Genomic DNA, 1,153,433 nt, shown 5'->3' on the forward strand with positions numbered 1-1,153,433 from the left:
GGCCAGGGTTGGGATCAGTGCTCAGTGGCTGCGAGAAAGAGAACCTTAAAGAGAGGGCTGATCACTAAAAGGATATGGAAGCACCTTATAGAAATAAAGGAAATTCAGGCCTCTTGAAACTGAAGCTGGCGATGAGGAAGCCGTGGGGAGCCACCACGTTTCCCTCCCCCACCCTCCCCAGCCCTCTGTGTTTCTCCATCTCTCTGCACCTGCCTTTCCCTCTTTCCACCCTCCTTCCCTCCCTTCCCACTTTTTCTTCCCCTTAGTTTCTCTCTCCCAGTCTGCTTTATTCTCTTTGCAGACCATCTTGCTCTGCTTCCCCCGCCCCCCTAACTCCCCTCTATTTCTGGCTTGCCTGTGGCTTGAATCTGCCCTGGCATTAATTCCAACTCCCATTCTACATGGGCTTTATCTCAAATGCCCACTCCCAGATACTCCTAGTTTGCATATACAAGGGAGCCCCTGATAGGCTGAGCTCACCAGCTTGAACGAGCTTCTCTTAAGTCAAGTGCCGTCCCTGGTCCAATCAGCTGCAGCTGGAGGGAGGGAAGGGTAAGATAAGGCAAGTCACGGCCATCTAAACCTGCTCCTTCCGAGGGCCTGTGGGCAGAACTCAGTGCCCAGAAAAGGGAACAGTTATCTTTAGTCATTTCATACCTCAGGCCATATTCTGAAATATGAGGAAACTGGATGGTATTAGGGATCCTTATTTAATCTTCCATGTTGTCTCATTGTGTAAAGGAGAGGGTGGACAAGTCATTTATGAAGCTTAATTTTGGGGTTTAGGTCTGTCTTCTGGGAAGAGAAGTTCAGCCCAACCTCTGGCCCAAGCCGTCCTCTCCTGTCTGAAATCCCTACTGTCTTTCATTAACCCCTCTCCTGTCTGAAATCCCTACTGTCTTTCATTAGCCCCGAAGGAGGAGGAACAGAATTGGCAACCAAGGACTACTGTCTTCTTCAAGGAGGTCTCGAGTGGCCTGAGGGCGTTCCAGGGAGCGATTTCAGCATTCCTATGGCACAGAGGGGTCAATCTAGGGAGATGCAGGAACAAGGCTGAGCCATCTCCAGGCAGGAAGGTGACCTCTGCAAGGTCTCTCCGAGGCCAGGCAGATAAACCTCAGAACAGCAGACATTAGGGACGGTCTGGACCCAAGGTGGGGCTGAATGAGGTCACGTCTCAAGGCAAGCTTCAGCCCTTTCAGGTGCGGCCCTGCTGGCAAGAGAGGAAACTTCTCCCCTCTGCCCTCCACGCCTCTGCCTCTGTCTGCAGCAGGCACAGAACACCTCCGAGCTCTCTTCCCACCCAGAGGGTGTGGGGGAACTTCGTGCTCACTGTACAGGTTCTCTCCCCACAGGAGGAGGGGAAGCTCTTAGAGCCTGGCAGTCACCGTACATGAAAGGCTCACGGACACCTGCCCACTTCCTCTTTTACTTCCTGCTTCACATCAGCGTGGCCGTGGGGTCTGGGATACCCAGTCAGCTTATCACTTGGGCATTAGCAGCCCTGGCACATTAACTATTTAGTCTTGCTCTTTTTTCTCTACAAATGTGCTTCCAATTGACCTTTCCTAGCACTGCACTCTTAGGTTCTGGGAGAAAAGGAAGAGCAGTTGCCACTTTGATCTGAAGCCTAAACCAGTTCTCCAGCCCTGCTGTTATCAGAGCCCTACTGGGGGGGTATCGAATATTGCCTCAGACACTCTTAAAGCTGTATTTTGTTTCACACTTGGCTGCTGATTCTTGAGCTGCTGCTTAATCCATCAGAATCTCAGAGAGGGTCAGACAGAAAAAGACAAATACCGTAGGACCTCACTTATTTGTGGAGAGTGGACCTTAAAAGGTCTCATCACACACACAAAAAAAATGTGTACCTATGTGAGGTGATGGATGTTAACTAAACTACTGTGGTGATCATTTCAGTATATATATATAATCATTATGTCATACACCTAAAACTAATACAGGGTTATATCTCAATAAAATTGGGGTGGGGGGAAAGAATCTCAGAGAGGGAGGAGGTATCTACTGCAATATGCTTAGGAGACACAGACCTGAATGTGCAATGTATGTGGGAGGTAACTATTAATTTGTTTCACCAATGATTTTATCCCACATGCTACCTAAATTAACACAAGTAAAAAGGTGGGATGCCTTAGAGATGTCTGTCTTCCTTACTCCTTGATGGAGGAATGAAAAAGTTAAGAGACAGACACGGGGGGAGAAAATGTGGGTTTGTTGTTTTTTTTTTTTTTTTTTGTATTCAGAAACTTTTTTTTAATGCTTCTGATGAAAATCTTCATCAGAAGATTTTCTCTACTGGAACATCAGACAAATTCAGGTTATGCGATTTATTCTCTTTTACCACCTGCTGTTCTCACATGCCCCCTACCCATTACCTGGGTAGCATGATGAGAAGCTGGGAGGGCTTCCCCTGAAGGCAGTGGGGCAAGTGATTTCAGGACCCCTGCCCTGGTGGGCTTTTTCCCTCTCTAGGAGGAAGAGTAGGGGGGCTCTGAGACCCTGAATATACCCTGAAGGCTTTCTCGAGTTGGGCTTGACCCTCTCCTGGAGCTGCCTGTGCTGTGTTAGGAGATTTTGTCTCCTGAAGATCTTTCTGGAAAGTGGAGTCTGTCCTGCTTTGCTGCATTTGACAATCAGAAACAGGCAAGCTAGAACCTGACTGGTAATAGAACCATACTTGGCTCACCCTCAGCCACAAACCCAGTTTCCTCCACCTTAGCCTTTAAAAACTTTGCTCAAGTATATACTCATTATACAAAATTTAAAAAGTTCAATTAAGGAAAAAGAAAAGAACCACCTGAGACCCCTCTTGCTGGATGACCACTGTCAACATTTTGATATATATCCTTTTAGACCTTTGTCATTCATATATGTGATAATTATTTACCAAAAAAAGAAAGAAAGAAAAATGGAATCATAGTATGCAATGCTCTTTTGTAACCTGCCACTTAACATCTAAAAATATATTGTGGGGCTTCCCTGGTGGCGCAGTGGTTGAGAGTTCGCCTGCCGATGCAGGGGACACGGGTTCGTGCCCCGGTCCGGGAAGATCCCACATGCCGCGGAGCGGCTAGGCCCGTGAGCCATGGCCGCTGAGCCTGCGCGTCCGGAGCCTGTGCTCCGCAGCGGGAGAGGCCACAACAGTGAGAGGCCCGCATATCGCAAAAAAATTAAAAAAAAAAAAAAATATATATATATAGTGAATATATGTCCCTGGTGATATATATGTGCCCACAGCATCATCTGGAATGGTTGCAGACTACTCCAAGGTATGACTGTACCCTCATTTATTAACGTACCCCCTCAGTGGGTGATTAGGGCTTCTCCAGGGTTCTGGTGCTGTTATAAACAACAGTGCAATAAGCAGATCATTGTACTTTCTTTCACCTTTGGACACGATTTGGTTATTTCCTGTCAGTACATTCCAAGAAATGCAGCTGCCCAGATAGAGCATATACTTGTTGAAGGCTTTATCCTATATACCCGCAAAGGTCACCAATCTCCACTGCTACAGCAGTGTATGAGGAGGCCTGTTTCCCCACACCAAGAGCAACATTTGGTATCATCTCTCCCGCAGAACAGCAGTTGAAGGATCACGCATGGACGGAAGGAGGTGGGTGTGGACAGGAGAATCGGCTCCACCCCAGCAAGTCAAGGCTCTCCCCTGGACCCAAGTCTCCTTTGTAAAAGCATCTGATGGGCATAAGAACAAGCGAGTCCTCCAGCAACTTGGGCTCGGGACTGTGGGCCTCTCCCCGACATGGCCTGGCCCCTCTACCGGGGTTTAGGCTCCTAACAATGACCAAGGCTCAGGCCATTGTTCCTGCCTCCCATCCAGGTTGTACCCCATCTCCCTCCTCTGGCCAAAGTCCCACTGTCCTCTGGGGTAAGTAGGGCTGGCCAGAGGGCAGCAGGAAGCATTTGGAAAGAGAATTCCTAACGCACAAATCTTTGCAGCTTCCCCAGAGAGCTGCGCTTTCACAAATCCCCTTGTGGCTCCCTCCTTTGGTCCTGGCTGGCTTTCTACAGCTGGTTTATTGGAAGTTTGGAGCTTCCTTGTCAGTAAGTTTTAAAAAGGAGATCTGTGGGCTTCCCTGGTGGCGCAGTGGTTGAGAGTCTGCCTGCCGATGCAGGGGATACGGGTTCGTGCCCCGGTCTGGGAAGATCCCACATGCCGCGGAGCGGCTGGGCCCGTGAGATATGGCCACTGAGCCTGCGCGTCCGGAACCTGTGCTCCGCAACGGGAGAGGCCACAACAGTGAGAGGCCAGCGTACCGCAAAAAACACACAGAAAAGGAGATCTGTTAAATCACCCAGCAAGTCACAGAGCTAATCAGAGACCACAGAACCTGGAGAAAGAGAAACAAGGTAGAAAGCAAATGGCCCCCACTGTTCCATTGCTCTATTTCTCCTTTGAGCTGCTCTGTCTTACCTTGCTCCACAAAACAGGGGCTCTCTCAGCCTGTGAGGAGTATGGCTCTCCCACCAATCTGCATATTATGGTCCACACAGACTTGAGTCTCCAGGGGCAGGCAGTTGATTTATGGGAAGCAGATCTTCAATTAGCTTCATTCCGGCCTTCTTGAGGCTCTCCATCCACTCCAGTTTGGTCCCGAATTCATTAATCCTCCACATCCCAGTACTTGCCTGATCCCATCACTCTTCCCTGTACTACATTATTGTACTCCTATATGTACCACTGACTACTCATTTGATAATAGGTGGCCCTGGGCCTCATACCAGCAGATATGAAGAGGGCAATATGGGTCCTTCTCTCCAGCCGGGGGTCATGCCTGACTCTTGGGGACGCGAGGATGAAGCAGCAGAAAGAGAAAGGACAACGAGGGAGAGGTTTACAGTCTTACCAGGGTGAGGAAGCTTCTCGTTTTCTGGTTCTTGTGTCATTATAGAGAAGTGTTCAAGCTTTTCCCAGCTGCGTCTTCAAAAAATGCTATAGCGTTAGCTGCATCTCTGGGGTCTCACTCTTCTGGAGGATGATGCAGGGGAAGGTCCACCGAGGGAGCTGCCTTGTCTACACACACTACACTAGGACGTGATGAACAAGAGTTTTGCCAGAGTACTGGGCAGGCATTTAGCACATTTTAAACAAGATTTGCCAAACTCCGGAGCCAGAAAGGACTTAAAGATTATTCTTGTCCAAATACCGTATGCTAACACATATATATGGAATTTAAGGGAAAAAAATGTCATGAAGAACCTAGGGGTAAAACAGGAATAAAGGCACAGACCTACTTGAGAATGGACTTGAGGATATGGGGAGGGGGAAGGGTAAGCTGTGACAAAGCGAGAGAGTGACATGGATATATATACACTACCAAACGTAAAATAGATAGCTAGTGGGAAGCAGCCGCATAGCACAGGGAGATCAGCTCCGTGCTTTGTGACCACCTAGAGGGGTGGGATATGGAAGGTGGGAGGGAGGGAGACGCAAGAGGGAAGGGATGTGGGAACAGATGTATATGTATGACTGATTCACTTTGTTATAAAGCAGAAACTAATAAAAAAAAAGATTATTCTTGTCTAATTGCATCATTTCTTTTCCTTGCCTTCCTTCCTTCTTGCCTTCCTCCTTCCCTCTCTCTCTCTCCCCTTTTCTTTCTTCCTCCCTCCCTCCCTTCCTTCCTTCCCCCTTTCCTTCCTTCCTCCCTCCCTCCCTCCTTTCTGCTTTCTTCCTTCCTTCCTTTCTTTTTTCTTCCTCCTTCCCTCCCTCCCTCTCTCTTTTTCTTTCTTTCTCTTTCTCTCTTTCTTTCTTTTCTCTCTATTTCCATAGCTATCCAGGGAAGTGAGGAGTGCAATGGAAAGAATGCTGGCCTTAAATGCAGAAACCAGGAGGCTGGTACTAGCCAGGGACTTAGCTAACTGTGTCAAAGAGGAAGGTGAGAAAGGCCCAAGTGGGCCCCTGAGGGCATGTGGCCTCCAGAAGCCAGGGCTGAGGGACCCAACCTCATGGTGGGGTCCTGAGAGTCCTCACAGCCCAGATTTTAATGGCAGGACAGCATCTGGGGAGCTGTTACAGGAAGTCCCAGTGAGGCTCCGCCGATCCACAATAGCTCACAGTCTGCACCCTGGAGAAAGTGGCCAGGCTCATGCAGGGCCCTGCATGCAGGAGCCCTGCTTTTGACCTGCAGCTTCTTGATCCCTTTGCCATAAGCTATGCTTTCTCTCCTAGCACCCTTATCCATCAGGCTAGTCTCCTTTATCTCTCTCAAGTTCACTACCACTCAGCCCTGCCCTTCTCTCAGGCTCTAAGGTGCCAGGAAGATCGTATTAGACTTTTTTTTTTTTTTTTGGCTGCATTGGGTCTTCATTGTTGCACACGGGTGGCTTTCTCTAGTTGCAGCGAGTGGGGGCTACTCTTGGTTGTGGTGCATGGGGTGGCTTCTCTTGTTGTGGAGCACGGGCTCTAGGCGCACTGGCTTCAGTAGTTGGGGCACGTGGGGTCGGTAGTTGTGGCTTGCGGGCTCTAGAGCTCAGGCTCAGTAGTTGCGGCCCACGGGCTTAGTTGCTCCGCAGCATGCGGGATCTTCCTGGACCAGGGATCGAACCCGTGTCCCCTGCAATGGCAGGCAGATTCTTAACCACTGTGCCATCAGGGAAGTCCCTCATATTAGTCCCTCTTAATCCCACCTCCTCCATGAAGACTTCTCTGATTGCTTCAGCACACACAGCACACCGGCAGCACTGATGGGCTCTTTAACCGTGTTGTGTGTGTCTCCCTCTGGTCCACCCTGGAAGGAGCCAAGGTTTCTCCTTCACTTGTAGGCTGAGCACCACATCCTCTGAGCCTAGGGTGACACAGAGCTGAACTCCAGCCCCAGCGTTTGGCTCTTTCTTCTTTGTGTCTCTATAACATTTAGCACAGTGCCTGGCACATTGGTAGGGTTTTTATTCTGTGAAAAGGCTAAGATACAGACCAGGGTTAGGTAGAGAGTAAAGAGGGGAGAAGCTACAAAATTAAAAGATGCATCTGGAAACTTAGAAGGGTTATTTCCATTGTTCACTAGAACAATAGTTCTCAAAGTATGGTTTGGAGACCCCTGGGTCAAAATTATTTTCAAAATAATACTAAGATATGATTTGCCTTTTTCACTCTCATTCTCTCAGGAGTGCACATTGGCGTTTTCCAGAAGCTCCATAATGTCTTATATCACAAAAGACTGAATACAGAAGCAGAGACAAGAATCCAGCTGTCTTCTATTAAGCCAGACACTTAAAAGGATTTGCAAAAATGCAAAACAATGCCACTCTTCTCATTGATTTTTTTTGCTTTGGAAAATATAGCTATTTCTCATAAAAACATGCCATGTATGCTAACATGTAATGGGCTTAGTATGGTGATTTTAAAAATACATGAATAAACATTTTAAACATTTCTCAGTTTTAATTTCTAACACAGTAAATATCAATATAATCAAAATATCAGCTATAACCCACATAAATAAAAAGTTCTTTGGGGTCCTCAATAATTTTTAAGAGTGAAAAGGGGTCCTTAAACAAAAACAGTTTGAGAATCTTTGTGCTAGAATAGGAATATTATTTGCTTGTCTGGTAGTCAGCACCCCTTCCCCCTACCCACCCAATTCCCAGCTCTCTTTTATTCCTGGAGCCTGTGACCGTGGATTTTGGGATTACTCTTTAGCTCCGGATAATCCATCAAGTGTGGCTCCCAGGGGCCCTGAGTGCCGGCATGCTAATGAGGACAGCCCTACCGTGAGTCAGGGGCTTAGTGAGGGTCCCTGGGCACTCTTCCCCGCAATGGCCAGTAGGCCTTTTCTTTTCCCTCTTTGTAAAGGCCCATGAGTCTCTCTTATCACCTCAGAAATTACTTGTCTTGTTCCACAGAACTTGACCAATCCAACCACCAGCCCTTCTCGGCTCACAGACCCTTGTCCCAAAGCAAGAGCTAAGAGAAAGTTTCTCAAGCCCCTTCCTTCAGGATGAGCTGACTCCCAATATTCACTCTCCCCTGGAGATGGCAGGGGGAGTGGGGAGAGAGAGGGAGAAGGAGTCGCCCTTTCCAGAAGGCAGCTACAGAACTGAGGATCCTGTCACTCAGTGATACACACCTCAGAACCCCCCAAATCGACTGACCCAGGAAACTGTCTCAAGGACCAGATTGAAGCTTGCATTGCTCCAAAGAGGTGAAACAGCTCACTGCTCGGTATCAAATCAATTAAAGCAGTTGGAGCACTGGAGGGTCAAGTCACAGAGGAATTAAGATCTGTCTGGAGGACAGAAGGCAGGGGGAAGAACTTATGGGTAGAAATGCTACCATCACCCACATAAATAATAATAGTACTAACGTTTATGATTAGCAAATGGGCATTTCCCCCACAGCAACCCAGGCAAGTACATTATTAAGATTATTTCCACTTTACAGATGAGGAAGCTGAAGCTTAGCAAGCTGAAGGAATGTGCCTCCTACCAAGTTGCGGGACTGGATTCTGGCTCCAAAACCTTGGCTTTGAAGTATGGCTGTTTAGGGACTAAGTGTTCTGAACAGGCAGTTGGTTCTCTTTGCTAATTATCGCCCTAAGGAAGGGAAAGAGCGACTCTTCTGAAAGCCACATTAACTGATTGGAAAATGTCAGCTTTCACACTTCATGAGATTACAGGGGGTTCGTTTCCCAAGCAGGGCATCCAGGGGACACACCAGGAAGTGCGGCCCGTCTGGGCTAACATTCTTGAATTCTTTTTTGACAGGGTGGGTGGGAGCTGGATATTTGGTTACACCTGCCTTCCATGTTTTTCAGGCTAGACTACTGGGCCTCACCTGGAGCTGATCCTGGGTGCCTGCATCACTGTGCGTTTGGGTGCTGGAGCTAATTTCAAATGCTTTCTGAGGAAAAACCTGGCAGGAAAGTGAGTCTCCATGGGCTCACCTCCAGAGGAGGAGGGCTGGCCATGTAGAGAGGTGAGTCCCCAGCTGGCTGCTGTTCCCTCCCAAGGGGAAGAAGACATTGGTGACCCTCCCAGGTACCTTCGGGCAGCACCATGCCCACCTCACCTCCTCCCTGTGATGGTTGCAGGCTTGGCCAAGGGCAGGAGTAGTTTGCATTTCTTTGCTTTAAGGACATATGGCTCCTTTACTGTTCCAGGGGCTTGAAAACCCCAGGCCAGGTGAGCAGAGAGCTGGGGCCTGCCCGACAGAAGTGGGACTCCTTGAAGAATTGCTTTATGAACTGGGCCTTGCTGTGATGCCATTTAAAAAACTGAATCACTGGTTGGTGGCAAGGCCATCATGAGGAGGCTGTCCCTGACCTCCCCCAGCAGCAGGGCTGAGGCTGGTCCCCACCTGAGTCATTCGAACAGACAATTTAGGCGAAGAGCTACACCCATGCAGATTTGTAACAAATAGATCCCTCCTCCAATTTCTCTCTTTCTCTTTCTCTCTCTCTCTCTCACACACACACACACACACACACACACACGTTCTCAGACTCCCAACCCCCTGCTGTGACCACCCTCCCCCAGACACTCTGGAACCAGCATAGCTTCTGGGGTTCTCAGTACCAGGTTCTGGACTCCTCCAAAACCTGGATATGTTTTCACTTGGGGACACTCATGAATGGTAGAAGTGACCTGGCTCCTTTCTTTATATTGCCCTTTAGAGAGCTTAGAGATCAATTAGTGGCTCATAGAGCATATAAATACAACTTTGAGATATTCTTCCAAAATTAAAGCACATAAAATAATATTATATATGGTACCTGCCATACAAAACTAACAACTGTTAATATTCTGTTATATTTGCTTCAAGTCAATAAAACATTACACAGAAAGTGGAAATGCCCACCATCCTTCTCTAGGACTATTTCCTACCCCCCAACCCTAGCAGTATCCACTATCTTTAGTTCAGACCTTTCTTTTTTAATCTTTTTTTTTTTTTTTTTTTTGCGGTATGTGGGCCTCTCACTGCTGTGGCCTCTCCCGTTGCGGAGCACAGGCTCCCGACGCGCAGGCTCAGTGGCCATGGCTCACAGGCCCAGCCACTCCGTGGCATGTGGGATCTTCCCGGACCGGGGCCCGAGCCTGTGTCCCCTGCATCGGCAGGCGGACTCTCAACCACTGTGCCACCAGGGAAGCCCTCTTTTTTAATCTTAATAAATTAAAGAAATTATAGAAATATGTGAGTAGATTAATTTTTTGTGTGAATTCTATAAATGGTTCACAAAGTACGCACTGTCCTGCAATGTGCTTTCTCTTTATTCAACGGTGTATTTTGGTCATCCTTTCTCGCTCTTTATGTGTACTCTGTTGTATTTTATGGTTCCTTATTAGCCACCATATATTTTGGGGGGAACAAGGCAGAGTTCAAATAAGGAAGGAATTAATAAAGTAATGATCTAAATAATGATTAATAAAATAATAGTTATTACTCTAAGAGCTGCTCATCCTGGTATAAAGCTTGAAACAAAGGAAAACAAGATAATGTTGCAGCAGGAGAGACTTGAGCCAGACATCAGGACACCTCCCCTACAGTGTTATGGCCCTTCTAGAGAAGGCACCTTCTCTGAGATGGCTTCACTTCTATTCTATCTGGAGGCAAAGAAATGGATGAAATGAAGTGACCCATTAAATTTTTAATCAACTAACAGATCCTGGCAGGGAGCTAGCAGGCAGCTCTGGGGCTCAATGCCAGGGAAGATAAGAGATCTAGAAATGTTCCCTGACTTCCAGAGCCCTACCATCTTGTTGGGGAGGTAACCCAGGCCACATGCAAGATAGTGCAGGAGCATGTGGGGCATGCTGCAGAGCTTAAGAGCAGGGAGCCCAAGTGCCCTGGGTTTAAATCCTCACCCGACACTTGCTGGCTCTATGAATCTATTTAACTTCTTTTTGCCCTGATTTCCTCATCTGTAAAATGGGAATAGGGTCATGTGAGAATTAAATATGCTAATTTACATAAAGCTACAAATACAGTACCTGTCACTCAGCAAGCACTACATATGTTTCAATATTTGTTAAATCAAAATAAATGTTGTTTGAGTGATACGATCATGAACTAGAGTGGTCAGTCCAGAGATGGCTTTTGAGCTGGCGTGATTAGAAATGGTTTCACAGAGGACATAGCAGAGAGGGCAGGATCAAAGGCCTGAGTAACTCAGATCCCTTAACCCAGGAGACCTTCTTCAGCAAAACTTGCCCAAGAAGGTATTTGGGGCAGAGTGAGAAAAGAAGTCAGGCCAGACTGTGGGGTACATGTAGGGAATGGTGAACACTCTGATGAGTGGGGGCAAGGGAAGGTCTCGATGTCAGGGCCAAAAGTTTGAGATTTATCCTGTAAGAAATAGGGAGCCACTGAAGGTTCCATGCATCAGTGACATGCTGCAAGGAAATGTATCAGTCAGGATAGGCTTTGTAACAAACAACCCCCCCCCCATTTCTCAGTAGTGTCAAATGATAAAGTTTATTTCTTGCTCACAATATATGTCGTCTGCCAGTCAGCTGAGTCTTTGCCCAACCCTGGCTTCACTTTGGGATGCAGAAATGAGGAAACAGACTCCGTCTAGAACATTTTGGGTTTGTTGTTGCAAAGGGGAAAAAGCCCAGGGCAAACAGTGTGCTGGCTGTTAAAACTTCCGTGGGGAAGTGACATATATATCACTGGCCAAAGCAAGTCATACAGCTAAGCCCACTGCCAATGGGGCAGGGATGCAGGTCCTCCTAGGAAGGGGCAGCACATATTTGAGAACAATAATATAACCTCCCCCAGGGAGTTTTAAGATCCTTTCTAATATTATCGCATAGGTTTCTGCTATGATGTTCCCTCCAACCCAGTCACATTGGTATCATGCATTATTATGAACTCTTCTTTAGACCATGATGCTTTAGAATTTGCCTTGAAATCAATGTGGATCTCACCCCCACCTCAGGATGCCCCATTAGCTGATTAAAAGGAAAGGGTTCCCCTAAAAAGCATTTTTTCCCCAAGCCTAAGAAATGAATATAATGTTTCTGCTTTTGAGTTACTCAGGCATCTTGGTTGAGGTAAGCCTGTGTGTTCTCCAGTTTGCCTGGTCTTATAATTTTGTAGCCTGCTGTGATTTCTGGCCTATTGATTAACGGGTCTCTCTCTCTCTCTCCACCACAAGCGACCTTAATCTTTTCTTAATTGCTTTAATGGCTGTTCGGCTTCCCTCTTGTGCCTTCCCCCACAATGTTGTTGTTGCAAAGCTTTTGTGTCTTAACTTCATTCCCCAACCGAGGACTTCGCAGGCGAATGAAAGGTGAATTCTCTCTTTGTTTACCCTCTTTTCCTTGTTTTTCGCTTTTGCTTTATTTCATCTTTAGCTGTTTTCACGTTTCTTAGCCAGCGTGGGGCACTGTCTGAGGTAATTGGGCACCAACAGAAAAATAAACAAAAATATAATGAGGGAGGCCAATGCCAAGGTCCCCCCTCAGGGACCCCAGCATCCACCCCATCGGCATCTGATCTGGGCCCTGCATCTCCCTCTCTCTTCCCTGCTCTCCAAGGCTGGGGAGCAGGCACGCCGCTCCCCCGCCATGCTGAGGGTGTCTGAGGTCTCCCCAAAGCCAGACTAGGGTGGAGAGACAGGGCTGGCTTTCCCCTGACCTAGTTTGGGACTCTCTCCTTCTTTAAGAACAGAATTCCAGGAGCTTCTTCAGATATGCTTCGTTTGTTTATTCATTCACTGATTTATTCACCAACACAGTAGATGCTTCCTGTGTGCCTGCCATTGTGCTAGGGATCATGGGAGACTACAAATGAGGCACAGACCCTGAGCTCAAATCACTCACAAATCAAACCATCAGATGTGAAAGAGTAACAAACAAAGCAACATCTCAGGAACCCATGAGAGCTCTGGATAACAAATACTGGAGCAGTTCTGAGGTGAGAGGCTTCAGTAGGCTGGGGATTTGGGCAGACTTCCTGGAAGAGGTGGGATTTAAAATGAGCCTTATGGATGGATAGGCCAGACAAAACAGACAAAAGACAAGGCATTTCTGGAGGTGAGAGGAACATAGGATTTGGGGAGAGTGAGGGCACAGGAGCAGGAACCCTGACTCCCTTGTGCCCTGGGCCTCGCTGCCATGGCCTGGACAGCTGGGTGCGATGGGAAGTATACATCACACTCAAGGTCCACTTGCACCTGCATAAGACCCTTCCCATCTGATTCCCCACTTCCCCATTCTGAGATGGAAAGGATGCTAGGGATGTTTAGTAGGTGCCATTCTAAGGGGGGGAAAAGGAGGGGGAGAATATTCTTTTTCAACAAGGACTCAGAGGACAAAATTTCTGGAATCTTCTTTGTTGGCCCCACAAAGTCTGAAAGGATTCACATGGAGCCCATGCCTTCCACATGACCCTAGGCCACTGTCTCTAGCAGGCCTGTTAGGATACCAAGCCTACATCGAGGCATCTCGTCATATTCCTTTTGCCAGGCATCCTGAACTGCTTCCTGATGGACCCCATGGGTGTCATCAAATTCTCAGGGGCAGGCTGGGGTCCTCTCCTGCACAGGAATGGACAGGACCCAGGAGCCCACTACAGTGACTAAGCCAAACTGTTTGATGCCACTGGTGGTGCTAAGGGGCTTACCTCTACTCTTATTTATAAATTCTTAGGGGAGGCAGAACGAGAAAGACCTTTCACTAAACATTTACACCAGTAAGTTAGGGGAGATGTAGAGTATGTGGTTAAGAGTTTATCTCTGGGATCAGACGGACTGAGTTCAAATCCATGTTCTTCAAAAGCTGACGGTCTCACTTCTTGATTTTAAAACTTACTACAAAACTACAGTAATCAAGACTGTGTGTTATTGACATAAGGATAAACACAGATTGATGGAATAGAGAATCCAGAAATAAACTCATATATTTATGATCAATTGATTTTGACAAGGGTGCCAAGACAATTCAATGAGGGAAGACAAATGTTTTCAACAAGTGGTGCTGGGACAACTGTTATCCACATAGAAAAGGATGAATTTGGACCCCTATTTCACAACATATACAAAAATTAACTTAAAATGGATCGTAATGTAAGACCTAAATGTAAGAGCTAGAACTATAAAATTCTTAGAAGAAAACATAGCTGTTGATCTTTGTGACCTTGAACTAGGCAATGGTTTCTAAGATATGACATCAAAGCACAAGACACAAAGAAAAAAAAACATAAATTGACTTCATCAAAATTAAAAAGATTTGTGCATTGAAAGGGCACTGTCAAGAAAGTGAGAAGACAACCCAGAGAATGGGAGAAAATAATCACACATCATATATCTGATAAGGATCTAGTGTCCAGAATATATAAAATGCTCCTAGAACTCAACAATTAAAGACAAACAATTCAATTTTAAAATGGGCAAAGGTTTTGAACAAAGATTCCTCCAAAGAAGATATACAAATGACCAATAAGCACATGAAAAGATACCTAACATCATTACTTGCCATGAGGGAAATTAAAAACAAAACCACAATGAGATACTACTGAACACCAAATAGAATGGTTATAACAATAATTTTTTAAAAAACAATAGCAAGTGTTAACAAAGATGTGGAGAATCAGAACCCTCATACTGCTGATGGGAATGTAAAATGGTACAGACTCTTCAGAAAATAGTTTGGCAATTCCTCAAAAAGTCAAACCCAGCAATTCCATTCCTAGGTATATACCCAAGATAATTGAAAATATGTTCACACAAACACTTGCACACAAATGTTCATAGCAGCGTTATTTATAGTAGCCAAAAGGCAAAAACAACCCAAGAGTCCATCAACTGACAGATAGCTAATTATGGTATGGTATATCCATACAATGGAATAGTATTCATCCATTAAAAAGTAATGAAGTGTTTATACATGCTACAACATAAATGAAGAATTGAGCTAAATGAAAGAAAGCATTCTTTTAAAAGGCCATAAACAGTATTGCATTTAAATGAAATTTCCAGGTTAGTCAAATCTATAGGAAAGGAAGTAAACTATTAGTTTTCAAGGGCTGGGGGTAGGGTGGAAAGGAAGTGACTGCTGAGTATGGGGTTTCCTTTTGAGGTGATGGAATGTTATGGAATTAAATGGTGGTGAGAGTTGCATAATTTTGTAAATATACTAAAAACCATTGAATTTTATGCTCTAAAGAGTGGATTTTATGGTTTGAGAATTGTATTTCAATTAAGAGAGAGAGAGAATGGACTTTGGCATAATGTTCCCAACCATGATGGAAGTGGAAATGAGGTCATTAAAATACTAAAATTAAAAAAAAAAATCCAGGTTCTTCAAATCTGCCTCTTCCCAGCTGGATGACCTTGAGTGAGTTATTTAATCTCTCTTTTCTTTTCCCAAAATGGCTTGGTTTACTTAGGAAACATTTCAGAGAAATACATAAAGGCACTTACATATCATCTTCACATATATATATAACATTTACCCAAGTATTCATCACTAACATTAAAGACGCGAACATTGTATCGTATTTACTTCATATCATCCTTTTTAAAAAGAACTGAAACGTTAACAATTAGTTAAAACTCTTCTCTCATTACTTCCTCTTCTTCTCCCTCCAAAGGTAACCAGTGTCTTGAAGTTGGTATTTATTATTCCAGTGCATTTTTTAAACTTTTACTACTTATGTACGTACTTATAAAAGATATATGTGATAGTAATACATGTTGCTTAAAATTTTACATGATGGGTACCATATTTTATGGATCCTTTTGAAAATTCCTTTTTTCCCCACTCAACATTATATTCTGAGATTTACCCTTGTGGGTGCCCGTGTGACAGCTGTATGGTACCCTGCTCTGAGGGTGGGCCATTGTTCATTTCTCGAGCTCCTTGAGCAGGGGTCAGCAATCTTTTTCTATAAGGACTACAGATTATTTTAGGTCATACAGTCTCTTGCAACAATTTAACTCTACCATTGCAGAGGGAAAGCAGCCGTAGACAGTGTGAGTGTGGCTGTGCACCAATTTAAAATTTGTTCACTCATAATTTTTTAAAATTAAGATGTTATTTTCTTAGAGCAGTTTAAGGTTCATGGCAAAATTGTGGGGAAGGTTCAGAGAGTTATCCCCTGCACATATACCAAACCTCCCCAACCACCAACATTCCCCACCAGAGTGGTACCTTTGTTACCACTTTGTGACCAATTGATGAACCTACAATGACGCATCATAATCACCCAAAGTCCATAGTTTACATTAGGGTTCACTATTGGTGCTGGACATTCTACGGGTTTGGACAAATGTATAATGACATGCATTCACCATTATAGTATTATACACAATAATTTCACTGCCCTAAATGTCCTCTGAGCACTGCCTCTGTGCTCATCCTACCCCCTGCCCCCACCCCTGGCCATCCCTAATCTCTGTATTGTTTCCATAGGTTTATCTTTTCCAGAATGTCATATAGCTGGAATCATACAGTATGTAGCCTTTTCAGATGGGCTTCTTTCACTTGGTAACATGATTTAAGTTTCCCCCACTTCTTTCCATGGCTTGAAAGTGCATTTCTTTTTAGCACTGAATAATATTCCATTGTCTGGATGGACAGTTTATTTCTCCATTTACCTAATAAAGAACATCTTGGTTGCTTCCAAGTTTTGGCAATTATGAATAAAGTTGCTATAAGTATCCGTGTGTAGGTGTTTGTGTGGATGTAAGTTTTCACTCATGTAATTTTCTTGTGTCACAAAATATTATTCTTTTGATTTTTTTTCAACCATCCTTAGCTCAACCATTGTGCAAAAGCAGATGTTGGGCCAGATTTGGCCTGGTTTAATTTCCCACCTCAGGTTCTCCTAAGGAAAGTCTCCTTTGCTCACAAATGTTGTTGTGTGAGAGGATTCTTCTTCATTGGAAGAGGTGCCAGGGTGTGCCCTTGGGTCAGAGTGGGGATGGAAATAGACAGCACCTTTCCACATCAATACCTGAGCTTGAAAGGAGCACTGACAGCTCAGAAGCTGTTTGCCAGTTTTATGATGTTAGATGCTGTGCTTGTTCCTTTCCATAAATTAGTTCATTTAATCTTGGCTTCATGAGGCCCTACTATCATCCCCATCTTACTTGAGGGACTTGAAGCTCAGAGGTAAAGTCACTTGACCAGGATCAAGCAGTCCATAAATTTTAAAACAGGATTGCTTCCAGGTGTGTCTGACTCTAAAACTTCTGTTTTTGAAGAGAGAGAGAGATAGAGAGAAAGAGAGTTAGAGAGAGAGGTAGAGAAGGGAGGGTAGAGGGAGGAGGGAGGTGCAGAGAGGGGGAGAGAGGGAGAGAGGGGCGAGAGGGAGAGGGATAGAAACCACTGCCAATCCTTTCAGAAGCCCCACGTTGAAGGAAGGGCCCTGGAATCCCAGCCGCTAATAGGTAGAGTTGCCAGATTCAGCAAATAACAATATAGGACGCCCAGTTAAATTTGAATTTCAGATAAACAATGAATAATCATAATTATGCCCCATGCAATATATGGGACATACTTAGACTAAAAAACCACTTGTAATGGCATTTTTCACAGAATTAGAACAAAAAATTTCACAATTTGTGTGGAAACACAAAAGACCACGAATAGCCAAAGCAATCTTGAGAAAGAAAAAAGGAGCTGGAGGAATCAGGGTCCCTGCCCTCAGACTATACTATAAAGCTACAGTAATCAAGACAGTATGGTACTGCCACAAAAACAGAAATATAGATCAATGGAACAGGATAGAAAGCCCAGAGATAAACCCACGCATATATGGCCGCCTTATCTTTGATAAAGGAAGCAAGAATATACAATGGAGAAAAGACAGCTTCTTCAATAAGTGGTGCTCGGAAAACTAGACAGCTACATGTAGAAGAATGAAATTAGAACACTCCTTAACACCATACACAAAAATAAACTCAAAATGGATTAAAGACCTAAATGTAATGCCAAACACTATAAAACTCTTAGAGGGAAACATAGGCAGAACACTCTATGACATAAATCACAGCAAGATCCTTTTTGACCCACCTCCTAGAGAAATGGAAATAAAAACAAAAATAAACAAATGGCACCTAATGAAACTTAAAAGCTTTTGCACAGAAAAGGAAACCATAAACAAGACGAAAAGACAGCCCTCAGAATGGGAGAAAATATTTGCAAATGAAGTAACTGACAAAGGATTAATCTCCAAAATATACAAATCAGCTCATGCAGCTCAATATCAAAAAAACAAACAACCCAATCCAAAAATGGGCAGAAGACCTAAACAGACATTTCTCCAAAGAAGATATACAGATTGCCAACAAACACCTGAAAGGATGCTCAACATCACTAATCATTAGAGAAATGCAAATCAAAACTACAATGAGGTATCACCTCACACTAGTCAGAATGGCCATCATCAAAAACTCTACAAACAGGGCTTCCCTGGTGGTGCAGTGGTTGAGAGTCCGCCTGCCGATGCAGGGAACATGGGTTCGTGCCCCGGTCTGGGAAGATCCCGCATGCCGCGGAGTGGCTAGGCCCATGAGCCATGGCTGCTGAGCCTGCGCGTCCAGAGCCTGTGCTCAGCAATGGGAGAGGCCACAACAGTGAGAGGCCCACGTACCGCAAAAAAAAAAAAAAAAAAAATCTACAAACAATAAATGCTGGAGAGGGTGTGGAGAAAGGGGAACCCTCTTGCACTGTTGGTGGGAATGTAAATTGGTACAGCCACTATGGAGAACAGTATGGAGGTTCCTTAAAAAACTACAAATAGAACTACCATATGACCCAGCAATCCCACTACTGAGCATATACCCTGAGAACACCATAATTCAAAAAGATGCATGTACTGCAATGTTCATTGCAGCTTTATTTACAATAGCCAGGACACTGAAGCAACCTAGGTGTCCATTGACACATGAATGGATAAAGAAGATGTGGCACATATATACAATGAATGAATATTACTCAGCCATAAAAAGAAATGAAACTGAGTTATTTGTAGTGATGTGGTTGGACCCAGAGTCTGTTAAACAGAGTGAAGTAAGTCAGAAAGAGATAAACAAATACCATATGCTAACACATATATATGGAATCTAAAAAAAAAAAAAAAAGGTTCTGAAGAACCAAAGGGCCAGACAGGAATAAAGACGCAGACGTAGAGAATGGACTTGAGGAATGGGGAAGGGGAAGGGTAAGCTGGGACGAAGTGAGAGAGTGGCATGGACATATATACACTACCAAATGTAAAATAGATAGCTAGTGGGAAGCAGCCGCATAGCACAGGGAGATCAGCTCGGTGCTTTGTGTCCAGCTAGAACAGTGGGATAGGGAGGGAGGGAGGGAGATGCAAGAGGGAGGAGATATGGGGATATATGTATATGTATAGCTGATCCACTTTGCTATACAGCAGAAAGTAACACACCACTGTAAAGCAATTATACTCCAATAAACGTGTTAAAAACAAAAACAAATAAAAACAACAAAACAAAACAAAAACCACTCGCTGTTCATCTGAAAGCACAATTTGACCTGGTGTCCCATGTTTAATCTGGTACCCTACTTGCTGGGCATCCTGGGTCCAGCACAAAGAGAGACAAACAGCAGCATCTGGGAAAGCATTGTTCTCCACCTTCTGATGCTTGGGATCTTAAAATAAACGTGTCCCAAGTAGCAACTGCCGCCTTTCAGAGCACCCACTTCTCAACCTTCTGAACCATCAGGCCTTCAAGCACGGCGGAACAGAGAGTGGTAGGAATCATGGGAAATGCCTTCAACGCACCATCCAAGCTGCCCATCAAGCCTGGACAGGTACACGGACAAACTGAAAAGATCAGAGCGTTTGCCTTTGGAACCTCCCACCCCTCATTTCTCCATCGTTTTCCCTTCTCCAGCATCCCTCCTCTAGTCCAGGTTCCCTGAGGCTCTGTGCTGCTCTGATCTTGCCAAAGCATTTGATAAACTAGTCCACGCCCAGGTCACAAGGACTCAGTGTGGGAACCCCTCCTTAGGAGAACTTGCAGGGGGAAGGAAAAGCCTGAGGAGAAGATGCTTAGGACAAAGGTACGGAACACAAATGGTGGATGTCAGGCCTTGTGACAAGTTCTGGAGGGATATTTGGGGACAGAGGGGCCCTTTGGTGCTCCCTGCAGTTTATCATCTATGTCACCCCCCAGTCCGCAGGCCTGCCTGAATGAATGGGTAACTCATCACCAGCACGTAGTACCATATTCAACACAAACTTCCAGCCTGCATCTGGACGCTTGTCCTGCATTAGCCTGCTTCCTCCTGCCCCGGGGAGCAACACTTCAGGGGCTGAAAGGCTTTCTTTGTGTGGGCAGTGCAGGCACTGCCCACCCAACCTCTAGTCCCTCTGAGTCTCTGTCCTCTCCTTGAATGGTTTCCCACCCAGAGAGCAGGCAGTGTTGAGCAATGCTCAGAGGCCAGCGCACAGAGAAAGGGCTGAACTCCCAGAAGCTCCAAACCAGACTCTTCGCACAGTTACCTGACCTTGGTCCATTGCTGCCCCCTCCTAGAAAGAGTATCAGGCCTCCCACCCGGGCCCTCCCACGTCTACAACCTCCGAGCGCTGTTTCCATGACAACCAGAGGCACTGCTGTAGTTTCACACCTATAATGTGAATCCCTGCCCCTCAACATTGCACCCCTATGCCCGGGATTCTTGTCAAGACCCTCTCTGTCACATCGAGTACATGCATACTCTGCCTAACAGACCCCCACTCTGCCAGCTTCTAAGAATTTTCCTCCCGCCTTTACTCAAAGATGTCAATGGAGGGCCCTCCCTTTGAATATAGATTTAAAATTTATTTTTAGTTTTATTTTTAAAAATGTAACAAACAGCATGTGGGCAATTACAACTGTCTTTGGTAGAGTGGAGTCCATGATAGGAGCTTCAGAAATGTGAGGGGAGAACTTGGCCCAAAGGCTCGTATATGGAGATGTGATTATCCCTCAAGTAGGAGTTAATGGGGAGGCAGATCTCCAAATATGTCATACACGGATTACAGCCAATTATCGGATTATACAAGAGGCCAGCTCGCTGGTTCCCCTCTGGCCATCGCCACATCATCAACGCGCAAATGGGAAGGAAGAGGGGGACCCAGGAGAGAGCCTCAGAGAGGAAGGCCCGCCCACTCCCCCCACTCAGGCTCCTTGCCCCATCTCTGATTCTATTCTCAGGAGCGTTTGGAGGGTCCACTCCCCACCTCATCCAGGTGGCTCCCCAACCACGGACATGGCTTGTTCATAGCCCCCCACCCCATGCCAGTCCAGCTCTTCCTGTCCCATGTGTCACCAGCAAAACCCCATTCCCAGTGAACCTACACATCACACAAACATAGAATGAACATAACTTTCCACAAAGGGAAGAGAATGGAGAAGTGGAGATTATAAAACCCCATCATCTGATCTCTTAGAATTTCACAAAATAATCCTACTTTGTTGGTCACGTCAGAGAGGGTCCTGCCTGGGAGGGAACCCCCAGATCCAGGAAGGAAACAGTTGACGTGTTTTGGATTCAGGCTTCTGGATGGTTGGGATCTGGTTCATTCTTTGGGCCTTCCTGAGGGTTCGGAAGTCTCTAGATGGTTTCTCTGTGCCCACCAGGAGGCCCTTCCTGATGGAGCAAGGGTTGTGGGACTTAACGGTACCCACCAACCCTGACCTGCCATCTCCCCTCTATACACCCCCTTCTCCCCTCCCCCCTCAGTCCCTTCCTTAGGGCAACTCACAGGTCAAGTCTTCTATATAATCCCCTAAGTGGCTGTAATCAGATTATGACATCTCCATGGACCCCCCTCTCCGGTATCTCCTGATAGAAACAAAAAAAATTTTTTTTCAACTATAGATTCTAAAATGCAACCTAGGGCTACTTTACCCCATATAACTCCTGCCTTTGAAAACAGAATGGAATGGGGCATTGGCTGATGAGGTCCCTGTGGGGTGTTCTGTTTCAGCCTGAGCCCCGGCGTTTGGGAAATTTGGGGACTTTGGCACAGTCCCAAAGGGCAGGCTGATTTCCCTGGACTGCCTGGCCCCATGTCATCCAGTTCCCACCAGGTCCCCTCAAGTGAGTAACAGCTAAAGCAAAGCTGGGATTTTAGGTTATGAGGCAAATTCCATTTCCTAGTCCAGAGGGGCGCAGAGCTTTCAAAGAATAACTCACCCCGCGTGGCACCACTGAACCTTCCAGCCTCCCCACCCCACAGATGTTTCCGGAAAGGCATCCTCGGCTGTGTTCACTTTGGACCTATTCGAACTTGACTTTGGATGGTATCTGTCTTCCTAAGTAGGCCAAGTCCCTGCAGCGTCCCCTTGTCCTGGACAGCTGGTAACCAAGACTGCCCTCCACACTTTGAGCCGGAGGGAAAGTGAGGCCCTGGAAGGACACAGGCTTTTCAGTCCCTCAGCCCAAGAACTTCCTAAATTCAAGATGCCAAGTTCAGACGTTCAGTAACTCGGACATCCCTGGGTTGTGTGACCTCTCTGCCCTCCTCCCAGCCTGTCATCACCTGGGAGAGACCCCAAACTTTTGAAAGTGCCTTTGAGCGGCTGGGCAGCCCCGTGTCCCCCCCCCCAACCCCGGTGTGTCTCTGCTCTCGGTCCCTCCATTCATCATCACTGCCGCTCACATGGCACCACACCTCCTGTCCACTGCTTTTCATCAGCGCAGCTGCTCCTAAGGCTGAAAAGCTAATGTTTTATTAGAAATCCCCAAATCAGCAGACGCGTAAGTCATTGCATCCCGGCAAGATTAAATTAGGTGAGTTAGACAAGCAGCCAGGGGAAGGGGGTTTAAAATTCAGTGTTTAGGAGGATAACCACAGGAGTAAACACCCATGAAAGAGTTTCCTTTCTTCTCTGGGCCCTTTCCGGCGGCCCCCACCTCCACCCCAGTTTGGTCTCGGGCCCCAGCGCCCCAAGCCCCAGCAGGCTCTACCCCTGTCAAACGGGCAGTGACTCTGCTTCCCGCCCGGGTCCCCTGCCCCTCCTTCATTCCAGGAAGTCTGAGGTGCATCCGGTGAAGGGAGCTGATCCCAGGCCTCTCACTCAGGTGAACTCAGAAGGACCCTCAGGGAGATAAGAGAGCGTCTCCTGCAAGTGCCACAATGAAAAAGAAGCTTCTGGGGAAACCGAGTCAGGTTCCTAATAAAGTCTTGAGCAGGAAGTTCTGGATTATAGAATGGTGAAGCTCAGTAGAACGTGCAGAAAGATGAGTGTAATAAACGTCACACATCAGGATGGTTGGCCTGCTGTGAGCAAGACTCACATGTGTCAGCCTTCCGGGAATATCCCAAACGATCCCAGGCACGTGCATCCCCAGAGTGGATGGTTCGGGTTTGCCAAGATTAGCCGAAGCCAGAGTGTATGGATGCTTGAAATATTCTGACACCAGAGCAGACCAGCCAGAAACTGCAAATTCAAGTGGGAATTAAATTGCCGCATGTGTAGGATTATTTTCCATTTAGGAAAAAAAATGTCTCGCGTTTGCATTTTTAAGATTAGAAAATAGTTAGCAATTTAGCTCTGGAAAACCAGTTTCCTACTCTTCTCTTTGGCATTTCTGAGAATTTTGGTGATGTGACATTAAGAAGTACCTAGGGACTAGGGTTGCCAATTGAGCAAATAAAAGTACAGGATACCCAGTTAAATGTGAGTTTCAGATAGACAATGCATAACTTTTTTAGCATAAGCATGTACTAAAGAAAAGTATTTGTTGTTTACCTGAAATTCACATTTAACTGGGCCTCCTGCATTCCGTCTGACACCTCTCCCACTGGTGCGTGGACAAGCGAGGAGGAGTGACCCCCTGAGGCCCAGTCATTGCAAAATTCATTCAGCCAATAGCCATGTACCGAGCACCTCCTGTGTGCCTGGCACTATTTTTGGTGCTGGGGTAACAGACCTAATGCCTGACGTCAGTGGCAGCCGAGGAGGCAGAGGAGCAGTGAGCATCAAAACAGTACATGGGGGCTTCCCTGGTGGCGCAGTGGTTGAGAGCCCGCCTGCCGATGCAGGGGACACGGGTTTATGCCCCGGTCCGGGAAGATCCCACATGCCGCGGAGCGGCTGGGCCCGTGAGCCATGGCCGCTGAGCCTGCGCGTCCGGAGCCTGTGTGCTCTGTAACGGGAGGGGCCACAATGGTGAGAGGCCCGAGTACCGCAAAAAAAACCCACAACAGTATATGGAACACATCACGACCAGGAATGTCCAGAGCCAGGGAAATCAGACTGAGAAATGACCCTTCTGAGGAGTGACGGGGTGGAGGTCACCATCAATGCGGAGACACCAGCTCCATCTGCATGTCTGGGGCAGAACAGGAAGGTATCACGAGGCCCTCTGGGCCATTTCTCTGTTGTCGCTCCTCCCTCCTTTCACCTTCCTCTCCCTCAAGACCCCATTCATTCGTTTACCCATTCAATTGGCATTTATTGAGGGTTTATCATGTACCAGACGCTGTGCAGCATGGGAGAGACAAAGATAATCATGACACAGCCCCTGTCCTTGAGGTTGACAGTCTGGAAAGGGGCTCAGACATGTTCATAATCGTGGTGACCTAGAGGTCATTCCAGCAGTAGGGATAAAGCAATGAGGGGACACTGAAAGGGTGTCACATGGCACCGGAAAGCCTATGGACACCATAGTCACATAATCTTGTTTTATCCCCAGCAACATGGTGAGTGACCCTGATCAAGTCACTGAACCTCTCTGAGCTTCGTTTTCTTCACCTGAATAAAGGCGATGTTAATAACAGTGTTTGCCTCCTAGGTTTGCTCTGAGAAGCTAATAGAACAGCCAGCATCTGGTAAACCAGAAAGTGTCTCATAAATGGGTCATAGAAATGATCATTGTTTGGCAGGTCCTCAAAAAGTTAAACATAGAATTACCACGTGATCCAGCAATTCCACTCCTAGGTATATACCCAAAAGAACTGAAAGCCGGGACTCAAACAGAGCCTTGTACACCAGTGCTCACAGCAGCATTATTCACAATAGCCAAAAGGTAGAAACAACCCAAATGTCCACCACAGACAAATGAATAAACAAAATGTGGTCTGCATACAATGAAATATTAAGCCTTAAAAAGGAATGAAATTCCAAGACATATCACAACATGGATGAACCTTGAAAACATTATGCTAAGTGAAATAAGACAGATAGAAAAGGACAAATATTGTATGATCCCACTTATAGAAGGTACCTAGAGCATATAAATTCATAGACAGAAAGTGAAATAGAAGTTCCAAGCCACTAGGAGAATGAGGACTTACTGTTTACTGGGTGTGGGGCTTCTGTTTGGATGATGAAAAAATTCTGGAGATGGATAGTGCTAATGGTTGCATAACATTTTGAATGCACTTAATGCCACTGAACTTACACTTAAAAAATGGCTAAAATGGTGAACTTTATTTTATGTATTTTTACTACAAATTTTTAAATGAGTTTTATTCAGAGAAGGCTATAAAATATAAAAATCAAGGAAGGCATCACAGAGGAGGTATTCCTTGAGTACGGTTTGGCTTGGGGAGATGGGGGGAAGAACCATTAAGCAGGAGGAAACAGTAACTGCAGGAAGGCAGGGCTCTGTGAGCCTCCCAGGGCCAGCAGCTTTTGTAGGGAAGTACAGGCATGAGGCTGAGATGTTTCAACACCACCTCCTATGAAGCTGTCCTGCAGGCGAGGGAAGAAAGCACTGACGTTTCACAGAGTGGTGCTGGGGCGAAGGCTTGGGTGGGAAGTGAGTGGAATGGGTCGATCCTGGAGACACCACCCCAGGAAGGACTGGGCTGGGAGGGAGAACAAAAGCCACTTGGGAAAGCGCATCCAGAGGGTCAGGAGCTGAAGGAGTCCAAGGAGTCCAGTGGCTGGGAGGAGGAGCTAGAAGCTGACCAATGAATGGGGAAGAGGAAACAATAGCAGACCAAGGAATGGGAAACAGGAGCCAGAAGCTACATCAACACAGGTAGTAAGAGGGTGGTTAGGGCCAAGGTGACTGGAGATAGAAGGAAGGGGATGGATGGTATGAAGATGACATCCCTCAAGCCCTGAACGAGTCAGATGGGAAGGTTGGTTGGGCAAGTAACCCAGGTAGGATGAGCTGAATCCAATCTAAGAAGGGACCCTTGTAGTTGGAATATGCCAGGTCTTTCCCAAGGATGCAGAATGCAGACCCAGGGATCTGCTCTTGTACCTCAACAGAGACTGCCCTTGTATCCAATCATCCTCTAGACAAGAGAGTAGAGATAACATCCGTTCCTAAGGTCAAGGTTTCAGGCTCAATCCCCTCCCCCTTCCCCCTTCCCTCCACCCCCAGGAAATCTGGTTTTCCTCTGATTCAGGGTCAATTTCAGCAAAATTATAAATTCAGTCAGGATACCTTGCCTTCTTCCCAGGTTGCACCCCTCAAGCCTCCCACCCTCATTCTCAAAAAAGGACTGGGTGTCAGGCATTGTATACCTTTCTGTTAACTCAAACTTTTGTGTTCCTTTTACCCAAAGCATTTGCATTTCAGCCAGGTCTATTGTTAAAAGATTTTGGACACCAGGGAGAAGGCTGGGGAGGATTTTTCAGACAGGGTGGTCTTTCTGGCTCCCCTGCATCACTCCTTCTTCAACTAAGAGACAGTCTTCTGATAGAGTCACCTCTCCTCACCCTTAGCAGACTGTCATCTCTTGCTTAAGTTAGCATCATCCATTGGCTAAACAGCAGGATTTTCATTTAATAATAAAACATCTTAACAGCAAATAGAAAATTTTCTATAAATAGAGATCATGTAAGATGACAGTGGATTAACATTTTAATTAAACATGGCAATTCCAATCATTTTTATCATTATAGAAATACCCAACATTTTGACACATTTCAGGTATAAATTGATGGTTCCAGTACAATGGAAAATTGAAATAATTTTTCAGGCGCTATTTGTAAGCTTTCAGCGGCAGCAAGAGATGGGGTATTCAACAGTCAAAGCTACAGGTTCTAGACATTCCCATTCAAAAGAACTAATCCTGAAGCCTCCCTCCCTTCTTAGATGGCTTTAAAAACGATCTCCCCTGACGTCACACACACACTATGACAAATTAATTTGGTGCTTTATGATTTGCAAAACTCACACCAAATGGGACTTTGTTTTCCCTGGTAGAATGTCAGACTGTGTTCTCTGGTTGAAAGGCACGGCAAACAGCACTGACATGTGTATTTGTCTTAGCAATTACTGGTTTATTGAGCACAGAGGATATGATTTAGCACCGTGCCACTGCTGATCGTCACAGGGGACCCTGCAAGGCAGCTATTATTGTCCCTACAGAGGAGGGAATCCAGGCTCAGAGCAGATAAGTAACTTGCCCAAAGGCACACAGCTAGAAAGTGCCAGAACTAGGACTGGAATCCACAACAATCAAGAACCAGAAAATGTGCTCTTTTGATTACTGTCTTTCTTCCCCCAAATGACACTATGCACAGCCTTTGCTTAAAGTGGACCCAACAAATATTTGTCCATTTGTTCTATCTTTCTTTTTTAAAAAAATTTTAATACCGCTCCTTAAGCCTCCCCATTCTTTTCTTTTTTTTTTAGCTGAGCCGCAGGGCATGCAGGATCTTAGTTCCCTGACCAGGGATCAAACCCATGCCCCCTGCAATGGAAGTGGGGAGTCCTAACTACTGGACCACCAGGGAAGTCCTATCTTTCCATATTCTAGGTCAAAGAAGACCCTCCACTCACCAATTACACAAAGCCGTATAACCTAACCTTACTGAGGCAAGTTCTTTGTCACATTTCCTCTGTACCGACTCTCTCACCTCCAAACCACCACTATCATCATCAACACCATCTTCAGTATAAAATACAGATCTTATTTGAAAAAGATATATTTTTCCAGAAAAAGATAAATATTTTAACGGATGGATCATGCTTTTTTTTTTCTTACATTAAACAGTTTTCATCTTTAAAATCTAGTTTAGGGTACATGCATTCTTGGTTTCATCACTTTTATCACTACCCTTCAAGTGTGCTGGACCATTGGCCTCACAGTCAGCATTTGCCTTCAAGTTTCCTGAAAAAAATGCATAGTTTTCCGGCAAAGTTAGGCAACTTCTATCCCCGTGGAGCCTCCTCCCACCTTTCACCACCACACAAGCTCAAATTTGCTGAAAGGCTACAGAGAGAATTTCACACTGAAATAAAAGACCCACTCAATGTAAACACCCATCAAAGGGAACATGCTGAACAAAGTATTACAAGTTTTGGAAACTCTGAAACGTGTCAGAGAAAATGAAATCACTCTGAGAAAAACAGTACAGTAAATATTCTCAATGCTTTGTAGTCTAATTATCCTGGCTAATATTGCTGAGAAATACTCAGCAACACCGTGATGTTTTAGGATGATAAAACTCTGTGGGGCTGAATAAAGTTTATTAATAAAATTAATAAGTATTCCCTGACTAAAGTTGTTGATGCCTATAGCACAGGTTTTACCTCTATTGGACAAAAAAAAAAAAAAAAATTCTTGAGGACATGAAGGTCCCTTTTCATCTTTATAACCCACAGCAGAGCTTAGCCTGGTACCACTCATGTAACAATGTTCTCAGTGACTATTTTGTTTGTTGAATGAGTATCAGTATATAATAACTATTCTACAAAGACTTGTTGGGGATTGTGCAACTGGGAGAAATTATGACTAAAAATGAAACTACAGACACAACATTGCAAACATACTAAATGCCACTGAATTGTATGCTTTAGAGTGGTTCATTTTATATTATGTAAATTCACCTTAATTAAAAAAAACTGCAGAGACTAGGGAATAGCAACCTAATAGCTTTCATTAATATTCAACATGGTATATTCTCATATTTTTATATCAAATATAAAGTACAAAAGAGCCCATAAAGTTTTGAGTAGGAAATTTCTTTAAAAATCATTATGAAATAGATAAAATGTTAAAGTTCCAACAGAATTTCCAGAAATTGTGATGCAAATAGCCTGAGATATTTAAAACCCTCTTGGCTTAGTAAGCAGAATTTACAGGGTTTTCAGAATCCTCCCTGGCTGCCTGGTTTGCTGCCTCCTTGGCTCCCAGCACGTCGGAAGGGGAAGGATGGAGCTCCAGTTTGCCGAAGTGAAGAAGCTCTGGGTTTCCTTCCCATCTGAGAAATCTTCCAAGTACACCGGAGAAATGTAGCAGCATCCCTGCACTCCCATCCCTTTACCAACTTTAATCACAGTTCCAAATTCAAGGCGATTGTTCTAAGAACCTCAAATTTATAAATAATTTCCAAAATCAGGCTTCCCTCCTTATATGACAATGGGATGACAGGCTTTTTTTCTTTTTTTAGGCAGTAAAGAAAAAGCCTCCTACTGAAAAGGTTTTAACAATCTCAAGTCAGCAGGGTTGAAAATATCAATGCAGTTTCCACTAGTTCAGGAAGCAATGTTTTCTTTTCTGATTATTGACAACACAGTTTTTCTTTTCTGTTAAAGGGCCGTTTGTGGAGATAAATGTTTAAGTGCTGAGGACACTGTAACGAGGTTTTACAGGCTATATTTTTATTTGTAAAAGGCCAATGATTACCCACTTGTTCTCAAAAAGTTAACTCCACTTCTAGTAAGCGGTGGCTGAGAATCTTGTCTGTATCAAATTTTCCTTTCTGCTTTCTCATAAATCACAATGTGACAGCCTCAGAGCTTTTCTCCCCCGGCTGTTTTGCTTGCTCATTAGGTCTTTAAAAGAAAATGCAAATCCTCATCTCTTCATTAACCCATCCTAGAAAATAACTCAGATGTTCCTAATTTCTCCTCTGATTTATCAGACTGGTCTCTGATAACTTTTGAAAGAAGTCTATTCAACATTCTCAAGGACAAAAGACACTTTATAGAAATAAATAAAAAGAAATCCTGACATAAGTGCAAGAGGAGAAAAACACCAAGAAGTTTGGTAAATGTTGCCTGCTTGTTGCAGAATTATTTCTAGTTCTGCCCTAACTGATAAGCACGTTACACTGAAAATGTTTTATTCACAAACTTCTCTGATATAGTCTGAAAATAAAGACTCTCCGTTTCACCCTACGCTATAGACGCCTGGCAGGCTCAAGGAAATCAACAATCTAATGTCACCTTTCCTTTAACAGAAAATAACAACAAGAAGTACAGCAACATGATAGAATCTGAAGGAATCAAAACATGTTTGTTCTTAACTCCTGAAAAATCTTCTCTCCGTGTGATATTCTATCTATATCTATATCTATATATATGTAAACCTCTCTAAAATTGTCTTTTTTACACACTAACAATAACTAAATCCTAGGGTCTTCTCAGAATGCCCCATGATTAGGTGGACTTAAAAAGCATTCTATTTACCAAAATCATTATGACACTGTTTATTTTCCTCAGAGGGGGGCTGGAGGGAGGGCAGGAGGGGAAAGAAAAGAAAGCTGGTGAGTTTTTGTGCAATAAGTGACCCTATCATGCAAATAAACAAGTGCTTCTCTTTCAGGATATGTGTTATCAAAGACATCTCCAACTCTAACTGCATTTCTCAGCTGCTCACCAGAAATAGAACTATTGACCCCACCAAAAGTAAAGAAGACATTTTCCTTCTGCCCAAGACCCTGGGGGGAAAGGGGAGGCTTGTGTGGGAATGATTTCCTTGAACGCTGCACCAGACACACGCTCAGCCATCTGACCACAACCTGGGCGCCTCCCTTTGCACCTTCTCCCTTCAAACAAATCGCAGGGGTGGACCCCATGCTCACAAGAATTCCACCAGACTGACTCACATTTTTTTCTTTTTAAAGTTCTCAGTGTTTATGCGTCTCCAAGTTAGGGAGGGGGCAGGGAGGGGCTCTTTTTAACCAAGACAAACACCGTTTGCAATAACAATGCAGAGAGGGTGTGTGTGTGTGTGTGTGCGCGTGTATGTAGGATGGGGGGGCATGTTTGGGTATTTTTTGTTTTTTCAGAAGGATGAATTGAATGATAGGTAGCCCAGATTTCCAAAACAGCCAGTTTCTGAGGAGATAACGTGTTAACTCTGGGGAAGGAAAGCACTTGGTAAAAACTCCCAGATTGAAAACTCAATCACCAGATTCTACCGAGAGGAAAGGGTGCAGGCGATGCCTGCTTTCAAAGGGGCATCCAATGTATTCTCCTGCACAAACATCTCCTGTCAGCGTCCAGAAAGACCCAAAGACACATCTCAGGTGGGAGGGCACTGTCCCGTCTACCTATTCGGGGAAGGCTGGTCCTGTCAGGCAGGGATGGGGACAAAGGGGAACTTAGAAGTAGGAACAGCCATCGGAGGGAGAGGAGGGCCCACAGGACTGGATTTCCTTTCCAGAAACTGCTTTGCCTTCTCTTCCACCTGGTTCCCGGCAGGGAGTCCTGGCCCTCCTTTGCGGAGGCTGTTGACTAACGAAACAGTGAAAGCTCAGGTCGGCCACCAAGCAAATAATAAACATAGCTGCGTGGCACGTCTGTTAAGCCTGTTTAATCGTTCGTCCCTACATGTAAGTGGGCTTCCTATCCCAGCCCCCATCTCTCCACCTGTATCAACAACAGTGCCTCTGCACAATTATCTTACCTTAATGAACCTAATCTTTAATTTCCCAGCGTGGCCCTGGTCCTCAGCCTCCTAACAAAGGAAGGGGGGACTGTTTGAGTCCCCGTGAGCCACCCTTCCTCCAACAGCTAGGGAAACTTTAGCCACGACAAGGATTTTTTGCCCCTTGTGGAACTGTCAAAAGCAATAAATATTTTTCTTTTTATTCCATCATTAGACCCTCCTAAGAATGCCTCCCCATTGTCCACTGTAATTCCCAGAGCTCTCTGGGCAGGGGCGTTATTGTGGAAAATGAATCCTGAAGTGTTAACAATCCGGCCAAAGCGGCTACACTTTTTTTTTTTTCCTTCCAAGGGCGTAACCGTTAGGAATGTGTCGCCTCACCATAGCTGGCTCTGCGAAAAGAGCACTTGTGTTTTTTAACACTGGTCTTTGAGAAGGATGCTCAAGTTAAAGCATTGTGGCCACTGTAAATAGATGCACTCAGCAGAATAGAGCTTCTTCATTCCTAATTAGGGAAGTAACTCTAGAAAGACAGAATGTCACTTGCTGGGCTGTGCTTATTGTTGAGTTTGTGCTCGCCTCCACAATGTGAGGTAATTGGAGTTGTACCTTTTAGAAAGCTGCTAATTTCACATAGGAAGTGCTAACAAGACCTTTCTGGGCCATGTTTTCCTTCTCTCTTTTTAAGGAAGTTACAGACCTTCAGTAGTGGGAATGGCTGAGCCCTGGCCTGGCGGAGGAAACAGCAGTAATGAACCACTTCAGCCTGCAGTTAGAAAAAGGAGGCCTCATTTTGGAGTCCTGAGAATACTAAGCACAACAAAAGGTTCTGTTTAAGCTTGTTATCCAGGACATTCTTACAGGCTACACAGCTTTCCCTGCAATGACCCTCTCCAAACAAGTGCATCAAGTTTGAGCAAATAGAAACACGCAACTTTCAAGGCTCCGAGTTATAGTTTTCTTTACAAAGCCATTTATATAATGTAAGCTGCAATTAGCATGGGACAGAGCGGAGAGATTTAGGCTGGAAGGTTCTTTTCACAAAAGATAGAAATTAGTGGAATAAGTAACAGTTAAATATCGGCTTCGGATAACTAGTTGAAAAGACCTTTTAAATCATTTTCTAATAAAAAAAATAAAATGATTTTGCCTCAGACCTTGTTCCAACCAAAACGTGGTCTTTTTACATCACTGAACTGATTAATCTCACTAATTTTTAATTATCCAGCAAGAATAGACCGGAGCAAAAAAAAAAAAAAAAAGTCCACACACCCCCAAATGAAAAGCACTCCAGCTTTTAAGCCTGACAATTTCATCAAAACGTCCATAGGAACTACATAAAAAATTCAAACTGTAATGAAATAAATTGCTACTTACATTATGAAAAGTCTGCAAAAGCTTTTTATAGACTTGAAATGCAGAAGTTATATAAACTGCACAGTAAAAAGAATTAGAAATTGACATTTACAGATCAAGGGCTAAAATTAACAGTCTTCAGGGGAAAAAAAATTTCCCGGTTCGCAATGGCTTTTAATGCCATTTTTCCCCCCTACACTCATTTATCTAATAACCATGGCAAGGTTAGGATAAACAATGAACAGTATGTTTTCACATTTTCCACCTTTTGTGTCCTCCATATGAATTTCTAAAACACTTAAGAGAATAGATACATAAACCTGTGACCTTCAAATGAGCTTTTTGATACTCTCAACATTTTGAATAAAAAGATCAGAAAATGGAACCCCTTTTACACAGTAATGAATTCCATTCTGTTGGGTAAACAAAGCTAAATTTTAAAACAGACCTGACATTTGTGTAGCTCAAGAAGCTCTTCTGTTCTTTTGGGGTGGGCAGAGCAGGGAGGGGGCATCGTCAGTCCTTTAGGGTGGGCCAGGTAATGACCAAATCCACCATTCACATAAAAAGGAGACAAATCCATTGGGCCGCGTTCAACAGAGAGCAACCGTTTCCAAGACAAGGACAACAAAAATGCCCAATTTTTATGACAATTCCCCCCCACCCCACAAACAATTGATCCATCTCGCAGAAAGGGGGAGGGTGTTAATGGAGGAAGCCCTTGCAGCCATTGTGGAGCTAACGCTTATTGACGGGAGCTACAAGGGCCTCCAAAAGTTACTCCAATTTCCGTCGAGCTTTTGTGCATCCGTTGTCCTGTCTGAAAGGCTCAGTTAGGTATTGTTGCAAAAAAAGTCTGCATCCACATTTTGTTCCCCTCTAATTCATACTCGGCATTGTGAAGTTTTGCTATTCAGGGGCTGATTGGACAACAGCCCTGACAAGGGCTAAGCGATTAGTCTCTCAGCATGGGCTGGGCTTCTCGGTATAAACCTAGGGATGGGGCTGGAATTCAGTGGGGCATTCAACTTCCTCTCGGGGCCTTCCTGAGAGGCCGTGCCTCCTTTGCTGCAGGTAATGCATTCCTTCAGACCCGGGAAACCGAATCCTCGTAATTAGCGTGCCCAGAACGGGGCATGCCGCCCCCTCCCTGCCAGTCGGCCCTCGGGGGCCCTGCAGCTTTCTAAGGAGCTCAGCCCCTGAAATACTCCGGCCTCGTCGAATTGAAAACTTTCTCGGGCGGCTCGGTGGGCCTGAAAATCTGCACGCAGAGGAGGGGAGCCGAGGGAGGGCCGCGATCGGCGCCGCTTAACCCCTGGCTCGCCGACCCGCGCGCAGGACACGCCGCCCGCAGCCCCGCGCTGGGGCCGCCACGTCGGAGCTCGGCGCTGCACCCCGCGGCTGAGTGCGTCGCTAAGTGTACAGATGTCAGTCTGGTGTTTTACATGTCAGTAACTTGAATTCATTTACATTTATTTTCCTATTGTTTTATATCATTTTATGACAATGTGCTGCATAATATAATTTAAATCTTTAATGTACAACTAATTCTCTACCATTAATTTGTCAACATGATTACTGGATATGCCACCCGGAGAAGCAGGATGACTTGAAATATGGATAAGACATTCCTGTGTTTTTTCACGAAGGTTTACATCGGAAATGACAAAGATTTACGGAGGGTTTTTTTCTTGGACTGTCTGTAATCTAATGAAAACTACAATTTCACTGTGATTCCCACTTAAACTGAGGAATTCCAGGTATCAGTGGGGAATAAGACACACACACACACACACACACACACACACACACAGCCTCCTTCTAGGAGAAATAATTTAGGCAGCGCGGGGTTCTGAGCAGTGGTCCAGCCCTTTGGCGGAGAAGGTTCCCCCCAGGCGCAGCCGGACTCCCTGCCCTGGGTGGTTTGCTCCAAGGGGTGGGAGAGAAAGAAAGGGGGCGCCGGGGCCCTGGGCGCGTTCCCGGGGCGTCTGCAGGCACCGACAGCGTTGGGGAACAAACAAGAGGAAAGGGTGGTACCTGTGGGCATAGTGTAGCTGGGCTGCCCTGACTTCAGGACCCCCCCCCAAACTTCCCCCAAACCCCAGCCTCCTTCTTTCGCCGGCTGTCGGAGCCCAGCTTGAAAAACCTGGTCCTTCCCTCCACGCCCCAGGAGGACGCCCTGCAGCCACCAGCCAAATGATAACACCCAAACGTCTGCACCATTAAAATTAAAAAAGCAGCAGCAGTACCCCAAACCTTATTAAACATTCAAATAGAAAAATTAAGATATTCTGGGCAAAAGAAGTGTTTAGACAAAGGCTGTCTGCTTCAATTTCCCCGTTAAGCCGGGAACAGGCTGCTCGGAGAGAGAGTGACGGTGGATTCCATAAATTAACAGAAAATCCCTCTTCTCCGGAGCCCAAGTTATCTCTCCGTTGCCTGCAGCCCTGATTTAGAATGGGAGCCGGCTTGTTTACCGGTTTAATTAATGCTCCTTTTCAAGTAGGGAGGAGGGGAAGGGAAATGAAGTGACTTGGTGATAAACAGGTGTAGCCGGCCTGCAGCGAGCTCACGGGGCCGGTGGCAGCCTCGTCAGGCTTGACTGGGCATGACCCCGCCAGCGAAAAAGGTAGATGGCCCAGTTGGAAGCGCAGTAGGTGAGCATTATTTTAACTGCGAGCCTGTGATTGGAATGGCTTAAAGGGACAATCAGCACTTGGGTTTTTCTTCTTCCTCCAGAATGCATTCTGATTCTTTCCTGTTGCTGAGCGGAGGAGAAACAGACCTTGACGATATAGGTCACAGTTTTTTTTACTCCTCTTCCTCAGGCTTCACCTCCAAATGTAAGGAAAGAGCCACTTAAGGAGGAAACCTGGCTCCTGCAGCTCGCTGGGGACCGGCTTTCTGCTCTGAAAAAAAATCCTTGGGCATTCTCTATTTACTTATTTCGGCTTTTAATTCCAAGAGCCTAATATCTAGGATTGGACTGTCCACCGCCTACGTGTTTCTGTGACCTTACAGATAACAGGGAAGCTTGGATGGAAAATGAAATTCAAGCGCCAGCTAATTTTAAAAACATAACTAAAAACTCATTCCCAAGGGGGGGGGGAATGGCAGTTTCTGTAAGCACAGGCTGAACATGTTTTTAAATTAATAACTAGCCCTGGCATTTGCTAAATGATGGCTGTATCAGGGGGAAAAAATTTAGTCATTTAAAACAGCAGGTGCCCAAGGTGAGAATATATGTTTCATGACTTAAAGTCACCTGTCCGCTTTGCCTGCTACCTTTCTCCGAGCCAGCATCCTGGAGAAACAAGTGAAGGCAGAAGCTGGGTCTGTCAGCCATGCTGGCCTTCTGGAGAAAAAAGCTTTTTCTTTCTTTTTTTTTTTACACTACTACATTTATCGAGTGCCTCCTGATACCTCCACGTGTTATTGGCAATTCTGACTGCTTCCCTACGAGGTGGTAATCCTTATCCCCATTTTAGAGAGGGGTTTAAAGAATTTTAAGTGATTTTTCCCGAGGTCACAGAGCTAGTCAAGTGGCAAAATGGGGATGAGAACCAGGGTCTCTCTCATTCCAGAGCCCTCTCCTTTTTCACCCTCTATGAGGTAGCAATGACCCTAAACACCCACAGTCATGTGGAGATAGGGGTTCCAGTCTCCATAAAGGCAGGTTATGTCCTAGCTTACAGGAGAGGAGATCTTTCTGCCATCTGGAAAATTCCAGGTTCGGGACCCAACACATGTATAAGCACAAAGTACTCTGCAGAATACAGAGAGATTTCTTTCTGGAAAGATTTCTAGACTGGGAGTTAGGATCTTCCTGTTTCATTGCTGGTTCCACTACCCATTAACGTATGACCTTGAGCAAGTCACCTACTTAACACCGAGTAAAGGTTCCTCATCTCTGATTGGGCATATTACCTGCCTACCCTGCTTGCCTCACAGTGCGGGGTGGGGACAAAATGAGCTGATATGAATTCAAACGCATTGATCACTGTGAAGAGCTGTTCCAATGCACAGTTTTATGACTGACTTCCCAGAGTTATGAGGTCCTATTAAGTCTACATGTCCATGTGTTTTGAAAGGAGTGAATTACTATACAAGTGGGGGAATTTTTCATCTTATTAAAAAGCCCTTACGTCCTAATTTCTAAACACGAAAATCCTGGCTATATTAACAATGGTGCTAAAAGTTCTAATGCATCCTAAATTCTAAATCATAGACTTTTGATGGAAAAAACCATTTGTTATAATAATAAAATTATATTAATGGTGGCTGATGTCATTTAGTATACGCCAGACAGGGCTCTAAGCATTTGACATGTACCAGTTTGTCCTCACTATAATTCTGTGAGATAGGTACTATTATTACCATACCCATTTTACAGATGAGAAAACTGAGACACAAGGCAGTTTGGTCACATAATTCCCAAATTGCAGAGAACTATCATTTGAACCCAGACAAACTGGCATGGGAGTTCACACACTTAATCACTGTTATGTGTTTACAAACATGTATTTTTCCTGAAAGAGTGTCTGTATTATTCCTACCTCTCTGGCCCACATTTTTAAGATGAGGAACGTGAAGCTCAGAGAGGTTAAATGATTTGCCCATCATCACACATTTGTTTCAAGGCAGAGCTAGAAGTAGAGCTCAGATCTCTTTAAGTCGAGTGGTGGTTCTATTTATGACAATTGCTACTCACTTCACCCTGGCTTCAGCTCTCTCTGGAGAGACAGACTGCCTGGTTTAAGTATGGACTGTGCCACCCCAGGCAAGCTCTGTAACCTCTCTAAGATAATAGTGCTCACCTGATTGTTTGGCAGATTAAGTGAATTAAGGCACGAAGGTATTTAGTACAGTTCCTAGCATATAATAGATGCTCGATAAACCCTCCTCCAATTTAAAATGCAGGATCCAGGAAGAGAAGCGACAACAGTGGGGCAGGGGCCGACTTGGGTGTGGCCGTCCCTATGCAGTGAGTTGGCCCAGGCTAAGTCGAAGGAAGAGACAAGCATGGCTGGGAAGAGGGGCAGAACCCTCCAGTTGGGGAGGATCTTCTGCAGTGAGTCCCGAGGGGCTGGGCCATTGAAATCACTGGGCAGCCTGAGGGACACGGGAGGTATTGACTGAGAAGACAGAGGAAGAGGAAAGGGCACAACTAGGAGGGCTGGGGGGAAGCAGGCTGGGAGGGCCAGAATGAGAAAAGTGGCTGCCTCAGCTTTCAGCCCATCGTGGATGGGTCCTCTTCACAGTGTCGTCCCTAGAGACCTCAGCAATGGTTGTTTCAGCCCCATGGGGAGAATAAAGGACGGGGGTGGCATGAGATGGAATGCTGAGGAGGGACCACAAAATGCCTGGCTGACAGGAAGCTGTCGGAAGAAGAGAGACACCGGGAGAGGCATGTGCTTGTGGGGTCGGAGGAGAGAACCTAGCTGAGGAAGGGGAGAGTCCAGCATCTGGGGGAAGGGACAGTGGCTGACGGGGGAGCTGGGACCGTTACAGTGGGAGGCAGCTGCCTGTCAGGTTGCCTGGCCCCAGGTCCTGGCTCTTTGGCTGCAGACAGTGGCAGGCTTAGGGGGTGTTCAGGCCTCTGGTTTGGGGTCCTGCGGCAAAGGTTATGGGGAAGATGCTCTGGCCCCAGGCATGAGCTCCCTGCCGTGCTGGCTCTTTCCGCAGACGGAAGGACAGGAGCTGCAGTGACCTGAACCACCAGAGGCCCTATCCTGTGATTCAGTCTTCACGGATTGGCTAGAAAGCTCCCGGGTACTGTTGAAGCAGTGGTGTATTCCCCACCTGTGGTTTCTACCTCCTTAGCTTAGGGAGTTTCCAGCTAAAGGGTCTGAAATTTAGGGAGAAATATTACATCCGATTTTGGAAAAATATGTGAGGAACTTGAAGTGGGGGAAATGTCTGTTCTCTTATTCCTGCTGCCCCATGAAGGTGTGACAAATGGCAGATGCTCAACAGCTATACATTGAAAAAATGAGCCAAGGGGATACTTTTATTAAGCACTCGGAAAGGTAACATGTTTTGCAAGCCACGAGGAAGGTGGCTTTACCTGTGCCACCTAAACTCAGGAGACGGGAAAGATCCTTTCTCCAAGTCAAGGCCTCTATGGACCTTTGTCCTTTTCGATTTCCTCATCAGCAAAATGTCCCAACTGCCCGACTGGGGTAATATAGGGATCAAAAGAGTTATTTGATGTAAATATATACCAGACGTGTTAAATAAGTCTAAGGTAGTATTACCTTGTCTATTGAGAGAGCAAGGAATGTTAAGTGAGGAATTTCATTTTTGAAAATTTCAAGCGTATGCTAAAGTGTGATGAACTCCCAAGGGCCTATCGTCCAGGTTCAACCATTATCAATTTATAGCCAGTATTGTTTCACCCTTCCTCACTCCCCTCCCCCCAACCCCACACTGGATTTTACTGAGGCAAATCCCACGGATCATATCAGTTCAGCTCTAAATATTTCAGAATATATTTCTAAAAGATAAAGCCTCTTTAAAAAATATAGCCATATTCCATTATCACATGAAAAAATTGATAGTAGTTTCTTAATATCATCAAATACTGAGCCAAAGTTTAATTTCCTCATTTGTCTTGTACGTGGATTTTACAGATGGTTTCGCAAATCAGGATCCAAACAAGGTCAACACCTTGCATTTAGTTAACAGGGGAGGAACCTCTCCTGAGGGTTTAACCTTGTCCTCTCAGTCTGCCAAGGTCTGGAGACTTCTGGCCAAGGTTTGCCTAGACAACCAGAGCAGTGGTTCCCAACTGTCTTTTTTTTTAACATCTTTATTAGAGTCCCAACTGTCTTTTGACCATTGATTCATCTCTTTGAAAGGGTTCTTGGGCATTTAACAATGGACCAAGTAGCCCATCTAAGGTTTGGGGACCCAAGAAAAAGGAATGCTTCTTGGGGTACATTTGGAGGTGCTGGGGGGACAGACGTCTGCTCCTGTGCTAAGGTACAGTGCAAAACAGAGACTTTAAAAGCAAGCCCTGGAATTCCTGTTTCTTCCTTTTCCAAATCCCACTCCTCCTCCCTAAGGCCCACCTTCATCATGGTCCTGCCAGGCCTTAGTCTTTTCCCTCAGCTGAGCTTCTGTAACATTTAGGACCTACCACGTTTTTTCATCATTTGGCTTCTAGAAATGGAAGCCTACCTCCCTTGGAGGGTTAGCTGTTTTGCACACAATATATATCTTGCCTCTTCAACTAAATTCCAAGTTCCTAAAGCTCAGGGACCCATAGCATCTGGCCATACTTGGCCCAAGTACCCAAGACCTGTAGGTGTCTGACAGGTTTAAAACACCAATATCTACAATATTTACAATATGAATATCTCAAACCAATATTCTTTAAATACTTGATTAAAATTTATTCAGTGGGATAGAACAGCACTGATTTGCTATTAAGAAAATTACATGCCTCTTCCTATATATTCAAAATAAGGAATTGATTTACTGCATGCACTGAACACGTCTGAAATATTTTTTTATTCTTATCAAAATAATGCACGCATACGGTTACAAATCAAATGTTACACATGGGCTCGTGATAGAAATGCTCCAGCTTCTCCCACTGTCAGTCCACTGCTCAGAGGCAACACCTCTTTGAGCTGTCTGGTTTTTAGTTATCTCAGTGGATCTAGGATTGCCAGACTGAGAGGGAAAAAAGTATAGGATGATGCCTCAAATTTGTATTTCAGATAAAAAATGAATTAATAGCTCCAAACATTTCATAATATTGTATTTTTTCTGACCTTAGGTGGCTTCCCCCATATAATGTGTAGAGTTATATACAACGTAGCTCTAATGTATTTATATCTCTATTTCTTCCTTTACCAACTTGTTAGATGGTGTCGGTGGAATTCCGAGTGTGAAAGAATTTCAATGTTCAATATTTATATTCTTTCTTTCTTTCTTTCTTTTTTTTTTTTTTTCGGTACGCGGGCCTCTCTCTCACTGTTGTGGCCTCTCCCGTTGCGGAGCACAGGCTTCGGACGCGCAGGCTCAGAGGTCATGGCTCACGGGCCCAGCTGCTCCGCGGCATGTGGGATCTTCCCGGACCGAGGCACGAACCCGTGTCCCCTGCATCGGCAGGCGGACTCTCAACCACTGCGCCACCAGGGAAGCCCCAATATTTATATTCTATTCCATTTTTCTACTGTTTGCCTTTGTAACTTCAACAAAATGCTTAAACCTGTATTTATTGATCCATCATCTTTCAAGAGCACCTCTTGACTGTCTACTTTTAAATTAAGATATTGTTACTGATTTCCTATCCTTTCCTCTATTTCTTCTTTCTTTTTCCAAGTCCCATCTTCTGCCATGATACTCGTACTTTCACACTAATAAGGTTGTTGAAATTTATATTCTGTCCTACTACACAACTTAGTCTTCCAAGCTTTATCTAAAGCTTGACTCTTAAAATGGGAAACGGATCGTATTTACTCTATTGTTATTATTATGTAGCTTTATGTAAATATAGTAATAACACTAGGATTACGCTTACTGCTCTTCAACTCACTGTTGTGACCCCTGAGCCTCTCCAAGGAGAACGTGCCCAGCACCAAATCAAATGGAGTCTCATTCCTTACACTTTGTCATTTTCTTCATATCATGTCACTTTTAGTTTGCTTCATATTCAGATCTTGACTTTTTTTAACCAGTGTTCCCCTGGAGTTTCCAGTTGCCTATCTTTTTTCTTGCATTATTTGCTATTATCACATTCTTATTTTAAATCTATCAGTTATATTCTCTAATCTATTTTTTTATACCTCTATTGGAGTATAATTGCTTTACAATGTCGTTAGTGTCTGCTGTACAACAAAGTGCATCAGCTATATGTATACATATTTCCCCATATCCCCTCCCTCTTGAGCCTCCCTCCCACCCTCCCTATCCCACCCCTCTAGGTGGTCACAAAGCACGGAGCTGATCTCCCTGTGCTATGCGGCTGCTTCCCACTAGCCATCCCTTTTACACTTGGTAGTGTATATATGTCAGTGCTACTCTCTCACTTCGTCCCAGCTTCTCTCCCCGCCATCACCTGTGTCCTCAAGTCCATTCTCTACATCTGTATCTTTATTCCTGCCCTGCCACTAGGTTCATCAGTACCGTTTTTTTAGATTCCACATATGTGCGTTAGCATACGGTATTTATTTTTCTTTCTGACTTACTTCACTCTGTATGACAGACTCTAGGTCCATCAACCTCATTACAAATAACTCAATTTTGTTCCTTTTTATGGCTGAGTAATATTCCATTTGTATATATTGCCACATCTTCTTTATCCACTCATCTGTCGATGGACATTTAGGTTGCTTCCATGTCCTGGCTATTGTAAACAGAGCTGCAATGAACATTGTGGTACATGACTCTTTTTGAATTATGGTGTTCTCAGGGTATATGCCCAGTAGTGGGATTGCTGAGTCATATGGTAGTTCTATTTTTAGTTTTGTAAGGAACCTCCATACTGTTCTCCATAGTGGCTGTATCAATTTACATTTCCACCAACAGTGCAGGAGGATTCCCTTTTCTCCACACCCTCTCCAGTATTTATTGTTTGTAGATTTTTTGATGATGGCCATTCTGACCAGTGTGAGGTGATACCTCACCTCTAATCTATGGAGAACTGCCTTTGCCCTCTTCCTCGGAGTCCTCTGGGATCCTGCTCCAATGTGGGCTGTTGCTGTCCAGACTGCTGTGCACCTGACATCTGGAAACTTCTCTTTACTGCTCTTGTAGGTTACATCCCAGCTTTTCTTCTTTCTTCTATCTTAGGTCCTAGTGTTACTGAAGTCTAGCCTCAAGTAACTTCCTAAGAAGGGGCACATTGGAAACAAACTTTATGTATTCTAGTTTTTCTGAAAACCCTATGTCATCCTCCACTTGACTGAGAGTTTGCATATAGGATCCTAAACTGAAAACAATTTTCCCTCAGAAATTTAAAGACATGACTCCATTATCTTCTGGCACCTAGTGTTGCTGAGGAGAAGTCTGATGCCATTCTTACTGCTCTTCACTTGTAGGTGACCCAGTCATTCTCTCTGAGCCTTTTACAAGCTACTCTTTTTACTCAGAGTTTGAAATTTGGCCAGGATGCATCTAGTTGTCCATCTTGTGCAGTCACTGTGCTGGACACAATGATTGACGGCCATTCTGATGTCAGGGCTAGTCTTTCTTCAGCCCAGAGAAATTTTCTTCTGTACTTTCTTTGCTAATTCTCTCCTCTTTAATTTCTGCTTTTTTCTTTCTAGGATTCCTATTAGTTAGATATTGGATTATTCTCCTGTGTCTTTTACTTTTCTCTCATATTTTCTTTTTCTGTCTGTCTGCTCAATGCTTTGTGAGATTTCATCCATTTTTTTTAGTCCTTCCACTGAATATTTTATTTCACCAACTACATTTTTTTTTTTTTTTTGCCGTACGCAGGCCTCTCACTGTTGTGGCCTCTCCCATCGTGGAGCACAGCTCCGGACACGCAGTCTCAGTGGCCATGGCTCACGGGCCCAGCCGCTCTGCGGCACGTGGGATCCTCCCAGACCGGGGCACGAACCCGTGTCCCCTGCATCGGCAGGCGGACTCCCAACAGCTGTGCCACCAGGGAAGCCCTCACCAATTGCATTTTTACTTTCCAAGAGCTCATTCCTATTCTCAAAATACTAGTTTTAGAATGTATTATATTTCCAACCCTGAGAATTCTAAAAAAGTTTTAAAGTCATCTTTGGTTTCCTGAATCCTGTTTCCCCAGGAATTAATGAGATTTTTCTGCTTATTTTCATATATTTCCTTAATGCTGGTGTTTCTCCTCACACCGCACATATGCCTCCTTGGTTTTCTTTCTTCCTGTCTGTCTGTCTATCTATCTATCTATCTTGGCTGTGCCGGCTCTTAGTTGTGGCATGCATGCAGGATCTAGTTCCCTGACCAGGGATCAAACCTGGGCTTCCTGCATTGGGAGCGCAGAGACTTACCTACTGGACCACCAGGGAAGTCCCATCCTTGGGTATCTTTTGATGTCAAATACAAAAGAACTACAGATGCACAGATGGAATTACTGTGCAGTTGTACACCCACCTGGCCTGAATGGGCTTCCCTGAAACTTTCTGAGATTTTGTGGGTGACCTGGCTCCCATCTCCTCTGTTGCCCCCTTATTCTGTGTGTGGCTTCCTTCAGCTGGTTCCTCTGATAACTATTCTCATACTCCTGACATATTCCAGAAATTTGCTTACATCTCTTATATGTTGGTGGCCTCTTCCTCCCTTCTTTAATATAATACATTTATATATTTTTGGAATTCTAAAACTTTATCTCAACAAAATTTTGGAAAGATAGGAGGCAAATGTGTATCCTGGGTTCACCATCTTGAACTATAAGGAGATTAAGAAATTTTTTTTTTTTTTTTTTTTTTTTTTTTTTTCAGTACGCGGGCCTCTCACCGTTGTGGCCTCTCCCGTTGCGGAGCACAGGCTCCGGACGCACAGGCTCAGCGGCCATGGCTCACGGGCCCAGCTGCTCCGCGGCATGTGGGATCTTCCCAGATCGGGGCACGAACCCACGTCCCCTGCATCGGCAGGCGGACTCTCAACCACTGCGCCACCAGGGAAGCCCCAGAAATTTTTATTCTTTTAATTTTACTTGTTTATCATTTTAATGGCTCCATCTTTTGGCAGCTTGGTGCCCCTAAGCCAGGAGGCCCACCTGAGGTTTAGGGTCTCCCCCAGGAAAGTGCTGCTCCCAGATATTCAGCATCTCATGGCCCTCACTCTTACCATGGTCCACATAAACCAGAGCCTGGTTTCCCCAAATTTCTTCCTGTACAGGTTTGAGGTGCCCAGGAGGTAGAATGAGGACAGCCTCTGCTTGGGCGCACCATCCTGTCCCCTCACCACAGGGCCTGAGAGGTTCTACAAGCTCTACAACACCACAGGCTCCCTTTCACCCTTCCTTCCACCTGCTCCCACCCCCAGCCTGCCTTTCTTTGCCCTTAGGTAACCTTCAGATCTCAGCTCCAGCACCATTTCCTCAGAAAGCCTTCCCAGTTCCCCTTGACTTGTCAAATTCCTCCATCATGTGGGCTCATGGAACAATTTCTCTCCCCTTTACAGCACTTATCTCAGTTTGTAATGTTTGTGGAGCAAGACCATGTCTGTTTTCTGTTCACTTTGATGCCCTAAGCACTTGAGCACGGAACTGGCATATAGCAGGTGCTCAAGAAATCTCTCTTGGGCAAATGGATGATCATGAAGCTAGCCCCAGAAGAAACGTTCCTTCAGCTAACTGAAAAATAACCCACAGGGTGACCAGAGTGCAACACCACATGTGCTCCACCTCAGAGGTCTGATAACTGACTAGGCCCTCGTCAGCATTGCCCAAGGCCTGAATCACAGGCTTCCACGGGCTCTCGTCTGAAGCCTCAGCTCTGCTCGTGGAGAGAGGTCAGGGAGGTGGATTCCGATGCAGCCCTTAGGGCTTGAGGCTCACATGGCCTTCTGACCACCCCAGCCTTGACCAGACAAAGTGGTGACTCATCTCCAGACAAGGTCCCTGAAGCCTGGAAGGAGGGCAAACAGCCACCTCACCCAAAGGGCCAGGAGGAACTTTCTTAATTGAAGCCACAGCCCCCAGGGGGGTGGGCCAGACGCTGCCCAGAACCAATGGCGACACCCCTGGTTGGAAACAAGAGAACCCCACGCCTCAGCTACCTTTTCGGCTCTGGCTTCACAGCGGTGAGGCTCTTATTAAATTTGGGATTACCATGTGTAAAGCGCAGTCTGAATTTTGTTTGCTCTGTCATGTAACTTGCCTTTCCAAACACTCAGTCAGAGCTGCAGTTAATCCACTGACCGTGGGCTTAACTGGCAGGTGGCCAGGAGGCCCCACCAAATTCCTCCGGACCTTTTGTTACCTGGCCTAGAAGCGAGAGACCCCTTGTTTGGGAAGTGTTTCTCCTCCCCCTGACCATTTTCTGTATTAAGAGTCTTTTGTCACCATAAAGCTGAAGCAGGGGATTATGATGGGTAGGCTGTCACCCAGATTGTTTCCTCCAGAGGATGAGGGGAAAGGTTTGCGGGGCCGGCCTAATGAAACCTTTATTCGGGGGACAATGCCTTTCCATTCAATTGAAGTTCAAGCCTCAACAATGCCTTCGAACAAACCGCATTTGAATATTTAATTTGGGATGGAAGGAGCTGAGTAAACCCCTCCCTCCCCTCAGCCCCTTTCTGGAGACCCCCTTGCAGCAAAACCTGAGTTAGAAACTTGAGTTGTTGATGTCAGGGTGCTGCTGCTACCAACAAAGGTGGAAAAATCTAAATCTAACACTCAACTGACATCAAAGAATGTTGTTTACTCCGAACTTAAAAACATACAAACAAAATTTCCAGGAAGTGAATGCTGGTCAGATGAATGACCAACTAAAACCTGTCCGTCCTGAGCCTGGCAAGCAACAGAGACCTCTGGGATGAGCGCCCTGCCCACCCCAAGTACGCAGGACCCACGACTGAGACCAGAGGTCCTCGGAGGATAGCGTGCTACCTCAAACCCCACCCAAGTTCCTCCTTCTTTGCTTCCTCACAGAGAATCTCTAAGAGAGAGAAATGTCTAACTAGGCTCAATTATTTTAATGGTTGCAGTGATGTCAAAAGCACTTTAAGGGAATGGAAGTTTCTCTACCCTCCTGCTCTACTTGGCAACCAGGCAGCGAGGCAACAGGCACCTGAGAGACGGAGCTGTGTGCGGGCTCCTCTGTGCTGAGAGTCAGAATTACCCTAGAATAATTTCTCTGTGGATCATCTGTACAATTTTCTTATCCGTACTCACAGCACGTCTGCTAACTCTTGGTCTCCTTTTCACTTCTCGCTTCCTGGGGAGGATGACCCACCCTTTGTTCTGTCCTCCCAGAGAGGCTCATCCATGCTAACAAGCTTATGTGCTGGCTCTTTCCTCCTCTCTCCAGTTTTCCTTCATTTTCATCATCTTTGCCTACAGTGGGGATGCTCGGAAGCAGCTCCATCACACCGGGAGGGGGTGAATCCTCACACTGGCATACTTGATCTCTCTGTCAAGGGTTTGGTTTCTGCCCTGCCAGTGGGGAAGGGAAGGGAACCCAGAGCAGGATGTTCCTGGCCTTTGCTGACCTGGTGGCCCTTGAGCTTAACCTCAGCCCAGCTGAGCGGGAGCAGCTGCCGGGGCCACAGTGCTCGACACCATCTAACCAAGTTCCCAATGTGCATCCCAGGGGTGAGCCATCAAGTCCCAAAGCAAAGGAAGCGTTTCAAGTGATCTTAGAGACTGGCCACCAGGACCACACAACCATCGGCTACCACTTGGGGTCCTGGGAGCCAGAGCCTAAAATCCAAGAATAGCTCCTTCTCAGGCAGGCCCTGTGTGTATGGGTGCATGCATGTGCACACGCACACACACACACACGCATGCATGTGGGAGGCAGGGCATAAAGGTCTGGCATGCAACTGTCAGTGGGCGGTGGATCCCCAATCTCTCTGTAGTGGGGGCCCAGAGGTGTCTGCATCTGGTGGAGCGGACGGTCTGGCATCTGGCCAAATCATGGGCATCACAGCCATGGAGCTCAGGGCCCCTTGCTCAGACCCACCTTTCAACTGTTGATTTGCTTCGACAACTCTGTCTAACAAGCAGGCACTGGCAATGCCACCCTTCTTTTCCCTTGCATGCAAATTAACCTGTGAGCCTTCCTTCTAGGTGGGCTTTTCCTCTGGGCAAGGCGATCCCAGGCAGAGTGGCCGGGGTTCCTCTGGGCACACCATTTCCTCAGAGGTAATGGTACGAGGGCAGGCAGCCAGCTGCCCTCTCCTTGATTTCATCTCTCTGAGCCTCACTCTCCTCGTGTGTAACAGGGGGGATGATAACAGCAACAATGTCAGAGGACTGTTGTGAAGCTAAAATGAGATAATACATGTAAAGCCCTTAACAAAAGGCCTGGCACACAGTAAGCACTCAGTGAATGTGAGCTGCTGCTACTATTTCCCTTTGGGTCCTTCCAGTCCTCATGTGGGGCTCTGTCCTTTAGTCCCACAATTGAAGGAAATGTGATCTCCATGAACACCTTTCAGAGGTGTTTGTTGGGAGGTTTGTGACTATTCTGCCAGTCCCTGAATGCAGCCTATGAAAGAGGGTTGAGATGGGGCCAGAGAGATGTCCTGGGCTGGCTCTCGTCCAGCCTTTCTCCCGCCTTCCCATCCATCACCTACGGTGTGCCAGGTGCTAGGATGCCTCATAAATGAGGCACAGCCCCTGCTCTCGTGGGTCAGCGTGCTGGTCCTCAAGCTCTCAGGGCCCATCAGAAGGGCCAGGCTCACGTCTCAGAGCCCTAGGCGAGGTCCTGCACTCGGCACACACACCAGGACAGACCTAGAACTCTGCTTCCATATGCGTGCCCACCAGTAGGAATGTTTTCACACCAGCTCCTTGGAAATGTCACATCAGGTCAGCAGTCCTAATGGCCCCCACTGCTCCTGGATGAAGTCCAGCCCTCTGTGCTGGATAGGTGCTCCTTCCTTACTATCCAGCCTCAGGTGGCTCCCTGTGTTCTCCCCTCACTTGTCACCTCCTACCTGTCTATTACAGTTTCTCATGGGCCTCCGACTTTCTCTCCTGAATAACCCGCCCACCCCCCGTACCGATTCTCCTTGCAGCAGCCAGAGTGAGCTTCTAAACAGAGAAGCCAAGGCCATGTCACTCCTCTGGTGGCTTTCCACTGAAATAAAATCCGGCTTCCTCTCCATGGCCTACAAGGTCCTGCACACTCCTCGCCTCATACCCTGCTCACCCACCACGCTCCACACACCTGGGTTCTGCAGATATGCTCCTGCCTCAGGGCCTTTGAACTTGCTGTTACCTCTGCTTGGAATGCTCTTCCTTTCAGTCTCCAAAGATTGGCTTTTTCATTTAGGTTTCAACTAAAGCGCTGCCTCCTTCAAGAGAGCTTCCTTGACCTTGTATCTATAGGATGCCTAGTCACTTCCTAAAATATCGACTCATTTTATTGCCTTCACCACATCTCTCCTGATTTGAACCAGTCTGATCTGTGCACTTGTAGCTTGCCTCTCTCCCTCCATTGAATGCCACTTGGTGAGATCACGGAACTTGTCGCTCTAGTTCATGGCTCTCCCCTGAGCGCCTGGCACCTGTTAGGCTTCAATAAAAGTCTGTGCGATGAGTGAATGAATGACTCTTTACCTCATTTAACCCGCACTCCTGCCAAGTCCACATTTCCTGAAATCTTCATGAGCTTCATTCCCCTGGTAGGGCCTTTCCTCCTCCTGCCAGAACAGTCAGGGCCTAATGCAAACCCTGCCTCCTCTTTCAGAAGGTACTTGCTTTTCCTGTTGATCTCTAACAACGCTTGGCCAGTCTTCCTTTTCCATGGATCCGTCTCATAGGAGGACATGCTGTCTCCCCTCTGAGTTTCTAAGCACCGTGTGGGCAGGGACATCACCTGCCTTGTGCTCATATTCCCATGCATGGGAAGGACGCGCCGTCAGGTGTGTGCACTGTTGAATCAGGATGGCCCTCCTGGCCCAGGTAACCATGTGAGGCTGACGAGTGGTTTCCAACACTTGGATTCCCCCATTTCTGCTCTTTTCCCCAGGCCTTGGGCCCCTTTGCTTCCTCTAGGTTCCCTGTGTCCTCTCCACACTGCCTGCTTTACATCCCCACCCTCACTCAGGCCTGGCCTCAGATCTTTCACACCAAGGACCCTGAGAGCATCACCTCTCCCAGAGGAGCCTCATTTTGACAGTAACCCCTGCCTTGAGCTGAGGGAAGGTGGTCTGTTGGTGGAGTTTCAGTATCAGTGACACATTTCTTTCCCACCCAAAGGCTTTCCTGTGCTCCTTAAATCTTGCCTCCTAGGCGATTACTTGCTCTGCGTCTGTGGAGCTCAGTGGGGCCTCAGGACCAGGACAGAGCCAGTCTCTGACCTCCTTGGGTCTTTCCTGAATATCCCCAAGCGTGCCGGAGGCCCAGGAGAACGGTATGAACGGAAGGCTGGGGGTTAGAGCCCCAGATAGAAATCGATTTCTTATCCTCAGCCCCGTCCTATCTAGCTACCGTCACCTCTCACTCTGAGAGAATAAGAGGGTGTCAGGAAGGGCCGATCTGGGGGACCAAGAAGGCATCAGGATATGAAGACACCCCCCTTCCCAGGTGCCCATACATGTGCAGAGCATGAAGCTGAAAGTAGAGCATGCGGAGGTGCCATCCTCTCCGTGGTCTGTCGCCCTCATACCTCCACACATCCCGTTACGGGGGCTGGGGCGGGGGGTAAGGTAGATTATTAAGGGAAGAGGGCTTACATTTTTAGAGCAGAAGGTTCAGACTTCTAGGTTGACATCTTCACCTGCAATTTTATGAGGAAGCCACCAGCAAATACTGTTAATTCTATGGCGTGCGCGCACACACACAGACACAGACACACACACACACAACTTTGAATCAGTTTGCTCCTCTTTCCCCCGTTATCACTCCTGTCCGCAGTCCACATGGCCACTGTCTTTCACCAGGACCACCGCATTACAGGAGCCCCCTCACTGGACTCTCCACTTCCTCTGAACTACTCCCCATCCAGCATTGAGTGATCTTTAAAAAATGTCTCCCTAACTGTGTCATTCTCATGACTACAAACCCTTCCATGGCTGCTCACCACACTCCAAATGAAATCCAAACTCACTAAATCCCGCACAGGCTGGCTCCTGCCCATCTCACGTCCCTCCTTCACAAGGCCCCAGCAACACTGGCCTTGCTCTCATCCTCGAAGTCCGCAGGCTCTGGGCCACCTCGGGGCATGCCGTCCACATTCCCTCTGCCTGAGCCCCTCTCCCCACTATCGTCTCTTTGCATGACGGCTCCTTCTCACGACTGTGACCCCTCAGAGAGGGTTTCTTCCACCGTCCTGTCTGAGGTAGGCCCCTCTATTACTCTCTACCAGTAGGACCCTACCTGTTTTTCATTGAATTTACTACAATTTATAATTATTTTACAAATGCACTGCCACATTTGTTTATTGTTAACAATGCAAGCTCCTTGTGTGGAGAGCAATTTTGTCTTTCTCACTAGGTTCCAGCATGTCACAGGGTCTTATTCACTATTAGATCCCTAGCAGCTGACAGGGTGACCGAACACAAAAAAACATTTATTAGTGAATAAACATGGAGGTGCTCGGTCCCCCACTGTTCCTTTTCCCCCAGAGGGGATACCTGAGGCAGCTCCCTAGCATCCAGCCTGGGGCAGAGCAAGGTGAAACATCAAGGTCATTCTAGAATCTCATAGGAGAAAGTCTCCTGAGAAGTACTAAGTATTTTCTAGGGCCACGCTAATGTGGGACAACTCTCTTGGAAGTATCAGAGAATTCCTATTCCCTGAGGTGATCAAAATCTCTGGCCCTGATTGATAATAAAATGTTTTTATCTTGACTGCTTCAGAATTTAGCATGAAATGGGAAATTAAATTATCTAGTTCAAAGAGGAGGAAACACATGTTCAGAAAGATTAAGTAGTTTGCCTAAAATGACCAGTTTGTTACTGGGGGGAGCCCAGGCTAGAATCTAGTTATTCTGAGTCCATTGTACTTCCTCCCGCAGCCTATTTTCCCTTGTGTCTTCTCCTAGGAGCCTGCAAGTGATCTGCCTTTGCAATAGGCTGGTTTTCTGAAGGGTGAATGAGGCCTATGGGACCTGAATCCTGTTTTTGTTTTTTTACATTATTAGTCACTATGTAACTCAATATGTTTTAGGCAATGCATTATCTCAAAAGTTTTGGTACTTCAAGGTACACTTAAGGATGCAGAAAAGTACCTCAGAGAGAAAACATCAAGATTGTATCAGTTATCTATTGCTGTGTAACAAACTGCCCCAAAACTTAGTTGCTTGAAACCACCATTTATTAGCTCATGATTCTGTGAGTAGGCCATTTGGGCTGGACTCAACTGGGCAGTTTTTATGCCAACTCACCTGGCTCGCTCACATGCTATAGTCACCAGCTGGGTCTGCCAGAGACTGTTTGGTCCTGGATGCCTTTGCTCACATGGCTGCAATGATGGGGATGAGTGGGCCACACATCTCCAGTGTCTAGCAGTGTCTAGCCTGGGCTTTTTCACATGGTAGCTGGTTCCAAAGGCATCAAGAGAGAGCAAACCCCAATGTGCAAGTGATTTTCAAACCTCTGTTTGTACTCATGTTTACTGACATCTCATTGGCCAAAGTAAGCCAAATCAAGTTCCGAACCAAAGGATGGAGAAATAGACTCCATTTCTTGATGGGAACAGCTGCAAAATATTGCTGCCATTTTTTTTTTCAATCATAAGGGAAGAGTCAGATAAAGTCCTTCAGTATCATATTCATATTGAGATTACTAAAACCACCCTATGGTTTATCTAGTCTGCTGGGGGTGGGGGAGGGAGGCTGTAAGTGTATAGGGAAGAACAAATCTGACTCCATATTAGATCTCTTTCTTTTACTTTAACCTTTGTATTCTATTGCTTTTGCTTCCAGTTAAGAATGTTGCCTATAGCCTGAAATATACCCGCTAGCCCGTTCTCAAGGTATACCTTTAAGGGTATAACACTTCTCCATTCATACAGAGATGAAAAAGTTGCAGAACAGAGAATAACATTTGTCTTGTTGGAGGTTTACAGGAACATCATGACCTGACCTACACAGCATTCTTACACCAAGATTATGACAGCAAGAAGTGTGCAACAACCAATCACGCCCCTCCCTCACCTTGCCTTTAAAAATGCTTTGCTGAAACCCTTGGGGGAGTTCAGGTTTTTTGGGGGTATGTTCTCCTTGCATGGCCCCGCAATAAACCTTTCTTTGCTCCAAACTCTGATGTTTCGGTATTGTTCGGCCTCACTGCGTGGAGCACATGAACCTGTGTTAGGTAACAAAAGTAGGGGCTAGAAGTAGCCTGGCTGTGAGGTGAAGCCAAAACACTGACAGCCAGGGGAAGGCAGGCTGGAACCCCTTAGACCTCTGTCACCCAGCCTGAAGGTGGTCTCCCAGGGCCTGAAGTGGGCTGAGCAGGAGTAGCTGGGCAGAGAGGAAAGGCATGGGGCAACTTGGGAGCTGTGAGCTGCTTCATTCTGCTCTCTCCTGGCATCCTCAGATGCTGCTCACATAAGTGGTTTGGCCAAGAAAAAAGACACAGAGCCTGTGCCTTCCACTCAAAACATAGGCCAATCAGGGCTGCGGCCTCTGCTCCTAAAAATAAAGCCCGTGAAGGAAATGAAGGCTAATGCACCTGGAGGTGAAACCACAGGTCAGGTGGGCAAAGCTTTTAAATGGACCGTCTTCCATGTTGGGGACAGCATAGTGACATTTCCCACAAGCTCAAGGAGAGCTCGGCCATCAGAAGGCCGATTGCAAATCAAGATCGGGATGGGCTGAGCTCATTTTCTGACCCTGCGTGACAGAAACTGCTCAAGTTCCAAATTTCTCACATCGGTAGCCAGCAAACAATAAAAAAAAAAAAAAATTGGAACCTAACTGACAAAGCCCTTCTTCTAAATTGTGGAGGCGATTCTCACACAACAAACCAGTATTTTCAGACCCCTCCGCCCCATTCTGCCGATGGACCTGCCTGGGACGGAGCGGAGCGGTGACAGTGCCCACCGGGAAGGCAGCGGGGGGAGCTTCCAAACGAGGTGAGGGAGGGCCACGGCTCGGAGGCCTTTTTCTTGTAGCTCCAGACAAATTAAAAACCTCCTTACCGGCCATTCATTCGGAGGAAGCCTCTTCCTTCCTCCGCAGGGGGTCTGCAGTGTTGGAAGGAGATCGGATTCTGGAAGGCTGGGCCTCCCGGAGCTCTCAAGGAGGGGGGCCTGCAAGAATGGCAAGAGAGAGGCCCGAACCCTGAGGAGATTGGCAGCCAGGGAGTGGGGGCAAAGTGCAGCCCAGGTCACTGGGAAAAAAGAAAACTCAAAGTAAGGGAGTGAGGGAAAGTTCCACTTTCAGCCTCCTTATGAAAGGAGCCTGGGTAGAGAGGGGCGGGAGAGCCCAAAGGAGGGAGAAAAGGGAAGTGAGACCTGGCTGAGAGCAGGAGAGATTCTTGGGGGTGGGGTGGGCACAGGCTGTTTGAAGGAGCTCGGGCAGGCAAAGGGGCCACCTCTTCCCGAGCTTGATTTGGAGAGACCTGGAAGCACATTGCCCGGGACTCCCAAGGGGGGAGGGCAAAATGCCCTATTAAGCATGGGACGAATTGATTTCCCAAAGAAGAACAGCACCATTTCCTCCAAATGCCCTCTCCAGTCCTCCTTAATCTGCCCTGGAGGCAGCAGGTGACCTCTGCACGGGCCCCTGGAGGCGCCTTTGTTCTGGGGCATTCTGCAGCCCGCCCTGCCCCCACCCCTTGCACCTGGGAGCAGCCTCCAAATGCACTTGCCCATCCCTGGCTGGCTCGCGGGGAGGGATGGGCGGATGCCTTTGTATGTGAAAAGCCACGAGTGCTCCAACTCTTGTTCTCCCTTCAGCTTGCCACATTGGCTGATGGTTTTCCTGTTTACTCCGACGGCCACAGAAACCTACTCCCAGGAAAAAATAGTTTAGCCTGTAATACTTTATCTGGTAAGACAAGTTTGTCACGTCACGGAGGCTACCTAGCGGGCCGACCCTCACTATTTATTCATAGCCAGGGCCCTGCTCGGCCCTAGCATCCCCAGGTGTTCCCTGCTGAGTGCTGAGTCCTAATCCAATCCCTCTGAGGTTTGCTAATTTAATTGTGTAATGGTCCACACCTGAGACATTCCCGTAACTATCTTGAGGACATTACTTAGCTTAAAAGACTAATAAGGGTATTAAGGCAGGGACTTAGACATTGAAAGCGTTTACCATCTCTAAAACCTGAGTCAAGCAGAAGAAAACTGAAGTGGAGGGGCGACCTCCAAGTTAGAAAAATCAACAAGAAGTAATTAAAGTTCTTGCTGAGTGAGTCTGAAATACGTATTTAGCCCTTGTAAATTAAATACCCTGGGTTTTTAAAGAGCGATTTCCCCAAACATCTATTATTCACATCAGTAGGACAGACGGTAAACCACTGTAAGATTTATGGAAACTAAAAGACTTCCTATGCTAAAGGTTAATGAAAGTGTAATTCGAATCATGAAATCTTTACGTGTCGGCTCGGTTTACACCGAGGGCTCATTAAGGATGCTTTTGGTACGGCAGCGGCCCGTGACGTCACAGCGGGTATTTTAAATGGGCGGGGCCAGACTGCCCTGCATGTAATTCTTTAAAAATATAAAAGCCTCCCTCTTTCCTCCTCTGTCTCTCCAGCTGTAACAACTTCACCGACTGCCTTGGTTCCACCCCGAGGATTTCACTGAGAGAACACGTTAGAGGGAATCAGGAAGCAGAGAAAAGGTCACAAATAAGCACCTCAGGAACAATGAAAGCTTTTCTCTATGCAGCAGTGGGAGAGTTGCTAGAAAAACTGGAAAGGTATTAATCAGAAGTGGCTATAAATCCTCTGGAGTTTTGCTCTTATAAAACTCCTCAGAGAAAGTCTTGAAGGAAATGCAGGTCAAAGCCCAAAAAAGCTCTTGATCAGAGATTGCTGGAGGAAAATCTTCCCAGACGCCGTTTAATAGGCAGCAATCACCCCAGGAGTGGGGAAGCCAAGTACGCTTGAAACATGGTTGCAATTCCTAATAGGTCTTGTCACACTTAAGGCACTGCAAGCTCCATCCAACGAACAGCTGAAGCTAGCTGGCGATTCATAAAGCCAACAGTTTAAAGTTTATTATGATGAAAGCACTTAATGACAGCCATCGCTAGGGGCCCATCATTTATAAAGCTGTGCTGAGTATTAGGCATGTAGCATGACCACCAATTTTATGTCACAATTGCTACCATAAAATGACCTTTGGTGATTTTTGCTGCATGTGGTGGACAGCTCTTCCTTCACATTAGTGCTCTGTGGCTTTCTTTGCAGACTATTATGCTGTCTAAAGCTTATTTGGCACTGTCGTGAGCCTCAACCCTTGTTATTACCCCGAAGGCCTGTCTAAAAAAAAAAAAATCTCATGCTCTATTACGCCACTCCAATAATTTACAGTTCTTACCAGCCTTGGTTTGTGTAATATTTGAATGCAAATATGCTTTACCACTGCATTTTATTTAAAAAGAAAAAAAAAGTTCCCATGCCTCTGGCTAGGGCAATATCCATCTGATGGGAGTTCACTGAAATCAGCCTCTTATTCCCTGGTCAGGTCTCACTGAATGTGTACTCTTTTCCTTGGTCGGTTAAAAACACCTCCAAAAAAAAAAAAAGAAAAGGTTAGTTAAACTTTCCTTGCAAAAGAGGTTTTTGTTTTTAAAGATCCTATGTGTGATAAACCCACCTAAGGCAGAAACACTAATTCTTATTTCCCTACATCCAGTCCCAATGCAAATTGACATCTAACATTATTTAATTAGGATTCCATTTTCCAACCTGCTTTGTTTGTTTAGTTAGAAAGTGTTTGAATACACGGCCACTTTACCGCTCCGATGTAAACTGCTGCTGAGAAAGTGGTCTGTCCATGCTACACCACCTTTAAATTGTGTATATAATTTTATAAATGATATAAAATCTGCTTCTAGTCCCCGAAAAAAAAAAATATAAGCATGGCACACTGCAATTTTGGAAGGACGTAAAATATGTGATTTCTGCTGGTACCCACTGTATTGGGTTTAATATAAAGCTTTTTTCAATAAGGTAAATTGTTACATGACAAACTCATCTTCCACCATTATCATCTGCTGTTTGTGTTTAACAACAGGAGTCCCGCTCTAACAAAACTGTTGTAATGGCTGTACAAATTACTCAGCTGAAAGCTTTTCACCAAACAAAACAGTATTAATCAGCAGTTCTTATGAAGGTGCTAATTAAAAACAATTTTCTTCCTCAGTTTGCAATACTAAAGCCATCTTCACTTGCACAGTTTCCAATATACAGCTACTATATTTGCTCACAATTCAGGCCCTCTATTAACTATTGAATCTCCTATTAGCCATTTTATTACATTTCTGTTTACAAGCTTGTTGACATTTTAAAAGTCACAGTATGATCTGTTTTATCTATTAAAAAATGTATTAATTGAAAAGTCAGGGGGACAAAAAAGGCAAAAGATAGACTCCAAATGAACAGACGTCCAGGGCAGAGAACAGAGTGAGCATTTAGTCACAGCCTGGGCAGTAAGGTTTCTGGGTAAAATGAAATCTGAGAATTAAACGTGGCATTTCAGGCTTAATGGTTTGTTAAACACCAACGGGCTGCTTCCTAACTTGGAAATAGTCCACTCAGGAAAACATATTTGCCCACTGTCTAAATTCAGTTTCTAAGGAGACCCAGTCTGACTTTCAAATCAATCTTTCCTCTCTGGGATACACTCAGCCTAATTTTGACATTTCATACAGTCTGAACTCAGGAGACTTTGATCTGGGGTGGGGAGTGTACCTGGAATCTGGAAGCAGATTGAGGGTCTAAACAGCCTTATCTTCCCTGTGAGTGTGTCTATGTGTGTGTGTCTAGGTACACATGACTCCCTCCCCTGCGTGAGCATTCTGCCCCCTCCCCCGAGTCCACTGCTGGACAATGCCACCCAATTGCTTGGCATAGATTGGAAACAAGTCAAATGCTGACTAAGCACAAAAGCCCCATGGAAGCTGTGTTGAGGGAAGGGGACAGTCCATTCCTATTAAAAAAGAAGAAGCCTAACCCTTAGGAGAAGAAGGTATGCCCCACGCTGATAGTGGAGAGAAAAAGAAAAACAAAACACCCGCTATGTCAACAATCTCCTGCCTATGGTATTAAAACCAGGTTCTTCAACTGTCAAAAGCAGTTAACTAGTTTAGGAAAGACACCTGGCTGTTGAAATAGGGCTCCAGAAGGCCACTAATCCTTCCATTCACTCAGTTAACTGCTAGATCCCCCAAATTGATTCAACAGGTATGCAGTGGTAAATTCAGCCCATACTGAAGCCAAAGGGAAAATCAGCAAGGGGCGGGCAGCTCTTCTCTGAAAACACCGGAGGAACCAGCCAGAAAAGCTTTTATGGCCCGACAAGTTTTCTGCTGAATAAATTACCCTACCCTAATGGAAGTTACATTTTCATGCTCAGTCAAAAAGTCCACAAAATACACAATTTATACAAAATAGCATCAACCTCTTAGGTAGTCTTTTCTAGCACTTTTATCCCAATTCACAGCATATGTCTTGCTATAAAATAAAATATATTTCTTATAACCAACTTGTATGTGGCTGTTCATATCACCACATTAGAACTGACCATGGGCAATGTTAGAAACATTCTCACATCCAACCAAATCTATTTAGTATGACAAAAGAGATTTGTGAGTTTTCTCAGAAGATACAGGTACACAGGAAACAGGAATACAGTAATAATTCTTATGATTTCAGACAGGCTTTGTTTTGAAACAAACACAGGCACAATTACACAAACAATTATGAAACGGGGCATTTCAATTGCAATTATGCAACCCAATACCGATGCAGAGAAATAATTCTTAACTATAAAGTTCAAAAGAAATGTAAGTGGATAAACTTTCTAAAGCAGCTATAATTTTTTCCCCTCTCAATATCGGCACTTTGCCAAAATTTGAGAAAATAAAGACACTTTTAAACTATTCAATAATATACAACATTAGTTTCTTACAAACTTCCAAAGAGCCTGGACTAGTGACATTTCCAGGTAAGGGTCCCATAAAGAGCAAATCTATGAAACCCTTAACATTCTACAAAAGATTCTCTAGGTTTTAGTCATAATGAACATATTTCTTTACTCAATGTCTTTTGGTAGCACAGCTCAATTCTTATACCCTGTCTCCAGCTTAGGTAACTGTACACACTATTCTCAGATGTTAAGAAAAAACACACTACTAATTTACTTTTTAAAATACAATTTCTTCCAGCAAAATAAACACTGGATTTCTCCACCCACAACACACAAATGTAAACTGAATTCTTGCCAATTCATGTATTTTCATGAGAAAAAAATGGAACTATTCTCATGGTTCCGATGTTCTATATTTTACAAGAAAAAATAAGAACAGGCGATCTTAGATGCTACTGCAGGGATGGGTTTTCTTTGTCTGGCAGATTTAGTTGCAGGAAGAAATCATTTCTCTGTATTTTCACCAGTATAAATGGAACTACCTGTGTTGCCTTTTAAAACGTTCCGAATTCTGATTTTTTAAATAAGAAAATATGAAGCCAGTGTGCAACCTATACAGTCGCCAAAGGAGAGCTGCCACTAGCTGAACTACTCAGCTAAATGGCTGGTTTGCATTGCCCTGGTCTTTATCTAGCACTGAGAATAGACTGCTGTTTTATCCAAAGAGGAATAAATTGCTGTTATTGTGATGTTAGCCCATCACTTGGCATTGCAATTCAAGTTTTTGTGAGAAAGAAATGTATGATCTAACTGCGACTTGACCTATGCCTTCAGAGATCCATCTAGGTGCTCTAATGGAGCAGAAAAAGTGGTGAATACAAGAACATGCAAACTGATGGTGAAAAATTTGTTTGATGATAGAAGTGAGCAGAGAAGACATCTGAGAGTCGCTGTTTTTATGACAGCTAAGTTGGCTTAACATGCAAAAGGATTCGCCCCCAGTTTCCCACCTATCACTTTAATTGTATCACGCTAAATACACGCTTTGCCTCTACTAAAGATAGGAGGATATATAGCTAACCTACTAATGACATTACTGTGAAAGTGGACACAGATGATTCCTTACAGATAAACATCTGAATTTCCACAAAAGGCATTAGAGCATCTCCGGGATGAACCAGGCAAGGAGAGGCTTGGGTTCCCTGCAGAAAAGTCATTCTCTCTTAATCCTAGGCAGCACATATGAAATGTTTACCATACACTTGCATTGCTGCACAGGACTATATATACTTACTTTCAATCAGATAATTGTGTGATTGAGTTTTTTAAAACTCGCCCTGGTTGCCATCTCGTTTGATCAACCATTTATTCAAAATGTCCCTGGAAAGGACCTCTTTTGAAAGAGGCCTGGAGAACAGCAGTAGATTTGAGCCCTGATAAAGGCTCACTTTTCATCCATAGTCAGAGCCTAAATGTGCTCTTCTTGTACCTAAACAGATAATAAGCACTCAGCACACTCCTCCTCCTTGACACGACGCATTGAGACTAATCACACATAATTGGAGAGGAGGGGCAGAGGGCTGGCCATGCTATTGTGTCCAGAGGACAAACGGTCAGTTTATGAGGCTTTGGGCTGATGTAGTCATTTCTTATACATCTATAGGGAAAAAAACATCCTGTTTAAAAGAAAAAAAGAGAATGGGTGAGAGAGAGAGACAGCAAAACAGAGATGGCAGAATTAATACAATTAATTTGAGGGTGATCTGAAAGATTTGCTTTCTTTCTTTCTTTTTTTAACCAGGAAAGAATCATCATGTTTGCTGGGTTGGCAGATGAATGACCACCACTAGAATAGAACAAAGACCAAGATATTTTCTAAAGGGGGTGGGGTGGGAATCACCAAAAGAAATTCTGTCTCAATGAGAGGGAAGAATATTTGGGTGGCTCTCAAGTCCAATTCAAATCTCACATAGGCCGCTTATACATATTTAAAGACAAAAGTTTGGTGCAGGGCTTCCCTGGTGGCGCAGTGGTTGGGAGTCCACCTGCCGGTGCAGGGGACACGGGTTCGTGCCCCGGGCCGGGAAGATCCCACATGCCGCGGAGCGGCTGGGCCCGTGAGCCATGGCCGCTGAGCCTGCGCGTCCGGAGCCTGTGCTCCGTAACGGGAGAGGCAACAACAGTGAGAGGCCCGCGTACCGCAGGAAAAAAAAAAAAGTTTGGTGCAGGAAGAGCAACAAGCAGATGGAATAAAAGAGGAGTCCAGGATGGCTGCGGAGTCATGTGGGTGAGGACAGGTGGACCCCGGAACCCACACATGGAATGTTGCAAAGGCAGTTGGGGCCCATGTCCTGGGGGCTTGAAAATCTCAGGGAGCCAACGGCTTACTGCATATTATACCCGTTACAGATTTCTGTTTTTGTGAAAATACTGCCTGTGCACTGGATGTTTTCTTTGTCTTTCCAGCAGCTTAATCTTCTATTCATCTTTGGTTAAAATAAGCAGAAGTGGGTAATGAAGGTTTTCTTCATATGTATCCTGGTTTTCCTTTTTCAACTGAAAAACAATAATAGAGGAAAAAAGGGTAAGGAGACTCCAATTAGGAATTTTCACCAATCAATTTTAAAGTTGAGTAGAAGGAAGACTTCTTACCTAAGTATATTGTTCTGGAAAAATAAAGGACAAAAAAGCAACTCAAAGTGGTCCTCAGTGGCAGTGACAAGACAATACTATGTATCAAGTTAGGATTTTTTTTTTTTTGGTGAGGGGGTAGGGTGTTTTTTCATAAATAGCCAGGCTGCTTTTATGACCTCTGTGGACTCTGAGGTACTTCAGCACAGGGAGAGCTGGGGGCTTGCTCATCTTCACCAGACCAGCCATTTGGCCTAGAAGTTTCTGCTCCTGGTCCTCTCTGCCCCCTGCCAGTGCCCCAGGAATCAGGCTGGCAGGCGTTTCAGATCATTTGGAGACCTGGGCACAAGGGACAGACTGGTGGGGCCTAAGACATTTCAAAGGTTCTCCAGCTGCTTCCTAGGGGTTTCAGTATTAATGATAAGTAATTCAAGCATTGTTTTCTCCGAGGAGGAAAACAGATTCCAACAACAGGAGCAGCAAGCTTTGATACTATTCAGGTGGAGTTCTGAGGGCCTTCCCATGATAGACGTAAAAGTCCAGTCAGAGTTCTCAAATCTAAAGTACACTTTTCCTCATTCAGCTAGAATAATTTTGAGAATCGTATTTATATTTATTCTAGCAAATAATACATTGCTATCTATAAAGACAAAATTGCTATTTTGGAAGCTGGTGTTTTGGAGCCAATTGTGAATTTATTTTGGGATTTATAAGGATCAGAAATAAATATTTCTTTTAATTTTACATGGAACCCATTCCTTTATTGTTTCAGATCAGACAAACATCCCACCCCACCCTCCCCTGAATCTAAATAAATGGCTCCAGCATGACACTTTCCTGCATTCGTAGGTCTGGGGCACGTTAACTTGAATCTTTCTAAAGTGCATGTTTCTTCTAAATCATATTCCCAAACTGTGACATGCCCTCACTATTAAAGACAGCAGCAGTGATCCTACTTTTCCTTTTCCTCTGGGGAACATAAAGCCAATGCAGTCTCTACTTTCTAATCCATTTTCCTAAGAACTGATGGTGGTACAATCACTGAAGTCACTCATTCTGTTTTCTTTGATGGCGTTTGCCCTTTTTAGAGATGGTGAGTTGTCTATTTAGAAAGATCCTCATGAATTTTTGTTGCCACCAAAGTAACGACAGTGTTACTCCTAAACACACATCTGTCAACATCTCTCGATTTAATCTAATTTTTTTAAATGGCCCAGAAGTGGCTTCCTAAACCTCCCAAACCAAACTCGCTATCACCGGGACTACTGACTGTAAATACCTTTGTTGCCAGTTGCCCTAGTGATAGAAGGAGCTCACTGAAATATTTTACAGAGGGAAGAGGGGGCCAAGCTAGCTAAATTCTTCCTCTGGGATTGGGGATAAGGGAAAGTTGATTACTCAGTGTGAGTCAGCTGACCTCCTCACTCACAATGCACTAATATACAGAGACTCAAATGAGCTCTTTATAAAGTCCCTGAGGTAATATGTGGGATAAATAATTCTTCGGTAAATATGGGTTAGAAATCACTTTTACCTTGGATTCTATGCTGACCTCTGGAGGCCAAAGCAGAGGCTTCCTTGTTAGGAGAGGCCAGGGGCCAGCCCCGTGCTGACTGTGAGTCCTTCCAGCTATAGGAAAGAGCCGACAACCCTCAAAGGCAGCCCTACAACCCAGCACCAGATCACTTCCGAATGCAGGCTGTTATGTGAGGGTACTTGAACACACACAAAGCTGTTAGGAAATACTGGCTTCGATGGGGGAACGTTATGTGGTTTAAGAATAATTCCATGTACCCAGGCTGTACTTCTTGGCCCAATTAATAATTATAATTTTAAGAAATAAAAAAGCACCTTGAAAACAAACAAACAAAAAGCAAATTGTGAATAAAACAATTTTCCAATTTCATAGGTTAAAACAGGGTCTTTGAGGACTGAACTAAATTATATAGCTGCTATTAGTGGCATTATGCTTTACTTCATAATTGGATGTAACATGCTCAGCCTCGCCACAGTGCGAACAGCAGCAGCGGGAGTGAAGTTCAGACTGTTTACCCTTTACAGTATCCACAATTATCAACAGCACACCACACAGATTATAAGAACCAGCCACTTGTAATGTGGCATTTTGAATAGATAAGCAGAAGTGCAATATGGCCGTGCTTTTAACACAATGTACTGACTTCACAGCCGAGCCTGAGCCTATTTTCATGGCTAAACACATAAATACAGAAAATAAACACATGGGTGGTTTTGCAAAAGTTAAAGAAAAAAAAGGAAAAGAAAACTATGGCATGCAAAATTATATTTCAAAGAATATTTGCATGACTGAGAATATTTTTATCAACTCATTTCAAGCCAGCTGTAATCTCTAAGTCAAGTCTCTAGCTTGCTAAACAATTGGCTATCTTAATATCCTAAAGGTTTTGAGCCCTAACACCGGGGCAATGCATTTGATTCCTAGCCTGGAGGAGACCAAGAGGTTAGGTGGGAGAGGGAAGTGTGTTCTTTTTCTCCCCGTTGCCTGGACGAACAGAAAGGCAATATTTTAAAAACACACTACACCTTTGGCTGCCTGGCTCCTGAGCACAGTGGCTGCATGGTGTGGGCACAATTTAACAAAAGCACTGGCAGAAAAGTGCAGAATGGCACCGTTTTGATTACAGGCTTGCTTTTTAACGGAAATAAAATTTCACAGTTAACAATGAGAGGTGAAAAGTTTAAGAGGCAAAGCTGTTCCTCCTGATCATGACTGTTAATCAGCTTCATGGGTGGTTGCCTAAATCTGCAGATTTTTTTTTTTTTTTTTTTTTTACCTTGCACTACTGCCAAGATTGTAACTAATTTTTTCCCCTGTTGTAAGAGGAGGGGTGAAAAACTCGGCATAGAAGGCAGCTGTGTATGAGTGACGTGAGGCAGTAATGCAGAGGGCAAAATTAAAATTCATGAATCTCTTCACAACCATTTGTGTAACAAGATTAAGACGGGACAGCGGAAAAGAGCGGCATTATCAGGCGTCTTACAGTCCTCCAGCTGGTTACGCCCTATTCCAACACAGTAGGGCTAAGAGGATAACACGCAGCCTGAAGGAAGACGCTGCTCCTCCATTTGGGAGCAGGCTCGTTCCTGGGACCATGGGGGTTTGGACAGGGATGCAGAGCAAGAAAGCTGATTGCCGCTCAAGATGGAAAACTTTTAAGCCCCGGCTGTCAGCACGCGGCAAACAAAAGCGGCCAGGGTGGAGGATCCCTGCAGCCGCGCCGGCCCCTGCGCATCCCCGGAGCCCCAGGCGCGCGGGCGGGAGGCGAGCAGGGGCCGGAGCGGACCGCGGTGCCGGCTTCGGTCTCCGTCCCCGCGCCCCCGTGATGAGCAGTAGGGCCCGGCGAGGACCAGGGACGCTCCCCACTCTCTGCAGCCGGGCCCGCGGCTCTGTGTCCGGCCTCTGGTAGAGATCCTCTCCGGGCATCGTCCTCTTGTAAAGGAGACCTCCCTGTGCGAGCCAGAGTTGGGTCCTCGGGGCCCCTCTCCGTCCAGTCAGCACCCGGTTAAACCTGCTTGCTGCTGGAGCAGAAAAGCCGGGCATTCTGTGCTTCTGGTACAGAAGGGACTAGAGGCATTCTTTGGCTAGACGCGGGAGGACAACAAGCCAGCTGAAATTGCCCTCATCATGACAAATATACATCATGGGTGCTCGTTTTATACCATCTAGGTAGGGCACCCCAAGACTGCAGAATATTCCCCTAGGGCTCTACTTCCTGAGAACAAAATGCAACTCTCACCTGTCACAACAAGTACCAGAAGAGGAGGGGGAACTATTCCTTAGTCCAGTGTCAGCAAGGTGGGGAACTGAACTTTGAAGCAATTACGATGAGATAAACACTAAGGCCACTTCGTTATTATGGAAATTTATTTTTGTGCGACCAGTCAATGAGACTCTGATTATTTACAGGGTACTGTGGGTATGGTGCACAGTATAAACCTAAGAGTCATGTTTAGTGATTTATAAAACGTGCCATGCTTAGCAGGGTAGTGTACAACATCGGAAATAAAAAGAGGAGGTTGCTGCCCACTAGGTGCTGACAATCTAAAGTCCTAGACAAAGAAGAGGTGGCTACTAAGGACTTGAACGCCTGGCATGACCCAACACACTTCAGATCTTGCAGGAGGAGACAGAGGGTGTCAGGCACAATGCTGACATTTTCTGCTGGTGGAGAAACCCTCACCTTTGCTCTCCTGAGCTATGACTGAGAAACTAAAAGCATTTGTCCTTCAGGGGGAAAGTGAATGACATGACATGAAGCGGCCGTCAGCTGATCCCTGTAGCTCGAGCCCCAGCCTGGAGAGAAGGCTGTTTTCATCCCTTTGTGTAGAAGAGCCCAGGGGGCCAGGAGAGACCCTTCCCTGACCAGGTAAAACCCTCCTTTTGTTCTGGAGAGGAGTTGAAAAAGGGAGAACATCATTCTAGAGGCAGGTAAGATTTGAATAACATGCCATTCTGTTTTTATTTTCTGATTGTAAGCAAAAGGGCCCGATTCCACCAGTGAGAGGAAGTGATTTAACCCTTTCAGTTCACAAAGCATCATTTTTTTTTTCCCCCAGGAGCTTAAATGGAGCCCTGGAGACCCGAAGAAATGAACCCATTTCCAGAAAGTGAAGATTTCCTTTTTATTGCTTAGAAGATCAGATCCACTTTGCATATAATTTTTCAAAAGTCAACACACTTCTACATTATATCATAGTCCTGGGTAATAAAGAATGCTATTCACATCTTCCCAGGAGAAAAATAAGGTCAAGGCTTTACTTTTCTGTGGTCACGACTTGCAAAATTGACAAGTCAAAGTCTGTTGCCAAGGTCAGACTAGCTCAGAGAAGGGAGCTTTCTGTACCGCACAAAATTACAGAAGAAATACATGTTATTCTAGTAACTGTGATATGTATTAGCAAACGTGAGATTCCTAAAAAGTTTTCGGTGGAACGCTGGCCTCTCAGTGTCCTATATTGCTCTATACCTATAAATAATAAAAAGGCTGATAACATTGCTTTATGTAAGCAAGCTTAGAATCACTCTCAGATAAGTGCTTTTGACCTAAATCTTGTAGCACCTCGATCTGACATATAACCCCACAACTGTGAAATTCTGTGAGATTTAACAGTCTCAAACTGCCAACTGACCCAGCCATAAAGCAAGCAGAGATAAAGATTTACAGTCTAACATGATACAATTAGACATTCACCTTCTATTTATTTCAGTGCAGCTAGGCATTTAACCTACTTAAAAGCTGAAGGTTTTTCATTAAAATATAAATGCTTGTTTATCATTCATTCTATGCCACCTCCCCTGTATCCTACAAATTAGTCTATTATGAATGAAGAGATTAGTTAGTTTCAGAGAAAGGAGTAAACAGGAATGGTTTCTGTACAATCCTTCTAGACATGCAAAGATAAAAGATGGCTTTGCCACACAAAATAATCAGATACAAATAGCTGTTGAGAAGCAGCACACCTAAGGAGTCCTTTAATCAAATATTTAGGTTACCTGCCAAAAAGACCATGATCTCTTCAAAATGCAATGCGGATTAAAGTGTTATCTAACACAAGCAGAAAACTAACCTTGGAGTGGAAGTTTGAAATGTGTTCATCATAATTTTCATGTCTTTGGATGGAGAAACCAGCTTTTTCAGCTAGATTGCAAAACTGGTTTAAAGTATTCCCTCGGCGTGGGGCGAATACCATTGCTTTCCCCTAGAATGTTAAAAAGGAATTTCACACATTTTAAAACTGGAAGGCAACCAATCATAACAGACATTGGTCAAAGCATTTAATTGTACTGCTCTCAGGTAGAAAACTCATTTGTCTTTAGACGTCCACACAGGATGGGCATCCACAGTGAGAATAATTTCAAGGACAGATATACATCAAATTAAGAAAAAAAAGTCATTTAAATGGTGAGTTGCTATGTTTTACCATTTTCAAACAATGCATGTAATAAACAATATGGAACTCAACACTGGTTTTCTGTACAATACATACCTCTCTTGGGTCCACTGGTTTAAACCATCAACTAGATTTTAGAATAATGGGTCCAGGGCAGTGCCACCCACCTTGCGACTCCTTAGCAGCTGCCAACACATCTGCAACACAGCTCCAGAGCATGTGGCCACAGATGCCTGTAAATGTTAGTTTATTGTGCCCTGGAAATTCAGTACCAAGAAATCCTCCACAGAAATAAGTAACCACAATCCATTTCAGTTCTGCCACCAGCCTTTTCTGTGACCATGCTGCCAGAGACAGAGCTACAGGATCTTGATTTCCAACTTTACTGACTCCTTCATAAGGGTCATCATTATGGCCAAACAGTTCCTCAAAGTTACTCAAGTGATTACTTTTTTAAATTATTTATTTATTTATTTATTTATGGCTGCATTTGGGTCTTCGTTGCTGCACGCGGGCTTTCTCTAGTTGCGGCGAGCGGAGGCTACTCTTCATTGCGGTGCGCGGGCTTCTCATTGCAAAGCACGTGCTCTAGGCACGTGGTCTTCAGCAGTTGTGGCACGTGGGCTCAGTAGTTGTGGCTCACGGGCTCTAGAGTGAAGGCTCAGTAGTTGTGGCCCATAGGCTTAGTTGCTCCACGGCATGTGGGATCTTCCCGGACCAGGGCTCGAACCCGTGTCGCCTGCATTGGCAGGCGCATTCTTAACCACTGCACCACCAGAGAAGTCCCCTCAAGTGATTACTTTTCAAAGGAAGTAGTAAAATGAGGGCAATCAAGCTTTTCTAAACTGCACAACCTTATCAGATTGTTGTAGTGGGGAGAGTGGGAGGACTTGAATAAAGTATATACTGGATTTCAGAAGACTCTCTGACATGAAACTCTAGAGCAACCATTTGCTAACTACTAGGTGCATGTGAGCTTTTCTTCTCCCTTGTAGATGTGCACAGAATGGCTAAACTTCAGAATCTTCTTTTTCCTTTTATTTGTTTAAAAGATGACTGTATGCTTCTGTTAATTTCAGGGTTATACTTCACCTCTATGAAGTACCACTCCAGGTTTTGAGGGAATCATGAAAATATATCCCTGTTTCTTTTTTTTTTTTAATAAATGTATTTATTTTATTTATTTATGGCTGTGCTGGGTCTTCATTGCAGTGTGCGGGCTTCTCATTGCGGTGGCTTCTCTTGTTGCAGAGCACGGGCTCTAGGCGCATGGGCTTCAGTAGTTGTGGCTCATGGGCTCTAGAATGCAGGCTCAGTAGTTGTGGCACACGGGCTTAGTTGCTCCACAGCATGTGGGATCTTCCCGGACCGGGGCTTGAACCCGTGTCCCCTCCATTGGCAGGCAGATTCTTAACCACTGTGCCACCAGGGAAGTCCCTATCCCAGTTTCTTTTGAAAATTGGTTTACCATTCATACCTGCCAACTGTCTATTGAGCATCTGGGACGTGGCAGACACTGGGATAAGTGCTCTATATACATCCTCTCCTTTAGTCTTCAAACAACCCAACAAGGTAGAGATTCTCAGCTGCACTTGACAGAATGCTCAGAAAGGTTGAATCACTGGCCAAGATGACACACCAGTAAATGACTGGAAACGGACCTGACTCCAATGCCAATGCTCTTTCTACTACACGACATTGCCTTCTTATTAGTAATAGTGATGATAATAATAAATAATAAAAGCTACCACTTTGCTAGGTGCTTCACAAGACTTCCCTTTAATCCCCTCAACAGTTTTCTCAACAACGTTGTACGGTAGACATTACATTTTACAGATGATTAAACACGCAGTGAAGAGTTTGAAGAAGAAGGAACCGTGTGGCAGAAAGGGGTCTGGACTTAAAGGGGATCTCCACCATAAAACACGGTGTCACCTCAGGAAAATCAGGAAAAAAATGTCATAGAACTGCTGAACTAGATGGACCTTGGAGATGACGTGAGTCCAATCTCCTCATTTTTTCAGATAGGAAACTCAAGTTATCTTAGCTGACCCACTGAATTTTCTCACCCATGAAATGGGAAGAACAAAGCCTCCCTTGCCTTCCACCCCCGACCGTGAGCAAGTTGTGAGGGTAAAACGAGGTACTGAACGTGAAAATAATTTGAGAAACAAGTTTATATAGATGTAAGAAAGACTAGGAGCATCTACACCACCTAACAGTGCTATAAAAATTCTATCAACTCCCTCTCCTTCTCTCTTCCCCTCATTTAGCTGCAAGAAAACACACTGATACACTGTCCTGGACATCAAGTGTTTTCATACTGTGTTTACATAGACATGTATACACTCAGGCACATAATTACAGCAGCACCAATCATGCCAGTAAACTTAAGGTTCTGTCAGCTTTTCCAATATTAATTGCTATTTTCAGGCTGTTTTCAAACTTAGCAGCAAAAATTCGTTTTGATGTGAAACTAGATATAATACATGGTCTCAGCAAGGGAGCAGAAGTCTCCATAAAAAAGAAAAGAGGGAACACTAGTAGGTCATTCTAGTCTTTTCTAAGAGCTGATTGCCATTCTCGACTCTTGAATAATGGAAGTCATTTTATTTTAAAGTCACCTGCAAACATTGTCTTACCGTTACAATCAAAGAGTTGATTTTTAACAGCTATTATCTAAATTATGTATCATAATGTTTACAGGACTAAGGGGTTGTGGTTGGGTTGATGTTTGCATTCACAAAACACATGCTGCCCTCACCCCAGCCCTTTGTTGGTTAGGGTGAGCTGTAAGGTGACTGCAGTTGAGCTTGTGTCTCAGTTTACCTGTCCTTCTGTACCCACCGCACCTAAAACAGCAGCCCTTCCCCATCCCTCCCCACCCACTCTCCCTGCTCTAGTTGTGTCCTTAGCCCTCATCACCACTGGCACACATCATAACCTTGTTTGTTATTGCCCATCTCCTCCAGCTAGAATGTATGCTCCATGACAATGGGATCTTCTAATGTTTTATTCACTGCATTTTCTCAGTGCCTAGCACAGAGTAGACGATCAATATTTGTCGAGAGAATAAAATAAATCTAGATATTGAATAATCTGAAAAACACAAGTCTCTGGGCATTCGAAGGCCATGTTCTATTGCTTATTCTTTAGAAAAGATTTTCTCCAAGAAGCTTTTACAGAGTCAGCGGCTATAATGGGATTTCAGAGGGCAGCTTTCTGTGCACAATACTGTCCCCACAAGAAAGAGAAAGAGCGAGCAGTAGTTTTAATCCTTAATTACTCAGTTATGAGTTTCAAAATGTTTTCTTTTTCATTTCGTTGAATGCAGACACCTTTGAGATGTGGATTAATATTTAGGAGGAACAATAGGACATCATCCATTCACTCAATAAGCAACCACTGAGCTCTACTGAGTGCCAGCATCTGCCCCATAATGAACGGTTTTAGAAGCCCCCCATATCCCCAGTGGAGGAGGACACTTTGTCTGGTACAGTCAGAGGAATACATCTTACAATTTAGGCTGCAAAAATCAAAACAAGAAAAAGAATATAGATTTCAAATTAGCCCATCACTTTAGAAAAATTATTTTCAATTTACCAAAGCACAACTTTCTAAGCATTCACCGTCACTGAATCATTTTAAACTCAGAATGAACACTCAATTGAATGTAAAATTTTGACTGATGAGCAGAAATTTGAGAGAATTCATTTATCCCTGGAGAGGAGAGAGGAGTAGTTCCACAAAACAACAATGATATTGTTTACATCGTAAGCTCAGTTGTTATTTTGCTAGACTAATCTATACTCATATATTAAAGGGTGTGCACGTCTGGAAAAAATAAGTCTTCTTCAGACTTATTTTACAAGTAATATGCTACGCCTTTTTCATTTCCAGGCAATAAACTATTAAATACCAATTACATGTTTAAGCTTGTGTTTATTTTCTAACCATTTCTTTACCTGGTTTCTGAGATGCTGCCTTTGTCTGCTTTCTCCCCTACATTTCCCTCAGTCTCTCAGTCCCCGACCCTGGCTTCTTTTTTTCCACCTGTTCTTTCATTGTCAGTAGTCCCCAGGGCTCTGCCTACTTTTTCTTCATGTTTTATACAGTTCTAGGTGATTGTACTGAAGTCCACAACTTCAACTATCAATTATGCATCAAAAACTCCCAAGTACATAACTGCAGCATTCACCATTGTCCAGGGCCCGCACCCAGATTTTCAGGTGCCTACTAGAGCTCTCCATGGAGATGTTCTGAAAGTACCTTTAACCCATTCTGCCTAAAATGGAACTCAATATCCTTGGCCCAAACCTCTACACTTCCCAGGGCACTACCCACCCACCCATCCACCCATCCCTCTCTCTGTCTCTCTCTCTCACTCTCTCTGTCTCTCTGTCTCTCTCTCTCACACACACACACACAGCTGAATACCTATTAAGTATGCCAAACAATTCTATACCCATCACCTTCAAAATGAAACTGGAAACCAGGAAATCGTGACATTGCCTTTTAAAACCCTTGTACCTTATTCTATCCCCAGGGAGGCACTCCAGAAATGTTTGTTGAAGGAACCTGTCAGTGAACACCCATTCAGTTCCCTCTTCTCCGTCTTTAGGCCTTCACTAGCTCCTAACTGAACAATTCTAGGTAGAAGTTGGTCCACGGTAGACCCATGAAGAGCCTTGCTGCTTTCAAGTTCTTTCTTATTCCAAACCAGCTTTTATGCTGGCCAGAGTGATCTTTCTAGGATCCATACACTGCTCAAAAATGGCTCTCTATCTCCATTTCAATGGCTCTCTATGACCCACATAATAAAGTCCCGTCTCTCCATCATCATGTTCTCAGCCTTTCTTAAAGTGGTACCCAAACTAACTCTTTAACTTCATCCCTCACCCCTCCCCAACCCGAACCCCAAACCACACAGACACTCTTACACTCCAACCAGAGCAAACTCCTGCAAACACAACATGCTTTTTCGTACCCTCCACCTGTGAGCACTGTCCCCTCCACCAGGGACACTACTTTCTAGTCTCCTTCCTCTGAGGCTTAGAATGGCCTACTTACTATTCAAGAACAAAGTCAAATACTGCTGCGTCTACGGAACCCTTCCACAGGCAGTTAGTTACTCCTCGTGCTGTATCCCTAGTACCTATCATATAGCATTATAATTCCAAGGAGCTTGTGCATTAATCTGCCCTGGTAAACAGTGAGATTCTCAAAGTGCTCATTATTCCTCTTTATACCCCACAATCCCCAGCACAGTGCGAGGCTCAATAAATGTTTGTTGAATCAAGACGATTTCAAATCTCGGAGTATCTCACGTTCTATAGAAGGTGTAAATTAGAAAAAAAAAATCACACAACAAATAAAAACAGCACCAGGCCCTATATGATCAACTGCTGGGCTGTTATAAGCCATTTTGCACTGTCCACTGTAATTTCATCTGTGTGTATGTTACATCTCCATGACCACATTATAAATTCCTCAGGGGCAGAGACTCAGCACTGGATGAACAACTGGGTGGACTTCCAAGAAGAACTTGTAAGCGCTCTTGTTCTAAGGGTCTTAAAAACCATCTGGGGGCTCTCTATTCCTGTACCTGGAGGGCCAGGTATGGTGGAATACAGCTCCTCACCCAGAACAGAGGAGGATTTGTTGGGCCTCTGACCCAGCAAGCAGACAGGAACCAAGGGTCCTTCAGCACCATCTCAGTTCATGCCACTGAACCCACGCTCACAAGGCACTTCCCTGAGATAAGCAAAAACAGAGGTTTGTACAGATGGGTGCAGAGATGCTAGATTTTTTAAAAGATGAGGAAATATGTTAGTAAAAAGAAAGTGCTCTTCTAAAATGAGAGTCCATGGGCTTCCCTGGTGGCGCAGTGGTTGAGAGTCCGCCTGCCGATGCAGGGACATTTTATTTTATTAAAATAAAATGAGAGTCCATGATTTACTTTTTTTTTTTTTTTTTTTTTTTGCGGTACGTGGGCCTCTCACTGTTGTGGCCTCTCCCATTGCGGAGCACAGGCTCTGGACGCGCAGGCTCAGCGGCCATGGCTCACGGGCCCAGCCGCTCCGCGGCACGTGGGATCCTTCCGGACCGGGGCACGAACCCGTGTCCCCTGCATCGGTAGGCGGACTTTCAACCACTGCACCACCAGAGAAGCCCCATGATTTACTTTTATAGCACGGCTGGCATGTAGTCAGGACTCCAGGAATCTGGCAGTTACTACAGAAGGTTAAATGAATTCCACAGTGATATTTTTGATTTTTTTTTTTTTCTTTTTCTGTACGCAGGCCTCTCACTGTTGTGGCCTCTCCTGTTGCGGAGCACAGGCTCCGGACGCGCAGGCTCAACGGCCATGGCTCACGGGCCTAGCTGCTCCGCTGCATGTGGGATCCTCCCGGACCGGGGCACGAACCCACGTCCCCTGCATCAGCAGGCGGACTCTCAACCACCGCGCCACCAGGGAAGCCCGATATTTTTGAATTCTTGACAAAGGTTAGCAGCTATAACAAGCCGGAGATCTGTCCATAGTGCATCCCCATCCATCTCCTCATGGTCCTGAGTAAACTCACACTAACTGGCTTGGCTCCCCTCCTGCCACCCAAAGCCATTTCAGAGGAATATTAGTAGATGCCATTTGTTGCTTGTCACATCTGGACTGAAATTCAACTTGTAGGCTTGTGTGGCTGTATTTTAAATTACATCTGGGTCCTCTGATATCAGACATGGCTGATGGTCTTTAAGGAACACAGCGATTGGGGGTTACCTGTCAGCAACAAGAAGCCACTCACCGGAGGGAAAGAGGTGCGGGAGGGGAGGGACATGCTGTTTCTTGGAATGAGTAAAATGTACTGATTTCATTCCTTTTTAAGATCTTTTCTTTTCTTCTTGTAAGTTTGCTAGAGAGTCCCTTGTAGCATTCTGGCAGGAGTCAGATGTTTTGACAATGTCTCTCAACCAGTAAGTTGAGGAAAGTTTCCATCTGGGACAGGTAACAATCATTTCCTCTTGACATTTGGGGCTTCCTGTAATGACTTTCCAGGCATGGGTGCCCGTTTGCCTGAGGATCTAGGCTCAGCCCTGGGATCTGATACTGTTCCTGGTCAAGCCAGGAGCCCACCCTGGTGGCTAAGCTCTCTCTGAGGGCCACCTCATCCACGACCCCCAGTATAAAAGCTGAAAAGCAAGGGGAACCCTCCCCTCCCTCTACTTTCTTTGCTTCTGGATCCTCTGACTCCAGACAGCAGAGCTGCCTTAGCTGGAAATCAAGGAACCATACTCCCCAGTAATGGCAGAAGTCATTTCTTCCCAAGCTTGACACCTGAACCTTTGTGTTGCAATGGTTTCATTCTGGCCACTTAGTATAATTTCTCTCACCTTACTCGGTAGGGTTATCTGTACTAAAAAGTGTCATCTTCATCCAGGTAGACAATCCCCCAGATCTCTGCAGAGCCTGCAGCAGGTATGCAGGACACGGGTGCAGGGAACTGCAGCAGGCCCAGTTATGTGTAGAAATCGTCCAAGTCCAGGTTGAGAAAAAAAATTTTCCCCTCCTGCCAACCATTTCTCTGAGAACAGTTTTTGTGAAGAGCCCCCTATATTCTATACTCATCACAGCTGGACAGTCTCCCTATTTCTTCAAGGTAATAAGAGCGAACACATATTCATTCAGAGTCAATCATGTGCTAAAGCTTTCCAATGCACTGGCTTGTTTACCCCCCATTTTACAGATGAGAAACTGAGGCTCCGAGAGATGAATCCAGTAAGTGGCTAGATAGTAAGAACGACAAGTTTTGTATGCAGGTATTTCTGACTCCACCCACTGATACTTTGCCTTCAGAAACTGGGCCCTCCTATGAATTCGAAGCATTTGGCTAAAGTGCAGTTTTTTCTGAGCACCCTGAGAACTTGTTTTGTCTCCATTGAGTCTGCTGAGCCCTGAATTACCAAGAACTCAGGATCCACCAGTGCACCTGCCCAGGTTGTTTCTCTGTGGGTCTCTTATGGCACCTTTAGCCTCTGGGCCACAAAACCATGGAGAAGTGGTCTAGGCTCAAGAAAACATTACAGCATCTCAAATTGTAATAGACTAAAACCTTTAGTGTTATCTTAGTCTTGGACTGTGACTTCCACACACAGACACTCATCAGGGGGAGGTCCTTTGGAAGCAGGACAACAGCCCTGAGCGCTAAGAAGAAGAGTGCAGTTGTCCGCTGGATGCCCCAGAGCTCTGGGAACCCTTCCAGCCCACTGGCATGGGATAGAGAGCTGCTGCTGTTCCCTGCTGAGTCCAGGTGACCCTTCCTGGGTCCATCTGGGTGGAGGCCCAGGGAGTGCAAACGCCTTGCCTCCCCAGACCTCCCAATGGGGATGGGATCCCTGGGTGGGAACTTCAGTATGTCCATGTGCCATCCACAACTGGGATTCCCCCCTTAGGGCGGACCCCTGACCCCTTAGACTAGAACACCCAGCAGTCTGAGCAGGGCTGCAGGACAGGAGGGGCCTAAGCGAGGTCCCCTCCCCTCATTTCTAATGCTGCATTTTGATGTGGGCCCCTCTGATTTGGCCTCCCCACTCCTCACAGAGCATGAGTAAGTACTGCCCACTCTAGGGCCCTGCCTCATCCTTCCCCGAGTTAAGGGTGAGTATCAGCTGTCAGTAGGAGCACGGCTGTCCTCAGAGGAGGCCGCTGTGTGGAGCCACACTTCAGACTAGGGGCAGCGTCGTTCAGAGTTTAACAGAGGGTGCAGGAGAGCTGCTAGACATTCCAGTTCAATCTCCATGTAGATCTATTCATAGCTTGGGCAGTTTTCTCTTGTAAATCGTTCTCATGATTTACAATAGATGCTATGTAAATCATGCAAATCTGCTGCAAAATGGAGTATTTGTCACAAATAGGCTTTGAAGGGGTGTTGGTGATGAGTGAAGTACTGTTTGTGCACTGTGAGGTCCAGGAGTCCTTGAAATTGTGTTTACGTATCATAGTATTCCTAGAAGCCTTTACGTCCAAGAATCTGCGTCCCCTCTCTGAAAATCCTGATCTTGCAAATGCTCATGAGAACCACCCAAGGCTAATGGGGGGATGAAGAGGCCCCCAGTTCCTTCTGCCCTCAACTTGGGCTGCTCACTCAACCACGACAGCTGCCATTAATAGCTTGGTGCATGCCCCTTCCTTGCCTCCAGACCTACTACCCACCTCACAGAGGGAATTGAGAAGGCCAATTTAATTTAATTGATTACCACTTACAAAGCTGTGGTTACTCCTCTGAGAGGCCTATTTAAAGTTTCTGAGGTATACAGAGACAACAAAATAAAAAGCAACAGTGTAAGGCAAAGGATGATTATCAAATTGCTCTGGGAACCTTCAATGTGAAAAAGATATAAAAGAAAGATTGAAAGGTATTAGTCTATAAGTCTCACTGAGGTCAGAAGACTAGAGCAAACCTTCTTTTTTAAAAGAAGAGATAAAACTTTAGAAAATACTTCACACACATACACACTATAGTCCTTTCTCAGATAAATGTGAGTTCCTGTCTTAGCCTACTTCAACATTGTTAACCTATTTTAAATTCCTGTGGCACAGCAAGAGTCTTACATAGTTATAAGATTTTTTTTTTTAATGCGTGCGCTTTAAACTTGTTTTCTTACTTTAAATAGATGTATATTAACTCTCTGTTTAGGCTGCAGGACCTCCTAGCTTAGTATAACAGCCCAAAAAAATAAGAGTGGATAAAAACTCTGTAATTTACTCACAGGCATAAATGGATATATAAATGTAAAACTGTGCACAATATATTACGCCATGCTTGGCTTCATTGTGACCTAATGTTTGTAATATGTAAATAATGGCTTCCTTTTAAAGCAAAGAACAGATTAATATACAGATTCATCTGAAGCCCCTTTATTTAATATAAACAGAAATAAAAAGAAAAATGTCCTTTTGCAATAAATACCCAATGACAAAGGTAACCATTGAAGGGATTTAAAATGACAGAAGTCAACAGAAAACTTTCAATATCATACTTCTACTTTAATATGAAGATATTGTTATCAAAGGAAAAGACTCAAGAAATTCTTTGATAAAAATAATCTCACACTATCTTTGAAGTGGTTTCATTTATTTTACTACCCACTGTGTTCCTTATCAGAAGGCCAAGGGTAAGAAGTTCTCTAGTTATGATTAGGAAAGAATCTGATAGATCAGAAGACCCAATTGAAGTTGGACATAATAAGTATTAAAGTATTACATGACATTAATCCTGCCATTCCATTACTCTCTCCATCTTTGTGCACAGACTAATTATTCTGAAGCCAGTGTTCAGGAGAAAATAGAAACATACTTACCCTGGGCTGGAGTAATCTCTTTATTGCATCAACAAGGCTGGCTCTGTACTGGTCCAGAAACAGGCTGACATTGAGAAGAGAGCAGAATCCAGATTAAACTGGGTTTTCAAGTCTAATGATACTAATGGAGATCAAGACTAATTACACATGTTTACTCAACACTAAAAAAGAGAAATGTTTCCTTCCATTCAAGTATCTCACTGGAATAAAAAAAAGATACTGTGGCCAGTGTTATCCAACAAAAGTCAAGTCATCAACATGTGATGGGCCACGACTCAACACGACTGGCCATGTGTTAGTGTGAAAGGGACAATTTCTAAGCTGCTGTTTGGGGGAATCATCTGGTGGAGATGAATCTCTCCCAACACTTGTCTGTAGACCTGTGCCCTCTGCCCACCGAGGGTGCTGTGAGGCCACCCTCTGAAAACAAACCACCAGCCCTATTACACACCAACCACAAAACAGCTCTCAGGTGGTGATAGTTTTTAGTGACTAGCAACAGCACTGAGGTTAGAGCCGACAAGTGACCTAGGAGTAAACAAAGACCAGGTTTAGGCAGCGTGTCCCAGAGACCATGGCAACTCTGGATTTTCCCCCTTGATCTCCATGTTGATTTTTTTCCAGTTCATGTGATCTTTCATTTTTCTTTTCTAGTTTGAGAATTTCTCTTGTTGCTCTGTCACCTCTCTGGCTGGATCAGTCTGACCCTGTCTTCACCAGGCCTTATCTTGGAAGTTTAGGACAGAGTTTCCTTATCCAGGACTTGCAGGCTAGAACACTGGGTGGCCTTGTGCATCAGCTATCCCATGAGGGGCAAAGTCTCCACTCCCATTTCGAATGCTGTAGTTTGGTGTGGGTCTCTCTGATTTGGCCTCCTGCTCCCCAAACAGCATGGCTAATTACCACCTACTCTGGGGCCCTGCGTCGTCCTCCTCCGAGCTAAGGATGAATATCAGCTGTCAGTAGGAGCGCTGCTGGTGGAGCCACACTTCAGACAAGGGGAGAGCATAGTTCAGGGTTTCCTAGGCTCTGGCTCTGACCTTTCTGCTATGTGACCTTGGGCAAGTCACTTCATCTGAGGCTTCAGTTTTCCTGTCAATAAGGGCCCACCTCTGTGGCTGCGGTGGGCATCAAATGAATGATATATGTCAGTTGATGAATGTTTGTTGATAACCTGCTGTATACTAGGGGCTGTTTCAGGCCTTGGAGATAAGCTGTGAATAAGTCGAAGTTCCCATTCTCAAGGAGCTTCCAGTCTGTATTCATTTCTGCATCACTAGGTCTGGCCCAGCATACACACAGAGTGGGTGCTCAATGAAGAGTTACTTACTGCCTAACTGGCAGATCAACAGAGTCTTTGAAATGGAGGAGCTTACGTAGGGTGGGTTTCAATGCCTCTAAAACAGGATGTACGTACTCCTTCACTGGTCTTGCTAGGGAGGAATCAGCATTTAGGTAGGATGTTTCACCAGACCAGGTTGTCTCCTAAGCCTCTCACTTAAGAGGCGTGGGGAGAGCGGCTTATAAGATGTTTCCAAGAAGTCAGTGCTTGCGTTTCACCCTGACATGCTTAGTGGAAGTTTCTTCTATAAAGTTCTGCTTTGAGCAATGGAAAAAGAATCCTCTTAAGGTGAGCTAGAAATGATCTCTAGAATGGGAAACTATCCATCAGGATAATCAGGATAACCTGATTATTACCCATGGGAAAATTTCTTATTGTTCCAGAAAACTATGCACTTAAATCTTAGAGCACAAAATGTGTCTAATTCGAATGCTACAAAAATTTGCCTTTTAGTCATATTAATCAGTGGTTAATAACCAGTAAGGATCGATAAGAAAGGAATCGAATTGTATTTAAGTGTTTTGAAACTTTCTCTTCAGGACTATATACCTTATTGTTTAGTGAGGTAATACTATCTTAAATGTTAATAATTAAGCATTTTATTTTATTTTTTAAAAAGAAGACTACCACTGTGAGAAAATACCTCTGTCAGTTACTTGGGTCTACAGGAGACCTGGCTGGTTGGGATACATAGCACCAAGCACAAAAGACCATTCTCAGTTTATACCTGTGCATCCTAAGAGCTGGTAAGATGGTTAGAGATAAATAATCAACAACTTAAAAGCTGAGAATAAAACATAACCTTATGAGGGGAGGGGGAAATAAATTAGGAGTTTGGGATTAATATATACACACTGCTACATAAAAAAATAGATAAACAATAAGGACCTACTATATAGCATAGGGAACTATACTCAACATCTTATAATAACCTATAATGGAAAAGAATCTGAAAAAGAATAGATATATATGTATATATAAATAACTGAATCACTTTGCTGTACCCTCGAAACGAACACAACATTGTAAATTAACTATACTTCAATTTAAAAAGCATAACCTAATATAGTACTATTTCTACTTAATGTTGGCAATGGTGACACAAATGTTAACCTCGCAGCTCACTAGAAAATGCAGCTTAACACAAAGCACACGTTCAAAACACAGTTATTTGAAAGCTAGTGCTGTCCTCCATCACTGCAAGTCAAATTTCCCAAAAGTAATTTTTGTAGTTCTCTAATAGGTCTTTATTCCAAGCAAGCTCACCTTTCTACTTAGCTCTGGTGCAGAATTTATAACGCTTAGTAGGATACATCCTATCAGCAATTTCAACGTGCTTTAGTGGGAGTGATATATAATCTCCTGAAAATTCACCCCTTAAATAAGTCCTAATGGGCTCAGAGAACAGCAGTAGCTTAAGTGGATCTATTAAAAAAGGCTGAGTGGGTCAGTGATTGGGATGAAGATACCATTTCAACTCTCCCTTCAGTTACTGATCAGAATACATCGACAGTCGGTCTAGTTTGGCCATCACACACACACACACACACACACACACACACACACACACACACACACACACACACACACACACACACACACACACACATCCTCTATATAATTCACTTGTGGAATCAACGCTTGCTTTGTTCCACTGATCTGAATCACAGATTATACGACAAAGGAAAGGTGCCAGGCCATTTTCATCGCCTCCCTTAGAATCAGTCAGGATTTTCTGCAGAGCACAGAGCAGCTCCAGCTCCAGCTCCTCTCATAGGGAAATTAATTAGTGCAGAGAACAAGGAGACATTTCTGTCAGCATCCACAGAGAGGAAGACCTCTATGTAATTTTCACGGTGAAATATGCTCAGTTAAATTCACTGTTTTAGATTTAACTTTCGGCAGACTGAATGGCCTCTATCAGTCTTTAGCAACTGATTGCTGGGGGAGCCGTATTCTGATCTCGCTTGGTGCCACCCCTTAGGTACAAGATCTTTGACAATCTGTCTGTCTTCTCCGGGACTGAGTTTCCTCAGGTGTGAGGTAAGAGGGCTGACTACATTTGGGTTAAAGATCTTTTCAGGTGGAAAGGTCTGTGAGTTGTGATTTAGAACTGTCTATGATCACAGCATCTGGAAGAAAACAAAGAAATCCTAGAGCGTATTTTGAGAAAAAAATTTTTTTCTTCACAAAACCCCAACTTTTTTCATCATTTAAAGTAAACATGATAGAAAATAAAAACAATCCACTGTATACAGTTAGTATAAAAATGCTGGGAGAGCAAGTGAAGTGATGTACCTTCCCCATTTCTTCCCAAAGTCTCAGGCTGGAGGCATGCAGATGTGGTGCTCACCATCCTGCAGACCTAGCTCCATGTGTCTGGCTAGGGGTGGCATTTCAGACTTGCTTTCCAAGCATTTAGAGAATCCAAATGTGCAGAACCTTTTTTTTTTTTTTTTAATTTACAGAATCATTTTTATTTTTGCAGAGCTACAGTAAACTGGAAAGCCATCAAACAGTGAATGGAAGTGTTCACTGGATAAAGAGCATCTTACTACCAGACTCTCAGAATATTGTGATTGAACAGGAGTCTGGAAAGGCAGGTTTAAAATTAACAAGCACTCGCTATTCTAAACTCAGCAAGGACCGGGCTGGATTGCATTCCAGCAGAAAGGAACTCTTATATTAAATTCAACATTAAACAAGTCAACCGAAGAATTTAATAGGAGGGTTTTTTTCTTCTACACCTGTGGTTAAATATTCTAATATTTTGATATTTGTCAACAGCATCCATTTGCAGGTATGACTGTACCTTGAGTTTTCCATCTGTTTATTTCAAAGTTGACATTTTACAAGTTACTTAGGAACTGTTGAACCATGAAACTATATTTCATTGTCCAAAATGCTGAATGGTGAAATAACGACTAGCTTTCAGTGTGCCTCTTTATTCTATAATCTAGTTGAGCTACTAAATTTAGATGTGAACTAAGAGACTGTCTCTTCTGGGAAATGAGTTATTTCCCCCATTGCCTACAGGTTTATGAATGTTTGAATGTAAATATATGAATATCTGAATGATTTAACAACATAAACATATCGCTGCTCGTTGTAATCATGTGCTTTTACTTGAACCACAATGTGGGTTTGGAATAGGTTTGTGAATAGAGCTTGTTTTCATGTAAATGGGATCAAGCAGTACCACTGGTTAGCTATTCAGGGAAGCAGACAATGCCACCCTTGCTGGAAATGCTTCAGTAAGAATTTAATCCATGTACCTAATATTTGAACTCCAACTCTTGCTTCATATTCCTGTGGCCTAATCCAGATCTCATTGACTGACAAGGACTCAAGGATGGTGTGAGACTTAACGTGATCTATTTATGTGTGGCACCTATTTCTGGCACTGACTATTTCAGGTTTCATCTTGGAGGTAGTGTCTAAAGAGAGCTTTCTTTTCCTCCTCTGTGACATTCTTTAAAAAAAAAAATAGCAGCATGGTCTGCCTGCCTGCCCCTAGAAGCAGCATCCGTGCAATAACTCTGACAGAGAAACATCAGTCCAACAGGACATAAAGTACACATGGAATCCTGGGCTTCCCTGCTATATGCACAACATGTATATTATGAACATGGTTGTACTTTCTAAGTTTCTGAACAGCTTACCCATCCCTGTGAATATGAAGACAGACCATCACCAAAGCATTTCTTTTGGAAATAATATCAGCATCGCAGTGAGAGTAGCTTAATGTTTCACATTTACAAATGGGAAATTATAAACAGGCTGACATTCTGGCACTGACAACACCGGAGGAAAAGAAAACTTAACAATTCATGCATAGAAAAGCCATTTATAAAATGAAACTTGGTGTATTTAGTTCATTTGAATACAAAAATTCTCAATAGCGACTGGATGTGTATTTATGTATATGGTATGTGTGTGTGTACGTATAACATTGTATTATTATGTATTTGTAACGAAAGGCTTAACTGAATATGCATTATGTATATCAGTTGTACAGGATCCTGTTGTTGGCTAGGGAAAAAAGACTATTTTTCAAACATGTTGTGTGGCTATTTTTAACCTAACTGAGAACATTAATCAGAAAAGAGCTTAAATCTGACTTCCTCTGCTTCCCTGGTACAAATAGGATGACATGGTGTGAGTGTCATAACACAAGGTATGACAAAGCCAGGCTGTTTTGATATTTGTGCAAAGGACAAAATTAACTTTAAATCTCTTGGCCAGACCTGACTTCCCCACATAATCAGAGCCCATCCATGTGCGACCCTCGTCTAAACCTCCAAGAAGATTCTACCCTTCTTCCCTCTTTCCGCTGCTCTCTGATCTGACTTTCATGCTTAATCTGATCTAATCCTGCCAGCATTATCTTCATCTGTGCAATGAAACCTGGAGAATCCTTTCTCATATTTGGTGAGGGACAGCATTTACTAAATTACTTGCTCAAATCATATGGTGAGGTTCTAGCTCCTTAGTTTTGATTAGATGAGGGCTGTAATATTGAGACACAATATCAATGATTAGTCAAAAATCTGCTTCTCTCTTTTTTTGGAAAAAGGTTTTCTGAAATTGGGTGCAGAGAGACTAAAATGGCCATGAAAAACTAGAAAATCTCAACTAAGAATAGAAGAAAATATTTATGTTTCCTTGACAAGTATTTTTCAGAAGAAAACAGAAAGCAAGTCTAATTTCATTGACTTAGGTAGAAACTTAGCCACTGAAAATCTTATTAAAAAATAATTTAAAATAAAGACTTCCTGAAAACTTCATTGCATTCATTCAACTCTCGCATAAGGAAAGTGTTCTCTGGGTTATGGATCTTGTGTTTGGGTTTATCAATATAATAGAACTTCTTTAGAATCTGAACTGTGTTTTCAAATCCATAGCGTCATTTTAAAAATCATGGTAAAACTACAAATAAGATCTTACTCTTAACAGGAAAAATACTTGTGAATTGTCAGTGTTTCTCATATTATTATTCAACACACGAAGAAAATACATAAGATTAGTTGAAATCATTATTACAGTTTGATACATATTTATCCTGTAACTTAGGATCAGACTTTCATTAACAATAAGTAGACTGGGCTAAAAGAGAAGACAAAATATCTAATGTAAATTATTTTTAAAAGGCAGGCATCTGACAGAGATTTTACTATTATTATTTGCATAACAATAAAATGTAATTTTATAATTCTTGTTTTATATATAATTAAATATCATAATTGAAGGCATTGAAAATATTAGATAGCAAACATACATTTTAAGAAAAGCTATTTCCCTAAAGATATTTCACAGATATGTTTATACGCTGGAGTGTATATGTGTGCAAACACACATACATATACATATTCCCTTATATCAATAGTCAGATCTCTCCTAAGAAGTAAGCTAATTGAGCTGTTTGTGTTGATAAACTCCTTTTTCTCCAGACTATTCCTCTCCGAGCCATAATTATTTGCAATTTGCCTAAGTCGTCCATTTACTGATACGTCAAGCATGAAACAGAGGCAATTCCAGAAAATGGAAATGCTTCTCAAAATCAATCTTTGGGAAATAATGTGGTAGAAGTTACTGTGTGATAGAAGACTACCTTATAACTGTCACATGGAGATGAATGTTAATTTGTTGAGGTTAAGGCAGCTTTGTGCCTCATTTGTTGACTTTGCTTTGCCGTCAGCAAAGCAGCGCAGCCCAATTACTCCAGCAAAGCTATTTTTTCTAACAGGAGTTTTATGATTTTTATGTACTTACCAGTCAGCACACATAACAATGTCAAAATGTCCTTCCAGTTGAGAGACATCTGTCTCATTATCCCATCGTAAAACGCTTGAGAAGAAAAAGATTTTAAAAATTATACTTAGGTTTTTTTTTTAACTTTTGATTTTGAGCTATTAACGTTATTTTTTGTGGCACTTGAAATTATTTAAAAGGTATATACAAATTATTTCAAAAGGCATAATAAAAAAAACTAGGGACGTAACTGTCTGTTCCATATTTTATTTAGTCTTCAGATCTAGAAGAGGAAGAATTCTCTATTCAAATTCAATAGTTAAGCTTTTGCTAGTTCTTATAGGTTTGTGTAGACAAACTAGGGAAAAATATCTTATCTTGACCATAGTCATTAGAATGAGTCTAGACTCTTAACATCAATGAAGTAGATACTAAAATCAAAGTATTCCCCATCTACTGGAATACAACCTTATAAAAACAAATGATGTGAAACTTAGTGCCTGGCATGTCGGTTGCATTTCTTAGTAATGTGATGAGTACTTTGGCAAGATGGAAGAAAAGAATACCAACTTTCATTTGGTTGTTGTGAGTTTTCAGGCACATTTTAAAATTCATCTGTCCTGATACTTAGTCTCCAAAAGAGGATCAGGTTTTAAACCTCATATTAATAACAATAATTAATAACATGTATTTGAAAATTCTAGTTATGCTTATGATGCCAACCAGAGATTTTAAGTTACTTTCAATGAATAACTGTGATAATTAGCATTTTACCATATTAAAGTACTTTAATGACTCCTCTCCCCACCACATCAACTGGGATTTGCAGTATTACTTTTCAAAGTAAAATTCTGCTCCTATTATCTATTTTGATTATTATTTAAAACTCAACTGAGTGAGCATAGCCTACTCTGTCCAGCTTTATTTGCTTATCTTGGTGGGTTCTTTATTTCTTCTATATCTTCTCTGGGTGAAAAGTTGTATGTTTGAATATAAAAATAAGTCCCAAAGTTCTTTTCATATACATTAATATATATCCATGCTAGTGACTTTCTTAAGGTAGAAAAGATTAAACACCTCACCACAAAAATACCTATACAGACTGAACATCAGTTGTTTATTCACTCATTCGACTCACCCTTAGTGAGTACCTACTATGTGTCAGGCCCTGTGATGTGCCACAGGCCATGCTTCACAGAGGCAGCCTGGCCTACATAAAGCCATAATTCTGACGCCATGCCCTATGTGTTATGTAAGCATATAGACTCAGAACTCCAGGGAGGGCTTCTAGAATAAGTGGATGACTTCTCTGTTCACAGGTCCAGTGAAACATGGATGAGCTTTATAAATTAACTGTAGCGTTGTTGCACTTTCCCAGGCCCATTGGAGAGCCAAGAAATGGAGGAAACCAGGAAACCCCTAGGAGATTAATGATGCTTTGTCTTTGGATTGATTCCTCAAATACTCCATGCACCTGGGGAGAGTGGGAAACAACCACCACCAACTTTTCTGGAAACGCCAAGGCTTCCAGTGCAGCTGGGACTCAGGCTCAGTGGGAGAGCAGGCCTGTTCAGCCCTCATCAGAGACCTAAGAGTCTTAGAGAGTTTCCACATGAACAAGATGGTTTAAAATATAGATCTATGCTAGACCTTTTCAGATCATAAAAGTAACGTCTCCATTGCACAGATTTTGGGAAGAAAAGAAAAGTATTAAAACTATTCATCATTTTATCATTCATGAACCATTATTTAGAAGAGGTTTCTAATACATGTGTAATGACTAAAGCACAAGAACAGAAAGTGCAGGAAATCCTGTGGTGATATTGGATATTGGATTCCTGAGGTGCTTCAGCCTCTCGGTTCAACAAAGACCAACCAGAAAGATGGGTCTAGACAGCAATGGGTTGTGGGTTAGCACAGCAGATGTAACAAGTCATGATTTTAAAGCAAATGGAAATGCTCATCTTAGCCACATGGACCACAACACATTCCCAAAAGGCATTTTTCCCCAATTTTTATGAGGCTTACAGCTATGCTGTTCCTGTAACTGTAAGCAGGTGACAAAGACAGAGGGGTGTATGGACAAGTCTAGCTTTGGCATGACAGACATACCTAAGTTCAAATATTGGTTCCTTCCCTTACTAGCTATGTGAACTTGGGCAATTATTTCACCTCTCTGAGTCTGTTGTCTCATCTGTAAAATGGAGATAGCAACGGCCACCTTCGTGAACAATCTAAGGGCACCATTCACACTGTACTCTGAGTTCTGTTGTTCACATGGCAAACAATGAGAATAGTGCCCCCCAGAGAGGTGGAATCAGGTGGCTTCTATCTTGGAAGGCTAGAGATGACGGTGACTTCAATATTCAAGAAACTAGTCCTTTCACCTCCTCTCCTCTGATGGTCTTGCCCTCCACCCTCCTCAGACACTCACGTGACAGGCATGCACACTAGAGCAGTGCTTCAGCTGTGGGGCAGGACCAGATTTTTTGTTGTTGTTTATAGCCAATCTGTTGCAGACCATTACTTTTGTAAAATACAACAACAAATGAATAGACAAATGAGATTTAAAAAGCAAAGACATTCTGAATACAAGTCCACTTATCACAGGCTTGCATGTCACAGTAGTGTTTCTAAACATTTCCTTCAATTTCTGAACTTACCCCATTGCAGCTCAGTAATGTACAGTTCACAAACTGGTACCAGTCAATGGCCTCTTCATTAAGTAGCCCTGCTCTCAGTCCTTGCCTTTACCAATAACTGCAACCCTGACCCACTCTCTGACAGCCCCTCTATCTTTCACAGCTCACCCCTTATAGAAGGGACTCTCATTCCAAGCATTCTTCCATCCTACTGGCCTACAATCTGCTGATCCTCTCACCACGTCACTGTTCCTCTTCCCTAACATTTGTCTTCCCTCCTTGCCCATTGTAGGTCCCATAGCCAACCATCTGAACTATTCCCTCGCATACACCCTTCGCTCCCTCGTCCCTTTTCATGTCCTCATATTTGTTGAATCCAGCTCTCCGCCTGCTCCAAGACTGCCTGTGTGCACCTGAATGTGGCTGGAGAAAGCACACAAGCATCCTGACTGGCTTTGCTTAAAATGCATGACCATGAACCACAAGTGGATTCTTGATGGCCGGCAGTTATTCTTTCATTTCCCTTGTCCATTTACTCTTCTGGTCTCCTAGCTCATTATTTTCTACCACCTTCACTCTTTTCAAAATTCTAACACTTCCTCCCTCAGCCTTACTTTCAAGCCGATGACCTTGCTTCCTACTTCACTGTCAAAACTGCAGTAATCAGATGAGAACTTCCACAAACTCCCACCACCACACTAACACTCCTAACAGCATCTGTACCTACATACTCTGTTTCCTGCCTATTATCATGGACGAATTAGTCATACTCCTATCTAAAGTCAGTACCTCCTCTTATACACGGGAGCCATCCCCTTTTGTCTGTTCTACGGCACAGTTGTAGCAATTCTTCCTTCTCTAGCCTATATTATCAGTTCTTTCCTCTCTACTGGATTACTTCCATCAGTATTCAAACATTCAAGCAGCTATTTTTCCCTCTTAAAATATCCTCTCTTCGCTCTATCCTCCCTTTTGGTTATTGCTCCATTTCCTTATTCCTCCTCTGCAGCAAAACTCTATGAAAAAGTTGTTTAAAATCTGTTTTCAAATTCTCTCCTCCCAATCAGGCTTTTGTCACCACTGTTCCACCAAAAACGCTCTTGTCAAACTTTCCAAAAGTCTCCACATTGCTAAATTCAGCTCAGTTTTTAGTCTTCATCTTATCTGACCTACCAGCCTGCACTTCTCCCATGAGCTCCAGATTCATATATCCAACATCTTATTTTAATATTTCCACTTGGATGTCTAATAGACATCTCAAACTTAATATCTCTAATATTGAATTCCTCATCATCTTTCCCCAAATTCATATCAATAACTGTTTTTCTCATCTTGTTAATTCTATCTTTCCAGTTGCTCAGGCCAAAAACCTTGATTATATCCTTGACTCCTAATTTTTTTTACACGCCACATTGAATATGCCAGGAAATGCAGTTAGTTCTACTTTTGAAATATGTCAAAATCCATCTTTTCTCTATCTCCAGGGCTCCCATCCTGGTCTAAAATACCATCATCTCGCATCTGAATTACTGTATAGTCTCCTAATTGGTCTGCCTGCTATAACCCTACAATTTCTGCTCAAGGGAGCAGCCAGAGTGATCCTTCTAAAATGGACATCAGATCGTGAGCCTTCTCTATTTACTACCTTGTAATGGCTCCTCTCTTCACTCAGAGTAAAAGCCAAAGTCTTTACAATGACCTATAAGACCCTGTGCAATCCAGTTACCATTCTGACCTCATCTCCCATTCCTCTCCCCCTTGCTCTCGCAACAGTGATCTCCTTATGATTTCTTGAATACACCAGTCATACACTTCTCCTTAGGGCCTTTAAATTGGCTGCTTTCTCTGTGTGAATGCTCTTCTTCCAGATACCCCTATGGCTTGTTCCCTTACCTCCTTCAAGTTTGCTTGAGTGTCTTACCTTCTCAGAGCTGCCTGCCCTGACCATTCTACTTAAAACTACAATCATTCATTTCCACTCCAGTACCCCTGAACCCCCTTAACCTGCTCTTTATTTTTCTATAGCAATTATTACCATTTAAAACGCTATATAAATAAATTATCAATTTTTAAAATTCTCTTTCTCCAGTAGAAGCACAGTAGGGACAGAGATTTCTAAAATCTGTTTTGTACCATGATGTATTTCCACTGCCTAGAACAGTCCCTGTCACATAATAGCTGCTCAATAAATATGTCATTTGAATGAATTGTGTATGGATATACCTAGCAGAGAGCCTGGCACACAGAAGGCACTAAAGAAACAGGTCCCTACATTAAGTTGTTCTCTGAATAGAATGTGTAGATTAGGTAGATATGAAGGCCAAAGATGTTTAATAAGATGTTAAAAAAATAATAATAATAAAAGAAAGAAAAAGAAAAGATTTCTTTTTTTTAACGTCTTTATTAGAGTGTAATTGCTTTACAATGGTGTGTTAGTTTCTGCTGTATAACAAAGTGAATCAGCTATATGTATACATATATCCCCATATCCCCTCCCTCTTGTGTCTCCCTCCCACCCTCCCTTTCCCACCCCTCTAGGTGGTCACAAAGCACCGAGCTGATCTTCCTGTGCTATGCAGCTGCTTCCCACTAGCTATCTATTTTACATTTGGTAGTTTATATATGTCCATGCCACTCTCTCACTTCTCCTAGCTTACCCTACCCCCTCTCCGTGTCCTCAAGTCCGTTCACTATGTCTGCGTCTTTATTCCTGTCCTGCCCCTAGGTTCTTCATAACCTTTTTTTCTTTTTTAAGATTCCATATATATATGTGTTAGCATACAGTATTTGTTTTTCTCTTTCTGACTTACTTCACTCTGTATGACAGACTCTAGGTCCATCCACCTCACTACAAATAACTCAATTTCGTTTCTTTTTGTGGCTGAGTAATATTCCATTGTATATATGTGCCACATCTTCTTTATCCATTCATCTGTCGATGGACACTTAGGTTGCTTCCATGTCCTGGCTGTTGTAAATAAAGCTGCAATGAACACTGCAGTACATGCATCTTTTTGAATTATGGCTTTCTCAGGATATATGCTCAGTAGTGGGATTGCTGTGTTGTATGGTAGTTCTATATTTAGTTTTTTAAGGAACCTCCATACTCTTCTCCATAGTGGCTGTATCAATTTACATTCCCACCAACAGTGCAAGAGTGTTCCCTTTTCTCCACACCCTGTCCAGCATTTATTGTTTGTAGATTTTTTGATGATGGCTATTCTGACTGGTGTGAGGTGATACCTCATTGTAGTTTTGATTTGCATTTCTCTAATAATTAGTGATGTTGAGCATTCTTTCATGTGTTTGTTGGCAATCTGTACATCTTCTTTGGAGAACTGTCTCTTTAGGTCTTCCACCCATTTTTTGACTGGGTTGTTTGTCTTTTTGATATTGAACTGCATGAGTTGCTTGTATATTTTGGAGATTAATCCTTTGTCAGTTGCTTCGTTTGTAAATATTTTCTCCCATTCTGAGGGTTGTCTTTTCGTCTTGCTTATGGTTTCCTTTTCTGTGCAAAAGCTTTTAAGTTTCATTAGGTGCCATTTGTTTATTTTTGTTTTTATTTCCATTTCTCTAGGAGGTGGGTCAAAAAGGATCTTGCTGTGATTTATGTCATAGAGTGTTCTGCCTATGTTTCCCTCTAAGAGTTTTATAGTGTTTGGCATTACATTTAGGTCTTTAACCCATTTTGAGTTTATTTTTGTGTATGGTGTTAAGGAGTGTTCTAATTTCATTCTTCTACATGTAGCTGTCCAGTTTTCTGAGCACCACTTATTGAAGAGGCTGTCTTTTCTCCATTGTGTATTCTTGCCTCCTGTATCAAAGATAAGGTGGCCATATGTGCATGGGTTTATCTCTGGGCTTTCATTGATCTATATTTCTGTTTTTGTGCCAGTACCATGCTGTCTTGATTACTGTAGTTTTGTAGTATAGTCTGAAATCATGGAGCCTGATTCCTCCAGCTCCGGTTTTCTTTCTCAAGATTGCTTTGGCTATTCGGGGTCTTTTGTGTTTCTATATAAATTGTAAAATTTTTGGTTCTAGTTCTGTGAAAAATGCCATTGGTAGTTTGATAGGGATTGCACTGAATGTGTAGATTGCTTTGGGTAGTATAGTCATTTTCACAATGTTAATTCTTCCAGTCCAAGAACACAGTATATCTCTCCATCTGTTGGTATCATCTTTACGTTCTTTCATCAGTGTCTTATAGTTTTCTGCATACAGGTCTTTTCTCTCCTTAGGTAGGTTTATTCCTAGATATTTTATTCTTTTTGTTGCAGTGGTAAATGGAAGTGTTTCCTTAATTTCTCTTTCAGATTTTTCATCATTAGTGTATAGGAATGCAAGAAATTTCTGTGCATTAATTTTGTATCTTGCAACTTTACCAAATTAATTGATTAGCTCTAGTAGTTTTCTGGTAGCATCTTTAGGATTCTCTATGTATAGTATCATGTCATCTGCAAACAGTGACAGTTTTACTTCTTCTTTTCTGATTTGGATTCCTTTTATTTCTTTTTCTTCCCTGATTGCTGTGGCTAAAACTTCCGAAACTATGTTGAATAACAGTGGTGAAAGTGAGCAACCTCGTCTTGTTCCTGATCTTGGTGGAAATGGTTTCAGTTTTTCACCATTGAGAATGATATTGGCTGTGGGTTTCTCATATATGGCCTTTATTATGTTGAGGTAAGTTCCCTCTATGCCTACTTTCTGGAGGGTTTTTATCATAAATGGGTGTGGAATTTTGTCAAAAGCTTTTTCTGCATCTATTGAGATGATCATATGGTTTTTCTCCTTCAGTTTGTTAATATGGTTTATCACATTGATTGATTTGTGTATATTGAAGAATCCTTGCATTCCTGGGATAAACCCCACTTGATCATGGTGTATGATCCTTTTAATGTGCTGTTGGAATCTGTTTGCTAGTATTTTGTTGAAGATTTTTGCATCTATGTTCATCTATGTGATATTGGCCTGTAGTGTTCTTTCTTTGTGACATCTTTGTCTGGTTTTGGTATCAGGGTGATGGTGGCCAAGTAGAATGGGTTTGGGCGTGTTCCTCCCTCTGCTATATTTTGGAAGAGGTTGAGAAGGATAGGTGTTAGCTCTTCTCTAAATGTTTGATAGAATTTGCCTGTGAAGCCATCTGGTCCTGGGCTTTTGTTTGTTGGAAGATTATTAATCACAGTTTCAATTTCAGTGCTTGTGATTGGTCTGTTTATATTTTCTATTTCTTCCTGGTTCAGTTTCGGAAGGTTGTGCTTTTCTAAGAATTTGTCCATTTCTTCCAGGTTGTCCATTTTATTGGCATAGAGTTGCTTGTAGTAATCTCTCATGATCCTTTGTATTTCTGCAGTGTCAGTTGTTACTTCTCCATTTCATTTGTAATTCTATTGATTTGAGTCTTCTCCCTTTTTTTCTTGATGAGTCTGGCTAATGGTTTATCAATTTTGTTTATCTTCTCAAAGAACCAGTTTTAGTTTTATTGATCTTTGCTATTTTTTCCTTCACTTCTTTTTCATTTATTTCTGATCTGATCTTTATGCTTTCTTTCCTTCTGCTAAGTTTGGGGTTTTTTGTTCTTCTGTCTCTAACTGCTTTAAGTGTAAGGTTAGGTTGTTTATTTGAGATTGTTCTTGTTTCCTGAGGTAGGATCATATTGCTATAAACTTCCCTCTTAGAACTGCTTTTGCTGCATCCCATAGATTTTGGGTCATCATGTTTTTTTTTTTTTTTTTTTTTTTTTTTTGCGTTACATGGGCCTCTCACTGTTGTGGCCTCTCCCGTTGCGGAGCACAGGCTCCGGACGCACAGGCTCAACAGCCATGGCTCACGGGCCCAGCTGCTCCACGGCATGTGGGATCTTCCCAGACCGGGGCACGAACCCGTGTCCCCTGCATCGGCAGGCGGACTCTCAACCACTGCGCCACCAGGGAAGCCCCGGTCATCATGTTTTCACTGTCATTTGTTTCAGGTATTTTTTTCATATCCTCTTTGATTTCTTCATTGATCTCTTGGTTATTTAATAGTGTATTGTTTAGCCTCCATGTGTTTGTATTTTTTACAGCTTTTTTCCTGTAATTGATATCTAGTCTCACAGCATTGTAGTCAGAAAAGATACTTGATACGATTTCAATTTTCTTAAATTTACCAAGGCTTGATTTGTGACCCAAGATATGATCTATCCTGGAGAATGTTCCATGAGCACTTGAGAAAAATGTGTATTCTGTTGTTTTTGGATGGAATGTCCTATAAATATCAATTAACTCCACCTTGTTTAATGTATCATTTAAAGCTTGTATTCCCTTATTTATTTTCATTTTGGATGATCTATCCATTGGTGAAAGTGGGTTGTTAAAGTCCTCTACTATTATTGTGTTACTGTAGATTTCCCCTTTTATGACTGTTAGCATTTCCCTTATGTATTGCAGTGCTCCTCTTTTTGGTGCATAAATACTTACAATTGTTATATTTTCTTCTTGGATTGATCCCTTGATCATTATGTAGTGTCCTTCTTTGCCTCTTGTAATAGTCTTTATTTTAAATGCTATTTTGTCTGATATGAGAATTGCTACTCCAGCTTTCTTTTGATTTCCAGTTGCATGAGATATCTTTTTCCATCCCCTTACTTTCAGTCTGTATGTGTCCCTAGGTCTGAAGTGGGTCTCTTGTAGACAGTATATATATGGGTCTTGTTTTTGTATCCATTCAGCCAGTCTATGTCTTTTGGTTGGAGCATTTAATCCATTTACATTTAAGGTAATTATTGTAATTAAGGTAATTACTATGACCGTTTTCTTAAATGTTTTGGGTTTATTATTGTAGGTCTTTTACTTCTCTTGTGTTTCCTGCCTAGAGAAGTCCCTTTAGCATTTGTTGTAAAGCTGGTTTGGGGTGCTGGATTCTCTTAGCTTTTGCTTGACTGTAAAGGTTTTAATTTCTCCACTGAATCTGAATAGGATCCTTGCTGGGTAGAGTAATCTTGGTTGTAGGTTTTTCCCTTTCATCACTTTACTTATTTACTTATTTATTTTTTATTAATTTATTTTACTTATTTATTTTTGGCTGTGTTGCGTCTTCGTTGCTGTGCGTGGGCTTTCTCTAGTTGCGGAGATCGGGGGCTACTCTTCTTTGCGGTGTGTGGGCTTCTCATTGCAGTGGTTCCTCTTGTTGTGGAGCATGGGTTCTAGTTGTGTGGGCTTCTGTAGTTGTGGCATGTGGGCTCAGTAGTTGTGGCTCGTGGGCTATAGAGCGCAGTAGTTGCGGTGCATGGGCTTAGTTGCTCTGAGCATGTGGGATCTTCCCAGACCACGGCTTTAACCTGTGTCCCCTGCTTTGGGAGGCGGATTCTTAACCACTGTGCCACCAGGGAAGCCCCTCTTTCATTACTTTAAATATGTCCTGACACTCCCTTCTGGCTTGCAGAGTTTCTGCTGAAAGATCAGCTGTTAACCTTATGGGGATTCCCTTGTATGTTATTTGCTGCCTTTCCCTTGCTGGTTTTAATATTTTTTCTTTGTATTTAATTTTTGAAGATCCATCTTTTTTTTTTTTTTTTTTTTTTTTTTTGCGGTACGCGGGCCTCTCACTGTCGCGGCCTCTCCCGTTGCGGAGCACAGGCTCCGGACGCCCAGGCCCAGTGGCCATGGCTCACGGGCCCAGCCGCTCCGCGGCATGTGGGATCCTCCCCGACCAGGGCACGAACCCGCGTCCCCCACATCGGCAGGCGGACTCTCAACCACTGCGCCACCAGGGAAGCCCTTGTATTTAATTTTTGATAGTTTGATTAATATGTGTCTTCGTGTGTTTCTCCTTGGATTCATCCTGAATGGGACTCTCTGCACTTCCTGGAATTGATTGACTATTTCCTTTCCCACATTAGGGAAGTTTTCAACTATAATCTCTTCAAATATTTTCTCAGTCCCTTTCTTTTTCTCTTCTTCTTCTGGGACCCCTATAGTTTGAATGTTGGTGTGTTTAATGTCGTCCCAGAGGTCTCTGAGACTGTCCTCAATTCTTTTCATTCTTTTTTCTTTATTCTGCTCTGTGGTAGTTACTTCCACTATTTTATCTTCCAGTTCACTTATTCTTTCTTGTGATTCAGTATGTCTGGAGTGAGACAAACTGAGATGCCTGTGAATCTGCATTTCTAACAAATTTCTGAGTGATGCTGATGCTACTGGTCTGGAGGCCCTACTTTGAGAAGCACTGCTCTAGGTCCTTGCTCTAACAAATACTGGCCCCCATCATACTTATTTCTTCTTCCTCAGCTGTATTGGCATGCCTGCCAACATGCCCAGCTCCTCCTGCAACTCTGCTTCCCTCTAGTCCATATCCTATTTCTCTCTTTCCCTTTGCCATCAACATCTTGCAGGAATAGCCTACTCTCGTTGTTTCACCTGTCCTGGCAATATGACCTTTCTCACCACAGTCACTAGAACTGCTCTGCAATTTGTTTGACCTCCAGCAATGTGCAGCAGCTGACACTGCTGATCACCCAATCCTGGACCTGCTTCCACTAAGAAGCAGTATTATACCACGCCACCCTGAACCAGCCTTCCTCTCTCCAGTCCTTTCTCAGTATCCCTTCCAGGCCCCTATTACCCTGCTCCTGAAACATAGTCATTTCCCAAAATGCTGTCCTTGGCCATCTTCTCTTCTGACTCTCTAGTTTCCATAGTTCTACTCTTATCTCTTGATTTTGATCTCCAAATCTTCTAGCACAACACTTTCCTGAGACTTGAACCTTTATTCTTCACTGCTTGCTAGTTATTGTCACAAAGCAAATACAGGTTTATGTTCTACACCACTTCAAATGCAGCATGCCCCAAACTGATGTCTCTTACTACTCTCCTGTATTCTTTATTTCCCACACATGGTCACTTCTCCAGAATGGGTCCCCTCTTTGCTCACCATTTTCCATTCTCATTCAGGCCTGGACTAACTCTTTCCCTTTCTCTGGAATCACTGAGAAGCCTTTAAAACAAACAAACAAAACCCTTTTTATGGTAAAATAAGACACTGAAGGAGAAAACCAGGTGAAATAAATATATGCCTTAACTAAGTATTATTTGGCAAATACCCTTGTTACCACCAGTCAGATCAAGAAATAGAACCTCACCTGACACCTTAGAAGTCCCTTTACACGATCTGTCCCATTCACCTCTCCCTCTGCCCCAATGCAATGACTTCCTAAATGGTCTGTGGCCTCTAGCCTCTCCCCATTCATCACACTAGATAACTAAATTTGCCTAGACACATCTTTCCTATTTCTATGCCTTTGATTGTGTCCTCCCTGCTTTTCATACCTAGAATGCCCTCTTCAGCTGCTTTTCTTCCCTTGCCTTTCATTTGCTAAACCAAAGCCCAACAGCCACCTCCTTCATAAAGCTTTCTCAGATCCACCCACCTTGAATTGGCTGCTTGTCTCTTTCTACACATCATGAATCACCCAATGAGAGCAGACTCTTCTTACATCTTGCTGGCAGGGCAAGTGTCTATCTCTCATCTGCCTGCATATCTTGAGCTTCCTAAGGCAGAAACCTCAACTTACTCATCTTTGTAACCCCTAAAGGGCCCATCACAGTGCCTTACATGTATCAGATGCTAAATTACATTTTATTACATTGAAATGAATAACACAAGTTGGACTAGTCATAATCATAGAATCAGAGATATTTGAAATGGAAAATATAATTAGTAAAAAAATTAATCAGCGTCTTTCATTCCAAGATCTCAAAACTGTTTACCAGTCTTCCTTAACCAGTGTAAAATACACTGGTCACCAACATAAGCGGTCCAAATGTTAGGCAAATCTGTCTTCCTTTTGGACTCTAAAATAAGTTTATTTCGGCTAAGTTACAAACAAAAACATAAAGCCAGAGGATGGGATCAGCTTTAAAGTCAGTTCAGAATCACAGAAATGACCCCCTGGAGCAGAAGTTCTCAAACTTTAGTATTAGAATAATTTGTAGAGCTTGTAGCTGAAACAAGAAAAGCAATTTGATCATCTCCATACATGATGAAAAGACATCTGCTAAAGCTCCATATTTATTTATGGTAAACTCTTTTAAAAACAGGAATAAAAAAAAAGTCCTTAACAAGATAGAAAATATCATTTCTATTTCAACTCAAAAGCTAATGCATACTTAATGGTGAAACACCAGAGGATTCCCAACAAAGCCAGACTCAAAGATACCTATTTAATATCATTCTGGGATTTTTTTTATCCAATAAAATTATACAAGAGAAGAAAAAAGATACAAGAATCAGAAAGAAGACAAAATTCCCATCATTTGCAGATGATGTGATTATTTGGAAAACTCAAGAGAATAAGTTGACAAGGTATTAGAAATAATAACTCATTGAGGTGACTAAACATTTGCTATACAAAACCCTATAGCTTTCTTTATATACATACATACAAATAATAACCAGTTATAAAATATAATGAAAGATCTCATTTATAAAAGAAACAAAAAAGGTAGTTTCTAAAATAAACTTAACAAGAGAAATGAAGAAACATTTTAAATGCTAGTGAAACACCTAAAAAAGCTTAAAAAGAAAACTTCCTGTTCTTGAATAGAAGACTCAGAGGCATAAGCTGTCAAGTCTTAGTAAATTAATTCATATATTTTTTTTCAGTCACAATGAAAATGTCACCATAATACAAATACCAACATGATTTTAGAATATTCTAGGAAGAAAGAATAATGGTAAGAGACTAGTCTTAACAGATAGGATAATATATTACAAACTTTAGTAATTTACACAGTTTGCTAAGGCCACATGAATAGACAAAGTCTACTTCTGAAAATCTGCTCTGTAGATACACTTACTTGCAAGTGTACAGTTTATGTACAGATACATTTCACTGCAACACTGTTTATAATAGCCAAATACTGAAAATAAATCATTTCCATTATTAAAGTAAAAAATAAATTATTTTTTAGCAATGGATTCTCATATGGCCATTCTCCAAAAAAAGTTTTAAAGATTTTCCCCTTGTCCATTTTAAAGTGAGGAACTCCTTTGAAAATTAAGACATTTTTATTTGATATGTACGTTCTGTGATATAAATTTCTATGAAGGAGGGATTTTTCTGTTAAAACTGGAAGGCATTTTCACAGAGGACGCAGTAATCTGACATGCACACCTGGCTATCAATATAGGACTTGGCCAATTTTTGGTAGTGAGATTTTGACCTTGATAAAAAGTCAGGATTGGCATGTCCAAAGAGTGAACACAAATTGTTCTATAAGAAAATGCCTTAATTTTTAATTTGCTGCAGTTTAACAGGGCCCCTAAAAATACCATGCCCCCCAAATTTTAAAATCTGGCTCATATAAACACAAAAAGGAGAACTCTAGCACAATATCTAAAACTGGGTAGCATTCACCCTGTGGGAGCTGGTTTCTTCAGTGAAGAAACACTAAACACTAAATAGTAGGGATATGAGCCCTTCTATAAATGTGTCAAGCAAATAAAAAATGTTAGTAATAGAAAGTACACTTAGGTATTTCGTTTTCCCATATCCAAGATAGCAACAGAAGGAAACAGGACTGTGGCATCTCTAGAATTCTCAGTTCTTGAGATTCTGTTACCATGACTCTAGCAAAACTCACTAACAGTTATATTTTATCAGAAAATTTCTAGAGAGCCCTCAGCTTTCTTATCTCAGTTACCTTCTTCTAACCTTCCTCTTCAACCTGACAAAAGACAGATAAATGCCTGCTCACAATGTCAGTGTCTACAGACACTGTATATGCATGCCTGAGAAGAAGCCTGTCCTGAAATGAAAGTCAGCTATCTGATACATAAACTGATGTCTGAATCTCTAGAGCTTGACTTTCTTCTATTAAAAACTGTTTGGTCCCATAAGCTTTGTGGATTCATATCTTATCCTATCTTTCATTTATCATGTCTTTCAAAATGTGCTCCAAATACAAATCTTAAAACATTTACTATAACAGGGACAAAGTGTACTAATTGCTTCAGGGAATATAAAAACATACTAAGTAGAGTCCTTGCCTTTAAAAAAATTATGTCTCCCTTGCTTGAATGTGAACTCTAAGAAGGCATGCACTTTCTCAGTCTTGTTCATCAGTACATCTCTAGCAACCCAAAACAGTATTTGGCAGACAGAAGGTGACTGAAATATTTACCAAGAAATGAATGAACCAATGAACATGAAAATAGGCAACACACTTTGAATAATGAGAGAATATGCCATGTTTTCTGGGGGACTATTCTAGGGCCAACAGAAGTTAAAAGAAGGAAAAGATTAGGGCAAGCTGCCTCCTGAGAAGGCAGGAGGAAATGGTAATTAAGCCGCCCTAGAAGAAAGGATTTAGATGGATAAGGAAGAGGGAAACAAGACTGGCAAAGACCAGAGATGGGGAGGACCAAATGTGTTGCAGAAGAGTGAAGAGGCTTGGGTGACCCAAGGAGAGGGTGTATGTGGGGGAGCAGTAGAAGCTACACTGAATGAAGAGAGTGAGGAAAGTGAGGGCAGACTGCAGAAGGCCTGAATAAGTCAGGAATTTTATCCCCCTGGGTTGGGATTTACATTCTTAAATCTTTTTTTTTTTTTTTTTTTTTTTTTGCGGTACGCAGGCCTCTCACTGTTGTGGCCTCTCCCGTTGTGGAGCACAGGCTCCGGACATGCAGGCTCAGCGGCCATGGCTCACGGGCCCAGTCGCTCTGCGGCATGTGGGATCTTCCCGGACCGGGGCACGAACCCGTGTCCCCTGCATCGGCAGTTGGATTCTCAACCACTGAGCCACCAGGGAAGCCCTTAAATCATTTTTCACATCCCCAATTTAATGTCTAAAGGAAAATGAGCCTCCAAGAAGACATAAGTCTTAAAAAGCAGTAGGGCAGTAGAGACAATAGCCAATCCTGGGGGCCCATATAAAGGTAAAATTTGGGTTATAAAACAGTCTTAAAAGTTATTATGAGTTCCACAGTTTATTAAAATTAATGGTTTATCAAAGAATAACAAAAAAAGTCACAGGTCTAAATTCACCAGAATTTTCACACAAAGATACTCTTTTCTTAAGTAGAAACTTACTTTTAATATCACAGCAGGGTATATTTAATCGATTTTTAAAAATATTGTAACTGTTAACTACTATTAACCAGAGAATGACGCCATTCACTAATTCTGGAATACCTAGAAATATGCAGACATCAAAAGCTCTGAATGGTTCTTTATTAGACAGTCACAGTTTTGAAGACAGCTTCAGATAAACCTAACAATTGAGAAGCTGTGAATATCCTTGTTCTTTCACCAAACTCTAGCTATATTTAGTAGCATGATTTTCTTTGTTCAAGGGTTATTTGCTATAACTTTGTATTTATGTTCTCGAAGGCAGAATACCTTGGGTATATTAGTTAAGTTGATAGGTGACTGCATGGATGGACCAACGAATGAACCATCAAATGACTGTATTTAGATCTGTGAGAGGTAACGGCTATATCCTTCATATATGTGCATCCTAGATCTTTCTTAGCTAGGGCTAAAGCTTCCAGGCTTTTGCAAACACATATTTCATATTTAGCAACAATCACACTCAGATTAAAATGGAACAGAGGGAATAAGCGAGTTTGGAAGGGAAGAGCATTATTCCAGGCAAGGCTGCTGGTGGTTATGAGAGCAGGAATGGATTTACTGTCAAGCTAATGAAGCCTAATCATTGGGGCCCCCTCCCTCTCACAGGCCCCTTCCCGGGCCCACAAGCAGCCCCAGTGGTGGGTTCACATGGTTGTAAACTTCTGTAAAATCTGTCAAAGTAAAAGGTATAATCGAACTCATTCTCCTAAAGAGGGCCCTCAAAATAAGTTTCAGGCCACTCACCAACTGGGTCTGCCCTGAAGGAAGAGGCCGGTAACAGAGGGAATGCTGCTTCCTGAGAACACTGGCAGAGCAGGGGGAACAGGAGCTTGGGGTGCCAGTCAGATTTCTGGGGGCCTTCTCTCTCTCTTTTTTTTTAAAAAAAACACCATTTCCGAGGTTCACAGTTCTCATACCATGATTTTCCTTTCTGCTTTTACATCTTTGCAAATGAAGTCACAGAAGACATTCAGCTGTTACAAACTTCATGTCAAGCTTTGAAGTGCTTTTTAATAGCAGAAATATTTGGCTCACGTGTGGGCTTTGTAGCTATGGTAAATACCTCTTAGTTATCTGTGGCTACTGTTATTCCACACCTCCAATTTGGAGGAGAAATTCTGCATATGCATTGAGGCACTAAAAAAGAATATTGAACTATATCTCAGCTCTTTTGTGAACGGTTTCCTTTTATTTCTTCTCACATGGAGCTAATGCTTTCATCATATTGTACTGGTTATGGGTGGGAAAGCAGTGGATAGAAGGGGAATGCTGATTATTACATCATTGGTTGGCAGTTTCCTCTTAGCTTCTTGAAGGTTAAGTGGTCAAGTAGCTCCTTAATATGAGATCAAGGCATTTCAAGGACTGACTCATCCACCTGTTTCCTGGCAACGTGCTTTCGTAGACTTTGGATGAAATGCTTACAGTGGTTAAAAAAGAAACTGACCACAATTAATATGAAATAAAGACGGAAAAAAAAAAAACCCTAATCTTGGAAGTTTCTGTACGACTACTGACATACAGACTATATGTCCAGGTACATCTCAGAACAATATATTAGAAATAGCATTTTTGAGAACAATAAATAGAAACAAAGGCATTTTCGATCTATCCTGTGTTGAGCAATGACATTTTGCTTCTTTATGTAACTTCATTATTTTATGAAGGAATGATAGAAAATACTATTGCACTCCATAAGTTAAACACCTGACATTTTTATTCCTCAAAATGCAACATTTTAGAGTTCTAGATATGTTTATTAATTAGTGATTATTAACACCCAGTAAACAACATTATGTCTTGTAAAAACACAATCTCTCTTCACAGCATGATGCTGAAATCTATTATTCCCTGATTCCATATGCTGAAATACACTCAACTGGTCACAAATGACCTTAAGCATTAAATAAATGTAAATGAGGACAACATAGAAAATGTGTTTTTGATTGATAACTAAAAGACCAGGTTGAAAATCACATCCAAAAATGAAGTCTTCCACAGAAGGGTATGGCAGTCTGCACTGTGGAATAAAAGCTGTCCTAAGAATGAAGAATACCCAGGTAGGAGATTGCTCTTTCTCTGGACCTACTGGAGGTTTTCTGCGAAACAGAACTGGTTTATTCATTTATTTGAGAAACAGAGCATACTGCCCCCTGTGCCATCAGCCTACTCTGAACATTCTAATGCAGGATTCAAAAATTCGTACATGGACACATTACATTCACCAGTTAATATAAGAAAAAAAAAGTTATCGCTACTCCATATCCTCATCCCAGTATGTTTCCCACTTTAGTTTTTAAGCATTGTTGCTATTCATCCACCTTTGTTCCCCTGCAGGCTGAGCAGTTTGGGGTGGGAAAGCATCCTCAAACATAGAGAAAACTCAAAATGTCAAAGGATGACAGATTAACAGTAATTAAAGAATTAACCAAAACTTAGATTGTTCTTCCAATAATGTCTGTGGTTAAACACATAAAGGAAAAATACACAGATACAGATATTTCTTGTGAAAACTACTAAATGATGACTTATTCCTCTAGGTCCATACCAACGGGGCAAAATTAAAATGTAGCATCACAGGAAACACCATTGTTTTGGTTGAGGGTACGCAATTCTCCTGCTTTGGATAAGAAGGAACAGAATCTAAAAGGGAATGAATACCTAGACTATTTTAAAACCATGAAACAGAACAGGGTTTCCTCAATCTTGGTTCCATTGACATTTTGAGCCAGAGAGTTCTTTGCTGGGGGGAGGGGTGTGGGGATGTCTTGCGCAGGTCTAGCGGCATCCCTGGCCTCTATCCACTAGATGCCAGTAGCAACCACCTTGCCCCAGTTATAACAATAGAAAAGTCCCCTGGGGCAAAATTGCCCCCCTCCACCAGGTTGAGAACCAGTGAAATAGAGCCATTCACAAGAAGGTCCCAGGCTGGGCTTCTCCCAACCTCACACTGTGTACCCTCTCGATCCTTAAGTCATTCCCAACCCAGTGTGTAACATAGTTCCCTTCAGTTTTTCTCATCTCTTAATTGTAGGTAATGAAAACGCCTGCCTGCTTCATTACAGGTTCTTGTAAGCATTAAATAAGATACTTTTAAAGTGCTTAAAACAGTGCCTGACCCACAGTAAGTGTTTAATAAATATTAGCTATTGTTAGTTTTAATAATCATCCATAGTACTGAGAAAAGCAGTTTCAACAAGAGTGTTTTAATGCAAAAAGGTATCTTACCAGCTTGATATGTTCCCAGTCTTAAACACACCAGCCGTCTGATTCCTTGTGATGATGTCTCTCACATCTATAGGCCACAGTTAAGAAAGCTTCTGCAGTGATTGTCAACTGACTCCCTGCCAGAAAGAGGCCCACAAACACTCCGATATTCTTATCGTACGCGGGATCAGCATGGTGAGAAGAGCTGTAGCGTGTGAGGCAGAAGGAGAAGGGTGTAGCCCTGGCTCTGCCACCAAGTGTTGAATTACTTGTCACAGGCAAGCTTTTTTAGTTCCCTGGACTGTAGTTTTATCACCTGTGAAATATACATTTCAGGGAGTACATTGGCAAGGCCCAGGGTGATAAGCACTGGTCAGGGAAGATGACTGTACCATAGGTGCCAGTCCCCACTTGCTTAAAAGAGCTAGAAGTCCCAAGGTAAGCCTCCTTCCGGCAGTGCGGAGGGCAATGGCAGTCTTCTGAGACTCTCCAAGTTGAGGTATTTTCAATCTCCTAAATGCCAGTGGGGAGAGTGAGGATGAGCAACAGGGAAAGACTTGGGGGGAAGTGAGAAGAGAAAGATGGAGAGAGGCTGGAGAATCTCTGAGGGAAAACTAATTACTGAAGAAGAAAATTATTCTGAAGTGAAAGGCCCCTTGAAGAATTATCTTTACAGACTTAACAGTTTGGCCTTTGGCCATCTGCTGACATGTAAGGACTTGTACAAAAGGAGTCATATTTATTGAAGCCATGTTTTGAGGAGCTGGTCCATTAGAGCACAGAGCGCCATCTTCATGAGGATCCGTGGGAGAAATCATGTCAGGTTTCAACACTGGGAAAACCTGGACTTCAGATCAACTAGTTTTGCTTCAACTTCTGGACACTATAAATCTTATAACTGCTTGTCTTTCTCTTTTTGCTCTGGTCCTTGTGCAACTCAGAGCCAAATGGATGATCTCAGCTGAACAACTACAAGTGCTCTGTGGCACATCTTTCCTCTACCGGTCCTATTCCTGCCTTCATGATGTTTTCCTGGCTTTCTACTGTCCAACTGCCCTCGCTTTCTCCTTTATTTTATATGGTATATTCTGTGTGTCACTGTAAGAAGCCTTAAAATCCCTCTTTTGGAATAAAGCAAGGTTTAAATAAACAAGAAATAAAATAATTCCAGTGAAGGTTGCAAGCTGAACTAAATTGGGCCCATGGGGAGGACACCAAGCAGACAAGCGATGTTCCCCTATTGCTCAGAAAAACAGATTTCCTGAATGCTCAAAGCAAGCACTGGCCAAGATCTCCCTGCAAGAACAGAGCCACAGGACATTTTAACCTAAATCTCTGCTTGAAACACCCGGCACACCCATTTCTTCTCTGAGTGAATAAGCAGGTACTGTGATAGCTTTCTTCCCCCAGGAGTGGGCAGGAAAAATCAATTAGGTCTCCTAATGAAGGGCTTTGTTGAGGTTTACAAAAGTGCTATAATGCAGACTTTTTTTTTTTTCTTCTGGGTGAACTTTCCTGTATGCAAATTAAATACCGTTAAATTACATTCATTAAAAAAATAAAAGAGACTAATTTGCCTACTTGTTTTGATTAACTAAAATGACACATCGGCCTACAGTTTTGTCTATTTCAGGAAGAAAGTATTTCAGGAGTCTTCTAAATGAAATGTCTTGTAGAAAAGGACAGCTGACGTCTTTATTCTGAGAACAAAATTAGTAAAGAGTCAGCTGACAACTGTTTTTGATTAAGTTCCCCCACACTATGGCCACACCCTTCTCGGCGTTTCCATGACATCCAAACCACATGCCATAATGTGCTCGGTACACCTGTAGCGTCGTATGAGTACATGACTAATCTATCAAGCCAAACATATTATTTGGTTAGTGGAGGTAATACTTTTTATAAAATAGTCACAGGGAAGTTAAATTATATAACTCAGAAAACCTATTAATAATTTTTAGTAAACATCTTAACACTATATACTTTTATACAATTTATAAAACTGTGAGTCCAGGTGATCAGGGTGAAGCAAGAATATGTATTTATATTCTGGAAGCAATTTTTTTTAATGAAAAAATTCACAGCAGTACTTAGGCTGCTTCATTTTTAGAACTGGGAAGGAAATACAGTTTGTGGTTTAGGAGGTGTTTTTTTACATGAAAACAAGTACCTAGAGAAAAAATGGCCACAGTATATTAAAATATTGCCTTAAGAGATATATTTTGATATTCTGCTCCCCGCCCTTTACTTTAGGTCAGATTCTGAGGTGGTTCCTCTGGCTGGCGCTGTGTCCAATAATAGATTTTCTCATTCTTCTGTGTCACTTCAGGGTAATAAAGGGAATTCAATCAAATCGAGCCAGTCTGTCCAGGATAGTGTTCAACAGCATGCACCAAATCCTATTCTCTGAAGGCACCCACCTTCTGGAAGACTCCAGTGGGAGATGCTGGGTGCAAAGAAAGCCTTAATGTGATTTCTGATTAAATAGATACAGAGCAATCACCTTCAGTCTCCTAGTCTGGGCACCTGAACTTCTGAGCTCTAGGATATATGCTTGTGGCTAAAAGAAATCAGGATTCTATAACTAGATTTTCTCTTCAAACAAAGCATGGTTCAAGAGCGGGGATCCATCTTAATTTTGTTTCAGTTGATTTTTATCCTTAAAATATATATATATATATATATATACACACACACATTTATATATATATGTTTGTATAATAATAGCTATTTGAACAAATTATATATATGTTATATACATAAATATAATTAATCTAATTATCTATAAATCTTGTTTAAAATATTAGCCTCCTCCTGCAGTTAGTGATTATTATATTTATCAGTAGCTGCATATATTCAATACATTTTTGAGAGTTGGCATTATTCTTTAAGCAAGAAAGTATTTTTAAAATAATAACATTGCGATTCACAAAGCATTACTTTCTTGGTTTATGCTACCCTTAGTTTCATTGCACCTCACTGATGTGGCAATATTTGTTAATTTAAATGCTGTGAAATATTCTTAAATGTGCTTATTACTCATATGAATTGAGAGTACGATGTAGAGGCGTTTTGAACTCTGTTAGCAATGTCAGCTGTACATTTATGGATGAGAAGCCTTTTCCTCCAGTGCAAGATGATGCTCACCAAATCCTTCTAGTTTCTGGTGAAGAGATGGTTTAATGGGGGTGGCAGGGAAGCTATGAAGTCACATGAACCTGACTTCTAGCACTGGTTCTGATACTTAGTGACTGTGTGAATTTGGGTAAATTAACTTCTCTGAGCTGCACCTCAAGAATAGGAACAATGTAGCTATTTTATAGACTTACGGAGTACCACATAGTAGGTGCCTAACACATAGTAGGTGCCTAAATCACGTCAATTCATTATCTTTTTCAATAATTCAGGCAAAAGCTTTGCAGGGATGAGAGGCTGCTGATGGTAGCTAAAGTGAGGTTTGGCAGTTAAGCTTTATTTTTTTTCCCTGCTGCTCAAAACTATTATGTGAACATTTTTATTGTAGAATTTAAATGACTGGAAGGAATCAAAGAACTTCTGCCCTGTAGATTTTCAGTGTTTTTCACGTGTACAAATGTGCTCTGTATAGGTATAGTCTGTGTCATCCAAAAACAGGAACTTGGTCTGTCTTGTTCACTGCTATATCTTATCACTTGAAATGGCATGCAGTTAATAGTGGTTTAAGTCATTTAAATTAATTAATTAGCTTAATTTATTAGCTAACTTAAATTTAATTTTCAAAGCTATTTGTTGAACCCCTACCCAATGAGGCACACAGATTCCATTTTGGATCTATCTAGTAAGTAGAAGACCAGCTGACACTGATATTGGAGGAAGGGGCCTGGACCCAGGATGATGGCCTGGCATTTCCAAGGTCTCAACCATCCACAGGCTGCACAGTCACATGAAGCTTCATTTATTAATTATTCAAGTCAGGGATGTTGTTAAATAAAATAATGTTAAGCCAGGGGTATCTTCTTTTAAATTCACAGGAGATTTACCAATTTTTGGAGAATCCTAAGCTCAAGATCATGATCCAGATGGTGCATATTGTGGGGATAAGATGCTTGGGTCAGAATCATGAGCCTGGGTCACCAAGCATTGCCATATTCTGCAGATAACCTGCTTGGTGTTTACTAAGGACGGGTCAGTGCAGGGTACTTGTGTTGGGTGAATTAGTGAGTGTTTCAGAAAGGGCTGCTCACCTTAGGTGTTGTACTTTTATTCATTATGATTTGGAAGAGGCTTAGCATCAATAATAACTCAGTATACCATTTCTTTCCCCTATTCTTATGTCACTGTCAACACCAGCTCCAGACTTTATTGAGTAATTATTATCTGGGGGCACTGGGAGGTTTCTTTCTTTATTACACTAAAAAGGCTGTGCCAAAGAAGAGGGAACACAGTTCACACTATTTTAGGATAAATTCGAGAACTGGATGAGCCAAATGATCCCATTTCTGATTTATCCTTTGTTCCCTTTGGGTACAGATAAAACAGCATCTGAAGGGCTCTCAGCTAGAGGCCTCTGGGTTAGACCCAGCAGTGCAGTTTAAAGGCCAAGGAGAACCTCGGGGACATATACCCATGAGTCTGAGAAAATATTTAACAACATTCCCTTATACCTCAAGTCTTACTCTCTTTTCAGATATCTCTGTTTAATAAATCTCAAATCCACATCTAGCATTCTAGGTTCAAGGTAGAGAGCTCTAGAAGACATAGCCAAATCCGTTTGATACATTTTATGGAGACAATAAATAACCTTACAACTGGTTGATATGCTTCTATGAAATAAAGATTCAGAACGCCTCCATTCATTGCGTCATATATTTTAAAAATAGAAATAACAGAAGATAAACAGGAAATATCAGAAAATGATATTTTTAAAGGTAAAAATCAGAATCTTAGAAGCTTAAGCGACTAGGAAGTAAGACTCAGTTGGATTCACTCAATTCAGATGCCTAGAACAACAAAAATAATCTTTTAAATGATGAGAATAATATACAGGCCAATACTCAGATGTGATGTGTGATTGCCAGGTCGATTTTCAATTACATTTCACTGATGTATTCATTTGTTTCTTAATGTGCTCATCTTGCCCATTAAGAATAATTAGCAGCTTTGCTTAGAGATTTTCTGGCTTCTGGCAATGTTTCTCCCTCTTTTTTGTTGACATCCACTTTTACTTTTTAGAAAGTAATTTTTGGATAATATCCTACAACTGCTATATAATTTAGGCTTCCTAAAATTTTAAAGGAAAGATGTAAACAGTAATTTTTAAATGAGTTTGTTTCAATCTATATGCATCAACAGTATGTGATTCAGTGAATCTGTTATTTTACAGAAAGTGGGCACACAACTGGAAAAAAAATATTTCATTCATATTAACCTCACTCTGTAAAACAGCTTACAACGAATGCCAGTTATAAGCTCTGGTAGCAAATCAAGAATAACCTTAGTATCAAAAGCAGGAAAAACATGTTGCCAATTTTTAAGGCTTTATGCATGGCTTTTTTCTCTTAATTAAAAAAAATTAGATCTAGTTACAACAGAAAAAGGCACACAAACATAGAACAACTGCATGATAAAAACTGAACCCTGTCAAGAAAGTCCTAAGAGATGAAATAAAACACACTAACAGTTTTGGTCTGCATCCTGAAAGGACCTACTTTATCTACATTGTAAAGTTCTTCCCCTCCTGCCCTTTGGCACCCTGCTATATTAAACCCATTGTAAAACCCAGCACAATAAAGCACTCTCAGGGCTGAGCTTCTGAGGACCAAATGTTAAATATCCATTTTCTTGGGAGGGGGCTGTACCAATCATTTCTTTGAAAGGCCAGCGGAGTGAGTACAGAATCTGAGATTTCCTCTCTGATTTCAAGAGCTGGCATGGAATCTTTGCTGTTTAAAGCAAAGGTGCATTAATTAATGACTAGCCTTGCTTCCCTTCTTTGGAAGCTCTGTAGTTTAGCTCAACAATAATTTTAGTACAATTAAATTTACATACTGACCACAGATGCTTCCCATAGTTTGATAAAAGTTCTAATTGGTTTCTGATGCTATTAAATAAGACACCTGCTGACTTAAGAAAGACCTCAGGTTGCTGGGCCCAATCTGAAAGTTTCGGTGGTTAAAATGACCTTCCCTTTCCCAATAATCCTGCTTTTTTTTTTCCCCCCCAAAGAACATCGCTGGGGCTGAGCCAGCATACCTGACTTCCTGTTGCTCTCTGTGTTCCCTGACATGTGGAGGAGGAGCAGAGTGAAATGATACAGTGCATGGAAGAACTCAGAATAAAGCAGAGTGAATGAAACAATATCGCTCATCTTCAGGAATATTTTGAGAAACTTGCGACAGTCTGAAGATCATGATTAAAATCCTGCATTTTAAAAAAGGAAGCACCTTTTGTGATCTCTTTCCCCTGTGTGAAAGGCCAAGATTGTGATTGGCTGTTTTTCCTTCCTGATTTTTTTTTTTTTTTTTAAGTGTGTCAGGCAATTAGCTGGGTGGGGCTCTGTAGAGCACACAAGTGCCGCTGAACAATATTAGCTACTGTGCTTCTGGTACCTCCTTTCTCCTGTCTGAGCAGCCTGATACAGCTACTGCAAATTTTATTTTCAAAAAATTATATAGCAGAGGCAGAAGAAGAAAATCGACAATAGGCTCTAGTAGGATGCTTACCTCTTACAAAAATGAAAACTGCTTTGGCATTTTAGGGGCCTAAAATTCAAATAAGTAGATTGCCTCTTTCATAATGTAAATGGAAGGCACACCAAAAAATCCAAAGCAAATATATCCTCCACTTTTCCTCTCAATTTCTAACGGCTGTTAACTACCCCTGAACAAATCAGCTCGATTGCTAAAGTAGCCACAAATTATGCTTGCTTTCTTAAAGTACAGTTCAATTTTCATGAACTCTGTGTACATATTAGTAAAGCATAATCTAATATAATGGGGTTTGAACTGTAATAGCATAGCAGAAAAAAAGAGATAGCTTTTATAATCCTAAATAAAAGGAAATAATGAAAAACTGATAGCCGTTTCCAGTGGGGAGATATAGGGAACTCCTCGGGAATTAGAGTAGGTATAATATTGCATGGTCTGCACATACAACATCAAACAGAAGAAAGGTAATAATGAACATGAAGCTGGAAGTTCATTTTTACAAGCAATATCCAATATAATAAATGTTAAATCATTTATTTTATCACAGCAAATTTCAATGGAAATAAAATGACAAGAGTGCTTGAAAATTATTATGAAACAAATGTTCTTATTGCTTTGAGTGGTCCACAAATCATAAGCTCCTTTAATGAGAAGTGACTATAAAAATCCATTGAAATTAAAAAAAAAACCACTTAGTCGTAGCCAATGAATTCCATATATTTCTACTTTTTCTTAATTACTTATCATATGTGTGTGGGGAACTCTCTTTTAATACCCCATGCTGTCTTTCTTTATATCAATTGTTACTCAGCCGGGAAAAAGGAATGAGCACAACAAACCCGTTTTCTATCTGAATAAGGATACTTCTGATGGCCTTTTCATTCCCATCAGTTAACAGAACTTCTTTGACATCTGCAGAAATAGCAACCTGAAAAAAAAAAGGGAGCACAGCAAACAATGAGCAAATATGCTTGTCTGTGTGGAAGTGAAGACAGGAGTGACAAGCCTTCAGTATCATGCTTCCTCACCTATTTCTCTGTAACAATCTTCAATCTTTTTTCATTTTATGTCTGCATTATTTTAATCATTCAATCAAATCAGTCAATACTTTTATCATTCCATTTGCGGGAGCCTCTATCTTGCTATCATTCTGTTCGGTAATTGCATTGTGACAGCGGATGATGGTATTCTGAGAGGCTTTCATTTGTGGGCTTCTGTTTATCTAGTAGAGCCATCATACAAGGCTGTCACTCTGCCTTTCAGCTTGCTTCTGTCTGACTGCCTGATGCCCTTCATATAACTTTGCATTGCAGGCAGATGGCTTTGTGAGGGTAATTTTTTTGTGAGCTTTGACATGCTCGCACATTGGGCTGTAACCCTGACACATTGTGTAAGAGCGACAGGTTTGTCAAATGCCAATCAGTGTAACAATATGCTTTTATTTGTAGAGACATAAAAACTTGTCTAATGCACTGTGCTGCTACATAATATCTCCTGAATACATGACTCAGAACCCAGAGAATGGGGAACGACGTTCCTGAATGGCCAATCTAATTCAAAAGAATCTAATTACTGAGCGCTCTGGATCATGTTTGTTGGTGTAATAATGCAGGCAAAACATTAGCAGCTATATCATGGTGCTCCAACTGTGATTCGCCGGGCTATTCCTGTATCTTAGCAAATGGGACTATAATCTGAAAAAAAAAAAAAATACTTTCGCTATGGCGAAGAAACACTGTGCCAGGCCTGGAATGTCACAACAAGCAATATTGACTACACTGGGGTAAAATGTTTCTGCTCATCGAGGCAACCATAAAATCAATATGATCCGAAAGTAAGTCAATCTAGAAGGTCTCTCAAGACCCGGCAGCTTGACCGCAGCTGATGCTGTTGACGGTTCTCTGACCCAGCAGTTGGAGGCCCTGGAACATTTTTCCTTTTGTTCCTCCCTCTGAATGGGACTGGAATTGAGAAAAGACCTACCATGAGCCCAGCCAAGCATGTCATGCCACCCCCTAGCTCACACACAGCAAGGTCCCTGAAAGAGAGAAAAGAAATGGTAGAACCCACACAAATTAGATGAAAATGGTCAGAGAGATATATATGTTACAAGAACAAATTGCCATCTGCAGTGAGAACGGCGCTACCAGGAAGTTGTGGAGACATGACGAGGCTACCGCATGTCGTTTTGCGTTTTAAAAATAATTATGAAATAGAAAAGTCACAAAGCAGGCAAATCAGTGGGGGTTCCCTCATTAGTGTTCACTGCAACATTACCACCGCTGAGCTGAAAAATCGGAGAAGGTTCCCTTTTTTTCCCTTGTCAATGGCGCTGTCTTTTAGAACTAAACTAGCTAGAGTAGCGAAAGATAATTGTTAGGAAAGGATAACACTGTTAATCCACATTCATTCCTTCAAAAACAGTTAGTTAGACAAGTAAATGAAGAATATACATGAGTGTATATATACCTATATTATGGTCACATACACACAACACACACACACAAATACATGCAATCTTGAATTAAAAAAAAAATTCTAAAACAAACTGAAACATTTTGGAAAGCTGAACCGCCCCCATAAAGAACAATTACACAAAGAGCATTTAGCAATTAACACTTAAATCACAATTGACCCCAACACAACACAGTGAATAAACAATGCAGGGACATAATATGGTTAAGCCAGCAAACCCAGGCTCAAGTAGTGACTGGGCTCTGACTTCACCGCTCACAAGTAAAGCAGCTCAGAGTTAAAGCTGACAGTCTGGGGGGGTGGGGTGGGGGGGTGCAGTCTGGCACTCTGCACTTACCTTCCTCTTTGTGCCTAAATATCAGCCCTCAGTGTGTGACATTCTTGCCCTGGCCCAGTGCTCGCTGATTGGAGCTCCAGGCAAGCTTAAGCACAGCGAGATGAGCAGATGCCAGACTTCCAGGGCAGCTCTGCAGCCCAATTCAATACTGCCCTGTTCTTACTTTATATGCTTAGACTCTTTAAGAGATCGTTTCTTCTTCCCAGTTTGGGAAGTTTATTTCCTCAACAGGATAAAAAAAAAAGAGAGAGAGAGAGAAAGAGAGACAATCAAGGGAGGGAGGGGTGAAAAGAGAAGGAAGAAGAGGAAAAGAAGCCAAGCAAGGACATTCATATTCTGAAATACACATAATGAGTATTTAGTTGTTCAAAGCAATTACAGACCGGTTGGTAAATATGGACCCATAGAGCTTCAAAAACTACATATTATTGACCCCATCTTGTAAATACATATTGTTAAAACACACACCCAATCTTTTAGTATATATTGTTAAAATGATCACTAACGGCTTGTCTGGAATCATAATGGGCTATTCAGGAAGCATATATTGGATGACTTATAAAATGAGAATAAAATGAAAAAACCCATATTTTCTGGGTCTACCAAACATCTTCAGCATTTTTTTAAAAAAGGAGTTTTTTCCTTTTCCTGAATCCCATCCATGGTTTAATCTATAATGCACATTGACAGTTGAAAACATTCATTTCCATAGCATGAATCTGTAACAGTAATTTATATTTTACAAATACATATTGTCTTGGGTATATAAAATACCTTTAAAATCAAGGGTGGGATGGCATCTTTAAATAATAGCTGTGGGGCATTTATTTATCAAATGGTCTGTAGTGACTTCCCCAGCAGAAGTTTCAAGAAATGTCTTTATTGTTTTTTTTGACCATCACCATCGGTAAGGATGGATTGAAGCTTCACCTTTGTTTCCCCAAAATCAAAGTGAAATAAAATGCCTTGAGTGGAAATCAAAAGCCTTTGACATACAGCAAAAAGCTTGCTGTGCAATATTAGTACCCAAAGGCAATTCAGATTTCTTTTTCAGAAGCAACATGTTTTCACCATGACCTTTGTTCCCCTTTCCTTCCTTTATTTCTTTCTTCCTTTCTTAGATATATATATTTTTAACAGTTTAATTTGAAGCATGTAATCATGGCGCTTTTTAATATGCAGATACAGTGCCCATAGTGGGCTAAACAAATTTTTAGGTGCAGCTTTGTACCTGAATACGTCACTGTGCTTAAGGCAGTAGTAAGCCAAAACCTCTTCAGCCGGCCAGATGCCTGGAAAACACAAGAGGATACAGACTCTTTGATTACAGAAGTTTCTTCGACAAACACTTTCTACAGTCACTCTCTTAAGAAATGGCGTTTTGAAAATAACGTTCAGTACAAGCTATTTCAACTTGACTCAAACTTACCATAATGATTACTAGTAACGTCATATCACATGCATTTCTTTTGTTGTTGATTATAACTCTTTTCCCAGGAAAATAGGATAATATCCTAAATAATTTTTACGAGATTTCAGTCACAACGAAACAGTAAAACAATAACAACCAAAATGACAAATATCCAAAATTCAATTTTAAATGGTATTTCAGGTAGATCTCACTCTTGTACACATGAATCTTCTTTTTGGCCAATTCACAAGCATCAGTTGAAGACAAACTGTATATGCAGCTCATATTCAGCAAAAATAAATGGAAAAATCATTTGCAGGAGCAAATAAAACCATTGAGGTCATTTTACCTTTTTGTTTGATTCTATACTAATGTTTTTCAATATGCATAATTATTTCATTTCTTCAATTAAAAAAATCAAACTGTAGTATAAAATTGAGAAATTTAAGTTTCACCAACTTTAGTACATCTTTCAATTTAACAATAATCCTACCCACTAAATTCCATGGAGGGGCATTTTCTAAAGTCATCATCTGTAAATCATTTATTTAGAAGACATATAGTTTTCATGAATGAATATAAATTGTTTTAAGAGAAGACAGACATGCTTGGAAATTATAGTTTCTAGTGGTTATCCCAGGATTACAAGTGCTTTTAATTTTTTTCTTTATACTTTTGCTATTTTCCAAAAATTTTTACGATGAATATATATTGCTCTTATAATCTGAATAAACTATACCCTTATAAAAATTATGTTTTCCCCATGTGGTCAGACTTAAAGATCAGGCAGGGCACCAGGCATCCTGCACCACCTGGGGCTGAGAATGCCATGTGGTCTTGGGAAAGAGCAGGGAATGTTCCTTGCCTTAGCACTAAGCACTCTTCTAATGGGTCCTGATGCAAAGTTGAAACACCTAACGTGACTTAATTTTCTCGGATGCATCTCCAGCTTCAAGGAGTAAGAAATGCAAACATTTCAGAGAAGATGATGTCAAAGAAATGGTAAGTAAAATCCTAAGAGAATCAATGGATAGACATACAAACAGCAAAGAGATGACTCTATAGAGCATCTGTTGCAGGAAAGTCCAGTCAGGTGTACTCACTAGCTCAGTCTTCCTGGCATTTCTGGTAGAAATGACAGTTTGGGGGAGAAACAAAGTAAACCAGCAAGAAGTGTCTGTAGTCATATTTAGAAGGAAAGTCAGAGAAGCAGTGGAGTGTAGCAGTTAAGATCACAGGTACTTAGGAACCAGACTCAGTTGGGTTCCAGCCCCAGCTCTGCATTCCCTAGCTGAGTGACCTTGGCTAGATTACTGAACCTCTCTATTCCTCAGTTTCCTCATCTATAAAATAACATTATTGTAATATCAACCTTACAGGATTGCTGAGAGGATTAAATGAGTAAAGTATATGAAATGTATTTAGAACAGCTTCTAACTCATAACAAGCTCAAAGAAAATGAAAGTTGTTGTTAATGTTTTTCTCCTGCAAAGGAGGATAAAAGAGTGGAAGAGATAATATGTGAACCCCAAACAATTATCCTAATAACCAGAACACACAGAGAACCTTTTAAGCCTGCTCCTAATGATTAGCTTTGGCACGACCCCAAAGTCCTAATACCTGGCCTACCTCCACACAAAAAGAACTCCAGAAAGACTAAAACACATAATAAAATTCTCTGAAGGAAGAGCCCAAGACAGTGTTCCACACCAAGTGAATATAATCACCACAATAATGAATTTCTTTATGCCTTTAGTAGATGGTTTTGAGGTTTTAAAAAATAATGATAGGGGAAGGGTATTTAACTAAAATTCAAGCCTTGATTAAGTACAAAAATTTGACTTCTAAAAGGCATAGTCTTTTACAATAGTTTTATAATTTTCTCCCCAAAATTATAGAGGTTGATTTTTAACTAAATTAAATACAAAAGTTTCAAAGAATAAAGTTTAAAAATCACCTAAAATTCCACCACTAGTATATAATCACTGTTAACATTTTGGACATCATTCTGAAAAATCTCTCTAGGCGTAAAGATATTTTACACAAGTGGGATCTTCTCATGGATGTATTCAATAATCTCATTTTGCCCTACTCAGTAGGATGGATAGATTCCCACGACAAAAAAAATATACTATACCTGCATCATTTTTAATGACTGCCTAAATATTTTATGTTTGCATCATAATTTATTTAACCAGGTTCCTTTTGATAGACACTTAAGTTAATTTCTAAGTTTTTGATATTATGAGATTATAAAGTGGTAAAATAAAGACACATTTTTTTCCCCAACATATAATTTTTCTCCTTAGGTCAAATGCCCAGAAATGGGAAATCTGGTCAAAAGTCAAGTACATTTCACATTCTGATATATCAAACTGCCCCCCCCCACAAAACTGTACCAAACTACACCCCTAATAAGGGTGTTTATTTCCAGGGGACTTCCCTGGTGGTCCAGTGGTTAAATGTCCATCAACTAAGGAATGGCTAAATAAAATGTGGTATGCTCATGCAATAGACTATTATTTGGCAATAAAAAGAAATAAAGTACTGATTCATGTTACAACATGGATAGAACATGAAAACACTATGCTAAGTGAAAGAAACCAGACACAAAGGACCACATGTTTATGTCTTATTTTTCCATTTATGTGAAATGTCCAGAATAAATGAGGGGTGATTGCTAATGAGTATGAGGTTTCTTTTAGATGTGATGAAATATTCTAAAACTGACTGTGATGATGGTTCCACTACTCCGTGAATATACTAAAAAAACAGTGGGTGAATTGTATGGTATGTGAATTAAATCTCAAAGCTGTTATCTTAAAAAGCTTTCTCATTCCATTACATAAGAATGTAATGGTCTTTTAAAAAATATTTTATTTTTAAAGAAATTATACACATACATAGTTTAAAGAGCCACTGAGTTTTATGAGAATGATTAAGACAAAACAGTAGTACCCAGCCCACCTGCCCAATCTTTCTCCTTCCTCAGGAATTACTGCTTTCAATTCTTTTAGCTGATTCTTCTGGTAATTACATTTTTCTACATACATGTTTACAATGTTACTTCTTGATTTTTCAGTTTTAGGCAAAACCTAATGACCCCCATTATGGAAGGTAAGCATTTTTTACCTTTATCTCTACTCCTCTCCCCACACCACACATACCACACTCCTCAACCATCCACCATCACCATCTTCCTAATACAGGTATATTATAATTTGGTAAGGTCACTACTCATTGTCAATTTTATTATAACCATGAAAAAAAAAAACAACTGAGCTATGTTGTAAACTACGTTTGGTTTTTCTCTCATGCATAATATTTCCCCCCTCTGGAGTTTATAATTGTCATTTTTTTCCTCTCATTTGCTAAGATTTTTTATTCAATCTCAAAATCCAGTTGTTGATTTCTCCTTTCAATACAGTCACTCACATGAGGTATTCTATCAACTTCATTAGGAAATATCTCCTGCGTTTCCTGACCTGCCTAGGTCTGGACTGGATGCCCAGTGTAGCTCTGACCTCCTGAAATCCATCTTCCTTATCATTCCAGGCTTCCTTTTGCCCTTCTGCTGTGTTCCATCTCTCGTGTCCTCTATGCTTTGTCTTCCTTTCTTGATTTACTTCCTCATTTTAGTGTAACACAGGCTCTGGCAGCTTCTTGAAAAAAAGTGTGTGGAAGGTAAATGTTACAGAGCTTAGATGATTCAATGGTGATTTCAACCTGGAAACTCCATGTTTTTCAATTCCTGAAAAAAGGTTCTTGGGAAGTTCCATTGATTACTTCCTTACCTCCATTTTTATGTCTTCTTTCTCTGAAACTTATGATTTGGATGTTGAATCACCTGAACTCATCCTCTAATTTTTTTTTATCTTTTCTCTCCTGCTTTCCATCTCTTATTGTTTTCTACTTTCTTGGAAGTTTTCTCAACTTGATCTTCCAGCTCTTTTATTGTTCTTTTCATTTATGCTATCATTTGTGGTAGTTCTCTGAATATTTCTTTTTCAGAGCATCTTACTCCTGTTTCATGAATGCAATACTTTTTAAAAATTACTTGAAAATATTAATTTTAGCTTAAGTTTTCTTATCTTTACATAGTTTGTCTTCCTCATGTTGCTTTTTTCTGTTTATTGTTTTTGGTACCTGTCACATTAAAAGCTTTCCTCAGATACATCTGGTAGTTCTTTGTTGTTCACATAAACGTGATTGTAGAAAGATAAAAAGCTGACTGGAGGTGAAGAGGGCTGAGGAGTGCGGGTGGGGTGTGAGTGGAGAGGCTCAGCAATCAGTCAACATTCATTAACCTAGTCCCTCCACTCTGCTTTTGGTGCACTCTCTGATTTCAACTGTGCCTATTGTCCTCCAACCCAAAAACCCATGATTTAACCCTCTCCAGAGAATAAACCTCCTCTTCTGTTGGCAGTACAGAAGGGGAAGTTACCCAGTAGCCTGGAATGGGGCAATTACTGCTTCTTAACCCATTTTCAATCAATCCTCCTTATTTTAGTGCCCCCTCAACTCCTACTTTTAGAATTACCTGGTGACACCAATTCCTGAGCCTTTCAAAGTTTCAGGTATGAACTGGGTTGGTTCTCGACTTTCCCAATTGCTGGCTTTCTAATACCTGCTAAGTCAATGACGTCTCATCCATGTGCTTCTTGGCTTCCAAAATTATGTTCTATGTTCTCTTATTTTGTCATCCTTGTGGGTTTATGTCTTAAAAACATTCCTTTAACAGTGGTTCTGCTTCACGTAACAGAGAGAAACTCATTGGAAAAGTGATGAGAATAATTTTTAGAAGGACATACAAGCCAAGGATGCGAATGGCAAGGGTTTTTTTTTTCTCAAGATTTTTATACTCCATTAATAATATTGTAGGGTTCTATCAATCAATTATAGGCACTTTTGCTATATTCTTGACATCATCGGATGAGGCAGAGCAGAACGATCATAGTGGCATTTACAGCAGCGAAAGTATTGATCCCCCCCAAAGCATTACAAAACATTGTAATTAATGGCTTATTCTAGATAAGTTGTTTTCCAAAACACATGCCATGAATTAGGACACTTCCTTAAAAGTTATTCAGTCACGTGACTTCCTATTCCTTAGTGCTTTCTGTATAAAGTGAATTACTTTAACTCATTGGAGAAAAGACCTTTTTCATCCATTGGATCTCCTTAAAAGCATTAGCTAAACAAGAGTTCTATTTGGAAGAAGAATATTATTCTTAGATTTCCATGGTCATTTGGTTTCATTCCTTTTTTTTTTTTTTTTTTTTGAACAAAGGTTTTATTCCCTACAGATAGTTCTGTCAGAACTGGGCCTATTGAATCTGTTAGACTTCAGAAAACCCACAGTCAGCCAACACTAAAATATGAAAAATTAGCTGTCTATGTAGAAATAATGAGGGGCAAAGTTGGTGATGTGATCTATTTCATGTATGTAACCACTTTTTTGTCATCTCTGAAGTAGCTTGCTTAGAATTACTTTAAATGCCAAGTTTTGTGGTTAATTTAGAAACAAACACATTCATCATTAACCCAAAGGCTGAACAAATCCCAAATTTCACTGTCTGTAGATATTGAGACATGAGTCTCTAGCCAAGCATGGGTCTTTCTAGATCACTTCCATTTGAGAGCTTTTTGCTTCCCTGTAGTCCGTGCTGTCAGATGTAGACAGCATCTGACAGGCAGCACTGCTGACTCCCTCTTCTCACTCTAACAGCTTGTACTTGCCCCATGATGACAACACACCTAGCTCTTGCAGCAGAGACATGGCTTTTCTGTGCTCAGCTGACATTTGGACAGCAAGCAGCAGCTTTCTTTACCCTCCTCCATCTAAATGATCATGTCTATCATGCAGGAGTCAGAAGTAAGGCCTCTCTCAAACCTGAGACTTAAACGGAGAGCCCAGCACAACTTTAGCTAAGCCGTTGACTCTTCTGGAAGAAGAAATGCACCAGTGGATATTACTAAAATGGCTGGCATGAGTAGGTAAACCTTTTGGACTGTTTTCAGTGTTTATGCTCTGTGTCCTTCTCCTTAAACATTTCTGCTTTGTCACTGATGCTTCAACCCAGATTAGAAATCCATAAGAAGACTACGGAATGCTCTATAAATATTTATTGGGCACCTACTATGTTTCAGGCCCTGTAGATCAGCAGGGAATGATACAGCATGGTCACTGGAGATTCAGTCTTGTTAGGGAAGGAGACTATTAGACAGACAATTACACAAATAATGTCCCTAATTATAACTGTAATAAATGCTGTGTGGGAAAAATAGAGGGTGCTTCTGAGAACCAATCATAGGGGGCTTAACCTGGTTGGAGGGGAGGTTGGGAGGAGTCCATCAGGGAACACTTCTGTGTAGAAATGGCATGTAGGCTGAGACCCAGAGCATGAACAGCCAAGTAGAGGAGGAAGAGGGACACAGGGCTGGAGGGAATGGTCCACAGAAGGGGAGCACCATGAAATAAAGCTTTGAAAAGAAGAGCGTGATGTTCCAGGAATGGAAACAGGGTCAGTGGAGCTGTAGAATAAATGAGAAAGGAATAGGTAGGACAAGATGAGACTGGAGGGGTGTTTAGGGGCCAGACCCCACAGCCTCAAAGGCCATATTAAGAACTTTAAATTGCACCTTATTATAAATGGTATGTTTTAAGTGGCAGAGTGGTATAATCAGATCCACATTTTAGAAGATCAGTCTGGCTACTCTAGAGAAAATAGATTAAAAAGGGGCAAGAGGAGGTGGGGGAAACTAGGCAGAAGACTACTACAATTACCTAGGTGGGTGCCGATGGTGGCTTGGGTGATGGTTAGTGGAGATGAAGAAAAGTGGAAAGATTTGGGCTATATTTAGAAGGTACACTGACAAGACTTATTAGTTAATTAGATGAAGGGGGTGGTAAGAGAGAGGGAAGTGTCAAGTGTGACTTAGGTTTATGGCATGAAGAAGTGGGTAGATGATGTACAGCACATACGTATAGGATTTTCCTTCAATTTTACATGACCTCCTCCTCAGGCTGAATTCATGGTACAAAAATACAGCGAGCAGTCTGGGGTCTGATTCTGGGTCTACCACTAACAGTCTGTGTGATACTGTGAGTAATTTAGCCTTTCTGAGCATCAGTATCCTCATCCACGAAACACTAGGCTTGGGTAAGATTATGCTAGGGGGCTTTCAAGCTATAAAAAGCTACAATAAAGAACCACACCTCATGCTCTAGAGTTAAATAGAGTTCAGCTTGAATACTGGCTCTTACTGGCTATGTGACCTTGGGCAAGTACCTAAACTTTTTAAGCCTCATTCATTCATTCAACAAACAATTATCGGCAGCCAGGCCTGTTCTAGGAGTTGGAGATACAGCAGTGATTAATACGGGCAATAAACAAAGTAATTTTAGATAGTGATAAATATTGTGAAGAAAATAAAACGTTAATGAAATGGAGAATAACTACTGGGGTGGGGCTGTTGCTACCTTAGGCAGCATTGTTGGGTAACGCCTCCGTTTTCTCATTTGCTAAGTACAAGCAATAATGTTACTGAGTCCAAGCTTGCTCTGCTTGCCACGTGACAGGCCAAGAAATCGGAGACGAGGTGTTGAGGCAAGGAATACAACTTTATTCGGAAGGCCGGCAGACCGGCAGACTAGTGTCTCAAAATAACCATCTTATTGGGGTTTGGATGCCAGTTTCTTTTATAGCACAGAGATGGGGGAAGAGATGAGCAAGTAAAGTAAAAAGGCCAATGCCTCAGAGCAACTAAGCCCGTGCGCCACAACTACTGAGCCTGTGCTCTAGAGCCCGCGAGCCACAACGACTGAGTCTGAGCGCCACGACTACTGAAGTCTGAGCGCCTAGAGCCCGTGCTCCTCAACAAGAGAAGCCACCGCAATGAGAAGCCCGCGCACCACAACGAAGACCCAACGCAGCCAAAAAATAAATAAGTAAATTAATTAATTTAAAAAAAAAAGTAAAAAGGCCATAAGATGTGCAAATATCCCTTGGAATGTCCAGCCTCCAGGCGGGGATGTGTTAATTTCTTCTTTCTTGCAGCAATCCCCGGGTGGACAGGGTCAGGATGTTTCCCTGGACAAAGGCACTTTGGTTTAACATTCAGGCAGAGGGGCAGGGTTCCCCGAGGCAGGCCATTATGTATAGAAAGTATCCTTTTAGTGAACAAAAGCAGTGGAAAGCAAAGGTTAAGGTAAAAGAAACAGGTCCAACATGTAGTCAGATTTGGCTCTTCCCGGTTGCAACAACAGTACCTATTCATACCATTGTTGTGAGGATTAAATGAGATAATGCATGTGAGACACTTAGTGCCTGGGAGATAGCACATTTTTTAATAATGTTAGCTATTGCTGCTGCTATTGCCTTTGTTATTATTTTGACATGTTTCTATCCAGGGAATTTTATCAATCTTGATTATATTTTTATGATACCTTCAGGGAGATTATTATTCCTAATCGATAACCCACAAAATCAAACCAAAACTGAACGCTGGAAAAATCTGTCCTAGCTATGGGAACTTTGAAAATCAATCCTAAGTAAGAATTCCATATATATGGACAATACTTGCTCTATATTTGTCCCTCTGCTCTGACCAATTAACAGACTTGATCTGAACAGTAATTATTAAGCACAAGCCTCCCTGTGTTTGTGGAGAGAGATCATGGAGAACACGGGTACATCTGGGTGAAAGGGAACATCCGTGTAGCTCAGTACAGTGAGAGGGTGGAAGCTCGCTCTGTGACATTCTAACATTTGCTGAATGATGACTGCCGCCCAGGCACTACAAGGTAGATGAGGAAATCAAGGCACTGAGAGGTTATGAAAACTTCCCCCAAATTAGGCAGCTATTTTGTCATAGAGTCGGAATTTGAATCCAGGTAATCTGACTCTAGAGCTGTTATTCTTTTTTTTTTTTTTGCGGTACGCGGGCCTCTCACTCCTGTGGCCTCTCCCGCTGCGGAGCACAGGCTCCGGACGCGCAGGCTCAGCGGCCATGGCTCACGGGCCTAGCTGCTCCGAGGCATGTGGGATCCTTCCGGACCGGGGCACGAACCCGTGTCCCCTGCATCGGCAGGCGGACTCTCAACCACTGCGCCACCAGGGAAGCCCTAGAGCTGTTATTCTTAACCTCTGTGCTATACTGTTGTCCACTAGATTGCAAAAACAAGGGTCCAAATGAATTGCTTTGCAATGTTATTTCTTCTGTTCCAGTGGAAGCCAACTGATACAGATAATGAGCATGTGGAAGTGAAGGGGCACAAAAAATTGCCCAGGTATTTCAACAGTAAATTCTTCTAGGACTACAAGCTGGGTCGGCTTATGGGTGTGATTTGATTAGAAATGCATTAAATTTTAAAACTTAAATTTTAATTCATATACCTATTAATTTGATGATTATGAGGTAAGGGAAAGCCGAAAGGAGTCCTGGCTCCAGTGTGAAGCAAAGGCAGGGAGGGAAAGAGAGTCTTCAGAGAGTATTCCCCAGACCAGAGCCTTCAGTCTGATGGTCAGTTTTAGAGTAGATGCTGCGAAATCAATTAAGTGACATGAGAAATGTAGACAGGACGAGGAAGATGCTGAAGCACCACTGAGAAAAAGGAACACACTGCAGCCACAGCCACAGGTTCAGCGGCTCAGACAGTGAAGATGTGAACTTGGAAGACAGCTCTGAGGCTTATTAGCTTTGCGACCTTAGCAAGTCACTTAAGCTCTCCTTGCATCAACTCCTTATCTGGTAGTAATAATACTGTCTAAACTGTAAGTGTAGATGGGAATGTAATAGGGAAGAACAAATCTGACTCCAAATTGGATCTGTTTCTTTTACTTTAACCTCTGTATTCTATTGCTTTTGCTACAAGTTAAGAGTGTTGCCTATAGCCTGAAATATATAGGATAACACATCCTCAGGCTCTGACCTTTAAGGTATAATATAACATTTTCCATTCTTACAGAGATAAAAAGTTGCAGAACAGAGAATAACACTTGCTTGTTGGAGGTTTACAGGAACATGTGACCTGACTTAGTGGACAGCTGCAAGAACAAAGGACTGGGACACCAAGAAGTTTACAATAACCAACCACACCCCGTCCCCTTTTAGTATAAAAGAAGCCTGAATTCTAATTTGGGGAAGACTGTTCTTTGGGACACTAGTGTACCATCTTCCCCATCTGCTGGCTTTCCAGATAAAGTTGTGACCCCTTGCCCCACCAACTCGTCTCCGGATTTATTGGCCTCTCGTGCAGCAAGCAGTATAAGCTTGGACTCAGTAACACGAGGATTGAATGAACTATAAGAGTACCAAGTAAGTGCAATTATTTATTATTTATTTATTTATTTATTTATTTTGCGGTACGCAGGCCTCTCACTGTCGTGGCCTCTCCCGTTGCGGACACAGGCTCCGGACGCACAGGCTCAGTGGCCATGGCTCACGGGCCCAGCCGCTCCGCGGCACGTGGGATCCTCCCGGACCAGGGCAGGAACCCGCGTCCCCTGCATCGGCAGGCGGACTCTCAACCACTGCGCCACCAGGGAAGCCCCCAAGTAAGTGCAATTAGTGTTTGTTGTTGTTGTTGTTATTAGCATCACTTATTGAACACTTACTACCTGGCAAACACTGAGCTGTGTACTTTATATAGATTATCTCATTTAATCCTGAAAACAACCCTATAAGGTATGTACTGTCGTTATGGCCAGCTAAGGGGGCACAGCGAGGTACACCAAAGCACAGAAAGTTTCAATGGCATAGCCAGGGTTTGAGCCCACCTACTCAGTCTCTAAATCTCAGTCTCTTAAGCACTACACTAATTGCCCCAACCCTGGTGGCTGGTTCTGGAATCAAAAGGGCTAGTTTCTAGTTCTCATGACTCATTCAACAACTAATTTTGGGACTTTGGACAAATCATATTTGGTCTCTAGTTTCAAGAATAAATTGGAAGGGTCAAATTGATTTCTGAGGACCCTTCCAGCTCTAAATTCAATGCCTATAGATCGTTATAATTGTGCATTTCCAAACTAAAGCTATAAAATTGTCAGTGGGCTTTAGTCCATGACATTTTAAAGAAATTAGGTTGGTTAAAATGTTTCATTTGTACTATAATTCAGGAAATATTTTAGAAAGGATTCAAAACCATCTTAGAGATCAAGTCTTCATAACATGTCCACTTTTTTTTTTTTTTTTTTTTTTTTGCGGTACGTGGGCCTCTCACTGTTGTGGCCTCTCCCGTTGCGGAGCACAGGCTCCGGACGTGCAGGCTTAGTGGCCATGGCTCACGGGCCCAGCCGCTCCGCGGCATGTGGGATCTTCCTGGACCCGGGCACGAACCCGTGTCCCCTGCATCGGCAGGCGGACTCTCAACCACTGCGCCACCAGGGAAGCCCAACATGTCCACTTTTATTGAATTAGAACTGCCTTTGTTAATTAAATATCACAGCTTCAGAAAAGAACTACTCTACATCTATATATTCTACTTGTGATAGCTTTTTATTTACTTAATCCAGCATATTAATAACAGACAACTTCCTCAAGTCCAATTTTTCCTTTTCTAATACTGAGCACAGTTCTCAGATATATGCTGTATTTTTTCCTCAAACATATTACTTTCTCAGAATAACAAACTACCTTTTGGGCAGAAGAAATTCTCCCAAGGTCTCAAAGCACAGGTAGAAGAATCTCCCAGTGTGAGTTCTCTGGGTGAGTAAATGTTCCATCTCCATTGGTCAGAGAGGATGTGAGAAAGTGAGAACAGTCATTTTTCAGAAAGGTAGACCCAGGAAATCAGACCAGAGAGCTCTGAGCAGGAGAGAAACATGGCCTGGGTTCCCCCAGGAACGCAGTACATCCTTCCCATAGGCAAAAAAAAAAAAAAAAAGGGAAGACTTTCATTGCCAGTTTTACTCCAAGTAACATCCTCCCCCAAGGCCCTCAGTGCTCAGTGTCCTCAGCGTAGAATCACCCTTTTTAAAATAGGACTGTCTTGTGTCTTGAAACATCAAGTAAGAGCAGTAATGTGTCGAATGGAGTGGAACAAAGAGGAAAGTATTAGAAATAATTGCTAGTGTTCCTTATGTTAGGTATCTGATCACTTCACCCATGTAGACACACACTTGTTACATGGCACACCAAAGGAGAGTAAGGAGGGTGTGGTCCTCCTCGAGTAATGTATGATTCCTGAATTTGATTTCTACAGCAGCTTCCTGCCTTGGAGTCCAGTTTTATCTCACTTCTGGGTAAACACTGATACTGAATTCCAAACAAATTGAAAACTTTTTGTTCCATGTGGAGTGCATGCTCTGTGCATTTATGAAAGCCCCTCTGGAGAGAAAATGGTATTTAGGAGGCACATGCTACAGATGCCAAAGCCACAACGTACTTTTATTAAAACGGCCCTGGCATTAGGCTAGTTAGGCAACAGAACTTGTTTATTTAGCAGTGTCATTTGGAAGACACCAGCATTTCAAAACTGCCTTCATTACAAATTCCTCCTCTTAGGAAGGAGGATGAGGAGGACAAGGAGGACCACCTCCCCTTTTTATAGCAGGAATTGCCTGTAGCAAGTTCCAAAAGGTAACACACCATTTAGCAAATTAACTTGGTAAATAAGGCAACGTCTTTCTGAGGTTCAGTCTAAACCCACTTTAAATAAACCCCTCGGGCTTCCCTGGTGGCGCAGTGGTTGAGAGTCCGCCTGCCGATGCAGGGGACACGGGTTCGTGCCCTGGTCCGGGAAGATCCCACATGCCGCGGAGCGGCTGGGCCCGTGAGCCATGGCCGCTGAGCCTGCACGTCCGGAGCCTGTGCTCTGCAATGGGAGAGGCCACAACAGTGAGAGAGAGGCCCGCGTACTGCAAAAAAACCCACAAAAACCTCTCTCTGCCATTCTATCTGAAAGTAAATGTATAATATTCAGGTAGCTAAAAAAACGAAACCAAAGGAACACTATGAGAGTTGGCTGGGAATCTCAGCTGTGCAAAACGGCCGCCTGTCCTTGCTGTCTCCCTGCTCATCATTATTCATTGATATGAGGGAAACATGATGGTCTGCTCTCCAGAAATTTCTGCTGGTACACGAGCTTGGGTGGCTCACTGCAACTAATGTGGAAATGGAGTGCGAGGCACGTCCTGGCTGTCAACACAGGGGTCTTGCTCCGTCGGGGCCATCTACAAATGGCTCCAACCAACTTGTATGATTGTCTTTAACACCTTTTTGTATTTTTTAAAGAAATGAATTTGATTTCATTTTCCTTCCCCAGTTTTCAAATAGTCATTAAAAATTAAACAACACTGGGAAAAGCCTTTTGTGATTATAGCCTTCATTCTCCTGCAACAAACTGGATCTATAAATTTACGTACCATTGTAGATGTAAATTACAAAATTTATATTCAACCATATTAAAACATCTATTCCAAAAATGATTACCAGTTGTGAAAAGCAGACAGGCTTATCACTTGCTGTCAGTTGTTCATGTCTAGTTAAGCAATAATGTGCTAAAACTGCTCTTTTGTTTTGTGTAAGAATTTTGGCAATAGAAGAAATGAACACTTGGTTAATAAAAACTCAGGCTGCTTTTTGCTTTGATGGAGGAAGCAGCTGCCTGTTTTCATTTGCTGCAGAGCAGCAAAACCCATCAATATAATAAGCAGCTTAGATGCATCCATCCACAGCATCTGTAAGGATATAGGGCTATTCGCTCAAAACCAATCCCTGGTTTAATTTTAACAAAGATGTGTCTGACATATTTGAAAGTGCATTCTAATAGGTTTGGAAACATGAACAATTTCTCTTTCTTTTAAACACTTTTTATGGATTCGAAAGGGTAGTATACATAGCTGAATGATAGCAATGATAAAAACTAGTCCAAACTGTGAGGCCATCCTAAAACAAAGGCAGTGAAGAGAGTAAATCAAGAGGCAGTTATTTGGTTCCCTTCAAAGTGGAAGTAGTTCATTTAAATGTGATTTTATTCAATTATTCATTCAAACAAATATTTACTGAATCCTTACTATATACTGAATTGGGCTAGACGCTGAGGCCACATTTCCTACTCTCAACGAGTTCACTCTTCAGGGGAAAAGATGGACACAAAAATATAAGTAAAACAATGCAGTAAGCACAGGGACTCACATATGCATTTTTCTATTACCTTATTCTTTTTCAAAAATCCAAATGGGCCTAGAACATCGTAGAAACTAACATAAAAATTAAAAATCACATACCGTCTCCTCTATTATATAGTTACTTTGTTAGATATACTTAAAAAAAAGACAATCTGATAAAAAAATCAAATTATGTTTAAACACATGTCAAACTGTTTACTAGTATAGCTAAGAATTATCACACTTTGGAGAGAAAGTTTTAGGATTTCAAGTTTTGTTTGGACAGCCTCTAATTTTACAATAACCATTAGACACTTTCACATGATCATGAATATACCACATGGCAAGCCTAATAGAAAACACAAACTTGAAAGCAACTTACAATGTGATACAGTATGCTTTGGCTAGTAAACTTGCAAAGAGGTTATTCTGTTTTATTTTATTTTACTGCTGGGTAGCATTCCAAAAAGTCAGATAATTCTAAATCCTCCTCTTTTTCTGATTCAATAACAGATAAGTGAGCATCTCAGCATGATCAACCAGGGACCTGTCTGATGGTAGACATGAATGTAGGGTTAGCCATCTGCTTCTCAGGATATCAAATTTAAATGAGCACTCATTTGTAGAATCATTGAGAAAATGCTCCCATAAATGTAGAGCTAAGGGCTTTCTTATTCAGACATGCTCACTGTAAAACACACATACCTGGGTTTTAAAAATAAACTTTTTATTTTGGAATAAATCTAGATTTACAGAAAAGTAAAAAGTTGCAAAGATAGTTGCAAAGATAGTATAGAGAGTTGCTGGCTACCCTCCACCCAGATTCTCTCATTGTCAACATCTTACATTTGTCAGAACTAAGAAACTGACATTGGTACATTAATATTAATTAAATTCATGGGTTTGTTTTTAATGGAATGGTTACTATTCAAGATGAGGGTTGATGAAGGTATCTGTCAGAAAGTCACAAATGAAACCAAAAGGACAATACTGGCATCTTTCCTATCTTTCCTCCCTTAATTCTCTTTCTTCTTAAGTTACTCTAAAGAAATTCATATCAGGGCTTCCCTGGTGGCACAGTGGTTGAGAGTCCGCCTGCCGATGCAGGGGACACGGGTTCGTGCCCCAGTCCGGGAAAATCCCACATGCCACGGAGCGGCTGCGCCCGTGAGCCATGGCCGCTGAGCCTGCACGTCCGGAGCATGTGCTCCGCAACGGGAGAGCCCACAACAGTGAGAGGCCCGCGTACCGCAAAAAAAAAAAAAAAAAAAAAAAAAAAGAAATTCATATCAGCCTTAAGAGCTAAAATAAGACATAAAATGCATGTACCTCACGGTTTAAAATAAAATCTGACCCCATCAAGAGAACTGTATAGCCAAGTGAAGCCTTGGTTCCCCATTCTATTGTTGAATGGGCAGAATATTATTTTCTAGGTCATTATTCACATAGAAATTCTAATTGACCATATTCAATTAATACTTTCATATCACAGTGTGATATGGACCTTACAACCCATCTGTGGCAGCATGAGTTAAGAACCACAAAGAAGTCAGAGGTCATTATTTTTCACCCATTCAGAGTGTTTATAAAGCACTCACCGTACACCCTCTCCCCTCTGTGCCTGGTTTCTCCCCTCCTCTGCTCTGCTGCTTAATGGCTGGGCACAATGCTTCCAGAATCCTGATAAGCATCATGGGTTATGTACTGGTTAATAGTGGTCTCTTCAACAACAAGTTGGAAAGACACCTTTGGAGAGATTCTTTTTAGTTATTACAATTGGTAGCTGACAAGGACTGAACCCCCAGATTCATATGTTGAAACCCCAACCTGCAGTGTGACTATATTTGGAGGTAGAGCCCATAAGGAGAAAATTACAAGGTGCTAAGGGTGGGTCCCTGGTCCCCACACTGTGCTTGCACAAAGATGAGGTCATGTGAGCACATGGCAAAATGGTGGCCACCTACAAGCCACAAAGAGAAGCCCCAACAGAAACTATGTTGTCTTGGACTGCCAGCCTACAGAACTATGAGAAACCATCCAGTCTTTGGCATTTTGTCTCAGCAGCTCAAGCTAACTACAACAGTGGTCAACCCTTGGGGCCTGATGTTTGGGTGAATACTGCCTCTCAAGCCCCAAAACATTCTAAGCTGAAGGAACTCCCTCCCTAAAATGTAGACTGGGCCCAGAGAGCAGACAGACCACAGCCGTGGCCCCGGTGGAGCCCCTTACTTTGTCCATTACTTTCTTCCTTCCCTTCCCTTCAGTTTCTCTTTTATCGCTTTCATCTTATCTCCTCCTCTTTAATTTTCACTGCAGTTTTCGCCCCCCTTTTCCATTTAAAAGAATTCATAATAGAAAAGCAAACATTAATCATACTCTGATAAAGAAATTTTGCTGATACTACCTTCCAGCTTTCATAAAAAATACTTTGATCTTTTTTTTTTATGTTGTCTTTTTTTTTTTTTGCGGTACGCGGGCCTCTCACCAGTGTGGCCTCTCCCGCTGCGGAGCACAGGCTCCGGACGCGCAGGCTCAGTGGCCATGGCTCACGGGCCCAGCCGCTCCGCGGCATGTGGGATCCTCCTGGACCGGGGCACGAACCCGTGTCCCCTGCATCGGCAGGTGGACTCTCAACCACTGCGCCACCAGGGAAGCCCTTTATGTTGTCTTTGAACATAACACCTTCAGGACAGGAAACTCATTGCTTCTCTTACTTCTCTGTGGCATGTTTACATGATGTATGTGAAGGCATGCTGGATTCATGCAGAACGGTAGCAAAACATTCTAAACCTGGAACTCACAACAATGAAAAATGAATCCTTCTTCTTTTACAAGATCTATTTGCTGAGCTTCATATGATGTATCTACTTAGGACCTGATTCTACCTGGTAGTGCAATCACAGATCAGTTCTAGTGTGGATAAGTTTCTAACTGGGCTCAATCCACTTTCACTGGCTTTCTTATCTACATCCACAATCTGCAGAGCTGGCAGGACAATTATCACCAGAAGACAGGGTAGATGCTCTGGGGAGTAAGGCTGTCCTGGGCCTGAAAGGTGCATGTTTACAAGTTTCCAGGCCAGCAACAAAGAATCCACATTCAACAGGCCATCTTCCTCTAAATCAATCCTTTTGCCTCATTCAGCAGAGCACATGTCATGGGAGCTCATATCTGGGACTTATCTGTGGATATCTACAAACATGCAGGTCTCTAATCAGAGCAGCCTGGAATGAGTCCCAGAATGGGCCCTTTAAGTGACTTGAGATACAGAAAGTGATTCTCTCTGTTGCTTTTTTTTTTTTTTGGCCCCTTCTCTTTGCTACGATAAAATTTGTAACCTTAACCCATGTAGCAAAGTGTTTTCTCTGAAGAATCACAACTCCTTGAGAAGGGCCATCAAAATACACTATTTAAACTGAACTGTTGCTCTGGACTTGACACCATGGTTATCTTTCTGTTGAGAAAAATACAGAAATTCTAGAGCTGTTATATTGTTACCGGCCTTTCACACCAGGACACACGAGTGTTCTTAAGTTGAGATCAAAGTGCACGGGCTGAGCTGTTGAGAGTGGAGAAGTCATCATGGTCTCTATGGACTCATGCTGGACTTCTCAGGACAGAAAACAGATTCCCTTCTCTCTTCAGCAGCAAAGAGTTCACGTTACTGTGAACTCCATCATTCCTCTTCCTTGGCCCCAGCCTCAACAAATGACTGAAAATCATGGGTTCAAACCCAGAGTGTTGTATTTAGCCTGGAATATCTTTTTCATCGGTTTATGTTGCCCAATAGCACTAAAGAGATTTTGGCTGAGCAAACACTATAGTAAAAGGCGAAATTCATACCATAATTGACATGAAAAACAATAACCTTATGGAAGAAGATGAAATAGTGTTTACATATGATGAGAATAATTACTTCCTACTTTTCATGGGCGCTTTAGTGAAATCTCAATTTATGAAGTAAGGCCTAAAGAATTAAGGGGCTTGCTTAGCTAGTCAGTGGCTGAGCTTGGGTTAGGACCGCAATGCCTTAATACCTCACCTTGCTTCCCTTTTCAGAGTAAGAGACTTGAACAACAGTGTAGGAAAGACATCATGATTTGAATTTGCATCTTGTGGAAAGAATTTTACCTTCCAGGTGGAAATCAGTGCTTAAAGAAATGAATCATACACATTCCAATTTCAACATATTCACAGGCTCTTAGCAAGTAAATTTAAGTCCTTTTGGTTTCTATTTCTCGATAAACAGTTTTATGGAAACATTCACTGTCTCCAAACCATGGCTGGTGGAAGAGGCTACAGACACATTCAGCTGTAGCTCATCTAATATCAGAACCTCTGAATTGAGACCAGGAAGCAACGTACAATCTTTGGAAATAGTGACCCCTTTCCCCAGAATTACAGTGATTATGTGCCTTGCTTTATAAAATTGAGCTTCTGTTTGTTTTCAGGAAATTTATCATCTGATTGGTCACTATTCTTACTTATTCAAATACCTACATGTAATGTGTCTTGCAATTAAGAGTTCATAGCAGGGCTTCCCTGGTGGCGCAGTGGTTAAGAATCTGCCTGCCAATGCAGGGGACACGGGTCTGAGCCCTGGTCCGGGAAGATCCCACATGCCGCAGAGCAACTAAGCCCGTGCGCCACAACTACTGAGCCTGCGCTCTAGAGCTCACGTGCCACAACTACTGAGGCCTGTGCGCCTAGAGCCCGTGCTCTGCAACAAGAGAAGCCACCGCAATGAGAAGCCCGCGCACCGCAACGAAGAGTAGCCCCCGCTCGCCACAACTAGAGAAAGCCCGCGCTCAGCAGCAGACACCCAATGCAGCAAAAAAAAAAAAAAAAAAAAAGAGTTCAAAGCAGATTCCAACAATTCTTTCGATTACCAGCATTCCAATCATAATAAAAGAGTCATTTTATTTTATTTTGTTGTGTCCAGGGAGGGGAAATCATGAAATATATACAATTTCCACACACAACACGGCACTGAGAAATGTAATTTTCTGTGTATTCTCTTCTAAGAATATTTTCAACGTTTCTGGATTGTCTCCGCACTCAGGAATGGGATTGAAATCTCCAGCTTGGTATTTATCTGGGGCTGTGATAGCTCAGTTGTCGGCCGCCAAATGCCAAGATAGGGGGAATCTCATCATCCAGAGACCAGCTGCATGATGGGCATTTAATAGATATATCAAACCTTAGGATATATGCTAAGCTGAAGAGATGATTGGTTGGTTGATACACTGATTGATTAGCATAGGGAGAATGGGTTTCTTCTTGACAACCTAAGATTATGCTTCAGCTAAGCTCAAATTGCTTACACCTCTTCTATTGGGTTTAAAATTACAGTCCTGTCATCTAAAATCTCTCTTCAATGAAATTTTTACCATATATAAAAATTAAAGGGAAAAAGAAAGTAGGAGCACTGGATAAGAGTAAATGGAATAGATACATTTCATGCTACTGTTGTTGATTCCACTAGGAAAAGTTGATATGTAAATCCCCTTGAAAAATGTTACACACATTTCATAAATGATTACTGAATATTACACAATAACTAAGGGGGAAAAAGTTCAGTATGCTAAAGTCAGTGAATACTATATTTTCAAATATACAAAAGTCAGATTTCCTCTATAGAAATCTGAGAATTTAGTAAAACCCTCTATTAATCAGGTTTACCTTCTGGAGCACATAGATGCCATCCTTGGACTTTTAATATTTTAACGGCTGGCATGCCTTTCAGGGGGCAGGGGGAGAAAGGGCAGATTTATGTAGACTGCGGATTAGCTTTGTTTTTGAAGCAGCTTAACACAAGTAGCAACTTCTTTAATTAGCACTAATGATCCTAAAGATAGTCACATGGACATCTTGAAATATTTGAATATTGCTCCTGTTTCCCACGCATGTGGAATCAGGTATGCTTTAAAGTGAAACAAAATTAGATGAATGAAGGATACACAGCCATTCTATCAAACTCTAAACTGATATTTAAGTGGTATTGAAAAAAAAGCATCAAGACTTTGCACAAAAGGCCCAAATTTAGAGCTCTACAAACGTCTGATACTCTTAGTTAACGATAAATTCATTAAACATAAGCTTGTTTTATGATGTCCTGTTTAAAGATTCACTCTCATTGTACTCTGAATTATTAGAGACTGGCTAAAGAAAGGGCCTTGCTTTCTCTCCTTCCTCCCCGTCCCCTCCCCCTCCAAAAAAAAAAAAAAGCTGGTAGGCTTTAATTCAGCACTTTGAAGAACACCCCCTCCTCTCCCTGAGCAAATAAGGATTTGGTTGCCGAATCACACTGGATAAGTGGTTCATTGAGAATGTTAAAATCTGCATTAATAAATAGGACTGGCCTTCTCGGATTTTCCCCCTTCCTATCAGCTATGAGCGGTAGGGGATCAGCTGCGACTAAAATCCCCAGCTGAACAACCCACATACAACTCAGTGAGCAGACTTAAAACAAGGCCATTTATTGGTGACTGTTATGCAAACAAAGCGTCCAAGTCTTAGAAACAGATGTCAACTGAAGCATATGCTTACTGTAAACTGGAATTTGATTCTCTTTATAAAAACAGACATAAATGGGCCTTCAGAAAGTAGACCGCCTCTTGTCTACCATTGCCTAACTTGATTCAGCCTCAAGCTTTCAAAGAGATGAATAGACTGATATGTGAGGGCAAAAGAATAAAACTTAGAAAAAATTAAATTGGAATAAATGATAACATGTTGGAGCAGTTCCCAGAAGCAATTTTACAGATTTTTCTCTAAAAACACAAGACAGGAAGTTAAAAGCTTAGTGCAGGTCACCCATGGCATGTCGAGTTATCATTTCCTACCACTTAGGGTGGAAAAGAAACTGCACATTCAGGTGGCAAGTTTAGTAGCGCATACTTTTTACCCTCCTCTCTCTTTTTTTCTCTCCCTTACCTCTTCTCACATCTTGATGTCTTTTAAATGTCACTTATTTTACATGAGGCAGTTGGTGGAGACATGAGTCAACAGCAATCAGAACCATTATCCCCTGCAGCGAGTCCTGGTCTTAATGCATTGTGACACCTTTGCTGGCCAGCCACCGATTTACCTTTCTGCTTCTTAGGGAATTAAGTGGCATCATGTGAAAATGGTTGTGATATGAACAGCATGGGCATAACTGGTATTAAATTTACCTCTCAGCCTAAGTGAATTTTCCTCACATGTGACTAATCAAAATGAAAGCTTGTGGACCCAGGCTGAGCTGGCCAGCACTTCCCCACCCCTGGGACCGAGGCTATTTTGTTTTATCTCTTTGTACAAGCTGGCAGAAGTTTAAAGTGAAGGGGATAATCCAGTGCTGGTGTCTTTATGAAATAACATCCTTACGTGAAGAGGCTTTTAACTGTCTGTCGCTGTCCTCTCAAAAAAAGAGTGTGACAATCTCATTTTGCTGAGCACCCTCCCATGAAAAGAGAAAATAATAGCCATGGCCGCCATGGCTAGTACTGACCTTACATGATCCATTATCCACTAAACACTTTAAAAGTCAGTTTTACATACACTGCAGGGGGAAATGAGGGAACTATCACAATCATTTTCACTTTAGTGAATTTGCCATCCATTTGAAGACAGTCACTTGATATCCCAACACATCCAGCCTGCCTCACAGTATAACACAAAAGAAAACACAGTTGATTAAAAGATGCCAAGCACAGACACCCTGGCACCCTACTATTTAAGACACTTCCTAGGAGCAATGGCAGCGGTGGAATGGCTTTGCACGAACTTTCCTCAAACTTACACATAAGAAAAAGAGCACTCAAAAACTAAGTCCTTCAGATTTTTCGAAACGCTTGACATTCCTACAAAAATGTTTTACTAACCACTTAGCAGAGATCAGTAGGTGCCAAAGGAGGTGAAGGCAGAGCAATTATCATCCTGCACAGTCAGCCTGATGCTTATTCACAGACAAGAGTGGCTTGTGTTCCGCCATGAACCAACTGTGCATGTTGCTGATAATAGAGCAGAGGTATTGCTAAATTGGTACTGAAACAGCACACCTCGTTTACTTCCAGCAACTTATTTGTGGAAGGCAATGAAGGCTGGAATATGTTCTCATCACTACGAGAATACTCAACTCATTGTTAACATTAAAATGAGTTTTCTGACATGGTGCATGCTATGCATTTACTTTTCCTTAAATAGGAACTTCCGTGCCTAGAGTAAAACACTAATGGCATTTCTTTCCCCTTGTGGATAATGCATTGCTTCATTAATAAACCATCTAGAAGCGTGACTGGTAATCAGACTCTTGGCCACTTTACAGTTCTTCACTCTGAAGTTGAAAGTCTTATTTCCTTCATTTTGGTAATACATTTATTCTTGAACCCTCTGCTCTGAGGCCAGTACATGGAGTGGAAAAAAAGTGAGGGGGAGAGATGTCTGAAAGCGTGGCAGCAGTGTAACATCAAAGAGAGTCATTGCTGAACCTTGAGCTACATTTATTAAATTTAATTTTACTGTGTTAGGGGGCTAGGGCAGGGGATAAAGAGAATAGCCACATAAATGATTACAATATCCTAAAAGAGTTTATTTACCTACTCATCCCCCAAAAACATGAGTTTGAATTTTTGAGTTTATACTTTCATTCTGAACTCCATGACCCAACTCTAATAAATCACGTTAGAGGAAATCACAATGGTTCATTCAAAAGAGTTGAGGAATCCAATTCATAAAGGAATGGAAGGAGGATTCTGTTAAGGTACTATTGGGACCAAGTCCACTTAAACCCCAGTCAGCCACTGGACTCCTAGAGCTTATCAACTCAATGTGGAGACCAGAGAACGAAGATTCTCAAGCAAAAGAAGAGAAAAATAGGATTGAGGGCAAGATAGTTAGTTATGGGTAAATAAGAGTGAGTAGCAGAGTCTGCCATTTTCATAGAACATGAACACAGAACACCAGAGAATGCCATTCTTAGAGCTCATGAACAGAAAGTCTGAGAAGAGACAGGAAAGGAGGCTATCAGAAGAAAAACTCAAAAGACAACATACAAGCATTCACATTTACTCATGAGGGAAAAATAAAACACAAAACATCAGTAAGTAGCAAATGAACTGCTAAGTTACGCATTCGGTAGCATTGTCTGCTTTTGCTGTGCAAAAGAAAAAGAAGAACACCAAGCAATCAGTCTCTAGAATTTGATTACATACTTCAGGAATGAGACAGAAGTAGTGAGTCCAACCCAAGTGTTTGGATAGATTGGCTGTCTTCGACATGCCTGGACCATTAGCTTGAAATTGGAGTGTGGTACCAAGGGTGGTCATGGGTTCACTGATGAGGGAGCAGCCGTCTCAAGGAATGCTCGGTTGAGTTTACAGAATTATATACATGGCTATGCCTGGAAGTCTAGTACAAGATGGGGAACTAACACCATCCCCATCTTCACTGCCTCCTTGCCTACCATTCTGAAACATGAAACGATCAATCTGAAGTGCTGCATCACAAGTCTAACTTTTCCATGCCTAGTTGTTATTAAAACCTTTCTCCAAACCACTGACAAAAGATTATTTGGCGGTTTTGTTGTTAGGGTTAGTGGGTTTTCTGAGACCCAGCAACCCAGCTACGTAAGAAACACAGTTCAGGATCCATACATGGAATTTCTATCTTCAGTGCAGCTGGACATGGCCTGGCTACTCTGGACAGCTCCCTGGAGTGCAGATTGCTGATGAGGAAGTTGGGATTTAATTTGCCTACATTCCCTTACTCCATGAACAGAAGAAGCCTTCTACCCGAGTGCCCCTTCTGCTGAAAATGCACAAGTTGGCCTGTTTTCTTGCCAAATGGTACTTCGGTGTTCAGGGGGGAATATTTGCTGACTCCACTTAACCCAGTTAAAACTCTTGGTACAAAGTCATCAATAAGCTCGTGCCACCTCTCCATTAATCCCTCCAGCTGTTCTTAATTAATCATGGAAATCTCACTTCACTGACTTCATAACAGTCTTTTCAAAAATGAGACTGGGCTCAATAAATCTTGCAGTTTTAAGTTGTTTTGTATAAGACAATTTTGGTGTAGCAGTTTAATAGATGGAAATTCCTTCCAAGATTGTTTTAGGAATTCTAAATGTCAAATCAAGTCTCAAACACAAATATGAAGCATCAACTCTGAACACAATCACTGTCCTCTGATTGGTATACAGAATCCAGGGCATGGTAAAATAAAACATAATGCTAAAAAAAGTGGTTTGTTTCCTGCAGGTAACTAAATACTGAAAAGAAAACTCCTTATGAGGGAAGAAGGCTAGTGAACTAGAAGTAGGAAGACAATTTAAAAAGAGAAGAAAGAATTACCACTTAGCGTCTACTAAATGCTGGGTACTGTGCTGGGCTTTTTCTTTTTATAAATTTCTTTCTTTCTTTTTTCTTTCTTTCTTTCTTTTCTTTCCTTCTTTCCTTCCTTCCTTCCTTCCTTTCTCTCTCTCTCTCTCTCTCTCTCTCTCTCTCCCTCTCTCCCTCTCTCTCCCTTCCTTCCTTCCCTCCCTCCCTCCTTCCCTCCTTCCTTCCTTTCTTTTTCTTTCTTTCTTTTCGGCTGCATTGGGTCTTCGTTGCTGCATGCGGGCTTTTCTCTAGTCGCAGAGAGCAGGGGCTACTCTTTGTTGCGGTGCATGGGCTTCTCATTGCAGTGGCTTCTCGTTGTGGAGCACAGGCTCTAGGCGCACAGGCTTCAGTGGTAGTGGCTCACGGGCTCTAGAGCTGAGGCTCAGTACTTGTGGCGCACGGGCTTTGTTGTTCTGCAGCATGTGTAATCTTCCCAGACCAGGGCTCAAACCCGTGTCCCCTGCATTGGCAGAGGGATTCTTAACCACTGTGCCACCACGGAAGTCCTGTGCTGGGCTATTTATAAATATTATCACATTTACTAATCAAAATACCTTGCACATTGGGCTTTCTCCCACAGATGAGGAATTGAGGCTCTATGAGGTCAGGTGACTAGTCCAACACCCTCCCTCTTCTCCAAGCCAGGGAGTGGATGAGCTGGGATTTGAACCCAACCTAAGCTCTTAGATCCACCTCGTTATAGGACCTCTTCTACAGGGACAGCAAGGCTGAAATGGGTATGAATAGGATTAGGGAAGCACAACTGACAGGACTTTATGACACTGAATTTGGGGGATGTAGGAAAAGGGGCTCAAGGATGACTCAGAGGTTTAGGTCCAGGTGACAGGGGAATTTGTCATTATTAACAGCAACAGGAATGTCAGAATGATAAGCCTATTTTGAGGATCGAATGATGATGGGCTTGTTTTGTACATAGTGAGTCAAAGGTATCAGAGTGAGATTCTGGTGGATCTACTGGAAATATGGAACTGGATTCAGTACCAAGGTTAAGTGTAGGATACACACTTAACACTTAAGGTTAAGTGTAGGATTTACACATCTTAAATTATAATCTCCATAAGGAGATTATAATTTAAGATGTGGGATAAGATTGGCAAAGAGGGGAGAGAGAGAGAGAGAGAGGATAAAACTAAAGAAAGAATTTAGAAGAAGGCTTCCATAGGGAAAAGTTATGTGAACTCAATGAGTTATTTTACTTGTCTGAGCCACTGTTTCACCATTTATAAAATGGGGATAATCAATGGATGAATGGATAAACAAAATGATATATACCTACGATAGAATATTATTCAGCCTTAAAAAGGAAGGAAATTCTGACACATGCTACAATATGGATGAACCTTGAAGACATTATGCTAAATGAAATAAGCCAGTCACAAAAAGACAAATTCTATATGATTCGACTTATATAAGGTAACTAGAGTGGATACAGAGAGATAGATACAGAAAGTAGAAGTGTGGTTGCCAGGGGCTGGGGAGATGGGGTAACAAAGTTATTGTTTGATGAACACAGAGTTTTAGTTTTGCAAGATGAAAAGAGTTCTGGAGATAGGTAGTGGTGATGGTTGCACAGCAATGTGAATGTACTTAATGCCACTGAACTGTACACTTAAAATGATTATTATGATACATTTTATATTGTGTGTATTACCACAAGAATAAATAAATAAGTAACATCTTAAGTGGGGGTAATAATATTTATATCCTAGGGTTGATGTGAGGACAAAAGGAGGTAATATTTGAAAATATGGCAAAACACGTGGCATGTAATTTGTTTTAAATGTCAATAAGTAGTTTCTTTCTTCGCCTCTCTTACCAAGAGGAAGGAAGAAAAGAAAGAAGGAAAGAAGGAAGAGAGGGAAGGAGAGAAGAAGTCATAAGTGAGAAGAAAACCAGAAAGGTAGAATGTTATGGAAGTCACAAAAAGACACATTTCAGAAAAGGGGCAGGTCAACAATGTGAAATGCTGAAAGATCAAGGAAAATGAAGATTCTGGAATCTGATAATTAAGAATACATCGATAGGGACTTCCCTAGTGGTGCAGTGGTTGGGAACCCGCCTGTCAATGCCGGGGACATGGGTTTGAGCCCTGGTCCAGGAGGATCCCACATGCCGCGGAGCAACTAAGCCCGTGCGCCACAACTACTGAGCCTGCACTCTAGAGCCCGCGAGCCACAACTACTGAGCCCACGTGCCACAACTACTGAGGGCCGTGCGCCTAGGGCCTGTGCTCCGCAACAAGAGAAGCCACTGCAATGAAAGGCCCGCGCACCGCAACGGAGAGTAGTCCCTGCTCGCCACAGCTAGAGGAAGCCCACGAGCAGCAACGAAGACCAAACGCAGCCAAAAATAAATTAATTAATTAAAAAAAAAAGAATACATCAATAACTTCTGAAAGAGCTTCATTAGAGTGCTGAAACCAGTAGAAGAGTTTAAGGGAATAAGAAGTAATCAGCAGTTAAGCTAAGGACACGAGGAATGCAGATGCCTTTTCCAAGAGTTTAGAGAACATAGAGAAGAAAGATGGTGGAGGCTTAAGGGACTGTAGAATAAGGAAAGATTCTCACACACTCTCATTTGCTGCCTTGCTTCTTTTTTTTTTTTTTTCCTTTAAAGGCTGGTAACCCCTGAGCATGTTTGTAAACAGAAGAGAAGAAATTAGTGGAGAGAGAGAGGTAAAAGATGCGAGAGATAGACTAGGAAGGAGAAAAGGATGATGAGCACATGTGGAGGATTTAGCTTAGGAAAGGACCAGGTCACGCCTTACCCAGGATGGCAGAGAAAAAGTGCAGAAGATTGATGGTTGGGTTTTTTTTCCCCTCGCGGGGAAGAAATCATTACACGCCAAGAATGAGAGGCTATTAGCAGGGTAGAGAAACAACAAAGCTGTATAATCAACTCTTAATTATCAGCATTCTGGTTTATCAGCTTCCAATCTTGCTTTCAAGCAAGTTAGCACTTACTCAGCTTAATTACTTGCTTTGTTAGCATTTCAAACTCAATGTAATATAACTTTGTATGCAGCCTGCAGCCCAGTGGGGTAGCATTTTGACACCTGAACACTTAAACACTTCCGTTGTTCTGGGGAAAGATTTACAGTAGGGCACTTGGGTTGAGGTTGGGGGCTTCACAGCAGTCTGAGAGACAAGTAGTTAAGCTTTCCAGGTGTTACTGTGTTTTCATTGTGTAGAGGCATTACTTTGTTCACAGTGATTTCTTAGATCAGATATATCTATTTCTTCAATCATTTATTCAACTAACATTGATTAAACCCCAGCTACGTGCCAGAGACTGTGCTCTAGGTTTTGGATACTAAGATGGTCCCTGCAATCAAGGCACGGATAGTCTAGTGGTGAGAACAAATGTAAACAGATCACTATAATACAAAGGGGTAAGTGTACAATATCAAAACACAAATGTAAATAACCAAGTATAAATCACAGTGGGTTGTGTTACCATCTTGGATTATCAACTTTTCCTCCCATCTTAAGTAGTTCCCATAATAATGAATTGACTGTATTCTAGTCGACTCATATACAGCAAAGTAGAGAAATGAGGTATCCTGATAAATTCGATAGAAATGTCAAATTTAGTGAGCCCTGTCAGATAAGTGATTCTGTGTAGACTTCTTTTATGGGGAAAATTCAGTTAACTTCTTTTTTCTTTAGTTAACACTTAAGGTTTTGGTGCATAAAAAATAGCAAACACAATTCAAAATTTTCTTCATTCCTCATGAAGTGGGTTTGCTATGAAGATCAATGACTGTGCTGGAACGGTAGGAAGTAAAGAGCTCCTAGGTGCTTGGAACCAACCAGGCATTGGATTGTTTCACTCTGTGAGCCTGCTGTCCTGAGGGGTGGGTGTCCTAGAAGGCTGCTCAGTTATGCTGGGCTGTGTGCCCCTACCTTTCTCAATTTCTTTGTAACTGATGTTCTCATTTTCTTAGTGTTTAAGTCTTTGCTTCTCTTTCCAGTGACACCCCCACCCCCACCCCGCCCATTGTCTCCGAGTCTCCCTTCATATTCTTTCTTCTTCCTCCTTTCCTTTGTTCTCATTTTGCCTGGCTCCTTTATCTGGCATTCTCCTTAGTTTTTAGGTTTTGCAGCAAGTACCTTGGTTTGTAAAGCCACCACCACCAAATCAGAACTCTTCTTTTCCTTTTGATTAGCAAACCAACCAGTCACACTGGGCACATGTAATCTTTAGGTCTTTGGTTATTTATTTTTTTAACCATTCATTGTCCCAAGGCTTCTTTCTCTGCCCATAGTGTCAACTTTTAAAAACAAACAAAATCATATATATGGAGGTGCTCTGTCATCTACCAAGAAACACATGATTCATTAGGATAATTATCATTCTTTGTTTCAGCACTGTTCTGGGGTCTAACATTCCCTTAAGAAAAAATTACTGATAACTGAGGTACTGACTTATTTTGATTAAGTGGTTATGAAATATCTATATGCAAAACAGATACTTTTCAAATAAATAGCTACAAATAGATAAAATTCACTTAACCCTCAAACTATACAAAACATTTTTATTGTTTAGTCTTTATAAAAAATGACTTTTACAAGGTACTTGTAGACCTTTGATGCTTCAGAGTTGTAGTATCTCAATTAAAACAAAACTATAAATGTACAAAAGTTTCCAGTAATCCAGAGCTTGGTTGATAGTCTGGCAAATAAAGCAATTCTGGGTTTCTGAAATTAGGAAACAGACACAATGCCCTCTGTGTTCCCAAGCCATATTCTCTAACTGTGTCATGGTGTTCCCTTTGGATGAATAGATGCTCTGCTCATGTCAAAGGAGACAAAATTGGAGAAGAAGGTCCGTAAACTCAATGAAAAAGGAGCAAGGCCTAATGATACAAATGGTTGTCTTCTTCTTCAAATGTAGATTCAAGAGGGGATCAGCAAATGTCAAACTGAGAGCAGCAGGAAAAAAACCCCACAAAATTATTTACTGTTTTAGCTACAGACACTAGAAAAGTGGCATTTCAAATCAAAATTGTAAAAAGCTCTACCCACTCCATTTGTGAGCTGCATTCAGTTTGGGGAGGTGGTTCTGAGAGTAGAATGCACTCTTCCCAAGTATGTATTGCTGCCATTCACCAGACCTCCTCGCTAGCCTGCAAGCAGCTATCTCCCCATTATACATCCAAAGAGTAATCAGGGTGAAAAGGACAGTCAGTGTAAGAGGAAATAATTGCAGCTTAAACTACTCTTACTCATTAGGAAGCAAGACTCTTTGGGGGAGTGTGGGGGTGGGGAGGGTCAGGGAGAATGGTATTGAGTTTTCATCATCCTGTCAGGGCAGGTCAAGTTTTAGCTCTAGCAATTGTGGCATGATTTTCTGTAATCGCATTACAGTTAAAAGTATATTAATCACAGTAACTATCACCATCCTATGGTGAGATTAATACTTACAGGAAGGATAGGAAAAGAATCTGAAGTCTGTCCTGCGGTCTGCCTCTGTGTGTCTGGTGAGAGCTGCCTTTTGTCTTAGATTGAGGATCAGTAAAGAACAATTATGAAAATGTAACCTTTTTTCACTGTAGACATGAGAGAAATACATGAAAGAAAGAATTGGAGATGGTTAAGAAGGATTGGGGATTGAAATTTAAAGGCCCAAACCAGCTGATAATATTTCACAAGCAAATCCGTGAAAACTCAAGTTAAGCATAAGATGTCGCTATACTGGTGGTTCTCAACCAGGGGAGATTTTACCCTCAAGGGACTTTTGGCAATGCCTGTAGACATTTTTGGTTGTCACACTGGGTGGGAGTGGGGTGCTACTGGCAACATGAGTAGAAGTCACTGATGCTGCTAAACATCCTCAGTGCACAGGGCAGCCCCACACAGCACAGATTTACCGAGGCCAAAAAAGTCAATAGCGTCACTGCTCAGAAAACTTGCCGTAAAGAAACTAGAAGGGGGCTTCCCTGGTGACGCAGTGGTTGAGAGTCCACCTGCCGATGCAGGGGACGCGGGTTCGTGCCCCGGTCTGGGAAGATCCCACATGCCGCGGAGCGGCTGGGCCCGTGAGCTGTGGCCGCTGAGCCTGTGCTCCGCAACGGGAGAGGCCACAACAGTGAGAGGCCCGCGTAAAAAAAAAAAAAAAAAAAAAGTCCAATATTCTTTCAGTCTTTATTTCTTAGACAATCAATGACTTGATGAAACTGCCTGAAATTCTGCTCAGAACCACTACCTCCTACCTCCCTTACTCAGATTGGACAGTTTTGTTCCTTAAATTTTATTTTTTCCTTATTTATACTTAAGTTATAAATATAAATCTTTTAACCTCTTTCCAAAGATCAAACTTGTATTTCTAACTGCCTGAGAAACAGTTCAATCTGGATGTATCTCTGAAGCTTCAATACAAATTATTTAAATTCAAACTCTTCTCCTAAATTTGCATGCCTTGCCTAATTCCTTCCATCTCCATATTTTTCCTCATCCTCTTTGACTTTGAGTCAATTTGATGGGTGACTGATTTGATCCCCTTTAGGGGACAAGAACATTTACACTTCTTTTGTGGGAACTCTCACGTGTCTTCTCTTTATTCCTGTAGCCAGTGTTCTTACCTAGGCCCTCATACTGCAGCAGTTTCCTAATTTGACATATGGACCCCAAATCTAATTGAAGCTTTGATTTTTGACTAATTAATTAATGAATTCAACAAATTTGTACTGGGTATATGCATGTAATACAGGACTAGATACTGAAGGGGACAGAAAGATCCTTTTCAGCCTCAGGATGCTTATAGGGCATATAAGAAACATAACCAAATCACAGTCATACAATGAGGACAGGGACATTAATGGACAAATGCCTTCCAAGTCTAGTAAACCATTCAGGAAGTTCAGAAGAGGTAAGGTTGTCACTGCCTGCAATGAATTGATAAATTAAAATCAAACTCATTGCCCTACCCCTGGCACCTAGGAGCACTACCTATCACCTGAAGGTGATCAATACACATTTGTTATATAAATGAGTGAAAAGATTCACAAACAAGATATTTTGAGGAATCAACAGAGTTTGAACAGCTAAAGAAGGTGAATGATAAGATGTTATAGGTGAGCAAAAACCCTTGAATATAGGCATGGGGGAATGACTAACATGGATGCCTCATGGCAAGATGAAAGACCAAGCTAATGGTCATGTCATGTCAGCAGGAAGGAGAAGAAAGGCTCACTGAATGGAAAGCTCATGAAAATGGACTTGAGTGGAGAGAGACTGAGGCCTTTAGAAAGTTGTTGCCCTCTTGACGTCTACATTGAAATGTCCAGAGTCAAGATGCGAAACAAGATGGCATAGAAGGGGAACTTCAGAGATAAACAGATTTACTTATTTATTTATTTAAAGATGGTAGTTGAATGTCTGTTGAGTCAATGATGTGGAAACTATGGACCAAGTCCTGGGGAATCTCCACAGCTACTATCCAACTTCTGAAGCATAAAAACATGTCTTCTAAGGTAGAGAAATCAGCAGACACATGAATGAAACGCATGATCCTGGACTGGATCCTGGAACTACACCTCCTCCTCACCCAGCCCCACCACACACACATACACACACACACACACACACACACACACACACAAAAGCGATGAAGAACTTTATTGGGGTAATTGGTGAAATTTGAGTATAGACCATGGATTGGATAATAGCATTATATCAATGTTAAATTTCCTGATTTTGTAGCTATACCTTGGCTATTTTGGAAAATATTCTTATTCTTAGTAAATGCAAACTGAAATATTTAAAGAGTCAGGATAGCTGCCACTCACTCTCAAGTTGTTTGGAAAAAAAATTAATACATAACTACTTACATCTTATGTAATTTATATCACTCTACCTCTCTAGAGAATGATAAAGTAAATGGGGTAAAATATTAACAATTGGTGAATCTAGGTAAATGATATATAGTAATCCTTTGAACTATTCTTGAAATTTTTCTATAGATTTAAATTGCAATAAAATAAAAAGTTGGGCTCCCCTGGTGGCGCAGTGGTTGAGAGTCCGCCTGCCGATGCAGGGGACACAGGTTCGTGCCCCAGTCCGGGAAGATCCCACGTGCCACGGAGCGGCTGGGCCCGTGAGCCATGGCCGCTGAGCCTGCGCGTCTGGAGCCTGTGCTCCGCAACGGGAGAGGCCACAACAGCGAGAGGCTGTTATTGCCCCCAATCAAAAACAAAAAAACAAGAAAGAATACCTTTCTTTCAAATTTTAACGGATTGAGTTTTGAATTGCATGTCCAGTTTTGGAAGTGCAGGAGGAAAATATAGCTTAACAGTAACTGATGTGGCTGAGACATACTTTCCATTGATAGTAAGTACAGTATAAATCCATATGATACAGTTGCCAGAGAAGCTAGAAGATCTTCAGATCCAGTAGCATATAATGGCAATAAGGGAGGAGATGGCCTTAATTCAGCAATAGGAGTAGTAAGTGTCATTCTGGGTGTCTTAATTTTTAAGGCGGACATTGAAAACTGTAGCAGAGCAGCAGAAGAGAGAACAAGAGTAGGAAAGGGGCTAACAAAATTTCCAGACAAAGAATAGAGTTGATTGAGTCTGGAGAGGAGAAGGCTCAGGAAGACATAAGAATGAAACACGGAAGTTGTCTTCAAACTTTAGAAGTGCTATAGTGAAAAAACGCGTATCTGTTTGTCTCAGGTCAAATTGCAAACAAGCTTTCTCAATAATTGGAGCTGTCCAAAATCACAAGGGTTTGCCTTAGGAATCATGAGGTTTCTATAATTGGAAGTATTCACGCAAAGCTAGAACGACAACTCATCTAAGACACTGAATAGCTTCAACAAGTTTTGGGGGGTTGGAATAGATCATCTTTACGTTCCTTTCTAACCTTGAAAACCTATACTACTTAACTGACAGTTCTGAAAGTCCTCGGGAAAGTAAAAAGTTATGTAACAGAAGATGTAATGGAAAATCCCGAACGAACTTTTTGGCATATATATATATATATATATATATATATATGTATATATATACACCCCCCACACACACACACATATTATAAAGATAGATAGATAGATAGATAGATAGATAGGCAAGCTATTTTTTAGGCAAAGGTACAATCTGACCGTCCATGAAAAGCACAATGACATGATTTTAAGGTGATTCCCTGGGCCCAGCAGGGAGTACTGCTGTCATTGGAGGTAGCAGTTGACACATTTGCTCATGTTTATTTTATCGCCTTCTGAAACCTAAAGAGACTTGGGATGTGTCTCATAAGCAGAAAACACTGTTTATCACCTGTTCACTTCAAAATATCCAGAACCTAACTCTAAGGCTACCATTGGGCAAGTTAAACGTTAGCCGCCTCAGTCTCCCCTGTTGGAATACTTGAAAGTTTAAGATTGTTCTTTCCTAGAAAGAGAAACAGAAAGCCCAATTAATTACTGGAACCAGCACCATCACACTATAATGGAGATTCCATCACACTGAAAGCAGAGCTGCAATCCTTAGAGTGTCCTTACAGCAATACAAAGGCTTAAAGTCTTGCTCACAACCAGTTACCTAAAGAAAAATAAATAAAATACAGTCAAATAAAATGTGTTGTTCTTCTGTACTAACTCATTCTGAACCTCATGCTACTCTGTAAATGAGGCAAGCCATCTAACTTTCATTATGAACCACCTCATGGCAGAAATAAGAGAAATCAATCTGCTCTACTCTAGTTATTGAATGGTACAAAGATGATATAACAAGTAACATACAAATAAAAATAATGGTTTAATAAAACTAGTTTTACTATTATAGATTGGAAGAGTAAAAAAGCTAAGTCTTCCTATATGCCACAACTAAAAAGATTATTTCTGTTCAATACATGTATTTTTTTTAAAAATCTATTGTCAAAAGCATAACAATGATTCCATATATCACTAGTAGCTTTCAAAATACATTGTCCAGATCTTAAAGGAAAAATCTAAACATTCCCATCAGCTATAGTTTGACCTTAATGTTTCTATGAACTTTGGGAGAAGGGTAAGAGGCACATATAAAAAAACTTAGTAGCTCACTGAAATGACTGAAAATTAAAATGTGGGTAAGACATTATTTCTTTTTCTTATATTGCCATTTTCACGGGCTATGTTCCATAGCAGCAGTTCTCAAAGTGTGATCCAGGGTCCTAAACATCCCCAAGACCCTTTTGGGGGTTCATAAGGTCCAAGTTATGTTAACAGTAATAATAATAATAATAATAATAATAATTTTTGTCCTTTTCACTCTCATTTTCTTATGAGATTACGTGGTGTATGATATTGTAACACACTGATTGTAGATAGGAGAATCTAGCTATCTTCTATTATGACAAACGTTAGTATGTTAACTAGACTTACAGTGGCAATCATTTCACAAAATATATAAATATCAAATCATTATGTTGTACACCTGAAATTAAAATAATGTTGAACGTCAGTTATACCTCAGTTAAAAAAAATAGAAAAAAACCCAATAACTGTGCTCATAAACATTACACTATTCTTTTTTCTAAAATGTTTTATTGTTGTTTTGGGAAACATACTCATTTTTCACAAAATTATGTTATGTTAAGATAGAAAAGATTTAATATATAATGGGTTAATATATAATAGGTTTATTTTTTAAATGATTTGTAAGTAAACATTTTTAAATTTCTCAATTTTAATTTCATAGTTTTAATATAAATATTGAGAGATTTAACTCCCATAAACGAAAGCTCTTTGGGTCCTCAATAATTTTTAAAAGTGCAAAGGGGTCCTGATCAAAAATTTTGAGAACCAGTGTTCTATAGTGATATGGTAAGATACAGCAATGTGTATTATTCTGATTTTTGCTAAGAAAATAGAAGTAAATAATTTATATTGAACTAACTCTATGGATGGGTATTTGTGGTAAAATATCATCTTAGTTATTATCATGTTTTCCCATGTAAGTGATACAATAAAGATCTGACATACTATCATTAACAAATAGCATACAAGAAGGGGAAAAAAGGAACTCTGCCATCTTTAGAAATAAACACTATAAAGCATTATAAAGAAAATGGAGTCTTATTATTTCATTCTCATTTTATTTTATTTATTTATTTTCCACCTACTTTCAAAAGAATTTGTTACAATTTACAACAAAAGATGAAAGTGCAAAATTTAGTAGGGGGAGAGGGGAGGAGAGAATGAAATGGGGGCAAACTATATTAAGAAGCCCTGTCTGAGGAAAGCTACAGCAATTAAGCATGAGTACTTAGCTCCATGTGCACTAACAGTCAAAGTCAAGAGTAAAACGGCATGAATGAAATGGCTCCCACTGTCTAAAAGGAAAACAGACTAGCACTTTAGAAGGCATAATCTTTCTTAGGGACCTGAACTCTGAAGACACTTAAAGTAATCTGTCATGAGACTCTTCACTAAGAGTGATGAGGAGAATAAAAGCAATAGTAACCTTGTCGAAGGAGTTTCACAAGTTATCTTATTTTACAATTGAGGAAATGAAGTCTAACAGAGGGTAAACAGACTGCCCAAGGTCATACAGCTGTAAGTCTCAAAGCTAAGATGTGAATTAAAGTCTGCCTGACTTTGAAGTATGTGTCTTAAACACTTTGCTAATCTGTCAACGTCTTCACGTTAAATCACACTTTTCTATAGAAATTTTTCAGCATGCAGCTGTGCAGAGGCAGCTCTAATATACAGTCAACTAGGCCACCACTTAGGGCAGTGGTTATCCACTCTAGCATATCCAATGCGCCCTTTTTATAACTATCTTGTATTTCCTTTGATCTCCTGAAATGAAACTCATAAGTAATATCACCTACTTAGGAAGATATATTTTTAATGCCCTAAATAGGACACCAGGACAAAAATAATTCATAATAAATAATATGTATATTACTATGTAAATACTCAGGCAGGATAGCACTAGAAGACATACGGAAGCAGTCAGATGCTTGCTCTTAAGCGTAGAATCACCTTGAATACAGCAACAGCAATTACAGAATGATGTAGGTGTTCTGTATTGGAGGCTCAGGTACAAGCAGCTTTTGCTGTCAACTGACATGATTTTCTGGAATAGTAAAGTTCTGAAACAAAACAAAATGTAGTCTTTCTTTGACTTACAAGAAGCTACATTTCTGAAAAATTCAGAAAAAGTTTGTACCAAAAATAATTTGTGCTTCTATGTAAAATGGAGCTGAGTTCTCAGCTCAGATTTTTTTACTACACAAATGTTAGTTAAAATGTTAATGGTAATGGGAGACAGGGTACTGGTATCCTTTGATTCCCCATCCCTGGCCAGGAGCTTCTCCCAATAATGTGATAATTAAAAAAATATCCTACAGGGCTTCCCTAGTGGCACAGTGGTTGAGAGTCCACCTGCTGATAGAGGGGACACGGGTTCGTACCCCAGTCCAGGAAGATCCCACATGCCACGGAGTGGCTGGGCCCGTGAGCCATGGCCGCTGGGCCTGTGCGTCCGTAGCCTGTGCTCCTCAGCGGGAGAGGCCACAACAGTGAGAGGCCCTCGTACCACACACACACACACACACACACAAAATCCTACAAATTTAAAAAATGTAGTCTTTAAGAACCACTGGCCTTGAACCTTGTAACAAGCATGGTCATGGGTTACACCATCATAAATACCCTCCCGCAGCCTAACATGATAAAGGAGAACACACGATTAATTTTAAAAATAAAAGATGGATTACTTTGGCAGAATGGAACTTGCTACATGAAGGCTTCTTCTGGGAGCCTCACCAATCCTAGAGCTACCTCTGATTGCCATGTGCATAATAACTCAATAGGGATAAATCTTGGATAATTATAGGGAACAAAAGATACTATCCCTTATGTGCATGCATTTACGGACTCCAGTACACACACTCCATCAGGGGTACAGAGTGGTGTGCCAGGGCTATGCAGCACCACAGAATCAAACAGTGTATGCGAGAATCAAACTTAACCAAAGACTGGGGGACGAGGCACCATTAGCTTGTATAAAAACAGAGTATGGAGAAGAATGTAACATTATGTGAATTTCAAAACTAAAACCTAACATCTTAAAGAAATGTTGAGTTTGCTGTGCTATTTTGGACTCCGACTCTAAAGGGTACAAGTTCATTTTCTTTCTTTGGTTAATAGAAATGCTTGAGAACCCACCATTGTCAGTCATTCTCTGTTACTGAGATAAGATTTTTTGTCCTAAGGATGTACAAAGTAGTAATAAGCATGTAGCTGGCAAAGACAGATTCTGAACAACAGAATTACCTTGCTTTCGTGTTTTAACGAAGTGGTGACCTACCTTCAGAAGTGGCCTCAGGAAAACCTGCAGTCAGAGGCATGACTTGTTCAGAAAAAGCTCCATGTTCATCTATTCATGCACTTAAAGACTTAGTTTAATTCCAACCTCACGCAACATAAAACATGGAGAGCCCAACCTTGGCCAGAAATATCTCGATGGCACATGTAACCAAATTTCTGACCTGCTAGATCCTTTCATGGGGAGGAAAGGAAGGTCATTTTGGTCTGGACTTCAGATTCATGGTATTCTTGAGGAGCCTCAATGTTAAGATTTAAAGCTCTCTCCAAATGAGTTAGGTGAGACCTGTGGTCATTACATTTTGGCTGTCCAAATTTAAATCCCTGATTTGTTATAGGTAAACACGCAAAATAAATTGATAATTTCTGCAATGCTGTTTTGGCATTTCTTCAGTTCTCTAATGTACTAGAAGGCTCAAATGTAAAAGGGGTCTGGAACTTCCTCTAAAACTCCATTCTGAGAGAGGATAGCCTTCACACGGCTCTCATACAAATTGGATTTTGGGTGAGACTACACCCTCATCAGTACATTAGAACAAATTGGAAATTACCTATACCCTCAGATATCTGAAAGAGTTAACTTGTTAAACACATTAATATTACCCATCTGGATGTCCAAATGTCTCGCCAAAAATGAATTATTTTAGTTTTGTGGTTCTTTCTGACAACAGCTAGCCAAAGTTTTTGTTGCTTCTTGAGAGCATTTGTGGCATTAGTATATAAGAGGATGCTTACCCTCCCACTTGCTGTGACAGAAAAGTATTTATCCAGTGCATTTGAAAGCTATCAAATTGTGTTATATCACTTAAAATAGGAACTTTTCTCTCAGAAGGTCAGTTCTGCCCATGCTGATTCTTGTCATAATTTCTTTTCTTATTTTCGAGGTAATGGTGAGGGGACGGGAAGAGTGTTAGTGGCAAAAAACAAAACAACAACGAAAAGCCTTTTCTGGAGGCCTTCCTTAGTGTTATAATTAGAGGGCATAATGAGCTCAGTGAAACTCAGAGTGACTGTCATGTGGAATGGAGGAGGGAGAAAGAGCCTACCTAGGTTTCAACAGGTATTTGTGTTTCTGTAATTTGTTTCACTGCAGCAATGCAGCTTGTGGGTAACAAATGCCCCAGAATTAACATTTATTATCCATTCTTACTATTAAGCACAGGCCTTCTAGAGACACCTAAAGAGGAACTACTGCTTTTGGTTAATTGTTTGGTTTTTTTTTTTTTCAGAAAAAAATTATTATGTCTCAGAGTCCACATTCATTATCCATTCTTATTTAAGCCCCGGCCTTCCAAACATATGTTTAGAAGTACCATTATTTTTGTACAACTTCTTTTTTTTTTTAAAGAAAAAACTAGTAATTCCTTTTGAGAAAAATTTCTCATAGGACAGAAATTAATTATCTTATGAATTAATGAATAATTTAGTAAAACACATTACCTCTTCCATCACAGCCTCACTTAAAGATAAACAAAATATTTCAAATAAATAACATTCCCTTATTTTCTTTAAGCAAAAACCACTTGTAGGCAACTTGAAATAGTTTTTATAATTATACTTCTCTAATGCTTTAGAAAGAACTCATTTCATAAAACATAATCTTCAGTGTTCTCATAGTGCTGTAATCTCCTTTTTGTTTGTTATAGATTATTTCCTCCATAATATCACTTAAAAGAAACTAATGTTTAGCCTGCTCCACTCCCCTCACCCACATGAATCAACAAAACTGAAATAAAAAGCCTTCTGACCTATTTTAAATTTCATGTCTCTTTTAGTTAGCACACACACAAAATTGTACCAGAAGAGGCTGATGATTGCTACATGATAAACAAGGTGGGCTGGCTTCTCTAGATTCCAAGGCCATTAAATTAAATATAAAAAGATGAAGGTTATCGCAGACTTTATCATGAAAATTGTAATGTAATCAAGTTGAACAAGCTCTGTAAGCATAGCCTCTCTCCCCTCCCTCCCTTGTTTCCTCTCGCCCTAATTGGATAGCGCTGATCTTACATCCCATTGCATGCAAAACTGGAGAAGACTCTTGTGCTCTTTGCTTTAAACAGTCTTCTAGAGTGGCCTTGCCTGAACAATTATATTCTCATTTGGGTATAGATAATGCAAGACATATTTAGCAGATAAGTTCAGATTGTTGAAAAGCACCTGTAATGTGTCATTTTCACTTAATTAAAAGGACAACACCTTATTGTTTATATAATCAGCCTGGAAATGGGTAAAATCAGGGGGGAAAAAAGATTAGTGCATGGCCCAATGACATTTTGCCTCCAGCAAGAAACTGCCTCATGTCAACCAGCCAAACAAAGCATCCAGCTTTTGAGAATAATGAAGGGAAACCGATCAGCATAATTTATTACTATTATTAAGAGAATACCACCATTTTAAAGCACTTAATTATTTGAAAACCATCTAAAACTATGGGTTTGGGAGATTACCATTTGTCAAATACGATTGTGTCAATGTATGATAAAAAATGTGTTTATTAAGAAGAACCAAAATTAAGTACAAAGTCTCTAAGGACATTTTAGCTTCTGAAAGAATTTCAAGTCTATATGAAAGTAATCTTTTTGACACCTAAAATTTCATTTATTTCCACCCTTCCAACTAAGTATATTTTAAATTCAGCAAATGTGCTCCTCAAAATCCATTCTAAGAATATCATTGAACATGGGAATCAATATGTACAAATAAGGAAGTTCACCACAGCATCATTTATAATAGTGAAAAATGGGAAATAATCTAAATAGCTAAAACCAAGGGATTAGTTAAACAAATTATGGTACCCATACATAATAGAATACTCTGCAACCATTAAGAATGGCTTCTAGAAATATTTATTGGCATTGAGAAATATTCACGAGATACGGAAAAAGGCAAGTTTAAAACAGTGTGTAGTATATAACCCCGTGGACATGCTAAGAAAAAAGGTCTAGAAGGGTATACATTAATAGTTAACAGTTAATCTTTGACTCCTGGGGTTAACAGTGGTTTTATTCTTCTTTTAAGATTACCTGCATTTTCTAATTTTTTCTACAATAAACATGTATTGAGTTATGTAAAAAAACTTAAAGCAATATAAATCAATTTGCCTTCATGTAAAGATTCATGAATTATAGAGTTCTAAAACTAAATACTCTTTAAAATCACATGAAATTTTTCCCCCCCCTAACAGGAATTGGAAATGTAATCTGATGTTTGAGATTTACCTCGGAAATTTATATTAATCATATCTGAGATGTTCAGTCTAAGATCATAAAATATTCAACAGACATTTCATTTGTAAGCACCATGGCACTAGTTTTCTCTGGTAATTTATGACAGCCACAAACAGGTACTTAAATTCATTGTTCTTTGTAGCTGAACTGTTTGTCCAGAAATATGTGGCCAAAACAAGAGATTTTGATTCAAAGAAAGACTCTAACACTTTTCATAAATGGGTTTGGTAATGCTAGAGCCAAAGAATAGCTCTACTGCTTGAACAATGGGTTTTCGTTTCATTCTTTCACTTGACAAATTTTGATTGACTCCTACTGTGTCAAGTTTGTTCTAGGCACTTGGATGAGAGCTTTTCAAGTCTTGTTTTAGATCAGTCTTTGAAACAAATAAAAATAACTCCAAATAATTGCTATTTTCCTATAATATCTATAACCCCAAAAGATTAATGTATACAAGAGGGATAAAATTTTGCTTTTATCTTGGTTACCTGTCACTAATACATTCTCTTCTTCCCAGCAATGTAATCTAAGCCACTCCTTTTCTGCATACCTTCTGCATGACTCCTCTTTTATATAACCCTTCAAATCTGGATTATAACAGAAATAGGCTCTAAAGAGCTGAATTCTAGTCCAGACTCTGCTACAAATATTCTGGGTGATCAAAGACAAGTTCCTTTACTCCTCTGAGTCTAAGGTTCCCATTAACAAGATAAAAGTATCCCTAATGCTCCTTCCAATTCTAAAAGTCTGAGATTCTCTTTTAGTTGATTTTTAAATTTATTTTTATTTATTTATTTAGTTAGTTAGTTAGTTGATTTTTTTTTTGCGGTACGCGGGCCTCTCACTGTTGTGGCCTCTCCTGTTGCGGAGCACAGGCTCCGGACGCGCAGGCTCAGCGGCCATGGCTCACGGGCCCAGCCGCTCCGCAGCATGTGGGATCTTCCCGGACCGGGGCACGAACCCGTGTCCCCTGTATCGGCAGGCGGACTCTCAACCACTGCACCACCAGGGAAGCCCCTAGTTAGTTGATTTTTATAGCATATGGCATTTCTGCTTACTGCTCCTTACTGTTGTGACTTTCTTACGACTTACCTGGTTGAAATGACAATGAATAGTACTTAGTCAGCCAAAAGCACTTGTCTCACACCCACCCTGTGAAGAGGAGCTCTCTGGGCCAGTTGAAGAGGATGTAAAAGGCAGAGGAGATGCTCCTTACTTTAAAGGAGCTCACTAGCTAGCTGAAGTGATAAATAATATATCCAAGAGATGACTAAAGGACTATGATGAGGCAAGGATCAACAAGCCCAAGATTGTACATTAGAAACTAACCAATATGCCCTGTCAGAATATCCCAAGTGACCAGGTTGGACCAAAATGTGCACTGAATATGCTTAAAGAGAGGGTTGAGTACAGGTAACAGAAATGGCTTGGCAGAACGGGACTGAGGTATTTTGAGTATTTTCTCCGTTAAGAAGAAGGGAAGCAGGCAACCAGCCAGATGGCAAAGAAGGAGAGGCATATGGCCTGGATAATCCACACTTTGGATGATCAGACCCTGAATAACTGAGGGCAGGCTGTGTTTCACTAGGGAGCCAGTAGATGTCAATTGTCCAGCACTGCTCTGCATGGATCCCCATTGTCTAGTCTTTACTTTGGAGACAGGGATTAACTTCTTTCCATCATCACTCCCACACCCACTTCACCAGACGCCTTTTCTCCTAAGGGATATAAGTTGGTTGTTTTGCACTAAGCCTGTGTGCACGTGTATGCATGCATGCACGTATATGTGTGTATTATTTTGGGAGGCAGTGAGATGCACTACCACTGACTTTAATCTTCAGGTAGTGAATTCAGACTAGTGAATTCTAAGCCTAGTCAACCATAGAGGCATAATCTAATCAAGCCTGGGCAGTGGACGGCCCAAAGGGGTTGTCATCCCTGGTTATTTCTCACAACCCCAAAGAGAGTCGGCCACCTATGTTCCCTCGGGGACAGTGAGCAGCCCAGCAAGCCAGGGAATACGCTAGGTACAGCTCACCAGGAACAAGGACCAGAGCAAATGATCACGTTTTTACAGTTCTTATAAACTTGGCCTCTGAGGAGGGAGGAGCAAATCCTCTTCTTTATAAGAACGCAAATAAAGAGACTGCTAAAATAGTGTCAACTGCTTAGATCACCTGGCATTAAATCCACACTGTTAAGTCATAACTACAAAGTCAGAAGAGATCATTTGTCATGGTGAAAGTAAAAACTATTTTTCTCCAGCCTAAGGGTAAGTTATTTTCTTTGGACGTTATGGCTTTTAAATCTCAGCCATAAAACCAAAACTAAAGTGAATGATGAGACAGGATTAAAATAATTACTTCACCAGTCAAAAACATAGCCATAAATCATGCACTGCACATATACTATATTAAAAAGCTTTCTTCAGATGTCACTTTTTCCTATCAGAGTAATCCTACCACTTAGTACAAGACTTATTTATGAAAGAAAAACATCTAGTGTGATTTACAGTACTACTGTGAGCAAATTTTTTCCCCAGAAAGCTCATTAAATTCTCTTTACCTCTTAATGGTTTCATTAACATTCAAGAAGTACAGAGGGATTTTAAACCAAATAGTAAATTGAATATGCTTTAAAATCTTTTAAATTATAAGAAAGTTGGGAAAATGATGGGAAAATGATGCTTAATCATGTCACCTTAACACAGCTCCATGCTCCCTAACACCTCTGCACATTCTACTGTCATGGTTGCTGACTTTTCTCATGTGCATGCCTTTCAATTTTACATTATTGCAATCATATATGGCACTTTAAAAAAAAATGTAACTTTAAAACGTAAGTATTTCTTCATGTTGCCACAGGTCTTCACTATTACACTTTTTGATGGCTGCGTATTCTAACAAAAGGATGCATCAATAATTCAGTCACCCATTCCTCTGCTCTCAGGAAACTAGACAGCTCCCAAATTTTAACTATTACAAATGATTCTGCAATTAACAAAGATCTGCATAAAGTTTATTAGTAACTTTATGAGCACAGATTTTTTCTTCTTTAGGACTATTTACTTAGGCTAAATTTCCAGAAATATTAATTGTATGAACATTTTTATAACTCTGGATGTATTTGCCAAATGCTTTTCAAAGGGACTGTATCAATTTATATCACCATCAGCAATGCAAGAATTTATCAGTTACACTGCACTTTAAATTGTACTTTTTAATGATTACTAAGCATTTTTCTACATGTTTGCTTAACAAACATATGGTGTTTTAATACATTGCCTGGTCACATCCTTTAGCTATCTATCTGTTGGGGTCTTAATAGTTAGTTATATGAATTTTTTATGTAACATATTGTTTATGTTTATTGGCTGAATTATTTTTTTATAACGTTTCCCAAACTTATTTCCCCACAAAGTTTTTCTTGCACAAAAAGCTTTACATTTTTATACACTTAGAACTTATGGATCTTTTCTTTTATGATTTCTACTGTTTCTTATAACCACACAAATATTCAAAATACTAAGTTCTTTGTTTTTCTGTAGTTCTATGAACACTATTTAACTTGTTTAACACATTTGCACATTTTTTTAGCATACGGTATTAGGTATGGGTTAAAAAATTATTTTTGCTAAATTTGTAACCAGTTAATTGAATACTGTTTATCAAGTAGTGTTTCATATTGCTACAGTTTTATAGTTAAAATAAATAGGAATTACTTTTTAGATAATTATTCTTAATTACCTCCTAAATTATTTTAGGAAAAGTAGGAATTATGTTAACTACAAAACTGGAATAAACTTGGAATAAAATAGTTAAAATGAATAAAACTGAAATTTAACTAGGAATAAAAATAAGGCCTTTAAAAGTTCTCTACAAACCCTAGGTATAAAGAAACATAATTTGGAAATAGAGCATTTCTTATTTATATATCAAGTGCAAAGTTATGGTGTTATGAATTAAATTACATCCCCCAGACCAAAAAAAAAAAAGATATGTTTAAGTCCTAACTCCCAATACTTCAGAATGTGATCTTATTTGTAAACAGAGTCATTGCAGATGTAATTAGTTAGGTTAATATAAGCATACTGGAATATGGTGGGTCTCTAATCCAATATGACTGGTCGCATGAAGAGAGAGACACAAAGAGAACATTATGTGAGGACAGGCAGAGATTGGAGTTATGCAGCTAAGCATAACCAAGGACATCAGAGACTGCTAGCAAACCAGCAGAAGCTAGGAAGAGTCAAGGAGGCATTCCCCGATAGCTTTTAGGTGTCTGCTGACACCTTGATTTGGGACTTCTAGCCTCCAGAACTGTGAGACAATACATTTCTGTTGTTTCAAGCAATCCAGTTTGTGATACTTGTTACAGGAGCTCCAGGAGATGAATACAAGTGGCAACAACTATAAAAAAATAAGACCAAATTATTGACTGCTAATGAAAAAAGTTGTGTTCCTTGCTCCGGTAGACACTGTAGATTGGCGAATCCCATTCACAGCCTCCTCTTTCCTTACCTTCTTCCTCCAGAATAATTTTTCAGCCTTCCCCACAGTTCATGGTGGTCGTGTGGCCCTTCTATCTAAGAGGTATAAATGGAAGATTCTGGGGAAGGACTTTCCTTCCTGATAGAATTACAAAGCCTCACAAGGAGAAGGCCATGACTGAAGGAACAGTTGCCCTTTTGACACTGAGAATGAAAGCCATGTAATAAGGATAGTGGAGCAGGAAGACAGTTGAAGCCTGTGTCATTAGATACATCTCTAACCTGTTTAAATTATTACTTGTTGGGTTTTCTGTCATTACAACCAAATACTGGGAAAAAGAGAAATCAAACTTATTGTCTTTTCAGTTTTATAAATGGTCACAGAAAACTTCACACCAAACATCAAGCAGTGTCTCCACCCATCTTCTGGCAGAGGATTTCTACCTAGCAGACTCCTGCTCTCACTTCAAGCTCTGGTTCAGGTGTTTCCTCTTTTATGAAGCTTTCTCTGGCTCCTCAAACACACTTCCATACACTTTTCTGCTTTCTCCATTAATATCATTTACACACCTTTAATTTTAACCCTAATCACATCATATTGCAATTATCTAAACTTCTTTCTCCTGACTAGGAGCTCCCTGTGCACAGAGCCCCTATTTTTTTTTTGTTTATCTTAGTACTACCAGCATGTAGGATTGAACCTGGAACTCACTAGATACTCGGTAAGTGATTGTTGAATGAACAAAGGAATGAGAAAAGTCATTGAACCTCAAGGACAGGAAAACTGAAAGGAAAGGAGGTCCAAGAGCACCAAGAGTGTGCCAGGCTTTTAATCATCAAACTTTTTTTTCCCCACATACTGAAAGGAAAACCTGACAGACATACCCCCAGAATCTTTAAAAATGTCATCTCACTTATAATAACATTTTGATTTAGTGGCTACATGTGTGTATATAATTTTTATTTCATTGACTATTTATGCTAGGCATTGTGCTAAAAGTCTTACATTAATTATCTCATTGAAACCTTCTGAGGCAGTGGTGGCTCTAGATGACTTTTTTTTTTTTTTTTTTGCGGTACTTGGGCCTCTCACTGTTGTGGCCTCTCCCGTTGCGGAGCACAGGCTCCGGACGCGCAAGCTCAGCGGCCATGGCTCACGGGCCTAGCCGCTCCACAGCATGTGGGATCTTCCCAGACCGGGGCACGAACCCGTGTCCCCTGCATCGGCAGGTGGACTCTCAACCACTGCGCCACCAGGGAAGCCCTAGATGACTTTTTATAAAGAAAGGGTTTATACAGTCACAATTTGGTTAGAAGCGGATGAATAAAGTACTTGCTGGAACGCTGTATTCACCTAGCTGGCCCAATTTTTTTTCACTTAGATCGTATATTTACTGGGGGTGGTCTAGGGGAGCAAGCTGATGGAGATTGCTGTGGTGGGGGAAGATATGAAACAACCCTAACTCCACCTTGAAGATATCACTGCTTGCAAAGGTAGTATTACTTTGATTACTGCTTTTCACAGATGTGAAAGCTGAGACCTGGGAAGGTTAAGGAACGCACCCAAGCTTAGTAAATGATGGTGTGGGAGTGGACCCAGGTGATTTGCCTCAGAGCCCTGCTTTGAACTCCTATACATACTGTCTCAAGCAGGTTGACTCCAAACTCTCACAAGTGAAGCTGAAAGATCTACTTCTAACAAAGGGGCCGAACGTGGCCAAAGCAGTGCCATATACAAAGTACAGTTGTGAACAGCCTCTTAAAACCTGGTGACATCTAAAATGATTCCAAGCTTGCTATGTCTGGTCTTTATAAACATATATTTTTTTTTTTCTTTTTTTTTTGTGGTACGCGGGCCTCTCACTGTTGTGGCCTCTCCCGTTGCGGGGCACAGGCTCCGGACGTGCAGGCTCAGCGGCCATGGCTCACGGGCCCAGCCGCTCCGCGGCATGTGGGATCCTCCCAGACCGGGGCACGAACCTGCATCCCCTGCATCGGCAGGCGGACTCAACCACTGCGCCACCAGGGAAGCCCCTATAAACATATTTTTAAATTTTTACTTTTTTATATAATTTTTAAAGGTTACTTTCCATTTATACTTACTACAAAATATTGGCTATATTCCCCATGTTGTACAATACGTCCTTGAGCCTATCTTACACTCAACAGTTTGTACCTCCCACTCTCCCACCCTTATATTGGCCCTGCAACTGGTAACTGCTAGTTTGTTCTCTGTGAGTTTGCTTCTCATTTGTTATATTCACTAATTGTTGTATTTTTAGGATTCCACACATAAGTGATATCATACAGTACTTGTCTTTCTCTGTCTGACTTATGTCTCTTAGCATAATGCCCTCCAAGTCCATCCATGTTGCTAAAAATAGTCTTTATAAATATATTTAACTTTTTATAGTTTCAAAAATTTATCTCTTTCTTGCACCCAGTGGTCCTATTTCTGCAGTTCAGTATCTTTCAGAACAAATCCAGTCTCTCTTTCAGTGGCTACCCTTCAAATATTAAGGATGCCATTATGCTCTCCTTGAGATAGGGTTTGTATAAGCGAAATAGCTTAACTTATACCTCATATGTGATTTTAAAATGTTGTATTTTTGTGAAAATTAACAAAAGAATCATGCATTTATTCACAAAAATTAAAATGATATACAAATGTAAGAAGACAATATGAAAGTCTCTCCATCACCAAACTCCAGGCTCCTATTCCTACTCTCCAAGAGTAAGAGTTGCTGACAATTGGGTGGGCTTTCCAGAGCTTTTTCTATCAAATCTAACTAGAAATAGAAATATATATGTATTATATATGTGTGTATGTGTATACATGTTTATGTATGTATGTATGTGTGCCATTGTGTGTATACACATTTCTTTTTTATATACATGGGATTATACTATCCACAATATTCTAAAACTAGCTTTTTTCACTGAGTAATATGTCATGGACACCCTTCCATGTCAATACATATAAGACTTACCTCATTCTTTTTAACAGATGCATAGTATGAATGTGCTTTCACTTAACTATTTCTTCATTCAGGTTGTTTGTCTCCATTTTTTCCTATTACAAACAGTGGTGTAGGGAACATTCTTGTACAGGCGGTCCTCGCTTTTCTCTCAGATAGAGGTGGATTTACTGTGAGGATCAGGAAGCTCAAGCTTCATGGCCCTCCACATGCATGGGCCTCTTCTAAGGCCCTGGGAGGGGCCATGAAGCTTAAGCTTACATTAGCTGTCAAAAATTGAGAAGGCATTTGCCCATTTTTAGTGTTGGGGCACCTCTTCCATGCTCCATGATTTCTTAGATTTTTAAAAAGATGACTCATACAGGCTCAGCTAATCCTGCCTGTACTTCCTAACTCACTCAAATGCTCTCCACCCTCACCTCTGCATTAAATGCCTCTTCTTAAGATCACCAATGACTTCCCGATTGCTAAATGTACTGACTTTTTGCTCTTATTTTCCCTTAAATTATTTGCAGCACTCAACAGTGCTCTATACTCCTAGCTTAAAATTCCCTCCTTCCTTTACTTCTGAAATAATTCTGATTCTCCTCTTGTCTTAGGTGTTACTATGTCAGTCTGCTTCTCCTTCTCTGCTGGCCCCCTAGGTGTGCTTCCCAGGACCCCATTTTTCTCACTCTATATCCTTTTCCTGAATGAGGACATCCATTCCAAAGATCGGACTATGATTAATTTATCAGTGAGGGCCAAAGCTATGCCTCTAGCCCAGACCAAGAGCATCCAAACGCTTATAAGACATCTCCACCAGTCTCCTGAACTCCTCAAGTATAAATAGTCCAGAATTGAACTCATCTGCCCTTGACAGCCTTCTGTATTCTCTTTGTAAACTAATGACATCATTATCCACCAAGCTGCTGTCATCTCTGACTCCCATCTCCATCTCATCTAACCATACTCAACCAGGCACCAAGGTCCATAGGTTCTGCCTCTGAGACTCCCTCCCATCCACTCTCTCCTTATTCTTATCACTCCTGCTTCAGGTCAGGCCTCAGCCTCTGTTCTGGAATAGGGCGAGTGCCTCCTCACCAGCATCCTTCCTACAAGGCTTTCTTGTCATCTGCCCATATGGCTGATGCGGATAGATTTCTAAGTCTAGATCTGACTATGTCACTTCACTGAATACCCATGGCATACAAGGTCTGAATACCCATGGCATACAAGGTCCAAACACCTCCTTTTGGACTCATTCTATGCTACCCCTCTACTCAAACCATATCCTTTAACTCCAACTGCATTGACCTTTCCTAAGTCCATATCTTTGCCTGGGATGCCTTTCTTCCCTTTTCTACTTATTTGCTCCTTACAAACCCAGCCTGTGTATCATCTCAGAGTAGTCTCCCCCACTTTTCCCAGGGAAAGGAAATTGCACCCTCCCTTCTGTTCTCTTGGTCTGTTGTATGCTGCTCGGTTGCACCACTTTTCCCACCATATTGTGAGTTCCTAAAGGGCTGAATTATGTGCTGTTTCCCATGTCCTGTATCTAGGACAATGTTCGCCACTGAGTAGGTGCTCAATAATGTCCGTGGAATGAATGAAAAGGAAGAAAGAAAATTACTGTCTGTTGAGTCAGGCACTGTGTTAGGTAGTTACATATATATCATTTAGTTTAAAACTCTAAACAACATTTTGAGTAAGTGTTATTTTTCCTTTGGATGGATGAGGCCTGGAAGGCTCTGAGAGACTGTTCAAGGTCAGATATGCTTGTAAAATGCAGCTCTAAGACTCACATCAGGTCTGCCTGACCCCGAAGCTCAGGCTCTTGATAGAAAGTAAAAGCTGTGATAATCCTCATGACCTAAAACCAACAGCAAATATCATTCACTTTTAGAGTAGGAGGCATGAAGTGATAATAGGATATGTGTAGATGAACTTTTCATTGCAATTAAGTACTGTAAGAGAACTCAAGGAATATTTTTAAAATATACCATTTATAAGAAAAGTAACTGGGAAAGATATTTTCCCTAATAGTCTTTTCATGTGATTCTCACTTTCCAACCAGAGAATCGCACAGACCCATTGGTCCTAACCCTTCTTTCATCTAAACCATTAACCAGCCCACAGAGTTGGCCAATATGAAGGTCTTTAAAAAGCACAACTATACTTTCCCTGACAATCTAGTATCTCTAAAGTCTTTGGCTTCTCACTAAGGAAACTTGGTGCTTGGTTTTGGTTTTCTTTAAAGTAATTTGAATAAAGTATCTCCAAATTACAATAAATGTTAGGTTATTGAAACCCCATGGTTTTAGGGAAAAAAAGGTAGAAAGTTTCTCATGGGAAGGTGTTCTAGGATAGCTTAAAGAGCAGGCCTGGCAAACGTTCATCTCAGCACAGAGTGTACAGATTCGAGGGAGGGAGTCTGACAAGACTTCATACACCTAGGTAGTGAAGATTTTAAGATATCTAATGGGCTTTACTGTAGTAAATACTGATTCAGCTTCCAAATCACTAGATGGAATTGTAAGAAATTTGTTCATGTTTCTCTTTCCTTCAGTATCTCATTTTTCTGTAAGGTTGTGAGACAGGTGAAGTAGCCATTCAACTCAGGTGACCTCTGAAACATCATAGAATTTAATATTGTTTATGAAAAAGAAACTTCTAGCAATATCTAACTTGGTGAAGTTATAAACACACAGTAAACATCCATGATACTGCTATGCATATCCTATCTGAGCTGAACTACTCCCTTTGGTAGATGGAATCCATATTCTCACATAAACTGAAAATGCTAAACTGTAAATATCTTTCCCACAATTTGCTTTTTGCTCTGATGCCTCCAATGATTTCATCATAATTTAAGCAGAGTATAATATCACAATTGATGTTCACCAGCATGATGCCCTCTAACTGTTCTACAATCAGTTTTCTTCTCAGTCTGATTCTCAATCTCTTTTTAAAGCAGAAAAATTCTTAAACATGCAGTGGGAACACATGTAGGGTTATAATGGTCCTAAGTGTCACTATAGTGTTTACAATGCTATGGAACAGAATAGTCTGACACTGAGCAAAGATAATTTCTTTTTCTGGCCCTTTGGTAAGAATCCGTCCATCACAGCCAGTCTCCCTGCCCTTTCAAAGAGAGGATTAGTAGGGAGTCCAGAACTTTTTCATCTTTTCTATTCATTCTCCACATTAACTCCTTTTAATTTTGTTGTTGTTGTTTGCTAATGGATTTTGTGAATGAGGACCTTTTCCCACTCATTTTTGGTTTTCTTTAAGACTTCTTTTCTGTCTAGCGATTCTAAAACCTCTCCTAAACTTCCTGGAGCTATGCTACTTTCTCCCTTCTTGTGCTCACCATTTTTTTTTTTAACACTTGAAATATAATTTTATTTTTCAACTATGCCTCAATAAAGCTGAAAAGAAGTGACTTACTAAGGGGTCCTGAATCTTGCAGGCATGAACCTACCTTAGCATCCCCCTACTGTACTGACTTATTGGTGTCTGATGAGAAGCATGGCAGAGGTGCCACTGTTGGGGTAAATCTAGAGGGCCCCAGCTGGGAGTCATATGTCAATTACATCCCCTGCAGCCGGGGATCTGATCCTTGTGTTCACCTTTACACTAACCCTTGCCCCATGCCTCTTTGCTGTGATTCCCATGTGGCCTGAACATGCTGCCAGGTGGCATTTTGGGCAGATCTGCCATCTTAAAGCTTCTCACCATGCTGTATGATTCCATGGAGGAAGGACCAGAGGTAAAAGTTCATGTTTAGCTAATGTTTACATTGTTCTTGTTTCCTTCAGTTTTTATCCCCGGCCTCCTAATTACCACCACCTTCCATCCCCTGCCCCCAACCTTCTAGTTTCTATCAAATCAAATCTGAACTAAGCTTGGGCTGTTTGCTTGCACTCCTACTAGAATAAGGTGATGCTGGGATTGCACAAGATGTAAAAATAACATTAACATTCAGACATGAACAACTTTTATGGATTTTGGAAAGAATGTGAGAAGAAAGCAAGCTTTTCTGTATCTTTCAATACAAGTCTGTCTGAGAGAACAACAGAGCTCTTGCTTCTCCAACTCAGGGCTGAGCTGGTAATTATATATTTCAGAAGAATACCACATACAACTAAAAAAATCATAAAAAACCTACTAGCGTAAAAATGTGACATGACATGAAGCTCAATATAAAGTTGTTCAATGCACATACAGTAATTGCACCAATTACATTTAAAATATTTATTTGCTTACCAAAAACCTCAAGATATAAAAGGCTAATTATCAAAAATGACACCAGTGAACAGTTTTACCCAAGCTAACCAAAAACAGAATAATATTAATAGTGCAAAGAAATGAAAAGAAACTTCAGTTTACATTTTGAATTAAAGTGTCAACTAAATAAAACAGCAAATTCATCAGCCTTGTTGTTCACATACATGGCTTCAACATTTGAAGAAAATACAAAAAGCCTTTTCCGCCTTGATAATCACTTTGACTCTCTGGAACCGTTTGAGAAAGGAAACTACATCAAAACTTCCATGTGTTAAGATAGGTTAAATTAAATGCATAATTCAAAAACATGTTATAATTTTTTAAAGAACACACAAGCCTAGTTAATGGTTACCACTCTGCGTACCATGATAAGATCAACTTATAGACTTAGGGTCGTGGGGTCCATTTTTGTTTCCAAACACTACATAAAGTGTATTACACAAGACAGTTCTTTTTGGTACCTTTTACACAATATTTCTTTCAGAGTTTTTCAGGCCTAAAATTAAAGAATTATACACGATGACACTAAGGGGGCGATTTACTGAAATGACTGACATTCTCCACTGACAGCTTGAGATTGGATTCAAATTCCTCTGCACTAGTACAATTTGATCTCTATGAACAATTAAATAATGGCACATAGACGATCATAGTCATGTTAGTTAAAAACATCTCTGCCTACATTTATGCTTTGACTTAAAGTGAAGAAATAAGAAGACACTGTCTCTTGCCACGAGAAGTGATCACTATTTGAGAGAATTGCTGCAACTCGCCTGCAATGAGCAGAGGCAATGTTTCATCAGTACCACCATCTCAACAATGTGTCATTATCTCTAGTTAGTCCACTTTATCATATTGTATTCATATCCATCATACCCACATAATATAGAAATGTTAACTGATCTCAGGTATGATACTAAAATCTTTCCAGGTTCATGGGGAAAAGATATAACTGCAGAGTCACAGTGATGTTCAAATACAGAAACATTTCTGAATCATACCAGAAAGGTTAAAGGTTACTTTTAAATGAAGGATATTTACTTTTTTTCCTGAGAAAAACACAGAACATTTCTACAATTTTCAAAATTCCTAAATTCCTTATATTTTACTCCTTCCCACAAGGTAATAAATAAGAATGAATATTTTAAAAGTTTGTCTTTTTAAATGTCTCTAGGACAATTTTACAAGTTAGGTATTATTTCCTTTAGCTTGAAAGCTCTCTCAGCTCATCTTTGCCCATCTAGCTCCTACTCATGTTATAAGAACTGGCTTAAGCTGTTTTTCCTCCATCGTACCCTCGCTCACTTCTCTAGCCCGTAACAATACTCCTCTCCTTTGAATAACTTCAATATAATCCATCCCTTATTTTAGTATATAATTATATATCTTCTCTTGTATTATTTTTCAACTGTTTTATATTGTGTCTTTGACTTTCCAGTAAATTGGATAATTTGAACTCCCTTCCTTCTTTTGTGTGTGTGTATGTGTGTGTGTGTGTGTGTGTGGTACGCGGGCCTCTCACTGTTGTGGCCTCTCCCGTTGCGGAGCACAGGCTCCAGACACGCAGGCTCAGCGGCCATGGCTCACGGGCCCAGCCACTCCGCGGCATGTGGGATCTTCCCGGACCGGGGCACGAACCCGTGTCCCCTGCATCGGCAAGCGGACTCTCAACCACGGCACCACCAGGGAAGCCCTGAACTCCCTTACTTCTTACCCTCTCCATGCCCTACACAGTGCCCCAAAATCTATCTAACTGATTGAAATATCTTATTTTCACTAGTGTTTTCTAAAAAATATTAAATAGCCTAAATTTGGCAAATTAAATGGAAGAGCACCTTCAATATACTCATGGGAAATAATTTAATTGGAAGTTCTTTGAAAAGTATGATGGATGCTGAACAAAAATAAGGTAGTATGACATTTGTAGACTGATATATACTAATAGTTATTTATATCCATAGTGTTCTATGCATGCGTTTTCTGCCAGTCTGTCTCTCCTGCCCATTTTACTGTCAGTCCTTTCAGAGTAAGGATTAGGTGTTCTTATCTTATAACCCATTAGGCTTACAGCCATGCCATGAACACAGCAGACACTCAACATGAGCCTTTTGCTTGAGAGTCATCCATGGGTAATTGTATGTTCTGTTTATTCAAAGAAACAATAACTGTTTCATGCAGTGGATGAAATCCTTTACCAAACCTTCCCTTAGCCTCAGTGCAGCTGGGTCCCAGCATGTCACTTCCTTTTGTGCTCTAGGAAGACTGGACCCAAGGGCACCCCACCCCCACCCCCTGCAATCCTCCTGCACAGTAGTTCAGACACATATTTCAGGCTTGCCAACACCCCAATCAGAGCATGCCTTATTTCACAAACAAGAGAATTTGTGTAAAGAGAAGGTCAGAGACTTCTTACAAAGTCACACACATAATCACAGACACACAATGCAGGGAAGCAGAAGGAACGCTTGCTGACGACCAGCCTTCTTTTCAAATACCTAGATCACACTCATTCCTTAAATTATAATAAATGTGGATGAAAGACCTGTACCCTTTTCAGCCCCAGGAAACAGGAGATCAGGAAGACACTCAGCTTAGACTCAATACAGCTGCCTTATGCCACCAGTGCCACTAGCAAGCACTTGAGACAATTCAAAGAGCCCTTTATTCCTTTCTACCAGATGAGCCTCTATTTCCTCTACACCCTTATTTTCTCTCTGCCCATTCTTTGCTTACCCTTTAGGTTTGTTCTCATCTATTCCTGAGGCCTGCCTGTACCACCCCTGCATTATTCAGACTGGTGCTCAAGATGACTTTTAGCCCACAAAGGTATAAAAGTATGTCCCCTTATAAATATTTCCCATTAATTATTTTTCTATAGGAGGCAGAAAAAATACAAACCAGTATATCATTACCAATACACTATGTCTTTATGATAAGACACAAACTATTAAAGAGGTATGGAAACAACACAAGCCTTTAAGAATAGTATGCTAGAGAAGTCTTTCACCCAAATTCTGGGATGCCAGCTGGCAAGATGGGTAAGGATAGCTCAGTAGATGCCAGGAAGGTTACACTTAATACTGGTACAAGGATGGTATTTCGCTTCTAAAGCTCTGGTTCATGTCTGGGATGAGACAAAATACAATATTAAAAAAATTCATAGCAATAGAACTTAACTCTGTAACAGGAACAACAAATGATGGCCAGATGTATGTTTCAATCTACTGGTTTAGGTGGGTTGGTTTTGCAAGGTTAGGGCTATGCTATTATCTCAGCTGTGAAAAACTTGCTGCCCCTAATACATGGAAAGTCATGTTTGCCCGAGTAACGAACCAGACTGAACGGGCTCATGAGACCACATTCCCCCATAATTCTTTGAAAGGAACTTAAAAGAGTAACATTAGAAAAAGAATGTAGGCAAGCATGAATTACCTATGGTAGAATCTAGAAAAATTAGAAGTGAAGATAGAGAAATAACTACTGCTTTACTCTTGAATGTGATCTTACTGAGGGAAATGCTGACAATTCAAAAGATATTTGTATTTTCATACCATTACTTGGAAGATTCTTTAGGTTTAGAAGATAATGTGTGAGATAAAGGAAGCAACACACAAAAATCACTCAGTGTGTTTCAAGATCAGAAGTGACATGTTCACCAAAAAAAGAAGGAGGGAGGCATCGCTCGATGAAGCCAGAACAAGTGGCCTTGGCCAGAACAAGTGGCCTTGGCCACTCCATGTCAGGTTTACACCACACACAACAGGCATATGGAACTAATTAGTCCACGAGGTGGAGTGAGCTGGACATGTTCAAAAGTTTTGGGGAAATGCATGGCTGACAGATTAACGTTGGGATATTAAAGGAAGATTGGAAATATCTCTAATCTTTTCAGTGTTATCATCACAGGAGCAAAGTATGCCCTCCACACAGTACTTCTTGGTGATTCTATTAGGGACAAAAACCTGAGGTGAACAATGGCACTATTAGTAGTAGTAATAGCAGCAGAAGCAACTAATTTTTACTGAGATGCAGGCACTGTATTGTGTGCTTTATGTATGTATGTATGTTATGTATTTGGCTGCACCAGGTCTTAGTTGTGGCATGAGGGATCTTCGCTGCAGCATGTGGGATCTAGTTCCCTAGGTCCCTGACCAGGGATCAAACCCAGGGCCCCCTGCATTGGGAGCACAGAGTCCTAACCACTGGACCACCAGGGAAGTCCCTGTGCTTTATTTATATTATTACATTTGATTCTTACAACATTTCTATGAGGATGGTATCTCCATTTCATGCATGAGGAAACTGAGGTCTACAGGAGTTAGGTAATTTGCCCAAGTCACTGAGCTAGTAAATGGCAAAGCCAGGATGTGAAGCCAGGCTCAGGTTTTGCACCTGTAGGCTAAATAGGCAGAGGAGTTCAGGCTCTCAGATATTCAAAACAGTACTTTCCAAAGCAAAATTCCACATCGAATGGGAATGAAATCATAGAAGATATTTCTTTGTATTACATTGTTACAAATGATGCTTTAAAAATACTAAGAACCACTGATCATTTCAGTTATGATGGTTCTATTTAAAGTATTATTTCTATTCCATTTCACCAAAAGTCATATTATTGATAGTCATATAGTCATATTGTCTGTTTGATGACACATCAATAGTAAAATGACTTTTAAATTGTCTGTTGCTTAACGTGACTATTCAAAACCCAGGTATTAAGTGGATGGATGTGTGTTCCACAAGGAAAGCTCAGTTTTCAAACAAGCAGGAAATGGATGCTCAGTGGGTACTTGGTTGCCGCCTCCCACCGGGTGAAAAGTCAAGACTGCAATAAAATCATATCCAATCCCTGGGTCAACCGAGTTGGGCTGGGGGATAGCTCTTCAGACAACCCAAAACATGAATCAATCCTAAATATTTACAAATACATTATAAGTTTTTAAGTTATTCTGGCATCCTTAGATAATTCATAAAATTAACTCCTATCCCCAGAGGACCCAATCAACCTCTATTAAATGAGGTGCCCTTAGAAATAGGTTGAAGAGAGTAAAATAGCCCTAAATTGAAATACCTCCATGGATAGTCCTCAACATGGGTAATCTCCATTTGGATTATTGAAGGTTGAGTGACTACAGATGGAAAAACTAAGCTTACATTTGCGTGATCTGCCTTCCCCACATAGTATTAACCAACAGAGTGGAGTTAAATAAGGGGCTTTAGGCTATCATTAGTATACAAACATTCAACCACAGAAAACAGGAGCTGGTGTTGAAAGTTACCCTACCATACATAACCATAGCACTGCTACTGCTACACTTGTATAGTGCTTTCTATGTACCGGGCACTATTCTAAGTGCTTTTACATTTATCAAGTCATTTATTATAATCCATTACAATATTATGAAGTAAGTACCATTATTATTCCCATTTTATGGATGACGAAACTGAAGCACGGAGATTAAGCAATTTGCCCATGTACCCAGCTAGAAAGTGGCAGAGTTGTGATTTAAAGCCATGCAGTCTAGGGACTTCCCTGGCAGTCCAGTGATTAAGACTCTATGCTTCCAATGCAGGGGTCATGGATTCGATCCCTGGTCTGGGAACTAAGATCCTGCATGTTGCACGGCCAAAAAAATAAAGCGCCAGCATCTGTTCTCTTAACCCACTACACTAAACTGTCCATAAGAACTGAATAAAAATCCCTGGGAAATCTGAAGGATGATAGTGCTGTTTGTGTAACAGGCAAACCATAATCTATCCACTACCTTAATCAAAACACACTGGAAGTTCAGACGAACAAAATAAATTAATAGCTTCCCCACCAACTAGGCATTTCAGTCAGCCTGACCTGAATTAGCTTTGTTAATATTCCAAGTTGGCTTTGGGAATATTACCCAGTCTATCTAGTCTTGATTGGAATATTTCTTGAATATCAAAGGATAAGTCTTGGTTGGTTTTCTTGTGCCTTGCTGCCTCCATGTCAAAAACCCAAAGGAAATAAATGTAATTCAGGATATAATGAAAAGATCAAACCTGCCATGAAACAAACCATTTGGGGAGCTAATTTGGCAGTTCAGACAACCCAAATCTCCACCATTTGGGGGCTTGGTCTTGCTAGTGACTACAAATGTGTTCTTTCTACCCTCTGCCAGCTAAGAAAGCAAAACTGGCTGTCCAAGGCTTCTGCCACTGACCATATGTGCTGGAGTGGGCAAAGGTCAGGGAATGGCAGAGGCAATTAATCACATGATATTGGGAGGGTATCTCCTATTTGTCTACTTTTCTTATGGACCAAAAAACATTTCTCCTGGGAGGACCTACACAGCTGACACACAGACAGTCAGGCTGCCTAAGATCTCATGCCATTTTTTTATAAGAGAAAAAAATCACAAATTATATTGCACCCTACAATTTTATTTTAGAGGAGAATTTCCTTTCCCTTAAGAGGTCTTGGCTCCATGTAAAAGCTAATAGACGTTCTATCTGTGAGGAACTAGAAGAAACGCACAGTGTTTTGCCTTGGATTCTCATTAGGAAAGCTTTCATTTGAAGCAGATGGCAGAATTTTTGGCTTCTCATGACACAGTGAAGTAACTTTAGTTTCTTTCCTCCTGTTTTTAACCTGGAATAATGACTGCAATAGGAGAAAGACAGTCTTTTAGATTTCATGGGGGAGTTCTGTGGGTTCTCCTCAAATCTTGGGACAAAACACCTTATCTCAAACAGAAAGTGAACAATATTGACTGATAGCCTGACTTTCCTAACACTGCCTTGAATCTGAAACAGAAGAGAAATATCTGTCAAAAGACACAGTTTCTGCCTTCCAGGAGGTGAAACCATAATTGAAAAGAAAGTAGATACAGTTTCACACACAAACACATAAACACATATATAAATTTGAGAACACTTTATTTAATATGGTGGCTTCTCAAAAACAATAGAAACTCTGTAAATAAATGGGAGACTTAGTATTATTTTAAATAACCCCTGTCGTTCTGGGTTTAGGATTGCTAACAGGTGTCTGTTAAGTCAAATCTGACGTAGGAAGAGGTCTACTTTTGCTAAAACACCTTTAAGTAAAGAGGTCATTGGATAGCTCAGAAAAAGAATTAAACAGTTTATATATATTTTAAAATTTTTAAAGGGAAACTTGCTATTTTAGGCTGAAGTTAATATGTGTGGAGAAGGTAGAGAAAAGACTAGTTTCCTAATGAAAATGGAGACCTGAATAATGTTTCTTTAAAACTAACATTGGGAAAATCCTAATTTAAAAAAAAAAGGATAATAAAAAACCAAAAAGCATTCAGTGAAAAAAAAAATTCTCCTCACAGACTAATAAGGACTTTAATATGATAATCTGGTGTTTATCTGTGCTTTGCTTGTGCAATTGCAGTTTTCTCAGCTATTAGGCAAGAGCTGTAAAATGAATACCTAATTGACTCCTGGAGAAAAGTATTACTACTGAAATGACTTAAGCAAACACATTCCGAACTAACAAAGTATTTTAAAATAATTTGAACTGAAAAATGAATGACAGCTAAATGACTGCCATTAACCATCCTACAGGTGCCCCCGGCCATGGCTCATTTTGTTTTTATCGAACACCCACCAGCCGTAGGCCAGCTTCAGCCGCAGTATGTCAAATACTTTGGTAACTTGAATTTTTCCCTCTCACCTGCCAAAATTGCCTGTGAACTTGCAGTACTACTCTATCTACTGCTAGGTGAACTCACAACAGAGAATGTCCTTGGCTTCCGTTTCTAGAGAGGTGTAATGTGCTTCAGTTGTTTGAAATAGGGTAAGTAAAATGGAACAAGAGGTAGGCACATTGGCCTCAACAATTATTTAGGCAGGAGACAAAATCAAAGCTGGAGAAGAGCTGGAAAAGGCAACTGAACTCTCTCCTACTTGACATTAATAAGTTTTCTGGACGTGGATCTCCAATTCGTAGAAGTTTATATATCTTTTCTCTTAAACTACATAGGAAGTGTATATAGAAGGATATAGTCAGTACATTCTCATATAATTTTAGGAAGAACTTCTTTTATTCTATGAGATAGTATTTTTTAAAACCATAAAGAGAAGTGTTGAGAGTTTGGAAATAGGGAATAGAAATGTTCCAGCCAGAAAATAAATCTGGAAAACACCGACTACTTCCAAAGCATCCTTCTTTCAGCCTTTTCGTGTCCCACTCCAGTCAGGTTCTCTGCTCCACCTGGGCAGCTGCCTCCGTGGTCGCACAGAGACTCTGCGGAGCCGAAGCAGGCTACCTCTCAGACATTCAGCTTTTCCCTGGGGCTGGTTGTTTGCATCCATTCTCCAAGCTCTTGCAGACTTCCTGGGTCCTAACTCTGGTAATTCTGTCTTTCTGGCTTAGAGGCACCTGGTCCTAATTCTGGCAACTCTGTCCTCCTGGTTACTATCCTTTCAACCACCTGGCTTCTCATTCTGCCTGCCGTCTTCAGCTGCTCTGACTTAGGCTTGCCTACTAGCCTGTACTACTATTTCTGGGACCCCCAATACTACTCAGTTTTGTTTCCAAGGTCCAGCTTCTTATCTAGTATGCTGAGCCTTTATTTCTGCACTTCTGGACATAATACAGGTGCATCTGAAAGTAATTTGCCGAAGTGTAAAGTGATGACTTTGTAGCAAAGTCAGTTCCACTGCAGGGAATGCCAGCTCCACACTGGATAGTCTACTGCTTTAAGTCACTTGGCCAGTCTAGTGTATTGCATCTTAATAATACAACAAATGACCACAGTAGGTTAGAATCCTTAAGGAGCAGCCCCAGCTATATAATCCTGGGATTGGAAGGAATCATATTAGTTCAGCTTCTTCTCTGCTTTTTTTTTTTTTTGCGGTACGCAGGCCTCTCACTGTTGTGGCCTCTCCCATTGCGGAGCACAGGCTCCGGACGCTCAGGCTCAGCGGACATGGCTCAGCAGCCATGGTTCACGGACCCAGCTGCTCCGCGGCACGTGGGATCTTCCCGGACTGGGGCACGAACCCATGTCCCCTGCATCGGCAGGCAGACTCTCAACCACTGCACCACCAGGGAAGCCCTCTTCTCTGCTTTTAAAAGCATTATTCAGCATTACTAGAATAAAAGTCATGTTTGGAATCTTTATAAAGCAGAATTCTGATCAGTTTCATTTCCTGAATGAGAATCTTGAAAGCTTCCCATTGCCTACTAAGCTACAAAGTGAGGGGTGCGAGCCTGGGATGTGCAAGATGAACCACGGAATACAGGAAGAGAACACTGGAATATCTATGTTTATTTATATTATCCTGTTACATTTCTTTTTTTGTATATTTTTATAGAATATATTATGTTGATATAGTAGTGCACATATAGTTTATTAATAAATGAATATACATATGCTGGGGTAAATATGCAAAAAAATTTACAGATATAATCAAAAATGTTTGGAGGACAGTGGCTTTTAGGACAATGACTACCCCTTAGAGCAGCATTTAAGGTACCTCACAGTATGCCTTCAACCTGCCTTTCCTGCTACCTCACTCACAAATATTACCCCAATCGGGGCACCCTATGCTCCATTCACACTGAAGTACTGGACTGGAAGTTCTATGATGGCAGGAATCATGAACAGCTCACACTTTGGATACCCAACCCTTAGCACATTGCATAGCATCTACTAGACACTGAAGATATATTTACTAAATGAATGATCAGTTAATAAAACAAGCTTTGTAAGCACATTGTGCTATTTCATATATCTGTACCTTTCCACTTATTGTGCTGTTTGGAATGTCCTTTCTTTCAGCCTCAACCTGGGGAACACCTATAAAACTAGATTTCTTCATCAATGCCTCTACCCCTACCATATAGTTACTTATGTCCTATTTCGGGCTCCCATACATCTTTCTAATTATTTATAATACATATTTGTCTTCTTGAATATCTCTCTGTATCCTCATATCCTGGCATGGTACTCATTAGCACATTGCAGGTGCTTAATAAACACTGTGGGATGATGTGTAAGTGAATTTCTAAACAATTATTAATCTTTAAAAGGCATTAGAATGTTTCTGCTTCTAATGATGATCAAAAACAGTACAAGAGTTGACCCCCAACTGTAAACAACTGGATGAAATATATGAAACCACTGCTTTCAGCTACTAGACAACAGGCAGCACAGGACTGTGATCTCCAGGAGAAGGGAGAAAAATGCAGTGAGTCTTAAGATCACTCCAAGCAGAACGTGGATGACTTGATGAGTTGAGGAGGTAGAGATGGAATTAGGGGAGGCTAAGGTGGCTGGAATTTGCAGGAGAGAATAGCAGAGAGGACAGAGCAATGCAAAAGCAGAGATTCAGAAATTTGTATAGGACCCCTCTTGAATCTTTGCCTGAGCATTAAGCTGTGATTCCATAGGGTGACTCCATGAGGCTGGGCAAAGAATGTCAGGCTGCAAGATGTTCCAGTTCCATCTAGGCGTAGTGGAGAGATATCACTGAATACTGGAGGCATTCAGTGAAAATGCCAAAACATAAGACAGTAGTAGGGCTTAACCAGCCATAAGGTAAAGGCTACTCTAGACATGCCCAACAAAGCTTAAAAACAAAAACAAGCCTTGAAAGAATCAAGCTGATCCATAAGCAACTGAGCTGAATCTACTAAGTGAAAACAAAATTCAGACCTTCAGCAATGTAATGTTCACAACATCTTACATCCTCAAAAACTTACTAGACTTGCAAAGAAGAAAAAAATGTGATCAAAAACAAAAGAAGGGCTTCCCTGGTGGCGCAGTGGTTGGGAGTCCGCCTGCCGATGCAGGGGACGTGGGTACGTGCCCCGGTCCAGGAAGATCCCACGTGCCGCGGAGCAGCTGGGCCCGTGAGCCATGGCTGCTGAGCCTGTGTGTCCGGAGCCTGTGCTCCGCAACGGGAGAGGCCACAACAGTGAGAGGCCCGCATACTGCAAAAAAAACAAAACAAACAAACAAAAAAACCCCATTAACCTGTAATTCTATGTCCAGTGAAAAGAAACTTTAATAATGAAGGAAAAAATAAAGCCTTTTCCTAACAAATGAAAGATGACAAAAGTGACTGCCAGCCAACCCTCATAATAAGAAATGATTAAAGAAGGTCTTCAAGTGAAAGGAAATTATATTACATAGAAACTCAGATCTATATAAGTGAATGAAGAGCACTGGAAATGGTAAGTATACGAGTAAGTATAAACATTTTTCTTGTTTTTAAGTTAGTTTGAAAGATAACTGTTTCTGTTCTTTTCCACGGAAATCTTTAGTAAAAGGCGAAAGATTTATACAGCAGAAACTAACACAACATTGTAAAGCAACCACAATCCAATAAAAATTAATTAAAAAAAAGATAACCGTTTAAAGCAAAAATAATAATGTGAGGTTTATGACACATGCAAGTAAAATGTAAAATACCAATAGCATATAGGACAGTAGAAAGAGTGGAAGTACATTTTTGAAGGCTCTAACATTATATGCAAAGTAGTATAAGACTATTTGAAGGTAGATATCAGTTAAAGTTATATAGTTTAAACCTTAGAGCAAACACTAACTTTAAACAAAGAGTTTAGTCACTAAGCCAATAGTAGAGAAAATGGAATACTAAAAGATAATTACTACAAAAGAAGACAGGAAAAAAAAGGACCAAATGCAACAAGCAGAAAACAAATAGCAAGTTGTAAACTTAAGCACAACGGTATCGACAATTAAATTCAGTCCAATTAAAAGCAAAATTTGTCAGTGGGTTCAAAATCCAAGATCCAACTATATGGCTGTCCATAAGAAATGTACACAAAATATGAATTGGTAGATAGGTTAAACATAAAGGCTGGAAAAAGATATACCATACAAACACTAATCATGAGAAAATTAGAGTAGCTATATTAACATCATACAAAGTAGACTTCACACAAGGAATATTACCAAGAAAAAGAGGGACATTTCATAAGTATAAAGGGATTAATTCATCAAAGAGACATAACAATCATTAATATGTATGCAACAAATATAAGAGCTTTAAAATACACGAAGGAAGAATGACAGAAATGAAAAGAAAAATAGACAAATATGTAATTATAATAGGAGATTTTACAATTCCTCTTTCAGTAATTGATAGAACAAGTAGGCAGAAAATTAGTAAGGATGTAAAAGAGAAGAATAATACTATCAACCTACTTGATTTAACTGACATTTACAGAACAATACATCAAACAATGGCAAAATACATTTTTCTTTCAAGTTCACATGGAACATTCACCAAAAGAAACCATATGAACGACCATAAAACAAGATCTCCATGAATTTAAAAGAATGAATTATCCAGAATCCATTCTCTGACCAAATTAAAATTAAATTAGAAATGGGTAACATAAAGATGTCTTGAAAATTAAACATCACACAGCTAAATAATCCATAGGTCAAAGAATAAATCACAAGAAAAATTAAAAAGATTTTGAGCTGAATAATTAAAATATAACATATCAAAATTTGTTGCATGTATAGTACTTAGGAGGAAAATTTGCAGCTTTGAATGCTTACATTAGAAAAAAAAAGGTTTAAAATCAATGACTTAAGCTTTCATTTTTGGAAGCTAGAAAAAGAAGAGCACATTAAAACTGAAGTAATTAGAAATAAGGAAATAAAAAAGATAAAAGTAGAAAGCAATGAAATAGAAAAGAGATAAACAATAGAGGAAATCAATGAAATCAAAAGCCAGTTCTTTGAAAAGATCAATAAAATTGATAAACCTCTAGATGGACTGACTGCTCAAGAAGAAACAAAAGAAAGAAATGAAATACAAATGTTGGGAATGAAAAAGGAGACATAGCTTCAGTTCTTATAGACATCAAAAGTGTAATAAGGGAATATTATAAATAAGGAAATTTGGAAAAAAACCCATGAAAAGGAAAAATTCCTTGAAAGACACAATTGTCAAAACTGACACAAGAAGAAATAAAAAATCTGAAGTCCCCTGTCTATTTAATTGAATCTGCAAATAAAAACTTTTCTGCAAAGAATACTCTACGCCAGATGACTTCACTGGTTAATTTTATCAAGCATTTAGGGAAGAATTACTATCAATTTCATACAAATTCTTTCAGAAAGAGAGAAGAGGAAAGGACACTTGCCAATTTATTTTATGAGTCTAGCAACACCCCGATACCAAAACCAGACAAAGAAACTACAATAAAACTTCAAGAAAAATATAAACCATTATGAGTACTGTGAACATAGACGACATAATCCTTAGCAAAATAATAGCAAATCAAATTCAGTAATATCTAAAAATGATACTATCTTATGACAAAATGGGGTTTATCTCAGGAATAAAAGGTTGGAATAACATTAGAAAATCAAATGTAATTTACCGTATTAACAAAACAAGAAAAGCTATATAATTGTCTCAAAAAACACAGGAAAGTGATTTGACACAATTCAATGCTTATTCATGACAAAATTTCACAACAAACTAGAAATAGAAGAATACTTCCTCTTTTGATAAAGGGCATCTAAAAAACCCACTATACTTAATATCATAGTTAATGGTGAGACTAAATGCTTTCCCCTAAGATCAGAAACAAGACAAAGATATCCACTTTCAACACTTCTATTAAGTGTTGCACTAGAGGTCCTGGCCAGCACAATAAAGCAAGAAAAAGAAACCAAGGCATACAAACTAAAAAGTATGAAGTAAAACTGTCTCTATTCATAGAAGATAAAATCTTGTAAATTTAAAAATCCTATGAGACATGCTCTCACTCCCTCTTGTGAGAGCACCGGAATCACAACTAACTGCTGCACAATCATCCACAGAAAGACACCGGAACTCACCAAAAAAGATACCTCACATCCAAAAACCAAGGAGAAGCCACAATGAGACGGTAGGAGGGGCGCAATCACAATAAAATCAAATCCCATAACTGCTAGGTGGGTGACTCATAAACTGGAGAACACTCACACCACAGAAGTCCACCCACTGGAGTGAAGGTTCTGAGCCCCACGTCATGCTTCCCAACCTGGGGGTCCGGCAAAGGGAGGGGGAATTCCTAGAGAATCAGACTTTGAAGGCTAGTGGGATTTGATTGCAGGACTTCGACAGGACTGGGGGAAACAGAGACTCCACTCTTGAGGGCACACAAAGTAGTGTGCACATCGGAACCCAGGGGAAGGAGCAGTGATCCCATAGGAGACTGAACCAGACCTACCTGCTAGTGTTGGAGGGTCTCCCGCAGAGGCAGGGGGTGGCTGTGTCTCACCATGAGGACAAGGACACTGGCAGCAGAAGTTCTGGTAAGTACTCCATGGTGTGAGCCCTCCCAGAGTCCACCATTAGCCCCACCAAAGAGCCTGGGTAGGCTCCAGTGTTGGGTCCCCTCAGGCCAAACAATCAACAGGGAGGGAACCCAGCCCCACCCATCAGCAGACAAGTGGATTAAAGTTTTACTGAGCTCTGCCCACCAGAGCAACAGCCAGCTCTACCTACCACCATCCCCTCCCACCAGGAAACTTGCATAAGCCTCTTATATAGCCTCACCCAACAGAGGGCAGACAGCAGAAGCAAGAAGAACTACAATCTGGCAGCCTGTGGAACAAAAACCACATTCACAGAAAGATAGACGAGATGAAAAGGCAGAGGGCTATGTACCAGATGAAGGAACAAGATAAAACTCCAGAAAAACAACTAAATGAAGTGGAGATAGGCAACCTTCCAGAAAAAGAATTCAGAATAATGATAGTGAAGATGATCCAGGACCTTGGAAAAAAAATGGAGGCAAAGATCGAGAAGATGCAAGAAATGTTTAACAAAGACCTAGAAGAATTAAACGAACAGAGGTGAACAATACAATAACTGAAATGAAAAATACACTAGAAGGAATCAATAGCAGAATAACTGAGGCAGAAGAACAGATAAGTGACCTGGAAGACAGAATGGTGGAATTCACTGCTGCGGAAGAGAATAAAGAAAAAAGAATGAAAAGAAATGACAGCCTAAGAGACCTCTGGGACAACATTAAATGCAACAACATTTGCATTATAAGGGCCCCAGAAGGAGAAGAGAGAGAGAAAGGACCAGAGAAAATATTTGAAGAGATTATAGTTGAAAACTTCCCTAACAAGGGAAAGGGAATAGCCACCCAAGTCCAGGAAGCAAAGTGAGTCCCATACAGGATAAACCCAAGGAGAAACACGTCGAGATACATAGTAATCAAACTGGCAAAAATTAAAGACAAAGAAAAATTATTGAAAGCAGCAAGGGAAAAAGAAACAAATAACATACAAGGGAACTCCCATAAGGTTAACAGTTGATTTCTCAGCAGAAACTCTACAAGCCAGAAGGGAGTGGCATGATATATTTAAAGTGGTGAAAGGGAAGAACCTACAACCAATATCACGCTACCCGGCAAGGATCTCATTCAGATTCGATGGAGAAATCAAAAGCTTTACAGACTAGCAAAAGCTAAGAGAATTCAGCACCACCAAACCAGCTCTACAACAAATGCTAAAGGGACTTCTCTAAGTGGGAAACACAAGAGAAGAAAAGGACCTACAAAAACAAACGCAAAACAATTAAGAAAATGGTAATGGGAACATATATATTGATAATTACCTTAAACGTGAATGGATTAAACGCTCGAACCAAAAGACACAGGCTCGCTGAATGGATAAAAAAAAGAAGACCCTTATATATGCTGTCCACAAGAGGCCCACTTCAGACCTAGGGACACATACAGACTGAAAGTGAGGGGATGGGAAAAGATATTCCATGCAAATGGAAATCAAAGGAAAGCTGGAGTAGCTATACTCATATCAGATAAAATAGACTTTAAAATAAAGAATGTTACAAGAGACAAGGAAGGACACTACATAATGATCAAGGGATCAATCCAAGAAGGTATAACAATTATAAATATATATGCACCCAACATAGGAGCACCTCAATACATAAGACAACCGCTGACAGCTATAAAAGAGAAAATCAACAGTAACACAATAATAGTGGGGGACTTTAACACCTCACTTACACCAATGGACAGATCATCCAAACAGAAAATTAATAAGGAAACACAGCTTTAAATGACACAGTAGACCAGATAGATTTAATTGATATTTATAGGACATTCCATCCAAAAACAGCAGATTACAAGTTCTTCTCAAGTGTGCATGGAACATTGTCCAGGATAGATCACATCCTGGGTCACAAATCAAGCCTCAGTAAGTTTAAGAAAATTGAAATCAGATCAAGCATCTCTTCTGACTACAACTCTATGAGGTTAGAAATGAATTACAGGGTAGGGCTTCCCTGGTGGCGCAGTGGTTGAGGGTCTGCCTGCCGATGCGGGGGACGCGGGTTCGTGCCCCGGTCCGGGAGGATCCCGCGTGCCACGGAGCGGCTGGGCCCGTGAGCCGTGGCCGCTGAGCCTGCGCGTCCGGAGCCTGTGCTCCGCAACGGGAGGGGCCGCAGCGGTGAGAGGCCTGCGTACCACAAAAAAAAAAAAAAAAAAGAAAGAAAGAAATGAATTACAGGGTAAAAAACACAAACACATGGAGGCTAAACAATATGTTACTAAATAACCAAGAGAGCACTGAAGAAATCAAAGAGAAAATCAAAAAAATACCTAGAGACAAATGACAATGAAAACACGAGAATCCAAAACCTATGGGATGCAGCAAAAGCTGTTCTAAGAGGGAAGCCTATAGCTATACAAGCCTACCTCAAGAAACAAGAAAAATCGCAAATAAACAATCTAACCTTACACCTAAAGGAACTAGAGAAAGAAGAACAAACAAAACCCAAAGTTAGCAGAAGGAAAGAAATCATAAAGATCAGAGCAGAAATAAATGAAATAGAAACAAAGAAAACAATAGCAAAGATCAATAGAACTAAAAGCTGGTTCTTTGAGAGGGTAAACAAAATTGATAAACCATGAGCCAGACTCATCAAGGAAAAGAAGGAGAGGACTCAAATCAATAAAATTAGAAATGAAAAAGGAGAAGTTACAACAGACACCGCAGAAATACAAAGCATCCTAAGAGACTACTACAAGCAACTCTATGCCAGTAAAACAGACAACCTGGAAGAAATGGACAAATTCTTAGAAAGGTGTAACCTTCCAAGACTGAACCAGGAAGAAATAGAAAATATGAACAGACCAATCACAAGTAATGAAACTGAAACTGTGATTAAAAATCTTCCAACAAACAGAAGTCCAGAACCAGATGGCTTCACAAGTGAATTGTATGAAACATTTAGAGAAGAGCTAACACCCAATCTTCTCAAACTCTTCCAAAAAATTGCAGAGGAAGGAACACGCCCAAACCCATTCTATGAGGCTACCATCACCCTGATACCAAAACCAGACAAAGATGTCACAAAAAAAGAAAATGACAAACCAATATCACTGATGAATATAGATGCAAAAATCCTCAACAAAATACTAGCAAACAGAATCCAACAACACATTGAAAGGATCATACACCATGATCAAGTGGGATTTATCCCAGGGATGCAAGGATTCTTCAATATATACACATCAATCAATGCGATACACCATATTAACAAATTGAAGAATAAAAACCATATGATCATCTTGATAGATGCAGAAAATGCTTTTGACAAAATTCAACACCCATTTATGATAAAAACTCTCCAGAAAGTGGGTATAGAGGGAACCTACCTCAATGTAATAAAGGCAATTTATGACAAACCCACAGCCAACATCATTCTCAATGGTGAAAAACTGAAAGCGTTTCCTCTAAGATCAGGAACAAGAGAAGGATGTCCACTCTCGCCACTATTATTCAACATAGTTTTGGAAGTCCTAGCCACGGCAATCAGAGAAGAAAAAGAAACAAAAGGAATACAAATCGGAAGAGAAGAGTAAAACTGTCACTGCTTGCAGATGACATAATACTATACATAGAGAATCCTAAAGATGCCAACAGAAAACTATTAGAGCTAATCAATGAATTTGGTAAAGTTGCAGGATAGAAAGTTAATGCACAGAAATCCTATAAACCAATGATGAAAAATCTGAAAGAGAAATTAAGGAAACACTCCCATTTACTATTGCAACAAAAAGAATAAAATACCTAGGAATAAACCTACCTGGGAGACAAAAGACCTGTATGCAGAACATTAAGACACTGATGAAAGAAATTAAAGATGATACAAATGGATGGAGAGATGTACCATGTTCTTGGATTGGAAGAATCAATATTTTGCAAATGTCTATAGTACCCAAAGCAATCTACAGATCCAGTGCAATCCCTATCAAATTACCAATGGCATTTTTTACAGAACTAGAACAAAAAAATCTTAAAATTTGTTTAGAGACACAAAGACCCTGAACAGCAAAGCAGTCTTGAGGGAAAAAAACGGAGCTGGAGGAATCAGACTCCCTGACTTCAGACTATACTACAAAGCTACAGTAATCAAGACAATATGGTACTGGCACAAAAACAGAAATATAGATCAATGGAACAGGATGGAAAGCCCAGAGATAAACCCATGCACATATGGTCAACTAATCTATGACAAAGGAGGCAAGGATATACAATGGAGAAAAGATTGTCTCTTCAATAAGTGGTGCTGGGAAAACTGGACAGTTCCATGTAAAAGAATGAAATTAGAACACTCCCTAACACCATACACAAAAACAAACTCAAAATGGATTAGAGACCTAAATGTAAGACCGGACACTATAAAACTCTTAGAGAAAAACACAGGAAGAACACACTTTGACATAAATCACAGCAAGATCTTTTTTGATCCACCTCCTAGAGTAATGGAAATAAAAACAAAAATAAACAAATGGGACCTCATGAAATTTCAAAGCTTTTGCACAGCAAAGGAAACTACAAGCAAGATGAAAAGGCAACCCTCAGAATGGGAGAAAATATTTGCAAACAAATCAACGGACAAAGGATTAATCTCCAAAATATATAAACAGCTCATGCAGCTCAATATTAAAGAAACAAACAACCCAATCCAAAAATGGGCAGAAGACCTAAATAGACATTTCTCCAAAGAAGACATACAGATGGCCAAGAAGCACATGAAAAGATGCTCAACATCACTAATCATTAGAGAAATGCAAATCAAAACTACAATGAGGTATCACCTCACACCAGTTAGAATGGGCATCATCAGAAAATCTACAGACAACAAATGCTGGAGAGGGTGTGGAGAAAGGGGAACCCTCTTGCACTGTTGGTGGGAATGTAAATTGATACAGCCACTATGGAGAACAGTATGGAGGTTCCTTAAAAAACTAAAAATGGAATTACCATATGACCCAGCAATCCCACTACTGGGCATATACCCTGAGAAAACCATAATTCAAAAAGACACATGCACCCCAATGTTCATTGCAGCACTCTTTACAATAGGCAGGTCATAGAAGCAACCTAAATGCCCATCGACAGACAAATGGATAAAGCAGATGTGGTACATATATACAATGGAATATTACTCAGCCATAAAAAGGAACAAAATTGAGTCATTTGTTGAGACGTTGATGGACCTAGAGACTGTCATACAGAGTGAAGTAAGTCAGAAAGAAAAAAACAAATATTGTATATCAATGCATATATGTGGAACCTAGAAAAATGGTACAGATGAACCAGTTTGCAGGGCAGAAATTGAGTCAGAGATGTACAGAACAAATGTATGGACACCAAGCGGGAAAAGCGTCAGGGGGGGCAGTGTGATGAATCGGGAGATTGGGATTGACATGTATACAGTAATATGTATAAAATGGATAACTAATAAGAACCTGCTGTATAAAAAAACAAATAAAATAAAATTCAAAAATTATAAAAAATTTAAAAAGAAAGTAATTATTGATATGTTAAAAAAATCCTATGAAATCTTCAAAAAAGCTATTAGAATTAGTAAGTGAATTTAGCAATGTCCCAGCATTCAAGGTCAATACACACAAAATCAATTGTATTTCTATAAGCTAGCAATAAACAATTGGAAAATGAAATAAAACTACAGTACCACTAACAAAAGCAATTTAAAAAAAAACATAAATAATGGGAATAAGTATGCACACTATAGTGGGTGAACAAGATCTGTTTACTGAAAACTATCAAGACCTGTTTACTGAAAACTATAAAACATTACTGATGGAAATTAAAGAAGAATTAAATAAATGGAGTGATATATTATGATTATGGATGGAAAGACTTTTAATATGTCAATTCTCTCCAAATTTATCTATGGATTCAATGTAATTCCAATTAAAATAGCAACAGGCTTTTGTGGGGATAGAGATTACCAAGCTGATTGTAATATTTATATGAAATTCAAAGAACCTAGGATGTCCAAAACAACTTTTGAAAAAAGAGAACAAAATTAGATGACGTACACAATCTGATTCCAAAACTTATAAATCTATAATAATTAAGACAGTGTGGTAATGGCATAAGGATAGACACATAGGTCAATGGAGCAAAAGAGAATCTAGGAAGAGATCTGAACACTTATGGTCAATTGATTTCCAACAAAGATGCAAAGGTAATTCGGGTGTGGGGGGGATAGTCCTTTCAACAAATAATGCCATAACAACTGGATATCAGTATGAAAAAAATGAACTTTGACCCTTATATCACACCATATTAATAATAAAATCCAAATGTATAACATTCTTAAACTGAAAAGACAACAATTCAAACTTCTAGATGAAAACATAGGAGAATAAGATTTATGATGGTAGTGTGAGCAGAGATTTGTTAGGACACAAAAGGCACTAGCCAAAAAAAAAAAAGGAAATAAAAAAGACAACTTAGCCTTCATCAAAATTTAAAACTTTTGCTCTTCCAAAAACACTATAAAGAAAACAAAAAGGGAAGTCCCAGACTGGGACATATTTGCAACTCATATATCAAACAAATGACTTGTTTCCAGGTTATATAAAGAATTCTTACAATTTGATAAAAAGAAGGCATACAATTCAACTAGAAGCTACACAAAAAATTTAAATAGAATCTTTACATTTTACAAAAGAAGATATACAAACACATGAAAAGATATCAACATCAGGGAAATGCAAATTAAAAACATAATGAGATAACATTACAAAGCCACTATAATGGCCAAAATTAAAAATTAAAAAGAGTGATCTTACTAAGTATTGGTGAGAATGTGAAGCAACTGAAACTCATACATTGCCAGTGGGAATGTAAAATGATACAACCACTTTGAAAAACAGTTTGGCAATATCTTAAAGGGTTAAACATATACCATACATATCATATCGACCCAGCCATTCCACTCCCAGGTATTATCCAAGAATAATGAAAACTTATGTCCATAAAAGATCCTGTACACAAATGTTCCTAAATGTTCCTAACAGCTTGATTCACAATAGCCTCAAAATGGGAACAATCCAACTGTTGATCAACAGGTGGATGAATGAACAAATTGTGGTATATACTCATACAATGGGATACTACTACAAAATTTTAAAAGGATGAATTACTGATACACAACAATATGGATAAATCTCAAAAAACAATGATTTGAGGGAAAAGAGGTACCTACAGAAGAATACATTCTATGTAATTCCATTTATATAGAAATCTAGAACAGGTTAAACTAATCTATAGTGATAATTACAGAGATCTGTAGTTTCCTAGGGCTAGGACTGGGGCCAGGGCTTGGGCATGACAACAAAGGGACATGAGCAAACTTTTCAGAGTAATGGAAACTTTTTATAACTTGACTGGAGCAGTGATTACATAGATCTATACATTTGTTAAAACTCATTGAAATGTACATTTAAAATGGGTACATTCATTGTATGTAAATTGTACTTTTATAAAGTTGACTTTTAAAAGTTAAAAAAAAGCATTAGATATAAATAAGTGGAAGTTTTCCTTGTCATATACCATACTAAGAGGAATGAGAAAGCAAGGCCATTTTGAAACCAAAATGAGTCACTTTGTAGTTTATCTTGGATTATACTTTATCTTTACCTTTGCCTGCCTGGAGATTGTGGACTTTGCTACAGAATGATTTATATAAATAACCCCACCATCTACCATACTGTTCAAGCCAATGACTTAAAAGTCATACTTGATTCTTACCTTTCTTTTACCATCCCCCTCACACAACCAAACCATCACCATGTCCCCATTTGAATTCCCAAATTATATCTAGAATTCATCTATTTCATGCCATTACTATTGCCGCCACCACAATCCAAATCACTACCATCTCTCAATTAGAATAATGCAATAATCTTTTATCAACCTTTCCCTATTCCATTCTTGCCCTTTAAACAATCTATTCTCTACCTAAATCTAATCAATCAATCTAATCAATCTAAACAAAAAGAGTAATCTTTAAAAATACAAATTAGATCATGCTGTTCCTCTGGTTAAAACACTTCAATGGCCTTCCATTGCACTTAGAATAAAATGTATACACTTTATGGTGGCCTACTAGGTTCCTATATGATGCTGGCTGGCCTCAGGCATCTCCCCAAGTTCATTTGAGGGATTCTTTCCCTTCTTGCTACACTTCAGCTTTAACTAGTTTCCTTTCATTCCTCGAAAAACCAAACAATTTCCGTCCTTCAGGGCCTTTGCACTAGTTTTCTCTGCCTAGGATGTGTTCTCTAAGTTTTTCACTTGACTAGACTATTCTCACCCATTAGATATCCGGTCAAATGTCACTTCCTCAGAGAGGCCTTCCCAGACCAACCTATGTAACAAGCTTCCTCCTATTCTTTACGCTACTTATCACAATCAGGAACACAGGCAGAGTCTTGGAAAGATAACAGTAACAACTACTACTACAGCCTCTAGGTCCTAAAGACTGTCATACAGAGTGAAGTAAGTCAGAAAGAGAAAAACAAATATCATGTATTAACGCATATATGTGGAATCTAGAAAAATGGTACAGATGAACCGGTTTGCAAGGCAGAAATAGAGACACAGATGTATGGACACCAAGGGGAGAAGGGGGGGGGATGAATTGGGAGATTGGGATTGACATATATACACTAATAGGTATAAAATAGATAACTAATGAGAACCTGCTCTATAGTACGTGGAACTCTACTTCGCTTCGCTGTACAGTAGAAACTAACACAACGTTGTAAAACAACTATACCCCAATTAAAGAAAAATAAAACTACTACTACGTATATTGTGATACCTTCTGCTCCAGACGCCAGCCTCTGTTTGTAGAACTTCACATATATTAAGTCACTTAATTCTGTATGCAACCCTAGAGGCAAGAACTACTAGAATTCTCATTTTACAGATGAGAAAACTGAAGCACGGAGGAGTTGAAAAACTTGCCCACAGACATAAAGTCAAGAAAAGGTGGAGCCTGAATTCTAAACCAGGCAATCTGGCTTCAGAGTCCATGGTCTTAAATATTAACTTTGTTGGAAGAAGGAACCTTTTTATTTTGAGACAGAGGTTAGGAATTAAAGATTACTGAAGATATATTTAAATTAGGAGGAAGAAAGGAAATTTGATATAACTCGTGACTCTCTCTTTCACAGAGAACCAGAAGTCCAAGTCATCTATTATGCCTAATGACATTGGCTAGAGGCAAGGTTGGGGAATTGAGGTAAGAAGTACGTATTTGAAATAGCTCCTGTGGGGAATCGGTAAACTGATCACCAGGTGGTACCAAGGGGTCACCTGAGGCTGAAAATCATAAATGTAATGGTGCAATCAACATTCATGCATTTTCCTTCAGCAGCATTTAGCAGTCCAGGAGCAGAGAAAACCAATTGTTAGCTTTATTATGTGGTTGGTGATTGGATGAGTAAGCATAAGAGAGGGTCAGGGGATGAGAGTTTTAAAGGTGCTGATGAGAGTGCTATTGAAATGCTCAGCTTGGCTGGGCAGGAGGAGGAGGAGTCAAAAATAAGCATCAGGGGCTTCCCTGGTGGCGCAGTGGTTGGGAGTCCGCCTGCTGATGCAGGGGACACGGGTTCATGCCCCGGTCCGGGAGGATCCCACGTGCCGCGGAGCGGCTGGGCCCGTGAGCCATGGCCGCTGAGCCTGCGCGTCCGGAGCCTGTGCTCCGCAACGGGAGAGGCCACAACAGTGAGAGGCCCGCGTACCGCAAAAAAAAAAAAAAAAAAAATGCATCAAAGAACAATATAAAAATAGCTTTGAGGAGGGAAATGTGTGTGTTTAGAAAAAAGGAAAGAAACGTATCAACATTTTTTTTGGGGGGGGGTACGCGGGCCTCTCACTGTTGTGGCCTCTCCCGTTGTGGAGCACAGGCTCCGGACGCACAGGCTCAGCGGCCATGGCTCACGGGCCCAGCCGCTCCATGGCACGTGGGATCTTCCCGGACCGGGACATGAACCCGTGTCCCCTGCATCGGCAGGCCCACGTATCAACCTTTTAACCGTTGGTAACTCTGAATAACAACAATAAATAATAACAGGCTCTATCTTTGATGAAATTAAGGAATTATTGTTCAGTCTTTTCGGATGTGTTAATGCTATTGTGATTATGTCATCTTTTAGTTAGGAACCAAAATATTTATAGATGAAACTTTATGCTTATCTTGAATTTGTTTCAGAATAATATAAGAGAATACATGGCTGGGGATTTTGATGGGCAAGATTGGCCATGGATTATTGCTTGTTGGGACTGGGTGATGATTACATGGGGTTCTGACCAAACATGGCTATCTTAAAAAGCAGCAACGAGAATCCATTTGAAAATATGATCTGATGTTGAAAGATTTATTTCCCATACATTATAATTGGTATCCCAAGCAATGTATACCTATGAAACCATAGGGTCAGAGTTCCAAATCCAGTGTTAAGTACATACACCAAAGATGCTCTGTTTGTAAATCAAGGTCTACAGAAAGGATTTAACTACTGTAGGTCTCCAAGGCGCTAGCCCTTGTCTCATTCAGCAAAGGAGTTCTCTCTAGTAGCCTGAAATCATTTAAACATGTAAAATATTGTCATCTTCATCCCTTTAGAGGGGTCAGCAATTACCAACTAATAACGCCAGAATGTAGCTGTAGAAATTATAGAACTTTGTTACAAAATATGAATTATAAATATGCACACATGTTTGCAGATGCATATGTACGTACCTACACAAATATAATCAGCTAAAATCATTCTCGTTTATAAAAATGAAGAGGTACAACAAATTGCAAATTATTGTAAATGAGTTATATACCACGTAACTCTGCTGAATATCAAAAACTTTAAATCAGAAATCTCAATTATCTATATAATGTAAAAGTACACCCATAATAGTTTTCTAAGGTTAGTAGAGGTTAAGACTATTCAGTAATCTTCAAGTGCAAATGCAGACTTGAGTAATGATATTTTCAATACCTCAAACAAGTATCCCGAAAAACTTTTCCAAGGTCAAAAATGAAGCTTCTCAAAGATACCCTGTCTATATCATTTAAGACAAGATTAACTGCATTGTTAATAGATACATGTTTTCATTCTTGTGTTTATATCCCTTCCATTCAAAGCTGCCTCAGTTTCTTGGATAAAAGGTCATGGAGTAAAAACAACGGTGGCTTCCCTAATCCCCACGGTTCCCAAACTATTATGAGAAGTAAGCAGATCTGAATATACAGTAGTCTGGAAGAGAAGCAGGATGTCAGAAAGGCTCTTTAACTTTATCATAAATGAAGTAATCAATAACTACATGAAACACTGTCATCAATTACATATGAAATAGAATAAAAGGTAGTTGTACAAAATAACTGCTTAGAGAAGCAAAAAATAAAATAAAATAAAAAGTAGGTAGAAGCACTGAGAGCCTTACTGCTGAACTCTGCAGAAGGCGCCTTCAAATAAATATTTCAAACCTTCATATGAATATTTTAAGCATGACAACTACACATAAACACACAGCCAAAGTGCTCAAATCCACTCAAGAAAGACTATTAAGTCATCAACTTGCTCCTGACAGGATCCACTGAATATGGCAACAGTGAGAAGTCAGGAGACAGTTGGAATCATTTCAAGACTGCTAATTTAACTTGTCTTAAAACCAACCAATGCTCAACGTGTCATCATCAATGTCATCTCATCGCAGTCTGAAAAGCCTTCGACCTAAAGCAAAAAGGTCCCCAAGTGCCACCCTTCTTGTCTACTGGTTGAAAATCTAATTGGTTCTGCTGACAGGCTTGGGAATTGGTAGGAAGGCTGTTCAGTTAATCTCCAAGGGCCAGCAAAGAGCTCAGTATCCATCTCTGAGCTTTGCTCCCTGGCTGTCGTAAAATGACTCTGATGGCAGTGCAAGCTCTTATGCTTCAGCTGTCTTCTGACTTCTGTTAAGTCAAATTCAATAAAGTTTGTCACTCAATAGTCTGAGAGCTACCCAACAAAACCTCTTTGATCAATAACAGCTTGCCTGCTTGCACTTGGGAAGGTGACCTATTAAAGATTAAAAACACACCTGCTGCTTGAAGCAAAGAACATCTTTTTTTACTTTTAAATGAAAATTCATCCATTAAAAGCAGTTTAACTATTAAAAGTGTATATAAAGTATTGCATGGGAGAAATAGGAATGAGATAAAAAGAACAGCTCAGATATACTTTCTTGATGTCTGAATGAAGGAAAGTTTGATATTTGTATGCTTTTGCTATATTTGCTTCTTACATAAGCCACCTTTATCCCATTTTTGCATTTCAGAATCACATACTTACTTATTTGTTGCCTGTGTACAGACAAAGCACTGGTACTGTAACATTTATTCAATCCTTAATCAAAACAAAGTAATCCCTTGTCCTATGTCATCTCCCTTTCTGCAGAAACATCATGAATGCTCATGCTGGGAAAATGCATTGTATTCTTTAAAGTCACAACACTCTTTTTATTTAAGTGGTTTTCCTCACTCACCCACACACATTAGGTCAGGCTGTGACAAGGCAGAACTCCAGGTAACTTCAAAATTAAGATACAGCTCAGTGAGCCCAGGGAGCAATATAAATTATTGGAGAAAAGTAAAGAAATGTTAATATTTATATCTCACACTCAAGCCTCCCATCTTTATGATTAAAACCCCCTTAAAAATTTAATAATATAATTTTATAAAACATTCCAATAGAACTTAAAATTTAATCAAGATTTGTTCTTTTTTAAGAAACAGAAAATTGTAGAACTCTTTTAAATTTTTTTACCCAAGAGCAGAGAGCAGCAGAGCTTGGGCCTTTTCCCTTATCTAAGGAATGTGTGTCTAGGATGCATTTTGTTTGCAATCCAACAATAATAATTGAAATGCATTATCATATTACAAAGGACACTATATAAATAGAATAAGATGAAAACTTTTACAGAGCCACAATTATGGGTCAATATTAATAAAAGATTCTGCTAGAATGTAACTTTGAATTTCCTGATTGTCAGCTGCTCTCACCATGTAGCAGATGAATTTCCCTGTCCATCTCTGAATGTATATATATCAAATCAGTCTCTTGTGTGGGTATTTTTCATAAAGTTTAAACATGTTTATATTGTAAGGCATTAATTTTCTCCCATGACATTCACGGTACTATCACATAGAACATATGTGACAGGGAGATATGGATTACATCTCCAACAGCCCCTAATAATTTCATCATAGTCTCTTTGAGCTCTGCAGCTTTTTCCTGATCTGAATTAATCACTTCTCCCCTTCACTGGCTATTATCTCCTTAGTTTTGCGCTTCTGGTTTTCCAGTTTCTATTTGAAATGTCTTCATCAAAGCAGCTGCATACAGAAACATGAGTTCATTTCTGCTTTCATTGGTCTTCTCCTGATCTGTGTGATATACATAGATCAAGGTTTTTAACTCCTGTATGTAGCAACACATAACGTCCAGAAAGGCCAACCTAATCTAATTAAGGTTTTCTGACTAAAATCAGGTAATTCTTCATGTCAGTTGAACCCTGGGATGAGATGACTCATTTCAGAGGATATCTTAGTTTGCTTAAATGTATAGTTATAATGAGGTTGAGCTGAGGACAAGAAATATTACTGCTTGTGATCAAGAAATGATCATCTTTTTTGGTGGATCAAAAAAAATATATTGTTGAAGGTTCTTCTATTAGTATACACATGGCTTGTGATTGAAAAGGCTTTAAGTCATCTAAATCAAATGACAAAATAAAGTGGGTTATAGAATATTAGAAATAGAGACAACAAAGGGACAGGTACTCACCATAGCTCTCCTTCCATGGGACAGCAATTGCTTGGCAGATAAATGCAAAATTTTTTATAGGTCTAAAATAGGTTGGTATGTAAACAGGCACCTTAGGGTATGTTTGTAAAAATACATTACAGCACTTAAAAATACCAAGAAGAATTGAAGTGGACAAGATTATTGTCTTTAATCTATATGCTAAACCCTGCCCAGACCATGTCTATTACCTCTCAAATGCAATATGCCCAAACCATTTTTGTCATCTCATCTAAATACCAAAAAAACTTAATTCTTCTCAGTGAATGGCATCATCATCCATTCAGCTACCGAAGGCAGAAACCTGGGAATTACCTGGAGTCTTCACTTGCCTTTGGTCACCACATCTAAGCAATCACCAAGTTCTAGTGAGTCTCTCCTAAATCTCTCTCCATCTGTATACTTTTCTCTATTCCCTTGGCTGGCTGCAGTCGTAGATCAGGTGCTAAATCATTATCTTACCTTGATTACTGCTCCTCCCTGACCCTGAAGGGTCTGCACTTACATCTAATTCATTCTCTATATGGCAGCCAGATCTGTCACTGCCATGCTTACAGTTCTTCAATGGCTCCCCACTGCCATCAAGATAAAGTCAAGCTCCTTAAAATGGCTTGCAAGACCCTTTTTAATCTGGTCTCTGCATCTTCCCCAGAATCATGTTTCAATGTGGATACACATATACCATGATTTGCCCCTTTCTTTTACATGATCCATCTGCTACTACTGTCTCCTTGCTCACTCCAACCAACCCTCTGGTCTCCTTGCTGTTCTATGAACATGCTAGTGGCTTTGAGTTTTCATTTCGTATTCCTTCTGCCTGGAGTATTTTTTCTTTCTGGAGAGTCAAAGGGCTTGTCCCCTTCATGGCTTTTCAGCATTTTATTCAAATGTCTCCTCACTGAAGCTTTTCTTGACTTCCCTATTTAAAATTGCAAGCTATGCCTCCCCAGCACACCCCACCCCTCCCCTGCCTTGTTTTTCCCCCCTGCACTTCTCACCATCTGTTATACTCTATAGTTTATTCATTTACTTATTTTCTGTTTATCTTGCTCATAAGAATACAGGCTGCATGAAGGCAGAAAGTTTGGTCTGTTTTGTTCTCTGGTGTATCTCCAGCGTCTTGAACGGACCTGGAGTGCAGGCTCAAATTAGGACTCTATACGCATCTTCCCATGCCCTTTCAGGAGTCAGACTGCCTGCTATGTATTATGGCCTCACCTCTTATTGTTTGTATGACTTTGGAAAAATTATTTAATCCGTCTATGCCTCAGTTTTCTCATCTGTAAAAGAGAGAAAACAAGTTCCTAAGGATATCGTGAGGGTTAATGAGATAATATATGAAACATGCTTAGGACAGTGCTCAGGCTTCTAGTAAGTGCTCAGTAAATGTCAGCCGTTTTATAACCGCTACTACTGATTCATCTGTGAGCTCCTTGGGAACAGGGGGTGTGACTTATTCACCTTTTTATTCCCTGGTGAGTTAAACACAATGTTTTGCATATAGCCCAGGTGATTTAAATATTACTTTTAACAACTGGTACGGCATGGGGTCCTGCCCAATCAGAATGATGCTGGCCTTCACACTAAAGTCTTGAAGACCCTCTACTGTGTCTTTTATGGTTCTTTTATTTACTGGATCATAAGGAGATCTAGAGGTTTTTGGAAGAGGGTCTGGGACTTTCAGAGCATGGAAGGTGGGATACGGCACCCACGGCAGTGCTATCTCCCAGCTACTGTAGAAATAGTTCAATCTTTTCATAACTGGTATGCTTGTTCTGCTGTGTACACTGCATACTACAGACACTCAAATACTAATTATACAAATAAAAATAAATACATGAGTTAAATTTCACATCAGTGACACTGCTATGTTACTAAAATAATAGCAAATACCAGAATCTTATATTGCTCCCAAATAGACTCACTGAAATCTTATGTAAATGTAAAAGAACCATGGATTCTTAATATCCTTATATCCATTCATCTTTTCCTTTTCACCATTACCCCTATTGCCACATAATGTGTATGGAAGAAATTTATATGCAGGCAGAAGAGATAGTAGATTGACAAAGACCTATTCATATTTAGAGAAATTCTGATTTAGGTTTTAAAAGCCAATAATGTTAATGGGTGAGAGAGAGAGAGAGGGTGGGGGGAGGGAAGGAGGAGAGAGAGAAAAAAGAGAGGAAGAGATTGAAAAGTAAGCTCAACAATAATTAAAATAGTCTTATTAGTTATCACTTCAATGAGTTTTAAAATCACTTTTGAGGCCCTGTCATGACTGCAATAAACATGTTTCTCAATTAACTTTGAACCTAACTCCTGAGTCAACCTTTCATCTGCACTTGGTCAATGATCTCAATGTTTTTGGTGGACTGGTCCAGTTGCAAGTAAGCCTTTTTCTATTCATGGACCTTAACAGAATAGGAACTAGTGAAGTACTGTGCTATACTTCCACAGCTGTGTAACTATTAAATAAGTATTTCGTCTTAAGAATAAGGATATATTTATACTTGTCCTACTAGTCAGAGTAAGAGGAAATACTACTAATAAAGTTCCACAATCAGTATTTCCTCAAAGTTAACTCTCTTCTCTGCTTTTTTAAAGTACTGCCTTTAGTCAATAAAAACATCATTCGTGGGCTTCCCTGGTGGTGCAGTGGTTGAGAATCTGCCTGCCAATGCAGGGGACAAGGGTTCGAGCCCTGGTCTGGGAGGATCCCACATGCCGCGGAGCAACTAGGCCTGTGAGCCACAACTACTGAGCCTGCGCGTCTGGAGCTTGTGCTCCTCAACAAGAGAGGCCCGCGCACCGTGATGAAGAGTGGCCCCCGCTCACTGCAACTGGAGAAAGCCCTGGCACAGAAACGAAGACCCAACACAGCCAAAATTTAAAAACAAACAAACAAACAAAACATCATTCCTGACAACTAAAGCTATGGTGATGAATGTGATGCTATCTTTACTGATTGGCAGAGAGCTATTCGAAATTTTCTAGAATACTTTAACTATTGATAGCATATGTTGACAGCTATTCCTCTTTAAAGCAACAATATATACTGGTTATTCTATTTTCTGAATCATCATTCCTATGAATTAACTTTCTTTTTTGTGTGATATTATCAAGTTTTGATAATTTTAATGACAACAGCTCCCTGTTAGTTTTCAACACAATTTGCATACATAACAGTTAAATAAAGGGCTTTTAAAGTTACATATGGTACTATAAAGGCATCATGTACAGTTTGTTTGAAAGTTACCCAGGCTTAATGGGCTAAAGAAAATAATTTAAACTCCTTTTGTGGGTCCTTCAGAGCCCAAGTTTTTAAATTAAGTCTGTTAGGGATAGTGCAACTTACTTTGCAATTTCTTCATTTTTTTGTTACTAATTTTAGCCAAAATTGGTCTGTATTCTCCTTAAAGTATCTAAGTATACACTCTTTAAATGGATCCAACTGAACCATGGAATATGCTTTCAGGTACATATGAAAACCCAGCTTCAGATAACATCCTAGGACCACCACCCTCCCTAAGCCCATTTGCCTTTTGCTCTGATTATCCTTCTGGACCTAGCACTGTTCTTGGACCCAATTTGTTAAATGTTTGTAGCTTTAAGCCTACTAACCTTCTCATCACTTAAGGGGGAGTAGAAAGTTTAGTTCTGTTTTATTCTTACATGTCAGGATTCTTAGAAATTGGAGTTGATGGGTCAGCTTCCAGGGATCCATGAATCCTGAAATATGTGCAAAATTCTGTATATAAATACAATTATTTTTCAGGGGAAAAAGCTCCATAGCTTGCATCAATTCTCCATGGAATCTCCAACACAGAAAAGTTAATACCTCTGTTTTTTGCCACCCTCACTTAAATAATAATGCAGTTGGGGCTTACTACTCATACCTTATTTTTACTTTGAGATGTTTCATTTATTTTTAGCAAATACGTTGCAAGTGTAGCTTGTCAGTTTAGTTGAAAGGGTACATTATTTTGGTTGTACTGACAGTTTTTGTTCACTGGAACTGCAGATTTTGGTAATTTGGGTAATTTTCTTGTGTGAATCACAAATATGGAGGGAGCTTAAGAGCTTTTGGAGAGAGTCATCGACTTCACATGATAAAATCATTCCCAAATAGGAGAAGCCCCGAATTTCCTCAGAAATCCTTTGGCCCTTGTTCTTGGCTTCATTCTGCTTCCTCAACTTTTTCATCCCCAATCCTAATGCTTAATCAAATATTATCTTTCATTTTTATTTAAGTCTTTTGTGTGACTGTGCCTTTTCTCTTCAACTAAACTATAAGCTCTCAGGGGATAGAGACACTTTGAATTGTTATTTCTTTTCTCCCTCAGAGATGTGCACACTGCAACACCAAGTAGATGCTCAAAAAATCTCCACTAAAAGAATAAACTCATTTCTCTAGTCAGAAATGTATCCTCATCCCTAATCTAGTCTATGTATGTGAATCAAGCCTTCCTTAGTGGGGAAAGAGAGGCCATTATTTGCTCTTACCTTTTTGTCTTCTTGATAGTCAACATCTTGGGCTAAGGTGTCTTTGTAAGTTAATGAGGCGCACTGCAACTTTATACAGCAACTTTCTCACGAGGGCCTTACTTAAGTGGCCTTACAACCACTGCTGACAGTGGTTTCCAACCTATTTTCCACCCCCAACACAACTGACGGATGTTTGATGATCCCATCAGTAGCCTTCACTGCAATCATAGTCCTCAATTCAGCAGGGGCGGGTGGAGAAGAGTAGAGGGCATTAAAAGCCTTATTGGTAATCCTGATACATCCTTCTGGAAATGAGTCCTTTCTCCCCTATTCCTCCCCAGCAATCAGAGAAACACTCAATTAGAACAGTTAGGAAGACAAGTGAATTGGTTTATCAGAACACATTTTGTAATTTCAGAAACTGAATTCCACAAAAATACAGTGGTCAAGAAGCACTTAGTAATTAAGAATTTTGACCATATTAGGACGCACTTGCAAAGAACCGAAATGCTTAAAATGGCCTTTGTACACCTCAGTGAAACTCTATGCCACCCACAAGTAAGAATAAGCTAAATTTTTTAGTTGATTAATCTCTCTTTTCGAGGTTAGGAACAAGTGGGAAAGCATTCTTCTTATATGTAATTTTCTCCTAAAATACCTAAAATTGACAGGTATGACAAAAAAAAAAGTTAGATTGGGAATTGGACTTTCCTTGAATGAAGTAAATGAAGTACTTTACTCAAATGAAACAGAGAAATGAAGACGTTTGAGCTTTACATTCAAAGATGGAAGATAATCTTAAAATACCAAAACTAACGATTTAGGGGCACCTGTTACCAATACCGTCAAGGGGGTACAATCAGAATAATACAGAATATAGAAAATTCTACAGGACAAATGAACCACTTTCTTTTGTAAATGATTGGCAAGAAAATAAAAAAGGAAGGAGAAGGAAAACTATGTTTAAGAGGTTCAGGAAAAACATTAGCCAAATACAATTACAATGTGTGGATTTTAATTTGATCCAGAGTCAAACAAAATGTACAGACACACACACACACACACACACACACACACACACACAGTGAGATACTCAAGAGGGAGGGAAACTTGAACTCTTTGTATATTTGATAGCATCAAGAAAAAATATTTTAGATGTATTATTGGTATACAATTTATGGATGAAACTAAAGATGAAATGATTTATATTAAGGATAAAAGGATGATATTTGATTTGATATAATCTAGTGGGGAGAGAATGGTGAATGGAGACATAAATGAAACAAGATCAGCATGCTTTGATTATTAAAGTGGGTAAGGGTATATTGGGCTTATTACATTATTATCTTTACTTTTGTGAATATTTAAAATTTTTCATAATAAAAAGTTTTTTAAAAATAAAAAATAAAATCCTGAGCATATATATATATAGTACTGTAATTCAGAGAAAAATAGAGGATAAATATTCAGAATATTTTCAAATTATAATTACATATGCACAAATACAGACTTCATTTAAAATGCCAATTAGGCATCTAATTGCATCAATTATATATTTCTGCTCTTAAATCACATAGCCGAGTGTTTACCTATTTTGGTTCTCATTATGGCACATAAAACACTACATTTCACTAAAAAATGTACCAATAATTCATAGTATTTCCTGTTCTTTCAGTACATTATAGGTAGACTTGACAATAAACAGAAAATTTTTTGTGTGTATAAACCATTCACTAATGGAACCCATAGTATATGTAAATGTCATACATGCAAATTAGCATTCAGTTAAGAAATAAATACAGGTACTGCTAGTTTTAAAAATATTTTAAAAGATTCATATATGAACCTTCCTTCCCAAAACAACTTCCCAAAGAGAAAAACAGATTTCTCTATCATTTCACTGTGAGTTAAACCTTTTTTATGTTATATGGAGATAATGAAAAACATGAGGAAAATGTTCTTAAGAGTTAGAATGATCTCATCAGCATTACTGGGGCATTCTGAATGTAATCAAAGAGGTAATGGGAATAAAAAATATTCTTTGACAGATGAGCCTGCCATGTCATGGGAATTTGCAGCCTGTCTGCACAGAACGAATTTCCTATTGAGGCAAAATGTTCCCTCTGATGATAAAGGAACTGCTACCAAAATAACTTTTTAAAACCACAGAACTGTTATAAGAACAGTAAGAGGTGCTGCATGACAAATCACAATTATGAGCTACTAATACTGACAAACAGTTCAGAATCTATAGATGCAGGCTGAGCTTCAATGAAAGCTTCAGCATACTCATGAAAATGGAAGGGGGAAAAAAAATCACCACCTCGAAACAGCTGCAATAATCTACTGAAAACAGTTGAAGACCAGACTTTCAGAGTAATCTTGGGGGTGATGGGTGGGGTCATACTAAGAACCTTCTAAGTAATTTATTCCACTTTTATTAAATAATTGAAATTCTATCGTAGGTACTTTATATTCTAAAGAGTAGACAATTGAACTGGCATCTAAGGCAATGGTGCCCAGATTTTTATAATTTCCTAAATGGTTTAATTTTTTTTAAGTCTGAAGACACCAACTTTGCTAAGAACATTATAAAAACAAACAATAACAACAAAGATCTATTATCACTATCATTTCAAAAATGACATTTCAATTATAAAAAGCTGGATGTATTTTAGCTTTATGACAAACTTACCACATCATCTTCCTCTTTTTCCTTTCACTACTGACAGGCTAAAGTGCTCACACAGAATGCTCGTCATAGGCTAGTACTAGTCTGTGGACTGGCTTTCGATACCATCACTCTATAGTCTCTTCCAACACTGAGTGAGAATCATAGAATCTAAGATCTTTTAAGTCTCTAAGTGTTAGAGAAGCTGATCTTCTGGGTTACTTAAATGGAAAAGGATATTGGTCATTTCGAGAGGCAATTTTTTCAGCCAATCTGTTTCTCTGAACGATCACACATTATCATTTAATTTCCTGACCATCTGTTTTCCTGTCAAATCACTTGACAAAATAGGTATTATAGACACATAGTTTATTACAGCATTGGGGATTACTTTTGGCTAATACTTTAGGGGCTCATTTAAAAGTCTAGATTTTGGAAAGCAGTACATATCTAAGTTTATAATATGCTTTAAAAGGTAGATCCAAACACTCCTAAAACACAAAAACATTTAATTGACGTTCTGGAGTAGTTCATCTTGAACAACACTCATGTTGAGCTATTTAGTTTAGTATAGTGTCAAATTCTTCAAATGATCATGAGCTACATAGAAATCTTACTTCCTTTTATATTTTTCTGATTAAAAGGAAAATTTGCCTATAGATTATTATAATTCTGTCAACAGAATTAGGAGCTATTAAAAACATTTTAAAGAAGCACAATGTATAAAAGTGTCTGTTTTCTTTCTTTTTTTTTTCCTTGTGGGATTTTTTTTTTATTCAAACAGAAAGTCACAAAAATTATAATCATCCTCATAAGTTCACTCAGTCCCATGTAATTAATTTTTTTTTCACCTTGATCTTTTGTTAGCATTTTTATGAATTCATCAGTTTTCCATTAGAGTTCTGAAAATGCTTATTCATTCAGTTCAGCAGTATAGTCAGTCACCAGAAACCTGTACTTGTCTGAGTCTTTTCCATGAATTCCTTGAAGATGAAACCCTTTTATAGGAACATTTTTGCAAAAGCATCAGAGCACACCCAGAACTGTCAGTAAATGACAAAAGACTTAAAAATGACCACGGTTAAAGATTTGATGAAAGTTCATAATAATGCAATTGACAAGGAAATTTAGTTATTTCTGAGATATACATTTTAAAGTAATAACTAGAATTATGACTTATAACATTATACCAGAACATATAAGATTTTTAGAAATTTCATGTAATGCCTAAAACATTTATGTTAACGTATTTCCATACAAATAACCCAAAGAAAGTTTAGCATTAGTTGTTTTTTTGCTTGGTTGTTTGTTTTTTTATACTGCAGGTTCTTATTAGTCATCAATTTTATACCATCAGTGTACACATGTCAATCCCAATTGCCCAGTTCAGCACACCACCATCCCCACCCCACCACGGTTTTCCCCACTTGGTGTCCATATGTTTGTTCTCTACATCTGTGTTTCAACTTCTGCCCTGCAAACCGGTTCATCTGTAGCATTTCTCTAGGTTCCACATACATGCGTTAATATACGGTATTTGTTTTTCTCTTTCTGACTCACTTCACTTTGTATGGCAGTCTCTAGGTCCATCAATGTCTCAACAAATGACTCAATTTCGTTCCTTTTTATGGCTGAGTAATATTCCATTGTATATATGTACCACATCTGCTTTATCCATTCATCTGTCGATGGGCATTTAGGTTGCTTCCATGACCTGGTTATTGTAAATAGTGCTGCCATGAACACTGGGGTGCATGTGTCTTTTTGAATTATGGTTTTCTCTGGGTATATGCCCAGTAGTGGGATAGCTGGATTATATGGTAATTCTATTTTTAGATTTTTAAGGAACCTCCATACTGTTCTCCATAGTGGTTGTATCAATTTACATTCCCACCAACAGTGCAAGAGGGTTCCCTTTTCTCCACACCCTCTCCAGCATTTATTGTTTGTAGATTTTCTGATGATGCCCATTCTAACTGGTGTGAAGTGATACTTCATTGTAGTTTTGATTTGCATTTCTCTAATGATTAGTGATGTTGAGCATCTTTTCATGTGCTTCTTGGCCATCTGTATGTCTTCTTTGGAGAAATGTCTATTTAGGTCTTCTGCCCATTTTTGGATTGGGTTGTTTGTTTCTTTAATATTGAGCTGCATGAGCTGTTTACATATTTTGGAGATTAATCCTTTGTCCATTGATTCATTTGCAAATATTTTCTCCCATCCTGTGGGTTGTCTTTTCGTCTAGTTTATGGTTTCCTTTGCTGTGCAAAAGATTTGAAGTTTCATTAGGTCCCATTTGTTTATTTTTGTTTTTATTTCCATTACTCTAGGAGGTGGATCAAAAAAAATTTGCTGTGATTTATGTGAAAGAGTGTTCTTCCTATGTTTTCCTCTGAGAGTTTTATAGTGTCCAGTCTTACATTTAGGTCTCTAATCCATTTTGAGTTTATTTTTGTGTATGGTGTTAGGGAGTGTTCTAATTTCATTCTTTTACGTGGAGCTGTCCAGTTTTCCCAGCACCACTTATTGAAGAGACTGTCTTTTCTCCATTGTATATTTTTGCCTCCTTTTCATAGATTAGTTGACCATAGGTGCGTGGGTTTATCTCTGGGCTTTCTATCTTGTTCCATTGATCTATGTTTCTGTTTCTGTGCCAGTACCATATTGTCTTGATTACTGTAGCTCTGCAGTATAGTCTGAAGTCAGGGAGTCTGATTCCTCCAGCTCTGTTTTTTTCCCTCAAGACTGCTTTGGCTGTTCGGGGTCTTTTATGTCTCCATATAAATTTTAAGATGATTTGTTCTAGTTCTGTAAAAAATGCCATTGGTAATTTGATAGGGATTGCATTGAATCTGTAGACTGCTTTGGGTAGTATTGTCAGTTTCACAATATTGATTCTTCCAGTCCAAGAACATGTTATATCTCTCCATCTGTTGGTATCATCTTTAATTTCTTTCATCAGTGTCTTATAGTTTTCTGCATACAGGTCTTTTGTCTCCCTAGGTAGGTTTGTTCCCAGGTATTTTATTCTTTTTTTTACAATGGTAAATGGGAGTGTTTCCGTAATTTCTCTTTCAGATTTTTCATCATTAGTGTATAGGAATGCAAGAGATTTCTGTGCATTAATTTTGTATCCTGCAACTTTACCAAATTCATCGATTAGCTCTCATAGTTTTCTGGTGGCATTTTTAGGATTCTCTATGTATAGTGTCATGTCATCTACAAACAGTGACAGTTTAACTTCTTCTTTTCCAATTTATATTCCTTTTATTTCTTTTTCTTCTCTGATTGCTGTGGCTAGGACTTCCAAAACTATGTTGAATAATAGTGGTGAGAGTGGACATCCTTGTCTCGATCCTGATCTTAGAGGAAATGCTTTCAGTTTTTCAACATTGAGAATGATGTTGGCTGTGGGTTTGTCGGACATGGCCTTTATTATGTTGAGGTAGGTTCCCTCTATGCCCACTTTTTGGAGAGTTTTTATCATAAATGGGTGTTGAATTTTGTCAAAAGCTTTTTCTGCATCTACTGAGATGATCATATGGTTTTTATTCTTCAATTTGTTAATATGGTGTATCACATTGATTGATTGGCATATATTGAAGAATCCTTGCATCCCTGGGATCAAACCCACTTGATCGTGGTGTATGATCCTTTTAATGTGTTGTTGGATTCTGTTTGCTAGTATTTTGTTGAGGATTTTTGCATCTATATTCATCAGTGATATTGGTCTGTAATTTTCTTTTTTTGTAGTATCTTTGGTTTTGGTATAAGGGTGATGGTGGCCTCATAGAATGAGTTTGGGAGTGTTCCTTCCTCCACAATTTTTTGGAAGAGTTTGAGAAGAATGGGTGTTAGCTGTTCTCGAAATGTTTGATAGAATCCACCTGTGAAGCCATCTGGTCCTGGACTTTTGTTTGTTGGAAGATTTTTAATCACAGTTTCAATTTCATTACTTGTGATTGGTCTGTTCATATTTTCTGTTTCTTCCTGGTTCAGTCTTGGAAGGTTATACCTTTCTAAGAATTTGTCCATTTCTTCCAGGTTGTCCATTTTATTGGCATAGAGTTGCCTGTAGTAGTCTCTTAGGATGCATTGTATTTCTGCGGTGTCTGTTGTAACTTCTCCTTTTTCATTTCTAATTTTATTGATTTGAGTCCTCTCCCTCTTTTTCTTGATGAGTCTGGCTAATGGCTTATCAAATTTGTTTATCTTCTCAAAGAACCAGCTTTTAGTTTTATTGATCTTTGCTATTGTTTTCTTTGTTTCTATTTCATTTATTTTTGCTCTGATCTTTATGATTTCTTTCCTTCTGCTAACTTTGGTTTTGTTTGTTCTTCTTTCTCTAGTTCCTTTAGGCGTAAGGTTTGATTGTTTATTTGCGATTTTTCTTGTTTCTTGAGGTAGGCTTTTATAGCTACAAACTTCCCTCTTAGAACTGCTTTTGCTGCATCCCATAGGTTTTGCATCGTCGTGTTTTCATTGTCATTTGTCTCTAGGTATTTTTTGATTTCCTCTTTGATTTCTTCAGTGATCTCTTGGTTATGTAGTAATGTATTGTTTAGCCTCCATGTGTTTGTGTTTTTTATGTTTTTTGCCCTGTAATTCATTTCTGATCTCACAGCGTTGTGGTCAGAAAAGATGTTTGATATGATTTCAATTTTCTTAAATTTACTGAGGCTTGATTTGCGACCCAGGATGTGATCTATCCTGGAGAATATTTCATGTGCACTTGAGAAGGAAGTGTAATCTGCTGTTTTTGGATGGAATGTCCTAAAAATATCAATTAAATCTGTCTGGTCTATTGTGTCATTTAAAGCTTCTGTTTCCTTTTTTATTTTCATGTTGGCTGATCTGTCCATTGGTCTAAGTGAGGTGTTAAAGTCCCCCTCTCTTATTGTGTTACTGTCAATTTCCTCTTTTAGAGCTGTTAGCAGTTGCCTTATGTATTGAGGTGCTCCTATGTTGGGTGCATATGTATGTATAATTGTTATATCTTCTTCTTGGATTGATCCCTTGATCATTATGTAGTGTCCTTCCTTGTCTCTTGTAACATTCTTTATTCTAAAGTCTATTTTATCTGATATGAGTATAGCTACTCCAGCTTTCTTTTGATTTCCATTTGCATGGAATATCTGTTTCCATCCCCTCACTTTCAGTCTGTATGTGTCCCTAGGTCTGAAGTGGGTCTCTTGTAGACAGCATATTTATGGGTCTTGTTTTTGTATCCATTCAGCAAGCCTGGGTCTTTTGGTTGGAGCATTTAATCCATTCACATTTAAGGTAATTATCGATATGTATGTTCCTATGACCATTTTCTAAATTGTTTTGGGTTTGTTTTTGTAGGTCCTTTTCTTCTCTTGTGCTTCCCACTTAGAGAAGCTCCTTTAGCATTTGTTGTAGAGCTGGTTTGGTGGTGCTGAATTCTCTTAGCTTTTGCTAGTCCGTAAAGCTTTTGATTTCTCCATTCAGTTTGAATGAGATCCTTTCCGGGTAGAGTTATCTTGGTTGTAGGTTCTTCCCTTTCATCACTTTAAGTATATCATGTCACTCCCTTCTGGCTTGTAGAGTTTCTGCTGAGATATCAGTTGTTAACCTTATGGGAGTTCCCTTGTATGTTATTTTTCGTTTTTCCCTCGTGGCTTTCAATAATTTTTCTTTGTCTTTAATTTTTGCCAATCTGATTACCATGTGTCTCGGCATGTTTCTCCTTGGGTTTATCCTGTATGGGACTCACTGCGCTTCCTGGACTTCGGTGGCTCTTTCCTTTCCCATGTTAGGGAATTTTCCAACATAATCTCTTCAAATATTTTCTCTGGTCCTTTCTCTCTCTCTTCTCCTTCTGGGACCCCTATATTGCGAATGTTGTTGTGTTTAATGTTGTCCCAGAGGTCTCTTAGGCTGTCTTCATTTCTTTTCATTCTTTTTCTTTATTCTGTTCCACAGCAGTGAATTCCACCATTCTGTCTTCCAGGTCACCTATCCGTTCTTCTGCCTCAGTTATTCTGCTGTTGATTCCTTCTAGTGTAGTTTTCATTTCAGTTATTGTATTGTTCACCTCTGTTTGTTTGTTCTTTAATTCTTCTAGGTCTTTGTTAAACATTTCTTGCATCTTCTTGATCTTTGCCTCCATTCTTTTTCCGAGGTCCTGGATCATTTTCACTATCATTATTCTGAATTCTTTTTCTGGAAGGTTGCCTATCTCCACTTCAATTAGTTGTTTTTCTGGAGTTTTATCTTGTTCCTTCATCTGGTATAGAGCCCTCTGCCTTTTCATCTTGTCTATCTTTCTGTGAATGTGGTTTTTGTTCCTCAGGTTGTAGGATTGTAGTTCTTCTTGCTTCTGCTGTCTGCCCTCTGGTCTAAAAGTAACTGTTTCCTGTCACTGACATCATAATTTCTTAAGAACATAAGAATATACAAGAGTCTGAAACGGAGCAGGACCCTATGTCCCTTTCCCCCCATGTCCTCTGCCTGCCTTTTGTCTGTAGAAAAACTTTAGCCAAAGAATAAAGTTAATCAGAGAAGTGAGAAAATACAGACGCAAAGGCAAACAGGACAAAACAGTAATAGTTTAGTCAGTAAGCAAAGTCAAGGACTTTTAGTTCCTTCTCAAGGGCTATAGATAATATTCTGAGCCATATCTTTTGAGCTGTCTTGTAAATACTGAAACCCTCACCAGGTGGAAAAAGTTAACTACATGATGACCAGACAGTAGCCATGACATAAGTTGCCACAATTCCAAGAATTGGCCTCAGAGAAATGGGAACAAACCGACCCTAGAACTGAAGATTAACTGTACTTAAAAACAATCAAGACGATGCTGGTCATACCACTGCATGACCAATTTCAAGATGACTGTCAGAGCTGATTGTGCTGTTTCTACATGTAGCCCCCTCCCTCTGCTTATAAAAGTTCTTGCCCACTAGTTGCCAGTGTGGGGGGGTGTCAGCCTTTGGACAGGAGTCCACCCTCTCCCCCAGATTTCCAGCCTCCGAAATAAAGCAAACTTTCCTTTCCATCAACTTTTCCTCTTTTATTGGCTTTTGAGCAGCAAGCAGCCAGACCCCACTTTCGGTAACAACTCTGCTCTGTACAAGAACTCACTCTCATGTCAATCAATAGGACAAGCAAGATGTGTGATCATAGAGGAAAACCCCGACATCTCAAGAGTTCTTAATCACTGACCAAGAGACCTCAGATGACTCATCTCACCTTTCTGTGTCTTAGTTGTCTCAGGGTATTGAAATAAGTGACCACTAAGCGTCTTTCAGTTTTGACCTCTTGATTCTTAAAATTCTAGTGTTTTGCCTAAACAAACACGATGAACACCTTAGGAAACCACTTTTTCAAAGATAGAACACACATTAGTTAGTCCCAATTACTTTACATGCATAGACCTACAGATTGTCATACTGAGTGAAGTAAGTCAGACACAGAAAGACAAATATCATGATATTGCTTATATGTGGAATCTTTAAAAAAAAAGGGTAAATATGAACTTATTTACAAAACAGAAGTAGAGTCATGGATGTAGAAAACAAACTTATGGTTACCAGGGGATGGGGGGAAGGGATAAATTGGGAGATTGGGATTGATATATACACACTACTATATATAAAATAGATAACTAATAAGAACCTGCTGTATAGCACAGAGAACACTACTCAGTACTCTGTAATGGCCTATATGGGAAAAGAATCTAAAAAAAATAAAATAAAAGAGTGGATATATGTACATGTATAACTGATTGACTTTGCTGTACACCTGAAACTAACACAACATTGTAAATCAACTATACTCCAATAAAATTTTTTTAAAAAGTAATTAAGAGAATGAGGAAAATGTTTAATAGTGAGTTTAAATGCTCTAGTTTTGAAAAGAACTTTAAAAAAAAAAACCTGAAGGTGTTCAATGTTTAATAACAAGAGAAAACAATATAAGGAGAATGGAGTTTAGAGAATAGCAGGAAAGAGTTTGTTCAGGTAGGTGAAAGTATTTGATAATAAAAGTAACAACATGTTAGAACAAAGACTATAGATTTCCTCTTCTGAAAACATAGTCTCTCCAGGAAAGGAAACTATGTAAGTGGCCTCTTGAGATTTCTTCCAGTTTTATGACTTAAAAAAAAAACCAAAAGTAATGGCATAGCTAATATTTATATTCAGTCAAAGAGTGTCAAAATTTAGCCCAATGTTATAATTATGGACATGGATATTATTCCTTCCTTAAATTTAGGCTATGACAGAAACCTGGTAAATGGAAGAAGAAAAGACAGTATCAACAAAGGAGGCTGAGGGACTGTTAACGACAGAGTCAGCTAAATCATTGGCCAAACCTCACATAACTTCCTGAGTCTACTTAACATTAGGTTAGTTTCAATCTCCATCTGATAGAAAACAAGGAGAAATGATTTCCCAGAAGTCACCATAAAACTCTCTTAAGAAATTTTAAAAATTAATTTTGATACAAAAAAACTATGGGAATAATCAATTTCATCCTACAAACTAGGAAGAGTTTGCATGAGTACGTGTGCATGTGTGTATGTGAGAAAAACTTGCAAGTTAAAGTACCTAAATTTGAAAGTGAAAAATATTGGGGGAGAGAAGGTTTCCTGTTAAAACTTGGTCTCATGATGGTGGTGGTATGTATTGGGATGAAGAAGCTGGGGACAGAGGTATTTTGAACAGAGTTTTAAACTCTGAATCTGAAAGAAGGATCAATACCTTTTTCATTTTGATTCAACGATAAATGTAAATTTCAGAATATGGAAATAAGTAACAGTCTTTCTAACAAAATTCTTCAACCAACAGAAGTTTTTTGTGAAGTAAAACCTAGCTTAAAATGAGAACATTGGACACTTCCCACGACTCTTATTCATAAATCACCAAAAAAGGAATTTACAAACAATTAGTTATTCAAAGTCCACAGAGTATCAAATTGCTTTTGAAGGAAAATTCATAAAATTCCCATACTGGAATGAATCTCTTCCTAGCTTCTTAAAGCAAACTATAAGAGAAACATACAAATTGTTTCATTGACCTTGATGAGGTATCAACTCCACCATTAATATAAACTCCTTCTCAGGAATACAGTCAACCCAACCCAAGCTTGGTTATTATACTAGACATTTGAGAACCCAGATTGAAAAAAGACCAAAAATGTGTGTGGAATCTAAGCCCTAGATTCCCATTTTTAATGAGTGTATTTGAGATTCTTTAAAAAAAACAAAACAAAAACCATGGTTTCTTTTATTTTAAAAAAATTTACATAGATTGATCTTTAAATTTTAAGAAATGATTCCGACAAATTACTTTTAATTTCCACAGAAGATAATGGCCCTATTAAACGAAATAATAATAGGGCACGGATTAAATGGGCTCTAAAAGAATATGATATTGATGTATCTACATTTTCCAGCTCATTCATTGAAAGGATTAGCTGTAACTAGTGCAGTAGCTATAAAATGTTGAAAGAGATGGGTTCCTGAGAACTGCCAGATGGTCAGCAAAAAATATCTTACAATACGGTTATTAGAGCCCTTCACACAAGGACAGATATATCTAGTTTTGAAAGGTGCCAAGTATTATGAAGTGTTACTTTCATTTGTAAATAAACTATGAGTCATTGTCACAATGTTTAAGAAATGGAGAACAACAGAAATTTCTAACAAAGTCCCGAAGCTTCTCATGGCTAGGCAATTCTCACTAGTTTTAAGTGTTTTTCCACGTAAATGTTAAAGCTAACTGTTTTGTAAATAATGATCAAGAACCCACAGGTGTCAGGATCCACAGAAAATACAGGATTTTACCTCTACATTGCTAACAGTTTTATAGTTGGTCAGAATGTAAAAGACATGCTAAATGGATGAAGCCTACCTACACAAAATGCATACATTTTTCTTAGGTAATTATGGCTTTTTACCGACATGTGCAATTACTCAATCCAATCATGCAATGCCAGTTAGCAACTTGCAAATATGAGGTTTGGCGTATATACTGAACACCTGTGATAGGATGTAACTCTTGTGAAACTCATATTTTGAAAACATGACTTTATCTGTTCCTTCTTTTTGTTTTCTTATATCTTCTAATCACCACCTACTACCCAGGGCCTTCAATAAATAAGCTTCCGAGACAAGACCCAAAGGACTTCTGATTTTAAGCGTTCCAAATTTGCTGCCATTAGGTTCTTCTGAGCTTTCGTATAATTTTCTCCTTTATATCATTATATTTCTATTTTGTGCTAACATTCTAAATAGGTTTCACAGATTAAAAGTGCTGTATGATTAAGTCATACTTGTCAGGCTGTTCATTAGTGGTTCATTGAAGAGGACAATGCTAATTCCAGCAGGAAGTAATGGAATGTAAAAAAATGTATATAAAAATGTTGAATAAAGCCTTTCAACCAATTCCACAAGGAAAACTGGACCTTCATTTTTCCCCCCTATTTCTTCATAATTTATTTCTGTGTAACTTGGATTTGTGATTCAGAACTAAATTTTATTAAAAATGAACAGAAGGTAGGCAGGGGTTCTTAAGATTCATGGAAAGAATCTGGAGGGGTGTCCATGAACCTGGAAGGAAAAAATATCCATATTTTTACTAAACTAACTAAAATTTATCATTTCCTTCTATTACAAAGTAGGCTATGAATAATGATATTTTCATGTAACATTATAGTTGTTGCAGTTATTTCAAAATGTCATTTAGTAGCTCATTCTTAATAAAAAATTACAGTAATTACAGTAGTTATTAAAGCTGTAACTAGATCTTATTATTTTATTGTATTAATAAGGAAGCACATATATTACTATATCACAATTGTGTTTTAAACATATTTTGATAGCTGTATTTCAATGTAATTGGTTTCTTCTGTATTTCTATAATTTTTTAATACATTTGAAACATTATTTTGAGAAAAGATCCATAAGCATCACCAGATACCAAAGAGGCTCATGGCATAAAATGGGTTAAAATCCTCTGAGCTAAAGGGAATATAATATATATGCTTACACACCATCTACCACATAATATTATGTTTCCATTTCCTACTGGAACATAAATTAGAATTAACAAAGAGCCCAGAAAGTAACATGTTTCCTATATAAGGTGGTGATATCACTGGCTGGTGAACATTATTGATTACAGATTCACCATAAAGAATTATGGGCATCAGATTTTAAAAAATGATTCTATACTTAGTCAACCAAAATAGAGGTATGTAAGTAGTTATTGGAAGCTGTATTCACAAATTATTACCACCTTCCTAGGATCAGATTTAGTTACAAAAATAGTTAACCAGCCTGTGTGAAAGCTGGACCTTTATGAAAAGAGTCACAGCACAGTTCATCAAATATGTTACAAATAGATCAACTAGTCAATTAATATGCACTTAGGAAATTGCCACAGAAAAATGTTCTCCAGAAGACAAAAAGACTAACTTGAATCTATTGCATAATAAACAACCTCTAAGGTGACTTTTATCAGGAGAAATTTCAGAATTATTGAAAAGGATTTTAATCATTCCAAACTTTAACAGAGTGAATATCTAATCAGTAACATGGGACAACTCATTTTCCTTATAAAAATATAATTTTCTCTAAAAGGTTTGATTTCATGGCAGATTAAAGCAAATGTTCAATTTTCCATTGGTTATGAAACAGAAAGGAATCTATATGCATGCTTCTAAATACTAAGTAAACTTTAGACTTTTTTCAATTCTCACAATTCTGTCAGAATGACTTCTTGACAGAGTTTTCTGCATGGAATTTTCTGGGGGAGAGAGTTCCACAGTTCAGTGACACAGCTCTGTGATGATGCATACACAGTTCAAAGATGAAAATCAAAAAAAAAAAAAAAAAGAAGAAAGTCACTGGCTGATCATGATCCCTTTACCTCTTTTTTTTTTTTTTTTTTTTTTTTTTGTGTGTGGTACGTGGGTCTCTCACTGTTGTGGCCTCTCCCGTTGCGGAGCACAGGCTCCAGATGCGCACGCTCAGCAGCCATGGCTCACGGGCCCAGCCGCTCCACGGCATGTGGGATCCTCCCGAACCAGGGCACGAACCCGTGTTCCCTGCATCAGCAGGCGGACTCTCAACCACTGTGCCACCAGGGAAACCCCCCTTTACCTCTTGAGAACTGCCACTTCCCTGGCTGCTTGATGATTGGATTGGACTTTAAGAGATCACATTTTATCAAATCATTGGTTTCAAAATGTGGATATACCGTAGAATCAGATGGGGAGCTTGTTACAAACAGATTTCTGATTCACCCACAGAATGAGATTCAGTAGGCCCAGATGGCATCACTGGCATATTCTACCAAACATTAAAGGAGAAAATAATACCAATTCTTTTCAAATTCTTTCAGAAAACTGAAAAGGAAGACTACTGTCTAACTCATTTTATAAGTTACCTGATACAAAAATCAAAGATATTATGAGAAAACTACAGACCAATATCCCTCACAAACACAGATATCCTGTTACCACTTCTGTTCAACACTATACTAGAAGTTCTAGCCAGTGCAGTATGGGAAGAAAAAGAAAAGGTATCTAGATGGGAAAGGAATAAGTAAAATTGTCACTATAGCACACAACATGATTGTCTATGTAGAAAATTGTACAAAAAAAGCCATTAGAACTGAAAAGCTTAGTAAGGTTGCAGGAAACAAGGTCAATACACAAAGTTAACTGTATTTCTATATACCAGCAACAAACTATTGGAAATTAAAATTTGAAAATAAAATTTACAACAGCATTGAAAAATATAAAATTCTTAGGGATAAATCTGACAAAAGATGTGTAAGACTAGTACACTGAAAATCACAAAGTATTGCTGAAAGAAACATAAAATTTAAATTAATGGAGGGATATACCATGTCCATGAATTAGAAGACAATATTGTTGAGATGTCTATTCCCCCAAAATGATCTATGGACTCAATGCAATCTCAATCAAAATCCTGGTGGTCAAATAGAAATTGACAAGCTGATTCTAAAATTCATATGGAAATGCAAAAGACCTAGAATAACCAAAACATCTTTGAGAAAGAAGATCAAGGTTGAAAGTGATATTACCTGATTTTAAGACTCACTATAATGATACAGTAATCAAGAAAGTGTGGTTTCAGTATAAAGATTGACAAGTATAATATTGTGATTTATAACAAGAAAATATATTGGATCTTCATTCCTGTTTCTGGTGCTATACTAGACGTTCTAAAACCCAAGGAATTTCCTAAGTGGTGAGAGAGATAAAGGTGTCTTCTGTATGTTAATGAGGTGACTCTTGGAATGCCTCTAGGTCACCTAAGGATGGGGGCTGGTTGCCAGAAGAACCAACCATGTGATTGGAGGGTTGGGAGTTTCCCTTTGGGGAAGGAGAGGAGCTGGAGGTTAAATCAACCACCAGTGGCCAATGCTTTATCAACCACTCCTATGTAATGAAGCCTCCATAAAAACCCAAAAGGATGGGGTTTGAAGAACTTCTGGATTGGTGAACTCACGGAGATTCAGGTAGAGTGTCATTCTCAGAGAGCATGGACGCTCTGCACCCTTCCCACATTCCTTGCCCCATGCATCTCTTCCATCTGGATGTTCATCTGTATCCTTTATAATAAACCAGTAATCCAGTGAGTAAATGGGTTTCCTGAGTTCTGTGAGCCACCCTAGGAAATTAATCAAACCCAAAGAAGGGGGACTTCCCTGGTAGTCCAGTGGTTAAGAATCTGCATTAAAATGCAGGGGACATGGGTTCGATCCCTGGTCAGGGAACTAAGATCCCACATGCCGCAGGGCAACTAAGCCCGCGTGCCACAAATACTGAGCCCACGCGCCTCAACTAGAGAAGCCTGTGTGCTGCAAACTACAGAGCCCACGTGCCCTGGTGCCTGCGCGCCACAACTGGAGAAGAGAAAACTCACACTTCACAACTAGAGAGAAGCCTATGCACCGCAACAAAGAGCCCGCGCACCGCAAGAAAAGATCCTGCGTGCCTCAGTGAAGATTCCACAGGCTGCAACTAAGACCAGATGCAGCCAAAAATAAAATAAAATAAAAATATAAATAAATAAATCTTAAAAAAACCCCAAAACACCCAAAGAAGGGGTCATGAGAACTTCTGATTTATAGCCAGTTGATCAGAAGCACAGGTACCTGGGCCTGCATTTGGCATCTGAAATGGAGGGTGGTTTTGTAGGACTGAACTTTCTACCTGTGGAATCTGATGCTATCTCTGGGGAGATAGGGTCAGAATTGAGTTGAATTGTAGGATACCCAGCTGTTGTCCTGAGCATTCTTGGTGGTGTAGGGAGAAAATCCTCCCTCCACACACTGGAAATTAGGTCTCAGAACACCCTTTAACAAGTATACCAATGGAACCCAGGAGAGAACCCAGAAATAGACCTATGCATATATGAACAACCGATTTTCTGTGTGTGTGTGTGGTACGTGGGCCTCTCATTGTTGTGGCCTCTCCCGTTGCGGAGTACAGGCTCCGGACGCGCAGGCTCAGCGGCCATGGCTCACGGGCCCAGCCGCTCTGCGGCATGTGGGATCTTCCCAGACTGGGGCATGAACCCATATCCCCTGCATCAGCAGGCGGACTCTCAACCACTGCGCCACCAGGGAAGCCCAACAACTGATTTTTGACACAGGTTCAATGACATTTCAGTGGAAAAAGAATAGTCTTTTCAACAGCTAATACTGGAACAACACATACCCATACGTAAAATAAGAATATTGATCCATACCTTGTACCATACAAAAAATTACTCAAAATGGATCAAAGACCTAACTATAAAACTTGAACTCTAAAACTTTTATAAGAAAACACAGGAGAAAACATTTGTAACACTGGGTTAGGCAAAGAGTTCCTAGACGTGAACAAAAAGCATGATCCATGGAAGGAAAAAAAAAAAAGGATGAATTGGACTTCATCAAAATTAAAAACTTATGCTCTTTGAGAGACACTGTTAAGAGAATGAAAAGGCAAGCTACAGACCAGGAGAAAATATCTTCAAATCATCTATCTGCTAAAAGACTTGTACTGAGAATAAAGAACTCTCAGCACTCAATAATAAGAAGCCAAATGTCCCAATTAGAAAGTGGTGAAAAAAAACCCCAAAACTGAACAGACACTTCACCAAAGAAGATACACAGATGGCAAATCAGCACATGAAAAGATGCTCAACATCTCTAGTCATTTGGGAAGTTTAAATTAAAACCACAATGTGATACCACTACACAGCTACTAGAATGTCTAATATCAAAGAGCCTCATCATTTCAACTGCTGGCAAAACTCTCCCACAACACCCGCTGGGAGTGTAAAATGGAACCACTGTGTTGGAAAACAATTTGATAGTTTTCCCCAAAGTTAAATATATATCTACCATATGATCCAATGATTCTACTCCTAAGTATTTACCCTAGAGAAATGAGTGCATATGTCTTATCAAAAGCTTGTATATAAATGTTCATAACACCTTTACTTGTAATAACCAAAAACTGGGAAGAACACAAATGTCCCTCAATGGATAAATGGATAAATAAACTGTGCATGTGTGTGTATCTTCATACGATGGAATACTACTCCGCAATAAAAAAGGAATGACCTATTGAAACACATTACAACATGGATAAAATTCAAAAATAAATATACTGAGTGAAAGAATCCAGGTGAAAAAGAGTACAAACTATTTGATTCTACTTAAATAAAATTCTAGAAAATGCACCTTAATCTCTAGTGATAGAAAGCAGATAATGGTTACGGAGGGGTAGGAGAAAAAACTAAAAAGGGGCATGAAAAAACCTTTGGCGATGATGAATATGTTCATTATCTTGAGTGCAGTGATAGTACCATGGGTATATAAATAAGTCAAAACATCAAATTATACAATTGAAATATGTGCAATTTATAGTAGGTCAACTATACTTCAATAAGGCTGTTTAAAAAAAAAATTCTATCCAAGCTGTCCTGACACTGTCCGATTCTGGAACCACTGGACTAAACCAAAGCCTTGGACACCTATGTCACCCTTAGGCAGAAGGCTGTCTATTCTGTTTTCAAACAGCTTCCAAGAAAAAATATTTCAGAAACTCTGATAACATGTTTTAGTGTTTAATGACCTCAATAGTAAAAGAATTCTTCCTTCACCTAACCAAACTCTCGCTACATTTAAGCTCATTTGTTTTACAAGCTCCCCTGTGACAATTAAAATAAAACAAAACAACTGCTCCATAAACTTATCCTGACAATCTGACATACAGCTGTTACTCAACAAATGACTATGAAATGAAATAATACCTGTGCACAATTTGAAGAGTGGTCTCTCTTCTCTAGTCTGAACTTTAAAAAAACATCTATTCATCATCTTACACATTTAAAGTGTTTTTCTCTGGACCCTCTAGCTTCCCTGCAGTGTAAAATTAGAATAGTCTGAGAGTTGTGATTAAAACTGACTATTACAGAGTAATGACTCTGGACTCCTCATGCTTGCAAATCATATTCCTTTTTATACACCCTAAAATTATGTGTTGCTTATAAATAACAACCCAGAATTGCTCAGCCATATATGGATTGGGTTTCACTATTGACTCCCAAGTCTTTTTTTGTCATATTTATGACCAAGCTGCTCCTATCTTGTATCTATCTTTGGTACAGCTCATGATGCCTACAGCATACTAGTCTGAACTGGGTCCTATTGCCCTGCATAGAGTATATAATGAATGGTTCATTTTCATGGTTTAAGATCATTTCATTTAAACTATAACAACTTTCCAAAGTACTCGTATCAGGGCTTTCTTTGGGACAAGATTTGTGGTTGATACTGAGCCCTTGGTAACCATTTCAACTGTGACTTGTCAGTGAAGTGGACCCCTTCCTACAGGTATACACTCTGGACTGGACCACATCCTTTGAGTTAGTGCTGAAATGGCATGTGTGACTGAATCAAAATCCCTTCTGAAGTTCAGATAAATTACATATCCTGCTTCCTAAATGTTTGTATAAACTGTCAATCTCTTGAAGAAGGAAATTAAATTGATCTGGTACAATTTGCTCTTTGCAAAGCCAGGAGAATGACTACTCAGGGCTTCATGCTCTCCTGTGTGGTGACTAATTGATTGTTCAATGATTTCATCAAGCACGGACTCTTTAAAGGTGTCAAAATTAACCTGTCTGGCTTATAGGAGGTATAATTTGCTCCCCTTTTAAAAAGCTGGGCACTAAAGCTGCTTTGGTTTAATCAACAAGCCTTTTTACTGTTTTTTATCATTTCATGCAGATACCCAATTTCCTACTTTAGACCACAGCACCTCCAAGAACTCCATCTTGCTTATCTTCTATTGCCTTATAGAATTGAATACTATGCTTTATGTATAGCTAACATAAATATTTGACTTGAATTTTAATTCAAAAAATTATTGTTGCATTCCTTAAGTATTTTACAATACACAGGATCAGGTTAATTTTAATTTAGTGTCTCCCATTTTAGTTCAGCATTCTACTCAATAATTTAGAGAGCATTTAATATTATCCACAAATTAACAGCAAAGGTGTTTCTATAGGTAGGACTTGTGTTTATAACTGACTTTCATTTGTGGATGAAAATGATTTCAGTGTGGGCCATTATTCATATATGGTGAATACAAGGTAATATCCCAGGCCCTCTGGCACACTTCCATGTCTCACAGACTAAAATACACCACTACTTTCATCTTACCCTATGGGCAACAGGTTAAGGAGCAGCATTGCGATCCATAATCTCATCAGATGAGGTTATATTTTATAAGCTATTCAAGTAAGATATAAACATCACTGAGGATACTTTAAGCAATTATCTGAGGCCAGCTTAATGAAACATTTTATTAACTAACAATAAAAATAATAATAGTTCTTTTTTATTGAGAATTCATGTGCCAAGGATGTTTCTAAATCCTTTATTACCATCAGATCTTTTAATCCTCACAACAACCATGTGATGAAAGGCAATACAATTATCTCCATTTTACAGATGAGGAAATTGAGGCTTAAGGTGATTAAATAACAGGTAACAAGCTGTTAACAAAGCAGGGATTTAAATTCTTGTCTGTCTTACTGGAGAGCCTAAACTCTTCTTCACTATACTATTCTGCCGCTCGGAGGGCCTACTAGGTGATAAGCAAGGTTCTAGGTACCAGGAGAGACAGATGAATCAGTCATAGTCCTGGCCCTCAGGGATCTTATATTTGGTGGAAAGAGAGAGATGGTTCACTGCAAGGGTTTTCCGTGTCATTCTGCCTCTCTCTATAAAGTGATGTTTTTGTCTGGGCATCCTTAAGGATTCTGTCTGGGGTTACACAAACATGACTGCACTAGAGATTTCTGCACAACTCTTGGGAAGCTCTCTAAATAATTTCCCCACGCAAAGATGTTTCCTTAGGGATGGTCGATCTCAGCTATCCTTTCTTTAATTTCATATTCTCATTTGCTTTCACTTCTTACTTAAACCAAATGTCTTCCTTTTTCACATGCATATCTGAGTTTCTCATTAAACAGTGCTGCTTGTATAGTCTGAAGAATTGTTGCTCAGAGGTCTGAAATTCTTAATTTAAAAAATACAGGAATCTCTAGGACTTCTGGCAGTGAGCTTACACAACAAAAAGAACAAGGCATGAACAAAGTGTTAATAAGGTGTCATATATAGGCCAAGTTTCTTTTCTCCACAAACGTTCCTTTTTCTACTGCTCTGTTGGAGCCAATGTTGATTAGCCAAAGGGAAAAAAGTTTATTTTCCTTTTCCTTATTTCTCTTTGGAATACTCTACTCTGACTGAGACTTTATGATGTAGCTGATTTCAGACATACTCAGGCCACCAGCACCTACCTACAAAGCCCATTCAGGAAGGCAAATTTGACAGACAAGAATTTGAGCAAGAACAATAGTCTGTGTTTTTCTTAATTTTTACTATAAAATAACATTTTTCTAAATCTTATTTCTGCAACAATAATTTTTTTCCATTAATTTCCCAAACTGAAAACCAGGGCTAAATTTTGTTTTTCAGAAGTGGATCTCTTTATGTTCTGTATTTACCTTCTCAAATGTAATCCTTAGTATAAAGATTGGTGAGGCCTTTAAAACTGTTTGAACCAACTTCAATTTGTGACAGTGTGAGAATCAGAGATGGCTAAATGTTATCTGGGCAAACATGGACAATTCCAGAGGGGAAATGTTATTTGAAAAACATTTCACATGTTACATGAAAAGACACAGGGATAAAACAACATGCAGCGTTTCAATCTTTGAGATAGCAGACCTGACCAGAAGAGACAGGACTTATTTTAGAATACTGGAAGATATAAGAGTTTAGCTTGAGGGGTAGGGTGAGGGTGGGAGACTATGATTTGAGGGAGGGGAGAAGATTTTGTAGGGCTATGAAGACCAGAAATGTTGGGACTTAAAATTGTTGGCCAAAGGGACCCACTGTAGTTTTGCAAAGGAGAGCAGAGGGAAGGCCATGGGCTTTGGAATCAGATGGAACTAAACACAAATTCCAGTTCTACTGCTGGAAGCCTTAGTTTTTGTTATATAAAATGTGGTTAATGAGACTTACTTCCCAGGATTAAATGAAATCATGTATGAAAGGGTCTACTGGAGTGCCCCCAGTAACAGCTAGATTCTTTTCCTTTCAAAAGAGTGACAGGAAGAAAATGAAATGTCAGATTTATCTGGCAGGAGTGGAAAAAACTGAAGGTAGTGCTTGGTGAAAGAGAAAAAACAAGTTAGGAGATTGGTGCAGAAAGGCAGGTTAAGGTGATGAGAATGTGGCAGTGAGAAGTAAAAGAACCAAACCCGAGAGACATTCCTACAAGATAAAAAATACCAAACTTCATGAAAAAATAGATAAAGAAGACAAGAAAGAAAAGTCAAGATAATTCCAAGATTTCTAGCTTAGGCGCTGGAAGAATGGTGATGGAAACAGAGTTGAACGAGGGTGAACAGAAATGATGACTTTGTGTGTTTTCCTTTCTGATATGTTGGGTTTGAGGTAAAGTTAGGGCACCTAAGAGAATATACCAGGAGGTGGTTGGGAATATAACTAAAGTCAGTGAACTAGTGAAATTTCTAAGGAATAGAGAAAAGAAAGAATAAAGCTAATGTTGAGCCTAGAGCTGAGAAGATCCCCTCTCCACTCTGATCATATTCATACAAACAACCATATGTTTATCAGAATTGTCTTTCTAAAACAAAAGTCTAAGACATAAACCTGATCTTGACACCCTCCCCTCCCCCATTAAAAACATCTTCATTTTGCCTTTGAAGTCCAAGAATATAACAAAGAAATACCCAAATCTTCATAATATAATCCTAGCCTACTTCCACAGCACACCTCTCCCTATCTGGTCTCTCTCTCTCCTTCCTCTCTCCTCCATGTCCCACCTATCAAAACTCCTTACCTTCCTCAGAATATGCCATAGCTTCTGGATCTGTATTGTTATTCCCCAGAGAAGCAGTGGAATGAAAACAGTACAAGAAGAGGGAGAAGAAGGGGGAGATTGTAGTCTAATTTTCTCCACCTCCACTCTGGCCACTCTGGCCACTCTGAGATACTACTATACTTCCACACAGTAAGTGTAGGCAAAGACACTGAGCAATTGGAACCCTCAAGCACTGCTGGTGGCAATGTAAAAAGATAAAACCATTTTGGAAAAACCATTTGACAGTTTCTCATAAAATTAAATATATATTTCCTATATTATCCATCCAGCAATTCCACCTCATATTTTCATTTCAGAGAAATGAAAACATAGGTCCACATAAAGACTTCTACAATAGTGTTTATAGGTCTTGTATTCATAATCACTATAAACTGGGGGAAAAAACCCTCAAATGTCAATCAACAAATATTAATAAATAAACTGTGGTATATCCATAAAATAGAATACTAATCAGTAGTAATAAAGAAAACACTACTGAAACACACAAATCATGGATGAATCTCAGAAATATCAGGCTGAGAAAAAGAAGCCAGACACAAACTATATATACTACAGGAGATCATTTATCTGCAACTCTAAGAAAGACAAATCTAGGGGCCTGGTGAAAGTCATGGGTTATACTCCAGGAAAGAGCACGAGGGTACCTTTTTTGGGTAGCATAAATATCCTATATATTGATTGAGGTGATGACTATGTGAGTATACACACACACACACACACACACACACACACACTTACACATACATATATACACATATATGTATACACTTACATATAGTATATATGTACACACTTATACATCACATATATACTTAGATATACATATATGTACTTAGAATACACTTACATATGGTGTGTTTATACACTTGTCAATTAATATTGTATAGAATATTAAAGTGAAAACTGTATTAAACAATTTAATTATATAACTAGTTGCTTAATGTCTGTCTCACCTCTTTCCCATCAGGGGTTTTGAGAGCAGGGATTACGTGTGTCTTGTTCACTGACTGCTGTTTTTGATGCCTCCCACTGTGTCTCATGTATAGTACACCCTCAATAAATACTTGCTGACTGAATGTCCAGTCCATTCCAATCCAGATTTGAGTTCCTTCTACATTCAAAGCATAGTATTAAGCAATGAAGGAAATATTAAAATAAGTCAGATGTGAAGAGCTAACAATACACTAGGATCAGTACACAAATAATGACTATATAAGTATTACATGTGTTTTACCTTTTGGGAGGAAAGCCTGAAAAAGACAACTATTTTCCTTTAAATATTTCTGTGGTAGTCAGTTCATATTTCAGTAGCCATAGGATAAAGGAAAGGAATATGCACAAAAATTAAGACTTCTCTTGAAAGGCTTGAAATCCCAGAAACTGGGAGTTACTTTTTAGCTATTTGTCCAGTTTAGGTAATATATCTGTTAAGGAGTACTCAAACAGCTGTTTTCTTTGGTGCTCACAGAGATATAAAGCACTAAATATCTCAACTCCAAGCCACCTCTGCATGTAACTTTCATGTACTTCACCCATTATCTCCTGCAATATTTTAGGTAAGAGAACATTCGGTCTTTTAAAACTAAGACTGTAAAATAGTTTTCAAGAAGGCAAAAATCATTGCCTAATCATGATTCAACAGCTGCAAAATTTAAGACCAAAGAAGAATGTGGTACAGCAGTACCTGCTTATAGGACTACTTGCTGTGAGGATGCCTTTAAAATACAATGAGCAGGTAACAACTGACCTTTATAATACAATCTTCGAGTAGTTGGCAGAAAGAAAGAATGAGACAGCTTACTAGACATGACCAAGAGCATTTAGAGATGTAGAATTATGTGTAAGTGTCCCTTCATCAAGATTATTATTCGAATTATCAGTTCCAAAGTGTTAATATTTTTATGGCACTACACTGTTAGAGAAGTACACCCTTTTTACATTTTTCTTTTCAGAGAGAAAGGGTGAATATGCCATTGTGAACACTGTCAGATTTTAAAAAACACATGTGTGGAGTGGTTTGAATATCAAGATACGCTTCCACGTAGTGGAAAGTCCCAGTCTAGACATTAGGGTCTGATGCCATACTGTAGTTACCTACGAGGGTAGAAGATTTCAAAGTGTTAAGAGTAGCCAGACTGAAAAAAGTAAGAAATGGCAAAAGAAATGAGTGTGGAGAATCTTCCCACATAAGTAAAATGTTTCATTAGAAACATCTAGATTTTAGACAGCCACCAGCTATAAAATTCACATTGCTCTTTATATAAAATGATTTTGCCTTTTAAAGTAGTCCAATGCTAGACCCTGGCTTTTGGAATGTTATAAATATTTAATGGCTCAAATAGTCTCAAAAGTTACCCAATGCAATAATTTATTTAAATAACATTAAGGCCTTTTTTTTTTTCTCCTGATCTAGATGGATGAAACGTTAGATCTATCAGTACACACATATTTAATGGTCAGGTCGTATAACCTAATAAGGTACTGCCATAGAACATAACAAACTTGACTTATATTCAGAGGAAATAGACTTAATTCCTAGCTCTGCGGCTCACTGACCATGAGATTTTAGCCCATTTGCTTAGCTTAATGTAGGCCTTGATGTTGCTATTGGTAAAATCAGAATATTAACTGACTTGTCATAATCCTTAGTCCACGATAAAGTGCAATATACACAGAAGGGCTCATTATTATCATCAGCTAGATGCACACAAGCTTTTCATCATTATATTCACATGGAGAGACAAATACAGAAAAGGCAAAGTCTTTGAAAATTTCTCCTCTTAATATCACCTGAAACATGCTTGTACTTTCTAGTTTTCGGACTAGCTATATTCTGACATTTGTGTAGTCAACCACAAGCACAGCAAGGAGGATGGCATTTATCTTTTATAATAATACAGAGTGCTCTATCGTAAAGTAGGGTCACTGAAATGAGTAATAATCCCACCAGCGTCTAAGGTACAACCAGCAGGGTCCAGGTCAACAGGCAAGCAGCCGATAATTTGCCCAACAACACTGAATTTCATCTGCCCACAGCCTCTATCTACTGATTATACAATCAATACACCTCAGATGAGAAGAGCTAACAACTGACCCGGGCAGATCAATGCTAGTGAATAAGCGCTTCATGACAAAAAGTTTGATAATTACCATTCTGAAGCCGTGTAAATGTTGTTTCTATTGTAACAACATTCATGATGATACTGCTATGATTGCACTGTTATTATAGGTTTAATGTTAAGCAATCAAGCTACAGTGGTCTAGATATCAACAAACAGCAGCAAAAGAAAACATCAAACTGTCCCTATTCTTTTGACACTGTAGCTGAGAAATTTTTCTATGTTAGTGGCCCTAAATGAACAATAATAAGTGACAATTTAGTGAAAAACACTATTTTTTTTTTTTTTTTTTTTTTTTTTTAAATTTTTATTTATTTATTTATGGCTGTGTCGGGTCTTCGTTTCTATGCGAGGGCTTTCTCTAGTTGTGGCAAGTGGGGGCCACTCCTCATCGTGGGCCTCTCACTATCGCAGCCTCTCTTGTTGTGGAGCACAGGCTCCAGACGCGCAGGCTCAGTAATTGTGGCTCACGGGGCCAGCTGCTCTGTGGCATGTGGGATCTTCCCAGGCCAGGGCTCGAACCCGTGTGTCCTGCATTGGCAGGCAGACTCTCAACCACTGCGCCACCAGGGAAGCCCGAAAAACACTATTTTTACATCTTACAAAAGTCATGCAATATAGATTGATATAAGTATGATTATTTCTAGGACCACTTGAACCAGGGGATTAAAATAAACTCAGTCCTGTGACCATGGTTTTCTTTCTTTCCTTTTTTCCCCCACATACATCATTTATAGAGGATTTATGTAAATTTTCTCTATATTCATAATTTTTCAAGCATTAGTAGTACAGTCATAAGTATAGGGCAACTTGGCTTGATTTAATTGTCATCGTTTCTATTACAATACCCTTTATTTTTTTTTTTAAATTTTATTTTTGAGCCCTGATTGCTAGTTCATTCTCAATCATTAACATTTAGAAGAACTAGTCATTACTGGTTTTCAATAGCTGCTTGGGTTCCTATAAGCACTTAAGAGGTCTTAAAACACAGAAATGGAAAACAGGTATTTCAAAGGTAGAACAAATTATGACTCCTAGAGTTAGGGTCCAAGAAGCCCTAATGTGTGGGCACTGAAGCACATAAATTCTTAACTTTCCCATTTGCTTTTTAAAAACCACAAGGAATTGGATTTAAAGAAAAAAAACTAGGACACCTCATTTCTGTAAGATGCTTGTCACATAGAAAAGTGGGAACTGATTCCAAAATGAAAGGCTTTTCAAAAGAATGGCAGTCTCTTTGGGCCATAATCATTCCTACGAGGGTATGTCTGACTTTCAATTTCTGTGACACACATTTTTAATTGTCACTTCCATAAATCCATGCACCAGCTGCACCCAGACAGCAATAAAGTTACCTGTCTGCAACTTGTTTTCCACATCCCTGAGTGGCCAAATCTCTCACTGTCTGGGGTAAACCAGCCACCTTTCCATGTAGATAAGAGATACGGGGGAGGAGGGGAGCAATGCTAAAGAGTTTGTCAATAGCTCAGGAGAGAAAGGGCAAACCAAAAACCTTTTGTGGGCAGCAGCGCGAGCAAGATTTCCAGCGTGCTCCAGGGTTGCTGTTAAATGTCTTTTTCAGCAGTATTCTTTTTCTTTCCATGCAGCTTCTACCTCGCAATGGAGTCAAAGAATATGATGTATATTAAAGTACTCTGCCTCTCAGATGGGGTTCATTTTTATTCAGGGACAATTTTGCTGACTGACAGGTAAGCGTTTGGTGCTGAAATTGGACCTGTACAAGAGCTTTGCATTTCATTTGCTCCATTACACCAGTGCATGAATTACTGGGCCTCCACGTTGGCATCTTTCCATTACTTTCAAATATCTGACATGAGCAAAATGACTCATCTGACATTTCATGTAACAAATTTGTTCCAAAAAGAATAGAACATTATTATACTATTTTATATACCTGGGAACCACAACCTTCCACCCTAATCTGACCAGAAATTGTAAGTGTATAAATAGTAGCTGATATCAGAAAACACACTGCCAGTGACAGCTGTAAAATACCATGGCAAGAAATAGGTCTGCTTTATCGCACTACCCTCGGTCACTTCAACCTACTTCCTGAAATGTTAGCAAACTTTAGTCAAAGAGGTAGCTTTGTATTTTGATTTTGTTTCCACCACTGAGTAAACTTTGAGGCATTATTTATGCCAATGTACCAATGTATCAACTTTTCACTTTTAATCAATTGCTTTCATATGTGTTCATTTTCCTTACAGAAACACATTTCTTGAAACAGTACAGATAACTAATAGAGTCAAGGAGTTAAGAGGCCTGTATCAAATAGTCACTCACAGTTGTAATGCTATTGTTTGCTGACCAGAACAGAATTATTCGGTCTCTAAATTCTTCTAGCTCTCACTTTCTCTTTGAATGCTTTTTTTTTTTTTTTCAGCAAGAATTATATAGACCATGACTCACAACCTTAAGACAGCTCATTTCAAAACTAACATCACACCCAATTACCCAATTTGCCTCACAGAACTAGAAAGGTGTTTCAATTCTTTGCTAAAGGCCAGTGTTATCCTAGAGAGCCTTGCTCCAGGTAGAAAATTAAAGAGGAAAGAATCCTCAGCTTTATGACTCAGCCAAGAGTTTTTCCCACCTCTTCACTTAAAAATACCTCAGTGACACATTACAATCTGCCATCTCAAGCTGAAGATCACAGATCTACACTCAGAGAAGGGTTTTTCTAGGTGACAGTATAACATTTCATAAAGTAGCAGCATAATTATGTGACAGTAAAATTTAAAATATCATGTTCACTGTTAGTATGAATACATCAAATTAATACAGTATTATTTCCATATGAAATTATTAGCTTCATTATTGTATAATGGTATTTTCTTTAATAAATGATCTCTTTTATATTGTAAATATTAACATACTTTATATTATGGTATATCCTTCTTAACAATGTTAATTTACCTTTAAGCATTATTCATATGCTGAATTTATATAAAGCTATAATAGAAAAAAATGAGACATTCAAAAAGTCTCATTACTTTTGTCATTATAACTCATCTGTATTAAAAAAGCATCTGGGAATTCATGGTATTTCCCTGGTACAACCAGCATCAGAGTGATTTGCCCACTCTGGGGAATCATTTAACTAGAATGCTTACAGAAGATATTGCATATTTGAATAACACATACCTTTGAAGAAACAGTATTAATAAATTGTCCAAGAAAGCATATCTTTTGGAAATAAACTCCTTAAAAATATGTCCAGCATCAAACACAAGCATTCTTTTCACAGAAACTGAATGAATAAATGTTCTTTGCAATATTTTTGTCTTGCTCATGACGAGTATTGAAGATACGGGGCTACTTAAGTGTCAATGATTATCTTTTGAGTGGCATTCTTAAAATTGTGCCAGTGAGGCTATTTCTGAGCAAATCCTAAGCAGTCTCTAGCTTCAACAGTGCACTTACTATTATTCTTGACTCCCCTCCCTCACTAATCCTAACATGCTAATCCTCAGACCTGGGTAATCTCACCAACCACATTCTCCTCACCTGCTCCTGTGATTGTTGAAGGCTATCAGCGTAAGTCAAATCACATTGACTTTGATCAGTGATCACCTTCATACTGGACCCTCAGGTAATCCAACAGGCTTTCTATTTTTCTCACAATAACTATCCTTCACCATTCAAACTTGCCCGACTCTTCATTTTCAGCAGGCGACTGCCTCCCAAATCACTGAAATATATTGAGGCCACTGAGTACTACATCTCATAACTTTCATCTTCTTTAATTCAGATTCCCTGGGTCTTCTTTTGGTTCTGCCTCCTCCTTCTTCTGTTTTTTTCATTTCATCCATTCTCATCTTCTCTGAGACCTACTCCACCGTCTGTGCCCTATGTTCAACATCTCCACAGGTATGCTCAGATCTCCCAGATCTGGATATTAGGTCTCCAAGAAGGGGGATGCCTAGTGGGTACCTTAGAATCTGACCCATAGTTTATTTATTTTATTTATTTATTTATTATTATTTTTTTTGCAGTACACTGGCCTCTCACTGTTGTGGCCTCTCCCGTTGCGGAGCTCAGGCTCCAGACGCGCAGGCTCAGCGGCCATGGCTCACGGGCCTAGCCGCTCCACGGCATGTGGGATCTTCCTGGACCAGGGCACGAACTCGCGTCCCCTGCATCGGCAGGCGGACTCCCAACCATTGCGCCACCAGGGAAGCCCCTGACCCATAGTTTATAAGTCATCAAAAAATATTTGCTGGGAAATTAAATGAATGATTGATTACTGAAATAAGATCCTATAAGGGTTTCATGCTATGTGAAGACATAGGCAAAAAAGAATAGCAACAAAAATTATAAAGATATTTATAAAATAAATCTAACAAAAATGGGCAAGATTTATGTGAAGAAAAATATGTAATGCTACTGAAAACATAAAAGAACACTTAAATAAATGGAGAAACATGCCGTGTTCCTAGATGGAAGCATTCACTAGTGTAATGATGTCATTTCATTATCAAATTACGCTATAAGTCAATGCAGCTGCAATCAAAATCAAAGTTTGTATGGACAATATATATACATTTTGGGGGCATTCTTGCTGCACTGGCATTTGGGGCCTTGATCCTGGAGAGACTGTCCTTCCCAGGGCTAGCTAATTCTTAGAGAAAGCAAACAACTCCCCCTGCAAGAGTGCCTTTGATATACAAACCAATCAATCCAGAACTCCCACCTGCAACCAACCCTTTTATCAAATTCTCACACATCAAATCAATATTCTCCCTGCTATAAGTCACCCCAGGGCCAGGTACTGGAAAACTAGGGACCACCCCCATAGCCCAGAGCCTACCAAAATTATTCAAACTATCCAATACTAAGCTAGTTGACATATCTACCCTGCCCCACCCATTCCTTTCCATGAAAACTCCAATAAAGGCTCTGGGCCATGCCCTCCCCTCTCCTCTTCTGCCTTCTTTCTGACCCTGGTGCTTTCCCATGTGGCCCTGCCTCCTGTTTCTAGAGATCCATGAGTATAAGCTGCTTCCTTCAGGACAATCATTTCTGTATTTGCATGTTTTACCATACAGGAATAAAACAAATCCTAAAGCACATTTTAATATATAATTTGTATTTTTTATTCAATAAACAGATTCAAATGTTCACCTGGGAGAATAAATAAGAAAAGTCAAGAAAATTTTAAATAGAAGAATAACGAGGGGGACTTCCCTGTGGCGCACTGGTTAACACTCCGCGCTCCCAATGCAGGAGGCCCAGTTCAATCCCTGGTCAGGGAGCTAGATCCAACGTGTATGCCGCAGCTAGGGGAGCCGGCAAGCTGCAACTAAGGAGCCCACGTGCTGCAACTAAGATCCAGCACAAACAAAATAAAATACATAAATAAAAATGCTTTATAAAAAAAAAAGAATAATGAGGGGGGGATTTGCCTGATCAGAAATCAAAACATAACTATAGGGCTTCCTTGGTGGTGAAGTGGTTAAGAATCCGCCTGCCAATGCAGGGGACATGGGTTCAAGCCCTGCGCCAGGAAGACCCCGCATGCTGTGGAGCAACTAATCCCATGTGCCACAACTACTGAAGCCTGCGCACCTAGAGCCCATGCTCTGCAACAAGAGAACCACCGCAATGAGAAGCCTGAGTACCACAACGAAGAGTAGCCCCTGCTCGCCTTAACTAAAGAAAGCCGGCGTGCAGCAACGAAGACCCAACGCAGCCAAAAATAAATAAATAAATTAATTAATTAAAAAAATAAAAACATAACCATAAACATATAGCAATTAAAGCAGAAACAGTCAAATCAGTGAAACAGAACAGAGCATCCAGAAATAGACACACTTACATATACAGATATAGTGTATGATAACGACTCTATCTCAAAATAGTGAAGAAAAGATTAACTATTTAATATGTTTTGTTTGAACAAATAGAAGACCATATGGAAAAAACACATTTGGAATCTTACCTCATATCATATGTAAAACTAAATTCCAGATAGAATCACAGAGCCAAATGTTTAAAAAACTTATAGAAGTACTAAAGAAAATTTAAGAGAATATTTTTATAATATTATGATGGAGACAGCCTTCCTAAACAAGACACAAAAGCCAGAAGCCTTAAAGGGGGATTGCACAAAGAACACTAAAAGATAAGATAGCTGAAGGAAAAGATACGAAGCATATACAGCAAGCTTGGCATGGGCTTCCATGACTCTCCATGACTTATTTCCCATGATTCCCTCATATAAGTCATGATGAATTAGGCTGGCCGTCTGGTAAACATTGCTTTTACTTTCCAAATGCTTCACCTTTGCTCATTTTCCCTTCATCTACACATGTCAAAACCTTTCTGGCCCTTTAAGGTTTATCGCAAATGTACCTTCCCTATGAAATCTTACCTTAACTCCCCACCCTATTACCCCTAAGCCAGAAAATAATCTTTACCTCTGAATTCCTATAGCAGTTTTGTTCATCTTATGAGCACAATGACAAAAATAATGCCTTACACATACCTAACTCATCTATTAGGCTTAAGGCTCATTGAAGGCCTAGACTGGGTCTTATTTATTTTTGTGTCCTCCACAGGTCTTAGCTCCTTCTATGGCAGTGTTTCCAAAGTGGAATATGTACCATTAGTGGTAGGCAAGATAGATGAGCATTTTTAATTTTAATATTGTAATGTTATTTTATGAGAATTTTCTATTTATAGGAAATGATACTGATGTTCTATTTTAGTAGTGAGTTAGGATTTTCAGCATTAAATGGGAATGAAATTCTGACACATATTACAACATGGATGAACCTTGAAGACATTGCGCTAAGTGAAATAAGTCAGTTACAAAGGGCAAATATTGTATGACTCCACTTATATGAGGTACGTAGAGTAGTCAAATTCATAGAGACAAAAAGAATAGTTGTTGCCAAGGACTGAAGGGAAGGGGGAATGGGGATTTATTGTTTAATGGATATGGAGTTTCAGTTTGGGAAGATGAAAAATTTCTGAGGATGAGTAGTGGTGATGGTTGCACAGCAATGTGAATGTACTTAATGAACTGAACTATACACTTAAAATTGGTTAAAATGGTAAATTTTATGTTATGTATATTTTATCACAATAAAAAATATTTTTAAGTAGCAGAGTATTTGTCAATAATTCATGAAGATAGTTCATAAATGAGTGACATGTCAAACACAATGTTCTAGTGATTTATTTCATACATTAATGTCATCTCAGTATAAGTTCTGCAAGACCTATAACTTCTATTTCTTTTTGTTTATTCATACCCAAGATTATATCAAAGAATGCCTTAGAACAATGCTATATGTATAACGTTGATTATGAATAATTGTGTAAATAAATGGAATTATAAAGTAGTTACTTGCTATAGAAACAAGAGAATACACAGGACTGCTACATATAAATATTATATTAATTTTAAAAAATGATGCATAGCTACTAACTGTGAAAAGAGCTGACTAGATTTAAACTAGGATAATGTTTAAGTTTCATTTGCATAAACCTAAGTCTGTGTGTGTTTAATTGAATGCATGTTAACATACTAATAAAACGTGACCTCAAATATTATCCTAATGGGACAATTTCGTCCATCCTTCAAGTTTTAAGGAACTCTCTCCTCTTTTACCTCACCGCTACAAATTCTTTATTTTTCTATCTAATACAAACAAAAATAAAGCTCTAGTTAAAGTCTATATCTTTTATGTCCTATACAAATCTACCTTTTTATTCAAATGTTATCTCAAATTCCATTACATTGGTAAAAAGGACCGGATTTAAAATATCTGCTCTAGTTCCCCCAAAACAAAAGAAAGATTGCATTAAACGTGGTTTTGTTTTTTGATCCTAAAATCTCTTTTAACCTTGCCACCATGCTCTGAATCTAAGCAGTCATGAACTTCAGATTATCTAACCTTTAGCTCAAAACATTTTTTATCTTTTATTTTTTGTATCAGTAAGTGCCTATCTAAAAGTACAATAGGACTAAAATACGGTCGGCTGTCTTTTGAAGTTAAAATATGTAACACTCTGATATCCTACCAATCTCTGTTGATCTTCTTAAAACATGGTCCCCAAATTCATGTATTCATAAGCTAAGTGGAATCACATTATACAGTAGTACAGATTGTTTTCAAAATAGCCTGTGGCCTGTTTTTGTTGGTTTGCTTTTAATCTTTTAAAAAGCAGAATTATTTACACCAAACTATCTAAAAATTAGGCAACTTTGATCAAGTCTGAAAACACAGGAGCAGATAAGAACAGCCATTGGCATTAGTAGTTTCCATCGTAGACTGCTCCTGTTGTGGTTAGTATCAATAACAATAAACAGTTATTTAGCTCTGACTGCACAGAAGGAACTGCCTTCCCCCATGTAAATGAACAGATATCTCTGTTATGGGGAGACTCAGATAACAGTATTTTGTTAAATTCCTGGAATGCAATTGTTTGAAAGAAGATGATAAATCTATTCCTCTCACAGATTTAGCGTTGCCACTGGGATTTCATCATAGTTCAGTTATAAATTAATTGCACAGTAGATTTATTCATCTATCATTCTCCCATAACAAGTCTGATCATGATTGCTTTGTATGTCTCCATTTGGCACACTGGGGTTTTATTCGTTTAACAAGATTATTTATTAATCAGGCATTTATTGAATAAGGTTTAAAGGAACTCAGTGGGTCTGAGACAGAATGCATTAGATCTATTGTTAGGATTATTTTTATTTCAGGTATTCCTTTAAGTGGGCCTCACTGTATTTGGGGGAAATATTACTCATAAGATGGGCATTTTCTCTTAACTACATTTATCCTGGCTTTATGAAATACCTGATATGGGGATAATCTAGTTAAAAAGGAAAAAATTAACTATGTAGCATCTCTATGAATTTTGTATTTAGAGGGTAAAAACCACTCCTAAATTAATATCAGATAAAGGAATAATCCTAGTTAAGAAATAAAATCCTCCTTGATCCAAATGGCAACTTAAAAAAAAAAGGTAACCAATAACTATAAAAACTCACCATACAAATAAGATCTGCCAATTGCTATAAAATTCACATCATCAAACTGATAAGCCATTTTGCCTTATACCAGGGGAAAATTGTCACTGCAACAAAAAGCATTTTATTTGAGGACTAAATGAGTAATGACTGCACTTGAAGCTAACGCACAGAGGAAATTGAGGAAAGAGGATTGGCAATGACCGGGGCTCAAGCTTCTCTTGGTAACTACACTCCTTGAATATTCTAACCCACATCGATCGTGCCAGCCACTACCTCCACAAAGAGAGAGGTTTAAAACCGAGAGAAGAGATGGGATGAGAGATAAGAAGAGAGGCAGGAAAATTATGGAATTTCAGAGCTGGAAGGGATTTTACAGAACTACTGAGGGAGAGTAATAATAGTAATAGCATATAGATTGGGAATGTAAAGTTATTAAACAAAACTCATCTTTAAAGTAGGAAAAAAATCAAAGTGACTCAGAATCATTTGAAATGAATATATTCCATTGGATTACATATGCAAGTTTAGTGAAATACTCCAAGAAAATCATCATTCCTATAATAAGCTGTAAGAAGCCTATGATATTTGCATCTTGATTTATACACTTTTACCATGTAAGCAGAAATATTGCAGGTAACTGAACTTAGAACTTTTGAAAATGAAAAACATTTATTTTGAAGCAGTGAGATGATATTATCACCAATTATTAATAGTTTTCCTATTGAGTTGTCTCTGGGTACAGCTGTTCTATGAATAAAAATCACAGGAGAGTGTGATTTTTATTCATGAGAGTCTCTCAGAACACATACATGGTTTAAGGCTCTGTCTAGAATTAATGTAAACAATCTAAAAACTGAGGTAAGATGGCCAAATGAAATTCTGAGACTGTCCTAAAGATTGGCATTTCAAGCATCATCACTGCTTTTAAGCCAAGACTTGACCATTCCACCTTATAAATATATCGTGAATGCTTCCACTCCTCTCCCTTCTATCTCCTCCACCATTGTCTCCCTTGTTGCAGTTCTCTTATCTGGGCCTCAGCAGTAGCCTCCCCCTGGGACTCTCAGAATCCACACCCCATTTCAGCCCTGGTCCTTTATGCATTCTGTAACCAGACGGTTCTTTGAAAGTACCAGGCTGTGCATGTCATTCCCCCAGCTTTGCACCTTCAGTGCCTTCCCATTGCTTTTAGGATAAAGGGCAAAACCCCTGCCATGGCCCATAAGGCTCTGCAAAGTCTGGCTCTTTCTCTTTCCTCTCCTGTTCTGCTTACCTGCTCCAGCCAAACTGGCCTTTTTAGACTTTTAGTTCCTTCAGTACAAAGCTCCTTGCTATCTCAGGGACTTGCCAGTGCTCTGACAGCTGTCTAGAACACTTTGCCCCACTCTTGCCAGTGCATCCTTTAGGTTTATGCTTAACTGTCACTTCCCCAGGAACGCATTCCTTAGTCACCCCAGCCCCACCCTAGCAAAGTTGGCTCTCCTTATTGTAAATTCTAACAGCAACTTTTATCAGAGTTGCGAGTAAACAACCTTTCCAGGGCTTGCTTATAAACTGTTACATGAGGGCAGGAATGGTATTTTGCCTCATTCACCAGTTTCCCCAGGGCTAAGTAAGCACTCAATAAACATCTGCTGAATGAACAGTTCTAGATCCAAGGAGAGAACAGTGAGCATCAACTTTGAAGCCCCCTTCTATGGCTGTGCTGGTGAAAAAACAGTTAACGCCTGGCTTGGCTAGCCCGGCTGTGCCAAGGCAACAGGCCTAACTGCAGAAGAAACCCAACCCAGGAAAGCCTCTCCTTTTATCTTCTTCCACTTCTCATCCCTCCCATATCTGTCTCTGACTAACAGCAATCCTTTCCTTCCAGAAAACAAGCTGAGCCCTAAATTGAGCTTCCTCCAAAAGGGACCCCACTTCCATCAGTGCACTCGCCTAGACAATGTTACTCAAAACTGTGCATGTGTGTGTTGTATCCTTTCTCTGACTTCATGGGAAAGGATTTACGAGAGAGAGAAGGGACACTCTGCTGAATGAACATAATTTTTCCATCACGCTTGATAGCTGTTGCTCTGTGCAGTGCTTAGGGCAGAAATATGAGTATTCCTGCTCGGCAAACATCATGTCCACGCAGAGGTCACCCACAGCTCTGTGGTCCTGTGGAGAGCGTTTTAATATGCCACTGACTGATGGTTGCATTGCATGTGTCACATAAGCCTGACAAAAGGGCTGAATTAATGTCAGTTAGGACAGTCTTAGAGTTCTTTGAACAGCCCAAAGGCTGAGCCAGTACTATTAAAAGAGCTGCAGGAAAATTTCTGTTCCTCTATTAAATCATCCCAATAATTCCTTACTGAGAACCATAGACTTGACACTCTTTACAAACCTACAGAGGAATCTGCTGGTCAACTGGTAACTCTCATTAGTGGAATTTACTTCTGGAATACTGGTTCCCATGGTAGCTGTCCTTCTCCCTCAAGCTTCTGACTGTGGCTATACAATGACACTCCAATTCTGCTTCTGCCACCACTAGGTGTTTAACCCTAGAATCTTGTCTCCCTGAGGAATATTTACAGATCAGGGCTCAACTCTTAAATATACATTTACATTAATCCTTGTTTTAAGCATAGAAGGCAGGGTCAGCTGAGATGTTTTAACATGCATGCTTTCTGTTTGCCTTAATTTTTTTTTTAATTCAAAGCATCCTTACCTGATAATTCTTACACAACTCCTCAAACTGCATCTACTCATCAATGTCAAGTGGAGTTCTCAGATTGCCAGTTGAAAGGTCTAGATCTGTGTTGATTCTGCCACAACTTCTTAGCTCCTTTCCTATGGCTGATTTTTTAAAAAATCGTGTTAACATATTTCACTGTTGTGGGGAAGAGGTTGCCTGATCCTTCCACCATCAACTAGAAGCCCCTACAGTGGCCTTGTGGTTCATAGCCCTTTAGGACTGCCCCTGTGTGAGTCAAACAATAGCTCACATAGGATCCAGCCGACAGATTGAAAAGAAATTCCAAATTCTGCCCCAAAGGGCTAATTGAACTTAGCAATTTGTTCTTTTTCATAAAAAAACCCCAAAAAACTTGTAGTACCTTTTTGTAATGCAACAATAAGCTACAATGTGGATTTCTGCAGAATTCTGGAACAAAGCCAGAGCAACAAGGCTCTTTTTCTTGAGGAATAAGACCCATATGTCGAAATTTATCTAGAAACTCAATTTGCCTGGCTGCCTCATCATGCTAGGAGAATAACTACAAAATTATACTACTGTTCGTTATGGCCAGGGGGACCTTAATTTATTAGGATTCATGCCAGAGTAGTACAGTAGCCTCAGCAATGGCTGTTGCTGTATGGAGATATGCCAGTCTCGTAATGGTTACAAGTGGATCATAATACTATACTTGGTTTTTGCAAATGTTTAATTGACACGAAATATTCAACAGCCGGTAGAGATAATTTGTAATCCTCAATTCCTTTTGAGTCCCAGGTAATTTACCCAACAGATTTATGGGCTATATATACCTACTCATGCACTCACACACAAACACATGTTGTGGTATGACAACACAATATTGTAGGGCAAACTACCTCTTTGTGAAAAGAGCGGAAACAGCATTATCACCGTTTGAAAATTCAGCCTTCCTGTTTATTTTTAGGGTCAAAATAGTAACACTTGCGGCATGACTAGGACTTGATCACTTGTTAACAAGACAGTGGGGAGATCTTTTAAAACAGTAGTTTTGGCTGAACATAGTATTACCTGGAGAGTTTTTTAAAAATTCCAAACCCAAGCCATATTCCATCTCACTTAAATGAGATTCTCTGGGGTGAGATCTAGGCATCAGGTTTTTTGTTTGTTTGTTTGCCTTTAAGCTCCCCAGGTGACTCCTATGCACAAACTTCAGAACTGCTTTAGAATCTGTTCCTGAGGTTTTTTTTTTTTTTTTTTGTAAAGTATAAATTCAGGCAATATTAAATTATACAACCCTCACATATCAGTTCTGGAAACAATCATCTCATGTAATAGTTTCATTTTCAAGAAGGGAAGATAGGGAGGGACCCAGAGAAGTCAAGTGACTTCCTCAAGTTCTCTCAGCAAGGTTGTGACAAAGTTTTACAGCTACATCTTCGTGCTCCAATCCAGCGTTCTTTCTAAGATACCACATTTGCCTGACTATTCACACTTATTTTTCTTAATTTTTACTTCTTTTTCAGATCCAACTTATGGATTAAAAAATGTTTGAAGGCATTGCCATTAAGCCATCTCTGCCATATATGAAGTGAATGTAAATTAAATTTAAACAATTTGGAAGGGACCTCTTGACAAGAACTATGCTAGGAAATGCAAAAGATACAAAGATGAGAATCTACAACCTAGTAGAAAAAATCAGGACAACACACAAGATTCACTTACAGCTAATGGTGGATACTTGCATAGAGGTAATAATACCACAAGACCCAGCAAAAAGTTAAAGTACAATATTTATCAGCTTGATAAATACTCGGAATGTAGGCCTTTACACTCTGAAGAAAGTTTAATCAACTAACGTGCTTTGAACATCAACTGTATTAATAATGTACAACTATTGATTCTATACTCTCCCTTTAAATAATTACCTTCACTATGTTTTCCCTGTGAGACAGTATCAGGAACACAAAGGTAATAGTCACAAAATGAAAAACAATACAACTATTAAAATAATATTGTAGAAGAATATTTAATAACATCAAAATGGCTATAGTATATCTTGAAGTTTAAAAAAGTTAGATTATAAAACAGTACTTGTAGTATAATCCTTTTTTAAAAATATATTAATTTTCATACATACTTGTGGAAAATATATCTCAAAGAGTAAAGAGTAGATACCTCTTAGTAGCAGGGTTATAGGATTATTTTTATAATAATAAAAAAATTTTTTTAAGTTCAGTAAAGGCAAACTTTTGTGAGGTTTAATTTAATCTCAGCCTTATTTTTCTCTTTGTAAAATAGAAATAATAATAGTTACAGCACAGGATTGTTGTTTAGATCAAATGGTATAATGTCTGTTAGATTAAAAAAAATTTTTGTACATTGTGAAATGCACTGTTATTATTTTTATTCATATCCCACCACCAACACCAACACCACCAGTACTGATGGATGCAGGTCCTCTTAAGCAGGCTAGGCAGGTGGGAATTTCATATTTTAAGAGCATGGCTTTGGAGACAGATGTGAATCCTGGTTTCTAGCTGTGTGACCTTGGGTAAGTTTCCCAACCTCTCTAAGCCTCATTTTCCTCATCTGTGAAATGGAAATAATAATGCCTATCTCACAGGGCTATTGTGAGGATTAAATGAGTTAATACTTGTATTTAGCATGTAAATGAAAGCTCGTAAAGTATATATTAGTTATTATTGTTGCTAATAACTGTGCTATTGTTGTAATAATAATTACAATTGTACCATGAAGCAAATGGATTAGAAGAGAAAGGAAGATAAACAGAGAAAAGCAGAACTAGTTTACTGTGAAACTGCTCTGGATCAGGGTGAAATGGGGAGCTGTTAGCCCCTCTCACTAGCTCAACACATCAGAGGAATATTGACTCAAAGTCAGCAGCTATGTGGCAAGTTACAAAGCCCTCGGGAGAATATTCCAATAAACCTCCTACCAACTTGATCTTGTATTTTCATTCTGTTCAAGCTCATTACCTGTAAAAGCAACTCCACCACCACTGCTACTTCATCATGACCACCATCACTACCATCACTACCCTAAATGGAGGCTTAGTTTTTTCTCCTACTTACATTCTCCAGTCCTGTCCAGGGCTCACTTCCCTACTTGGTCACTATCTGGTGATTTCCCAGACTTTCCCTAAGCAATCCATATCCTCCTGGCCTTGCACCAGATAATTCCACTTCCTTGTACATTAAGAAGCATCAGATCTATTTTACTCTGTCACAAGTGACTAAGGAGGCCCAAGATCTAAGATCTGTGACCAGATCTTAAGGTTTGTCATTAATGTCTTAGTTGCCACTTGCCCTGGACTCCGCAAATTGCTTCCTGTATAACTTACAGCTTAAGCTAGCAAATGGAAAACTCCTGATGAAGGATATAATTCGCCCCCTGAAAAGAAGGCAGTACATGGCTGAACTGACTGATGCAAAATGGGAATATTAATAAAAAAGGCCTAGAGGTATGACTTAGAAGAATTATATTGGGAGAAGTCACTAGGTCATCTCAGGAGAAAACAACAGGGAAAAAAAAAGTCAAATGCTTATTGTGATGATTAATTTTATGTGTTAACTTGACTGGGCCATGGATGCCCAGATTAAACATTATTTCTCAGTGTGTCTGTGATGGTGCTTCTAGATGAGATTAGCATTTGAATGGGTGGACTCAGTAAAGTAGACTGCCCTCCCCATTGTGGGTGGGCATCATCCAATCCCTCAAGGGCCTGAATAGAACAAAAAGAAGAGGAAAGGAGGATTTATTTCCTTCTGGCATGCCTGCTTTGCTGTGACATGGTCTGCTCCTGCCCTTGGACTGGGATTTACACCATTAGCTCCCCTGGGTCTCAAGGCCTTCAGACTTGGACTGGAATTATATCCCAGTTTTCCTGGGTCTCCAGCTTGAAGACAGCAGATGATGGGACTTTTAAGCCTCTATAATCATGTCAGCAAATTCCTCATAATAAATCTCCATATATATTTTATATATATCTCCTACTGGTTCTGTTTCTCTGGAGAACCCTGACTTACATACCTACATATCAATTCATAGAGATGACTAACAATTAAATTGTATGTTAAAAACATATTCATCAGGCTTCCCTGGTGGCGCAGTGGTTAAGAGTCCGCCTGCCGATGCAGGGGACATGGGTTCGTGCCTCGGTCCGGGAAGATCCCACATGCTGTGGAGCGGCTGGGCTCGTGAGCCATGGCCACTGAGCCTGCGCATCTGGAGCCTGTGCTCCGCAATGGGAGAGGCCACAACAGTGAGAGGCCCACGTACTGAAAAAAAAAAAACAACCAAACCAAACCAAACAAACCATATTCATCTATATAACAATCTAATACAAATAGGAAAGAAGAGAGAAAACAGTAAGAAAGGAAAACAGTAATGATAGTCTTATGAGAGTATATATACTATAAATTACCAGTCAGATGGAGAAGTAAGATGATCTATTTCTAAATCTAAATATGAAGTTGACATTTTTTTAGATGTAGCAGTGATGGGGAGCTTCATCTTGCCAGACTTATGCTGGAAAGTTGGTGGGAACCTATAAAACATGGTGTCAGAAAGGTTAAATTCCAGAATGCTGAAGTTGCAAGAAGAAAGAAAAAGATGACAAAGATTACAAAAGGTTGTTTGGAACAAGAAGATAAACAAGAATGTTACAGAACCAGTGTCCAGGGTGTGCAATGTAATAGTAAAGGGAGACAGGAAGAAGGCAGTACTTATCAATTCCTTTTTTTTTGCTCTGATTTAATTTTCTCTCTGAGAAGGGTAGAATAAGAATCAAAAAGAAGGACTCAAAGCCCCATCTAAGATGTAAGATAGTAAGAAAACAGCATGAAGTCACTTCAAATGAATTCAAGTTTGCAATCTGAGACCAATTACATCCCAGGGTATTGAAACAATTTGAGGGTGGATGTGCAGAATCAGTATTAGGAACTTTGAGACATCCCAAAGAACAGGGGAGGTGCCAGGGGAATGGAAATGTACATAGTCTATGTTCAGATTCTTTTAAAAGGTATATTAGGTAACACTATAGCCAAAGGGCACCCCAAACTATAGATATTAATAAATGAAAGTATGCCAAACTCATCTTATATGCTCTTTTTTTTTTCTTATTTGATAGACCAATCGGCCTGTCATTAGGAGAATGCCAGAGTATCTCCTGATTTTAAGAAGGCATTTAACTAAGCCTCAGGAAGATTCTTATGAACAAGATCAAGAACAACCAGCCAAGTTAGTTGGTGGACGTCAACTTGTCTTAGTAGAAACTCCCAGAATTGTGTGTTTAGATCTAACCTATTCAAAACTTTTATCAACAACTTGGAAAGAGACTTCAAGAGCAAAATTTTGGACTATTCTTCCAATAGGAAGGTTAGTTAATAATCTGGATGATGAATAAAAATTTGAATTGATTTTGATTGGCATAAAAATGAATTGGAGGGGCTTCTGTGGTGGCGCAGTGGTTAAGAATCCGCCTGCCAATGCAGGGGACACAGGTTCGAGCCCTGGTCCAGGAAGATCCCACGTGTCGCGGAGCAACTAAGCCCGTGTGCCACAACTACTGAGCCTGTGAGCCACAACTACTGAGGCCAGTGTGCCACAACTACTGAAACCCGTGCGCCTAGAGCCCGTGCTCCACAACAAGAGAAGCCACCACAATGAGAAGCCTGCGCACTGCAACAAAGAGTAGTCCCTGCTCTCAGCAACTAGAGAAAACCCACATGCAGCAGCGAAGACCCAATGCAACCCAAAATTAAATAAATTAATTAATAAATAAATTTACAAAAAAATGAGTTGGAAACCAATAAACTCAGATAAAATTTAGCAGGTAGAAATATAAAGAAGCTTATTTATCTTAAAACAATAAATCAAATATCAGGTATAAATTAGAGAATACTCAGCTTGCTAGCAGTTCAAATGAAAAAGAAGATGACTCTCAATATTCATAAAGTGCTTTATCATGAACCAATCTGTAACTCTAGTTCAACCAACTGTTTCAGACACTGTGCTAGACTCTCACCTACTCCTTCGTTAGGCTTCACTAAGTAGATAAAGGGTCCAGATGCACAGATGCAGTAGTCTGCTATACTGGACCCTGTGCAAGACACATCTTTCAAAGGGATGACAGATTTGGTAGAGAAGAGGGAGAAAAGATGAAGACCATGTTAAAAAAATATATTTTGTGCAAAACAGAATTTCTTAGTGTGAAGAAATAGAAAAGCCATGAGAGTTATCATCAAATGCCTAAAAGACTCTCATGAAAATAGGGTGGGGCTCTAGAGAGCAGTACAGAGTGTATATTATAACAGAGAGGTATATTTGGGCTCAATCTGGGGAACACTTCCTCACGTCTGCAACAGTTTAACCATGTGCATTTCCTACTAGTGAAAATGCTCACAAATCTGTCAAGATGTTTATAGGAGGGGTTCCTGCAATGGGGGGAAGCTAGAATAGATGACTGTCCAATCCCTTCCAACATGATCATGCCATGATTCTGTGATTATTGCGTCCTAATTAAAACAATGCCATCACTAAGTCGTGCTCTAACCCAACAGCTCTCAAGTTGGATGGCTTTCCTGGTTCTAAGCCTTTGAAGAATCATCTGTTGTAGATTCTGAGAATTAATTAATGAGTCTCTCTGAACCCTGTCTATTGAAGATGGACTTTTGTCTTAGGAAACATTCTTTGAGGCTACAATAGAAGATAAAAGCATTCCCTAGATCCTTCCATTGGTGTATATCGGCCCATCCCAAGGTCTACACTTAGCCAGCACCCAGGAAGCTGTGACACTGCAAAAGAGCTTTTAAAGAAACCTCACAACACTGCTGCAGTTGATCATCTCAAGGAGAAAGTCATCACGTGAATTTTCTTTTAATTCCAGTCAAGGTCCTGCTAACAGGTATTTTAAATTGACTGACGTGTGGTGGGGATGGGCAACTTAAGCTGATATAAAGCAGAGAGCAACAGCTAATGTAATTCTTAAACTTCCTCCTATCCCTTAATATATTATTAGTCTCCCTTAATATGTTATTATATATTAAATAAAAGGGACATTTGTCTATCCCTTATGTCTGACAAATAGCAATATGGAACAGAAAAACCTTGAAAACAAAAGTGCCTTGAAAAAAATCATCTCTCCACATAAAGTGATCATCTGCTGGTAACAAGCAATGGACAGTGACTCAGAAATACGGTACCAACCATTCTTTTAATTATTTGAAAAACTATTTTTCCCCAAAAAACTTTTTAAAACAGATTATTACTATTGTTACTGTTTCTATTTTACACATGGATGAAGAAAGAGAGGGAGGGAGGAAGAGAGGGAGAGAGAGAGTGAGGGAGAGAGGGAAAGGGGGAAGGTGGAAATAAATTAAGTAACTTGTTTAAGGTATTCCAGCAAGTCAGCTCAAGATCAGGAGCAACATCACCAGACCATCTACTAATATTCCCCTTCTTCAAAAGAGTATGGCCAGGGGCTTCCCTTCCCTGGTGGCGCAGTGGTTGAGAGTCCGCCTGCTGATGCAGGGGACACGGGTTTGTGCCCCGGTCCGGGAAGATCCCACATGCCGCAGAGCGGCTGGGCCCGTGAGCCATGGCCTTTGAGCCTGCACTCCACAACGGGAGAGGCCACAACAGTGAGAGGCCCGCATACCGCAAAAAAAAAAAAAAAAAAAAAAGGATGGCCAAACACACAAAAGGATTGACCTCACAGAACCATAAAATTAAGTGCTTTATTAAACATGGTTCAGTATTGCTTCCTATTTATTTCACGTTAATGTTATTTCCTCAAATGAGGGAATGCACTAGCATTTAAACACAGCCCCTCACCCCCGCAAACAGAAACAAAACAGAAAACATTCGCAATTCTTCCTTTCAATGATGTTCTCTAACAGCTATGACTACAATTGAAGTAATGCCAAAAAAAAAAAAAAAGGCAGTTAACCATTATAATTTCCACTGGACATTTCTGTGACAAATAATACTTGCAAACCACATTATCATTAATTATGAATGAATCCTACGTCTAGATAAATATAAAGAAGGCATTTTCTCAGTGAAAAGAGACGAAGCAATCCACATTGGCAAGAGAAGACAAATTTTTGCATGCTGTTGCATTCATGGGGGTGAGGTGGGGTGGATATTTTCTGAATATTTTCTCCCTGAAATAATATTACATCCTCCTAACTTGCATCTATCTTTTAATAGCTTTTCACTTTGCAATGAAGATGCCACTTAGGACTCAGACAGCTATAACCTTGCACTCTCCCCTTTCTGCTGCCCCATGTCTTGATTTTCCTTTACAGACAAATCAGACTTCCTTTCCTCGCATTCACTCCTCAACCCACTGAAATCTGGCTGCCACTCCTTATTACCCTTGGAAGCCTCTCTGGCCAAAATCAATAATGACCTCTTTGTTGCTAAATTCAATGGACACTTTTCTGTCCTCATCCCACCCAGCATCTCTGGAGGATTTGACATGGTTGACCACTCTTTCGCTCTGCAAAGTTTCTCCTCTCTTCGTTTCTATGACAACACTTTCTCCCAGTTATCCTCCTCTCTGGGTATTACTTTTCAGTCTATTTCCCATGTTTTTATGCAACTATCCACCCTTCAAATTAGTGTTCACCTGAAATCTATCCTAAGTTCTATTCAGTTCTTTCTTTATTCCTCTTCTTAATGTAATCTCACCCACTCTCATGGCTTTCACTCACATGCATATTTGAAGAAGACTCCCAAATCCACTTCTCCAAGCTGAGACCTCTCTCTTGACCCCCAGACCTTCTAAACAGCCAAGGACCTACTGGGGCAGCTCTTCTAACTGGCCCACAGACTCCAAATACTCAATATACCTAAACTCACCCTCCCATTCCACCCCTACTCTAATTTGTTCCTATCTCCTATAGCCTCTACTTCAGCATTACCTATCAAACAAGCCAGAGACCTGGGAGTCACACCTGATTTCCCTTCATCCCTTATCCCACACATTCGAACAGTCACCAAATCCTGATAACTCTTTCATAAGAGTTCTCTAATCAGTCCCTTTTCTCTCCGTCTCCATTATCAATACCCTTTGTTTAAGGTCTCAATGATTTTTATCTGAACTATGTCAACATCCTCTGATGGTCTCCCTGCCTCTGGACTAACTCCCTTCCCAATCTATCTTCTATATAAATATCATAAAAATATGCATTTGAGGGGCTTCCCTGGTGGCGCAGTGGTTGGGAGTCCGCCTGCAGGTGCAGGGGACACGGGTTCGTGCCCCGGCCCGGGAGGATCCCACGTGCCGCGGAGCGGCTGTGCCCGTGAGCCATGGCTGCTGGGCCTGCGCGTCTGGAGACTGTGCGCAGCGGGAGAGGCCACAGCAGTGAGAGGCCCGCGCACCGCAAAAAAAAAAAAAAAAAAGCATAGCAGTGATTCACATTTTCAAATCCATATATATATATATATATATATATTTTTTTTTTTTTTTTTTTCCCCGTTGCGGAGCACAGGCTCCGGACACGCAGGCCCAGCGGCCATGGCTCACGGGCATAGCCGCTCCGCGGCATGTGGGATCCTCCTGGACCGGGGCACAAACCCGTGTCCCCTGCATCGGCAGGCAGACTCTCAACCACTGCGCCACCAGGGAAGCCCACTGCTATGCTTTTATACAAGACTGTGTAATATAGTTCACGCTTACCTCTCCAGTTTCTTCTTTCATTGCTGCCCCCTTTCCACTTTTTTGGCAATTCCAAGACTACTCTTGCCAAGTAATTTTACATATGCAGTTTCCTCTGCTCAAACTTACCTATCTCCCCTACTCCCACTCCAACCAAAGCTCCCTTCATCTGGTTAATTTCTAGTCATTTGTTCTGTTTTACTTATCTTATTTAACAGACCATAATACTGCACTTGCTACTTACCAGGCATTGTTCCAAGGGCTTTATGAATATTAACTCATTTTTACCCTCATTTTATAGATGAAAAAACAAAGCACAAAAAGGTCAAGTGACTTGTCTAAGGCTACATAGCCAACAGTGGCAAAGTCGGGATTCAAACCCTGGTGTTCTGGGTCCAGTTTCCACTTACTTAACCACCAGGAAGACTTTTGTGCTCCTACATTATCCTCTAGCATAATGCTTGACTAACTATTGGATTTTCCTATCCTAATGTTCCCTCTCATCCATGAAACAGTTTCTTGAAGGCAGAAATTATATTTTATTCATCTTTGAATGTCTAATGGTTATCCCAGTAACTGCTACTGAGTATCAGACACTAGGTACTTGTTCAATGAATGAATGAAGTAGCAACAAAGGTCACAATGAATAAGCAAACCTCCCTGAAACTTAAGTATCAATTTCTTAAGATTCTCCATACTTCTTTATTTTCAAGTCACTTAATATTAATGCCTAGAACCTATTTTGTAAATTTTGTGTTTTACAGTACCAGAATACCCAACCAAACAAAAAGGTAACCGATATGCTACTAAATAAAAGCTACTTTGAAAGACAGATGTCTTAAATTAAACTCATTAAAATATCTTCATTTAGTAAATTATTCTTTTTATTTTACTATAAAATTACAGTTAGAAACTCTATCCAAGCTGTGAAAATAACTGCTATCATTTATTAGAAAAGAGAGAGAAAGGATACAACTGTTGAATATCTTACCATCCAACTCTGGTAGACCACGGAGAAGAAATACCATCCTCAGAGCACACTTATAACAACAACAAAAAATTGTGTCATACCCTGAACAAAAGGATGCCATGTCCTTTTAATGGATAAAATGATATATGACAGAGGTTAAAAGTCAACTTGTCTTTTCTTGGTAGTATTTATAGATAGTTACCCTAGAATCACAGCACTTGTATGAGAGAACAGAGTATAAAATGAGGAAGGGTCGTGTGCTATCTACACATGACCTTCCAGGTCAACAGTCAACAGAGTGCCAGTTGTGTCTTCGTCAGTTACAGGTACTTGAATAGCATGTGTTACTTGCTGAAGATGTTACAGATTTTCAACAAAAGATTTTGATGTGCCATAAAACTTTAAATCATAGCACATGTCTGGTACTTAATTTCTGTGATGAGGGAGTATTCTGACCTTGAACTCTTTTGCTAAGCATCATTTTACCTCATGCCAAGTAGAATTTGGCATGTGGATGTTGCCCAACAAATGTCTGACATGAAGAGTCACTAAATTTTAATGAGTCCAAGAGAGAATTTCATTTTTCAGGCTAAATATCTGAAAACCTCTGCCTGTCAACCAGAATAAGAACCACAAACCTATCTCATAAGCCCAGGGTAACTATACGGCCTGGTGTCCTGGTTCATGCTGTTGTTCTAGCACAATCATTAATAGCACCCTCTTTCACTCCTCTAAGTGTCCCTATTAGAATGATAAATTATATGGTCATCCTAAATATGCCCTGTCTGTAACATGCACAGAAACAGATGTAAGACATCAGGCAGTCCACACTCATACTATCCAGAGGAATAATGAAGAATGGAAAATCATCCTCAATCACATACACACAGTAAAGCTGAAGATTTAGGACAGCTATAACAACAATTTCAGTTCAGTATTAATATTAATATTACCAATACTGATAACACATTAATATTCCTTATACTAGGTAAGGAAACTGTAGACTAAAAAGAGGTCTTTTATTTTCTTTCCAACTCTCCTATTCTCTTCCTTTCAAATATTTATCTCTTTCTTCTAAAATTATTACAGATTTGTCTAATGACCATCAGTGGGAAATGTCCTGCTTAAACTACATAAACTTATTCTGTGCCTAAGGCTAAATAACGGGAGGCAAAGTAGCCCAATGGTTAAGAGGCAGGCTCTGCGGTCAAACAGACTGGTTTTCATATGTCAACTCTATCATCATACACTGTGTGACTTTGGACAAATTACTTAGTTTCTCTGTGTCTCCGTTTCCTCATTTATAGAATGGGAATAATATTAGCGGGACAGTTTTGAGAAATAAATAAGGTGATGTTAAATTACTTAGCATGGTTCCTGAAACATAGTAAGTGCTTGATAAATGGAAAATACGAAGGTGAGTAGTTGTTTCAGACCTCATACCTGATTCTGAGCACTGCTATAGTATTTGGTGTGGAACGACCCCAGTTGTACAAAATTTTAGAGTTGTTATGGACTGTAAAGCTCACCAAGTAAAATCTCCCATTTCTATAGAAGAATGGCAAGCCCTGGATAGGTAAGTGACTTAGCTCAGTTTGCACGGCTTGCTAATGAGAAAGCCAGAAATAAAATGAAGTTTTTTCAAAAGATTCTCTTCTGAATTTTATTAAAAATATTCATAAGTAATAATGACTATAGTCAAGATGTCAGTGTGTATCACTGTGAACATATATCCATAACATATGTTAGAAACCTATATTGCACTTTGCCATAAGTTAAACTGGTTCTGATACAAATGACAACATATCATTAAGGAAAGTTCTTCATAGCTATATGAAGGTAGATCATTTATAGGCCTCAGTGTTCTCTTATGTAAAATAGGAATAATATCCTATGATTCCCAGGGCTGTTATGAAGATCAAACGAAGTAACGTGCAAAAGCACTTAACGCAGTGCTTTACTGTGATGTCCCAAAGTTTACCATGCTGATAATGATCTCTATTTTTCCACACAAATTCATCTATAGTGACACAAAATTTCAACAAATCTTTTCCACTGCTGTCATTTAAAAAGCATTCTTTGGTTTAGAGCCCAGCCAGAATGTTCTGAAGAAAGCATGGCCTCGATGATAATGGACTGGCTATGTTCCAGCGTCTTTTTGTTGGGAACTCTATTGCAACAGAATATTAAATACAGATCACAGGTGACCCTGATAAAACTACTCAAGAAGGCAAATTTGACATCTTTCTTTCTTATGCATAAAACTCCAGCGAGCTTCAAGGCCCGTCGGTAATGGGCAGAGGAATACAAAGGGCAACATGCATAGTTCCCTTCAGAACTTCTAACCCTTCCAACATTACACATAAGCCATCTGCTTAGAGTCACCTGGACAGTGGGAATTTAAGGTCTTCATGCTCAGGTTTCTGGAGTACATTTATGAATTCAATCACACCTTATATAAGGCATGCCCACCCACTAGACGACATGAAGCCCCCCATCCAGTTCTTTGACTCAGCGATCTCAGAGAGAGAATGAAGATCCTGCAGAGTGGGTTTCCGCCCTATTAAATAGTACTATGTAATCTTGTGATTAGACCACTGCTATGTACTCTACCCTGAACTCTGGAACTCCTGGAATTGTGTGGCTGAGTGGAATAGATGGAATAGTGGAACAGATAGCTTTTTACAGAACAAAACACTGAAGAAACTGCTTTAAAAACAATTGACTTTGTCTTGCAAGTTGTCATAGATTGTGTACAGGAATTTAGGTAGACAGACATTCACTTATGGGTAGTTTAAAACTTTAGCCCCAAGCCCCATTCTTGGCAGTCCCTGTGAAGATATACAGAGAATATACATATGAGGTCTACAGTTTCCTTTATATCTTGCAATGGTCCTCATGTGCATCTTTAATCAAAGTATGAGGTAATACATCATTGCCTTAATCCCAAATTAGAAGACAAGTGGAAAAGAGGGAACCACAGAATTCAACTCATCCAGACACTACAAGCTTTCAGAGAGCATCTTTGCTTCAGAAGATAGTGAATAGATGCTCAACAGATATTATTTAGTAACGACTTCTTCCCATATTCACTACATGGAGGTAGAAAAAAGATATGAGCTTTACCTCAAAAACAAACAAACAAACAAACAAACTCATAGAAGAAGAGATCAGGTTTGAGAGGGAACTGAAGGAAGGCAGTCAGATACAAACTTCCAGTTATAAGATAAGTAAGTACTAGAGATGTAATGTACAACATAGCAAATATAATTAACACTGCTGTATGTTATATACGAAAGTTGTGAAGAGAGTAAATTTTAAGTGTTCTCATCACAAGAAAAAATATTTTTTTCTTTTTTTTGTATCTATGAGATGACGGATGTTCACTAAATTTATAGTGGTAATTTCATGTATGTAAGTCAAATCATTATGCTGTACACCTTAAACTTATACAGTGCTGCATGCCAATTATATCTCAATAAAACAGGAAGGGAAAGAAAAGATATGAGGAGTCTATAAGCTACCGGTTCATTGTCTCCCCAAGAGCCTAGCTTAATGTTAACTTCATAGCAGACACCCCATAATTGATTTAAACCATTTACTATCTCCACATATGAAGTTTTCATATATGCATTTTATATGTAAATGCACTCAAATGGTTGTCAGTCTTAAAAATATATATGCTGATGTTTTTGTGCCGACACTGTCTCTTTAGCAAGGCATTTCTATGAATGTGACTTCCCCAACACACTCCTTTTCCTGGCAGCTCCCTTCCCCATTCCCTGCCTTCCTTTTAACATTTCTGCCAAGTCAAGAAGATCAGAATGAATCTCTCATGTTTTAAAAATCCTAGAATCTAAAGCTAAAAGAACTATACACTGAACAGGGAAAGGATGAAGTAAAGATGCTCTCTACATAACACCATGACTTTTAACACGACAGAGCTGAGTCTGGGACAAAAATATATGACCAAAGTTCAAGAAGATCCATTTTGTCCTAATATGAGAGATCAGGATGGGGTGTGGTTGGTGGACATCACGTAGGATGTAGGCTAAGTGGGGTTTCAGGGTTTGGGGTTCTTAAGATAAGCCAATAAACAAAAGGATAATAATCCTCTGGCAAGAAGTGTTCTTAAAATACATAAGTAGTTCAAGAGGTTGTGGCAGATGGCTTGACAGGAAAAAAACTGAGTCTTCCTGCTGTGAGAGAAGGATTCTTCTCTTCCCTTGAGGCAAATTTTGTTTGCCACTCAATGCACATTTTCAGTGTTTGGGGGATTACATAACTATAATCAAGGTACTCTTGCAGAGAATTCCCATGGCGGGTGCCTGAGTGATTAGTCACCAAACAGAGTCCAAAGAAGTGGACAGAGGTGGTAAACTAAAGTAAGCAAGCCTTAGCCATTCACTACCTTTAGAAGATCAAAACCATCTCTTTCTGCAAGTGAACTGAGAACATCTTCCTCCAACAGAAAGAAGAACTTAATGGATGACCCTGAAATGAACGTAGGATGTGAACACAGAAAAAGGAGATCATGTTTTCTTCTGACATAGGAGGAAATGAAAGCGGAACAGGCAAGAGCCAAAGAGAGATGAGGTATTAGTTTTCAATTACTGCATAACAAATTACCACAAATCTAGCAGCTTAAAACAGCACCCACTGATCAGTTCATAGCTCTGTGGGTCAGAAGTCCAACATGGTGTAGATGGGTTCTTTGCTCAGGGTATCACAGGATGAAATTGAGGTAATGACCACATTTTCTCATCTGGAAGCTCTAGGGAAAAATCCATGCTCATTCTTGTTGTTGGTCAAGTTCAGCTCCTTGCAACTGTAGGACAGAGGTCCCCTACTCCTTGCTGGTTGTCACCCAGGGGCTGCTCTCAGCTCTACAGGCCACCCACTCTCCTTGCCATGTGGTTTCTTCCATCTTTAAGTCAGCAAACCTTTCCCATGCTTCCAATCTCTGACTTCCCGCCTCTGAGCTCTAGGTCCACATTTAAAGGGTCAGGTCCACACAGATAATCTCCCTGCCTAAGGTCAACTGATTTGGGACCTTAATTATGACTGCAAAATCCTTCTACAGCAATATATAGAGTAGTGTTTGACTGGATACCTGGGAGAAGGTGAGTGTACACCAAGGACCAGGAATCATGAGGGCATTTTAGAATTCTTCCTATCACAGAAGACACCTGCTATCAGGGCTCATGGTTTCATATGAGACCATGGCTTCCTCATTTAGAAAAACAGGGAAAGAACCAGTGCAAACCAAAGCACTTACAGAGAAAGGGGTCTTGGACAATGGCAGAGATGCCAAGGCTCTGGATTCACAGAGAACTCTAGATTGGGACCAGAAGTGGCATGTATTTGTCAAACATTCATTCTATGACATCCAACAGAGTCAGGAATGAGGCAGGAGGGGACCTGGAGCTGGCTGTCTCCATAAAACTATGCCAGCATAGTAGGGTGCTAAGTAAATATCTGCTGAATGAAAGAACTAAGCCCAATTGGGGGCAAACATTAATGTTAGGATCACAAATCTAAACCCAGCATATTTCTATTCTTTTGTCTTTCTTCCATTTCCCTAAATTTGTAGAAAACTGTCCTGAGCTAAGGCTTTTCCCCACTTCTCTGTCAGAATCAGAGTGACAAATGTGCCTCTGATGGCCAAGCATGCCAGTGGTGGGGACAGTGCTGCAGAAGGGAGGGTCAGGGATGGCTATGGTGATGATCCCTTTCCACCTGAGCTTCAGTTCCATACCATCCCCCTGACCGCACTATGGTTAACCAAATTAGGCCTCGATGGATAAGCAAAAAGAGAAGGAGAAGTAATATCATTTGAGCAACTCCTGTGTTTCAGATACTTTACATAAGTTCTTGTGAGCAACTCCTGTGTTCCAGATACTTTACATAAGTTCTTAATTCTCATACTAACCTTATGAAATGGATATTATTTCTAATGAGGAAATTAAGGTACAAAGATGGGATCTGAAACCCGGGTCTTTCCTTCTGAACCCCAACCACTGTACCAATCTTGTTCCACGTACTGTTAACTGTTAACTTGTAATGATTTCATTCACAGTCTTAAGTTTTAGGTTCTTCTTTCACCTACTCTAGGTTTCACCTCTCCTACTTTTCTTACATGAACCTTGAATTCCCAACCTGATCAATCCCCACTGAGGTGCTGTCCTCCCAAACCAGTCTAGACAGCTTTTATTCTTCCTTCTGTTGAGCTAATTTCCAAGAGGCTGCCTAAAGGCCCAATAAGATTACTGATACTGGAGTGGAAGTTTTTGTACCTGGATAATGTTCTCTTATTTCTAGTGATTCACCTTTTCTTTGGGGACCAGAGAGAGACTTATGAGCTTGAGTCTCTTCTGCACAATCAGGTTCTCTTTTTTCCACCCACAAGACCCCTCAACACCAGACACATTCTGCAGAGCCAGGCATGCTAACCCAAGAGACTTATCCTCATTTACCCTTAGGGATTTACAGTCTATATTTTAAAGTGAAAAATCCCATGAAAAAGACAAGTTTGCAGAGGGAGAAATGAAACTAACACCAAGTGATGTGTCATTTCGTGGTCCGGTCAGTCTCTCTGTGTGCGCTGCACTGTAACAGCATTAGGGAAAATTAAGTGAGAAAAACATTACAACAGCCCAGGGACACTTCTACCTAAATTTTGTGATTACATTTTAAGTGCTCTCTGTCACAGATATCATAAACTGATTAAATCATTTCATGCCTGACCCCTACTGACTATGCTAAGTGAAACGAGAGGGCTATTAATAACTACCCATTTCTGACAGCTGCCCAGGGGCAATGCTGCCTTTTGCAGCAGTGAAATGACTCCCCAGCTCACTTACTGAATGCTGAATATTGATTCATATTATGAGTGTTGTCAAACACAGAGTGCAGTGCTGCAGATCCGTAGTGGCAGGTCATCAGGAGTAGCATTAGCAAATGTCAGGTCAGGAATCAAAGGGCTGCTGGACTCTTTAGGGATGAGATTTATCGATTCCATAAAATGCGCAGCAGATCAAGTACTTGTGATGATGGAAATGGTCGTGGCAGAATGAGGCTGAGCCTGCTCTGATGTAGACCTCAGGACAGATGCAGCACACAAGTGACTAGGGAAGAAAATGCTAAAAGTTGGAATGCCTGGGACAAGGACAACAGCAGCTTTGGGCTAAGGAGATTTTAGGGCTAAATGTCAGATCTCAGATGTGAAATTGGTCAAAGGTGTATGTGGGCTGTGTGTGTAGGGGTGTGTGTGTGTGTGTGTGTGTGTGTGTGTGTGTGTATGTCCTAGCAGTCTAAGGTGTTTTCAACAGGCAAATCTATAAGAATGTGATTAGATGCCAATGAACGTTACAAACATAATTCTCTATATAAAAGGTGCAATTTGTTATTTTACTGACATCTCCTTTTGAAGATATTTAAAATATATCTAGCTTCTGGATTTCCATCATTACAATTAATTTTTGAATCTACTGCTCTCATATTGTTATTCTATTCTTGCATTATTCCACAAGGTGTCAATTAAAACTGTGCCTCTATAATTCCCTTCTCCCTTCTGGTCCCTTTATCTTGATATAGTTTTTAAAAAATGCCCTAGACTAGGGCTTCCCTGGTGGCGCAGTGGTTGAGAGTCCGCCTGCCGATGCAGGGGACATGGGTTCGTGCCTCGGTTCGGGAGGATCCCACGTGCCGCGGAGCGGCTGGGCCTGCGCGTCCGGAGCCTGTGCTCCGCAACGGGAGAGGCAACAACAGTGAGAGGCCCGCGTACCGGAAAAAAAAAAAAAAGAAACCCTGGACTAGAAGTCAGAATGCTAGATTCTTTTAATCCTTCTGCCATTTATCTTGTGACCTTAGGCAGTTACAACCTCCCTGATTCTCAATTTCTTCACCTTAAAAAAAAAAAAATCACCCCCCCAAAAAGCCAAACAAGAACTATATGTGTACTAGTGCTACAGAAAGGTTTTGTAGAGAGGAGCAATAACAGATCGCAAGTTTCATTACAGAGAGCAGGGTACATGTACTATTACTCATCTTAATGTTCTGAATACCTAGTAAAGTGACCGGCTCTTAAGAGTTATTTACTTTTCAATTTAGCTAAATAAAAGATGGATATACTCTGAGACTGTAAAGGTTTACTAAAGTGTATGTTGCTTTTTTATTATGTGTTTATTTTCTAAGTAATGTAGTACTTGTTCTAGCATCACTGAAAACTTTTTTTAAATTTTTATTGAAATATAGTTGATTTACAATGTTGTGTTAGTTTCAGGTCTACAGCAAAGTGATTCAGTTATATATATATATATATATATATTATTTTTTAGATTCTTTTCCATTATAGATTATTACAAAATATTGAGTATAGTTCCCTGTGCTATACAGTAGGTCCTTGTTGGTTATCTATTTTATATATAGTAGTGTGTATCTGTTCACCCCAAACTCCTAATTTATCCCTCCCCAGCTTGCCCCTTTGGTAACCATAAGTTTGTGCACTGGAAATGTTTTGGAACTCGTATTGCTGATACTAGAGGTTTGCAGAAGCCATACTTTGTTTTCACCTCTTCAAAAGTGCAAGCAACAAAGCCTTCTTTAATTTTGCCCTATATTGTGATGGAGCCTTGAGCTCCATCCAGGAAAGCAAGCAGCTGCCAAGTTCTAATTCTGTTTATTATATCTGAATAGGTAAACAGAAGTTTGTTGTTATCTACAGCTTGAAAGAGTTTCTGCTCTCTACAGAAAATGCGCTCTTTGGACCACTGTAGTATGTCCTCACTGATTAGCTTTTATCTACAAAATGCATTTCAGAAAAGTAAAGGAAACTATCCTTTAAAAAATTTTTTTATAAAAACCTAGTCATCATTGGATTACATCAGCTCATCCTAACTTTTAACTGATTTTTAAGCGAAATTTACTTATAGTTTATTTTCTCTTTTCTTCAGTCTTAATTCTACATTCTCCTCTGACAAGAAAAGAAAGAGAAAAAAATGGTATTAGGATCTCATCGCCTGCCCATCAAAGGATCACTCTAGTCTTGTTTTAAATGGGTTGATGAGAGAAAATGAACAGGTGCTACAGGTTACTCAGCTGTTCTAAAATTAAAGATTGATATTTTCCCCCTTGTTCTATTAGCACACCTTTAGTGACGTGTTAGCACTGGATAATGGTTGCAGCAGTTTAAGCCTCATGCTGTGATTTTTAACGGAAAGCCTAGCTACAGCAGCAAACAATGGCATTTCCCCATAGCCAGTAACCTAATAAGGAAGCAATTGCAGCCTTAGGCAGTTTGACTAAACAGCAAGAGAAATCTGACTTCCAATATACTGACTCCACTTTAAAGACAATGGCCTGGCTTAATTAACACTGTATTCATTTGTAACTCAATCAATTTAGAATTTTCCTCCTTTAACCATTGACTCTGCCAGCTTAAAAAGAAAAAGAAGGCTCAAGCTGCTGAAAATCCCCCTTGATTTGTATAAATAGGCATTTCTGAACCAGCAATAGAATAAATAACCCTTGACGTTAATGGCTAAATTTCCCAATGGCCAGGTGATTATAAAACCATATTTTAAATAAGAAGAGAATTTCATTGACTAGTTTAGGAATAAACACGGGATATATTTAATGTAATACCAAAATTGAAATTATTTTCTCATACCCTTCTTTTCAGGGGCACTAAATTAAAAATACTAAACCTTGCCCCAAACATATCTATTTCAAATTATTATCTCCAACCGTAGCCTAATAGATTTTGTCTGGTGTACTTATGGGATTTCATCAAGTTCATTTGGCCTATCTTGGCCCCTTGGATTTGGTGTGACCAATATACACCACCCTCTGAACAGAAATTAAAATAAATGCTAACTCATATTATTCATCTACATTGATTTTCATTTTAAAACAAGTCAACAAATAAAGTTAATTAGATAAGACTCTAGACTAAAATAGTATTATGAATACTCATAAGTGTACTCATAGCTCTCTTATTTTAAGAGAAATAAAATACATAATTATCGCATTAGGTCAACTATGTTGTGTAAATAGCTGATGAAGATTAGAATTTGCTGCCTTGTAAAAACTGTTTTTCCTGAAAAATCTTTTCATTCTACAAAATTATGCACTAAAAAAATAATACAGGGACTTCCCTGGTGGTCCAGTGGTCCAATCAGGGGGCCTGGGTTCGATCCCTGGTCAGGGAACTAGATCCTGCATGCTGCAACTAAAGATCCCGCGTGCTGCAACTAAGACCCAGCGCAGCTAAATACATACATAAATAAATAAATATTTAAAACAACAATAATAATAATACAGCTTATGAGAAAAGTGGTTCAGACCACTTAAAACTTTTAACCAGAGAATAAAATGAAAATAATAACAATCCTAATAAAAGCACTAGCGTAGTTTACCTCTGAGGATATTTACACGTAGCATATAGTCAATTCTTTACAGCTTTAAACCTAAATATAGGTCCTAGAGGGCATTTGATTCTAAAGAGATCATTTGCATTAAAAATTAGAAGTATGGGGACTTCTCTGGTGGCGCAGTGGTTAAGAATCCGCCTGCCAATGCAGGGGACATGGGTTCAAGCCCTGGTCCAGGAAGATCCCACATGCCACGGAGCAACTAAGCCCATGCGCCACAACTACTGAGCCTGCACTCTACAGCCCGCGAGCAACAACTACTGAGCTCGCGTGCTGTATCTACTGAAGCCCACACACCTAGAGCCCATGCTCCACAATAAGAGTAAGCCACCACAGTGAGAAGCCCACACACCGCAATGAAGAGTAGCCCCGCTCAGTGCAACTAGAGAAAGCCTGCATGCAGCAGCCAAGACCCAACATAGCCAAATATAAATAAATAAATTTATAAAAATTAGAAGTATGAAAATCCAGAGCATAGCATTCTTCATTAACCCATTGTTTTAATACAGAGGAAATGTCTTTGCAGCCTCTTCTGTGCTCACAGCTACACAGAGGGCTTATCACAGCGTAAGGGATAGAGGTTCATAAAGCGACTAAATGAGCCACTATTTGCACTAAAGAAAGGCACTCTGTAGATTTTCACATTTTCTCATGAGGTCTTCATAAAGTGCTCAGGTTTTCTCTTTAACTGGGAGAAAACCTGCTCCTAATGGCTTTAAAACACTAATCAAAAAATGGGGAAATCGTCCATAAACCAACACAATTTCCACGTGCTATTCCTACTTCATTCCCCTATTGACCAACTAGTAAGAGATAATTTGCATCAAAGAAACTATGTGGTTTGAAAACCACATTCTCTATGATAATAATAAAGGAAATATGGCTTTTAAAAGCTAATGAGGAGGGTGGGGAATGAAGGAAGAAGGGACATGGAATCCAAGCTCTCTAACCTGGTACCAGGGTCTCCATCATCTGACCATTAGTCTGGGTTTCCAGTTTTAACTCTCACACACAGCTCTCCAGATGAAGCCATGATGGATTGACCTTATATTTGGTCCTTGCCTTATGCATTTGTTGGGGCTCAGGGCAGGCCACCCCAAAATACTGATTATTTTGAATCAAAGTTACTTAAGAAATTGCCACTGCAAGAGGGACACCTTGACCCTCCACTCTGTCGCCCTGAAAGCAGGAAATAAGTCTCTCATGTGAAAGGTGTGCTCCCTGCATCTATTAATCTGTCTTATGTCAATTTCATTATTAGTCTAGCCACAAGAACTTAAGAGGGATAGAGGGGGAAATTTCCCCACCCCGACACATTCCATAACTGCTACCCTGAGACTATGGCCTCTCTGAATACCGTGCCTACTTCTAGGCCAGGCAGTAGTCCTACTTCTTCCATGAGTCCCCCTCCTTCCTACTTCCTCCTCTGACCTTCTGTCTTACAACTAATTCATTTAGTTCCTTCTATGTAATGCCTTGACCTGCTAGCCAAGTCTATATATATATATATATGTGGAGAGAGAGAGACAGAGAGAGACAGAGATAAAGAGAGACAGAAAATTTTATCTCCTTAGTTAGACTCTCAAGTTGAGTGGAGGTCTTCATTGTCATCTTCCTCCTGCTATTTTTCTGTAACCAAGTGCCTCACAGTGTTTATGTATGGCAACAGTTCAATAAGTATTTGTTCCAGATTTTTTAGCTGATTTTTGAGGGCCTTATATAGAATTGTATAATGACCACTTTACATTTGATAAGTATACTCCAAAAGACCTGAAAGAAGTTATGGAACAGTATCTAAAAATAATTTATGTACACAAACTTAGGTTTGAGCTGATTATATTCACAGAGATGAGGACGTGGCTACTTTCTGAGGCTGTTCTGAAGCAACAGTCTTAGTATGACTATATATGTATGTTTAAATAGTAAAAATTCAATAACGTAGGATATAAAATTATATACAGAAATTAATAGCCTTTAAATACACATAACATAACCAATTCAAGGATATAATGGTAGAGAAAACTCCCTCTTAGTAGCAACAAAAAAAGATAAAATATGAATAAACTTTACAAGAAATGTGCAAAATTTATATGAGGAAAACTTTAAAATACTCCTGAAAAAAACGAAGAGTAAACTTGAACAATTGGAAAGCCATCCCCTATACTTGGACAGAGAGATTCAACATCATAAAGATGTCTGTTTTCCCTAGTTAATCTATAAATTCAATGTAATCTCAGTAAAATGCTAACAATTTTTTATGAAGCTAGATAAGTTGTTACTGAAGTTTGTATAGAAAAATAACATGCAAGATTAGTGAGAAAAACATTGGGAAAAAAAGGCTATGAGATGGGACTAGATGGGACTATGATCTGGTAATTAATACCAGATATTAAAACATAAGATAAAGCCTCTATAACTAAAATATTGTGATGACACATGAATAGACAAACCAGTGGAATAGAATAAAATGTTCAGAAATAAACCAAGTATATGTAAAAATTAGTATATAAAAAAAGGTGACACATCAAGTCACTGAGATAAAGGTGGACCTTTTAGTAAACAGTGCTGGGGTAACTGGAGAGTCATTTGGAAAAAAGATAAAATTAGAAACATATTTTGCATCATACATAAGAATAAACTTCAAATGGATCAGAGATTTAAATGTAAAAAATTATACCATGTAAGTAGTATAAGAAAACATGGGTAAATTCCTCTATAATCCGATAGTAGGGAAAGACTAACTATGACTCAAAATCCAGATGTAATACAAGAAAACATTTGTAAATCTGACTGCATAAAAGTTAACGAAAATTAAACTTCTGAATGGCAAAAAAACCTCAAAAAATTCACAAAACTATAAGCAAAATCAATTGGTAGAAACATATATCAAAGATAAAAGATTCTTAAAAATTGAGGGGAGGAAAGATCTAAAATCACATTAACATTCGATAGATAGATATCTCTTAAAAATATGAAAATATGTTCAACTTAACTCATAATAAAATAAATACAAATTAAAACTACACTGAGATAGCATTTCTCACCTATCGGATTGGCAACAATTAAGAGGCTTGACCAAACATCTGGTGGCAAGGCTGAGGGGAAGCAGGCACTCATGTACTGCTGGTGGGAATGGAGGCTGGACCAACCCTTATAGAAGGGAATTTGGCAATACATAATAAAACTACATTTGCATTTAGTTTTTCACCCAGCTGTCCTACTTCTCAGAATTCACCCTAAAGAAATATCTGAATGATGCAAAAATACATATGCACAAGGTTATTTACTGCAGTGTTTTTTGTTAAGTTCAAAATATTTGAAACAATCTAAATGTCTATACACAATAGAGTGGTTAAATAAACCATGATACATCAACGCAATGGAGTAATACGTAGCTATAAAAAGAAGAATGAGGATGATCTGTATGAACCGATACAGTGATTTCTAGGATATATTGTTGAGTGAAAAAAGCAAAGTTCAGTAGTATATATAGAAAGGTATCTCTTATGTAAGAAAGAAGATAAAATAAGAAAATAAATATACCTTTTTTTTTGGCCAAAGAAATATAGAAAGGATAAATCAGAGACTAAGGAGATAAATTACCTAGAGGAGGTGTGTGGGGATGGAGTGGAAGAGTGGTGGAGGGCAGGGAACAGAATGATACTTTTGAGTATTCCTTTTTGTAAACTTTCAACTTCTGTATCCGTGGTAATACTTTATGCATTAAAAAAAAAATACCACAAAACCAACAAGGATGAGGGGAAAACCTTAAAATGCAACACAAATAAAAACAAGTGAACATTAACTATATTTCAACTAAATAACTACACTGAAGGTGGCGGCAGTTGTGTGGGTGGTAATGGAGGGACTAATTTTTGAACACAATTATTTTGACTTCCTACCTCAGTCTAAAGACAAAAAGAACTATAAACAAATATTGAACTCTAGTAAATAGGTTTGGTTTTTGCAGTGTTTATGGGTGAGCAATGCTCAAACTATTTTCTATATACTCTAGGATTCAGCAAATGAATAAATATATCGAGGATAATGAGAGCCAAGTTTTTCAATGATAAAGGAGAAAGTTACAAATATGGAAAGGGAAAAAGCAGTAATGAGCACGGTGGTGTTGGAATGGGATGCAGACTTCAGTATGAGTTGATATATATAAATATGAATTTTTTTTTAGCTTTGTCCCCACGGGGCCTAAAAGCATTAACATCCCAGGAACAATAAGCACACCTATATCTGGGTTTCTAAATAACATTTTCCACTAAAAAAACCCAGTGTTCTTTAGAGGACTGGTTGATTCCATGACTGGGGCAGGGAAAGCATAAAATGAGCCTAAAATACCTTGTTGTACCAGAAAGTTAAAAAGTGTACTAAAAGTGATAGGGCCATGCCAAAATGACAAAGGGGCTTAAGTCCCAGCTTGAAGGGGCTCCCACTGACCAAATCTGACTGGGACAATTTGAGCATCAGAATAAATAATGAAAGCAAAATATTTTAATCCATTGAATAAGATAAGAATCCATGAGTCCATACTAAAATGCATGCATACATACATACATACATGGGAGAGGGGAAATGGGAAACTCTTCCTAACAACAGAATGTCAACCAATAAATGTAGAAGGAGTGTTTTGGATAGTAACTTATTCAGACATGATTCATCAGTATATGCTAGAATTAATGGGTGCAAGTTTGATGGGGAACAGTATTTTCAAATAGTCTCAAAGTATCTCTCCACAATTACCTATTAATTATAAAAGAGAAATAGCAACTGCACAGTAGAAAACATGGAAGATATCACCTTATACAATGATCAGAGTCAACATCACTGGTAATGGGACAAACCAATATGATGCCCTGATAGACATCATCACTTCTGTGATATGCCTGCCAAAAGTCATAACCTGAATTTGATCCTAAGGAAACAGAGGACAAACCCAGATTAAAGGACATTTAACAAAATAACTGGCCTTTTATTACTGTTCAAAAATGTCAAGGTCAAATGAGATAAGGAGAGGCTGAGTAACTGTTCTGGATTAAAGGAGACAAATAGACATGACAAGTAAATGCATGATCATGAACTGGATACCGTGTAGGAAAAATAGCTAAAAGAAAATCATTGAGATAATTGATGAAATCAAGTATGGGTTATGGGTTAGATAATAGTTTTGTATCAATGTTAAACTTCCTGATCTTGGTAACTGCACTATGATTATGTAGGAGACTATTCTTCTCCTTAGAAAATTCACAGTGAAGTACTTAAGGGTAAAGGGATACCAAGTCTGCAATTTGCTCACAAGTTAGATAGATAGATGATATATAAAGATAAATAGATAGGTAGATATTAGATATAGATATTAAAAGATAAGCTATATATAGAGGTATTACATATATATTTATTTATATAAAGATTATACGTAAATATACAAAGAAAGAGAGAATGTTAAAGTGAACAGGGCAAAATATAAATAATTGGTATTTCCAAGTAAAGGATATGGGAGTTCAAGTAAAGGGTATGAGATTTTTCTATAAGTTTGAAGCTAAAAAATTGTTAAAGTGTGTGTTGTATAAATATAGAATTCGTGTATGTGTACGTGTGGGGGACGTGTGTGTGTAAAAACATGGCCAACATAGTTCTTCCCTGGGGAGGGTATCACAGACAATGATCATTTCCCAGTGAGAGACTCAGGGTCAGTTAGAAGATAACTTTGAAGGAGAAACCAATCTATCCCTTCGGAAAGGAAAGCCATCAGAATACAACGAATACACTGGTCTCCTTAGTGTAAAATAAAAAATAAAAGGAAAGAAAAGGATGCAAACGAGAACACAAGAGAATAGATGTACCACAGACGGAATCAATCACCCATGTGAATTCTCTCTGAAAACCAATTATCAGTAAGAGAAGAAAATATTCATAGAAACTCTAAGATGGCAGAATAAAGAGTAATCATAAGTCCTGCTTTGCCCAGGACATCCCAATTTATGCCTGTGGTCCTGGCATGTTATTAATGGGGCCCCAAAGTGTTTTTTTTTCAATTAATTTATTTTTTTACAGTAGGTCCTTGTTGGTTATCTATTTTATTTTATTTATTTATTTATTTTTATTTTTTGCGATATGTGGGCCTCTCACTGTTGTGGCCTCTCCCATTGCGGAGCACATGCTCCGGACGCGCAGGCTCAGCAGCCATGGCTCACAGGCCCAGCCGCTCCGCGGCATGTGGGATCTTCCCGTTCCGGGGCACAAACCTGTGTCCCCTGCATCGGCAGGCAGACTCTTAACCACTGCGCCACCAGGGAAGCCCTGGTTATCTATTTTAAATATAGCAGTGTGTACATGTCAATCCCAAACTCCCAATCTATCCCTCCCCCCGACCCTTCCTCCCTGATAGGTGTTCAAGTTTGGATGATAATGTATATGATCATTCCACAGACAATGAACTATATGTCTTTCATTTTTGTAATAGTTTTTATTTTATTTCTTCTTCCTCTTTCCTGAGCTTTTTGTGACTCATGTTTCATTTTCTTCAGTTGAATCATTATATCTGCTCTGATTTCTTATTTCTCTAATCCTGGTCTTATTTTATAGAAGCAAATACTTCATTAAGTTTTTTTGGTTTTGTTCCCTCGCTTCTGTCCTTCCTTCCATCCATCCTTCCTTCCTCCCTCTCTCCCTCCCTTCCTTCTTTCCTTCCTCCATCTTTCTTTTTTGCTTATTTTTATTTATTTATATCTTAAATTCATGACTAATTATTGTTCTTGCCTCTACTCTACTTCAACACTTCTCTGGTGTTTATTTGCCACTTGTTTTTTTCTGTTTCTTTCCTTCATTTTCCTTGTTTTCTGTGTTGATCCTGCTTGTTTTTTTTTGTTGTTGTTGTTGTTGTTTTAATTATTACTCATTGTTGAGCAAGGTGAATTTCCCCAAGGCCAGCTATTTGCGGGAGGTTCAAGCTGGGGAGAGCCAGAGCCACAGTGCAGGCTATTAGGCTATTAGGATCTCTAACAGGACATAAGATGGAATAAATTCTCTCAGTCCTTCCTTCCCCCGAGCCAAATGAAGTTAGCACTCCAGGGCTGTTCATGATATAGTATCTCTTTCCTCAATCCCACCTTCCCAAAAATCTGCTTCCTACAACATGCTTCACCCCATCTGCTTCTCAAGACTTCATGCCAAAAATTCTCAGGAAAGCTCCTAATATCAGCCGATGCATCCGTTCCCTTATTTTAAAAATGAGATTACTGGATTTGTCCCTCAGAGTAAAGGTGGAGGTAACTACTATCTTTAATGTAAAGATGGTAGATAGTGCCATCTTTACTCTGCCATTTAAAAACTGCATTTCTAACATACAAATGTGATCTGTCAACCTGCTAAAAAAATCTTCAGTGGCACACAATTACTTTCAGGATAAAAGTCAGATACTTAAACATGACCTTACAAAGTTCTCATAATTTTTTTCACCTTCTACACTTCTCTTTTCTGTCTCCCCAGCTGATGTGCCTTAATAGTGATGCCTTCCCTCACTCCCACAGGAAAATAAATTTGCCCCCTTTTGTGCTCCCACTGGAAAGTATGCATCCTATTATACCTATTTTGCTTTGTCACTATTTATTTGCATGCCAGGTTTCTCCAATATACTTTTAAGCTCCATGAGGGCAAGCAAATTGTCATATTCATCTCATGTACCAAATACAGAACCTGATATGTAGCAGGAACTCAGTAATGTTTGTGGCACAAGTCTAAGTGTATTCCAAGTGCTATAGCACGCAAGCAGATATTCAAACTTTTAATTTCTGGATTCCTTCCAACCCATGGTTCCTAATGGATTAACTATTTTCTTTTCCTGCATATCAGGTTTACTTTGCTTTTGAATTCATATGCCTGTGTATCTGTCAACATAATCTATATGTGGTAATATTAATAATCGTGACTTTTTTAGACACTTTTACATTGTACCTTTGATCAATAAAACATCTTATTGTTCCAACATATTGACACTTCAAAAGCAAATAGCTAGCCTCTCTCTATGCTGTAAGTGCTATTTTTTAGCGACTAATTGATTAAGATATTGATAGAAAATGAACTGGTCAGCAAGAAGCCATATTTAGAAAATGCATATACATACATACATACTACACATAGAAGTGCAGGAAAGCACTACAAAGAATAGAATCAAGAGTTTTAATTCTGAATTACTATGACATAACATTTGTTTTAAATTAGTTGAATAGTCTCTAAAAATATCCTTTCCTGCCTTTTATTTTCTCATGCTTAAACTCTTGCAGAAGATGCCTTATAATGATGATATAGCACCCCCAAAATGCATAAATTATGGTCTTTTACAGTGTACTCAAAAATATTTGGCTTACTTTTCTTAAAGGGAGCCTGTATGTAACAGAAAATACAAGGACATTCTCATGATATTAAAGGTTTATTAAAACGGCCATGACATAGACAAATTTCAAATAAAATAGATACCTATACATAACAAGGAGATTTGTGGTATCACTATTTATTTTATATTAAATAGATATATCAATATATGATGTTAAAAAACAATAACCATAAACTAGTTTAAGGAAAAAGGAAAAAGGGATATATGACTGGAACCAAAACACTGGCTCCTCTGACTAATAATGCTATGGCCTCTGATAAACTATGAATATGTCAGTTGTCTTTCTCATTCAAATAAAATTTTGTCAACTACATCTGCACAGCAGTTGTGGGCTGTCAGCTAGGACATTTAAAGAACCTTAAAACAGCTGGGGGCTTCCCTGGCACAGTGGTTAAGAATCTGCCTGCCAATGCAGGGGACATGGGTTTGAGCCTTGGTCCTGGAAGATCCCACATGCTGCTGAGTAACTAAGCTCATGAGCCACAACTACTGAAGCCCATGAGCCTAAGCCCGTGCTCTGCAACAGAAACTACCACACCAAAACAAAGAGGAGCCCTCGCTCGCTGAAACTAGAGAAAGCCCACGCACAGCAAAGAAGACCCAACACAGCCAAAAATAAATAAATTAAACAAATTTTTAAAAATTAAAAGAAAAACAGCTGGATTATACAAAGAAATTCTTTATAACATGGTGGTGCAGTCTCAAATTAGACCATGGTATAATAAATGAGGCAATTTTTAAATGGAAAACAATATAAAATATTGTATAAGTAGAGCCATATACTTTTAGTATTTGAACTCCATGTAACCCTGGTGCATTGGACCCACTACTTAAAAGGAGACCAGTTGAGAATTGGGTTTAATTCTTAATCTTAAAAACAGAATGGAACAAAAACTATTAAAATTCCTTGGAATAATCTTTACAAGAATAGGTTTAATAACTACCTAACAGTACAATCCAGAGAAAGAAGAACTGATATTCAGTTTATCTTGTGACTACAAAATGAGATTTTTATAAGCTATAAATTTAAAAAAATCAGTCTCTCTTCTTTATACTAATATATATTAGTATAAGGAACATACATATATTATATATAATATAACATATATATTAAGATATGTAGTTACATATATTATAACATATTATATATGCATATATATATATATATATATATGTATGTATGTATCAGGCCCCCAACAAGTTCATATGTACAATAGGGAATGTCTTTGTCATCTCTTGTTCTAAGGCCATCACACTATAAAACTATTAACAATAATTTTTAAAAAGAACCTAAACCTGAAAATACTGTGTCAGAGGTTAACAAATACTTTCTACACGTTAAAATTTCAGAAAGATTTTTAAAATAAGAATTTAAATGATTTCTTAAATCACATCAGAAGCAAAAGCTAAGAGAATTCAGCATGACCAAACCAGCTCTACAACAAATGCTAAAGGAACTTCTCTAACTGAGAAACACAAGAGAAGAAAAGGACCTACAAAAACAAACCTAAAACAATTAAGAAAATGGTCATAGGAACATACATATCGATAATTACCTTAAACGTGAATGGATTAAATGCTCCAACCAAAAGACACAGGCTTGCTGAATGGATACAAAAACAAGACCCATATATACGCTGTCTACAAGAGACCCACTTCAGACCTAGGGACACATTCAGAATGAAAGTGAGGGGATGGAAAAAGATATTCCATGCAAATGGGAATCAAAAGAAAACTGGAGTAGCAATACTCATATCAGATAAAATAGACTTTAAAATAAAGAATGTTACAAGAGACAAGGAAGGACACTACATAATGATCAAGGGATCAATCCAAGAAGAAGATATAACAATTATAAATATATATGCACCTAAAATAGGAGAACCTCAATACATAAAGTAACTGCTAACAGCTCTAAAAGAGGAAATCGACAGTAACACAATAATAGTGGGGGACTTTAACACCTCACTCACACAAATGGACAGATCATCCAAACAGAAAATTGATAAGGAAACACAAGCTTTAAATGACACAATAGACCAGATAGATTTAACTGATATTTATAGGACATTTCATTCAAAAAGAGCAGATTACACTTTCTTTTCAAGTGCACATGGAACATCCTCCAGGATAGATCACATCTTGGGTCACAAATCAAGCCTCAGTAAATTTAAGAAAATTGAAATCATATCAAGCATCTTTTCTGACCACAACGCTATCAGATTAGAAATGAATTAAAGGGAAAAAAACGTAAAAAACACAAACACATGGAGGCTAAACAATACGTTACCAAATAACCAAGAGATCACTGAAGAAGTCAAAGAGGAAATCAAAAAGTACTGAGTGACAAATGACAATGAAAACACGACAATGCAAAACCTATGGGATGCAGCAAAAGCACTTCTAAGGGGGAAGTTTATACCTATACAAGCCCACCTCAAGAAACAAGAAAAATGTCAAATAAACAATCTAAACTTACACCTAAAGGAACTAGAGAAAGAAGAACAAACAAAACCCAAAGGTAGCAGAAGGAAAGATATCATAGAGATCAGAGCAGAAATAAATGAAATAGAAACAAAGAAAGCAATGGCAAAGATCAATAAAACTAAAAGCTGGTTCTTCGGGAAGATAAACAAAATTGATAAACCACTAGCCAGACTCATCAAGAAAAAGAGGGAGAGGGCTCAAATCAATAAAATTAGAATTGAAAAAGGAGAAATTACAACAGACACTGCAGAAATACAAAGCATCCTAAGAGACTACTACAAGCAACTCTATGCCAATAAAACAGACAACCTGGAAAAATGGACAAATTCTTAGAAAGGTGTAACCTTCCAAGACTGAACCAGGAAGAAATAGAAAATATGAACAGACCAATCACAAGTAATGAAATTGAAACTGTGATTAAAAATCTTCCAACAAACAAAAGCCCAGGACCAGATGGCTTCACAGGTGAATTCTATCAAACATTTAGAGAAGAGCTAACACCCATCCTTCTCAAACTCTTCCAAAAAATTGCAGAGGAAGGGGCACTCCCAAACTCACTCTATGAGGCCACCATCACCCTGATACCAAAACCAGACAAAGATGTCACAAAAAAAGAAAATGACAGACCAATATCACTGATGAATATAGATGCAAAAATCCTCAACAAAATACTAGCAAACAGAATCCAACAACACATTAAAAGGATCATACACCATGATCAAGTGGGATTTATCCCAGGGATGCAAGGATTCTTCAATATATACAAATCAATCAATGCGATACACCATATTAACAAATTGAAGAATAAAAACCCATATGATCATCTCGATAGATGCAGAAAAAGCTTTTGACAAAATTCAACACCCATTTATGATAAAAACTCTCCAAAAAGTGGGCATAGAGGAAACCTACCTCGACATAATAAAGGCCATATAGGACAAACCCACAGCCAACATCATTCTCAATGGTGAAAAACTGAAAGCATTTCCTCTAAGATCAGGATCGAGACAAGGATGTCCACTCTCACCACTATTATTCAACATAGTTTTGGAAGTCCTAGCCACAGCAATCAGAGAAGAAAAAGAAACAAAAGGAATACAAATTGCAAAAGAAGAAGTAAAACTGTCACTGCTTGCAGATGACGTGATACTATACACAGAGAATCCTAAAGATGCCACCAGAAAACCATGAGAGCTAATCAGTGAATTTGGTAAAGTTGCAGGATACAAAATTAATGCACAGAAATCTCTTGCATTCCTATACACTAATGATGAAAAATGTGAAAGAGAAATTAAGGAAACACTCCCATTTACCACTGCAACAAAAAGAATAAAATACCTAGGAATAAACCTACCTGGGAGACAAAAGACCTGTATGCAGAAAACTATAAGACACTGTTGAATGAAATTAAAGATGACACCAACAGATGGAGAGATATACCATGATCTTGGATTGGAAGAATCAACATTGTGAAAATGACTATACTACCCAAAGCAATCTACAGATTCAATGCAATCCCTATCAAATTACCATTGGCATTTTTTACAGAACTAGAACAAAAAAATCTTAAAATTTGTATGGAGACACAAAAGACCCCGAATAGCCAAAGCAGTCTTTTTTCTTTTTAATTTTTAATTATATTTTATTTATTTTTTTATACAGCCAAAGCAGTCTTGATGGAAAAAAATGGAGCTGGAGGAATCAGACTCCCTGACTTCAGACTATACTACAAAGCTACAGTAATCAAGACAATATGGTACTGGCACAAAAACAGAAATATAGATCAATGGAACAGGATAGAAAGCCCAGAGATATACCCATGCACCTATGGTCAACTAATCTATGACAAAGGAGGAAAGGATAGACAATGCAGAAAAGACAGTCTCTTCAATAAGTGGTTTTGGGAAAACTGGACAGCTCCATGTAAAAGAATGAAATTAGAACACTCCCTAACACCATACACAAAAATAAACTCAAAATGGATTAGAGACCTAAATGTAAGACCGGACACTATAAAACTCTTAGAGGAAAACATAGGAGGAACACTCTATGACATAAATCACAGCAAGATCTTTTTTGATTCACCTCCTAGAATAATGGAAATAAAAACAAAAATAAACAAATGGGACCTAATGAAACTTCAAAGCTTTTGCACAGCAAAGGAAACTACAAACAAGACGAAAAGACAACCCTCAGAATGCGAGAAAATATTTGAAAACGAACCAATGGACAAAGGGTTAATCTCCAAAATATATAAACAGCTCATGCAGCTCAATATTAAAGAAACAAACAACCCAATCCAAAAATGGGCAGAAGACCTAAATAGACATTTCTCCAAAGAAGACATACAGATGGCCAAGAAGCACATGAAAAGCTGCTCAACATCACTAATTATTAGAGAAATGCAAATCAAAACTACAATGAGGTATCACCTCACACAAGTTAGAATGAGCATCATCAGAAAATCTACAAAAAACAAATGCTGGAGAGGGTGTGGAGAAAAGGGAACCCTCTTGCACTGTTGATGGGAATGTAAATTGATACAGCCACTATGGAGAACAGTATGGAGGTTCCTTAAAAAACTAAAAATAGAATTACCATATGACCCAGCAATCCCACTACTGGCCATATACCCTGAGAAAAACATAATTCAAAAAGAAACATGCATCCCAATGTTCGTTGCAGCACTATTTACAATAGCCAGGTCATGGAAGCAACCTAAATGCCCATCGACAGACGAATGGATAAAGAAGATGTGTACATATATACAATGGAATATTACTCAGCCATAAAAAGGAACGAAATTGGGTCATTTGTAGAGATGTGGATGATCTAGAGACTGTCATACAGAGTGAAGTAAATCAGAAAGAGAAAAACAAATATCGCGTATTAATGCATATATGTGGAACCTAGAAAAATGGTACAGATGAACTGGTTTGCAGGGCAGAAATTGAGACACAGATGTAGAGAACAAACGTATGGACACCAAGGGGGGAAAGCAGAGGCGGGTGCAGGTGGTGGTGTGATGAATTCGGAGATTGGGATTGACAGGTATACAATGATGTGCATAAAATGGATGACTAATAAGAACCTGCTGTATAAAAAAATAAATAAAATAAAATTCAAAAATGCAAAAAAAAACACCCCACATCAGATACCATTCTCTTTCCTTTTCCATAATATATAAGACAGGAGCATTGGGAAGGAACATTATCCATGACCATCAAAAACACTAAATCATTCATCAAGTGAAATGTGTCTTGCTTTAAAAGTAATAGTGATAGTGCATGTGTTTTGGCCCTTTAAGAAATGTAAAAGTATTCAGTTGGAGAAAATGCATTGACTGAACATTGACAAAGTCCAGTGTTGTTAGAATCATTCACATCAAATGCGTCATCAGGGATTTTCTAGATAAAACGCCAACAATGTAGCTAATCTTTTTGGTTAAACAATGCTTTTAGAAGTGCCTTAAGAGCTAAAATGAATATCCAGAAATTCGTTCAAATGCTGTAAGGCCATTAATAGACTAACACATTGGTCAACAATTAAATTCAATATTTTTAAGTCATCTCAAAGTCACATAGTGGTAGATTTTTTTGTTTTCAAAGCATCACACTTGTTATCGATACGCTATATAACAGATAATACATCCTGAATTCTTCTTTGTTTATTAACAAGCCCTTGTAATTAACTTGCTTTTAAATCATAAGTATGATACTATTTTAATTTCCCTCACATTCTCTACCCTATCATTTGAAATCACATTAAGCTGACTCTTAGAAGGCCACCTGGTGTAATACTATGACATTGAAGTGAGCTGTTCTGGTGTGCAGGAAACACTGACAGTCTTCTATGTTAAAATCCATTTCTCTAACTGATGACAGACCTAGGGGAAATTAATTTTTGCTATTCATAAATACCTGACAGGTTTAATGTAAATGTTTTGAAAAAGACCTCAGCATATGCTGCACATACATTATATATGCAGCACTGCACTGGAATACTGTATTTGAAACCCATTCAATTTCTAGATCACTACTGCTGAAACTGTTGAAATTTCTCAAATTACTCACAGATTGCAATTTTATCCATATACATGTAAATAACAACAGAAGTCCCCATGAAACCTTTCAGTCACTGGAAAAATCATCAATTTGACACTTAGGACAAATTTCTTTTATAGAAATACTATGAAAATGCAGGTAAACCTGACAAATCACTGAGTGTTAGCCTGGCTCCTCTCCTTTGGTCAGAGCCAAGGAACTTATTCGAAGGAGGCTGTGCTCATGTTCAAGGTCCAGAAGGGCTGCTACAGAATGGCTCTCACCTTAGAAACAATCCTAGCCCAAAGCAGATGACTTGGACCTCTTTTATAAAGGTGAATATGTAATCATTCCTTAGGATACCATACATAGTCCCAGAGATACACACAAACACATTCATGTAAGTATATATGCATAATAAAGGCCCTGTGCAGGTTCAATCCACTTTATGTATTAGATATATTCCTGGAAAAATCCTGTGTAGCTACACAAGGAAGCTTTTTTATATATTAAATTCTATGGGTGAAAACCATTTGAAACAGAATCACCCTAAACTGATCCAATTTTTAAATTTTATGGTCATTTTCAAGTTTGAGTATCAAATAGAATAATAACTGCCATGGATTGAAACACATCAAATAGGTTAAAAAGCTACGAGTTCATATTGATACTAAAAATACAAACCAAATATAACCTCCTTGGTCTCCTTTAGAGCATGCTAGGGAACTGATTCATTATTCTGAAAAAGGGTAGATAAAGGGAAAGAAATCAAGCATTTAATCTGCCTTTCCTATAAGAACTGTACTACAGGTTATCAATAAGAGAAAGTTTCTCTTTATGGAAGTATTCCAGCTAATAAGTGAAGAAAGATAAAGGCATCAGAATATCACCACTCTGGGACTTCCCTGGTGGTCCAGTGGCTAAGAATCTACCTTCCAATGCAGGGGACACAGGTTCAATCCCTGGTCGGGGAACTAAGAGCCCACATGCCACGTGGCAACTAAGCCCACGCGCTGCAACTACTGAGCCTGCACACCACAACTAGGAAGCTACATGCCACAACTACAGAGCCCATGTGCTATGGAGCCCATGCGCCACAACTAGAGAGCCCGAGCGCCACAACTACTGAGCCCATGAGCCTGCATGCCACAACTAGAGAGAAGCCCGCATGCCGCAACGAAAGATCCTGTGTGCCACAACTAAGACCCGACACAGGCAAAAATAAATAGATAAATATTCAAAAAAAAGAATATCACCACTTTGCAAGCCCCTGATGAAATAATGGCCACTAATATCACATAACAGAGACAACCAGATACTCGGTTGAAATGAAAATGTAGAATACCACCAATGGAATATTCTTGCCAAAAAACTGAACCTGAAACAGATCAAGTTTTTTAAGCTAACTACCAGTTTACAGGAGAAAAATATATTAGACAATACCACAGAGGTGCAATGAGCAAATCCTGAATGTGAAAAACAACAAGAAGAATGACCAATTTCTCTAACAAATAAGACTCAAGGGAGAGGGGGAAACAACAGAGAGGAAACCATAGATTAAAACCATAGATTAAAATGCAGTGGGTGGATGTTGTTTGGATCCCAATTCAAACAAACTGACAGCTTTTTTTTTTTTTAAGTTGATACGTTCAGGGAAATTTGAACAATGACTAGATATTTGATGACATTAAGGAATTACTGGCAATTTTTAAGGTATGATAATGGCATTGTGTTAATTTTTTTTCTGAAAGGCTGTATCTGTTAAAATACATACTGAAATATGTATGGATGAAATGAATGATGTCTGAGACAGTTGGGGAGAGGGTGGCAACGCATAGAAGGATAGATGAAAAGAGGTTGACCATGTATTGATAACTAGGGAACAGGTGAGGATTCAATATATTACATGTTGTGCTCCCTACCATTGTGTATTTTTGAAAGTTTCATAGATGAAAAGAGGTTGACCATGTATTGATAACTAGGGAACAGGTGAGGATTCAATATATTACATGTTGTGCTCCCTACCATTGTGTATTTTTGAAAGTTTCTCTCTATTATAGTGTATTTTTTAAATTAATTAATTAATATATTTATTTTTGGCTGCTTTGGGTCTTCATTGCTGCGTGCGGCTTTCTCTAGTTACCGGCGAGTTGTGGCTACTCTTCGTTTCGGTGTGCGGGCCTCTCACTGTGGTGGCTTCTCTTGTTGCAGAGCACGGGCTCTAGGCATGCAGGCTTCAGTAGCTGTGGCACGCAGGCTTCAGTAGTTGTGGCATGCGGGCTCAGTAGTTGTGGCTCGCGGACTCTAGAGCACAGGCTCAGTAGTTCTGGCGCATGGGCTTAGCTGCTCCATGGCATGTGGCATCTTCCTGGACCAGGGCTCGAACCCATGTCCCCTGCATTGGCAGGAGGATTCTTAACCACTGTGCTACCAGGGAAGTCCCTGTAGTATATTTTTGAAATTTTCTTTTATAAAAAGTTTTTTTTTATTACTGAGAAAATAAGAATTAAGGACATACTATTTTCTTGTTAAATTCTAAAATTTATTGCCTGGCTCACTGTAAATTAGGACATGACCATTTGTTCTAAGGAGAGGGGAACTACAAAAGAAAAGAAGAAAATGCTTATATCTATGACAGTCAATAAGAAAATAAAGAATAAATTCAGCTAAACAACAAGGACCTACTGTATAGCACAGGGAACTATATTTAGTATCTTATAATAACCTATAATGGAAAAGAGTCTGAAAAAGAATATATATGTGTATATACACAAACACACACACACGCACAACTGAATCACTTTGCTGTCCACCTGAAACTAACACAAGATTGTAAATCAACTATACTTCAATTAAAAAAAAAAGAATAAACCTAGCTGAAGAGACTGAGAATTTCTACTAGATCGTTCCCAACTGGTTGGTTGGACTAAATTATCTCTAAATCCCTTTCCATTATGAATTCTGTAATTCTACACTTTTAAAAAGGACTATAAGGGATAAACAGGTGAAACACAGAGGATTTCTAGGGCAGTGAAACCAGTCTGTATGATACTGTAATGGTGGATAAACATGTCATTATACATTTGTCCAAACCCATAGAATGTACAACACCAGGAGTGAACACCAATGTAAACTATGGACTTTGGGTGACAACATGTCGTGTAGCTTCATCGATTACCATAAATGTACCACTGTACTGCAGGAGGTTGAGAGTGGGGCAGCTGTGCATATGTGGGGGAAGGGGGAAGATGAGAAATCTCTGTACGTTCTGTTCAACTTTGCAGTGAACCTGAAATACTTTAAAAGATAGTCTATTTAAAAGAAAAGAAAAAACTTTACAAAACGCTCATGAACATGCTGTACAAAATCAGAATACTGCTGCTTCCTAAAGCTCTATAAGCGTCTCCAAGTGTAAACAATCTTAAAATATTTCAGGACATTAAAAAAGATTTGGGGTGATTGCCTAGGGATGGGGGCTTGGGAGGAAATGGAGAGTAACTGCTAATGGGTGTAGGGTTTCTTTTGGGGTGACGAAAATGTTCTAAAACTGGCTGTGGTGATGGTTATAAAACTCTGTGCTCATACTAAAACCCACTGAATTATACACTTTAAAGGGGTAAATTATATGGTATGTGAATTATACTTTAATAAAGGTCTTATTAAAAAAACAGGCTTGGGGCCTTTTATCCCTATATATAGAAAAAAAGTAGAAAATTACCTATGAATATCCTTAGCATTATGCATTTTCTAATAGAGTAGCTATTAATTTTATAAGATTATTTACCTTTATATTCAATTTACTGGGACAGAATTCCAGTCTGAAACCTTGGAAAAGACACATATCGCTTAAGACAACAGGTTTGGGGTCTGACAGACCCAGGTTGGAACTCTAGCTCTGCTAATTATTAGCTGCTGACCTCAAACAAATGAATTTTTCTTTCAGCCTCAGTTTCTCACCTATAAAATAAGTACAGTGATTCCCACCTAATAAAATTATGATAAGTGCTGCACGACATAGGATGGTGTAAAGCACATAACACTCAAAAAATAGAAACGATTATAATCTTTCCTGTGAAAATGTGCAGTGAAATTTTCAAAAGGAAGGAATACTTTTTCTAATGGTTGCAGTTGGATGTTAGTCATCAAGAAGCCAAACATGGACAGTTTTAATAACAGTAATCTAATTTAGTACATAGTTGTATCATCTAGCTTGAAATGTTTTATAAATGTCTAAAAATATTTTTAGTACTACTGCTACTACTATTACTATAGCTACTACTATTTGCTGAATGTCTTCATCTCACTTTTTTTCATATAAAATAAAAGGTTTTAAATGAATAGTAAATGAAAATAATGCAAAGGGATGTTTAACAAGCTAAATTGGTTATTTTATTACGATACTTTGCACTCATGCAGTCTCTTAAACTATTTAGAGTAAAAAAAAAAAAGATCTTAGGAGGCACGATGTCTATTGTTTAGAAGAAAAACAGAAAAAGAAAATCATTCATTCATTTAGCAATCCACAAATAAATGCTTAATTCCAAGCATGATGCCAGACCCAGAAGATTCATGATGAATTTTGCCCACCAGGAGCTCCCAGTCTATTGTCATACACACAGGTAAGTAAACAAATAATTCCAACAGAATGATATAAATGCTAACAGAGGGATATACAAAGCTTTCCAGAGCATAAAGTAAGGCTTAGCGAACTGCAAAAATAAGGAATCCTCAGTACCTTGGAGCATCACTGATTCGGTGAAGGACAGAATTCTCAAGCTCTGGTGTTTATTTATTTACAAGGTATGTACAGGTACTGAGGATACAGAAGTAAACAAGGTTCTCCTAAGGTTCCCAAGGAGCTTCCAGTATAACAAGGGAAGTAGACAATGTAAACAACTACATTAATGTTTAAAGTGTTAGACTAGGGCAGGTATGGGTGTTAACGGGAGTGCATGGCAGAAGAATCTCAAGGCAGTTAAGTTTGCATTGACACTTTAAGTTATTGTGGACTTCTGTGAGACAAGCTATTTGAGTTATTGAAAAATGCTATTTTAAAATTCCTGTTCAAGTTCACATGTGCCATCCTGACTCAGTTAATTTCCAAATTTAAAAATTTCTCCCCTTTTTTGCAAAGGCACTGTCCACTTAGTGGCTTATCAGCTTAAAGTTTTCAATATTAAGCTGATTACTGATTATTTACCTGCTATCTAGATGGGTCCTACTTTATTTCTTACAATATAAATTGGTATGGGCTCAAACAATATGAAGCAAGCAAAGCATAACCCTAAAACAACTATATTTGAGTACTGATGTCACCATACTTCCCCATTAGCATGCATGACTGACAAATGACTCAATTAAGAGCTCAAGAAATGGGTGCCATAAACTTGTGCTTTTCTATACTCATGGAATACTCACAGATTCTTCTGGCCAATACACCTCCCCCAATGCCATTCACTTTTTTTTTTTTTCTTGCGGTACGCGGGCCTCTCACTGCTGTGGCCTCTCCCGCTGCGGAGCACAGGCTCCGGACGCGCAGGCTCAGCGGCCATGGCTCACGGGCCCAGCCGCTCCGCGGCATGTGGGATCTTCCCAGACCGGGGCACGAACCCATGTGCCCTGCGTCGGCAGGTGGACTCTCAACCACTGCGCCACCAGGGAAGCCCTCCATTCACATTTTAAGTGATTTGCACTGACAGGATAAGAAGATCTGTATGAGGTTGGCAGTTTCCTTCTCTCATTTGTACCAGAAATACCATGTACCAGCTACCCTTGGGGAATTGGGGAGTCCAACTAGATTCTCATACTTTATCTCCCTGGAAGTTAAAACAACAAACTATATATTGTTTTATAAGCATTTCCTTCAACTTTACTCCTTACTGATACAGTGCACTTGCAGGTTGAAAATGCTCTCTCACATTGATTCTAGCTTTTTATCCTGTTTATTTCTCCATTGTGTTCTTGTCCTCTTTTCAGATTTTACAGCTTGAGATATGTTATAGATTTCAGATGTCTTTAGAGCTAACAACCACTGAACAACAACAGCAAAAAATGAACACAGATACTAAGGGATGCCCAGAACATACTGCTTTATGATGAAGAAGATGATGAGGGAGAAGGAAAGAGGAAGAGAAGTAGAGCAGGGTTCCCCAACCCCCGGGCCACAGACTGGTACCAGAACCCTACTGTGAACTGCGCGTGCGAAGGATCTAGGTTGTGCGCTCCTCATGAGAATCTAATGCCTGATGATCTAGGTGGATCTGAGGGGAGCGGCTGCAAATACAGATTATCATTAGCAGAGAGGTTTGACTGCACAGAGACCATAATAAATCAATTGCTTGCAGACTCATATCAAAACCCTATCAGTGAGTGGCAAGTGAAAACAAGCTCAGGGCTCCCACTGATTCTGCATTATGGTGAGTTGTATAATTATTTCATTATATATTACAATGTAATAATAATAGAAATAAAGCGCACAATAAATGTAATGCGCTTGAATCATCCCAAAACCATCCCCCACTCCCCAGTCCGTGGAGAAATTGTCTTCCACAAAACCGGTCCCTGATGCCAAAAAGGTTGGGCACCACTGAAGTAGAGGAAGAGGAGGAAAAGAAAGGCAAAGAAGAAGGAGGAAGAAGAAGAAAGGGAGGAAGATGAGAAAAATAAGTAGGAGAAGACCATTAGCAAAAGGAAGACAAAAATAATAATAATAATAATACCACCTTTGGATAGAAATGCTCTCATCCTTAATAAAATACATAATATCCTGAAACCTGCATTTAGCCCTGGAAGGAGAAACTCCTGGATGAGGCATGGGTGGGAGTCAGGGTCTGGGGTGTTGGAAGGAAGCTACTGGACCACAAATCAGACTGTATTACCCCCCAGAATTTTACCATCCCTGGGGTGATTTTAAAATATGAACCCCAAATCTTTTGATACTCTTCCCATCAAGAGGTGTATTCTATGTCCCCTTCCCTTGCATGTGGGCAGGCTTGTGACTGCTTCAACCAACAGAGTTCAGTGGAAGCAATACTGTGACTTCTGAGGCTAGGTAAGAAGCATCATACAACCTGTGCTTGATCCTTGCTCTTGTAATGCTTGCTCTCTAGAGGCCTCCTTGCAGGACCCTCCCTCCTAGAACCCAGCACAATGCTGAAGAAGCCCAAGCCACATAGAGAGGTCATACAAAGGTACTCCAATCAACAGTACCACTTAAGCCAGCCTTTAAATGGTCCCAGCTCAGGTATCAGACACGTAAGCAAAGAAAGCATCTTAGAAGACAATCCTCCAGCCCTCAGCCATTCAAGTCTTAACCAGCAAAGATCCAAGACATAATGGAGCAGAGAAGAGCCATCCCTGCTGTACCCTCCCCAAATTCTTCATCCACCAAATCTATGAGCATAATAAAATTGTTGTGGTTTTACACCACTAAGGTTGGTATGATTTTTTAATGTAACGAAGATAACCAGAACAAATTTAGCTGCTGGAAGTATGGTACTGTTGTAACAAAATATGAAACACATGGCATTGGTTTTGGATTAGGACCCTAGAGGCTAACAGTAAGGGCTTAAAGGAAGAATGTACCAGAGATGTCACTGGGACCTCCAGGAAAGTAGCCCTTTGCTGTGTAGTGGAAGTGTTGATGAATGGAAATTTTGCATAGTGATTTTAAATGCTTTGGTTTCCTTGTGTACAAAATAAAAACACTATAATAGAAACTACCTCACTGGGTTGTTGGAACCAAATGAGATAATGTTATGTTGAGTTCTAAGCGCAGTGCCTGGCACCTAGTAAAAGTATTTAGCAAATATACATCTCCTATGCCTTATGTCAAAGATTTTTTTTTAATCCAAACCATGCTGACTCAACGATTCCATTTAAGTCTTTGTGGCAGAAGAAATTCACTCAAGGCTTGAGCTTAATTATCTTTGGTAAATTATTCTTGATACTTTGCTAGACATGTACTAAGGCAGACAGAGAAAAGCACTTAATAAAAATGAATATAAAGTATTTTCATTTATTAGATGGTCTTTCAGTTCAGAGGAGAAGAAAATAATGATGAAAATTATACAGGTTCAAAATTACAAACAGGAAACCAGCTGTTTTGAAAAGAGAAACATTTAAGTAATACACATAATACTCTCTATGAACACACATCTCTGCTTCAAAATATGTTCCAAAGGAAGAGTTTATGTCTCAGCTTATTTATAAACACATGTGCAGGGGAAAAAAAGTTCAATTTCCATCCGTGGAAGGAAGCAATCTACCTCACCATGGATCTGGAACAGCTTTAACAAGTCTGAGATACACAATAGCAGCAATTTCAACTTTCCTAGCACTCTATTATGGAGAAGCATCTCATGGTGTCTTGCGATAGTATTAATAGTTTATCCGTCTGAGAGGTCTAATAGTTAAAAATCAGTTCCATATCACTTTCATCATATTTGGCCTTAAAACAGCTCAGAAAAGTAGTGGCACCTGTTACACTTTTTCGGCACCATTACAAAATAAGAGCAGATAACAAGGAAAGATGCATCATGTGGGAGGTGTGTCCTGGACTGTCTTTCCCCCCAAAGCTGCAGCCTATCTTCCCATTTCAGTTTTCAACCTGCACTACTTCAGCGTTGTCTCTTCAGGATGACATGTTCAAAGACATTCTTCCTACTCACACTTGTCACGAACACGCACTCACTCGATTTCATCTGGGTACGTCTACCCATCTAAGCTCCAACAATTAGAAATATACATTGTAATCAGACAGTGAAGGACACTTGTACTCTAAAGAATACCCATGTATCATTTACCTTGATGTCCTACAGGTTCAAGTGGGAGAGAAGTGGCTTTCCCACACACCTTTGCTTTTTGTTTTTTGTTTTTTAAAAAAACTCTTTGCAAAGGGAAATAGTTTAAGGTGGGGGGTTGAGGTTTGTATAGGGGCAATTAGAGTAAATAACTTAATTGTGTTGACTAATTTTTCAAAAATCTATTTCTATTTGCAAGAATACTTAGTAGATTCATGTTTTCTATTGTCACGCTGGATTATTCCTCCTACTTTCACAGCAGCTGTTTAGAAGTGACCTTTAGCAAACATTATGTGTTTTATTTTCAAAAACAAGCACTGCAGATATCACATTCATATGCAACATACCTTGAAGGTATGCAGAAACCAATAAAGTCAGTAACATATAAGGAATAGTACAAATAGTTATACCACATGACAGGTGTGACTACACATCATGGCCCCTTGATGATCTTTCATGACTAGAGTGACCAAAGAGACAAGACTTGTGTTTTGGTCTAACAACAACAACAAAACACCATTTACTCAAAAAAAAAGTGTATTCTTTTTTCTTTTCCGCACTCCTACATTGCTTCTCCTCTAAAACTGAATAGTGGAGGAAGATCTGCAGCACTTCCCCAATTTTCCAAACCCTAGCCCCACCCCCAAGCCCCACCAAACACTATCTAGCACCAGAGTCAAGATGGGTAGGTAATTTATGAAGTGAAAAGGAAAACGAAATGGTTTCCTAAGAAAAGCAAAAGAAAAAAAGTTCAAGTATATGGAGATGGCGTATTGAAAAATCACAGTGTAAAACATCATTCACTTTAGGAAACAAATTAATTAAACTGTTAAATGTCAAACAAGACCCCTTATTATTCATGTCAGTGAAATTTCAACTCAGTAAAAGGTGTGATAGAGATGTCACCTAATTGTTGATGATCTTTCCAACTAAATTGTTCTCACACAGTAGCATCAGGGCCCGGAGAGATGAAATATTTGTGGCTGTCAAAATCTTTCTCTTCGGGTTATCCATTTGGCCTGTAACGTAGGATACTGCCATTTTCCACTTTGCTTCCCATTACACCTTTCAATACTTTCTGACTACCTGGAGATTGCAAAAAGGCTGGACTGAGCTCTCTATAGGCTTCAAGTTAAAATCAGGAGCACCACTCCATGTTGAGACAGTGTACAGAAATATTATAGAGTTCCGTGCAAAAAGAAAACCATCTCTGTGTTTTTTTTTTCCTTCCAGAATAAAATCTCATACTTCTAAAAGTATACCACTGGAAAATTATAAGAGTCTGTTGAACAATACAATGGTGGAAACTTATTGCTGTAATTTATCTAATTTTATATCTCATTAATTCTTAAGTTGCTCAGAAAGTAAATTAATCAAAATTTAAGATTTCCCACCAGACACAGTTTGTTTCCAGGCACAATGCATCTTCTCTGATGCATTTTTACATTGTCTTTACTCCCCAAAACTTTAATTTTTGATTTCTTTCAGTTATTCAAAGAATGTGCCTATAGTTTTTTTAAGGAATTTTTAAAATCAGAAATTCAATTAACAAACACTTATGCACATTTATGATATAATAATTATTAATTCTTCTAATGATGATTTAAGGCCCTTCAAGATCTCAAAAAGCTTTCTTAATTATAAAGATTAAGCTATAGTTTAAAATATCTATTGTTAAGTATGTTGATTTTTTAATAGTACATAATAATACTTTTCTTTAAAAGGACAGTATAGTTAAAATTAAGCATAAAGAATTTTTCCAAACATTCAAGGGTAATGAGTTAATAGTATGTCTCTTTAGCTGTGCCCAATACAGCCATTTTGATATTTAGAGAGGCATTCTTATCAAATAAAATTTTTTAACCTTTGAGAAAAAAGTGGCTTTTCTTGGTTATGTGTACTAGACATTAAACCCAAATCTCTTTCTCACCCTATCCTCTGTTCCCTGAACCATATTATCTGGCTAAGACTTGCACCCAGATCAAAAGAAACCAACAAAAAATTAAGCTAGAAATGCATGCTAAAAATAATTCAATAGCATGGCTCCCCTCTGATCTAACACTGTGGCATTTACTTCATTAAGTGTTTCTAAAAAACTCCCAGTGGGAAAGGTACTTAATTTATTTACTGCATGAGTCTAACGAGAATTGTGAAAGAAATTTTAAGTAAACCGGCATGGTTTGGAGGATTACTAAAACATTTGGTGCTCTATATAAGACTCTTTTTTTCAACCATCGGCCACCCTGATGCATTTCTCCATAAGCAGTGAGACGTTTTTGTTTGGCTTCGAGCATATATTTCCTGATAGAACCTTGAGAATAATGAGAAGTTCTTAAGAAAAACAAATTAGCAAAGAAAATTGCTTATCTGTGACTCTTGTTCTTTAGACTCTCATTCTAATAAACGGAAGTCACTGCTTTGTATTCTCTGTGACTCTTGTTCTTTAGACTCTCATTCTGATAAACGGAAGTCACTGCTTTGTATTCTCACCATTCCACTCGTCACAGCAATGCTCTGTGCTCTTGGACCACACACAGGTAAAGGGCCTAAAAACCCATGTAGCAACAGGCTAAATGTGTCTGCAGTTCATTGCTTTCCCAGAGGAGCTGGACAAAGAGCAAATGACCCCTAACTTATCTTCTCGCCTAAGCTTTCCTCTGTTCTTCCTAGCTACCTACTACACATTTCAACATGCCGTGCTGTCATTTTTTAAACTCAGAATTTCTAAAACCAAAATGACCATCCTTCTTCCCACACCAATTCACCATCCAAATTCCCTGACTCATTCATTGGTGCCATGATTCCCCCAATTTTTCAAGTCAGATCTTTGGTTCATGTAACAGAGTAGATCTCTCAATTTCAGATTTTCCCTAGAAGATTTTCACTTGTGACTAACAGGTAAATAAATTGCCTGTTCTGTTGGTCATTTACCTCCCCCAAACCCCTGTGTTCTAGAATATTCTACATACTTTGTAGATATCCCACCAGAGCCTGAAGGGCTACTTTGTCAGGCTCTGAGCACTCTGACCCAGTGTCACAAGTCTCTTTATACCCAAATCCAAAATTCCTCCTAACCCCTCCCCAGCCCCTGAAAAGCCTCTACTGGTGACCAGAGCCACTTTCCTAACAAACTTTTCAGACACCAAAGCCAGCACCTGAAGAGCTGATCTAGCAGTAGATTGAATCTCTTATGGAAATGGGAACCACAAGTGAGGCCCCATTCACTTCTAGGTATAATCTTTGTAGATGATGTTATGACTATGTAGACGATGTTAATCCTAGGATCCTCTGCTGTTTCCTAGCCACTCCCTTCTCCCATCCCTTAGAGTTATACGTATAGAGATTAAAACATAGAAGTACATGGGGTTAGATCTATTTGCCATGTGGCCCAGTACAAATGAACAGGTGGTCTTCACAGGCTACCCAACTTCTCAGAGGCTATACAGGCCTCATACCCAATACTTTCCTCTTTTGTGAATATACTAAACCATCCCTTGTCCCACCCCATAAATCATAGCAACTACATCCTACAATTACCTAACATCCTCCTTCAATACATACTTAATTATCTTAAAATATTCCAGAGGGATATAGGGAGAAATCTAGACATAAATTTAATTGATAACGCAATATTCCTTGCACATAACTGACCTTGCACTTAATCTGTCAGAAGGCGCTCCTATGATCGTTCAAAACTATTTATTGAGCATCTACCATGTGTCTGGTCCTAGTCTAAGAGCTAAAAACAGAGCAATGAATAAGACAGAAAAGGTCCCTGCTCTCATGGCATTTACAATCTCCTTAGTTCTTCCTTTGCCTTTCTTACCATGTCAACATCCTTTGCTTTGGAGTTAGACACCCTTGATTAATCTGCACAGCACTCCCTCTTTTGACTTTATACCTGGTACAAACTAGCAAATCCCATAAACCAGTGCTCACTTGCTCTCAGAATGAGGCAGCACTAGGCTTGCTTAGTCCTTAGAGAGGAGAGACCTTGGCTGTATTTGGACATTCTGGGCCATCTATGTCATGCTATCCTTCTATCAACCTCTCTCTATCTAGCCAATCATCAAGGTCTGGCCAAAGGTATTTTTGGTACATTATTTGGCACAAACTTATTAAGTAAATTTATTTGCACTCCTAGAAACATTTGCCCTTCTTGGATACAGGTCCTAACCCTGGACAACTAATTCAGTTTCTTCATCTCCTTTTGTGGTGCTTTTCATGCTGGCCTGTACATAACCATTCACCCTCTGATTTCTCTAAGTGCTGAGGGATTTTCTTTTTAACTTTTTCTCTTCTGTCTTGGAAGCTGGGGGAAACGTCTGTCCCAGCCTTTCTGGTGGTCTATTATAGACTGTGAGAATAAGTCGAGCGCTGCAGGCTGCATTTAGAGCAAGGCACAGTTGAAACTGGCCCTGAGTCCCAAGAGGAGCTCTCCTTGCATGTACACCATGCACTTGAAACCAATCTTGCTTAAGCCTTATTGTACAAATATGAGAGGGAGCTTATAATATTAAAGCATCCATAAAGCAGGATAACCAAAATTTAAAAACAATTAGGAGTAGAAGGGATATAATGCACAACCTGACAAATATAATTAACACCAACATAAGTTACATATAAAAGTTGTTAAGAGAATAAACCCTAAGAGTTCTCATCACAAGAAAAAAATTTTTTTCTATTTCTTTAATTTTTTATCTATATGAGGTAACGGATGTTCACTAAACTTATTGTGATAATGATTTCATGACGTATGTAAGTCAAATAATTATGCTACACACCTTAAATGTATACGGTGCCGTATGTCAATCATATCTCAATAAAACTGGAAGAGAAAATTTAAAAATAAAAGCAATTAGAGAATTCCCTGGCGGTCCAGTGGTTAGGACTCTGCGCTGTCACTGCCGAGGGCATGGGTTCAATCCCTGGTCAGGGAACTAAAGTCTCAAAAGCCCTGCGGCACTGCCAAAAAATTAAAATTAAAAAAAAAAAGCAATTAGGAGTAGAAATACAATGTATCAGACAGCTATCTAGTTGCTACAACTGAATAGTTAAATTTAGCTCTGATATTCCTAGTTTGTTCATTTGTTCATTCATTAATTCAACAACAATTATTGAGTCACTCTTATGTACTGACCATACTCCTATGCTCCAAGCCCCCTCTCCTTTGGTCCCCATCTAATTCTGTGTGAAAAATGGGCGTGGGGTGCAGGTGGGGGAGTGGCAGTGGGGCAAGCTGTCTTTCTGTGGCGGGCTACAAAGAAGAGCTGCCTGAGGGCACTTCTCCTTCTGCATGGCTTAGAACTTATGATCGACAGTCAGCACCAGCTATGAAAATAAACACATATAAGAAGTTATCAAAGCTCTCATCAGAATGTTTTTTAACTCCATGAAAAGGCATGACTTCTTGTGAATAACATTAACACCAAATGTAATTAAAGTTTTTTTCTGAACTGGCTCTACACACACAGATGGGAGGCAGCATGTCTCATATCATTGAAAGTCCCTCAGGAGATCCTAGGAAAACTGACATTCATTTTATTTGCTTTGAGAAAGGAAGTTTGTTTACGTTTATTTTATTTTAAGAAAAACCCCCAAATACAAATCAAAATTCAATTTTAAAGAAGAACAATAAAACCGTCTTAAGTTAGCAATATATTATACCTTTCAAAATCTTATACAAAAAAAAATCTTATGCAGGTATAGATTTAGGTATAGATATGTTTTCATGTCGTCTTTAACCAGTTGGACTTCCAATATTGAAAAACTACTAGCTTTATTTTACTGTAGTTCATACACATCATATCCCAGGAATTGAGGCAGTGTAAAAAAGGTAGAGGACTCTTGAAAAAGGCTAGCAATTATAAAAGGGTAGGAAAAATGTTCTTTAAATTTCAGTAATGTTGGTCGGAAGAAGAGGTATACTGTCAAAATAAGATAAATGAAAACACAATTTTGTGCCATGTTTAAAATTCATCCATAAAAGCTAGATAATAATAATAATAGCTGCCACTCACTGAACGCTTACAACATGCCAGGTGCTTTATGTGTGTCATCTTATTTCATCTCTACAGCAAGCCTATGATTTATTAGCCTCAGTTTATAAAAAAAAATGAGACACAGAATGGTGAAGTCATTTGTCCAAAGTCAACATGTCGGTTAAGGAGAGGAGCTAATAACTTTATGCCCTGTTTTTAACCATGACACTACTGCGTCCTTAAAGAGAAAAAAACATAAAGAGAAAATAATTTTGTTTGATGTACAAAATTATATGGAAATGGCCAAGGATCGGATGATTTTTGTCCTGCAAGGGAGTGGCAGCCTGGAGTCTGAGCTCCTTGGGAAGCGGTAGCACCGGGAACCACAAGTGCCACAGCTGACTTAACTAAGGAAGGCGATGGAAAGAGCAACTTCGCTGGGCGCGCCCTCCTCCACCCACCAGAGAGAAAATTCTCAGAATGTTGTATTTCATAGCTCACTGTTCTAAAGTCTGAAATTACAAGGAGATACAAGAGGCAAAACCTAAGTATGCAAATTGTGTAGTGATGTTAGAAGAGAAGTGCTATGGAAACAAGAAAAAGAAAAGCAAGGCAAGGGAGATGGTGGGGGGGAAGTGAGGACACACACTTCTTTGGGGTAAGGAAAAGAGTCACAGTACTATAACCTGTAGGTGGATATCCACAACCGTCCCTTGTAGGCATGGATGTTTGTTCCCACTTCCCCCTTCTCACTGTGGATGAGATCTTGTATTAGGGTGAAGTTCAGAACTTTCAACCTGACACTCAACCTTTAAGTTGGAGGAAATCAGAAAATCATGCTTTCCTGCAGTGAGAACAAGTCCATTGTGTGTGAAGACTCGGGGTTCTTAAACTATGTAGTGGGGAAACTCTCATCCTGTGAACAGTTTTTCTACAGGTATTCTGCCCTGTATACGTACTCACTCCCTGGCTCTGATTGGCCGTATGCAAACTGGTTAAACCAGTGGTGTTTATCCTAGACAGGACTAATACCTAGATGTTTACTCTGCTATTCTCCACCATGTGGTCATAGGTTTACACATATGCAAATCAGACAATCCTCATATGTTACTACTGAATAAGATACTGTAATTCTCATTAGAATCTAGAATCACAATTCATACACAAATATGCTCTATACTAGTGCTTCTCAAAGCATGGTCTGCCCAAGCCAGTTAGAAAATTGTTTTGTTACTGGTCCAAAATAAGGTAATTACAGAAGACACGTAGAAACTTTTGACATTTCCACAATGTTTTTACTGTATTTTATGAAAGTATCAGCCCACAAGTTTTGAACATTTAAAAAGAAATCCACTCTCAATGGTCCTTCATCACAGGTAGTTTGAGAAACACTATTCTGGAACATTGCAACTCAAAGTTTGGTCCCCATGTAACCGAGCAGGACCCTATGGGGCTTTCCTGGGACAGACCCCGTCCCTCATATCCTCTGCTTTAGCTCCTCTCTGAAGTACCTAGATAATAGTATCTGATGAGCATTTCCTGAGTTGTTTCACAGATGCTAAACCCCCCCAACAAATGGAAGAAACTGACTACTTGATGACCATGAGCACATAGCCCCCAGACCTACTGGTGCCTAAGGATTGATAATGTGAACCCCTGTGACACTGCCCTGTTACCTCACCATCAAGCAATCAGAGAATTACACACAAGCTGATCACATACCCTGCGACCCTCCTCCCTCACCTTGCCTTTAAAAATGCTTTGTTGAAACCCATCAGGGAGTTAGGGTTTTTTGAGCATTACCCATCCCGGACTCCTTGTATGGCTCCTTACAATAAACACTGCACTTTTCTTCACCATAACCTGGTGTCAGTAGATTGGCTTTAATGCATGCGGGTGAACAGACCCAAGTTTTGGTTCAGTAACATCCAGACTGGCAATGAACTGTTTGTTACCAGCCTGTGACTAAATTCCTTGCATAGGATGAAAACTGACTGTGTCAATAGGCACACTGTTTAGTTCAACAGATAATTTTTTTATAGCATGACTTTCTTGACGAAGGAAGCAGAAAGTTGATTCCATTCTATACAAATTCCTAATTTCATTGCAGACTTGAACTTTGAGTAGCACTGCTCTACACTTCATCAATAAAATGGGGATAATGAAAATACCTATCTCAAAGGGATATTAAACATTTAACATTTGTAGAGTGCTTATAACAAGCACTAAATAAATATGAATTATTAATCATTATTACTATTATCAATAGAATTTCTAAAATGATGAGGAAATCAGGGCAAAGAGCATAAGAAAAAAAATGAGACTAAGTCAGGATAGTTACAGAAAAGGCATACCACATAGTACAGCATACCAATATATAGCCTACCAATTTGATTCAGTGTTTTTTTATAGTCAATACAAAGAAGAAAATGTTATGTGTTACATGATTCATAATGTCCATAAGATTTTTTTTAAGTGCTCCAAAGAAGTACAACCAGTCCTTGTTCTGAATGAAGGTCACTAAAGATTTAAGGTCTGAATTTCAAAATTGAAATTAAAACTACTTTGCCTTTTGCCTTCAATTTGTAATGACAAAAAGAATTTACTGAAGCAAGCTAGAAGTTTTAACAGACTTGTTATAGAAGAAAATTTAGCCATTAATCTGTCATTTCAGTCAAAGCTAAGCTCATTAATAACTTCTATTCAGCTCCAAACTGCCTTCATTTTTCTATTCCTTTCTGATGATAAGGACCCACATATTCAAATTTCAAAAAAAAAAGTGAACAAATTTGTGAATTCCACAATGAACAGGTAAATAATATTGAAGATAATGCTTTTCTGGTAGGCACTACCTTTCTAAATGCCTTGTGAGCTTTTAAAATTAAAACGTTTTAAAGACTATGTTTGCCATTCTGTCACACAGTCATTTTTATAAACATTTCAAATTTGAAAAATTTTTGATCAGCATAAATTTGCAAGATAAAAATGATACCTTGATTATTTAAAGTAATATTAGCTAACACATTTTGAAATATGACAAAAAGCAAGAATGGTTTAAACAGAGTTAATTTTGGGGGAAAATTAGTAGACTCATTACAGAAACCCAATTTGGTATACGAGATGCATGTCTTGAACTATTTATACTACAAGAAACACCTCATGTTATTACTCATCACTAGCACTAAAATTTTGGGCTTGTGGGTATCTATATTTATAAAGTCCCCATGCAATGAGAAATTGGGCTTACTTCTGACCAGATCATAATCAGGATTTTAACATAATTTCAACCCCAACAAATAAAGAATAAATTACATGGATGTTCACTAAAACAAACTGCTATTATCCCTGAATGTCAAAAATCAAGTATAATCCAGAACAAATAAGAAAAATAATATATTTAAATAAAAATCTCTGAAAACTGTTTCATATACCAGGAAGAAAATCATCCACTTATATTACAAAATCCTTAAAGAATGAGAAAACCTCTTGAATAGAAATATATATATTCTGCAGAAGGGATGAGGTATACAAATAGTTCTCAGCTCTTTCTCCTTGAATTTTAACTTTCATTATTCAGTTATCTCCCTTTTATACTCCTACCATTTAGCCATTTAGTCATTTTCTGTTCCCTCTTTTCCTTGGAACAAGCACAGATTAAAACTTCTTGTTTCTCCTTAACTTATCTGAGACATTTTTAAATGCACTGTATTTAAAAACTTAAAGGAGCAAATGGACCTCCCTCAGCAAAAAAATGAATGTCAACCAAAACTTGAAACCATATACAAAAATTAACTCAAAATGGAATATGGACTTAATGTAAAATATAAAACTATAAAATTTAGGCAAAAACATAGGAGAAAAAATTTCAGGATCTACGGGTAGGAGAAGAGTTCTTAGACTTGACACCAAAAGCATAATCCACAAAGAAAAACAGATAAACTGGACTTCATCAAAATTAAATATCTTTGTTCTGCAAAAGATTCTATTAGAATGGAAAGATTAGCTGCAGATTAAAGGAAAATATTTACAAACTAGATATCCAACAAAGAACTAGTATGTAGAAAATATAAAGAATTCTTAAAACTCAACTGTAAAAAAAACAAAGCCAATTAGAAAATGGGCAAAAGACATGAACAGATATTTCACCAAAGAGAATATATAGATGGCAAATAAGCACATGAAAAGATCTTCAACATCATTAGCTGTTAAGGAAATACAAATTAAAACCATAATGAGATATCACTATACACCTATTAAAATGGCTAAAATAAGAAATACAATACCAAATGCTGGCAAGGATGCAGAAAAACTGAATCACTCATACATTGGAAAGGAATAATGGTATAGTTGAAAAAGTCTGGCAATTTAAAACTAAAATGCAATTGCCATACAATCCAGCAATTGCACTACTAAGTATTTATGCCAAAGAAATAAAAACTTATATTAAAAAAACTGTACATGAATGTTCATAGTCTTATTCATACTCCAAAGTGGAAACAACCAAGATGTCCTTCAACAAGTGAATGGCTAAACAAACTATGGTACATTCATACCGTGAAATACCAGTCAACAGTAAAAAGGAACAAACTATTGTTACACACTACAATGAGAAGGAATCTTAAGGGAATTATGCTGAGCAAAAAAAAGCCAATACCAAAAGGTTATATACCATATGATTCCATTTATATAACATTCTTGAAACAACAAAATTATAGATGTAGAGAACAGATTAGTTGTTGCCAGAGAAGGATGAGAGGAGGTAGATGTGGTTATGAAAGGGCAAAATGAGGGATCCTTGTGGTGATGAAAGTGTTCTGTATCTTGCCTGTGGTGGTGGATACACAGCCCTACATATGATAAAATTACATAGAACTAAATACACATGCACTTGCACACATACACAAGTGAATATACGTAAAACTGGAAAATGTGAATAAGGTTGGTAGATTATATCAATGTCAATTTCCTGGTTGTAATATTGTACTATTATTTTGCAAGGGTTACCACGGGAGGAAACTAGGTGAAGGGTACATGGGATCTCTCTGTATTATTTCTTACTACCACATGTGAATCTATAATTCATTCAAAATTGTAATTAAAATAAAAGGAAAAAGGAAACAATAAAAAAAGTTTAAAATAGTTGAACTAACATAATCATTATTTCTGATCTTAATAATTCCAATAAAAGCAGCAAAAAACCTTACTAGATTATTTTAGGAGAGGGCTACCCTTTTAAAATAATCACTATAGATTGGCCAATGTAGCACATTAAAGGTGGCCTCAAATTATTTGATAATGGTACCATTGAGAAGTAAAGTCCATTTCCTTTTCCCTTGAACCTGGGTGGGCCAATAGAATATGGTAGAAATAACACTGTGCCAGTTTCTGGGCTCAGGCCCTAACATACTGGTAACTTCTACTTCCTGTCTCTTGAAACACTCATCACTGGAAGCCAACTGCCATGTAAGAAATGTGACTACCCAGAAACCACCATGCTATAAGAAAAAAAAGGTCAAGCCACGTGGAGAGACCCTGAAGGATGACAACATATGTGGAGATAGAGTAGCCAAAGAGCTCTGAGGCATCTGACATGTGGGTGAAGAGCCATCTTCTCTGGCCAGCTGAGCTTCTCCCAAATTCTTTTTTTTTAAATTTATTTCATTTATTTATTTTTGTCTGCAATGGGTCTTCGTTGCTGCACGTGGGCTTTCTCTAGTTGTGGCGAGCGGGGGCTACTCTTCATTGCGGTGCATGGGCTTCTCATTGCAGTGGCTTGTTTTGTTGCAGAACATGGGCTCTAGGTGCAGAGGCTTCAGTAGTTGTGGCACGTGGGCTCAGTAGTCGTGGCTCGCGGGCTCTAGAGCACAGGCTCAGTAGTTGTGGCGCACAGGCTTAGTTGCTCCGTGGCATGTGGGATCTTCCCGGACCAGGGCTTGAACCCGTGTCCCCTGCATTGGCAGGTTGATTATTAACCAATGCACCACCAGGGAAGCCCGCCCAAATTCTTAACCCATAAAATCACAAGCAAAATAAAATGGTTGCTTTAATCTACTACGTTCTGAAGCAGTTTATTATGCAAGCAAGCAATAACCAAAACAGCTGACAAAGCACACAGGCACTTTGCCTAGATGTCTTCCTTCAAGTAGGCTGGCCTCCAGATAACCAGGACCATCTTCTTTTCTGACACCCACATGCCTTCTACCAAAATACACTGCTTTCTCAAGGGCAGACATCTCCTCCTCCCCTTTTCTGATTGTAGTATCTCCTCTCGCCTGGAGTCCTCTCTCACTCAGCTCCAGGTTCTAGCCTGAGGGATGCATCTATTCATAAGTCAAAAGCAGTGTTGACCTACACCCTGAATCCAAGCAAGATATCTACTCTAGTATCTTTCAACCTCTTTTTGTCCATGACCCACAGTAAGAAATGCTTTTTATAAGAATAAACACATAAACATTCACATACACCTATAATTGAAAGAAAAGTTTCAAAAAACAATACTTACCCTTACTGTATGTGATAGATTCCAATATATTCTATTTCAACACAGTCTATTCTATTTCATTATAGTCTCAACCACGAACCAATCTTTGATTACTCGGCTGGAGCTTTTTTTTTTTTTTTTTTTCCTTAAACAAATTAGGGCATTATAACTATTGCACTATGAAAAAAATAAAATTCCACGTATCTTCTTATTGATCATTTTCCTGAAAACTATGTATTTTTAAACCTGTTCTATAATGGGAGAAGGATAGATGTTGGCAATCTAAATTTTGACCCTTAAAAAACAAAAAACTGAGCCATGAGTTTCTTTCCATTGTCTAAGCAGAAAAAAGCATGTTCCCATTTTAGCAGGAAAATCATCTCTTCCTCCTCTTTCTTCTATTCACAAAGCTCCTTCTGACATGATAAGAAGCTTCCCAGGAAAATTGGAGGTGCTCACTAGAAAAAAAATTGAATGCCAATGGCATCCCTATCTGGAACATTCTCACATTTCTTAAAATTTGTTAAATTCTTTCCTCAGGTGGACCTTTCCATTGTACTGATACGACTGTCTGCCCACTGCTTCTTGTAACTCGTTACTTTCCAGATAAGATAAAGACTATGATTGCTCCTGGAGTCCTCTGTACTTCCCAGCCTCCTTTGCATTTAGGTTGTGCCCATGTGACTAGCTCTAGTCCAGGTAGTCCAGACCAAGGCAGCAAAGAACTGGTGTCCCTCCTTTCATCTCATGCTTCTCCTGCCAATGTCACCATGGCAAACTTGAAACCCAAGTTCTACAAAGTACACTTCAAGGATGGAGATGATCACCCAACCTGCATAGGACTTTGTATGAGGAGAAATTAACCTTTGTGGTTAGCCCTTGAGATTTCGGTGTTTCTTGTTTATGGTTTTTGTTTTCACCATAGCTTAGCCACACTGTACCCTGATAAGTGTACCTGGCTACTATGACAATGCTCTTCACCACTTCTCTCTCCTCTCTCTGACTCTTCCTTTGGCCTTACCCTTCCCTGCCCACTCCCTGAACATCAGTTGTTTACCAAGGCTCTGTCCTTTGTTCCCTGCTCTCTACTTTCTACCCAGTTCCGAGGTAATCTCATCCACGTTCATGATTTTAACACCTATGTAGATGCTAATGGTTCCCAATCTATATTAGGACTGTACTTTCAAACACTCAGCTGGGCATACACACCTTCGGCTGTCCCAGAAGCACCTGTAACTCAAAATTTTCTAACCTAATAAGTTCCTGAGCACACCATACAAGGCTTTCCCATGACTTGGCCCCATCTAATTCTTCAATCCTGCTACTGGACAAATGGCTCTGGATACTTCAGTGATGCTACACTATTAGCAGATGCCCACCACCACTCAACCCCAACCAGTGTCACTGCTCATGCTGCTCCTTTTATCTTCCACCTTGCTTCATTTGATTAACTCTTACCCTTCCTTCACCTCCTCCAAAAAGCCTTCCTTGAACCTCCAAAAGAGGATATGTGCCCCTACCTTGTGCTTCAGAGTACCCCATGCATTACCTTGATCTTGGCATTTATCAACACACTGAAATTCTCTCTCATGAGTCTGTCTCTTTAGCTACACTACAAATGCCTCAAAGACAGAGATCATGTCATATCCATCTTTGTAGCCCCATCACCTAGCACACCTAGCAAAGTAAGGCCTGTAGGTTGGTTTCTTATTTTTGTAAATAAAAATTTACTAGAACACTGCTACATTCATTTGTTTATGTAGTGTCCATGGCTACTTTTACGCTACAGTGGCAGAGTCAAGTAGTTGTAATGGAGACCAAATGGCCCACAAAGCCTAAAATATTTATTATCTGCTCCTTTAAGGAAAACTTTATAAACCCCTGACCTAGCACAATACTTTGCACATAATTATATACACAATAAGAGTTTGAGGGGGATAAAAGGTATATAAAAGTTCTTTAAAAACATGTATTCAGTAATAATTATAACTATTTCACGGCAAGTGCTTTTATGCCCCACCAAAATCTGCCCCTGTAAGTATAGGGACAGGAAAATTGAACAAACTCCTAGGCCAAAATTCAGAAAAGAGCATATAATAGGCATCTATTAAGTAGTCGTTAAATAAATAAACGGCATTTACCTAAAGCCAAATATTTACTTCTATGGAGTATAAGGTTAGCCAATTTCTTCAAAAAGTTAATTTTGAGAAAATAGTTAAACATAAATCCAAAAACATTTATAAATATCTAAACTCTGAACTAATACAACTATGTAAAGCTAAAGGAAGGGCCCTAAACTAAGTCTGGAATAAGTCCTACAGTCATCTTTGCAGTGTATCTTATCTCCCAGCGTGTTGAGGGAAGACAAGGAGGCAAAGGAAAGGTAGGACTGAGCATAGCAAATATGAGCTCTGGGAGTGTTATAGACTGAATATTGTGTCCCCCCAGAATCAATGCTGAAACACTAAACCCCAATGTGATGGTATTTAGAAGTGGGACCTTTGGGAGGTAATTAGGTTTAGATGAGGTCATGAGGGTTAGTGTCATTATAAAAAGAGGAAAATTTTCAGTTGTAAGATAAAAAAGGTCTGAGGAGCTAATGTATACTATGGTGATTATAGTTGATAATACTGCATTGTATGATTGACATTTACTAAGAGAGGAGAACTCAAGTGTTTTCACACACACACAAAAAAGGTAAATATGTGAGGGTCTTCCCTGGTGGTCCAGTAGTAAAGAATCTGCTTTACAATGCAGGGAACGTGGGTTCAATCCCTGGTCAGGGAACTGGGATCCCACATGCCACGGGCAACTAGGTCAGCATGCCACAACTACTGAGCTTGCGCGCCTCAACTAGAGAGTCCATGTGCCGCAAACTACAGCGCCCACGTGCTCTGGAACCCGCATGCCACAACTAGAGAGAAGCCCGTGCACCGCAACGAAAGATCCAGCATGCCTCAATGAAGATCCCATGTGCCGCAACTAAAACCCGACACAGCCAAAAATAAATATATTTTTTAAAAAGGTAAATATGTGAGGTGATGGATGTGTTAATTAATTCAACTGTGGGAATCCTTTCACAAGGTATATCAAATCATCATATTGTACACTTTAAATACAATTTTATTTGTCAATTATACCCCCAAAAAGCTTAGGAGAGAAAGAGAGAGACAAACACAAGATCTCTCTTCTTCATGTGCAGGCACCAAAGAAAGGCCATGTGAGGACATAACAAGAAGATGGACGTCTATGTACCAGGAAGCGGGCTCTCACCCGGAACTGAATAGGCCAGCACCTTGATTTTAGACTTCCCCAGCCTCCAGAACTGTGAGAAATACATTTCTGTTGTTTAAGCCACCCAATCTATGGTATTTTGTAATAGCTGTCCGAGCTTACTAGAACAGAGTGCTTACACATAGAAGGCGCCAGTCCACTGGCTTTAGACAGGCTTCCTGTGGACCAGTGAGGAAACCTAGAAGCTAAGAATCATTTTTTCTCTTTTTTTCAGTTTGTTGCATATATCACCTTTGGGATGAGAAAGGTGACAGGAGTATTCCAACATTTCCCTCTCAAGTGTCCTCTTCCCTTTCATTTGTCCATCAAATTTCAGCCTAAACTGCTCTGACATCTCAAGCCTGTTGTAATTTCTCTTTTCTCATTGAAGCCTGATACTGTTAACCTTTCCACATCTTAGAACTTAAAATTACCCTGGCTTGCTAATAGCTTGCTTTAGATGTAGTAATCTCGTTTCCCAATAGACCATAAATGTCTTAGGAAAGAGTACTCTATCTTATGCATTATATCCTCTTTACTCTTGCTTTCCCTCACACTCCTACAACTATTAATCTTGAAATGCAGAGTTTCTAAAAAGGGTAGATCAGAAGCACTTCAATTGCTTCCTCTTGGATCATACCTGAATGACACAAGCGAGTGAGGAGTTAAATAAATATCAGGAAAAAAATTTTGATCATTACACTAACAAACAGAAGTATAGAATATGGGAAAGGAATTTTTTTTAAGGATGAAATAATCTTTTTATGAATAGACTTTAGTCCTTTCTGTGTTGCATTTTTTGGGGGGTAAGAAAAATAATATGAACAGAATAAAAATGTACCCTTCAGAATTTAACAAGTGAGAGTTTACATATAATATATGCTAAACAACTCTGACAGAATTATAGCAGAGGGAAAACCAGCAGTCATCACCACAAAGACTAAAAATAATTAAATGAGTGAAAAAAGAAATATTTTCTATCTCCCAAAATTGTATATGCTATTAATTCACAATATTTTCATTTAAATATTTGCATTTAGTTGGTTAAGAATATGCAACTAGAGTGTACTGTATTATAGATCATAATTATTGAATAAAGTTTTGCCTTCTCTCTTTTAAAAATCAGTTTTCCTTAAGGGACAGTCAAAATCTCATACTTAAATTATTGTCTTGAAAGTGAATATGCATGATAGGCTATCAGTGTTCTTTTTCCTTTGAAATAAATACCTAATGAACTAGCTTGAAACAGTATCTGTATTATCAAATCGAGCCATCAAGTGGGTTTACGTTTAAGGGTTCTTCACTAAAAAACTAAGTCACAATTCTAATTAACATGGCAAACCAGAAAAGGAGAATACATTATCAACCATTAACGGTGATTAGTACATTGGACTAATTTCTAGGAGAATGGGACACAGAAGGACTGAAGTGAAGGACTGGCAATTTTTAAAAGAAGTGGAAAGGGTGCAAGGGCATGGAAGATGGGGAAGGCTTGGAGTGCAAAAAGGGAATAGGAGAAAGAGAGCAGGCTGGAGAGTCATGGAGAAAAGGATCCTAATTGGACAGAGGATGCACAAGATCACTGGGCAAGGTTTATGGGAGGAAACGATAATTCAGTTGATGAGATATGGCTGGTAAGTTGGGAAACATCAATGGTAAATGTGTATCCATTTGATGATTTTTGCCAGAGGCAAGCCTTATATGACCTTTACATTTTCTAATGTATGATCTAATTCAGACATTCGAAGGGGCCTTAAAAATATTCTCAAGGGTGAGAATTCCCTGGTGGCGCAGTGGTTAAGAATCCACCTGCCAATGCAGGGGACACAGGTTCAAGCCCTGGACTGGGAAGATCCCACATGCCGCAGAGCAACTAAGCCCATGCACCCCAACTACTGAGCCTGCGCTCTAGAGTCCGTGAGCCACAACTACTGAGCCCACGTGCCACAACTACTAAAGCCCATGCGCCTGGAGCCCATGCTCCGCAACAAGAGAAGCCACTGCAATGAGAAGGCCGCGCACTGCAACGAAGAGTAGCTCCCGCGTGCAGCAACAAGAACCCAATGCAGCCAAAAAAAAAAAAATTCTCAAGTAGAACCAGTGTTTGAATTTGTTTCAGTCATGGTTGAGCTAAAGGTTACATGGAAGTTACTTTACCAGTTGGAGAAAGTATCAAGAAAAGATGGAATAAGATGTGCTATATGCACCATGGTATAGAAAAGTTACACTTTACAAGTCTACTTCTTTACTCCTGCTCCAAATTACATTTCTAGGTTCAACAGAAATATGTAGCACTTTCAGTTGTACCTTTCAAAATTGTGATGGAACATTTCTCTTTTCTTCTTTTACATTCTCTGGTACACACACACATAACATACAGTCAACAGTTCTATCTCACCCAATGAAAGTATCTAGTAGAAATAGCATGTCAATGCTTTCTCGAAAGATACTACGCATGGTTATAAACAAAGAGAAATAAACCACTTACTAAACAATTAACTAGGCTTAGTTTGGAAAAAAAAAACAAACCCTACCTTTGCAGAAAGAAAAAGAACGTTGTTATATATATGTATATAAAGATTAAGATTTCTCATAAATATGTATATAATATTCACATCAAATACATTCATATATATTAAGCAAATTGAAAGTTAGTACTAAAGACAAGGCCCCATAAAAAACAAAACAAATATACGTTTCAAAAAAAAGAGCTAAGGAAATGCTAACAAAATATACTATACATCTTTAATCTTCAATGAATTTGAGAAAATGGTGAAATGCCATATTTTTGTTGGAAAATGAAATCAACTATTATATGACAAAACAAATTAATGGATTGATATGCACAGAATTTAATATATGAAATAATCTGGATCAAGCTTTTATGATCTAATCAAAGAGAATTCTTTTTGTGCAATCTTAGAAAAATATATTTTTTCTTACAATAATCCAGAAAAGTAATCTCATAAGATAGATGACTACAACAAATATCTTGGAAAATTTTATAAATATTATGGAATTGAAAAATAAAGCACAGAAATGCTTTTCAAAGAATAACATCTCATAGTTCAGACTTAAACATATTTAAAATAAGACATAAGCTCAAAATAGTTTTCTTTCTTTCTTTTTTTTTTTTTTTTTTTTTTTTTTGCGGTACGCGGGCCTGTCACTGCTGTGGTCTCTCCCGTTGCGGAGCACAGGCTCCGGACACACAGGCTCAGCGGCCATGGTTCACGGGCCCAGCCGCTCCGCGGCATGTGGGATCCTCCCGGACCGGGGCACGAACCCACGTCCCCTGCATCGGCAGGCGGACTCCCAACCACTGCGCCACCGGGGAAGCCCCTTCTTTCTTTTTTTAAATTTATTTTATTTATTTATTTATTTATTTATTTATTTATTTATTTATTTATTTAATTTTTTTTTTTTGCGTTACGTGGGCCTCTCACTGTTGTGGCCTCTCCCGTTGCGGAGCACAGGCTCCGGACACGCAGGCTCAGCGGCCATGGCTCACAGGCCTAGCCGCTCCGCGGCATGTGGGATCTTCCCGGACCGGGGCACGAACCCGTGTCCCCTGCATCGGCAGGCGGACTCTCAACCACTGCGCCACCAGGGAAGCCCCTATTTATTTATTTTTGACTGCGTTGGGTCTTCGTTGCTGCATGCGGGCTCTCTCCAGCTGCGGTGAGCGGGGACCGCTCTTCATTGCGGGGCGCGGGCTTCTCATTGCAGTGGCTTCTCTTGTTGCGGAGCACGGGCTCCAGGCGCGCAGGCCTCAGCAGTTGTAGCATGTGGGCTCAGTAGCTGTGGCTTGCGGGCTCCAGAGCTCAGGCCCAGCAGCTGTGGCACACGGGCCTAGCTCCTCCACGGCATGTGGGATCCTCCCGGACCAGGGCCTGAACCCGTGTCCCCTGCATTGGCAGGCGGACTCCCAACCACTGCGCCACCAGGGAAGCCCCAAAAGAGTTTTCTTAAAGGAGGGTAATGAAAAATGTATCATGGAGTTAATTGTATGTTTATATTATCAGCCTTAGATGGAAGAACTTTGGTAGATATTGCAAAACCCAGGCATGAGAACTAGATGAATGATGTTGAAGACACATGTAGAGACAGCAGCAAATTTGAACCTATATTCTGTGGCTTTGAGCTTATGTTTTAGTCAACAGTGTTGCAGGCTATTGTCCCTGTTCATGTATTTTAATATTTTCATCAAGTAATTCTTATTTGTATTTACTTCCTGAAGCTATGAAGTAAGCTATGAGGCTAAAATGAAGAGTGAAATTCCAAAAGTCTAGAATAGATTACAAATATGTACATGAAATCCAACTCAAGTATTGCTCCAATACGTAGGACAAATCTTCATATTCAATTCTACTCTAAGTGGAAAACCAGTGTGTCATCTCTATGAATGAAACATGGAAAGACTAATCCTGAGTAAGGACCATAACCATCCAGAAGTATCACAAAGCAGATTTTACCCAGTACTATAGTGCCAAAAACCTTTCATGTGAGACTCCTGCAAAATCCACATGGTTCCACAGGACAAAAATCACAGTCACATGTCAGAAGCTCACATTCACTCAACTAGAAGATCTGGGACAACCTGAGTAATATTAGAAGAATTTCATCAATGTTCACCAGGCTTGTCAGAGGACAAGTACAGTAAATTCCCATTTTGTTGTAAGGACATGAGATAATGTATGATCTCTGTGATTCACAATAAGTATTTATAAGATATACAATAAAATTATAATGACGAATCCCATTTTGTGAGAATTTAACTGATTTCTTACTATGTCCTTCACACCAGAGAACAATTATGAAGTAAGCATGATATGAATACACTAGAACTTGAGACTGACTATCTCAAAGCTTCAATTAATTTTAAATGATCAAACAACTTCACTGCTGAGAGACAAGAAACCATAGGTCTTTTATATGATCCTATAAAGTAATAGGCAGAAAGAGGTCACTCACCAAGGTCAGCATATGTACCACTAGATACATTCACATAAATGGCTGCACACAGTGCTGAAGACAGTCCTTGTCAGCATAATTACTTAAGTAGAATTTGCAGGTTTCTCCTTATATTTGCCCATTCTTGAGGATAAATGACTGATTATGCATATTATGTTTTCTTACAGATGTCAAAGAATTCAATTTAAAAAAAAGACTGAACATAGGTCATTAATCACATAACTACAACTAGTCTTAAGTAACAAGATCCCTTACAATGCAAGATATTTTGCAATTATGATGTGGTTACCTATATTTTTACCCCCACCCCAAACATAGTACCTTCACTATGCCAACCCAAATGGGAGATTTCTGATTATACACTGGAGAGAAATTCTTTCCCCATGCCCCATCATCACCACCAAATTCAAGACCTGAAAGTGCTCAGGATAATCTGGTTATTACCAACAATCTCATATGGGAATACTGGCCAATAATTAAGGAGATATCAGTTGCCTTAGCAACAGATTCATTCCCAAATAAGCACTGTTTTCATTCAGCAGCCTTTAGCCAAAAGAGAAATTAAATCATTAAAATCAACAATTCTATTGTTTAGCAAATGAACAGCTTTCCAGGTCTCAAGAAAACAGACCCCTCACAGTTGGTCCAGCATTGCCCAAAGTAGCAGTTGTTTAGCTGAATAAGCCAACCTCTTGAATTACAGGATTTTATCATCAAAACCACTGCTAACAGAACTGCTAGCTTTTGCCAAAGAAACGTGAAAAAAGAGAGAGCATCTCCTAAGTGATACTAATGAATATATTTAGCTTTACAGATCTTAATCTTACATAGAGAACGTATATGTGAGTTTCTGTCTATATATATTATTGATGCAGTTCAGTAAAAGATTAATCAACCCATTCCATTAGCTAATAAATAGCTTCTTATACTTCAATTTCTACATGTAAAAGCACAACCTCGTATAAGACAACTTATAAAATATTTTACATGGATCATCAACAAAACTAAGAAAATGAATTGCTACATTTCTAAATGTTGATATAACCCAGCCAACTCTGCAACCTGAAGTTGCATCACCGTACTGAAGCTGTGAAGCTGTCTAGAGAGGGTAAGCATTGCTTATTTTCTGATAAATAGTAATAATAATTATTATTAAATTATTTTTATATAATACTATTTATTATTATTAATGATAATGATAATAATAAAGGCTCACTATGACTATCTCTCTTAATAGAAACACATACTTGAACTCCCAAGGGCTCCCAGGTTAAAACTCTTGCCACAAAATGCTTACATCCTAACTATACTCCATGATCACTGATGCCTTAATTTCAAGCTTTCTCCATAATGAATCACCTTACCTTTCCAATCTCTTTCCACAACATGCCACTCTACAGTCCTACTCTTCCTCACACAGGCCCCCACTTCTTCCCCACTGGCCTGGGCTCTTGATTTCTCTTTTGGCAAGAAGACTCCACCCTCTCCCCACAGCCAGCAAGGTCTGAACGATGTGTTAGAATCCAGTTCTGAGCCCTAGTACTTGCCTCTCTAGCCCTTCTCTGACTTCCTATAGCCCTTCATATTCTCTCTCTGTCTCTGTCTCTGTTCCCCTCCTCTCTTTGACATGCTCCTCAAAAAAAATTCAAATAATATGGAGGTATGTAAAATAAAAAAAGAAAAGACCCTCTGGTTAGAGGCTTGATCCCCAAAGGTAATCTTGTTAATAATTTTGGTATGCAGCTTTCAAGTATATTTTTTGTAAATATGTTTGTGTTTTCTTTTTGTTTGTTTTTTGTCTTTTTCACAAAAATAGGTCTTCATTACTCTTTCTCTTAGCTTTTGTCATGCCTACATGGAGAAAACTGAGTTAAAAAGTTAAACATGAAAGAATGAATTCCTTGAATCTATCCCTTCTCACACAATGAGCTGTACACGTCCACTTTTTATTTCTTTTCCCAAGTATTTTGTTCCCGATACTATACTATTTCTTTTTCCATTTAGGAAAAATGAAGTGTCCAATACTACATCATTTATTTTTATGACTATGAAAAATAAACAGACTAATTATAAATGTCTAAATAGAAATGTCTAGTTATCTGTCAACATCCTCAGTATTAACTGAGGTGAAATACTCAATCAGATAATAAAATTTAAAACCATAATTTTTGAAGATGTATGAAACCAGCTTTCTAATTTACTCTGGAGCCTTTAAGACTGTATTTGGTTTTAATTCATATTCTGTCTCATTTTAAACAAAGGAATCATAACAAATGTACTGTATATATGAATAATAAATTAAATTAATTTTTCCAATTAAAAAATCCCAAACAAGAAAATGGCTAAGGTTTTTTGGCCAGCAGATAATTCCAGCCAAAGGCTGACATTTAACTTCTAAATCCACTATTGCACTAATTATGCAACAAATGATGCCAACAAATAGCACTGCCAGGAGCACCCGAAGGTTCTCACTTACAAGTAAATGAGTATATCGGAGTCCCCAGATGCCTACACATTAGACTTAAATGGCCAGTAGAATTGAGCATTTACATTACCATGTAATTTACATTACTCAGTGAAATGTCATTTCCCAAGTTCAAAACTGGGACTACTACTTTTGTGACTTTACAAATTTATCTATGATGAGATAATTCAAAGTCGTATTCCCATAGGAATGTAGAAGACCACCAGATATTAATTAACTCTACCTAAAAGGCTTGGTTATCTCAAGTGCAGAACTGAAAAGCAAGGATATTCATCTCTCATCATCAGCTAATATTTATTGTGTGCCTTCAGGGCATATGGCATCGTATAAGTTACTTATTAGGGTGGGCTCTTAGGGCTGTATTAGTCAAAAGTGGAAAATGCTGTTGTTGCTCTATGAAATATACATGAAATCTGACCATACTTTCTACTGAGCTCTACTTACACATACATAATAAAGTAGGGTGCCTATGTTTCTTTGAATCAGCAGGGGGTGTTTACCTTTAACCACTCACTAGACAACAGCTGTTCTTCTCTTCTTCACATATTGACAATACTGTGCAATGTTGTCTGAAAAATATGATTGTTGTATACTCTTTACTGTTATAGGACAGTAAGGGATCAATTCATTTAAAGAGCTTTGACTTATTCTGGAGGAAAAGTATAATAATGCTGGTTAAATTAACAGTCAAATCTTTAGATCAGTCAATATAAAGAATAATGTAAAATTGTACTGACGACTTTTACAACAGAAATCTGAAAAACTGCAAATGCTTTGATATTTTAAAAATTATACACTTGGTTATGGTGCACTGCAGCCATGGCCTTATTAAGATTACGAGAGGGAAAAAAAACTTTGCTGAATTTAAGGTGTAGGAATATTTATTACTCTTTACTTTGAGCTATTAGATATTAGATTTCATAAGAAAATATGAGATACTGCCAAAAACATGCAGCTGTACATGGACGAAATCTAATTTAATCATTAATACAAATAAAACTGGATCTACTCAACAACAGCCCAATAGAATGAGAGTCAAATTTTGGCTGGTGCTGTTTACTGGTGGCTTTCCTTGTGACCTCACACTAATGAGGAATAAGAAATGAACACATCACTGCTTGAACTACACTGTGACAGCGGCCAAAGAATGGGGCCTGACCAGATATTTCAGCCTGGGTCCAAATCTGTCTTGCTCACATTTGCCGGCCAACAACTCGTAGCGAGTAAGAATTGCTTAAGATTCGTATCCTTGGCCATGAATAAAAGAGAGGGTCAAAATGAACACCACAAAGGTTTTTAAAAACCCAAAAACCGTCAAGTTACCAGAATCCAGTGACAACTTTTTTTTTTTTTTTTGCGGTACGCGGGCCTCTCACTGCTGTAACAGGCTCCGGACGCGCAGGCTCAGCGGCCGTGGCTCACGGGCCTAGCCGCTCCGCGGCATGTGGGATCTTCCCGGACCGGGGCACGAACCCGTGTCCCCTGCATCGGCAGGCGGACTCTCAACCACTGCGCCACCAGGGAAGCCCCAGTGACAACTTTTTTGACAATAGATTTTGACCAACTTTTTTACATATTATCAAACTGTAATGAAAATTTTTCATTTAAATATTTTGCAAATATGTACTCTTCAGAGTCAGCCCTCAGTAATAATAAATACCAACTCTTATGGAAGGCTACAGAAGCATTTGTTTCTTAATGAAGGGTAGTGAGAGGATTTCAAACCTAAACATATTGCCCACTTTGATTTTACATGCACGTGGACATAATTAGCGTCTGTCTATCATCTCACTACACCTGACATCATTCAAGAGATATTTCCTGAGCAACCACTGTGTGACATAGGTGAAACTAAGCCAAACAGGGCGTAGTCTCTGCCTTCAAGGAGCTCTCCAACCAGTGATGATGAGTGTGTGTGTCTCACACAGAGAGGGAGACACAGAGTATTGCTCACAAGCACTTCACAGAGGGACACCTAACCTAGCAGGGGCAGGAGATGAGAGAGGTCAGAGCAAGTTTCCTGAGGATGCTTTCAATTTTTCTAATTTACTAATTAAAAATTTTATCTAATCCTTATTTGCCATAAAGGAGCCTCTCTCTCCTATCCTAATTAATATGTTTTAGGTAATTCTAATTCATATTCTTCAAAAAAAATTCTCGATACAATTTAAAGTGCTAAAGAAAAAGGACTTTAAAGATATCTATTTTTTTTGCAAGAAGTGATCCTTTCTAATCTCCCAGTGCACTACTGTCTTAGAACAACAGTGAAGCTCCAGAAGAGCCGTTTTCTATTATTCCTCCACATCTTATCCTGTGATGCTCCTTAATCATGTTAAATATAGCAGACACACAAGTACACAGTATGAAGAGTAAACTGGCAACCTGCCCACTCAGGTAACAAAACACTTCACACCCTTTCCAGACAGAGAGCTTCCCACAGAATCTGCTGCAGAACCCTAGAAAAAATTCAGGTCACTCTAACAAACTTTTCAAATTGTAGGAAAATACAGAAACTGCTCTCTCTCTCTCAGTGTATATATATATGTGTGTGTGTACACCTACCAATATATATATATTTTTTCACCTACCAATATTAACAGCTGTGCTGGTTTTCCTTTGTCTGAGAAAAATATTAACCCACCTTTTGTTGATGGCTACTAAATTGAATTTGTTGCCATTTTTAAGGGATGTAAAAGAAAAAGGACGGAACATACATATTATCAACTGTTTTTAATAACCCCCTTTCCCCAGATAATTTTATGCTACCCAAAGAGACTAAATTTGAGTCAGTACTTATGCACCTCATCCCTCCCAGCACCCAGAGATCATCACACCGTCCTGCAGTAATCCTGCACTGCCTTGGCTATCATATTAGAACTTAAGACTTTTACAGTTAGAGAGGACCTGAGTCCCTGTGGCTCAGAAAATAAAATTGCTTGCCCAAGGTCACAAAGCTCATTAGAGGTAACATAGGTATTATTAGTACCTATGTCTGCTAATCCCTTGACTCCCCTGAATTCTCCACCAAAAGAACTGCCTCTAGTCCCCAAAAGTAACAGAAAGAACGCACTAAAATTTATTTTGCTCTGAATTTCTCTAATATCTGATTCACTTCATTAGATTAAAAACAATCTAACACTTTAAACGGCATCTTAACATTGAAAAAGTTTCCAGTTTTATGTCCTAGTTTTTTTATGTTATTAACATTTCACGTTCTGTATGTGTTATCCCTTGGCCACACACTTTTTTAAAATTTGGACCAAGTCATAGAAAATGAGAGTATCTCAATTTTTATATCAACGAAGGGAAGGGGGAAAAAAAGTGAGGTGTATCTCTGTCTTACCCACCTAAACATAAAAGAAATATATTTAAATACCCTTCACAGAATTTCAAGAGGACACAATTCAAAGAATAATAATAAATGCAAGTCACCAAGAGTTGACATTTCCATGACCTAAGCTTGTTGCATACTGTACCTCCCACTCATGTCTACTGACATCCAGGAGTAAACCCTAAGGGAGTTGTTTTGAGTGAGGGTTTCTGTATGTCTCTTTGAATAGGAATACAAAGTGACAGAAAAATAACTGAAAATTGCTATAAAATGAATGGTAGTTCCAAATGCACAAGCAAACAACATGCACTTTAATGTAACACATTTCTTCTTATTTGGCAGTAAGTTAAAACATATGTTGTTTGAAGTTTATATAAAAATGGATGAAAAGGTGTTATTTGTGTTAAAAATGAAACCAAATTACTAAGTGATTTGAAATCCATGGCTTTTATTATCCAAATGTAGCCAGTTAAAAGTAATGTCACTTGAAGAGTAAAAATAAATTAGGGTTAACAGTTACTGGTTTGTTTGGGGGTTTTTTGTTTTGTTTTGTTTTTTTGATGAAGGAAATAAACAAAGTAAAAACCTCCAAACATATGCACTTAGTTATTACAATTTCACAATTTTCTTTAACACAATTCCAAAAAATAAACAACAAAGAAATTTAGTTACCCCTTAAAAATCAAGTACAAATATTTTTTCCTGAAGGCTTTTTCTTCTGTGAATTACCGAAGAAAGAGCTGTCAAATGCTTAGTCTCACTTCAAAAAGGAAAAGTCAATGGCAGCAGGTAAAAATCAGATGGTCAAAACGTCCTCATCAACTTGCCCCAGGAAAAATTTCATCAAGAAGAACAACAAAAAGCAAAAATCATTATTATCAAAGAAATTATTTTTACCATCAACAGTTTGATTAATGCTTTGCAAAATAAATAAACATAAGAGAACATACTCTTGAGTTGTTTAGATGGAAAAGACAGAGAAGGTACAAGTTTTCAAACAGGATTGGAAGAGCAGAAGATGTTCAGAACTAAAACTTAAAAGCAAAAAGAAGTTTTGTTACTTGGTTTTCAAATACACAGTACATCCAAGGGTATGTTTCTTAAGCCTAAGATTCCTGGCGTAGATGACTTTCTTCTAAAGTCCTTTTCTATAACTTATTTAGGATCCAAAGTAATTTTTTCCTGTTGACCATTGTTCAATATAGCAAAAAATAAGATACAGTATGTCCCCCAAAGGTCAGATTACTTAGCCCTAATAAATACAATCAAAGAAGCATGTTCTGTTACAAATCCTTAAAGTAGGTACAAATGCCTTAAGGAAAAACCTTTATTTTATATATTCTTTAAAGAATTGTATCCCATTTGGGGCCCTGGGAAAATATTAAATAAAAAGTATTTTGTCATGAATTGCATTATCATCACTGATCAGCACCAAAGACAGACCAAGTGGTAAAGAAGAGCCAACCTACAAACAAACACCATTAATGGTGTTGGATCCAAAGAAGATGTGTCAAGAGATGTCATCACAATAGTTCATCTCTGCTTTTGCCCTCATTTATGTTGGCCAAATATACTACCAGGTGCAAAACACCTTAATTACATCGCTTACCATGATCAGTTGTTTTTTTTAACGTCTGAAATATTTTTTACATTTTTATTCTTGTCTAGAAATAAGAAGAATTGAGAAACTTAGAACACTTTAGAAACTTTACAATTTAATATTGTCCATGTTGGATAGAAGCATTGACATAATAAAATAAGTTAATGGAAGGTGATGACAAATTTAAGAGGAAATAAACTCTTAACCACTGACTAAGCTTCAATTGCAAATATGACCTGCTTCTGTTAACATTTCAAATAAATGTTAGAAAATATTAGTGAATATTCTTCTTTATTCTCACATGCCAGCATTCTGTAGACAAATGAGAACTTGAATGCTTTATAAGAGACATAATTTCATTAATCTTCACATAGTCTCTCTAAGGTTTATGTTTAATACCTGCCTTTTTTCCTCTGCCCTTCAAAGTCCAATGGACAATAAAATCATAATTAAGATCTGGATGATAACAGTCTCACATCTGTAGTATTCAAGCTACTAGCTAGTGTCTCATATTTCAAAAAGTTGGTCAGCTGGAATCTAGATTTAAGGTGAACCAATTATATGTCAATTATATCTAAATAAAGCTGGGGGGAGAAGATGAATCAATAATGTTAGTAGAACTAAATCTGGCTATTTAGTTTATTTCAAAAAGAAAGAAGGAAATCATTTTCTGAATTTCATGCTCTCCAAGATTTTATATAAATTTGTTGATAGTTTCAAATAATGTTTATTCTCATGGTACTTTTTTAAAAAATTATTTATTTATTTATTCTTGGGTGCATTGGCTCTTTGTTGCTGTGCGCGGGCTTTCTCTAGTTGCAGCCAGCAGGGGCTACTCTTCATTGCGGTGGGGGGCTTCTCATTGTTGCGGGGCATGGGCTCTAGGTGCGCGGGCTTCAGTAGTTGTGGCATATGGACTCAGGAGTTGTGACTCGCGGGCTCTAGAGCACAGGCTCAGTAGGTGTGGTACACGGGCTTAGTTGCTCCGCGGCATGTGGGGGTCTTCCCGGACCAGGGCTTGAACCCATGTCCCCTGCCTGGCAGGCTGATTCTTAACCACTGCACCCCCAGGGAAGTCCTTCTCAAGGTACTTTTAAGGCAATTAGTTACCAGATGGGTACAATAAGTAAAGAACAGCAGCAAGAAAAGTGTATGGTCCAGGATTAACAGTCACAAAGAACATCAAAAAGAGGTCATGTGTATAGTCCCAAGAGATACACTGACCAGGTTGAAAGACAAGCCATTCATTACAATGCACTGAGAATTAATATTTTTATAAATTATGTAATCACCCCATGAATAGCTCAATTAAATTAATTTTTGTACTAGAAGAATTCGTTTATTAAATTAAGATATTTAAAATATTCTAGGGGGCCTCCCTGGTGGCGCAGTGGTTGAGAGTCCGCCTGCCGATGCAGGGGATACGGGTTCGTGCCCCGGTCTGGGAGGATCCCATATGCCGCGGAGCGGCTGGGCCCGTGAGCCATGGCCGCTGGGCCTGCGCATCCGGAGCCTGTGCTCCGCAACGGGAGAGGCCACAAGAGTGAGAGGCCCGCATACCGCAAAAAGAAAAAAATAAAAAAAATAAAAAAAAAAATAAAATATTCTAGTTTTTGAAACTTTGTTTTGGCATTTTCTTCACTTTTCAAATACAGTGGAAACCAATGGTGTACTAAGGGGTAGGGCATGGTAGGCGTGTTCTACCCCAGTAGGGAGAAATATTTTTAACCCTGCCATTAAAAAAAAAATGCTGCCACATGGTGATAATTAAAAGCAGATCAGGACTTCCCTGGTGGCGCAGCGGTTAAGAATCCGCCTGCCAATGCAGGGGACACGGGTTCGAGCCCTGATCCAGGAAGACCCCACATGCCGCAGAGCAACTAAGTCCATGTGCCCCAGCTACTGAGCCTGTGCTCTAGAGCCCATGAACCACAACTACTGAAGCCCGCGCGCCTAGAGCCTGTGCTCTGCAACAAGAGAAACCACCACAAGGAGAAGCCCGTGCACCGCAACGAAGAGTAGCCCCCGCTCGCCGCAAAAAAAAAGCAGATCAACTTTCAATTTTATTATTTTTTAAAATTCTCTAATACCCGTTATAGTCCGAAACTGGACTTCCCCTGCCAGCCACTCCAGTCCTCGGCATGCCTTGCTGGAAACCTCAAAAAGTGGAAGTAGCTAAGATCTTGTCACAATCCCTTGCATACTCTGCATTTACTTATCATTCTTAAGTGACCTCATACTATTTTCTTCTCTTCCTTTCATTCTTCCTGTTTGTTTACTTTTAAGCATTTTACAAAGGTGATAGTAAAGCTGAATCTAGATTTTATTGAATTATTAGGCTGGAATGGGGAGAAATAAAACTAAAATACTGCTGATTTAGTAAAATACTGCTTCAGAACATGAGTTATAATACTCATGTACTCAAAATCCAAAACACTTCAAAATGAAAATAGAGCTTTTAGTTGCTAGAAAAATGAGAAGTGAACTGTTGGAAATTGCAAAATAATCTGTATGTTTTTCCTTTCTATACAACACGTGTGTGAAAAAGGATTCTTAATTTCTCTGCATTAAAAATAAAATATAATAACATAAACTGGATGTCACACCTGGTATGCAGGTCTAATTATGATACACTGTCCTTATACTAAGTGGATATATGGTAAGACATTAAAAAATCCTTCTCATTGAGACCCCTTTTAAACTTCATTTTAAATTGAATTTTTCTTGTTCTCTATACAATAATCCAACTTTTCTAATATGTTACCAATATTTCTTCCATTCTGTTATCAAAGCATAAGAATCACAACTGGTACTTCCCACAGCAATTCTTTTGTAAAGTTTTTGTTTATTTTTCTGTCAATGTTAATCCAAGTCTTACAATTCACTGTATATTTCATGAATCCATTTTGGAGTTCTGTCATGACATTATAATATAAAAAGTATTCCATGGACGAATAGATCTGGAAACCACTAGACTAGAGGAAGAATAAAAAGTCCCAAAATTAAATAGCACAACAAAAAAAGAAAACATTGCCTAGTGAAATCAGCTCAAATTTAGAAAAATTAACAATAGAGATATAATAAGTATTTTAAATGGACCTCATAAAACTAAGGCTTTTCTAGTTTGTAATACATATACTTGAACTTAACAAATGTCCTGGAGAGGATTCTGTATTTCATAGTAACACAACTGAACATCACTTTACAAATAAGTTATTAAAATAATACAAATATTACTGAATTATATGCTACTGGAAAATTTACACATTTCATACCCCTAAAGATAGGCAGCTGATACATATGAAAAAAAGAGTGTTTTTTGGAGATCTAATGCTATTAATGCTGGTAGGAGACATATATTCCATGACATTCTTCCATACATCTAAAATATTTTTCACATAATTATATACGAAAACCCTCAATTTTAGGCTTTCTTACATATTACAGAAAGCTTTACAAAGCTACTGTAAATATGAGGCAGAAACTACCTAAAATCCAAGTGTTCCATGATATAAAGAAAATACCAAAGAGCATTTGGAATCTGGCCCGTAGGCCATGAATATGAAAATCTATCTGCTAACGCAGGATTACTTCATTGAGGAAGAGGTGATGTCAAAGCCTCTAGAAAAGGTGACAGCTGAATCCACTGGAGAGCCACCATATTGAGAACTGTGGGAATTTCTAAATTAAAGGGCCTCATGGTCTTCTATTTATCTATGTGAATGCATAAAATGATGAAATTTGAGGACCTACATCCATTTCACATATCTCTTGATTGCCTTCACACAACAACCAATACAAAAGGAAAGATTTCATTTGTCTTCACTCTAGTTATCTGGTTTTGGCATTATCTTTAAATTAAACAGTTTATATTTGTGGTATGACACAGACCTCTGTTCTTAGGACTCCAATGTCAAAATCTCACTTTTTAAAAAGAGAGTTAATTTGACAGAATGCACACCAAAGGTAAAAATATGAAATTCAAGCCTGGCTTCTTTATTTGATTTTAATTATGACTACAGTTCATATTTCAACTTTGTATAATAAAGGAAATACCAAAAATTCAAAACCTTTGAGACACTATTATCTATAATAACTTTGCTATAAAGTTCTTTTCTGGTTTTAAATGATTCAAGAGCAATCTGAAAATAAAACTAAACTCTATGTTATCAGGAAAAAGAAATTATTTCACATATTATAGGGTAACCAGAGACTTTCAAGAAGAGGACACTACTACTTTGAGAAAAAGTAGTAGTGCTATGCTTTAGAATCAGGAGAATCAGGCCTTTCTAGTTTCTAATTTACTGTAAAACTTAACTACAACAACAACAAAAGGCAAGTGCCTAAAAAAGGGTCCTAAATTCTTCATCCTAATTTTAAGTGCTATCAAGAATTATATATTTCAAAATGATAAAATCTATCTATAAAATGGTTAAACACAGGCACTTCTCATGTTATGAACATCTGACTTACATACATTCATGTAATTGTTTTATTGAATACCAGGTACCATGCTAGGCTAGCACTGGGATTTGAATTGTAAACAAGACAATTGAGTTACTCCCTCAAGAAGCTTACAGTGTCTGGAGTGGGTGGGAGTACCTATGCCAAGGATTCATACTGTGGGAGCAGAAGAACACCTGGCCCAAACTCATAGGTCTGGAAAGCCTTTCAGGGGAAGTGGTATCTGTGCTGAGCAACATGTGCTTAAAGCCCAGTGGCTGTAAGTTCTATGACTAAAGCTCCTGGCCGTGACAACACTCAGGTCTATAAACACTATCCCATGAAGGTAAAGAACCACAGCCCACAGAACCTTGCAGCACTATGACATTCTATGAACAACATCAGTACAAGTTATGAGTTTCTAGCTGAGTGAACAATATTGATTGATCTCCTCTGTAGACCACCTCCCCCAAATCAGAAAAAGAGCTTCCAGAGGTCCTTATCCACTTTCTGGCCAGTTTTCCCCTTGCTCTCTATTTGAAAAGCTTGAAAAAAAACCTCCTGTCACCTCTCTCTCTCTCTTTTTTTTTTTTTTTTACACTTGTTTGTTGAAGTACAACCTACATAACAGAAAAACAGAGAAATAATACAATCATCACTGAAAGATTTATCTCAAAGTGAACACACCCATATAACCAACACCCACTTTAGGAAATGGAATACGACCAGCACCCTTGAAGCATGCCTGGTGCCATTTCTCTCCTCCCCAGATGTAACCATTATCTTGATCTCTAACACTATAATTTTGCCATCCTTTAAACTTTATATAAATGGAATCTTATAGTAAGTATTATTTTGAGTTGGTGTCTTTTGCTCAACATTATGTTTATGAGATCATCCAGATGTGTGTAAAAGTAGCTGATTCATTTTCTTTGCTTTTATTGTATTCCATTCTACAAATAAGTTCTTTACCCTATTTATTCTAATGTTGATGGGCATTTGCATTTTTCCAGTGTTTAGCTATATGAATAATACTGTGAACATTCTTGTATATGTCTTTTGGTGCACATTTACACACATTTCTGTAGAGTCTACTATACTTAAGAGTGAAATTGCCAGGTAGCAGGACATATATGTTCAGCTTTAGCAGATACTGTTGAACAGTTTTCCAAATGGTTTTACCACTACCATATGAGTTTTAGTGCTCCACATCTTTATCAATACTTGGTTTTGTCAGTTTTTTAAATTTTCGTCATTCTCTTGGGGATGGATCACTATTTCATTATGGTTTTAAATTGCATTTCCCTGGTGACTATTTTGGTTTAGTATCTTTTTCTATGTTTATCAGCCATTTGGATATCCTGTTTGTGAAGTCCCTGATGATGCCTTTTGCATTTGTGAAACTAGATTCTTTCTTTTTCCACTGGCTTGTAAGAATCTATCATATATTCTGGAAACAGGTCAATGCATATAATCATAAATTATATGCATTGCAAATATCTTCTGTTCTGAAACTTGCCTTTTCCCTTTCTGAACAGTGTCTTTCAGTAACAGAAGTTCCTAATTATAATATAAACCAATCTATCAATCTTTTCCTATATGGCTATGTTTTTTTTTTTTTTTTTTTTTTTGCGGTACGCGGGCCTCTCACTGTTGTGGCCTCTCCCGTTGCAGAGCACAGGCTCCGGACGCACAGGCTCAGCGGCCATGGCTCACGGGCCCAGCCGCTCTGCGGCATGTGGGATCTTCCCAGATAGGGGCACGAACCCGTGTCCCCTGCATCGGCAGGCGGACTCTCAACCACTGCGCCACCAGGGAGGCCCTATGGCTATGTTTTTAAATTCGGTTCGAAAAAGCTTTGTCTACCTCAGAGACATAAAGATATTCTTACATATTTTTGTTAGAACATTACTGTCTTATGCTTCACATTTAGATCTATAATCGACTTAGAATTGATATTTGTATATGATGTGAGGTAAGGGATCGTGATTTATTTTCTTCTATAAAGTTATCCTGTTGGTTCAGAATGTTTTATTGAAAATACTGTCCATCTCCATTTTTCTGCAGTGCCACCTATCCCATATTATGTTTCCATATATGCATGGGTCTATTTTTGGACTCTATAATATTCCATCAGATGCTTATCAATCCTTACACCAATACTACACTTTCTTAATTGCTGTAGCTTTATAATAAGCCTTGATATCCAATAGTTTGAATCTTCCAAATTTCTTCTTTTTCTTCAAGATTATCTTGACTACTATTGGTCCTTTGCATTTGCATATAAATATTAGAATCATTTGTCAATTTCTTCTAATGCTACCTCATCTATCTCCCGCCCAGTAACCTCAGGTCACTTTGGAATGTGTTTCTCACCATTAGGACTTTGTGTAATAAGGAGCACTAATTTCTGCAAAGAACACATGGGGTAGCAGTATGAGGTGTTTCAGACTGAAGGTTCATAGCACTGCTTGAGAAGCAATCCCCTGATTCTTAGAAATTTGCTTCAGTCCCTTAGAGATTTTGCATGGAAACATTTTTTAAGGAGGCAATTTTTCAGATTTCTCTAAAATATATTTTATGATAATTGCCAGCATCATATACTCCTAAAGTCTCAGAGGATATTCAGATGTTCCATTTACACTGCCCTTTAAAATTAAAGGGAATAAAAAAACCTTGAATTCAGAAAAATACGTGGCCCCCAATGTTTGCAGCAGCATTATTTACTACTGTCAAGATATGGAAGCAACCTAAGTATCCATCAACAGAGAAATGGAAAAAGAAGATGTTTTATACACACACACACACACACACACACACACACACACACACACACACACAGGAATACTACTCAGCCATAAAAAAGAACAAATTTTTGGCATTTGCAGCAACATGAATGGATTTAGAGGGCATTATGCTAAGTGAAATAAGTCAGACAGAGAAAGACAAACACTGTATGATATAACTTATATGTGGAATCTAAAAAATACAACAAACTAGTGAATATAACAAAAAAGAAGCAGACTCATAGATATACAGAACAAAATATGGTTATGAAGGAGCAGTATAGGGGTGGGGGAGTGGGATGTAGAAATTACTGGGTGTAAGACAGGCTCAAGGATGTATTGTACAACATGGGAAATATAGCCAATATTCTGTAGTGACTATAAATGGAAAGTAAACTTTAAAAATTATATTAAAATTTTTTGGGCTTCCCTGGTGGCACAGTGGTTGTGAGTCCGCCTGCCGATGCAGGGGACGCAGGTTCATGCCCTGGCCCGGGAGGATCCCACATGCCACGGAGCGGCTGGGCCCGTGAGCCATGGCTGCTGAGCCTGCACGTCGGGAGCCTGTGCTCCGCAACGGGAGAGGCCACAGCAGTGAGAGGCCCACGTACCAAAAGGAAAAAAAAAATTATATTAAATTTTTTTAAATAAAAAAATAAAATTAAGGAGAATCACAAAATTGTTAGAATTTTAGAATGCAAAGGGTTTTCCAGGGTTACTCTTCTTTTGGTTAAACCCAAATTTACTTGAATATCAGTTTTTAAAATGAAAGACTTCTCATATAATTTTTGTTTTATATTTTTATGAGAACTGTAACAGCATTATTTTCCCTTAGAATTTCAGCTACATAAATACTTTCACATGTTCTTGTGGCTCTGAATTCTCAACACCCAACTTAACAAGCAGATTTTAGAAGCACAATGGTATATGATTAAAAGTTAAGAAATTTAGGACCCCAAGTTTGCGCTGTGCCATCAAGTATTTATAACTACTCCTATACAGACTTTCTACACATAGAAGAGAAATTGTATTGTCTATTTCATATACGACATTCATTGGGTGATGACTTTAAGACTGGTACAGTCCATTAGGCTACAATGGATTTCAGGACAGGGACTGTTGGATATCTACACCTTAAAAATACTAAAGCTCAGGCTTCCCTGGTGGTGCAGTGGTTGAGAGTCTGCTTGCCGATGCAGGGGACACGGGTTCGTGCCCCGGTCTGGGAGGATCCCACATGCCACGGAGCGGCTGGGCCCGTGAGCCATGGCCGCTGAGCCTGTGCGTCCGGAGCCTGTGCTCCGCAACGGGAGAGGTCACAACAGTGAGAGGCCCACGTACCACAAAAAAGAAAAAGAAAACAAAAAAACTATACTACTCAGGAAGGAACTATGTTTATATAATAATATTTTAGCTAAACGTTTGTAAATAATAAATATCCTTACTTATATTTACAGATTAAAATATTTTAAAACTTTCATTTATCTGGAACCCAAGCAACCATAAAGCTCAATCATTATCAAATTCTTTTAAAGTCCCCATAAACAGGATTCTAAAATAGCAATAGATGATCATAATGGTAATCATTCACGCTAAAGATTCCAATTGGACCTCCTGAATACTTTTTATAAGAAGCAACAATTTTTAGTATGTGTTTAAAGTTAAGTTTCTCTTATTATATTCTAAAGCTTACAAAACTGATCACATGTACAGTGTGCATGTATAAACAATGGGTTAAACGAAAAATTCAATTAATGAGAAATTCCATTCACCACCCATTACACAGAATCTAGGGTTTATTGTATCAGCTGCTTTCTCCAATTCACACCTATATGCGCCATCTCTTGAAAGTCTTTCCCTATCAGTTAGTCATACTATTCTCTAAGCCCTAAAACTCCCCTCAGAATATGTGAGTTAAACTTACCCTGTCCTTTCAAACATGTAAACAGTTTCTGTGAACATCTTTTAGGTAATATTTTATTAATATTAAAGTTTGCTATTACTGAATATGAGGAAATAAAGTACAAAATCATTTAAAAATAGATCAGCAGAACTTTTAATTATAAGGAATTGAAAAGAAAAACTAATACTTGGGTTTAAATGAGTCTAAACCATTCAAGCTTAACCAAATATCTCATTTTCTTTTTCCATAGTTATGACGCCTAAAATATTTTTACTTTAAGCCTACATACATTTCAATTGCTGAAAACAACTCCAAGCAATCATAATATCTCACTCATCAAAAGCTTTTTCATTCAACAAAGTAATTTTACTTACAAAAAGTAAAATCAAATTTAATTTTAGAGAATATATTGTTAAATAGCAAGATAAATTCCTTGAAGGACATAAATCATTCTATTAAAATACTTCATAAAATTTACAAACTAGAGCTAAGTGATCACCCTTATGTTCACAATTACATAAGAAACTAAGAAAATGGAAGTAACTTTAACATAAGTTTCTAAAAGAGAACTGCAAAAAAAAATGGAACTCACTTTGTAATATCTTGGTGTGTATCTGGCTGAAATATTTTTAGAGAACACAATGCTCCCAGATAACCGTAAGAGCCTTGCCTTAAGTGACGGATGTTGGCTATGCTTTTAGCTATTTTGTATATGCCAAAAATAGCAGCAAGGACAAAAGAAATATATTTACAAATAATTAAATTTTCGTTATGCCATCAAAAATAGATTTCATATGCACATATAAATTAAGTATATTCAAAAATAAACTGAGGGACTTTGCTGGTGGCGCAGTGGTTAAGAATCCGCCTGCCAATGCAGGGGACCCGGATTTGATCCCTGGTGCAGGAAGACCCCACATGCTGCAGAGCAACTAAGCCCGTGTGCCACAACTACTGAGCCTGCGCTCTAGAGCCCACGAGCCACAACTACTGAGCCCGCGAGCCACAACTACTGAGGCCCACGTGCCTACAGCCTGTGCTCCACAACAAGAGAAGCCACCGCAATGAGAAGCCCTCGCACTGCAACAAAGAGTAGCCCCCATTCTCCGCAACTAGAGAAAGCCCGCGCGCAGCAACGAAGACCCAACACAGCCAAAAATAATAATAATAATAGTAATAATAATAATAATCGGACTTGTATTCTTGTTCCTAGTAGCTGCTTTAAAAACATGGGTTTGTTAGGTAGCAGACAATACACACACAATACACCTATTAAGAGCATGGAAGGTTCCTAGCAAACTTTTTTGCTTTTATAATTCTGTTTCCTTTCACACCCATCAAATGTGATATGAAGATATATGTAACACTCATCATTCTTTATGAAAAACTCCATTCTGAACGTACAGGTGAATAAATGTTTTGATATATGGATGATAGATATAGGCATATATCTCTTAACTTGTATGATCCAAATGTTCCATACTTCATAAAGCTACATTTCCTTTATCTATAATACATACACACATATCTACATGATACATATAGTGCATAAAATATGTATGTTTTAACTTCAGAGTCAATAATGTATGCACTTCATAGAAGTAGATTAATTCCAAAAACTAAGATTCAATAGAGTTTATAAGGCATTTAATAAAAACAAGTCAGTAGAGAGTGGACTTGAGGACACGGGGTGGGAGGGGGAAGCTGGGGCCAAGTGAGAGTACCATCGACATATATACACTACCGAATGTAAAATAGTTAGCTAGTGGGAAGCAGCAGCATAGCACAGGGAGATTGGCTCGGTGCTTTGAGATGACCTAGAGGGGTGGGATAGGGAGGATGGGAGGGAGGCTCAAGAGGGAGGGGATATGGGGACATATGTATGCATATGGCTGATTCACTTTGTTGTACAACATAAAACTAACATGGTATTGTGAAGCAATTATACTCCAATAAAGATCTATTAAAAAAAAAGTTAGCTCCAAAAGAAAAAATCAGTTTAACCTCTTCCCTTCAAAATATATTAGATTCTCATATATTGAAGTTAATTTACTACTCTGTTATCTCAAATAATAAATAAAAAGAACCTAGTCTTTCCTAAATTTAAAAGGAGTCCCAGATTTTTATCTTAATTTGAATAAATTATCATTTTAAAGTATCTGGATAATTTATTTGAGCAATAGGACAAAGCTTGCTAAATTTCTGAGTAAACATTTCAGAGGTAAGCTTAACTATTTTAACCTGAACCAAAAAATTAGTTTCATTTAGGATTTTGCAACTCTCTGTATTAAATAAAATAATTGGCAGGGAAAATTTTTTTAAATAATCACTTTGACCATTAAAATTAAATGGTCAATCTTTATAAACAATCTTTATTATAAACAATTTATATATAATCTATATTATAAACAATCTTTATACCTAATGTGGAGTTTATTTTGGATGGTTGGAGGGGTGTGTGTCTGTGTGTGTGTGTTTGTGTAAATGACCAGCCATACTGATAATGACTCTGCTTCTTCTCAGAGGCAAAAGGTGATGGAATAGCTCTAAGAGTGCTTACTTCCTCAGTTCTGAGTTCACTAACAGGAAACCGCAGTATATATTAAAGACGGCTACAAAATCACTCTTTATAGGTGCTACAATTTAGTTCAAAGCCTCCTAGAAAGTTGAATGGCAATGTTAAACCATTTATCACTCAGCTCCTGAACATGAAGAAAATTATGCTCATATAGCAACTAGGATTTCCTTCCCAAGATTGCATCAGCATTAAAAATTAACAATGGATTATTCTTGCAATTGAGGGGGAAAGAGGAGAAGGAAAAAGTGTTTCTATCATGTCTTCCTCTCTGGTTACCTAAAGACATATTTCATAACATATAACACCATAAAATTATGGCTGTGATCGCTTGTTTGGGGACATGATTTAAAATACAAAATGGAACTCAAAAGAAAGAGAAGCTACTTACATCTTAAAAGAGACACTAAAAACCAAACGTAATTTTCTCTTGTATCACATTTCAAAGAAGAGCCCTTACAGTATAAAGATCCCATGAGTTCATGACAGCTTTATTCTTAGACCCACAAATCAAGCCATTGTTAAGCTCTGAAACTGCAGGAACTGCTGCCACCTATAGAATCTAAACAATAATGACAGCGTTTTACTCAGCAGTACCCTCTACTGGGGATGGAAATGTGCTGAATGTGTAAGCACTCTTCTTAACAGCAGGTGGCCTCACTTTTGCTACAGATTTACCTCAAATACACTGGTTTAAAAGCTTTTTCATGTTTTGTAAAATAAACTTCAACTTCTGCCTGAATCTAAAGTTGCCAGGTGATTTGAGATCAGAAAAAACACAGCCTTGAACTCGGCAAATTCACTTCCATACGCAGTTTCACAAAACGTTCTCCAGTTGCTAATCCGATGTCACTTAGTGTCATGCTGTACCAACAAGGCCGCAAAAGAGAGGCATTCTGCTGAGACTCAGTGCAAAGGGACAAGATTAAAGGAAATGTTTACAGAGTGTAAAATGCCAGTTACCACAAATAGTCCCATCTTGCTAGAATTTATCATACTCTATAATGAAGTAACCATAAAACTGAGTTTCTTGTGGCATTCTTGTATGATTTTAAGCAAATTTAAACATTTTAAATGTTGTTTACTGGATAAACAACAAGGTCCTACTGTAGGGCACAGGGAACTATACTCAATAAGCTATGATAAACCATAATGCAAAAGAATACATATATATACGAGTCACTTTGCTGTACAGCAAAAATTAACACAACATTGTAAATCAAATATACTTCAATAAAGTTTTTAAAAAATTAAAAGTAAATTAAAAAGTTGTTTACTGTTGAGGATTCAAAATGCAAACCATGGGTAACAACGTGTACAAAAGAGGCCAACATAATTTTTCTTAGAAAAGAAAGCCAGTTAACTTTTGCATGCTTTTATTGTAACCACTGAATGAGAAAACAAAAGGTTCCCCTTTGTTTTTATCTTGTCCATACTAATTAAAACAGCTAATGTCTTTGTCATTGTTAAAGATTTGAGAGCATTTTATTTATTTATTTTTAATTAATTAATTAATTAATTTTTTGGCTGCGTTGGGTCTTCATTGCTGTGTGCAGGCTTTCTCTAGTTGCGGCGAGCGGTGGCTTCTCTTTGTTGCGGAGCACAGGCTCTAGGCACGTGGGCTGCAGTAGTTGTGGCATGCAGGCTCAGTAGTTGTGGCACACGAGCTTAGTTGCTCTTTGGCATGTGGGATCTTCCCGGACCAGGGCTTGAACCCGTGTCCCCTGCACTGGCAGGCGGATTCTTAACCACTGAGCCACCAGGGAAGTCCCTTGAGAGCATTTTAAATATTCAAAAATAAAAGGTGTTATAACCAAGGGCTGACGTAAAGAATTTTGACATATTCAGGAGCCAAAATAAAGTAGGCTTATAAAGCGAAGAAAATCTTCTAACAAAAAAACATTCAGTCAGAGTCAAGTAGCACTCATAGTACGAAAATAAATAAATATCATACACTATAGTGCTGAACACATGCCATCAACTGACAATTTGAATTCAACAGCAAGATATTGCAAATACTAAACTCCAAACTTCTATCTGTAATTACAGCAAATAGCAAGAAAAAAATATAGATTTAGGACAAAACAAGGAAACGAAACAATATTCAATCTGTAGCTATTGAAAAGTAAATTATTATTGAAATGTTGACTATTCCTAAAATACTAGAAAGATGAATATTGAAAAATTTAGCCAACTATCCAGATGTTTATCAAGTTTCTGTAGAAAAAAACCTGTGATTTGTTTTTGAGTATCATTCTGATCTTGGTCACAAAGTCACAGATTCCTAGAATATATTTAACATACTTGCTCTTAATTTTACACATTAACTCTATGGTACATATAAATTCTTTAAGGCCACTGAAATAAATTGTCACTGCAGCCATACATACACCACGTTTGCCATTTAGGACTGAACACTTGAGTATCATCCCTCCCTTTGTGTGAGGTAGCTTGTTAATCCCAAGTTCTCACACTACCATCTTTCACCTGTGATGAGGCTTAACCCACATTTTCACCATCATGAACATACTGATAGTCCTGAATTTAGGCCTATCACCTTAATTTTTTCTTTACATGTTTTTTCATGTCTGGCCACCAACTTCTTCAAATGATTATGCTGTGCTACTGACAAAAGCTCTGATTGTCTTTTAATTCCTTTATAGTTGAGAAGTGGCAGCTAGGCAAGTAGAGGAACAGAAGAAGCTGTAAGTGCTCAAAAAAGTACTAGCAGCAAAGAATTCTATATAACTGGGCTTTAAATCTGTACTTCCGAGTTTTTATGTTTTTTCTCAGCTACCTACTCGAGTTAGTTTTGAATTATTTATTCAATCATTAGTTTCAACTTCAATTTTTGTGCAATTTCCAAACCATGGTGGGTAAGTATTGTAATAGGGTTAAGCAAATTTATTTGATATATATTTGTATATAAGCATATCACTGTACTGAAACTAATATACCAGATCTATAAATATCCACTGATTCTCAGGATGGATACATGTATATACCCTAATCCTGAGTTTCTCCAAACTTTATGATGGCATCGTGGGTTTGCTCTACTATGAAGTTTAAATGCTTTATTAGATCAAATCTCTGAGTTCTTAATAAATCAATAATGAACTGTATCAACTGGACTTTTATTGTATGTTTTTTAAAAGACAGTGATTACTTAGATAGATAGATAGATGACAGAATTGTATGTGGTACTACATTTTCACAGTGTTCCTCAAATTTCATTTACATAGTCTTTTTTTTTTTTTTTTTTTTTTTTTTTTTTTCTTTTTGCGGTATGCGGGCCTCTCACTCTTGTGGCCTCTCCCGTTGCGGAGCACAGGCTCCGGACGCGCAGGCCCAGCGGCCATGGCTCACGGGCCCAGCCGCTCCGCGGCATATGGGATCCTCCCAGACCGGGGCACGAACCCGTATCCCCTGCATCGGCAGGCGGACTCTCAACCACTGCGCCACCAGGGAGGCCCTACATAGTCTTTTTATTTTCCTAAATTCTCTGTATCCTCACTATAAATACTTTCCCAGAGTCTATGACCCAGAGCTATCGCTGATATAATTGTGTAAAAACTCTGTTTTATTATTTCAATATTAAGCCACTTGGATAATAATAATAATATTTATGATATAGTTTGTGCCACCATTTGTCATGTGCTAGGGGCTTTTTATTCATAAGCATTGATCCTTAGACCAGTCCTGTGAGATATTATACACATTTTAAAGATGAGGAAACTGAAGGAAAGGGAAATTACATGACTTGCCCAAAGCCACCAAGCCTGTGGATTACAAATTAAGAGCTCTTTCCATTAATTTAATTGAAAACAAAAATAATTGAGTAACTGCTATATGGAACACATGATGCTACTGCATTTTTTTTTACAAGACAGTTTATTTTACAAAACTGGGTCACTCAAAATTCTTAAAAATGCATAAAGCACTATAAAAAACTGAATAATATATATTATCACACAATAATCTCAGAGCAAAAAAAAAAAGAATTCATCAGCTTTGTAGCAGATGCTACAAAGTCATTATATCAATCCCATTTTAAGAACACATTATAACATGCAAACCTGTAAAGGGACCCCATATTGATAATGAGTGGGATCATTTGAATTTGCAATATTCTTGACTTTCAAGGAATTAATAATCTCCTACTTCATTTTTTTTGTCAACATACTTGTACCACTTTTGCAGTGTCTTCATTGTGAAACACTTGGAATAAACAGTTTAAAACTGTAATTTTCTTTGTAGGTGCAGTACTAAATTGCAATATCAACTGGAGCACCAAAGAACTACAGTGCTACCCTGAAGACAAAAGGCATTTTAGATGTCTTAAATATAAACATATATATTTTTAAATCATCAAGTAAAGTCATCTCATTCTTTTTTTTAACCAGTGATTTAATTGTTTTACACAAAAATCAAATACAATAATATTTCAGTCACCATACATTATATGATAAGAAACAAAAAAATAGGTTTTGAAGGATATCCTAAAGCTTCAGTTCTAAGGGACATAGGTAGGTGAACAGATGGTTCTCAGAGAGTGCAGTCACAGACTATTTCCCCTTCAGAAGTTCCTAAATGATGATGCATTTTGATTTGAAGGGTACTGTTGATAGCCCACCATATGCTTCTAGTAAATCAAAATGAAAATGAGATCATGTATGAGGCTTCCTGAATGAAATTTCCCTTTAAAATAGTGGGCTAGGGCTTCCCTGGTGGCACAATGGTTGAGAGTCCGCCTGCCGATGCAGGGGACATGGGTTCGTGCCCCAGTCCAGGAGGATCCCACATGCCGCAGAGCGGCTAGGCCCGTGAGCCATGGCCGCTGAGCCTGAGCGTCTGGAGCCTGTGCTCCGCAGCGGGAGAGGCCACAACAGTGAGAGGCCCGTGTACCACAAAAATAAATAAATAAATAAAATAAAATAAAATAGTGGGCTATCCAACAGGCTTCTTCCCTTTGGGGGCCATCCTTGTAATATACACCGGATGTTGCTAGCTCTGCTTTGGGAACACCAGTTGATTCTTTCCAAAAATCCTACCTATTCTTGTCTATGTTCACAAACTCCTACTTTAAAATAAGGCCAGTCTTATATTCCTTTACTCAAGACAAGTTCCTAATACTTACTAAAAAGTTCTTTCTGTTTTGTTAAGGCCTTCATTTATCTCATTTAAAACTTAAATTAGATATGAATAAAATTTATTAAATGTTCAACGGGATACAAAAGAACATGATGGACAGTAAACTAACAACACCACATGCTACAGAAAGATTACATTTTGGCTCTTTCAATTACATATATTTTTGGTAAACACTAGAATCAAGTTTGTTCAAAAAATAATAATAATATTCCTGAATTGCATGTCTCACAATCATTCTTGTGCCTATACAGTATTTCACATTGAATGTCTATGTTGTTTAAAAATATTCAGTTTACATACAGCCCTCTATGTACCAGGTACTGAGAAAGGCAAAGTTACTAGTTTGAGGAGCTTATATTTTAGAAATATAAGAGAGCAAATGTGGAAATAGGGCATTTCAATAGAGGGTGTATCAATGCATCTACAGTGCTGTCAATGCAATTGCTAGAGATAACATACAATGCTATTTGGAATACAGAGGAGAAGCCCTTAGTCTAAAGAGGTGAGGAAGATCAGGAAAGACACCCAGCACAGTTGTTTGCTGAATTTGAATCTGAAGCAGTCACTGCCTTAGAGATTTTAGATCTAGTTGGGTTCACAGACATATAGGAATGAAATAGTAACAAAATATGTTGACCTGGTTATACATATATTTTTTTCTTCGAATTACTCTAGCACGTGACTAGTTTTTTCTTTCTCTATATACTCTAAATTTCTATTAAGTTCAAGAGATATTTTACAGTTCCAAAGAAGAACTACGATGCTTATTATGATGTTCATATACCACACAAGATGTGATGAAATGAATGGAGTTCCAAAACAGATCATTCTTCTTTTTGCCATGCGCTGCAAGTAGGCAGATAGCCTGTGCTAGAATTCATGTAATTGCTGCTTGACAGTATTCAATTTGGATGGTGCCTGACAGATAATCTCTAAATAGAACAACTGGTTCCAGTTTGCTGTTTGAAAGGCAGTTGAAAAGAAGAGCACAGATAAATGATGAGTACACCATTAACCAAAAATCAGCCGCAGAGGCAGAGGTCTATGATTCTAGCAAGTCTACCACCTTCTTGGGTAGTTGGATTTTCTCTCCATAAACTGTTTTAGGTTTTGTCATTTAGGTTTCTACCACATAGTTTACTTATCCCATATTAAACTGTAAACTCCCCAAGGATAGAGGGTTGTTTTTATATTTTGTAACCTCAGAGTATCTACTAAAAAATTCCACACAGAGTAAAATCATGGGATGGAAACATTTCATTGTCCAGAATGTGGACAATGGAATTTGTTGTATATAACTTAAATTTTCTCTAGATATTTTTCCTCTAAATCTACTTTTTTCTTGTATTCCTTATATTTTATTTATTTTTAATTTTTTATTGAAGTATAGTTGATGTACAACACATAAGTTGCAGGTGTACAGTACAGTGATTCACAATTTTTTTTTTTTTTTTTTGCGCGGTACGCGGGCCTCTCACTGCTGTGGTCTCTCCCGTTGCGGAGCACAGGCTCCTGACGCGCAGGCTCAGCAGCCATGGCTCACAGGCCCAGCCGCTCTGCGACATGTGGGATCTTCCTGGACTGGGGCACGAACCCGTGTTCCCTGCATCGGCAAGCGGACTCTCAACCACTGCACCACCACGGAAGCCCTTAAAATGTAAACTATTTTATGGAATTATTTCTAAAATGTATAGACAGTGCTCTTTATAAAAAACAAGTTCTGCTATATAACCCACCCCTATGGTCCTTCTCCAGCAGTGGGATTATTTATTCAGATCTAATTTGTTAGTGATTCAATGTTTAGTTTTTAAAACATAGATTATTAGCTTTTTGGTAAATAAAATGTAAAATCTATTAATGAGGTTTCAATTATATAAACTATTTGGTTTATAACTGAGGCCTATAATTTTTCTTAAAGTGAAACTGAAAGGAAATGCCCACAAAAACATACTTTGGCTTATAACAATCCATGTCTCTTTTTAGTAATAATTGATAGGAGGATGTACTATGAAGCAATTTAACTACTATTTCCCCAATGGAAACATTCCTTCTGCCCTTCTCCTCCAAATCCAAGAGGAACTGAAAGAAACATCATGGTAGAGTTATCCATTTAGACACACTGCATTGGAAGAGCAAATGCTAAGTCAGCTTCTCTCCCATTTTCCTCTCCTCTAGTTCATTCCTCATGATGGTAACTAAAAAGGGCTGGTCACATATCAATCTCAGCAGAAGTAGGAAGAAAATGCGCACAGATTTAAAAGTAGCTAGGAAAAATACAATTTCATGATTATAGAAGGAGGTAATAAATGTATATAAATAAATATATTTTATTATTTGACTCCAACATTTAATCTCATCAACACATAACTTGTTTTATCTGGAGAATCGAAGTCTGTCAAAACCAGGTTCCAAAATACTGTTTTCTAACCTACATAATTTCAAAAAAGCAATCTCTTCTTTCTTATACCTGCCTGCCCTCTCTACCATCTGTGGCTCCTAAATGACCGGAAGCACGTCTTACTTTTTTGTATCCTCAGGGTCTGGCTTACATTAGCATCTATAAATATTTGTTGAAATGAAAAAGGAGATATGGAATATTTGTGTTATAAAATTTTTAGATAGTATATTTTAGTACATAGAGGGTATTGAAGGCTGATACACAGTTCAAACCCTGTACAAGTTATTAGATTGAGCCTCACAACAATAATAGTAATAACTACCATTTATTAAATACTATGGTATCTACTTTATATACATTATCTCATTTAATCTTTATAACATGAAATAATAACCATTCAAATGAACTTAAAAGCAAATGCCATGTACTGGTTAGAATAGAATTGTTTATTTTATTCTTTTGGGAAAAATCATAAATAATTCCTTTGAAAATCTTCACAACAACCCCGTAAAGTAAGGTACTATTTTTGTTTTGTTTTTGTGTTTTTTGCGGTACGCGGGCCTCTCACTGCTGCGGCCCCTCCCATTGCGGAGCACAGGCTCCAGACGCGCAGGCCCAGCGGCCATGGCTCACGGGCCCAGCCGCTCCGCGGCATGTGGGATCCTCCCGGACCGGAGCACAGACCTGCATCCCCTGCATCGGCAGGCGGACTCTCAAGCACTGCGCCACCAGGGAAGCCCATGAGGTACTATTTTTATTTCCTTTTTACATCTGAGAAAGCCAAGACTCACAGAGGAGTGATTGGACCAAAGTCACACAGCTAGTCAGTGGTTAAGTTTACTCCATCTAACTACCAGACTCCAAAGTCCACGTTCTTTCTAGCATGTCAATTTACTTTCCCAGTGCCTACAAAATGGGGATAATAATATCTACCACACAGGGTTATCGTAAAGTTTACTTTAAAAAAAAATGTGAAAACACAATGGCTACCCACAGAGTAAACATTCTATACATATTAGCTTTCTTATTTCATCACCCAACTGATCCCCTTACTTTGAGGATCTATAATACCTAACAAATACCTAAATACCTACCATATATATTTTTATATATATATAAAATAAATACATATATATATCCCTTATATAAAGCCAATACTCCTTACCTTCTATTTATTAGATCTCAGACACATGTACACATAAATATATATGTATGCATAAGTATATGTATATGTCTATATATATGTGAGTGCATGTACATAAATATGTGTATGTATATGTGTGTATCAGCTAAACCAATTCCCATTTACCTCACTAACCTCTCCTAAACTCTATACCTCAAGTACTCTGTTTACATGTACCATCCATAACATCTCAGTTCCTTGAGTTAACTTTTAATTATTGCCTTAGTTTAGAATATATACTGTTCCTGGTTATTGCTCATTATCTTTAAATTTAAATATGACTTTGTCCATCTTTGATTCTCTCAACAATTTTCAAAGCTTCATGGTTCAGGAATTTCCAAGACCCATACTGTGGTTAATCTTTAAACATCACTGATTTAAAGTATTCCATACATAATTCAAGTAATGTAATAATATATATTATTACCATTTCATGGGATAAGAAATAATAATAGAAAATACTGACACATTTAAATATACAGAATCTTAAAACAATTTTCAGGGTCTGAAAGGTAAATAGCTGAAGAAGAAATATCAAAACATGACAAGAAAAAGGTTAAGATCTTCAAAATTAATTTTAAAACATAAACATAGCAATGGGGAAATAGACAAAAGAATAAACAGTTCACAATAGAAAAAAATGAAATGGATCATAAATACAGGAAAAGTGGCTAACCGTGCAATTGATAAAATATAAATAAAAATTCAATAAGGTCTTATTTTTTGCCAATTGACAATTTCAAAAGAGAGCTAATACCTAAGATTGTTGAGAGAAGGGGAAAACAGACATGCATATATACTATATACATAGAAATATTTTTTTCTGGATATTGTTTTAGTAATACACAGCAAAATTCAATATTCAGTTTCTTAATTCAGGATAGTAGCATAACTTTTTAAATAGAAAAACCAAAACCCATAGACACAACTACAACAAAGCTAGCTGACAAGACATCTCCATGAATGACAAAATACAACAGACGGGAACAATCCACGGACACCACCAAATCACAAACAGGTCCTGCTTGGAAAGCAGAAAGGGCCAATTTGAGAACAAGCAACTGAAAATGACAGAGACTATTGCTCACTCTGTCTTTTGATTGGGGAGTTTAACCCACTTACATTTAAAGTAATTACTGATAGGGAAGGACTTTCTATTGCCATTTCATTAGTTGTTTTCTGTATGTCTTGTAGTTATTTTGTTCCCCTTTTCCTCTCTTCTTGACTTCCTTTGTGATGATGTGCTTTGATTCATTTCTCATTTTGTGCATCTTCGATAGGTATTTTCTTTGTGGTTACCATGGTGATTACATAAAACATTTTATAATTATAACAATTTACTTTAAACTGATAACTTTGGTCACCTACAAAAACCCACTTTATGTTATTGATGTCATAAATTCATCTTTTTATATTCATCAACAAAATTTTATAGTTATTTTTTATGCTTTTACCTTTCAAATTCTATACTTAAATTAAAAGTTATTTATATACCCATTGCAGTATTACAGGATTCTGTATTCATCTGTATACCTATCTTTATCAGAGAGCATATTTATATCTTCACATGCTTTTGTGTTGCTGTCTAGTGTTCTTTCATTTCAACTTAAAGGACTCCTTTTAGCAATTCTTGCAAAGCAGGGCTAGTGATGATGAACAACCTCAGCTTTTGTTATCTCCATTGTTTCTGAAGAATGGTTTTGCCAGATTTAGTATTCTTGGTTGACAATTTTTTTTTCTTTCAGCACTTTGAATATATCATCCTACTCCTGCCTGGCCTGTAAAGTTTTTGCTGAGAAATCTGTTGATCTTATGGGAGCTCCCTTGAATGTGATTTTTCTCCTGCTTTTAAGATTCTCTCTTTCATTTTTGACAGTTTAATTATAATGTGTCTCAGTGTTGGCCTCTTTGAGTTCATCTTAGTTGGAATCCTTTAAGCTTCCTGAACTTAGGTGTCTATTTTCTTCCTCAGATTTGGGAAGTTTTCAGCCACTATTTCTTAAATAAGCTCTCTGCCCCAGTCTCTCTCTCTCTTCTCCTGCTGAGACTCCCATAATGCAGATATTGATCTATTTGATGATGTCCCATCAGTCTCTTATTCTTTTTTCTTTTTGTTCCTCTGACTTGATAATTTCAAATGACCCATCTTCAAGTTCATTGATTCTTTCTTCTGCTTGATCAGGTCCACTCTTGACTCCTCTCTAGTGAAATTTTCAGTTTAGTTATTGTATTCTTCAGCTCCTGAATTCTATTTGGTTATTTTTTATAGTTTCTCTTTGATGGTATTCTCATTTTGTTCATGGATGGTTTTCCTGATTTCATCTAGTTGGCTATGTTCTCTTGTAGCACATTGAACTTCTTTAATATATTTTTAATTCTTTGTCAGGTAATTCATAGATCTCCATTTCTTTAGAGTCAATTTCAGGAGATTTAATTTGTTCCTTTGATTTGGGCCACATATACCATGTTTCCCTGTTTATTCCTGTGCTTTGTTATCTTTTGCGGTGATTTATGCATTTGAAAAAACATCCACCTCTCCCAATCTTTATGGGCTGGCTTGGTATGGAAAACATAATCAACAGCCAGCCCAGCTAGAGATTCTGGGGGCTTCTCAAACTCTCTATGGGGCTGTGTCTTCTCTGGCTTTGTGTGTGTAATTTCCCAATTAGAGGGCTTTGCCATTTTCTTTTTCAGAAGCTTGTTGTCTCTTGCTCCCTCTGGTTTGTATCTGTGATACTACAGGTTCTCTGGCACTGTAACAACCTGATGCTACAGGCTCTTTGGCACTGAGCTCTCTTTTGTACTCTGTGGTTCCCTGGCATCCAAGATATGCTAATTCGGTCAGTATTTAGAGTCAGGTGAAATAGAATCTAGTCACTGAGGCAGCCCCCAAAAAGCCAGAACTAAGAGTTACATTCCACTCTTCTCCTTCCCTCCAAATAGAGAAGCCGTAAGTTGGGCTTTTCCTCCTGATTCTGAGCTATGTCAGCTTGGGGGAGAGGCTGACATGGATGAAATGAAACAGTTTTTCTTACTCATTTCAATATAGCTGTTCTTGGCTTTGAGTTTGCCTGTGGCACTGCAACCTCCTAACTGGTTTCTGGAGTTCTCATAAAGGCTTTTTGGACAGTATAATGTGTTAAATCAGTATCTCTGTGACCACTGAGGTCTGCAGCTTCCTATTCCGCCATCTTGCTGATGTCACTCTAAGCCATTAAGTTTTGAAGTAGTTTGTTATGCAAATCCAGGAACTGGAATAACAACTCAAATGACTGGAAAGATATTAACATAAGGACTGGTGGCTTACTGTTCACTGTAATGTGAACATTACACTAAGACATTCAACCAGACTGTATGCTTCCTGGCAGAGGGGAATAACATGCTCTATGAAGAAGAAAGAAAGAGAAAAAGAAAGAAAAGAAAGAAAGAAAGGAAGGAAGCAAGGAAGCAAGGAAGCAAGGAGGGAAAGGGAAGGTAGGAAGGAAAGAAAATATAGAAAGGAAGGAAGGAAAGAAGGAAGGGAGGAAGGAAAGGAGGGAGAAAGGAAAAACTTGAAACACCTCAAGCTTCTAGATATATTAATTTATAGGAAATACAGAAGAAAGAGGTTCGTGTTAAATGACAACCTGGGTGTGTAATTCAGGCTCTATAGGAAAATCTACAGGACAAGTAACTCAGTTTCTTCAACAAACTGCAAGGGGAAAAAATAAAAGGAGATAGCAAATGTATAGATTAAAAGACTTAAGAAGTATTTTAAAAAAACCCTCATACCTAAGTTACATTTCTATTCATTCATATAATATTCCTCTTACACACAGACACTCCTTAACAATAAATACAAGGACTTTATACAATGGCACACAAAATAAAATCTTTGATCCAGCAACAATTTATGTGTGTGTGTGTGTATTCACTGTAATTTTCTTTGCAATGCCAAAAATAAAAGCAAGAAAGGAATTTAGGTCTATTATTAGGAATCCAATAAAAGAATGATAAATCCAAACAATAAAGTTAAAAAGTCATTAAAAATAACAATGTTCATATAGTGTTCATTGCCCTGAAAAAAATCCAAAACTTATTGTTCAGTGAAAAAATGCAGGTTACCGAATGATACACAAAATATAAACTAATTTATTTAAAATACATAAGTACCTAAATATTCCAATTATCTGGAAAAATAATTACCAAAATATTAACAGAATTAATAGCTTTAAATGATGAGAATATGAATTATTTTGAGTGATGAGAATGATTTATTTTTACTTTATTATTTATCCTACTTTATTATTTAACATACAATAATAATTTAAATTAGTGTTCAAAATTCAATATGAGTGTATATGTATTGTATTTTTTTTTTTAATTTTTTATTTTTGCAGTACGCAGGCCTCTCACTGCCGTGGCCTCTCCCAGTGTGGAGCACAGGCTCTGGACGCGTAGGCTCAGCGGCCATGGCTCACGGGCCCAGCTGCTCCGCGGCATGTGGGATCTTCCCGGACCGGGGCACGAACCCGTGTCCCCTGCATCGGCAGGCGGACTCTCAACCACTGCACCACCAGGGAAGCCCTGTATTGTATTTTTAAAACCTGTTTTTGTTTTATTTTTGTTTCTAAAAGAAACCATGGAATATGAGAAACCCTCCATTATTTCAACCATATATCAGTTTAATACTTACAAAATAATGTTATTGTCTCCTCCAAAAAACACAGGCAGGGAGAAAGGAAACAAAATTGGAAATGGCGATACGCAAGTCTCTGCTACTCCATTTTACTCGAAACGTTTTGGAAGCAAGATTACATTCTATCTATTAGTAAATTCACTTTCAGAAGGAAACTGCTCATAGTTTGAAAATGAATTAACCCTTTCAGAACATAATGGTAGAAAGCATTATGCAAGGATACACTATGAGCTCATTCTGATGCAATCCACTGAGAAATCCCACATACCTAGGGTAGACAGGGAATGGAACTGAGCAAGGCCAAGGAATTCTGGCTCTACCCTTAACTCATCTTTAGTAAGTGATCATATAGTCATTCTAACTGGTGCTGCATTATACACACAAGGCATATACTTATGGCACCAAAAAAGCATAAGTAGCAAAATAAATTTTTAAAAGAATTTGATATGGAATATTACTTTGGATATAAACAAATAACATGCATTTACATACATTCATTCAACCAATATTTATTGGGTACCCTCTATAGCCCAGGTTTAGTGCTAAGTGCAAGGAGAGAGTTGAACAAAATAGACACATTCCCTGCCCTCCCAGAACTAGCATTTTAATATAGCAACATACTTCCAGCTAAAAAAACTTCTTCACATTGCCATAGAGTAATAGTGATTAAGAACATTGACTCTGGAGCCAAACTATCTAGGTTTTAATCCCACCTCACCCACTTACTAGCTATACAACTTTGGGCAAGTTATTTAATATTCTTTGCCTCAGTTTCCTCACCTGGGAATAATAATAATACCTCCTCTTAGAGGTTTTTAAATAAATTAATAAATGAGTAAAGTGCTTAAAGAGAGCTGGCACGCATAGTAAGCACTCCAGGGGAAAAAGTCATACATACAGAATTTCAGTAAGTTTTTCTTATAGATATCAGTCTGGATTACAACAAGGTACACAAAAGCACTTAATTCTTCTTTAACAAAAGTATACTTATTTTCTTTACATTCAAAAAATTTTGAGACAGTCTAGAAATCTTGGGTTGAAAAAACAGCATCATATTTGATATCTGAGTCTATTTGGCAGAAACATGGTCAGAGTAGAGCCCCAGATAGAAAAGTTCCCTATAAGAACCCATCACACTCTGACATTCTGTCTTTGTTTACTTGTTTGCTGTGTTTCCCCTATTAAAAAAGAAAGAAAAAAGCTCCAAGAGGACAACCACACTGCCAGTGCCCAAGACAGTGCCTGAAATAAATGTTTTTTAAATGAAAGAACAGAGTTCCTACATCACAAAAATGTCGACAATAGAATTTGAAGTAAATGGGTTTTTTGTGTGTTTCTTTGTTTTTTGGGGTTTTTTTGCGGTACGCGGGCCTCTGTTGCGGTCTCTCCCGTTGCGGAGCACAGGCTCCGGATGCGCAGGCTCAGCGGCCATGGCTCACGGGCCCAGCTGCTCCGCGGCATGTGGGATCCTCCCAGACCGGGGCACGAACCCGTGTCCCCTGCATCGGCAGGCGGACTCTCAACCACTGCACCACCAGGGAAGCCCTGAAGTAAATGTTTTTGATAAGTCTGCAAAGCCTTATAGTATAGCCTCAAGTAAAAAGTATAGGACTTTAAGTATTATATATCAAAATAACTGTTAGTCAAAAACAGGACTGTTCTCCATAGTTATAGTATATTTAGATAAAAAGGTAAGGAGTAAAAGGAATAAAGAGTGGTGTGTGAGTAGAAGGCCCTCTTTTCTATAATACCAGAGTCCTCTTAGCATTTGTGCTCCATAAAAGTAAAGTGTTTCTGGATTCTTTCCATTCTGGTGTTGTTCATTTTAATTTTTGCTATGAAACAAATTAGTTCATTTTTGCTTCTTTTGGAGAAAAAGAAATGATCAAGTTCCTGTCATTTTGGTCATAATATTAATTTACATCTATTATTTCAAAGCTCACGCATTAAAAGAAATATGACTTACCACAGGCAGCAAGTTTTAGTGTTTGAACCAAATCACTAAAAAGGCTCACAATTTTTTAAAAAACTTTTTTCACATTTCCTAGCCCCAAGTTCCTCATTACCAAACTGCATAACTGTGCCTACAGTTTAATTCCAAAGAAATAACACTGAAAATCTTTCATTATGCTCTTTTCTTTTGAAACAAGTTATTTACATTTTTATGGAAATTATTTGCTGTGATTCAAGATTAACAACATAATAGAAGTAGTCACAGCTGTTTTTTTCCCTTTTATGTTATCTATAGGTGGAAAAATGAGAAGCTTTGATTATGCAAATTAAAACAGATAATATTATCTTCTTCCTGATCTATGTCCTGATCATAGAGGGTTTTTAAGCAATGTTAGTTTCGCACATTTGGAATCACAGTCAGTTTACTGCTACTAACCAATGGGCTATATTTGCAGACTCTATCAGTTTGACCCAGCTTCCAGAGCTTAATGGTCCTCCAGGCTAAAAGAGAAAGCTGATCCATCAGGCTTGCATTAGCATAGAATCACACTCCAAGCTTATTGATGTGTGTTCAGCATAACTACCATCCCCAGAACTTAGCTCAGTCCATTATTCTCATTTTATCTCAAGTCATTTGTATGGTTGTCTGCCCCAGTTAAAGCTCCAGCAAGACTGGTACTTAAATGAATTTGTGAGAAAGGAGACAAATGCCCCCTGAACTTTCAGCACTTTGCTATCAAGGCTTGCTAACATAAAATATACCAGTACTCTTAGGTCCACTTAGTGAGCAGATCAAGAATAACCTATTGCAGGGGGGAAAAAAAAGTCACTTAGTACCCTATTAGCCAACAAGGAGTGTGATGATTAAATGATTTTTTTAACTGTAATTTTAAAGCACTGCTCTGATTTCTCCTGAAAGCTATTTATAAAAAAATAAATTTCATAACAGCTACGTCTTTGCTGTTTAAATACCTTTCTCTTTTAAAATACTGAACACACAGTAAAATAAATGTTCCCAATAATAATACATTTCATCACCTAGGGAAATGTTACATTTAACGGTAACAAGAAAAACAACAATCTATAACAACGAGGCATTTAATGTGCACAAAACCCCATAATAAAGGATTTAATGTGTGCGTAAACCCGGTAATGGGTTTGTATATAATCAGGCATTTGAGGTATACATAAAATCACTTTAATTGTAAATCTTTAAAATGAAAATAAAGTGCTTCCATAGCTGTTTTGAATATACAATAACCATTGAAATTGTAAAGCTGGTCTTAAAACTATTTTTTATAAATTTACATAGTGCTTACAGGTGTAATTCTAAGAGAATCTGTAAAGGGAACTATTCCCAGACTTTTTTTTTTTTTTTTAATTTAGAAGTAATCTAAGGACTACAAAGGTGAAGTGACTAGCTCAGATCACACAGCGAGTTAATGTAACTAAAACTCAAAAAGTTGGTGAATTTTCAATCTGCTTATCTGTCACTTAAAATTCAGTGATATTTTTGCCTCATTATTTGTCTTATTGCTATACTCAGGAAGTTAAAACCTAATCTGAGAGCCTCAGTATCCCAGCTAGTTGTCTTCTTCACATCCATCACTGCAGCCTTTGGAAACCTCGTACTACTACAATTAGGGCAAAAAGGAAGAAAACATTTAAAATAATTTAATCTATCAAATATTGTTAGAGACGCCTTCATCTGTAATCTCCTTTCATCAATTTCTCTCATCTCCCTTAGACAGATATTAGGAAGAAAACAGAAAGCTAACTTTTGCAAATTGTTAAAGCACTACACAAAAGCTGTTTGTTGGGTGAAAAAAAAATCTAATACATGCAAAATGATCATCTAAAACTTCTTTCTAACTGCTGTTTTCAATTCTGAGAAACAGAGTAAGACTAAACACACATCTAATGAAAGTAAGCCTTTTCGTCTTAAATGGACTGGTAAAGAAAGAAGCTAACATTTATTGAGTACCTACTTTGTGTCAGATATTATTTCTCTTAGATTTTCTCATTTAGTTCTCTGAAATGCACCACAAGGTTCAGTTTGATTACTCCTAATTTACAGAGTCTCAGGAGGTGACTCTAGCACTGCCTAAAGGTCACAAAGCTACTAGGTCCTCATGCTAGTCTCCAACCCCAGAGAAATCTGATTCCAAAATGGGGCATGCTCTTCTTTATACCCTTGTGCATGCTGCTCTGTGCTTTCAAGAAAATCTTGGGGTTTGCTGTTAGTTTCCAAAGAGACTTTGTTATCTTATCCTTCCACAAGTCGTGGAGGAACTAGCTATCTCAAATTTGTAAAATCTGGACTTTCTGTCTTGAGAAGAAAAATTTTCAAGAGGAAAACAATTACTGAGACTGTGTAACCCATCTTTGGTTTCTCTCCTTATTTATCTCTTTTCAAATACTCTTACATACTAGGCACTTTTAAGAAAATGACTTAAGGCAAGTTGACACTCACAGAAGAAGCTCTTGGCCTCCTTGGCTTTCATCTATTGCCCTTTCAGAAAGTGATAAGTTTACCAAAGGGAAGTCATCTCCGTTTTTTAAGTATATAAAAATACATCCGCTCATATGTTTTTGTTTGTATGCAGAAAATGACTCTGGAAGGATACAAGAGAAACCAGTCATTGTGGTTGCCTCTAGGGAGGGAAACTGGGTTGATAAAGGACAGGGATTGGAAGGAGATTTTTCACAGTATATAATCTTTTGGACATTTTGAACTCTGAATCATATACTACCTACTCAAAACATACATACATACATACGTACATACATACAAACATAAATAAATTACATTCAACTGCCTTTATGATGAATGTTGATCAGTATCACTGCAGCTGCAATCTAAAGCAATAATTCTTATGAATTCTATATTTCACTAAGTATTTTAAACAGAATTTATTCTAACAATACAGCATAGAAGCTTGCTTGAATGAGTCAGAGATAGTATCCCAGGCACTAGCTTTGTATAAAACATACTCAGGCTGGAGAAAGAGGAGTCTCAAAATTGAAAAATAGCATAACTGATTACTGATCTCTCAGAGAAGAAGGAAAAGAAAAATATTTAGCTTGAGGATTTCAGCTCCAACTGTAGTCAAGATCATGACAAGGACAGGCAGGCTGCCTCAGCCAAAATAGTTTTCTTCTGAGCCCCTTCTCACCAAGCATAGTTACCACTTAAAAAAAAAAAAAAAAAGGGAGGGGAGTTATTAGTGGTGATTTCTTTCACTTTCCCCTAGTTGGTTTCCTCTAAAAGAGAGTGATGACATGTAGAAAGGTAAAGTTTGCTATAGTTAAATCTTTTCATTCTAAGGTCTTTTTGCTTCTTCTTTCACAAGAATGTACAAATTTTAATACATTTGAGAATTAGAGGGTAAGAGGGCTTGATGGTCTCTCAATAAAGATCTAAATATTCTCCTACAGCAAATAAAGAGTTAAATATTGTCTATTAATCTATTCTTTACAATTACATAGATTCTGTTATTTCTCTTAGTAAAGGGCTAGAAGGTTTCACAACCCTACAGTCAGGGTGCTTCTAATTATATCTAACCTAAAGCTCTCCTGTTATAATTTAAGTCCTCCAACAGTAGTGAAAATAGTGAACATTTACTTTCTCATACACACACACACACACACACATCCTTTCATTCAAGTTGTACTTATCAAGTGTCTAATATGTACTAGCAATATATTAGGATTCATGTTGATCTGACTTTCACTGAACAACTATTTGAATTATACAAGGTACAATTTAGGTTACAAAGATAGGCAGCATATAGCACGTTTTCTATTCTCAAGTTTACTAGAAGGGCAGGAGCCATGATTTCAACATTTTATAAATCCCACCCCATGCTACTTAATATTTATGGTTGATAAATATTAATCAACTAAAACTGAGTTCTTACTTTGACTTTCTTTTTCCAAAGTTAGGCTCAGGTCTTTAACAAGGAACATTCCAGCTATAACAGATTCTGAAATTATTTTTAAAAATTATAAAAATGTAAGTATAAGTACAAAATGAATCTTGAAACAACAACAATAATAGATTTCGTGTATTAAGCTCTTTCTAAACGCCAAGCATTGTTCTAAGAACTTTAAATGTTTAACTCATTTGATTCTTATACTAAACCTGGAAGTTCATTTTAAGGAAACTGTGGCACAAAGTAGTTAAATAACTTGGTCAAAGTTATACAGCTAGTAAGTGATGACGCTCAAGCCCAGGCAGTCAGGCTCCAAACAGAAGGTTTCTTAACTATCACACAATATTGATTCTCAAGACACTAGAGTTTACTACAAGAATGTTTCAACAGGTTTGTTTCATTGGACCATATCCCATTAAATTCTTCCAGCTGCAATGGATGATAATTGGGTTGGAAACCTTCTCAGTATCTTGCAAACCACTGCCATATCATATTTTCCTCAAGCCCTCCATAGTGTATCATGGGTACACAATTTCTTTTCCTTTCCTACACTGCCCAACCTGAAAGTACAGTTTAAATGGTGAGTAGATGGAAAATGAAACTAGATAATACAGAAAGCGTTTACTGAAATTACCGGTGACTTCCTTCAACCTACCCATCTTCAAAGCTAAGCCTCCTGCTAAAAAATAGATCTCTAGGCTTGGTTTTAGCATCACTGGTCCTGCTTTCACTTTGCCAATGGTTTCCTCCCCATGAATAATAACGCCAAATGTAATAAATTATTTTATTAATTCAACACCTGGGTACATGGGTACCTGGGTACCTTCTCAAATTATTCTGTGATCAAAAAAGTGAACATATTCTTCAGGCACTTGAGCTAGCATCCCATGATGCCATAGAGAAGCAGGGCTAATGTGATAATGGCCTTCTGCCTCATACAAGGTCCTCTGTCAACGGGTAAACCAAGATTTCAAGAAGGTCACTTCACAACAAAATCAAGAGCCCAAGGTTCAGGATACAAACTGATGGCACTGTTGCTAGAAATAAGCTAGATCCTGTTAGATGAACAATATCCTCTCTAGGTTTAAATAAAATGTTTATTGAGGTGCACCAATTCTTTCATGTCAAGAAATTCTTTTGATTCACTGACATAATACAATTCTAAAGAGTACAGTAGTGACCTAACACGAAAGCCTCTCCAAAAATGCTTGACTTGTACACAGATTCATTGTTACATTATGTTCGGGGCCATTATGTTTTTCAAGAGATAAGTAAAATAAAGAAATAGATCAGGAATAGAAAAGTCTACTGGCTATTAAAGATGACTTGCTTTATTTTCCTAATTTAAGGCATAGTCCTGAAGCAAAGCTAGCACTCAGGTGCTAGCCCCTTGGGGACCCAAAGAAGGTTCTCTGGAAGCAGGGAAGGGTGGTAAAGACCCATGAATGGAGGTTTCTGGCAATATATTTGGAAGGAATGACTCTGACAATTTTTTAAAATTTCCACCATTGCTATAGACTTAGGTTCTTTTATTGGTGGGGCCAGAAACATGACTGGCCCATTTTAGGTCAAGTATTTAATTTAATTATTTAACTCACGCAAATTTCATTGAATAATGTATTGCTGTTTTGCTGTTTGTTTGTTTGTTTGTTTTCAGGTTACATTTAACACAATCCTCAGTGTTGAACCTCAGATTTCTGTCTGAAAAGCCCTATAATTAGTCACACTTGGAAAAAATAGCAATTAAATTTCTCAGACAAATTTTGCTCTAAACAGGAAAAGATGAAATAATTCACTCTGATTTACCCTCAGATTTTATGATCTGAGTTTAAAATACACCTATTTTATTTAAGAATTGAAGAACAAGTCTCTCCAACTTTTTCAAGAGTTGTCAAAACCAGATGTTACCATCCCCTTATCCCTGGTAAAAGAATTTCTCTAAAATATACAGTCAGGCAGATATTTTCCTCCTTTCCCTCCATGTTATTCTAATTGTTACTTCCATTAAGACAACGCTGCCTCAAGCTTTATATCCATGTCCAAAGACTCACTTATTTATAAAAAGCTACTTCTCTTAAACTCTGAAAGACTAAAAAGCAGCGTCGAAAAACACCTTTTATAGTCACTCTCACAGTCATTTTACTAGACTGAATATTTCACCCACGGCAGGAAAGAAAAAAAGGAAATTTGATTTTAAACTTAAGTTCTAGAGATGATGTCTCAGCAATTCATTAAAATATGCATTAAAAGCTGATTCCATACTCTAACAGTAACATCTGCCCCCCAAAATGGACAACAAAATTATCTTTTAATAAAAATGTGTGCTCTATAAACTACATGATACAAATTTCCTTAAACCAAACTGAATCCATTCTCTATACTAAAGATGACAAAAATTATCCCACTAGCTGAATTTCATTGCCAAGCTGTCAACCTGAATTTCTTCTGTTTAAAAATAGCTGTTCATTACATTCAGTAATGGGCTGCCAAAGCACTACAGAACTGAACCTGTATCATACACAGAAGCAATTGGGCAATGTGCATTATTATGTTTAGATTACTTGCATTCTTTACAAGACCCCTAGGCTAATTTTAAATAAGATGGTTCACTTGAACTAAATCAAAACCTATTTTATTTTACCTTAAAGCTAATACATATTTTCCATTTATGACTCACTAGTGCAGCATTAATAGCAGGTAAGACAAAAAACTCATTGAATATATGCGAGCATAAGTAAACACGCACATATGTACGGTTATAGGTTTGTATGTGGTTTTGCTCCCTATAGTCATAACTATTTTTAATAACAGATTATTGAATTACAACACTGGGCACACCAAATTAGATAATATTGCCAATATGTGAGCAAGCATTGTCGTCTCCATGAATACATGATAGGTTGTTAACTGGAAGCATCACTCCTGCAGCATATAGTCTTTGATATTTTAGCATAGCAAATCAATTAGACATCTTTTAAACTAGCTAATGTATAATAATTCACCATATAATTTAGTATGGGATACTGTGAACAACTATAAAAAAGCACATAAAACCCACAGCTGAACCATTCTTCTACAGCATCATATCATAACCCCAAAAGCATGCAATAATGGCTACAGGATATCAAAGAGATGGTAACCAAACTGATTACAGGTGACTTGTAAATATATCCAATGAATGCAAGGACCAGGTTAATGTTTTTTTCCCACAAGTCTTTATTTTCATTAATAAACAGAAGCTACTACATTAGTCCTGTGAGAAGAGAGAATACTCATGACATTAAAAATAAATTTTACTTTAAAAAAATCACCTCTAGATTCCTACCTTGGAAAATAGAAGGTATAATGACTTAGAAACTCATAGACTCCACTGTTGGTGAAGGTAAAATAAACCTCAGTATTCTAGCAAGATTAAACTTTGTAAGCCAAGTCTGCCAAAAAGTTATTGCAGGGCAGTAACAATAGTAAAATTTTTTTTAAGTGTGTTAAAATAAAGGGGGTGGGGTGGGCATATACACTACACACATTACATTTCAACACTGTTTCTACGAGTCACCAATACGTCAGGCATATGTGTGGCAAACAGCTGAATGAAAACAAGAAGAAAAACATCCAAAAGACGCAGCTGTTGTTTTTACTTACTTTAAGGACAAAATATTCTCTCTAAGATCTGAGATAATCAGCACTTTGCCTAGTTAAAAGCTTAATAAGCATGATTTACCGATGCTCTTCACACTCCAAGGTACATTGGAAGTAACTGGGAAGAAAATTTATTCTGTATTAAACTAACTCAGGTCCTCATACACATCTACATCTTATTCCTAAAACTCTCCAAATACTTCATTTCATCATGGCCCCATTAACAACATGGAAAATGATTCCAGCTAAAAATCTACTTTTGATGTAATTGCCCTGATTCAGTTAAAAATGCCCAAATTAGCTTTTTCAACCACCAACCCAATATGAATGGGATTCAGTGAACAGATTTACGATTAAGAATCAGTTTTGTGTTTTGCTAACTGATTAATATGTGATGTTACCAACATAAATTATATTGTATCTGCATTGCTTTGTTTAAAATAAAAGAAAATTAAAATATTTACTATTTTTTTTTCAAAAATGAAATGTTATTTTGGCTGTTTGGCCATGACATTCAATCAAAATAGAAAGCTTTTCCTAAAAATTTTATTACGAAAAATTTCAAATATTGCAAACATTTAAGAATTTTACAGAGAAGACCCATATACCCACCGCCTAGATGTTATCATTAACATTTTGTATAATGCTTTAAGTATTATATATCTATCCATCTGAAACAGAAATTTTTGATAAAAGATAAACATATTTCATTGGAATAAATTAAGAATAGAGACTTCCCTGGTGGCACAGTGGTTAAGAATCTGCCTGCCAATGCAGGGAACACGGGTTCGAGCCCTGGTCCGGGAAGATCCCACATGCCACAGAGCATCTAAGCCCGTGCGCCACAACTATTGGGCCTGCGCTCTAGAGCCCGCGAGCCACAACTACTGAGCCCGGGCGCCTAGAGCCCATGCTCCACAACAAGAGAAGCCACTGCAATGAGAAGCCTGTACACCGCAACCAAGAGCAGCCCCCCGCTCATCGCAACTAGAGAAAGCCGGTGTGCAGCAACGAAGACCAATGCAACCAAACAATAATAATAAATAAATAAATAAATAAAAGAATAGCAAAAAGATTATAATGCTTTACCGAATAATGAATCTATAAGGATAATAGTTACTGCTTTTGATTGCAGCTAGAGTCTCATAAATGATCATCTCCATTTTTAAAAACTATGATTTCGCTTTGTTTTAATAGAGACAACTGAATCTAAATAATTCTGTTAGATTTTGACTGATTATTGTATCTTAATATGAAAGGCAAGATATGACAGTAACAGTGGAATATATTTCATCACTAGGAAAGAATAAGTTCCTCCAAGAAACAAAAATCTTTTGTTTGTTTTTGAGTTACAAAATGAGAATTAGGGTAATGATTTTTCTAATCATTAACGTATCAGAAACTAAAACTATTCTAATTCAACACTGTGTCTAATATAATACATGTAGGTTAAGAAAAACAACTGTTCTATTTCAAATCTCTACTTCAACAAAAGAATACCACCCTTGGTACTCTCTCTAGGAACTAAATGTGCTTCTTTGGCTACAATAAAATTATTTTTTCTTTAACACACCTAAGGTTCCAGGAGATGTAGGGAGTTTACATCGCTTCTGCTTTTCACTTATTTTATTTAAATGGACAATAAGTTTTAAAATTTGAGTCACTAACAAGAATGCCAGCTTAACCTCTAACTTTCGTTTTCTCAGATGAACACTTGCAAAGAATGTTCAGTACTGCTTCCTCAAATCCTTTGATTGGGCACTTCCTGCAAAACCTCAACAGGTCAGAGAGCACAGGGATTGAAAAACAATAGGTAAAGCACATTTTTAATGCTCAAATAATTGCTTATAAATTAAAGACTTAAGTGGGAGGAAACTCCGTAAATCTCAAAGCCCACTATCATTTAAATAATTTTTTAACAATTATTACTAGAGCTAGAACATTGTGATTTTGTTTTATTGAAATATTTTACATATCCCAAATTATTCTGGGCTCCACACAGAAATAGTGAATTGCACTTTTATTCTTTTTCCAAATGATAAAAAAGTGTATGCTAATTAAAAGTGAATAAGCTTTTCAATATTTATCCTCCAAAGTTGAAAATGGCTTTAATTTGAATATTTGGTTTTGAAACTATACATGAGCATGCATGGGTAAAAGTGTATCTAAAAATATGTTAGTGTATACAAAATGTTCTTAATCACCATAAACTACGTCGAAGCAACTTTGGAATGCTTCATATAGCCTTTTAACATTTTTATTTGTTGATGAACCAACAATGTTTGGCATAATTAACGCTAAGATCTCCAAAACTCAATGACTGAAAATAATTGCTTCTCTTTTCTTTCCTGAGTACTCTGAAGCCCAACCTAAAGATTTAGAGCTGACTGGACAAATATAAAGGATGTCAAAAACAGTGACCACTGACATGCCATTCAAGGCACAGGGAAGAGAGTTCAGGCTTGAATGCTTCTAAACTGCTCATTGGTAAGATCAGCTATCAGTGAGATGCAGTGTAAGTCAGCATTATTCACTGAGCCTGCTATGACCTTAAAATCATTGCTCCTGGGGCATGTTCATCCACCAATTAGTTTATATGCTCACTGGAAATCCACTGCTCAGTAAATGCACTGGTCTCTCATTCCACAGTGTTGATGAAGTGTGTGTGATGGCTTTCTCTTCACAACTTGACCCCAAAAGCTGACCCATCTCAAGCTGAAGCATTCAAGTCACTTGAGCACCCCTTAGTTATCAAGGATTTTGATACTTTACTTAAAAACTACCATTTGACAAACACAAATGTTACGGTGACTATGAGATGACATACATAAAACAGTGAAAGAACTAAATTTTCCAGTTTTATTCACAAAAGTGTTATGTCAGATATTTGTTAGTACTGTTGAAAGAAAAAATTTTCCTTGATGTTTTTAAACCATTATAATTAGCACAAATCTGCCAATCCTCTTTTCTACAATTTTGAAAACTTTCTCCTTTTGGGCAGGGTCAAGTCCAATGAATAAAAGGAGGCATATTTGGGAAATAATTTTAGATAACATGATAAAAGGCTGGATCTAGAAATGAGAAAAAAGAAAAAAGATGCCCAAGTTTTCTAAATAGTGAGATATAAAAACTGAAGGTAGAGCAGAAATTCAGTATTTGAGAAGAGACCGGTGGTGGGTCATATAAGTAATAATGTCCTGAACATAACTGCAAACAGTTAAACAAAAGATCAGGGGTGGGAGGTATATCAGTGCAGAGATTGTTAGCTGAAATAACATGCCTGGGTTTATTTTCAAATAACTTAGGTTAGAGCTCAGAAATAAAATTGTCCTGATTCTTTCCCTTCAGGTTCCCACAGGAGGAGAAAATGTTCCCTTACTCTTTCCACAGAGTTAGAAGGAAACTAAGGGGTCAGCCTTGAACTCATTTCCAACCTGCTTCTTGGAAAATGATCCAATTGAGGTGTTTGTTTGTTTGTTTGTTTTAAACAGCTTTATTAAGATATAATTTACATGCTGTTAAAGTTCACCCACTTAAAGTGTACAACTCAATGGCTTATCATATGTTAACAGAGTTGTGCAACCATTGCCACAATCAATTTTAGAACATTTTCATCACCCTAAAAAGAAACCCCATATCATTTGGCACTCACTCCCTAGTCCCCTGCCAGAGGCAACTACTAATCTACTTTCTGTCTCTATGGATTTGCCTGCTCTGGATAGTTCATATAAATGATATCATGAAATATATGGACTTTTGTGATTGGTTTCTTATAGTTAGCATAATGTTTTCGAGGTTCATCTAGGTTGTAGCACGTATCAGCAAGTCACTCCTTTTTATTGCTGAAAAATATACCACATTTTGTTTATCCATTTATGATTGGGTTTTATAGCAATATAAAACAACACATGAGGGCCTCCCTGGTGGCGCAGTGGTTGGGAGTCCGCCTGCCGATGCAGGGGATACGGGTTCGTGCCCTGGTCTGGGAGGATCCCATATGCCGCGGAGCGGCTGGGCCCGTGAGCCATGGCCGCTGGGCCTGCGCGTCCGGAGCCTGTGCTCCGCAACGGGAGAGGCCACAACAGTGAGAGGCCCGCATACCACACACCAAAAAATAAATAAATAAATAAATAAAAATAAAACAACACATGAGAACAACAGTTTATAACACCTGCTTATAGGTCATCATTAGCGAAAAATCTCTTTACAGGTGTGAACTACATGTCACATTAGTTATGTGTGCATTCTCAGTTGGATAGACTTGATTGACTTACAGAATTAGTCACATTGAGGTCTAAGATACAATACAGAAAGTTGTTAAATTCTAATAACACCAAGAATTAACAGTTCTGAAAAGTCAGTGAAAATATTCACACAGCAATACTTAACTAGTTAAATTAAATATATAACCTACTCCTGAGTATACCGTCCAAAGAAATTCTCACATAGCATCATTTATTGTGGTGGAGAATTATAGGCAATCTAGGAGAGTGGATAGCCAAAGTGTGGTGGATGTTTATGAAATACTATGGATTCACCAGATGCAACAGACTGGATAAACATGCAGCAATGTGGATTAACCTTGTAATATAATGTTGAATGAAAAAAATCAAGAAACTGAATACAATCTCTAAATAATACCCATTATATAAATTCAAAATACATATCCCAAACAACAGTATGCATTTTATAAAAATACATTAAAACAAATAAACAAACAAACATGAATAAAAAGACAAAGTGGCCATGCAGGGACCAATGATGATAGTGTGTGTGCCACAAACTGAAATGCATGTTACTCAACACTCTATCTAAGGTCACAGTAGATGTCTTTTTTTGTATTATTTTTCAAAAATATTTGCTGCGGGCTTCCCTGGTGGCGCAGTGGTTGAGAGTCCGCCTGCTGATGCAGGGGACGCGGGTTCGTGCCCCGGTCCGGGAAGATCCCACATGCTGCGGAGCTGCTAGGCCCGTGAGCCATGGCCACTGAGCCTGCGCGTCCGGAGCCTGTGCTCCGCTAAGGGAGAGGCCACAACAGTGAGAGGCCCGCGTACCGCAAAAAAAAAAAAAAAAAATTTGCTGCCCCTACTTGGAGAAGGATTACACTTTTCCTCTCTATTGGCAACAGGCTCTGCCATGTAAATTTCTCTGGTGAGACCCAGTATGTACATATTTCACTGTGTCTCTTTTCTGTCTCCTACAATTGTTCCAGAATTTGCTTCATCATCCCACATCCTAGATTGAAGACAACATGCAACAGAGCCACAATAAACCCAAGATAAACATACAACATGAAAGAAACTTTGGTGTTGTAAGCCACTGAAGTTAGAGGAGTGGGCTGTTTGTTACTGAGCATAACCTATCCCATTATGACTGATATATTCACATACATCTACATGACAATTAAATCACTTCCAAGTTTATTTATCCAAAATTACTGTATGGCACTGATGTTATGGATATTGGGGGGGAGGGTAGAAAATATAGCTCGCACCTTGGGTATTATAAAATGATATACATAAAATAAGAGGAGAATAAGAGGGATTAGTTTTTCTAGTGGAAAGCACAATCAATGATGAGTGATAAAATGTGTGTTTCAATCCTACTCTTCCTACTTATTAGTCAAATGCCCTAAGCCAAATCTCTACTCTGAATCTCAGTTTCCTTACCTGAAAATTAAGGAAGGAGGGTGTACTCTAAACTTTAAGGTTTTTCCAATTCTGAGGTCCATGTTTCTATAACAAAGTAATATTTAGATGGGTCATATATGCACTAAATAAAAATATAAATTCTGAGAAGATAAATAAAAATTATTTACTTGTCTTAAATGGTTCGATATACCAAAATTGTTCACTTTTCAGGATATGACATTTAAAAAAGAACACCTGGGTAACCAAGTATAGGCTGCCTTCATAAATGCTAAAATGAAGAAAGAAAAAAGAAAAGCCCAGATGTGAGAATCATCAATATATATGACAATGAAGGTAAAGACATAGGTGTGGCCATAATTCCTTGTGGTTATAATGAAGAATGACAGAAGATAAACATGAGAGCAAAGACTGTGATTGATGAAAGGCCTCTCTCTGGACCAACATGTGTGGATTTGATACCACCAGCCTGTGGCAGCACACAGGGTATACAAGTGGTAGAAGACAGAGGTGGAAGAAAGCCACTGGGTCTGAACTTAGGTTGTTGAAGTGATTGAGAACATAAGGGAAAGAACAAATCCAGGAGACTCTGAGAATGAATAATCAACACCACTGAACCTGACATATAACTGATATTCAGTAAGTATCTGATGACTGGATACAAATCCTGCAAACTTTCAACTAAGAATTTTACTTCCCCCAATATTTCCAAATCAAACACAAGACCAACTTATCAATGAAGTATACTACCAAGACCTTCTCTCTTCCGGTAAACATCACCTCCCATGAGATTAAGATCCCAAATAAGTTGCTGTAAGCTTTTTCTACCATCCGGCAAAGAACAGGGCGTGCTGAGGAACAAGCTACTTAATGTCAGTCAAGGCTTCAGGTGCTACTTCATGCCCCCTTACCGATATCCCACACCATCACCAGTCCTAGCTATAATGCTAGTTACATGCTATACTTAGCAGCCTCTTGATACTTTTACATGTTTAGCTACTTGTATATATGGGAGAAATATTGCTTAAAGGAAGAGAAATCTATACATATTAAGCTCTATTCATAGTACAGCAAATGATTTCTTGTCTCAAAGCTACATATGATAATGGACATTGTTTTCAATTCTTTCTTTAGTTTATTTATCATCATCCAAGTGCCTCTTGCTTTGGAGTTAGTCATGTTTCAGTCAGTCTCCTCTTCACACAATGATGTGTACTTCCCGGCCTCTTGCCATTATTGATATCTCTCATTCCTAATATATGTAGCCCTTGTTTGGAAGATTTGACTTTAGATGATAATTTAACACTTAATTTTGTATTAGTCTGTGCTATTTTTTGTTTGTTTGTTTATTTTAGGTCAAATTGTGAGAGTATGCAATGGCTATTTGGTCAGATGGAGAAGGATGTCTTTCTCAGAGAGATAACAAAAGTTCAACAAAAGAAAGCAAGTTAGAGGAATGAGAGAGGATTCAAGGTATCCTAATTCTTCAACAGAAGAGAAATCAATGAATGGGGCTATTAATATGTACTTAATTCTAATTGACATCCTGAAGTACCTAATAGCATTTGGCCTATAATAGTGCTCGATACATTTCAGAGTTACCTTCCTAGGGTAGGTGGTATTTTATTATTTATTATTAGGCAATAAAACATAGTGGTTAAAAGATCCTCCAAGTCAAACCTTCATAGATGACTGCAGGCCCACAGATATCTTGACCGCAACCTCATGAGACCCTAAGCCAAATCATACAGTTTAGCTCTCTTGAGTTGCTGACCTCTAAAACTATGTGAGACAATAAATGTTTATTGTTGTCTTAAGTCACTAAGCTTTGGGGTAATTTGTTATGCAGTATCATCTAACTAATACACTCCACCCAGCAACTTCCCCCTATATTTCATTGGCCAGAATGTGTCAAAAGGCTACCCACAAGCTCTAAGGGTATCCAAATAGTATTTTCACTGAGCACATTCTTGTCCTAAACGAAACTTGAGTTTTGGTTCTGCTATTAAGGAAGAAGGAAGAGGAAATGGACATCAAATACAGCTACTTCAATTCTCACCTTCTACTTCTACTGGATTGATCCAGTCTTCTTTGGGAAGGCAAATGGTCTTCAGAGAGGAAGACATAAACAACATAAAGAAGAAAATGCAGCCTACAGTAAATAAGGAAATAATAGAGGATCTGCTTTAAGAGTGTTTGAATCTACAGACAGGGCAATCTATATTCCACCAAGCTAACTAAATTTAAAACTTGTATCTGTAATCCTCTGTTAGTAATCACACTAAGGAATCATGACAAATGGGAGAGAAAAAGGAAACAGAACTATAGAAAAGCTACTGTTGATTTTTTGGAAAAGTTAAATAAGTATACATAAAAAAAAAACTTGAAAAGTAGCTTAACATTCATGATAAAATTCTATAACAGATTATTAACTAGGTGCTTTAAACATGTTTAGAGACTAATGCAGTGTTCAAGAGCAGACAACAAACATTTGCAAAGAACAAGCGTGGGAAGTGCCAGAGGCTCTCTCTTGTTCCTAACCTTGCCCTTGACTTTTTGATATTTTTAATAGTGACTTAAGACATAAAAGGGATGCCTATCAAATGCTCATGTGACACATCTGGGAATGATACATCTAATAACAGAATCAAAATTTTAAATGATCTTGACAGCTTACAATACTGTCATTCATACATACGACAGTTCTAAGAAGTTATTTCATGGAGTTAATTTTCGTCTCCTCAAAAAAGATACTAAATTCATCAGGGCAGGATTGAATCACACACTGTTTCAAAACCTCCTATGGTATCCAACACAGTGTTGGGAACCTAGAAGGTATTTCATTAATATTTAGAGAACTGAGTTGAACTGTATCAAGTACAAATGCAGAAAAGTTTAGAATCAATCTGTCACCTATGCAACATAATATCCTCTTACTTTTCCCTCAGGCCTTATTATTTATCTCCTTCAAAGACCTCTTCAAAATCGAATTTTTCCAGCATATCCTTCCTGAGCTGCCTTCAGTCCTTTAAAGAAAGACTGCAATGGATAAAACTTTACAGGATATTTAAAGGCCTTTGCATTTTTTTCTTTATTTATTTTTATTTCAGTATTATGCCCAGTCTGTGCCATTAGACGTTAAGCTCAGGAGGCAGCTTCAGTAGTGTTTTAGGCTTTCCCCATAGAGAGAAGTGAGAATAGATGCACACCCCCTCTGCAGAGCCGCACAACATAACATTTTCTTGTTACAGTTCAATATCATTGCAGCAAGATAAGCACACTCCATAGTCTAATTTAACAGACATGAAGAAGTCAAGCTCTATTGTTCAATGTCACAGCCAGCCAGCCCTGCATGATCAACCTTTATTCTTTTCTGGCTTCATTATGAGGATGATGCCTTTCAACTGTAGTGACTAAATCTGTTAAACTACAAAGCAAGAAATTTATAGAACCTTTATAAGAGTAATACTGAACAGCTTAAATGTAAAACCTACAATTAAATTCCAAAACTAAGCACTTCACCCCCAAGAAAATGCTAAGTAGTTCTTCAGCAACATTCCTGATTTACATACCCCAAAGATGACAGGACCTATATACATACATGCTGCAGTGATATTAATAGCAATTTCCTCAGGTAATGTTCACTACGAAACACGGTAATATTAACCCGTGCGTTACAAAACTAGTGGGTTGCCCCTTAGCATAACAGGGACAGGAACTATGTTTTTTCATTTTCAAAAAGCCTCGTTTGTCAGAAGAAAAAGCCCCGAGAGTAAAATATTTCAGTATAGTTCAGTGATAACAATGGATGCGCCATTAGATTACCATACAAGTGAATAAAGCACCAAATGATAGCGAACAGTTTTCTACCCTTTAGATTTTGATGTGAAATGAGTCTAATTATTTATTCATAGACTTTTCCTCTAAGGAGTTCAAAGCACTATATTTTAAATCTTTAAACACATATTTCATAAGCTCTAAAATCTACCAGGTAGGACAGAAGAACATGTGACAGGGAAGAAAATAAAGAAAAGCAGCACAAAAGAACAGGTAGTTGGAAGAACTGAAGCATGTTTCAAACATGAGGTGGGATGTTTTAGTCATTCATTTATTCTTTCAGTCAGGCACCTATTATAAGTCTAGGTCTGTGTTAGATGTTAAGGATATAAAAGCAACCTCTGTTCCAGAAGCTCACCAAACAGAGATGACATACAGAGTGATAATTACAATACATGCCGAGTGCTACAGTAGAAGAATAAACTAAGTTCTGTGGGAGTATAAAGGAAGGAGTCACTGGCCTGAAGGAATCTGGAAAGGCTTTAACAAGAAAGCAGCATTTCAGTTGTATCTAAAAAACTAAGAAAAGTCTTTCAGAGAACTGAGAGGAAAATCTTCAAGGCAGAGATAGGGAGAAAACATTGCACTGAAATACAAGTTGTAGCAAAAAAGTTTGACCTGGGGCTTCCCTGGTGGCACAGTGGTTAAGAATCTGCCTGCCGGGCTTCCCTGGTGGCGCAGTGGTTAAGAATCTGCCTGCCAATGCAGGGGACATGGGTTCGAGCCCTGGTCTGGGAAGATCCCACATGCCGCGGAGCGGCTAGGCCCGTGTGTCACAACTACTGAGCCTGCGTGTCTGGAGTCTGTGCTCCGCAACGAGAGAGGCCGCGACAGTGAGAGGCCCGCGCACCGCGATGAAGAGTGGCCCCTGCTGGCCGCAACTGGAGAAAGCCCTCACACAGAAACGAAGACCCAACACAGCCAAAAATAAAATAAATAAATAAATTTATAAAGAATCTGCCTGCCAATCAATGCAGGGGACACTGGTTCGAGCCCTGGTCCGGGAAGACCCCACATGCCGCAGAGCAACTAAGCCCGTGAGCCACAACTGAGCCTGTGCTCTAGAGCCTGTGAGCCACAACTACTGAGCCTGCGTGCCCCAACTAATGAAGCCAGCGTGCCTAGAGACCGTGCTCTGCAACGAGAGAAGCCACTGCAGTGAGAAGCCCGCGCACTGCAACGAAGAGTAGCCCCCGCTCGCCACAACTAGAGAAAGCCTGTGCACAGCAACGAAGACCCAACACAGCCAAAAATAAATAAATTTTTAAAATTAAAAAAAAGTGAAAGGAGAATTCTGACTACCCAAAGTAAAAGAGGAATTCTGTGAAAAACAATGCCAAGAGATATTCAAAATGGATAATGAGAAAAAAAATAAGAGAACAAAGGTTCTACGATTAGAATCAGTATCAATAGCAGAGAACCGTAGGAGTGTCAGATTCTTCTACGGAAAATGAATGTCTTGAAAGCAGTGTTGTCTTAATAGATCTTTTTGATAGAAATGTTCTATATCCTCCCTGTCCGATATGGTAGCTCAAGCCACGTGTGGTTGTTGAGTACTTGAAACGTGGACTGAGGAACTGAATTTTTAATTTAATTTAAATTTAGTTTACTTAATTTTTTTTTTTTTTTTTTGCAGTACGTGGGCCTCTCACTGTTGTGGCCTCTCCGGTTGCAGAGCACAGGTTCCAGACGCGCAGGCTCAGCGGCCATGGCTCACGGGCCCAGCCGCTCCGTGGCAAGTGGGATCTTCCCGGACCGGGGCACAAACCCGTGTCCCCTGCATCGGCAGGCGGACTCTCAACCACTGCACCACCAGCGAAGCACTAAATTATATTTTAATTAACTTAAATTTTAAAAGCTGTGGCTTAGTGGCTATTATACTGTACAGTGCAGCTTAAGAGTTAAAGAGTTTGTGTATCTCTTATAGATGAAACAGGGGAAAGAGCACATGCTTTGAAAGTAGACCTGGGTTTCTAATCTCAATAATTAACATTTACTAGCATTTACTAGCATGGCACCTTGGGGCAGTTTGAATGTCAGGTTCTTCATTCGAAATATGAGAATAATACTGTATTTTCTATCATAGCTACCAAGATCCTCTCTTTCTATGACTTCCCCGAGGTCCTGAGGTAACTTAGAGAAGCAAAGCCCAGTTTGGCTTTCAGAATCTTCAGAAATCTCAAGGAAATCATGGGCTGCATTAGAATCATGCAACCAGAGGATACACCATTCCAAGCCTAACTCAAAGGAGTACATTTTCATGAGACCTACATAAGTCAACAATCCTTTTCCATTTCCTCCTACTTTGCCTCCAAACCCCCCCATTCTCACTCTGATCCTCACTATAAGAAGCCCTTTCCCATGACATAGAGGCATTTTATCAGAAAAAATAGGAAGCTTGAGGGTGCCAGTGAGACCTTTGCCTCCAGTTAGAAAATGGTTATCTTCAGGGGTTTCATTCAGTAACTTTGTTGTTGGCTCCTGACATTTCCTGACTTACAGCACTTAGAAGCCCTGGAAAAGTCTTCAGATCCCCCAGCATATTGGCATCTCTTGAATCAGCACCAGCAGAGGGGGAAGCAACTAGAACCAACTCTACTGTGAAGTTTTTCTATGAAAAGGAACCAAAAAGGGAGATGGGTGGCAGGAGAGTAGAACAGTAGCTAGACAGGAAATGGGGTCAAGAGAGAATTATTTTTAACAAGGGAGGTAATATGGAATGTTGGTTTGCTGATGGGAATGATTATACAGAGAAGGAGAAATTAAGGATGTGGGAGAGAGAAGATTAACTGAAGGATAAAGTCATCTAGGCATATGAGAAATAATGTTGTATGGAACTGTTCCCCCAAATCAGTTTTTAATGCTTTAATGACAGCTGATGGTAATTTCAATTTGGGGCTCCAAAAGTCAGCTGGAAAAAAAGATGGTGCCTTCAGAAAAATGAAGCCAACTGAGCCAAGAAAGTACAGGTACCTTTAATTATAGTTGTTCATTCAGCACCTATCCCTTTGCTCAAGGAGTTATCAATCTAATAGAAAAGAGGTATAAAAATTACTAAAACAATTGGGTGAGTAAAATGATAGAAGGGTGCACATTGTAGGGTATCCAAAAAAGGGGGCACCAACCAAGCTCAGGGAAGCACTGAAGTGATATTGTACCAGTATTCCTAGAAGGAGGGGCACCCGATCCGAGTCAGACAGGGTGTTTGGAGTGGGGATAAGAAGAGATAATCTATGCAAGGGTTACAGGTGAGGCAAGAAAAAGCACACCTGAGTGGAGTTTAGTGTTCTGAAAGTATAGTGGGAAGCTGGAAATGGTGAGAAATCATACTGAAGACATAGGTAAGGAGTATATCTTTAAGGTGCTCTATACCATAACAGGAGCCTGACTTTATGCCACAGGCAAGTGTTGCATAAACATAAGCAATATTGTTTTTAAAAACTTTTAAAGGAAAAAAAATTGAGAACTACTCTAATTGTTCACTTAAATTATTTTTGTAATTTTAATTATAAATGCACAACCATAAGTATAACCTCTTTATATTTATGGCTTTTATACAACCATGAAACCAAAACACGTTTACAGATTAAAGACAAACAAAATTTCAAAACCAATTAAATTCAAAATGAGGTCATCAATTTAATGTGATGGATAATGTTGTTGTTGTTTTGAAATTGGATTTAATAATAGGAGGATGTAAGTCTAGTGTTATCTTTAGTTCAAGATGAAGTACAGATGAATGGTGATGAGCATGAGCTTTGCAGTCAGGCTGCCTGAGTTCTAATCCCAGCCCCCCACTTATTAGCTGAGTGATCTTGGACAAACTACTAAACTTATCTGTGCCTCAGTTCCTCATGGGACTAAAGTACCTTCCTCACAGAGTTACTGCCAAGATAATGTGAATTAATACACGTAAAAAGCCTAGAACAATGTAACAGTAAGCACTTAAATTTTAGCTGTCTATATTTTTAACTTCAATAAAACAAACAGAGGTGGCAGAAAAAAAGAGTATATGCCCTGGTGGATCTCTGGAGCAGATACTTTAAAAAGAAGACAGAGATGTCCATAAAACCAGAACACTGGAGAAGGCAGTAGTTCTCTGAATCCTACTTGGTCACACCTCCTAACGGTATTGACTAATAATAGTATAGTGAATGAATCCTGTCCTTTAAAGCTTTATATCATGTATTGGGCTTCACACTGCCATGGTTTGCTCATTTCTGACCACCATGTTGTCAAGTTCCAGAGAAACAAAATACAAAGAAAGATGAATGAACTTTAAAAATTCCAGAGGCTTGCTTTAGGAAACACTACACAATATCACTGTCACCCTGCCATATCCACGTAGCATGATTTTGGATTTTGTTTGAAAAAAACACAAAAATATATATTTGGTTGGTGGAATTAAAGAGAAAATAGAACTTTAATCTCAAGTGACACTATTATCAAGCAGCAATAAGTTGAAACTTCATCATATAAAAATATTTAATAACAATGGTATTTAAAACACTAAACTAATCAGGCCTGTCCCTTGAATTTTAGAAACGCTAGCTTATAAAAGCTTTGCAAGTAAAAATGCCTCAACAAATTAAAATATTGTTTCCCTAGAAACTACACTGTAAAGATTGACTGGGTGAATAAGTAGTACAATACAAAACTGGGAACAAATAACAGCCAATTATTTAGGTAGAAAAGCAGAGTATTAGAAACAATCCCATTACGGTACACAAAGACCTTCTGCTGACATCTCATCTTTAACTAAACTCCTACTAATTTCTGTACATTTTCTCAATTCTCTCTTTTTAGTTCTATCTCTATGTCCCATTGCCTCTTCCTAACAAGTTGTCAAGATGTCATCCTTAACTTCTCCCCACCTTCAGTTTACTCCTTCATCACGTTCTATCAATTTTACCTTCTTAATTAATCTATGGAATCCACCCACTTACCTGTCCCCATTGCCACATCCCCAAACTCTTAATTGTTCTCCCTGCTTGCTCTCCTCCATTCTTTTCTTCATGCTGCAGCCAGAGTGAAAATGTTTCCAAAACAGAGATCTGATCATGTCACCTTCATTAACTCCCTGCTGCTTTAGGGATCAAGTTCACTCTCTTTGGCATAGGGTACAAAAGGCCTTCTGCAATCTGGGGCTTCTGACCTTTCTAGCCTCACCTTGTTTCCTTCCCCAAAGGCTCTTACTCAAGACTCACTAAATAGGAGGTTGTGGCAACTCACTAAGTCTTCCTAGTTCACGTCTGGTTCTTGGCTTGTGCTGTTGCCTCTGAGTGGGACACACCTTCTCCCATACCTCCAGGTACCAGTATAGACTTCCCTGCCTCTGAAAAGCCTTCTCTGACCTCCCGCAGGCCATATTCAGTGGATAATCCCAATATACTACAAGTGATTCTTGTCTTTTTCTACCTGTCTCTTTCTCTCTCTCTCTCTCCCCCTATTAGACCATAAGTTGCTCATGCACATTACTGTGTCTTATTTGACACCCAGTTTCTGGCATAATATGCACTCAACAAATATTTGCTGAATTAATTTATCTTTCACTTAGCTTACTCTAACTACAGTTTTCTAAAATATCAGTTTTCACATGATATTGTTTCATGTTCACATGAAACAAAAAGCATCACATATGAACTAAAGGCACTAAACATAATAATACATATAATTAATTCTAATTAGTTGAGGAGATACTTTAAACTCAGGGATCTTTATTTTATTTTTTTTGTTTATTCTTAAGATTGCTCCTAGAATTGCCCAGACATTGTTTCAGATTTTTACAGCCTACATTTGTAGCTACAGTGTCCTCTTTTCAGTTCTATTCTGTTCAAATGAATGACTGTTATACTGAAGGATCAAACATTTCTTAAAGCACAAAAAATTTAAGTTTCTGTTTAAGGGTATAGGTTTGGTGTCATATTGCCCATATTCAAATTCTGCCTCTGTAATTTACTAGTTGTATTATTGTGAACAAGTTACTCAACTTCTCTAAACCTCAGCTGCCTCTTGAAGAGTTTGCAAAGACTAAATGAGACAAGGAATGGAATCATTTTGGATGGAACCTGATACATAATAAATGCTCAGTCGACTTCATTTGAAAACTGCCTTTACATCTGACTTTGGCAGTTTGGTTTAGTGACTGAATTACACAGCGAACCATGCAACATCCCCTCTGTAGCAGGACCGTGTGTTTGGTCCACTGGATATTACTTTTTTAAAAAGGAAGGGCAAAGTATGAACAAAAAGCCACCCTCACTACTTAAGCAATGACTCTCTATAATTTGATAATACAAATAATAATATTTACTTTTTTGGGGGGTCTTTTGTAAAGTCATTTATGAGGCTTTGGGAGCTCGTTTTGTCCTTGCAGCCAACTGAGGGCTGGAAGAAAAGCTTTGAGAAGACTACCCTCCAAGAAGTAGGGAATGGAAGGCCACTGAGGCTCCTGGGCTTAGCCGAGCACCTGCCACCTCAGCAGACATGGTCTAGTCTGGTAAGAGATACAGATATCTCTTTACCTTCTTAGTTTGACCAAAACAATATGTACTGTGTGTTTCAAAAAGAACGTTACTAATGGCTTGAAGAAAAACAGAGAAATTTAAAAACATGGACACAAGGGAGTTGAATAAAAACATGTTTCTAGACATAGGTTTGAAAGTCCCAGGTCCCCCGCCCTACCCCAGGCCCCATCAAGAGGAAAACTGCCCCCAAGTGACCTTGCTTGGGGTCTCTTTAGGAAAGGGACTGGTGTTTATGTCCCTTAAGCTAGTTGAAACTAGAATGTAAATAAAGGAGTTGGAGAAAGGAACATTCATATCTAGGTAGATATAAACCATCAACAAAAATCTTAGATACCTGGCAACTACAGTTACAAGATGCTGTTTTCTTAAGAAGTGTAAAAAACCATTTTCTCAGCTATTCTTTAGTATTCCTCAATAAACTGTGTACTGTGAAAAAGGGAAACCAGGGCTTCCCTGGTGGCAGAGTGGATAAGTATCTGCCTGCCAATGCAGGAGACACAGGTTCAATCCCTGGTCCAGGAAGATCCCACATGCCACGGAGCAACTAAGTCCGTGTGCCACAACTACTGAGGCTGCGCTCTAGAGCCCGCAAGCCACAACTACTGAAGCCCACGTGCCTAGAGCCTGTGCTCCGCAACAAGAAGCCACCGCAATGAGAAGCCCGCGCACCGCGAGGAAGAGTAGCCCCCGCTCACTGCAACTAGAGAAAGCCCACATGCAGCAATGAAGACCCAACGCAGCAAAAATTTAAAAAAAAAAGGATGAAGGGGAACCAGTAGTCTGCAATATCAAAAATATAGGGGCAAAATACTAAGCACACAAAAAGCAAGCAGGTAAGATTTTTTAAAGGATAAAATTAAACACTCAAGGATGAAATTAAAATGGTATGTTGAAAATTCTGTAACTGTCAAAATCTACTTGTAATATAACCTTTCATTTTTGCTGTTATAAAATGAATAATTTCAAAAGGTTGAATCTTCCAGATATCTAAAAATCACTAAAAATATTAAAACTTTATTTTGATTTCTTTCATGAAAATCTAAGATGTCATGCTTTCATGCCTTCTCAAATAGGGTACAGAGAACACAATATGTCCATTTTCTTGATGTTTAAAAGTCATTGTTATAAATTATTTTATTGACTATAATTACATAGTCCAGAGAAAATATACAGGGCTCACTGACACTGTCCTAAATCAGAGATTGGCAAACTAAGAACTTCCAGTCAAATCTGGCCCTCTGCCTGTTTTTATATGGCCCTTAAGCTAGGAACGTTTAATTTAAAGGTATGTTAAATTAAAAACAAGAATATGTGATGAAGACCATGTATGTGTGGTCTTCAATGCCTAAAATATTTACTATCTGACCCTTTATAGAAAAAGTTTGCCAACCCCTGTGACCTTTGTAAATTAATCTGTTCTCTTTCTTTCTCTCCCCTATCTGAGGAGGCAGCGGCTCTGGAGTGAGAACTATTTTTGAGTCCTAGATTAACCACATGCTATCTGCATGCCTTCGGGCACTAACTTAACCTCCCTGAGCCTTTGTTTAATCATCTGTAAAGTAGGAATAAACAGAACAGCTTCACAAGATTTCTAGGAGGATGAATGAGGTACTATGGTAGACATTCAATAAACGAAAGCCATTATTATAATCATGTTTTATTAGACAAAGACTACCTACAAACAGAGGATACACAACTTTGAAAAAGGAAATAAGAAGGCAGAATTCAGTAAACTCTGTTGTAAATTTTCTTTAAAAGTTTCTTCTGCTATATAACTTAAAACATCATGAACTTTCTTTAACCTTAATATTAAACATTCTCAGTTCTTAAGTAGTAAATTTGACTAAAAGCTAAAGACATACCAAATAATAGCCATGACAGTCAAGCACCTTCTGAATTCAGAAACATAGTGATTAAGTCACTACTGGAAAGCCAGAATCTATTTTTGATTCACTTGGATCACCTTTATTTCATTTTACATTTTTTAACATCAAAGCAAAACACGGCATAATTTCAGGCACTGAATCATCATCAAACTGAGTTGCAATTAAGGGTAAGAACATCATTAAGTTTTAGGTAATGCTTGCAATTGTAAGTAAGCAGTGCCTTTCTATTCTTCTGGAAAATGTCATTTAGGAGGTTTCAACAATTCTTCTAAACCTAGACTGTAAGTGCCATGCTTGAATATTTTTTGGATGCATGCCCGACAATAAATGATCCACAATGATCTGAGGACAGCACTCCCATCCAAGAACTTAATCAGATTAATGATGTATTTGTTTTATAAAAATGAAGTACATTAAGCCTGAGAATACCTAATTTACATACTAAATGGTTGCTAGGGACCAAAAATACTAGTGGTTTTTATAAAACTGAGGTTTACAAAATTGTCTATTGTCTTGAAATCTGATAGTAAATAGCAGTGAAATGCAAAATAATAAACAAATGTTAATTAGTAGTATTTATGTATATAAATTCATGAGCTGGTGTACAGTTGTTCAAAAGAACCTAACGATGCTCATATTCCAAAACATATGTGCCCCCAAAGACCACATGATGCCATTATGTGAAGTTGGAAATAACAACAAACTTAATAATGTTTTCTAATTGATTTGACCTCAAATTGTGATTAACATCCTACTCCAATTTTTTCATCTGGGGTCCTAGTTTAATATATGCAAACATAAACAGTAAATTAGCAGTCTAGGTTTCTGCCTTTTTTGTTGGAAACCTATTAGCAACCTTTATCGAAAAAGGGGAGGAGACCTTTCATAAAATAGCTGAATTTCATCAAGTCCTTAAAGGAGGAGAATTAACAGCATCTCTGGATGTCCTCTGATGAATATCACATGCACACACACACACACACACACACACACACGACTACTTCATTCATTCAACAAACCTGTGTTTATTGAGCTTGGAGAGGCAAAATGAGTAAGACAAAGCCACTGCCCTGTCTGCTGAGGAGATTGGCAGGTAAGCAGATAATTACAGGATAATAGGACAACTGTTACAATTAAGGTATAAACAGAGAGCTCTGGGCACAAAGAGAAGCCAGCCAGCAACTCTGCTAGGGGACATGAGATAAGCCCCACAGAGAAAGTAACAGTTCACAGTTCCTGTCACCTGATAAGATGGAATGACATGTGCAGGGAACAGTGAGAGCAGAGACTGGGAGAGGGTGGTGAAATCTACAGGCCTGAGGATATCTATAGATTCCTTTAGTTAAAAAAAAAAAAAATTCAAATTTCATGTACATCAAGCAAGACTTACAAAAATTGAGGCTACTTTGAATTAGGTGAAGTATTTTTATACAGAAATTTAATTTAAATAACTTGTATTTGTATTCAGTAAATACTAGATGAGGAAAGACAGGAGGTTTAAAGAAACCTGAACTTTTAAAAAACCTGAATGAAAACTTTATTTTATTAAACATGGAACTCTAAATTTAAAATATAAGTTGAATTCAGGTTCAAATATCAATTTTTATAGGCCTTAGGAATATACATGCTACAAAAGTAAAAAATTAGAATACCTCTAGACAGGCATGGGATGAATATAGGTACATCAAATAGAAATAAACCATGATTTTTTTTGCTTTAAAAATTTGGGAAATGCTAGGATAAGAGTGATAGAAGGAACAAGAACTTAAAGGAGAGCACGAAATTAAATTGTTTACGGAAAAAGTAAACAAAGAGCTAGAGAAACAGGGATTAAAATGATCATATCACCATATCACATAATCATATCACCATGAAAATAACAGACAGCATTTACTGAACCCTCATCTGGATATATGAAATGCTATGGAAAGTCCCTGCGTTCTGTTCAGTGTTTGAAATGCTGGCCATCCAGCTTGTAACCATCATACTTAGCTGAGGGCCTGCTGCCCAGCTGCCATGGCCAAAAACTTTGTTCAGAGAAAAGGGACGTTCTCCATGGCAGCTTTACTAGCTGGGCTTGGACTAAGTATCCATTTCCATGAAAGATTTTTCTGGTCCCAACCCAGTCAGACATATTATCCATTTACCCCTCAATATCCATACATATGCCCCCTTCTTACTGTTCTGGATAATTCACTCATTCAATGTAGTGGATTTATGGATGTATGTTGTTCTGTTCATCTTTATCTCTCATATATGTTATAAATATTATTTGGTACCTATTCACAATCTTCTTTTAATATAAATTTATTTATTTTATTTTATTTATTTTTGGCTGCATTGGGTCTTCGTTGCTGCACGTAGGCTTTCTCTAGTTGCAGCGAGTGGGGTCTACTCTTTGTTGCAGGGCACAGGCTTCTCATTGCAGTGGCTTCTCTTGTAGTGGAGCATGGGCTCTAGGTGCACGGGCTTCAGTAGCTGTGGCACATGGCCTTGCAGGCTCTAGAGCGCAGGCTCAGTAGCTGTGGCACATGGGCTTGGTTGCTCCACGGCATGTGGGATCCTCCGTGACCAGGGATCGAACCCGTGTCCCCTGCATCGGCAGGTGGATTCCTAACCACTGTGCCACCAGAAAAGTCCCCCTATTCACAATCTTAAACAAAAACAACATATTTAAATAAGTTCATAGGAAGAAAAGGAAGCAGGGTACCATGCTTAAGGAACTTAGAGCATACTTTACAAGAAAGAAAAAGATAATTCAAGGAAACACAAGAGCTGTAGAACATTTAAATAAAGGAAACATCGTAAGCTGAGTTATGTACATAATAATATAGAGTTGCCGATGTATTACAACTTTTTTTTTTTTTTTCAGTACGCAGGCCTCTCACTGCTGTGGCCTCTCCCGTTGCGGAGCACGGGCTCCGGACGCGCAAGCTCAGTGGCCATGGCTCACGGGCCCAGCCGCTCCGCGGCACGTGGGATCCTCCCAGACCGGGGCACGAACTCGCGTCCCCTGCATCGGCAGGCGGACTCTCAACCACTGCACCACCAGGGAAGCCCACAACTTTTTTTATAGGTAGTGTGTGTCAATTTGCTAGTGCAATCATAGAGATAGAGAGTAACTATATATAATAGGATCTGGCAAAGTCCTGGGCACCTAATGTTTCCTGATAATAATTCTAGTAGAGAATAAAAAATATCAAATATGTCAAAGGGTGGAACATGAATAGAGCAAGGAAGCAGATGATTCAGAGAAACCAGGTAAGGTTGAGGCAGTTGATGAGAGACATGTAGATCAGATTGCCAATGAGAGTGTTATTTTACAAGGAAAACAAACCCCAGTCAAATGTCCTAAGATGTGTTAATATTGAAAGACAAACATTTGTTACTTTTAGAAACAACAAATTCCTACAGAAGGATAAACCTATTGCTGAGCCATCTGCTATTTGCAATACGCATAGTAAATTCAACAGATGGGTGCACCCCCTGTGTTTCCTATAAACAGATGGGTTTTTTTTTTAACACCTTATTGGAGTATAATTGCTTTACAATGTTGTGTTAGTTTCTGCTGTATAACAAGGTGAATCAGCTTTTAAAAATCTAAAATATCCTATCAATGGAGACCACAACCAACACCAAAAAAAAAAAAAAAAAAGCCCTCACAACCACACAGCCCACAGTTGAATACTTGGTTTCTTTTCATTCAGCATACACATAATAAAGATGGCACTGCAAACCCTAGACTGCCATCCTTCTGTTACCATGAGAGCAACATCTTTTCTTTGTGAAACACATTTTGTGGAGACAAAGGAAGACTATTCAATTGAACTGGTTAAACATCTTTTGTACCTGGAATGTTGACGATATATCTAGTTGGCAGGCAGAAACAGTATGGCCAACAAATAGCTCACCTACTTCATTTATTTACAACACAAACACATGCACAGTGCACAGATGCCACCACACAATGAATGCATTCATATGTAAAAGTGCACGGCAGAAATCTATTATAGCAAGAAACTTGATTCTAAGATATTCCCTTAACTTTATGAGAAAATAATACTTTTGAATGAAATATTGATACCTGAAAACTTAAAAAAAAAAAAACCTACTCAGAGGACTTCCTTATATAACTATATTCAAGCATGTTCTCAAAAGTTCATCAAACATTAGCATTTATGCCATAATCAAGTCATTCATTCACATGACATTCATACGCATAGTAGTTACTTTTTGGTGAACAGTTTTGTGGGTCAGCAAATAGAAAATATTTTATATGGAACAAAGGCAAAATTGAAACTTAAGACAACTTATTTCTATTTAGTCCAAATATAAAGAGTTGTGAATTGTCAGAATGTCACACATTTCCATTCTTCTCATAAGAAACATTCTGGCTATGAAGCATCTTTTTGTACACAAGCTTATGAAAGTCTAAGAAGATCACTAAACACTTCTCACATCACTGACAACTTTGATTTGAAAAAAATACACTTAAAGTTGACAGAGTAAAATAGTAAAAGCTCCACTATATTTATTACTTATTATTTTAATTAATCTGTCTTAATTTCTATTATATCAGTCACAAATGTCCAGATCTTGGCCTACCTAAATCAATTACTTGCTTGGAATCTATTAATATAGACATTTATGTGTAAGATATGCCCTGGAAAAGGACACAGAATGCAAATATATTTCAAGTCCATTGTATAAATATTCCAAAATATTTCAAATTGAACTAAAATCAATAAAAAGATATAAACCAATATAACTATAGAAGAAAATAAACAGGGTGTCAGATTCTTCCCTGCTACCCAGACCACAACATTAATGAGACAGCATACAAGGAAATACCGTTTTGATGTTTAACGATTACAATGTCATGTTTCAATATAGCTGACATTTACCATGTGCCAGGCATTAAGCACTTCCATTTAATTCTCCCAATCGCCCCAGAAATCCACAGTAACATCTCAGTAAAAGAATAAAATACTACTTTGAAAGCACATGATTTGATTTTTTAAAAAATCTACATGAAAAAGGCAGCCCAAACAGTCTCTATTAGCCATCAGAAGACTAGTAGTTAGTTAAAGAAATCATCTAAGTCTATTATAGAGGGAGAGTTAACTTAAAATTTAAGGCAAATTTGCTATATTCGTCTAAATGAAGACTTAGTCTGACCTCTATCTAAAGTATCAAAGTTTCTGAGAGCCATAAAATAATACACATCAATTAATCATCATCATCTGCTGAGTCAAACATTGGAAAATAATGTCAAGAAGTTACCCTGTAATTACTTTGTGGCTCCTTGAAAACCCATTTGACATAATCACTCTCTGACAGCTGCAAGAGGGAAAATGTTCTATTTCTTCTCCCACCAGTACCCTCTTCTGAGAGCCAGGGGCACCGCTTCTCAGCATTTCCTGATCTGCCAAATGTTTATGAGGGAAGTGTGTGGGGTGCCTCTGTAATCAGTGCTCCCGAGGCCGGTCAGGGGTTGAGAGTTTCCAATCAAAGCTGTGGATTCAGGAGAGTCGCAGTCAGGGGACAGGCAATGGGCTTATTATTACCAGTGCACAGGGAGGAAAATTACTCAAGTACAAGAGAAAAGTATCTGGTTTTATCTAAAAGACCACTGGCACACTTCCCTCCCTTCTGCCTATGACATTATATTCCATTTACAAAAGAGACCTGCATATCCACTACATTGTAATATGCTAAATGGGTTATTTGCCCGTATGTGGGTCAAGAGTTATTTTAAACTGTGACTCCTTCATGTAAACTAGGTGAGAAGTTACATCATCCTGAACCCATCTGACAATGCCCATATTTTCCATCTAAGGTTTTCAGACCTAGGACCACAGCTGGGTTTTCTGCCTACACCTGAGCTGACAGAGGCTACCTAAAACTTGCTCTGAAATAAAGCACTGCCTCTTAGCTCATGTCCAAAATGTGAATACAGTGCTCCATTTCTCCTCTGAACACTTACCTTTGGCCTTAACTGGCCATCTGAGGCCAGTTCTCCACCTCCCAAGGGGAGTGTCCTCTACTTTTTCCATTATAATTACCACTTGGTTATCACCTGGCACATCCACTGGAATAAAGGCCTAAATTTCTGATAGCACAATGTGATGGGCTCTCAGCAATACAATATGAGAGGAGCCTAGAAAAAAATTTCCTGCAAAATAATCCTATTGTGAGAAATTTAAGCTTTATATTGCACTGAGAATACCTGTGCTCTTATCATGGATTTTTCTTTTTTTTCCATCAGAAGAGATACAAGCTGGTGACACAGCAAGATTTAGAAAGCCTATTGCATTAATGAAAATGTCATTGGCGCAGTATCTTATACCTCTACGGTAAAAAAGGGATAAAATAAAGGCCAGGATAAGAAGAAAGTAATAAAGAAACTAACAAGACAACACTATAATAAATACCAGTTACTGGCCAGCTATTTTACCCAACTGACCAGGACAAAAAGGGGAAAAATCATTCATACAGTTCGGTACTTAAAATTGAATCGGGAAGCGCTAATGATTGTATTCAATTTTCCTAAGTTTCTGAGCGCTTCCTCAGAAGTTAGTACAAAGATAACTTATCCCACTTCTCAAATTAAAATGAAAACTTGAAAGGGAAAAAAAATCACTTTATCAAAAAAATGTTATTTACAGTATCTTCAGGTTAAAAAAACAAACTTATGCAGAAGGGAAAAAAAACCCTTTCATTAAAAAGAAATAGGTTAATTGTGCTGACCTAATTTAAGTCAGTATCATTCTCGCTTTTGTCCCCAAAAATGTCACTTGCGTATTTATAAGAGAATTCTGCATGATTAAAAAATGACTTTACCGACTATTTCATAGCTGGCATTTAAAAGTAACTTTTTAATAATAATGTGCTACAACAATGATAATCTTACTTACTAAAGCCTCACTTATTTACAGTGCTGATATCTCTTAGTACTTTAGCAAATCTTTACTAATTTAACATTACAACTTCATATCTTTTCCTAATCTCATGTAATTTACCCTACCTAATTCCTTGCTTCTGGATATGCGACATTTGCCACCCAATGAGTTTATTTCACTGGTCATTTACTTTTAACAGTAAAGCCAAACTATTTGAAGGGAATAATCTCGCTGCAAATCCAACATAGGAAAAAGACTCTTATTTATCCAGCATTTTGTGCCATGAATTGAAGCTTTATTGCAAAGAGTAAGCAATAAACAAAAACACCTCAGGGGCCTGGGAGGAGCAATGTAACCAATTACATTTAATTAAATCAAAGGATGGGAGCCCCAGGGTTGAATGAGCTGAAGAACAAATTTGCATTAACACCTAGCAGCCAAACAAGTAGCTCTGGGTCTAGTCTGCAAGTACAATTGTTGCCATCTATTCTCTGCACTGAAGGGGGGCCATTAGCTAAATTCTTAGGCATTGTTTGTCCACTGATGAGAGGCTGCCTTCTCAACATTTCACTCCATCACACATGAAAATTGCCTACTAAAATAAACAGCTTCCTCTGAAAGCTCAGAAGCAAACATTATTACCTGACTCCAGTTTGCAATTTGGTGAAAACTCTTCAGGGCTGCTAAAGGAGAAAAAAAGAAAATGAAAGGTGTGATTCCAGGCCCTAACTTTACAGTTGATGGAGATCATATGTTTGAGCAGATTCTTTTATACCGTCAGAGACCAAAAGGCAGGTTATTCCAAATGCTCCAGCAAGAGTACCTTTGTTCTAGATGGAATACGTTGGCTTGATCCTACAACTGAGAATCTCAAACATTCAGAGCTGAAAGCCCACTCTGCTATTCAAGTCACAATTCCCAAAACAATGCTCTCTTTATAGAGAGTTTCTCCTTTGGTGACTTACTATTTTTATTATTTAGAGAATTTTGTCTTAATATTTTTATACACACATACCCCATACATGATATCTATCACAAACTCTATTTACCCTACTTAATGAGAGCCTACCTCATTATAAGTTAACCTAACTCTAGTAGGTTTTATTCTTTTGTCCTACACATTCCTTTTTTAGTCTTATTAAAATATTACACTCTCAAAAACAAAAACAAAGAAACTAAAAACAAAACCCCAAACCTTGGAAGGGTAACCCAGTTAAGTCATTAGTAGTTTCACTATGGTAGACGATGAAAAAGTAAATATGATCAAATAAAAATCAAGAAAGAGGCAAAGATACAGGTCTGGCTAAGGCTAATTCAGATTGAACAACCAACCAAAACTACAGATGGAATATGATTTGTATCGAGACATATTAGTTTGAATTAACAATATTGAAAAGTTAAAAAAAAATTTTTTTATAAAACCACCTGAGTTACCAAGCTAACACATTCCACATTGCTTCAGTCAGCTGTATAGTTTGTAGGGTAGGGATGCCAGCCAAGTTGAGTCTAAGTGGGATTCAGACCTTTCTGGGCTGGTCAGGTGAACCCATCCGATGAGACCTGTTTGGGGCGGCAGGGCTCAAAGAGCCCTACAAAAAGGGCTAGGTCTTTGATTTAAGTTCAAGATGGCTAGAACAGAGATTCTCACAACCTATATTTCAAATCCCTTCCCTAGACTCAAAGCATTCTTAAAGCCCCCAGTGGATGAAGAAAAGACAGGAAAAGGCAAAATAACCTCTGTTCCCTCAGTAGCCAGGTTCAGTCACTCCAGCAGGCAGAGCACATTGCACAAGGACAAACGCCTGCTGCCCTTGCTTCGAGATCCTTGAAAGTCTGCGATAGTTTTACAAACTCACAGAATCATGACAAGCTTGCATCTAGAGTTGGATCCCCCAAATTTCTGGCTCCCTTATACAAGCTAAAGCCATTAAATCCTTTTTAAGGGAAAAAGAAAACTAATATAAACAAGTAACAAAGTAGTAAACAACAGATAAGGTTGCATAAAATCAAAATGGCTTTAACAGGGGGAATATGCACAGGACTGGTTCAGCCATTTTGTGAGCTAACAGAATTTTTCCTCCTGGGGAAGTGAAGGCAATTACATCTTCTCTAATTCCAAAGGCAGGAGGCTGGTACCTGACCCTCTAGAACCTCACCTCTGTGGTAGCTGAGGAGCCTCCTGGGGAAGAACCCAAGGTCTGTCGGCTGTTTGCACATCTAGTACATTAGTGAGATGAAGCCAACCAAGTATATGGGGCAGGATTGGGGTGGGGGAGTTGCTGAGGAACCTTCTAAGAAGAAATCTGTCCTAAAAGCAAATAGACAAGCAAAAAGTAGTGTGAAGGAGGAAACTAGGCACACTGATGTCACCCTGAAGAGCTGTTGGACAAGAAGAGTGACTCTAATTGTTGAGCATCCTCCAAGGGACTCATGAAAAAAAAACTGGAAGAACTGTTTCACTGAAGATTCTGTACGAGAGACAGAGAGAAGCAGCACTTTTTGGAACCCTTCTAATAAAGAGAAACACAAAAGGGAGAAATGCATGCTCCCCTGCTTCACCACCAATCACTCCACATTCTATACTACCATGGTATACTATCCAGTATACTGCCCGGAAGGAGTAGGACAAGAGACTACAGTAGGACGGGTGTAGGAACACCAGATACAAGAGGCCCTGTGTGTGAGCACTTGTGATATTCTTGGGGACTGTCAGGAATACTGCAGGGGCACATTGCTGAGGTCCTGCAAGAGCAGTAGTTCTAAGAGATAGTGGAACTTTTATTATTATTATAAGACTCCATAGCTCTAAGTTGGTGTGAAGCCTGAGAAAATTGGATACATACACACACACACACATATGAATTCTAAAAAAATCTTGGACTGTGTTTACTAAAAGAGTTAACCAAGTCTACAAACCCTTCAACATTTTTATCAAAAAGGAAAATAAATAGTCTGGTTTTGGTCATATATTTATTGTACTATGAATCTAATATACATATCTATATATAGATATATAGATATATTTTGGCCACACCGTGGGACATGTGGGATCTTAGTTCCCTGACCAGGGATCAAACCCATGCCCCCTGCAATGGAAGCATGGAGTCTTAACCACTGGACCACCAGGGAAATCCTGAATCTAGTATATTTTGCAGAGGTTATTTACTGCATATTGAGCTCCATGTTAATTTACATCTGAAGCCTAACTGTAAATATTTTGTAGGCACCATACTTATACCAAAGTGTTATTCACTTGCTTCCTAGTCATATATGGCTAGAATGCAGCATCAACCAAAACTCTCTTAAGTATCTCATTTTGGTGTGCTTGTTGGTAATCTGACAACTCTGAATCACAAGTACTCTTCAGTCTCACCAGACAACTGATCTTGGGAACGTATTTGGTTACAATGTGTACTAACAAATTCTTAGCATTTTCCTCCACACCAAATATTTTCCTAGAAATTCATTATGACTAGTTACTTAGATTTTCCTAATCGCTAGGAAACCATTCTCAATGGTAGAACCACAAATTTTTATTTGTACCGAAATTCAAATATTTATTTTACTTACAGTCAAGCAACCCCTCCACTAAGTTCATTTTCCTTTCACCGATTATGCTGAGTTGCCTTTGCCTTTACTGAATTCTATTTTATACAAACACTAAAATTATTTTCAAAAACTTTTTAACTATATTTTAGAATTGGCATAATTTCCAATTATTCTTGTAAAGCAAATTACTTGATAAAATGATTCTCTTTTTTTTTTTAAAGTCATGGACAAAGCCAAAGTTTTTTGCTTAATGGATTCAATCCTTGATAGAAGCAGAGGGAGAATTAAATCAGTCTCCCTGAAATAGTCTCCATTTTATACAAACGGTTTTTGATTTAACAGTTCTTCTGCCCTTTGAATAATGTAACATCATTTATTCATTGTGTTACCAAAAAAATGAATATGGGGTCAATCTTATAAATCTGAAAATTTTCTAGTAGATGTATGAATGTAAAAATGAGTCATAGCCTTTTCTGTAATCAAAACAGTTCATATCAAATGTCATTGCTTTTGATTGCTCTATTAACTATCAGTCTATAATAACCTCAGCTTTATATCTCTATGATAATTTGCAATCATTGTTTTCTTCTTTTAGTCATGACATTCTTTTTCTCACAATGTAAGTAAATATTCTCCATCAAAATGGATGTTAAAACAATGGTTAGTAGATACTAGTTGGGCAGATCATTAGTCTCTTCTCAGCTAGGTTTGAAATATTGTTGTCTTTTGGTAAGATAAAGTTGCATTCATTTAAAAACCTGGCCACTATCTATAGTTAAATAGCTTCCTTTTATTTTTAATTATTCTTCATTTTTATAACTAATATGAATGAAGTCATTATAAAAATATGAGTATGATTTTATTAATTTTAGGTTGAACCCCTTTTATGAGACCAGGTACATAGGCCTATATAATGCTGGTGACATATCCTAACATTATCATTATGTCTGTTACTTTATAAAGAAGAATGAAGAAGAGAGAGCAAATGAAAACAGAAAGGAAGACAAAGTCAACAATTGTAATAAAAACTTGATTTTAAAATCTATGAGAAGAGATGAAGAATTCTTCAAGCAAATTATTTTTTTGATGTTCATTTTTAAAAGAATTTCTGTTTCTAGAATACAGCTAAAATTAAAAATACTCTTCAAGTTATGGTAGACTAAGGTACAAAAGAAGTCACTTGGTACGTAAGGCAGGTTTTTCTCTAAGTATTCTTTAGCACAGAAGCAAATTTAATAGAAACATATATATACTTACACATGTATGTATATGTGTGTGTATATATATAAAGTAGAGCTAATATTATCATTATTTTTATAATGCTGTATCATTTGGTTAGAAATATTCTTCAATATTTCCCCTGAAATGTGTGCTGAATTTTTCACATTAGATGCAATTAAACATTTACTTCTTTAAGTCAAGAGCTACAAGATGCAATGCAGTCTTTAAATTAGCAACTCTCTATAGATAGGATGGAATGCTAGTAGGGAGTAGATTCTGAACCACAGTCTCTCTAAAGGAATCTGTGCAATTTGAAAACAAAGCAATACATTGTCCCTTAACTTTGAGTCACGATATTGAATGTGTTCTAATTTTGAACAATACTAAAGGAGGGTGTGAGATTTTACTATTTATCAAAGGGGGTAGTTTTTTTAAATTAAAAGATTTGTTTAATGTTCTGTATCATATATTTTAAAAACCAAAACTCTATAGGTTTTGATTTGCCCCCACTCTGCTCTCAGCTGTGTAGGCAGAGCTGGCTGACTCACACAAGCTGCAGCAGGCTCACATGTGCAGCAGCAGACCACAGCAGAATTTGGAACACCGAAAGCACACTTATCTCCTCTTCCTCTAGAGGGTCCACGAAAATGGTAACAGACGGGTTAAAAACTACAAACCCACAACAGCACAAAGAAATATGGAGGTTGATGATAGAGAAAAAGACTATCCCTATCATGTCCCTATAAAAGATGGAAAGCAGATGGAAAGTGGCAATTAGCAAAACAAGGCAGAAGAACCCAAAAATGGAGAAGGGAGACAACATACCATCAGAATCCTAGAGTCTTCAGGCTTTGATGCACCAGATATAGGGTAAAGGAGTAAGATCAGAGCTAAAACTAGAGGAACTAACTGTTAAGTCTATATACAGAGTAGTTCATCTTCTAGCAGCCATGTATATACCCAACAGAAAAAGAAATTAATAGTCCACAGAGGGAACACTCTGCCATTAAAACACGAGGAGTTCTCCACCTGATCATTCTAAAGCAGCTCGCTATGCACAGAGCTCTCACATATGCACAGAGCTCTCAACTGGTTTCTGCTGTCGCATTCTTACATATGACTGAAAAACTAAGGCTCAAAAACAGTTGAGAAAAAGCTGCAACATAAAAGAGAAAGACCAAGATAAACAAAGAAACAAAAAAATGAGCTGGGAGAAAATAGAAGTAATTTGGGAAACAGATTAAAAAAAAATTATGAAAGCCTCAGAGAGATTCAAGAAGATACTGCATATATAAGAACTGAGTGCATGAGAAGGAAAAAATATATAGAACAAGAAAGAGGTGTTAGAAATTAATAATTTGCTAGAAAGAGTAGATAATAAAGAGAAGAAACTCTCACAAATGGTGGGGAAAAAAAGAAAACAAAGAGAAACAAAGAAAAATGTGTGTATTAGGTAAAGTTAGGTGGTACCAGCATCAGGCCCAAGACTATTTAATGGCTCAAATACAATGGAAGTTCATTTCTATTCCTGGTCAATGGGCTGCTTTCTTTCAAGCAGTGAAAGGCCCAGGATCCTTCTATTTTATGGTTCTACCATCCTCTAGAGGCCACGTTATTTACTGCATCTTTCTGGTAGAAGACAAAAGGGAAGATCTAGCCACTTCTTAAAAGCTAAGGCACTCCAGAAACGGCACACATCACTTCTGCTCACATTCTATTGGCTAGAACTTAGTCACATGGTTGCACCTAACTGCAAAGGAAGTCGGAAAATCACAGTTCAGCTGTGGTTCTAGGAAGAGGAAAACAACTATTTTCGTGTACAATCTCTGCCACAATATGCCTGAACTATCTTTAGAAAGGTTAGAGAAAAAAAAAAAACTGGTATAGGGTTACCTCAGGGAACTAGGATAAATGGGATCAGGCTGAGAATTTATATTTTACCATAAATCCTTTTGTATTATTTTAATTTTTATAGTGATCATATAGAAGACAGAGAGGAAAATAAGAAACAAAGGCTCAATCAAATTCATCCAATGTTGATTAACAGAAGTTCCAAAATAGAGAACAGAGAAAATGAAAATGAGAAATAAATGATCAAGGGAATATTACAAAAGAACTTCTCAGACTGAAGGATACAGGTCTTCAGATTAAAAGGGCCTATCCATGCACAGAAGAATCCATTTTTGAAAGATACATATCTAACCTTTTCATTGAGAAATTTCAAAGATCAAGGACAAAAAGAAACCCTAAAAGCTTCTTACAAAACAAATGATAGACTCTTCATTTCCCACGCTGGATGCTAGAAAGCAACATGCTAGAAGGCAACACATGGGGCCTTCAAGTTCTAAAGGGCAAATTATTTTCTAAGCAGAATTTATAATCAATCAAATAATAAAGTGTGAAGACAGAATACTTCTTCCGATATACAAGAACTCAGAAAATTTCCCCTTCTTTCTTAGAAAGTTACTTGAAGATATGATTCCACAAAACAAGAAAGTACACCATATACCAAGGCAGGCATAGATGCAAAAAAACAAGAGATTCAGCCCAGGAGAATAGTAAGAGGAAGTCCTAGTTGCTAGCCATGTTGTGGCTTAAAGAAAAAAAGCCAGTCAAGACAAGAGCAGAGGGACTTCCCTGGTGGCACAGTGGTTAAGAACCTGCCTGCCAACGCAGGGCACACGGGTTCAATCCCTGATCCGGGAAGATCCCACATGCCGTGAAGCCACTAAGCCTGTGCGCCACACTGCTGAGCCTGCGCTCTAGAGCCCGTGAGCCACAACTACTGAAGCCCACACACCTAAAGCCCGTGCTCTACAACAAGAGAAGCCACCACAATGAGAAGCCCACGCACTGCAACAAAGAGTAGCCCCTGCTTGGCGCAACTAGAAAAAGCCCGTGAGCAGCAACAAAGACCCAGCACAGCCAAAAATTAATTAATTTAAAAAAAAGAAAGTAGTGCAGATGCTTGAAGCATTAAAAAAAAAAAAAAAAGACCAGAGCAGAAAGACAATGGGGAAAAAAACTGATTTAAAAACCTATAATGATAGAGGACTTGAAAAAAATTAAGAAATAGATACAGTACAGAAGCAGTAGAAAAGCTGTACAAGGAAGGAAATATAATGATACAAAAGAAATTGTGCAAAGGGATGGGAAAGGAAAACTCTTTAAGAGAGAAAATATAGTTATAGTATTTGGCTCTGTAGTGAATGTTATTTACATAGTTAATATATGTACTGATTATTCATAAAACCAAAAATAGTGAGAGATGTGTATCTCAGGAATGTTGGAGGGTGGTCAACATAAGCTGTCTAAAACTGATGAATCAAGAAATACTAGAATAAGGATTTTTTAAAGAAATATGGAAATAACTACCAGAAAAAATACTTAGAAAAGTTAAAAGCGTTGGCCTTTGAAAAGCAGGACAGGGGTCGGGCAGGGAGGAAAAGGGACTGTTGATTTTCATTATAAGCCCTTCAAAATATTTGATTTTAACCATATGTATATGTTACTTTGATTTTTTTTAATGGAGCCCTTCTATATCCCAAACATAGATTAGGTGCAGAAAATAAATTAAATTTAAATAAAATAAATTTAAATAAAACCTGTTTCTCATTCTCCAGGAATCTATAGTCTATGGGGAAAAGAGAGATGTTTTTTAAAAATTACAATTCAATGTGAAAAGTGTGCTCATATAAGTACTTAACAGGATGGCATCTCTGCAGCCCAGGAAAATAGAGGAAGGGAAGAGACAGGGAACTGATAAGTGAGATGCTATATGAGGTAAGAGCCTGAACCTAAACATATGATTACTTGTCCTCACATCTGGGTTCACTCTTGAGATAATTCCATTAAAACCAAGACAACCAGTAGAAGAGACACTATTCCTCTTGAGGAATCCATTAAAAAATTATTTATGGGGGACTTCCCTGGCAGTCCAGTGGTCAGGACTCTGCGCTTCCACTGCAGGGGGCTTGGGTTCGATCCCTGGTTGGGGAACTAAGATCCTACATGCCAAGCGGGCAGCCAAAAAATTTTTTTAAATAAAAAATTATTTATGATACTTTTATTATTACTGCAGGTTGAGGATATAAAGGAAAGGTGAGAAAGAAAGAAAAACCGAGACTGAAAGTGTAAAGGATATTTGGTATGTCACACCACATTGATTCTGAAAAAGGAGCTCACTTTACAATGAGAAACGTAAAGCTGTAAGCTGATAACCCAGGAAATTCACTGTTCCTACGTATCCCTTCAACAAAAAGCACCTCACCTCTTAGAAAGGTCCTATATGTTGATCTGGACAGAGGTTCCTGGGCCCAGCCTGCCTCGTCTCCTGTCCATTTCCCAAGACTTTTCCAGCCTTCCTCACAGATTCTAGGAATTGCCCAACATCCAATAAGTTTTATCCCTACTCATGTTAGTGAGCATCAGTTCCTATTATTTTGCAACCAAAAACTAGATACAGAATGGAAATGATAAGTCAGAGTGATGAAAGGATTCCTAAGTCTTTAAAAACATTGTTACCCACTGTTGTTCTAAAAATTATAACTGAGTCATGTGCTTTAAGTTTTCTCCATTTTTGATTTAGGAAGAAAAAGAGAATGCTTTAGAAACAAAGACAATAGTATTTCACCTGAGTAATTAAGAAGTCTGCAAGCCTGTTCATATATATTAAACTAGCAAACTTTAATTATAAAAAGCAAGATAATTTTTCATTCATCTCTAACATCCTGGATCTGTGTTGCAATTGTTTTCATTTTGTATTGTTATTGTGAGTAGCAATGTCATCTTTTAATATTTTTCAGTGACACATTACTGAGACAGTTTGAAGATATGCTTATTTATTAAAGGATAATTGCATTTCTACATTTCTAGAAAGGCATTCCTAGCTGAGAGAGCGTCTTCATTTTATAACTTCAATTTTCGGTTTTTTTATCTTTGAAAGAAAAGTCCATAGATGTTTTTATCAAACATGTAAATCTATTCACATGCAAAAGAATGAAACTAGACCCTTATTTTATACAAAAATTACTTGAAATGGATTAAAGATTTAAACAAAAGACCTGAAACCATAAAACTTCTAAAAGAAAACATATGGAAAAAACCTCTTGACATGGGTCTTGGCAATGATATTTTGGATATGACATCCAAAGCACAAGCAACAAAATTAAAAATAAATAAATGGGACTACATCAAACTAAAAAGTTTCTACACAGCAAATGAAATGATAAGCAAAATAAAAAGGCAACCTATAGAATGGGAGAAAATATCTTCAAACCACACATCTGATAAAGGATTAATAGCCAAAATAAACTCATACAACTCAAGAGCAAAAATATAAATATTCCAATTTAAAGCAGGCAAGAGACCTGAATAGACATTCTTCCAAAGAAGATATTCAAACAGACAACAGGTGCATGAAAAGGTGCTCAGCATCACTCATCATTAGGGAAATGCAAATCAAAGCCACAATAAGATATCACCTCATACCTGTTAGGATGGCTGTCATCAAAAAGATAAGAGATAGCAAATGCTGGTGAGAATGTGGAGAAAAGGGAGCCATGGTGCACTGCTGATGGGAATGTAAATTGGTGCAGCCACTATGGAAAAAAGTACGGAGGTTCTTCAAAAAATTAAAAATAGAACAACAATATGATTCCACATTCTACTTCCGGGAATACATCCAAAGGAAAGGAAGGAGAAGTACCTGCACCCCCATGTTCACTGCGGTATTACTTGCAATATCCAAAACATGGAAACAACCTAAGTGTCCACCGATGGATGAATGGATACAGAAAATGTGGTTTACAAATACAACGGAAAACTATCCGGCCATAAAGAATAAGGAAATACTGCCATTTGCAACAACATGGATAGACCTTGAGGGTATTACACTAAATGCAATAGGTCAGAAAGAGACAAATACTGGATGACTTCATTTATGCGTGGAATCTAAAAAAAACAAACTCAGAAACAGAGATCAGATTTGTAATTGCCAGAGGTGAGGGGGCAAGGGATGGGGAAATTGGGTAAAGATGGTCAAAAGGCACTAACTTCCAGTTATAAGATAAATAAGTTATGGGGACGTAATGTACATGATAACTATAGCTAACAATACTGTTTTTTATATTTGAAAGTTGCTAAGAGTAAATCTTAAGCGTTCTCATCACAAGGTAAAAAATTTTTTGTAACTTTGTGAGGTGATGGATATTAATTAAACATACTGTGGCAATCATTTCACAATATACGTGAAATATTATCACATATATAATATACAATATCAAATCATTATAAACCATACAATGTTATATGTCAATTATATCTCAATAATACTGGGAAAGGACACATGAAATAAAGAGGTTAATTAAGAGTGAAAAAATGTAAATAAAATTTCTTCACATTGCTAAAAAGTTTTTAATTTTTAAACAGCAAAAAGTCTTTTCTTCAAAACTTTCAAGAAAACTGCTTAAAAGAACTATATGAACAGGAGAATAATGTAAATGGTTTTGAGGAAATATTAGTTGTATATCTTAATGGTTTTCACTTCTAGAAATTTAATTGTAACTATTACTATCCCATAAATGTTCAAAGGAAATATATGGCTGATGTAGGCAGCAGCCAACAGTCAACTTTCTTTGTGAACAAAGATTTAGCACTTTCTTTGTGATCCTCTTGACCACTGTGATGGATAATAGCAAAGTGATTAACAACAATAATGAGGTGACAGTTAATCGCTTACACAATTTTCCAAAAAAAACTTTACCTAAGGGGAAAAACAGGTAAGCTTCTACCCTCGGAATGCAGGCTAAGAGATAGATAATACTCTGTCCTGAGTAATAAGCCTGGGCACACCCCATCAAACTAATATTTTTTAAAATATTATTAAATGATTTTAGCTCCAAATTCTCGATACTACTTTCAAGGGCCTACTAAAAATCCAAGTAATGTCTCAGATGCACCTCACTGTACCCACACCTTGTATATTATTCCTCTTCACATACGTATTCCCTCTCTCACAACTAGGGAAAACGTATTGGTTGAGTCCTAAATATTTGTTGTTGCGTTCATGAAACAGAAAAGAAAGAAAAAAGACTCATGAAAGCAACGATAAAGATTAATTAGAAACAGCCTGAGACTTGACTGTGTAACTTATGCAGAAATATGCAAATTATACACAGATGAACATGTCACCTTTTTATTTCATATACCTGGATGTGATTCTTGGAAATTGTTAAAATAGAAGCCAGAGATTTAAGCTATATCCTATCATTACTAAACTCATGTTAGATTTTTATAATTAATACATCTTTATATATAATTACCTAAAATAATTGTGTAATTTTCTCTCCTGAGTATTCATCTAAGCTTCAATGATCAGTGATGTTGTATGAGTATTTCTCAGATAGCAAAAAGCTCTAAATACTAAAAAGAAGGAATGATGGTACTACATCATCTATTGTCTGATAATTGTGACACTCTTTGCACTTTAAAAAATGATTACTACCTATCATGGAATAAAAAACATTTTTAAGGCTATTTCCTGGACCTCATAAAATGTATACAACTGCTTATAGATTTATAAAAAGAACTAATGTAGAAACTGAAACTGGTAGACCTCCTCATTCACAAAAGTACTGAGATTTTTTTCAGTATCAGGAAAACACAGAAAAGTAAGTTCTAATTAACTTGTCACATAGACTAACAAGGCTAATCAAAGGAATGATTTGTTAATTTTGAACACATCCTTGCTAAAAAGGATTCCACAGTAGACAAAGATTTTTTATCACTTGCTACCATTTAGAAATACCTATGTTGGAGGGGAGAGGCAGCACGTGGAAAGGAGGGCCTCTGGAGTGTGGAGTTTGGAGCTGTGTGGCTGACAAGGTCTTGGTGCTCCAGCCGGGTGTCAGGCCTGAGCCTCTGAGGTGCGAGAGCCAAGTTCAGGACATTGGTCCACCAGAGGCCTCCTGGTCCCACGAAATGTCAGTCGGTGAGAGCTCTCCCACAGATCTTCGTCTCAACACTAAGACCCAGCTGCACTCAACAACCAGCAAGCTCAAGCGCTGGACACCCCATGCCAAACAACTAGCAAGACAGGAACACAACCCCACCCCTTAGCAGAGAGGCTGCTTAAAATCATAATAAGTTCACAGACACCCCAAAACACACCACTAGACGCGGTCCTGCCCACAAGAAAGAAACGATCCAGCCTCATCCACGAGAACATAGGCACCAGTCCCCTCCACCAGGAAGCTTACACAAGCCACTGAACCAACCGTACCCACTGGAGACAGACACCAAAAACAATGGGAACTACGAACCTGCAGGCTGTGAAAAGGAGACACCAAACACAGTAAGTTAAGCAAGATGGGAAGACGGAGAAATACACAGCAAATGAAGGAGCAAGGTAAAACCCACGAGACCAAACAAATGAAGAGGAAACAGGCAGTCTACCGGAAAAAGAACTCAGAGTAATGAGAGTAAAGATGATCCAAAGTCTTGGAAATAGAATGGAGAAAATACAAGAAACGTTTAACAAGGATCTAGAAGAACTAAAGAGCAAACAAACGATGATGAACAACACAATAAATGAAATTAAAAATTCTCTAAAAGTAATCAATAGCAGAATAACTGAGGCAGAAGAACGGATAAGTGACCTGGAAGATAAAATAGTGGAAATAACTACTGCAGAGCAGAATAAAGAAAAAAGAATGAAAAGAATTGAGGACAGTCTCAGAGACCTCTGGGACAACATTAAACTCACCAACATTCGAATTATAAGGGTCCCAGAAGAAGAAGAGAAAATGAAAGGGACTGAGAAAATATTTGAAGTGATTATAGTCAAAAACTTCCCTAATATGGGAAATGTAACAGTCAATCAAGTCCAGGAGGCAAAGAGAGTCCCATACAGGATAAATCCAAGGAGAAACACACCAAGACAAATATTAATTAAACTATCAAAAATTAAATACAAAGAAAAAATATTAAAAGCAGCAAGGGAAAAGCAACAAATAACATAGAAGGGAATCCCCATAAGGTTAACAGCTGATCTTTCATCAGAAACTCTGCAAGCCAGAAGGGTGTGGCAGGACATATTTATAGTGATCAAAGGCAAAAACCTAAAATCAAGATTACTCTATCCAGCAAGGATCTCATTCAGATTCGACAGAGAAATTAAATACTTTACAGACAAGCAAAAGCTAAGAGAATTCAGCACTACCAAACCTGCTTTACAACAAATGCTAAAGGAACTTCTCTAGGCAGGAAACACAAGAGAAGGAAAAGGCTTACAGTAACAAACCCAAAACAATTAAGAAAATGGTAATAGGGACATACATATCGATAATTACTTTAAATGTAAATGGATTAAATGCTGCCAACCAAAAGACATAGACTGGCTGGATGGATACAAAAAGAAGACCGTATATATGCTGTCTACAGGAGACCCACTGCAGACCTAGGGACACATACAGACTGAAAGTGAGGGGATGGAAAAAGATATTCCATACAAATGGAAATCAAAGCAAAGCTGGAGTAGCAATTCTCATTTCAGACAAAATAGACTTTAAAATAAAGACTATTACAAGAGACAAAGAGAGACACTACATAATGATCAAGGGATCAATCCAAGAAAAAGATATAACAATTGTAAATATTTATACACCCAACAAAGGAGCACCTCAATACATAAGGCAAATGCTAACAGCCATAAAAGGGAAATCCACAGTAACACAATCATAGTAGGGGACTTAACACCCCACTTACATCAATGGACAGATCATCCAAAATGAAAATAAATAAGGAAACACAAGATTTCAATGATACATTAAACAAGATGGATTTAATTGATATTTATAGAACATTCCATCCAAAAACAACAGAATACATTTTCTTCTCAAGTGCTCATGGAACATTCTCCAGGATAGATCTTATCTTGGGTCACAAACCAAGCCTTGGTAAATTTAAGAAAATTGAAATCGTATCAAGTATCTTTTCCGACTACAACACTATGAGACTAGATATCAATTACAGGGAAAAAATCTGTAAAAAATGCAAACACATGGAGGCTAAACAATATGCTACTAAATAACCAAGAGATCACCGAAGAAATCAAAGAGGAAATCAAACAATACCTAGACACAAATGACAATGAAAACACGACAACCCAAAACCTATGGGATGCAGCAAAAGCAGTTCTAAGATGGAAGTTTATAGCAATACAATCCCACCTCAAGAAACGAGAAAGACCTCAAATAAACAACCTAAACTTACACCTACAGCAATTAGAGAAAGACGAACACAAACCCCAAAGTTAGCAGAAGGAAAGAAATCCTAAAGATCAAATCAGAAATAAATGAAAAAGAAATGAAGGAAGCCAATAGCAAAGATCAATAAAACTAAAAGATGGCTCTTTGAGAAGATAAACAAAATTGATAAACCATTAGCCAGACTCATCAAGAAAAAAAGAGAGAAGACTCAAATCAATACAATTAGAAATGAAAAAGGAGAAGTAACAACTGACACTACAGAAATACAAAGGATCATGAGAGATTACTACAAGCAACTCTATGCCAATAAAATGGACAACCTGGAAGAAATGGACAAATTCTTAGAAAAGCACAACCTTCCGAGACTGAACCAGGAAGAAATAGAAAACATAAACAGACCAATCACAAGCACTGAAATCGCAACTGTGATTAATAATCTTCCAACAAACAAAAGCCCAGGACCAGATGACTTCACAGGCGAATTCTATCAAACATTTAGAGAAGAGCTAACACCTATCCTTCTCAAACTCTCCCAAAATGTAGCAGAGGGAGGAACACTCCTAAACTCAATCTACAAAGCCACCATCACCCTGATATCAAAACCAGACAAATATGTCACACAAAAAAGAAAACTACAGTCGAATATCACTGATGAACATAGATGCAAAAATCCTCAACAAAATACTAGCAAACAGACTCCAACAGCACATTAAAAGGATCATACACCATGATCAAGGGGGGTTTATCCCAGGAATGCAAGGATTCTTTAATATAAGCAAATCAATCAATGTGATAAAACATAGTAACAAATTAAAGGATAAAAACCATATGATCATCTCAATAGATGCAGAAAAAGCTTTCGACAGAATTCAACACCCATTTATGATAAAAACCCTCCAGAAAGTAGGCATAGAGGGAACTTACCTCAACATAATAAAGGCATACATGACAAACCCACAGCCAACATTGTTCTCAATGGTGAAAAACTGAAACCATTTCCTCTAAGATCAGGAACAAGACAAGGTTACTCACTCTCACCACTACTATTCAACATAGTTTTGGAAGCTTAAAATGTGATTTCAAGTATGATTTTTTTTAAATGCAATATTTAGGAATAAATTTAACAAAGGATGTGCAAGGTCTGTAAAATAAAACTACAATATTTTGCTGAGAGAAATTAAGGAATACTTACATAAAGAGAAAGCCATACATATTCATGGACTGCATAACAATATTGTTAAGATGTCAATTCTCCCCAAATTCATCTATAGATTCAGTGCTACCTCAATCAAAATTCTAGTAGACTTAATAGAAATTGATAAGTTGGTTCTAACATTTATATGGAAATGCAGAAACCTAGAATAGCCAAACCAATTTTGAAAAACAAATTTGGAAGACTTACTCCATTTCCAGACTCACTATGAAGCCACAATAATCAAAGCAATGTGATATTGGCATAAAAGATAGATCAATGAAACAGAACAGAAAGTCTAGAAATAGATCTATACATATACCATCAATTGATTTTCAAAAAGGATGCAACAGTAAATTAATGGAGAAAGACGGCCTCTTCAGTAAACGGTGCTGGAACAACTGAATATCCATGTGCAACGACAACAACAAAAAGGAACTTTGACCTCTATTTCATGTCATATGTAAATATTAACTCAAAATGGACCATAAACCAAGATATAAGAGCCAATGTAATAAAATTTATAGAAGAAAAAATAGGAGAAAAATTTCATGACCTTAGTACAGGCAAAGATTTCTTAGACGGACACAAAAAGTAGGAACCATAGAAAAATAAGTTAATAAATTGGACTTTATCAAAATCAAAAACTTTTGCTCTTTGGAAAATACCATTAAGAAAATGCAAAGGCTAACCACCAGCTGGGAGAAAATGTTCTCAACACGTACCTGATAGAGTTTTCATACTCAGAATATATAATGAACCCCTACAACTCATCAATAACCAATTTTTTTGATTTCCATAAAAAAAATCTTTATTCAATGACCAAATAACAAGCTAAAAACTAAGATCTCTAACTCACATTCATGAAATGTACAGAGTGCTGTTTTAAATATAATAATATTCTGACATTATGCTTGCCACAAAGTGTCTATACAATTGTTTTTTCAAACCTATTCCTATATCAATAATTCAATCAGTAGCAATTCAAATTATGAAGTAATGTCTAAATCAATACTATATATTTACATCTTTCTCTGTTATTTTGTTATTTCATCCAAACATTTCTCAAGAACTTTACATAAATGAATACATATAGAAATACTGAGGTAAAATTGTGATTGATACAAAGCCAATTATTATCAGTTGAGAGTGGAAGTTATAAAATTTATATATGCCTAACGATTTGTCATGTTAGCAATTGTTATTAAACATTTATTTTCCTGTAGTACTATAAAAATTAGAAAGCAAGACATATGTAACAAAGCATTTATATATTCTCTTTCCCTCTCTCCCTCCAGTACTTAAATGAGGAAAGAAATGAATAGATTTCAGTCCAGGATTCACTATATACTTCCTACGACCTTGTACAGATTTTAGTGTTTCTCATCTAAAAAACTGGGATAATAGCTCAGGGGATGTCTGGTTAGGCCAGTGAGCCAATGAACATAAAAACAGTCAAAACAGGGCTTCCCTGGTGGCACAGTGGTTGAGAGTCTGCCTGCCGATGCAGGGGACACGGGTTCGTGCCCCTGCCGCGGAGAGGCTAGGCCCGTGAGCCATGGCCGCTGAGCCTGCGCGTCCGGAGCCTGTGCTCCGCAACGGGAGAGGCCACAACAGTGAGAGGCCCGCGTACCACAAAAAAAAAAAACCAGTCAAAACAAAAGACAAATTATTTAGACCATAGGCATTAACTGAGTACCCACTACTTGCACTATGCTTGGTATTTGGAAACCCAAAGATAAACAAATACCATTATACAATTAGAAGAGATATTTGTAAAAGTTAGGACACTTTAATAACCCAATTTTAAAATGGGCAAAATATCTGACATACACCTCACAAATGAAAATATACAAATGGCCAGCAAGCAAATGAAAAGACGCTCAACATCATAGCCATGAGGTACATGCATAAAATCACGATGAGATAACATTATATACCCAGTAAAATGACTAAAAAGATTGACAGTACCAAGTATGGACAAGGATATGAAGCAACTGGAACTCTCATACATTGTTGGAGGCAATGTAAAATTATAAGTACAACTACCATGGAAAACAGTTTAGTAGTATCTTCCAAAGTTAAACATACACTTATACAACTCAGCAATTCCAATTCTAGGCATTTACCCCAGAGAAATGAAAACATATGCCCACACAAAAACCTTGTACATGAATGTTCACAGCAGTGTTATTCAAAATAGCCAAAAAATGGAAACAACCCAAACATCCATCAACGGATAAACAAATTGTGGGTATATTCATGCAATACTACTCAGCAATAAAAAAGGAATAAACAACAGATACACCCAACAACATGGATGGATCTCAAAAATATTATGCTAATGGAAGAAGCTAGAGGAAAAAAAAGAGTATATATACGATGCATCTATACGAATCACTAGAAGAGTCTAATCTAATCTACAGTGACAGAAAACAGATCAATGGTTGCCTAGGAGGAGAATTAGGGATTGACTAGAAAAGGGCACAAGGGAACTTTTTGGGCTGATGGAAATGTTCTATATATGGATTGTGATAGTAGTTACATGCATATACAAAATTTTCAAAACATCAAAATTGGTACATTTTATTTATGTAAATTATATCTTAATAAAGTTGCTCTTTTAAAAAAGTAAATGGGGCTTCCCTGGTGGCTCAGCGGTTAAGAATCCGCCTGCCAATGCAGGGGACATGGGTTCAAGCCCTGGTCTGGGAAGGTCCCACATGCCGTGGAGCAACTGGGCTCATGTGCCACAGTTACTGAGCCTGCACTTACGCTTAGAGCAGGTGAGCCACAACTACTGAGTCCACATGCCACAACTACTGAAGACCACGCACCTAGAGCCCATGCTCCGCAACAAGAGAAGCCACTGCAATGAGAAGCCTGCGCACCACAAGGAAGAGTAGCCCCCACTTGCTGCAGCTAGAGAAAGCCCGTTCGCAGCAACAAAGACCCAACGAAGCCCAAAATAAACAGATTATTTTTAAAAATAAAAATAAAAAAGTAAAAAAGTAAATGAAAAACAGAGCAAACCAAGTCATATATTACTTTTGAAACTTTTCAATGATCTATAATTTAATTGTTCTGTTAAAATACCAAATTGCCTCTTTCTCTAAACACAGGGGTACTCAAAAGATATCCGTTAACATTTAATTATGTAGGTATGCACCTATTACTTTTTTCTTTAAATAATAAATGCACTAAACTCAACTATACTTCATAAATTGATATTATTTGGTAAAGCATTCAGTTAACTGAAACAATTATTCAATACCTTACAAGGATTTTGAATAATATTAGTTCACATTTAGATTGACATGAGAAGAATCAAACCTATAACCATTTAGTAAACTATTATGTGCAGCTTAGCCAACATTAGTAGCAATTTCCCTTTAAAAACAATATTTGAATTTAAAACATAACACAGTATTATGAATCACAGCATGATTCAGTGTGTAGGGGTCAGAATTGAAGTACTGAATGTATGTATAAGGGGATGCAAAATACTTTGAAAAGGAATACTATGATTTCTAGCACACTTCCCACCCAGGGATTTCAATTTCCATTCTATGGCAGCCACTTGAAGAAATGTGGAATCATTGTTTTCACAAAATTGAAGACTTTAAAGGTATAATTCCTTCCCTAAACTGTGATTTCATTATAGATTTCACACACAGGCATACACACACACACACACACACACACACTATTTGCTCTCTCTGTTTACATCAGAACTTCACACAAGTAATGCCAAGGGACCAATTTAAAGGCCAAAGAAAAGGGCTCAAAGAAAGTATAACCATTAATTTATCCAAATGATTCTTTAATTTTTGTCACTATCACCATAGTCTGGAGAAAGTGGGAATAACTAATTAATATAGGATTGACTTATAACCATATACTGCTATAAAAAATTCAGTGTCTACTCTAGCTAAATCAGGATGGTGGCTACAATGATGTTTCTCATATTCTCTTTACTTTTCTGTGTACTTGAAATAGTTCATAACTTATAAATGTTGAAATTAGAGATAAATAATAATACAGCTAAATTCATATAAAAGAAGCTTAAAATGGGGAATATTACAGATGGAAAACAAAAAAACAGCAACAGTTTTTTTGTACTTAAATTCCCTCTTCTTTAGGATCTCCATATTTCTATTCATATAGCATATATTTAAATAAATACCGATAGTCCAAAAACAATTTGTGGCAAATTTATGCTCTCTATTATTTTGATTATTCATTCATTCAACAAATATTTGCTCCTCCATTATAGGTATAGACTATACAGTAGGTGCTGCAGGGGATACATGAAATGAAGATAGATGCTTTGTGGGTTATCTCTAGCTGTTTTATTCAATTGGTTGGAATATAATGTTCATGACAATCAGTTCCATCTCCTTGTGGTTACTTTTATATGCTGTCTTGTCTCAACTACATGCCTTTACTCTCAAAGTCCTGGCAGAAGAATTACAGGGGATTCAGTAATACTGTCTGTTGAAGAAAACAATTTTAAAAGAATGTTCATGTAAAGTCTTGATTGGCTGTGTAACCAAAGCCAAAGTTTCTTAATAATATTAGTTATGCTTTGGTCAGCAATCAATGATGAAAGGGAGGTTAAAAGAGTCAGTTGAAACTGAAGAGGTTAGATTGCCATTGGGAAAAAAATTTTTAAAGACTACCTTGAATAATGACAATTTAAAAAGACAACAGTAACTGGCAGCAACCATTATAAAAATAGTTTAATAAATGGAATATTTTTTCTTCCAGTTTTAATAAGATATAATTAACATACAGCACTGAATAAGTTTAAGGTGTACAGTGTAATGATTTGACTTACATACATCATGAACTGATTATCACAATAAGTTTAGTAAACATCCATCATCTCAGATAGATACAAAATTAAAGAAATGGGGGAAAAATTGTCCTTGTGATGAGAACTCTTAGGAACTCTTACTCTCTTAACAACTTTCATCTATAACATACAGCAGTGTTAATTATATTAATTACATTTATCATGTTGTACATCATATCCCTAGCACTTATTTATCTTGTAACAGGGGGTTTGTACCTTTTGACTGCCTTCATCCAATTCCTCCTCTCCCCACCTCCCTCAGTGGATTTTTTTCTAAAAAGAACTTTGGACAAAACTTGGGGAAAGGTTGTTCCAACAGTGGATACAATATGTAATAGAAAGGTAGTCATATTACATTGTCTAAGGCTATATTCATTAGCGTACTCAATATGCTAATTTAAAAAATACAAAAAAATTGTCTGCTACCTAGGATGGGATTTTTTTTTTAATTTAGGCCTTATTCAAAATCGTGATGTACTCAGACTATTAAGGATCTTAAAAATCTAAATAGGAAACTTGTGGATTATATAATCCAAATGCACTCATTGAATAGATGAGAAAACTAAAATTAGAGAGATGGAATTATATGCTCACAGTCAAATCATCTAAAAATGCAATGTTTAATATAATGTGAATTAAAAATGTATATTTCCTTGGATTATAAGTCTTCAGAAACTTTGAATACCAAATGTAGTGTTTCTGTAGAACAGTGTCTTTTTTTTTTTACCTTTGTATCCCCATTGCCTAGCTTAACACTTGGTACACATATCAAAAATAAATGAATGAATGAACTCTGTTAGCCAGAATATTAAGTTAATCATGACCACGTCTACCCTAACCAATTTGGTTGTCCGAAGTATTGTCTACAAAGATTGCAAACTATATTTGCTCAAACACAAGAAGCATTTTATTATAAAACAAAACAATCATTTCCTACTTTTAGAAGATGTGACAAGTAGGAACTAATGAGTATAACAGTAAAGACCACTTTTGAGAATTTAATCCTCAAGATGGGTATTCAAAAGAGTGTTTCCTTTGTTAAGGTACAAAACTCCAATAGGAAAATAGCCAAAATTTGTTTAATATCTTAGAGCTATCAATTTCTTTTTTAAATGAATATTATACATAATGATACATTTCATAATAACAAGTTAATTGCTTCATTTTCTGGAGGTGAGCTAAAATTTACTAACCCTTAAACACAGCTGTTGTTTTTAACCTCTTAAACTTCTCTTTTAATCTCTGGCTATATGGCTACCCCGTTAGTATCAGGCAATTACTCTTTGCCTCAGCAATCCTCCACTTGTTCATGAAGTTATTTCTCCACTAGTCTTTTGGCATATTACAGAATAGGCAACTGAAATATTGCTTCAAATAATTCAGAGTTACATTCCATTTAGATGAAATGACAGTGATGAAAGCCTACCTTGGGTTTGATTAGCCTTGGAACTTTGACTTCAGGGTTGATCACAGCTCTCAATTTTAAGAGGATCTTTCAGGCTTTACATTGGCTTGCAAGTATGCTCATGTATCAAGCAAAGAGGCTTGTGAAATATACTGATATCTAACTGGTATCCACTTGTTTATGGAATTGAAAACATTTCCATTTATAGATGATTCTAAGCTAAGTACTTAAGTTTGTCAGTTTATGCATATTATTGCTGGATTACTAGTTTCTTACATTCCGCTTCTCTGATGGCGCACGATTAGAACCTGCAGAAACATGTTCCCTAATAATTTCAGACTTTCTACAAAAATTGGTATAAAAAACCAAAACTATGTTTTAAAAAAAGTACTAAAACATGTACAAAATTCTTAGCTCTTCTCTGTGCCTCCATAGTAGTTGTCTCATATACCTACTACAACATCGTAACATTATATTATAATTTACCAAGTTATTTGTCTACTCTATTGAGCTATAAAGCATTTGAAAACAAGGACTAGATATTGTTTATCTTTGTATCCCAGGATTAACAGAGTATCTAGCACAGTAAATATTTGTTAATCCAATGACTGAATAAATGAACACACAAACCCAGTTCTTTCCTATACATCCATCATATTGCTTCTATGAATTTTGATGACAAATTTTAAAAAGGATTAAAATTTTAATCCAACTTTTATATATGGATTATTTTATTTAAATTTCTATAGTCTACGGGTATACCAGAATTAAAGATAAAGTATTTTATATTACCATCTTACCAATTTTTATAATATAAACAAGTCTTCTATTGTGCTTTTAAATATTTAGCCATCCAAATCTGCCATTGTAATAGTGGCTAACCTGTTGTAAAATGGTTTTAGATGTGCTTTGGGACCAAAAAACACCCTAAAAAACAAAAGTAAAGACTTGACAAAATTCCAAATTTTTGTCAAATTATTTGTGATAACACATTAAACATCTACTTTTAAAATCAAACCAAGGTTCAAGTGAAATTTCAAGAGGAGACAAAAATTGGCCAATACTTAATTTTTAAATCATCTAACCCCACATGATAAGAAAGTTCAAATGTTTCTGAGCCACAAGACTTAAGAAATGTCATACTGGCCACAACTAATAAATAGGTCATAGCTGCCTCTGGGGGTCAAATGTAAAATATTAAGAGAATACATACTGGGACTTCCCTGGTGGTACAGTGATTAAGAATCCGCCTGCCAATGAAGGGGACACTGGTTCAATCCCTGGTCCAGAAAGATTGCACAGGCCATGAAGCAACTAAGCCTGTGCGCCACAACTACTGAGCCTGCACTCTAGAGCCCGCGAGCCACAACTACTGAAGCCTGCATACCTAGAACCCATGGGCCATAGCAAGAGAAGCCACCGCAGTGAGAAGCCCATGCACACAACTAAGAGTAGCCCCCGCTCACCAGAACTAGAGAAAGCCCGCATGCAGCAACGAAGACCCAACGCAGCCAAAAATAAATAAATAAATTTATTTTTTTTAAAAAAGAGAGAAAGAGAATACATACCTACAACAATGCTGGACACATAATAAAGCCCTGATACTTCATTGAATTTTAGTTAGCTGTTCTTACCTATCAATAAAAGATTATCAGCTGAAATAAACATCTAAAAACAAATATAGAGGAGGTTTTTGATAGGAGGTCTCTGAACACTACCTTTCCTTACAAGATCTCTGAGCTTTGGGAGGCAGTGATATAATGGAAAGAGTTCAGTCTTTGAAGTCAGACTGACCTTGATCAAAGCTACACTCTAACTTAAACTAGCTGTGCAGGCTTGGGCAACTCACTTAACCCTTCTGAGACTCAGTTTCTTCACCTGTGGATAAAAATAAATAAGTAGGAAATAATTCATATAGAGGCTCTAATGAAGATTACACAAGCTTCTCAAAGTATCTAGTCAATGTTTGGCCAAAACAAAACTAAATCTCTCTGTAAACCAGAGCTTTTCTACTGTCAGTGCCATTATCATGGAGTACCCCTGAAGGTAAAGGTCCAAAAGACACATGCACCCCAATGTTCACTGCAGCACTATTTACAATAGCCAGGACATGGAAGCAATCTAAATGTCCATCAACAGAGGAATGGATAAAAAAGATGTGGTACATACATACACTGGGATATTACTCAGTCATAAAAAGGAACGAAATTGGGTCATTTGAAGAGACATGGATGGAGCTAGAGACTGTCATACAGAGTGAAGTAAGTCAGAAAGAGAAAAACAAATATCACATATTAACGCATATATGTGGAATCTGAAAAAACTGGTATAGATGATCTTATTTACAAAGCAGAAACAGAGACACAGATGTGGAGAACAAACGTATGGACACCAAGAGGGGAAGGAGGGGGGTGGGATGAATTGGAATATTGGGATTGACATATATACACTATTGATACTATGTATAAAATAGATAACTAATGAGAACCTACTGTATAGCACAGGGAACTTTACTCAGTGCTCTGTGGTGACCTAAATGAGAAGGAAATCCAAAAAAGAGGGGATATATGTATATGTATAGCTGATTCACTTTGCTGTACAGTATAAACTAACACAATATTGTAAAGCAACTATACTCCAATTTAAAAAAAAGAGTGAAGGAGATATTCTGCTATTGTCCTCTGCCTCCAAAACAACCCAGGCCTCAATTAAATCTCTCTGATTTCCCAATGCATTGGGAAATGTAGTAGGTACTACCTGCTACTACAGTTAAGCCATATGACTATGAAACCCCAAAGTCTGGTAAAGCACAGCAAGAGACAATGAATGAATGAATGAATGAATGAATAGCATTTGAGGTACAGAAAAACTGATTTAAGAAAAAGTACTTTCATATCAAAATATGGCCGGCTGTCAGTGTCTTTCCATCCAAGCCCTCCCAATCCTTTAAAGTTAAGGCAGTGAAACATTTTATGTACTGTAAACTATTTGATACTATCCAAATGTTTGTTAGTCAGGTAATATTTAATGCAGAAGGTATATGTTGAGCCCTAACTTGAAAGGATTGGGAAGACTCTGATGGACAGACTGAAGGAAAGAGAGCATCTTACGAGGAGTAATGACAGTGACAGCCAGCAACACTTTGATATCAAAGTACTTTGCATATATGCAAAGCCTGCTGAAAGCTGTGAGTGGAGCAGAAATTCTGAGAAACACTCTCCAGGCCTCTAGGCTTCAAACTAAGCACAGGGTAAATGGCAGTCCACTAGAACAACTTAAAATTTGTGGTACACTGAAGCTAACAATAGCAACAGCAAAACGTAAACCCAGCTCAATTACTGACTAGACTGACTGAACCACACCCCCCAACAGCCTAACAGAAGAGGAGGCATGTCCACTAATATTCTTGGCATGAATATTACCTCAGGTCACTGCTGTCCTTTTACAATGTTTGGTATTCAATTATAAAGCACAACAGAAACAAAAATTAAGGGAAAAAAATTCTCAAGAGACAAAACAATCAAGAGAATAATCAACACACGAGGAATGTCAGTAGCAAGAAGAAAACTATTCTTAAAAAGAGTCAAATGGAAATGCTAAAAATTAAGAACATGATATTAGAGATTTAAAAAATATCCTTCAATGAGTTTATCAACAGACTGGACACAGCAGAGGAAAGGACAGTGAACTTGATTGTAGATAGATAAATAGAAATTACCCAAACTAAAACACAAAGAGAAAAAAAAAATGAGACAGACAGAATAGAGCATTCAAGAGCTCTATTTTGATAGAATAATATCAGTGTTAACACATGTGTAATTGGAATCAAGGAAGAGAGGAGAGAGAAAGGAACAGAAGATACATATTAAGAGGTAATGGCCAAGAAGTTTCCAAAGTGAATGAGAAACAAACAACAGAATCCAAGAAATGGAACCTCTAGCAGGATAAACATAAATAAAAACGTATCTAGGCACATCATAATCAAATGCTGAAAACCAAAGATGAAAAGGAAATCTTGAAGGCAGTCAGGGCCAAAGGGAATATTATATACAAAAGAACAAAGATAAAAATTACAGCAGGCTTTTCATCAAAACCATGCAAGCTGGAAAACAATGGAGCAACACCTTTAAACTGAAAGGAGAAAAATATGCAGCCTAGAATTCTATACTCAGTGAAATGTCTTTTAAAATGAAGGCAAGGGCTTCCCTGGTGGCGCAGTGGTTAACAATTTGCCTGCCAATGCAGGGGACACGGGTTCGAGCCCTGGTCTGGGAAGATCCCACATGCCACGGAGCAACAAAGCCTGCACGCCGCAACTACTGAGCCTGCACGCCACAACTACTGAGCCCGTGTGCTACAACTACTGAAGCCCATGTGCCTAGAGCTTGTGCTCCTCAACAAGAGAAGCCACTGCAACGAGAAGCCTGCACAGCACCAAGAAGAGTAGTCCCCGCTCGCGGCAACTAGAGAAAGCCCGCACGCAGCAACGAAAACCCAACACAGCCAAAAATAATAAATGAATAAATATTTTAAAATGACAAATAAAGAAATAAAATGAAGGCAAAAGACTTCTGCTGAGGTAGAATAACAGGAACCAAATTTACACTCCCTCCTTAAACTGCTAAGAAATCAGATAACAAAGTATGAGGCAATGTTTTTCAGACATTAAACAACAGGCAGTGATCCCTCAGAGAAAAGAAACAGACTAAGCAATCTTTACAATTGCACCAAAACTTACCACCCAGAGAAGTTCCTAGGCCATAACTGGGACCCAAACAGAGCCCAACAATCTTTCTGAGTTGAAGAGACAGATTAGATTTTCAGGAGGGCAAAACAGCTAGTATTTGTGGAACAAAAATACCAGACAGAAAGGAGCTGCACAGAAAAAGCTCTAGAAATCTGCAAGGCGGTCTCATGTGGTTCTCTCTTTGGCTAAGAAGTGATCTGTGTATGCATAAGAGGAAAGTATCCATAGGAGAAAAAAACACCAGAAAAGAGTGTGCAGAACAACTACCAAAGCTTACACAGGGCTGGAAATAGTACATTTTCCCACCAACCAGAGTTTAAAGACCTATACTACATGGGACACTGACTAGAAACCTCAAGAAGAATATCACTTTAGAAATGGGGCTTAATTTATCCTATAATGAAAGACTGCTCTGAATCTTACCCTAATAGAGCTTAAAAGCAAGCCTCAAGAGGATCCAACTGATTCTAATTAACTATATGCTAAAATAAAGTCCAATGCAATTTAAAGAAACATAACAAAATCTGGCAAACAACATAAAACTCACAGTATCTGGCATCCTATAAAAAAATCATCAAGCATGTAAACAAGCAGAAAAATATGACCCATTACCAGGAGGAAAAAAAATCAATCAATAGAAGCTGAACCCAAAATGACAGAGATGATGGAACTATTAGGGATGAATGTTAAAACAGTTCATGTAAACATGCCCCATATATTCAAGAAGGTAGAGGAAAACATGAGCATGATGAGAAGACAGCTAGAAGACATAGAAATTTCCCAAATGGAACATCCAGAAATGAAAAATATAGTATCTGAAATGAAAAATACTCTGAATGGGATTAACTGCAGATTAGAATCTACAGAAGAAAATATCAGTGACCTTGAAAACATGGCAATGAAGTACACAAAATGAAGCACACACAGAAAAAACACTGGAAAAAGCACATCAGTGACAATAGCAAGCATTCTAACACAGATATAATTAGAGTCCTGAAGGAAGGAGGAAGAAAAACATTTGAAGATATAAAGGCAGAAAATTTTCCAAATTTCATGAAAACTATAAACCTACAGATACAAGAAGGTCAACAAATCCAAGTAGAATAAACCTAAAGGAAACCACACTAAAGAAAATTATATTAAACTGCTAAAAAACAGTAATAAAGAGAAAATCTTAAAAGCAGTCAAGGGGGAAAAAATAGCTAGAGTGGTTTTCTTAACATCAGACAAAACAGACTTTAGAACATGGAATTTGGAGTTACAAACATTCCCACAAAGAAAACTCCAGGCCCAGATGACTTCAGTGGTGAATTCCACCAAACATTTAAGGAAGAAAATAGTACTAATTCAACACAAACTCTAGGAAACAATTTCCAACTCATGAGACCAGCATTACCCTGATGCTAAAACCAAGTAAAAAGACACTGCACAGAAAGAAAACCACAGGCCAATATCCCTCATGAGCACAGATGTAAAACTCCTTAACAAAATATTAGCAGATCAAATCCAGAAATACATAAAAAGTTAATCAAGATAATCACGGGAGATTTACGCCAGAAATGCAAATGACTTGGCCAAGACTTCTCCACCAAGAAGTGGTAGAACATGGCTTACAGTCAGATATTTTAGCTTCAGTCCTGTGTTTCTGTCCCCTCCTTCTGTTGTTTCCAATGTACTAATCGCTGTCCTAGGAACTTTACCCTTAAAGTTAATATCACACAATTGTGCATTTAGATTTAAATATAGTGACACATCCTTCTCTTATTATTTCAAGTGCCCTTGAAGGTTATTCATTACATCATTCTCAGAAGTCTTTGCTGAATCCACCTCCCACTTCAGAAAGGTGTCCACCTTCTCCTAGGCTTTGACAACATTCAAAGTTATCTCTTTTAGCAAATTAATTACAATGCAGTGTGATCTTGTCCATAGGCCTTTAGAATGTAGAGTCCCTTAAGGTCAAGATTTTGACTGTATCCATCCTTGTATCCACCACACACTGCATATCATAAATGCTATTGTATAGAAAATATATTAATTATATATACAGAGCAGATAATATGTATTACATTATATAAACAATGTATTAATTATACACTTTCAGAGCAGAGAATAGGTCTTAAAAACTTTTTTCTGCACAATACAGTCAGGCATTCACTCATTCATTAAGAAAGGATTCATTATACATCTACTGTATCCTTAGTAGTGAACTGCTAGAAAAGAGGAGATAGTAGATAAAGGAGAAAACATAACGGGGCAGTAAGGAAAGTGGCCTCTATCTCAATAAGTGTCTTCACAAAGCAATTCATCAAACACCACTGAAAATTCAATTTTTATATCCCTATCTTTCTTTTTTTTTTTTTTTTTTTCTTTTTGCGGTATGCGGGCCTCTCACTGTTGTGGCCTCTCCCGTTGCGGAGCACAGGCTCCGGATGCGCAGGCCCAGCGGCCATGGCTCACGGGCCCAGCCGCTCCGCGGCATATGGGATCCTCCCAGACCGGGGCACGAACCCGTATCCCCTGCATCGGCAGGCGGACTCTCAACCACTGCGCCACCAGGGAGGCCCTATCCCTATCTTTCTAAAACAATGTTTTTATATAGGCATCACATTCCATGCTGTTCCTCTCATTTGAATGTCTGAAATCTCTTTTACTGGGCAATCTCATAAGTTCTAAACATAGATGTAACTAATGGCTCAGGAGAAGGCACATTAAAATGTTAATAAGATGAAAAAGTGTATTTTTCAACTGATCAAGTTTTTGAGGTTTTACATTTTTAATTGGGATAGTATTCCCTTGACCTTGCTCATATAGCTCTACCTTAAATATACCTATCTAAAAGGCAACAAAATTACGTTCTTGGTCAGTTAATATGGCAATAATTTTGCAGCTTATCTGCCATTTTTTTGGTCTCAATTCACAATCGTCTAAGGTTGCTGCAATGTCAAAAGCAATTCTGGGTGATTATTTAAGAATTAATTCACAGGAAAAAGGTATATATGTATTCCTTAAGACCATAAGACATGGGAGCTTGAGATCAGAATTACTCAATATTACCTACTTCTATCCTTCTGTTCTGTGTTGAACAATGTTTAGCCTCTGCTTCTTTAAAAAACAAAAAAACAAAAAAACTGCTTACAGCCTTAAAGTGAGTCTGGCTGGCACAGAAAGTAGAATGAACTAGATGCCAACAACTCATTGGGTCTTAATTCAATGGCTGGACAATATGCCCTAGAGAAGCTGTATTCAGTCCAGACCTTCAAGCACATTCAAGCAATATCCATGAGTATTTTAGGTTATATCAAACAATTGTACCCTTTTCTCTCTCTTAATCCTTCTCTTTCTCTCTCCCCTTCCACTCCCACACCCCAATCCAAACCACTTTTCTCAGTAGACACTAACCTCTACAACATTTAGAAAGTGCCTGCTGGCCCATCTTAACATATCCAGATTAGTTACATGACCAATCAGATGACAGAGAAGGCCAGATTTCATAGGTACAGTCACTGATTCAACAAACGGTTACTGCAGTTCCACTAGGTATCAAGCACTGTTTTAGACAGAGGATGCAGTACAGAGAAGGCCTCTGCTCTCAGGAGCTTCCATTCAGTAGTGGGACCCAAGTATTAAACAAAGAAATAAGGTAATCACAGGTAACAGTGAATGCTATAAATAAAATAAACAACATAAAGGGATACAGATTTTGAAAGGGTAGGTACTTTAGATAGGGTAGTTAGGGATGGCCTCTCTCAGAAGGTGACAACTGAGTCCATGTAATGGAGCCACCCACACAAAGAACTGAGAAAAGACACAGAGAACAGAAACTGAAATTTCTCAAGGAAGTGTAGTGTGTTTGACAAATAAAAGACACTCTTCTACACGACCACAATTCAATCATCAAAATCAAAAAGTAAACACTGATACATTACCATCTAATCCACAAACCCCATTCAAATTTCTCTGATCATCCCTATAATGTCCTTTGTAGGTCCAGAATCCAGTTCATGATCCCACGTTAACATTTAGTTATCACTCCTCATTTGTCTCCTTCAATCTAGAACAGATCTTCCGTCTTTCCCTATCTTCCATGATCTTAACATTGTTAAAGAGTACAGTCCAGTTACTTTGTAGAATGTCCCCATTGGGTTTGTCTGATTTCCCTCATGACTTGACACTTTCAGCAGGAATATCACAGAAGCAATGCTGTGCTCTCTCAGTGCTTCATATTAGGAGGATTTGCCCCATTAATGATGATGTTAATTTTTACTACCTGGTTACAGTGGTATCTGCTGGGTTTTCCTATTGTGAAGTTAATTATAAGAATGTTGTATGTATCAATTAATTAGTAATCAGTATTTTATGGAGAGATATTTTGAGATTAATACGTATCCTATTCCTCATCAAATTTTCACTTGTTTTAGCACCCATTGATAATTCATGCCTCAATCAGTTATTACTATGATAATTACCAAAGGTAAGATTGTAATTCTATCATTCCTTCTAGATCAGTGGTTCTCAATTGAGAATAGGAGGATATGATTTTTGCCTCCTAAGGGACATTTGGCAATGTCTGGAAACATTTTTGTTTTTCACAACTGGAGGTTGGAGGTAGGGAGGGATGCTAATATCTAGTAGGTAGAGGGAAAGGATGATGCTAAACATCCTGCAATGTAAGAATAGTTCCCTCCTTCTCCCCACCCTCAAAGAATTATCTTGCCCAAAATGGCATTAGTGCCAGGGCTCTAGATTTTTATAGTGCCTGTTCTAGATTTACTAAATGACATTCTGATATAGGTAGAATTTTCTATTCTCCCTCATTTTTATATTTATGAATATTAGTATAAATTCATGGAGTCCTATTTTACACAAAGGGTTACAATCTGTTTTTATCATTTATTTTGATACTCAAATTATCTCAGACTTGGTCAATTATCTTCAAACCAGGTCCTGTGTTCTTTGGGCATGTGTTAATCACGTTTTGAGTACTTCCTTACCTTATGACATAAAATGCCCAGCCCTGGGGTCAGCCATTTCTTCAAAGAGCCCTAGTTCTTTTTAGCAGAGAATAATATTTAGAAACCAAGACCTGAGTGCAAGGTGGGCTCACTACTATCAGACCCAGACAGAGCTAGGAAATACACACATACACACACACACACACACACACACACACACACACATCTCTCTATCTATCCAGCAAAGCCATAAGTTCATTCTGATACTCCCAATTCTAATTCAATACCACATGGTTTGTTTTATCCTTCAGCCTTCCCATATTTATAATTCCCTTTGTTGATACTGAGAAACTTAGCTCTCATATCCTCAAATGTGTTTATTTGCTCAATCTCTCCACCCCTTGATATGTAACCAGATTCTCAGCTGCAAAGCAGAAAACTCAACCTCAAATGTACACACCTGCTAACCGCCACACCCCTCCCCCCAACCCCCGCCACCTCTGCCCATATTGAGCATAAACCTTGACTCCAAAAAAGGGAAAGAGAGAAGAGGAAGGAAGAAAGGTTAGTTAGAAAGTTTGGCCCTGAACTTGCCACTTACACCTCTACTCCTACTGCCAGTTGAAAGTTTGGCCCCAAAGCAGGGAAAGGAGAAAAATGAGCCAGATTCTATTTTAAGTGCAATGTATCCTATATAAGAGAAAGTATTCCCTATATCTGGTACACAGGAAAGAATTGTATGCTTCTCTAAATGAAAAATATTAAAGCTGGTCTTTAATAATGTTTATATGTACACATAATTTACATATAATATATAATATAAATGATTTATAATTTATAATAAAAGTAGTGTTAAGAGTTGTGAAACACAGACAACTGGAAAAATAAAAAATTTGTTCAGATTTTAAAAAAATCATAATGTAAAATCAGTGTGTTTCAGTTAAGTAGATAGAAATTACAAAGCATAGCATAGGTACAACATTATAATTTAACACAAAAAAGCATTTAAAATGATTCTCCCTGGAAATTTTACCATTAAAACAAGAAACAAAAAAAGATAAACCATATGGGAACACATATAATATGTATAACTGATTCACTTTGTTATAAAGCAGAAACTAACACACCATTGTAAAGCAATTATACTCCAATAAAGATGTAAAAAAAGAAAAAAAAAAGATAAACCAAAAAACTATGCTAAAGACACACACACACACACACACACACACACACACAGACACTAAGGCAATAGTAAAGAAAAAACTCAATGGTGACAATTCTAAAATAAAACATGTAGGTTGAGGCTATCCATAAGTATTTGAATGCTTTACTTCTTATAATAAATGAAACTATAATTCCAAACTCACCATGTACTAGAGCACAATGTAAACAACTGATGGTATATGTTGCCCTTAAAATTTTTTTTTTTTTTGTAAAGACAACTAAATTTAATCCTTGAAAGGCCAGATGACAAAAGGTGTTTGGCTAGGAACTTTCAGTGCAATGTTGTAATTAAAAGCAGGAAATATATTAGAGGCATACTAAGACAGAGCAAAATGCCCAACTGTCAAGTGAAACTTAAATTCTATTACCTGCTTAGTATCCTTCCAAAACATTTCTTTTTGCCTAAGTTAGCCAGAGTCCGTTTCTGTTGCTTGCAATCAAAGAACCCTAACTATGTACCCTAGTTCTAAGTTAAACTGGCCTCTTGAAAATGGGACATCTTTATTTATGAAATAGATTAGTTCAATCACTGTAACAAAAAAACTTGAGTTTTAGGCACAGATTTTTAGGAACTACTGAATTAATGCAGAGGTGCCCAGAGTGTTCTAATTGTCACCAGGCAATTTCTGTTGGAAGATTGGCAATAGGGTCAGAGTTCAATATATACTCACTCCATAGACATAAGTATCAACAATTCATTTATTTTTCTTTCTGAAGGCAAACTATGATATAATTCATCATTTGGTTTCCCATATGCACATCACTTTCCACTTCTCTTTAAAACTGTAAAAAGAATTTTTATTATCATGGATGAACTGACACTCATTTTGAAAAGATTCTATTTTTACATTTATTTTTAAAATCTTTACTATATTTCCTCCCTTCAAAGTAATACATACTTAAAATCAATCAAACAATATAAAATTAATACAGAAAAGGTTAATTTTTCCTCCACCCCAGTCCTCAGGTCCCACTTTGTAGAAATAACCAATAACGATAATTTGGCGTATATGTTTCTCAGCTTTGGCATATTCACACAGTTTCTTTTTATAAAAATAAAATTGCATTACACACACTACACAACTTACTTAACAATACATCTTGGACATCCCTCCAGAATATAGCATATAACTCAATTCATTCTTTTTAATTGCTGTGTAATAATCCATTGTACAGATACACCATAATCTATCCAACAATTCCATTAAATAGGAATAGATTCAACAGACTGTTTCCAAGTTATTTTCCTTTCCAACCCAAATAATACTGTTATTAACATCCCTGCACATGTGCCCTTATATACTGGAGGACAGATACCAAAAAGTGGGATTGCTAGGTGAAAAGGAATGAAAAATGACACTTCAATTTTTTTTACACCTTGTATGGGAAAGTTTTAATATACCCAAAAATAAAAGAATAGAAAATAATGAATTCCCATTTATCAATCATTCAGCTTTAACAATTGGCAAATTTAACATTCCCCTTTTCCCCTTATCCATGAAATTTAAACAAATCCCATCTATCTCCATGAACGGCTCTAATAAAAGTCTATCAAAACCCTTTCTGAAACACTAGTTAAATAGTAAACACCAGCACTTGTATTCTTTTTAATATTGTACATAACTTTTTTAAAAAGTCACCCATTTTTATTTGCTCCCTGTACTGAGCTCATTGCAATGAAGAAACAGTAGAATCAAAGCATCTAAGACAGTAGAAAGAGACTAAGAAAGATCATCCTAAAAGCATAAAAAGACCTTGAAAAGGAACAATATCAGACAGGCATAGAGGTACATTAAGTGACAGAGGCAATAAAGAGAAAGAAAGGGGTAACATTAAGTAGATTTTTAAAAGCTAGCATTAGCTGGTAGGAAAAGTACTTAAGAGATTGCTGGTGGTCCAAGTGGGAAATTTAAGCAAAGAAATAGCAATTCATGAGGAATAGGACATACTATTTGAATGTATTTTGGAACTAGCTGCTTAAAATACATTGCACTGATCAGAACGCTAGGTGAATGGCCACTTAGTGCTCTCCCAGAAAAAGTTATTTAGAAGGAAAAATGTCACCAACTTGTAACAGAATAACATTTATTTCTTTTTAAATATAAGTAACATTCCTACTTAAGTAGAACAATATAGAATGCCTGTATATGCATACAGATATGCAAAAGGGATATTAGACATAAATGTATTTCTCAAAAAAAAAAGCACATAATGAAATTTTAAGAGCACTAAGGATATGGATTATTTAAAGGAATCCTAAAGTAAATTATTTTTCACAGTGAACATTTTATAAAATAATCACATCCTGGGCTTCCCTGGTGGCGCCGTGGTTGAGAGTCCGCCTGACGATGCAGGGGACACGGGTTCGTGCCCCGGTCCGGGAAGATCCCACATGCCGCATGGCGGCTGGGCCCGTGAGCCATGGCCGCTGAGCCTGCGCATCCGGAGCCTGTGCTCCGCAACGGGAGAGGCCACAACAGTGAGAGGCCCGCATACCGCAAAAAAAAAAAAATCACATCCTAATTTATTTAAAATGTGTTTTCCTTTTTTGGGGGGCTTTCCTGGTGGCGCAGTGGTTAAGAATCTGTCTGCCAATGCAGGGGACACAGGTTCAATCCCTGCTCCAGGAAGATCCCATGTGCCATGGAGCAACTAAGCCCATGTGCCACAACTACTGAGCCTGCGCTCTAGAGCCTGCGAGCCACAACTGCTGAGCCCACATGCCACAACTACTGAAGCCCGTGAGCCTAGAGCCCATGCTCCACAACAAGAGAAGCCACCGCAATGAGAAGCCTGCGCACCGCAACGAAGAGTAGCCCCCGCTCACCACAACTAGAGAAAGCCTGCGTGCAGCAACCATGACCCAACATAGCCAAAGATAAATAAATTTTAAAAATTAAAAAAAAATGTGTGCTCCTTTTTTTAAATATTAAGTTCACTAATCCACAAAGCACTTATTGATTATTCACTTTATGCGAGGCACTGTAGATACAAACATTATTCCTGCCTCTAGGAGCTTACAGTCCAGTGAGTAATTTAGACACAATTTTAATACAATGTGATGTTTTAATGGTGTATTCTTTTCTTTTTTTTAAGTCTACAGGTAAACATAAGAAGGACCAGTGAAGTGTAGCTTAGGAGAGTCAGAAAAGAATTTATAGAGGAGGAGACATTTGAGTTACATCTTGAAGGCTAAAGAGAGATTCAGAAATGAGGAAGAAAATAATTCCTAAAACATGTGCAAAGCCTTGGTGATTCATCTCCATATATTTAAACTGGAAATATTTTTCTAGTGTACATCTGACAAGACCATATATGGTCTACTTAAATGAAGTTTTAAAATTTTATTAAGTTATTTTTAAGTTGTTACAGAATTTATGTGAGATTGATGTATGTCTGTGTGTATACATATATGTATATATATACATACACACATATGTGCGTGTGTTAAAATGGTAATTAAAGATGTTAGAGTGAATATACATATTAGCTTCCACTCCCTTTCTAAAATAAAAGTAAGTAGACATGAAAATAAAACGAGGGTTCATAAAGGCACAAGAAGATGACAGCAAAAAGCTGAATCCTAAATTGGCAGTGGGGGAAGTCATTTACATCTCTGTGAATGGAGGTGAGAATGGGCTAAATACAGAGGATTTGTTGAAAATATATTTAGAAAGCAGTTAGATCTTGAAATCTTATCTCATTCTCCAAACTGCTGGGCAACTAACCCTCCTCCACTCTGTCCTCCCATCTAGTCTCCAAAGAGCAAAATCCTAGGGGCTCTGGACTATAGGGCATTAGCACAGATGAGGGAGGGTAGTGAAAGATAAAGTAAAATATTTTTTTAAAGAGAAAGTGAGCAAATGAATGTTGAGACTCTTCTTCCTACCCAACCCAAAATGCTAGCAGCTAAGATATACACACTCCCAAGGCAGCAGACTCAAAGAGTTTTGTCTGGGAAACGGACCAGCTCAAGAGAAACACCCAAACATATGGACATCCAAGGTTCTCCAAGGAGCAGCCCAGCCAGATCATCCCACAGCAAAATCCACAATCAACAAGCTAGGATATCCTCATAGAGTCCAATCAGTTTTATAGTACACAGCTCTTAAAGATCACCAGATATTTGATGAAGGCCTCTATTACAAAAGAAATATCCCTGAGAGTACAGAAAAAGTCAAAAATATGCAAAACAGAAGATGAAAAGAGAGAGAACCTGTCCAGGATGTCCAACATTTGAAAAATGGAAGTTCCAGAGACAACAAGGAAAACAGAAGGGAGGCAACCATTAAAGAAATAATTCAAGAAAACTTCCCAGAACTGAAAAACGTGACTTTCTACACTGAGTGCCCACCAAATGTCCAAAACAATGTTTGAAAATTAAGCCACACCAAGATATCATATCGTAAAATTTAGAATAGTGAAAATAAGAAAAGATTCTGTCAAATTCCAGAGAGAACTAAGAGTTTCGTAAAAAAGATAAAGAATTAGAATAGCATTGGAATTCTCAAATGAAACACTAGAAGCTGCAATACATTGCTGTAAAATTTTGAAGGAGAAACTATTTCAAATTCTATTATTTTATTTCCTACCAAAGTATCACAAGAACTCAAAAATTATTTCCGCTTACTGTCTCAGGGACCTACAGGAGTTTATCATCACCCAAAATGATGCAGTAAACAAAGAGAAAGCCACGGTATTTGGGAAATCAAACAAAAAAGAGAAATGATAAGAATCCCCAGGATGACAGCGAAGGGAGATTTCAAGATGAAAGGTTTGCAGCAGGCATAAAGATCAAACTGGAACAGGTCAGAAGGCATCAGAAAAGACTTCAAATTGATGGTCTATAAGATAGATAATTTTAACTGACAATATTTTAAGCCTTAAAAATATACAAATAAAATGTCCTGAGATAATATGTCCATGCCATTAAATTCATATTTAATGTAGTTAAAGTCAAGCCATTTTCTTGCCAATATTCTAAAACTTACCAGGGTGAATTCTTCATTAATGAAACAATGTAGCTCTTTTAAATTATTTTTAAAAGATGTTTGCTGATGAGACTTAAGACATAGTTCATAGAGACCATCCAGGTACCTAGATGCATCAGACAGTGAGATATTTATCTAGATTTTAATACAGTAGTTTCTTCAACATGTGTAGAAAGAATGTTTTATTCCTTTGTAGTAGGTCAAGGTTGAAAAATCATTTGAGAATTGAAAATGCAGGACAGCACACAATAGGCACTTAATAAACACTTGTTGAGACTGCTCTTTCTTTTCCAATCTATAAAGAAGAGGCAAAGATAAAGTTAACTATATATTTTTTATATACACACATATACATATACATGCACATACACACATACATACACCCACAAATATTTAAAATTTCTCCTATAGCTTTATACTAGTTTTCAATTTCATTTTTCAAGATATTTTATAATTTTAAACCGAAGTGATTAAGTTTCAAAAATATGTTTTCTTAAAGGTACTGGCTATTGAAAAATATTTAAAATAATATCTTAAAATATTTTCTATTAAATATAATAATATAAATGTTAGTTAATAGTTATTGACATTCTTAGTATGGGAAAAAAATTTCCCCAAAATGAATGACTAATCTGTTGAATTAAAAAAGGCTGATCTCCAAAAGAATTTACAAGTATTTTATTTAATTAGCTTTAATAAAATGACTAATCAGAACTGACTCTTCTTAAATACATAAGTAAATAACCTGAAAATGTACAAAGATAAACCTTCCATGAGTGCCTCCAAATACATAGTATGTATCAGAGGTTGCAAATTTAAATGTCCATGGGTGGGTCGTGAGGGCGCAAAATAGAGAATCTGCTCAGCTCCAGATAACGATTACCACGTAAGATCAGGCTCAGACCACTAGATCATTATTTTTCTCAAAGAGAAAGTGGAAATCTAGGTTGTTATGTGAATCTTCCTATCTTCAAATCTTGGAAGTAATTCAATTTTTTTCAACTACTGCATTAGCTAATCAAAACTTGTTATGTGTTCTAACTTCAGTTTTAGTTTATGAGGCTTGTAGTATATGTCCTCTAAAACTGAGGCCTAGATTTACCTCTCTGTTATACACTTATGGAGAATGAATGATTCATTTGAGTGTGACTAAGGATTCAAATGAATCAATACATATTGAATACCACTTGAGCCAGACCTTGTGCAAGATACTATGGCAGAATTAAGAGGTATGACTAGATATAAATAATTGATGTAAGCTTCCAATATATCTCTCTTTCTTGGGCTTCTAAAAATTGGAATAAAAAATAAAAATAAAAAAATAAAAAAATAAAAATTGGAATATAATTTATCATCCAAACTAGGACACTTTGGGGAGTGAAAGGAGGCGCTGTTAATAATTATGCTAAGAACAATAGGTATAAACTGGGATCATGCCAGACAACCTTGACTGTATAGTCACCTTAACTAAAAGAAACTGATCTGCTTCAGTCTCTTGCCCCTGCCTATCCCAGGCTCACAGCCTCCAAGGAGGATCCTACCTTGACAGACTAGTTCCTCAGTACTATGATGGAGAATCAGAAGGAAAGGGGGGAAAAGGGAAGGCAAGAATTATCCTATGATGGATACAAGAGAATTGTTTTCTGAAGTTTTTTGTTTGTTTTGTATGTAAAAGTGCAGAATCAGCATCAATATGGAACAATAGAGGATGGGAGAAAGAAAAAAACAAAAGAAAAACTGCTCAAGACTGTGTTGCTTTCAAGTCATTTAATCAAGAGAGGTAAAATACCCAAGTTATTTAAAAATACTTTTGTTGCATGGACTTTAGACTAACACCCCTTGAGATTGAACCAGAGAGGCTATTGCGCCTGCAGTCTGGGGGGTTGTATTTTATTTGGGGGAGAAAAAGATTAACAAATAGTTAATACAATATGATACCAAAGTCAGTGCTAAATTGTAGAATACAAACTACAAATCTGTAGGACTTAAGAGAGGAAGATCAAAGGAGGCAATATGAATCAATCTCTCCCTTCTAATTATTCTAATTTCTCCTTTAAAGGTATGCAGGGGACAAGTACAAGCAGAGAAGTCATGGTTTACATAAATACATACCACTTCTCAATTGTTCATAACAGCAGTCCAACGAATCCCCACTAAATTCCAATTAAGTTGTCAAATATTAAAATAAAACCAAAATCCAGGATACATCAAAATATTATTTGTCATTCTTTGACTATCATACAATTAAAAATGATACTTAAGTTTTAAGTCTAGGTTCCACCATATCTTTTAGTCAGAAACTAAGGGAGTCCTGAGAAATGGCAAAGACACAAAAGTCTGGCCTCCAACCACCTGGATAGGCAAAGGCTTCAAACAAACCATGAATTTGCCACCAGGAGCAAAAATTCTACCTGATCCAGAACAAGCAGATTGTGAACATGTGGGGCATCTCCAATATACATAATACATCCACATTTTCCAACTCATATACACAGACAGAATGATTGGAAACTTTTCCTCATTCCTTCCATGAACTGTCCCCACCTTCCCAGGATATAATACAAACACTTAGATTCAAGGCTGGGAGTGGAGGGTGAAGGGTGAGAGAGGAGAACATAAAAAAGATGAGGTACATATACACACATACTAAATTCATTCAGTCATCAAATATTTTGTTCACATCAAGCATTCATGAGTGGGGCGACACATACAGGCCACACAAATGTCCAAATATCCACTATTCTCCGTGGAAAGGCTGTCCAAATCCACACTACTTTCCTAAAGACAAAAATATTCATTTAGTTGAGCCTTTTGTGTGACTTGTGTTTACATAAGCAATTTGTAAATATCACTATAACCATAACCTTGAGAAACACATTGAATACCTTAGAGAAAGGGCTATGTAAAAACACAAATCAGTATTACTACTGTATTATTCTGCAAAAAGCAGCACTTCTCAAAAAAGAAAAGAAAATCTGAAATAAAACAAAACCCACATTTGGTTTTAGACTATTTTAAAAGAAAATGCATTCTTTTGCCCCATCCTCACTCCCGAAATCCCCACGCCGTTAGATTGTCAACTACCTTTCAGAAACCCTAGAGAGCCCATTTTCCAGTGACCTTTAATTAGTCCCTTCTGAGACACAACCCACTGGACAGAACTCTGCCAAAGTTATTTTCTAGCACTCCAAGTTACCACTTTTAGTTTCATTTCTCCCATGAACTCTTAAAATTCATTTCTCGCCATTTTGGAGATATGCTACCTTTAAGAAATAGAATAGGCAAACACTCCTCTGTGGTCACTTACTAAATATTAATTTTTAAACAAGTTATCTTTATCTGAGTATCAGTTTCCTCACCACTTGCAAAATTGTTAAGAAGATTAAATGGGAATGGTATTCACAAAGTTCCTAATATTGTAAGGGATGCAAAAGAAATGGTAGCTATTTAAAAGAAGATAAAGAAGTACTACTTAGTATTTGCTGGGGGGGAGGGAGGCTTGCTTGGCATATCTTCTGCTAAAACTTGGAGGCACTTAAATTAGGAACATCCCTTCAAATATATAAAGGATGGAAAAACTAGCAGATTTATGACAAAGACATGAACTACCTTCCAGTAGTAATACCTTGGTTAAGCATTAATACATGTTATGAATCTCGAAAGGATTATAGGGTTTATTTCAGTCTTTCCTCATGATAGCAGCACCTTCTTTTATCAAAGAGAATCACTACAACTCCATAATTTTTTATTTCAAATAGAAATTTTTAAAGTGAATTAAAAAGAGACATCTTCTAAATGTTCCTTCCGTGGTAAATAGTAAAAGCAAATGCATGTGACTCTGTTTATGGCTTAGGGGCATGCTTACCCAATATTGTGTCAAAAGAGAAAACTGCCTGACAACTTGCAGCTAGGAAGTCAGACAGTTGGAGATACATAGCTGGGAAAACTACCATCTAGAGACCTAACCTACCCTCTAGAAATCATTTCTAACCTATCCTCTAGAAGTCTTTCTAATAAAGACTACACACACATTGTGATTCTCAAGAGGGGCTAAGAGCCAAATCCAGAGCCAGTGCTGCATATTGCCATCAGCTCCCCACTCTCATTGGGGCCTCCTATAGTCTCAAGGCTGCAGACAATTACCATATTATATGGTTAGCGTACCATGCTAACCATATAATGCACTGAACCTTAAAATTTATTTTTCAACAGAACTTATAAATTATCTCTGTTCAAGCTCAAAATTCTTCCATTGACTGAGTTTTTAACCTCTTTATATTCCCATGACCTAATGTGGGGCTAGAATGATTTGATCTTTGACTTCTTTTAAGTGTATTGGGAGATTAGCACATTAACATCCAACAATGCTGGGAGCTCGTTGGACAAAAGTTCTGTTTAAAAATAAAATACTTTATATATTTTTTCAGTGGTAAAATGAATTGCTCCTTTTTTCCACAGTACTGTCCTAAGCAATTTGAGGTTTTATCACAGTTTTCAGTAAAAAAAAAAAAAAATTAATACTCAATTTGTAAATTAAAGAATATCTACTTTTTTCAAAATAAAAACATTACCTAACACAAGCCATAAAGAAACAAATACTAAAAAGCATAAAGAAGAAAGTGATAATCATCCATAACTCCAATACCCTAACAAAACACTATGAACATATAGACATAGTACTATGCATATACATACCTACTTAATGAGTATATATATATTTTACAGAAATAGAATCATATTCCCTGCAGTAATATTTTAACCTAATGTGTTTTAGAGATCTTGAACAGCTATAAAATATTCCATCTCATGAATTATCCATAATTAGCCAGTCACCTAAAATTAAAGATTTATGTTTTTTCCAGTTATTCACTGTGCTATAATGAATTCCTTTATATTCCACCTCTGCATATTGGTTTCACTACTTTTTAGAAAAAGAATTATTAGTCAAATGAAATGGGTACTTAAAATTATGAAAGATATTGCCAGATTGCCTCTGGAAAAGTAGAATCAATTTACCCTCCTACCAACAGTGGATGCGAACGCACATTTGCCTACAATTCACCAAACGTGGCTTATCTTCTCTCATCTTTACCAATTTGATAACAAAAATTCTATCTCACTGTTTTAATTGCACTTCGTTACTTCTTTACTAGTAAAATAATCATTTGATATGTTTATAGAGCATTGGTATTACTTTTGTGAAATACCTTTTTCTAATTTTCAACTATGCTTTGTCTTTTTCTTATAGATCTACAGCCTGTTTTTGCTATTTCTCTGTGGGAGCTCTTCACACAATAAAGAGAATACATCTCTCTCTGCATATATTTCATAAATAATAATTACCAGTTTGTCATTTGTCTTTCAACTTTTTTGATACTTTTTGAATAAAGTGACTTTAAATCTTTATTTAGTCAATCTATTCATCTTTAAATTCAAGGGATTTGGGTCACACATAGAAGGGTCTTCCTTATTTCAACATCTGAAAATTATTCATCTGAAAAATCTAGGAGTGTTAGTATTTTTTAATTAAATATTTAATCTATCTTAAATTTATTTTGGTATTTATATAGTATAAAGGAGAGATTTAGTTTGTTATTATTTTCTAAATTCCTAACCAATACTATTTATTGAAAAATCTATCCTTTCCACTCTCACAGAAATTCCATCTTCATCATGTGACAAATCACATATATTTTTCTTTCTGAAACTTCTTTTCTAAAACACTGATTTATATATGTATTTCTGCAGTAATACTATACTTTTAATAATGTAGCTTTGTACTATGTTTTCATGTACAAAATATTAAAACGGGAGGGCACATATCAAAAATATTTCCTGTCTTGTGTTATTTTCCAATATCAAAGATATTGAGAAGGTCTAGGAACAAATGAGACATGATATTAATACTAACAATAAAAACTAATACAAATATTATCTACAGTTTACATACTATTTTCACACTACCTAATATGATATTTACTACACTACAAGGTAGTTACTGTTACTTTTTTTTTTTTTTTTTTTGGCTGCATTAGGTCTTCATTGCTGTGCGTGGACTTTCTCTAACTGCGGCGAGCTGGGGCTACTCTTCGTTGCGGTATGCAGGCTTCTCATTGCGGTGGCTTCTCTTGTTGTGGAGTTCGGGTTCTAGGCACGCGGGCTTCAGTAGTTGTGGCATGCAGGCTCAGTAGTCGTGGCTCACAGGCTCTAGAGCGCAGGCTCAGTAGTTGTGGTGCACGGGCTTACTTGCTCCGCGGCATGTGGGATCTTCCCAGACCAGGGCTCAAACCCGTGTCCCCTGCATTGGCAGGCGGATTCTTAACCACCGTGCCAACAGGCAAGCCCCTAATTACTGTTTCTTATTCAATTATAAGGAGTTAAGATTTGTTCAAAGGCTTGCCTATGATCACACAGCAAGTAACTGGAAGAGCTAAAACCTGAAATTCATATTCCATGAACCTTCCATGACCCCACTAAGTTAAAAATAGAGCAATTACCCATAAAAGCCCAAATTTCTCATCTTTTAATCAAACTATCTTACCAAGTATGTGTGTGTATATATACACACACACATCTATGTAAATGCATTACACGCCTATAACACATAAACACAATATGCCTTTATTTGAATGAGGAAAAACTTTAAATCCAGTCTGACACTCCTGAAGCTTAAATAATTCCACTAATATTATAGACCTTAACTACATTAACACAGTAACAATGAAACAGAAAAACTAAAAATCTGGACTATATTTCCTAAGAGATAGTCACCTTCAGTCTCCCAAATATAGGTAGAAAATGAAAATATTTTGTATTGCAACAAGAATACCTCCTTAAGTAATTACTAACCCAAAAGAGATCAGTTTTGGATACATCACAAAACAGGTCCCACTCTATGAGACCCCTAGGAAGGATCCAGAAGCAGGAGACTGTAGCAGTGTGTGCTAAAAGTCCAGGTCAGCACCAGGATTCACTGGGGAGAAAACAATCACCATTGTCACATGTAAGAGTATATAAGGTAGAGGGTCTACAAATTTCTCTAGGACCATGAGACACCAACCACCACAGGGTCCTGTCATGTAGCCCAGCTAGGAGAAAAAAAAATTTATTTCAAAGAATGGCAGAAGGCGTATTACGAATACATTTCCCAAATTTAAGTGGCAGTGTTGTGTTAGCCAGGACTCCTGAACCACACTAGGTTACTGCAATGATATATATTAACTATTGGCTTCCTAAGCCTTTAATGGCTTATACACATTATATTGTATATATTGTATACAATAAATTGTATGAGAAGTATTAATCATATGTTCATGCTGTCAAGGACGACGTGCTAAAAAAGTACAAATGAAGCAATTATATCCCAAGCACTGATGAGATTTCACACATAGCAAATAGTTGTATTATATACTATGACAGTAAAATTTGGATCAACTAAGTGCTGAAGAGAATCACATTTTTAAAAAATTCATTTCAGTAGAGGAAAGAGATGACTTGGAGAAAGAGGAAATGGTTTCAGAAGAGATACAGCATGATGGGGTTTCTTTGGAGGTCAGGGACTGGCTGGAAAGGAGACTCTGCCCACAGAGGAAACAGAAGCAAGAGATCTGCTGCGTGCTTGCAGAGTACTCTCTTGTGACCCAAGCTATCTGAGTGACATGTTACGTGAAACACAGAAGCAGCCAGCACCTTGTCTGAAGTGAAGGATGCATCCTATACTTTTCCCTAGGTTGCTTGATTGCACCTCTTTCCAGGCATGATGAATCAATAGCAGACACAACCTCTCCACAGAGTAGCTTTGATAGTTAAAAGGTAAGTACGTGGGCTTCCCTGGTGGCGCAGTGGTTGAGAGTCCGCCTGCCGATGCAGGGGAAACGGGTTCGTGCCCCGGTTCGGGAAGATCCCACATGCCGCAGAGCGGCCAGGCCCGTGAGCCATGGCCGCTGGGCCTGTGCGTCCGGAGCCTGTGCTCCACAACGGGAGAGGCCACAACAGTGAGAGGCCCACATACCGCAAAAAAAAAAAAAAAAAAGGAAGTACGTTCTCAAGTACTAGAACCCAAAGATGGAATACGCATACCTAAAAAAGAAGCTTGACTTTCAAAATAATTTGTTTTCCACAGGAGCAAATATAAACACGTAAAAATAAGATTGGGGTCATATCGTATAGAGCAATGAATCATTATGCAGAAATGACTGTGTGGAGATTCATTTTTATTTCTTCCTATAACATTCAAAGGAATTCAAATACTGAAAGGATATCTCAAAAACATAAAACACTTTGCAAGCCACACATGTAAAAATAACAGAGGTAAACATAAAGAATATTTTCTTTTCTAACATATCAGGAAATAAGAAATTATTTAGAGGTTTCATTAATTTTCCAAAATTAAAGATTTTTTCCATATCTTTCTGGTGAGAGCACAAACAAACTCGGACTAAGACTTATCCTCTCATCTTTGAAAATTTACAATGAATAAAAGCATTACTTGTTTCTAAAGTTAACTTAAAATTGAGATTAATAGTTCCACTAAACATGAATATATTTTGTATATATTCACATATGTGTATTTTCTATAAACATGTACGGGGGTGTTGTAACTATAAAGTATTTTAATTAAGTTATTTTTCCTATTATCAGGAAGTTATGTTAACCTGTAAACTAACTCCTGAAGTAAATGAATAATTCCTGGGACTTCCCTGGTGGCACAGTAGTTAAGAATCCACCTGCCAATGCAGGGGACACGGGTTCGATCCCTGGTCCGGGAAGATCCCACATGCCGTGGAACAACTAAGCATGTGAGCCACAACTACTGAGCCTGTGCTCTAAAGCCGACGAGCCACAACTACTGAGCCCATGTGCAACAACTACTGAAGCCCACACGCCTAGAGCCCGTGCTCTGCAACGAGAGAAGCCATTGCAATGAGAAGCCCGTGCGCCTCAACGAAAAGTAGCCCCCGCTCGCTGCAACTAGAGAAAGCCCGCACACAGCAACGAAGACCCAACACAGCCAAAAATTAATTAATTAATTAATTAAAATAAATAACAATAAAAATAAGTTGTCCTGTTTTAAAAAAGAAATGAAAAAAATGAAGAAAAATATCAGTCAGGAAAATCTATTTTTTTGTATTAATGAATTGCTGAATATATTAAATATATAAGAAACAAATCAAATACAGATGTTTACACATACATATTTCAATGTTTACACATACATATTTCTATGTTTACATGATGAAAGCTTAGGGTTACTATTCAAGGTATTTATTCTAGTTATATTGATGTGTTGAGACAGAATTGTGATTTTAGCGCCCTCTGCTGGGTTTTCCAGTCACAAACTCAATCTAATGTCACCATTAGGGTAAAATCAAACATTTGAGACATCAAGTGAGAAATCACTTTTTCAATCCTTGATTACTTTAAGCCTTGGCAAAGATTATATAAAAGTTATAATCAAGATTTACTTTATTGTAACAGGAATTTATCAATTTTACATTAAGTTGAAGTATCATTATACATTTTTAAAGAGTATAATATAAAAGTTACACTAAACAAAATGTTTTAAGAAGTCTTATTTTTATCACTTCTTACTTGGCAATACATTCAGGTTTTTAAGATCACATTTATGGACTTCCCTGGTGGTGCAGTGGTTAAGAATTTGCCTGCCAATGCAGGGGACATGGGTTCGATTCCCTGGTCCGGGAAGATCCCACATGCCGCAGAGCAACTAAGCCCGTGCGCGAGAACTACTGAGCCCACACTCTAGGGCCCGCGTGCCACAACTACTGAAGCCCGCATGCCTAGAGCCTGTGCTCCGCAACAAGAGAAGCTACCGCAATGAGAAGCCTGCACACCACAATGAAGAGTAGCCCCTGCTCACCACAACTAGAGAAAGGCCGCATAGCAACGATGACCCAGGGCAGCCAAAAATAAATAAATAAATAGATTAATTTTTTTAAAAAGACCACATTTATGACAAGACATTTTAATAAATTACTATTTTTCTAATTTGATCTATTTTCCCACCTTGTTAGTTCAATCAAAATAGTTTATTTTAAAACATCAGAATAATCCTTAAAAATACTTTCTTCATTATTAGAAAAAAACTGCAAAGCTTTAGAGGTACTCACCACTGGTAATAATAAAGAGTTTCATTTACTGAGTATCAAGTATGAGGAATACAGTATGTTATACACTTTCCATACATTATGTCCAGTTCTAAGAGATGAAAAAAACTGAGGTTCATAGAGATAATATAAATTGCTCAAGATTAATTTCAGAACCAAGATTTAAATGTAGGTGTGTCTCAATCCAAAGTCTCAAACCTTTCTACCAAACAATGGGCAGCACTGGGGAAAAAAAAAGCTATTAACATACAATTTCTGCATTTGTCAATGCAACAACAACTTACGGTGGTGGTGGGGGTAACATATTATTCATACACAAAATAATAGCTTAGACCTTTAGGAAAATATTTTTATTTTACATAATGCTGCCAGCTAGTGGCCCTACTTCATACTGAACCACTGGGAACAGTACTTGATTTTTACATTACCAAATCAAAAATCCACATTTAACATTCTAGAATTATGTTCCTAAATTGGGTATGCATAAGCCTGCCCATTACCACAGAACTAAAGGAGAATGTCTCCTCAACCACCATTAGTATCCCTTACCCAGACCTTGCCCCAACCCCCAATAAAAATATTGGGAAAGAATTCAGCAAGTGCCAACACAGAGAAACTAAAAGGTATACCTAACACTATCCATGAAAAAGAAACCTACATTCTTTTAAATATTTTAGGATAATTTTAGGATAGTTAGATTCCTTAGTGACAAAATACATAAATATTTTTTTTCACAATCAAAAGCTTGCCATCATGTGGGCATAAGAACAAAATCATTGCCTGAGTATTGTGGGACATTATTCTATGCAGATCGAAAATTAGAGAGCATTTGATAACGTAGTACTGTTAGCAGAATATGTTATTTTAGTTCAGACAATAAGTAGTTACAGTTGTGAAATTTCCTGAGAAGAAAAGTATTTGAGTATAATTTTTACATTTAAAATGGAATTATTTCATTGATTATCCACTATCTTAAGAAAAATAGCCTATGCAACACATAAAGGAGTACACCGCTCCTATCATGGTATGTTGTTTAACGTAGTGATATAAAGATATTTCTTGTTTGATTTCTTTCATTACATGACATTATAATTAAATGATTTTCTCAGTGGAGAAATCTATTATGACTTAATCAGAGACTTAGATAAGAAATCAATATATTCTATAATATTATAATAATGCACAAAATAAAATCATTCTGGTATTAAAGTATATTAGCAGCAAGGAAAAATGTTCTGGGTTCACTCTTTAGTGAAAGAGAGAAGAAGCAAGAAGTAAAAACACACATACCCAAACACAGCAAAGAAGGGAGAGACAGCCCCTCTGTTGGACTGATTAACTGAAAAGGTCAAAATGAAAACAAGGAACAAAAGGGATAGTACTGGAGAATCCAGTGTTCCTCCTGATCTATGTTCTGTCATACACACACACAGACACACAGACACAAAACTGCCAAGTATAAAAACTGCCTTATCCCACTTAGTAGGTACATCTTACATGAGGCTTATTATGCAGCTAAAAACAGCAAGAGTTTCTATTACACACACACACACACACACACATCAATAAAATAAACACTGTGAAAAAAAATTTAAAATGGACTTTTAAAACACTAAAAATATTTCTATACAGTGGGTATATAACTTACAAATATTTCCTGTATTGTCAAAGCTGGTAAGAACATCTTCAACATTCAAAGATCCACTATTATGCCTAGAAAGGAATAAAGCACTTTCTTTAATGATTCTGAAACATTAACATTCATTAATCTTTTAAAAAGCTGAGACTATATTGTGATACACTCAATACTAATAACCCTTTCCATGTGGTGTTTTTAAAATATTTCTGCCCACTAGAGGGAGAAGGAGAAGAAATAACAGATGAGTCTTTGGGATATTTAATGTAATGACATTTCTTGATGATTAATCTACACTTTAAAGTACTAATAAATATTTTTATTGTTATAATTATATAAATGTGACATAAATTATTTACCTTTATAAAGACAACAAAACAAAACCCTACACTTTGAGAATCTCAAAATGAAAATAAACAATCAACTTCCATTACCACACTCCACAATACATAAGTTCCTTCTATTATGGCCCAACAAATTCACAACTTCAGTCACAAAGAACTAACCGACCTTCAGGTCTGCACGTTCCATTTACAGGGAGTTCTAAATGTCAGGGGGCAAATGTTCTGTATCTTGCTCACTGATCTTAATTCTATTCCTCTTATTTATTATTTTTTAAAATAAATTTATTTATATTTGGCTGTGTTGGGTCCTCATTGCTGCATGCGGGCTTTCTCTAGTTGTGGCGAGTGGGGGCTACTCTTCATTGTGGTGCGCAGGCTTCTCATTGCGGAGGCTTTTCTTGTTGCAGAGCTCTAGGCGCACGGGCTTCCATAGTTGTGGCACACAGGCTCGGTAGTTGTGGCTCACAGGCTCTAGAGCGCAGGCTCAGTAGTTCTGGCGCATGGGCTTAGTTGCTCTGCAGCATGTGGGATCTTCCCGGACCAGGGCTCAAACCACGTCCCCTGCATTGGCAGGCGGATTCTTAACCACTGTGCCAACAGGCAAGCCCCTAATTACTGTTTCTTATTCAATTATGAGGAGTTAAGATTTGTTCAAAGACTTGCCTATGATCACACAGCAAGTAACTGAAAGAGCTAAAACCTGAAATTCATATTCCATGAACCTTCCATGACCCCACTAAGTTAAAAATAGAGCAATTACCCATAAAAGCCCAAATTTCTCATTTTTTAATCAAACTATCTTACCAAGTATGTGTGTGTATATATACACACACATCTATGTAAATGCATTACACGCCTATAACACATAAACACAATATGCCTTTATTTGAATGAGGGAAAACTTTAAATCCAGTCTGACACTCCTGAAGCTTAAATAATTCCACTAATATTATAGACCTTAACTACATTAACACAGTAACAATGAAACAGAAAAACTAAAAATCTGGACTATATTTCCTAAGAGATAGTCACCTTCAGTCTCCCAAATATAGGTAGAAAATGAAAATATTTTGTATTGCAACAAGAATACCTCCTTAAGTAATTACTAACCCAAAAGAGATCAGTTTTGGATACATCACAAAACAGGTCCCACTCTATGAGACCCCTAGGAAGGATCCAGAAGCAGGAGACTGTAGCAGTGTGTGTTAAAAGTCCACGTCAGCCCCAGGATTCACTGGGGAGAAAACAATCACCATTGTCACATGTAAGAGTATATAAGGTAGAGGGTCTACAAATTTCTCTAGGACCATGAGACACCAACCACCACAGGGTCCTGTCATGTAGCCCAGCTAGGAGAAAAAAAAAAAATATTTCAAAGAATGGCAGAAGGTGTATTACCAATACATTTCCCAAATTTTAGTGGCAGAGTTGTGTTAGCCAGGACTCCTGAATCACACTAGGTGTGACCTGAATCAGTAGGTCATAGAGTCTGAGTTACTTTTCCAGTGGTGATTACAAAAAGTTGGTGCTAACACAGCCACAATCTTCTACATTCTCCCTTATATAACTTACAGCTGTAGTTCTTTAGGATGTTGTAATAGTTTATAATAACCATTAATAATTCACAATAAAATTTACTTCATCCACACTACTTTGTCATTAAAACTCATCACAAATGATATATACTATTATGGACTGAACTGTGTCTCCCCAAAATTCATATGTTGAAGCCCTAACCCCCAGTGCCTCAGAATGCGACCGAATTTGGACACAGGGCCTTCAAAGAGTTAATTAAGTTAAAATTGGGTCATTAGGGTGAGCCCTAATATACATATATATATATATATATATATACATATATCCTTACAAAAAAAGGAGATTAGGACACACAGAGACAACAAGGCATGTGCACAGAGGGACAACCACGTGAAGAGGCAGCAAGAGAGCAGCCACATGCAAGTCAAAGAGAGAGGCCTTGATGAAACCAAACCTGCAACACCTAGATCCAAGACTTCTAGACCCCAAGCTGTGAGAAAATAAACTTGCTGTTTAAGCCATCCAATCAGTGGTGTTTTGTTCTGGGAGCCCTAGCAAGCTAATACATATAGTAAGAGAACACATGTAAACCGTAATACCCTTTTCAGAACAACATTTTATTTCTATCACAGAGACCAACTTCCTTCATGGAGTGACCAAGTGAGGATGCAAAAAGTTATGTGCAATAATCACTGGCCCAATAACCATTGGGCTCAACAGTATCATAACCTAAGGCAATGAAGTTATCAACCACAAATCCAACTTTCATCTTCATAACACAATGATTCTGCACCTTCTCTGTGGATGCAAGATTCTAGAAGAGGTTATTTACGCCTAACATGGAAAACTACAACATACATGTCAGACAAGAGAGGAAAAAGAACAAAGCATTAAACATCTAAAGAACAAGATGAAGCTATTAAAATGATCAGCAATACAGCACAGAACTCAAAAAACATTTTCCTAAATATAAAAGCAATATACGGTTTCCTCAAGAAAAAACTGCCCATAATCCTGTCATGCAGAGGTAACCACAGTTAATAGTTTGGTATATAGCCTTCAAATTTTATGCTGTGCTCATAGACCTGTCATTAAATAACTGAGAGCACATTGTCCATACGGTTTTGCAATTTGTATTTTTTCGTTTAACATATTATAAAGTTTCCCACATCATTAAATATTCTCCTGCAACATGATTTTAATGGCTGCCAAGCAGTCCAATGAATGCACCATAATTTACTGAACCAACACCTTATGATGGATTTTTAGATTATGCCCACTTTTGTGCTTTATGCATATTGTTTCAATGAACATCCTTGTAGCAATAGCATTGAGCCCCTTTCTGATTATTCCTTCAGGATAAATACCTAAAAGTGAAATTGCTTTATGGCCTAGTTTTTTTTTTTTTTTTTTTTTTTTGCGGTACGCAGGCCCCTCACTGCTGTGGCCTCTCCCATTGCGGAGCATGGGCTCCGGATGCGCAGGCTCAGCGGCCATGGCTCACGGGCCCAGCCGCTCCGCAGCATGTGGGATCTTCCCGGACCAGGGCACGAACCCGTGTCCCCTGCATCGGCAGGCGAACTCTCAACCACTGTGCCACCAAGGAAGCCCTATGGCCTAGTTTTAATAAGGACATTCTCTCACGCACATCGCACGCTCTCTCTGTCACTCTCTCTCTCTCTCTCTCTCTCTCTCTCTCTCATCAAGATGAAATAAATATCTGAAAAGAAATCTGAGACAAGAGTTAAAAAAAAAAAAGGTACATATATTTTGCAAGAAGTTAAATATTTCTAAAAAGCAGAAACTGGGATAAAGTAAAATGCATGTTTAAAAGTTAAAAGCAGTATTAAAAATAGAAAGTGTGACACAAAACTTGTCTTCTTGAAAGCATTATTTCTTGAAGCCAAGAAGCAGAAAGTATACCCTATGACATTAAATGGGATCAGGTTGGGGAAACAGGAAAACTAATCCTATACCTCTAAGTAACTTACAAAGATGAAAATCATTTATCTACGAAGTCTAGAAACCCTAAAAGATGGCATCTCATGAAAGAAACATGTCAACAAACATTGTCTTCAATGGTATAAGAATTAGTCCTACTTATAGGAAAACTGCCATGAACACAGTGTGGTAAAGATTCAGTTTGATTATTTCAAGTTCCCTTTCATTTGGCCCAAACTCAAGGACTTTTCTTTGTTCAGAGTCATCTATACTTTATTCAAGTATCAACTCTATAAGATCTTGTCTACCCTTAATCTTTCAACTGTTTACCTAGGTCCTGCCTGGATAATGTGGTTATTAGACAGTAATACCTGCAAGGAAGGGACCTTATCAAACTTCAGTTTTACCGTTACACTGATAATTAATGTTATATAACAGTCATAACATTTTGCTAACATATCCAGGGTATAAAAAGTTCACTCCATATTCTCCTAAACTCTGAAGCGTTAACTTGTTTCCCAAGCCTTTAATTTAAATGTTCTCACCACAAAAAAGAAATGATAATTATGTGACATGATAGAGGTGTCAGCTAGTAGTATGGTACTAATCATTTTGCAATATATAAGTGAATCAAGTCAACGCAGTGTATACCTTAAATTTACACAGTGTTATATGTCAATTATATCAATATCTCAATAAAGCTGGAAAAAAATTTACCAGTAGCCAGTTTTTTCTTCCCAAAGCCAACCAATTTTTTTCACAAGCACCTAAAGCTATGCTAGACCTGAGGACCTTTGAGTTTTTCTAAAGAATGGCCTATGGGGTAAGGACTAAGGAGCAAGTCACTGGGGCAGATAATTATCTGAAGAGGGAAAAAAAAAAGCTACAAGAGAAAAATTTGAAGCCTAAAGGTATCAAGAGATTGAAACCAGAGGTTAAAAGTAAGTGAGGGCTAAATATGGCACCCAAAACACAAATAACAAAAGAAAAAAATAGATAAATTGAACTTCAACAAAACTAAAAACTTTTGTACACCAAAGGACACTATCAAGAAAGTGAAAAGATAACGCAGAAGATGGGAGAAAATATTTGCAAATCACATATCTGATATGGGTCAAGTATCCAGAATATATAAAGAAGTCTGAAATTCAATAACAAAGAGACAAACAACCCAATTAAAAATGGGCATAAGACTTGAATAGACATTTCTCCAAAGAAGATATACAAATGGCCAACGGGCACATGAAAAAACATACAACATAATTAGTCACTGGGGGACTGCAAATCAAAACAACAGTAAGATATCACTTTACACCCACTAGAATGGCAATAATACAAAATAATAATAATATAGGAAAAATCATAGGTGCTTGCAAGAATGGGGAGAAACTCATATATTCCTAGTAGGTAAAATGGCACAGCCACTGTGGAAAACAATTTGGCTATTCTTTAAAAAGTTAAACAAAGAGTTACTACATGACCCAGTAATTCTGCCCCTCAGTACATACCTAAAAGAAAGAATTTAAAACTTATACATTCGGGCTTCCCTGGTGGCGCAGTGGTTGAGAGTCCACCTGCCGATGCAGGGGACATGAGTTCGTGCCCCTGTCCGGGAAGATCCCACATGCCACGGAGCAGCTGGGCCTGTGAGCCATGGCCGCTGAGCCTGCACGTCCGGAGCCTGTGCTCCGCAACAGGAGAAGCCACAGCAGTGAGAGGCCCGTGCACCGCAAAAGAAAAAAAAAAAAAAAAACTTATACATTCACATAAAAACTTGTACATGAATGTTCATAGCAGCATTATTCATAATAGCCAAAAAGTAGAAACTACCCAAATGTCCATCAACTGATGAAGGGATAAACAAAATATGGTATTGTCCGTACAATGGAATATTATTCATCCATAAAAAAGGAATGAAGTTCTGGTATATGCTATAACATGGATGAATCAGAAAACATTATGCTAAGTCAAAGAAGCCAAATATAAAGGCCACATATCATATGATTCTACTTATATAAAATGTCCAGAATAGGCAATATAGGCAAATCCATATAGACAGAAAGTAGATAAGTAGTTGCCAGGGGCTAGGGGGAGGAGGAAGATGGAGAGTTACTAGTAATGGGGATGGGGTTTCCTTTTGGGGTGATGAAAAGCTTCGGAAATTAGAGAGTGGTGATGGTTGCACAACATCGTGAATATACTGAATTGCACAATTTAAAATGATTAATTTTACCTTGATTAAAAAGAAAAGTGGTCCCCCAAAATCAGAAAAAGTAAGCCAGAGAGTGGAATGGGTCCTAAGAGGCTGCGTAAGAACAAAGAGGAAAGGTTTCCTGAAGGAAAAGGTTTAAAAAGTTGATTTTCCATGCTACTTTGGAGCTCTTTCAAAAATAAATGGCTGAAGAGTTTTTTTTTTTCAGTCTTACATCTACTAGTTATAGGAAACTAAAAGATTATTTCTACATAATATATGATAATTTGAAAAAGTACCTAGGGAATATTTCAATTTACTGAAACTTTGAATATATGTATATGTAAGCAAACTACACAAACAATCATGATTGGAGTTTAAATAACCTAGAAAATTAAGTTATAATTAGCCCATATCTGTGATTTAAGCTCCATGAAAACATGACTCAATGGATTAGTCTTTTAATTTTCTACATACACTGCACCACATTTTGAAGCTCCTATAAAGTTCCTTCTAAAATACAAAAAAAAATACAAGAGGACAAAAGCTGCTTTAATATTCACCGCTGTGGTTAACAGCACTACTAACATTAAAACTGTACTTTTAAAATATAAATTCAGGGACTTCCCTAGTGGCACAGTGGTTAAGAATCCACCTGCCAATGCAGGGGACACAGGTTCGAGCCCTGGTCCCTGAAGATCCCACATGCTGCAGAGCAACTAAGCCCGTGCATCACAACTACTGAGCCTGAGCTCTAGAGCCCACGAGCCACAACTACTGATGCCCACGTGCCTAGAGCCCATGCTCCGCAACGAGAAGCCACCACAATGAGAAGCCTGCGCACGGCGACAAAAGAGTAGCCCCCGCTCACTGCAACTAGAAGAAGCCTGCGCGCAGCAACGAAGACCCAATGCAGCCAAAAATGAACAAATAAATAAATAAATTTAAATTAAAAATAATAAATAAATAAACAAATATAAATTCAGTATCCATATTTGCCTCAGATACCAACCTTGTCAAGTTTTAAAGGGGCACCTATGATACACTACACATATAAGGATAATCTGCCATACATCTAATTTCATAAGCATACCATTCCCACCACAAGTTTTTATTCAGTGAGCACTCACAGGGTACATATTAAATCCAGTGGGGTGAGGGTTTGTTTTATTTTTTTTCCTTTCCTTAGAGAAGCAATACATGATCTCAATGCCGTGCATTTTTTGTACTACAGTCAAAGACAAAGTCATTCTTGACTTCTTATCCATTCCAAGCCTCCAGGACAGGCCAAAAGGCAAGAATGCTAGGCTTCTAATTCAGCAATTACCATAGCAACAGGAGTCATTCAAAGAAAGGAGGACAGTTCAGGCCTCTCAACTTTTTCTATACCTAAGACATGTATACATTTATAAATGAATAACTCAGGCACTTTTATGGTTCTGAATATAAATGGAAGTATTTTAAAGTTTCCAGAATATGCAAATTCCTATTACAATGAAATTAAGTTAAAATACAGGGGCGGGGAACAACAATTTCTAGTATCTATACAGTAATCTCTTTACAACAAGAAATTGCAACTTATAAGACAAGAAGAAGAAATTTTTTTAATACAGTTTTTTACTATACATAGAAAATCCTAAGGATGTCACCAGAAAACTACTAGAACTAATTAGTGAATCTAGTAAGGTTGCAGGATACAAAATTAATGCACAGAAATCAGCCAATGAGGCCTAAATTCTAGCTCAGTCACCTGTCTTCTTTCTATAAACTAGGATTTAATATCATATTTATATAGATATATTTATTCTTTCAAAAATGGATATATCACAAAGAACCACACTGTTGGAGAGGGGTTTTACTGCTACATCAATGCCATCTCCACCAGGTGGAGAACCATGCCTTATTTTGAAAGCTCTCAAGAACAGAAGATTTCACATTCTCTCTGGCTAAGCCTTACCAGGGCCTTGAAGATGTCAGGAAGTTATTCTTGGTACAGTTTACACTTACTGCCTCTTGTTACGGTAGATGTAGAAGATAAGTTTTAGAGCTTTATACCTGAAGACCCCTACCAGTAGGGGTATTACTTTGTTTCTCCTTCTCTTTAATATCCTTATAGATTCTATCTTCCAATTGTTTAATCATCTTCATTCCTACTTCACAGAGTTATTGTAAGGAGTACATGAATTAGAATACATCAAAGCACGTAGTACTGTACTTGGCAAACAGTAAGCATTTAATGTATTTTTCTTTCCTTCCTAAATCAAGGACTAAACTAATTATCTCCATCAGGATGCCAGGCAGCTGAGGTATTCTAATTTGAATCCCATAATGAATGTACAGGCAAGCTCACAAATCCCTAAGTTTTTACCTTCTATTTAGAGTTTTTAATAAATCAATATGATGAAACCAGATCCTAATTGCATTCCCCTGCCCACCTTAGTGAATTTTTATCCAAATCCCAAATTTTAAGCTATTATGGTATCTTTTAGAGCTGAGATATTTTAAACTAAAATAGTTCAGGAAACATATACTATAAATAGACACCCTTTGTGAAAACTTTCTTAAAATTATTCCTAACCTCACCTAAACTGTATTCAGACACGTTTCCACTTAAAATGTTTTTTGCTCTTCTTACAGTTACTGTAAATGTACTCCTCCCTCCCTTTCAAAATGTGAAATCTTGTCAAGAAAGGCAGATTTTATAAAATCAAATACCTGCAGTAATACTGCAACATGCTAGACTATAACTGTGAGAGAAAATTAATTCAGTAAAAATGATATCTTGTTACTTCAGTTTGCAACTCTCTTATTTCTCTTCTAATGATTTTTAAAGCAAGAACAGTCTGTATGCTTCTCACGATATCAGTGTTTTGGGTGAATTTTCTCCTCCTATTCCTAAGATTCTATTCTGAAAGTGACAAAACATGAATGGGAAAAATACCAAAGCTTGATTTTTCAAATAACTACTACTTGAAGAAGAGTTTGGAAAAATTCTGTTTTCACTTTCAGTCTTCTTTGCCTCAAAAAGAACTTGGCTTTTTTTCATAATCAAATGCTATGAGACAATGATTAAATGAACCCTTTGATTTGAACTTTATCCTCAAATGCTGATACATTCCTTAGAATGTTTTTTTTTTAGTTCTGAGAATACAGTAAGACCCAGTTAACAGGATTCCAAACACAAAGTTGCAAAACCTAAGTTCTGATAAAGACTGCCTGCAAACTCAATAGAATGAACAATGAGATTCTTAGTAGATTGTTTTCTTCTAAAAGAGAAAAAAGCTTAAAAAAAAATCTTAACTAGAGTGATGTTTACCTTAAGAAAATACTGTATTCAGGATAGAAGATGCTTGTATATTGAACCCAGGCACCAACTTCCTCTTCAGTTTCCCTTTTTTGGGCTTCTGTTACTGAGAACAGATTAAATGATTCAAATCTTCTTACAGATACATGTCGTAGACAATCATCCAGGTGTTTCTGTTTCAGGACCTTTGAAATAAAACCAAATATTATGGTCACATTATATAAATATAAATTAAATGTTCAACATTTAAGTGGTAAGGGGACTTTCTTTTCCAATAATGGCAGATTACATAATTCAGACCAACATCTTACTGAAGACAACTAGAAAAGATGCACAAAATATTTTAAAACATTACTCGAAGGCATCAGAGGGCAAAGAATATAGTGAAGATCTACCAGTCTAATACCTTTAAAAGGAGGTAAATCTAGAGAGATGAGTCTGGCTTTTGCAACCACTTTTCTTGTGAAACATTCCTCAATTCCAAAAGAAAGAGCAGAGAAGACAAGCAGCACCTTCAACAGCTTGTAGACTTAGGGGGTAAAAGCTGAATTTCAAAGCTTAATACCTAGGCAGGGGCAGGTATGTTATTCTGAGCCGGTGTGTGTGTGTTAAGATAAATCAAATCAGTAGTTTTGTTGGTGCCATTGAAAACTAGGTTTTTAAGTATGGAAGAAAGGAGATACAGCTGTAAGATTAATGAGGTTAAGCAAAAACCCTGTAGTTCTGAATCTGAATAAAGTATAATATAAACTAATGATGTATTTCATTTTTTAAAACTGTACATATATTTCCTACATCTAACCACTGAAAAGGTCTAACAACAATGACCAAACTAGTAGCAATGAGCACACCTACTGCACATACTGCTGTCTCTAAATACCTTTTTTTATTAAAACAAAGTAAGGGGAATCCCCTGGTGGTCCAGGGGTTAGAACTCCACGCTTTCACTGCCAAGGGCGTGGGTTCAACTCCTGGTCAGGGAACTAAGATAATGCAAAGCCACGCAGCACAGCCAAAAAAAGAAAGAAAAAAAAAAAAGTAAGGCCCTTGGAAGAAGGGCAGGAATTGTACAAGATAAGTCTGCAGCATCATGCACACAAAAAAACAAGCCATACAAAATTAAGGGTTATATCAAAAGGACTCAGGAGACAATCTGAGCAGGGTCCATTGGCCAAACATGGGATAGTGCAAGCATTAACAAAGATAATAAATGTAACTGAATTGAAACACATTAGTTCATAACGGTAACTTTTTAAATGCCTCATTGATGATCACTGAAAAATGCTAAAGAACCAACTTATTTTGAAAACTAGTAAATGAGGAGAAAAAATCAAGTATTTATCTGTCTCTTCTATATGAACCATAACTGAGAATATCCAAATGGAAGATGAGGGGAGATTTCTCTTTATACTAGTATCCCAAGTAATAAATGAAGAAGGAACAACAGAATATCACCATTTTTCAACTCCCTCATGAATTCATGAACCTAGGTAATCATCATCAAGAAGAGAAATAACCAGACATCACTATGATTATTGATGAAATCTCACACCACCACCATCTTGACCAACTAAACAAGACAAAACAAAAAACATCAAATCTGAATCGGATCAAGCCTCTATATCTTACAGGAAATAGGAAATACAGGGATAGAGGAACACATTAAACAACATAATCAAGTGCAATTAGCAAAATTCAAATTATGGGAAACTACAAAACACCCAGTTGCTTCTAAAATAAACGGCAAGGGTTGAAAAAGAGACACGCAGAGGGAATATTTAGATTAAAAAGACTTGAACATATCAACCAATAACAATATTTGGAACTTAATTTGGATCCTGTTTTCAAAATAATCAAATTGTAAAGAAAAATTAGGAGACAATGGAAAACTTTTGGAAACTGACCAGATATTTTATGACATCAAGGAATTATTCTGGATAGAATATGGTATTGTAATTAATTTTTTAATGTCATCTTGTATAGGTACATACTGAAATATTTATAGAAAAAATATTATATCTGAGATTCGCTTCAAAATAATCTGGTGAGGGTTGCATAATGAGAGAACAGAAATGAAACAAATTTGGTCCAGAGTTAAAAATAGTTGAAGCTATGGAAACCTGAGTGGTTATTAAACTATTTTTTTCCACTTTTGTATATGTTTGACATTTCCATAAAGTTTTTTTAAGATATAAAGTGCTCTAATAGTCATAAACAAATGAAAAATAAAAAGATATGAAAAACCAAATATATTTGGAAGTTAAGCAATAAACTTCTAAATAACCTCTGAATCAAAAAAAGAACACAATGGAAATTAGAATGTATTTTGAACTGAATAATAAAAATACATTTCAAGGGCGGAGTCAAGATGGCATACTAGGAGGACTCGGAATTCATCTCCCCCCACAACTAGGGCATCTACCAGGCACCGGTGAGGGACCACGGACACCTAAGGGGACAGGATGAACCTCCAGCGACCGGGTAGGACATGGGCATGGGAGGAGTGAAGGGGGAGAAGTGGAGGCAGGACGGGACTGGTGCCCCTAAGGGGCGGCTGGGGGAGGGGAAGGGATCCCATGCCGGAAGGGGTAAATTGGGGGACCACTGGGAGGGCAGAGGATCAAAAGGGAGCGTGGCCAGGTTTCTCCTGACCACTTGGGCGCCCAGGAACCTGCTGAGATCCCAGGATTCGTCCTCTGCCGACCGAGGCCCCCTCCAGCCACGCAGGTCCTGAGGGAGTGGAAGGGAGGAAGGAGGAGCAAAAGTAAAGGCCGGACCTCCAGGACTGGCAACCCTGAGAGGTGGCTGGGGGAGGGTAGTTCCTACACCCAGCGGGACCCACCCGCGGTTAGGGGTCCAGCAGTGACAGGGGACACCCTGGGGGAGATGGTGAGGGAGGGGCACGAAGGAATGGAAGGGAATGTGGCCAGTGCCTTCCCTGTCCACTTAGCCACCAGAGAGCCTGTTGGGCTCGGGCCTAATCCTCTGCCCTCGGAGCCTCCCTCCTGCCATGCAGAATCCAAGCCCCACCCTTACACCCTCACCCAGGGCCCCACCTCTACACTCGGAGACCCCCTCCAATGCACTGGGCCTCAACCCCACCCACACACCCTCACTCAGGGCCCCACCTCCAAACTCCGGAACCCCACACTCCAGAGGCCCTCCCTTCCATGTGCTGCCTCTCCCCTTCCACACAGGTCTTAAGAAGAGGCCCTGCACCACACTTGAATGTGGCCCCCCTCAAGGCCTTTTCCAGCTACATGGGTCCTGAGCCTAGGCCCCGCCCCATCATCAAACGTAACACCAAATGCCTGGGTCCTGCCCCACCCTAAACCCTGCCCCTGCCTAAGTTCCAGCCCCCACCTAAACTTCGCCCCCATAGCCAGGGCTTTTTTTTTTTTTTCTTTTTCTTTTCTCTTCTTTTAGATTGGGGTTCTGTTTTACCTTGCTGATTCACTGTTGTTGATTCTTTTATGGTTTTATTTTTCCTAATAAATCTTTTATTTTTCTAATTTTATTTTATTCTTTATACTCTGTAATTGTTCTCCCCTTCTGGCTTGTTTCCTGCCCCCCCCTTTTTTTTTTCTTTTTTCTGTTGAGGTTTTATTTTACCTTGTTGCACTTGTTTCAGTGATAGTTTTAGGGGTCCCCTGGTGGCGCAGTGGTTGAGAGTCCGCCTGCCGATGCAGGGGATACGGGTTTGTGCCCCGGGAAGATCCCACATGCCACGGAGCAGCTAGGCCCGTGAGCCATGGCCGCTGAGCCTGTGCATCTGGAGCCTGTGCTCCGCAACGGGAGAGGTCACAACAGTGAGAGGCCCACGTACCGCAAAAAAAAAATAAAAGAAAGAAAGGATGAATTGTTTTAAAAGTTTTTACAAAAATAGGGTCTTTTTGTTATCTATCAACTATGGTCATCAGGAAGAAAAACACACCACTCAACAAAGCTTAGTCTCAAGAAAAAAACGAAGTAATTAAATTTTAAAATGTAAAATGTAGATATTATATATTGTTTTAGATCTTGTCCAATTAACTTCCAAGAAGCAAATGCCTTTTTTTTTTTTTTTTTTTTGCGGTACGCGGGCCTCTCACCGCTGCGGCCTCTCCCATTGCGGAGCACAGGCTCCGGACACGCAGGCTCAGCGGCCATGGCTCACGGGCCCAGCCGCTCCGCAGCATGTGGGATCCTCCCAGACCGGGGCACGAACCCGCGTCCCCTGCATCGGCAGGCGGACTCTCAACCACTGCGCCACCAGGGAAGCCCGCAAATGCCTTTTTATACTAATTAAATTACTGTGATGTCAAGGTAATGGCATCATAAATCACTAAGGTAAAAAATTATTTAAATCAATACATGTATAATATTTAAAGGGGCTTTTATAGTTTAGTAAATCCCATGATCTACAATATGTCAACAAGGTAATACTCAATGAAAGTAACAGGCAATATACTTAGAATAAATAAAAGCAAACATTTATTTATGTAATCTATACATTCTCAATAAAGGTAACTATAATGGAGATCAAGTCAAATTACTTTTGATTTGGTTATTTTAAGGCCATCAAAAATATCTGCAGGGATTCCCTGGTGGCGCAGTGGTTGACAGCTTGCCTGCCAATGCAGGGGACGTGGGTTTGAGCCCTGGTCCGGGAAGATCCCACATGCTACAGAGCAGCTGGGCCCGTGCACCACAGCTGCTGAGCCTGCGCTCTGGAGCCCGCGAGCCGCAGCTACTGAGACCGCATGCTGTAACCACTGAAGCCTGCGCGCCTAGAGAGCCTGTGCTCTGCAACAAGAGAAGCCACTGCAATGAGAAGCCCGTGCACCACAACGAAGAGTAGCCCCTGCTCCCCGCAACTAAAGATAGCCTGCAAGCAGCAACGAAGACCCAGTGGAGCCAAAAATAAATAAATAAAATAAATAAATTTATATTAAAAAAAATCTGCAGCTTTGTGACTTGAGAGGATACTCAAATCTCCCATCAAGGTATAAACTTATCACCTACCACTTTTATTTTTTTAATTAATTAATATATTTATTTATTTATTTATTTGATGTATCAGGTCTTAGATGCAGCATGAGAGATCTTTCATTGTGGCACACAGGCTTCTCTAGTTGTGACATTCTGGCTTCTTTCTAGTTGTGGCACGTCAGCTCCAGAGCACACGGGCTCAGTAGTTGTGGCATGCAGGCTTAGCTGCCCACGGCACGTGTGATCTTAGTTCCCTGACCAGGGGTCGAACCTGCGTCCCCTGCATTGGAAGGCAAATTCTTAACCACTGGACCACCAGGGAAGTCCCACCTACCACTTTTAGAATATCTCCTGCCAACCCACTATACGATTATACAGTATTCAAATGGAATTATCAGGCATGATAAAAATACTCAAAGTTCAGAGAAAAAAGGTTTATAAACTTTATAAAGTTTGGGGTCTGAGCTAGAACTGTGAAGTAAAATGAGTACCTAAAGAGAGCAGCTTCCTAAAATGGCAAAAAATTAGAGGTGACAGAGGGATATAGACTCTCTTTTCCACAAGGAATTTAGAAGGAACAAGAAGGCAATGAAAATCAGGTAGACAAAGTGAAAACATTAGGTTGTTTGAAAGCTCCAGAAAAAACAGAGGAATGGAAGAAAGTGTTCTTAACAACAACACCAAAAAAGGTGATGGATGTGTTAACTCACTGGGGATGGGGGTGGAGAATCCTTTCACAATGCAAACATATATCAAATCATCACACTGAACACTTTAAATAGTTTACAATTTTATTTGTCAATTATACCTCAATAAAGCTGAAAATTTTTTAAATACTAAATTTTTTAATCTTAGAAAAATTCATATAAAAGCATCATTTTTAGGACTCAAAACTGTTTTTAAGATTGAAAATAAATCATAGGAACTTCCCTGGTGGTCTAGTGGCTAATACTCCACGCTCCCAATGCAGGGGGCCCAGCTTCAATCCCCGGTCACAGAACTAGATCCCACATGCTGCAACTAAGAGTTCGCGTGCTGCAACTAAGGATCTGCGTGCCACAACTAAAAAGGTCCCATGTGCCACAATGAAGGTCCCGTAGCAGCAACGAAGATCCCACGTGCCGCAACTAAGACCTGGTGCAGCCAAATAAATAAATAATTTTTTTTTTCTTTGCAGTACGCGGGCCTCTCACTGTTGTGGCCTCTCCCGTTGTGGAGCACAGGCTCCGGACACGCAAGCTCAGCAACCATGGCTCACGGGCCCAGCCACTCTGCAGCATGTGGGATCTTCCTGGACTGGGGCACGAACCCATGTCCCCTGAATCGGCAGGCGGACTCTCAACCACTGTGCCACCAGGGAAGCCCAATCAATATTTTTTTAAAAAGAAAATAAATCATAGATTTCTGGTCTTAATTTAAATAATAAAAATGAGCCAAATAAAAATATTCAGCATTATTTTAGAAATGACAGTTAAAGTATTTAACCTCTAGAAAATTGTTATATTTACTCTTAGGAAGACTATTGATGAATACAGTCTAATAATTTTACAGCTCTGTAAGTCTAATGATTAATACAGTCTAATAACTTTTATAACTCTGTGAGTCTAAAAACACAAATGGACAATCCTGCAGCCTGTGGAACAAAAACCACGTTCACAGAAAGACAGACAAAATAAAAAGGCAGAGGGCTATGTACCAGATGAAGAAACAAGATAAAACCGCAGAAAAACAGCTAAATGAAGTGGAGATAGGCAACCTTACAGAAAAAGAATTCAGAATAATGATAGTGAAGATGATCCAAGACCTCGGAAAAAGAATGGAGGCAAAGATCGAAAACATGCAAGAAATATTTGACAAATACCTAGAAGAATTAAAGAACAAACAAACAGAGATGAACAATACAATAATTGAAATGAAAACTACTCTAGAAGGAATCAATAGCAGAATAACTGAGGCAGAAGAACGGATAAGTGACCTGGAAGACAGAATGGTGGAATTCACTGCTACACAACAGAATAAAGAAAAAGAATGAAAAGAAATGAAAACAGCCTAAGAGACCTCTGGGACAACATTAAACACAACAACATTCTCATTATAGGGGTCCCAGAAGGAGAAAAGAGAAAGGACCCGAGAAAATATTTGAAGAGATTATAGTCGAAAACTTCCCTAACATGGGAAAGGAAATAGCCACCCAAGTCCAGGAAGCACAGAGACTCCCACACAGGATAAACCCAAGGAGAAACACGCCAAGACACATAGTAATCAAACTGGCAAAAATTAAAGACAAAGAAAAATTATTGAAAGCAGCAAGGGAAAAACAACAAATAACATACAAGGGAACTCCCATAAGGTTAACAGCTGATTTCTCAGCAGAAACTCTACAAGCCAGAAGGGAGTGGCATGATATACTTAAAGTGATGAAAGGGAAGAACCTACAATCAAGATCACGCTACCCGGCAAGGATCTCATTCAGGTTCAATGGAGAAATCAAAAGCTTTACAGACAAGCAAAAGCTAAGAGAATTCAGCACAACCAAACCAGCTCTACAGCAAATGCTAAAGGAACTTCTCTAAGTGGGAAACACAAGAGAAGAAAAGGACCTATAAAAACAAACCCAAAACAATTCAGAAAATGGTCACAGGAACATACATATCGATAATTACCTTAAACGTGAATGGATTAAATGCTCCAACCAAAAGACCCAGGCTTGCTGAATGGATACAAAAACAAGACCCACATATATGCTGTCTATAAGAGACCCACTTCAGACCTAGGGACACATACAGACTGAAATTGAGGAGATGGAAAAATATATTCCATGCAAATGAAAATCAAAAGAATGCTGGAGTAGCAATACTCATATCAGATAAAATAGACTTTAAAATAAAGAATGTTGGGCTTCCCTGGTGGCGCAGTGGTTGAGAGGCCGCCTGACGATGCAGGGGACATGGGCTCGTGACCCGGTCCGGGAAGATCACACAGGCCGCGGAGCGGCTGGGCCCGAGAGCCATGCCCGCTGAGTCTGCGCGTCCAGAGCCTGTGCTCCACAACGGGATAGGCCACAACAGTTGGAAGCCCGCATGCCACATAAATAAATAAATAAATAAATAAATAAATAAATAAATAAATAAATAAAATAAAATAAAATAAAAGAATGTTACAAGAGACAAGGAAGGACACTACATAATGATCAAGGGATCGATCCCAAAAGAAGATATAACAACTATATATGCACCCAACATAGGAGCACATCAATACATAAGGCAACTGCTAACAGCTCTAAAAGAGGAAATAGACAGTAACAATAATAGTGGGGGACATTAACACCTCACTTACACCAATGGACAGATCATCCAAACAAAAAATTAATAAGGAAACACAAGCTTTAAATGACACAATAGAACAGAAAAATTTAATTGATGTTTATAGGACATTCCATGCAAAAACAGCAGATTATACTTTCTTCTCAACTGTGCATGGAACATTCTCCAGGATAGATCACATCTTGGGTCACAAATCAAGCCTCAGTAAATTTAAGAAAATTGAAATCATATCAAGCATCTTTTCCGACCACAACACTATAAGATTAGAAATGAATTACAAGGAAAAAAACGTAAAAAACACAAACACATGGAGGCTAAACAATACGTTACTAAATAACCAAGAGATCACTGAAGAAATCAAAGAGGAAATCAAAAAATACCGAGTGACAAATGACAATGAAAACACGACGATCCAAAACCTATGGGATGCAGCAAAAGCAGTTCTAAGAAGGAAGTTTACAACTATACAAGCCTACCTCAAGAAACAAGAAAAACATCAAATAAACAATCTAACCTTACACCTAAAGGAACTAGAAAAAGAAGAACAAACAAAACCCAAAGTTAGCAGAAGGAAAGAAATCATAAATTTCAGAGCAGAAATAAATGAAATAGAAACAAAGAAAGCAAAAGCAAAGTTCAATAAAACTATAAGCTGGTTCTTTGAGAAGATAAACAAAATTGATAAACCATTAGCCAGACTCATCAAGAAAAAGAGGGAGAGGACTCAAATCAATAAAATTAGAAATGAAACAGAAGTTACAGCAGACACTGCAGAAATACAAAGCATCCTAAGAGACTACTACAAGCAACTCTATGCCAGTAAAATGGACAACCTGGAAAAAATGGACAAATTCTTACAAATGTAATAACTTTCCAAGACTGAACCAGGAAGAAACAGAAAATATGAACAGACCAATCACAAGTAATGAAATTGAAACTGTGATTAAAAATCTTCCAACATACAAAAGTCCAGGACCAGATGACTTTCCAGGTGAATTCCATCAAACATTTAGAGAAGAGCTAACACCCATCCTTCTCAAACTCTTCCAAAAAATCGTGGAGGAAGCAACACACCCAAACTCATTCTACGAGGCCACCATCACCCTGATACCAAAACCAGAAAAAGATACTACAAAATAAGAAAATTACAGACCAATATCACTGATGAATATAGATGCAGAAGTCCTCACAAAACACTAGCAAACAGAATCTAACAGCACATTAAAAGGATCATACACCATGATCAAGTGGGATTTATCCCAGGGATGCAAGGATTCTTCAATATATGCAAATCAATCAATGTGATACACCATATTAACAAACTGAAGAAGAAAAACCATATGATCATCTCAATAGATGGAGAAAAAGCTTTTGACAAAATTCAACACCCATTTATGATAGAAACTCTCCAGAAAGTGGGCATAGAGGGAAACTACCTCAACAAAATAAAGGCCATATATGACAAATCCACAGCAAACATCATTCTCAGTGGAGAAAAACTGAAAGCATTTCTTCCAAGATCAGGAACAAGACAAGGATGTCCACTCTCACCACTATTACTCAACATAGTTGTGGAAGTCCGGGCCATGGCAATCAGAGAAGAAAAAGAAATAAAAGGAACGCAAATTGGGAAAGAAGTAAAACTGTCACTGTTTACAGATGATATGATACTATACATAGAGGATCCTAAAAGATGCCATCAGAAAACTTTTAGAGCTAATCAATGAATTTGGTAAAGTTGCAGGATACAAAATCAATGCACAGAAATCTCTTGCATTCCTATACACTAATGATGAAAAATCTGAAAGAGAAATTAAGGGAACACTCCCATTTACCAGTGCAACAAAAAGAATAAAATACCTAGGAATAAACCTACCTAGGGAGACAAAAGACCTTTATGCAGAAAACTATAAGACACTGATGAAAGAAATTAAAGATGATACCAACAGATGGAGAGATACACCATGTTCTTGGTTGGAAGAATCAATATTGTGAAAATGACTATACTACCCAAAGCAATCTACAGATTCAATGCAATCCCTATCAAATTACCAATGGCATTTTTTTTTACAGAACTAGAACAAAAAATCTTAAAATTTGTATGGAGACACAAAAGACCCCAAATAGCCAAAGCAGTCTTGAGGGAAACAAACGGAGCTGGAGGAATCAGACTCCCTGACTTCAGACGATACTACAAAGTTACAGTAATCCAGACAATATGGTACTGACACAAAAACAGAAATATAGATCAATGGAACAGAATAGAAAGGCCAGAGAGAAACCTACACACCTATGATCAACTATCTATGACAAAGGAGGCAAGGATATACAATGGAGAAAAGACAGTCTCTTAAACAAGTGGTGCTGGGAAAACTGGACAGCTCCATGTAAAAGAAGGAAATTAGAACACTCCCTAACACCATACACAAAAATAAACTCAAAATTGATAAGAGACCTAACTAAATGTAAGACCGGGCACTATAAAACTCTTAGAGGAAAACATAGGAAGAACACTCTTTCACATAAATCACAGCAAGGTCTTTTTTGATCCACCTCCTAGAGTAATGGAAATAAAAACAAAAGTAAACAAATGGGACCGAGTGAAAATTCAAAGCTTTCGCACAGCAAAGGAAACCATAAACAAGACGAAAAGACAACGCTCAGAATGGGAGAAAATATTTGCAAACGCATCAACGGACAAAGGATTAATCTCCAAAATATATAAACAGCTCAGGCAGCTCAATATTAAAAAAACAACCCAATCCAAAAATGGGCAGAAGACCTAAACAGACATTTCTCCAAAGAAGACATACAGATGGCCAAGAAGCATATGAAAAGCTGCTCAACATCACTAATTATTAGAGAAATGCAAATCAAAACTACAATGAGGTATCACCTCACACCGGTTAGAATGGGCATCATCAGAAAATCTACAAACAACAAATGCTGGAGAGGGTGTGGAGAAAAGGGAACCCTCTTGCACTGTTGGTGGGAATGTAAATTGGTACAGCCACTATGGAGAACAGTATGGAAGTTCCTTAAAAAACTAAAAATAGAATTACCATATGACCCAGAAATCCCACTACTGGGCATATACCCTTAGAAAACCATAATTCAAAAAGACACATGCACCCCAATGTTCACTGCAGCACTATTTACAATGGCCGGGTCATGGAAGCAACCTAAATGCCCATCGACAGATGGGCGAATGGATAAAGAAGATGTGGTACATATATATATAATGGAATGTTACTCAGCCATACAAAGGAACGGAATTGGGTCATTTGTTGAGATGTGGATGGATCTAGAGACTGTCATACAGAGTGAAGTAAGTCAGAAAGAGAAAAACAAATATCGTATATTAACGCATGTATGTGGAACCTAGAAAAATGGTACAGATGAGCCTGTTTGCAGAGCAGAAATTGAGACACAGATGTAGGGAACAAACGTATGGACACCAAAGGGGGAAGAGGCAGGGGGGCGGGTGGTGGTGGTGGGATGAATTGGGTGATTGGGATTGACATGTATACACTGATGTGCACAAAACTGATGACTAATAAGAGCCTGCTGTATTTAAAAAAAAAAAGTGCCTTGATAAAATGTTTAAAATAAGTCAATACTATGTTAGTTTTTCTCTCTTTTACATTTACCAATATAAATATATGTACACCTTTAAAAAAAAAGAAAATGGACAAAAGACATGAAGAGACATTTCATTGAAGTGATATACAGATGGCAAATAAGCATGAAAAGATGTTTATCTGCAGCAATTGTTAAAATATGTAAATTTCCAAACCCCACTCAAAATTCACTGCTCTAGAAAGTTTTTGCTTTTAAAATTTTTTTAATTGTGGAAAATATTGGGTTGGCCAAAGAGTTCCTCTGGGTTTTTTTGTAACATCTTATGGAAAAACTTGAACGAACATTTTGACCAACCCAATACACAAAACATAAAATTCAAAAAAAAAAAAGACAAATGTTTTCACACCTAGAGCCTTCTAAACATTTTAGTTTCTTTACTGCACAGTTAAAAGTTCATTTCATTCAAAATAATTATTGGTGGTTATTTTGTTTTTACACTGATAAGCTACATACTTCTAATTCAAGAAAACATTCACATTCACCTTTTTAACCTAAAACACAATCCTAAATATTTTTAAGGAATCCAATGAAACCAATTATTAATCTTAATAAATCAGAGACATAAAAAAGAAAATCTCCTCCAATCACTGACGTATATGTCAACAAGGTTTGAACAGCGGGGGCCAGGGATGAGCATTACATGTAGACGCTTAAGGTTAAAGTATGATCTGCAGAGTACACAAAAATCTATGTCATCTGTGACTATAGCAGCATAAAGTTCTATAATCAATTGAAATGTCAGTTTAACTTCAACAATGTGAAAAAACCCTTATAAATACAATGATGTATAAAATGTTGTCAACGGATAATTCTCTATGCAAAAAAAAAAAAGTGAAAGAGCACGAATGATCTTGCTCAGCCCCTGCTGCAGAAAGTGATCCAAGTGATGCCAATAAAAACCAATGAAGAGCCCATCCCTCAATTCTTCACTTATGTAGGGATCTAAACCACAATCCTCAGTGCAAGACCTACAAGCACATCACACAACCATTCTTAAGACATGATCTCTTGGTGTCTGTTTGCCATTTTCTACAATGGAATCAGAAGGCCTAAAAAGAGCACAAAATACAGTACATCTCTAGTAACTGACTCTCTGGATTAACAGACACTCACCATTCCCTCTATTAAACTGGGCCATGTGAACTGAATAGTGCCAGTGCACTATTCCTGCCCTTCCCTGTTGAGTTGTTTGCCACGTTAACTGTCCTTCTTCACAAGCTTTTTTATACCACCTGTTGGTATTGTCATGAATTAAATATTACAAAAATGAATGAAATAATAATTATTAGGAAGAAGGTCTTAAAGAAATCTAGTCCCACTCTTTCATTTACAAATGAGAAAACTGAGGTCCAAAGAGGGTGCTCACCATCATACAAATAGTTAAGGGTGGTAGATCTGGGACTAAAATCAATTGTATGAAATTCTATTCCAGAAATCATGCTGTCTCTTTCCGCATTGACAGTCTCAAACATATATCATCCTGCTTTAATTTAAATTGTAATGTGAGGGACTTCCCTGGCGGTCCAGTGGTTAAGACTCTGCGCTTCCAATGCAGGGGGCACAGGTTCGATCCCTGGTTGGGGAACTAAGATCCCACATGTCGCGAGGCACAGCCAAAAAATTTAAAAAGTAAATATTTTTTCATTAAAAAAATAAATTGCACTGTGAAATATTCCATTAATTGGATTCTTCAGCCAAGTATTCAGACCTCTAGGCCCCATTATTCATTCTGTAGGTGGTTGTGAGATGTGTGTAAGCATGTAATGGTCATTTGCTACTTTTTCATCTGCTCTACATCCCTTCCCCTTGGGAAATGCCCCCCTCTCTCTCTATGCAATAATGTAGGGTTGTTATTTTCCCTGCCACAGGGTGGGCTCATGACGCAGGCCAAAGTGCACTAGTCTCCTAGACACAGCAGTTGGTGCAAACTCCGCCTCTTAGAGTTCTTTGGAGGAAATGATTTGGGTGTTGGGGAAAAGGGTTATTTCTTCTGGATCACTAGCTGGGTGGACGATGAAGTTGCCAACAGCTATCTTTGCCATCAGGTAATGAGACACAACAAAGAGAAAATATTACAGAATATCCATAGCCTCTATTGATATTGATCCATAGACTTTCAGACCTCATGTAATTAAAGTGGGCACTAGACTCAAAAGTCAGCCATTTTCCGTGTTGAGGCAGGAGATAGATGGGCCCCAGGATGAGCAGCTGGAGTTCATCCCCTGTGGGCAGATACTCCAAAATAGCAGGAGGGAGAAGAGCTAAGCCCTGCCCAGATAAGAGATAAAAGACCACATATTCCCCATTCTTGAAGTCAAGGAGACCTTCTCCACTACACATGCACAGAAAGGCTCCCTGAAGGTCAAACAGGGAGGGGGTGCTACCCCATAGTAAGTGATGCCATCCTACCCATACGCCTCTTTGCTGGAATCCATCTTGGCTAAGAGATGCACGCACACACACATGGGAGGACCCTGAGATATACTGATATGGACTCAGAACCAGGGAAAGCAAGATAATTGGCCAAAGGAAACCCAGAAGAAATGCCCCATAAAAGTGATTCAAACTACCACAAGGACACAACTCTCTCTCTGAGCTCGCCCATGTGTCTATCCACAAGTACTCTTTTCCTCCTAATAAACACTTGTTTCACCACTTTCCGTCTCTATGTGGAAATTCACTTCTACAACAGCTGATGGGCCAGGGCCTCGTCACTGGCCACTGGTCCCTTGTGGTCTAGTAGCTAAGATTCAGCACTCTCACTGCCACGGCCCAACCTCAATCTCTGGCCATGAACCAAAATCCCGCTTCAAGCCACTGCAGGCTGAGGCCACCCAAGAGCAATGCAACCTAGTATCAAATGATGAACTAGGTCAACCAGGTTTTCTCTCAAATATGTTAATTATAAAACATAGAAAATATTGAACAGTTAAGGTGAAGGGCCATGAGATAGCGCTGGAGCCCTAGTGGAAAGACAGAATTGTGAGGGAGAAAACAAGGAGACATAGCAGATGTCATGAAGATGTCACATAAGAGAGAGAAAAAGAATTGCATATCTCTAGCATTGTTTAGATTCCTCACAGTTTTCCAGCTGGATGCTAACAAGATGCAAATGGTCCATTCATTTAAAACGTATTTACTAAAAGCCTGCAAATGTTTAAAATACATGGAAGATTCGATTATTATAGAAAAATATTCACTTTCTCCCCTGCTCCCTCAAAGAAAAAAACATACTTCTCTGCCCCCTAACTTTAGGCTTGGCTAAGTATCTTACTTTGCCCAACAGAATATTAGTAGGTGTTTAAAATGTGTTTCAGTGGTTGCGTTTGTTCTCTTATACCTCTGTCGTCACCATGAGAACATGTCAGTCCAGAATTAGAGGCATGTGGACCAAGCATGCAGCATAGAGCCACTCAGCTGATCACAGCCTATGTCAGTCAGCTCCCAGGTGGCCCACAAACAGAATAAATGCTCACTGTTGAATGCAGTTGTGACGGTGTAGTTATTTGTTACTCACTGATACAATACACTGAGGATGAGATGCTGTGGGCCACTTAAAGACTGTCCTTACTCAGGCTTTCCACAACATGTAACAGTATCTACTAAAAATCAACTAGCCAGAGCTGATGCAGAAGATGGAGATTAATAAAATATCACCTTTTCCCAGGAAGAACACTCCTATTCTAGTGAGAAAGTTGAACTCTTATCAAATGATCATAAAATAATGTGATATGAGGTTCACCCATATAGTGAGCTGAAGGTCTAACTCAGCCAGAGGAGTCAGCAGAGCCTTCACGTAAGAGGAGATTGAAATAGAGGTCTGAAGGATGAACAGTCATTCATCAAGTAGAGAAGTAGAAAGACTCTAAGCAGAGGGCACATGTATACCAAAACATTAAACTTCAAAGCATGTGAGGAGTTCAAATGGCAGCCATAGCTGAAACTTATTCTAATGTAGACAGCAATTCGGAATGAATATAAGTGATGGTCAACTAGAATTTTTACTAGGAATCTCTTAAGTCGTCACGATAAGATTTGATTGATCATTTTAAGGCCCTAATTTACTATTCTGATACTTTAAATTTAGTTGATGTTTACTTCACTGTAGAAATTTCCTATAGATAATGATCTATGAGGACTTGCATTTTATTATCCTATAATACCATTTGTAACATTAATTGCAAAACCAGATCATTAATGCTCTGCAAAGGCTTCCAATGCATCAGCAAACAAATGATCTTTGAGTTGTGTCAGGACAGCACTGGAAGGCCACTGTATGAAAAGGTGACTCGAGACAATTGCAAACAAAGTAACCGCCAAAATACTAAAAGCACAATCTCAAGTAACCTGGCAATAGCTGGGAAACTCTCCTCGAAATATAAGTCAGAAATGGAAAATGTCCTGTTGAATAAAGTGTTCGGCAGGAAACCCCAGGCAGAAGCATAACACTGGGGTGTAAACAATAAACAGATTTCACTTCAAGCAGTTTGGAAAGAGCGTCAGTGTCGTCAAATCAGAAAATCTTCAAACCTGCACACGACTGAAGTTACCAGCAACAGCAGCAATTTTAAGTGCTAAAAGATAACCGCCAGTTAACAAATCAACATACTTAGACACCAAGAATCTCTCTGATCGCTTCAAACCATAAGATAAACATGTAACTTTCGCGTGAAAGCGAAGCTGGAGGGCGCGGGGGCAGCTCTTGCAACTCCCTTCGCTCTCCGCTCCACGGAAGAAACCGAAGCAACACGTGCAACGTCACTGTCCCAACACAGTCAACCACGCTGATCACCAAGAGAGGGGCCAGATTTGGAGCTAGAACCAGGCTAGGAGTTAAGAAGCAAGGGGGAAGAAACCAGGGGAAGAAAGTAAAACAGAAGCCGGAAAGAAGAACAGTATGGACTGGGGAGCGGCGGTCCCACCGAACCTACTGGCGAGCAAGGAGAAAAGTCCCTCAGATGCAGGCTAATGTCTAGAAAGAGATCTTCTCCTTCCATCTGAGTTTCCCAGGACTCAGCCTCGGCTGCCCCCTCCCTGCCCAATGCCACCTGATACCTCCTTTTGGCGCGACCCTTAGGTGAACCAAGGGGGGCGCTTCTCAGGAGGCTCCCGGCAAAACTGTGAGGGAACTCCCCGAGCTGCCAAGGGGAGAGTAGCTGCCTCTCGCTTGCGAGGGGTGTGGCCAAAAGCAAAAGTGAGTCGAAAGGGCTCTACCTTACCTGCCGCAGGAGCTTCCACCGGGCAGCACCCAAGGGCGCCGAGACTGCGGGTCCCTGAGCGGAGCCGCTGCTTGTCCGGCCCTCGCCCGCTGTGCGCTCAGCCTGGCCGGCCCCGGCGTCCGCAACTCGAGACTCCATCCGGCTGGAGCTGGCTATACCCGAGATACCGCCGCCACAGCTCCCCGCTGCCAGGACCTGCCTACTTCTTCCCTGTCAGGATCTGTGACGCCAGGGCTCCCTCCCACTGCCCTAGCGCGCGCTCTCTCCCCGAATTCCGCATTTCCGGTAGTCGCGTCTCCTTAGCAACCAGGGCAGCGCGGCTCTCGCCACTGCACCATTTTGCTGGTGGCCATCTTGAGTGAGGGCATACCAGAGGGTGAGGGAACTGTGGCAGACCTAGTGAGACGTCGCCCCTTTTGGTTCCCTTCTCTCCTGTTTCATCTCGAGCTCTGAAGACTAGAAAAGAACCAAAAGGCTTATATCTTTGAGCGTTAATGAACCCAGGGGGAGTAAAAAAAAAAAAAAAAAAAAAACCATTCCTGACCACAATAAAGATGGCGGAATCCACTTAGGGCTCGTGCCAGACGGGGGTTACGTAGACGGCGTGCTGCAAACCAGCTCCGGGCGGTTCTGGGTAGGCTGTCGTTCTGCTAGCTGCAGAACGCAGACTTCGGCTGACCGCGCCTGAGGTGGCAGCTGCGCTCCTTCCTGAGAGCTTCGGGTTCTCCGGCCTGCCTTCACTCGTTTCGGTGTCTAGAGCGAGACTGACTTTCAGTTTGCGTACGTATGGGGGGGCGTAGGCTGGGAGTCTCTTCCCTTCACCCCGTCCTCACCCCCACCCAACCATCCCTCAGTCCCTTGGTCCTAGCTTTTTGACCGATGTCCCTTCACTGCGTGGCACATGGTACCGCTCCCTCTCACACTCGGATGCACAGGGAAAACGAATAGGTTCTCCCAGGAACACCCATTCGTCTACCCTACCCCTATCCCTAGCCTTGCCTACTGTCTTCTCCCTGTGGGTGAAAGATGGATGGATGGAGGCTGCGGGCACGAATGTAGTGGTTTAGAGCCTTTATTTTATTTTCTCTTATTTTACTTTGTTTGTTTTTGCTGGTGTCAACTGCACATCCCCTTTACCCACTCCCCCGTTATTTTGCTGCGACATAGAAAGAGGTCAAGAGGGGCAGGGGCGTCGTAGCGGATACGAGCTGTGGTAAAGCTGACGCACTATTGTATAATACCTTTGATACCGAGGAGCAATTTGTGGAAGACTTCCATGATGACATTCAACAGTGTGCAACATACCTAGATTTTTCCTGCCCTAAAAATAGTAGCCACCGTTTATTGAGTGGTTACTACGTGCCAGACACTTCATTAAGATTTTAACATAAATTCTTAGAACATTCTTAGAACAGCTACTTCATAGAGTAAGTGGGGTCATTATCACTGTTTTGCAGATGATGAAACTAAACACAGGTGGTAAGTGCAGGAATGAAGAACTGAACCCAGGTTTCTCTGACTTAACTATTTACTAGCCTTACTTACCTTAATAGGTTAATAAGCACCAGCTTCCTAACAGAAAACAGATGGCGTCACATTTCATGTGTGCCTCCTGAAGTGTTGTTTTTTTCAACTAAAGAGCTAAACACCTTTTTGACATTAAAGTCCAGTTGTTGTTATGTCCAGATAGACTTATTGCTCTACTACTTACTGTTCAGGTGACCTGGGGTAGTTGCTCAAACCTTCCTGGGCCACAGTTTGCTCACCTGTAAGGCCAACATCATAATAGCTACTCTATCAGGTCCGTATGAAGTTTAAATTAAATGAAGTATATAAAAGCATGTGGCACGAAGCAAACACTCAATAAATACTAATCCCTTCTCCTCTACCTTTATTAAGTAATTGGACTTTTCCAGTTTATCCTCCACATACAAACCAAAGATAAGTTCTGAATTATGTGAAATCAAAGCCGTTTTGCCTTTAAAAGCCCTCAGAGTTCCTGAGATGCCTCCATTAAGTCTATGTATTTATTTGCAAATTTTTATTTTGTTTTTTTTGTTTTCTGTTTGTTTTAGTTTGCCCATGTGTGTACCAGAATCAGTGCTGCATAGTTTGAGCCTGACAGGATTGACTTTACAAATGAGACATTTATGTCACATCTGCCAAGAAGTGTGATTTGAATTAAATTTTAACTTTTACAAGTTTTCAGATACTTTGAGTTATCAGCTGTCTGCGGTTATTTGTAACCGGAGGGGTACACAGCCCCAAAGGGGAGGGATAAGAACTGCAGATCTTAGATGCTCTGAGAACCCACTACTATATAGTCATTCCTATGAAAATCATTCATGTGCTGGCAGCCCCAAAGGGAGCATAAACCAGGGACTTTGATATCATGCAGCAGAAGAGCAAATTATTTCTCCAGGCTTTGAAGTATAGTGTTCCTCACCTTGGGAAATGCATGCAGAAACAGCACGTGAATCACTGTAACTTCGCTGATCATTATTACAATAGAATAAAATTGAAAAAATATCACCTAACCAAGTGTCTGCAGAATAAACCCAGGATATCAGAGTTAGCAAGAAACATCCCAAGTCGGAACTTCTCATGTAAGGTATGGACTGTTTAAGTTAACCTATGTGTAGGCGTTTAAGATTAATTTTAGTTTAAAAATAAAGAATGCGGGCTTCCCTGGTGGCGCAGTGGTTGAGAGTCCGCCTGCCGATGCAGGGGACACGGGTTCGTGCCCCGGTCTGGGAAGATCCCACATGCCGCAGAAGCGGCTAGGCCCGTGAGCCATGGCTGCTGAGCCTGCGCGTCCGGAGCCTGTGCTCTGCAAGGGGAGAGGCCACAACAGTGAGAGGCCCGCCTACCGCAAAAAAAAAAAAAAAAAAAAAAAAAAAAAAAAAAAAAAAAATAAAGAATGCGTTGGGTATCAGTTTCTAATTTTCTCAGTAATTCTGGTTTGATTTTTTAAATATTCAGGCTTAATTGTCTGTAATCATATATATAAGTATAAAAGAATATATACATATATATTTATAGAGCTCTAATGTTGTATATTAAAAATGTAGATTTATGAAAAATGATTCAGCTTAAGAACTCCTTATTGTGCCTACCAGTGCGATTCAAAGTATAATTTGGCTTTCTAAAATTCCTAGACTAGCATAATAGCTCTTAATAAAAATCTAATAATATGCTGATTGTTTTATGAATCCCAAATTAGGAAACTTCAGTAAAGACCATGTAATTGTGCTACTTCTCTGTAAAAAAAAAAAAAAAAAAAAAATGAAAAAGCGATTTGCGTTTTATACCACTTGTGTCCTTCAGGAAGATGCTTTCAGACCATTGTACTCTGGCCAGACCCCAAGCTGTGGGCATGACCTCAACTTTGAGGACCTGTTGCTCTTGTATGTAGAATGACCACATATCCTGGGTTGCCTCCAACAGTCTCAGTCTACACATATTTTCCCTGTGTTATTACTAATAGTGTCCCCTTTCCTCTCAGAAGTGTCTTGGTTAGGATAGTAAATTATATGGGCATCCTAATTATTTGAGATTAAGCTATTTATGCTGCTCTTTGACAGCCCTCCCCTACCTCATACTTGCTAGGTTCCTTAGGTTCCTTAAATTGTGTTTAGGGGTGATATTCTTGCAATATTTAACTTATTTTGTTATTTTAATATCTTAATTTCTGGTTTTAATTGTTTTGTTACATACTAATATTTTTAGTCTGTTTTGGCTTATTTTCTATTGTAGTAAAATATAGGTAACAAAATTTTCCACTTTAACCATTTTTAAGTGTATAATTCAGTGGCATTAATTACATCACAGTGTTGTACAGCTGTTACAACTATTTGCAAAACCCTGTCCTCACCTGAAAAAAATACCCATTAAGCAAGAACTCCCGACTGCTGCTTTCCTGAGCCCCTGGAAACCTTTAATCTACTTTCTGTCTCTATGAATTTCTCTATTCTAGATAATTCATATAAGTGGAATTATATAATATTTATCCTTTTGTGTTTGGCTTATTTCACTTAGCATAATGTTTTCAAGGTTCATTCATATTATAGCATACCTGGGAAGTTTGTTCCTTTTAGTGGCTGAATATTATTCCATTATATGTATATACCACATTTTGTTTATCCATTCATCTGTTGATAGACACTTGAGCAGCTTCATCTATTTATAAAAATGATATTTTTAATATTCTACTCAATTGTTCTGGTTTTTAATTTAATTTTTGCTCTTTTCGTAGCTCATACTTACTTGTTATGGGGAGTTTGGGGGGAGTTTTGTTGTTGTTTGCTTTCAACTTTTTATCTGTTAGTCCTAGAATTTTACTCTTTACACTTCAGTCATTCAAATTTTTCTTTTTATAGCATCTTAGTTTAGCACTTTCTTTCTGTACTCACTGAAATTTTTTATGTCTTTTATTTCATTTTTATTTCTGTGTGTGTGTATTTGCACACGGGTCCTACTTTAGAAAGATAAACTTTAAAATTTTACCTATTGGACACATTTTAGCATTTAGATCTTTTTACTTTGAATTGTGTTTAGAACACTTTGTCATCTTGTACTTTTATCTTAAGTCTTAGTTTATAAATAGTAGGCAGAAATTACCATCAGAGTGACAGCTGTGAGATTAGCTCACACCCTGTGCAGGAGTTTGACTATTTTTTCCCTCCATTTGTCCCTGAAGCAACTTTTCAGTTCTCTTTCATGGAATCCTGTCACCTGGAAGCTTTAACCTGATTCAGTGACTCCAAGAAAAGGAGCTTTATTAGTAATTCTTTCACCTGGTAGTGGTCCTGCTTTCACATGTCATATATCAACCAGTCCTTCTGTGAGAAATGATATGATCTAAAAACTGTGGCCTCTGACCTTTACGATCACTGGGACCCGAGGAAGCTGTGAAGAGACCTGTAGGCAAGAATGCACATTTAAGTAAACATCCAGTCAGTTCCAACTTTGTCCACTCCTATGGGAATAACAAATTAGAAAAAGTAATTAGTGCCTGTAGACAAATTAAAATATATTTACTTAAAGACTTGTAAGATAAGTTAACTAAAGAGTAAGAGAGGGAAGCCTGTGTAGTATCATAGCAATGCCAGAAAGCAAGAGATCTAGCCGTAACTGGTGTGTCTGTGAACTAGTCAGGACTCCTACCTTTCTGACTGGAAATAAAGGGGGGAGTTTTAACTTGGTGTTCTCTAAAAGTCCTCCAAATGCTAAAATTTCATGATTTTATATCTCTACCTTGTTACCTTACCAACAAATTGTCATCTATACATTTGGGACGCTAGTACCAACTCCTGCAGTCAGGCTGTGTATCAGAAATCCTGGGGAACTTTTTAGAAATTCAGATTCCTGGATCTCACCCCACATATGCTGGATCAGAATCTCTAATGGCTGAGGCCTAGGGATCTCTTTTTTTGTTTTGTTTTAAGTTCCTCAACTAATTCTGAAATTCCCAGTCTGCCATCGTGACAGTGGACCTGCATTTAGGAAATAGACACGTTTGTGATCAAATGTTGCTGACCTAAACCTCATTGAATTCATTCAGTTCTGAAGTTCTTACTGGCAGATACCTTGACTTTCCATGTTACATTAGCCACATGGCAAGAGGAACTTATTCCATTACTCTCATGCACCAGCTAGTAATAGTCAAAGACTAGCATCAGACCAGATACCACATTTCTTTATCTTTCACATCATCCTATTCTGCTCTGCCTACAAAAATAATTCCTAAAATCTTTGATCATGATAAATTGAATGATACACAAAAGGAAAACCAACTAAGGAAAAGAAAATGTTTAAACATTTGTTCATTGACTCTCTGCAATATAGATTAGCAGTTCTTACAGTAGTTTCTAAGATAGGTTGACAGATACCTCCTTCACTGGCACTAGTGATCTGTGATTTGTGGGATCACTGGTTCTGACAGGTTCAAAACATCATCAGGAAAGAAGGAAAACTCAGGAAAGACAGAAAGAAAAGAAAAATTGTGCTCTCACAATAGTTTTTTTTTTTTTAATAATAGTTCACAGAGTGGGACTGCACTGTAGCTACCACTTCGCTTTTTAATTTAATTTTATTAATTTTTTTATACAGCAGGTTCTTATTAGTCATCATTTTATACACATAAGTGTATACATGTCAATCCCAATCACCCAATTCATCCCACCACCACCACCCGCCCCCCTGCCTCTTCCCCCTTTGGTGTCCATACGTTTGTTCCCTACATCTGTGTCTCAATTTCTGCTCTGCAAACAGGCTCATCTGTACCATTTTTCTAGGTTCCACATACATGCGTTAATATACGATATTTGTTTTTCTCTTTCTGACTTACTTCACTCTGTATGACAGTCTCTAGATCCATCCACATCTCAACAAATGACCCAATTCCGTTCCTTTGTATGGCTGAATAACATTCCATTATATATATATGTACCACATCTTCTTTATCCATTCGCCCATCTGTCGATGGGCATTTAGGTTGCTTCCATGACCCGGCCATTGTAAATAGTGCTGCAGTGAACATTGGGGTGCATGTGTCTTTTTGAATTATGGTTTTCTAAGGGTATATGCCCAGTAGTGGGATTTCTGGGTCATATGGTAATTCTATTTTTAGTTTTTTAAGGAACTTCCATACTGTTCTCCATAGTGGCTGTACCAATTTACATTCCCACCAACAGTGCAAGAGGGTTCCCTTTTCTCCACACCCTCTCCAGCATTTGTTGTTTGTAGATTTTCTGATGATGCCCATTCTAACCGGTGTGAGGTGATACCTCATTGTAGTTTTGATTTGCATTTCTCTAATAATTAGTGATGTTGAGCAGCTTTTCATATGCTTCTTGGCCATCTGTATGTCTTCTTTGGAGAAATGTCTGTTTAGGTCTTCTGCCCATTTTTGGATTGGGTTGTTTTTTTAATATTGAGCTGCCTGAGCTGTTTATATATTTTGGAGATTAATCCTTTGTCCGTTGATGCGTTTGCAAATATTTTCTCCCATTCTGAGGGTTGTCTTTTCGTCTTGTTTATGGTTTCCTTTGCTGTGCGAAAGCTTTGAATTTTCACTCGGTCCCATTTGTTTACTTTTGTTTTTATTTCCATTACTCTAGGAGGTGGATCAAAAAAGACCTTGCTGTGATTTATGTGAAAGAGTGTTCTTCCTATGTTTTCCTCTAAGAGTTTTATAGTGCCCGGTCTTACATTTAGTTAGGTCTCTTATCAATTTTGAGTTTATTTTTGTGTATGGTGTTAGGGAGTGTTCTAATTTCCTTCTTTTACATGGAGCTGTCCAGTTTTCCCAGCACCACTTGTTTAAGAGACTGTCTTTTCTCCATTGTATATCCTTGCCTCCTTTGTCATAGATAGTTGATCATAGGTGTGTAGGTTTCTCTCTGGCCTTTCTATTCTGTTCCATTGATCTATATTTCTGTTTTTGTGTCAGTACCATATTGTCTGGATTACTGTAACTTTGTAGTATCGTCTGAAGTCAGGGAGTCTGATTCCTCCAGCTCCGTTTGTTTCCCTCAAGACTGCTTTGGCTATTTGGGGTCTTTTGTGTCTCCATACAAATTTTAAGATTTTTTGTTCTAGTTCTGTAAAAAAAAATGCCATTGGTAATTTGATAGGGATTGCATTGAATCTGTAGATTGCTTTGGGTAGTATAGTCATTTTCACAATATTGATTCTTCCAACCAAGAACATGGTGTATCTCTCCATCTGTTGGTATCATCTTTAATTTCTTTCATCAGTGTCTTATAGTTTTCTGCATAAAGGTCTTTTGTCTCCCTAGGTAGGTTTATTCCTAGGTATTTTATTCTTTTTGTTGCACTGGTAAATGGGAGTGTTCCCTTAATTTCTCTTTCAGATTTTTCATCATTAGTGTATAGGAATGCAAGAGATTTCTGTGCATTGATTTTGTATCCTGCAACTTTACCAGATTCATTGATTAGCTCTAAAAGTTTTCTGATGGCATCTTTTAGGATCCTCTATGTATAGTATCATATCATCTGTAAACAGTGACAGTTTTACTTCTTTCCCAATTTGCGTTCCTTTTATTTCTTTTTCTTCTCTGATTGCCATGGCCAGGACTTCCACAACTATGTTGAGTAATAGTGGTGAGAGTGGACATCCTTGTCTTGTTCCTGATCTTGGAAGAAATGCTTTCAGTTTTTCTCCACTGAGAATGATGTTTGCTGTGGATTTGTCATATATGGCCTTTATTTTGTTGAGGTAGTTTCCCTCTATGCCCACTTTCTGGAGAGTTTCTATCATAAATGGGTGTTGAATTTTGTCAAAAGCTTTTTCTCCATCTATTGAGATGATCATATGGTTTTTCTTCTTCAGTTTGTTAATATGGTGTATCACATTGATTGATTTGCATATATTGAAGAATCCTTGCATCCCTGGGATAAATCCCACTTGATCATGGTGTATGATCCTTTTAATGTGCTGTTAGATTCTGTTTGCTAGTGTTTTGTGAGGACTTCTGCATCTATATTCATCAGTGATATTGGTCTGTAATTTTCTTATTTTGTAGTATCTTTTTCTGGTTTTGGTATCAGGGTGATGGTGGCCTCGTAGAATGAGTTTGGGTGTGTTGCTTCCTCCACGATTTTTTGGAAGAGTTTGAGAAGGATGGGTGTTAGCTCTTCTCTAAATGTTTGATGGAATTCACCTGGAAAGTCATCTGGTCCTGGACTTTTGTATGTTGGAAGATTTTTAATCACAGTTTCAATTTCATTACTTGTGATTGGTCTGTTCATATTTTCTGTTTCTTCCTGGTTCAGTCTTGGAAAGTTATACATTTGTAAGAATTTGTCCATTTTTTCCAGGTTGTCCATTTTACTGGCATAGAGTTGCTTGTAGTAGTCTCTTAGGATGCTTTGTATTTCTGCAGTGTCTGCTGTAACTTCTTTTTCATTTCTAATTATATTGATTTGAGCCCTCTCCCTCTTTTTCTTGATGAGTCTGGATAGTGATTTATCAATTTTGTTTATCTTCTCCAAGAACCAGCTTTTAGTTTTATTGATCTTGCTATTGCTTTCTTTGTTTCTATTTCATTTATTTCTCCTCTGATCTTTATGATTTCTTTCCTTCTGCTAACTTTGGGTTTTGTTTGTTCTTCTTTCTCTAGTTCCTTTAGGTGTAAGGTTAGATTGTTTATTTGACATTTTTCTTATTTCTTGAGGTAGGCTTGTATAGCTGTAAACTTCCCTCTTAGAACTGCTTTTGCTGCATCCCATAGGTTTTGGGTCGTCGTGTTTTCATCGTCATTTGTCACTCGGTATTTTTTGATTTCCTCTTTGACTTCTTCAGTGATCTCTTAGTTATTTAGTAACGTATTGTTTAGCCTCCATGTGTTTGTGTTTTTTTCCTTGTAATTCATTTCTAATCTTATAGTGTTGTGGTCAGAAAAGATGCTTGATATGATTTCAATTTTCTTAAATTTACTGAAGCTTGATTTGTGACCCAAGATGTGATCTATCCTGGAGAATGTTCCGTGCGCAGTTGAGAAGAAAGTATAATCTGCTGTTTTTGGATGGAATGTCCTATAAACATCAATTAAATTTATCTGGTCTGTTGTGTCATTTAAAGCTTTTGTTTCCTTATTAATTTTTCGTTTGGTGTAAGTGAGGTGTTAATGTCCCCCACTATTATTGTGTTACTGTCGATTTCCTCTTTCAGAGCTTTTAGCAGTTGCCTTATGTATTTAGGTGCTCCTATGTTGGGTGCATAAATATTTACAATTGTTATATCTTCTTGGATTGATCCCTTGATCATTATGTAGTGTCCTTCTTTGACTCTTGTAATAGCCTTTATTTTAAAGTCTATTTTGTCTGATACGAGTATTGCTACTCCAGCTTTCTTTTGATTTCCATTTGCATGGAATATCTTTTTCCATCCCCTCACTTTTGGTCTGTATGTGTCCCTAGGTCTGAAGTGGGTCTCTTGTAGACAGCCTATATATGAGTCTTGTTTTTGTATCCATTCAGCAAGCCTGGGTCTTTTGGTTGGAGCATTTAATCCATTCATGTTTAAGGTAATTATCGATATGTATGTTCCTATGACCATTTTCTGAATTGTTTTGGGTTTGTTTTTGTAGGTCCTTTTCTTCTCTCGTGTTTCCCACTTAGAGGATTTCCTTTAGCATTTGTTGTAGAGCTGTTTTGGTGGTGCAGAATTCTCTTCGCTTTTCCTTGTCTATAAGCTTTTGATTTCTCCATTGAATCTGAATGAGATCCTCACTGGGTAGCGTAATCTTGATTGTAGGTTCTTCCCTTTCATCACTTTAAGTATATCATGCCACTCCCTTCTGGCTTGTAGTGTTTCTGCTGAGAATCAGCTGTTAATCTTATGGGAGTGCCCTTGTATGTTATTTGTTGTTTTTCCCTTGCTGCTTTCAATAATTTTTCTTTGTCTTTAATTTTTGCCAGTTTTATTACTATGTGTCTCGGCGTGTTTCTCCTTGGGTTTATCCTGTATGGGACTCTCTGCACTTCCTGGACTTGGGTGGCTGTTTCCTTTCCCATGTTAGGGAAGTTTTCGACTATAATCTTTCCAAGTATTTTCTTGGGGCTTTTCTCTTTTTCTTCTCCTTCTGGGACCCGTATAATGCAAATGTTGTTGCGTTTAATCTTGTCCCAGAGGTCTCTTAGGCTGTCTTCATTTCTTTTCATTCTTTTTTCTTTATTCTGTTGTGCAGCAGTGGATTCCACCATTCTGTCTTCCAGGTCACTTATCCGTTCTGCCTCAGTTATCCTGCTGTTGATTCCTTCTAGTGTGTTTTTCATTTCAGTTATGATATTTTTCATCTCTGTTTGTTTGTTCTTTAATTCTTCTAGATCTTTTTAAACATTTCTCGCATCTTCTCAATCTTTCCCTCCATTCTTTTTCCGACGTCCTGGATCATCTTCATCAATAATGATCATCTGTCATTATTCTGAATTCTCTTTCTGGAAGATTGCCTATCTCCGTTTTGTTTAGTTGTTTTTCCAGGGTTTTTTCTTGTTCCGTCATCTGGTACATAGCCCTCTCCCTTTTCATCTTGTCTGTCTTTCTGTGAATGTGGTTTTTGTTCCACAGGCTGCAGAATTGTACGTAGCTACCACTTCTTTATTTTTTGTTTTTTTCTCCACTTTCCATTTACTCTTTAACCTGCTGGAGTATGGCCCCCCTCCTCCATTAGAACCTCTGTCATTGTCACCAAAGATGTAATATATTTCAACCTAGTAGACACTTCCCTTTCCTCATCTCTGATGCGCTCTCAGCAGATTTGACATGCTTGACCATTCCCTCCATGAAACACTCTTTTAGCCTCTTGACGCCACGTTTTCCTGGTTTTCCTCCTACTTTACAAACCAACCCTTCTCACTCTCCTTTTCTAACTTTTCTTCCATGTGACTTCTCTACTGTGAAGTTTCTCAGGGCTTGGTCCTGGCGCTTTTTTCTCTTCTTAATTTCTTCCTAAGTAATTTTGTCCATTCCCATGGACTTAGTACCATAGCAGTTATTATCTTCATCCCAGACTCATCTCTGTGCTGCACAGAATTAATCTTCAGTTGGACATCTTACTGACTTCTCAAACTGTCCACAGTTGAACTTCAGCTCTGCCAGCCCTGACTCCGCTCTTCTTTATTTCATTGCTCTGTACTCAGTTGTTCAAGGCAGAACATGGGGAAACATATTTTATTCCTCCTGTTCCTTTACCCTGCCGTCACATCCGTTAACAGTGCATACCAAACTAGCTTTGTGATTTTTACCATGTCACTGTACCATCTAGCCTATTATATACTTAATTATTTTTGCCTAACCAACTTGTCTCATCCCAAGGAATAATAGTAAGTCACCAGTCTGATGTGCTGGTTATACTCTTTCTAATGAAATATTCATATACTCCAGGTCATGTATACCATCATGTCTGACATGCTTTCAGAAACACATTGAATTAACCTCCAAAATGTATGGTGAATCTGTCCATAGTTCTCCATCTGTACCTTCATCACTCAGTTATCTTTCACCTGGACAACTGGAGAAGCCACCTAACTAGGTTTCTTGCTTGCCTCTTCCCTTCCAACACATTTTCATACATTTAGAAGAGTGATCTTAAAATATAAATTAAATCATGTCACTTTGTAGCTTAAAACCTTTCCAGAAGTTCTTAACACATAAACATAAACTCCATTTTCCTAGTCCTGTTCCCCAAGACTCTGCAAGATCTAGCCCCGAACTCATTTCTTGCCACTTTGCCCACATTCACTTTGGTCAAGCTACAACAGGCATCTCCTGGATCAAAGAACAGAACTCTTTCCCATCTATCTCAGGACCTTTACATACTAACCGCTAATCCCATTGACGCCTGCATGTCTAGTTCCTTTTCCTATTTTATGTCTTGATTAAATGTTACCTCCTGAGAAAGGCCATTTCTGACCATGGTGATCAAAGTAACTGAAGCTCATTTTTTACCTTAACCTTGTTTCCTTCTCACTACTTTACCACAATTATTACTTCATTTGTCAGTGTCCTTTTTTGTTTTGTCTTCCCAGCTAAAATGTAAACTCCATAAGAGCAGGGTCCATGTCTGTCAGTTCAGTATTGCTTCCCTATTGTCTGAGACAGTGCATGACATAGTAATAAATACTGTTGAGTGAATGACTGTCCCCATAAATAGGGGCCTACATCTATTTTATAGAATGCCATTCTGTGGGTTGCAGTGTAATTGTTGAACCTAAGTCCCCAAATAAAGGATCGAGCTAGAAAAAATAGAAAGGACTGAGAGTGTAGTTAAGGTAATACCAGGCACAGGGAGCAACACTTACAAGAGCCCCACATCGAGAGAGGGCAGTCCCTACAAGTACTGTAGCCAAAATGGTCAAAGATAAACCAGAAAAAGTAAGCAGGGGCCAGATCATGTATAGGCAGTTGTGTAAATCTTGTGAGAAATTTGAACTGCATCCTAAAAGCAATAGAAAGTCTTTGAAAAATGTAGATGCAATCAGATTTGCATTTTAGAAGAATCACTTTGACAGAATTGCAGAAAATAGATTGGAAGTAGGAAGCCTTGTCATAAGGTGAATGAAGATGAGACCCTAAACTAAGGACATAGCCAGAAAAATGGAGAAAAGTGTAAGATTTGAGGGAGGATTGAAGAGATAGAATCAGTCAAACTTCACAGTTACAGTGATTACATTTTATTTGGGGCATTTTAGTAGAATAATAGAGAACATAGGGTGATAATCTCTGATCTATTTGGATTCTAAAATCCAGAAGTCCCTTACAAAAATATTTACTTATTATTTTTTTTTTGCAAAACCTGACCTAAACTGACACAAAGCTACTCTGATCTTTATTTATCCCACTTAGTAGAGTTCCCCAACCAGGGATTGAACCTGGGCCATGGGAGTGAAAGCACCGAGTCCTAACTGCTGAACCGCCAGGGAATTCCCTCCGATTTCTTATTGTATTTGATTACAGGGTGATATCCCCCTTACTGGGATAGACATCATGTTAACTTTTCAAAATCACAACATTTGAAAACACATGTGGATCATATTTATGTTTCGAACAGACTTATTTCACAGTCACGTGTATAGCTTTACCATTACTCAGATGTTAAGGGTGAGGAAGGAGAAGGAGTAAATGTAACTCACTATTGATGTGGAGATTTTACTCATCAGCTGGATATGAGTCTGGAAGTTGGGAAGAGAGGTCCATGTATAAGGTAGTGGTTGAAGCCATAAAAGGCATGACACTGTATTTACTCCTATGCTATTTTATTATTATTATATAATTATTATTATTTAAATTTTTTTCCTCTTTCCATTAGATTGGGAAGTCCCTGAAGACAAGAATTTTACAACGTACATGTTTATATGCCCCACACGTAGCATTAATGACTGCCACATACTAGATAACCAGTAAATGTTTGTGGATGAGTTAATTGTTGAATGAATGATTTTTTCTTTTCATGTAACCATAAATTTTATTGCTTGAAGAAAGACCAGAGAAATCATCTAACGTGAGCTTTCTTTAGGTCTTTGGCCTATTTTGAATTTATTTTTTGTATGTGCTATGAGGGGTCAGAGTTTGACTTCATTCTTTTGCTTGTGAATATCCACTGAGCCCAGCATCATTTGTTGAAAAGACTTTTCTTTTCCCATCGAATTTTCTTAGCACGCTTATCAAGAATCTACTGACCATAAACGTAAGGGTTTATTTCTGGACTGTCAGTTCTATCCTGTTGATCTGTATGTTTGTCCTTAGGCCAGTACTACACTCTTGATTGCCATAGCATTCTAGTAAGTTTTGAAATCAGGAAGTGTGTGAGTTCTTTCTTTACAAATGAAAAAACTAAAGTCACTGAGCCCAAGATAAAATTTTTAAAAATTATAAAAATTAATGGAGTCAGAACCAAACCTCAGGTAACTTGATTCACATCACCTTTCTTTTAAATATCTTTTATTATAAGTCACTACAGATATATACAAAGAGAGAGAGAATACCATAGCAAATACCCATGTATCCACTACTCAGTGTGACTTTTTTCTTAACCAAAAAAGTTACAGATGTATTTGAAAGTCTCCTGTGTACTTCCCTGATCACATTATCTTCCTTACCTCCCCAGTGGTGATCGTTGTCCTTAACCTCTTTCCATTCTATTTTTATGTAATTTGATAGCATATATATTTGTATCCACTGATCATATATAATATTGTTTTGCATGTTTTACAACTTTAGGTAAATAATGTACATACAATTGTATAACTTGCTTTGCTGTTCAACATTTTGATTTTGAGGTTCCACATTAATATATGTATCTCTGTTTCATTTTTTACAACTGCTGCATAATATTCTATGATATGCCAGAATTAATCTGTGTTCTTTGGACAAGCATGTAGGTTGTTTCTAATTTCCAGACTTACCCAAAAAAAGCTGCAGAGCACAATCTTGTATGTATCTCCTTATCCATGTGTGCTTGTCTTTCTCTAGAGTCTGTATCTAATATTGGCATTCCTAATTGTATTCACATCCTAATGTTTCTTGTTAAATTAATTTCTGAATTGATAGAACTATCTTACACTCAAGATAGAAAGGAATATATAAGAATTCTATCTCTATATCTTGAATAACATTTGATATTATCAGACCTTTTTGCTCTGCTGATGGGTAAATAATATGTCATTGTTGCTTAATTTTCATTGCCCTAATAATGGTTGAGCATCTCTTCATGTTTATTGACACCATTGGTTTTGTCTTCCTGAATTGCTTATTGATGATGTTTGACCATTTTTCCTATGGAGTTTGTCTTTTTCTTACTGATTCATAGGAGTTTTTTACATATCCTTTGTCTTTTATTTGTGCATGGATATCTTATCTATATTTGTGCTGTCCTTTCACCTTTTTTATGATGTCTTTTGTTAAATAAGTCTAAATTTTTATGTTTTGTGCTCTCTATGTTTCATTCAATTCAGCAATTATTTGTTGAACACCTACTATGCATCATTCTACCCATTGGGTATATAGCATCGAGCAAAGGAAACAAAGATACCTGCCTTCATGGAGCTTATTCTACTTCTAGGGATAGAGAAAGAATAAAGAAATATGTGAGTAAAATATAAAGTATGTCAGAGGCAGTAAGTACAATGAAAAATAAAATAGGGGGCTTCCCTGGTGGCGCAGTGGTTGAGAGTCTGCCTGCCGATGCGGGGGACATGGGTTCGTGCCGCAGTCTGGAGAGATCTCGCATGCCGTGGAGCCGCCGGGCCCGTGAGCCATGGCTGCTGAGCCTGCGTGTCCAGAGCCTGTGCTCTGCAACACGAGAGGCCACAACAGTGAGAGGCCTGCGTACCAAAAAATAAATAAATAAATAAATAAATAAATAATAAAATAAAATAGGACAAGGAAATATTAGATAGGCCATGTTGGGATAGGGTGAACTGTGATTTTAGTGGAGTGGTCAAGGCAAGCCTAACTGAGATGATATTTGAGCAATAGCTTCAAGTAGGTGTTTGGGCATAGGGCACAGTAAGTTCTAAGAAAGTAAGGTGGGAGCAAGCCTGACATATTCAAGAAACATCAAAGAGGCCAGTGTGGCTCAGAGTAAGTGGTTGAGGGAGGAATGTAGTAGCAGATGAGTTCAGCAAGGTAATGGGGCAAGATCCTTTAGGCTCTTGTAGACCGTTTTTTTTTTTTTTTTTTTTTTTTTTTTTTTTTGCGGTATGCGGGCCTCCCACTGTCGTGGCCTCTCCCGTTGCGGAGCACAGGCTCCGGACGCGCAGGCTCAGCGGCCATGGCTCACGGGCCCAGCCGCTCCGCGACATGTGGGATCCTCCCAGACCGGGACACGAACCCATGTCCCCTGCATCGGCAGGCGGACTCTCAACCGCTGCGCCACCAGGGAAGCCCTCTTGTAGACCGTTTTAAGGATTTTTCCTCTTGAGTGAGATGGGAAAACCATTGGATGGGGTTTTGAGTGAAGGAGTGATATAATCTGACTTCAGGCTCACTCTAGTTCCTTTGTTGAAAATAGACTATGGAAGGTAGAGGCAGAAACAGAGCATTTTGGCTATTGCAGTAATCTAAAGGAGAAACGATACTGGTACCACCAGCATAGTACAAGTGTGAGAAGTGGTCAGATTCTAGATATATCTTGAAAGTAGAATTGACAAGGTTTGCAGATCACTTGATTGTGGCAAGAGAGAAAGACGAAGGAGACTAATACTTTCAAGCATGAGCAGCTTGGAAAGAGAGTTATTTATGAAAATAGGAAAGATTGCCTACAGAACAGGAGATTTTTGTGGTGAGAAGGTACATGGGGAAATTGGATGTTCAGTTTTGGACATTTTTTGACATACTTGTTAGACATATAAATTTAGGAGTCCTCTGCACATAAATAGCTTTTAAGGTCATGAGACTGGATGAGATCACCAAAGGAATTAGTGCACACTATAGATGAAGAAGTGGTCCAGGGTATTTTGATGGTAAGAGCCAAGGAGTTGAGTAGGAACTAGCTAAAGACACTGAGAAGGGCCAATGAGATAGGAGGCAAACAATGAGAATGAGGTATCCTGGAAGCCAAGTGAAGAAAAGTGTTTTTAGGAGGAGGAAGTGATCAACTGTTTATAATGCTGATAGGTCAAGTACTGTGAATACTTAGAATTAACATTTGTATTTTGTGATGTAGTGGCCGTCAGTGACCTTTTTTTTAATGAAGTAATATCTTATTTTTTTCACTATTATTTTATATTGGAGTATAGTTCATTAACAGTGTTGTGTTTCAGGTGTACAGCAAAGTGATTCAGTTACACATATACATGTATCTATTTCAAATTCTTTTTGCACTTAGGTTATTACAGAATATTGAGCAGAGTTCCCTGTGCTGTCCTTGTTTATCTATTTTAAATATAGTAGTGTGTATATGTCAATCCCAAACTCCCAATTTATCCCTCCCCCCACCCACCTTTCCCCTTTGTTAGCCATAAGTTTTTCTTTTTTAAAAAAAATTTTATTTATTTTTTGGTTGCATTGGGTCTTCATTGCTGCGTGTGGGCTTTTCTCTAGTTGTGAATGGGGGCTAATGTTTGTCGCAGGGCGTGGACGTCTCGTTGCTGTGCATGGGCTTCTCATTGTGGTGGCTTCTCTTATTGCAGAGCACAGGCTCTAGGCACGCGGGCTTCAGTAGTTGCAACATGTGAGCTCAGTAGTCGCGGCACGCAGGCTTCGTAGTTGTGGCGCGTGGGCTCAGTAGTTGTGGCTCATGGGCTGTAGAGCACCTGGGCTTCAGTAGTTGTGGAGCATGGGCTCTAGAGCTCAGGCTCCATAGTTGTGGCGAACAGGCTTAGTTGCTCCGTGGCATGTGGGATCTTCCCAGACCAGGGATCGAACCCATGCCCCCTGCATTGACAGGAAGATTCTTTGTGGCGCCGACAGGGAAGTCCCAAACGATAAGTTTGTTTTCTAAGTCTGTGAGTCTGTTTCAGTTTGGAAATAAGTTCATTTGTATCATTTTTTTAAGATTCTGCATGTAAGTGATATCATATGATATTTGCCTTTCTCTGTCTGACTTCACTTAGTATGATAATCTCTGGGTCCATCCATGTTGCTACAAATGGCACAATTTCATTCTTTTTAATGGCTGAGTAATATTCCAATGTATATATGTACCACATCTTCTTTATCCATTCCTCTGTCAGTGGGTATTAAGGTTGCTTCCATTCTTGGCTATTGTAAACAGCACTGCAATGAACATTGGGGTGCATGCATCCTTTCAAACCATGGTTTTCTCCAGATATATGCCCAGGAGTGGGATTGCTGGATCATATGGTAGCTCTATTTTTAGTTTTTTAAGGAACCTCCATATCGTTCTCCATTGTGGCTATACCAATTTACATTCCCACCAACAGTGTAGGAGGGTTCCCTTTTCTTCACACCCTCTCCAGCATTTTTTGTTTGTAGACTTCTTTTTTTTTTTTTTTTTTACATTACGCAGGCCTCTCCCGTTGCGGAGCACAGGCTCCAGATGCGCAGGCTCAGCGTCCATGGCTCACGGGCCCAGCCGCTCCGCAGCATGTGGGATCTTCCCGGACTGGGGCACGAACCCACGTCCCCTGCATTGGCAGGCGGACTCTCAACCACTGCGCCACCAGGGAAGCCCTGTAGACTTTTGATGATGACCATTCCGACTGGTGTGAGGTGATATCTCATTGTAGTTTTGGTGTGCATTTCTCTAATAATTAGTGATGTTGAGCATCTTTTCATGTGCCTCTTGGCCATCTGTATGTCTTTGGAGAAATGTCTATTTAGGTCTTCTCCCCATTTTTTGATTGGGTTTTTTGTTTTTTTGATTGGGTTGTTTGTTTTTTTGATATTGAGCCGCATGAGCTGTTTGTAAGTTTGGAGATTAATCCCTTGTTGATTGCATCTTTGCAAATATTTTCTCCCATTCTGTGAGTTGTCTTTTCGTTTTGTTTATGGTTTCCTTTGCTGTGCAAAAGCTTTTGAGTTTAATTAGGTCCATTTGTTTATTTTTGTTTTTATTTCCATTACTCTGGGAGATGGATTGAAAAAGATATTGCTGCGATTTATGTCAAAGGGTGTTCTGCCTATGTTTTCCTCTAAGAGTTTTATAGTATCTGCTGTTACATTTAGGTCTTTAATCCATTTTGAGTTTATTATTATGTATGGTGTTAAAGAATATTCTAATTTCATTCTTTTACATGTAGCTGTCCAGTTTTCCCAGCACTATTTATTGAAGAGACTGTCTTTTCTCCATTGTGTAGTCTTTCCTCCTTTGTCGTAGATAAATTGACCATAGGCGCATGGGTTTATCTCTGGGCTTTCTATCCTGTTCCTTTGATCTATATTTCTGTTTTTGTGCCAGTACCATACTGTCTTGATTACCGTAGCTTTGCAGTATAATTTGAAGTCAGGAAGCCTGATTCCTCCAGCTCTGTTTTTCTTTCTCAAGATTGCTTTGGCTATTCAGGGTCTTTTGTGTCTCCATACAAATTTTAAAATTTTTTGTTCTAGTTCTGTGCAAAATACCATTGGTAATTTGTTAGGGATTGCATTGAATCTGGATTGCCTTGGTAGTATAGTCATTTTGACAGTATTGATTCTTACAATCTAAGAACATGGTATGTCTTTCCATCTGTGTCATCTTTGATTTCTTTCATCAGTGTCCTATAGTTTTGGGGTTATAGGTCTTTTGTCTCCTTAGGTAGGTTTATTCCTAGGCATTTTATTCTTTTTGATGCAAGAGTAAATGGGATTGTTTCTTTAATTTCTCTTTCTGATCTTTTGTTGTTACTGCATAGAAATTCAACAGATTTCTAGGTATTAGTTTTGTATCCTGCAACTTTACTGAATTCATTGATGAGCTCTAGTAGTTTTCTGGTAGCTTCTTCAGAATTTTCTATGGATAGCATCATGTCATCTGAAACAGTGACAGTTTTACTTCTTCTTTTCCAATTTGGATTCCTTGTATTTCTTTTTCTTCTCTGATTGCCATGCCTAGGACTTCCAAAACTATGTTAAATGAAAGTGACAAGAGTGGACATCTTTGTCTTGTTCCTGATCTTAGAGGAAATACTTTGAGCTTTTCACCACTGAGTTTGATATTAGCTATAGTTTTGTCATATATGGCCTTTGTTATGTTGAAGTATGTTCTCTCTATACCCACTTTCTGGAGAGTTGTCATCATAAATGGGTGTTGAATTTTGTCAAAAGCATTTTCTATTGAGATGATCATATGGTTTTTATTCTTTAATTTGTTGATGTGGTGTGTCATACTGATTGTTTTGTGGATATTGAAAAATCCTTGCATCCCTGGGATAAATCCCACTTTTTCATGGTGTATGATCCTTTTAATATATCGTTGGATTCAGTTTGCAAATATTTTGTTGAAGATTTTAGCATCTATCTTCATCAGTGATACTGGCCTGTAATTTTCTTTTCTTGTGGTATCTGTCTGATTTTGGTATCAGGGTGACAGTGGCCTCATAGAATGAGTTTGGGAGTGTTCCTTCCTCTGCAGTTTTTTGGAAGAGTTTCAGAAGGATAGGTGTTAACTCTTCTCTAAATGTTTGATAGAATTCACCTGTGAAGCCGTCTGGTCCTGGACTTTTGTTAGTTGGGAGTTTTTTAATCACAGATTTCAATTTCACTACTTGTGATTGGTCTGTTCATATTTTCCATTCTTCCTGGGTCAGTCTTGGGAGATTGTACCTTTCTAAGAATTTGTCCATTTCTTCTAGGTTGTCCATTTTATTGGCATATAGTTGCTTGTAGTAGTTTCATATGATCCCTTGTATTTCTGTGGTGTCCATTGTAACTTCTCCTTTTTCATTTCTAATTTTATTGATTTGAGCCCTCTACCTTTTTTTCTTAAGGAGTCTGGTTAAAGGTTTATCAGTTTTGTTTATCTTTTCATGGAACCAGCTTTTAGTTTCATTGATCTTTTCTATTGTTTTCTTTGTTTCTATTTCATTTATTTTTTCTCTGATCTTTATGATTTCTTTCCTTTTACTAACTTTGAGTTTTGTTTGTTCTTCTTTCTCTATTTGCTTTAGGTGTGAGGTTAGGTTTTTTATTTGAGATTTTCTTGTTTCCTGAGGTAAGATTTTATTACTATAAACTTCTCTCTTAAGACTGCTTTTGCTGCGTCCCATGGGTTTTGGATTGGTGTGCTTTTGTTTTTATTTGTCTCTAGGTTTTTTTTTGTTGTTGTTTTTGCGGTACGCGGGCCTCGCACCGCTGTGGCCCCTCCCGCCGCGGAGCAAGGCTCTGGACACGCAGGCTCAGCGGCCACAGCTCACGGGCCCAGCCACTCCATGGTACGCGGGATCCTCCTGGACCGGGGCACGAACCTGCGCCCCCTGCATTGGCAGGCGTACTCCCAACCACTGCGCCACCAGGGAAGCCCTCTAGGTATTTTTTGATATCCTCTTTGATTTCTTCAGTGATGCATTAGTTGTTTAGTAGCATATTGTTTAGTCTCCAAGTATTTGTGTTTTTTACAGTTTTTTTGTTGTGTTTTGTTTTACTGTTTTTTTACAGTTTTCTTTTCCTAGCATTGTAGTTGGAAAAGATTCTTGGTACAATTTCAGTTTTCTTAAATTTACCAAGGTTCGCTTTGTGGCCCACCGTGTGATCAGTCCTGGAGAGTGTTCCATGGGTACTGGAGAAGAATGTGTATTCTGCTGCTTTTGGATGGAATGCTCTGTAAATATCAATTAAGTTCATCTGATCTAATGTGTCATTTAAGACCTGTGTTTCCTTATTGATTTTCTGTCTGGATCATCTGTCCATTGATGAAAGTGGGGTGTTAAAGTCCCCCACTATTATTGTGTTACTGTTGATTTCCTCTTTTACAGCTGTTAGCAGTTGTCTTATGTATTGAGGTGCTCCTGTGTTGGGTGCATGTATATTTATAATTGGTATATCTTTTTCTTGGATTGATCCCTTGATCATTATGTAGTATCCTTCCTTGTCTCTTGTAACATTCTTTATTTTAAAGTCTATTTAGTCTGATATGAGTATTGCTACTCCAGCATTCTTTTATTTCCATTTGCATGGGATAGCTTTTTCCATCCCCTCACTTTCAGTCTGTATGTTTCCCTAGATCTGAAGTGGATCTCTCGTAGATAGCATATATATATGGGTCTTATTCTTGTATCCATTTAGCCAGTCTTTGTTTTTTGTTGGATCATTTAATCCATTTACATTTAAAGTAATTATCGACATGTATGTTCTTATTTCCATTTTGTTAATTGTTTTGGATTTGTTTTTGTAGGACTTTTTTCGACCCTTCCTCTTTTGTTCTCTTGTGATTTGATGACTAACTTTACTGTTGTGTTTGGATTCCTTTTTATTTTTTGTGGTGTATCTATTGTAGATTTTCAGTTTGCAGTTACCATGAGGTTTTGATATAGCAGTCTATATGTAAACAAGATTGTTTTAAGTTGCTGGTCTTTTAATTTCAAATCCATTTCCAATATCCTGCATTTGTACTCTCCTCTTCTCACAATTGCTGGTTTTGATATCATATTTGTATGTGGGTCATTTCCTACCTTTAATTTTCTTAATTTTCTTGTTTCTAGTTGTAACCTTTTCTTTTCCACCTTGAGAAGTTCCTTTAGCATTTGTTGCAAAGCTGGTCTGGTGGTGCCAAATTCTCTTAGCTCTTGCTTGTCTATAAAGCTTTTGATTTCTCCATTGACTCTGAATGAGAGCCTTGCTGATTAGAGCATTCTTGGTTGTAGGTTCTTCCCTTTCATCACTTTAAATATATCCTTCCACTCCCTTCTGGCTTGCAGAGTGTCTGCTAAGAAATCAGCTGATAACCTTATGAGAATTCTCTTGTATGTTATTTGTTGCTCTTCCCTTGTTGCTTTTATTTTTTTTTTCTTTGTCTTTAATTTTTGTCAATTTGATTACTATGTGTCTTGGCATGTTCCTCCTTCAGTTTATCTTGCCTGGGACTCTGTGCTTCCTGGACTTGAGTGACTGTTTCCTTTCCCACGTTAGGGAAGTTTCCAGCTATTATCTCTTCAGATATTTTCTCAGGTCCCTTCTCTCTGTCTTGTTCTTCTGGGATCCCTATAATGTGAATGTTGGTGCCTTTAATGTTGTCCCAGAGGTCCCTTAGACTGTCCTCATTTCTTTTCATTCTTTTTTTCTTTATTCTGTTCTGTAGCAGTGATTTCCACCCTTCTATCTTCCAGCTCACTTATCCGTTCTTCTGCCTTAGTTATTCTGCTATTGATTCCTTCAAGTGTATTTTTCATTTCAGTTATTGTATTGTTCATCTCTGTTTGTTTGTTCTTTAGTTCTTCTCTTTGTTAAACATTTCTTGTATTTTCTCAATCTGTGCCTTTTCCAAGATCTTGGATCATCTTTACTATCATTACTGTGAATTCTTTTTCAGGAAGATTGCCTATCTCCACTTCACTTAGATGTTCTTCTGGGGTTTTATCTTGTTCCTTCATTTGGGACATATTCCTCTGCCATCTCATTTTGTCTAACTTTCTGTGATTATGGTTTCTGTTCCACAGGCTACAGGATTGTAGTTCTTCTTGTTTCTGCTGTCTGCCCGCTGGTGGATGAGCCTAAGAGGTTTGTCCAGCCTTCCTGGTGGGAAGGACTGGTTCCTGCCCATTGATGGGTGGGGCTGGGTCTTGTCCCTCTGGTGGGCAGGGCCATGTCAAGGGGTGTGTTTAGCAGGAAGCTGTGTGCTCAGGAACACTTTAAGCAGCCTGTCTGCTGATGTGTTCCTGCCCTGTTGGTTGTCTGGCCTGAGATGTCCCAGCACTGGAGCCTACAGGCTGTTGGGTGGGGCCAGGTCTTGGTGAGAAAATTGCAGCCACCAGTAGGGCTCACGCCAATGAGTACTCCCCAGAACTACTGCTGCCAGTGTCTTTGTCCCCACAGTGAGCCACAGCCACCCCCTGCTTCCACAGAAGACCCTCCAGTACCAGCCAGTAGGTCTGGCCCAGGCTCTTTTGAGGTCATTTCTTTTTTCCCTTGGTCCTGGTGCACATGAGACTTTGTGTGCACCCTCCAAGAGTGCAGTCTCTGTTTCCCCCAGTCCTGTGGAATTCCTGCTATCAAAATCTGCTGGCCTTCAAAGCCAGATTCTCTGGGGGCTCCTCCTCCCATTGCCAGATGCCCAGGCTGGTGAGCCTGATGTGGGGCTCAGAACTTTTGCCCCTGTGGGAGAACTTTTGTGATACGATTATTTTCCAGTTTGTGGGTCATCTCCCTGACGGGTATGGTATTTGATTTATCACGATTGCCCCCCTCCTACCATCTCGTTGTGGCTTCTTTGTCTTTGGATGTAGGATATCTTTTTTTTGGTAGGTTCCAGGATTTTTTTGTCAGTGTTGTTCAGCAGTTAGTTGTGATTTGGGTGTTTTCATAGAAGAGGTGAGCTCACATCTTTCTACTCTGCCATCTTGTCTCTGCCCCCCCATAGTATCTCTGGCCATCAGTGACCTTGACAAGAGCAGTCAGTGGAATGAGAAGGACAAAAATCTTACTGGGCTCAAGGAGAGAAATTAGAAGTAGGGAGCATTGGAAACAGTTTCCTTCATTTAACAGTCACTTTTTGAATGAGAAAATAAGCAGCAAATATAACTAGATATTTTAAATGAATATAATTAAGAGTCTTGAAAAGAGTTTCACAGATGATTAGTATGGTTTTGTGTAAAAAAACAGATCATTTATTAAGTCAAGGAAGTTCTTCTCTATTCCTAATTTAAGGTTTTTATCATTTTTTAAGTGCATTATTTTCTGGTTTTTTCTGCATTAATGGAAATGGGCCTAAGATTTATTTCCTTTATTTGTGATTGATGGATTTTTCTAACATTGAACCATCCTTTCATTCTTAAGGTAAATCCTACTTGGTCATATAGGATTTTATTGTTACTATTATTGTTTTTATTTTGTGCTTTTTAAAAATACATTGATTTATGAATTTTATTTTAGAGTCTTTTCAATCCATATTTTACAGTAAGAATTTTTAATTGTCTAATATTGTCACTGTCTAGTTTTAGTGTCAGGGTTATATCAGCCTGATAAAATAAGTTGAGTAGTTTTAAATAGTTGACTTTTTTTTTTCTTAAATAGTTGACATATGAGATTATCTTTTCCTTGAGGATTAGAGAAAGCTACCTTTGAAAGTATCTGGGTTTTGTGTCTCTTTTAAGAAGGGAACACTTAGTTATCAATTTCTTTGATATTTATTAGCTTATACAACTTTTTTTTGAGTTGGTTTTGGTAATTTATTTTCTGGAATATTATCCATTTTATCATGTTTTCAAATATATTAGCATAAAGAATGTTATTGTAAGTTCTAATCTTTACTATACCTGTAATTATGCCAACCTTTTCATTCGTAATGTTTTATCATTTTTTTAATCAGTTTTGCTATACATGTCTTTCTTAGTACATTTTTCTTTTTTTTTTTTTTTGTGGTACGTGGGCCTCTCACTGTTGTGGCCTCTCCCGTTGCGGAGCACAGGCTCTGGATGTGCAGGCTCAGCGGCCATGGCTCACAGGCCCAGCTGCTCCGTGGCATGTGGGATCCTCCCGGCCTGGGGCACGAACCCGCATCCCCTGCTTCAGCAGGCGGACTCTCAACCACTGCACCACCAGGGAAGCCCCTTAGTACATTTTTTTAAAGAACCAACTTTTTTATTTTGTTGGTCTTCTCGTTAGTTACTGTATCAACTTAATTGAAACAAATTAATTTTATTTCCTTTCTTCTAGTTCCTTTAGGTTTACTCTTTTCTTTTTCTGTCTTAAATTGAAATGTTCCGTATTACATTATTTCAGGAGACACGTAATCTCAGCTTGTCCCATTATTAATGGTGCTAAGCTTGATAATTTCAGTTAAGGTGATAACTGCTAGTGCTCTCCATTGTTAACAGGCCATTATTCCCTTTGCAGTTACTAAGTAGACTTAGGGTACTACTTTGTTACCCTAAGACTTAGGGTAATACTTTGTCTCAAATATTACCCTAAGACTTAGGGTAATACTTTGTCTCAAATATTACCCTAAGACTTAAGGTAATACTTTGTCTCAAATATTTTATTGCCTGACATCATTTCATCTAATGAGTTTAATAACCAAGGATGATCTTTACCCTAATCATTTGTTTCACTGGGGGTTGCTAATGATTTTCTATTTCTATTGTTCTTTCTACATTTATTAGGTGGTAGTATTCTGTTAAGAAGAGTTTCCCCCTTTTTTTGCACCCTCTTTTTATTTTTTTTATTTTAGTTAGGTGTGTGTTTTGTGTTTTGCTTCTTTTTAAATTATTGTTTTTATTTTTTTTCAGTTTATTATAATCAATTACAGTCATTATTGTTTTTGATGCTCAAACTGTCCCAAATGTGGCTAGTAGGAACCCCTTCAAACTGGCCTTTGTGTTCTTTTGACACATCTCCATGAACCTTTGAACACTTCTTGCTTTCTGACACAAAATGACCTACGCCTACTTTTTACTCTCCCTGCCCCCAGACTTGGAATGAGCCATTAATTAATGGTACCATCTTAACTAAAATCTGCCCACTGTTCTTCTATTGTGCTATTTTCTGTTTTTAGAGTTCATTATTATTTGCTATAATAAAGTTTACAGAGACTTTCCTGGCAGTCCAGTGGTTGACTCCATGCTTCCACTGTAGGGGGCACAGGTTTGATCCCTGGTTGGGGAACTAAGATCCTGCATGCCATGCAGTGTAGCCAAAAAATAAATAAATCAATGAAATGTGAAGTTTACATATTCCATTCTCTTGTCTTATGAGTTTCCGTTGTAAAATGGTTTTGTGGTGGACCACCCAGAAGGTGGGAAGGAATGCTTCTTTTTTCCACTAATTGAGTGATACTATACACGTAACTTTTTTTAAATTTAAAGCTTTCCTCACCTCAGCTCCTTTAGGTAGTATATTCCCTTAAAACCAGTAGACTATTCATGTATTAAGACAGTGTTCCCCAATCTTTTTGGCACCAGGGACCAGTTTTGTGGAAGACAATTTTTGCATGGACGGGGGTTGGGGGGATGATTCAGGTGCTAATGCTAGGGATGGTTCAGGTGGTAATGCGAGCGATGGGGAGCAGCAGATGAAGCTTTGCTCGCTCGCCTGCCGCTCACCTCCTGCTGTATGGCCTGGTTCCTAGCAGGCCACGGACAGGTACCAGTTCACAGCCCAGAGGTTGGGAGCCCCTGCATTAAGATACTTGGCTTAAATGGTTAGGTTTAGCTGCATACCCTAATGGTAATGCTAGCTGGCATTGAAATTAAAGCTTAAAACACCCAGTGGGTATTCTTGGGGACAGAATTTAAACCAAAACCAATTTGGAGTACTTTATGATTATTATATAAAATCTCAGTTTCCCTGGAAGTAATTCCTTTTGAGGAATTATTTACAAAACTCTCGAATTCTACTTCCATTTTATTAAGGCAGTTAAAAATCCTATTGCTTTCAGGGTTATTTTGGTTCAGGTGAGCTCAGTTTATTTGGATTTGTGACACAGAAAAAAGTTAATCAAGGGTGTAAAATAAGTTTAGGAGGATAGGTATTGGGCCCAGCCCTGTTGCCTTAGCCTGGCATTGGCCATGGCTCTCAATAAGAATGGGTGTTTAAAAGTGGCAGAGCCCAGCTCCTCACCTACAGTGTGCTAGGAGCTGCAAGGTAGTAGAAAGAGATACTCTCTTCATAGCCATCCTGACTGTACTTCAAAAGTTCTAAAAGGAATTAACAGAATAGATAAGCATGTATCTGGATATGAAAAGGTAGCTTCTACCACTAAGTTATATATAGTTTCAAGATAAATTTCTAGCGATCTTCTGATTTGTGCTTTGGGTGATAATAGGAAATTATTGGTATAGATATTTTGCCTCACTAAAGATTAACACTAGATTTTGTAGAAATACTAAAAAAAAAAAAATGAGCCTTTAGAATTTGAATTTCAAATCATTAACCATATTAATTTTATGATTGAAGTAGAGACTTCAATTGAAGTAGAGACTGAATGATTTAGACTACTGTAACAGCCATTGTTGCTAATGTGAATCTAATCCAAATCATAAAGCATCTCAAAAAGTCTAAAAAACTTTGTGAGAATGATTATTTTTTCATTTAATTTGCTTTGGTGATTTTTCTGTTTTATTCTTGTGTTTAATTTTAGACTGCGTAAACTCTTTGTGATACAAACTGTATTTATAGCTTACATTCTCTACACTGTTGGTAAAGTATCATGGATACCCTTGTGCAATAAATATTTACCAGCTGTTTCAGGTCCTAACCAAAGGCTTAGTGCTCTTTCTGGCACAAATCACTACAGTTGTCATCTTTGGCAGAAAGCTGACATTTAAAATCTTGGCTAGAATTATTTTCCTTAAGCAAGGGAAACCTGTGGAGTGTTGAATTATTCAACCCTTTTTTAAATTTGACAACTGAGGTTTTGCCTTATCCAAATTTTAATAATTCATATGATATTTATATGCTCATCAGAGATCAACTTACTTAAGCTGTTAGCTTATTAGATACTCCTAATAAGACACTGAGTGCTTTATTTAGCTTTCACCTATATCTCTACTTGTTAATTTTCCATTATTTTTCCTTTTTGAAGATGAGTATATATATTTTTTTAACCTCAAAGAGAAGCTCTGTTTTATAAAGCATTAATTTGCCTTTTGAGCTAATAAACAGTTCTATTTGGAGGATTCCTTATCTCCATGAGAAGAAAATTATGGCTAATGAAGATATAAAGTATGAAAATCTTTTTATCATAACTCTTGATGTGAATAAAATAATAGTGGACATTTATTAATAATGATAATGTCTTCCTCTCCCTTTGACATTTTCCCCTTTTTAGGAAGTATTTCAGTACTTTATAAAACTCAGTAAACTTTTACTTCTCACACCTGGCTATTAAATACGTATATGTTCATAGGATTTCCTTTACTGCTTTCTCATAGTATTTCTGAAGACTTTCCAGCGCTTCTTAGTACTACTACATCTTAAGGACTTAGCCATTTGAATTAATAGTAGTCATCAAGTATCCACCTTACTTGTTTACATTTTTAAATGAAAAAGAGGAAATAATTTATTGAGCTTATGAAACATTTAAGATCTGTGAAATGCATATTATTTCATAGGTATAGACCTAACATTGTAGTACTTGAATGAAAAGGAAATAAGAATTACCTTTAAAAAGCAAAGGTTTTCTCCCTAGTTGAAATATTATGATCATACTGATAAAACTTTTTCCAGGAATTTTTGCCTATTAAACAAGAAAACAAAAAATCCCTCTCAGAAAACATGGATGCATTTGAAAAAGTGAGAACAAAATTAGAAACACAGCCACAAGAAGAATACGAAATCATCAATGCAGAGGTAGGCTATCTTATATCTATTTTTTTTGATCTGATATTACCAGTCAGGGTACAAATGAAATACCTTGTGATATAAACATAATCCCACATCAAAATTAGACTGCTTTTGGCCTTTAAAATATGCTGAAAAAACTTAAAGAACAAAGAGTAAGCTGAGTATGGTCCTTTAAATAAATTATAAAGATCAAAGCCAAGGTGAATTTCCAAGCATATAATGTTAATTCTGGTTTTTGGAAAAAAACAATTCTGTCTTTATATTTTTTAAATACTCCCAAGGAGAAGTTCAAATGAAACTAACTCATAATGTTTTATTACTTGAAAAGTATTTGATTGTTCTATCTGTACTTTTTTTAATAAAAGAAAATTCACTTTAAATAGTATAATACCATGAAATCCAAGTATTTGCTTGACTGTTTTATGGTTACCACAGTCATAAATAATTAGTTGAAACAGATTGAACATGCATGTTGAAAATTTTTCGATAAGATTGGAAAATAGAACCACAGCTTATGAATGAAAATTACATACATAGTAGATGGAAATAGCAATAGGTTAAGAATGAGGAATTCCAGATTCAAATTATGCCACTAACTAGCAAGTAGTAATTGTTTTAAGCTACCTGAAATCGTATCAGTCAGTTGCATTTAATATGTAGGAATTAGACAAGAGCATGATTCATATATTGGTAATAGTCTTTCAATCTTAAATTTTCTATATCTGTCACCCTCACAGAGGGTGAGATGCTTTGTGTAAAATCAGATCAAACCGTGGACAATTGTCAGTGACAGCATATTTTAAAGAAAAGACTCTCAGAAAGTAATTGACTGGGTTTTCAGAATAGTCTTAAGTCACAGTTTCCACATCTGCATCATTTTGGATTATCTTAAAGATGCCACTTGATCTGTTAATTGTCAAATGTTCCAGAAGTAAAGCTAAAGTGGTTTGTACAGTCATAACTGACGTAGGTTTCGTTAATGCCTTCTCTTTGTTGCCTCTTATATTTATGTATTATAAACTCCTCCAGTGATTGATTGTAAACATATGAAAACCATATCTTAATCACTATGTTGTAAAAAGTGATTCATTTTGTATTTTTTATATGTTCATGCATAGACTGCAAACACGTTTGCTTATAAAAGATCTCATTTCTTCATCTTGACTAGTCAGATCACTAAACAATCAATTTTTTTAAAATTATTGAATAAATTATAATTAAATAAACCATTTGTTTCTTTTCCTTGTCAGATTAAACATGGTGGTTTTGTTTATTATCAAGAGGGCTGCTGTTTGGTTCGTTCCAAAGATGAAGAAGGTACAAAACAGTTTTTCCTTTTAAGAAATATCTGATTTTTCAGGTTTCACATTTTTCATTGGAAATTTGGTATTGATTTTTCAAAGGTATAGAAAATAGCTGTTTTCAATTTCTGATTTTTTCTCTCTTTTTTTAAATGAGTAGTTTTTTAATTTCTGGGTTTGCCTAAGATATAATTAACAGCTACATTCAAAAGCTTTTGCAGAGAGAATGGAGGTGGGAACCAGCATTTTTTGAGCATCTACCAAATCCTGGATACTGTGCTAGGCACTATATAGACTACTCAGGGTCACTTACTCACTTACATTTTCTTACTTTTCTAGGTTCTATATGGTCTACAAATATTAGACTATAACTATCAAGTAATATCACATAGGTTGATGCACTGAATAATATCGAACAGCGTAGGGTAGTATTAAATACTAAGGCCATTTTCTGTACACATCAAACTGCTGTCATTGTTCAAAGATGCCAAAATGTAGCCTCTACCAAAAGGGGAATGCTAGTTTAAAACATTGAAATACAGTTTAAAATTTTTTGAAGTATATTTTGTGGAATTATCTCCTTTATCCTTTTCTTTATGCAGCAGACAATGATAATTATGAAGTTTTGTTCAATTTGGAGGAACTTAAATTAGAGCAACCCTTCATTGATTGTATCAGAGTTGCTCCTGATGAAAAATATGTAGCTGCCAAGATAAGAACTGAAGATTCTGAAGCATCTACCTGTGTAGTTGTGAAGCTCAGTGATCAACCTGTAATGGAAGCTTCTTTCCCAAATGTGTCCAGTTTTGGTAAGCCACCAACCAAAGCAGTCTTCTACATTGAAAAGGCAACAGTAAAGAGAATTGTCCACACTTTGCAAACATTTTTACTTGCTTACATGAGTGAATGAGAAGATGAATGCCTGATCTGTTTATCCCTGTGGACTCCATACCTTCCTCTGTGCCTCTTATTCAGGAGACCTTCCCTTCTTTAGTTAAATATCCAAATTCATGTTCATGTTTTTAAAAGTATTGTAATCGGAGTCCAGGTTGTACAGTGTATGTTAATATATCAGTAATTCTTTGCTATTATTTAGAGTACATTTTCACATATAAATTGTCTCTTAATATTTTATTCAACTTTAAGCTTGGGTATGATTGTTTCATTTCACATTATCTTGTTAAGCCATTATAGCACATTGCCCAGGGTCACTACCAAGGAACTCTGGAACACGACGAACTAACTTATTCAATAAAAGCTATGATATTTTTACCAATAGAACCAACTTTAAATTTTATCATTTATCACTGAGTGACATATATGTTTATACTTTATCCTCCCTTTTTATTTTCTGCCATAAATTTCCCCATTGTTTAATAACTAAATGCTTTTGCAGTGAATAGAAATTATACGGTATCTAATTGATTCTAAGGCGTACCTCTTGTACATTTTAACCTCTCTAAAATCAGAATGCATACCATACAATAATGTCTTACAGTCACTGTCAGCCAGGTGGCAGTCATGATGTAATTGTGTGAAAACTTCCATTGACAGCCTCTGGTAAGATCTAGAAAACACCATATTTGGTAGTTTGAGATATCCTGTGGCTTGAAAACAGACAGAAAACATTTAGGCATGAGAGAAAATGGTCCAAAATTTCCTCAGATTTAGAGGTTGTAGATTTAAACATACTTCATCTCCTGAAAGCAAATGTGACTTTACCAAAGTCTTTCTTAAATATTGAATATTCATCTCTTATCTAGAAACTTGAGTACCCTGAGACTAATAACTACTTGAAAACTTAGAATTGATGTAGTAGTATCTTATTCTCTGGAAATATCTCTGGCTTATAAATAACAGGGTTAGACATCGTCAAACCTATGTTAGATTTAGATTTCCAGGGATAAACTTGCACATCTCTTCTATTTGGCACTCAAAATTAGAATGCACTGTGCCTTTTTTTTTTTTTAACTGTAAGTAGGTGGATATATATAATTCTTTAATTATTTTCTTTTAGAATGGGTAAAGGATGAAGAAGATGAAGATGTTTTATTCTACACCTTCCAGAGGAACCTTCGCTGTCATGATGTATATCGAGCCACTTTTGGTGATAACAGGCGTAATGAACGTTTTTACACAGAAAAAGACCCAAGGTACTAAAACAATGCAATTAAGTCTTTTTCTTCAAAGTATTTCTCTAGTTATCTAAAGTGCTGCTCTTGGTTGACTTAAAACATTGATTTTGGCTGGGATCAGATATAATAAGTCTAAGAGGAGCATAAGCATTCTTTTATAAGTGGTTTAAATTCAAAATTGGAAATTAGTTACATTCAAACTTCAGAGTGAATACAAATATATCATTAGATTCAAATGCTGAGTTACTAACATTCTCTCTGTACTCACACATGAGAGGAGTTGTTAATTAAACATTTAATATGGTTTCCATGCAGCAGTTATGAATCTCTTGTAAGTCATAACTAAAATAACTGTGGTGTCAGTTACACAGAATTCACCATTTATTTCATATAGGTTACCTGAATTTTAAATTGCTTTGCTTTGAACCATGATATACATTGGTCTTTAAATTTTACTTTCCTCAATACTTTGGTAATTCCTCCTTAAAGCTAATGCTTTTTGCTTCAGGACTTATGCCTCATATTACCACTTAACCATGCTTGGGAGGAAATGATAATAAATTTATCTGGCAAAATCCCTTAACTCTTACCCAGATATACTTTTCCAAATGATTTATGATAAATTATTTCTTAACACCAGGGTCCTGTCACCTCTTACAGTATAATTTGGACAATGTCTGAACAGATTTTGCAAGAGAGAAAAATTATCTTTAACACCAAATCTATGACAGTAAAATTGACACCCAAAACAAGAAAAGTAACCCTTCACTTAATAAAATCTCAGAGCTGACAAGGACCTTAAAGAAAATCTTATACAACACCCAGTTTATATAAAGAACTTGAGGGCTTCCCTGGTGGTGCCGTGGTTGAGAGTCCGCCTGCCGATGCAGGGGACATGGGTTCGTGCCCTGGTCCAGGAAGATCCCACATGCCGCGGAGCGGCTAGGCCCGTGAGCCATGGCCGCTGAGCCTGCGCGTCCGGAGCCTGTGCTCCACAATGGGAGAGGCCACAACAGTGAGAGGCCTGCATACCGCAAAAAAAAAAAAAAGAACTTGAGGTCTGGAGAAATTGTATTATTCCAACCCATAGAACTAACATTCTGGGTTCAGTAATGCTGTCATTGCTTTTTTCTGATAATGATTGTTTTAATGAGAATTTACTAGAACCTGCTCTTCATACGATCCACTACTTTATGTGTCATTTGTCAAGGATATCTTTGGGAGATGACAGTTTAAGCTAGTAATTTATTACATTGTATCAATGACTTATGATTGTGAACCATTTTACATCTTGTGAATAAAACTCAAAATTGACCCTATGAGCTATACCCTTGAATAAGGTACTTAGTTGCCATATGTTGTTACTATCCTAAGTTCTAAGATTGAGTTATACATACATTTAAGATTCTTGATTTTTGGCTTCTTGTGTGCTTTTTCTACCCCAAAAAGAATTAACCATAATTAAGTATGTTTAAACCTAGTTTGGCATCTCATCTCTAAAGCACAGATTTGTTTGTCTATTCTGAATACAGGTGACCCTTGAACAACTGGGGGTTAGGGGCACTGACTCCCGTGTGGTTGAAAATCCACCTATAACTTTACGGTTGACCCTCTTTATCCACTGTTCCATATCTTTATCCACTGTTCCATATCAAAGTATTCTCTTTATCCACTGTTCCATATCAGAGTATTCAACCAACCGCAGATGGTGTGGTAGTGTGGTATGTATTTATTGAGAAAAATCTGTATATAAGTGGACCCCACCAGTTCAAATCCATGTTGTTCAAGGGTCAGCTGTACTTAACAGCCCTAATCCAAAGGGAAGGACCAAGAGGGAAAGGCAGCATACCAGTAGAGAAAATGTAATAAAGGTCTTCGTAGAACTTCTACGACTGAGCTGTTTTTTTTACTGTGTTTGCTTTGATCCCCAGGTTTTAGTATTCTGCTCTCACAAGTAAGGTTTGCCAAAATTACTTTAACTTCTTTTTCTAGTTTCTTGAGGTGTGAAGTTTGTTTGAGATTTTTCTATTTTCTTAATGTGTTTATTGCTATAAATGCCTCTATTAGAACTGCTTTTGCTGTATCCCTTAGGTTTTGGTGTGTGGTATTTCCATTTTCATTTACTTCAATTTTTTTTTTTCCCTTTTGATTTCTTCTTTGACCCTTTGGTTGTTTAGGAGTGTATTGTTTAATTTCCATGTATTTGTGAATTTTCCAGTTTTTTTCCTGTTAAGACTTATTTTGTGACCTAACACATAATCTATCCTGGAGAATGTTCCAGGTCCACTTGAGAAGAATGGTATTTTTATTTTTGCTGCTGTTGGACAGAATGTTCTGTATACGTCTGTTAGATCCATTTGTTCTAAAGTATAGTTCACGTCCAAGGTTTCCTTACTGATTTTCTGCCTGGATGATCTATCCATTGTTGAAAGTGGGCTACTAAAGTCCCCTACTATTATTATGTTGTCTATTTTCCTTTCAGATCTGTTAATATTTGCTTAATATATTTGAGGGTTCTGATGTCGAGTGCATATATATATATTTATGCTTGTTATAAATCTTCTTGACGAATTGACACCTTTGTCATTATGTAGTGGCCTTCTTTATCTCTTGATAGAGCTTTTGAGTTAAGGTCTATTTTGTCTGATATAAGTATAGCTACTCTTGCTCCCTCTTGGTTTTTACTTGTGTGGAATGTCTTTTTCTTTATTTTGACCCATGTATGTCCATGAAATTGAAATGAATCTCTTACTATAGGCAGCATATAGTTAGTTCTTTTTTTATCTGTTTAGCCACTTAATGCCTTTTGATTGGAAAATTTAATTCATTTACATTTAGAGTAATTTATAACAGCTAAAGACTTACTAATGCCATCTTTTTCATGTTTTCTAGCTGCTTTGGATCAATAGTTCCCAGTTCTTCCTTTCCTACTGTCTTCCTTAATGAATTGATGGTTTTCCATAGTGCTATAGTTTGATTCCCTTCTCTTTATATTTTGTGTATCTACTGTAGGTTTTTGCTTCTCTTTCTAAGAAAACTTTACTTACAGAGATGCTTGTGTTCTCACTTCCCTGTAACCACATGTCTGCCAGATAATTGACTGAGTAATTTATCTTTTGATTACCTGTGTCATCATTACACATAAATAAGTAGATAAAAATAGCAAAGGAAGTGTTGAAAATAAAGAGCAAAGTAGGTCAGGGGATTTGCCTTACAACAATATTTTAAAACATGTGAAGGCACAACAGTTAAAATAATACAAATTGACAGACCAATAAAAGAGACCAGAATAGATAACCCTAAAACAGACCCTAGAATGTAAATATTGAATATTTGGACAAAAATAGTTTTCATCAATTCGTACATTAGCATACATTCCTAAAAGATTTAAAGGATCTATTGGTAAAAATAAAACCATCAAAAAAAAAAAAAAAAAACCCTTGGTGAAAATATATGTATTTCACTCAGTTTGGTTGAAATATTTCCAGAGCATAAAATCAATAGAAGAAATTACAAAGGGTAGTACCAATATTCTTGATTATCTAAAATATTAGACTCTTACGTCAGAAACTATTGTAAACAAATAAATTAAAATCCATATGACACATGTGTGTGTGGCTGATTCACTTTGTTATGAAGCAGAAACTAGCACACCATTGTAAAGCAATTATACTCCAATAAAGATGTAAAAAAAAAATCCATATGACAAAATGGGAGAAAGTATTTTCAACAAAAGGACAAGTTAATGTCCTTAATTTATAAAGAGATGGTTATAGACCAATAATGTAAACTACATCACCAAGTTTAAAATGGACACATTGCAAAGAAATAAAATTGACAAACATGGTAATTAATCCAGTACAAAAGGAATTTTACCAAAATGCTTATCTCTGGGGAGTGGAATTCAGGGTTATCGTCCTTCTTTATATTCTTTAGTATTTTCAGTATGAATTACTTTTGTAATAAAGAAACATGTAGGTAGAATATTTAAAGGCATCCAGTGTGTCAATATGAATTAGTGTAATGCTCTTGGGATAGTATTTGATTATACTGATCAAGAGTCATCAAAATACTTAATCATTAAAACAGTATTTCTGTTACTAAGAATTTATCCTAAGGAAATAATTATAAAAGTTAGGAAGAGGGACTTCCCTGGTGGCGCAGTGGTTAAGACTCTGCACTCCCAATGCAGGGGGCCCAGGTTCATTTCCTGGTTGGGGAGCTAGGTCCCGCATGCCACAACTAAGGAGGAGGCAAGCCTCAGCTGAGGAGCCTGCCTGCTGCAGCTAGGGAGCCCACTGGCTGTAACTAGGGAGCACACATGCCACAACTAAAGGAGCCAGTGAGCCACAACTAAGGAGCCCACCGGCTACAACTAAGACCCAGCACAACCAAATTAATTAATTAATTAATTTTTTTAAGTTAGGGAGAGGGAAACTATCTTCATGACATATTCCCTTTTATATTTATTACAGTGAAACATTAAAATCTACATTTTTTAAGAATTTTGATAATTCAACTCGATAGAATATTAGGTAGCCATTAAAAATAATGATCACAGACTGTATAACTAATGTAGGGGAAGATGATAATATGTGTAAGAAGAAATGCAGGGACTTCCCTGACAGTCCAGTGCTTAAGACTCTGCATTTCCACTGCAGCGGGCGCAGGTCTATCCCTGGTTGGGGAACTGAGATCCCATGTGCCACACAGCGCAGCCAATAAAAAAAAAAAAAAACCTAAATGCAGAATCCAGAATTGCATCTATATTTTTTAAATAACTACATCTATTTAAAGACATGTATAAAATACAATTAAGCCTTAGAAGGAAAAATAGAAAAATTAAAATAGTTAATTTTAAAAATGTGTTAGGTTAGTGAGATTGTGAGGGTTTTTCTTCCTATTGTTTGTTTAGTTGTAAAAACTAGGAGAGTAGGAAAAAGGATATCCAACGTGCACAGAGAAGAAAAACAAAGGAAACTCTGTATTCCTTTTCTTCCCTACAGTTACATATCTCCTCTAGGAAGTTTATTTCCTCTTCTCAGGAAAAAGCCCTATAATCTATTAATGTGATTGAGAGTTAGATGATGTCTGTAGTTTACCTTGAAATGCATTTTTTTAAAAAAGATGGATTGATAGATACATAGATATACGATAAAGGCAATATAACAAAATGTTAGCCATGATTGAATCTTAGTGGTAGGTATATCGGTATTTACCTTACATTTCTTTCATCTTTATTGTATGTTTGAAAATTTTTTATAATAAAATGTTAGAGAAAAATTATTTTGAATGCCTTTGGGGAGGAAATGAGAAATATAATAGCCAGTTTTTATAAGCAGTATTCACTAAGGAGTTTTTATTTTCTATCTACATTATAAATTAATATATATACTGAACACCAGTGAGATATTGTCATTAACAAGATAGCGTGCATTTGAAATTTATTGGGTTTTTGTATCTCTCTCTCCCTCTCTTTTTCTTCTGTGCAGCTTTTTTGTTTTCCTTTATCTTACAAAAGACAGTCGTTTTCTCACCATGAATATTATGAACAAGACCACTTCAGAGGTGTGGTTGATAGATGGCATGAGCCCTTGGGACCCACCAGTACTTATCCAGAAGCGAATACACGGGGTCCTTTACTACGTAGAACACAGAGATGATGAATTATACATTCTCACTAATGTTGGCGAGCCTACAGAATTCAAGGTAAATCCTGTATTCTTCTGGTCCCCATTTAGGGTCTTAGGGAGTGTTACACTAACATCAACATTTCTTGCTCTAAGAGTTTATTGTTTTGTAAGCTTTGGGTATTGTAAAAACTAATGCTACCTTCCTATGTAGAACCAATCCCATTTCTCTTCCCTTAGAGCTAATACCTCTTCATATTTTAATTGTACCTAAAAAAGGTTAGTAAATGAAAACATACTCTATCCTGAATATATTAGTTATCAAAGCCAAACTTAGTGGCTTAACAAACTTTTATAAGCTTATGATTTTGTGAGTCAGCAGTTTGGATTGATCTCAGGCAATTCTTTCACTGGTCTTGGCTAGGCTCATTGATAGTTCCACAGTCAACTGGCTGTCAGTACTCTCACTCAAATGTCCATTGGTTGACCAGTCAGCTAAGCACTGGGCTATACCCACCCAGCAGGCTAGCCTGGGCTCATTCATATGGTGATGTTCACACTTCAGCCCTGATGCAGAGTTAGTTCCTTCAGCTCTTCATAAAACAGTGAAGACGAGTATGGTCTGGTTTTCAGTGGTTTCATCTCTGGATGCTGTAGTAATCATGTTCTGGTACCTAGATCTCTTCTAATTTTGTTCCACACAGCTAATGAGAACAGCAGCTGATACCCCTGCTATTATGAATTGGGATTTATTTTTCACAATGAAGAGAAATACCAAAGTTGTAGACTTGGACATGTTTAAGGATCACTGTGTTCTGTTCCTGAAGCATAGCAATCTACTTTATGTTAATGTGATTGGTCTGGCTGACGATTCAGTTCGGTCTCTAAAGGTATGTTTAATTTTCAAAAGATAATACATTAGTCAAAATATATGCAGTTTATTAACAACATCAAATTTTGAATAATACCAATATACTTTTTCTTAAAAGGAAATTAATTTAAATGGAATTTAGCATATTGGGTCTTTATCAGGTTTAGGAGGTTTGTTTTAGAATTACTTAGAGGACCTTCCTTTTTGTGCACTTTTACTTAAAAATACTGTCTTATAGCATGAATTTCAGAGGTAAAGCGCCATTGTATTCCTCTTTCTGCATATCTCTATATCACATATCTCTACAACTTTAGATACAGTAATAACTCAGGCCAACTTGGCAGCTAGTGCCTAACCACTGCCTCCTGTTCCCATCCCACACCCCGAGTGGGGATAGTAGTCATGCCCACTGTGTTTCTGCTACTATGTTTCTGCCACTGCATTCTCATGTCTTCATCATCTCTTTGCCAATTTTATTGCTAAAACTGGTGAACGGTAACGTTATTGCCCAGTTTTAAAGCAGCATTAATATGTGACTTTAGATAGCATGCACTGAAGGGAAGAAGAGAGGCCTCTGTTTTGCTTGATATGGATGGAGTTGTGTGACCAGCAAACAGACCACTTGTACCTCCCCATCTGTACTATTATCACAATTTTTGTTAAAATGCAATTCCAGTAAATTCACTGGATGTTTATCAAATTTCTGTGTGCAAAGTACTGTATTGGGCACTCTGGAATGGAAAGATAGTAGGACAAAATATCAGGCCTTAAGGAGAATACAGTTTATCATGAGACTAGACTAGTACACAAAGATCAAGTATAAGAAGGGTTTAAATAAGTGGGATCAGAAACATAAAATGTGCTGTGGGGCCCAAAGGAAAGGAAGAGGACCCAGGAAAGCTTTGAGGAGAAGTAGAATTTGAGATAAACCAAAGAGGATAGATAGGATTTCGATGGGTGGGGAAGGGAATGGTATTCTAGGCTGAGAAAGTCCATCAAATGAAGCTCTAAGCTGGAGAAGTTCAGAAAATGTTCAGGAAGCTGCTAATAATTCATTTTTATTGAAGCAGAATAAATGTCTAGGTGATGAAGCTATGATTTGACATTCTTTGTCAAGGTGGTGAATTTATGCGTAAATTATGAAGAGGGGAACGTGAAGTGTGCGGGCAGGGGAATAATTTAAGGAGTCAAGCTGCAGTTCATGAGGTCATCTGGCAGCCGTGTTAGAGTACACCAAAGCACCAGGAGATAAGGGGCATAGAGGTTAGTTTTGAGATTGTTACAGTGGTATAAATAAGAAATAACTAGGGCCTAAATAAAACAACCAAAATTTTCCATCTACTTCATGAAATCAAATTATCAAATTATCAAATGTAATGTCTGGTGCCTTAGAAGGCTATATAAATGTCCTAAAACAAAAATGGTGATTTTTAACTCCAGCAATTTTCTTACTGCTTTCATCTACTGAAATCAAAGTGTGTCTTTTCACTTGCTAATTGATGCCAAATTCAGACATCTTCAATCCAGAAACTGGCAGAGCATCTGTTCTTATTGCAGTCTGTAGGAATAGGGATGGGAGAAAATATATAATTTCGAGCAATGCATTTATTATAACAAAATTCTTTCAGAATTAGGAGTGTCATGAGACTTTGCCAAGATTTGATTTCTAAGTAAATATGGCCTTTTGTATTTTTAAGGTATGCCTCAGTTTCCATTGTTTTAACTTCCATTAACACAAACATGTCTTTCATTTATTCTGTATCCTCTATTTCTTTATTCCTTGACCTTTCCCAACCTGTAGTACCTATTATGATGTTCTGAGTATGATGTTCTGAGTCATCATCACATGGAATCAAATACTATATTATATACCAGGTGCTAGTTAAAGAGAATTTTATAGATCAGAGCCTTTTTATGAACTGGATAACACTGATTAATACGCACAGACAGTGCTATATACAAAGGACATCTGTAAGCCATACTGTGAGTGGATTACAAAGTATTTCTGTATGTAACATCTCTGCCCAGTGGGCACTTGACTAAAAGAGCTTTATAAACTCAATCTCAGCAATAGAAAATGTGGAGCCCTTAATACATTGCCTCATATCCTTGGTCATCATGTCATCAGTATTTCCTGGTGATGTTTTTAGTTATGATATATTATTTGGTTATGATATTTAATTAAAGCAAATTAGGAAATGTTTTGCTTTGTGCTAACATCAATTCATCTGGAGCAGCCTGCATGCTTGGGCTGATTTTCTTTCAGCATGTATGTCTTAATCATTCTTTTGATGAAATGACTGTGGTTAGCTGGTAGAATGCTTAAACTAAACGTGTTTCTGTCAAATATCTCAAGGAATATCTGCATATCACCTGGCCAGCTTATAATTCTTCTCAGGCTCTGTTCATTAATATACATAGATGATACCGCAGGCTTATCTCAATAGGAAATGTGGCTGAAGATATCCTTGAGATAGTTAATACTTCTATATCAGCTGGACAAACTTTAAAAAGTCCATAGCCTTGGAACAGTTTTTGTTATGATTAAAACTTTAACCTTGGTCCCATTAGTTTAAGAAATACACCCAAAAGACTTTTTCATTTATTGGAACCATTTAATCAGAAACTAAGCTTACTAAAAAAAAAAAAAAAAAAAAACTAAGCTTACTACATGAGTCACATGGAAATGTTTTAAAGTGTCACCAAAGGGGAGAAAAACTTGTACCCCTGAGGGCTGAGGAGCCTTGTGCCCTCAATCTGAGGCCTCTGTTACAAGGTTAATAGCAATGCTTCTTCCTTTTTTTCCCACTGAGGTCTCAATTTTTACTCGTTTCACTTTTGCTACCAGATTTCCCAACTTTCATGATTACATTTTTCTTTCTAGTTATGGCTTATATTTAAATAAACAAATTATCCTTGAAAATAACCCACAATCTGAGGAGAATAAGTTAGGAACTTCTTTAGAGAGACATTGCAAATTTATGTCCCTAGTGTTTCAGGGCAGTGGATTCTTTGGATTAATTACAAGGAATTTGCTCTGTGAACATAAGCTCTTTGGCTATAGTTTCTACAGGTTAAATGATACACTCTTTATGCATACATCCCCCACCTACCCTTTCTGAATAGTGCCCACCAGTGACGTTGCTGTGCCAAGACCTCTGATTTTCTAAGGAATTTGCTCTTTCTACAATTACTCAGGAAAAGAAAGGCAATTTTCTTTTAATGTTCTGACTCTCAGTACCATTTCTAACACACTGTCAGCCTGCTTACTAGAGTTCTTTAAAAGGTGTAAGAGGGATGTTAGTGGAAGGCTTGAGGCTGGACCCTGCTGCTCTGAGAGAATAAATTTTGATTTCTTTCCTTTTTTCTTAAAGTTAAGAATCTTAATCGTAATAGCTGTGAGTCTCTCAGAGTGGATGTACGGGAAAGGTTTTCTTCTGCACAATGGTTACCCTGGGAGCTAAAGTTAAAAACAAATTGTAAATGCTTTAGTGCTGCTGAGCCAGTTTGTAGCCCTGGAATAATAACTGTCATCACTGCTGCTGTCCAGGCAGCAGAGTAAGGGCTGCTGGATAAATTATTAAAAACACATGTGAGAAATTTCATGTTCTATGAGAGTAGAGATCTTGGAGATGTCTCTGGATTCTGGAATTACTACTTGATTTGCTGTTATTCTTAATCATTTTGCTGTTTCATTGCCCAAGTTTATATACCCCCAAAATAAACTTTTTTATTGAAGGAGACTTCATGTAATTCTAGATTCATGATAAACCATTTTCCTTATTTTATTGGTCATTTGCATAGAGTTTTGTTTTTCACTTGAAATATTTTTTGTTGTGCTGAAGTTACCCTTAGATGAAGCATTATGTGATAATGGATAAAAATAAATTTGATGTCCACATCATCTTGTTTGGAGCAGACCCAGAATTTTAATTAATAATACTTAGTGTCTAGATAAAGAGTAAAAATAACTGTTTTATTTCTTCAGCTCCCGCCTTGGGCCTGTGGATTCATAATGGATACAAATTCAGACCCAAAGAACTGCCCCTTTCAGCTTTGCTCTCCTATACGCCCCCCTAAATATTACACATATAAGTTTGCAGAAGGCAAACTGTTTGAGGAAACTGGACATGAAGACCCAATCACAAAGACTAGTCGTGTTTTACGTATAGAAGCCAAAAGCAAGGTAAGTCTTTGTGATCCCCACTGTCAGCCTCTGTTTGTTGAAAGGATACTATTTGTCAAGTATTGTGCAATTGCTGGGATTACATTAGCACAGTTTAGTAAAGTGGATCTCACATTCCACAGCAAGACCCAAATGATTTTAGGGGGTACGTGGACTTTTTTTTTTAACTTCTGATACTCATGCATTTATTTTAACATGGATTCGAAAATTTATAACCATCATAGCAAGCCCTTGATTTCATGTCTTGTGTATATTTGAATTTTAAAAGTTGATTTCAAGAAGAAAATAATCAAAGTTTCTGTGTAGATATGACAAAAATTATGAAGGTAGTAAGCAATTGACTAGAATGAACTAGACTAATATAGACTCCCTGCCCTCATGGAGGTTAAATCTAGTGGGGAAGATGCTAGATTTTGAAGAAGTAATTACTAATGTACTGATTGCTGCCAAGGAAGACGTACTGAGTACAGTGGAAACATATGGTGAAGGGACCTTACCTCCTCTGGAGAAATTGGGGAAAGCTTCTCTGAGGAAGTAATGCCTCTAAGATGATCAAGAATTAAGCTAGAAAAGGGGGAGGAGGATTCTATTTTGTGCAGAGGCCCTGAATTGAGGGGGAAATAATGCATTCAAGAAGTATAAAGGAGAACAGTATGGCCAAAGTCTAGCGTAAAAGAGGGAAGATTGTCCAGGGGCGGGCAGTGGGAGGTTGGGGAGGTAGTAAGTAGAGAAGAAAATTTGAGCAAGTGAGGAACAAATTAATACATGAACCGTGGCCTTGAATTTAAGGAATTCTCAGAGCTTAGCACATCATACTTCAGATAATTTTGCATGTACTGACAAAGAATGAATCAAAACAGAAGTCTTTTTTCCTTGTGAATTTTTTCTTTAATTCACTGATTTTTTTAAAATATCTTTAAGCAAAGACTACTTTAATATTATAAAAGCAATACACGCTTATTAGAACAAATGCAAAAATACAGAATGTATAAAATGTAAATGACTACTTTTCAGTCCTATTTGCTGTACTGCATAGAAATAATCATTGTTAACACATTATCACCTTCCAGATTTTTGGTTTTTGTCAACAAAATACATATGATTAGGCTTTGTTTTGTTTTACAAAGAGGGGATTTATACCAATCTCCCAAAATGTTGTAATTATACCCCAAATGGAAAGAACAGTGAAGCTAAGCTCTTGGAGAGCCAAGGGATTCTTCGTACCTTAGGGAAGAAGGAAACAACTGCTAAAGGGAAGCTGCTGTAACTACAGGCATTTTTGCACTGCTGATGAACTCTGGGATTCAGGCCATCACAGGACTTGCTACCATCCTTACCTTTTCCTTTTCATAAGTTTTCAACCAACAAGTTCTTCTCTGCTTGTTTAAGTGAAGTTGGGTAGGAGGCAGGAAGATGAACACAGCAAGATTATTTTAGAGAAATAAATCTGCATCATTTTATAAGAATGAATCTTACTGAGAAGTGAATATCCAGTTATGGTGAAAATTCAGTTACGCTGTCATAATGGGTATAATAACGAGAGGAAGAGTTCTTCCTTATTTGATAACACTCTAGTGCCCCAAAGTGAAGTTTTCAAAATGGGAATGAAAAAAATAGGGAGAGTGGCCTGGTTATGTTATTTTCCTTATGTAAACTAGTGCTTTTTCATTAGTTTCTTCTGTAAGCAGGGTGAGAACCAACATTTCTACCCTTTTTCTATGAAAGGAAGTCAATTGAGTGTGAACTACACTGGAGTATAGTTATTTGCCCTAAAAATAATTTAGATGTTAAAATTTATAAAACTTAAACTGCTTTTAAACATTTTAAAAATAAATAGGTCTTTGAAGAGGATGTGGGTGGGTGTTAGGTCAGTAAGAGATTTCAGGTTTTAATGATTGAGAATTCTGACTGTTGAGTACAGAAAATTGAGTTGTTAAAACTTCTTTAATTAGCATATTTGTATATATTCAAAGATGAGAAATGCCCATATGTAACCTGAGGTATAGGAAGAATACCGTGCTAGTATATCTAACCTTGATAAGTATTTTGGCTTGTGAAAGAAAAAAAAAATTTGTTATACTGAGTAGTGAAGAACTCTTTACTGTACTGAAAAGCTACATTTCATAAACTGTTTTCAAGCCAGACTCTTGCTGTTCCTTTCTAGTTACTATTATAGGTCAGCAGAGTAGCTGAAAATTAAGGACCCTGAGGGATTTTTAGAGACCGTAACTCTTTTGTCTTAATTAAATGAAGTTGGTGCTCAACATCAATAAGCAGCACATAAAATTGGGGTTAAAACTGTTTGAAAAGACTTCTTTACCTGCATAGTAAATCTTCATTTCCAGGATGGAAAATTAGTGCCAATGACTATTTTCCATAAAACGGATTCTGAGGACTTGCAGAAGAAACCTCTCCTGGTACATGTATATGGAGCTTATGGAATGGATTTGAAAATGAATTTCAGGCCTGAAAGGCGGGTGTTGGTGGACGATGGATGGATATTAGCATATTGTCATGTTCGGTGAGTCAGCACATTTTGCCTGGCATATGAGTACTGGAGTATTGTCACATGTTCAAAATAACAGTATGTTGGGGAGCAGAAGTTTATTTTCTCATTTGTATTGTTGAATTCGTGCATTCTTAAACCTGTGCTAGTAGAACCTGATTCAGTAACATATTAATTAATCCCAAAAGCAAAAGGGTAGATTTTTTGGATTTTACACCAGATTTTTAGGACTTTTAGAATAGATAAACCAAGCTCTGTACTTTCTTAGTTACATTATTATTTCCATTTAATTCTCATGAGTTTGGGTTTTTCTAAAATAGCCTCTTAAGCTGGACTCCCTTTTTTCCACTGTAACTTCCGTTTTATTTAAGCTGTTTTCAGGACACAATTAGTATTATGTTTCTGCTTAAAATTCTTTACCACTTCCCCATCTCCACAATAAAATCCAAATACCTCAGTGTAGTATTTAACGTCCTAATGACTTGGCTTATCTTTGTAGTGGCATCTGTCATCACTTCCCAAACATGTCCTGCTCTCCAGCCATGCACATCCTACACATCCAGCCTCGCTACATGCTTTCAAATGACAACCTCTTTCCCCTCTGTGCCTTTGCACATTCTGTGTCTTGATGCCTTCCCTTTCTTTGCCCTTCTGGGAACCCACATTCTTCCTTCAAGACTCAGCTTAGGTATCACCTCCTTAAAGCATTCATGTTCCTGACTCCTATATATGCCCCTAACCTGACAGGTTGGATGGATGTTCTCTCCTCTGGTTCTGGTTCTGTTATAGCAGCAACCACATTGCTTGGTAGCTATTCTCTTTCCTCACAAAATTATGACCTCTAGGACAGAGGATTCTACTTTTATATATATATATATGTATATATATATATATATATTTTTTTTTTTTGCAGTACGCAGGCCTCTCACTTTTGTGGCCTCTCCCGTTGCGGAGCACAGGCTCCGGACGCGCAGTCCCAGCGGCCATGGCTTACGGGCCCAGCCGCTCCGCGGCATGTGGGATCCTCCCGGACCGGGGCACGAACCCGTGTCCCCTGCATTGGCAGGCGGACTCTCAACCACTGCGCCACCAGGGAAGCCCTACTTTTTTATATTTTTAAGGCCTGCATTTGCATTTAGCACAATGTCTAAACAGTAAGCAGGCACTCAGAACATATTTGTTGAGTCAGTTTTTTTTTTTTAAGGAAGATTTTTTTTTTAACAACTAGTCAAAAAATGATACTGTTTTTCCATATTAGGTACTAGAGTCTTGCAAAGCTGACCATTAGATCTATTATAGATATTATTCTTATTTAAATTAGGTGATCTTTAAAATCCCTCTCATTTCTAAGATTCTCTATTTTTAAAACTAGAATAAGGTTTCATAACTGAGTCATTACTAAATTATGTCACTTAAATTATTAAATCTTTAATATGACACTACCTTTGCATGTTTCAGTTCTGACTCTGCCAGTTCCACTTATTTTTTCTGAATGCAGCAACTCTTCTTGTCTTAAAATCTCTACGTTCTTGTTTTACAGATACAGATATTTTTTCAAATTTCTGACAGCATAATTGTTGGGACGTTTCATCCTACAGAACATCTTTATTTTTCACTCTTACTTTATCCAGTGCTTTATTACCATTTTCATAATCCAGTGGTGACCTAGATCTTTGATAGAGGAGATCCCTTAGCAGCTTGAGATTCTCTTAAGTAATATTTTAAAAGGTCAGAAAGTTTGAGGTCCTCATCAACTGACACTTTTTCTTGTTTTATCAAACAGTTCTGAACCTTTAAGAAAAACTTGCATATATGTATAGAAACCTGAGTTCCTAAAGCATATAATGAAGAACCAATTCTGTTGTAATCATCTGCAGCACTTTTGTGGGATCTCGTCATCCTATCAGATTTAGCAGATGCATCCTTAACACGGTTATGATACTCTAAAAGGAATGTTCGTTCATGCTCAAAGAAATCATCTGCATCCTTTACGCAAGAAACAACTACTTCATCTGCTGATTTAACCACATTTCTTTTTTTTGTGTGTGTGGTATGCAGGCCTCTCACTGTTGTGGCCTCTCCCGTTGCGGAGCACAGGCTCCGGACGCGCAGGCTCAGCGGCCATGGCTCACGGGCCCAGCCGCCCCACGGCATGTGAGATCTTCCCGGACCGGGGCACGAACCCGTGTCCCCTGCATCGGCAGGCGGACTCTCAACCACTGCGCCACCAGGGAAGCCCTGATTTAACCACATTTTTAAAGAAATCTTCAAGTTTCTCTTTATTTTTTCCTCGCACAGTCAAATCTTGATTATATTCCAGGAAGACATAGAAATTTAAATCTTTCCTCAAAATGGGGTGTGCTGCCACCCAACACAGGAGCACTTCATGCACTGCAACGGTCCTCTTGAATATTGCCAAATATACTCAGCTTCCAGCTCCTGTTTCATTTTTGTGAATTCTTCCTTTGTCATAGACCCTTCTCCTCGAAGTTTCTGTAGTTTTTCCCTTGAGGCATCAAAATCAGGTTTTGGTGGTGCTTGGAGGGATGATGTAACCTGCATAGTCTTCACTTTCATTGAAGGAATCATGAAGCCAGATAAGTTCCTCGTGTTGTCCAACAACAGAAAACTCATTTTGTTTAAAATTTGGCAATGAACTCTTTGTGTGAACAGTGAATTTTACTTTCTCTCTCTTACTAAGAGCATCAGAAATGTCCACCTGTAGAGCAGCATCACTTTGAAGATGTACATTTATTGCTTTAAGTTCGAGGTCCTCCTCTGAGAGGAAGTTGGGGCCGTCCTGCAGGGTTGGCAGGGCCCGGCACGCCAGGAGAGAGGATGGTGTTGGGGAGGCACAGAGCGAGACATTAGTGCCAGGCTGGTGAGGCCCCCATGCCTGCCCCACGCCTGCTGCCCCCCACTGCACGCCCAGGTCTCAGCGCGCCTTGAATCAATTTTTGATTGACTGTGTCGGGTTGGCAAACTTTTTCTCTGAAGAACAAAATAGTAAACATCTTAGGCTTTGCAGGCCACATGGTCTCTGTTGCATATTCCTGGTTGATATTTTTTTTCCCAACCTTTAAAAATGTAAAAATCCTTCTTAGCTCAAGGGCCATACAAAAACAGGCCCCTGGGGAGATTTAACCCGCAGGCTGTAGTTTGCTGACCCTGACCTATATATCATTAACATTTTTTCCCCACTAAAACTTTTTTGCCCTTTAATTTCAGGGGAGGTGGTGAGTTAGGCCTCCAGTGGCACGCTGATGGCCGTCTAACTAAAAAACTCAATGGCCTTGCTGACTTAGAGGCTTGCATTAAGACACTTCATGGCCAAGGCTTTTCTCAGCCAAGTCTAACAACCCTGACTGCTTTCAGTGCTGGAGGGGTGCTTGTGGGAGCATTGTGTAATTCTAATCCAGAGCTGCTGAGAGCTGTGACTTTGGAGGTAAGTACTCTGCCTCTACAGTTTACAGAATAGGGAGGCGTGAAGTAATAGATGCTCTAAGAAAAATTTTGTTACAGTTTTACCATACCATAGGAGTATAACAAAGCTTTTAAACTTTAAGCACAGAATTATAGCTCTGGGAGAACTTCCCTGACAGTGTTCTTTATTGATTTTTAAGGATTTCCTCTGAAGGATATTAATGGCTATTCCCACTGATCATTTTTTATTTGTAAGAACATTTAGAGTTGCTGGAAAAGAGACAAAGCATATACGAAACACCAGATCCAGGAAGTCAGGCCAAGCACACTGACTCTGGAATGTGTGAAATCCTTTGACTCTTCTTGCCCATCAACATTTCAGTCCTGGATTTAGGGGCTCTCTATTTTCACATACCCTATTCTTATTAATGGTCTTTAGGAATATTTTCCTATACTTCAATCGAAATATCTTTTCCTGTTCTGAAAAGGCTCTATAGTCTTTTCCTGATGTCCAAAGTTATGAAATTATAGCCGCTCATTTCACCTCCATCTTTCTCCTGCTTCCTGGTTAGTGTAGGGGAGAAAGAAATTTTCCTCTTCCCTCTAGGTTCTTCTGGCTGGTTTCAGAATTAAATTGACATGAGACAGATTAACAGGAGAAAAATCAAACAAAAGTTTAATAACATGTATACATGGAAGAGACCCAGCAGACTGAGTAACTCACCAAAATGACCAGAATGGTGGCCATGGTTATTCACCTTAAACACCATCTTCAGCTAAAGATGGAAGAGGATGTTAGGGGTAAGACTTCAAGGGGTAGAAGGCAGTTCACATGGAGGTGGAAAAGCAAAAGTTTGGTAAACATGTTTGCTGGGTTAGCAGAGGCCATGGGACACAGAGTGGACTCTGGTCTCTAAGCATTTCCCCACCACAGCTAGTCCATATTTATTATCTAGTGATGTTCCTGTAATACACCCTCTATCTAAATTCTTCAGGCTGTTAGGGAGAAGATCAAAGTTTCTTCCTGAGTCTTTTGGGCCTTGATTGTTTTCCGCTTGAAATAATCTGGGGGTGACAAATTTTGTTCTTCTACAGTAGATACTCTAGAAGATAATGACTAGGATGGAGAGAGTAAATTATTTTCAGGTTTTTTTTTTTTGAGGGTGTGGGCTATACACTGTGGGCTTGTATTAAGTAAATAAGTATTAAATATTCCTGATCTGTAAATCTGTTTTTTAAGAGAAATACTAAGTACAGAAGGGAAAAAACTCTATGCACAAAGATAATAATGGCAGAATTATAAAGAAAATGCAACTAACCTTTGACTTTTAGAAATCAGAAAGGAGGGCTTCCCTGGTGGTGCAGTGGTTAGGAATCTGCCTGCCAGTGCAGGGGACACTGGTTCAAGCCCTGGTCCGGGAAGATCCCACATGCCATGGAGCAACTAAGCTTGTGTGCCAGAACTACTGAGCCTGCGTGCCACAACTACTGAAGCCCGTGCGCCTAGAGCCCGTGCTCTGCAACAGGAGGCCACCGCAATGAGAGGCCTGCGCACCTCAACGAAGAGTAGCCCCCACTCGCCACAACTAGAGATAGCCCGCGCGCAGCAAGGAAGACCCAACACAGCCAAAAATAAATAAATTTTAAAAAAGAAAGAAATCAGAAAGGAAATAATCAGAAATATATAAGAATATTTATCCCACATTGCTTATAATAGTGAAGAATTGGAGGTAACGCAGTTATCCCACAATTCATTCAAAGTTTGGAGCCCGTTATGTCTGATTGGTAAACCTAAGTCATGTGGCTACTCTCACTCTGAGGGAAAGCTGGGAAAGGAACTATCTGGCATTTAGCTCCTCTACAGTGAGAGGCAGGCTGTCTCATAAGGTTAGGGATATTCTAAATGCAGAAAAGGAGCTAACATGCTAGGAAGCCAAAAAGAATTGCATTTGCCCATATTTGCTTAATGTTAATAAAAGAGAAAGCTGCAAAACATGTTAACAGAAGATCATATAGCTATATGAACAAAGCAGCTCCCATTTTATTAAATGTTTTAATACTGGTTATAAGCCAATGAGTGATATTCTTTTTCAACTTGGATAATTTCCAGATTTTCTTCAATTAGCATTTATTACCTTTTTATAATGTAAAATGTCCAACTGAGTTTATTCATGTGTTGTTGGGGGTTTATTTTTAATTTTTTATGTATTTATTTTTAGCTGTGTTGAGTCTTCGTTGCTGCACGCAAGCTTCTCTAGTTGTGGCAAGCGGGGGCTATTCTTCATCGCAGTGGTGGGCTTCTCATGGTGGTGGCTTCTCTTGTTGCAGAGCACAGGCTCTAGGCACGTGGGCTTCAGTAGTTGTGGCACGTGGGCTCAGTAGTTGTGGCTCATGGGCTCTGGAGCACAGGCTCAGTAGTTGTGGCACATGGACTTAGTTGCTTGGCAGCATGTGGGATCTTCCCGGCCCAGGGCTCGAACCCATGTCCCCTGCATTGGCAGGTGGATTCTCAGCCACTGCGCCACCAGGAAAGCCCTTATTTTTAAGTTTTAATTGTGGTAAAATAACATAAAATTTACCATCTCAACCTTTTTTTTTTTTTTTTGCCGGTACGTGGGCCTCTCACTGCTGTGGCCTCTCCCACTGCAGAGCACAGGCTCCGGATGCGCAGGCCCAGTGGCCATGGCTCACGGGTCCAGCCGCTCCGTGGCATGTGGGATCTTCCCGGACCGGGGCACAAACCCGCATCCCCTGCATCAGCAGGCGGACTCTCAACCACTGCACCACCAGGGAAGCCCTATATGTCTTTTTATAACTGGTTTATTTCACTTAGATAATGTTCTCAAGGTCCATTGTGTTGTAGCAGGTGTCAGATTTTCCTTCTTTGTAAAGCTGAATTTCATTGTGTCATTGTATTTATATTTTGCTTATCCATTCATCTGTCAGTGGACACTTGGGTTATGTCCACCTTTTGGGTATTGTAAATACTGCTGTGAACAGGGATGTACTCTTCAAGACCGTGCTTTCATTTCTTTTGGATATATACCTAGGAATAGAATTACTGGATCATATGATAATTCTAAGTTTAATTTTTTAAGAAACCAACATACTCTCTGCATCATTTTACATTCCCACCAGCAGTGCACAAGTGTTCCAGTTTGTCCACATCCTTGCCAACACTTTTTTTTCTTATAGTAGCCTAATGGATGTGAGGTGGTGGCATTTATTATGTGAATAAAAGAAACAAAACTAAAAGCAAAAATTGTGAAATTGGAAGATAAACCCTTTGTCATTTAAGGAGTCTGAATACCTTAAAAGCCAGTTATAAATCACAGTCCCTGGTTACAGACTGGCTAATTAATCTGGCTCCTGGGAATGTACATAACTTCTTGAGCTTTGTTCTGTGACGTCAGCATGTATATTCATAAAGTATAGTATTTTTCTGAAACTCATTTTACCAATTTATTAATTGAAGGTTAAATTTCTCTGGCTTTTTTTTTTTTAAGGCACCTTTCTTGGATGTTCTCAACACCATGATGGACACTACACTTCCTCTGACATTAGAAGAATTAGAAGAGTGGGGGAATCCTTCATCTGATGAAAAACACAAGAACTACATAAAATGTTACTGCCCCTATCAAAACATTAAACCTAAGGTAGTGAAAGACAGTTAATGACATACTATGCTGAAGTGATAGAGAGAATAATGAAAAGGATATTTACCCGAGCCAAAGCAGGAATTTAGTAAGGCCTTAGATTGTTTCTTATAATACTCAAACACCTTTCAGCCCCTTCTCTGCTCATACTCCATGTTTGTTTCAACTTAATAGCTCAGGAGAATAGATTCAATAAGATCAAGGTCTCACTAGTCAAGAAAAGGTTATTCCAGGTAACAAATCATCTAGCATTGTGATGCCATATATCTCTCAAGAATATCAAATGAGGAAAAAATATTCTAGCACTTAGGGAAAAAGAAATTGGAGGTAATTGTTTTTCATAATCCATAAGGTGGAAAGGGACCATAAGGAATAATATAAATTCTTTGTACATCTCTTTTCCTTCAGCATTATCCTTCGATTCACATCACAGCTTATGAAAATGACGAACGTGTGCCTCTGAAAGGAATTGTAAACTATACTGAGAAACTCAAGGAAGCCATCGTGGAGCATGCTAAGGACACCGGGGAAGGTAGGAGACCACCTGGGAGCAGGGGACGTAGCTACATGGACTGTCACCTTCAGTGTACTGCTCAGAGTAGTACTGCAGACCAAATCAATCACCCATGATTTTAGACAAATCACTGTTTTTCCTATGTCAACTACCCATTTGAAGCAAATGTAATAACTACAACTGCCTCGCCTGTTTTTCAAAGGACAGCATTAAAATAAGGTAGGCAAGGCACAAAGAAAAAAGTAAATTTAAATATCTACATAACTTGGAGGTGTACTATCATACCGTATCATATCATTCATTCTTTAACAAAATTAATTGAGCTATTATTCTTGGGAATCTCTAAAAACAAATTCTGAAGTTTTGGCTCTGGAGCTTCAGTGCCCAAACTAGCAGCTTTAATTTTCTCTATATCTTTCAATTTTACTAGACAAGCACTCTTACCGTTTTTCCTTGCCAAGACATGCCAGGACCTTCTGGGCTCAGGGTCAGAGGGTCTCACATACAAGTTTCCAGACAGTTGCCCTGTATTCAGTTCTGTGTCTCACTCTCACCCATTGCTATAGTTGGTGTTTCCAGGTCACAAGGCTCTCAGATTCCATAAGACCGATTGGCTTCCTTCTCCATGTAGCCCTGTAGTCTCTTCCATCCAGCTTCCTCTGCCTCTGGGCCTCCTCCCGCTTTTCCTGTTTCAAAAATTTGTTTTCTACTGCTCTCCCCACCTCTCCTGTCTTTAGTGGTGGTGGTGGTGGTGGTGGTGGCTTATGCCTTTCTCCTTCACTGTTATTTTAATAAAGTGAGTGCTTGGAAGGAGCCAGGTGAAATGGGTGGGTCTCAGTTGGCCGAAAACCTTCTAATTGTTTCATCTGTTAACTCTTTCAGGTTATCAAGCCCCCAGTATTATTTTAGATATTCAGCCTGGAGGCAATCATGTGATTGAGGATTCTCACAAAAAGGTATGCTATCAAGCCCCTCTAAGTTGGCAGATTCCCAATTAGTGATGTGTTGTACTTGGCCTTTCAGTGGTTGCAGCAGGGTTTGTGCTGGCTGCTTCACCAACCGTCAGGTCTATGGCTGAGACCTGAGGGGGAAGGAGGAACTCAGAGTCAATAAAGAGAAAAGGTACTTGATACATGAGCTCTGTCAGAGAAAGTAGTTGAATCTCAGTTCTTGGGAGCCTTCTGCCTCTGTGCCAAATAAAAAACACCTTTGCCATAAATTGCCGACTTAAGGGTTAGGTGAAGATGGATGGACAAGGAGAGACTTGAACACTGGAGTTTTACCACAAAGGCCTTCTTTCTAATTTTTAAAATGTGTTTCTTTTAGATTACAGCCCAGATTAAATTCCTGTACGAGGAACTTGGACTTGACAGCGCCAGTGTTTTCGAGAATCTTAAGAAATACCTAAAACTCTGAAATGCTGCACTCAGTGGAAACTGGAAACACACTGAAATATTGCAGTCATATTTCCAGTTGCATTAACAAAAGTGAGTTTTTTAAGTTAGTAAATAATTTTTAAAATTTGCTTCTCCATCCAGATTTTGTTTTGTATACAGCTCAATCGCTTATACCATTGTCTCCATGGATGCACATGCCCCTTAACCTAGGAAAGTAGTTTTCAAACCATGCTCTGTAGAAGGACATAGAGAAGGGAGTGAAGGAAGGATTGGTGACAGCAGAACTTGCCCCTTTCCCGCATCAGAACAGGTTTGTTTTACTCTGATTTTCTTGGAACAGTTTACAAATCAAGGTCCTGCTTCTTTGCTAGTGAACATTTTTAGATACTCTAGCAGTTAAGTCATCCTCCAATTTCTGTACCTGCATTTTATGGAAGAAGATGATATTCCTCACATTAAAATTCATTAGATCTCTCTAATAATCTGGAGTCCTAAGGTGCTCTGATCATCTGTTATTGAGGCTAACACAAGTTCCTGCAAGGGATAATTTTCTTTTAAACACTTGATTATTCTTGAAAAACATTTGAGAACCTATCCTAAAGCAGCTTCACTCAAGCTTCAGAGATATCTAAGAATTAATTACCGTTCACAAAGTTCACCCAGCACCACGCTGCTGTACGTGAAGTTATTGCAAATGCTTACAATAGAACAGAACGCCAGCGTCTCCATCTCTTTCACAGAGGTGCCTAACACAAGCTGTACAGTATGTTCAGTACACTGGAATAGCATGCCCGGTTGGAAACAAAACATCTGTCTTGGAATGCTGTTTGGTGATGAAGGAGATTCCTCGTGTTGTATTCAAGGATGAGTCCTTCTCCTTTGTCCAGTGTAATGGCATGCGTATCAACTTCATGGCCTTTGTAGGCAGAACTGGTACTTAACCTTATCCTTACTCTTGTGGGAATATTTGAAACCATTTCCTTTAGATTTAGCAGTGATAATTCTCCAAAATTCAGAACCATGAGGAAGACTCTGTCTAAGCCATCCAGCTCTCTTGTGTACACAACAGAGTGGTTGTCATTCCTCAAGTAGCAAAACCAGCCCCTGCTGAAGAGTGGCTCATTGGCATGAAGCAGACTTAATTCTTGATATAGCTTCAGTGCTGATCTGGGCTGAGTCTTTTGGACCTATTTTTTTAAAAAAGAATATTCACATAAATGTTTGATTCTAAGAGTATCAAATAAGGAATTATTTCCCCAAAAAACTTGCTTCTATTTTAACCCTTAAAACAACTACCAACTTTTAAGCATTAATAAGTAGGTAAGAATAGTTTATTTAACTACCGATAGAAACTACAAATTCAGGGTTTCACCTTGTCTGGGAGTGACTGCTGCATGCACAGTTCTCTGCTACATCTTGGCCAGAGCTGATGTAGAGGCCAAATTTGACTCCACTAAATGTCCATGTCTAAGTTAATGGATATTTAACTTGCCTAAAGAAAGTCCCTTTATGCTATATTTAACTGGCAGAAAAGCAGCCATCATGGCCATGGACTCCGAGCACCTCTGGTGAACTGGGGCTTCTCTGTTCTTTATTGTAGAATAATGTGTAGGTTGGTGTAACATTAACAGATGCTAATTATGAACAGAAAATTGCAGAAAGGGATGCAAAGCAAAATGCTGCCTAAAGTGAAAGTTAAAATATGCCCATTAAAGAAGATTAGGGTTAATTTTACAGTTGTATAAAATATACATAATTTAATGTATTTTTCTTGTTTTCCTTTAACATTTTAAGCATCTTTTGTTATTATATTAAATGTCATTTTAATGGCAGAATAATATTCTAATGAATGGTTATACAATACTTAATCATTCCCTTTCATTTTGACATTCAAGTTTCTAATATGCTTCCCCCATATTTGGATTATTTATTTAAGATATAAATATCAGAAAGACAATTATTATGTCAAGGAGTATGGATACTTGATACATAATGCCAAATTTGTCTTCATAAAAGCTGTTGCCAAATCAGTGATAGCATTCATTTCATTGTAGTCTTGCCAGCCATGTCGACCTCAGTGGTACTGGTGGTTGTATGGGGCAGGTGCGTAATGTTTAGTGAATATCTAATGAATGTCTGAAAAAAATGTTTATTCTGTGTTTATCAGGTACAAAGGTGTTTATGGTACATGTATATGGTATATGTATATGACTTGTCAAATTACTACTAACATTTTCTATAGCCTTAAATAATGCATGAAGAAGCATAGTTCAGTGCCACTCACATAAGAAGTGCCCAGTAAGTGTTAACTATTATTTTTGTCTATTCATTTACCACTTTCTAGAAGTATGTTGAAGTGTCTCTCTGTAATTGTGGATTTATCAGTCTTTCTTTGCATTTCTCATAGTACTTGTTTTATACATTTTGAAGCTATTGTTAGATGCATAGATTCATGATTTATAGGGGAATGTTCTTTCATCAGTTTTTGAAAATTGCCTTTGTCTCATGCTTTTCATATTGAATTCTATTTTGTCTGCTATTAAATATTTCCACACCTGCTTTTTGTAGCTTTATTGTTTTAAATAGAAAATGCATGCATACAATATAAAATTCAATTATAAGAATAATATATAAATGGTTTTCTTCAATACCGTCCCCTAGCTTCCCATTTTCTCTCCCAGAGATAAACGCTATTACTGTTTATATTCTTTCATTTTATGTTTCATATGAAATGATACATTCTGTGCCTATGCAGACATAGGTAGATATACTTTTTCCTTGTTTACACAAATAGTGGCGTGTTGCCATTCTGTACCATTTTTTTAATTATTTAGTATATGTTAGAGGTGGTCTCTTATCAATGCACAGAGAACTCCCTCATTCTTTTTCACAGCTGCGTACTTGTCTCTTGTATAGATTAACCATAATTGATTCAACTGGCTTTCTGTTGATGAAATATATAAATCATTTCCAGAGTCTTCTGCTATTAAGAACAGTGCTGCACAACCCCACTACTGGGCATATACCCTGAGAAAACCATAATTCAAAAAGAGTCGTGTATCACAATGTTCATTGCAGCTCTATTTACAATAGCCAGGACATGGAAGCAACCTAAGTGTCCATTGACAGATGAATGGATAAAGATGTGGCACATATATACAATGGAATATTACTCAGCCATAAGAAGAAACGAAATGGAGTTATTTGTAGTGAGGTGGATGGACCTAGAGACTGTCATACACAGTGAAGTAAGTCAGAAAGAGAAAAATAAATACCATATGCTAACACATATATATGGAATCTAAAAAATCAAATAAAAAATGGTTCTGAAGAACCTAGGGGCAGGACAGGAATAAAGATGCAGACGTAGAGAATGGACTTGAGGACATGGGGAGGGGGAAGGGTAAGCTGGGAAGAAGTGAGAGATTGGCATGGACTTATATATACTACCAATGTAAAATAGATAGTGGGAAGCAGCCACAGAGCACAGGGAGATCAGCTCAGTGCTTTGTGACCACCTAGAGGGGTGGGATAGGGAGAGTGGGAGGAAGACGTAAGAGGGAGGATATGTGGGGATATATGTGTATGTATAGCTGATTCACTTTGTTACAAAGCAGAAACTAACACACCACTGTAAAGCAATTATACTCCAATAAAGATGTTAAAAAAAAAAAGAAAACCAATTGGATAGGTTAAAAATCATGTTATATAAATTTATATTTCTTTAAAAAAAAACAGTGCTGCAGTAGAGATCCTTGAATATTTATCATTTTCCACATGTGCAAGTATTCCTAGATACAGATATCTAGGAACGAAATTACTAAGTTAAAGAGTATGTTCATTTTTTTGTTTTGAAAGCTACAGCCAGGTGACAAGGTTTGTTTTTGTTAGCATTTGCCTGTAATATCTTTATTTTAATTCTTTCTGTGTCCTTTTGTTTTAGCTACGTCTCTTAATGTCAGACTTTGTTTTCTAATCTAAGAGTTTATATCTTTTAATAGGTGAATTTAACCCATTTATATCTGTGATTACCATGTTTAGACATAATCCTGTAGCCTTATTTTTTATTTTAGTTGTACTAATGTTTTATTTTCTTCCTTTTTAGCTTTTTATTGGATCAATTGGTTTTCTTTATGTAATTTTTTTCCTTCTAGTATCATTTGAAAATTACGCATTTATTGGCCAGAGCTGATGTAGAGGCCCCCTTTTCTTCTCATGGTTACCCTTAAAACTGTAATAACCATTTAAAACATTTTTTTCAACATACAGAGCAGTGCTGTCCAGTAGAACTTCCTGCAGTGCCGAAAGTTCTGTTTCTGTGCTGTACAATATGGTAGCCACTAGCTACTGAGCACTTGAAGTGTTGCTAGTGTGAAACAGGAACTGAACTTTTAATTCTGTTTTAGTAGTGACAGTGGTTAGTGGCTACTGGACAGCTCAAAACTAGAGTGAGTTACTGTTTCCATCCTTGTAAAGTGCATTAGCCTGCACGCATGTGCGTTTGCTCACTCTCACACACACACACACCCTCCCTGCCACCACTTCCCATATAGAAATAAATCACTAAGATTTTTACTCCAGAATACCTTATTTTACATTATGTATCAAAAATTATTCATTCTTAAGTTTTCCTTTCCTCACTATGTTTTATACATCATGCCCTCCTTTTAGATTCCTTTTTGGTTTTGTTGGAGTCCCCAATTTCTCTTTCAGAAACTGGCTATACATGGTAAAATTTGGGTCCTTGCTTTTCCATCTCTGTTTTGCTCCTGAATGCTAGTTTGAATGGATATAGGATTCTTTGTTTAGAATCAAGTTTCCATTACAACTTTGAAGGTAAAGTTCTAATGTGTTTTAGTATCCAGTTGAGAAGTCTGATGACAGTCCAATTTTCAGTCCTTTTCTCAGGCAATCTATTTTCGAGTTTGGTTTCTTTCTGTATATTTTTAGGTTTTCTCTTTATTAGTCTGTTCTTTTCTAGAACTCGTTTTTTGTTATCTGTTGGAATTTCTAGATTTATTCTCCACATATCAAAAATTTTCTCTTTATACTGTTAACTTCTTTGCCTTTTTTTTTCCCCATTTCCCTTGGAATATCAATGTCTTTTGTTACATGCAATGCAAATGAAAAGCCCTTTTTTATTGCTATAAATTTACTATGGTGTTTCATATTTTGATTGTGTATTAAAATATAATCATGTTGTGTTTAAAAAAAAACTTCTTTGTCTTTTTACAGTACACTTTGGGATAAACCCTTGAGTATTAGAACTTCTATTTTATTGTTTATTTTGACAATATTTTTGTATTTCTAAGATCTAATCACTTCTTTAAAAGAGTGTCAAGGGCTATATAAAACAATAGTCTATCAGGGAGGGAGCAGTTTTACTAATAATGAAGTCTTATGTTATATTTTCTTCGCTTTCTACAATGTTTTGTTAGGAATGGTGTCTCCCTTTCATGGTCTTAATTTTTCTCAAATGTACTGTGATTTTTGGTGATTCATTTACTTTTGTATTTGATACTCCTTGTTTGCCTGTCTTCAGTTGCCTGCCTCTACTAACTGTGAGAAGCCAAGTTGGAGGTAGGTCTGGTTTGTCTTTGGGGTTGTAGGGGTTCTTTTCCTGTTTAATGGTGACCAGCTACCTAGGGTCCTACCCTCCTTTTAAGGCCTCTGTGAACTGAGGAGTAAAAACTCTTACTTTGGAGATCATTCCTCAGTGAATCATCCCAGGGAATTAGGTTTTCTTCTCCGTTTCTTTCTTCGACTGTGCTTGTAGAAGTTTAACACTATTTCAAGCTTTGCTCTACTCATTCAACACGAGTATGATCACCAAACAGGCCCTGAGTTTTTTCCTCAGGCAAATTCTGGGGCAGCCAGTTGCAGCGGTGGAGGAACATTCCTGCAGTGCTCTCACCTGTACCTGTCAGTGCTGTTTTCTCCTGTGTATTTTAGATTATGGTTTCTATGCTCTTGTTTCTTTGTAATCTTAATTTTACTTTCTATCTTCTAGAAAGTACCTAAATTCTCGCCTTGTTCTAGAGCTATTATGGAGGTGTTTTATTAAAATGGCATTGCCTGGGACTTTCGGTTATTTGATTATGATTTAGCATCCCTCCAAGCACTACTCATGATCATTTTAACGACTTGACTAATCTGACCATTATTTTAATATGCATTTACATTTTTCCATCTTTGCTGCTGTACTTTTTTATGTAGGATTTCTTACATATTGGATTCAGATTGGCCTATGGGAATATTTTGGACATTTGGACGTACTGAAAATCAGTAAGTGCACTTAATCCAAAACACAAATGTTAATCTACAATTTTTGTGTTTCAGGGACCTATGACCATATAAAACAAAGTTATCCCTGGGGTGCTTGGATCAGGGAGATGTGGGAACCAGGAGGGTTTGCCTGAAGTTCCGTATCAGAATAATCTGGGGAGTGTTTTCAAAATACTTAGTAGATGCTATAAAACTTGTATCCTCATGTGATGCCAGTAATTTCTCTCCCCCTTAAGTAGCTTAGATTGTGTTTTCCAGTGAAAACACCTGAAACTCACCTGAAGCCATTTCACATTTTTCTGGTCCAAGGAAATGTGTTTAGCACTTTGCTGGAATTAATGCATTCCTGTTTAAGGAATTTGTTTGCTGAACTTGGCAAAGTTGATCACCATGAGAACAGAAAATAGTATAGGCAAAAGCTGAAGGGTATGCTTTTCCAGAACAGCTACTTTTAGGGATTATTCATGCTTCAGTTTCTGTAGGTAAACAGCTTTGCTCTCAAGAACCTTACCCTAGATTGATTGATTGATCAATCTCCTACTTTCTTTCCTTCCTTCTGAGGGGTGGAATGGAGAAAGGATAGCAGGCTTGCTGAAAGCCCTCCATAAAATGTTCTTAATATTTCATAGCTCAAAGTCATTCCAATGAAGAGTTGTGTATTCTGTATGATACTTCAGATGGTACACTTCTGCACCAGTTTGTATTTTCACAAAAACATGATTTGCAAACTCCTTAAAAATGAAAACTGCAAAAGAAGTCTGTGTGATTGATTTAAAGAGCATCAGTTAAGGCTTTCCACAACTCAAGGTGAGTGTATGTTGTCAGCAACAGAAACTCATTTCCTGTTCTGGAGTTAGCATGCATTGATACTTACATCAACATTCACAGTGTGGTAATCTGAACTGGTGGGTAACCAGGTGTGATTGCCTTCAGAAAAACCAGCATTTGAGCTATTGTCCCACTGCATTGGTGACTTTGAGAGAAGAGTATCCTATGTCAAAAGACCATAAAGGAAAAAAACAGTGATCTGGTTATTAAAAAGAAATGTAATTTGGCCATGATTTACTTCAGAGGTATTTAATTCCCTATATTTCTCAGCTAGTACTCAAATTCATTAGCATTCATAAGGAAAAGGCCTTAATATTCAGAACATAAACCAGTTTTACACTTTCAATTGGAAAATAGTTAACGACATCTTGAGTGTGAATAAACTACTAACTGAACATTGATACATGCTTGGAATCTTTGCTGCTTTTCCTTAAAAATGAGTAACGTAGGATTTCAAAATGTGCCATTTACAAACTCATTATAATGTGATACAGTGATCGGTGAATTCAGGCATGCAGCCATGTACAGGTGAGCCTAAATTGTATCCTTTTTAGCCTGGTTATCGCATGAGTGCACACACAAATTTAGGAGCTTAAATAGAAAAGGTTTCGTTGTGACTAAATATTAGGAAAATTGGATCTCACAATTGAAAGCTAACCATACAAATTATAGCTTCAAGGTCTTTCATCTGCCCAGCAACACAATTGTGAGACCCATAGCCTCAAACAAAAACAAAATTTAAACTTCTCAGGCCTAAGGCTGTCCATTACATTTGTTAGCACAAAGATTCTTCCTTTTATGTTATGGCCAAGTGAGATCTAGCAATACAGACAAGCACTATAATAAATGTTCTTAACTCCATGTTTCAGGTAAAGGGCATTCGAAACTCAAAACATGGCTTCTTAAATTTTGGTGCACCTGAGAATCAGCTGGAAAACATCTTTGAAATGCAGATCCTGGGCTCTACACAAGAAATTCAGTTGTGTGGCTCAGCAAGCAGCATTTTTAACAAGCTCCCCAGTAAAGAAAGCTGAAAAATTCTCACTGCCTAACAGTGAGAAACAAAAGCTAAGTAATCATGATTTTCAGCAACAGAATAGAAATAGTAAATTTTCTGATTTGGCAAAAAATGAGGATTTGGTGTGGTGCATGGTTAAGTTATATTAACTTACAACATCATAGGTTTCATTGAGATTTGTGGCTAAAATATTTCTCATTCCTATTTCTTCCCCGTAGTAAGTTATGGGAGTCCCAGGCAATGTGAACACAAGCATGTTCATGATGTTGACATATTGTTCCCCCAGACGAGAAGTCAGCCGGTCACTGTCTGGTCCGCCAGTCTGAAACGCAGATACTTTATTTTAAGAGCACAGCTCTATACAGAGTTTTCTGAAAGATTTACCCTATTTCACAAAAAGTCCACCAGGCAGAAAAACATGGTTAACCATGGGTACCTTCGTATCAGCAAGCCTGCGTGTGAGTCCTAACCCAGCTCCTTGCTGTACAATTGACCATCTGACTGACTTGGCCATTATGATCAACAAAATGGTTATAACAGCTTACTTCACATTCATATTGCAAATAAGATGAAATTTATGAGGGTACATACTAATATTTTTGCACATTTGGATAAGAGAATATTGACAGGAAAGGAAACAAGTGTTTCCTCCAAGGAGGGAACAGGTGGAGGGGACCGGGGTGAGAGAAAGACTTCTGATCTGTCCCTTTGTGTGTGTGTGACTTTTGAACTATTCAAAAAATTTTTTAAGTTAAAAGGTAAATGAACTTTTACAAAAATATTTACAGTCTAAGAAGAAATTTTGTACAGGACTTTGTATTTTTAAATATATTTCTTTGTTAAATGTTCTGATTATATATTTTAACATCTAGTCCTTATTTAAGAGTTTATTTAAATCACCTAACCTTTCCATTTTACAAATGATGAAACAAGCTCTGAGAAACTGCATCATTTATTCAGGTCAAGGTCATGAGGCAGAACCAGCCTTTGAACTTGAGTCTGAGAATATGAACTTGGTTGTTAGAATTCAGGAAAAAGGGAGCTTGCTTTTTTTATTCTTTAGATTTACTAAAACTGGCTTTACAATTATCTTTTTATAGACCATTGTATTTTTCTATTTTTATGGCCAGAAAATTAGGTCAAACTTTTCCACCGTTTATTCTTTTCATTATCTCAAAAGCATCTGACAAGAAACCTTGTGATTTCTCAAGTCTTCTGAACCTAGATCACTTTTCTTTCTCAGAACTGAAATCAAGATTAGCATTGGACAGAGATCAGGGCCTCTCACAGGCTGAGATCCAGTTGCCTATGAGACTTTGAGTATATGAAAAAACGTGCTACAACATGATACATGATAAAATTTGTATAGAGAGAGAGTACTTCTGGAATGGTGGAGTAAGGACCTCCAAATATCTCTACCATGAAAGCAAGGAGAATGCTGGCAAAAACTGTAAAAATCCACTTTTTCAGGGGTGTTCAAGAAAAACAGCTGGATCTCAGAACAGCAAGCTTTGTATCATTTTAACTGGCCATAATCTCATGCCCCTCCCCTCAGATTCAAGATAGCCTTGAAAACCAACAGAAAATGTAAAAACCAGCAGCCTAGTAGCTACTGGAGGACCAAAATAGGTTTTGAGTTCATCAAAAGCCCCACCTCTAGAGAACTGGCACTGTTCGACCTTTCTAGCAGCTCACTTTTGGTTGGGTTTTTTCTTTATCTGATCTGACTCAAAGCTAACTGTGCAGATTGTCTTATCCCCAAGGCATTTGCCAAAAACAATCAGCAGCAATTGATCAATCATCATACTTCCCTGAGGTGGTGTTACCAACCTGGGCTAAACAGAGACTGACCAAAAACCTTTAAAAAGTTAGGAATAAGATGACCATAAAGGGCTCTGAAAGGCTCTGACATTTTCCTGGAATCTAGAAGCCTACACACATGCACAGGGCTGCACAGGTAGCCAGGGAAGCCCCAAGAATCTAATCTCTCCCCTCTGGCTAACCCTGAAACTCAAGCAGAAAGGAAAGACTAAGGCAGAGCTGTAAGCTGCCTACCAAAGTGTTGAAAGCATGCCCACCCCCGCACACAGCCCCTCAGCAAAGGCTGGGAGACTTACAGGTTCAAGTCATCTAAGGAATCTTAATAATCATTAGCTGACCAAGCAGAGACTTCAGTGGTCGCACACAAGTAACACAGATTTTACAGAATTAATCCAAGAAAGTCACTGAAGAAACAAACACTGGAGAGGGGGGAATATGATATCCAATATTTCTACACTTACTATTTAAAATATCGTGTTGGGGCTTCCCTGGTGGCGCAGTGGTTGGGAGTCTGCCTGCCGATGCAGGGGATACGGGTTCGTGCCCCGGTCTGGGAGGATCCCGCGTGCCGTGGAGCGGCCGGGCCTGTGGGCCATGGCCGCTGGGCCTGTGCGTCCGGAGCCTGTGCTCCACAGCAGTTAGAGGCCCGCATACGGCAAAAAATTCGGTATTCAACAACAACAAAAAAGAATACAAGACATGCAAAGAACCAGGAAAGTATGGCCCATACAGAGGGGGGAAAAGCATCAACAGAAAACTTGGCTGAGGAAACCCAAACATTGGACTTAGTGGACAATGACTTTAAATCAACTATTATACGTGTGTTCAAAAACAATATCTACAGGATTCTTTAAAAGTATGAGAACAATGCCTTATCAAATGGATACTGTCAATAAAGAGAAATTATGAAAAAAGCAAAAATTACAGTTGAAAAAGACAATAAAGGAAGTGAAAAATTCCCTAGACGGGCTGGACAGATTTGAACTGGCCAAGGAATCAGCAAATGAGACAGACCAGTTGAAATTAGTCTCAGAACCAGAAGGAAAAGAATGAAGAATGACAAGAACCTGGTCAGGAGCTGGGATGTGTCTGGCTCACTAAACAATCACAAAATGAAGGAAAGGTGAAGGTCACTTAGAGACAAATGTGCCCCTTGTTTCAGAGGTTTCAGAGGATTATTCAGCAAGCACACCAGCACCCTATGCTGAGCTGGGCATAAGGACTTACCATCCAATTAGGCCATTTTCCCTCGGGCATGTTTTCCATCCAGGATGTGATAACCTCAAACACAGTGTTACCAGAAGAAGTGTCTAGTTCACCGAGGTAACTGTTGAAGGGAAAATCTGCTTCTTGGATAAAAGGCAGACCGTAGTACATCATGGTCTTGGCAATGTTCTCTCCATGGGTTTCAGTCCCCATGAACCTGTAAGAGTTGGCAGTGCAGTGACATCAGGGCCTGTCAGGAGACTGGGAAAGCGCTTTGCAGCTGCTGTGTCTCATGGACAGGATGTTGGGAGGTGAATGCATACTATTAACCGTATTGGCTAGAGCTCACTAGGAAGCAGAATCAAGCCAGATGACCAAGAAATGGCACACTGGGTCACCTGGCAATTTCTCATATTAAACCCAAAGACTAGCTTAATACTAAGCCATGTCTAAAACACGTTTGGATCTCAGTCAATACTGTTCTGTTCTTTAACTCTGAATGAAACTCAGTAACTTGCAGGAAGACTTTATTTAGCAATTCTCATCACTCCACTTAGAATGTACAGTATATGTCTGCATATAAGGTAAGAGGGGTTCCCCCCAAATTCCCCTTGTATTGGAATCCCTATAAAGTCTCACTTTATTATTGGGGTGCACTCTCAGTTGTTGAAAACCAAACACTCTTCAGGGAAGACATATTCGCCTGAAATGACCCACATCAATGCTGGTTTTAGCTGTTTGAGACATTACATTAATGGATAAGATACATAGTATCTGGAGCTCGCGTGTTTCAGTTCCAGTCCCATCTCTGTGGCCACTACCTATGTGACCATTACCTGCATGCTCAGAGTCTCAGTCTCCTCATCTGTAAAATGGGAATAGTGGTCAGAGGACCTACTTTAAGGAGAAGAAATTTCTTGAACTCCTTTTCCACTGATTCTATTGGGTAATCTATGTAAACACAATAAGAGTTAAATTCATTGAGTGTTTATTATGTGCCAGTCATTGTTTTAAGTACTTCACAGACATTATCTCATGTAATCTCACAACAACCTTATGGGGGTGTCATCATCACTTTTTAGTTGTTGAGAAAACTGAGACTTAGGTTAACTAACCTAATAGCTAACAGTTTAGTTGGAACATTTGCATGCTAACAGGTCAAATAATGATAAAAAATAGTAATGGTTAATGACTAACCTTTGGATAATATCTTTTAATTAATCTTCACAAAATTCCTGTGAATAAGTACTGTGGGATTAGCTTCATTTTACAAAAGAGGAAACAAAATCAGCAAAGTTAAGGAACATGAGAGACTATACCAGGCCCTAGCATAACTGAGTTATGATACATTGTAATTATGCGGTTTATTACATCATAACTGAATCTCTTAAGAATGCTTGGTTGTGAGGGATAAAGTGCAGATCACACACTGCGCCCGTGGTTACCTGTATCTCCCAGGCTCCCTGCTGTATTGGTCCATTGTCTGCCGGAAGCTGCGGACAATGTCGTGCATTCCCACCTGTGTGGTGGTGAAGTCATGGTACAGCTCCGAGTAGTGAGTGACTGTGTCCTTTGAAAACAGGACAGCATGGTTACCATCATGTCAAATGTCAAATGCCCATAGCTGGCCTCATGTGAATATGGACTGTCTCTTCAAAGGGCTCAAACCGAGACACACATGCTCAAAGATGGTCCTAGGACTTCTGCTGCTCAAGGGAATTTGTGGATGGAAAAGAACATTAGAAACTGTTATGTTTCATTTCGTGTATAAATTATTAACTATAAATCTAGTAAACAAGTTAAATTTTACCAAACACCTAAACACTGATTACAAATGTATTTAATAAAATCCTCCTAAACATTTTATTGTCCCAAATGCACCAAACGTTTTTAAAGGCAAACAAAACAAATTATCTTAATGATTATAGAGCGTATTATTACATTATCTGCTTACAAAACTATTAATATCATGCATTTAAATTTGTTTCTTTACCATTTCTGTCCTTTATTCTTACCGTTATACTTTTCCAGGGTTTTAGTAATTTTTTGTGATACTCATTCTCTGCCTTCCTAGGGTTACAGTAATCTGGAATCAAAGTAAAAGATTATGTCTAATACAGGCTCAGTTTGTAAGTCCTGGGTTAGGGCGTGGGCAGGCTAGAGAGTCCATGAGTTGCTATCCATTCAGTGGACCCCTTTTTTCTAAGTGATTTTCCCTTGCTAGATCAAGGGAAGTTTTTTGAAATCTTAGATGTCTTCTGGAAATTACATGTTATTTAAGTTTTGCTTGGGTAGCACACAAAACCCATTGTTCTGATCATTTGTCTTGACTGGAAACATATGCCTGTCTTAGGACATATTATAATTAGCAAGGTTATTTTGAGATTTCTTCTCCTCCAAGGATAAGTGCTTCTCTTTGGGACAACTGGCTAATACACAACCTTTTTTCCCTTCATTTTTCCTTTCTACTGGAAATCACGTGCAAAAAAAAAAAGCTTAATCATAAACTTTGGTTCATGACATGGTCTCATAATTAGCCCATGCATGGCCAGCTTCCCTTTGTTACTCAGAACTATCAAACTGGTGACCATATGAATTCAATTTTACTTTCTAAAAAAGGCATCATGCTATATATAATTTTAGATTTTTTTGCCACACGTTATATCACTAAGATTGACCCATATTGCTGTGTTACTATAATTCATTTATTTTGACATTTCATTGTGTAAATGTACAAATCCGTTATTTTGGAATGCATTTTAGGACTACTGTCTACTTGGCCATTGAAAACAGAGTGACTGTAGAGTGGTGGTCAACTAGAGGAGTGAGAGGGGCACGGGACTATTACTCTGTCACGTGTGACGTGGGAGGAAGGTTGAGAACCACTGGTGTGGAAGCACAGAGAGCCCAAATCCTGTAGCAGATACAGGCTTGGGTGGTGATTCTGTTCATCACCTGTCACCCTGATAAATTAATTTCTCTAAGATTTGCTAAATGGGGATCATGAAACCTCACAAGATGTTGAGGGAGTTAAATGGATACAACAAATAGCGTACAATTGACACTCAGCAAGTGTTAGTTCCCTTCCCTTCTACCTATGTGTCCTTTAATGACTACAAAAGCACTTGGGGAATTTAGGCCGCCTCCCCTGAGCTTGAGCGATTGACAAAATCACAGTAAGTTATGGCCTTCGGTGGAGTCCACACTGTCCATGCCCTCCAGAAACCTCGTCTTTGAAGGACTCCTGTAGGGATCACTCAGGAGGAAGCAGTGGAAGGAAATACCTGGTCACGTGCATTTGAAACTCCTCTATTTTCTAAAGAAAATGATTCAAAACACTTCCCTCTGGTAAGTGGTGTCTCAGGCTAAAAAAGACAACACTCTGATGACATTTTCAGAAAAGAAAATATATACATATATAACATTTTTAAATATATAAATATACATTTATGTAAAAATATATTTTTAAAACATATATACGTATATGTTTAAAACTTTACCAGGATTTGGGTCTTATTCACTTGGGCCTCGTCTCTCAGATGCTTTGCTTCTAGAAGAAATTGAACAGCATCGAAGCTAAAGCCATCAACACCCTTTGAGAGCCAAAACTGTATAATTTCCTAAACATGAAGAAGCGAAACACTTGGTTACGTTAACCACACATTGTTGTCATAAGGTTTAATAAAGGCCTTGACTGTTAATGACTTCCATCATGAAACAGTCACCTCCACATATAAAACAAGCACAGCACTCGTATTCTTACCTATTTAGCACCACAGTGTCTGAGCATAATGAACTTTGAATAACTGCATTTATGGGCTCCCATTCTCTCTTATTTGAATTCAGAATGTTACATTTGTAATTGATGCTATGAGCATGTTCCCAAAGTTTAAAGAATCCACTCAAAATGAAAGATGGGACTCAGGAGAAACTGGGAACGTAGCTTATCTGCCCCATGCCCAGTTCCTTCAAGGTCACTCGGAACAGAGAAAATCACCAATTAAGCACCCAATCAAGAAGGGCTCTTCCACCAGACTGGGAGAGTGGAGGGAAAGAACTGCAGCTTTTATTTCTGCTTCCCTTGCCACTGACCCAGCAACTGTTATTTAGTGAACCAGTCGTGGAATGAAAGAATGGGGTATCAAGCCTGAATGAGTCAAACATGGTGTGATACTGTTGGGACACCGAAGAAGTACAGCATGTTCCCTGGCTTCGAGGAATCTACAGAGTAGTTGGGGACACATGAGACATGAGAAGGTTACCTAACACAAGGCAGGACACGGTTCAAAATCATGAGAGGAGATTACTCTGCATGCCTATTGGACCTCCGAGAAGATCAGATTTAATATGGGTGGGCACAGCCAACCAAGGAAAAGCTAGAGCTTGAACTTGGCTGGTGGGATGTGATCAGGAAGTGACTCTAGAAGAACATTCCGGACTGTTTTGGGTACAGCATGAGTCAAGCATGGAGGCAGAGGATGACTTGGCCTGTATTGGGGCGGTTAGGAGGACCAGGTGACCTTGAAAAGCAGAGGGCCTAGTCTCAGCTCCCCTCGCATGCCAACCCCTCCCAGCTGGGCCTACTCCTGCACCCACCAAAAGTCACCCTCCTGCAAAGGGACAGTGGCTCTCCCTGCTCTCCTTTCAGCTCAATCCTTGCTGAAAGGAAGGTCTTATAGGAATGTGTATATCACATTAGAGCAGAACCACCTGTAATTTAAAGCAGTGGAGTGAAGAAGCCAGTTCTCACCTAGTGAGGGTAACAGAGCTATAGACCCCAAATAAGGACTGTTCCCAGAATCGCTTGATTCAAAGGATGTTTCTTGTATCTACAAGAAATGTGCATATGGAGTCTGGAGTGCTGCCATTCAAGGCTCCCCAAAGTTTCTTTTTTTCTTAATATTTATTTGGTTGCACTGGGTCTTAGCTGCCGCAGGTGGGCTCCTTAGTTGTGGCATGTGAACTCTTAGTTGCGGCATGCATGTGGGATCTAGTTCCCTGACCAGGGATCGAACCCAGCCCCCTGCATTGGGAGCGCAGAGCCTTATCCAGTACACCCTCAGGGAAGTCCCAAGGCTCCCAAAGGTTTCTACAGGCTGAACGCAAGGCTGATGTCAGCCTCTTCAAGGTGAGATTTTGAATGGCAAAGCTTGAACAAATTTTTCAAATGTAAGAGCAGGCTCTGCTGCTGACAATCCTCATCTTGAACACAGTTGACCCAAATACCCTTAAGCTGGCCTTACCCAATGGAATTTTTCTTTGGGGCACAAAACCCACAAATTTATTCTTAGCTAGCATCCTTCTTCACAAATTCATTCATTCATTCAATAAGTATTTGGGTTCCAACTAGGGACCAGGCACTTAGCTAATAAGCCTTGGAACTAGAGCCATGAGCAAAATACAACACAACCTAGACACAGTCCTAGGTCTCACGGATTTTTTTAGAATCCTTAGCTGGACAAATATTAATGCAAAAATATTTAAATCACAGACACGATGAAACTTTGAAGGAAAGGAGCTTTGGTTACACAAAGCTTACACAAGGGGGTGAAAGAGCAGGATTTGCCAGGGAGGTCAGCGCAGCAGGATGGCAGGAAGGGAAGGCAGTTGGTTAGAGATTCAGCTGGAGAAGTCACCAGATATGAAGGCGCCTCATTTGTAGAACAGGATCTACAAAATTGCCTCATTTGTAGTGGGCTCTAAGGGCCCACTTAGCGTGAAGCTAACGAAGCTGAAGTTTCAGGACCCTTCACTGCATGGGCTCCTACCCACATTCGTTTTTCATTCTAAGTGAGCACTCATTTTTCTGTACCTAATTTTATACTTTTTTCTTTTTCATTTCAAAAAGTCCCCCAATTCTTACAAGCTTCAGATACCACGCAAACCGGGTCCACCCCCAGGTGGCGCTGTTCTCTACAAGCGGGAACACTGGAAGGGGCTCTAGGTGGGGGTGGGGCACAAATAACTGTAATCCATCCAAGCAGCCTCTGAAAAAATGTGGGAAAACATTAAACACCATGCTGCTGTAAACATTAAGCTTTTGATCACTGATTTCCTAAAATAAAGCTACTCATTTTCTTCATGGGGTCCTCATTCACTTCGGGGATCTCAGCATTGCTAACTATTAACCCAACATTAAAGAATGAGGAACGTGTACCCCAGCGTAGGCATACGGCCCCAGCAGGGATGTTCACTGTAGTCCAGGAAGAGATGTTATCATTGTTTGATGAAACAAAACCGCAAAAGTTGGATGCTTGTTTTTGAGAGTCATTTTAAACGCTGAGGTTTTCACCCAGATAATCCAAAATCTGCTCTTGAAAAAGACTTGCTTCGTGCTATTTATTCTCAACCAGGTGAAAAAAGACAGCTCCAGATTTTAATGGTTAACCCTCTCTTTATGCCAACTAAGCTCCCCCAGGGGCCGGATGCGGAAATGGGCAAAGAGCCTGGTTTCGCCAGGTCTGGGTGACCCACGTAGGGACAACAGGACTCTGGGGACAGTACTCTGTGTTCCCGATTTCTGACTAACTCCCATGACATCACCAGGCACATTTTCATTCTTTTCTCCTTAAACAACTTGCTGCTCTGAGTGAAAAAGGAATCAGTTCAGCATTACACCAAGTCCCCTAACACATGAACCTTCAAGTTGCAAACTTTCAAAGATGCGAACGTGCGTTCGCACGTACGATCACGTAAGTTAGTTCATGCGTCTGGCGTACATTGTCACGTGCAGGCCTCCTCTACATGTGGTTGTGCTTTTGTGTACTTTACTGTACAGTACTGTATAGAGTACAGTAGTACAGTATCCTTACTGGAGATACGGGAAGAGGATGAGAGCTGCTACCCAGACATCACCGGATCGTTTTTTCAAGAGAGTAGATAGAACTGAATCCAGCAAGGAACCAGAGCCTGTGCCATCAACATCAGGCGTGAGTGAAATTGCAGCTTCAGCTCTACCATCTGCCACCCCCTCTCCCTCCTCCAGTCAGTAACTCTTCTTGCCTGTTCACTCCACGCCAGCCTCTGTATGCCAGCTGTTGTACTGTACTGCTGTACTTTTCAAGGTACTGCACTGTAAGATTTAAAATGTTTTCTTTATTTTGTGTTTGTTTTTTATGTATTATTTGTGTGAAAAGTGTTATAAATCTATTCCAGTACAGTATTATATAGCTGATTGTATTAGTTGGGTACCTAGGCTAATTTTGTTGAACTTAACAAATGGGACTTACGAACGTGCTCTCGGAATGGAACTCGTTCGTATGTAGGGGACTTACTGTACTGATATCCAAATCCTCGAAACCTCGAGGCAAACCTTTCCTTTTGAGATGACTGAAGTTACTGGGCCCATTTACCTAAAAAGCCAGGTTTGGAACAGAGAAAAGCTCTGCTCTTACATGTGATGATATATAAGACTTCCTCTTGATAATGACATAAATCCCAGGTCATCCATCTCAAGAAGGAATGAGAAAGCACAGGCTATTTCAGAAGGACACAGAAAACCATATCCTCAGCTTATAAGCAGGGAAAGTAAACCGACCCTACTGCTCTCCAGAAACCTGGGTAAAATTCCTTGTTAACTCTTCCAGAAGTAGGACATAGATCATGGGCTCCAGAATCTGACCCATCTGGGTACCATCCCATCTCCCCCACTGTCCAGCTGCATGAGTTAGCTTATCTGCATAACCTCCATAAACCTTGGTTTCCTCGTCAATAAAATAATACCTGCCTTGCAGGAATTCTGTGAGGATTAGGGGTACTGCTGCCAGAGTCAACTGACGCTTTGGTCTTTATATTACCTGATCTCTCTGCCTTGTCTGACAACACAGACTAACCTTGTTGTCTAGAAATACTCATACGCCTTGGCTCTAGGATACCCCGCTTCTGGTTTGCTACTCCTCTGTCTGCTCAACACTCCTTTAAATATTAATACTCCTTGGGGCTCCATCTTATACCCTCTGTTCATTTTGCTGCACAACAGTATTGACTCATTTATCTATCATTTATTGATTATTTAACAAGTATTAATGCTTATACAAAAGCAACACACTGTCCTAAGTGCTTTGCAAAGGTTAAACCATTTAATCCCCAAACAACCCCACAAGGTATGTACCATTATTATTCCTATTTTACCAGCGGGGGGATTGAGGCACAAGGACATGATGTACCTCGATCAAGGTCACACGGCAATAAGTGGTGTGTCAGAACTGGAACCCTGTGTGGCGCCTTATCCATTTGTTACGTGGCCTTCCTTTACTTTTATTTTTTTAGTTGGAGGACCTGCTACACATGGCCCTCATTCCCACATGACAACAACCCCTACGAGCTAAGTGACAACTGGCCCCCTTGTTCCCCTCAGCTGGCCCAGTTCTCTCACTGATATTACCTACCTGACCTCTGTGGGCATTGTCCACGTGTCAACAAATCCCAAAGTCTTCTCTCCAGACCAGACCTTCCCCTGAGTTCCATGTCATTATATCCGCTGAGCACTTGGATGTCGCTCAGAGAGCTCAAACTCTGCATGACTGAGACCACCCCCCCTCCACCCCGGCTCTTCCCATGTCTCCCATCCCAGGAAGCGGTCCCACCACCCAGCCAGCATTCAAATCTGAAACCTGGGAGTCACACTGGACTCTCTCTAAGGCCTGATGATGCCTCTGCAACCCCACGACCCTCACTGGCCCAAAGCCCCCACCATTCTTTTCTGGTCACTGTACCATCCACCTCCCTGGTCCCTCCACCTTTGAACCTGCCTTACTCAAGCCCCTTCTCCACAACCAGGTTGATTTTTCCAAATGCAAATCAAAAATTACTTCCCTGCCCAAGACCTTTTAAACCCAAATCCTACCGTGGCCTCTTATGACCTGGTTCCTACCCTCCTCTCTCATCTCGTCCTGTCAACCCCCACCCCACCCCCGGACAACATGTCTCCATATTGGACAACTCCCAGCACCTTCACTGTGCCGTGACCCTGCTTCCTCTCTGCTGGGAACACTCCCACCTGTGTCTCTTCGCTTGGCTCATTCTTACTCATCCTCTAGGTAACACTGCTTCCTCTGTAAAGTGTACCCTAGTCTCTCCCACTCTGTGTCCAGGTTAGGTGCCTGCCCTGCATTCTCCTACTTCCCACTGTCAGGACCACTCAGCACACTTTACTGTAATTTCCTGTTTGTCTACCTCCCCCTCCAGAATATAATATAATATTATAGCCTGTGATGGCCACAACATGGGCCCATATTATCAACCACCGTACCCTGGCAAATGGCCAATACACAACACATACTGTTAAATGAGGGAATGATTTAGAATGAAGTGCATGGCATACAGAACATGCAGTGATTAGCATCAAGCACAGAGCTGGTTTATAAAGCAGGTAATGAGTGAATTTTATTTTGAATTGAGCTGCTTCTCTCCAGCACTACCATGCTTAATAGGGCAGAGCAGAGCCAACATTTATGCTCTGATTCCATCTTAAGCCAGGAGGGCATCTTGGTTCCCAGTCCCCAGCTGCCATGAACATACTACTTCCCTACTCCAGGGCTTAGCCTTCCCATGTGGTGGTTTCAGGGTCACACTGAGCTCCAGACATGGGGCCAGGCCATCGGAGTTTCTTCCCTGCTCTACAGCTCATCCACTGGTCACTTCACCTCTCTGGGCCTCAGTTTCCTCATTTGTCAAATAAGGGATTTGGAGGGCAAGTAAAAACCAAAGTGATCAGAAAAGTATAAAATGCTAGACAGGGGCTTCCCTGGTGGCACAGTGGTTGAGAGTCCGCCTGCCGATGCAGGGGACACGGGTTCGTGCCCCGGTCCGGGAAGATCCCACATGCCGCGGAATGGCTGGGCCCGGGAGCCATGGCCGCTGAGCCTGCGCGTCCGGAGCCTGTGCTCCGCAACGGGAGAGGCCACAGCAGTGAGAGGCCTGCGGACCGCAAAAAAAAAAAAAAAAAAAAAAAAGCTAGACAAATATAAGCTCCCACCTCCTCTGAGGAAACCTCCTGACTTCTCCAGCTGAAAATGCTCTAGCCCTGAGAGATTCGGGGCAGAGCCAAGTCCCAAACGGCCAGTGTAAGGGGGTGACTAAGAGGAGAGAAGGGTGCTCCGTGCTGTGCCAGCCTCCCACTGTGCAGATAAGCTGAAATCGGATGGGAGCCCAGCGGAAGAAGGCTCAGACTCTGTGAGTACAAGCTGGTCTGCAAGCAGGGCTCGTTCCAAATGCCTCCCCACCACAGACTCGCAGCGTTGCAAATTATTAACCTGCTTAACTCTGCTGCGGAGATAAGTGCTGCTGGGGGGAAGGAGGGTGTCGGAAGCCCCTTCATGTGAAAGGTCCCTTTCCATGAGCAAAGAGCTTTCCCTTACAGCTTTCAGCCTTTCTTATTTACTTCTAATAAGAAATCTTCTAAACCAGCCTTACAAAAATGTTTAACCTCTCAACCAGAGGCAATAATGATTCATCTCAAGAGGGATTTCATCCTGCAGGTCCAGTAGATAAGACTCCTATTCACGTACTCCACTACCTGAATGCCTGCAAGAGAACAGCTGGGTTAGCCAATAAAGGATTTATGTATTGCTGGCACATTTTGGCAAATTTGACCACACTTGTCTACACATCTCCAGACAATCCATCAATATTGTCACAACGAGCCTGAAGAAATCCACTGCCAGATAAACCAACTGGTTTATATTCCCATTTATGTATTTCCAATTGAAAACCTCCTTGCAAAAACTATGCAGAGGAGTTCCCTGGCGGTGCACTGGTTAAGAATCCACCTGCCAATGCAGGGGACATGGGTTTGAGCCCTGGTCCGGGAAGACCCCACATGCCGCGGAGCAACTAAGCCCGTGTGCCACAACCATTGAGCCTGTGCTCTAGAGCCCGCGAGCCACAACTACCGAAGCCCCCGTGCCTAGAGCCGTGCTCCACAACAAGAGAAGCCACTGCAATGAGAAGCCCGCACACCGCAACAAAGAGTAGCCGCCCCCCGCTTGCCGCAACTAGAGAAAGCCTGCGTGCGGGAGTGAAGACCCAACACAGCCAAAACTTAATTAATTAGTTAATTAATTAATTAATTAATTTTAAAAACTATGCAGGAAAAGTGAAACACACAAAGAGAAGTAGTTTGCCTCAGATCAGGTGTGGAGTTGTGGCTAAGAATGTGGACTCCAGAATCTCAGTGCTTGGGTTTGAATCCTGTCCCCTCACTCCCAAGGTGGGTGATGTCACCTCTCTAAGCCTCAGTTTCCTTCTTGTTAAAATGGTCCTAAAATCTCTTAAGTTAGGCTTCTTCTGAGCATTAAATGAGATGATCCAGGTAAAGCACAAAGTAAGTGCCTAATGAGAGTGGTGCGGGCCCAAAGAGGGGGTGTGAGTGTGCAAATGATCTTCAGTGATGGAGAAGAGGAGAGTCCACACTCCATCAGAGAAGTTTAAAACTAACCCCTAGTTAGCTGACTGACCGTGTCTACCTCCCCTCTCCCAACTGAGGCAAGGCTGCCTTGACAAGGTGCCTACTTCTCGATATCGCAAAGCAATTCATCTAAATTCTGGAAAACATATATAGTAAAAATAGTCTTAGAACTAAGGAGTCTATAGGAATATATTTAACAAAGGAAGTGCAGGACTCGTACACTGAAAACATCGTTGAAAGAAATTAAAGGAGACCTTAAGTAAGTGGAAAGACATCCTGTGTCCGTGGATCAGAAGACTTAATATTGTTAAGACGGCAATACTCCCCCAAACTGATCCATAGATTCAATACAATCCCAGCAGGCTTATTTGTAGAAATTGACAAACAAATAATAAAATTCATAGGGAAATGCAAGGAACCCAGAATAGCCAAACAGTCTTAAAAACGAAGAACAAAGGTGTGGAGTTCACACTTCCCAATTTCAAAACTTACTATACAACTGTAGTAATCCAGACAGTACTGGCATAAGGACGGACATATAGATCGATGGAACAGAACTGACAGTCTAGAAATAAACCCCGACATTTATGATCAGCCGATTTTCACAAGGGTTCTAAGATAGTTCAGTGATGAAAGAATAATCTTTTGTAAACACATGCTGCCGGGATAACTGGATAGCTACATGGAAAAGAATGAAGTTAGACTCCCTCTCACCATATACAAAAATGAACAAAAAATGGACCAGAGACCTAAGCGTAAAAGCTAAAGCTACAAAACTCTTATAAAGAAAACATGAGTTAAATCTTCATGACCTTGGGTTAGGCAATGGTTCTTAAATGTGACACTAAAAGCATAAGCAAGAAAAGAAAAAAACATAAGTTGGACATCATAACAGTTAAAAACCCTTGTGCTTCAAAGGGCACCATCAAGAAAGTAAAAAGACAACCTACAGAAAGGAAGAAAATTAACTGCAAATCACATGTCCAGAATACATAAAGAACTCTTACAACTCGACAAAAAAGACAAATAACACAATTTTAAATGGACAAAGGATGTGACTAGACATTTCCCCAAAGAAAATATACAAACAAACTATAATCACATGAAAAGATGCTCAACATCATTAGCCATCAGGGAAATGCAAATCCAAACCACAGTGAGATACCACTTCGCACCTACTAGGATGACTATAATCAAAGATACAGACAATAACAAGTGTTGGTAAGGATGCAGAGAAATTGGAAACTTCATATACTGCTAGTAAAAATGTAAAATGGTCCAGCTGCTTTGGAAAACAGTTTCTCAAATAGTTAAATACAAATTATAAATATAGATACAGATCATAGACATTTAGATAGAGACTGTATGATTCCACTTATATGAAATGTCCAGAACAGGCATATCCATAGAGGCAGAAAGTAGCTTAGTGCTTGCCAGGGCCCAAGGGGAGAAAATGAGGGGACCATGGGAGCGACTTTGAGTGGGTATGGGGTTTCTTTTGGAGGTGATGAAAATGTTCTGAAATCGGTAGTGATACTTGCATTACTCTGTGAATGTACTAAAACCACTGACTTATATACTTGAAAGGTGTGAATTTTATGGTATGTGAATTATACCTCAATAAAGCTGTTATTTAAAAAAAAACAAGAACACACTAAGGGGTGCAGGTGTTGTTAGTGACTCCAACTTGGCAGCCTGCATCCTCTCTATTTGGCTGATGTGGTGACCTGTAGAAAGGGACCCAACGGCTCCCTGTCCTGTTCTCTTTGGGTCTCCTCCTCACCTACCTCAGAGCACTACCCCACTAACCTAAATTCTTGCCCATCAGAGCCGAAGCAGTAGCAATAATAGAAACAACAATATGGCTCATGTTCATTGTGAATTATGCGCCACGTGCCGCTGGAACTGCCACCACACAGGTGTGAGCCCCATCAGCTCTCACCTGGGGCGCTGAGGGAGGTCTCCCATGCACGGACGACAGAAGACTGTCTCTAACTCAGCACGCGTCCCTTACAGCAGCATCCACTGCCCCGCGGCATCAGCTCCCACCCTCGTTTTTGCACCCCAGCTCCCTTACTCTCTCCCTCATTTCACTGCAGTGCATTGGTGGGGTTGCCAGATAAAATACAGGACAACCAGTTAAGTTTTCATTTCAGATAAACAGTGAATAATTTTTTAGTAGAAGAATGTCTCAAATATTGTACTTCTCTGTTTAACTGAAATTAAAATTTAACTGAGTGTCCTGTCATTTTACTTGCTGTATCTGGCAGCCCTGCACACTGGCCCCCAGGTTGTTTCTAAAACATGTGGAGCTCAGTCTCCCTCAAAGAATTTTGCATTTGCTCTTCTCTCTGCCTGAAATTCTCTTCCCCCAGATGTTCATGTGACTCCCTTTCAAATGTCAGGTTTTTGTGCAAATGGGACCTCAACATAGTGGTGTCTCTGAGCCAACTTCTCCCTGGCACTCCAAGGCTCTTTACCCTAAGCCTTCATCACCATCTGACATGTTATATATTTAGTTGTTAATTGTCTACCTTCCCCTCAAGATACTGGGAATTCCTTGAGGGCAGGGCTTTGATGCCCTGCTGCATTCCCATTGCTTAGAACAGGACCTGGCACGGAGCAGACAATAAGTTGATATTTACTGAGTGAATACAGAAGTGTTTTGCATGGGTTATCTCATCTAATGTGCCTAAAAGTTCTCCGAGACAACGACTGCAATCAATCGTGTTTCATGGATGAGGGATCCAAGACACACAAAAGCCAAGTAACTCGCCCAGAAGCCCCCTGCAGCCAGTGGTGGGCCGGGTCCGGACACAGAAGCTGGACCCCTGAGCCCCCGTTCTGGCCCCGCCTCACTGCACCAGCTCATTGTCACAGGCAGATGAGCATCTCAGAGCTAAGGCAACAGGTGTTTCTGCCTCCCCCGGACTTCGATTATTTGGGTTAGAGGAAGAAAGGAGCCACTGACATATCTAAGAGTCTGTATTTGCTTCAGACACCATAATCCCAGAACTGAATTGCACTGCTTGATTTTGCCCGCATAATTACTGTTTTTTAACACGAAGTATATCGAATAAACATTTAAGCACCCATGTAACAGAGAAGTTTGTGTGGGTGTCTATACTCACTTTTATTTCTTCTTGAACATCAGGATTACGGAAATTTAAATCAGGTTGCTCTTTCATAAACTGATGAAAATAGCATTGGTTTCGTACTTCATCAAAGTGCCAACTGGAGTTTCCATATACACTTAACTAGCAAACAGAAAATAGCAAATCAGTTGCTTAGCACGGTTCCTATGATGGTATCGCCCACAAAGGAATGATCATTGCCATCCCGGCCCCTTGAGGACTGAGTGCACAAATCCCCAGAATTTTTTTTCTAGCGGGGGCACTAGGTAAATTAATTTTCCAAAATGCCATCCACTGGCTTAATGCCCCACAAGTGTGGTTGTGATGTGTTTGTACAGTAGAAGCTGTTCCCAACAACCACAACATGAAACCAATGCTCTCAAAGGCAGGACAAAGGCCAACTTAAGGAGCAGACATCTCTAATATATTTTCTTTAATCTTCTATCCAGGCTCTGGAATCCTGTTTGTGAAGAAAAGCAAATGGTGGCCAATTTAGGAGAAAGACATATTGTATTGGTCTTGGAGCTTGAATCCAGAGAGAGCAACTGTTTAAACTATATCCTCAGAAAAGTATTAGAATCATTCAAATTAAAACTCTACGAGTCCTCGGGAATAAAAGAAATCTAGAAACTTCAAGTGTTGGTTCCCAGTCGCATTTGACCATGGGTGCTGCTTTCCTCCTTCTAGAAATGCTCATGTCTGTGGCATTTCCAGAAGGAGGAACTTGTGTGAGGGCTCCTCAGGGCTCTGTCTTGAGCCATTTGTTCATTTCACACTAAAGAGAACATCTGGACAGCATTTACAAACTGAGGGATTTTGCATAATATTTTCTTTTTAGTTAGAAGACCTAGTCACACTGGGTCCACATTTCCATGGCAAGCACTGGCCCAAGCTAAGGAGTAGCTGATGCCTTTTGAGGAAACATACTCTCGCCAGATCACCTCATGGCCCACCTGGATACAAACCAGGATAAGATTTTTACAGTATACATCAGTATACAGAAAGATCAGTATACAAAATACAAAAAAAAAAAAACCTCCACAAATCTATTTCAAAGGGACAAACAATCCAACAAAAAAACTGGGGAAAGAAACCATTAAACAGGTGTTCCACAGAAGTGGAAGCTCAAGTGAATAAACGGATGAAAAGGTGTTCAACATCATTAGTAATTAGGCAACTACTACATTAATAACTAGTAATTAGATAAATAATCATTAGCAATTAGAGAAATGTAAAATTAAGACCTCAGTGTAATTAGATAATAATCATTAGCAATTAGAGAAATGTAAAATTAAGACCAATTTATGTTCACTCGGTAAAAATTAGACTAGATCCAGTCCTTAGCCCTTTCATTTATTAGTTGTGAACCAGGGCAATGCGCTTAACATTTCTCTGCCTTGGTCTATTCATCTGCAAAATAGGAATTAAAGCCTAACTCATACGATTGTAGGGTGAATTAAATAAATTAATGAATATAAAACACTTAGCACAGAGCCTGGCACACAGTAAGCATCTAGCAAATGTTTGCTAATGTCATCAACACTTTGAAAGGTGGTGGATCAGGGAAAAGAAAAATTAGGGAGATGAAAGTGCCAGAACTTGCTAAAGGCCTGTTCGCCAGGCTGCACATGAGTGCCATTCATGGAACCTGGGATATGGGAGGTTGGAGGAGAAGATCACACCGTCGGCTTTGACACGTGTCCTTTGAGTGCCCTTGGGTCATCTAAACGTTGATGCCCAGGAGTCAGCCTCTTTAAATGTTTATGGAGGTCAGGAAGGAGGCCCTGGAGGGGGGACAGATGATCCAGAGGAAAAGGCTCCGCAGAAAGCAGGAGAGAAGGTGAACTAGCGTGGGCAGAGGGATTGTCCTGGGACAAGAGTAGAGCTGCCAGAGAAAATATAAGACGTCCAATGAAATCTGAATTTCACATAAGCAACAAATACTTTTTTAGTGTAAATATGTCCCATGCAATATTTTACACTAAAAAATTATGCACTGTTTATCTAAAGCTCAGATTTCATTGGGCTTCCTGAATTTTCATTTGTAAGTCTGGTAACCCCAGACAGGAGAGACATGGTCTCAGCTGCAAAAGAAGTGACTAGGAAGAGGGTGGGAACGGGGGCAGGTGTGATGGCTTCTGTTCTTTCTTTAAAGTAGAGTTTGCTGCCGAGAGTGATAAGAATGGGGAGAAGGCAAGAGGCGGGAGGGTATGTTGATCAGCTGGATTTAGTAAAATTCCCCCAAAAGAATGGATGGATCAGTTCAGGTGGGGACAATGAGTGTGTCCAGAGGCTTAGATACGGAGGTTCAGGTAAAGAGAAAATGGATGGTTGGGTTTATTTATGGCTAGTGTTTTGTTCGACAGTGGAGTCAAAAAGCCAGAAAGGCAAAGGGGTCTGAAGAGTAGCACGACAATTACTGAACAAATAGGACATGGAGTTTAAGCTGGACAGAGTGGGAAGTAAAGGAAGAAGACATTAATAGAGAGCATAGGTTTTAATTTGCTGAAATACATCAGCTCTACAATAAAATGAAAAATCCAAAATCAAATGATTAGGAGGCTTGGGACTTTATTTCTATTTCTTTGGGAAACTTGTTCCCCTTCCCATAAACTATACCCATCTTTTTTTTTTTCTTTTAACAGGGCTTTGTAAATAACCAGTTTAATCGCTAAAGAGCTGCCCATTTTCCCTCTGTAAATCAAGCACGTTGGTACTTACCCAGTTGTTGGGTGGTATGGTTTTGCCATTTTCACGGGTACAGTCATGCCAGATATAATAATCAGTATATTTCCCTGTCCGGTTCCGACTCCATTGAAACCAAGCATGTTTATCACTGGTGTGGTTTGGTATGAAATCAATGATTAATTTTAAACCTAATGAATGAAAACATTTCAAATGTTAGGACAAGATTATATTAGAATAATGTAACAGTGAAGGAAAAAAATGCTTTAAGTTAAGCATTTGGAGAAATGCTTTTCTTAACCCATCCCACCCACCTTCCATTCAATTTACCTTTATCATGTATGGCTGCAACCAGGTTCTCAAAATTTTTCATTGTTCCGAAAATGGGATCGATTTCTCGGAAATCTTCAACACCATGTCGGAAATCTTTAAGGGATGATTTATAAAATGAAGTAATCCAAACAGTTTTTATATTTAAAGTTGTGATGTAATCTAGCTTATCTTGAATGCCTGAAGGAAAAAGTCAAAGCCATGAAAAATAAATAAAGTTTGGGGTTTTTTAGTTGAAGGATTAAAAATAAAAGGAATAGGTCTAAGATGGAAATATTTATATTGAGACAGAAATATTTAGAATTTTGTTGAATATGGGTGAAATTCAAATAGCAAGGTCTAGTTCTACAAACAACAGCAAGTTAATCTTCTAGCAATAACCTTTGACTTTTAACATCGATGCATAATACTTAAAAAAATCTGTTTGCGGCTTGTTCATATTTTATACTTAAAATCAAGACTACACTATTGTTAATTTATTCTACACATGGTTTTTGAGCACCTAATCCAGGCCAGATGCTGGGCTAAGTGCCAAGGTATGAAGAAGAATAATACATGGCCCCTGATGGTCAAGTGGTCTGTGCTGCACTGTCCAGTGTGTAGCCACTTGCCATGTGGCTATCAAGCACTTGCAGTGTGACTAGTCTGAATTGAGATATGCTGTAAATGTAAAATACACGCTGGACTTTGAAGACCCAGTATGAAGAGAAAGAGTGTAAAATAGCTCATTTATATTTTTTTTTTTTTTTTTTTTTTTTAAATTTATTTATTTATTTATGGCTGTGTTGGGTCTTTGTTTCTGTGCGAAGGCTTTCTCTAGTTGTGGCAAGCGGGGGCCCCTCTTCATTGCGGTGCACGGGCCTCTCACTATTGCGGCCTCTCTTGTTGCGGAGCACAGGCTCCAGACGCGCAGGCTCAGTAATTGTGGCTCACGGGCCTAGTTGCTCCGCGGCATGTGGGATCTTCCCAGACCAGGGCTCGAACCCGTGTCCCCTGCATTGGCAGGCAGATTCTCAACCACTGCGCCACCAGGGAAGCCCTCATTTATATTTTTATATTGATGATATGTTGAAGTGACACAGTGGATGTGTTGGAGTATACAAAGTATATTATTAAAATTAATTTCACTCGTTTCTCTTTTACTTTTTTAATGTGGCTTCTAGAAAACTGACAATTACCTATGTGATCCACATTCTATTTCCTTTGGATATCGCTGAAGCCAAGAATTTATACAGAAGAGAATTCTAGAGTTGGCTGAGAAGAGATATGGGAATGAAACTGTACTTGGGACCTCGTAGGATAATTAGCAGATAGTGGCGTGGGGTGGGTGCTTCTAGTTCAGAGTCCTAAATGCAGAGTCAGAGTTGAGTTTCCCATTCAGTCTCCAGTAACTTTCTGTAGGACTCTACGTGGCTTCCTACAATCAGCCTGTCCGAGGTCACGGAGACCACAGCACAAAGTCCCCTGACTCCTGGCCTCGGGGCTCCTCCCCTGTAACAGGCTGTTGTCTTTGTCCTCATTGTACCTCAGTCCCCTGTGTGGGTGGCTGTGAGACCACACAGAGTGTCAAAAGGCAACAAAAGAATGTTAAGGCAGATTTAAGTCAGAATTTTGATTTATATCAAAAACCAGCACAAAGGAACAGGATGATACAAACAGAGGCTGAACAGACACAAAGTAAACAAGGGATCTCCCAGGCCCACATTCCAGGGGACAGAAGGCAGTAAACTGAACTGAAACCTGGAAATTTTTCTTCAAGTAATAACAACAAAACCCCCTCAACCTCAAGGAAAAATACCTATTAATTACAGGAAGCAGCCAGTCCTTCAAGGAAAAGTTACCGGAAATGGCAAATGTGAGAGGTGATTAGAAGTTGCCCTTTGCAGGAGAATTTAGATGGAGATTACAGAGGGAGGGCCAGGAAGTGGGGAGTGTATTTTTGGGTTTAGGGTTTGGGGCTCTATTCCATCAAAACATCACTTTGCAAAGCATTTCCTTTGTAAGAAGCAGGTGCTAGGACCATGCTGGGGGCTGGGGGTTGGAAGGAAACTCACCCAGATACGTTACAAGGCAGTATCAGAGGTGCTGCTCCTCCAAAGCACCACAAGAGCTCTGGGGAGGGAAGTGCACCCACTGATCAGGAGGTTAAATACAGATTAATGAAGGAAGTGGGTTTGAACTGCATCTTGAAGGACAGAAAATATTTCAATTAGCTAAGATGCAGGATGACTTTAAAAAGAGAAAAATTATATGAGTGTGAAAAAGAAAAGCCTTTTATTAGTTATCAGGAAAGTTGGAGATTTCAAGAGTGTATTTATAACATTTTAAAGTTTGATTAAGCTCATTGCCACTTCCCATACTCTATTAAATCATTCTGTTTTGTCTTCTTCAAGCCAAATATCATTATCAAAAATTACCTTATTGGTTCATTTGTTCCTTATTGTTGCCTTTAACTAGGGTGACCTTATCAACCAGTCTGCCTGGGACAGTTCCTGTGTATGGTTTGTATCCTTGTTTATGCAATAAATAATTAGGACATTCCACACTTAACACACTAGGAAATTACTAGCATAACTTTAAATTTTGTTTACTTTTTTATTAATATGGATATTGTTTTTAAATAATCCTTAATTCAAGTAATGACCAACCCACTCTATGCCTTTTCTTCTTTCCTTCATTTCTCAGAATTTAAGCTTTAGAGACTCAGCCTACACATTTTAAAGACATCACTTAATCTTTTTCTAAAATATTATTTATGCTTTGTTCACTAATCAGAAACTCTCCACTAGATTGCCAAACCAGCCACTGTGCACACTGGAAAAGGAATGCTAAACAGTCACTCTGAGATAACCAACTCTAAAGTGCACAGAAGCAGGACACATTTCAGGAGGAAACTTGCCCACGTAGGAAGTTAGAATGGATGACCAACTACGCAAAGGTTCCTAGCAGGCAATAAACTAAACAGCTCTTTGGGGGCTCAAAGGGCTCCAGCAAGTAACCTTTCGTCATATGGGAAGAACTGTTGGGTTCTGCTGAGGGGCTTTTAAACATCATAAACAAGGAGAAACGTGGCGTGATCAGTCATACTGGATGGAATGTGCTTACCGCACAACCCAGGCATAATGCCCTTCAAGAACTGAAAGAGTCCCCTACAACCTCATCTCGGACACGCCCCAAACTCTCAAGGCACGCACCTTTTAGATCTCCGTTTCCATCCTTGTCGCTGTCCTTGAAAGACCTCGGGTAGATCCGGTACATGGGCCCCGCCTGCCACCAGTCCAGGCACTTCGGAGAGATGGCAATGATGCTTATGGTGGCTGCAATGAGCACGAGCACAGAAGCCACGGTGAGCCAGAAGAGGACCTCCCGGGGCACCCGGTAGCGGGCCTGGCCCGAGAACCGGAACAGCACCTCCTTGGGCATCCCTGCGTAGGGCCGGATATCCTTCAAGTCGGGCTCCGCAGGGCCAAAGATGTCCACGGCGTTGTGCTGTGGGCTGTCCTCTGGGCTGCCTGGGTCCGGATCCCTCTCCAGGATGTCTTCATTTTGTACAAACCCGTTGTTTGTCCGGCCTCCCTTCATACTCATTCCAATGGAATCTCTCTTGCCTTTATCCTCAGCCATGTTTCACAATCTTATCCCTGCGGAGTGCCTTCCTGCAGTAACAAAAGTGGGAAGGGAACTCGCTGAATTGCTTGGTTGTGTTAATGAGCTTTGCGTGGTTTATAAATAAACTTGGCTGGACTTTGTCCAGCCAAGGAAGAAAGGGTAAAGGTAAAGGGAGTTTAAAAAAATTATCTTTACACCTGTGAGGCTGACGTAGCTATAGTCACTACACTGAGGGATTCAGATCTGGACTGGGACATGAGCATAGAGGAGGGGAAATGGGAAGATGACATAGGGTTCCATTGCAATTTAAGGTGTTACCTGATTGAGTACACAGATGTTCAAAGCAGCATTATTCACAACAGTCAAAAGGTGGAAACAAGTCAAGTGTCTATCAATGGATGAATGGACAAACAAAATGTGACATATGCCTTAAAAAGGAACGAAATTCTGACCATGTGCTACAACATGGAAGAACCTTGAAGACATTATGCTAAGTGAAGGGAGCCAGACACAAAAGGATAGATATTGTCTGAGTCCACTTATATGAAGTACTTAGACAGATTCATAGAGACAGAGAGCAGAACTGTAGTTACCAGGAGTTGGAAGGAGGGGGGTAATGGGGAGTTCTTGTTTAATGAATATAAAGTTTCCATTTCGGCTGATGAAAAGTTCTGGAGGTGGCTGCACACCAATGTAAATGTACTTAATGCCACTTAATTGTACACTTACAGATTCTTAAAGTGGGAAATTTTATATTATGTATATTTTATCACAATAAAAAAATAGCTTACATTTCTTTTTTCTTTTTAGCTAGCTCTGAGAAAAAGAAACAAACACCAAATTTTGCAAGGGGAAACAGGCTTTTCTTTATTTTTTGTTTCGAAGGTCTCTTCTCCTCCTATAAATGCAAGAGGAAGAGGATTTGGAGGCAGGGAACAACAAAACCTTTGTTACTAAAGCTATTTTATTTTATCTCAATTCAAGCCAACCTGATGAATACCTATTTGTATCCTCAGTTTGACCCCAGGTGCCTTCAGTCATTTTTCCTATTTTCAGAAGAGGAAATGGCTGTCCATTCTTGGAAGCACTTTTCGAAGTAGGAGTGGCAGAATGGGGAATTCCATGTCTAGCAAGTTCAAGTGCTTTATTATAGGTAAACAGTTCTTAATACGAGCATTAAGAGTTGTTGAATCATTGACAAGTATAAAATACAAATTTGCAACCCTGAGGAAACTGCATTAAAGTTAGGTGTGCTTTCCTAGAAGATTATAAACCCTTAAAAGAATGCAATGATTCATGGCTTCCATTTAATCAGTGGCACATATAACAAACAGCTCTATGACTCATTTGATCAAATAAGAATTTTTTTCTTTTAAATGAGGAAAGTTATATGAATTCCTAATATTGTTGTTATTTTGTAGAGTTACTTAGAAGCAGTAATTGGTACAGAGGAATGAGCTATTTGATTTTCACTAAGTTATTTTTTAAAATGAGTAAATCCCAATATCTAGCTCATTGAATGCATCCAATAAGTGGCATCTCTCATCATTATTAATTAGGTATGGTGTATATATTTTTTTTAATTAAAGGAATTTAACTTTTATGTCTTCAAATTGCTTCATCACTCAAACACATAATGGTAATTTTCACAACAGGCACTAATTGAAATGCAGTTACTATTTGGGGATAAAAAACAAAATGCAAAAATACCCCTAGTTTTACAATAATTTTAAATTATAAAAATAACTTTTAATTATAAATACTTAAGTGCTAAGTATTCAATCATACAAATGCAAAGAAAACTCTACATTATAACAATACAATTTCATGACAGAAATGTCCCATTTTGACCTCTCCACATTTTATTTAAAATAACAATAACAGGGGCTTCCCTGATGGTGCAGTGGTTAAGAATCCACCTGCCAATGCAGGGGATATGTGTTCGAGCCCTGGTCCGGGAAGATCCCACATGCCGTGGAGCAACTAAGCCCGTGATCCACAACTACTGAGTCTGCGCTCTAGAGCCTGCCAGCCACAACTACTAAGCCCATGTGCCACAACTACAGAAGCCCGCCCCCCTAGAGCCCATGCTCTGCAACAAGAGAAGCCACCACAACGAGGAGCCTGTGCACCGCAACGAAGAGTAGCCCCCGCTCGACACAACTAGAGAAAGCCCATGCACAGCAATGAAGACTCAATGTAACCAAAAATAAATAACTAAATAAATAGATTTATAAATAAAATAAAATAACAATAACAACAATGATACTTCGAACTTCCAGAATATGCAAACTAGAATCTTTTAAAAAACAATCTGGAATAATTATCTGGTCTCTGGTGGGAGGATTATTTAAACAATAAAAGCAATTACAAAAGAAGATTGAATTGACTGAATAAAATTTTTGAATTTTTTATATCACAAAGCATACTAATTGAAGAGCTTATGACAAATTGGGAAATGCATTGGTAATAAATACACCAAAGAACTTATGTTTTTAACATTAAAGATATATATATATTGTTAGAAATATTTTTACATATATGAAATTTCATAATATCAGTTTTAAAATGTCAGTAGGAAACTTGAAAAAAGAATGTAAACATATTTAACACAAATCAACTCACTAACATTAGAGAAATAAATGAGCATTTTCAATCACAATGGCAAAGAATTTCTAAAAGATTATAGTACTGACGAGGATCCAGTGGAAATTGGCATAATAATTCTGGAAAGTAATCTGGCAATGTGTATCATGAGTTTTAACATTTTCAGAGGCTAAAAATAAATAAATGGGGCTAGCTCTACTGGATTTTAAAATAAAAACTCTAGAAAAATGAAGAGTTGTTACTGAAGAAGTATAAGTCAAAAGATCAACTGAACAGATTGGAGTCATCAAAAATGGACCCCTACTCCCTATACAGAAGGGAATTTAGAATATGAAAAGTGAGGAAGTCAGTGAGGAAAAGAAAGATTATTTAGTAAGTGATGTTGGACAATTGGATAAGGAGAGGAAGTAATATGATCAGAATCATGTGGGAAAAAATAGCACACACATTTGTGCATGCATGTTGAATTTCAGCTAGTGGTTGCCTGGAGGCTGAGAATAAGAGAATGAGGATGAGAATCCTTGGAATTAATGCTTTTCTTGTACCTATACTTGGACTTATACTTTACCCTGAGTTATCTGTCCTTAGCATATATAACTTTCATAATAAAAAGAGGGGAGAAAATGTTCATATCCTTTGACTCAGAAATTCCACTTCCAAAACTCTATCTTAAGGAAATAATTCAGGACGGGGACAAAAGTTTATGAATAACAGGCTTATTAATTACAGTGTTATTTATTACAACAAATATTGGAAACAACCAAAATGTTCAATGACACAAAACTAGCTAAATAAATTATTGTACATCCATGTTATAGAATATTAGTCATTGAGCATATTTTCGAAGATTTTTAATGACACGGAAGAAATCCCACATTATTGCATTGAGTGGGGAAAATGCAGGCTATAAAGTAGTTGTCCTAATTATGTAAAAAAAAATTTTTTCATGTAATTTGTCCTATTAGAAAAAGTGTTTACAGTGTTTATCTCTGGGTTCTAAGATTATGCGTGATACCCATTTTGTTCTTTAAACTTCTTCCGATTTTTCTAATTTTTCTGTAATGAATATGTATTACTCTTCCATTAGAAAAAAAGTAAGTTAGGAAACTCTGAGTTTGGAGTCTCCCTAGAACTTCCAGTCAGGTGCTAGAGTTCAGTTTAAGATGACTCCTCCTAACATCAGCCATCCAAAATTCATAAACATCCCATACTCAAGATTTAAACTAAAGAGAGAGAGAGAAAAAAAAGCAAACTTCAAAAAGCAGAAAGAAAACATGGATTCAATGAACAAGTATGGAAACACTGGAGAGAAGAGGAAGTTGGCCGGCAATTTGGAAAAGATAGCCACAAAGTTAAGAATTCCCAGCAAATACAAAGTATCAGTATTACTTACTTTCAAGGTGACTTACAAGGAAATATTGATTGTAGAAAGCCAAACACACTGACTGTTAAAACTTCTAAACATGAATAAGGAATAAGAACACTAAGGAAGCTTTAAGATAACTCTGATAATCAAAACAAAGAATCAGAGATAATGAAGGTAATCTCTCTCAGTAAATTCAAATCCCAGGCGAGTTACACAATCACAATAATAAAGCAAAGAAGAATGAACTATCTAGAAAGCAGATAACACAACAATGGAGGATATCACAGGACCCAGAAGCATCCTGCAATTAAACAGAAACAAACATATAGAAAGCAGCAATCAATGAAAAAAATGTATTTTTATATTATATATATGTATTTTAAAATATATATGTACTAGGATTCATTAAGTGAATTTTAAAGCCATTCACTCATAAAGACTTCCACTCAGCAGCAAACCCACCAAAATAACTTACAGTATATAACCTGTCAGATTAGTAAACATTTAAAATAGAAAAATTTTCCATATTGCATTTACCTGTTTAGAGCCTCTGTGATCTAAGGGTAGGATCTGCTGCATAGTCATCTTTAAGTTCCCAGCATCCAGTTCAGTGCCTGGTAGATTATTAAATGAATAAGAGTAGTTACTATGCTGAAGAAAAAGGGGGGGATGAAAAAAGGGGGGAGGAGGGGGAGCAGGGGGAGGAGAAGGAAGAGGTGGAGGGGGGAGGGGGGAAAAGAGAAAAATGGAAAGTACATTCTGCACAAAAATGTAGATTTTTGTCACTTAGCCAAATGTTCTTACCTTGACACAGTTTCATGAGTGAAATTTTAAGTCAGAGGAAGTGAGATTCAAGCTTGCCTCCACTACTTGCTCTCTGTTTGATCTTGGACAAAATTTTCTCTGAGCCTCTGTTACCTCAGCTGTAAAACAGTTTTAAGTAGAAGGAAACACTAAAATAGATTTGTCCCAGCTAGAGAAGGAAGTTCAATTTATATAACCATTGAAATCAAAGGAAAATATCTAAACATGTTTTTGCTGGAAGTTAAACTATTTTAAAACATTTTTATAACAAAGTATAACAAAACAAAGAGCAAAAGAAATGTTAACAGAACTTGAAAATGTGACAGATGTCAGGACAAAACCTTACTATTTCTACATATAAAGAATGAATGCAAATATTTAAAATCAATAGCTAAATTACATTCAATAAGATTAAAAAGGATGGCAAATTATATATAAGAAATTAACATCACATAAAAGTTACTGAATAAAAGAACCTTTCTGATGGAATTAAAGAAATACAAATTAAAACATTAAGGTACATGATAGATTAATTGTATTAGTAGCTAATTAATGGCATCCCTGTGTCCCTTAATGGCCTTTTGCCCCATCATTCCTTAGTCCCTTGACCCACAGAGTCTGGACTTAGACGTATGACTTGCTTTGGCCAATGGCACAAAAAGAAACTTGCCACAAAAAGAGGCTTTAAAAAGTGCTCCTCTTCTAGACCACTGCCATCACCGGGAGATTAGGTCCAGGCTGATCTGCTGCAGGATGTGGGAAATATGGGAAGGACTCTGGAACCTTCCCATCGAGGGTCCTCTAGATTAGCCAGTTCCCAGGCAGCCAGCCATTTGACCACAGATGCTTGAGTAGCCCAGCCAGGATCAGTGTTCAAACTGGCCTATGAACAACTGTAGTGTCATGAAAATTAGTAAATGGTTGGGTTACTTTTTGGCTTTGACCTTTAAAAAACAGACTGATTGAGGGATAATTGACATACAATAAACTGCACTCTAAGGTATATGATTTGATGTTTTAACATGTGTATATACCCATGAAACCATCACCACAATCAAAATAATGAACATGTCCATCACCTGCAAAAGTGTCTTCTTGCCCCTTCGTAGTCCCTCCCTCCTACCCCTCCCTGCACCTCACCCTCAACCGCCACAGCCTATGCCTGTCCCTAGGCAACCACTGATCTGCTTTCTATCACTATAGATTAGTTTGCATTTTCTGGATTTTTATATAAACTGAATCATCCATACAGTATGTAATTTTTGTCTGGTTTCTTTTACTCAGCATAATTATTTGGACATTTATCCAACTTGTGTGTATCAATATTTCAATTCATTTTTATTAACTGACACCTTTTTTTAGAGGAAGCTGTAGTTTTACAGAAAAATTGAACAGAAACTACAGAGTTTCCATATACCCCCCTCTTCTCTTCTACGTCTGCACTTTCCCTTATTATTAGGATCTTGCATTAGCGTGGTACCTTTGATGTACAATTGATGAACCAATATTGATACATTATTAACTATAGTCCCTGGTTTACATTAAGGTTCACTTTTTGCGTTGTACAATTCTAAGGGTTTTGACAAATGCACAGTCATGTATCCACCTTTATAGTGTCATAATGGAATTGTTTCACTTTCTCGAAAATACCTTGTGCTTCACATATTCATCCCTCCATCCCCCTGAACCCCTGGCAACCACTGATCTTTTTACTGTCTCTATAGCTTTGCCTTTTCCAGAATGTCATATAGCTGGAATAATACAGTATAAGCCTTTTCAGACTGGCTTCTTTCATTTAGTAATATGCATTTAAGTTTCCCTTATGTCTTTTTGTGGCTTAATAGATCTTTTCAGTACCAAATAATGTTCTATTGTCTGGATGTACCAGAGTTTATCCATTTATCTACTGAAAGACATCTTAGTTGCTTCCAAGTTTGGGCAATTATAAGGCTACTGTAAACCATCACATGCAGGTTTTTGCGTGGACATAAGTATTCAACTCCTTTTGGTAAATACCAAGGAGTGTGATGGCTGGATTTTGTGGTAAGACTCTATTTTGCTTTGCAAAACACTGCCAGACTGTCTTCTATTTTGGAAGGCTGTACCAATTTGCATTCCCACCAGCAATGAATGAGAGTTCCTTGTTGCTCCACATCCTTGCTAATGTTTAGAGTTGTTGGTATTTTGGATATAAGCCATTCTAATATGATTAGAGTGGTATCCCAGTGTTTAGTTAATTCCTTTCTATCATGGAGTAGTATTCCACTCTATGAATATACACCACTGTTGATAACTGAACATGTATTTTTTTCCCAGTTTTGTACTGTTATAAATAAAACTGCTGTGAACAATCATGTACAAATTTTTGTAATGATATAGTTTTCTTTTCTCTTGGGTAAACACCTAGGAGCAGATGGCTGGATCATATGGAAGGTGTACATTGTGTATGTTTAACCTTGTAAGAAACTGCCGAACTATTTCAGAAAGTGCTTTGCACCAGCTTAGGTTACATTCAGCAGCGTCTGAGGTTCTAGTTCTTTCACATCCTTGCCAGCACTTGCTATCTTCAGTCTGTTTTTCGTGATTCTAGTATGTAAGTAGTGGTACTTCATTGCAGTTTTAATTTGCACATCCCTTTTGAATAATGATGTTGAGTATCTTTTCAGTGCTTTTTTGCCACCTATTATCTTTCTGGTGAAGTTGATGCTGGCTAGGGGGTCAGCTAGGGGGTCTCAGTTCTCTCCCCATCGGTCTCTCCATGCTGTCTCTCCACATTGGCTACTTTGGGCTTCCTCATAGCATTCTGGCATGGTCCCAAATGTGAGTGTCCCAGATGAAGAGAGAAAGCACGGCGGAAACTGTATCCTTTTTGTGACCTAGCCTCAGAAGTCACATAACATCTTTTTGACTGTACTTAATGTACCAAGGCCAGAGCCCATGTGAGAAGTTACAGGGCAAAGGACATACAGGGAAGCCATTAATTGGGCTTTTACTGCAATTAATCCATCATGTACCTTCACAACACTTTTTTTAAAAAAATTTATTTATTTTTGGCTGCATTGGGTCTTTGTTGCTGCTCGTGGGCTTTCTCTAGTTGTGGTGAGTGGGAGCTACTCTTTGTTGCGGTGCAAGGGCTTCTTATTGTGGTGGCTTCTCTTGTTGTGGAGCACAGGCTCTAGGCGCATAGGCTTCAGTAGTTGTGGCAATGTGGGCTCTGGAGCGCATGCTCAGTAGTTGTGGCGCATGGGCTTAGTCGCTCCACAGCATGTGGGATCTTCCCGGACGAGGGCTCGAACCCGTGTCCCCTGAATTGGCAGGCAGATTCTTAACCACTGCGCCACCAGGGAAGTCCCCACTCATTGTTTTGTTTTGGTTTGGTTTGGTTTTTGAAAGTGGCCATCCTCATGAGTGTGAAGCTGTACATCACTGTGGTTTTGATTTACATTTCCCTGATGATGCGTGATATTGAGCATCTTTTATGTGCTTGTTAGCCATTTGCATATCATCTTTGGAGAAATGTCTATTCAAGTCCTTTGCTCATTTTAAAAATCAGCTTATTTGATTATTTGCTGTTGAGTTGTAACAGTGTTTTTTTTGTTTTGTTTTGTTTATTTATTTATTTATGGCTGCATTGCGTCTTCCTTGCTGTGCACGGGCTTCCTCTAGTTGCGGCGAGCAGGGGCTATTCTTCATTGTGGTGCATGGGCTTCTCATTGCAGTGGCTTCTCTTGTTGCAGGGCATGGGCTCTAGGCACACAGGCTTCAGTAGTTGCGGCACATGGGCTCAGAAGTTGTGGCTCGTGGGCTCTAGAGAGCAGGCTCAATAGTTGAAGCGCACAGGCTTAGTTGCTCCACGGCATATGGGATCTTCCCAGACCAGGGATTGAACCCGTGTCCCCTGCATTGGCAGGCGGATTCTTAACCACTGCATCACCAGGGAAGTCCATGAATGCGTCTCTTTAAAATGAAGCCCACTTACACTGCACAATCTGTCAGACCATTAATCTTCTCTAAACACTCATACTGCAACTTGAAAGCTGTTAGTGGTTTCTCATTATAAAGAGAACAAACTCCAAATATCTTAGCCGAGAAGTCTAAGCTACAATCTACACACATACTACATTTCTAGCCTTATTTCTCTCTTAATTTTTCCAAATCAGGCCCTCTGCTCACTGTCCCCTCACTAGAGACTAGGAAGACCTAGTTCAGGACATTTGTTCCTGCCTCTCTTATAGGCCCTGCTCCGTCCGCCTTTCTCCTACTACCAATATCACTCCAGTGGACACTGATCTAGCCTTCCCAGAATTCCTGTCTGTTATTCACTTGTATATCCGTCCTTATAATGACAGTTACTTTAATATGACTTTTTTTGCATTTTCCCACCCTAAACGACTGAGAGTTTTACTTCTTACCAAAGTGAATAGTTCAAGGTTTGGCCCAGAGTCAACATTCAGAATTTTGTTGAGGCAAAGACTTTGGAGATCAACTCCAGCAAAGCTTCTCAAACTTTAATCTGCATACAAATCTCCTAGAGATCTTGTGAAAATGCAGATTCTGATTCAATAGATTTTGGGTGAAGCCTGAGAGTCTGCATTTCTAACCACCTCCCAGGTGATGCCAGTGGTGGGGTGCCTGGATCACACTTGCATGAGGTTGCAATGGTGCATATAAATGAGTGAAGCAGGCAGGGTGGGACGCAATGGAAAGTGGTGGGGATGCTACTGTCTAGCACAGAGAACTACATTCAATACCCTATGATTGGGCTTCCCTAGTGGCGCAGTGGTTGAGAGTCTGCCTGCCGATGCAGGGGACAGGGGTTCGTGCCCCAGTCTGGGAAGATCCCACGTGCCGTGGAGCGGCTGGGCCCGTGAGCCATGGCCGCTGAGCCTGTGCGTCCGGAGCCTGTGCTCCGCCACGGGAGAGGCCACAGCAGTGAGAGGCCCGCATACAAAAAACAAACAAACAAAAAAAAAACCCTATGATTAACCATAATGGAAAAGAATATTTAAAAAAGAATGTGTATATATGTGTGGAACTGAATCACTTTGCTGTACAGCAGTAATTAACACATTGTAAATCAACTATACTTCAATTAAAAAAATAAATAACTAAAATAAAGTGGTAGGGATGGGGGATGGTGGCAAACCAGGAGACTAATGCCCTGCCTGAGGGACAGCAGTCACTCAGCTCCAACAACAATGAAGAACTAAGATTGACAGATCTATTTTTCATAGAGAAGCTGGAAATCTGTATTAATATGTAAAATTTCCTAAATTTCATATGTGGGCAATTACTTCAAATCCATGTCTGAGAAGATCTATACCACACACCCTTAGTCTCTTTAAAGTACCGCCTGTGTGACTAAATAATACTTTGTCTTTGCTCTTTCTGAAGTTTTAGCTTTCTCTCTACACCAGGCTTTATCTATACACCAGAGTAATTTAAACTGAAAAAAAAATTTTTTTTAATAAATTTATTTTTGATTGCGTTGGGTCTTCATTGTTGGGTCTTCGTAGCCACGTGTGGGCTCTCTCTAGTTTTGGCGATCAGGGGCTGCTCTTCATTGTGGTGTGCGGGCTTCTCATTGGAGTGGCTTCTCTTGTTTCAGAGCTTGGGCTCTAAGCACGCGGGCTTCAGTAGTTGTGGCACGTGGGCTCAGTAGTTGTGGCTCATGGGCTCTAGAGCTCAGGCTCAGTAGTTGTGGCGCACAGGCTTAGTTGCTCCACGGCATGTGGGATCTTCCCAGACCACGGCTCGAACCCGTGTCTCCTGCCTTGGCAGGCGGATTCTTAACCCCTGTGCTACCAGGGAAGCCCTGAAAAAAATAATCTGTGTCCTAAACAATAAATATTCCATCTGCTAGTTTGTGTGTAATTAGAACAATGATGCCCAAACTTTGGGATTTTATAGGCAAGGAAAATTCCAAAAAAAAAAAAAATTGGGGGCCTCCCTGGTGGCGCAGTGGTTGAGAGTCCGCCTGCCGATGCAGGGGACACGGGTTCGTGCCCCGATCTGGGAGGATCCCACATGCCGCGGAGCGGCTGGGCCCGTGAGCCATGGCCGCTGAGCCTGTGCGTCCGGAGCCTGTGCTCTGCAACGGGAGAGGCCACAACAGTGAGAGGCCCGCGTACCGCAAAAAAAAAAAAAAAAAAAAAAAAAAAAAAAAAAATTGGAAATCAAAATATGGTACCAGCATTTTATTTTGCTCAATAAAGATATTAACAAATAATCTAGGATTCAGGCCAAGATGGTGGAGTAGGAAGACCCTGAGCTCACCTCCTCCCACGTAAATTTGGCACACCAAAATCACAACTATTTGCAGAGCAACTACGGATGAGAACCACACAAAGAATAGCAGAAAAGATCTACAACTAAAGATATAAAGAAAGAACCACAATGAGACAGATAGGAGAGGCAGAGACACGACATAGTCAAGACCCACACGCCAGGGTAGGCAACCCACAAACGGGAGGATAATTACAATTGTACAGGTTCTCTCCAAGGAGTAAGAGGTCTGAGTCCCACATTGGGCTCCCCAGCCTGGGGTTCCTGCACCAGGAAGACGAGCCCCCAGAATTTTTGGCTTTGAAGGCCAGCAGGGATTACTTTTGGGAGAGCCAGAGGGCTGTGGGAAATAGAGTCTCCACTCTTAAAAGGCACACACGGAACCTCACATACTCAAGGACTCAGGGCAGAAGTAGTAATTTGAAAGGAGCCTGAGTTGGACCCACTTGTGGATCTTGGCGAGCCTCCTGGAGAGGCAAGAGACAACTGGGACTCACCCTGGGGACATAGATGCTAGCAGCAGCCATTTCTGTGATCTCATCCCAACATGAGGACACTGTACTGGCAAGTGCCATTTTGGAATCCTCCCTCTAGCTGATGAGCGCTGGGACCTGGTCTCGCCCACCAGCCATTTGGCACTAGTACTAGGACACCCCAGGCCAGGCATCTAGCGGGGTGGGACACAGCCATACCCACCAGCAGGCTGGCTGCTGAGAGCCCTCTGAATCTGCAGTCTCCCTGAGACCTGGCCTTGCCCATCAGAGGGCCCAGGACCTGTCCCCACTCACCAGTGGGCCAGCACTAGCCCTGGGACCAGCCTCACCCACCAGCGGGGTGACATGAGCCCTGGGGCCACAGTGGCCCCAGAGCCAGCTATGTCAAGACCTGGCCCACCTACTCAGCAGGCCAATACCAGCCCCAGGACACCATGGATCCCACAGCCAGCATTGTCAGGAACCAGCCTCACCCACCAGCAGGCTGACACTAGCTCCAGGACCCCCGACCCTACATCCAGCCAACCTGGGATCCAGCTTGCCAACCAGTGAGCCAGCACTAGCCCCAGCACCCCTGTCCCTCCCACGAGCTCTGTAGCCAGCTGCCTTGTGACATGGTCCTTGTGACATGGTCCTGCTCCACCAGTGGGCTGGCACCAAGACCAGGACTCCCTTGGCCATGCAGCCAGTCATGCCAGGACCCAATCCTGCCCACCAGAGCCTGGCAGCCTCTGCACTAGGCAGGGCCTGACCACCAACCAGACCAGAGGCCAACCACACCTACCAGCACACCCACAGTATCCTCTGACACAACAGAAGGACTCAAGCAGCTCACATAGAGGGAACTCCTAGAGCATATAGCTCTGGTGACCACAAGGGAGTGTGCTGCTGAACCCCACAGGACGTTTCCTACATAAGGCCACTTCTCCAAGACTGGAAAATGTAACCAACCTACCAAATAAACAGAAATAAAAACAGTGAATTAGGCAAAATGAGGCAACAGAGGAATATTCTACCAAACATTTAGAGAATAGTTAACACCTATTTTTCTCAAACTATTCCAAAGCAGAGGAAGGAATGCTTCTGAAATCATTCTATGAGGCCAGCATCATCCTAATACCAAAACCAGGTAAAGATATCACACACAAACACAAATTAAAGGCCAATATCACTGATGAACGCAGATGTAAAAATCCTCATCAAAATGAATTCAATAGTATATTAAAAAGATCATATACCATGATCAAGTGGGATTTATTCCAAGGATGCAAAGATGGTTCAGTATTCACAAATCAAATGATACATCATATTAACAAAATGAAGAAAAATCATATGATCATCTCAATAGGTACAGAAAAAGTTTTTGTAAAAACTCAAGATCGATTTATGATAAAAACTCTTAACAAAGTGGGTATAGAGGAAATGTACCTCAACATAATAAAGACCATATATGACAAGCCCATAGTGAACATCATACTCAACAGTGAAAAACTGAAAGCATTTGCTCTAAGATCAGGAACAAGAGAAGGATGCCCACTCTTGCCACGTTTTATTCAACATAGTATTGGAAGTCCTAGCCATAGCAATCAGAAAAGAAAAAGGAATCCAAATTGGAAGGGGAGAAGTAAAACGGTCATTGCACATGACATAGAAAATCCTAAAGATGCCACAAAAAAACTACTAGAACTCATCAATAAATTCAGTAAAGTGCTCTCCTCTCTTCTTGTGGGTGGAGTTACAATTTCATGGTAACTTATCTTCACTAGCATGGTGAAATGGGGAAGTCTTGGGCCAAATAGACATGAGTTTGAATCCCAGATCAGCCGGTTCTAAGCTTTGTGGTCTTGGGTAATTCATTCAGCCTCTTTAGATGAATCTCAGCTTTTTCATCAGCTACACTTACTTCATAGTGTTGTTATGAAGATTAAATAAAATACACGTAAATTTTAAATTTTAATTAAATTTAAACGATTTAAATTTAATTAAATATCATATACAAATTACCTACCAGTGGTAATAGGCTCCTCCTGTAAAGGTTGGTTAGGTTCCTCCACAGAAAAGAGCTTTGCAGAGCAAGGCCTCTGTCGTTGATAAAAGTTGCTACTGTTAACATTATAATTATAATAATAACAATTACTATCAAGTATTAAGTATCAGGACAATGGGGTCCACTCACTACATTTACAGAACTAAAGGGAACCTCTCAAATTATTCTTCACAAAAGAAGAATGATCTGCTTAAAGGTAATTCCTCCATCCTCAGTTATCCCAAGAGGCAACTGGAAAGTTCTCTCACTAAATAAGAAATATTAGTTTTAATAAATATTAGTTCTAAAATATTAGTACTAAAACTAATAAATATTCTTTCTCTTTCATAGTAAAAACTGACAAGAAGTGGCAGATCATAATATCTACCACCATATACTTCTTGCTTCTATTTCCTCTCTTTCTACTTTAAAAATATATTTATTTAATTTGAATATGACCATGAGGACAAGGACTCTTAGTTCTTCCAAGTTCTACTTAATTACAGTACTTTTACTTGAATCATAATTGATCATTTGTTAATCCTTAATTAGTAACTCAGCTTTAAATCGGGGGAAATGATCTCAATATAGGGAGCACCACAAGTTGTACAGGTTCTAGTCACTGATGTTAGTCATGTCCTTATCTATTCCTTATAACCAAGAATGAAAAATTGTGGAACTAAATCTTCAACAGAAGTGAATTTGAAAATTTGAGTATGATGTTCACTATGGGCTTGTCATATATGGTCTTTATTATGTTGAGGTACATTTCCTCTATACCCACTTTGTTAAGAGTTTTTATCATAAATCGATCTTGAGTTTTTACAAAAACTTTTTCTGTACCTATTGAGATGATCATATGATTTTTCTTCATTTTCAACAAAATTTGAATTTGTTGGACTATTTTAACAAGAGTAGTAGTCATCTTTGGTTACTCGCTAAATATAAAAAAGTATAATCTTATAGAAGGGGAAACAAAATAGAAGTAAAACCTACTCTCTGAAATTTACACTTGTACCTAAGGCAAACTTTACCAAGCAAAGTCATAATCGAATACATGAAATATTTTGTTAGCTATCTTGGACAAATATCTTTATATTTTCTAGGAATGAGAGATTTTTGTACACAGTTAATCACACAGAGTCAAAGAATATGCATACCCTGATTTTCTGATATGGAGCCTTCCTAATGAACACTTTATTATTGTAGGGGAGGAATAATATCTTTCTCCTCTACCCTTTTAAGTTCTCGACTGAGACTCCTGTAACAAAAGGCATATTAATAAGAAAAAAGCATACAAATTCATATAATGTAAGTTTTATCACAAGGGCCTTCATAAGGGAATGAGAACCTGAAGAAACGGGTTTTTATGCTAAGTTTGCTGAAGAATGGAAAGATATAATAGGACAAAGGGTATGAGGTAAGTGTAGGAAACTGGAGAAACTTAGCAAGGCTAATATTTATTCAGAGTCCTCTCTGTGTCCCTTTGTCTTCAGAGATAAAGATGCTCCTTTCCTCCTGGTATGGGGAGGGCATAAATCTCTCACAAGAGGGTTTTATGACCTGCTTCAGGGAAGATCAGAACATCCTTCCTGCATGTGCCATTTCTCAAATTCCTTCAGCTTAAAATGTTCAATATGCCAAGGTGCCATATTTGGGGGCAACATGTCCTGAACCCCATGGTTACCATTACTAGTTCTCTTCATAGAAGTACCTATGTTATTTGAGTCTACAAACCCTTTGTCACAACAAGTAGTGGATTTGCTTTCGGGGGTGTTTATAACTTCCAACCAGGGTCAGCAAACTTTTGTCCCAGGTCAAATCCAGCCCAATACATGTTTCTGTAAATGAAGTTTTATTTGAATACATCCACTTGCGCTTGTTTATATCTGTGGCTGCTTGTCACAATAGAAGAGTTGAAAGATAGAGACCATTTGGTCCTCCAAGCCTAAAATATTTACTCTCTGGCCCTTTACAGACAAAGTGTGTTAACCTAGACCTACAGATTAAAGAGCAATAACTAAATATGTTAAGGGATTATTATTTTTAAAAAGTTATCACTCTGGGCTTCCCTGGTGGCGCAGTGGTTAAGTATCTACCTGCCAATGCAGGGGACACAGGTTCGAGCCCTGGTCTGGGAAGATCCCACATGCCACGGAGCAACAAAGCCCGTGCGCCACAACTACTGAGCTCTAGAGACTGCGCCACAACTACTGGGCATGTGTGCCATAACTACTGAAGCCCGCACTCCTAGAGCCCGTGCTCCACAACAAGAGAAGCCACCGCAACGAGAAGCCCCCGCTCGCCACAACTAGAGAAAGTCTGCGCGTAGCAACAAAGACCCAATGCAGCCAAAAATAAAAAAATAAAATAAATTTAAAAAGAAAAAGTTATCATTCCAAAAGCCTCTAAGGATGCAACCCTAAGCCTATATACCTTTGCACCAGAAAGGCAATAGTCTTGCTTTAAAAAGTAGAATTCTACTTTCCTAAGCTTGAGGAAACACCAAAATGAAAGTCATATTTAAAATGAAGGCACCCTACTCCTTATATGTAGTAAATGAAATTGGTTTTGGTTTGGGGAATGTTGCATTAGTGAGGATGCCATGCAAAAGAGAAAGTTCTAAAAGGTTACAAAACTGTGGCTCTTGAGGAAATCAACTATGGGCATCTTCTATAGCTGGATTTCAATAAAAATTTTAATTACTCTTACAAAATTTTAACTTTATGTTTTGTTAGTAAGCCTTCCGGATTGTTGGGAGAGGGTAGCAGATGGGATTATATAATAAAGTGGACTTGATCAATTTATATCCATCAACATCATATAATTCAGTCCATTTAAATAGATTACTAAGCAAAATTTCCTGATCATCCAACCCCATCAGCCCAGCAGCTGCTCAAGAAAACCATTAAGTAATTAATCAAATAAAAAATACATTCATATATACAGAAAACTACTAAATAAATACATAAGTAGTAAATCCCTGGTGTTACTTACCTTAAGCAGGTCACATAGAGGAGCGCATGTGAAAAGTAACTCGGTATAAAATTTGGACTATTCTTCTCTTGTGAATTTTATCTCAAGTTCATATCTTTGGAAATATGTTAAAATTAAAATTATTAAATATAAAACAGATCTGAAAGAATATTATAGCAAATACCCATAAACCCAAATTTACATTAACACATTTTTATTCCTTTTATTATTTTTTTCTTTTAGTCAGATTCATGACATATAAAATACATACTTAACCACTTTTAGGTGTATGATTGGATGAGTTTTGACAAATGTCTACAGTTACGTAACCACCACCACAATCATGGTATAGAACAGTTCCATAGCCCCCAAAAGTTCCCTCATGTCCCTCCCACCAGCCCCTGGCAACAACTCATCTGTTGTCACTAAATTTTGCCTTTTCTCAAATTGCAGATAAATGAAATCATAGAGTATGTTTTTTGTGTTTGTCTTCTTTCACTTAACATAATGCTTCTGAGATTCACCCATGTTGTTGCATGAATTAGTGGTTTGTTCCTTTTATTTCTAATTAGCATTCATTGTATGGATGTGGTTTATTCTTTCACCAATGATGAACTTTTGAGGTGTTTCCAGTTTGGGACTATAATAAAGCTTTTATGAACATTCATGTAGATTTTTGTGTGGACATGCTTTCATTTCTTTTGGGTATATACTGAGTGGAGTGGAATTGCTGGGCCATAAGGTTAGTATAATATTTAAGTTTATAAGAAATTGCCAAACTGTCTTCTGAAGTGGTTGGACTTTTACCTACCCATGAGCAATATGTGAGCGTTCCACTTACTCCACATTCTCGCTGACTTTTAGCAATGCCAGTCTTTGTAACTATAGTCATTCTAGTGAGTTGTAGAGGTATTACAACTTGCACTTCCTTAATGACTAGTAACTTGGAGCATTGGTGCTTATGTGCTATTTGTATGTTTTCCTTGGTAAAATCCTCAGTTTTTCAATATTTATGTATTTAAAAAATATATCTATTATAAACACCACTCCTTAATCAGAGATGTTTTGCCTAAGGCTTGTCTTTCCATTTTCTTAACAGTGCCTCTCTCTGGAAGAGCAGAACTTATTCTTATCTGAGCTTTGCCTAACCCAAGTTCCTCCAATGTTTTCATCTAGAAATTTTAGTTTTAGTTCTTACAGTTAAGTCTGTGATTCAAGTTAATTTTTGTGTGACATAAGGGGATAAAAGTTGATTTTTAAAAATATAGAGGTATGTGTTTATTCCAGAACTATTTGTGGAAGAAACTTTCCTTTCTCCAAATTACTGTCAGCTTTGTGAAAAATCAAGTGACCATATAGGTGTTACATAGTTACAGTGTCTAGTTTTGGACTCTCTATTGTGTTCCACAGATTATATACATATACACACACATATGTATATGTGTATATTTATATATATATATATATATATATACACACACACACACACACTGATTCCAAAAGCACATTATCTTAATTACTGTAGCTTTAGAGTAATTCTTGCAATCAGGCATTATAAATCCTCCAATTTAATCCTTTATGAAAGTTGTTTTGACTATTTGAGATCCAATTGCATTTATATATAAATTTTAGAATCAGCTTGTTAAATTCTACCAAAAAAAATGGCTAAGCATTTTGATTAGGGTTTCATTTAATCTATAAATCAATTTGGCTTTAATTGACATCTTAACCATATTAAAACTTTCATCCAAGAATGTGGTATCTCTCCATTTATTTAGGTCTTCTCTCAAAATGGTCTGTAGTTTTCTGTGTTCAGGTCTTGCACATACTTCATGAAATTTATCTCCAAGTATTTCATGGTTTTTGATGCTATGGCATTATTTTTTCATTTCAATTTTCAATTGTTTATTCCTAGTATATATAGAAATATATTTTGGAACATTGACATTGTATCCTGTGACCTTGATAAGCTTGAGTTGTAGTATCTTACTTATAGCTTATCATTTTCTACTTACACAATCATGTCATCTGCAAATAGTTTTATGTATCTTTCCAATTTGTATTTTTTTTTTTTTTAGTCTTGTTGCACTGGCTAAAACCTCCAGTCAGTATTGAATACAAGTGGTGAGATCAGACATTCTTGCCTTGTTTGGTGTATTAGAGGGAAAGTATTTAGTCTTTTACGGTTAACTATGGTATTAGGTTCAGGTATTACATAGTTACCCTCTATCAGGCCGAGCAAGTTCCCTTTTATTTGTAGGTTGCTGAGAATTTCTACCAGGAATGGGTCTTGAATTTTGTCAAATGCTTTTTTCTGAATGTAATGAGATATGGTTTTTCTTTTTTCACTCCCAGGGTGGAATTACACTGATTAACTTTCAAATGTTTCCTCTACAGTATCAATTTCATGGGCATAAAATATTTCATAATATTCCTTTTTCTAATGTCTGTAGGACCCATGCTGGTATCTCCCCTTTCATTTCCTTTTTTAAAAATCTTTATTGGAGTATAGTTGATTTCCCCTTTCATTTCTGATATTGATAATTTGTTTTTTTTTTTCCTGATCAGTCTGGTTAGAAGTTTATCAATTTCATTGATATTTTCAAAGAGTCAGCTTCTGATTTTTCTTTTTTGTTTCCTATTTCACTGATTTCTGTTCTTATTCTTCTTTCTTCTTTTCTTGCACTTGTAGTTACTTAATTTGGAAAGTAAAAGTTAATTAGCTGGAGACCCTACATTCTTTCTAATACGTGTTTCAAGCTATAAATTTCCCTCTAAATACTGTCTTAGCTGTAGCCCACAAATTTTGATATGTTGTGATTTTCATTTTCATTCTAGCCAAGATATTTTCTAATTTCCCTTACAATTTATTCTTAGGCATATTGATTATTTAAGTGTGTTGTTCTTATTTTTCTTTTATTGATGTCTAGGTTAATTCCATTGTGGTCAGAAAATATATGTCTTGTATGATTTCAATGCCCCTTAAGTTTAGTGAGACTTGTAAGAAGCAGATGTGCCTTTTCCTTGCTCACTTTCCTCTTCTGCTGGTTGGATACAGATAGCAAGGCGCTGGGTGATGATACAGCCACAAGATGGAAAAAGTCTTAGACTTGAATCACTACATGGAAGAAAGAAGCCACTTACCTGGAACACTCAACTTGGTCTATACATGAGCAAGAAATAACCTATTTTTTGAACCATTACAGGTTTGGTTCTGTTTGTTATATCAGTTTAGCTTACCCTGATTAAAATGTTGCTTATTTTTTGTAGGCTCCCCTCTACCTCCCACTTCCCTGAGTTTTTCACAAAACACATAATCTATATTTCAGTTCATACTATCTAAAGCATACCCATCACATCTACTCAATATTTTCATGTTTTCCATTAACAAAACCTTCACATAAATAAAAATAAATATATAGGAAGTTTACTGCACCAGCCAAGTTTTTTAAAATAAATTTTTATTGAAGTATAGCATGTACACAGAACTGTGTGCCAAGAAATATACTACCTATATATACATTATATATAATTCATATATCTGCAGAAATTTATAAAGCTGTCTACAACTGGGGTATTTTCTTCCATTCCAGTATCTTCTTTCTTACTTGCTATTTTTGGAGCCCTAGTAATCAAAAAAGTCAAGAAAAACAAGAGAAAAAAAAGGCAACCAGAGTGTATCACAGAGAGGCTCTTCCAAGAAGTCTGAACTCAAGGTTAGAAAGCCAAAGCTGGTCCTTTACAATCACCTATATGCTCCTTAGTTCCTCTGCCACACTCCTACAGTGCTACCTTTTCCCACTTTTTTTTAATGGAAAGAGGGTATAATATAGGTAGGGAAGAATGTAAAGAGAGAAGCTACATCATCTCCTTTCCTAGAATAAATACCAGGCTCCAGTGCTGCTGCTGGCCCACATGGCATCCTTGATAAATTAAGAAAAAAAACTCTCTAAAAAGGACTCCTTTCTCAAGTCACCTTACTTCCCACCTGACAGATATTTGTTGTAATATAACTATATTAATTTTATTCATAAGAACACCTTCCTGCCACTTGCTAGAAAGTTGTATAGAAGAGCCCCCAATGTCTGTGACATGAATAGCATCTTCTGGATGTGGCACTGTTCTTTTCTGTCCAGTCCACATGCTGCACTTGGCCTCAGGGTGTAGGCCAAGTTGTAGCTTTGATTTCTTTTTTTTTTTTTAAATGCATCAGGGTTATTTTTTTAAATACTTTTTAAATTGAAGAATCATATACATACAGAATTAAAAGGGAGATGTACCTAAAAGAAGTAAAACAACAACAAAACAAGAACCACGAGTTTACACAGGGAGAAATGTAACAAGTTCAGAATCTCAAAAACATAAATGATACAAGAAACACCGTAAGTAAAAATAAACACCTAAATTTGCATGGGCCTACAGGAATAGGGTCAAAGTGAAAATTCCAAATAAGTCGAATTATACACAAGTGATAGGGCCAATTAGAACTTGATTTCCTATTTTATGCTAATGGAAAACAAGGAAATGATACTGAAAATCTGGGAATATTTCTGGGTGGCCCACTATAGTTATACAGAAGTGTGGAGTGGGTGTTGGCCACAATATCAGAAAGGGTAAATGTCATTCCAAGTTTTGGAAGAGGTAAAAAATGGCAACAACTTCTAAGGCCAGGAAACGCCCTAGAATAGATCCTTATTTATAATGATAATGTTTTTTAAGCCTTTTGGAAGAGAACATTGTTCACTACGTACCAACAGATTTGACTTAACTTCATGAACTTTTGGGGGCAGTTACTTGACTAACATTTGGGAAATGCAGGACTTCAGCAAGGAATGTAAGATCCCATGATATTCTTATAGACAAACTTGGAGAGAAACGGGCTGATAGATGAAATCAGTAAATTGCTGAAATTCTTACCTAATGGGTGCTGATTAATAGATTGGGCAATTCGTATCACATCAAAGAGAAGTTTCTCAGGCCACTGTCCTCAGACTTGTTTCATTCAATACTCAGTGTTTACCTATCAAACTTTGGAGTGACCAAAAAGAGTAAGATAGCATATATATCTTAGATGAATCCAAAAACATTTCAAAAGGTTAATAAATCTAACACAAGAAAACTTAGAATAAGTGAAGGTCCTGCAAAGCAGGTTAAACAAAACACCAACTGCACAAGTGTAGGATGGGGAAAGACTATTAACAGTAGTAAAAATAATTAACCTCAGAGACTGAAACAGTTTCATGTGGGTGTCAGAAAAGCTAGTTCAGTATTTGAGTGTTAAGTAGAAGAACAGAAGAGCATTAACTAGAACAAAAGACAACAGTTCTACTACCTATAAATGTTCAGTTCTGGGTTGTATACTTTAAGATACAGAAAACTAGAGCCTTTTCAGAATTGGGGTTTGAATGGTAAAGACAACTGAAGCCACAATGTATCAGTGAAATAAGTGGTGACAGAAAAGAGAAGATACTGGGAGTCATCATAACAGCCGTAGTTAAATGCTTGGCCCCAAGGGGTTCATAAGACAAATGACAGGAAGAAACAGAACCAACCAGGACAGGCAGAGCTGCCCCAAAATGGAGGTAGATTCTGGTCCCTGGAGAATCAGATCAGAGGCCCATCTGGTATTCAGGGATTTTCCAACTTTGAGATTTCATAAATATGTATTTAAAGATCTGTCCAGTTATAAAATTACTCTCTTTGAAGAATACACACATGACAATTCTTCAGAACTACTATGTTAAAACTTTTGAGGATGTAAAACTACAAAACATTCAGAGTTTGCTTTATGGGCCACAATTTCTCTCTCAAATTGACAAACATTTGTGAGTGTGTTGCTTTCTGATGTGAAATTTTCCCAAGTGTTAAAGCAGCCAGCACTGATGTGTAAACTTCTGATTGTGAAAGATATTTGACTAGCGTACTGTATACGCTGTTATACTATAATAGGGAACACTGTCTTAACTGCCAGATTCATGTGTGTCCCACCCTGAAAAAGCTAAAAGCCCTAAAAAATATTATATAATATATACAAACATGGGTTCTTAGAAAGGAATTGCTTCCTTTTCAAAGATAATTTTACACAGCCAATCTTCCAGGTGTATTTAACTTATGGCTTTATTTATATAATTTAGATTACCCGTAACTATTTGAAAATATGTGGCGTGAACCTAATTCTAACTGATTTCAACTTGTCTTAGTTAAAGGTATGTCTTGGTACACTACACAAAAGCTCTAGGCATAACTACTGCACAGCTGAGATTCCCTTAAGACCATTTCAACATTCATTCTCAGAGATCACACAAAACATGAATAAATCCATGTAATACATGAAAGAAATTTGCTGTTCCACGTAACTATATCCTAGAATCATCAGGGATTTAAAAAGGAAACTTTTTCATGATTTGCCCTAAAAGAAATTATTTACTGTCAACATTTTTTCTATATTACCTCCTAGAATATTTACATCAATTTTCTTTGGAAAAGCAAGAATTAACCTTGGCATACCATTTTGCATAAGGAGCAAACCTGTTCTTTTTGTTCTTATACTTTCTCGTACCTTTCAATCTCAGAGTGGAAATAAAATCTCAGAAAGGGAATGTACATAGTTACTGTTCAGTCAGTCAATTACTACTCCCTGATTATACCAAGAAGGTATGAATTAAAAATATATTGGAAGAAAAATAGTTCATTCATAACACAATAAGAAATATAAAATAAGAAAATTAGCAAATAGAATTGTAATAAAAGGTACAAAAGGGGAGCTTACCTAGATGATGTATTGTTGTCCAAAAGGACTCTCTTTTGGCCACTGGAAAAAGCATCTATGAGAAAATACTTGAGCCAATTCCTTGCCTGATCAAGAAATTCACTACCTTCTATATTCCTAAAGGCAGGTCTTTGGAGTCATCAAAATTAAGCTAAAAAGTGTCTAATTTAGGGGGGTTATTAAGATTTGTATTCATGTAGAATAAGCCACTTACAAACCTATTTCCCTTTACATTAACTATAAACACTGTACCTCATATCTCACATGAGATCTGGGCATCATAAAATCAGAGTCACAAGATGCTCTTACATAAACATTTAGAAATCCAGTAACTTGTGATTTAAATGGTGCTTTTAGAAGGGAAACAATAATGACATTTATTAAAGCCTGCCTTTAACCATGAAAGTCCCTGGAATAAAAAAGGAAAAGTACTGCCAAGAAGCCACAGGTATTTAACACATAACGTGGACAGAGAAAAATACGATTTTGAAGGGTGCAGTGATGTTCTTCTCTGCCTCCATAAATGAATGGGCTGTAAGATTAAAGGTTAACAGCAGTATAAACACTATAATTACATAATGTTGGGTTCATTTGTCTTTCATGTTTACAAAAAACCTTTTTGTTCCTGTACTTTTAAGGCCTTGTAAGGTCTGCCAGCCACTGCCTTTCTTGTCACCAGAGTTCTCAGCAGGTTTACAAGTGGATGTGCCCAAGACTGCCATCTGGTGGAAATGATAGAAATTGAAATGGTTTTTGTAAGTGATTAAGTCAGTTGTCTACTAAGAAGGTATGAATTAAAAATATATTGGAAGAACCTTTAATTTTTTTAGATTCCATATATATGTCAGCATACGGTATTTGTTTCTCTTTCTGACTTACTTCACTCTGTATGACAGTGGCATGGACATATATACACTACCAAATGTAAAATAGCTAGCTAGTGGGAAGCAGCTGCATAGCACAGGGAGATCAGCTTGGTTCTGTGTGTCCACCTAGAGGGGTGGGACAGGGAGGGTGGGAGGGAGACGCAAGAGGAAATTTGGGGATGTATGTATATGTATAGCTGATTCACTTTGTTGTACAGCAGAAACTAACACCCCATTGTAAAGCAATTATACTCCAATAAAAATGTTAAAAAAATAAATATATATATATGGGAATCAAAATAGTTCATTCATAACACAATAAGAAATATAAGATAAGGAATTAACTTAAGAAATGTGTAGAATATATGGAGAAAATGATAAAACTTTACTGGGGGCATTGAAAAACACTTGTATAAATAGAACGATGTAGCATTTTTCTGGAATGGAACTCATCTGTGCTAAAGACCCCCAAATTAATCTACCCATATAACAACTCAAAATTAACAGGATTTTTATTTGGCAGGGAAATCTTGGCCAAATTATTCAAAAGTTCATCTGGAAGAATAAACATTCAATTTTTGTTTAAGTAGATTAATAAGGGAGCACTCTCCCTACCAGATAAAATGTAAAATAAAACTATGATAATTAAGATGACATACTGATACACAGTACAAAATAATGAAACAGAATGTCCATAAAAATACAAGTATATACAAGAATATATAGTAAAAGGGCACTTTCAAATAAGTAAAACAAAAAAGACTGGCTTATGGCCATCATCAAAAAATCTACAAACAATAAATGCTGGAGAAGGTGTGGAGAAAAGGGAACCCTCTTGCACTGTTGTTGGGAATGTAAATTGATACAGACACTATGGAGAACAGTATGGAGGTTCCTTAAGAAACTAAAAATAGAACTACCACATGACCCAGCAATCCCACTACTGGGCATATACCCTGAGAAAACCATAATTCAAACACAGCCATGTACCACAATGTTCATTGCAGCTCTATTTACAATAGCCAGGACATGGAAGCAACCTAAGTGTCCATAGACAGATGAATGGATAAAGAAGATGTGTCACATATATACAATGGAATAGTACTCATCCATAAAAAGAAACGAAATTGAGTTATTTGTAGTGAGGTGGATGGACCTAGAGACTGTCATACATAGTGAAGGAAGTCAGAAACAGAAAAACAAATACCGTATGCTAACACATATATGTGGAATCTAAAAAAAAAAAAAGGTTCTGAAGAACTTAGGGGAAGGACAGGAATAAAGACACAGATGTAGAGAATGGACTTGAGGACATGGGGAGGGGGAAGGGTAAGCTGGGATGAAGTGAGAGAGTGGCATGGACATATATACACTACCAAATGTAAAATAGCTAGTGGTAAGCAGCCACACAGCACAGGGAGATCAGCTCGGTGCTTTGTGTCCACCTAGAGGGATGGGATAGGAAGGGTGGGAGGGAGATGCAAGAGGGAGGAGATATGGGGATATATGTATATGTATAGCTGATTCACTTTGTTATACAGCAGAAACTAACACACCATTGTAAAGCAATTATACTCCAATAAAGATGTTAAAAAAAAAAGTCATGAGGATGTAATGTACAGGAGGGTGATTATAGTTAATAATACTGTACTGCCTATTTGAAAGTTGCAAAGAGTAAATTTTAAAAGTCCTTATCATTAGAAAAAATTGTAACTATATATGCAGACAGATGTTAACTAGAGTTATTTTGGTGATCATTTTGCAATATATACAAATATTGAATTGTTATGTTGTACAACTGAAATATAATGTTATATGTCAATCATACCTCAATAAAAAAACCTGTAAAAACTAAAAAAAAGACAATGGGAAAACAAACAAACAAACAAGACTGGCTTATGTATTAGCTACTGAGGGAATAATGGAAAATATTACATTAGATTTTTGCACTATAGTAATACTCCAAGTAAGTTCTATTTGTATTATATATTTACAATAAAAAGGTCAAAATCGTAAAAGAAAATATATGTAAATACTTACTCAGAATGTGAAAAGGCTGTCTAAGTATACAACTGAAGGTTCAAACTGTTAAAGAAAATGATAAAATTCTAAAACTATTGAATGTAAAAATCAACAGATACTTCTCAAAACTCATTAAATTGAACACCTAAGATCTTTGCAGTTTACTTCATGTAAACTTTCCTTCAATTTTTTTTAAAAAAGTAAAACAAAAAATACACCCCACTCTATTCTTAAAACAGCATATGGAGAATAAAAGATAATTATTTTTGACCAAGTTGAACTATCCAGTACTCTTCAGATGACAGCATCTTAGCTCTCTCTAGTGACTCTCCAATCGCAGTGATTAGAAAGCCTTTATTCTGCCTATAGGAAAAGCTGGCATAGAAACAAAAAGTTATTGTGTAAGAAAACGCACAGACACAGAGCAGCATGATATAAGATTTTCTGGGGAAAAATCCTGTCATTGAGCTTGTAGCTTTTCAGGAATTAGGAGGTTTCAGTATCAGTTAGATGTGTTTTGTTTGGTCCCATCCATGCCTCAACATCCTTATTTAAACAAACACACACACAAACAAACAAACAGTATTGAAAGGCAACTGGTGAACTCAGGAAAATAATTTGTGACATATGTAACAATAATGGCTAATTTCCTAAATACATAAAGAGCTCTCACAAATCAATAAAAAATGATCAATGTGTTAACAGAAATAAGCAACTTATGTGAACAAGCTTTGTAAGACATACAATTACCAAAAAAATTAGAAAAAAATTCAATCACACTAGTAATCAAATAATTGAGAATTAAATCAAGAAAATCACAAATAACAATATTTTACCCACAAGATTGGCAATGTGCAATACTGGCAAGAAAGCAGAAAACATGAGCATTATGTTGTATATTTTTGGGATTATAAATTAGTGTCTGCTTCCTGGAAGGCAAACCAGAACAACTGAATTCATTTAGTTTCTGTATTTTATTTTTTAATTCAAAGTTTGATTAAAGATTCAAACATACAGAAAATTACATAAAAGAATGTAAGACACCCTTACTTACTACTCAGATTTAACAGATGTTAACATTTTTATGACTTTATTTTTGAGGGAGGAGAAAATAAAACTCTCACACTTCCCAATGCTACTGAAGTAACTACTGTCCTAAATTAATGTGTATTTTTCCCATGCATGTTTTATACATATTGTGTCTATAAATTATGTATCATACTCCATCAACTTTAAGATTTCATTATTTTACGCACCATTCCTTTATGTATAACTAAGAAAAAATGCTGCCAATTAAACCATGAAACAACTCTTTAATAACACTTAGGATTATTTTATACTTATTGTAACAGAGGTTTTTAAGACTTAGACTTTGACAAAACCTAATTATGAAATTAAAATATGAACAGTTATGACAAGTTGGTGCAACTATGCCATGATAGCTGCCTAGCCAATGGCAATTGTAAGATGCCATTGACTTAAGACACTTCTCAATTTCAAAGATACTAAAATATTTTTTTTTAAAGTTCACTTAGCAATATGTTTTGGAGATTTAAGCTTTTCCATAAATGACATCCTTTTGGAACTTGCTATTTCCCTCAGCATTATGTTTTCAAACTATAAAAAGATGGCTCACTGCCTAAGGAAGCAAAGTCAGTAGCAACTAGCCACTTCTAGAGCACAGGATTCTCTTCTTATACCAGCCTTTCCCCCATTTCTCTAAGTGCCGCAGGAAAAAAAATTGATCTATGCTAAAGAGGACTAGTAGGGAGAGTTATTCCTCTGTGGTAATGTCTGCCTTTAAACAGGAAAACTGTCTAGAGACAGTCACTTCAAAGGCCCAAGAATTAACATATTTATCAGTTGGGGCTAAGGTGATACAAGTGAGGCACTTGCCTTGGAGACAAAATATAAGGGGTGCCTAATTTCGGTAATCAAGATAAATATTTTAATGCCAACAGTTAAAAGAATCAAAATGAATGCAAAAACCATGACGCACGAAATATCAAAAAAATTTAAAGCCAACAATTATTACTTAATTTTCCTTTTGCCTTAAGCTCCAACAGAGCATGCCAGGGCACTCTTACTGGTCCAACCTTATAGGGGAAGGAAGGTGGTCAGAGTGATGGATGTGATACCATGCTACAGTTTAAAATGTAAATATACGGGATTTCCCCGGTGGTGCAGTGGTTAAGAATCCACCTGCCAATGCAGGGGATGTGGGTTCGATCCCTGGTCTGGGAAGATCCTGCATGCCATGGAGCAACTAAGCCTGTGCGCCACAACTACTGAGCCCGAGGGCCACAACTACCGAAGCCCATGTGCCTAGAGCCTGTGCGCCACAAGAGAAGCCACCACAATGAGAAGCCCACGCACTGCAACGAAGAGTAAGCCCCCGCTCACCACAACTAGAGAAAGACCGTGCGCAGCAATGAAGACCCAATGCAGCCAAAAATAAATAAAATGTAAATATGCAACAGGAACACACAAAGTAATTTTCATAGGTAAGGTGAACAGTTTTCAGTATTAGATCCCCAAAACGGATGCAGGCTACTAAGAATTAGAGAATGTAGATTATTGATTGCATTTTTATTAAAAGTAACAAGGTTTATATAAGATGAAGACAATGCATGCCTGCCAGGTATCAGCATTTATGAGGCTACAGTAATTAAAATGGTATCATATTTGCATAGCATTAGACAAAAAGACAATAGAACTGAACTTAGAAACTAGAAATGGATCATATACATATGGGAAATTGGTATCGGACAGGGCTGGCATGGTATTGGCACAATTAACCTGTTTGCAAAACAAAAAGAAAGGATTCTTTATTTCATACCATATACAACAGTAAGTTCAGGATGAAATAAAAATCTAAATATATGTGCTTGGGAGGTGGGAAGAAGACTTTAAAATTCCTGAAAGAAAACAGAGAATACAGAACCTGAGATGACAATGACTTCTTAAGACAATAACACAAACCATAAAGAAAAAGATGGATAAATAACAAAAAACTCCATACACAAAGTAAAAGAATAAAGACTGGGTTTTGCAAAACATGTAACAAAGAACTAGTATCCTCACTACACAGAAAAAACTACAAATAAATGAGAAAAAAACCCCAAAGAAAAATGGGTAAAAGCCATGTGCATTCAATTCAGAGGAAACTCAAATGGCCAACACATACAGGAAAAGATGTCTGCCTCACATGTACTTGTAAATGCAAATTAGGTATTATTTCACATTCAACTGACTGGCAAATTTAAAGCCTAACAATATTTGCTGAGTGTTACTGAGGATAGGGAGGGACAGAGGAACAGAAATCTTCATACATTTCTAGTGAAAGCATGTTAGTACACCTTTGGTATAATGCATTTGCAATATTAACTTGAAGACATGCATACTCTATATCCCAGTAATTTGATTTCTAGGCAAATACTAGAGAAACACTAGCACACGTGCTCAAGGGACATATGCCAGGATGCCCACTGCATTCGTTTTTTAAATATTAAAAAGTTGCAAATAATCTAAATCTCTCTCAATGCGGGAATGGATAAATACATTGTGGTGTGGTCACACAAAGGAATACTACACCAGTTTATTTTTTGAACCATTAGCTTGTTTTATGGAAGAGTGGGATGTAGAGGTACTAATGTGAGCAGATAAATTCAAATCTGACGCTGGGAATAACACCCTTTCCTCCCCCAAAATACTCCCTGAAAAATCAAAGCTAACCAAATGTGGTATGTGGCTGTGTAGCTGACTCTTGCTCCAACCCAACACCTCCTCCCCCACCTTTATAAATATAGTTGAATAACAATACTTAGGTAGATCACCAAATCAAAGCCTGTAAATATTGTTCACAGCTCAAACACTGTTCTTATCGAGTTTCCTTTCTTGTAAAAGAGTAATGTCTTGTTTCCTTTGCCCAAGTCACGTATACACTCTCTGAGTCTACGGATTTTCAAACATTTCAAAGAACCTTTATTCAAATGAAATCTTAGAGGGAATCCCAACAAATAACAGAAAAAAAGCAGAACCACTCTGGAGAACTGGTACCCTAGAACTTATACTAGTAATCATAGCATTTTAGGGAGATTAAACTACATGAAAATTCTCAAGACTATTAGCTTATTTTTGACTATACATAATTTAAAAATGTGAACTCTTCATGAAAAGCTTTGTAGATTCCAAAAGAAACTATAACAAATCCACTGACTTTCTATTCAGGAGTATATTTCAATCGCATCAAAGTGCTACAATAATTACAACCAGTCTTATCTAAGACTAATTTTTTTTAATAGATAAATTTAATTTTGGCTGCGTTGGGTCTTCGCTGCTGCGCATGGGCTTTCTCTAGTTGCAGCGAGTGGGGGCTACTCTTCGTTGCAGAGCATGGGCTCTAGGTGCGCAAGCTTCGGTGGGCTCAGCAGTTGTGGCTCACAGGCTGTAGAGCGCAGGCTCCGTAGCTGTTGCTTACGGGCTTAGTTGCTCTGCGGCATGTGGGATCTTCCCGGACCAGGGCTCAAACCCGTGTCCCCTGCATTGGCAGGCGGATTCTCAACCACTGCGCCACCAGGGAAGTCCCTCTAAGACTAGCTTTAATAACAAATATTAAATATAAATATCTACAAGCTTTATACTATATCAATTTACTTATAAGATGCTTATTCATAGGCAAAACCTCATGAAAATAAACTTCATGGTCTTTTAAATCATGTTACTGTGGAACACTGTCAAAATAAATTGCACTTCATGTCTTCCAAGGCTTAGAAATGAAGCAAAACCACCTCTTCATAATGAGTGCACAGGTGAAAATAAGCATAAACAACCCAGGAAAGGGAAGGAAGCTATCAGACACATATATTTGAGTAATTCTTGGATTGCACTGGTGTTCTTCACCTCATATACATGCCCAAGTATTTTAATTGCAGGTGGATATTATATGGGAAGAGTAAGAATACATTTGATGTATAATCACTAAAGATGAATATTGCCAATATTATAGAGTAGGGATTTTAGTCAAGGCGGGAAAAAATCCCACACCTTTGATTCTTCTACCCATGTATAATAAGTTATGGTTCTTTTGTGCTCCACTGGAGCTGTGGATACTAAGACATAAAAGAAATAACTAATCTCTTAACACCAAGATCATGCACCCCCTCGCTCCTGAATTAGAAGAGCACAGTTACCAGTTATGTCTGAGTGGGAAACAATGTACATAGTTAACAGAAATGTTTGCCAAATAGAATAAAACAAACAGAAAATAAGGGAGAGGACTTCCCTGGTGGTGCAGTGGGTAAGAATCTGCCTGCCAATGCAGGGGACACGGGTTCGAGCCCTGGTCCGGGAAGATCCCATATGCCACGGAGCAACTAAGCCCGTATGCCACAACTACTGAACCTGCGCTCTAGAGCCCGCAAGCCACAACTACTGAGCCCGCGTGCCTAGAGCCCGTGCTCTGCAACAAGCCACTGCAATGAGAAGCCTGCGCACCACAACGAAGAGTAGCTCCCGCTCACTGCAACTAGAGAAAGCCCATGCGTAACAACGTAGACCCGATACAGCCAAAAATTAATTAATTAATTTAAAAAAAGAAAATAAGGGAGAGAAGATACCATTGCCAGGAAAGCCAGCAAGAAGCAAGAATCAGTAGTGATGCTTCCTGAAAAGCAACTTACTCTGTATTAGTAGCTACACTGTTTTACTTCCAATTACAATGTAACATACATAAGTCACCAGAACAATGGGCAAAAATAAACACTTGCTTAGCATTTTCATTAAGGTCTACAGAATAATCCCCAAAGTTGAATAGAAAAAAAAAATCTTACACAGCAATTGAGCATAAAAAAATGACAATGCATGGGAATTCCCTGGCAGTCCAGTGGTTAGGACTTGGTGCTTTCACTGCCGTGGGCCCAGGTTCAATCCCTGGTCAGGGAACTGAGATCTCGTAAACCACATGGTGTGGCCAAAAAAAACCAAAAACATTGTTATAATGTGCACCTAATAATTTATTTGCAAAAGTAACTCTCAGGATTGCTTTGAAGTAACTTAAATTCTAGTCTTAATGATTACATTAGCTTTTGACTATCTTACAGATTTTACGCATTGTGTATTGTTTTAACGTAAAATCACATGGTATTTTTTCAATAATACTATTTAGCTACCCAAAACAGAATGTGTCCTAAAATCTTTATCAAATGCTTTCCCTTATCAAGCCAGACTAATTTCAAAATACAAATAAAGGCAATTTGGAAGAAGAAATATAAATACGAGATGTCATTTAAAAATGCAATCTAGATTCAGGAGAAGGATAAGATTTGGCTAGCAAAAGAAATTCAGTGGACATCTTCAGGTTAACTTCAATGACTGAAGCTGAATAAAAACTCAGTTTAACTCAAGCAACATAAATTGCTTGACAGACCATGAAAAGACAAGACCCGACTGAATCCTACACATCTGAGAATAAAGCTGGCTTAGGGAGAAGAGAGTTGCAGTCATTCTTCGCTATCCAAACACACTTAAACACAAAAAGTCAAGTAATAAGTATCTTAAGTAAATATTATAATTACCATGCCTCATAACTGGGCAAGCAATGTGTAACAGAAATTGAGTGCTTTTTCTTGTCTGCCCTAACCAGGGATCAAACCCATGCCCCCTGAAGTGGAACTGCAGAGTCCTAACCACTGGACCCCCAGGAAATTCCCAAGAGTGCTTTAAAAGAAAAAACACTTCCATGGTAACTTTCTCCAACCTTGTTGAATGTTCAGAAAATTTTAAAATCTAACAACAAAAAAAATTCAGCATAAAACCCTGACCCACTTAATCACCATTAAAAAAGTCCTGTCTTTATCTGGCCCACCTGAAATGACAACTCAGTCATGGTAAAATGACTTTATTTAAAATATGAATTTAAAAATTCAATATTGAAGTGAGACCTTCTCAAAGAAATAACATAAATCTACAATAATTGAAGACCTCTTAAAAGATTTAAATAATTCAAATATATGCCATACAAAAATCAAACTCTACTGTTAAACAATCTTAAGTCATGAGTTTTCCAAGTTGAAACCCATCATAGGAATTTTCTGGGAGAAAAAAAACCCACAATATTAAAGCCTCCACCTTGTTTATCTTGCTAAGTATCAGTGTAACAGTAAACATATAAACACCACCTCTCTCCCCCAAGTAAATTTTATGTCAGATCTGTATGTCTTAAGATTCACTTACTATGACACTAATATTTGGAATAAATGACATTGTCAAGTTGTCCAAAAGGATGAGGCAGCAACTCTGAAAGTCTGGGGGTCCCAGAGAACCTTTCAAGGAGGTCCAAGAAATCAAAACGATTTTCTTAATAATACTAATACTTATTCTTTTTCAAAGTACTGACATTTGCACTGACTGTGCAAAAGAAATGGTGGGCAAAACTATAGGCACCCCAGCATGAACCAAAAAAGTAGCATCAAACTAGTCAATTTCAGTTAACAATGTTCTTTAGCAGTAAAAATTTCGTTACACCTCTACCCTTGAGTACACATCTTTTTAATATCCTATATGATGAAATGAGAAGTACTGGCTATATAGCATGCTGAAGTGTGATGGCTGCCTCTTATGTGATTATTTGAGATGTGTGCTGAACTAGTAGCCACTTTTCATGAAAACTGTTTTTACTTGAAAGAATGACTCACAGGCTATGATTGTTCAGCAGACAATTTCTCTGAAGTGAATGAAGAAAGCCCTGTCACTTAAGGAAAACAACTGACAATATTTGTTGCCAATGATAAAATTTCCCCTTTCAAATCAAAGTTAGAATTTTGAAAAATCTGTATCCATCACTGTGAGCTTGACAGCTTTCTATTACTTAAAAGATTTTTCTGATGAGATCAGTTATATTAACATTATAAACATAGCATAATAAGATGTCAATGTTCTAAAGAACTGAATAATTCAATGAACCAGTATTTTCCAAATGACCAATGCATGATATTATAAAATCATGCAAAAGTCAAAGATCTACTATTCACACTGCAAGATAGATCAAATGGATTTTAATTTACCAGAGAACAAAACTGATTGATAAAGTTTCAGATTTCACACTGCAACTAACCTTCAAGAAACTACCCATTCCGAAGTTTTGATAATGTATCAAAGAGGAATATCCACAATTATCTGAAGCTATTAAAATACTCTCTTTCAATACATATTTGTGTGAGGCCAGATTTCTTCATATACTTCGAACACAGTGCCACACTGCAACAAATTGAATGCAGAAGCAGATAGGAGAATCCAGTACAACATTAAAGGATTTACAAAAATGAAAACCAGTGCTACTTTTCAACTAAATTGTTTACAAAATAATTATTTTCATAAAACAATGCTATTTATGTTAACAGGTAATGTAAAATCTTGATTTTAACTTCTAATACAATAAGTATCAACAGATATAACCCAAAAAAGCAAAAGTTCTTTGGGATCCTGCATTTTTAGAAATATAAATGGGTCCTGATACCAAAATGGTTGAGAACAGCTAGACTAGGGAATACAGATTAATAAGTACTGAATATGGGTTTTTCTTTTGCTAACTCACCCATTATTTATATTTCCAGGGCCACCAAACCCCCTAAAAAAGATTTTTTAAAGTAGTATAAAAAATGTTTTTGGAGTGGATAAGGGGTTACTTAGTATTGTCCTTTAGAGTTTGGTTAATTCTTCCTTGGAATTATAATTCACCTACATAGTTTTGTATGAAATTTTTCATAATAAATATTCTAACTATATAAAATGTTTAAAATAACATTCAAAACTGGACTTTTATTTTTAAATATCATATGAAATAGTAATATGTCACACTGTTTTTATCAATTCTTTATTTAGGTAACAAGTTGGTTATGTTCACTGCATTGTATGAAACATCACAATATCATACTGGAAAGGTACTATCAGTACAGGGTTGGATCAGAGTGGACAGTTTGAACAACAAACCATTTTGCATTCTTCATTCCCTAGCTTTTAACAACCCCCCAAACCCAGTCAAGGGACAAACAGCTTTTAACATTATCATGTAAAGCACTTCAACTCACAAGGCTAAAATCTAAAGAATAAATAAAATATGTTGTGGCAATAATTCCTTTTTAGACCAAAAATCAGGTGCACAATAAATCAAATGATCAAGAAAGCTGTATTCGAATGTGTGGCTCTCCAGAAACAGCTTCAGGAAAATGTTACAGAAAATACCATGAATTCCATTTCACACAGGACCAGATGATGACTCATTTTAACTACACACAAGGGCAATTACATCCTGCTGAAACACAATTTAAACAGATAGAAAATGTTTACAAAGCATCCACAACATGTAAACCATGTACAAATGGATACATTCATTGCTTCTCCTACCCCAATAGCTTCTTTTAGATAAATATTTCACTCTTCATGTTCAGCATTAACTGGATACATGCAAAACTCAAAAGAATTCAAGGATTCAAGGTTATTGTAAAAATAGAATTAAACTAATAATCTTCAAGTACCTTATGTGACAGCCACTCCGTACCGTGCCCAATGTTATAAAATGAAAGGTTACTGAACCCATGAAAATATCTCTGTAATATTTCCTTAGATCTAAAATAGATAATTTTAAATGTATTTATAGTCATTTCAGTGTGATATTCTGAGCTTTTAAAATAACGTAAACAATTAAAAATTATACCAAATTACACAAAACTTGTTGTATCTTAAAAGCTGAAAAATTAAAACTATAGAAACCCACATGTAAAACAAAAATCACAATTTACATTATAAAGGCAAATCTCATTTAAAAAAATTTGCAGCAGTGAGATGTCAAAGCAAATTATAAATAGCCATAAATTAATCCATTTGGTTTCAAGAGATTTTTCTAGTGAGAGTTGAAGGATGTAGTAGGTACATGCATAAAATTTGTAAAGGTTTATAATATTATTGCCAAATACACTTTATCTTGAAGCAGGCAACATTACAATTTGGACATTATTGGAGAACCCAGTTTGGTAATACAGGTAAAATTGGAAAAAAATTAAATAACAATTAATAATAAATATAAATCCTATAGTAAATTGCTCAAATGAAATTTTAAGTCACAGAGCTGCAAAAGGCTTCCAACTTGGTGAACTGAAAAAAGGAACATCTCATACAATTCTTTACTCTTACATGCTTATATGTTGTGTGTGTCTTGTTTAAAAAAAAAAAAAACACATAATGTATCTTCAGAGTACAGCTAACTATATTCCCATGCACCTCAGGCATATTCGTTATTTGTGGTGAAATAACTCCATTGGTTTCTAGGGTCAAAAGTTCAATATAGATGTAACCAGTATGCCTGAGGTTGGCAAAAAATACTGTAGTACAGGCAATGCTACAAGTGGCAATTACCAGAAAACACAATTATGAACAAATGATGGGAAATGCTAATGATTTTCTGCTCATATCACAAAACGCTGGGAATCCACAAGAATATTTTTTCCCTTGTACTGAAGAAAATTGTGATTAAAAGTTTTTTTCCCCCAATTTTCAGAATCAAAAGCATTTTAGAAGGCTTATAAGGCTACCATGGGTCTTCTAGATCTCCAGCACCCTACAGGAAGAGAAAAGGAAGAATATTATTATTATTTACCTACACCACTTCCAGGTTGGATTGAACTTCAAAAGAAAACAAAATTAGATGAACAAGTTACCTTCCTTTCTTTGTTTGAAAAGGTAATTTTTAAATAGAGGTGTGTGTACTGTTTATTGTGTGTATACACACATGGATCTATCTAACATAGACAGATAACTGGTTGGGTTTTTTCTCCCCTTTCCACCAAATGCCTTCCTCTTTCTCAAACCACTTTAAAATATTCTGGCATTGGAAAAATAGATCAAAACATCAGCTACATCCGAAGGTTCCAAAGTTTCAATTTATGGTACCTTAAGCAACTTTAGACACATGATAAATATAAAACATGAAAAAGATAAGTTAAAATGTTCTACATACACAAAATAATTGTTTTTTAAAAGTATTCCCATGTGACTGAGTCATCTGTATTTTAAAAATTCATTTTAACAAAAGCCAAATTCATATGTGCCACTATTTAAAATATCTTATGATTCTTGCATTTATATCTGATGAATACTTATAGCAAAACTCAGTCTTACAATCTTTAAAAAGCTCATCATGGCAATTTTCTGACATGTCTACATGTGTCCATTCTGTCCAAAGATTAATATTTTGTATCACAAAAATGGGATAAGAAACAGAATAGATTTACTTTGAGTAAGCAAGACTTCTCAAAAATTTTTTCCTTTTAATTAATGAAAACCACACCTAGCCAAAGTTTTCTAAATTTTATATACATACAAATGAAATTCAAATGAGTATTTTTCCAATATACCAAACCTGGTTGTTTTCAAAAAATTAATTTAAAAATAAGTACAACATGCATAGGTTATTCCACATCACATGCTTTATTTGGACTTAAACACTTATAATTTCATTCTAAACACTTGGTTGACATACATTTTGATGTATGTAGTTAGGCTATACAGAATATACAAACCAAAGCTGTATGAATAATACATAGGTTTTTCAAAAATTATGTTTCATAAAGAATACAGAGAAAGGAAAAATAACCACACATCCAGTACCTCAGAACCACTAAAAAATAAAACTACAGAGATGTAAAATATAAACAAGTCAAAGAACACACAAATTATCATCCTTGAAAAAAGAAATTACAGGCCAGCATCTGCCATTCTTTGAAGAACTAAAATTACTAAAGAAAACATAAATTTATTACAAAGCTAACTATGAGTGTACTAATACGTGAAGCAGTATCATTCTACATTAACAAGTTCTTCCACAACGTAAAGTAATCTTGCTAATCGGTAATCTCTAATCCTATTGAGTATGAATTTAACTACTGACTTTAATAACTGGTAGCCTCATTTCTGGCATACAATATGAAATGACATAATTTTATTAAATTCAAAGTACTCTAAATAGCCAATTTTAAGCTATCTGATAAAGATGTATGCAAAGGCCTTCTGAAAAAACAAGGCTATATGACTATAATAAAACTAGTTTACCAAGATTCAAATAACAAAACGGTTATATAAATGCATACATTATACTTCCTAAGTAAAAACCATCAAATCAAAGATCACAAAAATATTACCACAAAGTAAAGTCATAGTTTTTCACCACTCATCTTTGTCCCTGCATCTTCAGTACAGCTGTCTAATTCAGCAAGATCACTTTTTGATTCGGTATGGCTTTCCTGCATTGTCACTGGGTTTCCAGCATCACTGTTCGAAGAAGTAGCTGTAGCAGCTTGTTCAGCAGGGTTTTCTTCTCCCTCTACTTTAGCTAGCCTGTAACTAGTCAGCATCTCCTCCAGAAGTTGTCGGTAGTTTCCCCTATGATTAATTCTCATTTGCCTGAGAGCTTCCACCAATTTCCCCTGTGATCCACTTTCCTCTGCTTCATCGGAGGCCTTTTTTTAAGATTCAAGACCCCAGTGTCAGTAGACAAACTAGGATATCACATGTATTTCATAACATATCACAGCAAAACACTCATTTCTCTACCATGAGTAATATAGTCTAAGAACGAGAACATTTCGTTAAATAAGTATCAACTGTTACTTGTGTCAATTAACAAAATTTCCAATTGAAATATCTCAAGTTATTTTTAGCAAATGATCATGAACTAGTTTATGTTTTATTCCACATCGATATTTGAAGCTTAATCTGAAATTTACTTGGCTATTAAAATTCAACAGCAACACAAGCATCTTCTAAAACTGACTTACTTAATTAAAAAAACAATAATTGGTGGCTATAATTATTTAGTACAAAAGGAAATTAGTGTTTAAAGCAATAGGAAAGGACAGAAAAGCAAGCCATTAGATTCTTCATTTCTGCTAAATGACAGGAAGGAGAGGAGATACAAAATGTAAAATTATATAAAATTAAACTAGATTTTGCGGGAATTGTAAAGCTTCTCTGGATAAAATTTCTATTTACTTTTTGTCTTTAAATATTTTACTAAAAACATCTCTAGATTAAAAATAGACAATCATTTTAATCATTATAATAAGATATGAATACTAAACTACTCAATTCTTTTATATTTTATTGAATTTCGTAAAACCTACAGGTTTCTACAATAGTAGCTACTTAATCTTGTTTACAGAACAAGCTCTAATATCCAAGCTGATCATACTGATATGCTGACAGACTAAAAGCAAGTCAACCTTGTAATATGTGACTCCTGATGTGATGCGTTAGGGAGTACAAAGTTTTATGTCCTGTGTTCTTGCCAAAAATGTTTAATATGACTCTAATAAAGCTAATTCCCAATTTACAGGAAAACAGGGAATAAAGAATCACGTGAAAGGGCACGACAAGGAAACAATCATATGATCCAGAATGTAGGACATCCTATAAAAAGCTGGCTTAGACTCTTCATATTCAGTGTTAATGGGAAAAAAAATTGGGAGCTTCATTAAAGGCTTGCTTAATGTGCTTGACTGGTAACAACTGGACTAGACCATGTAACAATTATAACAGTCATTCTATGGGCAACTGGGAAAATTTGGACTCAATATTAGATATTAAATTTATTATCACTTTTCTTAGGTATAATAATGTTATGTTTATGTATACAGAAAAATGTCCTCATTCTCAAGAGCTGCATGCCAAAATATTTACAGCTAAAATATTATATCTGCAATTGGCTGTCAAAGGTTCAGTCAAAAAAAAAAGTCATGTATGTATACACAGAGAGAGAAAGCAAATATGGTAAAATGTTCAAACTTGAGTCTAGGTAGAAGGTGTACAGGTGTTCACTTTATTATTTCAATTTTTCTATATGTTTGGAAGTTTTCATCATAAAATGTTGGGAAAATAAAATACAAAAAGGTTACTGATATAGATGATCTGACACAAACTCTTAACCATCTTTGGAGGCTGTTACTCTATAATCTACAACAAAGATAATACTACTATAACCACATAATAAATGGCAATGTTTATTAGAAAAATCAGAGCACTTGATTTTTTTTTTTAAATCGCCCCTGTGGCAAAAAGCAAGAGATGATACTGTGTACAACGTATGTTTTAGGTGTAGGTATATGTGTGTTCTGTCCATATTTTTTAGGATATTATTATGTAAAATGTCTGGGAAGAAAGGAAATACAGCAATATAAAAATGATAATAATGGGTAGTGAAGTTTCAGAAGCTTTATTTTTCTTTGAATTCTCCAATTTTCTACATCAAGCATATTAACTATCAAAATAACTTTTTTTAATTTGCAAAATTTGTGTGGAGAGAACATAATAAAGTGTGCTCTCTGTTAAGATTTTTCTCTTTTTTCCCCCCTTACCTTTCCTTCTGTACTAAATAAATGTTATTTCCCTAAATAAAGTTTCTCATTTGAATCCACTCAGGAAAGGTTAAGATGGAACAATGAGATAAATGCTTGCTAGTCGTAAACCTTATCAGTCTTTAATCAGGTCTGCCAAAAGGAAATTTTCTATTTGAGAGTATATCACAAAGAACTTTTAATGGAGGGCATAAGACTCCTCTCTGCCCTCCAAATAAAAACCCCTCAAACCAACAACTCCCTTTGACAACTCCCTAGGACACAAACAAAATCTGCTTCAAGTGGACAGTTACACATAGAGAGCTCAACCTTGGTTTTACATCAGAATCACCTGTAGAATTTTAAAAATTATACAGATGCCAAAGCTCCATCCCATGATATTCATATTCAGTGGGTTGGGGTGATTTTCTTAAAGCCTGATAGGTGATTCTGCTATACGGCAAAGGTTGAGAACCACTGATAAACTGTCTTACTTCTTTGAGCTTATTGATAAGGTTGGATCAAAGGTTGTTGTATTTGGATGTATCTCACTCTCCATCTGACACATTTATTATTACAGTAATCATCTGTGTTTCTGTGAATTGCTATAATAGTGGTAGTTGGGGAGAGAAAAGTAGTTGCTTTATAAAAAACACATTAAAACCCAAACTGTAAATTAAGTAGGGATGGATTTACAATGGCCAATTGAAAAGAATTTGAGTTAATGACCACATTTAAGTCATTTTATATTATAGCAAATTACATTTTCCTATTGTGCTAGATAGACAATGGATGGGTGAAACCTCTTCCCCAGCCATTTCATTAGATTCTTCAAAATACTGTTATACAACTCTCTCATGGATTCTCATTAACATCAGAAAAGGAACCTATTGTTTAGCTGCACTTTCTTTACCTGAACTCACACACAAAGCACATCACGTTTATAGATTTATCACAGCAATTAATTCCACCTTGCAACTGTTCACAAGTCTCTCCAAATCTTTGTAAAATCTTTGCGATAAAGATAATTTCGATTCCTTTCTGTATCCTCCCTACCACCTAGAGAAGGAAAATTAATGCCTGTGGCTAAGAACTTAATATACATAATCTCATTTAACCCTTACAGGTACCCTACATAATAGATACTGCAACTCTAGTTTTTATAAGTGAAGAAACTAAGGCCCAGAAAGATTTAAGTTATTTGTCAGGGTAACAATGCTAGTAAGTGACAGAACTCAGATTTGTGTACAGGTGTAATTAACATCAATGTCCCTCTGAATGTTCTTTTGAATACACTATGCTAACAGTTTTTGCATACTAAGTGCCTCATATAAATAGACACTAAATAAATATTGGTTAAAATTATTGTAGAATTGGACCACAAATTATTTCATACTGAAGTCTATAATGCATTTCCTTGTCACAGAAAAATTAATAAAATTATAGGACAAAAATCATATTACATGGGATGGTTTAAATTATTCTGCAAAATAAATTTAAGGCAATTACAGAAATGGGAATTTAGGACTTTTCCCTCAGATTTTAAGGTTTTACTGTCATCTAGACTAACACAGCTTGAGAATCAAATTTCTCATTATAAAAACGCTGCCTTACACCAAATAAGACACAGGAATATGAATAAATCAAGCAGAGAGTAAAGAGAAGGGGGGAAAATTTTTTAAATGGAATTTAACTAGCTAATATTTATTTGCAGCAATTTTTAAAAAATAGTTGCTATTAGTGAAATTCTTCAAATGATTAGCTAAAACAGTGGAGAGAAAGTGAAGAATGCTAGTATATTTACTATGTTTTTTGGAGTCCCATGCCCTGCTTATCAGGTTAAAAATAATTTTTAGAAGATTCTCAAATATGACTTCATGAGATACAATTAACAGTGACTAATAAAGAATCTAATAAATTATGTTGTCTTCAAGGATCATGTAAACTTCAATCAATCTGAAATAATTTTAAAAAGTCACTTAAATGGTCAAGACCACATAGCCACAAGAAGTGGTATGTCAAATGACACCTGAAAAAATAGTGACTAGGGCTTCCCTGGTGACGCAGTGGTTGAGAGTCCGCCTGCCGATGCAGGGGACACGGGTTCGTGCCCCGGGGTCCAGGAAGATCCCACATGCCGTGGAGCGGCTAGGCCCATGAGCCATGGCCACTGAGCCTGCCTGTCCGGAGCCTGTGCTCCACAGCGGGGGAGGCCACAACAGTGAGAGGCCCGCGTACCGCAAAAAAACAAACAAACAAAAAAAGAATTAAAAAAAATATATATTGGGGCTTCCCTGGTGGCGCAGTGGTTGAGAGTCCGCCTGCTGATGCAGGGGACACAGGTTCGTGCCCCGGTCCGGGAAGATCCCACATGCCGCGGAGCAGCTGGGCCCATGCGCCATGGCCGCTGAGCCTGCGCGTCCGGAGCCTGTGCTCCTCAACGGGAGAGGCCACAACAGTGAGAGGCCCACGTACCGCAAAAAAAAAAAAAAAAAAAAAAAAAGTGACTAAAATTAGTGCATTTTCAAACAGTGTAGGTAGGTCTTCTCCATAAAAATGCTTTGACAAGTGAAAAAGTAAACAAGAAACAATTTACAAAAAACCTAGTATTCACAAAATCCTAAAACTGTGATATAAAAATATAATTGATCTATTTGAAATAAAATTAAAAGGAAGACTGTATATAAAACTTAATAAAGTGAAAACAGAACAGGGAGATTTTGGGGGGCTTTTGTCCTGTCTTCCCTCCCCTTCTCAAAATCCAAATGCCTTAAAAAGTTTTTTTAGTTAGAATAATAATGTGTATTTAAATGAAAAATAACTAATAAGACACTGGGCTTGACTACTTAGTCTCAACAAGTTTATAAAATCTTCCTCATCAAAAAACAGAGTATTTTAAGACTATTAAACATGAGATTCACTAAAGAACGGGAAATGATTTTTCTTGCACGACAGACAGAGGTGGGGTACAGACACATATGTAATCTCTAAGTATCTTAGAAAGGCTGCATGGAAAGGTGTAGAGGGAATAGTTTTTGGAGTCATTCTGAGTTAGATTCAAATTCTGGCTACTCGATTTATCTAGCTTTGCAACCTGGGCAAGCTACTCTGCACCAGTTCTTAGTCTTCTCTGTAAGAGAAGGGTGTTGAGGAGATTACCTATAATTAATATTTAGATATAGATATATAGATATGGCTTAGCACAAGTAGGAGTTGGGTAAATACAAGTTCCCCCTTTATCACTGGAAAACCATCAGCTTACATAGCTACCTGATCAGTGGTATACTGATTCAAAAGCATCTTAAGTCTCCTTTGAGGGAAGAACTGAACCTTTTGGCATGGAAAATATAAAGCTCAAAAAATAAACTTTCCAGGGCTTCCCTGGTGGCGCAGTGGTTGAGAGTCCGCCTGCCAATGCAAGGGACACGGGTTCGTGCCCAGGTCCGGGAAGATTCCACATGCCGCGGAGCGGCTGGGCCCGTGAGCCATGGCCGCTGAGCCTGTGCATCCGGAGCCTGTGCTCCGCAACGGGAGAGGCTACAACAGTGAGAGGCCCGCGTACCGCAAACAACAAACAAACAAACAAACAAACAAACAAAACTTTCCTTCTAATTAGCAACCTCAAATTATTTTTTAAAATACGTGACTTAAAGATAGTCTTAGTCATATATACACTACCAAATGTAAAACAGACAGCTAGTGGGAAGCAGCTGCATAGCACAGGGAGACCAGCTCGGTGCTTTGTGACCACCTAGAGGGGTGGGATAGGGAGAGTGGGAGGGAGGCTCAAGAGGGAAGGGATATGGGGAAATATGGGTACATACAGGTGATTCACTTTGTTATACAACAGAAGCTAACACAACATTGTAAAGCAATTACATTCCAATAAAGATGTAAAAAAAAAGAGATAGTTTTGCAAATTACTACAAAGAAAGAAATAGAAATATGTCTAACTTAACTAGTATTTATTGAGCTCTCAGTGTATGCCAGGTGAGAGCTCAGCACTGCTGTAGGTGCTGAGATATAGCCATAAACAAATCAGATGAAGTCCCAGATCACAAAGAATTTAAATTCTAGTAATAAAACCAGACTAGCATTTTTTAGATAAACAAGGACTTTCTGTATAGCATAGGGAACTATATTCAATATCTTATAATAACCTATAACAGAAAAGAATCTGAAAAAGAATATGTAAATACATAAACAAAACAGGAAACTGTGTATCACTTTGCTGTACACCTAAAACTAACACAACACTGTAAATTAACTATTCTTCAATTAAAAACAAGCTAACTAGCATCTTAAAAGAAGGGTGGTCGGGGCAGGGGGTGATTCCAGAGTCCTACCTTATATAACAACTTAAAGCAAAATGCAGTTTTACTTTTTCTGATCCTCTGGGTGATTATTCTTTTGGGGGTCACAGACTCCTCTGAGGAACTAATGAAAATCACAAACTTACTCTAAATCATTAAATAATGTGTATGTACACACATAAATACATTTGCAAAAACATTTTGGGGATTCACGAACCCCTTTATTAAGAATTCATGCTTGAGTCTTTTCCACAGATTTTGATTTTAAAGCTGGGAAAATATCAATATTGCTTATATTAAGAAGACTGAACATCTTCCAGGAAGTTGAACTAAAAAACAAAAATTTAGTAAAGCAACTTAGGAAGAGTCCCCTAAATAATGAACTTTCTGAATATATTTTAAATGATTTACTTTGACTTATATCCAACTGAGCTTTTAAAAACACTTTTATTGGGGCTTCCCTGGTGGCGCAGTGGTTGAGAGTCTGCCTGCCGATGCAGGGGACGCGGGTTCGTGCCCCGGTCCGGGAAGATTCCACGTGCCGCGAAGCGGCTGGGCCCGTGAGCAATGGCCACTGAGCCTGCGCGTCCGGAGCCTGTGCTCCGCAACGGGAGAGGCCACAGCAGTGGGAGGCCCGTGTACCGAAAACAAAAAAAATATATACTTTTAGTAATCAAAAGATTTTTTTAATATAAGAAAAATGAATAAATCCCTATTTCTAATGGTACTACTTATAGGCATTCACAGCAGAACAATTCTATCTTGGACATAAAGCAGACATTTTAGGAATCTAAATAATCTCTGATTTACTCTGACGAGCATTCATTTTTTAAAAATATCTGAATAAAAAATTATTTTTGTTATTTAAAAAAATTAAAAAAAAATAACACCTCCCAACTGTCTCCTCCTCTGTATTTCTACCATACCTCTGTCTTTCCCATTCTGCAAGTTAACTACATCAGCCCCTGCCACTGTGTACTTCCTGGCAGCATCTTCCGCATGGCACAAATCTAACCAAGCTGAGAAGCATTTATGGAACACTTCTGTGTCTAACTCACTGCTATAGTAGGTAAAGTTAAGAGCAAGAATTTAATCAAACCTCTATAAGTTCTTCAGTTTTCTGTTTCTTTTGTATTTTTTAGTACACTTCTTCTACTTGTGATTATGGTTCAACATTTTTCTAAGGTTGTGATTATTCTGAAAGGGTAAAGTAATGTTTCCCAAAATAGGATTCTAGGCTGCAAAAGTGAGTTTTTACAGTAAACAAGGAAGTTTCTCTAATCCACACATCTATCTACTAATGATGAGTTTATACTTATCACCTCTGTGATCATTTCACAACTACTTGACTTCCAGCATCTCTTTAATCTAATATTGCATATATTTCTAACAGATTAAAATACCAGATACTCCTTTGAGTGTCATTCTTATGCTGCAAACACAGGGTGGCTCCACACTCTAAAATACAAAGTTCAAAAGGTGTGCCCAGTCTCTTCACAAATACTTCTGGCATCCTGAATTCTTATTTTTCACCATAGCAATTCTCTGCTCTAGCCAAAACGATGTCCTCTCTTTCAAAGACAGCTTAAACTTTGTTCTTGCCTTGACCATCCACGTGAACTATCATCCTCCTCCTTTACTTTCTGCCATTCAAACCATTCTTCAAATCCAATCTTTTCTCTGAAAATCTGACTTCCCAAGCAATCACTGTACAATTCACATGGCAATTAATTACATTCTATATTTTGTCATTTCTTTTTATCCTTTAGTAAATGATGTGAAACCTTTTTATTAATTAATTTGTATGTTTATATCTACATTGCCAGGTGCACTGAGAGTAGGGATGGGAGACCATGCCTTATGTTTCATAGTCTCCTCCCATATCAATTCATTACATGGTGGATTGTCAGCGTTTAGTCTTAGAAAGTTTATATATAAAGGTGATTAACTATACATCTCCTTAATTTAGTTATATAATAATGGTCTTTAAGGCCAGTTTTATATCCTGAGCAACTCTGCTGAGTTTCATGGTTCTGTTGCCTATTTATTCACTGTTTATATAGCTACTATGTATAATAAGTATTTTCTATTTTTTTTTAAAGTTTAAAATTCATCCTTGGTATATGTTAAACAGAAATTCTGGGTTATAAACTCTTTTTTTTTGGAGTAAAAGCTGCCAACTTTCTTGAGAGACCAAGAAATCCAGCAAGTATATTATGAAATAATTTTTTCAGATTACACACTGGGGTTGCATTTTCAAACACATGAGGTAACAGGAGTACTTATATGGCTAATAATGAATCAATAACTATTTGATGTCTTATTTCCTCCAAACCTGGTGGTGGATGCTGTGTGGAACCTATAATCTAGCCGAAGAGGTAAGACTCTCTTTACTCTACCTCCCAATTACTACCATCTTTTTAGTTGTATCAACATCCTATCCTCACTTGTTCGGTTTAGGGTTCTTTAAATGCATCACATGACATATCTTTAGTTTTAATTTTTAATTTCCACATCTTTGTATACAATTCTTAATACTTTAAGGGACATGCCACAAAAGAAAGTCTCAGAATCACTGCTCCAGGCCAAGGTATAAATTCTGTTATTAGCAATATATAGTATCACTTATTCAACTAACTAAAATGCATTAATTATAAAAATTTCCCTTTTTGTCAGTGTAACTTTTATTGTTAAGAAAAAAGAAATTATATGATATTGCTGTGCAATAATGAACCCTGGAAAACAATGCAATTGAGATGATACATAATTTCTACCAGTGGCTGATGTCTCTCTCAAGACCTGCCAAGAGGAGCTAGAGACTTGGAGGGTGAGTCTATTTCTTCTCAACAAGTTTCATTACTATGTTTGGTTCCCTTAAATCTTTGAAGCATACATGTTAAAATTAAGTTGTTCATTTTTAGATGTCCAAAAACTTGAAAACTCATAATCTGTCTCTGATTGAAAACTCATAACTTATCTATGAGAAAACAGTTATTTGAATTACTGACTTTGAAATTTAGGGCAGTTTTTTTAAAAAAGGGCACTGTTTTGCCTGCTGGTACTAGTATTAAAATAAAACAAAAAACCTACAGAGGAGCAGCTGATCAGTATTTCTAAGGAAGGTAAAGGGACAAAGAGTTTTGCTCTGATGACGCACAGCAGGATACAACAAAATGGTTATCCCAGTTCAACATATATACCCACAGCACAACAAGAATGTTAGAAAGAAATTATCCTCAGGTGTTCAACTGGGCACAAAGGGGAACTGAAAGGTCTACTCTTTAAAATAATAACATCACTATCGCTAACTTCCAGTGATGATAACAGCCTGCTGGAGGGGAAATTGACATATTTAAAAGCACATTTCTTTGTTTGCCTCAAAATTAAGATTTAAGGGAGAAAGAGAAGGAAAGGCAGACATACAGGGAAGAAGTAAGTACAGCCCACACAAAAAGGTATTTGATGCCCATTAAATGAAAACAAACCTATCTACAAAACAGAACTTTATCTCTACCTTCCACTTCAATATATTTCCTTTAACTTTAACTGACTCCTTAAAACAAAAAGCAGTCATAATTTCCAGTATTTATATTATAAAATTATTTAAAATACTTAAGAAATAAAATAAAGCTTACCCCATCACTTTCTCTATGTGGATTCAGCCTACTATAAACAGCTTCAATAACATTGCGCCTAAAAAGAAATATGCTTTAGTTTTATTAAATTACATACAGTTGTTAAGTTTCTGAGTATTTTAAATAATACTTCATATCTTAACTACACTCAAAAATTAACTGCCTCATTAAATACCTGCCAAGAACATAGTATCTGCATTTCACTCAGAATTTGATCCTGCACAATCCATTTGTTCTCATTTACCAAGGAAAGAAGGACCTTCATCCTCAAAGAGTATAATAAATAATGCTTTGAAAAGAAAATCTCTTCTTGATGAAATTTTAGAGTTCTCCTCTAGTATAAGAACTATCAACCCATTTCATCTTTAGATAATTGATGTACTTCTTACCAAAAATTATTTAATTACTAACTATAAATGAAGTCAAAATTAGTTCTTTTTCTTCTACTTACTTGCCGGCAAGACCTCCCCCAGGAGGCAAATTCGGGATATTTTCTGCAGACAAGATGCGCATGACATGGGCAAGATCAGGCATTCCTTCCTCACCAGACTTCTCCATAATTTCTGTAGGTTTTTAAAAAGAGTTCCTAAATTAATGTGATAACTCAGAATTCACACAGTGAAACAAGAGCAAATATTACCTTACTATCACACAAGGAACAAAAAAAGCAAGATAAAAAGTTATTTGCATATATATACTCATTTTAGCATTATTCATAAAAGCAGAAACTGGAACAAATTAAATGTCCAATAAAAGGACAGTTAAGAACATTTTGGTATAGCCACTGAGTGAAATGGTTTATAATCAGTAAAAATGATCCCTATGAGCACAGCACAGCCACATGGAAAAACACTTTTGATCTATTATTTTATGTAAAAATATAAAAGTTATTAATGCTATAATTAAAGGAAAACAAAAGCAATGGAAAGACAAGGACTATAAGGGGAAAACTAAAAACTGTTTTATAGGTTTTTTGATATCTAGTTATGTTCCACAATTTATTTAACACAGAAAAGGAAAATAAATCTCAGAACTTGCTAATACTTAGAACAAAATAAAACATTTCCATGTTTCGTTTATATTTACAATTTACGGAAGACAGATTTTTAAAGCATGATCATTTGGCCAGTATCAAGACATAAAATCCTCAAAAATCAGACAACAGCAAACTTACTTTTAAGACAACAAAAAAGCAGAGTCCTAAGCAGCCCTCAAGAGGCAAACTCCAAACTGTTTCCCATGTGTCCCTCACAGGGACTTCACTGTGACCTTGATTTTCACTGCTCCCATTCAACTGTGCTCCGACTCCTACCTGTATCTCCAAAGGTGCTATTCAAAGAAACCTTCTAGATTTTCACATATACTTCCTCCCTTGGTTTGGAACACTTTTTACACCAATCCAACCAACCTCTTCGTATGGTTAAAGTGTATTTATACATCAGGTTTCAACTTTATGTGTCACTTTCTCAAATTCTTCTCTGACCCACGCCTGGAGTAGGTGTACTGCTAGATACTCCAATTGTACATGATATTTACTAGATCACGGACCGCAAGCTTCATGAAGGCAGGACTGTAATTTTTCTACGTTACACTTGTATCTCTACAGTGCAGGGTTTCTCAACCTCAGCACTACTGATGTTTTTGACAATTTTTTGTTGTGAGGGCTGTCCTATGCGTTGCAGAATGTTAAGCAATATCCTGGCCTCGCTCACTGGACGCTAGTGGTACTCTCTCAGTTATGCCACCAAAAGTGCCTCCAGACATTGCCACATGTCTCATGAGGGACAAAATCCATCCTCCTCCCCACACCGGCCACTGAGAACCACTGCAGTCTAGCACTTCACCAGCCAATTTTCACAACCCACTGGTGCCACTGCAGTCCAGTCCTCCACCATCATCTGCCACCTGCTTTAATGCATGATTCCTAATTGTTCTCTTGGCTTCCTCTCTTGTCCACTCTTTACAATCTCTTCTTCACATGGCAACTGAGAGAGATCCTTCTAAAAGTCAGATCAAGGGACTTCCCTGGTGGCACCATGGTTAAGAATCAGCCTGCCAATGCAGGGGACACGGGTTTGACCCCTGGTCTGGGAAGATCTCACATGCCGGGAAGCACCTACGCCCATGCGCCACCACTACTGAGCCTGCGCTCTAGAGCCCGTGAGCCACAACTACTGAGACCACGAGCCACAACTACTGAGACCACGAGCCACAACTACTGAAGCCTGCACACCTAGAGCCCATGCTCTGCCACAAGAGAAGCCACCGCAACGAGAAGCACACACACTGCAAAGGAGAGCAGCCCCCGCATTCCACTAGAGAAAGCCTGCGCACAGCAACGAAGACCCAATGCAGCCAAAAATAAATAAATAAAATAAATTTATTTTAAAAAAAGATCAAGTCACTCTCGTACTCTTCCAATGATTTCCCAACACCATTTGAATGAAGTCCAAAGACTTCATTTTAGTCTGCAGAGCCCTACATGATCTGCTTCTTAGCAATCTCTCTTCATCTCTCCCTTTTCCACCAGCTCATTCTCATCTAGCCACACTCTAAGCATATTCCCTCCTTAGTCCTTGTTGCTCCCTTTGCTGGAATGTTCATCCCCAGATAGCCACTCCCTTCCATATACAGGTATCTGCTCAAATGTTTTTCCTCAGAGACCGGCCTAACCAATATTCCTTGTTACTGTCTGCTTACTGTTGTTTTTCTTCTATTAAAAAAAAAAAAAAGGTCTCTACTACATTATAAACTCCATGAGATCAAGAATGTATTTGTTTTGTTTTCTGCTGCATTCCCAGTAGCACACATGCTCAGGGACAGCTGAAGAAATGAATACATGTAGAAGGCATTCACCAAATATCTAATCAATTTAGGTTAAAGGCTATTCCCTGTTTATTTTAACATCATACCTCCCCTCTGCATTCCCAATACAAACACATACAAAGACTTGCCAATACGCCAGAATGCTTTCACCTCAACATTGTAATGTCAGATTACATGATCTAAAACCCTAACAGAAATATAATGCTCTTGAACAACACTACCTTATAAAAAAGAAGTTAGGTACCAGGGCATATTCATTTGTAGTGGCTGCTTTTTCAAGGATTTTTAAGTGTTTTTTGACTGAATGATTAATAATCAAGTATCTACCATAGCCCCCAAGACCATATAATATTATTACATATCTGTCATCTCTTCCATGTAACATATATTTTGGAAACTTTAAAACTATACAAAAGAAAATTAATATTAAATGTTAACAATCCACATTGGGCTAAACTGACCCCACATTTAAGAAATTAAAATTTAGGGGGCTTCCCTGGTGGCACATTGGTTAAGAATCGCCTGCCAATGCAGGGGACATGGGTCCAAGCCCTGGTCCGGGAAGATCCCACATGCCGTGGAGCAAGTGAGCCCATGCGCCACAGATACTGAGCTGCGCTCTAGTGCCCGCACGCCACATCTACTGAAGCCTGCGCACCCAGAGCCCATGCTCTGCAACCAGAGAAGCCACTGCAATGAGAAGCTTGCGTGCTGCAACAAAGACCCAATGTATCCATAAATGAATGAATGAATAAATAAACAAACAAATAAACAGAAGAAATTAAAATTTAGCTGTTACAGAAGAGTTTATAAAAGCTACAGTTTGCTGAGGACTTAGGCACCGTACCAGGTACTTAAAAGTTATCTCATTTATTATTAAAATAAACTGTATGGTTGGTGTTTTTACCTTTAGTTCACAATAAAGAAATTGGAGCCTTAAGAGATTAGGCAAGTTGGTTGAGATCATGTAACAAGTAATTGACCAAATTTTAGAGTTCTTCCCAAAATGAAAACTATCTAGTTTCTTCTTTGTGAATGAAGAAATAGGACAATAAGAAAATTCAATAGATAGCTAGTGGGAAGCAGCCGCATAGCACAGGGAGATCAGCTCAGTGCTTTGTGACCACCTAGAGGGGTGGGAGGGAGGGAGTCGCAAGAGGGAAGAGATATGGGAACATATGTATATGTATAACTGATTCACTTTGTTATAAAGCAGAAACTAACACACCATTGTAAAGCAATTATACTCCAATAAAGATGTTTAAAAAAAAAAAAAGAGGGCTTCCCTGGTGGCACAGTGGTTGAGAGTCCGCCTGCCGATGCAGGGGACACGGGTTCGTGCCCCAGTCTGGGAAGATCCCACATGCCGCGGAGCGGCTGGGCCCGTGAGCCATGGCCGCTGAGCCTGCGCATCCACAGCCTGTGCTCCGCAACGGGAGAGGCCACAACAGTGAGAGGCCCGCGTACCGAAAAAAAAAAAAAAAAAGAAAATTCTTCTTGCCTTCTGATAAATTTGAGCCAGCAATCCCCCACCCAAATACACTAGACCTTTCAGAAAACGTGTATTATTAAAAACTCCTATAAACAGCTCCTCTTAATAATTATATTATCAACAGGAATAAGAGTGCCTCTGACATTGTCTTCAAAGTGTTCCCACGTTTCTTATCTTTCCATTACCCTGAAAACAGAACTCAACTGACAATTCAGAGCTGAAGAAATTGCAGACCAACAAAAACAAAACCTTTATGCACCTTTGTTTATGGTGTGTGGCTAGATAGCTGTAAAGCTAGAAAAGATAAATCTGTCCCCACTCTCCAAATCTGCAAGAGAAGGTAGTTTTCCTTTGGTAATTACACATTTGAAATTGCAAATTTTGCATTTCAAAACTATTACCAATTACTGTAGCTACTGTTCATCTAAAACATGACTCGTAATAGGCCAAATCTGACAAGCTGACTACAACATAATCATTAATTATATCATTCAAGTGTACTATTAAAAAATAATAATAATCAAGCCATAACAGTGTTAGGAAAAAATATAGGTCAATATGTAACACTGAACTCTGCTCAATATTATGTGACAACCTAAATGGGAAAAGAATTTGAAAAAGAATAGCTACATGCACATGTGTAACTGAATCATTTTGCTGTACACCTGAAACTATCGCAACATTGTCAATCAACTACACTCCAATATAAAATAAAAAGTTAAAAATATATAAAACAAAATTTTACATTTTGTTCAAAAAAAAAATGTAACCCTGAATTGAGGAAAGAACTTTGTTAAGAATGACATCAAGGCAAAATAAATAAATAAAATTGACATAATATAACTTCATAAAAAAGTAATTTTATATCTAAAAAGCAGCACATATAAAATCAAAATGAAGTATTAAGCTGGAGATCCTGTCATAGACTCTAACATGTATTCTCTATCAGGGTAACCACTAAATGAATATTTAAAAGGATTTATAACTGGGGCTTCCCTGGTGGCGCAGTGGTTGAGAATCTGCCTGCTAATGCAGGGGACACGGGTTCGAGCCCTGGTATGGGAGGATCCCACATGCCGCGGAGCAACTAGGCCCGTGAGCCACAACTACTGAGCCTGCGCATCTGGAGCCTGTGCTCCGCAACAAGAGAGGCCGCAATAGTGAGAGGCCCACGCACCGCAATGAAGAGTGGCCCCCACTAGCCACAACTAGAGAAAGCCCTGGCACAGAAACGAAGACCCAACACAGCAAAAATAAATAAATAAGTTAATAAACTCCTACCCCCAACATCTAAAAAAAAGGATGTATAACTGATAAGCAAATGCAGGGATGAAATGGAATGCAAAATGCTGATTAACCCAAAAGGGAGGGAAGGAGAAAAAGGGAAAAAGAACAGATGGAACATATGTAAACAAGTAAGATAACAGATTTAAACCCAAATTAGCAAATTATGTTGAAGATAAAGAGACTAGGTTTTCCTCTCCCTCATTCCTGAATAATAATGGATTTTTAGTCCAAAAGCTGCAGGAAATTTTTAAAGAACTATTTGATAAACAAGGAATAATAATTTTCCTTTCCTTCTAAATAATGAAAAAAAAAAAGCATCTTTCTTACCTTCCACCCGTGATTCCAAGTACTTATCCAACTCTGAGTCTTTTCTCATTGCTTCATCTGAGACCTTGGGGGCATTTGAAAAGCAAACTAGTACAATACTCATGTTATCTCGACTTCCCTGTATATTAAAAAAAAAGAAAAAGAAAAATTATACTTCAATAGTCTACCAACTTTCTATTATTTACTTCAAAACAGATTTAATGACATTAAGCAATTACTTATTTAATCATATAGAATGTACACCTTCAACACATTCATTTTCATTCCAAAGGACTATTTGAAGCACACCCTGAAGAAACAAGGACTCCAGGTATGCATAGATCGTAATTATTTTATGACTTTTGATTCCGTGTACCTTTTCTTATCCACCACCATTCCACAACCTGAGAAATGAAGATATCTTCACATATATTAAATCTTCTAAAAACTTTGTTTCCCACTCAAGATTGCATATTCCCAAAGTGACTTAAGCCCAAAATGTATCCTCCCAAAGAAATATACATTTTTTTCCTAGCTAATTAACCTGCATCAGAGCAGTGCTACTGAAACTCTATTGAACTGACTTGGCTGAAAATTGTTGATCATTAGGATACCCAAGACACTAAAATGAACAAGCAGAGAAGAAAAAAACTGGAAACTCTTCTGAGGGTACACTATCGAACAATCAAACTGAGATACACTGTAATCAGATGTAATAACTTTTGAAGAAATGACATCAGAGTGTTACACAGAATTATTAGAGTGTCAGGATTTGTAGAGAGCAGCTAAAACTGCTAATTTAAGGACAAATTTTACTGTTGCCTTTTTAATCACACCATCACAAAAGGAAAAGGAAACAGAATATATAGTACTCTATTACCGTGAGACTATAAGCAATAAATTTAAAACATTTTCTCACTAGTTTTCTTATAGGTATATTACTTTTATTGAGTTTTTTTTAGAACAGAATGAAACTGTTCTTGGAATAGTGATTTTTTAAACTTTTTTTTTTTTTTTTTTTTTTTTTTTTTGCGGTATGCAGGCCTCTCACTGTTGTGGCCTCTCCTGTTGCAGAGCACAGGCTCCAGATGCGCAGGCTCAGCAGCCATGGCTCACGGGCCCAGCCGCTCTGCGGCATGTGGGATCTTCCCGGACCTGGGCACAAACCCGTGTCCCCTGCATCGGCAGGCAGACTCTCAACCACTGCGCCACCAGGGAAGCCCATTAACTCCCTTTTTAAAATTTTATTCACCACTCTAAAAAACTAAGTCAATGGCGGCGGGATTTGCCAACCCAAGTGTAAAGAGCCAAGGCCACACCCATGCTAGTCTAGTCTTTTCAGTCATCATAGCCAGAATCTAGGCAGGCACTGTTTGGTTAACACTCGCTACCTTTTTGGGACCCACATGACATAGCCAAAGATAGGCAGGTCTTGAAAAACTTCTGCCACAATCTCCTAAAACTCAGTGGAGCAAAGTTTGAAGGCACTAAAGGCTGGGTCTTAAGAAGGCTTCAAAAAGAGTAACCCTCTGCACAGAATTCTTATGCTTTAGTAGAAAGAATCATGATGAGTATTTAACCCAGTTCACAATATCTGGAAAAAGAATTAGGATTTCCAAATTGGCCCAAAAGAATTTTACTCCTTAATGAAACCCACCAAAACTTGCATAATGACTTAATATTAGAAATACTACATTGGCTACATGAAAAACTATATATATATATATATATATATATATATATATATATATATATATATATATGAAGATATACACACACATATCCCACATATACACCCTATGGTTCCAAACAGCAATACATTCCACAGGAATCAGGATTTACCATATAAATTCAGGTCAGGCAAAATCTTTATACCACAGATATTCAAGAATCAAGCATCACTTGAATACCAATGATTTTTTTAAAGCAATTTCATGAATAAACAGAATTCACACCTTACATTTTTGGAAATCCAGTTTCTTCTAACCATTCTCTATTTTGATAACAACAGCATGAGCATTGTTTAGCCATTGCTAATCAATCAATCAATCTATCTATATAATTTCCATTAGATTTTTGTAAGTTATAAAACATACATCTTATCATTTGGAAAATTAACTAAAAGATAGTTTCAAGAAGTTTAAGTACCCAAAGATATTTAAAGGAAATAATTTAGATTAACACCTTGGAACGTGTGATTTCAATGATGGTGTTTCTATTTCTACATAAAGAGGATTTTCCCCTAAAAACAAAGTGTGAGTGTGTTTCAGTACTTTTTTTTTTTTTTTTTTGCCGTATGCGGGCCTCTCACTGCTGTGGCCTCTCCCGTTGCGGAGCACAGGCTCCAGACGCGCAGGCCCAGCGGCCATGGCTCACGGGCCCAGCCGCTCCGCGGCATGTGGGATCTTCCCGGACCGGGGCACGAACCCGCGTCCCCTGCATCGGCAGGCGGACTCTCAACCACTGCGCCACCAGGGAAGCCCCTCAGTACTTTTTATACAGCAATTGAAAAACATTCTTCCCTTTATGCCTCTTCAGTTTTCTAGAGATAAATCATCCTTGCATATTCAGTATAAAATTTCTGCAAATTCCAGAAATGAAATGTAATTCAAAAAAAAAAAAAATCAAGTTGAACGAAGGCAATTAGCCAGATGTTTAAAACTGATTATTTCAGCCCCTTTTCATTTTTTAATTTTGACAATAGCACAGCAGTAGTACTCTAAGGAATCAGAGCTTTAACAGACAGTTATAGATCAAAGTAGCCAGTGCCTCTGCTATAAGTTAGGGTATCTAAAATTAATCATTAAATAATCTGATGCTGTTAGCTTTAAAGTTGAATGCTGCATGGTTACAAAGAAGTGCTCTGGATCAAGTCTTAACACAGCATATGAAATAGGTTGTGAACAGAATCTCTAACACTACCAAAGTTAGTAAATGAGTATCTGATAAGTGAACCATAAATATTCCACATTTTTTAAATCAAATTTTTTAACCTGCAGCTCACTGTAGTTATCTCATTTACATAGAGCTCAAAAACCAGCTAAACTTAAGGAATAGCCCAAATTTTCAGCTATCCATGAAAGATGCACCCTATCATCACTTCCTTTCAAGAATACTCAATTCTCCCACCATTTCTTTATTGCTTGAACCTATATTTCCCTTCATACAAATCTGTTTCATAACCATCATCAATAGAACTAAAATTTATTGAGGACTGTAAACCAGATACTGTTCATGCACTTGCCAAAAACTTTACTCTCAGCAACTCCATGAAGAAGATATTATTACCTCTATTTTATAAGATGAACAAACCCAGGCTTTGCACTAAGTGGCAGAGCATAATTCAAAACCCAGCTGTCTGGTTCCAAAGCCTATGTTCTAATACCAAACCCGTGGTTCTAAACAGTGTGCCAAGAAGCCGAGATACCACAGTGCACTACAGAGATATTTTATTTTATTTTATTTATTTATTTATTTTTTGCGGTATACGGGCCTCTCACTGCCGCGGCCTCTCCCGTTATGGAGCACAGGCTCCGGACGCGCAGGCTCAGCGGCCATGGCCCACGGGCCCAGCTGCTCCGCGGCACGTGGGATCCTCCCGGACCGGGGCACGAACCCGCGTCCCCTGCATCGGCAGGCGGACTCCCAACCACTGCGCCACCAGGGAAGCCCCCACAGAGATATTTTAAATGGAGGGGGGAAGGGGACGACACAGTGATACTCAACATCTGTGGACACCTCACAAACTAGCTCAAGGTAGTTCACACTTTTAACATTAGACAGCACTATATTCCTTTCAATGACATCCTATTTTTCCAAAGCTGGGGTTCTGGGAGTTACTGTGATTAAAAAGCAAGTCCTCATAAAAATCAATGTGATACAGGAAACAAGTGTGACAGTGCCTAATGATTCCAAGGTTTGAGAAGTTGTGCAGTGTCCAACAGGTGCACACATCTCATCAGTATGTAACTGTAGTTTTTAAAAGAATGAAATAAAATGTTTTTTCAATGTATGTGTATTACTTGTTAATTATTTTGTATGCTCACTAAGTTTGGCTCTAACTACTTAATACTCGTAACTCTTAGGTATTAATATGGCTAAGTAGCACTGTAAAAAAACTTACTGAGATACTCAAGACACCATCAACAAAGAAAGTTGGGGGATTTCTACACTACATATACTGTATTTTTACATCCTTCTCTTCCATACTTCAAAAAACCCAGCCACACCCCACTCTAACATTATCTATGTCTACTTTTAAAGTAGCATTATTTATGATCACATTTTCTGAAAACTATAATGGAAAAACTCCTGAGTTCAGGGCTAAACAATTATTTTGGGGGGTATACAATTTAAGTACATTTTCCATGTTTCATCAATAATTTGGATTGATATTGCCTTTGGAAAATGTTATTAATTTCCCCTAACTTAATCCAACTATCAGGTATTATATCTCATGTTTTAAAATAAATAAGCTTCTAATAGGTGATATATAAATTGAATTAAGGGAAATCAAATTGTATTTTAAAAAAACAACTTAAGGGAATACTGACTTTTATGATTTAAGAAAAACAAAGCAGGTGGCAAAGTAACATGCATAGCATGATCCATTTCTGTAAAAAGCAAAAAACAAAAAAAGGAAAGAAGAGGCCCTGAACCAAAATGGCAGAGTAGAAGGACATGCTCTCACTCCCTCTTGCGAGAACACCAGAATCACAACTAGCTGCTGGACAATGATCAACAGGAAGATACTGGAATTCACCAAAAAAGATACCCCACATCCAAAGACAAAGGAGAAGCCACAGTGAGATGGTAGGAGGGGCACAATCACAGTAAAATCAAATCCCATAACCGCTGGGTGGGTGACTCACAGACTGGAGAACACTTATACCACAGAAGTCCACTCACTGGAGTGAAGGTTCTGAGCCCCATGTCAGGCTTCCCAACCTGGGGGTCTGGCAACGGGAGGAGGAATTCCTAGAGAATCAGACTTTGAAGGCTAGTGGGATTTGATTGCAGGACTTCAACAGGACTGGGGGAAACAGAGACTCCACTCTTGGAGGGCACACACAAAGTAGTTTGTGCATCGGGACCCAGCGGAAGGAGCAGTGACCCCAGTGGAGACTGAACCAGACCTACCTGCTAGTGTTGGAGGATCTCCTGCAGAGGCAAGGGTGGCTGTGGCTCACTGTGGGGACAAGGACACTGCCAGCAAAAGTTCTGGGAAGTACTCCTTGGTGTGAGCCCTCCCAGAGTCTGCCGTTAGCCCCACCAAAGAGCCCACATAGGCTCCAGTGTTGGGTTGCCTCCGGCCAAACAACCAACAAGGAGGCAACCCAGCCCCACCCATCAGCAGTCAAACATATGAAAGTTTTACTGAACTCTGCCCACCAGAGCAACAGTCAGCTCTACCCACCACCAGTCCCTCCCATCAGGAAACATGCACAAGCCTCTTAGATAGCCTCATCCACCAGAGGGCAGACAGCAGAAGCAAGAAGAACTACAATCCTGCAGCCTGTGGAACACAAACCACATTCACAGAAAGATAGACAAGATGAAAAGGCAGAGGGCTATGTACCAGATGAAGGAACAAGATAAAACCCCAGAAAAACAACTAAATGAAGCGGAGATAGGCAACCTTCTAGAAAAAGAATTCAGAATAATGATAGTGAAGATGATCCAGGACCTCAGAAAAAGAATGGAGGCAAAGATCAAGAAAATGTAAGAAATGTTTAACAAAGACTTAAAGAACAAACAAACAGAGATGAACAAGACAATAACTGAAATGAAAACTACACTAGAAGGAATCAATAGCAGAATAACTGAGGCAGAAGAACGGATAAGTGACTTGGAAGACAGAATGGTGGAATTCACTGCTGCAGAACAGACTAAAGAAAAAAGAATGAAAAGAAATGAAGACAGCCTAAGAGACCTCTGGGACAACATTAAACGCAACAACATTTGCATTATAGGGGTCCCAGAAGGAGAAGAGAGAGAGAGAAAGGACCTGAGAAAATATATGAAGAGATTATAGTCGAAAACTTCCCTAACTTGGGAAAGGAAATAACCACCCAAGTCAATGAAGTGCAGAGAGTCCCATACAGGATAAATCCAAGGAGAAACATGCTGAGACAAACGGTAATCAAACTGTCAAAAAATAAAGACAAAGAAAAATTATTGAACGCAGCAAGGGAAAAAGGACAAATAATATACAAGGGAACTCCCATAAGGTTAACAGCTGATTTCTCAGCAGAAACTCTACAAGCCAGAAGTGAGTGGCATGATATACTTGAAGTGATAAAAGGGAAGAACCTACAACCAAGATTACTCTACTCGGCAAGGATCTCATTCAGATTCGATGGAGAAATCAAAAGCTTTACAGACAAGCAAAAGCTAAGAGAATTCAGCACCACCAAACCAGGTCTACAGCAAATGCTAAAGGAACTTCTCTAAGTGGGAAACACAAGAGAAGAAAAGGACCTATAAAAACAAACCCAAAACAATTAAGAAAATGGTCATAGGAACATACATTTCGATAATTACCTTAAACGTGAATGGATTAAATGCTCCAAACAAAAGACACAGGCTTGCTGAATGGATACATAAACAAGACCCATATGTATACTGTCTACAAGAGACCCACTTCAGACTGAGGGGATGGAAAAAGATATTCCATGCAAATGGAAATCAAAAGAAAGCTGGAGTAGCAATACTCATATCAGATAAAATAGACTTTAAAATAAAGAATGTTACAAGAGACAAGGAAGGACACTACATAATGATCAAGGGATCAGTCCAAGAAGAAGATATAACAATTATAGATACATATGCACCCAACATAGGAGCAACTCAATACATAAGGCAACTGCTAACAGCTATAAAAGAGGAAATCGACAGTAACACAATAATAGCAGGGGAGTTTAACACCTCACTTACACCAATGGACAGATCACCCAAAATGAAAATAAATAAGGAAACAGAAGCTTTAAATGACACAATAGACCAGATAGATTTAATTGATATTTATAGGACATTCCATCCAAAAACAGCAGATCACACTTTCTTCTCAAGTGTGCACGAAACATTCTCCAGGATAGATCACATCTTGGGTCACAAATAAAGCCTCAGTAAATTTAAGAAAATTGAAATCATATCAAGCATATTTTCTGACCACAACGCTATATTAGAAATGAATTACAGAGAAAAAAATGTAAAAGACACAAACACATGGAGGATAAACAATACATTACTAAATAACCAAGAGATCACTGAAGAAATCAAAGAGGAAATCAAAAAATACCTAGAGACAAATGACAATAAAAACACGACAATCCAAAACCTATGGGATGCAGCAAAAGCAGTTCTAAGAGGGAAGTTTATAGCTGTACAAGCCTACATCAAGAAACAAGAAAAATCTCAAATAAACAATCTAACCTTACACCTAAAGGAACTAGAGAAAGAAGAACAAACAAAACCCAAAGTTAGCAGAAGGAAAGAAATCATAAAGATCAGAGGAGAAATAAATGAAATAGAAACAAAGAAAACAATAGCAAAGATGAATAAAACTAAAAGCTGGTTCTTGGAGAAGACAAACAATATCGATAAACCATTAGCCAGACTCATCATGAAAAAGAGGGAGAGGACTCAAATTAATACCATTAGAAATGAAAAAGGAGAAGTTACAACAGACACCGCAGAAATACAAAGTATCCTAAGAGACTACTACAAGCAACTCTATGCCAGTAAAATGGACAACCTGGAAAAAATGGACAAATTCTTACAAACGTATAACCTTCCAAGACTGAACCAGGAAGAAACAGAAAATATGAACAGACCAATCACAAGTAATGAAATTGAAACTGTGATTAAAAATCTTCCAACAAAACAAAGTCCAGGACCAGGTGGCTTCAGAGGTGAATTCTATCAAACGTTTAGAGAAGAGCTAACACCCATCCTTCTCAAACTCTTCCAAAAAATTGCAGAGGAAGGAACACTCCCAAACTCATTCTATGAGGCCACCATCACCCTGATACCAAAACCAGACAAAGACACTACAAAAAAAGAAAATTACAGACCAACATCACTGATGAATATAGATGCAAAAATCCTCAACAAAATACTAGGAAACAGAATCCAACAACACATTAGAAGGATCATACACCATGATCAAGTGGGATTTATCCCAGGGATGCAAGGATTCTTCAATATACTCAAATCAATCAATATGATACACCACATTAACAAACTGAAGAAGAAAAACCATATGATCATCTCAATAGATGGAGAAAAAGCTTCTGACAAAATTCAACACCTGTTTATGATAAAAACTCTCCAGAAAGTGGGCACAGAAGGAACCTACCTCAACATAATAAAGGCCATATATGACAAACCCACAGCAAACATCATTCTCAATGGTAAAAAACTGAAAGCATTTCCTCTAAGATCAGGAACAAAACAAGGATGTCCACTCTCACCACTATTATTCAACATAGTTTTGGAAGTCCTGGCCACGGCAATCAGAGAAGAAAAAGAAATAAAAGGAATACAAATTGGAAAAGAAGAAGTAAAACGGTCACTGTTTGCAGATGACATGATACTATACATAGAGAATCCTAAAGATGCCACCAGAAAAGTACTAGAGTTAATCAATGAATTTGGTAATATTGCAGGATAAAAATTAATGCACAGAAATCTCTTGCATTCCTATAAACTAATGATGAAAAATCTGAAAGAGAAATTAGGGAAACACTCCCATTTACCATTGCAACAAAAAGAATAAAATCCCTAGGAATAAACCAACCTAGGGAGACAAAAGAACTGTATGCAGAAAACTATAAGACACTGATCAAAGAAATTAAAGATGATACCAACAGATGGAGAGATATACCATGTTCTTGGATTGGAAGAATCAATATTGTGAAAATGACTATACTATCCAAAGCAATCTACAGATTCAATGCAATCCCTACCAAATTACCAACGGCATCTTTTTTTTTTTTTTTTTTTGGTACACAGGCCTCTCACTGTTGTGGCCTCTCATTGCGGAGCACAGGCTCCGGACGCACAGGCTCAGCGGCCATGGCTCACGGGACCAGCCACTCCGCGGCATGTGGGATCTTCCCAGACCGGGGCACGAACCCGTGTCCCCTGCATTGGCAGGCAGAATCTCAACCACTGCGCCACCAGGGAAGCCCCACAGCATTTTTTATGGAACTAGAACAAAAAATCTTAAAACTTGTATGGAGACACAAAAGACCCTGAATAGCCAAAGCAGTGTTGAGGTAAAAAAACGGAGCTGGAGGAATCAGACTCCCTGACTTCAGACTATACTACAAAGCTACAGTAATCAAGACAATATGGTACTGGCACAAAAACAGAAACATAGATCAATGGAACAAGATAGAAAGCCCAGAGATAAACCCACACACCTATGGTCAACTAATCTATGACAAAGGAGGCAAGGTTATACAATGGAGAAAAGACAGTCTCTTCAATAAGTGGTGCTGGGAAGACTGGACAGCTCCATGTTAAAGAATGAAATTAGAACACTCCCTAACACCATACACAAAAATAAACTCAAAATAGATTTGAGACCTAAATGTAAGACCGGACACTATAAAACTCTGAGAGAAAACATAGGAAGAACACTCTTTGACATAAATCACAGCAAGATCTCTTTTGATCCACCTCCTAGAGTAATGGAAATAAAAACAAAAATAAACAAATGGGACCTAATGAAACTTCAAAGCATATGCACAGCAAAGGAAACCATTAACAAGACGAAAAGACAACCCTCAGAATGGGAGAAAATATTTGCCAACGAATCAACGGACAAAGGATTAACCTCCAAAATATACAAATAGGTCATGCAGCTCAATATTAAAAAAAAAAACAACCCAATCCAAAAATGGGCAGAAGACCTAAATAGATATTTCTCCAAAGAAGACATACAGATGGCCAAGAAGCACATGAAAAGCTGCTCAACATCACTAATTATTAGAGAAATGTAAATCAAAACTACAATGAGGTATCACCTCACACTAGGTAGTATGGGCATCATCAGAAAATCTACAAACAACAAATGATGGAGAGGGTGTGGAGAAAAGGGAACCCTCTTGCACTGTTGGTGGGAATGTAAATTGATACAGCCACTATGGACGTTCCTTAAAAAACTAAAAATAGAATTACCATATGACCCAGCAATCCCACTACTGGGCATATACCCAGAGAAAACCGTAATTCAAAAAGACACAGGCACCCCAGTGTTCACTGCAGCTCTATTTACAATAGCCAGGTCATGGAAGCAACCTAAACGCCCATCGACAGACCAATGGATAAAGCAGATGTGGTACATATATACAATGGAATATTACTCAGCCATAAAAGGGAATGAAATTGGGTCATTTGTTGAGATGTGGATGGATCTAGAGAGTGTCATACAGAGTGAAGTAAGTCAGAAAGAGAAACACAAATATCGTATATTAACGCATATATGTGGAACCTAGAAAAATGGTACAGATGAACCAGTTTGCAGGGCAGAAATTGAGACACAGATGTAGAGAACAAACGTACGGACACCAAGGGGGGAAAGCGGCGGGGGAGTGGGGGTGGGGGTGTGATGAACTGGGCGATTGGGATTGACATGTATACACTGATGTGTATAAAACTGATGACTAATAAGGACCTGCTGAATAAAAAAATAAATAAAATTTGAAAATTAAAAAAAAGGAAAGAAAACCTTGTTTTTATACTTCTATTTGTATGAATAAACACAGAGAATTATTTGGAAGGATATAGAGCAAACTGTAAACAGTGGTTACCTAAGGGGAATGAGACTGACAAAGAGGGACATAAAGATTAATAACTTTACTTCAAACATCACTGCATTTGTTTAAAAATTTTTAATCTCGTAATTATTGAAAAAAGAAAAGTCTTAATGTTTCCCTTAGGAAAAAATTTTTCATCAAATCCTCTGGGAAAGTTTGGTGACATATATACAAAACTTAAGTCAGAAAACTTGGATTCTAGACTCTGCTTCAAAACTCACCAAATATCTGACTTACAGCTTTTCTTTCTTCCTTTTCTTTTTTTTTCTTAAAGTCTTTTAATGACAAACCTCCATTTCCTTACTTGCAAACTGTAAATTAAAATTTTTATTTTTTTCACCTGAGAAGGTTACTATGAGGATAAATAAAATGAGTGTGATCTATAAGTTATGAAAGGCTATGCAAACAGCTGTCACATATTCTATGTGACCTGAAATTAGTTAGCATAAACACCACGAATGCTAGCAGCACTGGCAGTAAAATGGGAAAGCTGCTTTCTTAGGGACCATTCTTCCCTAGAGTTAATCATCTAAATAGGGTAATACCTGACCAGAGTCATCCAACACTTGTAGCTTCATATTGTTAAATAGCAACTCTGAAAAATGACTATCTTTAACAATAATAATGCTAACTACCTTTTATGGTTGTTGTGAAAATTAAATTAATTAAAATATGTGTAAAGTGCTTAGAGTATACTGCAGTTGGCTCATAAAAAGCAATTTTTTGGGCTTCCCTGGTGGCGCAGTTGTTGGGAGTCCGCCTGCCGATGCCGGGGACACGGGTCTGTGCCCCGGTCCGGGAGGATCCCACATGCAGCGGAGCGGCTGGGCCTGTGAGCCATGGCTGCTGAGCCTGCGCTCCTCATCGGGAGAGGCCACAGCGGTGAGAGGCTCGCGTACCACAAAAAAAAAAAAAAAGCAATTTTTTGATACTATTGTGATTTTGATGGTTATCATAATCTCCCAAGAGTTCATGAGTTAACATATAAAAGTCCCTGTAAACTATTAGGGAATGACAAACGCTAGAAGTGCTAGAAAATTTTTAACACTTAATTAATTTTTTTAAATTTTATTTATTTATTTTTTGGTTGTGCCATGCAGCTTGCGGGATCTTAGTTCCCTGACCAGGGATCGAACCGGGGCCTGGCAGTTAAAGTGCCAAGTCATAACCACTGGACCGCCAGGGAATTCTCAACACTTAATTTAAATCTATTATCAGGAAAATATCTTTAACAAACCTACTTAAAACATCTACTTAAAAACCGGATCTACTCTATCTTTTCTCTTAAAGCAGCTAACACCTGGACCTAGAGATTGTCATACTAAGTGAAGTGAGTCAGACAGAGAAAGACAGATATCATATGATAGCACTTATATGTGGTATCTTAATAAATGGTACAAATGAACCTATTTACAGAACAGAAATTGAGTCACAGATGTAGAAAACAAACTTACGGTTACCATGGGGGAAAGGTGGAGTGGAGGGATAAATTGGGAGATTGGGACTGACATATGTACACTACTATATATAAAATAGATAACTAATAAGGACCTACTGTATAGCACAGGGAACTCTTCTTAATACTCTATAATGATCTATATGGGAAAAGAATCTAAAAAAGAGTGGACAGATATATATATACGTATAACTGATTCACTTTGCTGTACAGCAGAAACTAACACTGTAAATCAACTATACTCCAATAAAAAATTAAAAATTAAAAAAAATAAATTTATTCCACCATTTTAAAAAAAAGCAGCTAACACCTACTGAGCAATTGCTAAGGGCTAGCACTGGCCTACCTGCTTTCCATGGATTTTAAAATTTAAATTCAATCTTTCAGACTAAATTCAAAGCAATCATATGTTCTATTTTAATCCTATTGTTTTATAATATTGCTAACCCTTGGTTTTACAATACAAACAAGTGGAATGACAAAATTATGGAGTCAGAAAAACAGGAATGGATAAGAAGCTTATCTAATTCCATAAGTAGCATGTGTCAGTTCAAAAAATTTATATGTCTGTTGTGTTTCAACACAAAACAGCTAACTAAGCTTCTCAAAACTGATTTCAATTTAAATGTAACTTCATTCAAAGGAACTACAATGGTCAACTTCATTCAACTAAATTAAATGAAGAGGTTGGTTTTCCAACCCCCTGTCCCTCTATGACTATCATTTATCATTTCTGAGATTCTGGGATTCTGCCTAGAATCTTTTAACACCATCAACAAAAAAAAATAATCAATTTAAACTGATGAAACCTATCAAATGAAAATATACCACCAGAATCATTCAAACCCCATTCAGAAGGGTTGGGTCAAAATTCCTGAAAACTAACATCCTTTCAATGGAAGGGAGAGTGCAGTTTATCCACAATATAAACTTCTTTCTTTACTCCAAATTACAGATCTAATAGATTTCTGGCTATTCCCTAAAAACTACATGACACTCCGCTATGTAACCATGAAAAATGATTTTTTTTTTTTTTTTTTTTTTTTCTTTTTGCGGTATGCGGGCCTCTCACTGCTGCGGCCTCTCCCGCCGCGGAGCACAGGCTCCGGACGCGCAGGCCCAGAGGCCATGGCTCACGGGCCCAGCCGCTCCGCGGCACATGGGATCCTCCCAGACCGGGGCACGAACCCGCATCCCCTGCATCGGCAGGCGGACTCTCAACCACTGCGCCACCAGGGAGGCCCCATGAAAAATGATTTTGATAGATACATACAGACACGGAGATCTTTCTACAATATATTGTTGAATGAAAAAGCAGACTACAGAATAACAAATATAATGATCTCATTTTTATAAAAATATACACATTCAGAGGCAGGCAAAAAAGACGGAAAAAATAAATACTGCAATTATGAAGACAGCCCACTTAGGTGGGTGGCAAAATTTTTGAGTGTTTCTTTACATATTCTGTATTATATAAATTAAAAATATATATATATTCTGTATTATCTGGCTTGCTTTTCAATAACTTTTTTTTTTTTTTTTAGTAATCGGGAAAATGCTGTTTTCACTTCCTAGTTAGGCAAAAACATATGCTTGCTTTTGTCTCAAAAAGCTGCAGGTCAGACTCTCCCCATACAGAGTCCAAGGAGATAGACATCTTTAGAACCACTTACTATTCCAGCACTGACAACCATAAATATTTCCGTATTTAATTAATCTAGAGAAGCAAAAAGGATACAATACAAAAACAAACAAACAAAAAACAGAAGAGCTAGAGATACCATCATTAAAATCCTTTCAGAAAAAAAGCTGGAAACATCAGCCCTTACATTTTCTCTTTTTGAAGTTGCCTCTTCCCATTCTATGGAAAAGAAGTAGATACTTCAACAAAACCTGGGCATTTCCATAGACTCAGAGATCCTTTGAAAAACTTTTTGGCTATGCCTGTATCTTCCACAGCATCTTACATGGTGAGGAAATAGAGTGGCTCTAATCTAGACAGAATAAGTAAGGCAAAACCTTTGTATCACATAACCAAAGGCTGGTTTCGTCTTGATAGCTTTTCAGAGTCACAGAATACTTACACATATTTTAGGCGCTGGCCAGATAACTCAAATTTTAATTGACTGCTATGTAGATGCTGTCAAAAACCCACTTGAAACTACTGGACATTTTGAAGACATCCAAGGAAACTGCTAATTATCTGTTAGTCTGTATTTTCTTCCCTATTATTGTATCAAGTTAAGATTCATAAAATATTGCAAATGTAAATTAAACTTTTGTGTTCCAAAGGAATTCTTAACAAGATTGCACTTTATATTAGTCTTTGGTTTTTTAATCAGTAATGATAAAAACATCTATATGAAAAGAATTTTGATTATCTCCTCTAAAAATAAGATATTATCTACCATGTCATATATTATTTATATAGAGTCACATGTAAATTCCTTTTAGATTTTATGCTAGGAAAAAGCTTCTTTTACTACAGAATAAGAAATATACAACTCTTACTTCAGTTTTTCTCTTAGCTGCTAGTGGGCTCAGAACTAAATTACAAAACTTTACTTAGTCTAGGCTTCTGGTGTATCTTCCAATACTATGTGGCTCTTGATCTTTTGTATATCTAATATAGAATCATACCCTCTCTACATGTTTTTTTTATGAAACTGCTGCATAGTCAGGCATTAGACAGCTATTGCCAGGAGTTCCCTGGTGGCCTAGTGGTTAGGATTCTGGGCTTTCACTACCGGGGCCTGGGTTCAGTTCCTGGTTGGGGAACTGAGATCCCACAAGCCGCACGGCGCAGCCCCCTGGAAAAAAAAAAAACAAGACGGCTAGTGCCAATGTTGAGAATTTTAATCAAAAGTCACAACTGTGTACAGATGCCTCTGCTACAACAAAAAGCCATAAATTATTTAAATGACAACAAATGCCACAAATTTATTAAACTTAATTTGCAAATTAGAAGATTAAGACAAATGAGGATGGCAACCAAAAAAAAAGGTTTCATTTCTGGTGAAGAAAATAATTTTTAAATATATAGGTCTTGGGGCTTCCCTGGTGGCGCAGTGGTTGAGAGTCTGCATGCTGATGCAGGGGACACGGGTTCGTGTCCCGGTCCGGAAAGATCCCACATGCCACGGAGCGGCTGGTCCCGTGAGCCATGGCCGCTGAGCCTGCGCGTCCAGAGCCTGTGCTCCGCAACAGGAGAGGCCACAGCAGTGAGAGGCCCGTGTACCGCAAAAAAAAAAAAAAAAACCCATATATATATATATGTATATAGGTCTTCCCTAATGAAAATATTAAAAGCTTTAACACTAAGTTTGCTTAATTTTACTTACCGTGTCTTTTCAAAATTAATAGGGCATTTTAATTATAACAAAAAAGACTTACATACCTTATGCAAACAAGTGTCCACTACCCAATTGCACACATTTTCCAGGTCATCAGATACCTCAAGCCTAGATTTAACAAATTCACAGAGCTCCTCATTACTCATAACATCCCAGATCCCATCACAAGCCAAGATGATAAATTCATCCTCTTCTGCTCTTAAAATTTCATAAACCTCAGGCTCTGGAGAAACAAGTTGTTCTGTTGGGCCCTTGCCATCAACACACTTGTAATCATAGTCCCCCAGAGCACGAGACACTGCTAATGAACCATTAACACGCTGTATCATTACGCTGCCTCCTGCATTTTGGATTCGCTCTTTCTCCCTTGGGTTGCAAGGTTTGTGATCTTGGGTAGAAAAGCAGACTTGTCCATTCCTATACAGAACAGCCCGTGAATCACCACAGTTGATGAAGTAAATATGCTTAGGTGAAATCATAACTCCCACTGCAGTTGAACCGCTCCTGTCCATGCCATTTCTGAGATCTGAAAAGTTACGCATGTATTCATCAATTTTCAAAAAGCCAGTTCTGATACCATTCTTGACGTTTTCCACTGAAGGCTCAAGAGCAGATCCTGATTTTCCAGCTGCCCTAAAGTCTTCATTATTAGTGATGTGTTCTAATAAGTGTGTTGAGCAGTAATTTGCTACTCGGGATCCAGCGTGACCATCATAAACTGCAAAAAACGACCAGTCTTCCAAGCCGTGAGGAATACCTACAACAGCTGTGTGTGCATCTTCCATTTCCACTCTCCATCCTTGCATGCTACTCAGGCCATAACGTAAACCATTCCCAGCACCATGAGCATTATGTTTCTCAGTTTTGGGTTTATCCAAAAATGCACCCATGTTTAGTAATGAATCTGAAAGGAAAAAAAAATGTAAGTGTTACATGTTTAAATTTGATAGAGCATTTATCTACAATATTTTATCTATTTTCTAGTAACTCCTGATCAAGTATATTTTTCAGTATTATCAAAATTTACTGGAACAACAACAAAAAAGAAACCAAGAAAATGTCCCCGTATACCCTTCTTCTAGAATAGTAGTTTCTCAATCCTAGTGCATTAAGAGTCTCTGGGGATGAGACCCAGATATCACTATCTTTTTTAAAATGCCTCTCTGGTGATTTGTCCACCCAGCAAGTTGAGATCCACCATTCTAGGAGAAAGGAAACCAAGAAACAAAACCTGGTTAAGTTTTTTTTTTTTAATTCAATTTATAAGATAACTCTAGGGTTCAATATATAAGACGCAGGAGTGAGAATATTCAGAACAATGCAACATCTTGTTCAATCTACTAAGGTAGAAAAGTATGCTAATATATTTTAGAAAGACTTCCAAAAGCAAGTGTTGTAATCAAGTATTTTTCCCCCAGTAATCCTGAAGACAACCTCCCAAATTAATTAAAACATAAAATCTCAGTTTTACAAACGTGATTTTACTTAGGTTTTACTGCACATCAAATAAAAAACTTTACCTCGATTGACTGAAGCCCATTAACCCATAAAAACAAATATAACTTGAATGATGTGCTAAAAAACATACTACTTAATATTGCCGTGTTTCACAATCTATGAAGTAGCATTAGGACAGCTTTTACGCAGTGCTGGCTGACAAAGACTTAAAGCCCATAGAACTGTAAAGTACCACTATGCATCATCCTCCCTCTCAGCTTTACTATTACTTTAGAATAAAACTTTTCCAATTTCAAATGACTTGGACTGGAACAGTGGGGATGAGAATGCCTGGTACGTTTTCCACATACAATCCTGGCCCTAACACTTGCTAGCTGTGTGACCTTGAGTTTCCTAGTCACTGGTACCTCAAATTCCTTCTCTGTCAAATGGGAATAATAACAATAGTACCTAACACCTGACAGGGTTGCAGTGAAGAATGAGTTAACATATAGTGCTTAGAACAGTGCCTGAGACACAGTAAACACCATAAAATGTTTGCTGTTATTATTTGCTCAAAATGCAAATTCCATGGCCCTATCCCCACACCCTCAATTTTTTTTTTTTCCAGTAGATCTCGGATGGGTTCTTCAAAAAAGCATGCTGGTGACTAAGAATCACATTTTGAGACACACTAGTCTAGATCAACTGACTTTCATTTGGATCTAGGTATCTTTGTGAGATATCTTTTTCAGCTGTAACCATTACCTAACTTTACAATAAAACTAAATATTCCTATTCCTAAAAACCCAATGAACCACCATTTATAATATTTATAAATTACAGCAATTTTATAACTTTTCATGAGTTATATATAATACTGTACTAATAAATTACAAACACAAATATTTATAAAAAGGAATTTTGAAAGGACAAGATTTTACTCAGACCTAAAAATTAATTTCATTCAAGTATGATAAAAAATTATATTTTTTATTGAGAACAATGTAATAGAATATGCTTATTTGTTAGCACACTGGTTTGATATTTTGATACAATGATTTGAAACCCTAGTTCTAAGCACATTTTAATTTAGATTGTTTTTAATGCTTATTTCACCTGAAAAAAAAAAAAAAACGCTTATAAAGATACCTAGGGCTTCCCTGGTGGCGCAGTGGTTGAGAGTCCGCCTGCCGATGCAGGGGACACGGGTTCGTGCCCCGGTCTGGGAGGATCCCGCGTGCCGCGGAGCGGCTGGGCCCGTGAGCCATGGCCGTTGGGCCTGTGCGTCCGGAGCCTGTGCTCCGCAACGGGAGAGGCCACAGCAGTGAGAGGCCCGCATACCGCAAAACAAAAACAACAACAACAACAACAAAAAAAGATACCTAAACACAAATGAAACTGAATTGTTGACTGTATTTATCACCCTCTTCAATCCCAACTACCAATTATTAAAAAAATGTGTTATCATTTCCCTTATCTTGATGTTCTTCGAATTAAGGGTCTGCTGTTTCACATTTCAAGAAATGGGCTCAAAATTCACAAGAGTTCCTCATCTAGAAGAGTTTTAAAAATAGCGTAGAAATTTCTATTTCCAAATTTGTTTTTAATTTAGGGATAAAGAGAGAAGGAAGGAGGGGTTTTCAATAGAAAGCTATAGGAGACCCTAAAAATCAAAGGGAGCCTGGAAAGCCAGCTTGGAAAACCATCAGGAAACAGAGGAGCCCTGAGGCTGGGCAGCCAAACACTGTGAAAGTTACACCAACAACAGCCTTGCCTGCTGCTGCAGTGATCTCTACCTTCCGTCTAATTCCTTTCTGAAAGTCACTTTCTCAAGGTTCAAAGTTTGGGAAACAGGTATCTAAGTATCTAATTGACTGAGCTTCGGTCACCAGCACACCTATTGGCTGTAATTGGGATTGCATTCTTTCACAAATTAGTAAATTTTTTTTTACGTTCAATATTGATCTCATTTTAAAGTTAGGGTTGTCCCAAACATCCCTAAAATTAGGGATGTTTAATTCTTTAAACATCATGAAATATCATACATATTTTATATAATGTATACACACAGCCAAAGAGTACTAAAACTACCATACAGTTTAAGAAATAGAACATTATCAAGACCACTGAAGCCTCTTATTATCCTGAATTTTATAATTAGTATTTCTTCTAGTTTAACCACATTCATGTGTGGTTGTTTAGTTTTATGTTTGACACCTTACACTGACGTAAAATACAGTATGTTTTACTCTAGTACTTTTTTTTCCAGCTCAACACTGTATTTCATTTACATTGATGCATAGACCTGTAGTTCATTCACTATATGCCACTGTATGTTTGTATCACAATTTTTATCCATTCCACTATCAATGAGTTATTTCTCATTTTTTTAAAGTATAAAACAGTGCTGTTTTGAACAATCATGGTGCACATATGTGAGTTTTCCTAGAACATATACCTAAATTCCCAAGTGCTTAAAGTTTATATAGATGATCTTCTTTCCCCCAACAAAAATCACAAAACAGGGCTTCCCTGGTGGCGCAGTGGTTGAGTCCGCCTGCCGATGCAGGGGACACGGGTTCGTGCCCCGGTCCGGGAAGATCCCACATGCCGTGGAGCGGCTGGGCCCGTGAGCCATGGCCGCTGAGCCTGCGCGTCCGGAGCCTGTGCTCCGCAACGGGAGAGGCCGCAACAGTGAGAGGCCCGTGTAATGCAAAAAAAGAAAAAAAAATTACAAAACAAACCATCTTCAAACATTTGTTTCTCAACTGTTCTTTCACTAACACTACTTTCTTTAAAACAATTACTTTCTTAGTAAGTTTCATCTTGAATGGCATGATTAAGAGTGTATTTTCTTTCATCCAAAAATATCTGCATAGGAATTAGCAATTACTATTTTAAGTTCTCTAACTCTTCAAAAGCAAAAAACTTTGCTATGAGATAATCATCAAAACTCTATGTGGCAGACTGTACCTTCTTGGTCATTTCTCATTTCATTCACAGTAAGCCCTCAGTATCAGCTGGTTCCACACCCTCAGATTCAACCAACCACAAGTCGAAAATACTCAGGGAAAAAAAATTCCAGAAGTTCCAAAAAGCAAAACTTGAATTTGCCTTGCACCAGCAACTTGTACGTGGGATTTATATTGTATTAGGTAATCTAGAGATGATTTAAAGTATATGGGGAGGTTGTGCATAGGTTATATGCAACTACCACACCATTTTATATAGAGGACTTGAGCATCTGCATATTTTGGCATCACCACTGTAAACAGCTCACTGAATTTTAAAGTTAAAGGTCTTGTTTTTATAAAATTAACTGCACTGATGACACCCTAATAGCTCTGAACTCCTGGTTCAATTTCTTTGCTGCAGTAATTTTCCTATGAATGTTGCAGTGAACAATTTTCACCTTAAGTGACTATGATTTTTCTTCCAAAAAAGGTTATCTCTATTAAAGAAGCATTTACTGTTGAGAATATACATTTGTCTAGCATCTCTTTGCTGTTACTCTTTACTCCCCCCCCCAAAAAAAACAGACTTTATTACTGAAACAAAACTTAGCAAATACTAAGAGGAAAGTATGTTACAAACACCTATATTTTAGTCAATCTTAAATCTCCCAGGTGTAATTGTTCTCATACTGGTTTCCTCAACTTGGGAATGATTACTACATGTCTCAAAGGCATGTGATGACAAAGGAATGTATTTTAATTTTTGGCCATATATTCTATGTATTATTTCAGTCATTTTGACCAAGGCAGGAAAAACTAGTGTTTCCCCAGTGGTATGCTTTGTCTTTTACTACTCAGCAAGAAACCTCAAAGGGCCTTGTAAACATTTATAATTAAATTTAGTGAAATTTTGTAGTTACTGTATTTAATATTGTATGGCTCTATCAAACACCTCTGGGGGGGAAAAACTCATAAATGTTAGTTTTTACACTTAGAATGTAATTTTTTAAATGTCTTGTTAATTTGCTATGATTTTATACTATGATTTAGCCATATGTCAAGCACACTATACACTTAGACAAGCTATGGTTTCAACAACAGTAAATAGAGATCCACATTTCAAATAATCTTTGACAATCTCAAATTTTGAGAGGTTGATATTTGAGATCTGATTATATTATAGGTTTTACCCCATAATAAGAGCCCATACTGGGATTAGGAGTTCTAACATTTTTTACGCTGTGTGCCTGTATGTGCTCTATTATAATTAAAATCAATCTAATGTTTTGATAGGAATCTTTCACAGTCACTTGCTCATTTTTTGAAGACTGTTTAGTTAAAACTATATCACATGGAGGGACTTTCCTGGTGGCTCAGTGGTTGGGAGTCCACCTGCCAACGCAGGGGACACAGGTTCGAGCTCTGGTCCGGGAAGATCCCACATGCCGCAAAGTAGCTAAGCCCGTGTGCCACAACTACTGAGCCTGCGCTCTAGAGCCCATGAGCCACAACTACTGAGCCTGCACTCTAGAACACGTGAGCCACAACTACTGAGCCCGGGTGCTGCAACTACTGAAGCCTGCGCCCCTGGAGCCTGTGCTCCACAACAAGAGAAGCCGCCACAATGAGAAGCCCACGCACCGCAACAAAGAGTAGCCCCAGCTGGCCGCAACTAGAGAGAGCCCGTGCGCAGCAACAAAGACCCAATGCAGCCAAAGACAAATTAAAAAAACAAAAACAAAAACAACAAACTAGATCACATGGAAATCAATGTAATCACATGTAAACTTCAATGTGATATAGCAATGAATACCAGTGAGGAAGTAAAAATTCTACCGTTCCTTAGGATCTCTCACCAGCCTATGTGACATACTAACAGTGTGGGGAAGCCAGTGTCAATCACTATATAAAATGTAATTTGCCTTTTTCAAGATGAAAGACAATAAACAAAGGCTCTAATCTTTAAAAAATTAATACTGATGGATGGTCCTACATACTCCCTGTAGAGACCACTTGGTCTATACAACTCTGTGGGCCTAAGAGGTTTTACAAGACTGAGAGAGAATATATGCATAGCAAGCATTGTCTAAAGACTGAATGAGCAATATTCTCTGCACATCTGTCTTGGAATCCATTGCCTTCTTTGAGATAAATACATTACTGAACTCACAGCAGCATAATGTTATAATTTACTTGCTTAATCAATGGAACACAGTAATTGTACTATAAAGTAAGCATCCGAGAAATGGTATTTTAAAAGGAGTTATACACGGAAGACTGGGGACTACTGGCTATCTTTTTTATTTAAGTAGTTTGCTATAATCACTTTAAGTAATCACATTTTTAATAATCAGTTAAAAGGTTTCACATGTGTGTATATATTATATAGCATTCAATTCTGGGCTGATTCTAAAATTTTTCATTCATAATCATTGCATAAAATACAGCAATAAATCATACATACTTGTATTTGCCACAGGAATACCTTAAACATACTTTAACAACAGTACATTAGACACTCACTCAAGCATTTTCTGACTGCCTACTACCTGCCAGGCACTGTATTAAGTACTAGGAATAAGATGCCCCCATCCCTAAAGGAATGTATAGTCTGGTGGAAGATAAAGACCAGTGCACAGGTTTTGAAGGCACACTGTGATACAGGGGCTATGGATAAATACAGGTATGCCAAGAAGAGGTATCAAAAAAGTCTTATGTAGTTAAAATTTTTCCAAAGGAAGAAGCCTAAGCTGAGACCTAAAAGGTGGAAGTGGGAGAAGGAAATAGCCAGCATATACAAAGACCAGAAGAAGAGTAAGAGCACAACTAATTTGGTATGGCTGTGTGTGTGTGTGTGTGTGTGCATGTTTGTGTACATGAGCATTTCAAGGAGCAAAGCAGAAGCACTGAAATTCTAAGAATAACATTATTTCCTACTGAGATGTCCACTGTCTACTTATCTTAGAATCACAGATTTGGGAACTCAAAGATGTGTCGTGCCCTTCTTGCCTAAGCAAGTAGCAAACCAAACTGATAATAACTGCTTTTCATTGAGAAGAACAAATCTGGAAAAAAATTCTAGAGGCCCTAAAATTTAGATAGGTAGATTAAGAGTTGACATTTTCTTCTGGAATAAGCCTCCACATTAAAAAAACTCTGATACCTTTGAGTTTGCTTACAAACCAACTCTGAAAGGGGGTGAGGGAAGAGGGTGGGCAATCTTTACACATAACAAGCCAAAATTAGGTTAAACGAAACTTAAAGGGCTGTTTAAATACTCAAATTGAAATATTACTATAATGTTCAAAATAAGGTCAAATGCATGCAAAAGCACATACTGAGATACTAACACTACTCATCACCAGATGAAACACTTTCAAAACTGAGTATTTGGTTCCCGTTTTCTAAACGCCTCTTCAGCTCACTCAAAGTCATCTCTACTCCTTAAGTCAAATGATCCATATAACAGAGGCTTTTTCCTCCCTTTCCCCCTAAACATATCTAGGGAATAGAACTTCATCTAAAGAAGTGGATTCATAGTTGCTGGAGAAGAACAAAAGCTAATCTCGACTTACAAAACACCCGATTCCCTGGATAAAACTACTATTCCTAAAAACATTAAACATAGTGCACTTAGCTAATAATTTATTTTGATGATAAACTCTGACAAAGAACAAGAAAAATTATCTGAAGCATTGTGTTTTTAAAATTCTTTTGAATTTAAAGTTCTAGTTCCCTTGCCTTTGCTGGCAGACTGGCTGATTTGTTCTCATCAATCAAGTAAGAGGGACCAACTTACTTCAAAACTGTCCTCAGTTTACAATCTAGCCCACCTATATTACATATTTATAAACAAAATTGACAGCACAGTAGGAAACAATAATAGGTCCTCAAAGAATATAGCTTCATTTTTTCAAATAACAAGTAACTTAGAAATATAAAGGTGAAGGAAAAAACACTTATTGTACTGAACATCTGTACTGATTCTAATATAGTCTAAAATCAAAAGCAGGACTGTTTTGTCTACCATAATTTAGACAATGAATTATTTTTAAAACTGTGCCCCCCTTCCTTAACTTCCTCCCATCCTTGCAGTTACATCCTTCCTGAAATGTCAGATTTGGGTCCCATCTTTCCCAGAGATCCTTTCCCCCAAGGTGCTCTACTAAACTTCATTAACACTTAGTTCTTTACCATCCACTTAGCACATGCTACTCTGCATAATTAATGGTCCTTCTGTGTATATCTATTTCCCAAAATAGTAATTTGTTTATTTTCCTGCCAAAACAAATACTAAATAAGTGTTGGAAGTTTTTTTTTTAAATTAGTTTGACAGGAGTGGTTTAACAAAGCAACATTTCCATCCCCAATAAATGTGATAAATTTCTTATGTGGCCTTTACCCTAAGTCCATACACCCCCTAGAACTGGAGTAGATTCCATAAAGAAAATAGACATTCCTTACATTACCGAAAAGAGAAAGGACTCAAGCCAAAAATAAAAATAAAAAATCCCTGAACTCATCACTCCTGTGTTATAGAAGACCCTCATTCTCTCAAAGGAAGACTTCCAGGGAGGACAGCATCATCCAGGAGTGGAATCTGGAATAACGGATGCTTAAATGGTGTCCACTACATGAAGGCAATCCAAGAATTATACCGTATGAAAGAAGCTGTACACAGGCTAGGCATAGACTAGATTATGTATTTGGCTATTGTGCTCCATGTTTATTTCCCCTTGGATTTCCTCTACCTTTAATAAAGTTCAAAAGTTCTTATCTCAATTATCTCATGTCAAATTAAGTAGGAAAAGTCTCATGTCCATGTTCTAGAGAGGGCACTGAAGGTAAACTGAATGCTCTCTGCCTCAGTCAATACTGAGGGGCAATAGTAAAAAGGGACAGAGTCTCCCAAAGGGGAGAAAAATTTTGGCTTAAGAAAAAGAGCTGGGAATGAGAGGACTGACCACTACCTGCTTGGACCTGGATTTTTTTTTTTTTTTAAGAAGTAATAGTTTACTCTCACATACTCATAAAGTCATTTTAACTATTAACAGTTTCACTTCATAGAATCACCTACAAGGTTTGGCCATGAAAACTTTCTCATATGAATTACAAAAGTATCTATTAGAAGAGATTAGGACCAAGTGCCATATTTTACTGAAATGATCTGGGAAAACTTCATGCAACAGAAACCCTAGAAAACTATGTGTTTGAGTACACACATCGATCTAGACTTCAAAAGAACCAAGAAACCTATAGCGCCTAAAAAATTAAATATTTTCTGATAATAAATAAGAGTACCAACTTGTACCCAAAATACATACACATACAATAAACATATAATCTCAAGACAGTGAACTGTAGGAAACAAGAATGCCTAAACATTGGGTTTGATTCCTTGCTCTACCAAGTATCTGTTTTCTTAGGAAAAAAGCTATACACAACAATACTGAACATCTACTGTTCTGAAATTCTATGTTTTGGGAGTCTGATTAGTAAGTGAATTACCAGCTACCAACAGGTAGAAGATTATATATGACACTGTAAGACCAAAATACAACTCATAATAGATAGAACAGTACCACTGGCCAAGTTCATATCTCATATGCAATACCTGATTAATGTAAAAAAAGGATTTAAGAACTTGAACCAGATTTCTCAATTTCTAAATGAAAGTTAAACGTTATGTGGGCTTGTTCCCCAAAGCTTCCAAAATGATAGCAACCATATCCTCTACTCCAACTTAAAAAAAAAATAAAACAAAACCTCCAAGTCAAGCACGTCCTCTTATATGAAATTTTATAAAACACTCCAATCAAAAGTATTTATCATCCTTCTGAACTCTTGGAAGTAGCGTCTCTCACACACAAGGCAATTAACTATATACTATTTTATGATAAGCCTTATATTCAATATTAACATTACACCACTCTAAATGTGCTCATGTCATGCGGAACCAAGTTTCAATGTCAACATTTTATTCAAACCAGAAGTAGTCTTCTTGCTGAAATTTACCTTTTCACAGAATTATACTTTCTTGTTATTATATTTTTCTTATTTACCCAATTTGGATTTTCTTTTTTTTTTTTTTAAGGAGTCACTAATTTGGCACAGCTATCTTTGGGGGAATTTTAGTTTTACATTCTACATAAAGGAAGTCAATGCTTCTCTATGTTGCTGGGCACTGTTTGACAAAAGAAGGGACTAACATTTCAGTAGAGAATACCCCTAACTGATAGAATGTAAATTCTAAAAAATAAAATGTATACAAAATACTGTGTATCTATTTTAAATATTTTTTTCTCAGAGGAAGTTTGAAACATTCATCAGATTCTCAAAGAACTTTCTGAGAGCACAAACAGATGAAAAACAACAGCCACAAAAAGGCTGAGACATTTAGTTTTACCTGATCCAAGCTTATCTCTGAATGAGCTAAAATATTTAATGACTCACGTACAGGACTTCCAGTTAAAGATGAAGGACTGAACATAAACATCTGTTTCTCTTCTAAAGTTCTGCTACACTTCATAAGGGACCTTTTATTTCCATAAAGATAAAGTTAATGGGAGTGGAGACAGCAACAAGTACACCGTGACGCCTGGGAAGCAGAAGAACCAAGGCCCTTAGTGGAACGCTAAGTTACAAACTAAGCCAGCTGCGAGGAAAGAAAAAAGCAAACTAGCTTAAACTCCTCTGGAAGTGGAGGTGAAGCTGGGGCTACAAACTGGAGCACTGACTGAAAGTGTACTGAAGAAGTAGTTGGACTCCCCAGAATTCTCCTCTCCCGTGCAGTGTAGCAGAATGAATGAATACAATGCTCACTCCCCAAAGAGAAGGCTTATTTCTGAAGAAGGTAAAACAGGACTTTGGGAACTGAAGAATACCAGGCAGAGATGAGGGCTGGAAGCTACACTTAAAAAACATAAGTGAAAGTTTATACTTATTATTTGACATACTAACCTTTTTCAGACACTTGATTTTCAAAATGATGGCAATCAAATGTTTACCCTCTAAAAAAGATGAGAGGAGTTTTTCTACTCTTTAGAATCTCACTAGCCCAAAAGGAAGATCAAAAGGTGCTAACATTGGAGGTTACTCAAACAAATATTTCAGCCAAATCACCCTACAGTGAAACCCACAGCCAACGGACAAGCATAGAGCTTCCAATCAGCTATTCAATGCCCACTTTAAAATATAAGCAGACAGTCCATGGTCAAACAGACGAAGTTCCCTAGAAGAAGAGAGGGGGGCCAAAACAAGCAGAAAAGGGCAATTTGGAAGAGAAAGGGATGAGGTTAGGAAAAGAAAATTTAAGGAAAGAAGGGAGGAAAGAAGCAAGTGAGCAAACTCCTTTCAGAAAGATAAGATTTTGAATTCATGAAATAACAGGATGTTATTAAAAGGAAAAACAGAACATTCAGAGGAACAAAAGAGCTCCTGTAAAGTAAAAACATAATCATAGAAGAGAAAGCTGGGAAGATAAAAATTGAAGGAAACTCCCAGAAATTAGAGCACAAGGCAGACATGGTAAAACAGTAGAGGATCAGTCCAGGGTGTTCAAGAGCCAAATAACAGGAGTAAGAGAACACAGAAAATTGAAGAGAAGAAATAATTTTTTTAAATAATCTAAAAAATTTTCCGAACTGAAGGGCATCAATTTCAAGACTGAGAGGGCCCACTCTGTGCCAAGCACAATGGATGAAAACAGATACTTACAAAGGCACATTATCAAAAATTTCAGAACACTGGAGGTAGGTAGAGCCTATATGCTTTCAGAGAGAAAGAAAAAAGTTTCATACAAAAGCTCAAGAATCAGAATGGCACTGACCTCAACTGGGGGAAAACTGGGGGTTAAATTAATGATTAGTACACCGAACAAAACTTATTAACTCCAAGGAAAACAAGAAATTGTGCAGGAAATAAAAAGTAATCCTATCTGGAAAACATGAGGAAGAACAGGGGGGTTGGGGTTGGGGGGGAGAGGGGTATGTGGAGTATATGTGTGTGTGTGTGTGTGTGTGTGTGTTTGGGGTAATGGAGTGATTAAATCTCACCTTCCATAATGGGATAGATCATTCCTAGAACTAAAAAAAATCAAGAAGCACAGTTGTTTAGAAATTTGAAGATAAATTCCAAAGGAATCAGCTGCAAGAGTTCGAAATGGTTCTGGGGAACCTTCTCCAAGAAGAGGAGCTTATAGAGCTATTTGGTTCTTTAAACTGTGTAAATGTTTATTTTAATTAAAAAAGAAAACACATTAAATTAAGGAAGCATAAAGTAAAACAAAAGCACACTACATGGATAAGAAATAAAAAACTGTATTGCATATCATGAGTTCATTTCCCTAATATAAAAAAGGTCCCGTAAATCAGTAAGAAAATGACCAACATGATAGAAAAATGGACCAAAAAACCCCACAAATGGATCTTAAACTATGCCCAACTTCACACTCAAAAAAGAAATGAAAATTAAGACTACACTAAGGTAACATTTTTCATGTGTCAGATTATCAAAGGTTTGGTAATCATTCTCTTGAGGAGATGATGCAGAAACATACACTGCTGGCACCAACAGACTGGTACAATGTCAGTGGAAGTCAATTTAATAAAGTCTACCAGAAATTACAGTTGCACATAATCTTCAGCCAAATTCTAAAAATTTACCTATAGGTTTACTCCTACATGTACAAAATGATACATAGGCAGAAGTAAAACACACAAAAATATCTTAGTATCACTCATTTTGGAACTGATAATTTTATTTAATAGAGATGAATTATGATACATACTTAATGATAAAACATAAATCATAATACCCTACAGTTTTTTAAAAAAGAATATATACACATGTGTGTGCACATGCATAGCTGTATATATTCGTGCATAAATGTATGTATTCATTTTCTGGAAGCATACAAAGAACTGATACCTTTGGGAAAGAAAAATCAAGAGGCTGGAAGACAGGAATGAAAGATACACTCTCCATTATACACCATGTTGTACCTCTTCCATTTTAAACCATGTAAATGTAATAAAAATTAAATAACAAATTTAATGCCATTTAATGAAATGTTATTTCAACTAGGAAAATTCCTTTATAGTGAAGCCTTCTTTAGCAATCAAAAGCTATAATCTATAAAAATGTAAACCATTATAAATATCAATATATTGATACCCAAAGCTTTTTTTTTTCCCCTGCAAACAAATCAAAGAAACAATCACTCATACTGACATGGTGAGTGAGCCATTAACACCTAGCAGACACATCCTGTTCATTTTAATATACTGTCATTTCCTTGAAGTAGTAAACCCACTGGTGAATCCTGCTTTTAAAAAGAATAAATAAAAAGCATGAATTCTACACTCAATGCAAGATAAAAACTGAGATGTAATTAATGGTCTCTATAAGTTAGCATCAAACTAGAGCAAAGCAAATCATAAATTCATAAAGAGATATATATACCACTAACAGACAGAAAAGCCCCTTTCTGAAAAGAATTTAGAACAAGACTAAATATTTAGTACTGCTATGATATAAATAAAAGTATCAAATTCTACTTAAATGAACTGCACTTCTGTAAGAGACAAGGTGAAAACAAAATTCTCATGGTGTATTTTATAATTTTATAGAAATAGGATTAACTGATACTTCTCTAAACAGGAATATAGAATCTGTATTACGAGGCATGTTACCAAAAACCCAATATTTCTGGTACCTCTTGCAAGACATTTCTTCAGTGTAAGATACTGTAGTATAGGCACACTCTGAAAGAGACTTGGTACAAATGCAGTATTAAGCAGATTTTAGCTAGCAACACAGAGCTACAGGAAAACAAAAAATATTTTTTTCATATTTTCACAATGGCTGTAAACAAAAAATTACAGATGTCCCTGAGGAAAAACAAAAAATACGAAGCTCCAATTAAAGAGAACTGTATCTTACATAGGGATTGGTGTATAAAGTTAGCATATGGCTAACATTATGTCAACTCAAAATTACCCTTGCAAAAACCTTTAAAATAATACAAGTTAACATTTACATAGGCTCTTTAATATTAGCAGCCACTGAAGCCTACTACACCTATATCAATCAACTCATTTAATCTTTGCAACAACCTTATAAGGTAGATATTATTATTGTCCTCATTTTATAGATGAGGGCGCTGAGCCAAAGAATGGCTGAGTAACTTGTCCAAGGTAGGCAGGAGAGCTATTGTAACCAAGCTGTCTGGCTCCAGAGTCCATTCTCTTAACCATCAACAACACACACCATAGTAAATATTTTAAATATGCCAGTTTTTTTGTCTAGAGACTCTGCATTCTCTCAAACACAGCATTTATTTCATTAGCAAATCCTATCCAGTTATATCTCCAAATATATCCCGAATCAGAATTCAGTCCACATCTCTCATCTGTAGCTGCACCATCCCAGTCAAAGTGATCATCGTCTTTTGCCTAGAATACTACTGTAACTAGTGGTCCTGCTTCCACTTCTGCCTCTCTGTAATTCATTCACCAGAGTGATCTTTCTTCAATGTAATGAAATCATGTCACTCTTGACTTCCCATTGAATTTAAAAGAAAACCCAAACTTACTACAGCCCTCTATGATCTGACCCCTGTTTAGTTCTTCAACCTTACTTCCTATAACTCTTCCATCATCACTTACACTCTCTAGCCACTGTGGACTTTTCTATTCACTCAACATGTCAAGCTTGTTCCCTTATCTCTGGACTTCTGTTTTTACTGTTTTCTCTTCTTGGAATCGCCCTTACCTCTCCACCCCCATACTTGCATGGCTGGCTCCTTCTTGACATTTAGATCTTAGCCCAGCTGTCAACTTGAAGAGACCTTTCCTGACTACCCAATCTAAAGTATTCTCCTAATAACATCACAGCTCATTTTCCAGTTTTCTTTTACTCATAGCTTGCTGAAACAGTTTCTCATTAAATTCTTTACTTTTCTGATACCAACCAGAATGTGAGCTCCAAGAGAAGAGAAACATCTGTCTTGCTCACTGACAAAATGATTAAAACTACGCATGGCACATGGTAAGCACTCCATAAATATTTATGGAATGATTGAATGAGCAAGTGAGCACCAAATGAAGTAGCTGGCTTACTAGAAATAATCTGCATTTGACAATGCTCACATTATGGGAGGCTGAACCATGGTTCCCAAGTCAAGCTCATTAAAGCTATAAGGTTCAGTACTCTGACTTAGCAAACATATAAAACAACACATTCTGTTCTGAAGTACCAAATTTTAAGAGGAACATTGACAAAATTAAAATATATCCCAAGCAGAAGAATGAGAACAGCAGACAGCTCAAAAAACACATCATATAACAAACACCTGAAGAACCTGGGACTGCTTAGACTAGAGAGGAGATAATAAGTCCCCGTGTCCTTGTAAAAGAAAAAATGGCATATTCATTTATTCCAGAGGGCAGACCTAGCAGGTATCTGGTTAACATCAAGACATTTCTTAGAAGACTGCTATTTATTAAGGATGCTGAAAGGATGCAATTAAGTTAAAAACTGGAGAACAGTTGTCCTTCAATCATTTAACTTTTAAAAATTTACACGCACTCCTCACCTACCCCCACCAAAGATTAAAGAGAAAAAGACACCTCTATATTAGAAGATGTCTATTGTTTATAAATACATAGAAACAAGATGCATCATCTTGGCATCTACTGCAACATAAAAATATGAGTGCCCTTTCTAAGCTAAAGTCAAAATAGAATATGGAAAGAGAAGCTAATAAAGAAGGGGGAGTTCAGGGGCATAAAATAAAAATTGTGATCTCCACTAAAATGATTATTGCTAATACTACTTAGAAAGAAACATAAATAATACAAAAATTGTACAAAAATAATGTAGGGCCTCCCTGGTGGCGCGGTGGTTGAGAGTCCGCCTGCCGATGCAGGGGATACGGGTTCGTGCCCCGGTCTGGGAGGATCCCATATGCCGCGGAGCGGCTGGGCCCGTGAGCCATGGCCGCTGGGCCTGCGCATCCGGAGCCTGTGCTCCGCAACGGGAGAGGCCACAACAGTGAGAGGCCCGCATACCGCAAAAAAAAGAAAAAAAAAAAATAAATAATGTAAAATTTGTACATATAAAGGAAAATATACAAAAAATGAATATGATTGCTGTTAGACTGATGATGTTATGAGAGTTCACAGCAATTTAAAAATACTACCTTTAATTGGCTCTATGTTAATAATTGTTGAAGTAGGGTGATAGGTACATGGGGGCTCAATTTACATTGTTATTTCAACCTTTATGTATGTCTGATATTTTCCATAGCCAAAATGTTTAAAAACGAATTTACTGCTGTCTCTCTAGGTTCTACCAAAATTAAGACCACTTATTCCTGAGCAACCACACTTAGATACTTTTAATTGTAATGATATTTAAATTGCAGGACATGTACAGGAAAAAAAGGCCTGAACCACTTCATTCTGCCTTTATTCCCTCATAATTACAAATGCCAGATACTTCTCACACTTTTATCAGGCTCTTGGCCAAAGGTAAGAATCTTTTGCTGTCTCAACAGCATGAGGGGGCGGACTGCAGAGAGCTTTGGTCAGAAACCAAACCGTTCAAGGACAACCAGGTGACTAATCTGAGAGGGTTAATGGTCCTCTCACCTCTTATTTCAGTTAATTTTTGCTCCAGAGGCTCATTATAACAAGTAATCATAATATGCTTTTATTTTATTTGAGGCACTGAAGAATAAGTAAATACTTCCACAACACTCATTCTGTGGCAGGCACTGTTTTAAATGCTTCACAAACATTAACTCATTTAAAATTCTACCCTTTAAAAAAACAAATATCAAAAAAGCAAAGAATTCTCAAAGAGACCTTTAACCAAAAATCTTTAAACAAAGCAAATCATAAAATTTCAACAAAAGACATTCAGATACTGCAAAATTCCCCCTCTCCTTTCTACATTTGGCACACTATTTCTTAGAGGGGGCACATGGACATTGGAAAGCCCTGCACAAGAATAACACAATCTGTCAATCCCATCTGCTTCCTATCAAACAGAAGAGGTAGTGTCAGGGATGCCTCAGGCCCGTGGACAAGATTTTCCCCAAGGGTTTCTAAAGATTAGTATGTTGTTCCTTTGACTAAAAAACTAATATAAACAGCAATAATAAAAATGCTTAGTTTTTTTTTTAGCTCTTCATGCCAGGCTTTATATTAAGAGATTGATGTGCACTATATCATTTAAATCGAATAACAACTTAGTAAAGTTAGCACTATTAATATTATTATTTTACAATTGAGAAAAGTGAGATACCTAGTGTACCCAGACAATACAACTTACGTGGCAAGTCAGGATTCAAACCAAAGCAGACTAGCCTAGAATTCATCTTCTTAAACTCAAGCCTTAAGTAGTTGATGCATTACAAACTTTTCCTTCTTTTTTAAAAATCAAAGATAGTTATGCAAATGTATGGGGACCCAAAAGGCAAGGGTACTAAATGTAATGTGGTACCCAGATTGGATCCTGGCCCAGAAAAAGGGAATTACCAGAAAAACTGGTGAAATCCAGATAAAGTCTGGAGTCCAGTTAATAGAATAGTACCAATGTTGGTTTTTTAGTTTAGACAAATACACCACAGTAATGTAAGAAGTTGACACAGACCAAAGTAGTTAAGGGATATGCAGGAACTCTCTCTACTATCTTTGTAACTTTTCTGTAAATCTAAAATTATTTCAAAATTTAAAGTGTGGATAAAACAAGGATTATAAATTGGCTATGGAAAAATCTTTCTACCTGTGATTTTGCCAATCATGCTAGGGTGGCTTAGAAATGTATCCTAAAAATACCAAGATTATATAATTGATAACTCTGACTCAGTGGTTCTGTTTCTGAGAAGTTACCTAAAGAAACAACCCCAATTGTACATAAATATTGTGTTATTATTTTAAAAGATTAAAAATACTAGCAAATAGAATCAGCATGTGAAAAAATCCTCTATAATAGAAATAGAAAAATAGTTGTATATTTGGAAATTAATGTAATTCACCATTAATAACAGATCAAAAGAGAAAAATCTTTGTGTATAATGATGTTCATTACAGTGTTATTTATACTGAATATAAAAATAACTTGCATTTCTAACAACAGAGGAATGGAATAAATCTATAGCAGTGGTTCTCAACCAGGAGAGATTCTGGCCCCCAGAATACATTTGGCAATGTCTAGAGACATTTTTGATTGTCACAACTGATGTGGGGAGGGAACATCACTAGCATCTAGTTAATAAGAGTCCAGGAAGGCTGTAAAATGTCCTACCCTGCAAAGGACAGGCCTGCAGCAAAGAACAGTTCAAATGTCAACAGCGCTGAGGCTAATAAACCCTCATCTACAGGATGAAATATCATACAGCCACGTCTACAAAGGATGTGGGGGAAACGTATTTACAATTTAAGGAAAAAATAGCCGCTATATTTAAGCTATTTGATTTTAAAGGCAATTAAAGAATGCCATGAGAATTCAATTCCTCACTCTCCCACACCCTTCTAAATAAAGCCACTTAAAGCAGGAGAGGAATAGATAAATCAGGCTAGTTTCAGTCTTCCAAAGTGCTATGCACAGGGAAGCGGCACAGTGTTAGACTTTAAGGAAGCAAAGCATGACAGAGTGTTTTATCTCTAACTCAACTGTTGTTCTTTCAAACATGTGAAGGGATGCAAATTGTCTCCCAGTGGCATAAAAATTATTTCGAGACATCTGAAAATCAATAGATGCAGAAAGAGGCTTTGTCTAAACCCCACTCCCCTTAACTACCTAAAAAGCAGAGTCTTCCAAAAGAATTTAACTAGACAAAAATGCCACTTTCAAGGGAGGTTTCCAATAATAGAGGACATTGACTCCTATCACCTGAGATGAGAAATCAAACATTTCAAAGACTATCGTAACTCCATCTACTTTCCTAAAGACCTATTTGTCTTTCCTAAAAGTCTTCTGTTTTTCCATAAGTGGAATAACACTACACCAAAATACATAAGTAAAAACTACCAGTAACACAAGGGTAAAGAACCAGAAATAACAGCACAGAATTAATTCACCACTCCTGGCCTATGGTAGATCAAACAACAACAACAAAATTTTTTTGTACAAAGCTAGAATAGTGAGCAACAAAATAAAGTAGTATTGGATTATAACCCAAAGTATAAATATTCATGAGTCCATACTGATAAAAATAAATAGTTGAATAAATGAATAAATAACAGACAAATCTCCAGTGTGGACAAATGCCAGGTAATTTATGTAGGTACTCCACACTCAAATAGATGGAGTATTTAACATCCCACCCTTTAAGTGTAGATTGGGCTTGGGGACTTCCTTTTCAAAGAGCACGAAATGAAAAGGGGGGCAAAAAGAGTAATTACAGTGGAGAAATCGGACACACTATTTCAGCCAGGTGATCAAGGTCAACATCAACAGTCATAATCATGTTCACTGTATGTTCTCTTGATACAATGTGATGAAGACAGCACTTAATCTCTGTGGTCTTCTTCCCCAAACCCAATTACTCCAGTCTAATCATGAGAAAGCATTAGACAAATCCCAATAGAGACATTCTATTGGAGTACCTGACCAGTACTCCTCAAAATTGTCAAGGTCATAAAAAACAAGAAAAGTCTGAGCAACTCACATAGCCAAGAGGGGCCTAAGGAGATATGATGATTAAATGTAATGTGGTATATCTTAAATGGGACCCTGAATAAGCATGAGCTTTAGTTATTCTTATAACCAATATTGGCTCATTAATTGTAAGGGCTCAACTGAGCAGTTCTCACTTGGAGTTTCTCATATTATTGCACACAGATAATGGTTGGGGAGACACAGGCAGTTCCCCATGTCTACAGGTTCTGGATCTGTGGATTCAACCAACTGCAGATTGAAAATAATTGGGGGAAAAAAATTCCAGAAGGTTCCAAAAAGCAAAACTTGAATTTGCCATGCTCTGGCAGCTATTTACATAGTATTTACATTGTAGTGGGTATTATAAGTAATCTACAGATGATTTAAAATATACAGGAGGATGTGCATAGGTTGTATGCCAATATTCACCATTTTTTGATTAACTGTCAGCGGTCCTGTAAACAATTCCAACACCCTCCCCAATACCAAGGGATGACGGTAGTCACCTGAAATCTCATTTAATGATCAGCAGCTGCTAGAAGCTCTTGGCTAGGAATTCAGGTGGGACTTGTCCCCAGGAGTGCTTGTAAGTGGTCTCTCCAGTTTGACTAGGTCAGGGTAGTCAGACTTCTTACATGGCACCTGGCTTTCCCCAGAGGGAATGTCCCAAGAGAACCAAGCAGAAGCTGCATGGACTCTTCTGAGTGTCACCAGAGCTACATGCTGTAGGTTATAAGCAAGTTACTAAGGCCAGTGCAGAGGGACACGGACACACCTCTTACATAAGAGGATTAAAAAACAATTTGCAGACATGTATTAAGACTACTACACATGGGGGACTTCCCTAGTGGTCCAGTGGCTAAGACTCCATGCTCCCAATGCAAGGAACCAGGTTCAATCCCTGGTCAGGGAACTAGACCCTGCATGCTGCAACTAAAGATTGCACACACCGCAACTAAGAGCTGGTGCGGCCAAATAAATAAATAAATATTAAAAAAAAAAAACTACTACACACAGGAAGACTGGAGGTTTACTTTGAAAAGGCTGAACTACAAAGGCTCTGGATTCAGAGACAGATTGAGTTGAGAGTCAGAGTAAAAAAGCCTTAGTGAAACCCTCAGCCTTCTTTCTCAACTCGACTTCCAGAAATCTTATAAACCTCAGGCAGGCAACAGCTCTACTGCTCTCTGAGGAAGATTCAGTAATCCCTTACAGATTACTTATAGGAACACTCTACAAAATCGTCAGGTCACCCTACAGGGAGGCCTACAAAATGACAGTCCCCATTCATTCACACAAGGCTTCCAAACTTAAATATGAATAAGCATCCAAAGATTACCAGACATAGAAGGAAAACATACAACATGAAAAACAGAATCAAAGAAAGAAACAAAAAGGAATCAGAGAGAAAAGAGAGTAGAAAAAAAAATCATCAGGAGAAATAAGAATATTGTATTCATGAAACAAGAATGAGATGTTATAAAAAATTTTTTTCAGAGAAAAATAAAGTATTCTTAGGAACTAAAATGAGGACAGACATTTTGCAATAAAAGGTCACAAAATCAAGTTGGAAAAACAACCCCAAAAAGATTCTCTGCACCTTGCCCCCATCCAGCCAAAAACAACAACAGAGAGACTTAAAATAGGAGAGAATAAAACTAAGAAAATTTTCATATCAGTCCCAACTAATAGAAAGAACAAGAAAAACAAATAGAAGAACTTTATCAAAGAAATGATTCAGAAAAATTTCCCAGCACTAAAAAGTATAAATGTCAAGACTGAAAGTGCCTACTAACTGATGAAAGTACACCACAAGAACAACAAAAAAGGTAACTGAAATTTCAAAACACTGGTGAGATAAAAACCCTGAAAATTCCCAGAGGGAAAAGAACACGTCACACATAGAGAATCAGGAACCAGACAGCATCAGAAATCTCAGAGTAATATCTGGTAGAGTTAAGATGCACATAACTTCCCATGGAACTGTTGGTTTACAGACTATTCACCCTAGAGAAATTCTCAACTCTACGCAAGGAGAAGCAGCCAGTGATGCTGATGCAATGTAACATATACAGAAGTTAAAAGTATGGGTTACATGCACATGTATCACCATGAATAAATCTCAAAAACAAAGCTAGCTGGAAAAAAATACATACAGTGTGATGTTATTTATGTAAAATTATAAAACTTACAAACCAAAAAATAGATTAGATGCGTGAATAAACAGCAAAGGTATTAAAAACATGCTTAAGCAGTATAAAAACTAAAACTACTATCAAGACCAACTTGATAATAGTTAACTTCTAGGAAAGAGGAGATGGGGTGAGATAATACTCAGATAAAGCTGGTAACATTTTCATTCTTTATGAGAGCAGTTTGATGCAAACAGCAAAATTTAATGTCCATTAAATCTTGATGATGGGCACATAAATCCTTATGTCAAGAATCAATTTAAATTTTCATGCTGCAAGAAAATTTTCATGCTATTCAAAAAACTGCACGCCCCTGTAAAATTTCAACAGAATAATTCTGCAACAATTTCTCTTCTTATTAAATGGTCATCTATACCCATTTCCTTGACAAATGTTACAGTAAAATTTAGTCAACCCACTTGCTCTGTTCAATTTATGGAGTGTGAAAATGCTACGTAAACACATATGTAGAACAGAAACTGTTTAGCCAAAATAAATGTCACTTCTGTTTTAACAGACGCCTGGTCTAACACTTATAAATAAGAGATTAACTCATTAACTTCATCAGCCTACTAAATTTTGAGAGTTCTTTAAAATTATTTTCAAAAGAAAAGAAAAAATCTTTTAAAAAATGGGAACAAGTAAATGGGAGAAAAGCTTCAAAAATGCTATAGGAAAGAAGACATGAGACTTAAAAGTTTCAATATTTTCTCAAAATCCAGTATTTTTGCATTTCTCTATACTACTACTGTTATCAAATAATCATCTGTGCACAAACAAATGCCCTATGGTAGCTAAATCTTCAGTGAAATATTTTTGTAACGAAAATAATGATTCATACTGATATATTAACCCGAGTGATAAATGATTTTCTAGTTCAAGACATGGAACACAGCCATTTTCTCTAATCCCTCCCAATACACCATCAAAATGATAGTAAAATAATTTTTTCAAGTAGAAAAAACAATGACAACTTAGGAGGGAGAAGAGGGAAGTAAGAGGTGCACCATCCATGGGTAGAGACATTAAAAATCTTTGGAAGGCATAAAGCAGATGGAAGCATGGTGATTAACAAAACAGAATGGAAGGATTGGCAGTTAGAATATGCAAGTAACAAATCAGAAGTGGGGAGAGACTCCTGGACAGAACTCAGACACAGCCTGCGTGTGGACACAGTAAAATGGGAGACTGTACATGAATGAAAATAGGGGGAGCTAGTGAAAGTTATAGAGAATGATTAACCTCAACCTCTGTTCACACCTAGTCCATATCCAGAAAAGCTTCTGTCAGACTTTTATTCCCAAACAAAAATCAGAAATTTAAGATAAATTTTCTACTCATATTTAAGAGTAAGAATAAACAGACAGCCAAGGACAATTAGACATATAAGGAAACCTAGCAGCATGAAATGCAAAGACCATGATAAACAGTAGGGAGGGGACAAAGACACCACTGTAAAGGGAATTTCAACAACAAAAGGGGATTTTTAAAAAATCAGAAATCAGAATCCTTAAAAACTGAAAAAGATACTGGTTCTTGCTTCCATAAAACAAGAACAGGGGCCTCCCTGGTGGCGCAGTGGTTGAGAGTCCGCCTGCCGATGCAGGGGATACGGGTTCGTGCCCCGGTCTGGGAGGATCCCATATGCCGCGGAGCGGCTGGGCCCGTGAGCCATGGCCGCTGGGCCTGCGCGTCCGGAGCCTGTGCTCCGCAACGGGAGAGGCCACAACAGTGAGAGGCCCGCATACCGCAAAAAGAAAAAAAAAAAACAAAAAAAAACAAGAACAGGATGCTATGAAAATGGAACACAGGATGAGGAATAGATCTTCAGATTTAAATATATGATTACCTCTACCACTCCCCCACTCCCACCCACCCCCACACCAAAAAAACCCTCGCTGGAGGGTGTCTGGGAGTTTAAATAAGTCAAAGCAACCTCCCAGATTGTATAACATACAAAACAAAAGTGAACATCATAGTGGTTCAATCTAGGAAGTACAACAACGAACGAAATAAGTATTCCAGAAACAGAACAAGAGAACTAATTAACAAAGAAGGAACACAAGAAAAACAATTTCTCAAAGCTGAGGGAAGATACAAATACTCAAAGCTTATTGCTTAGAGAAGTCACAGAAGTGGGAGTCTGCGCGGGCAGAACCCAGGGCACGCAGATCCAATACTGTCTGGTTCAGGTTCTTCTCCCTAAGAATGGCAGCTTCCACAGTGTCCTGGGTTTTACCAGACTCATCTTGAGAAGGCTTCTGCACATCCTAGAAAAGGGCACAGCCGCAGCACTGGTTTTGCATTTTCAAGAGACGCTGGGCGCCCTCACACTTCTCCTCAGCCAATTGGTGAAAAAAGTGGTCCAAACCGTCCAGAGTCACGTTGTTGCTGTCAAAATAGAAGCCCAGAGAGAGCTGTGTGGCTGACAGGGTCTTGGTGCTGCGGCCAGGTGTCAGGCCTGTGCCTCTGAGGTGGGAGAGCCGAGTTCAGGACATTGGTCCACCAGAGACCTCCCAGCTCCATGTAATATCAAACAGCAAAAGCTCTCCCAGAGATATCCATCTCAGTGCTAAGACCCAGCTCCACTCAACAACCAGCAAGCTACAGTGCTGGACACCCTATGCCAAACAACTAGCAAGACAGGAACACAACCCCACCCATTAGCAGAGAGGCTGACTAAAATCATAAAAAGGTCACAGACACCCCAAAACACACCACTGGACATGGTCCTGCCCACCAGAAAGACAAGATCCAGCCTCATCCACCAGAACACAGGCACTAGTCCCCTCCACCAGGAAGCCTCCACAACCCACTGAACCAACCTTAGCCACTGCGGGCAGACACAAAAAATAACGGGAACTATGAGCCTGCAGCCTGCAAAAAGGAGACCCCAAACACAGTAAGTTAAGCAAAATGAGAAGACAGAGAAACACAAGCAGAGGAGCAAGGTAAAAACCCAAAACCGGGCTTCCCTGGTGGCGCAGTGGTTGAGGGTCTGCCTGCCAATGCAGGGGACACGGGTTCGTGCCCCGGTCCGGGAGGATCCCACATGCCACGGAGCGGCTGGGCCCGTGAGCCATGGCTGCTGAGCTTGCACGTCTGGAGCCTGTGCTCCGCAACGGGAGAGGCCACAACAGTGAGAGGCCTGTGTACCGCAAAAACAAACAAACAAAAAAAAAAAACAAAAAACAAAAAAAAAACCCAAAACCCACCAAACCAAACAAAAGAAGAGGAAATAGGCAGTCTACCTGAAAATGAATTCAGAATAATGATAGTAAAGATGATCCAAAATCTTGGAAATAGAATGGAGAAAATATAAGAAACGTTTAACAAGGATCTAGAAGAACTGAAGAGCAAACAAACAATGATGAACACAATAAATGAAGTTAAAAATTCTCTAGAAGGAATAGCAGAATAACAGGCAAAAAGTGACCTAAAAGATAAAATAGTGGAAATAACTACTGCAGAGCAGAATAAAGAAAAAAGAATGAAAAGAATTAAGGACAGTCACAGAGACTTCTGGAACAGCATTAAACACAGCAACATTCGACTTACAGAGGTCCCAGAAGAAGAAGAGAAAAAGAGAGGAACTGAGAAAATATTTGAAGAAATTATAGTTGTAAACTTCCCTAATATGGGAAAAGAAATAGTTAATCAGGTCCAAGAAGTGCAGAGAGTCCCATACAGGATAAATCCAAGAAGAAACACACCAAGACACATATTAATCTAACTATCAAAAATTAAATACAAAGAAAAAATATTAAAAGCAAGAGAAAAACAACAAATAACATACAAGGGAATCCCCACAAGGTTAACAGCTGATCTTTCAGCAGAGACTCTGCAAGCCCGAAGGGAGTGGCAGGACATATTTATAGTGATGAAAGGGAAAAACCTACAACCAAGATTACTCTACCAAGCAAGGATCTCATTCAGATTCGACAGAGAAATTAAAACCTTCAGAAACAAGCAAAAGTTAAGAGAATTCAGCACCACCAAACCAGCTTTGGAACAAATGCTAAAGGAACTTCTCTAGGCAGGAAACACAAGAGAAGGAAAAGACCTACAATAACAAACCCAAAACAATTCAAAAAATGGTAACAGGAACATACATATAGATAATTACCTTAAATATAAATGGATTAAATGCTCCCACCGAAAGACATAGACTGGCTGAACTGATACAGAAACAAGACCCATATATATGCTGTCTACAAGAGAGCCACTTCAGACCTAGGGACACATACAGACTGAAAGTGAGGGGATGGAAAAAGATATTCCATGTAAATGGAAATCAAAAGAAAGCTGTAGTAGCAATTCACAGATCAGACAAAATAGACTTTAAAATAAAGACTATTACAGGGCTTCCCTGGTGGCACAGTGGTTGAGAGTCCACCTGCCAATGCAGGGGACACGGGTTCGTGCCCCGGTCCGGGAAGATCCCACATGCCGCAGAGCGGCTGGGCCCGTGAGCCGTGGCCGCTAAGCCTGCGCGTCCAGAGCCTGTGCTCTGCAATGGGAGAGGCCACAACAGTGAGAGGCCCAATTAGCTAAAAAAATAATAATAATAAAGACTATTACAAGAAACAAAGAAGGATACTACATAATGATAAAGGGATGAATCCAAGAAGATATAACAACTGTAAATATTTATGCACCCAACAAAGGAGCACCTCAATACATAAGGCAAATGCTAACAGCCATAAAAGGGGAAATCCACAGTAATACAAACATACTAGGGGATTTTAACACCCCACTTTCACTAATGGACAGATCATCCAAAATGAAAATAAATAAGGAAACACATGCTTTAAATGACACATTAAACAAGATGGACTTAATTGATATTTGTAGGACATTCCATCCAAAAACAACAGAATACACTTTCTTCTCAAGTGCTCATGGAACATTCTCCAGGATAGACCATATCTTGGGTCACAAATCAAACTTTGGTAAATTTAAGAAAACTGAAATCATATCAAGTATCTTTTCAACCACAATGCTGTGAGACTAGATATCAATTACAGGAAAAAAATCTGTAAAAAAAGAAAAACACATGGAGGCTAAACAATACACTACTTAATAACCAAGAGATCACTGAAGAAATAAGAGGAAATCAAAAAATACCTAGAAACAAATGACAATGAAAACACGATGACCCAAAACCTACGGGATGCAGCAAAAGTAGTTCTAAGAGGGAAGTATATAGCAATACCATCCTATCTCAAGAAACAAGGAACATCTCCAAAACACTACCTTAACTTACACATAAAGCAATTAGAGAAAGAACAAAAAACTCCCAAAGTTAGCAGAAGGAAAGAAATCATAAAGATCAGATCAGAAATAAATGAAAAAGAAATGAAGGAAACGGTAGCAAAGATCAATAAAAGTAAAAGCTGGTTCTTTAAGAAGATAAAATTGATAAACCATTAGCCCAACTCATCAAGTAAAAAAGGGAGAAGACTGAAATAAACAGAATTAGAAATGAAAAAGGAGAAGTAACAACTGACACTGCAAAAATACAAAGGATCATGAGAGATTATTACAAGCAACTATATGCCAGTAAAATGGACAACCTGGAAGAAATGGACAAATTCTTAGAAAAGCACAACCTTCTGAGACTGAACCAGGAAGAAATAGAAAATATAAACAGACCAATCACAAGCACTGAAATTGAAACTGTGATTAAAAATCTTTCAACAAACAAAAGCCCAGGACCAGATGGCTTCACAGGCAAATTCTATCAAACATTTAGAGAAGAGCTAACACCTATCCTTCTCAACCTCTTCCAAAATATAGCAGAGGGAGGAATACTCCCAAACTCATTCTACGATGCCACCATCACCCGGATACCAAAACCAGACAAAGATGCCACAAAGAAAGAAAACTACAGGCCAATATCACTCATGAACATAGATGCAAAAATCCTCAACGAAATACTAGCAAATAGAATCCAACAATACATTAAAAGGATCATACACCATGATCAAGTGGGATTTATCCCAGGGATGCAAGGATTCTTCAATATACGCAAATCAATCAATGTGATACACCATATTAACAAATTGAAGAAGAAAAACCATATGATCGGGCTTCCCTGGTGGTGCAGTTGTTGGGGGTTTGCCTGCCAATGCGGGGGACGTGGGTTCATGCCCCAGTCCGGGGGGATCCCGCGTGCCGCAGAGCCCGTGAGCCATGGCAGCTGGACCTGCACATCTGGAGCCTGTGATCCGCGGCGGGAGGGGCCGCAGCAGTGAGAGTCCCGCATAACGTCAAAAAAAAAACAAAAAAAAAACAAACACCATATGATCATCTCAACAGATGGAGAAAAAGCTTTTGACAAAATTCAACACCCATTTATGATAAAAATCCTCCAGAAAGCAGGCATAGAGGGAACTTATTACCTCAACATAATAAAGGCCGTATATGACAAACCCACAGCCAACATCCTTCTCAATGGTGAACAACTGAAATGATTTCCACTAAGATCAGGAACGAGACAAGGTTGCCCACTCTCACCACTATTATTCAAAATAGTTTTGGAAGTTTTAGCCACAGCAATCAGAGAAGAAAAAGAAATAAAAGGAATCCCAATCGGAAAAGAAGAAGTAAAGCTGTCACTGTTTGCAGATGACATGACACTATACATAGAGAATCCTAAAGATGCTACCTGAAAACTACTAGAGCTAATCAACGAATTTGGTAAAGTAGCAGGATACAAAATTAATGCACAGAAATCTCTTGCATTCCTATATACTGATTATGAGAAATCTGAAAGAGAAATTAAGGAAACACTCCCATTTACCACTGCAACAAAAAGAATAAAATACCTAGGAATAAGCCTACCTAGGGAGACAAAAGACCTGTATGCAGAAAACTATAAGACACTGATGAAAGAAATTAAAGATGATACAAACAGTTGGAAAGATATACCATGTTCTTGGATTGCAAGAATCAACACTGTGAAAATGACTATACTACCGAAAGCAATCTACAGATTCAATACAATCCCTATCAAACTACCAATGGCATTATTCACAGAACTAGAACAAAAAATGGCACAATTTGTATTGAAACACAAAAGACCCCGAATAGCGAAAGCAATCTTGAGAAAGAAAAACAGAGCAGAGGAATCAGGCTCCTGGACTTCAGACTATATTACAAAGCTACCATAATCAAGACAGTATGGTACTGGCACAAAAACAGAAATATAGGTCAATGGAACAGGATAGAAAGTCCAGAGATAAACCCAAGCACATATGGTCACCTTATTTTTGATAAAGGAGGCAAGAATATACAATGCAGGAAAGACAGCCTATTCAGTAAGTGGTGCTGGGAAAACTAGACAGCTACACGTAAAAGAATGAAATTAGAACACTCCCTAACACCATACACAAAAATAAACTCAAAGTGGATTAAAGACCTAAATGTAAGGCCAGACACTATAAAACTCTCAGAGGAAAACATAGGCAGAACACTCTATGACATAAATCACAGCAAGATTCTTCCTGACCCACCTCCTACAGAAATGGAAATAAAAACAAAAATAAACAGATGGGACCTAATGAAACTTCAAAGCTTTTGCACAGCAAAGGAAACCATAAACAAGACCAAAAGACAACCCTCAGAATGGGAGAACATATTTGTGAGTGAAGCAACTGACAAAGGACTAGTCTCCAAACTTTACAAGCAGCTCATGAAGCTCAATATCAAAAAAACAAACAGCTCAATCCAAAAATGGTCAGAAGACCTAAATAGACATATCTCCAAAGAAGATATATAGATTGTCAACAAACACATGAAAGAATGCTCAACATCACTAATCATTAGAGAAACGCAAATCAAAACTACAATGAGGTATCACATCACACCAGTCAGAATGGCCATCATCAAAAAATCTACAAACAATAAATGTTAGAGAGGGTGTGGAGAAAAGGGAACCCTCTTGCACTGTTGATGGGAATGTAAATTGATACAGCCACTATGGAGAACAGTATGGAGGTTCCTTAAAAAAATAAAAATAGAACTACCATACGACCCAGCAATCCCACTACTGGGCATATACCCTGAGAAAACCGTAATTCAAAAAGAGTCATGTACCACAATGTTCATTGCAGCTCTATTTACAATAGCCAGGACATGGAAGCAACCTAAGTGTCCATCGACAGATGAATGGATAAAGAAGATGTGGCACATATATACAATGGAATATTACTCAGCCATGAAAAGAAATGAAATAAGAGTTATTTGCAGTGAGGTGGATGGGCCTAGAGTCTGTCATACAGAGTGAAGTAAGTCAAAAAGAGAAAAACAAATACCGTATGCTAACATACATATATCTAATATAAAAAAAAGGTTATGAAGAACCTAGGGGCAGGACAGGAATAAAGACGCAGATGTAGAGAATGGACTTGAGGACACGGAGAGGGGGAAGGGTAAGCTGGGATGAAGTGAGAGAGTGGCATGGACATATATACACTACCAAATGTAAAATGGATAGCTAGTGGGAAGCAGCGCATAGCACAGGGAGATCAGCTCGGTGCTCTGTGACCACCTAGAGGAGTGAGATAGGGAGGGTGGGAGGGAGAGGTAAGAGGGAGGGGATATGGGGATATATGTATATGTATAGCTGATTCACTTTGTTATAAAGCAGAAACTAACACCACTGTAAATCAATTATACTCCAATAAAAATGTTAAAAAAATAAAAATAAAAAAACCCCACAAAGCTTATTGCTTGGGGCTTGTGAGTCACACAGTATTAATACCAATCCAGAGCCTTAAAGAACATATTCTTTCACAAATATCTGCATCAAATCCTGAACACTAGTCTCTGAATAAAAAGCAAAGGAAGGGGCTTCCCTGGTGGCGCAGTGGTTGCGAGTCCGCTTGCCAATGCAGGGGACACGGGTTCGTGCCCCGGTCCGGGAAGATCCCACATGCCGCGGAGCGGCTGGGCCCGTGAGCCATGGCCGCTGAGCCTGGGCGTCCGGAGCCTGTGCTCCGCAACGGGAGAGGCCACAACAATGAGAGGCCACCGTACCGCAAAAAAAAAAAAAAAAAAACAAGAAGCAAAGGAAGAATACGTTTCCCCCTCACTAAACGCAACATTTGGCTCTCATCCTTCCTTCCAATTCTTAATGCTTTCAGAATTAAATCAAAAGTTCTCTCTGCCTCCAAATCAACTCTGGTGAATTGTTATATGAGTGGCATTTGTTTAAGATTTTTGAAATAACAGTAGATATGGAAAGTTCAAAAGGATCTGAATAATTGTTAAATTGATAGTTTTAACAGTTTTCATTATAGTTGGGTAACTAGGCATTGACTACACCCAGCTCCAGTAATAGAGATGTTACTGATGAAAATATGCTGCGTAGTTTTAAGAATCTCCCCAAATTTGGGGGACTTCCGGGTAAGATGGCGGAAGAGTAAGACGCAGAGATCACCTTCCTCCCCACGGATACACCAGAAATACAGCTACACGTGGAACAACTCCTACAGAACACCTACTGAATGCTGGCAGAAGACCCCAGACCTCCCAAAAGGCAAGAAACTCCCCACATACCTGGGTAGGGCAAAGCGGAGAGATTCCCACACAGAGGATCGGTGCCGAGCGGCACTCACCCGCCCGAGAGGCTTGTCTGCTCGCCCGCCAGGGCGGGCGGCGCTGGAAGCTGAGGCTCGTGCTTCGGTCAGAGCGCAGGGAAAGGACTGGGGCTGGCGGCGAGAACTCAGCCTGAAGGGGGCTAATGTGCCACAGCTAGCCGGCAGGGAGTCCGGGAAAACTCTGGAGCTGCCGAAGAGGCAAGAGACTTTTTCTTCCCTCTTGGTTTCCTGGTGCGCGAGGAGAGGGGATTAAGAACGCTGCTTAAAGGGGCTCCACAGACGGGCGCGAGTCACGACTGAAAGCGCGGAGCCCAGTGACGGGCGTGGGACGCTGGGGCTGCTGCTGCCGCCGCCAAGAAGCCTGTGTGCGAGCGCAGGTCACTGTCCACACCGCCCTTCCGGGAGCCTGTGCAGCCCGCCACTGCCGGGGTCCCGGGATCCAGGGGCGGCTTCCCTGGGAGAACGCACGGCGCGCCTCGGGCTGGTGCAACGTCACGCCGAACTCTGCCGCTGCAGGCTCGCCCCGCACTCCGTGCCCCTCCCTCCCGCCCGGCCTGAGTGAACCAGAGTCCCCGAAGAGGCTGCTCCTTTAACCCTGTCCTGTCTGAGCGAAGAACAGACGCCCTCCGGCGACCTACACGCAGAGGCGGGGCCAAATCCAAAGCTGAGACCCAGGAGCTGTGAGAACAAAGAAGAGAAAGGGAAACCTCTCCCAGCAGCCTCAGAAGCAGCGGATTAAAGCTCCACAATCAACTTGATGTACCCTGCATCTGTGGAATACATGAATAGACAACAAATCATCCCAAATTGAGGAGCCAGGAGTCAGTGCTGTGCCTCTGAGGTGGGAGAGCCAACTTCAGGACACTGGTCCACAAGAGACCTCCCAGCTCCACATAATATCAAACGGCGAAAATCTTCCAGAGATCTCCATCTCAACACCAGCACCCAGCTTCACTCAACGACCAGCAAGCTACAGTGCTGGACACCCTATGCCAAACAAATAGCAAGACAGGAACACAACGCCCCCCATTAGCAGAGAGGTGGCCTAAAATCATAAAAAGTCCGCAGACACCCCAAAACACACCACCAGACGTGGACCTGCCCACCAGAAAGACAAGATCCAGCCTCATTCACCAGAACACAGGCACTAGTACCTTCCACCAGGAAGCCTACACAACCCACTAAACCAACCTTAGCCACTGGGGACAGACACCAAAAACAACGGGAAGTACGAACCTGCAGCCTGCAAAAAGGAGACCCCAAACACAGTAACATAAGCAAAATGAGAAGACAGAAAAACACACAGCAGGAGAAGGAACAAGATAAAAACCCACCAGACCTAACAAATGAAGACGTAATAGGCAGTCTACCTGAAAAAGAATTCAGAATAATGATGGTAAAGATGATCCAAGATTCTATTTCCCAGATCCAAAATCTTGGAAATAGAATAGACAAAATGCAAGAAACAGTTAACAAGGACCTAGAAGAACTAAAGATGAATCAAGCATCGATTAAAAACACAATACATGAAATAAAAAATACTCTAGATGGGATCAATAGCAGAATGACTGAGGCAGAAGAACGGATAAGTGAGGTGGAAGATAAAATAGTGGAAATAACTGCTGCAGAGCAAAATAAAGAAAAAAGAATGAAAAGAACAGAGGACAGTCTCAGAGACCTCTGGGACAACATTAAACGCACCAACATTCGAATTATAGGGGTTCCAGAAGAAGAAGAGAAAAAGAAAGGGACTGAGAAAATATTTGAAGAGATTATAGTTGAAAACTTCCCTAATATGGGAAAGGAAATAGTTAATCAAGTCCAGGAAGCACAGAGAGTCCCATACAGAATAAATCCAAGGAGAAATACGCCAAGACACATATTAATCAAACTGTCAAAAATTAAACACAAAGAAATCATATTAAAAGCAGCAAGGCAAAAACAACAAATAACACACAAGGGAATCCCCATCAGGATAACAGCTGATCTCTCAGCAGAAACTCTACAAGCCAGAAGGGAGTGGCAGGACATAATTAAAGTGATGAAGGAGAAAAACCTGCAGCCAAGATTACTCTACCCAGCAAGGATCTCATTCAGATTTGATGGAGAAATTAAAACGTTTACAGACAAGCAAAAGCTGAGAGAGTTCAGCACCACCAAACCAGCTTTACAACAAATGCTAAAGGAACTTCTCTAGGCAAGAAACACAACAGAAGGAAAAGACCTACAATAACGAACCCAAAACAATTAAGAAAATGGGAATAGGAACATACATATCGATAATTACCTTAAATGTAAATGGACTAAATGCTCCCACCAAAAGACACAGATTGGCTGAATGGATACAAAAACAAGACCCATATATATGCTGTCTACAAGAGACCCACTTCAGACCTAGAGACACATACAGACTGAAAGTAAGGGGATGGAAAAAGATATTCCATGCAAATGGAAACCAAAAGAAAGCTGGAGTAGCAATTCTCATATCAGACAAAATAGACTTTAAAATAAAGACTACTAGAAGAGACAAAGAAGGACACTACATAATGATCAAGGGATCGATCCAAGAAGAAGATATAACAATTGTAAATATTTATGCACCAAACATAGGAGCACCTCAATACATAAGGCAAATACTAACAGCCATAAAAGGGGAAATCGACAGTAACACAATCATAGTAGGGGACTTTAACACCCCACTTTCACCAATGGACAGATCTTCCAAAATGAAAATAAATAAGGAAACACAAGCTTTAAATGATACATTAAACAAGATGGACTTAATTGATATTTATAGGACATTCCATCCAAAAACAACAGAATACACATTTTTCTCAAGTGCTCATGGAACATTCTCCAGGATAGATCATATCTTGGGTCACAAATCAAGCCTTGGTAAATTTAAGAAAATTGAAATTGTATCAAGTGTCTTTTCTGACCACAATGCTATGAGACTAGATATCAATTACAGGAAAAGAGCTGTAAAAAATACAAACACATGGAGGCTAAACAATACACTACTCAATAACGAAGTGATCACTGAAGAAATCAAAGAGGAAATTTAAAAATACCTAGAAACAAATGACAATGGAGACAAGACGACCCAAAACCTATGGGATGCAGCAAAAGCAGTTCTAAGAGGGAAGTTTATAGCAATACAATCCCACCTTAAGAAACAGGAAACATCTCGAATAAACAACCTAACCTTGCACCTAAAGCAATTAGAGAAAGAAGAACAAAAACACCCCAAAGTTAGCAGAAGGAAAGAAATCATAAAAATCAGATCAGAAATAAATGAAAAAGAAATGAAGGAAACGATAGCAAAGATCAATAAAACTAAAAGCTGGTTCTTTGAGAAGATAAACAAAATTGATAAACCATTAGCCAGACTCATCAAGAAAAGAAGGGAGAAGACTCAAATCAATAGAATTAGAAATGAAAAAGGAGAAGTAACAACTGACCCTGCAGAAATACAAAAGATCATGAGAGATTACTACAAGCAACTCTATGCCCATAAAATGGACAACCTGGAAGAGATGGACAAATTCTTAGAAATGAACAACCTGCCAAGACTGACTCAGGAAGAAATAGAAAATATGAATAGACCAATCACAAGCACTGAAATTGAAACTGTGATTAAAAATCTTCCATCAAACAAAAGCCCAGGACCAGATGGCTTCACAGGCGAATTCTATCAAACATTTAGAGAAGAGTTAACATCTATCCTTCTCAAACTCTTCCAAAACATAGCAGAGGGAGGAACACTCCCAAACTCATTCTACGAGGCCACCATCACCCTGATACCAAAATCAGACAAGGATGTCACAAAGAAAGAAAACTATAGGCCCATGTCACTGATGAACATAGATGCAAAAATCCTCAACAAAATACTAGCAAACAGAATCCAACAGCACATTAAAAGGATCATACACCATGATCAAGTGGGGTTTATTCCAGGAATGCAAGGATTCTTCAATATACGCAAATCAATCAATGTGATACACCATATTAACAAGTTGAAGGAGAAAAACCATATGATCATCTCAATAGATGCAGAGAAAGCTTTCGACAAAATTCAACACCCATTTATGATAAAAACCCTGCAGAAAGTAGGCATAGAGGGAACTTTCCTCAACATCATAAAGGCCATATATGACAAACCCACAGCCAACATTGTCCTCAATGGTGAAAAACTGAAACCATTTCCACTAAGATCAGGAACAAGACAAGGATGCCCACTCTCACCACTCTTATTCAACATAGTTTTGGAAGTTTTAGCCACAGCAATCAGAGAAGAAAAGGAAATAAAAGGAATCCCAATCGGAAAAGAAGAAGTAAAGCTGTCACTGTTTGCAGATGACATGATACTATACATAGAGAATCCTAAAGATGCTACCGAAAAACTACTAGAACTAATCAATGAATTTGGTAAAGTAGCAGGATACAAAATTAATGTACAGAAATCTCTGGCATTCCTGTACACTAATGATGAAAAATCTGAAAATGAAATCAAGAAAACACTCCCATTTACCATCGCAACAAAAAGAATAAAATATCTAGGAATAAACCTACCTAAGGAGACAAAAGACCTGTATGCAGAAAATTATAAGACACTGATGAAAGAAATTAAAGATGATACAAATAGATGGAGAGATATACCATGCTCCTGGATTGGAAGAATCAATATTGTGAAAATGACTCTACTACCCAAAGCAATCTACAGATTCAATGCAATCCCTATCAAACTACCACTGGCATTTTTCACAGAACTAGAACAAAAAATTTCAAAATTTGTTTGGAAAAACAAAAGACCCCGAATAGCCAAAGCAATCTTGAGAACGAAAAACGGAGCTGGAGGAATCAGGCTCCCTGACTTCAGACTATACTACAAAGCTACAGTAATCAAGACAGTGTGGTACTGGCATAAAAACAGAAAGATAGATCAGTGGATCAGGATAGAAAGCCCAGAGATAAACCCACGCACATATGGCCAACTTATCTTTGATAAAGGAGGCAGGAATGTACAGTGGAGAAAGGACAGCCTCTTCAATAAGTGGTGCTGGGAAAACTGGACAGGGACATGTAAAAGTTTGAGATTAGATCATTCCCTAACACCATACACAAAAATAAGCTCAAAATGGATTAAAGACTTAAATGTAAGGCCAGAAACTATCAAACTCTTAGAGGAAAACATAGGTAGAACACTCTATGACATAAATCACAGCAAGATCCTTTTGGACCCACCTCCTAGAGAAATGGAAATAAAAACAAAGATAAACAAATGGGACCTAATGAAACTTCAAAGCTTTTTCACAGCAAAGGAAACCATAAACAAGACCAAAAGACAACCCTCAGAATGGGAGAAAATATTTGCAAATGAAGTAACTGACAAAGGATTAATCTCCAAAATTTATAAACAGCTCATGCAGCTCAATAGCAAAAAAACAAACAACCCAATCCAAAAATGGGCAGAAGACTTAAATAGGCATTTCTCCAAAGAAGATATACAGACTGCCAACAAACACATGAAAGAATGCTCAACATCATTAATCATTAGAGAAATGCAAATCAAAACTACAATGAGATATCATCTCACACCAGTCAGAATGGCCATCATCAAGAAATCTAGAAACAATAAATGCTGGAGAGGGTGTGGAAAAAAGGGAACACTCTTGCACTGCTGGTGGGAATGTGAATTGGTACAGCCACTATGGAGAACAGTATGGAGGTTCCTTAAAAAACTACAAATAGAACTACCATATGACCCAGCAATCCCACTACTAGGCATATACCCTGAGAAAACCATAATTCAAAAAGAGACATGTACCAAAATGTTCATTGCAGCTCTATTCACAATAGCCCGGAGCTGGAAACAACCTAAGTGTCCATCATCGGATGAATGGATAAAGAAGATGTGGCACATATATACAATGGAATATTACTCAGCCATAAAAAGAAACGAAACTGAGCTATTTGTAATGAGGTGGATAGACCTAGAGTCTGTCATACAGAGTGAAGTAAGTCAGAAAGAGAAAGACAAATACCGTATGCTAACACATATATACGGAATTTAAAAATAAAAAAAGTCATGAAGGACCTAGGGGCAAAACGGGAATAAAGACACAGACCTACTTGAGAATGGACTTGAGGATATGGGGAGGGGGAAGGGTAAGCTGTGACAAAGCGAAAGAGAGGCATGGACATATATACACTAACAAACGTAAGGTAGATAGATAGTGGGAAGCAGCCACAGAGCACAGGGAGGTCAGCTCGGTGCTTTGTGACCGCCTGGAGGGGTGGGATGGGGAGGGTGGGAGGGAGGGAGATGCATGAGGGAAGGGATGTGGGAACAGATGTATATGTATGACTGATTCACTTTGTTATAAAGCAGAAACTAATTAAAAAATTTAAAAAAAGAAAAAAAAAAAAAAAAGAATCTCCCCAAATTTGGAAACTATAGCTCTAGATTAGATTATGAAAACAACTCAGTAAGTCAGATTTTGTGAAATTAATTTATGATAAGTGAAGTTCACCATATATGAGAATAACTTAGATTTCTTGTTCTAACTCAAAAGCATAGCTAAAAATTTCAAATTTGGGGCAACAGTACCAGTTCTTAATCCCTCCCATAGTCCTTCAGTAAGGAAAAAGTAGGTCATAAAATGGAAACAGCTTTGTTGACAGTGGCATTTCGTTTTAGCTGCCAATTTAATGAGAAAACAAAAACCTATCACTGCTTGGATATGTATAGTGTACTCTAAAAATTAGACTACATGCATATCTGAACTGTGAAGAATATGCATTCAGGCTTTGTCAAATTTTCATCAAACTGACAGCAATGCTCTATGCCAGAAAACAATGATACTTTAAGATATGCAAAGAAAGAAATGTTTCTCACAGATTTTACATACAGCAAAACTGATTTTCAAGTACAAGAGTATAAACAAACTCTTATGAACATGCAAGAACTCAGGAAATATTGTTCCCATGAGGCCTTCCAGGGGAACATTATTTGAGACAATGACATAAGCACGTGAGGATGAGGAAGAGAAAGAGAAGAAAAGGGTCTCCTGAAGGCACAGAGCCAGACTGTTGCATGAAAGACCTTAGGAATGACAGAAACCTCATTCCCCACGGCCATCATGACCAGATCCATGAAGCACTGCCTGCCATCATGAGCTATCAAAAGCTAGAAATGCCAGATTCTTTGGTATCAAAGGTACATTTATTATGAGTCACAGGATCTGCAGAAACCCCAAATCATGCCCTCTCTTTTAAATTACCACCCCCCGCAAGACTTCTTTACATTAAAAAAAAAAAAAAAAAAGGTATGGGCGTTAAAACGAAGTAAACTTGAATTCAAATGCCAGCTCAACCACTTACTGTGTCACCCTGACCTAATTATTTAATTTCCTCAAAGCCATGATGTATTCATCTAAGAGACAGAAGTAATAAAAGCATCTATATCACAAAGCAGTTGTAGTAACTGAGCAAGACAGTGCAGGTTAACTGCATAAGTCAGTGTCCGGCATAAAGTAAGTGCTTTAAAAGTATTACCTATTATTATCATTATAATCCACAATCATACCTTAGTCCATCATAAGCAACATAATACATAAAAATCAGATATGTTCAAATAGCAAAAAAAAAAAGTACACTTTATGTCCCAGATGAACTATTCATATATAAACGGACATTAGAAAATATCTGATGTTTAAGAGAATGACTGTCCTATGGATAATGTATTGAACTCTCAAGTTTTTCCAACTAGGCAAAACTATACTATTTAAATATTCTTTAGCGCTTCCCTGGTGGCGCAGTGGTTGAGAGTCCACTGATGCAGGGGACACGGGTTCGTGCCCTGGTCCGGGAAGATCCCACATGCCGCGGAGCGCTAGGCCCGTGAGCCATGGCCGCTGGGCCTGCGCATCCAGAGCCTGTGCTCTGCAACGGGAGAGGCCACAACAGTGAGGCCCGCATACCGCAAAAAAAAAAAAAAAATAATAATAATAATAATAATAATTCTTTAAAAAGCTTTTTTCATTTCTGAAATCCTTTCAATGACTTCTGACACCAGCAAACCAGAAAAAAGTTTTTAATAAACTAGATATTATCAGACAATTTTAGTTGATTTTATATATATACATGTTTATATTCCCAATATAGTAACACCACTGCATTTGTCTGAATTACCTTTTCATATGTATAACTCCCTATTAGGACACATGAAGAGGTAACACCAGTGTTAGATAGCTTTACTGTCAGAAAACAGGTCACTTCACTACGAAAACCTCGGATTAGAGTCCAATCCATAAAGTTCCATTCTGCTGCCCAACTTGTTCTTGTTGCTGAAGACCCCGACTGCTGTTGTTTTACGTATGATAAAATGTACCCATTTTACATACACAGTTTGATGAGCTATGACAAACGTATACACTTGTGTAACCACCACCACAATATACAGTACATTTCTATCACTCCAAAAAGTTCCTCTGTGCCCCTTTGAGGATAATCTCCCCATCACCTCTAGATTTAGGCAAACACTCATCTGCTGTCAGAGTAGTTTTGCCTTTTCTAAAATTTCATGTACACAGAATCAAACAGTATGTACTCCTTTGTGTCTGGCTTTTTTCACTTAGCATAATGTTTCAGAGATCCATCCATGTTGTGTTTATCATTAGCTTGTTCCTTTTTATTGCTTCCATGGTTTTTGAAAATTTCGGGCCCTCATAGATTTGGAAGAAGGCTGAGGAAAGCCCAAAGAAAGTAGTTTAGGCTGGTGTAAAGAACACATCACCAGCTACCTGCATGTGTCCATTAAAAGCTAGATATTATAAGGTAAAAGCATTTTCCCCCTTGACCCTAACACTGTATTTTTCAGCTCAAGCTGCTGAAATCAGAGGGAGTTCATGTCCTACCCGTATTTGACTACCTGGATGATGAAACAAGGGCTAAAGGTAGCTTGGACTTTGGCATGATTTTATGCTTGTTCATTTTACTACAAGACTGACTTCATACATATTGACAGAAATGACCTTTCTTAACTTTAGCAAAGCAGCTCATGAATAAAATAACTGCTCTTCCTAATCCCAATAGTTTTTCAATTAGCAATGACAAAAAATAAGTTCAGGGCTACATGATTTTACTTCTGGTTGTTCTTTGTCCTATTCTCCAACCTAAATAAATGACTCCAGATTACAAAAAGTAAAAAAGTAAAAAAAAAAAAAAAAAAAAAATCAGAGAGCAAAGGTTTCATGAAGCTTTTGGAGACAAATTTGCAGGTTTGATTATCTAATCATTTTAGTGCTATCTTTATAAGAAGTTAGTGAAGTGGAACAGAACATGACTCTAAAGTACAATCATAATCTTAATATTCACCAAAGTGATTTTACTTTACCCTGGAACATGGTCATAGTATGAACAACTTATCTAGAATGTTTCATATGGAGAATATTTTCTCGAGATATAATATATAACCATTATCAGGGCTTCCCTGGTGACACAGTGGTTAAGAATCCTCCTGCCAATGCAGGGGACACTGGTTCGAGCTCTGGTCCAGGAAGATCCCACATGCCGCAGACCAACTAAGCCCATGTGCTACAGCTACTGAGCCTGAGCTCTAAAGCCCACATGCCACAACAACTGAGCCCGCGTGCCTAGAGCCCATGTTCCGCAACAAGAGAAGCCACTGCAATGAGAAGCCTGCGCACCGCAACGAAGAGTAGCCTCTGCTTGCCGCAACTAGAGAAAGCCCGCACGCAGCAACGAAGACCCAACGCAGCCAAAATAATAAATAAAGTAAATAAATTTATAAGAAAAAGATATAATATATAACCATGTCAGTACAAAAATCCCCAACATTCCTGGCAAAACAACTCAAACACTGATGTTCTGCTTGGTAGAATCGGCTCCTGCTCAAAAAAATTAGCTCATATATCAGTCTGGTCCTAAAAAGGAGGCTTCTCAAGACAAGGTACTTTGTGGCACTTCACACTACTGATAATTCCTCCCTTCCTGAAACTCTTGACACCTCTGCTGACTTTCAAAACACTCGAATTCAAAACACTCACAATCATCCATGTTCATACTTCTTCCTTCAGCCTCCTAACTTCAAGAGGGAAGTGGGCCCCCCAAAACAGTAATTAGCCTTCAACCCAAAACATAGTATCTGCCCTCTGATCCAATCTCATTGCTTCAACCATCACTTCTAGATTGACTTCTCAGATGAATTTTAGTCTAGATTTTAATCATTAAGCTTGGCTGCTGTACATAGCTCTTCAAACATAACATAACCAAAATCTTCATCTCTGCCCCCAAACCACCTTCATATCCCAATCTAACTACTATTTGTACTAACTACCTGTTAATCTACCTATTCGTAATCTCTCTTTTAGTAACTTGGGCTAGAAACCATAAATCTTTTATATAAATCCAACCACTATATACCATGTCCCAACACATCTTCCATTTAAGTATCTCACTTATCCTCCATCATAATCTTGAGCCTTATGACCTGTTCTCTGGATTATCTGACAGCCTCCTAATTGGTCTCCCTGACTTCAATCTCCCCTTCCTTCAATCCACCTTACAGATTACCACCAACTTGATTTCCCTAAAACATACCTTACCTGTCCCCAAAAGATAAAGTTGCTTCCCACTCCCCAACTAAAATTGAGTACAAAATATCCAGTCTGGAACCTTCTTCTCTAACCTGCCCAGCCGAGGACTTACACAGGCCAAGTACATCATGCTCACTCCCACCTCACAATTTGCCCTATCTCTTTAAGCTAACCAAATCATTCAACACGCCTATGAAATAACATCTTCTTGATGCCTTCTCCAACCTTTCACCCCACCCTCTTACCACTCCTATATAATCATTCATATTCCTTTCAACGTTTTCACCTTCCTTATCCCCTCACATCCTAATTTATGACCTTGGCACCTAGCAAGTATTGAGTAAAATACACATTAAGTTAAAAAATACTTCTTCAAGAAAAGATATCCTGTCAGCCATTCCAACATTCACAAAAATATTATATTGGAAGACTGATTAACCCCTATCATCCACTGTAACATTTATTAAGTACAGGCAGTTCTGGATTTCCAGGAATTTTACTTTTTGCGTTTCACATTTAAAGCACCCAGACAATTATATCCACTTAACTGCAGACAGAGAACACACTAATGAATTTGTCACCTTGTTTGTTTCCAGATGCAGCATAAAGCATCCCCAACTCCCTACCTCAGTGGAGCCCTACAGCCCTTTTTGAAAACATCTTTGGCTCTAGGCCAGAATCCACTCCGCCTAGCTCTTCCTGTGGGTCCTTGAGATTAGAGTTAAGGAAAGAAGAAGCAAGACTAAGCCCCAAGCAAAGGGAAGGAAAACAAATATACACAAAGGATTGTTTAAGTATAAAGAAATCGCTGTGTCCCCCTTCTCTCCCTCATATAACCATTCAAGCATTATTCTTCCAAGCATTCACTTCAATCCAAATACTTTTGGAGTCATTTTAAAACTGGCTTTAGGTTAAAATGTTTAATGTGTCATTTTATAGAAACACTGTCTAAAAATTAATCCGTAAAAACTCTTAAACACGATTAACAAAAACACCAGCATTCTAATGGCAAAGTAAATCCATATCTATGCCTATAAGGTTTTGTCATTAAGAAAAAAACAGGGACTTCCCTGGTGGTCCAGTGGTAAAGAATCCGCCTTACAATGCAGGGGACACCGGTTCTATCACTGGTCAGCAAACTAAGATCCCACATGCCGCGGGGCAACTAAGCCCAAACGGTGCCTCAACTCCAGAGCCCACACGCCCTGGAGCTGCGCACCACCACTAGAGAAGAGAAAACCCGCACGCCCGCAATGAACAATCCCGCCTGCTTCAACAAAGAACCCGCGTGCCCCGACGCAGCCAAAAATAAATAAAATTTTTTAAAAAAAGAAAAAAACAAACAGGAAAATAGAAAATAGGGGAAATGATAATAGCAAATATACAAAAGGGGAAATTTAAATGGCCAATAAACATATGAGAATGTTCATCCTCACTAGTAATAGGAAAATGCAAAATTAAGGTACAATGAAACATCATTTCTCTCTCAGTACATTGAGGGGGGGAAAAGATTCTCAGTACCAAATGGAGACAAGGATATAGAGCTGTGCTGTCTGATACAGTAGCTACTAGACACTTGTGACTAGTAAGAATCTGAAATGTGGCTAATGCAAATTGAGACTTACTGTTAAATATAAAATACATGCCATATTTTGAAGATTTAATAGAAAAAAGAGAATGCAAAAATCTCACTGCTATTGTTTACATACCAAAATGACATTTTTCATATACTAAATACATCACTAACATTAACTTCACCTTTTTTGTTTAATGTAACTACAAGAAGATTTTAAGTTACATGTATGACCAACATTATATTTATATAGGACAGCACTGATATTGATATAGAGCAACAGGCACTTTTATATACCACTGGCCAGAGTATAAATTGGTACAGCCACTTTGGAGAGAATTTCAAAATATTTAGGTAGGTTGTAGGATTAGAATAACCTACAATTCAGGAGTTATTCTCCTAACTTTGTGCTCTAGAGAAACTCTCACACATATATACAAAAAGATGTAAATTATGTTTCAGCACGATTGTATATAAATACAAAAATAATCCAAATGTTCATCCAAAGACACTAGACAAAATGTATTATAATCACACAATGAGATACTATGCAATACTATTTAAAAAGAGGAATAGATCAACAAGGAAAAACTTTGCAGAAATGTTAAGTAAAAAAAGCTAATTGTACAAAAAAATTCCATATACAATCATGCTCAGAAACTATAAACTATCTTAAAACAGTCCTATACGCTATTTACACATAGATACATACATGGAGATTGTATATGTGAGGGTAGGCACAAAATTCAAGACAGTGGGAAAGAAACGATGGTATCCAGGAAGATTACAGAAGGGCTTCAACTATACCAATAGTGTTCTATACCCTAAAATAAGCTGGGTAGTGGGTACTTTATGTTCTTTATTCTTTTTATGCCTGAAATATTTGTTTTTAACATATGATTTTGTATACCATGTATAGCACTATAACTGTGTATACTTTATGGTTTGGGGGACATAAGCAAAAACTTCACAATTTTAATCATGTGAAAAGCAACCTTTATACCTTGAATAACATCAGGATGCAGGAGAGGCAACATTTAAACACCAATTATATAAACACCAATTTTATACCACTACTATCAACATAATGAGAAAAACGGAAGAATACAAATCAGGGGGCAGCAAACTTATTCTTTAAAGAACCAAATAGTAAATATTCGGGGCTTTGCAGGGCCATATGGTTTCTGTCACAGCTACTCAACCCTGCCATAGTAGTGGGAAAGCAGCCAGACAGTATGCAAACAAATGAGCATGGCTGTGTTCCAATAAAACTTTATTTACAAAAACAGGCAGCAGACCAAATTTGGCCAGTGAGCTACGGTTTGATAACCCCTATCAAGATCCGTCTTTAAAAAAGATATCAAGGGCATCCCTGGTGGCGCAGTGGTTAAGAATCCGCCTGCCAATGCAGGGGACACAGGTTCAAGCCCTGGTCCGGGAAAATCCCACATGCCGCAGAGCAACTAAGCCTGTGCACCACAACTACCGAGCCCGCGTGCCACAACTACTGAAGCCCACGCGCCTGGAGCCTGTGCTCCACAAGAGAAGCCACCGCAATGAAGAGTAGCCCCCACTCGCCACAACTAGAGAAAGCCCGCGCACAGCAACAAGACCCAACACAGCCAAAAAATAAAATAAAATAAATAAAAAAATTTTAAAAATCAATACATCCATTAAGTCAAAGTCTGAAGGAGAAATGGATTTCTATAGTAACAAAGTATGCCATGAATTACCCGGTAATCATAAAAGAGAAAATGTTTCTTGTCCATGGAGACATCTAGCAATCACCACCTTAACCCAGCGATCAAACTTAGTACCACAAATAGTGCGACGCAATCATTTTGTACCCCCGATGTGATGTAATACGAAGCAGCATCACCTATGAAGTATCCTGGCCAAATGTTTAACCTGAATTCAACGCAGTCTTTAGTTAAGTTTTAAACAAGTTTCAAAAAAACAATCAGACAAATTCTGAATACAGGATATTTTACAAAATAATTGGTCTCTTGAGAAAGTCAGTTTTTAAAACTGGTGTTTAAATTTAAAAGAGAATTGAGACACAACAGCAAATGCAATGTAATACAAGATCCTCACTGGACCTTGGTATAGAGGGGAAAAAACTTTATAAGACATCTGGATTGGGGATTACATGACTTCTGGGGATTAGATAATTGTGTTACGTACGATAAAAATATTTTAAGTATTGAGGAAAATGTCATTTTTTGGAGATTCATACTTAAGTATTTAGGGGTGAAGTGACATGATGTCTATAATTTATTTTTAAATGGTTCGGCAAGATTATGGATGGAGCAAATAGAGCAAAAATATAAAATACCATCGAATTTAGGTGGTGGCATATATGAACTCAATGTACTGTTACAATATTCCGTAGGATTAAAAATTTTCATAATAAAAATGCCAGAATGCAATGAGATTATATACTTATTAATTTTTTTCATCAATTTCCTCCTCAAATATTAGTCTTAAGTTTCCCTAAAAGCTATCAAGGTCCTAAACTTTCCTAAAGTTCACAACCCTGATGTTTTTCCTTTTAAGCATCTGATTTCTACAAGTGAGAACAAGGCAATAAAAGGTAAGACTATCTAATTACACTGCCATTTGACTTTTATACATTTTATAAAGATTCTTAATATATAAAACATACTTATAATTCCTTTATAGCATTCTTACTTTTCACCTTGTATAATAATTCATATACACGTTTACTCCTTTCCTCATACCACACACGGCAGACTCAGATAATCTTTGTTCCCCAAACGATCGAACACTAGCAGACAATATTTACTTACTAAATAAAAATTGAATAGCAGGAAATTTGTGTTCATACCTTTAACACGTTAAGCATCAAGTCCTTGAGAAGGAATGCAAACCTCCCTCCCCTCTTCTTACTCTCTATTCTCCTCCCGCTAAAAGATACTGTTTTTATGGGAAAATTTATTCAGCAACTATTTATAGAATATAATATAGATACATGGATAAATCTGCACACAAAACTAACACAGTTGTTGTCCTTATGTTGCTTACACTTTGGTAGAAAATGACAATCTTAAAACAGAACTCTTTTTTTTTTTTTTTTTTTTTTGCGGTACGCTGGCCTCTCACTGTTGTGGCCTCTCCTGTTGCGTAGCACAGGCTCCGGACGCACAGGCTCCGTGGCCATGTGGGATCTTCCCGGACCAGGGCATGAACCCGTGTCCCCTGCATCGGCAGGCAGACTCTCAACCACTGTGCCACCAGGGAAGCCCAGAACTCTTAATTTAAGAGTCAAAAGGACCTCAAGACACCAGATGGTCCAGCCCTCAGCCTTAATGCAAAATAACACATTACAGATTAAAGCCACTAAATTGGAGAAAGAATAAGTAACTCACAAAGTCACAGGATCATTAAAACGTTCAGTGGGAACCTCAAACAGGGTCTTCTGCCTCCTGGTTTACCATATATCATTTAGTATAGCAATAAGAGAAAGCACTCAGACGTTCCAAGGCTCTATGGTAATGACTACCTGGAATACTCCAACCCAACAATTTTATGAAATATCCTCACTTAACAAACAAGAACACTGAGGCTTAGAAACATTAAGTAACTTGCTTTAAATCACCCATCTACAGAGTGGTGGAAGAGGGATTCAAATCCAGGTAGTCTGACTTTAGAGTCTATGCTTCCAATCACCTTCCTCCTTTTGGAACTTTTTCCAGAAACATAACCCACTCCTAGTACAAAGATTTCTTACACTTAATATACACATACAAACATAACAGAACAGTGCCAAGCATCCTACAGCATTACCTAAAAGCACAGAGTAGCAAAGATTCAGAAATATGTATCTAAATCTTTGGAAAAGACGTCTCATGCACATTTGTGAAACAGTAATTCTCACCTAGGTCTGTGGATGTAGACCAGTTTTCATTCTTAGGTGACTAAGAAGAATTACAAATAACAAATTTAAGGCCTAAAAACATACTCTTTTAATGTCGTCACTGTTTGGCCAGCACCTCTGACTATCGTTCAAGTATAATCCTGAAGCTACTGCTATCTAGCATCTCCCAAACTTTGTTAGACAAAATATCACACAACCAGTTAACCATCACACTTATTTTTACCTTGTTAGATCATTGTCAGTCCTCTTAAAACCCAGGGTCAGTGTTATTCCAGACAGCTCTCTATAATTAACTATGCATCTCTACTCATTTATATTCAAAATATACCTTATACCTGACTCCATAACTTGGCCATGTAATATATATCCGAACCAAAACAAAAGACCCACCTACATGAATTCCATTTTGTAGGTCATAAAGTCTGAAAACATAGATATTATTTTAACATATTCTGTAACATCAATAAACCATTTATTGTGTATGCATCTGTGTTTCCAGACCTGGTAGCCACCCTGTACTTAAATAAAAATCAAGTAAGCAAAGACAGGCAGAAAAAGCAACACAAATCAAAAGTACAAGAGCAAATAACCTGAACTAAAATACAAACTTATCTCTGAAAAAAAGACTCAAGATGTAAGATAAGAGCAATAACATCCTACAACATCACTTAATCCTTAAAAGCCTCTACTTCCTTTATGAACTAGAGTTAGATTTTATAAAACAAAAACAAAATGAAAGTATAACTTAACTCTTATTATGTACTGAGCTAAAAGTTACCATTTCACTTTCACATTTTGATTCAAAACACTCCGTAACAGCTGAACATAAAGAAATTAAACTCAGTTTCCTTACATTTAGGACCTAGAACCACCAAAGCTTTAATTAAATTTTGAATCATATAAGCAAACCCAATTATAAGAGATAATTTAAGAAATCAAGTAAGGTTGTTTTTGTTTTGTTTTTCCATCTAAAATACAGGCAAAGATGTCCAAATGTTGAACAGCTAAATGAACCTGATCCAAATTACAGTACTAAATTTAATATATTCAAAAGTTCAAGTTCTTTTGCACATCAGTTTTGATAAGTGATAAATACATTAAAAGTGAAACTAGAAATTTGAAGGCTTATTTGAGTGCTATAAAGGAGGTCTCCTAGGTCATGAATGGAACTAGTGTTCATTTTTATATTGGGGCACTGAAATAAACACAAGTTGATTTGCTTTAAAATAAAAAAAATCGATCTCAATTCACTGCAGCAAGCAAGATCACATGAAACTCTGACTCAATGACTCACTAATGAAAGCAAAAGACCATTATGCATTAAAACAAAAACGAACATCAAAGATCTCTCATGCTTATCTTAAAAGTGTGCAATGTTTGTGTAAACTTAAGAAAAGCCATCTTTACCAAACTGAAGAAAAGCCATCTTTACCAAACTGGATCATCACTATTAAAGCTAAAGAACAGAAGTAGAAAACTAAGCACGTACTTCATCACTAAGTGCAAGAGGACATCCTCATGCAGAAACTTACAATGCAGGAAGACAAAGACACAACTTCAAGTAATATACCACAACTACGGAGTTAAGGGAAGCAGTGGCTATATACAGATCAATATGAGCACAATAAACCTAAGAGACAGATTGACTCCATCAGGTATCTTCAAGAGAATCGTCTTATAACTAGAGACAAAACAGCAGTCACAAATCAGTGGCAGTATTTCAGACACTATTGGCCAACCATTAATGTTTCAGCTATATTCGCAAAAGAAGAGAAACAACAGGGTCTTTTCCAAACACAAATAATAACATATATTTTATAGGTACATAAAGTTATTTAAACTTTAAACCAAGTTATTTAAACCAGACTTGTTAAAAGTCCTGTTTACCCTCCTCCCATTATCCCATCTTTCCTCCCATTCTCCTGTCCAAGAACTCCTCTATCCAAGGTTGGACAGTACATGGTGTTTCCCCCAGCTTCCCTCATGCCTAATGTAGGGATTTCTTTTTTTTATCTTTGGCTCACATTTTAATCTTAGGTACAACAACATTTCCCCCTTCCTACTTCCTCTTTTCATATTCCAGTTTTTATCCAGTTACAGAAAAACTCTTCTTCCCTCTCTCTTGTCAAAAATAGTAAAGCTCTAATCATAGCTTCTCAGCAAAGTGTAGAAAACACCATAGATGCCAAATCCCACTCATAATTAAATCATCCACAAAGGAAGCAGAGTTGTAATGTAAATTAAGGAAGAGTTTGTTAACGGATCTCCGAGGGCAGGGATTTTATCTATTTTGTTGGGCCTCCTGCCTGGAATGGAACCTTGCATATTAGAAGGCACTCAGTGAATTCAAGAATAATTGGGGGGTAAGAGGAGGGTAGCCCACAGACTAAATACTATTAAGCTCTACTGAATTTTTTACTTCTCAATGGGTTGGTAGCCTAGAGAAGTAACAAGAAGCCTCTCATATCTAAACTTGATCTCCCACACATTCTATCATTTAGAGTTGCTTTGAGTTTAATTATTTCCCTTTGTAAGACTAGGAAGGGCCACCTGTGTTCAATAGATAGCACCAGTTCCTTAACTCAGAGTTGATTGCTTTAATCAGAAAATGGAAAAAGAAAAACTCTTTGCCAAAATAGCTTAAGCACCCATGAGTAATATGGACACTCCTAGATTCTCCTATTCATAAGAACACCTATTAACCATCCCTTTTCAAGGTTAGGAGTGCACTTATACATACCTACACCAAGAAAATGCAATTATACTTAAGAATCAGTGACATTACCCTCAAGCTTTTTTTTTTTTTTTTTTTTTTTTTGCGGTACGCGGGCCTCTCACTGTTGTGGCCTCTCCCGTTGCGGAGCACAGGCTCCGGACGCGCAGGCTCAGCGGCCATGGCTCACGGTCCCAGCCGCTCCGCGGCATGTGGGATCCTCCCAGACCGGGGCACGAACCCGTGTCCCCTGCATCGGCAGGCGGACTCCCAACCACTGCGCCACCAGGGAAGCCCCTACCCTCAAGCTTTTAAAAGTTCTTTGAAATCCTTCAGAACTTCACAAATTTATCAAACCTACTTCTTCTCAGGTATGTACTATCTATCAAACAAAATCTATACACTTGGTTTTTTCTTATATAACAAACTTGATTATACTTAATAACATAACCACATTTGACAACAGTTTTCCATGAAAGAAAAGGTTTTTCACGTTTCTTTCATACAAATGCACTTTTCATTCACAGCCTATTTTGAAATGGAGATCATTCTACATAGACAAAAAGCACCAGCAATACCGGACACAGGCCTTACCCTCCCTATATCACTACCAGTAATTGGTCCCATCTCTAAAAGTAAAACAAGTTCCTTAATATTAAATACAAGTCTTGCAATGTTTCTCTCTCATCTAAACTTCAGACCATGTTTTAGTAGATCTTCTTTTATTCAAAAGGATGCAAAACAAGTTTTCCAACTAGCATTATGTTTCTAAACTTTAAGATCTTTAATTTTCAAGAAATAAATCCATGTAAAGCCAATAAATATAATCTTGATATATTTTAACATACTCCAAAACTATGAATCCATTTTTAGCAAGTTACTATTAAACTACTTATTAAGTCATAAAAGCATGAAATTGGCAAACTATGCTGTAAATGTTACAAATCATGTTAAATGTCTAAATATATGAACAAGTTAAAATACAATTGATTGTTAAACTACTGGGTTCTTCAATAAGTTATTACAAAGGGTATCATATGTTAAGATATTGTAGATGTGGTCAGAAGTTAGCTGTAGCAAAAGAAAAAAAAATTTACTTGAGAAATTCTGTGTCATGGCTTACCATAATTCAGAGCAAAATGTTTATGTCTGTCATTAACATTAAACTCAAGAGGAGAAATAAAACTTGAAAACTTAAAAAAAAAAAACAGGTATGAGCTACCACATGGTATTTGTTTCCTAGGTTGCTAGATGATACTAAAAACTAAATCTCAAAATCTTCATAACGCCTGAGAAATGAAACTACAGTACACAGACTACACTTTTGGAAAGCTTTATACCTTTATCAAAAATTCAGTGAAGACTTATTTTTATAACACTGATTCAACTACCTAATCAAATCACTCAAGTTAGTCTAAATGGTGGTGGTCTGGTCTGGGGACAAACCAGAGAGACAGAATGCTGAAAAGTGTAACTCAAGTCAAATCTAAACAAGGAGGCTAAATCACCTTAGAAATGTTTCATTTGAAAAAAAAGATTCCAAAATGGCTAATCAGAGATATAAGCATACTTAAATTAGTTTGAAATATCAAAAGTTATTTTATTTTAAATCAGTGTTTTGATGTAAAGACGTATCACCAACAAAGACAAGAATAAAAAACAGATTATGAACCCCATGTATCTTTTTTTTTTTTTTGCCGTACGCGGGCCTCCCACTGCTGTGGCCTCTCCCGTTGCGGAGCACAGGCTCAGCGGCCATGGCTCACGGGCCCAGATGCTCCACGGCATGTGGGATCTTCCCGGACAGGGGCACGAATCCGTGTCCCCTGCATCAGCAGGCAGACTCTCAACCACTGCGCCACCAGGGAAGCCCCCATGTATCTTTTTCTTCACCTATACTTGTTAGATCAGCTGCTAGAAGCTGATGACAAGCTCTGTTACTTTATAAATTTTATGACAGTCAAGCAAAAACTATAAAAATCAATACTCCCCAAATCAACACTATTATACCTTCACTGTTTAGTTTGAGTACAGGATAGTGAGATGGGTAGTAATCCAGATTACACTTTTGGAGTTTTCTCTATTTCTAGGAATCTTACTCATATCCCCAATTAATCAATCCTCCTAATCCACACAGTGTGAAAAATCATCAAAAATCCATATTCCCCAAAATTCTCATACCACTCATTGTAATTTTAACCTATGTATTACTTAAATAAATTTTCCTATTAGAATTTTGGAACTTAAAAAAATTTTAACTCTTAGAACTCTGATACTTCAGTTGTTTCCCTACTAATTTTTGCTTAAAATCAGTGAACTGTGAAAGGCATATTTCACAAAAAAGTAAAATGTCATGTATCATATTTTAATAAGTTAATTCACCTTATTAATATCTTTTGAAGGACTACTGTAGAGTTCTATTTTATTTACTTTCTATGCTAGATAATGTCAAAAAATACTTTTAAGTAATTACATATAATATACAAATATTCATATAATGTAGATAATATATGTAACTACCACCACTGAGTATGGGGGGGAACATTCACTCCCAGTATCACGTGTAATAAATGTTTACCAATCCATCTACAAGGACATGTTTGCAATCCTTCCACTACTGGCTCAGCCAGTTTTCAATGAAACTCCACAAGCGCTAAACAATACTATGGCAAATTCTACTCTTCCACGAATGCCAAGAGATAGTGTATATCAGCGTCACATTTTAATTCAAAAAACTCCATAAAAAATGTACTTTATGAGAAAATAAACTTTCAACGACAGCTACTTTTTCTGACCTCGTCAACTTGTGAATGAGGCGTTCTAAGAAGCACAGATATTTTAGACACTATACTATTCCTTCAAATGATGTAATCTTAAGGGATTTGGTAATTATATGTGAATTACTAACATAAGCTAATAAGCTAACTAACATAAGCTAACTGAAAAGGCTTTCACCTGTTCCTGGAGTCTTTACAGAAATCACACCCAGTATAAGAAAACAGGTGTTGAAAGTTCTGATGGTCACATCTCAGAGAATAATCACAACATGAACAAATCCGAAGGGTAATATCCAAGAAACTGGGGAAATCTTAACTAACGGGTATGAAAGATCATGCTGACAGTGCAACATAAAAACACTGCAGAAACTGTAGTAAGACTTTTTATGAGAGCAAAAATAAATGAAGAGGAGAAAACACAAACACCATTAAAAAAAAAAAGATTAAGAAGACAGTGAGAGAAGGTAAGAAGCACAGCAAAAATCAGGATTATCCCTGAAAGAAAATCTGTTGACTAACAAAATCTGTTGTAAATACTAAATAAAACTTCTACTGAAACAACACCATTGTCCATTCAAGAAGCCTCCAATATTATTCCTTTAAGAAATTACCATTTCAAGGCTTCCCTGGTGGCACAGTGGTTAAGAATCCACCTGCCAATGCAGGGGAAATGGGTTCGAGCCCTGGACTGGGAGGATCCCACATGCCGCGGAGCAACTAAGCCCGTGTGCCACAACTACTGAGTCTGAGCTCTAGAGTCCGCGAGCCACAACTACTGAGCCCGCGAGCCATAACTACTGAAGCCCACGTGCCCAGAGCCCTTGCTCGCGCAACAAGAGAAGCCACCGCAATGAGAAGCCCCGCACCGCAACGAAGAGTAGCCCCCGCTGGCCGCAACTAGAGAAAGCCCGTGGGCAGCAACACAGACCCAATGCAGCCAAAAATAAATAAATTAATTAAAAAAAAAAAGAAATTACCATTTTAATAGTAAAAACGCAACTATATCTTTTTAAAAGGCTATACACTTGGGGCTTCCCTGCTGGCGCAGTGGTTGAGAGTCTGCCTGCCGATGCAGGGGACACGGGTTCGTGCCCCGGTCCGGGAAGATCCCACATGCCGCAGAGCGGCTGGGCCCGTAAGCCATGGCCGCTGAGCCTGCGCGTCCGGAGCCTGTGCTCCGCAACGGGAGAGGCCACAACAGTGAGAGGCCCGCGTACCGCAAAAAAAAAAAAAAAAAAAGCCTATACACTTGGAAAAAACTACTATAATAATTAGAATAACTTGCCTCACCATTTATTTAGAAATGGTCTATTTAAAAGCAGGCCAACAATAGGAACTTTGCTATTGCACAACAGAGAAAGTAAATGAAATGTCTATTAACATTCAGTGTCTATAGCATGTTTCTGCATCTCCTAGAACATACTGATTTACGCTAACCTGAACAATTTACCACTTCTACATCCATGCAGTAGCTCAAATAAAATGAGTTCCTGTGTTAATCCCACAGTAAACCTCGATAATTCTCACATCACAGGAGTTGTAAACGTTTGTTAACAGAAAAGAATGTTTTTCCCAAAATAGCTACATAACTCTTAAGACTACTCAAATTCCTAAATAATCCTTTTTACAAGACTCCCGCCAACTTTATTTTGATACATTAAACATGTGGAGCCTATTTTAAAAGGTATTTAACAGTGACTTCATCAAAACAGCTTCCTAGTTGTTCTCATAATGTCTTTTTTCTAAAGTTTTCAAGTTGTTTTTAAGCCAACTTGAATAGTGATGAATTTGAGCCGCTATCAAAATCCTTAAGCAGCATTCTGCCAAACAAGATAGGCAAAAATGTTCTAGATCTGCTCAATCTGACATTAGAGGTCATGTAACTTGAAAAATGAAATAACTATTTCCAACACTCATTGAGCCCTTCATTTTAAAAATAACTTCAGGGCTATTTCCACACTCTACATTTAATAATACAATTTTTTAAAAAGGATGTTAGGCTCGGTGAAATCAGAAACTGATCTGCCACTTAAAGCTGGTGAGTCTATTCTTAATGGGCCTCTGGTAGATTTGGGATACTGACGATAGCAGTTTCATTTAAGAACTTCACTAGTAAAAAGAATGACATCCGAAAAGGACTGCTGGGGAAGGCAGGGAAGAGAAGACTGGAGTCTCCTGAGAAGAAAAAGAGAAACGATTTAAATAAAGTCGCTAAGGAGGAAGGAGGTGGTGAGACGCGTAGACAGAAGAGCGAGAAAGAAGATTTAACGAGGAAGTGAAATGGAGCGCAGAGGAAGGCAGAAGCTAATCAGGAAACAAATGGGAAAAGGTAGTGTTTTCAAACAGGCATGCACCAGGAAGGGACGAGTTACGGCCTGGAGTAGCCCCAGTGCTTTCAGGTGAAAGAGATGCTCGCAGACAACAGGGACAAGCAGTTTACTTCCAGGAGCAAACTATAATTCCCTGCCCCGAGCCTCTCCCAGCCTCGGCCGAGCGCGGAGGCGGCGGCTGGGGAAGGGGCCTAGCCAGGAGCCAGGCCCGGCGTTCCGCGCCTCTGGGCTCCGCGGCCGAGGGAAAGAGGCGAGGATTAAGCGGGGAGAGGTCCCGGCCGCAGCTCGGCGGCACCCCGAAAACGGTCCAGGGCCTCAGCGGTGCCCGCGAGCCGTTTCCCCTACGGCGGGGCGCCCAGCGGCCTTACCTGGGGCGAGGGAGGGAGGCGAGGTCTAGGGCGTCCGCTCGCGCCCGCCGCAGAACCCCTCTGCTGCACTCAGCCCAGGCTTCCAACGGAGGCGCGACCCTGGCTCAGCCGCCGCTTCCCCCTCGGGGTCTTGGCCACCGCCTCCGCCGCCTCCGGGGCTGTTTACACCGTTGGGCCCCGCACGCCGCCGCCGCCGCCGCTGCCGCCTTCTCTCCACCCTAGTGCCGTTGCCGATTCGGCCGCCGCCACCTCCTCCGCCGCAGCCTCGTCTCTCTGGAGCATCTTCCAGCCACCGAACCCTGAGAAACAGAGACTCCAGCCGCGCCGGCAGGAAACTCCCCCGCAACTGCTAGGGGGACGAAGCGGTCAGAGCACCGGCGGCTTTTCCGCCATTGAGCAGCAGCCGCTCCGCTCCTTCTGCAACCTCCCTCCCCGCACCCTGTCCTTCCCCGCCCCTCGGCGAGCCCCGCCCCCAGCTCCCACCCATTGGGACGCCGCGCGGTATCTCGCTGTACCCGGTTTGCTGGACGGCCCGTCAATCACCGCCCTCCCCCCCCAGTTCCGCAGCCCTCCCCCCCAGTTCCGCAGCCCCTGTGCCGCCGTCCTTAGTTTTTCCCGCCCACAATGCCCCGCCTCTGGGTTCCTAATTTCCCATTGGGCATCAGTGGCCACCTTCAATTGGCAAGGTCAGCTATCCATCAAACACCGCCCACTGAGTGAGACCCAACCCTTCATTACCCTTTACTTCATTCAGCCCCGCCTCTGCTATACCTCCGGACGTCAGGGACCAACCCACCCTAACAGCCATACGTAGACACCGTCGTCAATCAAATAACGCCCACCTGCGCTCCGCCTCTTAAAGCCCGAGTCCTAGCGATAGTCTTTTCTTATTGGTATAAAGGGTGGCCCGAACTCTCAATCATTGGCTTTCTCTACATGTCCATCACGGAACCTATTTCCAAGTCCGTCACACCGGCTTTTTTTAAATGAACGCGCAAAAGGCGGGGAAGTATTCGAAAAGCGATTGGCTAGTCTTCGGAAACAGTCAAACACAGAGTCTATGCGGAGCCTTCTCGTTCTGTGAGGACAATGTCCCTTTATTTTTGACTTCCAAGCCTCGCGTAAAACGAACGCCATAAAGGAGCCAGCGGGCTGTCCAATTATAGGTGTGGAGGCCTAGTCCCACCCGGAATTGCAGGCGGTTGGCTGCTGATTGGCAAACAAAGTCCTACTAGGCCCTCATTGGAGGATATAAACGCCTCTCTTAGACGTCGAGACGGGAAGGGAAGGCGCAGGCGAGGACAAGAAGCGATCTACGGAGAGGCGGTTGTTTTGCTTTAGCCAGCGGGTGGGGCGCACGCGGGAGAGGGAACCTCGGGAGGCAGGGCTCTGGAGGAGGTGTGGCGGGGAGGGGAAAGGCCCGGATGCTCCCTAACAATGAAATCATCGCCGACCAATCAGAGCAGCTGAACTGGGATACCTGCCTAACCTGTCCCCAGAAGCGAAGAAAATGAGTTAGAGAGCGGGAAATTGGGGTGTCAGGAGAGGACAAAAAGCGACGTGAGAAAATGAGACAGGCGATCCCTTCAGGAGTATTCTGTGCTGTTAGGGGTTATTTTTATTCCTTCTCGGCCCGCACTGCCTGGCATTCAGCCCTTGACATTTCCGTGTTTTGTTTCTTAGTCAACGTTGATTTTAGAAACTCTTGGCCTAGTCTTTGACATTCGTTCGCTCCACAGTTACTGAACGCCTGCTACTTGCCAGGCACTGGACGGAGAGCTGAAGTACAAAACTAAATTAGGTATAAGATGATGGGTGCTATAAGTGAAACGTGGTGACTGGTGAAGTAAAGGATCTCCTGTGAGTAAGTTTATGGAGGAAGGCTTCACAAAGATACAGGATTAGTCTAGAATGAATGACTCAATAGGAGGATGAGGGAAGTGGACTTAATTCTTCCAGCAACTGAATTAGACTAAAAGGTACTGCCAGGTTAATCTGCCCCTCCTCCACCCCCAACAAAAGAATGATAGCTAGAGTGTAATGAAGGCATTCTAGTACCTTAAGATACATTTTTTTTTTTTTAATGAAAATTCCCTGAAAGAGAATTTAAACCTTATTCATACTTTGGTGTAAATTGGTTTGGGTAGACAATTTAAGCTAAGATCCAACAGAGTGCTGTTCAGCTTAAGGGCTGTCAGTGTTTGGGGGAGAAGGGCAAATTTAAGAATAGGGCAGTTGTCCTAGCCATGGTGAGGATGGCAGAAATAAAGACTTGATTGCAATTCAGATTTCTTGATCTACTCAAGTTTGTGTAAGGATAGTGTTTCTTACAGCATGGTGGCTAGACCACCAGCATCAGAATCACCTGGGGTGCAGATTCCTGGGTCCACTCACATCTATAATATCAGGGACTCTGGGGACAAGACTTAGTTGAATTTTTTTTTTTTTTTTTGCGGTACGCGGGCCTCTCACTGTTGTGGCCTCTCCCGTTGCGGAGCACAGGCTCCGGAAGCGCAGGCTCAGCGGCCATGGCTCACGTGCCCAGCCACTCCGCAGCATGTGGGATCTTCCCGGACCGGGGCACGAACCCGCGTCCCCTGCATCAGCAGGCGGACTCTCAACCACTTCGCCACCAGGGAAGCCCGAGAGACTTAGTTGAATTTTTAAACGATTCCCCAAGGTGGTTTTTATGAACACCAAAGATTAAGACCTTCTAGCATAGGTAATGAAGACACCATAAACTAAAATTCAGTTTCCCTATTTCTGCACCTTGGGAAGACAAATAATAAGAAAAAGAAGTAGGCCCATTTAGATTTTACCTCTCCCTTGTGCCCTTTGTTATCATTATGGGATCATACAGTTCTCAGGAAATATTTTTTCAATGACTTATAGAATCTGTTTCTTTAAATCATACTCCTTTGCCTGACACACCTTATATAGGGGTAAGGGAATCTAGGATCCCAGCTTCCAAAACAGGAATCATGCTAAAGATCATAAAAATGGAGACACCTAGGGACCCTTGTCTTGAGAATCCAAGCAACCGCAAAGGGCATCAGAGAATTTTCTTGGTCTGCTTGATGTCCTTCTCACTTTCCCTTGGTTGACCTCAAAATTAATACAACTCACAAACATTTAGGTGGGCTCATCATGCATTCTTTCAATCACTAAAAATAAGGATGTTTTGAATACTGTTCTAGGTGCTGAGAATATAACAGGGATCAAAAAGATTTTAGGTTAACTTTGTTATATACTTTATCTAATTAAAACAGTAAACCAATAGAGATGGTCCAAGAAGATTCACAAAATTGATGTGTACCATTATAACATATAATGTGTCAGAAACATTGAGTACCATCATAGTGGGCTCTGCTACAAACTAGCTATGTGGCTTCAGCTAGTAACTAAGCTATCTTCAGCTAGTCAACAAGCCTTGGTTTGCTCTTCTGTAAAATAGCAATCATAACATCTTCCAAAGTCAGATGAAGAACTTTAGACACTCTTAGTAATAATACAAAGCACTCCCCAATACATAATTTAAAATGGAAATAATACTAAACGTAACGTAGAAAAGGTTCTAATTTTTCCAATGTTGACTATAGTATTCTCAAGTTCTTTTTTAAATAAGACATCAGATATCAATTTTTTCCAAATTTGGGTGCCCCAGTTTTGCTGGGGCACTAAGCCCACACTTGGTAATCCAGTGCTGCCTACTTCACGTGACTATTTTAAAGATTAAATGGGATATGGTATATAATAGCACCAAATACAGTGCCTGTCACAGTTGAATCAGAATCTTTATATGTCAGAGAAGAAATTTCATTTATTCATTCAGCATATTTATGTACCTGTTATATGCAGATGACTATATTCTCTGACAAGGAGCTTCAGAATCAAACTTCAAGTAGTCTGATTTGAGCAGAATAATCCTCTCCCTTCTTAACCACTGGAAATGTTCCACTAATAAACCTGTTTTCTTCACTTAAAAAAAATTTCACCAGGTCCACTCTACAAATATTTATTAAGCGTTCACTGTGAAGCAGGTACTATGGTAGGTGATAGGCATTGCTGCCTGTGGAATTAATTAACTGATATTGTGGTATAAGAAATATATATTTGGTCTTCATCCAAACATAGTTTTGCAGCTATGTTTCTGTTTTATCTATGCACAGATGAAAGTAAAATCAAGCAGAGGCAAAACCAAGAAATCTTTGCAGATACCAGTAGGTCCTCAACGCACCTAGCTCTCTCATTCCTAAGCCATTAAAGACCTTAGGCTCTGAGACACCAGGGCTTCACAGCTTTCTAACTTCCATTAAGATCAAGTGGATCTGGTGCCATGGATGATACTTTAACCGAAGTTTATCCCTGAGGTCATGTAACTCTCAAAGCTTGCATTAATCAGAGTCTGGCAAGAAACAGATGGTGCAACCAAATTAGGAATTTTGAGGAGTGTAATAAAGGGACTATTTTCAAAAATGCAGGCAGGGTAGAGATAAATCATAAAGTCTAATCCCCTCAGGCTAGTAATAGGGAAGCATGGTATCACCTCTGTTCCTGAAGGGATGAGAGTAGGAAGGGCTTCCAGAAATCTGTACCTGGAGAGCGTTGTATGCAGAGGGTTCCGTGGCAAGAACTCTGACCTGTGGTGAAGGACAAAGTAAGCCCTCTTCAAGTAGGGGATAAATACCCCAGCCTCACTCTTCTCCCTCCCTTTGATCTCCCACAGGTGCTACCCATTGGCCAAACCCAACTGGAGCCTGTTGATGCTATCCATATAGGTCACAGAACAAGATGGAGAAATGGAGGGACAGCTGGATGTCTAGAGGGACACCAAGAGATATCCAACACACATATATTTGAAGACAACAAGCACACACATATCATTTATTTCTAGTTATAGAATTCATCTTTTTCCATAGTTAAAGAAAATTCAAGTCATAAAACGAAGAAGAAAAATGTTAGAAGAAATCCCTAAAATCAAAGATCTCAAAGTATGGTCTGAGGACCCCTGAGGGTCTACAAGGTCAAAACTATTTTCACAATGATATTAAGATATTATTTGCCTGTTTCACTCCTGTTCTTTCACAAGAATACAGTGGAGCTTTCCAGGGGCTATATAACATGTGCTATTGCAACATACTGAATGCAAAAGCAAATACAGATTCCAACTGTCTTTTTTTTTTTTTTTAACTAGGATTTTTTTTTTTTTTTTTTTTGGCTGTGTTGGGTCTTTGTTGCTGCATGTGGGCTTTCTCTAGTTGCAGTGAGCGGGGGCTACTTTTCGTTGTGGTGCACGAGCTTCTCATTGCAGTGGCTTCTCTTGTTGCGGAACATGGGCTCCAGGCAGGCAGGCTTTAGTAGTTGTGGCTCACGGGCTCTAGAGTGCAGGCTCAGTAGTTGTGGCGCATGGGCTTAGTTGCTCCGCAGCATGTGGGATCTTCCCAGACCAGGGATCGAACCTGTGTCCCCTGCATTGGCAGGTGGATTCTTATCCATGGTGCCACCAGGGAAGCCCCTCCAACTGTCTTTTATTAAGCCAGAGTTTAAAGAGATTTGCAAAAATATAAGACAATGTCTCCTTCCTCACTAATATTTTGGTTATTATTATAGAAAATAGTGATGTGTCACCAAAAAATGCTATTTATGTAACATACTATAAATTGATAAATGTTTTTAAATTTTAATTTCTAGTATAATAAATATTTATAGATATAACCCACACAGACAAAAGCTCTTTGGGTACTCAATAATTTATAAGAGTGCACAGGGATACTAACATCAGACTGTTTGAGAACTGCTCTAATCATACTCCACCTAGGGCCAGCTCCAAAAGTAAGCCAGTGTTAGTTTAATGAGCTGAGGAGTAGGAGGATGGGAAGAAAAGGATGACCCAGAAGCTAATATGCCTGCCTCCCTTCTCTCCACTCTCTTTTCTTCCCCTTTGCCTATTTTTAAGCCTTTTCAGATTTCCTCTCCCTGTTGAATCCCTGTAGCACTTTGCTGCTGCACTCCTACCGCACTTATCCTATTCTACCTCATATTTTAATTATTTAGGTAATTTATAATTCCAACATGCTATCCTGTCTGAAGGACACATGTATGAGCACATGTGTGCACACACACACATACACACACACACCCAATGAGAAGTTCTTAATCTGAGGTCCACAGAGTCCAAGGGGATTGAATTCACAACTTTATGAATTTGGAGGGGAAAAAAGTTACACATTTATTTTTATTAACCTCTAACTGAAATTTAGCCTTTCTTTCTTATGAATGTAGACAACAAACCACTGTAGCAGTAACTGTACTGTGACTTTATCATCATCATAGATTGCTGATCTCTTTATATCACATTAGAGTTGTTACAGAGCTCTCGAAATATTTACAATCAACACTATTTTGAAATTACAGGAATTGTTAGACTCACCACTAGATCTTTTTATTCATAAAGAAACATATATATTACTGTATCATGTAGATCAATGGAATAGAATTGAGAATCCAGAAATAAACCTCTATGGTTTTGGTCAACTGATTTTTTTTTGCGGTATGCGGGCCTCTCACTGCTGTGGCCTCTCCCGTTGCGGAGCACAGGCTCCGGACGCGCAGGCTCAGCGGCCATGGCTCACGGGCCCAGCCGCTCCGCGGCATGTGGGATCTTCCCAGACCGGGGCACGAACCCATGTCCCCTGCATCGGCAGGCGGACTCTCAACCACTGCGCCACCAGGGAAGCCCTATTTTATGTATTTTAAAAAATTATCCTGGGAAGGGATCCACAGGATTCACCAAAGGAACCCTTTGCAAAAAAAAAAAAAAAAGAAAAGGTAAACTCTGAGGAGTAATAACCCTGCTGAGACAGTAATCTCCAGTTCAGCAAAGAGGTTATTTCTTCTGTTGTACATTGTACACAGTGGCTGCTCAATAATCACTTATTGAATTGAATTTGGGGGATCTCGAAAGGCTCACTGGATGATTTCCCCTTCCTCAATGCTACTCTGCCAAAGGCTGGGCAGGCCCTGCCCTGCTTCCTCTGAAGAGAGGAAGTTGATCAAGCTCTCGCCATCCTGCATGCAATCCCCACAGTCTTGGAGGCCAAAGCTGGCTGCCTCAGAGCTAGATGCGCCTCTGTGTTTTAAAGTGAGTGTCATGCATAAGAGATCATTGAGATTATGGTTACAACACAGGGGGTGTTATCAGAAACACTTTTTACTTGGAGCCCAGCAATATAAATTCTGCAAAACTACAAAATGTTTAAACATGCTTGGCTGTATAAAACTACTATCAGGCATTTATGTTGAGCATTTATGCCCAAACTCATTTGCATTATTCATTTGCTTTGTTATATTTTGTTTTCTTTTTACAGTAAACTGTACATTTCTGCCAACTTTTCATCTTTTGCTTCTTGGTAGCACTTCCATTTGCTTATGCAATCTGGTAGTTTGCTCATGTTTCAGAAACCTAAAGGGAAACATTGGGCTACTTTTCCCTTATTTTTCTTCCACACCTGCAAGTACTCCTTTCCTGTTTACCTTGTCTGAAAGCTCTTTATCTCCTGCTATTAAAGCTGGATATGAGTGCTGATCTTGAGAATCTAAGCAGACTTTCAGGATGAAGCAGTCATCAAGGTGATGACCACAGGAGTAAAGTCCCAGGTTGGTTATACTAGCGACAAGTATGGAGGGATATAGTTGTAAGAAAACTCTCAAATGAAAAATTCATGATGAAAGGGACATGCCGGACTTGAATGCTATTAGTTTAAAATGTTTCATAATAAGGCCCACATTTAATGTCCTTTAGATAAAGGCCTTATGTTTCTGGAAAATAGCAAGACCCCAGCAGTTAGATAACTAGTCCAGAGGCAGGTATCTTATCAGGAGCTGGCCACAGAAAGATTGAAGATCAGGGTTGAGAAATTCAGGCTCTGAGGCCAAGTAGAAATGGCGACAAGAGAGGAAGCCAGAGAATCCTAGAATAGCCAGAGGAGATCAGCAGCAGAAATGAATGGAAACTGAACCAGTGAGAGGCCAAACTAGGGCTTCTTATAATTTCCCTGCCTGGGACCAGAACTTGTCTCAAAGTCCCAGAGTGGGTTCAAACCTTAGTCAAGGGTTAAGGAAGATACAAGGCCGCAGAGGGGCTGGGGAAGCAAGGACAGGAAGTCCCTTCCGAGTGAGAGTTTCCAGAGTCTCCATGGTTGGTTTTTGTTTTGCTTTGTCTTTCAAAATTTTTCATTAGGGAAATTTTCAGACACACACACAAATAGACAGTGATATTATATAACGAACCCCATGTACCTACCACATAGCTTAAACAGTTCTCAACATTTGGACTATATTGCTTCAACCATCCTTCCCCTCAACGTCTTTAAGTTTCAGTTTTTAGCCCTCTGATTTCTATACCATCTTCCTCAGAAATCTGTCCCATTCTTGTGACTCCCGCTACTGCCTCAGTGAATCTGAGCCCCAAATGTGGAACACAAGCCCCTTCCTTTGATGAACCTCACTTAGTTGATGTATAGGGGGAGGTTTAGTTACCCTCCAGCCCCAGAGATTAATCTTGGTTAGTCTAAATTATCTATGATAATTTCATTCCCCTTAGGGTGATTTGGTTTAGGAATGTGCATGTGATGCAAATCAGGCTAGCTAGTGACACTTGAGGGGTAACAGGCAGGAAATGGGGGGTTCTAAAGAGTTGTCCTTACTCTTATAAGGGAACATGAAAAAGGTATGCTCTTCTTTTGTTGGAGCCAAACTGCCTGCAGTTGTATCTCAGTGATGCCACTCACTAGCTAGGTAACTCTGAACAAGTTACATAACTTCCACACCTCAATTTTCTTATCTGTAAAATAGGATGACAGAACCAATTCATGGCACTGTTGTAAGGAACAAAGGAATTAATATATGTAAAGTGTTTAGAACAGTATCTGGCCTATCAAAAGTGTGAAGTAGGGCTTCCCTTGTGGCGCAGTGGTTGAGAGTCCGCCTGCCGATGCAGCGGACACGGGTTCGTGCCCCAGTTCGGGAAGATCCCACATGCCGCAGAGCAGCTGGGCCCGTGAGCCATGGCCTCTGAGCCTGCGCATCCAGAGCCTGTGCTCTGCAATGGGAGAGGCCACAACAGTGAGAGGCCCGCGTATCGCAAAAAAAAAAAAAAAAAAAAAAGTGTGAAGTAGCGGGGCTTCCCTGGTGGCGCAGTGGTTAAGAATCTGCCTGCCAATGCAGGAGACATGGGTTCGAGCCCTGGTCCAGGATGATCCCACATGCCGTGGAGCAACTAAGCCCATGCACCACAACTACTGAGCCTGTGCTCTAGAGCCCGCGAGCCACAACTACTGAAGCCCGTACGCCTAGAGCCCATGCTCCACAAGAGAAGTCAACGTAATGAGAAGCCTGCACACAGCAACAAAAAAAGAGCCCCCACTCACCGCAATTAGAGAAAGCCAGCACACAGCAACAAAGACCCAATGCAGCCAAATAAATAAATACATAAATAAATAAAAGTATGAAGTAAATTTTAGCTATTATTATTATTTTGTAAGGATGTGATGCTTGGAGCTGTGGCAGCCATTTGTGACTGTGGAAGGGCAAGCTTGAGGAGAAAGACCAGCTCACTGCGCATGAAAGAGAGGAAATGTAGAAAGGACCTTAATCACTGATGTCAAGTTACTGCATTAAACAACCTTGGAATCATTCTATCCCTGAATTTCTCAATAAGGGAGAGAATAATTTTCCTTATTATATGTGTCTCTTTGGTTGAATTTTCTATTATTCATAGCCCAAAGCACCCTAATTGATACATATGCCCCAAATAAGATTTCTTTTCCCCAAAGCTTGCTCAAGTTTATTGCCTCTTTCAAGGCACTGCGATTTCCCCATTCAGTCTTCTATATAATTCCCCATATCTAGCCAGTTTTGTCAATGTTTTTATAGTATGTATTTTTTTGTTTCTTTATAAATTTATTTATTTATTTATTTTTGGCTGTGTTGGGTCTTTGGTGCTGTGCACAGGCTTTCTCCAGTTGTGGCGAGCGGGGACTACTCTTTGTTGTGGTGTGGGGGCTTCTCACGGCAGTGGCTTCTCTTGTTGCAGAGCACGGGCTCTAGGTGTACAGGCTTCAGTAGTTGCGGCACGCTGGCTCAGTAGTTGTGGCTTGCGGGCTCTAGAGCACAGGCTCAGTAGTTGTAGTGCACAGGCTTAGTTGCTCTGCGGCATGTGGGATCTTCCCAGGCCAGGGCTTGAACCTGTGTCCCTTGCACTGGCAGGCAGATTCTTAACCACTGCGCCACCAGGGAAGCCCTCATCAATGTTTCTTTCCAACTTTTTCTTTCTCTCCATTAACAAAGTTACTGTTACTGGCAAAACAAAAAATACTGCAGTTAATGTCTGAAATAGCCTTCATGAGAAGTGAGGGGCTCATATAATGTAAAAATATTGGTCATGGCCATCTCTGTCTCATTCACAGAGTCTAGCGCATAGTGGGTATTCAACATCTGTTTGTTGAATGAATGAATGGAGGGATGGATGAGGCATTTTCCAAGTGAAGATTTTTCAGTGAATAATTTTTCAGAGAAAGAAATCTTCCTCTGCCAAATAAGTTTATTTGATTAACCATTAAATAAAGTTGCTCCAGGACTTCTCAGAGCCTTCTATACATTTCTATGCATTAAGAATCAAGAGGAGGGCTTCCCTGGTGGCGCAGTGGTTGAGAGTCCGCCTGCCGATGCAGGGGACACGGGTTCGTGCCCCGGTCTGGGAAGATTCCACATGCTGCAGAGCGGCTGGGCCCGTGAGCCATGTCCGCTGAGCCTGCGCATCCGGAACCTGTGCCCCGCAACGGGAGAGGCCACAACAGTGAGAGGCCCGCATATTGCAAAAAAACCCAAAAAACAAAAAACCCACAAGAATCAAGAGGAGACACTACTGTTCAGTGCTTCCCTAACTTAATTGACTAGAGAGGCATTTGTTTTCCAGTCACCATTTTCTGGAGTTCCACAGAACATAACTGAAAAAATGTTTAAGGCAGTGTATTTTTAAATGAACACGATAACATTAGCTAACAAATGAAATTATACTTGAATAGAAATCAACTGTAGTTGGATTTTTCTTAAAAATATAGGGGCAGCATTCTGAAATTGGTACCCCCCTCCCACTTTTATATGGGACTGAGCCTACATGATAATACAGTAGGTGAAATTCCATAAATATCCCAAGGTCTCTGTAAGTTAAGTCAGATATCCTACACTCAAATGCCTACAGAGGCCAAAAAGTAAATGAGTGAAGCACGTGAGTATAAAAAAACATACAGCACTAGCATGATATTAAATGGCAGTTGGTCCTCAGTATCAGTGTCAGGGAATAACAGGTATCCAGCTAATGGGCCAGCTAATTCACCACTCTGGCTAAGTAGTGAATAAAGGCCCAGTGGCAAAAGCATTCCTCTTTTTTATTTTTTTCCCAAGAGAAACCTCACATCTGGACTTTTATGTAAATTTCCCAGTTTTTCAATATTAAGAATTAATTCAGTTCCTTTTTAAAAATTGCATGGGCCAAACACACCTCTGCCAGTTTTAGACCAATCAGCCTATCAACGGCATCTTTTACGGTCCATCCTCATAACTGAAAGAACACCTGTAAACTCAGATTACACAGAACAGTGAGCAATCACTCATGCTAAATTTCTGTGGCTTAATCTTTAACAGAGCAAAGAATTTTCTGGAGTTTAGGTATCCTAAAGTGCATGATGAAAGAAAAAAAAGAGACATTTTACCATTTTATCTATTATAAGCTTAATAGTTAATATACATATACATTTTATATATTCATGTAACATATGTACAGATATAAAATTTCAATTTAACACTTTGAAACAGTAGTTTCTCAGAAAAATTAAGCCATTTATATCCTAAGTAGATCATACTGTCACTTCTAACTACTACTACAGCAAATAATTCTTCCATCACTTCATTGGGTTGATTTTTTTTTAACGGTTGAGCATTAAAACAATCCTTTTAGAAAAGTTCTGTTGTCTGAATGCCATCAGTGTCTTGCTTCTCAGATTAGCAATTTTATACTCTAGAGAAGAAATGTAAACAGATGGATATTTTAATATTAATAGATCACAGTATTTGTCAAATTTACCCTGTATAATTTAGATTGCTGTTTTGTTCATAAAAAGAGAAAGCTCTGGCATTTATTAATAGCAGGTAATAGGAACAGAACTGTTGGTCTCAAACAGTTTTTGCCAATGACAGCTTTAGGCAGTAGAGAAAACTCTAGAACAATCTACACCCTATACTTGCTTTCCTATATACTCATTCTCATTGCCCAATGGAAAAAGAGTTGCAGATAACAATGAAGTGCCACTCAATGGGAAAGTTGGGGGAGGTTATGTATGCATCTATATCTGCAATTCTAGTATGGCTTATTTATTATTTGAACAATGTGTACATATTCTGAAGTCTAAATATTGTAAAATTCCATGCTAAAACGCTATTGATGCAAACATATAGTACTGCATGTTGTTAGTTAATCAAAAGCCCTATTGAAGCTTAATTGAGCATGGAATGGAAGAACAGCAACTTTGGAAAACCATAACCAACCTAAAAGAATACTGATGAAGCAATGATAACAAAAGTGTCCTTCCTGAAAATTGTGGGAATTTCCGCCAGCCATTTATGCACATATGCTATAGCTTTGCGTGCATCCTATCTTCCTAGAAGAACACTGCATTAGTCCTCACTAAATTCTAACAAATCACTAATTTTAGCTTATGAATATCAGAACCTCATAACCCTCGATAACTCAGTAGGTTTCAAGCAGGCCTTAGTTTTATGTGAAAATGAATGTCATTAAAATTGGCTAAGGTAATGCTTATAAGAACCAGGGACCACACTTCTGAGAATGACTTCATGGCCTGCCTAACTCCGTACAATGTGCAAAGAGATCATCTGTTCATCTCCCTTACATGTTGGAGCCCCTCGTGGAGGGGTCCAGATTAGCTTTTACATGAGGCCTATTTTACCAGCTGCCACTAGTTACTGCCTACTATGTTAGCGGAGACCAACATCTCCTCACACCTAAAGAACCTAATAGCTACTGGCAATGAAAGTTACCAGCCCGGGGCTTCCCTGGTGGCGCAGTGGTTGGGAATCTGCCTGCCAATGCAGGGGACACGGGTTCGAGCCCTGGTCCGGGAAGATCCCACATGCCGTGGAGCAGCTGGGCCCGTGGGCCACAACTGCTGAGCCTGCACGTCTGGAGCCTGTGCTCCGCAACAAGAGAGGCCGCGACAGTGAGAGGCCTGTGCACTGCGATGAAGAGTGGTCCCCACTTGCCACAACTAGAGAAAGCCCTCGCACAGAAACGAAGACCCAACACAGCTAAAAATAAATTAATTAATTAAAAAAAAAAAAAAAAAAAAAAGAAAGTTACCAGCCCGTACATTAGTAGCTAGCACCTCTAATGGTGTGCAAAATTAATCAAAGGAACCTAAGAGCTCACAGTTTAGGCATACAAAAACGTGTTAGGCAGCCATTCAGGATCTAGTCTTAGACACATCTCTGCACCATCTCTGAGGCCTTGAACTTTCTTTGAATTGTACCAGACCCAAGGACACCACCTGCCATATTCAGAATAGCACCTGCCAACTGCAACCTCATGGGTCTCAAAGTTTCCCCTTGTAACTCTGCAACCGTTTTGGACCCCAACTAATCTTTATTTAACAAGCACCTGTACTTCTTGCCAGCTCCAATTATAATTCTTGATAAACAATTCATGGAATTAATGTACCGTTGCTGTTTTCGCCTTTGAAAGCCTCCTCTGCTTTGTATAATAGTTCAAGTGCTTTTTGAATCTGTGTCTCCTGGGCTGCAGTCCTAATAAACCCCAAATACAAAGTGGGGGAGGCTTATAAAGGCCCCAAATAAGCACCTTTTAATTTCAATTAGGTCTCCATTTCTGAAATTTTGGTTAACATAGCTATTTTCAATATTTCAAAACACCTAAAGGAAATCATGCATTTACTCGTAATATTGTTGCATTGACCAAATTTCTTACTTTTAGTCTGGAATTATGCCAACTCAGTGAAGAAGTACCAGTATTCTCCAAGAGATCTGAAGTTTAGAATGACAGTTTTATATCTTTGATTTATAAAACATGTAAACTCATCCTCACTTCCATGTCTTTGCTCATTTTGATTCACTCAACTGTAATCCTTTAATTCTTCCTTTTCAAATCCTCCCCATTTTTAAAGGATAGGCTCAAGATCCCACTAGTGCAGTCCTCAGAGATCTCCCATTACTCTTAAACTCTCCAACACTCATTGATTATTTTATTATCCTAATTTCTTAACATGTGCTAATCCTAATCCCAAACGCTGTATTCTTGTCTTCTCCATCACTTTTGAATCAGCATTGCATGAATGCAATGTTCTCAACTGAGTAGATACTCAACAAATGAATAAAACTCACTTTTTGAATGAAACTGATTTGAATTTGTAGGACAGTTGACTGAAGTTCATCTATTTAATTTACATAATTTGTGGCGTCCTTTAAAAAAAAAACTGAGGTTAAGCAGAAGTTTACACACTTGATATTTTGTTTGTTTGTTTTCTTTTTTTTTTTTTTTTTTCTGGTACGTGGGCCTCTCACTGTTGTGGCCTCTCCCATTGCGGAGCACAGGCTCTGGACGCGCAGGCTCAGTGGCCATGGCTCACGGGCCTAGCCGCTCTGGGGCATGTGGGATCTTCCCGGACTGGGGCACGAACCCGTGTCCCCTGCATTAGCAGGCAGGCTGTCAACCACTGCGCCACCAGGGAAGCCCACACACTTGATTTTTATCTCTCCAACCTTTTTTTTTTTTTTTTTTTTTTTCTTTTTGCGGTATGCGGGCCTCTCACTGTTGTGGCCTCTCCCGTTGCGGAGCACAGGCTCCGGATGCGCAGGCCCAGCGGCCATGGCTCACGGGCCCAGCCGCTCCGCGGCATATGGGATCCTCCCAGACCGGGGCACGAACCCGTATCCCCTGCATCGGCAGGCGGACTCTCAACCACTGCGCCACCAGGGAGGCCCTCCAACCTTTTTATTATGAACTTATTCATACATGGAGACAAATTTAAGAAAATTACAATGAATATCTGTATACTCTCCACCCAGATCCAACAATTTTTATGATTTTACCATATTTATTTCATCACTCACCAATGAACTATCTATACATATTTTATACTGTTGCTGAATCATTTAAAAATAAGTTGCAGGTATCGTAACACTTACCTCTTAAATATTGGGTTGGCCAAAAAGTTCATTCGGGATTTTCCGTAAGATCCTACCCAACGTAAATTAATAATTCACTTATGTCACTCAATATCCAGTTCTTATTCAATTTTTCCCCAACTGTCCCAAGAATATCTCTTCTGTTTTTTTCCTAAACAGGATCCAATAAAGTTTTATGCATTGCATTTGTTTGTTATATCTTGTAGAGGAGGAAATAGTTTTCCATGTTTTGGGGTAGCGTGCCCTGGATCCCGTCAATCTCTTTACATGCTTTTATTTTTTATTATTTTTTTGGTGGGGGCGGTACGCGGGCCTCTCACTGTTGCGGCCTCTCCCACTGTGGAGCACAGGCTCCGGACGCGCAAGCTCAGCAGCCATGGCTCACGGGCCCAGCCGCGGCATGTGGGATCTTCCCGGACTGGGGCACAAACCCACATCCCCTGCATCAGCAGGCGGACTCTCAACCACTGCGCCACCAGGGAAGCCCTCTTTACATGCTTTTAATCTAAAAGAGTCCTCCCTCCTTCTTTCTTTTTTTTTTTAACATCTTAATTGCAGTATAATTGCTTTACAGTGTTGTGTTAGTCTCTGCTGTATAACAAAGTGAATCAGCTATATGCCGTACGTATATCCCCATAACCCCACACTCTTGAGTCTCCCTCCTACCCTCCTTATCCCACCCCTCTAGGTGTCGCAAAGCACCAAGCTGATTTCCCTGTGCTATGCAGCTGCTTCCCACTAGCTACGTATTTTACATTTGGTAGTGTATATACGTCAGTGTTACTCTCTCACTTGGTCCCAGCTTACCCTTGCCCCTCCCCGTGTCCTCAAGTCCATTCTCTACGTCTGTGTCTTTATTCCTGTCCTGCCACTAGGTTCATCAGAACCTCTTTTTTTTTTTTTTTGGATTCCATATATATGTGTTAGCACACAATATTTTGTCTTTCTGACTTCACTCTGTATGACAGTCTCTAGGTACATCCACCTGACTACAAAAAACTAAATTTCGTTTCTTTTTATGGCTGAGTAATATTCCATTGTATATATGTGTCACATCTTCTTTATCCATTCATCTGTTGATGGACAATTAGGTTGCTTCCATGCCCTAGCTATTGTAAACAGAGCTGCAATAAATATTGTGCTACATGGGTATATGCCCAATGGTGGGACTGCTGGGTTGTATGGTAGTTCTATTTTTAGTTTTTTGAGGAACCTCTGTACTGTTCTCCATAGTGTCTGTATCAATTTACATTCCCACCAACAGTGCAAGAGGGTTCCCTTTTCTCCACACCCTCTCCAGCATTTATTGTTTGCAGATTTTTTTGATGATGGCCATTCTGACTGGTGTGAGGTGATACCTCATTGTAGTTTTGATTTGCATTTCTTTAATGATTAGTGATATTGAGCATCCTTTCATGTGTTTGTGGGCAATCTGTATATCTTCTTTGGAGAAATGTCTATTTAGATCTTCTGCCCATTTTTGGATTGAGTTGTTTGTTTCCTTGATATTGAGCGGCATGAGCTGCTTGTATATTTTGGAGATTAATCCTTTGTCAGTGCTTCATTAGCAAATATTTTCTCCCATTCTGAGGGTTGTCTTTTCGCCTTGTTTATTGTTTCCTTTGTTGTGCAAAAGATTTTAAGTTTCATTAGGTCCCATTTGTTTATTTTTGTTTTTATTTCCATTTCTCTAGGAGGTGGTTCAAAAAGGATCTTGCTGTGATTTATGTCAGAGTGTTCTGCCTATGCTGTCCTCTAAGAGTTTTATAGTATCTGGCCTTACATGTAGGTGTTTAATCCATTCTGAGTTTATTTTTGTATATGGTGTTAGGGAGTGTTCTAATTTCATTCTTTTACATGTAGCTGTCCAGTTTTCCCAGCACCACTTACTGAAGAGGCTGTCTTTTCTCCATTGTATATCCTTGCCTCCTTTGTCAAAGATTAGTTGACCATAGCTGTGTGGGTTTATCTCTGGGCTTTCTATCCTGTTCCATTGATCTATATTTCTGCTTTTGTGCCAGTACCATACTGTCTTGATTACTGTAGCTTTGTAGTATAGTCTGAAGTCCAGGAGCCTGATTCCTCCAGCTCTGTGTTTCTTTCTCAAGATTGCTTTGGCTATTCAGGGTCTTTTCTGTTTCCATACAAATTGTGCAATTTTTTGTTCTAGTTCTGTAAAAAATGCCATGGGTAGTTTGATAGGGATTGCATTGAATCTGTAGATTGCTTTGGGTAGTACAGTCATTTTTACCATATTGATTCTTCCAATCCAAGAACATGGTATATCTCTCCATCTGTTTGTATCATCTTTAATTTCTTTCATCAGTGTCTTATAGTTTTCTGCATACAGGTCTTTTGTCTCCTTAGGTAGGTTTTTTTCCTAGGTTTTTTATTCTTTTTGTTGCAAGCATAAATGGGAGTGTTCCCTTAATTTCTCTTTCAGATTTTTCATCATTAGTGTATAGGAATGCAAGAGATTTCTGTGCATTAACTTTGTATCCTGTTACCTTACCAGATTCATCAATTAGTTCTAGTAGTTTTCTGGTGGCATCTTCAGGATTCTCTACGTATAGTATCATGTCATCTGCAAACAGTGACAGTCTTACTTCTTCTTTTCCAATTTGTATTCCTTTTATTTCTTTTTCTTCTCTGATTGCCGTGGCTAGGACTTCGAAAACTACGTTAAATAATAGTGGTAGGAGTGGACATCCTTGTCTTGTTCCTGATCTTGGAGGAAATGCTTTCAGTTTTTCACCACTGAGAATGATGTTTGCTGTGGGTTTGTCATATATAGCCTTTATTATGTTGAGGTAGGTTCCCTCTGCCCACTTTCTGGAGAGTTTTTATCATAAATAGGTGTTGAATTTTGTCAAAAGTTTTTTCTGCATCTATCTAGATGATCATATGGTTTTTATTCTTCAATTTGTTAATATGGTGTATCACATTGATTAATTTGCATATTAAAGAATACTTGCATCCCTGAGATAAATCCTACTTGATCATGGTGTATGATCCTTTTAATGTGTTGCTGGATTCTGTTTGTTAGTATTTTGTTGAGGATTTTTGCATCTATATTCATCAGTGATATTGGTCTGTAATTTTTTTTATTGTAGTATCTTTGTCTGGTTTTGGTATCAGGGTGATACCAAAGTGTTTGATAGCATTCACCTGTGAAGCCATCTGGTCCTGGACTTTTGTATGTTGGAAGATTTTTAATCACAGTTTCAATTTCATTACTTGTGATTGGTCTGTTCATATTTTCTATTTCTTCCAGGTTCAGTTTTGGAAGGTTATACCTTTCTAAGAATTTGTCCATTTCTTTCAGGTTGTCCATTTTATTGGCATAGAGTTGCTTGTAGTAGTCTCTTAGGATGCTATTTTTTTTGTGTGTTGTCTGTTGTAACTTCTTTTTCATTTCTAATCTTATTGATTTGAGCCCTCTCCCTCTTTTTCTTGATGAGTCTGGCTAATAGTTTATCAATATTGTTTATCTTCTCCAAGAACCAGCTTTTAGTTTTATTGATCTTTGCTATTGTTTTCTTTGTTTCTATTTCATTTATTTCTGCTCTGGTCTTTATAATTTCTTTCCTTCTGCTAACTTTGGGTTTTGTTTGTTCTTCTTTCTCTAGTTCCTTTAGGTGTAAGGTTAGATTGTTATTTGAGATTTTTCTTGTTTCTTGAGGTAGGCTTGTATAGCTATAAACTTCCCTCTTAGAACTGCTTTTGCTGCATCCCATAGGTTTTGGGTTGTTGTGTTTTCATTGTCATTTGTCTCTAGGTATTTTTTGATTTCCTCTTAGATTTGTTCAGTGGTCTCTTGGTTATTTAGTAGCATATTGTTTGGCCTCCATGTGTTTGTATTTTTTACAGTTTTTTTCCTATAATTGCTATCTAGTCTCATAGTATTATGGTCAGAAAAGATACTTGATATGATTTCAATTTTCTTAAATTCACTGAGGCTTGATTTGTGACCCAAGATATGATCAATCCTGGAGAATGTTTCATGTTCACTTGAGAAGAAAGTGTATTCTGTTATTTTTGGATGGAATGTCCTATAAATATCAATTAAGTCCATCTTGTTTAATGGGTCATTTAAAGCTTGTGTTTCCTTATTTATTTTCATTTTGGATGATCTATCCATTGGTGAAAGTGGGGTGTTAAAGTCCCCTACTATAATTGTGTTATTGTTGATCTCCCCTTTTATGGCTGTTAGCATTTGCCTTATGTATTGAGGTGCTCCTTTTTTGGGTGCATAAATATTTACAATTGTTGTATCTTCTTCTTGGATTTATCCCTTGATCATTATGTAGTATCCTTCTTTGTCTCTTGTAATAGTCTTTATTTTAAAGTCTACTTTGTCTGATATGAGGATTGCTACTCCAGCTTTCTTTTGATTTTCATTTACATGGTGTAACTTTTTCCATCCCCTCACTTTCAGTCTGTATGTGTCCATAGGTGTGAAGTGGGTCTCTTCTAGACAGCAAATGTATGGGTCTTGTTTTTGTATCCATTCAGCCAGTCTGTCTTTTGGTGGGAGCATTTAATCCATTTACATTTAAGGTGATTATCGATATGTATGTTCCTATTACCATTTTCTGAGTTGTTTTGGGTTTGTTATTGTAGGTCTTTTCCTTCTCTTGTGTTTCCTGCCTAGAGATGTTCCTTTAGCATTTGTTGTAAAGCTGGTTTGGTGGTGCTTAATTCTCTTAACTTTTGCTTACCTGTAAAGGTTTTAATTTCTCCATTGAATCTGAATGAGATCCTTGTTGGGTAGAGTAATCTTGGTTGTAGGTTTTTCCCTTTCATCACTTGAAATATGTCCTGCCACTCCCTTCTGGCTTGCAGAGTTTCTGCTGAAAAATCAGCTGTTAACCTTATGGGGATCCCCTTGTATGTTATTTGTTGCTTTTCCCTTGTTGCTTTTAATATTTTTTCTTTGTATTTAATTTTTGATAGTTGGAATAATATGTGTCTTGGCATGTTTCCCTTTGGGTTTTTCCTGTATGGTACTTTCTGTGCTTCCTGGACTTGACTGACTATTTCCTTTCCCATGTTAGGGAAGTTTTTTACTATAATCTCTTCAAATATTTTCTCAGACCCTTTTTCTCTTGTTCTTCTGGGACCCCTATAATTTGAACGTTGGTGTGTTTAATGTTGTCCCAGAGGTCTTTGAGACTGTCCTCAATTCTTGTCATTCTTTTTTCTTTATTCTGCTCCCTGCCAGTTATTTCCACCATTTTATCTTCCAGCTCACTTATCTGTTCTTCTGCCTCAGTTATTCTGCTGTTGATTCCTTCTAGAGTATTTTTAGTTTCAGTAATTGTGTTGTTCATCACTGGTTGTTTACTCCTTAGTTCTTCTAGATCCTTGTTAAATGTTTCTTGTATTTTCTCCATACTGTGTCCAAGATTTTGGATCATCTTTACTATCATTACTCTGAATTCCTTTTCAGGTAGGTTGCCTATTTCATCTTCATTTATTTGGTCTTGTAGTTTTTTACCTTGCTCCTTCATCTGTAGCATGATGGGTGGTACTATATTCTTGTCTTACCGGTTGTTTGGCCTAAGACGTCTAGCCCTGGAGTTTGCAGGCAGTTGGATAGAGCTGAGTCTTGGTGCTGAGATGAGGACCTCTAGGAGGCCTCGGTCCAATTAATATTCCCTGGGGTCTGAAGTTCTCTGTTAGCCCAGTGCTTTTGACTCAGAGCTCCCACCACAGGAGCTCAGGCCCGGCCTCCATCCTGGGAACCAAGATCTCACAAGCTTTGTGGTACAGTAAAAAAAAAAAGAAAGAAAGAAAGGAAAAAGGAACAGTAAAATATCAAAGAATAAAAAAGGAAATAAAATTAGAAAGATAAAAAATATATTAGTAAGAGTAAAACTATAATGGAAACAACCAGTTGCTGGGGGTTCCTCCCATCCCCTTAGGTGTTTGCGGTCCGCCACCAGTGCCTGGTAGGTGCCCTAGTTGTGAGGAGATGCGAATTCTGCGTCCTCCTAGTATGCCATCTTGACTCCCTCCCTCTTTCTTTATTTTATCGACTTTTAAAAGAGATAGGGAGTTGTAGAAACAGTTTTAATAATGTTAAATAATTCTACAAGAGAGACATTTTTCAGTTTCATCTGATTACAGAAAAAGAAATTCCTGTTCTGAGATTATGAGATTTTGAAATTTAACCTGATCATTGGTTGACACAGTTTCAAATAAAATAGCTACTGAAGGGAAAATAGAAAACTGTGAATTTACAAGATAATAATTGGGTTCCAGCAATCACTAGTCAGGACTCCTTGAGGAAGTTATTTAGCTGCTATGAGGTTCATTTTCTGCTACATAAGAGGGAAATCGTATCTACTTTGTAAAGTAAGGATTATTATGAGATAATTATGCAAATGCCTAGCATAGCATAGAAGCTTAATAAATGCTGGTTCCTTTCCCCTAAGTCCCTATTTTTTGTCTAAGAATGGGGTATTTCCAGATTGGTAAACTTCTTATGTATGATTCTTTCTTTGAATATTTTGTTGCCAAGTGAATTGCAAAATAAAGTCCAGACTGGAGTTTTACAGTACATTTTACCTTGCTTTGCTTCTGAGTTATGTTTTGAAAGTAATATCTGTGAACCCTCATTTTGAGTTTCTTATGTAAAATGATTTCTAAAAAGTACTTCTAAAAACAATTTAAGATAAAAGCGTTATTATTCTAAATTAACACTTTAATCTAAATATGTTTTTAATTTTCTTTAGATAGTATTTATGCCTGAATTATAAATTTAAAACATGACATTTAAAAAATAACAAATTATGGGACTACCTTGGCTGTGCAGTGGTTGAGAATCCGCCTGCCAATGCAGGGGACATGGGTTCGAGCCCTGGTCCAGGAAGATCCCACATGCCGTGGAGCAACTAAGCCTGTGTGCCCCAGCTACTGAGCCTGTGCTCTAGAGCCTGCAAGCCACAACTACTGAGCCAATGGGCCACAACTACTGAAATCTGCGCACCTAGAGCCCGTGCTCCGCAACAAGAGAAGCCACCGCAATGAGAAGCCCACACACTGCAATGAAGAGTGGGCCCCACTCTCCGCAACTAGAGAAAGCCCGCCCAGCAATGAAGACCCAACGCAGCCAAAAATAAATACATAAATAAATAAATTTAAAAAATAACAAATTACTTGCATAAACATATGGACATAGTTCTAATGAAACTACTTTTAAAATTAAAGAGATATATTTTAGAAAAGCTTCACCATCTTGCTGGTTCTCTTATTAATGAATCGGTAAGTCTTTGATAAGTGCTGATTCTAAGTAAACTTAAAGAGATACATAGTCCACGAAATTATAATTTTCTAAAAAATAATTAAAATAAATGCTGATTAATTATCTTTGAAGTATAAAGATCAAGTAAGTCACTAAACATTAAATGAAAATTATCGTGGGACTTCCCTGGTGCTCCAGTGGTTAAGACTCTGTGCTCCCAATGCAGGCAGACCGATCAATCCCTGATCAGGGAACCAGATCCTGCATGCCACAACTAAAAGATCCTGCATGCTGCAATTAAAAAAGATCCCGCATGCCACAACTAAGACCCAGCACAGACAAATAAACAAATAAATAAAATAAATATTTTTTAAAAAAGAAAATTATCCTTTTCAGAAAACCATTTTAAACAAAGATATAGAAAGGACAGAATGGATTGTGAAAATTCTCTATTCAGAATTCTTTTGTGTTCATCACTATACTTTAAGGTTAAATTTGACACTGTAAATAGCCATAGAGCGAAAAAAAAATGAGCCATCTTTTAAAACATTGTTTTCATCATATTGTTTTGGAACATGATTGATCATCAACAATAAATTAGATATAATTTTCAAACTATATCACAGTAGTCATTTACCCACATAGGACAACTATTTTGGTGGTTTTATTAACAGAGTTATGCAATCTATGGCAAGGTTAACACCAAATAAAGGTCATTGTTCATTAATTATACAGGTCAATTCTGGAATTCTAATAATAGTTTCATAATAATGTCATAAAAGAATGTACATATATTTTTGTTTCATTCTCCAGGCTATATTTTTTGTGTGTCTTAGAAGATTATATATAATGACTGTAACAATTTTCTTTTATTATAACTTCCTAGTGTTACTTCTATGTACTTACTGTAGGGTGATTATTTTATAAAGCAAAACACTTTGTGAATTTCAATTGCTACATGAATATTCACATGTTTGTTCATATTTAGATGACTGTATTTGGTTTATTTGCAATTAATCATCATCATACAGGACAACATACAATAAAGAAAGTGAGATTTTTAGACACAATTGTTAATGTTTTTTACAAAATACTTCATTGAGTAGGACAAACAGCTGATTGGCCTCAGGAAATTTAATCTCCTTATATTAAGCTGAAGTGAGTGAAAGCAGACTGAGTATTGAAAATGCTATGAGATTACAGAGAAGAACAACATCAATTAAAGCAATGTGCTTTCATAATTTCCCAACATTACAAGAGAACTCTCCACCAACTAGAAGCTAGTAATCAGAAATAAGAGAACTATTCTTAAGCAAATTTCCTACCAATTAGCCATGGGAACCCTCTTCTCCAGTCCTGCTGGTTTGCTCACTGTGGAACCCTTCCCCCTCCTCTCTCATCTCTGCCCATTCAAGCCACAAGGATCTTGATCTGTCTCTTGTATGGTAGTAATGTTTCTGTGCCCTGAAATTTAACACTTAATTATATACTGTTTTTTTCTAGTCTCTAATTGTTTTAGGTGAGTTTTGTATTCTCTTTTCAACTAGATTGTAGCCCCTGAGGCTACGACCACATGTCTTATTTCTTTGTTAATGCTTTTTATGCTAAACATGGTAGGCGTGAAATAATGTCTTGCTGGAAAATCTAAAAAGAGCCATTGATTTTGTACAACTGTGGCCAGAGCTCAAAGCAAAAAAACTTCATGTCTGTGTGGGGTAGAAAGGACACTCGCTGGGCCCTGATGTTTTCAAATTCATTCAGATTGCTCTGGTTACAGTCAACATAAATCTACTCAAGTTGACTGAGCTAGTTTGGTATCTGCAATAAACAGACAAGATGATTTCATGGAACCCAACTGCACACTGGTGATTAAGACTGCACAAGACCGAACCTGGGAATTGGAAGGTCAGAAACCAGTCAGTGTCTTTTTCTTAAAACCAGCATGGTCTTTCTTCCATTTCTCCAGTCAGCTGCTTCTATCTCACTGTGTATCTGTAGGTCAGTTTCCCTTGCCTGAATGTGTCTTAGCATGGCTACTCCAATATCAACCTTCCATGGTTTTACAAGTCCAAGACCCACGAGTAACTGACCGAGCTTTCACATCCCATTTCCAAATTTCAGACAGAAAAACTATGATTGGTCTGTAATGTGTCAGATATTTAACCCTGGCCCAGTCAGCTGTCACCTGGATAGCAAGTCAAGTGGTTTGATATCCATTCTCAGCAGGGTTGTGGGAACAACTCTCAAAGAAGAGGAAAGGTAGACAACTTGACTGATGCAACTACTACAGTTAAAATCTATAGGAAATTGCAACAAAAGCTTTTATGGATGTCTTCCCAGCTCATAACTCCCTTTTTCTGAAAACTTACGTCTTGCCCACTGGGGTAGTTCCCCAGTGGAATATTTGTACTAAACACATTTGTACTAAATGACATTGTACTTCTGGCCACTTGCCCAAACCAGAGTGATCATTCTTCCCAAGCCAGGTTAAACTGATTTTCTCCCAGGAAATTTTCTTTAAGGCCAAGAAATTGCCCATCAGGCTAGGCTGGTCTTTTGAGAGGAAAGGCTGTCAGCTCAGAACTGTTTTAGGACCATCCTTCCCCATTCTGTGCACAGGGAAGGAAAGAGAACCAGTCTGTTGTGAGGGAAGAATGAAGCAGACAACCTTAAAGAGGCACGGCTGAGACAGGAGAGCAAGTTCTGCCACGTTCTTCGAGGCTGAATAGTTTCTGATTCCAGAAGCCCAACTGCTTTACTACCCTTGAGTTCTTTGAGACATCTCCACATTCTTCTTTGCTTAAGTTAGCTTGAGTTGGTTTCTGTTATTTGCAACCAAATAGTTGAGATATCCAGATTAAGAGTCTTTCCTACACTTGTCCACTGAGACAAGTCAGTTGTGTTAAGATGCCCATATTTTGTTACCGTGAAAAGCTTCTAAATTTATCTTGTAGACTCACATATCTATGTGGCTATATAGTACATCTGTTTGTGACTCATGAGGATTAAATAGTATGGGAGGGCTCCGTTAACTGATTCTCAGTTGGGTGTTATATGATTTTTTGAAAGAGAACAATTTGTGAAGCAAAATTGGCCTTGAAATTTTTATCATTTATATATATCTGCTATTGTAACTGATGCTCGTTACAGTTTTCAAAGCACATTTATATATATCCTGTCGTTTGATATTTACAACAATCCTCTGGGGAAGGATTAATTACATCATTCCTATTTCATAAATGAAGAAACTGAGCCTCACAGAGATCAGTTCGTTGTCATTAATCTAGGAAGGAAACAACACAGACTCAAAATCAGTGTTTATTAATTTTCTGACCCACATTTGATCTTTGTCTTCTTATAGAATGTTCTTCCCCCTTTAAAAACTTGCTTTTCTATTGAAGTATAAAATGGGTACAGAAAAGTGCACAAATCATACGGGTACAGTTCAATGAGTAATCACAAAGCAAACACACACCATGTAATACCAATAGGGCATGAAATTGGATATGACATTTTGCCCTCTCCCAATCACTATTCCCTCCTTCTTCCCCAAAGAAATCACTCTTCTGACTTTCAATACCATACATTTGCCTGTTTTCAAACTTTATATAAATGAAATTGTGCAGTATGAATACTTTTGTGTTCAACTTCTTTTACATAAATGAGATTCATCTATTTTATTGTAACAGTAGTTCATTCATTTCTATTCCTATATGGTATTCCATTGTATGAATATACCACAATTTATGCATCCATTCTATTATCTATAGATACTTGAATTGTTTTCAGTTTGGGGCTGTCATGAATGATGCTGATAGAAGCATTCATGAGAATATCTTTTAGAGCACAACATGCATGCTCTATTGAGTAAATACCCAAGGAATAAAATTGCTGGGTCAAAAGTTCAGATTTAATAGCTACTGCTAGGCATTTTTGCAGTGTGGGTGTATTAATTTACACCCTCACCCCACTGGTATAGGAAAAATTTAGCTGCTCCTTATTCTCATCAATACTTGGTATTTTCCGTTTTTATTTTAACTCTTCTGGTGAGTGCATAATGGGGTATGGGTGTGTGTGTGTGTGTGTGTGTGTGTGTGTGTCTCATTGTGTTTTAAATTTGCTTTTCCTTGATAACTCCTGAGCTTGAGCACATTTTTATGTTCACTGGTCATTTGGATATCCTCTTTTTTGAAGGGCCTGTTCAAGTTTTTGCCCATTTTTCTATTTTTTTGTAAGAATTCTTTATGTAGTCTGAATAATATGCATTAATTTTTGTAATATGCATTGCAAATATCTTCTGCCCTTGTGTGGTTTGCATTTTCAGTCTTGAATTTTTTTAATAAATTTATTTATTTTATTTTATTTTACTATTTATTTTTGGCTGCGGTGGGTCTTCGTTGCTGCGTGCAGGCTTTCTCTAGCTGTGGCGAGCGCGGGCTACTCTTTGTTGTGGTGCACGGGCTTCTTGTGGCAGTGGCTTCTCTTGTTATGGAGCACAGGCTCTAGGCTCATGGGCTTCAGTAGTCGCAGCACGCGGGCTTCAGTAGTTGTGGCTCACGGGCTCTGGAGTGCAGGCTCGGTAGCTGTGCTGCACGGCCTTAGCTGCTCCGCAGCATGTGGAATCTTCTCGGACCAGCGCTCGAACCCATGTCCCCTGCATTGGCAGGCAGATTCTTAACCACTGCACCACCAGGGAAGCCCTCAGTCTTGAATTTTTGACATTAAAGAAATTATAGCATCTTATTTGCATTTTTTTCTTCATTAAAAAATGTAATTATTTTAATTATTTGGGATAAAATTCAATGAAACAAGATATTCAAATGGCACTTCTCTCTTCATTTTTGTCCAGGCTCCCAAAGCTGAAATCAACACAATGGGTGACCAGTGCTCCCAAGTCACTCTGGACCTGCTAAGTGTGTAAATACTGTCTTTCATGAACTCACCATTGACCTTGACAGTATAAAGAGATTGAGGTAGAGAAGATGGGAAAGTGAGGATTTCTTTGGAAAGGGCTTTCTCTTCCCCCCACCTTCACATGGGGTCAGGGAGAAGTGTGCTCCCCCCTCACTTCAAGCCAAATGAGAAGTACCTCAAGGAGACCTCCTAGAACTTGTCTCCAGGAGTTTCAGGAAGAAGGACTTGGGTCTGATCCTTGCCAAATATGAAGGCTGGAGACATAACTGAAGCTTCACTTGTTTGCAGGGCCATACTGGGTATAAAATGGCCTTTCACATACAGGAGGCAAAGGGTAGTATGTTTCAGGGAATAAAGTGGAATCCACAAAAAGCACTGGCCTGTGATCATTTGAAAAGGAATCTTGCCTTCTTGCTCCCCAATTGGGAAAGAAACCACCAGAAGTCCAGATTTGAGGAGTTATCAAAAGCTGACAGCCAGAGACGTGCTGTCTGCAACAAGGAGCTATAGTCAGAATATGTGGAAGCAGACGGTGTACTTCTGGGAAAAAATCTGGAGAGAAAGTGTCATCTTTGGAGAAAAAGGGTCATCTTTGTTTTTTTTGTTGTTTCTTTTTTTGGGGGTACGCGGGCCTCTCACTGTTGTAGCCTCTCCCGTTGCGGAGCACAGGGTCTGGACGCGCAGGCTCAGGGGCCATTGCTCACAGGCCCACCCGCTCCGTGGCATGTGGGATCTTCCCGGACCGGGACACGAACCCGTGTCCCCTGCATCGGCAGGCGGACTCTCAACCACTGCGCCACCAGGGAAGCCCAAGGGTCATCTTTGGATAGTCTTCATACCCAGAGGGCACTGACACCAGATGACACAGTACCAGGCATACAAAACTGTTTCCCTTCCCCCCAATCACTTTTTCCCCTGGCGCAGGGTGGCAGAGGTCAGAAACAGCCCACAGAAGTGGGGGAGGTATTTTGGGAGGAAAGAAGGAACTGACAAGGCCACCTCCCCGACCTCAGGCTCTGAGGCCTGAAGCAGGCCTGTGTTAGAGAAGCAAAGAAGATTCAGCTTTGAACAAATTTGGAATTTTGAAATTGCCCTCAATGGAACTGAAGTTACAAGATTAAAAGCTTGAACTGGACCTTTCTACAAATTCTCTGCTCAGCTGTTTCTACTCTGAAGCTTAATTCATCTACTGAGTTTTCAACTTAAATTATTTTTTAAAATTTTTATTCAATTTATTTAAACTAAAAAAAAAGTTCACCCATTTCTTCCACTCCCTACCCTTCACCTCTTGCAACCACCAATCTGTTCTCAGTAGTTATGAACTTGCTTTGTTTTTTGATTCCACATATATGAGAGATTATGCAGTATTTTTGTCTTTCTCTGACATATTTCACTTAGCGTAATGCCCTCGAGGTCCATCCATGTTATCAAAAATGGCATTGTTTTTATGGCTGAGTAATATTCCATTGCATATGTGTACCCAATTTCTTGATCCATTCATCCATCAGTGGACACTTAGGTTGTTTCCATATCTTGGCTATTGTATATAATGCTGCAATGAAAATGGATGTGTATATATCTTTTTGAATTAGTGTTTGTTTTTCTCAGATAAATATCCAGAAATGGAATTGTTGGATAATATGGTAGTTCTATTTTTAATTTTTTGAGGAACTTCCATACTGTTTTCCACAGTGGTTGCACCAATTTACATTCCTATCAATGGTGCATGAGGTTTCCCTTTGCTCCACATCTGTGCCAACATTTGTTATTTCTTGTCTTTTTGATAATAGCCATTCTAACAGGTGTGATGTATCACTGTGGTTTTTATCTGCATTTCCCTGATGATTAATGTTGTTGAGCACTTTTTCATGTACCTGTTGGCCATCTGTAGGTCTTCTTTGGAAAAATGTCTATTCAGATGTTCTGCCCATTTTTAAAGTAGATTGTTTGGTTTTTTGCTATTGATTTGTATGAGTTCTTTGTGTATTTTGGATATTAGCCCCTTATCGTATATATGATTTACAAATATTTTCTCCCATTTAGTAGGTTGCCTTTTCATTTTGCTGTTGGTCTATTTGCTGTGCAAAAGCTTTTTGGTTTAATGTAGTCCCAACTTGTTTATTTTTGTTTTTATTGCTTTTGCTTTGGGTGTTAGATTTTAAAAATCATTGCCAAGACCTATGTCAAGGAGTTTGCTACCTATGTTTTCTTCTAAGAGTTTTACAGCTTCAGGCTCTTACTTTCAAATTGTTAATCTATTTTGATTTAGTTTTGGGGTATAGTGTAAGATAGTGGTCCAGTTTCATTCTTTTGCATTTGGCTGTCCAATTTTCCCCATACCATTTGTTGAAGACACTGTCCTTTCACCATTGTATATTCTTGGCTCATCTGTTGTAAATTAATTGACCACAAATGTGTGGGTTTAACTCTGGGGTCTCCATTCTGTTCCACTGATCTGTGTGTCTGTTTTTATGCCGATGCCATACTGTTTTAATTACTATAGCTTTGTAATATAGTTTGAAATCAGGGTCCATGATGCCTCCAGCTTTGTCCTTCTTTCTCAAGATTGCTTTTGCTATTCAGGGTCTTTTGTGGTTCTGTACGAATTTTAGGATTGTTCTATCTCTGTGAAAAATGCCACTGGAATTCTGTTAGAGATTGTCTTGAATCTGCATATTGCTTTGAGTAGTATGGACATTTTAACAATATTAATTCTTCTAATCCATGAGCATGGAATATCTTTCTGTTTGTGTCTTCTTCAATTTCTTTCATTAATGTCTTGCAATTTTAAAATACACATTTTTCACCTCCTTGGGTAAACTTATTCCAAGGTATTGTATTATTTTGATGCAATTGTAAATGAGATTGTTTTCTTAATTCCTTCTGATAGTTTGTTATTAGTGTAAAGAAACACAACAGATTTTTGTGTATCAATTTTGTATCCTGGGACTTCCCTGGTGGTGCAGTGGTTAAGAATCCGCCTGCCAACACAGGGGACATGGGTTCGATCCCTAGTCTGGGAAGATCCCACATGCTGCGGAGCAAATAAACCCATGTGCCACAACTACTGAGCCCACGTGCCACAACTACTGAAGCCTGCATGCCCTAGAGCCCACACGCTGCAACTACTGAGCCCATGTGCCACAACTACTGAAGCCCACCTACTCTAGGGCCCACGTGCCACAACTACTGAGCCTGCATGCTGCAACTACTGAAGTCTGTGCACCTAGAGCCTGTGCTCCGCAACAAGAGAAGCCACCACAATGAGAAGCCCGCACACCATAACAAAGAGTAGCCTCCACTTGCTGCAACTAGAGAAAGCCCACGTGCAGCAAAGAAGACCCAACACAGCCAAAAAAAAAAAAAAATTTGTATCCTGCAACTTTACCTAAGTTATTAGTTATAACAGTTTTTCGATGGAGTCTAGGTCTATATAGTCTTTCTATATATAACATCATGTCATCTGCAAACAGTGAAAGTTTTACTTCTTCCTTTCCAATTTGGATGCTTTTTATTTCTTTTTCTCACCTAATTGCTCTGGCTAGGGCTTCCTATGTTGAATAAAATCATAGAGAGTGGACATCCTTGTCTTGTTCCTGATCTTAGAGGAAATGCTTTCAGTCTTTCACTATTGAGTATAATGTCAACTGTCAACTCTCTGGTCATGGACTTTTGTTTGTTGGAAGACTTTTGATTATTGATTCAAGTTCCTTGCTAGTAATTGATCTGTTCAGATTTTATATTTCATAACGATTCCTTCTTGGTAGATTGTATATTTCTAGAAATTTATACATTTCTTCTAGGTTGTTATATATGGCCATTATTTTGTTGCAGTAAATTCCCTCTATATGCACTTTGTTGAGAGTTTTTAATCATAAATGGATGTTGAATTTTGTCAACTGCTTCTTCTGCATCTATTGAGATGATGACATGATTTTTATTTTTCATTGTGCTAATGTGATATATCACATGGACTGATTTGCGGATGTTGAATCATCCTAGCAATCCCTGGAATAAATCCCACTGGATCATGGTGTATTACCCTTTTAATGTATTGTTTAATTTGGTTTGCTAATATTTCGTTGAGGATTTTTGCATCTATGTTCACCAGGGATATTGGCCTGTAATTTTCTTTTTTAATAGTATCCTTGTCTGGCTTTGGTATCAGGGGAATGCTGGCCTCATAAAATGTGTTTGGAGGATTTTCCCCCTCTTCTATTTTTTGCAGGAGTTGAGAAGAATTGGTATTAATCCTTCTTCGCATGTTTGGTAGAATTCACCAGTGAAGCTCTCTGGTCATGGACTTTTGTTTGCTGGAAGGCTTTTGATTACTGATTCAAGCTCCTTGCTAGTAAATGATCTGTTCAGATTTTATATTTCATAATGAGTCCTTCTTGGTAGATTGTATGTTTCTAGAAATTTACACATTTCTTCTAGGTTGTCCAATTTGTTGGCATGTAATCTTTAATAGTATTTTATTATGATCCTTTATATTTCTGTGTTATCTGCTGTAATACCTCCTCTTTCATTTCTGATTTTATTTATTTGAATCCTCTCTCTTTTTTTTTTCTTGGTGAGTCAACCTGAAGGTTTAGCAATTTTGTTTATCATTTCAAAGAACCAGCTCTTAGTTTCATTGATCTCTTTGTCTTTTTCGCTTCTGCTTCATTTATTTCTGCTCTAATCTTTATGTCTTTCCTTCTACTAACTTTTGGCTTCATTTGTTCTTGTTTTTCTAGTGTCTTGAGGTGTGAAGTTATGTTGTTTACTTGAGACTTTTCTTATTTCTTGAGGTATGCATTTATCACTAAGAACTTCTCTCTTAAAAGTGCTTTTGCTGCATTCCATACATTTTGGTATGTTACATTTCTATTTTCAGTTGTCTCAAGGTATTTAAAAAATTTTTCTCTTCTTTGACCAATTAGCAATTCAGTAGCATGTTGTTTAACCTCCACACATTTGTGAATTTTCCAGTTTTCTTTGTGTAATTAATTTCTAGTTTCATACCGTTGTTGGAAAAGATTCTTGATATCATTTCAATTCTCTTATAAAGACTTGTTTTGTGACCTAATACATGGTCTATCTTGGAAAATATTCCATGTGCACTTGAGAATAACGTGTATTCTGTTGCTTTTGAATGGAATGTTTTGTAAATATTTGTTGTCACTCTGTTCTACCATGTTTCTTAAGGCTGATGCTTCCTTATTGACTTTCTGTCTAGATGATCTGTCCATTGATGTAAGTGGTATATTAAAGTCTCCTACTATTATTGTATTGCTGTCTATTTCTCCATTTAGGCCTGTTAATACTTACTTTAATATTTAGGTACGCTTATGTTGGGTGCATAAACATTTACAAATGTTATATCCTCTTGTTGGATTAACCCCTTTATTATTATGTCATTATGTAATACCCTTTTTTTGGTCTCTTATTACAGTTTTTGTTTTGAAGTCTACTTTGCCTGATACATGGGTAGCTACTCCAGCTTTCTTCTGGTTTTCATTTGCATGGAATATCTTTTTTCAAGCCTTCACTTTCAGTCTGTATGTGTCCTTACATCTAAAGTGTGTCTCTTGTAGGCAGAATACAGATGGATCTTGGTTTTTTTAATCCATTCAGCCACTCTGTCTTTTGATTGGAGAATTTAGTCCACTTAAATTTAAAGTAACTATTGATAGCTATGTGCTTATTGCCATACTGTTAATTATTTTCTAGCTCACTTTGTAGTTCCTCTCTGTTCCTTTCTTCTTTTGTTCTCTTCCTTTGTGGTTTGATGACTTTCTTTGGTGGTATGCTTATATTCCTTTCTTTTTATCTTTGTGTACTTACTATAGGTTTTTGCTTTGTGGTTACCATCAGGGTTACGTATAACAGTTTATGTCTATAACAGTCTATTTTAAGTTGATAACAACTTAAGGTTGATCCCATTCTATAGCTCAACATTTTTATTCTTTCCCCACCCATGTTTTGTTTTTGATGTCACGTTTTACATCTTTTTATCTTGTATATCCCTTAACTGTTGTTACAGTTGTTTTTACTACTTTTGTCTTTTAACCTTTATATTAGCTTTTTAAGTTATTAACACACTACCTTGATTATATATTTACTTTTCCAGTGAGATTTATTCTTTCATATGTGTTCTTATTACTAGTTAGCACCCTTTCTTTTCATCTTAAAGAAGACCCTTTAGCATTTCTTGTTAGTTCTTATCTGGAGAACTCTTTATCTCTCCTTCAGTTCTGATGATAACTTTGCTGGGTAGTGTATTCTGATGCTTAATTTGTCCACTGAGTTTTCAACTTTAATTATTAAAATTTTCATCTCCAGAAATTCTGTTTGGCTCTTTAGCATATCTGCTTAACCGTTTTTATAGTCTTTTCTTCCTTGCTTGTATTTTCAAGCCACTCTTATTTCTTTAAACACATTAAACACACAGTACTTTTATGTTGGGCCTGACAATTGCAATTTCTGAAGTCTTTGCAGATCTGATTCTTCTGTTTTGTTTCTGCTAGTTAGTTCTAGCTTTGAGTGCCTTATTTCCTTGCATTGTTAGATTTTTTTTTTTTTTTTTTTTTACTGAGAGCTGAATCATTGACCTTGGCATTTCATCTGTGGAATTTCTTGGAGGTCCAGGTTGAAATTGCAGTCCTCCTGCCTGTTGCCTGGGGGAACTACCAACCTGAGACCACTTCAAGTTTAATGATCATTTGAGGTTTTCAAACCTCACAGGGGGCAGGCTTTTGGAATGCAAATCCACTTGGAGATCAGCTTGTGTTATAAATGCTCAGGGGAAGTTTTTCTGTCTCATTTTTCTATCTCATTGTCTTCAACTAGGATCAAGTTCAAGATGCAAGTTTCTTGCTGTCTACTCCTGAGTGATAAGTTAATTTTTCCTTGGGATTTTTGGGGTCCTGGTTTTATGCAGATGTCCTAGTAGATGCTCTACTCGAATAGGCCCTAACCTTTATCTCCTGTGCCCCAAACTCTGTGCAGCCATCAGAGTGGAATCTCAGGGCCACCAGAGCTCTTCAGAAACTTTAGGGCTAATCCAGCTTTGGTGCTCACTTTACCTCTTTGAATTCCTGTTTTAACTTCATTTTAGGCCTTAATAGTTCTCCTTGCACCATGCCAGTCAGCAATGCTTTTTAAATATTTTTTTCAATAACTTATTCAAGGTAAAACCACAAGTGAGGGTTTACCAAACCTCTTGCAGACTTTTGGCTGCTCACCAAAACTGTGTCACTTTTCTCCTGGACATACATACTTCTGGAAATCTGGACAAGACCCCCTCATGTTTGAAAGAGACGAAAGGACTTGTTATCTGGGGAGTAACTGGATATAAGTCTGAGTTTTCACCTGGGCAGGGAAGTTTAACTAAAATTGGTGGTGATGAATAGGGTCACTTTCATACTTGTACACTGCTGAGCTCAACTTCTATCTAAAACTTATCATACACTCTTTACAATTAGGTGACTAGCTAGAGATGCCTTTAACATTTCTAAAGAAACATTAAGAAAGTAGTGGGAGTGCTTCTCAGCTATTGAAGTAATCCTGCAGAGGAGTAAGTTTGAGACCTCAGTGAAATGTATCACTCATTGACATATATTTAATACAAGTAAAAGTTTGCAGCAGTAAGGCCAAACCAGCCAAAAACAACAGAGACCATCAGGCTTGGAGTGTTTGGTGACTGCAACTTCTCTAGCATTCACAGGCCCTCTCAGCTTCACAGGTAACCACCAGGTGGAGGTTTGCCAAAACTCCTACAGCCTCTGTGGGAGAGAATGACTGGCTCTTTTCAAAGCTGCTATCACTTTGCTCCTAGACCATATTTCCTAGCCTCCTTTACAGATGGGTGTGGTCTGCGTTTTGGCTGATAGAATGTCAATGTGGGCAGAAGTGATATGCAGCACTTTCAGCCTGGCCCTTTAAACCCTCCTGCACAGTTGCTGGTGAGCAATAGCTCTGGGCCAGGTGTCTTTGCCCCTGCTTTTCCCCAGTGGAAGTAGCCTGTATCGGCGCTTTCCATATGCTGAAACTCTTTGCTCCGACCACTTGTGAACACTGCATAACACAGAATTCCAGTGACCCGTCCACCCTACTGGTACTATATTTTAACTCTGGTTATTTATCTCATTCTCTTTCCTCTTGTTCTATGTTTAAAATTGATTGTATAAACCATGTACTTCTAAAACCCAAATCAAAAACCTACGTGAACTTTCTCTTCTGCCACTGGAAGCAAAGGACCCCAAGACTCCAGAAGATGGCAGATCATGAGATGGAAGATATCAGAGAGTCTGAGTTGTTATGTGGAAGATCATTCACCAAACACCAATTGGACATTGACTGAGAGAGGAATTAAGTTTCTATTGAATTGTCATTGAGATTTTAGTTTTTCTCTTACTACAAATATTATATTAACAAATACAATCCATGTCACCCTGAAATCCCAGCAAAATTACCTAATATGGTTGTAAAATCTGCCTTTAGCAAGCCAGGTCATCTGTATGTAGCAACTAGGATTTGGATATAATGTCTGTCACTAGTTTCATCATGCTACATTGTCCACAGAGTTATGACAATGACTAAGCATCACAAACAGCACAGTCTCGCTGCAGCTAGGTAACAATGATCAGTCCATGGGCTTGTGTATCATTTATCTGAGGCATAGGAGGGACGGAGCTAAGCAAGCCTGACCAGGGCTCACCAGTTACACATCCTGATAAATGTTTTTCTACATGTATCCTGAAAAATCTGGAGGTCCTGTATGCATGGGCCTTTGTGTGGTATCATAGTCATATTTAAAACCCTGAAGATAATGTTGATCTTTACCCCAGTGAGGTAGGAATTTTATACAATGTTTTCTCACATTGTAGGAATTGGTATTTGGTGGAAATAACAGAAGCCAATTCTAGCTAACTCAAGCAAAAAATAAAACAAAAAAAATTATATAGGATACTTCACATACTAAAAAAAAAAAGGGGGGGGGATACTTTACATACTAAAAAAAAAAAAGTCTTCTGGTGAACCATACTTAATAAACTGGTAAAAACTATTAAGAAGGTTAGGCCCGATGAGAACTCCAAGACCACAATTTAGGCTAGTTTCATGTCTTAAAATATCACCCTATGGGTTACTTATTAACTAAAATAGGGAAAAGCCACTTTTACAAAGGAGGGATCTGAAAGACTTAATTTAGTGACCCAACTTAATATTGCTAATAATGGGACAAACTGATATGACGTGTCTCCTGAAGTGATACAATGAGAAGATACATTATATCCTCTGTGTAGTATACTGTGTAGTATACTTATAAAAACATTTAACCCAAAACTAATCAGGGAGAAACAATCAGACAATTCCAGATTGTGGGATTACTTGCTTGTAATCTTCAAAATGATTAGTGTCACAGAAGACCAAAGAATGTAGAAGACTTTTCTAAATTAAAGCAGACTAGAAAAACATGAACCTTGACTAAATCCTACCTTGAAAAAAAAAAAAAACTGTTTTACAGGGCATTTGGGGAACAATTTTAAAATCTGTTTATATATTAGATAGTACACTGTATCAATGTTAAATTTCTAGAGTGAGATAATAATATTGTGGTTTTATAGCTGAATGTCCATGTTCTTAGGATATACTTAGGATAAATACTTAGGATAAATACTAAGTATTTAGGGATACAGTTTCATGATATCTATAACTTACTTTCAAGTCATTTAGCAAAAAATAAATATAAGTAGGTAGATAGATAGACAAAGACAGAGAGAACAACCAAATGTCACAAAAGTTAATGATAGGTGAATCTAGGTGAACGGTATATGGCTGCTCATTGCACTATTTTTTCAACTTTTTGTAGGTTTGATATTTTTCAAAATAAAAACTTTGGAAAGTTTTTTAAAAATCTGTAATGCCTCTGAATTGTGCCTAGGAATTTACAGTAAAGGTTTGGGTAATATTATACTGGGATGGGTCTGTGGGCAGCTACCACATTAAATGTTTATGTGAGTCTCTGACAAAACTCATGTACCTTTTTGTAGATATAATTAAATTTTCTAAATGAGAGAAAGAAAGAATATTTGGGCTTCCCTGGTGGCGCAGTGGTTGAGAGTCCGCCTGCCGATGCAGGGGACACGGGTTCGTGCCCCGGTCCGGGAAGATCCCACATGCCACCGCAGAGCGGCTGGGCCCGTGAGCCATGGCCGCTGAGCCTGCATGTCCGGAGCCTGTGCTCCGCAACGGGAGAGGCCACAACAGTGAAAGGCCCACATACCGCAAAAAAAAAAAAAAAGAAAGAATATTACCAAAGATCACATAGCTCACTCATGGCAAAGCTGGGATATAAACTCATGCTCACACTTTTTTCCTCTATGGACAGCAAATAAGCCAGAGGTTTGCTATGGTCTTAAATCAAATAACATACTTCTCAATTTTGCAGAAGGCCAGTCTTGAAAATAATTTCTAAATAATTCTTAAATGTTAAAGATAGTCACAGAATAAAAGGAAAAGAATGCTTTAAAAATGCTGTTCTACTGGGCTTCCCTGGTGGCGCAGTGGTTGAGAGTCCGCCTGCCGATGCAGGGGACAACGGGTTCGTGCCCCGGTCCGGGAAGATCCCACATGCTGCAGAGCGGGTGGGCCCGTGAGCCATGGCCGCTGAGCCTGCGCATCCGGAGCCTGTGCTCCGCAACGGGAGAGGCCAGAGCAGTGAGAGGCCCGCATACTGCAAAAAAGCAAAACAAAACAACAACAAAAAAAATGCTGTTCTACTGAACCAACAAGCTTGAGAATATGTTTGGGATTTATAAGAGGATTTGAGGAATTTAATAAAACTATTATTTAAAAACAAGAGAACAAGAGGTTCTTTGATATGGATTTAAGAAGAGTTTAGGAACAGTTAGGAATGACCCACTTCCAGGTAGTCTAATTAATATGTTGGATTTGTGGGAGGAAATTAATTGCTAAAGTAGAGCAATATTCTGAAAAATAAGATGATTTTATAAACATCACTGTCTTATAGTAATATGACCTTTGTGTTTTCTCCCAGTCTTTCAAAATTCTGTTCTCAGACCACATCTCCTCTTTGCCCTTTTTCAGTACTCTTACCTGCTCCCCTTCCTTTAACCAATAACTCACTGCAAATGTCTCCTAAAATCTATATCTTTGGTCTTAGCCTCTTTCTAGGCTCCACAAGTACATTTTTAGCTGTCTCTGGAATTATGCTAAGGTATCCAGTTAAATCTCAAACTCAAAACAAATTCATCATTCCCCCTTAAAATTTGGCCTTCCTTCTGACTTCTCTATTCCTGTTCCTGACATCATCTTCCCAGATATCTGCTTTAAACCTTGGAATGATTTTTTGTTGTTGTTGTTTGTTTGCTTCTAATTCTGCCTTCTCCTCTGCTCTATAGACACAGTCATTTTCAAAAGTCTATGTATTCCCCTTCCACAGTGCCACTCATGTCTGCTGCATTTGTTCTCTTCTTGTTATGCATTCTAATTATCTCTAACCCAGAGTTTCTCAAGTGGGATACTACTGACATTTTGGACAGGATACCTCTTTGCTGTGCGTTGTAGGATGTTAAGCAGCATCCCTGGCCTCCAACCACTAGATGCCAATAGCACCCCGTCACTTTTGAGTATCAAATATGTCTCCAGACGTTTCCAAATGGCCCCCGAGAGGCAAAATCACTCCCAGTTGAGAACCACTGCTCTAACCTGAATGATTGCCTTCTGTTTGAAACATCTTCTATTAGAAACATCTTCCCATCTACTAGGAGTCCTACCACCCATTTATTCTAGACGTTGCTACTGGTTTACTCTTCTTAAGCTTTAGCTCTGATCGTATTATTTCCCTGCCCATAAACTTTTAGTGGTTCCCTACTGCCTACAGAATAGTGCATGAATACCTCAGCTTAGAATTTAAGCCTCCCTACTATATGGTCTTAACCTACATTTTTTTTTTTTTTCGGTACGCGGGCCTCTCACTGTTGTGGCCTCTCCCGTTGCGGAGCACAGGCTCCGGACGCGCAGGCTCAGCGGCCATGGGTCACGGGCCCAGCTGCTCCGCGGCACGCGGGATCTTCCCGGACCGGGGCACGAACCTGTGTCCACTGCATCGGCAGGTGGACTCCCAACCACTGCGCCACCAGGGAAGCCCCTTAACCTACATTTTAATTGTATTTCCCACTGTTACTCTCTGTAGTCCTTGTTTCAGCTTTGTGACCTCTAAAACTTTGCTTATGGGAGTTACTCATTCACTGTTTATTCATTAAAATAACACTTATAGAACAACTATTAAGTATTAGGTATTACATTGGGCACTGAAGCTATAAAGTGAGACACAGCCCCATCCCTCACAGAGTTAGCACGGAGAGGCAGATTAACAGTGGTCTGCACAGCGGTTGCTGTGGCCTGCCTGGCCTTCCCTTCTACTTCTGCGAGCCACAGAGCCTCTCTTTGTTGTGGGGGGACGCTCTCCATGAGGTTCAGGCAGGGCTGATTTGTCATTCACAACTTTAGAGATGAGGAAACTGAGGCTTTAAAAAGTTGATGAGGAAATTTAGACTTGGGGGAAGTACGATGTGATTTCCAATTGACTGGTACAAGGTCACACTGCTGGTGAGTCACTGAGCCAGGATGTGAAGGCAAGTGTTTTAACTCCAGAGTTCACATCCTTGACCACCACGCTGCACTGATTCTCCATTACTTAAAGAAAACAGAATTAATGTCATGATTGAAATCTACCAAACATCAATATCTCAGCTGCCAGAAAGCTCAGCCCATGTTTGTGTTGGGGAAATATAATCAAAACAAATCTTTCTTCAATTCAAAAGCTCTCCACAAGGGTAGAAAAAAAAAAAGGAAATTTTTTATTTTGAATAAGATTAAACCAGAACATGATATGCCACACAGGTAACCCACTAAAGGGATTACAAAGACAGAAGGGAATCTCCCTCTTTTATACAGCTAAGTGGACACAAACCATTCAGTGCTTAGGTAGCTTTTACAATTTACAGTCAGGTGACAAATTAGACCCATCTTTTCCCCAAAAACCCATGTTCCAGGAGATTGGAATTATTTTCCTTGATGATTACACTTCAAAGAGATGGCTCCCAGGTCCTTGAGGAAACATTCCTGAGTTGTGAGACTGGCCAGAGGCTTATGGAGCCATTACAAAGATTTACATACATTTGACAAGGACAGAGGAAGAAATTCAGAAAGTAAAGGGAGAAGGGGAAAATCTCTCTGCTTATTTTCAGAGGGGAGAAAATTTGTATTTGCCCTTATACTTATTCCAGCACTTAAGATCAGTCAGTATTCTCAGAGATTAACTCTATACCCTATACTTTCACTCCATTTATTTATATTCAATTTTATATTGCCTTGTAAATTTTTTGAAGTCATTTTCTTAGACCGATATATAAACTCACAATTAAATATTATATATTCTCTTTATATAAACTCACAATTCCTCTGTCAAGAAGAAGATTCAGTAAATCTTGTGAAATGATTGACAGCTTTCAGCTTCAAGCACCTGGGAGTAACTGTGAAGCTGTTGCAGTTCAACCCACTGATCCCCAGACCAGTGTCAGGCAGGAGCCGTGGGCTGGGGACCAAAGACAATAGATGAGTCTCTGCCCTCTTGGAGGTTATGGACAATCATGTTCCAAGACATATGTGAGTAGAGGATATATTCAAGTCTGCCTTATTACTGGCTCCCAAGCAAGATCAATGAACCTTGAAATAATGCTTAGAAAATTATCAATCCACCTATCTATTCATCTATCTCTCTCTCTATCTATCTATTTTTACAGTCAGGTCTACTCTTAAAGGAAGTAAAAATATTTTTTAATGCTCTCATTGGGATTAATATTTGACAACAAAAATAGCATTCACTCTGAACAAATGAATGGAAAGCCATTTACAAGGGTAACTAACACAATGAACATAAGTAAAACTATGAGGTCGAGGACAGAGACTTGAGATACTGAGTAAGATTAATCTTTGTTAAAAAATAAACTGAGGCATATTGAACATTTTAAGAGTTTATTTGAGCAAAAGTCTATTCCAATTGGGCAGCACCAAACCAGAAGTTGTTAGAAGCGTTCCACCCACAGGAGCTGGGGGGATGAGGATTAGACTTTTATAGAGAAAAGGTGGAAGCAAAGTAAGGAAATTACTGATTGGCTATAGCTAAAGCCTAGATGGCAGTTTGTGATTGGTTGTCCTAACTTTTCAGCATTTGCATGCTTAGATTTTGGTTTGCTTCCGTAGGCGGCCAGTACATCAGAGCCACCTCAGTCTAATGGCCTCCTTGCTGAATTAATGTAATACCTTGTAAAGTTAACCTTATAGGATGGCATTAGATTGGAGTTTAGTGGTCTGGTTTGAACAGTCTTAAGAGCTTCCCAGACTCCTGTGTAAAAAAGCAAACATTACTAGCAGGATCTCACTTCAAGCCTTTATCAATGAAGTCTTCCTTAACTTTTTGCTCTCAGTCAGTAGCTTTAGAACAGGTCTCCACATGGGAGTGTGGGGAGGGGGAGGTAAATCTGGTGATCCTGGAGGAAAAACAGCCACCCAAACGGAAAACACACTGCCTGCTAACCAAACTGAAGCTACCTCTGTTTTGCTGAGGGCCTGACCTAGGAGAGGAATGGGCTGAACTAGGCAGTGTTTCCAAGATGAGCCTTAATGATGACCTAGATGGGTGGGATGGGAGGGGGTGAGAGGGAGGCCCAAGAGGGAGGGGATATATGTATATGTTTAGCTGATTAACTGTTGTACAGCAGAAACTAACACACCATTGTAAAGCAATTATACTCCAATAAAAAAAAGAATTAATGAGAATGAAACGTGTTTTTTTGCACTTCTCAGAGCCTCTACATTGATTTTTCCCTCCCTTCAAAGCTCCTACAAGCCTGGCCTGCTATCTTGGCTGACCCCTTCTCCCTGGCCTGCTACCTTAGCTGACTCTCCAGTACAGGGCCCTGCAAGATCTGACTCTCCCACCTTCCTACTTTTCTTTTTCCTCACATTGCAACTTACCTATCTATTTACTCAGGGGTCTAATAAATCAGGAGTTAAAAGGAGCCCTTAGAGGGTCAAGATCTGGTTTTATTCATCTATGTTACTCTGGCACCTAATATCTGGAGGCTGTACAGGATGATTATCAAATAGTTGCTGGATATATTAATATATGTTAATGGAAGATACTAGCTTAAAGTGTTTCCCTATGGATAGCCAATAATTTGGAGGGAGATATTTTTGAGGAAGGTAGGCCTTCTATTCCTGTCTCCTTTCAGGAGAAATACCAACTCCATTTGTTAGACCATCCCTGAATATTCTGGGACTGGAGGTGACTTGGCCACTGCCTGAATTCGAGTAAGAAAAAAGGAAAACATTAAAGGCCCCCCTGAGGTTTCCCATATGGCAGGGGGAGGGGAAATCAGGTAGGAAGGCTCATGGAACAATGAAACAGGCACTGCTCTAAAATTCAAGCACAATCAAGTGCTCTCTGCAACCTGATTCCACAGTTCACTTTCAATTTAGCCACATTATTATAAATTTATTAAAAGGAACTTAAATCTTTGAATATATGCTTACTTATACTTAACCAGAATTTGACCCATAATACTCTCAGTGCTGTTGTATCTCACAGAATGTCCTAGATATACTGTGATCTTATTTCTAATAGCTGAATAAGCTAATCCCCATAAAGCCACATGAGTACTTCACTGTGATGTAGTACAAGGAAGAATTAGGATGTTCTTAGTAGGCAACTGCAATAAGCTACCTGCTGAGTCACTGAGCTGATCTATTTTTAATCCAATGAGCAAAACTCCTATTTGGTGTGACCTTATCTGAATGATATCCTCTGTGGAGCTTGTAAAAACTATACCACTCCAAAAAATGGAGGAAATATTCATTTTCATTATTCCCTGACAAGATAATCATTCTGTTAATTCGGTTGGACAAAAATCTTTTATTTTTAACTAGAAATCAAATAAGTATTACCTTAAAAAAGACAGACAGGCAGGCAAGTTGTAAAAACAAAACAAAATGAAAAAAGTTTAGTACAACTAAATGTCTATTTTTCTTTGAGAATTTACCTTAGCAATAAGTACTGGAAATGCATTAGTCATGGTGAAATTATATTCTTATTTTACATATACTTCTCTACTGGTACAGAAAAATGAAACTGGCTATGGTCACCACATGATACTGCTTTTGATAGTCCCAAATTAGACGAGCCCCTGGTTTTGTTATTGGCAGAAAATGTCCCATCATGATTGTTAAACTCCTGCTGAAAAAAAGAACCAATAGTATTTGTAAAACCACTGCAAAATAGAAATACTAAATAGAAAAAAAATCTTATAATTTGGTACCATTTGTTAATGATTTTCTCTTCAATTTCCACAAGAAAAGAAATAATTTGATGCTAATTGTTTGAAAAGGTTGAGAGAGGTGTTAATGTCCAGTGTTAGTTAATTGTCTCTTGGTAAGAAAATCACTTTAGATAAGGGAGAAAACCTCACTGTAAAATTGTGTTGGATGAGAGGACAATTGTTCTATCAGGTTTAAGAGTTTTTGGCCTATGGAGATAGGATTCACTATTGCTATTTTAGATGAATTTCTTTTAATAGACTTCAGTAAGTTAACATAATCAATATGCATCTTATAGCAAGAGACACACTTTCCTTGCTATAGTCTTTGGGGCATGGCTCTAGGGACCCCATTTCCATTTTTGAGTCAAACTACCAGCAGTCTCTTTAGCTTTCCCCACTAATTTGCTAGAGTTAAGGCTATCCTTAAATCTGTGGGCGATAATTTCTCAGGAAGGTAGAGGACCCTAAGACTAGTTAAGACTAACAATGGGAAATTCTACTTTTTGAGTTTCTTTCACCTTCCAAATTCACCATGCATATTTGCGTGGTCAAAATAAAATTCAAAATAGTCATTGAAAATTACTTTTACCTTTCATTGCAGATATCGCATGTTGCCTATCCTATGTCTACCCTTCTCTCCTTCATTCCTAGTGAAAATCAAATTTGTTCAGAGTGGCAGAGTACCCAATTAAAAATATTCATTTCCCTGGTCATCTTTGCAGCTAGCAGTGGCCAGGCAACCGAGTTCTGGCGGATAAAATATAAGTAAAGTCTACAAGATGGAGTTTCCAGAGAAGCTACTGTTTTCCTGTTTCAAAGGATCAGACTCAGTTGGTTTAGGACTACTGTATTCTCCATTTTTCTTCCCCCCAATCTTCCTGCCTAGAACATGGATTTGATGCCTGGAGGTACAGTATCCATCTTACAACCATGAGGACAAAAGCCACAAAGAAAGGATAGTAGCGTAGGATGCTAGAAGGAACTTGCTGACATCCTTGAGCAGCTGCACCAGCTCTAAACAGCTTGCTTCTATGAATGCCAAATAAAATGCATGTTGTCCAGTTACATTTGTCCCATGGGACACTTATACTAAAAAACTGTTTATCCGAAATTCAAATGTAACTAGATGCCCTGTATGTTTATTTGTTAAAGCTGGCAACACTACCTGCTTCTAGACATCCTGTTGTTTGAAAATTAAATTCCTATTTGGTTAAGCTACTACTGTAGTCAAGTTTCTATTATATGCATCTGAAGTCAACCCCGACTTTGTTTTTAATAATTAATTGTTATAAATTATTTTAGATTTTTCCTTAAAGCCCTAACTTTTAGATTAACTATTTAGAATTATGAGCTACATAATATTTTCTTTCTTAGAAAATGCAATCCAGATATAGCAATTGTTAAATTAATTAAAAAGGAGGTCATTAAACTGAGATGGTTCTAATGTGTTAGTGGCATTACATAAGCAAACCAAACCCAATCCTGTAAATTTCTCAATGTTAAGAAATTAAAATCTAAGGACACCCGATCACAAACAGCCAATAAGGTTTTCCCAAGTAAAGTGAATGCTTAAGCTATAGCCCATCAAATAATCTCCTTGCTTTGCTTCCTTCTTCTCTGTAAAATCTTTCCCCTAGCTCCTGTTGGTGGAGCACTTTCCAGTTTGGTGATTTGATTTAACTTTGGTGATTTGATTTAAACTGATTTTTGCTCAAATAAGCTCTTAAAATTTTTAATATGCCTCAATTTATCTTTTTTTTTTTTTTTTTGCGGTATGCGGGCCTCTCACTGTTGTGGCCTCTCCCGTTGCGGAGCACAGGCTCCAGACACACAGGCTCAGCGGCCATGGCTCACGGGCCCAGCTGCTCCGCGGCATGCGGGATCTTCCTGGACTGGGGCATGAACCCGTGTCCCCTGCGTCAGCAGGCAGACTCTCAACCACTGCGCCACCAGGGAAGCCCTCAATTTATCTTTTAACAGTTCAAATGATTGGGTATTTGTTCTACCAGAAGTTAGCACTTGAAACTTAATAGCATTAATAAACAGAATTCAAATTTGTTTTTCATATGATTCATCAAAAGAAGCAAAAAGATTTAAGGCAATAATCCCAACATCAAAACACAACATAGGGACTTCCCTGGTGGTGCACTGGTTAAGAATCCGCCTGCCAACGCAGGGGACACGGGTTCGGTCCCTGGTCTGAGAAGATCCCACATGCCGCAGAGCAACTAAGCCCGTGCGCCACAACTACTGACCCCGCGTGCCACAACTACTGAAGCCTGCGCACCTAGAGCCTGTGCTCTGCAACCAGAAGCCACCACAGTGAGAAGCCCGTGAAATGCAACGAAGAGTAGCCCCCACTCGCTGCAACTAGAGAAAGCCCACGTGCAGCAACGAACACCCAACACAGAAAATAAAAAAAACAAAAAAACATACATAGGTCACTTCAAAAAGGGTTTGTGGGACCAAAACCAGGAGCTCTTAAATGCTGCAACCAAAAACTGAAGTTCTCCAAAGGTTGTGATCACTCAATTGTGCTGTGTTTTCCTGAGGAGATAGAAGCCTTAGCCACTCATATCCATGATTGGTGATGTGGGGAAGTAAATAAAGTCTCCCAAGTTTAACCAAAACTAACAATCAAACAAACAAAAAATTATATACATGAAATGTAAGTTAACTTAGTAAATTCAAAGGGAACTATTATTCATGGAATAACTGATATATTTGTAGATTTACTTACATTCTTTACTGTACCTATAATACCAAATGACTCAAATTATTGAAGATAAACTAATTCAATTGAATTATTGACTACTGTACTTATCACTGTGCATAAGAAAGCATAGAGCATAAAGAAGTAGAAAATAATATGGCTTTTATCCTGAAAAAGTTACCATATTTTGAAGAAGATAAAACTTACAGGGGTCAAATATTTAAAGATGAAACATGGAAGAATAATATAAAAAGATAAATTATAGTTAAAATGGAGGGGAAATGGGAGGAAATGCATCAAAAGGCTAATGGTGGTTATCTCTAAGGGATGAAGATTATGGATGTTAATTATTATTTACTTTATGATTTTAGGTATTCCTAATTGTCTGAAATGAACATGTATTGACTGTAAAATTAGAAAGAAAACAATGTCTTTAAAAATGAAAAAAATTAATAAAATGAAATGAAATATAAAGAAATACCAAAATATACAATGCATATAATGGACTGCCAGGACAGACTATTGGGGCAGATTTCATGGAGGAGGTGGAATTTGTGATGGACCTTGAGATTTGCCTGACTCATGTCTGTGATATCTACATAGCATCTCTAATTTAGGAATCTGATTTAATTCCACGGGACACCTACCACTACTGTCTAATGCTATGGGGATGGTGTCACCTCCATGTGAATGGTGTCCCCTGAAGCTGTGCAAGGAGGCAACACTGTCAATCACTCTATAGCGTATCAGGGCTTGCAAGTTCAGGGTCTGATCTGTTTAAAAGTAGTTTATGGAAGTCATAAATATAAAGCACCAATAAATTTGTCACTTCCATGAGTATCCCTGCTGTACACTGTTCCCTTGTTCTCCAGTTTTAAATAGTTCCCAAATTTTCATGTATCAGCTACAAGTTTAAGTTCTCTCTTGCAGCTATTTATATCATACTGCTTGTGTAAAATAAGACTCCTCTCCTCATTCATAAAATGAGGATGATAACAAAACCTTGTCCTACTTACCTAAAAATAGTTTCCTATCTGCAAAATGGGGCTAGTAATACCTACCCTATTGATTTCACAGGGCTGTTGCAAGCATCAGAAGGGATACTATGTAAAAGCAGGTTGAAACTCAAAGTGTTACACAAATCTGAGGCATCCCTATAGCTCTGCCTAGCACTGGAACCAAATCATTTGTGAGACAAGTACCAAGCTGTCCATTACAATATGTGTGACCATGAAGGGGTATGATATTTACTAGTCTGTGGACCTACAAAAATGTTTGTGCTACATTTTGTGTTTACTGTTTTTATGAATAGCTATTTTTAAGGGAGTTGGCAAAAGCCTGTGCAACTAGTGTGACTACTTACAAGCCTGCCCACAAATGGTCGAGTGTTTAAAGCAAGAAGGTGAATTCTATTTCTCCTCTCTTATTCTGCTCATTTTCCCATTTCTTTCCACAAAGGGTGACCTTGTTCAGAGCAGAACTGTAGATAGAATACTTTTCTAGTAGATACTTTCTTTTTACCTCTTAGGCTGACTCCAGTTTGAATGCATTTGGTATGATCATTGGAATTTTCTTCCCAGAAGTGAAAGGGGTATTGTAATACTATTCTGAGGGATGAAATGCATTCTATTGCAGGAACCAGAAACCTGGGTTCTAGTCCCAGCTTTTGAGTGAGTTTAGGTCAATCACCCCTCTCTCTGGGGCTTTAGTCTCCCCCTCTATAAAATTATCTAAAAATTTTTCATATGGTTAATTTTTTTCTATAATGTAGTTGATTTGGGGGGGGCAGAGAACAGCTTTATTGAGATATTATTTACATACCATACAATTCACCCATTTACAGTGTATAGTTCAATGGTTTTTAGGATATTCGCAGATATGTGCAGTCATCACCACAGTCAATTTTAGAACATTTTCATCTCAAGGAGAAACCTCTATCACTCATCTACCCCTGCAAACTCCTCACCCCTACACCCCAAGTAACCACTAACCAACTTTTCATCTCCATAGATTTCCTATTCTGAACCTTCATATAAGTGGAATCATATAATATGTAGTTTTTTGTGATTGGTTTCTTTCAGGTAGCATAATGTTTTCAAGATTCATCCATATTGTTGAATATATCAGTACTTCATTCCTTTTTTATGGCCAAATAATATTCCATTGTATGGATATATCACATTTGTTTATTCATTTGTCTGTTGATGGACATTTGGGTTGTTTTCACTTTTTGGCTATTATAAATAATGCTGCTATGAACTTATATACAAATTTCTGTGTAGGCATGTTTTTGTTTCTCTTGGTGAAATTCTATATTTAATTGTTTGAGGAACTCCCAGACTGTTTTCCAAAGTAGATGGACCGGGCTTCCCTGGTGGCGCAGTGGTTGAGAGTACGCCTGCTGATGCAGGGGACATGGGTTCGTGCCCCAGTCCAGGAAGATCCCACATGCCGCGGAGCGGCTGGGCCCGTGAGCCATGGCCGCTGAGCCTGTGCGTCCGGAGCCTGTGCTCCGCAACGGGAGAGGCCACGACAGTGAGAGGCCCGCGTACCGCAAAAAAAAAAAAAAAAAAAAAAAAAGTAGATGGACCATTTTACATTCTCATAAGCAGTATATGAGGGTTCCACTTTCTCATCATCGTCACCAATACTTGTTAGTATATGGCTTTTTTATTTCTAGCCATCTTAGTGGGTGTGAAGTGGTATCTCATTGTGATTTTGATCTGTATATCCTTGATAACTAATGATGTTGAGTATCTTTTCATATTCTTATTGGCCATTTGTGTATCTTCGTTGGAGAAATGCCTTTTCAGATACTTTCCCATTAATGTAATTATTTTTTAGAGAATAAGTAACAGGAGAGAGAAAACTATCTCACTGACAGATCTTTTAATGCTTGAAAACAAAAATATAATTAGCTAAGCTAACTTTAAAGTGTTTAAACTTTTGACCCAAAGTTTGTTTTTAAGCATATTAGAAAATCTAAATTAGTCCTAAATCATATTGTTTTCCCATTATGTGATTTTTATAGTAGTTGCCCTATTAAAAAGGCATATGTCATAATCAGCGTTCTACTCCAGCATTCTGTTTCAGATGTTAAAGGTTCTTTGTGAGGAAATATGCTTATTTTCTGTGATGGTGGTTCTCAAACTGTGGTCTGCCTACCCCTTGGGGTCACCAAAACCGTTTCATGAGGTCCACAACGTCAAAACTATTTTCCTAATAACATTAACTATTATTTGCCTTTTTCATTATGTTGACATTTGCACTGATGCTACAAAAGCAATGGTGGGTAAAACTCCTGGTGCCTTAACATAAATGAAAGCATTTGCACCAAACTGTAATAATAGCCATTATACTGTTCGCTGCCAAGCACTAGCAGTAAACAAACAAACAAAAAAATAAATTAAATTTCAGATGCCATGTTCACTTAAGAATGTTCTTAATGAAACAATTACACATCTCAGTTTTATTCAGTCTTGACCCTTGAGTACACGTCTTTTTAATATCTGTGATGAAATGGGAAGTACACATAAAGCCCTTGTGCGGCATACTGAAATAGGGGGCTATGAGGAAAAGCACTTGTTCCTTGAGTTACAAGCTGAACTAACGCTTTTTCCATGGAACACCATTTTGACTTAAAAGAATGACTGGTAAACAAATTATAGCTATTCAAACTTGGGTATCTGGTAGACATTTTCTCAAAAATGAATGAAGTAGGTCTGTCACTTAAAGGAAAACAATTGACGGTATTTGTAGCCAGTGATAAATTTGAGCTTTCAAGCTTTAGGAACCTTGTATCTGACACTGTGAACTTGACAGCTTCCCAGTGTTGAAAGACCTTGCCAATGAGATCAGTGGTAATATTAAAGAATGTGATTTTTGTTTGTTTGTTTGTATAATATGTGTCAACATTTGGAATATCTGCATAACTTCACAGAAGTTATCATTCAATATCTTCTGAATGATAATGCATGATGTTATAAAATCATGCATAGGTAAAATGTCCATTCAAAGTGTGAGATAGATAAATTGATTTTAATATAACAGCATATGAAAAGGTCAGCTTTTAGATTCCAACTAACCTTTAAGAAACTACAACTTGTCAAGTTTTGGTGTAATATCAAAGACTGTCCATAATCATCTGAAAAGACTTAAAAATTCTCCTCCTGGGCTTCCCTGGTGGCGCAGTGGTTGAGAGTCCACCTGCTGATGCAGGGGACGCAGGTTCATGCCCCGGTCCGGGAAGATCCCACGTGCCGCAGAGCGGCTGGGCCCGTGAGCTATGGCCGCTGAGCCTGCGTGTCCGGAGCCTGTGCTCCACAACGGGAGAGGCCACAACAGTGAGAGGTCCGCGTACCGAAAAAAAAAAAAAAAAAATTCTCCTCCTTTCCCAACTACCTGTGTGAGGTTAGATTTTCTTCATGTGTTTCAACCCAAACAACATGTCAACAAACTGAATGCAAATATGAGAAGCAAATATGAGAATCTGGTTTTTATTAAGCATGACATTATGGAAATCAGCCAAACAAATAAAAAAACAAATCAAATGTCACTTTTCTCACCGGACTTTTTGTTTTGGAAATAATTATTTTTCATAAAATATATTTTGTTAACATATAATGGGTTTATTACGTTTTAAATGAATGGATAAATATTTTTAAATTCTCCATTTTAATTTCTTAGTTCTCCTTAGTAGCTCAGTAGACATCTAAACCACCATGGCCCTTAACTTTTTCTTCAGTAACACATTTGAGGAAAATACCATAAACCCCTCTGTAACGGTGGCTATTATGCAAGGAACAGTGTCATCTTAGTCTTTACTGTATTCTATGCACACAACACAAAGCCTAGCACATAGTAGTTACTCAACAAATACTTTGCTGAATTGAATTGATTGGAATTATGGCATTGATCTTCAGCTTACACTGTGCTTACTCATGTCTTGGAGTACATCGTTTTTCAGAGCAAGGATTTAATTTTGCTACAAAGCAAAATAACCACACTTCAAAGGCATCAAAGAGGTAAACTTGACTCAATCACTGCCCGTTAGACATAAGGGGGAAAAAAGGAAATTCCAAAATTCAACTACGAAATTCATTCACTAAATTTTTTTTTTTTTTTTGCTTGAAATTGTCAACGGCTGTAAGTGCTGCGCCAGAAAGACTAGAGACAGGCTGCCTAGGTTCAAATTCTGGCTCTACTTTTTACCATCTTTGTAAATGGGCAAGTCTTTAACCCACCTGTGCCTCAGTCTCCTCATCTGTAAAATGGGATATCAATAGTTTTGTAAAGTTATTTTGTAGGGTTATTTTGAGAATATAATGAGTTAATATATATAACTCATTTACAGTTTTATGTATTAGAATAGTGAATTTAGAACAGTGCTTGACACTTAGGTTATCAATAAATTTTCTCTATATTCCATAAAATAGGGGACATTCATAAAATATTTATGTTGACATGGTATATAATTATTCGTAGTGTGTAAAAGTACTTTGCAATTTTTAAAAAACATTACATACATAGAAGATAATATTTGTATGTACACTCGGTGAACAGAGGGGGCTGTTCATGACCTAAGTTGAGTAGTCTAGAGATTCCCACCTCCCAGGACCTGCCTAGCTATCTCAAGGATGAATGAACAATATCTTGGTATCACATAACTCATTCACAGGTTATAACATTCTGCCCAGCACATATACACATACCCACACCTACGCCAACACACATCCTCATATATAAACATAAATTTGTATGTTCAGGGCTTCCCTGGTGGCGCAGTGGTTGAGAGTCCGCCTGCCGGTGCAGGGGACACAGGTTCGTGCCCCGGTCCGGGAGGATCCCGCATGCCGCAGAGCGGCTGGGCCCGTGAGCCATGGCCGCTGGGCCTGCGCATCCGGAGCCTGTGCTCCGCAGCGGGAGAGGCCACGACAGTGAGAGGCCCGCGTACCGCAAAAAAAAAAAAAAAAAAAAAAATTTGTATGTTCAAAACAAACACATCTTCATTCCTGTTCCCAGGAAAACTGTTTTTTTTTTTTTTTTTTTTGCGGTATGCACGCCTCTCATGCTCCAGACACGCAGGCCCAGCGGCCATGGCTCACGGGCCCAGCCGCTCGGCGGCATGTGGGATCCTCCCGGACCGGGGCACGAACCCACATCCCCTGCATCGGCAGGCGGAGTCTCAACCACTGCACCACCAGGGAAGCCCAGGAAAACTGTTTTGATCACAATAAGCTATTCCATGCTGTGATGACAAAGTAAATCCCCAAACTGCAGTGACTGTTAGAGGCTGAATTGTGTCCTCCTCCTAAATTCATATTTGAAGTTCCAACCTACAGTATTTGGAGATAAGTATTTAAAGATAAGTAATTAAGTTAATATGGGGCTTTTAGGATGGGTCCTAATCCAATATGACTAGTGTCCTTAGAAGAGGAAGGGACAGCAGGGATGTGCCCACACAGACACAAGGTCATGTGAGAACTCAGCAAGAAGGTGGCCATCTGCAAGCTAGGGAGAGAGGCCTCAGAAGACACCAAACCTGCCAGGTACCTTATCTTAGACTTCTATGCTCCAGAACTATGAAAAAATAAATTTCTATAGTATAAACCACCCAGTCTGTGGTGTTTTGTTATGGCAGCCCTAGCAAACTGATACAGTGACTAAACACAATAAAAAGTTTATTTCTGGGGACTCCCTCGGTGGTCCAGTGATAAAGAATCTGCCTTCCAGGGCTTCCCTGGTGGCGCAGTGGTTGAGAGTCCGCCTGCCGATGCAGGGAACACGGGTTCGTGCCCCTGTCTGGGAAGATCCCACATGCCGCGGAGCGGCTAGGCCCGTGAGCCATGGCCGCTGAGCCTGTGCGTCCGGAGCCTGTGCTCCGCAACGGGAGAGGCCACAGCAGTGGGAGGCCCGCGTACCGCAAAAAAAAAAAAAAAAAAAAGAATCTGCCTTCCAATGCAGGGGACGCAGGTTCCACCCCTGATTGGGGAATTGAGGTCGCACATGCCGTGGGGCAACTAAGCCCGTGCAACACAACTAGAGAAAGAAACCTGCACGCCACAACTAGAGAGAAGCCCGCAGCCGCAACACAAGATCCCACATGCCCCAACTAAGACCCAACGCAGCCAAAAAAAAAAAAGTTTATTTCTTACTCACTCAAAGTTCAAAGAAGGTTGCTGAAGCTCTCCTCCATTTGGTGACTCAGGAAACCAGGCTCCATCTCTTGTGACACTGCCATCTCAGTAAGTGGTTCAATCTCCACTACTCCCCATTGCAGAACAGAAGGAACCTATACATATCATTCGTGCTCACAGCTCCTGGGAGGGACTAGCCACATGGCCATAACCTGACAACAAAAGGAAGCTGGGAAGTACAGGGAAGCACATAGAATATAGGGTGAACACTATTTCTCTGCCACAAAATTAATTTATGTGGTGATCTGGTTAAAACAAATATAGTTCCCCAATGATCCAGATTGTCTCTCTTTTTTTTTTTTTTTTTTTAGCCGGGCCATGCATCTTGCAGGATCTTAATTCCCCAACAGGGGGATTGAACCCAGGCCATGGCAGTGAAGGCACCAAGTCCTAACCACTGGACCACCAGGGAATTCCCCAGATTGTCTCTTAATCAGAGTAGTAACAGATCTATTTATCCCCCCATGGAATACAGGGTTTTATTAGTATTTAATTACAAGTAAATGTGAATTCTTTCCATTGTTTAAAAAAATACATGCTGATTTGTTTCCTTGTGTTACTTTAACCCTCTTGAGATTTCTTTTATGGTTTTGCTTTCATCATTGAGCATGTATTACTTTACACTTCTGTTAAAATATAATTTCCAATGAAAATAATCTCTTGACCATCCTTAGGGGAATATTAAGGAAAATTGAAAAACTCACTACTTGAATTCATATTCAAGAACACTTCTGGTATCAAATCCAACTCTTCAGACTATCCCTCAAGACCCTCCCTCAATAATCATCCCAGCCCTTCCAACACACACACACACACACAAACACACACTTCTTTAGCTCGTTGTCTTCTTTGAAAACAGGTTTTCTCGCTTCCACCAAAACTAATTTCAATTCAAAACAAATTAATATCCATTTATTGACACACTACATCATTTGTTGTCAGCCACTTGATAACTTGTTAGCAATAATTATGTTCCAGATTCTCTGAAACAGTAATAATTTTAAATGCTGTAGTTTTTTTTTTCATCAAATCACAGATTGTCATCTTCATTTTTATCCATGATCATCCTGCCTGGGACAGCCTCCCCTCTTGGATCATTTGAGTCTACCTTATCTACCAATGAAAAGTTGAGGACAACATAAATTTCTAGTAATAAGGTCATACATAGCTAAGTAAGCTATAATATGTTGAGATTAGGTGGCTAATGAAAATGCCAGCAAGTAGACTCAATCAACATATATAAATATATATAATAAAAATATTATATAGGGTTTATTGACTGCTAACTATATGCATGGTGCTACATGATTTTATATCCACTACCTTATTTATTTCAGGCCATAATCCTATGAAATAGGTAAAATTATAATGCCCAATTAACAGATGAAGAAACTGAGGCTTAGAGAGGTAATTTGCCAGGTTCAAACAGCTGAAAAACAATACTGAACCCAGAACTGACTCAATCACAATGCTATTCTCTCCTATAGATATAAGAATAATGTAAAATTTTAGAAACTAGAGGATAAAAAACACTAGATATGGGGCTTCCCTGGTGGCACAGTGGTTGAGAGTCCGCCTGCCTATGCAGGGGACACGGGTTCGTGCCCCGGTCCGGGGAGATCCCACGTGCCGCGGAGTGGCTGGGCCCGTGAGCCATGGCTGCTGAGCCTGCGCATCCGGAGCCTGTGCTCTGCAACGGGAGAGGCCACAACAGTGAGAGGCCCGCGTACCGCAAAAAAAAAAAAAAAAAAAACAAAAAACACTAGATATGTATAGTGGTTGCTGCCAACTGAGCTCAAATGTATATCCATTGAAAATATGATTTTTTAATTAAAAATTGGGAAAGTACATGACCTACTGTATAGCACAGGAAACTCTACTCAATATCCTGTAATAATCTATATGGGAAAAGAATCTGAAAATGAATGGATATATGTATATGTATAACTGAATTACTTTGCTGTACATCTGAAACTAACCCAATATTGTAAATCAGCTATACTCCAATATAAAATAAAAATTAAATTAAAAATAAAAATTGTTCAGATAAAAAAATTGGGGAAGTACAGAAAAATATGAAACAGGAAAGAACCTACCCATTATTCTACCATCCTAAACCAACAAGTTAATAATTTGGTATATTTTCTTCCTATATATCCTCTATGTGTACACGTACACAATTTTGCCTTCTGCATTGTTTCCACTTATTATAACATAAGCCTTTCTCCATTAAAAACTTAAAAGCAGATTGAAGTTTTGTAAGTTAGTATTAGTTTGTTTTAGTTAGGATAAACTTTAGCTGCGAATGAAGGAAAGCCCCAAACACCAGTGCATTAAAGTTCATTTGTGCCTCAAATAAACATAGGCAATTTGGGGCTGGCATGATGGCATCATGGGACCAGCAGGAGCCAAGCTCCTTGAATTTTGCTTCTTCTCCATCCTCAATATGCAGCTTCTACACTATGACCCAAGATGACTTGTCTATCCCCAATTATCAAAGTCCCAGTCCATCAGCAGAAAGGAGAAAATGGAAGGAAGTAGCAGCTACCTCTTTTTAAGAATGCTTCCTGGAATTTACTTACACTATATTTATGCATATACCATTAGCCAGAACTCAGGTACATGGTCACATCTAACAGTGAGGGAGGCTGGGAAATGCAGTCTTTTTTCCAGGTGGCAACATACTTGGCTTAAAATTAGGGGTTCTACCACTGTAGAATAAGGAGAGACTGGATTCTGGAGAACAACTAGCAGTCTCCTTGTAGCTGAGTTCTTTTTCTTTCTATAAAAATTAAGTGGATTTTTTTTTTTTTTTTTTTTTTTTGCGGTACGCGGGCCTCTCACTGTTGTGGCCTCTCCCGTTGCGGAGCACAGGCTCCGGACGCGCAGGCTCAGCGGCCATGGCTCACGGGCCCAGCCGCTCCGCAGCGTGTGGGATCCTCCCGGACCAGGGCACGAACCCGTGTCCCCTGCATCGGCAGGCGGATTCTCAACCACTGCGCCACCAGGGAAGCCCTAAGTAGATTTTTAAGTTTATTCATAATCCTCAGTATATTGTAAGCTCTTTCAAAACACTATCTCTTGAATTAGAAGGTATATGCACTATTTTTTGCATTCCTCTTCCCTCCCCATTATCTAATAAAATATTTGACATACAATAGAAACTCAGCAACAATCTAGGTTTTTCCTTACTATAAAGAGAAAAATAATTTTTTTCACTACCTAGTATGTCTTACACACTTTATTTCATTACATCCCATTTTCCCTCTATGAGAACATGTATTATTCCCTCTGGGCATATGTAGAAACTCTTCTCTGACTTACATAATAAGGAAGGAGACCCAGAGAAAAACAATTTGCCTGAAGTTATACAGCTAGTATTTGGCAGCACTGTCCAACTCCCAGATTCATCTATGCTTCCTATAGCACAGTGCATCCAAACTCAGAACATCATCAGGAAGAAATAAACAGTTCAGAGAAGCAGGAATTTTTATCTCTAACAGGGCAATCTATCAGTGATTGCTATTGGAATCACTGATGCTATCAGTCACAACCAATGACTGTCTACCAGAGAAAAGCAAAATTCCTTGAGTTTGAAAAGCTCTTTTAATTTTTCCCTCTATATCAATTATGTTTTCTTTCTTTGTCTTTTTAAATCAATTTTCCCAGACATGATTGTCTGGATTAATCATACTCCCAGGTTTTTAAAATTTTTATCTTTTTTATGGTAATTATGTTTTCTTAATAGGATCTTAAAATTGTGCATTTATTTATTCACACATTCACAAATACTTTTTAGGGACCACTAACTACATTCCCAGGACTCTGACTCTGGGGACACAGGTGAAAGAAACAGTGCTTATTTGTAAACAGCTCACCTGGCAGTGAAATAGACAAGTAACCAGCAGCAACAATAACAAATTGCACTTGTATGCCTTAAGGGCAATACAGAGGTTAGCTCTTCAGCCAGCCTAGGGGAGTCAAGGAAGGTTTGCCATAGGTGACTCTTAAGGAAGATTTAGAACTAATTTAGAAGCAGAGTCCAAACTCAGCCAGGCAAAAAAAAAAAAAACTGTGTGTGTGAGTGTGTGTGTGTCACACAGCACAAGGTAAAGGCATGTAGGGGAGAGAATGTGGGACATTGAACAAGTAGTTGGCAAATGCTCCTGGCAGTTACCGAATTCTTCATGTTGCCTGAGAATCAACCCAGAGTTTAACAATGCATATTTCTGGCCCCGTACCTCATGGTTTCTGATTCTATAGACCTCAGACAGGACCCAGGATTTTTTTTGGTCGTACCATACAGCTTGTAGGATCTTAGTTCCCCTAGCAGGGATAGAAACCTCGCCCTCAGCAGTGAAAGCGCGGAGTCCTAACCACTGGACCACCAGGGAATTCCCAATAAGTGGTGATTTTCTTGGGGATGGTGCAAGGACAGCATTTTGAGAAACACTGAAGAAGTAAAGGATGTGGGTGAAGGCAGGAGGTAAGGCTAGTAAAGCAGGCAAAGATACAACCCGTCTGGCTCAGGAGTTTGAAGTATACTCTGGCGGCGGGACAGGACATTTTAAGCAAAACAGTGAATGACGTGACTAGATTGTTGTTTTAGAAAAATAATTCCAGGTCTAGTTTTCAGGAAAGACCGTCTGGGAGACTGGGGACCTTAACCAATGCAGTGAGGATAAAGATGGAAAAATGAGAATGTTTTTGAAAGATATTTTGGAGGTAGAACATCCTGGATTTGAATTTGAATGTGGTGGGGGGGGAGGGCTGACTGAGTAGGCTGAGTTTAGGATACTTTCTGAATTACTGCAAAACTGGAAAATGGGTAGACAGATCAGTCTAAAAATAAAAAGACAATTACAGCATGAGGCTGAGAAAGTCCAGTAAAAGTATTGCTAGTAAATTTAAAAATCTTTCTTATCTGAAAAAAAATTTAAACCTGTGTTTGATTTAGTTTCTGAAACTTAACAAATAAAATCACCATTTTATTGTCATGAGAGTTTCCTAAAACCAGGCATTATAACCTCAGGTTAAACACTGGTCCCAAGCAAAACTCTTCTATTTCAGGCATTGTCTGATCATTCCTTCTAGCACTATAGGGCACCTCAAAAGAGGATCATTCTTCCTTTCCTATCTATGGGGGAATGAAGGAGAAATTAATTCTCTGTCCTGGAGCAGACATTTTCTTCCTGAACTACATAAGAACGTTGCTAACTCATTACAGAATCAGTCTACAGGTGTATAAAATGTGCTGGGTGCTTTTAAAATTTGTTATTTACATTAGTGGGTCACACATAAAGGTACTGATAAAAGGATAAAATCCACTCATGTTAGAAATACATATGCATGAGAGAGTTTCTCAGAAATAAAGGATATTGCTGGGCTTCCCTGGTGGTGCAGTGGTTAAGAATCTGCCTGCCAGTGCAGGGGTCACAGGTTCGAGCCCTGGTCTGGGAAGATCCCACATGCCATGGAGCAGTTAAGTCCGTGCACTACAACTACTGAACCTGTGCTCTAGAGCCCGTAAGCCACAACTACTGAGCCCACGTGCCACAACTGCTGAAGACCATGTGCCTAGAGCACGTGCTTCGCAATGAGAAGCCCGCACACCACAAGGAAGAGTAGCACCCCCTCGCCACAACTAGAGAAAGCCCACGGGCAGCAATGAAGACCCAAAACAGCCAAAAATAAAAAATAAAATAAATAAATTTATAGGAAAAAAAATAAAGACTATTGCTCCTGGAAGCTGGTAAGACTGTCTTCATGTGATTACCTAAGAAAAGGACATTGTATCAATAATTTTCAAGTCAGGGCTCAACACCCTGCCATGGTCACAGCCTCAGCAGCTGACAGGGACTGGATGAAATGATGTTTATGGAGTAATAACTGGCACTAAGAATAAAACAGACTCATAACTAGAAGGGTCTCAATTATACCTTTAGGAGTCAGACTAGTCATTCTGGTTTGCCCATGATGTAGCGACTGGTCAGGCTGGCAGTTACAGGAGGTCCGTAACCTTGATCCTAGCAGCTGAATGCTGTCTCAGGTTCTTATTGAGAGAAAACGATAGCTACTTGCTCTTTCTCAAGAACATTTCATTTGCTTTTGTTGGTAGAAAATTCTTGAAAATCAGTCTTGCCTACCACCTCCTCCTATGCTCCCATACTCTTAGAAGCAGAACCATAAAGACTGGATTCCTTGCCATCAAGGAGCTTACCATCTAGGGACATAAAAAGGTCCTGTACACAAAGTACCAGGCAATACTGTGATATCTAACTCCGAAATGATAAAAATAAAGTCCAATAGGACTAAAGAGGAGAAAAGGATCACTCTGGGGTGATCAGGAAAGTTTTCACAGAGGATTGGAGCTGAGTCTTGAAGTGTACAACCTCTGCTTAACTGAATTCAGGTATCTGCTTATATTAGTTTTCTAGTTATGTAACAAATAGCTGTAAATTTAGCGGCTCAAAACAATATTTATTTACTAACTCTTAGTTCTGTAGGACAAAAGACTGGGCAGGCTCAACTGGGCTCTCAGCTTAGAGTATCACAAGGTCAAAATCAAAGTGTTGGCCAGGTGGGGCTCTTTTCTGGAGGCTTTTGGAAACAATCTGCTTCCAACTTCATTTGGCTTGTTGGTAGAATCTAGTGTCTGGCAGCTGGTTGTCATCCAGGGGCCACTGTCTGCTCTTAGAGACTACCCACCTTCCTTCTCACATGGCCTCCTCCATCTTCAAAGTCAGCCATGGTACACTGAGTCCTTACACTTCCAATCTCTGCTTCTTCTGTTACCGACAAGAGAAAAAGCTCTGCTTTTAAACAGCTCTCTGTGTCTTAAGGGCAACTAATTTGGGACCATAATTATAGCTGCTTCACACCACTACTTATAATAGTTTTGACTGAATAATCAGGGACAGGAATCTTGAGGGACACCTTTAGAATTCTGCCTATCCCACGTTACTCTGTAAATGTACTTTAAGGTGTCTATCAATTCAATAATCAACTGGCCACTTATTAAGCACAGTGTACCAGTTACGGTTATACTAAGTGGAATCTTAATTTTTGTTTGAAAGATTTTTTAGGGTGCTTCAAAACTTGAAGTCTACTCCAGGTTTAAACAAAAGCAAAATATTTTCAATAAACGAATATAACATATTTAAATAGTATTTCAAAATGTTTCAGTGAAGACATATAAGAGCATTACTTAGGGAGCTGTTAAAGCAACACACACAACTTTCTGCCTCATTTCTGCTCCATAGGGAGAAGACTGCTTCCTATTTTGCCCACCCTCACCCCATGCATAAAGAATCACCACCATAATGACTCAACGTCATCCCTTTATCCACAATCTTCTCTCTGTTCTCTTTTAGTTCTGGAACTTTCACATACATAATGCCTTCCTATCCATTATGCCTATGAACATTTCACATACACTTCGAGACTTTGCCCAAATCCTGCTTTCTCCATGCTTCTGACCATACCTACATTTTTCTTCTGTGCAATCCATTTGGCAATCAGTAGTATCACTGGGCTATATCACTTCTATTTCAATCTTCATTTATACATACATATACACACACATATATTTTTTAAATTTTCAAATGACAACGTCTTTTTTTATATTACTCCAAAGTATTCAGTGCAGGAAAGGCATTGAAAAATATTTGTCGTATTACTAAATTGCTCTGACTGGAAAAATCTGACAGTTGCTCATGATTTACTTCTGTTGATGTTATCTACCTAGTTGTTAGATTCCTTAAATATTTTTAAACTAATCAGCGTTTTAACCAACAAGCAATCACCTGGTTGTGGCTGAGGCCCTGTGTTTTCCATTTACGAAGAGGCTTTTTTCTGACGCTTCTAAGAAAGCAGGCAGGTGTCACTGGCAAAGCCCATTAACAATACTCAGGAAATAAAAATAGAATCTGGGTAATAAAGTCTAACCTTTTTTTTTCCTTTCCTTCGTGCTTAGTCTGGTTTCACTTGCTCACAGGGTGCTGTGTGCAGAAGCCCTGCCCCCGGCACCTCAGACCAGAGATCCTGGTGTGACGTGGCTGCACCCCACACTTCAGCTTCGGGACCGTGTGCAGAAGCGGCAAACTACACCCAATTCAAGATGGCGGTGGCAGGCCGTGTGCAGAGACGCTGCACCCGGCACCGCGCCCGGCTCAGCCAATCCCTCCGCCCACTCCCTGCGGGAACTCCACTCCCTTCCGTTCACCGACTGCCAAGCTCCCTATGAAGCAGCCCCGCCCACGCCCACGGCCTGTCCTGAGAGCGTGTGCTCTAGCGTGCAAGGCTGCACCTCTCCATTTTTGATTAAAGGATAGAACTTTGCTTTGAACCAAACTTGGTCTTGTTCGATTGGCTCCAATGACACTGGGCAGGAGGACCCTTGTTGGGGACCCACTTGAAGGGGTTGATAAATCCTTTGATATTACCAAGCGAATGACTATAAAATGCTCTGGAACTAAGAAGCATGCTTTTCTTCTTTCCCAGCTCTATTGAGGTATAATTGACATATAACCTTGAGTAACTTTAAGGTGTACCACTTGTTGATTTGTGAGAGCCATTCTTTTTTTTTTTTTTTTTAAAGGTCTTCCCAGGGCAGGGAGCCTCATCTTCATTCAGGGCTCTGCAGTGGCTCCCCACCCTTTTATTAAAAAAATTTATTTGTTTATTTGGCTGTGCCGGGTCTTAGTTGTGGCATGCAGGATCTTCGTTGCCGCGTGTGGGATCTTCGCTGCCGTGTGCAGGATCTTCTATTTGCAGCATGCGGGATCTTTTAGTTGTGGCATGTGGGATCTTGTGCCCTGGCCAGGGATTGAACCCGGGCCCCCTGTATTGGGAGCGTGAAGTCTTAACCTCTGGACCACCAGGGGAGTCCCTGTGAGAGCCATTTTTATTAATAACTTTCTAGCTTAGATTTTCTGTGATTATCCATTTTCTTTCTCTCAGTTTATACGATGAAAGCAGTAGCTGCCCATCAAAATCTTCTTCCTTATCAACGGCTGTGCTTGAAATCAGCTGCTCAGTCTGGAAACACATTTCCCAGCAGATCCTGCAACCACATGTGGCCATGTGACTAATTTTTGCCAATAAAATGCAAGAAAAAATGATATGTGCTGTCATGGGTGTAGCTCTTTCAGAAAGTGTTTACTCGTTATTTCCCCATCCTCTAACTGAACATAGACATCAAGGCCCCAGGGAAGCAGAATCTCAGATGGAGGAGCTTGGGGCTACAATTCTCCATGTGGAAGAGAGCTGCTGCTGACTTGGAATATTCTCCAATTTATTAGTGATAAACTTCTGCTGGATTTCAGCCACTGTATTTTAGGGTCCATTTGTTTCAACAATTTAGCCTTCCCTAACTAGTACACTTCATTTTTGTATTTTCTCAAGTACCCAATAGATATGTAGCGTGGCTCCCACAGCATACGCTTATTTAGAAATCATCCAAAGGAGATGAGACCCAAGTGATCACTGAGGAAAATGCCACCCAGCTCTGATTCTGAAGAATAGCTGTTTTCATCTTTGTAAAAAGAAACTATTTATAGTAATTGAAAGCAGAACTTCTCGTTAGCAATAGCCCTGAGGCAATGTGGTTAGGGTTTTGATCAGTTTGTGGCTTATGGTCAAGGAGACTTGCTGGATGGCCCATCTCTGCCTCATCAGAAAAAGGTAGAAAAAAACCTAAATTCTCTTCTATTTAAGGCCAGAACAATGTCCTCCCATGTCAATTTCCTCTAATTTAAATTCTTCTCAGGTGTTGCATCTTCTGGGAAGGGTTTCCTGACCACCATCCTCTCCCCACTAATGCTAGGATGAGATGTCTCTTCTCAAAGTATTCCCAGGACTCTTTGTAAATCTCTATCATTGCTCTCACCACACTCATGCCGATGCCTCCTCACCTCCCACTCCAGTTAGTCAACCCCTTGAGTTCAGGGACATTCATCTTTGTGGTCCCTCTGCCTAGTACAGTGCCTGAAAAACAGTAGCTGTTTCATAAATGATGGTTGAATGAACAAATGAATTTAAGGGCCTCACTGGATGGTATTTATCTGCTTATTCCCACAGGAGACAACAACATAATAGTTATCACTGACATCATTTCCAAGCCCCCCTTGAAATCTTTTTTTCTCATTTTTGTTACCATGTCTAATTACTTTCTACTTGTTGAGTCCGTCACTGCCTTTGCTTAGATCAGCCAGATTTATGTGCATTCTTAAGAAATTCCCTTGAAAAAGTCTCTCTGGATTATAATTTTTCATATTCTCAGTTCTTTACCATATTGGACACATCGTGTCAAGAGTTAGCCCTGAGGTGTAAAGAGAGACCTGCACAGAAGTCAGGAAATCTTGAGTCTCTTTTATCTCTTAATGCCCTGCCAAAAGGCCACTGTAAAATGACAGTGAGTGAATTAGAAAAGAGTAAGTCTTAGACAAAATCCTACTTAGAAATCATAATAAATTTTAAAACAGATAAAAGCATAGCTCAGTACGGGGCCTCTCAGAAGGTGAGTTTGAACAACACAGCCTAGATCATCTCAAAGTTCTCTTTCACCTGTAAAAGCCTGAAATTCTATGTAAATTAATTGTTCTGCACTTTTTGTATGCAAATGATGTGGTCTTTGGTACCTTCAAATCTGTCAAATAATAAATGGTTCTGTGTATTAGCTGTATCTAATAAAATTATCTTCTGTTGACAAAGCATTTTACAGGGAGATTTATAGAGGCAGTGGGGCACTGGGGTTACCAGCATGGACTTTGGAGTAAGACACAACTGAATTCAAATCCTAACACCTAAAGGAACTAGCACTGTGACTTGGGCAGGCTACTTAATCTCTAAGCCTCAGTTTCCTCACCTGTAAAAGGGGGATGAGAACGCCTGCATGACTGGCTGTTGGAAGGATGAAATGGGATGTTGTACACAGAACATTTAGCAGCACAGTACCTGTCATAGGCTACAATCTCTATAAAAATTAGCTGTGGTTAATTCACATTCATTATTTAATTTAATCCTCACAATGTTCGTGTTATTACTATTCTTATTTACAGAAAAAGTTGAGACTCCAAGAAGTGAATTGACTCGCCAAAATTCACCCAGGGAGGGCTCTTTCAACTACCCCACTCAGGAAAGAACTAAGACAAACAAAAGGGAAGAGTCCTGGCTGGGGGCCACAAGAGCAATACCTGTCAACCACACAGCAATGACCCCAGACAAGGTAGGGGTGGAGAGGAGGATTCCAGAGACAAATTTTACCAACTTATAATAGTGTGTGAGACTGAGACATTGTCTAAGCAGGGCCCAAGCCAGGATGTCACTCCAGGTGGAGTGAGCTCTCCACCCAGGCAACTCCACATTCCATGACGGGGGTGGGGTCTCTCCTCCACCCCGCTCAGGCTTCTGCACATAGCAGGTGCTCATTGAACATTTGCTAAGTGGCCTGGGTAATAATGCTTCTTTTTTATCTCTCCCTCACCCCCATAATTTGGAAGACTTTCCTTGCCCTTAAAATCATGAGGTAAAAGGACTTTGCCTCTTCCTCAATAAAAAAGAGTTGGGGGGGGTGGAGAATCTTCCCTGACAATTCAATTTTGTATAAAGTACCTGATGGATCCTGGCAATTATTCCATTAACTGTACTTTAAACAGCAGCTCTGGCCTCCCTTCCTTTCTCCTCCTCCTTCTTCCTACACTGAGGTCATGGTTCCTAATTTAGTCCATCATAATTTCTACCCACAGCAAGCTGATATCATCGCAAGCAAGCACAGCCCCAGACTTACTCTAAGGCAGAGAGACAGAGACCCAAGAAAGAAAATGAAGGCTTATATTCATTCCTCCCTCCCTCCCCTGCCCAGTCACTTGCTTCTTGTCCTAATGTATCATGGAGCCTGCTCTTTTACAAAAAAATCAGAAGGACATTGCAGAGACACAGACTGAAATTCCCTTATTTTGACAGTATATTTTAATATATATTTAAAATACAAGAGGAAGTGCAGATATTTCTGTCTTGTTCGCTCTAAGAGATTCATGTATTTGAGTTGTTTTCATTTTAAAGAAAATATGAAAAACAAAGGACCAGAAGGGTTAAGTAATCACAGAACGGCCTGTCCTCATTAGTTGTGTGAAATCCCCACTGCATCACAGGGACAGCATGTTAAATCAATAGAGACTTGAGCTGTTAATTTACAAAAAGGAAGAGATGCTTGAACTAAAATAGTCTATGTAGAGTCTCTGCCCGTAGGGAACGGAAGCCCCTTTAATTTCAGGTCTTTCTACAATGAGGTAAGTTCCAGGAAGGTAATGAGCCGCTTTACAAAATTTCATGCTCTTTTGTGGGGGAAGGAGGGAATACTTTGTTGACACAAAAGCTTTAGTTTTGTACAGCACTGAAATTACAATAAGGTGATAAGAGGTATAGGTGTATATACAGGTGTATATAGGTGAAGGGTGATGAGGGTGGGGTGGGATTAGGGAGATGGGAGCACATCAAGGTCAGGAACAGGTAAACCTCTTGCCCTTTGTTACTTTTTATTCCATCTGCTCTCCTTCCCTGGGCTATGCCTCTGCACTCAAAGTCAAGGAGAGGAGATGCCACTTTTACTTCTAACTGATCCATGGCCATCTTTTTTTTCATTCCCTTCCAGGAAGAAGCTGAGAAAGAGACTGCTTTACAGTGCATAGACTCATGATCAATAACTTGAAAAAAATTTTTTATTGAAATATAGTTGATTTACAATGTGTTAGTTTCAGATGCACAGCAAAATGATTCAGTTATACACACACATATATATATGAATATATATATATTCTTTCTTCATGATCAATAACTTTTAATCGGGTTTGCATGATCAAATATTTGCAGGGTCTAGTGAGGACCACCAGGGTGATAAAATAAAGGGCAGCTTTTACTAGAAGTCACTTCATGATACCACTTCTTGGAGGGTCTATTCCTTGTGAACTGTAATAGGTGTCATCATCCTGATTACCTTTTACACATACAGATTGTGGAAATCCACAGGGTGGAGAACTAGGCAGTTTTCAAACAAATGTCAGCAGATCTAATTTTTCATGAGTTCCTCCCTTCCTTTTTTCTCATCCTTGTTTATGACCTCTTCAAACTAAGAGGGTTCTGCAGCTGGCTGGGGATTTACTTCTTATCTAAAAAAAATTCCTTACATTCTTAGAATGACCATGAGTTCTAAGCTTCCATCACTGAGTTTTCCCCCCCGGAGAAGTGAACAGCAGCTCCCCGCTGGTTTCCCCTGCGCCATCAGAGTGGGTATGAAGGAAGAGAAGGTGTTCCTCCACCCCATCACTTCCCAAAGGACCTCCCTCTCCCAAAGAGCAACTGGTCTCCTCTGGGGAGGGGCTGGAGAGGCAGGCTGGGATTTTGAGATCAGAAAGACTATGCTCCATCAGCCTCATTTTTTTCTACCCTTGTCTCTCCCTGCTCCCTGCCACTTGGTCTGTGGATGGGCCTGCTCTGGTACTGAGCCAGTCCTCACCAGGGCAGGCAAGCGAGTAGCAGCCACCTACCACCACCCATCCCCTCAGTGATGCTCAGGGAACAGTCTGGGGGTATAGGAGCAAACTTGGTCCTTATCTGGCCTATGAAGTATGGCACCTCCTCTATTCTAGAGTGTGATTCTCAGCCTTCCCTGCCTTAGAATTCTCTGAAGAGTTTTTTTAAATGCTCAGCCCTGGGTCTACTTTAGAGCACTTGAAACCAAATCTCTGGAGGTGGGGACCAGGCAAGTGTGTTTTTAAAGCTCCCGAGTCAGAGAGCATGTGCTTCCTACTGTCCAATGCCAGCTTCAGGCACTTGTCAAGTCTGCCCCTTGGAGCTGGGCCTGGAGTGATGGCCCTGTCATAGCCAAATGCTGCAGGCGATCTCACCGAGACCTCCCACATTCGCTTCTGGTCTTCCTTGTCTTGCTGTCCACCAGCCCTGGATGTCACCTTCCTCTTGCTCAGTTAGCACTTCCTCTGGAGACAGAGTCTGGCCTTAACTCCACTCAGCTCTGCCTCATCTCTGTCAAGATGGCCGAGGCCGTGCTGACCCACAGAGGCTCTCTCACAGCTCACCACAAGCTCTGTCTGGAGCTTCTCTTCCTGCACTTTCTTCATCCAACATTTACTGAGCATCCATGATGTGTCAGACTCAGTGCCAGCTGCTTTGTGTTATTACCACATTTAATCCTTATGACAGCTTATGAGGAAGTATTGTTTTTGCAGCTAATGAGACAGAGATCCTGAGATGATCAAAATCTTGCCCAGGGTGTCTTACTCCAGGCTGGACTTTCAAATACAAGTCTGGCTGACTCCGAAGCCTGTGGTCTCACATTGCCGTGCTGCTCCTCAGTGATAGAGACATGGTTTCTGCCTGGAAGTGTTCACAGTCTAGTCTGGAAGACACACAGTGGCGACAAGCATGAGGGAAGGACGAGATGTGGGCTGTGGGAGGCGCATCTACCCAGAGAAGGAGTCATCAAGAAGATAACACCTCGAACTGAACCCTAAAAGATGAGTCAGGTTTACTCAGATGAAGAGAGTGAGAACCCCTCTTACACAGCTGAGGACGCCAGAGAAATCAAGGCTTCCTCAGGGACCTGCAAGACATTCAATACGGTGGGAGGATGATGTGGAGGAAAGGGGAAGAGATGAAGATGGACAGGCAGGAAGGGCAGGTCAGGAGCCTTTAAGTCAGGCTAGTAAATTTTGCACTTTATTCTGAGGACAATGGGTACCAATGAAGCATGTTAAGCAAAAGAGAGATAAAAATCAAAGCTGTATTTAGGGGGAAGGATTAGCAAAGGACATGCATGACTAGAGGCAGGGAGAACAGTTAAGATATTATAGTGCAGATTCTCGTGAGAGATGATGGTGACCGGAACAAAGACATTAACAGTGAAATGGCAAGGAGCGAAGAAAATTAGGAGCTCTTTAGAAGGCAGATGCAACTGGACTGATGAAAGACTAAATATGGTGGATGAGAAGAAGGAAGAGTCAAGAATGAGCCCCTTCCTTGAGATAAAGAACAGAGGAAGAGGAGTAGGTTGGGGAAAGCTGGTGAGGTTTTTTTGAACATGTAAGTGGAGGGGTCCAATGGGCAGCTGAATATGAAGGTCCAGAGTCCAGGTAAGGTGTCTAGACTGGAGATCTAAAATAGGAAGTCATCAAGGTGGTCACTGACTCCAAAGATATAATTAGGTGTCCAGAGAGAGTGGGTGGGGTGAGGAGGGCTGCATCAGCAATGACCACTAGAAGAGACCCCACCTTCCATCTAGAACTTGAGCCTTATTATTATTATTTTATTATTATTTTTTTTTGAGGTACGCGGGCCTCTCACTGTTGTGGCCTCTCCCGTTGCGGAGCACAGGCTCCGGACGCGCAGGCTCAGCGGCCATGGCTCACGGGCCCAGCCGCTCCGCGGTATGTGGGATCTTCCCGGACCGGGGCACAAACCCGTGTCCCCTGCATCGGCAGGCGGACTCTCAACCACTGCGCCACAAGGGAAGCCCTTGAGCCTTATTTTGATCCCTAGACTGCTTATTCAAGGCCCCGATACCCTGCCTTCTGGCCAATTTCTTTCCCTGAAGGAAAGCACACTCCTCTTGGTGGCCACATCCATTTGCTGATACCCTCCGTGAACATTCAGCTCTTCCAGAACTACATATCTGCTGGATCTAATTCCTGCATGATTGCTGCTGCCTGGAATCTCTCCATGCTACATACCATCCAAATAGGACACTACAGTACCACTATTTGCCCAAGCTTTCTTTTCCTTTTGGGCACTGTGTCTTGAATAGACCAAGCACTCTTGTGGGGCCAGCCTCTGGAATCAGGTGAGTTCCTTCGAGCCCAAATCCCATACTGTAAGTGGGGTTTACTCTCCTTCCCTTTTGGCCCAGGGCTGTGGCCTGATCCAGCATGCCTAACTTCACAGCCCATGGAAGAGGAATGCAGGCTCCTGAAGATACTAAGACTGAGGCTGAAGCCAATGGAAGAAGCCTGTGGTGGGGGTGGGATTCCTCAGTCTATCCAGCTGCATGGAGCATGGGAAGAGGAAACACAGCAGAGGTGAACAGAATGGAAAAGTGGCACACCACTCTTTGCTCCCAAAGGAAACTTGCTGTGGAATACCTTAAATTAGGTCTCGGAAAAACGTGTTAGGCATCCCTATTGCCCTGGCTGGCTTTGGGTGTGGTTCTTTCCAATAGAGGATGATTGGTGGAGTTTTTCCAGCCCTATAATTCTCCTTGTGATAAGGTAGAATTAAAGCCAAAATGTGAGTTCATAAATTGCCTAGTTGGTGAATAATAGAGTCTAAATCTCCTCCAAAAAAGTTAAATACGAAATTATATTAAAATTCATAGCCATCTGCCAACAATGATCTAATTTGAAAATTGAATACCTTAATTTTTAATCTTAGGTCAGCTTTCCCACTGCCACCTGTCCCTCTCCTCACCACCTCCCCCATCAGACAGTCAGTGTGTGCTTGGAGAACTCGAGACCATTTTAAATATTAACTGGACCCACACGTACCTAGGAAGATGAATCCATACACACGCCTTCTCTTCTTCCACCTATTATTACTAGTATAGTTGGTCATATATTTCTAAATGTAGTTCTGGTTACAAATAAATACAGAAGTAGAAAGCCAAGGCTGCATTTGAGGAAAAGATACTGTGCCAGTGTTTCAGCATCTGTGAGAGCATCTTTCTGTTAGAAGTAGTGGTCACTGAGTTTGGGGAGAGATCCAGATGCTTCAAGGTTTTGTAGCATGTACTCTTTGACTTCCCTCCACAACTGCTCAGTTTGGGATGTAAAGAAAGTCTGTAAGATGGGGTATAGGAATAGACACAGGCATGATAGACTCAGGCCAGTTATCACCAGGAAGCTGACGTGATCAAGCATCCTCCAAGAGCAGGCAGACCAGGGCTGAATTAGCTAAGTCAGGAAGCTGCTATCAGCATTTTGAGAGGCCAGCATACTTCAGGAAAGGAGCTCTTCTGATGGAGACCCTCTGCTGAATGAGCTCTTTTCTGGATGAATTGAACCATGCATATGTTTTAGTGAGGTTTGCTCTCCTCAACATTGGTGTTCTCATCTTCTACGGCAGACCCACTCACACTTGGGGACAGGTATACCAGGGTTCCAGGTACTGGCAACAGCATAGACCCTTATAGAGAGGACTAGGAACAGGGCAATGGATCCTGGCGATATGATAGACCATGTTCAGTGAAAGCAGAAGCCAAAGATGGTTGCTACTTGTTCCACGCCATTCTAAATAAACACCTGGATGGTTCACAGTCTAGGATTATTGAGTTAGGCATCCTAAAGGTCCTGGATCCAAAGGGCAGCTAGCAACAGCATAAAGCCAAAAAGGAGAAAACAGGTCCTAGAGGCCACCATCTGTAAATGCTGCCCACCAGTAGTTTTGTTTGTTTGTTTTTTGCGGTACGCGGGCCTCTCACTGCTGTGGCCTCTCCCGTTGCGGAGCACAGGCTCCGGACGCGCAGGCTCAGCGGCCATGGCTCATGGGCCCAGCCACTCCGCGGCATGTGGGATCCTCCCGGACCGGGGCACGAACCCGTGTCCCCTGCATGGGCAGGCAGACTCTCAACCACTGCGCCACCAGGGAAGCCCCCACCAGTAGTTTTAAAAGCTACTGAATTTGTGTTCACCTGTGTTGGAACCAGTAATGCCCCTGGGACCTTCTGAAGAAACCAGTGTTGGCTGTTTAATAATATGTGATATGTGACTCAGGAAACCATAGTGATGAGGGTTCAAATATTTACTTTTACGTGGCTCCTAGCAAGAAGCCATAAAAAATGAGCTGGAGCTAGGTTCTTAAATGGAGATAAAAACCTCTGATGGAAGAATGACCTGTTTTGGAAAAATAAAGCTGATGGTGGGAAACGGGCTATGCCTGTAGGTTGGAGTCTCCTTCTAGTAAGTCATAAGGTCAAGGGCATTCTAGGGCTGAAAACTCAGAATGTCAGCTAAATTTGGCCCCTGCAAAGAGAAATTAGGTCATAAGTGTGATACTTTTGACCAAAGGCACTGTAAAAGAGGAAATTTAAAGTAGTCACTAGTAAAAAAAAAAAAAAAAAAAAAAAAAAAGCCCATTATTAACATCAGGAAAAACAAAAAGTAATAATGAAAAATAATAGTATACTACAATGCTCTGCTTTCCTTGCATGTGTATAATGATGTAAAAGCCAAATACTAATTTAACCAAAAATTATAATATATAATATGTAGGGAGAACTAGGGGGGTAAAACAGAGGGGATACCTGAAAAGAGTGCTAAATCCTCATTTACCAAAACAGGAAGTTAATACGTTTAAAATTGTTGAACCAGAGACTTCCCTGGTGGTCCAGTGGCTAAGACTCAGTGCTCCCAATGCATTGGGCCTGGGTTCAATCTCTGGTCAGGGAGCTAGATCCCACAGGCCGCAACCAGAGATCCCACACGTGACAACAAAGATCCTGCGTGCCACAACTAAGACCCTGCACAGCCAAATAAATAAATGAAATAAAATAAAATAAAATTGTTGAACCAAAAGAGAATAGCACATGCATATTATTTTAAATATAGCAATGTGTGAATGCCAGAAGAAATAAGACTAGGAGGGGTGGGAAGGAATGAGGAAAGAAACTGCTGAATTTCTTTAGTCTTTTAAGGCTATTTGATTTTTTAAAATTATGTGGATGTGCTCTTTAAAGCAATTTTAAGTGGTCTTTCTCCAAAAGGACAAGACAGAACAGAACATCTTTACAGTCAAAAGTATGTTGAAAAGCAAATTACTTCAAGCTCCAAATGCAGTTGATAAAATAGGAAAGAGTTAGTAAGAGTAAGGCCTATGGCGCTCTTCACAGTTTGATAACAGTTAAGTTTAATAATAAGAGGACTCAATTTGTACCTAGATCTCACGTGATTTTAAACTTGTTATTGCTTATCTATTATAATATTCATGATAGAATTTTTTTTTCTTTTTTTGGCTGCATTGGGTCTTCGATGCTGCACATGGGCTTCTTCTAGTTGTGGTGAGTGGGAGGTAATCTTCGTTGTGGTGCACGGGCTTCTCATTGTGGTGGCTTCTCTTGTTGCAGAGCACGGGCTCTAGGCACGCAGGCTTCAGTAGTTGCAGCATGCAGGCTCAGTAGTTGCGGCACACGGGCTCAGTAGTTGTGACTTGCAGGCTCTAGAGTGCAGACTCAGTAGTTGTGGCACACGAGCTTAGTTGCTCTGCGGCGTGTGGGATCTTCCCGGACCAGGGATCGAACATGTGTTCCCTGCGTTAGCAGGTGGACTCTTAACAACTGTGCCACCAGGGAAGTCCTATGATAGAATTAATTAAAACTTCCTTTAAAAAGAGGTAGTTTCGGGACAGGAACATACTGAGTGGATCATGTTCTGTATACCTACTTCTTTATCCACACAGGAAGAACTCCTAACTAGTGGGTCTGCGCATCCATAAACATCATTGTTATTCATCAAGTGCCAGCTACCTGAAGAGCAAGCGTATCGACTAGGAGGAATTAATCATCTTCTACAAGACTTGAGACTATGATCGTCATGGATTTAATCTGCTTCTTTATTCCTAGCACTATTTCAGAAATGCTAAATGTAAAGGAATCTGCCCAAATATATCTTGGTGGCAGGTAACACCATTGAAGTAAAAATGCTGTCATCTTGAATGGATAACCAGTGTTGAGTGAACCTTCACTCTTTAACACAGGGTGTCAAACTCAGTACTATTAACATTTTGGGTCAGATAGTTCTTTGTTGTAGGGGTCTAAACTGTGCATTGCAGGATGTTTAGCAGCATCCCTGGCCTCACACACTAGATGCCAGCAGCATCCCTCCTCCCCAGTTGTGACAACCAAAAATTGTCTCCCGTAGCTCATCGAAGATTTAGGCTTAGTCTATATTATTAACTCTGCAGCAAAGAACATCTAAACAGTGATTAAAATTTATTATACCACTCTGCATCTGATAACTGAGACATGTGAAGTGAGAAGAGGTTCTCCCTAAAGTATAATTAGGTTATGTAAATTACCTAAGTATTTTTAAATCTGGAATAAAACTGAAAATGAAAAGAATCCCATCATGACATCCTGACACACTGGTTAGATCTTTCTCCAGGGAGGGGAATCTTTCTCCCAACATCTTCATAATCTCTGCTTCAATTGAGTTTGCTTCAGCTTTCAAGAAACCTGGGGCAGAACCCATCAGGGTTTTCGGTGAGCAAAAGGCAGTCCAGTGAGGATTCCCTGGCCAGAATGAGGAGGACTGGATCTGGGACATAAATAGCTGCTTCATCATCAAAGCCTCCTGCCCAAGAGAAGGCTTTCATGAGAACTCGGGCTCATTGTGTGAAAATTCAGATGACTGAACTATAATTAGCTCGATTAGTCAACATTTTAATTCATAGGTTTCTGGCTTTGACATGCTCATTTCTCACAGAATTAAAGCTAATAATCTGGAATCATAATTGGGAGCTGAGTGCCAGCTTGAAGCTTGGGGAGCTCCCTCACTTCCTTGGCAAGCCCTGCTTCCAAGACTGCTGCTTCTTGGCCATGAATGAACCTGGCCCAGGAACCTCTGCCTTGCTTCAGAGCACATTCCCTGAACACCTCCTCTCTGTGAGTCAAGATCTCTAGCATTTAGATTCTACATTTGCAGTGGTTGACATTAAACCATCATGTCAGTGCCTCCAAAGCCTCTGCACATAATAGGAAGATGACTTTTCTGGGATGTTGCTAAACAAACAATGGAGCAGAGGACTGGCTGGCTGTCTAGACAATTACCATCCTTCCTGCTTCAGGAATAAAATCTGACTGAAACAACCAACGGCGGGGATTGTCTTCTTCTTGGTCAAACATAAGCACATAAGATCATTCTGGTCAATGAGATATGACGATAAGTCTGCTGAGGGAATTCTCCGAAAGATTTCCTTGCTTAAAAATGCATATGAAGAGACAGTCCTCTTCTGCTATTGGATGCTGTTGTGTTTCCATGTGACACCTAGAACTGTGCCCACCATCTTAAAATCATGAGGAAGACTGTTTGCAGACAAGGCAGACAGGCTGGGGCTGCAGAACAGAGAAATGGAAGAATGTGTGGCCTCTCTGACATTGTTGAACTATGGATCAGCCATCCCTGAAGCTACCTCTGGATTTCTTAAGTAGATGATAAATCTTCCTTCTTGGTGCTAATCTCTTGGGACTAAGCTCTGGTCCCAAGTCCAATCCAGTTTGCTCAAGAGAGGACTGATTCTGGTAAAGGTTTGGAAAGTGTTGTAGACTGGATTTAATTTTCTGGAGACACTGCAGGACAGGGATGGGGAAGGGTGGGGGTTTCTTCTGCCCAGTACCCTATCAGGGCACTGCCTCTCCTTATATGTCCATGTCCAAGAAGATGAATAAATCCCATTCCTTCTTTCCCTTGTAAAACAGGAATAATAAGGGCCAGTGGACCATACAAATGCAGAGATGAATGTCAGCATCTGACTGCTGGGAGCTCTCGGGGCTGCGAGGTCAGATAGACTAGAAGTCATTCCTGCACCGACTCCAGTGTTTCCCCTTGGCTCCCCATCTTTTCTCCAACTCCCATCAGCCTCATGCATCTAATGGTTACTGAAGACGGAAGTTTCTTCACATTTCCTGAGGCACTGTGAAGAACCGATAAATGAGCTAATCTCTGCACACCATACACCCCGAGAGCTCTCGGGTAGCAAGCTTGCTGCCACTGCACGCTGACAAACTTGGAGAGGAAGGCGGAGATCCAGGAGAGACCCACGGAAGCCGAGGCAAGAAGATATGTAGACATGAAGAGTGTCATCCCACTGGGCCAAATGCGGCTGAGAGCCAAGGACGATTGTAAGGTGACCATTAGCTGAAGCAATGTGGAGCTTACTGGATGACCATGAGAATAGAGGTTTGGGGGAGCAGTAGGGAGTGAAATGCCAATGGATTGTGCCAAAGAGAGAACAGGAGGGGAAGAAGTATCTACAGACAACTCTTTGAAATTTTGCTGTGAATGGAATCAGAGAAATGGAATCGGATATGAAATCAAAGGAGAGTTTCAGATAGGAGATATTAGAGCATCTTTATATACCTATGGGAACAGTCCTTTAGAGACAGAGAAATTGACAGTGCAGGAGAGAGAAGTGATATTTACAGAAGGGAAGCTTTTGGGAAGGGGAGAAGAAGGTTCTTCATTCTCTTAGTGTGAGATCTTTCTAGTAATTTTATTTGCTCTGGTCTTCTGATGGACATCTGCTCTGTGTGCTCTTAAGTAGCAGCCTAATCCAGGACAGAGCCAAGAGGTACTGATTGGAAGGGTTCCATGCTCTGAGTCTCCTTTGGGATTCCATACTTCTCCCAGGATCCCAGCTATGGCAATCTGCTTCACACAGTTCGCTTCCTGATTTCCCACTGCATCATTCCCAAGGGTGGGGAAGATGAATCTGACCTGAATTTCTCAAAGGTCAAAAAATTTATTCCTGAGCTCCCTCAACAATATCACCTTTAATGTGGGCCAGACATTACATTTATCGAGTAATTTACCATTACGAACACACCTTATAGATGGGGAAACTGAGGCATGGAAATGTTAAATGACCTGCCAGAGGTCATACATGTGGTAAGGGAAGGAGCTGGGACTTGAACCCAGGCAGTACAGCAAGCAATGGGAGCCCCTCTCCTTATCTTCCCCACACATTCTGCTTCCTCCCTTTAGCTCTTCTCCCAGAAGGCCTAGGAGTCCTTAAACCAACAGAACTGCTTGTGGTCTGTCTTGACTCAGGAAGCCCATAGTTTTGGGGGTAACCTCCCTCTGCAGTGCCAGGCCACACACACACACACACACACAAACATTCTGAAGCCTTTCAAATGACAGGTCTTGATTCACCTGCAACTGTCCTATACCCATGAGGAATGCTGCCCACAAAGGGACAGGGGCCTCTGAGCTGCTGCTTTCCTGACTTCCTATTTATATCAGGCCAAACCTGGGCAGGAAACAGATGGCAACTCAAATTGGGTAATTTGAGGAGAGTTGAATAAAGGGGCTATTTACAAAGGTGTGGGCAGGATGTAGGGAAACCGCAGCGGTAGTGCAATAAGTAACAGCTACTTGACCACCCCTAGGCCTGAAGTGGGGAGCGGAGATGCGGTCACCAGAACCTGGAGAGCGTACCCTGTGTGCTTAGAGCCACCTGATAAGAGCTCTGACCATGCATCAAGGGACACAGCCCTCCTATGGGTGCGTCCCCCTCCCTCTGCCCTCCTGCCTGAGATACCCACTGCTAAACCCAACTAGAAGCCTAAGGGTAAGGGAGCCCATTGATACGGTTTGCAGCACGGAGCAGGGTGGAGAACGGTGGAGAGTGACCTAAGAGGGCAAACAGAAGTTTCTAGCATACTATTTAGAGAGATGGTAAAGAGAATGGCTCTGGAGCCAGGCTGCGTGGGTTCAAGTGCCAGCTGCCTGTTACTTACCGTGTGACTATGAGCAAGTTACTTCACCTCTCCATGCATCAGTATCCTCAACCATAAAGGGGGTATAACACCAGCCTCACAGACTTGTAGTGAGGGTTAACGCTTAGTTGATCTCTTTTAGAGGTAACATAGGTAAAGCACTTAGCATACAGTAGGCACTCACTAAATGCTGGCTTCTTTCTTCTCTCACCTCCTTCAGGTAAATGTGTGGGGATGCAATCCTATACTTGGTATGTGGCATTATTATATACACTCAGTAAATATTGCTTGATTGATGATTGAAGGGCCCTTTTCTTCCTTGGAGGTCTCAGAACATCCTGCAAGTGACACATCCACTTGGTCCTTGGAAGCTGCAGCAGTTACTGTGGCTTAAAAAGTTCTTGCTACCTATATGGGAAAGGAATCTGAAAAAGAAGGGATATATGTATATTTATAACTGCATCACTTTGCTGTATACCTGAAACTAACACAACATTGTAAATCCACTATACTTCAAAGTAAAAATAAACATTAAAATAAATAAATTAATTACAATGCATACAAAATCTTAAAAACAAAAGTTCTTCCTGACATGATTCTGTCTCCATTCCTGAATTGTTAGAAGGTTACTAGGGCATTTGCCCTATAATGTATTAAGTTGTACATTTGTTTTATGCTGTTGTCTGTATTTGTTTTATAAACAAAAAGTTTTTAAAAATCTTTTAACATTTTTATATAACTGTAAAAAATTTAAAAAATTCATTGTTTGCTTTCTCTTCATTTGCTCCTCCCTGTGATTAGGATGGATCTGAATTATCACCAAATTCTTAACAAAAGGCATTCAAAAAGGTGATTTTACTGGTGATAAGTGGACCTGGGGCCACTTATGTCTTCCTAGTCACAGATTTCTTCCTATTCACAAGTGTGAGAGACTGAAGCTGGATCTAAATGCTTGCCCTGGATGTATACCGGGAGGTTTACATGATTCTTGTTGACTGGCTCCAAATCCCTGACCTTCGATGCCCTGTTTGACCCTGAGCAAGCAGCTTCCCGCTTCTGCCTCTCTCGGCCTCCTTGGAACTTCCAGGTGCCTGGAGTGGGGGGCTCCTGTTCTCCACCAAGCATCTCTGCCTTTGTTGCCAGGCCCTGTCCCCAGCACCAGTCTCAAGTAGACGCCAAAGCGGAGGAATGTTTTTCCAAGCCATTTACCTGGCATTCTCCCTTTCTATTGTTCTGTCTCTTTCAATTCTTCTTTCATTTATGCGCTTTCAAAATGGAACAAAAAACTCCCTATGACTATAAACTCTACTAGACTTGAAGTTCCACAGTGGCAGGAACCATGTTTTTTCATGTCTTTATAACCTATATAGCCTGTCTGAGTAGTTGACACAGATTAGGAGCTCAAGAAAGGGTCGTTGAACGGAACCAAATTGAATTTTCCTTCCCTTCCTGGCTGCATGAAAACTATCTATTTCTCCAGGCCAGCGTGATTACCCTGCTGGATTGCACACTGCTTGAGGGAGAGGGACTTTGCCCTCTCTGGGAGTTGGTTTTCCTGTGGCAGCAGCAGCAGCAGGAGTGTGTAAAAGGATGAGTGAGATGGGAGGTGGTTGGGGAAAACAGGTACTTAAGAAACTTGGAGGCCCGTTTATTTTTTACATTACTCTATAGTTTTTCTTTCTTTCCCTTAGCGTAAGATGCATCTACTCTCTTCTTGTAAGGGATTAAGGAATTCTATTCGTTTATTTTACCTCTTGTACAGTCACAGACAAACTCCCAGCTCCTTCCATCCCCTACCCACCAAAGCTGGTACAGAAAGAGCAGAGATCCCAGGGCTTCTGAAGGTTTTACTTTTGCAAAACACACACAGAACTTGGACATGAGAGAGTGAGCTAGGCCATTCAGCTCCTCTGTGCCTCACCTTTCCTCACCAGTAGCTGGGTAGCGTAGAAGTAATAAATAAGGAGTAATAAGTGATGCTTGTTGTTGTTAGGATGAAAAGCTCCAGCCCATGAAACTTGATTTATAACAATGAGATATTCAGATCCAATTTCTGGGTGAAGGCAACTGAAATAGGAGCCTCCCAGTCCCTGAGCTTCAAGGCGTCTCCCCACAATGTATCAGGACACAAATTGACCAAATCAGCCGTTTTCCTTATTTCTCCAAGTTCCAAAGTCCTAATGCTTTCCTGCTGAGTAGTTATTTTACAAGGAGGAAGGGGAAGTAAAAAGGCAGACTCTGTCTGAGGGCTCTCAGCTGGCTTTGGCGATGACTCCCCTCTGTCCCTAGTTAACGCCACCCTGGTTCGGCTCCAAAACTACAGTGACCCCCAAACAAGCCCATACCACAGACCAACGTGCTGCTTCCCCATCTCCTAAAGATGAAATTCCAAGTTTTTGCAAATAAATACTCCCCGCAGCAAAATCTCACTGTCAAGAAGGACATCATCCTTGTCCCGACGCCCACAAGAAGGGCCTTTTGCCAAAATGAATGGGAAATCATTGGCCCAATTAACATCCTGTGATCTTAGATCTAAAAATGACCCGGAGCCGGGTAAACAAGGTGACGTAAGCGGCTGGGTAGGGAGCAGCTCTCTACTGCCACCTGGAGGACAGCGTCCTCAAAGGCGCGGAGGCTCCGTGCTGCGGGGAAGTGGTCCTCAGCCGGTGGAAGGAACCGGTGAAAACGGGAGCGAGAGCTGTAGAGACGCGGGCAGGGGAAGGAAAACACAGAGGGGCCTAAAAAGACAGGAAAGAAGCTGCACCGCGACCTCAGCTAGAGGAAAACGAGGTCTGTGTAATCCAGGCCATAGGACATTGTGGCGTTGACCCTGCTGGCTTCCTTCTGGGAACATTCCTTTTTAAAAGGACTCGGGCATCATGAACTCTGGCTAGAAAAAATTACGGTTAGAACTACGTGGGAGTAGGATCCCCAACGCCGGAGACCCTTGATAAAAGCAATCCCCAGTTTCTGAAAGAAGAGACAGTGGCGTGGATATTCTAAAAACAAAGGGTCACTGGATTTTCTGTTTTATTTTGAGCGTCACCGTGACTTGAGTGGGGGAGGGAGTGAGGAGTGTACCAGTCCTAATTTACTTTCTCGTCAGGCTAATGTGAGAATGAGGCTGCGGAGCTTTCGCATTATGCAACCGGCATGCTGGGAGATGCCCTAGAAATGTGCTGGGGGCTAGGAGAAGGTCAGCCGCGTCCTTATTACTTTCCTCCTGTAGATGATCCACAAAAGGAAAACAAAGAGTTGATTTTTAATTTGATGAAAACAAAAACCGCTTTACTTTTGGACTAGTTGGTTTTTGCTGCGTTGTAAAACCACCTCAAAATCTCAGTAGCTGAGGACAACGTACATTTACTTTTCTTGTGAATAGGTCTGCAAGGCAGCCTTGGCCTGATCCCAGCTGGGCTCACCTGGGCTGCCTGAGCTAGGCTAGACTCCAGGCTTAGGGTCTGACATAGGTCTGCTCCTCTTACTTCCATTTCCAGACCCAGGATGGAAGGCGAATGGCTCCTCTCCTGGCATAGGGTGGTCAATTCAAGAGGCCAAGTCAGAATAGACAAACACGTTTGAGCCTCTGTTTGTGTCCTGTCAGCTAATATTCCATTGGGTAAGGCAAGTCCAACATCACCTGGGGGAGGAGGGGAGGGGGATAAACTCTACTCTCCTAAACTGCTCCACACCAGAATTTAACCAGTGAGTCACTGTCTGCTCACTGGAGACACCTGCTTCTTGTGAGAGAATTGCAAAGTGAGGATGGCCAAGATAATCCTTATGCAGTATTGGTGGTTTCCAACGTGAATTCAATATTGCCTAATAGACACTTTAATTTCCTTTTTATTCACTTCCATCCCTATCTCCTTCTATGCCTTACACTTATGACATTCAGTGTTCATAATGGACAAGGGACACAGTACCCTTGTAAGTGTCTTGTCTACTTGTGACATTATGTTGTTCTGTCTCATGACAGGGTTTCCTTAAAACTCCCTGTGCCAGAAAGGCAAGGACTTACCCATGCAAGTATCACCTGTGGAATGAAAACAACAAGGAGAGGTTCTTGGAGGAGGCAGCATAATAGGTCGAGAAGAACCTGGGTTTCTAGTCCTGATTTTGCCAGTATTGCGATTTGGAAGGTCAGCAGGAACCAACAACCAGGTGCCTTTAAATTAGCCTTACTGAGTAGCTTGGACTTTTAATCCTGCACACTGGCACAACAGGGTTAGATCAGAGTTTTTGAAAAACCTTTTTGGCAGTAGTGTGGAGGGTGGATTGAAGGAGAAAAATTGGATTGGAGGGAAGGAGAGAAGTTAGGATATAGTCCAGGTGAAAGGTGATGAGGACATTGACCAGGAATAACGCACTGAAGATGGAAAAGGGATGAAGAAAGAGCCTTTAGAAGCAGAACTGACAGGAAGGACTTCAAGGCAATTAAACATAAAGAGAAAGGGAAAGAGAAAGGCAATGGGGAGTCTAAGATGAATCTAGGGTCCAGAGTCTATCACACAAATAGAGTTAAATATCATGTCTCAAAATCTCTGTTACAGCTGCATAAATGTATGTATGTATGGGTTGGCAGTCCTTGTAAAATGTATTTCTTTCCAGGGCTGGTAAAAAAAATTATTAAAAATGGAGTATGTCAGTGTTTCTCAAACTTAAGTCATTTACATATCTCATTCAGAATTTTTGCCATATTCAAATAATACCTGCACCATTAATTGCTTACTATTGTTCTTAAGTGAAGTCACTTTTTTACACAAATATTCACTGCGGGCTCATCCTTAAAAAACATAAAATGAAATCATGATTGTGATTTTCCAGTTATGTTTTTTATACATACATTTGTTTCAATAACAAATACAAGGCCATTAGAAAAGTTAAATCTATCTGTATACTACCTATTTCCCTTATAATACTTATTTCCCATGCCTTCAGCTGTGAGCAGGCTAGACTTAGGGAACCCTTGACCTGGGTGAGAACGGAAGCCACTAGGCTTGTACGTAGTTTGCTTTCTTTGCCCTCCTCTTGGTTCCCATTCAGATTGTATCATTGTCCACTCCTGGATGGCAGGTCTGATCTTTGCATCCGTTGTTGGCAAGGCCTGGCCCTGCAGGCAGTGACCTTTAACGGATCTGGGCTGGAGGTTGTCATCCAAACAAATGGGGGCTGACCTGGAATGTCTTTTTAACTCAGTGCCTCACTTCCCAAGCTTCTGAAGGCTGCTGTAAGAGCAGCCAAACTAGATGAGCTGGGTCCCTGGAATTCTGCAGCCAAGAGTGCAAATGGAGCCTTGGGATGTTCCTTTGCTTCTCCAGTGCTCTCGGTGATGATTTCCCAAGGGCCACACATGCAGGTCTGAATGGGGAGGGCCGCAACTTGACCTTCTTTTGTTTACATTTGATGTATAAAGATCTCTATAGATGGTTGTCAAGGTCAAGTGGAATTAATTCTGTACTAACGGGTTGGATGACATGAGGCACGTCACTGAACTTCTCTGAGCCTGTTCCCTCCTGTGTAAAATGGGGCATGGGGCTGGTGACCTCGAAAATGTCTTCATCTGGCATCTTACTATGCTCAACAGTTTGGGGAAAGTTGTGTTCAAGTCCTTGCCCATTTTTTTTTAAATAGGACTATTTGTTCTAATACATAAAACATTATGGTCACTGTACATAAATGTTGTATGTGTATTTCATCTTATTGTTTCATCCTTGTTTCTGTGGAATAAAGAGACTTTTTCTCCCCGTGGGGACATTTTGACTTACAAAAAAGCCCCAACTGACAATCTTTTCCTGAGGGTTTCTATTTAAAAAGATCTTCCTTACACCAAGATTATAAAAATACACACTCAGTTTATCTTTCGGAATTTTACTGGATTCCTTTATTTCTAATTGTAGATCTTTTTAAATGTATTTTATATAAGAGGTGAGATGGAGATTCACCTTTATTTTCTTTTCAAATAGGTACCTCATTTATTGAACAATCTATCCTTTTCACACAGATTTGAAATACATCATCTTTATGAAACTTAAAAAAAATTTCAAGTATATATACTATACACTATATACTTATAGTAGTAAAAGCTATTGCCAATTCTTCTATGGCATATTTTAACTCTTGTACTAATGGAATTATTATTTTTATTTATTTATATTTTAAAACTATAGCAACAATATTTACTCCCAACCTCACTGCAGCCGTTTTAAAGCATTTAAAAACTTAACCAGAAATGGTCACTCTAATGAGTGTCAATATATAAAAGCTCTCAAAGGAGCAGACTTCCCTTTTCTGTCCTGGTAATTAGTAGTGGTAATCATAGCAATTAGTAGAAATAAAATAGGAATCGTAATTGTAAGGAACTAAGTTTGTATGATTTTGGAGAAAGTAGGACTAGGACCTAGGGAGGTTATTCCAGAGACCAGGGTTTCTGTGCAAAACTAGAAAGTTAGAGACATTTTCCCCCCAGGGTGCCCCCTCCCCATTCCAAGTACCCACTGTTCTCCGCTCCTCTCTACCTCACTTCATCTCTTAGAATCTCCTCTCAGATCTTCATTCACACTGAGGTGTTGATGACTGGTTCCTAGCCAACACAGTTATTCCCACTAGAGTGTGAGGTATGTGGAAATTAATTTGTGACCAATAATAGAATGCTGAAGTTTGAGGCACTTTACTAACTAATAATTCTAAGTTGACTCAATGCTCCCACAGAAATGAGTGCACCTGATCTTATTTGCATACTTCTTTTGTGAGAGAGAAAAAGTTGTGTTGGTAATTGTCTGGACCTCTTTGTCACAGTCCATGGGGATATAATGATGTGCCATTAATAGCTGAGGCCACTTCAAGTTGCCATATGAGGTGAGTTCAGCTTATATGGCTGCTTTCATTTTCTTTTTAATGTTGTCCAGAGATAAATTTTTAATAAGTTCACCAAATCTCTATTGCAAGGGAGGAAGTACGATACTGGAAACATACTTGTTACTGAAGTTACAAAAATTATGATTACTTAACGAAAGACATAAAGCAATGACACAAATGAAATGCATGCTACTATTATTCACACTGGTACTCAGTAAATATTGTTGAATGAATGAATAAATGAATATTTTAAACCTACTAAAATCTGTGTTTATTTGGCTAATAAATGAAATAGGGCTTGTTGATCCTTTTCTGAAATATTTACTCACTTTTAATCAAATCTGTGGTATAAAAACAGTACTTTCAGAAAATGTTTTTCGAAATAGAGTTTAAGATTTTTTAAAGTTATTTTAATATATTTTTCATCATAAAAATATCGATTTTTAGGAGCAGAACAAAAGCCCTAATTGATGAAATGAGACACAGAGAACAAGAGCATGGTAATGTTCTAGGGTATAAAGAAATGGCAACTGGCTTCTAAATATTGTATAGGATCCCTGGCCTCAGGAATATTTTACCTTACTATGTAAAATACTTCTATGAATACCTTATCTACTTGAGAAAGATTTTCAATAGTGTTTGCCTTATTTCTTTGCCTACTCCCCTGAAGTTATTTTGTTTGTTAAATAAAACAAAACTGGGTTCTCTGATAGGAGTAAGTTTTTGTCATCCAAAGTGAGGAAAATGTGTGAGAAACAAAAATTTGAGAACTGGGATTCTTAAGCTAATGTTCCCACTGACACACACACACACACACACACACACACACACACACAAGATTCAGAGCCTTAAACTAGAGGAAGGAGGCCCCAAGAGTAAAACCGAGGCAATAGCCAACAGGCTGAACCTCTGAAACCATACCCTGTAGGCAGCACCCCACCCCTCGTCCACTTGCAGTCAGCCCTGCTGCTCTGTGTTTTATGTTCCATGTGTCATTCCTGATTGCTGGAAGGAAAGTGGAGTTGGGACCATTATTGGGAGCCAGTGACCAGACGGGCTGCTTTTGCCAATTGAAAAGAATATAGACAACACCCCCTCCTCAGCCTGCCATCAAAGAGGAGGATAATTGAGGTCTCCCTGGCCCACGGGAGACATCTAGTATTCACCTCAGGGTCCCTTCCAGGGGGTTCATTGATTTGGGATTTCAGTTCCTACTCCCCAGTTTTCCCGGCAACAAAAGGTTTTTCAGTCCTTTTAAATTCATCTCAGGATGCAAACTATGCAGAGCAGTCAGGATAGAAACCACGTGAGCAACAAATAACAAAGCACTGATTGCATCTAGTGGGCATAGGGTTTCAGTGACTTCATGTTGGCTGAATATAGGCAAACACTTGGTGTGCTGTGTGTGCCAGAGAGAACCATGATGCAATCATCCCCTCCCCTTGATGTAAGGGGGAGGACCAGGGTCAGAAGGGGTGTGTGTGTGTGTGTGTTTACTAAGAGATCAGACTACAGAGATTTCAGTCAATGGTAAAGCCAAAGGGTCTAGTTTTGCACTCCTAACTCAGGCAGAGCTTCTGTTGGTCAGTTATAACTGTGGTATTTTCCCCAATGTGAGTGGACTTTCTCTTTTCCCTTTCTGCAGATGAATTTTGAGATGTTCTTCTCTCCTAGGCCTGACAGAAGTTGCTGCATGATTTCAGGAATGATCTGTTTCTCCTCCACCCTCATTCAACTTGTCTGGCTGCCCTAAAGGAAGAAAGCTCCACAGCCCACCAGGGGAATCATAGTGTAGGCCCAGAATGAGAAGAGTCTTTAGGGGCAACTTGAAGCCGTGGCTCCTTGCTCCTTGCTCTCCCAAAGCTGGGAACACATTTTACCTATGAGGGCAGAAAACAATCATAATTCTCCATCTCTGTAGAGGGACAGCAACACACACTCTCCAATCAACACGGAATCTATGAACATCTGAATTTTCGTTGAGTCTGATGAAATGAGTTTGATGGGGTTCAGGACACACTACCCCAAAACATGGTAAGGGGCATTTTTATATCCGAAGACAGAGGGACACAGAGAAAAAGCTGAATGAACAGGCCTTGCTAAGTTTCCCATAGTTTACTACTCTTAGCTTATACCCTTTTGTCCCATCCATTTTTCCACAACTTTCCACTTTTCATCAGACCTAGCCTAAAAATGCTCAGGTTTCACCATTCTTTGGGTCTTTTTATCCTTATGAAAACTCTTATGTCATGTAAATTTATATTAAATAAATGTCTATGCTTTTATCTTGTTAAAATGTCTTTTGTTTCAGAGCCCCAGCCAAGAACCTAGAAGGGTAGGATGAAAAAAAATTTTTTTCATCCCTTACAAATTGTTAGAGCAATAAGCACTGCTGATTTTATATAGATACTTGAGTGACAAACTACTGTGATCTCCAAGGTATATTCCCAGCAAAATTACCAAAAAGAAGATAAACATAAACCTCTAGACAATGAGAAAAGCCTTAGATGATGGCTTGGCATTACTGGGTGGAGGAATACAAAAATATCCAGCAGGCAACAAGGTAAAATTCACAATGTCTAGGACCCAATCACAGATTTCCAGGCACACAGAGAAGCCAAAAAACACGACCCATAAAAAGGAAAATAATCAATCAAAACTGGTCCAGACTGACGCAGATATTAGAGTTAGCAGAGAAGGACCTTGAAACAGTTACTGTAATTGTATTCCACATATTCAAAAAATTAAGGGAAGAAACAGAAGATATTTTTAAAAATCCAAATCAAACTTCTAGGAAGGAAAACTGTGCCATCTGATATGAAAAATAAACTGGATGGGAATAACAGCAGATTATTAGACATTACAGAAGAAATATTACTAACTTGAAGATATAGCCAAAAAATGAAAAATATATATCTAAAAAGAAAGATATAGAGAAAAAGAATAAAAATAAATACATAAAAAGAGCATCAGTGAACTTTGGGACAACTTTGAGCAGCCTAATATATGTATAATTGCAGTCCCTGAAAGTGGGGAGGACAAAAAACCTATCTGAAGGAATGATGGCTGAAAATTTTCCAATTTGATAAAAACTACAAGCCCACCAGTCCAAGAAACCCAGTAAATCCCAAATACAAGAAAAATGAAAACCACACTCAGAACCTTAAAGTATTGAGTGAATATACATTTATTTACTCTATATATGTAAAACGGGACATGAATTTAAAATAAAATAAAATGAAATAATCTGTCCTCTACTAGCAGAGAAATCCTTAGAGGCCCCTGACTATCTTCATGGGTATTGTGAAGGAGTCAAGAAAGTGCAAAACTGTTTCTGTCCTCAAGTAGGTTTTAAGCTACCTGGGCATACTAATGTAGGATACACTACTACTTAACTCCACAATATCCACCCTCCCTTCTTCCATTGCTGGCAGAACCCCAGTTGTGTCCAAATATCCACCTCTTTCCCACATGAGTCCAGAAGGAAAGACTCTATCCTTGATCCAGGAATAAACCTTGATCGATTTAACTCAGTCATGAGGTTCTCATTCCCCTTGATGGTAATTGACATGAGGGTAACTATCTGACCCAGTTCTGACCAAGAGATGTGGGGGTAAATGTGCTGGAGGATTTCAGAGAAAGATTCTTTGTTTCCAAAAGAGACAAAAAGAAGAGACAGGGCTTCCCTGGTGGCGCAGTGGTTGAGAGTCGGCCTGCCGATGCAGGGGAACACGGGTTCGTGCCCTGGTTCTGGGAAGATCCCACGTGCCGCGGAGCGGCTGGCCCCGTAAGCCATGGCCACTGAGCCTGCGTGTCCGGAGCCTGTGCTCCGCAACGGGAGAGGCCACAACAGTGAGAGGCCCGCGTACCGCAAAAAAAAAAAGAAGAGGCAAACTCTTCTTCCTTTGGACATTGATGTGCCTGATGCCTGGAACTTCTGTACTCAATTTTTGACTAAGCAAGGACCAGCCTGATGTCAGAGCCAATATCCTGAGGATGACAGAACAGTGAAAAGAATTTGGATCTTTGATGATACTGTTGAGCTGCTGAATTAACCAGTCCTGAAGCTCCCATACCAGTGAATTTTTCCTTGTATGAAGTAATACATTTCCTTATTGTTTAAACTAATTTGAATTCAGTTTTATGTTCTTTGCAGCCCAAAATATTCTACCAGCAATAATTAAATATGTACCTAACTAATTCTATCACCATGGGCAGATAACTGTTCTCTAGACCTCACTTTTCTCCCATGGAAAGTAAAGAACTCCCATGGAAAGTAAAGAATATGGACAAAACAAATTCTACAGTCCCTTTTAGCCCTAACCAATTTACCTTATATGTAACTGATTATTCCAGGCAGTCAGTAATAATCATGTGTGTGATTTGGAAAAGAAGCTCTATGATTCAGCAATTTATCTTCTAGGGATATAACCAAGAGAAATTAGTGTATATGTCCACCAAAACACATATATAAGAATATGCATATATATTATGAATACATAATATCCAAAATCTGGAAACAACCCTGTATTAGCCAGAGTTCTCCAGAGAAACAACCAATAGGACATATACATATATATATTAAGAAATTTATTTTAAGAAATTGGATAATGCAATTGTGGAGGCTGACATGTCTGAAATCTGTAGGGCAGGTCAGCAGGTTGGAAACTCAGGCAGGAGTCAACACTGCATTCTTTTTTTTTTGGCTGAGCCATGCACCAGGGAATTCCCAACACTGCAGTCTTTAGGCAGAACTTCTTTTTTTTCTGGGTAACTTCAGTTTTTGCTCTTTAGGGCTTCAACTGATTGGGTAAGGCCTTTCCCACATTATCAAGAGCAATCTCCTTTACTTAAATCAACTGAGTGTAGATGTTACTACACGCGCACATTACCTTTACAGTAACACCTAGATTAGTGTTTGATTAAATAACTGCGTACTATAGCCTAGCCAAGTTCACACATAAAACTAACCATCACAAACCCAACATTCATCCACAGGAAAATGGATAAATAAATTGTGGTACGTTCATACAAAGGAATACTACATTGCAATAAAAATAATAAAATGCTGTTAAATGACAACATAGATGAATATCATAGACAAATATCACAGGGCGAAGAAGCCAGATACAAAACTACATTCTATATTATCCATTTATATAAATTTTAAGGACAGACAAATTAACAGATGGTAATAGAAGTCTAATGAGGATTATGGACTGGTAAAAGGCACAAGGGAATCTTCTGAGTGCTAGAAACCTTTGATATCTTGATCTGATGGCCATATAGGTAATACACAAAAATTTATTGAACTGTACAGTAAAATTTATTATAGTTTAACACTTAAAATATAATCTATCAAAAAAACTAAAGAAAGAGTGCCACAGGAATCTAGAAGTGGGAGGGACCATTCTGCTCTAAAATGACAATGGGAAGGCTTTACAGAGACTGTGGGCTTGAGCTGGCCTTTGAAGGGTGAGTGGAATCTGAGAGACAAAGAGGAGAATCAAACAAAGTTATGGCAGAGGAAATGAATAAGGCAGGGCAAAGGGATGATTTCTTTTTCCCATTTAGGATGTCACTTTTACCCAGGAAACATAATGAAATAAGTACAGTATATCAGAAGCAATGTAGAGTAGCAGTTATGAGCATAGCCTTTGGGGTCAGAGATTTGTGGATTTGAATCCTGGCTCTGATGCTTTCTGGTTTGAATGAGTGTTTTGGACTGGTTTTCTCACCTGTGAAGTACGTACTTGTGGAGAGATTTAAACACAAAAATATGTGTGATGTGCTTAGCACAGTGCTTGCACACAGAGTAAGCCCTCAATAAATGGAAGTCATTACTACTACTTCTATAACTGCCAGTCTGGGCCATCTGGTCACCTTCACTTGAGAGTGGTACTGTCCAAGGGAAGATGAATGGCCGAATGATCTCTTTGGGTCCTTTCAAGCCCTCAAATCTATAAAACTAACAAAACCCAAATGACCGAGGTTGTATTCTTTCAAGCCATATTGATATCATTTCCCCTTCATAGTCTAGTCCTTGGTCATTGCTAACTATACTCCTTGACCATGCCAGCATACACCTCTGTCCTGGATAGGAAGACATAGGATAGCCTAGGCTCTAAATGATCTTACATGTTGGTGGTCACACACACATTCACACAGAATCCTGAAGAATGTATAAAAGTCCTTTACTTTGGGTGTTCACCATACATCATCTCTTTCGAGACCACAAGGAGAGTTAGCGATGTAGGAGCATTCACCTGTTTTTCTCAGTAATAACCTTCAACCTTCCCACACCCTGACACCTAATTGGTTTTTTCTTTTAATTGAGGCAAAATTTACATGACATAAAATTAGCCATTTTAGAGTGCAAAATTGGGCTTCCCTGGTGGCACAGTGGTTAAGAATCTGCCTGCCAATTCAGGGGACATGGGTTCGAGCCCTGGTCCGGGGAAGATCCCACATGCTGCAGAGCAACTAAGCCCGGGTGCCACAGCTACTGAGCCTGCGCTATAGAGCCCGCAAGCCACAACTACTGAGCCCGTGAGACACAACTACTGGAACCTGCGCACCTAGAGCCCATGCTCTGCAGCAAGAGAAGACGCTGCAATGAGAAGCCCACGCACCGCAACAAAGAGTAGCCCCCGCTCACCACAACTACAGAAAGCCCGCACGCAGAAATGAAGACCCAATGCAGCCAAAAAATAAATAAATTCTGAAAAAATAAAATAAAATAAAAATAGTAAAGTGCAAAATTCAGTGGTATCCAGTACTGCATGCTGCTGTGCCACCACTGCCTCTGTCTTGTTCCAAAGCATTTCATGGCCCTAAGGAAAACTCTGTACCCATTAAGCAGTCACTCCCTATTCCCTCCTTCTTCCAGCCTCTCACAACCACTAATTTACTTTTTGACTCTATGAATTTACCAATTCTGAACATTTCATATAAACGAAACCATACATATGTGACCTGCCACTTAGTTTTTCTGCACTGGTTTTCTTAGTCCTGTTTAAAAGTCTGCTCCCTCGTGATTGGCAGAGGAAACTTTTTCACGCTTGAACTGCTTACATCTTCTTCCTCCTCAACAGTCCATGAGTCTTTTTACCTCTTTGCTCTCATGTCCGGGGTCTTAGTTCTTGTTAGGCTATCTACCCTTCAATCCACAGAGATTCACGCTAGAGCTGGGCTGTCCAATGCTAGCCACACACCACATGGGACTATTTAGATTATTAATTAAAATTAAATAATATTAAAAATTCAGTTCCTCAGTCACACTAGCAACATTTCAAACGTTCATTAGGCACATATGGTTAGTGACCTCTGTATGGGCCAGTGCAGATAAAGAACATCATCAGAAAGTTCTATTGAATAGAGCCACTCTAGAGGGCACTGGATCCTGAACCCTGGCAAGTAGAGAAAGAGGGCTTCATGGTGGCCTGTCAGGGAATGGAATCTCTAAAATTATTTGACCTTCTGCACTGCCCGGGACTCCTCCTGTAGGGTCATTCTATGTGAATGGCTCTCCCTCAAATTGGGCTGTGAGCAGCCTGTACCCAATCGTGCTAGAAAATGGTCTCTCATCCTCTGTCATCCCACCCTGCTAGGCACCCAAATCCAAGAACAAAAGGGAAGGAGAAAAAAATCCCTTCCCATCACATCTGTTTGCTATCTTAGTTTTTAAACTCTCCAGTTAGACTAAACCCCTTGAAGACCGTCCATACGATCTCTTTACCCAAGTTCCTGACACAAAAACATCGAGCATGCAGTTGTGCACACAGAAGACACGCAGCCAAGATTTGCAGATAAAGCAACTGATGGAGGGAATTCCCTCGTGGTCCAGTGGTTAGGACATGGTGCTTTCACTGCTATGGGCCCGGTCGGGGAACTAAGATCTCGTAAGCTGTGCAGTGTGGCCAAAAAAAAACAAAACCAAAAACAACAACAAAAAAGCAATTGACAGAAACATTTAGCCCAGGCTTTGTCACTGAGCTTGAGGGTACCAGTACTCCCAGGTCCCCCTGGAGGGGGTGTTCTCTCCATATTGACCCCTGCTCTGCCCTCCAGTGAGGGGCTCAGGACAGAGAGAGGCAGTGGGTGTTGGCACTGCACTTTGAAATGTTTATTACAGCCTCTAAGCAACTATGGCACCTGCTCATTCCCTTACGAAAACAATTATCACCTGCAGTAAACATGTGTCTGCCTTTCCCAGCAGAGTGTGAAAACTTGATGCAACACTAGCACATTAAAAGGCACTCAACAATTTAGGGTAAAAAACAAACACAAACAAATATGTTAATGAAAGAGATCCTTTTTAAGTAGGAGGTAGAAACGGCAGCTAGGGAAATAAAGACAGCCAGAATGGGTATGCTTCAAAGCAGTGCAGGGCAGGAGGAGGCAGAGGCTGGGGCCGGGGCCCTGGCTGCCCTGTGTTCCATTTCCCATGTGACGGACCCTCTCTAATCTAGCTAGACCTGATCCAACTCCAGGTAGGGAAAAGAATATGTTTCTGCTTGCAAATTAACTTGCCTCAGGAGGCAAAACAAAATGATAGCCAAACCTACACAGCAGTGAACTGTCTGTGATGGAAATCATCAAACCTTTTTGTTCTTTAGATGTTGATCCACAATAAAACTTTCCACTAGAAACCAGCATTGACTTCTCACCACTTCCAGGTCAATAGAACTTAATGAATCTTGATGTCACCTCCTCTTTCCCCACTCTTTTCACTCAACACTGCCCACCATACCCATGCATCTGCGGTCACATTCAGCCCTTTGTAGCTGATTGGTTAGACTACTCTCTTCCTGTCCTTTGAAACACAGATGGTAGCACTCAGCTGTCAATCTGGGACCCATGCTGTTCTTATGGTAATGGTAATGTCTGGTTTGGCAGCTCTAGGGGCGCTCGGCAGTTCGGTAGATCGTATACTTTGCTTAAGGCAGCCTCCGGCCACTGGGTAACAGGGATGGGAGGAAGCCTCTAGGCTTGGACCCTCCAGCCCGGAAGAGCAATTGCAGAAGTTGCAATGCACTGCTTTCACGCTCCCCTCCTCCTGGAGTTGGATTCCTCTCACCTTATTACCTAGTAATTAGCACCCAATCATGCTGGAGATGCCAAGCACTGCGTCTTTTACCTGCATTACCTCATTCATTCATCTTGACATCTACTACAACAATCCCCATGACCAGCAAGAAAGTAAGCCTTGGAGAGGGTAATTAATTTACCCAAATCCACATAAATAGTAGCTTGCTGAGTGTGAGCTGAAACCAGTTCTCTCTGACCCCTAAATCCTTGCTCTTAGCCTCGGTAGCGTAGGGCTTATACCATGTTGCTCCTCATGTTAGTTGAGTTCTTATTAGTGTTAAAGATGAGGAAAACTGAGACTCACAAAATGTAAGTAATTTATCCAGATTCACCCAGTTTATAAGAGGTGACGCTAGGGTTCAAACTCCGGTCCAGCTGACTGCAGAACCTCGCTGTGGTTGGCTGGGATTGCATTTTCTGCCCATGCTTTTGTTGACCCTGGTCCCACTCCCTCTCCCATTCTCCCTCTACTCCTCTCAGCTCTTAGCAAAACCCATGCCACCTTCCCATCCTTGACTCCCATCTTCTCTGCCTGGGTAATACTCTCTGGCCCTCCTCAAGTCCTATCTCCTCCAGGAAACTGTCCAGAAGAGAGCTCCAAAGCTCTAATTGTCTCAGCCATCCACTGGTCAGGCCTCAGTACCACTGTGTGCCGCCATGTGCACTTACACTACGTGCCATGAGCACCGACAGTGGAGATGTCTGAGTTGCTGGGCTAGACCACGTGCACTTCGCCCCCTCACTGTCCTCTGTGCCTGGCACTCAGGAAGGGTGAACATCTGAGGATGGTTAGTGGAAATGATGTCAGCAAGTTAAGCAGTTATTTATTTAATGTCCACTATGTGCTGTCTGCTGTTTGAGGCCCTGTCACACACCTCACTAAGTCTATTTAAACTGCTCCTGCATGCTCACTGGCTTCTCTCCTCACACTGTGCACAGGATTAAGGCTTATGTGTCCTCATGGGGCAAAAATCGGTCCACCTGATTCTTATGGAAAACAGAAACAAAAGAACTTGTTCCCTGAGTTTAGAAGCAAGCAGCTACTTACAAGTTGCAGCTTGAAGAGGATTTAGGCAGGGTTCCTCACTTCCAAAATGTCCATCCCACTGGCTGTCATTCTCTCAGACAAAATTTTTTATTCCTCCTCTGAGGTCCCTTCTAAAATGCAGCCCCTTTCTCCACCTTCCCCATAGGTATTAGGCCTTATCAGCAAACATCATACCTGGGAATCAGGAAGAATGGGACATGGGATAAGTGCCTGGGGGTAGGAAACACAGTCCAGCTCCTCAGTAAGACTCAGAATAGCCGTCAGGATCTGGCCCCTACCTGCCTCCCCAGCTTTATCTCTCTTCACTCTTGCCTTTGTAAGGCTATAGTCCTGTGGTACCCAACTTCATACCCTTCATCATGCCCTGCTCTCTTTTGCTTTCTGGCCTTTAGACATACTATGCTCACTTCTTTGGCTGTCTTAGCTCCTATTCACCCTTCAAATTTCAGTTCAGACATTGTTTCCTTCAGGAAGCCTCCCCTACTCATCTCAGTCTGGGTTTGATGCCCCTGCCATGAATCCCCATAGCTCCTTGTGCTTCCCGAATCGTAGCACATAATGCACTGTATAATATGATCATTTATCACCTGTATCCCCAGCTGACTGTGAACGCCAAGGGCACAGGTTCTATGTTGGACTTGGCACCATCCCAGCACCAGACACTGCCTGGTACATAGTAGTCATTCAAAGAATGTTCGTTGAATGAATCAATAATTCATCGATTGGACAGATGAGTGTACTAGGGACTTCACCTCCTTCACATCAAGGAATTGCCTTGCTTGAGCCCCACATAGTTTTCTTAACTCCAGACAAGCCCCTGCTAAAAAGTGTACTGTAGATCAATCACAAAGGACTCTGAGAATGTGCATAATTCCATGCAACCCATTCCCAAGCCTAGATGTACAACCTGGAGCACACGTCATTTTCTTTTGATGGGAGACAATGTGCCACTGTGCCTGGGAGTTTATGTGCCCACCTCAGAAGCTTAGACATCACTGCAGACCACCAACACCCCATTAGCATGAGTGGGGCTTCCAAGATCCTGGGAAAAGTTATAAAGGCCATCTTGGAGCCAATAGTCAGATTTCCATTGTATTGATACAAAGGTGGGAGGACAGAGACCTTCCTTTAATCCCTGAGACATGTGCTTCAGGGAGGCCAAGAACTTTGTCTGATGCAGGAGAGTAATGCAGGGCATTACTATGCTTAATAGCTATGCTTAATAGCTTCCAGGAGGCATGGTCCAGGTCTCTGGGGAGAGGAACTTGAAAGAGCAGAGCTACTTTTAAAGAATCAAAAGAGTTAATCACAAGAACCCAAGCCTTGCAAGTTTGGCTGAAACATGAATCACGGTAATGGTCACAGCTGGCCATTACTGAGAGCTTACAATGTGTCTACCTCTGCTCTCAGTGCTTTACAGGTATTAACCATATAATCTTCACCACGCATGGTGACGAGGTAGGTCCTATTCTTACCCTCATTTCATAGATGAGGACACTGAGGCACAGATCTGTTAGGTGACTAACCCAGGATCACACCGTAAGTATAAAAAAAGAATTTGAACCCACACACTCTGGCTTCAGAGCCCCCAGGCTTAGCTGAGATCCTTGGCAGGAGTGGAGGGGACTGGTTATCAGTACAAATGACTGGAATGATGATCCAGTGGGGCTAAGGCTGGTTGTTGGCGGTGACCACATTGCATTCTCCTATGTAATACTCACTAAGCATTTTCTCTGCTGCGTATCCAGCACTGGTCAGGCACTGGGCACAGGGGGTAGGTAGAATCCAGCCCCTGGCCTTGAGAGGCTCTCAGTCTCAACTGTGGACCATCCTGTGGTCAGGGCTGTGGTGGCTGAGATGTGGGAGTCACAATGGGGAAGCCCTGCCCCCTGCCTGGGGAGGGTTTACAGAGTAGGGAGGCGTTCACCTGAGTCTGGAAAATGAGAGCTGTGATTCAGGCTTTATCTCTTTGCTTCCTGCTTCTGTTCAGGAAATATCTGAAGGCCAAGGACTGTGTTTTACTTATCTTTGTCTCCCCAAGTGCCGGCACAATGGAATGGCACATAATAGGTGTTCAATAAATGTATATGGACTAAATGAATGAGTAAACTGATTAAACAGAATTGATTGTAAGGGACTCCTATTTGGGAGCAGAAGCAGACAAAACAAACTTTTAGGAGATCCAGGTAGAAATAAAAACCAGAGTGAGTGATGCAGAATAGGAAAAAAACCCTTTGCTGAGGTTGAGCAGGTCCGCTGGAAGTCTCTGCTCTCTGTTCTGGCCCTCTCTGCTGTCTGGATGGACTGAGGGCAGAGAGTGGTTGTTCCCTGTAGGCGCCCCAGTGATGCTGACACTGTGTCTGGAACTTGGACAGAAAGGCAGCTTCCCAGAGAAAGTTAGCAGTGCCTGCAGTCAGATAATACACACACATCACTCCAGAAAGCCCTCCAAACACTGTAGATTTCATAACGACCAGCAGCTTCCTGCAACTCCAGCTTCCAGTCCCCAGAGTGGGACCTGCATCACCCACCCCAGTTCACCTCAAAATTTAAAATCTGGATCAAAAAGAAAAAGAAAAACCTAAATACCTAAAAAACAAAGATTGGCTAAATAAATTATGGTATGCCCATGCAATCAGACGTTTAGCAGCCATTTAAAAAGATGGTGTAGGGACTTCCCTGGTGGTGCAGTGGTTAAGAATCTGCCTGCCAATGAAGAGGACATGGGTTCAAGCCCTGGTCTGGGAAGATCCCACATGCCGCAGAGCAACTAAGCCCGTGTGCCACAACTACTGAGCCTGCAAGTCACAACTGCTGAACCCGCATGCCACAACTACTGAAGCCTGCACACCTGGAGCCTGTGCTCTGCAACAAGAGAAGCCACCGCAATGAGAAGCCCGCACACTGCAATGAAGAGTAACCCCCGCTTGCCGCAATTAGAGAAAGCCCGCTTGCAGCAACGAAGATGCAATGCAGCCCAGAATAAAAATAAATAAATAAATTTACAAAAAGATGGTATAGATTTTCGTTGACATGAAATGATATTTGACATATTAATAAGTGAAAAAATAAGTTATAAAACAGCTCGTAGATATACGTAGATATAGCGACATACAGAAGGGGAAAAAAAGCCTGGGAAGATACACATCAAACGTTAAATGTTGGTTATTTCCAGGTTGTATCCTCATGGATAATTTTTATTTTGTTTTTTATCTCTATTCTTAACTTGCATACAATGAGCAATCAATGAGTAATCATAAAAGGTCTGTCTGAGTGAGACTCTTGGATGATTTTAAAAGCAGACAACCTGACCCTGAGGTTTCATCAACCCCTCCTTACCTTGAGAATAATCTGAGCGGCTCAGAGGTGGCCTGGAATGGGTGATAAGATCACTCCGGGTCACACGTTGCTGATTGGAAGTTGGAGTGGCAGGAAACTGCCAACTGCAGTAAAATCTTCTGTGTTTAGGAGGTCTTTTTGGGTAACAATATAGAGTTCTGATTGCAGGCGTTGCTAATCTTCTCCTTTCTGCCCTAGTTTCCAGAGTCAATGGCGGCACCATCAGGTGATTGTGCCTAGGGCTGGGAGCAGAGAGCCCTTCCAGGCAGCGGAGATGGTCCAAATCAGCTCTGATGAGCTTCCCCCACCTGCCAGTTTTGTTTCCTCTCCTCCTCCAGTTTAGCCTCAGCTCAATCAGGGGTGAGCCTGGGCTGGGAGCAGATCACGTTACTCACCATTATTTTATTGTCTGCATTTACCTCCTGCCCAAGAGGCCAGCTCACTTTTCCAAGGTAAATTATTTACATACAAAAACTCAGAAAAAAGATCCTCGATCTTCTCCCTATTTCTCCAGGGTCTTTGCCTCCAGCATTCTAACCCTCTCCCTCTGTTGTCTTCCTGGACATCTTCCCTAGCTCTGAGTCTGTCTTTCAACTACATTCAGGGCTCGAGTTTGGGGGAATTGGGGAATTGAGTCGAGGGTATCAGTTCCCGAAGGACCAGACCCTTAGGCTATTTAGCAAAATAAGGTTCCTCTTCCTGGCCAGGATTGGAGTGGTTTCCATGGTCATGCCGAGCCGCTCCATCAAAGCGAAGGATGGGGTGCTCTTCCGCACCCAGCCCTTTTCTCATACAGGCCAACAGTGCCCCATACACAGACTGTACACAGACAAATATACCGTGCCATGCATGCAGTCATGCATACATGCAAGCTCCATATATGCATCCTCAGACATATATAGACAGATACCAGCATGCATTCTCTTGGGCATCCAGACCTATAAGCACATACACATAGATAACACACAGGCATTCACACAGGTGTTGGAAAGCACACAACAACATGCAGACACCCACAGACAACTGTGCATTCTCATAGCCGCATATGTGGGCACTTGCACACACACTTAATCCCACAGACACTAGCACACATAAATCTACTACAGGTGAAGAAGGTGGCTGATGGGTCACCTATCCCTAGACAGGGACCATTACCACCACACTGACACTGAGCTTGCTTTGTTTCATAGGAAGTTTGTGTAGAAGGTTGGCCGCCCTTTGACAATGGGTTCAGCCCTCCTCTGCCTCCCACTCCACTGCCAGCTTTCTCCTCCCTGGTCCCTTGTAGCCCCGTGTTTTCATCTGGAGCTGTGCCTGGTCGAGGGAATGCTAATCACCATGACAGAACTGTTTCCACCTGTTTACATCCCTGCTCACCTCCCCCTAATGCCATTTCAGAGCCTGCCAAGAAGCGGGAGGAGGCCTGCTGTGCTGCTGCGGTGAGAGGGGGAAGGAATGAGCGAGAGGACAGTTGGAGTGTGAAAAGGACCCTGGCTAAGTGACTTCCCATACCAGCAGACACACACAAGATGCACGTAATTGCTTTTAGCACAGTGGGATGGATAGAGATACAAAAGGTCAAATCAAGGATTTGTCCCATAATATCTTTGCTAAACAGCAGTGTCAGACATTGGAAAAGCATATTCATGAATTGAGTTGCCAGAGTGTGGGGCAGGCTTTTTCAGAGGCGGCTCTGTGTTCCCTCTTTGAGGTGCGGTGATTGGATTCATACGGAGCAAGTGACTTCTCAATGCTCAACAAAGCTCTGCCTCTGAATTGGACTAAATAGTCTGCTTGGCAGGCAGCTGAGATAACTGTGCTAAGTGAATTTCATAGTCGCTCCCACTCACCGTCCGCCCAAGCCTACTGGAAAATGCAGGATAAAGACCAAACTCCTGAGCGCGCCATTCAAGGCCCTCCACCAGCTGACGCAGATTAACCTTTCCAGGCACTCCCTAACATGAATGTTGGATGTCTACCCCCCTGGGCCTTTCTCCAATCTCTGAATGCATCAAGAGACTGGCTGCTTTAAGGACCTTGCCTGTGGCATTCCCCGGAGCGCACTGTCCCCCCTTACCCATTCCAATCCTCCTTGTTATTCAGGCTCAACTCAGGTCCTAATTCCCCCAATCCTTTCCTTGTCCCCCTACCTAGAAGTGACCATGCCCTTCTTGGAAGGAGGAGGACAGCAGGATAATAGAGAAAGAACCCAAGTCTGGATCCTGGGATCTGATTTAATGTTAACAAGCTCACAGGGGCTGGTGTGTTGAGAGCAGTCTCTGAGTTGGGGGAGGGGAGCAGAAGCAGCACGCAGGTTGGAGGTTGTTGAAATCACCCAGGGGAGGGAGGCAGATGATTTGAACCGGGGTGCAGGGGGGACATCAGTGGAGGTGGTGAGCAAAGGTTATATTCTGTTATATTTTGAAGGTAGATTTGAAAGGAATTGCCCAGGGACTGGTTGTGGGATATTAAAAAGAGTTAAAGATGATTACAAGATTTTTGGCCTAAGCGTTAACTGATATGCACGAGGAAAGAACAAATTTCAGTGGTAGATATTAAGAGTCTAGTTTTGGACGTATTTAAGGTGCCTATTAGGTATCCAAGTAGAGAGGTCAAGACTGAGAAAAAAAACCAGGAGAGGGTGGTTTCCTGGAAGAAATTATTTTAAGGAGAAAAGCATGATCCGTCATGTTGAAAACAGCCAACAGGCCTAGTGAGAGGAGGACTAGGAGCTGACCATTGTATTGAGTTATGGGGAGGCCTTTGGTGACAAGTGGCAAGTGTGGTTTTATTAAGTAGTGGAGGTAAAAGCCTGACTGTAGTGGTTTCAAGAGGGACTAGTGAACTTCTAAGAAGTTTTGCGATAAAGGGAAGCAGATCAATGAGGTAGAGTAGAGGGATCAAAAAAGAATGTTTTCACAGGAAAAAAGAGATGTCTTCAAAACACACTTGGGACTTCCCTGGTGACACAGTGGTTAAGAATCCGCCTGCCAATGCAGGGGACACGGGTTCGAGCCCTGGTCCAGGAAGATCCCACGTGCCGCGGAGCAACTAAGCCTGTGCGCCACAACTACTGAGCCTGCGCTCTAGAGCCCACGAGCCGCAACTACTGAGCCCGCACGCCACAACTACTGAAGTCTGCGCACCTAGAGCCCATGCCCCGCAGCAAGAGAAGCCACTGCCATGAGAAGCCCGTGCACGCAACGAAGAGTAGCCCCCGCTCGCCGCAACTAGAGAAAGCCTGTGGGCAGCAATGAAGATGTGATGCAGCCAAAAATAAATAAACAAAATAAATAAATTTATTTAAAAAAAAACACTTGCCCTCACCCTCTACTCCCTTCTATTCCACTCACCCAGAGACGGAGAACGTTTCAAGATTGACCAAAATAATGTCCACAGTTCAGCTCTCAGTGATTGAAGGAATCCCCATCCCAAGTTTCTCTGGAAACCAGGATAACTCTTTCTTATTTTAAACCCAGTCCTGTGACTCTGGCCACATTAACCTTTCTCCTCCCCAACATCATGACCAATTTATCATTCTTCTTCCCAAATTTCTCTTCTAAAACCAAGAAGGAAGGGGGATTTTTTTCAGGAGAGTCATATGTTCTCTAGGAAGTTGTACTGCCAAATCAGAGAGGTTTTCCTGGCAACTTAAAAAGATATAACAAATAATTTTAAAATGTAATGTTCTCCATAGGGAAAAAAATCTCTGGCATATCAACCGCAGAGATGTTAAGTGCATTTTCAGTTTTCAGAAAATACACTGTGTGTCAGGTACGTAATTTCATTAGCCTGTTGCGTGGAGCGAGCTATTGTGAGGTGGTCTGTCATGTCTCCATTATTCCCAACCCCCCCTGGAGTTTAATCACATTCAGGGCTATTTGCAACTGTGGTTTCCCATTTCAAATCACATTAGGCTAAAATTAAGCTTATAACTTATACTTTGGGATGTAAATATGCAACATTTTCCATCAGCATATTCCACTGGTAAGTCACTTCTGTGCGATGTCAAAGAAAAAGAACAGAAAGATATCCAACTTGGTGTGAAAACTTGAGAACCCCTGACTTTGTAATTTTCCCGAAGGTCATCTCCCGTAGGGAGATAACCGGGGGCCGCTCATCTTTCACTGGCTGTGTGGCTGGAGTCCTGTCAATCTCATACCGATGTCTGTGAAAAGGTCAGCTGTCCCTCTCAAGGTGACAGGTCTTTTTGAAATGGCAATTTGGGTGTGGCTCCTGGGTTCCTTGTGGTCTCGGACTTCACAGAGAGCTGCCAGTCAGAGTTGCACAGGTTGGAATGACGCCTTCAGGAGTTGTACAGTGTACCTACACAACTATACGCTCTGCAGCTCTGCTGCAGAGCGCTTACATGGGTGGAAGAAGAGAATGACAGAGTGCAAATACTTGGAGTTTCTTATCCAACAATGGTCCTGCCTTTACTGCCACTGCGTCCCTCTCTGCTCCATTCCAGTGGAGAGGACTGAGGGCCCTCAGTGTGCCACTGTCATCATGCGGTTCAAAAATATCCTATGTGTGATGTCGACTGTGGGTTTGCAATCACCATGTACAAAGGAAACCACAACACAACTGTGGGCTTGCTCCACTCCCGTGTGCTCAGAAAAATGGCTCCCAGGTCCCCACACAGGAAGCACCAGAACCCCGTGATAGCCAGAGAGCCCGTGTCCTGCCTATCCCTGGCCAAGGCCGAATTGCCAGCTCCCATTGCTTGAGAGGTACCACAACACCCGGCACTCAGGAGCCCCTTCTCTCTCCTCTCTTCTCCCCAAGGCCTCCTTGGATTTTTCCTATAGTTTTGCCTTCTCTGCAGAATGCTGGCTCCATCATGGAGAGTACTCAGTTCCTTGAGGTCCCTGAGGAGGTTTTTGGTCTCTCAGAGGGAAACAGCTACAAGGCAATAGCCCTTCTCTTGTTAATATCAATTATGTCTGACCAAAGACCCTTGTCATGGACTGAATGTGCGTGTGTGTCTCTCCCAAATTCATACGTTGAAACCCTAATCCCCAGTATGATGGTATTTGGAAGCGGGGCCTTTGGGAGGTAATTATGGTTAGACAAGGTCATGAGGGTGGGATCTTGATGGGATTAATGCCCTTATAAAAAGAGGAAGAGACACGAGATCCATCTCTCTCTCCCTGCCACGTGAGGATACAGGGAGAAGGCAGCTGTCTATAAACCAGGAAGTAGGCTCTTACCAAGAACCTGACCATGCTGGCACCCTGACTTCAGACTTCCAGCCTCCAGAACTCTGAGAAATAAATGTTTGTTGTTTAAGCCACCTAGACTATGGTATTTTGTTATAGGAGCCGAAGTTAAGACAATGCTTTCCCAAGAGGACTGAGGAGAAAAAAAAATCCCATTCTAGCCTGGGAAGTTCTTTCTTCTCTTGACCTAAATCGGACTTCTAGCAGGATTAGGTCCTAATTTTGCCTTAAGGAACAATACATATGTGACCTCTGCCCTTCCCACCTTCATCCTTCACGACTGAAGCTCACTGTCATGGTTCTCTTCAGTATTTTCTTCTGCAGGTTGAGTTTCCCTAGTTCCCCCTCTGAATGGCCTGGTTCTCAGATGCTTCACCACCAGAGTCAGCCTGTCCCTCGTCTACCATGTTGATGTGTCTTACAGAACCCAGGACCCAGAAGTGACCACTCTCCCAGATGTGGTTTCATGGGAGCAGACTCCATCTATTTTCATGTTAGAATTTTACTTGACATAAAGTGGTTGGGGGGATATATAGTGCTTCAAGGACTGACTTTTTAAAAATAGGCTGGATTGGTACATAGGCAGAAAAAAAGACTGGAATTGAGCTATTACTCTATGGGATGTGTTTTTTAACGACTCACGTGGCTTTGACATATGTCTCTGGTAATGTCTATTAGAAGATTTGATCAGCCCTATGTGACCTTCAGCAGATCCTTTCCCCATTTTTGGTCTCAACAACCTCATCAGAAAAATGGGGCTGTTTATCTGATGATATCATCCTCTATTTGATAATGATATCTTCATGATTTGTTCTTTCTTCAGGGCCCAGTGTTACCCAATACTGAAGTGCACCCACCCAGCTCTGTGACCCACAGACACATGGTTGGAGCTGCAGGACCAGCTACCTGGAGGGAGGAATGTGGTGAGACAGAGGGGTGGGCAGAGGGAAGAGGGAGGCTAATCCTTGGTGTCCAGGACCAAGAGGCCAAGGGCACTAACAGACGAAGGACCAAGGTCCCGTTTTAGTTCCCATATCTGAGCCAGGCTAAGCTGGAAATTAGGGACAGAGGAAAAAGGTCATTTCCCCACTTCCCTTCTTGCATGTCTGTGCCAAGGCAGGAGAAACCCTTTATGGATGATGATCTTCCTTCTATGTGTGCTCCTGTTGGTGTGTCTCTCTCCTCTCCAGTGGCATCTACTCACAGTGGCATTTCCAACAGGAGAGAGAGGGTCTCCATCAGTGTAAGGAAGGCGGGTTGACATGCCCCAGAGACATCCTAGTGGCCACGTGCCCAGAAGAGCTGAGTCTCAGTTTTAGCTTCCTCCATCCATCCTGGCCCCTCCCCCTTAGCCTGACCCAGAGTTTCCACTTTAGAGAGAGTAAGTTACCCTCAGTCATTTTTCACAAGACCAAATCCTACCACTTAAACGTGACTCTGGAAGGAGACAGCACTGCCTTGTTTTTCACAGCTTCACTGCAGTGATCTCTGACCCTGGGCTGTTCCCTGTTCACTGAGCTGATTCTTGCTTAGAGTCTCTGCTGCATCCTCAGCCAGCCCTGTGCCCTCCCTCCTGCTCTCCCAAGTCCTCAATCCTCAAGATGTGGAGCAGTTATGAAATCTTCTCTGATCTAATCTAATCTCCAACAAGCAGCCTCTTTTGTTGCTTTTTCTCTCTGACAAACCTGATTTATCCTGATGTGTCGAACTTTGGGCCACTGAGGCCATGCTGACCTCTTTGGGGAGCTCGGCTTTTGTGATGCTTGAGAAGCCCCTCTCCTGAGGACTGTATCAGCCTATTCTGCATCACATTTGAGCCCATTTTTTCTAAAAAGGACCTGGGAAGGCAGCCCATGTTGTGATTAAAGCTGTGAACATCTCTCCTTTTTTAGGGTGTCTTTCAGCCCTCCTGCCTGCCAGGTAAGAGCCAGGGGCCAGAGGTAGGGTGAAAACCTCACCTACCTGATGTTATATCGAACAGCAGTTAGATGACAGTCATTTAGACAGTGGACATGCTGACAAAAGGGGCAAAACATGATGTATCATATGTTTTGTTACATTATAACCATATATATCATATCATATCATATCACTTTATATTAGTTTGCTAGTTGCTAACAAAATACCCTAGACTGGGTGACTTACACAACAGATATTTATTTGCTCACCATTTTAAAGGCAGGAAGTCCAAGATCAAGGTGTCAGCATGTTAGGTTTCCTCTAGGCCTCTCTCCTCGGCTTGCACACAACCAGCTGCCCTTTTGCTGCCTCTTCCCGCAGCCTTTACTCTGTGCATGCACCCCGGTGTCTCTCTGTGTGTCCAGATCTCCTCCTCCTGTAAGGACACCAGTCGGATTGGATTAGGGCCCCTCCTAACAGTTGCATTTTACTGTAATCACCTTTTTAAAGGCCTTATCTCCAAATACAGCCACATTCTGAGGTTCTGGGGGCTAGACCTTCAACATATGAATTCTGGGGGGGACAGAATTCAGCCCATAAAAATATTACTCCCCAATCCCATAATCAACTTGCACTGAGGTCACAGCAAAAAGAACTGTCTCAAGTTGCAGTGTGAGAGATTTCAGCTACATGTAAGAAAGGTTCAGGCATATCCCAAGTTCAGATCCTGGGGCGGAATCTCAACAGGCAATCTAGAAAATATAATACATTTCCATTCATTTGGGACCTTTTTCAGAATTAGGAAGTTAAACTAAATGATTATTCAGTTTCAACATTAATTCATTTGATCAACCATTCATTTAGAAAACATTCACTGAGCCCTCACCTTGTGCCAGACATAGGGAATCCAGAAGTAAACCAGTGAAGGTTCTTGTCCTCAAGCAGGACTTATAATGATGTCTAAACCCTGGGTCTAGGGTTAGGTTGGATGAGAGGAAAGCAGGAGCAACCAAAAGAAGGCGTGTTAAGAATGCTATGAGGCAAGTGAAGGAGATTAAGAGGCACAAGCTTCCAGTTATAAAGTAAATATATAAATAGTACCTAATTAAACTCACAAGCTTTTGCACAACAAAAGAAACCAAAAGCAAAATGAAAATACAACCTATGGACTGGGAGAAAACATTTGCAGTGCAACTGACAAGGGATTGATTTCCAAAATACACAAATAGCTCATACAGCTCAATAACAAAAAAACCAAACAATCCAATCAAAAAATGGGCAGAAGACCTAAACAGACATTTCTCCAGAGAAGACATACAGACGGCCAACAGGCAATGAAAAGATGCTCAACATTGCTAATTATTAGAGAAATACAAATCAAAACTACAATGAGGTATCACCTCACACAGGTCAGAATGGCCATCACCAAAAAGTCTACAAATAATAAATGCTGGAGAGGGTGTGGAGAAAAGGGACCCCTCCTACACAGTTGGTGGGAATGTAAACTGGTGCAGCCACTATGGAGAACAGTATGGAGGTTCCTTAAAAAGCTAAAAATAGAACTACCATATGATCCAGCAATCCCACTCCTGGGCATATATCCAGAAAAGATGAAAACTCTAATTCAAAAAGATACATGCACCCCAATGTTCATAGTGGCATTATTTACAGTAGCCAAGACATGGAAGCAACCTAAGTGTCCATCAACAGAGGAATGGATAAAGAAGATGTGGTATGCATATACAATGGAATATTACTTAGCCATAAAAAAATAATGAAATAATGTCATTTGCAGCAACATGGATGGACCTAGATTATCTTACTAAGTGAAGTAAGTCAGACAGAGACAGACAAATATTATATGATATCACTTATATGTGGAATCTAAAACATAGTACACATAAACTTACAAAACAGAAACAGACTCACGGACATAGAAAACAAACTTATGGTTACCAAAGGGGAAGGGGGGAGGAATAAATTGGGAGAAGAGGATTAGCAGATGCACACTACCACATACAAAATAAATAAAGAACAAGGATGTACTGTACAGCACAGAGAGCTATATCCAATATCTTATAATCGACTATAGTGGAAAAGAATTGAAAATATATATATATATATATGTGTGTGTATATATATGTATAACCAAATCACTTTGCTATACACCTGAAACTAACACAATATTGTAAATCAGCTATACTTCAATAAAAATAAATAAGTAAGTAAGTAAGCCACAGGGATGTAATATACGCATAGGGACTATAGTTAATAATACCGTAGGGCTTTCCTGGTGGCGCAGTGGTTGGGAGTCCGCCTGCTGATGCAGGGGGCGCGGGTTCGTGCCCCGGTTCGGGAAGATCCCACATTGCCGTGGAGCGGCTGGGCCCGTGAGCCATGGCCGCTGGGCCTGCGCGTCCGGAGCCTGTACTCCACAATGGGAGAGGCTGCAACAGTGAGAGGCCCGTGTACAGCAAAAAAATAAATAATAATAATAATACTGTAATAACTTTGTATGGTGACAGATGGTAACTAAACTTATCTAGCAAATTAAAAATAATAACAAAAAAAGAATGCCATGAGTCTTGAATGTTAGTGAAACCACAGACCTCACCCAGGGTCAGCACAGGCTTGTACATTTCCTTCCTGGCCCTCAGTAGTCCTTACACTCAGCAGGGGCTTCCGTTTGATAAAAGCCTGCATAAAGTATAACCTCCCAGGTTTGGGACATCTGAAAGACCTTGCACCTTGAGCCAATCTGAGGGAAGCTGGAGACATTTCTAAGTCCCACATCTGGGACAAACAGGTGTGAGGAGGGCCCAGTTGGCACCGCAGGGGTGTCACAATGGCCACAAACCATGAGTTTTGGGATCCTGTGGGCCCCGACACTGATCCCACTGCAACTGCAGACAAGCAGGCAAGAGTTTCCAAATCAGACACCTCTTCCCCTCACCTCACACCAAGGCTTGGTCACACCTTCCCTGGGGAGTCCACTAAATGCCTTTGGGATCTGTCCCGAGGGTGCGGCTGCCGGAAGCAGAGGTAGGGCTGCCAGGGCATTTACTTCCATCTAGAAGGTAAGCCTGCCATCTAGTGTCCAAGTATGGGTAGCGCAGGGGCAAACGCTTTCCTCGCTCTGAGGGCTGCATTCAGCCTGCAGCATATTCTTTGGCCGCCCTCCATGAAGGCAAACCACTGTGCTTTCAGAGTGGATTTGATTTTTTAGAAACAGCTTAAAGTCATGCAAAGCCAAATGGTTATTGGTGGGAATGTGAAGAATAACACAGGTTTTCCTCTGTGGTTTGTAACCATCTAAAGGCAGGTGACTATTTTGAAGAATATACATTTTTTTTTTTTTTAATTAGCATCTTGAGGGGACTAAAAGTCTCATTTTTTAAAACCCAACAATGTGTACCATGAACTCCTACTACGGTACATTTTTATACAGAATTTAAAATACATCTCCCCCAGAAATGAATGTTGGCGCCATTTTTTCCATAGAGGCTCACCTTCTAAGGAAAGAATGGTCTGTATGATTTACTCACCTGCTGAGCAGGGAGCTGTCTACACAACCTGATGGATCCCAGTCTCGCCTCACATCCTGGTCCCTGAGAGCTGAGTATTAATCCCAGAATTGGGTTCTGCCTGCAGGACCATTCATCCTGGGGCTTTCTTCAAAAGACTTCTGATGGGGGAAAGGGCTAATGGAGGTACACGAGTCAGGAGATCAGCTCTGTTTCTATTTCTCAAAGAAGGTGTGGAGCCCAGTGTCCAGATCAGGGGAGAAAAGGGCCCAGAGTCCACCTGAGGACACAGAGGAAGCACCAGAAAGTTAAAGCACCAGAGACTCAGACATTTGGTTCCTAGGGCCAGTGGTTGAATGGCTGCTGCTTCCTTGAAAAGCAGGAGAGCCAGGGCCCCAGACTGAGCCTGACTCGGGTGGGAGAGGCTAAAGAGAGCCCTCTCCAAACCAGCAAAGTCAGTCTCTGGTGGTCAGGCCTCAGGTTCTGAGAGGCCTTCAGCTCCTGGTGTCTTAGGAAGAGGCCCCCCTGCAACTCCTAGAGCCCCCTTTTCCTGGAGCACAAGGTGGACCCATCTCCAGGATACTTGCTGACTTCAACATTATCTGAACACAAAGGGTCACTTCAGTTGAAATGAGCCTGGAATTCAGGCCTGACCACCAGTGTAGTTAGGAGAGTTAACTGATCTTTTTAAATATGGAACAAGGCCAGGAAAACAGGACACTCACTTGACCCTGAACCCCTGGCACTTACATTATTGCCTTTATCAGCACTATTCTGGAGCTAGAAGAGTGCCAGCTAATAAATGCAGAAGGAATAAAAGAATTTTTAGGGACTTCCCTGGTGGTCCAGTGGTTGAGACTTCACCTTCCAATGCAGGGGGTGTGGGTTTGATCCCTGGTCAGGGAGCTAAGATCCCACATGGCTTGCAGCCAAAAAACCAAAACATAAAACAGAAGCAATATTGTAACAAAATCAATAAAGACTTTAAATGGTCCACATCAAAAAAAAGTCTTAAAAAAGAGGCATTTTAATAAAAAAAGAATTTTTAAAAATCACTAATACTCCAAATGAAATAATGGGTCTAGGTAAAAATCATCGATAGATGCTAAGACCATCAGGTGAAAGGTTAATGGGAACTTTGTGGGCTGACACTACTTAAACCCAGTGATCAATCTTGGCATCATTAAAAGTGAAACAACCAGATACTATATGCCTCATAGTAATAGCACCACACTACGAAGTATTGGTGCCAAAATATTGACCTGGAATCTAATCAAGACCCTGGATATAACTACCAGTTTATAGGAAATATGGAGGATAGAGGAACATATTACTTGATATCACTTGGTATTACATTGATATTACATACTTGATTCCACAGGAAAGCAATCAGATGAATACAGAACACAGGATATTATACAGAACAAATTACCTGGTTCCTCCTCAAATCAATGGTGAGGGTGGACTGCTTTATAATAAAAGAGACCAAAAAGACATGACTATATGCAATACATGGATTTTGAAAAAACCAACTCTAAAAAGATGTCTGAGATAATCAAGAAATTTGAACACAGATTGGGTTTAGATGAGATTGAGAACTGTTGTTAATTTTGTTAGGTAATAATGACACTGTGGAATGGAAAAAGTCTTATCAATTGGAGATACAAACTGAATGAAATGTACAAACTGAAATGTTTCAGCTATCTAATATTTGCTTTAAAGCATACTAGCAGGAAAAAAGGGAGGGATAGATGAAACAAGATTGTCAAAATGTTGATAATAATTGAAGCTGGGTCATGGGTACATGGAGGTTCTTTTTATTCTAATTTTGAGTATGTTTAGAAATTTCCAAAATACACACACACACACACACACACACACACACACACACACTGTGGTGTCCTTAACCCCTGTGCAGATCTCCGTTCATATAATATTATGCAAAATTCAGCCTCAGTTTGGGGTTTGAGAAGAATAGGTAGACTTATACAGAAGCGGCAAGGAATAACCATGGAGAATTTTGTGAGACTCTTCCTTCAAACATTTTGGATTTGAAAAGACAATTGAAAACAATGAGAGAGCAGTACATACCTATTAGAATGGCCAAACCCCAAGGCACTGACATCATCAAATGCTGGTGAGGATGTGGAGCAACAGGAACACTCATACCTTGCTTGTGGGAATGCAAAATGGTACAGCCACACTGTATGATACTATAATGATGGATACAAGTTATTATACATTTGCCCAAACCCACAGAATGTACAATACCAAGACTGAACCTTAATGTAAACTACGGACTTGGGGTGATAATGATGTGCCAATGTAGATTAATCAATTGCAACAAATATAACACTCTGGTAGGGGATGTTGATAATGGGGGACCTTATGCATGTGTGAGAGCAGGGGATACATGGGAGATGCCTGTACTTTCCATTCAATTTTGCTATGAACTTAAAACTGCTCTAAAAGATAAAGTCTATTTTTTAAAAAAGACAATTGAAATGATCTTTTAAAAAAATATTCTACAGTCTCCAAAATGGACAGAAGACTTCCATGTGAGAAGAATCTAAAACGCTATATCTTGGCAGTGCTGGGGACTGGCTACTAACTTAGCCAATATAACCAGCACCTCCCACAGACAAACAAGCAAAGATGTCTTTAGGGCATATCAACAAGCGAGAACACAGGAACACATGAACACGTGTGCTGACACACCCAAGGCACACACTACACACACGTATACTGACCCTACCACAGACACTAGCACAGCCACCTGGACGTGTGTAAGTGTCCAAATACTCACAGGATGTGAGAACTTACCCCTTCCCAGACAGTGCTGAAATATAAATCCAAATACAAACAAATTCAGTAGTACTGAATATTAATGCATGGCTAGATAGAGTGGAAAAACTTTGGAAATGAAAACAAAATATTCAAACATCCATGCTAGTACTCCTGGAAGATCTCTATTAACTTGAGGGTAAATTTAAAGTTGTGTCTCCAAAAAAAAAAAAAAAACACGTCAAAAGAAAAAAGATAGCATTTGACTTTCTTTTGCTTAGTTCTTCTCACACCACACTTTTCCTCTAGGAAATCTAACCCAAAGCCTCATTCAATGTCTGTGTACTAATCACTCCCAATTCTCCCTCCCTAGTGCACACCTCTCTCTAAGCTGCAGACCTGTATTTCCAGCTGCTCACTGAACATTTCCTCTTGGTAATTAAGGTGCAGGCTAAGTTTATTTCTCTCTCATATGGTAGATGGCCCAGGGCAAGTTAGATGGCTCTGCCATCCTCAACATATGCTTTTCATCTCTGAGTCCAAGGTGGCTATTTCAGTTTTGGTTATCTTTCAGCCAGAAGAAAGGAGAAAAGAGTCCAGAGAATTCATGCCCAATCCTTCTAAGACATACATCACTTCTTGGACTTCCCTGGTGGCACAGTGGTTAAGAATCTGCCTGCCAATGCAGGGGACACGGATTTGAGCCCTGGTCGAGGAAGATCCCACATGCCGCGGAGCAACTAAGCCTGGGCACCACAACTACTGAGCCTGTGCTCCAGAGCCCGTGAGCCACAACTACTGAGCCCACGTGCCACAACTACTGAAACCCATGCGCCTAGAGTCCTTGCTCTGCAACAAAGAGAAGCTACCACAATGAGAAGCCCACGCACTGCAATGAAGAATAGGTTCCACTCGCTGCAACTAGAGAAATCCCGCGTGCAGCAATGAAGAGCCAACACAGCCAAAAATAAATAAATAAACAAACAAACAAATAAATAAAATTTTAAAATAAAATAAAAAATAAAAAAGAGTGGATATATGAATAACTGATTCACTTTGCTGTACAGCAGAAACTAACACAACATTGTAAATCAACTATACTCCAATAAAAATTAATTTAAAAAATAAAATAAAATTACAAATTATATGCATTATCTTAAAAAAAAAGACACACATCACTTCTTCTCACATCCTATTGGCCAGAGTGTGGTCACATGGCCGCTTTCTGCAAGGAAAGATGGGAAGTAAAGTCTTAAGCTGAGTGGCCATATGCCAGCTAACACTATCCTTGCAGAAGAAGGGCAGAAAGGTATTGGGGGTTAATCAGAAGTCAGATATATCCTTTGGATATCTGAAACTCAGTATAAATAGAAGTAAACTCCTCATCTTCTTGGCCCCCTCTCCCATATCTATGTCTCCTCTAATCCCCAGCTTGATAAATGACCCAACATTTATCCAGTCACCTAAGTAGGTTTGCCAGATTAAATAAAGGATTCCCAGTTAAATTTGCATTTCTGTTAAACAAGGAATCATTTGGGAATTCCTTGGTGGTCCAATGGTTAGGACTCCAAGCTTTCACTGCTGTGGGTGCAGGTTCAATCCCTGGTTGGAGAACTAAGATCCCACAAGCCTTGTGGTACAGCCAAAAATAAATAAATAAATAAACAAGGAATTATTTTTTTGGTATCAATATGTCCCAATATTGCATGCATTTTTATTTGATAAATCTAGCAACCCTAAACCCAAGCCAGAAGCCTTGAAGCCATCCTGAATACCTCCCTCTTTTCCCATTTTGAATTGTCTTCCAAATACTGCTGATTCTTTTTTATAGTATTTCTTAACCTGTCCCTTCCGCCTCCACTGCGCCTTCCCTGGTGTGGGCCATCACCCCCTCTCTCAGAGACTTCTGTATGGCTTCCTTCATGGCCTTCCTATTTCCAGCCTTGCCGCTTCTAATTCGTGCTGTGCACAACAGGTAAACTAGTCTTTCTAAAAGGTAAACCTGACCACACCACTCCCCAGCTTAAAATTCTTTCATTCCATCGCTCCCCATGGCTTTCAGGATAAACTTATTAGCCAGGCCGACAAAAGTCCCTGATCTTTTGGCTTCTCTCTCTCCCTCTCTAGTCCCATCTCTCTCAGCATCTAATCCGTTAGTCCTGAGAGATGATTCAGTCACATCGAGCCTCTGGGAGCCCTATAAGACTATCACTCTGTTCCTTTTGATCATGTATCTCCTCCATACAGCAAGAGCTTCTCATTCCTACTGCCATCCCCACACACCCTATTCTCCTTTGCCTGGCTAAACCTTACTTATTCTGAAAAACCCAGCTTAAATGTCACCTTCTCCTTACTTATTGTTTTAGGCACATATTTTTGCTCTCATAGCCCTTGACAAACGCTGTATTGTAATAGTTGACTTATCTGCATGGCTCCCCAACTACATTTTAAGTTCCTCCAGAGCAAGGACTATGTGTTATTTATTTAATTATTTATTTATTTTTGTCAGAGTTTGGAGCAGAGAAAGGTTTATTGCAGGGCCAAGCAAGAACAGGGTGGCTCATGCTCAAAACCCGTAAACTCCATGTCTTATTTCTTTTGATATATTCAGCAACTGATACAGTAATTAGCACTAGTAAACAAATATTTATTGGCTGAATGATGGTTCTTTGGCTTAAAATGTTCCTGCTCCCATCCCTGACTGGTCCAGCCGGTCTCAGTTGGACAGTTTCCTCCATTTACAGATGTGAAATTTTCTGCATCAGTCCTAAGCCTGTTGTATCTTTTTCCTCACTGAAACTCTGGGCTTTGTTTTCCATGGCTCACCCGTGATGAAAAAGCTTCTTGTCCACTCCATTACGCTCCTACCTAAAGGATGTTGGAATAAAGAAATGACACCTTACCGAATGAGGCCCTGGCCAGTTCCCCTCCCAAGCTGAGTTTCAGATCATGATTCCAGCTGACATCAGGCAGCTGTTAGATGAGAGTTTTTCTCTTGCCCTCCCAACCCCCATGATTTGCCCCCAGCCCTCCCTCATCCCTGGGGAAATCACTTCTCTTTTTTTTATTTTGGGCCACATCAGCGTTTTGCAGGAGCAGGCAGCCATGCCTTGTTTGAGCTGTGATCTAACACCAGCTGACAGGTGGGTTTCAGGGGTGTCTCTGGGGCCATGGCCTGGTTAGTGGATTTACCACTCTAAACTCAATTACAGGAGACTTTCAGGCTCCACAGGCAATTCCAGTCCCTTTTTGATAAAAAACTCTGGTGAGTATATAAGTCATGATGATGATAGGGTCCTGCCATTTAATATTCATTGAAGTACACAAGTTTGGAAATTGGAAGCAGAGTTTCATCCATTTTCATATTTATATCAACATGAAGCTTTAAAAAGGATCCCTCCTTTGCTCCAGCAATCTTGTCGATTTCTCTTTTGGAATGTTAAAGACAAACTGGCCACAGATTTTGTTGTTTTAAAAAATTAGAAATATCTGAAGTTATAATTATGAAAGTGTGAGCTTCGAATCTGTTCATCTTCAACTCAGAACTAATTCCTGCTTTTCATTTGAACTCCTGGGAGAGGTAGGTAACAGATAAGTCAAAGCTGTTGCCGTTTCCGGCAGCTAGATTTTTGGATTTAACTTTGCTATTGGAGCTCAGGGAGTATAGCCAGCCTAAGTAATGCAAAAACACCCCACTTTACGTAAAGGTAACAGTCACAAAATCACACTGTTCATGCTCACCAATAAAAGTTACAGGACTGTTCAAAGAGGGAGACTTGAAACCTGGGGAGAAAGAGTTAGCAGTGAAGAGTGTGGGGAATTGTGGTGCTGCCTGCCTCATTCCTGCTTCTTCTTTTTTTTTTTTAATGTGGATGAATGTTTAAGTATGGTGCTGTAGTTGAAGGCATCTCTTTTAATAATGCAACACACAGCTTCCTGAGGGGACAGCAGTCGATTTGGAAACTGAATATGGTGCACTCTAAATTCTCCTCCCCGAGGAAAGCTGACTAACTGGGAAGTGCCATGAGCTAGCATGGGGACTCATTCTGTCAAATCAACTTGCTGGAAAGGCACTATGCAGAATCTTCTCCAGTCTCCGGGAGCTAATGTGAGCAGACACTTGTGACATTAGACAGTGCAGCAGGCCTGGCATAAAGGAAAAGTTCACCATCCGCCAACAAGGTGGTCTTTAGATGACAAGGATAAAGAAATCAGTGCAAATTTGTTAATGTAACAACTTGGAAAAGTGTGCTTCAAAAAAAAAAAAAAAAAGCCACCCTATGGGGAGAGAGGATCAAAAGAAAAGGAAGGCAAGAACAGCACTTGGAAGCTTTCTTTGGGCTTTCTGCACCTTTGGGGCCATTGCCTTTTCTCCTGGTCCTTCTTCTAGGCTGGGGTATCTTCAGTTAAGTGAGTGAGTCCCAAACTTTGTCATTCCATAAGCCATTGCTCCACCTAAAACCAAATAAAGTAAAAGAGAAGTAAGGAAAGGAAAAGCAAAGAAGAGAAAAGAGAATTCTTGTGCCTTTGCCATTCTGGAGTAAATAACAGCTTTCCTATTTGAGATGGGTGATCACCTCACTGTCTCTAAGTGAGAATTCTTTTATATTTTTTAAAAGGCAATCATATATTTAATTTAGTTATTCATTTATTTTTGGCTGTGTTGGGTCTTCGTTGCTGCGCGTGGGCTTTCTCTAGTTGTGGCTCACGGGCTCTAGAGGGCAGGCTCAGTAGTTGTGGCGCCCGGGCTTAGTTGCTCCGCAGCATGTGGGATCTTCCCAGACCAGGGCTCGAACCCATGTCCACTGCATTGGCAGGCGGATTCTTAACCACTGCACCATTAGGGAAGTCCCTAAGTGAGAATTCTTATTTGTCTGATCTTGGCGTACTAGTCCTGGAGGAAACCTGAAGTGATTATTACCTGGCAAGAGATATGGTGATAAGTGTCTGTGTCTGTCACAAACTAGAAGCAGATGCCCAAAACTGGATCAAGTATTTTAAGAATGACAGCACTATAGGGGAAAAAATGTAGTTATCAATATCAGATATAGACGAATGTGATTGTGTTGAGTGTCTGATTCACACAGGTGGTTTTGCCAGGGTTTTCCTCCTTGGTTGGGTCAATTTAATCAAAATGGAAATTTGATGTAGCATACTTATTCCATAGTTAAATAAGAAAAACATATGACATGCTTTTGAGTATGACCTGCTACACCAGCTCTTCCATGGCAGCTGTGAGAGCACAGGTTCTAGAGAAAAACACCCTGAGTTCAGATCCTGCCTCTGCCACTTAATAGTTTTGATCTTGGGAAAATTGTTTAAGAAAAAACATTTACCTCATAAGGTTATTCTGAAAACACCTGCCTCATAAGAGTATTATAACATCAGTGAATACATGGGACTTCCCTGGTGGTCCAGTGGTTAAGACTCCACGCTCCCAATGCATGGGGCCTGGGTTCGATCCCTGGTCGGGGAACTAGATCCTGCATGCTGCCACTAAGAGCCCACATGCCGCGACTAAAAGATTCCACATGCCGCAACAAAGATCCCATGTGCCACAACTAAGACCCAGTGCAGCCAAATAAATAAATATTTTAAAAAAGATAACATCAGTGAATACATGTGAAGTTCTGAGATCAGTGTCTGGGAAATACTAAGTGCTCTATAAATTTTGCCCATGATTATTATGTAAATGAATCTAAATGGGTTCCCATAGGTTCTTAATGATTATAACTAAAAAGAAGAGTTCTATGGCCAGATAAGCCTATGAATCAGGTTTAGCACAATTAAACAATTTTTTTTTTTTTTTTTTTTTTTGCGGTATGTGGGCCTCTCACTGCTGTGGCCTCTCCCGTTGCGGAGCACAGGCTCCGGACGCGCAGGCCCAGCGGCCATGGCTCACGGGCCCAGCCGCTCCGCGGCATGTGGGATCCTCCCAGACCGGGGCACGAACCCGTATCCCCTGCATCGGCAGGCGGACTCTCAACCACTGCGCCACCAGGGAGGCCCTAAACAATTTTTTAAAACCATAGTATTTCTCAGAGCCTTCCCCATGCAAATGTGTATTATAAATACCCAAGGAAGAATTTACTTCCTAATTTTTTTCACAGCCAGTGCCATTCCCCAAGTGAAGGAACAACAGTATTCACAACCTCTGGTTCAGAAGTTAAGAAAATTGAGTCGTGGTTGCCTGAACCACTAGGATGAAAATTTAAAGCATACTGATTAATTACCATATAGACCAGGTAGGTCTTACTTAAAACTTTCCTTTTTAAAACGGCATCTTATAAAGTGGGATTGGCAGGAGGCAGAATTGTATATGGTTAAAACACAGACACTACAGTTGGACAGACCTGGGTTTAAATCTGTCAAACAAGTTATTTAATATCTCTAAGCTTCAGTGTCCTCACCTGTAAAATGGGGGCAATAATGATATTTACCTGCTAGGCTTGCTATATGAATTAAATGAGGTAATTCCTGGCTCTGTTAGCTATTATTGATGCATATATCCCACAGAGGGGCTAATATTTGTCAACAAATAATGAGTTAGTTATTCTGTTCTCAACTACTCTACTCATTCAGAGACCCTGATGCCTCCAAGGTGGCTGTAGGAAAAGCACTGCAATGGGGCTCAGCATCTGTGGGCTTTAGAGCACCCTTTCTGCTTGATTGAGTAGTTAGTTGATGGAAATATATCACATGTTTACTGACATCATCAGGCCTCCCTATGCCATTTCCTCTTCTGTGAAAAACAACAGTAGCACCCCTTTCCTACCTGTCTCTGGGTTATTGTGAGATCAGATCCCTGATTCTCATGTTCATATGGTTTTCTTAAAGTATAAAGGCTTATAGCTTTTTCAAAAATAATTTAATGAATGCTTACTATATTCTAGGTGGTGTGCTGGGTCTTACATGTAATACCTCATTTTAATCCTCACTATCAGGTGGGTATTATCATGCCTACTTTAGAGATGAGGAAACTGAAGGCTGGGAGGCTAGATACTGCTCATTTCCCCCAAGGTCTCATAGCTAATAAGTGATAGAACCAAGAATCAACTTCAAAGGTCTTAGAACCACTGTGCTTTAAAAAATAATACCATTAAAATACATTGTAAGTTTGAGATTAGTATTGGCCACATACAATTCATCTCTCTACCAGGTTCTACAGAGATCTTTCTGACGTTGTAAAATCCTTAACTTGGAAAGCACACAGCAGTTACATGAATGAAGATGAAGCATTGGGTAGAAAATAGAATGATCAACACAGGATCCACTCTCTTAACTGGATGATTATTTATGGACACTGGCTAGTTAATTAACTTTCCCTGTGACCGATGTATATTTGCTATGATTATTACTATGATTAACATATGTTTGAGGACACCAACTGGAGAAAATCCAGTCACCTGTGTTAATTGATCTCTACCTCCTAGTAGTTCCTGGATGGGAAACTGACATGCACAGCAAGCAGCTTCATGGACTGAAGTTGAGCAAGGTCTGTCAGAGAGGGAAAATCCATATTAATGATATGCTATAAAACACTTTTTGTTAGTTACATATATTCCTTTACTTTCATTTCCCAAGAATAGCTCAGCTGTCAAAGCATTTCCAAGATTTCCATATATTCGGCAAATACTGTGCGATTGAATTATTGCTCTGAGAGAAGCTGCAATTAAAACACATTAATCATTGTAACAAAGGATCCTTATTGAGGCTGACAAAGGTGGTGAAATCTGATGAGTAATTAGTCTGGTTAATCTTTTAAAAGTGAATTAAACCGCTAACAAGTTAAATCACTGTGATTTTCAAAATAAGCCTCCAGGGTGAGCAGAGAATGGGAATATTATCATCATTTTAAAAAGATATTTTCTTCCTCTTTCTCATCCCTGGGCTTGCACTGGAGGCCCTGGGTTAGAATAGCAGGACCCAGGGGAGGAGCTAGGGAGAATGAGGCTGGTCAAGCTTTTTCCCACAATGATTTCTCAATATACCTAAGAAAGTCTTACAGTGGATGGAGGAGGAACCATGCATCGTGACCTTTAAATCTGATTCAGAACTAATATGGCACCTGCTTACCAGCCATTCTCAATGACCTCTGGCGGATATATCATGCCATTCTGATTTCTTTCCCACCAACCATGACAACAGGGTCACTCTCGTATAACTTTGCCTTTTGCCCTTCCCTCTAGTCAGATGGCTTATTCTTCCAGACAACACCTCTCCTCTTTGCCTGTCAATTGCTGTGAAAGATCTGCCGTACCCTGAAATGAACTGAGATGGGCAAATGTGAACTAATAAATCATGGGAAATGGAACAACAGGATAATCCTTTGGGCTAAAGTCTTTACTTTGGCTGAGCCTCCACAACTTTTGGGAGGTTTAGTGGATGTTGTGATGCATGGTCCAGATGCCCTTCAGGTAGGAAGGACTTGTTTCTCCAGCTGCTAGGAGCGCTGCTGGCATTTGGCCCTCAGCTGTTAGCCTTGAGTGAAGAAAACTGCCCCTCCAAGGTCATGCTTCCTGCCAGGGGCAGCTGGCACCCATTTACTGATGAATGTGGGGGTATAAAGACTGGCCTGACTTGGAACAACTCCAAGGGGGTCATTCTGATTCTGGAGTTCCCTGGGGGGTTGGCTAAGGCCTTTGCTGGGAGATTATCGCAGCCCAATTTCTCCCTTATCCAATCTTAATTTCTTCTCCTCCCTATAGGTATTAATCACAAGAGGACTCCCTAACAAATAAACTGACTGCTAAACTGCTTCTCGGAATCTGCTTACGGGGACTTCCCTGGTGGCACAGTCCCCACTGCAGGGGACATGGGTTCGAGCCCTGGTCCTGGAAGATCCCACATGCCGCAGAGCAACTAAGCCCATGCGCCACAGCTACTGACCCTGCGCTCTAGAGCCCATGCTCCACAACAAGAGAAGCCACCATGATGAGAAGCCCACACACCACAACGGAGAGTAGCCCCTGCTCACCGCAACTAGACCCAACGCAGCCAAAAGTAAAATAAAATTTTAAAAAATGATGGTGAGAAAGAACAACCATTAAAAACAAAATAAAAGAATCTGCTTTCTGGAGGCCCCAACCTATAACAGAAGATGTCTCATTTGTGAGATGGAGGTCTCTAATGACTATTGATCCAATAACAGCAGATGGGAAAAATGAATTGGCCAAGCTCCCAACTCAGCTACCTCCCAGCTCTACATACTCCTACAGCAAGAGTATTCCTACCAACAGATGCTCTAGGAGATGTCAAGGATCATTCCAAGAGAGAGAGATCATTGCTATCACAGATGAAAGGCTTATAGCTTTAAAAAGCAGGTGGATCTTAAATTATTCAAGCCTAGTTACTTAACTTTTCTGGTTTTTTTCATCTGCACAGTGAGCAGATACAATCAGCCTCACAAGCTTATTGGTTAAGTGAGATGATATATGGCAGTTGCCTGATCCCAAATCCTACCAAGGGTTTATTTCTCTTTTATACATCCTCCATCCCCCTCACCCTGTTTTCCAGATTCCAGGAAAATCACTGCTTTTCTTTTTTTCTGATTGAGTTCATCTACTCCACGGGTGTTTCGGAGATTCCATTTCAGGTGTTCATTCACCCATCTTCAGACCATGAAGTCTCTCTTGAGACAGCTGGTCTCATCAATTAGATGTCCATACCTGTTAATTCTAATGGGGGTGAGGGCACCTCACTGTAATTCCCTGGGAACTGACGACACTTTGCATTTGGAAAATACAGGGGACACAGCCCAACATTGTTGAAGAGTGATTATTTTCAGTTTAAATCTGGGCTCTGTGCCTGGTTTTGTGTATGGCAGCCACTTCTCTCCACTAAACTGTAAGTTCTACGAGGGCAAGTAGCATATCATCTCTTGTCAGCCACCGGACCTAGCCTGGAGGTAGTGTTTGTTGCCAAATTACTTGGGGGTGTTGACAAAGAAACTGATAAGAGAATAAGCAATACCCATAAAAATTACATGTCCTGGGATCTCCCCAATCACTCTGTGGCAATTTCCAAACCTCCTTAAATATTCTTTAATCTCCCGGTAATGCTCCTGTCACAGGTAATTGTGAACAAAAGCCAAATTTACAATGTTTTTGTCATGATCAGACCCCTGTCTCTATTGCAGCAAATCTAAAAAAACCTGTAAAAGTATCAAGGGAAAGTTTGGGAATCTGGCTAAAATTGGACCTCAGAGAAAAGTGAAATAGAATTGAGATTTTTGGCCCAGGATAAGGGAAGTTCTACTAACTCCCTTCCCATGAAAAGGTCTATTGTGAGGAAACTGTTCAAGTCTTCCTTGACTTCCCATAGGAACAAACAAGACTGAAGCAGAAAGGACTTTGGCTAGGATTACGGAAGAATACTGAAATCTTTAGAGATTAAATCAGACTACCGTGTGTGTGTGTGTGTGTGTGTGTGTGTGTGTGTGTGTGTGTGTGTGTGTGTGTGTGTGTTTTACTTTCAGGATTGCTTTTTAAATATTTTGTTTTATAGCTATGTAACATACTCACATGGTTTCAAAGTTAAATCTACAAAACAATGTTTATTCAAAGAATTCTAACTATCCCTGATCATCCTATTCTATTCTCTCCCTCTCCCCTAAGAAACATGTTTATGTTTTTAGTTTGTTTTGGCCTATATCCCTTTTAAAATCTCTTTTTTCCTTTTTACTCGCTATTACCCTTCAGTCACTCATGTATCTATTGAGCTTATTATTCTCTTTTGTGTTTTCCTAATTTACTCTTCATTTCTGAAATAAAATTTTCCCTTTATTTCGAATTCTTTCCTGGGTTTATCATCTCATTTCCAAAATTTTCAGATTCTACATTGTCATTCTTTTATATCTTCTATCAGTTTAAAAAGTTTCTTTTAGCTTGTCTGAAATATTAGGACCTTCTTTTCATCCATTTCATGAGCATCTTTTTCTAAGTGGCTTTTAGTTCGGGGGTGAAAATATTTCCTTGATGCCCCAGCCTCAGTGCCCTTCATCTTCACTCCTCTCTACACACCTCCACCCAGGACCCTTCCCAGGAACTGACTCAGAGATTCTACCCTCCCCACTCCTCCAGGGTCTTGATCCCCCCAATTTCTGTCGCTTCTCTTTTTCTGTACTTTTAACCCCTCCCTCTCTACTGGAACTTTTCCTTCAGCATATAAACATGTTTGTATCTATCCTATCTTTAAAAATTAATGCAAACTGCCCCCCTTCCCATCTTATATCCCCCTTTAGCCATCTTCTTCTCTTATTCTTCTCTTAGCCAACCTTTTGCAAAGTCTGTTTGCATTATTTCATTTCCCATTCCCCTGTCAACCCGTGTCAGTTAGCCGATGCCTACGCCCCTCTGCTGAAACTCTTGCTGAGGTCACAAATGACTTCTTGGTTGTTAAATCCAATGACCTTTTTTCAGTTTTTATGTTATGTGACCTGTTTCTACTTTCAGACACCACTGACCACCTCCTCTTTCCTGAAATGCTCTCCTTTGCTAGCTCTCTTTCTTTGATTTCTCCTTCCTCAGCCAACCACATAAATTTGCTATTCTGGGGGTTCCATCCTTGGCCCTGGTCTCTCCTCTTATCTCCTGCCCTCCCTGGGTGATCTCATTCACTGCCTCAATTTCCACTACCACTCAAATGTTAATCATTTCCTATTTACTACTTATTTATTTATACCCCTCCTTATTAAAAATTAACTTAAGACATTTTAGTAAGACATACAGTGAAAAAATTAACGGAGAAAATCTAGGCAAAGGGTGGTGGGGGGGGTCTACAAATAAGGTAGAACATAAAAATGTGGTTCTAAGATTTCTTGTAGCCAGTGCAAAAAGGAAAACAGAATAACGCATACATTTCACGATTTGCTCAATAGAAGCACAGAATTCACAGTTCTGAGACACAAGCTTTTGGGTCCCATAAAGTCCTCATAAAGGGGACATTGCACTGTGTTATGGTGTGTTCTTAAAATATATTAGTGTAGGGCTTCCCTGGTGGCACAGTGGTTGAGAGTCCACCTGCCGATGCAGGGGACACGAGTTCGTGCCCTGGTCCGGGAGGATCCCACATGCCGCGGAACGGCTGGGCCCGTGAGCCATGGCCGCTGAGCCTGCGTGTCCGGAGCCTGTGCTCCACAATGGGAGAGGCCACAACAGTGAGAGGCCCGTGTACCGCAAAAAAAAAAAAATAATAAATATATATATATATATATATATTAGTATAGTAAATACGATGATGTTTTTCTACAAGCTGTTTTTTTAAAATAATGCCTCTCAATATTGATGAATTTTTTTTTTAAAGTAAACATATGGAGGGCCAAAACAACGTAGTCCAGGTACTCTGGTCTTTGACAACCAAGCCCATATTTTCAAACATTTTAACAGCAGACTTCTTTGTTAAAAAGGAAATCTCGGGCTTCCCTGGTGGCGCAGTGGTTGAGACTCCGCCTGCCGATGCAGGGGACGTGGGTTCGTGCCCTGGTCCGGGAAGATCCCACATGCCGCGGAGCGGCTGGGCCCGTGAGCCGTGGCCGCTGAGCCTGCGCGTCCGGAGCCTGTGCTCCGCAACGGGAGAGGCCACAACAGTGAGAGGCCCACGTACAGCCAACAAAAAAAAAAAAAAAAAAGGAAATCTCATGCGGAGTACTAACACTTAAAACCAATTCAGTTGGAACAGTTCTGATTGAAAGGGAAAGCAGAGCCCTTGTCCTTCCATCTCCTGTCCATCCCCACCTGCCCGAGAACCTCTGAGGTTCGGCAGAACAACTTCTGGAAGCCACCATCCTGCCTTAGATTCAAGGGTAAATTCAGAGAATCACATCTTGAATGAAATGCTTTAGACAATTCTCCGTAATTATACCCCGAAGCTGAACTTTGGATCAGTATTGACTAAGGACATGGGGCAACAATTATTCATCAATACACTAAGCAAATTAGCACAACTATTTTGGAAGACAATGTGGCAATACCTTTAAAAAGTAGCAATAAGTGGTAGTGAGTTCAAGGTTATATTCCCAAATATGTGTAAGTATTCTAAGTTGCCATTTAAGTACAGATCCACATGATGAAATGATTGGCCAAGTTGCAGATAGGATCAGGATTCTCATAGGCAATGGTTCTCAAACTTAAGCTAGCATCAGAGTCACCTGGAGGCTTGTTAAAACATAGATTGGTACACTCTACCTGCAGAATTTCTGATTCAGTAGGTCTGAGAAGGAGCCTGAAAATTTGCATATCTCACAAATTCCTGGGTGATGCTGATGCTGCTAGTCTGGGGACCACACTTTGAGAACCACTGTTCTTAAAGAAACTTAGGGAAACTTAAGGTGGCTACCTCACCTATCCAGAGTATCCAATTGCAGGTATGTAATATTCCTCAAAATATAATTTTGAATACAATCTAACTCAGATGTATAGAGCAATCCAGGCATTAAATTGCTATGTTTCAAATGGCAACAAGAAATGTTAAAACAAGAAAAATCTTAAAACATTGTCATCATCTTGGTCTTTAAAAATATACTATTAGTAAAGATGCCTAAATGTTTAATTGAGTGATACAACTTTCAGGTGGGTGAAAAAATAAAACAAAATCCCAAACCCTAGTTAACTTCTTTAATTCAGAGTGAGATTTCACATTTTTATTTCTTTTCTGTGAACTATCTTTTGATGCTATCCTTTCACCATTCTGACAAAACTGTTTATCTTTTTCTTAACAACTTAACACAACCTGGGTCTGCCATTGGGTTGCAAATATTTTCCAAGTTTGTCTTAACCTTGTGGTCATTTTTTAATATACATATTTTGAAATTTGTCATATTCAAGCATACATGTCAGTCTTTTTCTTAATATCTTATGATTCTGTATTTTGAAATTTAGAAAGTTCAAAATCTCTATTGAAGATTATATTTTAAAAATTCACCTATACTTTCCCTAACAATTTTTATGGACTTATGCTCTTTTTAAAAATTAACTAATTAATTAATTAATTTTTGGCTGCGTTGGGTCTTTGTTGCTGCACGCAAGTTTTCTCTAGTTGCGGCGAGTGGGGGCTACTCTCCAGTGCGGTGCGCGGGCTTCTCATTGCGGTGGCTTCTCTTGCTGCGGAGCATGGGCTCTAGGTGCGTGGGCTTCAGTAGTTGTGGCACACTGGCTCAGTAGTTATGGCACGCAGACTCTAGAGCGCAGGCTCAGTAGTTGTGGCACACGGGCTTTGTTGCTCCGCGGCATGTGGGATCTTCCTGGACCAGATCTCAAACCCGTGTCCCCTGCATTGTCAGGCAGATTCTTTTTTTTTTTTTTTTTTCGGCAGGCAGATTCTTAACTACTGCACCATCAGGGAAGTCCTGGACTTATGTTTTTATGTTTAATTCAAAGACTCATCCAAATTTTATCTTGATGTATCAGCTGTATTCTTTCCTCCAAACACTAGCCAGGTACCCTTAAGCTTTATTAAATTATCTAATATAAAGCTTCCCTTTTAAGGAAAAGGAAGAGATCAATATTTTCCAGAATTCCCTGGTGGCAAGAATCCCCTAAGGCACATATTAAAATATAAGTTCCCAGGCCCCTACCCAGGAGACTCTTGATTAATGTGGCGGGGGTGTGTGCAGGAATTTATATATTTTAATAAGTACCCCCAGGTGATTCTTATCCAGGAAGTTTGGCAAACACTGGAGCAGACTCTGCTCTGGATCTAAATAGACAGGACCATGCCATCAGAGATTGGATCTTGACATTTCTTGAGAGGTCTGGGAATTTATATTTCTTAGACCTGCTTCCTTAGACCTTCCACCAAGTTACCCAACCACAGCTCAAATCCAAACCGAATAGGTTCTTTCCAGCACCCTCTTACCGAGACATCCCATGGTTCCCCAGGGTGTGCGCTCCCTCACAGCAACAATAAACCCAATTTGTTCAACTACAGTACAGGTGTGTCCCTGGTCCTGTTTGGCTGAAGGGCATTGATAAAATACAAAAGCCTCTCTGGTAGTTCTAACATCTAAACAATTGCTGTAGTATCTGTTGATTTTAATAAAACATATGCTACCTTCAAATTACGCCATTTTTATTACTTTTAATAAACACTGTATTCTTTGTGAAAGTTAATTTGGGACAGTTATACAGTTGTGTCCCATGCATATGAATTCAGCTATGTGCATTTATCTCAAGAGTGAGTTTGTAATGGTTTGGTATGGTTCTTGCTCTTATGTCTCCAGCCCCTATGATACTACATATTCCTGTGGATGTGTATTCTATTGCATATTCTAGTGGAAGGAGAGATCATCCAAGTCCACAAAGCACAAACATCACTTGACAGTAGATTAAAAATAACAATATACAAAACAGTGATTGTAAAGAAACACAATTTTAAACACGAATACAAGCTCCAAATGGAAATATCTAAAAGTCTCTAGAGTCAGTCCTGAGGAAACAAAGGAGAATATTGCAGTCTCATATATACACTAATATGTATAAAATAGATAACTAGTAAGAACCTGCTGTATAAAAATAAAATAAAATAAAAAAAAGAATATTGCAGTCTCTGGAATTTATTGTGAAATGGAATTTTTATGAATCTCTACCAAACTTTTCCTAATTATTTGCATATTTGTTGCCTCATGTGAAAGAAACGTATCAAAATTACAATTAAATAAAAATGTTTTTGATCAACTATGAGTGAAGACACGTTGACAAATCTGGCTATACTGACTACTGAATGGGAATGTGCAAAGAAAAGCAGTTTTGATATAGTCAGTGACAAAGATGCAGAAGCTATATTTCAAAACCAGAAACTATAATGTTAGTATTCGTTCAGCTACAGACCAATAAGTAGGTATAAGTTTTTTCCCCTTTTTCAAAAAAAAAACTTATTAAATTTAAAGTGTCATTTTATTACCTTTTTCTTTTTTGTATAATAATATGTTTTCGTTTTATTTAAAGTTTTACAGGCACGATTATACACATGATATTCAGCAAAAGATTTTCACTATCTGCATTTTTCACTGGCCATTATTCTTGTGTGTGTGCTTACTGAGGTATAATTAACATTATAACTAATGTTAATTATAAACTAATTAACATTAGTTTCATGAGTACAACATAATGATTCCATATTCATATATATTGCTAAGCAATCACCACAATAACTCTAGTTAACATCTGTCCCCATACGCAGTCACAAAAAATGTTTTTCTTGTGATGACTTTCATTATTCCTTTGTTTCATCTATGATTATTACTGAATAATTGTGCTGAATAGCGAGGGAGTACTTAACAAGAATCTGCTCTGAGTATCCAACATATGAAGTGCATCACTGCAGACCAGGCTCTCTCTGCCTTGGGACCTCAGCCTGGAATGCACTTTCTCTTTCTCCTGCCAGGTAATCTTTACTCATGCTCAGGCCATAGCTAAAGTGATACTTCTGGGAAACCACCTTTAAACCTTCTGCAGTCCAGAGCTCCTGTATATTTCCCTCTGGACCTATATTTCCTTTTTTCATATTGTCCATGCTTGTTTAACTGTTTATTACTTCAGCTAGCTTGTGAGCAGCATAAAGAAAAGGCTTGTATTTCTCCTGCTTGCTCAATAAGTTTTTGCTGAGTGCATTAAATAATGAATCCCCACCCAGACACCTAAGGCAACAGATCAAATAAGTAATTGGCCTGAGCTACAGAGCAAGTCTTTTGGTAGAATTCCCAAAGTAGGAAATTTCTAAATAGGAAATTTTCTAGGAGGAATTCCCACAACAAACTTGTGAGAATCAAAAGAACCAACTTCAATTTTACCTTCCCTCTATTCTTCCAGTCCCTGCCTCTCTCTATGCTTTAATATCACAGAAGTGCCCCAGGAAAATTCAATGTAAAGATAAGGAAGGTAAAAATCCACTAGAGATGTCTAAAAACAAATAGAATATCAAGAGGAATAGGACTTGAGGAAAAAGAGAAGAGCAGGAATGTCCTCCACCCAGAATAGAACTGTGAGGGGCAAGCACTTCCCCCCTTAACCCCTGACCCTGACAGGTACAAAGTTCTCAGAATTAGGAGGAGTGAAGGGGCAACAAACTTGGGTCTCCAAGGCTGAGGCAAACCCAGAGGAAAGAAAACAAGACTGACTCCTGGGGAGGGGATCAGAGAGCCTCCAGTTTTCCTGAGGACCCATTGCTAGTCAGGTCAGCAGATAACAGGAGGCCAGGCATCCTGGATGAGCAATGCCTTGAGTTTTCCCTTGTCTTTAGCATTTTAACATGAGGATTCAGGGTGATAAACACTCACAAGTGACTTGTGTTCCCAAGAGCCCTTGGATCACTTGTGTTCAGGGTTAACACCCAATCCACAGGATGGCTCGCAGGGGACCCTGAGCAGTGCCGCAGCCTTGACCATCAGAGTTGCCCCAGATATGATATGAATATCCAGTGCTGATATGAATGTCCAGTGTGGGTAATTGAGTCTGCTTGCCCAGCAGAGAAACCCAGTATTCCACAAACAGAACTGCTGTACTGATTAAAATGTATGTTTTGAGGCAGAAAAAGATTCCCTACATTATAGTGGGACTGAGAAACTTGTATGTCAGGGTGAAGCCTGATACAAATTAAACAAATGCGTAACAAACCCTTCTGGAGAGGAGCTTATAATGGAAACACTGACGGGATATAATTATGATCTGGATTTTGATCACTACGTTCTACTGAAGACACCTCCGGTATACAGTAGTTATGTAAAATACCTGTACACTGTTGTCAAGTGGCATTTTAAAAAAGCATTAAAGTTAATTTTTAAGAGCCTCAAAAACCACAGTAATGATTAAATGAGGAAGCCAACACTGCATTCTCTTTGCTACAAAGGAATTCAAGAGAGGCAAGAGGAGGAGGTGACTGGTGGCAATCCACTTAAGTCCTGTCTGTTTTTCCTTCACTTCTAAGAGATTCTCAGCCTTCATAGTCTATTTTGAAGGTCTAATTGAAGGACTGGTACACAAATGTAGCCAGATAGCATTTTTCCAAATAATTAAACTCAACCAATACTTATGGTTTGCTTGTGGTACATACAACATAAATCACAATTATTGCTCTCAAGGAATTTACAATCTAGTGGAAGAGAGATAATCCAAAGGCACAAAGTACCAATATGCAAAGCTATGCATTGTAGATACCATGGGGCCTTAAGGCTCCTTATTTAGTTGGGAGATTAGGAAAAGCCTCTGAATATTCAGGGCTTAAACAATAGGCAAAGTCTTCAGGAATAGACAAAGGTGAGGAGTGTTTAGGGCATGGCAGGCAGAGCGAACAGTAAGAACTATGGTGTGGAGGCCCTTAAGGTCTGAATTGGGCAAAGCACTAGACAAGAGAGGTAAAACTTTCCAATGGGTGATAGTCGTTAGTACGAGGTCAGCCTGGAGTGAAAGACTGGAAAAAGACCCCATGAATGGCATGCTGACAACTTAGAACAATAAGAATGCTTTATGCATTGAAGATTTGTTATCAGGAAGAAGTCCCATCAGAGTCATGTTAACATCTCTAAGCAAGAACAAACCTGATAATGCCCCTTAGTGACAGAATTGTCCCTTAAAAAAAAAATAGATGTGCTTCAGATGCTTTTAATAGGTTCTAAATCCTTTTACACTTATCTTTCCTTCCTTTTTCTTCTCTCTTAATCAAAGAATACTACAATCCAGCCCTCAGATGTCAAACCTCAAGCTAAGCTTGATTGAGAAGTTTGCAGATGAGAATTAAGAAACCAGAAAAAAAAAAACCCTCAGATTATATACTCTTAGAATTAGACCACCCAGCTTCTGCAGCTTTCTTGTCCTTTTCTATCCTGGGTCTCAGCAGGAGGCAAGCTGGGGGCCTCAGACTAGGGAGGATTGGCTGGTCTTAGGATGCTATTATAGACAACAGAGTTCCATGTCTTGGTAATAAGGGAAAGTTGAGTTCAGAAGGGTAAAAGTGCCACTACTCATTATCTTCTTCCAGGGTCCTTAATCTTTGTAAAAACAATTAGTTTTAATTTTCTGAAAGCTTTGAGTTTTCTGTACATCTGTACACATCTGTACATCAAGTCTCTAAAGAGAGCACATGTGGGGCTCTCCTCCCCCTGGTGGGAGTCCAAAGAAAGGGAAGCTTGGTAGAAAGATTCATCTTTGAAATTCCTGAAAGATTCCATTCCACTGGTTTGGTACTGACAGATCTACTTCACCAAGACTAAATTCCTCTGCCTGGAGATGCAGCGTGCCGCCACAGCATCGCTGTCCATGGTGCTGACAACTACTGTTCCGCTAAGCAGACATGGTTGTTTCTCTTATTTCTGAGACACCGTTGATGGTGAATTGAAGGTCCTTGTGTGCGCTATGTCAAAATGGTCATAGTTGTATGTATTTTATCTTCTATCTGAAGAGTAACTTTATTTTTTATTATATTGCATAACAAAATTATGGTTTACATTTTCCAATGTAGGTAGAGGATTCACATACACTGAGAGTTCTACCATGTTTCCGTTGATGATAAAATATCTCCCTCTGGAAGGTATATGGGCTATCTGCTCTTCCCCATATCTCTCTACTTATAACTCTACCTGGCTTTGAAAGTACTCTCCAATCTGATAATACTTGCATATCCCTATCTCCTGCTTTCAGCACACACTCTCAGCAGCAGAGAGCAATTGCCTTTTCACCCCTCACATGCTATCAATCCCCTCTATTTCTTGACTCATTCTGGCTCCCAGACTGTAATTCCCCTCTATGACTTTCCTTCTTTCTCATAAAAACTCTACCCAGATTTCAATGTTCAGCTCCTACCCTGCCTCCTCCATGTAACCTTCTTTGATAATCCAATTACTTCATTCTTCCTCTTCTCCAAATTCTTTCAGAATTTGTTATTTGGAAAATCTGGCATTGCATCTGGGATCATAGCACATTTGGAAGGGAACCTCAACTTTAGTTCCGTGCCTGTGCCAAAACAGTGCAGTGGAAAGTGCGTATGTTTTAGTATCAGACAATTTTTTTTTTTTTTTAGTATTGGACAATTCTTAATTTCAGTTCTAACTCCTCCATTCCCTAGCTTGAGTTGAGGTACTTAACCTTTTAAAGCCTCCTTTCTTCTCTAATCATGAAGAAAAATGTTTAACCTATATATCATGAAATTATATGTGCATTATAAATTATTTGGCATACAATAGGCCCTCGGTAAGTGAGTTTTTGCTCTCTTCTTCCTCCCCACTGTAGCCTTCATACTACCTAGCACAATGTTGAACATATGGTAAGTGTGACTTTACTGAAATGCACAGAAAATTCAGTTTGACTATTCAGCTTTTCTGTGAAATCCACCTGCAAGGAACTGGCCATCTCTCATCAGGCACATTTTGGGCAGAGAAGTGTCCACAAGGCCTGAGAGAGCAAACTTAAGAGAGACCATTAGAGTAGATGTTAAACTACTTGGTTCTTGAAATGGTTATAGTGATGGTTAATTTTATGTGTCAACTTGACTGGGCTAAAGGGATGCCCAGAGAGTTGGTTAGACATAATTTCTGGGTGTGTCTGTGAGTATTTCTGGATGACATTAGCATTTGAATGGGTAGACTCAGTAGAGAAATAGACCTCATCAATGTAGGTGGGAATGATCCAATCCACTGAGGGCCTGAATAGAACAAAAAAGTGGAGGAAGGGCAAATTTGCTCTCTACCTGAGCTGGGATGTCCATCTTCTCCTGTCCTTGGACATCAGCACTCCTGGTTCTCAAGACCTTCAGAGTTAGACTGAATTATACCACTAGTTTTCCCAGTTCTCCAGCTTGTGGATGGCAGATTTGGGGAATTCTTGCTTTCCATAATCCCATGAGCCAATTCCTATAATATTACCTCTTTTTGTATATATCTCTATATACCCTATTGGCTCTTTCTTTGGAGAGCCCGAACACAGTCATGATCTCAGTCAAGGTCTGATGACCAAGTACAAAACTCATGGACGTGGGCACTGGCGAAGGATACATGCAGCTGTGAAAATCTGACTCCTGAACAACCTGTGCCCAAAACTCTTTAAAATTCAAAGTACAGTGTTGGAGGAAATTTTTACTCTCTACAGTTGCCAAATTTTGACATTTCCCCCCTGACATTTTTATTTTCTATTATCAGAATTTCTTCTGAAAAAGAGAAGAAAAAGAAGATACCTAGAATATTGGTTTTAAGTGTTATTTTTGTTCTTGAAAAGGCTTCTCATAGACTTTAAAAGAAAGCTTTTTTCCTTCAGAGATTTATTTTGATAGAATTATCTGAGCCTTGTCAGGAAGAACAAAATTTTTGTGAGCCTACCGTACCAGTAAAATGCCAAATTATATGCTGTAAGTTTTTTGTTTTATCTCTGGGTCCAGTCAAAGAGAGAAAAGATTTTGAATCCAGAACTATTAGCATTTGGAGACAAAAGAGAGCCTTCACTGCAGCTGATACCCTGGGGCTTGTTCCCCAGCCCTACAGGCTCCATCACTCAGGTGGGAAGATGCTATATCACACACACACACACACACACACACACACACACTTCTGGAAATCTAAGGAGTTTACAAACAAGATCAATTTCCTCAGTAACCTCTTTTAAAAGCATTAAGTCAACTTTATAACGAGCACCAGGAGATGAGTGCACGCACACATGCACGCACACACACACACACACACACCACACCCCCACCAAAAAAGTAACATTTTACTGGGGGCATTAAGTCTGCACTGGTATATCCTGATCACAAAGAAGTAACAGAGTGCAGTGGGAAGAGTTTAGACTTTAAAACCAGACACACCTGGATGTGAATCCCAGTTCTACCACTGTCTGGCTCTGCTACTTTGGGCAAATTACCTAAACTCTCTGAGTCTCAGTTTCTTCATTTGTAAAGAGGAGATAATAATAATATCTCTGTTGAGGAGTCATGGTTAGAATTAAAAATTATATAGGTAAAAATGCCTTATGTACTGGCTTGCCTGCAGTAGGAGCTCCATAAATGGTATACCGTTACTATAAATGAAACCTGGGACTATGACACCTGAGAGACAAACTTCACGTGTTGGAGACACCACAGGCAGGCTAGCGTGAGTGGAAAGAGGCACCAACAAGCCGGTGAGGCTGCAGAAATGAGCAGGGGCCACATCAGGTAGGAGCTCATGCAACCACAGTAAGGACTTTGGAATTTTGTTCTCAGTGTGACGGGAAAGCCATAAAGAGTTTTGATTAGGGGAATAAATTTTTTTGATTATGTTTTGAAAATATTTCTTCGGTTGCTATGTAGAAAACAGACTGTGGTTGAGTGATCAGGAGGCTACTTTAGGAGTCCAGGTGAGAGCTGATAATGGTGGGAGATGATGATGCAAATGGCAAGAAGTGTTTTGAAGTGCAGTATGACTTGATGGTAGAGTTGACAGAACTTGCTGATAGACTGGGTGCATCGTATGAGAGAGAGGGGAGGAAAAATATGATTTTTAGGGTTTTGCACTGAGGAATTAGGAGAACGGAATAGCCATGAAACAGGGCAGACTGTGGCAGAAGCAGTTTGGGTCAGAGAGAGCAGGGAATGAAGAGTTCTGCTTTAAGCATGGGAGGTTTGCAATACCTATTAAACATCCAAGTAGGAATTGGAGACTGGACCTCAGAGGAGAAGTGAGATAGGAATTTGGATGTCATCATCCTAAAGATGGTATATGGAGCCACGAGAAGAGGAGATGGCCAAGGTAGAGACAGAAGGAATCTGAGGCCCAGGGCACTGCAACATTTAGAGGCTGGAAAAGGAGGAAATCCAGTAAAATAGACTTAGGAGGACTATTCACCCCTGGATTTAGCTACACAAACATATTGGTAAGTGGAATAGTGGGGACAAAAGCCTGATGTGAATAAGTTCCAGAATGAATGGAAACTGATGGAGGGGAAAAAAAAAAAAACAGTATAGGCAACTCTTTTCAGGGATTTTATTGTAAGGGGAAAAAAAGAGAGAATAGCTAGAAGGAGAAGTAGAGTCTTGAGAGTTTTTTTTTTTTTAAGATGGAAAACATATTAGAATGCATGCTGATGAGAATGATTTAGTAGAGAGGGGAAATTAATGGTGCAGGAAAAAGAAGTGAAAATTTCAGGAGTGAAGTCATTGAGTAGGCCAGAGGAGGTGAGATCTGAAGAAAAGTGGGAGTGTTGGCCTTACACACAGTGAATTGTAAGAGGAGAGAAAGCCAAGTTTATGAGCAGAGATTCAGGAGGCTGGTAGAATAAATTGCCTCGCATATTCTAGAAAAAGGCCTAGGCCAAAGCACATTACTGGAGAGTACCCTATATTGGAGATGGGGGCATTCTACAGTACGATATTTCACCACACAACATAGGGAAAGGTAATTTTGTTTTTCTCCTGGTTCCTTGCCATCGACCCCTCCTGCAGCCTCTGTGGCTTTTCTCTCCAGACTCCAGCATGGACACTGCATGCTAATGAGACAACACTTGGTCCAATCCCAGACACTTGTTTCTGAATAATCTGGCATTTTATCAGCACCTACAGCCTTGGTTTTCCTGATGATTAAATAAAAGGCCAAGGCTCTTAACAACCGTCAACTAGCTCTTTGGTGTGGTTTGGCTCCATGTCATATTAACCCACTGGGAAGTCTGGAACAATCTGATGAAAGGAGCACACACTCCCCCTTTTGGGTCCTCCCCCAAACCATAGCTCAGACAGCAGGAGTTCAGCTTAGTCTTTCTGGGAAGATGCAGGAGGATAGGATGTCCTGACAATTTCAACTCCACACACCCATTTTGAACATCACCAGGGCCCTCTGGCTTTCCTGAGTCCCTTCCAACCATTCAAAGGCCTTGTTTTTGTTTGCTTCCTGGCAATTCTCATGTCTCCCTCCTCTCCGTCTGCTAGTCTTCTATCTCTCCTGAATGTGATCAAAGTAGGCTTAAGTATAACTCAAGCCCTAAATTCAAAATAAAGGAAAGTCTCCTTCCTATTGAGAATTAAAAAAAAAAAAAAAACCCAAACAAGAACAGGTTTCTCTCAGTTCAAATTTGAAAATGCCAGGCAGAAGCTACACCTTTTAAATAAGCTTTGAGATTTCTTTGAAGATGGCAGAAAGATGGAAGAGAAAGAGGATCGGGTAGCAACTGGCTTTTGTGAAGTCCAGCTGGCACTGTAGAGCTTCCTGAATTCACAAGGGGCATCGGAGGCACTGAGATGGCAGAGATCGTTGTGGCAGAAGCAACTGGAAAATGTCCTGGGACTGAAACACAGACAGATTAACATCACCCCGGTGGACACTAATGACTTGCACTTTGAAATGCCAGAGGCTCATACTGCCAGTTAAGACAAGGGAAAAACACATTTCTAGTCTCCAAAGACCTTAGATCTTTGCAAACTCTGCAGGCAAATGCGGCCGTCATGAATTTCTGTAGCGGGGCAGCCCCTTCGTGCCAGTAGGGGAATCACTGCCAGAGTTGCTATGGGCAGCGTAGTCAGCAAAGCTGAATAAAACAATCCCTGAAAACCTCTCAGAAGTTAGTAATGATTCAATTTATAATTCAACACAATCAAGCCTACAGCATCTCCAAATACCAAGCTTATTTTAGTGATACCACGTAAAACACTTTTTCCTCTGAAGGTTCACAGGCTAGACAAAAGGGTTTCCAAAAAAGTTGTATGATTTACCATCAACAGATAATTAGAATGTCTTTTCAATCACTGGCATTTGGATAAAGCAATTTTGCCCCAGCATGGGCATTTCTAGGAAGCAAACAAAAGTCAAAGAGGAGGGCGGAGTCAGATGGCGTACTAGGAGGATGCAGAATTCACGTCTCCTCACAACCAGGGCACCTACCAGGCACCGGTGGGGGACCACGGACACCTCAGGCGACGGGAGGAACCCCCAGCGAGCAGGTAGGACGTGGGGCGTTGGGGGAGTGAAGGGGGAGGAGAAGTGGAGGCGGGACGGGACTGGCTCCCCTGAGGGGCAGCTGGGGGAGGGGAAGGGATCCCACCCCGGAAGGGGTAAATTGGGGGACCACTGGGAGGGCAGAGGATCAAAAGGGAGCGTGACCAGGTTTCCCCTAACCACTTGGGCCCCCAGGAACCTGTTGAGATCCCGGGGCCTGATCCTCTGCCGACCGAGGCCCCCTCCAGCCACGCAGGTCCTGAGGGAGTGGGAGGGAGGGAAGGGGGAGCAAAAGTAAAGGCCGGACCTCCAGGACCGGCACCCCTGAGGGGTGGCTGGGGGAGGGGAGTTCCTACAGCCAGCAGGACCCACCTGCGGTTAAGGGTCCAGCGGTGATGGGGGACACCCTGGGGGAGACGGTGGGGCAGGGGCACGAAGGAACAGAAGGGAACGCGGCCAGTGCCTTCCCTGTCCACTTAGGCACCAGGGAGCCTGTTGGGCTCGGGCCTAATCCTCTGCCCTCGGAGCCTCCCCACTGCCGCTCAGAACCCCAGCCCCGCCCCTACACCCCCACCCAGGGCCCTACCTCTACACTCGGAGACCCCTTAGGAGACCCCCTCCAACGAGCTGGGCCTAAACCCCACCCACACACCCTCACTCAGGGCCCCACCTCCAAACTCGGGAACCCCACACTCCAGAGGCCCTCCCTTCCATGTGCTGCCTCTCCCCACCTGAACAGGTCCTAAGCAGAGGCCCTGCCCTAAGCTTGAAGGTCTCCCAGCACCCTCCTAGGTCCTGCCCCACCCTAAACCCCGCCCCTGCCTAAGTTCCACCATCACAACCCCCCACCACCACCCACCTAAACTCCGCCCCCATAGCCAAGGCTTTTTTATTTCTTCTTTTAGATTGGGGTTCTGTTTTACCTTGTTGATTCATTGTTGTTGATTCTTTTAAATTTTTATTTTTCCTAATAAATCTTTTATTTTTCTAATTTTTTTTTATTTTAAAATTTTTTTTTATTTTATTCTTTATACTTTGTTATTATTCTCTCCTTTTGGCTTGTTCCCCCCACACACACCCTTCCTTTTTCCTTTTTTTCTGTTGTGGTTTTATTTTACCTTGTTGTAGTTGTTTCAATTACAGTTTTATTTTTCCTAATATATTTTTTATCTTTCTAATTTTATTTTGTGTTTTATTCTTTGATATTGTACTGCTCCTTTTTTTTTTCTTTCTTTCTTTCTTTCTTTTCTTTTTTTTTTTTTTAAAATCACGCCACGAGGCTTGCAAGATCTTGGTTCCCAGGCCAGAGGTCAGGCCCAAGCTCCTGAGGTGGGAGCTCCGAGTCCAAACCACTGGACTAACAGAGAACCTCAGACCCCAGGGAATATTAATCAGAGTGAGGCCTCCCAGAGGTCCTTATCTCAGCACCAAGACCTGGCTCTATCCAACTGCCTGCAAACTCCAGTGCTGGACGTCTCAGGCCAAACAACCAGTAAGACAGGAATACAGTACCACCCATCAAAAAGAGAGAGAGAAAAAAATATGTTACAGATGAAGGAGCAAGGTAAAAACCCACAAGACTAAATAAATGAAGATGAAATAGGCAAAATACCTGCAAAAGAATTCAGAGTAATGACAGTAAAGATGATCCAAAATCTCGGAAACAGAATGGTGAAAATACAAGAAACATTTAACCAGGATCTAGAAGAACTAAACAGCAAACAAACAGTGATGAAAAACACTATTACTGAAATTAAAAATACTCTAGAAGGAATGAATAGCAGAATGACTGAGGCAGAAAAACAGATAAGTGAGCTGGAAGATTAAATGGTGGAAATAACTGCCAAGGAGCAGAATAAAAAAAAAAGAATGAAAAGAATTGAGGACACTCTCAGAGACCTCTGGGACAACATTAAATGCACCAACATTCGAATTATAGGGGTCCCAGAAGAAGAAGAGAAAAAGAAAGGGTCTCAGAAAAAAAATTTTTTTTTTTTGTGGTACGCGGGCCTATCACCGTTGTGGCCTATTCCGCTGCGGAGCACAGGCTCCGGATGCACAGTCCCAGCAGCCATGGCTCACAGGCCCAGCCGCTCCGCGACATGCAGGATCCTCCCAGATCGGGGCACGAACCTGCATCCCCTGCATTGGCAGGCGGACTCCCAACCACTGTGCCACCAGGGAAGCCCCTGAGAAAATATTTGAAGAGATTATAGTCGAAAACTTCCCTAACATGGGAAAGGAAAGAGTCAGTCAAGTCCAGGAAGCACAGAGAGTACCACACAGGATAAACCCAAAGAGAAACACACTGAGACACATATTAATGCAACTATCAAAAATTAAATACAAAGAAAAATATTAAAAGCAGCAAGGGAAAAGCAACAAATAACATACAAGGGAATCCCCATAAGGTTAACAGCAGATTTCTCAGCAGAAACTCTGCAAGCCAAAAGGGAGTGGCAGGACATACTTCAAGTGATGAAAGGGAAAAACCTACAACCAAGATTACTCTACCCAGCAAGGATCTTATTCAGATTTGATGGAGAAATTATAACCTTTACAGATAAGCAAAAGTTAAGAGAATTCAGCACCACCAAACCAGCTTTACAACAAATGCTAAAGGAACTTCTCGAGGCAGGAAACACAAGAGAAGGAAAAGACCTACAAAAACAAACCCAAAACAATTAAGAAAATGGTAATAGGAACATATCAATAATTACCTTAAATGTAAATGGATTAAATGCTCCAACCAAAAGACATAGACTGGCTGAATGGATACAAAAACAAGACCCATACATATGCTGTCTACAAGAGACCCACTTCAGACCTAGGGACACATACAGACTGAAAGTGAGGGGATGGAAAAAGATATTCCATGCAAATGGAAATCAAAAGAAAGCTGGAGTAGCAATCCCCATATCAGACAAAATAGACTTTAAACAAAGACTATTACTAGAGACAAAGAAGGACACTACATAATGATCAAGGGATAAACCCAAGAAGAAGATACAACAATTGTAAATATTTTTGCACCCAACATAGGAGCACCTCAATACATAAGGCAAATGCTAACAGCCATAAAAGGGGAAATCGACAGTAACACAATCATAGTAGGGGACTTTAACACCCCACTTTCACCGATGGACAGATCATCCAAAATGAAAATAAATAAGGAAACACAAGCTTTAAATGACACATTAAACAAGATAGACTTAATTGATATTTATAGGACATTCCATCCAAAAACAACAGAATACACTTTCTTCTCAAGTGCACATGGAACATTCTCCAGGATAGATCATATCTTGGGTCACAAATCAAGCCTTGGTAAATTTAAGAAAATTGAAATCATATCAAGTATCTTTTCCGACCACAACGCTATGAGACTAGATATCATTACAGGAAAAGGTCTGTAAAAAATACAAACACATGGAGGCTAAACAGTAGGCTACTAAATAGCCAAGAGATTACTGAAGAAATCAAAGAGGAAATAAAAAAATACCTAGAAACAAATGACAATGAAAACACGACAACCCAAAACCTGTGGGATGCAGGAAAAGCAGTTCTAAGAGGGAAGTTGATAGCAATACAATCCTACCTCAAGAAACAAGAAACTCTCAAATAAACAACCTAACCTTACAACTAAAGCAATTAGAGAAAGAAGAACAAGAAAACCCCAAAGTTAGCAGAAGGAAAGAAATCATAAAGATCAGATCAGAAATAAATGAAAAAGAAATGAAGGAAACGATAGCAAAGATCAATAAAACTAAAAGCTGGTTCTTTGAGAAGATAAACAAAATTGATAAACCATTAGCCAGACTCATCAAGAAAAAAAGGGAGAAGACTGAAATCAACAGAATTAAAAATGAAAAAGGAGAAGTAACAACTGACACTGCAGAAATACAAAGGATCATGAGCAATTACTACAAGCAACTCCATGCCAATAAAATGGACAACCTGGAAGAATGGACAAATTCTTAGAAAAGCACAACCTTCCGAGACCGAACCAGGAAGAAATAGAAAATATAAACAGACCAATCACAAGCACTGAAATTGAAACTGTGATTTAAAATCTTCCAACAAACAAAAGCCCAGGACCAGATGGCTTCACAGGCGAATTCTATCAAATATTTAGAGAAGAGCTAACACCTATCCTTCTCAAACTCTTCCAAAATATAGCAGAGGGAGGAACACTCCCAAACTCATTTACGAGGCCACCATCACCTGGATACCAAAACCAGACAAAGATGTCACAAAAAAAGAAAACTACAGGCCAATATCTCTGATGAACATAGATGCAAAAATCCTTAACAAAATACTAGCAAACAGACTCCAACAGCGCATTAAAAGGATCATACACCATGATCAAGTGGGGTTTATCCCAGGGATGCAAGAATTCTTCAATATATGCAAATCAATCAATGTGATACACCATATTAACAAAATGAAGGATAAAAACCATATGATCATCTCAATAGATGCAGAAAAAGCTTTTGCCAAAATTCAACACCCATTTATGATGAAAACCCTCCGGAAAGTAGGCATAGAGGGAACCTACCTCAACATAATAAAGGCCATATATGACGAACTCACAGCCAACATCGTTCTCAATGGTGAAAAACTGAAACCATTTCCTCTAAGATCAGGAACAAGACAAGGTTGCCCACTCTCACCACTGTTATTCAACATAGTTTTGGAAGTTTTAGCCACAGCAATCAGAGAAGAAAAAGAGATAAAAGGAATCCAAATCAGAAAAGAAGAAGTAAAACTGTCACTGTTTACAGATGACATGATACTATACATAGATAATCGTAAAGATGCTACCAGAAAACTACTAGAGCAAATCAATGAATTTGGTAGAGTAGCAGGATACAAAATTAATGCATAGAAATCTCTTGCATTCCTATACACTAATGATGATAAATCTGAAAGAGAAATTAAGGAAACAATCCCATTTACCATTGCAACAAAAAGAATAAAATACCGAGGAACAAACCTACCTAAGGAGACAAAAGATCTATATGCAGAAAACTGTAAGACAGTGATGAAAGAAATTAAAGATGATACAAACAGATGGAGAGATATACCATGTTCTTTGGTTGGAAGAATCAACATTGTGAAAACGACTATAATACCCAAAGCAATCTACCAATTCAATGCAATCCATATCAAACTACGAATGGCATTTTTCACAGAACTAGAACAAAAAATTTCACAATTTGTATGGAAACACAAAAGATCCCGAATGGCCAAAGCAATCTTGAGAAAGAAAAATGGAGCTGGAGGAATCAGGCTCCCAGACTTCAGAATATACTACAATGCTACAGTAATCAAGACAGTATGGTACTGGCACAAAAACAGAAATACAGATCAATGGAACAGGATAGAAAGCCCAGAGATAAACCCACGCATATATGGTCACCTTACCTTTGATAAAGGAGGCAGGAGTATACAATGGAGGAAAGAATGCCTCTTCAATAAGTGGTGCTGGGAAAACTGGACAGTTCCATGTAAAAGAATGAAATTAGAACACTCCCTAACACCATACACAAAAATAAACTCAAAATGGATTAAAGACCTAAATGTAAGCACAGACACTATTAAACTCCTAGAGGAAAACATAGGCAGAACACTCTATGACATAAATCACAGCAAGATCCTTTTTGACCCACCTCCTAGAGAAATGGAAATAAAAACAAAAATAAACAAATGGGACCTAATGAAACTTAAAAGCTTTTGCACAGCAAAGGAAAACATAAGATGAAAAGACAACCCTCAGAATGGGAGGAAATATTTACAAACGAAACAACTGACGAAGATTAATCTCCAAAATATACAACAGCTCATGCGCCTCAATATCAAAAAAACAAACCCAATCCAAAATAGGCAGAAGACCTAAATAGACATTTCTCCAAAGAAGATATACAGATTGCCAACAAACACATGAAAAGATGCTCAACATCACTAATCATTAGAGAAATGCAAATCAAAACTACAATGAGATATCACCTCACATTGGTCAGAATGGCCATCATCAAAATATCTACAAACAATAAATGCTGGAGGGGGTGTGGAGAAAAGGGAACCCTTTTGCACTGTTGGTGGGAATGTAAATTGATACAGCCACTATGGAGAATAGTATGGAGGTTCCTTAACAAACTAAAAATAGAACTACCATATGACCCAGCAACCCCACTACTGAGCATATACCCTGAGAAAACCATAATTCAAACACAGTCATGTACCACAATGTTCATTGCAGCACTATTTACAATAGCCAGGACACGAAAGCAACCTAAGTGTCTATTGACAGATGAATGGATAAAGAAAATGTGGCACATATGTACAATGGAATATTACTCAGCCATAAAAAGAAATGAAATTGAGTTATTTGTAGTCAGGTGGATGGACCTAGAGTCTGTCATACAGAGTGAAGTAAGTCAGAAAGAGAAAAACAAATACCGTATGCTAACACATATATATGGAATCTAAAAAGAAAAAAAATGGTTCTGGTGAACCTAGGGGCAGGACAGGAATAAAGACACAGACGTAGAGAATGGACTTGAGGACACGGGGTGGGGAAGGGTAAGCTCGGACGAAGTGAGAGAGTAACATTGACATATATACACTACCAAATGTAAAACAGACAGCTAGTGGGAAGCAACTGGGAGATCAGCTCAGTGCTGTGACCACCTAGAGGGGTGGGATAAGGAGGGTGGGAGGGGGACGCAAGAGGGAGGGGACATTATGGGGCTATACCTGTGCATATAGCCGATTCACTTTGTTATACAACAGAAACTAACACAACATTGTAAAGCAATTATACTCCAATAAAAATGTTAAAGGAAAAAAGAAAAAAAAAAAGTCGAAGAAGAAAGAGCTTGCTGGAAACTTTCTCCAAAGGAAAATCTTTCAAGAACCGCTCTCAGCTGCAGGAAGGGAACGTTCCCACACCAATTTGATCAGCAAAATAAATGGGGGCTTTGAGCAGTGCGGATCAACAAAAGAATATCTGGTGTGACTGAAGGAAGGAAATCTCTGGTTAAATATCTAAAACTGCAAATGGGTAGGAACTGATTAACTATAATGTCAATCTCATGAAATCAGTCCTAAATGAATCTAAAATTCACACGTCACAGGTTTCTAAAGTCAACTTAGCGCTTACAAATCTGGTCGACAAATAACTTTCCGATGCCCTGCACCAGGTGCTAGAAGCAAGGGGAGAAGTAAAACTGGACCTGAGTTCTCAATTTCTCATCCAGTTGAGAAGGCCAAACTAACAGAATGAAAGCAGCATAATTAAATGCCAAATTGTGCAATACTGATTTTAAGTTGAATATAAATTCAGAAATGAGAGAAACCAGTGTTGGTTGGGGTGGAAGAGTTCCTGGGAGGCAGAGTAGCAAAAGACCCCCAATGAACCCAGACATATTCGTCTGCAGGCCTGCCTGCAATTGTCACCATCACTGCCGTGCCTTTGCATTGTGGTTATTATTTTAAAACAGTGTAGGATAGTGGTTAGATACACACTGGCTTTGGAACCCGCCTGCCTGGGTTTCAAACCTGGCTCAATCACTTATTAGCTGTGTGATCTGGAGCAAATTAGCCTTTCTGTGCCTCCGTTTTCTCATTTATAAAATGTAGTTACTAACAGATCCCACCTTATAGAACCGTTAGGAACGTTAAATGAGCTACCATATGTAATTCACGCAATGAGTTTATAATTTGTGCATCAGAATCACCTGGGGATGTATGTAAAATATGGGGTCTGTAGAAGTTAAAGAAACTAAGCTCCCTAGTGCAGCTAATTATATTTGGTGAGATGGTGGTAGAATATAGTGTGGAGACTTTTTTCTTTGAGTGTCTTATTTCCAAGCCACTTGGTCAGCAGACCATTTCACCTTTGTTCTAGGGTGTTTCTCCTCAACCTCTTGAACAATTTTGCTGTGGAATATTTTTGGTGTGTTAGTTTCAATTTGGAGTATATCTGAAGTTTCAATTTGGAGTATATCTGATTTTTTTAAAAGTTCATTTATTCTTGACTTGTTCCCTTTTGTTGAAACTTTGGAGTATAGCTTAGTTATATTTTAATCTTTCAACGTTCTCAGTGTGTTACCTTCTTTTAATGTAATGAAGTTATAATCAACAAAATGATAAAGAAATGAGAACACAGAGAATGAATTAAAACAGTAAAAATAATTAAAAAATCAACTTACTGATGTTTAGAGGAAGCATGCTGTTAAAGAATTAAACATAAAACTATGGAGAATAATGGTACTACCCAAAGTCAGTATGTATTAAGTTGGGCCTTTTTCTAGTGCAACAGCAAAAGCTCTCTCAAACCAGCTTAAGTACAAAGGTGATTTATTGGCTCATGTACCTGGCAAGTCCAGGGGTAAATCTGGCTTCAAGTACAACTGGATACAGAAACACCAATAAAGTCATAAGCCTTCTCTCCAGACCTTGGCTCTGCTTCTCTGTGTTGTTCTCATTCTCTCCTACTACATACAGGTGTCTTAGCGGGGCAGGGAGAATGCCACCAGCAATTACTGATTCACGTTCTCATGGCTGATAACTCTAGGATAAGGTGTCTTTCCTACCAGCTGCAGTTAAAAATTCAATGAATTATGCCATTTGCTTTATTTTGGGTCCCTATTACTCTAGCCAAAAGGATGGGATTCTCTCATAGGCTAGCCCTGGCTCATGTGCTGATCCCTTGACCACTAGTGGGGTGTAATATTGGAAATTAGAAGAAGTATGAATGTAGGGGAAACACTGTGGAACAACGACAAAAAAATGCTGACAGTCTCCTTCTAATATGCAGCAATAAACACGTATCTTTCTTGCCATATATAATTCAAAAAAGTGCTTTAATCCAATATAATTCAACTGTCCCACACTCAACAAAAACACACCACTCACTTTCCAGTGGGAGACAACCCCAAGACACACATTGGTTCTACATCCTGCTTGCTGTGCCACATTTGCAGGTGATTTGCATTCCTCCCAGTCAGGCCTGGAAAGCAAGATGGGCAGCCAAGAATAGCCATATCAATGTCTTTGCAACTTAATGCAATGAAAAATCCATATATTCTTTACTAAGCACAAGTAAACTCTATTAGTTTCCCTCTCCAGCTTAAACTGAAATTATCAGAAGGTAAATTGCATAAACGTATCCAACTTGTAAAAGAAATTACTTTCCAACCCTTAGAGAGACGCAAGCTAAAACAAAATTTCGTATTACCTATTGCTCTTAGAAAATTAAATATATTTTCTAGTTCCTTAAAAAAAACAACAACAAAAACTTCAGTTAAACAGGAAATTTAAGAGACCCATGTCACATTTTAGGAATTAACAATAACTGTTAATAAAGACTTCCTAAAGTTTACGTTCAGCTATTACAAGGATGATAGTTTTCTGTCTTGAAGGGATTCAGTTGTATAGTACATTGAAATGCCAATTACGTTTGACTACTATTCTATATTGATTTATCCAGACACTATCTGCCCTGTGGGAAACACATAAACTTTCAGCCTTCACACATGGTAACACTGGGAAAATATCAGCAATTAACCCCTTGTTGCCAATGCTGGTTACTTTCTTACAGTAAATGACCCTGCATCGGTCGTCCTGGTTTGTGCACTTATGAAAGAATTATAGTTTGATGGAAGTGTTGCTGAAGGGTGTAACAATGACAAATTGGACCTCCACTTATAATGAGAATCTCCGGGCTGTGTGCAAATAAAGGTCTGAGCAGAATATTTTTTGAATAATTGGGAATTATACATACATGTATAAATTTGGATATGAAAAATGTAGTCACAGATAAAAGAAGCCCTTGATTCATCAGACAAGTTGCCTTAAGAAAAAATACAATCATAACTAAACATTAAATCTGCTGCTTAATATATGTTAAGGCTTTTAAGCAAACCAGGCTTTTAAACTCAAGGCAATCACTTGGTTCTTTGCTCACACTAGTTTGGATGTATTTGTGTGAAAATTAGAGGAGTCTCCAAAAAGGCCAACAAACAATTATGAATGATCAGCTCTAGTTTTTGATTCTTTGTGATTCCTCATAAATTATATGAGGCCAAGAAAAGGTTAATTTGACCTAAGTGAGATTAATGTCCACTGCCTTGTAAATTTCCCATTCAGGGCATTGAGTGTCATACTTTCAGCTAAGAATTTTGAAGTTAAATCTTTTTTTTTTTTTAAACTTTGGTCTTAAATGAAAATCTTTGTCTTAGATTGTATTAGCTACAATCTCAGATATTTCATGTTTTATGTGAAATGACTTAGCAACAACAGCAAGTTTTTATGTGTGAGCAACTATTTGCTGGAGAAGTCAATCAACCATGTTGTTCCCATGAACACGTCTCCAGTTCGAAGAGGTACAGTCTGATACATTTATCTGCCTGCTTCTGTTTACCCTGCACTTATATTGACATGACTGAGTACAGTGTTTTTCAAACTCCAAGTCATGCTGTATTAATGAATAGTGAAATCAAAATACAACCAGCATTTAAGATCTTTTTCTTTATGAACACTTAAAACCATACATAAAGTAGAGAGAATAGTAAAATGAACTCCTATACACCCACCCAGATTTTTAAAATAGCAAGATATTCACACTTGCTTCTTATGTCCTTTTTTTCTCACTTTTATTCCTTGGGGAGGTTTCTTCAAGAAAATTCCACACAGCATGTTAATTTACTTCTACATATGCCAGCATGTATCTCTAAAAATATACAAGTATTTTCTTACATAGCAACAGAGCCCATTATTACACTAAAAAGCAATAATTCTTGTATTGTGCATTATACTCATGTCTAAAAAAGTCTTCTTATAGCTGGTTTGTTTGAATTAGGATCAATCAGCATTTTAAAAAATGAAATAGAAAATAGATAAGTAAATATCTAATGGCATCACATGTAGCAAGGCTCATTACTGTTTTATAAAATTTTTTGGTATGTGTGTATTCGTGTCACTTATAAAACATATTTTCTTACCATTGGTCATAGCCACGGAAGCGTGAACACCACTGGTTTAGAGATCCTCTCCTTTACTCGATAGGCTCTGGGCAGACTTCTGTGTCCAAAAACACTTTCTGCAGTTTAAGAAGGGATGTATATACAGAAAGGAGAGCTCTGTATCTTTACTTTTACTGTTCCCGCTGACTAGAAGTCCTCTCGCCATGATGTCTACTACTTAACATCTTCCCCAGCCTACGAGGGCTGAAATATCGTTCCCACTATGAAACCTTCTTCTGTTCTCCTGCCGGGCTGTCATTTGGCTTGTCTCTTCTTCATTCTACTCATCACACTGCCTAATGTAATGGTTATCTATATACAATATGTGTTTTATCCTCTCCTATAAATTAAGCTCATCAAATGTAGTATGAATAATTTCTTTGCCCTGCGATGTAACTTGCCCCGTGCTTTGCTTACACTAAGCATTTAACAACTGGAAAACTAAGTTAGGAATTTGGGACACTGGCTATAGATTACTAGGCAGTAAAGATGTTGGGGTCAAAAACTGGACCCCAGGGAGAGACTGGAGAAGAACCCAAATTCATGAGGTTTAGACTTGATTATGAAAAGCAACAACAACATTGATGGTAGTAACATTATTTTTCACCGTTTCCTATGTGCCTGTAAGTACGTCACTAATATTCCCAAATAATCCTGGGAGGAAAGGGTAGATATCACCAGTTTTACACATTAAAAAAAAAAAGTAGTTAAGTACTTCTGCAAAGTCTGGCTTCTAAACTGTTAAAATTCTGTTCAGAGGCTATTCTATTTACTGGGATGGGGACCCCTAATTTTCTAACCAACAGTTGAACGCATTTCATAGTTAAGAATAACTGAGGGAGAAACCACGGATGTTCAACCTGGGCTTCTCTTCCACTTTGTCACATCTTCTGGAGACTAAAGAAATCTGAGAACAACTTGGTTAAGTCTGAACTGAAAAACAGGCAAAACCACTCTTTCTCTCTTACACACACACAGCACATACCTTGCATGTGTTAACAGCTATTCATCCTTCAGACCTCAACTTAAAGATCCCTTCCCTGGAAACTTTTTTGATTCCCAGGTGAGGCATACTCGCTCAAGGAAACATGTCTCTTTCCTTCAGAACCCCTGTTTCAGTGTTTCATTCATTTAGTGTGATTATTTGATTAATATCTGCCTTGTCCCTTAGAATGTAACTTCCATAACAGTAAGGACCATGCCTGCTTTTGCCCATCATATTTTTTTCTACACTTAACTTGCTGCCTGGCAGAACTTAGGGGTTTAATAGTGAATACATTCATGATTGAATAAATGAATGCCTAGACAAATTTCATCAGTATTGCCTCATACTTCAAGAGGAAGCCTGGTACAAGAACAGAGAGAATATTGGTTGGGGATTAAGGGTTTCAGAGCTAGAAGCAAGTAGAAAAGAATATGCATTCATTTTCACTACTACCTCTACCAGCCTCATTGATTCTGCAACCACATGCCTTCTCTTTCCTTCTGTGACATTGGTTGGACTGGATTCTTACCTAAAGTCAATCCCTTCACTTTTGTACTGGATTCCATCCCGTCTTGTATATTCAATGTACTCTTTCTCCGTCTTATTCTGCATTTTCAATTTTTCACCACTTACTGCAGCACTGTCTAGAATTTTCTATGATGAAAATGTTCTCTGTGCTGTCCAATATGGTAGCTACTAGCTATATGTGGTTGAATGTGGTTAATTACTAAGGAACTGAATTTTAAAATTTATTTAAATTTAAATCTCTACTTCCCCTTCCTTCATGTACTCTTTTTTTTTTTTTTTGTGGTACGTGGGCCTCTCACTGTTGTGGCCGCTCCCATTGCGGAGCACAGGCTCCGGACGCGCAGGCTCAGCGGCCATGGCTCACAGGCCCAGCCGCTCCGCGGCATGTGGGATCTTCCCAGACCGGGGCACGATCCCGTGTCCCCTGCATCGGCAGGCGAACTCTCAACCACTGCGCCACCAGGGAAGACCCGGGAAGCCCCTGCATGTACTCTTAAACTTGTTTCACTCAATCATTTAGCTCAACATGTCACCAAAATGGCTCTTCTAAGCATCACCAGGGACCTGAGTTGAGAAATCCTATGGTCAATGTTGAGTGCTCATTTTACCAGAACAGCAGCATTTTACACGGTTGATAATTCCCATGGCTGAAAGATTTCTCTCTGTTATTTGTGGACTCACTACTCTCTCTTGGTTCTCTCCCTACCTCTCTGGCTATTCTTTCTCAGTTTCTTGTGCTGGATTTTCATCTTCGCATCCTCTAAATACTGAAGTGTCATAAATCTCAGTCCTTCGACCTCATCTTTTGTCTATCCATATTTTCCTCCTAGGTGCTTTCATCCATTTCTCATCCATTTCTATGGCTTCAAATAATAGATACAGACTGTAAACTCCGAAGTGTATCTCTAGCTCTGAACGCCAGACTTGTACATCATACAGCCAACCCCCTACTCAAACTTGACATTTGGATGTCTAACAGGCACTTCAAGTTTAATATTCCAGATTACTTTTGATTTCACCCTTTAAATCTGCTTTTCCCTCAGTCTTTCCCTTCTTAATCAGTGCCATCTCTATCTTTCTAATTGCTCAGGTCAAAAATTTTGGAGTCATTTTTGACTTACATCCCATAGCCAATCCATCAGTAAATCCTCTTGGTTCTATTTAAATAGAGTGAGGATCTGACCCTTTTTCATTCTCTCACCTGCCACCCCCCTTGTCCAAGCCACTACCATCTGTACTCTGGATTATTGCAAAAGCCTCCTCACTGGTCTCCCTACTTTTATTTATCCTTATTCCCTTAAAATCACCTTTTCAAACAGCAGCCAGTGTGATCCTTTAAAAATGCAAATGGATTCATATCACAACATACTAAACTTTCCAGTGGTTTCCCATCTCATTCTGAATAAAAATCAAAGTCCTTACTACAACACTCTGCATGATGAGGCCCCGAACTACCTCTCAGATCCCAACACCCACGGGTCCCCACCACCCCCTTTGCTCTTTCTTCTCAGCCACACCGTCCTCATTGTTCTCCGAGGGGGTTAAGCATACCACCCTTAATTCCTTTCCCCTTATTTATTTTACATCACAGTTCTTATCTGTCTTCCCAAACTAAACTTTGGAACCAATCGAATCTAAATCCAGACTTGGTCTGTTTTGTTCTCTGCTGTATCCGCATCTCAAATAGTGCCTGGCATTATCTGAGAACACTATTTATGTGTTCAATAAATCAGTGTTGAATGAGTGAATAAATAAATTATATCCTAGTGCCTAGTAGTATAACCCAGAGTAAATCATTTAACCTTTTTTTGGATCTCATTGTTCTCATCTCTCAAAGGAGAAATGAGCTGGATAACCTCCAAACATATTTATTCAGTAATTATTTAATGCAACCTACCGTGTGCTTGGCACTGGGTAGGTGCTTCCGCTACAGGAGAAGGTCGCACAGTTCCTGCTTTCAAGGAGCTCCTTGTCGGGCTTCCGGAAAAAACTTCTGAGCTTTCACCTGGGAATGCTTACAATACAGCTAGGCGAAGAGGGCGTTGCAGAATTGTCTGTACTTGAAGCCTGTTTTCGGCTTCCCACATAACTCCGATTGCTCCAACAGATACTGAACGGGCAAAACTTTGCTGAGAAAGCTGCTCTGAATTGTGTTTGAAAATACATACATAACTTGACTATCAATTAGTGTTTTTACAAACTGAGATGGCATATCACAGTACTGATTTAAAAGTTATGTTTATGAGTCGAAACCTTTGGGTAACTTGGGAACTTGTAACCCAAATTTACATATATAATATGCAAAAAATCTTTAAGTTGATTTACATGCACAGGGTACCCTTCCAGGTCGTAAGGCTGGGGGCCTCCTATTTTATCCCCAGATTTGGCTCAGGACTTTTTTTTTTTTCAGGACTCTTAATTATACTGTTATCTTGCTGGTGCATTTACTGATGGAATGGGTGGGGTGGGAGTTGGGGAATATAATGCATTCACCGCCAGCTTTAAAACTATACGACCTTCGTTAGAATCCATCCATTTCATAAAGCAAGGCACTGCTCATGGACTTAAAAGTTGGACCTCCGTATACTTTTACACTGTCCCCTGGCCCCAAGCACACAAATCACATCATATTTAACCTTGGAGGCCCCTAGCACAGAGCAAAGGTCCTTAACGTTCTTCCTGTCCCACACTTCTGACTATAGTACGTTCCTCTCAGTAGGCGCGGCATCTTGGGCTTGGAGCGGGAACCGCGTAAAGTCGGCTACAACTCCCGCACTCTGCAGAGAAAAGTCCCACACTGCGGGATCTTCACAGTCGGCTCTTCTCGAGAGTTCCCGGGTGTTCTCGCTAGTTGGCCCCCCACAAGCCCTTGCGCGAACCTGGGAGGAGTCGACCTCTTCCGACTCTACCAACTGAAAAGTGAAGGGGTGGAGGGACTGAACATGCTGACGTGAAGGAAAGAGAACGGAAAGACACGCTCCCTGGAATGATATGTCAAGCCATCTTGTAATGCACATATCTCGTGGGGATCATATGTCCTGGGAGAAACAGGTTTTTCCATCTTCCAAGTTATAACAACACGTGCCTCCCCCTACGTCTGGCGCGCCCGGCCTTTGGTCTCTCCCGCGCCGGGCGACCCCGAGGTCACGTGCTCCCCCTGTCTTTCTTGCCCAGCGTGCAGCCTACGGTGGGGACGGCCGAGCCATGGCGGCCTTGCTGAGACCGGCCCGGTGGCTCCTCCGCGCCGGGGCGGCCCCGCACCTCCCGCTCTCCCTGCGCCTTCTAGCGGGAGGCCCGAGCCGGCCGCACGCCGCCTTCTGTCCGCGCGCCGCTGGCGCCGGGCCCGTCTCCAGGTGAGTGCCCGGCTGCTTTCTCAGCCCGCCTGCAGCGCGGCAGTTCCTCGGGGTCGTGGACGTGGGCGAGGGCCGGGTCCCACCTGTGACCTTTCCACACCTTCTTCGCTGCTCCAGGTCCAGGCGTCCCCGGGCCTCGTATCACGTTCCTTACCGGGAGGTACCGGGGGGTTTAGGGTGACAGGGTTGGTCGCCCTCAGAAGGTTACGGCCACGGGCGTGGCTTGCTTCCGTCATGGATCCTACCATCGCCGCCTCGGACTCGGCCTTCCTGCCCTCGGGTTACAGACATCCTAAGAAGCTGAGAGGGGCTTTGAAGGCTGCTGCCGGGGGTCAGGTGTTACTCTTCTATGATTAACCGGCTCGGGTGTTGTCCCACGTGCAAGCGTTATTGGTGCTTAGTAACCATCTAGGACTTAAGTTTCGAGAGCTTTCTTTTTGGAGGGAGGATAGGTTGGGAATTTTGGGTGAGCTAGGAGTAGTTTAGAGGTGGAAGTTTAATTATCATTAGTTTGGGCTTTTACCTCCGTTTTCTTCAGTGGAGTTTACCTCTCAGTATTTACGAAGGTGTGTAGCGGGTTGGGAGTCGGGACAGTAGGCTCTGTAAGTGTCAGTGAATGGATAAGTGGACACATTCTAGGCACTCTGTGGGAACTGGGGGTGCAAAGGCAAATTAAGTTCTTAGTGGGTGTCAAATGTGTGAATAAATGCTCTCATGGATTGAGGTTTATCAGGAGGTAAGTTTGGTATAGACTTTGCCAAGGAGAGGATAAGGAAGCTTGATGAAGGTGTTAATTTGAGTTGTATTCTGATCGCCTGAGAAGGGTAGATGGGCACTGAGGTTTTAGAATTGAAGAAAAACTGATTTTGAAAGACGAGTGTTTATAAATAGAGGTACTTTGGGAGATAGCATAAGGACTAAGAGCTGAGGATCTGGAATAGGCCAGGGCTGGACTGCAGGCTTCTCTATTTGCATTATGCCACTGGACAAGTTACGTGACGTTGACGGGCCTCAGTTTCTTTAGTTATAATATGGGAGTAGTAATAGTGTTGGTGACATTGCATGAGGTTATCTATATAAAGCTCTTAACATAGGGCCTGGCTCCTAGTAAATGCTGTATTAGTTACTATAATAGTAGCAGTAATAGCTGTGATTGCGTGGATTTTTTGTGGTCCTGCTTGGAAACCTACTTTATGTGTAGAATTACATGGAGGAAATGTTTTATGACTTCTTAACAACTTAGTTATACATCTTTGGAATGTAGTCTGCTTATGACTTGGAGCCTACCTGAATTTTCTCATTAGGCCTGAACAGTTAACCTTTAGAAGTTGTGCCTCTGCTTTCACAGATCTACACTTCTTGGCTTTCAGAGAGTTTCTTTCGACAAAGTTGTGCCAATTATTTATATTTTTCTAGTCCTTAACGTCCCCCTGAGGCCAGGGGAGGGTCGATGTTACAGTTCATCTTCGCCGTTGCATTTGAGGAAAACAGTAGGGGGAACACAATCTAGTAGAAAGGGTGTTGGTCTGCTCATCAGACCTGGGTTCCATTTACTTGTGGCGTAACCTACGTAACCTTTTTGATCCTCAGTACCTTGTCTGTGAAGTAGAGGTAACAAGGCCTTTCCCTCTTCTTCTTTTTTTTTTTTTTGCGGTGCGCGGGCCTCTATTGTGGCCTCTCCCGTTGCGGAGCACAGGCTCCGGACGCGCAGGCTCAGCAGCCATGGCTCACGGGCCCAGCCGCTCCACGGCATGTGGGATCCTCCCGGACCGGGGCACGAACCCGTGTCCCCTGCATCGGCAGGCGGACTCTCAACCACTGCGCCACCGGGGAAGCCCTATACTTCAATTTTAAAAATTAAAAAAAAAAAAAGAAAATATCAAACTGGATTCATCTTTCCTCCCAAATCTGTTCCTCGTGCGTTCCCTGTTTTAGTGAATGTTGCTATTTCTGTCAGCTTTCTAGAGATTTTTCATTCATATTTCTTTGACCCTTCCCTGTTCCCATCCTCCCTCCTATGCATTGATTGCACAAATGATTACGTTCTGTTAGAGCTACTTCATCTGGAATGATTTCCCTCTTCTTCCAACCCCCACTTTATTCTGTAGTTTCCCTGGTAATTTGACCTTGTCATTTTCCTACTTAAGAATTAGACACTGTGGTGGCTCCCATTTGTTCCAGGATAAGGTGCTTCATGATCTGGAGATGCCTCTGGAGCCTCACTTCTTGTGAGTTCATTCCCATTGTGTCCTCTGTGCTAGCCATATCAAACTCTACTTCAGAGTCCTCCACAGCAGGGCTTCTGAAACAGTAATGAGCATAAGAATTCCCTGGGGATCCTCTGAAAATGTGGATTCTGACTTTGTAGGTATAGGTAGGGGACTGAGATTCCGCATTTTTAACAAGCCCCCAGATGATAAAGGTGCTGCTGGTCTGTGAACCAGCCAGGCTTTGATGGAGCACGTTGCACATCTCTTTACCTTTGACTGTGATGTTCACTGTTGGGATGTGTCTCCTCTTCTCTGTTTAATCTCTGTTGCTGTCTTCTCCCTTTGACCACTCCCTTCTTGTGCTTCCTCTCAGATCCAGAATCACTAAAGCACCCATGAACACTATTGCACGTGTACCCACCAGCACTCCAGACCTGTTTGAAGGTTCCTTGAAGGCAGGGACTTTGTCTTACTCTTTTTGCTTCCCCTGGTGTCTGACTTTGTGGCACATAGTGTCAAATGTTTGTTGAGTAAATCAATGAAAATCTTAGACATTGAGCAAGAAGTATTTGTGGGATGCAAAGGAGTTTGAAGGGGTACTTAACCCATTCATGTAGTGCAGTGGATCTCCACAAATTCACCCTGATCTTGATTTCCAGGAATGTCTGAGAAGGACAGATGAGTATTATTGAGTGAAATTATTAGAATTTATTTATACTTAGGTGCTTCAGAGGAAAGGTAAGCTTTGAGCTAAATCAGTTTGGAAGCGGATCTGGATTGATGATTATCTTAAAGGTGAAGAGCACATATTGCCCTATGACAGAATGATGCGACTTCTAAAATTGAAAGGAGAGAAAACTTTTCCTTGTTTACCTCTCATTAAAAAAACTTTCTCAGCACATCTTAAAAGTCTGTCTGGGTCCTTTGGAGTTGCGATTCAGCCTCTGCTCCCTGTGGGTTTAAGTTTATCAATTACAGAGGACTGTGATAGGCACGTGTACAACATATTATATATGTGCTATCCATAGAGAGGAATATAATACTGTGGCATTTCAGACAGAAGAAGGAAAGAAACATTTGTGGTAGGGAATCGCTCAAGTTTAAGAGGCCATGTGGTAATGAGTAGTCAGAATGTTCCAGGGGAAGAAAGAGGAGGAAGAAACTTGGGGCCATACTTTTATCCTGTGTGTCTACGTGGGGTGGGATGTAGTGGAAGTTGATACTGCAAAAGCCAATCAATTTCTTTTTTTTAAAAAATAATTTACTTTTGGCTGCGTTGGGTCTTCATTGCTGCGCGTGGGCTTTCTCTAGTTGCAGCAAGGGCTTCTCATTGTGGTGGCTTCTCTTTGTTGCGGAGCACGGGCTCTAGGCATGCGGGCTTCAGGAGTTGTGGCACACGGGCTTAGTTGCTCCGCGGCATGCGGGATCTTCCCGGACCAGGGCTCGAACCCGTGTCCCCTGCATTGGTAGGCGGATTCTTAACCACTACGCCACCAGGGAAGTCCCCAGTCAATTTCTTAAAGCTACCAGGGTTGATTAGAAAGTTGGTTGGAAGCCGTTGGAGGCTTTTGAGAGGTACAGGTCTTGACAAAGTTTACAAAGACCCTCGGAGAAATAGGGACTGGGGATAGATAGACCAGTGAGGAACAACATTGATACATACAGCAGATTAGGGTTAATAGGGCCACAACTAGGTGGTGCAGAACCGAAGAAAAGATACTTCCTTTTCTGAAGGAAAGAGAACAGGAGCTTGGCAAGAATGTTAGAATTAGGAAGAATTGATTTGGAGATTAGGATAAATAATAGTACCTTTGGGGTAGATCTTTACCATTGTCAGACTGTGTTTGTATGAATTTATCACACACATTTCATCTTCTGTGGGTTGATATTACAAATTAGGAAACTGAGGTTTAGAAGAGTGAAGTTAATTTATCCAGGATCTCCAGTTGGGATTCAACTGCAGATGCTGTGATTCTCAGCTCCCAAATGCTTTGAATATGTTGTGTTTTAGGTGCTGAAGGGATTACTTATGGACATAAAAACATTTTTTTTAAAAGGCAATACATAATACAGTATGAATTGAGGAATTAGAGACTATCACAAGTAAGTAAGCACATGATAAGATCTCAGAATGTAAACTCTGGAGGGCATCTCTAGAATAACCTAGTCTATCCCACTCTTGCTTTATATTGATAGATTCTACAGAGTATCTTGCTCCACATTACATCAAAGGTCCCAGCCTGGTTAACTGACTCTTTTACTTCCTGTCATAGCTGAGACAAAGGAGACATCCCTTTGGACTGGAGGAGCCTGAGATGGAGGGGACGTCTGGATAGGTGGAAAGGAATGGCATTGTTTCAAGCCAGAAGACTGTTACCAAGTGTAGGAGGGTTGCAAATGACTTTTTTACTCTGAAGTTCTGTGACTTACCGTAAAGCATAAAGCAGTGTTTGGGGGACAGCCTAGCTGGGCAAGAGTTTTTGGAGAATTGAGGTCTTGCAAAATTCAGGGAGAATTTTTCAGGGAGAAAATAGTTCAGGGAGAAAGTTCATTGTGACAGCTTTACAAAAGATTTTTTAAAAGATCAAACAGCAGATATTTATTGAGTACCTTCTATAGTAAGAGCTATTTATTGAGCACTCGTTTGTTAGGAATCTTATATTTATTTTTTATGTGATCTTTACAAGTTAGGTATTTTTTCTCACGTGAGGGAACTAATGCTTAAACCAAATACCTTTCCCAAAGTCACGTACCTGTTAAACAGCATAGCTTGGATTTCAGTAGGCCTTTTAAAATAAGTCTTGTACTTTCTGCTAATACATTTTAAAAAGAAGAAATAACGTAGTTAATATTTATTATGCTTACTTTGCTGAGTCCTTTAAGTATACTTTTCTCAGTGTTGCCCAGACCTTGGGCATTTGTGTACTGCCTTCACATTTTTGGCCAAATCTAGTACTACCTAAGCTATTATTTATGTTTAGCATTTTTCTTTTCATTTGGTTTAGGTTTAAACTGACATCTTATAACTTAATTTTGTTTTAAGCAAGAATGCTAGGAAGATAAAGAGCTAGATGCAATAGTTATTTTAAACTATTTATTGAAGTAAATAAAACTACAGAAATAGAAAGTCTTTGTCTACATGCTATCTAAAATCATTTTCCTGGCAGAAGTGCAATATTTTGGGAAACACTGCATTATCTCAGTCTTTGTGATATTCCTGTGAGGTGAGTACTATTATCTCTGAGATTTTACAGGCTTAGAGAGAGTTGTGGTAACTTGGCCAAAGTTACATATCTTAGAAATGGCAGAGCGTGAAATCAGGACAGTCTGGTTTTTTGTTTTTTGTTTTTTCCTTCCAATGAGAATGTCTTGAATGGCCTAAATTTTGCATAATGGCTAACCGTTTATCCTTTTTTTTCATATAATTAGAGACTTTTGGCTTATAATTAGTGATAGTTCCCAGGAAACATGGCAACAGATATAAAAAGAATATGTGAGACATTTCTTATTGGAATCTAGGTTTCTGTTGAGTCTGGTGTTAGCAAATTTGGAATTCTAGACTTTTCAGTACAAGCTCTTCTGTTCTTAAGCTGCTTTCTTTTCTCCTTATAATATAGAGTTTACAGTTAGTGGCCATGTTGGAAATTCTTAATTTTTTTAAACACATAAAATATTCCTGTTAAATTTGACTCTAAATAAGAATTTTAAGGACCAGAATTAGGAGTAATTGCCAAAATTTCCCCTCCTTATCCCAATAACCATTTTACATTTTTACATTAAGCCCACATTCTGAAAGCTGGTGTGTTTCCACTATGCCATGGAGCCTTCTGTTTTTGTCTCTAAGATTGTGCTTATCAAGTGTTATGAAAATGGTACATAATACGTTAAGATGTATACAGAGGATTAATTAAGTCTCTGTAGGGCTGTTTTACATGAATTTTTCTCTATTACATGGAAGTGAGAATTAACAAATTGTACTGGCAAGACTTGTTGCCTGGAATTTGCAGTTAAATCAGGTGGGAGCCTTGGTGATTCTCATCTCCGCGCCCACCCTCCTCTAAGCTTCAGTCTCTCGGACTGCTGCAACAGCATCCTAAATAGTATCTCTATTAAATTCTTGCTGCTGTCTAATTTATGGTCCACCCTGCAGCTAGACTGATCTTTTCTAAACAGAAATAGATCATACCACAACCCCTGCTTACAAAACCTTCAGTAGGGTTCTATACAGTTTTGTACTTGGAATGAAATCTGTATCTAGAATAAAATCCAGACTCCTTACCTTCACAATCCTCCATGATCTAGCCCAGCCTTCCTCTTCAATCTCATCCCATCTGTTGCTAATGCACTTGGTCTGCTGACTGTTCTACTTGGCCTAGAATACTCATCCTCTGATATCTGTATGGCTGCTGCTTTTCATCCTTAGTTAAAAATTTTGAGTGTCATCATCTTTATACATTTAATCCAAAGTAGAACCCTACTATTGTTTCATTGGAGTCACAGAACTTAACACAACTCGTGGGTTTTGTTGTTTTGTTTTTTAAGTTTAACTAATTGACTTATCCCGTTTACTTACTAGATAAGTAGAAAGGCTGATACTAGCACAGTGCTTTATACATAGAAGGTGCTTAATAAATCTTTGAATCAAAAAATGAAAGAATGTAGGTGTTGTGATAAAAGTGAAAAAAACAGTTATAGGATCCTAAAGAGGCAGTGACATGAGACGGTTTTGGGGGAGATTGGTCTGGCAGTTGTATGAAGAAAAGGTGAAGCCTGAGAAACTAATAGGAGTTTTGTTGCAAAAATCCATGTGTTCTGGATTGAACAAGGGACTCAGAAATAAGGAGGTATCTGAGGGCTCAGCAGATGCGCTGTGAAGGATGAGAGGGATTGAGCAATTATCCTAAGATTTTGAGCTTGAGGGAACAATGTAAAGGTGGTGTAGTCAGTAGCAGTGAAGAAATTTGAAAGGAATACCAACCACTTTTAGGAGGAGTCATTGATTTTTGAATTTTTAACATGTTAAAACTTAATTGGAATCAGTATATACATAAAATGTATAAAATAATTATATACTGCAGCCAAGTTGGGTTTATTCCGGGTGTGCAAGCCTGGTTCAGCGTTTGAATAGTCAATTGATGTAATCAACCATATCAACAGACTAAAGAAAACTCAAGTAGAGTAGTTAAAATAAGGGATTGGTGAGAACATAAGAGAAATTTGGTTACCTATTGCCTACAGAATAGTTCAGCAAAAAAATATGCTGCTGTGAGAGCAGCATTGTGAAAATCAGTCTTGTATTTTATAAGCATGTCATAAAATCCAAATCCCGTAGTTATCAGCCATTGTAGACTTTCCCTTATCTCGTCTCACATTCCCTGCCTAGGTTTAATTTTTACCACTTTCCAGTGTGAACTGCCTGTTGCAGCCAGATTAGTTTCCTTGATGCCCTTCCGCCATGTTGAGCTCATTTCAGAATGAAATTACCCACGTACAAGTACAGGTCCTGTCATTTAACTAGCTTTACTGTGACTTTGGGCAAGTTACTTCACTTTTCTTATCTGTAAAGTCAAGATTATAGTCGTAATTTTCTATTACCTTGCATGTCTTAAATGCATAATAAACATTAGCTACTGACTATACCTATTCTATCGCTGTATCTTTAAACTCTGATAGCTCTAAAGTGATGCCAAATTGGCTCATAATAGCAGTGAAAAAGGAAGAAGAGAATAGGGAAGGGAGAGTTTTAAAAATGTATGTGATTAGTTTGGTGTATATTCAAAGTTTAAAAGGAATGAATAACAGTTCAATAAAAAGCTTACTTGAAAGAAATAAAGACTGAGACTATCCAAAACATACAAAGAACTCTTAAAACTCAACAATGAGAAAACTTAATGACCTAGTTGAGAAATGAGCAGATCCGAACAGTTCACCAAAGAAATACTGAAGGCAAATAAGCATATGAAAAGATGCTCATATCATATGTCATTAGGGAATTGCAAATTAAAACAACAATTAGATACCACTACATACGTGTTAGAATGGCTAAAACACCCGTGGCATCTGTGGTGAGGATGTGGAGCATAGTAACTCTCATTTATTGCTAGTGGGGATGCAAAATGGTACAGTCATTTTGGAAGATAGTTTGACAGTTTCTTACAAAGATAAATAAACCTAAGCTTACCATATGATCCAGCAGTCATACCCCTAGATATTTACCCAAATGAGTTGAAGATTTCTGTCCACACAAAAACCTGCACACAAATGTTTACAGTAGCTTTATTCGTAATTGCCCAAAATTGGAAGCAACTAGTATGTCCTTCAGTAGGTGAACTGATAAGCAAATTGTGGTACATCCATACAGTGGAATGTTATTCAGCACTAAAAAGAAATGAACTATCAAGCCATGAAAAGACACAGGGGAACCTTAAATGTGTATTGCTAGGTGAAAGAAGCCAATCTGAAAAAGATTACATCCTGTATGATCCAACTATATGGCATTCTGGAAAAGGCGAAACAAGACAAGTAAAAAGTGGTTGCTAGGGGTTCAGGAGGAGGGGGAAGGGATGAGTAGGTGGAACACAGGGCATTTTGAGGGCAGTGAAATATTCTGTGGTTCTGTAATGCATGTCATGTATTTGTCAAAACCCATAGATATGTACACACAGAGCGTGAACCTTTTTGTATACTATAGACCTTAGCTAATAAAAATGTATCAGTATTGGTCATCATTTGTAACGAATGTACCACACTAATGCAGAATGTTAATAGAGGAAATTAGGTGGAGGGGGAAGAGGTTAAAATACATGGGAACCCCGTACTTTCTGGACAGTTTTTCTGTAAACTTAAAAATGCCTTGAAAAAGTAAGGCATTGATTTTTTTTTTTTTTTTTTTTTTTTTTTTTTTTTTGTGGTATGCAGGCCTCTCACTGCTGTGGCCTCTCCCGTTGCGGAGCACAGGCTCCGGACGTGCAGGCTCAGTGGCCATGGCTCACGGGCCCAGCCGCTCCGCGGCACGTGGGATCTTCCCAGACCGGGGCACGAACCCGTGTCCCCTGCATCGGCAGGCAGACTCTCAACCACTGCGCTACCAGGGAAGCCCAAGGCATTGATTTTTAAAAGTGACAGGCTTAATAGGGGAGCCTATTAATTAGGGAACCCATGGAAGCCTGTTTATAATCTAATAATAATCTAGTCCTTGTACCTTTTTGAAATATGGATGCTCAACTATAAAATCATTATTTTTTTCACTAAAGAGTCAAAAAACACTAGCACCAGTTATAAAAAACAACAAAACCTGAGAAAAATAACTTTTTAAATGCCAGATTTTGCCAGAGAAAATTCATGGGTAACCTGGAAGTTGGTTGTGAGTGCTGGAGTCTCAGGAGGGAATCTGAGAAATTTAACTCAAAAATATAAAGGAGCCATTTATGACACTTTGGTGAAATGATAAAATAATCTTCCCTTATGTGTTTACATCACTTGGTCATCAGGTTTTGGAGGCAGTGCATTCCAGCTTGTTCAGGCCTGATGGTTAGGTTCCTGCCTTGCATGGACCCACCTTAACCCCTGCACTTGTTCTTTCCTTTCCTTTCTATCACAACATACCTATCGTTCTAGGCTGTGAACACACCCTTTTTCCTTCAGGGTGTGTTCAAGTGAATTTAAAAATAAATTCTGTGTCAAATAAGAAATGTAGAAAGCGCTGCCATGTGAGGATTCACTGGAGAATTTTTTTTTTTTTTTTTTTTTTTTTTTTTGGCGGTACGCGGGCCTCTCACTGTTGTGGCCTCTCCTGTTGCGGAGCACAGCCTCCGGACGCCGCGGCATGTGGGATCCTCCCAGGATCACGTTCCTCCCAGGAAGTGCCCGTTCGTAAGGGCACGAACCCGTGTCCCCTGCATCGTCAGGCAGACTCTCAACCACTGCGCCACCAGGGAAGCCCTGGAGAATCCTTTTGAAGAGTGAAGAATCCTTTGGTTTAAATATGTAACCTTTCCCCTCCCCAGTTTATTTTATAGTAGATTCATATTTCACTTAACTAATTAAAGCCAAACACACTTGAAGTAGACTTAGCAGCATTGAAGATTTATTTTGTGAGAAAAATTAGCTTTAGAATGTTCAGCATGCAGTGCTGGTTTATTAACGTCTCTGTTTTCTGCCTGGATTTTATTTGTGTTTGTTTGATCTTACATTTTATTTTATTTTTTAATATTTTTTTATTTATTTTGGCTGCACAGGGTCTTGGTTGTGGCATGTGGACTCTTAGTTGCGGCATGCATGCGGATCTAGTTCCCTGACCAGGGATCAAACTCTGGCCCCCTGCATTGGGAGCGCGGAGTTTTACCCACTGGACTACCAGGGAAGTCCCTGATCTCACATTTTAAAACTGCATTTTAAGCAAAGGTTTTATTTTTATGCCCCTTCACAGTTTATCAGGTTTGGGATGTATAAAAAACATTGACAAATACACTTCACTACAATTTTGAAATCTCTTATGTTATTTAGCTTTCATTGTTGAACAATATTATTGTACACTCACCTGAACCTGACACATTGTTCTGGGTGATTTAAAATAATATTTTGTGTTTGCCTGACTAACAAGGGCATAGGTTAGTAACAGCCAGACAGACAGCCAGAGAAAACTTTTGAAAATAAGGGATAAATATATGTAGGCATGTATCTTCTGTGGTTTATAGGTAAAAATCTAGCATTAATTAATTAATTAATTCAGTTCATTTAACTAACTTTAATCAATTAGCCATCTACAAGTGCTGATCATTAGGCTTCTTAACTAAACAAGATAAGACATTGTCTTGTTAGTATTTTGATTTTTTCCATTGTTTTCCAGTCTACTGATTTACGTAGGTGGAATCATTGATGGCCAGAGTGGTTGTGATTTGTCCCAGGTCACAGAGGTAGAATTTCTAGTCGAGTATCAGTTACTGCCTCTGTGTTTTACATAACCTTGTTGTGAAACTACTGGTGTAGCTTTCTTTAATGTAACATCAGGTACTTAATCATTCAGCTTTGTGACTGGTTTTCCAGGTTAATAACATAGGATAGGAAGTCAACAATTTTATTTTTAAACTCACTAGTATGTAAATATTTATTTTGGTAATTGTGGTAAAAAATGTGCACATGCTAGAAAAATGTGATTGTCATCCTAAAGGCATTCTTAAATTAGTAAGTAGAGTGTTTTTACATTATACTTAGTTACTGTGTACTTAGTGTGTATTATTTAGTTATACTTACTGGCTACTTCTGAAAAGTCTAAGATATTTGGGGGTAAAGATGTAAATCTCTGAGAATTAGATAATTTTGTGTGAGATTTGAATGCACAGAAAAAGTTTAAATTCAATTCAAAGATTTATGACAGGGTTTCCTTCACACATAAGGATTATTTCTAAGTTTGATGTTTGTAAATCAGGTAGAGCCTATTTCTACAGCGTAGAATACCTCTGATTTCACGTTTTGGAGCATTTGGTCTGCATGCTAGACCTGTTTTATTAAAATGTTGAATGGTTTAAAGGTTGTTTGCTTTTTGTAAACACACATGTACTAATCTGACCTTAATTTATAAGCATTTTTTTCCTTTTGACTTTCCCCAAATTAATGATGTTTAACAGCAGAAATCTAGTTTTATATTTGTTGGTTGCAGTTAAAATGATTAGAAAAGTATACAGTTAGCATTTTGACATATGAATTGAGAGTTAAAACATCACTATAAAATGTTTCAGATTTATTTAGAAAGATGGGAAATTCTTTTGTCATTAATGATCCTTTAAAATGTATAATTTTAACTTGGAAATTGGTCTTCTTAATAATTCATAATAAGCAACACCTAGAAAGCATTTGAAGAATGCTTTAGAATTCTTCAGAATTTTAGATATATTTTAGATCTCTTGTCTCATTTGTAGAGGTGAGAAGAGCTTTGTAGCGTAATCTTCATTTTCCTTCACTGACTTGGTTTTGGTTAAGGGAGATTTAAAAACACTTAAAACATACCATATTATTGTCTTAGTTTGAGTTGATTCCATGTGAAAAGTTATCGAGACATTGTCGAACAGTTATTCAAGAGGTTACTTTGCACGCAATTTATGTGCATGTGACTTCATTTAAAGCAAAGGTCAAAACTTTCTTCCCTACCAATTTATACTTCTCTGTGCATTTTTGCTATTGTGCTATGAATTTAGGTATTTAGTAACTAATAAGAAAGCTTTGTATAAATTTTACTCACAAAGATGACCTATGTGGTTAGTAGTTGACAGTTTATTTCTAATCATTTTGTAGAGCGCTACTGAGCCAAACCAGGCTATATGCCATTGCTGCTGAAAAAAAGAATTATCTTCAAGAGGAGCCCACTTCTTCTCATAGAAGAAATGCCAGTCAGTTTGATTGGGCTCTAATGAGGCTAGATAATTCTGTCCGAAGAACTGGCCGCATCCCTAAGACTCTTCTACAAAAAGTCTTTGATAACACCTGCCACTCAGGTATTTCAAGATTTTCTGTTCAAAAAGTTGAACTTCTTAAGTACTGGTTTGGTGGTAAGCTCATTATAGAGCACATTACTTGATACTTTAAATTTTGTTATTTCTATTCATGATTTTATGTTATGATTGTGATCTTTCTGTTTTTCCAACTCATCAGAGCAAAGTTTTGAGTAAAACATTTTGTTTTGCATGTTTATTTCAAAATCAGCAAATAAAAATTGTCTTCTCCCACAGTTTATGAAGGAATCACTTTCAGTGGTAACTTTTCTTGGAAGATACTAGTTTTTCTTATCTTCTATTGTATAGTGTCTGCTTTCCCTAAGATAATCACATATGACAAATTCCCAGAAAGACTGATAATCACTATTTCCCTTTCATTTTCACTTAGCTATTAAAATTTATTTGAGTCACTTATGCAACTTTGATAATCTGATAGAAACTTGCCCTCAGCCCCCCCCAAAAAAACCCTAACCACACATGCTCACACAAAAGCCCACGTGCAAGCCACACACATAATTTTGTATATAGTTTGAGAGCATTCACCAGCTTCCCAAAGCCCATCCATGATTTCAGTCACATTAAGCTGTAGAATCTAATGATGAGGGAGACTAAAGAAGTATTAGTAATAACTTGCATTTAAAAACAGTTTTTATCATTTTCTCTCTTTGATTTATTGAGTGGTACGGCTATCACCGCAGTCAGTTTTAGAACATTTTTATCACCCCCAAAAGAAACCTCCATACTCCTAAACATCAGTCCCCAAACCCCCATCCCTTCCAGCCCTAGGCAACCACTAGTGTACTTCCTTGTAGATTTGCTTATCCTGGATACTTTATATAAATGGAATCATGCAATAAGTGGTTTATTTTTGTTTTTGTTTTCAAGTCAGCTTTCAGAGACGTGGATAAAGGGAGAAGGAAGTTAATATTTTGTAGAGGATTATAAACCTAAGTTGGATATTCTTGGGTTTTAATTGTACTGCTTTGTGCTATTTTCATAAGATACTGAGAAGTTTAGCGTTTCTATTGCAGTAAGCACTAGGTTCTTTGTAGTCTTGCAGATTGTATAGATTTATAACCTTAGCTTCCCTAAGAAAACAGATCAGTTTTAAAAACTTGTAGTAACATTGTAAATGATACTTGTTGATTGGGATAGGATTTTTCTGATTTATGAGTACTCTTTTAATATTATCTTTAGTGAGGCAGGAGATTTTAAAATATTTACAGATTTCAACTTAAGTTTTGATATTTATCTGCATGGTACTGATACTGTGTTAAATATTTTCCGTTAACCTGTTTTCATAGGTAGCCCAGGTGGTAATCAAGCCTTGCTTCTGCTGCGCAGCTGTGGTTCTCTCTTGCCTGAACTAAAGCTCTCAGAGAGAACAGAATTTGCTCATAGGATATGGGACAAACTTCAGAAATTGGGTATGATTGTATGAATATATGATGTGTATAAAGGGTGTAGATACTTTTTCTTTAGTAAAAAAGAATTTCTTTTCATAAATGCTGTAGTTCAGTTTTATGGAAGGGTTTTACTTGATTCATATTTTTTTGTGGTGTGACTTATTTGGTGAGTTATAGTGACATCTAGGGGCATTAAGAATAAAATATTTTTTCATAACAAGTATTACTTTTAGGGTAAGTTAAAAAGAACGAAGTAGAAAGACATTTAGTCTGTCAAAGTTATAAATGTACGTGCTATTTGACCAAGCATTTCTATTTGTTAGAATTTATTAACATATAAAGCATTTCAGTGTTTTAATATGTTTATACTTAAAATAATTCCTTTTGAAGTATAGTTGATTTACAATATTATATTAACTTGAGGTGTACAACATAGTCTGTTTGTTAGAGTTTAGATAGATACACTCACATGTGCAAAAGGATATTCTTCATTGTAGCTTGTTTGCAAAAGTATGAAATTGGAACCAACTCTAATGTCCCTCACTAGAGGTTTGGTTACATAAATTATGGAGTGTTATGGAATAACAGTTATGGAATTGTTATGGAATATGGTGCAACCATTAAAAGAATGGAGTTCTTCATATACTAATGTGGGGTTTTCTCCAAAATATAATTAAAAATTAAGATGTAGAACAGAGTGTATAGTTTGATACCATTCTGAAGAAAAATGTTTATATGTGTATGTGCATATAATATTAAAATATTTCTTGAAGGATGATAAACACTAGATACAATTTTTACTCTATACTTTTAAAAAAAATTATAGTTGATTACCCTATACTCTTTCATACTTTTTCATTTTGGGGCTATGAATAGTACCTATTCAAAAAATAAAATAGTTTAAAAGGTCATTTGATAAAATTCAGTGTTCATTCCTGATTTAAGAAAATCTTAACAGGGCTTCCCTGGTGGCGCAGTGGTTGGCAGTCCACCTGCCGATGCAGGGGACACGGGTTCGTGCCCCGGTCCAGGAAGATCCCACATGACGCGGAGTGGCTGGGCCCGTGAGCCATGGCTGCTGAGCCTGTGCATCCGGAGCCTGTGCTCTGCAATGGGAGAGGCCACAACAGTGAGAGGCCCGAGTACTGAAAAAAAAAAAAAAGAAAATCTTAACAAAGCAAACTAGAAATATCTATATGTCAGTAATTCACATAATTTAAAAACACATGTTGAACTGGGAGAAATATTTGTGAGAATGGTTATATTCTAAAGTAGAAAAGAGCCCTTACATAGTAATCATAACATTAATACCTCAATAGAAAGATAGACACGTATTACTTTCTATTATAATTGTTCACAAACATGTCTTTTCTCTATACTGTATATCCTTTGTGAGAGTAGAATTCATAACATCTTTGTTTTTCTCTTTGCCAGTAGAATAATGCTTTGAACTTATTACACTTGTTAACTAGTTGTTGAATTAATATTGTTAGAAACATATTGTTAGAAACATATTGTTAGAAGAGCCACCGTGACTCTTGTTCACAGACTTTTATAAAGCTGTAAGAGATTTTTTAGCTTAGGTAATAGTAATATGTCCAAAGTTGCAGAATGAGCTGTGACAGATCTGAGACTGGAACTGAGTTTTCCAGACTAAAGGGGATTCTTTAGTCCCCTTTAGTCTGGAAATGATAGGCTCTCATTTCAATGTTGCCATATGCTAAATTTTTGTTTGTTTGTGTTTTGCGATACGCGGGTCTCTCACTGTTGTGGCCTCTCCCATTGCGGAGCACAGGCTCTGGACGCGCAGGCTCAGCGGCCATGGCTTACGGGCCTAGCCACTCCGCGGTATGTGGGATCTTCCCGGACTGGGGCACGAACCTGTGTCCCCTGCATCGGCAGGCGGACTCTCAACCACTGCGCCACCAGGGAAGCCCTAAATTTTAAAAATATAATTACTTCTGGTGTACTTCTTGACCACATTGTGATAATATATGTCTCCTTAAGTTTTTTTATTCAGGTTATTTATCTTTTCTGGAGTGTTCTTTTGTTTCTTATTCTTTAAGTCAATCCATTTTTCAAGCTATAATCTAAATCCCTCCTTTCTAGAGTTTTACCTCCAGTCCCAATTAGTGTCTCATCAGTTGCCTGCATTAGAATTGTGAATTTGTCTTTTTTTTTTCCTTTGGCTGCGTTGGGTCTTCGTTGCTGCACGTGGGCTTTCTCTAGTTGCAGTGAGTGGCAGCTACTCTGCGTTGTGGTGTGTGGGCTTCTCATTGTGGTGGCTTTTCTTGTTGCGGAGCACGGGCTCTAGGCATGTGGGCTTCAGTAGTTGTGGCACATGGTCTCAGCAGTTGTGGCGCACGAGCTTACTTGCTCCGCGGCATGTGGGATCTTCCTGGACCAGGGATTGAACATGTGTCCCCTGTACTGGCAAGTGGACTCTTAACCACTGCGCCACCAGGGAAGTCCCTGAATTTGTCTTTTTAATAGATATTCTTCTCTTGGAGGCTGATGATCTTATCTTATTCATATTTAGATCTTTGTCATGAACCTTCCAGTGTTTTGCACATGTTGGGTACTAAAGTAGTAATAGTTGAAATTGTAGAAAATGTTCAAGCAAATTTAACTTAACTTCAAAAAAGTTCAAATTCTACTTCATTAAATAGTAAATCTATTAATATTAACATGGTTCAAATGCAAAAGGTTCAATAAAGTTTATAGTGAAAGGCTTTGACCTATGTTCCCCAGACACCCAGTTCCACTCTTGGGGGCAATCAGTCAAATCTAACTTAAAAAAAATTCTCTAAGATAATAATCACATTTTGGAAAAAGATAGATATAATTTTTTTAGAAAACTATTTCTTACAAAGGCTGTTAATCTATTTGGGATTGCAAAAAACCTTGATCACTAGAACTCTGGTTTAGAGACAAAGGTAGGGAGGGATAAAAACTAAAAATTACTCTGAACAAAAAAGTGCAAACATGTCTTTAAGTATTGGTATTAAGGGCAGGTCCACATTTAATATATTTATATAATCTTAATGAAGGGGACTATATAATGACATCTTAAAGTTTTCAGATGACACCATATTTTTCTTGAACAGTAAAATGCCAAGCTAATTAACATAACTACACATAAAAAGCCCTGATGACAGAAAAGTGGCAGGTAACTTACTGTGGGCAAGCACAAGGTAATACATGGAGGAGAGAATAATTATCCAAAATACACCAATGGATGAGCACTAATCTAGCAAGAAACCTGGCTTTTATCTAAAATAGTAATATTTTAGGATATTCTTTCAAGTTTGAACAAAATAAGTATAAGATAAATGTAAGTAGATGACAGTTTACAAAATTATTACATAACGAGATTGAACAAGAACATAATATTAAAACATTAAAAGTAGTGGACAGCAGAGCCAGAGCCATGAGATAGTATTCGAGGTATAAGGGGATATGGTAAGGTACATAAGGAAATACTATTATATAGCTTTTGATTATTAAAGTAAGATATTTTAGGATTATGTCCCTAAACTTGGAGTTTTTAATTTAAATTTTAGTTAAAGACTTTAATTCACTCTATGAAAGATACACTATGTATTTTTTTTAAATCCTCTATTTTTTAAGAAATGACCCATGAAATTAACTAGACATAATAGTAAATATGGGGATAAGATTTTTATTGAAGTTCACAGAAATGTCTTTGTCATCTGTAGAACCTTGTCAGTGTGGCAGAAATAAAGAAATGAAACCCAGTTGAGTTAACATTGATCTTGACTAAAATCTGTATGAAAATCCAGAATAGATGTTACTTATCTGGATTTTCAGCAGTTTCCTCAGCTTTTCCAGCACACTAGAGTAAATACCTTTATAAAATGATAGAATATAACTTTCTCAGCCTTAGAGCTGTAGCCAACCATTGTTAGAGTTCAACTTGAGTTGATGGTTTTTTGAAAGTTCTCAGACACTACATTGGTAACCTTGTTGCATAATTATATTACAGATGTGGACTTGCACATGGTTCCCTGTAAGGCCCTGTATAAAGTATTACAATGGTTAAGAGATTGGGCTCTCAAGGCAGACTACCTACATTCAAATTTATGGTCACATACCAGCCTTGTGGCCTTGGATAAATGGAAGAGTCAGTTTTCCTAATCTGTAAGATGGGGATGATAATAGTACCTTCCTGAAAGCTGTTGTGAAGAGTAATTCAACTTCTGTATACAGAGCACTTAGTACAGTGCCTGAAACATAGTAAATACACTACATGTCTAAGGTTAAAAACAAGTTTTGATTTAATAGAACAGGACTCTACTGCTTTGAATGTCAGACTGACACCACAGGCCTGTGTAGCCACAGACAGTTGAATAAAGATATAAAATTTAATTCCCGACAATTTAGTAAAACATGTTAGCACTGTATTGATATGGTAACCGTGATGTCATGTTGTGCGTTGGTGTAGTAAGGCTGAGTGGTAACCTTAATTGATATGGCCTTAAGCAAGATGAACATAGAAAGAAAACAAAGGGCATTGGAATACAGGTAATTAACAATAGCAGACTAGAAATGGTGTTCAGCAACTGGAAATGGAGTGGAAATGGAGCCTTCAAACACTGAGTAGCCTGGTTAGTAAATAAGCAAAATTGTTAGCACAGTCCTACCTGTATATAAGAACTGCAGTCACAATCCATCCATCTCAGGGTATCTATAATGTGGCAAGGACTGCTTTATAAGGAAAAATCTTTCAGCCACTTTAAATGTAGGGGTCTTACTATTATAAAATTCTTAGAGGAAAACATAGGCATAACACTCTATGACATAAATCACAGCAAGATCCTTTTTGACCCACCTCCTAGAGAAATGGAAATAAAAACAAAAATAAACAAATGGGACCTAATGAAACTTAAAAGCTTTTTGCATAGCAAAGGAAGCCATAAACAAGACGAAAAGACAACCCTCAGAATGGGAGAAAATATTTGCAAATGAAGCAGCTGACAAAGGATTAATCTCCAAAATTTACATGCAGCTCAATATCAAAAAAACAAACAACCCAATCCAAAAATGGGCAGAAGACCTAAATAGACATTTCTTCAAAGAAGATATACAGACTGCCAACAAACACATGAAAGAATGCTCAACATCATTAATCATTAGAGAAATGCAAATCAAAACTACAATGAGGTATCACCCCACACCAGTCAGAATGGCCATCATCAAAAAATCTACAAACAATAAATTCTGGAGAGGGTGTAGAGAAAAGGGAACCCTCTTGCACTGTTGGTGGGAATGTAAACTGGTACAGCCACTATGGAGAACAGTATGGAGGTTCCTTAAACAACTAAAAATAGAACTACCATATGACCCAGCAATCCCACTACTGAGCATATACCCTGAGAAAACCATAATTCAAAAAGAGTCATGTACCACAATGTTCATTGCAGCTCTATTTACAATAGCCAGGACATGGAAGCAACCTAAGTGTCCATTGACAGATGAATGGATAAAGATGTGGCACATATGTACAATGGAATATTACTCAGCCATAAAAAGAAACGAAATGGAGTTATTTGTAGTGAGGTGGATGGACCTAGAGACTGTCATACACAATGAAGTAAGTCAGAAAGAGAAAAATAAATACTGTATGCTAACACATATATATGGAATCTAAAAAAATCAAATAAAAAATGGTTCTGAAGAACCTAGGGGCAGGACAGGAATAAAGACGCAGATGTAGAGAATGGACTTGAGGACACGGGGAGGGGGAAGGGTAAGCTGGGAAGAAGTGAGAGATTGGCATGGACTTATATATACTATCAAATGTAAAATAGATAGTGGGAAGCAGCCACATAGCACAGCGAGATGAGCTTGGTGCTTTGTGACCACCTAGAGGGGTGGGATAGGGAGGGTGGGAGGGAGATGCAAGAGGGAGGAGATAGGGGGATATATGTATATGTATAGCTGATTCACTTTGTTATAAAGCAGAAACTAACAGCATTGTAAAGCAACTATACTCCAATAAAGACGTTAAAAAAAAAAATACAGGGGTCTTGTCAGCATTTTCTAACAGGAAGGGAATACTATGTTTCATAAGTAAGAGAACTTTTAATCCTTGAATAGGCAGTTACTTGTAACTGTCCATTAATTCAGTAATTACTCTCTTGTATACTTAGTTTCCTCTATTCTGACAGGATTTTTATATAGGTGGGTCTAAATATGGGGTATAACGCTGAAGTGATCATTTTACCCTCGTTTGTTTGTTACATTTAAGTGCATATATTTCAGTTGTGATAAAGGGTATGACTTTAAGTGCTCTTCTAAAAATTTGATTTAAATTTCATTTGTAGGTACTGTGTATGATGTAAGTCACTATAATGCTTTGCTTAAAGTCTACCTTCAAAATGAGTATAAATTTTCACCAACTGACTTCTTGGAAAAAATGGAGAAAGCAAACATTCAACCAAATCGAGTAAGTAGTTGCTATTATAAATGTTTATTGGTCATATCCACTTTTATTTTTACCCAGAAAAAAAATTTTTTTAGGAAGTATTAACTGGCCCATTTCATTGACAGGTGACATACCAAAGGTTGATTGCTGCTTATTGTAATATGGGAGATATTGAAGGTGCCAGGTATGTAGTTCTATAAATGTATGTTTAAGCCAACAAATTTGTAAGTCTTGTAAACCTAGAATATTTTCATTCTTCTTTTTTTTTTTTAAGTTTCTACTTAGTAAGAAAATTATTTCAGGAGTATTTTAACCTAGCAAATTTGGTCATATGACTTAGATAAAATATAAAATTTTGTAAAAGGGGAAATGTAATTGAAAATTGCTATTTCAATTAAAGATTTCGTTTACTGGAGCAGAAGTTTAAAATTGTTGAGGTACAAAGCTGGCTTTACTTTTTTTTTTAATTGCTGTTTCCAAAAGTAAATGTTCTTAACCATTTACACTGTATTCATTTATAAAACTGATAATATTCTCTTTATTTCAGTGATTTGTATAAAATTAGTTATGACGTTTCTCTGCTCATGTAAAATTTATTAATACTTTTGGATGGAGGGTTTAAGAAATAAGGAATAAATTGAAATGTACAGTCTCATTTTTAATGAAATGAATCATTAAACTTTATGCTTTTTAAAGGTTAGTTAATACAGAAGAAACAATCAGATTTTTAAAACTTACCTACTGTTTTTAACAAGAGTACTTCAAGACTATTGATATAACTTCAGGGAGTGGAATTTTGTGTGCACATGTTGTAAAAGGTGTTTTTCATGTGTATTTCCAAGAAGTATTTTTATTTCTCTTTTGTTGCAGCAAGATTCTTGGATTTATGAAAACTAAGGATCTTCCAGTCACAGAGGCAGTATTCAGTGCTCTTGTTACAGGGCATGCAAGAGCTGGGTAATGTTGCACCTAAGGTTTTATTCTCAAGTGAGATTTAAATTACAGAAAATTATTGTGGAAAATTCTTAAATTATGTTTATCTACCCTCTCGAAAAAAATCTTGAGTGTGTGTGGTAGAACATGCACATCTTAAAGTAAAATTATTCTTGTTTTTTTTTTTTTTTTTTGCGGTACGCGGGCCTCTCACCGCTGTGGCCTCCCCCGCTGTGGAGCACAGGCTCCGGACGCGCAGGCTCAGCGGCCATGGCCCACGGGCCCAGCCGCTCCGCGGCACGTGGGATCCTCCCGGACCGGGGCACAAACCTGCGTCCCCTGCATCAGCAGGCGGACTCCCAACCACTGCGCCACCAGGGAAGTCCCTAAAATTATTCTTAAATTTATCTGTTTCATCAAACTTTTATTTGAAGATTTCAGTTTTAAAAATTGGACTTGATCCAAAGTAACTGACTTTGTAAAGTTTATTAACTACTCTGCTAGTGACCTGGAAAAGATTTTTATTTTTGAAGAATAATTTACTAAATGTTATTCTTTCCTAAAAAGATAAATTTGAGTCACAACATACCAAGTGAAAGAGGGCATGTTATTTAATGTCTATGTAATTATTATTTAATTTGGTTTCTCTTTTGGAAAAGTTACCTATAAAAATTTGAGATGTTTATGATCTTTATTATTTCAGAAATCTGTTACCAGTTTAATATGTATTATCCTTTTCTGATGTTACGATTCTAAATGGTACTTAAGAATTCTAATTTTAATAAGCGTAAGTAATACATTCTAGATTAAATGATATGACATTTGGCAATATTATGGTAATCTGTTTTATTTTCTTTGAATTAACTTACAGAGATATGGAGAATGCAGAAAATATTCTCACAGTGATGAAAGAGGCTGGAATTGAGCCTGGTCCGGACACATACCTAGCACTGTTGAATGCATATGCCGAGAAGGGTGACATTGACCATGTTAAACAGGTGTGACTTATATAAATAAACATACTTTTAAATCATTTGTATAAACTGTGCTATATTTTGCATGATGCAGAAAAGTGTAGTTTATATCTGTTTTTAAACATATCTCTTGTAGACAGTCTTGAAGGAGAATTCTTACTATAGTTCAGTACTTTGGTGTCGATGTAACAGTTATTGTTGGAATAGAATGTTTTTCTGTTTTATAAAAGAAGTCTTAAACCTTTAGATGGTATGCGTTTCTAATTTTTTAAAATCTTGGTATTTTAATTTATTTAGCTTTAATAAAAAAAAAAACTTGTTTCTAAGTTGTTGTTCTAATTTCTGGAACTGTCTATAGACCCTGGAGAAAGTGGAGAAGTCTGATCTTTACCTTATGGATCGTGATATATTGCAAATTATCTTTAGCTTCAGTAAAGCTGGGTATCCTCAATATGTCTCAGAAATTTTGGGAAAAATTACATATGAAAGAAGATATATTCCAGGTAGTTTTACAATTTTTATTTTCATGATTTTTCTAAAAATAAGAATTACTATTTTTACATGGAAAGGGCATTCTCTAACAATAGGGTATTGTGGTAGATGAACATAGGGTTCTTTTAAAGTCAGCTTAATAAACTGAAAAACTTGGGTGAATGAATACGTGGGAATGTTTTGATTTGGAAGTGTTTCACTATTGTTTAGGCAGATAAATCCTTTTGGTATTTGTAGTTCATAAGTTTGTCTTTCATATTGGTAGCAGTGTAGAAATATTGTTCAAATCAGTAACAAAAGATGTCTTTGTTTTCTTTCCAGATACAATGAACCTCATTTTGCTTTTAGTCACAGAAAAATTGGAAGATACAGCATTGCAGATTTTATTAGCATGTCCTATATCAAGGGAAGACAGTCTGAGTGACTTTGGCAGTTTCTTTTTACGACACTGTGTGACTATGAATACGGTATTTACATAGTCCATTTTTACTTTGTAGACAGTGTAATCGGCAGTGAAATAATATTCTTTAAAATAAGAGAACATATTATGAGATTAGACCAACTATAAATATTAAGAGAACTTTGTTTTTGCGTTGGAAGATTATTGGATAGAAAGAGGGTGAGAAGTTCAAATTTTTTATCTCAAAAGTGGTAGAATATTTGCAGAAGGTCAAATGGTAGGATATTTGCAGATTCAGCTGATGTGGTGCCTTTCTTTTCTAGCCTGCAGAGAAGCTTAAGGACTACTGTAAGAAGTTAAAGGAAGCCCAGATGCACACATCTCCTTTCCAGTTCACACTCCAGTGTGCTTTAGTAGCCAAAAAAATGGGTACTATATTCTCGTAATTAAAACTCAAATAAATTTTGCTGAGGTAGCTTTGTAATTTTTTATGGTGTCTCTTTCAGATTTGGCAGAAGCTCTAATGAAGGCTCTGAAGGAAGAAGGTTTTCCTATCAGAACTCATTATTTCTGGCCATTACTAGTTGGACATCAGAAGGAGAAAAATGTTCAAGGTTAGGTTTTACCTTTTACAGATTTAATAGTGGTTTAGATATCCAGTATAACAGTTTCTACACACATCTAATTGAATTATTTGGGAAAACATGCTTATTAGATCTTGTGAGAAAATAGAATTAAGTCATAGTAAAGTATTGGGTAAACGTTTAAAAAACAAACATAATGGCTTTCTTTCATCTCAATTTCATTTCTTAATTCATCTCTGATCTTGATATTCAGACTTGTGATTATGGTTTTAAATAGTTCATTATTTTTAAGGTTTTCAAAAAACTCTTTAGTTCTTGATTTTACATACATACAGTGTTTGAAATTAGTTTAGCCTTATTAAAGATAAAATATATACAATCAGACCATTTTCTTTGTGGACCAGTCTATTTCTTCTTAACTGAGCTGAGTTAAAATAATAGGAAAGGCAGGAAAACTTTTATTGCAAAATGAATGCTCATGACCTGACAGCCAACTGATTGAAGGACAGAAATGTTCAATCTTTCAGGTTCTTAAGTACGTTTAAGCATTTAGCATACTTTTCCCTGTACACATGGGATGTCTATAGGATATGAATAAGAATTGAACAAATATTAAATTTTAGAGTACAGTATCTAATTCTTTGGTTTGCATTATTGGTAATTCAGAAAGAGTAGTCTCATAAAAAGATGCTTTTAACAGGAGTACTTCCCCCTTGGGGAAACAAAAAATGGTCTTTTTCATTTTATCTCGCCGTATAATGTGCTTTAGAATGAGATGCAGAGTTGTCAGTATGACATTGGGTGACAAACAAAATGCACAAACAACCAAAAAAAGTGCTTTTAGCAGACTTTCATATTGCAATTTTATTTAAATATATAGCCGTCTTCTGGTTTAAAGGAAATAGTGAAACAAGTATTCCCTAATTGTTTCTGGCTGTAAAAGTCTCTAAATCCTTTTTAGAAAAATTTTTGTGAAAATAATATGCTAGTTGATTAACTCTTTGCATATCCTCCCGTTCTGAAAACTCTATAAGCGTTAACCTTTAACCCTAGTATTTTTGAACCACAGAAAGTTTACATCATTGCATGAAAATCTTTGGCTGTGTTAGTATTGTCTACAATACACAGATATGAAAATACTTTTGGTACTCCTGTTGAAATGTTTGTTTATTCATCAGGTAAATTTGCTTTTCTCAACCTATCATGGTATCTAGACTTGAATTGGTTACTGCATTTTTACTACTTAGTAAACATGAAAGAATTCAGGTAATTCTTTCCATAGTTGTAGCTCAAACCAGTAGAAAAGTGGACTTTATCTTGAAGCCATTTTTTTCTTAGAATCTTAGAATCAAAGGTGCCTTGTTGAAAGCTCACATTATATTAATGAAGGAACTGAGAGCCCAGAGAGATTCAGTGGCTGATCTTAGGCTCCACATCTAGTTGTCAGTAGTGCTGGGATTAGAACTAGGATTTCTGTCCTCCTGTTTTAAATACTTATTTTTAATACCGTAACACCTCCATATTAGACACTTGTAAATATGCTGTACTTGTTTTATAAAAATTCTTAGCTATTGGTTAAAAATTAGGTATTGATTTTGGCATTAAGGACATATTTAAAAAGTGGTACCAAGTTTTTTAATCAGTGAAGGTTTTACCTGGAAAAGTAGGAAAGCTGGAAAGTTAACTTGAGAGTACAAGAGATTGTTAGCTGTTTTACAGCTTTTAAAAAGTACTTTCTCCTTTGCAGGAAGTCCTGAAATACAGTAAAGTATGTATTCTACAGTCTTTTCTTCATGTAACAGGGAAATGGCTGTGTATATTCTATATAGTTTCTTCAGTGTAAGATAAGAAAGTAAGATTCTTTTTAGTGCAGTGAATTTGTTTTTTGTCTGGGGAAAGTCATTATAAACTGGTAGAAATAAATAATTAACAGAAGAAATAATGGCTGCAGAGATGGAGGATGTAGAGGAGTGTTTCATAAGGAGTAAATAAAACCCTTCAGGAAATCAAAGAAAGGTATGTAGAGGTCAGATCAGACTGAACCAAGTGCTCAACAGTAGGATGATCAAACTTGTATTGAATTCTAGAATTTTTCTGGCTGCAGATTTGGCCGTCACCAACCCTTAAAAAAGATTCTTATAATGACTTCCTCATGGCTTATCTTGCTAGTATTTTTCTGTTGTGCAAATGGAAAAGTCCTCTCTTAGAATTTTAGCAAATTGGCCCAAGTGAGAGGAAATAATGCAGAATGATTGAGGGATTATCTACATTCCTTGGTATATTTAGGAAACATGAAAATAAGAATATGAAACAGATAAAATAGAAAAGGAAGGGCTGGTATGAAAACCTAAATGCCAGTTGAGTGAATGGTTGAGTAGATGATACTTTTTAAAAGTAAGAAATTGCCTCCTCATAAAGTGAGCACTCTGGGTAGAGTCTAAAATTATGTGGAGTAAACAGTCCTAGTTGGTGGAATTTGTTCAGGAAAACCATGTATCTTTCCCAATAGTTTGAACTACTTTAATTCTTATAAAACTTTTTGAATGGAGACTTTCCTTTAGATTCATAAACTTTCTTGTGCCTACATTTGAAATATTTTTACTAGATTGTTTAGATTTTCTAAGTTCACAGAGGTTTGGGATCCTTGTTTATCTAAGTTAATATATGATTATTTTAATCTTTTATTTTAAAAAGAAATATGAATTATATTTTTGAGCAGGATGTATGTAGGTATGTCAGATCAATCACCTTTCCTTCTCCTTACTGAGAAGTGTTTCCCTCTTCCTGTCCCAACTATAGTTACTGAAGGGATATCCTTGTGTGCTTCCTCAGAGTGCTTGAGGGAGTGACTGAACTTGGCTGAGCAATGGTGTGAACCCAGGTTTTCTTAAACCTGCTTTAGTTTCAGTTGGAAAGATACATAAGTTACAAATACCAACCCAGGTCATCTAAATGAGCAGAATGCACTCCTCTCCCTGAAAAACATTATTGGAAAAATGAATTAAGAGAATGAAATGTATTTGAGGCATAGATGATGAGGGGAAGTGTTTGTATAGGAATAGGAATCTTCTCTCTGCAATCAATTTGTTGGCCTGTTTTCAAACATTAGAAAATGAAAGTTACCTTATGCTAAATTTTAGAAATTAATAGGGTATTTTAAGACAGCTAAAAAAATTAAATCACAGTTACTATTAGCATTTATTTAGTATTTTTAGGGTTTCACACATTTTTTTTTTTTAGTTTTAATGACCACCCTGAGAAGTAAATAGGCAGCTTTATTATCATTCCTGTATGCAAAATGACTTGATCCCACATCCTTCTGATTGGAGGGAAAAGTGTAGGTTTTTGCAGTTTTGTAGTGTTACAAGCACCTGCCAGCAATTAGGAGACAAGGTTTCTTTTTCAAGACATGTCTCTGATCTTGAAGAAATCGCTTACTTTAACAGTTTTGTTAAAATACAGATTATTGGACTTCTAAAGGCATTTCCAGCTTTATTTAAATAGAGAAGTATACACCCCCCTTCTCCCCACCCACCCAATAGGCTGAAAGCCTTGTTAATATGAACCTGATATATTGATCTAAACTGAGTTGTAATACTGCGGTTCTTTTTGTTCAGTATGTTCTGTTTTTCCTATTGACCTCCATCTTCCTCTAGGCCTAGACCACAGAATTTCTTCCATACCTGTGGGTAATATTTACAATTTTTGTTACTTTGCTTCTATCCATTCAATAGGCATGAACTCTTATAGGTCAGAAAATTGCTCTATTTATTGAGTGCCTTAACTCGTATTGCCTTGCTTAATCCATGGATGGTGGGTAGAAGGATCAAGCCAAAAGGTACATGTTAAAGTGTCTAGAAGGCACGGTTCTGGCATATTGCCATTTCTAGTGTGTAAGCTAAGAAATTACGGCTCAGAAAAGTGGAGTTACTTGCTCAGATTTACACTGCCATTAAGTGGAAGAACCAGGGTTGAAAGGTAGGTCTCTTTAAATTGCAAAACCTGTTTTTGTTTTGTCACTTCTCTGTAGTGTCTTATCAGACATTCAGCTATGTACTTTAAACCATGGTCATGAAAGCAGTCATTACTGGCCAGAAGGGACATTGAGGACATTAGATTAGCACAAGACTATTACTAGTAATTGAAAAGCAGCTAAAAACAAAAGAAAAGCAGCTACGTCCTCCTGTCAGGTGCTTAGTAATCTTTGCATATGAAGAAGAGCGCAGTGTGATTGCCATTTTATGATAGATATGAAGGTGACTAGTACTGATTCCCAGGAAGTTGTTAGAGGAATAGTTTTAAATTTTGCTTACAATTATTGTTAGACTTTTGTGTGCTATATGGACCGACTCTACATGCATGTTCTCTTAAATTTATAAGTAAGCACATGCTTTGTCTTTCAGGGTTTTTTCCCTCTTATTTTTACATCTTGAAAAATATATCTAATTATCTAAGGTTTTGAAGATATTAGGTAATTTTAAACATAATGAACTGTTTAAAATGTTTTGATCTATAATCTAAATTTTATCTAAAAGAATTGTGCAAATATTCATAATGTAGTTGGACTTGCCTGTATGTTTTTGTATTCAGTGAGAATTTACAGTCAAGTTTTTGTATTAGAGTGTATTACATAACAAATATATAGAAATACAGTTTTTCTGTAGATGATACCATAGGGCAAAAACAGGGACATTTAGGGGAAGTTTTAATACTGTGAAAGTAATGAAGCTAAAGAAGTAAATTTTAAAGAGGAAAACAAGTGAGTCCTTTCTTTTATTAAACTGCTGTCTCTGTCAAAAATAGGTAATACCTGAGTAGTTTGACAATATTCTAGAATTAATTGGTCTGATTTAAATCAGTTTATACTATTTAAAGCTAACTGTAGCTTTGGAAAACATGAACTGTACTTTTAAGAAGTTAATAAAAGATATTTTTACAAATGGGGGAAGAGAAAGGACTTTTATAGTTTAAAATATAATGAGACTAATTCATTAGAATCAGTTCTCTATTCATTTTTTGTTCTTGTATTATGAAATAGGAAATCACTTGTTGGTCACAATTAGGGAATTCTTTACGTAAGTGCTTAACTTTTTTTTTTTTAAACATATAATTTTTTATCAAAGTAATCACTCAGAAAAATCATACATAGTTTTACAAGTCAAATATACTGCACGGTTTATAACAAAAGCAGCCATCCTCTGCCTACTCCATCCCATCTGAGTCCCATACCTGAGACAAAAGTGTTCGTAAGTGCTTAACTTAAAAACACTTTTGGGCTTCCCTGGTGGCGCAGTGGTTGAGTCCGCATGCCGATGCAGGGGACACGGGTTCGTGCCCTGGTCCGGGAAGATCCCACATGCCGTGGAGCGGCTGGGCCTGTGAGCCATGGCTGCTGAGCCTGTGCATCCGGAACCTGTGCTCTGCAACGGGAGAGGCCACAACAGTGAGAGGCCCGCGTACTGCAAAAAAAAAAAAAAAACAAACAAAAAACTTTTGTCTTGGAAAGATCTCCTCTCACCCCATTCCTCTAAACCCTTCTCTCTGCAGTATTTAGTCATGTCAAGTTTTATTTTGTAGATCCATATTGCTCTGTGATAGCAGTGCTGTTTTATGATCTCTGTTCAGTTGGGATATTGGAAATTACTAAGCATCTTGCTTGTTTTCATTTTTCTTATTATTTCTAGGGTATTTCCTTAGCACTTTCTCCTGAATTAATAGGGAGAGATGAAGGAAGGAGCAATAAAATTTTTTCATTTATCATCTTACTATCCAGTTCTGTTGTTCTTTCTCTTTCAGATAAACAAAATGCTGAGTACTTTTCCTACATTATAATTCAGAAAGTAAATGAACTGAACTTTTTGATTGTTTGTTAATTTATTCCAAGTTCCTCATCTTTGTGCTTCTAAATTTGATTTTACAGGTATAGTTGAAGTCCTCAAAGGAATGCATGAAATAGGAGTAACTCCTGATCAGGAGACATACATAAATTACGTGTTTCCATGCTTTGATAGTGTAAAGTCAGTTCGTGCTATTTTGCAGGTGAGTGCAAGTGTGGTTTTAATTTCATAATTGAAGAACATTTTTTCTCCCTAATGTTTCGTGGTAATCAAAAAAAAAAAAGTCACTGAGCTGAGACTAAAATGGTTATGTTGGTATATAATTTTCTGAAGCTTTGTAAAAATATTGGTTAGTGTAACATCTGTAGGTTTTTTTTTTTTTTAAATATTTATTTATTTATTTTGGCTGCACCAGGTCTTAGTTGTGGCATGTGGGGTCTTTAGTGTGACATTCAGGCTTCTTAGTTGTGGCATGTGAACTCTTAGTTGCAGCATGCATGTGGGATCTAGTTCCCCTACCAGGGATCGAACCTGGGCCCTCTGCATTGGGAGTATGGAGTCTTACCCACTGGACCACCAGGGAAGTCTAGCATCTGTAGTTACTAAACTTAAAAGTCTTACAAAGGTAAAGTAGTGTTTTTCTTGTGTGTTGAAAAGACAGTATGCCAGTATCAGACAAAATTTAAATGAAACAGTTTCACTCTTTAATCCCACTCTACAGTGCAACTGTACCTTTCATTTTTGAATATTACTTTTCACTTCTATATGAATTTTCATAATAAACTCTTAGTATTATTTACTGTTCTGTTTTTTTTTTTTAAGTGATCTTTTCTTTGACCCCAGAGCATTGTTTTCCTGCCAGATAATTCCTGTCCCCACCAGAATAAGTAAGGCATTTATAAAGGGGCATATGAAAAATTGACCCAGTGCACTGGGTCAGCAATGGTTACACTTTCCGTTTTCAGAATAAAGTGCTATGCAATTAGGAACAACGTGGTGGAGTACCACACATTTTAGTAAGAAATATTTTGTTCAGAAGACCTGTTTCCTAGGTGGTTATTCACATAATGCCTTTATTTTTCTAATATTGTTAGAGTGTTCTTTTCTTTCCTTGAAATGATTTCATAATTACAGTCCTCTTAAATGGAGAGTTTATGTCTTGAGTGTCTTTACCTTTCTTCCCTGAGTATTTAACAGTGTGTTTTGACACTGTGCTATACATATTTTACTGTTAAAAAATATATTTAAAAAAGTAATTTTCCCACATGTTCTTGTTTCCCCAAAACCTACTTTTTTCACTTGGCACCTTTACATTATAGTATGTAATTCCACAAATGATTGTTTATGCTTGTATGATGTTTTATTGTGTGGATATACTGTAATTTATCCTTATTCATTTCTTATTATTGATTAGTTAATTTTTAATATTGTGCTATTATTATAAAGTGGTTCAGTAAACATGTTTGGCTAAATTTCAGCCCATATACTTAGATTATTAAATATGATGTTGAGATAAGTCATTAGCCATTTGGAGTTAAATAAAAATAAATTTAATCTTTACCTCATTATATGTCTTAAAATATCATTTTAGATCAATGCATTCAATTTTTATTTTGTTGTTAATTAGAGAATTGTTCTAATGTCTTCAATAGTAAACTCTTCCTAGAAGGAAGGCACTCTAAGGGTAACAGATTATATGAATTTGAAGATAAGCATTTAATTTGGTATGTTGGGACTGTATCTCAGCTTTTGCTGAAGTTTGGTTATTCAGTTTATTTGCATTATTTTAGAAAACGATCTTTTTTAAATGAAGGATTATCAGAATACGGTCATATAAAGAAATGGGAAAACAGGAAATTTGAATGACATATCAAAATATTTTTAGCTGAGGTGTATTATCATTGAAATATGCTTTATCCCTAGGAAAATGGATGTCTACATGAAGATAGTATATTTTCTCAAGCTGAATTGAGAATTGAAGCAGTAAATGGAAACTTAGACTATATTTTATCATTTTGTAAGTATGCAGCATTAGAAGAAAGCTTGACAGGTGTTAATTTCAGTTACTTTTGAGGGCATACAGGGTGGTTCATGCCCTCACTGCCTGCCTCAAGTAGTTCAAAGTATTTTCCTCAAAAGCAAGGAAGTTTTTATATGTTTTATTTGTTAGCCTTATAAGATAGTTTATGAGTTTAACTTGTAGATAATTTGGAAGTAACTTTAAAGTTAATAGGACCTTGGAGATAACGTGGTGTTGGGTTGACTGGGGACCCAGAGGACTTGGGTCCTATTTATAATTAAGCTGCTGATATAGGACCTGAGACAAATATCCGTATTGTTCTTTTGTTTCAATTTTATGAAATGGCATAGTATTGCCTATCTGTCTACCTTGTGGGAGTTGTGAGAATCATAAGAGATCTTGTTTTTGAAAGTGTTTTCTAAACTAATGCCTATTATGGCCCTCAGTTACACAAAGCCATCTCCCAGTCCTCATTATTAAAAATACAGTAAATGTTTCCAAACACTTATAAATGATAGGGTGCTTTACAACGTTCATCACATGTTAATAAACTTCCTCCATTGATAGATGAAGAAAGGCAGAGATGTTAAATGATTTGCCCAAAGTGAGTGATTGAGTCAGACCCAACCAAGATCATCTAATCTTAAACTTATTTTTCCACTGTACTATGTTTTAATTTTAGTAAATTAGACATTTTTTAATTTTAATTTTTAACATATCTATGGCATTATCTTGACAGTGTTTCACATCTTGTGAAAGAGATATCATTTAAAAATAAATATACAAACGTCAATTTCTAGTCCACTGAAATGTTAAAAGTTAAGATTTTATTAACTATTTTCAAATTGTGTAAGTGGAAGCTTTGTAAAAACCAGATTACTGGTATATATTACCTGTGTTTGAGTTATTTAAAATAGTTTATTGTATTATTATAAGGGGAAAGGCGAAGAGTTCAGTATGAAAGCGTTGACTGTTAGAGGTGTAGTTATTTTGAGTGTAAGGTTGAGTATTAATGCTGGCTGCTATCCGAGAGTATTGATTTTGCCTTCTACTCTGTATAATACATAGATTTTCCATGCTGACAAGATGAAAACAGAGAAGCATTAGCTGAGGAATCTAGGTGCATAAGGTGGATACATGAGAGCTGCCTTTTCCCTTTATCATAGCATCCATTCCACTTCACTGTCAACCTCTTGAATTTTTTCACACTTGATTGTTGCTAAGGAAACTAGATGCTTTTTGTCAGCAGCCTTCCATTTTGCTGAGATGTTTCTGGTCACCTTTTTAATGAATAAAAACTTGATAATATTCTGTAAAATACTAATTTGAATAGTTTAGAAATAAGTTTCCAAGAGGTTGTTTATTAAATGTGAAAAAGAAAAATGCCATGAACTTAAAGACTAAAGAAGATTTCAGCTTCCTCACCCTTTGAATTACAGATCTTTGAAGAGCAGTTAGTTCTATAATTGCTGGTATTCCCTGTAGGCTGCTTATAGATAGGCACTTTTGGTTACTACAAGGAATGGCAGGTAGTAGAGAAAAGTAAATGGCTTGTCTTTTTTTTTTAATTGAGGTATAATTGATACACAATATTATATTAGTTTCAGGTGTACAGCATAATGATTCAATATTTGTGTATATTGCAAAGTGGTCACCACAGTAAGCCTGGTTAACATTCGTCCACATACGTGGTTACAAAATTTTTTTTTTCTTGTGATGAGGATTTCAAAGATCTACTCTCTCAACAACTTCCACATATGAAATATAGTATTATTAACTGTAGTCACCATGCTGTACATTCCATCCCCCTGACTTATTAAATGGCTTATTTTGATCAAGTTTGTGGAGTAGTAAGAAACATTTTCCCACTTGATTTTGTAGGCATGGAAATTAATTTGATCAGGCAAAACGAAAGGTTACCGAAAAGCATGTGGTGTATCCACTTTAAAATTCCTGAGTGACTAAATACAGCTCATTTCAGAGACGATTTTTAGAGTTTTAAATGCCACATGAAACCACTGAGAAACTTATGCTTCCTGTTCAAGGGATCTAACAGTCAGTCTAAAGTATTTCTCCTTATGTGTGCGGGTTAAATTTTTATTCATATTTAGGGAGATGAGCAAATCTTAAAACCTACTCTGATTTTTCCCATGAGTTTTTTTTTTAAGTTAACCAGCTATCTTAATCTTTACCTAAACTGTATTTATTAATTCTGTCTTCAGAATTTGCCTCCACTATGAGTTCCTATCTAATTCCATCGCTCTTGAATCATTCAGTAGCAGCTTTGCATATATACTGAAAAGATTAAAACAATCACTTATAACATGGCACTATTTTAATATAGTGACAGGGAAAAATAAATTCAGGATATGCCTACTGTGATTCTGTCCCAAGCTAATTACGGCAAGGGTTATGTGGAGAACCAGGTCTTATGCATTAAGGCCTGATTCTTATATTTATACTAAGGCAAATCAGGCTTAGAATGTCAGCATTGAAACATACAAGGCTGTAGACTTAAATACCAAAATGAATAGTAGAGCAAACAAATCATCAGAAAAGTGAAAGAGTATAAATCAGTTACATAACAGAGGTAAAGAGGTTATTACGACTTTAGGTTGTCACTCTTGCATGAATGTAGGTCATAGATCATGTGGAAAATAGAATGAGGAAGTGTAAGTGGTTCAACAGAATCCAACACCACTCTCAGAAAAGAACTTTCCCCCACATCTTTGTCTTTAAAGGGTAGTTACAGTCTCTCCCTTCATAGTGCCATGTTGTCCAGTAACATACAGCCTTGGTATGTGTACCAGACTGACTTTGCGTATGCTGGTAGATTAGTTATTGCCATTTATACAAAAGAATATTTATAAATTCATTAGTTGTATAGATTTATGTAAATGAAGTAAAGTGTTTTAAAAGGATAGCTTATATTGCCAGTATATATTTCTGCAATTTCTAATTAACTTTGTATGAAAACTTTTCCATTTTTAAAATAATATTTCCCAGATGAAAATTGAAAGGTATTGGTATAAATGTGCTTTCAAATAAATTGATAATTTAAGTTTTTGGTTTTGGTCTGGGGTTTTATGATGATTATTTTCTTTTGCAGTGGAATCAAATACATTGCCTTTCTCATTTGCTTCATTGAGAGGCAGCCTAATTCTAGGCTTTAGGAGGTAAGATGATCACCTTATATAATCTTTGCCTGAATATAGACTGATTTCTCCTTTTTGCCCTACTGTGTGAGGAAAGAAACGGATATTCTTATCTTCCAATATACTAGTTACCTGAAATAACCTTATCTATTTTATTCTTCCTACTAAGTAGTTGTGAGTTTAGGCTGCCTTTTTTTTATCATCTATTCCAAGAAATTCATACTGATTTGGTAGAGGTCTTGTTTCAAAAAAAGAAAGCACTCTTTGAATATGGCGAGTTGGAGTTATAGACAAATTTGCATGTATATTTGATTTATACTTTGAGCATTTAATTACAAGAAGACTTTTATTCAGTGTAATACTACTCTCCTCAGTCTGCTCAGGGAACGTTAATGACCTTTTCTCCCAATTTTGTTGTTTTGAAAATATTCAAACATAAAGACAAGTTGAAAGAGTGGTAAAGGAAATACTCACATACCCTTTATGTAGATTCACCAATTGTTGATATTTTGCCATATTGACTTGCTTTCTCTCTCATACACTTTTTCTCTAATATATACATATGGACATATACATATACATATATACACTTTTTCTCCTTTTTTGCTGCACTCCTTGAAGTTGTAGACATCATGATACTGGATCCTTCAACATATCTCTCAAGAATAAGGTCATCATCTATGTAATCACAATACCAGTATCACTCCTAAAAATTAACAATATTATAATATCAACTAATATACATAGTGTGTGTAAGATTGTCCCAGCTATTCTAAAATTCTTTTATAGCTGTTTTACTTTTTGAGGATTCAGTTAAGTTCATGCACGGTATTTGATGGCTATCTCTTTATTCTCTTAAAAACAATTCCTTACTTTTTTGGTGGTGGTGGGGAAAGAGTCGAGGCTTCTTTCTCTATAGAATGTCCCTCTCATATTTTGTGTTTACCTAATTTTTCCCTCACGATCAGACTCAGACTGAACATTTTTAGCAAGTATATGTGATTGGCATTTCTTAAGGAATGTAATGTCAGGTGTCCAACTTTGGTGCCATCAGCTAATTTTGATCATTTGCTTACATTGGTGGCCCCCACTTCTCTTCCTTGCAAAGGAACCTCATCTTCTTTGTAATTAGTAAGGCATCTGTGGGGTGATACTTTGAGATAGTGTGTCTACCCTGTTTCCTAGCACCTTTCACTCAGTGGTGATAGTAGCCGTTGGTAGTCCTTGTTGAATCAGTTGTTAGCAGAGGTGGTTGCAAAAGGGTGAGTTTCTAATATTGTCATTCTTTCTGTGTTTATAATGTTAATGACTTCTGATATTGATCCCAGTAATTTTTAGACTGTTTGTTGATGGAAGCAGTAGGTTTTCTGTTGACATCTCCGGAACCTCCATTGCAGGCAAGAAGAGATAGAACAAGTAGGAGGGATTCTTGTTGCCGTTCTTTGTTTAGCCAGTACAGTTCCACTCCTCTCATACACCTACGTACATTTAAATAATTGCTGTTTTCCTGAAGTTAAGAAAAAAAAAACAAACCAAGGTCTGTGCCTTTAAAAATAAAATTTGAAAAATACAGAACACATAATCAAGTAGATAAAAATGCTAGTAGAGCCAGATTTTAAAACAAGAACCCATAATGCATTATGAAGTGAAATATAGTGACTTTTCATATAATTGTCCTTGACAAAAGACTTGAAAAAAAGTTTTTCATATAAACTTCCAGATCATGGGTATTTCCTTCTTTACCTTTATTATTATTTTTTTAGTCAGTTTGAAAGGCGGTTGTTATATTTCACAAATCCTACACTTCTTTTTTTTTTTTTGTGGTAGCGGGCCTCTCTCTCACTGCTGTGGCCACTCCCGTTGCGGAGCACAGGCTCCGGACACGCAGGCCCAGCGGCCATGGCTCATGGGCCCAGCCATTCCGCGGCATGTGGGATCTTCCCAAACCGGGGCACGAACCCGCGTCCCCTGCATCGGCAGGCAGACTCAACCACTGCGCCACGAGGGAAGCCCTAGGCTTCCTTTTTTTAAAAAATAAATTTATTTATTTTTGGCTGCGTTGGGTCTTTGTTGCTGAGCTCAGGCTTTCTTTCTCTAGTTGCAGCGAGTGGGGGCTACTCTGTTGCAGAGCATGGGCTCCAGGCCTGTGGGCTCAGTAGTTGTGGCTCATGGGCTTGGTTGCTCCGTGGCATGTGGGAGCTTCCCAGACCAGAGCTTGAACCCTTGTCCCCTGCATTGGCAGGTGGATTCTTAACCACTGAGCCACTAGGGAAGCCCAATCCTAGACTTCTTAAACAAAGTACTTGGACTATAAAGTTGATTCATTATGATGAAAAAAACCTAATTGCATATTCTGATATATACCTAGGTCAGTCATCGACCTTTTTAGTGGCTTAAAGATTATAGTATGGAGAGCTGCTCACCTCTCCAGTAAGCGTGTCTGGTTGCTGTGTTTTCTGTTTCTACTTTTTAATTTTGTGTCATCTTTGCTGTAAGATTTTTTTTTTTTTTTTTACTGTCCCTCTTGACAACTTTCAGTTGTACTTAACCTTAACCTACATACACTAAAATAATTTGCTGTTTCTGGTTTATTTTATTTTATTTTTTAAAATAAATTTATTTATTTATTTTTGTCTGTGTTGGATCTTCGTTTCTGTGCAAGGGCTTTCTCTAGTTGCAGCGAGCGGGGGCCACTCTTCATCGCAGTGCACGGGCCTCTCTTGTTGTGGAGCACAGGCTCCAGATGCGCAGGCTCAGTAGTTGTGGCTCACGGGCCCAGTTGCTCCGTGGCATGTGGGATCTTCCCAGACCAGGGCTCGAACCCATGTCCCCTGCACTGGCAGGCAGATTCTCAACCACTGCACCACCAGGGAAGCCCCGTTTCTGGTTTATTGTGGGCTGGGAAGTTAGGTACCCTAATGCACTGCAATTTGGAAAAATAAAATGTTCTAAATAAGGGCATGCTTATCTTTTTTTGCTCCTATTTTGTAACAGAGATTTTGTGGTAGCTATTTTGATTATTAGAACATAAGTTCCATGTTTGTTTGGTTTATTGCACTATCTTCAGCATGTAGATATTAATACCTGGCACATGATCAGCACTGTTGAATTAATTATCGAGGCCTTATATATTCTGTGTTTCTGCCTCTGTTTTTGAGCATTCCCCTTAATTCAACAAGTATTTATTGTTGAGATTGGAGATGTTGGTTAGGATCAGATTGTAAAATTTTTTAAAAACATGAAGGAACTTGTCCTTTATTCTGAAGAAAGTAGACTAACTTGTGCAGTGTGGAGGCTGGCTGAAGCAGAGATACATCTAGGATGTATTTGAATCTCAGACGTTATATTGTTCACTTCTAGAAATTCAGATTTTTTTTTTAATCTTCCATGTCTCCTTATCATGTTCATGCTTCTTCTCTATATGGAGATATTAATGATAGATGTTTTGATGTTCTTGCCTACTAATTCTGTTAATTTTTTTTTCAGACATCATACATTTGTACTTGTTTATAATTTCTGATTGGATGCCAGATGTGGATTTTATGTTGGTGGATACGGATTTTTTTTTTTTTTTCAATTCCTCTAAATATTTTTGAGTTTTGTTCTGAGACAGTCTTAAGTTACTTGGAACAGTTTTCTTAGTGCTTGCTTCTGTGCCTTGTTAGGTAGGACTAGAGCAGCTTTTTTTTTTTTTTTTTTTTTTTTTTGCGGTACGCAGGCCTCTCACTGTTGTGGCCTCTCCCGTTGCGGAGCACAGGCTCTGGATGCGCAGGCTCAGCGGCCATGGCTCACGGGCCCAGCCGCTCTGTGGCATGTGGGATCTTCCCGGACCGGGGCACGAACCCACGTCCCCTGCATCAGCAGGCGGACTCTCAACCACTGCGCCACCAGGGAAGCCCTAGAGCAGCTTTTAGTCTAGGATTATTCCCACTAAATTAGTCAAGCCCTACTATTAAGGTAGTATCCTCCTGATAATGATAATTCTATCTGCTAGCCCATGTATTTTGAGATTATTGGGAATGTGAACTATTCCAATTCCATGTGTGGGTTTTGGGAATTGTCTTTTTTTGAGCTTCTGGAAAGTTCTCATGTAGTTTCCTGGACTTCAGATTGTTTCTTCACTCGAATGTGCTTATCAGTACTTAGCTGAAGCCTGAGGACAACCCTCTGCCGTTCTCCAGGGCTCTCTGTTTGTCAAGGTCTGTCTGCTCTGATAGCCCTATAAAAACAAGTTTTAATTAGTCCCTTCCAGAGAAATATTTTAAATCTCTAGGTCCTAAAACTATATTATGTTGATGAATTTTTCTTATTGTAGAGACTGCAAAGTTTCAGGTGGTGGTAATTTGGCATTAATCATAAGAATGTGCAAAATTTGAAGTATTTGACTAGAGGTGATTTCTTTCTTTTCCTCCCACCCCCAAAACTATTAAAAATTCAAAACATAGTCATTACAGTCCATTGTCTTGGCATTAATGTAGCCTTCTCTTCTTTCATTTGATGCTGAGCCAAATAGTATATATATTTTCAAATCCCTTTGTCAGGACATTCAGCACAGCTTTTGAAACAGTCACCTATCACATGCTTCTCAGGGTCCAGTTGTACTCTTCTGGCAACTTTAGAATTGGCTGACTGACTGAAAGCTGTTCTGAAAACCAAACTGATTGGTATTGCCAGTAGAGTCTTGCAGCTCCTATAAGGATTAGCCCATAAGAGATTCACTTAAAGTTACCCAAAAAAAATTATTCATAGTTATCAGAAATAAGTTATAAAACATTAAATGAGATAGCATAGTCACTTTAGCTAATTCTAAGGGAAACTGGGATGTGCATTTCGGTATTGGAATGCAATTTTTGTAAGAGTTATCTGCCCTTAGTATTACCTGCCTAATAGTGGTAGATCCATGGTCCAAGAGGCAGTAGTTCCTCCCATGTGTTCTGTAACCTGTTTGGGCCCAGATTAATTTTTTATGCCATCCCACAATATTTTTGAAAGACCAACACTATTTTCTTCATATATTCTGAGAGTGGTGTTTGAGTGGTGTTTAAGTGGCAAGCTAGTATTTCTGTAAATTGATAAGCTCAGGAGATGGTCATTGAATACCAATTAAGTGTCATGCCTTCCCAAAGTTTCCCAATGTATAAACCAAATTAGTAGCCTATAGAGGCTAAGTCACCTATATAAAATGTTTAAAATTCAGTATTGCTATTAGTTAGGGAAGGATTATTCAAGGTTATTAGGGAATTTTTACTTTTAAATTTTTTTTAAAAAATAAAGCTATTTTAAAGAATTTGAAAGGGCATTTACTCTGACTGGTAAAGTTAGTGAATTCTGTCAAATCCAGGGCAAGAATATGTTTAGTATGAATAAGACTTTCTTTCCTCTTAACAATAGCACCAGTTGAACAAAGTTCAAATGAGAAAGAAGGCAGTGTACATTTTGTATATTACTGAAAACTTCACCCAGAAATATCGAGTCACTTCTAAGAGACAAAATGTCGCTGAAGATAGTTCAAAATTTGGTTGGCAAATACCAAAAAGAGAAATGTTTGAGAATTGGCTTGGAGGCACTTAAGTCTTCATAGTCCATAGATAAAGAGTTCTGTGATATAAGGAGAGATTTTTCTGACCCAGTGGCAAGAGTTTGAACTTGACAAGTGGGAATCTGTACCATTGGAGCAGGGCTGCCTTTCACATGTTGAAAAAAATCAAGTTTCTGACACTAGCCCTGTCACAGTCAACCAAGTTAAGTGCCAGGTGTTAAGTTCCTCTTTTCAGTCAGCCAGTGAGGCTCCCACTCAATGACATTTTTACAAGGAGAAGGGAAGTACTTCATGAAGTACAGTTTGTGAGTACTCAGGAAATATTAGCTCTTAGTGTGTGTTAAAGGCTGGGACTGTGAGGTAATAGGTAATTCAAGAATGAATAGGAATCTTCTTGCCCCCAACTTGTTAACTAGGTACCAGAAAATAGGAAAGCAACTGCAAACTTATCTTGATAATTATGAATATATAGAGGAGAAGATACTATCTGAATGGATAAAGAAGATGTGGTGTGTACACATGTGCATACACACACACACACACAATGGAATACTCCTTAGCCATAAAAAGAATGAAACAATGTCATTTGCTGCAACATGGAGAGACCTAGAGATTATCATGCTAAGTGAAGTAAGTCAGAAAGACAAATATCATATATCACTTTTATGTGGAATCTAAAATAAGATACAAGTGAACTTATTTACAAAACAGAAACAGACTCACAGACATAGAAAACAAACTTATGGTTACCAAAGGTGAAATGGGGGGAGGAATAAATTAGGAGTTTAGGATTAGCAGATGCAAACTACTATATATAAAAGAGATAAACAACAGGTCCTACTGAATAGCACAGGGAACTATATTCAATATCCTGTAATAAACCATAATGAAAAAGAATATGTGTATATATATATATATATATATATATATATATATATAACTGAATCACTGTCTCTTTCTGCCAAGGTTAGGGGCGGAATGGGTCAGGGCAAGATGTGTAGAGAAGGTGCTGAACTGAGGTTAAAGGATGAATAAGCATTTGCCCAGGGGAAGGAAGGGCATTCCAGGCAAAGGCATTGAAGCTGAGAGAACAGTGCATTTGGGAACCTGATGATAGATTGACATAATGGTTGCCCATGAAATAATGGCAAGAAATAAAGCCAAAATGGTAGCCTGGGGCTCTTCACAAATGATCTCATTCTAAGTTATGAAGTTTAGACCTTGAGTCATGGCTTTCAGCCGCTGAAAGATTGACATAATGAAGGTTAAGACTGACAATGGATATTTGAAGCGGGGAGAAAAGGGTACCGGTAAGGGTAGGTGGGGGAATAGGACAACAGCAAGAGGTAATCAGCAATTCGTGGGATCCTTTTAGGTGCCTGTGGAACTTCCGGTGAAGATAATTCTAAACTTAGCCTCTCTGAGTCTGTTTCTTCTGGGAAACAGGGAATTTAAATACCTACTTGTAGGATTGTCTTAAAAATTTAAAAATATAATGCACTTGGAACCTAGTACAGAGGATTGTTTTTAAGGAGCACCTAGGGAAGGAGGATTTCTGAAACAGATTGAGTAGCATCACTGGAAGACTGGCAGGGAATGATCAACAACACAAATCTCAAAACTTAGTCAAAGGGGACCAGAAGGTGTTAGTTGAATTTTGAATTGAGATTAGTGGTAATAGTAAGAGTACTTTCAGTGGAGGTTTGGGGCCAGAAGCCAGATTGCACGGATTGAATGTGTGATGAAGAAGTGTTAACTATCCTTCACACAGCTTAGTTTAAAAGATTCTGTGTGGGGTTTTTTAGTTTGTTTTTTCTGGACCTGTGCCATCTGTCATGAAGCTTCACGTTCAAGGTAGTGCTTTTAGTCATTTTCAGTTACTTTAGATATGTGTACAGTTTTGCAAGTTTGCCTCTTTGCCTTCCCTAGGTACTTCGTGCCAGGTTTGATGGCAATTTACTATCTTAGGAATACTTTTTGTTCTACATTAAGTTGATGTTTGATGAAAGATATGATTAAAGTAGCTTTCCTTAAAAAGAAAGCCCAGTTTATTAATGCTGAGAGTTAGAATAGAGATGTAAAATTTAGACCAGAGATGGTATGTGTTTATTTTTCATTATGGAGCTTTCCATCATTCACGAAAGTAGAACTCCAAAGTAGCCACTGCCCAGCTTCAACAGTTAAGATTTGGGCAGTCTTGTTTCATTTATTCCTTCCCCACCGCCACCCCCCTTTTTTCCCCTAGACTGTTTAAAATTATGGACCTCTTGTCATTCTGTCTCATGTATACCTCAGAACTTACTTTAAATAAAACAACCACTGTAATGTTATCACACCTGACAAAACTAACAGTAACTGAGAAAACGAATTCACCAAAGTCCCAGAGGGGTCCATGGTACAGGACAGATGACAAACCACTGCAAATCTTGCCACTTAATATTGTGCACTTTTGGGCATTGGCTTCTCAAGTCCTTGCAAACTGATTTCCCTACTCCCCTTCTTCCCACCTTCCTCCCCAGCACCACCACCCCCTACCCCAATTCCTTAGGTGTGGTAAGCATCTATCTACAGGTTCAGGTTTCTTGGAATTAAAGCGGATTCTAGCCTAACCAAAAAAGATGCCTGATTTTTTTATCAATATAGATTTTTACTGTATCTTATTCTTCACTGCACAGCATTTTATCTTCTTTTTTTTAAAACTAATTAATTTATTTTGGCTGCGCCAGGTCTTAGTTGCAGCACGCAGGATCTTCGTTGCGGCATGAAGGATCTTTAGTTGTGGCATGCGGGCTTCTTAGTAGTGGCATGTGAGCTTCTTAGTAGTGGCATGCATGTGGGATCTAGTTCCCCGACCAGGGCTCGAACCCGGGCCCCCTGCATTGGGAGCGTGGAGTCTTACTTGCTGGACCGCCAGGGAAGTCCATATCTTCATATTTTGAATGCTCACTCTTCTTTCACTTACTATTTGGCCCCCAAAAAAAAAATTTTTTTTTTTTTTCAAACATATAGAAGTGTCAAGTCGGAGGAGGCTGCTCTGTAATCAGTGGATGGATGAGCTGAAAAACTTTCTTGTAACAGTTGGGAGATTGTCTTCCAGTTCAGCCTAGAGATACAATTTTTAGGTCAGTTTATCATGTCTTCTGCTAACTGATTACTCAGAGATTTTCCAAAATTGGAAGAAACACTATTAAATGCAGGGCTTTGTAAACATTTTTTTCCCCCACTTATGAATAAGATTTCATCTTTTTCAGAACTTTTTCCTAATGTGCTTTAGTAGGAGGGATGATTTTTATCATAAGGCAGAGGATTCTAGAGGGGCATGGAACATGTTTTTATTTTCTGTTTTGAAGTAATTATGGAGTCATGGAAGTTGCAAAGATAGGACACAAAGGGCCTGTATACTCTCCATCCGTTTTCCCCCAATGGTTACATCTCATTTTATCACACGTATAGATTTGTGTAACCATTACTGCAGTGAAGATACAGAACTATGCCATCACTACAAATTACCCCCGCCCCCAGTACCTCTTTATCTCCCATCCACCATCCCTAACCTATGGCAACCTCTGATTTGTTCTCAATTTTTATAATTTTAGTTTGCAAAGGTTATATAACTGGACTCATAGAGTATATCATATTTTGAGATTGGCCTTTTTTCACTCAGCGTAATGTCCCTGAAATCCATCCAAGTAGTCATGTGTGTCAGTAGTTCATTCTGAATGTTTTTAAAGTTAAAATAAGTGCCTTATTAACTCACTATACCAAAACAGTCCACCCTAAACTACCCAACCTCAAGTTTAAAGAGGGCTATGAATTTTTGTGGGTATAGGTTTAAAAAGGCCTGTAAGTTTTGTGGGTATTTTACAATGTTAAGTATAATATACATAATTATAATAAATATATAAATCATATTTGCATTGTAAAATTATCATTAAAATGTAACTAGTCTCTTTAAAGTAGATTCTGTGTTTGAATTAAATATACAAAGCTTACAGACATTAAGTTTACAAAGCTTAAATAGTATAAGACTAGGGTTCATTGGTTACCCAGTTTTGTAAATGATTTTTCATTTAAACAGTCAGAATTTGGGTGAGCTGTTCTTTTTGCTTTCCTGAAATAATTTCAAATTTATAGAAAATTACAAGAGTAGTACAGAGAACTTTATTAACTTTTAGCAGTTTTTGACATTATCATTATACATTCTTTCCATCTATTTATACATGCATGTATATATAAATTTTAATTTTTTGGAACTATTTGGGCTTAGGTTGCATATGTCATGACCCTTTATCCTTAAATATGTCAGTATATAATTCCACAGAACAAAGATGTTCCCTTAACACAACTGCATCACAGTTGACAAATTCAGGAAATTTAACGTTGATGGAATATTTTTATCTAATATAGCTCATATACCAGTTTTATCAATTATTTTCTCTTTCTTGCTCTCTTTTTTTTTTTTTTATTTTCCTCCCTCCAGAACAGAATCCAGTTCAGGGACGGATGTTAGTTGTCTTTTCTCTTTAATTTTCTCTGATCTGGAACAGTTCTTCAGCCTTTGTCGTTTATGACATTAATAGTTTAATAGTTTTGGAGAATACAGGCCGGTTATTTTCTAGAATGTTCCTCATGATGGTTCCCCGTGATTAGTTTCATGTTACATCCCTGATTGGAATACCACAGGAGTGATGTTCTGTCCTTCTCGGAATTATATCTAAAATGTGTCCATCAGCATCTCATTAGTGGTATTAATTTTGATCACTCAGTGAAGATATTGGTGCAATTTCTCCATTATGTGGTTAGTGTCTTTACCATTACAAGTAATAAGCAGTCTTGGGTAGATACTTTGAGACCGTGCAAATATCCTGCTCCATCAAACTGGGACCCCAAGATTTACTTGTTCTTGAATCAGAGCAAGAGCAAGAATCAGTAAATCTCTTTATTTTGAGGGTTCAAAGTAAATGAGAGTCAATCTTTCTAAATTACCTTGGCTTGAAAATTCACCTTGATTTTGGAAACACTTATTTACTTATATTTTTTAGGGCTTTCATCTGTATGCATTGCATATAATAATTGCTAGTGTCTTTTAACTTAAAAATGTTTTTTAAACTTTTGGGTTTATTTTTAATCCTTTGCTGCCCCCTGCAGGTCTATGAATATAAATCTTTGGAGCAAGGTAAGTATTCCTAATATTGCAAATCATAACGTGGTATATAAAAAGCAAAAGTTATAATAGCTTCATATATTTGTCATGTATCATTATAAATTAAGTGAATTTAGAATCTTCAAGTTGGTCATTTTAGTTTTAAAACTGCTTTCCTGGAGCGTGAAATTTATTATTGAAGTGATCCTTTACTTTGTCCTAAATTCTTCATAAGGTTTTCAACTTTTCCAAAAAACAACTGTTAACATTATTGCAGTAACCATACAGATTTAATAATTATTTTTAAAAAATATATGCATGTGTGTATATGTTTGTGTATCTATATGTACATCTATATATGAATGATATACAAATCAATTTTAAACTGCTATCTTTTTAAGAAGTTAACTGCTTTTATGCAGGAAGTACAATGATCCTTATGCTGAATTACAAGAATATTTGTAGCTTAATAAAATCAGAATGCACATTATTGATTGGAATTCCCAATTTAAATATTTTTTAAAAATCTTTTCATTCAGTTCTCTTTTTAGTATTACCTTAAACTGCCATTCAAACTGTATAGTCAGTTATAATATATGGTTGAGATGTTTATATTTAGCACTAATTTTTTGACTTGAAAGATTTTTCATTGGTTTATTAAATGTGTCTTTGTTCAAAATTTGGTGTTAAATTTGGCTGTCATGTCTGATGTATGGCTACAACTTCTGGTAGAATTTATTGTCTACCTTCTACACTTGTCTGTGTTGGTTAAAAAACAGTTTGTAGGTAAGGATTGTTTTGTTTTGCTTTGCTTTTGAACAGTTTCTACCTTAACCTTTGAATTGCTATTAACAGCAGCATGATTTCATGGTGGAGTGAAGTGGGGTATGGTCAGCTTTGCCTGATTTTCCATATTAGAAAATAAATAGTTGAAGAAGCTGCTGTAGTTTGAGCTGTTAATACTTATAGTATGTGCCAGACACTATTTAAAGAACAAATAAGTTCTATCGTAATATACACATGAGGTAATTCAGAATTCCTAACTCATATCACTTCAGAAAACTATGTTCCTTTCTTATTATCTTCTGCCTGTGGATATATAGTCAAGTACTGTGTTCAAGAGTTAGATGTCAGTACTGTATGTAGGTTTTGTAATCGTTTTCATCATAATATATATTTGAATTTTTTAAATTGAAATTTTGTGGGCAGAATTAATATTGATGAGTAAGTCTTTAGTTTTTGTGTATTCAGTTGATAAGAATCAATGAGAACAAACATGTTAGAACTGTCGACCCCCTTTTGTTTTAATTCCATTAAAATGACTGGGAAAATGTTGAAAAACTTAAAAAAAAAGTTATTTAATGGTTCAGGATATTTTACTTTCTTATTTCTGTAAAACTTCATTTAAAAGGAGGAAACTGCACCAATTTCAACAAGACCCAAAACAATACAGTGACAAATAACATTGGCTGATAATTTCTATAAGCTATTTCCTATTATAACAGTTTATTTAAAACAGTATATAAAAGATCAGTTTAGAGGCTTTCTTAGTGACATTTCATGAAACATGGCAGTTTTCCTTCAACATGGATTTGTTTTGGTTTTGTTTTTAAAAGGCAAGCCTATTACTTAAAAACGAAACAATCTCCTTGGCAGGTGGGGATGGTGTTGAATTACTATGATACAGAATAACACCTTACTGGGGAGAGGCTTTATTATTTCACGAATTCAATTTCAGATTGTATTTGTTCTTGTTTGCTTCTCTTGCTGCAATGCACGCATTTTCTGTCTTACCAGATAACAGAACTGTTGTACAAGGATGGACGTTATTGCCAGGAGCCTCCAGGACCAACGGGTAGCGTTTCAATTTCGATGATTGTAACTTATCCACAAATCCATTCTTCTGTGTAATGATGGACTAGAAGGATTACAGCAGTAAACATTTTCTTTTTGAAAGTGAAATTTGAAAACATTTGGTTATAAATCTTTATATTGATAACCACAACATTTTGAGATCTATGAGGTGTTTGGTTTTATCATAATTGTTTTTTTAAAGGGAGGGGTGGGAGGGATTTTTTTTTAGATATTGCAGAAATGCTTCTTATAGAATCAATCAAAATAGGCTTAAAAATTAGTAATCCTTAGTGTTTATGTGATTTTAATGTTTTGCCAGTATAATCAAACATATAAAATAGTAAAGCGGTCATGTAGATTTTTCCACTTAAATATAATTTATTACCCAAAATATATTATTTGACATTTAATGATTTTTGTTTTCACATAATAAAGCCTAGAATATATGGGTTTCTGTAAGAAGGTACCCTTCTTGAAAGTTCATGTTTTTCTATCCTAGGTATTAACACATGGCCCTATACATTTTATGCTTGAATGCATAGGAAAATTACTGTTGTTACAAAGCATCTTTGTTAATCTTGGTTTTTCATTGGCTAATAGGCAGCTCTCCACAGGATTACTGTATCTGCTTATTAAAATTATTTAACTTTCTATACTCAACATTTAACAATCCTCTCTAATTTTATGTTTCCCTAAGTATTGCCCACCAAAAAATTAGTATAGAAATGTGTACAAGGCATTTATTTATTCTCACTATTTGTGATTTGGACAGGAAAAGGGGTAAGGCCTTGGGCAGGACAACTTCTGTCACAGAGTGGTGGAAAAAAATAGATTGAAGTAAGATTCAGTACTGAAAAGCTGTCACTCGGTCTGAAAATAATTAATATTCCTTTCACTCACCAGTTAGATATGTGCTCCCAAACCACATAATCTCTATGCCTCAGTGATCATTGTTGCCATTTCAGAGCCTCTCATCAGGGTGACATCTCACACCAAAATGATTTCTTATAAATTAATCTTGATAACATGACAGTCTCAGTAATTTTAGTGGAATGCTTTCTCTTGTTTTTTTCCACAGAAGCTGTTGGCTATTTTCTTTATAACTTGATTGACAGCATGAGTGACTCAGAGGTACAGGCCAAGGAGGAGCGTTTGAGACAATACTTCCATCAGCTGATGGAGATGGTACCATTTCATTTTTTGCTATATAATGCCTGTCCTGCCTGACATGTATCTATTAGATTTGAAATTGCTGCTTTTAAGTACAACCAGACCACTTCTCAATGACATAGACGAGTTGGAGACTTAAATTATGTCTGAGATAATTTCTGTTAGACAAATCTGTTTGGTTGTCTAAAACTCAGGGTTTTTTTTCTCCTCCCTTCCCTTTGCACAGAATGTAAAAATTCCTGAAAATATCTACAGAGGCATTCGTAATCTGCTGGATAGCTATCATGTTCCTGAATTGATTAAGGTGTGTGTGAAACAGTAATCAACTTTTTTAAATGCTTAATTTATATATAAAAGCATGTTAAAATTTTATTTAAATATGTTGCTTTTGGCCAAAAGTTTATTTAAATGACAACCTTTAAAACAAGGCTTTTCATTGATTGTTGGTAAATGCTGTTTATATATTGAAGAATGTGTTTAAAATATTTATTACAGTGGTTATAAAGCATGAACAGAATTTCTGGAAAATTTTGGAAGATGGAAAAATAACAGTAAAATGAAATGAAATTTCCAAAATTTGCTTTTGACATCTGCTAATATATTTTACACGTTTTCTGATTCTAATTTAAATCCCAATTTTAGGATGTTAATATGTTGGTTGAAAGAGAGAAGACAGACTTTCGAAAAGTAAGTAGGCTTTTTGAATAGATTCTACATGGTATAATAACCACATTTAATGAGAGTTCTAGACTGTGTCCTTATAAAACCAGTGGTTCCTAACATTTTTGTCATCAGTGTACCTCTAAGAAGTTGGTAAAAGCTATTTCAGAAAAATCAGCATATCTCAAAAAAATCGGCATATCTGAGAAATTTGCATATAATCTCAGGAGCTTTATAAACCCCTGGAGTCCATCCTCAGATCCCCAGATTAATATCCATGATAGCACTTACGACATTTAGGAAAGGTCAGTTTAAAGGGAAGGGTGACAAAGGGTGCATTTTCTTCGTAGGAAATTACTTTCCTTCTTTTTTCTTTCCATTTCTGTAGACTACGCAGCCTACATCATCTGATTTGGAGTCTAAACTTGAAAAACTAAAAGCTGAAAATCAACCTATAGGAGATGTCCTAAAGCAACTCATATTAATGCTGTGTTCAGAAGAGGTAACTTTTAACTATTTCAAATATGCTATTAAGGTAAAAAAAATTCTTTATAGATAAAAGTAAGCAAAGCCAAATATAATATTTATGATTTTTACAATTAATTATTATACATCATGTCTGTGAAGAATGCAATTAAATGAAAGGTTAGCTAATTTCAGCTACACCTTGAATGGCATGTTTTCCGGTTGCTGTAGTTTGTTTACAATAACCTGCAAAGTGAATGATAGTAACAGCCATGATAGGTTTATCATACATGCCAAATGTCCTTTCAAGCCATGGCTCCGGTCTCTTATATCTAGATTGTCAAGCAACTGATACATGCAGTCGTCATTTGCAAGTCAAATATTACTGGGTTGTTAATGCAGGGATTGAAATTCCATTTTCCTGCTGGAAAAAAGTCTTTCTGAGATAAAGGGTCTCTTGCCTTCTTTCAGCAGGCGTCCAGCTGTACTTTGTGTTCATTTTAGTGTGCGTCTGCAATTTGTGGTATATCACTAGACTTTTTCGGTTTTTAGTTCAGTATCATTTGGTCTTATGCCTGTGTTTCTAGGGGAACAAAAATAACAGCTGACTTTAAGGTTATAACATGGTACTATTAAATTCTAAAATATTTCCTTCCATTACTTGGATATTGAACTAGACTGTGAGGAACGTTGCAATGATAGATATTTCTGTGCATGGAAATTGGACGGTGAGTCCAAGGGCTCACTTGGTACATATTTAATCTGGAAGTCTTTTTTTTAATACTATACCCAAGCCTTAAAACATCAAATTTGGCATAGTGGCCTGTTTTGCAGTGTAGATAACAAATCTTTTAAACCCCACATACATATATCTTTTCCTGCTTTTTCAAAGGCAAATAAAAATACCAGGAGCAAGGTGAAGTTAATAACATGAATCCATTTCTTTTCAGGGATCAAGGTGAAGTTAATAACATTAATCCATTTATTTTAAAAGTACTATTAACTTTTTTTACTCTGAACATTGAAACTAGAAATTTTATTTTATTTTTATATTAATTTCTTATTTCTTTTTCACTTCCATCCTTTATTTTAGAACATGCATAAAGCTCTTGAATTGAAAGCAAAATATGAATCAGATATGGTTATCGGTGGCTATGCCTCTTTAATAAATTTGTGCTGTCGACATGATAATGCAGAAGAGGCATTGAACCTGAAACGAGAATTGTGAGTACCCTGGCACTGAAACAAATCATCAGCATGTATGCTGATATACAGTCCTTGATGGATCATGTAGTTTGAATACTACTCTCATATAATGTGAATTTTAAAAATTCTCTTTTGTGTTTTTGAAATTTCATACTATAAGACTCTTTGATTAATTATGGCTTGTTTTCAGCAAGGAGTCTTTGTTTAAGTATGATAAGACGTTCTATTGCTTAAAGCCAAAGTTTTTTTCCTCTTGATTATATAACTGCATATGACAACAGTGGTGATGCTAACTATTTTATAAAGCTTGTTAAATATTCCACTTTCTGTACTGTAGTGTAAACAAAATTCTGTCCATTTCTAAGGTATCTTTGGTTTCCCATCCTGATACATTTACCAAATGTATCAGGACATAAAAATATGTCTTTCGGGGGTGTTTCAGTATTCATGACAAAGTTAGAATCACCTTAAGTGCCATGAAGCAAAAGAGTTCCTTATTAGTGTCATTTGCAGATGAAAAGATGCAATATATGTGTAGTGTTAGATTTTTACTTTGTCACTTTGAATATAATTACATGTGGATTTGTATATGACTTCAAAAATAAACCTTAACTAAATTGTAGAGGCCAATGTTAATAACAGTTCAGATTCTGATGAGTTTTTGAAAAGTGATCAAGTAGATATTGCAGTCCTTTTAACAGTTAAACAACTTCTAACGTAATATAAATATGGCTTTAATTTTTAGTGACCGTTTAGATTCTTCTGCTGTCCTTGATACCAGCAAGTATGTAAGACTTGTAAAAGTATTGGGAAAACATGGCAAGCTCCAAGGTAAGCGTCAGCACATAAAGGAAACGTGATGCAAGTATCTTGCCACTGGAATAACATGTGAATTGATATTAATAGTATATCATGTCTTGCAAAGTGCTTGAACACTTCGCATACAAATTTGCATGTGAATCCAGCCAGAGCTGCATGGACAGTGTAGGCCATTAGTTTTAATGGATTGGCAAGCTTGTCATTTACATTTGCACAGCTCAGTGCTTTTTGCATTTCTGCAGCTAGTTTTTATTAGCATTGCGGTTTGGATTGAGTTTGAAGATCATGATTTATGGCACAATTTGCCTATATGCCTGAACTAATGGCTTTGTTTTTGCTTAAGAGCATTAGAAGGCTGAACATAAAACCTATAAATACAACCTTTATTCAAGAATATGAATTTTGCAGGAGTCTTTGTCTTCACTTTTAGTAACATTAACAAAATGTGTACTTTAATAAGGTTTTACATAGAAGTTTGCGGGGAGAACCTAGCTGATTATATTGTTGATGTACACACTCTAATTTTCTCATAGTTGAGATAATGCTAAACCTAATATAATTATACTTGATAATTTATTCTTACTGTTTGCTTGTTTCTTTCTCATTGGGCTTTATTTTGAAACTCTTTTTTTAACCTCCCTCTCTTCCTTTTATTCCTAGAGAAGATTTTTAAAAAAATCTTTATAGTGAAAAATGTGTGGAGAAAATATTTGATATGAACATTGAATTTTTTCCTAGGAAACCCTTCTAACACAGAAAATTCTTTATGAAGATTAGCCTGCTTTTTAAAAATCATTTTCTGTAAAGCGGTCAAAACATTTTGTCTGTGCAATAATTAAGAACAACATTATAAAAATGCACTTATTCCATATCCTAAAATGTTTGTTTCTGCCTTCCTAATGAAGCTTAATGAATCTAATGTATTAACATGCAGTCTTTTGGAAAGCTTTCATTGGCTCTGCTTGGCTAATTAGTATCGACATAGCAAACAGGCCCTATCGGTATCAGACCATTAGTCTGGCTGTATATACAGTGTAAACACATCTTTATTATCTGGCCTCCTGACAGGCCATCTGCTGAAGAAACAATGGTGTGATTTAGCAGATGTTAGCTCTGAACGATAAAAGCATCCATTTAGGAGGATCTTACAGCTATAGGGCAGACAGTACAGGGTTATGTGGTGCAGAGTGGGCACACAGTCCCTATCTATAATTTGTAGTCAAAGTTGCAGGGAAATGATAAAACCATGCTATTGTGGATTTATAATTGTAGTCTCGTTTAGAAATGCAAGTAGTAATTAACTTGAAATCGGCATTATACACTAGAATTTACATTCCTGCTGGGCTTGAAATGCTGTTTTAATAGCAGTTTGTTTTCCCTACATGAAATTACCTAAGGGTCTTTTGTGCTACTTCATTGTAGATGCTATTAACATTCTAAAGGAGATGAAAGAGAAGGATGTTCTTATCAAAGATGCAACAGTCTTGTCCTTTTTCCACATCCTAAATGGCGCAGCTTTAAGAGGTGAAACTGAAACAGTAAAACAGTTGCATGAAGCCATCGTGACTCTAGGGTTAGCGAAACCATCCACCACTTTAAGTTCCCCATTGGTCACCCTATATCTGGAAAAGTAAGTTCATTGAATTTTCAATTTTAGATGTTGGCATTGAAAGAATGAATCTAATCATTTGGGGATTATACTTTGTAAATTCTCTGTGGTGCTGTGGAAGCCTTGGAGGTTATTCGCCACAGAATAAGAGGACTTCTGTGGAGTAGGTGACCTATAAAATCACCAGTCGCCCTGTGGTCCTGTGGATTACTTCTCAATGGAATGATCTATGGTGATTTTTTGTGTGTGGGGCATGTGATATTACATGAAGCCAAATCTAGTTTTTCCCAGTTTTGAGCCTTATAAGTGTTAATTATCAATAAATATAAGAAAGAAGGATTCTCTGGGGCTTTTGATTATGCTTCACGACTGTTATTCAGGTAATGATGTGGCAGCGTCTCTTCATTGCTCCTTTCCTCCATGTAGTATTTTAATTGCATGTACCAATACAGTAGTTATTCTAGCTTCGATAAATATTGTAGAAGATGTCTCTGTGTCTTGTGGGAAGAAGATGAATTTTGTTAATAGGGTGAGATTTACTGAATTTGAAAATTTTTACATTTGGAACGTTCATGTGGTGCCCAATTTAAGGTAATATTTTCCAGTGCAAATCATAAAGTCAACCTACTCTCCTGTAATGAGTGAAACATCTTAGTAAGATGATAAAGCATCCTTTGTTCGTTTCCTTTTGTGTTTGTTTTTCTTTCCTGTTTTAAAAAATTTCTCAGATCTTACCTCTTTGTCATCTCTTCCATGGCTTAATGCAATTTTTAATCTGCTTATATATCGTGATTGTGATTTTCTAATTTTAGTTTGGATGTTGTCATATCAGTGTCAGGAGAAAAGTAAAAGATAAATCTTAACGGTGCTCATATTCTTCCCACATTTCTCGTAGTTTTTCTTTGTTTATTAGGGAGTATAATTAATGGAATATAATGGATGATTTAGTATTGAATTTAAAATGTGGAATAAAAACATCTCTTTTAACTAACTGTTAGGAAATATGTGTACACACATATATATATATATATATATATATGCACACACATACATGCACATAAATGTTTTATGAAATACTTTCTCTGCCATCCAATCAAAAAATAGTTTATCAGCTTATATGATTTGGCTATATCCTAACCTCCACAATCTCAGCATTACATCTTTTTAAAGAAATAGTGATTCAAACAATTATTGTGTTGCTGAGTTCTCATGTTCACAGCCTACTTTATATAGAAATCCTATAATTAATATGCTTCCTCCTAGAATTTTTTTGATTGTTTAAAAGACCCGTCTCTGCAAATTGCATGTGGAGCTCTGCATAGGGATTTGAAAGAAATGGGCCCAGTGCCCAGAAGAATTAGGCCCTCCTCCACCACTGGGCAAAAATAAAATAATTAACAATGAAAATGAGGCCATGGTAGAAAAAGTCTCTTACAAATAGAAATACTTTGAAGACAGAGGAGATAACAAAAGTTTTCCAGAAGAGGTCTGCAGATGGGGCTCATGAACCAAGGAGAACTTCCCCCAAGGGAAAATGGAAATAGCATGGGATTCAGATGTTAATGTGGAGCATACTCTTGTGCTTCCGATTTTACAGTACAGTCAGAGATTTGTGTCTCAGTAAAATCTGACTGTCCCTGTTAATTGGGCTAGAGAAATCTAAATTAGTGTCTTTTACGATTTTTTTTTTTACTACTTTCAGATACAAAGAGAAATTACCTTCTATTTTTATTTGCCTGAATTTGTTTTTGTTTTTTGCTATCTTTGCTTTGCAGAGGCACTTTCCATGACAAGATCTTCAGTTTCATCTGTCATGATAAAAAGGTTTTGTTGACTCTTAGAGTCAGGAGAATAATTAAAAGGAGATAAAGGAAATTTAATGTTTAGCAGAAAACAGTAGTAGCACTCCTGGTGGGGGCTAAGTTGGGAAAACATTGACTTTGCAACTTATTTTCAATTGTGTTTTCCCAACTGATGGAAGATAGCTAATTAATTCAGAATCATGACAAGTGCAGTACTAGGATTAACTACGCTAGCCTGCCCAAAAGTCTACATGTATTTGATTTGATTAAATATGTTTAATCTTCAATAATATCAGTTAATTGGCCTCAGCATGTATGAGCTCATCTGGAGAATGAGGCTTTTATTCAAACTTGAGGTAGAATTATGAGAAACATTTCAGAACACTTTACAAGATCTTCATCCTTTCAAAGGCAAGCATCTTTTTGGAAAGTCATTGCAAAGACTCTGAAGAAGGCTGTCACTTACAAATTGTAATTCTGGAACAAATTTGTGAGGTTGAGTTCCTTAGAAAGATGATCTTTAAGATTCAATAGATACTAATTTTGGACTGACTTTTCCAGCATTGGATAAAACACAGGAGAAATTTAATATTGTATCAGTTTGTTACTTGGATATTGTATTAAAAGTTTTACAGTTATGAAAAATAACACATTTTGTTTTTATTCATTTGCCAAAGGAAATCCAAAATAACAACAGGTTTGCAAAATTTTGAAGAACTTGTTAAACTAATCTGATTTGTATTATGAAAATAATACTTGCCCTGAAAAGAAAAGAAGTATGCTGAATTGAACAAAATTTTCATGTGTTTCTTTTACACTGGGACTGTTCTATAAGACACATGTCTACGTGTAGTCCACATGAATGTTAAACATTTTCCTTTGTAACTACTTTTTAAAAAACTTCTTTTAATTGAAATCATGCCTGATCCAGAAAGATGACCTGGATCCTCCATATTAAGGAAGAAAGAAATGCTTTAAAATAGGTTAAAAGAGCTTTTGATTAGTCTTTATGCTATGATAAAGGAAATAAAATTAATAAAATCTGGGCCATTAGTTTTAAAAGCATAAAAATTTGTATCATGCAGTTTCAGATTCACTTGTATAGCTGATCCATTTTGGTTTCATTTCATATGAAAAATATCTGAAGCTGTTTAACTGGATTATTTAGTGCAAATGATCAAAGAAGCTTTAATTTCTGCTTTCCATTTAGGATTTTTCTGTGCTGATTTGTGCTATAATCTGTATATACCCACGTGCATTTCATTTAAGTGAATCATGGACTTTGCCCGTATAATCCTCCCAGAACTCTTGCTAAATTAATCTTGAGTTCTTCATAAAGGTCACAATTTCTGTAAGATGAACCTATACCAATACGTTTTAAAACTCACTGTAACACTTCAATATGTTGCAGAAGTGGGAAATACACTTTTTATAATGCTGGTTATTCTGTCATATACACTCCCCTTCAATTTTGGCATCTTCATTTGTACTGGATACTTTTATTATTTATGGGAATGCTCGCCTTCTGGAGTAAAACTCTTTATGTGCTGAAAGGAAATTAAGGAGGTTTGGCTCTTTTACTCCATTATTGCAATTAAGAATTTAGCATCATCAGTGCCAAAGGACAAAAGTGGTTCATTTGCCCTAGGGGGACAGGACAGTGATAAGATGATTTTTCGTCAAGGATCATTGGGTCGTAATTAAGTTACATTCATGGCTATTGCTTTTTGAAGGATGATTGGTAAATGACAGGCTTCATGTGCTTAGTACGGACAGTGTTCAGTAGGGTTTTTTCTCCCTCTGTCAGAAAATCCTGTTGAGCCTGATAATGTAAATGTGGCATTTTATTCTGAACAAAAGAGCAGGGAAATGAGCTATCTTGTCTAATCATTCAGTTGTTTAACACCGACTTCCAGTTTAGACTCAATTGGCTGGAAAGCACTTGACATGTGAAGTTAGTGCTGTTCCGAACGCATGTTTGAGTAAATTTGAAAGTAAGTGACAGCTAAATTGTACCTAGGGAAATTACAAAGCCTTCAACACAGTTAATTTTTTGGGGAGGATTAGTTGTAATTGCAACACCAGTCTCCTTGAAGATTCCGCATTTATAGATGATGAACAGAAAAAAAAAACATTTAGCTCTTTCAAGGGCTGGTTCTCTTCACAGAATAATTTTTGTGAAGTCGATGGTTTCTCCTGAATTGATTTCTTTCCACACTGAACATCTGCTTAAGATTTATAGAATAGTCAGTTTTTAGAGTGTTAAGGTGTTTTTTGTTTCCTCCTCCCTTGTTTTGAACTTTTTTCTCCCCTAAAGCCCCTCTTTTCTCCAGTGATTTCAGATTTTGAGAGCTTTTCAGTCAGTAAGCTCTTTAGGTAAATTGCCACTTCACTAACACTTTATGCATAATGTTGAAGCACTTTATTCCAATTAAAAAATTAATATTTGTCATTTAAAATTTTGATTAAATTGGAAGTTATTTTCTGTAGGTAAGGAGACTAAGTTTAAAGCTACCAATAGGTAGATAGTTGTCACTGGTTGTTCTTGTTCAAGATTGTATGAAACACACTTGTGACTTTTACAGTTATATATAAAGGAATTTGAGTTAGGAGGACTTTGTTTTCTGGTACCTTTAAGTAGATAGTTTTATGATCAGCCTCATAAATGTTATGTCCAGGGTTTGTTTTTCTGTCAGTGACATAAAGCATACCTTCATTTCATAATAAGGACTAACACAAGAGGTAACATCAGATTTGCCATGTTCTTATTGGACTCAGTCTATTATATATATGTGTGTTCTTAAAATTTGGAATTATAGAATCTTCCTTTCCACTGTTCTGTTTTTATTTCATAGGCTCCCAGGATTTTGATTAAGGCTATGTTGAGTTAACTTACATCAATCAAAAATATTTTTAAATGATTACTTTTTATTAGCATATATAGTTTTATTTATGAAAATCACTTTATGTATATCATTGAAATACTTTGGGAGGGTGTCTAGTCGTTGAAAATATCAGAGTGGATTTTTCTTAGAGATGATAGTATGTTATAGAGTTGATTTTCACTTAGTAGTATTTGAGGTTTGTGAAAGCAGTGGCTAAACTTTTATCAGGATTGGACTTTTAAAAATTTGTAACCCGTTTGTATATAAAGCTTTAGGAATTACGCGTGTATACTGAAATAAGCACGGAGTAAGTCTTGAATCCAGAATTAATGTTTTCAACAAGATTTCTTCAAAAGATTATTGTTATTTTAGAGTAGAGTTTTAAATCAGTTCTAGTGTTTTAAAGTATACAAAGGAAATCACAGAATCATTTTAGGTCACAGAAACTAGAATTACACTGATTGATAAATCTTCCCCCACATTTTGGGTATAAGGCAGTTTCCACCTTTTTCCATTTGATATTTTACTGCACTTACTGATTTCATCCAGCCTAATATAAGTGGTATTTTCATGTGATGATTTTTTCTGCTGGTGTGAAACATTTGAGATGATGAACCTAACAAGCTCAAGTTCATAGAACTTAGAGTATTAGAACTGGGAGGGAACCCAAAGGTCCTTGAGTTCAACTGTTGTGATAATCTGCTTTCATCACCACTTCTAGAAGTGTGTCACACTGATGTAGCCAAGCTGCATGTAGTACTTATCAACTGGGAATGAAATTCAAAAGTCCTATGAGTATACAACTATTTTCACAGTAATGTGAATTTTATATACTTTCTCATATTTTTCATTTCCCTCACCCAAAGTTTTCAAGCTTTAATAGGAAAGATTAATGATGACATCAAATCATATGAGGAGTGGACATTTTTATCTCTTTAAAGTGACGTGATCCAACCAAACACAAGTCAGAATGTAGATAATAAGGACTGAAAAGAAACGACTAGACCTTAGTTCATTTCTGTCATCAATAAGCACACTTTGTACGAAATGTTTCACTATAGATTTCTAATTCATTTTGTTGGCAACCTGGGGTTAGTGACATTGTTACTTAAAATTACTAACAAATATATATGAATTATTTCCATTTTGCTATACTTGTCTTTTCTGTTGTTGTTCTGAGCATGTATAATCTTCAGAAGCATATATTTGGAGACCAAAGACTATTAACATGTCTCTTTGATTGACAGAACAATTATTCACTCATTTATTGATAGCTTTGACCTAATGCAGGGAAAATACAATTGAGACAATATTATCCTAGTTTGGGAATTGATCTGAAAAAGCAAATTGTACTGCTTTTTAAAAATCAGTGTGTGTTAGTTTTTCTCTTAAAAATATTTTGGTAGTTTTCCATTAAATGGAATTGTAAAAAGGTAATAACTGAACTTGTATCTGAAGCAAGGGAAAATACTGATTATATAAAGCTTTATATCATATGTGGTAGCTATTGTAGCATTTCTCTTGTATGACAGTAATCTAGCCTGCAACATCTACTTGCAGTTTTGAAATTAACCTGTAATTTAGTCTTCACCCCAAATGACAAAAATTCAAATGACTCTGTGGGGTGCCGGAAGATGCACTGTAAACAGGGCTCAGTAAGGGGATAAGGTAGAGTTCCATCAGGATAGGCTCATTTTCACTGTGTCAATATTATTGTAGTAAAATTAATGCTCCTTCATGATATTTTACTTTTTAGTACAGTTTAAAATCTTAATCTAGATAAAATAGTAATCCAATCTAGGGCAACATAACATTTGTATAATGAACCAAAATGTTAGGGCTTCGATGGAAAATTTTAAAAGGCTTTCTTCCTTTTGAAAACTGTTGCACATATGAGAGAAATGTGTTTTCTCCACAAAGATTGTCACCGTTATCGCTACTTATACTTTGGTCCATGTCTCTAACCATGCCTCTTTTTTTAATACATTTCATACTTTCTTTTCAAAAATCTTTAATTTCTTATTCCATATTACACCACCTTATTAGGTTAAACAAACAACATTGCTTTTAATAGAGCATAATGTATAATTAGATGTACTCAACTGGAAGGGGGGAGTCCAGGGACCTGATGACAGTGCCTTTCTCTGTTTACCTGGTGGCCTTAGGCTAATCAGTCAATCTCTAGATGCCTTAATTTCCTCATCTATTTAAAAATAAAGGAAGGTGGCAAGTAGAATTGGATCACATAATCTCTACAGCTTTTTTAAGGGCTTAATAATTTCTCATACTGTCATTTTCCAAGGGAAACAGTAGGTTTTGAGGACACAAGAATGTGTTTCTACACTCTTATTTAATAAACGGACTTAATGAAAATACCTTTTTATTTTAATTAATTAACCACATAAGAGAAGCTTTGATTTTATAGTTGGAAATAATTTTTAAAAGCTTACCCTCTAATGAAAAACTTTTATTAAAGAGTTCTAGAATTCACCAACCCTAAGAATATCCTAGGTTTAGCAACAGTAAGTTTCTATATGTATGAATCCTAAATTTACTTCTTCCTGGGACTTCCTTGTGGCACAGTGGTTAGGAATCCGCCTGCTAATGCAGGGGACACGGGTTTGAGCCCTGGTCCGGGAAAGTCCCAAATGCTGCAGAGCAACTAAGCCCGTGTGCCACAGCTACTGAAGCCCGAGTGCCTAGAGTCCATGCTCTGCAACAAGAGAAGCCACAGCAATGAGAAGCCCATGCACTGCAATGAAGAGTAGCCCCTGCTCACCACAGCTAGAGAAAGTCCACGCGCAGTGACAAACACCCAACGCAGCCAAAAGTAAATTAAAAAAAAAAAAGTTACTTCCTCCTTATCTGGAGAAGCAGCAGTATGAAACATATGACGAGAAAGGTGAAAGTGCTTGAAAAGTTCTTGATGACTGTTGATGGACATTTAATAAAGTTTCCCAAATCTGGAATTATTGAGGACCATAAACACAAAGTGGTTGGAAAAAATATTTGACAGTAGTCCTTGTTTTTAGAATAATGCATTCTTATAGCAATTTATATATAATCTGAGAGAATGCCTTCATCTTTTGGACTTTTTAAAAAGTGCCATTTAGCAAGCAAAATAATAAAAGTTGAAGCAGGGAAAACAGGGAACCACTAATGATGTCTGTACTCTGAACATTGATTTTTATATAAGGATTGTTTCTTGTATTTTTTTTTTTCCCAATTTGGCTTCGTGGTATTCTACCTTACATAAAACTTACTCGTGTACCTTTTGACTGGTCATTGTATAGCTCTCAAATTAATTAGATATATTTTATTCATTGTTAACATTTTGATGTTTCCAAGGGATGACTTACCTACTGCTCTTGAAGTCACGATTGACTGCTATGAAAAGTATAAAATACTACCAAGGATTCATGATGTCCTATGTAAACTGATAGAGAAAGGCGAGACTGATCTAATTCAGAAAGGTAAGTCACCTTCTATTACGTTAGTGTTGTTAGTTTTCTTTTTTCCCCTCTTGCTTATTTAATCTTAATGTGTTGCTGTGAAGAGAAAATTTAACAGGAAGGCAAGCACATCCAGAGAAACTTTGTTACACTTCTGAGTTGAAAAATATCAGGTAGATTTTTAACATTATAAATGTACTTGATTTTAGTAACTTTATTTTGAAAAGTCACCCCTCTTTTTTTTTTTTTTTTTTTTTTTTGTGGTACGCGGGCCTCTCACTGCTGCGGCCTCTCCCGTTGCAGAGCACAGGCTCCGCTCTGGACGTGCAGGCTCAGTGGCCATGGCTCACGGGCCCAGCCGCTCTGCAGCATGTGGGATCTTCCCGGACCGGGGCACGAACCCGTGTCCCCCGCATCGGCAGGCAGACTCTCAACCACTGCGCCACCAGGGAAGCCCCCCTCTGTTATTTTTTGCTCCGCTTCTTGATGATCTGCCTTTGTGAGATTTTCAACCTTATCCTCACCAATTCTCTTTGAAGCTAGTCACAGGTACTTAATGTCATAAATGTATGCTGTTACATAAGGAATGTGACAGAAAGTTGGTTGATTTAGCTATAACCTTTAAGTTATTCTAAATATTTGCTTTAAAGTTTTTTTGTATTTGTTCAGAACTCTTCAAGTGATATAGTGTTAGTCTATATTTTGTCTTCTAATATATTTTCTTCTTTCCTCTCTAGCAATGGACTTTGTGAGCCAAGAACAAGGTGAAATGACTATGCTGTATGATCTCTTCTTTGCCTTCCTACAAACAGGAAATTACAAAGAGGCCAAGAAGATCATTGAGGTATGATTTTAACTACAGTATTCTAATTGTACAGCTATTTAAACTCTTAATTAGAATATGTTTACAAATTTTAACCTTTAATTACACGTTCTGATTCATGTTAATATAATTCAGTCCCAATAATGTGGGGTGAGAGGGGGAGACTCGGCCAGCTTCTTTATTGTATATAATTACAGTTCAGAAAAGGCAGCCTGGTTGTATATTGAATTTGTTTCTTCACTTTGTTAAATTCGCTGTTATATATCAAAATGATATTTGCATATTAAATCTTGGATTGTGGAACAATTAAATTAAACTGGCATTCCTGGGTGTAAAGTTGCTAATCCTCTTTGCCAAGGAATTCTTTGTTCTTAAAAGCAGTGGAATTTAATTTGCTGCAGACCAGGCTCAGATTTATTTGTAATGCTTGTCTATAAGTTAATCAGCCAAACAAGTGCTGTCTGCAAGTGTTTGGCATTTAATTTAAATTTTCTTTTTTTTTCACTATGGTAAGCAGCTTACGGGAAATGGTAGGTGACAAACCTGGGCTATTTAGGATTAGTGTATTTTATCTAGGCTTGATTGAAATTTTGCTTACTGAAATTCATTAGTATATTTTATCTAGGCTTGATTGAAATTTTGCTTACTGAAATTGATAAGTCAAAGGGCAATGATAAAGTCTGTCCAAATTGTGATTAATTTCACTATTAAGCAATTCTGTATCTCCTAAAAAAAAATCATTTCAGAGAAGATGGACCCATCGCCTTAAGAAATATTACTTTTAATGTGAGTAAAATAAACTTGTAAATACATCAGTAATCATTTTTCTCTTAGATATACTTTACTGTTACTCCATGTCTTTTCCCAAAAGTGCCCATGGTGGACGAGACAAAGGTGGTGTTTGGCCTCCTTGATTTTATGTTGATGACTGCTTATAATGGATTTGAAAATACAGGCACACATCCCAGAAAATTATTAGTTTCTCTTGACATTTTTCAAAGAAAAGTCTAGTAAGAAAAAGGAGGACTGAAATTAATTCAGAACTTTCTTATCTTTCTGTCTGTCTTTAACTCAATCTGTCCTCCTGTCGGAGGGAAGTGTGGAGCATGCTGTCTTGGACAGGTGCTTCTGTAGCTCGAGTAGTTCATTTGTATTTTCTAGAAAATGTTATAAATTCTCTCATCGAAAGTGCACAGTGTATGTATCTGAAAATGAGGGAAGCTGTCTGCCTGTTGTTCTGTACTCTGTATGCATGTTATCAGTATTAGGGCAGAAATAAAGCTCAGGTATTCAGATAATAGTGATTAGAGGTTCTACAGCAGGAAATCATGTGCCTCTCTTTGTGTAATAAACAAGACATAATAGGAAGCACAAAAGGCATAAGAGTGGGTTCTCCTTTTGTCATCTACTTGCTAATGTGATAATAAGTTACTAAACCTTTCTAAGCTTCCTCATCTCTAAAAGGGAATATAGTATCTTCCTTTAAGATTCAATCACATAATGTATGTAAAGCAGCTTGCGTGTTTCCTGGATTATGGTAGTAATCAATATTATTAATTCTCTTTGCCCCTTAAAGGTAGAGATTGTGTTTTCTTCATCCCACATAATTCACAATATGATGCTTAGCATAAGGTGCATGTTTGTCACATGAATAGGTGAGAGGAGGCTGCATCTTAAATTACTTTAAAGCTTTGCCAATGTACAACATCATTGAGTGTAATCACTTAGGAATGGCTGTCTACTGATGACACAGTTTTTATAGTGAATGTGTACAGAATTGCTTAAAGGATACAGAATAGCTTTACAGAATCCCTCTGCAGTACCCTAGGGTAGGACAGCAGGGTGTGCAATATATGGAAATATACTGAAGCACGTTTTTAGGGTTTGTTTTTTTTTCTTTAACGGTTAGTTGGGAGTTGAATTAAAGTGGGAACTTGATTTTTTGACTATTAAAATTTAAGACCTGGAGTTCTCTCTTGTGGTTTTCTAAGGATTATTGGAAATATTAAAAGTAATGAAAATTAATAAACTAGGACTGTATCACCATATGAAAGAATATTATAAATACTGAGCAACATTTTTATTATTCCCCAAAACACAATAGTGTCTTATCAATGGGTAGATTCACTAGGGTTGAATTTCCAAAGCAAAATATACAATAAAGCTTCTTTGTATTTGAAACACTGTGGGAGATAAGATAAACCAAGTCATAAAAATGGTCTCATTAAATTAAAGAAAGAAAGAGACAAGATTCAGTGTATATGACCTGTGTTTTTAAAATGAGTTGGTATACATATATATAATACGTTTTAACATAGTTTTGTATTTTCTACCCATGGATTATTGCAGGAGGGTGGGATTATAGCTGGTATTTTGCTATATACTCTTCTGTATTTTCTGAGTTTTCAGTAATGAGCATATGTATTCTTATTGTATATATACTCAGAAAGAGTGTTATTTTCTACTAAAAGAAAGAGAGAAAAGTAAATAAGATTTACATCCACCCTCAAGGAGCTAATGTGAGATTAATACGTGAAGATAATGTCTGTATAAGACTGAGAAGTGTTGACTGCTGTAAGAAAAATACAAATAGTTCTGAGAGTTCAAGAGAGAAAGTTATTCCCAGTGTAGGAAATTAGGTAAGATTTTATTGAGAAAATGCGGTTTAGGGTGTGGCTTGATGGATGTGGTAAATACTGTTCACATTTGAGAGTTTGATAGGGTTGGGCAATGTATTAAAGGTATTAGAGGTAGAACAAAGAAGTAGAAAAGGGAAGTCTCTAAGTAGTTCCTTTTTTTCTCCAGCTTCATTGAGATACAAGTGACATTTAACATGTGTATGTTTAAGGTGTACAACCTGTTGGTTTGATGTGCTTATATATTGCAAAATGATTACCACTGTAGTGTTAGTTAACACCTCCATTACCTCATGTAATTACCATTTCTTTTTTGTGGTGAGAACATTTAAGATCTACTCTTAGCATCTTTCAAGTATATGAGTGTGTGAGTGTGTGTGTTTGTGTTTTGTGTGTGTGTATATGTGCACGCTGTATTGTTAAGTATAACTGCCATGTTGTATGTTAGATCCCCAGTACCTGTTCATCTTAGAACTGGAAGTTTGTACCCTTTGACCAACATCTCCCCGTTTCTCCCCACCCCAAGACCCTGGCAACCACCATTCTATGCACTGTTTTTAGGAGTTCAGCTTTTTTAGATTTCACATGTAAGGGATATCATACAGTCTTTCCGTGTCTCTGTCTGACTTATTTTCCTTAGCATAATGCTTTCATGGTCCATCTTCACTGTTGCAAATGGCAGAATTTCTTTCTTTCTCATGGCTGAATAGTGTGTGGTGTGTGTATGTGTATGTATGACTTGCAAATATTTTCTCCCATTTCATAGGTTACCTTTTAATTTTGTTGATTGTTTCTTTTGCTGTACAGAAGCTTTTTAGTTTGATGTAGTCCCACTTATTTATTTTTGCTTTTTTCACTTATGCTTTTGTGTCTTATCCAAAAAATTGTTGCCAAGACCAGTATCAGGGAGCTTTTCCCTGTGTTTTGTTCTAGGAGATTTATGATTTCAGGCTTTATGTTAAAGTCTTTAATCCATTGCAAGTTAATTTTTGTAAGTGGTGAAAGATAGGGGTTTAATTTTATTCTACTGCATGTGATTATCTCGTTTTCCCAATACCATTTATTAAAGACACTATCCTTTTCCTGTTGAGTATTCTTCGCTCCCTTGTCAAATATTAGTTGACTATATATATGAAGGTTTATTTCTGATTCTGTTCCATTGGTCTTTGCTTCTGTTTTTATGCCAGTACTATTCTGTTTGATTACTATAGCTTTGTAGTGTAGTTTTAGGAAGTGTGATGCCTCCAGCTTTGTTCTTTTTCAGGGCTGCTTTGGATATTTGTGATCTTTTGTGGTTCCATAAAAATTTTAGGATTGTTTTTTCTATTTCTGTGAAAAATGCCATTCAGAATTTTAATAGGGGTTTCATTGACTCTATAGATAGCTTTGGCTAGTATAGACATTTTAACAATATTAATTCTTCTGATCCATGAACATGGGGTATCTTTTCATTTATTTATGTCTTCAGTTTCTTTCATCAAAGTCTTATAGTTTTCAGTGTACAGATCTTTGACAACCTTGGTTAAATTTATTCCTAGGTTTTTTTTTTAATCATTTTGATCATCTTGTGAATGGTATTTTATTTTTTTTCAGATATTCTGTTGTTAGTGGATAGAAATGAAACTGATTTCTATATGTTGATTTTGTATCCTGCAACTTTACTGAATCTGTTGATTAGTGCTAATAGTTTTTTGGTGGAGTCTTTAGGACTTTCTGCATATAATATCTTGTCATCTGCAAACAAAGACAGTTTTATTTCTTTTTGATTTCTTAAATAGTTCTTTTATCCTGGGGTATAGGATTTATAGGAAGTATTTTGTAAGGGTAGATTGTTCCCAGAGACCCTTCAAAATCAGAATAAGCAGGCTTGAGTTCATGCGGAAGACAGTGAACTCTCAGCAGTGTTAGAAAGAAATTTATACTAGCAGAAGAATATGTGATAGATGAAAGGGGGTTTGGGACAGTGAGATTAATAGGATCTGAATTAGGATAGTGGTTGTAGGGTTTTGGTTTTTTGTTTTTTTTTTTGCGGTACGCGGGCCTCTCACTGTTGTGGCCTCTCCCATTGCGGAGCACAGGCTCCGGACCTGCAGGCTCAGCGGCCATGGTTCACGGGCCCAGCCGTTCCACAGCATGTGGGATCTTCCCAGACCGGGGCACAAACCCGTGTCCCCTGCATCGGCAGGCGGACTCCCAACCACTGCGCCACCAGGGAAGCCCTGTTGTAGGGGTTTTTAAGACACTTTACTCAGTCATCTCAAATGATATCTAATAATTGCAGGATAGTGACCTTAATTAGCAGAAGGTGTGGTGAATTAACAGAGACATAAGATCATCTAAGCTCTGAATTGAGAGAAACTAAGCTGTAACTTAGATCTGATACAGCGTCTCCCATCATGAACCCTTCCTTATAAGTTGGCATTGGCAGATTTTATAACCTAAAACTTCCTGGATGAAGTCCTTTAACTAAGGTGGTTGATAATATTTGAGTGGCTTCCCAGTTTGACCAGTTTCCCCTTCTTCCCTCCCTCCCTCCCGCCCTTCAATAAATAATTATGGCTCACATCTTACAGTTTTGTTCTAAAGATAGACCTTAAAAAGATGAATCCATAAAATGCAATAATTGCTGTAACAGAAAGTGCTGTAGAAAGCATCTGTTTCAGACTAGATCTTTCTGAGGAAGTGATGTTTGGGATGAGAACTAAAGGATGAACTGGGAGCCAGCCACATAAAGAGTGGGAGCAAAAGCATTTCACTTAGAGGGCACTGTCTGTGCAAAGGCCTAGAAATTTTGTCATGTTTTTATAGATGGTACCTCTTTTATGGCTCATAGTAGCAAAGATTTGGACTAAAACCCAGGCCTCCTGAGTTCCAGTCCCATGCTCTTTTGCTAGAAATTATGATAAAATAGAGTGGTATTTCTTTGTTTTTTTTAAAAAAATGACTTCATTCTTTCGGCCAAGTGTCTTTTAAGGTACTTCATTCACCTCCCAGGAAAGAAGTGTTGCAGGTCATTTAAATAAATTAACAGTTTAGATCATTCATTTTGTGTATTAAGACTGGAGATTAAGTCCAGGGAGAGATGATAAAAACAAGTACAAAAAGTTAAATAACCATATTAAAGGTTTCTATAAAGAATTATATTATTTAATTTTATTCTTAACCCTTTGAGCAGTTCAGTAATCACTTACTGATTGCCTGCCATGTGCCAGGCACTAAGTTCTCAGGATACAAACACAACGATGAGTAAAGAGTCTGCTTTAAACTTATTTAGCATTTCTTTTTCTAACCTCATCCCTTGAGGTTCAAACCTAGATTACAAGTTAACCAATATTGGTAACATTTTTATATTCTCAAATGATTCATGTACATCTTCTTGTGAGCCTCACATAACAACTCTGAGAAGTAATTAGGGCAATGAAACTTCATTCAGTTCAGGGTGTGAGTGTGGAGCTTATTTAGTTAGTAGTAGTCATGGAATTTGAAATCACGTCCTGATTTCACATTTTCTGTTGGTTCCCTTACACTATTTCTACCTCCATGATCTCTCTTTTTTAAAAATTGAGATACGATATAACATTTCATAAGTTTAAGGTGTAGGACGTGTTTATTTGATATATTTATGTATTTCAGTACAACCTCCATGATCTCTCGACCCTTAATATCTGAACCACCAAAACAACTTATCGTTTCTCCAAACTTACTCTTTCTTGACTTTTCCCTCTCGTCTTATCTGCTATTACCCTTCCGTCACACTTCAGCCAGAGTAAGTTTGCTGTCTTCTCAGGGGGCAAAACCCTTCTTTTTATGACTTTGCCTTTAGGACCAAAAGTTTGGATTACAGCAATCTCCCAACCTTTGTTCCTCTTCCCTTTGTTCTTTAATAGATCAAATTCAGGGTTTTATCCTAATTTGCCTTCCTTAGTAAGCCAGAATGGATCTTATATATAAAGAAGGGATTTTAGAGCTAGTTTCCCCCTCCAGCCCTCGAATTTCAAGAGATGTCAGTCAGTTCTCATGCAAATTCATACCCCCCCATGAGTTAGTTTACTTAGTATTTTCTGTAACACCTGGATCATATTTAGTTAATGATAGTTAAACTGTTAGTTTGACTTGCTCAGACATATTTTCCTCCTTACTAGACCATGGTCCTTACGTCTGTCTCTGGAGATTTTACAGAAAAGGACAATTATTGAAAGGTTTAATAATTTCCATGGTACCCCCTTTTCTCCTTGCTCTCCTGGCTGTGGGGATAAGTAGTTGTGTTCTTGCTGTTTTTGTTTGTCCCATACACTTCGTGCACTTGATTTTCCTCCTACTACTCCAGCTAAAGGACATGAAGCCAGAGTAGTTGTTTGTTTTCCATTTTCCATTTCTAGCAGTAGTGGTAAGAAAACTCAGAGCAGGTAAAAATCACTATTTTAGTTAAATTTAAAATGATTGCCTTTGAGATAGAGTTTGAAGTAGAAGAATCTTCATTTGTTTTCAGTTTAAAGGTAATAATTACTTGATACCTATTTTCACTAATATACATCGAAGCCTATTATAACAACAAATTTACATCAAAGTAATATAATGAAATTAATGAAAATTATTATTTTATTTTGTATTACTTTTTTTCTTATACAAGTGAACCTAGTACTGAATTGGAACTGCACAAAGAGTGTTTTGAAGCACATTAACCCAGGTGGAAACAAACATGCTGTATTTTGGTTTTGGTGTTTTTTTGTTTGTTTGTTTTTATTTTTGCCTGCATTGGGTCTTCATTGCTGCGTGCAGGCTTTCTCTAGCTGTGGCGAGTGGAGGCTACTCTTCATTGCAGTGCTCACAGGCTTCTCATTGCGGTGGCTTCTCTTGTTGCAGAGCACGGGCTCTAGGCGCATGGGCTCAGGAGTTGCGGCGCACGGGCTCTAGGGCACACGGGCTTCAGTAGTTGTGGTGTATGGGCTTAGTTGCTCTGTGGCATGTGGCATCTTCCCGGATCAGGCATCAAACCCATGTCCCCTGCATTGGCAGGCGGATTCTTAACCACTGTGCCATCAGGGAAGTACCTTTTTGTTTTTTTTTAATTACAGTAATTACTTTATCCTGTCTATTAAATAGATTGTATGTAACAAAAACAGGAAAAATTAAGAGTTGAGTTCATTGTTTTAATTAAGCAGTAACTGGTTTTGGATAAGCTATATTTAGCATCCCAATTAAAATTCTATTCTTCTCCATGTTTTATTACATTTTTCATTTTTACTTTAAATTTGCAATGTTTAAAATTAAATAAGATGTTAAGAGATAAGCCAGAAATGTAGACTATTACAGAAGCCTAGGAGATTTAGTTAATCTGACCTAGATGTTCTTTTGATGATTGAGATTTATTTGTGAAAACAGTTCTCAATTTCAAAATGAAGAATAGGAACAAAAAAACAAACAAAAAAAAAAGACAAAAAAAAGAATAGGAATATCTGCCGTATAAGTCAGTTGTCCTGCCAGTGACAGGCAGATTAATCAGCCACAAAAAGGAAGAGTTTGCCATAAAAGTTGTGCTAGTCAGATCATTGGCATTTGGATGAGCCATAATATTGAAAGTTATAAGTGAATGTAGCTCTTGCATTTTGCCATGTTTTAAAGAGGATTATCTAGTATTTTTTCAAGGGCTTTTTGTGTACATTTGATGTTGGCTTCATTTTCAGTGTAATGCATGTGAAACAAAACAGATAATGTGAGAAAATCCTTGAGTAGAAATTGGGTACAAATGTAAATATTAATGATGTTTGAGAATATATATCAACAGTTAATTTATTCAACATTTATTTCGTGTATCGCAAAATGTGGGTACTTGCACAGTTAGAATGAGAACACTTATACAACTTCTTCTGTACCAATTTTTCTGTCATTCTACCAAAGCTCTGAGATGTTAGTTCTTGTGTCAGTTTTTTGGTTTTTGGTTTTTGTTTTTTTGCGGTACGCGGGCCTCTCACTGTTGTGGCCTCTCCCATTGCGAAGCACAGGCTCTGGACACGCAGGCTCAGCGGCCATGGTTCATGGGCCCAGCCGCTCCGCGGCATGTGGGATCTTCCCGGACCGGGGCACGAACCCGCATCCCCTGCATCGGCAGGTGGACTCTCAACCACTGCGCCACCAGGGAAGCCCTTGTTTCAGTTTTTAATTTAACATTGTACAATACTATTTTTTAAATTTATTTATTTAATTTATTTTTGGCTGCATTGGGTCTTCGTTGCTCTGCACAAGCTTTCTCCAGTTGCGGCGAGTGGGGGCTGTTCTTCGTTGTGGTGCGTGGGCTTCTCATTGCGGTGGCTTCTCTTGTTGCGGAGCACGGGCTCTAGGTGCATGGGCTTCAGTAGTTATAGCAAGCGGGCTCAGTAGTTGTGGCTTGCGGGCTCTAGAGCGCAGCCTCGGTAGTTGTGGTGCACGGACCTAGTTGCTCCAAGGCATGTGGGATCTTCCCGGACCAGGGCTCGAACCCATGTCCCCTGCATTAGCAGGCGGATTCTTAACCACTGAGCCACCAGGGAAGCCCCTACAATACTATTTTTAAGAAATAAAAAGTAATGAGGACTTATAAATAAGAGATCAGATTTGAGAGTTGCCTGGTGTCGTCCACAAAACTGAGTGGATAAGGCAGTAAATGTATGTCCTCTGGACTGGAGCAGCCAGGGTAATGAGTATGTTGTTTTCTTATCATAATGCTGAGATTGAAATGTAGTATTTAATAGGGAAGCCCTATTACAGATGATGAAAATACTGGAGGTAGAGTGACAGATCCTTGGAATTATATGTGAAGTGGTTTGTCTTTTATTTCAGTATCCAGAATTATAAAGTAATTGTTTTGAAGCCAGAGTTATTGACTAAACCTTAGTAATTCCTAATTGAGGCTATAACACACATCTCAATTACTGAAATAAACTAAGACTATGAACTAATTTTAAGTACTTAGCTTGTTTTTAGTACTTAGCTCTTTAAACGTTTAGTTTCAGATACTAGGCAAACGTGTTGTAATCAGAATACTTTTATCACTGAGTTTTACAAAGCATGTTTCTTTAAAAGCCATTGGTTTTATCATTGTGACAATTGTTAATAAGTCAACATAACATATTAATAGTTTTTGCTTCCTGAATCTATTGGGATCTCTGAAGTTGTGTGTGTGTGTGTGTGTGTTTAATTTCACATATTTTGGAGTTGATTTAGTCCATCATTTCAAGGTTTCTTTTTGAGCTACAGAAAGCTTAGCCATTTTTAATGATTAAAGATTTATGGAATGAAAATTGACCTACAAAGTAACGTTTTGAAATAACCCGAATCTTCTAGACACTGGTTAAGTATAGGTTGTTCTAATCCTAAAGGTGTTTGATAATTGTGGGATTAAGTTATAGGTTTCTTTTAGTATCTCCATTTGGCAGGGAGGAAGCAGGGTCATTAGAAGGAAAACTATTTGTCTTTGAGGGAAAATTAACATATAGCTGAAGCCTTACCTGTGTGCTATATGATTATTTTATTTTACAGACTCCAGGCATTAGAGCTCGGCCTACAAGACTTCAGTGGTTTTGTGATAGATGTATTGCAACTAATCAGGTTTGTGTTTAATTTCTGGTCTCACTCACCTAAAACTGTGAGTAGAAAGCAAGTGTCCTACATGTCCTGTGAGCGTTTGGGGAGTTCAGGAGATGCAACATTGCTTATCTTGGTTGTTTTCCAAATAAGCAATAGCTTTATTCTGGTTTCTGAGGTCCAGTGGAATCCCTAAAAATTTTTACTTGGGCTCTGAAGATTTTAGCTTGCTTCATTCCACTTGTTGGTTTGAGCAGGCTAATGTTGTTTCTTTGGCAATTTAAATCTGCTTCAGTTGTTAGTGACCAGAGGAGTCACTTGATGGGAGCCCATTGGAGTTTCTACTTTACCTCTACTCCAGCACAGATATCTGTTCACATCCTGCCAAGAAAAAGCCACAGGGAAAGAGGAGTTTAAAGTTTGGGTGGAGGAATATTCCTATTAACAAATATAGATATACTCACTGAGTCCTCCAGCCTAAATATCTTTGAATTCTACAGAATGCTCCTTTGTGGAGGTTCCCTCAACTAGATAATTATTCATGTGTTATTGACTCCAAAGAGTCCTTTAGCCCTTTAACTTAAAATTTTTTTTAATTATGATAAAATACATATAACATCAAGTTTATCATTTTAACTATTTTTAAGTGTACAGTTTAGTGGCATTAAGTACATTCACGATGTTGTGCTCAGTCCTTTAACTTTTGAAGTGAAGTTAATCTGCCCTTTGGGTAAAGTTAATTTGAAGGATTATTCAACTATGATTTGTCAACTATAAAATGTCCTTTACACAATCTAGATCCATCTGTTAATCTTATTTTTAAGGTTGAAACTCTAGAAAAATTAGTGGAGCTGACACAGAAGCTATTTGAATGTGATAGAGACCAGCTATACTACAGTCTGCTAAAACTATACAGTAAGTAATCTGACTGTTCCTCGTGTTTTCATTTTGAGACATTCTATGGAAGGCAGTGGCCAGAAAGGAATATCAGGCTGTGAGGAAGCTCCAGGGGTTGTCAAATGTAGAGTCTTAAACAGAGGCTCACATAGAGGCCAGATTGAATTTTCTCACAAAATGTTATATTGTATCACTAGACACCCTACAATCTTCATAATTTCTGACATTCTTGCTGCAATAATGAGAAGGTGAGAAAAATCTTCATCATAGCCACAGAATTTAATAGGAGTTTTTGAGGAGAGACTATTCTTTTTTTTTCTTGTAATTTAATTTCTTTAGTAGATTTATTAGTCACTTCTATAAATAAGTAATCATTGACATGTTCATGTGTATAGATCTTTTTCCAGAAAAATGCATATTGATGTACAAACTCATTGCTGAACAATTACTTTTTAAAATGTGATTGTATTATAATATAATTTTGACTCAGTTCTATATTACAAATGTTTTTCAACACTTTATCACCTACAAATGGCTACATTGAACAGATATACTAGAATTTACTCAACCAGTCTCCTACTGCTAGACAAGTGAATAGATTTCAGTTTTCCATATTATAAAATAACACTGAATTAGTCATCTTTGCATCTAATCTTTGTTAACACCCTTAATTGTTTCCCTAGGCTGAATTTGTGTTTTTATTAAGGGTTAAAAGTGATGAACTTTTCTGAAACCTTTGATCTCTATTGTCAAACAGTACTCTAGAACTGTGCAGTCTCTTAGGGTATTTGGGTAGAGAGGAAAAACACTTAGAATAGTCAGTGACCTTTCTTCCTTCCTTTCCTTCCTTTCTTTTCTTCATAGATATTTGATCTAGATTTATTCTTTTTTTCTTTTGGGAAGTTTTCCTTCACCAAACATAGACAGCAATGAATAAGGTGATTTCATTTGTCTTTTTGAACTTGTATTTATTATCATTGGAAGCTTTGTCTTACATCTTGATGGTGTATGTAAAATAAGACTTGCTGTAAAATTTACATTTCATTTGTTGGTTGCATTGACATACCACAATGTAATTCTTAAAACTTTGGCTTGAATATGATCAGATTCTGGCACACAATGCTCATCAGGTTGTTGTTGAATGTATAGAATTTAAAAACTTAGGTTTGGGCTTCCCTGGTGGCGCAGTGGTTGAGAGTCCGCCTGCCGATGCAGGGGACGCGGGTTCGTGCCCCGGTCTGGGAAGATCCCACATGCTGCGGAGCAGCTGGGCCCGTGAGCCATGGCCGCTGAGCCTGCGCATCCGGAGCCTGTGCTCCGCAACGGGAGAGGCCACAACAGTGAGAGGCCCGCGTACCGCAAAAAAAAAAAAACAAAAAAAAACCCAAAAAAACAAAAACTTAGGTTTTAGGTATGTAGTCCTTAATTAGTGGATTATAACCTGTATTTGAGTGCTGATTCTCCCTCCTTCCCCTGCTTTTTCTTACTTTTGAAGAACTGTTTCTTGCTTAAATTCTAATTTTATGCAAACTAAAAAAAAATACTAATATATCCAAATGAATCTCAGCCTTTAAAATCATCCCCATAAGAAGACTATATAAACTTTAGTTCAGAAATACTCTGAAGCCCTTACTGTGCTAGCCGTTGAGGTAGGCACTGCAGATAGAAAGGTAGTGCTCTTCAGAAGAGTTAGACCTGAACCAACACTGACAATACCTTGGGGTGAAAGAACAGCTGTAAGGATGCATGAGGTACAGCGGTAGTCCAGGGAAAGATGAGAGGCAGCCAGCCTTACGGACTTCCTTCTCCTCTGCAGATGACCTTTTGCTGTTGCTTTTTTGAAAAGAAAGAAAAGAAAAAGCAACTTTGAACTTCATCTTAAAGTTTCCTTTAGGGATAAGCAGGAACTCTTATAAATAAACTCTGAGGTTTATTACCCTTTTTTTTCTTTAATCCCCTCTATCTGTTCTGATGGACACCCCCCTTCCAGCTCTGTATTTGAGCCAATAGTCTGAGGCGCTCTCCTCTCCTTAGCTGAGGAGCCTCTGAGGCTGAGGTAACATGAGGGTGGCCTCTCATGGAACTGGAAGCTGGAGGAATCATTATAGGGAAGTATACGTTTTAACCCAGTTTGTTTACTTCCCAACTTCTATACTGCTATAAATCAATAATGTGGTTGTGATAACCCTGATCCTTCCCTTTCTGAAGAAAAAGCAAGGTTTCTCCTCCTGCGACCTGGCCCCCTCCGTTTTGCCCACTGACTTGGACCACTACTTAAATATGTTAAATAAAGCACTGTGGACTCAATTTATTTGAAAAGGAACATACAGTATGGAATGACATATGAAATGTGGCCCTGTAACACATGAAAAAAAATCCATGTTTTAGATTTTGGATTTCTGAGAAAACAATTTGTTTCACCTATTGGAATTTTTTATGAGCTCATTCTTTTTCATGATGTAATTTTCACCCTTGAAAGGAGTTCATTTAATTATTTGGGTTTATTTGTTAAAGAGCAGTTTTCCTTGTTTATTTTAAAACAGTACCTTTCACACAGGTATACACACTTATTTTGTTGTGAATTACAGCATACTACAGAAACATGCACAAGACAAAGATACATTGCTCCATGGTTTATGACAACAGCATCCATATGACTATCATCTCGTAGTTTAAATACCATAGAAACCCCACGTGAAGTGCCAACTGTTGTACACACTGGTCAGATAGCCATAAATGAAGCCCCATAACTATGTCTGTTCCTGTAAAATTCACTGATAGTGTCAAAAATCTTTGGTTTTATAGCTTAAGAGTTCTCAAATCACTTAGTAGTCAGCGCTCTTGTTCTTTAAAGAGGACACAGTGAGTTCCAGGGAAGTGATGGAATTATTGAGGGAGTGCCCATTCCCTGGTCACAGCCCAGGTTTGTGGCTGTTTGATTCTTCAAATAACAAGTATGATTGTTGTTGTCTTGGTTGAAGGAATTTTAAGCCCCAGAGGGATATTATGAAAGAAAGGCATGGCCCTTCTGTGCCTTTGTGAGAGCATGGCTGCAGATTTTGGCACTGACTAGTTTGATTGCCTCAAATTTTTGTTATGTATTCTGTGATCCAGGTACATTTCCAAGATTTTTTTTTCCCAAAAAAAAAGTGTGTATATCTCAGTTGTTTTATGCTGTATGCACTGTCTAGTTCTCACCTGTATTTTGAAAAAATTTTTCTTGTTACAAGCTGCTAGTCCATTTGAGCAGGTGCATCTCTGTTATATCTTGTCCTCCCAAAGTAGAAGCTTTTCATATAGTTTGTGCTTTTTTAAAAAGAATTACCTTCCCAGAGTTCTTTCAGTCTGAAGGCAGAGTTGTACCTCATCCACCTCTTCACTGTCTGAAATAGTTATGTTAGCTTAAAAATTAATCTCTTTAAAAAACACCTGGGCTTCCCTGGTGGCGCAGTGGTTGAGAGTCCGCCTGCCGATTCAGGGGACACGGGTTTGTGCCCCAGTCCGGGAAGATCCCACATGCCGCGGAGCGGCTAGGCTCGTGAGCCATGGCCGCTGAGCCTGTGCGTCCGGAGCCTGTGCTCCACAGCGGGAGAGGCCACAACAGTGAGAGGCCCGCCTACTGCAAAAAAAAAAAAAACACCTTAGCAGGGCTGTTCCCAGCACTTGGAAAGCTTCCCTGTGTCCCCTACAGTCCATAGTACCCTTTTGCACAGAACAAAAGTGGTTCCTCTTTCCCCTCTACAGAATTAAAGATTTGGGGGCTTGGGTTTTTGTTTTTAATTTATTTAATCAAATAAACTAAAGTGTATTTGATAAACTTTATGTATAAAGTTTTATACGTTAACATACTTGAAAAATTACTCTTGAATTTTACATTACATGACAACATTTTAATGAAGGAAAAGCATAATTAGCTTATGAGAGTCTTGCTTTGAAAATTGATTGTAAATTTAATAAGGGTTTTATATTAGGCTGATTTTTATTGTCAAAGTATATATAAAATCACTCTGAACTTTAGGTTAATTTCTACTGTTTGGGCCACCTTTCAGCATATTCCTTATGAAAGTGTGGGCTGCAATCTTTGTATGACCCTGGGAAATTCTCTACTTGTTATCTTTTTCTTTATTGCAGGTTTCTGATGGAGTGTGAATGTATTTTGTTTTTGTTCTTTGAGTTTTTTACTTCTAGGAGTCAGTTATCAAAAAGCTTAGCTTTTCAGTTTTAGGGTGGGAGGGAAATCTAGGAAAATTCCATGTGTTGTAGTATTTTGGTTTTTTTTTTTTTTTTTTTTTTTTTTTTTTTTGCTGTACGCGGGCCTCTCACTGCTGTGGCCTCTCCCGTTGCGGAGCACAGGCTCCGGACACACAGGCTCCGCGGCCATGGCTCGCGGGCCCAGCCGCTCCGCGGCATGTGGGATCTTCCGGGATCGGGGCACGAACCCGTGTCCCCTGCATCGGCAGGCGGACTCTTAACCACTGCGCCACCAGGGAAGCCCAAGTATTTTGGTATTTTTGAGAAGCAAATTTACTCATGTTTTCTGGAACATTTGTGTCCTGAAACACACCCTCTTCCTGGAGCTGACCATACACCATTAAGATATTCCTTATTCATATTAGCAAATTTTTTTAAAGGCCACATTTAAAACAGTACTTCTTTGTGCCTGATAGGTATATTGAATTTAGTGTCATAAGACATTTTTCATATTTTGCTCTAGTTTCTCACAAGCAGAAATGGCTTGACCTTTTCTTTTTTCAAAACCCATTAGAATGTTTAAAAATAAAGTCTTGATTCTTAAGTCTTTGCTATTTGTGAAGACGAGGTTACCACATAGAAGGAACTAGATATTTCATTATGAAGGAAGCTGCCTATTTCTTTCCAGTAAACTTCCTGTGATCTTACTTAGTCTGAGGGCATTATGAGAAATCTGTTACACACTGACATAGGAATTCTTCAAGTTGACAGAAGAGACAGAATTCTCCCTACTTAACTAAGGGAAAAAGGTTTGTTGATTTGTCACTTTTGACAAAAATCACACATTTGCACACTTTCAATCATTTTAGACCTTCAGCTGTGTACTGTACTGTATATGTGTATCCCATTGTCTTTCCAAAGTCTACTGGTCATAGTTGAATTGTTACCTGTTTCTGATTTTGATTTTAACAGTGGGCAATTTCTCAGTTACTTTAAAAAGGTAAACTTTGTATCAACATGATTTTCAAAGTTCTTAATAAAGTGTGTGGTTTTTTTTTTTCTGTTGTTTTTTAATAGGTAAGTAATTTCTATGGTTTAAAATTCAAAAGATACAAAAAGGTATACAGAAAGAAGTCTTCTTACCTTTGGTCCACAGTCACCCTGGTCCTTTCCCTGGAGGCAATGTTTGGAATACTTCCTTCAGCATCAAATAAAAATAGTTCTAAATATTTTCATGAATTCTATTTAGTATGTTCATTAATTTCTGCTTAATTTTACAGAAGTGAATGGTGACTGGCAAAGAGCTGATGCTGTCTGGAATAAAATGCAAGAAGAAAATATTATTCCTCGTGGAAAGACATTAAGGTTATTAGCGGAAATCCTTAAGAACAATAACCAAGAGGTTCCATTTGACGTACCTGAGGTAATTTGTTTTTAACTGTAAGCATAACAGATTTTTTTGTTTGTCTATAACTTTAGGTAATAGATTAGCCCAGCTTTACACTGAAAAGGTCACTGTTGTGTTTACCACTTTTTGTTTAATTGAATAATTTTATTTTTAAGTTGTGGTATGAGGATGAAACACATTCCCTGACTTCACCACCCTCACCTGTAGAAGTTAGTCTCCAGAAAGAGCTATTGAATGCCTGCCACAGGAAGAAAGACAAAGGTAAATGTGTACACTGGGGTCTTCTTTCTGATAGCAACATGGGATCTAAACCCAACAAATTAGTAGTGATCTCGGGTAGAGATGGAACTTAAATTGTATATATTAATTATTTTCTTTCATTTTTTAAGTTAACAAAGACATTTTGGGACAATTGGGAAAATTTAAATATTGACTGAGTAGTGGGTCATTAAGGAATCACTCATTTTATTAGATATGATAACAGCATTATGATTTATAGGAAAATGTCCTTAAATTTTGAGATCTATAATGAAGCATTGAGAAATGGGAAAAAAATCAAGATTTCTATAATTTATTTTAAAGTACTTAAGCCATAAAAAATGGTTAAACAAATCTGGCAAAATGTTAATTATTAGGTGTAGGTGATGGGTATGTGGAGGGGGTTATTACACTATTCTTTATATTTTTCTGTACATTTGAAATTTTTCATAATAAAAACTAAAATAGTGCATTTTTTCAAAAATTACACTTTGAAAATAGTATTATCATTAATTTTTTGGCAAGTGTATTTGTTACATATTTTTACGTGAAAGCAAAAAATGATTAGGGCGTTAACCATCATACTAGTGTGTGTTAAGCAGTATCTCGAGGTTGAAGGCAGGACATGAGCCCTGTTTCTTGCGTTTCTTCCCTTTCTTCAGTGGTAAACTTTCCTGAAGGTATGCCTACCTCTATTGTGACTACTTTTAAAATTTCTTTGACCATCTTGAACCCTCTGATACAAGCTTGCCTATCACATTCTAGATGTTTTCATTTAGACTTCGTTGTACTCTCCCCAGATCATATATTACTTTTGTTTCCTTCATTTTTGTTAATTTTTCTCCATAGAATGCTACTGTTACCTTTAACTCCTCCAGTTTTTGTGTACATTTTCAAGTATGCTTTATGATAACCATTATGCAGCAGATTTTCTTTTCATTTTCGTATTGACAGTTTTGAGCTCCCTTCAGTAGAAAGTCATCAATTTCGAAATTTATAGAACCTTTTAATTTCTTTTTTTTAATATCGTATTTTTAATTTTATTTATTTATTTATTTTTGGCTGCGTTGTGTCTTCGCTGGTGCGCACTGGCTTTTCTCTAGTGGCAAGCGGGGGCTACCCTTCGTTGTGGCGCGCGGGCTTTTCGTTGCGGTGGCTTCTCTTGTTGCAGAGCACAGGCTCTAGGCGCGTGAGCTTCAGTAGTTGTGGCATGTGGGCTCAGTAGTTGTGGCTCGCCAGCTCTAGAGCGCAGGCTCAGTAGTTGTGGCACACGGGCTTAGTTGCTCTGGCATATGGGATCTTCCTGGACCAGGGATCAAACCCGTGTCCCCTGAATTGGCAGGCAGATCTTAACCACTGCGCCACCAGGGAAGTCCGAACCTTTTAATTTCTTAACTAGAAGTTTTGTGACACTGACAAAGTGTCTGAAGGAGGAATTAAGCTAAGCTCTTATGCTTTCTTAATACTGCAGAGTAACTTTTTATTCTTTCTGAGTCATTTTCCTTTGTTGCATATTCAGTCTATATATCCTTGAGTCTTTCACCATGTATCTCTTAAACCTAAATATAAAGTTCATTATTATCAATACTATTTAAATATTCTAATGGAATTTTGATTTGATTAAAATGAATGTAAGGTTAGTGTATATTTCCTGTTTAAAGATTCCAAAGCTCCATATATTGCCTTTTTTTAACTGTTTTTATTTAAGTAAAAACATTTTAACCAGCTAACTAAATATAATGCAGTGTATATTGTAAATGTAAAGATATACCCCTATTCTAGTTAAAAAAAATTTTTTTTTAATAAATTTACTTATTTAATTTATTTTTTCCGGCTGTGTTGGGTCTTCATTGCTGCGCGCTGGCTTTATTTGCGGCGAGCGGGGGCTACTCTTCTGTTGCGGTGCACAGGCTTCTCATTGCAGTGGCTTCTCTTGTTGCAGAGCATGGGCTCTAGGCACGCGGGCTTCAGTAGTTGTGGCTCGTGGGCTCTAGAGCGCAGGCTCAGTAGTGGTGCACAGGCTTAGTTGCTCTGTGGCATGTGGGATCTTCCTGGAACAGGGCTCGAACCCGTGTCCCCTGCATTGACAGGCGGATTGTTAACCACTGTGCCACCAGGGAAGTCCCCTCTTCTAGTTTTAATATACAATTTACATTTATCTAGTTGGTTTCATTCTGTTAATTCTGCAGAGGTTTGAGTTGCTTTTGTGTATATCTCAGAATTGAATGCTTGGCAAAATATGAATACTTTGAAAATTGAATTCAAGACTACAGTTTTAGAAAACCACTAGTAAGCTTTTCTAGATTATTTTGTTACCTTAAATATTCAAATTGTACTTACTGTGTATTTTCATTCAGCAAAGTAGTGAACTATTATAAACGCTTGTTGGGATGTAGCCAATAATTGCAGTACATCATAACTTCTCAACTCTATTAAAAGGAAAATATATGCATTATGTGCTGAATGATGGATTCTATCTTTTCTTAGTTAATATACAAATACTAAGATCATAACCTTTTTCTCTTGTTTTCTCTGAATTTAGCTTGAAAGTTAACTAAGTTTTTGATGTTGTCACTTCAGTTTAATTGAAGGGCTAATTCAAACTCCCCTAACCTGTAAACACAAGCATAACTTCTGCTTGTTTAGAAACCTCCACAGTAGCTCAGAATGTTCTTCTGAGCGTTAATATCATGTTCATTCCTGTTTGTGTGTTCTATATTTCTTTACATGGAGCTTTATATCCATAAAAGGTCTTATGTGATAGTTCAGTTATGCCCCATCTTTATTGTGATTTGTTTATACACACCAGAGTGTGGAGTCTAGTTTCAGTTGGATGTTTATAGCCAGGCAATTTTATTTCAGAAAAGTAAGTGACTGAAAAGTGTAGTTACTTCTCTTTTGGTAACATCTTTTCATTCACTGACAGTTATTGTGAACAAGTGAAATAAAACTGTTAATCAGTCAAACAAATGTTGCTTAGTTTACTTGTTAGATATCTGTATATTTGAAAATTGTATGTTTTTGTATAAGTCCTGTCGTAGCCAAATAATTTGATCTCCTAATTTTAGCATTACAGGCTATACTCACTGTAATGCTGTTGTGTTGGAGTCTTAACCGCAGGAACCACCCACTTACAGATTCAAGATCGCTTTAAAGTGAATCTTTTGCTCCCCTCAATCTAAATTATACCCCTGGTTTATTTGGACTTTAACACACATTTTGCAATTTATTTTGAAACTGGAAACTGGGATCATCTTTTGATAAACAAATTCAGAAGAGCTCTTTTTAGTTTTTATTGGCATGAAAATAATTTGTTGACTTTAAAGAGCTAGTATGAAAAATAATTTTAAAACGAAGCCCTTTCTGGTACCATCCATTTGGATTAATTAGTAGTTTTCATAACTGTCACTTTGTTTTTTAAAGATTAGAAGAGTGATAACATCTGCTTGCTTGGTCAGTGTGTGTCTCTGTAGAGTAGTATAGTGAGTGAGTATTAAAAGAAGCAGAAATATGGGGGTTTGGGGCTTTGTTTTAGGGCTTTTCCCCCTCCTTTTTTGCCATTTCAGAATAACGTCATCTCATTTTTTGTTGTTTTTTTCCTTCATAGATGCATTTAATATTTTCCTGAAAGCAAAAAAGCAAAACATTGTGTTCAATAGTGAAACTTATGCCAGTCTTATAAACTTACTGTTGATGAAGGATAATCCTACACAAGCAATGCAAGTGAAAGATTTGTAAGTATTAGTTCATCTATTAAACCTCACACTTAAAAAAATGTATCAACTATCATTAGGATTTTTCTAATGATGTATTGTAGTAGCAGTTGCTTAATTGTGTTCAACTAGTCACAAAAATTATATGAAATGGTTTTCTAATTTTATGGGGGTTTTTAACCTACAAAAAATATAACTTTTTTATTAGCCCTGCACACTGCAGTGTATTTTATTTTACCTTATGTAACCTCACAACTCATGTATTCTATTCATATATAGAAAAGTAGTTTTTTGTTTTTGTTTTTGTTTTTGTTTTTTTGCGGTACGCAGGCCTCTCACTGTTGTGGCCTCTCCCGCTGCGGAGCACAGGCTCCGGACGCGCAGGCTCAGCAGCCATGGCTCACGGGCCCAGCCGCTCCGCGACACATGGGATCCTTCCGGACCGGGGCACGAACCCGTGTCCCCTGCATCGGTTGGCGGACTGTCAACCACTGCGCCACCAGGGAAGCCCCCAGAAAAGTAGTTTTTAAAATCATATTCTGTTTCTTGTTCAGCAACTCGATCTGTGTACCTTTTATGGTGGAAGCAGCCTGATACATGAAGATACCAAGGGCTTTGAACTTAGGCAAGGGTTTGAATCTTACTTGAAAGCTCGTGGGAAAATTTCCTCCTATCTCTGAGCCTCAGTTTTTCTTCTGTATAATGAGTAGATGATAATAAATCTTACATTAATGATTTCTTCTAGTTATTGAAGGAGATAGAGTGAAGTAGAGAAAATATATGGTACTCAACAATTTTAAATACCTTTTCTCTTTCCCCTTCTTGTTTTGTAATCTGTTTAGTGGTGTTGGTGTTAGTGGCAGTAGTGGTTTTGTCTCTGGCTAGTTCCCTAGAGTAAAATACTTCGTTAATCAGAACGAGAATAAAGTTTTCTTCCCTGGTGTTGTGTCAGTTAACTGACTCTGTTGTCTTATCCCCAAGGAGTTACCTTCAAAAGTTAAGTAATTAATCAGAAAGGGCCTAGAAAGGAGAAGATCGAGGTCACCTGCTCTGGAAGGTACACCTGTCCTGTTGATGAGTCAATCAATAGCTTTATTTTCAATGGCAAAGGTCAACCTTTTCCTAGTATATTGTAAGTTTTGAAATAATCTTTCCTGGCTAACTTTTGGCCTTCAAAATTTTTAAGTGGCAGCACTTTTGGAATATTAGAATCCTGAATAGAAAATGGGTGTTTGCCATTCTTGGAATTCACTGGAAAACCTGGCGTTAATATTAGTGTTATGTTAAAGTTATGCACCATAGGGCTGTGTTTACTGTTTATGTTTCAGTGCATTTTGAAAAATACGTTGTGTATGACTGTACTTGTCTGTGGAAATATATCTGTATCTATTGACATATACACACACACAGTATATATAATTCATATATATATACTTAAGTACTATATATATATGGATACACACATACACCATATATATCTATGATCTTGAATCACTTCTATGTCTTGATATAGGACAGTCGCACTGAGACATTTAAGTTCAGGTTTTTAATGCATTGTGTCTCATTTGTGTTTTTACTCAGTTGCTAATTAAATTATCTATCTCTGGAATACTCAGTACATCCTCAATTAGTGACTTGGAAAATGTGACATTGAACAACATCCTGTCATCCATAACCATTGAAGTCATCCAGGAGGTGCAGGTTTTTTCCTACAGTTAGTTTTCTTGGAAAATTATTATCTAAACACTATCCACAATTATCAAAGGTGTTTTGAAACAACAGTGATTTGGGAGGAAAGGGTGGCAGAAAAAAGAGAGGAACATTTTGTGTTGAGAATTGGGTATGATTAACTGAGGAGATGGAAGCAAAGAAGGAAAACTTTTTCAAGTCTTTTAATCCTGAGGTTGGTCACAGAGACCTCTGAAATACTTCCCAAAAGTACAGATTATAATTCTTTCATTTTAATTGGGCTTGTTCTAGAATGGTGAGCCTCACATTCTGGTAGCATAAACAGATAACCCACCACTCACCCCAAAGGTTCTGACTCACCTGATCTGGCGTGGGGCCCAGGAATCTGCGTTTTACTAAACACCCCAGGTGAGTCAAGAATCACGTCTTAAACATTTTGATCACATACCATTATCAGTGAGCTGTACTACTGTAAGTATATTATAAAACATACTCCAAAAATAGCAGTTTTTTGGAGAATAAGATTTAAAAATAGAAACTTAAACATTTTCTTGACTCACCCTAGAGCATTCACACAGTGTGCATACCTCTTGCTAGAGACCCCTGGTCTAGAGTAGTTTTTCAAATTGCATTTATAACCTGTTAGTGGATCATGGACTCTCTTTAGTGGGGCAGAATCAACATCTTTTTTAGTTAAATAGAATAGAAAATATCAAAGCATTCCATGTAGTAAAGATATTTTGTGAACGTTTGCTTTCAGTTATATGTGCATCTGTATATCAGTGCACTGGTATGTACCGTAAAACATCGTTTCTTACTATGTCTGACTGAGAATCTTGATCAAACAAGTGTGAAAGCTGTTGACCTAGAAGATGGTTATAAGCACAGCCCTTCTATTTACACTTATGTCCACAACCTGTAAAATGTAGGTTTATCTTCTTTCCTTCCCTCCCTCTCTAGATGTTCATGAAACCTTTCTGTACTCCTGAGGTTACTTTTATCTTCCCCTGTGTTATCTTTTCAGGAGTATTTTGTAGCTACCTTCCCCATGTAGTTGTGTGGGCCCAAAGAGAATCCTAGATGCCAAGCTTTAGAATGCCCAGAGGCACTTAATCTGGGGATCTGTGCACATCCTTTTCTTTGAACCAATAAAATGTTATATCTGACTATGAGGAATCGTATCTTGGGTTAGATCTACATTGGGTACTTTCGAAAATAACTCTGGACTGGGAATTCAGAAGCGGAAGTTAAGAGTTCCAATTCTCTGTTACTGGAGGAATGTCGTATAACTTCTCTGGATTTGTTTCCTGGTTCCAACCTTGCCAGTGTTCCACTAGGTCATCTCTTCCCCTTCTGGCTCTGCATCAGTGATCAGAATGAAAAATAATTGTTGCTTTTTTTTTTAGAGGCATCTTTTTTGTAATGTGGTGTGACCAAATGAGCTACTGTAGCAAGTTGTGGTACCCCCAGTATTATTCTGGCACTACTACTCTATAAATAGCAGTCTGTTACAGTTACCTACATGATGCCACCTGTTCAGTCTTAAGAGTGTTGTCTTCCCTGTGAACTAATGCAGTCTTTGTTTTTGCTGTACCTTTGCTGTCTCTAGTGTGTTGCAGATTCACTTGACTACTAGTGAGATTTCTGCAGTTTTATTAAGAAGGTTACTTAACCTTCCCAACAAGTAATGGAACCTCAAAAGTAACAGATGCCTTTAACATTTTTGAAAGAAAAAAAGAAAGAATGACTTTCTTTCATTTTTAGTTAGAATTACAACATTTCCTCGTGTTTCAAAATAAAAATTTAGGTATAGTGAATTCTTTCAAGGGAGGGGAACTGCTTATTCATAGAGCAGTAATGGTTATAAATTGTTATTTTAAATCTCTGTTAACACTGAACTCTATTCTTAGGAAATTTGAGAATCATGTGGTGATTAGCTCTGCTTTATCTTTCAAGAATAGCACTTCATTTTCTCTTGTTCCTACTAGCTTCTTATTTTATTCTGTCTAAAAATAATGCTAAATTAATAACTGATGGTTTTTACTGGATTGGCCAGTTTTTGTTTTCCAAAGTAAGATAAATTCTAATCACTGCCTAGTGTCCTATGTGCGTGTTATATAAGTACAATCCATAGACCAGTCATAGCTCTGAAATCTCTAATATGAAACTTTCCATGTGATACTATCTCCTTTGGTTAAGACAGAGTAGTTTTTGCAGTTGATTGTAAGTTAAAAGATTGATACCCCTTCACTCTGCAGTTTTTTTCCTTTATTTTAGCAGTTCTAAAAATGAAAAGAAAATGTCTGGAATTCTGTGCTGTCCAGTCCAGTAGCCACTAGCCATAAGTGCCCACTTAAATTTAAATTATTAAAATTAAATATAATTAAGGTTTCCATTCCTCCATCACAGTAGCCAGGTAGCCACATGTAGCTGGTGGCTACCCTGTTGGACAGCATGGATAAAGAATATTCTCGGGCTTGCCTGGTGGCGCAGTGGTTGAGAGTCCGCCTGCCGATGCAGGGGACACGGGTTCGTGACCCGGTCCGGGAGGATACCACATGCTGCAGAGCGGCTGGGCCCGTGAGCCATGGCCACTGAGCCTGTGCGTCCGGAGCCTGTGCTCTGCAGCGGGAGAGGCCACAACAGTGAGAGGCCCGTGTACCGCAAAAAAAAAAAAAGAAGAATATTCTCATCATCACAGGAAGTTTGATTTGACATCTGTGTACTAGATTTTTTTCCAAAAGGAAAGATCAAAATTATGAGTCAGAAGTAGACTCCTCTTATTTTATTGTATGAATGAATACACTGCAGAATCACCAGTACCTTCTGTAGTTTTTCTCCCTTTGCCAGTTTGGAATACATTTTGGTTGTGCTTGGTCAGTTTCTACATATGTAAAACATGTATATGTTCAGCATGTAATAGAGCTGGGGAGTTTTCTTCCTATTTATCCTCACTTTCAAATGTGTATTGAATACACACCTTCTTGAGATAGGAAGAGATTATTAAAAGAAAAATGTTCTGTGTTTTGAGATTTTCAAAAGGTTTGACAATCAAGTGTGATGTCAGAAGTTTTGTTACCTTATGGTTTTAATGAATTTTAGGTAATATTTTCAAGTAAATATGGTATAATACATGTAATAATGTTGGCATAAGAAGTGAGCTTAATTTTAATAGTGTCTGCTTGTTTATTTAATCATGCTAAAGATTGAGAAAGTAAATCCTTTATTTTCTGCAGTTTATAGTCTCATGTATGAGTTTTTGACTTAAGAGCTTTGACAGATGGGATAAAGGAAAAAAGTCAAACTGAGCAGTGGGTGCTTTGGTGGGATTAAGAGGATCGTTCGGGGGGATAAGAAAATCCTTCCCCCAGGAACAGTAAGGGGGGAACCTCAGAGACTGAAAGTGACTGAGAGGATGGGCACATCACGGTGTCTTTGGAGGATTTTCTTGGGATTGACGAGAGTAATTTATCAGTGACCCTGCTTTTCTCACAATCTGCTCAGCTTAGATGTTCATGTCGGTAGGCCGAGGTTGTTGGCAGCAAGATCATCACTGAGCTTGATAAGGCAAATGGCAGCAATTGCTTTTGCTCCTTTTGACCTGTGGAGATTTCCTAATCGGGAGATAAACCCTAGGGGCATTAAGGATGCTGAAATTTCATCACAGGAGATATGCAAACAATGTAGCAAACAAATCATCTCTGGCTAGGGTTCTTCTTCTTCTTTTCTTTTTTTTTTTTTTTTTTTAATTACGTAGGTTTTATTCATAAGAAAAACGAGTTTTTGCTCTTGAGTTTTAAAAAGTTGGGGGGTTTTGGGCTTCCCAGGTGGCGCAGTGGTTGAGTCCTCCTGCCGATGCAGGGGACACGGGTTTGTGCCCTGGCCCGGGAAGATCCCATATGCCGCAGAGCGGCAGGGCACGTGAGCCATGTCCGCTAAGCCTGTGCGTCTGGAGCCTGTGCTCTGCAACGGGAGAGGCCACAACAGTGAGAGGCCCACGTACCACAAAAAAAAAAAAAAAAAAAAAAAAAGTTGAGGGGTTTCAAATTTAAGGCTGGGACAAGATTGTGTGAAATTTTACATTTTAACGTAGCAGTGGTTTTAGTTCTGCAGTATATTCACCTTTAAAAATTGTATGTATCTAGATGACAGAAATTTGAAAATTAATCAACCAAATGATATGGTGTTAGTAATATGCTTTAGTTTATATTTAAAATATAAAGTGCTGAAAATAAATGCTCATTTTTGTTGCCGAAAGAATAGTTTTACATTTTATAATTATGGTGAGTGTAGAAAAAAGAGGAAAAAGTATCCAGCTTAGGATACAGCAGAACAATGCAGGGCATGCAGTTATTTTAGTCATCTAATATGTCAGCATTCAAGAATCTGAACCAATTGTTTAAAAAAAATCTTGTACTTTGTTTCTTTTGTTGCTCATTTCCAACTTTGTCATCTGTCAGAATGCAAAAAAAAATTATCCTTCTATAACCATTGACAGGATAACACAAAAGCTGTCTCCAGGTCGATATTTTGCAGCAATATTTTTAACATATGAACAGTAGTTTTTATAATTTCACCTTGGTGCTCAACCATTTATTATCGTATCAGAAGCATGTCAGTAATTCCTTTCTAAATGTCTGCTTCTTTTAGCGCTGAGACCCACATCAAGGGCTTCACACTGAACGATGCTGCCAACAGCCTCCTCATCATAACGCAAGTTAGGCGGGATTATTTGAAAGGTATGTCACAATGCTTGACCTTTACGTCACATTAATGCCTCTGCAGATTTTTCTTGTAACGCCCTTCGAATACTTGGATAAAGGAGTCCATTTAGCAAATTACCTGCTTATCAAGAGCCTTTTGTGGTAGCTGAGAGACGTAAATTACTGTACATGCATTTATAATACAGCTTGAATATGAATGTACTTGTCATTTGACCACTTAGTCCAGTTTCCATTCCATTTAACACAAGATGGGTTTTCTTAAGATGAATCACAGCTCTTCAGACATGCAAAATTTGTGTTGCAGAAGGAGAGAAAGTACAGGCTTTCAAGTGCGTTAAAATTCACAGCACAAGTCATTTTGCTTTGGAAATTAACATACTTTAGAGCATCTGAAACAATTCCCAGCAGTTGTTTCTTGCATATTGTGTTGGTTGTATGTGAGTTAGCAAATGAGTTAAATTGAGTGTTAAATGTGTGGGATTGTGCACCAAATGATTATAATATTGATTTTTAAAACTTAATCTAATACTTTTTTAATAGTTCATAATACCAACAGCAGTAAGATACGGTGTTTGGAGTTTCGAGTTTTGAGCTTTTGAATTAACAGGATAACACCCGAAAAATGTAGAGATGACTTTGGGGAGGGTTGGGATGAGGCCATTTGTTTGGTAGAGGCTGTTTATGGGTTTGCAGAGGGATGGATTTGGATCGGATGGTTTTATGAATGAGCTCCCAAGGGGAAAAATGATGAATCTCTTAAATTTAGATAAGCATCTTTTCACATTTAATTTTACATTTGAATTTTAGTTGATACAGTAACACCATGGTTTTGCCGATACAACAAAACACACTTAGGAACTCTTTAAGGAAGGTTTAAACAGCTCTTTAACCGTTAAATATGTTGCCTAGTTTTTTCCTCACTCTGTATATACTCCTCACTTGCGTGCTTATAAAATAATTTCACATCTCTGAAAGTTGCTGTCTAATTGTGCAGCTTTAATGTTGCCTGTAGTGCCTAGAGGTATTGGTCTTTGGATGTCTTCCTAATTGGTTAAGACTGAGTATGTAAGTGATAATTTCTGCCTATGCAAAATTGCTGCCTCAGTATTCTACAGGCAGGACCAGCCTGTTAGACAGCCTTCAGTCATAATTGAGTGTTGTAGGGCTTGCTATTAAAAATTTAAAAGCTTTCATTTTCTTTGCAATAGAAGAGGCTTTTTGGCAAGTAGATATTTAAAAACAATTTTTTTTTTACTTTTTAAAATTTTATTTTATTTTTTGGCCACGACATGCAGCATGTGGGATCTTAGTTCCCTGACCAGGGATCGAACCCGTGCCCCCTGCAGTGTAAGTGCGGAGTCTTAACCACTGGACCTCCAAGGAAGTCCCTGATAAACAATTTTAAAACAATGAAAAATTAAACTTGCTCCTATATAAATAAGTTCATTTTTGTAAATGACATTTTGTAGACATGGAGATCAGAATAAAACACTTTTTAAATTTCAAGGAGTTAATTTTTGAGCTGAATCTGATCAGTGTTTAACTTGACTGCTATCCCACTTGTATGTTAGGTACCCTGTGAAGACAACAAGAAACTATGATATAATTTCACATCTGTTTTCAGCTGTTCACCTGGAGGTTGGTTGAGAGCAGAAGCTATGAACCCACCTCCCAATGCCTCACCACGGACTAACCTACTGTGGTCATTGTCAAGGACGGGAATGCTGTTGGCACTATCCACATCTCCTTATTTTGTTCCATGGCTGACTAGAGCTCCCAGTTTAAAAAAAAAAAAATTCAGGTTGCTTTTTCTCAATTCCATCTAAAGCAGGAAGAAAAATAAAGCCAGTTCAAATGCTGTTCTGGGACATTAATAGCCGATACATCACACCGTTGCAATATAATCAATATTACTAGTAAATTAGGTGACAGTGTGATAAGGACTCAGGGGGAGGGGTGTGGATGGATACTGCTTTTGGTGTCCTGTAAATCATGAACTGTCCAGAAGTCCAGCCCTGTATGGGAATATGATTTCGGTTCCAAGGTCCCATGCTCCCTTTGGATAGATGTGAAATGATCTCTTCTCCTGTATCCTCCACTCTTTCACACACACATGCATCCATAGATGCAGGCTCTGGGGTGGTTAGATTCTTGGGTTGAGGTCTAACAGTATGACCTTGGGGAAATTGTTTAAATTATCTGTGCCTCAGTTTCCCACATACAAATTTGGTACTTAACTCCAGAGGGTAGTTGTGAGTGTGACTGCTTAATACTGGGTCTGGCAAGTAGTAAGTGCTCAACAAATGTAGTAAAAGCTCAGTAAATGCGAGTTACTATCCTCACCATTGTTATCTTATTTTTGTTGCTATTTGATCCACTGGTGTGGGAAGATCCTCCTGGCTGACAGTATTCTTGGCTAATAAAAATATTCCATATTATCTGTGTATGACCACCAGTTAAGATTTTATCAAGTTTATTTTGTATAGATAATATTAAAGTAGTATAAATAACATTTTTTGTTTCCTGTATGTTCGTGTATATTCATAAAATTTTATTGAATATGCCTTTTAAACTGCCTATTTTCCCTTTTCCCCATTGGAGAATCACTGGTTTAGAATGTAGATTTGAAGTAATAATAAATTGTTTATTCAGTAATAAATAACTTAAATTCATGATGTCTTTTACTGTATCACTTTTAATAGAGTGTTTAATTATTACCCTTTCCCCATTCTTCTGTTAAAGATAGACTGTTATTTGGAAAGGTGCTTTGAGGGTCTTAGTTTTGTGTAGGTTACACTGCTTTAATTTCTATAGAGCCATGAAGTTTTCTTTGGTAGCAGTGATTGTTGTGCTAAGTATTGCATTTTCCCTGCAGTCCACCACTTTATTTAATATAATGATTTTGCTACCCTGGCACTTAAATTAGTAAATCAGAAGGATATTCCATATTTATCCATAATCATATACTTGTAAGTATGATACTTTAAAAAAAGAAAAAGAAACTCCTGAGGGGTTTCTCCCTGGGAATCTGATGAGCTTTATTTTCTCCGAAAAATCAGTGTAAGAAAATATCTGCAAGATATGTAATCGTGTAAAATAAATTTGTTAGTGTGTAAGTTGAATGTTCCAGTTTGGCTGCTCTTCTTGTATGATCAGTCCTTTTTGGATTAGAAAGAGACAAAGAATCTTTGCGGTATTAGAAGATTTTGATAATAATGAATCTTTTGAGTATAATAAAATCTGGGAAAGTATGAATGTGGGTAGAGGTTACATATTTTTGGAAGGCCTTTAATTTTTAAAATTTTTCCTGGGCCTCCCTGGTGGCGCAGTGGTTGAGAGTCCGCCTGCCGATGCAGGGGATACGGGTTCGTGCCCCAGTCTGGGAGGATCCCATATGCCGCGGAGCGGCTGGGCCTGTGAGCCGTGGCCGCTGGGCCTGCGCGTCCGGAGCCTGTGCTCCGCAACGGGAGAGGCCACAACAGTGAGAGGCCCGCATACCACAAAAAGAAAAAAAAAAAAAAAAAAAATTTCCTTATTTATATTTCTCTGAACTTGTCAACTTCTTTGAAATTAGTCACTAAATGTTATCCCTGAATGGAATCCACATTCTGTCAGTAACATCTGCATTTTCTCTGTGACTTAAAGAAGAAATTTCTCTGGTCTCTGATATCTTACAGTCAAATAAATCTTCATTTTTTTTTAGGTTTCTCATAAAATATTAATATTTTCTGTAACAGAATAAATTATTCATAGCTTTTTGTGTATAGTCATTTGGTGCTCATATTTAAAAGCTAGTTTTCAAAACACATTAAAGTCAGCACGGTTCATATAAAAAAAGCTCTGTCACCTGCTCTTCTATTGTAGATGCTCTAACAACACTAAAAACAGCCTTGGATCTGGAGCAGATACCTTCTAGAGTAGCAGTGACCCGCCTTATTCAGGCATGTGCCTTGAAGGGTGATACAGAAAGCATACAAGACATTCAGAAGTTGGTAAATGGACTCGAAGATTCAATTGGACTTTCCCGTATGGTTTTCATCAATAACATTGCTTTGGCACAAATAAAGAAGTGAGTATTTTCGAGCTTTCATTTTCTCCATTGGATACCAGAAGGAACGTTATCTCAAATCCCACCTTTTAAAAAACTAGGGTATTAGAAGCTGTATCAACTACAGAGGAAGTATTGATGCCAGTTGCTGATTATTCTGTAGCTATCAGGGAATAATTATATGTTAACAAAGTATGTTTTAGCTTTAAATTAAATCTTAAACAACATTTATCAAAATTTTCAAATTCATAAAACTTGCTTCACAGTTGGTAACTTTTCTCATTCATAAATTCCAGGCCCTTGTTGAAACACTTGGTTGCAAAAGTGAAAAATAAGTTCATTTCAATGTCAGCAACACTTGAAGGTGACACTCTACCAGTACATAGTGAAATGGAAGGCCTAGCAAGCTTGTTAAAAATATACTTTTCCATCTTCCCCACCCTCCTACCCATCCACCCCTGTCAACACACATCCACACAATGGGAGGTATTTAGAGATGATTCTTACACCACCATTTCTAGATTCCTTGTTGAGAATCACTACTGTAGAAGTAAATAAGAACTTGATTTTTATTAACCTCACTAGCAAAGTTAAAGATTCATGGGGGTAATTATGTAATTGACATTTTTCATGCTTTTAGAAAAAAATGTTCTTTAGCAGTTAATCCTACATACATTTAATGAGTTGTGATATGAAAATGTCATGTTGGTTTTTACAGGGGTTTTTGTTCCTCTTTCTTTGGGCAGAGAAGAGGTTTTGTTTTGTTTCTCACCCTTTTAAAACTATTTCCCCAAATAGAACTTTAAACTTTTCCTTTAATAAGAAAATGTGATTATTTTAAGTTAGAAGATCCAGAAAATTATCCAAGTCTTTGTTGCTGCACACGGGCTTTCTCTAGTGTGGTGAGCAGGGGCTACTCTTAGTTGTGTGCAGGCTTCTCATTGCGGTGGCTTCTCTTGTTGCAGAGCATGGGCTCTAGGCGCACGGGCTTAGTAGTTGTGACGAACAGGCTTAGTTGCTCGGCGGCATGTGGGATCTTCCCTGCCCAGGGCTCGAACCCATGTCCCCTGCATTGGCAGGCAGATTCTTAACCACTGCGCCACCAGGAAGCCCCTGGATGAAATTTTAAATGTTACCATATAAACAGAGTTTTATATGAGGCCGAGGATATGTTTTTATTCACTATTAAATAATTCTCTAACTAAAACCCATAAGAAAAATGTATTGTAATGGTGTACTCATTTTTAGAGAATTCTTGTTTTAGGTAATAATTCCAACATAAAATTGACTATTTGGATTTCGAGTGCCATATCATAACTGTAAAGTACCAATTAAAGAGCATCTTAACCAAAAAGATAGTCATAAAGATAATTTTTTATCATAACTTGTTATATAAGGCCATGTAATTAATTTTTTAAAATAAGAAGTGTGAAGATACTTTTTTCTGAGAATTTTAGTATAAATTGAATATTTTTCAAATGTTATATATTACCTGACAAAAACAAGTTGTAGTGACTGTGGGTTGAGAGACATGAAAATATACCTTTTGGGGGCTTCCCTGGTGGCACAGTGGTTGGGATTCTGCCTGCCGATGCAGGGGACATGGGTTCGTGCCCTGGTCTGGGAAGATCCCACATGCCGCAGAGCGGCTGGGTCCGTGAGCCATGGCTGCTGAGCCTGCACGTCCGGAGCCTGTGCTCCGCAACGGGAGAGGCCACAACGGTGAGAGGCCCGCATACCGCAAAAAAAAAGGAAAGAAAATATACCTTTTGAAGACATCATCAGCATTTTTAAGAATCCTGAGATGTAATACATTATCTTTACTTCATGCAGTAGTGACCAGTTGCAGATTATAATGCCAGAGTTATATAGCATTTAAACAAGTTTTCATTTTACATCCAAACAGCCGCAGAATCAAGTCTTTGAGATACAATAATTTTTTAAGTTATCGTCTTTAATTCTTCTCTATATAGTTGTTTGATCTTGTCTCTAGAGCAGTTTTTTAAAATAAGCAGCTACCTCAGTTACTGTAGCATAAAAGCACCCGGTGATTGCTTTTGCCACCTAAATGTGATTGGGTTCAACTTGCATAGTGTTTTTTATCTGGTTAATTGTAAATGTATTTCCTTTTTTTCCTAAAGTGCTTGCATGTGTGAATCCCAAAGTACTCATACTGAAACTGCCTGCAGTATTAATACTAAAGCAAATATTTCCTTATAATTTATTTTACTTTCTTTTACAGCAGTAACATAGATGGTGCAGTAGAAAACATTGAAAATATGCTTACTTCAGGGAACCAAACCATGGAACCTCAGTACTTCGGCTTGGCATACTTATTCCGAAAAGTCATAGAGGAGCGGTTGGAACCAGCACTTGAAAAGCGTAAGTTAGCTGTTCTAGCCAAAGAACACAGAAGCACTTTTTCTGTCTAGTGAGTCTGGACTGACTTTCTTTGGTGGATGAGTTAGTTATACCACTGTTTAAATGAAAGATTTTTCTTACCTGTCATTTTTTTCAGTAAGCATCATGGCGGAGAGATTGGCCAATCAATTTGCAATTTACAAACCTGTCACCGATCTTTTCCTTCAGCTTGTGGATTCAGGCAAGGTGGATGATGCCAGAGCTCTCCTGCAGGTAATGACCCACCACACATGGAGCAGTGGGGCTTGTGGCTTGTGAGAAGTCAGTTAAGAAATTACTAGACTCAGGTGTGTGGTAGAATACCGGAAATGAAGTGTGGTGCTGCCTGCACATTTAAATTTGAACGTGAATCAAGGTTACATGACAGGGACTGGATTGTACGTTACAGGTTGCTGGTTTTAAAGATGCCAAATCGGACTAGAAATGTCTTTAGATTTAAGTGGGGGTGGGGGAAGACATGTTTTGCCAAAATGATTTAAAGACAAATGTTTCTGTGCAGATAGGTAATGCAAAACAATTCCTTTGATTTCCTAGTTTAATTTCTCTAACACTGCTCTATAAATACCGTGCATCACCATGGTAACACAGTTTGCAAACAAAAAGTAGGAAATGTTTGCTTTTCAAGTACAGCTTCTCGAATACTCAAACATTCTCAGTGCCTTATTCAAGATTTATTAAGAATTTGCTTTCTATTCACTTGTGTGTCACAGACACATTAAATGACAAATGCAGGTCTCTGTGGGCCGCACTCTCTCAGTTAAATTAGCAAGCTTCAGGGAAGGAGACAACTGCATTCATGCCATTTTAACAGCACTAAATATAAAGCCGCGCGCCAAGTGCTGAGAGAACGGTGGGTGAGCGGTGGGTGATCATAGCTGCCACTGGTAATGTACACAAACAGGCACCGCCGGGGAGTCCCTTCCCAGCAGGTGGCAGTCAAACAGTCACCGTGATCCCGCCAACGGCTGTGTTTGTATAGACTCCCGGTGTCAAATTGAGGCCTGGGACCAATTTCTGGTAGTAAATAGTATTATATTCACTAAACGATTTTGCAAGCTGCAACACCTCTTAAGTAGTAGATAGGGAAGGTAAAACTGTACTCATTTGCTGGAACTCTGCTTTTGATCCTTAAAGTTCATCTAGTTTGACAGTAGAATCCAAGTCATTTTTAAAAGGAATTCCTGAGAAATTTCTCTGTGTTAACATTTTTGTAAAAAGTGTAAATTGGCACTGCCTCTAAGGCTTTTTTACTTTTGTTCCTGGACAGAAATGCTAGTTAGTTGAGAATTTTCTTGTTTGGTTTGGTATGTTTACCTTTTTTTTTCCTTAAAAAATTTACTTTTTAAACAGAAAAGGCAATTTATGATGGGGATTTCAGGAATCTTTTCATTGTTTATCTTGTTGCCTTTAGTATTACAAGTTTTATCTTGAAAAGAATAAATTCTAATGCTTTATGTTTGTGTGTACATACCCAAGTGTACCCACTCAGGGTATCTGCATGTCTAGCTGGACGTGTGATAGTATTCATTCAGCTTTAACACATTATTGTGATAGCTCTTTAGGCAGTCACACTTGGGATTTCATTTACCAGCTTGTTGACCAAAGCTCTTCTTAGCGAGCAGTCCAGAGTGGGAGACAGTGGGGATGTGGCAGCCACCTTCAGAGCTGCACGTACCCACAGTGGCCTGTCTAGGGCTCTTGGCGACAGCCGAGCATTGCTGCAACAGCTGTCTTTTCATTTTTACCCCTTCAGTAGACTGAGGTTTCAGATGATAAACCCTTTACCCATTCTTTACCTGCTTGTCAAACAGTAAAAGATTATTCTTGCTGTAGTGAAGAATACTTTATTCACAGATGTCGAAAGCATCAGTTTATAGTGTAAATGTTCTGTGTGTCCCCAAAAGTTCTTTTTATACTAGTCATTTTAGTATTGACAGTGTTTTAAAGCTTTGAAAGAGCAATGTGCTTTTAGAAACTTAAGAGAATGACATCTGTGATGAGTGTAAACTAAAATAATGTCTTGCCATATTTGATTTTACTATAGCATCTAAGATGGGATAGACACTTGATTTATCTGGTCTGTCATATAAACTTTTTTTTTTTTTTGAGTTTAACTTTTGTCTCTTTCTCAAGTACTGGCTGTCTATCGCAATGAAAGCCTTTTATAAAATAGAGAGATTGAAATCAGTCCTTTTGTATGCGTAAGTGTAGGTAATTATACTTTAAAGAGAACTTGCTTTGTACATTTTAATTTTTATAAAGAAACGAGCAGTTATCTCCCTGACACCTTATTAAATGTATAATTAACCTTATGATCCCTAGCTCACTTGTGAATGCTTGGCAGTATAATTGGAGGGGAATAGTGTTTCTTTTTTCCCTCTTTCTTTGCAGTCCTAAACCTCATTCTGTGGTTGTGGAAGCATTGGTTGAATTTTTCCCTTTGCTTTTTAAACAGACCTTATACTTGCAGCGCCAAGGACAACATGCATAAAGCCTGGCCTAACATGCACTTGTTTTCGTTTTTCTTGCCTTAAAAAACATTGGTCGACTGTTAGACCTTCTTATTGGTAATGATACATTACTGTATTATTGTGAACTTTCTTAACTGGAAATATTCACCTTGGTCTGCTTGTTTATCAAAAACCTTCACTTACCAAATAATGTTTCAATTTTTAGAGATGTGGTGCAATTGCTGAACAAACCCCAATTTTCTTGGTGTTCTGTATTAGGAATTCTCGGAGATCGGGAAAGGTACGGTGCTGTTGTACTTGCTAACAAATCAATAATGCTATGAGCTAGTCTTGTTCAGAGGTATTGAGTGAGTATCATGTAAGAGCTTGTCAGTTCAGGACGTTTTCTAAAAATACTATAGAGATTGAACACTTGCTGGCTTGTGCTTGTTTACTTCTTTAGATGTTGATGCAGAGTCAGTTCTGGCTCCTTGCTTGTATTGGAAATGCAGAACAAGTTCATGCAGTGAATTCTCTATCCTTGTAATTATGCATTGAGCCCCAAGAAAGGGCCCTTAGAAATGTAAGAAACAAATCCCGTTGCTTGGGTCACTGGGTAAATTTCACAGTGCAGAAGCACTGCTGAGGGAGACACCTACTTCAGAGTGTCTCCTGTCAGGTGGCTCAGGTAGAAACCATGAGGTAGATGAACCCGTTAGCTTTAAAACTGGTATGTGCCACAGATTCACGTTCTCAGTTTGTACAGTTACCTTATTTACACTAAAAGGTATGTGTGTATGTGTGAAACAGAACCAAGTCTTATTTTTGATGTTTAAAAAAAAAAGAATAAAAGCATATTTCAAAAATTTTTTTTTAGATTTGATTTTTCATGGTGAGTGGGCACCAGAAACCCTGTTCTTAGTTTATTTGGGCATATTATGAAGTTTTAAACTGAGCACCAATTGTAATGTTTGTTTTATGTGAAACATTTAGGTGTTTCCGACTCTGGGAGGTCTAGTTTTCCTTAATTTTCACATACTTCCCCCATACATACACACACTTTAAAAAATAATTTACCTAATTGCACTTTTTATCTCTGACTCATGTATTTATTTACAACAAAATCATTTAGAAAATATTTAGTTGTCCTTTTTTTTCCTTTCAAAGAGACTGTATAAAATGGTGTAGTATTTGCAGATAACCTACCACACATCACCTGTGTACTTTAAATCATCTCTAGATTACTTATAATACCCAATACAATGTGAATGCTATGTAAATATTTGCTGGTACACAGCAAATTTAATGTTTGCTTTTTTGGACTTTCTGGATTTTTTTTTTTTTTTTTTTTTTTTTTTTTGGTCCGTGGTTGGTTGAATCTACAGATTCAGAACCCACTGGATACAGGGGGCCGACTGTACTAAGATATACAAAAGGGAAAATAGTCCATTAAATTGAATAGGCAGTTCTGTTGTGCTGTTGTCAGGTTTTTTTGGTATAATGTCCATATATCAGTGTTTTATTTCACTGTTCTTTTGAGTCGTGGTAATGTTACCTATATTTAATCTTCTAGGCACCAACTGTGAAATCTTTGTTAGAATTGATTCCTGAATTAACTGAAAAGGAAGAAGCATACACTTCCATCATGAAAAGCTATGGTAATAAGTTTAATCTGACTTCATTATTTAAGTGATTTAAATATTTGTAGTATAGTCAACTAAGTCTTCAGCTCAAAGGCAGTAATCCTAAATATCAGATAATTGCTTATGGTACAAAATTTATTTAGCCTTAGGATATGTTTTAAAACTGTATTTCAGAAAAATATGAAATTATTCATATAGTGTTAACATAAAGTATCTCTGAGCATCTTTTGAGGGGCCCTGATTTGTTGAGTAAGATCCCAGGTTCCTGGAAGGACTTTGGAAGTCCACTTGGCTTGGCTGGGAACCAATCCAGTCTCTCTAAGATGTTACAGAAAAACCTGAACGAACTTTTCGGCCAACCCAATACAGTGTAAAATGGGTACATATTTGAGACTGCCACTTGACTTGCCTGTTTACTCCTTCAGTGGCCTACCTACTCCTTTGAAATAACAAACACCTTAATTAAAAAGTGAGCCCCAAGGTTTTACCTGCAGTCACAACTGAAATTCTAGTCTTTTAAGCAGTTTCCTCCCTGCTCGCCAGGCAATCACACATGAAAGGGAATCAGTCTAGTTTCCTTAGTAATCAAGATAAATGTTAGGGGCTTCCCTGGTGGCACAGTGGTTGAGAGTCCGCCTGCCGATGCAGGAGACATGGGTTTGTGCCCTGGTCCGGGAGGATCCCACATGCCGCGGAGCGGCTGGGCCCGTGAGCCATGGCCGCTGAGCCTGTGCCTCTGGAGGCTGTGCTCCGCAGCGGGAGAGGCCACAACAGTGAGAGGCCCGTGTACCGCAAAAAAAAAAAAAAAAAAAAGATCTTAGCATTTGTAAATTATGATCACCTGTCCATCTGACACCCACTGATTTGCTCACTTTTTAATGGGTAAATAAAGAGTTGTTTGTCGATTTTATTGTTGGCAGGACACCAGACTGAGCAATCAGAATTCTCCATTTTTCTACCCTTATGAGTGGAACATGATATATTTCAAAATAGTGCTATAATCATAAAGTTTCGTTTGAGGAATTGGCAGATATTAAGTAATAACTAAGATGAAGTATAAAACAGCATAAAATTACTGTTGTGTAATCCCACTTGGGAATAGGGAGGGAGAAGAGCAGGGAGATCAGGAAGTTTTAGTAAAAGGGAAGATATTAAAATTTTTGCAAATCAGCCACAAGTAGAAAGCCAGCTAAAGTTAGGTCCTAGGCTACTTCATTATCCAATTAAGTGAAATATTAGTGTAACTTGTATAGATGTATGTAGATTTTTTAATGTATATTAATAATGTATTTAAAAAATTTTTTGGTCATTGTAGCTAACTGTATTCCTCATTTGCTTATTTTAGGATAGGAGAATATATTGAAAGTTTTTTTTTTAACATCTTTATTAGAGTATAATTGCTTTACAATGGTGTGTTAGTTTCTGCTTTATAACAAAGTGAATCAGTCATATATATACATATGTTCCCATATCTTTTCCCTCTTGCGTCTCCCACCCTCCCTTATTGAAAGTCTTTTGGTGTTGTTTAGCTGCTGATCTTGATGTTGATGTAGATATGGACTTCCACATAATTTATTTTACACACTCCTCACCACAGAAGTCCCTGGATTAGCTTAATTTCAAAATGTGGTTTTAAGCAGAAGAAGATTGAATGGTGTGTGCTTACTTTATGATTGAAGACTTCAGTTTGTGGTCACTTGAATTAGCATGGGTCTTTAAAATAGCTGTATTTGTCATTTTCCCTCTCTTTCATAGCAAGTGATGCTGAGTGAGAGGTGTGGGGAAGGAAGGGCGGAGCTTGTAGATTATGAATGCTGAAGGTAGTTAAGTATTCGTTTGCTTTGGGATAAAGGGATCCAGGAGTCCCTGAATGGCTAAGTGTTTGGGGAAAAGAAGAAGATAGGTTGGCTTTATCTGTGATTAATATCTTTTTCTCTAGTCTTGGACAGTGATGTCGCATCTGCTAAAGCACTATATGAAAATTTGACTGCAAAGGATGTAAAATTGAATGATCTGTTTCTAAAGCGTTATGCAGTTTTGCTGAAGAATGCTGGAGAGTCTGTCCCTTTCACTGAACCCCCTGTGAGTATTTCTTAATTAAGAGGGAAAAAAAATACCTCTAAAGATTTGTGTGTGCTTCATAATAATGTGTAAAAAATAAGTTGAATACTTAATTACATGAGGATTAGATCTCTGTGAAGGATCCTCCAGAGAGGGCTTCGGGAACTGAACAGTCATGCCATGTGTTTGGCTGCAGGAGAACATAGCCCTCTGGGGCTGAGGTTTAAAATACAAGGTCAGTCTGAGACCTTCAACTGTAGGTATGAATTTATCAAATGTCCTTGGGGCAGTTCCCTCTTCATTTCAACTTGAAATAGCGTTTAATGGCCTGTATTTCAATAGCTAAGCATATTATGTCACTGTTAATTACTTGTTCATTTCCATTTTAAGTAAGTTGGGTTTTCTTTCTTTATCTAGGATTTTTTTAATTGAAATATAATTGACAACATTTTATTAGTTACAGCTATACAACATAATAACTCAATATTTGTGTATATAGCAGAATGATCACAATAAGCCCAGTTAACATCTGCCACCATACATAGTCAAAAAAGAAAAATTTTTTTCTTGTGATGAAAACTTTCAAGACCTGCTCTCCCAGCTGTTTTCAAATATGCAATCCAGTATTATTAACCATAGTTACCGTGCTTTACGTTGTATCCCCTTGACTTACCCATTTTATAACTGGAAATTTGTGCTGTTTGAACCTGTATACCCATCTTCCTCCTCCTCAAACCTTCCCCCACCGGCCTCAGGCAACCACTGATCTGTTCTCTGTATCCATGAGCTCGGTTCTGTTTGTCTGTGTTTTTCAAATTCCAGATATAAGTGAAATCATAAAGTGTTTATCTTTTTCTGTCTGACATATTTCACTTAGCATAATACCATCAGGGTCCATCCATCTTGCAGATGACAAGATTTCATTCTTTTTACGGCTGGATAATATTCTTTGTGTGTGTGTGTGTGTTGCATTTTCTTTATCCTTCATCCATCGATGGACATTTAGATTGTTTCCATGTCTTGACTATTGTAAATGCTGCTGGGGGAGCATATATCTTTTTTGAATTAGTGTTTTCATTTTCTTTGGATGAATACCCAAAAGTGGAATTGCTAGATCATATGTTAGTTTTATTTTTAATTTTTCGAGGAACCTCCAAACTGTTCTCTGTAGTGGCTGCACCATTTACATTCCCACTAACAGTGCACAAGGGCTCCTTTTTCTCCATATGTTCGCTAACATTTGTTATTCCTAGTCTTTTTGATAGTAGATATTCTAACAGGTGTGAAGTGATATCTCACTGTTTTTTATTTGTATTTCCCTGATTATCAGTGATGTTGAGCAACTTTTCGTGTACTAGTTGGCCATCTGTAGTTCTTTGGCCACATGTCTGTTCAGTTCCCCTGTTGCTATTGAGTTAAATAAATTCTTTGTATATTTTGACTATTAACCCCTTATCAGCTATATATGTTTACAAATATTTTCTCCCATTCAGTAGGTTGCCTAGGAAATTTTGATTTACTTTGCTTTGTTTAATAAGAAAAATCATGCGTGCAAAATTCCTTTTTATTGTTTCATTGAACTGAGTCACTAAAACATGTTTATTTCAAACTCCTCGACCTTCCATACCCAGGTGTAAATACCTGCATGCACTTGCCTGTGCACACACACAGCAGAGGCTCCTGGTGCCTTAATTCTCAGTTGGGGGCCCTTGAACTGGTGATTTCATGAAACAGAGAAGAATGCTGAAGCTTGAGGAGACGGCAGCTGCTGTGGGCCCAGCAGTCTTTGCTACCAGTTTGCAGTACTTTATGTTTTTAAGTTTTGTACCGTCACCTCTTGCTGGTAACTTTTATCTGAAACTTCCCTCCCTTTTTTTTTTTTTCCTCTACAGGAAAGCTTTGAATTTTATGCAAAGCAGCTAAAGGAGTCAAAGGAAAATCCTTTGTGAAGCAAGTGGGCACTACTTTGTTTTGTGTGTATTTGTGATTCTGTGTCTAAAATGTTACTTTTTTTTTTTTTTTTACGGTATGCGGGCCTCTCACTGTTGTGGCCTCTCCTGTTGCGGAGCACAGGCTCTGGAAGCGCAGGCTCAGCAGCCATGGCTCATGGGCCCCCAGTCGCTCCGCGGCATGTGGGATCTTCCCGGACCGGGGCACGATAAAATGTTATTTTTTAAATGTATTCGAGAGGACAAAATAAACAAATGAAAAGTTACTTTGTTTATGTACTTTTATTTATTCATAACATATGATAATATTCAACATCTTATTGACAATAACTGTGTATACTAAGTCACTAGACTTCTTTGGGTTTTGCCTACAATGTAAATCTATGGCATTTTCCTTGAGGCTCCTGGTGTAAGAAGCCATAGTTTTTCAGGGTTTTTCTCCCATTTGACTTTTCAGATTCCCGGCTCTATTTCATTTATTATTTTCATAAAAAGATTGTTCCTTTAGTTAAGACTTGCTTGTCAATATTGTTTATCTGAAAAATTTTGGAGCTGGACAAAATGATGCTTAGTGGGCTTTCTAATGCTTAAAATTCTATGAAGTAACAATTCTTTATTAGTGTAAAGCCCTGTGTACTTTTCCAGTTTTGTAAAATGTTGGCGCCAGAAGGCATCTCAGGAGTCATCAAATCCAGCACTCTTCATTTCCCAGTGAGAAGCTAAGACCCAAAGAGACTTGTTTGGTCAGGGTGCTCCCCCCATGCCTTCCCTTTTACCACGGAGGCTCCCACAAACCTCTGTTCACTGAAGTCTCCAAAACTGCATCTGAGTGTGAGTTTGATCATGAAGTAGGAGCAATGCATTTCCTTCGTCTTGGTTTCAGGTCTTCATCAGCACAAGCTACACCCTACACTGGACTTGTTACTTCATACCGCATATCAGTGAATATGTGAGTAAGTATATGAAGGAGTGAAACCTCTGTTTGTATTCAGTCTTATCAAAGTTATCCTCAAATTGGCCTCATGCCTGTTAATATCTATACTGTAAATAGTTACTGTAAAAGAATTTAAGATGGGTAGTCAAGACAGTTTACCATCTTAATGTAATGTTATTCTATTTGGGGATTATATTTTTTAAAAAGTTGAAAATGCTTTGTTTGAGAGTTATCCCCACTTTGGTGTATCCCTTGTTCATTTGAAATCGGTGATTAGCTACTGTTTTGGTTTCAGTGAGGTTACTTGGTTCCCACCATTTACGTGAAGGGAGACCTTGCCTTGGGGAGTAAGCCAGCCTCACACTGTTAATGCTGCTAACCTGTGTCTTGTGGGATCAACCATTCTGCATCTACAGCCTGCAGATGGTGTGAGAGAGAGGGTTGATGGAGGGAAGCCAAAAAATAAATGTCATTGTGGCATCAAGCATGCTTCATCTCTGTTTTGTAGAGTTAGACGTAAGGAATCGGGCTCGGCCAGTCCCAGCCTAAAGGACTTAGTAAAGCTTTCCTTTGTGTACTCCTCAGGTGCAGGACCTGTACATGTTGTTTTGACACTACCTGATTTGCCATGAGCCTCACTCCATTAGGGATTCCACTGAAGCAGGCTTTATATTTTGTAGTTATGCCAACCATAAGATAGTTGAGCTAATTTTATTGATAGTCATTGAATTAGGTCTCTAAGATGAGGAACGACCTTGGGGCATAATCTGGACCTCCCAGTTATCTTTAGGGAAGCTCAGAGTACAATCTCATTTGCATGAAGTGACTCCAAGCCAGCCTTGTATATGGACTCTGGTAAAATGTGGGTCTAGTGCAGAGGAAATCGATATAAATCCCTCGATGAGCTTTATACTGCTTAACAGCATTTCTAGCATTCTGAACAGCAGGCTGGACCATTCAATATATTACATACATTAAGGAACCTACCAAGTCATGCATCTGTAGCACTGTATTGGCTTCCTGTTTTGAATGTACATATTTAACATGTAATCATTGTATATTCTACGTGAGCTTACAAATCCTTTCTAAATATCTAATAGCAAAATTGAAATAAATAGAAATATAAACACAATTATAGCAGCACTCAATGGTACCTTTTAGGTTCAAATTATAAGCAAACAGCTAATTCTAAAAAGTAAATGTCATAAACTTTGGGAAAGTGTAGTGTTTTATGTGTAATTGTATGTTCGTGTATTTAAACCTAATATAATTTTAATGTGAAATGCTTTGAATAAATTGTATTCCAGCAACCAGTGGGCTTCTTCATTTTTATCTCGTTATATTTTTATATAACCACTTTAAGCCATTTCAAGGACTTGAGTCTTAAAATTTTTAATTAAAAATTGTGTGGTGGCCTCTGTTGTGGCCGGAATTTCCTTGTTTTAAATGGTGTACAGGTTGTGAGTGGGGAACCAGGGAAGTCACTGCTTATCTGCTTTAAGGACAAACAGATATTCAGTCTGAGATCTCTGAGGTACAAAGTTGGCAAGAATTAGAGTTGGGTGTGTGGTGAATGACACTTAAAAGGGAGGGGGTTTTATCTTGCTGAAAGTGTCAGATGGAGGGAGCATTTTACAGCTGCACGGATGACTGGGCTCCACTCCACTAGGGCTGTCTTCAGCACACTCCCCTCTTCCTCCTGTTCCTCGCTTGTGAATGCTCACTGAGGCCGCTTCAACGTCACCTCTCCCACTGGGAATATTAATTGTTCTCTCTCCAGGGACCCCCTGAAGCCACTGGAAAGCGCAGCAGGTACCAACCACACAGGTTGTAAACTCCCTGAGGATCAGTTCTTTGTCTCCTGTCTGTGTGTCCCCAGCTTGGCACATTCATGAGTTGTCAGTGGTCAGTTCTGTGGGTTCTACCGTGTGTCAGGTGCCCCTCTTGCCTGATATTCACGGTGAGGAAACTTAGGGAAGTTAATTTTCACAGAATCACAGCGATAATACCACATGGCCAGGACTTTGAGAGTCATGTACTTACTATGAGGTTACAAAAAACCCGATGGAATCCAGCCTAAACTCAGTTAAAAATCCAGTTAGTGATCAAATTGGAATCTCTATAAGAATATTTTTTAAAAACCTTTCACATTAATACAAGTGTTCGCAGTCTCTGGACAGCTAGCACTGTATTTTCTAGCAGTTAATCAAAATACCCAGTGCCTGGCATAATCACTGAGTTTTCAAGTTCCAATAAATTATTAAGCGAGCTTTATATTGCAAATTGTTCTTCCCGGTACAATTTATTTATCCAGTCTGTCTACAGTGTGTGTGCTGTGCACATTTTTTCTCATGTCTTCGAGCAAACAATATTCATTTAATATTTGCCTTTTTGAAAAACCAATATTTGTAGAGTTTCTGTAAGTGAAAGCAACATTCCTGAAGTATGGTCGAACTAGTAGCTGTAGGGGGTACAAAATCATGGTAACATCGCTTTGCTGTTGTACATCGTGAGCTTGAGTTAACAACAGAAACGTATCCTGCTTTCAGGCTTGTGGACTTTACAAAGCCCACATTATGCAGCCTTGGTACAAATAAAATAGCTGCATTAGCAAATTCAAAATAGGCACTTTTTTTTTTGCATGAAATAAACATCATCAGGTCCAGGTAGAGCAAAAACCACTTAACCAACTTAAGATCTACCACCTCTGCACGTTCATGTGGACAGTAGTTGGCTCTCGGGATCCATGTTTCGAGAGTTCACTAGAGAATAGATCTCACCAACCCTGCCCCCTGTGTGCACTTGCTGAGATTCTCTTAATTATTTACTTGTTTTTGTAGTTTCCTCCCCCAAGAACTTGAGCTCTCTCACTGCTCTGCAGCCCCACCAGTTAGAACAGCCTGGCTTTGGTAGGTGCCCGATAAGCATCACTGATTGAATCAGTGGGCACATCACCTGTCCCCCTTTCCAGGGCATGTTCTTTCTGAGATGTATGGTTTGTGTGCATTGGGGGGTTTCTTCCTCACACACAAATGTCTTTATAGGAGAGGTGCCACTTTTTAGCTCAGAGCTAGGATATTGGGGGTTGAGAGCTGAGAAGTCTTTCAAACCCTCTGTGCCCAGATGTTAGCATTTCCGGATTTGCTGCCAGGAGGAAGAGGGCTCTCAAATGTGGGATGGAATAAGACAACCTCAAGCTGAGTACAAGTACAGTGCAAGAGTGGAATCAAAAACAAAGCTTCGGGCCTCCCTGGTGGCGCAGTGGTTGAGAGTCCGCCTGCTGATGCAGGGGATACGGGTTCGTGCCCCGGTCCAGGAGGATCCCATATGCCGCGGAGTGGCTGGGCCCGTGAGCCATGGCCGCTGAGCCTGCGCATCCGGAGCCTGTGCTCCGCAACGGGAGAGGCCACAACAGTGAGAGGCCCACGTACCGCAAAAAAAACAAAAAAAAACAAAAAAAAACAAAGCTTCATTTTTAACATGGGGCCATAGAGCTTTTTAGAGTTTGGGGGGAAAAGGAACACCTCTGATTTTACGAAAAGACAAGACCACCGCACGAACGATCACTGTGAGGACTATTACATGGAAAGCTGAGAAGTGTTATCCATCCTTTGAGTTGGTGTATTAAAATCTTAACCCACCGCTTAAAACGTCATTGTTTTAACTATTAGCTGCTAACACCACATGCACTGCTGTTCCCGGGCCGCCACCAGAAAATGGGCTGTGCTCCATCTGCCTGCCTCCGCCCAGGCTGTCTCAGGCAGACCATGGAATAAAGACAGGATATTGCTCTATCCCCTAGCCACTTTAGAAGAACCAATCATTTTATCAGAAACAAATGACGGATGAGATTTGAATGACCTAGTTTAGACTATTTGCAAATAAGGATGCTTTCTTTCAGGCATGAGCATGGGATGTATTTTCCAAATAAGCACAGATCCACCAGTAAGATGCTTCCTCACTCCTGCATCCTAGCATCCCATTCCCTCGCTCTCTTCCTCGGAGTCTGCTCGGTGCTCCAGATCCATGACTGGACCCAAAGGAGAGTGGCTCAGGGCAGCTGTGCTAAACTCTGCCAAGTGACTAATGTACATCTCAGTAGAAACCCCTATAGCCCCAGGTCTGTATTTAACACTTGGATTGGTGTAGCTTTAAATAGCACTGCTGCTAGCTGTTTCATCTGGGATCAAAACGAGAGTGGAAGAAAAGAAGAAAACAAATGCAAGATCTACTTCTGTGAGCCTGACCAGGGAGATCACCTTGACCAAGGGCATGATTGTGTCTTAAATAATCTTTATAGGAACAGAAGCAGTTTAAAAAAATCACCTCAGGAAATATTTGAGTTAATATAGGTAATTATTTTCTGCTTAATTAAAATTTCCCTGTCAGTAGCACAACTTGAAATTGGAGGGCTTAAAATGCCAGTTTCAAAACCTTTACATGTTGACCAAGGGCCTGCAAACTACAGCCTCGGGCCAAGTCCAGCATGCTCCCTGTTTTCATAAATAATGTTTCACTGGGACACAGCCACACCACCCATACTTCAGAGTTGTCTGTGGCGCCTTCACACTGCGACAGCTAACTTGGGTATTTGCGAAAGACTATGGCCTGCAAAGGAAATATTTACTATCTCACCCTTACTGGGAAAAACTTGCAACCCCTGCTTTTTTTTTTTTTTTTTTCAATTGAAATATAATTGATTTACAATATTGTGTTAGTTTTTGGTGTACAGCAAAGTGATTCATTTATATATTTTTAAGGTTATTTTCCATTATAGGTTATTACAAGATATTGCATATAGTTTTCTGTGCTATATAGTAAATCCTTGTTGCTTATCTATTTTGTGTAGTAGTTTGTATCTGCTAATCCCATACTCCTCATTTATACTCCCCCCTTCCCCTTTGGTAACCATAAGTTTTTCTTTGTCTATGAGTCTTTCTGTTTTGTATATAGGTTCATTTGTATTATTTTTTAGATTCCACATGTAAGTGATATCATGTAATGTTTGTCTTTCTCTGTCTGACTTACTTGACTTAATATGATATTCTCTAGGTCCATCTGGGCTGCTGCAAATGTTACCAGAGTGGGACCCCCTTCCGAGGCCCGAGAGTGTGCTCTCATATAACACTAGGAAGTGAATTGTCTGAGGAGACACACAGACTGACAAAGCAAAAGATTTTATTGAGAAAGGCCGCCTGGGTGAAGAACAGCAGGGTAAGGAAACCCAGGAGAACTGCTCTGCCATGTGACTCGCAGTCTCAGGTTTTATGGTAATGGGGTTAGTTTCTGGGTTGTTTCTAGCCAATCATCTCCCTTGTGCCCATATGTGGTCTGACTCAGGGTCCTTCCTGGTGGCATGTGCATTTCTCAGCCAAGATGGATTCCATTGTGAGGGTTTCTAGGAATTTGGCAGGACATATTATGGACTGGCGTCTCCTCCCTCCTGTTGGCCCCTCCTGAATTCTCCTGGTTAGTTTCTGGTGGCAGCACCGAGTTCTTTATCAGGACCTCCTGTTGTGAGACAACTCATAGAGCAGTTATTATTGTGCCTGGCCAACGTGGGTGGTTTCAGTCAACAGTTTCCTAACACAAATGGCAATATTTCATTCTTTTTTATGGCTGAGTAATATTCTGTTGTGTATACATATACACCACATATTCTTAAACCAATCGTCTGTTGATGGGCACTTGGGTTATTTCCATGTCTTGACTATTGTAAATAGTGCTGCTATGAATGTTGGAGTGTATGTATCTTTTCAAATTAGAGTTTTTATCTTTTCTGGGTATATGCCCAGGAGTGGGATTGCTGGATCAAAATAAGCTCTATTTTTAGTTTTTTGAGAAACCTCCATACTGTTTTCCCTAGTGGCTGCACCGATTTACATTTCCACCAACAGTGCAGGAGGGTTCCCTTTTCTGCACATCCACTTCAGCATGTATTATTTGTAGACTTTTTTTTTTTTTTTGCGGTACGCGGGCCTGTCACTGTTGTGGCCTCTCCCGTTGCAGAGCACAGGCTCCGGACGCGCAGGCCCAGCGGCCATGGCTCACGGGCCTAGCCACTCCGCGGCATGTGGGATCTTCCCGGACCGGGGCACGAACCTGTGTCCCCTGCATGAGCAGGCGGACTCTCAACCACTGCGCCACCAGGGAAGCCCTATTTGTAGACTTTTTGATAATAGCTGTTCTGACTGATGTGAGGTGCTACCTCATTGTAGTTTTGCTATGAATTTTTCTAAAAATTAGCGACGTTGAGCATATTTTCATGTGCCTGTTGACCAAGGGTCTGAAAACTACACCCTCAGGCCAAATCCAGCATGCTCCCTGTTTTCATAAATAATGTCCATTATTTACGAAATAAATAACTATTCTGCCCATTTTTTTGATTGGGTTTTTTGTTGTTGTTGAGTTGTATGAGCTGATTGTATATTTTGGATATTAACACATTGTCAGTTGCATCATTTGCAAATATTCTCTCCCATCCTGTAGGTTGTCTTTTCATTCTATTGATGGTTTCCTTTGCTGTGCAAAAGATTGGGTCCCATTGGTTTATTTTTCTTTTTATTTCTTTTGCCTTGAGAGACTGATCTAAGAAAATACTGCTATGATTTATGTCCAAGGATGTTTTTCCTATGTTCTCTTCACAACCCCTGTTTGTGGTAATTACACAGAAGCAGATCTCTACCCTTCTGATGCAGGGAGGGCTTACTGAACTGTGTGCACGCCTCTAGAACAGTGGTTCTTCTCCTTGGCCTCACATGCCCTGAGGAGCATTTTTTTTAAAACAGACCAGTGGAACCAATCTCTGGGGGTGGGTCCACATTGGCATCTGTTAAAGCTTCAAGGTAGAGAACCACTGCTCTAGGGAAAAAAGAGAGGGAGGGAGAGAGAGAGGGAGAGAGAAAGAAAGAAAGGAAGAAAAGACTGAATGGTTCTAACACTCATGACGTCACATGATGTACCTCAGTGGCTGTCAACCCTCACTTCACTCTGGAATCACTGGAGAGTTAAAGAAAAAACCCAGCCTTCTTCCTCCTTCTCCATTCTCCATTCAGGCCTAAAGCCACTAGCTGACCACACTGTGGTTGGGAGTGGCTGTGGGGTGTGAGTTGTGGTGGGAGAACTATGGTGGGCCAGAGTAGGGTGAGGAGGACACCTCTGCAGACTTAGGGACAACTTGATTTGGGAGTTAGAGCCTTAGCAAGGTGTCCACACAGGGGAAGGCATGCAGTGGAGTTGGGAGATTGGTTACGAATTGGAGGTTAATTAAATGAGTGAAAATATTAAGGCTAGTGGAAGCCAGGTTTCTTAAAATTGGAGGAGGGAGTTATAATTGCAAAAAGGGAAAAAAACTAGACTCAACTCTGTGGTTGGTAGATTGGAATTGGATGTATCAATGTGGGGAAAAATATATATAAAAATTTGGACAGATGTGTCTGTGTGTGTATGTCTGGACACACATACATACACATGTATACACATAAACATATGTATGCATACATGTAGTCCCTAGCTTTGTCCACTGAGAGGGCCTGGGAACAGTAATGCCCCAGTACCAATGAGCATACTTATCACTCAGATCTTGGCTTCTAAATACCATTTTCCACTGAAAGGAACCAAGATTCTTTAGAGAAATGTCTGCTTCCATGACTAGGGGTTGGGAAAGTACATGATGAGCCTGAAACACTTTGTTGTGAAAGTGTTCAGAGAATGATGGGGACCTGTCAAAGGAGGCAGAAGCCAGCTTGAATGGGCTCCCATTGCCACATCAGGGACAATCTGAACATCCAAGTTAATAATGATGGTAGGGGCTTCCCTGGTGGCGCAGTGGTTGAGAGTCCGCCTGCCGATGCAGGGGACATGGGTTCGTGCCCCGGTCCAGGAGGATCCCACATGCCGCAGAGTGGCTGGGCCCATGAGCCATGGCCGCTGGGCCTGCGCGTCCGGAGCCTGTGCTCTGCAGCGGGAGAGGCCACAGCAGTGAGAGGCCAGCGTACCGCAAAAAAAAAAAAAAAAAAAAAAAAAAAAATAATGATGGTAAAAGATTACAACCATTGAATAAACCAGGAAACCACAAGTTGATATTGATATAAATCTAATAATGAATTAATGGAAAGTGATGAGGAATAGGCCATTTACACAGTTTCTAAATACCTGCCTACAAATGCTTATTAATTACAAAAGGAGGGAAAATGGTTGACTGTGGTGAAGCCTGGCAAGTACTCCTTTGATCAAGTGATCAAAGTGAACAACATCAGTTTGGGACAAATTGAAATCATGCTCCACTGATAGGATGTAATGAGAAAAGCACATCTCTTCTGTGATATTCCTGCCAAAGGTGCGTGACCTGAATTTAATCATGAAAATATATCAGACAAACCAAATCTAGATATATTCTACAAAATCTTCATGTGTCAAGGTCATGGGAGTTAAGGAAAGCTGATGATTATTCTAAACTAAAAGAGACCAAAGAGAATTGATGACTAGATCCAATGCTTGATCCTGATCTGGATCCTTTTGCTATGAAGGACGTTGTCAGAACAGTGAGTCTTTTTTTTTTTAATACATCTTGACTGGAGTATAACTGCTTCACAATACTGCACTAGCCGCTGTTGCACAACAAAGTGAATCACCCACATGCATACATACATCCCCATATCCCCTCCCTCTGGAGCCTCCCTGTCCCACCCCTCTAGGTCGTCACAAAGCACCGAGCTGATCTCCCTGTGCTGTCGCTGCTTCCCACTAGGTGTGTGTATATGTCGATGCTATTCTCACTTGGCTCCAGCTTCCCCCTCCCCACCATGTCCTCAACTCTATTCTCTATGTCTGTGTCTTTATTCCTGCCCTGCCACTAGGCTCATCAATACCTTTTTTTTTTTGTTTTTAGATTCCATATATATGTGTTAGCATATGGTATTTGTTTTTCTCTTTCTGACTTACTTCACTCTGTATGACAGACTCTAGGTCCATCCACCTCACTACAAATAATTCAATTTCGTTTCTTTTTATGGCTAATAGTCCATTGCATATATGTACCACATCTTCTTTATCCATTCATCTGTTGGTGGACACTTAGGTTGCTTCCATGTCCTGGCTATTGTAAACAGTGCTGCAGCGAACATTGTGGTACATGTCTCTTTTTGAATTATGGTTTTCTCAGGGTATATACCCACTAGTGGGATTGCTGGATCATATGGTAGTTCTATTTTTAGTTTTTTAAGGAACCTCCATACTGTTCTCCATAGTGGCTGTATCAATTTACATTCCCACCAACAGTGCAAAAGGGTTCCCTTTTCTCCACACCCTCTCCAGCATTTATTGTTTGTAGGTCTTTTGATGGTGGCCATTCTGACTGGTGTGAGGTGATACCTCACTGTAGTTTGTTTGTTTGTTTGTTTTTTTGTGGTACGCGGGCCTCTCACCATCGTGGCCTCTCCCACTGCGGAGCATAGGCTCTGGACGCCCAGGCTCAGTGGCCATGGCCCATGGGCCCAGCCACTCCGCGGCATGTGGGATCCTCCTGGACCGGGGCACGAACCCGTGTCCCCTGCATCGGCAGGCGAACTCCCAACCACTGTGCCACCAGGGAAGCCCCCTCACTGTAGTTTTGATTTGCATTTCTCTAATAATTCATGATGTTGAGCATCTTTTCATGTGCCTCTTGGCCATCTGTATGTCTTCTTTGGTGAGATGTCTGTTTAGGTCTTCAGCCCATTTTTTAACTGGGTTGTTTGTTTTTTTGATATTGAGCTCCATGAGCTGTTTGTATATTTTGGAGATTAATCCTTTGTCTGTTGTTTCATTTGCAAATATTTTCTCCCATTCTGAGGGTTGTCTTTTTGTCTCATTTATGGTTTCCTTTGCTGTGCAAAAGCTTTTAAGTTTCATTAGGTCCCATTTGTTTATTTTTGTTTTTATTTTCATTACTCTAGGAGGTGGGTCAAAAAAGATCTTGCTGTGGTTTATGTCAAAGAGTGTTTTTCCTATGTTTTCCTCTAAGAGTTTTACAGTGTCTGATCTTACATTTAGGTCTTTCATCCATTTGGAGTTTATTTTTGTGTATGGTGTTAGGGAGTGTTCTAATTTCATTCTTTTACATGTAGCTGTCCAGTTTTCCCAGCACCACTTACTGAAGAGGCTGTCTTTTTTCCATTGTATGTTCTTGCTTCCTTTGTCATAAATTAGGTGACTATATATATGTGGGTTTATCTCTGGGCTTTCTATCCTGTACCACTGATCTATATTTCTGTTTTTGTGCCAGTACCATACTGTCTTGATTACTGTAGCTTTGTAGTATAGTTTGAAGTCAGGGAGCCTGATTCCTCCAGCTCTGTTTTTCTTTTTCAAGATTGCTTTGGCACTGTAACACTGCACATGTGTCACTTTTACATCACCACCATCCAAAGGGCAGACATCATTCAAGACTCACAATAGCCAAAATAGCCAAAGTAAGTGAGTCTTGAATGATGTCTGCCGTTTGGATGGTGGTGATGTAAAAGTGACACATGTGCAGTGTTACAGTTTCACCACATGAATATCCCAAGTTTGATGGTTGTATTGTATAAGGGAAGTGTGCTAGAACTGCTCTTCAAGTCTGAATGTGCATTCAGATATCCTGGGGATCTTTTTAAAATGCAGATTCTGATTCAGTGGGTCTCAGTGGGGCCTGAGATTCTGTCAGTCTAACCAGCTCCCAGGCGACACCCATGCTGCTGGCCCAGCGACCGCACTCAAAGTAGCAAGGGCCTAGGAAACCCATGGAGAACATTCACTCTTTGCCTCTTAAACATCCACCTTCCCCCTTCCTTTGGTTCCAGACTCTGGTTTTCCTTTGGGGATCATTCCCTGCCTGCTTTCTCTGTACCTGTTTTGGGTCAGCTTGTCCTCAAGGCTCAGGCATGAAGCATGTGACCTGGGCCTGCTCCATCCCATACTGAGCCACTGTGGAAGGTTCCAGGTTGGTTCTGAGACTCAGCCAGGGCCAGTGAGATGCAACTGTAAGAGTTCTGGCTGAGCTGACACGGTGTCTATAAACCTCTTCATCTTCTGGAGCCTTCCTTGGCTTCCAAGCCTCACAGTGGCTCAGACTTGCCTTCTGCCCACTAACTCCTAAAGGCCTCGAAGGCCTTTCTGACCCCACATGACTCCACCACATAGTAGCCCTGTGACCTTACTTAGCAAACAGTTACTCTGTGCCTCTCTTTCTTCATCTATATAACAGGATACTGTCCACCACAAAGGGTTGTTTTAACAGAGAAATTAATGACGTGATCCACATAAATAAAGTGTTTTGCCCTGAACCTGGTGTGGAGCGATTGCTCAGTAAATATTTAATTGTTCAGTTTGGCTTTTGGAGCCCATTACCTCACACAAAAAGAAGGGATGGCACCTCACTGGTATGTTTTAGGTCCTTTTCTGTACTGAGAATGGCTCAACAGAGTTTGAGGACCCTGGAAGACGAGGCCAAATATTCCACTAACTGTTATGTTGTTGTTTCCGCCTAGCCTAACTACTCGATTCATACCTAATTTGCTCCTGTCTTGTATTAGTTGCCTATGCAAATGCATATCAAAAGGAAATAAATTAGCGACACTGTAGGTGTCCCCAAGTATGGTTTTCACATTCCCAGTAATCGCAAGCTCTGGCCGGGGATCAGAAATGTCTTTCGACTGTCTTTATTCTACTGCCATCCTGTGGCCAGCCTATGCCACTGCAGCACTGTGGACAGGATGTAGCTGAGCTTTGTGTTCTCACGGTCCTCCTTGTGCCTGGGAAGGGGCTCCTTGGGAGGGAGTGCAGCGGAAGGGCCTTCTCGAGTCCCCCACCGGCGGGCAGGAGTCTGGGCATGAATCACCAGTCCTGACTTGACTTCTGTTTGATGAACTTTAAGGACATATAGTACAGGACCATGAAGCCACCACTGATGCCTATGACGAAGAGATAGATGGCGTAGAGAGGGTATGAGCCCAGGCCCATGGTGTTGAGGATCTGGGGACAGAGACACCAGTGAGCGCATTAAGGACATGCCCAGATGGCTGCCATCTCTTTAGCGTCCAGAGCCTTGGCTCCTTACCATGTCTCCCGGGATAGAGATGGTGCTGTTGCCAGCTGCCAGGTGATACGTGTGCCCACCAAACTGGATTTGCATCAGCCCTTCAAAACACCATCGGAGGAAGGACACCTTGGAAATCCACACGGGCACTGGAGGCGGTGAGAGTCACATTACTCACACAGTCTAACCATCTGCTCCCTGGGAAGTGAGCCTGGGGGAGTGGCCATGGTGGCTCTGACCCAAGGACAGCAAGTCCCCTGAGGGAGCGAGGAGGGCTGGGGTGAGAACAAAAGGGTGAACGGGCAGAGGGGAAGCTCGGGACACTGACTGGGGCAGAGGGACCTAGTGGCTGCAGGATCACTGCATGTTTGACCCATAATAACCCCAGAGAGTAATTTCATCAGGTGTCCAGCATGTGCTCAGCTGCACACAGCTTATGGACTGGGGAGACCCAGCAGCCCCAAGCCAGAGATTACTGAGTCTGTACGCTGACCCTGCGGAGGCATCATGGTTCAGGGAGGAGGAGGAAGGAACGAACCCTGACCGCACAGGACAGGAAAGGCCTGTGGATGGTAGGGAGTGGCGTTCCTATAGAGAAGGGATACACAGGCTCCATCGTGAGAGCATGGAGTGTCTTGGGGGCTTCAGAAGAGCTGGGTGAGGCAGCAGGGAACGAGCAGCCCCAGGAGCACTCGAGGAAAGCAGCGGCTGGAGTTGCACCTTAGGAAGCTCGTGCTGCATGGGTGAGGGTTGAGAGGGGACGTGGAGGAACCAGACACACCGGACTATCACAGTGGCCCAAGATGGGCTGATAGGGGCCAGGGTGGGGGGATAAGGCAAGAGGACATTTCAGAAAAACACAGGAGGCAGAACTGACTTGGCTCAGGAGGGTGAGGGAGAGTCAAGGGTGGCCCCTGGGTGTCGGCCGGGCTGTATGAGAAGGTGCCATCTGCACCATGCCCCACTCCCCCTGCGTAGAGCCACTCCCTTGGCACCTGCTCCCAGAAGGGCCAGCTTTGAGTTGGACCTAAGGGTTGAGCTCTCATCTCCAGGGGAAAGCAGGCTGATCCAGCCACAGAAGGCCTCAAAAAGCTTGACCAGATGAGGGGAGCAGGCCTCACCTGTCCACAGGTTGTCCAAGCTTATCATGAAGCCCCCAGTGAGGTACAAGGAGTTGTAGAGAGCGTTGCCGAAGAAGGAGGACATGTGGAAGGTGGGGAACACGGCGGCGGTGACCAGGGCCATGGTTCTGCAGCAGAAGACCACCAGCCACACCAGCAGGAAGTGCAGCAGGAAGGGCTCGGTCCCCGGGCGCAGGTTGGCCAGCCAGTAGATAGGCATCCCATAGATGATGATATAGACACAGTGCTCGGGAAGCTCCCCTAGGATCTGCGAAGGATAGCCCTTGCAAGGATGTGGAGCCAATGCCTTCAACTGCTACTGTTCTTTAAATGTTCAAAAGCAGCAGCCCCCAGTGACACCAACCTTCCCTCCTGGTGGTTTGATCGGCGCTGCAGCACGGAGGGCTGGTGGGTGCGGGTGTGTGGGACTCTCAAGCATGAGCTCACTGCTGGCTTCCCCCTGCAGATGTCATGTGCTCCCTCTGGGGCAGTTCAGAGCTCCTAAGACCTGGTTTCAAGTCCCCACCCTGCCTGCCCAGACCTGGTAGCTGTGTGGCCTTGAGACGGCCACATAACCTCTCTCAGCCTCCGCTTCCTTGAAATGAGGACAGTCACATCTGCTTGACCCGCTTCCCAGGGACATGGTGAGACTGGAGAGGTGAAGTATGCTAGGTGTTTCCCACCTCTTCTTTGTTAGGTTTCTGATGACCACAAAAACGTCATTCCTGGTCCATAGTCCTGGCCTTGTGGTAAATCTTTAAACAATATCAAGTCTCTGAAACTCCCCAGAGCAATGTGGCATTTGTAACCACAGATGATGCACGGCCCCACAGTTCAGCAAAACGCTTCCCTGTAACTTCTGTACAATGTGGAGCAGCCTTTTCTGCTCCTCGTCCCACCCAGGGTGGCCACTCACTCTCAGGCCTGACCAGTCACCTTGGCAAAGAAGTACGGCTCCACAGTGTACAGCCCATCTTCTAGTTCATAGTAAAGCAGCGCCCTCTCCGAGTGACCTGGGAAGGGGAGCAAAGGAGAATGAAAAAGTGAAATTAATCTACAGTGGCTCTGTTTCTGAGTCTCTCTTAGTACAATTAAAAATAGTTTTATTGCCTCAATGTCATGTATTTTTTTAAAAAACAGGCAATTTTAGATCCTAATTTAGATGTTTGTAATTCTGTGAGTTCTGCATTGCTGTCAGTATAACTCCTGCTAGGACAGGAATGCCTCAGACTCCTTGGTAATTTGTTCTCATTTGCATACTAATACTAATGTTCGAACTTGAAAAACAACCATCATCTTTTATTTCACAGTCACGGTGAAATTATTCAGCAAACCCGTCTTCTCCAGGAGCTCAGAGGAACTCAGTCCTGCCCTGGACCAGCTCACAGCATGGCCGATGCTGCTCCACATGTGGGTCATAGAAAGCAGGCCACACTCACATTTGGCGATGACATCCAGGATCACGTTGAAAGGGACGAGAGCTCCGATCATGAACAAGAGGGCCACCGTGTCCATGAAGGAGAGCTTGACGGCTCCATGGCCATAGTAGAGGAACCCGATGATCAGGGACATCAAGCAGGCCTCTGCCCCGTGGATGAGGAGGGCTGGCAGGTCTCGGAAGTCGTTGGAAATCTGACGACTTAAAAAACAGAATAAAGATGTGCCAAGGGGACAATAGGCACCAGCACTGTGACCTTGGCAATGTCCTTGAATCTCTGTAAGGCTCATTTTTCTCCTCTGTACCATGGGGAGGGCAGTGCCCACCTCAGTTACTGTGAGGGATTAAACGAGAAAATCGGTGAACGCATCTGTCTCACAGTAGGTACTCAGTCAATGATTGTGACTTTTATCACCAATGTATCACCTTGCGATTTTATTTAAAGAAGTTATCCTGAGGAAATAACCAATAAGAGCGTAAAGGTGTGTGTACAAGGATGTTTGTCATAGAGTTACTTGTAATAGCAAATGACTGAAGGTAATCTGACCATCAATATGGACTTAATGGGTAAATGAATTATGGCTAGATTTGGAAACCCTGAGGAAGACCTAACCAGATGAGAGGCAAAGGCGCTGTTCTAAGTGGGGGTGGGGGTGGGAAACGGTTATGGAACAACACGTATGATCCCACTTATGTATTAAAATGGTTATGTGCATGGAAACATCTTAGACTCACACCAAACACTCAGGTCTGGTTTTCTCTGAGGGCCAGTGTATCAGGGAACCTTCCCTTTCCACTTGAGGGTCTCCTGTATTGACTGAAGTTTTCATAGTGATTCTGGGTGATTTCTACGAGCATCTGGCTATCAAGGAAATTTTGATTTTGTTTAAATAATCAAAGTAAGAGGAGCGCTCTGTAGCACATGGAGGGCTGGTGTTGGTTGTTTTCAAATGATTCTGCCTCTTCAAATTCAAATTCCTCCTCCAAATTCACTTTAGATCCAAAGGGCTTGATTTGATACAACAAAGACTTTTGGGGAGTGTGGGTGTGTGTGTGTGATGAAATGGCAGACAGTTACCGGATCAGCGTGTCAAACTGCTGTAGGGGGCCAGGCAGCTTAGTGGCAGTCTGTAAGGGGTTGGTGTCCCTCGGGGAAGCCGGGCTGTCAGGAGACAGAGAGTGTCATGGGGGCTTGGGGGCAGCCACCTTTTGCAGAGTGCTCTCCACGCAGGGCCACCTGGCTGCCTTACCTCTGCACGTAAGTGCCCACACCCTGCTCCCTTGACTCCACTGTCCACAGAAAGTCGTCGAAGCCACGTATTCTTTCTTGAAACAAGGCTGCAAGGGACTGAGCCTTCTCCCTGGTGGCCACTTCCTGCTCTTTGCTTCGCCTGTCGATGCTGGTCAAGTCCACTGTAAGAAGAGGGCGACCCGGGCCCCGCAGGTGCTCACAGCCCATGATGCTGGTCAGCCCCCGGGGCCCCCGGGACATGCTCCCCACCCTCTGAGAGTGGACCATGAAGTGACGGTCAGAGCAGAGAGAGGCAGAGAGATGCCCAGGGCTGTCCCCAATGTCTACAGAGAGCCTTCCTCGGGAGAAGGGCCAGTGAACGCTGGCACTGGTCCCACCAAGCAGGCTTATTATGGGGACATCCTCAGGACAGAGAAGGAGGCTTTGGGCTTTTGGAGCCCAAGGCCACAGCACAGTTATGCCCTGGCTCCAACTCCAGCCGTCCAAGAAGCTTGTGATGCGGACTTAGCCTCCCGGGCGTGCCTACCACGGGCAGAAGGTGGGCTGGCCATGGGGAGGCTGAGCAGTCTGGCTCCCAGCAACTCTAGTTCTCAGTGTGAATTAGTCATTTTGGCTTCCCAAGCAGCCTGCCCAAAAGGGAAGAATGTTTTAGGCTGGAGGGTGCCAGGGTCTGGCCAAATATTAAGTATAATTCTCAGTGCCCTGGGAGGAGGGAGCCAGCACAACCAGCTGGAGAACAGGCTGGGCCACATGCACCTCCATGTCACCCTGCTGGCAGCACCTGGTAGCCCCAGACCACAGCCCTCCTCTCCCAGGGCCCCTGAAATGCCAGAAGAGCACATCCTCCAGTCACAGCCAGGGCCTTCCTAGGCCTCTCCTCCCTCCATCCCTCCCTTGGGCAGGGGATTCCTCTTAACCTTTCTGCCTCTTCCCTCCTCCCATTTTCATGACACATCTCAAGGCAGGATAACGTCTCGGAGAAGCCTTGTAAACCAAGAAAGGTCCCTTCAGTGTGCGGGGCCCTAGCTTCAAACGTCAGATTCTCTGCCAGACCGTGCGGCCCGGATCCGTGAGGGCCATCTGCCCCAGGGTTTGTGGGCAAGAGTTCCCCCCGCCACCCCAAAATGATAATAATATAAAATTAAGAAAAATTTTTTTTCAGATCTGGGCACCTGACTTCTGGCAACTTCTCTCTAGGGTTACAGCATATTGTTTCCAATGGCCAGGCTGGCAGGTGCCCTCTACCCCCTTATCTGGGGGTGACCGGCCAGAGGATGACACACTGGCAGGAAGCCAAGCTGGCACGTGGGCACAGGGAGGGAGGGTGACCTCTAGGTGAGTTCACACAGTGGCAGTGAGTGCAGAGGGCGAGGGCTGGTGGGCCAGAGAGAGTGGCCTGTCCTCCTAGGGGAGAGTTGAAGCGTAGATGCTGGGAGGAAGGTGTGGGCAGGAGGGCCTGGAGTCTGGGAGGGGCTGGGCTGGGAGGTGGGAGGCCCAGTTCTGCCGCCTGACTATAAGGACTCCAGTTTTCTCACCTATAAGGACGAAGATGACCGTGGCCTGGCAGGGCTGTGAGGGTCAAAGGGACACCCTCTGGTGCTTGGCACCTGTGGGCACAGTGTCTGCCCTCAAGGAGCTGATCCTTGTCATCATGTTTACTGGGGAGGCCCTTGCTACACCAGGCCATCCTGGGAGGAAGGCTGGGCTCCAGGTGACCTATGTTTGGGACAAGCCACATCTGCTGCTTCCCCAGCCCTGGTACAACCAGGCTGCCTGTCCGGCAGCCACAGCATTCCTCAGCACTCAGGATCCAGGCACCTGCTTTCAGGGTGGGCACCTGGAAAGGCAACTGTCCCCACAAGAATTGAGGGCCATATGCTGAGGCCTCAGGACCCCAAGCAGAAAGGCATCTCTGGTGCTGACCGCAATTTTCATATCTAGAGATTCATTGGCCAAGACCACCAAAAAGCCCTGAGCTGGCCTGGGCCCTGGGTCCCCCTCCACCACCCAGAGCCTCTGGGCTCCCTGCCTTTGTGGGGGAACCAGGGCACGGCTTTAAGATTTCCTGGTGGCTTCCAACCTCTAATATCCTGTTTCCCTACAGAATCTGAATGCAGACCACAGTTCCAGAAATTGAACCAAACTCTCTTGGATTATATCTCCTCCGGTTTGGAGCTCTCAGAAGGTTCTTAATCTGTCATGCACACAAGGGTGGCTATGTCAGAAGCTGCTTTCTTGAGGCCCCCATTCCTAGCATTTGATGCTTGGCAAACTGAAGCCTGTAATACACCCCATCTGCCCCCCTGTCTCCATCCTCAGTCCTGTTCTCCTGAAGCTTCTGAGAGTTTCTCTCCTGGTGGGGTTCGGGGTGTAGGGGAGCCCTGTTCCTTGCCTCTGGCCTGGCTGGCTCACCATAGTAGTCGGCAGGGTTGCTGTAGCGGGGACAGGGGTGGCCGGCTGCCGTGAAATACTGGACCATGTGCTGGGCTGCCCCCAAGTAGATGGTGGTGCCAGACGTCATCAGGAGGACCAAATCAAACAGCCTGAAGATATCGGAGCGAGGCTGGTGGATGGAGATGAGCACCAGCCTGTTGCCTTTGGCCAGCCTGGACAGGGTTTTCACCAGGTTGTGGGCCGTGAAGCTGTCGAGCCCAGAGGTGGGTTCATCCAGGATGAGGATTCCTTCCCAACAAAGAGAAGCCTGGTTAAGGGGCAGGGCTCCGGCTGGACCAGATTAAGCCAGGCGGGCGGTGCAGGCCCCTCCTGCCTCACCTGGGTTCCACAGCAGCTGCACTGCGATGCTGACTCTGCGCCGCTCGCCCCCGGACACGCCCCGCACGTAGGAGTTGCCTATGCGCGTGTTGGCGCATTGCCGCAGCCGCAGCTCCGCGATGACGTCGTCCACCTGGGAGGCGGGGGCCTGCGGGTTTAGTAGGGCTGCGCTGGCCTGCTCGCGGCCAGACCTGTGGTGACCCACAGTGGAAAGACGCCTGGGTTTAGGGCGCCACCCTTCAGTTCCCTGATTCTTTCCACACATCCAGAGCAGCTCCCACGTGCCGAGCACGGCACCACTTACTGGGAACGTGGCCATGCCCTGGCTTTCTGCCCGCACGGAGAACCGGAACACAAGTAAGCAAATATTCATCACACATTTGGGGCTGAGATGGGACTTTAAAGGAAAACGGGGGATGGAGGGGCAGGGCTGAGCACACGGTGGACGTTTTCGGATGGACAGATGGTGAGCTGCGTTGCTCAAACTTGACCTGTGGCTGGACCCTGAGGCAGGGAGTGAGGGACGGGGAGGGGAAGGGTGTTTTGGCTCCTTGGGGGTCACTGGGGTCTGTTAGTTACCCTTTTGTCACGCTGGGCCTGGGAGAAATCTCTGGGCAGGCGCAGCTGGGCAACAAAAGCCAGGGTCTCGCGGACGGTCAGGTTGGGGAGCAGCTGATCGTGCTGGCGCACGTGGGCCACGCACTTCCTGACCAGCTGGGGCGTGCTGTGCTGCCCGTTGATCCAGATTTGGCCTGACTTAATCTTGCCGCCGTGGCCTCGCCCGGTGATCACATCCAGCAAAGAGGCTCTCCCACAGCCTGAGAAGCCACCAGAAGTATCCCTGAGAGCGGAGCTTCTGCGGGGCGCCAGCCTGGAAGCCACTGTTGCCCGTGCACTCTCCAGACTTGCTCTGTCCTTGCAGATGTAACCAGCCCTTAGGGAAGGTGGCACACCTCTCAGACCTGCTTGGGGCAGCCAACCTGAGCATCCTGGGGGGTGCGGGGTGTTCAGGCCAGGTCGGCCTGTGGCTGTGTGACAGAAGAAGGCTGGAGTCCTAGTTGCCACATGACTGCCTATGCCTGGAGCGATGCCCCCCGCCTCCTCCAAGCAAGGCTGGTGTTAATTGCACTGTGAAACTTAACTATTTTTGCCTGGTAAACATGCCAGCAACATTTCATCATTCAAACATCATTTGGCTCAGAAGCTGGCATTGTGGGAAGAACTAATTTTGGAGAATTAATAGGGTGTCTTTTAAAAATGCAAAATTGGAACGTATTTTCAGAAAGGGAGAAAAATAGAGAAGTAATAAATGTGGAAATGATTTGAAAACTACAGTACAGTGCACATATGGGTTCTCAATTCCTCTACACCCTTTGCACTCTTATTTTTCTCAGTAGTACCTTCCACTCTTAAAAAAAAAAAGGATCCATGACACGCAAATTAACACCATCCACTTCTGAATGACACAGTGATTGCTGTCAATTTGGGGAAGTAAGTGTCAGATTGGATCAGGTTCCGTGAGATTGCAGGAGACTCTTTCTTTGGCAGCCATTTGAATTGTAAATGCAAATAGGGTTCAGGCTCTGAGAAGGCCTTCTTGCAAAGGTGCTGGGAATAGCTCAGTCCAGTTCCCCCAGGTGGGGTTTTGGTTTCCTTATTGCAAACTCCTTTTGGAGGGCGAATTTTTCAAGTAGTTTTAAACAGGGAAAACTCCAATACACAGTGTAACAGCGCTTCCTTGCCACATGTCCAGGCCTTCCACAGGCAGCCCCCTGCCCCCAGTGCAACAAACAAAGTTCCAGAGGCCTCCCTGGTGATCCTCCTGCTTACCTACCGGAGGTTCTCAGGGTGGAAGGGGACCTGTATGCTGCCTCCTGAGTGTACCTCATTCAAGGTCCCTGAGAACTTAGGTGGCACAAAATAGCCAGGAGAGAAACCAGAGGGGCTCTGGCCCTGCTTCCCGCTCAGCCTCGGACATCATAGGATCCAGGCTCTGGGAGCACAGGGGACTTTGCTAACATTTACAGGGACCTTAGGATTCCCAGTCAGGGAGCAGGGCGACTACATTTCCTAAACAAAACCGTGGGAGGTGTGGGCAGCCTTTCCAGGGGAGGTTGCCAAGTATATTTGGGGAGATCCTCCGTGAACCAGGAGAAAACACCCACAGGCATTCAAGACCCTTCTAAAATGGCTGGAATCTCCAAATCAGTAAATTCATTCATCAGAAAATGCCTTTGGCACTACTGCTGATTCTATAGAAGATAAAATGCCTGGGGGGCTGTTTTAATTAATTTCATTTTACTGTTATAATTTTGGTGAGCGGAGTATAGATCACAGGTGGTATAATTGGTAAACCTTTCTAAGAAATCATTTAAATAATTTCAGCCAAGTAAACCTGCAGCTAAACAACACTGAGCCTAGAGTCGAAAGTTCTGGAGACGCTCAGTGTGATTCCTGCTTGGCCTCTCCCGACTTCCCTTTTCTTCAACTGCAAATCAGGGATGCTAACAGCTGCAGGGCTGTGTGTGGCCAGGATTAACAATCACGGCTCTCAGCTTTGTGGAAGTGCCTAGTAAGGCCCACTTGACTCTCAGTTCATGAGAAAAAGCAGGTATAACCAGAAAAGCCACCAGGTGTTACAGATAAAAGCAAAATTGGCCTGTGAAGTTTCCGCATTTTTCTTGTTTAGATCTGAATTGCAGGGGCAGGACCAGAAGTTGCTGGGACTTGATTTGTGGGAGTTGTTTCAGTTACAAAGTGCATTTGCACACATCGTCGCATTTGATCTTCGGTTAGACAGTAAACAGAACTTCCCCATCAGAAGACTAAAGACTAAAATGTTCAAAAAGTTGAGTAATCTCTACTTCTGGAAATGATTAATTGAAAGGTATAAAGTGCTCCCTCTAACACTGTGTAAGGGAGCAATGCCTTGATCTGTGTTTAAAAAGAAAGAAAGAAAGAAAGAAACAGCAAACCCCAAATGGAGTCACTTGTCCTAAGCCCTACACCACCAGACTGAGACTTAATACCTAACTTAATTACAGTTTCAATCTCTCCCGGGAGTGGAATCTTAAACCAGCTCATCTGACATTACCTGGTAAGCACTGATAGACCCCAACTGTCCCCCAAAGGAAGGTGACCTTGCCTAAAACAATCAGCCCTTTCCTAGAATAACTTCCTTGTGCTACCTCCTTCTGCCTATAAAAGTCTTTCATTTTGTACAGCTCTCCAGTGCTACTTTCTGTCTGCCAGATGGGTTGCTACCCAATTCATGACTCATTGAATAAAGTCAGTAAGATCTTTAAAATTTAATCAGTTGAATTTGTTTCATCATCTGAGAACCAGGAGGCCAGAGTTCTAGTTCTTGCTCTGCATCAAATGTATGTCCTTAGACATCATTCCTCTTTTCTAAACTTTGGTCTTCTCATCTGTCAGGTGAAGGGGGAGTGGTATGGGGCAGGAAGATACTCTAGCAATATTGAGAACTAGGTAATTTGAAAACCCTCCTCTAAAGATGCTTCCAGGCTGGTCAGGAGAAAGAAAGGTAGAATACAGTGGAAGGGAATGAACTCTGTTCTCCAAGCCCCCTTCCAGCTCTGGCATTCTACACTTTTCAGTTTGGCTTGCAGAAGTGACTTTTTTTTTTTTTTTTTTTTTGTGGTACGCGGGCCTCTCACTGTTGTGGCCTCTCCCGTTGCGGAGCACAGGCTCCGGACGCGCAGGCTCAGCGGCCATGGCTCACGGGCCCAGCCGCTCCGCGGCATGTGGGATCTTCCCACACCGGGGCACGAACCCGTGTCCCCTGCATCGGCAGGCGGACTCTCAACCACTGTGCCACCAGGGAAGTCCAGAAGTGACTTTCTGAAGCACTCCAAAAATCCGGATCTTTGCAGATGGTTGAAGGTTGAGCTAAGACTTGGGATATCTGAGAAATGAATTGCGGCAGGGGCTGTGCCTACCCATTGTTTGACCAAAACAGGAATCTGATTCAGGGGGAGGAATAAATGAGTGCCTCCTGTGGTGGAGGAGTCCCCTGGAAAGAACATTCAGTTCCAAAGCTGCGTGATGCTCTTGGAAAGGCCTTACCTTGATATTAATGAAGGACCAAAACTCTGGCTGTAGCTGTAAGAGGCCCATGCATGATTCATAAGGGCAGTGACTGCCTGAGAGCTAGTAAATGGAGGAGCTGAGATTTGAACCCAGCTGTCAGACCCAGAACTTGTGCTCTTATCACTCTGCTATATTATTCTACTGGTCAGCAAAGCGTTCTGTAAAGAGCATCTGTTTGTTTGAGGGACCACTCTGCATCCCAGGAGAGAGAGAACCCATTGCCCCGCTATTTGCCCTTATTGGTACCTGAGCTCCCTATGACGGCCAGCATCTGTCCACTCCTCACTTTGAAGCTCAGATTCTGAATGCCCAGCTCACAAGAGTCCTTGTGAGATGTCCAGGGCATCCTGAAGTGAGACAGCTGCTTAAACCAAGGCACCTGGGAGGCTATGTCCACCTGTGGGGAGACATGAAAAGGTTCCTCAGAGAGCTTCGCTTCTGTTCAGCCCCCTCCAGGAGACATCCTCCTGCTGATACACAACAGGCCTGAGGGGTCCCCCACTCAGGTTCTGTCAAACATGGAGGTGGACCCCACCATGCTGAGAACCTGAAGCTGCCATTTCCAGGTCTGAAGAGAAGACTTGGGAAGCATGTGTAATAGCAGAACAGAAATAAATACACAACATGGAGGGACTTCCTTGGTGGCCCAGTGGTTAAGAATCCGCCTGCTGATGCAGGGGACACGGGTTCGATCCCTGGTCTGGGAAGATCCCACATGCCGCGGAGCAGCAAAGCCCGTGAGCCACAACTACTGAGCCTGAGCTCTAGAGCCCGCAAGCCACAACTACTGAAGCCCTCACACCTAGAGCCCATGCGCTGCAACAAGAAAAGCCACTGCAGTGAGAAGCCCGCGCACCACAACAAAGATTAGCCCCCGCTCGCCGCAGCTAGAGAAAGCCCACACGCAGCAAGAAAGACCCAATGCAGCCTAAAAAAAAAAAAAAAAAAAAAATACACAACATAAAAACATTTAAAAAAACACAACGTGGAGCAAAACAATGTTGTTATTTAATAGTAATTTACTAAGAACTTACCGAGCATTTACTGTGTGCAAGGCATTGTATTCATCTGCTTATTATATCCATTATCATTCAGTCCTCCTTGCAAACCTACTATAACATGTGTACTGTTATAATCCCTGTTTACAGATGAGGCTCAGAGCAGTGAAGTAGCTCAAGGTCACACAGCTAGTGAGTGGCAGAGCGGGGAAAGGTTATGGTGTGGCTCGTCAGCTTGTTCTAACTCACTTCCCCGGAAGCCAGACTTGGGCCTCTGAGGTTTACCATCCCAGGTCTCAGCATGTTCTGCCTGGACCACCTGGTATCTGGCCCTGGGGAGGCATGGGAAATAGGGGTCTTTGAATCTGACCAGGAGATTCCTGAGAGCCTCTGAAAGGGCAGCAGTTCTTGCACTCTGATATTTTATTAGCTCCAGGGAAGTACATTTTACAAAAAGAAAGAAAAAAAAATATATATATATACACACACACACATGTGTATATATATGTATATAAAACTGATGAGATCTGAATAAAGTCTGTAGTTTGGTTAATAGTATTATATCATGGTTAATTTCTTAGTTTTGATCACTGTGCTATGGGTAAGCAAGATGTTAAAATTAGGGGAGGGTGGGCAAAGTGTATATGGGAACTCTGCACTATTTTTGCAACTTTTTCAGAAGTCTAAAGTTATTTCAAAATATAAAGTTAAAAATGAGTTTTAGAGATTTTTTTCCCATGGGTTCACATGGTTGGCTTTATGTTTTAACAAAGGTCTCATTCTCTTTTTCATGCCTGTCAACTTCCAGCTCCAATATGTGTAGTTGAGGGACGTCTCCGTGGTGCTTGCACCCAAAACGTGAGGTATCACTGTGGCCTGGACTCCGTCCTTAGGGCAGAGGGCCCCCAGCTGGGTTCACCCTTCCCTTCCACTTGGGGAATTGTTTGGCCCTCCCTGCCTGCTCCTCCCACCTGCACTCAGGTGTGCCTCTACCTGGTAGCTGAGATCTCGGACCTCCAAGGTATTGGACTGGCCACTGTAGGTGAAGTACAGGCTGTTGTCACTTTCAGAGGAGAACACGCTGTCCTGGAGGCCCTGCCGGGAGACATGACAGGTGAGGGGCTCCTTCAGAAGGAGGAGGACATAGGAGAAAACAGAGAGAGGAGACCCAGAGAGGTAAGAGCAGGAGCTAGCGTGGGTGAGATCCCGAGTGAACAAGAGATGGATTTGCAGGAGGAACCCAAGGGCTTCCCTTGGGTTTGAGAGCTTTGGGGCTTCCCTCCAGCACAGCCTCTGGCCCCAGAGAAGCTCAACCACAGGCTGCTGGAACCTGAACGCAGATCTCTCTTGGAAGAGACCCAGACCCTGGACTGGAGAGAGTTTTGTGAGCCTCTGCGCTCAGAGAAGACCTGAGCTGGGGGCTGGCCTTTAACTTTCTCTTCCCTGCATCTGGCTTAGTATCTCCTGATGCCAAACAGACTTTCCATACCCAGCATGTGAGAGGGAAGACAGCTGTCAACAAGCTAGTTCTCAGTACTTGTGAAGACACTACCATTAGAAGAGTGGCATCTTATCTTGGTAAGGATTTTTCACAACAAAGCTCTTCAAAATGCTGTTGGGAGATTTTAGAGGAAGTCCCTATCATCACCATCGTTGTCATCATCATCCTCATCAGCATCTTGTTGCTGTTTTTGGAGTGCTGCTTCATTTGAATGTACATCAAACAAGTCAGTGTTTCATGGTATCAGCTGATAATTTCGAATGATATTAACCATCTGCAGATCTGAATTCCTTCTGTTTTATCAATTCAATCATTTAAATGACTGAGGCCCAAGCAAGGAAGAACCTGCCTCATAAGATTTCTGTTTTTTTTTTTAACATATTCCATTTTTCTTTCATTGCAGTAGTGCAGGGGAGAGTACGCCTTCATTAATAAGTTCCTGTTGATAACAAGTTCCTGTTGATTCTGATCTTCCGTCCGCGCTGCCATTCCCCCGCTGATGTGTTCCTTCAATCAATCAATCAAGCATCCAACAAATACTTATGGGGGCCCACATCATGCTTTAGTCTTGGAGTTTGGGGTGTGACTATGAAAAGGACAGTCTTTGAGAAGCTTAGATTTCAGTGGATGAGGCTGGTGATGAGGATAGAGCAAGACAGGCCAGACGTAGAGGCAGGCTGACCTTGAGCACCCGATCAGGCTATACTTCCACTGTCTCCACAGCGTCCGTGTGTGCTTTATGTGGAAACAACATGGCTTGCGACTTCTGTGAAAATAACATCCAGCAGTCTTTGTCAAAGCATCCCTGCAATGTTGGAGGTAAAAGGTCCTTAAAAAGGACATTGAGGGCTTCCCTTGTGGCGCAGTGGTTGAGAGTCCACCTGCCGATGCAGGGGACATGGGTTCGTGCCCCTGTCCGGGAAGATCCCACATGCCACGGAGCGGCTGGGCCCGTGAGCCATGGCCGCTGAGCCTGTGCGTCCGGAGCCTGTGCTCCACAACGGGAGAGGCCACAACAGTGAGAGGCCCACATACCGCAAAAAAAAAAAAAAGGACATTGAGACCAATGGAAGTGGAGGGAAGTAAATACGGGGGACAATCTGCTGCAGGCTCACTATGAGTAGCCCCCAGAGTTCTGGGAGAGTGTAGAAGCAGCAGACCATAGCTACCTTGTTTAATGTTTAAACTAGTACAGTAAAGATCCTATATTATATACAAAAACATAGGAAAGATCAACAGCTAAGTCAGCAGAAGGACTGTCTTTGGGGTATAGGAAGGGTTACAGGAGGGAAGGGTCCATGGTGGGTAGGGGGAGTGGATGGGCTTCAAAGCTATTGGTATTTTGTGATGGGTATGGGAGTTCACCATCCTTTAAACTGCTTTGTCTGAAGTATTTCAAAATATGTTTTCAAGTTGAGAGAGGGTGTCTGTGAGCAGAAGTCCAGAGTTCCGCTCTCACCTCGACCCCCAGCTGCAGGAGGTGAGAGGGTCACGCCCTCAGAGATGGAGAATGAAGCTGGTGGGGAGGTCATGGGCAGCTCTGGATTCCGGCGGGTCAGCCCTGCAGCCCTGCCCCTCAGTCACCACCTGCACAACCGGCATTCCCACTGCCTAGTTTTCCTATTGTATTTGGTTAAACCATCAGAAAGTCTGTCCATTGCTGAGAGACTCATTTGAGCTAACATGCATCCTGCTCGTTTGTTCTTAAAAGGTAAATATCTGCAGGAGGAGCATTAGTCAATTGTAGAAGGTATGAGGTAGCTCAGAATTTGCTTCTGCAACAAACAGCTGGGCCAGAATCTCCCCAGGTTAGATTTGGAGGTGGAGGTGCTGCTGAGAAAGGAGGGCTGGACACTTTGGAGTCTGGAGCAGTAGGTGGCGGTGACCTTAAGCCTAGAGGCTTCCACTCTCCAGGTGGGAGCTTGGAGAAGGTGGAGGGTGCTGGGGCCCTGGGGAAAGAGGTGTCAGATGGGAAGACAGATGAAAGGAAGGAGAGAGGTGCATGCTCCCTGCTCCTGGGCTAAGTCGGCAGGCACAGGCACAGGCCAGCCAGGGGCCCCAGCCACCATCAAGGGCTTGTGCCATCCAGAGCTGCGTAGACCGCTCAACTTTCAGAAGAAGAGAATTCGTGGCTAGGCTGGGGACCACCTCTGTTCCATTTTGAAATATTTTCCTTGGCTCCCAGGAAGGATTTGTTAGAGCTTTCCTGAGGTTTTGACAAACTCTCTGTATTTTTCAAATGCTTAAATATCTATTCGGCTGACATCTTAATCAGTATGACTGTCAGAACATCACTTGAATTTCTGACAGGTGACACCCAAAAAAGCAAAAGCAGGTTTATTTGTAGGTAACCAGCTCGGCTGCTGCTGGGCTACATTGTAATTTCTCCTTGTATTAACTTCTGATCAAATTCCTGAGTCAGAAGCATAGAGGAGAAGGAAACTCAGGGAGCGCAGAACCCAAGTTCCCTGCTCTAAGATGAGGAGCCCGTGCCCTGGAAAAGTCGTGTCATGCTGAGGACTCCACACTGAGGCCTGGGTCCCTCTTGTCCTCCTCTGGCCAGGCTTTTGCCCACAGACTGAGGAGCCTGTGGGCCGAGGGCACCTGCCACTCTGTGTACCCACAACCCCAGAATTCCCTGTGCAGGTGGCCACAAGCCTACTCCCAGGGCTGCATGAACTTCGTCCCAGGCCTATCCTCCTGGGCACCCCAGGCCAGAGGGGCATTTGTTTTGTGGAGGGTATGGATGGAATGTGGGTGGGCAGGATGGGGCGACCACGTAGGGGTGTGTGTGGTCATGTGTGGCGTTGGGTGTGGGCAGATAAGGGAGACAGGCTGTGGCTTGGGCTGGAAGCCACAAATCCTAGAATTTTTCAATTTACACCTGGCCTTCCACATTGTGAAGAAGGTATGTCAAGCTAAGGGGATAAAAACTATTTTATTTAATAGCTTTTAACTTGACTGATAACTTTTAAGTAGACATAGAGCCCTCAGCCTCTTGTTCCAGGCTCCGTAAATGTTCGGGGCAAACTGTCGCTTGGCACCTTGAATAACGGGAGTGGAGAAAAGGCAATTGGAAAGGGCAGGGCCTGTACACATTCCTGGATGCCAGATTCGGGCAGTTCTTTGCATCCCAAGCGGTGGTGGCTGAATTGTCAGACCTTCTAGAAGGTGTCCCCAAAGCCACAGGGGACTTTTTCTCCTGTTCAGGCTGTGAGCAAGCACTGCAGTCACGGCTCCTAGGAATCCTTTCCCGGCAGGGGTCGGCCCCATGGGGTATTCCCAGAGCACAGCTGGGCACCTTCTGTGGCTGCAGAGCTGACTGGGAGTGCTGGGTTCCTGGGCCCTGGCTGAAGTCAGGTCCTAGCCACTCAAGGCCAGTCCGGGTGGCCTGTGGCCCTTCCTGTGGTGTGGAGCCCTCAGCCCTTCATGTCTTTCTGTCCCCACCCCTCAGCCCACTCACAGCCAGAGAAGACAGATGGGACAGTGGCATGAGGCGGGGGTGGAGGGTGGGCATCTGCTTCCTTTCTGTCTTCTGATTTCACTTCTTGCTTCAAACCCCACCCACATCCTGATTTCAGTCAAAGGCCATTTTTCAGGCAAACATTTCTCATGTAAAATGAGGGCAGAGACCCTGTACCTCTTGGCCCCCTCATGTCGTGTATTCCTTCCAGGTCTCTCCGGGATCTTACGACCGCCTGCTGTATTTGGAGCATAAATTCTGATGTTCCCACAAAGTCCTCTGCCATCCTGTCTCGTCAGTTTGCTGCCACTGAGGCTCTGAGCTTGACAGCCACGTGGACAGAGGAGACACTGCGATATCCCCGGGAGGTGTGAGCGCATTTCCGTGATGGAGCCTCATTTGGAAAGAAGCCAGATCAGCTCAAGTCGCAAACGAGAACATCATTTCCGTGTAGGAGCACGTCTTAGGACGGGAGGTGACCTCAGAGGCCCCCCACCAACCCCTGGCCCCTGAGCCCGCTCCCCTCAGCCCTCTGATGCCCAGGAAGTGGAGTCCCGCTGTCATGTCTCACTCTGCTGTGGTCCGGAGCTGGTGAGTTAGGACTGAAAGTTCCTGAGGGAGAGAAAGGTCCAGTGCGCCCCCTCCCACCAGGACTGTGGTGACTCCCCATCACTCACCGAGTCATCCTGGGGAGCAGCCCTGTCCCCCAGCCCTGTCTCCTGTGGGGCCTCCTCAGCCATGGGGCCCAGTGGCGTCTGCGCCCGTCTCCGCAGCTTCCTTTGGACTTGACCACTGCTGGCCAGGGCCAACGTTCTCTGTCTCCCAGAGCTAGGCAACCTCTGGTCTGGCTCCCAGCATTCCTCTCTGGCAAGCCCTCCTACAAACACGGGCTGTGTGCTCTGCTTGCTGCCAAGATAACACGCAGACACACTCTGGCTAAAGGTACATCAGATAATGGCATCCACGGCCAAACCCCAGGCCCGTCACTGGGAAGGCCTGAGGAGGGGCTCCAGGGCCAGGTGAGGGGCAGGCGGGACTGTCTGCCTCTGGCTCCTCGTCTGAGGCCGCCAGAGAAAACTCCCCTGTCTCTGTGGCCCTTTGGCCATGAGTGAACTCCACTTTTTGACCCCTGTGGGGTCCTCGGAAGTCCAGGTAAACAGAAGCTCCCAGTGCTCCCTAGAGGAGGTTCCTGCAGCTGCTTCTAAGCCTCGACACAGCCTGGGCATTCTCCATGCCTCCTACAGTGTCAGGTAAGGCCAGTGCCTCTTTCATCTGCTGGGAGCTTTGAGCTGTGGTCAGGGACAGGCATGGCCTGAGGTGAGTGGGCCTCCCTGCCCTCTGCTGGCTTTCCTCACTAAGGGGGGGCATGCCTGGAGGCTTGGGCTCCTTCTCTAGTGGGTGGAGGTGGAGAGAGGAGAGGGGAAGGGCTGCCAGAGGGAAGTGAGGGGCCATGGTGAACGGCCCCTCTGTCCGCAGCAGGACTAGAAGCTATGACAAACGACAGATGCAGCAGCTGCGCTCTGTTCCCTTCCCCTGCTTATGCCCCTTCTCCCCGTGTCTCCCATGTCGATGGCCTTCCCTATTTGGATGGCGAGCACTTGGGGAATGGGGGTGCTGGGAGCATGAGGTGTAACGAAACCGGGTGAAGGAACGCAGGGTCAACCGAAGGAATAAACAGTGTCCTGTTTGCCATCTGCCAGCCAGCCAGAGAGAGCTGGTATTCAGAGCAGCTGCTGGACAGGTGCTTTATAGAGATGATCTTCTGTCACTACCTGCCAGGGTCTACAGAGGAGGACACTGAGGCTAAAACACACTTAGGAACCTGTCCAGAGACAACTCAGGCTGGGCAGAGCTGGGATCGGTGCTGGGGGACAAGGGGCTGGACCCTTGCAGAGCCCCATGCTGCCTTTCCCTCTCTGGGTTTCCTTTAAAGCCACTGCGTGGGGCCCTGGTGGGACATCGCATCTCGCCGACAGAAGTGGACCAGGCAGATCCTCAAAGATGTCTCCTTGTACGTCGAGAGTGGGCAGATCATGTGCATCTTGGGGAGCTCAGGTGAGCTGGGCGGGGTCCCCTAAATCCTCCACGAGGACTCGAAAGAGTCTGTGGCTTGATTTGAACACCGCATTGAGGAAACAGGTTTACGTTGTACGAAGGAGGCCACAGGTCTGATAGTAGAATGAAATCTGATGACCTGTGTGACTGCGAATAGAACCTGGTGCTAATGTGTAATCTTTAGGAAGATCCTTGAAAAAAAACAAAGTCCTGCCGAACATGTAAATTAGTTCATATTTCAGTTTGGAAAGCACCTAGCACAGTGCCTGGCATATAGGGGTGCTCAGTAAACACAAGTTTCCTGCCTGGAGATGGGAAAAGGAATTAAATAAGCACAAAGATGCCCATTTATCCCCCATATTCATTGGTCTTTTAAAAATTATGATGTGTTTCAAACACACAGGCAAGAGTAAATAAAGAATGTTCGTGTCTTAACCTCTGCTTTATCAAATCTTAACATTATACCGTATTTACTTCAGATCCTTTTTTGTTTTTTTAAAGGAGTTAAATATCACAGATTCCACGGAGGCTATCTCTGTGCCCGTTCCCCACCTCATTCCCCTCCTGTTTCCCTGCGTCAGCAAGTCATTGCTGGGGAGGGTGGAGGCTCCGGGGAGGCAGCCCCTTGAGGCTGGGGCAATGCCCTGTGAAGGTCACAGCTGAGGATGCACAGCTATGGGGGGATGGGTGCGTTGGCCCTGAAGAGGGCATCTGTGTGGCACATCACAGGGTCCACTACACTAGGTTATCCTGCACATTGTAAGGTTGAAAGATTCGGACAAATTGGCTTCCCAGGAGCGTCTTGGCGTCTTGATGGAGTTCTTGCTTGCAAATTGTTGACACTTCCTGCCAGTCTTCACTTGCATTGCTCTCTTTAATAGAGGTGAGCAATATAAGTCTGTGATAAAAGTTAAGCATGGTTAGCCTCTTTCGACCTGGGGAGTTAAATCCACCGCCACTCCCCTGCTGCAGTGGGGGGACAGCTGGATGGTAACAGTAGTGTTGTTAAGATGAAATGAAAAGGAATTCACTGGCGAGAATGGTTACACTTCCCTGAGATTTCCTTTTTTTTTTTTTTTTTTTTTTTTCCTATTTTGGCTACGCCACGCGGCTTGAGGGATCTTAGGTCCCTGACCAGGGATTGAACCTGGGCCCTTTGCAGTCCTAACCACTGGACCACCAGGGAAGTCCCTCCTTTTATTTTCTTTTTACAATTTTTAACCATTTCTAATTGTATGCATGTACCATAACATCCAGGGCCATCCCAATTTTCCTTTTGATAATTATACTTCTTAAAAAAGAAAAGCTGAGTTATTCCTATAATAGTGTGTCACTTGTTTCCTTCCTTGTGTAGGATAAAAAAGGGTGGCATGCAGCACAAGGAATTGAACCCACTTCTCGGAAGTGTGTCCCACAGGCCAATGTACATCTTCATGCACATCTCAGCAGAACAGTGGGTGGAGCCCCCTGTTCTAGGGGCTCATAGGCTGGTGTCTGATGATACCTTATCATGGCTTTATGACTGTCCATCCTTTTATACTGAACATGAATTCAAGGTAGACTGCAAGTTCCCTGAGGGTGGGAGCTTGGTCTTTTTTTTTTTTCCTGCTGTATCCTCAACAGTTAGGAGAGGGCTGGCCACATCATTGGTGCTTAATAAGTATTTGCTGAATAAATGATTAAGCAAATGAATTAATTCTATGAATTACTCTTAGTTTTTCAGAAAATAACATGATTTCATTGGTGTCTCATCTAAAGCAGTATTGTTTATCAAGTCTTTACTAGTGAGGCAAAAGATGACTTAGGTGTTCAAAGTCTCACTAGAGAATGGTCTGCATAATACAAGCCTGCCTACAGTCAACCAACACTCCAGGGGAAGGTAATTTTATTTGACTCATTATTTTTGATCATTTAGGACCTATAGACTCTAGGCTGCATGCTCCATTGCAGAAGACTATTTAGTTACAGGTGATTTCTGTCCTTTTAGAGAGGATAAACCCAAAGGTCACAGTTTTATGGCCCTGTAGGGCATTAACCCTTTTTTTCTTTTTTTTTTATTGTGGTAAAATATACATAATGTAAAATTTGCCATCTTAACCATTTAATTTATTTTTATTTTTATTTTTTATTGAAGTATAGTTTATTTATAACGTGTTAGTTTCAAGTATACAGCAAAGTGATTCAGTTATATATATGTTCTTTTTCAGATTCTTTTTCATTATAGGTTATTATAAGATATTGAATATACTTCCCTGTGCTATACAGTAGGTCCTTGTTGTTTATTTTATCTACTTTATTATTTTTTATGGCCACGCCATGAGGCACGCGGGGTCTTAGTTAGCCGATCAGGGTTCGACCCTGTACCCCCTGCAGTGGAAGTCTGGAGTCTTAACCACTGGACCGCCAGGGAAGTCCCCTTGTTGTTTATTTTATATATAGTGGTGTGTATCTGTTAATCCCAAGCTCCTAATTTATCCCTCCGCCTGCCCCCTTTCCCCTTTGGTAACCATAAGTTTGTTTCTATGTCTGTGAGTCTGTTTCTGTTTTGTAAATAAGTTCATTTGTGTCATCTTTTAGATTCCACATATGTGATATCATATGATTTTTGTCTTTCTCTGTCCTACTTCACTTAGTATGATAATCTCTAGGTCTGTCCATGTTGCTGCAAATGGCATTATTTCACTCTTTTTATGGCTGAGTAATATTCCATTATGTCGTGTGTGTGTGTGTGTGTGTGTGTGTGTGTGTGTGTGTTTATATTTATATTATATATATATATATATCTCACATCTTTATCCATTCATCTGTTGATGGACACTTAGGTTGTCTATTTTTAGTTTTTTAAGGAAGCTCCATACTGTTTTCCATAGTGGTTGCACCAATTTACATTCCCACCAACAGTGTCGGAGGGTTTCCTTTCTCCACACCCTCTGCAGTATTTGTTATTTGTAGGCTTTTTAATGATGGCCATTCTGACTGGCGTGACGCAATACCTCATTGTAGTTCTGATTTGCATTTCTCTAAAAATTAGCCGTGTTGAGCATCTTTTCATGTGCCTGTTGGCCATCTGTATGTCTTCTTTGGAGAAATGTCTGTTTAGGTCTTCTGCCCATTTTTTGATTGTTGTTTGTTTTTTTGATATTGAGCTGTATGACTGTTTGTATATATTGGAAATTAAGCCCTTGTTGGTTGCATCGTTTGCAAATATTCTCTCCCAGTCTGTAGGTTGTCTTTTTGTTTTGTTGATGGTTTCCTTTGCTGTGCAAAAGCTTGTAAGTTTGATTAGGTTCCATTTGTTTACTTTTGCTTTTACTTCTTTTGCCTTGGGAGACTGACCTAAGAAAACATTGCTGCGATTTATGTCAGAGAACGTTTCACCTGTGTTCTCTTTTAGGAGTTTTATGGTGTCTTGTATTTAAGGCTTTAAGCCATTTTTAGTATATTTTTGTGTACCTTCTTAACCATTTTAAAGTGTACAGTTCAGTGGTATTAAATACATTCACACAGTTGTGCAACCATCACCACCATCCATCCCCACAGCCTTTCATCTTGTAAAACTAAAAGTATTCTTTTTTTTTGGCTGCATTGGATCTTTGTTGCTGCGCGTGGGCTTTCTCTAGTTGTGGAGAGTGGGGGCTACTCTTTGTTGTGGCATGCGGGCTTCTCATTGCAGTGGCTTCGCTCGTTGTGGAGCACGGGCTCTAGGCACGTGGGCTTCAGTAGTTGCAGCATACGGGCCCTAGACTGCAGGGGCTTCAGTAGTTGTGGTGTATGGGCTCAGTAGTTGTGGCTTACGGGCTCTAGAGCGCAGGCTCAGTAGTAGTGGCGCATGGGCTTAGTTGCTCTGTGGCATGTGGGATCTTCCCGGGCCAGGGATCCAACCTGTGTCCCCTGCACTGGTAGGCAGATTCTTAACCACTGCACCACCAGGGAAGTCCTGAAACTATTCTTATTAAATAATAACTTCCCTTCTATCATTTTCTCAGCCCCTGGCAACCACCATTACACTTTGTGCTTTTATGATTTTGACTACTCAAAGTACCTCATATACATGGAATCATACAGTATTTATCTTTTTTAACTGGCTTATTTCACTTATATTGTCTTCATTGTTCACCCATGTTACAGCATATTGCAAAATTTCCTTCATTTTTAAGGCTGAGTAATATTCCATTGTATGTAGAGACATAGTTTGCTTATCCATTCATGGACACTTTGATTGCTTCCACATTTTAGTTATTGTGAATAATGCTGCTATGAACAAGGGTGTACAAATATTTTCAAGACCTTGTTTTCAGTTCTTTGGAGTATATATCCAGAAGTGGAATTGATGGATCATATGGTAATTCTATTTTTAATTTTTTTAGAACCTCTATACTCTTTTCCACAATGGCTATACTATTTTATATTCCCAGCAATAGTGCACAAAGGTTCCAGTTTTTCCACATCCTAACCAACACTTGTCATTTTCTATTTTTTTTATTGTAGCTGTTGGGTATGAGGTAGTATCTCACTATAGTTTTCATTTATATTTCCCTAATGATTAGTAATGTTGAACTTTTTTTCTTTTTTTTTCCGGTACGCGGGCCTCTTACTGTTGTGGCCTCTCCCGCTGCGGAGCACAGGCTCCGGACGCACAGGCTCAGTGGCCATGGCTCACGGGCCCAGCCGCTCTGCGGCATGTGGGATCTTCCCGGACCGGGGCACGAACCCGTGTCCCCTGCATCGGCAGGCGGACTCTCAACCACTGCACCACCAGGGAAGCCCTGTTGAACATTTTTTCATGTGCTCATTGGCCATCTGTGTATCTTCTTTGGAGAAATGTCTATTCAAGTCCTTTACCCAATCTTGAACTGGGTTGGTTTTCTGTTGTTGTTGTTGTTGAGTTTTAGAAGTTCTCTCTATATATTCTGGATATTAATCCTTTATCAGATATAAGGTTTGCAAATATTTTCCTCTCATTCTGTGGGCTGCCTTTTTGCACTGTGGATAGTGTCTTTGGTTGAAAAACATAAGTTTAAAATTTTCATGAAGTCCCGTTTCTCTACTTTTTCTTTTGTTACCCGTCCCTTTGGTGTCACATCCTAGGGCGTTAACCATTTTTGCATCTAACTTTGCCACTTATTCCAATCTTCTTTTTCCCACTGCTTGTACATGCTAGTTTCTTATATCCTTATTATTATATATTTTTTCTGGCTGCATTGGGTCTTCGTTGCTGCACATGGGCTTTCTCTACTTGCGGCAAGCGGGGGCTACTCTTTGCTGCGGTGAGTGGGCTACTCATTGCAGTGGCTTCTCTTGTTGTGGAGCACAGGCTCTAGGCATGCAGGCTCAGTAGTTGCGGTATGAGGGCCCTAGAGCGCACGGGCTTCAGTAGTTGCAGTGTGTGGGTTCAGTAGTGGTGGCACACGGGCTTAGTTGCTCCGTGGCATGTGGCATCTTCCCGGATCAGGGGTTGAACCCATGTCCCCTGCATTGGCAGGTGGATTCTTAACCACTGCGCCACTAGAGAAGTCCCTTATATCCTTTTTTGAATGAGGATATGAATCCTTTTTTGTCATCCTACTGGTACCCTCATTAATGAGTTAATAGGTATTTGACACATGTTCAAAAAAGGATAATATTAGTTACCTTTTTCTATGTTTAAAAAAGGATCCCCAAAGTAAGTGACTTAATAAAAATCATTAATTATCTCTCAGTGTTTCTACAAGTCAGAAATTTGGAAGTGCCTTGGTTGGATGCTTCTGTCTGGGGTCCCTCGTGAGGTGGTTGTCAGATGTCATCTGAAGGCTTGAATGGGGCTGGAGAAGCTACTTCCAAAGTGGCTCCCTCACATGCTGTCTAGCAAGTTGGTGCTCACTGTTGCTCAGTGAGGATGTGTGACATGAGAGGAGCCCCGAGGGTCACCCACAAGAGGCTGAGAAGGAGCAGCCAGACCAGCAGGACTAAACCAAGAGGATGAGGTGGCATCAAGGCCAAGGGAGAGAGATTTACAGAGAAGGGCAAGCAACAGTGTCCAATGCTGCTGAGAAGTCAGACAACATACAGAGGAGCACCTACTGGATTTGGCAACAAAGAAGGAGGCTAGTTTTGAGATAGTGGTGGAACTGGAATCCAGGTTACAGGCTCTTTGGAAGGTCTGTCAGAGTTGAGATTGAATCCCAGAAATGTAAGGCTAGGGAGGCTACTAGTTAGAAGAACCACAGACAAGGCTTAATATCGTGACTGAGACACTTCAGAGCACATTTTGAAAGACAACCCCAGTGACGTCACAGTTTGTTTCTTTACAAAGACTCTGCTCCCGTCCCCATGCTGACCTCTACCTGGACATGGTGGGGCTGACGCTGAGCTTTGTCAGTCATGGGTTAGATAAGAAAACCACTGCTCCAGGAGCTTGGCTTATGCATCTTTGCACCCCTCAGAGCAACCAGCAGTTTCTTTTTTTTTTTTTTTTTTTTGCGGTACGCGGGCCTCTCACTGTTGTGGCCTCTCCCGTCGTGGAGCACAGGCTCCGGACGCGCAGGCTCAGCAGCCATGGCTCACGGGCCTAGCCGGCATGAGGGATCCTCCCAGACCGGGGCACGAACCCACGTCCCCTGCATCGGCAGGCGGACTCTCAACCACTGCGCCACCAGGGAAGCCCCACCAGCAGTTTCTTTAAAATATTTGAACAAAAGATCTTTTCTTTGGTTTTTCACAAGTCATCACATCCTCAGGAGAATTCTATTGCCATCTTCTCAGACAACCCAGAACCTCCTGCCTATTTCCTCTGTTATTCATTGTAACTGCTTAAAAGCCTTGGTCAGGAAAGGCCTGGTGACTCTTGTTCCTGTCTCCATTAACTCTCTGGGCCCATGTAAGCTTGTGTATGGGAAGGGCCAGCTGGTGTCCTACCCTAAAGGATCACTCTAACCCTAGAAAAAGCAAACCGGGAGAAACTTCACCCTCCAGTCACGTCAGCACAGGGCAGTTAGTTCATCCCGTCTCCTCTGTGGGCAAGTTCTTAGCGACAACCAGCTGGGTTATGCCCAAGGCTCTCAGTGTAGGCTGAGGCCAACTTGGTTTTAACCAAAGGACTCACTAAGCTAGTGCTTCTCAAACTCTAATATGCATGAGAACTACCCAGGGATCTTGTAAAAAGCAGAATCCGAGTTAGGAGTTGGGGCCTGAGATTCTGCATTTCTAACCAAAGCTCTCAGGTGGTGCTGATGCTGCTCGTCCTCAGACCACACTTGATTAAATCAGCGAGGCTCTGGGCAGTGTCACCTACATTCAGTAACCACCAGAGGATCCCAGGGGGTCACAGAAACAAATTCAGATGTCCTAGGATCCAAACGTTTTCAAGAACCCTGGTTTTCCTTTTATTCTGATCCTGTATTTTCTTTTTCAGCCTCAAGCAGCTTTAGAAACAAACAGACAGGTGGACAAAGCTCCTCCAGTCCTGACGTGGAGGAGAGAAACAGCTTGTCCCCCTCTCATTGAGGAGACAAGCTGGAAGGACTCATTCCAGCCATGAGCTTGTCCCATGAGGCCAAAGAGAGAACAAGTCAGGGCTGGACCGCGGGTTCACCGAGGGTCTCGGGAAGTTCCCACGAGGCCTCGTGCAGGGCCTCCTCCAGGACCTTCTCTTGTCACCTCCCAGGCTCGGGGAAAACCACCCTGCTGGACGCCATGTCCGGGAGGCTGCGGCGCACGGGGACCCTGCTCGGGGACGTGTTCGTGAACGGCCGGGCGCTGCGCAGGGAGCAGTTCCAGGACTGCTTCTCCTACGTCCTGCAGGTGCGCGCGTCCCCAGCCCTGCCCGGCTGCCTGCTGGCCCCGCAGCCAGCAGCGGGTGGGGGGCTGCTGCTGACACATCCGTCTCCTGCAGAGCGACACTCTGCTGAGCAGCCTCACGGTCCGCGAGACGCTGTGCTACACGGCGCTGCTGGCCATCCGCGGCGGCTCCCAGGGCTTCTTCCAGAAGAAGGTGGGTACCGCCCCGGGGCCACCCAAGGGATCACCCCGCTGTGGTTTTGCACCCCCTTGTCCCTCCGCGTGCCCCTTCCTTCCCTTCGCTCTTCACCTTTCATAAGAGTCTGGGGCTGCGCTGGCAGCCGCTAGTCACAGGTGGCTTTGGGGCACTTGAAACTGACTAGACCTACTTGAGACGTGCTGTGAGTGTAAAATACACACCAGATTTCAGGAACTTAGTCTGGAACCACAGAATGTGAAATATCGCATTAACAATTTTTAAGATACTGATTATTGGTCAAAATGGAAATATTTTGGTTGTATTGGGTTAAAATTCATTTCATCTCTTTCTTTCCACTCTCTAAAACGTGGCCACTAAAATATTTAAATTCTGAATGTGGCTTGTGTGATATTTCTGTTGGGTGGCACTGTCCTGAGAGCTCTGTGTTTGAACGGATATGGCTGTTTTCCTCACTGTGCGTTGCCCTGCAGCCCTGTTGAGATTTTTCTCAACTTTCTTTGAGGCGTCTTGAATGTGCCTCATCCAAACTGGATTCAGTTGGTGGAGGAGGAACTATTGAATTGTCAACTCTAAATTCCAATCTGTTTCTTTAAGTGGACCTGATTTGGAAGAGGCTGCAAGTTAAAGTCACAGGGACCTTACGTAGAAACATTGCCTCGTTTCTGTCTGGGCTGGAAACATACAACCAAGGACAGGTCAACGTGCCACCTGCAAAGCAGGCACAGTTCTCTGGGAAACTGGCTCTCAGAGGTGCCAGAGATCACTGGTGACATCTGCCTCAGAGGCTTCAGCCCTCTGAGGCCTCAGTGAAGGTTCCTTCTGGGCACACAAATTACATCTGCACTTCAGGCTCCAAAGCTAGCCTTTCTTTAACGCCATTGAGCCTCCAGGGGAATCCTCCGTCTCAGCTGAAGTGGCAGTAGGTTACTCCGTTTTTATCAGGCACCTCTGAGCCTGTCACCAGGGAGTTACTCCTCTTGTCCCTGGTGCTGGACTCTCAGACAGGGCTTGGCCAGTGCAGCTAGGTCTGAACTGTGTCCAGAGTACCAGCAGGCTTGTTTGTTGTCATGCCAAGTCAGGAAAGGGCATTCTTCTGTTTCAGAGTCCTGGACGTGTTGGAGCATAGCTTTCACTCCAGAGGAACCTTCAGGAAAGACCCACAGAGTGAGGACTAGCCCTGTTCCTCCCTGGAGGTTACCTTAGAGTGCTCAGAAGGCATTGCAAGGTTCTTGCTATTCTACCAGCTTATTCTCTGGGCTCTCACATGTGGCTGGCATCCATCAGGCCTTGTCCACACACATCTCATTTCATTCTGGCATCAGCTCTATGAGGGAGGCGTTATCTCCAACTTTCAGATCAAGAACCTGACCCCCAAGGATTTTAAGACCCAACACCTCGGACTGGCAGAGCTGGGACATGGACCCAGGTCCTCTGGCTCCATAATGCCTCCCTGGGCCTCACTGTGGTCTGAGAAGACAGAGGTCGGGACTTGGCCCACGGGGAGGCACAGGCATGTTCACATGACTTAGCTGCCCTGACAGTGAGTGACAGGTGAACCCCTAGGTAGGCTTCCTGTCTGCCTGCTTTAGTATTTTTGTGTCTAAAATGGGTAGGAGAGGATCTCATTGGTATTTGAGTTGGAGAAATGAAGTCATAAGCAGATTCTTTTGAGATAGTGATCCATTTACATCACATACCCCAGGGAGAGAATCTGAGAAAGCCACCGTACCTTTTCCCCTGAAAATGCACATATTTGCCTAAATGTTCAGAAAATTCAGGGTACCTGAAGTTGGTTGATGGCAAATTTGCCCCCTGTGAATGGTCCCTCTCCCTGGCACTGGCAGCCCCTAAGTGTCCTGCAAAGTTTGCTATCATAAAGTTCTCCCTGCTTGAGAGTACCTTCTGAGCAAATCCAGTCCACAGGCTGTAGAACCCTGACAAAGTAGTTTAGGGACAAGGAAGCGCCTGTGGTAACAGAGCAGAGAGAGCATCAGCTCTGCCTTTGTCCTCTGCGAGCCTGAACATAATGCCATGACTGATGTCGCAGGCTTTGTCCGCCCTTGTGCCTCTGGGACCACTTGAGAGCCCACACAGTTTACTCTCAGTCCCAGCTCTGCCATTTGCTAATGGTGTGACCTTGGGCAATCTATGAACCTGTCTGAGGATCTGTTTTCTTTTCTATAATAGAGTAATAATGCACCTCTCCTGGAGCTGATGTGAGGAATGAATCAGTTTATGTGAAATCACAGCATGGAGAGGATTGACGGTCCCAGTGGTCCCTTCCAAGACTCTGTGAATTCTCTTCCCATCAGTGCTTGCAAAACATGGGAGAGGCTTCTAGCCAGAGACATCTGAAACAGATGAAGTAAATGTCTCCCCTGTCCATTGCTTCTGAGCCAGGAGGGGCAAGCTTTACTCCTTTCTTGCTCTTGCAGAGCAGATGAAAGGGACACTCAGGAATCTACCCTGGCTGGTGAACACATAAACCTTGCCACGTCAAGTGAAGCTCAATTCCAGAATCCTTCCACTCTGATGGCAAGGAGAGACAATCATACTGGTTTACTTATGCATTTCTAACCTCCTCCTTATTCCTTTGTATCTATTTCAGATACATCCCTTTCTTTTGGTCAAAGCTTCATCTATTGATCTCACTCCCTGTCTCCTCTGGAACTTTGTTCTGTAAATCATCCCCTCCTTTACTCCAATTTAGTTTGCTGTTGTTATTTTTTAATAGGGTATTTTTAAAAATTATTTATTTATTTGTTTTTGGCTGCATTGGGTCTTCGTTGCTACACGTGGGCTTTCTCTAGTTCTGGCAAGCGGGGGCTACTCATTGTGGTGGCTTCTCTTGTGGAGCACGGGCTCTAGGTGCGCGGGCTTCAGTAGTTGTGGCTCACGGGCTCTAGAGCACAGGCTCAGCAGTTGTAGCGCACAGGCTTAGGTGCTCCGCGGCATGTGGGATCTTCCCAGACCAGGGCTCGAACCCGTGTCCCCTGCATTGGCAGGCGGATTCTTAACCACTGCACCACCAGGGAAGTCCTCTTTTTTCATTATAAAAGAAGCACAATCTCATTAGAGATGTATGGGAACAAAACCCATTACCATATATATAAGTATTCCCAGTCTCTTTCTCTCTGCTTTCCCCAGGGCCTAATGCAGATAGGGGTACTCAGTCAGGGGAGGGCCATAAATAGAGATTTTTGAAAGGGCCTCTGGTGAGGAGATAAGCTAAGGAAGGAAAAAGGGAGAGGGAGGGAAGAGGCCAACCGTCTTGATTAGAGAGTCAGTAAAGAATTTTTTTTTAGTGATGATTGTTTTGGGGAGTTGAGTAGTAAACAGGATTTCAGGGAGCTGCAGGGTATAAGATAAGCAGAGTGAGGCGAATTAGGGGAAAGGAAAATTTTTAAAGTGTGGCTGTAAGTTATAAACTGGGTTCTTTTTAAAGTCCTTAAAGAGATTCCAATAAAGATTGGCTTTATTTTTAATTACTTTTGATAGCTGGATTATATTTGATGCAAAACCACAGTGAGATTGGGCCACATGGGACTCCAGGACTTATTTGGGTTACATAGGGGAAGCCAGGTTTAGTTCAAACCAAATTGGTTTTTTTTTACATGTAAAACATTTATTATAATAAAGTTTCAAAAACCAAAGTCTGAAAAAATAAGCTATATTGTAACTATGCCTTGGGGGGCAGGTGGTTTCTCTATGGGCTGGATGACTGTAGCATCTGAAAACAGGGGTCCAACAAAGTCTGCATTGTTTCCTGCTGACTTTCCCTGAAGCAAGTTGAAACAGTTTTTTGTTGCTGTAAGGACTTCTGAAAAAAAATTCATGTCAATATTATTTATTTTAATCTGATACATATATTGTGATTTAAACCAAATTGGATTCTCTTGTAATAGGCGTGCTTTCCCTAGGATGTGGTGAGTCTGGAAGTGGCCCAAGCACTCAAGGGAAGTGTGTTGCCTCTTCCCTGCCATCCTCAGCCCATGAATTGGGACACAGCCCAGCAGTGACCAGCCTTCCTGGACATTGTGTCTCTTACAGGTGGAGGCAGTCATGGCAGAGCTGAGTCTGAGCCACGTGGCAGATCGACTGATTGGCAGCTACAACTTTGGGGGAATTTCCCATGGTGAGAGGCGCCGGGTCTCCATCGCAGCCCAGCTCCTCCAGGATCCCAGTAAGTGGGACCCAGAACTGCTACTGGCTGCTGCCTGGCATCTTCCATGTGTCTGCAGACATTTTCAGCCCTTTCTTCACAGCCTCCATTTGGAAAGGGGTTGGTTGGTTGGGAACTGAAGTCACTGAGGTTTCTCAAACTGGGGACCCAGTTTCTTTGGAAATCTAAGTAGTTCGTGATGTGATTCCATCATCCAAGTACAAAAGAGCTGTTGGACTTGGAAGCACTGCGTTTGTGTTAATGTTCAGTTAGGGTCTTCCATGAGTGCCCTGTCCCTCCTTACTTCTTACTAGAGCAGCACCACTGTGTCTACTCTGGAAAGCCAGTGAGTTTTGCTGGGACTAGAAGTATTTATGAAACGGCAGGAATTAAAATAGGACTTTAAGTGATACATGAGAAAGTATATATATTGGAAGGAGGGGCTATCAAGATGGGGTAGCCAGTCACCTGCCTCTCCTGCCTGGCTTCATTGTCCCCACTCTCTGGGGAAACCTTGCCACTTACTTACACTTGGAAGAGGACATGATACATTTGGATACTTTCTTCACATTGGGGTAGACCAAGACTGCCTGCTCTTCAGAACAAATAAGAGGGATGTTCTTAAGAGCCCCTGTACTTTTTGGGTAGAAATAAGCTACAGTTAAACCCTCTAAAGAATCCAAATGCCTGTCCCATCTCAGACTTTGTTTCACAGGTCAGAGTTTTCTGCAGTGCAAAGACGCAGTTGGTGTTGGAAAGTGTTAGACATGAAGTGAGATTATGTCTTTTTAAAAAATTTATTCAAGTATAGTTGATTTACAATGTTGTGTTAATTTCTGCTATACAGCAAAGTGATTCAGTTATACGTATACACACACACACACATATATATACACATTGTTTTTCATATTCTTTTCCATTATGGTTTATCACAGGATACTGAATATAATTCCCTGTGCTATACAGTAGGACCTTGTTGTTTATCCATCCTATGTATAATAGTTTGCATTTGCTAACCCCAAATTCCCGATCCACCCTCCCCTACTCCCCCTCCCCCTTGACAACCACAAGTCTGTTCTCTGTGTCTGTGAGTCTGTTTCGTAGATAAGTTCATTTATGTCATATTTTAGATTCCACATATAAGTGATATCATACTTGTCTTTCTCTGTTGGACTTCTCTTACTATGATAATCTCTAGGTCTATCCATGTTGTGAGATTTTGCCTTTTTAACCAGCCTCCTCTCAGCCTTTTAGAAACAGCTGGGTGCCAGCCTGCCAGTGCTTGTTCCCTGTTAGGGTCCCCTGGATGGAGCCCATACGGTCTATAGTGCCACATGAGAGGCCTGATGTGGTTGCTGCCTTGTCCCTTCAAGGATTAAGGCTGGGATGTGCTCTGGAGCTGGGAGTTGGGCCCTTCCAGGTCAGGTGCTTTCTCCTGGGCTCAGGCTAAAGTACTGCTCACTGCACACTGTTTGGATGGGATAAGACAGCTCAATAAGGAACTGTTCAAATTTCTGAGGCTAGAGCACAGAGCCCAGGCTCGGCAGTGACTCAGATGTCTGATCTTTGCCGCAGAGGTCATGCTTTTTGATGAGCCAACCACAGGCCTGGACTGCATGACTGCAAATCAGATCGTTGTCCTCATAGCAGAGCTGGCTCGCAGGGACCGCATCGTGATCCTCACCATCCACCAGCCCCGCTCCGAGCTCTTCCAGGTGAGGGGGACGTCTGTTGTTCCAGCTCAACTCATCCAGGGTGGGTATATGTGTGCCAGGCTGGGGATCTCAGAGTAGAGATTAGTACTTAAACCAGAGCAATCCTGAGGGGAAAGGCCAAGGATGGAAACTCAGTTCTTTTAGCACCTATCATGTACCAAATACCTTCTATACACTAGCCCTTTTAATCCACACAACAACCCTATGAGGTGGGTACCAGTATTTTCACTTTACAGAGGGGAAGAGTGAGACTTAGAAATGATCCAAAATTGAGCCAATATCACAGTTAATAAAAAGCTGGAATTGGCATTCATATTCCAGTTGGCTTTCAAGTCTGTGTTTTTCCACTAAATCATATAGATTTCCTTCCCCAAAATCTCACCCTAAACTCCTAGGATCCTTTTAGGGAGCTATTATCTGCCTTTTATAGATGATGATCTGAGATTTAAAAAAATTTTTTCTGTCCAAGGTCACTCATTCCGGGGCACGGCAGGGGCTCAAACCTAGGTCCTCTGACCAGTTCCATGAGCTGTCCTCTATCCTAGACACGATGCTGGGTGCAGGCTGGGAGGCAGAGGGATGCCCTTTGAGCGGTTCCGATGGCCGCAGTACGAGTACTGACGTATGGCTGAGACAGTCAAAGGACTGACTACTTGAGACTTATTTTCCATAAGGATGTGGTGACCTGATGACACACTAACACTGTCTGTCGTTCAATCAGCTCTTTGATAAAATTGCCATTCTGAGCTGCGGAGAGCTGGTTTTCTGCGGGACACCGGTGGAAATGCTTGATTTCTTCAGTGGCTGCAGTTACCCTTGTCCCGAACATTCAAACCCTTTTGATTTTTATGGTAAGTTTTTCTTTCACAGTCCCCATCATGTATGTTTTTTAAACTTTATCATCTCAGATTTCTGCCTAGATGACACCAGCACAAGTGGGTTTTATTTTTCCCTTTGTTTTGGTGTTTTTGCTCTTCAAAAAATTAATTTGGCCGAGCCAATTAACTTGCCATAGATGACCTATCGGAATGAGGTGGGGATGTCTTTTTTTTTTTAAAAGCATTTTACCACTACTCTTCACTTAAAAAATTTATTTATTTATTTTATTTATTTATTTTTGGCTGCGTTGGGTCTTAGTTGCTGTGCGCGGGGTTTCCCTAGTTGCGGCGAGCAGGGGCTACGCTTGGTTGCGGTGCACGGGCTTCTCATTGCAGTGGCTTCTCTTGTTGTAGAGCACGGGCTCTAGGCACATTGGCTTAAGTAGTTGTGGCACACGGGCTCAGTAGTTGTGGCACATGGGCTTAGTTGCTCTGCGGCATGTGGGATCTTCCTGGACTAGGCCTTGAACGCGTGTCCCCTGCACTGGCAGGAGGATTCATAACCACTGTGCCACCAGGGAAGTCCCGGGGATCTCTCTTGAAATGGTGCACTTCTACTTTGTCAGAGAAAAATTAGCTGAACTTCTGAATTCTCCCAGACAGGCCTATCAGGATCCTCATGGCCCTGCTGTGGTAGCTTTAAAATATTCTGATTTTATAGGTGGGCATTAACACCAGGTATTATTTTGATGAGATGAGGTATTATGGTTAGCACTCCTAAATCAATGATGGAATGTATATTATTAGTCGCTGTGTATATATGTGCATTTAAAAACACATGGGTCATTTTGTGGGAAAAAAATTTCAGTGGACCTGACATCAGTGGATACCCAAAACAAAGAACGGGAAATAGAAACCTACAAGAGAGTCCAGATGATTGAATCTGCCTACAAAGAATCAGCAATGTATCGCAAAACCTTGGAGAATATTGAAAGAACAAAACACCTGAAAACATTACCAGTGATTCCTTTCAAAACCAAAGATTCTCCTGGAGCCCTTTCTAAACTGTGTGTTCTCTTGAGGTAAGAGCCTCACCCCATTTTAGATAGGTAGACATCCACCCATAAAAGAAAAGCAATTGAAACGGGGTTGTTTGCCTTTCAGGAGAGTGACGAGAAACTTAATGAGAAATAAGCTGGCGGTGACTATGCGTCTCACTCAGAATTTGATCATGGGTTTGTTCATCGTTTTCTTCCTTCTACGGGTCCAGAACGACGTGCTAAAGGGTGCCATCCAGGACCGTGTGGGTCTCCTGTACCAGTTTGTGGGTGCCATCCCATACACAGGCATGCTTAATGCTGTGAACTTGTGTGAGTGCCCTGCCCAGGAGGTGGGCCCCCGGGGTCGGGGGAGCTTCTCTCTCCCTGAATATCTCCTTTCTCCAGCCGACACCTTGCAAGACTCCACCATTATAGGGGTATTTTTCTGAGCTCACCCTGGCCCCCTCCAGGTTCTCTCTCTGGGACAAGGTAACTCGTGAATTAGTAACACCTTAGTGGGAATTAGCTCACCAAGTGGATCTCCCTGAGGGTCTCTGAGGATCCAGGGAAGCATGAAGTCATGAGGAGATGATGCAGCAGAGTTTGGGCAGGGTTTTTAGAAGATCAGCCCTGGTATCTTCTCTTACCCATTAGGAGGCACAGCCCATGGGGGCCTGGATGCCTGGCCAACTTTGCACTGTTAACGTTCTTTTTGGAGCCTATTTTAGGACAGCCAACACCCAGTTTTCAAACTCAGTGGGAGTCCAGAAGCAATACCTAGTTGCCTGATGTTCTGTGCCAACACCCTGCATGAAAAGAGGACAGAGTGCCTCCCGTCACTCATTTGTGTCCCTTTTGCATGTGTGTTCTTGAATCGGTGACACCCCTCCCCCCCACTTTAGAGAGACGGAAATAAATTGTGACAGCTTTTGTAATCCTATTGTAATTCAGGTAGAGGGTGGATTTCTGGGGTGGGGGTATTTATAGTTCTATGGATGTCAGGTTCCTTTTCTCCATGACTAGGGGGCCCCAGCTGGTCCTCACCATCCAGTGCTGATAGATCTCAAGTTCAGCCTGGGCTAGCACCCCACCTCCTCCAGCTGTGTGGTGACTGGCTGTCCTGCATCCTGCCTCCCATGCCCAGTTCCTGTGTTGCGAGCCGTCAGCGATCAGGAGAGCGAGGATGGCCTGTACCGGAAGTGGCAGATGCTGCTAGCCTACGTGCTGCACGTGCTCCCCTTCAGCGTCATTGCCACCATGATATTCTGCAGCGTGTGCTACTGGTAAGGAAGAGGGTGTCCAGAGGCCTTCAGTTTTCCCGGGCCATGCTTCCCAGATGGTGGGGTCCCAGATGGCCAGTGGGACCTGTGGAGGGAGAGCCCCAGGGTGAACAGTTCTCTGCTCTGGAGGGTCTGTCTTTGCCCACCAATGTCCAGTACAGTGTCCTGTCCTTCAGGACAAAGAGAGGAACCCCACTGTGGGCCACACAGGACCTGAGAGCAGACCAGCAAGACTACACGCACCAGGGAATAGCCTGTCCCACATTCACTGCGGGGCCTGGCCTCGGGGGAGGCCTCTGGAGTAGCTGGGACCATGTGCAGAGGCAGTGAGGCTGTCCACCCAGCTCAGCGTGGCTCCCAGGCTGCTGTGAGAAGGAGCAGCAACACTGCCTGAGGTTTCATTTGACCGACCTGGGGCATTGCAGTTGGGCTGGTGCGATGGGGGGTGGAGGAATCAAGAGTGACTATGGGAAGAGGGCTTTGGAGAACCATGAAGCACCCCTGATGCTGGGTTTTAATTGATGGTTTGTAGACAGTGCTTTTTATTTCATAGAACTTTTTACAGATGCAAATCTGAAAATGTGTAGAGTTATTTGTTGATTTGTTGTCATAGGGAGATGTATCTTCCCTAATCCCTCTGGCTTTCCCTTAAGAAAAGATGGGGGGAATCATCCGGCATTCTGTGATTCCAGTAGTGAAAGGTGCCCAGCTTGTCGCTCCAAGAGAGGACTTCAGACGGTTCTGGAAACACTGTCTTCAGGCCACTGGATTCACGTGCAGGTGCTCCTACCCATAACCAGTATAAAGACCCATGATATGCGATGTGAATAATTATTATGAATCAAGTGAAATACAAGTAGAAGATAAGTGAGGACCTGGTTAGTTTGAGCTCCAAGATGAAGAGTTAGAAGGTCTTATTGTGCAGACTCTTAGACGTTGGTGTCACCCTGGGGAGTGACAGAGGCAAAGCTGCTTGCTCTGGTTAGCAAGAGGGTGGACTCTCGCAACCAAGGGCGGTGGCAGGGACCACATGGCCCTCCTTGCTGGCCCTGATGAAGCCTCCTTATCCTCTGACACTCAGGAACATGCTGAATCTCTGATCTGTGATGTAAACCACAGGCCCGTCTAGTTTAGGCTAAATGATCCAGGAGCAGATTTTTAAAAACTGACCATTTTTGGGTAAGCCAAGGTTGGCTGGAAATTGAGAACCTTGTTAATTTAGAACCTTGCTCCTCAATGTGGCCCACGAAGTATTATTACCTTGGGGCTTTGTTTAACCTGCAAAATCTCATGCCCAGCCCTGCTGAATTGGATTCCACATTTTACATGATCCCCCAGGTGATTTATATGCACTTTAAAATTAGCAAAGCACTGATTTTGAAGACCATATGATATTTGTAAAACTGCCCATGAGAAAGAGTTCTGTACGATTTGAGAAAACAGGGCAGTTTTAAACTAGGTTCAGTATTGTCATGACTCTTTTTGACAAAAACACAGAATCAGTTCTAGTGGCAGCACAGCTGTTAGCAATGTAGCAAATACTTTGATTCAATGATAGAAAAGTTTGTTGAATGCCTACTAGGTGCCAGGCACAGTGCCAGGTGCAGCTGGGGATTTAAAGGGGAGTAAACTGAAGGGGCTGCCCTCAAGCTTGCAATTCTGAACTGAGACGGCCCTGAAAGCCAGAGTGTTTTCTGACCCTTAGCAGCACATCAGACCTGAACTCACTCAGTAGCAAAATCCAATCTGAACCAACATGAGGTTCTTTGTACTTTTCCCACAGCAACACTCCTGTTTAGTAGATATGTTACAGGTGGAGTCCCAGACCCCATTGCAGCAAGTATGGTCTACGCAGTGTGAAGTCTTTCCCAAATCTGTAAATTGCCGCATTCCAAAACACATCTGGCCCTAAAGTATTTCAGATGATGGATTGTGGACATAAATCTCCAGATGACTTTAATTCAAGAAAGTGTAAGGTTAATATTATAAAGAAGCACAAACACTATGCTGAGGAATATAATAACAATAATGGCTGACACATTGAGCACCTGCTTTTATGTCAGGCACTAAAAGTTTTAAATATATCAATTCATGTAATCCTTGCCACCATTCTATAAAGGTGGCATTATTAATTATCCTTGTTTGAAGACGAGGAAGCTGAGGCACCGATGGGGAATGTCTCTTCCCCATCTCACATTCCTTATCACAGTGAATTACAAAGGAGACCAAGGGTCCATTTGGCTGGATGGGGAGAGGGACTCTTGGAAGCTTTATAAAGGAGAACTTGAGAGCTGAGCAACATTTGAATAGGTGGAAAAGGAGCAAGGGCATTTCAGGGGAAGAAAGAGAAGGAGCATAGGTTCAGAAGCAAAAACACACAAGACCTTTCCAGAGAAAAAATTCAGTTGTGCTATGGGGAAAGGAGGATTGGAAGGAATCACGGAAAATATGACTGACAGCCTTGGAGCCTGGTAGGCGAGGTGCTGAATGCCAGGCTAAGGGGCTGAAGTGGATTAGATACCGGTACATAGTAGAGGATTTTGATCCCCAGGGAGTGACCCATCTGTGTTGGACTCTGGGGGGTGAGGCTGGCATCACTTTGGTCTCAGACTGGAGAGTTAGGGCAGAGAGGCTGGACAGCCCAGTGAGGAGCCTTGGTAACAGTCTGGGAAAGGCAGAGGCTCTGGTGAAGAGAGCAGCAGTGGCATCAGAAAGGGGGTTTCACTTTGAGATGCTGGGAAAGTAGAATCGAATGGACTCAGAAATGGAATGGATTTGCTGGGGGGTAAAGAGAGTCATGGATGATGCCTGAGTTTTCAGCCTGGGAGAATGGGAAGGGGACAGCATCCTTATCAAGTTTGCGAGGAAAGAGAATGGATTTGGTTTTGAATATGTTGCATCTGGGATGCTACAGGACACCCAACTGGAGATGTCAATCTGAGGTCTGCACAATAGGTTGGTGTAGAAAGAAAAGGCAAGAGGAGTGAGAGGAGAGGCCTGGGAATGGATTCTATAGGCGAGAATATCAGGGAGGAAGCGGTCTGAGGGTGATATCTTAAGAGGCACATTCAGAGGGTGGTAAGAGGGAAGCAATCCAGCGATAGAGGCAGAGAGGTGGTTCGAGTGGTGGAAAGAGAAGCAGGATCGGGCAGCGTCAGAGAAGGCAAGAGGGGAGGGAGTTTAACAAAGGTGTAGTGAACCCGTTCAGTACTGCAGAGGTTCAAGGAGGTGAGGCATAGGATTAGGAGGTCACTGGTGCTCTTCCAAAAAAGAGGTTCAGTAGAGTGGTGGGGGTGCCAGTCAGGTTTACAAGGGAACAAGGAGTGAGATGGGAGAAGCAGGTGCTGTTTGAGAAGCTTGGTGGTACAGGAGAGGATGAAGAGGGGGCAGTTGCTTAAAAGGTTACCAGACTCAAGGAGTGGTTATTTTACAATACGGTAAGTAAGACCATTAGGGAAAACCATTAGATTGAGAGAAGATGAAACTACAGAAAAATTGGGTAATTCGCAGATCAAGTTTCCAGATTAGACCAAGGCAGAAATAGGAAAATCAGATTAACATAGTACCAAGGATGCAAGTAGACAGGATAAAGCTTGGCAAAGATGGGGTAAGACATAGAGACAGGGAGAAAGAGAGGGGATGCAAAGTAGGGAAGATAAAGATAGAAATTCACAAAATGGGAGGTAAATCCATCTGCTGAGCACTGGGGAGAAAGTTTGAAATTCCCTGGGAAGAGGGCGTAGTTTAAAGTAGAAGTTTTTATTAGCCACGATGGGACATGACATTGGAACCCAATAAGCAATGAGGAAGAATTAGGGGTCCAGGAATCAGCTGAGGCAAAGTGGCAGAGTGGATCCAATTAGCACAGCTTAATTGAGAGAGCAAGGTCCCCAGGTGGGGGATTGGTAAGGCAAAGAATAGCAGAAGGGATGAGGATCTGAGGCATTGAGGGCTTTGGGGAAATGGGAGACAGGAGGAGGCCATGATCAGAAAGGGCATTTTCAGAATGTGAAACCTTGGACGTGGAACAGTTTTGAGTAACAAGTAACATTTAAATCCAAGACATAGTGAGTGATCAAGATTAGGTGGGTGGAGCCACTGGAATTGATCAGGTTACCTAATTAGGAGGCACTGGTGTTGATGGATTATCAAGGTTAAAAACCTTGAGGATAATGATGATGGACAGGAGTGCAAAACTGACCCTGGTCTAAAAGCCACAAAATCATCAAAGGTGAGAGACTGTCTTAAAAATCACAGAGGACTGCCTTGAGGCAGAGAATTAATAGTATAAGCCAACTTCCTGATTTGTATAGGAGGAAGGGCAGATGGCCTTGAAGAGTGGTAGGGAGGGGTGAGTGTAAGACATACCAACTCCTCTTACTTACTCTACAAATGGAAGAAAGAGTAGCCACGTCTAAGGGTTGTTGAGGACGTGCTATCACCAGGGAAATGTTATTTGGTGAAAGGAATGTAAGAGGTTAAGGGGCATGGATATAGTGTAGCTTGTTTACAAGAACATGAAGGTCAAATCAGTGGAAGGGGTTGGTAGAATAAAAGACAAGAATGGAATGGAACAGGCCTGGGGAGGGCTAATCCGTTGGAGGATGAAAGCAGTGAAGGATTTTCAGCTGGCAGTAACCCCATGTAACAAGGATGAGGTTCAGGGAAGGAAGGGCTGAGAAGCAGGTTGGGTGAGTCCTTAGCATTAGGGTAGTAGGCTAGCTAGGGTGGGAGCAGTGCCAGCCAGGCAGAATGTGGTTGCTTATGGAGAAGCCTGGACAGTTCAGCCCTACTTACTGCAGTTGGTTGCGACCATCCTCTGAGTATTAGTATTTTTCTGTGAGAGCTGAGGGGCTGTAAAAAGGAAAAGGTGGCTCCATTGACTTGGGGCCAACAGAAACAATTTGAGGGACTAAATGGCCTCAAATGTTGGCCCTGTTCCGAAAAGGCCTTTCAAAGGGGAGTTTGGCCTGTCCTGCAGACTCTCCCCACCCACTTAACCACCATGGATTTATCCACAGAAGTCAAGTGTGGAATTTTTCTTAAATGATAACCCTTGGAGAGGAACTAAAGACCTTATGTTTTTCTAGGACTCTGGCCTTATACCCTGAGGCTGCCAGATTTGGATATTTCTCTGCTGCTCTCTTGGCCCCCCACTTAATTGGTGAATTTCTAACTCTTGTGCTACTTGGTGTGGTCCAAAACCCAAATGTGGTCAACAGCATGGTGGCCCTGCTCTGCATTGCTGGGGTGCTTGCAGGCTCTGGATTCCTAAGGTAAGATCTAATAATTCAGATGATTTAGATTGGTATGATTTGATGTTAATGATCACCTCATAATGATTATTATAAGGCATTACAGAGAAACGCTGTATGATACTGTGGTACTCTATCACCTTACAGTCCAGAGTATTTATAGTGCTTCCTAGTCAGTATTGCTTAGACTTTGAACTGTTCATTATTTGTTAAATAAAACGTCTTCAGAATGAGAATCAGGAAATGACGATTGAAGCATGTTATCACATGTCATAAGCCATTATAACAAGAGGAGGAAAACCAAGCTGTCCTCCAGAAATACAGCCCATTACAGGCTAAACAGCAGGCATTTAGTTCATTTCTTCCCTGGCACTGTTGAGTTTCTATTCCAGCTCTCAATTCTCAGTTACTTTAAGAAAGTAAGAATAATCAGATAAGAAAAGAGGCTGAAGGATAAAAGACTGCTCAAGAAAGCATCAGGACTAGAAGGACACACACCAAATGTAAACAGTAGTTATCTCTGGGTGATACTTATTTTAATTTTCTTCATATTTTCCTATATACTGTGAATTTTCTATAATGGACAAGCATTACTTTATAGCCAAGAAAAAAATATATGTACACATACATACATATTGTATATTTTATAAAAGTAGCAGGAAGGGCAGAAAATTTTAGAAGGGTGAAAGTGGTTTCAGGTGGGTGATGTGAGTGGGATCCAGTAAGAAAACGATGGGTCCCTGAGAAAATGTGAAGACAGCTCTGTTTCTTAGACTTAAAAATCAAAGAAAAGAGCCCGGAGACCGTCAAGATAGCAGAGGAGTAAGACGTGGAGATCACCCTCCTCCCCACAAATACATCAGAAATACATCTACATGTGGAACAACTCCTACAGAACACCTACTGAATGCTGGCAGGAGACCTCAGACTTCCCAAAAGGCAAGGAACTCACCACGTACCTGGCCATGTGGCTGACAGGGTCTTGGTGCTCTGGCCAGGTGTCAGGCCTGTGCATCTGAGGTGGGAGAGCCGAGTTCAGGACATTGGTCCACCAGAGACCTCCTGGCTCCACATAATGTCAAATGGTGAAAACTCTCCCAGAGATCTCCATCTCAATGCTAAGACCCAGCTCCACTCAACGACCAGCAAGCTACAGTGTTGGACACCCTATGCCAAACAACTAGCAAGACAGGAATACAACCCCACCCTTTAGCAGAGAGGCTGCCTAAAATCATAATAATGTCACAGACACCCCAAAACACACCACTGGACACGATCCTGCCCACCAGAAAGACGATCCTCATCCACCAGAACACAGGCACCAGTCCCCTCCACCAGGAAGCCTACACAACCCACTGAACCAACCTTACCCACTGGGGGCAGACACCAAAAACAACGGGAACTACAAACCTGCAGCCTGCAGCCTGCGAAAAGGAGACCCCAAACACAGTAAGTTAAGCAAAAAGAGAAGACAGAAAAACACACAGCAGATGAAGGAGCAAGGTAAAAACCCACCAGACCGAACATATGAAGAGGAAATAGGCAGTGTACCTGAAAAAGAATTCAGAGTAATGATAGTAAAGATGATCCAAAGTCTTGGAAATAGAATGGAGAAAATACAAGAAACGTTTAACAAGGACCTAGAAGAACTAAAGGGCAAACAAACAATGATGAACAACACAATAAATGAAATTAAAAATTCTCTGGAAGGAATCAATAGCAGAATAACTGAGGCAGAAGAACGGATAAGTGACCTGGAAGATAAAATAGTGGAAATAACTACCACAGAGCCGAATAAAGAAAAAACAATGAAAAGAACTGAGGACAGTCTCAGGGACCTCTGGGGCAACATTAAATGCACCAACATTCGAATTATAGGGGTCCCAGAAGAAGAGAAAAAGAAAGGGTCTGAGAAAATATTTGAAGAGATTATAGTTGAAAACTTCCCTAATATGGGAAAGGAAATAGTCAAGTCCAGGAAGTGCAGAGAGTCCCATACAGGATAAATCCAAGGAGAAGCACACCAAGACACATATTAATCAAACTTTCAAAAATTAAATACAAAGAAAAAATATTAAAAGCAGCAAGGGAGAAACAACAAATAACATACAAGGGAATCCCTGTAAGGTTAACAGCTGATCTTTCAGCAGAAACTCTGAAAGCCAGAAGGGAGTGGCAGGACATATATAAAGTGATGAAAGGGAAAAACCTACAACCAAGAATACTCTACCCAACAAGGATCTCATTCAGATTCGATGGAGAGATTAAAACCTTTACAGAAAAGAAAAAGATAAGAGAATTCAGCACCACCAAACCAGCTCTACACAAATGCTAAAGGAACTTTTCTATGCAGGAAACACAAGAGAAGGAAAAGACTTACAATAACAAACCCAAAACAATTAAGAAAATGGTAATAGGAACATACATATAAATAACTACCTTAAATGTAAATGGATTAAATGCTCCCACTGAAAGACATAGACTGGCTGAATGGATACAGAAAACAAGACCCGTATATATGCTGTCTACAAGAGATGCACTTCAGACGTAGGGACACATACAGGCTGAAAGTGAGGGGATGGAAAAAGATATTCCATACAAATGGAAATCAAAAGAAAGCTGGAGGAGCAATTCTCATATCAGACAAAATAGAATTTAAAATAAAGACTATTACAAGAGACAAAGAAGGACACTACATAATAATCAAGGGATCAATCCAAGAAGAAGATATAACAATTGTAAATATTTATGTACCCAACATAGGAGCACCTCAGTAAATAAGGCAAAAGCTAACAGCCATAAAAGGGGAAATTAACAGTAACACAATCATAGTAGGGGACTTTAACACCCCACTTTCACCAATGGACAGATCATCCAAAATGAAAATAAATAAGGAAACACAAGCTTTAAGTGATACATTAAACAAGATGGACTTAATTGATATTTATAGGACATTCCATCCAAAAACAACAGAATATACTTCTTCTCAAGTGCTCATGGAACATTCTCCAGGATCATATCTTGGGTCACAAATCAAGCCTTGGTAAATTTAAGAAAATTGAAATTGTATCAAGTATCTTTTCCAACCACAACGCTATGAGACTAGATATCAATTACAGGAAAAAAACTGTAAAAAATACAAACACATGGAGGCTAAACAATACACTACTAAATAGCCAAGAGATCACTGAAGAAATCAAAGAGGAAATCAAAAAATACCTAGAAACAAATGACAATGAAAACACGACAACCCAAAACCTATGGGAATGCAGCAAAAGCAGTTCTAAGAGGGAAGTTGATAGCAATACAACCCTACCTCAAGAAACAAACTCTCGGGCTTCCCTGGTGGTGCAGTGGTTGAGAGTCCGCCTGCCGATGCAGGGGTCACGGGTTTGTGCCCCGGTCTGGGAGGATCCCACATGCCACAGAGCGGCTGGGCCCATGAGCCATGGCTGCTGAGCCTGCGCGTTCAGAGCCTGTGCTCCGCAACGGGAGAGGCCACGACAGTGAGAGGCCCGCGTACAGCAACAACAACAACAAAAAGAAACAAACTCTCAAATAAACAACCTAACCTTACGACTAAAGCAATTAGAGAAAGAAGAACAAGAAAACACCAAGGTTAGCAGAAGGAAGGAAATCATAAAGATCAGGTCAGAAATAAATGAAAAACAAATGAAGGAAACGATAGCAAAGATCAATAAAACTAAAAGCTGGTTCTTTGAGAAGATAAACAAAATTGATAAACCATTAGCCAGACTCATCAAGAAAAAAAGGGAGAAGACTCAAATCAATAGAATTACAAATGAAAAAGGAGAAGTAACAACTGACACTGCAGAAATACAAAGGATCATGAGAGATTACTACAAGCAACTCTATGCCAATAAAATGGACAACCTGGAAGAAATGGACAAATTCTTAGAAAAGCACAACCTTCTGAGACTGAACCAGGAAGAAATAGAAAATATAAACAGACCAATCACAAGCACTGAAATAGAAACTGTGATTAAAAATCTTCCAACAAACAAAAGCCCAAGACCGGATGGCTTCACAGGCAAATTCTATCAAACATTTAGAGAAGAGCTAACACCTATCCTTCTCAAAGTCTTCCAAAATATGGCAGAAGGAGGAACACTCCCAAACTCATTCTACAAGGCCACCATCACCCTGATACCAAAACCAGACAAAGATGTCACAAAGAAAGAAAACTACAGGCCAATATCACATAGATGAACATAGATGCAAAAATCTTCAACAAAATACTAGCAAACAGACTCCAAAAGCACATTAAAAGGATCATACACCATGATCAAGTGGGGTTTATCCCAGGAATGCAAGGATTCTTCAATATATGCAAATAAATCAATGTGATAAACCATATTGACAAATTGAAGGAGAAAAAACATCATCTCAATAGATGAAGAAAAAGCTTTTGACAAAATTCCACACCCATTTATGATAAAAACCCTCCAGAAAGTAGGCATAGAGGGAACCTACCTCAACATAATAAAGGCCATATTTGACAAACCCACAGCCAAATCGTTCTCAATGGTGAAAAACTGAAACCATTTCCTCTAAGATCAGGAACAAGACAAGGTTGTCCACTCTCACCACTATTATTCAACATAGTTTTGGAAGTTTTAGCCACAGCAATCAGAGAAGAAAAAGAGATAAAAGGAATCCAAATTGGAAAAGAAGAAGTAAAGCTGTCACTGTTTGCAGATGACATGATACTATACATAGAGAATCCTAAAGATGCTACCAGAAAACTACTAGAGCTAATCAATGAATTTGGTAAAGTAGCAGGATACAAAATTAATGCACAGAAATCTCTTGCATTCCTATACACTAATGATGAAATATCTGAAAGAGAATTTAAGGAAACAGTCCCATTTACTGCTGCAACAAAAAGAATAAAATACTTAGGAATAAACCTACCTAAGGAGATAAAAGACCTGTATGCAGAAAACTATAAGACACTAATGAAAGAAATTAAAGATGATACAAACAGATGGAGAGATATACCATGTTCTTGGATTGGAAGAATCAATATTGTGAAAATGACTATACTACCCAAAGCAATCTACAGATTCAATGAAATCCCTATCAAATTACCAATGGCATTTTTCACAGAACTAGAATAAAAAATTTCATAATTTGTATGGAAACAGAAAAGACCCGAATAGCCAAAGCAGTCTTGAGGGAAAAAAATGGAGCTGGAGGAATCAGGCTCCTGGACTTCAGACTATACTACAAAGCTACAGTAATCAAGACAGTATGGGGCTTCCATGGTGGCGCAGTGGTTGAGAGTCCGCGTGCCGATGCAGGGGACGCGGGTTCATGCCCCAGTCTGGGAGGATCCCACATGCCGTGGAGCAGCTAGGCCCGTGAGCCATGGCCGCGGAGGCTGCGCATCCGGAGCCTGTGCTCCGCAACGGGAGCAGCCGCAGCAGTGATAGACCCATGTACCAAAAAAAAAAAAAAAAAAAAAAAAAAAAAAAAAATATATATATATATATATATATATACATCAATGGAACAGGATAGAAAGCCCAGAGATAAACTCACGCACATATGGTCACCTTATTTTTGATAAAGGAGGCAAGGATATACAATGCAGAAAAGACAGCCTTTTCAATAAGTGCTGCTGGGAAACTGGACAGCTACATGTAAAAGAATGAAATTAGAACACTCCCTAACACCATACACAAAAATAAACTCAAAGTGGATTAAAGACCTAAATGTAAGGCCAGACGCTATAAAACTCTTAGAGGAAAACATAGGCAGAACACTGTATGACATAAATCCCAGCAAGATCCTTTTTGACCCACCTCCTAGAGAAATGGAAATAAAAACAAAAATAAACAGATGGGACCTAATGAAACTTAAAAGCTTTTGCACAGCAAAGGAAACCATAAACAAGATGAAAAGACAACCCCCAGAATGAGAGAAAATATTTGCAAATGAACCAACGGACAAAGTATTAATCTCCAAAATTTACAAGCAGCTCATGCAGCCCAATATCAAAAAAAAACAAACCAATCCAAATATGGGCAGAAGACCTAAACAGACATTTCTCCAAAGAAGACATACAGACTGCCAACAAACACATGAAAGGATGCTCAACATCACTAATCATTAGAGAAACGCAAATCAAAACTACAATGAGGTATCACCTCACACCAGTCAGAATGGCCACCATCAAAAAATCTACAAGCAATAAATGCTGGAGAGGGTGTGGAGAAATGGGAACCCTCTTGCACTGTTGGTGGGAATATAAATTTACACAACCACTATGGAGAACAGTATGGAGGTTCCTTAAAAAACTAAAAATAGAATTACCATAGGACCCAGCAATCCCACTACTGGGCATATACCCTGAGAAAACCATAATTCAAAAAGAGTCACGTACCACAATGTTCATTGCAGCTCTATTTACAATAGCCAGGACATGGAAGCAACCTAAGTGTCCATCGACAGATGAATGGATAAAGATGTGGCACATATATACAATGGAATATTACTCAGCCATAAAAAGAAACGAAAATGAGTTATTTGTAGTGAGGTGGATGGACCTTGAGTCTTGTCATACAGAGTGAAATAGGTCAGAAAGAGAAGAACAAATACTGTATGCTAACACATATATATGGAATTTAAAAAAAGGTTCTGAAGAATGTAAGGGCACGACAGAAATAAAGACGCTGATTCACTTTGTTATACAGCAGAAACTAACCCACCATTGTAAAGCAATTATGCTCCAATAAAGATGTTTTAAAAAATCAAAGAAAAAAGCTATTGAGCAGCTATTGTATGTAATCATATTTATTTGTTTAATTAACTCTCAGAGCAATCCACGTTCAGGTAAGAAAACTAAGCTCAGACTTGACTTTGCTCTGATCACATGGCTGTGAAGACTCTCCCAGGAGGCATGTGGCTCCCTGGAGACAGCACGGACCCTGGAGTCAGAGTCTTCCTCCTACCACTAAGTTGCCAAGTTGCCATTGGCAAGTTACTTTTCTACCTAAATTAGTTTCCTCACTTATAAAATGGAGATAATGATCTCAGCCCCACCTGCCTCAAGGGATCATGAGATTGGAATGAGATCAGCAACGTGGAAACGCTTCATGAACTGTAGTGAGTTATTAAAAGGTGAGATATTATAAAGCCAAGTGAGTTTGGTTTTGAACAGTCAGGGAGGATATTTTTTTACAGTGACACCATTACATTGTATTTGTCTATGTTGCTTAATTGGCTTGTTAGCATCTATGAAAAATGCACAGATAAGATCACCCCAGTGGCATGGGATCAAGCCAGCAAATTACAGACCCAATCTTCAGCAGCATCTCCTCTTCCATATTTGAAACATTATGTGCTCCAATCAGTCTGGCACTATTTCACATATTTGGTTTATAGGAAAGGGGATTGATTATTCTTGAGAGGGGGGCAGTGGCCAACATCAAAATGCTGTTGGGTTCTTTGCAAGATCTCAACGTCCCAAGGCTTCACCTGGGTTCTACTCCATCACTGGGGGTGAAACTGCGCTCCTGAAGGCCCCACATCAACCTCCTAGTCATTGAGTTTATGTATTTTCCCTCAAGTCATCATCTTTCCTGAGTGAGTGCCTGCAACATGTGCACTTTCGGCTGCCTCTTCCTTTAAACACAAGTGGAAATAGCTTTGTTGTTCTTTCTGCTTACAAAATAATGCAAGTTCTTAGGGGGAGAAATGCACACAATACAGAAATGTATAAGGAAGTTAAGTAAAAGTTACCTGAAGTATCACAACCCAGAGTTAAATTTTGTTGTGTATTTTGCTAGACTTTTATATAATCTTTAATTAAAATGAGCTCATACTATTGTGAAGGAGTAAGGTATGCATGCTTTTCCCCCCTTTTAACAATATAATGTAGATGGTCCCACATCAGTAAATTTATATCTGTGGTTCCTCCCTCTCGGATGTACTGCAAGGATTGCTGTGACACAGCCTAGTTCTCCTCCTGTGTCTTTCACTGATCCATTTGTCCCCCCTCTGCCGCCTGCACGAAGCCTGGCTGTTGTTCCCTTGGCAGGGCAAGCCCTCTCTGAAAGGCCCCTTTGTTGGGTCTCACAGCCCACCACATGCTGCTCACGTTGCAGTCAGCCTCTTGAGGGCAGCAGCTGTGTCTCATTCATCATTATAGCTCTTCTCAGTGGCTGGCCCAAGGCCTTTTACCAATTAGGTTTGCCAAAAATATTTGGATTGAGTGAATAAATGAATGACTTCTTGGACTGCCTACACACTGGATCAGTCACCAAATCACACTGGTTTTCTTCTCTGATGTCAAATCACAGATGCACGTGGATCTTTTGAGTTTGCCTTGTGTGGTATGGTACAAGATGAAGGCACACGGTTCCCACTTCGCACTCTAGCCATCTGGGCAGCCATCTTCCCGTGGCCATCAACCTCTTACAAGCCTTTGTCATCTCATCCTTGAACTTCTGCTGTAGCCTGCTCTCTTTTTTGCTGTTCCTACTCTACTCTTATTCTGGTCCATCCTACTTGCTGGTGGCACTTTAATTTTCTTAAAACATTGATTGCAATGTGACTTTTATCATGGTCCTTCAATGTCAACTGCCTGCAAGGCCCTGGAATAGCCGGTTCATGGCTACCATTCCAAACTCACCTCCCACCGCTCCCACTTCGGATCCTCTGCCTTTCTGGTCCATCCAGTCCCACATGCCTGTGCTCATACCATTCTGCCTTCCTAGAGTGTCCTTCCGCTGCCCCTGCATCCTCCCCAGACTCCGATCTGTCCTTTCCAGTTAGCAGCCTCTCAATGTGGCTAATTCCGTTTTGTGCCTCAGAAAACTGCCAATAACTGAAAGTCATGGAGTTTGGGGATCACTTGGTGAAACCATAAATACTAAATACAAGAATATCACGGACATGTAGTACTGGTTTTCTATACTTTCTAAGCACAGATTGTTCACCACTGTGTGTTTTTATAGCCTTGAGAATGTATAGTTTATGTCTCCCAACTACCATTTTGAGTCTTTAGGGGTAGGATACTTCTTTCGAATTCCGTAAGCACCCAGAACTAGTGCCTCGCAAATAGAAAGAATGTAATACATATTTGTTGGTTGATAAAAGCCCCTGAGTGGACTAAGAAGGCCACTCAGAAGGTCAGCATGAAGTTTCTCCTGAAACAGGTTTCACAACGAATGTCTGCTTGTTCTTGCCATCCTTTTCCCCTTGTATTATAGTTTAGTTCTCACTTCATACATTAGCACCCTCAAATCTGTTTAATCACAAACATCCTCCTCTAATGTGGTGTGTTATTTGTTTTATGTTTGTATCAATGGTGCTTACCAATAAAATTAGACACCAATCCATCATTAGGGGTGTGTTAAATTAAGGTTCCTACTATAATGGATCACCAAGCTGTGATTAAAAATGATGGTGTGTTATGCTTACTGACTTGAAAGGATGTCTGAGGCATACGTTTGTTTGAAAAAGCAGGTTAGGAAAGAGGATGAGGAGTTTAATTCCATTTATGTAAAATGTTATAAATGCACATTACATACATCACCAAAATGTTAACAGTAGTTATTTCTGGGCAGTGGTATTTCTTTATCCTTCTCAGTGAGGTTTGAAGTTTTTCTAGTGAACATACCTTTTATAATGAGAGATGAAAAACTATGTATATTCCTGTTGGGAAACATAAGGGTTGCCTTTCTTTTCATTTGGTAGGACTGCTACCAGAGCCTATTGAAGTTCATCTTTCTTTCTTTTTGCTTTTTCTTAAGAAACACAGAAGAAATGCCCCTTCCTTTTAAAATCTTCAGTTATTTTACATTCCAAAAATATTGCTCTGAGATTCTTGTAGTCAATGAGTTCTATGGACAGAATTTCACTTGTGGTAAGTATTCAGTTTTGGAATTTATTTTTACATATTAGTTTGAAAAAAACAATTCCTTGAGGGAAATGTATTTTTTAAGTAAATGCTATATTGTAAAATAGATTTAAAACTTTGTTTTGAAGAGTCTAACACTTTCTCTGATTTTTAAAACAATAAGCAGTAGTCAAGCTAGTCACTTGTCAAAGGTCAATAGCTTAAGGGCACTCTGATGTTTTTAGAAAATGATAAGACTTAATGTATACTGAGGTAAACTCTAGTATATTCTAGATGGATCAGTTCCTATACCTACTGAACAGGTTGAAGCAGGCTGCAGTGGCTTCTTCTTCCCCGAAATGTACAGAGTATGTAGCTGAGTGAAGCCATTTTTGGCGAAAATCTGTTCCCTAATCCCACAAGAAGGCAGTGGGAGCACAGCAAGGCCCTCCTGGCCATTGGAAATCCCAGGCCACTCTGTGAAGACACCTAAAGAACAGGGAAGAATTTAGTAGTTGTTTTATCTATCTTTAGGTGATAATATTAGTAACCTTGGGATATTCAGTGCTAAGTGATCATAATTTTTACCAGTACTATGGTACTGGATATACACCCAAAATGGAAACAAACCCATTTCCATCTTCAAGGCCCCCAACACTCACTATTGCTTCATCTAATAATGAATTCTGGGCTCTCTAAAATTTCCTGTATCTTCATGAAGAAGAGTACTTAGCAGAATGCTGAGCACTTAGTGGGCATCTGATAAATACGTGTTGATTAAATTACCTTGCAAGTACCATATTTGACATTGTCAATCTTTTCCCTGGCAGGCAACTCAAATGGTTCTATGTCAACTAATCCAATGTGTGCCTTCAGTCAAGGAATTCAATTCGTTGAGAGAACCTGCCCAGGTGCAACATCCAGATTCACAGCCAACTTTCTGATTTTGTATTCATTTATCCCAGTTCTTGTCATCCTAGGAATAATTGTTTTTAAAATCAGGGATTATCTCATTAGCAGATAGTAAAGAACATTGCTGCGAAATGGAACTTAAGCTCCTAGATGTACGTGACTGCTTTGAGTTTCTGAAATAAGAATGTCACGTGATTCTTAATAGTACCTCGTAAGACTTTTAACCATTAGGACTCCCTGTGCCCCTTGGATCCATTCAGGCCTTGAATGCTATTCCAGGAGGGACATGTGGTATTTGGAAATTGTGACTGAGCTGGTCCAAAGATGTAAATAATAATTCATAAAGTTATGGGAGACTAGTGTGACTATTTGTTTTCTTTGTTCTAGACACAGAAAAATAGGTCAGTTAAAGCTTATGCTTACATTTGATAAAGGCTTTGGTAAAAAAGAAAACATTTGAATGATTGTAAGTAACAGAAAAAGTTGTGGTTTGATTGAAGCAAAGCATCATGCAGAATTGGGTAAGAATGCTTTCATTTTCATTTAAAAACCCTATTTATGTGCACATGTCTACATAAGTTAACTGATCACATGGAGAGGATGTTGGACAGATGTTGGATAAAGACCCCTGACACACAGCATCCACTCATTTTACTGATGGCTAAAATGAAAAATGGCAGAAATGGGCTGAACTGAGAACAGCACACTAGACAAAAAGATTAGTTTGCTATTTTTCACTTTCTGCTTAGTTTACTTATAAAATTAAAAGTAAATGTTACTAAAGTATATGCACTGAGAAATGGTATTTTTAATGTTGGAGAGCAGTTGTTATTTAAAGTCCACATAGAAAAGATGCTCAATTGACACAACATTTACACTAAGAACAGAGTCGCACACTAGGAATTCATGTTCTTGAATTGTAAAGAGAAAGAATGCTGATAGATACATATTTTTAGGGATTAAATGATGTATATAGATTATTAAAAGTGGGTTCTGGACTAAATGACTGATCTTTCTGATCTTCAAGTAATTCATGTACAAGTCTGAAATGAAACTGTCTTCATGTTACCATGGTAACTTTGAGTGAGAATATCTTAGATAGTACATGAACTTGTTCAGTTACTGTGACCTAACTTGTAATGAATGACAAATTATAGTATTTGAAAGATCTCACATTATAGTGGGAAAGATCATTTCATTAAGGAGACCACAGTAAAATTCTATTTCTTAGAACAGTATTTAAGGATCTGCAGACATTGGTAAAGTACCAGAATAGTACTGTCAATTTTTATAAAAGGTCTTTGACACTGATGATTATGGTGTAATAGTTACATAATGTCTTACAGATTATATATGTCACATCAGTTATAGACAATTCTGGAGATGATAATCTATTAAAGTAGTTCAAAGAGAGTCCCACAGGAACCTCTTTTGAAATCACTGATTTCAGCTTACTAAAGATATGGGTGTACAATGTAAGTGGAAACACTTTCTACTATTCATATGCAGATGAATTTCATTCTAGCTCAGAAACATTTGGAAAATTGACATAGCACGTGACTTCAAGCTATTAAATGTTAGTGATACCATCTTAGAAAAACACAATGACTTTCAACATGTGACAGTTTGTCTCAGTCAAAAATGGACAGTGATGTATAAGAAAATCAAAATATATAATAAAAATTCCTATCCCCACCAAGTCAGTGATATTTCTGAGATCAAAACGTTCACTGTTGATTTAAAGGGAGCTCTTTCTCCACAGCACTCAAGCAGGGAGCCTGTCTGCTCCTAAGACTGCAGTTCCTTGTAGACATGGTGAAATTGTTTTCCAGAGTGTTGGAACCACATGCATTGTAACTAGTTTAGGAAGTCATATTTCATTACAATAACCAGGCAGTTTGCTATCCACTTGGATACCACTCATCAATCTTGGTGTTCTTGAGGTTAGTAAGTGTGCTTATTTGAAGCTGGGTGCATGGCATATTAGAGTCAACATATTTTACAGTGGAAATGGAAGAACAGAGAATAAATTACTTTCCTGTTTAATGACAGCAATTATGCTTACTGCAACTGAACTTGGCTAGCAGATACACAAGTCTCCAGGAGTCTGAAGGCTTCTTAAAGGCTATTACACCTTGGAAATTATCTTAGTTATTACTAACTTATGCAGTCTTGGCCTGTTTATTGATAGACTATCTCCTTAAATTTGCCTGTTCTTCAAAAAGTTATACTCGAAGTAAGTATGTCAGAATCACCAGAGGTGCTGATGAAAAATGCAGATTACTGAGCCCCATTCCAGACCCACTGATTCAGGATCTCTGGGTATGGGGACTCAGGAATGTGCATTTTATTTTTTTTCTTTTTTAAAAAATTGAAATGTAGTTGATTTACAGTGTTGTGTTAATTTCTGCTGTACAGCAAAGTGATTCAGTTATACATACATATACATACTTTTTTATATTCTTTTCCATTATGGTTTATCACGGATACTGAATATAGTTCTCTGTGCTATACAGTAGGACCTTGTTGTTTATCCATTCTATATATAAAAGCTTGCATCTGCTAACCACAACTTCCCGCTCCATCCCTCCCCAACCCCTCCCCCTTGGCAACCACCAGTGCCCTCTGTCTGTGATTCTCTATTTCATAGATAGGTTCATTTGTGTCATTTTATTTTATTTTTTTAATTTATTTTTTATTGAAGTATAGTTGAATTACAATGTTGTGTTAATTACTGCTGTATAGCAAAGTGACTCAGTTATACATATACATTCTTTTTCATATTCTTTTGCATTATGGTTTATCACAGGATATTGAATATAGTTCCCTGTGCTATACAGCAGGACCTTGTTTATCCATTTTGTATATACCAGTTTTCATCTGCTAATCCCAAACTTCCAGTCCAACCCTCTCCCAGCCCCTCCTCCTTGGCAACCACCAGTCTATTCTGTGTCCCTGATTCTGTTTCTATTTCATAGATAGGTTCATTTGTGTCATATTTTACATTCTACATATATATGATATCATATGATATTTGTCTTTCTCTTTCTGACTTACTTCACTTAGTATGATAATCTCTGCAAATGGCATTATTTCATTCTTTTTTATGGCTGAGTAGTATTCCATTGTATATATGTACCACATCTTTATCAGTTCATCTGTTGATGGACATTTAAGTTGTTTCCATGTCTTGGCTACTGTGAACAGTGCTGCTATGAACATATGGGTGCATGTATCTTTTTGAACTATAGTTTTGTCTGGATATATGCCCAGGAGTGGGATTGCAGGATCATATGGTAATTCTATATTCAGTTTTCTGAGGAACCTCCATACTGTTTTCCACAGTGGCTGCACCAACTTACATTCCCACCAACAGTGTAGGAGGGTTCTCTTTTCTCCACTCCCTCTCCAGCATTTGTTATTTGTAGACTTTTTAATGATGGCCATTCTGACCAGTGTGAGGTGGTATTTCATTGTACTTTTGATTTGCATATCTTTAAAAATTAGTGATGTTGAGCATCTTTTCATGTGCCTATTGATCATCTGTATTTCTTCTTTGGAGAAATGTCTGTTTAGGTCTTCTGCCCATTTTTCAATTGGGTTGTTTGGGGTTTTTTTGTTGTTCAGTTGTATGAGTTGTTTGTATATTTTGGAAATTTAGCCCTTGTTGGCTGTGTTGTTTGCAAATTTTTCTCCCATTCTGTAGGTTGTCTTTTTGTTTTGTTTATGGTTTCCTTTGCTGTGCAAAAGTTTGTAAGTTTGATTAGGTCCCATTTGTTTATTTTTGTTTTTACTGCCTTGGGAGACTGACCTAAGAAAACATTGGTACAATTTATATCAGAGAATGTTTTGCCTATGATCTCTTCTAGGAGTTTTATGGCGTCATGTCTTATGTTTAAGTCTTTAAGTCATTTTGAGTTTGTGTGTATGGTGAAAGGGTGTGTTCTAACTTCATTGATTTGCATGTGGCTGTCCAACTTTACCAGCACCACTTGCTGAAGAGACTGTCTTTTTCCCATTGTGTATTCTTGCCTCCTTTGTTGAAGATTAATTGACCATAGGTGTGTGGGTTTATTTCTGGGCTCTCTATTCTGTTCCGTTGATCCATATGTCTGTTTCTGTGCCAGCACCATGCTATTTCAATTACTGTAGCTTTGTAGTATTGTCTGAAGGCTGGGAGGGTTATGTTTCCTGCTTTGTCCTTTTTCATCAGGATTGCTTTGGCAATTCTGGGTCTTTTATGGTTCCGTATGAATTTTAGGATTATTCTAGTTCTGTGAAAAATGTCATGGGTAATTTGATAGGGATTACATTAAATCTGTAGATTGCTTTGGGTAGTATGGCCATTTTAACAATATTAATTCTTTCAATCCAAGAGCATGGGATATCTTTCCATTTCTTTGAATCATCTTCAGGCTTCTTTATTAATGTTTTATAGTTCTCAGCATATGTCTTTTTTTTTTTTTTTTTTTTTTTTGCGGTACGTGGGCCTCTCACTGTTGTGGTCTCTCCCGTTGCAGAGCACAGGCTCCAGATGCGCAGGCCCAGTGGCCATGGCTCACGGGCCTACCCACTCCGCGGCATGTGGGATCTTCCCAGTCCGGGGAACGAACCCGTGTCCCCTGCATCGGCAGGCGGACTCTCAACCACTGCGCCACCAGGGAAGCCCAGCATATAAGTCTTTTACCTCCTTGGTCAGGTTTATTCCTAAGCATTTTATTTTTTGGGGTGCAATTTTAAAAGCTATTTTTTTTCACATTCCCTTTCTGATATTTCATTGTTGGTATAAAGAAATGCAACCGATTTATGTATGTTAATCTTGTATCCTGCTACATGCTGAATTTGTTTATCAGTTCTAGTAGTTTTTGTGTGGAGTCTTTAGGGTTTTCTATATATAGCATCATATCATCTGCATAAAATGACAATTTTACCTTTTCCCTTCCAATTTGGATACCTTTTATTTCTTTTTCTTGTCTGATTGCTGTGGCTAGGACTTCCAGTACTATGTTGAATAGAAGAGGTGAGAGTGGGCATCCTTGTCTTGTTCCAGATTTTAGTGGGAAGGCTTTCAGCTTTTCACCATTGAGTATTATATTGGCTGTGTGTTTATCATAAATAGTTTTTATTATGTTGAGATTATGTTCCCTCTGTACCCACTTTGGTAAGAGTTTTTATCGTGAATGGATATTGAATTTTGTCAAATGTTTTTTCTGTGTCTATTGAGATGATCATGTAGTTTTTGTCTTTTCTTTCATTTATGTGGTGTATCACATTGATTGATTTGTGTATGTTGAGCCCTCCTTGTGAACTTGGGATGAATCCCACTTGGTCGTGGTATATGATCTTTTTTTATGCGTTGTAGGATTCGGTTTGCTAATATTTGTTGAGTTTTTTGCATCTATATTGGCCTTAATTTTCTTTTTTTGGTGCTCTTTGTCAGGTTTTGTTATCAGGGTGATGGGGGCTTCATAGAATGTATTTTGGAGTGTTCCTCTTCAATTTTTTGGAAGAGTTTGAGAAGGATCAGTACAAGTTCTTATTTGTATATTTGGTAGAATTGGCCTGTGAAGCCATTTGGTCCTGGACTTCTGTTCGTAGGGAGTTTTTATTTTTATTTATTTTTTAAATTATATGTATTTATTTGGCTGCATCGGGTCTTAGTTGTGGCATGCTGGATCTTTCATTGCAGCACTTGGGTTCTTTGTTGCGGTACGCGGGCTTCTCTAGTTGTGATGCACAGGCGCTAGAGTGCATGGGCTCCGTCACTGCAGCATGCGGGGCTTTCTAGTTGTGCACGGGCTCCAGAGCACACAGGCTCAGTAGTTGCGGCATGTGGGCTCTCTTGGTGTGGCTTGCGGGCTCTAGAGTGCACAGGCTTAGTTGCCCCATGGCATGTGGGATCATAGTTCCCTGACCAGGGATCGAACCCGCATCCCCTGCATTGGAAGGTGGATTCTTGACCACTGGACCACCAAGGAAGTCCCTGTAGGGAGTTTTTAAATTACAGATTCTATTTCACTTCGCGTGATCAGTGGTTCACATTATCTTATTTCTTCTTGATTTAATTTTGGTGGGCTGTATGTTTCTAGAAACTTGTCCATTTCTTCTAGGTTGTTGAATTTGTTGGCATATAATTGTTCATAGTATTACCTTATGGTTTTTTCTATTTCTGCGGTATCAGTTGTTATGCATCCTTTTTCATATCTTATTTATTTGGGTTCTTTCTCTTTTCTTCTTGGTGAGCCTGGCCAGAAGTTTGTCAATCTTGTTTATCCTTTCAAAGAACCAGCTCTTGGTTTTATTGATTTTATTCTATTTTTTTTAAATCTCTTTTATTTATTTCCTCTCTGATCTTTATTATTTCTTTCCTTCTGCTGACTTTTGGTTTTGTTTGTTCTCCTTTTTCTGATTTTTTTAAGTGGTAGGTTAGGTTGTTTGAGATTTTTCTTGTTTTTTTGAGGAAGGCCTGTATTGCTCTGAACTTCCCGCTAAGAACTGCTTTTGCTGCATCCCATAGATTTTGTATGGTTGTGTTTTTATTGTCATTTGTCTCAAGGTATTTTTTCTTTTTTTTTTGCGATACGTGGGCCTCTCACTGTTGTAGCCTCTCCCATTGCAGAGCACAGGCTCCAGACGCGCAGGCTCAGCGGCCATGGCTCACGGGCCTAGCCGCTCTGCGGCACGTGGGATCTTCCCGGACCGGGGCACGAACCCGCATCCCCTGCATCAGCAGGCGGACTCTCAACCACTGCGCCACCAGGGAAGCCCCTCAAGGTATTTTTTAAATTTCCTCTTAGATTTCATCGATGACCCATCTGTTTTTTAGAAGCATGTTGTTTAATCTCCATGTAATCGTTTTTTCTCACTTCTTTTTCTGTGGATACTTCCTAGGTTTATGCCATTGTGGTCAGAAAAGATGCTTGAAATAATTTCTATACTCTTAAATTTGCTGAGGCTTGTCTTGTGTCCTAGTATGTGGTCAATCCTAGAGAATGTTCCATGTGCACTTGAAAAGGTGTATTCTAGGTTTTTTGGATGTAATGTCCTGAAAACATCAATTAAGTCTAACTGTTCTACTGTATCATTTAGGATCGCTGTTGCCTTATTCTCTGTCTAGAAGATCTGTCCATTGATGTGAATGCATGTTAAAATCTCCTATTATTACTGTATTCCTGTCTATTTCTCCCTTTACATCAGTTAGTATTTGTTTTATGTATCTGGGTGCTCCTATATTAGGTGCATATATATTGATGAGTGTAAAATCCTCCTCTTGTATTGAACCTTTTATCATTGTATAGTATCCCTCTTTATCTTTCTTTATGGCCTTTGTTTTAAAGTTTATTTTGTCTGAGTATTACGACCCCTGCTCTCTTGTCATTTCCGTTTGCATGAAATATCTTTTTCCGTCCCTTCACTTTCAGTCTTTGTGTGTCCTTTGCCCTAAAGTGGGTGTCTTGTAGGCAGCATATCGTAGGCTTGTGTTTTTTATCCAATCTGCCACTCTGTCTTTGGACTGGAGCATGTCTTTGGACTGGAGCATGTCTTTGGACTGGAGCATTTACTCCATTGACATTTAAGGTAATTATTTTATTTTTATTTATTTATTTATTTATTCTTTTGCGGTATGCGGGCCTCTCACTGTTGTGGCCCCTCCCGTTGCGAGCACAGGCTCCGGACGCGCAGGCTCAGTGGCCATGGCTCATGGGCCCAGCCGCTCCGTGGCATGTGGGATCTTCCTGGACCGGGGCACGAATCCGCATCCCCTGCATTGGCAGGCGACTCTCAACCACTGCGCCACCAGGGAAGCCCTAAGGTAATTATTGATAGATATGTATTTATTGCCATTTTAAAACTCATTTTCTCATTAATTTTATATTTCTTCTTTGTCCCTTTCTTTTTGTTTTTCCTTTTGTGGTTTGATGACTTTCTTTTGTATTATACTTATGTTCTCTTCTTTTTGGTTTTTGTGAATCTGTTGTATGTTTTTAATTTGTAGTTACCCTGTTTTTCAAGTATGTTAACCCCTTCCTATATCTATTTGCCTTAGACTGGTAGTCATATAGGCTCAAACACATTCTAGAGGAAAGAAAAAAACCCCTACATTTTCTTACTCTCCTCCTCCACATTTTATGATTTTGATGTCCTCTTACATCTCCATCCTTTTGCTGTTCATTGTGGTTATCATCACTTTCACAGAAATTTTTTGATGTTTTTTTAAATCTGTGTACTGGCTTACTTAAGTGATTTACTTTCCAATTGTAATTTTCTTTCCTATAGATTCCTTTCTTCTACTTAGAGAAGACCTTTCAATATCTCCTTTAGGATAGGTTTAGTATCGCTGTATTCTTTTAGTTTTTGCTTGTCTGAGAAATTCTTTATTTCTCCTTCTATTCTAAATAATAATCTTGCTGGGTAGAGTATCCTAGGTTGCAGAGTTTTTCCTTTCAGGACTTTGAATGTATCTTGCCACTCCCTTCTGGCCTGCAAACGTTTCTGTAGAGGCCAGATGGTAATAGCCTTATGGGGGTTCCCTTGTAATTAACTCTTTAGTTTTTCTCTTGCTGCCTTTAGAATCCTCTCTTTAACTTTTGCCATTTTTATTATAATATGTTTTGGTGTAGGTCTGTTTGGGTTTATCTTGTTTGGGACCCTCTGTGCTTCCTGTACCTGGATATGTTTCCTTCTTTATGTTTGGGAAACTTTCAGCCATAATTTCTTCAAATACATTTTTGATCCCCTTTTCTCTGTCTTCCCCTTCTGGAATCCCTATTATGCATTGATTGGCATGCTTTATATTATCCTATCGGTCTCTCATATTGCTTTCAATTTTTTTTTTCATTTGGCTTTGTCTGCTGTCCTGATTGGGTGACTTCCATTATTCTATCTATCTTCCAGATCACTTATTCATTCTTCTGCATTATTCATTTTGCTATTCACTGCCTTTAGCTCAGCTTTCATCTCTGCAAATGAGTTTTCTAATTTTTCTGGGTTCCTTTTTATAGTTTCTAGTTCCTTTTTACAGTACTCTGCATTTCTGTTGATAGCCTTTCTTAATTCCTTCAGTATTTATTTTCATTATCTCCTTTTTGAAATTGGTGTCTATTAGACTAAAGAGGTCTGTTTCATTATTTGTTCTTTCGGGGGAATTCTCTTGGTCTTTTAACTGAGAGTGGTTCCTCTGCTTCTTCATTTTACTCATATGTCTCTTACTCTGTGAGTTTAGGAGAAACAATTATCTACTGTGATCTTGGAGAGCTATTTATATGTGGGGATGTCCCTGTGTAGCTTGTGTGAGTTTAATATATTTGGTGCAAGGTCTGTTTTTATTATGGATGCCTGTTGACTCTTTCCTCAGCGTGTGCTGGTTGTTATCCCCTTGACTGATAGGGGTGTGCAGATGCAGCGGCTGGTGCCTGGTCTTGGGGTTCTTGGCAGCAGTGGTGGCTCTGGTGTGCCCCCAGAGCACGTGACAGGAGCAGAGGTGGCTGGAGACTGCTCCTAGAGTCTGTGAGGGAGGCGGTGGCTTGCCTCCCTCCAGGCGGCTCCTGGAGCCCGTGCATGTGGTGTCCTGCCCTCTGTGAGTGCACACAGAGAAAAAGGCTACAATGGCGGTCCCACCCCTTCCCTCGTGCACCCCCAAACAATGGCACGTGGCCTCTAAGGCAGCCCAGGCTTCCTCCCCATACACCATCAGTTGCAGTCGCACTACTGCACTAGATTCCAGCCGCCCCAGGCTGTTTCTGCGCAGCCAACCCCAGTCCTCTCCCTGGGTCTGATCTCCAAAGCCCGAGTTCCGGCACCCAGTCCCCACCCGCACTGGTGGACCTGCATCTCAGGCTGGTGAGTGCAGGGCAGCAGCACTGCACAGACCATCTGTGCAGTTTTCCCTCTGCTCTGGCTGCCACAAACCGGCTGCTGCATTCTCCTCTGAGTCTCTGAACCTGCCCTCTGTCCCAGCAGATCTCCCCACCAGTGAAGGGGCTTTCCTGGGTGCAGGAACCTTTCCTCTTTCATAGCTCCCTCCCAGGGGTGCAGGTCCCATCTCCATTCCTTTCTTGTTTTCTTTTCTCCTACCTGGCTACCTGGAGATTTTCTTGCCCTTTCAGCAGTCTGAGGTCTTCTGCCAGTGTTCAGTAGATATTCTGTGAGAATCGTTCCACATGTAGATGTATTTTTGATGTATTTGTGGGAGAAGGTGAGCTTCACATCCTGCTACTCCACCATCTTGATTGCTGCTCAGAAATGTGCATTTTAAAAAAGTACTTCAGATGCTTCTTGTGCCTCACCATTAATTAGAGTAAAATGACGACACCTGTGAAAGTGACTCCAATTCTACTTTTCTTACCAGACACAGCTGAGAACTCCTTAGAGAAGGAATGTGTCTAATATAAATGCTTAACCTTATACTCAAAACTGTTAACTAAATGCTCTTGCTTTCATATTCCTGAAAACATAAGCAGAAACTTATAGACGCTGAACCAAGTATACACTACTTAAACATGTTAAAGGTAGGTCCTTCAAGATTCTTTTTATTTTTAAAAAAATATTGCATGTAATTATACAAATTTTTCCCATTTAAGAGAGTTAAAAGTATGCAGGGAGTTGCACTAATACAAGAAATTCCACTTTTCCTTTAACAAATTACAAATCTAGACTTTCCTCACTTATTACTATAATATTAAGTAATAAAATAATCTTACTTGTATTTGGAAAAGAAGAAATAAATACCCTATAGTTGCATTAGGTTCAGGAATCAAGCTCAATTTGTTTCCAAGACTTGGAAGAACTTCTTTTGTACTGTTCCAGTTCCTAAAACAAAAATATGTATTACTTGCAAAAAAACTTAAAATTTTAAAACTAGGCACCTTAAAACTGCCTTAGCATTTTTTTGGGCATGACAGTGTATCCTTTATAACATTATCATTCTCCAAATTTCTTGACAACTGTTTTATAAATAATTATACTTAGGATTTATTTTCTAGAAATGCAGTCTTCAGAGTTTCTGTGTCACCAAAGCAGCACTTGGAGATGAATTTATTAAAGTTTCAGACAAAATATACACTATATAGTACATACAAGTTGTTTTTCAACTAACAAAATTAAGCATTTGACATACTTTAAGTATATAAAAGTGATCTTATTTTTAAATATTTGCTGTTCAACTCTTGTCAAATTGTGGTTGAAGTTAGCAGAGTATCAATGTTTAAAATGTACATATCATTTGACCCAGTGATTGTACCTTTAGAGTTTTATCAATAAGTATAATAGAGAAAAGCAGAAGAACAGCAATAGAAGGATATTCACTGAACTGTGTATATTGGCACACAATTGGAAATGGCTTAGACATCTCCCAGTAAGGACTGATTAAATACATCAGTGCTCATTCACACTTGACTTCATAGGCAGCCAGCAAAAACAATAGTGGTCTTAGTACCACATGAAAAAGGCAAATAGGTGGAGAGAGGGCAGGACACTTCCATTTTCTGTTATATACTTCCATGTCTTGATTTTTTTCACAATGAGTATATGTTCCTTTCACAATTCATAAAACAGAGATAACTTTTAGTGGGGGTGAATATCCTGCATGAGATGACTGACCTGCAAAAGGGATCATCTAAGGGGATTGCCTCCTGGTCTCTTACATGTTGTTCAATGTCTAAGTGTACAAAGTATATTATTATTTCAGATAAGCAAAAAGTGGTTACTCTGCAAGATAAGGCAATCATGCCCTTTGGCTAACATAACTGAAGTTCATTTTTGCTAGGAAAAGAAAATTGCATTCTCGTTTTCAGAAAAAAAATTGCAGATTGTCTCTTTCATACCTATACTCTAAGTTATTAAAATTTAAATGTTGAAAGTTTCAAAACCGTATAAAGACTTCAGAAGGATTTTTTATAGTATTAACTCTGGAGTAGCCTTTATAGCTTCGTTTATTTCTTCTAATGAAGTTAGCTCAGTTCACCAGTTATCTTACCAGTAACTTATGGTTTCACAGATTGTTAGCTCATAAAGAATAAATAGTAATCAGTTATCACAAACTTTCTTTAATTGAATTATTTTTACCAATGCTAACGGTGAGGGCATTGCTTTGAGATTCTGTGCTAGTAGTTTCTCTCTTCTACAGACAGCAAACTGAGAGAATATATAAATTTAAAGTTTTGGATATTAGAATGTCAAAATTTGGAAATGGTCATCAATAAAATAATTGAGCATCAACTGGTAATCATTAGCATGACTTTTAAAGCAGAAGCATAAAATTATGTTAAGGTACTACATGTGCAAACTAACATCAATTCATCTACTAAAATACCATGAATAAAATACTATGAAAGAGGCAAAATTAGGATATTATAACTTTTCAGGTGAGTTAAAAAAAATCTCTCAGTCAAGAGAATGTAGAATTAGTGAGGTACAAGGGTTGAGTAAAGAAAGATATTATGGGGCTGCCTTCCAGTTCCACTCAAAATTCATATGGTTTTAGGTCAGTTAGGGAAGATGTATTTGAATGTGAAAACTCATGATGCTCAGAAATACTCTAGTGCTTTAATAATATATGTGTGTGTGTGTGTAAAAAAAGGGATCACTATATAATATAAACAGATACTCTTATCAACAATGGCAGTTAGTCATTAACTCCTAGATAAATATTAATTCAGAGATGACATCCAACTAATCTCTGTAGCCAACCTGCACACATAATAAGGGTTACATGAGGTCATTTTAGTGTCCCTACAACCTGTCTCTTACTTTGCTACAGCTACAACACCCTCTAAATATTCATGACATATTTTTCAAAAGTCTTCTGTACTTAAATGTTTTGCTTACTTATTCTAGAGCCCCTGAAGGTGAAAGGCTAGTGCTGAGAAAAAGACGCTGGTCCCCGCTTGCAGTGGGTGGTTGCTTTCAGGTTATCCTTGCAACAATGTGACTGCCCAAGTTACACAGCTCTATAAATCCCACCTGAGAGGTGGTCAGGGCATTCAATTTACTGTGCTTATAGTAAGGGCATGTTCTGTACAGCGTCTCATTTTATCAAACTAAAAGGAGATCTGGGAAAATCTAAATATTGGACCATGATGAATTTACCAACTTTTGCATTCTTACATTAGACTGTGTATCACAAATGGTGCTATCTGGCATATATGGAAAGCAGTCTCCACTTTTAATCACTTTCCTGAGAGACTCTGGGTTTTGTCAGCTGCGTTTGTGTGCTTTCAGTCCTTAATTTTTCTGATACAAGAAAAGTATAGATACATCTAAATGTCCTAATAAAAAACAAAACCTTTTAAATAATTCCACAAACAAAAGAATATTATGGAAGTGTCTCCCCAACAGTGAGGTAAGAATCACTACCCATCTTCAACATAAAGTAAACTGGGAAGTCCAAAAAGGATATGTGAACACCAAGTCATCTCTGGGTGGTAGAAGGATAGGTGATTTTTAGTTCCTTCTTCATGCATATCAGAATTTTTTAATATATAGTGAAGATGTACTATTTAAATAATTTTAAAAGTAAAAAATTAACTAAATAAATTGAGAAAAATTTATGGAATTCTAAGGATATTTCTGTGATAAAACTTAAGATGAAATAAAATAAATGTTTAGGATAATACCTGATCCTTCTGAATTCGCATTTCATCAACTTCGCTTTCAGCATACTGAGGGTCTCTGGCAGGGTCCTTGACATCTTTTAACGTGTTGATACTCTGAAATCACAATTCTTCAAATCATTTCATGCCCATAGCCCAAAACCTTCAATGCGGGGTATCAGCTACCCTGCAAGCCAAGTTCTCGTTCCTCAGCTGGCCATCGCTGCTGAGGGTCAGTTCAAATTCCCCCAGGTCCTCTCTCCCTCGTCTTTCAGATGCTGCCTCTCCCTCTCTAACAACCAGAGAGAGCTCTGTTTGGAAGCAGAGTGAGAATTGTGTCTTACGCATCTTTTAAGCCCCACAGTGCCTCATATACAGTAGATTTTTAGCAAATGTTTAATTGATTTTTGAGCATGTGAGTAGAAAACAAAGTTACTATAATAGGCCTGCTGAAACGTTTCCCAATAACTGTTGAATAGTGCTGAAAATTCTTGCTTTAAAAGAATTAGAAATGCATACCTTTGGTGGAAAGAGCTTTTCATACACTTTTTTCCACAATTCCATTGGCGAATGGGCACGAAGCTTTCCAATGTCATTGTCAGGAACAGGAGGAGATCCTAAAATTGGAAGTTTTACTCCAAATGACTGCATTGACTAAAACATTACAAACTCTATCAATAAAACAGAGGATACTTATAAAAATGTAAATCTTAGATCACTCATTTCTCCTCTCCTATAGTCACTATTAAAATTTACCCCAACCCAGTGTAGCAAGGCCACTGGGGCAGATTCTAGTACCAGAGGAAGAGGAGATAGAGTAATGAGTAAACTATAATTCTCTTTCCCCACACTTAAATTGCTGCTCGGCAAAAATGTAAAGTTTGATATTCCCATGTGTTCATAAATGTGTAAGGAAACAGTTATTCTTATGTGCTAATGAGTAGAATGCAAATTGGGACAGCTAAATCAGAGGGTAATAAGGCACTAGTGAATACTATGAAAATACTAAAAAAGGTCAAACTCTGTTAACCAGCAATTCCAGTTTTGGGTGTTTACCCTAGAAATACCTGCATACATGCATTAAGGATTTCACATGGCTGCATCACTTGTATTAGTGAAAAACTGGCCACAACCGAAATGTCCATCAATAGAGGTATAGTGAACTAAATTACTATGCACAGCCATGCTCTATAACACTATCCAGCAGTCAAAGTACCAAATAGACTTACATGTAGCATTAATATGGAAAAATCACTAAGGTGTATTGAGTAAAAAAGGAAAACTTTAAAATGATATAGAATGATACAATTATGTTAAAACATAGTTTTTTCTAATGGTACTGATGAACCTATTTGCAGGGCAGGAAAAGAGATGCAGACGTAGAGAATGGACTTGTGGATGCAGTGGGGAAAGGGGAGTATGGGATGAATTGGGAGAGTAGCACTGATATATACACACTGCCATGTGTAAAATAGATAGCTAGTGGGAAGCTGCTGTATAGCACAGGGAGCTCAGCTCGGCGCTCTATGATGACCTAGAGCATGGGGTCATCACATGGGATGGGGGCGGGTGGGAGGGAGGCTCAAGAGGGAGGAGATATATGTATACATATAGCTGATTCACTTTGTTCTACAGCAGAAACTGACACAACATGGTAAAGCAATTATACTCCAATAAAAAAAAAGATATGGTACATATATACAATGGAATATTACTCAGCCATAAAAAAGAGTGAAATAATGCCATTTGCAGCAACGTGGATGGACCTAGAGATTATCATACTAAGTGAAGTAAGTCAGAGAAAGACAAATATCACATGATATCATATGTGGATCTAAAAAAATGGGGCAAGTGAACTTATTTACAACACAGAAATAGACTCACAGACTTCGAAAACAAACTTATGATTACCAAAGGGGTAAGGTGGGGGAGGGATAAATTAGGAGTTTGGGATTAACATATACACACTACTATATATAAAAAGACAATCAACAAGGACCTACTGTATAGCACAGGGAACTCTACTCAATATTCTGTAATAACCTATATGGGAAAAGGATCTGAAAAAAGAATGGATATATGTATATGTATAACTGAATCACTTTGCTGTATACCTGAAACTAACACAACATTGTAAATCAATTATACTCCAATGTAAAATAAAAATTACATTAAAAAACAAAAAAATAGTTTTTTCTATACCACATTCACATATATAGAAAATGGTCTGGAATATTAAACTTGATCCTAATATGTACTATTTCAAGATTTTATAAGGAGAATGTCTTTATGTATTGCTTGTATAATTTAAGTTAAAATTAAGTTAATATGAAAAATTTGAAAATATGCTGCCACTTCTTGGCAATTTTCAACCCACAGTCTGAGATTTGTCATTCTTTGTATTCTAGCATCTACATTGTTCACTAAGACTGTTTCACTCTTGATCTTTCAGGGCCTCCTTACCACTTTGGTGGGTAAGACACTGATATAATCCACTGATCTTATTTAGATTTCCCAAGTCTCTTCCTTGTCCTCATTTGTGTGTGTGTGTGTATTAAGTTGTAGAGAATTTTATCACCTTTGTAGGTTCATGTATCCACTACCACAGTCAAGATACTGAACAGTTCCATTCCGAGAAGGATCCCTTGTGTTGCCCTTTTATAACCACACCTACCTCCTTCTCGATTCCTCCCCCTACCTCCCTACCTACAGTTCTGTCCCTAACCTCTGAAAACCATTCATCTTTCCTCCATTTAAAAATTTTTTTCATTCCAAAATTTTATATAAATAGAATTATATTGTACATAACCTTTTCTCATTGGCTTTTAAGATTTAGTATAATTCCCTGGAGATTCACCCAAGTTGCTGTATGTATCAATAGTTTGTTCTTTTTTATTGCTGAGTAGTGTTCCATGGTAGGGATATACCACAGTTTATCCACTTACCTGTTGAATGATATCTGGGTTGTTTCCACTTTTGGGCTATTACAAATAAAGCTGTCATGAACATTTGTGTACAGATTTTTACGTGAACATAAGTTTTCATTTCTCTCAGATAAATGCCCAACACTGCAATTTCTAGGTCATTTGGTAGCTGCAAGTTTAGTTTTATAAGAAACCATCAAACTGTTTTCAAGAGTGGCTGTACCATTTTACATCCCCACCAGCAATGTATGAGTGATCCAGTTTCCCCACATTCCCTCACAAGCATCTGGTGTTATCACTATATTTTATTTTACCTATTCTAATAACTGTGTGGTGATATCTCATTTGCATTTCCTTAATGATTAATATTAAACATCTTTTCATGTGCTTATTTGCCATTTGTATATCCTTTTTAGTGAAATATCTGGCCATGTCTTTTGCATATTTTCTTTCTATCTATCTATCTATCTAGGCTGCACCAAGTCTTAATTGTGGCACGTGGGATGTTTAGTTGCAGCAGGCAGACTTCTTAGTTGCAGCATGTGGACTTCTTTTTTTTGGGGGGGGGCTGCATTGGGTCTTCATTGCTGCACGTGGACTTTCTCTAGTTGCAGCGAGCAGGGGCTACTCTTCGTTGTGGTGCATGGGCTCACTGTGGTGGCTTCTCTTGTTGCAGAGCACAGGCTCTAGGCACGTGGGCTCAGTAGTTGTGGCTCACGGGCTCTAGAGTGCAGGCTCAGTAGTTGTGGCGCATGGCCTTAGTTGCTCCGCAGCATGTGGAATCTTCCTGGACCAGGGCTCGAACCCGTGTCCCCAGCACTGGCAGGAGGATTAACCACTGCCCCACCAGGGAAGCCCCATGTGGACTTCTTACTTGCGGCATGTGAACTCTTTAGTTGCGGCATGCATGCGGGATCTAGTTCCCTGACCAGGGATTGAACCTGGCCCTCCTGCATTGGGAGCGTGGAGTCTTCCCCACTGGGGAAGTCCTCTTTTGCATATTTTCTAATTGGATTTTTTTTTTACTGTTATTTATATATATATATATATTCCAGATACTAGTCCTTTGTAAAATATGTAGTTTGAAAATATTTTCTCCCAGATTGTAGCATGTCTTTTTATCCTTTTCACATGGGCTTTTTTTGCAGTACACGGGCCTGTCACTGTTGTGGCCTCTCCCGTTGCGGAGCACAGGCTCCGGATGCGCAGGCTCAGTGGCCATGGCTCACGGGCCTAGCCGCTCCGTGGCATCACATGGGCTTTTAAGAGCAAAAGTTTTTAATTTTGATGAGGTCCAAGCTCCATGATTTTTTTTAAATTTATTTTATTTATTTGATAGCGCTGGGTCTTAGTTGCAGCAGGCGGGCTCCTTAGTTGCGGCTCACCAGCTCCTTAGTTGCAGCACACGGGTTCCTTAGTTCTGGTATGTGAACTCTTAGTTGCTGCATGCATGTGGGATCTAGTTCCCTGACCAGGGATCGAACCCTGGCCCCCTGCATTGGGAGCATGGAGTCTTAACCACTGTGCCACCAGGGAAGTCCCTCCATGATTTTTAAAATTCAGTATTTTTCAATCCTTTTCTGACCTCCAACTACTTACATGGGCAAAAGATTTCCATCAGCATTATCTATCATTACACACAGTGATTCTCACTGCTAATGAAATTAAGTTGGTAATAATAATTATTATAAAAATCAGTCTTTATAATCACTCATTAATACCTCTATTCTTTTCATTCCAATTCAATCTACAATCTCATGACAAAGATCTCTACATTTGAAGTCAAGTCAACTTTAGCTTGTAAGAGTAACGGGGGATGGGAAATAAAAAGAAAATTATTGTCCATTAGAGTGTTAAAACCAAACTATGCCAACCCCAGCATATAGAGTTTTGCTAGGCCTGAAAATCTCCACAATGAAAATAGCTTCTGTGAGAAGATAAGGAGCTTGACTATATAAACTCTTGAAATTTCTTTCGCTTCATGAGTCTAGGACATCTGTAAGTTTAGGAAACCCATCCCATTGCATGAGAGGCAATTTTTCATTATGAAAAATTAAGGCATACCTAGTTAGTACAACTGTGTTCTTTTTGATTTATTCCAACACTTGAATCTCAGATTTTTCACCATTGCCCATAATATATAGCTTTGAATTTCCTGACCACTCTATGCTTCTGGTTTTCTTCTAAACGCAAGGAGCTAAAATTTAAGAATATCTGGAGGGCTTCCCTGGTGGTGCAGTGTTTGAGAGTCCGCCTGCCGATGCAGGGGATACGGGTTTGTGCCCCGGTCCGGGAGGATCCCACATGCCGTGAAGCGGCTGGGCCCATGAGCCATGGCCACTGAGCCTGCACGTCCGGAGCCTGTGCTCCGCCACGGGAGAGGCCACAACAGTGAGAGGCCCGCGTACCGCAAAAAAAAAAAAAAAAAAAAAAAAAAAAAGTATCTGGGAATCAGTGAGGGAAAGAAAATACATGCAAAATTTTTAGTGGAATATAGATTAGAAATCAGTCTCTTATGTGACAACATCCCATCCATCACAAATATGTCAATGTGATGCATTTTGCATCAATACTGTGTATACAAATAAATACATAAGAATAACAGCAACAATAATGAAACCGGAAATGATGGTTAGGAGATGTTGGAGATGAAGTGAACAGGGAGTAGGACAAAATCAATAACCAATTAAAAAACCATTGAACAATCTTAATAAGTTCACCAACCTATTTGACTTAAAGAATCCAATCCTGCTGTGACAAACAGTGGTTTATTCTGATCCACACATGTTGATTTGCTACATGGATAAGAAGAAAAAAGAATCTAATTTAGTTTAGCAATCAAATATCCTGCCACTCTCTACTGTAAATACAAGAGCCAAGTTTTATATCTAGCCACTGGTGACAGCATTGCTCAAAATGAATGAATGAATATTAATATGATTCCAAAACTTAAAGTAGAGCACTAATAAATGTATTATAGGAGGAAAAAAATGACCCAAATTACCTCAAATCAAAACCAAGGAAAGTAGCAAGGTTAAGAAAAATACACACTAAAATGATTGATTCCACTTCTAATCAATATAAAAAAGTGATAATAGTGGGAAAGCTACTGAAATGAGGGAAAAGAAGTAAAAGAAATCAGGGAAACAAGTATGATAGTATCATTGTTTTAGTCTAGTCTCCAACTAACTATTATATAACATTTTTGTTGTAAAATTTGACAAATATTTAAACAATATAAGAAGCATTAGACAATATGAAATTATCTCTAAGAACAGCCATCTGAGGCACTTTCCTGGTCAGGAAACAAAAGACTTGTGAGAACAATAATCAGATGAGACAATAACAACAACAACAAAAAAGATAAAAAGATATTTTAAAAATATTTTAACAGTACCTTTTGTCAATGCCAAATGCCAACTGGTTAATAACGCCACGTATTTTTAGTAATAGAGCTTCTGATTTACTGGTAAACTAGAAAGAAAAAAAATCAGGAGAATAAATTACATGCTCTGCTTTCAAATCACAGAAACAGGTAAAATAAATACGGCTTTGAACAAGTACAGATTGCAGAGAGAATTACTATCTTTTTGTCCAACAATATTTGTGTTTCAGTAAGCAAAACAAAACCTTTGAATAAAGGGAAAGAAAAATCTCAGTAAATTTGTTTTAACTTACTCTTCAAACTTCATGAGTGCATGATATTGAATGGACTTGTTTTTATGCACTGATCATTTCCGCTACTCCCACAAATGGATTGTAATCATTGCCAAAATGCAATCTGGTTGGTTAAAAAAAATAGGAGGTATGCATCATAAATAACTTTTTCATCTAAGGGCATATGACTGTCTTCAAAGCAGTTAATGTGGGAGGTGCAGATTAGTCCAACAGATACTGATACTCACTAAAACGATTTTTTAACTTCTCTTCTGAATTGCCTTTGGAACCTGCAAAATAAGCTACTGAATATTCTCAGTGGTGGTCTATAACTAGGGTGATCATAACCAGAACATTTTAGAGAACGAGACAGGGTGGGCACTATTAATCGTTAATCTGAGAAATCAGGTGAAACTAGGACATATGGTTACCCTACAAATCTTTTAAGACTAATTTGATTTTTGGAAATACCAAAGTCATCCAGCCAAATAAGAATGACCAAGATGTATGAAAGTGGGAAAAACAATCTTGGACCAAAATGAGATGTAATTATAATGTACAGAGATCAATTTTCAGGAAAATACTCGTTCTGGATTAAGAAGGGGCTCCAGGGAGAACATTCAAAGGAGAACACTCATGTGAATATATAAGATTTTATTTTATTTATTTATTCACCTAAAATTGTATCTGTAAGACTAGACTGGCCCTGATGGATCATCAAATGTGATCTGTTCCTAAAGAAAGATAGGGATTTCCCTCAGCGAACTAACCAGAAGTAAGTATGGGGCCTTATCTAGTGGTGAAAGTAAGAAAACTACAAGATCCATGGTCTTTGCTTCTGTACTCTGAATGAGTAATTTACTTTAAATTCATCATATCTTTTTCAAAACAATAAAGAATATTTTTGTGGTTGCCAAGGGGGGGCTGGTGAGGGAAGGTTGGATTGGGAGTTTGGGACTAGCAGAGGCAAACTATTATATACAGAATAGATAAACAACAAAGTCCTATTGTACAGCACAGGGAACTATATTCAATATCCCATAATAAACCATAATGGAAAAGAATATGAAAAAGACTTAAAAAAAATATTTCCAAAGTACTCTGTCAACCTAATATGTAAGCAGATATAGTACAAACATAAAAGGTAATGATTTTTAAGAAAATACATAATAAAATATATTTGGAGCATTCTGAAAAGTATAAAAATTTTAAATACAGATCGTATTTATTACTTTTCATCTTAATATACTAGCCACAAAGGCTGGGGACTAGGCCATGTTTTCTACAGGTTCCTCTGAGCACTCTGATTTAGAGGGAAAAAGAGACCATTCAAATGGGAAGAAAGTTTTTCCTTTTTAAATAAAAAAATGTGTTTATGTTTTATTGCGTTAGAGGATATCCAGCAACATTTGGTCCTGCTGTGGAAGATAATGATAACAGTAATTATAAGAACCAGCCTTTACTGAACTTTGTGTCAGACCCTGTGCTAAGCATTTCACAGTACTCGGGCTACTAATCCTCACAACAACCCTATGAAGAAGGTATTGTTTTGTCCATTTTACCAGGAGACTGAGGCTTCAGTGAGATTAAGTGACTTGTCTGAGACCACATATCTAGTAAATGGTTGCCCAGGCAGCATGACTCCCAAGTTCATATTTTTAACCTCTACAACAAACAGCATTTTTTAAGTTTAAAAAAAATTGTTAGTCTTTTTCTCTTTTCTTTTAAGAGGACATAGATTCTAATTTTTAAGGGGAAACTAAAACATGAATAAATAAACAACCAATTTATCTCTTTAAGATCGATGGGGGTTTATGGCTATTAGACATTTAGAACTTTTGCTTCAAAGAAATGGTAGGCCATCTAGCAGAGTGCGTTCTAGAAATACATTATAAACACTCTGTAACAAGAGGGTTTTGAGGCAATGGGAAAGGAGAGAATGACATGCATTAGTAAAAGCATTAGCATTCATAACTGTGCACCAAGCTGTTAATCTTTCCAAATTTGTTACTGTCCGTTCAAACCCAAAGGATAGGAAACGTACAAACCATTAATGATGCTCCGTAATAATGTGCAACAAATCGAAGTGTCTTGCATATTACCTTCCTCTTCTCAGAGTCAAAATCCTGAAGAAATGTTATTAAAAAGAAAAAAAGTTGAGACAACTAGTGTCTGTAGCAGAAAGGTGCAAATTATTCAATACAGAAATAGATTTTCTTATTTTTTGGAACATACCTTGAGTAGGATTCCATTACCTTGGCATTTGTTTCTATAGAGAGCTGAACAGTAGCTGCAGCCTTCTAGAGCTGCAGCTACCAGATCTTTCCTTGTTTAAACACTTAGCTCAATAGAATTTAGATATAAGCACACATTTTATAGTGCAGAATACCCCAAGGATTCTCTGACAAGCAAAGATAAGAAGAAACCAATTTTCTACTTTCTGCGATTTAAAAGTTGGGACATGAGCCCTGTCCCTTGGTGACTGGAACTGGATTCAGTTTCTAAATCTTCTGCCATATCCCCATTCCACTGTATTTACTGTTCCTTACCTATTTTCTCTTTCCCAACTATATCCTTTTCCAAAATCTTTAAGATGTGTGACCCCTTGACCTCTCCCTCCCAGAGTCATTTTTCTCATTTCATTATTACTTTTGTTCCTCTCCTTATTATAAAGCCTAGGCATGCATGTACAACAAGCTCAACTAGAAGTGGAAGAGCTTACCTGAAAAATATCGTATTTACTTCCAATTATGACCAGAGGAATTGGAAATGGGTCAATTAATTCACGATCCTGTTAACAAAAATATTTCATTGATTCATTATAATTGTTTATTACTATGTATTCATCAATTTCCACTTATATCATTTTAAATCTTCCCATGTTGACATTGTTTGCTTGACATAGAGGTTGTTTCAATATTGAATTTCTTAAACTATCAATACATTTCTCAAGCATAAAACTAGAAATGACAATTCCCTAAACTATGATATTTATTCTTCATGTTGTGTCCTTTTATTTTCTTAAATATGTCACCTTCCTGTTTTTTATTTTTTAATTATTTCATATTAACTGTTTGTTACAATAACATTTATACATGGGAACCATAAACTCAGTTTTGTTCTGATATTACCTTTGTAAAATGCACTCACATAAACTCTGGGCAATATAAAATACTGCTCTTGGGGCCTCCCTGGTGGCGCAGTGGTTGAGAGTCCGCCTGCCGATGCGGGGGATACGGGTTCGTGCCCCGGTCTGGGAGGATCCCATATGCCGCGGAGCGGCTGGGCCCGTGAGCCATGGCCGCTGGGCCTGCGCGTCCGGAGCCTGTGCTCCGCAACGGGAGAGGCCACAAGAGTGAGAGGCCCGCATACCGCAAAAAGAAAAAAAAAAAAAAAAAAATACTGCTCTTGGTTTTCTAGAAGATGACACTCATGATTGTATATAAAGGGCTTACTTGTGTTATCATATTGCAAGTTTATAGTTTAATTAATTATATGATAAAAAGATATTGATTATGTGACAGACACTAAATGAATGTAAAGTATAGTGGCGGTAAAGGCTGTTAAAATTCTATTCCTTGCTTAAAATTGTAGTCTTATCTAGCCTTTGCCAGGTGACATTTGTAAAACCTGGTTTTTTATCTTCATTTTACAGAGATTATAAAATCAGTATCAAAATACTACTTTAAAACTCTATTCCTTTTGATTGGTGTAATATGCCATAACAATCACAGTAGATGTCTAACAAGAAGACATATGAAATCTTTTTCCTTGTTTTGCCCTTACTGAGGTTTTATTAAATTGCTATAATTTTCCAGTGAACAGGTTCATCTACATGAAATGAATTTCAACTCATGCATAAAAATCTAAAGAAGTTGTTTGTGATGTTATCTTTAACTATATATGGGGCTAAGAATTCTAGGGATAATCCCAACAGTAACTCACTGGATGGTCCTTCTGCATATTGCTCCATATCTTCTGTCTCATTTCAGAAAGTGCTTTAGCATTTTTCTTCCCCAGTTTCATCATCACTTTATCTACATGAAGTTTTGTGGCTTGCAACAGATTTTCCATGGTGGGCCAAAGGTCATTAGGTTTCGAAAGGTCCAAAACAAGAACAATAGAAAATGTCCTAAAGAAATAAAAGCATGTTTCAAAAAAAAAGACTCAAAATAATTACTATTTGAAACCATACTATACCGAAATTTATTTTCTAAAAATAACACTATAGTTTAAGAAAAAAAAACCCAGCAATTTTCTAAGAAAAAAATGCCAAAATTATAGCCTTATTTATTCTAGTGCTTTTCCCTAGTGATATTTAAGTGTCACAACTGAAGTTTTTGTTTGAACTAGTAATAATCCAGTTCAAATAATCGGCAAGTAATTGGGTCCAATAATGCCATGTTTAGATCCAGTTTTGCTGTGTGCTCCAAAGAAGGGAAGCAAAAATAATCATCACAGCAGCAGCAACAATGCAATAACCTGGTGAAGGAGAAGAAAACAGATTTACTGATGGTCCTTGCTAGGGGGACTACCTACCTTATTTACTCTTAACAACAACACTTCCTAGAAGATGTTATGACGGCCATTTTATGGATTAGAAATCTGAGGCACAGATTCATATAACTAGTAAATTGTAGAGCTGGTATTTACATCCAGAGCCACGTGCCTTTCTGCTGTGCCTTGCTGCCTCTCTGAAAGCACACCCCTGGCCACCACACACACCATCACTGTGACCACATGCATGTGTGCTCATGTTCATGTAAATCTAACCTCAGCAACAACAAACAACCCAATTTAAAAAGGGCAAAGAACTCAAATACACATTTCTCTATTTAAAGGTATACATATGGCCAATAAACATATGAAAAGAGGCCCAATATCACTAATCATTAGAGAAACCCAAATCAAAACCACAATGAGATATCACTTCACACCCATTAGGGTAGCTATGATAAATAAAAGTAAAAATAAACAAAACCCCCCAGAAAATAATGAGTGTTGGTAAGGATATAGAGAAATTGGAACCCTGGTGCATTGCCAGTGGGAATATAAAATAGTACAGCAGACACTGTGGAAAGCAGTATAGTGGTTCCTCAAAAAATTAGAGGATCCTGCAATTCCACTTTTGGGTGTTTTGAAATCAGGGTCTCAAATAGATATTTGTACACCAATGTCCATAGCAGCATTACTAACAATTGCCAAAGGGGGGAAATGACCCAAATGTCCATCAATGGGTTAAGAGATGAACAAAACGTGGTATATACATACAATGAACTATTATTCAGCCTTAAAAAGGGAATTCTGATACATGCTACAACATGGATGCATCTTAAAGACATTATGCTAAGTGAAATAAGCTAGACTCAAAAGGACAAGTATTGTATGATTTCATTTACATAAGGTACCTAGAGTAGTCAAATCATACAGAGAAACTAGAATGGTGGTTGCCAGGGGTTGGAGAAGGGAGAAATAGGGAGTTATTATTTATTGGGTACAGTTTCAGTTTGGGCAGATGAAATGTTCTGGAGATGGATGGTGGTGATGGCTGCACAACAACGTGAATATACTTAATGCCACTAAACTGTACATTTAAAAATGGCTAAAACTGTGAATTTTATGTTATGATATTTTACAATAAAAAACGAACAAACAAATTTAGGAGTATTTCAGAAAATGGTCATAATAAGTATGTAGAACCATAATCATGGGCCAATATATTTTTGATCAACAGGGCAAACATTCTGCTAGTAGATATAGCAAGGAATTATAATACATGCTAGTTATAATACAGTCAAGTTATTTTGCTTAGTTTGAGCAAATCAGCTGTGTTGTGTAATTAAAGTAGAACAGTAGCTAAACTCTATACTATAGGTCTAAATCCAGAAAGTAGTCTTTTTAGACATTAATTAGCAAGATTTTCTATAAAATTATTGTGCCATTAAATTCTCTAGCCAACTACATCTATGTCATTTTAATAAGCTCAGAACCAGTTTTGCTTAACTGTAACAGAATATATATACATAAGTGAGGATACTATATTTTCAGAGTTTTAGTATGGTTAATGTTTAAAAAAGAGAGGACTATGGTTGAACTTTTTTTTAACTGTGGTAAAATATATATAACATAAAATTTATCATTTTTTCCAAATGAAAATAACTTTGTTTTAAGCAAAGGAGAAATGGATTATTCAACTTTTTTCTAAGATTAAAATTTATGTTTCCAGTGCACTGGAAATACCTGTGTTACTTTTACCTTCATAGCAAATGACAGCTAAAAACATTTTTTTAAAAAACACGACCTTTTAAAACAGGGAAGTGGACCACAGGAAATGCTCTATTACAAATTATCTAAGGTCTGTGGAAATGTTCAGTGCATCTATAATTATTCTATGAGCAGGCATCTTAAAGATAAACAGTATCTAAGAGCACTGGTACAGCTGCTGAGGTCCCTGGGCTTCGTCCAACATAAGGAAATTATATGTCAAATTAATTCCAGCCACAAAACACTCTGAGATTTGCAGCTACATGAGGAGTGAAATGCTTTCCATGAATTCTTCCATCACTCAGCGAGCTACTCTGGACCCAGGCCTATGGCGCCCCTGCCCTCTGTTCATCATAACCCTCACTGCTCTTCTCTCCTAAAGCAGGTTCCAGCTGCCCTGGGGTTCCAGGGAAAGAAGATCAAGGACTCACAAAGTGAGGCATTAAAGAAACTGGAGATGTTTGGCTTCCTGCAGAAACCAGAAATTTCTACAAGCCCGTGAGGTCTAGAGAAGGGAAGTGAGGTAACATGGCAAGGTGAAGTGCAAGTCAGGGTCAGGTAAGAGCTGCTCCCGGCCTTTTCAGTCCTGCCAGCCTCAGGCCAGGCTGGCTGGCAGCTCTGGGTCCTTCAACTCCTCCCTGTCCATGCCATCTCTTCACAACCACACCACCGTGAGCTGCCCGAATTCCCAGGCAGCTTCGATTATTTGGCTCTGTTAAAGGAGGACAAATGAAAACTATACAGCTGTAAAATCCCACGATTCAGAAAAATAATGTCAGGGGAAAACGGTGGTTATATGTGCAAACACAAGATCTAAATCTATATACATACAATATCCCACACCTGTACAAAGTATATTTACGAACACTGAAAACACTGAAAGAAATACCTCAATATGTTGATAGTTCTTTTTCATGTGATTGAGGATGCTTTTACTTTCTATGTACCTTTCAGTATTTTTCCAAGTTTTCCATATGAGCATACACTACATTTGTAATAAGTAAAAGACAGTAAATCATATTTCTTTAAAAAAAATCACCGGACAAATAAAGCCAACATTACTGGCTAGTTATAGGAAAACAATTATCCTGTTAACAAGAAATAATTCCATACTCTAAAGATCTTAATGGCTGAAATTTAACAAATAATTGTCAAGCCCTTTGTATTTGGTCCAGGTAGCAGAAACGGTTTGTGTTAAACTCTGACAGGAGTAAGATATTTCAGATTTAAAAATTTTGTTTTCCTTGGCTAAGATGACAGTTTTCCACATCTGATTTGGCCACGTGTGGGAGTCATTGTTAGGAAAACACCACCAAAGAGTTTGAGGTTTTCCCCCAGGTTCTGTTTCTTTTAGGTGAGCAAATAGAGACTTTCTTCCTCCTCTGACTCATAGACTTCCCTTGGATGAAGCTTCAATGGTATTAATTAGCATTAAATTCAAAGTAGACATAATGTCCACCTGCAGGAAAAACTCAGGGCTGAATTGGCTCACGCTTGGATGGGTATTAGAAATAATTGTTTTCAAATTTATTTTTGCCAAGTGAATTCATTGCCCAAGTGTTATTTGACGTATTTTGTTTGCAGGCTTGCAACATATGTTACTAGTTGGAATGCCAACTATTTCACTTCAGCACAGGCCAGAACCTTGGTTCTTTTAAAATCTCTGACAGCATTACAGTTTAAGCACATAGAAAGGAAGTGAACGTAAGCAACATAAAACTGTCCCTGCAAATTCTGGTTCACAAAAGCCTACTCAAATTCATCCTGTGGCCTCCACTGGATACTTACTAACAACTGTTCCTTGAGCTGGCCACACTTACCGTAAGGTGTCACTTGTGATTGGTATGCTGATTAAGTCCAGTAAAGAGGTTCCTCCACCTAGTTCCCAAAAATGAGCAATATCTTTTGGCTGAAAAAACAGGGTTTTTTCATATTAATGTTCTTTGATGTTTTTAAATTTTAAATAGTTCTTATATTTCATTAGTACCAGCCAGTAATAATTATGGATACAAGATATTATAGTCCTCAAGACCATTTCTTGGCAATTTTTTGAAAGGAAAGGAAAGGAAATTTTTTTCCTTTCTCTATTCCATCCCTCAAAATGCACCAAAACCTCTATTCCAAAGAACAAAACTGAAACATTAAGAATGTACATGTGGGGGCTTCCCTGGTGGCGCAGTGGTTGAGAGTCCGCCTGCCGATGCAGGGGACGCGGGTTCGTGCCCCGTCCGGGAAGATCCCACATGCCGCGGAGCGGCTGGGCCCGTGAGCCACGGCCGCTGAGCCTGCGCGTCTGGAGCTTGTGCTCTTTAACGGGAGAGGCTGCAACGGGAGAGGCCACAACGGTGAGAGGCCTGCATACCGCAAAAAAAAAAAAAAAAAAAAAGAATGTACATGTGTACTAAATGCCCTAATTCTACCCTAACTTAATAGAAGACATTAAACAGGGCCCCAATTCTGTAAATATCACATGTAGCAGACACTCACTCAAATTAGAAATAAAATTAACAAACTGAACACATTTGGACTTATCTTTTGAAAACAGTTATAATTTTAGATAGAAATAAAATAGTTGAACAGGAAAGCATCCTAATTGAGGGAGGCAGAAGCTCACAAAATAAATCAGACACACAGACAAGACATGAGGAAACGGGAAGAACAGATGGCAGTCTGGGCTGCAGACTGGGATTTCCCGGGCAATAGTATATAAGCAGCTGGTCTGTGCCTGACTTCCCTGGGGAATGTGACTGGCTGGCACTGGCCATACAAGCGGTAGGTGGGAGAACAAGGAGAGACTCAACAACTGTTTCCCTTTTTAGAGGACTCCAACACTAGGGGATTGAAAGGGCTGGGCAGCCAAAGGGCTGGGTAGCTTGGAAATAAGACCATCTATTCCATGACAGCTCTCCTAGACCACCGGCTAGCTGATGGCATCTCTGCCTCTGGCCAGATACTAAGGAACCTTCAGGACACCAAGATTGTGTGAGGAGCTGATAAAGCTCTTCCACTTAGAACTTTTAGGAGACATTAAATCTGAGAAAGATGTGAAGCTTCTAGAATGAATATGGAAAAGCCCAACTTGATAGCACAAAGTTTAACAGAAACAAATAGGTGAAAAAGAATCACATGAGTTTTTTTTTTTTTTTTTTTTTTTTGCGGTATGCGGGCCTCTCACTGTTGTGGCCTCTCCCGTTGCGGAGCACAGGCCCCGGACGCGCAGGCTCAGCGGCCATGGCTCACGGGCCCAGCCGCTCTGCGGCATATGGGATCCTCCCGGACCGGGGCACGAACCCGTATCCCCTGCATCGGCAGGCGGACTCTCAACCACTGCGCCACCAGGGAGGCCCTCACATGAGTTTTTATGTGTCTAATACCATGAACTTGGAAGGGGCAGGTGGTCATTAGAGCAGTTTTAGATGAATATATATATTTTGCATTTTTGACAAGTTATCTCAACCATTAAAATTGTTTTGCGGTTGCTATTTGAATCATTAATGTTTGTGGGGGAAATAAGTTTGCATTGGAAAATCTTCCTTGATTCACAACTGGATGAAGAAAAGTTTTTAGAGCTCTTCTCAAAAGTTAAGCTTATGAAAGTTGTCTCAGAGTTTCCCATGAAAAGGATAATTCCATTTCTAGGCTTATCACTCATGCAAAAATTCATGTGAGTCACAAAAATAAAGTCCTCCCCCATCTCAATATATTACTTTTTTTCTTTTCTCTTTTTAATTTCACAGTTTTAATAACCAGCTTGGCATTGGTGAATCCAGGAAGCAGCAACAGCCCATTTTAACTGTTTATACATTGTCTAATAATCAAACACTTGGACTGGATCAATCTATAAAAATTTGCCTGTGTTATGGGAGATATCGGACCTTCTACTGTATTCTAGATTGTTCTTCCGTACATCTAATTTTATTTTAAAAAGACCTCTTTTTCATATGAGAACTCCAAAAGAGAATTCCATTTAGGAATTTTTATTCCTCTAACATACACTATAAGTTCTCCCTGTACCCTGAACAATGTCTAATTTTCCTCTGTAGATACACTAACACAAGTGAAAACAGGATTATAGCCAATTAGGGCCTGTGGTCTCAAATAGCATTACCAACTTCAAGATGTATTTGTAAAAATGCTAATAATCTGGATTTTGAGCAGTATTTTTTCATAAATATTCCACAGGTCAAATTCATATTTTTAGCAGATTTTTTGGAGACAGAAGATAACTCATGATGTTATTCTCATTTGAAAGAAGAAAATATGCCAAAAAACTGTACAATAAAGTTACAGAGGAATCTGATTCAAGCATTTTAAGACATAACAAATGAGAAGGCCAAAATATTTCCCCACAGTTCAGTTGGCTTCATATGTGCTGAGTTGCATTTGAGTTAAAAAGTACATAGCTATGAAGTGTACAGCTGGATATGTGCAACGATTGTAGGTAAGATGGAAAATATAAAACAATGTCAGCATCCTCACTTCTCCATGTATGTGTAGTGCAGCATCACCAAAAAGACACTCACTATGTTATGTCCTTTTGCTCTCCTTCCATATGTATATTCCAAGGCTAAGGTTGGTTTTGGTGGCTCATCCCTGCACAATAAAAGACAGGTAGTATTACCATCATGGGTGGAATTATTTTCTTACGCTATCATCTTACCTGATTTATTTTTGCTTCCTCTTAAAAACTTTGATTAGTAGAGAAGTTACACCTTGTATAACACATTGAGATAAAAATGATTAAGAATTTATACAAAAATTAAATAAGCCTTCAAAATACCATCTTTAGTAGCAACTGCAGAGAATAATGGCACCTGCATGTAGTGGCAGCGCCTAGCAACACTGTTGGGGGAGTAGAGAAGGAGCTGGCAGTGTTGGTGGCCATGTTAGGGCACAAGCTCTCTGCATCCAGGCCACTTTGGAAGCACTGACAGCAGGTTTGTGCTCAGCCTTGATGTGGGGAGCTGGGAACCTAATGACTATCAATTTAACGGCAACATCAATGAAAGATTTTTATACAGTTCTCAATCTGAAATCACGGTTCAAATGTAGGCATCATTTAGCTAATGAAAGCTACAAACAAACAAGACTTTCCTTATCAACTTCCTGCAACACCTACCAATCATAATCCTAAATCTTAATCTGGTGGCATGCTTCTATGGTATAGATTAGGAAGTATATAAAACAAATGGTAACATGCACAGTTTAAAGACCAATAATGTGCTTCAAAAGTAAACCCGTGAGAGGGCTTCTCTGGTGGTGCAGTGGTTAAGAATCCATCTGCCAATGCAAGGAACACGGGTTCGAGCCCTGGTCCGGGAAGATCCCACCTGCTGCGGAGCAACTAAGCCCGTGCGCCACAACTACTGAGCCTGCGCTCTAGAGCCCGAGAGCCACACAACTACTGAAGCCCACACACCTAGAGGCCATGCTCCACAACAAGGGAAGCCGCTGCAATGAGAAGCCTGAGCACCGCAACGAAGAGCAGCCCCCGCTCGCAACTAGAGAAAGTCCACGCGCAGCAACAAAGACCCAACGCAGCCAAAAATAAAAATGAATTAATTAAAAAAATATATACCCATGAGCAATTCGAAGACTAATTAACGTTCAAACAGTCATGAACTAGATAGAACTAAAAAGTTTAAATATCAGAGTAGCATAGCCCAAAAAAGCAAGTACTATGGTAGGCTGAGTAATTATGTTAATTTCTCCCCCCAAATAAGGAAATCCAATATTAATCCTGTATAATTTCTTTTTGCTTGTTGTTGGTTTTATCTTTAAAGGAGATTGTAAAAGCCATAATAAGGATTCACTAAGAATTAAAATATTTTGTTTCGGCCTCAAAATTATTCTCTTTCCATATGTCTTTTAGATTCTAACTTGCCCTACACAATAAGAAAAAGCAAATGTAGTCTAGAGGTTAACATAACACTTACCTGTCAAGACACCTTAGAATAATAGTAGTCTTTCCCTGGAAATTCAAAAAGAAAGAAATACTGTGTTAATGTCATCCACATGTAAAATTTTATTATTGTTCATAATTGTGGCCCAAAATAGCTTTTAATCACTTGAATGATAAATTACCTGGAAACTAGAAACTAGAAACTTTCAGAATTATTCCTAAGTTTGATGAGTAGAAAAAGTTAACTGTCAACTTTCCATCAGAGTGCAACTACACTGCTATTATTATAATTATAAAGTCCCGCAGATGACAAATACTAGCAAATCAAACCTCATTTTAGTGGTCAACTTGGCAGCTGTCTTAAATTTTCTCTCTACTCATCAATGCTAATTACTGGTTAAGCTGATGATTAGTGTCTTCTAAAATGTTTTAATTCCAAGTTGTTGAAGTGGAAATAAAAAAAGATAACATACAAATAAAGGACATGTTGAAAATATGTTCCAAGTAAGCACTCCAGATACCAGGTTAGAGTACTTTTTTGGGTTTGTTTTATTTCTAGGGCATGTATTTATTCTAAATTTCTTTTTAGGAGTAAGGATATATAGGATGGCATATAGGATATCCCATCTCTGCCACTAATCATGAAATTTAACTTCACATCTTAACCAGGGACTAGCTCAGTGGGTTAGATCATTGTATTTGTTTTCTTAAAACTATTTTTTTTAAACAAACAATCTCTTACAAGAAAATAGACAAAAGAGGAGCAGAGGGAAAGCTCTACCAAAGGAAACCTTTAGGATCCAAAGAAGGCAGTTTGGAAAACTCTGGACTACCAAAAACACAGACTATTTTACTATACATGTGTTTTTTTAAGCCAAGAAACCTATAATATTTACCAAAAAAAAAGGTAATCATAAATAAATGACTTCAGATTATATCTGGGCTATGATCAAATTGAATGACTTTTTTTTGGTAATGAGATATATAAATAATTGGAATAGTACTAAAAATATATATTATTGAAGGATATTTATTGGTAGGTGTTATATCAGAGTGAAAAACCAGAAACAATCTAAATGTCCCAAATAGGGAATTGATTGGCTAAATTAATAATGGCAATCTGTATAATGGAATAACATGCAGCTAACAGGAATGATGATGTAGGAATATACATACTGACATGGGAAGACATGCATAATAGATTATGCATGACCCTGTTTTCAGTTAAAAAGCTTCTTTTCCTACTTCTCTGAGATGCACATACATATATAATATGCATAGATACAGAGAGAGAGAGAAAAAAATACAAAAATGAATCCAGAGAGACATCACATGTTAACAGGGAATGTTTCCAGGTGATAACTTTGTAGGTGATTAATTTTTTTAAGAAAATAAAGATCTTCTAATTATCCTGTGCTGAACGTGTACATGTAGAATATTTTTAAAGTTTTAAATAAATGAGGACTACAATACCTAAAAATTAATGTATTCTATGTACAAGAAAGTATACAGAATTACTGTATTTTAGAATTGGAAGGAATCTTAGATAATATCTAGCCAATTTTCTCAAGTTCTCATGATCCCATAGTGTTGATTTAAATTATTTTTATTATAATTTCATTTAAATGTATAAGACTACTTGGTGGAATTCCAAATAAACTCAACTCTGGGCACTGAAGTCAACTTTTAGATTATCATTAAAATAATGATCCAAATTTAAAAAATTCACTAGTAAACTGTTGCGCTCTGAGAATGCATCCACAGACCCCTGGGTTTCCTAGTCCAAGAAGCACTGACACAGTACAAGTTCATTTAGAGACTACCAAAATGAATCCCATCTTCCCTTCTATTACTTCAATCACAGCAGCAGAGTAAACAATTACTCTACTTCTCTTCTCTGGCAAGAATCTTAGAGGCTTGTATCAGTCTACCCTCATGGGTGTCATCTCTTCTGGCTTACAGTCTCCCTCTCCCTCTCAGCTACTGTCATTAGTCTTGTTAACTTCACACCCACATGGGCATGGGCAACCCACTTAAGACCCCCGACCTCTCAGTCCCCTGTGCCTCCTCAAGAGAATTTCCTTCACTCTACTTCTGCTACATGTCACTTTCAAGGTTCTATTTTGAACCATTTCACTACTGGAAATTGTACCACTTCCAAAATCACACAAACAACACATGCTCTAACCATTTTTTAGGAATCCCCACAGGAATAACTCTTTAGCTTTAGTGAGAGGCCTCCAAAGTCCACCCATCCTTCTGGGACACAGCTGGAAACAGAGGGGTGCTCAGGCTACCTGGGCACTGATACTGCCCGGTAAAGCTGTAGCTTCACTGATGCAGAAGTTAGTTCCTGAAAGCCTCATGTCTGTTAACGTGTAGAAGCATGAAGCACAGAAATAAAATAGTATTATATATACTATATATATATATAAAATATCATAAAATAGACAGTCCCCGACTTAGGACAGTTCCACTTCTGATTTTTTGACTTTATGATGATGTGAAATTGATATACACTCACTAGAAACTACACTTTGAATTTTAAATTTTGACCTTTTCCCGGGCTAATGATATGCACTAATATACTCTCTCATGATAGTGGGCTGCAGGTCCCAGTCAGCCCCTCGATCACAAGGGTAAACAACCAATACACTTACAACCATTCTGTATGCACACAACCATTCTGTTTTTCACTTTCAACACAGTATTCAATAAGTTACATGAGATATTCAACACCTTATTATAAAATAGGCTTTGTGTTAGATAACTTTGCTCAACTGTAAGCTAATATAAGTGTTTTGAGCACATTTAAGGTAGGTTAGGCTAAGCTATGATGTAGGTTAGGTTAGATGTATTAAATGCATTTTCGACTGACGATATTTTCAACTTATGATAGGCTTACTGGGATGTAACCCCATTGTAAGTGGAGGAAGGTCTGTAATATAAACCCCAAGTAAGATGAATTTCGGCATCTGCAAGCCTCAACCTTTTTTAGACAGGGTCACCAGCAGTTCTACATCCCTGGCGGAAACTCTGTGGGCCAAGCAAAGCTGCATGAAGATATGACGCATCTGTTCCTGCTCTGTACGGCCACTTCCAAAACCTTTTTTATCCTTGGCTAAACAAGGGAAACTTACAGTCAGTGGGGAGGGGTCTCTTGCTACTAAAGTGTTCCAATGGATATGCTGTCCTTTTCACAACAATAAACAGCCCTTTGACAAACGTCATTGGCACAATTCAATTATTCCTTAAATGAGATTCCTAAAAGTGAACTAACTGAATCCAAAATATGAATATTATTTAAGATACTGACTTATTGACTTAGATATTTAAATGGATCCTGGCTTTTTTTTTTTTTTTTGCGTTACATGGGCCTCTCACTGTTGTGGCCTCTCCCATTGTGGAGCACAGGCTCCAGACGCTCAGGCTCAGTGGCCATGGCTCATGGGCCCAGCCACTCCGTGGCATGTGGGATCTTCCCAGACCGGGGCACAAACCCGTGTCCCCTGCATCGGCAGGTGGACTCTCAACCACTGCGCCACCAGGGAAGCCCCTGGATCCTGGCTTTTATACTCAACTGAGGTAGAAGACCTTAATATTTTCAAATTATGAAATAAAAAAGTTAAAATATTTTTAATTATATTTACTATTATAATTTTTCCTAGATCAATATAAGTACTTTTTAACTCACACTAAATATGGTATTAGCTAAGTATAAAATTAGTTCATTAACTTCAAGCTCAATGGTTCCATGACCATGAATTTACGCAAAATGTCTAAATATTATTTTCAAAATGTAATTATTCTAATATTAGGTGATAAAAAATAAAATAATTTATTTCATATGTAAAATTCTTTCATCTGGGTATTTTTCAATCATGTCTTAGTGAGAATGTTAATACTGTCATCAACATTATTTCTTAATTAACTGCCCCCTTATGGTACACAACACTTAAATGATTATTCTATGTGAAATTAGCTCTCTGTTGATCTAAAGGGTATGCTATACCTGTGCACCTATCAACCCATGGATTTTGGCTGACTTCTGCTAATCTGTGTGGAGATAAATGACATTACTAGGGTCAGAAATGACAAACAGATTGTTGTGTCTCAACCACCAACACTATCCTAGAATGCTGTGGATCAGATGTCATCTTCAGGCTCAGCATTAAAAGGCACCATGACTGACTGATAAGATGTGTGTGGAAGATGTGTGCCTAGTGTTTGTTGTCCTTTAAGGGACCTTGGAAAGCACCTTCTGACAACCAGATCTTAGACTATGGAAAACTGGAAAAGTAAAAATGTAGAGGTCTAGATAGCTTCCTTCCCACTTTTCTACCACCTAGAGATTCAGGTTTAGGATGAGAAAGTACGCTCTGGGAAGTGAAAGACTAGTCAATGACAAAGTTCTCTGGGCCACACTCTAGGAATACTAGAATGATTAACCCTTTAAAAAATTTTTTTCTGCAAGCTTTATTTTTTCCCTTTTCCATTATGGTTTATTACAGGATATTAAATATAGTTCCTCAGCTATACAGTAAAACCTTGTTGTTTATCCATTCTGTATTTAATAGTTTACATAGAATGATTATCCCTTGAAAAGAGAGGAAACATACGTCAAGAGGATCAGAAGACCATGCCTAGAAACTTGACAATCAAATGAGAGCAGAGAAAACAAGAGAGAAAGGTCTGGATAAATTGAGATGTCATTAGGTAAGATATTAAGAAAAATTTTTAAAGAGAATAATGGAAGAGGGTCCATGTAATTCATATGACAAAACTGCTGAGACAATGCCTTAGAATAATAAAGCCACAGATGCAAAACTACAAGTAATAAGTTCAGTATTATCACAGGAAAACAAAATGACCTCATATATATTACCAAAACCTGTGGCATGAGTGAGTGCAGTATCAATGTGAAGAATAAAAAGAGACAGAAGAGGAGGAAAAATGCAGCACACTTTGTGTATCTGTATGGAAACTTACAAACATGCAGGTGGTGGCAGCATAAACAAATGCATTTGGATGAAAATAAATAAACAGGGACTTCCCTGGCGGCATAGTGGTGACAGTCTGCCTGCCAATACAGGGGACACAAGTTTAAGCCCTGGTCCGTGAGGATCCCACATGCTGCGGAGCAACTAAGCCCGTGCACCACAACTACTGAGCCTGTGCTCTAGAGCCCGCAAGCCACAACTACTGAGCCTGCATGCCACAACTACTGAAGACCGCGCACCTAGAGCCTGTGGTCTGCAACAAGCCACCGCAATGAGAAGCCCACGCATCACAACAAAGAGTAGCCCCCACCTGCCACAACTAGAGAAAGCCTGCATGCAGCAACGAAGACCCAACACAGCCAAAAATAAATTGAAAAAAAAAGTTTAAAAAAAGAAAAAAAATGAACAGGGACTTCCCTGGTGGCACAGTGGTTGAGAGTCTGCCTGCCAATGCAGGGGACATGAGTTTGAGCCCTGGTCAGGGTGGATCCCACATGGCATGGAGCAACTAAGCCCGTGCGCCACAACTACTGAGCCTGCGCTCTAGAGCCTGCAAGCCACAACTACTGAAGCCCGCGTGCCACAACTACTGAAGCCCGTGTGCCTAGAGCCCGTGCTCTGCAACAAGGGAGTCCTCTGCGATGAGAGGGCTGCACACTGTGGCAGGGAGTAGCCCCCGCTTGCTGCAGCTGGACGAAGCCTACACACAGCAACGAAGATCCAACACAGCCAAAAATAAATAAATAAATAAATAAATAAATAAATGTTTAAAAAAAGAAAATAAATGAACAGAATGCATGTAATCTCATGGAAGTATACTAGAGACTGTAGCCTGACCATATGAAATGAATAATACATAGGATATCTCATGACACACATCACAAGAGAAACACAGGCAAAGTATAATAGTGTAGGGGATAACAACTATTCAAGACAGTTTCTAAGTCAGTTTGAATTGAGTTTTCTGTCACTTCCAAAGGAAATAATCCAGACTCACACAGAAACTAGGGTCAAAGAGAGGTTAAGTGACTCGTTCCAACCTAGAATTCTATACCTAGATAAACTTTCAATCCAGAGTGAGGGTAAAATAAAGACATTTTAGATATGCAAGGTCTCAAAAATTTTACTACCAATGTATACTTTCCCAGGAAACTACAAAAGAATGTGCTCCGCAAAGATAAGTGAGTAAACCAAGGAAATGGAAGACACAGGATCCAGGAAACTGAAGCTCCAACACAAGAAAGATGCAAAGGGAGTCCCCAAGATGTTGGGGAGGGACAGTAGCTATGCAGCTGCCCCCAGGAATAACCAGTACAGAATACACAGAAAGTTCAAAGATGGGAGGACTCTGGCTGGAGAGGGGTACTTTCAGATGATTTGATACAATTGACCACATGAAGATTTGCATTGACCATCTGTTGGGGATTGTGGAAAAAATTAGCAATAGGTACATGGGGAGGCAGCTTCAAGGATGGTTCCCCAACTGGAAAACCAATTAAATTTCAAGTCCCACCAGTGGAACACTGCACCACGACACTGAGATATACTGATAGTTCCCTCTTCCCCTGAGACCTCACCCTGGAAGTGACTTTTTATCTTCTTTTGGTCCAACAGTGAGAGGCAGAAACAAGATGGCAGAGAAGAAGGACTTGAGCTCACCTCCTCCCATGAAAACATCAAAATCACAACTAACTGCTGAACAACCATCGACAAGAAAAGACTCAAACCTACCAAAAAAGATATTCTACGTCCAAAGACAAAGAAGAAGATGGTAGGAGGGGCACTTTGACAATATAATCAAATCCCACACCCTCTGGGTGGGTGACCCACAAACTGGAAAATAATTATATCTCAGAGGTTCTCCCACAGGAATGAGAGTTCTGAGCCCCACGTCAGGCTCCCCATCCTGGGGGTGTTTGGCTTCAGGAGGAGGAGCCCCAAGAGCATTTTGTTTTGAAGCCCAGTGGGGCTTGAGTGCAGGAGCTCCACAGGACTGGGGGAAACAGAGATTCCACTCTTGGAGGGCGCACACAAGGTTTCACGTGCACTGGGATCCAGGGCAAAGCAGTGACTCCATAGGAGCCTGGGCCAGACCTACTGGAAGGTCCTGGAGGATTTCCTGGGGAGGCAGAGGTCGTCTGTGGCTCACTGTGGCAGCAAGAACACTGGTGGCAGAGGCCCCAGCAAATATTCATTGGTGTGAGCTCTCCTGGAGGTCACCACTTTGGTACTGAGACCTAGCCACAACAGCCTACAGGCTCCAGTGCTGGGACACCTTAGGCCAAACAACCAACAGGTAGGAATCCAGCACCACCCATCAGCAGACAGGCTACCTAAAGTCATCCTGATCTCACAGCCATCTCTAAACACACCCTTTAACATGGCCCTACCCACCAGAGGGACAAGACCCAGCTCCATCCACCAGTGGGCAGGCACCAGTCCCTCCCACCAGGAAGCCTGCATAAGCCCCTGGACCAACCTCACCCACCTGGGGGCAGACACCAGAAGCGAGAGGAGCTACAATCCTGCAGCCTGAGGAACAGAGGCCATAAACACAGAAAGTTAGACAAAATGAGACAGTAGAGAAATATGTTCCAGATGAAGGAACAAGATAAAACTCCAGAAGAACAAGTGAAGTGGAGATAGGCAATCTTCCTGAAAAAGAAGTCAGAGTAACCATAGTAAAGATGATCCGAGATCTTGGAAAAAGAATGGAGGCACAGACCAAGAAGATACATGAAATGTTTAACAAAGATCTAGAAGATTTAAAGAACAGAGATGAACAATACAATAACTGGAATGAAAAATACACTATAAGGAATCAATAGCAGAATAAATGAGGCAGAAGAAGGAATAAGTGAGCTGGAAGACAGATGGGTGGAAATCACTGCTGCAGAACAGAAAAAAGAAAAAAGTATGAAAAGAAACGAGGACAGTCTAAGAGACCTCTGGGACAATATTAAATGCACCAACATTCACATTATAGGGGTCCTAGAAAGAGAAGAGAGAAAGGGCCTGAAAAGATATTTGGAGAGATAATAGCAGAAAACTTCCCTAACATGGGAAAGGAAACACTCAAGTCCAGGAAGCACAGAGAGTCCCATACAGGATAAACCCAAGGAAGAACGTGCCAAGACACATATTAATCAAATTGACAAAAATTAAAGACAAAGAGAAAATAGTAAAAGCAACAAACAACCTTATGGGGTTTCCCTTGTTGTTATCAGCTGATTTTTCAGCAGAAACTCTGCAGGCCAGAAGGGAGTGGCATGATATATTTAAAGTGATGGAAGGGAAAAACCTACAACCAAGAATACTCTACACAGCAAGGCTCTTGTTCAGGTTTGATGGAGAAATCAAAAGGTTAGAGATAAGCAAAAGCTGCAAGAATTCAGCACCACCAAACCAGCTAAAGGAATTTCCCTAGGCAGAAAAGAGAAGGCCACAACTAGAAACAAGAAAATTACAAATGGGAAAGCTCACCAGTAAAGGCAAACGTATAATAAAGGTCAGAAATCATCCACACACAAATATGATATCAAAACCAGCAATTGTGAGAGTACAAATGCAAGATATTGGAAATGCATTTGAGACTAAGAGACCAGCAACTTAAAACAATATTGTTTATATAAAGACTGCTATATGAAAACCTCATGGTAACTGCAAACCGAAAATCTACAATAGACATACACACACACAAAAAAAGTAATCCAAACACAACACTAAAGATAGTCATCGAATCACATGAGAACAAAAGAGGAAGGGAGGAAAAAAGACCTACAAAAACAAACCCAAAACAATTAAGAAAATGGCAATAAGAACACAACATATCGATAATTACCTTAAATGTAAATGGATTAAATGCTCCAACCAAAAGACATAGACTGGCTGAATGGATAACAAAAATAAGACCTGTATATATGCTGTCTACAAGAGACCCACTTCAGATCTAGTGACACATGCAGACTGAAAGTGAGGGGATGGAAAAAGGTATTCCAGGCAAATGGAAATCAAAAGAAAGCTGGGGTAGTATTACTCATATCAGACAAGATAGACTTTAAAATAAAGATGGTTACAAGAGGCAAAGAAGGACACTACATAATGATCAAGGGATCAATCCAAGAAAAAGAGGGAACTCTACTCAGTACTCTGTGATACTCTATATGAGAAAAGAATCTAAAAAAGAATGAATATATATATATATATATGTATGTATAACTGAATCACTGTGCTGTACACCTGAAACTAACATAACACTATAAATCAACTATACTCCAATAAATTATTTTAAAAAATCCAAGAAGGAGATGTAACAATTGTTTACATATATGTTCCCAACAAAGAAGTACCTCAATATATAAGACAAATACTAACAGCCATAAAAAGAGAAAGTGACAGTCACAGTCCCCAGTAGTGGGGGACCTTAACATCCCAATTACATCAATGGACAGATCATCCAGACAGCAAATCAATAAGGAAACATAGGCCTTAAATGATACACTAGACCAGATGGACTTAATTGATATTTACAGAACATTCCATCTGAAAGCAGCAGAATACACATTCTCTCAAGTGCACATGGAACATTCTCCAGGATAGATCACATGCTGGGCCACAAAGCAAGCCTCAGGAAATTTAAGAAAACTGAAATCATATCAAGCATCTCTCCTGACCACAACATTATGAGCTTAGAAATCGACTACAAGAAAAAAACTGTAAAAAACACAAACACATGGAGGCTAAACAATAGGTTACTAAACAACCAATGGATCACTGAAGAAATCAAAGAAGAAATTAAAAAATACATAGAGAAAAATGAAAATGAAAACATGATGATCCAAAACCTGTGGGAGAGGGCAGACAGCAGAAGCAAGAAGAACTACAATCCTGCAGCCTGTGGAACAAAAACCACATTCACAGAAAGACAGACAAGATGAAAAGGCAGAGGGCTATGTACCAGATGAAGGAACAAGATAAAACCCCAGAAAAACAACTAAATGAAGTGGAGATAGGCAATCTTCCAGAAAAAGTATTCAGAATAATGATAGTGAAGATGATTCAGGACCTCGGAAAAAGAATGGAGGCAAAGATCGAGAAGATGCAAGAAATGTTTAACAAAGATCTAGAAGAATTAAAGAACAAACAAACAGAGATGAACAATACAATAACTGAAATGAAAAATACACTAGAAGGAATCAATAGCAGAATAACTGAGGCAGAAGAACGGATAAGTGACCTGGAAGAAAGAATGGTGGAATTCACTGCTGCAGAACAGAATAAAGAAAAAAGAATGAAAAGAAATGAAGACAGCCTAAGAGACTTCTGGGATAATATTAAATGCAACAACATTCGCGTGATAGGGGTCCCAGAAGGAGAAGAGAGAGAGAAAGGACCAGAGAAAATATTTGAAGAGATTAGTGAAAAATTTCCCTAACACAGGAAAGGAAATAGCCACCCAAGTCCAGGAAGCACAGAGAGTCCCAGGCAGGATAAACTCAAGGAGAAACACACCGAGACACATAGTAATCAAACTGGCAAAAATAAAAGACAAAGAAAAATTAATGAAAGCAGCAAGGGAAAAACAACAAATAACATACAAGGGAACTCCCATAAGGTTAACAGCTGATTTCTCAGCAGACACTCTACAAGCCAGAAGGGAGTGGCACAATATACTTAAAAGTGATGAAAGGGAAGAACCTACAACCAAGATTACTCTACCCAGCAAGGATCTCATTCATTTGACGGAGAAATCAAAAGCTTTACAGACAAGCAAAAACTAAGACAATTCAGCACCACCAAACCCGCTCTACAACAAATGCTAAAGGAACTTCTCTAAGTGGGAAACACAAGAGAAGAAAAGGACCTACAAAAACCCAAAACAATTAAGAAAATGGTCATAGGAACATACATATAGATAATTACCTTAAAGGTGAATGGATTAAATGCTCCAACAAAAGACACAGGCTTGCTGAATGGATACAAAAACAAGACCCATCTATATGCTGTCTACAAGAGACTCACTTCAGACCTAGGGACACATACAGACTGAAAGTGAGGGGATGGAAAAAGATATTCCATGCAAATGGAAATCAAAAGAAAGCTGGAGTAGCAATACTCATATCAGATAAAATAGACTTTAAAATAAAGAATGTTACAAGAGACAAGGAAGGATACTATATAATGATCAAGGGATCAATCCAAGAAGAAGATATAACAATTATAAATATATATGCACCCAACATAGGAGCACCTCAATACATAAGGCAACTGCTAACAGCTGTAAAACAGGAAAACGACAGTAACACAATAATAGTGGGGGACTTTAAAACCTCACTTACACCAATGGACAGATCATCCAAAATGAAAATAAATAAGGAAACAGAAGCTTTAAATGACACAATAGACCGGATAGATTTAATTGATATTTATAGGACATTCCATCCAAAAACAGCAGATTACACTTTCTTCTCAAGTGCGCATGGAACATTCTCCAGGATAGAGCACATCCTGGGTCACAAATCAAGCCTCAGTAAATTTAAGAAAACTGAAATCATATCAAGCATCTTTTCTGACCACAATGCTATGAGATTAGAAATCAATTACAGGGAAAAAAACGTAAAAAACACAAACACATGGAGGCTAAACAATACGTTACTAAATAACCAAGAGATCACTGAAGAAATTAAAGAGGAAATCAAAAAATACCTAGAGACAAATGACAATGAAAACACGACAATCCAAAACCTATGGGATGCATCAAAAGCAGTTCTAAAAGGGAAGTTTATAGCCATACAAGCCTGCCTCAAGAAACAAGAAAAATCTCAAATAAACAATCTAATGTTACACTTAAAGGAACTAGAGAAAGAAGAAAAAACAAAACCCAAAGTTAGCAGGAGGAAAGAAATCATCAAGATCACAGCAGAAATAAATGAAATAGAAACAAAGAAAACAATAGCAAAGGTCAATAAAACTAAAAGCTGGTTCTTTGAGAAGATAAACAAAATGGGTAAACCATTAGCCAGACTCATCAAGAAAAAGAGGGAGAGGACTCAAATCAATAAAATTGGAAATGAAAAAGGAGAAGTTACAACAGACACTGCAGAAATACAAAGCATCCTAAGAGACTACTACAAGCAACTCTACGCTAATAAAATGGACAACCTGGAAGAAATGGACAAATTCTTAGAAAGGTATAACCTTCAAAGACTGAATGGGGAAGAAATAGAAGATATGAACAGACCAATCACAAGTAATGAAATTGAAACTGTGATTAAAATGCTTCCAACAAGGGCTTCCCTGGTGGTGCAGTGGTTAAGAATCCACCTGCCAATGCAGGGGACCGGGTTCGAGCCCTGGTCTGGGAAGTTCCCACATGCCATGGAGCAACGAAACCCAGGTGCCACAACTACTGAGCCTGCGCTCTACAGCCCACGAGCCACAAGTACTGAAGCTCGCGTGACTAGAGCATGTGCTCCGCAACAAGAGAATCCACTGCAATGAGAAGCCTGCCCATGGCAATGAAGAGTAGCCCCCACTTGCTGCAACTAGAGAAAGCATGCACGCAGCAAGAAAGACCCAACACAGCCAAAAATAAATAAAATAAATAAACTAATTAATTTTTAAAAATCATATTAAAAAGTTATAGAAAAAAAAATCTTCCAACAAACAAAAGTCCAGGACCAGATGGCTTCACAGGTGAATTCTATCAAATATTTAGAGAAGAGCTAACACCCATCCTTCTCAAACTCTTCCAAAAAACTGCGGAGTAAGGAAAACCCCCAAACTCATTCTATGAGGCCACCATCACCCTGATACCAAAACCAGACAAAGCTACTACAAAAAAAAGAAAATTATAGACCAATATCACTGATGAATATAGATGAAAAAATCCTCAACAAAATACTAGCAAACAGAATCCAACAACACATTAAAAGGATCATACACCATGATCAAGTGGGATTTATCCCAGGGATGCAAGGATTCTTCAATATACACAAATCAATCAATGTGATACACCATGTTAAGAAACTGAATAAAAACCATATGATTATCTCAATAGATGCAGAAAAAGCTTTTGACAAAATTCCACATCCATTTATGATAAAAAAAACTCTCCAGAAAGTGGGCATAGAGGGAACCTACCTCTACATAATAAAGGCCATATATGACAAACCCACAGCAAACTTCATTCTCAATGGTGAAAAACTGAAAGCATTTCCTCTAAGATCAGGAACAAGACAAGGATGTCCACTCTCACCACTATTATTCAACATAGTTTTGGAAGTTTTAGCCACTGCAATCAGAGAAGAAAAAGAAATAAAAGGAATCCAAACTGGAAAAGAAGAAGTAAAACTGTCACTGTTTGCAGATGACATGATACTATACATAGATAATCCTAAAGATGCCACCAGAACACTACTGGAGCTAATCAATGAATTTGGTAAAGTTGCAGGATACAAAATAAATGCACAGAAATCTCTTGCATCTCTTGCAAATTCCTATACACTAATGATGAAAAATCTGAAAGAGAAATTAAGGAAACACTCCCATTTACCATTGCAACAAAAAGAATAAAATACCTAGGAATAAACCTACCTAGGGAGACAAAAGACCTGTACGCAGAAAACTATAAGACACTGATGAAAGAAATTAAAGATGATACCAACAGATGGAGAGATATACCATGTTCCTGGATTGGAAGAATCAATATTGTGAAAATGACTATACTACCCAAAGCAATCTACAGATTGAATGCAATCCCTATCAAATTACCAATGGCATTTTTTTTACAGAACTAGAACAAAAAATCTTAAAATTTGTATGGAGACACAAAGGACCCCTAATAGCCAAAGCAGTCTTGAGGGGAAAAAACGGAGCTGGAGGAATCAGACTCCCTGACTTCAGACTATACTACAAAGCTACAGTAATCAAGACAGTATGGTACTGGCACAAAAACAGAAATATAGATCAGTGGAACAGGATAGAAAGCCTAGAGATAAACCCACGCACCTATGGTCAATTAATCTATGACAAAGGAGGCAAGGATATACAATGGAGAAAAGACAGTCTCTTCAATAAGTGGTGCTGGGAAAACTGGACAGCTACATGTAAAAGAATGAAATTAGAACACTCCCTAACACCATACACAAAAATAAACACAAAATGGATTAGAGACCTAAATGTAAGACCAGGCACTATAAAACTCTTAGAGGAAAGCATAGGAAGAACACTCTTTGACATAAATCACAGCGAGATCTTTTTTGATACACCTCCTAGAGTAATGGAAATAAAACCAAAAATAAACAAATGGGACCTAATGAAACTTCAAAGCTTTTGCACAGCAAAGGAAACCATAAACAAGATGAAAAGACAACCCTCAGAACAGGAGAAAATATTTGCAAATGAAGCAACTGACAAAGGATTAATCTCCAAAACATATAAACAGCTTATGCAGCTCAATATTAAAAAAACAAACAACCCAATCAAAAAATGGGCAGAAGACCTAAATAGACATTTCTCCAAAGAAGACATACAGATGGCCAAGAGGCACAAGAAAAGCTGCTCAACATCACTAATTGTTAGAGAAATGCAAATCAAAACTAAATTGAGGTATCACCTCACACCAGTTAGAATGGGTATCATCAGAAAATCTACAAAGAACAAATGCTGGAGAGGGTGTGGAGAAAAGGGAACCCTCCTGCACTATTGGTAGGAATGTAAATTGATACAGCCACTATGGAGAACAGTATGGAGGTTCCTTGAAAAACTAAAAATAGAATTACCATATGATCCAGCAATCTCACTATTGGGCATATACCCAGAGAAAACCATAATTCAAAAAGACACATGCACCCCAATGTTCACTGCAGCACTATTTACAATAGCCAGGTCATGGAAGCAACCTAAATGCCCATCGACAGACGAATGGATAGAGAAGATGTGGTACATATATACAATGGAATATTACTCGGCCATAAAAAAGAACAGAATTGGGTCATTTGTAGAGACGTGGATGCATCTAGAGACTGTCATATAGAGTGAAGCAAGTCAGAAGGAGAAAAAAAATATCATATATTAACGCATATATGTGGAACCTAGAAAATGGTACAGATGAATCGGTTTGCAGAGCAGAAATTGAGACACAGAAGCAGAGAACAAACGTATGGACACCAAGGGGGTTAAGCGGCGGGGGGTGGTGGTGTGATGAATTGGGCAATTGGGAGTGACACGTATACACTGTTGTGTATAAAATTGATGACTAATAACGACCCGCTGTGTAAAAAATTAATAAAATTAAAACAAACAAACAAACAAAAACCAAAATCTATGGGACGCAGCAAAAGCAGTTCTAAGAGGGAAGTTTATAGCCATACAATCTTACCTCAGGAACAAGAAAACTCTCAAACAACCTAACCTTATACCTAAAGCAACTAAAGAAAGAAGAACAAACAAAACCCAAAGTCAGTAGAAGGAAAGAAATCATAAAGGTCAGAGCAGAAATAAATGAAATAGAGATGAAAACAATAAAAAAGATCAATAAAACTAAAAGCTGGTTCTTTGAAAAGATAAACAAATTGATAAACCTTTAGCCAGACTCATCAAGAAAAAAAAGGGAGAGGGCTCAAATCAAGAAAATAAGAAATGAAAAAGGAGAAGTTACAACTGACACCGCAAAGGATCATAAGAGACTACCACAAGCAACTATATGCCAATAAAATGGACGACCAAGAAGAAATGGACAAATTCTTAGAAAGGAACAATCTTCTAAGACTAAACCAGGAAGAAATAGAAAATAGGAACAGACCAATCACAAGTACTGAAATTGAAACTGTGATTTAAAAAACTACCAACAAACAGAAGTCCAGGACCAGATGGTTTCACAGGCAAATTCTATCAAACATTTACAGGAGAGTTAACAACTATCCTGAAACTCTTCTAAAAATTGCAGAGGAAGGAATACTCCTAATCTCATTCTACAAGGCCACCATCACCCGGATACCAAAACCAGACCACACAAAAAAGAAAATTACAGGCCAATATCACTGATAAACATAGATGCAAAAATCTGCAACAAAATACTTGCAAACCAAATCCAACAATACATTAAAAGAATCATACACCATGATCATGAAAGTAGGATTTAACCCAGGGATGCAATGATTTTTCAACACCCACAAATCGGTCAGTGTGATACACTAAATTAACAAATTGAAGAATAAAAACCATATGATCATCTTAATAGATGCAGAAAAAGCTTTTGATAAAAAACACCCATTTATGATAAAAACTCTCCAGAAAGTGGGCATAGAGGGAACCTACCTCAACATAATAAAGGTCATACATGACAAACCCACAGCTAACATCGTACTCAACTGTGAAAAGCTGAAAGCATTTCCTCTAAGATCAGGAACTAGACAAGGATGTCCACTCTCACCACTTTTATTCAACATAGTTCTGGAAGTCCTAGCCATGACAATCAGAGAAGAAAAAGAAATAAAAGGAATCCAAACTGGAAAAGAAGTAAAACTGTCACTGTTTGCAGATGACACGATACTACACATAGAAAATCCTAAAGATGGTACCAGAAAACTACTAGAGCTCATCAATGAATTCAGTAAAGTTGCAGAATACAAAATTAATACACAGAAATCTGTTGCATTTCTATACACTAACAACGAAATATCAGAAAGAGAAATTAAAGAAACAATCCCATTTACCATCACATCAAGAAGAATAAAATACTTAGGAATAAACCTACCTAAGAAGGCAAAAGACCTGTACTCTGAAAAGTGTAAGATGCTGATGAAAGAAATCGAAGATGACACAAACAGATGGAGAGATTATACCATGTTCTTGGACTAGAAGAATCAATACTGTCAAAATGACTTTATGACTCAGGGCAATCTACAGACTCAATATAATCTCTATCAAATTACCAATGGCATTTTTCACAGAACTAGAACAAAAAAATTAAAATTTGTATGGAAACACAAAAGACCCCGAATAGCCAAAGCAATCCTGAGAAAGAAAAAAAGAGCTGGAGGAATAGGCTCCTATAGAAATATAGATCAATGGAACAGGATAGAAAGCCGAGAAACAAACCCACACACCTATGGTCAATTAATCTACAACAAAGGAGGCAAGAACATACAATGAAGAAAAGACAGTCTCTTCAGTAAATGGTGCTGGGAAAACTGGACAGCTATACGTAAAAGAATGAAATTAGAACATTCTCTAACACCACACACAAAAATAAACTAAAAATGGATTAAAGACCTAAATGTAAGGCCAGATACTATAAAACTCTTAGAGGGAAACATAGGCAAAACACTTCTAGATCCACCTCCTAGAGTAGTGAAAATAACAAATGGGAACTAAGTAAACTTAAAGGTTTTTGCACAGCAAAGTAAACTGTAAAGAAAATGAAAAGGCAACTCTCAGAATGGGAGAAAATATTTGCAAATGATGTGACTGACAAGGAATGAATCTCCAAAATATACAAATAGCTCAATATCAAAAAAACCCCAAACAAACCCAATCAAAAAATGGGCAGAAGACCTAAATAGATATTTCACCAAAGAAGACATACAGATGGCCAAAAGCACATAAAAAGATGCTCAACATCACTAATTATTAGAGAAAGGCAAACCAAAACTACAATGAGGTATCACCTCACTCCAGTCAGAATGGCCATCATCAAAAAGTCTACAAACAATAAGTGCTGGAGAAGGTGTGGAGAAAAGGGAACCGTCCTACACCTTGGTGGGAATATAAATTGGTACAACCACTATGGAGAACAGTATGGAGGTTCCTTAACAAACTAAAATAGAGCTACCATACAATCTAGCAATCCCACTCCTGGGCATATATATGGAGAAAACCATAATTTGGAAAGATACATGCAACCTGATGTTCATGCAGCACTATTTATGATGTTCATGCCAAGACATGGAAGCAACCTAAATGTCCATCGACAGAGGAATGGATAAAGAAGATGTGGTACATATATACAATGGACTATTACTCAGCCATAAAAAAAGAATGAAATAATACCATTTGCAGCAACATGGATGGACCTGGAGATTATTATACTAAGTGAAGTAAGTCAGACAAAGGCAAATATCACATGCTATCATTTATATGTGGAATCTAAAAAAAATGATACAAATGAACTTATTTACTAAACAGAAACAGACTCAACAGTTTTCAAAAACAAACTTATTGTTACCAAAGGGGAAAGGTGGCAGGAGGGATAAATTAGGAGATGGGATTAACATAAACACACTACTATATTTAAAATAGATAATCAACAAGGACCTACTGTATAGCACAGGTACCTCTACTCAATATTCTGTAATAACCTATGTGGGAAAAGAATCTGAAAAAGAATGTATGTATATGTATAACTGAATCACTTTGCTGTACACCTGAAACTAACACAACATTGTAAATCAACTATACTCCAATATAAAATAAAAATTTTTTTTAAAGGGATGGTCCCAAATGAGCCCAGCCTCCTGGTATTCACAGCCATCTGTAGTCCCTCACACTGCACTGCTCTTTTTGATCAACAGCATATGGCAAAAGTGATGGCATGTCGCTTCCAAAATTAGGTTATAAAAGACTGTAGCCTCTGTCTCAGGTAACCTCTCACTTTTGATCTCTCACTCTGGAGGAAGCAAGCTGCCATGTTGTATGCAGCCTTGTTGAGAGGTCCACATGGCAAAGAACTAAAGCCTCTGGCCAAGAGCCAGCAAGGAACTGATGCCTCTTGCCAGCAATCATGTTGAGGAGCCTGGAAACTGATTCTCCAGTTCAGTCGAGGCGAGAAATAACTTTAGTCCCAGATGACATCTTGACTACAACTTTATGAAAATTCTTAAGCAGAACCACGCAACTAAGGTGCTCTCAGAGCCCAGACCCTCAGAAACTGGGTGAGATAATGTTTGTTGTTTTAAAATAAGTTTTGAGGTAATTTATTATGTAGCAATAGATAACTAATGCATGTAAAAACTAAGGTACATATAAAAACTAGGCAAATAAAAAACAAAGAAGTTTTAAACTTCAGGAAAAAGTTACTTGAGAAAGGAAATATAATCACAGTTCTGCACTTGGCACACCAGCAAAAATGATTTAGACACTTATAATAAAATAAACTAACACTGAATATTGATTCAGCCCAACATGATAATAGCATTCAGCCCAACATGATAATAGCAATGATATTACTAGAAGTGGGAGTTTGAGAGAGATGGGGAAGTAAATACTCTTCTACTATTATCAGAAATTCAACAGATAGTGTATAATATTGAAAGTCTGGAAACAGCCCATAAGCACATTATTCAGAAATATAGAAGTAAATTACAGAAGAAACAGTAAAGGATATGAAAGTGGTGGCTTTGAGTAGAGATTCTGAATGATGTGGAGAGATTTGTTATTTTACTTTATGTACCTTTGGTAATTTTTTTTAAGGTAGGTGTATTTTATTTTCATCTTATACATGAGGAAACAGACACAGAGAGATTAAGCAACTTGATCAACATGCACAAAGATGTTCATCATAGCATAAATTATAATTGTTGAATAAAACACAGAGGAGAGAGTCCAAATATCCAAAAGTAGGCAAACTGTGTTAAATCAATTATGGTACATCATTTGATGGAGGTACTTTAATAATAGTCTATATCAGATTAAGAAGTTTCTTTTCTATTCCTAGTTTGCTAAGTTAGTTGCCCCAGATGCTGAATTTTATTGAATGCTTTTCTAATCTACTGAGATGACCAAATGATTTTTTTGACTATGACAAATGAATGCAGTATTAAAATAGCAAGGAAAGAAGAAAATCATGTCTTTTTTCCAGATTCTTTTCCATTATAGGTTATTATAAGATATTGAGTATAGTTCCCTGTGCTATACAATAGGTCCTTGTTGGTTATCTATTTTATATATAGTAGCATGTATATGTTAATCCTAAACTCCTAATTTATCCCTCCTCCTTCCGCTATCCACTTTAGTAACCATAAGTTTGTTTTCTTTTTTTTTTTTTTTTTAGGATTTTTTTTTTTTGCGGTATACGGGCCTCCCACTGTCGTGGCCTCTCCCGCTGCGGAGCACAGGCTCCGGACGTGCAGGCCCAGCGGCCATGGCTCACGGGTCCAGCCGCTGAGCGGCATGTGGGATCCTCCCGGACCGGGGCACGAACCCGCGTCTCCTACATCGGCAGGCAGACTCTCAACCACTGCGCCACCAGGGAAGCCCAGGATTTTTTTGATGTGGACTTTTTTTTTTTTTTTTTTTGCGGTATGCGGGCCTCCCACCGCTGTGGCCTCTCCCGCTGTGGAGCACAGGCTCCGGACGCGCAGGCCCAGCGGCCATGGCCCATGGACCCAGCCGCTCCGCGGCACGTGGGATCCTCCCGGACCCGAGCACGAACCTCGCGCATCCCCTGCATCGGCAGGCAGACTCCCAACCACTGCGCCACCAGGGAAGCCCATGAGGGCCATTTTTAAAGTCTTTATTGAATTTGTTACAAATATTGCTTCTGTTTTATGTTTTGGTTTTTTGGCCGCGAGGCATGTGGGATCTTAGCTCCGGATTAGGGATCGAACCAGCACCCCCTGCCCTGGAAGAAGTCTTAAACACTGGACCGCCAGGGAAGTCTGCACAAGTTTGTTTTCTATGTCTGTGAGTCTATTTCTGTTTTGTAAATAAGTTCATTTATCTTTTGATAGTTTTTAAGTTCTTAAACCACGTACATGAATTACTTTAATTAAAGTAATTTAAGATAACAAAAACAGACTGTAACAAAAGATCTAATCTAATAAAATTAAGGACAAAACAACATCATAAATGAAAAAGGCTTGCAGATCCCAAGCTCAAACTTAGTGAGCAGGGTTATGTGATTACTAATATTTTTCTGTACAATAACAGGAACACGGCATCTGGCAACAGAGAAGCTGGCAGACCTGCTCTAGTTGACAGTAGGTAAGCAAAACCTGAAAAATTCTGTTTTATCCTGAGAATTTCACATTAGAATAATTCCAGTTGAGTTACTAGGATCATGACAGATAGATAATCCATGACGTGTAGAGTCCATGACACGGACAGTGTCTAAACCTTCTACAGTTGTTAAGGAAAACCTCAAAAATTCTGTTCCATCCTGAGAAATACAGATTAGAATCACGGCAGATAAGACAATCCATGACTGACTGATATAGAGTCCCTGACACAGAGGTATGGCTGAAAGAAACGTTAAAGCCGAAACAGGAAGACTCAGGGAGACAAGGTGGTTGCCAGAACTATTTGAAGGGCAATTTTTAAATATTTGAAGGTTTAACAAGTAGAAGAGTAAAATTAGACTTACTTGCATACTTTTACAGGTCAGAATTCAGACCAAGGGGCGGAAGTTACAATGAAACAGACTGCAATTTTCCAGCAACTAGGCTTTGTAACTAGGATTTTCTAGAAACAAAAATGGAAACAGCCTGCCTTGTAAAAGAAAACAACCCCCATCGTTGGAAATATTCAAACTAAGACCATACAACCACTGTTTTCAGTGACTAGAACCCTGGGGGAATCTAATTTCTCATAAAAAAAAAAGCACCAGTGCACAATCACACACAATTCTGCATACATTTCTAGGGAGTTCACAGACCCCAAGAAGTACCTCCATGGATCCCAGAGTAAGAATCCCTATTGCAGAAGAGTAGACTAGGGCTTCCCTGGTGGCACAGTGGTTAAGAATCCGCCTGCCAATGCAGGGGACACGGGTTTGAGCCCTGGTCCGGGAAGATCCCACATGCCGCTGAGCAACTAAGCCCGTGCGCCACAACTACTGAGCCTGTGCTCTACAGCCCCGTGCTCCACAACAAGAGAAGCCACTGCAATAGGAAGCCCATGCACTACAACGAAGAGTAGTCCCCACTCACCGCAACTAGAGAAAGCCCACACACAGCAACAAAGACCCAATGCAGCCAAAAATAAAATAAAATAAATTTATTTTTAAAAAACAGTATATCGCCTTTAAAAAAAAGAAGAGTAGATATCTTCAAGGTTCCTTCCATTTCTGTGACACTAATTTAAGACAGTGAAAGTTAAACATATTATACTCTATATGGTTCATGTTTTTATTATCTATATGCTTGTTTCAGCTGTACAAGTTACCTATAAATATGGCCATTGGAATAGTATCAATATTTATGGTGACTTTGTGCAAACTGGGAAAAGATAACTCCTCTGGGCTGTCTAGTCAGAAACACATGCCCCTTCCTCTGGGCTGCTGTGGCCCAGGTCAGGACACACCGCTTGACAAGAAGAGAAAGGCTGGGTGTTAGTCCCTACCCTCCCATGAGCAGGGCCCAACCAGATCCAATGTAACCAGCAGGCCGGAGATTGGTCATCTGGTTAAAGGGTTGAAGTACCTAAATTTTTATCAAAGTATTACAATAAATTTTACCACTGGTTGTTAAATCATTACAATACTTGGGGAAAAAAAAAGTAGGAAGAAATGCATTACCCCGTTTTTACTGCCAATGAAGAAAACAGACTTTTCTCCAGTTTCAACTCCATCGCCTTCACTTCCATTACTTCCCCGTTTTTCCACTTCAGCTGTTGCGATTTCCCAGAGAGTTTCACTATATGAGGCAGAAAACCAAAATTCAGAGAAACAAAAAAGAATCCTTTCAAAAATTTCTTTCCAGCCCAAAGAAATTTTATTTCAGTCAGATTTATAAAACAAATCAACATCATTTGGGGGGGATAATTTACTGGTAAAACTTCGGAGGATTAGTCATTCTCTTTGTACTAGATTGAAGCGGAAAATGATAAGCAGAGTCTTTATTGCCAGGATTTGAGGTTGTCTGATTTGGGGGCTTCCGGGCAAGGCTGAAAGCTGTGTGTGTTAGCGTGTCAGACACACATGAATGTACAATGACTTTTGGAAATGCACAACTTGAAAACCACCATCATCTAGGAAAAGGGGGAATGTGTAAAGCCAGTGTACCACATAATCTTTGCCCCCTGAAATAGTTTTTGGCTTTGTTTTTTAAATTATATATTTTTTGGCTCAAGATTCCTTTTTTAAAGGGGGAAAATCACCTAAAATCACTTTTGAAAATCAACTTTTCATTTACCTCTCTACACACTCATATAATTTTATACAAATAAGATTATATCTTTTTTTTTAAAGTAAAGCCTAAATGAATTATGGAGTATTGAACTAAAAATACATGAGAAAGATTTGATGTGTTACAAGCTCGAATCTACTACTTTCTACACAGAGTATGCCAACTTGAGCAAATTACCTAACCTCTCTGGATCCTTCATTCCTTTATTAAGTCAACAAGTATTTCCTGAGCGCCTAATATATGAAAGCTTCTGTGCTAGTCCCCAGTCTTACCTGTTTCTTCACCTCTAAAATGCTGATAAAAAAGAGTACCAACATCATAGGATTGCCATGACTGTTCAAATGTGATAATTCATTTAGGTTGGGGCCTGGCCTATACATAATCACCTAAAATCAGTGAGTGTTTATAATCATTATTATTCAAGAACCAGGAATGAAAAAAAAGGGGTTAGAAAAGATCAAAACAGGTGTCCCTAAATGTTTGCACTAAAATTCACACATTTATTTCACACGTGAGCCCCTGAGAACTCAGTCCGGGCCTGTTTGCTCTTCAATTACACACTGTTTCTTCATAATGTGATTATCTTCTTTCCAAGTTCCCAGCAGAAAACAGAGAAGGAGGTGTTGTAACCAATTAAACCGTGATGGGAAGCTTAAGGTTCATAAACTCAACAGAGATCACACCGCCCACCCACCATGTGAGAAAAACAGACTTTCCTGCTCTGTGATGGACTCCAGGACTCCTCTCTCCTGATGTCCTTGTAAGTCGTTTAGAGAAGGTTTAGGTATGACCTTGAGAACAAGCAACTAAAACAGACATCATAGAATTGAAGAGCTAAAATGTATTTGATAGGTGATTAAAATCCCACCCCCACCCCTGCTGCCCGTTTATATATGACCTTACATTCTTCACAGTGCCTTCTCAAGTTAGGCTCATTTATTGTTGTCGTGAACCCCTGCACCCGGAGCCGAGGTCCCTGAGGAAGTGGTCTCGCTCACCGCCTGAAACCCTGTTCCTAGAACATTCCCTAACCCTCGAGAAACTCTTATTGAAAAAGTGAATAATTGGAGTTGAAAGATCTTTTGATCTTTCAAAATCTCTTAACTTTTCCACCTGGGGAACTTTTCTACTTGCTTTCGGCAGAATCCACACTCTCAAGGATAGTGCCTACGGATCCTTGACTAACAAGACAGGAATTGCAAAGAGGACGAACTCACAATTTTCTTCCACCAACGGGTCCCGCGAAGATCTCCCCTCCCCAAATATACCCCCAGCGGCCTCTCCCTCCACCCCTCCCCCATCTCCACCCCTTCCTGGCTGGGTTGGGAAAGAAGGGAGGCTCGCGAGGGGAGCATAAGCCAGGCGCAAGCAGGGTTGCAGGGATACCTGGGCATTGTGGCTCGGCCGCCCCACCGTCGTGGTCTCCGCGTAGGGCCCAGCCTAGAATCAGCTGGACCGCGAGCTCTGCGCGAGGCCGGCTTTAGTGCAGGCTCTTGTGTTGCTATGGTAGCGACGTCACAAGTAAACGTTGCGTGCAGAAGAGGGGCATCATGGGAAATGTAGTTTTCGGCGTCCTTTTCGAGCCTCTCAGCTTCCTCCGTTAGGGTGGGAGAGGCGACAAGTGGTAATAAATCTGAGACCTAAAAACTCTGGGCTTGGAAGTGTTCTTTTATTTAAAAAGTATTCTACTGAGTACCAACTATTTATATGCCAGGGGTCTCTCTCTCTTCAATTACTTTTCTCTCCCCAGTAGCAGTGAATTGAGAACAGAGAACGAAACAATCTCCTGAGCTGTTTTCTAGTGATTTACTAGAGGCAAAGAATATTTACGATTTTAGTATTTTCCAACTTTCTGCTTGTTTGGTTGTTTCAGGTTTTATGCAATAGCACATCATTTATTAATAAGTTAATAAAGCAAATGCATCTCCAAATACTTCATTTATCTCCAAATCAATAAAAAAACATCATTACTATATGACATACACAACTAATTATAATAACCCAAAGGAAGCCAGAGATATAAGCTATTGCAGAGAGGTACAAACAATTTATATTAGAACAAGTGACTAATTATTCCTCAAAGAGTTGGTGAAACATTCATGGCAGTGACAGTATTTGATCTGTTTTGAATGCTGACCCAGGCTCTCTAGCCCAAGATGAGCTGATTGACTGAAGGAGAAACTGTTCCTCTACTGTTCTGCCATTTGGCTCAGTCTCTATGTTGTAATGTTCAAGAATGTGGGCTTTGGAATTAGACAAACTTAGATCGAAGTCGGGACTCAGCCACACTAGCTAAGTTGCCACATTGCCACAATGGAAAATAACTCAATTTCTCTGAGCCTTAGTGTCTGATCCTGTAAAGCAGGGGAAAATTATGAGTTTTAAATGAGATAAATACATGTAAAACATAACTTATGTGTGTCTGAAACATTATAAGTGCTTAATACTTGTTATTATGGTGAGGTAAGCTGATGATCAGCAACTTTGAAGAAAGAAACACAAGGAAATGAAGCAGATGGCTCATAGGAAATAAAAGGCATTCACTTCAGATAAAATCTTTGGGGACAACATTCTTCCAATACGTAGGTGCATTTTGGAGACATAGAAGACTACAGTTGCACATAGGAAGGGAAGTAATGAAGTTCAATGGAGAAAGGATGGTAGCAAGTGAGGCTGATACATCCATCATTGAATCAGCATTGCCTATAAACTCACAAACTGATGTGGGACAAATTGTAATGAATCGCAATGATTTGGGTTCTGCAACTCTAGAATCCCTTTGCATGTTAGTTGGGAAGCCCTATTGATACGGACAATAATGGCAGCTAACATTTTGCCAGGTGTTTTCTGTGGACTAGGCACAGTACTAGCATTTTAAAGTATAATGGTTTGGGTAACTGGGATACGTGGTTGAAGGAGGGAGCCTGGTAACCAGGAAGGTGAAGGTTATCTGCCTGGGCCCTAATCACCAGCACTGATTCAGGAGTGATTCAGTTGATTCACCTTGATCTGATTAAGCAGGTGAGTTCTCTTTTCTACCCTTATGCCTCCTGAGGCTTCATACTTGGATGAAGAAAGTGACTTTCCTGGGTAGATGAAAATTGTTCTCAAGGTAAAATATACAAAGATTTGAGCTCCTCTTCTGAATCAGCCCAAGAAGACTCACAGATTTCAATGGTGGTGATGGAGGAGGAGATGGTTTTATGCTGCTTGCTGGATGAAACGAACAACAGTGCAAAAGGATAAAGGTGTGTGCAGAGTATATTTGGGGACCTGTGAATAGTTTGGGGTGGAAGCATATAAAGTGCCTGGTGGGGCTACGGTGGGAGAGCAAACTGGACAGGTAGATTGAGCTACAGTGAAGGATCTTGCAGTCTGGATTTTACTGTGCTGGCGATGAGAAACCAAATAAGATTTCAAATAGGGGTGTGCCATGACTAGACCTAAGTTTCAATGAGATAATTTTTTGCAGCTATGTGAGGGATGCTTTGGAGTCTAGAAGTCCATACGGAGGCTATTAACAATAGCCCAGAAAGTGAGAACTTTTATATTTTTTCCTTGTTTTCAAAGTTACATGAGCTTATTGTAGAAAAAAATAGTATACAGAAAAAACTAAGAGGGTATAATAAGCAAATACCAAGAGTAACAACTATTAAACATTTTGATGTATTTTATTCCAATCTTTTTTCTCAGAGAGTTGAGATTTTACTGTAAAGTTTGTTAACATTCTGATTTTAACATGTCTTTTCCCATATCAATTTTTTTTTTTTTTTTTTTTTTTTTGCGGTACGCTGGCCTCTCACTGTTGTGGCCTCTCCCGTTGCGGAGCACAGGCTCTGGACGCGCAGGCTCAGTGGCCAGGGCTCTCGGGCCCAGCCGCTCCGCGGCATGTGGGATCCTCCTCCCAGTCCAGGGCATGAACCCATGTCCCCTGCATCGGCAGGCGGACTCTCAACCACTGCACCACTAGGGAAGCCCCCATATCAATTTTTTAAAACCCATAATAAACATAGCTTTGATGGCTGCATAAGGTTCCACTATATAGATTTTTAATAATTTACTTAAGCATTCTCCTAATATGAGTGTTTGAGGTTAAACACCTGAGTTGGGCCAGTCAGAGTCCTTTTCTGGAATTTTTCAAACAAGCATTAGGAAAATCAAGTCATTCCTTCTCTGGAGGAAACTGGCATATTTCCTGCTAAATGAAGTACTCTTGTAGCAATAAAATCCCTTTCTTCCTTTAGGAAAAAGAGAATGGGGGAAATGTGAGAGGAGATGCGGTCCCTCCATGAACCAGTTAGCAGAAAAGCTTCTCCACCTTATTAGTCCTGCTACTCACTTTTGCTTCCTCACTCCCCACATTCCCAAAGCCTTTGCTCCCCTGGAATCAGCCCAGAGACTCTGCAGTGAAGTCCAAATAGCATGACAGCTAAGAGGTGGGTGGATGGGTGAAATGTGTTCTCGGCATCTCAGGACCACTTAAAGCCTTTTTCTAGAGAAATACGGTTATCCATGGTGGTTAATTCTTCAGGATTATACTTCAGTACAATTATGGGTTACAAGTATTGTTACAGGAACCTACCATGTATTTTTGTCCTACGGAAAAAATGTCCAAACAACCACTGATAAAGACATTTTTCAAGCAAATACTTTATAAGTTGCGACTAACTTTTCTTGTAAATTGAGAGTTAAATTCATTTCTAAGCTATGGCAGTATTTGACTTTAAGGACACACACAGAAATCTAGAGCATTTAAAATAAAATTTTAGACACAGTCCAATCAACTTACCTATAAGGAGCTTATTATGAAATCATGGGAGAACCCCATGATCTATACATATTGTATATGTGTCAATATGCATACATACATATGAAACTTATAATTTGCCAAAACAGCTTCCTTTTATATGGATAAAACAAAGCAACACAGAAGACAAAGCATGAGTGCAAGAGAAGGAGGTAATAACTACCATTTTCACTAGTAGTACACCTCAGCTTTGACAATGAAAACATTAGGTATTTCTTGAAGATTATTCAAAAGATAATGCTTGAAATGGGTTTTGTAAATCATTTATTATGATTGAAAGGGAAGAAAATGATAGGAGACAAATATTACAATTAAACATGTAACATTATTCTCTTGTAACCAATCATAATAACATACTTTGAATTTTTTAAATGGCTATATAAAAGTAATTTCCCAGAAAATAAAATTTTCACATCATCAGTTACAGGAAATTGATTTCTTTCCATCAAAATATTTTATCTCTGCTCTATCAAAAATAAATGCCAAGTCTAGGGTACTACCATTTAAGCTAAGCCTTCACTACTTGTTTAAATTAGATTTTGGGGGGGCTTACCAGATGGTGAACTAACTATTGCCTGAGAATAAAGTCCTCACACATATGTAACAGCTCTGCCAAGCCTGTGGTTCACCAACTAATGATTATTAAATGGTTTTCTGAAAAACAAAAAAAACAAAAAAAAGGTTTTCTGGGAACTCAGAAACTACTGTATCCCAGCCAAAAGGCTCCTGAGAGTCATCTCAAACTGGTAACCAATTTATTATCAGAAATTAATTTGCTTACCCAGTGAGTGGTTGCGGTTCAAAAGATTTAGGAGAAATAGTAAATGGTAATCTATTTCTATGGGTTTTTTTTTTTACCTTTGTCAGTACTAATAAAGCAAAATCTTACTTGATCAGTATACTTCTTGGCTCTGTCCTTTAGAAGGATGCTAACATGGGATGGAACATTTTTAAAAGGCTTATTGTGAGAACAGTACATTGCCATAGGGAGAAAGCAGCAAAAAAGAAAACATGAAGGCTCTGCCAACAAATTAATTCAGCAGCTAACTTTTTTTTTCCAATTGGTTAAAAAAATACCATACACAGAGTGATAAATATAAGTCCAACATATAAATATAAAATATTCTACACATAAATAAAATTAAGTATACTCATGATTACTATTTCAATTAAACATTTTTGCAATATAATTTTCATGTCTTATCACAGTTTCATTTTTATCGTGAATAATAAGTACTTTATTTTGACAGAAACCGGAATGTACTGACCACTTACGTAACCTAGTAAAGTAATACATTTCTAGACTCTTTCAACTAAAAATTTGCCTCCTTTGACAGAAGAGTTACTTTCTCTTTTCTTTTAAAAAATATTTTTGGGAATTTATTTTCAAACTATAATTAAAAAGGACTGTATGAGGCAAAGCTTTAAGAATGGTCTTTGTTTTCATAGATATTATTATTTAACAAAGCAAGGTCAAGATGACCCAGCACCAATACAATGAAATGTGGGCAATATTCCAGTGAACTTGGGTTATGCTGACAGCCAAAGAATGTCAGGAATCACTGCCTCATTTTAAGTTTTACACTCCAGTGATCTGAAAAGGTGACAGGGTACACTTTCTAAAACCACATAGGAGGTTCTGGTTACCTAGCTCCTGTTTTCTCACACAATGATTCATAGGGCCAGAAGACTTACTGCACTTGCTCTAAAATTTACCCTTCAACACCACCCTGCAGCTGTTTCTTAAACTGTGTACTCTACTTCTTTCTAAACACCATATCATTACTCAAAAGCACATTTAATTACGGTACTTAATTTTTTGGCAATGAGCATTTCCAAATAATCAACTGGTTTGCCAAATGAGAGTATGGAAAAACTCCCTTGAATCTCACTTTGTAAAGATTGTGAGAGTATTTTTTTAAAAAAGAGAAAAAAGCCTTGATGTGTCTGATGGCAAAGGAGAAGGTGATGGAAAAACATGACAAGTTCTAACCCAGTTAAGCTAAGAGAAAATCAGCACGTGGGAAAATCTGTGTTTAGGTCTTATTACTAGCATTCATTTGAACATTTATGAATCAAATGAAAGAGAGTAACCCTCATTATTTTTAAAGAATGGACTGCTACTGTGTGTGTGCCGTGCTTCCAGGATGTAAACGAACTTATTTGGAGCCGATGCAGCCACTGGTTGGAGGACAGGGCCCCTGAGCTTTCAGAGTAGAGTGGGGCCTTTGGTTGGTCTGCTTGACAGAAGGGGCTGGCTTCCCATCAGCCTGGCTTGAGGACCCTGGGTCCGAGCTGACAGCAGCGCTGGAGCAGAGAGGTGGTGAACCGCCTTCTGCTGACAGAGGTTGTTTATGTAGCTGGCGATCAAAAGGGTGATTTCGAGAATCTAAAACAAGAAAGATGGAATTGTTATTCTCCTGAGAAGTTCTCATCACTTCCAAAAGAGAGTGAAGGGTTGGCCGTGGGTGCTCTCCATCTGCAAGTGCCCAGGCTACCAGATTTCCCTTTTAACCAGATCAAGCAGTGCAGTACAGTTGATCCTTGAACAACACAGGGGTTAGGGGCCCCAACACTCTAAGCAGTCAAAACTCCATGCCTAACTTTACAGTGCCCCTCTGTAGCCACGGTTCCTCTGTATCCGCAGTTCTACATCCATGGATTCAACCAACCGTGGATTGTGTAGTAATGCAGTATTTACTACTGAAAAAAAATCCATGTGTAAGTGGACCCGTGCAGTTCATACCCATGCTGTTCAAGAGTCAACTGTACTTACATGTTCAGCACCATCAAGGCACTGACCTATTTTCCCATTACTTAAACCAGCAGAAAGTGATACTTTAAAAAACAAAAACCAAATTTAGTGGCAACATTAGAAACTGTGACAGGACTACAATTCTACCAGTTATCCTGAAGCCACATTTGTGGACACATGAATAAGAAGTTCAGTGTAGTGTATCAACTCTTTAGACTAAAGCACTGAGTGCACCACGATCTTCTACACTTACAGACTCCACTTAAGTATAGATTTAATTAAGAAATATATATGCCATTTTTTAAAGTTTCAAATCCTAAAAAAGTAGTCTCTTTTAGTTGAGAATTTTAAGACAAAGTCTTAGAAAAATTAATTTCTCATTTTTTCCCCTAAAATCAGAGTTACATGTTATAATACAGCCCTTTTATTTACTGCTTTTACTTAGAGAGACATTAAAACTACATAGTTTGCTAAAAATAGTAAAGAAACAAGTATGCCTTAATTTTAAAACCTCACTCTTCTCAATAATGAGTCTATAAAGTGAATTACTCCAAGGAAATAAGGTAATGTGTATAAAGTACCTGACAATAACAACTTATGCCAGGACCACTTATTTTGAACTTTCTGTATACCAGGCACTGGGCTATAAATACCTTACAATTCCTTCATTTTATTCTTAATCCAGAAAAAAAAAAAGTAGCATCATAGCATCATACCATTTTTTAGATGAAGAAACCAAGGTTTAGAAAGATAAGGTAAGCCAGAATTTGGCCCTGTGGTTGTTTGATTGTAAGTAGAGTCTGTTTTCCCATGAGGAACTTATTCTTTGTACAATATATGTTTTAGTATGAAAAAAACTAGCATAAAAAAGTTAGCATAAAGCCTTCTACTCACCTTGGGTTTTGCCATGGCAAAAAGTAATTTCTCTGTTGGTTTGTCCTTTGAATGTGCATTGTTAATGACTATCATAAAATCATCTTGATAACCTCCAAAGGTCATTAGACTCTTGTACACATAGCTGATTATTAACCTCTTCAAAGAGAAATAAAAGTAAGTATGTTATACAATCTTTATTTTCAAAGAAAGATGAGAGATGATTAATAACATGTATCTCCATTAAAATGATGATGTGGTCAACCACTGCAGATGGAAAATATGTTTTAAAAATTCCATAAAGTTCCAAAAAGCAAAACTTGAACTTGCCATGCACCAGCAACTATTTACACAGCATTTACACTGTATTTGTCCTTAAGATTTCTATCTATCTATCTATCTGGTTGAACCATATGAAACTGATGCTTTTTAAGGTAAAAAAAAGGTCAAATATTGGCAAATCCACATAGTTCACCCTGATATATAATATCATAATATCATATATAATATCATTTGATATACGTAAACATAAACAGTATCATGCATATTACTTTTTTTAACATTCTGCTTTTAACTTAATATGTTATGAACATCCTTCCATGACAACAAATGTACTTGTATAACATTTTAAATGATTTTATAGACATTTATTTGGATTTTATAGACACACAGCCATTATTTAACTAATCTCCTACTGAAGAATATTTAAGTTTTTTTTATTTGTTACTATCTTAAACAATACTCCAATGAATATTTTGGGACATATTTCATAATACACATAGCCTAATTATTTCTTTGGTTATAAACCTCAACAGCTGAAATTGCTATCTCAAAAAAGTAAATCTTTCCAAACTCAAAAAGGTTATACCCATTTACATTCCCAGCATTACAGTCTTGCTAACACAGGATATCATCATTCTTTTGAAGCTCTGCCCATCTGATTGGTGAAAAGTAGAATCTCACTGTATTAAACTGAATTTATTTGATTGGTGGTGAGATTAACATTTAAAAATACATTTATTGAACATTAGTGTTTCTTCTGTGAATTGCCTCAGCCCATTTGTCTATTGGTATGTTCATCATTTCCTTACTGTTTGATAAGACATCCACATTCATAAAGGATACCAACCTTTCATCATACATGCAGCAAATATTTTTTCCCAATGTGTTACTAAAACAATTTAAATAATATAAGTCAAAGATGTACAGTCTAAAAGGAAAGGAATCTGCGTATCTAATGATTAGCTTACAAGATTCTGAGCAGACCATCCCAGCACTGAACACCTCTAGTGCTGCAGGCTGAATGTCTACTTCCTGACCTGCAGGTCCATCTCCTGGGATCTAGGAACTGGTTTACTTAGCTAAGGTAACTCAATACTTGTGTACTATTTCTGTTGACTTTAAGTCACTGATTTTATAATCTATCTTCAGATTATCTATTCAAGAACTAAAAGGCATTCAGGAAACATAAACGCCTTCAAAAAAGTTTTTCAGCAATTATAAGGAGAAACAGTTACTATAACACTAAAGGATAACCTCGTTTCCAAGAAATTCTCAGTGATCCTGACTATAGCCACAAGTAGGAGAGCCCACTACACCTACCAGGTGAATTTAGCAATCCTTGCCTAACAGGTAAAAAAAAAAAAAAAAAAAAAAAAAAGAACAAAAATTTTAAAAGTACTCTGATACATATAAAATATGATAGAAAATAAAGTAAATTTCAGATGAATAAATGAATAAATAGAAATCACAGTTTGACTTTATATTTAATCATGTAAAAAGCTCTAAGATACTGTCTATGTACAAATGAACTGGTAATTGATATTATGGGATAGTACAGAAATTGTTATAGAAGGCTTCGTGAAACTGAACTTAAAACTTTGGTAACTAAAGTTTCTACCTTAATGTTATCTTGAACAGTTTCATTTTACACAGGAAGCAATCTTCCAAACACAGTAAATGAACAGTCATTTTACAAATACAACCATGATTGCAATTTAGTCATGGTATCTTAATATTTTTCTCATACACAATATATAACCTGTCTAATCTTGATTTAAAAGATTAAATTGTAACCATAGTTATATTTGTAAAATGACTATTCATTATATAGTATTAGGCAGAGTGTTTTCTGTGTATGAGAAAAGTCATATTAAGATATCATTACCTTCTGTTTACAGTACACTGAGCAATGGAAATAGTTGACTCAATGCAGAACTTAAGGATTTAATCTTACCATGGAGTTGTATTCTAAGATGCTTAAACCATCCTCATGTATAGCCAGCCACATGAAAGTACTTCCAAGTGATGATGGGGTTATGGGCTATGAAGAGGTGAAAATACACTACATAATAAATGCTAAGCAAAATTACAGAAATATTTTTCAGTGTAAATGCAATGCAGCATTTGCAATAACACAATAACATCTTATTATTAAAAATCTCACCTGGGGAGCAAGCAGTGTGGTATAATGGAAAGAGGAGTGAATTAGCAGACCTGGGTTTGAGACCCAGATCTGCCATTTATTAACGTGTGCATTTGGACAGGCCTCTTAATCTAACCCCCAGCAGGTTTCATCTCTCCTTCTTCAGTGTTCCTGCATCACTCTGTTCATGTCACCCTTAGCCATATTCTCCACACAATAGTTGTTTCCAGGCCTATTGCAATACTGGTTGTGAGTTCCTGGAAGTGTGAGTACAACCTATCTGAAACCATGGGCTTATGTATCCCTAGAGCTTAGCTCAATGTTTGGCAAACAGAATTCATAAATACTAAATGAATGAGCAAATGAGTTAGAGAGTAAATGAGTGAATGGATGAATGAATAAAGAGAAGAAAGCAGAGTTCACCTGTTGTCTTCAGTCTAACGATTAAGCCTACTGAGTGTAAGAAATGATTTATGGTACGGGGAAGTGGAACGGAAGGGAAAAGACAGAGACGCTGATGGCTTTCCTTCCTTTTCCTTAGTGTCCCTTCATGGTTTTCTTTAAATTGTTGGAAATTTCCTTATTTTCTTTTAAAAAGCCAAATGTACTAAACCTGGGGTTACTCAGGTTATCACTTTATATTTTACTGAACTGAATAGCCCCCCATTCTTTCTTACTTTTGCAAGAAACAATTTGGCACCAAAGAATGGCCACTTCCTGGCTACTGTCAAATAGATTCGCACACAATCAGCAGCACTGTGTCCCCGGAGGGCCATCCATCTGGTTGACAGTCGCTGGCAAAGCTGCCTAAAAAAAGAAAAGAACAAAAACAAAAACACAAAAGAAAAACACATAAATAGTGTATCATCCTCCCAAGATAAAGCTCTCCTTGAGCCAATCCTAAGCACCACCGGGAGACATACTCACAACCGAGGTGAAGAAGCTGTTGTTCTGTGAGTCCCATCTCACCACTGTCTACCCCTAGTCCTTTTTGTAGCATTCCTTCCACCAAATTCTCCTATGGTTAGTGCTCTCAGTATGTATGACCTAAGTTCCCTGCTCCCCACCCCCTTCAGGTAAAATTTTAAAATCTGATAAGCTAACATCAAACCTTCGCATAAATTAGTTTAAAAGGTAATTTCTCATGGGAATAACTTTCATTTTTAAAGAAAAGTACAAGAAGTCAAGACTGAAGAATGAATCCCCAACAGTGGAATTTTAGGTGCTACCACTCCTGGTTTGGAGAGATGCTAGCTGCAGGGGAAACCTCTTAAACAAAAGCACGAAGGCAACCACTTATTCTACACAGACAACAGACTGATCTCAAATGTTTCTGTTTTGGAAAAATTCATGGTGAATTGGATTTGCCTCTATTTTTGTATCTACAGCTTTTCTTTATATGGTCTCAAAAATCAAAACTTCAAATTAGTTCAGTTTAATTAAAATTTTATATTATAATAAAAAATCTTGTGTAAGAAGATAGTTTATTTTTATTCCAATTTGTTTATAATGGAATACCCTAAGAGATAAAAATTTTTTGGTAAACACTTCATAAAATTAAACATCTTATTAGCCAATTTTTTCCTTTTCTTTATTAGCATGATTAATTTGGACAAGAATGAATAAGGTCAAATGAAAAGTAGATCTTCTAAATTACGGTCGATTTTTTTCTCATTCAAAAAAGTTTAAATCTAGATACTACAGTTTCTAGGCACATCTTAAATAAAAAGAACTATAATCTCTTGGTATTCAACAGTATTTTAAAAATCCTGAGAAAATTATTATGTACAATTTTTTTCATCTTAAAAATTTGAACAGAAAAATGTCACTGAAAAACTAGTGTGCATCTGCCTTTTCAAGAGTTACAAATAGTTCTTTACCTTAACTGTTCTTCAGAAGAGTCATCTCTATACCTTTTAGGATAAAATTTCTCTATGAGTTGTTTTATGGTTTGATTTGCTTTGCACTGATTAGTAACATGCCCTGCTGGAGTAGAAAAAGGTCTTTCAAAATCTCCAATCTCCACCTAAGTGGAAACCCAAAAAAGAGAAAATACAGGATATTAAAAAAGAATTTTAAGAAAGATTAGGTTTTTTTCTAAACATTCTTCATAACATACAATATATAAATCTATTTGTCATGATTGTGTGATTATGGAATTTATAATCATATATAAATACTATTATTTAAATTTCATTTGAAGTCTAATTATGAAAAAAATCTATAATTTAAACATTCCAGTTTCATCTCTACATTAATCACTCTAGGTTAATATCTGGTAGTATTCGTTAAAGGTCACTTACTCTATCATTCCTGTAACAGCACCAGATAATTTTTCATTTTTAAGGTACCATTTTGGTTGATAATAGTAAGGCAAAATAGAAGTTAGAAGTGAAAAATTAAGAAGTTATAAAGCTATGAAAAATCTTTAAAAAGTATTACTTGGACTTTTTCAGGATCTCTACCGAACATCATGGGAGCAAGTACTATTTTCTCATTACTTTCTTCCTAGATTTTCTCCATAAATGTTACTGTATTCATCCCCTCAATCTATTATTCTGTCATTTCTGGAAATAAAGCCCTTCATTCCCCCTTTTCCCTGAATGAAACAGTGTTCAATCCTTACTTCCATTAACAGGCTACACAGATGCCATCCTCTGCCAACCCATCCAACCAATCACCCATCCATCTCTCCATCTACTCTCCCACCCATTCATTTACCCAAACCTATACTGAGTCCCTGTTATATGCCAGGCACTGTGCTAATTTACATGAGAAAGAAAAAAGTTGAACATAGTTCTTATCCTCAAAGAGTTTACTGTCTAGTAGGGGAGACTGAAGAATAAATAAATACTTGTGATAATCTGTGTTAAATGCTTTGTATAGAGTACCAAAGAGGGCTCAACAAGTGAGATGGGGTGGGGGACATACTGAACTTCCACATCCTTACCTAGAGTACTCCCCAGCAAGCAGATGGAGGGTTCCATCAAGACTGGGATGGTCTTATAGAAAGCCCTGGGTCTCCCATCTCAAAAGGGCCCTCTGCCTTCAAGTAAGCTGTTAGCACAACCAGCCTCTGAGATTCTGACCCCGTGACCTCCTTTATCTAGTTCTTAATCTGACCAGCTACTGTCTAAATTCCTCAGCTGAGCTTTGCCCTTACAGTCTATTCTTATGACTTTCTAGTTTCCTTGACCTGGTCCCTTACTTGACGGTTTCTTGGCTTGGCTTTGCTGTTCAGTTTTTTCACCCTCATCTCCTATCTAGTCAGGTATCATCTTAATTTCCTCACACCAAATAAAAGTTGTCCATATGCTCTTCAAATACATCGAAATCCTTCCCCCAGAGCAAGCTTTTCATTGTCTCCACCTATCACCAAGCAGTACTCAGCACAGCTAGCTGTGAACCCTTAGACCAGGAAATAACCTCTAAGGATATGGCAGTTGGACAAACAATAGTTACAAACATAGAGGCCACTTAAGGCAAGCTTGGCTGTTAGGGAACCCTGTAGTGGGATATTCAAGCTCAGGGTCTCCCTCTCTGGCTCCTGGCATACTGTGTGGCACAGAATGAGCACAATAAATGTTTGGAGAATCAACTCCAAATGTTTGGAGAATCAACTCAGATAATCTCCAATACGCCTCATATCAACATGACCCCTTACCAGACACCATGTACAGCATTCAGAACATCAGCTCCAAGAATTTCCTGATTAGGACAGAGAATATCAACAAGGACCTATAGATATGCAAATCTACAACAGAAATAACTATTTTCCTCTACAGACCTCAGATTTCCTTAGCATATTTCATTTATCTTCACAAAAACTACTCTGAGGAAGAGACCAGAGGTATTATTTAATTTTCCTTTGGTAGATGGAGAAATTACACTTTTTAGTTAGTAATATGCTCAGAATTTTCTAGGTGTATGGTTTTACCTTTCTACCCCTTCCGAAAATTCATCTAAAAAATATTAGAGGTGTGTATCTCCAAAGGATATGATAATTTTTCTTGGAGAAGCTTTCCCCAGAAAATTAAAAAGTAAGACGATGAACTTAAATTTTAGCAAAAATAAGAGTGATTTTAACAGAGCATCTGTGCCTTTAGAGAACCAAAGCCTAGAATGGCATGTGATAGGAAATCATTCCTAATCCTATCACCAAGAAAAAATGTGACCTAGTTCTCATTTCTTCAGCTTTTTATCACTTGCAAAAACGGAACACTCAGTGTAGCACTAAATGATTTAAAGTCTGGATGACCATAAAATTGTTATGAAAGTAAACTAAATTATCAACTAGTCATTCATCCAAGAACATTTATGGAGAACGGACTGTGTGTAAGGCACTGTGCTAGATACAAAGATGAACAGAGAGAGCCCTTGCTCTCAGGAAGGCCCCAGTCAGTGGTGCAAAGCAGAAACAAATAACTAATAATAAACCACTGGGGTCAGGACAGTAATAGATACGTGCAGGGCATTACAGAAACCCCAAGATGAACATTTAACCCAACCAGGCAGAAGTCAAGAAGGTTTTCCTGGAATGAGTGACCCCTAAGATGAAAACTAAAGGATAAGCTGAAGTTAACAGGTAGAGGCATGGGAGTAGAGGTGTTCCAAGCAGGGGAGACAAGTAACGTTTAAGAGGTGAGAATAAGTGAATCATATACAACTCAGGACCATACAGTTCAAGGGAGAGAGTATTAAAAGACAAGGCCAGAGAGGCAGGCAGAGTTTAGATCATGACAGTCCCTCCATGTAAAGAGAATGACACAGCTAGATTCACATTTTTGCTATATCTCCATTCCAGTTACTGTATATTACTGCTGCCTGACAAACCACCACGGCAGTTTCTAGGCCCAGACCTTAGAAAATGGCAGCTTCCACATCTTGTCTCTTCCAGGACAGCTCTTGCCACCCCACCACCATTCTGTGAGGAAGCACAAGCAACCACTTTAAGAGGCCACGAGTAGGTCTTCCGGCTGACATTCCCCAGCAGAAGTTCCAAGTAAGAGCTGGCATCAGCCACAAGACGTGTGAGTGAATGAGCCTTCAGATGATTCCAGCCCTCAGCTACAGAGTCACAACCAGTCTACAAGCTATGCCAGCTGATGCCATATGAAGCGGAGATAAGCTGCCCTTATACATCCCTGCCCAAACTGTCCTTTTGAGCCAAGTCTTGGAGTCATTTGCCATGCAGCAATAGGTAACTGGAACAATCTCTCTAGATTCTGCATGGAGGATAGAAGTGTATGTGGGACCAGACAAGAGAAAAACGCATTAGTTAGAAGCCTGATGCAGGACAGCAGGCAGGATGTGATGATGGTCTGAACCATAGCAATGGTGGTCAGCATGGAGAGGAGGGAACAGAGTTAAAATGGGCAGGGCACATTTTAACTGGGGGAAAGGGAGAGAGGGAGGGCAGAGTCAGTGATGATTCCTCGATTTGAAGCTTGCTTGGCGGACTGAATGGAGGCAGTGAATATGCAAAATGTGAAGGAAAAGAAGGGAAGATGATTAGCTCCCGATATGTCGAATTTAAGGAGCCCGTGAAAGAAATATGAGCTGGAGAGAAAAGATTTGGGAATCATCAGCACAGGGGTAGATAAAATTAAGAGAATGAGTAAGATGTCCTGGGATGGTATGTAGAGTGAGAAGACTGAAAACCTTGGGGAATCTAAGCCAACGACACATCATTTTCCCTTAATTAACCTGTGCAAAGACCCAGATGGGGTAGAGACTGTGGGTTGTCTCTTATGACCATTCTCTCCTTCTTCCTGAATAATAAAAACCTTGAATTTAGCTGGGCTCACTGCTGCCCAGCTAAGGCCACATTCTCCAGTCTCTCTTATAGGTTGGCAAGGTCGTGTGACTTAAGTTTTGACAGAGAAACATAAATAGAAGCGTTCTGTGTAACTGCTGGGAAGCTTCTCAAAAGCAGGAGGGCATGCCCTTCTTCAGTCCTTCCTCCATTATGATGCCTGGAACACTGATGTAATGGCTGGAGCTCTGGCAGACCTCCAGGACCGTGAAGATGACAGCAGAATGGAGGGCAGGATAAAGCCCATGCCCCTAATGCCTGTAGAGGCGCCAGCATGTCTATCTCTCGCTGGGGAGGGGCAGATTTCACCCCCCCACCAGAGTTCTCTTAGCTGGTCTAATCATGAAACTGACACAAGACAGATTAACAGGAGAAAAAAAACCAATTGAACGCACAGAGGTCTCATAGAAATGGGACCCCTGAAATGACCAAAGCAGGCTGTTTATACATCATTTTTAGACAAAGAAACAATTATTTATGAAGATTTAACAAAACAAAGGGGTTTGTGCTTGGGATAGCAGATTAGCGAAGAAGCAACAAAGTTTGTTTATACAGCTTTCTTAGCCTTGAATTCCCTAACTCTGTTGACAAGGATGCTTTTTATCCTCCTGGTAGAGGGAGGATACTTTCACATGGGAGATTTATTTCCTGCTTTTAAGGGAAAAGAGGGAGGTCAGAGTGTTTTTTAAATATATATCATTTTTTTTCACCAGCTGTTTCTCAAGTAACTTTAATTAAAAATAATCAATATGCCACTGAGGCATATTTGGGGGCACACTGCCCTGGGCCCCAACTCTCCATATGAGAGACAAATAACACTTCCATTTTAACTGCCATTAGTAATTTGCATGCGTGTGTGGTTTACAGCCAACTGAACTTAATTGATACAATAGGTAAATAAAAGCAAGTGCTTTAGCTTTTTAGAAGACTGATCCTATTTGACTACTGAACGATTTTAGCATGGCAACCGCAACCCCACAGTTCGACACTCAAACTCCTTTATTAAATGCAAAGCTTAGTGAGATATTTTCAAGAGATTAAGAAACTAGGTTCCCTTTATGGAATATTGTCTCATACATCACTGCAATTGTCAGCAATGGGAGTCAGGCTGCAATTATAATGCCTGTAATTTTTAAGGTGTTAATCACAGCAAATTGAATTTAAAGAATTACGAAAAGTATATTGTTTTACTACATTTAATTCAGTGGAGAAATTAGTATTTTATCATTACAAAACATCGCTCTATGTAAAATGGAAGTTACCTGAGCTAAAAGAGCTGCCATTTCTAATGCCAGGTCCCTGTTCAGAGGAAAAAGTCCATTTACTATTTGATCATTTGTTTGATACATTAACAGCAGCTTTTCTCTATCAGTCTCTCCACGAGCTTGCATTGAGAAATACAGTCTGTAAAAAAAGAGGAAATCTTTCATTAAATGATCTACTTACAAAGGAAAAAAGTAAAGAGAAATCCAGAGGACTGATATGGGGTTGCTCTAACAATAGTTCTCTCAATGATACAAACTTAGACCATTACTATCGGTTAATGACCTCTATTTCTGTTCTTTATAACGTTTATCAGCAAACTGAGGAAAAACTGCTTTGAAGTTGAGGCTGATGGATGCTTCTATGCTACCTTTATGCCCTGAAATACCTTAATACCTTAGGTGTTACTGAGGAAGGACCTCAGACACCAGTGGGCTGTAGAAACCGAGTTTTCAAAACACCCATGATCTTTCCTAAACACTTTGGACACACCAGGGAATAGAAAATGAAGGTTTCAATTCAAAATCAACATCGAATGGTCAAGTGGGGCAGTTTTCTCTGGGAATCTAAAAGATAATATCTGCACATTTAAATGTTTTGACTTATGTCACATTCTGATAAACAGCCTTAGGATCTCAACAACAGTTTACATGTTACCATTATTACTTGTTGAAACATGACATGACTTTTGTTCGCCTAGGTCTTCCTCAATTCAGTGACCCTCTGTGTTTAATCACTGTGCTGTTTCTTGGTATGTGAGGTTTCTGGGGCTCTGATTCCAGGCTGCAGGGCAGGCACAGAGCCCTGTAAACACTGTAAATGCTGTGACAGTGGGGTGGGTAAGCAGCACCGTGACATACCTTCATATTGTCATGACAACACAGTGGCAGGAAAACAGAGATTTAGATCTGGCATTTGTTAAGTGTGTGCTCAATGAGCTATAACTGGATTTCCAGCCTTTTTTCCCCTATCCACTTGATGATAGGGAGAGGACACCCTGTCATCGGTTACGGAATCTTTCGTGGTAATTACCTCAAATAGCAAGGAATGAGAGGGCAGCAGGTCCGACTCTTGGGGGAAGCACGGGGGGTGGACTTTGAAAAGCTCTTCCTCCCCATCGATCTGACTATTCTTTCCGTTCACGCCAGCTTAAGAATCACTGGCCTGGGCCATCATTCAGAGTGGTTTCTTGATAAAATAATTATCTGTGATTGCATGATGGCAAATTGTTAACTGGTAGGAGAATATGGCTGGGCAATAGAAATCGATTCTAAATTCAAAATGGTGTTAGCAAAGGGATGTAAAATAAAGAGAGTAAAGTTTAAGATGAAAGCCCTCCCTTTCTGGCATGTGAACGTTTTTGTACTCAGCTTATTTTCTCCACTTGAAGTTAAGAACTATGTCTTATTCATCACTATAATGCACTAGGGTTTTTTTTAGCTAAGTGTTAACCACTGGAAGGTTCTTAGTCAAAGTTTGAATTAGTAATACAGCTAGGAGGGAAAAAAGAACCTGTAGTTCAAATGGCTACGGGCAAGAAGAGCTAAAGTGCATTTTCTATCATCTCTGGCATGCCAATAAGACTGCACCTGGGAAGGGAAAATGAAGCATTATAGGCACAAAAGAGAAAAACAATTACAGACACACATATAGGAACACAACCTGTAGGAATCATAGGCTCAAGCTCCTAATGGAACAGTTTGGGCTCCAACAGCTATATAGGGATTTGGAGAGAATGTGAAGAGAACTGAAGTCACAAAAATGATCAGGAAGTCAGAAAATCAAATCCACGGATCTTGAATAGGAAAGGTGCCGGGGTTACATGATCTGAGTCTCTCCCAATATGACCAGCTTCCAGCTGCTCTCCAATCCTAAAGGGGCCTGAAGCAGAGAAAGGGGCTTCTGTCACAGCAGGGAGGGCACACGTTGGGAGGCAGGGGCATTCCCAAATGCCCACCTCCTCACTTGACATCCAGGAAGCTGAACACTGTGGGATGGAAATCACGTCACTATGTGGACCAGTATCAGCAAACACACTGCTCCAAGTTCAGCAGAGCTCTCGGCACTGCTGGGTAATCTTTTTGCTCGCCTCCGACCGGCTCCATATTTCAGTCCTCAGAGCATTTATTTCCTACTGTTGCCTTTCTCATTATCATGTAAACGTACTGAAGAAGCAGCCTGCCTTCACTCTCTATTCACCTTCCTTCCTTCCTCTGTCCACCATGGTCTGCAGATAACACTACGAAATCTGCAATTGTGACGCCCCTTCCCTGTTCTCCTCCGGCCTCTATGGCTACCACAGGTCCTGTGCTCAGAAGTCACCACTGTGAGAAGCCTTCCTGTCTGTTCGCACAACAGCTTGTAAACAGACATGCTATATTCACAATAAGAGCGAATATCACTGGGGTGTCTGCTATGTGTTAGGCTCTGATCCAAGTGCTTTACATTTGCCAACATTTAGTCCCTCAGGCAACCCTAAAGGTAGGTACTGTTTTCATCTCCACTTCACGTAGAGGGGACCTGAGGCACAGAGATGGTGAGTGACTTGTTCAAGGTCACAGAGTGAGTGGGGGAGCCAGGATTCTCACCCGGCAGTTTCTCTCCAGAGCCCATGTTCTTCACTACTCTGCTGTACTGTTACTGTTACAGCATTAATCACATTGCTAAGAATTCATGTCTGTCTCTCCCTATAAACTGTGAGATTTCTAGAGGGTAGGAAAGTTCTATTCACCTTTGAATCTCTAGGGCTTCAACAAGGCCTGGCACTGGCAGACACTGGATAGATGTTTACGGCATGAATGGATAAATGAATGGTGGTGAGAATTGTTACATCTGGAAACTATTTGCCAAAAAAACCCCTGAAAAATCCCTTCTGTAGCCTTGGGTAAATGAGTTAACTCTCTAAAGCTTCAGTTTCCTCATCTACAAGATGGAGATTAATGATAACACCTACCTAGAGGTGTTGTTAGGATTAAATGAGATGATGCATATAAACAGCTCAGCATAGGGCCTGGCATGTGGTAAGTGCTCAATAAATATTGGTGGTAGTTATTATTATTACTATTATGATGATGATGAGAGTCTTCTCTAGAGGTCTTTAGAATCACAAGAGTCTCTTCATTCTAGAATTTTTTTTTTTTTTTTTTTTGGTGTGAACACAGCTGGAAGAAATGGGATAAACTAGGTGACCTGTTAAGAGGCTTCTTAGCTTAGGATCCAATGGATATAGGTGCTCTTACAGTCAGCTAAAGGTGGCAGAGATGGGAATGTTAAACTATGTTCCAGAAAACAATAACAAAGAATTATTGAAAATAATCTTTTGTTTCAAAGAGGGGAGAAGCAAGAGTTGTTCTCTGTAGAGAAAGACCCTTGCCAGTTTTGTTTTGTTAAAAACATGCTTTGATTTTGCAATTTCAAATAGATAGTAAGAAACCAAATTAAATAAGTGGCTTAAATATGAGTAGAATTTAAACATTAGTTACCAAATGGCTTTCTATGAGAACAAGTTAAAAACCTATTAATTAGATCCTTAACCCCTAAATCTAACTAATTAAAATTCCATAACTTACTAAATATGAGCAAAAATTCCATGATAAAGAGAGCTGGTGCTTCAGTGTTGCTTATTACAGTGCTGCCTGACAGATGAAGAATCAAGTCCGCAGCTGCACGGTAGGTCACAGCCAGCTCCCCTCCTAACTGTGTCACTGGAAAATTAGGGCTCATTGTCTAAGCTATTTTACACATGTGCAAATCACGACCACATTTAGAAACAGTACTTTCTCATAGCTGTGGCTATCCAGCCATTTCAGACCTCTGTTAAAAATTAAACGTTATGATCGAGTTGCTTTTTCTCTGATGTCAAAGATATTGTCATAAAGCTTTGTTGTTGTTGTTGTTAACAAGGCATTGTGTTACTCATGACTGTCTTTGTCCTCCCTGGTGGTGTTTGCTAGACTTGGCACAATATTCTTATGTCTTTCAGACCACTTTTCTCCATTTCATCCATTTAATTTTGGTTCCAACTGTGGCCATCACAGTCAAAATCAGTATGTATTCAGCATTCATAAGCTATGTAGTGTTAGGAATAGTCTTAGACATGGACGTAATTCCACTTAGTGCCAACAAAACCAAATGAGAATTCCTGAACCTCTGCTACATAAAGATATATGGCAGGTCAGGTCCAGGAGCTGGCTTCCTTCCACAAAAGACACAGGCAGCAACACGGACCTCTGGATCAGTGCTTCTCAAAACTTAGCATGAGTAAGAATCACCTGAAGAGTTGTTAAAACAGACTCCTGGGCCTTATCCCCAGACATTCTGACTCAGTAGGTCTGACATGGGGCCAAATAATTTGCATTTCAACGTGTTTCCATGTGATACTGAAGCTGCAGATCCAGGGCCCACACTTTGAGAACCACTGCTCCAGCGATCACAAAACTAAAACAATCATCTGGAAGGTCCACGTCTTCCAGCTGCCGTTCTTGCCAGTCACCAAAGGGCCACAGATGAAGACTGCCATCAGTGGAGACAGGTTCCTCTGGGAGTACAGCCTATTAGATTTCTAGTATCTAAGTAATCCTGCTTATCTCTACGAATATGAGATTTTAAAACCTTAGATACCAAAGCTTGACAGTTACCTTCTCGTTACCCGGAACTCCTGCGAATCACCTCAGCTCATGAACCCTTGAACAGAGAAGCTCTAGTGGCTCAAAACCACCATTTATTCAGATCAAAGGAGTCTGTTCAAACAGTGGTGACCCTTTAGTGTCTGAGTGTGTAAGAGGAATCCACAATATGAATGTACAATATTTATTTAACTGTTCCCCTATTGATAAACTTAAGTACCCCCTACAACACTTATTTTTCACTGTTATAAAGAATACTGGAATATTCTTGCCCACTTATGTGGGTATTTCTGTGGGATAAAGTATCAGAAAAAGAGATCCTGAACTGGATCAAAGGCTGTTACAGTCTTTATGTTATATAGTACCCTTACTTCTCATATCCCAATTTCAGATCTATGAACATATTCCAAAAGTAGCCTTCTAAAAGAAGTCAAAACTTCACCAATAATTCTACCAGGCTCTTGGTCTGATATTTTAGATTCCTTACTTTATGGGATATAAGAGTCAAATAAAACAAGAAAATACTTTTTTTTAGTTTTTTTGCTGTTGTTGTACAGTTAATATGACCTGGTCAGTGAACACTCTTTATTAAATACCACCTTCTACTAATACATGGAAGAAAAGAAGATATTTAAAAAAAAAAAAAAGAAAGAAAGAAAACCTGGTTTATGATCATTTGCCAAAGTCTTTTAAAATTGTATCAGTTGAGAAAGCGAGTGCTCCAGCCCTACCAGCTTTTTCCTAGTTCCTGAAACACTGCGCAGCCTCCTTATACAGGCTTTGAACATCCTTTTCCATCCATTTCCACTCTCAGCGCCCTTCTGACATGGGCATAAGCATCATTTCCTTAAAGAAGCCTCCCGAAGTCTCCAGGCTAGGTCAGGATTCTTGTCATGTGCCTCACAGAACCATGCTCTTTTCTTTCAGATAACTTAATATGTTATTATATACTCATTAGAGTCATTGTAAAATTAGCAACCGTCTTCCTCACTAGCCTGTAAATTCCAAAAGATCAGGGATTGTGTCTGTTTTTATTATCATTTTATCCAGAGCATCTAGCTAAGTGCCAGGGTTATAGTTGAAGCTCAATAAATACAGAGGAAGAGAGAATATGAAAGAATAAGAATGAATGGATATGAATATATCACTTCTAAAAGACTTGGGTAAACAAATACTTCTTACTACAGATCTGCAGTACGGTATTTGAGTATTCAGTCTTATGAAAACATGTAATAATAGTGTTAAAGGAAATTTTGAAAGTGAAAAATTATATCAACTACCCTAAGAGAGAAGCTATATTTTCCTATAGTTTTTTTCTAATCTTTGTCCAAGTGCATATTTTTATAAAATATAATTATTCATGACATTAACAAACTAGAATTAGAGAAAAAAATTTATGTGACAGTTTCTTCCTCTTCCTACAGAAACAGTTACCATTTATAAGAAAACATATAAATGAATATAACTTTTAAGGCTATTCAATAGGAAACTAAATTGTAGGTACATGATTTGAACATAGATGTATACTCCCACTTTGGCACTTGGCGATGGCATTACACACCTGTTTTTATAAGTGAGACGAACAGTTCTCGTACCTTCCCATTTCCCGGGCTGCTGTTCTTTGGAAGCCTGTTCCCATTTAGAGATAATGTCACAAATCTAGAAGGGAAGTGGAAAATGGAGATTCATAATATTTTTCACATTGGGTATTTTTTGAAGACAAGCATGTCTATAGACTGAAATTTTTCAATTAATGTGATCAAACCAAATGGACTGATGCTTTCTGTTTTAAGCTTCTGCAGCTCTGAGTTTAGAATTTAATTATAAATCACTCTTTGGTCCTCTTATCCTTTTGGACGCACATTAACTTTGGACTATGGCCATGAATTTTTTACTCAAAAAGGAATCTTAATGAAGGACTGCATGAGACTGGAAACAAGAAGATTCCAGGAATTTTTTCATGATTTAGTCACTGAAGAAGCAACTTCCCACCTTCTGAGTTTATAAAGATTGGAATAACTGAAGTTATACCAAAGAAATCTGAAATATAATGTTAAGATTTTTGATTGGGAAAGAACAAAAATTCTTCAGGAACCAAATAAATGTTTGTTTTTTTTTAAACTGGTCATTTGAGAATTATAAATAACAGTTTTCAGAATTATGGGGTAAGCAGTTATTCACCAAAGCCCCTAATATTTACTCAGCTCAAGTCAACCAAAAATACTAGCTTATCTTCTTGACTAATTATTAACAGTGCTCAAGGAATGTCTGTCTCAAAAATTTACATTTGGAATTGTTGATCTAAACAGTATATACTTGGAGCTGAGAAGAAAAAGACATTCATTTATCTAGATGTCTCAAAATGCAGCTGAAGAAATAAGGCAGGGGTGGGGTGGAGTGAGGTGAAAATCCTATCTTCTGACCAGTACTCCTAAGGAACTAAATATGAGCTTTAACATAGTCTGCGGAACCCCATGGAGACCCAACAGATCGTTTTGCAAGTGGAGCTGGCCTTTTGGGAGTTAGATGAAAGTACTGATATTTCATATGTTCTAAACTCATGGGTGTGTCCCTTGCTTTGCCCCAATTCTTTAATCTCCAAATCACAGAAATACCTTTACTCCATAACAAGGTACTTATTCCCAAGAGCAATCAAGGACCACATCAAGTAAGAGGGTCCAGACCTGGTTCTAGCTGTTTGATTTGCCATAAATCATTTTTCACTCTGGGCTTCAGTTTCCTCATTTGCAAAATAAGTGGGTTATTTCTCTAAAGTTCCTTATGGTTCTATATTCTATATTTTTAATTGTTGCCATCACTAGATGGAAAATTTATTACAGTTATTTTACTATGACCTAGAAAACATTTAAAGAATCTTCCAATTCTCTGTCTTTGCTCATGATCTTCCTTATGTCTGGAATCTCTTCTTTATTTCCACAGGTCCGTATTCTACCAATCCCTCAAAGACCAGTTGAGCTCTTCCCTAATTTCCAATCTGAACTTAATCTCTCCCTTTGTAGAATGTTCACCTTGCTCTTAATATATTTATCACTTTCAGATTTAAGGTTATCAGTGTATAAGGCTACTCTTTCCTAAGCAAATTAGAAGTTCACTGTGTGCAGGGACAATTTCTCGACCTTCTTTATATTACCCACAGGGTCTGGGCCAGCTCCTGGGACACAATAAATAGTTCCATGAATATTGCTGAGTGAATGAATAAAATGGAAAGCCATTTTATTAGACCTTCCACACCTCCACTCTTTTAACCCTAATATTTAGGGTATTATTACAATTACTAATCCTCTTCCTCTCTTTTTTTTTTTTTTTTTTTTTTTTGTGTGGTACACGGGCCTCTCACCGCCGCAGCCTCTCCAGCAGCGGAGCACAGGCTCCGGACACGCAGGCCCAGCGGCCACGGCTCACGGGCCCAGCCGCTCCACGGCACGCGGGATCCTCCCGGACCAGGGCACAAACCCGCACCCCCTGCATCGGCAGGTGGACTCTCAACCACTGCGCCATCAGGGAAGCCCCTCTTCCTCTCTTTAACATGGAGTATGTGTGTGTGCAGATTGTATTAAGAATTCTATGGCTTCAACGAAGTCCTGCAATATTTTTTTTATTATGAAAATTAGATTGCTTAAATTTTTGGAAAATTCTTGAGCTAAACTTTTTGCAAATAGCAGAGTACCTTCTTTGCTGTTTTCTGGGTCTGCCTCCTTAAAAGGAGTTGGTTTTACCTTGATGTTTCCTTGAAGACAATGCTCTAAATCCCTGCCAGAAGGATCATCTGTGAACAATGCAAATCCAGACTGTGCTGGCCTCCTCATCCCTGTATCCTGGTTCAAAGTATTCAAAAATTCTTCCACTGTGGTGGATGCATCAAATCCAACTACCTAAACAGAAATAACAAAGTTGTTCTCTTAATAAATAGGTACACACATTTCAAACTTAGATTTCAGGGGGGAAACAGGGCATTCTTGATGCATGATTAATGATAACATATATTCATCTAGGTGTTTTAACTTTTTTTCCAAAGCTCCGCTGGAGATATTTAATGTCATCTTAGTCATTAGCTTGATGTAAGAATTCAGAAATCTTGGCTTCAGCCAACAGACATGAATTCAAAATAGAAAGATCATTTGACAGCTGCAAACATCTTGCAGAGATATTATGCCTGCCCATTAGAAGCAAACCAAGAACTACAGTACAATATGTAATCTTTAAGCAAAGGGAAAAAAAACACATTTAATTTTTGTTTCTTTAATATGCAGTTAAGTATCTGAATTCCGTGATAAAAGGCTTAGAGCTACAAAGACTAATTGCTAGCTTTGGAACATGTTTGCTTGAGTTAATAAGCAAGCTATTTAGATCTGAGTTGGGAGGGCTTGGACAGTTTTCCCAGATAATTCCTGAGATCTGGAGACTTTAAAGAGACTAAACCTGTACACATCCCATACGTTAGTAATTATTTCCTCACCTAGCCGGTACCCAGGTGGGGAAAGGCCTCAACCTTTTTGTTTTTCTCCATCAGAATTATAATGGTAGTGAAACTCCTCCCTTATTTGGCTCACTTATGGATTTTTTTAGTGTGAATCCTTTTTAGCAAATCTGTTTCACAACTCAGCTGTCCTGACAGAAGGTCTAATACATTTGCATATTTATCACTGCCAGGAGCTGACAGAAATAGGGAGACAGTCTCAGTTCCCAATTCCACAGAGTGCACTTAGAATTCTAGACTAAGCATGTTTTCATTGGGTAGAAAGTCTAATCTACCTGATATATCCCATTCATGAAGTGTACGGGGATACTGAAGGGCAAAGAGTGATGATACGGGTTTCGAAGAAGGGTGGAAAGAATTTCCATTCTTGAGGGTCTTGCTTCTCGATCTCCATTCTGTTGCGTTCTTTCTACACATCGCTGGCAGTAAATGGCATATTTTCCAAATTCTGTCCTATAATACAAAAATTAAGATAAAGCCTAAGAACAAATTTAATTAAGACAACCTTTTATATGTATGAAACCATTAAGAAAGCTTTCCTTGGTGTACAATAGTACAATGTATTATGCTAATGTTGACAGTAATTTTTCTTTTTCAGTGATATTAACTGCTGTCACTTTTCTCAAATTCTAGTGTCTTCACTTTTGCCACTGACTAAACCAGGCCTCCCCACAAAACAATCTTCACTGTTATTGTATTATTGTAGTCACAAAATAAATTTAAAATTACCAGACAGTTTATGGTCAATATACAATGATTATATTAACAAATATAAAGAAAATAACTGTATAAAGACGAGTGCAGGATAACTTAAGAAGTGCATGATGAGGAGAGTTCTCTTTTGAAGAACATAGAAGTTAATGCCATTCCTGCTAAGCAAGGTAAGAAAATATCTTCAAACAAAAATAAAAATATATTTTCCTTTTTTGCAAAACATGCACTTCTTTAAAAATGTTAAACGTTAAACAAAACTGCTGGAGTAAATAAATCCAGTAAAAGCTGGATAGAGATCTTATTTGCCCTCATTTACTATATATAATTTTTATTCTGTTTATAAAAGCAGGTTGATAACATCTCTAAATATATTTTTATTCCAGTGCCTTCTAGGTAGACTTTAAAATGTCACCTTTGTCTGGTGGGGGTAGGGGGTCCTCAGTGACTGCAATTGAAATCACATGACCTTGATGACAGAGTCTCCAAAATATATTATGAGCTGGAGTATATTTTCCTACTGCTTCCAAGTTGTTTTTTGATTCATCATTTGTTTGTTTGTTTGAATCCCAGAGTCTATTTAAACAACCTAATATGAACCTCTTGGACAAAATTATCCTGATAACCCTTGGCTGGGTGCCCTGGGTCTCACTGTAAGAAAGTCACTCTGACAGCTGAATTTTACGAGTCTTTTTCAAAGGAGTAAAAATTCTGAAGTAATTCAAATACATACAATTATAAAAGGTGGGAAGACCATCAGAGAAGTCTTCTACATAAAAGAATTCAACGTGAAGAAAATAGTAATAGGAAAAATAAGGAAACAAAATAGTTGCTTTTATTGAATGAACACCCACTAATGATAAGGCATTCATACTTGAAATGTACATAGACTTTTCACTTAAAATATTCTTTGTCCGTTTTTCAAGCTTTTACTGTAATCTTCCATAAGGGATTTAATATAACAAAGGAAATATTTTCCCAGCTCCGCATAAATGATAACCAAAGGCTTCCTGTACCAACATTTGTTTCACACATTCTTCCACAAATGTACCTGGCAGGTTACTAAATACCTTTGATTTATTGTAGACACTCAGAGGCCACATAAATGGTTTACCTGGCTGGAATTCTGCGTACCTGGAATCTGCATTCCTCTTTAGGTGGAGCCTGAGGAGCCACAGGAAAGGGTGATGGGGAAGGAAGAGCCCAACACAGAGCGCTAAGAGCTGCCAGCCCTGGGCAAAGAGAAGCATCACAGGTCAGACACCATGTGGTCGTCAGAGATCCAAGTCAGGGCGAGTGTGACTGACAGAGGCTGTGAGAGCAAAGGGATGATGACAGTCTTACTTGACCCCACAATGTTTTTGCTTTTTCCATATATACATTATCTGCTTAGAGCGTTTATAATACATAAAAACATAAAAGTTTCATATTGGGTCAGAACCATAATCCATCTAGTTGTATATATTGTTGTCTACAACTGAGGTACCAGAAGATATGATATGGTAGTCCTTTTTGATATCACACCCAAAGATTAGGGAAATTGTTGCTTTTTGTTCATTTATGTATTAACTCATTCATTGAAATATAAGTAATGGCACTGAGAAAGGGCAGATTGAAAAATAGTAAAAAAATTATATATACAAAAAGCAAAACCAATCTACCCATATATAGATACATACCTAAATAAGGGGCAAGTACAAAAATATTAACAGAGGTATGTCTAGGTAATAGAATTGTATGTGATTTTTATTCTTCTCTTGCTCTGGACTATATTCTATTTTCTATCTTAATTTTTTTTTTTTTTTTTTTTTTTTTTTTTTTTTTTTGCGGTATGCGGGCCTCTCACTGTTGTGGCCTCTCCCGTTGCGGAGCACAGGCTCCGGATGCGCAGGCCCAGCGGCCATGGCTCACGGGCCCAGCCGCTCCGCGGCATATGGGATCCTCCCAGACCGGGGCACGAACCCGTATCCCCTGCATCGGCAGGCGGACTCTCAACCACTGCGCCACCAGGGAGGCCCTATCTTAATTTTTTTAATTAAGCAAGTATAACTTCAATAATTTTTTAAATGTCACATAAAAAAGGAGAAGGGGGTAGGGCCCTGCCCTTGAAGAACCTACAGTCCAGGAGAAGACATTATATATTGAAAGTAATTTATAATATAACATCGCTAATACATTGTAATAATATTTTTTAAGTATAACCAATGGAGGGAATGACTTACTGTTGCGGAAGTCAGGAAGGAATATTTGGGAGAGATGTTGCTTGGGCTGGACGGTGAAGTCAAAGGTAGGAAGAAAGCAGAGGGATCCAGGTAACAGGAATGATGCCAGGTGCAAGGTGAAGGATAATGCAAAGGCAGGGTGTGTTTGAAGAATGGGGAGAGTTTATTCATTCACTGTACACTGGAGGCAGGCAGTATAAAATGAAGTGGAGAAAGAGAAGGCCACTGGAGCCAGACTATGAAGGGCCCTTGATTCACATAAAGCTTAAGCTTCAGAACCCCTCTCATGCACAGGTCCCCTCCAAGTCCCTGGGACAGGCCCGATGAGCTGTCATAGTCATATGACATGGTCATACGTTCTTTTAAAATGTGTAAAAGTAATGTATTTTGTACTCTTTTTCTTGGAGAGTATTCATTGCATAAGCTTCAAGTCCCACAAAACCTGGATCCACCCCTGAGAGTCTTACAGGCTAGGGTAAGAAATTTCTATTTTATCCTGTAGTTGACAGGGAGTCAGTAAGCAAAGATTAAAAGAGGTATTCATCGAAGAGTAAACACAAGTGACCAAAACCCCCTGAAAATAAATTCAACTGCACTAATAATTAAGGAAATGCATCCAAAATCAATAGTGAAATACTACTTTTTACCTGGAAAGAAATTAAAAGAAGAATTATACTGAACATTGTTGAAGATATAGGAAAATTCTAGAAGTGGACTCAATGAAATTCACTGGACTTGCATACAAAATTTAGGTTCAAAGAGGTCTAATGTAGTGGTATTTATTATAGGAAAAATAATTGGAGAATCCTAAATGTATAGTAATTGATATTAATGCAACTAGTATTAATGTTTTATAGACTGTTGAAGGCTATAGGGGAAATGATTATGTTCTATAGTTTTTAAAAAGTAGTATGCACACTGTAACTCTAGTAATGTGAAAAACTGTGAGTCCATAAAGATATACACACATACATTTATATATAAATATAGAAACTGAAAGGATATACATAAAAATATTAATAGCTGTTTTTCCATTTCATACTTTTTGTAATTTTCCAAATGTCTGTATTGAATATGTATTATTCTTATAATCAGGAAAACAACATCATTTAAAATTGCATGTATATGTATCAACAGATACCTGCAGTGGTCCTGGTTGATTCTGTGGCTGTCTCCGTCTTGTCTGTTTAATAAGCTGACAGCAAATTTCATTCTGTAGCTCAGGATGTGTCAGACAGATTTGCAAAGCACTCTGGGCTAGAGATATGTGGTAATCAATTGCAGGAGAGTCAACTGCTGCATTTATAAAAAGTTGGCAGGTCTGAATTAAACGAAAAAAATAGATATACTTAGGGTGAGAAATGATCAGATTTATTCTGCATGAAATATTGATTCTCTTCTTAGCAATAGCTTTTGTTTAAAAGGATGGAAAAGGATATATTGTGATGACACTAATCAAAAGAAATCCAGAGTGGCTACTTTAATATCAGACAGAGTAGATTTCAGGGCAAGGAATTCTGCCAGAGATAAAGAGGGTCATTTTATTTTTATTTATTTTATTTATTTATTTTTTTTGCGGTATGCAGGCCTCCCACTGTTGTGGCCTCTCCCGTTGCAGAGCACAGGCTCCGGACGCGTAGGCTCCGGACGCGCAGGCTCAGCGGCCATGGCTCACGTGCCTAGCTGCTATGCAGCATGTGGGATGTGGGATCTTCCCGGACCGGGGCACGAACCCGTGTCCCCTGCATCGGCAGGCGGACTCTCAACCACTGCGCCACCAGGGAAGCCCCAAGAGGGTCATTTTATAATGATAAAGGGTCAGTTCATCTAGAGGACATAACAATCCTAAATGTTTTAATAACATAGCTTCAAAATACATGGTGCCACAACCTATACGACTATAAGGAGAAACAGACAAAGTTCACAATTAAAGTTAGAGATTTCAATATCCCCTGTCAATATTTGAGAGAACAAGTAGGCAGAAAAATCAGTATGGATTTAGAAAACCTGAATAACACTATCAACCAACTTGAACTCATTTGTAGAATACTCCACTTCAGAGCAGAATATGCTTTCATTTTAAGGGCATATGGAACAGTAATAGCCTCTGGTCTACCAGACTATAAACTTCATAAAGACAAGGACTCTTTCTTATTTATCTTTGTATTCTCTACACAGCACAGAATTTCTAAACTTATTTGACTACAATCCCTTCCCATCTTTATTTTTTCTAGTAATACCAATTGGCAACTTTATTTTTTTTATTTTTTTTTGCGGTACGCAGGCCTCTCACTGCTGTGGCCTCTCCCGCTGCGGAGCACAGGCTCCGGACGCGCAGGCTCAGCGGCCATGGCTCACGGGCCCAGCCGCTCCGCGGCACGCGGGATCCTCCCGGACCGGGGCACGAACCCGGGTCCCCTGCATCGGCAGGCGGACTCTCAACCACTGCGCCACCAGGGAAGCCCCCCAATTGGCAACTTTAAAAACTAGTTTACTGAGGAAAATATTTTGGGAAATAGTAGAATAAATAACTTAAAATGAATGCAAATAAATACTTTTTTCCCCCAAAGAGATTAAATTTTAGAGTAGGTTACTAGGAAAAGGTTATAGCATAATCTTTCCTAGACATTTTCCAAAGCAGGATATTAATACTTATCATTCTTCATTTTAACAGTTCATTGTAATAAAACTGTGAAAATTTGTTTTGTTCCTGACTAGAGGAGTAGGTACTCTTGCCTGAGAAAGTTTAGGATGGATTGCCTAAAGGCAGGGGAAGCAACTCCAATACTCATAAAGTGTTCTATCTATGAATTCTTAAAAATATTTCCATGCTAACTGAACCCCAGATTATTGTAATAATGTATTAATTAAATTTGTAGTTATAGTGTAATATATATATATATATTTGTTTCAATGAATTAAATATATTGGGCTTATTAATGACATTGATATTTGGGAGTAAAATGAAGTTCTGAGAGTGAAATCAGTTTCTTTTGAGCAGGCTATTTTAAAATGTCAGTCTTTTTTTCTTACAACAAATGTCAGAAAACAAAAGAAGTACTGCTTGTGACAGCATATAGTTGGATCTTGCTTTTTTAATACAATCTGACAATCTCAACCTTGTAACTGGAGTGTTCAGGCCATTTAAATTTGATGTAATTATTAGTATGATCAGGAATAAATCTTCTATCTTGCTATTTGTTTTATATTTGTCTCATATGTTCTTTTTGGTTTTCCTCTTTTTCAGCCTTTTAAAAAATTACTAGACTATATATTATGATTCTGTTTTATGTCCTTTATTGGCTTATCAGCTAAACCTCTTTGACTTTTATTAAGTGGTTGCTCTAAGGTTTTAGCATATATTTTAATATATAAAATATATAAAACAGTCTACCTTTAAGGAATATTATAGCACTTCTTATAGTATGAGAACCTTATAACAGTATACTTACATTTCCCCTCTCTCAGTCTTTGTACTATTATTGTCATATATTTTATTTCTACATATAATTTTAAACCCCACAATACAATGTTATTATCTTTCCTTTGAACAGTCAATTATCTTTTAGAGAGATTGAAATAATAAGGAAAAATTCTTATATATTTACCCACATATTTGCCATTTCTAGTGCTCTTCATTCCTCTGCATAAATCCAGATTTCCATCTGGCATCATTTTCTGACTGCCTAAAGGACATCACTAAGCATTTCTTGTAGTATTGGTCTTCTGGGGAGTAATTCTTTCAGGTTTTATATATCTGAAAAAGCCTTTATGTCACCTTTGTTTTTGAAAAATATTTTCACTGGATATAGAATTCTAGGTTGATAGATTTTTTTCCTTGCAGTACTTTAAAGATGTTACTCCACTATCTTATGACTTGTATAGTTTTCAATGAGAAGTCTGCTGTCATTCTTATCTATGTTCTCTATGTGTTATGTTATTCCTCCCAAACCACCACACTCTTTATAACTTGTCTAAAGCAATTGATTATGATGTGTATTAGAGTAGTTTTTGTCACATTTCTTCTGTTTGAGATTCACTGAGCTTCTTAAATTTGAGAGTTTTATAGTTTTCATTAAATTTGGGAAAAGAAAATTTAAGCCATTATTCCCTTGAATATTTTTCTGTTGCCCTCCTTCCTTTTGTAGAACTCCAGTTCCATATATGTTAGACTGCTTGAAAATATACCATTGCTCACTGTACTCTATTCAATTTTTTTCAGTTTTTTTTAACTCTGTGTTTCATTCTGGATAATTTTTCTTGCTATGTCTTTAAGTTCACTAGTCTTGCCTACTGCATTATCTTACCTGTTGTTAATCTCATCCAGTGTATTTTTTTCATTTTACCCACTACATTTTTCATCTCTGAAAGTTCAGTTTGGATCTTTTAAATATCTTCCATTACTCTTCTTAAAATGTTTATGCTTTCCTCTACCTTCTTGAATATATGAAGTATGGCTGCTAGTCTCCAAGATGGCCCCCAATGATCTCCATCTCTTGATATTCAGACAATATCTGAGGCAATCCCCTTCCATACTGTACTAGAGTTAATTTGTTTGACCAGTAGAATATGGCAGAAATGATGGTATGCCATTTCTGAGGTTAGGTTATTAAAAATCAATGTGACTTCTATCTTGAGTACTCTACTTGATGCCTAGTGCATTAGGAGGTCTTTCCATTCTGGATGATAGGAATACAAACTATTTTCAGCTATGTGTAAGCTCCAGGAATTTTTTTTTTTTTTTTGCCTATTCTTTTCTGGTAGTTCTTTCCCTAGCCTCAGGTAGTTTCCTCACACACATATGATTATCAGTTCTCAGCTAAAAACTCAAAAGGAACCCTCTATGAATCTGTGGAGCACTTTCCCACTCTCTTCTGCTCACTCCTCTCAGTTTTGTGAATTCTAACCATCTTGGCCTCCTCAAATTCTGAACTCTGTCTTGGTAGCTCAGGAAGACTGCCAAACACTATTTGGGTGTCCCTGCATGCACTGTGATCATGAAACTCTCTCCAAGATATTAAGCTGCAACAATTGTAAAGCTTACTTCATTTGTTTTCCTGAGGATCACTGTCCTGCACAGCCTGTTATTCAACAGTCTGAAAACCATTGGTAGGGTAAATTCAGTTCCTGTTGCTCCATCACAGCCAAAAAGCAGAAGTTCTTCCTTTTATCTTCTAACTGGTTGTTGTTTGTATGTGTAAAAAGTTTTGATTTCTACTTATCAATTTTGTACCTCACTATCTGATTGAATTATCTTTTTTGTTTGTAGTAGTTTTTTAAGTTTTTTTCCCCAGGTATACAATTATATAATCTGTAAATATTTGCATTTCCAGTTTGTTTCCTTCTAATTTGTTTTCATTGCCTAATTGCAATTGGTTAGTACCACTAATAGAATGCTAAACAATAATAATATTAATAATAATGGGGATACACTCTATACAGATTATGCTTTAATAAGAAGTTTTTAAAATATTAATGGGAGTGAATATCATTGTTCTTCACTTTAATGAAAATGTTTAAAGCATTTCCCCATAAAGCATGACATTTGTTTTTACTAAGCAGAAATATTTTATCATGTTAAGGAGATATCTATCAGTATTTTATGAATGCATTTTTACCATCTATAGAGATGACTGTCGACTTAATAATAAATAATATTAATAGACATCCTAATATTTAGCCATACTTGATTTCCTGGAACAAATCCCTCTTAATCATGATTAGTATTCTTTTAGTATGATGTTGGATTCTGTTTACTAATACTTTATTAGTTTTTGTATGAAATACTCCGTTTTCTACAATATTTTCTGCAGTTTGGTATCAAAGTAATACTCACTTCACAAAAAGAATCTGGTGACATGATGACTGAGAATTGCTTCAAAATAATCCAGTCTTGGGGAGCAGTGGGGTTGGGGAGAATGAAACAAAACTGGTCATATGTTGACAACTGTGGAGCTGGATGATGAGTATCTTATACTTCATAACATTCTCTCTACTCTTATATATGTTTGAGATTTACCCCCAAAAAAGTAAAAGAAAAAATTTTGCAAAATTTCCTTCTTTCCTATGCTTTGGGACAGTTTAAACAGCATTGAAATTAACCACAATTATAAAGTTTGGTAAATTTTCCTGTTTAAATTTTCATTCACCTGTGTAATTGGTTTTCACCATTTATATTTTGTTATAAAGTTGATCACTTCATCCAGATTTTCAAATATATTTGTATAAAGTCTTTCTTGCTTTGGGTATTTGTGTATTCTACAGGTGGATTTTTAAAAACGTTCCATTATGGTAATTTTAAAACATGAACAAAAGTAGAGAGAAAGTATAATGTACCCATCACCTGGTGTCAACAATTGTCAACAAGCATTTTGCCACACTTGTTTCGTCCAACCCCTGCATCCACTTTTCTTCTGTAGTATTCTAATGTATATCATGTTATTTTACCAATACTTCAGTAGGGCTCTCCAACTGATAAAGATTTTTTTCCCATAACCATCATGTCATCATTATGCCCTTCCCAAATTAACAATAATTCCTTAGTATTATCTAGTAAATATGTAATTTTTTGAGATGGGTGGAATGTAGGCAAGAAAAAGCCAAAAGAGAGGCAAAAATTGAGACTTTAAGAGACTATGGGAAAATGAAGTACCAAGGTCCCAGTGCAGAGTCAAGACATGAATCCATAGAAGGTACATTATATTCTGAGACTGGAGTAATGGAGGAAAAAATAGATGAAAGAATGTCTGTTGAGAAGAGAGATTCGAGGTGATCATTTCTGATGCCCTCTAATTTTCCCAATGAACTAGAAGGTAAGTTTGCTATGAGGAGCATTATTGAGTAGGGAATTTGAGAGGATTTGACCAAAGACAAGCAAAAGGAGAGACAGTTGACCCTAAGGAATGAAGACCACAGATTTACATTGGCTCCAGTCCATACGGCTGTTTGAGGCTCTCTAGCACTATGTATGTGATTAATATGGAAGCAGGCAAGACAGCAGCACTGATCTCGGTTGGGGTTCAGCTGAAGAATGCATGGAACTACAGGTCCCAAGGAACTATGAGTATTAATGAAAGTCATCCAGAGTAGATAAAGAAGGAAGAAAAGCCAAGAGGTAGTTATTGTGCTCTCTCTTCATCTCAAATAAAATAAATGGCTCAAAAAAGTGTCTTAGTGAGGATGAGAAATGGAAGAAAGAAAATAAGAGAGCTCATGGGCTAAGAGATTATGGTTAATGAAAGACACATTAAGAATTTAAGCTTTTAGAAGTGGTGTACTTATGAGGAATGTTGAGGTCAGGGTGTGGACATGGAGAATTGGAAGGTGAAGCAGGGTAGAGAGGAAGCTTACTGACATTGAGAAGGTCAGGAATCTTAAGGCCATGGCATTGGTGAGTGAAGTGATAGTAAAGTAATTCAGGGTAATGGCAAGATCTGAGGCAGAGAGAAAGATGTGAGTTGGAAGCCAAAATCCTTAATGAAATTTGAGGAGTTACCAGAAGGTGACTGACGACAGAGATGATGGGGGTGGAGGATTAAGAGTGATATAGTTGAATGGTATGCTTCAAGTCACCACGGATTTCTAATAGAGGTTGAGTAATAAGAATTTGAGAGTAGCACTGGAGAAGAAGAAGGATATTGATCCCTCTCCCAACACTGAGGTACAAGTGATGTCAGGAATCTCTCCATTTGAGAGGTTGAAGAGGAAACGATTCTTCTGATATGAAGTGTTTCATATGGCCCAAACCATAGATAGTTTACTGCAGTAAATCTCAAATCCTCACTCAGAAAGCATATTAAATTCACCTAATTTTATTTCAGTAGATTTTCTTAATCATCATCACATTTTGAATTTTCTTGAAAAGAGTGAAACTTTATAATCTGAAGTTTTATTTTTTCCTATTAAATTTTTTAACAATATATAACTCCATATAAAATCTTACCTTAAATAATTTAATTGCTTCTGTCTGTAGAGCTTCCGAAGGTAGTGTTGTCAAAGGAGAAATGAGTCCTTCTTTGCTGTGACACAAAGTAGGGTGTCTCCATATCTGAGAGGCTAAATACAGAATGAAGTATGAACAGGAAACAGAAAGAATCACTTACTTTGGCCTCACATTAAATCAGCCCTTTAGAAATTACCTCATTCTGGCTTGGCTCACAACTTAAGTCATAAAAGTCATGAAAAACCTCTGATAACATTATTTTATTTCAGTTTCCAGGCCATTGGGATTCTCCTATTCCTGTTTTGGATAAATTAAAGCTAGAAGAGTTTGGTACAAATATTCTAGGCCAAAACAAGTCTTACCAGGACATTGTCATGTTGCTTAAATGTGCTAAAGATCGGTGACCTAGGTGGGGAGATGACTGTACATGAGAGGGAGCTGGGGGAAGATACAGAGAGGAGAAGCCAGAGCAAAAGGAGACAGAAAGATAAAGAGGAACTTGAAGTCATTCCTAAAATCAACATTTATTAAATTCCTATGCTAGACACTGCAAATAAAATGTGATCTCTATTATTAAGTAAAGCGGAGCAGAGAATCTAGGCTCTCAATGGGGAAACCTTAGCCATAAAAAAAACTTCAGTGCAAAGCAACAAATGCTATAAAAGTTTTAAATGGTAAAGTGCATTGGGATATAATTTTAACATTTATTAGGCACCTTTTATGAGCCAGATGCTGAGTTGGGATGGGTTGGCAGGGGGAGCTCCTAAGGTAGGTAGGATTTTATCAAGTTGGTGGGGAATGTGAAGGAAGAAGGGTGTTCCAGGCAGAGGGAGTAATGTGAGCAAAGGCAGAGAGGTGTGACAGGATATGGACATGTCAAGGAATGACCGTGTCCTTGGAGCCGAAGAACCACAATGAGAATCCTGGCCCGTGACAAGCACAGCCTATGAGAAGATGGGTACATCTCAGGGAAACAGGAACCCGCAAAGTGAAAACTCTATTAGGCTAAGGGAGTTAGGGCCCATTTCATAAACCATAAAGCCTTGTACGTTATAAACTTACAAGGTTCCCCTTCTATATTTAGCAATTTGCAAACGAGTTGTTCAAATTCAGATCCAACATTTATATTGTTACTTCCAGCTGCAACAGTCAGGTGATAAAGCCAAGTGTCCTTAAAAATCAAAACATATTAATAGAAATGTTAACCAAGACACAGTTTTTGATGACTTAAGGAAAAAAACAACTTGCATAAACAGTAGAAAACTTTGACAATAGAAAAAAAAAAACACAATTTTTAAATAACTAAAAGCCACTTAAAGAGTTCTGAAGCCAGCTTATTTGAATTGTGCTCATAGTACCTTTTCCCCATTGTTCACATTTAAAAAAGCATAAGAAAATTAAGAAAGTAAAGTGACATTAAGAGACTAGAATAAATACAACCAATTAATATTCTTTTAAGAAATATAACAAATTCTATCAAATTTAAAATCTGACTCCTAGTACATACAAATAGAACATATAAAATACTTAGGAAATCCAGAAAATTTAAAGAAGGAAATAATACCCAGAAGGAACATACCTCAACACAATAAAGGCCTTATAAGAAAAGCCCACAGTTAATATCATACTCAATGGTGAAAAAGTGAAAGCTTGTCCTGTAAGATCTGGAACAAGGCAAGGATGCCCACTCTTGCCACTTCTATTCACCATACCACTGGAAGTCCTAGCCAGAGCAACAGAGCAAGAAAAAGAAATAAAAGGCATCCAAATCGGAAAGGTAGAAGTAAAATTATCTCTGTTTGCAGATGATATTATCTTATTTGTTGAAAACCCTAAACATTCCATAAAAACACTGTTAGAACTAATACATTTAATAAAGTTGCAGGATACAAAATCAGCATACAAAAATCAGTTATGGGGACATCCCTGGTGGTGCAGTGGTTAAGAATCTGCCTGCCAATGCAGGGGACATAGGTTCGAGCCCTGGTCCGGGAAGATCCCATATGCCACGGAGCAACTAAGCCTGTGCACCACATCTACTGAGCCTGTGCTTGAGAGTCTGTGAGCCACAACTACTGAGCTCACATGCCACAACTACTAAAGCCCATGCACCTAGAGCCCGTGCTCCACAACAAGAGAAGCCACTGCAAGGAGAAGCCTGCGTACTGCAAGGAAGAGTAGCCCCCACTCGCCACAACTAGAGAAAGCCTCACACAGCAATGAAGACCCAACACAGCCAAAAAATAAGTAAAATAAATGAACTAATTAATTTTTAAAAATCGGTTGTGTTTGTATACACTAACAATGAATTATCTGAAAAGGAAATTAAGAAAACAATCTGAAAACAATAGCAAAAAAAAAAGAATAAAGTACTTAGGAATAAACTTAACCAAGGAGGTGAAAGATTTGTACACCAAAAACAATAAAACACTAATGAAAGAAACTAAAGCAGACACAAATAAATGGAAAGACATCCAGTCATAGATTGGAAGAATTAATATTATTAAAATGTCCATACTACCCAAAACAACCCATAGAGATTCAAATTAATCCCTATCAAAATCCCAATTTTTTTTTAACAGGAATAGAAAAAACAATCCTAAAATTCACATGGAACAGGACAGACCCCAAATAACCAAAGCAATTTTGAGCACGAAGAACAAAGCTGGAGGGATCATACTTCCTAATTCAAAATATATTACAAAGCTACAGTAATCAAAATAGTATGGTACTGGCATAAAAACAGACATTAGGTCCATCAGTGGGCCTAATGATTGCTTCATTAGGCCAATGGGACAGAATAGAGAGTCCAGAAATAAAACCATGCATATATGGTCAACTGATTTTTGACAAGGTTGCCAAGAATACAGTGGGCAAAGGATTGTCTCTTCAATTAATGGTGTTGGGAAAACTGGATATCCATATGCAAAACAATGAAATTGGAGGGCTTCCCTCGTGGTGCAGTGGTTTAGAATCCGCCTGCCAATGCAGGGGACACAGGTTTGAGCCCTGGTCCCGGAAGATCCCACATGCTTCAGAGCAACTAAGCTTGCATGCCACAACTACTGAGCCTGCACTCTAGAGTCTGCGAGCCACAACTACTGAGCCCGCGTACTGCAATTACTGAAGCCCATGCACCCTAGAGCCTGTGCTCTGCAACAAGAGAAGCCACCGCAACGAGAAGGCCATGCACCACAACAAAGAGTAGCCCCTGCTTGCTACAACTAGAGAAAGCCCGTGCACAGCAATGATGACCCAACACAGCCAAAAATAAGTAAATAAAATAAATTTATATAAATAAATGAAATTGGACCCTGATATCACACAGTACACAAAGTCAATTCAAAATGGAATAAAGACTTAAACATCAGACCTGAAACCATAAAACTCCTAGAAGAAAACATTGAGAAGAAGCTTTTGGACACTGGCCTTGGCAATGATTTCTTGGGTATGACACCAAAAACACAGGCAACAGAAGCAAAAATAGACATGTGGAATTACATCAAACTAAAAAGCTTCTGCACAGCAAAGGAAACCATCAACAAAATGAAAAGATAACCTACTGAGTGGGAGAAAATATTTCACATCATATTTCTGATAAGGGGTTAATATTTAAAATACATATAAAACTCATACAACTCAATAGCAAAAAGACAAACAATCCAATTAAAAAGTGCGCAGAGGATCTGAAAAACATTTTCCCAAGAAGACATACAGATGGCCAACAGGTACACAAAAAGGAGCTCAACATCACTAATCATCAGGGAAATGCAACTGAAAACCACAATGAGTTATCACCTCACACCTTTTAGAATGGCAACTATCAAAAACAAAACAAAACCCCCAAAAGACAAGGAATAACAAGTACTGGCGAGGATGTAGAGAAAAGGGAGCCCTGTACACTGTTGGTGGGAATGTAAATTGGTGCAACACTGTGGAAAACAGTATGGAGTTTCCTCAAAAAATTAAAAATAGAACTACTATATGATCCAGCAATTCTACTTCTGGGTATTTATCTGAAGGAAGCTTTTTAATATAAATTTATATAAAATATTAACTCAAAAAGATATACGCACCCCCATGTTCATCACACCACTATTTACAATAGCAAAGACATGGAAGCAACCTAAGTGTCTATTGATGGATGAATGGGTAAAGAAAATATGGTATATACATACAATATTATTCAGCCTTATAAAGGAGGAAATCCTGCCATTTGTGACAACATAGATGAATCTGGAGGACATTTCTGTGTCTGGTTTCTTAGCAACCAGGTTTGTTGCCTGCTAACAAACCAGACACAGAAAGACAAATACCATATAATACCACTTAATATGATGGATCTAAAATAGTCAAACTCATAGAAGCAGAGAGGGAATGGTGGTTGCCAGAGGCTAGGGGAAAGGGGAAACAGGGTGGTATTAGTCAAAGGGTACAAAGTTGTGGTTATACGAGATGAATAAGTCCTGGGAAAAAAAAAGAAAAAAAACAAAAAGATGAATAAGTCCTAGAGATCTATCATACAGCATGGTGCCTGTAGTTAACAATGTTGTATTACATACTTTAAAATTTACTAAGAGGGAAGATCTTATGTTATGTAGTTCTTATCACACACACAAAAAAATAATAATTAAAAAAGAGGTTGAGAGGAAACTTTTGGATATGATGGATAGGTTTATGCCACAGACTGCAGTGATGGTTTCATGAGCAAATAATTATTTCCAAAGCATCAAGTTGTATACATTGATTATGTATATAAGGAAGAAAGGAAGAAAAGAACCCATTTTTCTGCTCCCCAAATATACTGGACTTTTTTCTTTCTATTAAAATATATATGTACATTATATTTTCACATAGTTGAGATTATATTAAGGATGTGCTTATGCTATATTAGTAAAATTCAGAAATTATAATTATCTATTTTTAATATAAAAAAGATATAAGGCGGCAGGATATTTTATCATATGGACATTATTTAATCAATTTCCTATTGTTGAACACTTAGATGGTTACTAATTTTACACTGATAAAAAAATACCACGAAATCTAACATCTGTTAAGTATAAAAGGGTGTCTGTTATATTTTTTGTGTTTGAAATATATCAGAAATAAAATTATTTTAAAAATACTATGTCCAACAAATCTATACATAAATCTTTGATTGCACTTAACAGTCATTTGAAAATTATTACCAATACTTAATCATATTAGTCTAAATCATTCTAACTCAACCAATTAGACCTTACATACCTTTTCATGCTTGGATCCAATCAGGAGGTAAGTCGGACCTTGGTCTTTGGGGTGGATCACAATAGTGTAATGTGTGGATAAAAGACTTCGCCCACTGGCTTCATAATCCTCATCTGAATCACAGGATCTGTCAACCTCTTCAACTTTAGCTTCCCAGAGTCTGATCTGACCTAAAGGAAACTAAAGTAAATATTAGTAATTGTAAGGAAGGAACTTTTAAATATTTTCCTGCTAAAATTTTTCATAGTCTTTTTCATTCTTACCTTTATAAAGCATACCTTTTTTTAAATGAATGCCTAAAGCTAATTGTATTATCCACATTGTTACAAAAGTAGTAGCCACAACCAACATGCCAACTGTAATACTGAAGAACAATTTGAATACTAGACATTTAACTTTTGTGGAAAAAGCAAGAAGCCACTTCCATACAGTGGTTTGGATTATTCATCTGGACCAAAGTGACACACTACCTAGTCAAGCAATTCAGTCAAAATATTCATTTGACTTTTTTCCCCACAGAATTAATTTGATTAAGTTATTGGATCAAAAGGACAAGGGTAGACATAGTCTCAATACTATTCACAGAAAAAGTAACAAAGTTAAACAGCTGGTGTGAAGAAGTGTGATTAACTATCACTCTAAACCCCAATAAATGAGGAGTGTTCTGAGGCTATATACACATATATGATATATTACACATGTAATATATCACAAAAAATGCCACGATTTCTTTCATCTTAATTTAAGTGTAAGAAAAACATCCTAAAAATGATTTATATTAAATTTTACCTACTCTTTTACTGATGAAAACAACTATTTGCTGTGTAGAATATTTAGCATATTTGTTTTAAAACTTTTCTTTAATTAAGTCCATTTATTCCAGGAACACACACAGTCTGCTTCAGATGTACAACTTCTAAAGTATTCGGTCAGGTTTGGAATTGCAGCCTGAAAAAGTTCACTGTAACTCCAAGGACATTTACCATCTTACATTTCCATGCTCGGGGCCCAGGGAACTCTTTGCCCATCTACACTCACTCCCCTGGGTGATGTCATCCAAGCTCATGGCTTTTGCATCAGCATGTATTAGCTACTTCCAAATTTATAACTCCTGACTCACACTAGCTCTACTTAGATGTCTAATAGCATTTCAACATCACTTGGTAAGTCCTCCCCCACCACCTGAGTCTCTCCCATCCCAGTTGTTTGCAACTTGATCTTTCCAGCTGTTCAGGCCAAAAAGATTGGCATCGTCACTGCCCCTTTTCTTGCTCTCATATTCCATACCCTTTTAGTCAACAAATCCTATCAGCAAATCTTTCAAAATATACCCAGAATCTGGTCTCTTCTCACACCTCCATTGCCACACTAAACCACAATCATCTCTCACCTGAATTACTGTAAGAGTCTCCTAACCAGTCTCCTCCTAATTCCCTTCAGACAGTAGCTGGAGTGTTCCTGTTAGACACAGGTCAGATCATGTCACTGCTCGGCTCAAAATCCTCAAATGGCTTCTCATCTTACTTGGAGCAAAAGCCAAAGTCCTTACTACGATAAGGCTCCTTGCGATTTGGTCCCCGTTACTTCCCTGAACTCATCTCCTATTGTCCTCTCCCTAACGGAGTCCAGTCCAGTCACACTGACCTTCTCGCTATTCCTCAAACACACCTGGCATGCTCCTGCCAAGGCCTCTGCACTTGCTGTTCCTTTGGCTTGGAATACTCTTGCCTCTTTTACTTCCTTCAAAACCTAATTAAAATGTCGGCTTCTCAGTGAGGTCTTACCTAGATATCTTATCTGCCTAATAGCTGATTAATAGTAAAAAATTAATTCACTTGATTAAATGTGTTGTCTTTTCGAGAAACATTGCTTTTTCCCGTTAAATTAATTACAGTTATTTTCTGAGTAGTTACTATGTGCAAAGCACTATTCTGGGGACTGAGTGAAGAAAATTTACTTCTGAAAGAAAAATGTGAAATTAACTTATCTATACTTTCAGAAAAAGAAAGGCAGTAAAACAAAAGCAAAATAATAGGGCAGAAAATTCACATCAGTAAATAAAAAGCAAGCTTTAAAAAATAGGATAAAGAAAACTAATTCTACTATGATAATACATGACAATACTATCCTAATTGTGTGCTTTAGGCATACCCAATCATATGACAATCAAGGTTCCATCCACCCCAATATTTAAAGATGATTATTCCTTTTACCAGAGGATTTACCATGGTTCTATAAATAGTGAATAGACCAGGTGCTTTTAAATATTTTGACTGAATTTTTTAAAAGACACTGATTGAGATAAACACAAATTGCTTCTGAAACATCTATAGCACAAAATGAAGTAAGCTTATACCGATTCACAAGCATCCTCAATACTTTTCCAGTAATTATAATGGATTTCTGTTCAGCTATCTACATTCCTCTGACTTGTTCCTTCTGTGATCAATGCTATCCATTTTTAATAAAAGACAAAATTATTATTAGTAGTAGTAGTAGGAACATTTAAATTCTACTCTCAGCAAATTTTAAATTATTTTTCTATTTATAAAACATGAATATAGAAACTTGGTAAAAATAGGAAGTTATTAAAAAAAAGGGAAGAAAAAAATCATCCATAATTCTACTGCCACTCAACATTTTGGTATAGTTCTTTCTGACTTTTCTGCTATGTGTATCTTTACATAGATGTGCTGGACTGAGAATTATAAACTCAGAATCCCAAACTTCCTCTTCTACAGTCTCCCTGTAACAGCAGAAAATAAGCTGGGAACTAAATTTGTCAGAATCCCCTTCCCTGCATGGCTCCAAATTAGCACTTGCCTGAGATAATTTTCATGCGATGTGGAAGGTAAGGGTGAAAGAAGAGTCGTGATTCTCCTGAGACAGCTACAGTCAGATGCCTGGGCTGATGTATCACAGAGGCTTCTCAGTAAACTGCTGAGTACCAGCTGCCTCTGTGCTTTGTGTTCAGACCGTTGGTGCTGACTTCTCAGATCTTCAGTGGCAGCTGCTTCCCCGACCTCTACTCCCCCAACTTTTCTAAAGTTATGTATGTCCCTACTTCTGCATTAAAATTGTTATAACTGGAATACACAGAGTGGCTTCTGTTTTCCTGACTGATAATTGAGTTAGGGTTATACTGAATATGCAGTTTTGTACTGTGCTTATTCTTGTATTATTTTTATGAGCATATTCCCACATTACTTCAGAGATATCACTCTCAACGGCTGCACTGTGTTAAGTACCAACCCGTGAGTGATACTGAGAATAATGGCATGCATTTTAAATATGCTAGTCAGAACTGAGAGTGCAGACTATGAAAATAGAGCAGAGAAATACTAACTGACCTACATGGTCAGTGGACCAAGAAGTTTAGTCTCATTAACACAGTAATCAGTCACAGGCTGCTGTTCTGTGGAGCTGGCATCATTGTTTTATGCAAATACTCTTGGTCCATGTTAGTTCAATTTTTATAGTTTCAGTAATCCAAAGATGACATGGGGTATATACAATGATAATTAGGTATACATTTCACGTTTGGAAGATATCCATTTTTTTATTCTGAAAATGCAATAACTCAAGTTTTGGCGGGGAGGAGATTAGTTAAAAATGAATGAATGGGATATAGATATGCAGATGGATGGATAGATAAGTGGTATCTAGGGATTCGAGGGCCTGCGACAGGACTGGATTCTTTTCCCTTCCCAGCTCCTTTTTCCTAGCTTGCTTTTCCCTTCAATCAACCTTATCTAGTCTGTCAGACCTGGAAAACATGAGAAATTGATGGTTGAAAGTGGGATAGAGGGAGACTTTTCTAGGTCTTAGAAGAAGAATTAATTAAAACTTACTAAGGCTTATAATTAAGAATCAAAACCCCTGTAGGGGGCTTCCCTGGTGGCGCAGTGGTTAAGTCCGCCTGCCGATGCAGGGGACACGGGTTCGTGCCCTGGTCCGGGAAGATCCCACATGCCGTGGAGCGGCTAGGCCCGTGAGCCATGGCCGCTGAACCTGTGCTCCACAACGGGAGAGGCCACAACAGTGAGAGGCCCGCGTACCGTGAAAAAAGCAAAAAAAAAACCAAAAAAAACCCCTGTAGGTCTATGATTACCTTAGTAATAAATTTTATGCAAAATTTCAACCTTATCAAAAATTCTAAAGTTTGAGCTACCAACAGAACAGTGAAAGGGAAAACTTGAAGCCATAACAAACAAAAAATTCCTCTAATTAGCATATTAAAAATACATACATACCTTATCTTCTTGACTACGAAAATAATATAATGTTTTTCCTATAAGTGTACACCAGACTCTCTTGGAGTAGCCATGTTTTACCTGAAATCATATTTCAAAGAATTACAAATGTAGCTCAGAACTCTGACACCTTAAAGTATAGTTTATACACTTTATTTGAAGCTGTTCAGCTATCCAGTTTGCTTGAGATATAAGTGATATTCCAACTAGACTATCCAAATGCTATTTAAAATTTACCTGTTATAGTAGTAGCATGGTATGTTTTGCTTTGGTGCTCACCATTCAACATTTAACAAATGTTTACTATATGTCAAGTACTATGCCTAGGACTAAGGATTCAAAGATACCAGTTTCACAAGTAAGTATATTTCATAGTTTTTATATTACATAGATTTCCAATAACCCTGTGGGGCTCTCTGGGTTAACACTCTAATGTTAGAAACAAGATTGAAACCTAAGAATTCTAGTGATTTCCAAAATGTAAGAGATTCATTCATTCAAAACATTTGATGCCTTCTCCAGAAGTAATAATACACTGAACACATTTGATACCTTCTCCAGAAGGATACACACAAAATTGTAAAATAATAATATTAAAAGCTATTATTACATGTTGAGTACTTCCTATATGTCAGGAACTATGTCAAGGGATTGGGATGGAATCTGAATCTGATTCCTGACTCTGAATAGTCAGAGGCTGGTCTAGATACTGGGGAGACGGATATGAATGAGACACAGTCTCCTTCCTCAAGGAGCTCACTGCCTCGTGAGGAAGACAGACAACTAACCCAGCAGCGTGCTGCATATCTTCATCAAGAACACAAGGAGTTTACAAGCCTAGTTTTTTGGGGGTATTTTTTTGGTAGAAGACATTCTACCAAAATTTGTACTGAATACCACAGGTTTGGTAGCTTTATGAAGATCCTCACTGTGAGTTCCTCTCTGCCCCAGTTCCGCCCAGGTACAGGCACTGAAGATCTTTGCCAGACAGTCCCAGCTACACCCTCAAGCCTAGAAAAACACCAAGAACCCCATTCCCGTCAGTGGGTAAGATTGATAATAGGCTCTGTTGCCCCAGACCTAGAATGTGGTGTGCCTGGTTGAGTTTGCCCTATAATCCCACTACCCTGGCAGCCCTGCCAACTTCTGCCTTGAGGCTTGACCCTCTCCTGCAATAGTTAGAGTGGGCTTCAATTTGGAGTGGCCCACCACCTGGAAACCAAGACACTGGCGGGTAAAACGAAAGCCCAACATTCCATTGTCATGCTTGCCCATGGTGATAAATACGAAGGAGAAAACTACAGCAGGGAAGGAGAAGGAGGGACGTGTTTTAAAATAAGGCGGTCAGGAAGGCATCACCAACACTGATTCAAGCCTTGGAGGAGGTAGATGAGCTATGCAGTCACCTGAGAGAAGAACACTCCGGGCAAGGAAGCAGCAAGCGCCAAGGTCCTGAGACGGTGTGTGCCCATGTGTCTGAGACTAAGCGAGGAAGGGGAGAGGTCACTGTGGCAGGGGCAGCATATAGGGGTGGGGAGCACACATAGTTTGCAGGGCCCTTGTAATGCATAACATTTAAACGGACTGCTCTGACAGTTGTACAATGAGAAGAATATAAATCATCGCCACAACGGAGTCTACAGTCAGCAAGTCACGACAGTCGTGAGGTCAAATGGACCAAGGCTTAAATTCCAGTTCTACCACATACTGGATGGATGATGTCCTCAGGCAACTGACTTGACCTCCCAAGTTCTGAGTTAACATGGGATTACTGTACACCTCACTGGGCTGTTGTGATGACCAAAGGAGAAAATGTAAATAAAGGATACTAGTAGTTACTCAATAAATGCTTCCTTCCTCACTATGCGTAAGGAGAAGTAAAACACATGTTTCGTTTAAACCCACAAATGCAGCCAGCCTTTGGACTTTCAAAACTATGGTTTAAGCAAACAAATAACTCCACCATCTAACAGTTTGATGGATTTAAATGTTGCTTGAGGAAAAACAAAACAAAACAAAGTGTTGCATTTGGCAAGACATGTGTCGGTTTAATTAAATTTAGAAACATATATTTGCAGATAAATATCCTGGAAGTTTTAAATAGCTTGTGTTATGCAGCTTTTTTTTTCTCCTTTTAAACAAACTCCAGAAAGGAGTCTTAGCAAAACTGAAGAATAATGCATCTGGCTATAGAGAGTATACTTTTGAAATGATTTATCTTTAAAGAGAACAATGTGTGCCTTTGAGGAACTACAAATTAATGAAGACTTCTGCCAACTTACAGTAAAAGCTGTGTTCTAAAACATAGTCTATCTTTTTATGTACATCTGATTATGTAAAGATTTCTTCCAATTCTGACTTATTCTGAAAAAGTCATAATAAAACAAATTACACTAGAAGAATCCTCACAAAGATTTAAAGACAACCTCAAACCTCAAGGCTCTGGTGAACTAAATAGTTGAAAGAATAAATTTTTTTACCTTGCATCCATAACAAAGTTACTTATATCAGTGCTCTCTGAAACTTTGATGACAAATAGTATATCATATTCTGATTGGCCTTTCTCATCACACAAAACATAAGCTCCCATGGTCTTCTCCCCTCTCCTCTATTTTCATGCCTGTAGCCTTCTCCACCACAAATCCTGCCACCTGTCTTGCTGACTTCAGCATCTAGGTAAAACTCTTGTGATAACAATAGCTAGCACTTTTGGCATGTTCATGATGTGCCAGGCACTGTTCTAAAGCACTTTACATGCTTAAATAATTTCTTTAATCTTCCCAGCACCTGTGAGGTTGGCACTATTATTATTCCCACTTTACAGAAAAGGACACTCAGGCACAGAGCCTCTAAGTAATCTATTCAAGGTCACACAGGTGGCAACTGTCAGAGGAAGGACATGCACCCATGCAGTCTGGCCCCTGAACTCTTGCCCTAGCCTCTTTGCTGTACTGCTTCCTTACGATCTTAACTCACAGTTCCTCGCTCTCTTCATTTCTAAAAACCTTTGCTATCCTTCCATTTTTGCCATTCATCCACTTGGCCACACCCTGGTCCTTTTTCCTTCATTGGGAACTGCTCCACTTCTGAAATTTACATTCTACGCTCTGACCCCAACCTGCCCCCAGCTCCCACCCTCCTACTCACACCACTCCTATTCTTTGACCTCATTCAAAACTTTTAAGTCCTCCAACCCTTCCATTTTATTCCAGTTTATCAGTTCCCTCCTGGCTTCTCTTCCTTCTCCACCAACCTTGGATTTGATATTTGATCACAAAACAACTCTTGCTTTAAAAAACCTGTGATTATGTTGCATTCCCATGCTTCTAACAAATCCACACAACAAAATTTCACCTCCATTTGTTTTTAAGTAATCCAGTGGATTACGGGAGGTTACGGGAGGTTTTAAGAAATGACATTAGCCATAGTTAATAGCTGTTGAAACTGGGTAATGAATATATGAAGGTCCTTTCTATTATTCCTTCTACTTTCACGTGTGTTTGAAAATGCCCATAATAAAACACTGATTTAAAAATCATCATCTTGATATGTATAAAGCAAGGAAAATGTTCATTGTGGAATTTAGGTGGTGGGAATATGAGTGTTCACTGTAAAATACCCTTCCAACTTTTCTGCCTATTTGAAAATTCACATAATAAAATGTTAGAAAAAAATGACTATCCTCACATCACTACAATGTAAAGTCTCTGCTCTTATTTCTGAGCATCTTAGAGAAAAATGAACTCAAGTCACTGAAGTCAGGTGGGCCCTCGGTAAATCAATCCTTCTATATGTCCTTGGGTATATCTTACTTCCCTTATTCTCAATCCTTTCCTTCACTCTCATGGAACTGTCCACTGGAGTAATCTTCATCAAAGAAAACCGAGGACATCAGACATGATTTCACTCATTGCCCCACAAACTTGGATTTTCATCCTTCTCACCTTTCTGCAAGTCCAGCCCCTCCACAGTGCCCTCCCACCATGCCCGATCACCCATCTCTTCTGGACTTTGTTCTTAACCTCCCACTTCTCTCTCCCAGCTTCCTCCCTTCAATTTTGGAAACTCAAGGTATGCCTTTCCCATCTGAAAAAGTGCCTCTCCTGACACCATGTTCCCTCCCAGCTTGATTCTTTCTCATGTGCCGGAAAGTATGGACAGTCCTCCACACTCAATACTGCACTTACTCATCACCCGGTTACCGTTCAACATACCACAAGGCACTTTCTGCCCTAGCACTTGACCGCATCTGACACTACAGATCCCTCCCTGTCAACCACTCCACACCTGGCCTCCAGGACTTACTCTCCAGGGTCTCTTCATACATCACCTTTATGTGCCCTCAAATTTTGGGAACCCGAGTGTCCCATCAACAGTCCCCTGCTCTTCCCACCCTACACAGTTTCCTGGGTGATTTCTCAACTCTCATATCCATGCTGATAATTCCCCAAATCCTTCTCTCCAACCTAGCCCTCTCCTCTGATGGAGACTGGTGTTGCCACTGCCTGCTGGACTTCTTTATTTTTTTCTTTTTTTTTGCGGTACGCAGGCCTCTCACTGTTGTGGCCTCTCCCGTTGCGGAGCACAGGCTCCGGACGTGCAGGCTCAGCGGCCATGGCTCACAGGACCAGCCGCTCCGTGGCATGTGGGATCCTCCAGACCGGGGCACGAACCTGTGTCCCCTGCATCGGTAGGCAGACTCTCAACCACTGCGCCACCAGGGAAGTCCCTGCTGGACTTCTTAACTCAGGTGTCCTCACAAGCTCTAAACATTGACAGTTCCCAAAATAACCTTTCAGTCATCCTAAACTGCTCCTGTTTTCTGAGCTCTCTATTATCTGACATGGTCTTTCACCCAGCCATCCTTATCTCTCCCACTTCCTAGTTGCTGAATTCAGTCTAACGGAAGACTTTACCTCCTAACATTATTCAGATTCACCCTCCGGTCTCTTTCCCCATGACCAGTTCAGAGTCCCATCCTCTTGAGGAAAACCACTTCCACTTACTGTTCTTAGAACCTCCAGTTTGCTTCCCACAAATTTATCTTCCTCTCAGCAGAGTAATCTGTTAACAGCATCAATATAGCCACGTTCCTGTTACAAACCCTGAAGGGTTCCACAACACCTTCAGGATGAAGAACAAAGTCCTTAACAAGACAAAAAAGCCCTCCATGATCAGGACCCTCAAACTTTTTCTCCAAAGGACTTGCTCTTCACATAGGTAGCACTGCTCTGAGATACTGTGTCTTTTGTTCGTGCTGTCTTCTAGCCTGGGATACCTTTCCTTGTCTGTTTCCAAAATTAATTCCTACTCCTCCTTGGAGACTTGGCACAGGCAAATCTTCTCTGAGAAGTCATTCCTGATCCCACAGTCTAAATTAGGTTTCTCTGTGACCTTATGATGCATATCAACAACAGTATTTTATATATATCATTATAAATATGCTGATGTCCTTTTCTTTCCCAATAGATACGAGGCTCTCTGAGGGATGGGGCAGTGGCCTATTCATCTTAATACCCTGCAGCTCATTGCCTGACATGTGATAACTGCTCAATACATTTTTTTTAAATAAATGAATTTTTATATAGGAAATGTTCTTCCAAAGCATTAAAAGTTGCAAGAGTGACTGTCCAGAATCAAATTAGTCAAGTTCTTAATATCTACCTACGTATTTCTGTACTTAATAATAACAGTGTGACAACTTGGAAAAGCCTCCTCCCCTCCAAAGTATTCAAATGTTGCTCTGCCATATCTGGGATTGTAGCCTGAACGTGAGCTCAGAACAAGTCACTCAAAATGAGTTTTTCTCTTATAAGGCTTTGCAGGTGAAAATATGGGGGTGGACAAGCCTTCACAAATGGTCGGAAGGAAACCTAATAAGCATCCTGTCTATAAATTCTAATGGTTTAGTCATCTGATAATCACATCAACTTATACTCATTTAAAATGCAATTGTGAAATGGGAAGCAGGGAACGGCAGAAATGTAACAGGAGTGGAAATTGACAAGCCATGCCAACAATTAAAAATAAGCAAAAAAACAAAAACACTAATTGTGAAAGAAGTAACAAACCCTTAGCCATGAGATCATATTAAAGCTTAAGGGTTTGATAAACATAGCCCTTGAAACAGGAGGACACCTAGTTACTATGAATTAGAATAAGAATGTGATTTAAAGTGGCACTGTGTTTGTTGGAAAACATATATCAGCACAATACCAAGGAGTTCTCAAGCCCATTAGTAACTGGAAAAACATTTTCATGGTAATGTAATGTTTTGGAAAAAAACATAGTGCATCTCTTTGTTGAATGTATTGGTAATTTTTTTCTCCAATTTTTTCCTACAGTCTTTGTAAATATTACTGAAGAGCACCCACCTACATTCCCACATTAACATTAAGTATAAATTACATGGTGGCATAGCTCATTTACAGCTAAATTTTTCACCTCTTACATAAATAAAGCACATGAGTGATGAGTGATGACAGAGAGGTTATTTTTGTGGGTAATATTTTGCATGTAAATATCTTATTGTACTGTTCTAAAAGTGACAAACTGAACTCTTTAAAATTTATAAATAATATTTATCTTAGCGTAAATCAATACTTCCTCATTCTAAAAAAGTTAGAAAGCAGAACTAAGCAAAAATGAAGTAAAAACCACCCAGAGATATCTAATATACCTTAGTATATTTCTTAGTCAGACATTTTTCTACAAACATGTTTACCAAAAATGGCATAACAACCATTTTTATGTATTTACGGTAATACGCTCTTTTATCACCTAACAATGCATCATAACCTATTTCTAAAACATTAAACATTCTCTTACAACATTTAAAATGACTGCATAGTAAAGTATTACCTGATTACATAAATATTTATTTAAAACTATGCTCTACTCTACATCTAAGTTGATCCCAGTTTTTCTTTATTATAAACCATGATGTGCAAGTAACCTTTCTGCAGTAATGGAAATGTTCTGTATCTTGAGAGAGTGACAGTAAATATCTGTCAAAACTGATCAGATTCTGCACTTAAGATCTGCATTTCAATGTATGTTAATTATATCTCATTTGTTTTAAATAGGAAAGGAAAAACCATGCTGTGATGGACATCCTCATACTTAAATCTTATGCAAATTAAGATAATTTCCTAAGCATAAATTTCTTGGACTGAGATTGTTGGATCAAAGTGTACGTATATATGTTCATAAGACATTTAATATTCATTCATTTATTTGTTCATTCAAAAATATTTATTGAGTAAACACTTTAGCCAAGACATTGCCAAATTGCCTTCTAAAGTAATAAACTCACTAGCAAATTTCTTAATTTGTGTCGATACTGCATTTCATACTTTTAAAAGAGGTCCTCCCTTGATCAGCTTTTTAAAAAATATCCATTATTTCTTGCTTTTTAAGGAAATTATTATTGATAGTAGAACGTTTTCCCATATGTTTATTGATCATTTGTATTTCTTCTCTCTACTTCTCTCTCATTGTGTCCTTTGTTCCTTCCCCTCACTGGTATTTATCCTTTACTTACTGATTAGAAAAAGCTTGTTTTTCATGTTCAAATACCTTTCCAAAGCTTCTCATCGGTCTTTTAAAAATTCTGCTTAGAGAAATTCTGATAGTAAGAACATTTACTTTTTTTTTTTTTTTTTTTGGTTGTGCCACACAGCTTGTGGGATCTTAGTTCCCCGACCAGGGATTGAACCTGGGTCCTCGGCAGAGGTTCTGAAAAGCAGAGTCCTAACCACTGGAACGCCAGGGAACTCCCAAGAACATTTACATTTTTTATGTAGAGTAGTCAAATTTATCATTTTTCATCTTTATGGTTTTTGTCTTTTTGTCTCTTCCCCACCCCAAGATAACATAAATACTCAATATTTATATTCTCTGATGCCCACTTTTTATGATCGGGGGCTAATTCCATCGTTGCCTGGGATAATGCTATGTACAAGAGTTCCCACCTTGGTGAGCAATCCCTTCACTGTTGGTTTGCCCTCAGGTTGGAGGAAAAGGGGGTTGGCAGCTTGTACCCGAAGAACGTTCTGTAACACTTTAATCCATTCCTCCAATATATTGGGAGAATCTGCAGTCAGATAGTATGTGTGTTTTTCAGTGGTCAACTAGAATGGGATAAGAAAGAGATAGGAAAGGAAACTCTGAAGATTTTAGGATATTAGCACTTTCTTGTCCATTCTTCAAACATCACTACCTAACACGGAAACAAACGTGCCGAACCTTGAATCCTAGGTTTTAAATAAATGATTCCATAAATCACGTAGCATATTTTAACCACTTTGTGAGAATGACAATTAACTTTTTTTGAAATAATTTTTTTCACTTCTGTTTACTTTAAAACTCTTCATAGTATTAAGCTTTGGGGTCATGATTTTTTATCTTGTTTACTCATTACACTTTCCTTTTCTCCCTTAAATGTGCTACAGGTTCCTGGTTGTTGAAATGAGGAGCAGAATGATTTCAGACTGTAATAAAATAACACACTTTAAGCAAATAAAGATAAGTTATTTGTTATAGAAATGAAGAAATCAGTTATAAATAAAATAAGAAAACCTAACAGCAGAAGAGGAATCCTTAAACATGTAATCAGATATTATGAACTCACAATTTCTCAAGTTCAAATTAGCCACATTTCAAAAATTCCAAATATTTCAGAAGCCTACAAATGATTCTTATCTGCCATGATCCAAGACAAAGTTTTCCCTGATTCTCCTTTCTACATTTTTGGGCAGTCCTCAGGTATCATCCACTGGAAACACTGATAATGTACCTTTCTAATAAAATATTGTATTCTACCCTCCAAAGGAGCAAGATAAGAAAATAATGATTATTGAAGGCATTTCAGAAATAAGGCATCTGAATTTTAAATCACACATACCAAACTGTCTCAATAGCTTGTTTTTTTTGTTTGCTTGTTTTAATTTAACAAAGGTTTCTAGCAAGACTGGCATTATGTGTGGGTGAAATGGTCAGCAGCTACCTCTGCCATGTGACTCAGTGGGAGCCAGGACAGCCCCTCTGCTCACCAATATCCTTCCCACTTTGGTGCTACAGCCTCTGAAGTTCATAGAACTGCCATTTTCTGGTTCTCTATTAAATTGCAAACATTTCTGAATTTAATAGTACATTAAATTATGAATATCTTGTTGGGAATTCATTTATCAAATAACCCTCCGCTAAAATAGCTTGACAGTTTGAGAACAGAAAATGGCTGGGAGGGTTAGTGTGGGGAAAGAACCGTGTAAAGGATCAAGGGCAAAGAAAGTGTAGAGGAGAGTTACTCACATATCCTCAGGTTATATTATAGTTTTAACTAAGAAGTCCTAGGGTTTCACACATTTTGGGGGCATCAAACTGACCCCAAAATGGAATAAACAAACAACTGAACACCCAATTTCCACTCTATTAGCTTACATAATTGAGAACTGAGTTTTGCATGATACAAAAAAAGAAAAGAAAAAGTACCTGAACTGTTTGTTTGTTATCTCCTCTTAAAATGCTGCAGGATGCACTAAGTTCAATATGGCCCTGGGGTTTTCTGATTACATCACTCTGTATGAAAGGAAGAAAACCAATGCAAAGTGATTACCTATAATAGTCATAATGAGAAATGCTTTGTCTAATTAATTGCATTACATGGAAGAAAATCAATCAGGAGTTTGATTTATAGTTTGAGGCATTCAGTTCTAAATAACAAGCAATTTCCACTCACCGGAGATTTGTAGTAAAGTAATTCACCACCTTTAAGAACAAACCATCTCCGCTTCCAAGTCTTGACTTTACCACTCATTTTTAATAAGTAGCCAGATTTTTCCAGTGGTTCCTAATTAAAGAGATTAAAAAAAATATTTAAGTTTCCCTTTGGAGGCTCAAACTAACAGATACATTAATGTTTAAAAAAAAACCTGATTCAGTGTTTACATTTTTCCCATTATCACTGGAAGATGAGCAAGTTTTCGGGAGCTTCTGCTCTGGCTGCGAGCACTCTAAGTCTGTGGAGTAAGCATCTGGGGGAATAGCATAATCACTTTCAGAAGCCACAGAAGAGAGAGACACACCTAGATGAATAAAGAAATAAATCAAGTCAATATTTAATAATTGGGTGGTCCAAATGCTGACTGTCAGTTTTCCTAAGAAATACATCTAATCCCAAATCATAACCCTTCCTAGACTAGATGTAGTCCATACCTTTGGCCATGAAGTACCTTTAAAGCAGAAAACAGAACTTAAGCGTAAGGACTATCATGCAAATCTCCAAGGAAGTTAAAGGAACATAAATAATATTTTGGTATGATTATAAGCACAGCTATTTTTACATATATAAAATGTATGCAGTAGCCTAACAATATCTTTTATTAAGGATTAAAAATATGTGTATTTACATATTGACATGTAGGCAAACAAATGCTGAACCTTAATTTATCAAGATTTGTACAATCACACTTCACTGCACTTAATTTTTTTTTAAATTAATTAATTTATTTATATTTTTGGCTGTGTTGGGTCTTCGTTTCTGTGCAAGGGCTTTCTCTAGTTGCGGTGAGCGGGGGCCATTCTTCATTGCAGTGCACGGGCCTCTCACTGTCGTGGCCTCTCTTGTTACGGAGCACAGGCTCCAGACATGCAGGCTCAGTTGTTGTGGCTCACGGGCCCAGTTGATCCGTGGCATGTGGGATCTTCCCAGACCAGGGCTCGAACCCGTGTCCCTTGCATTAGCAGTCAGATTCTCCACCACTGCGCCACCAGGGAAGCCCTGCACATAATTTTTGTAATCATTTTTTTAACATCTTTATTGGAGTATAATTGCTTTACATGTAATCATTTTTAAAGTAACATCACATTAAAAAAAACACACAAGGGCTTCCCTGGAGGCGCAGTGGTTGAGAGTCCGCCTGCCGATGCAGGGGACGCGGGTTCATGCCCCGGTCCGGGAGGATCCCGCGTGCCGCGGAGCGGCTGGGCCTGTGAGCCATGACCGCTGAGCCTGCGCGTCCGGAGCCTGTGTTCGGTAACAGGAGAGGCCACAGCAGTGAGAGGCCCGTGTACCGCAAAAAAAAAACCAACAACAACAACAACAAAAAAAAACATAAGTCCAATACTACTAGCTTATAGATTTTGAAAATCTTTCATAAAAGAGATGCAATAAGACTTAAAGATATAAACAGACTATTTCATTTGCCAGCAACTCTAATGTAAAATTCAATGGAGCATTTTTCACAATAATTCACTTGCCATTTTAGAAAACAAGTTGCAAGCCACATTTGGAGAGTCATTACAATTGGAGATTTTGAAAATATTAAATAAAATTAAGGACTTAAGTCATTATTCATTACAGTATGTGGCAATTTTTTAAGTGTTTATTAACATTTAAGGGAAACATTAGGACAATGTCACTATATTATTCCTCTTATTTATTTGACTAAGACAAGTAATGGCTGTGATAATAGTAATATCTTTATTTTTCAAAGAGTAACAGAAATTTAGATCTACAAAGGACCTCAGAGATCATCCTGGTTCATGCCCTCATTCTCTAAGGAGACTAAGGTCCACAGATTAAAGGATTTGTCCAAAGTCAAACAGCTAGGCAGAGGCAATGTTGGAGTGCAAATCTCAGGCTCCTAGCCCCAGGGTGCTAGGGACAGAGCAGAGAACAAAACGAAGAAATTTCTGCCCTCATGGAACACAGATTCTAGTTGGGGGAGACAGACAAAAAACAGGGAGCAAATGCCATGGAAAAATAAAATGTAGAGTGGACTAAAGGGAATAAAAAGAGCTAGCAGTTAGAGAAGGGCAAAGGACTACATTTGAATGGTGTGCTCTGGGTAGATCTCCTTGAGGAGGCAGTGTCATGGAAAGGGCAAAGGAACATCTGGAGGCAAGAATACAAGGTAGAGCAAACGATCAGTGCAAGGTCCTGAACTAAAGGAATGAATGGCATGTGCCGGGAACAGCTAAAGGGTCTGGATGGCCAGAGCTGAGTAAGAGAGAAGAAAGGAGGAGATGAGGTCGAAGACATCAAAGAATCACATAACATGTTATAGTCTTTATAAGAGGTCCTTGCAGTGTTTTGAGCAAAAGTATGATATAACCTGATTCTGGTTGTCAAGGGGGCAAGGTCATATAGCAAAGGGACTGAAGGAAGCCCCAGATATTAAACCTATGAGAGTTGAACAGCTCCTGTTGAAGCTGAGGGGTTTGGGAGTACCTAGGGGTTCCATGGAACACAGTTTGAAAGCCAACATACTGTGCTGCATTAAAGGCTTTTGTAAAATACAGATGTCATTTAATGTGAGTGGCTCTCTCTGTAACCTGTATGCCAAAAATTTCTTCAAAATCTACAAACATCGTAGACATGCCCAAAGTAAGTTTTTGTTGGTTTCCATCTTAATATCAGATTAACCACCACATTTTTAGGTATATTCTTCTGCCATTTAGCAGTGCAACAAATTTAGCTGAAATAAGTCCATCCTATAAATTATTCAAAATCACACAGTAACTGTAAAAGAAAAACCTCATTTAAGCCAAGTATCTCACTTTATTCCTATAACGAAGTGATCTCTCTTTTACAGATAAAGTTAAAAAACAAAACAAAAAACAAAACAAACCACTGTCTTGTCTGGAATCACGAAGAGAATTTAGAAGAGAATTAGGACTAAAATATAAGCGCCTCAGTCCTAGGTGAATACTCTTTTCACTATGAGTGGAAGGCAGCTCAGATTTTTTTTTAAAGTCCTATTATAGAGATAAAATTCCCATTAAATATTCAGAATTATTTGGAGTTGTCTTGTATGCCTGAGACTCTCCCTTACCTCGTTTCATTGCTCTGGGGCTGCCTGGCCCACTCCGACTGCGAGAGTCTGACTCTGAAGTCCGGGAGCTGGATCTGGAACTATCTTCTTCCTCTGACCCAGAGGAGTCATCCAGGAATGGGTTGCTGCTTATCTGGGTCGCCTTCTAAAGAAAAGCAAAACAGCCTCCCTGTGTCCATCCTTAAAGTCACCACTCTCTTTAGGTATAGAATGTTTTACCAGAAGTTATGGAATAAGATTTTTTAAGGAATACAAGAAAATATTTTGCCATTATCAAAGTCACGTTGTTAAATCCCAAATTCCAATTAGCAAGGCATTTGTCAATTATAAAAGATTCCTAAGAACATAAGGCTGTTAATACCTGACGATACTTTTTTTTCTGATACTTATTTTAATTAGGTACTTCACACAAAGGAGGGGAACCTTGGCAGTGATACAAAGATCTTTCTATATTAGGAGTTTTCATTACATCATTAATACTATTTCCTTTAAAGAATTAACAGCTATGGAGGGTGTGGAGACTCACAGGTAGCATAACAAAAACGGAGCATATCAGACCTCTAATACTCCAATAAGAATAAATATCTTCTCTAGATCTTTCCATTTCTTCTCTTTTAATAATATGCTAGTGTGAACTTCTAAAACTCCCTATAAAGGGACAGTCCATGTAAAATGTCAAGAATGGAACCTGGAGCTTGACTAAACAGTTTTCTTGATTCATCATGAAGAGCCCCACATGTTTAACAGTAACAATAATGAGTTACCCCCTTTAAAGTTGTGTACACTGGGGTTGTCATATTCTTGTATATCAGTGATGTATAAAGTCCTGATGTGGTATAGGAAAGCACTGCAACAGAATCTGAAACAGGAAACAAAATGATTAAGAAAACAAACCTTCTAACTAGCACTTATGTCTACTTCTTATGAATGTGAATTAGCAAAACTTCCAATTAAAGAGAAACTGGATGAACATACAATATTTATTACACAGTCTACCTGAAGATTTATGGTATTTATGGCAGTTTTAATTATACACTCTCTTGCATGGTTCATTATGTCCTCAGGTGTGCTAGTTCCCCAACTAGACTGTAAGCTCTTTGAGAGCAAGGATCTTAGCTTTTACTTCTTTGGCATCTCCATCCAGCTCACAATGGGCAGAAATCAGTACAAAAACCTGCTGACTGATTCAGTGAGCAGTACCCTATGAAGATATTCTCTGACTATTCAGAGACCTATTACTGACACATGTTAAAACATCGTCACTTTTAAACCTTAATCAGGTGAACCTCAGATTGAAAGGTTAGAATATATTTCCTGAGTGGCAAGAACAGAGGATAGCTGAAAAGGAATAGAACAATAGTCAGAGGTAGGATAGGGAGGGGGCCAGTAGAAGGAACCACAGAAAAAATTTTTCTTTTTATTCCAGACAGTTCTCTGTTGTTTGGTTTTATTTTTCATAATGAACATGCATTGTTTCTATAATAATTTTTTGAAAAAAGAAAGAAAGGAGGAATGTGTTTTAAACTCTGGAAAAAGAAGACAGAGATCAATAGTTTTACAATTTTAAACAGCTAATTTTAAACAGCTGAAACTCCACAGTTTCTTAGCTTTAGCCTCTTTCGGGTAAAAACATGAGGTACTTTCTACATAAGAGTTGAACATCTATGTGCCCCTATACTGAGTAACATGAATTTCAATTTTGAAATATAAATCAGCAACCTCAGAAAGCATTTTCTGGAAGTTGGCAAAGTTGTATTTTTTCCAATGACTTTAGACAGTTAGGAAGTTCTTGGCTAATGAAATGGCAATACAAAATCACTTATTTTTTTAAACATTTTTTATTGTAGTAAAAAACACCTAAGATAAAATTTACCACCTTAACCATTTTTAAGTGCATAGTTCAGTTAGTGTTAAGTATATTCACATTGTTGTGAATCAGACCTCCAAAGCTTTTTTATCTTGAAAATCTGAAACCCTATAGCCATTAAGCAACTGCTCCCCTTCCTCTACTCCCCCTAACCCCTAGTAACCACAACCCTACTTTGTTTCTATCAGTTTGACTATGTCAGATATCTCATATAAGTGGACTCATACAGTATTTGTCCTTTGTGACTGCTTATTTCACTTAGCATAAAGTCCTCAAGGTTCACCTGCATTGCAGCATGCAAAATCACTTACTTTTATTAACATTCTCCATATTGAAGGCCTCAGACATTCGAATGCCTGATTTGGCTACAGCATAAATTCTGCTTTCCTATATAAAAGAGAGATTTAAGCTGGATATTTGAAGCAAAGAAACAATTACTTTCAATACACATGTTTTTCATTTGTGCTTCATTTAACTGTCACCAGAGTACAGAATTATTATAAAACTGTCACCAGTGCCAACTAAAATATGCCACTGTGAACAGCACTGCAGAATTTTCTTCCATCCATTAGTCACTCCATTATTTATCTTTGTTCCCAAATTTTTGCTTGGTATTTTAAATTCTTCTGAAGAGACAGGAAAAAAGTAAGAGAAAGCTTATTCTCAATCACTGACTATTCATAAATACCACCATTAATATTCCACCATTTCAGAACACGGTCAAAAAAAAAAAAAAAAAAAAGGAAAACCCTGAATGGCTGCAATATGAAGCCAGAAACCATTTATTATCATTGACTAGACACAAATATTATCTTTAATATTCTACCATTCTAGAATATGGTTAAAGAAAAAGAGAAAGCCAAAACTTGAAGTCAGAAAGCACACACAAAGTAACACTTAGTGCTATCACCTTCATATCTCAATGTACATTTCAATGAAGTAGAAGAAATACCTGAGGTCAAATAATAAGTGAATTTGAGAATTGCAATGGAATTTATAGGCTCTTGTTCCAAAAGTAGGTTGTTATTTTGCTTTCTCTTCTTCTCTGAGAGAGATTTCTGAAATGGGTACTGGAAGGCTATTGGCCCTGCCCCTTCTGAGAAAAGGGACTCTAGGTTGTTCCTAATGCATAGATCACCATGTCCTGAACTTTGTAACACACCTAACCTGGACAGTTATCTGGATCGGGGCACAGTGGGCAACTAAGGCAGTCCTCTTTGGGACTGCACTAGCCAGGGGCCTGTGAGGCAATGGGCAGGAGATCTCTAACCATCTGAGACACTTTAGATTGAAGAGTGGCTGACTGAATGAATCACTCTCACAGCTTCTTTGAGAGTGTGATGGTGAGATACACACAGAGGGACAAACAACAGAGAGGACAGAACAAAAAGACATATAAAAATAAGGCAGTAAGTGAGGCACTTAGAAGCCATGAGAGAGCGAAGGAGAGTAGTTGGCAGTCATGAGAGAAGCAGACAGTCCCTGTAGACAGGAGAGGACCAGCTGAGCCACGGGACCAGGGACAGTGGGTATCACCTGTTTTTCTAAGGAGTTGACCATCAAAGGTTCTCCTGAATCATTACATGCTGTCCTGCTAGAGTGACTACTGTATTTTGGAATGATATTCCAGTTCAGTAAGAATGGGCTATGCCTTAAAATAAACTCTTAAAAATCCTTAAACTCTCATAAATTGAGGTGACTAGAATGTATCTCTTTAACTTGAAACTTGAAAATACCCAACAAGCAGAAATAAAACTTCAAACTTGGCCAGTTTGCTAGAAGGCTTTTGCAAAGCGGTACTACTTTTTCAGGACTGGATAGTTTCAGAAAGCAAGAAGAGAACAAGGCAAAAAAGTAGTAAAAATGGTTTGCCAAATAAAATGAAAGTAAAAGTCTAACCTAAATCTCTGACAACCTCAACATAATGAAAGAAGCAAAATTTCAACTCCTAACTGCCTAAAGGGTAACATAATTGGAATTCCAGAGATTCACATGCCAATAATGTCCATTTTTTAATGCTATCCAGAGTTTAGTAATAAACTGCAGGCAGTTTCACGTGAACTTTGCAATGAAATGTTCTTTTAAAAGTAAATAAGAGCAGATGCATCTCAAGGTCTGAATTTATAATAGGAAAACATAGTTGCCTTCATTTGCTTAAAATTGCATTGGTCACTAAATAAAAAATAATAACAGAACATGACTCCAAAAACCAAAAAAACCCACAACCCAGATGATTCTCTGGAGGCCAAAGGTTAAATTATGTCAATATGTGAAGGAAAACTTCAATCTACAAAACAGATAATTTAACTTTGTTTCAAATATAGGAAGAATATTTTTTTAATCTAGAGATTCTTAAGAAGAATCACACAGTTAATGGGTTAATTATTATATTAATGGTCAATGTTTCAATGGAAGAAATTTCAATCTATTCTAGATACACAGGAAGATGCTTTTGGTTAAAGCAATAGATTTATAAGTTCATGAAGAGTAAAATTAAATTTCTCTTAAAGCCAATCAAGTAAATACTTAAGTTCAGAACTTGATGACCAGTAAGCGTCCTCATCCAGAATTTACCCACAAGTATTATCCAGTAAGAGAGAGCCCTTCTTCCCCACCCCAATGTTTCCTTCCATGTGGAGGGAGCTCCAAAAATTGAACATTCCTGATCTCTAGCCAGTGATTCCTAGAAGGAGAAACCAGACATGCAAAGCCCGGCACCTTCCCCTCTCCTTTCTATTGAGAAGTAGCTGTGTGCAGGAAATAACCATTTGTTCTTTCTCTAGACTGTAAGCTTTAGAGGAGCTGGGCCTCACTGGAGGCAGCCTGTGGTGGCTGGTCAAGCGCTACCTGGGCCTGGGTGAATAAATCTAGCTTTTTCCCAGGTGTAGTACTTGCTCCTTTGCCCACCAATTCTCTAAAATCCGTTTTATCAGTAATAAAGGTAACATTTTGATCTTGCTTTGTCTTACCCTTGTCTTATTTCTCAACTGGTTCAGGGGAAAGAGAAGGGGAAACTGAATTCTAAAAACTGGGAATTGTCAGAACAAAGCCGGACTGGAAAAGAAAGGAGAAGAAGTAGAGTAAAACCTGAAAGTGAGCGGTGAGCAAAGACGAGTGTGTGTGCGTTGCACACAACATATAATTTACCCAAGAGGGAAACCGGTGCAGGGGAGGAGTTGGAGGTTTGCCACAGGCCGCCTTCTTTGCTGAGTTGCAGGTTTCCTGGTCATCTGAACACGGAGACTCCAGGGAGCCGTAGGAAAATAATCCATCATCACAACTAGTGTCCATAGTCTCTAAAATTTCTGTACTGTCGCCATCAACCAGATCAAGATCTGTTTCCTGAGGTCTCAGTGGCCGGATCATGCTTATAGCATTTCTGTTTGTACCAAACATCCTGTCGGAACTTAACTGTGGCTGGCTTAGGTGTCTTTTGGCTAGAGCTACACTTAAGCTGAAAACATTAGGAATCCTTAATTTGGGAAGTGGAAGGTTTGAGGGGGGCACTAGTTCTGTGCCTTTTCCAGGGAGTAAGTTAGGATGCTTTGGACTCAAAGCTGGGGTCAGAATAGGGCTTGGGGTGTTGGCTTCACTCGATGAAGATGAATAATCCAGTCTCTGAGACTGAAATTTTTTATTCAGTTCGTCTGAGGAACTATCGTGCTCCTTTTTACTTGATTCGGAATTTCCCTTTCCGAGAGGACACCACTGCGCCTCCTGTTGCCAAGAGTACAGCTTCTTGTGTTCTGGTCTCTTTATGCGAAAAGTCTCTTCTTCAAATATAGAACTGCTGTCATCAGAGGCTGTCAGATACGTCTCACTGCCCATCCTGCTACACTGGACCCCCTCTTCTGATGTGTGGCTGGAAAGGGTGGACGTGCACCTGGACTTGGATCTTCCTTTGCTCCCGTCGTCCTCATCGGAACTCCAGTCACTCCCAGGAGCCCCAGAATTCTGGGATATGCCACCATCCGTCAAAAAGCTTGTCCTTGTTTTCTGATTCTGCTCTGAGACACAAGGCACTTGATGCAATGTTCTCTGACCTCGGTTGTTTTCTTGAATTTGGTTATCGACAGACTTTTCTGGTATTTCCATTTCTAGAAAAGCATACATTATATTGGCATGCTGCCTTTAATCATACAATCTTTCTGTATGTTTAGCTTTATATAACTATATTGTACAAACTGGAATTTCCATATGAGTCAAATTAATTTACATTATCCTTTTTTAGTCATATGCCTTTTTTAAAGCCAAGTTTGAAAACTACAAGCTTTCTATAAAATACTGAGCCCTTACACTTCAATAGAATAATATCAAAATGAAACTGCTTTTTATAAAGAAACATGAAGGAAAGAAAAACTGACAATAGTCTAGGGTGAGATAATACAAGAAGCAAAATGAAAAATAGGGCAACACTGACTATCAAAGAAAGCAGCCACTAAAAAAATGAACACCATTAATTATATTTTAGAAGCAAAGAAACTTCAAAATAATTACTAAACTTCAAAATTATCATAAGTAAATTGAAACATAATAAATATAAAGCTATAGTTTAAAAAAAAACTTTGTTCCCAAGCTTCACTACATGAAATATGCAAAACTGTAAGGAAAACATACAGAGAAAAGCTTTATTCACTCTACTTTTGGTTTAATCATAACTACAAAATATGTCTTTACAATAAAAAATAACAGTCTTTAAAAATATCTTTAGATATGGCTTATTTTTGTTTATAACATAATTAATAGAATGAACCATTGACTTTATAAACAGTGAACTAAATATTTAGATTGAAGAATACAAAAGAAGCTTTGAAAACATGAAAACATAGATAGGACCTTCATAATTAAGGATACAGAGGCTGAACAAATAAACTCCACAATTTGGTATCGGGCAGTTTGTTAAATTTGCAAATGAGCAAGAACTGCAGTACAGGCAACCTCAGCTGTACTGAGCTGTATTCAACTATTAGAAAGTGGGAAAAAAACTAAAATGACTTCTCAAAAAAGAAAAAAAAATCCATGTAATGGCATGAAAACAAGTATCAAAGGAGCCTTCTGAATGGAAAAACATTATGTAGTTTTCAGAGTTTCATAACCAAGCACAGAGACAGTGCTTAGGGCTATAATTTTTCTCCTTTGGAGGAAGGAAGCATGAACTGAAAATAGAGAAGATACAAGTTCAAGTCTTTCTAAAATATTTGGGAAAAGTCATACTAGTGGTGGCAAAGCAGTAACCACAAAATTAAGCAAAATTTAGAGGGGCTTTAAGACTAAAATAAGGGTAGAAATCTGCACACAGGTCCAAAGTTTAAACATCTGGCAAATATTTTCCTCTTTGAGGCAATAAAGGGAAAATAAAAGCAGTTACTAAACTGTCACCTGGTGTTCTTTTTCTATTTTAAATAAATAATGAATAGAAAGTTCATACTTCTAAAACTCAGTTAAAACAAGTAGGTATGACTGTACATTTAAAAATTTTAACTATTACTGCTACCTATTGCAGGAAAAAGTATCAAGAAGGGAAAACCAGTTTTTCCTATAAATCATTGGCAGAGAGTCTCATAAAACACACAAGATAACTAGATACACAGAGTTAAATGCTGTTTTGCTCTTTAGAAATAGTCTCATGAAACACAAGTTGTCAGGAAAAAAATAAGGAAAATGAAGCTATCTTTGCATTAATCTTAGCAAATGATTTTTCCTTTTTTAAAAAAATGTCAAAGGGGCTTCCCGGGTGGCGCAGTGGTTGAGAGTCCGCCTGCCGATGCAGGGGACACGGGTTCGTGTCCCGGTCCGGGAGGATCCCACATGCCTCAGAGCGGCTAGGCCCGTGAGCCATGGCCGCTGAGCCTGTGCATCCGGAGCCTGTGCTCCGCAACAGGAGAAGCCACAGCACGGAGAGGCCCATGTACCAAAAAAAAAAAAAAAAAAAAAAATGTCAAAGTAAATTCCTCTAGTCCATAAATACCTTCTATGTCTTTTCCTTCAGTGAACTCAGGTTCTTTAGATGATATCTTGCTCATTTCCTCAGATTTTACAACTTGAGGAGGACTCCTTGCTCGGGATAAAAAGCACCCAAAGGTCAGACTGCTCAGACGCTGGCCTTCTGTGAGCTTTGGTGTGGAGACAGTGGACAACTTCTTTCCTTGAACTTCTGCAAGATCATTAATCAAAATGAAGATCTGAATTTTTTATAACGATTTGTTAAACAGAGAACCAAAGCATATAAAAACGTGGACAAATCACTCCTTGTACCAGAAAAAAGCCTGAAGTTCATCTTTATTTATGTATAGGAACCCCTCAATGTCTAGCATCACACGCCAGTGTTTAAAATCTGTTTATATATTCTGAATGCACAAATTATTTTTTAACTGCTAAGAGAAACATTTCTAATCCCTTTAAAAGTAGTTAGTTCTCAAACAAACAAACCAAAATCCAGATATAAACAACTAGGAAGTTATAGCTTCTTGCAGTGTCAACTATTGGTAAATACCAATCAAGTACTGGTAAAATTTGATTGTTTGGTATTGCTACTAATAGTGAGAAAAAAGGGACTGAGGTCTTGGTTGCAAAGACAACCCAGGAAAATTTAGATGATCACTGGGGCAAATATCACATGATCACTGGAATAACTTTTGCTTATCTTAGTTTTTAGTGTGCTTCTCATAAGAAAGCAGATGAAGGGACTTGGTCTATGGTGACCACACATGGAGAGCCTTAATCACTTCCTTAGAGAACAAAAAGGGGAGGGGGCAGTCTCTAGACTGAGAATTTAGACAGCTAGGTAAGTGATTAATTGAGCACCTAATCATGGGTTTAATTCATCTTCTAGGAATTGTAACATTGCTGCTTGTAAGATCAAAAGCATGGAGATCCCAGTGATAGTAAGAAAAGTTTCCAAAGAAATTAAATTCTCAACTCTAGGAGAGCACCAAAGGGTTAAGTTAAATAGCAACTGATAATTGAGTATAGAAAAATACCTTTTTTTTTTTAGAAAAATACCTTTATATAGTGTATTCCTTCAGATGTATCTTCTAATATTTTCATGTTGCCATCGCTCACAGAACTAATTCATGATATTTTAGTAATCACATATATACATATATATTTTTAAAGTACTATATTATATCTACATATGTTGTATCTGTTCTTCTCCAGTAAAGCCTAGGTTCCAAGGATCAATAATCCTTAGTCTCCAAGACTAAAAGGCTGCCAGTGAAGACTAGAATTGCAAGTTAAGACTATCAGGGAAACAGTATTTGGTGAAGGGGCTTAGTACATCCAGTCTATTTCAAAGAGGGTGAACACCACAAAGACCTAAAACTTTAAATATAAACATGGAATTCCAGATCAACTATAGGAACACCTATTTTTTTCATCATATAGGTAGAGGAAATGTGTGATATAAGAAATAGATTTTGGTCTTCACCCATGGTTCCTGGCACACAGCTCCTAAAACCCTTGGAATGTCCTAAGAGCGATAAAAGTGTCTTTTGTTTTCATAACAAGCCCTTTTAAACACATCTGAGTATGTATTAAGGAGGTGATTTCTGGAAAGCCCCTAGATGGCCTCAGGATGGGGCCTGGTTGCCAGGGGAACCAATCAAATCATGAGAGGGTTGGAAATTTCAGCCTCACCCTCCACCCCCTACCTCTGACTTCAGGTGAGGAAGAAAGGGGCTGGAGGTTGAATTAATCACCAATGGCCAATTATTTCATCAATCATGCATGCCTACATAGTGAAACCTCCATAAAAACTCAAAAGGATGGGGTTCAGGATGCTCCAAGTTGGTGAACATGTGGAGGTGCTGGGAAGGCGGTATACTTAGTGAGAGCCTGGAAGCTCTGTGCCCCTTCTCCCGTATCTTGCCCCATGCATCTCTTCCATCTGGCTGTTCCTGAGTTACATCCTTTGTAATAAACCAGTAATCTAGGAAGTGAACTGTCTGACTGGATTCTGTGAGCCTCTCTAGCAAATTATTGAACCCAAGGAAGGGATCTTGGGAACCCTGGATTTACAGTCTGTTGGACAGAAGCAGGGATGCCACCCTGTACTTGTGACTGTGCGAAGTGTGTGTTTGTGTGTGTGTTCAGTGCCTGCTCGGAGGTGCAGGTGGGTAGTTTTGTGGGGGTGAGGGATCTGGTGCTATCCAAGTAGATAAGTCAGAATTGAGTTAAATTTATAGGACATCCAGTCAGTGTCTGTTGAGAATTGGAGAATTGCTTGGTGTGGGAAAAACTTCCACACATCTCATGTCAGAAATATTCAGAGAGCGAAAACAGGAGTTTTTTCCCTTTACAAAATGACAGCAATAGGTAGTAACACGCAGTAGACAAAGTGCTTTCACATGTCCTATAATCAACAACCCCCATGAAACCAGTAAGACACTATTACAGTCACCATTTTACTGATGTAAAAAAAAAAAACTGGAGATATATACACAGCTATTAAATTGTAGGGCATTAAAGTTGACTTCAAAGTCTGGGTTCTTTCTACCATGCCAGTATTTTTCCAATGCGTTCTACGAAACTCCAAGGCTTTATGAAAATGTTGCAGAGGATGCATGAAATGAAAGAAGAGTCATGGGTGAGACCAAGTCTGCAGAACTCTGGACCCATCACCCAGTACAGGTTTTTTACCTATTTTATCTCTTGAGATTCTATAGGGAAAAAACTGTTAAAAAAGGGTTCTGCTGCTAAATAAAAGTTTAAAAAGCACTATACTAGGCCATGGGTCTAATAAGCACAGGCTATCCATACACCCTGCTGACTTACCTCCTCTTCAGCTCAATGTGCACTTGAGTGGCTATCATACGAATAGCATATTAAGTGAATCTCTATCATTAACTCTACCACCCATCCTTTGGTTTTAAAGTTAAAAAGAAAGGAAATAGCCCTAAGCATTAGAAAATGCAAAGAGTTCATTCGCATTATAAAATTCTGCTCCAAATATTCAGGTTGTAAGAATTTCAATCACCATTGAGCACAATGCTACAAAATGAAAATAGAAAATAACAAGACTGATTTTTTTTAAAGTAAACATACCTGAAATTAAACATTCAAATTACCCCCTTTGGGTTATTCACTACTGTCTAGCTGTGCTAATATGGACATGTGACTATTTAAATTTAAATGAATTCAAATTAGATAAAATGTAAAATTCAGTTCCTTAGTTGTGCAAGTCATATTTCAAGCGCTCAATAATAAAATTCTAGCAAATAAATCCAACTAGGCTATCTTAGTCAAAGAGCACATACCTTGTAATTTTGACTGTATTGTTCTTATCTCTTCGGTTTGGTTTTGGTTGATCAAACGAAGATTCTGATTCTCCAATTCCAGCTAAAAGAACATAATGGTTTTCTTTTATACAGGGATAACATTTCTAAAATGTACTAGTAAATTATAACATTTAGAAAATGTTAATATCTAATTTAAAACAAGCAAAATACAAAAGAAATAAGTAAATATCAGATGAATTTATCATCACAGATTGTCAGCCTAGATAATTATGGCTTTAATATTTGTTTCCAGAGCTAAAAGTTTTAAATGTTTTTCACCCCTATGCCTTTTCCACTGTAAAGTTATTTTAAACCAAATTATTTTGGCATTTAATCTGCCATATAAACTAAATAATGTGTACTTCTCAGATACTGAATATATTAATTTTATGAGATATGCACATATATTCTCTAATTATTTAAAGTTAACTAATTAGAACTAGTCAACTAATTAGAATGAGGCTACTTAACACTGATTACCATGGGTCTATCAATATTTTTAATTTTAAAATTACATTAGTCATTAAAGTGAAAGCTACCTATCTCACGTTTGCCAAAAGCCAGCAGCACCACCAACTGATCAGAATTTTGTTTCATTCAGATATTCTGATGACTTATCTATTCAAAAGAAGTAAAAGGTAAAGAAAAGATAAATATGGCAATAAATACCTCATTCAACTTAACTGTTACCCATTCTTTGATCTTAGCTGCTTTCTCTTCTATTATTTTAGCTTCTTGAATCCTTATTTGTTTCTGAAATAACATTAGCAGTTTGTTTAGTTCAAACAGAAGCTCACTGGTCTGGAAATGTTACAGTCATAGATATAAAAGGCAAGTCCACTTAAACCTATTTCCAAGTTAAGACGTCTGCCTTTAAATACCAAACATAGGAAAAAACAAGAATGGCTGTCCAGCAGAACAATAATAAAAGCGTACATAAATATTCCTAGCTTTAACATCTGCTATTCCCTTTCTCTGAAAGATCATATACCAAAATCAATCCACTGAATTTATCAACAAAATAAACCATTTCTGGAAATAGTCTAGGTTTAGAACAGTGGAATAGAGTTCAACCAGGTTGGGGAGAGGAGAATCAGAATCTCCTCTGGAGAATGGCTTATCTTCCCCTCAAGTGATAGTTTTAGAATGTCCAGAAAAAATAGAGATTGAGAAACTCTAGCTCACATCCACCAACCTTTAAATCTGGTTATGGTCACAAAACTACTGAGAGTGTGACTATCAAATAAATCCTAGTGGGTGGAGGCTGAAAGCCACTGACCTAAAGGAACACTGACGCCAGAGAAATGAAAAAAATGATTAAACATTTAACAGTTCTATAGTGGTCATATTTAAATGACACTAAATGACCTTTTAAGTAAATAATCCTAGTGCAATTTTTTTCCTAAAAATTAAAAAAAAAATAAATTAAATACTATACTTGTTCTCAATGAAGTGGTTTAAAAACAGTATACACATTTCTAAGCAGAAGGATTAGAGTCAAATCAAACACATGTTTAAAATTTAACCTTCCATAAACATTTCCAACACCCTAACAATCTAAAGCAAAAATTTATTGGAAACATTTTACAGACATAAATACCTGCTGATAACCAAGTGTTTCCAACTTAAGGAGTATTGTCACATCCAAAAAGTGGTAGATACTGCCTTGGAATCACCCCGGATTTAAAGTGAATGTATTTAACTTGCACCTTTCACCAGTAATGTGATGTAATCCTAGGGGGTCACCAAGTAAGATTTCTGATCAAAATTTAGAAATTTTGACTCTCTTTTTAATCTTTGCGATTATGCATAAATGAATGCACATATTTAGGACTCTTTGATGATCAAATTCTTCCTAACCTGCTCCTCAAGTTGCAGTTCCAAGTTTTGAATGATGTCATCTTTTTCCTGTATTAGGGTTTCCAGATCTTGACACTTTTTATACAACCTCGTCTCTGATTCACTGGTTTGAATATTAGCTGCTTTTAATTTTTCTTCCATAACTTGTACCTAAATTCAGAGGATAAAATATTAAAACTATGCATGTACTTAATTTATCATAGTATTAAATTCAGAATTTTACTTAAACATTAAATTCCTAAAAGGTTTCATCATAAAAGGAAAACACTGAACAGCAAGTTTTAATGTATGTGACAATTATAAAGTCTGAAGACTACTTTGCTAAGCGATGTTACCCCTGAGGTGCATGAGGGTACATGAAAGATTCTCAGAATATTGCTATCATGTAAAGAAATGTACATGTTAACTAGATCAATGATAATATGCAAAGTATTTCATGTGAGCATAGAATTAGAAAGCTTCCAGCTCTCATTTTTTCATATTTAAAAAAAAAGAATATCGGGTTTCCCTGGTGGCGCAGTGGTTGAGAGTCTGCCTGCCGATGCAGGGAACATGAGTTCGTGCCCCGGTCCGGGAAGATCCCACATGCCGCGGAGTGGCTGGGCCCGTGAGCCATGGCCGCTGAGCCTGCGCGTCCGGAGCCTGTGCTCCGCAACGGGGGAGGCCACAACAGTGAGAGGCCCGAGTAATGCAAAAAAAAAAAAAAAAAAAGACTATCAAGTAAAGACGTTGAGTGGTAAGATAAGACTCAGACTGGATGATCAAGTATAATAACATATCTTGGAAAAAAACTGAACTTAGCTGAAAAAGGTACACATTATACAACAGAAGGCAAAAGTAAAACAAAAGAACCTTAAAGGGACTTCCCTGGTGGTGCAGTGGTTAAGAATCTGCCTTCCAATGCAGGGGATGCTGGTTTAATCCCTGGTCGGGGAACTAAGATCCCACATGCCGTGGGGCAACTGAGCCTGGGCACTGCAACTACTGAGCCCGCAGGCTCTGGAGCCCATGTGCCACAAATAGAGAGGCCATGCACTGCAACTACTGAGCCCACGTGCTCTGGAGCCCGCACGCCAAAACTAGAGAGAAGCCCGCGCTCCACAATGAAGAACCCACGCGCCACAGGGAAGATCCTGCGTGCCACAACTAAGACCCACAGTTAAATAAATAAATAAATATTAAAAACAAACCAAAAAAGAACCTTAAAATCCCAATGATGAAATCATAGAGAGTAAAAAAGTATGACAGTCAAGATATAGGTAGGAGAGTACATTCCGTGAGGGTTTATTGATTCAATACTTTAACAAATATTCAATGAACACCTGCCAAGTGCCAGGTCTATACCAGGTCCTGGGAAGACATCAGTGAATAAAGCAGACCCCCAAATCTCTACCTGCATAGAAATTACATTCTAGTGGGTAAGAGAGATCACAAATATAATAATGACTAAAAATCACACAGTTTGTTACAATGGCAATAAGGGTAACGGGAAAAATAAAGCAAGATAAAACAGATCGCTGTACGGCCAGGGGTTGTGGTGCCTCAATTTTTTTTTTTTTTTTTGCGGTAGGCGGGCCTCTCACTGTTGTGGCCTCTCCCCTTGCAGAGCACAGGCTCCGGACGCGCAGGCTCAGCAGCCATGGCTCACGGGCCTAGCCGCTCTGCGGCATGTGGGATCTTCCCAGACCGGGGCACGAACCCGTGTCCCCTGCATCGGCAGGCGGACTCTCAACCACTGCGCCACCAGGGAAGCCCCTCAATTTTAATATCTAAGATATACTGGCTCTGCTTGGATCTTCTGCAAAACACATTTGGGCATATGAAATCCTTGAAGAGATATGTGTGATGTTAATGTTAGTAAGAAAGAAAATAAAGTACTGGGCACTGTATACAATATTAAAACTTTTATTCTATATACTCCAAATAGGTAAGAATGTAATCTTAGTAATGTTTTAGATTATAGGGGGGCAAAGAAGAAAAATATGTAAAGGCATTTGAGAAATTAAAGATGATAGGTAAGATGAAAAATCTTATAAAACATCTCTGAAAAATCAAAATGAACTTAAAGCTCAAAAATACTTGATTAATGAGGGTTCCTAGAAGGAGGGTGTTAAGGTTAGTTTGGTTTTGTTTTTTTAACCATGAATACAAAGTTTCATCTGTGGGTTCACTGTATAAATGTAAATTCAACTCAAATGCTAAAACTGTCCTATTTAAATACCACCCACATGGCTGGAAGCTATGAAAATAAAAGAAGATCCAAAAAATAGGAGAAAAAATATACTCTACTATCCAAATGATAATTTTAAGTTATTTTAAGATTTAGATTTTTTAACATAATATAGCAGGCTTTCTGCAGGAACTTCAGACCAAGAGGTCAAGGACAAAGGCCTATATCAGAGATGCTGTCATGAAAAAAGCCAGGGCAGGACAGAGAGCTGGACAGTAAATAACAAAGGTCAGTCTTAAAATGGTACAGCCAGTTCCATGCAGGGTATTCTGTAGCTGTGGAAGCAGGGAAAGAAGAGCAGAGACCAAGTGCAAAATGGTAGTCCTCCACCAAGGAGGGAGTAATAGATCATAACACTCCAGAAAGACAAAATTAATAAAAATAAATATTACCGGACCTACATCTACAGTCTCCTTTTATTAAATTGGAGCAAGCCACCCTATGGACATTGGACTACCACATAAAATTGTCCTATTATTGCTTAGAAAAGGCCTATGGTCCTGGAAAACTATTTTCCAGGACCTTCTTCTTCCCTGAAAAATATATTCAACTTGAAAGGTGTTCTCATTTTACGAATGAATGCTAGAGTCAGAGCTCCTTGGCTGCACCTTTGCCTGGTGCAACTGCTTCATTTGACTATTACTGTTAGATAAACAACTTTCCTGGGCAAGAAAAACATTGACAAAAGTGGCAACATCTCTGCGGGAGAGAGATCACAAAGCAGTTACAGGCAACCTTCTTCCAGATGGCCCTGTTAGGACCAAGTTCCACAGGATTCACCAGCCTTCCTTGGCAATTAGTATGAATAAGAAATCTGCAGAAAAGTTAAGAGGCCTACAGAAAAACTAAGCAGCCTTTAAAAATATCTTACCACAAGTACACAGAAAATAGGTCAGATCTTTTACCATTTATTTAATTTGAATTATACAATTTTAACTACTAGGAGACTGGCCGGTAACACACACCTATGAATTCAAATTAGTTGTTGAATAAACTCTTACAATTACCAATATGTGGATATCCTCTAGTGAGGAGTGTTTTGTACTTTCAGGCTACCTTTCTCCTTTACTTCCAGGAGAGCCTCTGGTTGCATCTACCTACCCCCTCAGCACACTCCTCAGATATTTCCCGAAAGTCTTGTTGATTCTGAGCTTTTGTGCAGTGAAGGGTTAATTCAGCAGGCTTGGGGTGCTCAAACCCTGTACGTTCCAAAGAAAGAACTAGCCTTTGAATGTCTCCTGGGAAATAACCTCTGAGCCCCTGGAATATTCTGCCTGATAAGACTGTCTTTATATAGTTGATATACTGGGCCACATCAGACAGTTTATGTTAACAGTGTGACTTATACTGAATACCTTTTTTGTTTACTTACCTGGGTCATGGGCCACACTGTATCAAGTTTGACCTCTGGAGGGGTTGGAAGTTGAGTAGATAAGGTGGGTTATGCATGCATTTCGTGCTTACAAGACTGACCCCTCCCCACCCCCCACCCCCCACCAATAAAAATCCTGGACACCTAGGCTCGGATGAACAACCCTGGTTGGCAATACTTCATATGTGTTGTCCCACATCACTGATGGGAGAATCAAGTGCATTCCTGTGCAATTCCACTGTGAGAGGACAACTGGAAGCTTGTACCTGGTGTCTCCTGGACTCTGCCCTATGTGCATTTTTCCTTTGCTGATGTTAATCTGTATGCTTTCACTGTAATAAACCATAACCATGAGTATAACAGCTTTTCAGGATTTCATGAGTCTTTCTGGTGAATCATCAAACCTGAGGGTAGTCTTGGGTACCCTGACACAACTTCCAATGCTATTTTCCATTTTCTTGTCTATCCTGGAGAAAGCAGAAACTGCAAATATTTTCCGTATTGTAACTATCCATATCAATATTTCCTTCTTCCCATTTCTAACTTCATCCCTCCCTCCCCCACTACAGGTAATCAAGATGTGACTATATTTTTGAGTGGGGGGTGTAAGTTTCTATTCCTGTATAAGTATTGCAATGACGTGACAAAGATGCTTAACCATTCCAAAATACAATGATGAAATTGTTAAGAGTATTTTGAACCCCAGACCATTTTCCAGTTAATTAAAATTTATTGCAAATTAATTAATCATTCTAATCATATTTTAAACATAGTTATTTCAGCATAGTGCTCCAAAATTTATGCAGTAAGGCCAGGCCCATTCTCACTGAAGGTGAAAGGGAACATCACTGGATAAAGTAGGTTTCCATGTAATGAAGCAAATCATTACATGGTCTTGGATGTTAGGATGACTGAGTAGTTATCATTTACTAAGAACCAAAAATAACTTGGATACTAAGAACCAACTTTATAAAAGGCAGATGAGCCCACATATTAGAATGGTCAGAAGGAAATTTAAATCCAACTCCTACCAAGCCTAAATCAAATACACGCAAGTGACTGAGTCCAGAAGGACAGAATTGAAAAGACAAACTTCTACAGGGGAAATTATTTACCCCTCTTTGGTTAGCATAAATTAGTGTATTAGATTGTATTATATACCTAACTAATCAGATACTTGAGAAGGAATCCTGTTTATCAGTGTCTCCCAAATGTGCTATTTGCTGCTTTTCTGCCTCACAAGAGTTCTCATAAGTAGTACTGGGTTGATCTGCACATACTGCTTTCAAAATTTGTGAACAATAACAATAAAGATGTACTACAGCATCAAGTAAAAAGACTGCCAAGATTTCTCTGGAAGAATGTTTAATTCTTTTTTCTATCAGCAACTTATTTAGTGATTATGCAAGTGATGCCCACACATTAATGAACAAGGAGAAAAATGTACAAAGCTAAAGTGTAGAGTTGAGCTGTTTCAGCTGACTATTGCTCTTAGTGGTGAAACATTCTTTCTAGGTTAGTATAAATACAGTTTAAGTCTTAGGATATGGCTCAATGACAAAGGATAAATTATGAATTTAAGCAACATGAACAGCAGATAGGCCATAGTCCCATGGAAACTGTTAAAGACAGTGAAGGATTCAGTTACTCTAAGTTAATAATATTTACTTAGTCTTGCAAAGGCAAAAAAAAAAAAGTAATATAGTCAGTGCATTAGAATTCATCTGCTCTCTGTTTATATTTCCTGTTAACTTTTAGATTCATTATGAAATATTTAAGAAAAAATTCTTCTGAAGCATAACAAAAATAGGTACTGTATAAATTTAAAGTGTTATGACAAAAAGAAATATCTACAGATTATAAAGAAACTCTGGGAGATCCTCAATTCTCACTCTTTTGGGGGGGGTGTTGATTTAAGGCAGTATATCTAAAATAACCAATCATTGTATAATTTTGCTTAAAAATGTGGCACATAGAATTAAATAACTTTACATTTGATATCCTCAAAGGACAACTTCAAATAATATATTCTTCCTGTTAACTTATTGAGATCAGTGGTTGGGCCCTGATGGCTACAAACTGCCATGGTGTGCTTCCCTTGAATTGAGAATGGGGATTCCTTTTTTCTTTCAAGATCCAGTCAACCAAAGGGGTAAAAAAAAATGAAAATCAAAAATTAAAAAATTCTTCATTTAGTTTAATTTTCAGAGCTAAATAAATTTGCTGCATATATGAATTTAGACTTTTAACTTAAGGCAAAACGAAACCATCTTCAATTTCCTTCTTTTTTTTCCCCTATAATATGAGCAGTTAAAGGAGAAAAAGGGAAGGGAAGGGAAAAGAAAGCTAGGAAAGAATAGACAGAGAAACGTATGGAGACAGCCACGGGTACAGAGATAAAGAAAGATGTCACCAGGAAAGGCCAAAGTCAGAAAGGGAAAGAAAGGGAAGGAGACATGAAAGTCAGAGAGGTCGACAAAATGACAAACGTATGCTGCAAAAGGCTGAAGGCTGAACAGGGACGCACATATACGGCCCACCACAGAAAAAGACATTTGGTATAGAGTGACAGAGAGTGATATAAACATAAGTCTTTCTTTTAGAATGTAAGTGACCTTTAATGACTTTACTGTTAATTATTGGCTTTTTATAGATATATGTAGAGTAATTACTATTTGGTCCCATCAACTAAAGAATATAAAATACAAAAAAACAAGCAAATCATACATCCTTACCATTACTACTAGTACTTGTATCGAAATCTACATTTGAGGTTTTAAAAAATTATTGGTAATTTTTCGGTGGGGTGATGGTACTGTAGCTATGATTTTTAAGTCTTTATTTTTAGATGAGTTGCTGAAATACTCTTGGGTGGAATGATATAATACCTGGGACTTGTTTCAAAATAACCTGGTGTGGGGGTAGGGAAGAAGTGGGTGGAGGTATATACTAGCTGTGCATCAACTAACTGCTGAAGGTGATGACAGGGCTTCATTATACTATGTTCTCTACTCCTGTAGTGGTTGAAATTTTGCATAATAAAGTTTTAAGATTTTATCTTCAAGTATAATTAATTTTAAAAAATTAAGGATTAGGTTAAATTGGGTTAACTTAGTCAAGCCACTAAAACAATCTACTGAGTAAAATTAAATCTTTTAGGTGAAAACAAGATTTGGTAATACTCAAACTGAAGGAAGAAATATGACAAACTTAGAGCAAGTATAAGAAATTGAATATACACTCCTTGAAAGAAATAATTTTGTATTTAAGACTTCTGAAATTCTTGACTTGACTGAATCTGACAGAGATCTTTTCATAAAATGTGAAATGATCAATTTAGGCTCCTTAGACAAACTTTAAGGCTGGTGGGCTCATCCAAACCACTCATTTTACTGTTGGCAAGGCCCAGAAAGGGTTGATTTATCAAAAGATTATTTTTTTAAAGTAAAAGTAGTACCAAAATCAAAAACTAGAAAGTATGAATACACAGAAGAAAAAAACCAATCATCCATAATTCCACAAACACAAATTTCAGGATGTTTCCTAACAGCTTTTTTTTTAAACTCTTAGGTTTGACTTTTTCCCCCCATATCTATTAACATGTTAAATATAAAAATCTATATATATTTTTCCTAATATAACTAAGCATTTTTCCATATTTGTATATATTCTTTGTAATAGTTATTTTTAATGGTTGTTTAATATTTCATGGAATACATACAGTTCTCTAATTCATTCTCCTATAAAATGGCATTCATATTATTTCCAACTCTTTATTACTATAAATAAAGCTGCCATGAACATATTTATACATAAAATGTCATTATGGTTAGGCATAACCATAAAAGTCATATTTGATTTTTTTCATAAGTAAGATAAAACTTCTGAATAGAAGCATTTTTGTCCTTTTGAAAATTTATTAAGGGGCAAAACAAAGTTAAATTCTCCATTTTCTCTATGGAACCAGCTCATGAACAGTAAAAATGATACAATGAGGAGGACAGCTGAAGACTATTTTCAGGATTGTTTTGGGCAAAACAATGTTTATATTGGTAGAGGCAGAAAACAATTCTATTTATTTATTTATTTATTTTGCGGTACACAGGCCTCTCACTGTCGTGGCCTCTCCCGCTGCGGAGCACAGGCTCCGGACGCGCAGGCCCAGCGGCCATGGCTCACGGGCCCAGCCGCTCCGCGGCACGTGGGATCCTCCCGGACCGGGGCACGAACCCGTGTCCCCTGCATCGGCTGGCGGACTCTCAACCACTGTGCCACCAGGGAAGCCCAGAAAACAATTTTTTAACTAAAACTATACCCTACCTGTTGGAAAGCTTTTTCTGCTTGACGTTCAGCATCAATAACTTGTCTCTCAAGCTGCTGCATCTGAAAAGTGAGAAAAGATATAAAAAATAGAAAAATTCATATTTCCCTTTTGGAATTCTTTAAGAACATTTAAAGTACTTCAGTAAATATGAATTGCATACAATTTAGCACATTAAAAGCTCTTTCAGGGCATATTTAAAAATGGATCAAACAAAATACCAAAGGTTTGATACTTCTAATACAATGTAATATATACTACATGAGTATTCATCAATAGAATTTTCTTCATTGGACTATATGTTAGAAATCACTGGTTAACACATATTAAGAACAATAAATTAAATCTAAGAGAATAGTAAGATCTCAAATGTCATATTTGACCTGTTGATCAAAAATAGACATTTCTCCAAAGAAGATATACAGATTGCCAAAAAACACATGAAAGAATGTCCAACATCATTAATCATTAGAGAAATGCAAATCAAAACTACAATGAGATATCATCTCACACCAGTCAGAATGGCCATCATCAAAAAATCTACAAACAATAAATTCTGGAGAGGGTGTGGAACAAATGGAATCCTCTTGCACTGTTGGTGGGAATGTAAATTGATACAGCCACTATGGAGAACAGTATGGAGGTTCCTTACAAAACTAAAAATACAACTACCATACGACCCAACAATCCCACTAATGGGCATATAACCTGAGAAAACCATAATTCAAAAAGAGTCATGTACCACAATGTTCATTGCAGCTCTGTTTACAATAGCCAGGACATGGAAGCAACCTAAGTGCCCATCAACAGATGAATGGATAAAGAAGATGTGACACATATATACAATAGAATATTACTCAGCCATAAAAAGAAACGAAATTGAGTTATCTGTAGTGAAGTGGATAGACCTAGAGTCTGTCATACAGAGTAAAGTAAGTCAGAAAGAGAAAAACAAATACCGTATGTTAACACATATATATGGAATCTAAAAAAAAAAGAAAGGTCATGAAAAACCTAGGGGCAGCATGGGAATAAAGATGCAGACCTACTAGAGAATGGACTTGAGGACACGGGAAGGGGGAAGGGTAAGCTGGGACAAAGTGCGAGAGTGGCATGGACATATATACACTACCAAATGTAAAATAGATAGCTAGTGGGAAGCAGCCGCATAGCACAGGGAGATCAGCTCCGTGCTTTGTGACCACCTAGAAGGGTGGGACAGGGAGGGTGGGAGGGAGGGAGGGAGATGCAAGAGGGAAGAGATATGGGGATATATGTATATGTATAGCTGATTCACTTTGTCATAAAGCAGAAACTAACACACCATTGTAAAGTAATTATACTCCAATAAAGATGTTAAAAAAAATTCCCAATGAGCAGGGGAGGGATAAATTAGGAATTTGGGAGTAACATATAAACATTCCTATATATAAAATAAACAACAAGGACCTACTGTATAGCACAGGGAACTACACTCGATATTTTGTAATAAACTATATGGGAAAAGAATCTGAAAAAGAATATATATATATATATATATATATATATATATATATATATATGAATATATATATATATGGAATCACTTTGCTGTACACCTGAAACTAACACAACATTGTAAATCAACTATACTTCAATAAAAAATAAATAATAAAAAATTTTAAGACAAAGAAAAGGGCTCCCCTGGTGGCGCAGTGGTTGAGAGTCCACCTGCTGATGCAGGGGACACGGGTTTGTGCCCCAGTCTGGGAAGATCCCACATGCTGCGGAGTGGGTGGGCCTGTGAGCCATGGCCAATGAGGCTGTGCGTCCGGAGCCTGTGCTCCGCAACGGGAGAGGCCACGACAGTGAGAGGCCGGCGTACCGCAAAAAACAAACAAACAAAAAAAACAAAAGAAAAGATACATTGACACAGGCTTAATATAGGAAAAAAAGTCCCAGTGATATCAGAAAGTGGTATATTCTCATAAGCTCCATAGGTGGTATGTTTAAGTCACAACTAAGGAGTTTTAATTCTTACAGATCATGATGGAAAGAGTATAGAAGATACTCTGATTAAAAACACATGTCCACAAAAGCATACAGCACAGAGAATGGGAAAATATCTGGGTATTTTTTAAAAGGTCTGTGGAGAAGAGAAAGTTTGGAGATTTTAGAGGGTGGAAAATAAAAAAAAGTTTGGAGAGTTAAAGTGAAATAGTAAAATAAATATTATAAGTAAAATAAACAAAAGTCTTAAATCGGACCCAATGCAAGTTAACATCATACACAAACAGCATGTAAAACTAAATTTTTTGCTGAGTATTGAAGTCTGGTCAACACTAGAGCTGTCTGTGGCTCAGTCTGTGTTCATTATCAATTTTATTGTTGGCTGATATTCCCAGACGCCCTGAACTTCCAGAGCATCTCAAACTCACAGCACCCTGGGTACCACCCCATAGCCGACACTCCAGACCTGCCCCCTTCTCGAAAACCACAGAGAAGCGGCCTCCTGCAGGTACAACGGCCCAGCAGGGAGCTGTCCTCTCTGGACCGCCTGGGTGACAGGGACCCCAACTGAGGTGTGCGCTGTTCTCAATGCCTGAAAGATGGTTTCTGTTATGATTGTACTGTATCATTTTTTAAGGGTACACTGGTTGGGAGAATTTGCTCTGTTTTGATAACTATGTTTGGGTCAATTACCATTCGACACAAGTACAACTCAAGACCATGAGCACCATCACCTTCACCCACCTAACACAAAAGATTTCTTAAACATTTCAGAAGTGGAACGCATGGAGCTCAGAAAAAGTATCTGTATTTACTCTACCATCCTTGTAGAACCTAATGATGAGTATTATTGGGCTGTACTGAAAGAGACTTAGACCAAACGCTGTGACAAAACAGAGCGCTACAGTACTAAAAATGATGGTTTGTTTAAGATAAAAAATGACATGTGGACACAGATGAGGAAAAGGTACAAATATGTTTTTGGGAAGCACGGCAACAACTACAACTGGTTCTTTCCTCTACATCCCACTACATTTACTGTCATTGAAAATAAAGTATCTTCTGTTTACTAGAGATGCATCAAAACCTTTCTATCTGGGCCACACTATAACATCTGGTGACCTTGAATATGTGACTATGGAAGAAGGAATTGTTTTTTAAGTATAGAGCTATGAAAAGACTTAACAGACTTCTGAATAAGTCTGAAAAGTGTGCAGATCAAAGTGTGATTTGGAAGTTATCTGAAGATATGCAACTGGCAGTCTGCCTGAAATATGCAGGAGTTCTTGCAGAAAATGCAGAGGATTCCGAAGGAAGAACTCTATTTATAAATATAAAACTACTGCATGTCTTATTCAAGAGACAATGTCTAGTAACCCTCAGCAAGTAGCAGAAGCCTGCTGTTCAGATACGGCTATTACTTTTAATGGACTGACTCCTGAAAAGATAATAGTAATGATGGATGGTGTGTGCCAGCTCAGGGCATTTGGACATTATTTCAATGACACACTGATTTTCTTGCCTTCAAATGGTTCAGAAAATGACAGAGGGCTGGGAAATAATAGGACTGTGTTGTCCAGGAGTGCTTGAAATGTGGCTAGTCCAAATTGACATGTAGCATAAGTATAAAACACACACTCCATTCAATAATATTATTTGAAAACCTAGTACAAAAAGTATAAAAATCTCAGTAATTGTTCATACTGACTCAACAATGAAATGATAATATTTTGGATATGTTGCATTAAATAAAATATAACATTAAAATTAATGTCACCTGTTTATTTTACAGTTTATTAATGTTGTTAGATATTTTTAGCATTCTTTTATTTATTTATTTATTTTGGCTGTGCCGCGCAGCTTGTGGGATCTTAGTTCCTTGACCAGGGATTGAACACAGGCCCGGCAGTGTAAGTTCCAAGTCCTAAACATTGGACTGCCAGGGAATTCCCTATGGAAGATTTTTTTTTTATCTTTCTTTTATTTAATGGAAGATTTCTTTTTAGCTTTCTTTTATTTATTTAAGAAATTTTTAAATTACATATGTGTCTTACTTTATATTTCTATTGGATAATAAAAATGTAAAACATTCCATTATCACCATATATGGCAATTTAACTTCCTGTCCACATGGCAGCATTTTTTAAAAGGAAGTTTACTGCAGGGATCTATATTCTGGAAGAGGTTTCAAATATTTGGATACGAAAATAGATACCTCCCAAGTGCATTCTCTGGACATATGTCACCTTTAATTTTTGTGAAGATATTTCAAATGTTTAATAAGCAAGTATTGTTGTCTAAAAGCATTTTATTGAGTCATTGTTACAGACTGCAGCATTATGTCAACCAGTTGGACAAGCATGGTGTCTCCTGTCTAGGATATTCCTTATCCAAAAAACTAACTGGCATGCACATGCCAACACCACATTCTTTCACTACTGACAATAAGCTAACAATCATAACCTCTGCAATGCAACTACATTGTGTTTTCAGGGGAACTTTTGCACTTGTGCAGCCTTAGCCTCAATTTTGAATATTTTTGAGATTGCCAGGAAAAACAGGAAAATTCACAAACATATTGCTGCTCTGTAAAATTTTGCTAGTAAAAAAAAAAGACTGACATACCTATTAGAATGGCCAAAATCCAGAACATTGACAACACCAAATGCTAGGAAGAATGTGGAGCAACAGGAACTCTCATTCATTGCTCATGGGTATAGCCACTTTGGAAGACATTTTTATGGTTTCTTATAAAATTAAACATACTCTTATCATACTATCCAGCAAGTGTGCTCCTTGGTATTTACACAAAGGAGTTGAAAACTTATGTTCACATAAAAACTTGCACACAGGGACATCCCTGGTGGTGCAGTGGTTAAGAATCCGCCTGCCAATGCAGGGGACACGGGTTCGACCCCTGGTCCAGTAATATCCCACATGCCACGGAGCAACTAAGCCCATGTGCCACAACTACTGAGCCTGTTCTCTAGAGCCCACGAGCCACAAATACTGAGCCCATGTGCCACAACTACTGAAGCCCATGCACCTAGAGCCTGTGCTCCACAACAAGAGAAGCCACCGCAATGAGAAGCCCGCGCACCACAATGAAGAGTAGTTCCCATTTGCCTCAACTAGAGAAAGCCCGCGTGCAGCAATGGAGACCCAATGCAGCCAAAAATAAATAATTAATTAATTTTAAAAATATCTTAAAAAAAAACTTGCACACAGATATTTATAGCAGTTTTATTCATAACTGCCAAAACTTGGAAGCCACCAAGATGGACTTCCTTCAGTAGATGACTGGATAAACTGTGGTATATCCAGACAATGAAATATTATTTAGGGCTAAAAGGAAATAAGCTATTAAGCGATGAAAAGGCATGGGGGAAACTTAAATACATATTATTAAGTGAAAGAAACCAATCTGAAAAGGCTACATAAGGTATGATTCCAACTATGTAACATTCTGGAAAACGATGGAGACAATAAAGAGATCAGTGGTTGCCAGGGATTGGGGTGGGGGAGGGATGAATAAAAAGAGCACAGAAGCTTTTTAGGGCTGTGGAAATGCTCTGTATGATACCATAATGATGGATACATGTCATTATACATTGTCCAAGCCCATGCAATGTACAACAGCAAGAGTGAAACTATGAACTTGGGGTGACAATGATGTGTCTATGTAGGGTCAACAATTTGTAACATGTACCATTCTGGTGGGGGATGCTAATAATAGGGAAGGCTACACATGTGTGGGGGCAGGGATTATATAAGAAATTTGTATCTTCCACCCAATTTTTCTGTGAACCCTAAGTTTCTCTAAAAAGACAAAGTTTTAATAATAATAATTTTTAGAAAGATTTAATAGTTTCTCAAGAGGACCACTCTGATCTGAATGTTTGTGTCCCCCCAAAATTCACATGTTGGAATCAGAGTGCCCAATGTAATGGTGATTAAATCCTGAGGGTGGACCGCTCATGAATGGGATTAGGGCTTTTATAATAGAGATCGCACAGAGCTCCTAGCCCCTTCTGCCAGGTGAAAGTACAAGAAGTCTGCAACTCAGAAGAGGGCCCTAACCTGATCTTGCTGGAATCCTGGTATCAGACTTCCAGCCTTCAGAACTGGGCGAAATAGATTTCTATTGTTTGCAAACTACAGAGTCTGTTGTATTTTGTTATAGCAACCCAAACAGACTAAGACAGAAAATTGGTACCGAGAGTGCAGTGCCTCTGTAACAAATATCTAAAAATGTGGAAGCAACTTTGGAACTGGGTAACAGATAGAGACTGGAAGAATTCTAAGGTGCATAGTAGAAAAAACCTATGTTGCCATGAACGAACCATTAAAAGCAATTCTGGTGAGAGCTCAGAAATAGAACAGGAAAGCTATAGAGAAAGCCTCAATCTTCTTGGAGAGTATACCTAAGGATTGTGAACAGAATGTTGGTAGAAATGACGGATGGTAAAGGCTCTTCTGTTAAGGTCTCAGACGGACATGAGGAACATGTTATTGGAAACTGGAGGAAAAGCGATCCTTGTTATAACGTGGTAAAGAGCTTTGCTGAACTGTGTTCATGTCCTAGTGTTTTGTGGAAAGGAGAACTTGTGAGTGATGAAATTGGATATATAGCTGAGGAAATTTCTAAGCCAAGTGTTTAAGGAGTGGCCTGGTTCTTTTTGAATGCTTATAGTAAAATGTGAAAAGAGAGAACGACTTAGAGATGGAATTGTTAACCAAAGAGGATGCAGAAATGGAAATTTTTTGGCCTATCCATATTGAAAGAAATGAGAAAGCCTGTTCCAGAGAGAACAGGGTGTAGCCAAGCCACCTTGTGATTAAGAGATTAGTATGGGTTTGAACCACAGACTGAATCAGCCACCCCAGCAGGAAAACAGTCCGTTTGAACTGAAGAAGAAGGAATGAGGAAGGCTGTTGGACTTAGATTTTACAGGACAGGACTATACGGCTGTGAACATGTGCTATTCTTCAAGACAAGGAAAGAAGGACCATAAACGTAATTCAGAGATCATCAAGGCTCCACAGCTAACATTGTTCTCAATGGTGAAAAGCTGAAAGCATTCCCTCTAAGATCAGGAACAAGGCAAGGATGTCCATTGTCACTACTTTTATTCAACATAGCTTTGGAAGTCCTAGCCATGACAATCAGAAAAGAAAAACAAATAAAAGGAATCCAAATTGGAAAAGAAGAAGTAAAACTTTCACTGTTTGCAGATGACACGATACTATACATAGAAAATCCTAAAGATGCTACCAGAAAACTACTAGAGCTCATCAATGAATTCGGTAAAGTTGCAGGATATAAAATTAATACACAGAAATCTCTTGCATTTGTAAACACTAACAATGAATGATCAGAAAGAGAAATCAAGGAAAATCACATCATAAAGAATAAAATACCTAGGAATAAACCTACCTAAGGAGACAAAAGAACTCTACTCTGAAAACTATAAGATGCTGATGAAAGAAATCAGAGATGACACAAACAGATGGAAGGATATACCATGTTCTTGGATTAGAAGAATCAATATTGTCAAAATAACCATACTACCCAAAGCAATCTACAGATTCAATGTAATCCCTATCAAATTACCAACAGCATTTTTCACAAAACTAGAACAAAAAATTCTAAAATTTATATAGAAACACAAAAAAACCCTGAATAGCCAAAGCAATCCTGAGAAAGAAAAACAGAGCTGAAGGAATCACACTCCCTGACTTCAGACTACACTACAAGGCTACAGTAATCAAAACAGTATGGTACTGGCACAAAAACAGACACACAGATCAATGGGACAGGACAGAAAGCCCAGAAATGAACTCACGCAACTATGGTCAATTAATCTCTGACAAAGGAAGCAACAGTGTACAATGGAGAAAAAAACAGTCTCTTCAACAAGTGGTGCTGGGAAAACTGGACAGCTACATGTAAAAAATGAAATTAGAACACTCTCTAACACCATACACAAAAGTAAACTCAATGAGCCACAACTACTGACCCTGCACTCTAGAGCCTGCGAGCCACAACTACTGAGCCCGCATGCCAAAACAACTGAAGCCCACATGCCTAGAGCCTGTGCTCTGCAACAAGAGAAGCCACCGCAATGAGAAGCCCACACACCGCAACAAAGAGTAGCCCCCTCTCTCCGCAACTAGAGAAAGCCCAAGTGCAGCAATGAAGACCCAAAGCAGCCAAAAATAAATAAATTAATTAATTATTTAAAAAGAAAAAGGAAACTCAAAATGGATCAAAGACCTAAATATAAGGCCAGACACTATAAAACTCTTAGAGGAAAACACAGGCAGAACACTTTTTGACATTAATAGCAGAAATATCTTTTTTGATCCACCTCCTACAGTAATGAAAATAAAAAAAAAATAGGGGCTTCCCTGGTGGCTCAGTGGTTAAGAACCCACCTGCCAATGGAGGGGACACAGTTTCAAGCCCTGGTCCAGGAAGATCCCACATGCTGCGGAGCAACTAAGTCTGTGTGCCACAACTACTGAGCCTGTGCTCTAGAGCCCGTGAGCCACAACTACTGAGCCCGTGCACCACAACTACTGAAGCCTGCACACTTAGAGCCCATGCTCTGCAACAAGAGAAGCCACTGCAGTGAGAAGCCCGCACACCACAACAAAGAGTAGCCCCCACTCGCTGCAACTAGAGAAGCTCGCACAAAGCAACGAAGACCCAACACAGTCAAAAATAAATAAAATAAATTCAAAAAATAAAATAAACAAATGGGACCTAAGTAAACTTAAAAGCTTCTGCACAGCAAAGGAAACCATAAACAAAATGAAAAGACAACCCACAGAATGGGAAAAAATATTTGCAAAGGAAGCAACTGACAAGGAATTAATCTCCAAAATATACAAACAGCTCATGCAGCTCTATGTCAAAAAATGAACACCACAATCAAAAAATGGGCAGAAGATCTAAATAGACATTTCTCCAAAGAAGACATACAGATGGCCAAAAAGCACATGAAAAGATGCTCAACATCACTTATCATCAGAGAAATGCAAATCAAAACTACAATGAGGTATCACCTCACACAGGTCAGAACGGCAACCATCATAAAGTCTACAAACAATAAATGCTGGAGAGGGTGTGGAGAAAAGGGAACCCTCTTGCACTGTTGGTAGGAATGTAAATTGATATAACCACTATGGAGAAGAGTATGGAGGTTCCTTAAAAAACTAAAAATAGAACTACCATATGATCCAGCAATCCCACTATTGGGCATACATCTGGAGAAACACCATAATCCAAAAGGATACGTGCACCCCAATGTTCATTGCAGCACTGTTTACAATAGCCAAGAAATACATGGAAGCAACCTAAGTGTCCATCAACCGAGGAATGGATAAAGAAGATGTGGTACATACAATGGAATATTACCCAGCCATAAAAAGAATGAAATAATGCCATTTGCAGCAACATGGATGGACCTAGAGATTATCATACTAAGTGAAGTAAGTCAGAGAAAGACAAATATCATATGATATTGCTTATATGTGGAATCTAAAAAAAGGTACAAATGAACTAATTTACAAAGTATAAAGAGTCACAGATGTAGAAAACAAACTTATGGTTACCGGGGAGGAAGGGGGAGAGGGATAAACTGGGAGATTGGGATTGACATATACACACTACTATATATAAAACAGATAATTAATAAGGACCTATTGTATAGCACAGGGAACCTACTCAGTACTCTGTAATGACCTATATGGGAAAAGAATCTAAAAAAGAGTGGATATATGTATATATATAACTGATTCACTTTGCTGTACAGCAGAAACTAACACAGCATTATAAATCAACTATACTCCAATAAAAATTTTTTTAAAAAAAGAGAGAGAGAGATCATTAGGGCTGCCTCCTCAGTTTCAAAAAGTGGTAGATGGGTGGGGTTATTGCCTGGGTTTCAACAGGCCAGATGACCGACCTCTGCCTAAATCAAAGTGGTACTGCCCAAAGCTATGGGGGCTCTATCCTGCCCAGCAGAGCCACGGGGGCATGGCTACCTCCACCTAGATTTAGAAAGATGAAGCAACCTGGAGCCATGGGTCCACAACCCAAGCAGAGGGTCACTTGAGGGCAAGGTCGCTGAAGGAAGCCACTACTAGGGCAGTGCCAGTGAAGCCATCAGGCCACCCTTGGGGCCCCAGACTGGTAGAACCACCAGCATGCAATTGCAACCCATGAGAGATGCTGTGTGGCTACACCCAATAAAGCCATGGGAGGTGAGCATATCCCAGTATGTCCAGAGGGTGAGACCACCCCCACACCATGCCTCAGGTGGGTCTGGAAGGTAAGACCTCTGCCCCACAGAGCAGAACATCTAATTAAAGAAGATTGTTCTCAAGTTTTAAGATTTAATGTTGTTTGTCTTCTGGGGTTTTGGACTTGCTTGGAATCTGTTACCCTTCTTTCTCTCCTATTTCTCCCTTTTGGAATGAAATGTCTGTTCTATACCTGTCCCATCATTGTATTTTGGAGGCACATAATTTGTTTGATTTCACAGGATCACGGCTAGGGGGAATTTTCTTAGAATGAAGCATACCTTGAGTCTCACCCATATCTGATTAAGATGGTATTTAGAATTAGGAGTTTAACAGATGCACACTACTATGTATAAAACAGATAAAAAAAACAAGGACCCACTGGATAGCACAGGGAACTATATTCAATATCTTGTAATAACCTATAGTGGAAAAGAATCTGAAAAAGAATATATATATATGTGTGTGTGTGTGTGTGTGTGTGTGTGTGTGTGTGTGTGTGCATATATATATATATATATATATATATATATATATGAATCACTTTGCTGTAACACCTGAAATTAGCACAACATTGTAAATCAACTATACTTCAATTTTAAAAAAATATGGTATTTATATGAAATTTTATTCTTTAGACTTTTCTGTTTGTGTCCCCCCAGTTTCACATGTTGAAATTCTAACACTCAAAATGATGGTGTTAAAAGGTGGGACCTTTGGAAGGTCACTAGGTCATGAGAGCGGGGCCCTCACAAATGAGACTAGTGCCCTAGATCCCACAGAGCTCCCTGAGTCCTTCTGCCGAGTGAGGATATAATGATAAGTCTGCAACCCAGGAAAGTACCCTCACCCAATGTTGCTGGTGCCCTGATCTCAGATTTCCAGCCTCCAGAACTGTGAGAAATAAATTTCCGTTGTTTATGAGCACACAGTTTGTGACATTTTGTTATAGCAGCCTGAATGGACTAAGACAAGGACTATACAAATATCTTGTCAGATTTCTCTTTCTGAAGTGTTTGATTTTTAGTGATAACAGTGAGGGCAGAAGCCTTGTCTGTCTGCCTCACTGTTACACACCCTAATACAGCTCTTTATACATAATAGGTATTCAATATATTATAAATTATTGAATGAAATGACATCTGTAAAGCACTATGCCTGTATGAAGGATAGCAGCATTATTTCAAATAACTTTTTTCTGTTCCTATGGCATTTACTTTCTACCTTGTACTATTTTCACAACTATACTGTAAGTTGCTTGAAGACATATTTCATGTGTGAGTACCCTTTATATCCTCCGTAACACCATATCTTTGCACATACCATTCACTCAGTAAAATTCTAAAAGTTTGCCAGCAAGAAATAACCTTACAAAAAATGATTTTTCCATTATAAAAAGCATTACACACACACAGCATTTCACAGGACTTGGTATATAAGGTTACAAATAAACTGAATTTGCTGGACGTGAAAATTATATGGACATGCCTTTGAATACAGTGAGTTAATTAAAAGCATATGTCCAAAAAGTATTTTTGCTTTTTTAATTTAAAAGGGGTAGTCCTTGAAATATTAATATAGGGAAAAGTGGAAAGAGCACTGAACTTGGAGGCAGGAAGGCCTAAATCAGAATCCAGATTTCACTACTTATAAGCTGTGTAATGATGGGTAAGACATTTACCTTCCTGAGTCTGCATTCCTTACCTGTAAAGTGAGATAACACTTATCTCATACTATTTATGTGATGATTAAACAGGAAAGTGTCCAGCATAGTATCTAATACTTAATGGGTGTTCAATGAATATTTATACAGAAAAATTTAAAGCTGTGTATTTCTACCACATGTATTACTTTTATGAATAACTTTAAGTTAGCAAGGTTTAGTTGAAAATGAACTAACTATAGATTTAAGACACTGGGTTCTAGTTCTAAGTCTACTATTTACCAACAATTTGGCATTGGGCTCTAAAATTCTTCTCAATTCCCTGTTAAAATAGGGATAATATAACCTATTCTACCTACCTGACAGGAAGTTATGAGGATAAAAAACAAAAAAAATGTAAAAGTGATGTGAAAGAGCTGTTGGTGTTTCATTAATTAGAAATACGTGGTAGGGGGCTTCCCTGGTGGCGCAGTGGTTGAGAGTCCGCCTGCCGATGCAGGGGACATGGGTTCGTGCCCCAGTGTGGGAAGATCCCACATGCCGTGGAGCGGCTGGGCCTGTGAGCCATGGCCGCTGAGCCTGCGCGTCCGGAGCCTGTGCTCCGCAGCGGGAGAGGCCACGACAGTGAGAGGCCCGCGTACCGCAAAAAAAAAAAAAAAAAAAAAGAAATACGTGGTGGCAGTTGTGGTGTTATAATTTGAATGATAAAAATAAAAGCCATGAATGTCCCAAAACGGGATTGTCTAAATATTTAAAGAGATACCATATATTCATTAAAAATATACATAGATGGGTTAAATAATAATATTGAGGCTTTGCTTCAACATAACATAGGAGAGGAGAAGTAGGTCAGGGTATAAGTGAAACAGGATTGGTCCCGATTTAATAACCATTAAAGCTGGGTGGGGCTTCCCTGGTGGCGCAGTGGTTGGGAGTCCGCCTGCTGATGCAGGGGACACGGGTTCGTGCCCCGGTCCGGGAGGATCCCACATGCCGTGGAGCGGCTGGGCCCGTGAGCCATGGCCACTGAGCCTGCGCGTCTGGAGCTTGTGCTCCGCAACGGGAGAGGCCACAGCAGTGAGAGGCCCGCGTACTGCAAAAAAAAAAAAAAAAAAAAAAAAAGCTGGGTGATGTGTACCTGGGATCCATTATAATATTCTGCTCACTTTTATATGTTTGAAAACTTTAATAAAAAGTTTTTAAAAATATGTAAATGACATATTGAAAGATACAGGTAAATGAAATGTAGTGTAATTAAATAATATATGTAAATATATGCTAGTTAAGAGGTCATTAGTGACTTTTGTGAGTTCAGCTGTAATGTGAGGAAGCAAGGACACAAGTTGGAATGGAAGAGTCTGAGTGAATTAAAGTGACTGATTAGGGTTAGACAGCCACCTAAAATGGCCACCATCAATTCCTTTCCTGCCTGTAAGTACATGTCACTTCTCTCACTGAAAGGTGAGGTCTCCTGTCCCTTCTCTTGACTCTGTGATGGCTTTGTGACCTGCCTTAACACATAGAATGCAGTGCAAGTGACATCGTGCCATTTTGGGTCTAGCCTTTAAAACATATTTATACTTATATTTTTTCTTTTTATGAAAACACAGTTATATATATTACAAATTAAAAGTCTGCTGCTGTTGCAAAGCCATGGCAGACTAAGGAGTTGTTGAGGGCTAAATTATTCTCCAAGGTGAAAGATTTCCTTCAGTTGTATTAATATATCTACCCAAAATGTGATTCCATCACACCCTATCCCAACGTATCCCTACACCACCTCAGGCTTTCAAAGTAGGCAGTTTCATGATTATGTTGGAAAAACCACTAGTTCTCTTTAGGAAAGACGGGGCAATTGAAGTCTTTCTGGTTGCCTGACATTCTCCCATTTTATGGCTTATACTGGACTTACACATTTAACATCGTCTAGCATCTTCAATGCTAAATAATTACCTAAATTCCAAGAGCTTGACTGAAAGCTTAAATTGAAGGTACTATTTTTTAAGTTCTAGAAAATGCTCATTCTCTAAAGAGTGCTCTCTAAAGAAAAACCAGTGCTGGCCATCCTAACAGTTTCAGCAGTTCCTGTTTTGATGCTGAGCTCTCCATTGCTATTTGTTTCCATCCTTTCCTTCACCAACCCCCTACCACAATGCCACCTTATATAGAGTTTTTTTTTTTTTTGTAATTATCACCAACTCCCTAATGTTTCCTTGATACATTCGGTTTCAAGTTTTATTGTTACAATATAAAGTATTTTTGCTGGCCTTAAAAAAAAAAGAGTTAAGTACAATCACTTAAAAGAACAGAAATTCAGTCCATAGCTTCCAAAGCATCAGAGAGGAAAAAAAGCATGGGAACAGGGAGGTAATGAAAACTTCATCAATATGATACATAGAAATAATACATTTATTGTGATTTCAGATACATTTAAAGAGGCCATATGTTAGGTGATAAAATCAGTCTTAATAAATTTAAGAGGGTTGAAATCACATCAAGCATCTTTTCTGACCACAATAATATGAAAACAGAAATTGATTACATGAAAACTGAAAAAATTCACAAATATGTGGAGATTAAACAACATGCTACTGAAAACCACATGGGCCAAAGAAAAAAATCAAAAGAGAAATAAAAAAATACCTGGAGTAAATGAAAATGGACATGTAACACACCAAAATCCATGGGATGCCGTAAAAGCAATTCTATGAGGGATGTTCACAGCAATAAATGTCTACTTCAAGAAACAAGAAAAGTCTCAAATAAACAACCTACACCTCAAGGAACTAGATAAAGAGGAACAAACAAAGTCCAAAGTTAATAAAAGGAAAGAGATAAAGATTAGAGGAGAAATAAATTGGAGACTAAAAAGACAGTAGAAAAGATCAATACACCTAAGAGTTGATTCTTTGAAAAGATAAAGAAAACTGACAAACCTATAGCTAGACTCACCAAGAAAACAAGAGAGAGGACTCAAATAAATAAAATCAGAAATGAAAGAGGAGATAATACCACTGATACCACAGAAATAAAAAGAATCATAAGAGACTACTATGAAAAATTACATGCCAAAAAATAGAGCAACCTAGAAGAAATGGATAAATTTGTAGAAACATACAGCCTACAAAAACTGAATTATGATGAAAAAGAAAATCTGAACAGATGGATTACTAGTAAGGAGACTGAATCAGTAATCAAAACTCTCCCAACAAACAAAAGTCCAGGACCAGATGGCTTCACTGGTGAATTCTACCAAGCATTCAAAGAATTAATACCAATCCTTCTCAAACTCTTAAAAAACAGAAGAGGAAGGAACTCTTCCAAACTCATTTTACAAGGCCAGCATTATCCTGATACCAAAACCAATCAAGGATGTCACAAGAAAAGAAAATTATAGGCCAATGTCCCTGATGAACACAGATGCAAAAATCCTCAACAAAATATTAACAAACCAAATTCAACAATACATTAAAAGGATCATACACTACGATCAAGTGGGATTTATTCTAGGGATGTGTGGATGATTCAACATCCACAAATCAGTCCATGTGATACACCACATTAACAAAATGAAGGATAAAAATCATATGATCATGGGACTTCCCTGGTGGCGCAGTGGTTGGGAGTCTGCCTGCCAATGCGGGGGACACGGGTTCGAGTGCTAGTCCGGGAAGATCCCACGTGCTGCGGAACAACTAAGCCCGTGTACCATAACTACTGAGCCTGCGCTCTAGACCCACGAGCCACAACTACTGAGCCCGTGCTCCACAATAGGAGAAGCCACCGCAGTGAAGAGCACGTGCACTGCAACGAGGAGTGACCCCCGCTTGCTGCAGCTAGAAAGAGCCTGCATGCAGCAACGAAGATCCAACACAGCCAGAAATAAATAAATAAAAATAAATAAGTTAAAAAAATATATAACCCAGTAATTTCCAAAATATACACAGCTCATACAATTTAATATCAAAAAAAAATGAACAACCCAATCAAAAAATGGGCAGAGACCTAAATAGGTATTTCTCCAAGGGAGACATACAGATGGCCAACAGGCACATGAAAAGATGCTCAACACTGCTAATTATTAGAGAAATGCAAATCAAAACCACAATGAGTTATCACCAGTCAGAACGGCTATCATCAAAAACCCTACAAATAAATGCTGGAGAGGGTGTAGAGAAGAGGGAACCCTCCTACACTGTTCTTGGGAATGTAAATTGGTGTAACCACTATGGAAAACACTATGGAGGTTCCTTAAAAAACTAAAAATAGAGCTACCATATGATCCAGCAATCCCACTCCTGGACATATATCTGGAAAAGATGAAAACTCCAATCTGAAAAGATACATGTACCCCAATGTTCACTGAAGCACTATTTACAATAGCCAAGATATGGAAGCAACCTAAGTGTTCATCAACAGATGAATGGATAAAGAAGATGTGGGGTGTGTGTGTGTGTGTGTGTGTGTAATGTATATATATACACACACACACACATATATATATATATAGGAACATTACTCAGCCATAAAAAAAGAATGAAATATTGCCATTTGCAGCAATATGGATGGAGCTAGAGATTATCACACTAAGTGAAGTCAGAGAAAGACAAATATTATGATATCACTTATATGTGGAATCTAAAAAATAATACAAATGAATCTATTTACAAAACAAAAACAGACACACAGACATAGAAAACAAGCTTATGGTTACCAAAGGGGAAAGGGAATGGGGGGGGGAGATAAATCAGGACTATGGGATTAACAGATAGACACTACTATATATAAAATAGATAAGCAACAAGGATTTACTGTATGACACAGCGAACAATATTCAATATTCAATATTTGTAATAACCTATAATGGAAAAGAATCTGAAAAAGAATATATATGTATATATTCTGTATATACACACAGACACACACATATATATAACAGAAGCACTTTGCTGTACACCTGAAACTAACACAATATTGTAAATCAACTATACTTCAAAACAAAACAAAAAAAACCCCAAAGTATATAACCCAGAAGGCTTGATTCTTTTTGATATACTCTGAAAACACAAAATAAATTATTTTGTTTAGAAAGTGATTTCCATGGAAACATCCTATTAAGAAGATCTCCTCCCAAAGACTAAGTCCATCTATTTCACAATTTGATTTAATTTTTGTTTTTTTTATGTTGATCAAAGCCATAAATACACATTGTGTCAACCAGTTTCATAAGATTTTTTAATAAAATAATTGTACTCTTTTGGTCAATGCTCTTATTATTTCCTTAAGTGTTCTAAATAACATGCTTCTACTTCTGTTGACTTCTTCAGTTTAGTGACTTCCTACTTCCTTCCTTCATGGAGAATGAAGATATAGCTCTTTGATCTCCTTGCCATCAACACAGGTACACTCCCATTCTTCCAATATGTTTATATCTTACCTTTGGTTAAATCGCTGTTCTTCATTAGTATTATTGTGACTATGTATGATAGTCAAAGAGGAACCATGTAGTAGACTATGGTTACTTTTTCCTTTGCTACATAACTTTTTTCCCTAAAGTGTCTTGTTCTTTTATTTACTTAGCTTTCTATGAACTTAATAGTTCAACTCCAAATTCACACCACTGTCTAAATCATCTCTCAAGATGCTCATTCACATCTAATTTTCCACCAATTTCATCTTTCTGAAGCTGCTCCTAAAGCCTCTGACCTGTGTCAATACAGACTGGCTCCTCTTTCTGCCTGGGCACTGCTGTCTTCTTGGGAAGGCCCTTCAACTTCCTCCCACATTGAATCTCCTATTTACTATATCTTATGCCTTCCTCTTTTTTGGTTTACTTCTTCCTTTTAATGGAGCATATCCTTCCGGAGATTCCTCAGAAAGGTTACCAGACCCTGAATGTCTTAAAAATCTCTTTATTTTACCTTCAGATAAAATTCATAACTGGCCTCAGTACAGAATTCTGAGTTTGATGTCACTTTCCTTCAGAATTTTCAATGCATTTTTTCATTATCTCCTAATTTCTAGCATTGCTTTTGAGAAGTCCAAGCCATTCTAATTCCTGATCCTTTGTATGTGACATGTTTTTTCTCTTGGAAAGCTTGCAGAATCTTTTCTTTGGTCTATATATTCTGAACTTTCATGAGGATGTGCCTTGGGGTGGAACTATTTTTATCTGTTGTGCAAGGCACTTGGTAGACCCGCTCAGTCTGGAATCTTGCATCATTCAATCCTGGGAAACCTCCGTTCATCATTTCACTGATATTCTCCCCTCTAGATTTCCTTTTATCCAGAGCTTGGATATAGTGGACTGGTCCTCTAAATTTCTCTTTTCTCTCCTGTGTTCCATCTCTTCAACATCTTTCTCTACTTCCCAGGAACTTACCTTAAGTTTATATCCCAAACTCTTTATTAAATTGACTATTTCTTCTATCATGATTTTAATTTTTCGAGGGTTCTTTTTATTTCCTGAATATTCCTTGTTTCATGGATGCAATACCTTTTCTCTCTGGGAATATTAAATGATAGGATTTTATTTGTTTTGTTTCTTTTTTCCCTGCATAGGCGGTATTAGTTTTTTCTGATTGGTTGTTCTCTATCTTCCGTGTTAGAGGCCTTCATCAGATGTCTGGTCATTCATGAGATGCCCACTGATGTTTAAAGGTAAGGAACTAAAAAGCTGACTAGAAGCTTTTACACATATATGGAGCTTGCTGATCATGAACTTTAATATTAGGTGATCTGGCTAGACTTTCTGTTGGAGAACCACTGATGTCAGCATTATTACCTCTTTCCACCTGGGCTGACAAGATTACCCAGAGACTTTCAAACTCCTCCTGTAGAATTGGCTGTCAGCATTTTAGGAACCATGTAGGAGAAGAAGGCTGGGAGTGGGAGGACAAGTTCACCATTAAATATACATATTTCACTTAATTCTCTTGTTTTTGGTGAAGCAGAGTGACAGAAACCACAGCCTAGAATAAGGATTGGAGGGTCCTGAACTTCTCCCCTGGGAGCTGAATGCCCTGCACAGCCCTGTAACGACCTACAGGGGGAAGTGAGTGTGGGGCTGGGAATAGTGGGTATTAATGGAAAACACGTGGTCCTTAGAGTCAACTAACTCCCTGAAACCTTCTCACTTATCCCCGTGTGCCAAATGTGCAGCAGCTAAGCATTTACTTCCTGTTAAAAAACTGAAATGTTCTTCTCTTATAATGCTGAATAAATTACTTGGAGGGCTCTAGTCCAACAACTGTGGCATTTATGGGCTCATGGTGTAATAAGCAGTCTCCCACCCACTCATTCTAAAGCAAACATTGACAGTTGACCAGCACTGACTATTTATACACAATTGTTGGTCAGCTTTTCGGATATCTCATTCTTAAATATAAATGGACCACCAAACAGCATCAGACATTTGAGAAAAGCTTGCAACCTGAAAACAAACAAACAAACAGACAAACATAAAAGTGGAAAATAATCTCAGAGGAAAGAAAAATAATTCAGGGAAGAGAACTTTTAAAAAATTAGAATTAGTGTTCAGGAACCAGGAATTTTCAATACATTATTTCACAGTCACGTCATAAGACAGAAATCATTATTCCCATTATAAAGATTGGGAAATTGGTGTGTCGAATGAGTATGCCTTGTGTAAGCTAATGCTCCCAGCCAGTGACATGGCTGGGATGTGAGTCTTCACGTTCAGATTCCCTACTGCTCTTTTAGTTGAACCACAGCAGCTTTGGTATTTATAAACTCCACACACAGTGTATAGTTCTACAGAACCATATGAAGATCTGTCCCAAATATGTGAAACCACAAAATCTTTGCTTGGAAAGCATTTGTCTTTATTTTTGTCCCTTGCATGCTATTCTTTTGGCCTAGGAATCTTTCATTGGTAACTTAAAATCATTAACATTCGTAATAGGAACAACTTTAAGTTGCATGTTCTCAAGAAACCTATTGCAGAAGGAAACACAGGGACAGAGGTATGACCAAGAGAGGCTAAATTTAGAATTTGAGATTCTAACCAAATTCTACCTAAGTAGTCTCTCCCCAGATTTGGGGTTTATTATTTACTTATGTAACATTGGTTGTGGCAGGGGTCACGAATACCCCATAACAGAAACTCAATAAATGTGTGTTGAACAAATAAAAGAAAGGAAAAAATAATGAATGAATGGATGAAGGTTTCAACTCTTTCCAAATAATTATTTAAAAGCAAAGATACATTTTGATAAAACAAAATCACTAAATTTTCACAATCTATGTTAAACATCATAAATACCAAACATTTCACACTGCGTAAATGTAAATACACATTAAGTATATCCAATAAAGTTTAGAACACTTTAAAATCAGTTTAGGGACTTCCCTGGTGGCACAGTGGTTAAGAATCTGCCTGCCAATGCAGGGGCCACGGGTTCAATCCCTGGTCCAGGAAGATTCCACATGCTGCAGAGCAACTAAGCCCGTGTGCCACAACTACTAAGCCTGCACTCTAGAGCCTGCGAGCCACAACTACTGAGCCCACGCGCCTAGAGCCTGCACTCTGCAACAAGAGAAGCCACCGCAATGAGAAGCCCGCACACCACAACAAAAGAGTAACCGCTGCTCACCGCCAACGAGAAAGTCCATGCACAGCAACAAAAACCCAACGCGGCCAAAAATAAATTAATAAAAAAAATCAGTTTAAACATAAGCATAGGATGAAAAGCAATACTTTGTTTTTCGAGTGATTGTTTTTATAATCATTCAAACTGGGCAATAACTTTGCAAAATACTAAAAATGAAAAAAAAAGCAATGCAGGAAATACCCATGTAAGTTTTTACTCTCACAATGTAGACTGCAATGTAAAGCTTGGGTCAATTCCACAGCCAATCCATACTAAGTCAGCAAAAGAAACCTGAAATGATCCATATCAGGCTTTGGACAAAAATAAGTCTTTATGAACAGGCCACTAATACAATAATAAAATGAAGAAGCAAATTCTAAGCCTGGTGCTTTGATTTACCACAGTGAAAGTGCCCTCTGTAGCCATTGTGAACACAGCAGCAAGTGGCAGAGGGAAAACTGCCACTGGTCCAGATTTTACACACACACACACACACACACATAACACCACCATACGTAACACTCAGTGATCTCATTGTTCCATGCATTATATACAGATAAACTTATTTAATGAATTGGTTACTACAGGCAGAATACTTTAGAACCTTCAAACTCATTGATGTGGACAGAAATTCCTCATTAAGTATCTCTCTTCTTGATTTTTCCCCATAGAACCCATGAAAGACGCTATCACCATTTAAAAATTTTGTTATTAAAAATAATATCCTCAGTCAATAGCCCAAAAATGAAATTTAAATTAGCCTGAAAAATCTCATTATTAGTATATGTATAATTTTCACTGGGCACTGTGAAATATTAGGTGGGGCAAAAGAGTAACAGGGCATGTGCGGTTTAAATAGGGCAATCACGGTGGTGACTGGACCGTTACATGAAAGCAAATACAATGCTATCCAGATACTCCTTATTCCTAGACGAGAATCCTAGACCACCTCAGGGGAATCATATTCACAAGAGGAAGGTTAAGTGGCAGGAACTGCCAGACAGAAATGCTGTATCAGGTAAAGGCAGCATTAGGTTATGTGGTCCATGCTGATGCCCAAAGGGAAAATTCATATTTTTCACCTTTTCCTTTTCACTGAAAATCTAACCCATAGGAAATAACATTCACTTCAACTGAAAAAGAAGCTTTCCCTTTCCCTCCCTGACTCCGAAAATGAACTAGTAATACTGTAAAGTAGGAAAATTACTTAAATCTCAGCTTCCCTAAAGAGTTTATGTTTGGCATACTAGAGATATTTCCAACACCATTCCTTAAATTCCTCTAAAGACCTCTCCCACTTACAGCAGGACTTGCCCAAGACTTCAATAAGGCCTTTTTCTTCACAAGTTCCAATATTCGAAGTTACTTGGAAATTGTAATGGAAAAAACAAACAGGTGAAAAAAATAGTTTTAAAAAAATCCCATCAGGTAAGATGCTTCTCTGGGGGTAAGGGTCTGCCATCTTCTCTATCGGCTGGCTTTCTGAATATAGTCATTTTTCCTCACCCCAACTCCTCTCTCAATTATTGGCCTGTCGTACGGCAAGCAGTACGAGCTTAGACTTGCTAAGAAATTTTGGCGAGCCTGTGCCCCTGCTCTGTGCCCCCTGCTGCTCGTGGCCAGCCGGCCCCAGTTGTGGAATTTTCAGGTAAGGCCCTAACAGCTTCCAGGACCTCTTGTCCTGAGGATCTGCCCTACAAATTCCCTGAAGCAGCATCGGCTGCCCCAGCGCTTGGCAGTTGGGGCAAAGGAATCGACCTTTGGGAGCCAACGGGCTCGGTACAGTAGGAAATCAGTCAGAGAGAAGTGCTGCTGGTGAAGAAAACTTAAGCCCACGAAAGCCTATATCAAGGAATTCCTTACCCTGTTGTGCACATGCCACACTGTGGTTCCCGAGAGAGATGGAAATAATATAAGCTACCAGGCCTCCTCCCCAGGTGAAGCAGCTTTAGTGAAAGGAGCAAGTCAACTTGGCTTTGTTTTCACTACAACAACGCGGTACTCTGTCACCATAGAAGCTATGGGAGAGGAATTCACATTTGAAATTCTTAACGTCCTGGAATTTTCTAGGATTCAGTGATTTATGAGAGACTTTCAGAAGATTCTCTCTTTGTGGAGGAGACTTTAGCCCATCTGGAATGTTTTGCCAAAAACGAGGTTCCTGCTACTTGGAGCCACAGCCATTGAAGATCTCCTTCAAGCACGTGTTCCAGAAAGGATGACAAATTTACTGAAAGCAAACATAAGAATATGGATCTTGACAGGAGATATACAAGAAACTGCAATTAACATAGGTAATAGACACAAAGAATGTTTTTTTTAAAAAAATATGGTTGTACGTGTCTCCTAAATATGCCCTAGAGTTTAGAGTGTATGGTTGAGTTTCCCTCAGTAATTGCTTTATATGCCTTCAGGAAAATGTAGTGCAATGAAACCTTGCCGTCATATAGCAGAGAATTTGAACAAACTAAGCAAAGCAAACTCTTATCTTTCCTTCACATTCTTGAAACATAGAATGCAGAATGCCCACATGAATAATATGTAATTTCTTGTCCTTTTCCTCTGATGCTTGAAGTTATCTTATGACATTTCCCCCCCAATGATGTATATACGTATGCTTGAATTATATATGTCTAAAAAAAAAAAAAAAAAAATCCCATGTATTCTCCTAATTCATCTCCAAAAATATACAATGTATATATAATTGAAATCCATCTTGAATTATAAAAACACTCTGAGATCCTCTCATACATTTTTCCTAAAAAAATTCAGAAAGATGTCTCCCATCAATCTATAATTACATTAGTTTAAGTCATCTCCTTGTACACTTAACCAATGTGACCAGTCAGAAGGATACAGGAAAATAATAATGAGTTACTTCTATGTGCCACGTACTCTTTTAGCTGCATCACAAAAAAAGCGTGAAAGATCTAAGGTTTCATGCCAACTCTGCTATTTGCTAGCTGTGTAATATTGGGCCTACTACTCAAATGCTCTCAGTCTTAATGTCAGCATCTGTAGATTGCGGGTAATAATAGTTATGTCATAGAGTTACTGTAGGGTTGAAACTAGCTAATGGTTGTAGTCAAGGCTTAGGAACCATAGTTAGCACCTAGTGTTAGATGCCTCAAATCAGTGCCAAGAAAACAGAACTAAGAACCAGAACTGTAGCAGAAAGGAAAAGCTGGACAGAATTTCTGGCAAAGAGCTGAGGAATCAAATTAATATTCTCTCAAGAATCTTCAGACTTAGGCCTGCAACCATCTGGAGGGAAGGTATGGAGAACTATTAGGAAGAAGCCTTGGGGCAGACTGGTTCTCACACAAAACTAAAGGTTACAGATGGGACCAGACTATCCTCTAGATCGCAACAGGTGACTCAAGTTGTGTTGGCACGCAGAAGCAATGCAAGAGGGTTTGCTTTGAAAAATACGTAATATTACGTAAACTGTTATTACTACACCCATAAATGCATCCTAACTTACACAGACGTGTGCTGCCAAGCAGATATGGAGTTACATGCTGTGTGGCTGAACAGAGAAGACAGAATAGGTGAGTAGGTAAGAATATCAGAGAAAGCAAAGAATGTGGTAACAAAACTATATTAGAGATGCCATATAGGGTGACAGCTAAGCATTCAAGCTCCAAAAACAAAATGTCTATTTTCAAATCTTGGCTCCACCACTTACATTTCAACATGAACTCAGGCAAGGTAAATAAATAATTTTTATGTGCCTTAGTTTCCTCCTGTGTAAATATGAATAATATTAATAGGTACCTCATAGCATTGTTATAAGGATTAAAAAGTTAATATATGGGCTTCCCTGGTGGCGCAGTGGTTAAGAATCCACCTGCCAATGCAGGGGACACGGGTTCGAGCCCTGGTCCGGGAAAATCCCACATGCTGCGGAGCAACTAAGCCCACACACCACACCTACTGAGCCTGCACTCTAGAGCCCGAGCCACAACTGCTGAAGCCCACGTGCCTAGACCCTGTGCTCCGCAATGAGAGAAGCCACCACAATGAGAAGCCCGCACACTGCAATGAAGAGGCAACTAGAGAAAACCTGAGCACAGCACCGAAGACCAAACACAGCCAAAAATAATTTAAAAAAAAAAAGTTGATATACATAAAGCACTTAGAAGATTGCCTGGCACACGGTAAGCATCATTTTCCTAATCTGTAAATTGGGAACAATAAAACGTATTAATTCATAGGTTGTTATAAGAGCTAAATAAATCATATCTGTAAAGTGCTTAGTACATAATAAATCAATATTTAGTATTTTTATTAAAACATGGGTGGGTACCAAAAATAATTTTTAATCCAGAGAAAAATATTTCATAGTAGAAAATAACAGAAAATATCATGAAAAGTGTTATTCCCGTTTTGGTGTTGACATTATTTACTGGGAAACCATGAGTAAATTTGGCATGCTTATCCTCTTTCCACCGTACGAAACACATCTGAATCATTCCATCTCTGAGATCTGTCAAAGGATTTAAGACAGATACGAATGACGGAAGACAAAAAAGAAGAAGGAGAAGGAGAAAAAGAAACCACAAATAAAACAGCAAATAAAACAGCAATTCTGAAATAATATTCCTCTGTGAATTCCTCTATAATTCCTCTGTGAATATTCATTCACTGGCAAAAAAGAAAATTTAATAACATAAATTAATCACCAAAAAACTATTTACAATTTTACTTACAGAGAAAACGACACTTTTAAAATTTACAAATGGGCACTCCTAAAGCAATTTGTTACAATAAGCCTTCTGAAGAACAAAACAAATGTTGGCATTAAATTAAGAATTTAAAAGTCAATTAATTGGAACCCAAATAAGCATAACTTCTTATAAAGTCCATAATGAAACCAAGAGAGTAAGTAGTCAACGGAACCAAGAAAATTTTGAGGAGGCTGTGGTCAACAGCGGGCCAACTGTTGAGAGGCTAAGGCACCTGGGATACCTGGAAAATGTCCAGTGAGGTTTAGCAGCAAGGTTATAATTGGTGATATTGACAAAATCATTGCATATGGGATTGGGATTGTGGAAAATACCAGATAAATCACAGTACAACCCAGGAAATGATTTCTTTTCTTTTCTTTTCTTTTTTTAAATAATAAAACAGCTTTATTGAGAGGTAGGCATCATGTAACCTAAGGATTTGTATCTATCTATCTATATATTTTTTAACATCTTTATTGGAGTATAATTGCTTTACAATGGTGTTTTAGTTTCTGCTTTATAACAAAGTGAATCAGCTATACATATACATATATCCCCATATCTCCTCCCTCTTGCGTCTCCCTCCCACCCTCCCTACGCCACCCCTCTAGGTGGTCACAAAGCACCAAGCTGATCTCCCTGTGCTATGTGGCTGCTTCCCACTAGCTATTTTACATTTGGTAGTGTATATATGTCCATGCCACTTTCTCACTTCATTCCAGCTTACCCTTCCCCCTCCCCGTGTCCTCAAGTCCATACTCTACGTCTGTGTCTTTATTCCTGTCCTGCCACTAGGTTCATCAGAACCTTTCTGTTTTTTTTTTAGATTCCATATATATGTGTCAGCATACAGTATTTGTTTTTCCCTTTCTGACTTACTTCACTCTGTATGACAGTCTCTAGGTCCATCCACCTCACTACAAATAACTCAATTTCGTTTCTTTTTATGGCTGAGTAATATTCATTCATTGTATATAGGTGCCACATCTTTTTTATCCATTCCTCTGTCGACAGACACTTAGGTTGCTTCCATGTCCTGGCTCTTGTAAATAGTGCTGCAATGAACATTGTGGTACATGACTCTTTTTGAATTATTGTTTTCTCAGGGTATATGCCCAGTAGTGGGATTGCTGAGTCATATGGTAGTTCTAGTTTTCATTTTTTAAGGAACCTCCATGCTGTTCTCCATAGGGGCTGTATCAATGTACATTCCCACCAGCAGTGCAAGAGGGTTCCCTTTTCTCCACACCCTCTCCAGCATTTATCGTTTGTAGATTTTTTGATGATGGCCATTCCCACTGGTGTGAGGTGACACCTCATTGTAGTTTTGATTTGGGAAATGATTTTTATAGAGAGAGGAGCAAAAGACAAAGCATAAGTCACTAACTTTGAGTTAGGATAAGCTTCTCCAACTTGGAGATATTCAAACTGGGATTTTTTTTCAAGTTATAATTTTTATTCTTACAGTGATAAATAAAGAAAATTGATATTGGGGATTCATTCCACAAAGCCTATTACTGGGTCACCCTATGGCCCAAAGTGAGAAGGATAACTTTAATCTTTCCATAGAACAGCTGTTAATACACAAAAATTTAAGATGATACATATAAAAGGTTAAACCGAACGATGTTTTACTGGATTTTATTACAATTCTTCTGTGCTAAGAGACTCTTGGCTAGCAATGAAAGATTTAACACAATTTTTGGAGATGTTAAAAATCTCCAAAAGGATTTTTCTCCACCCTAAAAGGATTATGCAGACTAGAGTTTAAGAAACCACCTATAAATTCTTCTGATCAGTTCTGAATGACCATTAATACCATTTATCCATCCATCCAGACAGCACTGTCCAACAGAAATATAATGTGAGTTGCAAAAATAATTTAAAATTTTCTAGTACCCATATTTAAAGTTTAAAAAAGGTAAAATTAATTTTACTATTTTCTATTTAATCTAATATCCAAAATATTACCATTTCAACATGTAATAAATATACAATTATTGCTTAGGTATTTCGCATTCTTTTTTTCATACTAAACCTTTGAAATCCGGTGTGTATCTTACATTTCCAACACATCCCAATTTGAACTAGCCTAATTTCCAGTGCTCACCAGCCACTTGAGGCTACTGCCTGCCACATTGGACAGTGCAGGTCTAGAATCCAAGTTCTCTGGAAATGGGAACATGCATAGTCTCCTTCACAGATGTAACTGTAGCATTAAGAACAGTGTCTGGCACAAAATCAGCCCTCAATGAATATTTGTTGAATGAATAAACAAACAAATTAATCTATCAGTTTTATACACTATATATTTTTTAAAATCCTATGACATAAATGAAATTTTAATTACATGATCGGAACTATTAAGAGAAGCATAGAATTATATCAATTCAATTCTATAGTTTAATGATACATAGTCAACACAAATTCCTAAATAGGTGTATACTTCCAAATATAGTATAAACACATTTTACTATCAACAGGGAACGAACAATAATCACTTTAAAGATGATTTTCCTAAACATTTAGTAGATCAAAATGTTGTCACACTACTCTAGTAAAATCAAGTAAATTATAGCTGTTCTCTCTGGAATGAATGAACTCCATATTCATCAAATACACACAATTCTTACATAGCCCACTACTATTTGCAAAGAAGTGTTTTTTGTCTTAATGTCCAATCCATTCTAAAACTGGCAAAATACCCTGAGAAAAGCATAATTCAAAAAGAGACGTGTACCACAATGTTCATTGCAGCACTATTTACGATAGCCAGGACATGGAACCAACCTAAATGTCCATCAACAGATGAATGGATAAAGAAGATGTGGCACATATATACAATGGAATATTACTCAGCCATAAAAAGAAACGAAATTGAGTTATTTGAGTGAGGTGGATGGACCTAGAGTCTGTCATACAGAGTGAAGTAAGTCAAAAAGAGGAAAACAAATAGCGTATGCTAACATATATATACGGAATCCTAAAAAAAAAAAATGGTACTGATGAACCTAGTTGCAGGGCAGGAATAAAGATGTAGACATAGAGAATGGGCTTGAGGACACAGGGTGGGAGGCGGAAGCTGGGGCCAAGTGAGAGTAGCATCGACATATATACACTACTGAATGTAAAATAGTTAGCTAGTGGGAAGCAGCCGCATAGCACAGGGAAATCAGCTCGGTGTTCTGTGATGACCTAGAGGGGTGGGATAGGGAGGGTGGGAGGGAGGCTCAAGAGGAAGGGGATATGGGTCATATGTATGCACATGGCTGATTCACTTTGGTGTACAACAGAAACTAACAGTATTGTGAAGCAATTATATTTCAATAAAGATCTAAAAAAAATAAAATAAAACTGGCAAAAGAATATGCCAAATATAGCTTCAGATCCCTGACCAAACGTTAAATTATATTCATTATTTTTTAAATGCTTACCCTAGCCTAAAGTACTGAGATTATTTAATATAAATGAAATGGGCCCCAAATAGCTGATGTTTACTAACAAAGGTGAGGGAGGGAAGCTTACCTTCTCTGCTAAAAGCTCTCGTATCTTGCTCGCTTGAACTCTAAATTTCATGAGCTGGGACTCCAGGGCTACACAGCGTTCTTTCCAATCTACTGGTCCTTCTGTCTCAGAAAGCTCTGCCATATTTATTCTAGGAAAGAAAGTATTCAATTGGCATAATATCAATTAGCATTCAGGATAATTCATTAAATCATTGAACACACATATTCTAGTCACCATCTAATGATATCTAGACGCAAGTTTTTAATTCTAAGATAAATTCCAGAACTGGTGGAAGCTCATGGAAAGAACTTAGGGGAGACAAGAGGCCAGGGTTGGAGGCCCAACTGGGTTACATAAACTTTCTGTTTAACTTAACCTTTCCATGTCTCAGCTTATCCAATCTAGAAAAAATGGGGAATGTGGCAATAACAAACCATTTGTCTCATGGGTAGGTTGTAAGGAACAAAATAAATACTGCTGTTCTTAACAACACTTTGGACGATATCACAGCACCACACAAACAGAGTACTGTCATTATTTTAGCTCTGCCCAACAGCTGAGGTAAGATTTTTTAAATCTGTCAGTTCGTAATTTTACCACGTTCTTAAACTTACAGAATTATTACAGTTTTGATTCAATTGGTAGCATCATAGAATAACCTAAAGAAACTTCGTATCAGTGCTACAATTATGGCTTAGACTTATTACTTACCACCACCCTATATTTGTCCAGGTCCAGGCTGTCTTTCTTTTTTTTTTTTCCATCTTTATTGGAGTACAATTGCTTTACAATGGTGTGTTAGTTTCTGCTTTATAACAAAGTGAATCAGTTATACATATACATATGTTCCCATATCTCTTCCCTAAGGCTGTCTTTCAAACCAAAAATCCTTTGGCATATTTAACTGGGCAAAGTATTACGACCCTGGACAAGTTTAGATAATTTTTATTTGGTGTAAGAAGAGAAAACATATAAACATGAAATTTAGAATCACCTACATTAAGTAAATCTGGATCAATGTTTTCGATGATGCTAACCTTCCTTTTGGAGGAGATTAATCCTAGGGAGAAGCATGGTAAAGGGGAAGCCAAGAGGCAGGAGAACTGGTTCTGAAATTCTAAAGTGCAAAAAACTATTGCTTGACTTTGGAAGCACAATTATTTCTAGCTCTGGGATTCATAAAAGTAGTTTTAAATGTTTGTTAATGTTTCATCAGACCATTTTCATAAATGGCTTGATAATGTATTTCTGAATTGCCCTTGCTATGAACTGACAAAATCTGCATTAGGAATGGCTCTTCAGGAGAAGCCAAGTCCTAATCATAGAATATTTGTGACAGCAAACTCTCAGAACCCCAGGATAGAACTGCAGTTGAAGCGTATTATTCTGTTCTTCTGTTTTACAAAAATATGTCTCCCTCACAAATTAACCAAGTTTATTTTCCCAATATTTAGTGTAATATAACCCCTTCTTAAATCTATACCAGTTTTTTAACTCTGCAAAAGATTATTTTCCTAGCATAAATATTGATTTGTGCTTAGATCAGCTTTCACATTAATACTTATATTATCACTCAATAATTTAGAAATAAATATAAGCAAAGTTATTCTACAAAGGCTACAACTTTATTAAGAGCTCCCCAACCATCTCAAAGCCTCCAGATGCTCCTAAATTCTAGCCATAATTTAAGGGAAACTTATTGTAGAGCTAGAAATTGTTCTCTTCATTTCTTCGTTTTCACAGAAGCCCCACCCCACTGTTTTATGAGTTTTTCCTAAGGATATTAGCCTTGTTAATGACCTTTTTTCATTACTCACATCAGCATTTTCTATTAATGATTTAGAAGTAAATAAGGTAGTTTGTCAGTCACAAACTTTTTCTCAATTCTACTGCTATTGCATTTCTCTCCTCATTAGCTTTAGAGTGGACAAGGAAGAAAATACAGATGAAATATTAAAAATAAAAAGCAGTCCTGAAATGGACATCCTTAAGTCTTGAACCATTCATATCACTGCACAGAAATATAGGGACACTCCTCTATCTTGAGCAACAAGAAGAGTCTACTTCATGTTGGTTAATTTTTGCACTACATTTAAAATAACCTGTTTATGTTCTACTGTAAAATTTCTACAGTTTTAAAAATAACAAACATATTTTTCAACAAATGCAATCAATGTAATGAACCATATGAATAGAATAAAAAACAAAAACCATATGATCATTTCAACAGACGCAGAAAAAAACATTCAACAAAATCTAACACCCTTTTATGATAAAAACATTCAACAAACTAGCAATAGGAGTGAACTTCCTCAACCTGATAAAGAGCATCCATGAAAGCCCACAGTTTATATCACACTTAATGGTAAATGACTGATCCGCCTAAGATCAGAAACAACATAAGGATGTCTGCTCTTGCCACTTCTATTCAACGTCATACTGGAGGGTCTGGCCAGCGCCAGAAAATAAAATAGAAAGCGCACAGATTGGAAAGGAAAACCTAAAACTATTTCTATTTTAAGATGTCATGGTCTTATTCATAGGAAATTCTAAGGAATCCATTAAAAAAAAACTATTAGAACTATTTGAGTTCAGCAAAGTTTCAGGAAACCAGATCAATATACAAAAATCAACTGTTTTTCTTTATACTTGCAAGGAAACTCCAGAAATGAAATCAAGAATATATTCCATTTACAATAGCATCAAAAAGAATTAAATAGTTAGGAGTAAATTTAACAAAAGAAGTATAAGGTTTGTACTCTGAAAACTACAAAACATCATTGATCAAGATGAAAAAAAATTAATTACAAAACATCATTGAAAGAAATTAAAGAAGACCTAAATAAATGGAAGACATCGCACATTCATGGATTGATTAAAAGACTTAATACTGTGAGGATGGCAACACTTGCAAATGGATATACACATTCAATACAATCCCTATCAAAATTCCAACTGCATTTTTTTGCAGAAACTGACAAGCTGATCCTATAATTCATATGGAAATTCAGGGAACCCAGAATAGCCAAAAAAATCTTAAAAAGTTGTACGGCTCACACACTCAATTTCAAAAATTACTACAAAGCTACAGTAATCAAGACTGTGTGGTACTGGCATAAAGACAGACAAATATATAGATCAGTGGAATAAAATTACGAGTACAGAAATAAGGAAATAAGAAATAAGGATTGGGGGCAAAATAGGTGAAGGGGATCCAGTGGTACAAACCTCTTATATTAATTATATAATAAATGTCACAGGGATGTAATATACAGCATAAGGAATATGGTCAATGTACTAATTTTGTACGGGGACAGATGGTCACTAGACTTATCGTGGTGATCATTTCATAATGTATGCAAACATTAAATCATTATGTAGTATACCTGAAATTAACATAACATTGTACATCAACTATATTTCAATTAAAAATATCTGTAACAACCCTACTTCCAAATAAGATCACATTTTGAGATACTAGGGGTTTGGACTGCAACACATCCTTTTTGGTAGTGGGGGAGAGCTATTCAATCCATTAAAAAAAGTACAGAAATAAAACCTCACATTTAGAGCGAACTGATTTTTGACAAGGTGAAATAAATAGGTTTTTTAAAATAAATTGTGCTAGACAACTAGATATCCACACGCAAAAGAATGAATTTGGACCCCGGCTGCATACCATATACAAAAATTAACCCCAAATGGATCAAAGACCTAGACGTAAGAGCCTAAGCTCTAAACTCATAGTAGATTAAATAGGCATAAGTCTTTGTGACCTTGAATAGACAATAGTTTCTTAGATATGACATCTAAAGCATAAGTAATCAAGGAAAAACTAGGTAAATTTAACCTAAAAAGAAAAACTTTTGTGCTTCAAAGGACACAATCAAGAAAGTGAAAAGATAACCCACAGAATGGGAAGAAATATTAACCATTCACATTCTCTGATAAGGGACTTGTATCCAGATTATATAAAAGACTTTTACAACTCAACAATAAAAATTCCAGTTAAAAAGTAGGCAAAGGATCTAAAGAGATATTTCTTTAAAGAAGATATACAAATGGACAATAAGCACCAGAAAAAATGCTCAACATCATTAGCTATAAGGGAAAATGCAAATCAAAACCACAATGACTTCCCACTGCATACTAAATAGGATGGTTATAATAAAAAAGACATGTAATAACAAGTGTTGGTGAGGATGTAGAGAAATCTGAACTCTTATACACTGCTGTTGAGAATGTAAAAATAGTACAGCTGCTTTGGAAAGTAGTTTAACAGCTCCTCAAAAGCTTTAACATAAAGCTACCATATGACCCAGCAACTATGTTAAGTATATACCCAAGAGAACTGCATACCTAAGTCCACATGAAAACGTGTACACAAATGTTAACAGCATTATTATTCAAACAGCCAAAAAGTGGAAACAAACCAAGTGTCCATCATCAGATGAATGGATAAACAAAATGTGGTATATCCACACAATAGAATCTTATTCAGCCACCAAAAAAGGAATAAAGCACTAATACATGCTACAACAATGGATGAATCTTGAAAACATTACCCTAAGTGCCTAGTGAAAGAAGCAAGACACAAAAGGCAACATACTGTATGATTCCATTTATATAAAATAGGCAAATCCCAAGAGACAGAAAGTAGCTTAGTGGTTGCCAACAACTGTGAAGAGAGGACAATGGTGATCAACTACTAATGGGTTTGGGGTTTCTTTCTGAAGTGATGAAAATATTCTAGAATTAGTGCTGTTGGCTGCACAATCTTGTGAATATATCAAAAACCACTGCACTGTACACTTTAAAAGGGTAACTTTCATTTGTGAATTATACCTTAATTATAAAGAGCATATATTTACAAATGAGTAAAGAAAAAGTAACAGTTTAAGTGGATGTATATTAATAATCTATTGTTTGTGGTTATTCCTGCTGAGAATTCCACCATTAACTCGAACAATTTAGAGTTAATTGTTAATCTCAAATATGACAAGTATCAGACATATATTTTACCAAGAGTACTGTGCTATGAAAATGACACATCAAATAAATTCTGTTAAACACACCTATTCATTTCTATAGTTACACTAATTACATATTTTTACAGTGAAGTAGCAAAACCTTAAGAACATTATTGGCATTTAATGTCTGCATTCCCAGTTACTAGAGTCATAATTTAAAAAATTCAAAACTACAGATTGGTTAGCTAATGGTCTATCCTGAGGTCTAGACACCTGATTTCCTCATTTCGTTCTGTAATTTCAGTTAATATAAAGTAACTGCTGTGTTAATGCACCATCTTGAGTGAAGATTCTAATTTTGAACAATATCCACCATCCTTTTCCATTACTACTGATTTTATAGAGCCTAATGATATAGCTTTGGGAGCTATACCACTTGCTAAATAAACATCATTTCTAGATTTTGAATTTGAAATTAATCTAATTTTACTGCAGCGGACAGGAAAAAGTCTTGGTTTCCCAAATACCCAAGTGACTTTGGGAAACATTTACTGACACGAAATAAACTGTTTACGATTGTGGAGTGAATGCTCTTTTCTCTGAATCTTTGACTTCCTGTTTCTCTTCCAAATCCCTAAAGGGAAAGAAAAAGAAAAGAAAGAGTTCATCTACTTAGGCTTCCCCTAATGAAGCTCAAGGTAGCCACTCATATTCCTTAATTCTCTCCTCTTAAGGGACAGCTTAACTTGGCCCCATGAGAGAGAGAGAGAGAGAGAGAGAGAGAGAGAGGGAGAGAGAAAGAGAGAGAGAGAGAGAGAGAGAGAGAGAGAGAGAGAGAGAGAGAGAGAGAGGTGTGTGTGTGTGTTTCTAAAGCAGAGAAGATGTCTTTCTTGACCACACTGAGGCTTGCCTTGTTTAAGCAACCTCCCGACCACTACCCAGCACCACTTGGGCAAAGCCTGCCCTTCGGTAGCACTGCTCAGAACCCGTGCTCCTCACTCCAGAGCTCCTCAGGGACACACAGCTGTGTGGTCGAGGCTTGCGACTGGCATTTTCACAAAGAAAACAGTGACCTGCAGGTAGCACAGCACTAGGACTTTTCCAGCGTAAATGTTTCAACCTCTCTTTCCACTGCGTTTCGCACGTCAAAATTTTTGGCTCAAATGTTCCATCTTTTAAAAAGTGGTCGAATAACTTGAGGGACAGCGCAGTTTCATGGTAGCTCACCTAAGGGCACTTTGACATTCTGGCAACTCAAGGTGTAGAAAATGGTTCTTTAAAGTTTTGATAAGTTTCGCCCCCGAGATCACAGTGGGGCTCCCAAGAAGCGGAGGCCGAGCCGCAGCATCCCTAACTGCGTGGGCCACTCTGCGCGGGGACGCGAAGCAGCGCCGTGTGCCCCCCTGACTGCCCGCGCCGCGCCACAAACCCGGGCCCCGACTTTTCAAAAAAAATGTCACGGGAGACCAGTGGGCGAGGAGCCGCCGACCACCGCTCCCAGACGAGACCCCAGTCCTGGTAGCAGCAAGGGGAACGACGTGGAGTGCGGAGGCTGCGGCGGGAGGCGCGGAGTTGAGTCCGGTGCCAGCCCGCTCCATCCCCGGGTCCTGGCCCTCCGGATCAGCCCGCTGCCCCCATCCTCCGCGCGACGCGCCCACCCAGGACGGCGCGCTCTAGAGGGGGCGGGGATCCCCAGGCACCGGAGTCTCTGGGGTCGCCCTTCGGCTCCCGGCCAGTCTCATCTGCCTACCTCTGCGCTGGCCCCCGGGGGCAGCGCCCGTTGTCCCGGGTGCGTCTGGTGCGGGTTTCCTGGGGCTCTCAGCCTGCGCCCGCCTCACACCAAGCCCGGAGCGGGCAGGGGACAGCGTACCGCCTCCTCCCCGGACTGGCGGCCGTGGTAGCCAATCAGAGACCTCAGTCGACCGCCTCACGTCACCTGGGGGTGTGGCCATGACTTTGACTCCTCCTAGTCCCT

General features: G+C 39.0%; 10 protein-coding genes, 1 long non-coding RNA gene and 1 pseudogene across 21 annotated transcripts; 4 read left to right on the forward strand and 8 right to left on the reverse strand.

Moving 5' to 3' along the window:
- Window positions 1–58,222: 58,222 nt before the first annotated feature.
- Window positions 58,223–447,144, reverse strand: CAMKMT (calmodulin-lysine N-methyltransferase). Its single transcript, XM_081254257.1, has 11 exons — window positions 446,920–447,144; window positions 429,777–429,949; window positions 420,461–420,525; window positions 114,266–114,326; window positions 112,206–112,260; window positions 111,087–111,150; window positions 103,558–103,624; window positions 84,595–84,669; window positions 77,481–77,544; window positions 66,801–66,932; window positions 58,223–61,118 (listed from the first exon to the last, which is right to left on the reverse strand). Exons 1-11 carry the CDS (start codon window positions 447,055–447,057, stop codon window positions 61,041–61,043), a joined length of 972 nt encoding a protein of 323 aa, XP_081110383.1. The 5' UTR covers window positions 447,058–447,144; the 3' UTR covers window positions 58,223–61,040.
- A 417-nt stretch (window positions 447,145–447,561) lies between these two features.
- Window positions 447,562–502,677, forward strand: PREPL (prolyl endopeptidase like). Of its 3 annotated transcripts, none has more exons than XM_081254961.1 (15): window positions 447,562–447,699; window positions 448,995–449,530; window positions 476,206–476,328; window positions 477,573–477,639; window positions 478,226–478,432; window positions 479,641–479,776; window positions 485,251–485,467; window positions 486,093–486,278; window positions 490,248–490,445; window positions 492,791–492,966; window positions 496,180–496,396; window positions 499,881–500,030; window positions 500,439–500,562; window positions 501,427–501,500; window positions 501,871–502,677. In XM_081254961.1, exons 2-15 carry the CDS (start codon window positions 449,312–449,314, stop codon window positions 501,958–501,960), a joined length of 2,184 nt encoding a protein of 727 aa, XP_081111087.1. In that variant the 5' UTR covers window positions 447,562–447,699; window positions 448,995–449,311; the 3' UTR covers window positions 501,961–502,677. The 3 variants fall into 3 exon arrangements, with proteins under 3 accessions (XP_081111087.1, XP_081111088.1, XP_081111089.1); XM_081254962.1 differs by having other exon boundaries at window positions 449,342–449,530; window positions 501,871–502,676; XM_081254963.1 differs by lacking the exon at window positions 448,995–449,530 and having other exon boundaries at window positions 501,871–502,676.
- On the reverse strand, window positions 493,918–495,886 carry LOC308628017 (sorting nexin-6-like; annotated as a pseudogene). Its single transcript has one exon. The product of its transcript is annotated as a sorting nexin-6-like (transcript).
- A 10-nt stretch (window positions 502,678–502,687) lies between the features above and the next one.
- On the reverse strand, window positions 502,688–547,899 carry SLC3A1 (solute carrier family 3 member 1; the record flags this gene model as incomplete). The annotated part of the gene is made up of 12 exons (XM_081254964.1): window positions 547,829–547,899; window positions 538,775–538,851; window positions 533,850–534,311; window positions 530,656–530,835; window positions 530,362–530,516; window positions 527,638–527,763; window positions 516,600–516,719; window positions 514,545–514,669; window positions 513,121–513,316; window positions 510,227–510,394; window positions 509,101–509,217; window positions 502,688–503,128 (listed from the first exon to the last, which is right to left on the reverse strand). Exons 3-12 carry the CDS (start codon window positions 534,277–534,279, stop codon window positions 502,688–502,690), a joined length of 2,058 nt encoding a protein of 685 aa, XP_081111090.1. The 5' UTR covers window positions 534,280–534,311; window positions 538,775–538,851; window positions 547,829–547,899.
- Window positions 547,900–569,335: 21,436 nt separating this feature from the next.
- PPM1B (protein phosphatase, Mg2+/Mn2+ dependent 1B) lies at window positions 569,336–660,923 on the reverse strand. 4 transcript variants are annotated; one of them, XM_081254254.1, is made up of 6 exons: window positions 660,496–660,923; window positions 604,402–605,261; window positions 588,741–588,858; window positions 583,260–583,371; window positions 582,809–582,866; window positions 569,336–571,091 (listed from the first exon to the last, which is right to left on the reverse strand). In XM_081254254.1, exons 2-6 carry the CDS (start codon window positions 605,245–605,247, stop codon window positions 571,062–571,064), a joined length of 1,164 nt encoding a protein of 387 aa, XP_081110380.1. In that variant the 5' UTR covers window positions 605,248–605,261; window positions 660,496–660,923; the 3' UTR covers window positions 569,336–571,061. The 4 variants fall into 4 exon arrangements, with proteins under 4 accessions (XP_081110380.1, XP_081110381.1, XP_081110379.1 ...); XM_081254255.1 differs by lacking the exon at window positions 569,336–571,091 and adding an exon at window positions 571,938–572,988 and having other exon boundaries at window positions 605,119–605,261; XM_081254253.1 differs by lacking the exon at window positions 569,336–571,091 and adding an exon at window positions 571,938–572,988.
- A 66,061-nt stretch (window positions 660,924–726,984) lies between these two features.
- LOC308628122 lies at window positions 726,985–811,740 on the reverse strand. Of its 2 annotated transcripts, none has more exons than XR_014017498.1 (8): window positions 810,810–811,740; window positions 778,899–778,989; window positions 775,844–775,947; window positions 770,800–770,921; window positions 768,730–768,988; window positions 765,454–765,620; window positions 737,940–738,153; window positions 726,985–728,644 (listed from the first exon to the last, which is right to left on the reverse strand). It is a non-coding gene; the product is annotated as an uncharacterized lncRNA (long non-coding RNA). The 2 variants fall into 2 exon arrangements; XR_014017499.1 differs by having other exon boundaries at window positions 737,913–738,153.
- A 366-nt stretch (window positions 811,741–812,106) lies between these two features.
- On the forward strand, window positions 812,107–916,555 carry LRPPRC (leucine rich pentatricopeptide repeat containing). Its single transcript, XM_081253956.1, has 38 exons — window positions 812,107–812,265; window positions 824,766–824,965; window positions 826,270–826,392; window positions 832,719–832,840; window positions 832,945–833,003; window positions 833,690–833,776; window positions 834,624–834,750; window positions 835,085–835,229; window positions 835,540–835,685; window positions 835,942–836,047; window positions 836,125–836,232; window positions 842,123–842,241; window positions 843,963–844,056; window positions 847,169–847,235; window positions 857,902–857,929; window positions 859,694–859,751; window positions 860,829–860,935; window positions 861,147–861,224; window positions 861,563–861,607; window positions 861,969–862,082; window positions 863,139–863,269; window positions 863,997–864,082; window positions 865,493–865,700; window positions 873,715–873,839; window positions 874,556–874,662; window positions 884,793–884,861; window positions 885,662–885,752; window positions 891,206–891,348; window positions 891,489–891,594; window positions 895,199–895,325; window positions 901,644–901,732; window positions 905,582–905,786; window positions 908,008–908,147; window positions 908,284–908,399; window positions 910,863–910,937; window positions 912,210–912,294; window positions 914,219–914,361; window positions 916,233–916,555. The coding sequence occupies exons 1-38, from the start codon at window positions 812,117–812,119 to the stop codon at window positions 916,287–916,289; spliced, it is 4,185 nt and encodes a 1,394-aa protein (XP_081110082.1). The 5' UTR covers window positions 812,107–812,116; the 3' UTR covers window positions 916,290–916,555.
- Window positions 916,556–926,874: 10,319 nt separating this feature from the next.
- ABCG8 (ATP binding cassette subfamily G member 8) lies at window positions 926,875–946,783 on the reverse strand. 2 transcript variants are annotated; one of them, XM_081255068.1, is made up of 13 exons: window positions 946,611–946,783; window positions 941,963–942,064; window positions 940,218–940,368; window positions 936,441–936,679; window positions 935,862–935,994; window positions 935,502–935,771; window positions 933,088–933,250; window positions 932,916–932,999; window positions 931,839–932,038; window positions 931,336–931,412; window positions 930,400–930,667; window positions 929,300–929,427; window positions 926,875–929,153 (listed from the first exon to the last, which is right to left on the reverse strand). In XM_081255068.1, the coding sequence occupies exons 1-13, from the start codon at window positions 946,671–946,673 to the stop codon at window positions 929,112–929,114; spliced, it is 1,920 nt and encodes a 639-aa protein (XP_081111194.1). In that variant the 5' UTR covers window positions 946,674–946,783; the 3' UTR covers window positions 926,875–929,111. The 2 variants fall into 2 exon arrangements, with proteins under 2 accessions (XP_081111194.1, XP_081111193.1); XM_081255067.1 differs by having other exon boundaries at window positions 926,875–929,214.
- Window positions 946,784–947,037: 254 nt separating this feature from the next.
- On the forward strand, window positions 947,038–981,517 carry ABCG5 (ATP binding cassette subfamily G member 5; the record flags this gene model as incomplete). Its single annotated transcript, XM_081255069.1, has 13 exons — window positions 947,038–947,183; window positions 947,867–947,988; window positions 955,631–955,767; window positions 955,859–955,957; window positions 960,014–960,146; window positions 961,701–961,840; window positions 962,562–962,691; window positions 963,527–963,740; window positions 963,823–964,028; window positions 964,843–964,981; window positions 970,069–970,254; window positions 980,016–980,128; window positions 980,932–981,517. The coding sequence occupies 13 exons, from the start codon at window positions 947,038–947,040 to the stop codon at window positions 981,123–981,125; spliced, it is 1,959 nt and encodes a 652-aa protein (XP_081111195.1). The 3' UTR covers window positions 981,126–981,517.
- A 10,016-nt stretch (window positions 981,518–991,533) lies between these two features.
- On the reverse strand, window positions 991,534–1,037,972 carry DYNC2LI1 (dynein cytoplasmic 2 light intermediate chain 1). Of its 3 annotated transcripts, none has more exons than XM_081254185.1 (13): window positions 1,037,861–1,037,972; window positions 1,035,865–1,035,982; window positions 1,013,384–1,013,418; window positions 1,011,971–1,012,040; window positions 1,009,268–1,009,356; window positions 1,005,129–1,005,315; window positions 1,003,906–1,003,974; window positions 1,003,232–1,003,309; window positions 1,000,924–1,001,000; window positions 1,000,251–1,000,321; window positions 995,122–995,219; window positions 994,627–994,719; window positions 991,534–991,822 (listed from the first exon to the last, which is right to left on the reverse strand). In XM_081254185.1, the coding sequence occupies exons 1-13, from the start codon at window positions 1,037,866–1,037,868 to the stop codon at window positions 991,760–991,762; spliced, it is 1,056 nt and encodes a 351-aa protein (XP_081110311.1). In that variant the 5' UTR covers window positions 1,037,869–1,037,972; the 3' UTR covers window positions 991,534–991,759. The 3 variants fall into 3 exon arrangements, with proteins under 3 accessions (XP_081110311.1, XP_081110310.1, XP_081110312.1); XM_081254184.1 differs by lacking the exon at window positions 991,534–991,822 and adding an exon at window positions 992,157–992,545; XM_081254186.1 differs by lacking the exons at window positions 991,534–991,822; window positions 1,013,384–1,013,418 and adding an exon at window positions 992,157–992,545.
- A 5,518-nt stretch (window positions 1,037,973–1,043,490) lies between these two features.
- PLEKHH2 (pleckstrin homology, MyTH4 and FERM domain containing H2) lies at window positions 1,043,491–1,153,293 on the reverse strand (the record flags this gene model as incomplete). Its single annotated transcript, XM_081253957.1, has 30 exons — window positions 1,153,209–1,153,293; window positions 1,146,507–1,146,636; window positions 1,117,677–1,117,739; window positions 1,109,755–1,109,904; window positions 1,108,564–1,108,647; window positions 1,107,874–1,107,955; window positions 1,104,585–1,104,770; window positions 1,101,764–1,102,713; window positions 1,098,928–1,099,003; window positions 1,097,514–1,097,608; window positions 1,096,750–1,096,894; window positions 1,093,862–1,093,998; window positions 1,093,653–1,093,763; window positions 1,093,406–1,093,492; window positions 1,091,887–1,092,045; window positions 1,083,914–1,083,994; window positions 1,079,661–1,079,840; window positions 1,075,473–1,075,581; window positions 1,074,411–1,074,523; window positions 1,067,610–1,067,789; window positions 1,065,381–1,065,478; window positions 1,063,811–1,063,988; window positions 1,062,775–1,062,930; window positions 1,060,599–1,060,696; window positions 1,054,412–1,054,553; window positions 1,049,215–1,049,360; window positions 1,048,012–1,048,141; window positions 1,047,146–1,047,232; window positions 1,044,931–1,045,068; window positions 1,043,491–1,043,670 (listed from the first exon to the last, which is right to left on the reverse strand). The coding sequence occupies exons 2-30, from the start codon at window positions 1,146,627–1,146,629 to the stop codon at window positions 1,043,491–1,043,493; spliced, it is 4,464 nt and encodes a 1,487-aa protein (XP_081110083.1). The 5' UTR covers window positions 1,146,630–1,146,636; window positions 1,153,209–1,153,293.
- Window positions 1,117,881–1,121,256, forward strand: C1GALT1C1L (C1GALT1 specific chaperone 1 like; the record flags this gene model as incomplete). Its single annotated transcript, XM_081254583.1, is given in 8 exon segments — window positions 1,117,881–1,117,903; window positions 1,120,062–1,120,174; window positions 1,120,266–1,120,371; window positions 1,120,373–1,120,538; window positions 1,120,542–1,120,717; window positions 1,120,719–1,120,821; window positions 1,120,823–1,120,984; window positions 1,120,987–1,121,256. Coding segments are annotated over 8 exon segments (1,119 nt in total).
- Window positions 1,153,294–1,153,433: the final 140 nt, after the last annotated feature.

This window comes from Mesoplodon bidens (genome assembly GCF_964165515.1).
Source record: "Mesoplodon bidens genome assembly, chromosome: 14".
NCBI classification, from domain to species: domain Eukaryota; kingdom Metazoa; phylum Chordata; class Mammalia; order Artiodactyla; family Ziphiidae; genus Mesoplodon; species Mesoplodon bidens.

Coding starts and splice junctions, on each gene's coding strand:
- CAMKMT (XM_081254257.1), bottom strand. CDS start 447,057: ATGGAGTCTCGAGTTGCGGACGCCGGGGCCGGCCAGGCTGAGCGCACA. Junction 429,950..446,919: donor GGTGGAAGCTCCTGCGGCAG/GTAAGGTAGAGC, acceptor TTTATTTCAAAG/GTCCTGAAACAGAAACACCT. Junction 112,261..114,265: donor AAGCACAGTGACGTATTCAG/GTACAAAGCTGC, acceptor TCTCTCTTTCAG/GGACCTTGCTGTGTGTGAGC.
- PREPL (XM_081254961.1), top strand. CDS start 449,312: ATGCAGCAGAAGAGCAAATTATTTCTCCAGGCTTTGAAGTATAGTGTT. Junction 486,279..490,247: donor ATTCAGTTCGGTCTCTAAAG/GTATGTTTAATT, acceptor TTATTTCTTCAG/CTCCCGCCTTGGGCCTGTGG. Junction 501,501..501,870: donor TTGAGGATTCTCACAAAAAG/GTATGCTATCAA, acceptor TGTTTCTTTTAG/ATTACAGCCCAGATTAAATT.
- PPM1B (XM_081254253.1), bottom strand. CDS start 605,247: ATGGGTGCATTTTTGGATAAACCCAAAACTGAGAAACATAATGCTCAT. Junction 588,859..604,401: donor TGGACACTTGTTTGCATAAG/GTATGTAAGTCT, acceptor TTTAATATACAG/GGAAGTCGAGATAACATGAG. Junction 572,989..582,808: donor CACATAGAGAAAGTGATGGG/GTAAGCTTTATT, acceptor TCTTAAAAAAAG/GCCTCCGATGAAGCAGAGGA.
- LRPPRC (XM_081253956.1), top strand. CDS start 812,117: ATGGCGGCCTTGCTGAGACCGGCCCGGTGGCTCCTCCGCGCCGGGGCG. Junction 861,225..861,562: donor ATGTTCCTGAATTGATTAAG/GTGTGTGTGAAA, acceptor TCCCAATTTTAG/GATGTTAATATGTTGGTTGA. Junction 861,608..861,968: donor AGAAGACAGACTTTCGAAAA/GTAAGTAGGCTT, acceptor CCATTTCTGTAG/ACTACGCAGCCTACATCATC.
- ABCG8 (XM_081255067.1), bottom strand. CDS start 946,673: ATGGCTGAGGAGGCCCCACAGGAGACAGGGCTGGGGGACAGGGCTGCT. Junction 940,369..941,962: donor TCCGAGATCTCAGCTACCAG/GTAGAGGCACAC, acceptor GTCTCCCCACAG/GTGGACATAGCCTCCCAGGT. Junction 931,413..931,838: donor CCTGGATGTCATCGCCAAAT/GTGAGTGTGGCC, acceptor TCCCCTTCCCAG/GTCACTCGGAGAGGGCGCTG.
- DYNC2LI1 (XM_081254184.1), bottom strand. Junction 1,009,357..1,011,970: donor GAGCAAAAGGACATAACATA/GTGAGTGTCTTT, acceptor CTGTTTTTTCAG/CCAAAAGATATTGCTCATTT. Junction 1,003,975..1,005,128: donor ATATGCAGAAGGACCATCCA/GTGAGTTACTGT, acceptor TTTTGTTAACAG/GATCGTGAATTAATTGACCC.